A 1,121,758-nucleotide genomic window follows, 5' to 3' on the forward strand; every position below is an offset into this window, starting at 1 on the left:
GAAAGCTGTTTGTGCAGCCCGGACACTCAAAGGCTGTGGAGGCACAGTCCCTCAGCAGTCTGCCCAGTGAGCTAACTGCTCCCTCCAGGTCCAAGCATTAAAACTGCCTTGGGGCGCCTTTGTGGAGAGGCCCACTGTCTTTGGACAGATTGGTATGAACTCAGCCCTGGCCTTGCCAGTACTTCTGCAACTTTGCCTTTTCACTCTTTTCCCTTTAACTATGAAAAGACAGGACTGTCACAGTTTGGGGATTTGTTCCTCTGCCTATGCCTTCCCATTTCAGAAACCATCCCAGAGACAGTCTGTAGGTTGTTTATATCAAGTCCTTTTATTCTGATACCACAGAATTACCTTGTACAATACAGGGGGAGGGACACTGAAGTACCACGAGTTCTCACAGAGCACAGGAGGACGGCACACGATTCACAAGGTCATGTGGAGGACTCGGGTCATTCATTGCACTTACAACTGTAAACTTGTTTGTTTGACTTTGTACAGCACTCTTCCCCCCTCAAATAAAGAAGGAGAGAAGGAAAGAAAGGGAGAGAGGAAAGAAGGGAGGCAGGGAAGGAGTGAGGGGGAAGCAAAAACAAGACATGGAAGCTAGCAGAGGAAAGGCATTGGGCGGCCACCACTCTCCAGGGCACTGCACTTAGAGAGAAGGAGCTGATTTGATCCCAGAGGCCAAATGAGGCAGACACACACACACATACACACTCACACACTTGTTCACATGCATACACACACAATATCTCATGACTTCCATGGCTCTCCAGTGCCACCCCAGTGCACATGGCAGCAGGGCTGCTGGTACCCAGGGAGACAGAAGTGGTATCTCTGAGGAGTTTCAGTTGGTCAGGCCTGTCCCTTTGACCCTGTCAGAGTCCACAATGACAAGTATTTACAGAATGGGGGGAGGGGGCACGAGGGCAAAGGAGGGGCCAACAGGCCAGGAACTTGTCATGGCAAAGAATCTGCCTGGAAAACTCCCCATAGGCTCCAGAAGACAGGCCATAGTTGCTGCCACTGCTGCCCAGTCATCATGGGCCCTGAGACCACCCTCTCTTCCCAAGGACTAAGTGGATGGTGGGGAAGGGGGGGTGTCACTGTGAATGCATTAGGCCCTGAAGCAGACAGAGGCGTCAGTGCCCTTGTTCATGACACTGGGCCGGGGGAGGGTGTAGAGAAGGCCTGCACTGCATCCCAGAGAACCCCTTGTCCATGTGGAAATGTGCTTGGTGCTCCCCACTGCCCAAGGCATCGAATGCTGGTCCCTCAGCCTCTGGCCCCCAGAGCCACAGCTGTATCCACACAAGGACCAGGACACTGTGGCCCAGAGGCCTGCTCCAGCCACCTTCACAAGGGGTGATAGGTACAGATGTGTCCTGTGGATACGCTGGGGGTTAGGGAGTGGCAGATGTCAGAAATTTCAAACTCAGAGCTTGGCCAGAAAGGAGATTTGCTGAAAAGTCAACATTTGAGATCGTGAAACTAGCTTTGATGGAGGCTGACCTGCTGTCATCTCCCTGCCTGTTCCCTGCTCGTGGTCCCGTCCCTTGGCCTTTTATGGGGAGGATCACTGCATTAGTCCCTCATGTATCCGGCCACTAGGCACATCCCCACAAAGACCTGGCCCTGGGTGGTCAGAGGTGCCAGATGGCGGCCTCCTTCAGCCCTTGCACAGACGGCCTCATACAGCCCAGGCCTGATCTCTGGGATGAGACAGGTGTCCTGTTGGATGGGTGAAGCCCAAATCCAGGAGGGCGGGGGTCTTAGGCGCAACACAAGGGTTGACAGCCTCCTATCTCATCCACAGCTGCCAGAGGTGGGCCAGGATCCCTCTCTGAAGGGGTCTGTAGACCTTATAGGAAAGAATGAGAAATGTGGACCCCTGAGAAATGCGTGGTGCAAACCAGGGCACTCTGGAGGAAGGCCAGGCCTGGAGGGGTCGGGCAGCTACCACCTGCCGCACTCTTGGCTCAGTTGTAGAGAAGCTGATGAGCAGTGGGATACTTAGGCTTCAGAGGAAGGGGCTGGCAGGGAGTTTCGGTCCTGGAGACAGATGCAGAGAGCGTCACAACAGAACCTTCTGTAAGTTTTGTTATTGAGAAGCTTCCCAAGAAACTCAGCTTGAAGCCACTGTCTATGTGAATACGCACTCTGATCAAAGATGACACTGTTAGCTGTCCTCACCACAAATGCCCAAACTCCAGCTCTTCCTGAGCACTCTCTGGTCCCCAGACAGTTCTCCTGGCTCACAGACCTTTGAGCCTCCCAGCCACAAAGGAGAGGCACGGAGAGGTGCAGTCAGGAGCTGGGCCCTACCCTTGGCCTCTGTCTCTCTGGCTACAGACACAGCCCAGCTCTGCTCTTGAGCAGTGCCCCACTGGGAAGGGGCGGCCAGATGTCTCTGGCTCAGGGCTGGGGTAAGTGGGGGAGTGACTTACACATGGAAATCCTCCAGCAAACCTTCCGAATGTTCACACGCACACATCCTGTGCTGGTTCCCACCACGTGTCTCCTCAGAGACATCTTGGTCAGAGAAACCTGCAGTGGGTGTGGGGCCTTGTACTGCCGGGCCCACAGCCTGGCATGCTCGGGCAGCAATTCCGGTGGGTCCTCATTAGCTCGTGCAGAAGTTAGCTAGAAGCACTCCTGAAGGAGAGGTTCTGAGACAAAAAGAACTCCAAGCAAGAGGGTCGAGCATTGAAAATGGATGAAATCGTGCAAAGAAGCTGCGAGCTGTGCATGCTCCACTGCGGGACAGGCGGTGACTCGCCTGGCAGCAGCGAGTCCTGCCACAGGTCGAACATGCCACAGACTGAGAATTTCACACACACAGTGGGAGTGGGGGAGGGGGAAGGGAGTGAGGGGTTTGATATGAGCATATCTATCCAGTTTCTCAATTGCAGGTTTGCAATTAACTCCTTATACATAACACGGAATTTAATAAATATTAACAGTTATCTTTGAGGGTTTATATTTCATTGCATAGAACGTTAGAGATGAGACTTGTGGCTGTGCCCAAGGTGAAGGGAGGCCCCTAAGGGAAGGGCCTCAGGGAGGAACACCACCCAGTCCACCAGGTGGATGGACGGCGCCACACTCCCCAGCGCAGGGCCCTGGGCCCTTCCCTTGGCTGGCAGAAGCCCTGGCCCCTCTGCTCTGAGCATGTCCACTGGTGATGGCTTAAGAAGGACTGGAGTTGCACAGTAAACAGAGGCGGGCTGAGGGGCCTCCCTAGACCCTGCCTTGGGGTTGTGCTCTTGGTGGCCTGCTGCCCACTATTGCTTCTAAGTCAATATTCTCCCTGTGCTAAGCAGGGGCAGAGCAGAGAGGGAACCAAACCATCAGTCACAAGGTGGTGGTGGAGGGGAGAGGCAAGGAGGTGAGCCGAGAGAGCGAAGAGAGAAAGGGTGGGGGGAGAAATAAAAGAACAATGTTTATGAGGTATACACTTAAATCAAACTGAAATAATTAAGGCTGTTCTTGAAATCAAAAGAAATCCCCAGGTGTACGAACGAGGAGCCGGCTGGTCGAGACAATGGTGGTGCCGCTGGGATGCTCACGATGACTGGGGGTGATGGCTTTGAAGATGGTGGGGGGCGTGCTAGCACGCGGCCACCCACAGGCTGGGAGAAGCCTCAGCCAGCGCCCACGCTGCTTTTCGGTGCTATGGCCTCTTATTTCAGCGATGAGACAGTGTTAGGTCCTAATGTTTGTAAAGTTCTCCCAATCCCACGCTAGCCACATGGAAGTCTGCTCCGGTGTCACCCAGCGGGCAGGGTGAAGGGGGCAGGGCCCTGTGGCCACAGAGGGATCTGGGCCAGCTGGAATGTGAAGGAAACGGAGCCCAGGGCCCCCAGCCCTCAGTCAAAGCCCCTCTCCAAGGCTGTGGAAAAATTTCTGGCATTGTGGAGGGAGGGCAGCGTCCGTCAAAAACAGGCTGCGCGCGCTCAAACTCTGTGTATAACGCATTGGTAGCCTGGCTGACCAGGCCGCAGAAGGCGGCTGTGGGAAGAGCAGCAAGACTGCCGCATGGCAGGGCCTGCAGAGAGGGTTCCTCCCTCCCAACAACGGCTACGCCTTGAAGGTGGTGCCCTGAGGAGAGCAGGGTCTCTGGAAAGACAATCACAGGTCCCCCTGGGCCAATGGTCCCACTTGACCAACAGATGTTTCACCCCGGCAGCTGCTGTTAGAAAACATCCCGTCCTCAACTGAGGCCCGCCTGCCACGTCCCACCTGGTGTGAGTCTTTGGGCCAAGGTTTGCCAGATTGTAGATGCTTGGAGGAGAAAAGGAGGGAGGGGGGAAGGAAACAGGAAAGACAGAAGAATTTTGTCAAGAACTGTGGACAGCTGCTTCCCACCCACACTCCTTCCAGCTGTCTGCCTCAAGCTGACGCCCTGGCTCCTCCTCACCCACGGGATCCCACCCCACTGCGGCTGGGGGAGAGGGGTGCTTGGGCAGGTTTGCGGTCATAAAGAGAAGATCAGGAAGAAAGAATCAGGTTGGCCAGGAAGGGCCATTCCTTTAACACAAGTTGCTTTTTGTTTCTTAAGAGTGAGGGAGATAGGATTTTGTTTAAAACAACGAGCCTCTCCCAGCCCACTTCTGAAATTTCCACAAAAGACACTAGGAGATAGACACTCACAGAAGCACTGACCGCTTGGCCCAATCAGCCAAATGCCAGAACTTGAGGGTGATTCTTTTAATTACAAAGTTAGTGGTCTCAGTAGCCCACGCACATCGTGTGACAGGACACAGAACAAAAGGAACCACGCCAGGGGTTCCTTTCCCTCCCTGGTAACAGTGCCCTGGCCCTACACCCAAGGTGGGTCCTGCCATAGACCTGGTCCATGGGCTGCCCCTCTTCCCCCTCCCTTCAGCACAACTTCTGATTTCGTATATGTTTCAGGGCAACTCAGGAAACATCCAGCTGGGTGGGAAAGTGTCAGGGAGCCCGCTGTCGTCGGGTGAAGGCAGGAAGAACACTGAGGTGCTGCACTGTGGCTACTCTAATTAGAATAAATTCTGGGCTCTTTACTTCCGGCTACAAAGCCCACCCCAGCTGGCTCCTGCCCCCTCCGACGTCACCCCGACCATCTCTCCCCTCCTCTGTGGCTCTAGCTGTGCTGGCCTTTTGTCTGTCCCTGAGGCCTATCTGTCTCATCAGAGCCTCTGCGGGTGCTGTTCCCTCACTGGGCACATCCCACAGCAGCCTCTTCTCCTCCCATGAGCCTTACCTATCACTGACCACTTTCTCTAGAGTGGCCCCCTCTGTGCCATAACCCTGCGTCCCTGGCTTCAGAACACTTATAACCTTCGGAAATTGTCTTTTAATCTCATTTTTTAAAAACTTATTTATTCTCTGCCCCTCTTAATGGGCTGTCGGCTTCAGAGGGCAGGGACTTGGTCTTGTTCCCTGCTGGATCCCCAGAACTCAGAACAGGGCCCAGTACCTACCTAGGGCCTGACAAACATTTATTGAATAAATGAATAAATGGATGGGAAACTGGACCTTTCCAGTTTCCCCACTAGTCCTCCAGAGATAGGTGGCCCTTTTGGCACCACACCCAGCTCCCTCCCACAAGCAGGCCAGGCCTGGGCAAAGGCCCTTGCTGGCCCCAGCGCTCCCTCGTGATTTGCTTGTTGAGTGCCTGGCCCTGCCAAACACACGCCTGCTCACCATGAGAAGCACCCACACCTCCATACTCTTAACGGTAGAATTCGCAAAGGCGGGCTAGGAAGAGGGTCCCAAGGCTATGTAATGGGAGGAGGTGGTCCCTGGCTGTGCGCAGAGCAGTACCAACAGCCAGCCTACCCTCCCCACCATCCTGCATGATGTACTGCTTCCTCCTTCCCGCCCAGAGGCAAGGCCAGGTCCAGAGGAGGATCTAGGCAGAGGCTTCGGATCCTGCTTTGGCCACTGCAGCCCAGAGAGAGCCTGGGCTCCCATCCTGAGGCCCTTCTACTCTCTCCCCGTGCTGACCTGGTCTGGAGCTGAGACTCCTGTCTGGGTGACCTCCCTTTCTGCTCCATCCCTTTCCTGTCTGCCTCTCCACTCATTCTGCTTTTCCACCTTGCAGGTCTTGAACTCAGCCTGTGAAGCCAATTGTATCTTGACATCACACCAAGGGCTGCTAAGCTCTGCAGGGTTTGAGGACTCCAGCCTCATCTGAATGTTTGTAGCAGAGGTACCAGCACTAGGCCTCACGGACGGGGCTTTGGAATCAGTGCCCAGTGTACAGACCCCAAGTTGTGGGGCATGGTTGGCTCTGCCGAGCCCCTTTCCCAAGGTTACTACCTGAGTCACCTCAGCCAGCTCAGTCGTCTCTGCCTCCCAGGTAGCAGCTGGGCCCATCCTAGCTGAAGGAAGCCCACCAGGTCCCTCCTAGCTCACACTTATAGGAACTGGGTCAGTCTGGTCAGCCAGGCCTTGGCCCTTCACTCCCTCCTCTGCCCCACCCACCCCTAGTCCTGATACTCACTGTTATACGCAGAGTCCAGAGCTGCGCCCAGGCATCTGACTCCAGAGATTTTTCCACAGCAATGATATCATCTCCCTTCATTTCTTCAAGAGCCTGTGGAGCATTTACAGAGGAGGGCTGGGAGGAGCTGTATCCCAGGGGGACCCACCTACAACCTAATGTCAACTCATAGCTTTAGGAGCCCTCTTGGGGGCTAAGGGGTGGTAGAAAAGGACAAAGGGATGTTGGCCTTGGCTTCCCTTTGCTGGGGACCTCTACTGTGTTGGCCCCATGTTGGGACCTCTGTGCACCGGGTCCCTCTTCCTCTTCCTCCTCCCACTCTCATAGGGGAAGGACACTGCAGCTCTGGCCACATCACCCACTACTGAAGACCACATTCCTCCCAGAAGACCCCACAGGACTTAAGAGCCCCGACTCAAGCGCCTCAGGCTTTTCCCAGGGGAGGGTGGGTACAGGCAGCTCATACTCACCCTGCAGGGCATGGTCACCAGAAGGAGGAGAATTTTTTGCCAAAAGCAGACACAGCTGTGACAGAAAAAGGAGAGAGGTGTTAGGAGGTCGGGCTAGGCTCCCTCCTAGTCAAGGCTGTTTGGCACAGTGAAGCCAAGCTCAGCCTAAGGGGCAGGGACTACCCAGAGAACCACTAGGCCGCAGCAGGTGGGCCCTCAGGCTGGCCTGTGCCTGGGTGACTGAGCCCGGAACCATTCCCCAGACCCGACCTCTGCCAGAGTAGGGCCCAGGAGCAGCCGTCCACCCTGGACCTGGCTGTAGGCAGCGCATACCTTCTGTCAGCTTGCCGGCCTGCTCTGCTGCCCCGCCAGGGAGGATCTTGGAGAGCACACTCTCCCCGTCGGCACCTGGCTGGATGGCAGGAGCCCCTGGGGTCCCTCCAGGCTTGGCTCCAGCCTTCATGCCTAAGGGTAAAGAAACCACCATCATAAGCTGTGCTTGGCCTGGCTCTTCAGGGTCTCAGTGGGAGAGCAGCTAAGAGGGAATCTGACCACAGGTACCCTGTGAGGTGGAGGGTGAGGAGGAGGATAAAGAAAGAAAGAGAGGAAGGTAAGAGTGGGAAGAAAAGGGGTGGGAGGAAGCAGAAAAGAGGAAGCTGAGGAAGATAAAGAGGGAGAAAGGGAGGAATAGGCAGAGGAAGATGAGAAGGCAGAGGAGAGAAGGGAAGGGGAAGGAAGGAGACAGTAAGAATCCATGGTCCTGGCCCTGTGATCACCAGTACCTTCGAGGCTTCCCGCCCAGAGCTGCCTGGGCCCTAAGGTCCCAGTGCTGGTGATCCCATTGGCTCATTCTAACCCCAGGCTCGTTTCTGCTGGGAAGGCCTGCAGTGCACTGGGCACCTTCTCAGAGAGCAGTGAAGGCACGCAGTGCTCAGGGTGCCAGTCAGCACAGGGAGAGGGCAGCCTAGGTACTCTTGGTCATAGCCAAGGGCATCCAAAGGCAGGCTCACCTGTAGGTCCAGGTCCTGGTGGTGGCTGGGCCTGAGGAAGTCTCCCCTGCTGGGATGCTTTGGCAGTCCCTTTAGAGCCGTTCACCTGCTCTGCCCGCGGCTGCAACACAGAACCCATAGCTGAGCTACCACCCGTCAACTCTGCCCAGCCTGGAAACAAGGGGCTGTCCAAGCTGCAGTCCCAGCATCCACCCTGGGGAGGATCCACATACTGGAGCCCTACTTACTGGTCCTGATGGCTGGGGGCCTGTGGCTGTCGAGGGCCCTGGCTGAGGCTTCCCTGCTGGCTGGCTGGCAGCGGGGGCCGGACCCCGGGCAGCTGGCTGGCCCTGCTGCTGCAAGCGGGCCTGCGAAGGGGCCTGCTGCAGAGGCTGTAGCCCGAGACCCTGCTGCTGCTGCTGCTGCTGCTGCTGCTGCTGCTGCGTCTGTGGCTGGCGCGATGCTGTTGCTGAGGGCGTCTGCCTGGATGGAGGTGGCTGTGACTGCTGTGGACCTGGAGCTGCCTGCCGACCTTGCGGCTGCAGCTGGGGTTCTGGCTTTGGCTGCAGTGCAGCGGGCCCTGAGTGGGCCTGCCGGGAGCCCTTCTTGCTCTCAGAGGCATGATGGTATGCTGATGGAACACGGGATGGCTGTGAATATTCACTGGAGCTGGGGTACCCAGGCTGACCCTTCTTCTGCACAGGCGGGGCAGGGCTGGGCTGAGGGTGAGGCCGGGCCTCATGGCGACTCAGGTCTCGAACGTGTGGTTTGGCAGCACGCCGGCCCAGCTCCTCGCCAGTGTGGCGGCCTGAGTGCCGCCCGTGGTCACCATGGTGTCGGTGTTCCTTGGCTGAGGCATGGCGGCCCGGGCCACCCTCATCGTGTGGCCACAGGCCCTCCTCGGGGGGCTCATCGTAGTCGTGGTAGCCGTGCCTGGCAGGGCCTCGCTTCTGGGAGGAGGAGGAGACTGCGTGGCCCCCGTGGTGCCTGAACCGGTCAGAGCGGGCATCCCGGGGCTTATCAAACCAGTCTGTCTCCTCCTGGCCCAGGTGATACGCTTCAGGGACCAAAAACAGAACACCATCAACCCCCGGGCTGGCCACAGTGGGAGGCCCAGCTGAAGCCATGCAAGGAAAACAGAGGGTGGGCGCCACAGCCACAAGCGTAATGCCAGGCCCCAGCCCCCTCCCACAACCGGGCCAGGGCGCGGGTGCAGCAGGCAGGAAGGGCAGCCTGCAGCAGGGCCCACTGGGTGAGGCGCCAGGCCAGCCCAACTGAGACATCTCAGGGCTCAGGGCCCCACGGGCGGGCAGGCCCCCCAGGTGCTGAGCATCTGCAGAAATCACCCCCAGCTGCCATTACCTTCGCTGTCGGAAACTACGCAGTGGGAATCATCCAGGATGTAGCCCTCCTCACACTTATGCGCGTGGGCCCGTGGTCCATCCTTGACATGCTCCTGGACGTCAGGCATGGAGTGGCTGGAGCAGAACTGTGGGCAGGTGTCCCCCGGGGGGAGGGTGCCCCCAGCAGGGCGGGGCCGCCCCAAGGGGCTGACGGGGCTCTCCTCTTCAGAGGTCTGGCTCCGCATGGGGGGCCGGGGCCGGCCATGGGCCATGCTCAGAGATGAGGGCTTGGGGCCCTCTTTTTGAAGTCGCTCCACAGCCTCCCGTTCCCGCTCGTATCCCTTGGCCCGGCCACTGAAGTCATGGCTGGAGAGCTTCTCCCCGCTGTATGCAGATGCCACCCGGGACCGGCTGCTCCCATGGTACACGTGGTCATCCTCCTCCACTGGGTCCCGGCTGGACACCCCGTAGTACCTCTGCTGCTCATACACATTCTTCTTGAGCCCATAGGTGATTTCGTCCTGGAACTTCCTGCCCCGAGAGGCCAGGCTGCTGCTGACTGCAGGGGAGGGGTAGGAGGCCAGGTCTGACTCTACATCCTTGGCCTCTTCGATAGGTGAGAACTTGGAGATCTTTTGCTCCATGCCCTGCTTCCGGTGCTTGCTGCGCTTTGAGGAGACGGCAGCCGGGGCCAGGCTCTTAGAGGGATGCTTGGGCCCCACGGGGCCTGGGCTATACTTCTCTGCTCGAACCCCGTGTCTGTAGTCACTGTCACCGTAATAGTGGGTGCTGGCTAGTCGGCCATTGCTCTCCATGCTCCTGTGATGGCTGCTCTTCCCACGGGGGTCGTAGGAGTCCTCCTCGGATTCTTCCTCCCCTCTGGTATAGCAGCAGGGCAGTGTGGGCCCCTCAAGGACACCTGGTTCTCCTGGCTCTTTCCCTGGACGCCCACTGCTGCTCGGCCCCAGGGGCTCCAGCCTCTGGCTGTCAGGAGCAGTGGAAGCACTGTCCTTGGTCAGCTCACTGATGTCGTCAATCATCACGTAGTTCCGAGGGACATTCTGCTCCAGGCTGGTGTAGTGTGAGTCAGAGGAGTAGGTGGGGGCTGGGCTCAGGCTCACACCACTACGGTCACTGGCCCGCGGCAGCTCAGGGGCCTTTCCTTGTTCATAGCTGCTGCTTACTGCTGGGCCACTATAGCTGGTTTCAGACGAGGCTGCAGACATGGTCACAACAGGGCTGGCGATCACCTCATAGTTGGTGGGCACCTTCTGCTCCAAGTCGGCTAGTGATGTCTGGCGTGGCTTCTGGTGGGGGGTACGGCTGTCAGTCGGGACGGGGTAAAGGGTGCTCTGTGTGGTTGGCAAGGGTGTTTGGGCTGTATAATGGCCTGTGGGATGGAAAGCCTGCTGGCTTGGCAGGCCAGGCTCAGCAGGGTAACTGGTGCCGGGAGGAAAGGCAGGTGCTGGGTACGTGCTGGAGCCAGGGTAGGCGGGTGCCTGGTGGGCTGGGAATCCATTCCGTGTTGGCCCACCGCTGCCTGCAGCATACTGTGGCGCCGGAGGTGGGAACCGGGGTTGCTGGAAAGCAGTGGGGCCAGAGGGAGTGGCAGGAGCAGCAGCAGTGACAGGGAAGTCTGCATACTGGCCAGCTGGAGTGGCACAGCCCTGGAGCCGCAGCTGGTTGAGCTCACTGTCTGACAGGTAGTCGCGATGCTCACTGAGACCACGCAAGGGCGGGTAGTCACGGCCACCCCGGTCTCTGGCCAAAGACTCTTTGCGCTGGGTGATGCCCAGCTCCAGGTACTTAAGCTTGGCGTCGATCTCCTTCTCCTCCTCATCCAGTTCTGCCTGCTTCTTGCGCAGCTTGGTGGACTCGTGCTCCACCAGCCGCAGGTCCCGGTCCAGCTCCCGGAGCAGGCTGGCCTTGGTGGCAGGGACAGCGGTGGGCCCCACCAGCCCACGCTGCAGCAGGCTGGCCGCATACAGCTGTGGGAGAGCCTGGCCAGCCAGGGGCAGGTGAGCCTCCTCTGGAGGGGGGCTAGGCAGTGTCCGCTTCACCTTGCGGACCAGGCCGTTGGGTGGTAGCGCCGACACCTGAGACAGAGGGAAGGGCGGGCAGCACTGAGACCCAAGGTGTGGGTGGCCTGGCAGGGCACAGGGTAGAAGAGCCCTGGCCTGGGCTGGGGTAGGGGCTGGGCTCCACACTGTCAGTGCCCCGATTGACCAGGCAGCCTTGAAGCCTGCCCTGCCCACCCACTGGCCTTGGAGGGAGAGCCTGTGATCATCTTACAGGCCTTCTCCTTCCCAGACCTTGGGGCAATGGGACGGGAGGAAGCAGCAGATGCCCCTCTGTGCTGGTGTCTAATACTGGCCTGGCACACAGCATGTCTCCAACAGTCTTGCCACCCTCCGCCTCCCACTGAGGGTACTGAGGTGAAGAGAGTACAGGTCTGGCTCTGGGTTTGGGTCCTAGCAGCTGGCAGGGGCCAAGGGCAGTGGAGGGCCATGGACAGGAGTGCAGTGGGTCCTGGGCCCACCAGGTTCCCTAGAGGATCATGGCAGGGGGCGCATGCTGACTGGATGTCAGGTGCTGCAGGCTCCGAGTCTTTTCTGCCTCCTGCCCTCCTCCTCTCTAAAGTGAAATGCAATTCAGCCGCCTGTCTGCTCTCCTCCCGTGGCCCTGTACCACCCTCTGTCAAACTATGCCCTCGGTCTGGCCCCAGCTCCCTCCAAATCCCTGTCAGCCCACCGCTCTCTGAGGCTGCCAGACTCCTCTAGGGCCTCTCCAGCCCTATCTCTGGCTACCTGGCTTCTCAGTCAGGGCTCCCTAACATGTTCTCCATGGGGTCCTCCTCACCTGCCCAAGGCTTCACATTGCCTCAAGGTCCACATTGCCAGAAGCTTTGTCCTGGGTCCTCCCATTGTCTCTAGCTCCCAGGCCTCTGGGTTTTATGGACCACCCAAATCCCCTAAACACACTGGGGACTGACATCAGGCTTCTTACCTTTTACCTTGCCAAGAAACTACATAAAAGCCTCCCACCTACTTTCACCATTTGTCATAAAGGAAATGATAATGTGTCCCCAAACCTCAGGACGAAGGGTGGCCTTTGATGGAATGGAATAAATTTCCCTCCTTGAACTCCTCACTCTGTTGTCTGTCTTTTGTCATTTGGTCTCACACCATGAGTGCCCATCGTGGCGTGGCACCCCCATGGCCAGCCCATAGGACCTCTGTGCCGACCCTAGCACGGAGCCAAGACCACCTGCCTCTCTGACGTGCCTTCCCTGCCAGCCCAGACTCCTGATCCCACCCCCACCCCTCTGGCCTGCATACCCCAGGGCTCTCCACAACCCAGACTCACCTCCACAACCCCACCCCCTGAGGCCTCCCTCACCTCTCTCCTCTCTGCATCACACACAGAAAACGGGTAAATATACCTCCCAATGCCTCTGGCTCCTAGGCGCTCTCCCCAGGGCCACTGTGCAGTCACTTCCTTCAGTCCATCTGCCCATATTCTGCCTAGGAAACTTTCTAAGATACCCATCTTGTCCTGTCTCACCTGCCTGAAACACCCAGAAGCTCCAAGGGCCTTTGAGAAAATCCCAACCCCCTCTTGGCCTGGCACTCAAAGTCCTTGGTGTCAGTCCCTTGCAACTCCCATCTTCCTAACATGCTGGCCACCTCTCACAGTCCCGGGACATCACTGGCAACTAAAGCCACAGACGAGGGTAAGTTTAGACTCCAGGAGCCCCTATATAGGGCAGCAGACAGGTGTGTAAACAGATTTGCTGAGGGCCAGATAGGGGCATGGGACAAGATGAGGCAGAGAGCACGCTGCAGCCCACTGGAATGGGCCTTGAATGGTAGTCCAAAGGGCTTTGGCTTCCTGTGGGGCAAAGGAGCCAGGCCAGGGCTGGGGAGTGGGGAGCAGCCCAGCCAGGTCGGTGCTATGGTTTTCTCAGGAAACATCCAAAGAAGAAGAAGAAGAGATTTGGAGTAGGAGGGGCCCAGGCTGGAGGGGAGAGCTGAGGAGGCCTGAAGGGGGAGGTGGCAGGGACTGGACTAGATATGGGCTGTGAAGCGGCAGTGCTAGGGTGAGGCTGAAGTTTCTAGCAGGGTCTGGATGGCCGTGGGGGCCCAAGTGTGAGTGTGTTTTGCCCAGGATGTCCTTGCTGGGCTGCGGGCTCCACCGGATGTGCATCGAGATGTGCATCCATTCCTCGACTCCTAGCTCTGGGCCTCTGGAGCTGGAGGTGACTCCACTCCCACCCCAGGAGACGCCCCTCCCTGTGGGGCCCCCCAGGCTAGGCAGAGACCCCTGTCCCACCCTGGACCAGCCCCTGTGCCCATACCTGGCTACCCAGTCCCCCCTGGTGCTGGTAGAGGGAGAACCTCTCTTTGGCAGACTCCTCGGCGGTGGGGCTGAGGGGCTTAGGGTCAGACAGGGACCGCTGCAGGGTCTTCATGGGGCGCGGCAGCGTCTGCTGGCGGAGAGCGCTGTCAGCCGTGAAGTGCTTCTGGGGACTCACGTGAGCCTTGTTCAGCCTCTCGCTGGAAGCAAAGGAGGTGTCCAGGAGCCGGTGTGGGGACAGAGGTGAGACTGGTGAGTAGAGGACCTGGGGGGATTTGGGAGGCTGGCGGCTCACAAGCTGTGAGAGAGACTCCGGGGGCAGGTGGGCCTGGTATCCAATCTCCAAGGGATCCGGCTTCTTTTTTTCGAATCTGCCCAGGGGCCCTGGGGTGACGATCTGGATGCCAGGCAGGTAGGGGCTGATGGCAGTTGGCCCTACAAGCTGCGACCCGGCCACACCCTGGGCCTGCCCATCCGGCTCCGTCTGGCAGGCCAGGCTCTCCCCACGCCCAGTCTTCTCTGGCGCCGATATGTACCTGACGATCTCCACCTTGGGGTCGGTGGCAGCTGTGATGTGGATGGCTGGAGAGACTCTGGGCAGCTGGTCAGGCTCTGTCTGCACGGAGCAGTCGCTGATGGTCTGGATGCCCACGCTGCTCATGGCCCTCATGGCGGGGGTGGCAGTGGATGATGAAGCAGTAGCATCGTGCTTGCTGTCGGAGCCAGAGTCTGAGTGGCGGGAAAGACGGGACCTGCGACGGCGCACTGGCTGCTCCCACTCGGCGCTGTCCTCGTCGTCCGTCTGCACGCTGCAGTCAGCACTCCGCCGTGCCCGGCGCCGCCGGGTCAGGAGGTAGCGGCCCTCTCCATCCTCATCATCCGTCTGCACGCTGCTGTCTGCAATCCTCCTGACCACACAGGGCTCAGGCCCTGACTCTGGCTCGCACACGTCCCGCAGGCGTGGCATGGAGTGCCGCTTCTTGATGCCACTGCGGCCTGCCTCCCACTGCTCCTCAGTCTGCAGTGACATGTCCGAGGCAGAGCTGGGGAGACCCCGGTGCAGCACGGGCTCACGAGGCTGCCCAGGCCCCTCAGGCCCAGGCACAGCAATGAAGGCCGCGTGGGTCAGGGGTGGCCAGTACTGGCCATTCTGAGCCAGCTCTGTGGCAGCTGGGGGAGGCCCTCGACTGGGTGCCTCACAGGCCACAGGGAAGGGAGCCTTCTGCCGCTGCTTCTGCTCCTCCAGCTGCTGCTGCAGCTGCTGCTGCAGCTGCTGGATCTGCTCCAGCTGCAGACGCTGCTGTGCTAGCTGCTCCCGCTGCAGGGCGAACTGAGCCTGCCGTTCCTCCTGCTGCTGCTGCAGCACATGGTGCTTGATGGTCTGCAGTTCCTGCAACTCCCGCTGCACCAGCAGCTGCTCTTCCTCGCGATGCCTCTGCAGCTCCACACGCTCCCGCTCCAGCTCCTCCTGCAGCCGCAGCTGCCGCAGCTTTTCTAACTCCACCCGCTCTCGCTCCAGCTGTAGCAGCTGCTCCTGCTGCTTCCGCTGCCTCTCCTCCTGTGATGCTTCCTCCTTCTCGAGCCCTGGCCGGCTGAGGGCCCCACTGCCGCCCCCAGGAGCAGCATCTACTGGCGGCTTCTGGCCAGCCGCTGGAGCTGGGGCTGGGGCTGCTACAGCCTCCTTGACAGCAGCAGGGGTGGCTGTGGAAAGAGGCTCTTCCCGAGCAGCCCCTGCTGGCAGCTCTGGCCTTGGTGGGCCCCCAGCCCCTGGGGCCTTGGCAGCGGCAGGCTTCCCCAGGTAGACAGGACCCTCAGCAGGTGGAACGCTGGAAGCAGTGGGGAATCTACTTGGTACAGGATATCGGTACAGCCCTGTGGGCCCAAGAGGTACCCGAGGGGCAATCGTGGGCATGCGTGTCAGGCTGGCGAGTGGCACGGCCGTGACTCCTCCGGATGCATAAGGCCTGTACATGCCACCACGCACCATGGGCCGCAGTACTGAGGCAGGCTGGGTGGTGATGGGCAGTGTTGCAGCAATTGGAGTGTTGATAGTCGAGTAGATCATGCCATCGGCAGCACGCACAGTGGCTGTGGATGGCAGCAGCTGTCTGATTGCTGTTCCCTGGCCTGCTGTAGGCCTGTACTGGGCCAGGTTCCCAGGACTCGGGTGGCCCTCTGGGAAGGTGGGGTTCCCAAGAAGGCCAGGTTTGAGGGGAGCCAGACCTTGTGGGGCACTGAGCCCCGGCTGGGGCTGATACTGCATGAGGTCAGGGCCACCACCACCGCTCCCATGCCGCCCTCCATACTGGTCCATGGAGTTGAGGGCAGCACACATACGGCTGATCTCACGGGCCGTGGTGGCGCTGTACTGGGCCAGGCTGGCCTCCTGGAAGCCAGCTGCATCTCCCCGTGGGCCATACCTGTGGTCTGAGTAGATGTTTGACACTGAGCTATAGCGTCGCATGGGAAGCGGGTGAGTCAAAAGGTCTGTGGGATGACGTAGGTCCGTGAATGAACCATACTGCAAGCCCTGCCCAAGGTAGCGTCCATCTGCAAAGCCCAGGCTGTAGGAGTGCTTCAGTGAGCTGAGGTCCATGGCCGAGTCTCGTCCAGGGCCCTGGAAGAGGTGACCAATCCTGTGGGTGTGGTAGTTGAGGCCAGCCTCAGCCAAATTGGTGTCGGACATAGAGGAGTACAGCCTGCCAGGGAGGCCCTGTGGGTAGGGCCTCTGCTCCTCATGGGGCCCAGGCCCCCCGACCACCTGTGCCCGGTAGGTGGGGGCCTCGGGAGGCTCAGGGTCCCGGGGACTGTAGAAGGGGCCGCTGCTTTGGCCGGGTGGGGCAACATCTGCCACACTCTTCTCAGGTGCACTGGGGGCAGGGTGAAAGGTACCTGTGCAGCTACTGCCAAAGGGGAACTTGTAGACCATATCACAGCACGCCAGCTGGCTCTCGGGCCTCATCCCAGTGAGGTCCAGGGCACCTGCCGGCTCCTCTGGGAGCAGTGTGGTCACAGTGCCTGCTGTGCCTTCTCCCATCTGCACCACCACTGTATGTGGCTTCCTGGCACCTGGCAAGGCGTGTGACCGCAGCTCTGTGGGGGTGGCCCGATGGGTTTCGGAGCCAGGCTCTGGCACTGGGCCTGACTTGAGGCCAACACTCTGGGCAGTGCCCACCTGAGTGATCAAAACATCCCTTCTGGCCAGAGGTGCCACCTGGTTGGGCAGGTTATACCTGGCAAACTTGGCCTCCCTGGGTCTTCCTCGGGGCCCACCATGGTACGGGGCTGTCTGGACGGCCTGCTCTACCTGCTTGACCTGGGCCAGGCACACGGGGCTACCCGCACCCTGGCCAAAGTCCAGCCGGTTCTGGAAGGGGTCTCCATAGACCACAGGCTGCTTCTGCTGAGCCATGAGCACAGATGAGGCCACGGTGATGCTCACGGTGGTGGCGGTGCTGAGGAAGGCATGGGTCTGCTCCTGGGCATTGAGGTTGATAACCAAAGGCTGTACAGCGGTCGACTGCCGTCCTGGGATTGGATCCAGAGCAAGGCCGTACTTCCTTGCTTCCACAGCAAGAGAGGTCAGGTCCATGCCCTGGTCAGTGAGGATGATGGGCGTGGGCTTGACGGCTGTGCGAAGGTCTACCACGGCACTGCCAGGGGGCCTGGGGCCGGGCTCAACCCTAGACGTTCCAGGGACAGAGGAGATCCGGCACAAGGAGATGTTCTCAGGAGGGAGGGCGCCCCAGCCATATAGTGCCAGGGGCCCATCTGCACCAGCACTGGCTGCCCGCGGGAAGCCAGGTAGCCCAGGTGGCTCTGGGGGCAGCTGAGGTGTTGTCTGGCTGTAGCTGTGGGTGGTGGGCTGGGTGTCAATGGGTGAGCACACTGGGGAGGTGGAGGCACTGGCATGGACCATCTTGGTCTGGCTGGAGGCATCTGACGCCAGTGTGATGACCATAAAGGGGGCATCCTGAGAGGACTGCTGCCATACCAGGCGAGGCGTGCTGGGTCGGTGTGGCGTCTGTGTGCCCTGAGCCACCGTGGGTGTCGGGGTGGGGGCACCAGGGCTCCGTGGCATGTCTGAGGCAGGGGTCGGGCTTGGCGTCTGTGTAGAGAACTCTGCTGTGGCCCTTGGGCCCAGCTTGCCAGGGGAGAATGTGGGACTCTCTGAGGGAGAAGATGGAGAGAGAGGGGGGCTGGAGCCTGCAAAGTAGGAATATCCCCGGGAGGTCTGCAGGGTGCCACTCTCGCCATCACTCACACTCAGGGGCTTCTCTCTGGCAGCCCGTCCACTGACAGCAGGGCCACGGGGGGCCTGGGGTAGCTCCTCAGTTTGAGACCCATAGTTTGCAGTGGTTGGGCTCTGTCCATAGCTGTGGCCAGTGGAAGAGGGCAAAGGGCTGCGCTCAGAGCCTGCTGGGGAAGTCGGAGTCATGTACCCTCGTGGCAGGCCAGCCGGACAAGGAGCCGCAGCTGTGGAGGCTGGGGTCCCAGGGCCCTGGGCAAATGTTATGCCTACTTCCTTGGAGGCAGAGCTGGGGGAGACAGGAGAGCTGTGCAGCTTGAGGGGGTCCTGAGGCTCCTTTGCAAAATGCTGAGTAACACGGACATCGGGAATGACTCGGCCCCCACTGCTGTCAGAGGAGGTGGAGGTGGAGAAGGACACAGGGGCAGCAAGCTGGGTGGGACTGGTACCAGGGGTAAGTGGGCCGCCATTTTGTTTCATTGGGTCCATGTATGCACTCTCGGCATTCAGAAACTGCTTCTCCTTCTTCTTGTCCTCAGCAAAGGCCAGGTCCCGTGAGGAGGCCTGATGCATGCGGGCAATGCTTTGTGACGTCTGAAGGATCTCCTGGTACACGGCTGCTCCCAGGCTGGCTGGCATGCCCTCCGAGGCCGGCTGAGCAGCCCCACCATAGTCATGGTCTGGGGTGTCCTGGTATTCAAAGGAACCCTGGCCCCGGGGGCCTATGGGCTGAGAGGGGCCACCATGGGGCCCACGGCCCGCTGCTGCCTGGCCTTGTTGCCGCTGGAGCAGCTCGGCCTTCCGCATCATCTCCTCGTAGGCCTCCTCAGCGCTCTTGAGGGGCCGGCCGGAACTGGGAGTGGTGGTGCTGCCCAAGGGTGTCTCAGTCGGAGAGTAGAGGGACATGAAGGCGGGCAGGTTGTACTCACTGCCTGACTTGTAGAGCCGAGGGGGGCCACCATCCAGGGCTTCAGCCTCCGAGTCAAGGGAGGGTGAGGGCGAGTATTCGGAGCAGGAGGAACGATGTAGCTCCTCCATCTCAGCCGCCTGCCTCAGCTCCTCCGTGGGGGAGGCATCCTCAATGGGTGACAGGTTGCTGGGTGGGGTCTTGGAGCGCTCACGCCGCCGCTGGGCCCGCAGCTCCTCCTTGTCACGCCGGGTCTTGCGGGCCGTGCTGCGGATGCGCTGCTGCTCCACCTCCCGCATCTTCTCCTGCTCGCGCAGCAGCTCCTCCTCTTCCCGCAGCTCCTCCTCCTCTGAGGAGTCCTCAATGGTGGGCAGCAGGGGCCCATGCGAGCGGTGCCGGGCCTTGCGCTGCTGCTTGGCTTCTTCCAGCCGCTGCCGACGGCTGGGGCTACTGTCGCTGTCCTCCTCCAGCGAGGACAGGGAGGTGGGCGAGGTGCCCGAGGTGTAGCTAGGCGTGGAGGCCGGCAGTGTGGAGGAGTGCTCCCCGCGGGAGCGGTCCTCAGGCGAGCCCGTCAGGCTCTCCATCTCCAGCTCGGGCTCCCGGTCCAGGCTGGGGTCTGGGCCTTGGCCCAGGTCCAGCTCATGGCCATAGCTGCCCGTGTTATTGAGCTCAATGGTCTTGAAGCGGCGGAGCCCGCCCTGCAGAGCCCCAGTGCTGTCTGCGGCCTCTGCTGGGCCTCCCTCGGAAAGCAGCTCCTCATAGCCTGTGGTGGCGTTGTGGGGCAGGCGCCTCTTGGGCAGCGCTCCCGGCTCTTGACTGGGCTCGGGCCTGGGCCGGGGGCTGCCCTTCTGGGAGCCATGTTTGACTGGGCCATGCCTGGGGGCAGCAGCGTCATCCTCCTCCAGGTTGTCTTCTTCGGCACTCATCTCCAGGATCTGCCGCCTCATGAACTCCTCATCAGTCAGTTCTGCTGCCCGGGATGGGGGCTGGGGCGGAAGAGGGGACAGGCCACCCTCACTGCTGTCCTCCACGTAGTCATGCCTCAGCTGGCTGCCGAAGTCGTCTGAGGACTCAGCCGCATCCTGCTGCTCCCTCCGCCGCCCCCACTCAAGAGAGTCTTCTTCCTCCAGGATATCCTCCAGCTCCTCATCCGAGTTGAAGGCCTCGGGCATGATGGACAAGGAGTGGGGCCGCCGCTTCTGCTCCTCACCACTGCCGTAGGGTGGCTTGCTCCGCTCACCACTGGGGGCTGGGCCCTGGGCCTCCAGAGAAGGCCTCATGCTGCTCCCCACCTTGTGGAGCTCAGAGGGGCTGGATGGGCATGGCCCTGTCGCCCCTGCACTGTCCAGTTGTTCCACCTCCTGCTGCACAATGCCTGTGATCTCACTCTGGGAGCTGGAGACACCATCGGAGGAATAGCCTGTGTCGCTGAGGCTCTGCGGGCTCCGAGACAGGTCCTGAGAGTAAGGCTTGCCCACTGGCTCCTGCAGCAGGGTGAGAAGCAGACGCTGACTCCCCATGGCAGATGGCTCATGGGGGGAGTCCAGCCCTCTCCATCAACCCAGGGCCCTGGGGAAGGGTACCTCCACCTCCCGGGGGATCAGGGCCCACCACCCACTCCATTGCTCTGGTCTTGAATAACCTGCAGGTTCCATGTCAAACCCCAAGCAGCCCTAGGTTCTCAAAGAGAAATTTTACTAAATCTAATGGTAGCAGAACCCAGCAAAGCATCCAATAAGGTGTCAGACACAGGATCAGCCTAGAACTCACAGGCTCCAGGCCCTCTAGGGCCTCATCTAGGCATCCCTGCTGTCCTCTGTGGCCCCAAAGGGCCTGTCCCAGGTCTACATCCCAGTCCCGCAGGGAGCTAAGCCCTTCTCTAGATTGCCCTGCCTGAAAGCTAGGATCCCTGGGAAGTAAATGAGACTGACCTCTGCCTCCCCACCCTTGGGGGCTTCTGTAACCCCCGCCTTGACGACGGGGGTGGCAGGTTCAGTCCTCCGCACCCCAGCCTTTGCTTTAGGAGTCCCAGGGGGAAGGGTAGTCTCTGGAGGTGGCTTCGGCACCAGCTCAGCTTTAGCTGGGACTCCTGTCTTCTTTTCCTGGGCCCTGCTCGGGGTCCTGATGGGTTCAGAAGCCCTGAGGGGCTTGGCTTGGGGACTGGCCTTGGTAGGAAGGGGACAGGCCTTGGTGGGCAGGGGACTGGCCTTGGCAGGCGGGGGGCCTGATGGCTGGCCCAGCCCTGGTGGGCCTTTCTGCTTCGGAGGGGCTGTTCCAGCTGCACGGTGAGGGGCCCCTACAGGGGGCTGCTGTGAGGTGGGCAGGGTCAGTGGGGTCGGCTCTCCCAGGCTGCCCTCCAGCAGCCGCTTAGTTTGGCAGTTCAGACAGAGCCACTCGGTTTTCTGTAAGGAAACGAGAGAGGAAGGGTTTGATGAAAATCACAAAGACACTGAAGTACTCAAAGATTATTCCTGTGACTATTTCTGTAAACTTAAGGAGGAGAAAATCTCCCAAAGCATGACACTAAAGGCACGAGGAGAAAAAGACTGATAGGTTTGTTGCGCCCAAATGACAGATGCCCCATCCTTTAGATGCATATGTAGAGTTAAAAAGACAAACCCAAAGGAAGGGTCGCTTCCCATAGAGAGCTTTTCACTTGGCCTGAAAAGGAGGAGAACCTGTATGAGAGGGGAGGCTACAAAAGTAGCACAGTGTCTGGAGAAGAGGGGGCGCTGGGGACTCACCCCCAAGGTGTGAACAGCTTCTGGGAGGGGTGCAGAGTCTCCCAGGTGAAGAGCCCCCGCAGACCAGGAACAGCATCAGGCAAGGAGCACCTCCCAGAGGCACTGCCCCGCCCCAGCCTCCTAGCTCTCAGGCCTCAGATACCATCCTTCTCCACCCCCAAGTAAGGGATGTGCTGGGAGGGTGCAGGCTTGTAGGGCCAGGGGAGACTGTCTCAGGGAAGCCCTGCTTGGGGGTGGGGGATGGAGCTGAGCAGTCCCCTCTGTTCACACCCCCCAGCCCAAGTCACCTTGTATTAGGCCAGCAAAGATGCCCAGGTGAAAGCATCCTCCTGCTCTCCCGGCCTCTGGGCTGTTCTTCCGACGGGAACTGTGTGTCCCAGCCCTTGGGCCAGGGGCCCTGCTTCCTCCAGAGTTGGGCTGGGATCAAATCCTCAACCATCAGTCCACCAGTTTCAGGATTACCCTCTCTGTGTCAGTCTAAGTGCTGGGGACTGGAAACATAGCCATGACTAAGACGGACACACAGGCTGGCATGCAGCCTTCTTGGAACCCAGAGCCCCAAAGAGGTCATTCTGAGTATGACATGGGTATCAATGGTGAATTTCCCAGAACACCAGAAACCAAGTCTAACCCCCCAGGTCCCACTGTCTGCACAGGGCGAGGGTCGAGCATCCCAAGCCCTGAGTGGGTGATTTCTGTAGCAGGTCAGAAGCTGGAAGGAGCATGTCTCCCAGGAGCCTCCTCCAGAGTCAGGGCTCCTCCTTGGCAAGACTTGAGGCCCTTTCCTGGCCCACGAGGGAGGGTTGGGCAGGGAATGAGAGTAACAGCACACACCTGTGCCTGCTCTTGTCCCAGGGATGCAGAGCTTCGGCACCCCTACTGTCCTACTGTTGCACATCGGGGTGCCAAGACACTCAGGCTCCCACCAGCAGCTTGACCACTAGGACGGGGCATCAGGGGAACCAGAGGACACAGAACCACAAGGTCAAAGAGCCAGGGACAGGGTAAAGAGGTGGCCCTTGGCCCTCACCAGCCCAAAGTGGGTCAGCATCCTCAGCATCCTTACCTCACACACTGCCCCTGGGCCCAAGTCAGACCCTAGCCTACCTGGCAGAGCCTTGGAAGCATGGTACCTCCAGGATGCCTGCCCTCAGCCTGGCATCCACAGGCCACCATGGCAAGTGCCATATCAATGATTCTTACCTGATTTCCTGCCCACAAAGCTACACACCACATCTCTGCCCTGAGCCCCAGCAAAGGCCAGGTCATGCAGGTGGCAGGGCCTTGGTGTTGACTGAGGGATAGGTCTGCTCCACAAGCTTGTTACTCAGGGCCTTGAGACCGCTTCCCTGAGACTGGAGCTCCAACTCTGCCTGGAGGCCCAATTCCACACACAGGTCCTGAGCAGAGGGGCTCAGCTATGGAGGGGGACCCTTCAGAGGTCCTGTGGGTACTCACCCTGTTCCTTGTAGGGCCTGGCTCTAGCACCACTGCTGACTCCCCTGGACCTTATCTGATGCTCTGTGTATCCCCCATACAAACTTCTATGAAGCAATGGGTGCTGGCCACTTGCTGGGCTTTGGGCTCACTTGGTGCCTAGGGAGAGTGCTGGATGGGCTGAGCCAGGAATCCCAACCACGTTCCCACAGCATCACCTGAGGTCACAGTGCAACTCCCTCCATGTCAGAGAGGACTGTAAGGTGGCAAAATGATCCTAGAGAAGTGGGAGGGGTGTCAGCAAAGGCCCAGAGAGAGTTCTGGAAATGAGTGAACAGCCCCTTCCCTAGCCCCAGGATCAACATGATGGGGTTAGGATCTGGGCCTAGATAGGGGGCTGGCCCAAGGCAACACTACCCTGACTCCACCTTGGGTCCATGCACACAGCCATCCAGGTTAGGCCTCTGAAGGTTCTGTCATCTGCTTTGGCTCACCTTGCTGGCTTGGCAAACCTCCGACCTCCACCTCTGGCCTGCAGACCCCACCCCAGAAGTAACAGTCCAAATGAAGCAAGGGCACCTTAGAAGGGTGGCCTGGATGGAGGCGACAGACCTAATGCCAAGAGCTCAGAGGCAGCCCCTGCAGTGGCCTGCTTACCTGAGCCCAAAGGCCCAGCCCTCAGCAGAGCATGTCAACTGTGGTCATATGCTCCCCGGGGTTTCGTTCCTTCCCACGCTTACTCACAGAGGCAGCCAGGCTGCAGAAGGGGCTGCCCAGCTGGCCCTCTTGCTCCTGGCTCTGCTATAGCAGGCAGTGAGGGAAGGAGGGAGGGAGGGAGGACAGGCAGGAGGAGGCATGTGAGGTAAGAGCTAAAAATAAACAGCTGACCTGGCTGCTGGAGGCCCTTTCCCAGCCCTCTGGGGGTGGTGGGAGAAGGGTACAGGGCATTGGGGCCACTAGAGGTGGAGCCAGGGGAGACCTGGCCAAGGATGGGGATGGGATGGGAGGCAGGCTGTGCCTGGGGGCTGGAATGCAGCTGCAAACTGAGGCCCTGACTCCTTTATTCACGTTGCTCTCATCTCTGCCCCTCACTTCATGCCCCCACCCCCACTCTGCTCCTTCATTCCCTGTTCATGCATTCCCTCTCCCCCTTTAGTGTTTACCCCCCTCATTCAATCATTCACTTGCACATTCTCTCTCATACTCTCCCTCATCCAGCCCCAGCCCTTGGGGAGCTGCTGCTCACTTGCCCCTTTTTCTATCCCCTTTGGCAAGTAGGCAGGGGATGATCTGGAACCTGGGGATGGACATGGGAGGCTCTGATAACCATTTCTGCCTTGCCTCCCTCTGTCCAGTTCTTTTCTGGGGGTAGAAAGGTAGGAACCCCCCAAGAGCTATCGCCACCTAATAACGGTGGGAGGCGTAGATGTGCATACCTTCAGATGGAGCTAGGCGGGTTCAGGGCGAGGCAGGGGAAGTGAGTTATCTGAGAGAGTTGGTAGGGTACCCCACAGGCAGGTGAGAACTGTTAACTTCCGGAATCACTGGCTGCTGTACCTCATGGGCCAGGAGAGCCCAGTGAGGCTGCATTGGAAGCTGGGCATCCTCCCTGCACTGTCTGACACATCCTGAATGACCCTGCAGAACACGGTCTCTCTGCATGTGGAGCTGGCCTAGGTGTCCGTCTGGTTACAGCGACACTGGACTGGCTGCCTAGCCCAACATACCCCCAGCTATTGCCAGACCAGGGGCAGTGGATGAAAACTCCTAAGAAAAGGATGCCCAGAGGTTAAAAATAAAAGAGCCCAAGACTTGCACACTGGACCACAGGCATGGCCATCGCTGGTGCTGCTGTTCCTCTCCTGACTCTTGCCCTGCTCTTCCCTGTCCGAAGACATGCGTAGGCTCCCCTTTTTGGGACCTCTGCCTCCGATAAGAGGAATCCTCCCTGATATCCCCAACGTTTGCCTTTATGGTTGGGCTGTGCTCTCCTCATGCTCCAGCACCAAATGTGTCCATTCCCTGTGGCCATCCTTCATGAGACGAGGATCTTGCACTGGCCACGGGGTCAATTCATACCCAGGTAGTAGGGGCTGGTGGGGACTCTTTCTTTCCTGTACAGAGACCCTCTTTTAGGACACTCTGGTTCCAATCTCCTGGCTCAAGGGCTGACTGTGTGTTGGACCTTGCACAAGTATCTGAAGTATGGCATCTCACCTGGTTCTCACAGAAACCTAAGAGGGAGAACTATGGCACCCATTCCACAAGGGAAGAAACAGGTCTCCCTGAGATCACTACCCCACAGGCAGATTGAGGCAGGTCTAGAGCAGAGGCAGCCCCAACCCCAAATAGGCCCAGCCCGTCCCACACATCACAGGTGCCAGGCCCTTTGCCCAGGGAGGCCTGACTTCTCAAGGCCACGGCTGGTATTTTGGCAATTATAATAAGATAAGAAACGGGCAGTGTTACTATAACAACTCCAACTCCACTAATTTCTTCACAAACTCTATTTTGAACTGAAAGTCAATTAAAAGTTAAGCCAGAGGGTACTATTATCTTTCAAAAAGATAAATAGGTAAAAAATTTGGAATCAACAACTGTTAATCATGAAATGACTCACATTTTATAGCACTATGGTTAATTTTTCAGAGAAAATTTCAAAGGGAAAAGGGATCCAGTCTTATTGCCTCCTCCATTGTATGCTCTGGACTCCCTCTTGAGAAAGAAGGTAAAAAGGTTTTTACAGCTCAGAGAGTTGGGGTAATTCCCACCCTGGCAGCCCAGACAGGTGGCTCCAGCCACAGGTGGAGCCACAGCAGGTCTAACAGGCCTGGGGTGGGGAGCTGGCCCTCCCTCAGGCCCCCAGCCTGCATGCAGACATGCCTCATGCTGTGCACAGAGACAGCCAGATGGAGAGAGACAGCCAAGGTAGACCTACCCCTCCACCTCCCTCCCAAGGCAGGATGTGTCTGGGCCACCTGCTGAAAACTCAGAAGCCTCTTATCAAGAACACACAGGGAAACACAAAATTGCTCTAAATGCCAAGTGGCCACTCACTGAGATGGGAGCAAAGATGGCCCATGGCCTGGTTAAGAGCCTCAGCTGGGAAGGGCAGGGGAGGGGGACACAGCAAGCACCAGCCCTTCCCCACCAGCCTCTTGCAAGACCCAAGGCAGGCAGAGCCGGAAGAAAGTTCTGATCATTGTCTGGGTAAGGGAGGACAAGGGGCCGTGGAAGTAGGGCCATGGCTGCAAGGATGGAAAGAAGAGGCCAGGGTCTAGTGCCAGTGGGAAGGCAGAGCCAGCAGGGCTTGGTTCATGGAGTGGATGCTGAGGTGAGAGAGAGGGAGCTGAGGATGACCCCAGGCTCCCAGCTTGCACCTCTGATGGATGATGGTGGCACAGTCTCATGGTGGGAACCACGGGAGGGGGCATGATGGCTGCCCATCCACACTTTCCCCACGAGCAGCCACAGGCCCTCTGGGGATAGCAGCATTAACAACAAGAGCCATGAGGAGAAAGGAGTCAGAGAAGCTGGGCCACCTTCTGACTGCTATTAGGAGCAGGAGGCAGGGAAGCAGAAGCTGAGGGTAGGGAAGATCTAGGACCAGGACGCCCAGCAGCTTTGCCATCAGGCCCAAGGAACCCACAGATCCTGTGGAGGCAAGGGTGGCCCTGGCCAAAGAGGTGGCAGTGGGGCAGGACATAGAGACAGCAGGACATGGAGGGATTGGGGCAAGGGGCAATGCTAGCTACCGAGGGGCAGAAGCTCCAGGGGCCAGGAAGGCAACAACCAAGCCTCTAATGAGGGGCTGAGATCAGAATCCAGAACGCTCACCCAGAGTAAGCATGTGACTGAGACACTCCTGTTTGGGCAGAATCAGCACTTCCCCTGGCCTGGCCCACAGGGCACTGAAAGGAACTGTCAGGAACATGTATACTCCTGGACAGAGACAGTTTTCCCTTCCTCTCTGTACATCCTGCTTAATGAGTAAATGTGGGCCCGGAGGTCCCTCAGGGACAAGGGTCCTCCAGGCTGGGCCAGCACAGCAGTCCAACAGGGCTCAGCTGTCAGGCTGCCCCACCCGGCAGTGGTTGTGTGTGCCTGGCTCTGGACTGGAGCTCCTCTGGCCCTGTGGTGACCCCTTGGTGCCCCCTCACCTCTCTGGGCAGCCAGGCCAGCCATCCTCCAGCGAGCCACTGGACCTAGGGCTTGGGGAGGTGGCAGTGAGGACCTGGAAGGCATCACATGAGGCATCACATGAGGAGGTCACTCGTCTTGCTCAGGCCGCCCCTCCCTATATGTTGGAAAATAGGGCCTGTGGCGGCTAAAGTAGTCTTCCTTATCACAGTTGGCTGTTCCCATGGAGGCCTGGCCCAAGGCAAGTCACAACAAGGTGCCACAGAGACCATGACTCCTCCTCTGTTGTCTCTGGGCCAGCGGTGGTCTGCACTCCACACTCCTCTGCCCAACCATCAGTCACATATGGCTTAGCCCAGGGGCCCCAAGACTCAGGTGGCTACTGCATGCAGGAGGAGTGGGCTTGGCTTGACATCTCCTGATATGACACAGCTGGGGACACATCCACCTGCCAAGATGAGCCAATCATAGACCACAAGGGCACACATGGAAGGGGACACACCCAGCTATGGGCAAGGCAGCCAAGGTAGGGTTCACATGGATGGCCCTGGGCAGGGCAGAGTAGGTGAGGGCAGGAACAGGAGCAGCCTTCCGGCCCAGGTTCATCCTGCTCTGCCAGGGTACCTCTGCACCTTCTGAACCTCCCAGGCTGGGATCCAAGCTTCAAGAGAACACCAGGCCTCCTGCTCCCTTCCACCCAGCTCTGCACAGGGCCCAGAACCCTCCTGTGAAAGAGGGACTGCAGAGAGACAGGCCCCAACCCCAGCACTCCCTCAAACTTCCCTCTGGGTAAGAAGAGCATCTCTGAGCATCCCCACAAACAGCCCCAAGGAGGGCTACGCCCTGCCACAGGAAAATATGTGGACCAAAGACTGTGGCTTTGACAAGCAGGTATTAATACCCACGACCTCAGATGAGGGGATGAAGGGAGGACACTGCCTGGCTGGGCTGCCCTGCTGTAAAGAAAGCCTTCTGCCCTGCCCTGGGCATGGGGGCACAGCCCCCTGCCTAACAGCCTTTCAACCCCTGTGAGAGTCACAGACTGAGGGCAGGGTATGACTTCAGGTTCTTCCTGCATGTGCAGTGGGGGTTGGCATCATCCATCAGGGCCATGCCCATGATAGCCAGGAATGGGGAGGCTGATTCAGTGCCTCCTGAACCTGGCTACCTCTGGGACCAGTCTCAGGGCACTGGTCAGCCGGTCAGAGGCAGCGGGCACCATTATTCTGTCCACTGTGCCAGTTAATTCTCTGAGTGGTAGGACAGGTCGGGGGCAGGGACAGGTAAGGGAGCATAGACCCTCTGCAGCTGTGTAGGGGCAGCCCTGTGACTGCTACAGATCCAGATTTCTACAGTCCTTTATGGTTCCCATGCCCCCCATCACCCCAGGCCTTGGCCCCTCACCAAGGCCCAAGGGAACATGCTTGGTCCAGCTCTCTTACCTCCACCAGGTGGGGCGTCGGGTTGAAGCCACACAGGTTGCACACCTGGAGTTTGCAGGTGGTGCAGGTGTTATAGTTGGCGGGGCCCTTGCTGCCCACGTTGAGCTCAGCTTGGCACAGTGGGCAGGTGGCCCTTTCCTTCGGCATGGTCTTTGGCTTGGCAGCAGCCTTAACCACTGCCTGGTGTTCTGCTCTGCCATGCTTTGGACTGGTTGTTCCCCCAGTTCTTGCCAGGGCTCCAGGCCCTGATCCAGGACCTGTTTTGGCTCCAGGTGCTGGCCCAGACCCAGGCCCTGAGCCTGGAGGTCTTGGGCCAGCCTGCTTGCTGGCATCGCTGAAGACGATCTTGGGTGGCCCCTTGCTGGGGGCAGGCTGGCCCTGGGGGTCGGCTTCAGGCTGCACAGACATGAGGGTGCTCGCCTGGGTCAGCAGCGATGCACCAAGGCCAAAGAGCTTCCCAGTGAGGCCCTCCTGGGTCTGCTCAGCAGCACTAGGCCCAGAGGGCGCTGTGGTGGCACTTTTGACCGGGGCCTCTCCTCCAGGTGGCCTGGGCTCAGCTGTGAAAGGCTTGATGGGGAGAGGGGGCTGAGGAGACACCCTCCCCACCTCCGGAGGGGCAGCTGCTTGGGCAGGCCCCGGCACTGAGGTGGCCCTGGCTGTATCAGCCTGGCGGGGGCCAGGCTGTGGTCCCCCTGGGCCCCGTGATCTCTCTTGCTCTGGCTTCCCCAGGGGCTGTTTGGCTGGGGAGTGGACCGGAGACAGGGCTGGGGAGTGCAGCTGCTGCTGGCTCTTGGAGCGAGGCGCAGTGGTCATGTCCATCCCTAGAGCTCTCTGCATCTGGCAGTTCAGACAGAGCCACTCCTTCACCTGAGGAGGAAGCATCATGGTCATCAGGGTGGTCAGGACTGGGGGTGCCCATGGTCCAGGTCATTGCAGCCCACAGCAGCCAGGGCCAGCTCCTAGCACAGGCAGGGGCACCAAGCCCGGCTCCGATGTTTCTGGGCTGCCAGGAGGTGGGCTGAGGGACAGATAGCACTGCCCTGCCCTCTAGGAGCTGCCAGGTGCGTGGAGCTGAGCAGAGGCAGTCACACACTCCCCACACCCAACTACCAACACACTGCCTGCCAGACTGCCTGCCAGGGTCCTCCCCACGCCACTGGCTGTACCTCAGACCTGCGTACGTACATCATCCATCTCACATCCCACCTCACCAATCCATGCTCCCATCCTCCTGGTTGGATGATCCCAAGAGCCTCCAACTGGTCACTTTCTTTCCCCTGCTGCCCCCTTCAGGCTGTTTCCACACAGCAGCCAGAGTGACCTTTTAAAATATAAACCAGGAGGGAAAACATGGCCCTAGAACAGTGCCTGGTATGCAATAGGTACTCAATAAAAACTTGCAGAATGAATAAGGAAGTGAAGAGTAATAGGTGCGAGAGGGAGGCATAGAAAATAAAAAGAAACCATGATTCCTGTCCTAGAGGAGCTTAGAGTCTAGCTGAGGAGACAAGATATAAATGAGCAATCTTGGGAGCAAAAGAAGTGAGGGCAAAGTAATGCAATGTAAGTGACATAAGTAGAATAAAAAAGCCTTTTGCCGGGCTTCCCTGGTGGCGCAGTGGTTGACAGTCTGCCTGCCGATGCAGGGGACACGGGTTCGTGCCCCAGTCCGGGAGGATCCCACATGCGCGGAGCGGCTGGGCCCGTGAGCCATGGCCTCTGAGCCTGCGCTCCGCAGCAGGAGAGGCCACAACAGTGAGAGGCCTGTGTACTGCAAAAAAAAAAAAAAAAAAAAATAGCCTTTTGCTTTCTTAAGGAAGAAATTGTGTGTGTGTGTGTGTGTGTGTGTGTATGTGTGTGTGTGTGGTTCGCGGGCCTCTCACTGTTGTGGATCCAGCTCTGCCTTAAGTCTACCCTCGGACTTCCAGTTACATGAGCCAATATCATCTTCCTCCAAAAATCCACATACAAATCAGAGAATGTCATTTACAGGCTCAAACCCGTCTAGTGGATTACCACCACACTTAACCATGGGAACTCTTTACTGTGACCCATGAGGCCCCCGATTTACCCCAGCCTATGCCTCTCTCTGGCCTCCTTTTCTGCCCTCTCCCCTTTGCTGTCTCACCCCAGACGCACCGGACCTCCTGTTCTGCCAAGTGGTCCTCTGAGCTCTCTTCTGTAACCAGGGCCTTTGCACTCACTCTTCCCTCTGCCCCCGGGTGCTGCTATAGCTATGCAGGTCTCAACCGAGTATCACTTCACCAACAGGGCCCTCCTTGGCCACACAATCGAAAATACCTGGGACTTCTCTAGTGGTCCAGTGGTTAAGACTCCATGCTCCCAGTGCAGGACGCCCAGGTTCGATCCCTGGTCAGGGAACTAGATCCTGCATGCTGCAACTAAAGAGCCCACATGCCACAACTAAAGATCCCGCACGTGGCAACGAAGATCCCGCATGCTGCAACTAAGACCCAGTGCAGCCAAATAAATAAATACATAAATAAATATTTTTTTAAAAAAGAAAGAAAGAAATACCTTCGAAGCACTCTGTAGGTAATCACCCAGTTTATTCTCTTCACAGTACTTATTCTTTCCCAAAGCTTCTGCTACTTTGTCCCTTTGGGTGTCTCCTGTATCCTTGCCCCACCCATGAACTCTTGTTTAGGTGGTCTTGGGACAGTGCACAGTGTGTGACACAGAGCAGGGATCACTCCAGAAATGCTTGCTGTGGGATTAATCCTGACAACCTATTAATAGGGGCATAGCTCTTGCAAGGCAGCAGCCATGAGAATGGAGATTCAGCATCCCATGAGGAGGCTTCTCCTCAACCAGAAAGGCAGAGGCCAAGTCTGCTCATCTATGGTTGAACAGCCAGAGTCTTTGAAAGCACCACAGTGGCCCAGTTGCCAGGGAAAGGTCCAGTCTGGTCCCTGGGGCACAAAGCTCCTCTGCCTACCCTCAGGGGTGCCTCCAGCCCTGCTCTCTGCCCTGAGCTCACAGGGCTGTGCTGCTGCCGCTGTGGCTGACTTGCCACAGTTTGGGAGCCTGGGCTTGGCTGTCTTGCCCAGTAGCCCAAGAGCAGCATCCAAGGAGTGGGGAGAAGACTGCACTTTGATGAGTACCCCCTGGCACCCCGCACCACGCAGGGCATGTTCGCAGGCATTCTTGCATTTTATCTTCACAGTAGAGAAAACCAAGGTCTAGTATGATTTAGCCACCAGCTCTCATAGTAACCCAGCTTGGAAGTGGCACTACTGACAAGACTGGCCCTGTCAGCCCTGCCCAGCTCCTGAGCTGCAGGCTGCAGCCTGCGGCCTTTTGCATGTCTGCCGCTTCTGCAGACCGCTTAGCCTCACGCAAGTCAAGTCACGGGTCTAGAAATTGCCCCTGCGAAACTCAAAGACCAAGCCTGGCTCTAGAAACCATAAGAACAGTGATGCCGCAGCACTGGGGAGTGAAGCCATCCCCCAAGCCCAGAACTGTTAACTCATCTAGATGCTTTGAAGACCCAAGGCAGTTTTGTCTACCTTTGGACAAAGAAAGCTACAGAGGAAACAATCTGTGTCCCCAGGACTCAGCCCAAAGACTCCTTTAGAAAAGTCATTTTTGGCGAGGGTGATGGAGGTTCACTCCCATCAAAAGCGGGAGCTCCCAGGGGCAAGCTGTTTTGGCTCACCCTCAGAGGGACCCTGGGAGATGATTACCCTCTTGAGGGGAGGCCTAGGTCCTGGCCCAGGACGGCAGCCACAAACTCAGTTCCTGTGGTGGGTGCGCAGCCCACACTGGAGGTCAGCATGCCCTGAGGTGGGACTTCCCAAGAAGAGGAATCTGAGAGGTAAGGCTCTTTCTCCTGGGACTTCAGGGTGACCCTCCTTTGGGTTCTGGATAGGGTTGAACAAGGGCCTGTGCTAAAACTCCTGCACTCACCACCAGAACCTTCCCTTACCCACCCCGCATCACCCAGGCTGTCACAGGCGTCTCACCTAAAATAGAACCTCTCCAAGAAACATCTAAAACGCCCCTCAGTGACTCATCTCCCAGATGGGTGTAGCTATTTCTATCCAGCCTCTGCCAGACAGCAGGAGCCTTGACCGTGCCCTCCCCCAACCCCTCCCATGCTCAGGCCCAGGCAGATAGGGCCAGCACACAAGGCCACCCAAGGAGAAAGCTGGCTGGGGGATCTCTCTGAACCCAGCAAGACTTCCCTCTCTGCCTCCCCCGGTGGAACTTCAGAAGCTTGCTGGGAGGGGCTCATCCTCAGCCTCTTCCTCCCTACTCCAAGGTCCTCACCCTGTGTTAGGGGGACGGAGGCTGTCCACTGGGTAGGGAGGGAGATGCCTGTGCACCACCAACCCACCTGCCCACCTAGGCTGGGTATACATGACCAGGCCTGGGGCAGCTCCCCTGGCTCTGGAACCAACAACAGCGAGAGTCTTCATCGGCTAGACACAGTGTCTGCGGCTCCTGGGTACCCTCCTAGCTGGCTGCCCACCAGAATCAGATGGCATGGCCTTCTACCAGTGTGACAGGGAACCTCTCTTAGAGTCTTGTTATCCAATATCTCCATAAGCTCTTGGCCCATGGCCAGGAGGTGGGCAGGTCACAGACTTCATGTCCCAAGACCCAGAGATGGAGCTAAGGGGACTTCCCAGGGCTACTCTGAGGTAGATGGTTCTGCCTGACATCAGCTTTGGTCAAGCTGATCCTTCTTGCCAGCAAGGGGACCCACTGTGCCATCTCAGAGGCATAGCTGCCCCTGCACCCAGCCCAGTGGGGGTCTGAGCAGCAGTGGGGATGGGAAGGCTCAGTGTGGTGTGCAGCCAAGAGCTGGTCCGCAGATGGGGGAAGCAGAAGCTACAGGAACATGGTTTCCCATAGGGAGCCAGTGCCTGCTCTGCCAGGAGCCGGCCAGAGATTCAAAAAAGCAGGCCTTGTGGGTTCCTGGCTCTGAAGGGACTTTCTCCCCGAGAAGAGCCTTTCTCAGCTGCTCCCTTACTTGCACTGTTCAATCACAGAAGGGCAGTAAGGCAGTGCAGCCCACCAAGGATCCAGAGGCCTGGGACCAGGCTGCGGGCTCTGTGAACCACACGTCTGCATGGCCTCTCCCTGCAGCTCCCTCCACTGGGCTCTGGGGCAGGAAGGGGAATGGGGAAACTTTTGGGGAGTGGCTTCTACATCTTTCCCACAGGGGCACTGGTGGCACTGCACCTGCCACCCTGCGTCTCAGCCCCAAAGGGTGGGATCTAGCCTCCCATGTCATATTTGGCCCCAAAGGATGCTGCCCAGGGAACTTGCTTCTGCTCCTGGGTGGGGCCTGCCGCAATGTCACCTCCATGGCTACCAGGAAGCTCTGAGGGACCCCAGCAGTAACAGGTTCTCTTTCCACCATCCCCTCCCACATCCCCACCAGCAAGGAAGGAGGGTGGCAGATGTCACTTAGCCTGCTTTCCTGCAGAGAGCAGCGGCTTGCCTCCGAGCCCAGCCCCGCCTGGGAGAGCGGGCATGCAGGGTGTCAGATCACTGCACTGACATCATGCCTGATGCTGCATCCACTCTTTTTTCCATTTTGGTACAAGTTGAAACATCACAGGAGCAGCTTATAAATGAGCCTTCCCTGCCGGTGCCAAGTCTAGAGATTCCTAGGAGGGCCCCACTGGCCAGTGTGACCTCATGCTCTTCCTGGGCTGTGAGTCACTCGCCAGGCCTCGACAGGAGGAGGCACATAGCCCACTGTGGGCTGGGAAGAAGGGTGGGCCTGTGCCCTTGCACTGCCCCTAGCATTGGACACATCACCTGCCTCATTCAGCATCTAGCTGCCCCAAGTCTGCCACCAATCTGCTTTGCCTGTCAACTGGTTGACCTCAGGTTTAGGGGCAGGTACCACAGGGTCCCATAGAGCAGGGCACATTGATCCAGAACTGGATCAGCCAGGCCTGGCTCACTGGGGAGGCCTGTGCCAATCTCATCAAGTCAGGTCCCTGAGGGGGACCCTGGGAATCTGCCCAGCATCTGAGGCCAGGATTTGGGTCGTGGAGGCAGAACCCAATTGCTGCTTGGGGCTGGAAGGCCTCACTAGCCTGGAGCTCCATGAAAGGGAGAGAATCTATCCCCTTGCTGATCCTCCTCCACCTCCCGATATCCCTCAACTCCCCCCTCGATGCTACCCCAGACAGCCTCCCCTCCTTACCAGGCCTGTCCACTGTGCCCTATAAAATCTCCTGTCCAGGACCGAGCCAACTCCCTTACACCCCATCCCCATACTCCTCTTGGACCCCAGACGACCTCTCTAGGAGAAGCTGCACTCCCTGGATATCAGAATGTGGCAATGCCTCACCTTCTCTTTAAACTCCCTAGGGCCCTCAGGGCTCAGCCTTTGGCTTCCCCATCCTGTTTCCCTCCTGGCTCCTGCTGCCTTCCAGGTCCCCTCATCATGTCCTCTAGTCTCAGAAGTTCTTGGCCCTGGCCTCCCAGGCTTCCACTGCACTGACTCCCACAGTCACTGCAGATGGCAGCCACCCGCTAACCCACCTGACACCTCTATCCCTCAGCCTCACCCTCAAACTTACCCTTACCCAAAACTGTCTCTCCTCCAAAACTACCCCTGTGCCTGTCCTCCTCCAGCCTCCAGGTCATCTCCTAGGCCTCCCCACTGCAGCGGGCTTGGGGTCTTGTGGAGACTTCCCCAACCAAGCCTCTGCTTTCTGTTCATCCATGGGCCCTCTGCTTTCACATCCCTTCCTACCCAGCTGAATCTATGGTCTGCTGATCCTGTCACACTCTGCTCAATGTCTGTGTTCTCTTGATCTGTGTCTGCTCCAGAAGTAGATCCAGCTGCATACCTTTTTCTCCAGGCCTACACCTGAACAGCTGAATGGGTACCAGGCAAAGGGGCTCCACTGTAAATTAACTTATGTCCTAGCTTCTCCCGGGCCCCCCCAGCTGCCTGGTTAGCTCAGTCCATCTCTCCAGTTAGCTTTTCTCCACAAAGGCTGGTTCAATTTCTCCATTCCCATCCCTGCCTGTCATCTTCCCCTGCCTTCTGGATCAAATGATGGCCCTGCTTCCAGTGTCTCAAAAAGGAGCCACATAATAGGATGCCTCCTCCACACTCAGGATCTAGACCTGCCTTTTTGGGGGCCCCACTCTTTCAATCATGCCCCATCTCCCACATGCCTAGGCATCCCTTTCCTCTTGGAGCTCAGACAGCACCACTGTCTCCTGCTTTTCAGAAACCCTCTCCTGCCTGCCTGCACACCTTCCCTAGTTACTGTCCGGGCTCTCTCCTCTCCTTCTCAGCCAAGCTACTCGAGAGCTGACCACATGGATGAAGCTCAAAAAACACTGTGCTGAGTGAGAAAGGACTTACACAAAAGAGTGCATTCTGTATGATTCCATTTATATGAAGTTATGGAATAGGCAAAACTCATCTATGGTAGATAAAAAATCAAAGCAGCAGTTGTCCCTGGAGGAGGGATGAGGATGGACAGGGATGGGGCCTGAAGGGACTTTCTGTGGTGACGGGGATGTTGTCTGTCTTGACTGGAGGGGCTTTGGGTGACACAGGTGCATGCTTTTGTCAAAACTCACTGAATGGTACATTTAAGCTTTGTACATTTCATTCTATATAAATTTTACCTTAAAAAAACCCCTTAAATACTGATCTCTAACTAATGAGAGGCTTACTGAAGTGTTTAGTGGGAAGTATACTGATGTCAGTATATGGCTGTGAATCCCCAAGGTCTCCAGTCCTGACCTGCCTGCACGCCAGGGTCTTAGATTTGTCACCTACTGCACTCCACTTGGGTGCTCACAGACAACTCCAACTTGACATGACCCAAACAGAAGAATTCTCCATCTCCATTTCCTACCCCCATGTCCACTACATTTCCATAATCTGTCTGTTTAGCCTCCAAAATACACCAGGAATCTGTCACGGTTCCCCCCACCCCATGACCATCTCTACCCCAGCCCCAGCCTGCCCCTATAGGCTATTCTCCACACAGCAGCCAGAGTGTGGGGTGTGTGTGTCTGTGTGCTATTGTTGTATACATATACATCTATGAAGGGGAGTAAAACAAACATAACATAAAATGTGCCATTTTAGTCATTTTAAAGTATAGATTCAGTGGCATTAATTACATATATGATGTTGTGCAACCATTACCATGATCTATTTCCAAAAAGATGTTTTAAAATGCATACCTTACCTTCCCACTGCCATCATCCAAAACCCCTGACATCACATCTGGAGCCCCCAGCAGGATCTGCCTGCCCTCTGGACCTGGCTTGCTCCCCGGCCCTCACATGGGCCATATACTTCCCCTCAGGCCTCCCCTGCCTCCACCTGTCTCTGGTCCAGCATCAGTCTAACATCTGCAGTCTAACCTCCCCTACTTGTAGAAGTCCCCAAGAGTCTTGTCACAGCATCACAGCAAGTCCCACCAGCCCTCCTCCTGGTCCTCCACAACCCTGACCCCCAGGTGCGGCTGTGTGTTTGCGGGCGTGGTTACTGGTGAATGAGCTGCCTCTCGCTCTGGCCCGGAGGCTCCCCAGGGCTGAGCAACACATCTGCTGCAGCTCTGCCTGAATCTCCAGTGTTGAAGACAGTTCCTGGTTTATATATGGACTCAAAAAGCATTTGTGGAGGGAAGAAAGGATGAGAAGAAGGGAGAGGGCCACCCTCTGACTGAGTAGATACAAGCGGGCCTGCTCAAGCCAAAGTTTGAGCTAACAGACAGTAGAAACGGCAGAACCAACAGGTGACCAGCCAGCAACTGGCTACTTTATGGAGCTTTCCTCCTCTGCCTCTTCCTGCCACTGGACCCCATGCCTCTCCCCCTCTTGTCCCTTCTCCCTGCTTCTACTTTATTTCTCTCTTTCTACCCTTTTCACTCCATTCTTTTTCATGCTGTTTTCTTTTGCCCTCACATACAAAATCATGTGTTTTAGGAATAAAATTCTGTATTTTCTGTTCTGATTTAATTTTACGTTCATTCTTAGATAACTTTACAGCCCCCTTTCATAGCTAAAAGTTAAGTGCCATGCCTGACGGCCACAGCTATAAAAAACTCCCACTCCTGAACAGCCACCTCTTCCGCCTGCTCCCAGTGGCTCTGGCCTCCACCCCGGAGTGGCCCAAGCAAGGCGGCCAAGGGGCCTAGTTCCTGGGAGCAGGGACTGACAGCATGGCTGGCTGCCCAGGGCTGGCTGAAGCTTGGGGGGCATTTCCCTACTGACTCAAGAGATTGTTTGGGTCAAAGTGGCTACTGCCAGGCAAACCACCCAAGGACTAGATGTACAGAGGGGAGAAAGGCCTCCCAAAGGGCCCACCACCTGGAGATCCATTTCCTCTTTGTTTGGAGGTGGAGAGGGGAAGGCTGGGCCCAGGAAGGAGGAGGACACCTCTGCCTCTCCTCAGCTCACCGTTGATCCATGTCCTTCTAACACCTGCTCCTCTTTCCTCAGTGGCTCAGGCAGCAGTGTGGCCAGGAGGTAGCAGAGGGAAGGGGGCAAGGCTGGTGGCTGCAGCAGAGGGATCTGTGCTGCACTCACAGCACCACCCCCGGGACAGCTGGTGGCCCAGCCCTCACCGGAAAAGAGTGGGATGCAGGCAGGAGAGGAAGAGGCTTGTGGCCACTGCATCTCTCCCTCCCTTCTCCACACCACCCACCCTGGTAAATGCCTAAGCCCAAGGCTTGCCAATGGGGTGGGAATGGGGGAGGGCACAGTAGCTTGGTCTTGGCTTCGTCTCAGCAAAGTCTAGACCTTGGAACGGGCGAAGAAAGACCATGATCACTCTTCAGCAGTTTTCTTAGAGGGGCTTATAAGCAATTCTGACTAGAGCAAGGGAGGTTGAAGGCACATGGGCTGCCTGGACCTGGAAGGCTGGGGATAAGGTGGCAGCTCTGCTGCTACCCACAGGGGTAGAGGGTGGGCCTCCCACGTGCAGGCTACAGCCTCACTTTAGGTGCTGCTCTGAGAGGATTCTGCTGATCCGATCGGGAAGCACAGGCGTGCAGTCAGCCCTGCCTCTGCACAGCACTCATTCCTGTGATGCTGTTGCTAGCGTGAAGACAGACTCCACTGAAGGAGTTCCAGGCCAGGATGTGCTGCTGGGGCTGCTCTGAGCAGGGCAAGGAGGCCCCTGAGGGGGCTGACAGAGACAGGCCATGCCTGCCCCCAGCCATGGCTTGTCCTCTCCAGGAGCTCACTCCCACCCCGCTGTCCACCCCAACCTTACCTTTCCCCTCCACTCAGCTGGCTCATGGCCACACCCGTCTCCTTCCCCCAGCTATCAGAACAGGTGGCTCTGTCCCAGAGGAGAAAGGGGTGGCAGGCCTGAATGCTGAGTTACCGAAGAGCAGACAGGTGGGCTAATGTGGCATGGAGCAGGCTTGGGGCATTGGCAAAGCCACTGAGGCTGGTCCCTGGACCCTGCTTCTCCTTAAACATTCGGGAGGTTTAAGGTACTTGTGTAAGAACCCACATCCAGGGAGAGAAGAAAACAGTCTTCCTGTCTTTTCCCCATCACTGGGCAGTGACTTGGCTTAAATGCTAACACTTCTGGCTTCCTGGTCAGTGCATCCTCACAGGGAGGGTCTTTTGTGGGTGGTGAGAAATGTTCTGACCCCACAAGGAAACCCCCAGTCTTTTGCCATGGTTTCAAACAGGTTAAATTATTTACCTGCCCTGAGCAACCAGGGCTGGAGATCTCCAGGAAAAAACAGCCTCCACCATGAAGAGTGGCCAGGATAGCCCTGCTTGCTATGAACCATCCTCAGCCTAAGCAAAAATGGACTATGAATAAGGAGAATGGGGATGGGAGTCCTTGGGGTAAAACTGGAGACCTACCTACTGGTTCTGGGTCCCCAGCTCCCTTGCTCCAGAATGAATCAGAATAAACGAAGACTTGGTCTCCTCATCTGTAAACAGAGGGTGCTCTGAGTTGCTCCTTGACTTCCATGAAGTCTTAATGTGCTCCAGGCACCCAGACCCCCAGAAAAGTGCATAGGCAGGCATCTTCCTCTCAAGGCATCACAGCCTTGACAGCCAACCAACCTGGGCACGGGCAGGACAGAAAGTGCCATATCTGTGTGAGTGTGGTACCCATCCAGCAGCCCCTGGGTCCACTGGCCAGAAAGCTGGGGTTCCAGATCTCAGACACTATTCTGGCCACATGGGGCTGACCTGTATGTGATCCTCATCTCCAGACCTGGTGTGCTGTTTCCACAGGACCCAGCTAAAGTAATAAGACCCTGACAGATGCCATGAGACAGAAAAACCAAAACTCTGAGTTCCAGTGACCATTGGCCCAGCAGTGCCAGTCTCTTCCCTCCTTTCTATTCCTTTGTCCTCACATAGCCATTCAGCACAACAGTTCTATCACATTCCTAATCTGTGCTGCAACTTGAGTTACCAACCAGCCCCTGATTCTCTTCTTGTGACACACATGATAAAAGGTTCATTTTCCATGGTCTCATTTCCAAAGATCAAAGAGCAGATTCATTAGTGGTCTGAGAGGCATGAAACCCTCCAAGTCACTTGTGTGGTGGAAAGCTGAGGAGCAATGCATCCTGCTCACATGCCCTGATGAGGCTTCAGTGACCTTCAAGGCAGGATGCAGGACCCAGACTACCTCAGCATTATCACAGTAGCAGTTTCAGGCACAAGCTCGCACCCCCAGACAGGACCCCAATTAAGCTGCCCAGTGGCCAGTGTCTGTAGTGCATCTGTGCTGGGACTGGCAGTCCCCCCACCCCTTTCCACCCTAGCTGGGCTCCTCCTAGGAAGTGAGAAATCAAAAAAGGAAGTGAGTACTGGAGCTGAAATTCCTGGAAAAGGTCACTCTGCCTGAGCCCCTGCCACCTACACCAGCCTGACTTCAGAACCCGCCCTTTGCGCTGCCCAGAACCTCAGGCCAGGCAGAAGCCTAGCCCAGGACACCAGGGTAACCCCACAGACAGCCTTGTTGGCTGATGAACATCATGTTTGAAGGGCCAGAACAGATGTGGTTTGACCAAGGTGGATCTATCAGCAGGTATGTGGGCAAAACTTGCAAATGTGCTTTCTCGTTACGTGGAAGCACGACCAGGGAAGTGAACCTGCTTTTAGTGAAGTGACAAAGGGCAACTGCTCTGATGCAAGAACTAGGCTCTGCCAGCCCCTCAGGAAAATGGGCCAAGGGTTCTCTTCCTTGACAGGAACACCACTGAAAGCCAACTGTGAAGAAGAAAAGTTTCTGCTTGGAGACCATGGCAGAAAAGGGCATCCACCAGGCGAGAACCTGGAGAATCGTCAGCATTTCCCAAACTGAATGCCATGGAACAGCAGCCCCTAATGTTCAGTGAAAGCAAGTCTGGGAAAGGCCACCAGCAACAGCCCTGTCTTGGAGCTCCTGCATGTATATGCCTTGAAGGACCTGGTCCGGAGGACCGCTCTTCACCAAACACTGTGAATCTGCAGTAAGTTGGAGGCCCCTTTCCTCCTGGCCCTGAGCCCCGGCTTCCTCCCAGCACAATGAGGCAGATGGACCGAGTGTCGCCAAGGTCCTCCCACTCTGCTGTTTTTCCAGGCACAGCCAAAGGCTGGTTCCCCTCCCACCTCACCAAAGGTCCTAGGCTGGGGGAATTTGTTGTGTGGGAAGGACTGAGATGCCCACCAAGCAACTGGTGTCATCGTGTGTGGCTCTCCCTTGATCTCCGCCTACCCCACCCAGAGTCGTTCGGGTCCTGCCACTCTAGTGAGCATCTCTGGAGGCTGGAACCTGGGGGGCAGGGCCAGCACAAGAGGGGAATCCCCACAGAAGCCTCTCTCATCCCTGCCTGCCAAGCCTCCCTGCTCCTGTGAGGCTGGGTGCTTCTGGCTTCTCGCTAGCAGAAACACCCAGGTGAGCTTCCCTGGCCTTAACCACACTGTTCTAAATACTGAGGAGCAACACTTACCTAACTGATCGGTGCAGGGATGCGCTGTTTCTAATCACGGATGTAATAATCACGAGTGTGCACGCCTCCTCAGAAAGCCCCCACACTCCAGGAGCAACTGCAAACGCACTGAATCATCTCCCCACACCGGCAGCTCCTTCCTCGGAATCTCACACTTACCTCTCGCAAAGCACACGTCCCACACCCACAGCACCTCATATCACAAATAGACCCCGACCTGTGAACAATTATTCTCACTCATCCCCCCACCCATGTGGTCCAAACGGCTCCTGCTGCTGATAATCCCAGCTGCGGCCATGCAGTCACCACTCTCCATCCGGCCCAAGGGCAGAGCCCTGGGGAGACTACCAGAGACTTCTGTGGGTTACCACGGAGGAGAGGGAGGAAGCTGACAAACCCACTCATTGCAAAGGCATGGCCCCACCCCAGCTAGTATATTGGGGTACCCAGCCTCCATGGCACCAAAGAGAGGCTCAGGGGCTTGGCTGAGCATCCCACAGCAACTCAAGGCATCCCAACACAGCAAGGGTGGGGCTGGGAACCCAAGGTCCTCTGGGGGAGAACGCAGGCCAATCTCACGGAAATGGCCTTGCAGTGGCCTCTTGGTGAGTGTAGGACACTGTCTCCATGTGGATGCTTGGCCCCCAGTCTGGGCCTCTACTTTACCCCAAGGTTGTTTCTTGGGATGGGTCGCTGCTCCGCCCCATCAGGCCCCAGCTTACTGGAACAGAAGCCCAGAGGAGGCGGTTCCTGAAGCCCAGGTAGGAGGCAGTTTCCTGTCTCCCTTAACACCTTGCTCCTCTCACTGGCATCCCTCTCCAAGACCCACTCTCAGGGAGAGAGGCTGGCCGACGGCCAGGGAGACTTGCCTCCCTTTGGGACCTGCAGCTGCTCATGGCCCTCTCCAAATGAGCATCCACTGGGAAAAGTTGTCCATAAGACTGTCGTTGGCCCTCCCTAAGGCCATTTTTCCAGGTCAAACTTGGACCAGGTAAGAAAGCGTCTTCTACTCAGGACTGAGCCCAAGCTTTCAGTAGGTGCAGGAATCCCTCAGGACATCTGGGGCCAGGACTTGTTCTCTGCTACCACATCTGGGAGCCAGAATACAAGCCCTGGGAAGATGCAGAAGCTGATGGCCAAGGGAAATGGCCAGGAAAAGAGAGCTGGTGAAAAGGGGAACCGGGGAGGCCTGGAAAGACAGGTGGGGTGGAGGAAGCCGGCGCAGAGCTGATTACCTGGGTGAGGTGAGGGTTGGGGTTGAACCCACACTGGTTGCAGACCTTGTTGTGACACTGGGTGCAGGTGTTGAAGTTTGGCTGGCTGGGGGTTGACGTGAGATCCGAGGTCTTACATATGGGACACAGCGTGCTGCTGGGAAGGGGGGCGATCTGGGGGACGGAGTAGGGTGATGTGGGGGTGCTGCCTCTGTCCGGTGACACAGAGGGGGACCGCCCTGATCTCTGCGTCCTGCCGTCTACCTTCAGCGTCCGGCGGGGGCCATCAGCCTCCTGGCCTGCTGGGCCCTGTGCCCTCGTCTCCTGGGGGCTCTCACGGCTGGGAGCAGGCACAGAAGGCTGCTTTGGGGTTGGGGAAGCTGCTCTCTGGCTACCCAGGGGCTCCTTGGGGTCCAGTCTCCTGGAAACGCTGAAATGACATTAAAAATGACGATGTTAGAGATATACCTTAGAGAAGTGCCCTGCAGAGGTCTCCACCAACCTAGGTGACTCTTCCAAGCCCCGTCGCCACCCTCCTCTGCTGCCCAGTGGCATCATCATAGCCCCCACTGGCCGAGTGCTGACTGACAAGTGTCCCCCGACTTGAACCCTCAGCACCAGGCCATGTGATCGGCTCATGAGTGTCCCCTCTTACATCCCACTAAAGTGCAGAGTCTGATTCAGTAGGTCTGGGATGAAGTTTGCACTTTTAAGAATCTCTAAGGTACTCCAATAAAGCTGTTAAAAAAAAAAAAAGAATCTCTAAGGTGATGCCTTTACTATAGTCTGCACACTACACTTTGAAAACCAAGGTTCTAAACTTATACATTAGTAACACCTAGGCTGATTTTAAAATTTCTGACTCTCAGACTGCACCCCAGACAAATTACATCAAAATCTGTGGGGACAGGACCCTGGCATTAGTATTTTTTTTCCTCCCTAAGTGATTTCAACATGCACCTAGTTTAGAGCTACTTCCCTGGCAGGTCTGTTACATTCTGGCTTGTCCACTTCAGAGGCCAACCCCTGGCAGTTGGAGGTGAGGGTGGGGAGGCACTCCAATGCCCAGTTAATGCCAGCAGGGACAATGGAGCCTTCCTTCTGGCAGTCTTCCAGCAGGTCTAATGCCAGACCAAGTCCATCAACATGGATGAAGTGTTACCTTTCTGCTAGTGCAAGGCACGGTGGGACCAGAGTTCTAGGATCCAGACCTTGAGGAACCATCGAGGGGGGTTGGGGTCAATATGCATGACCCCAACCTCCATCCAACATGGCCCTGCTGCAGCAGAGCCAGCAGAGTTGAGTAGTTCAATGAAGTAGAAGGCAAACCATCAGGCTAAACTCAATGCCCTATATTCCTTCTCATTTGACCCAATTTCAGTTCATTTCTGCCAGTTTTCCAATTTGAAAAAAGCCAAGCACAAAAAGCCCAAAGCAATGCTTCATATTGCTTCCCTGAAATTCGACACTTGCTTCAGTCTGTATTCATTTGGGTGGATACTGGCACCCAGGCGACAGGGCAGCCTGGCTGAGAGCCACTGCAGAGGCCCAGCCATAGCCATCTGTGGAGCATCCTGGCCTGGCCCCTTCAGCCCCAGTGTTCCTGGTCCTTGTAGGGTCTGACTAATAGGAGGGGATTCTAAGTTTGCTGCCTTTATATGAAGACCATCTGCTTGCCAAAAAATTTCAGGAGCCAACTGTAGGATGTCTTAGGATAAGCTATTTCAGAGGGGAGATGAGGAGCCCCCCTGGTGAGGCCCACTTCAAGACACTCTGCAGTCCTTCTTCCCTTCCGAGGAACTGCTGGGGAAGAGACACACCCTTGGTCTAATAAAGACTCTTCCAGGAAAAAGAAACACTGTTGAATGTCCATCAACCAACAACAGAATACACCCATCCATCCAGTCTCACAGACCTGCCACTTTCTTCTTCCGTGGGATAACCACAGTCTGAGTCTACCCCCTCTGAGCGAGCCACCTTTGCCATCAGCTATGAAGCCCAGTGTGGTGGTGGCTGCAGCCATCTCTGGCCCACACTTAGAACCTGGGCTCTAGGGTCTTTCAGTAGACTAATTTCTAGGAATTGTAAAGAAATAATCCCACTTGGTTAAATTCATAATTTCATTATTTACTTAAATTATTTGGGGCTAGAATTTAAAGGCAGTCCCTGAAAGCCAATCAGAAATGGGTTTCTCTGGTGGTCCAGTGGTTAAGACTCCGCGCTCCCAATGCAGGGGGCCTGGGTTTGATCCCTGGTCAGGGAACTAGATCCCACATGCAGCAACGAAGATCCTGCGTGACGCAACTAAGACCTGGCACAGCCAAATACATTTTTTTTTTTAAATTTTTTAAAAGCTAATCAGAAGCTACGAAGAGCCCTTTATAACATGTGAAGAGACTGTAGCCCCTTCTCAGGCTGTGCAAGGTCAGTGGTTTCTCCTGAGAAACTTAGCAATTTCTACTGTGTTTGTTTTGCATGAGGTGTGACAGGCAATCTTCCGTGTACACAGTGACTTCTTACTTCAGTGTTGCATCACAGTGTAGTCTTTCTGGGGACGTTTTACGTGACACTTAGGGATCCAAATTCAAGTTAACTTTCAACTCAGCTGTGGTGACAGTGAATAAACAAACAATGCCCCCTGCACCCAGCAAAGTCTGCACTGGAAGGGCAACGCTCCCTGCACAGAGGCCTGATGTGTGTTCACACATCACACAGCGACTGGCAATCACAATACACACCCATGAGCCCTTCACTCTCCTGTCTCCTGGATGATTCCTCACACCTCTCCTTGATCTGCAAGCCGCCAGCATGTCCCTCCCTCTCCTCGCTGTCACTGAGACTTGCTCACCATCTCGCAGGGAAAGTGGGAGCCACTGGAGGGGAATTTGTACATCTAAGGCCTCTCGGCATCTGTCCCGCTGTGTTTGCCTGTCTCCTGTTCCCAAGGCCCACTTCTCACCTTCACAAATTCTCCCCTCTCCTTCACCGTCCACATTTACCTCTCTATTTGGATGATTTCATTGGTCATACAAACATGTGTCTCCCATCTTGAAAAAGAAAAAAGAACTTTGGCCCACTTTCCCCCTCAGCTACTGCCTCATTTCTCTGCTGCTCTTTACAGCAAAACTGCTTGAAAGAGTGGTCTCCACTCACAGCCTCCAGCCCCTCTCCTCCTTTCCTCTCAACCAATACAGCCTGGCTTTTGCCCATCCTTCCACAGAAATCGCTCAGGTGACAGTCACCAGTGGCCTCCACATCATCAAATCTGACAGTCGCTTCTCAGTTCCTCCTCCCACCTGATCATCCCTTGACCAGCAGCGGAACTTGACAGTGCTCAGCATTCCATTCTTCCTGAAATAAGCTCTCCACTGGCCTCTCGGAACACCACCCTCTCCTGGGCGACCTCCTCCCTCCTGGCCATACCTTCCCAAGCTCTTCTGCAAGTTCTTCCTCTTGTCCCAAACCAGGGACCCCACTTCCTACATTGCAGGGACTTAGCTTTTGTCCACACAAGCATTTCACAAATGTACACAAACCCCTGAGGCTCAAGACCCACCCAGACTCAAGGCTTTAACTCCCACTCCCCACTGATAACTACAAATGTGTGTCTGGCCCAGACTCCTCCCCTAAGCTCCTCCCTTGGCTCACTGCCAACCCTACATCTTCACTGAGATGTCTTACAGGCACCTCAGACTTGCTGTGTCCAAGCTGAGTCCTTGATCTTCCCACAAATGTGCCCCTCCCCATCTTCCCCTTGGAGTCTCTGACTCCCTTCTCTCAGCCCATGTCAATCATCAGTAAATCTTGTGGGCTTCAGCATCTGGCCACTTCCTCTGCCTCCTCACTCCACCTGTCAAGTCACTGTGCCCTCTTTTTTTTTGCACAAGCTGGGTTGCTCCCACTTGCCCCTCTATGTGGCAGTCTTCACCATGCAGCAACTGGGATAATCCTTTACGTACATAAATCAAACCACTTCCCCTCCCGCAGGAAAAGCCAAAGGCTTTACAATGGTCCATGAGGCCCCATGATATTTGGGCCCTTTCCCTCCAGCCTCATCTTCTACTATCTCTTTCTCCCTGTGTCCACTTCCCTTATGCCAGGCCCACTCCTGCCTCTGGGCATTTACATCTGCTGGCACTTGCGCTCTCTCGAGTCTTTGTTCTGGTGGCATCGTTTTGGAGACACTTTCCTGGACCACTCTATTTAAAATGCAGCTTCCACCCCTCCTGCCTCTTTGTTCTCCATGGCACTGAGCGCCTATAGACTCATCATATACTATATATGTTGCTTCTGTACACCCTCTGTGGTCCCTGCATTAGCCTGCCAGCACTATGTGGGCAGGGCCTCTGTGCTTTCTCCATAGCTGCACCCCGGAGCCTAGCACAGTGCCCGGCATGTGCTGGATGCTCAATACATGTTTCCTGGATGGATGGACTGCAGTCACATCACGACTCAGAACATTAAAGTGTGGCCCCAAAATGTGTTCGAGCTGAGGAGACATGGCACGTGACAGGTATACACTCTGCCCTCCGCTGGATCTGACCTCATGCAGGACAGAATGACAGGAACAACACCCAGAGTCCTCTCTGGCCAGGGGCTGCACCCCCAGTCCCACCACAAAGAACGCTCCGCTTGACCACGGCGATGTTGATACTAATCGGGCCCTCACCATAAGCACCACATGTGCCAAGCACCTGTCACATATTAACTCCTTTAAGCCTCATAGCAAATCCATGCAGTAGGATCCAATTTGCCTATTTTACAGACAAGGAAACTGCCACACATAGAAGTTATGGAACTTGCAAAGCTATTATGACCTACAGGTCACTGGGATTCCAATATCAAGGCCACCAGTCCATGTCCCACACCACCTCTGGGGGAGCACAGTGAGGCTATGGAGGGGTGGGAAGCACTGCAATTTGGATTCTTTGGATTCTTTTTTCTTTCTTCTGAAGAGCTGTTTAAGTGGAAACTCCCTCAGAAGCGGTCTCTGACATTTTGCTTCTCACTGTAGCCCAGGCCCCAGCACCATGCTTGGCACTGAGTGGACACTCAATAAGTGTAGATGCAAAGTAAACAGGAAGTCATATGGCAGTGCAGTGAGCTCACAGAGCGGGGCTGAGCTAGGGCAGTGATGTTACTTAGTTATGACCACTTCCCCTGGAGTTTGGCCAGCAACGCTGAGAGACTCATAGAGAAAACCACATTCATTCATTCACTCATTCATTCGAGCATTCAGTCATTTGCAAACATTAACTGACCCCTGGAATGATAGTTCCAGGCCCTGTGATAGGTACTGATGGTAAGAATGGATTACGTCTCTCACAAAGGAAGGTGGGTCCACAGGTGTTCGTTGTATTGCTATCCTTTACATCTTACACGGATTTTATCAGTGTTCTTATATTCTCTATAAATATCTATTCAATATTTAACTAAAATAAATTTTTTAAAAAAGTGAATCAGACAGGGATCCAGTCTTCTAGGAGCCTCCAGTCCAGAGAGGAGACAGATGTGCAAACAAATCACTGTTAAGACACCTCCACACAGTCCAGGGAAGGCAGAAGTCTGACAAGGCTTTGAGGACTAGGAGACATCTAAACCAGGTCTTAATGGATGGGCTGTTCTCCCCAAGGTAAAGGGCAATCGAAGCAGAGGGGAAAGCACTTGCAACGGCCCAGAGGCCTGACAAGGTGTAAGTCAGTGCTATTCTCAGAACAGCTCCTGGCAACAGTGTGCACCCAACTACCAGAACTACATGGGAAGCTCAGAACTAAAATAGGAAGGGCCAGGAGAGCAGGGCCTCCAAGCTTTTCAAACAAGGGAGTGCTCCAGCTCTGCGTCAAGGAGATGGCGGAGGTAGGCAGACACTGAGAATAAGGCAACAGCCCAAAAGATAGTCCAGGGACCAAGAGGGAGGGAAGGCTTAGCAGGGGTATTCTGACCTGGGGTCTAGGGAGGAGTGGTTCTTTTGATTGAGACAGAGGATCCAGGGAGAGAAGCCAATTGGTGGGTGGAGGTTGGGGAGTGAAATGGCAAAATCACGAGGTTGAGTTTGGTTTTGCTGAGTTGGTGGTCTTCGGGGGGCATCCAAGGAGCATCAGGAAATGGGTCGGAGCTTGGGTTCAATTCAGACAAGTCTAGATATTTTTATCTGAGAGTTAAGGGTTCAGTTCACAGGCGAGCCTCAGGGGATAAAGGTCACAAGGAGAGCAGTGGTCCAGAAAAGATTTGTGGGGAGAATCAACATTAATGGGAGCAGAAGGAGTATCAGAAACAGAGAGGTCAGAGAAGGAGAACAAGAAGAACACAACCCCCAGGGTCAGAGAAGTTCCCATAAGGAGGAGCATTCAACAACATGCTCCTGAGTCTAAGTCCCTGAGGGCTGAGAAGCCTCAGAATCTCTGAAGGAAAAGGCTACACCTACGAGGGCCATAAGCCCTCTCCCACTCAGTCCCCTATCCTCAAGACAGGCCAGTTCTCTATCCTGCTGACCACAAGGGCCCATCCACGGCCAGAGATCCAGATTTGTCTGTGACACTCTACTGGACCCAAGTCCCAAGGGGGCCAGGGTTGGAGTAGCCTAGGGCCTCCTGGGGAGGGCAGAGGAATGCCCTCCCGAGGAGGCCCTCCTTAACAAGGTCTCCACTGGGTGCAGAAGGGATGGAGGGAGGGAGGTGTCCACAATCGGGACCCAGCCCAGCCCCCAGGGAAGACCTGGCTTCAAGGATATGGCTCATCAGTAGTGAGAGCCCTGGAGGCCAATGCTCCTCCCAGCAGCCTCCAGGAGTCCTGCTTCTTGAGGCCGGCTGGGATGAGGACAGGTGAGCAGGAGGGGAGATGGACACTGCCATAAAGTGGAAAAGACACAGGAGGACAGGCAGGTGAAGAAAGAGGGAGAGGGCAGAGATATGAAGGAGTGGCTGGAAGACAAGCAGGGGAAGACTAAAAATGCCTTATCCAGGATAGATATTTTAAAAAGATGGCCAAGAAAGGTAGAGGGTGTAAAAATTGCTGTATTTCTACCAGGTTTCCTCCCTTTCAGCATTTAAGGCTACTGACTAATCAGAAACAAGTCTTAAAGCTAGCTAGCAGGGCAGGAAGGAGCCCCCCGCCACAAGGCCAATCCCATCAGCCTCCCCACCAGCTCTCCTCAGTTCTCCTGTAGCCTTCTGTCCCATACCGTGACCACTGCCGGGAGGAATAATCCAGTCAAAAGCTGGACTCCTTTCTGTCATAAACTCCCAAGAGGCATGAGGCTGACAAGCTCCAGTGACCAAAGATGCTCAGACACCAGGTATGTCCATAAGGGCAGGGCCACTACAGAGAGCCGTGGCTGCCCTCGTCCACGTGGGAAGGAGCCTGCAGGCCCCCTGGCGGCTACAGTCAGGGAGGGCCTGCTCAGGCTGGGCAGACTGGCAGGAAAAGCAAGAACAGACCATGCGCGCTCCCAAGGGAAAACTAGGTCGGGGTCCACATGGCAGCATTCTAGAGCATGCTCCCTGCCACCTCCAGTTGAATATTTGAAAGAGAAATATTTCACACAAATAAATGGCTGCCTTTGCTCACCAGGAGGGGAGTGAATTTAAAGAAACTGTTTTTCTAAGAGCAGCCGGAAGAGTTCCCACAGCTTCAAACAAGGTTTTGATAAATTCCTGGCTGACCTTTCTATAACAGGCAATTATGGCCAGGAAGATGCTATGGGAGGATTTCTCCTTTAAGGTCCAGGCCAGGAAGGACCTCTAGGCCAGCCCAGAGGCCCCCGTGTATCCAGGCGGAGAAGCAGGGTCTGCAGAACTGTGGGCACCAGGATCTAGGTCCTGGGTCCTGGAGCAACTGTCTCAGGAATGGATGGGAGAATTCAGAAAGTCTGAGTTTTTTTAAAAATGCCAGTTTTCACACAAGAAAACATTTATTGACCTGCCCAGCTTTCAGGCCAGTGGCCTCCTGCCTTTTTGATCATGGGTCCCTGGTAGGGATAAGAGTTGCTGCCATCAGACACAGCCCCGGGGAAGCTGGCAGCATAAGGGGAGACACCAGCAGGAGGCTGAGAGCAAGATGGGACCCAGGCCGTAACTGCAAGAAAAGCAAGCCCTGCCCTGGGTACCTCATTCCCCAGCCTTGAGGCCTATCTGGGTCCACTAGGTTGAGAGCATTTCTCAGGACAATCTGATTTGGCCTTGGTTCCCTTTAGGCCCAGTCAGTCTCCAGAATCCAGAACAAGGATGGGAAATAAAGGTAACTTTCCTCTAACCCCATTAATTGGTAGAGACTGCCTGGAGATCTGGGTTTGAGAAAGATCAGTGGGAAAGATTGTTGCCACCAATTAGAAAGGTCTGTCATGAACCCAGGAGTAGGGCACATAAGCACAAAGGCCATGAACTTGTCATCCATGATGCAGAACCAAACCAGGCCCTCAGACCTGCCTCAAGTGATACCCAGCTTCCAAGAGTGCCTCACTCAGAACTGGGCCAGACCCACCTCGGGTCAAATTCATCCCCCGAAAGAGACCAGAGGATACATGTAGTGTTTACCTCTGACCTTTCCCTTGGTCCCATTTTCACCTCCAATCTGTGGTCTTCCCAGAGTCACAAGAGCTGTGTGTGGGCATCAGTCAGCTGAACCATCAAATGCCATGAGCTTGCTGTAACTCTGAAGGCTGAATGTCTCTTGCACTGTGGTGCTTGTGTGAACCATGGCTCACCTGAGGGCAAGCGAGTGGTAGATGCCATCCCCCTTAGGACTCTGTTGAGGGGTTACTAGTCCTCTAGTCATAGCTTGCCCATTCATGTTTTATGGAGTGTATCTCTAGAAGTTTTTATTCATTCATTCATGTTAAAAGAGCTCATAGGAACCATGTTCCCTAGTTCTTGAAAGTCCAAACATACCTTTGTGGTCATTAAATCTGAACAACAGCTTGGCTGGATGTAAAATTCTCAGTTGACAGTTCCTTTCCCTGAGGACTTTGCAGGTACAGCCCCTGTGTTTTCTAACTATTACTGTGGAGAGCTCTGGGCCAGCCCAATTAGTTCCCCTTATAGGTATACTAACATTTTCCTCTAGGTGCTCTAGAACTCTTTTTTTTTTTCTTTTTGAAGTTTAGTAACTTAATATTCCATATCTATTTTTCCTGAAAGTCAGTATGTCCTTTCAAACTAAAGATTTATGTGTTCCTTTACTTCAGGGGGGAAACGTTTTCTATTAATTATGCCTTTGAATCTTTCTCTGTTCCATTTGCTTTGTTCTCCTCTCCAGAGATACCAATTACACCTACTTTAACTTTCCTTTGTCTTTCCATTGTCCAGGCTGCTGGCAGCCCATGGTTCCCCGCCCCCGCACCAATCTGCTCAACTCCTTGAGCAACTCCACCTCCCTAGTAACTTCTTGGCATCACACAGAGTTCAGGGACACTCCTAAACGTCCCCACATATGGTGGCTTTGCTAACCAGTCCAAGAAGGTGGTTCTTGGGCTTGGCCCTCTGGACTCTGACCTCCCTGCCCTAGGCTCCTCAGAGGCAAATTTCCCCTTCTGGAGCCCTCCCTCATCAGAACAAATTTTCCCTGTGCTTGGAAACCATTCTTTGTTCACCGCATTCCTACATATAGGTGTTTCTTAGTTTTGTTGAAGAGAGTTTTCTGTTTCTTATCTTCTTGCAGTTTTTGGTTAGTTCAGTACAGAGACTGAGCAAAGAGATGCTTTTAATTTATCGTATTTAACCAGAAAGACATTTTACAACACAAACAAACGCCATTTTCTGGCTTTTCACCTGTGCAAGTTCTAAGTTTTCTAAAGCATGGTCCCTTTATTAATCTGATTTAAAACTTTAGATCTTATCCTTAAGAAGAAGAAAAGTACACATTCATAAACATTTTTGTTTGCTCTCAGAAGGCACTGGACCTCCTGAAGCCCATGGAGTCCAAACTCCTCAATGGCTGGTCTGGGCCTACCACACCAGCCTGTCTCTCAAGCATCACCCACATGTCCCTTAACACAAGCCCTGCCTGAGGCCTGGGAGCCCCCCAACAGGCCAGGGGCTTTCCTGCATCCATGGCCACAGGCTCTCCAGAGGGCTGGCTGAACACTTCCACAGCACCATTCCAACCTGACTTCTGGTGTGGAGCCTCCTGGGGTCTCCCTCCCTATGCATCCCCCACCGGCCTGGTCCCAGTGCTGCCCCTGCAAGGCACTATCTGTTTACAGTATCCCTTAGGTCAGACTGAGCACCCCTTAAGGGTAGGGATTCCCAGAATCTAATGTGGGTGCAATCCCTGTTTGCCAGTCAAAGGAAGCAGAAGTTCACACAGGTTGTTATAATCAACTGACGAAAGATAATTTGTAATTAGGCAAGATTTATAGGAAATGACTCTGGTAGGGCTTGAAAGCAACTTCTTATTTTAGGTGAATTAAACAGTCATATTTATATCAACCATCTTTTACAAAGGTCTGGTTCAGCCAATTTCCACAAATTCCAAGGGGAAAGGATCCAAAGACTGGGTTTTACTACAGTGCATAGAGGAGCTGGCTTCTTTAGCTAGAACTTAGTAGGAGGGGAGCATTACTGCTTTTAGTGCCCTAATGCCTTTTTCCCACTTATTCGTCAGACTTGGGTAAAGCTCATCAGTAGGAGATTCCTGAGGGAGCCAGGAGAGGTGGGGGCCCACGCTGGGAGCCAAGAGGGCCAAAGGAGGGAAGAGGAGGCAGGCAGGTGGCAAGACCAGAGTCACCGCCCAGAGATGAGAACCAGGTCAGCAGCTCCTCAAAGGCTCTCCCCATCACCTCCTAGGCTTTCCAGGTGGTCTGACCTGGGACACCAGAGGAAACAAGGCCCCAACCTTAGGAATTCTTCTTCCCTTTGGGCACCATAAGGACTGAACCCAGGATGCTGACATTCGTCTGGGCAAATCCCAACACAACCCTATACTAAGACCTACAGCATGTACAGCATTTGATTTTAAGGCACTCCCTGGCCTTTCCAGACTGTGGTGACCAGGGTACCCTTCAATGGAACCTTCAGGCCAGCCACATACCCCCATGAACTCCCCTCCCAAGTTCAGCTTTCTGAGGGCACACATGGCAGACAGGCAAATTCTTAGCCCCCTCTCTACAGCCATCCCAAGGTCTTTGGCCCCAGGCCGGCCCTCGGTTCTCATTTACCAACCCTGTCTTCCGGGAGTGCCATGGTTCCCAGGTGTGGCCCAGGAATTCAGCCCAAGCCACCGAGGTTCCTGCCCCCACCCAGCCCCAGGCTTGCAGACATCTGCATGGGGACCCCACATAGGGACAACTTTGAGCTGTGAAGCATCCCAGTTTTCTGGCTCAGGGAAAGGACTCTTAAAGCTAGGAAGCTCTAATCAGGAGTCAGGAGTCATACGTAAAGCTGAACCAGCTTTTCCCCGGCTTCTCTCTCCAGCAAATTCTACTACTACAGCCTTTTACCAAGGAGACAGCGCTATGCTTGTCAGCTCTCTTCCAAATTCTGCTGAAACCAGGAGATAAGAGAAAACTGCAAGTCTTTGTGACAATGGAGGCAGCAGGCCCCACTCTCTCCACACCAACCCCAACACGGCAGAAGCCAGGACTCTGGTTCAGAAAGCTTGACAAGCTTCTGCCCTGTCTTCAGACCCAGAGCAGTGGATTCAGCCGTCAGCCTGTCCTCGGGGACTGCCAGGACACACTCTCAGCCACAAAGATGGCTGAGGACCTGCTCCATGACCGCCCCGATCCAAGCACTGGAAGGAAGACGGGGGCCAACAATGCAGTTAGTAAGATAAGCCAGTGCCTGCGTCATTAATACATGAACTGGCTGAACACCTGCCGTGCGCAGGGTACTGGGCTGGACCTGAAAACACCTCAAGTGTATGAGGCTTCCCAGAGCTTGCCCTTCCAGACTTGCAGGGAAACCCCACCTAGCCTGAGGACCCCTTAACTTCCTTCTCATGGAAAACCAGGGGGATCCAAAAACTATGTCTATTGTGTATTTGTGGGGAGAAAGAAACACCAAAGTAATGTCTGCCCATTCCATGTTAAAAACCTCTCTGTCCAGAAATCAGCCCTACTCTTTTTTTAAATTTAAAATGTTTTAAACTTTTTTTTTAACTAGTAAGAGCTTGCTTGCTTTTTATGTTTCTATACAATAAGGAAAAACTTATCTGTAACCCAAAAATGGTAAAAGAAAATTGTGACTGAGGATCATCCATGGTCCATGGTCTCAGCTCTGAGTGAAAAAATAGAAGGGGTTCCATCCCTACTCATCTCCCAAAGTCACCCTGTCGGCGCTTGCCCTTCTGTCACTTGCTCCCACAGCCCAGGGCACAGTGCTGGTTCTTGCACAGGTCTATTCCAACCTCTAAAGAATCCTGGCTTTGGACAAAGGGCCTGCAGCACCATAAATAACAGGTAATGAAATGAGGAGGAAAGCCTCTGAACAATACCTCTGCCTTGCAATTTCAAATTTATTACAATCAAGAGAACTCAAAGCAAGTGTTCTCACACACAAAATTTTACCATACACAAAATAATTAGAACTTAAATGTGCACACGTTTGTGTGGTGGGGAGGGGTGGGGGATTCGGGGGCTCCCAGAAGGAGAAATGGATGTGGGCTGGCACAGGTAGAGAAAACTCTGGAGGAAGATGGGGGGAAGGGGACAGGCTTCCAGAGAGCAGTGGGGGCAGTCTGCCTTTCCTCCACACTGGGTCACCACTCGGTCCTCAGAGCCTGGCACAGGGCCAAGCATACAGAGGGACTCAGTAATTGTGGACTGAATGGCCGATGGCCTCGGGTGAACGATTAGGGAATCAGAGGTCCTGTGTGGTGGTGATGGACACACCAGGCTTGGAAGATAGTAAATGTGTTGTAACAATCCTGGGGCCACAAGACTTCTGAGGCTGATGAGAGACAGTCTGGGGGCAGAAAGGACACTAAGTCCAGGACAGAGATACCAGGGTAGGCCCTGTTCAGGAGTTTCACTCAGAAAGCCCATTTGGGGACTTCCCTGGTGGTCCCCAGTGTTAAGACTCCGTGTTCCCACTGCAGGGTGCACAGGTTCAATCCTAGGAACTAGGATGCCGCCTGCAGTGCGGCCAAAAAAAAAAGAAAAAAGAAAGCCCATGAGGCAGCTGCCACAATCGCACAAGCCACACTGCACCAAGTGCTCACTCTTCCTACCTCCGAAACAGGTGCAAGGGAAATGTCACCAGACCCACCCATGTTGCCACCCCACCCTGGATGCACTCGGCCTCTGCCTTCAAAGCACTCTACGATGGGGTCCTCTCACCTGCAGTCTCCTCTTCTTTTTTTTTTTTTTTGCGGTACGTGGTCCTCTCACTGCCATGGCCTCTCCCGTTGTGGAGCACAGGCTCCGGACGCACAGGCTCAGCGGCCACGGCTCACGGGCCCAGCCGCTCCGCGGCATGTGGGATCCTCCTGGACCGGGGCACAAACCCGTGTCCCCTGCATCGGCAGGCGGACTCTCAACCACTGCGCCACCAGGGAAGCCATGCAGTCTCCTCTTCTTGCACTGCCTTCAGGCAGGGAGTCCTGAGGCTCCTCAGCTGACCCTCACTCCTCCCAGCTTATGCTCTGCTCTCTTTCTAGAAGGCCCTTTCCTTAAACTCCAAGTCAACCTTCAAAACCCAGCTCAAGCATCCTGCCCTCTATGGGACCTTCCCCAGAGTCCCCAGTCCCCAGAAATCTGCTGTAGACCTTCCTGAAGACTCCCACAGCCTCACACAGGGCAGCTCCCAGTGGTGCCTGAGGGCAGCTCTTTGGCCTCTCTCCCTGCCCTACCTGCATGCAGCACAGGACTAAACACCCAGGCCCAAATGGGGTCGGTGCTAAGGAAGTGTTGATCTAGTGAATGCAATTCTTTACAGGGCTTGTGAAAAAAATCAGAATGACAAAAAATGACATCTCAAGATGGTAAATGAGACTCAAGATTCCAGCAGGAAAAACATGCCCTCTTCATTAAAGGAAACTGTAAAAGGAAAGCCACCCACCACCCTTCCAGCCTTCAACAGCACTGTGCCCACTGTTCCACCTTCCCTGTCAGCCTAAAATGTACATGGATGGAGGCTCTTTTTCCTTTCTTGCCAACTCCGCAGTCTTTCCTCTGTGGTTCTCTTGCCCTTCACTTCTGAGGGATTTAACTCAGAACAAGAAATCTAATATCTACCTGTGGCACTTTGGTTCCTGCGCCTCCCTCTCCCTTAGACTGTGAGGGCCATGAATGTGCTGGGGGTTCCTTTCTAGGTCCCTCCTATTGGAGTGTCACCTATGAGATCCTCAGGGAGCTTTGCGTGCCACTGGTAGAGATTTCCCAATAACATGAGAGGCTAGGGAGGCCTCCTGCAGGAAGTGCTCCCTCACCCCACCCCTCCTCACCCCATGTGCCTATTCTTTCCTCCTGCTTGAGGAGCTGACCCTCACACACTCCAGTGCCCAGACTGCCATGGGGTAGCTAACTCTCTTGCAAGGCCCCCTGGGCCTGGCCTAAGGCCAGAACCTTCCATCCAAGGAGCAAAAGTCCCTTTCAGGTGGGACCCTTGACCAGAAGAGGTCCTCCCTCGGGCTGACCACCAGGAGTTCCCTTCCCTACTCTCTTCCCCTTCCCAGGGCTCAGCATCTGACCAGCAGAGGCTCAGGGATGCCCATGTTCCTAATTGAAACATGTTTACATGTCGAGAGTGTTAAACTCAGCTACCTGTGCTTAAAATCCATTAAGACAGATGTACTCAAAAGGAAAATGTGAGTCTGAGGGTGGTGATTAAGACCCGAGAAAAATGCCTGATGAGACGCTGTGTGAGTGTACGTGCGCATGTGTGAGTGTGGGGCACGTGCGTGTGCTCACACGTGTGTGCAAGGTTATGTGTGTGCTCCTGTGTGTGCAGTGCGTTGCATGCACATGTGTGTGAGCACATCAGCACATGTATGACCACACTTTTCATGGCGCATGGAGTTACAGCCCTGAATAATGCATAAGACCCTGTCCAGGAGGTCTGCTCCCAAGGGGAAGGGCAAATGCCCTGAGGGACTAGCCCAGCCCTGCGTCCCTGCCAAGAGTGCCCAGGCCAGCCTAGGCCAACAGACTGGCGAGGGTCACCCCAGTCTGAGGAAGAGCAATGCCAGGTGCACAGTAGGCACTGAGAAAAACATTAGCTCTTTCCTTCCTCCCTTCCTTCCTTCCCTGGCTTACAGCAAGGGGAGTGGGCAGGAAGCCTGGGATTCTGATGCCAAAATCTTCAGGGAAGTGGGAAGTAATGAGAGGTCCAGCCAGCAAGGCCGAGGGAGAGAAAGTGGTAGAACCATATGGCCTGTGGCTGACAAGAGAGGAAGCACCAGGGTCTGAGAGCCAGGCTCATGCAGCCCCAAAGGCCCCCTGGCCAGGAGGGACATGCGAGTGAGTGTGGGTCTGCAGAGCCCTGCCAAGGGGCTGAGGGGAATGCTGCAACTTCAGGCATAGCCAGGCTCTCACCTGGCAAAAGGTGGGGGGAATGTCTGAGAAGGTGCTGGGGACCCAGGATAGTTTGGGATGACTTGGACTGAGGACGTAGTGAGTGCAGATCCAAATGCAAGCTGGGGAGAAGAAAGGGGTTAAGGCTACAATGGCAGCCACGGCAGCACAAGTGTGAGGCTTCACCGAACATTAGATCCTTTGTATCAAGAGCTCCAGGGTGCCTGGCACTGGGCTGCACTGCAGATGTTGGTTACCTAGCAGTGAGCAAGGCAAACAAGCCACTCGTCTCATGGAACTTGCCTTATGGTGCAGAGACAGGCAAAGACCAAGAAGACAAATGGATAAGCCAGACTCGTTCAGAACAATACAAATGAGGAAGGAGGGGGACGACCCTCAGAAGAGGGGACACCTGAGCAAAGCCACGCAAACACCCTGGGGCATGGGAGCAGACCCTGCTTCTGGACTCCTTCCTGAGCCTTCGCACCTCACCCCAGTGCCTGTCTACATGTCTTCGCTCTACCTGTCCACCAGGCTGCTGAGACTCAAGAATCTGTGCAGGGCTTCCCTGGTGGCGCAGTGGTTGGGAGTCTGCCTGACGATGCAGGGGACGCGGGTTCGTGCCCCAATCCGGGAGGATCCCGCATGCCGCGGAGCGGCTGGGCCCATGGGCCATGGCCTCTGAGCCTGCGCGTCCGGAGCCTGTGCTCCGCAATGGGAGAGGCCACAGCAGTGAGAGGCCCGCGTAGCACAAAAAAAAAAAACAGAATCCGTGCATTATTCATAACAGCGAAAAGGTGGAAACAACCCAAAAGCCCATGGATGGGTAAATGGATACACAAAATGTGGTATATGCATACAATGGAATGTTATTCAGACTTAAAAAGGACTGGAGGGACTTCCTTGGTGGCTCAGTGGTTAAGAATCCGCCTGCCAGGGCTTCCCTGGTGGCGCAGTGGTTGAGACTCCGCCTGCCAATGCAGGGGACACGGGTTCGTGCCCCGGTCTGGGAAGATCCCACATGCCGCGGAGCGGCTGGGCCCATGAGCCATGGCCGCTGAGCCTGCGCGTCCGGAGCCTGTGCTCCGCAATGGGAGAGGCCACAACAGTGAGGCCCGCATACCACAAAAAAAAAAAAAAAAAACAATCCGCCTGCCAATGCAGGGGACACAGGTTCGAGCCCTGGTCCAGGAAGATCCCACGTGCCACGGAGCAACTAAGCCTGTGTGCCACAACTACTAAGCCTGTGCTCTAGAGCCCACGAGCCACAACTACTGAGCCCGCATGCCACAGCTACTGAAGCCCACGTGCCTAGAGCCCGCATTCCGCAATAAGAGAAGCCACCACAACGAGGAGCCCACGCACCGCAAGGAAGAGTAGCCCCCGCTCACCACAACTAGAGAAAGCCCGCACGCAGCAGCAAAGATCCAACACAGCCAAAAATAAATAAATAAATTTATAAAAGAAAAAAAAGAAGCCAGACACAAAAGGCTACATATTTTATGATTTCATTTGCATGAAATATCTAGAATAAGTAAATCAATAGAGAGGGAAAGCAGACTACTAGTTGCTGGAGGCTGGGGGAGGAAGAAATGGGGAGCAACTGCTTCATGGGTATGGGGTTTTCTTTTGGAGTGAAGAGAATGTTTTAGAACTAGATGGAGGTGATGGTTACACACATAAATAAAAAAGATACATGCACTTGGAAATCCATCCTGGGACGATTTGTGATAGCAAAGCTCATGAAACAACCCCAAAGTCCTCAGTAGGAGTTGGCTGAATAACACTGTGGTCCAACAACATAATGCAATTCTCCACAGCTGTGAAAAGGGATGAGGAAGGTCTCTGAGGACTGCTGTAGGATGAGCCTCAGGATCATTGTCAGGGGCAGAATTGTTAAGCCTAGGATATCTTATTGTGCTACAGTTAAGGAAGCTAGAGCAAACCAGGGAGGCCGGTGTAGGCCCAGTCAGAGGCTAGTGGTCCAAACACCAGCCACAGGGTGTTGCACAGACTCCTCACAGGGTCAAAGAAAACTGGTGCTCATTGCTGGGAAGGAGAAGCTGCTTCATGGATGTACCAGGAAAGAGAGACACCTAACCCCAAATGAAGGGGTTGTTGGTGGGGGCCTCTGCACTCGCTGGGAGCTGGCAAGGTCAGCTGAGCACTTTTTTGGGCTGAGTCGGATCTTGAGTTTCAGCACAGAGTGACAGTATGGCTCACCAAAAACCTGCTAAAAGAATGGCCAACAGAAATCTATCTCCCTGGGCCTTCAGAGCTACTGGTATCACTGTAGGGAATGGCTTCTGGGCTGTCTCCAGCAGTGGAGCGGGGTCCACTCAGCATTCCTCATACAAGGCTCACTCCTGGAAAAGGCTCTGGTCACTTGCTAATTCGGTAATCACGATGCATCCTGGCCAGCCTGTGTTGCCTAGGGTGCCAATCTAGACAGGTAACTCCTGGGACTTCCCTGGTGGTCCAGTGGTGAGGAATCCATCATGCAATGCAGGGGATGCTGGTCCGATCCCTGGTCAGGGAACAAAGATCCTGCATGCTGTGGGGCAATTAAGCCCGCGCGCCACAACTACAGAGCCCACATGCTCTGGAGCCCACATACCACAACTAGAGAGCCCGTCCACCACAACTACTGAGCCCGCGTGCCACAACTAAAGAGAAGCCTGCGCACCGTGACAGAGAGCCCGCATGCTGCAGCGAAACATCCCACGTGCCACAACTAAGACCCGATCCAGCCAATAAATAAATAAATAAACAGACAGACAGACAGGGAACTCCTGTGATACACACTGTGTAGTTGGGAAGAAGAAATCAGGCAAAGCTGGTGGCATCTGCTTACAGGACCACACAGCCACTACAACTGGCCCCACAGGAGGAGGGGTCCACTGAGGTTACACACTAGCCCAGCAGCACACCACCTACAGGCAGAGATGAGGCTGAGTCACAGAGGAAAGGGCACTTCCTGTGACAGCTCAGAACAAGGTCTCCAGGGCTAGAGCAGAAGAGGAGAGCAGTGGAGTAGCACCTGTGCCGCTCAAGAGTTCCCAGGCTGCTGGTCCTGGAGGAGCCAGCAGAGGCGGGGCACGACTGTATGGGCCCAGCCCCTCCAGTGGGTGCAGAAAGCCAGGCCCCAGCTGCCCAGTGAGAGGCAGGTATGTGAGCAGCTAAGCAGGGCAGGCCAATCTGCTGATTGAGCACAAAGCTCTGGGAGCAACTCGCCCCACCCACAGAGCAGCTACCCCTCACAGGAGCTGCAGGGGCATGAGAATCTCATGTGCTGTGCCCCTGACTCACAGCATACTCTTCTTTCACTCTGCATATGAGAAAGACCTGTCACTAATGAAAGAGCCAGAGGTCAGTGGACAAAGAGCCCTTGGCTCTTGCCCCCAACCCCGTCTCACCCCACAGTGACTAATTGCAGAGATCTCAAGTTGAGAAGCTCTCAGGAAATAGGGTCCTCTTTCCCATATCTTTACTTGGTGAGGCTTGTGTCTGACAGTCAGTCATGGTTAGTTCACAGAACACCAAGTTCTCCTGCTTCCCTTATAGCTTAGTCACAGAGAACAGAACTGGAGACCACGCAAAAGCAACAGATGGAGTCCTCTCTATTTCAGCCAAATGCTGTGACTCATTTAAACAAATCCCACATCTTTCAGAAATCTAATAATTACCTCCTATTGAAAAATAAAAGTATAAATTCTTCAGAAACAAACAATGCTAGTGATTGATATACACAAAAAATTGGAAAACTGTCTGGTATCTTTCTGAGACTGGATATAAACCAGGCTAGACTGAGACTCAGCCTTCACTCTGAGACATCATGGAGCGACTTCAGTGAGGAAAATGACATCCAGGAGACTCTGCCCCAGGGAATACCATCAGAGCCTTGGCCTCTGTTTGCAGCTCTGGACTTAGCTTCACCCTCGCTCCCCTCCTCCACGAATGTCACATACAGTAGCCAGAAGAATTTTCCTAACAAACTCAAGTCCAAATCCTGCCTGCCATTCCAAGCCCTCTGACCTCTGGTCTCACCACCCCACTCAACCTGATGTCTGGATGTCCCTCGGTCCAGCCCTCCCTTCCAGCCACTCCCTCATCACTCTTAGTTAACAAAGTACTGCAAGTTCTAGCTGCTGTAATAAGGCAAGTAAAAGGAATAAAAAAACATACAGATTGGAAAGGAAGAAATAAAACTGTATGTGTTTGCAGATGACATGATTATCCACATTAAAAATTTCAAGGAATCTACCAAAAAATCATAAAACTATTAAATAAGTTCAGCAAGGTTGCAAGACACTAAATAAATATATAAAAATCAATTCCATTTCTATATACTAACAATAAACATGAAGAAATCAAAAGTAAAAACACAATACCATGTACAATCACTCCAAAGAAAATAATACACTTAGGTATACACTTAAAAACATTTATAGAATCTGTAGCTGAAAATTTTTAAATGCTGAGGAAGAAAATCAAAGACCTAAATAAATGAAAGAGCATACTATGCTCATGAACTAGAATACTCAACACAGAAAAGATGTCAATTCTCCCCAAACTGATCTATAGGTTTAATGCAATTCCTATCAAAATTCCAATAGTTTTTATAGACATAGACAAATTTACTCTAAAATTTATATGGAAAAGCATGGGACCTAGAACACGAAAATAATATTGTCAAAGGAGAGTAAAGTGGGAGGAATTACTCTATCCAATATTAAGGCTTACTATATAACTATATTAATTAAGACAGTGTGGTATTAGTAGAAGGATAGACACATAAATTAATGGAAAGAATAAAGGATTCAGAAATAGATCCACACAAATATGCTCAACTGACTTTTTACAAAGGTGCAAAACCAACCAATTGAGGAAGGATAGCCTTTTCAACAAATGGTATTGAAGCAGTTAGCCATCCAAAGACTGGAAAACAACAACAACAACAACAACACCTTGGCCTAAGCCTCAGACTTCATATAAAACTAATTCACAATGGACAATAAACTTAAATGTCAGGAAAATTTTCAAGATCTAGCTAGGCAAAGAGTTCTTAAATTTGATACTTTAAGTATGATCCATTACAGAAAAATTGATAAACTGGACTTCACAAAATTTTAAAAATTTTGCTTTGTAAAAGCCTATGTAAAGAGAATGAAAAGCTACAGAGTAAGAGAAAGTATTTGAAAATACATATCCAGTAAAGGATTAGTATCCACAACATATAAAGAACCCTCAAAGCTCAACAGAAAAAAAATTAATTAGAAAGCAGGCAAAAGACACGGACAGACCAAATGGCAAATAAGCATATGAAAAGATGTTCAACATCATTAGCCATTAGGGAAATGCAAATTGAAACCACAATGATGATCAGAATAAACTAAAAAATGATGACAATACCATAGGCTGGAAAAGATGCAAAGAAACTGGATCACTCACATATTGCTGGTAGAAATGTAAATGGTACAGCCACTATGGAAAACAGTTTGGCAGTTTCTTTAAAAACTAAGCATGGGGGCTTCCCTGGTGGCGCAGTGGTTGAGAGTCCGCCTGCCGATGCCGGGGACACGGGTTCGTGCCCCGGCCGGGAAGAACCCACATGCCGCGGAGCCCTGGGCCCGTGAGCCATGGCTGCTGGGCCTGCGTGTCCGGAGCCTGTGCTCCGCAATGGGAGAGGCCACAACGGTGAGGGGCCAGCGTACCGCAAAAAAAAATAAAATAAAATAAGCACACATAAAGTGAATACAAGTAAAACTAGGGAAATCTGAATAAGATTGGTGGATTGTATGAATGTCAATATCTTGGTTGTGATATACTACAGTTTCACCACGGGGAGAAACTGGGGAAAATGTAAGAGGAATGTCTCTGTATTGTTTCTTAAAACCACATGTGAATCTATAATAATTTCAATTAAAAAAAATATGTCTCAAATTACCCTACTCCATTTGCTTGCTATTTAAAAATCTTTTAAAATATTTTTAACAGTTTTTAAAAACTGTGAATAAGAAATATGTTGATATTTCATCATTTCATAATATTACTCTGTGCCTTTGGTTCTCAGCCTTATCAGAGTCAACAATCTTTAATAACAAATATAAAGTGAGCTTAAAAATCTCTGGAAAAATAGATATTTTTTAAATGAAGGCAAAATAAAGCATTCTCAGGTCAACAAAAGCAGAAAAAAAAACTGTTGCTAGCAAATTGCCTTACAAGAAATAATAAAGGTCAATTATACCTCAGTAAAACTAAAGGGATAAAGAAAAAATAAATTCCTCAGGCAGATAACAAGTGATACCACACAAGTAATTTAAATTCACACACGCAAAAAAACAGTGCTGGTGAAGGTAATTATGTAAGTAAGCATAAAAGAAAGTATAATTGCGTATTTCTTCTCTTAAATGATAAAAAGGCAATTGCATAAAACTGTATGTGTTGTTGAGCTTATAATGTATAGAAATGTAATATGTCTGACAAAAAGAGCACAAAAGAGGTGGGTGGAAACAAAGATGTATTGAAGTAGGGAAATGACATCACCTAGTAACTAGAATCCACAGGAAAAAATGAGGAGAATAAGTAGTAAATAAGAAAGTTAATATAACAAATTCCACAAATATATACTTTCTCCCCTTTTTCTCTCAGCTTCTTTAAAAGGTCTATATAAGATTATATATAACATTACATAACCTTATATAAAGTAATAATTATAATGATGTACTGTTAGGTTTGTAATATATATAGACATAGTATGTATAACACTAATAGCACAAAAAGGGGGAAAGTAATAGAACTGTATAGGAGTAACGTTTCTATATTTCTGTGGAATTAAGTAAGCATAAATCTGAAGCAGATTCTGACAAACAAAGATGTATACTGTATAAGTCTTACAGCAACTACTAGACATATAATCTAAACCTATATAATTTAAAAAACATCAGAGGAACTAAAATGTTAAACCAAAAGTGTCCACTTAACACAAAAGAAGGCAGTAAAGGAAGAAAAGAGGAATAAAAAAGCAATGAGACATATAGAAAACAGAAAGCAAATTGGCAGATGTAAATCAAACTATACCAATAACATCACTTAAATAAAAATCAATTAAACAATTGAATCAAAGACAGAGATTATTAGACTTGATTTTTAAAACCCAACTATATGCTATCTATAAGTGACACATTTTAGAGTCAGACATAAATAGCTTAACATTTTTTTAATGGGAAAATATTATTACACAAACAGCAACCATAAGAGCTGGAGTGGCTACACATATTAGACAAAATAGACTGTAGAACAGAAAAATGTTACTGAAGATAAAGATTGATTTTAAAAACTCAATTCATTAGAAAGATTTAAATTATATACAATTATAATAATTATATACAATCAATATACAATATCTAATTATATATAATTATAAACATATATACATAAACATAAATACACCTAGAAACAGAGTGCCAAAATACATGAAACAAAAACTAACAGAATTAAAGGAAGAAACAGAAAATTCAACAACAATAATTGGAGACTTCAATACCTTTTTTGTTTTTTTAATTTTTTGGCTCCTCAACAAGAGAAGCCACTGCAATGAGAAGCCCGTGCACAGAACGAAGAGTAGCCCCCGCTCACCGCAACTAGAAAAAGCCCGCGTGCAGCAACGAAGAACCAATGCAGCGAAAAAAAAAGAGAAATCAATAACAGAAAGACATTTAGGGAATTCATAAATAAGTGTAAATTAAACAACACACTCCTAAATAGCCAAGGGTTCAAAGAAGAAATCACAAAGGAAATTAGAAAATACTTTGAGAGAAATGAAAATGAAAACACAGCATGTCAAAATATATAGGATACAGCAAAAGCAATGGTCAGAGAGAAATTTATAGCTGTAAACTAAACTTCCACCTTAATAGGCAGAAAAAGAGCAAAGTAAACACAAGTACAATGAAAGAAACAATACAAATTAGAACATAAGTAAATGAACAGGAAATAGAAAAACAATAGAGAAAATCAAGGAAATAAAATTCTCTATCTTTTTTTTTTTTTTTTTTTTTTTTTTTTTGCGGTACGTGGGCCTCTCACTGCTGTGGCCTCTCCCGTTGCGGAGCACAGGCTCCGGACGCGCAGGCTCAGCCGCCATGGCTCACGGGCCCAGCCACTCCGCGGCACGTGGGATCTTCCCGGACCGGGGCACGAAACCGTGTCCCCTGCATCGGCAGGCGGACTCACAACCACTGCGCCACCAGGGAAGCCCAAAATTCTCTATCTTTGAAAAGATCAACAAAACCAAAAAACCATTCTTTTGATAAAGAAAAAAGAGAAAAGATCAAATGACTAAAACCAGAAATGAAAGAGGGACACCACTACTGATCTTAAATAAACAGAATTACAAGAGAATACTATGAACATCATATGCCCTTGGTAATTTATTTTATTACTTTAATTAATTTAATTAATTAATTTTTAAAATTAGTTAATTTACTTTTGGCTGTGTTGTGACTTCACTGCTGCACGCAGGCTCTCTCTAGTTGTAGCCAGCAGGGGCTACTCTTCATTGCAGTGCGCGGGCTTCTCATTGCAATGGCTTCTTTTGTTGCAGAGCACAGGCTCTAGGGGCACGGCCTTCAGTAGTTGCAGCATGTAGGCTCAGTAGTTGTGGCTCGTGAGCTCTAGAGCACAGCCTCAGTAGTTGTGGTGCACGGCTTTGGTGCTCCGCGGCATGTGGGATCTTCCCCGGCCAGGGCTTGAACCCATGTGCCCTGCATTGGCAGGCAGATTCTTAACCACTGCGCCACCAGGGAAGCCCATCCTTGGTAATTTAGATGTAATGGACAAATTCCAAGAAAGATGCAAACTACCAAAACAGACTCAAGAGGAAACAAATTTGAATAGACCTATAACAAGTAAAGGGACTGAATTGGTAATTTTAAAACTTCCAACAGAGAAGAGTCTGGGTCCAGATGGCTTCACTGGTAAACTCTAACACTGAAAAAGAATTCATATCAACAAATACACTACAAGAAAAAAGAACTACAAGTCAATCTCCTTATTAATATAGATGCAAAAATCCTCAAGAAAATACCAGCAAACCGAATTCAGCAGCCTATTAGAAGGACTATACATCATGACCAAATGGGATTTATTTCTGGAATACAAGCATGGTTGAACATCTGAAAATCAATCAGTGTAATATACCACATTAATAGAATGAAGGAAAAAAAACACATGATCACATCAACTGATACAGAAAAAGCATCTTGGGGCTTCCCTGGTGGCGCAGTGGTTGAGAATCCACCTGCTGATGCAGGAGACACGGGTTCGTGCCCTGGTCCGGGAAGATCCCACATGCCGCGGAGCAACTAAGCCCGTGAGCCATGGCCACTAGGCCTGCGCGTCCGGAGCCTGTGCTCCGCAACAGGAGAGGCCACAACAGTGAGAGGCCCACATACCGCAAAAAAAAAAAAAAAAAAAAAAAAGAAAAAGCATCTTACAAAATTCAGTATCTTTTCATGATAAAAGCTGATTTAGGAGTAGACTAAGCACAGAAGGAATCTTCCTCAACATGATAAAAGCCATATATGAAAAAAACACAGCTAACATCATACTCAGTGGTAAAAGACTAAAACTTTCCATCTAAGATCAGGAACAAGACAAAGATGTCCACTTTCACCACTTTTTTTTAACATAGTACTGGAAGTCTTAACCAGAGCAATTAGGCAAGGAAAATAAATAAAAGGCAGTCATATTATAAAGAAAGAAGTAGGGACTTCCCTGGCGGTCTAGTGGTTAAGATTCCATGCTCCCAATGCAGGGGGCACAGGTTCGATCCCTGGTCAGGGAACTAAGATCCCGCATGCTGCACAGTGCGGTCAAAAAAAAAAAGAAAGAAAGAAGTAAACTATCTCTATTTGCATATGACATGATCTTGAATATAGTAAAGTCCTAAGAATCCACTAAAAAACTATTCAAACCAATAAATTAGTTTAGCAAGGATGCAGGATTCAGGATCAACATACAAAAATCAATTTTATTTTCATACACTAGTAATTAACAAAAACTGAAATTAAGAAAACAATTCCATCTACAATACCATCAAAAAGAATAAAATACTTAGGAATAAGCTACATAAACAAAAAAATGTGACTTATACACTGAAAACTGCAAAATGTTGAAATAGATTAAAGATCTAAATAAATAGAAAGACATCCATGTTTATGCATCAAACTTAATATTGTAAAGATGACAATATTCCCCAATTGATCTACAGATTCAGTGCAATGTGTCAAAATCCTAGCTGGCTCCTTTGCAGAAATTGACAAGCCTCTCCTTCCTAAAATTCATATGGAAATGTAAGGGATCCAGAATAGTCAAAAGAGTCTTGAGAAAAAACAAAGTTGGAGGACTCCTACCTCCCAATTTCAAAACTTACTATGATACGACAGTAATCAAGACAGTGTGGTAGTGGCATAAGGATAAGCATATAGATTAATGGACTAGAATTGAGAGTCCAGAAATAAACTTATATGTGTATGGTCAATTGATCTTTGATAAGGATGCCAAGAAAATATAATAGAGAAAAAACAGTTTTTTCAACAAATGGTGCTGGGATAGCCACATGCAAAAGAATGGAGTTGGACTCCTACCTCACACCATACATAGAAATTAACTCTGATCATAGACCTAAATGTAAGTGAAACTCAGAAGAAAACATAGGAGAAAATCTTCATGACCTTAGGTTGGGCAATAGTTTCTTAGATACAAAACCAAAAGCACAAGTGACCAAATAGGACTATATTAAAATTAAAAACTTTTTTTTACTGTAAATGTATCATTAAGAGAGTAAAAAGACAAATCACAAAATGGGAGAAAATACTTGGAAATCAAATCTCTGACAAGAGTCTATTATCCAGAACATACAAATAACTTCTACAACTCAACAATAAAAAGACAACCCAATTTAAAAATAGGCAAAGGGGGCTTCCCTGGTGGCGCAGTGGTTGAGAGTCCGCCTGCCGATGCAGGGGACACGGGTTCGTGCCCCGGTCCGGGAAGATCCCACATGCCGCGGAGTGGCTGGGCCCGTGAGCCATGGCTGCTGAGCCTGCGCGTCCGGAGCCTGTGCTCCGCAACGGGAGAGGCCACAACAGTGAGAGGCCTGTGTACCGCAAAAAAAATAAATAAATAAAAAATAAAAAATAAAAATAGGTAAAGGATTTGAATAGATATTTCTCTAAAGAAGATATAGACAACAATAACATGAAATATGTTCAAATCATTAGTCATTAGACGAATGCAAATCAAAACCACGATGTAGGGCTTCCCTGGTGGCGCAGTGGTTGGGAGTCCGCCTGCCGATGCAGGAGACACGGGTTCGTGCCCTGGTCTGGGAGGATCCCACGTGCCGCGGAGCGGCTGGGCCCGTGAGCCGTGGCCGCTGGGCCTGCGCGTCCGGAGCCTGTGCTCCGCAACGGGAGGGGCCGCAACAGTGAGAGGCCCGCATACCGCAAAAAAAAAAAAAAAAAAAAAAAAAACCACGATGTATACCACTTCACACCCATTAGAATGGCTAAAATCAAAAAGAAAGATAATGACAAATGTTCACAAGGATGTGGGAAAAAAAGGAACCATCATTCACTGCTGTTTGGAATGTAAAATGGTACAGTCACTTTAGAAAAAAGTGCAATAGTTCTCCAAATGTTAAATGTAGAGTTACCAAATGACCCAGCAATTTTACTCCTAGGAATACGTCCAAAAGAATTTAAAACATATATCTACAGAAAAATTTGTACTCAAATGTTCATAACAGAATTACTCATAATAGTCGAAGCCAAAAAGTGGAAACAACCCAAAAGTTCATGAGTCTATGAGGGAATAAAATTTGGTATATCCTTACAATGGAATATTATAGGGCAATAAAAAGGAATGAAGTACTGACACATGTTACATCATGGATGAGCCTTGAACACATGCTAAGTGAAAGAAGTCAGACACAAAAAACCACATACTGCATGATTCTATTTAATCATGAAATGTCCAGAATAGGCAAATCTATAGAGACAGATAGATTAGTGGCTGCCTAAGCCTGGGGGTGGGGAAGAATAAGAAGTGACTGTTAATGGATACAAGGTGTCTTTTGGGGGTGATGAAAATGTTTTAAATTTAGATTGTAGTTTTTGTTGTACAATTCTGTTCTAAAAAACATTGAATGGTACACTTAAAATTGGGTGAATTTTTTTTCTTTCTTTCCTTTTTTTTTTTTTTTTTTTTTTTTTTTTTTTTTTTTGCGGAACACGGGTCTCTCACTGTTGTGGCCTCTCCCGTTGCGGAGCACAGGCTCTGGATGCGCAGGCCCAGCAGCCACGGCTCACAGGCCCAGCCGCTCCACGGCATGTGGGATCCTCCCGGACAGGGGCACGAACCCGTGTGCCCTGCATCGGCAGGCAGACTCCCAATCACTGCGCCACCAGGGAAGCCCAAATTGGGTGAATTTTATGTTATGTGAATTATATGTCAAAAAAGAATTTCAAAATACTACCTGAGGGACTTCCCTGGTGGTCCAGTGGGTAAGACTCTACGCCTCCAATGCAGGCAGCCCGCATTCGATCCCTTGTCAGGGATCCCTCCCACATGCATGCTGCAATTAAGAGCTTGCATGCTGCAACTAAAAGTCCGCATGCCGCAACTAAGACCAGGCACCGCCAAAATAAATAAATAAATTTTTTAAAAAGTGCTACCTGAGCCTATACCCCCAAATATGCAATATTCATTTTTAAACTGTGAGCATTTGCTATGGTGCTAATGTATTAAGCATTCACAAAGTTAGAAAATAAAAAGTGATATTTTAAAAAAAAATCTTGGGCTTCCCTGGTGGCGCAGTGGTTGGGAGTCCGCCTGCCGATGCAGGGGACACGGGTTCGTGCCCCGGTCCAGGAGGATCCCACATGCCGCGGAGCGGCTGGGCGCGTGAGCCATGGCCACTGAGCCTGCGTGTCCGGAGCCTGCACTCTGCAACCGGAGAGGCCACAACAGTGAGAGGCCCACGTACCACAAAAAAAAAAAAAAAAAAAAAAAATCTTGACTGATGAAATACATAATGGTTTCAATGTCTTTCATTCGTGGGAGTCAGACCACTAACACCATCACCCCTAGCACCATCAGGCTCTCAGCTCACTCCCTGTGCCAGACTCACCCTTTACATAATCAACCTCCTAACAACCATGCAGGGTGGGTACTCTTATCATTTCCATTTTTTTTTCCAATGAGAAGACTAAAGATTAAAGAAACTAAGCAGCTTAAGGGCACCAGAAAAACAGGCAGTGAGGCTGGGACCTGGCCTGGGAACTTAGGTCCCCCCGACCCTACTCACACTCCCAACTCCTTAAAACTAAGTGCCTCATCAGAAACACACCAAGGCCAGTTTCTAAGAAACACGCCTCCTGTTTCTTCGGCTTTTCATAGGAGAATAAAATGCTCCTGGTAGGATAGAATTTGAGTAAAAACTCAGGGAAAAATTCTTGTGATTTATTTGGTTGGAAATTTGAAATTCATGTTCCTGAGGCAAAAGCCTCCCACAAGCAGTGAGGAAACCAGCAAAACAAAGAAATTTGGAAGAAGGACATGATTAATAGGCAACAGTAAGGTCTGCCTAGAACAATGCTTAGCATGTAGTATGTGCTCAATAAATATTTATTAAATGAATAAATGATCCCAAGCACATTCTGCCCTGGAGTAGAGGTCTGATCCAACATGGAGCTGGGCTGCACTAAAAAAAATCTTCACATTTCAAACACCAAAACCTTTAGTGCGAAGAGGTTAGAGAGTTGGAGTCCACCCTCCTTCAGATTCAGGGTTGGATCTCTGAAGGGGCATAGGCAGTGTGTACTAATACAGGTCACCATGGGGACCAAAAAGAAAGGCAAGATGCCAGCACAGATGATTCCTTATGCTGTAAGTGGCCCTGCCCTGTGAACAGTCTTCTACTCAGATGATTGTGAATCTGAGCAATGCAACCTTCAGACGGTATGAATAGAGAGAGAATTCACACCACATGTCAGGGAAGAAAAAGGAGTTTTGCAGGGACCCCTGCATCCAGGAGACAGACCTAGCTGGAAAAACAGATTAGAACCTGGAAACCCTCTGAAGTTCACAGGCAGAGCCTCAGGAACAAGGGCACTGTCCTACCCCTGCACAGAGCTGCTCAAGCTCATGTTACCCTCAAAGGCTAAGCAAGTAGGTGTCCAGCTAGACAAAGGTCTGGTAGCTTGCTTGGAGATATGCCTGGGACACAGGAGTGGCCAAGAGACTCCAAAAGGCACAAGGATTGCTCCAATTCAGGAAGGGACAAGGTGACAAAAAGTTATCTAGGGCCCAAACTGCTGATTCTTTGAGAAGTGAGGGGGATAGGGAGAAATGTCTCCCCATACTGTTCTATGAAAAAAAGCTGGCTGCAAAGCAACATATTCAGTGTGATCCCATTTCTTTAAGAAAGTATGTGTGTTGATCTTTCAGCGGCCATTGTAGAGGGTGGGCAGATTCAAGATGTCAGATGGTGAAGGAGCTACAAGCACAGTGGAGGAAGGTGCAGAAGCCATGGCCAGTGCAGTGGGTGCAGCAGGTAGCACCGACAGCCAAGGCAGGCCAGGTAGTCATGGAAGCCCTGGTGGCTCAGGTGGCCCTGGGGAGCTGAGGCAATCCTAAGGCCCTGGCATCACAGGAGAGGAAGATGCCACAGCCGGTGGCATTCCCCATACACAGCAGGCACCCCATGCACCAGGGCCTGGTGGCTAGAGGTCCAGGTAACCCACTGCTCCAGTTCACCTTCCCTTGCCTTTGCTGTCACCTATGGAGGTGGAGGTCACCCACCAATTCCTGATCCCAAATGCTGAACTCTCAGGGACAGTTCAGAAGTAGCTCAATGTGAATGGCTGAAGACCCTGGCCAACTCCAAATTTCCATCCCCTCCTGTCTCGACCAGCTTTCTCTGGTGGTGCAGACCCTGCAGAGCTTTGTGCCCCATTTTTTGTTAACCCTTAGCAGGGAAAAGGGGGCTAAATCTAACTCTGTGCCCCTCCTAGGCAGTGCATCCTCCCCTAGGGCATTGATTTCTGGAGAAGGTGCTACTTTATTATTGCAGACTAACATTTTGCCTGTGATGGCCCTTGGGTGCTCAAGGTCCACAAGTTTTGTTTGGTGATTAAATGTTTGCCACTACAGAAAATGAAACTGATCTATTTTTAAAAAGTGTGTGTATATGTACACAACAGATTCATGAATATAAATGCTTGGAGAAAGATCTTAGAAATATACACAGAAAAGTAATAATGCTAGAAAAGGAAAGGAAAATAGAAGTTTTACTCAATATATGATTGAATTGTTTGAATATTTACAACAAGAATATATTCATGTCTTACTTATATAATTTTTATTAATTCCAGAACAGTCTCATGAACAAAGTTAAAACTCAAAATTACCTGGATATATCAGGAGTCAGGAGAGTAACATAAAAAAGCGAAGCCAAGAAAAGAGCATGGGAACAAATACAAAGAACAAGCCTCACTGGCAACAAGACTGATGCTCAGGCAAGATCTCTGAGAAGCATGGGGGTAGCAGGACCCAAAGAGGGCTGAGAGCTACCTCTCAGCAAGATCCCTTCCTGAAATCCCTGCTGAGTGTCCATCCTATTCTTGGAGCCCCCACTATGCCCCACCCTACTGAGTACTCACAGCCCAGGGCCCACCTGTGCACTAGTCAGGGATGAAAATATAGTAAACTTGCTACCCCTGTCCCAGTCATGCTAAGCAACCACACAGTTAGCACCTTGATCAGTGGTATCACGGTCACCGGAGGGAAGCCACCCCATGCAGGCTTTCCTGCCCCCACCCACTCCTCTCCACGTCTCTCCTCCCTTAGGGAACATAGCCAGATCAGCGGGACAAAGGGGTCAGTCCTGGGGAGGGGTGGGGGGCGAGGGGGAAGCAGGGTCTCTGTTACATGTCTGGAGGCCTGGCCTTGGCTTCCAAAGGTGTGGCCTGTGCTGCTAGGGTTTTAAGAGGCTCACCTTGAAGCCAAAGTTGCAAGGAAGAACTCCCTATGAGCCAGGTCACAAGCTGATATGCTGAAGAGAGCTACTGGTCTTGCTCCAGGGTGCCCTTGCTGTACACCTGCTTAGAAAAGGGAAATTGGCTGCATCCTTACAGGAGATCCCAATAGGATAGACCAAACTTCCAACTCCAGGAGAAACACCTGGGCCCACCGACCTGGGCCCACCCAGAAGCAAGGCTTCTCCACAGGGAGGCCACAATTCACCATGGCTAACCCTGAGATCCATCCCTCCCTAATGTTTCTCAAAGGGTTAGACGGAGTTCCTGCCCTTGGGAAGCCTGGTGGGTGAGCCCCAGTAGCTGTTCACAGCTGCTCAGCACTGTTAAGACCATGAGAAAAGGAGGGAGCAGCCCCTTTCTGCTCCTACCCCCAGTACCAAGCCTTTACACTAAGGCAACAGTCACAGGAAAGGCTCCAATGCTATGGTGATGGTATGCTCATGGAAGAGAGAATGGGACCAGAGGCCAGGACCCGGCTGGAGAGGAGAAGCAGTTGGGTAGAAAACAGGAAGCACACTTGTGGTCCCAAAGCAAAAAAGGGGACCCCAGAAGCAGGCTTCTGGGAGGGAAGCCTGTGGCTGTGAAAGGCAGCTGCCCACTGGAGTCTGAGGGGATGGGTGGAGTCAGCCCAAGGCTGCTGGAATATGTTCTCCTCTTCCTGGACAAGCAAAGAATCAGGTCCAGGAGCCATCCACCACTCTTTGGGGCACATGCCCTGGCAATCACTCTGGTCCACCTGGCCTTCTGTCTCACCTGGATACCAGGTTCTCCAGGGTGTAAGATAGAGTCAAAAGGGCTGCACATGGAAGAGGTTTTAAAGGGGCACTCTGATACACTGGCCAGCAGCAGGGATCCTACAGATGACCCTTGTGGGTGGACCATAAGCTTTCCACTTAGTGGGGGAATTTGGTGGAATGACCCTACAGAAAAGTCCTGTGCAGATTGTACAGTGTGGCTCCACCTGCACTGTGGATCAGAGCTGATGCTGGCCCCTGGCCCACACTAAGACTCTCAGAGTCTCTCCCCTAGAGAACTGAAATGGGGGAGGGAAAGGAAAACAGGGAGAGGGATGGGTGAGCTGTGAGTTGCCAAGATTCCCACCAGCCTGTCTGGTGAGAAGCCAGACTCACCAGGCTGCAGAAAGAAGCAGCAGAGAGGAGAAGAGAAGCAGATTTGGGAGGAGAAGATGATCTCCCTGGTCCTCATCCCTATCTGAGAGATGACTATAAACTACTTTTGAGTTCTGAAAGACACAACTCTGATCTTATAATATGGCCCCCTCATTTTGACTTAAGGCTGTCCAAGTTGGATTATGATATTTCCCACCAGAAGTGTTCTTTGACCATCCGCTGTCTGCTCACCTGCTCCTACTGACCTGGGGAGCCCAGGCCTGGGCCTGAGAAGAGGTTCCATTCCCAAACAAAAGACTATTTAAAGGACTTCCCTGGTGATCCAGTGGCTAAGATTCCACGCTCACAATGCAGGGGGCCCAGGTTTGATCCCTGGTCAGGGAACTAGATCTCACAAGCCACAACTAAGAGTTCGTATGCTGCAATTAAAAAAAGATCCCACATGCCACAACTAAAGATCCCGCATGCCGCAACTAAGACCCAGCGCAGCCAAATAAATAAATATTTTTTTAAAAAAGACTGTTTAAGATCTCTTATGGATACCAAACAAAATCATCAACATCCCTGTCCTCAAAAATGTCTTATGTCAGATTAAGTCCATTGTGGTACAGACTCAAGTTTTCCCAAGAAAAGGGGTCCTGCTAACCCAACATTAAACACTATTTTAGCCAAAGGGGAGAGGTGAGAGGGCAAGTGATGGCATAGTGATGGCCCATATGGAGATGTCCACTGGGTGTGGGAGGACCAGAGCTGGAGAGTTTGGGGAGCCGTCAGCACGCAGCACCTTTCGTGTAGAAGCCTTGGGCAGGCCTAGTGAGAAGAAGGCTGAGGGCTGAGTCTTGGGGACCTCCTCAGACAGGGCAAGGAGTGCCACAAAGGAGACCAACAAGTAAACAAAGACAGGCTACAAAACCAAGAAGTTTCAAGAAGGAGAGCATGGTCAGGAAGGTCTGAGCCCACAGGGAGGTCTAAGCAGCTAAGGACAGGAACCTGGCTCAGGCCTGTCCAGCTACAAAAAGTCTGGCAGGACACCAGCACACTGAGACCCACATGGGGGCACCTAAGAAGTTTTGCTGCTCCTTTCTCTGAACTGTGTGGCTTTGGCTGAGTCCCTCATGCTGACCCAGACTGTGGGATCCAAGTAGGCTGACTATTGCATTTCCTCTGTTAACTCAGAGCCTGCACAGACCCGGATACACAGCAGGATTAATAAATGCTTGTTGGGCTTCCCTGGTGGCACAGTGGTTGAGAGTCCGCCTGCCGATGCAGGGGACACGGGTTTGTGCCCCGGTCCGGGAGGATCCCACATGCCGTGGAGCGGCTGGGCCCGTGAGCCATGGCCGCTGAGCCTGCGTGTCCGGAGCCTGTGCTCCGCAACGGGAGAGGCCACAGCAGTGAGAGGCCTGCGTACCGCAAAAAAAAAAAAAAAAAAAAAAAAAAAAATGCTTGTTGAATGAACAAACACTGAACAAAAATAAATAATGAACAAAAATGTTGGACAAAGAAACAGCATTCTCAGAATGAGAACCGTTTGGGAGCAAAGCCTTTCCTGGGGATAAAGCAGGGCCTCTGGAGAAATTAACTTTTCAGGGGAGGCTGTCAGTGGTGCTGTATAGATCCTAGGTGTCTAAACCCACCCCCCAGGGCAGGTCATGGAATAACAACCAGCACCCTTTATCAGAATCGCTTATACCGATTCTGATAAAGTGGCTGTGGGTCTTATTCCTGAAGGCTGTACACTCCACTAGGTCCTGGAGCTTGTGGGCTTGTTTAGAAGGTACTCCCTGCATTCATGCCAGCACATAAAAAAAGACTGAATGATTTCTGTCCTCATTCCCAACTGAATCCTGAGGCCTCTGGGGCCTGACACAGAGTGAGTGCTCTACAAGAGTGAGTTGTTTGGAAGAGACTGCAGCAGAGGCCTTGCCCCTAAACTCTATCTAGTGGGGACTGGGCTCTTCTCTTCTGGCCCTGGAGCCTTACACCCCCAAGGCCACCCTGAGATTGTCACCTGCTCCCCACCCCTAGCCCACTCTACCCAGGGGCAGAAAGTGTACCAAGCAGGCCAGTCCTGCACACCGGATGTCTGATCCCTTTACTGGACACATGGAAGTTTCCTCATCCCAAAGTAGAGAGGGAGATTCACTGAACAGAGGCCAGGGTGGGAAGTCCAGGCTCTTCCTCCTGGTCCTGCCCCACCTTGCTATGTGGTTCTTGGAAACACCCATTACCTCTCTGGCTTCAGTCTTTCCATCCCTCAACAGTGATTCTGTCCCTCTATTGGCCAGAGCTACACAGAGGAAAAAATACTGTATAAGCAAAATCACTCAATTAGTACTAAGTATTATTACTAACTTTTCAAAAGCTAGGTACATCTTTATCTGAATGTCTTGTTTCTCCTGAGCCACCAGTATGGACTAAGGAAAAGGAAGCTAAGGGAGCCTGACCAAGGCTCATGTTCCCTGAAAACCTTGCCAGGAGACTCAGCCTTAATTACTCCTGGGGTCACTGTCCCTGCATCACACCAGCCTGAGAGTCCCAGAATAAGGGCTCATATGGGAATACAGGGAACATAGGATGGTTTCCAAAAAGGCAAAGATTCTAGTTTCCTCTTTTTTCATGCCACTTAAAACAGGTTTTCAGTACCACCACGAGTGGTACTCCTTGAGCAAGAGTCAAGGTCTTGGCAACTGAAAGGGGCAGTGTTGCCCCCAAGGGTCCCCACCAGGCTCTATGAATTGAGGACAGGGAGAACATTTTTCTTTCTCACACCACACTCAGGGGTGTGGAAGTTCTTACCATTTAGAAAAGGACCTGGTCAAGGGGGAGGGAGGGTAAGGGAGGGAAGGATTGGGAGTTTGGGATTAGCAGAGGCAAATTATTATATATAGGATGGATAAACAACAAGGTCCTACTGTATAGCCCAGGGAACTATATTCAATATTCTGCAACAAACCATAATGGAAAAGAATATGAAAAAGAATATTTTTTTAAAAATAAAAGGAGCTGGTAGTGTGACAACTGTCCCTGGAGCGCTGGATGTGTTTCCCAGGGTTCCCCATACCTGACTGGGTACCTGGGTAGGGACAGCACAGAGGCCATGTACCTGCTGCCCCTCAGTCTGTGTTTCAGCTCAGGCAATCTCAGGGGTACACCATGCTGGCCAGGGAGGTGCCAAGTACCAATGAGAGCAGGGATCCTTGGAGGGGCTCCACCATACACCCTGACAAAGCTGGGGAGTAAAGGGTAGGGTGGGGGCAGAACTGGTCTGCTGGGAGAATCTAGAGCAAGCTGCCCTGTTCTGTCTCTTCCCTTCCTTCCTTTCTTCCACAGGTTCAGCCTTCATCACAGCTCCCTGAAAGCACCCTGGCAGGAAGCCCCTCTCACCCTGGCAGTTAGCACTAAGCACTATCATTTGCAAAAGTGCTTCAGCACAGGAGGGGAGCAGAGAAGAATGCTTAGCCACTGGGAAAGACCTACTCCAGTCCACTGGCTTTGGAGCCAGATCCGTGTGCCACAGCCTGCACCCGGGCCCCAGGGCCCAGAGAAATGTACATCACAGAGTCAAATTATGTCTACCCCCAGATGCCCATGAGCAGATTACTACCCCAGAGCAGCAACCCCAGACCTGGATCTCCCTCCCTCCTGCCCTCTTCCCAATCCCCCAAAATCTCCCAAGGGAACCCTCTCCCACACCACAGTCTAGCCTTCCTGGAGTTTCATGAACATACATGAGGGTTAAGAAGAAACAGTGATACTCTTCCTACAGTTAGAGGGTGTTCTCTGTGGCTCTGGTGGTCTGGGCTTCAGACCCAACCAGCAGTGAATTCTGAGAGCCTGTGGGATGGGCCAGAACTTTCAAGTAAACTCTCTGGTCTGAGGCTCAAATTCTGTATCTATTTTAGCAGCTGTGTGTGAAGATGAGAAGGATGGACCACAGTGGGCTTTCTGAGCATCTCCCAATAAGTGAGTCAGAGCTCCCAGAGGGCAGAGACCATACCTTCAATCAAGTTTAACTCAAAGATTCTCTGTAGTAGGAAACAGGGATGCTAATCTACCTGTTCACCTTTATATCCTCAGCCCTGGGCAGGAACCAGGCACCAGTTGGCATTTAATGCCAGGCCTCTTGTGAATGCTTTCATTTCTGGCACTTCATTTGATAAAATAAATGCTTGTTGAGTTGAACATACTTGACTTGCCCTCTTGGAACTCCAGTATGGCCTCAATTTATTCCTCTTCCTTATTTCTTTCTCAGAGTGCTTGTAGGAACCAGGTGGCAGCAATGTTAAAGCATTTGCAGGTGAAGTGCTACTTTATGTTTTTAGCCGGGACTAGAATACCCAGCTGCCTACCTAACATCTCAGTTGGATGCCTCTAAAACACAAGTTGTCCAGGAAAAAACTCCTGATCTTAGACCCCATCCTTGTTGCCCCCAGTGTGCACCAGATGCTCAGGTCAAAACTCAGGAGTCCTCCTGACTCCTTTCTTTTTCTAAGCCTTCACAGCCAACCCTTCAGCCATCCTGCTGACTCTACATCCAGAATATATTCAGAAGTTGAGCACTTTTCAGCACTCTCACCCCCTCCCCACTCCCCATCGCCCCCTCTTCATTCTCGTCCAGTGACCATCCTCTCACACCTGAATACTGTTCAAGCCCCCCACTAGCTTCCAGCTTCTGCCCTTGCCCCTCAGGCTTGGCAACACATAGCAAAATGTGCATTCACCATTTTGTTTCCACATCCAACAGGAAACTATCCTACAGATACAGTGGAGAAAACACAAAATATCCCATAATACACTGGTAAAAATACAAAATGACACAGATACCAGGCTCCTCACTGTGGTGCTATTTGTAAGAGCAAAAGACTGGACACAGGTTGATGTCCAAGGGAAAACCATAGCATTTGCACATGATAGAGCAGTGCCCAGATGCAAAAAGGAATCAGTAGAATTTCTATATTCTGCTATGAGGAGATCTTCAGGATATATTAACTGAAAAAAAGGCAAAATATAGAATAGTGTTTAGAATCTGTTACCTTTTATATAAAAAAGAAAGGTAAATAAATGTATATTTTTCCTTATATTTTCAAAAAGAAACAATGGAAAAATCTGATAAAAATGGTTTCTTATCAGGGAAGGCAGAGAACAAAGTGGAAGGCAACAAGATGGAACTAGACTTCTCTCAATACACCTTGTTTTATTTGGAATCACATGAAAGTTTTACATAATTTTAAGAAAATTAAATGGTAAAGAAAAAATATGGTAGATGGCATTGTTCTCCATTCTTTACCTTCTGTGGATTTCTGCCCTTTACCATGTGACTTTGCAATTCCTCCCACTAGAGGTGCAGTATATTTTCCCAGCTGCAGCAGACTCTATTTTTGAAAATAATCTCAGCGAAATTTCCAGTCTCATGTGCTCTTTTTTTTTGGCCAAGCTACACGGCATGCGGGATCTTAGTTCCCCAACCAGGGATCGAACCCACGCCCCTGTAGTTCTAACCACTGGACCACCAGCGAATTCCCTCGTATGATCTTTTTTAAAAATTTTATTTATTTTTATTTTTTGGCTGTGTTGGGTCTTCGTTGCTGAGCACGGGCTTCCTCTAGTTGCGGCAAGTGGGGGCTACTCTTCGTTGCGGTGAGCAGACTTCTCATTGCAGTGGCTTCTCTTGTTGTGGAGCACGGGCTCTATGCGCATGGGCTTCAGTAGTTGCATTATGTGGGCTCAGTAGTTGTGGCTTGCGGGCTCTAGAGAGCAGGCTCGGTAGTTGTGGCACATAGGCTTAGTTGCTCCGCAGCATGTGGAATCTTCCCGGACCAGGGCTCAAAACCATGTCCCCTGCATTGGCAGGCGGATTCTTAACCACTGCGCCACCAGGGAAGCCCTCATATGCTCTTAGAGAACCTGGACACTCCCAATCAAGAGATGGAGTCTGTCTCCTCCTCTCAATCCTGGGCAGGACTTTGTGACTGCCCCAATGAATGGAGTGTGGCAGAAGTAACTATGCACATCTTTTGAGATTAGGTAATAAAGGCAGCACAGTCTCCACCTGACTTCCTTTCTCAGGACACCCATGGAACCCAGTAACCATGTTGTGAGGAAGCTCAATCTAGTCCATATGGAGAAGCACTGAGGCCCTCCCAGCTAACAGCCAGAATCAGCTGTAAGACATGAAAATGATGAAGACATGTCAAATGATTCCAGTCCCCAGCCTTCAAGTCTTCCAGCTGAAGCTCCAGACACTGTGAAGCAAAAATAAGCCATCCTACTGTGCCCTGCCTGAATTCCTGACCTACAGAATCTAATAAGCAAAGTAATGGATATTTTATACCACTGAGTTTTGGGGTAATTTGTTAGGTAGCCATAGTAACTACAGTACCACACCTTGATTTTGGGCTTAACTAAAAATTGCTTTGACTAAAGAAATGTTAGCAGATGTGTCATTTCAAGCAGAGGCTTGAAATTGTGTGTGGTTTGGTATGCCCTCTTGTACATCTGTCATCACCATGGAAAGAACATGCCCTGGCTAGCCTGCTGCCTGAGGAGGATGAGAGACACGTGGAGCAGACCTGGACTCACCCACAGCCTGGAGCCCAGCCTAGATCAATGAATTCTAGCCAGCATGCAGATGCATGAGTGAGAATTAAAAATTGCTATCTGAAGCCACTGAGTTTTGGTTGATTTACTGTGCAGTATGACAGTGGCAACAGGTAAGTGATCAAAAAGCAATCCTTACAAACTGAACACAAACTGGAGAAAAAAACCTTAATTGTATAGCCTCTTAGTAGCATAACCACACAGAGAAGAATCATTTCTAATAACTCTAAAACACAGAACTTTGGGACTTCCCTGGTGGTCCAGTGGTTAAGACTCCACGCTCCCAATGCAGGGAGTCCAGGTTCGATCCCTGGTCAGGGAACTAGATCTCGTATGCTGCAACTTAAAGATCCCGCACTCAGAAACGAAGATCCCGCGTGCTGCAACTAAGACCTGGTGCAGCCAAATAAATAAATATTTTAAAATAAATAAATAAAACACAGAACTTTGACTACACATTCCTTAAAATATATAAACTAAGGACAAAAGAAACTACAAGCGAATTTTAAACTACATTCATTAGTATTGTTAGTTAAAATATCTATCAGGGCTTCCCTGGTGGCGCAGTGGTTGAGAATCCGCCTGCCGATGCAGGGCACACGGGTTCGTGCCCCGGTCCGGGAAGATCCCACATGTCGCGGAGTGGCTGGGCCCGTGAGCCATGGCCGCTGAGCCTGCGCATCCGGAGCCTGTGCTCCGCAACAGGAGAGGCCACAACAGTTAGAGGCCCGCGTACCACACACACACAAAAAATCTATCATTATTTTGAAATAAGTATACATATATACATTACATATATATAATAGTCTATATATATGCTAGGTTTGTTTGGATTCTGATTTGAACAAACAAACTCTCAAAAGTCATTTTTGGAAATCACAATTTTCTCTGAACTCCCCCATACATACACAAATAAAAATCTGTGTTTTCTCTTGTTAAAAAAATTTTTTTAATTAAAAAAAATTTTAAATAAAAAGTCATTTTTGAGATAATCAAGGAAAATTGAACATGGACTAGGTATTAGGTTACATTAAGAAATTACAGGGAAGATCCCACATGCCATGGAGCAACTAAGCCCCTGCGCCACAACTACTGAGCCTGCGCTCTAGAGCCCGCGAGTCACAACTACTGAAGCCGGCACACCTACAGCCTGTGCTCCACAACAAGAGAAGCCACTGCAATGAGAAGCCCACGCACCGCAACAACGAGTAGCCCCCCTTCACCGCAACTAGAGAAAGCCCGCACACAGCAACAAAGACCCAATGCAGCCATAAATACATACATACATACATACATACATACATACATACATAAATAAAGTTGGAAAAAAAATTACAGTTAACTTTGTTGGCTGTGATAATGTCATTGGATTAAAATTAAAATATCTTTTAACTATGAGAGGTACATCCTAAAGTATTTATGAGTGAAATGATATGTTAGGATTTTGACTGAAAATATTCCAGCCAAAAAAAAAATTGGAGGAATATAGATGAAACAAGTTGGCAAAACACTGATCGTTGTTGAAGTTGGGTGATGGGGTCACAGGAGGGAGTTCACCATACCATCTTCTCTCCTTTTATGTGTGTTTGAAACTTTCATCTGCAGAGCACTTGCTTCCCCTGGGGACATCTAACCTACAGAGCCAAAGGCCAATGCACCCCAAAGAGAGGCCAGCATGACCTGGCCAACCAAGGAAGGACAAGCCTGCACAGGGGCTGCCATGGCTAAGATGCAAGCAGTGGCTGCCTCTCCAATCCAGCCCTGTCTCTGCCACTGTCCTCAGCTGGCACCACTCCAAACCCAAGCTAGCAAGGCTGTGGCCTCTACAACCCAACACTGGCCACTCAAGATCAGATTAAGGGGTTTGGAAAGTGGGCTCACAGGGCCATAGGAAAGGGAGAAGTTCACATAGCATGATTACTGAAACAATCACACTGCCTTAGTTATTACCCCAGTTCAGAGACAGAGTCAGGATCCAAAAGCATCTCACTAGGTTGGAAGAGATCTCTAAGTACAACCAGACATGTCATGGCAGGGACCCATGCAGAACCCCCAAAGATTCACACTCACATCGCACAAGCCCAGGATGGAAGGAACCCAGCCTTCGTGCTGAGATGCCCAGCATGAGGCTGGACAACTGTGGGGTGCAGTGCCAGAGAGTGCTCAGAAAGGTGTAGGATGGTGTTCTCAGGCTACATGAGCCAAGGCCCCTCATCCTTCAGATTGTGTCACTCACAGTCCATGTGACATGCTGATCCCTGACCCCTGTTCTCTGAGCCTTCCTGTCCTCTGAGCCTTCCTGTCCTCAGGATCTGACAGTGTTGGGAAGGACAGCCCAGGTCAGCAAGGGTCCCAGAGTCACATTCCAGCCACAGGAGCTGGAGAAGCCTAGAGAGAAGACCAGGGTTGAGGAGGTGAGAGCACAGTGAGCTCCTGCCAAACCTGTGAGCAGATAAGTCAGCAGGCCCAGCAGGCAGAGCCAGGACCCAGAGACAGGAGGTATAAGGAGACCCACAAAGGGAAAGAAGAACTTTCCAACAGTGGAATCATCTGCCTGGGAGGGACCAGAGGCCACGGACCACTAGGCTATTCACACCAAGGCAGAGTTCCTGCCTTCAGGGAATATGGAAGCAGCCATTCTGGTATCCATTAGGTGTTGGATTAGATGCTCAAAATAAAAGGAGGACAGAGCAAACATATCACGTGCTGAAGCTAAACCGTGTTCCTGAAGGACGTGGCCTCACATGCCAGACCTTGACATTGGAGGAGACCTAGCCTGAGCCCACAGAACCCACAGAGCTACAGGAGAAACTGCAGCAAGTACCACATCCATCTCCTCACTCTAGGAGTGAAGGAAGCTGTATAACTGCCAACTGGAGGGGGCAGAACTAAAGTCTCTTTCAGGCCAGCCCTTTCCATGCCCTACCTCCCCCACCACGAAGTGTTTGCCAACTCTGGCTCCCCTGGAAATCGTGACCACACTGGCTGCTGCCAGAGCACCTGTGGGATACGGGACAACACTCAGGAGATAAGCACTCGAGCACGGCTGGGAAAAGGGATCCTGCAGCAGGCTCTGCAGGTCCAGGTGGGAGCCTTGCTGGCTGGCCAGCCAAGCCAGTAGAAGGATGCCAAGAGCTTTTCAAGAGCCCGTGTTTACCAGGAGCAACCAAGTGGCAAGGCAGCAGCCAGTCCCTCTCCTGGCTCCAGGCTTGATTGTGAGGTCATTTTGTCCACTCCGGAAGATCTCTGGGGCACAATGGAAGAGCAATCCTCTTCATTTAATGCTCTTCTAATTAACCTAAAGGCTGCATGTTGAACTTGTTTTCTCTCCTCTGTGAAGCTGAACAGTGGGAAGCATCCCCCTTCCTTTTCAATCATCTCACAGAAATAAGCTGTCAGAGGTGGAGGGGACTTTGGAGATTATTTAGTTAAATTTCTCATTTTACAGATGGAAAAAAACTGAGGACCTACCCAACACGTACAGCCAGTTTCAGGCAACATCAGGACTGATTAAAACCTGAGTTTCTAACCCCCACCCAGGATGCTTCCACCATTCTTCATCCCTCACCCCACCCTACCCTGTCCTTTGCTCAAATGTCCTACTTCCAGATCCTTTTCCTGTCCTCAGGGCCCTCCCATCCTCTTGCTAAATTTTCCATCTTCTGAGAGCAGGAGGCAGGGAAGTGACGTGGTTCTCCAGCTGTGCTCAGTGTATGGCATTTGGGTTTGCTAAAGTCAGCTAGCTGGCTGTTCTTCTGAATCTCTCATGTTAGACCTTTGGAACTCCCAACAGAGTAAGTTAGTGCTGTGAATGTGTTTTGTAAGCTGTTGAACACATACAAATACATGCTCTACTATTTTAGAAGATGAAATAATACAAACCCTTTTAATCGTGTGCTCATTTCTCTTACCTCTGTGAGACAAAGAGAAGGCAGGAGCAAACTCTAATTTAAGGAAATTGAGAGTAAAGATCTGAACTAAAGTCTCTCTTTCTCTCCCATCACACTGTGAGCCCTTTTGAGGGCAGAGCCCATATCCTGAGCCTTCCTTTGTTCCTCACATTTCACCCAGGGATAGGCATCCAGTAGGTGCTCAGCAAAGGGTTTCCTGAATACGTGGCTGAACATCACTTTAAAGTCCTCCTACTTCTAAGTAGAATTTAACTGTAGAAATCCCTCATAAATGCTCCCATATACAAAAAGTGCAGACGATCCTTATTACCTACCAGCACACACGAACGTATCCAATGTATGGATGCGACTACCAGGAAATTTCTTTACCTCTCCTTTCCTCCTAAGCACCCAAGTGTCTTACTGGTTGTTCCAGCATCCCTGGGGCGGGAGGGCGGGCACATCCCCCTCCCTGAGCCTGGGGCACTGGAGAGCTTGGGCTCCTCTGGGTATAGGGGCAGTCCCAGATGGGACCAGGTTGGGTGATCCTTGTGTGAGCTCCTAGACAAGCTAATGAGGCTCTCTGATCTCCTCAGTGGTTGGGATGAAGTCCTTCCACTACTCCTTAGGGAAAATCTCTTCCTCACCTTTGGCCCTGACAGAAGTCCCACCACTTCAGAAGCAGCCAGGCCTCTCCAAAGAAATCTGCATTTGACCTGAAGGGTGACCTAAAGTTCTCTGGAGGCTCCCAATATGCCCATGTGACCCTCCTGTTAGAAAGAAGTGGAGATGCCATGTAAGAGGTCTCTGCTAGAGCAAGGCTCTCTTAACCCTAGATGCCCCTAAGAGCAAAGTACAGGAAGGAGAGATCAAAGCAGCCCTGAGACCAGCCTGGGCACCCAAGGTTTAGCACAGATCAATCAGGGAGCATGCTCCTCTTCTCCATCCAACAGGCATAGCTGATCAGAACCTAAAGTATAAGACACATGCACTGAGAGAATGCCAGAAAGGGACAGATCCCCACCAGAGGCCCAATCCACAGGGTGGGGTGGGACATCAGAATTCATCTCCCTTACCATAGGCCAGGGTCCTAATTCATTCCCCAGCTACGATCAGCTCCCACCACTACACTGGTGAATGGAGATGGCAGAAGGCCCTACAGGAAAGGAACTTGCACAAGTCCTACAAATGCAGTACCAAGACCAGCATGACATGGCCCTGGCACCAACTGAGATAGGAGTCCCCACAGCTGGATTGTCCACCAAGTCCCAGCTTACTAGGAGGGCCTCAAGTCCTAAAGTGACACTTAGCCCTTGCTGCTGGCAGGTAGGTCTTAGCCACCATTTCACCATTTTAAAAAGTGAGTCCCTGGGAAGGAAGGACGAGGCCAGGACAGATGGGGCCTACAGGAGCTGTATGGCCAGGCAGGTGGAGTGAGGAATAAGTGTGTGTAAAACACCTAGAGGAATGACTGTGGTGGAATAGGCACCTAGAAATGGTAGTTATAACTATTACGACAGCTTTGCCAACCTGTCTCCCCAGTCAGCACCAACTGATTGCATATGGGCTACAGGCTCCAGGTACAGATTCTCTCCGAGTAGCCCACACATAGCAAGGTCTGTCCCTCCCCACATCCATCACAGACTAGGGGAAAGGGCCCCATTCAAATGTGCAGGACCTATGGAAAGGGAGAGGATTTACTGAAGCCCCAAATCCTCTCTCCTAGCAGCCTGCTACTTACATATACAGGGAAGGCTCCCCCTGTTATGCTGGAGTGAAAAGGTGTGATCCAGGGGCTCTGAAAGCTTTGACTTCTTAAACTCAGAACCAGACCTACTCAGTGGAAGGAGAACAGAAAAGTGGCCCACTGTGTTGTTCTTTGGTTCCCAAACTAGTCCAAAGTCTAGATCTACTTTCAACAAACTCTCAGTCCCTTCACATCTGAAGCCCTCAACGAAATCTTTCTTAAAAAGCTAGAATTTCTTGGCCAAAAAGAGAAATGTGATTCTGAATGGCTTCTAGATGTAATTCCCAGTTTTCAGGAAAAATATGGGACAGAAGAACATCTTAAATGACGCCACAAGGATACAATCAGCATAATCCAGAATATAAGAAAACTACAGGACAAATAACACAGCCAATCATAAATCGCAATGGGGAAAAAAGGAGAAGGAACATACAGATTTAAAGAAACTAAAGAGATGTATCAGACAAATGCAATGTGTAGACCTGTTTAGTTCACAGTTCAAACAAACCAATTGTAAAAATAAATTAATAAGATAATCAAAAAAATTGAACCCTGACAGGATATTTGCTGAGATTAAGAAGAGACTTAGCTGTTTAGATGTGATCATGGTGCTGTGGTAATGTTTTTACAAATCCCTTATTTCTTAGAAATATACACCAAAATATTGATGATGAAATGTTGGGATATCTCGAAGATGGGGGTGGGAAGTGAGGGAGAGAGATAAACTTAATCAGCCGTGAGCTGATGATGGTGGCAGCTGGGCAATGGGAACATGGGAGCTCCTTAACATATTCTCTCTACTTTTATGTATGTATGTTTGAAATTTTCCATAATAAAAAGTTTTTTTAAATAAAATAGACTTCCTCCCCTTAATGCATCCATAACTCTCTCTTTTTTTTGTATCTGCAGCATCTTATCAGTCTTACTAATGCTAGGAACAGCTATATTATCAAAACTGTCCTTCTCTCCCTAGCAAGAAATGCAAAAATGGTTGCCCCCTTTGGGTGAGCTTTTTTTTTTTTTAACGTCTTTATTGGAGTATAACTGTTTTACAATGGTGTGTTAGTTTCTGCTTTACAACAAAGTGAATCAGTTATACATATACATATGTTCCCATATCTCTTCCCTCTTGCATCTCCCTCCCTCCCACCCTCCCTATCCCACCCCTCTAGGTGGTCACAAAGCACCGAGCTGATCTCCCTGTGCTATGTGGCTGCTTCCCACTAGCTATCTGTTTTATATTTGGTAGTGTATATATGTCCATGCCACTCTCTCACTTCATCACAGCTTACCCTTCCCCCTCCCCATATCCTCAAGTCCATACTCTAGTAGGTCTGTGTTTTATTCCCATCCTACCCCTAGTCTCTTCATGACATTTTTTTTCTTAGATTCCATATATATGTGTTAGCATATGGTATTTGTTTTTCTCCTTCTGACTTACTTCACTCTGTATGACAGACTCCAGGTCTATCCACCTCATTACACATAACTCAGTTTCATTTCTTTTTATGGCGGAGTAATATTCCATTGTATATATGTGCCACATCTTCTTTATCCATTCATCTGTTGATGGACACTTAGGTTGCTTCCATGTCCTGGCTATTGTAAATAGAGCTGCAATGAACATTTTGGTACATGACTCTTTTTGAATTATGGTCTTCCCAGGGTTGGGTGAGGTTTTGACATCACCATTCAGATCTTAGGTCACTTAAGCGCAAACTCCATGACATGCCCTCCATGAGAATCCAATGGCCTCACAAGATCTCTGAATGATAAAGGATCATTATTTCCAAACCTAACAATTGTATCCTTTCATTTTAGCCTTATAAATTAATCCCAGATTTTTCTAGAGCCTGACTGATAGCTGACATAGTATAACAAGTCTGGCTAATCCCAAACCAGAGATACTATGCCTGACAAATCCATTCATTCATTCATTCATTTATTTTTGAGATATAATTATGGCAAACCCATCTTGAGAAAGGAACTCTGGGTATGGTTCTCAGAGCAGCTTCAACCACTTTCCAACAAATGCCCAGTCTCTCTGTGCCCAGCTGCCTTTGGCTCAAGATGTTTCACTGGACTGGAAGTGAGTGAGAGCTCAGCACTGATCACCAATTTCAATGGGGTAATGAGCGGGAGGCGCCTTACCTGGTTTGCCCCAGCTTTCCACACCCCTGCACTCGGCCCCAATATCTGCTCACTGTCCCTGCCTGTGTAAACCACGCTCCTCATGTCATTTCCATCTCTCTCCACCTCTCAGATCCCCATCATTCTCCCAAGGAGCCTTGGGGTTCTCCTTCTTTTGAAGCCTGGCTCTGCCTCTCCACTCTTCTCACTTGACAACCCTTCTATAAGCACTACCTATTTGACACTTCTCAGACACTGAGCTGCCTACAGTGTCACTCCTAGGAACCTTCCATGACTTTGTTCCCTGAGAGCTCTTCAAGAGCTATCTGACCAACCAGACTGTGAGGTGCTATAGGACAGGGGAGCATCATATATTCTTCCAGACCTTCCACAAAGCCCAGCACAGTGCTTGCTCTTGACACCAGTACATATACCTTGGTTGACTGACTAAAGATCAATTTGCAAATGTCAAAGTTCTACAAGTCCACAGAGCTGGTGTAGATTAAACAGGCCGCCACTGGTCTACATGGCTTCTTTGTGCGATTTTTTTTAAAGATGTTTTCTGGAGTACTCATAAAATTTCTCTTGAACTGGTGATGTGTGTACAAGTAAAATCCCATCAACTTGGGACCTTCACTGTACATCAGGCATTCTGCCATAAAAATAAGTGAATGAATGAATAAGTGAAAGGTGCCCCTTCCTGTAGGAAGATGCAGCCCATACCAAGGCATATAGCTTGGAGCCTGAGATAGAGTTCAGCCTTCCCTGACCTGGCACTCCTTGGGAAAGGCACAACGTATATAACTGCACATGTGACCCTGAGACCAGAAGCAGAGAGCCCTGCCTTGAGAGACTCTCTGATGCCCAAAGTGCCATATCATCCCAACAGGTTAAGAGGCGGCACTATGGGTGTGGTGGCACTGCTACTCACAGGATTCTAGTCAAGCTCTTCAGCCACAGATGCTGGAGCCGCCCCCTCACAGAACCCAAGTCAGCTCAGTATGAGGATGAAAAGACTAATTCAACCTGGGGTGACAAGGGGTAATATAGCAACAAGAAAGAGACAGGAATCAACTCCCCCAGGACCTCAGTTCCATTCCCCTTTGGGGTTAGTAAAATGATCTCCCCCTTACCTGACCCTCCACCTACCTCTATTCACAATATAAGTCCCCCAAATTCACAAGCTGGCTTGAAACTATGCCAATGCCTTTCCCGAATGCCCAGAAGCACATGTCACAGGGCTTTTTCTCCATCAATGGGCCAATCTGTTCAGCAGCATCTCGGAACAGAACATGCTAAATTTGGCATCAGGTACCTGAGACGCTCTGGTGAGAGGAAGTAGAAGCCATTCTGATGCTGAAGGAGAGACGTATCATGGAGGTGCAGCTCAGCTGAGGTGCTCTGACAAGCAAATATCAGCTGGAAGAGTAAATCCCATCTCCTAAGGGCCCCCAATTCAGAGCTTTGGTGACAAATAGCCAGCTCACCCACTGAGCCTGACAGCTGTAGGACCTTAGCTCCACAGGTCCATATGTGTGCCTTGCCCACAGTCAGGAGTGAGATTATGTGACTGCTAAATCCAGCAGGAGCCCATGGTTCCCTAACCCACAGTAGTTCATGGGTCTGCCCTGTAGCAGAACACATAGACAGGGCAGAAATGAAATACTGAAAAGGAATATGAATACACACTAGCCTCTTCCTGTGTCTTTGAGCTGCCTGAGCCTTTCCAAATTTTCATATGCTTGGCTCTGCAACATTAGATAAACTACAAGCAGAGTAGCCTGTTTGGTTATCAGAAGAGAAATGTCAAATTTCCCATATAGAGAACTCCTAACAACAATGTGTTTTTCCACTCAGCCATAGATGCTTTCCTTTGGAAGGAGAGCTCTAAAGCCTGAGTGAGCCTCCCCCAAGCTAAAACTCAAACAGCAGCTCAATGCGCAGCAAAATGGACAGTATTTGCAGTGCTAAGAACTGTGTTCTATCCAACAGCATTACCATAATAGCTAATGTAAAATGGGCAAATCCCCCCTCTATAAGGGATGGTCACAGGCTGGCCTGTCTGTGGCAGGTTTCAGGCTACTAAGAGCCTTTCATTACTGTTAATTGTCTAAGAAACAACTTCTGAGAAAATAAGCATGAGAGGCAGTTGGGCAGCTAAAAAATCAAAAATTATGCTCCCTCACAGTTTATGTGCTCCCATACAGAGAAGCCAAGGCAACATTATCAGCAGACTCACATGGATCCAGACGCACTCCCCAGTTTTGCTACTCCCCAGGTCTATTTGGTGTAAAGATAATGCCTTCCATTTTATCTTGTTGTCTCTTGGTAGCTTTCCTGAGTTTTCAGTCTACTGATTTATTATATATTGGCATTTCCTTCCACTGCATTTACTGCCACTTGATTGTTTATAGGACCTCGGGATGCATTTTAAACAAGCTGGTTTCACAGTATTTGATCATATATGTTCTGTTTAAAACATTCCACTGATCTGAGGTGGTAATCTAAATCATAAGACAAGAGAACATATTTGGTTCTAGATGATTCAACTGCATTTTTGCTTCACCCCAAAGTGTTTCACTACACCATTGTGAAAGCACATGACCCTGTTAGTATTTATGAGCCTAAATAAGTACCTTTTGGTGTCCAGTGGCATTTTCCCTTCCTCCAAAGATGATTTTAGCCGCTAAATGCCTGAGGAAAGCGCATGACCAAGTTGATGGTTCAACTATTTCTACATCTTTCTGTTCCTCGCAGTGACACTTATCTCCCCTGACAGCCACTCCCATTGTGCTCTTTCCTCGGCCCAACACAATGGACACATGCAGACTCCAGCAGACAGGGAGGATGCTTTCCATCCCATTGCTCCCCAGTGCAGAGGGACCTGGCAGAGGTTACATAAGCCCCTCCTTAGCCCGGCATTGGGGAGGAAGGGAATTTGGGGTTCGTGACGGAGTCACGGTCTGCAGGCCCGAACTGACCCTGCGCTCACCATTCTGCTTTACTAAGGCAGGGCGGCTGTAAAGGGAGGGCCGCTTCCCGCGACCACCCGCTCATGCCAAACCAGCTGGGTTCTAAGTGTGGCCGGACGTCCGACCTCGCTGTCCAGACTAGACCCCAGGGTCGTGGGCCCCGGCCCCGGCCTCGGCCTCAGGCTACAGATCCCCGCCCACCCGGCGCCGCCGTGTCCCGCACTTACGTGCCCGGGCCGCCACCGGGCCCGGGGCCTGGACCGGGTGGTTCGGCGGTTACCCGCGCCCCGCCTGACGCCGGGAGCTGTCCTCCACCAGACGGTGCTGAAGGCGGCTTCCCTGCGCCGGGGCCGGGGCCGGAGCCCCCGGGCGGCAGCGGCCCGTCGCCAGCGCCGCCCTCCAGGCTGGCCTCGTTGCCCATGGCGGGCGGGCGGGAGGGGTCGGGGTCGCACTGGGCCCGAGCCGGCGGTTCCTGGGCTGCTGCTCACACACTCCGTGCTGCCGCCGCCGCCGCCGCCGCCGCCGCTGCCGCCATCATCTCCCAGCTCTGCTCGCGCCGCCGCCTGCCGCTGCGCATGCGCGGCCCGCGTGCCCCTTCCCTGCGCCCGACGCCCCCCACGCGTGCGCGCGCTCCCGCCAGCCCGTGAGGACTCTAGTACACGAGCCAGAAGCGGGGTCGCAGGGAAACAGTCGCCGACGCCAGCGCATGCGCCGTCTGAGGCCGACGCGAACGGCGAGTGTTACCAGGAGCCCAGCGGCTGTTGGTGGGAGCTTCCCACCTAACCAGGATTGGAGGGACACGGATCGTGAGAAGGGGCTGTGGGGGCGTCGCGCCGTGCCCTGCCCTGGAGTCAGTGGCGCTTTCTGACTCGGAGAACTTGGGAGTGGGAGCTCTCATTTAGGTAACTTCAGTGTCCCACCTGGCAGACTTTGTGGGAACAGGCCTCAGAGAGGGGACACCGAGTGTGGAATTAAAGGATGTTTAGGAGTTGGAAACGCAAATAAACAAGAGTGTTAAGAGGCACAATGTCATGGAAGGACGGAGATAAAGGATGCTGGGTGATGGGGCTGGTTATGAGGGTCTCAAAGGCTAGCTGGAGGGTGAAGACTTTATCCAGATGGTGCAATGGGAACCATCTGGGATTCACTCTGAGGCCTGGTCCCGCGGGACAGGAGTCTCAGGAAGTGTCCCTGGGAAAGGTAGAGGGTGTGTCAGGGCTGGCCTGAAACCATATGGAAGGATGCCTCAGCAGGCCCTGGGACAGTGACCTTGGAGATTGGGAAGAGGAATTGATATTTCTTAGAGGCTTTGAGCTGCGGTTCCCAGGGACTGCTCCCAGATGAGGGGCTGCAGGCTGCCTCTGCATTAACCATTACCTCACTTTTACAGACTTCAGTGTTTGCATACTACTCTGCCTCCTGGCTTCTCACACAAACCTGTGCTTTCCTGAGGGAGAATATTTCTTAGAAGATCCAGACTATATTCCAAACTATTCCTGGCTTCATAAATCATGGCTGTGTAGAAGAACTTGAGTAAATTTGGACCCATTTTACAAACCCATTTAATTCTCCTGATGATGAATATATCAAAAGGGATGTCAGCAGTTCTAACATCACCTGGACTAATCCAGGGATCCCAATGAACACTGATAACCAGGCTGATGGACAGACCTTGGCTGGGCCTTCCCATGCACTCTAATCTGCTCCCCGCCAACGTCTGGGATGGAGTTTCCATGAAGCCTGGATCGCTGACTTGACAACCTGACTCTGACTGCCTGGGATGATGAGAGCCTCTCTGCCTATGTTATGATGGTCTTCACTGTGTTTCCTCCTGTGTTTCAATCATCTTTGTGTCTGGTGACTACGTGTGCACATCTAGGCTCCACAAGGATCCACACCTCAGTCCTGCCACTTTCCAAATGGGGCCTTGGCAACTGACTTAGGCTCACCAAGCCTCCATTTCCTAGCCTGCAAAGTTATAATAATACTAGCCCTTCTAACATGGGGGATTATGAGAGTGGAGTGGCTGATACAAATAAAACAACAAGTGCCCAGCATACCCATGACCAACTTTATTATTAGTTGTCCCTCTGGTGGGTGGTCTGGGATTTGGGGGTTTTGTGCCACATCTTTTCTCCTGCAGAAGAACGTGTACAAAGGCACTATGGGCAGGCCAATGACCTGACCTTGGCCCAACTCAGGCCCTTCTGGCTTCACAGACACCAGTCAGTGTGGGCTGGGCCACTTGATAGCAGGGGAGAGAAGGATGTTTGTTTTCTGTTTTTGTAGAAGCCTAGGAGCTGTGGCTTTCCATAGATTTAAATCAACATGTCCCTAGTACCAATGGGGGTAATTAGCCCTACCCAGGCAGCGGGCCTGGGGAGTTGCCTGCCTCAGAGTGGATTGCTGGCTGTTAGCAGAACTCCAGGGTCTTTGATGCCTTGGTGACAAAGGACTCAGTACAGTAGAGACCTGGAAGTGTGGGTTAGTGGTTCCCCTACCTTCCTTTCAAGCTCTCAGTCCGACTTCCTCTGAGAAACATCGCTAGGAAGATGCCTGCCCTGTCCACATCCACCCCTGGCATTCAGCCCAGGGACTCCTGCCAACCATGGGATGGTGCTGGCCTCTGGTTGTCTGGGGCTCTGATTCAGTCTCCAGTTTTTATTCATTGTTCCAGGGGTTGTTTCCTTCCTCTTGACCTACAGTGGGCATTCCTCAAGAGCAGGACATTGTCTGGCTTGTCCTATCCCCTGGGCTGGCTTTCAGCAGGACCTCAGGGGCTAATGATTGGGCTGAGTTCTTTTTGCAGCTCTGAGCATTTCCTTCACTTGCACTTCCAAGGGCTTCACCAACCACCAGGCTAAAAGCACACCAGAGGGACCTTTGGCTGTAGCTCCTGCAACACTGCATTTGGGTTGTTGACTTAATGAGTAAAAGGAGGGCGCTGAGGTTGTGTCCAGAGTGTCTCCTGGTGGAGGGATCATAGACAAACTGTCTATACTGACCTAGGAGAATTCACTAGGCTTGACTTCTTGACAAGTGAATGTACAAATCTCTGTTTGTGCAAACCAGCTGTGTGGTATGTCTGGTACCACTCCCTCCTTCGTCCAGCTGCTGCCTGGCCAGGGACAGGATGGACCTGGAGACCCTACAGAAGCTTCCCAGCCCCCTAAACTTCACTTGCCAAAGGCATTTTCTTCCCACTTCAGTGTGGCATATGACACATAGCAGTCATTTTGGAGAAAGACCAGATGGGAGGAGAATCAGTCCACATGCCAAAACAGAACTGATGGATGGACACATGTCCACTTACTTCTCCAGTCTGTTCTCTCAAACACTTATAGAAGACCAGAGGGAAAATGAAATCAGGGGAAAAAAATCTATCCAGATAGGAAAAGGCCTAGTCAGAGCCAGCTTGCTGCTGGGGATTTGTAGAAATGATTAGTCATTGGAAAGCAAATCTTGGAAGAATGAAGAGATGCAGGGCCTCAGGAGCTCCACCTGGATGCCAGCTGGATCACGGGCAAGGCAACAGGCAGGCAAGCCCATGCACAGGGGGTCAGAGTGCAGATTCTGAGGCTGTCCTGCTTCCCCATACAATCTAGTTTACCCTGGGCTGCTACTTTCAGCATGGTGACCTCCACAGGGAGGCTCAGGAGCCAAAGATGAAGATGCCGATGGTGGTGAAGAGGAATGACAAAATTTGCAGGCAAGAAGAGGAGGTAAAGAGCGTGGAGATGGGACAGAATGACGAAGGATGACTGAGGACAGTTCTGGATGACGTGTTGCTACAGGCTTTGGACTATTCCAGAGAGGCTGGGAGAGCTGGCTCCCATCTACAGGGCCCCCTGACCTCTGCACTCTTCTTTTTGTGGTAGTGATGCTGAGGCTTATCTCACCTCCCAGTGAGAAGCAACTCGGGAAATTGGATCCCTGTGTGCATTCCTCCTCTGGGATGGAAAAACAGGACTGAAGAGGAAGGAAGGAAGCCCAAAGAAACAGAAGGTTTCCCTCCTGGCTGAGGTTTGTCAGCACTACCCACTAACATGGGGAATAAGGCAGCTCTCAAGCAAGCCTAAGGCTGGTATGAGGCTACAAACAAGAAACCTGATCGATCTTTGTCCTGCTCAGCAGCCCATCTGGGCTGGCTAGGACAATTTTGCTTGTGTACTAGGGTCTTCAGATGACCCATGCCCTTTGTAGAGTAGGAAAAGGGAGCAAAACTGAAAAGTATAGAATTTGCTTGATGCCTTGTCTGCATACTTCCTTTACTGTTGCAATGTGCAAATCTTTACTTGAATTATGTGAAAAAAGCCAGTAAAAAAATCATCGGAAATGTTTATCACCAGCCTAGCCCCACCGCCCATGCATTGCTCCCAAGAAAGCTAATTAAGCCCCATTGCTATTAGAGTTATGTGCTTCCAAAGGCTTGTTGTGACATAATGAAGACGTGGTTTCTCCAAGTTGTAAGTGTCCAAGTCAAAACATGCTGCTTTCCTTGCCCCTCTGCCTTCCCCCAAAAAGGCCTCCAGGCTGGCTTTGCAGATCTCATTCACGCATGCACGCACACACTCATCCTCCTTCAGCCACTGCATACCTAACTCTTACTCGGTGCCAGGCCCAGTGAAGACTGTGGGAACTTCCCTCAAGGAGTTTAGTTTGAGGAAGGGGAGAGACAAGCACACAAATGGGTTCCTGTAAACTATAGTAAATGCTACCTCGGGACTTCCCTGGTAGTCCAGTGGTAAAGAATCTGCCTTCCAATGCAGGGTATGCAAGTTTGATCCCGGGTCAGGGAACTAAGATCCCACATGCCACGGGGCAAATAAGCCCGCACGCCACAACTACTGAGCCCACGCGCCACAAACAGAGAAAACCTGCCTGCCGCAATGAAAAGCCTGCACACCACAACAAAAATCCCACGTGCTGCAACAAAGACCCAACACAGCCAAAAATAAAATAAATAAATAATGAAAAAAAAAAAAAAGAAAATGCTACCTCAGTTACTATTGCAGTCCTTCCCACTAGGATCCCTAGGATCCCAGTTTCCATGGAGTTGTTTCCCCCTACCTCTGTTCCATGGATGGGGAGCAGGGGGAACAGGTCAGGTGGCAAGTCATGCCCCTATGCCCTCTCCTAACCAGCCCATGTATCCTACTCCAGGCAACAGAGGATCAGACATGACTTGGACAGTTCATGCGAAGGGAAAGCTAGTTCAACCCCTTCATCAGACTCAGTTCCACATATCTTCAGGGAAGTCTATTAAAGGGAACCCTACCTCCTGACTCTCTGTGGCTCCACTACTGCAAACCCAAGCCCATTACTGAGAATTACCCTTTACCACCAGGGATTTCAGGCCATGGGACATAGCTACTCTCTGCACTGAGCTTTATCTTTGTCCTGATCAGAGTGGATTATGATAAGGTTTGTTTGTCCAGGGAGCTTCCAGGAGCTACTGGCAGAATTCCTGCCTTCCAGGAAAGATGGACAGAATAGGGCAGGTCGGTGAAACAAAACCCTTATGGCAAGTAGAAAGGTCCACAGTCCCTTAGACCTCTTCTAGGATGGATGATTTCAATTCAGTTAAATTCAATTTAGTTAAATTTAAATTTCAGTTCAATTTGGCACTTTTGAGCCCTAGAATAAAGACAGCATCATGCTAGGCCCCAAGGACACAGCAAAAATCAAGACTGTTGAGCTTACTCCACCCTCACTGAACTTGCAATCTCCAAGTCTGGCCTTTGTCTGCCTGATGCTCAAACCAGGCCCTGAATCTATAGGGCTTGACTGCTGGTCCTCCGTGCAGGACCACTACCATCCCCTGCAGCTGTGGGTGTGGCCAAAGCACCACCAGGCCAGACCAGGCTGTAAGGGCTGAAGTCACACTCAGGTTTCCCCAGGGTTCTGGGGTTGGTAGCAGCAGGTATCAGTTGCACAGCAGCATTTGGGTTAGCACTGCTAGTTATGTATTAATAACTCCCCCAGTTGGCAGGCCTAGCATGGGCATCAGCTTTCCGAGAAGGTGGCCTTTCTGACCATAAGCTAACAGTACAGACTGAGGAATTCCTAGTAAGGCTGAACAAAGTACATCTTCCTCTTGCCTTCAGAGAACAGAAAGGTCATGTGTTCCCCTGAGCCCTCCTTCCCCCAGTCTTTGCTCATTTCAACCAAGCCCTCCCTCATCCCCGGATCTGCTCCAGGGATCTTCTTGGGGCTTAGATGGTGGCTCTGTCCCTCTCCTAGCCCTGCCCGGCCTAGGGCCTCTCTGAGGAGAGGAGTAAGCTGATTGTACTGCCTGGGACCCAGGGTGGGCCTTGGGAGGCACAGTGGCTGCTGAGTCAGAGTCATTGGGGTCACACTGGATGCCTCCTTAGCCTCTCATTTGCCCTCTAATCACTGTACTGGACACAGGAACGCTGGCGTCCCCCCTACACACATATGCACGATGTGCTCCTCAAACGAGAGGAGGACTCCATCTCCTTCAGCATCCCCCAAGCCCAGCTCCTTGTCCAGCCCAACTAGGCACATGTTCCCTAAGGGTGAGTTCATCCAGGACAAAGCTGGTCCTCTCCCACAGGCACACCCAGAGGCAAGCTGCTGCCACCTCCCATCCGGACCTCCCCATCCCCTGCCATCATGGGCTGGAGCCAGCCCCTTTCTTCACCTTTCTCTCCCAAGACCTTTTGCAACAGAGATGTTGAGGGAAATGGGGTATGATCCCTGGAAAAGGAGCTGGCCTAACCTGAACTCCCAGCCATTTTAGCAAGTCCCAAACCTGGGCTTTGCCCTCTACAGCCTGAGGCTGCAACACCATGAGGATACAAGGCAAGAGTACACTCAGCCCTGCCTTTGGGAGCTCTAGCCAGCTGCCAAATGGATGTTCTCTGCTGTCCTAGTGAGTGCCCAGGGCTGTGGAGACAGCTTTGGGCAGGGTGTTTCCTGGGGCTTCAGGGTGCCCCCACTCCAGGGTCGACTCAGAGAAAGTGTCATCTGCTACCCCATCCCTGTCTGTTTCTACTGCCTACTGTTTCTACTGCTGTGCCCTAGGGGCACAGCAACTGGAGCCGCCTGGCTTCCATCCAGGACCCTCCCAGATCCGCAGCACTTTAGGCCGCGTCCTCAGGAGCTCTCAGGCTGGAGGAAGAGGAGACTCAGGGAGCATCCAACAAGCGCTGAGCCCTACTGTGTGCAGGCCCCATGCTGGCCTCCACCGCAGGAATCCTGGAGGTTTACAAAAGCTAAGGTGCAAAGGAAAGGTCCTTATTCCTTCCTGCCTAAGTACATCCGAATTCAAGGTTTGTCAGCAGGGCCCCAGTAACAGAAACCATCTGGAAGCCTGGGCCCCAGACTTGCCCCTCCCATTTATTCTCTGCTAGCTTCCCTTTCTGAAGGAGAATGGCCGCGGCGAAAGGCAGGCTCCAAACCCCAGCAACTCGCACCCTAATGCCCTCAGGGTCTGTGCCTCGGTGGCTGAACGAGAAAAGACCCGCCCAGTTAAAGCGCCAGTCCGCGGCCTAATTCGGAGCTGCTCTCGGCAGCAGGCCCTACCGCCTTAGCCCAGCCTACAGCCCCGCTCGGCCCCGCCCCCCTCCAGGCTTGGTCCAGTGCCCGGCCGTCTCAGCTCTGCTCTAGGCCGGGTTCCACCCTCCCACAGCCAGCCTCCGCTGTTACTTAACCCCGCCCACAGCCTGACTTGCCCATTGCTGTCAGGCTTACTCCAGCCTGTGGCGCCACCTCCTGGGAGCCCATGGACACTGTCCCCCTCTTTGGCCGAGAGCCCCTGGCAATTGGCTCTCTGCCGGGCTAACATGGGACGCCCCTGAACCACTACCAAGGTTGAGAGCTGCCCCTGCTACCGCCCAGAAACCACCCAGGGGCACCTCCTGGACACACGGAGCCTTCACAGGGACACAGAGCAACTTAGCTCCACCCCAGCTGAGACTCTAGGGTCACCTCCATCAGTGGCTTCAGGTTAGACATTAAGCAGAACTTCCTGAGGCCAAGAGAGCAAGGGCAGTATCATTTTCTGGGCTCTTGCTGCTGCTATGTCTTGGGGTGAGGTATGTGTCCCTGAACTCTGCACTGGGGACAGCTTTTCCTGGTATTTATCAGTGTGGTATCCTACAAGTAATTGTCTTGACACTCAACTCCCAACTCTGGGACTCACTTCTATCTGCAATACAGAACCAGTCTCAGCTCTGGGTCTTGAAGATCGTTAAGCAGAGCAGCAGCCTGGGGTCTGTAGGTGGAGATGGTGAGGACCCTGTGGTGGTGGGAGTGAGCCCAAAAGAGGCTCCAGTTGTTCTGTGACCAATGGCCCTGATCCTGCCTCTGAAGACACAGCTGCTGCATCCCCTGCCTCCCACACCCTGGCAGTGTCCCAGGACAACCTGCCCCTTCCCGGGCACTAAGTCATGCTAAGGCTACCCAGCTGGCCTGTCCATCCCAGGCAGGGCACTTAGGGGCAGGCCCCCAGAAACTATAGGCCCAATGAGGGCAGAACAGCCTGGCCAGAAACCACTCTCCCCTTCTCCCCACTCCAAGGCCAAGGCCAAACCTGCCTTGAGACTACCTGGGAGATTGGCCAGCCTCAACCCCACAAGTTAGTGGGCAGGGGACCCAGCCTGAGGGACCCCTGTCTGGGACCTGCAGAAGCTGATCCACTCTGGGGCAGACAGCCTGTAGCAAGACCTCTCCCACCATCCTCCCCTCCCACCCAGTCTCATTGGGTTTTCTGCCTGTTCCTCTCCCCACCCCGCACTACAGATGAAGAAATAGAGGCTCAAGGAGATTTATCTCAGCTGGCTCAGGCAGAAGAGCTGCTAAGGAGGGCCCATTGGTTGGCAGAGCTTCTGTTGCACACACCCACGCCTCCCAGAGGCACAGAAATGGTAAGGATGTGAAGGCTATTTGGTCAGCTGCTCAAAGGCTACCTCCTAGTGGGCGTCGCTGGGTCCCCTCTTCCCTCTGTCACATGGACTCCAGTTCCACCCTTCACTCATGTTGTGTAGGGGCCAGGGAAAGAGATGCTTGGAGGCAATGGCATTGTAATAAAGACACTTTTATTTAGTTCGATATGTTTCTATACAGAATGCAGAAAACACATCTTAAAATCATATAGAAGGAAATAAAAACACGTCAGTGGTTGGTGAACACTTGAATGTGAGATTGGCTCTCTGTCTCACAGAGTCCAAAGACCACTGCCAGCGGGCACTCAGGGGAGGAGGCGGCCTGCAAGGGCATTGTTGCTGTTGTTATTCTGTTCACTGCCCCATCGCCTCCTGTTGCTATGGTAACAGGCCATTCTGGGCCAGCCACGGCTCTGTGTGGCAATGCCCAATGGTGGAGTTGCTAGGGGCAACGGAGCTATTTGGAAGGCCTTTCAAAGCCCTCACCTGGAACACTGGAAATTGTTTATCTTTTGGCAAGGTCATCAAAAATAATCTCACCAGGTCAGACTCAGCTTGCGCTTCTGACTCTGGCGCACTGGGGAAACTCCGGCTTGGAGGCACAAGGCCCAGTCATCACAGGTCCACTGAGCCCTCATCTACAGGCTTCCCCCACAGTGGCACTGCTCACCCCACCAGGGGACCAGGCAGGAGAGAGAGGCTAGGCCCTGTGGGAGAAGGTGCAAGCGGGAATACCTTCCAGAGTAGGGCAGGGTGGAAGCCCCTCCACTCTGACCGTCCCTCCCCTCCTGAGGCAGCACACATGAATCCTCTGCAAAATGATCAATATGGCTTAGAAGTTGCTGCTTGGTGTGCAAAGGGAGCCTGGGTCCACCCACCCGCCCTCGATCATGGAAGGGATACATTATGGCAAAAGGCATTCCTCCCTAAAAGGTACCCAAAATAACTCTCAGACATCAAGAAGTCATGCTCAAAATGGTTTCTTCCAAAGGAGGATCAAAGCTGAGTGGGTGCCCCTGAGTCACGGGACAGAGATGCAGATGGATGGACGGATGTTCCGCTAAAAAAGGCAAAAGAAGCCCCAGTGTAATTCCAGAATTTAAACCATTAGGAAAAGAAGGGGGGAAAAAAAATCAAAATGAGCAAAGCCGTCAGTCCCATGGAATCAACAATAAGAGCTTGTACAAACTGCTGTAAGCATCACCATTTTTAATCTTTTTTAATAAAACAATTTGAGGTTGTATAAAAACTTTAGTAAAAAATTAGCTTTGAGAGCCCCCAAATTTTTACTATGAACTATTGCTGGCACTCCTCCCCAGCCACCAGACCTTTCCCAGCTGTTCAAGCCCAAGGCCTGGGACTGGAGCGCCAGAGAAAAGGGGTGGGGTGGGTTAGGGTTGGGCTGTGGACTGTTGGGACAAAGTGGCCAAGGTCAAGTGAGGAAAGAGCATCACATGACATAAAAATATTGCATCTTCACCAAAATGTCCCCCACTGAGTGTTTCAAAAATCCATGATATTCCTTTTAGGAGGGGGAAAAAAAACACACAGAGAAAGGGTAAAAGAAATCAGGTTGATGTGGTCGAGTCTCTCGACCTCCCCAGGCATCCCCACGAGCAGCTGGCCCACCTGGAGCACCTAGGTTGGGGGCCACGGCCACCACTGCCTCTTGGAGTCCCCTTTCCATGGAAATGAAGACCCCTTGGTTGTAGGCCGCTAGCGTGCATGGGGTGGGGGTGGGGATGTCCATGGCCTAAGAGGCCCCCTCCAGCTTCCAGCCCCTGGCAACAGTGGGACAGCAAACCCAGCACCAGGGCCCTGGCCCCTGAGCCAGGGCCAGGAGGCCCCCAGTCAGGCTCTCTGGGGTATCAGAGCAACGAAGTTTACGTAGTGTGAAAAAATAGGATTCCTTTGATAAAAAATACTGTCCCTTGGTCTTCTCTAAGTTTGAAACACCCTGGGAGCTTATTTTTAGCAAAGCAATTTCCCATACCCACCCAAAAATTACACATACGAGTTTAGGTAAACAGCAGATTAAATGTAAAAACTTAACCTTAACTTCTGAAAGTCCTTTGAATTTAATCTTTAGCTACTGTTTTCCATGTTACATCCTGCAGCTAGACACACGTGAATAGAAAAAACAGTACAGTTAGTGTTAAAGGCAAAACGCAGAGAGCCGGGAGGCCGCCCAGCACTGCCTGCGAGTTCATTCACGGTTCCTCGCTCCCTCCATCTACCTCTACTCCAAACGGTGCTTTCAGAGCCAGCCTTCAAAAACGCAGCGAAGAATTTTCTATGAACAAACAAAAAGCTGTTAGGCAAAAATTAAAAGTAAAAATGTCCCCAAAGTCTCTCCAGCTGCTTTGGGGTTTAGGAGGATCAAGTGGGCGGGCTTGTCCAGGCCCCGTGTGTGTCAGCGTGTGCTAGATCAGGTGTCGGCTCCCAGTGGGCGATGGTCTGCAGGCCACTGGTCTCCACAGACAACACCGTGTTGTCTCCAGGGCCCTGCCCTACCCCTGCCTCCACCCAGGCGCTTGTGGGTTAAGGGGGGACATAGGGAGGGGGCGACCGGTATGGGGTCATGTTCTTGGGACGGGAGCCCTTGCCCTCCATGGGGGCTGTGAAGGGTGGCGGGGGCTGGTAGGGAGGCGCATTGGGATCCTCATCCCGCAGGGGTGTGTACTCTCCCACGGTGTCCTGGTTCAGAGGAGTGGTCTCGGGCACATTCTGGTTGGGGTACTCGGGAGGGGGGAGGGGGGCTTTTTCCTCCTGCAGGATAAGCGGCATGCTGGAGGAGGGTGGGGGCTTGGAGTCGTCCAGCTCGTCTGCAAAGATGATAGGCACCCCCTTCTTGATGAAGGTGGCCTGGTCCTCGAGGGTGAGCTTGCCCTTCCTCTTCTTGCGATAGCAGATCATGGCAATGATGCCAGCAATAAGCAGGATGGCTGCAACCACCACGGCCGGAATGACCGTGTGCAGGTAGACATCATCCTCGCTGCTCTTCTCAGGGTCCCTGTCTGGCACCTCCGTAGGTGGTGCCTCTGAGGGCACCCTCCTGGGTGGCGCCACTGGGACAAACTGTAGATGCCGACAGCTGCCAGAGCCTGTCACAGAAATGCTCATGGCCTTGAAGTCGGGCTCCAAGGCGTTGGCGAAGGCAGCTCGAGGTTTGCCATCATCCTCAGCGATCCTCCGGCTCAGCCCTGTGATCTGCTCCTTGGGGCAGGGCTCCAGGGGCAGTGTATTGTTGGTCCATTCCACCACAATGGAGCCCCGGGTGATATTCTGCAGAGTGATGGTGCTGCAGTTGCGGTCCCCAAAGGCGAAGGCCAGCTTCTTCACCAGGGCAATCTTCTTGTGAATGTCATTCACCACAGCTGCTGGGTCACCCACAAACTTGGCCTTGAACCTAGCAGGAGCCCTATCCCCTTGAGGGCGCCTGTGGACATGGATCTCGAAGGCATCCACAGCTGACAGGCCCCCTTTGTCTGTGGCATGCATGAAGTATTCGTGCTTGCCCACGTGGCTGCTGTCAGGCAGGCCATACATGAGCTGGCTGTTGCTGTTGAACTGTACCCAAGACTTCTCGCCTACCAACTGCTGCTCCCGAAGCTTCAGGGTCAGCTTCAGCTTATCAGTGGTGGTGTCCTCATTGTCATAGAAGGTGTCTGACGGGATCTTCACCTCAAAATAGGTGCCAACCCAGGCATCCACCCTGTCAATGTGGTTCTTGAGCTCTGGGCGCTGGTTGGGTTCTCCTCCGCGGGGCATCCCAGTGGTGGTGGTGCGGATGCGAGTAGGCGGGGAGGCGGTTTCCAATCTGGTGACGGGAGCTTTGGTGGTGACCCGGGGCATGGGTCGGGGTGTCCGTGGCTTCTTGGTCGGCCTTCTAGTTGTGGTGGTTGAGGAATCAGTAGAAGGTGTGGCTGGTTTTGGCGTGGATACTCGTGGCTTCTTGGTGGTAATTGTGGGAGGGGTAGCAACTGCCGTGGGCTCCACATAGCCAGGAATGGTCATTGTTGGGCGGATCTGGCCAGGAACTGTGGTGCCAGCTTCTGACACCCGAGTGGGCTGGATGGGGCCGAGGGTTGGGGTCTGAATAATGGCACCTCGAGTCCGAATGGTGACTGTGGGCTTCCCAGGAACAGGATCCCTGACTGGAGGAGTCATGGTCTCGGTTGGAAGAGCAATGGCTGGAGATGTGGGGGTGGGCACAATTCTGGATGGTGGCTCCTGGATGGCTGTGGTTGGGGGCCCAATGGCAGTGACAGGTGTGGGTGTGGCATGGATCTGCCTCCGGATGCGTTTGGGGAGAGGGGGTTTCTTGTTGGCAATGTGCCAACCCACCACAGGGTAGCCAAGCTGGGCAGACATAGCACCTTCCCGGGCGGGGACCTCCACACCACGAATGTCAGGCACACTGTTCTGGTTCAGGGAGCAGCCCAGCTTCCAGGAGAGCAGGGCCCCATTCTCTACCACCTTTTTTGCATTTCCTGGGCCAGCCATGAATGCCGACATGTCAAACAGTCTGTTATTCACCACTGGCACCAACTTCATGTTGTGAAGCTCCACTTCTGAGAAGCTCCGCATCCTGTGCAGAAGGTCAATCCTTTGCTTTGGGGTCATCTTGGTGAGGTCAGCATCCAGAATTACCGTCAGGACAGTCACAGGCTCATCAGCAGCACAGACAGATGATACCACCTCACCAGGGTCTGTTGACGCCGCCCGCACAGACTGTGGCTCACTGTGGTCTTCAGGGTAGACCTCGATAGAGAACACACTGGAAGTCTGCGGGACATGGCTTCCGTTGGCCCCCAGCCGTGCAGCGCTCACTGAAATGTAATGCACGCCCTTATCAGTGTCAAGGGGGAGACCCTCCAGGGTGTGGCTCTGTGGGTCCCACTGCAGCCAGGACGGTAAGGCCTCCTTCCCTGCTGCTGATACCTAGAAGAGATGTCAGTATGAGTTAGTTGCCACCATCACTACATAACCCGAAAATGATCACAACAGTTAACCACTGGCCTAGCCTGTGTGACAGGCCTGAGGTACAATTCAGAATTCCTGGTGGAGGAACCAACGCCTCTCTCCTGGAGCTCATTTACCTGTCACGAAAGACTGGGGCTGCCAGATGGGCTAGCATGGAAGGCAAATGATTCGCCCAAGGCCACACGGTGGGGAGACAGCAGTTCTGGCACTCAAAACACATGTCTCATCCCAGAGAACTGATGCCATGGAGGTCAAGAATGTTGCAAGTTTTTACACCAGTGAAGTGCCCTGCCACCTCCTCATCCACTCTGCCTGCAGAATCAAGTCCGGGTGTCTCATCCCTCAGCACTACTTTCCAACCTTGCCTCAGACTTCTACCCTACCCTCCACAGACACCACAACTTTGCTCAAGGTATATGCCTGGCCTAGAGTGCCTCTCCTGCCCAGAAGTGGAGATGCACACAGGTCTGGGTGCAGGGACAACTCAATACCCCAAAATGCCTCATTTTACAACCACCATGTTACATTCAAGTGTAGTGGGGCACATTTGGTTAGCTGTATCTAGTGTCTTAACACTGCTTTTCAAATCTCAAGAAAAACTGCAATGCCCAGGGTAGGGGAATGTAAACAATTATTCTAAGAAGAATGTTTATCAAAGGCATTCCAAGGACCTCCAGTCTCTCTAAAAGAGAATTCTGTAGTCAACTAAGTTTGGGAAATGGACAGAGCTCACCTCTGTCCTTGGAAAGCCGAAGCACAGAGCAGGCCTCAGGAGCTCATCCCCTTTTCCACCCAACAGCACCTCCCAGACTTATTTCAGGGTGGAAGTCCTTCTCCACAGCAACATGACTGGTAATACGTAAAGCCCCCAAGGGAATGCCACCATAAAAACTTCCACCATCAGCTGACAAGAGGGAAACAAGAATGACCTCTTGCCCAGGCCACATCTATGACTTCTCTCACCTTCAGGAAACACCTACTCCTGCCCCCAATGTAAGAAAGGTGGGACCCACTCTCTGGTCTGCCTAAAGGCACTCTCAGTCAGTTCCACTGCCCAGTCCATCAAGTCCAGAAACACAATGGCCAACAGATGGCATGTCTTACTGCCAGCCTCGCCCAGGGATTGCCCTTCATGGTCATTGCTTGTCAGGAGAGGGAAACTAAAATGCTTCCCTCCCTGTGGCAGGAAGGCCACAGCTATGGCTGCTGGGTTCCCCAGGGGCTCTGGCTCGTCAGGCTTCCTCCTTCCAAGAGCCGGGTGCCTGAGTGGGGAAAAGACCCTGAACTCATACCTGCTCTTCCCAGCCAGGACCCGGGTGTCCATGTGCATGCCATTCCATCAACCTTATCAGAGACCAGATATTTACCCTGCCTATAAAGAGATTTCCTACCTCCAGCAAAAAGCCATGAGAAGACATATGACATTATTAGGAGTTGTCCTTTATTGACTGGTCTCTGAACCACTAAGTTCACAGTTTCTTTTGTGACACCGCACTCCATCAACTCTAGGGTGCACAATCATCTAACTAATGAACCACTAAGAATCCCCCATCCCATCACTCACCATCCACTGCAAACAGAGCCAACATCAGAAATGGTAAAATAACTGTAAACATGGATGTCTTCAAATCCATGAAAAACACTAAATATATTCTTCCTTTACAATCTTTTTTAGCTACAAAAATACTTATTACAACTGCTTTGACTGAAAAACATATGCTTTAAATTTTTTCAGTTCAATTATGTTAAATACAAAAACTGCCACATCCACACACAAACATATAAAGCAAAGGTTGAATGATCTAGTTTTGCAAAAAATGTGAAGCAAAGATGTTAAGGCCAAATGGAATAGTCAAGGGAACCATGAGATGTTTTACAGGGGTGGGGTAAGAACTTCCTGAGAGGAAGAGAGTAGGTGAGCCAGGGCATGGACCCAGGTTTCCAGCCACCCAAGGGTATTTCTCTTAAGCCCACTCCATCCCAATGACTACCACTGGAATGAGAGCACACCTGCAAGAGATCGGGCAGAGAAAGGAGAAAGGGAGGGCTAAGAATGGAGCTCTGGATTAAGTCAGCCAAGGAGAAGCCACTTGTAGAGAAGACTGAACAGGGCCAAGAGAGACCAGGAGACTCCAGATAGGTGCCAAGTGGCTGGCCAGGCCCATGGGATATGCCTCAGTGGCCAGGCAGTTAGGCCTGTGCCCAGCATCATGTGTTCCATCAGCACAGATAAGTAAGCAGCGCCAGTGCTTTTTCAAGTCTGTCTCAATTACATAAGGGCACTTTATTTTATTTTTTTTTTTTGCGGTACGCGGGCCTCTCACTGTTGTGGCCTCTCCAGTTGCGGAGCACAGGCTCCGGACATGCAGGCTCAGCGGCCATGGCTCACGGGCCCAACCACTCCGCGGCATGTGGGATCCTCCCGGACCGGGGCACGAACCCATGTCCCCTGCATCGGCAGGCGGACTCTCAATCACTGCGCCACCAGGGAAGCCCGATAAGGGCACTTTATAACAGAGACAACAGAGAAGGGCCCTCACCTCCTCAAGCTTCCCTGGCTGGCTCGGCTTCCCATTCTGCTGACCCCCAACAGCCACAGTTCTGTTGTCAGACATGCCCTAAGGCATAAACCCAGGTTGGTCAAGGCTCCCACAAGGCCAGACTTAGAAAATATACACTTATTTGAACTATGCCAAGTAACATTTTAACATGTTAATAACGTGTAACATAAATGACAAACATTAAAAAAAAAAACAGGTTTCACCAAAGCAAGTTATAATGCTCAATCTCAAACTGGGTGATGGAAGAGCAGAACTGTGTAGCTTCATTTTGGTTACTGAAACAAATCCTTTCACTATGGTCTAGCCACAGCTTTAGAGACAACATTTGGGATAAGCCATGTCAGAAAAACAGAGCCAAGCCACTCCACCCTACACCTGCCCTCCCTTCTGCAAATTCTGGCTCCTCAGGGTACTGGAGCCCTGGCCACAGGATAGGTGTTCAACCTGGATTTACATCCGGAAGCAAACAGTCCCCGGCGTCTTGGGTACTCCTCAGACAAGAAGAGATTCTAACCTGAACGTTCTAAAATCCATGCATCTCTGAACATTTTGGTACTGCAAACATCAGATCCAGGCAGCATTTTGGTTGGCAATGATTCATTTTAATAGAAAGGCCACAGGAAGCAAAACAAATCTGAGTTCCACAAGGAACCTACCCAAGTCACAGGGAAGCTGACATCTCTGCATTTTCAAGGCCATTTAGGGAAAGCCCCTGAACTGGGAAGTCTGAACATGCCTGAAGGTCTGGCAGTGTCCACAGTCCCCAAAGGATTCCACCAGCAGCCCTCCTCCCTCTCAAGGGCACTCAGTTGAGGGAACGCTCTGGGATGCAACACCTGCTCTACCGTGACAAAGCAGGAGCCCCTCAGTCCATGGGAACTCTGGACATCCTCCCCAGCTTGCAAAACTTCCAGGATCTAGACCACTTTTCCTCTTAGGGCCTAAGGGTGAAGTGGGATATGAAAGTTCCTTCTCAGAGACATAGCCCCCATGACAAGCCAGGACTCATATCTATAAAAACACCGTACCCGAAGGGAAGCCCCATCTCCAGGCAGCCTGAGGCTTCATCCAACCTCAGCCTCAGTTTTCTCATATGTAAGAAGGGGGAAATGATGCCAGCCTTATATGATCACAGGGCCAGGCACACGCTGGACTCTGTCAGTGCTGGTTCCTCACCCGCCCCTATGGGCTAAGAGGACACAGTACACATTGTGAGGCTGCTGCAGGAATGGATCCAGGGCGTGTCCAGGCTCCACTCCCCCATCCTCTTTCCCAAATGGCCTTGGACCCAGCACACACTGAGGCTTTGTCTCCCTGTTCATACCCCAAAGCAGAAACTCAAAGCATCAAAGGGAAGTGGAGAGGCCACAGGAACAGGAAGCCAGTACCCTATAGGGGAACACAGCCAAGGCTGGGACCTTCAGGGACTTGCTTACCTGTTAAGACCTGTTTGCTAAGAGTGGATGAAAACATTGAGGGGCATAGAGGGCAGGGAGAACTTGCTGCAGGTGACAGCCCAAAGCCAGCACTCACATCCTCTAAGTCTAAAAGAGATGTGTTTGATCCTGGCATATTTGCACATGAGATTCCGACTATCCTTGGGATCCTTAGTTTACTCATATAGAAATTTATGTCCTACCTGTACTGTAACCACCCACAACTGACTCTCTAAGGGCTGCCAGGCTAGGAATGGCATGCAAGAAGCAGGAATCAGAGCTCTTTGTGAAGTGTTCATAACACCAGCACATGTATTTAAGGTGATAGGCTGTCCCCGGCCATGGAACTCCCCCAGGGTCAAGTCACCCTCCATCATTAAATACCAACACTCCCTTGCTGACCTTATAAAGCAGCCATCTTGGAAAGGAGACTTCAGGCAATGGGAACACCTGCAGAAGGCAGAAACTGTAGGAGGAAGCCTGATTTGAGATCATGGGCTCTACATCACAGGCCACTCACAAAGAGCCAGAAATCTTTCCAGTTTCAGCAACCCTCAGAGAGAACATGCTTCTGAGATGGAAGACAAGCCCAGCACCGAGGAAAACAAGATCTTGAACAGCCACACACCCAATTTTAGAAATCTTGATCCATAAAGTACATCCAAAGACATTAAGAATCAAAACCACAAAACCTGGGCAGACACATAAGGAGTTCTGAAGACTACCTGCCCAGCGATGCCCACAAATAATCACCACGACCAATGATTGGGGAACTGCCAAACGTGAAGGTTTTGGTCACTCTTCAGTCTATACTAGCAGATGACTAGTAACTGACTTCCTATTCAGTTCTCAGACATTCTCTTCAACTTCTTCGCTGGAGCCTTCTCTTGCACAGTAAGTAGACTATCAAACACTTGGTCTGATAAAGATACAGCACCTGTGCTAAACACCATGCAACGAAAGTAGAGTCTCTCACCCGAAATCAGCATAACATACCTGGAGAAAGAACAAATCAGCAGAGGAGCTTATATTACTTAGTCTCTCATCAAAGGGCAGATTTCTGCCCATCAAAATTGAGGAGCTGGACTCTCACTAGGGCTTAATTAACTATATGACCACTGGTTTCTAAAACCAAGAAAACCTAAGCTTTATCATTCAGAACCCACAAGGTGGTATCTTACCCATGAAGGAGTTATGGGACTTAGAAATGGCAAGCAAAAGTTCCAGAAAGATGGATAAGCACTTTCATATTCTTGTCACTTGGGTAAGCTGATGTTGGCCAGCAAAGAGAGATCTTAGGAATGAAGTATAATCAAGAAACTGCATTTGGTGAGAATTCCACCACACTACAAACCTTTTGGAGGGTCCTTTGAGCCTCAGTGGTGGCACCTTCCAACCAACACCTCAACACAGGACAGCCCCAGGGGTTCAGGCTGGGCCCTTCCCTGAATCCCCAACAGATGTGCCAGACGGTCTTCTCATTGGTCCATTTCACAGTGGCACAAACTGCTGCCCTGTGACACCCCACTGCTTGGGCCTCTTAGCAGCCTGCCCTGGCAAAGTCCCTGCCTTCTCTCAGACCTGGTCACTGGCTCCTGGACCCTTCAGCCCCTCACACCTCACCCAAGCTGTGAAGCTGAGCCAACCCACAGCCGTCTATGGCTGGGTACCATAGGCAACACCCTGGAGGCACTCACACATGAGGTGATCAAGGCCTCCTTGGGGCAAGCCGACTGTGTGGTGGGTTCCTTTGCTCAGGGGGGCACGAAATAGTCCCTCTGATGGGACTAAGCTGACTCTGATGGAGTCAGCTTCCAGCCATGTTTCAGAAGCCCCCATGGTGCTGACTCACATTCAGGGTGATCCTGTGTCTGTGCCATGGACTATGACAATGAGACTAATCTGTTCTGTGGCCAAGCTCAGCTTCTGCAAATGATGCACATGGGCAGTCACATGGCTGGGCTGTGGGGAGATGGCACATGTCAACAGGAAGAGCCTCTGGCTTGAGGTCAAAGGCCAAGACTTTGCCCCCACAGAAGGTGAGGAACCAGGGTAGAACCAGGGTACACATACTTTGCTTTACCGAGTAGAGCAGAGCCACACCCATGAGAGACAATCATTGGTTCTGCTGCTTGACATTCAAACCTCAAACCAGAATATGGCTGTTGCCACAAAGGCCAAGGCCACAGGATCACATGTTGAACACAACTTGTCCAGCCCAATCAGTGCCCCTCTGGTCTGAATTATGAAGCATTTTATCTGATGCTAACTGTTCTCATCTGAAAACAAAAATTAATCATTTTCCCCCCAAAGTAAGGGACAGCTAAGCATAGTTATAGCCACTAATAAAATTCTCAGAATCAGTCCCTCAACCCCAAGCCCTGACATCAATTATTTTTACTTTGTCATGTTTTCAGTCCTTGTCAGTAATTTTTTTTTCTAAAACATAGAAGCCTATATATTCAATAATAAGTATTTGAGCTGATATGTCTGGGCAAATGCCATTCTGACAACCCACCCACAAGGATGCCTTCCTTCGCCAACCCACATTTCCCAGTGTGCTCTGTTCATAAGGGATCAATTCAGAGCCAGGGAACACCCACTTGAGGCAGGAAGAAACTGCAGTTCATCTCACGCAGGCAGGGTTGCCACAAAGCTCTCAAGCAACCAAAGAAATACTCCTTTCATGAGCTCCCCTTCCTGGCCAAAAAGAGTACCCATTGTTCTCATGGGAACAATTGGGGGTCTAAATGCCAGCAGATGAGAGCACAGTCCCAGGAGGGGCTGCTCCCAGTCTGCCGACATCTTGGGCTGAGAGAAATTCCACATTGTCTCCAGACAAGGAGGCTGAAGGGAAGCAGGGATGAAAAGCCATCCTCATGGGCACTACCAAAATGAGACATCTGAGGGGGCTCTAGAGGAGCAGTCCAATCATTTCATGAGATGCAAAGACTTCTCTCCTGACCACCCCAGAGAGGAGGAGTTAGAACATCTCCAGCCATATAATCACCTTCCTCAGCCAGTCTACACTCAACTCAAGTCAGAGGAGACGCACCCTTAAGGAGCCGGCGCCAAACCAGAGGGAAGTCAGGGGGGTAACTTATACTATGGCCAACTTGGGACCTCTTAGGATCTGCCGAGCAAAGGCAAAGCTGGCTTCCGTGGGACCTATACCCACAGACCCTGATGAAGAGAGAGGGTGTTCTAAGACCTAAGACTTCTGTGAGAGCAAAGAACAGTCAAGACCTGGGATGAGCTTTGCATACAAGCATCTAGTCTGGTCCAAGGGAGCACACGCCAGGACCATCTCCTTTAGGGTGTCCTGAGGCCACAGAAGAAAAGAAGAGAGACCCAAGGCACAGGTCTTTCAGGAAGGTCATGCTGGCCACAAAGGTCTGGAGGCAGCCCGTAGCCCCTTCTTACATCATCAGATCAATGGAGTCCATTTGGGAGTTAAAATGGGGTCAGTAATAGCAAAATGATTCTTGAGGTAGAGCTAGAGAACAACAGGGAAGTAACAGGTGCTGGCTAGGATGAGACTGGACAAGGGCTGTTTGGACATGCAGGAGTCTCAGATGTGGGGCAAAGGATCCAGGACCTCAGGGTTAATCCTCCAGGCAGGCATGTCCCCTTCTTCTTTCTCCTGACCTGCTTCCTTGAAGCCTGGTGTATAAAATATAGGTAAGTGCTTATTTTAGGAGTTGATGTTATCCGATGGGCATACCTGGCTGATGCCAAGCAGCACTTCCTCTGTCACTGTGATTCCCAAAGTTGCCACAATCTCCTGAAATACCACAACAATCAGCCCACACAGGTCCAACAAGGCTTGGCAGGTAGCCAGTGCAGCTCACTTAGCATGAGACTTAATTTTCTACCCCTTCTATAGACTGTTACATGGTCTGTTACAAACACTGAATTATTCTATCACCAACCCCCATGCACATCTCCTGAACAGTCAGCAAGTATGACAACCACACCATCTAATCTCATCAGGTCTCAGGACAGACCATACTCTGCCTGTGAATCCTCATTAGGCAATTCGGCTAACTGACTGGAAGGCCAACCCTTACCTGGGAACACCACATGAGGCTTAGGCAAGCTGTCTCTTACTGCCCTGACAAAGGCTGGCATTTCTTCCTACAAACAGGCAGGTAGGCTTTTTTTTTTTTTAAATAAATTTATTTTATTTATTTATTTTTGGCTGTGTTGGGTCTTCGTTGCTGTGCGTGGGCTTTCTGTAGTTGTGGGGAGTGGGGGCTACTCTTCGTTGCGGCGCACGGGCTTCTCATTGAGGAGGCTTCCCTTGTTGTAGAGCACAGGCTCTAGGCACACAGGCTTCAGTAGTTGTGGCATGAGGGCTCAGTAGTTGCGGCTCGTGGGCTCTAGAGCACAGGCTCAGTAGTTGCAGCACATGGGCTTAGTTGCTCCACAGCATGTGGGATCTTCCCGGACCAGGGATCGAATCCGTGTCCCCTGCATTGACAGGTGGATTCTTAACCACTGCACCACCAGGGAAGTCCGTGGCAGGTAGGCTTTGACAATCCAAAGCAGGTTTGCAGGTACTGAGGGGGTTCTCCTTCCCTCTGCCATCTGCCAGCCAAAAACATTTGAAGGCCTACTATGGGACTGGAATCAAACACACAGACTAACAAGAATTTCAAGTACAAAAATTTGCTAAGAAGATAACACAAGGTTTTGTGAGAAATCTGCCTTCATCAGGGTGGAGGGAAAGGGCTCCAATGCTGAAATTTAGCCTGAAAGAGGTGGCTGTACCCATGCTGACAGAAGAAAAAAAGAGCCAGCAGCCTGGGGTGGGCCCTGAGCTTGGCATATCTGTGGGGCAGAAAGAGGCTGGTGTGGCTGGGACAACATATGCAAAGGGAAAGGGAAGAGAGAAGAGGCCAGAGGTCAGATCAAACAAGGCTTACGCCTAAGGGCAGGGGGGTAGGGGAGGCCTGTTTTTAGCAGATGTAAGCTTTACAAAGATAAAGAGGTCTCTTGCCTCAGTATGGAGAACAGACTAAGGGGTTAAGAACAGAGGCAGGGCGCCTAGGAAGAGGTGAGCAAATGGTAGTTTGGATGACAGTAATAGTGATGGATATGATATGGAGGTCACCCCAACAAGGCTCCTTGGGACCAAGACCTGAAATATTCCTCACATACACAAGAATATTGGGAAGCCATTAAAAGTTACATTCCCAAAGAATACTTAATAACCAAGGGAAAAAACTCAAACTACAGTGAATGAAAAAAAGGTTAAAAAATAGATTCAGCATGATTTCAGGTCTATCTAAAATGTCTGTGTGTGTATGTGACACTGACACCTCTTGAGGAACGCAGAAAATGATGGAGGAGTATGCTAGTGGTAGGAACCACAGGAGATTTTCTTTCTCCCTTTTTCTACAATGTACATTTATACATCATTATTATAATGGGGGAAAAAAAACAACTCCTTTAATGTAAAGACTTTTCAATCCTGTTTCACACATAGGGAAACCAAAGTTCCAGGAAGGAAGTCAGGCTTTCTGATCTCATTCCCACCCCACACAACCCTGATGTCAAGACTGTTTGGGATGAAGAGTCACACATTTTCACCTGTTTTTCTACAGGTTAATCATCTACTAAATGGTCTGCTTCCCACAGATAGATATGCTCAGATAAAATCCTGTTTTCCTAGTAAAATCTCTTTGCTCCCCCAGTGAATAAGCCTGTTAAATGTCCCTCTGCCAGATACAGCAAATACTCAGCTCACTGTATCGACTCAAGGCACCTTTGGTCAAGACTAATCCATGTACAACATCCCAGTGGCCTCTGGAACAAGGGTAATCACTACAGGGTTCGGATATTCAGATGAAATTCGATGCTGGGTAAGAAATGTACCTCCAAAAATGCCATTTTTCATCTAATAAACTAGAAACTGGCTTACTGGGGTGTTATGAAGATTACATGAAAATCTTTCTCAAAGACTCTAGAAACTAGAAAGAGCTCCATGGAACTGACCCAGGATCTTCAGAAGTATGACCACCTCTGAGAACACAAGGCCACCCTAAGAACAAGCCATGAACTAAAGAGAGGGGGTCAAAAAGGAAAAGGAATAGAACACAAGGAGGGTCAGGTGAGGAGTGGGTCTGCCCAGATTCAAGGGAAAGGGGCATAGACACACCTCTCAATGAGAAGAGTGGCATGGAATTTGTGACCATTTCTAATCTAGATGTCTGGGGCTTGTGGGTCAGAGAGAGGCAAGTTGGTAAAGACTCATTAGAGCCTGGGTGTGCTTTGACCAATGGAGTACAAAGGAAGTGTCACTGTGCCAATTTTCCAAGCCCAGGCCTTAAGAGACTGGCACCTTCCACTTCCTGTATCTTTGAATACTCAATCTTGGAACCCAGCTATTGTACTGTGAGGAAATCCAGGTATCTGTGGAAAGGTCTACATGGAGAGAAACCAAGGACCTTGATCAGCAGCCCCAGGTAAGCTCCCTGTCAACAGGCAGAACCAACCTGCCAGCCATGAATGAGCCATCTTGGAAGTAGATCCTCCAGGACCAGGTGAGCCACTCTAGCTAGTGCCATGTGCAGCAGAGATGAGATTTCCAGATGAGCTCTAAATCCCTGAATTCTTGGCCACAAAATTGTGAGCAAAACAAATTGGCTATTTCAAACCACTATGTTCTTATGCTTTAAACATACCAATAAATAGCCAGAACACTATGTGTATGTAGAAATCTAAGTGCAAAAGAGATATTAAAAACTATCATAACAAAGTATAGACCTTGGAATATTTTTAATTCATATTCAAGCCACACCTCTGGGGAAGGAATGCTGTAGGCCAAGGGTTAGAAAACTATGGCCATGAGGACTTCCCTGATGGCACAGTGGTTAAGAATCCGCCTGCCAATGCAGGAGACACAGGTTCCAGCCCTGGCCCGGGAAGATCCCACATGCTATGGAACAACTAAGCCCGTGCTACTGCGCTCTAGAGCCCATAAGCCACAACTACTGAGCCCGCGTGCCACAACTACTAAAGCCCATGCGCCTAGAGCTCATGCTCTGCAACAAGAGAAGCCACAGCAATAAGCCCACACACCACAACGAAGAGTAGCCCCACTCGCCGCAACTAGAGAAAAGCCCGTGTGCAGCTACAAAGACCCAATGCAGCCAAAAACAAATTAAATAAATAAATAAATTTATTTTTTTAAAAAAGTTTTATTGGAACAGAGCCATGTCCATTCGCTTGCATATTGTCTATGGCTACTTTCATACTACACTGGCAAAGTTGAGGAGTTGTAACAGAAACCATATGGCTAGCAAAGCCAAAAAAATACTATCTGGTTTTTTTTTAAGAAAAAGTGTGCTGACATCTGCTCTAGGAGATGTTCATAGCTTGAGTAGTACACTCCACCCACCCACAAGGCTCCCATGCAAACTCAATCAGGAAGTAGGGGAAATTCCAAGGTCCCACAACCCCAGACAAAGGGATGGTACTTCTTCACACAAGAGCTTCCTGTTTCAACTCATTTCCACCCTGGGTTGGACAAGACACTCTTCAGTTACAAAGATCTCAGATCCCCTTCTTTTCTGAGTTGCCTGAGGCAAGGCTGAAATTTAAGTACTAATTTTTGTTCTTAAGTGACCAAATACATTAGTAAACATAGAACACCAAAGCAAAGCAAAACTCCAATATTTACTTATACCTTATTTTTAAAAAATAGGTTCAAAGCATTTAAAAGTTCCGTATTTCTTGGGTTTAATCCCATGGTTAATGAAAGCAGACCAGTTCCTACACACAGGCCCTTCCATCAAATCCCCTAACTTGATGACCAAAAGATCTTCCAGAATACATATGTAAAAGCTTTTTAATGATGACACCCTCAAAATGGGAGCAAGAATAAAGGTTTAGGATGCTATTCTGAGATATATGGGGACCCTCTAGTGAACGTCAGCGGCTGTCCCCTCTTCAGGAACACTTAGCAGGTCCTGGAAGAACTGAGCTCAGAATTCCTGGAAAATTGAAAAACTAAACCTAAACTAAAAAACTGAAAAAAACTAAAATTAACACTAAAATCAAAACTAAAATGGAAGATGAGAATTATTCCTCATTTACAGTTTATATCCAGTCTCACCTTGATGACTTCTCCATTGGAGGCAATTAAATCTGTTGGAATGGTCACTCGAAATGAGCGTCCGACGACAGCGGTGCCATCAGGAATGCCAACCACCGTGGGAACAGCCTCATGGAGGTCTGAGAGTACTGAGTGCATGGACGCCTCGAGCTGGTTCTCCCAGTCCCTGACGGCCTCCGAAGGCTCACTGGGCCAGCGGGACTGAGTCACAGCCACAGATAGCAGAAGGAGAAATGTCCTCCCCCAGAGGGGGAGCAGCAGCGAGAGGGCCACAGACATCCTCATCCTGGGTTCAAGTCTGCTCAAGCAGATAGTCTAAGAAAGGAAGCAAGTGACGTGGTCCCAGAACTGGGTCCTCAGCCTCTGCACACCTGCTCCATCCCAGAGCACCCAAAGCCTGAAAAAGAAGAAGAGTAGACTCAGACTTCAGCAACTTCCATGGTTTCAAAGTTGAGCACAGGCAGTTACTACCCCCTAAGTGTTCCTGCCAAAAATATCTACTCTGAGTTGGATCAAGTCTCACCTTGCACTGTCCAGTACAGAGCCACCAGCTACATGTGGCTACTGAACACTGGAAATGTGGCTGGTCCATTAAGTATAAAGCACACCGTGGAATCTGAAAACTAAGTATAAAAAAGGAATGTTGGGGAGTTCACTAGTGGTCCAGTGGGTAAGACTCTGTGCTCCCAATGCAGGGGGCCAGGGTTCGATCCCTGGTCGGTGAACTAGATCCTGCATGCATGCCACAACTAAAAGTCCGCATGCCGCAACTAAGTCTGTATGCTGCAACGAAGACCTGACACAGCCTAAATAAATTAATTAATTTTAAAAGAAAGAATGTAAAATCTCTCATTAATACTTTAGAAATATTAATTACATACGAAACATTTTGGATATAAAAATATTAAATATAGTTAAGTAAATAAATATTAATAAATAGTACATAATATTAAATATATTATTAAAATAAATTCCACCTGCTTACTTTTATTTTTTTTTCCATATGACTACCAGAAAATATTAAATGACATATGTGGATCACATTATATTTCTGTTGGGTAGTGCTGCTCTAGAACTAACTTCCAGTTCATAGGAAACACAGGGCCATGAAGACACAATCAGACAAATCTAGAATGTGGGACCTTCTACAAGATAACTGCTCTGGTCTTTCCAAATCTGATGCCTCTAAATACAAGGGGACCATTCTAGATTTAAAGACTGCAACCAGATGCAGTGTGTACATCTTGACTGGACCCTGGATTTACTTTTTTTTAAATTTATTTTTTATTGAAGTATAGTTGAATTCCAATGTTGTGCTAATTACTGTTGTACAGCAAAGTGACTCAGTTATACATATATGTACTTTTTCATATTCTTTTCCATTATGGTTTATCACTGGATATTGAATATAGTTACCTGTGCTATACAGTAGGGCCTTGTTTATTCATTCTATATATACCAGTTTGCATCTGCTAATTCCAAACTCCTAATCCAACCCTCTCGTACCCCCCTACCCCCTTGGTAACCACCAGTCTATTCTCTATGTTCCTGATTTTATTTCTGTTTCATATATAGGTTCATTTGTGTTGGATTTACTTTAAAAAAACACAAAACACACAAGACCAGCTCCCAAAGGGATAACTGAGGAATTGTGCATGTGGGCTGGAGATTAGATTTATTGTTAATTTTCTTAGGTGAGATGATGGTGGTGTGGCTCGATAACAGATTGTCCTCAATTCTGAAGTATTTAGGGATGAAGTAACAAAAATCTCTGCAACTCACTTTGAAATGGTCCAAGGGGGAAAAAAAAACCGTGTGCATGCATATATAGAGATAAAACAATGTGCCAAATATTACAATTATTAAGTCTTAAAAAAATACTTTTGAAAAAAATTGAAAAGCCAAGTATTTGCACAGATAGGTGTGGCAACCACCCACTTCTTACACCCCACATATTGCATATATTTGCAAACTCAGTGCTAGCGAACGAAACTTATTTGAACTCTCTTGCCCCCCACCCCCAACAGTGACTAAAACCCTGCACATTGTCCCCTCTCCCCCACACCAGCTTCAAGCAGCTCATGACCCTGCTCTAAGGCTGCCAGCCACACAGATGCACTGTGGGACTTCCATCACAAGCAATTTCCCATTCTGGAAAACGATGAAGCCCTGCCCTGAGCCAAGCTGTTGAGGAGTCACGTGATATTTTTTGACCTGGGTAATGCAAAGTAAATAAAATTGCTGAAGTAAACAAGGCCACTGAAACAGGCAGCGTACTCTAAAGTCAATGCAAATACAAGCCAATGCCAAAAGGTTTTTTTTGCTATTGACTTCGCTATTCCTGTTCTTATTTTGTTTTTGAACTAAAAGTCATGAGACAGAGACAAAACCCAAGAAAGTAAGAACAATTTTGAGGGCTGGGAGTCCTATCCTACCAAACCAAGACTTATCACAAAGCTACTGTATTTAAGGCAGTGTCACATAGGGCAGAGTAGACACTGGACTGGGGAACCAGAGGGAGAGTCCAAAACCTACTTGCAAAGAAGCTGTTCAAAGGCACCAGGACAAGTGGCTATCTATGTAGAAAAAAAACACAATTAGGTTCTTTTGTCACTTCTCCATCAAAAACAAGATAAATCCCAGGTGGATTAGATACATAAATGTAAAAAGCAGAACTTTAAAATGTTTAGAATATAGCAGAATGTCAGAATAAGGAAGGATTTCATTTTTAAAAGATATCAAAAAACACAAAACATAAAAGAAAAAGACCATTGGACTTTCACTTCTAGGAAGATGAAACAGATGTACTTCTCCTTAGTTTCCCGCTAAACACAAGGGAAAGTCCTAGATATTACATATATAAAATAAACATGAGATTCTTAAACAGTCAAGAGAAGAAGGCAGAGCAGCTAGGGACCCCAGGATTCAAGGAATGACACAGCAGTGAGTTCCTTGGGTTTTCTTTTGCCTCATGTATATAAGAATTGGGAGCTGAAGAAGCTGGCAACCCAGAAATGCCAACAGATGAAACAAAAAACGTCCTAACAAAAGTCTTCTCTCTTTATCCAAAGGAACAAGAAGGGGGTAACCTAGCAAGACATAAAACATTTAGACAGTAACAGCTCTATTGTAGCAAAACACCACAGAAAAAACTGTGGCCCTACTCCCACCCATGCCGACAAAGGCCAAGTGGGGAGCCAAGACTTCCACCCTCATGAGGCTGTAACAAGGCACCCTAATATCTCCACTGAGGAGGGAGCTGGGACTTTCATCCTCACTGGCTAGTAACAATGCACCACCCTCTACCTCCAGCCTCTTGGTGTCAGTGGAAACCACATGGGGAACCTGGATTTCTATATTTCCACCCAAGCAATAAGAAGGAGCCTCTCCCCATCCCTCCTGGGATGGTGTCAGAGGACGACTGGTGGAGAGTCAGAACTTTAACCATTGCTCAGCAGTCGTGAGGCCTAGGGAACTACAACTCCCACCCTCAACCAGCAGTAACAAGGACTTCACCTGCCTTCAGGTGTCAACAAAGGCTGAGTGGGGAAACTGGGCTTCTACCTAAACTTCCCAGACAGACTTCCTCTGCCAGACAAGTGTCAAACAAAAGCCAGCTAAAACAGAATCTAGAGTTTCAGAACAAAATACAAGATTGTTCAAGTTTCCATCAAAAATCACTCATCATGGGAATTCCCTGGCAGTCCAGTGGTTAGGACTAGGTGCTTTCACTGCCGTAGGCCCAGGTTCAATCCCTGGGTCAGGGAATTAAGATCCTGCAAGCCATGCGGTACAGCCCCCCCAAAAAAAATATTGAAAAATCACTCATCATGCCAAGAACCAAGAAGATCCCAAACTGAATGAAAAAAAGACAATCAACAGATGATAACACCAAGATGAAAAAGATAGGTAGAAAGTAAAAGGATGGGAAAAGATATATCATGCAAACAATAATTAAAAGAAAGCAAGAGGAGCTGTATTTATATCAGATAAAGTAGACTTCAGAACAAAGAAAATTATTAAAGACAGAGAGGTACATTATATAATGATAAAAGGGTCAATCCATCAAGAATAATACTAATCCTAAATGTATATGTACCAAACAACAGAGTTGCAGAACCATGAGAAGCAAAAACTGATAGAACTAAAAGGAAAAATAAACAAACCAACAATTCTAGTTGGAAATGTCAACATCATTCTCTCAACAAATGATAGAACTAGAAAGAAAACCACCAAGGGTACAAAAGAACTAAAAGATGCTGTCAATCAATATGATTTAATCAACATTTATGGAACACTCCACCTGACAACAGAACATATATTCTTTTCAAATGTCCACAGAACATATACCCTGAGAGATCACATCTAGGGACATGAAAAATATCTCAACAAATTTAAAGGAACTGAAATAATACTGAAATGTTCTCCAACCTCAATGGAATCAAATTAGAAATCAATAACACAAGGATAGTAAGAAAATCTCCAAATGCTTGGAAACTATGCAACATAATTCTAAATAACTCCTGTGTCAGAGAGGAAGTCTCAAGGGAAATAAAATGTTACACTGAACTAAATATACATTTGTGGGGTTATAGTAAAATTTGTGGAACACAGCTAAAGAAGCTCTTAGGGGTGAATTTATAGCACTGAAACCACTAGAAAAAGAAAGAAAAGTCTCAAACCAATAATCTATGCTCCCACATCAAGAATCTCAAAAAAAAAAAAAAAGAGCAAAATAAACCAAAAGCAAACAGAAGGAAGGAAATAGTAAAGCACAGAAATCAATAAAATTGAAAACAACAGAAAAAAATCAATAAAACAAAAAAGTGGTTCTTTGAAAAGATTAATAAAATTTACAAATCTCTATAAACAAATTACCAATATCAGGACTGAGACAGGGGATATCACTACAGATCCTGCAGATGCCAAAAAGGATAATAAGGAAATACTACCAAATAACTCACAGATTTTGACAATTCAAATGAAACAGACCAATTCCTCAAAATTTGTAATTTAAAAAATTTATAATTTAAAAACTCCCACAGGGCTTCCCTGGTGGCACAGTGGTTGAGAGTCCGCCTGCCGATGCAGGAGACACGGGTTCATGCGCCGGTCCGGGAAGATCCCACATGCCGCGGAGCGGCTGGGCCTATGAGCCAGGGCCGCTGAGCCTGCGTGTCTGGAGCCTGTGCTCCGCAACGGGAGAGACCACAACAGTGAGAAGCCTGCGTACCGCAAAAAAAAAAAAAAAAAAAAAAAAAAAATGGGGGCTTCTCTGGTGGCGCAGTGGTTGAGAGTCCGCCTGCCGATGCAGGGGACGCGGGTTCGTGCCACAGTCTGGGAAGATCCCACATACCGCGGAGCGGCTGGGCCCGTGAGCCATGGCCACTGAGCCTACGCAGCCGGAGTCTGTGCTCCGCAACGTGAGAAGCCACAACAGTGAGAGGCCTGCGTACCACAAAAAAAAAAACAAAAAAAAACAAAAAAGAAATCTCTAGGCCGACAGCTTCACTAATAAATTCTACCAAATATTTTAAAAAGTAACACCAATTCTACACAGTCTTTTCCAGAAAGCAGAAGGAAGAAACACTTGCCTATTCATTTTATGAAGCTAACATTACCCTGACACCAACATCAAAGACAATACCAAAAAAAAAAAAAAACAGAAAAGAAAATGCAGATGAACAGACACAAAATTTTTAACAAAACATTAAGAAATAGAATTTAGCAATATATAAAAAGAATTATATACCATAACCATGTAGCACTTATTTCTGGGTGCAAGGCCAGTTCAATATTTGAAAATGAATCAACGTAATCCACCATATTAACAGACTAAAGAACAAAAATCACATGAACATATTAATTAATGCAGAAAAAGTACCTAACAAAATTCAACACCCAGTCATGATAAACACTCTCAGAAACACAGGAACAGAGGACAACTTTCTCAATTCAATAAAGAGCATCTAATAGTGATAAACTGAATGCTTTCTCCTTAAGATCAAAAACAAGGTAAGGATGTCTGCTCTCACCACTGTTTTTTTTTTTTTTTTTTTTGGCTGCGTTGAGTCTTCATTGCTGTCCATGGGCTTTCTCTAGTTATGGTGAGGGGGGGCTACTCTGTTGCAGTGCACAGGTTTCTCATTGCGGTGGCTTCTCTTACTGTGGAGTGTTGGTTATAGGCTTCAGTAATTGCAGCATGCAAGCTCAGTAACTGCAGCACGGTTGTGGCTCACGGGCTCTAGAGAGTGGGCTCAGTAGTTGTGACACATGGGCTTAGCTGCTCCGCAGCATGTGGGATCTTCCTGGACCAGGGATCTAACCCGTGTCCCCTGCATTGGCAGGTGGATTCTCAACCAGTGCACTACCAGGGAAGTCCCCTACCACTCTTATTTGACATAGTGCTGGAAGTTCTAGCCAGTGTAATAAGACAAGAAAAGGAAACAAAAGGCATGTAGATGGTAAAGGAAAAAATAAAACTGTAGGGACTTAAAAATAAAACCGTGTGCCACAACTACTGAGCCCATGCTCCAGAGCCACAACTACTGAGCCCATGCTCCAGAGCCCACGAGCCGCAACTACTGGGCCCACATGCTCTGGGGCCCTCATGACACAACTACTGAGCCTGTGTGCTGCAACTACTAAAGCCCATGCGCCTAGAGCCCATGCTCCGCGACGAGAGAAGCCACCACAATGAGAAGCCCGTGTACCGCAACAAAGAGTAGCCCCTGTTCTCCACAACTAGAAAAAGCCCACACACAGCAACGAAGACCCAACACAGCCAAAAATAAATAAAGTTAAAAAAATAAAACTCTCCCTACTTGCAAATAACATAATTGTCTATGTAGAAAATCCCAAGGAATCCACAAAACAAACTCCTAGAACTAATATAAGTAAGTTTGGCAAGGCCACAGGATATAAAACAAACATACAAAAATCAGTTGTAGGGCTTCCCCAGTGGCGCAGTGGTTAAGAATCCGCCTGCCAATGCAGGGGACACGGGTTCAAGCCCTGGTCCAGGAAGATCCCATATGCCGTGGAACAACTAAGCCCGTGCACCACAACTACTAAGCCTGTTCTCTAGAGCCCACAAGCCACAACTGCTGAAGCCCACATGCCTAGAGCCTGTGCTCAGCAACAAGAGAAGCAACCACAATGAGAAGCCCGCGCACCGCAATGAAGAGTAGCCCCCACTCGCCACAACTAGAGAAAGCCCATGTGCAGCAAGGACCAAACTCAGCCAATAAATAAATAATTTTTTAAAAAAAATCAATTGTATTTCTGTATGCTAGAAATGAACATGCAGACACCAAATTTAAAAGATAATATCATTTAAACTGCTTTAAAAATGAAATATCTAGGTGTAAATCTAACAAAACATGTACAGAATTTGTATGCTGAAAACCATACAACACTGATGAAAGAAATCAAAGATCTAAACAAATGGAGAGACATGCTGTGTTAATGGATTGGAAAGCTCAACAGAGTAAAGATGTTAATCCTCCCCAAATTGATATACAGGTTTGTAATAGGCTAAATAATGGCCGCCCAAAGATATCAGGTCCTAATCCCTAAAACGTGCAAATGTACTTTACAAGGAAAGTCTTTGCAGGTATGATTAAATTAAGAATCTTGACCTGGGGAGATGGTTATAAAGCCAATCACAATTCTCATTATAAGAGAGATGCAGAGAGAGATTATACACACACACAGATAGAGAAGGGGATGTGAAGCCTGAGGCACAGATTGGAGTGATGCGGCCATAAGCCAAGGAATGCCAAAGAATAGTGGCAGCCACGAGAAGCTAGAGGAGACAAGGAATAGATTCTTCTCCAGAGTCCACAAAAGGAGCACAGCCCTTGCCAACACCTTAATTTTAGACTTCTGGTCTCCAGAACTATGAGAGAATAATTGTGTGTGTTATTCTAAGCCACTAAAGTTGTAGTAATTTTTTACAGCAGCTCTAGAAAACTAATTCAAGGCTTAAAGTAATTCCTATCAAAATCCCAGTAAGAATTTTTGTATATATAGACAAGATTATTCTAAAATTTATATTAGGGGGGCTTCCCTGGTGGCGCAGTGGTTGAGAATCCGCCTGCCGATGCAGGAGACACGGGTTCGTGCCCTGGTCCGGGAAGATCCCACATGCCGCGGAGCAACTAAGCCCGTGAGCCATGGCCGCTAGGCCTGCACGTCCGGAGCCTGTGCTCCGCAATGGGAGAGGCCACAACAGTGAGAGGCCCGCATACCGCAAAAATAAATAAATAAATAAATTAATTAATTAAATAAAATAAAATTTATATTAGGACTTCCCTGGTGGCACAGTGGTTAAGAATCCGCCTGCCAATGCAGGGGACACAGGTTTGATCCCTGTCCAGGAAGACCCCACATGCCGCGGAGCAGCTAAGCCCGTGAGCCACAACTACTGAACCTGCATGCCACAACTACTGAAGCCCGCGCACCTAGAGCCCGTGCTCTGCAACAAGAGAAGCCACCACAATGAGAAGCCCGCACACCAGAACGAAGAGTAGCCCCCACTCGCCGCAACTAAAGAAAGCCCGCGTGCAGCAATGAAGACCCAATGTAACCAAAATAATTAATTAATTTAGAAAAATTTATATGGAAAGGCAAAGGAACTAAAATAGCTGTGATGACTACCAAACGTAAAACAGATAGCTAGTGGGAAGCAGCCGCATAGCACAGGGAGATCAGCTTGGTGCTTTGTGACCACCTAGACGGGTGGGATAGGGAGGGTGGGAGGGAAGTGCAAGAGGGAGGGGATATTGGGATGTGTGTATGCATGTAGCTGATTCACTTTGTTGTGCTGCAGAGGCTAACGCAGCATTGTGAAGCAATTATGCTCCAATAAAGATGTTAAAAATAAATAAAATAAAATAGCTGTGATGAAAAAAACAACTATTTTGATTTGCTGCCTAGGCACTTCCCAGAGTCTGAACATTCCAATACGGATCTGAGCTTAAGATTCCCACCATAAATTCCCACTTTGCTTTTCCTGGGGCATCTTTTAAAATATCCACTTAGAGTTGAGCCCCTGAAAAATAAGGGACCTCTGCCCCGACCACCATGTAAGTAATAGGTGCTCTCCATCTCCTGCTCGCTTGTGACCTGAGACAGATGACTGCCCTTCCCCTGGCTCATTGCCCACCCCCCTATTTCTGGGATCTGTAAGTAACAGACCTTGTGACTTTACCTCCTTTGTGTGGGTGGATTGGAACTGCACCTTCAATCAAAACGACCCTATGGGCTTCCCTGGTGGCACAGTGGTTGAGAGTCCGCCTGCCGATGCAGGGGATACGGGTTCGTGCCCCGGGTCCGGGAGGACCCCATATGCTGCGGAGCAGCTGGGCCCGTGAGCCATGGCCACTGGGCCTGTGCGTCCAGAGCCTGTGGTCCACAACAGGAGAAGCCACAGCAGTGAGAGGCCCGCGTACCACAAAAACAAAAAACAAAACCAAAATGACCCTATTGTTTTCACTTCCCCAAAATGGGAGCTCAGATGCTGAGGGAGTTACCTGCTGGCCTCATGTGGATGGCTTGTGTCCCCTCATTCAGCAGGTCATAATCTGCATATTCTTAAATTTAATACACCAGCTCCAGCTTCTCAACACAGTAACAAATTTGAACAAGAAGAATAAAGAGGAATTAGGGACTTCCCTGGTGGCATGGTGGTTAAGACTCCATGCTCCCAGGGCTTCCCTGGTGGCGCAGTGGTTGAGAATCCGCCTGCCAATGCAGGGGACACGGGTTCGTGCCCTGGTCCGGGAAGATCCCACATGCCGCAGAGCGGCTGGGCCCGTGAGCCATGGCCCCTGAGCCTGTGCGTCTGGAGCCTGTGCTCCACAACCGGAGAGGCCACAACAGTGAGAGGTCCACGTACCACCAAAAACAAACAAACAAACAAACAAACAAACAAAAAGACTCCATGCTCCCAGTGCAGGGGGCCTGGGTTTGAGCCCTGGTCAGGGAACTAGATCCCACATGCATGCCGCAACTAAGAGTTCACATGCCACAACTAAGGAGCTGGCAAGCCACAACTAAGGAGCCCATGAGCCACAACTAAGGAGCCCATGAGCCACAGCTAAGGAGCCTGCCTGCCACAAGGAAGACCTGGCACAGCCAAATAAATAAATTTTTAAAAAATAGAATAAAGAGGAATTATCTACCTAATATCAACTTAGAGAGCTAAGTAATCAAGACTGTATTGGTGAGGACTTCCCTGGTGGTCCAGTGCTAAAGAATCCACCTTCCAATGCGGGGGATATTCGTTCAATCCCTGGTTTAGGAACTAAGATCCCACATGCCTTGGGGCAATTAAGCCCACGTGCCACAACTATTAAGCTCTCACGCCTCAACGGAAGAGGCCACATGCCGCAAACTACAGAGCCCACGCGCTCTGGAGGCCATGTGCCCTGGAGCCCCCGTGCCACAACTAGAGAGAAGCCCAAGTGCCACAACTAGAGAAACCTGAGCAGACCACGTGCTGTAAGAAAAAGATTCTGCATGCCTCAACAAAGATCCCGAGTGCTGCAACTAAGACCCGACGCAGCCAAAAAAAAAAATAAGGAAAATAAATAAATATTTTTTAAAAAGAGACTGTATTGGTGGAGGGACAAACACATAAATCAATGGCACAGAATCCAGAAATAGACCTCAACAAGAATACTCAACTGATTTTTATTTATTTATTTGGCGGTACAAGGGCCTCTCACTGTTGTGACCTCTCCCATTGTAGAGCACAGGCTCCGGACGCGCAGGCTCAGCGGCCATGGCTCACAGGCCTAGCCGCTCCGCGGCATATGGGATCTTCCCAGACAGGGGCATGAACCCGTGTCCCCTGCATCGGTAGGCGGATTCTCAACCACTGCGCCAGCAGGGAAGCCCTGCTCGACTGATTTTTGACAAAGGTACAAAGCAATTAAACGGGGGAGAAACAAATGGTACAACAAATGGTACAACCATTTTCAACAAATGGTACAACCCAGATGTCCCCTCAACAGATGAATGGTTAAACTGTGGTACATCCATACCATGGAATATTACTGAGCAATAAAAAGGAATGAACTTTTGAACTGACACACTCAATAATTTGGACGAACCTCAAGGGAATTATGTGGTGTGAAAAATGTTAATCCCAAATGGTTACACAATATATGATCTCATTTATATAGCATTTATTTTTAAATTAATTAATTTTTAAAAAACTTTGGCCGCAGGGCTTCCCTGCTGGCACAGTGGTTAAGAATCCGCCTGCCAATGCAGGGGTCTCGGGTTCGAGCCCTGGTCCGGGAAGATCCCACATGCCGCGGAGCAACTAAACCTGTGTGCCGCAGCTACTGAGCCTGTGCTCTAGAGCCTGCAAGCCAAAACTGCTGAGCCTATGCGCCACAACTACTGAAGCCCACACGCCTAGAGCCTGCGCTCCGCAACAAAAGAGGCCACCGCAATGAGAAGCCCATGCACCGCAACGAAGAGTAGCCCCCACTCACCTCAACTAGAGAAAGCCCGCACACAGCAACAAAGACCCAACGCAGCCAAAAATAAATAAATAAATTTATTTATTTAAAAAAAAATTTTTTTTGGCCACACTGCAGCATGCAGGATCTTACTTCCCTGACCAGGGATTGAACTCGTGTCCCCTGCAGTGGAAGCTCGGATCCTTAACCACTGGAACACCAGGGAAGTCCCCATTTATATAACACTCTTGAAGTGACAAAATTATAGAAACAGAGAACAGATTAGTGGTTGCCAGGAATTAAAGAGGGAGTTACATGAGGATAAGATGTGGCTATGAAAGGACAACATGACAGATCCTTGTGGTGATGAAAATGTTCTGTATCAATGTCAATATCCTGGTTGTGATATTGTACTATTATTTAAGATGTTATGGGGGGAAACTGGGTAAAGGGCTTACAGGATCTCTCAGGTTTTTTTTTTTTTTTTTTTTTTGCAGTATGCAGGCCTCTCACTGCTGTGGCCTCTCCCACTGCGGAGCACAGACTCTGGACGTGCAGGCTCAGCAGCCATTGCTCACGGGCCCAGCCACTCCGCGGCATGTAGGATCCTCCCTGACTGGGGCACGAACCCGCGTCCCCTGCATCGGCAGGCAGACCCTCAACCACTATGCCACCAAGGAAGCCCTCTCAGTATTATTTTTAACAACTGCATGTAAATCCACGATTATTTCCAAAAAGTGTTTTAACCTAAAAAAAAAGGATAAATTTGAATTAGAATTTTAAATTTCTGTACAATAAAGGACACCATAATGAAAATAAAAAGGACCAACCACAGCCTGGGAGGGAGCTTTTTCAGTGCATATGATAGCTAAAGGATCCCTATCAAAATATATCAAGTGCCCTAAAACAATAAAAATGGGTTGAAGAGATAACAAACATGTAATTCACAGAAAAGAAAACCTGAAAGCACTAAACATACAAAAAGATGCTCAACCTCACTAGTAATCAAGGAAAGAACATTAAAGCAACAGGAAAAACACTTGCCAGCAGTGTTAAGTGCCACACTTCTCGACCGGGACACCAAATGATCATGGACTTAGAAGCTGGGGTCCTGCAGGCATCAGTTCCAAGAACCATTTAACTCCCAGTGACGTTTGTGAGGTCCTCTACCAGGAAAGGCAAGGAAGGAAACACCCAGCTCTTCAACACCTGGTGTTCTCCATATCCTGGGTGGAGGTCTTCTCCTCAAACCTTATAAACTGCCCCCAAATTTAAGGCTTTTCTTCAAGCTCTTTCCTGTTTTTTTTCTTAAATATCTCCCTATTTTTTAATTGTCTGTGCTTTTGTACCCCTTTTATAGTTTATCACTTAATTTTTAAAATATTCTAGGTCTTTTGTTTTATACTATCTTAAATTGTAACTTTAGTGTTTCCTTTACTGTTGCATAGTGCGTTCTATAACTTTCCCTTTCTTATACATATTAACTATTATTTAGTTAATGGCTCAGCTCAACCAACACTCCACAAGACTGTAAGTTGTAGAAGGGAAGGGCAGGAATGCACCTTTGCAATCACTGATGTATGCCAAGCACACACGTAATAAATGAATGGAGAGGATACAGAACATTTTTTTAAAATCTTCTTCTGATGCCTTTACTCTTTTGTGTACTTACTTTGCTACTTATTAGATCCAGTTGATCTTTGCTTTTCTAACCTGATTCTCCATTTAAAAATTCTCAGCTTATCTGAAAACAGCAACAGTATGAGACACACCCTGTCCTACCAGGAACATAAGCTCAGTATGCTATCTGTGGACATATGACGACATGGGGTATCTGTTTCATGGGCATGACTAAGTGTTCTACATTTAGCAAGCAGGCATTGTCCAGGGCACAACTCCAACTGCTGCTATGTGTTGGTTTTCCATGTTCTGGGAAGAAAAGATCTTTTTGCAAACTGGCAAAAAGCAGCCTTGTGTCTTTCTGATACTGGTTTCCCATAAACAATGGTCACGTCTCCCTGTGCTAGGAACTTGTCAGGCTGCATCCAAACATCACTATTAGGACATCCCTCTGGAAGGCTTTGCACATAGTCTCATACTCACACACTTGGAGGCACTACAGAGATCCTCCTCCTCAGTTTTCAGAACCAAGGCCTACAGAGAGGTAACACTCAACCATGGTCACACAGAGCCTGTGGCCAGAAGATCGTGGGAGGAGAAGGTGCTGAGGAACCAGAGAAAAGACTATGTCAGAGTCACCCAGTCTTCCTGACACAGCCATTCATTTCAACACTGCACATGCACACTCACATTATACCTCTGGAATACCAGCAAGTGCTAAGGGTAGCCCAAGAATATGTTTCAGCTAAACTCACCACTGTTTGGCTGACTGACACTGCTGAAGCTCTCCTGCTGAGAAATGGGTAGTGGGAATGGGTAACTCATTCCTCTGTGCCAGTCCCCAGTGCAATGTCCGCCACTAAGTGTGAGCTCGGCACTGCTCCAGACCCCAGCAAAATCCAACTCTGTGAAGAAGGACCTTCCCAAAGCCTTGGCGAAGCCCCTGGAGCTCTGAACACCTGCTCAACAAGCCATGGCATACAATGTGAAAAATGGGCATACTTCCTTTCTCCAGCTGTGACACTGGGGACTCCCCAGTGATGGGCAGATATGAAAAGCCAAGCTTTCAGCAGTGCCTAAAAGGTGGTGCTCTTTGTAAAACAAAATACATAAAATGTGCCCTAGAGGCAGGTGTATTTAAAGTTTACCAGATCAGGGCTTCCCTGGTGGTGCAGTGGTTGAGAAGCCGCCTGCCAACGCAAGGGACTTGGGTTTGAGCCCTGGTCCGGGAAGATCCCACATGCCGCAGAGCACCTAAGCCCATGCGCCACAACTACTGAGCCTGCATTCCAGAGCCCGTGAGCCACAACTACTGAAGTCCAAGTGCCTGGAGTCCGTGCTCCGCAACAAGAGAAGCCACCACAATGAGAAGCCCACGCACTGCAATAAAGAGTAGCCCCCACTTGAACGAAGACCCAGCACAGCCAAAAATAAACAAATAAAATAAATAAATTTATAAAAAATAAATAAAGTTTACCAGATCAATTGGCAGGGACACAACCAGAGACTCAAAAGCATTATACAGTGGTAGGTGAGGACCCCAAACATCTGAGGAAATAATCCATCCAGGGCTCCTTCCTGTCACTAATCCCTACCTATATGCAAATGAGGCACGTTTGGGGGTGGGGGGTGGAGAGGAGATTGAGCATGTGTGAGTGCCTTGTGACTACCCTGTCCAGACAGACTTGGATCCCTGAGGACTAGAAGATTCCCTCTGGAATTCCAGCCCCAGGAGAGAAGTAGCTGTTCCAGCACTGGCTACCTCCCAGAGCTAATGAGTGCAGCATGCATGGAGGAGGCTCAGTCAATAAAAACTTTCCACTCAAAAAACACGTGGAACAAATGCATACATGACACTAACTCAATTTACAGTAAACTTAACACTTCCTCACGTGCAGAAAAACCTACAGAGACTGAAACTTTAAAGTATCTTAACTAAAACCTCTGAAAGAGTGGCTCCCTACTAGTTTTTATTTTCTAAGAATGAAGGAAAAGTTGTGGGATTCAACCCATTATTAACCACACAAAACGAAGCAGAGATGGGCTTCCCTGGTGGCGCAGTGGTTGAGAGTCCACCCGCCGATGCAGGAGACACGGGTTCGTGCCCGGTCCGGGAAGATGTCACATGCCACGGAGCGGCTAGGCACGTGAGCCATGGCCGCTGAGCCTGCGCGTCTGGAGCCTGTGCTCCGCAACGGGAGAGGCCACAACAGTGAGAGGCCCACGTACCGCAAAACAAAAACAAAAACAAAACAAAAAAAACGAAGCAGAGGCAGCCCAGCCCACCACTCGCAGGAACCCCTAAATCTCTAATAGCTATATTACCTAAAAATAGTATTTAAACTGTCAAATTGCTACCATTCACGATGTAATTAAAACACTTAAGGAAAATGGGATTTTCTTCTTAAAACAAAACTGAAATAATAAAATTCCATGACCTTGTTTTAAATGGTCAAAAGGAAAAATCATAACTGAAACAACCACTTTAGGTTCCATCTAGCAAAAAGGTTTTTGTCCAGATACTCAGAAGTTAAAAGTAAATGTTAAATGTCAGTCTAATATTAATCTAAAAATTCTAGAGGGTTAACCAGTTTAAAACTGCTCCAATCTGATGGCCAACAGGATGTACTCAACAAAATGAAAAAAAACAATAGTGTGAAGTCATTGTTTACTTGGGCTTCAAACACCAAAAAGACAGGCAGATTGCTCTGCTTTGAGTTTAAAACAGGACTTTTTCACACCTTGGGGTCAGATGAGGAAGGTGTTGAGCCAAGTCACTGGTGAAGATGCAAGGTGTCACCCTAAAATTGTTCACTGCTCAGGGGGCAGATGAGGTTTCCCTGACACAAAGCAAGTCCTGTCTGGCCTGTGTCCCGTGGGACTATCATAAGAGGTGTGGGGGCAGCCTGGCGAAGACACCATCAGGGAGTTTGGGAACCCACCAAGAGTCCAGGGCCACATACACAGCAAGAGATTTAAAAGTAAAAATATGTGGAAGAAAAAAATTACCACCTGTGAGAAACAAGCACTACTCAACAGTCTATCAAACACAAAAGCTATCTGAATGCTTTTCTCACATGGAAAACTCTTGGAAACTCTCAGTTATCACAGATACAAAAAGCAGAGGTCCTAGAAGAGCAGTGATTTCTGCTGATGGTGGTTTGGTTTTCTCAACGAATGCAGGAAGGAAGTAAAGGCTTTCTACCTGGATACAAACTCACTCAGGTGCAAACACATCCTAGAAGAAGGGAAGAAAGACAAGGTTCAGAAGCCAGGGCTGAAAGGCCATTCTCCACTGGACCATGGTTTTTAGCCTGAGTAGATTTTTAACATCTTATGTGATAAAGCTCACTGAAAAACAGTTCCTTCTACACTCCACTGAACTCCATATGCTGCTGTTAAACATTACTCAGTACTCAACTGCACACTTAAAACAGTTAAGATGGTTACGTTTTATGTTGTTTTGTTTACCACAATTTTTTAAAAATTTAATGGTTAAGGAGGCAAATTTTACCTTATGTATATTTTACTACAATTATAAATATTTTTTTAAACCCACGTAAGGGAGTAAGTGTGAGAGGTGGGTGGCCAGACTCAGCAGAATACAAGTCGGAATGAGTTACTACATTTGCATACCCTTGTGGCATCCAAGAACCCAATTAAAGTAAATTACAATTATCTCAAGAGAGCCCAACAATAGTTAACACTTCAGTGTATATTTACCGACTACCTACCCTGTACTAGGTGTGAAGCTTCATTTGCTATGCAGGTAGTCTTCCCAAATTTCATACAAAAATAGTCAATTAAGATTTACATACATTACTAAATCATAAAACACAAGAGGTAATAAACTAAATACTTATATATTATAAGTGTTTTCCAAGTAGGTGCTTACTAGAAAATAAAAGTTGCTTTCTGACTCCCCAAACTTCCTCTGGCTATCCAACCCCTTCCTCATCGCAGTACTAAGGTAGAGTTGGGACTACACTGTGAGGGCAGAATGGTCAATTATCTGTCGGGTCAAGGCTGAACGCCAAGGGTTGCCCAGAGAAGAAAGGAGAGAGAAGAGGTCCACTGCAGGAGTCTGATGCCACATATGCTCTGCTGCCCTCTTCCCCAACTGATGCCTAGCACCAAGCAGGCACTCAGATATCAGGGAATAGCAAGAGGGTTTCCCCTAAATCCCCAAAATGATTCACCAAGCACAAATAATCATCTGATTTCACACTTTGAAGTTAAAAGCTGAGCTTTCTGATATTTTTTCCATTATACTACAAAAGACTAAAAATAAGTACCACAGCTCAAAACTAATATGCTAATCTGACTTGAATGAATTAAGGTTAGAAAAAGATTGTTGACTGCTGGGACTTCCTGACCTAACTGGCTAATCAGACTCCAGAACAGAGGAATGAGATGAAATATTGGGGTGGCACAGCCACTCCCAGCTCCCTACTCAGGTCCCCCATTACTGCAGTCCTTGATCCTGCCAGCAACCTCACAATACAGGCCTCAGGAGCCAGACAGGGATATCCTGGCCCATGGTGCCTGGGAGCTCTTGCACTTTCACTGTAAGGTGTCATTACTCTGAGTGTTTATCTAGGCAAATACTCAGCCTTCAGTGTTTAAAGCTGTGACCTGCTTTTGGCCACATTCTTTTTTTGGGCCACATTCTTAAGGCTCGACCATCAAGAACATTTCAATCATGCCAGAAACTGCCAGATCAACAAACCTTGTTTATAGAAGGACAAGACACAACTAGCACCCACTCCCTTTGCTCAGACTTTCTTGCTAGCAGAATTCCTTCCCTCCCACATATGGCTCTGATTTGCCCTTCTACCTACCTCAGCCTTGCTACAGCTGCAAAATCTAAATAATTGTAAACCTCTCTGGTAGGTTTTAGGGCTGTGCTTCCAAAGGCTGGAGCAAAAGGGCCAAAAGATGGCCTTGCAGACTCTTGGAACCCCTGCTCAGCAAAGCCACAGCCGCTCTATGACCAGGCAGTGAAGCAGTGAACAAGGCCAATGCTGAGCAGAAGAAGGTCATGCCATGCGTGACCTCGGAATCAGGCCTAGAGTGGCACCTGAAAGTACCAGCTCCCAGTGAACTGGTGAAGGCAAAGCTCCTGGGCCAATCCCAGCAACTGCTGCATTGCTGGCCTTCCCCAGTAGAGGATATGGGGCTGCACTGATTCAGAGAAATACAATATATCCAGTTCAGGCACCTCTACACCAAGTAAGATGGAGGAAATGTATTACTCCCAAGTGCTTTCCCCCTCCTCAAAGCTCCAGGAGATCCCCAGTCACTGTCTGCCACAAAAGATTTACACCCAGGTATAACACAACTGAAGAAGTCCTTGAAGATGCCCTTGTCCTCACCTCCCACTGCTTCTACCTCCTCTTCCTGCAGGCTTTGATCACTCCCTTAGCACAAAGGAAAAAGTGGGTTTCCACTCAGTACTAATTATTTGGAAATTAGTTCCTGACATTTAGAATCCAAGGATTAAAAATTAAAAGCAAATACAGATAAGGGAAGGACAAATGCAGAGGATCACCTGTCTTATCAAATGGGTACAGCTACAATTTACATACTTCCAAGTACTGGGGAGAAAGTAGCAGCTACCAAGTACTTTTCAGTAGTGGCCAGCATCTCCTGATGCATGAAGGTGTTGTTTTCTTCTTCCAAACAGAGCCACGATCGTCTGAATTTCCAAGCTAGGCCGCTATCAGGCACAAATAGACTCCCAGAGCCCAAATGAACAAAGATTCCCACCAGCCCACGGCTTAATTCTTCAGATACTCTATCTTCTTTTCCCAGGAATCTTCAACTGGCTTCTAATGCGAGCACAGAGGCACCCTGCCCTTCCCAGGCTCTACGTAAATCATTTGTGCTGGGAGCTAACTACTTAAAAGACCTCTTTTGTAAATGACAAGTTTATTTTATGTCTTCTCATTGTATAGCAAATTCAATGAATCTTGTTAAGTTCTGTGGCCTTAAGAACAGATCTAATCAAGAGTCAGGAACCTCTGCATTTATCTCACACAGGGATACAGATGACACTGTGAGGGATTCATGGCAACAGTCCTCCTAACAGGCTGGCCCCTCACAGAACCACAGGGATAGCTGCTGCTTACCCCTCAGAGCTTCCTTGGTCAGTAAAGGGACGGGAAGGCAGAAAGGTCACAGGCAAAAGAGAAAGTGTGAGTAAACTATGGGGAAGTGGGAGACGCAGAGACAAGACAGGGCAACAACCAACAGGGACTGGAGAGAGTGCCCTCCACACTCTTTTCAAGCTGTTCATCCTAAAGCAGCAAGACATGCTAGGCTGGAGGCATTTCTTACTGGATTAAGGAAATGGCCACAAAAACAGCAGTCAGATCCTTTTCGGGATTTCACTGACTATTACTACTACCCAAGTAGATGTCTCACCCATCATCCTGACTCAGAACTGGAGGGGGAGCAAATGGAGCCATGAGCTCCTCAGAAATGCTTCTCATCCCAAGGGAGAGAGCAGCCCTCCAGTCCTTTGCCAGCCTTAGATCATTACCTGCTATATTCAGCAAATGATTAGAAGAAAATCCAGAATTCTGTGACAAAGAACTAAAAATAAGTAAATTACCAGTAGCATTTATCTAGAGAGCTGGAATTTTTTGTTTTGTTTTCAAGTCAAGCTCTCTTTATAAACTCATAATCTACAGATGCCTCAAAAAGTCACTCCAGCTCTCCTTGCAAAAAGGGTAAGAAGCAGGAAATCACCCAGCAGGCTCTTGACACCAGTTTCCACCTCTCGTACCCCAAGCATTAGTGTAGCTGCAAACTTGAGCAGCAGTTTCTGAGAGTTCACCCTGTAAACAACTGCAGTGAGTTCAAAGAAGACTAATTTAAAGCTTGCATATGTTTTTTGGATTACTTGCAATGCAACCAGGGATCTCAGCTATCTTTGGCTTTTACAGACTAACTATTAAGTACTTGAATTTGACACTGACCATGGAGCAAGAAAGTGACAAGGCCTCAACCTCAACAGGAATCTAAGCTTCAGTGAGCACCTCAAACAGGACCGGTGTGCACCTGTCTGGTACTGGTTACTTCTTTGTAGCTCATATCCTGCTGGATGACCCACAGCAACGAGTGTAGCACCTGGGCACCAAGGCCTGTACATGGTTAGTGCACAGCACTTATTATGGGCCATGACACAACAGGCTTTAAAGGAATCATGTCCAAAACATTCTCTCTCTTTTTTTAAAAAAATATTTATTTATTTATTTATTTATTTGGCTGTGCCGGGTCTTAGTTGTGGCACACGGGATCTTCACTAGGGCATGCAGGACCTTTAGTTGTGGCACGTGGGCTCTTTTAGTTGCAGCATGCAGGCTCTTAGTTGCACCATGCAGGATCTAGTTCCCTGACCAGGGATCAAACTGCAGGCCCCCAGCATTGGGAGCAAAGATTCTTAACCATTGGACCACCAGCGAAGTCCCACGTCCAAATCATTCTCAAGGAGAATGAACATGTTCTAACTTCATCTACACCTCAACAGGAAAGCAGTGGTCCTGCCCAACAGAACTTCAGGTGTGGCTGTCCTCTGGGGATGGAACAGGAAAGAGGTCAGTGACTATCAGAGGTCGCAGCACTCGAGAGAGCAGAGCAACACCGGGTGCAATAGACCAACAGCAATTTTTTGGCCGACAGGATTTTTAATTAGCAATAATCGCGCCTCGGATAAACCTCATTGGCTACGATACTGCCACTGCGCAAAGCTCCGACAGGATTTTAAAAAAATAATTTCATAAATCTATGTCTGTTCTTAGAAAACTTGTTTTCTAGGCAAATATGGAATGAAATAACACCAGCTACAATTATAATCAACAGCATGAAAAGAGATACCTTAGGCAAATGGCAAATTAAATAATACTCATGCAATTATTCCTTTTCTTTTTCCATAAGCACCTTGCTCTAACAAAGAAACACAGAATAGGAATTATTTCTTTGATGATTTGTATTCAACAAATTTTGACCATCTAGGGCTTCCCTGGTAGCGCAGTGGTTAAGAATCTGCCTGCCGGGCTTCCCTGGTGGCGCAGTGGTTGAGAGTCTGCCTGCTGATGCGGTGGACATGGGTTCGTGCCCTGGTCCGGGAAGATCCCACATGCCACGGAGCAGCTAGGCCTGTGAGCCGTGGCCGCTGAGCCTGCGTGTCCGGAGCCTGTGCTCCGCAACGGGAGAAGCCACAATGAGAGGTCTGCATACCGCAAAAAAAAAAAAAAAAAAAGAATCTGCCTGCCAATGCAGGGGACACGGATTTGAGCCCTGGACCGGGAAGATCCCACATGCGATGGAGCAACTTAAGCCCGTGCACCACAACTACTGAGCGTGCACTCTACAGCCCAAGAGCCACAACTACTGAAGCCCATGCGCCTAAGAGCCCGTGCTCCACAAGAGAAGCCACTGCAATGAGAAATCTGCACACCACAACAAAGAGTAGCCCCCGTTCGCAGCAACTAGAGAAAGCCCGCGCGCAACAACGAAGACCCAACGCAGCCAAAAATAAATAAATAAATAATTTTAAAAAATTTTTTGGCCATCTACTCAATATCACATATCATCCTACCTTCCACCATCTACTCTTTAACTCCAACTCCATTTCATTTGTGTTTCAATCTCTTCACAAATGAAGAACACCATAAAAATGAAAATGCGTCCTCTTATTTAGAGGACTAGTCTCAAGAAAAGTAATATGTGGGAATTCCCTGGCAATCCAGGGGTTAGGAATTGGCACTTTCACTGCTGTGGCCCAGGTTCAATCCCTGGTCGGGGAATTAAGATCCCACATGCCTCACAGCATAGCCAAAAATAATAATAATAGGAGCTTCTCTTGTTTCTCAATGAAAACTTTCCTCACTAGACTGGGTGTCCCCTGAGAGCTGGAATAGGGTCTAATTCACCTAGGTCCTGAGCTCAGGCTGATGCAGTGGGGGCTAGACAGCAGGGCCTGGCCAGGGTGGAGAAGAGTAAAGCACCATCAGGGAAAGCTGAGTCCTCAGTGTGACCTCTACTTTCCAGACCGGTCTGCTCATCCAAGACCACTGGGATAGGAAGGGATAGGAGGGCTCTACTCCTCCATAAGCTAGGACACTGCATCACTGCCCAGAGCAGAGATGTATACTGAACCCTCAGGTTCTCTGCTTATCTTCAGAACTAGGCTCTAAGTCCTCCTCTCCTAAGAGACTGCCCTTCCTTTACCACTCCAAGAGTGCTTTCCCTTCTATCCAAGCATGCCCAATCCCTACCACTCATTAAACAAGTTATGCGCACAGCACATCTCCTCAACACAGAGCCGCAGGTGTTCCTACAGCACGATCATGCTCCACTTAACTTGGAATGCTTACTCCCACATCCAGCCCAGCCCAGCCCCTCAATGGGACAGGTGCTCAACAAACATTTAGTTGGAGAGTTAAACACGAATCACTGTTTTTCTGCAATATGGCACTATACCAAAGTCCATTCCTTTCCACTTCAAAAACAGCTAGACATTTACATCATCTGGCATGAGAATTCCCAGGTAGAGGGAAACAGAAGGCACCCCCTTTCTGATGCACTGGCCATCAAGGCCACCTAAAGCTTGTTTCCTGTGTGACCATCTCCCTCGGATGAGCTTTGATCTAATGGGCAGGTTCATCAGCACCTTTTGTTTGTTGTTGTTGTTTTTTAACATCTTTATTGGAGAATAATTGCTTTACAATGGTGTGTTAGTTTCTGCTTTATAACAAAGTGAATCAGCTATACATATATCCCCATATCTCCTCCCTCTTGTGTTTCCCTCCCACCCTCCCTACCCCACCCCTCTAGGTGGTCACAAAGCACCCAGCTGATTTCCCTGTGCTATGTGGCTGCTTCCCACTAGCTATCTATTTTACATTTGGTAGTGTATATATGTCCATGCCACTCTCTCACTTCATCCCAGATTACCCTTTCCTCTCCCTGTGTCCTCAAGTCCATTCTCTAGTAGGTCTGCGTCTTTATTCCTGTCCTGTCCCTAGGTTCTTCAGAAACATTTTTTTTTTAGATTCCATGTATATGTGTTAGCATATGGTATTTTTCTCTTTCTGACTTACTACACTCTGTTTGACAGTCTCTAGGTCCATCTACCTCACTATAAATAACTCAATTTCGTTTCTTTTTATGGCTGAGTAATATTCCATTGTATATATGTTCCACATCTTCTTTATCCATTCATCTGTTGATGGACACTTAGGTTGCTTCCATGTCCTGGCTATTGTAAATAGAGCTGCAATGAACATTGTGGTACATGACTCTTTTTGACATCAGCACCTTCGGAATACCCAGTTCTGCCTTTGTGAGCAGGCTAAGTTTCTTACTTCAACCAAGGATACAAGCTCTCCTAAGCTCTGGAGCAGTGGCTCTAGACCCTGGCTGCATATTACAATCACCTGGGCAGGGAAAGGAGCTGATGCCTGAGTCCCACCCCCAAAATTCTGATGTCACTGACTGGGGTGCAGATTTCAACCAATAGTAAACCCTGCTCTAAAGATACAGCAGCTCTGAAACAGAACAGGAGGTAGACAGTATAGTTTGGGGCCCAGACCACACAGACAGCAGGTACTGAAGGAATTAAAAACTGGTACACAGCTGAGAAAAAGGGCTTGGAAATGCAGAAACTTACCCTCCACCCAGTATATCTGATCAATCCTCACCAGGGCAAGGACTCCTGTATTCTCATCAGAGCCCCAGACCAACAATTCTGGATCCTCTAGAAAGTTTCTCCCACATGTCCTGGCGCCCTCACAAAACACATCAATGCTACTCAGCAGCACTGGCACCACATGGAATACCCAGGAGTGATACTGGAGTTGTTCTCCCTCCTGCCTTCCAAGCCCCAGTCCTTCTCAGAGTCGTAGCAGCTGTGGCAGTCGCTGGCTCCACTCTGATTCTGTGACATGAGCTCAAGTTGGCCTCCAGGTGCTGCCTAAGCTTGTTTTCTCATCAATGAAATGGGGAACATGTGTCACTGACCTCAAAGGGCTTCTGTCAGGATGAACTGAAAGTGATGCATCAGCCAATCAGCCCAATGTATGCACAGACTAAGTATTCCACAAAGACTGCCCTTCAATTATTATGATTTACCCTACACACAACTGCCATAACAAGGAGTAATCACGTTCTGGATGCTGCAACACCTTAAAGATGGCAAGTGACCCTACGTCACAGCAACCCTGCTGAATAGCTAATGTCCCCTTTATGACATGCAAAAACTGAAGTCCATACCAAGTAAGGGGAAGAGCCAGGATTTGAAGCCTGGTTCACTAGATTAACTTGTCTGAGCCACAACTGCCGTCACACGGCTCTTGTGTTCTAGGCAGCTCATGACAGTTGCCCATGAATCAGGTCCACCCTCTCTGCCTGGCACACACAAAAAAAGTACTCATGAGCAACTGTTAAGTAGAGTTTTTTCCAACTCCCTCTTGCCCTTCAAGTCCTAGCCTGCTAAATGCTGCTTCCTTGGGAAACCCGCCCAACTGAGTCCTCCATTATCCAATTAACCCCCCACTATACCTTTCCTTCTTCATTAAATTCTCAGAATAGTGAGAGCAGGGGCCATATCTGATTTACTCACATAGTCTAACGATGGCACAGGGAGAACACAGGTCAGATCCATGTCTTTCCATGACACTGGAACCCACCTAGGGAAGAACTACGTCAAAGACCACCTGAAACACCAGGGCAGCTCTGCTTCATCGCCTCGAAAGACACTGCCATAACTCCAAAGCTCTGACAACAGAGTCAAGGGCACTGCCTCATGGAGCTGGACTTCAGGCAGTCCACAACCTGGAATAAGGGTCCCTGGCATCAATATTCAGGCAGATCCTTCCTCTTCAGAAATTAGCTCAGTGGTTTTGGTAATTTCTGTAAGTTAAGCAGAAATAAATTCTTTTTGAGCAGGCAAGACCTTTTATTTTGTTGCTAAAGTTCATCTTAGTCTGCTAATATCGTGTGTTCACTTGTTCTACTTATAACAAAAGTCAAGAACTGGATCTCCTTTATTCAAGTCATGAAACTCCTTTATTCAACTGCAACATGATTAAGTAAATGAATACAAAATTAGATTTATTTTAAAAGACTTTAGTAAATAAAAATGTGTACCATGTATCCATATCCTGGTTTCTAAATGCCACTTCAACTAAAAGAAACCAAGGCTCCTTGTGGAAAGGGCTGATGACAGGCTGGGGAAAGGAACCTGGAACATCTTGTTGCACTAGAAAAGTCAGAAGTGTTCAAACAATGATGGAGACATGTCAAAAGAACACAGGAGCCAGCCTAAAGGGGCTCCCGCTGGCCAAACCTGGGACAATCTGGGCATCAAAATGAATAATGACAAGAATGGGCTATATCACATTGAATAAGTTATCAATGTGAACTAATATAAACAAAACAATGAATAAACAAGTGAAGGAGGTGAGAAAACTCTTCTTTGAGTAAGATGACAACTAATTCAGAAGAAATGATGGTCATAGAAGAATCACTGCATGTTGAAAGTAGAGGGTCAAAGTTTGATAAGGAACAGGATATTTACCATAAATTACCTGTGTCCTAACATAAATTACTTATTAATTGCAAAGGGAAAAACAGCAACTTTAAGGAGGGAAAAACTGTCAAGTACCTCCTCAACCAGGACTGATCATCAAGACAAACCAGCAACTTATGCCTACTCACATGGGGCTATTAAAGATGTTATTAGGACAACTGAGGAATCTAAGTATGGAATGTAAATTAGATATTAAACCAGTATTAAATTTCTCTCACACTGACAGATGTATTGTCATTATGTAAGAGAATATTCTTTTTTTTTTTTTTTTGAGGTACGCGGGCCTCTCACTGCTGTGGCCTCTCCCGTCGCGGAGCACAGGCTCCGGACGCGCAGGCTCAGCGGCCATGGCTCACGGGCCCAGCCGCTCCACGGCATGTGGGATCTTCCCAGACCGGGGCACGAACCCGTGTCCCCTGCATTGGCAGGCGGACTCTCAACCACTGCGCCACCAGGGAAGCCCGAGAATATTCTTATTCTTAGGAAATACACAACTAGGTATTTAGTAGTAAAGGGGCATGACGTTTGCCAATCACTCATAGATGGTTCAGGGAAAAAATGTACAGAGTGAAAAGAAACAGAATGACAAAGCAACAACAAGGCAAAATGTAAACAAATGGTAACTCAAGGTAAAGCGTATTTAGGAGTTTCTTGTACTACTTTTGCAATTTTTCTCCAAGTTTGAAGTTATAACAAATATTTAAGTTACAAAAATATAAACTGTGTGAAATGAAAAGAAAATTAAGTGTTAAGAAAAAGGAATGTGGGGCATGGTCGGCCTCTCATCTCAGAACCTCAGTTCCTCCCTGACGAAGCAGCAATATTCATCAACAGTTGTGAGGCAAAGTCAGCAGATGGGTTCTGTAAACGGTGATGGCCTAAGTAACCCTAATCCTACCACTTACCTCACACCCTTGCACTTTGTCCACTAGTGTTCCAGATTCCAGGCACCAAGGCCCCTGACTTCATGATTCAAAACATAGCCCACCAGGTCCCCAAGCCCTCCTTTATAAGGAGGAGCTATCTTAAAAGTTTTTCCCTCTAGAAACACTACAAGCACAAAATGTACAAAAAAGGACTTTGAAAATGACTTGGATTATAATGGAAGAAAATGTCACACTGGGGCCTGAAATTACTACATTGGGCTATGTTTGCTCAAGATTAAAAATAGTTTCATCTTTCCTTCCCAGGAGCCTTCCCTCCTGGAGGAAAAAACCCCCAACCAGACCATCACCAAGTTCAGAGGTCCCAGAGCTAAACACAAAATATGCGCAGGCTGAAATCAGTGTTTCCCAGTATCAGATTCCCCATTAACAATCCCCGGGCACAATTCAGAAGATACACAGTAAGCCTCACAATGATGCCATTAGCTGTCTGGTCCTTTGAACTTAATGCAATAAAAGTAATTCACATGGAGGTAAAACAAATTTCAATAATACACTAGGCCATAAGTGAAAAGGTGGTTTCCCTCTCAGGCCTTCAGGTAAGCAGGCTGGGTTTCTTCAGTAGTTCTCCACAAATGACACATTTAATGTATCTCTAAACACATAAACCAGTACATCTCTTTTTATCTCACTCAAAGTTCAAATGGTATCATATACTTCATAATTGTTACTTTTTAAAATTTACTAGAACTGGAAGACCTCAGCCCCAGTGGGTGGATCTACTTCCTCACTACCCCCTGCTGCTTGTGGCACATACCTGTCTAAGTATCCTGCATATTTTGCCCTGAAGAGTGCTCCCTCCCTCTCAGCCTTGCATTCTTCTGGTAAGAAATCTGAGGATAAAATCCTAGATGTGGAATTGCTGGGTCAAAGGTTATGTATATTAGAATTGCTAGATATTGGCAAAATACCCTTCAATTTACATTCCGACCTAAAGACATGAGTGACTTTTCTCTTACTTTCACTAAAATTGAGTTACTGTTAAACTCCTTCATTAATAACATGAGACAGAAGAGAAAGGAGTGTAGGACAGGTTGAAAGAGCATGGGACAGTTTGTCCCTCTCATATTGTTGGATTAATGGGCATAGTGGGGAGCAGGTATCATAAATTCAAGCTGGGAGTAATGGTACTTCATAGTTAGTTAGCCAGCACGAAAATATGGGAGGGTGAACATCCAGATGACTAATGAATCAAAACATGGCACTATGTTTTTCTAGTCAAACTTGACTACCTCAGAGGAAAATTGCTATGGAAAATTTATGGGCTAATTACTCCAAATAATAAGTTATCTGTGGTGCTCTTTGCTCCTATTGTGGACCAGCCCTGTGGACCACGGTAGCTTCTAGGCCCACCCTAAACAACTCTGGGCTCAGGGTAGTGGGAACACAAATACAAGTGCTGAGCCCAAGGAGAACAGGAGAGGGAAGCTAGAGAGTATTTTGGGGCTCCCAAGTCTAATCTTCATACTGTAGCTTCACTGTCCTGAAAAACATGAACCTTTTCTAAATCACATTGCCAAATCTAAGTTTGAGGCCTACTGTTTTTCAACTGAGGGGCAGGGTCTGAGAGGAATACTGGAGCCCGGCTATCCTGGAGGTCACACCCTCCAGACTCTTGGGGCACTGGGGAAAGAACCATCTGTCCCAGGCCAGTGCAGCCATCTGGGACAGGCAGTTTTGTGTCTGAGCACAAAAGTACTCACCAGTCCACTCTCATCTTTCACTCAGATCAGCCTAACTTGTACACATGAACGATTAATCCAACAGAAAGTGGTGCCAACAGTGACTGACATTCCAAAGTCCTAAGATGACCCTCCAACTCTATACCATGCTGGTTCCTGGTTCAAAAACTTCCTGGAAAAACCAGGGACATAGGCAACTCCATCAAGATGACGAGTAACAGGAACTGGGAACCACATCCTACCATGAGGACCATGATACAAACCCCTAGTGAAGAACGCCAGGACCAGATAGGAGAATGAAGCCCTTCAGCAGCTGCTGTGGTTACATTACCTTCTATAGATACACACTGAACTATTGATGGATGAAATGACAGGATGTCTGAGATTTGCTTCAAAATAATGGAGGGGTGGGGTAGGGACAATAGTTGGGAGTGTGAATGGGCAAGACTGGCCAGTAGTTAATGGATGTTGGGGCTGGTAATAAGTACATGGGATTCGTTGTATTATTCTGTCCTTGAGTGTACTTGAAATTCTCCACAATGAGAAGATCAAAAATAAAATACAACAGAAGCATACAGACAAAATTCCCAGTAATTAAAACATCAAGTATATCCAGCAATTCACTCTTAAATATATACTCAGAAGCCATGGACAAGAATGGTTCATATCAGTATTATTCATAATAGTCAAAAATTAAAAACAACTCAAATGTCCACCAAGAGGAAAAGCAGTAAACTGTGGTATATTCATATGTGAAATACTATACAACAAAAGAGAACAAACTGCTGTACAGAACCACAAAGATGTCACAGACCTAACATTCAGCAAGAAAAGACAGGCACCTGAAAGTACATATCATACTCTCTATCATTCTACTTACATAAAGGTCAAGAGTAGCAAAACTAAGCTCAAGAACAGAGGTCAGAAAAGTGGTTACCTTTAGGGAGATGCTGATTGGGTAAAGGCACAAGAGAACCTACTGGAAGTGTTCTGTATCTTAGGTCTGAGTAATATATACAATATCTAAAACTTGTCAAACTGTACATTTATGATTTATGCATTCTGCTACACATAAATTTTGCTTCAATTATTTTTAATAGTGACCAAAAAAATCAAATACTAGTTATCAGGAGATTCAGTGAAACAACTTCATCTATAACAGAATAGATTTTCAAAGCCTAAAGAATGAGCTAATTCAGCTCTGGCCTGGGATAATTTTGATTGGGGCCTGCTACCTGCCTGCCACCTGCCCACACCTGAGGTGAAAGCAAGGACTCCCTCTAAGGACCTTCACTCTTAGCTGCTCACAAACACCACAGAATACCAGAGCACCCAACATCAGAAAACATATCTTTAACTCCTGCTTCACCACCTAAGCAACTAGCTCTGGTTGTGGTCTTGACCTCACTAAATTCCAAGTAATGCAATTTTTAAAGGTAGTGATACAGATCTCTCACACAGGAGATTCAGCGCTTTCCTCACCACCATGCCCGCTGCTGACACCCACTCCTTCAGGCAGCTCCTGAGCAGTGCCCAGAAGCCTCTCCAGCCCTTCCACTAGCACAATCCACACCTCCCTAACTCTGGAATTCCTTACATTCTCCTCCCTAAAGGACAACCCTCAGAAAACTTGGATTCAAAACAAGAAAACAAAACCTGGTCGACTTCCTTAGGCCTAAGCAACCTTGATAGACATATGGGATGCAAAAATCTGAATTTACATGGCTTCAAAATTATTTAAGTATAAAAATAAATGGAATTTTAAATGTGTGAAATAATAGCACAACAAAAACTCCACAGACACATGGTTAAGTGTCACAGCACTGGGGAAAGGCCAGAAAAATCCTGGTACATCACATGACATCTCTTCTCAGGGGCAGCTCCCATCTGAAGGGCAATGAGCTTGCTATATACAAAGGTATAGGCCAGCCATGAGCAGAGCCCTTTGCCTCCAGATCTTCACGGCAATAGCTGACCAGGCAGCAGCTCTCTGATGTGAGCACATAGTTGCCCTCACACCAGATACGGGCTTACGCTGCCCCATCAAATTCTGGGGTAAGCTGGGGTGGGGCCTCCAGACAAGAAAGCCAGAACTAGCTGATGAGTTCCTGGGCCTGGATCCTGAGCCTACTCTCAACACTCACTCTTGGACCTCCAAATGCCCAAATCTTCAGCTACCAGCCAGCAACGCGACAACACTGGTAGCTGACATACCTCCCCATTCTGTAAGGCAAGTCTCTGTACCCAGAGCTTGAGACCAGCAGGTGAGGCCATGACCACAGCCCACAAAGCTTTCTACTATCCACCCAACCTACCTGGTCTGATGGTGCAGATATGGGGAAAGACTAGATTCTGGCTGCTCTCTAAGCTCTATCCATTTCTCCATTTCCTTACCACTGGAGCTGTGTGGCCTACATGGAGAAGCAGGAAAATCCTCTAAAATAGCTTTCAAACACAGAGAAAATTTGTAAAACACAATGCTCATAAGACAGAGTTTGAGGTGATCATTTAAGTCATCAGGAGCTACACTTTCATTTTACAGACGGGTAAACCAAGGCTTCTACAGTCTCCCAGATGGTGAGCAATCACACAGGATGAGCATTCCTCTAAGTCTCAAACAACCTTTTCCCCATCACAATACCCTATCAACAAAGGGGGAAAGGAAGAGAGGAAAGCTGAAGAGGGGACAAGATGAGGGACACACAATGAAAGGCAAAGGAGCTGAGAATGTGGGAAGAAGAGCAATGTGAAGGAAGAAGGGAGGGTCTGAGAGGGGGACAGCACTGTGAACCCATCTCAGTGAATTAGGCCAGAGAACACATACAGGCTTTTCCTCTTCCAACACCTGTCACACCGTGCTGGGGAAACTGGTTTGACAAGGACCACAGAGACACTTAGAGGCTGAGCAGGCCCCACTGTCCTGCCACAGAAGTGGTGCTCTGGGTACCTGCTATGAGCAAAATATGGAACAAAAGGAAAGCAGCACTCCGGAGGAAAGACCCAAACCACCTCAGCCTTGCCAACGGGACCAAACCTGAGGCTGATCAAGCCTTTGGATCCAGCTGCTGATTCACAGGAAATACAGAGAAGAGCATGCTCAACTGCACCCTGGGACACAATCTGCTAAATCTGGACTGTGAGAGATTCCACAGGTCTAAGGGCCCAGGTTCTTCAGCAGATAATTGCAAGGAAAAGGGACAGAGGGGAGAAAATGCAGATAAAGAAACTTACAAGATATGACAACTTAAAAAAATGGACAAAATTAAACTGCAGTGCCTAAAGATACACATTTGGAAGATAAAACGATTAAAAAAAAAAGTAAGAAAATGGCTACAAAAAGACAGGATGGGGCCACCTTGAGAAGGAAGGGGAGAGGGGGCTGTGGCAGGGTTGGGGCCCACAGAGAAGCCTCTGGTGGAACCAATAAAGTTCTATTTCATGACCTTATAATTCACTAAGCTCTATTTTTTTTGGGGGGAGGGTGGTCTTGTTTTCTCCATTTTTGTTTAATTTTACACTAGTAAAGTTTTTTAAAAGTTAAAAAATAGATTTAAAAAGATAAGAGTAAGTTGGGACTTCCCTAGCAGTCCAGTGGTTAAAACTCCATGCTTCCACTGCAGGGGCATGGGTTCAATCCCTGGTCGGGGAACTAAAATCCTGCATGCTGGGCTTCCCTGGTGGCGCAGTGGTTGAGAATCCGCCTGCCGATGCAGGGGACGCGGGTTCGTGCCCTGGTCCGGGAAGATCCCACATGCCGCGGAGCGGCTGGGCTCGTGAGCCATGCCCGCTGAGCCTGCGCGTCTGGAGCCTGTGCTCCGCAACGCGAGAGGCCACAGCAGTGAGAGGCCCGTGTACCACAAAAACAAACAAACAAACAAACAAACAAACAAAAATCCTGCATGCTGCGCCATGCGGCATACATGCATGCATGCACGCATGAATGAATACATAAATAAATAAATAGATGAAGTAACCAGAGAACCAGTCCTGGAAGAGCTTGAGGACTTTGCAAAGCAGCATATGCAGAAAGAGAATCCCACCAGGAAGCATGCAACAGAGAGGGTGGCCTCACAGGCAACTGGGTGGAGACCTCTAATTCAGGGGTTTGGCCTTAGGAACCACCACTGGCTGCTTACCCAGGCCTCACACTCTCCAATAGCTCTGCTGGTTATTAACCTGATATTGTAGCTACCTGCATGACTCCTTTATCCCTCTCAACTGGTTCCCATGGCATCAGGGTTAGGAAATGGCTCAACAGGTCAGAGATATCACTGTACACCCAAATGTCAGCTTGGCTTTGAAAATAATCTATTACTGCCTGCCTGCTCTCTAAGGTCCTCTCCCTGATCCCTCACATCACTCTCTAAGATGGGCTTAGCCCCCCCACTTCCCTTTATGATGAATCAGAGGCACACTGACTGCAGTCACTTGCCAGGGGCGTGACCCTCAGCCTCCCCAAATCACATTTTTTTCTGAAAAATATCAACTGAAGGGAAATAACTTCATCACTTCTCCCTTTTTTTTCTGGTCAGTGCAATGACAGGGCCCATACCTCTCTCATCCATTGCCAGATCCATTCCCAGGGCCTAGCACGGTGCCCAGGACATGACAGTGACTCAAAAACCACCTGCTGAATGAATGAACAAATAACTGAAACCCAGCGACAACAGGGTCTGTCTGCTGGGTGCCAAAAGACAGTCCCCTCCATAGTTCATGGGCTAGCCTGTCTTGCAAGGCTGCTTAACAGCCAATATTTCATCTTAAACACTTCCTAGATCAAATTCCTTTTTTAACTTTTTCCAATCATAAACATATATTCATTAGGTAAGCTAATGCATGTAAAGGACCTGACACAAAACACACTACTTAAAATATATATACAAAATACAAACAATCTTAATCCAGCCACCCATAATCTCTGATGGGTGTAGTATTTCCATGCTTCAGACAACCTACAAGAGCAGACTAGCTAAGGAACACGGACATCACTATGTATACCACTGGGCATCCTGCTTTCTCCACCCCAGATCTAAATCTGAAATAAAACTGCCAAGGTCAATAATCCGCCCACAATGACAAGGAGTCTCCAGTGACTGCAATAGAAATGGACTTACTTCCACAGCAGAGTTTCTTCTCTTGTACTGAGAATAAGCTCTGGCACAGTGGCCTCCTCTGCACTGCCCTGCACTGCCCCAGGACTACTCCCAGGCTGGGAGAAGCCCTGTGGGCTCTGCTTCCCCTCTACCCTATCAGAGGATTTAGAGTGAGCATTTAGAGATTTTCAGCTCCCCGCTGGTGGTATCATGTCATTTTCTTATCTGATAACAGCCAATAACTTTACCCTCACCTGCCTCTAAAACAAAGATCAGAGACCAAATGCCTTCACTATCTGGAAATCACCTGGAGCCTTCTCCAGTGGGAACCCACAGGCAGCTCCCCCTGAACACAGATTCATAAAACCCGGTGCCTTCATCATCTGGAGGCTGGAACCCCATTTTTGTCTTTAGGATAACTATCCTCTGCTCAGAAGTTGAGCACCGGTGCCTGTACCCTCATCTTCCTCCCACCCCAGAGCTCTACGCTCAAATTGTCCCTCAAGGAGTCAAGGAAGCCCAAAATACTTCAGGTTTCCAGGGAGGATGCTGACTTTACAGAGTAAGGTTCTGACATTCCAGACTGAGCTCATCCTACTATACAACAAACAAAAAAGTCTTAAAATTTCTGTTCTAAAGAGTTCCAACACTACAGCTCAGCTGAATTACATGCTCCAGGTACAGAATCTGCTGCTGCCCAACGTTCAACCAGAAGCACTCACTTGCTCCAAGTCTCTTAAAATGCATCTGTTGACTGAAAAGTCAAAGTTACCTATTATAAACTACCTAGGCAAGAAGTCATATGGTCACATGGGGAAAAAATAAGTAGAGTTGTATCTCTTTGAAAACCAAGGGCTTTTCACACCAGACATGCACTGCTGTTGATAACTCAAACAGAAATAAACATTATACAAAAAATGGAAACAAAGCACTTCCAGGCACTCAACTCAGGCAGCAACCTTGCCAGTTCATGCTCCTTCTACTGCACTGGTGAGGTTCAAGAAAACAAACCTGGGCACACAAAGAATTTCCAAAGAAACTCCTTAAAAATATAAACAGTGCTGTCTAGTTAACAGAATCCTTGGTCCTCAAACTATTTTTGTCCTTTATTCATCTTGATGGGGCCAGTGCCTCCAGGATGATGCACCCCAATAAGACACCACAGCACTCGAATCTCCACAGGTGGGCAGCTTCCCTGGTGGCGCAGTGGTTAAGAATCCACCTGTCGGGCTTCTCTGGTGGCGCAGTGGTTGAGAATCTGCCTGCCGATGCAGGGGACACGGGTTCATGCCCCAGTCCAGGAAGATCCCACATGCCGCGGAGCAGCTGGGCCCGTGAGCCATGGCCGCTGAGCCTGCGCGTCCGGAGCCTGTGCTCCGCAATGGGAGAGGCCACAACACTGAGAGGCCCGCGTACCACACACACACAAAAAGAATCCACCTGTCAATGCAGGGGACACGGGTTCGAGCCCTGGTCCAGGAAGATCCCACATGCCGCGGAGCAACTAAGCCCATGCGCCACAACTACTGAGCCTGAGTGCACACCTAGAGCCAGTGCTCTGCAACAAGAGAAGTCACCACAATGATAAGGAACCGGCGCACCACAGCGAAGAGTAGCCCCTGCTCGCCGAAACAAGAGAAAGCTCGTGCAGCAACAAGATCCAATGCAGCCAAAAATAAATAAATAAATAAATTTTATTTAAAAAAAAAAAAGCTCCACAGTTGAGCAAGCAGTCAAGCTAGAGCTCCTTTCTGAGAGGTATCAATGGGCTCACATCTAAGGCCTTTTTTTCCTCTAATAAGATACTACTCGGTACATATAAAATATAATCTATTATGTATGTAATTATAAAACACAATAAAAAACACCCCTGAACCAATCACTTAACCTAAGAAATATGTCCAGCCTTTATTAAATATTGGACTCTCAGTTTACACTAGAAAAAGGACAAGTGTAATAATAATAAGTAGCAATTGGGCTTCCCTGGTGGCACAGTGGTTGAGAGTCCACCTGCCAATGCAGGGGACATGGGTTCGTGCCCCGGTCTGGGAAGATCCCACATGCCGCAGAGCGGCTAGGCCTGTGAGCCATGGCCGCTGAGCCTGCATGTCTGGAGCCTGAGCTCTACAACAGGAGAGGCCACAACAGTGAGAGGCCGGCGTACCAAAAAAAAAAAAAAAAAAAGTAGCAATTATGGAGAGGGGTAGGGCATATTACTAGGAAGTTTTTATTTCCTCCCCAGCAGCCTATGGGGAGGATATTCTATCCCAATTTTGCTGAGGCAGAGAGGTCAAGGGCCTTACTTAAGGCCACATCAGGATAGGAGGGTTCCAAGGGACTCAGTACCTCTGGTAGGTTCCTTCCTCAGGCTCGAGTTTCTACCGCTGAGGGTAGTCAGTGTTTTCATTGTCCAACCTCGTCACACTTGTACCAAAAATCTTGCCTGTCTTGCCAAAAAGCAAGGGCCTTCAGTGGGTAGACCTCACCTCTTGGGAAGTCATGACCCAAAAGACCATAGCATGACCAGACACTATCTGAAAGAACAGTTCTCCTTTAGAAAACTCAATACCATTTTATAACAAGTGCTGGCATTTGCAGTGTGATCTCAGCATGGCAAATATGTTTTATTCCTTTATTTGATAAAAACAAGTGCCACTCCCAATCTTAAAACAGAGAAGGAAACGTATCACTCTGATCAGATAACAGGTTAAAATAGGCTAGATTTTTTTTTCCTGTAATAAAAGAAAGAAAAAAAGGTAGAAGGAAGGCAAACATCCAGGGCACTGCCAGTGCCAGCTGCTCCTTTCACAAGACACTTCCAAAGAAGACAAAAAAGAAATTGTACATATTGAAGCATCATGGAAAGAATGGAATTTTTTTTACTGTGATCAAGAACAATTTCCAGGACCATTCCAAAGTCAACCTACCTGAGTTTTAGAGGAGCAAATTTCTCAGCAGCCTTCCATGCAATCAATATAGACCTCAAGTAGAAAAGCCCTTCGCCAATTCCAGAATGGCCTGACTAGGCCTCCTCCATCCCCGCTACCAGCACCACCAACTCACTCACCTACCCTTCACATAACCTGCTAAACAACAGCTGATCACAAATCTGGCTCCTTATCTGAAGCCAACACCCCCGAAAGAGAAACAGCCAGTGACCTCTATCTGTTCACTCATCAAAACCAAAAATATCTCATACATTTTTTTCCAGGGACACACTTGCCTGGGGTCAGGAGAAGAACTGCCTGATGGGTAAGGCAGTCTGATATCAGGAGAGAGCTCCCATATCCAGAACAAACCTCTTTTTTTAAAAGTTGAGGGGCTTCCCTGGTGGCGCAGTGGTTGAGAGTCTGTCTGCCTGCCAATATGCGGGTTTGTGCCCTGGTCTGGGAGGATCCCACATGCCACGGAGCGGCTAGGCCCGTGAGCCATGGCCGCTGAGCCTGCGCAACCGAAGCCTGTGCTCCACAATGGGAGAGGCCACAACAGTGAGAGGCCGGTGTACTGCAAAAAAAAAAAAAGTTGAGTCTCTCTGGCTTCCCCTACGCCATATTCTGGCATTTCACATCTTCAACAAGTTCTACAGTTGATTAAGGCCAAAATAAGTTTTTTCTTTGCTTTATTGAGATATAATTGAAGGCCAAAATAAATTCAAAAAGCAAGAATTTGAAGTCCAATTTCATTCACAAATAGATTAATCCTATGCTTCCCAGTGGATTCAGAACACTGGGCCTCCCCAGTGGCCTGGAGGAATTGCCCAGCCTCCTGTGACCTGGCACTCAGTCACCCTTGGGAGCAGCAGGCCTGCCTCTCCAAATACGGCCTGAGATCTGCCGCAAGAGTGAGCTCAGGCCTGCAAAGGGGTCCACAAAAATGTTTACCAAGACTGACAAACTTAGAGGACAGCCCCAGCAGCAAACAAAACACAAGCACCATCCCTCAAAACACTCCTGAACAGCAGGGCAGCATGTGAGGAAATGACTGCTTGCTGGGCTTCTGGCCCCTCAGCACCCTATAACCACAGCAGACCAACAGAGAGGCCACGGCAGGCCTGACACTTAAGTGGAGGGCTGTGCACAGCCCACAATGGGCCCCATTCTCCCTGGAAGCTCATGGCAGGAGGGCAGAGGGGAGGCCAGGACATTCCTTCAACCTCTCACATGGAGGGAAAGGGCACAGGCAGCCCAGGGCATCAGAGGCCTGCATAAGAAGAAAGCCTGAGCAGCCATTTTCCTATCCAGCTGCACATTTCAAAAAGGGCCCCTCCTAGAAAAGCAGAAGGGAGTCCTGAAGTGCCAACTGATTAAGTCATGCGAATTAGATGACCTACACAGGAGTCCTCTCTCTGGGCAGCAGTGCCCAACCAGAAGGGAAAAAAAAAACACCGCCACTCAGGGTGTTGAGGGGACAGGGGACCCCACAGCCCCTGTCAGCCCGGGGCTGGTACTACAAGCAGAACAATCAACTTTTCCTGCTGAAGATTTCTTCCCAGTGCCAAGGAATCCAGCCACTTTTTAAACTACTTTTAAAACTGGAAAAAGCACATGTTCAGACTGGCAAACACAGTATGTTAAGTCTATACTATTGGGACTTCCCTGGTGGTCCGCTGGTTAAGAATCCACCTCTAATGCAGGCGACGCGGTTCGATCTCTGGTCGGGGAACTAAGATCCCACGTGCTGTGGGACAACTAAGCATGTGCACTCTGGAGCCCGAGTGCCACAATTAGAGAGAAGCCCGCTCACCATAACAAAAGACCCCCACATGACACAATGAAGACCCAATGCAGCCAAATAAACAAACAAACAAACCTTTTTTTTTTTAAAGTCCATACTATTTATTGACCTTTCTGACAAAATACTGTGATCTCTTCCAGGTAAGCAGAAGCAACAGCTGGTAGCACAATCCAGAGAAGGAAAGGAGACAGGAATCCTACTGTTATCTATTTGTGACTTTAGTGAATTCTATTTTTAGATCTTTATTAAACAGCTTCTCTTCTAGTCTCCTCTTACCAAATTTCTCTCCTCAGGCAATTCAATCTTCCCAATATTGCTCAAAAGTCTAAAAATATAAGACGCTTATTCAGGTATGCTTAACATAACAGGTAAAGCAAAGTTCGCTACACTTCCTTGTTTTCCACAAGACCCAGAATCCACCCCTGTTCAAGGGCTATTCATCAGGCTGGTCTCCACCATTAAAAAATCCAGTAAGCAAGAGACTTCTCTGGCAGTCCAGTGGTTAAGACACCATACTTCCAATGCAGGGGGCATGGGTTTGATCCCTGGTAAGGGAACTAAGATCCCACATGCTGAGGCAAGACCAAAAAAAAAAAACAACATCCAGTAAGCAAGGATGCCTGAGGTCAGGGCAGATCCGATGCAAAGACAATCTACCAGCCCAAGCAGGAGTATACACAAGACATTTACAGTGACGAGATGCATGTTTTATGAAAGCATTTCATAGTATAATAAGGGCCTAGAAAATGGATGGTATACCGGGTGCTGAGTAACAGCCAAATAAAAAGGAACCAGTATTTGCAATTCCATTATTAACTTTATCATTTTTCTTGGCAAAAACTGGTTAGCGAATCAACCCAGCCCTGGAGAACAACTAAGCTAATTAAAAGAGGCATTTATGAAAACCAAGGCAGAACTGGTTCACTTCTGTCATAGACAGCCTTGGGAATCTTCTTAAGTAATCCCATATCAACCCCTGGAATTCCTAGAAAATGTTCCCAGTACAGTGAGAGGTAAAACACAGACAACCATAACATTTGCCAAAACAAGCATCTTCCAATTCCACGAATCTGTTTCAATACATATTAGAAAGAACTCTGTAAGCAGTGCTTCTTTTTTTTTTGCAATAGGCAGGCCTCTCACTGTTGTGGCCTCTCCCTTTGCGGAGCACAGGCTCCAGACACAAAGTCTCAGCGGCCATGGCTCATGGGCCTAGCCGCTCCGCAGCATGTGGGATCTTCCCGGACCAGGGCACGAACCCGTGTCCCCTGCATCGGCAGGCAGACTCTCAACCACTGTGCCACGAGGGAAGCCCAGCAGTGCTTCTTGTTTGTCGATTCCCATACTCCATACATAAAAACTCAACATTCACAGAAATGAAGAGCAAATGCCAAAACAGACCAAGCTGGGCACCGGCCTCTCTTTCCCTAAGTGTGACACATCCTTCCAAATGTTTCACTCATCCTTAAGCTCCCCTCAACTGGCACACTCCCCTATACTTAGGGTATCCAAGGGCTGTGACTGCCTCAGGAAGAATGAATCTGTGGCTACACATACCCCCAATGGCAGAGAATATCGAGTCTAGGCCTCTACGTGACTATAAAAGCTGCATACCCATGCAAGTCACAGAAAAGGAACTGGGGGAAATGTACACAGTGCTTAAAAATGAAAATCAATAAAAACCTGCCTTACTTGATGTTATAGATGTGCTCCTCCAAAACTGTAAGTCACACTGCACTTTTTTCAAAAGTTTTACATTTAATATTGCGGTGATAAAAAGATTCTAAAAAAACTTTATGCACAAAGATGTTAACTGCAACATTATCTATTATAACCAAAGTAAGATTAGCAACCATGTAAGAACTGGGGACAGGTTAACCATCAAAAATGTTATATTTATAGAACAATGATCATGCTATAATGCTGGGAGGACAAAAACAAGATTAAAAATTAAATTTACACTCTAACCTAAACTTAGTAAAAGTGTTGCCCAAGGGCCATCTCTGGAGGACATCCAGGAATCAAGGGATAACGGCTGCTCCTAGGAAAGGGAAGCATGGACTTAGGGGGTGGGTGGAAGAAAGATTTCTTTCCCCTGTACAATCCTTTTGAACTTTTTGAGTTTGAAACATGTGTTAGCATTTCTTATTTAAAGAAAAAATAGAGTTGGGGGACAAGAGATTTTTCCCTTCCTTTCTACTTTTTTCTTCCACATTTCTTATTTTAAATATATGTATTATTTAATACAGCTTTTCCCCCACTAAAGTGTCTTAAAATTCCGTGATCATTTTGCCAAGTACGTGATTATCCACCATCTTTCTTTCGCAGAAATCTCCCTTTTCAAGTACCTTACCTCACCTTCTAGTGCTAGACTGCTTTAAAAGCCTTATCTTGGGGGGACTTCCCTGGCGGTCCAGTGGTTTAGACTCTGTGCTTCCACTGCAAGGGACACAGGTTTGATCCCTGGTTGGAGAACCTAAGATCCTGCATGCTGTGCAGCACAGCCAAAAAAAAAAAAAAAAAAGCCTTATCTTCCTGGAGAACAGAGGCCCTACAGGAAAAGAAGGAACCAATATTGGTGAAAGCCCACAACCAAAATAGAATTACATACACCACAATGACCACCTCCAAAGGAAGTGGGGAATGCCACTCAGTCTCCCACCCACACCACCAATTAGTCACCCTTTATTTATTGTCAAAGGGTAATAAAAAAAACGAAATGTATTCTGTAGAGTCAATCCAGGCCCCCAAATTATAAACAGCTTCAAAAATATAAAATTCCAATGTCTAAAATTTAGACAGTGGTATTTTCAAAGACAATTAGCTCAAGAAGGTATAACTGAGAAGCAAAACCTCAACACTAGTAAATGTACCCCATGATGTACAGGATAAAGGCATTGTCATAGAAGTGATTTTTTAGGGACTTCTCTGGTGGTCCAGTGGGAAAGACTCTGTGCTCCCAATGCAGGGGGCCCGGGTGCAATCCCTGATCAGGGAACCAGATCCCACAAGCGTGCCGCAACCAAGAGTCCACATGCCGCAACTAGGAAGTCCGCATGCCGCAACTAGGAAGTCCGCATGCTGCAACTAAGACCTGGCACCACCAAAATTTTTTTTTAAAACTGATTTTTTATATTCAGTTGATTATTCCCACTAGAATCCTATTTTTTAAATATAAATTAAGTCAACATACTGCAAAAGTTTCATTCAGATTTACTTCACTCCAACAGAGAACATACAACAGTTTCACCAATTTAGCCACGCTCTGTTTATGATATTGTACCACAGCATCCCATCCATCCTTCCACCCTGGACCCAAAGCAAGGCTAAGAAAATGCTTAGCTATCAAACCTAAGAAACAGGAAAATAGGAAACCCTATTCATTAAGGCTAAATTAAGCACTCTAGCTGGTGTAATTTTGTAAACTACTCTAAAATCCTATTTATAGAAACTGCTATCTGAGCAGTATTACTGACTAATGATCAGAGTGAAGAGGGACTGTCAAAAGGCAAAGCAGGTTATGCAACTCACAGGAAGACTGCTTTAAATCAATACCCAGAGGCATGCGCAGATAAAGACCTAATGGGAAATGACCAGATCAATCAGTTGTATATTCAAAACCACCATCACCTTATTCCAGAACTGGAGTGTCAACACAGGAAAAGCAGAGAAAGATGGGGGCTTAAGAAGCAAGAGCATAGGGGCTTCCCTGGTGGCGCAGTGGTTAAGAATCCGCCTGCCAATGCAGGGGACACAGGTTCAAGCCCTTGTTCAGGAAGATCCCACGTGCCACGGAGCAACTAAACCCGTGTGCCACAACTACTGAGCCTATGCTCTAGAGCCCATGAGCCACAACTACTGAGCCCGCAAGCCACAACTACTGAGCCCACGTGCTACAACTACTGACGCCTGCGCATCTAGTCCACAACAAGAGAAGCCACCACAACGAGAAGTGTGTGTACCCCAATGAAGAGTAGCCCCTGCTGACCACAACTAGAGAAAGCCCGTGTGCAGCATTGAAGACCCAACGCAGCCAAAAATAAAAAATAAAATAAATTTATCAAAAAAAAAAAACCCTTAAAAAAAAAAAGAAGCAACAGCACAATAACACTGGCAAAGGCACAGAAACACTTTAACATGGAGGAGGGAGAACACTTACTCCAGAAAAGGAGGGAGAAATCCTTGACCAATATACAGGACACACTGAAGACCATACTACCTGTATTCTCACTTTGAGTTCCCTTAAGGTTCAATACTGTACACCCCACCTGAGTCCACTTCGATGTTCACACCACCATTTCTTTCTCCTTTGATATTCTGGAAGCCTCCAGCTTCCAAGCGGTCATACTCTGCAGTGGCTCAAATCTAAACAATGTACCCCAGAACCTGGAATACTGAATCAAACTTCTCATTGCTGACTTCCTATACTGGCTAGGAAAAAACTCATGAGACTTCACTCTTATTCTTGCCCATCCACAAAATGTATCTGTCAACATTTGCAATTCCACTAGGCTAGTTATGTGCCTCTTATCAAGAAGGCTATGACCAAAAAAACAAAACACCAAAAAACCCAACTTAAAAAAACAAGCACAGGTAAAAGGGCTCTAACTTCACACCATCACGGGCCACCTTTAGTTTGCCTTGCACAGGTCAAGTCTGTGAACCAGTGGCAATTCTTTAACTGAATCCAGTCTAAAGCTACATTACGGGGGACTTCCCTGGTGGCCCAGTGGTTAAGAATCCGCCTACCAATGCAAGGGACGCAGGTTCGATCCCAGGTCAGGCAACTAAGCCCACGCTCTAGAGCCCATGTGCCACAACTAGAGAGAAGCCCGAGCACCACAATGAAGAGCCCGTGAGCCGCAACGAAAAGATCCCACATGCTGCAACAAAGATCCCCCGTGCCACAAGTAAGACCGAACACAGCTAAATAAATAAATAAATATTTTAAAATAAAGCTACATTACACCCACCATGATTCTGAGTATCCAAAACTATAGACATTTTAAGTCAAACTATTCCTCTACCTACCAAGTGGGTCAACAAATCATGCTTTCTCTTTCATAAGTTCACTTCTTCCTTGCCATCTTACCTGCCTGCCACAAAGACTCAAGCCTTCCCCCATTCCTGCAGTCTAGGGGGCCCCTCTTTTTTTTTGGCCACACCACTCAACTTGTGTGGGATCTTACTTCCCCGACCAGGGATTAAACCCAGCCCTCCACAATGAAAGCACAGAGTCCTAACCACTGGACCACTGGGGAATTCTCTAGGGGCCCCTCTTTATTTGGAGTTTCTCAAGTCTTCACCAGTGCTTGGCTGATGCAGCCTTACAACCTCATCTTGTCAACCTCCTGCCTCTTCCACTCAGTGGTAGTCCCCTGCTGGTATCAGAACCATTCAGGTCCCTAACATCTGCTGAACTGGCTCATCTTGAACCTTCTTTATCTCTCTCCACTCCCCTGCTGACCACTGTTCTTGTTCAGATCCAGTGTCTCCCCCACTGGACCACAGCAGTAACCAACCTGCCTCTGGTCCAGCCCAGCCTCAACAGTCACAGTGAGGGCTCACTTCTTAAAACCCAGAGCTGATCCCATCATCACAGCTGTGCTCCGAGATCTTCAAGGTTTCCTGTACATAACACCAAACTCCTCCACGTGGCATTCTGACTGCAACTCAACCTTCCAGAACATACAAAAACAGTGCCCAGTCTTCTCCCTCCCACCCCTTTCCTCTGCTCATTTCTTCTTCCACATAATTGTGACCTTCTTGCCACCAATTAAACCACTAACCATTATTGAAGGTCTAGTCCAATGCAGTTCTTCCCTAAAGTCTGCCCTCTCCAGCCTAGGACCCAAGTTCCTTGGCTTACTTCAGCATGGTACCCAGAGCAACCAGCACAGGCCTCAAGAAGGCTCTGACAAACCCTAGGTTTCTGAAAAATGGTCCCTCACCCAGAGCAACCAGCACAGGCCTCAAGAAGGCTCTGACAAACCCTAGGTTTCTGAAAAATGGTCCCTCACATGTTCCTAGAGTTCCATGTGGGATCACTGATCACCTTCCCATATCGTCCTGGCATTCTGCCCACCATCAGACACCTGGGCTTGGTCTTTGCCAGAGAAGGACCCAACCGAGGCCACCATTATTAGTATGATATAACAGAAACACAGATGGGTACAGCCAAATGTTCAGCCTGGGTTCAAATCCTAATTCTGCCACATGACAGTTGTGTGACCTTGGCAACATTCCTTCATCTATGACTCGGTTTGCTAAGCCACTATAAAGGATTCTCATAAGCATGAGCAACGGTGCATATAGAGCAGAAACAGAAGGCCCTCGAATGTGGCTGATGTAGATGGGTGTCACTGGCCCAGAGCACAGGGAAGGGTGGAACAACTGTGAGGTAAAGGACTGAGCATGCTCCCATCTGCCTCAACAGGGATGAACACACATCTACTCTCAGGGGTTAATATACCAGCCCTGCCCAAGAGGAAATGCAACGCCCACAGTTCAAGTGAGAAATAAGGTTGTTTAAGGTTTTTAACAAACAAATGCCATGCTTCTCCTTTTCTAAATAATCCCAGTCTAAGTGGCCCCAGGGTCCCTCCAAATCCTACCATATTCAATGTTCAAGAGGCACTAGCAAACTTGCAGAAGACGTGGTTTAAAGCCTTGGTCATGCTAAATATTCTGGCCCACACATTCCTGAATGCAGTCTCCTCCCCATCACAGCTTGGTATTCCCTTTGCTCAAACTCTTCAGCCAGTCTCTTGAGCTGGCTCCTTCTCCCTCATCTCTCCTCTAAGGGCCAACCTCAGAGCCAGAGGTCCTTTTCCCATCCCCTCCGTGCCACTATCTATGCGGCCACCAACAAGATCTTTCTAAACATGGGTCTGGACCATGCCACTCAACTGAGGAAAAGCCTTCCCAGACTCCTGCACCTTGACTATGAAGTTTGAACTACTAACCACAACAAGAAAGGCCTTGGGGTCCCACCTGTCATGTTGGAGGACTCACGTGCGCTACTTTAGGCACTCATACACATGTGGTTCTCTGTGTCCGGAACTTGCTGTCCCCCAGCTAATTTCTGCTGGCCCTGCAAGCCTCAGCTCAGGAATTCCCTTTCTCCTCAGGCTCCCAAGCACCATCTGAGCACACTCAGTGGGCAGACACTATCAATCGTAGGTTCGCCATCCCCCACTGTCCACGAAACTGAGTTCCTTAAGGGCAGACCCAGTCTCTTTTACATGTGTCCCCTGGACCTACAACAGAATTTGGTAAGCAGTGAAGCCAAATATTTGTTAAATAAATGAATGTATTTTGCTAAATCAATTTTTCAGAGCAGTAAAGACTGGCTCTCTGCCTCTTTCAACAGAGGCACGTAACAACACAAGCTTTCATGTTCCAACCAGCTGTTTGTTGCCTATATAGTAATTCTTACTCCTACTTTCTTACAGTATCCCACAGACCTTAAACAGGCTCATACCATGCATCCAACTCCCTCCTCAAATCTCACTTCTCCAAGAAATGGCTCCTCAGCCTCCTTTAAGCATGTAGGCCAGGAGCTCTTATTACTTGACTCCAAGGCAAACAAAGTTCAATTCAACTTCTCCATATTCAAACTATGCCTCCAATGTTCAATTCTTTTTCTAATAAAGGACATCCCAAAATTATGTCTCTGAACGCTGAGTATAGAACAACCTGATAAAGTTACAACATCCCATCTACACCAAACTCCAAAACACCTGGTAGCACATCCAACTCTTTATCTGGACTTATGTCCTATAAACACCACCCTCCCTGCAAAGTTTGGCTTCCATGCCAGGAATCACGTCTACTCGCTTATTTAGGGAAACAGCAGGCCGGGCTCTTAAGTTAGAACTCTAGGCTATAACCGTGCTGTCCCAGGTTGTAGCTCTCACCACGGCAAAACTTCATGATCATCATTAAAACTAATTCTGAAGTTTACAAATCTAAAAGCTTCTCAAGTCATAGAGATTAAAATATGCATTTTAAATTAGTAGTTGAGTTCGTATGAAATTAACTCGGAATTTACGGCAGAAGGATTCTAAACCGAGAAAGCATTTTCTCTGGAGACATTTTCCAGATATACCCGCGGGTGAATATGGTTTTCCAAACACCAAAGAAGCTCAAGTGTGTATATGTGTGAAGGGGTGACCCCAAGGCTCTGAGCGGCTCAGGATATAGCGGCTGCGGCGCCTCCTGAGGGGCTCAATGCCCCATCCTAGGGCTCTGGCCAAATTGGGCCGCGCGACCCTCTGAAGAAGTCCGGGAGACAGTCCGCGGGCCGCACACGCCCGCGACCGCCGCGCGTTCCCTGGAGCGCGGCCCGGGCTGAGGCCTGGCCCACCGCCGCGGCGCGCAGCCCGCGGCCGGACGCCCCCAGACTTCGCCTGAGGGGCCGAGAGCAAGGGGCGGTTCTACCCGGGCCGCGTCGCCGCCTCACCCGCAAGGACGTCCGCGACCGTGTCCCCGCCCCGGGCCAAACAGCGAGAGCAGCAGCAGGTGTTCCTCGGAAGGCTGGGCCAGCGACGGAAATGGGGGCCTGGCCTGCCAGCCTCGGCGGCAGTGGACGGGCGGCGCACTCACCGAGCGCCGACGGGCGGGCCGCGGCAGGTGCTCGCTCTTCCCGCCCGCGAGACGCCGCCGCCACTCCCCGGGGACTCCGCACGAAGCGCCCCCCACGCCGCCGCCGCCGCCGCCGTCGCCGCCGCCGAGCCCGATGAGCTCTAGCGCCGCACCGCAACCTCGGCGCGAGCACGTACCCGGCGGTGAGGGAGCGCGAGGGCGGGGCGCGCGACCGAAGCCTAGCAACCCCCTGACACGCGAGTGCCGCAGCCAATCCCGCTGCCAGCTCCGCGCGGCGCCGACCGGCAGTCCCCGCGACGCCCGCTTCTGCCTGCGTCGGCCGCCCCGCAGCGCGCCGCACCCGCGCACAGGCCCCGCCCCCAGCGCCGCTCTGCTTATTGGCCCGCCACGCCCCCGTCTGAAAAGACACGCCCCATCCTGGAAATCCCGCCCGTGGCGGGCCAGGTCCTTACCCGCGACACGCCCCGACCCGTCCGGGTTACCCGGAGAGCTCAGGACTGGGAATGGGGGCGGGGCGGGCTGGTGGGCGCCCCGGGAGGGCGCCCCGCCCAACCTCAGGCATGTGGGCCCCTGAGAGGCATCCAACCTACCCCGGTAGTCAGGCCCGATAACTGGCCCGGCCACAACTGGCCACCCATAGACTGCCTTCCGCCCTCCTGATTTCTGTCGAACGCAAATCAGGTAATTTTAAGACAAGAAAACAATCAGGAAGCGTCCTCCAAATTGCGAAGGATGATGGCCCCGTTGCCCGACTCTTATACTGATGAGGAAACTGAGCCGAGGGCCGAGGGCCGGAAGGGCAGGAAGCCTGCCCCTCTCCGGGGGCCTAGCCCCCAGCAGGCGGGGGTGTCCGGGAAGCGCCTCAGGCCTGACCCTCGTCCCCTCCTTCTGCCCTGAACACCCGGAATCCGGTGCCTCCTCAGCCGCCAGAAATAGCTCTGACCCGCTGGCGCTGGTCACTCACTCGAGGCCCGCATTCTTTCAGGGAGTTGGGGGAGTAAAGGGCGGGGAGTTACTGCTGAGGTCTGTCTCCCTTCAAGGGGAGGGTCCTAAAAATGCTCTCACTCCCCAGGGCTTACCTAGGCCCACTATCTCAAAGACCCCCGACAGTTACTGTACGGGTATGGGGATGGGACCCGTGGTGGGCTCTGTTCCCCAAACCCTGTGCAGGATGTGACCATTCCTTCCTGGGCCTGTGGCCAGGCTGGAATTCCAGGCCCGCACTCTTGTCAAGAGTACATTCTGAACGCAGAACGGGCTGCTGCCTGCCAGGGGTTCCTCCCGGAATTCGGACAGCCCTGGGTCTCCCCTGCTTTCTCCCGCTCTTTAGGAAGGACTAAAAGAAGCAAATTTCAGAGAGAGCAAAAAGGAATGCCTCATCTCTCAAACACACATACTTGTTTGTGATGCGTTATACTTAAATGCTTAGGCTCCAAACTTCATTCACACAGACCAGAAAAAGAAGTAAAAACCAGGGAAAAAGCCCCAAATTATCCCTTGCATGTTAAAACTAAAAAATTTATGGCCTTTCAAATCCAGTTCTAAAATTCTTCTGCTTCACATAGGCTAAAAATTCAGCACAGGGAGATCAGCTCGGTGCTTTGTGACCACATAGAGGGGTGGGAGGGAGACGCAAGAGGGAGGAGATATGGGGATATATGTACATGTATAGATGATTCACTTTGTTATAAAGCAGAAACTAACACACCATTGTAAAGCAATTATACTCCAATAAAGATATTTTTTTTAAAAAAAGGCTGGGGCTTCCCTGGTGGGGCAGTAGAGTCCGCCTGCCGATGCAGGGGATACGGGTTCGTGCCCTGGTCTGGGAGGATCCCACATGCCGCGGAGCGGCTGGGCCGGTGAGCTGTGGCCGCTGAGCCTGCACGTCCGGAGCCTGTGCTCCGCAACTTGAGAGGCCACAGCAGTGAGAGGCCCGGGTACTGCAAAAAAAAAAAAAAAAAAAAGCCTGAAAATGTAGAAAATTATTTGGGTTTCTAAACAAAATACATTCCTTCCATTCACTCCTTCAGCTTGCAGAGTTTCCCTGCCACCCACAAACGCACACCAGACACTGCTTTGCAGCCCTAGGTTCTGCTGGGTATTTTAGTGTCTGACTGTATAATTTTATATATATATATATATATATATGTTTTCCCAAAACAAAGGACAACAGTGAGTACAGGCCTCATCCCTCCTACCATCTACACAGAAACTGCTAGCTGCTCTTTAGTCCTCAATGACCACCCATGGATACTAGAGTAACTCCCCTTCTTCATTTTTGGCACTGGTCTTGCTAGATGAGGCACCAGGCCTCACTCTGGACTCCAGGGTCCCAGCACCCCATGCCCAAGCTCCCCCAGAGCTCTGGCCACGGGAAGGTCTGTACCTCAACCAGCTGGGGCCAAAAGGTGGGATAGGCCCTTCCTAGTCCTAGTCCTAGGAGGAGGGGAGCAACAACCAGAGTTTGCCTGAAGCCCTTACAGCCAAATCCTGCCTCTCCAGGTTTGGAACTCACTTGGAGATGCTGTGGTGCCAGGATGGCCCCAATGCTCTCCCCCTTCCCCAGCCCTCCAGCCTTGGCAGCTCTCCCCACAAGGCCAGAACAGATGTGAGCTCTGGGTCTCATTGCTAGCTTCTTTTTTGTCTGGAGTTGGGGTTCCCCCAACCCCCGTTCCTTCAGGCCCTAGAAGGCAAGAGGCCTGGATGGCCAGCCTCTTGGGGCCTAACCAGCGCCCATGGAGCCCATAGAGAGAGGTGGACAGTCTTCATGGGCCCCTAGTTTGTGCGGGGGCTGTAAAGTCAAGGCCCTGTTACTCCCTATAGTCCTGAAAATTGAAACCTTTCCTCTCCCGGGGCTCCCACAGCTCACCCTAGGGTTCAGCACAAGGTCCCCAGTGCCTCACCCTTGGGAGCTATTCTGGAACCCCAGCAGTGCCTAGGCCATCCTAGATCTGGCTTGGTGTTCACTGCCAGTTGGAGAGCACAGCCAAGAGTGAGACCCGGAGCACACCCAAGAACAGCTGCCTAAAGGGCCCACGTGGTATGGGCTCAAGGAGAACTGATCAAGAGGCCAAGAATGAGGCTATTTAGGCATGACAGTCAGCCCTCAACTCTCCTGGCCATATAGCCTCCAGTGCTTCCTCCACCCTCCAATTAGACCCCCAGCCAGAGGCTTCAGGAAGATTATCAGATTGAGGTTTGTCTTTCCCACTAGAGTATGAGCCCTTGAGGCCAGATATGTGCACCTGCTTGATCTCAGATTGCAATGATCACCTAACAGCATGCACATAATAGAGGCTCAATTTCTGTTTGGAAAAGAAGGAATCAGGGGATGCTGCCTGCCTCCCTTCTTGGTTGGCAGTTATCCCCAAGGGTCTAAGCCTTGTACAAGGCCCAAAGCAAATGTCCCAGTGCTTACTTGGTGTTGATATGGTTTAAGCTAGGGCCTTGGTTCTAGCTCAGGTGAAATCCAGCAGACACCTACATGGACCAAACTTTCTACTGGTCCTAGGCTTCCAGGCTTTTATCATTCTGGCATATTCCCAAGGAACCAAGGGCCAAGGGCCAGTGCCCAGCCTCAGACTTCGAGGGGGAGGGAGGCTCCTGCTACTGATCCTCCCCAAGGCCCAATGGAGAGGGGCAGGGGTCAGTGCTGGATGAGGGTGGAGGCTCCTGGTCCAAATGGCAGGCCTGCAGGTCTGCCTGAGGCAGTGGGCTGGCAAGCAAGGCCAGCCAAATCAGGGCAAGGGAGGGGTCCCTTTTGTCTGGATTTAACAGAAAGCAGATTGTCCAGCAGCTCTGGCAGAAAGAAAGGGCTGATAAGTTCATCCTGGAGAAACTGCTAGTAGGCGTGTTTGAGGGTCAACACCAGTCTTCCCAGAAATCAGCTCCTTCCCTTGCAGGGACCTCAACTGCAGCACTTCCACCAGACCCCTTCATACATGTCTGGCATAGGGCCTTCCTTTCTAGTCAGCCAGGCAGCTGCTTCTGCACCTGGCCCTCCAGGAACATTCCATGTCCTGTGGGGACAGGAACTCCACAGCAAGGGTGAGGGTTGGTCAAATGAATAAAAGTCGCCTCTCCCCTTGGTGGGTACATGTCCACTGCCCTCTCCCTCAGTCACATTCCACTCCCTTTTGGCTCTGGGATAAGACAGTCCCCCAAGGCCAACTTTAGGTGATTATTCTCAAATCACTGGGCCTGTGGCCTTGAGCACTGGACTAAACACCAGATTAGGTCTGGTCTGGCCGAGGAGCCAGTAGAGGCAAGAAAAGCTGAGGGGCATCTTTGTTAATTTTTTTAGTCACTGACCAGCTAACCCCTAAACGCAGAGTCTTGGCGGAAGCCACCCACAGTCTTTTTTTTTTTTTAGTTTAGTTTAGTTATTATTATTATTTTTTGGCCACGCCATGCAGCTTATAGGATTTTTAGCTCCCTGACCAGGATTGAACCCAGGCCCTCAGACCAACACTCTTCTTGTTCAGCCAGATTAAAAGTCCCTTCTCCACGCTCAGTCATATGTCCATGTCTGGCCCAGAGTTTGGCCAGGGCTCCTCCATGGCAAAAAGACCTCTCCTCTCAGAGCTGGCCTGAGATCTGGGAGTGTGCCTCTCATCAGCCTCGGCTCCTCTCAGTGGCCCCTTAGCCAAGAGACATTAACAGGTTACCTGACAACCACTGGTTCTGACTCTGCTCTCATGGCTAATGGGTATGCCATTAGAACACCGGAAAGTGTTGAACCTGAGTGGACAGACAGCCTTTGCTCTAGGCTGAGTGCTGACAGATACAGGCAGTGTCCCTGGGAGCCTCACCTGTGGTCTGGGAAATCACCAGCATTTGGGGGAGGAGTAAGAAGGATCCATCCAGGCATCTTGAGGGGAGCTAATAAAGGATAAAGAGTGGATGTTAGCAGATCAGCCAAACCTCCAGGTGTGTCCATATGAGGAATAAACCACTGCTGCGACCCAGAGCTAAGTTCACTGTGTGACCTGAAATAAGCTAGTTGCCTTCTCTGAGCCTGTCCCTCATCATCAAGTGACGTCATATGTGGGCTTCAGATTTGCCTGCTCACTGAGAGTGACAGAATATCACTTTATATGACTGAATCAGGACCAGTGTGAAACATGTCAGTGTATTATTAATCCAGAGATATTTACTGAGTCAACTGTATGCTGGAAACACAGCAAGGGATAAAAGGAACAAGCTGCTCTTGTGGAGCCCAAATTCTAGTGTCATAAGCTATACAGTAAATAAGTAAATAAAAATGTAATAATCGGGATGAGAGGGCCGGGAGGGGCCAGGAAAGTCCTCTCTTTGAAGGCAGAGCCCGCAGGAGGTAAAGGAGGAAGTCCTGGGGTTTTCTAGGGAATAGACAACAGTGAAGGCAGAGGAGAAAGTGGACAGATGGGTCTGAGGAAACCGGGAGGTCACCATGGCCTGAGCAGTGAATGGAACACTGAACAAGGGAGAAAGAGTGACTGGTGGGAGGGCAGGCACTGGAGCTGGATTTAATCAGGCTTGGGTTTGCCAGAAGTATAGGATCCCAGAAGCAAGGGGCAGGGAAGCTGAAGGGTGGGAGCAAGGAGGAGGAGGAGGAGGAGGGGAGTGGGAGAGTGCCCTCAGGCCTCCTGGAAGGAATGCAGTGGGGTGAGGAATGAGGGGGCAGCAGCTTGGCCTCAGCCCTGGAGCTCCTCCTTCCCCTTGGAGGTGGGGAAAGGGGTGGGAGACCAGGCAGGGGAAGGGGCACAGATGGGGATCCCAGGGGGAGGGACAGCAGGCACCATGGAAGTCAAGTCAGAACAAGCATTTAGAGAGAAAATTTCTCACTTTCCCTGCCTCCACCTTCCACAGGAATACAGAGAGGTCAGAGAGGCAGCACCCCTCCTTTCAGCCCCAGAGGAAGAAGGACCAGTGGGGAGGGAACATGCCTGTGGGGAGAGGAATGGCTTGGACAGCTCCTGGTATGCACTGTAGGTAAGGGCTTTAGGACAGACCATGCAGAGCCCACCAGAAAGGGTCTAGCACCAACCCTTTGAGGAAAGGAAGCACCTGGTCTGGGCCAAGGTGAAGGCGGGGAAAGAGCAGAGGAGTGTGTGTGTTGGGGGGGTGGGAATGTCCTGCCCCAAGACAGGTTCTGGGCGATCCCCCCCCACCCAACTCCCCTGGGGCTGCTGCCAGACAAAGGATTGCAGGAGGCCCTCAGGACACATGGGGTGTCACCTGGCAGGCACATGAGGCCTCAGCCAGCTGTCCCATCCATCTCCCTTCTGCTCACTGATCAGGACTGGTAACCTTCAAATCTCCCTCCCTGCAGCTGCCACTTAGCCGAATGGAATGGACTGAGGTCCTGGCTGAGGTTACCCAGGGATGGGCAGAAGAGGGTCTATATTCATCAGATGGGTTCAGTCGGCTGAACTTGACGAGACCCCAGGAACCAGGAAGGCCTGGAACAGGGAACTTCCTTGGTGGTCCAGTGGTTAAGACTCTGCACTCCCAATGCAGGGGCCCGGGTTCGATCCCTGGTCAGGGAACTAGATCCCACATGACACAACTAAAAAGATTCTGCGGGCTTCCCTGGTGGCGCAGTGGCTGAGAGTCTGCCTGCTGATGCAGGGGACACGGGTTCGTGCCCCGGTCCGGGAAGATTCCACATGCCGCAGAGCGGCTGGGCCCGTGAGCCATGGCCATTGAGCCTGTGCGTCCAGAGCCTGTGCTCCGCAACGGGAGAGGCCACAACAGTGAGAGGCCCGCGTACCACAAAAAAAAAAAAAAAAAAAAAAAGATCCTGCACACCACAACTAAGACACAGCACAGACAAATACATAAATAAATAAATATTTTTTAAAAAAAAAGAAGAAGAAGGCCTGGAACAGGACAGACTGGGGACTAGGCTCTTGAGGTAAGAGAGACCCCAACTTGAAGCCAGGGCTCTGGACCTCTGGGTGTGGGCACGACTGGCTACAAGCATGGTCGTGGCTCTTTGCAGAGGCACTAACATGTCCTAAGAGCCATACAAAGACCCATTCATGATCCCTGGAGAATTTTTACAGCAAAGGTAAAAAGAAACATTTCATCTCTTCATTCCCATCCCATCTCTGTGCCCCCAAGCACATGTGGGGATGTGGCAGCTGGAACAATACAAAGGTGGGGACATCAGGGTGGAGGAAGGCTGTTCCGGTAGGGGATAGTCCGGACCTCAAAGCAGGGCTGAGCAGCTGCTCGTCTCATGCTGTGGCCCCCAAGAAGGAAGACTGGCCTCAGCTGACCCCATGCCCTCCCTCTGCCTGAAACTTCCTTGTACTCGCCCTGCTGCCTGGGACCCTCAGCAATTGGGTCAATGGTGATGGTGCTGAGGACCTGGTGTTGAGGTGGGCAGAGAAGTGGGAGCCCACAGGCCTCTTTACTGCACCTACAACCACTGGGATTAAGTAAGTCCCATCAATTCCCAGTTCTCAGGAGGCAGTTCCTGGGGGTGTACCAGACCTAGTTGCTCTTATAGTGGGTACCTAGGGTTGAGGCCCCAAGGGCTAGCTGCACACAGGCAGGGTCCCCTGTGCCTGCCGCTGACTGACTGGGACCTTGGGCAAACCCCTTTCCCTCTATGACCCAATGGGCCAGAGCTTTCCAAAAGGCGCCGGATTGTCTACTTTCCTTCCTAGACGGGTCAGGACACGGGTGCAGATAAGGAGAGCTGAAGAGTCGGTGAGAGAGGAAAAAAACAACAACCCCACTAGGGTGGAGGAGGGGTCTAGAGGAGGCAGTGCAGCACAGGAGAATGGTCTTTGGGGGAAACCACTGGAACACAAAGAAAAGTACTTGGCTCCCTCCCTAGTCTCCCCACTCCCATCCTCATCCCAGCCTTTCCTTCCCAGAGGAATTCCAGTTGCCTTTGAAAGCACTGGAGCCTGGGATTTCCCTGGCGGTCCTGTGGTTAGGACCCTGTGCTCTCACTGCTGAGGGCGCAAGTTTGATCCCTGTTGGGGGAACTAAGATCCCACAAGCTTCGGGGCACAGCCAAAAAAAAGAAAAAAAAAAAAAGAATACACTGGAGCCAGGCTGGTCCATTGGCAGCAGATGCTGCCTCTCCCCCAGTGCCCTCGCACCACACAACTGGCTCTCAACCTCCGTTCCCACAGCCCAGCAGCCAGGGAGCTTCCTCACCTGCTGCTGCCTGAGTTCCCTCCCTCTTCCGGGCCAGCAGCTGTTCCCAGACAGCTGGATCAGAGTAGGACACTGCATCCCACTGAACTGCCACGACTTCCCCCTTCCCTGGCCGATGGCCCTGCTGGCCCACCACAGCCCTGCCTTTCAGAGGTCTTTGACCTCAAATCCTGGAGACCCACCACAGCTGTGGACTGCCTGAACCCTCACGAGGAGCAACAGCTGCTGCTGCTCCCAGGCTCCTCCAGGACCAAGGTCCCCTTGCCTCCTGTTAGTCTGAGGGGGAGGTGCCAGCCCCTACCCTGCACCTCCCCCTAGTCTTTTGTGGCCTAGTCTTCTGAGAACTTTCTCCCATAACACCACTGTGGCCTGCAGGGAGTGGGGGCCGTGGGGCCCTGTCCTCTGCTGACCCAGTCTTTGTGAGGCAGCAGCCAAAGTTAACTTCCAAACTGAAATCTACCTGTGATCCTGCCCTGCTCAGTGCTCTGCCCCCGACTTTCCACTGCTGCTGGGAGGGAGGCAAGTGGGCGAGGACCTCTCATTCACCCTGACCTGTCCAGCTTGGCCCCCACCCTCCACTTCTCTCAACACCTACCGTCACATCTTTACTCCAGTTTCTCTTTGCACATGACCCCAGCCACAGGGGACCTCTTTAAGTTCCTACAAACATGCCAGGCATCTGCCAGCTCCCCTCAAGCCTTTCAAGCCTTCCCATGTGTGACACTTCTGCCCACAGCAATTTTTTGGCCACTTGGCTGACCTCATTCCTGCTCATCCCCTGTCTCAGTTTCTGGCCTGGGCAGGGTGTCTCTGCTGTGGACCCTTGTTTACCCCACCATATTATTATGTTTCACTTAAAGTTTATCCCTAGGACAGACTAGAGGATCTATGTCTGGCTATTCCCTCCATCCTGAGAACCTCTAGCACCTGAGACAGGGCCTGGCACTTAGAAGGTACCCAGTAAAACTGGAGTGAGTGAACAAACATTTGATTGAAAATGAGGCCTCTTGGAGCCTTAAGTCTGTGCTGGAGACCTGTAGCCTTCTGGAGAGACTTCCCAGAGAGTCCAATTGACATTTTGGAGGCCAAACCTTACAAACCAACATATCTTCAGAGACTTCCAGCCTCCTGCAGAATAAATTTGAGCCCCACCCTATACCACCCTGGGCAATAGGGGCCTGCCCCAGACTGGTCAAGACTCACCAGTCTCATCCCCTCCCCTCAACTCCCTGCAGAATGCCACCTGTGTGGGCCCCTCTTCTTCCACCTACCCAAGTCCTGCCTATTCCACTCAAGAACAACACCCAAAATCTTTCTCAGCATCTGACTCCCTATTGTTTCTAGGAGACCTCAAGCTCCTGGAGAACAAAATTTTCCCTTGATAATAACAGCTGCCATCACTGAGCTCTGTCCTGCACCCTGGACACACAAAATTTCACTTTGCCTCCCAACAACCCTCTGCAACAGTTGTTATTATTGGCCCCAAGTTACAGACGAGGAAACTGAGGCCCAAGGGTAAAGTCACCAGAGGTCACACAGCCAGTAAATAGCCAAGCTGCGAATCTTTATTCATCTTCCTAGCCTTCACTGTCCCTGGCCCAGAGTAAAGAACTCTACTGATGCTTGCTGAATGAGTGAACAGATGGATACAGCTGCATCAAAACTTCAGCTACTGGGACTTCCCTGGTGGCGCAGTGGTTAAGAATCAGCCCACCAATGCAGGGGACACGGGTTGGAGCCCTGGTGCAGGAGGATCCCATATGCCGCAGAGCAACTAAGCCCGTGCACCACAACTACTGAGCCTGCGCTCTAGGGCCCATGCACCACAAATACTGAGCCTGCGTGCTGCAACTACTGAAGCCTGCGTGCCTAGAGCCTGTGCTCTGCAACAAGAGAAGCCACCGTGATGAGAAACCTGCGCACAGCAACAAAGACCCAACGCAGCCAGAGAAGAAAACCAAAAAACGTCAACTACCAGGACCTATCCACCTCTGGAGCCCAGGACACAGAGGCCTTGAATTCATGAGAGGGGCTTCCAGACTTGGGAGAAACAGGGTGGGTCTCTGTCTCCTTCTCCCTTTGCTCACATGGCCTCACCTTGGTGGGAGTCTTGACACTGTTGAGTTGTATGAGTAGTCGGGGACCAGTGAGGGAGGGAAGAAGCTTCAGGGCAACCTCAGTGAGGAAAAGGCAGAGGGCTCCAGGTCAGCCAGGCCCATTCAAAGAGCAAAAAGACCTGGGGTGGGGGGTGGGGGAGGCGGGGTAGGGGGCAGTGGTTGAACACAGGTGTTCTCAGGGTAGCCTGATTATAGGGTCTTCTAGAAGTTCTGGCGTTTAATCTAAGCTCACTTCAGTCCTTAATTGTAAAAGGGTAAGGAAGTGGGTAGAGGACAGGGAAGTATGCAAATCAAATCGCAAAGCCCTTGGACTTCCCTGGCGGTCCAGTGGTTAAGACTCTGTGCTTCCACTGCAGGGGGAGCAGGTTCCATCCCTGGTTGGGGAACTAAGATCCCACATGCCACACAGTGTGGCCAAAAAAATAAATAAATAAAATAACAAAACCCTTTACTGAGCACCTACTCTCTTCCCAGACATGCAAGAAGGCCAAAGGCAGAGAACTAGAAGTCATGGCCAGGACAACAGAGAAGCGCACGTTCCAGCTCCTCAGGAAAAGCTGCACACAGGAAACAAGGCGTTATATGGAGCGGGGTCAGGCAGCCTGGCCTGGTCTGAGGAAGTATATGGAGTAGGGGTCACCGAAGCTGGGTCATATGGGAGGGGCACAGCTTAGTTTCCTGCTGGCTTGGGGAATTCCCAGGAAAGATTCAGCAATAGCAGAGCCTGTCCAGGCCTGGACAGATGGACAAGAACAGGGAAGAGGTGACTGCCTGAGCAGGCCCTGACCAGGCAACCTAGACTTTGCTGGAACTTGCCTGACTCTGAGCAGAATGGTCTGGAGTTTGGGCCAAGCACAGGGAGCGCAGGGAAGGAGGTAGGGGAACTGACAAGATAAGCCAGCTGGGCAGCCTCCTGTTGGTCCTGCATTGCCCAACACTAGAGTCAACTCATTCCAGATTCCTTTCATAATGGGATAAAATGTACCAACATTGAGGCCTGGAGTGGGGCCTGGTGAGGCCCAGTGACTTCAGCAGCAGGACAGCAGGTCCCAGGAAAGCCAGGGAAACACAGGCAAGCATTTCTTGGCTCCCTGTCCCCAGCAGCTGCAGGAAGCTGCTCCAAGCTCCCAGCTGTACCCAGTAACCCCCAAAGACCGCAGAAAGTCTTATTTCCTGCCACCCCCTGATTGGGCACACACGTTCTGGAATGGAAGCGGCTGAGTACTCCATGGCAGACCCCAAGGGAGATGGTGGGGCTGCCAGCCAATATTTGGGAAGGCAGCATAGCGCCTGTCTGGAGACCAACTCTAGGAAGGGGATACCATGGATTTCATTCCCTGTGACAGGGTCCCCAGCGTTCCTTACCTCCATCATCTGAAAAAGCTTTTGATACTTTCCCAGACAAACACTCCCTACACACACAGTCTTGCCTATAATTTAAAAGAGTCCCTAAACATCCTGCAGTGCTTGCAGGGATTCCAGGTTAGAAGCCCCTGCAGTGCACTTAAGGTCAGAGAAATTCTAGTTTGGTTCTGCCCCAACTGGCTGAACCATGGGCCAGCTCCTGGCCATCTTGACTTTCACTGCCCTCTCGAGCCCTCTCGAGCCTTGAGGGAGCCTCAAGGGGTCCATCTGCCCTGCCACCTCCTGGCAGCTACTTCAAATCATCTTATTGGAGATAGTATAAAAGAAAGGGTGGCTTCAGACCCAGCTGAGAAGCTAGACCTGCACTCACCAGGGCTGGGCTGTTCTATGCCAACAATATCTTCTGCCCCCCTGGCCTTCTGCTCATCCAGATGGATCTGGCTGCCAACTTGCGGACCTCTGGGAGCTTTGGAAGTTCTGAGCTCTCATTCACACACACACGCATCAATACAAGGGTGTGTGTTTTGTTTTGTTTTTGTTTTTTTTCATTTATCAACTCTATCAGTCATTCACCACATTTACTAAGCACCTATTATATACCAGGGCTTGAGCTAAGTAAGCATGGCTCAAGTCCAAATCATACCCCTACTTCTGGGTCCTGACTGAATCTCGTGCTCTCCCAACCTTCACTGCCTGCCCAGCACAGCCCTCCCAACTGGTTCACCTTGAAACTGAATTCCTCTTCTACTCATTTAGGGCTTTTGGTAAAGCTGCCTGGTGTGCTCATCTCTAGGCAGAGCCTGGACTTGTTAGTCACTTTCTTGCCACCTCCTACTGCCAACCAGCAACTTTGCACCCAGGGTAGGAGATGAGGAAAGAACTGTTGTTGTCTGCCCTAGGATCCAGGAGGCTTTTTTTTTTGGCCTCGCTGCATGGCTTGTGGGATCTCAGTTCCCTGACCAGGGATTGAACCCCTGCCATGGCAGTGAAAGTGTCGAATCCTAACCACTAGACCATCAGGGAACTCCCCAGGAGGATTTTAACAAAAGGACCTGGCTGAATCCTGGCAAGAGTATGTTGGATGTATTACTTGCTGTTTTGTTCAGAGTGCTTATCACTAGGAGACATATGTAAACTGATTTATTTGTCTTATCTCCTCCACTAGAATGAATCCTCTATGAGAGGGACTTCCCTGGTGGTCTAGTGGTTGAGACTCCGTGCTCCCAACGCAGGGGGGCCTGGATTCGAACCCTGGTCAGGGAGCTAGATCCCACGTGCCACAGCAAAGACCTGGCACAGCCAAATAAATAATTTTTTTTAAATGAGAGCAGTGACTTTTGTTCGCTGCTGTATGCCCATGTGAAAGTGCTCAGTTAATATTTATTAAATTAAAAAAATCATGGAGTTCAGACCAGATTCTATATACTACATGGTGTCCTGCCAGAATTGAACCCCAGTATGGCCGCTCATCAGCTATATGGCCTTGGGCAAGTTACTCAAACTTTCCACTCATTTTCTTACCTGTAATATTAGAATAATTGTGATTTCTACCTTGAAGGGGAGTGGAATAAGGAAAGAACACAAGCATAAAGAGAATAGTCTCTGGCATACAGTAAATGCTAAATAAGTGTTAGGGGTTATTATTATTGTTACAATTATTATTCTGCTTTGTTCATTCAATGTTGCTAGGAGCTTTCTCCACCTGTATCAGAAACTTGATTGTTATTGTAGACCCACTATGCCGTTAGACAAAGCTGCCATTCATTTAGTACAACTTTTTAAAAATATTTATTTATTTATTTTGGCTGTGCCGGGTCTTTGTTGTGGCATGCGGGCTCTTAGTTGTGGCATGCAGACTTCTCAGGTGCGGCATGCATGCGGGATATAGATCCCCCACCAGGGATCACACCGTGGCCCCCTGCACTGGGAGCGCAGTCTCACTCACTGGGCTACCAGGGAAGTCCCCATTTAGTACAATTTTATACATACTGACTCTTTCTGGATCCCCAAACATTACAAACAAGCAACTTCTGTGTGTTTGTGTGTGTGTGTGTGTGTGTGCGCGAATGTGCAAGTGTAGTCTTGGAGGAGGTTGACTTTCATCTGGGCAGGGCTTCCCTGATGGTTCAGTGGTTAAGAATCCACCTGCCAATGCAGGAGACACTGGGTTCGAGCCCTGGTCCAGGAAGATCCCACAGGCCACGGAGCAACTAAGCCCACGTGCCACAACTACTGAGCCCGTGCACTCTAGGGCCTGTGCGCCACAGCAAGAGAAGCCACCGCAATGAGAAGCCCACATAACGCAACCAAGAGTAGCCCCTGCTCGCCGCAACTAGAGAAAGCCCACACACAGCAATGAAGACCCAATGCAGCCAAAAATAAATAAATAAATTTTAAAAAAAGAAAAGGACTGGGCTTCCCTGGTGGCGCAGTGGTTGAGAATCCGCCTGCCGATGCAGGAGACACGGGTTCGTGCCCTGGTCCGGGAAGATCCCACATGCCGCGGAGCAACTAAGCCCGTGAGCCATGGCCGCTGAGCCTGTGCGTCCGGAGCCTGTGCTCCGCAACGGGAGAGGCCACAACAGTGAGAGGCCCGCATACCGCAAAAAAAAAAAAAAAAAAAAGAAAAGGATTGGGCAGAGGGCTGGCCTGTAGGAGACTTTCAGGCAGCCATTTCCAGAGTTCCAGTGTAGACCATGCAAAAGGGAGCCTGCCACGGTCCAGTAGTTGTGGCACACGGTCTTAGTTGCTCCGCGGCATGTGAGATCTTCCCGGACCAGGGCTCGAACCCAGTGTTCCCTGCATTGGCAGTTGGATTCTTAACCACTGTGCCACCAGGTTAGTCTTATTATTGATGGAATTCTTAATATGATCGTTACCTTGGTAATACTAGGAGATAAGGTCTGGGGAAGATTTTTGGAAAATTGAGGGTCCAAGACTCAGGTGAGGTATAACATTCCAGGCATCCAGAGCCCACCTCCTGTCTTTGCCCGCTCCACCAGCCTTGAGTCCTGGTGCCTGATTCTCATGGGTGCGTGACTCCCCATTTCCCAGCAGGTGGCGCTGCTGTCCTGACTATGCCTGATGGTTGCCAGCCAGTTGATGTGTTCTCAGAGGGCTGGGACCTGTCCTACGGAAGGATGCCAAGGAGTGCAAAGCCGTTCTATTCATCCACGAATTCAACAAACACTAATTGAATATAAAATATGTGCTGGGGGCTTCCCTGGTGGCGCAGTGGTTGGGAGTCCTCCTGCCAATGCAGGAGATGCGAGTTCGTGCCCCGGTCTGGGAGGATCCCACGTGCCGCGGAGCGGCTGGGCCCGTGAGCCGTGGCCGCTGAGCCTGCGCGTCCGGAGCCTGTGCTCCACGGCAGGAGAGGCCGCAGCAGTGAGAGGCCCGCGTACCGCAAAAAAAAAAAAAAGTGCCGGTCACTGTTGTAGGTGCTGGGTATTTAGCCAGGAACAAGACAGACCAAGCTCTGCTTTTACAGGGCTTACATTTTAGAGCAGTGCTGTCAAATATGGTAGCCGCTAGCCACACGCTACTACTGAGCTTTTGAAATGTGTAATCTGAATTGAGAAGTGTTGTAAGTGTAAAATACATACCTGATGTCAAAGATTTAGTAAAAAAATAATGTTAAATATCTAACATTTTAAATATTGATTTTATATTGAAATGATCATATTTAGAGTATTTTGGGTTAAATAAAATATCTTATTAAAATAATTTAACCTGTTTTTGACTTTTTTTAACATTACCAAGAATTTTTAAATTACATATGGTGCCCACATTTGTGGCTTGCATTATATTTCTGTTGGACAGTGCTGTTGTAGAGGGTGATCAGACATATAAACAAATGTGCAATATGATGTCAGGTGAGGAGATATTAGGGCTGAGAAGCAACAGAAATGAGACAGTGAGCAAACACGTGGAAATAAACCTGTGAGCCTGGGACAGTGTGGAGGCCAATGTGGCCAGAGCAGGGGAGAGAGGAGTGTAAGAGACGAGTTATAAAAGGAGGGCCAGAGATGCAGTTTTTTGTTTTTTTTTTTTGTCGTACGCGGGCCTCTCACTGCTGTGGCCTCTCCCGTTGCAGAGCACAGGCTCTGGACGCGCAGGCTCAGCGGCCATGGCTCACGGGCCCAGCCGCTCCGCGGCATGTGGGATCCTCCCGGACCGGGGCACGAACCCGTGTGCCCTGCATCGACAGGCGGGCTCTCAACCACTGCGCCACCAGGGAAGCCCCAGAGATGCAGTTTTAAAAGATTATTGCTTATTGCTATATAACCATTTGGGGAAGAAGTTTGATTTTTTTTTTGGCCACACCATGCGCCATGTGGGATTATTTATTTAGTTATTCATTCATTTGGCTGAGCCAGGTCTTCGCTGCGGTATGCAAGATCTTCATTGCAGCATGTGGACTTCTTAGTTGCAGCGCGGGAGGTCTTTAGTTGCAGCATGAGGACTCTTAGTTGCAGCATGCATGCGGGAGCTAGTTCCCTGACCAGGGATCGAACCCAGGCGAGAGTGGGTTCGAACCCAGGCAAGAGTGTGGAGTCTTAACCACTGGACCACCAGGGAAGTCCCAAAGTTTTATGTTATTGATTAAATGTAAGAACATGCATTCTCTCATAGCCATGATCTGACAATTTGACTCCCAGAAATAAACTCTAGAACAGTGGATCTCAAAGTTTTTAGTCTCAAAACCACGGACACTCTTTTTTTTTGTCTTTCATATTTTTTTAAAATTTCTCTTCAATAGTGGCTTGCCCAAACATCTTCCTGTCTGCTCTATACAATGAAAATACAAACTGAGAATAGAAAATAATAAAGCATTAAATCATACAAATTACAAATCTGTTCCAAAATATACTTACATTAAATAAAATATGCATTTCAGTAAGAGATCTACAGTGAATGACTATGCATTCTGGGAAGCTTCACGATGTCTAGGCAGGGCCAACATTCATGGAAGGAGCTAAGAGAATTTGCATCCAGTAACAGTTTGTAGGAGGTTTCTGATCGCCAGTCTGTGAACTACAATGAGCACAACATTAGCATCACCTGTGCAGGTAACTGACTTTGGGAAAAGGGTGAGAAGCAAGCTCTAGCCTCAATGTTGGGTTCATTACAACTTCTCGAGAATCTTATCAACAGTCTATACAGTACAGTTCCAAAAAAGTAAACATGTTAAGTTAAGCAGACAATGCTTTAGAACCCCAAACACATTTCCTTGTTGTGTTTATGTGGAACTCTCCATCTACAGTGGGTGGTTGTGAAGAGGTTCTTGCTCAGGACAACATGGTCGGTCACAGGACTCTGACGACCCAGCGTGACTGAGGGGAGCACGAGGACTGGGGAGGAGGCTCCCTGTTGGTTTCAGTTGGAGACGAACTTCTAATGCACAGTCCACAGCCCTGCAGTCTTCTCCTCCTGTCATCTGGCATAATGCTTAATATAGTCTTCAACTTTATTGCTGAAGTCTTCCTTGTCCTGCAGATGTTCTGTAGCTTCAATATTCAGTTGATCATTGAAATTCAAAAGATCAGTAAACAAAGAGTTTAACACCTAAACACTGTTTTCAGTGGGACTTCCCTGGTGGTCCAGTGGTTAAGACTCCAAGCTTCCACTGCAGGGGGCACAGGTTCGATCCCTGGTTGGAAATTAAGATCCTGAGTGCCTGTGGTGAGGCAAAAAAAAAAAAAAAAAAAAAAAAAAAATCCTTCAGTGTCTTTGTGGGATCCCAGCCGGTGCCATCAGTCGAATGGGCTCTCAGTAAACTTCTATGTATTTCGCCTGTCTCTGTGGTGTTTGGGTGCCAGTTCCTGGTCAAGCATTTCACTTTGGGAGGCACCATGTTGTACACATCAGGAACTTCAGTTTCATTCATTCATTCATTTATTTATTGATGCCGCACCGGGTCTTGGCTGCTGCACACAGAATCCTTTGGTTGCAGCATGTGGACTCTTAGTTGCAGCATGCACGTAGGATCTAGTTCCCCCCCAGGGATCAAACCTGGGCCTCCTGCATTGGGAGCGCAGAGTTTTACCCACTGGACCACCAGGGAACTCCCCGAACTTCAGTTTCAAACTGAAGTTTTCCACCCTGGTAGTAACCCTCATCTGAGGTGACAGTTATCTGAAACAGTGAAGCTTGTTTGGATCAGGAAAATACACTTTAAGGTAAATTAGCGACAAGTTCTGCAACCTCTTTAACAAGCAGCCTGCTCTCACAGAAACCCACCAAGTGGAGTCAGAGGCTGTGGCTCACGAACTGGACCCTTTGAGACCATCATTCTGCTTCAGTTTGCTTGCCAGCGTCAGCATTACTGCTACCTTTATCCTGGGCACCCCGAGACAGGCAATGCCGCCCAGCACCCAACACAGGGCCAGGTGGGCCAGGGGCGGCGAGACGCACCCTTTTCACAGCCTCGTTGGCTCCGGGCGGCAGGCCATACACTCTTAAAACTGAGGACTCGAGAGATTTTACGTGAGTTATATCTGTAGAAGTTTATGTGTTGGAAAGTAAAACTGAGGAAAATTTAAACTATTTGCTTTTTTTTTTTTTTTGGCCTCGCTGCCAGGCATGTGGGATCTTAGCTCCCCGACTGGGGATCGAACCTGCACCCCCTGCAGTGGAAGCTGGGAGTCTTAACCCCTGTACTGCCAAGGAAGTCCCTATTTGCTTATTTAAAATAAACAATGATATAGTAGTAGACCTGCCCTATGAGAAATGCTAAAGGGAATCTTTCAGGCTAAAATGAAAGGACACTAGACAGTAACTTGAGGCCATAATTTAAAATAAAGAATACTAGTAAAGGTAACTTCATAGGTAAATATAAAAGCCAAGATCATGATACTTTTGGTTTGGTTTGTAATTTCTCTATTTTTTTCTACATGATTTAAAAGGCAAATGCATAAAGCAACTATAAATCCATGTTAGTAGTCATAAAATGTATAAAGATATAATTTGTAACAGTAACAATATAAAGGGGGAGGAACAGAGATGTATAGGAGCAGAGTGCTTGTAAACTCTTGAAACTAAGTTGGTATTATTCAAACTAGCTTGTCATAAATTTAAGATATCAATTGTAATCCCTAAGTAAGCCACTAAGAAAATAATTTTAAAATATACAAAAAAGGGACTTCCCTGGTGGCGCAGTGGTTGAGAGTCCGCCTGCCGATGCAGGGGACACGGGTTTGTGCCCCAGTCCAGGAGGATCCCATGTGTCGTGGAGCAGCTGGACCCATGAGCCATGGCCGCTGAGCCTGTGTGTCCGGAGCCTGTGCTCTGCAATGGGAGAGGCCACAGCAGTGAGAGGCCCGCGTACTGGAAAAAAAAAAAAAAAAAAAAAAAAAAATATATATATATATATATGTATATATATATAAGAAAAGAAAGGAATCAAAGTGATACACTACAAAATATCAACTAAACAACTAAATTTTCTTTAAAGGCAGAAATGGAATAAATAAGGGTTCCCTGAACCCAATTCCAACATGTGTGTGGCGGCTTCCCCACAGGGTGTCTGAGAATTTAACTCAATTCCGATACTATCTATCCAGAGATAGAATCAGATTCCATGGGTCAAGGGCTCAGTCCCACAAGACTGCCCTCCACTTCAGACACAGGTGAAGTTGTTACCTGTGCTTCTAACCAACTGGACACAAATTGAGTTTAGGACAACCCCCTCCAACTTACAATGCTAATCTCAACTCCAGGTTGTCACCTGTACTTCTGACCCACTGGCTATATATCAGAGGTTCCCAAGACCTGCTCTACAATTTCGATTAATTTGCTAGAACAGTTCACAGAACTCAGAGAAACATTTTACTTACTAGATTACTGGTTTATTATAAAACAATTATTAAGGGATACCAGTCAACAGCCAGAAGAAGAGATTCAAAGAGCAAGGCATGGGGAAGGGGTGTGGAGCTTCCATGCCCTCTTCAGGTACATCACTCACCCCATATCTCCACATGTTCACCAATGCAGAAGCTCTCTGAACCCTGTCCTTTTGGGGTTTTATGAAGGCTTCATTACATGGGCATGATGGATTAAACCATTGGGCTTTGGTGATTGATTTAACCTCCAGCCCCTCTCCCCTCCATGGAGGTCTGGGGAGTGAGACTAAAAGTTCTCCTGGCAATCAGCCCCCACCCTTAGGTGGGATCCAAAAGTCACTTTCCCTGAAGAGTTTTCAGGAATTGAGGACAGGACAAGAGACCAGATATTAATCCATTGTTCTTCTCTCTCAGAAAATTCCAAGGGTTTTAAGAGCTGTGAACCAGACACTGTAGATGAATACCAAATATATATGAGAATATATATTTTGGTCATTCAGATGGCATATATATATATATATATATATATATAGTATTTTTATTTATTTATTTATTGAGCTGTGTGGCTTGTGGAATCTTAGTTCCCTGGCCAGGGATTGAACCTGGGCCCTCAGCAGTGAAAGTGTGGAGTCTTAACCACTGGACTGCCAGGGAATTCCCCAAATTGGATTTTTTTAAAAAAAGTTCTATCTATGTATCTATAAGAGACTCACGTTAGGTATAAGGGCACAAAGAGGTTGAAAGTAAGCGGTGGAAAAATATATTCCATTAAAATAGTAACCAAAAGAGAGTTGGGAGGCTATATTATTGTAAGACAAATTAGACCTAAATCAAAACAGTTTACAAGAGACAGAGAAGGAAAATATTGATAAAAGGTACAATATAGCAAGAAGATATAACAGTTATGAACATACATACATCTTACAACAGAGCCCCAAAATATATGAAGCAAAAATTGACAGAATGGAAAGAAGAAATATACAGTTCTATAATAATAGTTGGAGACTTCAATACTCCATGTTCAATGATGGATAGAACAACCAGACAAGAGCAGTAAGGAAATGGAGGACTTGAGCAACACTGTAAACCAACTAAACCTAACAGAGATATACAGAACATTCCACCCAACAATAGCAGAATACACATTCTTCTCAAGTGAACATGGAACATTCTCCAGAGCAGGCCATATGTTAGGCCACAAATAAGTTTCAATAAATTTAAAAAGATTGAAATAATACTGAGTATCTTTTCCTTTCTGGTCACAATGGAATGAAACTAGACATGAATAAGATAAGGAAAACTGAAAACAAAAATCACAAATATGTGGAAATTTAACAACACACTGTGTGATGGTTAATTTTATGTGTCAACTTGAAATGACCATGGAGTATCTAGACATTTAGCCAAACATTATTCTGGGTGTGTGTCTGAGGGTGTTTCTGTGTCAGATTAACATTTGTTTATTTTTTCTTTTTCTTACTTTTAGTTTTTGAAATTAATATTTGAATAGACTGAGTAAAGCAGATTACCCTCCCTAATATGGGTAGGCCTCATCCAATCAGTTGAAGTTCTGAATAGAACAAAAAAGCTGAGTAAAAGGAAACCCCTCCTGTCTGATTGCTTGAGCTGGAATATTGTTCTTTTTCAAGCCTTTGGGGTACGACCAAAACATCAGCTCTTTCAGGGTCTCTGAGACTGCCAGATTTGGGACTGGAATTTATACCATCAGCTCTCTTGGTTTTTATGCCTTCAGACTTGAGCTAGAACTACACATTGGCTCTCCTGGGTTTCAAGTTTGCCAATGGCAGATCTTGGGAGTTCTCAGCCTCTATAATCACATGAGCAAACAGTTTATAAGTTTATAATCTCAATCACTCAATTGATCTCTCTCTCTCCCCATATATATATATGGAGTGGAGGTGGCTGTCCACCAGAGAGATATTGAAACCATGCACCTCAGATTGGGACTTGGAACCCAAGTGCTGGGACTCAAACTCAGCCAAAACTCTAATTGGGACTTGAACCCATGCAGCTGGCCAAAACTCACAGTCTTCCAACTGAGATCACACACCTGGTTTCAGGATTTAATGAAGCTCAGGTTCTTAAAGTCTCATTGCAGAAAGAATTCAGTGAGATACAAAGTGATAGGTAAGAAGTGGATTTATTTAGAGAGAAACACACTTCACAGACAGACAGTGGGCCATCTCAGAAGGCAAGAGGAGCACCAGGGTATGGGTTATCACTTTTTATAGAGGTGGGTAATTTCATAGGCTAATGAGTGGGAGGAGTATTCCAGCTATTATGAGAAAGGGTGGGGATTTCCAGGAATTGGGCCACCACCCACTTTTTGATACTTATGGTTGGCCTTGGAACTGTCATGGCTCTGTGGGTGTGTCAGTTAGCTTACTGATGTGTTACAATGAGCTGTATACTGAGGCTCAAGGTCTAGTGGAAGTTGACTTGTCTGCCATCTTGGACCCATTTGGTTCTAATCAGTTTATGTCATGTCCTCGGGCTATGACATTCTTTCAAAGCTTGTGCCCTGCACCCTTCCCTCCTGTTTCAATATTGAGACTCATCTGCAGTGAGGGGCCACATGGGTCTGTGTCTGCTCTCAGAGCTGAGGTCTGAAGACCAAAGCCTGTCTGTATCCACCTGATTCTCAGGAGGGCTATAGTCCTCTGGGATTTAGGGAAACCTCTGCTCCAGTATGGGGGGTGGGTGGTTCCCTAAAAGGGAAACCCTCAGGAATCTGGAGGGACCCAGGCAGTGAATCATTAGTGTGAGTCAAAATGGAGATAGTGGGCTTCTCTGGTGGCACAGTGGTTAAGAATCCTCCTGCCCTTAAGAACACGGTGAGGGGGAAGTAAGCTGGGACGAAGTGAGAGAGTGGCATTGACATATATACACTACCAAATGTAAAATAGATAGCTAATGGGAAGCAGCCACATAGCACAGGGAAATTAGCTCAGTGCTTTGTGACCACCTAGAGGGGTGGGATAGGGAGGGTGGGAGGGAGATGCAAGAGGGAGGCGATATGGGGATATATGTTTATGTATAGCTGATTCATTTTGCTATACATCAGAAACTAACACACGTTGTAAAGCAATTATACTCCAATAAAGATGTCAGAAAAAAAAAATCTGCCTGCCGGTGCAGGAGACACGAGTTTGAGCCCTGGTCCAGGACGATCCCACATGCCGTGGAGCAACTAAGCCCTTGCACCACAACTACTGAGCCCATGTGCCGCAACTACTGGAGCCCGTGTGCCTAGAGCCCATGCTCCGCAACAAGAGAAGCCACCACAATGAGAAGCCCATGCACTGCAACGAAGAGTAGCCCCCACTTGCCGCAACTAGAGAAAAGCCCGCATGCAGTAATGAAGACCCAATGCAGCCAAAAATAAATAAATAAATAAATTTATTAAAAAACAAAAAGCAAAAAACAAAATGGAGATAACAATGACCAGTCCAGAAGCCACAGGTTACAAATTATGATGAGGCAGGGAAAGTTTTCTGTCACTGGAGGTCTCCAGGTCTGGGCTGGGAAGGTTCAGCTCCTCCAGGCTGTTCCTTGGGCTGGCTTGGAATCCTGGTTTTGTGTTTGTTTGATGCCCCATTATGAGAGTCCTATGAGCTACACTGGGCTTGTGTCTCTGGAGCCCCTCACACAGAGAAGGCACAGGTCACCAAAGATGACTGTTGCCTGGAGGGTTCTGACCTATGAGGTAGGAGTCCAAAAGAGGCTCTGTTTCCAGCTCTACTTCATATTGCTTTCTTGGCTTGGGAAATCACTGGCCTACATCTGGCCTCAGCTTTGTTATCCATAAAACAGGCTTAACTGACAATTTCTGAGGCATTGTTTCCACAAGTATCTGGAAGGATGATGATGATAATAAATATGATGTTTAATTTTTTTCTTTAAAAATCATGTTTATTGAGGTATAATTTATTTTTATTATTTTAAAAATTTCTTTATTGTGTGTGTATATATATGTATATATATATATATATATATTTTTTTTTTTTTTACCCATTTTTATTTATTTATTTTGGCCACTCTGTGCAGTCTGTGAGATCCTAATTTCCTGACCAGGGATTGAACGCGTGCCCTCGGCAATGAAAGCACAGAGTCCTAACCACTGGACTGCCAGGGAATTCCCAATTGAGGTATAATTTAGATACAATAAAATGCACATATCTTAAGCATTGTTTAATGAGTTTTGACAAATGTCTAGACAAATATAACTACCAGCTTATCACGTCATAGAACCTTTCTGTCACCCCAAAATATCCCCCTGTACTTCTTCACAGTCACCCTGTGTTTTTTCTTCTATGTCTGGCTTTTTTCACTAAGTGTAATATTATCAATGTTTATCCTTGTTGAAGCATGTGCCAGAATTTCATTCCTTTTTAAGGCTGAATAATTTCATTTTGTGTAATTACACTTTGTTTACCCATTCATCTATTGATAGCCTGTGGCTTCATTCATTTCTTTTTATTGTTGAGTAGTATTTCATTGTGTGGATACACTACAATTAGCTAATCTGTTCATTTGTTCATCTGTTGGACACCTAGATTATTTCCAAATTTTGGTTATTATGAATAAAATCCTTGGATGGACATATGCTTTCATTTCTCTTGGGTAAATACTTAGGAGTGCAATGGCTGGATCATGTTTTAAGTATAAATTTAGTACTTAAAAAAATTGTTTATTTATGTATTCATTTTTGGCTGTGTTGGGTCTTCGTTTCTGGGCTTTCTCTAGTTGTGGCAAGCAGGGGCCACTCTTCATCGCTGTGCGTGGGCCTTTCACCATCGCGGCCTCTCTTGTTGCAGAGCACAGGCTCCAGACGTGCAGGCTCAGTAGTTGTGGCTCACGGGTCTAGTTGCTCCGCGGCATGTGGGATCTTCCCAGACCAGGGCTCGAACCCGTGTCCCCTGCATTAGCAGGCAGATTCTCAACCACTGCGCCACAAGGGGAGGGAAGCCCTAAATTTAGTTCTTAAAGAATGGCCAGGGCTTCCCTGGTGGCGCAGTGGTTGAGAGTCCGCCTGCCGATGAAGGGGACGCGGGTTCGTGCCCCGGTCCGGGAGGATCCCACATGCCGCGGAGCGGCTGGGCCCGTGGGCCATGGCTGCTGGGCCTGCGCATCCGGAGCCTGTGCTCCGCAACGGGAGAGGCCGTGACAGTGAGAGGCCCGCATACCGCAAAAAAAAAAAAAAAAAAAAAAAAAGAAAAAAAAGAATGGCCAAACTGCTTTTCAAAGTGGCAGGAAATTATCAATGCATGAGGGTTCCACAGTTTTGTCAGTTTTTAATTTTAGTTTGTTTAGTGGGTGTGTGGGGTTCTAATTTGTATTTCCCTGATGAATAATAATGTTAAGCATCTTTTCATGGGCATATTGGCTATTTATCTTTTCTTGTGAGTTACCTCTTTAAATCCTTCGTGCACGTAAAAAAAGGGTTAATATCTATTTTTGCAACCAGTGTTATCCACACACTATGCTCATTCATGCTCATAGCTTTAAGCGCTTTAACTCACGCCCGCCCTGCACAGAGTCAGTAACCGACTAAGACTTCAGGGTACCTAGAAGGCTCAGCACTAACTGGATCCAGAACGGCTAGGCCGTTTCTGGGCATGGTCCCTGGTGGTTCTCTAAGGCGTGCTCGGTGATTGGCTGAAGGAGCATTTCCACAGGCACTTCCGAATCCGGACCCGCCTCAGGCATCGATGATTGGCTGGGCTGGCCGAGCGCGAGTCCTCTCGGGAGTTGTAGTTCTTGGGGCCCGGCTGGGGACGCTGGGAAGGACCATTGGTCTTACTTGGTCGCAGCCGCTGCCACCATGTCCCGCGTGTCGGTCCCTTGTCATGTGAAAGGCACCGTGGCCTTGCAGGTGGGCGACGTGCGGACTTCCCAAGGCCGGCCTGGCGTGCTGGTCATCGACGTCACCTTCCCCAGCGTCGCGCCCTTCGAGGTAAGCAAGCAAGTGGGCGCGACCGGCGCTCCTGGGCGGGGCTTATCTGGGAACTCGGGCGTGTCCCAGCCATTTAATCGTTTACCGAAAGCCTCTGCAGTACCTCGCCCATACGAATAAGTTAACCATTTATTTATTCCTTCAGTTAACACACAGTTACTAGAATGCAGCTCTTCTTCTGTTCTCTTTAACGTCTCTCCCCAATGTCCAGAATGGCGCTGACAGGGAAGTGCCGAGATAGTAGGCTAGGTGCTGGAAATACAGTTTTGAACCTAATAGAGGTGAGAGGTCGTTTTGTCCCTGGCCACTGGCTGGGTATCATTAGGCAATGAGTTACCTCCAAACCTGCCTCCTGCCCATTCCTACAATCCCTGCTGGAGGTCAGGTTCAAATCATTCCTCATCAGGATCTTCCCAGTGGCTCCAGTTTCCAGTCTCCAGTTGCCCTTCCACATCTGCTGGCAGAGTGGACACTGCAAGACCTCAACACAGAGGACAAAGTCCACTTTCTAATGGCCTGGCATTCAGAGCCACTCTGTGTCTTTGCCCTACTTGCCTCTCGGCCCCAGGCATTTTGTCCTGTAGTGTGTGGTTCTCCCTCAAGCTGTTGATTACTCTTAAGCTGGGAGACTTCATTACAGGGCCCAACCCTGGAAATCTGATTCAGTAGGTCTGTGGTGGAGCCTGTACACTTATATTAAAAAAAAAAAAAAAAAAAAAAAAAGAAAGAAAGAAATTTCCTTTAGTAATTCTGTTTTGTTGTATTTTTTTTGTTGTTGCTCTTGTTTTTGTTTTTTTTGGCCTCACCACGGTGGGATCTTAGTTCCCCGACCAGGGATCGAACCCCGGGTCCTGGCAGTGAAAGCACTGAGTCCTAACCAGTGGACCACCAGGGAATTCCCTCCTTGAGTAATTCTGATGAGTATCCAGTGATGAGAACTGCTTCAGCTAGGCTGAACCACTCTCTGTTTCAGGGGTATGCCAGATCCTGTCACCCCTTAGTGCTCCTTTGTTTATGCTACTTTACAGTTTCTACCTTTCATGGTCCACTTGATGAACTCATCTGTACATTTTCTGACTCATCTAGAGTTAGGGCTCTGACCACTCACAGCATCTTGAATATGCAGCAAGATCCAAGGTCATGGTTTGTTTGAATGACGTGCTCATTTAGACTGTGAGTTCTAGGAAGGCAAAATCTCTTTGGCCCCCGGTGGATTCTTGTTGATATTGTTAGATTGGTAGGAGAGTACATTCCTAAGTGGAGGAAGAGATGGTGCTTTTGAACCCCTCAGGCCCGGGGCCTAGGTCTGATTTGTTGTGGTGGGTTGTGTGTGCCCTAGTTGCAGGAGATCATGTTTAAGAATTACTACACAGCCTTTCTGACCATCCGTGTTCGCCAGCACACCTCAACACACGCTCCAGCCAAGTGGGTGACCTGCCTTCGGGACTACTGCCTGATGCCTGACCCACACAGTGAGGAGGGAGCTCAGGAGTATGTATCGCTGTTCAAGCACCAGGTCAGCTGGGACTCAGCATGGCCAGGGCAGCCCAGATGAGGGCTCACAAGAGGCCTGGGGATTGGGCCAGGATACCATGAGGGAAGAGGGGCGGGCAAGGTTGGTTTCAATTGTGGTTCTTGGGCAAGTGCCTTGGAGGAACTACTGTTTCCTTCTCAAAGGCCTGGGGAGGAAGCACCTTGGCTCATTGCTGGTTGGCTCCTGGGCAGTGATCTGGGGCCTCGGTGGGTCCTTGTGTGTATGTGTCAGATGCTGTGTGACATGGGCAAAGTATTGGAACTACGCCTGATTCTGCGACAGCCATCACCACTGTGGTTGTCTTTCACGGTGGAGGAGCTGCAGATCTACCAGCAGGGACCAAAGGTAAGTGACTAACTCAGAACTGTTTGCTGGCTCTTTCTCCAGGAGGCTCCTAGCTATGGCTGGGAGGCCTGGGGGTACAGATGGGAGTGGATGGGTAAGCATGGGGAGACTCAGAAGGAGTCCTTCATGGAAGTTAGCCAGGTGGGAATGCTGGAAGCTCATGATAAGAGGTGAGGCCATGTCCCCATATCCCCTGACCTTTGGGGCTACCTGCCGTTTTCAGATCTGGAACATTCAGGTACCCAGATATACTTCTGTTCCTTTTCTTCGTGGGGCTTCCTTCTGCATAGCAGAAGAGCTTAGGTAGTCTTCTGCCCCTGGGACAGTCTTCTGCCCCTGGGATTTTCCCAGTTTCTGAGGCTCAGGGGCCCTTCTCTCTGCCTTCAGGACCTTGGGATCTGGTTCCAGATCTCTCCTACTCTGCCTGCCTCAGGGCAGTATGCCTTTGCTTTGCAGAGCCCTTCCATGACCTTCCCCAAGTGGCTCTCGCACCCAGTGCCTTGTGAGCAGCCTGCTCCCCTTCTTGAGGTAAGCCCTCACCCTGTCTAAGAACCATATGCAAACAGCTCTGGTGTTCCAGCACAGGCCCAAGGGGACCCCTTTCTGCAAGAATCTGGGGCTGGACCCAGGGACCTTGGTTCACTCTGTGCACCTTCCTCCTGGGATTTGAGGCATCTCTGTGTGGGGCCAGGCCACCCACTCCACATCATGCCCCATCCTCATGTTTCACAAGTCATCTGGGAATGTCAGCTGGAGGGCCCCATAGCCCAACTTGGCCTATCTGGAGTTCTAAGGGCACTGCTGGGGAGAAACCCATGGCCACTGACCCCTCCTTCTGGAGCAGGGTCTCCCAGACCCCAGCAGGGTATCCTCCGAGGTACAGCAGATGTGGGCGCTGACAGAGATGATCCGGGCCAGTCACACCTCCACAAGGATCGGCCGCTTTGATGTGAGTGATCGCTTCCCTCTGCTTGGCTCCCATTGGCCTGAATGGGTCAGATCTAATGGTCTTTTGTGTTGCAGGTGGATGGCTGTTATGACCTGAACTTGCTCTCCTACACTTGAGCTGTGGTCCTTAGTCAAGACGTTGGCCTTCCGTGCCCATCCAGGCCCAGCTTGGGCCATCAGAGGCCGAAGTGCTGTCCCTGTGCATTCCGAGTGTTGCCTGCATGCACATTCTGTCGGGACCACGTTCACAGAGTCAAGATTCTTGGGGGCTCACTGTGTTGCTTTAGCATGAACTCCTGGAGGGGATACACTCTGTCCTCACCTGACTGCAACCCCAAACTCCTCCCTTCGCCCTCCCTAAAAACACTCCAGTTCTATTACTAAGAATCCCCCTGTGCCCTCTGTCTCCCCTGCCAACATGCACATTTCTGTCTTCTGCCTGCTCCCTCACCCTGAGTGCAGTGGGCTGGGGTAACCTACTAGAACCTGCTCTGTCTAGCTTTGGAAGACTGTTATAGCTTGGCAGTCATAGTTTGGAAGCTTGAGGGAGAAACAGGAGCCGCATTTTTCCTTCTGTGCCCCCTAATGGTCTTCTTTCCCTTTGTATTATGCCCACAAAAAGAAAATTCCTATCTAAACTCTTCTGCTGCTTGCCTAGGGAGCCACACAAAGCTGGGAATTTGGACAGCCTGAGTCCCTTGGTCCCTGAGTTGGCTCCTGGATGTGTGTTCAAATGGGTCTGCCCCCATCCATCGGGTCTGGGCGGGTGCCCTGGGCAAGGCTGGGGCCTGAAAATGAGTCCTGGGACCTATCTGCCATCTGACAGAGCCCAGAGCGCATCCTTGTCCCTCTTCCAGTTGCCCCCATCTAAGAGCCATGCTCAGTGTGATGAGAGATCAACCTTGGTGGTGGTGGGCGGGGGGCAGGTGAGGGTTCTCAATGGTGTCTTTTAAGAGGCTGAGGTTTTCTACAACCCCAGGCCATCAGCTGAATAAGACAGGCTGCTGCTCCTTATGAGAAAATCCTGCTTCTCTGTTTTTTCCTGGCTTTCTTCTGGGGGCTGTTATGAGGCAGTACTGCAACATGTGTTGGACCTGGAAAATTGGATGTTTGTGTGGCTCAACAGCTTTCTAGGGGAAGGGCAGCTACTTTTTGGTGGCCACCTTCTGATGTCACCTATCAGTTCTTGCAGGTGGTATCTGCCTGCAGGGTCACTTACTTAGCCCCATTCAGCTTTTGCTAAGAGGGTAATGATCAGTCTTGTGCTCAGGGAGTAGCAGCCCTCAGTGTGTATGTGAGTGAGGGGGGAGGTCCCTGGGATGGCAGGAACCCTGCTTCTTGCACAGCTCTGTCCCCAGCACAGGGCCTAGTGTGCAGCAAGATCAATAAATACTTGTGGAATGCATCACTGTGCTCACTGCCTATGTTTGCCCAGTGAGAGAGCTGGAGACCCTCACATGAGGCCAGGTTACTGTGGCACTCTGCCTGCCGGGCTGACTCCACCCTCCGGTGCCCTCTCCACCCCTTCCCCTCCCCCCATGTGACCTTACACTCCTATTGTCCGGAACTGGTGATTCAGGCCTTTCAGCCCTTTGCAGAACTTTGGTCCTTTGGAGGCAGGGCAGTCAGCAGGGGGAGGTCTAGCCCCCAGCTCTATTTCTGAGTGGCTTAACTGGCTCCAACTGCCCTCATCAGATGGAAGCGCCCGGGGCTATTTCCTTGCAGCTGGGAGTCAATGCACTGTGTGCGCTAAAGCTGCGTCTTCCCTTGGGGCTGCCCACTCCCTCTTCTGATCCCCTGGGCGGGGGAGAGACCTATCTAAGCAGGGCCTGGACTACATCTCCCAGCGTGCCTGTCAAGAGTGGTGGCCTCTGTGCGTCGGCTGCACCAGTTGCGGGCAACAATGCAGCGGGCTGGGAGCATGATGTCCTGTCTGGGCTTGTGTCTCCAGGCGCTCCCCTCGGCCCTGCGCCGTTCTCTCAGTAGTGCACAGGTGGGATAGAGGGTGCTGGGTTGTGGTGCCAATCTGGGAGGGTGGAGGAGGAAGAGGGCTGGGGTCTGGGGCCTTGGTGGCACTGAGCCCGGCCGCCCGCAGGACGTGCTCCGCAGGACACCACTCTATGACTTCCACCTGGCCCATGGCGGGAAGATGGTGGCATTCGCAGGCTGGAATCTGCCTGTGCAGTACCGGGACAGCCACGTTGACTCACACCTGCATACACGCCGGCACTGCTCGCTCTTTGACGTGTCCCACATGCTGCAGGTGAGCCGGGGGAGTGCGCTGATTGCCAGGCCAGGGTTTCCTCTCCGTCCACAATGGTGCAACCCTCGGCTTTCTTTGCTGGGAGCTGGATTCCAAGGGCAGCCCTCTCAGAAGAGTTGGAGGTCTCCAGGGTGTAATGTACTATGGCCCCCAGTAAACTGACTCAGAGTCTCTTGATCATCTGTCTCATCTCTCTAGCCTGCTCCCACTTAGTGGAGTACCTCAACGTCCTAGGTTTTCCAGGGCTGCCACTCATTGTCATCCGCCGTCCTAGGTATTGGTTTGGAAAAGGGGGTATTTCAGGAAGGTGCTGGGCCCTTTCAAGTTCCCTAACCTCCCTGAGTGCATCTCTTCTGTATTGGCAGGTGTGGGGGAGTCAGAAAGTAGGGCTTCTGCCACTTGCAGAACCAAAAAACTAGTCAGGCACTTTGGCTGGATTGGACTGTGCTGTGGGTGGCAGGGAGGATGCCTCCTAGCCCCGTGGCTTTCCAGAGGCTTTTTATCTCTTTCCCAGACCAAGATATTTGGCCATGACCGGGTGAAGCTGATGGAAAGTCTAGTGGTTGGAGATATTGCAGAGCTAAAGCCAAACCAGGTGGGCCTCTCTTTTATTTCTGCTCAATGAGTGTTCTTAGTCATAAGCCAGCAAACCAGTCTGAGTCCCTGCTTCGGGTCTGGGGGCACAGAGATGGATGAGTTTCTCAGGGCTTTCGTTTGTGGGGGACGGAGTCCCTGAGTCATGTCCAGACACCCAGCCATCTGCAGGGAGGGTCCTATCCCATCCCCACCACATCAAGCTGGGAGGCCAGAAACCCAGGTTCATGTCCTGTTCTGTGACCTTCCATGCTGCTTAACCCCTTGCGATTTAAATTGTAGTCCTGGAAATTCCCTGGCAGTCCAGTGATTAGAATTAGGACTCTGTGCTCTCACTGCCGAGGGCCTGGGTTCAATCCCTGGTTGGGGAACTAAGATCCCACAAGCTGCGTGGCCAAAAGAAAAAGAAAAACAAAAGCATAGTCCGTAAACCAGCAGCCTCGTCACATAAGAGCTTGTTAGGATACACTCTCAGGCCAGTTCTTCAGACCTGCTGAATCAGAACCTGCATTTTAACAAGATCCCCAGGTGATTCATGTGACCTCTTAACCTCAGGCTCTTATACTGCCCATCCAGTGGGAAGGCTGAGGCCAGCCAGCCTCAGTGTTTTGGAGGGTTGTTGTGGAGCACATGGGATCATCAAGATAGACTTTGAAGCTTCTTCTTTTTCTTTTTTTTTTTTGGCCATGCTGGATCTTAGTTCCCCAACCAGGGATTGAACCCTCACCCTCAGCAGTGAAAGCGCCGAGTCCTAACCACTGGACCACCAGGGAATTCCCCTAGACTTTGAAGCTTCTGTCCTGGGGTTTGGGGCACAGACTGAGTTGTCCTAGGTCTGGGTGGGATGAAGCATCAAGTCCTAGGTATGGTGGGTTAAGTGTGAGAGGGGCTTTCTTTACTGAATGGGGTGGGGTGCAGAGGCCCCACCAGATCAGGGAGGTGTCCCTCAAGGTGGGAAAGAGGTGAAACCTTTCTCAGTGTATGAGGATCAAAAACCCGGGGCTTGTGCAGGGACCTGGGCTGACCCAGCCTTGCTTCTTGCACTGCCATCCCTCAGCCCTGTTCATGAGGGTTCATGAGTTTGTGGTGGCTGAGTGGGCCCAGGGGCTTGTTTGACTCACACTTGACCTTGGCCTCTTGGACCTGGAGGCAATGATGCTCCACTTTGATGCTAGGGAACACTGTCGCTCTTTACCAATGAGGCTGGTGGCATCTTAGATGACTTGATTGTGACCAACACCTCTGAGGGACACCTGTATGTGGTGTCCAATGCTGGCTGCTGGGAAAAGGACCTGACCCTCATGCAGGTATAGCCCCTCTGTGTCCCAGGTACCCGGTCCTCCTTGTTCACAGAGTAGCATCCTTGTTTTCCAGGACAGACCTGGAATGGATAAGGAGCTCAGACAATGGCTCTTTGAAAGAACAGTGGGCTAGAGCGGGCCCTCCCTGGAGCATGCTAAGTTTCCATTGTGGGGAGGTGGGGAGGTGGGGAGGTGAAGGTGATCCTGGCCCCTAAGTGAGCATCCTCTAGTGAGGATGGAAGACTGGAGCCTGGTGTTAGAGCTGGCAGACCTGGGCTTGAGTCATCCCTACCACTAGTAGTTATATGACCTTGTTAAGATGGGAACCAGCCTACTCTGCCAAGCTCTGCAGCACCTGGCCCATGGTAGGTGCTCAGTAAGAGGTTCCAGGGCAAATGTGATATTTCTTTCCTTTCAGGGCAAGGTTAGGGAGCTTCAGAACATGGGCAGTGATGTGGGCCTGGAGGTGATGGATAATGCCTTGCTAGCCCTGCAAGGTAAGTGGGCCAGGCTGGGTTTGGAGCTGAACTTTGCCTTCCAGGTTTCCTCTACTGCTTGGCACAGAGGCCGTGCCAGGGGAAGGTGAGGATGGTGCACCATAATTCTAAGTTTGGTATCATGCCCTCCTTCTACCTGCCACAAGGCTCCATGGGCTGTGGGCAAGAGCATCTTCTCCCACCTACAGAGTGGGGCTTGCTCAGGGCTTGTTCTGGTCCCTAAGGGCTGTGATCCAGCTTTCTGGGGCACCAGGACCTGGACACTTGGTTATTGGCTCCCTGGGCCCAGGCCCCACTGCGGCCCAGGTGCTACAGGCTGGCGTGGCAGATGATCTGAGGAAACTGCCCTTCATGACCAGTGCTGTGATGGAGGTGTTTGGCGTGTCTGGCTGCCGTGTGACCCGCTGTGGCTACACAGGAGAGGATGGTGTGGAGGTTTGTCAAGAAGTGGGCACAGGGTAGTGCAGGGCATAGGACTCTGGGGCCAGCAGCCCATCTGCTCCCTGGTGTCCCTTGCAGATCTCGGTGCTGGCGGCGGAGGCAGTCCGCCTGGCAACAGCTCTGTTGGAAAACCCAGAGGTGAAGCTGGCAGGGCTGGCGGCCCGGGACAGCCTGCGCCTGGAGGCAGGCCTCTGCCTGTATGGGAACGACATTGACGAGCACACCACACCCGTGGAAGGCAGCCTCAGTTGGACATTGGGTGAGCTGGGCTAGCGCTCATGGAGGGGATCCTGAAGGCTGGAGTGACCCTTGATGAGACCAGCCAACCCAGGACTGCTTCCAAGGTTGTGTAGCCTGGAGCAAGTGGCACAGCCTCCCTGAGCCTTCATTTCCTGAAGGTACCACAGTGGCTTTGCCCAGTAGATATTGAGGACCCTCAGCAGGCTGAGGTGGGCAGCATGGCCTCCAAGACCAGGGGTCAGTAGGTGGATGGCTGACTGCACTGCAGGGGAGGAATGGGGTCCGGGGGCAGCCTGAGCGAAGGGGCCTTGATGCTGGATAGATGTCACTTGGGTTCCTTGTCACTAGGACCTCCTGTGGTCAGGGGTCCTATGGACTGTGGCTTAAATCTGATGTGTCATGTTCCAGGGAAGCGCCGCCGAGCTGCTATGGACTTCCCAGGAGCCTCGGTCATTGTTCCCCAGCTGAAGGGCAAGGTGCAGCGGAGGCGTGTGGGGTTAATGTGTGAGGGGGCTCCTGTGCGGGCACACAACCCCATCCTGAGTACGGAGGGTACTGTGCTTGGTAGGTTGACCAGGGAGGTTGGAGAGCCCTTGTCTCTTTCCTAGGATGGTGGGGACCCTGGGCTGGCAGGGTGGTGTTGACACATGGCATCTGCCTGGACAGGTGCTGTGACCAGTGGCTGCCCCTCACCCTGCCTGAAGAAGAATGTGGCAATGGGTTATGTGCCCTATGAGTACAGTCGGCCAGGTACCCTGCTGCTGGTAGAGGTGCGGCGAAAGCTGCAGATGGCCATGGTCAGCAAGATGCCCTTTGTGCCCACAAACTATTATACCCTTAAGTGAGGATGACTTGGAGCAGGGCCCTCTCCTCCAGGAGCCTTACTCTGGAGGGCATTCTACAAGGGGTTAGTCAGGAAGCTGAGGCAGAACACACTTGGGGTAGGTGGCTAGGTGGAGGCTGGTACTGGTTGTCTGGGTGACAGGGTCACACCACCTATTCCCACTTCAACCTGTGCCACTTGCAACTTCAAGACCCCATTTCTGAGTGACGGACAAGCCCACAGTCCCATTGACCCCACTCTTGCCTGCTGGAGAAGCATCAGTTCTGGCATCTTGCCCTTCCACTCTGCCAGGTGCTGCCTGGGGAGCAAAGGCTCACCTTTAGGGGGAGGAGAAAGCCTGCCCAACCTACCTCACCACAGTTTCTCACACTGCAAAGGGTCATTACCTTGGGCAGTGCCGGCTACCTCCTCTGGTTCACTTTCCATGAATTCAAACTGTTGCTTCTTCCTGGGCAGGGATGATTCCTGACTCACAGAGGGTTGGCCTAGTAGGGCTGTGGTGCCCATGTGTAAACTTGGGGATGGCTGGGGAGGCATGGACTCATTCTTCCACAGTTGGCCCAACCTGCTGCCCAGCAGCCAGCCATGCCAGGCTCACCACCTGTTCTGAGCCCCAGGGCTGTTGTAGGGCAGGCTGGGCCTCCTCCCAGACTTGCCTTATCCTGGGCTGACCTTCGTCCCTGGGACTTATTACTGGACTCCACTGACTCCTAAAAAAAATAAAACATTAAATGAGCTTCCTTCCTTCTTGCTTGCTAGAGTTCTAGCTTCATTGTTCTCTGTCCACAGGGTTCCTGGGGTGCCAGTCCAATGCCTGCCTTCCTGGCCCAGACTCAGAGTGGGTTCCCCTTGAGAAGGGCAGGTCTATAAGAACTAAAGGGGAGAGTGCCCCTATTGGGCACCACCACTGCTCCTCTAGGGAGCTGGCATCGCCTCTCCACCTCTGCAAGTTGTATTCTAGGTGCTCAGGGGCAACAGCCCCCAGGGTGTTCCCTCTCCATTTTCCCCTGTGCATGCATACTGTCCTGTCAATAACCACACAGCTGATGCACTTCCATGTTTAATAAGCCACATCCTCAGTTGAGCCTGGGGTGAAATGTGGGACCAATTCTGAGTGTGGTGTTTGTTGTCAGTGGATAGGCCTGGGGCAGCAGAACCATCATCCCACCAGCCAGAAGATACTCCGGAGTACTCGTACGTGAGCTCAGCATAGTTCTACTCCAGTGCACTCTGCAAAGACAGCCTAGGCAAAGGCTGCCAGATGGAAATATGACATTTAACAGAGAGGAAGGAAGCAGTGGGACACTGAGGTAGCTGCTGGCCCAGCAGAAGCAGGCAGAAGTATGTCCATCAGGGAAGGAGGCAGGTCTAGGGCCACACTGCTTTCAGGAACTGGTGTTTGCCACTTATACCTTTGGAAGTTCCCTTGGCTCACTGTGGAAGTGGCAGGCCTGCCTAGCCTGTGGGCTCTTAGAACGAAGCTCCTCTGGTTCCAGGTCAAGATGGAAGTGGTGAGGCTGCAGGGCACGATGGCACCGCTTTGCACTAAACAGCTCGATATGTCCCTTTGAGGGGTGGGGTACAGATCCACAACCCCACAGGCACTTTAGTAGTGGGGATGGGAGGTCACCCCCGGGACTCAGCCACTTGTAGGTACCCAGCTTCCTTCTGGGAGGGGTTAAGAGGAATATGAGTACAATGAAAAGACAACTTATATAGCCTGACTCACACCTGGAGAGCTCAGGATGAGCCAAAGGAGGTGGGTGTTTGGTGTCCACTGTCATACTTGAATGGCCAGCTAAGTAACCATAAAATATAAGGCTGTGTCCAGGCCAGGATTCCCTGGGTCCCTGTCAACAAAGCAAAACCAAATAAAGGAAACCCGAGGCTTAGTGGAAAACAGACCTGCCTTACAAATATCAGAGCTGGTCAACCTCAGGCTTCCTCCCAGGGACAAATCTCTACAGGGTCACATCCCAGGGGGATGGGAAGAGGAACAGGAAAAAGCCAAGACAGAAAATGGACTGTTGCCCTCCCCAACCCAGAGGCTTCTGAGCTGACCCCTGAAAGGAGAAGCATGCCTTCTCTCCTTAAGCCACCCAGATCAGTGTACAGGCAAACTCTTTACTGGCCCAATGCCTGGGGCTGCTGGAGGCAAGACCAAGGGCAGTGGAGGCCCAGCCCTGCAAGCACTGGCATACTCCCTGCCCCCAACCTCTACCCCCGCTGCAGTCGTCCCTGGGGTCTGGGCAGCAGCAGAACCCAGTATGGGAGCCAGCAGACCTGGTGATGTTCCTGGAGACCCCTCTGCTGCCTTCCCTTATTCTCTGTGGGTTTTAAGAGGTTCATTTGCTGCTGTTTCCCTGCAAGTGATAGAAGAGAAGAGGAGTTATTCCATGGACAGCACAACAGTCCCCTTGTGGGGGCTGAGCTGGGCTCAGTAAGGCCACACTATAACCTAGACCTCTCTGCTGAGCTTCCACAGCCCTCACTGGGTCCACCACTTTCCCCTGCAGACTTATTCTTCCTCCTGCTTCTCCACTTTGTGAATGGTGCTCCCATCCTTTGCCAGTTGCCAAGGACAGAAACCTGTGCAGTGGAAGGCCTCCTAATTGGCCTCCTGCCCTCTCTATTGGACTCCTTTACCTATTTGCCATGAAGCAGGCAGTTATAAAAGCAAATTCGGTCAGGCCATGGCTTTGCTGAGTCCAATAGCTCCTTGAGACTTGGGATAGGGCATTCTCGGTCCCTCCATGCCTTTATGTTTGAGCTCCAGCATCACAGCCTTGTCTATCCTTCCAATATGTCACCCTTGTTCTTGCCTCTAGACCTTGTTCTGTCCATTCTTTTTGCTTGGTACACCCCTAGCCTTTGCCCTCAGCTTAGGTGTCTGACTTGGAAGATACCAGCTCTGATGACCCTTGCCTCTGCACTGCTGCCCTCCCCTTTTATTTATTAAAAAAATTTTTAAAATATCTTTATTGGAGTATAATTGCTTTACAATGTTGTTTTAGTTTCTGCTGTACAACAAAGTGAATCAGCTATATGTATACTTATATCCTCATATCCCCTCCCTCTTGAGCCTCCCTCCCACCCTCCCTGTCCCACCCCTCTAGGTCATCACAAAGCATTGAGCTGATCTCCCTGTGCTATGCAGCAGCTTCCCGCTAGCCATCCATTTTACATTTGGTAGTATATATATGTCAATGCTACTCTCACTTCGTCCCTGCTTCCCTTCCCCACCGTGTCCTCAAGTCCGTTCTCTACATCTGCATCTTTTATTATTATTATTATTTTCTTGCGGTACGCAGCCCTCTCACTGTTGTGGCCTCTCCTGTTGCGGAGCATAGGCTTCGGACGCAGAGCCTCAGCGGCCATGGCTCACGGGCCCAGCCGCTGCGCGGCACGTGGGATCTTCCCGGACCGGGGCACGAACCCGTGTCCCCTGCATCGGCAGGCGGACTCTCAAACCACTGCGCCACCAGGGAAGCCCAATCTGCATCTTTATTCCTGCCCTGCCACTAGGTTCTGCCCTCCCCTTTTAAATCTCTGGTTCCACCTGTGAGCAGGGCCTGGGTTGTTCTTGTTCTCTGAACCTAGTGTGGCCTCTGCCATGTGGTAGGAGCTCAGAGATCAACTGAATGAACGCTCTGATTAGTGAGTTCATGTTTTACAGATTAGAAGGCTGATCCTGATGAGTTCAGTCAGTGCACTAAGGACAGAAGCTCCTGCCTTTCCAACTGAGGGGCTTAAGTGCAGTGGAATCTCAACATCTCTTACAGTGCAGTTGCCACTACATCTCTGAAATTGTGACAATAACGCCACCCACCCCACAGGTTACTGAACAGCATACAGATGGGCTGTTCAGACATCGATGTCACTTGAAGCCTGAGCTCTAGTGCAGACCCTGGGGTTTGCTGCAAAGCTGGTGGCCTCCTACCCTGAGAACTCCCTTCCCCTGTCCTCAGCTCAGGAGTGGCCTCTGCCTGCTAAGCATGGGGTAGACATAGGAGTAGATTTACTCACCAGGAAGGGAAATGCGTGGAGCCATCAGGTGTGGATCCATTCTGGCCGCCCAGACCTGGGGGCAGGAACACATCCAGAGCTGCAGCAAGCTGGGGGTGGGTATCTGAGCAGGCATCAGCCCAGGTCAGGTTAGAGGCCAGTGGTATTGTTTGATGGAGAGTGTAGTGGAGGCCCTAAGGGACTGGTGGTATTGTCTGACGGGGGTTGAAAGGAATTTATATGTGACGGGTGGACTGGTGGGGTTTCTGGCGTGAAATGGTATGTTGACATGGGTCAGGGTACGGCGTTAAGTTATGATGAGGTTCTCAGGGGACCCACTGGTAATCTGGGGGGTTTCTGGGGAGCCCAAAGGTACAGTCGGTAGGGGAGGGGGTGGCCGGCCCACGGAAGTTGGTGGATCGTCTCACCTGGCCGGTGATACAGCCCGGTCACCGTACTCCCGTAGAACCCCCACGCCAGCTGGATGCTCAGGAGACTTAACACCAACCAAAGCAGCAGCAGCTTGAAGAGGGTCACGCGCATGTCCTGCGCCTCCCACTCCAGCAGGAACTCGCTGCCGAGGGCGCCCAGAGCGCCCAGCACCGTGGCCGGCAGAGCCTGCAAGGACTGCCCAGACCAAGGCTCCGCCATGACTGGCCGGCGTCCTAGCCAGGGGACTGTCACCGTAGTCCCCACTGCGCAGGCGTCTCGTCTTCCGGAGCCAGGTTCAGTAGTGCGCACGCGTAAACCCAGGGCAGGCGCGTCTACCCCGCTTGCGCGAAGAGTTGGCAGTTTGGGGAGGAGAGTTGAAACTGCGCACGCGCACCTAGCCCCACCCTACTTAAAGGATGAGTGACTCGAGGAGTATAAAATAGCAACCAGGTCTTTTATAGCCCAGGAGTTCCCATGATGCCCCACGCGGCTGCAATGATTGGTTAAGAGTCTTGCTTTTCGGGTGTGGACACTCTCCTAAGCAATCGTGGCTGAGCAGGGAGTGCGCGCGCCTGCGCGGGGCCGCGACTGGGGCCGGCTCGAGCCCGCTGGGCACACGGGGGCGCGCACGTTTCTCCCCGCCCTCCCGCCGCCGTCGCCGCCCGCTCTTGCTTTCTCGCGCTCCCCGCCCGTTGCTCTCTGTTGGTTTTCTCGTTAGTCCGCCGCAGCCTCCTCAGCTACCCGCCGTAGTCTTCGAGCTTGCGACTCGCGGACTGGAGTCCTCGGCGCGGAGAGGCCGCACTCGGAGTCGTCGCCTGAGGTGAGCGAGAGGGTTTCCTCCTGGCGCCGTGGTGCCCCGGGCCCGCCCGCCCGGCACTCTTCCGGCCGCCCGCCAGCCGCCGCCCCGCCACGGCCGCGCCCGCGCCCCACCTGCTGCTCTCGGCCGGCAGCACCAGGACCCTGGCCCCTGACCCTGACCCCCGGCCGGGGACCCAGGCCCCGCTTCCCGAAGCGGCGGCCCCGCCCGCGCAGTCCCCGGAAGCGCGCCCCGCGGCCTCCCTCGCCCCTTCCCCCGCCCGGCCAGGCCTGCTGGAGCCCAAGCCGCCCGCCAGCTCTCGGTCCCCGTCGCTTCCTCTCCTAGGGCCGCGCTGGGCAGGGCGGGGGCTCTAAGCTGGGCCCCACGAGCCGCTGGGCTGCCGGCCCCTGTGAAGCGCGCGTGGCTGTTGGAGTTGAAATGGGAAAGAAACTCTTTTTAACTCCATTTTGGCTTTTACGTTTAATATGAAACATGAATCACCGTTTTATACTGCGTGAAGTCCAGTTATGTTTTGGGTATTTTCTTTTTTAATGCAGTATGCTTTGAGATTGTGTAAGTAAAATATAGTGTTGAAATTTTAAGGGTTAGGATTCTTCAGTATTTAAAAGAAGGGAATTTTCCAGTTGAAAGGAACATTTTTTCATGATTTAAACTATGTGTCATCAAAATAAAGTATTAATTTTCAATATTGCTTAGTCTAAATTACTGCCTTGATTAGGAATCACCTGGACATCTGTCCTTAGTTACCTGTTGGATCCAGTTACACGTTCATTAAATAGTACTATTTGCACTCAAATTGATTTGGTCAAAACCATGTTTAGTAGTTTATGATAGAAAATTGGCATTCTTTTTCCCAGTTGGTTTCACTTGTGTTTCTTAATGATCCTGATTTAAAATTTTTACCTCTGTTGGTAACTCGTTTGATTCTTTTTGTGTTTAAGACAGTTTATTAAAGTAAATGTTTCTTGCAGGTGTGTGATCAGATTATACTCCTGCCAGATCTGAAGGGGGAAAAATACTTTAAAAATTCTTTTAAATGTTGTATGTGGTGAGAATTTTTCCTCCACTTAGTGTTACCCAGATATGTAAAGCTTATGTACCATTGCCTGATTGTCACTTTAGACATGGCTAAATTGGGAGAGATGCTGTTTTGAGCATTTGGCACAAGTGACATTGTTTGGACTGAAATAGAAGATTAATTCTTAATTGTAAAGGATAACTTGAAGGATCTCTTTTGATAAATTGTCTTGAGTAATTCTATCTATTTTTTAGAGCACTGGTGGCTTTGGGGGACATAAAATATATAAGATGAAGAAAACAAACAAACAAAAAATATATATAAGATGGAACTTGGTTTTAGTCAAAGTCTAGTCCTAGACTTATAGCCTCTGTTCTCATAAATATCTGTACTACAGGGAAGAAGAGAGTAGGAATCCACTGACTTTTTCACTGATCAAGAATTTTAGACCTGAAAGGAATTTTCAGGACTTGTAGTCCAACCCCATTTGCAGATGAGAAACTGAGTCCCAGAGACTTAAGTAAATTTCCCAAGGTCATATGTCTAGTCAGGTGCCAGCCAGAACTATTTTCACTGTAAGATCTTCTCCATGTACTCCCAAACAGCTTGCTTAGAGTCAGCTAAAATTCAGGACTTTCAGCTTATTCCAACTGTTTCTTCATTTATGTATTGCTGGTTTTTTATGTATTGCTGATTTTTTATGTATTGGGGGAATCTGAATATTTTTCCAAGCAAATTTCAGTTCTTAAGCTTATACTCTCCTTTCTGTAATTTGGATGGTCCTACAGCAGTTGATTGAAATAAGTAAATGAATGTACAGGGTCTCTGCCTGGTCTAGTTCTCGGCGTGAGGTGTTTTGGTCTTCTTGAGGGACCCAGCTTCTTCCAGAGGCATGTCTAGACTCCCCTGCTCCAAATCCAACATAGTTAGGCCCTGATAAGATGTTATTGGGCAACTGTGGGTTCTTTTGACTATTGATTTGAGGTGGGATGGAGAGAAACAGTATATATCGAGAATATAGTTTTCTGTGTATATGTATGTGGTGGTGGTTTTGCTGGAGTATTTTCAGTGCTGATTCCTTGTTTGTCAGTTAACTCCTTTTAAAAGTTTAACCTGGTTATGTGGGGGTGTAAGTTATTAGAGTAAAAACAGGTAGATCTTCAGATGTTTCTTGTCCATAGGGTGGAGTCCACGCTGTGACTGGAGAAGGTGGGTTGCTACTTTGGGCCTTCTTAATTGTCCTGGAGCTGAGAGAGTCACCTTAACTTTGCCAGAAGAAAGACTGATATTTCAACTTTTAAGAGCACCAATTTGGTCTTGCTGGGCTTCTATAGACAGCACCTCAGGTTTAATTGCATTGTGGCTACTAGTGATAATGATAAATGGTACATAATCACTGGATTTTAATCACAATTTGTAGTTTTAAAAGGTCTCTAAAGGTTTTCATCTTCCCTTACGACCTAAGTTTATTCCTTTATGCACCTGGCCTGTAGAACTATTTGCTTGTACCTTCACATTAAGATAACCAAATTTTAAACTTGTGTTAATGTGTCTTACTATAGTCTGCTCTTTGGGGATATGCTCACTGTTAAGTACTTGTGAGATTAATAAATTAAAATTCTCAAGACAGTTTAAAGTTAGTAATTACTGTAAAATTCCTATTTCAAGTGACTCATTTTTAATCTGTGGTGCTGAAGTATTAAGTCCTTGTATACTCATAATTATGGTAGTCATGTGACTGAAAATCAGATAGGCATTGAAGCTGCTCATTCTGGGTGTTGGTCTGAGTTTATTGGTGCTTCCTCCAGATGATTATGAATACATTTTTATAGCTAATAATCATCAAAATATGAGATACTCTGTTAAATTAGAGCCAGTTTGCAGTTGATACCAGATTGAGCTTGATTTTTTTTTTTAAGAGGGTGGGTAAAGTAAATGTGCTTAAGCGTATTTATGATAGCATCTTATTTAATATTCAAGTAAAGAGAAAGAGGAGAACATAAGCAGCCAATGAAATAAGTTTGGAGTGGAGTGAAGGGAAAAGTGGGAGGTAAAATGAAATTAGAGAGGTGGGCGGGGACCACATCATGTAGGACCTTTTAGGACATGGGAAGTTCTTTGGATTTTTTTTTTTTAATCATCAGATTTTTAAAAAAAATCAGGATAATGATCATTCACCAAGAGTAGGGGGTAGATCTGAGTCCATTTTGACTTTAAACAGTAAACTAATACTGACCATTTCTGACAAAGGTTATCAGAAGGATTTCCTAATATTATTCATGTCCTTAACCTAAAGACTTCAACCTGTTTTTGTGAATCCATTGATTTTCTGACAGTTGTCTTTAATTTCTCTGTAATGCCTGTATTAAAAAGGAAATGTAGTTTGATAAAGCAGGTAGGTCATTCAGATGTTTGTGGTAGGCTGGGTGGTAGACATGCAGGTGTTCACTGTAAAATTATTTTAACTTTGCTGTGTGTTTGTAATGCTGTGTGTTAAATGTTTATAATGTTGGGAAATTAATTTGCATAGGATTCATCTGCCTTTGATTTTTGCTTTTAAAAGGGCAACATTAATTTGTAATACTCAGAAAATAAAGTTGATAGTGTGCATTTTGTTAAGTGAAGGAGGCCAAAACGTTTAAAAGTGGTAAATTTTATGGTATGTCAGTAAAAATTAATTCTGTGCTTTTCCCCCTTCTGGATTCTGAATTACTTAACAGAACTTTGGGCAAGCCCATTTTACATCCTGTGCTTTTGTTTTTTTCTTTGCGAAATGAATAGACATAATTCCTGATTTTTATTTTTTAATGTGTTTATAGTACCTTTCATCTGAGAAGTTCAAGGCACTTTGTAGAACTTCTGCCACACAGGCCGTGGGTCTTGCAGCACATTTGTAAGGTATGTAAATAGCTTTCATTCCCCTTCCTCCATGGAAGAGAAATAATTATTATATATTAATGGAAGTTTTAAGGAAATGTGGGTACAATACTATTAATGATTTTCTTCTTCACCAATCTTGAGATCTTTATCTTACTCCATAACTTTTCTCTCTGGTCTTATTTTCTAACTTCTCTCTATAAGATACTCCTCTTTCTATTTCTATTCTAAGCAGTATTTTTCTTAGATGAAGATATATTTTCTAACCTCTTAATCTTTAAGGCGATGTATTTAACATATTAAACACATACTTCTCTCACTTCTGGATCACTCCCATCTTAATTCTTCTGTATTTAAATTTCTTTAAGTTTTCGTTTTTTCTGTAGAGTAGTTTGGTCATCTTACAGTTTGTGCACAGCCTGTTTTGGGTATGTCTAATTATCAATAGAAAATAATTCAACCAAAGAATGAGGATTGGAGGACAATCCTTCTTACCAGAGGAGTCGGCCTTGAGAAGAATGTTAACAGCAGGTGTAATAGCCCATCCAGGGGCTATTCAGATATTTTAAACCAATTACAAATAAAAGAAATAGAATCATCTTAATTTAATTGATACCATGTAAGTATCCTGATTTGGTACCTTGACTAATTTTTCTTGTTTTCTTTGGGTCTAAGGGAACTCTGTATATGAAGAAGTGAGCTGTTAAGAGTATGAATATTCTCATTTGATGAGATAGGCTACCTGGCAGGGAAGTCATATAACGGTAGTGGTTTTGGTTGGCTTTCAACTTATGGTTGGCTTTCAACTTACGGTTGGCACGGTAAAAGGAATGGTCAAGCTAGCTTGTCTTTATTCATTCATTGAACAAATAGTTACTATATGCAGGTGCTATATGCAGGTGCTGTTCTGGGACACATTTGAAGAAAACAAAGAAGATCCCTGCCCTCAGGTAGTTTTTTCTTTGTTTTACAATGTCTTTATTCCTAAAAACATGAACATTTTGAATCATTTCATCTGCTTTTCTCAATATCACTGACGAGAAAGTAGAAAGCACATCAGGGGTTAATAATCACAAAAACATTAATAGCGCTGCTCATTTTTATTCTAGTAGGGAATACTGATGTTCCATGGCAAGAGATTAGCCCAGTGCAACTGCTGGGCATAGGACAGCAAATAGGCTAGCACCACTGGGCGTGATACTCTTGCAGTTCCATGAGGCTTGAAATTCTCCTTTCAGCAGATTTGAGTGATGCATTAGGGTGGTTTGATTGATGGCCTTTCTTAAAAGAGGGCCGACTATATTTCAAAGTTTTCTCAGTTGTTCATTTTTGACATTACTGAGTTAAAAACAAAAATAAGGTTGTGCTTTTGCTCTGTAAGTTTGCTTAAATCAGATTTTTTTTTACTGGAAAGGCTGATGGCCCTGTAATTACCGAAGAATTCTGCCATAGACGGTGTGCCTGCCTGCCTGTGTATTTATGTATCTGTCTGTCTGTCTGTCTTTAAGCAGGTTATTTTATTTCTTTGAGCCTCAGCACCTACATCTGTAAAATGAAGATTTCCATTTCATAGGAATTTTAGATGAAATAATATGTGAAGAGCACAATGCTCAATGCATATTAGTTTTCTCCCTTGGTGGAAATACTTGTTCTAACTCTGGTAGACTTTTTTTTTTTTTTTTTTTTTTTTTTTGGTAGATTCTTCAAGTATATTTTCTTTCAGGATATCAGTGCATTGTATTTATATAGTGACCGTTTGCTTTCTGAGTGATGAAGATTTTAATAGGAAGCTTAAAGTTACATGAATTTCTTTACTGCCATCTGACTGAATAGGAGAAACACGTGTTTGTTGTTTTCATTTTCTTTTCTTGTCTTTTGTTTGTTTAACTGTAGGAGTTAGTATGTTGGGCTTAGATTTCACCATCATTTTTATAAATGTTTACTGACATCATGAATGATAGTTCGATAACATGAGACCATGTAAATCACAAGTTGTACAGATGCATTCTTGGGTTGTAGTAGTGATTCTGCCTTTATCTGACACTGGGATCATTTAGTTCTACCCTTAAGCATCAGTAAATAGTAGCAGCAAAGATGGCACTCTACAACAAGTGGACGGAAAAGTAGATCCGTGAGGTGGAGATTTTTTTCTACTGTTATTTGCTGCCACTACCTTTTATAACTGGAGGGGTTTTGAACAATATCTAATCCATGGCAACTCTCATGCACATTCATGTGTCTAATTGTAGTTGAAGAATCTTCGATCATGAAGTTAGAAGCATGCATTTATCCTGTACCAGCTATATGCAGACTTCATTTATCTTTCAGGCTTATTCTTTAGAAATTATATTTTCCATTAATTAAGTTTTCCAATTTTACTAAGCTTGCATCCTTACCATAGTCCCTAAGACAGAAGTCCCTAAAACTTAATGGGGAAATATTTTGAACCACTTCGTCAGTTTTAATAGTAGGCCCCCAAAGCAGTTCCCACATAAAAACTGATGTGTTTTTTGCAAGAAGAGGGACAAAAGAAGATAGGTGGTTTTTTGTTTTGTTTTGTTTTGTTTGTGGTACGCGGACCTCTCAGTGTTGTGACCTCTCCCGTTGAGGAGCATGGGCTCCGGACGCGCAGGCTCAGCGGCCATGGCTCACGGGCCCAGCCGCTCCGCGGCATGTGGGATCTTCCCGGACTGGGGCACAAACCCGTGTCCCCTGCATCAGCAGGCGGACTGTCAACCACTGCGCCACCAGGGAAGCCCGAAGATAGGTTTTTATTTTCTGAAGTTCCTAGCTGCTGTAAAATACAGAGATCCAATTCCATTACTGTAAAAAATTGTTTGTGCTTTGATTTTAAGCATATGGTTGAAAGTTCTGCTTTTGTTATATGTACACTGCTATTTTTACCTTATTCCCATGGCAGTTGTGTCTCAGCTGGTATAGTGCAGATGAGTTGTCCTCTGGTGCCTCTTCCATGGGCCCAGAGAGCAAATGTTTGGCCACTCTTTCGCTGTACCTTTAGGTAACCCTATTATTATTGTTATTTAGGTTTTGAGGCCTAAGGAAGGAAGTACATTTGAGGTGGATATTTAATGTTGTAACAGTACAGTTTTTTTGTCACGAGATAATTGTATTACGTGATTTGGCAGTCTTCTTGGAAACACTGTGGTGTTTAGAGTTTTTTTGTGGGAAAGTTCTTTTCTGGATGAAGTCTTTTGTTTAACATTTAAGGTTATTCGAAGGAAACTGTTTATCTTTTGAAGGTCTTAAGTTCAGTAAAGGAAGGCAGTAGGCTATCTTAGGTAAGAGCATGGGCTCTCTGCAGAGAACTGACAGTTAAGTACTAGCTCTTATACGTGACAGCTTATGACTCTGGATAGTAATATTACCCCTTTGTAACTCAGTTCCTTCTCTGTAAAATGGGGATAACAGAGTGCTGTGAGGATTCAGTGAGAGAGAAGCACTTAGCCCCAGTGCCAGACATGCAGGTGCAGTTCTTTAACTTTCACTATTCAAGTTATAGTTTGTAGTACCTAGTAATCACACTTTAATCTAATTTGGAAGGTAATTTTTTTGGAGGGGGGATAGCACCCTAAGAATTAATTTGGGGGGAAATAAACAGGCCTCTCTACTGGATCCCTGTTGCTTAGGAACAGTGGTTCACAAACCTGGCTATTCCTAAACATGGGATCCAGTTCCTAAAGTTGGAATTACTTTAGGAGGCTTTTTTAAAAATCACCTTTGTTGGGCTTCCCTGGTGGCGCAGTGGTTGAGAGTCCGCCTGCCAATGCAGGGGACACGGGTTCATGCTCTGGTCCAGGAAGATCCCACATGCTGTGGAGCGGCTAGGCCTGTGAGCCATGGCCGCTGAGCCTGTGCTCCACAGTGGGAGAGGCCACAGCAGTGAGAGGCCTGCGTGCTGGAGGGGAAAAAAAAAAAAAAAAAAAAGTCACCTTTTTTGAGGTGTAATTTGCATAAATAAAATGTACTTATTTAAGTAACAGTTTAGTAAGTTTTGCTAAATATATACACCTGTGTAATTGACACCCAGTCAAGATACAGAACATTTCTTTGGGAAGCTTTAAGATTTTCTATTTTTAGGGGGGGTTGGATGAATTGGGAGATTGAGATTGACTTATATACACTACTGATAATATGTATATAAAATAGATAACTAATGAGAACCTACTGTATAGCACAGGGACCTCTACTCAGTGCGCTGTGGTGACCTAAATAGGAAGGAAATCCAAAAAAGGGGATATATGTATACATATAGCTGATTCACTTTGCTAAACAGTAGAAACTAACACAACATTGTAAAGCAACTATACTCCAATAAAAATGAAAAAAAAAAACATTTTCTGTTTTTAACTAGTTTTTTTTTTTTTTTTTTTTTTTTTTTTTTTTTTTTTTTGTGGTATGCGGGCCTCTCACTGTTGTGGCCTCTCCCATTGCGGGGCACAGGCTCCGGACGCGCAGGCTCAGCGGCCATGGCTCACGGGCCCAGCCGCTCCGCGGCATGTGGGATCCTCCCGGACCGGGGCACGAACCCATATCCCCTGCATCGGCAGGCGGATTCTCAACCACTGCGCCACCAGGGAAGCCCTAACTAGTTTTTTATTTAAAACAATATATGTACTTTATTCTTGTTGGGACTGTGAATTACAAGTCAGAACTTCAGTGAGGTGCCATCTCACGCCCATTAGGATGGCTGCAAGTATCAAAAAATCAGAAAACACCAAGTGTTCTCAGGAATGTAAAATGGTACAGTCACTATGGAAAACAATATAGATGCTCCTCAAGAAATTAAAAATAGAACTACCATCTGATCCAGACATTTCACTTCTGAGTTTATATCCCAAATAATTAAAAGCAGGGTCTTGAAGAGATATTTGTACACCTGTGTTCATAGCAGCGTTATTCCCATTAGCTGTAACAAGGAAGCAACCCAAGTGTCTAACCATCCAATAAATGGATAAGCAAAATGTGGTATATACATACAATGGAATGTTATTTAGTCTTAAAAAGGAAGGAAATTCTGCAATGTGCTACAACATGATGAATCTTGAGGAAATTATGCTAACTGAAGTAAGCCAGTCACATAACGGCCAATACTATGATTCCACTTATACCAGATACTTAGAGTAGTCAAAACCATAGAGACAAAGTGGAATGGTGTTTGCCAGGGTCTGGTGGGGGAAGAAGAATACTGGGGGGCGGGGTGTTAATGTACAGTGGGTATAGAGTTTCACATTACAAGATGAAAAGTGTTACGGGGATAGATGGCGGTGATAGTTGCACAACAGTGTGACTGTATTTAATACTAAACTGTATACTTAAAAATGGTTAGGATAGTAAATTTTGTTTTATATATTTTACCACAATAAAAGGGGGGAAATGGACTAGGTAAAAATAAAATCATACAGTAATGTTTATAATAAAAACTGTATATTCTTCCTGTCCTAGAGTGCAGTCCTTCTCTCAGAGTATTGCTTCCTTTGGAGATTTAAAGGTATTTTAGAGCAAGGGGTTGGTAAAGCATGTATATTCAGTGCAAGACAAAAGGGGTAGAGCATGAAAACAAGCCTTTCTCACATCTCTGCCTCCCAAGGTTCTTCCTTCAGAGAAAACCTTGTACCTGTTTCCTGTGTATAAACCAAGTAACTGTTTCATATGTATCCTTCTAGAGATACTGTGTCCCTTTTTAATATACAAACTAATGCACATCACACTGTTATACATCTATTCTTTCCCCTTAACAATAGGTCTTGTTGATTATTTGGCAAGATAGTTAAAAGTATACACTGTGGAAAATAGTTTGGCTGTTCCTCAAATAGCTAAATACAGAATTACCTTACGACTCCTAGGTACATACCTAAAAGAATTGAAAACGGGTACTCAAACAAATGCTTGCACGTAAATGTTCATAGCAGTACTATTCAAATACCTAAAAAGTGGAAATAATCAAAATGTCCATCAACAGGTGAATGGATAAACAAATATGGTATATACATACAATGGAATATTATTCAGCTATTTTTAAAAAATGAAGTACTGATACATGCTACTGTATGGATGAACCTTGAAAGCATTATGCTAAGTAAAAGAAGCCTGACACAAAAGGCCACATACTGTATGATTTCATTTATATGAAGTATCTAGAATAGGTAAATCTGTAGAGACAAAGCAAATTGGTGGTTGCCAGGTGTTGGGGGCAGAGGAAACTGAGGACTGACTGCTTAATGTGGGTGTGGGGTTTTCTTTGGTGGTGATGAACATGTTTTGGAACTTGATAGAATTGGTGGTCGCACAACATTGTGAACGTACTAAGTATCACTGAATTATACACTTTAAAAAGGTTAACTTGGGCTTCCCTGGTGGCGCAGTGGTTGGGAGTCCGCCTGCCGATGCGGGGGACGCGGGTTCGTGCCCCGGTCCGGGAGGATCCCACGTGCCGTGGAGCGGCTGGGCCCGTGAGCCGTGGCCGCTGAGCTTGCGCGTCCGGAGCCTGTGCTCCGCAACGGGAGAGGCCACAGCAGTGAGAGGCCCGCGTACCGCAAAAAAAAAACCAAAAAAAAAAAAAAAAAAAAGGTTAACTTTATTTTTTTAGAAAATGGTTTTCAAGTGCATGTTCAGGCCCCACCCTAAAGAGTTTTCAGTCTGTTAGTTGTGGAACCTTGAGAGGAATAAAGATTTTTATGCCAAAATACAGTGCCTGGCTTTGCACTGTCATTGCTGAAACATCTCAACAGGACATTAGGCAGCTTGGGGCTTTTGGTTCATTCTACTCTGTGTGGCAGTTCTCCAGACAAGCATTGTCTTGGGGACAGTGTAAGTGAAGAATTAGGTTGCACAAGGTCAAATCCTGATTCTGTGCATCTGTTGGTTGGACAAAAGTTTGTTTGGGTTTTCCATAACATCTTATGGGAAAACCCGAACAAACTTTTTTGTCGATGCAATATTTAAGTTTCACCCTGAAATTTTTACATTTTGAGATCAGTGATATGATGCTCCTATTTAGGAAGCCAGAAGGTATGTTCCCTCAGGAGTGTTTTTTTTCCCCCCTACCCCATAAAGAAGAATTTCAGTCTGGGATGATTCCCACTTGGCAGTATATTGGAGGCTTTCTTGTTCTCCTCTGCTTGCCTTTATTATGTACCTTAGGCCTGCTGCTCTTGGTCTCCAAGGGCCTTTGAACAGACATTGACCCTTGACAACTGGTTGATCAGGATGGCCAAATAATGTTGATAGTACCAGGTTCAAACTCATTATGAGCAAATGGACAGATGGTCGTTTGCGCCTCCTTGCCAGAGGTTTCCAGTGTAGTCCATAAACAAAATAAATGGCTTTATGTTTTCAACTTATTTTCCCAAGTGTTTAATGGTGTTTCCATTGTGCTAGTCACAGTCCTAGGTGTGGGTGAACCTGGAGTTGATAGGACAGATTTCTGCCCATTGCACTGAAACACAGTTTCTTCCTCTGACTTAAGGAAGTAGTATGTATTCTGTTCATTTGTATGTGTATTTTAACAAAGGACCAAAACAGTGGAATGGAGGAGGGTACTGGAGAAGGGAGTGCTTATGAAAAATCTACACTTCCTTTCAACCAGGTTTATTGTTTGAACAAAAATCTGATTCTGGTTTGGTTGTTACTTTTAGGACTATCTGAAGAAAAGGCTGAATTCTGACTTTTATTTTTAGTTTTACAGTCCTGATAGCTTTGCTTCAGGAGGGTGCATTGTAGGGCATCCTGTAAACTTTCATTCATGTGTATTTAGGTATAGGAAGTATGACTCCTGTAGAAAATTTGAGATCCTAAACCACTGAAATAGTGTCTTTGTGTTCTGGATAACTGAAGCTTGGATCTTTAAGCTTTAAAACTTGTTTTATTCCTGTAGTGAATGTCTTCTTTTTCTCTTATAGTATCTGGGCCTTAAGCTTCCCTGCATAATGATTGAGGTCTTTCCAACTAAAGGATTTTTTTTTTTTATATTTGTTTTGGTAGTGCTGGGGCTGGTTGCGCCATGTGGGATCTTTAGTTGCGGCATGCAGACTTCTTAGTTGTGTCATGCGTGCAGGATCTAGTTCCCCGACCAGGGATGGAACCCGGGCCCCCTGCTTTGGGAGTTGGAGTCTTACCCACTGGACCACCAGGGAAGTCCCCTCCTAGAGGATTTTTAAGGTCTGTCCTTGGAGTATGTTGCACTGCTTTAGGACTCTGGCCTGGCCTCAATGGCACTTCCCTCCCTCTCCATTTTACCTTTCCAAGCCTGATTTACAGGGTTTTCTACTTTCATGTCATGGGCTACACCTTTCTCACCCAAGCATGCATTTTTCTAAACTACTGTGAACTGAGCTACTGGCCAGTTAGACTTGCAGAGTTGTGTAAAATTAGAGCAAATAAGTTCATACTATCAGAGTTTTGGGGTTTTTTTTGCGGTACACTGGCCTCTCACTGTTGTGGCCTCTCCCGTTGTGGAGCACAGGCTCCGGACGTGCAGGCTCATGGGCCCAGCCGCTCCGCGGTATGTGGGATCTTCCCAGACCGAGGCACGAACCCGCGTGCCCTGAATCGTCAGGCCGACTCTCAACCACTGCGCCACCAGGGAAGCCCGGATCTGAGTTTTAACACTCATTGTTACAGATGATTGAAGTTCCTGATTATATGAGGGGTTTCTATAATTCTATGAGGGTGAATTCTTTTGTTGTTGTTTTTTTTGCGGTACGCGGGCCTCTCTCTGTTGTGGCCTCTCCCGTTGAGGAGCACAGGCTCCGGACGTGCAGGCACAGCGGCCATGGCTCATGGGCCCAGCCGCTCTGCGGCATGTGGGATCTTCCCGGACTGGGGCACGAACCCGCGTCCCCTGTGAATCGGCAGGCAGACTCAAAAACTGCGCCATCAGTGAAGCCCTTCTTTTTTTTTTTTTTTTGTGGTACGCGGGCCTCTCACTGTTGTGGCCTCTCCCATTGCGGAGCACAGGCTCCGGACGCACAGCCTCAGTGGCCATGGCTCATGGGCCCAGCTGCTCCACGGCACGTGGGATCTTCCCGGACCGGGGCACGAACCCGTGTCCCCTGCATCGGCAGGCGGACTCTCAACCACTGCGCCACCAGGGAAGCCCCTTTTTTTTTTTTTTTTATGAGGGTGAATTCTTTTTTTTTTTTTTTTTTTTTGTGGTACACGGCCTCTCACTGTTGTGGCCTCTCCCGTTGCGGAGCACAGGCTCCGGACGCGCAGGCTCAGTGGCTGTGGCTCACGGGCCCAGCCGCTCCGCGGCATGTGGGATCTTCCCGGACTGGGGCACGAACCCGCGTCCCCTGCATCGGCAGGCGGACTCTCAACCACTGCGCCACCAGGGAAGCCCGAGGGTGAATTCTTAAACTACTACAACTGTGTCTTAGGAGGTAGCTCACCATTGGTGTACACAGCTAATCTTGTAACTTGTTTTCGTTTAAAAATTTGCATGCAGCAAATTGGTTATATAAGCTTCTTTGCTCTGGGAAATGTATTTTTTGGAATTTGTTAATTTGAACACTTAACTTTTAACATGCTTGCGCCTGTGCTTGTCCAACAATGGTGAATAAGAGGTGATTCTTAAACTAATTGGAGTTTGGCAGGAAGAAAGTTTGGAGGGGGTGTGACAAATGAAGTAGAGAGAAATTTTTTTTTAATGCTAATTTTTAAAAAAAAATTTATTTATTTTATGTATTAATTTTTGGCTGCATTGTGTCTACGTTGCTGTGCGCGGGCTTTCTCTAGTTGCAGTGAGTGGGGGCTACTCTTCGTTGCAGTGCACAGGCTTCTTAGTGCGGTGGCTTCTCGTTGTGGAGCATGGGCTCTAGGCGCGCAGGCTTCAGTAGTTGTAGCTCGCGGGATCTAGAGCACATGCTCAGTAGCTGTGACACACGGGCTTAGTTGCTCCGCGGCATGTGGGATCTTCCTGGACAACAGATTGAACCTGTGTCCCCTCTTGCATTAGCAGGTAGATTCTTAACCACTTCGCCACCAGGGAAGTCCCGAGACAAATGTTACATGCTCAGAGTACTTAAGGGGCCTGATCTAAGTTGGCTCAGGGAAGGCCTTGAGAGAAAGTGACTTAGCCTTTTAAGTGTGAGTATCTAAGTGGGGGAAGGGTGGGTGATGTTCATTCAGGGCAGAGGAAAGACCAAAGAAAGATGGCTTAATATCCTCAGCTATAGGATATTTTATTGTTTTGGCCAAGGGTGGTTGTATGCCTTGGGTTTTATAATTTTATAAGTTAATGGTTTGGGATTTATAGTTATTTCCTTACCTGCAGTATGACATTTTGTACCCACATTTCATCCAAAATATTTTTTGCACCTCTTGCATTGACACTACTCCCTTCCACAGAAACTAACATTGACAAAACCTAGGGTTGGGGATAAGTTATTATGTGCACTAGGATCATCACTCTTCATAATGAAATTCACAGGATTTTTATGTATCTTAAATTTTCCTTTTAAATTGTCAAGTTTAGTTTCCAAAAGACTAGACAGTTTTTGCTTTTGTAATAGTCATATGTACAATACTGATTTGTAACAACTTCTTTAGGGAGAGAAATAAACTATGAAATTTCAACTGTATTACATAATTGAAGCATATGGATGTTAACAAGTCTTACGAACTCAACTTCTAATCTGTTGTGTCCACTGTGTTTAAAATAATGAATGCAGTAAAAAAAGTAAAAATTAAGTCATGTCCAAAGCTGTGCTGGTGTTAAATGCTTTTATTTCTTGGGTGGTTTAGAAACAGTAGAAAGCTTGCCGTAGTAGTCATCACTATTTCTTTTGTGTAACTAGTCCCATTGAAGAATTATGAGGTAGAATTATAATTATCTCAAGTATGCTGAATTAGTAATTTTTCAAGCTGTGATTATTTTCTCTGCATGGAAATTTATTCATTATCTTTCCAAAATATTATAAAGATCTTGATCGAGCAGAAACAGTACAGTTATTCAGTTGAATTATTTCTACTTCTGTTTCTTGGCTTGAGAACTTTTTTGTGCCTGCTTAAAATGAATGTTTGGGTAATAAATGTCTGTATATATAATGCATTCATTATAACCTGGTAGCACCATCTCAAAAGTCTTTGGTGGCTCTTTATCTGCCAAAAATAAGCTAAAAATTGTGCTCAGAGGCAGATTAACTGTGAGTCTAAGAAAATAAATATTGTAAAATGTGTGATCCCTAAACAAGTTATCAAAATTAACACACCCAACCCCCAACTCAATTTAAAACCTGTTTTGTTTTAATGTCAGGAGGGGCTCAATCCATTTCTCTGAGATAACAGCATTGTTATTGGTCATGGAAAAATCAGACTTGAAGGCATTACAAAAGGTGCTTAGAAAGTATTAAGAGGAATATGATTGTGTGTTTAAAACAGATTGACGTTGGACTAAGGATTTCATAATTGCCATTCAGAAAGTTCTAAAGACCACCGACTCAATTGATGGCAAAACCTGACCTGCTGAGAAGTTGTGTAGTCTTTATCCTACTTAGTGTGAATATTTACTTATTTTACTGAAGAACTATTAACCCATTGGGTGTGTTACAGAATATTTGACATTTGCACTGTATTACCTTTCTAAATTTGAAAAATTCTGAATTTAGAAACATCTGACCCCAAGGCTTTTGGATGAAGAATTGTGGGCCTGTACTTCTAGGCAGTGAGAGAAAAGCTAAGTCTTTTTCTTTAATGGGAAAGAAGAGGGTGGAAAGAGGTATGGATGGCATATGCACTTTGGAAAAATAATTATTTGCTGAACTGGTAAAAGTTTCATTTTAGGAAAAACATTCCTTTCAGATCATGCCATATTACAAACTGGTCTTCAGTTCTGGACAGTTGGAATTTGAAGGAAGGAGTTGCCGTTTGTACAAAATAAGACCTAAATAATGATGGCACACATTTATTGAACATTGACCTATTTTCAGAATAGGTAAGCTCTTTTTGTGTAATATCTTAATTTTCATGCCAGCCCTGACAGATAAGGAAACTGTAAAGGGGCACAAAGCTAGTAAGATAACTTTCAGGTAATGTATCAATAGCTCCTTTACTGCTACTGTAAACTGCCTTCTTTCTACTCTGTTGCTACCTATAACTGAAATTAATTTCTCATAGAATCTTTTCTTTGGCTAGTCTATGTGGGACCTATCCATGTAATGAATATTTCTGATTTTATGTGGTAGTCCATATAGTAGATGCTGTATACTCATGAGACACACTCCAGATGAGACTCAGATTTTGAAACCCAAAAGTAACATTTGGTCTAGTAAGGTTGGTTGGTAGTGTTTTGGTTGGGAGGGTTGGTGGATAAGAATCACCTGGAACTCTGAGAGCTTGTGTCACCTGTCCCCTTCCTGAATCTGAATGGTGCAGGGCTTAGAGTACATGTGATTACACCTTCCTCCAACTACAGTGAATAATCAGGATTATTCACAAGTTATGATAACAGTGGTAATGCACAATTTCCAGGCCTTTTCTGCTTGGGAAGACTTAATAGAATGCAAGAAAGGAATGCTTATAAGCCTTAAAAACTCTTGGCCTTAAAACATATTTACTAGATTGGGGAAATTTTCATTTTAGGAAAAAATACCACTGTATTCGGGTAACTTTGAATCTGTTCTAAATTATGGAAAAAATAAATTGCTTGCAATCTTCAGTACTTTAGCTATTATTAACAAATTGTTTTTGATCCCCTGTAATGAATCTCTTCATCATGGTTGAAAACTGCTGCCCTCTAAAATATTCCCAGAGTACTGGTCTTTTCCTCAAGGCTTTTTGCCATATCTAAGGTGACAAGATAGACATTTAGTCTTTTTTTTTTTTTCCCTCCCCTTTCAATGTTGTTTTATACATGAATGTTGGGGCTAGGGAGTTTTATATTCAATGTTTTGTTAATTGTAAGTCTTGTTTGAAAATAAATACCTTCCTACTTGAAGAATGAGACTTAAGGCCAATTCAGAAAAGAAAGGAAGTAACTAAGAGGAAGTAAATTTGAAGGCTAATGTCTATTTTTAGTAACTTGAGCTTTTGAAAGTTTCCTTTCAAAAGTTAGAAAATTAACTCTTTCTTATACCAACACATTTTTATACATTAACTTAGGAAAGCTAGGTTTATCATTAATTTAATTGGCAAACACATATTACGTTCAGTGATATCTTTGACCTTGCTGGACATTGTAGGGAGTATAGAAATGAAGATAGTTATCCCTCAGGGGATTGGCTCCAGGATCCTCACAGATATCAAAACCTGTAGCTGCTTACATCCCTTATATAAGATGGTGTAGTATTTGCTTATAACCTGTGCACATAGTTCCATATACTTTAAGTCATCTCTAGATTACTTATAATACGTAATACAACATAAATACTGTTGTCCTTGGTTTACACGGGGATTAGTTTCAGGACCTGCCCTGGATACCAAAATCTGGATACTCAAGTCCCATATTCAGGTGGATTCCGCCAACCAGGAATGTGTGATAGTATAGTGTAGTGTTTGTTTGTTTGTTTATTAGAGGATACTTTTTTAAAATTTTATTTAATTTATTTTTGGCTGCGTTGGGTCTTTGTTGCTGTGTGCAGGCTTTCTCTAGTTGTGAGCAGGAGCTACTCTTCATTGCAGTGCGTGGGCTTTTCATTGTGGTGTGCGGGCTTCTTTTGTTGCAGAGCATGGGCTGTAGGCTCACAGGCTACAGTAGTTGTGGCTTGCGGGCTCAGTAGTTGTGGCTCGTGGGCTCTAGAGTGCAGACTCGGTAGTTCTGGTGCATGGGCTTAGTTGCTCTGCAGCATGTGGGATCTTCCCGGACCGGGGCTCGAACCCAAGTCCCCTGGATTGGCAGGCAGATTCTTAACCACTGTGCCACCAAGGAAGCCCTATAGTACTTATTGAAGAACCGAGTATAAGTGGGTTTGTGGAGTTCAAACCTGTGTTGTTCAAGGGTAAGCTGTAGTTGTAAACTCAATGTAAATTATATGTAAATAGTTGTAGGCATGTGACAAATTCAAGTTTTGCTTTTTGGAACTTTCTGGAATTTTTTTTTCCTGAATATTTTTGATCTGTAGATGCAGAACCTGTAGATTCAGGGGACTGCTATATAGTCTTTTTTACTGGAGTTTACACACAATAGTATCCAGCAGTAAAACATTAGCTGTTATGTGCTACGTATTGTTTATTCTAAGTGCCTTCTTGTGTTAACTCAGTAATTACCACTATCCAATGAGAGTAGGAACCGTTTTCCCCATTGGTACAGATGAGAAAGTAGAAGCACAGAGTTGTTGAGTAACTTATCCAAAGATTCACAGCTGCTTTGAACCCTAGCACCTGATTTCAAGAGCCTTCTCTCTACCAGTGCAGAGTATCAAGTGATGGCAAGCTTACACAGTCATTTGGGAAACAGCTATAAGAGTTCAGGGATAAAGAAGAATTTGTGCTGGGGTAGCCAGGGACTGTCTCTGGGGAGGGCGTAACTCTTGGCCCAAAAGGAGATAAAGGGGAGTGTTATGAGTGGTGTGAATCAGCCCTTTGCAGTGTTAAACTGCTTGAGCACAGATAATCTTGTTTTACCTTCTTATAGGGAAGAGAGGGTGGACAGTGTTGGTTAGCCTAGGGAAGTTATGTGGGAGAGAGGGGGCAATACGCATCTGTCAGATTCAATAACCAGGAGATCAGAGTCCAGGATGGAGTCTTGCATATGTACTGCTTTGTTTCTTCCCTTTTTTTTTTTTTTTTTTTTTTGCTTAATATGCTATGTAGACCTTTCCAAGTCAGTCATATTAAGGGACTTCTCTGGTGGTGCAGTGGTTAAGAATCTGCCTGCCAGTGCAGGGGACGTGGGTTCGATCCCTGGTCCGGGAAGCTCCTACATGCCGCGGAGCAACTAAGCCCGTGTGCCACAACTACTGAGCCTGCGTGCCACAGCTACCGAAGCCAACGCCTAGAGCCTGAGCTCCGCAACGAGAGAAGCCACCACAATGAGAAGCCCACGCACTGCCACTCCCCGCAACTAGAGAAAGCTCGCTCACAGCAATGAAGATCCAACACAGCCAAAAATAAGTAAATAAATAAAAATTTAAAAATAAAATAAAATTTATTAATCATTTTCAAAAAACATAATACATACATCTTATAGATGGAGACAATGCAGAAGGATATATGGCTCCTAGAAGCAACCATTGTTAAGAGTTTCTTGTGACTTTTTTTTTTTTTTTTTTTTGGTATGCAGGCCTCTCACTGTTGTGGCCTCTCCCATTGCAGAGCACAGGCTCTGGACGTGCAGGCTCAGCGGCCATGGCTTACAGGCCCAGCCACTCCGCAGCATGTGGAATCTTCCCGTACCGGGGCACGAACCCGTGTCACCTGCATCGGCAGGCAGACTCAACCACTGCACCACCAGGGAAGCCCATCTTGTGAATTTTTTGAGAGAGTCTGTGTATATTACCAGTGTTCATTGTTCTTCAATGAATGTTAATTGTGTACCTCTGCCGGGCCCTGTTCTATATATCTGTACATTGCACCGTTACACAATGGTATGAGAGTGTAAATACTCAGCATCTTATTATATTTTTCTTTTAATTAATTTATTTATTTTTGGTCTTTGTTGAGGCACTGCGGGATCTTTCGTTGAGGTGCGCAGGCTTCTCTAGTTGTGGCATGCAGGCTTAGTTGCCCTGCGGCAAGTGGGATCTTAGTTCCACAGCCAGGGATCAAATCTGCGTCCTCTGCATTGGAAGGTGGATTCTTAACCACTGGACCACCAGGGAAGTCCCAGCACTTTATTTTTTTTAATTTAATCTATCTTGGAGATCATTCATTAACACAGATCTTTTTTCTTTTAATGGTGATAATGTGCCATCGTATGGATACTTAACCAGTCCTCAAAAGGGACACCTAGGTTGTTTCTAATCTTTTGTTACTATAATAATAAAACTATTGCTGAAGTGAGTATTCTTGAACCTAAATATTTACATCCATATGAATATATTTATAGGATAAATGCTTGTAAGTAGAATTGCTGGTTCCAACCATGTACACATTTATGTATTATGTATGTATGCCACGCCTCGAGGCATGTAGGATCTTAGTTCCTTGACCAGGGATTGAACCCGTGCCCCCTGCAGTGGAAGCACAGAGTCCTAACCACTGGACTGCCAGGGAATTCTCAATATATGCAGTTTAAATTCTAACGTTGTCAATAGCCCTTCAGAGAAGTTGCTCCCTACATTAATAGCGTGCTCTTTTTTTTATGACTTAATCCCTTTAATACTCAGACACTGAAATTCTTCAGTCACACTGGTGCTTACAATCCATTGATCTTATTACCATTTTACTGCCCCTCAGTCTTCTTCAGTTCCCACTTTGCTTCTCAGTGTTCATAGTTCATCACTGTAATCACCGCCTTTTATATATTCTTAACTCTTTTCTCACTTCATCTTATCTGGCAAAAAGTCGGCCCTGGTTAAATCCAACTTTTTTTGTTTGTTTGTTTGTTTGTTTGTTTGTTTTTGTGGTACACGGACCCCTCACTGTTGTGGCCTCTCCCGTTGCGGAGCACAGGCTCCGGACGCGCATGCTCAGCGGCCATGGCTCACGGGCCCCGCTGCCCCGCGGCATGTGGGATCTTCCCGGACCGGGACACGAACCCGTGTCGGCTGCATCGGCAGGCGGATTCTCAACCACTGCGCCACCAGGGAAGCCCTAAATCCAACTTTTTACTTATTCTACCCTGTAACTGATTGTCTAGAGAAGGAAAAAAGTGTGCTGATTGGTCTCACTTGGAACTCATGACCCCTAACCTCAAAGGTGGCTCTTTCTTTCCTAAGTTAAACACGCCCAACAGTCCCACTAAGATTCCTTAGTCTGTTTATTCTAATTTTAGGACAATATGGCAGTACCTCCTTCGATCAAACCTTCTGTTTCCCTTCCTCAGCTTCCCTGATGATCTCTCTTAGTTAACTGAGAAAATGGAAGCCATTAGAAGAGTCCACCACTACATCTGCTTACCCACCTACATTTGGCTGTTATGGTCTGCTTCCTCCTCTATTATCATGGAGTGGTCCTTTGGGAGTCCATAGTTCATATCCAGGGTTAGCCCCTCCACTTGCGTGCTAGATGCTAGTCCCCTCTAATCTCCTCAGAATGCAGTTTTCCCCTCCCTTGCATCAATTCTACATTCAGTCCATTGGCTAGACCTTAATACCCCACCTAGCTGCCACAGAGGTGGGGGATGTAGTCTTTATTATTGGCAGCCATTTGACCAGGAAGGGGAATGATTGATCTGAGGCAGGCAGTGAGGAGTCTCTGCCACACTTTCCAGACTTTTTTTTAATTAAAAAAAACTTTCTGTTAACAGTTTTATTGAGATGTAATTCACATACCATACAGTCCACTCATTAAAAGTGTATAACTTGGGACTTCCCTGGTGGTCCAGTGGTTAAGAATCTGCTTTCCAATGCAGGGGACGCGGGTTCGATCCCTTGTTGGGGAACTAAGATCCCACATGCTGCGGGACAACTAAGCCCGTGCACCACAACTAGAGAGAAGCCCATGCACCACAGCGAAAGATCCCACATGCTGCAACGAAGGTCCCGAGTTCCACAACTAAGACCCGATGCAACCAAATAAATATATTTTTTTAAATGTATAATTCACTGCGTTTTAGTATATTCACTCATTTGTGCAGTCATCTTTAGAACACTTTCAGGGATTCCCTGGTGGTCCATTTGTTAAGACTCCACGCTCCCAATGCAGGGGGCCTGGATTCATCCCTGGTCAGGGAAGTAAGATCCCACATACTGCAACTAAGCCTGCGTGCCACAACTACTGAGCCCATGTGCTCTAGAGCCTGCATGCCACAACTAGAGAGGCCCACGTGATGCAACGAAGACCCAGTGCAGCCAAAAAAAAAAATTTTTTTTAGAACACTTTCATCATCCCCGAGAAGAAACTCCTATATTCTCCAGCTGTCATCCTCCAGTCTCTCCCACCATTACCCCCCAGCCTTAGGCAACCACATCTCTGTAGATTTGCCTGTTCTGGACATTTCATATAAATGGAACCATGTAATATTTGGTCTTCAGTGACTGGCTTCTTTTACTTAGCATAAAGTTTTCAAGGTTTATCCATATTGTAACATGTATTTTCTAACTTCTTGAAAGAACGTTATATCCCACCTTCCTCATGCCCTCATCTCCATCCACTGCAGTATAATCCTCCCCTGTGGCCGACTGAAAGGTTTTTTCCCTTGTGCTGCTAGAGACCTTCTGATTGTTATATCTATGCCCTTTTTGCTAGTCGTATAATGTGGACCCTTTCCTTGAAATGCTCTTTCTCTTGGTGCTAATTCTCGTCATAGCTTTCTGACTATTCTGCTCAAAAATCTCTGGCTTCCTCATGTCCACCTCTTTCATGTTGCTAGCGGTCTCTGTGGATAGATCACAATCTCTCCGTATTCCACACACTTGAGGGCTATCCTTTTTTTACCTGTAATAAGAACTTAGTCTCAGCACTAGCCTTTTTCATGTGATTTGGAGGAAATGTATGTAGGGTTAGAAAAAAGCCTCTTAGATTATGCTCGTTCCATCTCACCCTCTCATTAGGCTTCTCTCTCTTCGTGGGCACTCTCACCATGATCTTCTCATTTTTGTCCTGTTCACCTCCCAGCCATCTCTCATGCTGCTGCCAAGGCTCTCTTTGTTTTTTTCTTTTGTTTTTTTAAAAATTTATTTATATTTATTTATTTTTGGCTGTGTTGGGTCTTCGATGCTGCACGTGGGCTTTCCTTAGTTGTGGCGAGTAGGGGCTGCTCTTCGTTGCAGTGTGCGGGCTTCTCATTGCGGTGGCTTCTCTTGTTGCAGAGCACGGGCTCTAGGCACGTGGGCTTCAGTAGTTGTGGTACATGGGCTCAGTAGTTGTGGCTCACGGGCTCTAGAGTGCAGGCTCAGTAGTAGTGGTGCATGGGCTTATTTGCTCCGTGACATGTGGGATCTTCCCGGACCAGGGATCGAACCCATGTCCCCTGCACTGGCAGGTGGATTCTTAACCATTGCGCCACCAGGGAAGTCCCAGCTTTCTTTGTTAATCACAGATCTGATGGTGCTGTTCCATTGGTTTTCTCTTGTTTACAGAATAGAATACAGGTTGCTATTCATGACATTCTAGATCCTCCAGCCTAACTATCACTCATCTTTCCAGCTTCATTGTCTCCTCTCTGAATTCTTGTATTTAAGGTCATTTGCTCAGGCTGTTCCCTCATGTTAAAAAGTATTCCTGAGCCGCCACCACTTTTTTCAACTCCTCAATAGTCCTCATTCTTCCAGGTCCAGGTCAGATGTTATCTTCTGTGAAGCCCTCTGGCAGAATTGCTTGCTTTTCTCTCCATTCAAACCAGAGAGCATAAGCTTCTCTTATAGCACTTAATTACATTGTTTTGTTTTCTGTACAGAAAACAACAGGTGTCTTTCATATAAGGCTGCTCTCGAGCACCTAGAACAGAGAATGGCCATAGAAAATTGTTGGTTTGGGTTAGACTGATCAGGGGTAAGGGAGAGAAGAATTGCGACAAGGCCACTGGACCAGGCAAGACGGTGATCACCATTGTACTTAAGTATTAAGAATGTAGGTACTAAAGGGTGTAAGAGTGACTGACTGGGTAATGGATGAGAGTGCCTTCTAGAATTTACCTTTAAATGACCTGATATTTGCTGTAATGTTTTCCAGAAAAATCTATACCATGAAATTATGGATATGTCTTCTTTGGCAGGTCCTTGTAGCATGCAAAAAACCAGGACGTTGACTAAGAATCCTGTATCTACCAAATAGCCGTGAGAGAATTGTTTAGAATAGTCCTGTCTGGTAGACTTCCTGTGATGGTGGACATGTTCTATATCTGCTTATCCAATACAGTGGTCGTATGTTGCTGTTGAGCATTTGAAATGTGCCCAGGGTGATCAAAGAAGTGAATTTTTGAATTTGAATTAATTAAAATATTAAAAAATTAGTCACATGTGATTTGTGGCTACCATGTTGGGCATTGAAACTGTAACAGTACCAGCTTTGGGAGTAAATACAACCCAGACATGCTGTCTCTTGTGTTCATGCTTCAAGCAATAACTCTGCTTCCCTGAATATATTTTTTCATTATTTTTATATTCCAATTGATAACTGTTGAAGTCTTCGGCTTCCTTCCTGCTTATGCATAATTTAGGTGTGAGTGACATCTTAAGCATGTTGAGAGCTTCACAAGTGCTTCCTTTCAAAGGTGGATTGAAGTCAAATGTTTACTTCTGTATGTAGCAGCCAGTGGTAAATTACACAGTGGCTTTCGTTCATTCATTCAGCAAACACATGTGTAGAGCCTACTGGTGTCTGGCACTACATGCTTGGCATTGGTGATATAAAAATGAATAGAACTGTCCCTGCCTTAAGTTAGCTTTCAGTTGGTAGAGGAACTCTTGTTTAAATAGGAAAGATAAATAGGTATAAGGATATTTATAAAGGAGGTTGTGTGGGGAAGGAAAAGGAAATGGAAGAGGAGATCAGGAAAGAAGTAACTTCGTCATCTTGAAAGATAAATAAGAGAAGAGGTAGGGAGGCTTCTTGGGCAGCAGGAAAGTGTATATAGGACCAAAATATGCTTTTAGTTTTTACAAAATTGTATTGTGGTACAGATGTTAATGGAATAGATCTAGAGTGAATTGGACCCTTTACCTGGAGACAACCCTTAATTTCAGAGAAGATTGTTGGAGAACATCGCTTCTGCAGTGCAGTCCTTAAAACCTAGGTGTCTGCTTGTGGGTGGACTCATGATCCAGGCTTAAATTTCTGAACTTTGATCCTTGAGCTGATTTTTCTATCCTACCACTCTTCTTACCTAATTCTAGGTGAAGTTGTTTGTTATATTAATTACTTAGTAAAGCCAACTTTGTAGGCAGTTATGTAGTTATTAATGGTTGGTGTATAAACATGTACTAGATGTTTGCTATATTGTCATTGAAATGTGTCATGAATACTGCAGGTACCTTAGTTTAAGCATCTTTCTACTTGCCTTCCAGATAAACTAAGCTATGTTTCTAAAAATCCCAGATCACAACAGTATTTGCAACAACTTGCTAGCTGCACTTGTCACTCTGGGCTCTTTGAAGAACTGTTAGGTGACTTTTTCACTGTTTTTCATTAAGTAAAATTTTCACGTTGATTCCCCATTTTTCCCTTTGATTATCTCTTCTTTCATATATTTAGTTTCTCCAATGCCACCATTAAAATTTGTAAATTTTCCTTGGAATCCTGGGCCTAGGACAGGCCATAAATTTTGTTTGATCTATATTTTTCATTGCATGTTGCCTTTTCCAAAGTAAAGCAGATGTCGTTTCCTAAATCCTGACATGGGCTGTCAGGCTGATTGACTTTGACAGCCAACTTGTGGCCACTATAGGCATAATACAGGTACCAGCCAGCAAAAGAAGGGAAACCTCCTTTTCTTTTGTAAAACTGATTTGTTCTGTCTTCTAAATCAGTGTGAAGGCTTGGGCCTACTAGTCACTTTTTTTTTTTTTTTTTTTTTAGTTAAAATACACAAAAAATGTACCATCTTAGCCTTTTTTAAGTGTACAGTTCAGGGTTATTAAATACATTCACATCAGGATTTCCCTGCTGGCTTAGTGGTTAGGGTTCCGGGCTTTCACTGCTGTTGCCCAGGTTCAGTCTCCAGTCAGAGAACTGAGATCTTGCAAGCCACATGTGGCATAGCCAAAAAAAAAAAAAAAATTCACATTGTTTGCAACCACCATCACCATCTATTCCCACAGTTCTTTTCATCTTGTAAATCTGAAACTCTGTACCCACTGAACATTAATCCCCCATTGTTCCCTCATCCCAGCCCCTGGCAAACACCCTTCCCCTTTCTATTTTTATGATTTGACTACTCTAAAACATAAGTGAAATCATACAGTATTTGTCTTTTTGTGACTTGCTTATTTCAGTTGGCATAATGTCCTCAAGATTCATCCATGTTGTAACACATTGCAGAATTTCCTTCCTTTTTAAAGCTGAATAATTTTTTGTATGTATATAACACATTTTGCTTATCCACTCCTTGGTTGATGGACATTTGGGTTGCTTCCATGTTTTAGCTATTGTGAATAATGCTGCTATGAACATGGATGTACAAATATCTCTTCAAGATCCTGCTTTCAATTCTTTGGAGCAGGGGTCCCCAAACCCTGGGCTGTGGACCATTAGGAACATGCCGCAGCCTGTTAGGAACAGCAGGAGGTGAGTGGCGGGCGAGGGACCGAAACTTCATCTGTCACTCCCTGTCACTCGCTTTACCACCTGAATTATCCCCCACCCCACTCCCACCCCTGCTCCGTGGAAAAATTGTCTTCCACAAAACTGGTTCCTCATGCCAAAAAGGTTGGGGACTGCTGCTTTGGAGTATATGCCCAGAAGTGGAATGCTGGGTTATATGGTAATTCTATTTTTAATTTTTTGAGGAGCCTCTATACTGTTTTCCATAGTGTCTGTACCATTTTACATTCCTGTCAACACTTGCTGTTTTCTGGGGCTTTGGGGGGTGTTTTTTAATCTTAGCCATCTGAATAGGTGTGAGGTGGTATTTAATTGTGATTTTGATTTGCATTTCCATCATAATTTGTGATGTTGACTATCTTTTTCATGTGCTTATTGGCTGTTTGTATATTTTCCATTGCCCAGTTTTGAATTGGATTGTTTCTTTTTTTGCTGTTGAGTTTTAGGAGTTCTCTATATATTCTGGATATTAATAGGTGATTTGCAAATCTTTTCTCCTCAAAAGTGGGTTGTCTGAGTTCGCGGTCACCTGAGCTGAGGGCAACTCCACTGCGGCAGGGTTCGTGGACACCCACCCTCCGCGGGTCCTGCCTGGAGGCCTCGCCCTCTTCTCTTACCCGTCCGCTCCGCCATCCTGAGCCCTCCAAAGGCCTGTCCTTTCCCTCTGGTCCTTTCCCAGTCGCGGGCCGGACCGGGCAAGACAACCCTCAGAATGGGAGAAAATATTCGCAAATGAAGCAACTGATAAAGGATTAACATCCAAAATTTATAAGTAACTCATGCAGCTCAGTAACAGAAAAACAAACAACCCAATCCAAAAATGGGCAGAAGAACTAAATAGACATTTCTCCAAAGAAGATATACAGATTGCCAACAAACACATGAAAGAATGCTCAACATCATTAATCATTAGAGAAATGCAAATCAAAACTACAATGAGATATCATCTCACACCGGTCAGAATGGCCATCATGAAAAACTCTAGAAACAATAAATGCTGGAGGGGGTGTTGAGAGAAGGGAACCCTCTTGCACTGCTGGTGGGAATGTAAATTGATACAGCCACTATGGAGAACAGTATGGAGGTTCCTTAAAAAACTACAAATAGAACTACCATATGACCCAGCAATCCCACTACTGGGCATATACTCTTGAGAAAACCATAATTCAAAAAGAGTCACGTACCCAAAATGTTCATTGCAGCTCTATTTCCATAGCCAGGACATGGAAGCAACCTAAGTGTCCATCAACAGATGAATGGATAAAGAAGATGTGGCACATATATACAATGGAATATTACTCAGCCATAAAAAGAAATGAAACTGAGTTATTTGTAATGAGGTGGATAGACCTGGAGTCTGTCATACAGAGTGAAGTAAGTCAGAAGGAGAAAAACAAATACCGTATACTAACACATATATATGGAATCTAAGAAAAAAAAATGTCATGAAGAGACTAGGGGTAGGACGGGAATAAAACACAGACTTACTAGAGCATGGACTTGAGGATATGGGGAGGGGGAAGGGTAAGATGTGACGAAGTGAGAGAGTGGCATGGACATATATACACTACCAAATGTAAAATAGATAGCTAGTGGGAAGCAGCCGCATAGCATAGCACAGGAAGATCAGCTTGTGCTCTGTGACCCTCTAGAGGGGTGGGATAGGGAGGGGTGGGATAGGGAGGGTGGGAGGGAGGCGCAAGAGGGAAGAGATATGGTAACATATGTATATGTATAACTGATTCACTTTGTTGTAAAGCAGAAACTAACACACCATTGTAAAACAGTTATACTCCAATAAAGATGTTAAAAAAAAAAAGTGGGTTGTCTTTTCACTTTCTTGATGGTGCCCTTTGAGACACAAAACTTTAATTTTGATGAGGTTCAATTTAAGTTTTCTTTCATTGACTTTGCTTGTGGTGTCATATGCAAGAAATCATTGCTAAACCCAATGACAGGAAGATTTTTCCCCAGTATTTTAAGGTTTTTATAGTTTTCCTCTTGTATCTATTTTGAGTTAACTTTGTTTATTGTATAAGGTCGGAGTCTAAACTTTTGCATGTGAATATCCAGTTTCCCCAGCACTGTTTATTGGAAAGACTGTCCTTTCCTCATAGAATGGTCTTGGCCCCTTGTCAAAAATCAGTTGACCATATATATGAAGGTTTATTTCTGTTCTCTATCCTATTCCATTTGTCTGTATGTCTGTGTTTATATTAGTACCACGTTGCTTTTTGGTTTACTACTAGCTTTGTAGTGAGTTTTGAAATTAGGAAGTCCTCCAACTTAATTTTTCTTTTCCAAGATTGTTTTGGCTATTCTGGGTCCCTTGGATTTCCATATGAATTTTAGGAGCAGCTTCTTAATTTCTGGCAAAGAAGCTAGCTAGGATTTTGGTAAGGAATGCATTGAATATATAGATCAGTTTGAGGAGTATTGCCACCTTTACAATATTAAATCTTCTGATCCATGAACACAGATGTCTTTCCATTTATTTAGATCATCTTTCTTTTTTTGCAACCACCCCTCCCCAACTTCCTTTTTCTCCTTACTTGTACCTAGAACCTTAGGCATTTAAAGGTGAAGAAGCCTTGTCTCCCACCACTTTGTAGAAAATAAAAGGGAAATTGTCAGAAATAGCAAACACTTGAATAATGCCATTATAGACTTTTTCCTTTATATGAACATGTTTAATTCTCATAACTGCCCTATGGGATCACCTAGTCTTCTCATTTTACAGATAAAGAAATTGAAGCACAGAAAGGCTAACTTGTCCAAGGTCACGCAGCTAACCAGTAAGGGGCAGAACAAGGCCCTGAACTAATAAACAATTTGTTCCAGAGTCCATATCCCTAAACACTCTACTCTCACCTTTCTCTCCCCCGCAAACATCAAGAAGCAATCCTGGGCTTCCCTGGTGGCGCAGTGGTTGAAAGTCCACCTGCCGATGCAGGGGACATGAGTTCGTGCCCCGGGCCGGAGAGATCCCACATGCCGCAGAGCGGCTAGGCCCGTGAGCCATGGTCGCTGAGCCTGCGCGTCCAGGGCCTGTGCTCCGCGACGGGAGAGGCCCTTGTACAGAAAAGGAAAAAAAAAAAAGCAATCCTGCAGGTTTTAGTGTTCTTTTCTCTTTTGCCTATCCAAGCAAATCTTGGTGACATTGTGAAACATTCAGTTAAGGGTTTTTCCTAGTGGTCCAATGGTTAAGACTCTGCACTCCCAATGCAGCGCGCCCAGGTTCAAACCCTGGTCAGTGAACTAGATCCCGCATGCAGCCACCCTGGCACAGCCAGATAGATATTTTAGAAAGAAAGAAAGGAAGGGAAGGAAGGATGGATTCAATTAATATGTAACTTAGTGATTGATTACTCTGAATTATTTCTCCTTAACTGAGTTTTCCATATATTTGATCAAAAGTCCTGTGGTTGTAAAAATATTTCACGTTTTCCCTAACTTTCTATCCTTTTATGATTTTTTTGTATACATTCTTTTCAGAATGTCATTTGCATACCAGGGGAAGAGAGCTGCCAACTTTGTCGAGTATGTTTGAGTTGCTGTGAAGTCATCGATTTGGTTCTAGTGTGTCTTAAGTCTGTTTACTCCCATGGAGGGGGACAGATCATCATCTGTCAAGCAAGGGTAGTAGCTTTCTGAGTTTCAGGAAGCTCTGCTACAGTAAGACTTACAAGTGGTGGCCAGCTCTTTTCACACTTCTTTTTACAAGTCTTAATGATTCCCTCGGTGACTACAGCCTATTTGCACTCCTGCCTGTCTTGCTTACCTGGTTGCACAGTGTGGGAGTGGTCTGTCCTTCAGACACTTCAGCTGTTAGAGTGGCTGCTGCTTGCACCTGGGTAGGTAAACTACAATGATGCATTAACATTCGATTCTCTCCATTTCACACAGCAGTCTGGTGATTTCCTCATGTTTGTGTAACCATGATGTTGAGTCACATTTGTCTGAATAGCTTCCTGAAGGCTTTCTGGAGCTGTTTAGCACCTAGAGTTTAGTGTACAACATTCTAGAGTCTTCCTAAATTAAATTGGATTGGAAATTAAAAATAACTCACTGAACCAAAAGCACATATTGTAAGGCACTAATAATTGACTTAATTCCCTATATTTTTAATCCTTTAGTTTTCAATTAATGAAATAGTCCTATTAAGGTGACTATCTAGGACATTTCAGTGGTTCTCAAAGTGGTCCCTAGATTAGTGGTGTTAGCATCACACGAGAACTTGATAGAAATGCAGATTCTCAGCCCCTACCACAGAACTAATGAATCAGAACTTCTGGGGATGGGTCCGTTAATCTGGGCTTAAACAAGCCCTCTCTCCAGGTGATTCTGATGCATGTTAAACTTTGAGAACCTCTTAATCAGTGTATGCACTGTAGGGGTAAAATGAAGCACCCACCACCTACCAGGTACCCCAGAATAATTTTCAGTGAGTCTTACAATTTCTCTGAAATCTGTTTATCTGCTTCTTAGTGATTGATAGTCTAACCTCCTCTGTTACTCTTTTGGCTTCTGTTAAAAAAAATCTCAATCTACATCTTAGTATGTTTCATAGGTATCTTATTTCCCCAGTAGGATTGAATTTCTTAGTTCAAAGCAATCCTTTTTCACAAAAGCAGCTTTTCAAAATGGCCAGTAAACACAGGAAAAGGTGTTCAACACCACTAGTCATCAGAGACATGCAAATTAAAGCCATAATGAGATATCACTACACACCCACCAACTTGACTAAAATTTGAAAAGTATCGTTGAATGGGAAGCATTTACTGCTTGTGGGAGTATATAACTACTTTGCAAAACTGTTTAGTAGTATGTACTAAAGCAAAACATTCTCTTAGGTATAAACCCACAAAATAGTTTAGTAAATAAGTATACTAAACACGTGCAACATTTGTTATAACAGTATTCCTAAAAGGCCCAAATAATCAGTCACGAGCAGAATACGACACAGCTATGAAAGTAAACCAAGTGCTATTTGAAGCAACCTGTATGAATCTCTGAAAGATTGTTAAAATAAAGTAGCCCCAAACAAAGTTCAAGATCAGCAAAGAAATTTAAACTTAGGCAAAACCAATCCACAGTGAAAGAAATCAGACTAGTCCAGGAATGACTTAGGAGGAAGGGGACATGGGACCTTCTGGGATGCTGATGTTGTTTCTTGATCTTGGTGGTAGTTACATGGATGTGCTCACTTCGTGAAATACCTTTAAAAAATTTTTTGTTGTTTACCCCAAAAGATTAACTCCTGGGGTATTAATCAGTTCTTTTAACACTTCTTTCCTTGTGCTTTCTATCATGGTTTTCTTTATTGCTTCCCTCTGACATCTTAAGACTTTTGAGATTTAGTCTTTGTTCTCTTTTTTTGTAAAACCTCCCCCACCTTTTTTTTTTTTTTTTTTTTTTACGTGTGCAGTGTAAGTTGAGAGTGATTGAGGAATAATCAAGGACGGTTCATCTCTCATGAAGTAATCATCTACTAGGTGTTTATTTGGGTTTTATAGGCTCTTATAAAATGCAGATGTAGCTGAAAGAGTTGAGCCTATCATTTACACTTTCTATATTATTACTGTACTCTATTGGTTTTCCTCACACCTACCTGAGACCATGACTCAAGGAATTGAAATTTGTGTTAGAAGAATTGATTTGGGAAGAAGGGGCCCTTTTAGAAAAGCCAGAATAGGTGCTGGCTTGTTGTTTGCTTTCATTCCATCTAAGAAAATGCCTTTTCCCTTTTGCAAATAGGTTCTCACTTCATTATTAGAAAATAAAATTTTTACAATTAAGATAAGGCATTGGTTTATATTCAGGATTCAGCATTACTCCATTTGTGTCATCATAAGGAAATGTCCTTACATAGATGATTTGGTAAGGCAAAAGAACTCTGGAGTAGCCTAAATGGTCTGGGTAAACCTAGGTTAAATAAAGTTTTAGCAGAACAGTATAAGAATTGGGAGCAGCACTCAGAAGCTTACAGATCAGCTCATAGTGGCTGGAAATAATCATTTTGGAACACAGCCTCCACCATTAATAATACTGGGACAGACAGGGTTGGGAGAACATAACTTTGAGACTAGATAGGAACGTGAGCCACAAACTAAAGCTCCCCGTATCTCAGAACTGCTTTGCCTGTGTTGAGATCAGAGTTCTTTGGCTTACTGCGAGAGCTTGAGCAGAATGCATCAGCCAGAGATAGTACTGGGCATCACTTCAGATCTGCTGCTACCAAATCTGGGCTCTCATTGGGAGCTTGAAAAATTCTAGCTTGTGGCTTGAGTAAGCTGATTATCTTGCTGGTACTTTGATGACTGCCTAAGGAATTTTCTAGAAAAAAAGTTGGAATGCTAGATGTCCTTTTCAGTAAGACCTTATGCTACTTTATTTTGGGAGAACTCATATAGATTGTGTCCTGAAATGAATTTCAGGAAAACCTTTTTTCTGCTTAAAGGCTACTAATAATATTAAATGATTGTTGCCAAATTAGTCTCCCAGTACCCTTCAGTAGCTCTTGGCTTGTGTAGATGGAGATGGTTTAAGTTGCATGTTTTCTCTTTGTAAGTAGATTCTTCCAGAGACCTTAACCTGGGCCAAGTATAGGTCTCACCTCTTTAGAGCAATGTAAATCACTCTGTAAGACACATAGAGGTGAAGCTCGTTAGTTAGACTTGGGTCCCTAATGTTTTGAGGTTAAAGATACAGTAACAGAATTTTGTTAGGTGAGTAATATCATTTGAAAGAAATTTGGCTTAGTTACCAAAGCAAGCAGAGTTTGGGTTAAATAAAGTTTCAAATTTTATATCTGAATCAAGTCAACTTTTAATTTTGTGAATCTGTCATTTAAGACCCAAAGAGCTCTGCTTTTATTGCTTTATAATCCCCAGGTTCCCACAGCCCCCTCCTGGAGTTCAATTAATTTGCTAGAGTGACTCACAGAACTCAGGAAAATATTTAGCTTACTAGATTACCGGTTTCTTATATAAGAAACAGCCAGATGCATAGGGTAAGGTATGTGGGAAGGGGCACAGAGCTTCCCTACCCTCTTTGGGCGTGTCACTCTTACAACACCAACCCGGAAGCTCTCTGAACCCTTTTGGGTTTGGGAGGGGCTTCATTATGCAGGTATGATTGATTAAATCACCAGCCAATGGTGATTAATTCAACCTCCAGCCCCTCTTTCCTGTTTGGGGGTGGGGGTTAGACTGAAAGTTCCAACCCTCTAATCACATGGTTGGTTCCCCTGGCAACCAGTCCCCATCCTTGGGGATTTTCCAAAAGTCATCTCATTAACTTAAACTCAGGTATGGTTGAAAAGAGCTTGTTATGAATAACAAGACACTCTTCACCCTTATTACAATGGAGCTATTTGAGGCCAAAAGACCAAATATAACAAATAACTCTCCATTGCACATATCACTTGGGAAATTACCAAGGTTTTAGGAGCTGTGTGCCAGGAGCTGGGATGAAGACCAAATAAGAAATATATATTTCTTATTATAAATATATATCATAATATCACAGTTATACACAAAAATGGTTAAAATGGCAAATTTTGTTATATATTATCACAACTTTTAAAAATAATGCAGTATACCAAAAACCATTGAATTGTATACCTCTTTTCCCAGCTTTATTGAGATATAATTGACATATAGTATTGTGTAAGTATGTACAAAGTGTTAGATACACTTATATTGCAAAGTGATTACCACCGAAGCATTAGCTAACACCTGCATCACGTCACATAATTACCATTTCTTTTTTTTTGTGGTGAGAACATTTAAGATTTACCTCCTCAGCAACTTTCAAGTATATGATACAGTATCATTAACTATAATCATTATGCTTTACTGAGATCCCCAGAATTGTATACTTTAAATGGATAAATTGTATAGTATGTGAATTATATTTCTTTTTAAAATATTTATTTATTTATTTGTCTGCATTGGGTCTTTAGTTGTGGCATGTGGGATCTTCCGTTGTGGTGTGAAGGCTCTAGAGCACGCAGGCTTAGCTGCCCCACAGCAAGTGGGATCTTAGTTCCCCAACCAGGGCTCGAACCCACATCCCCTACATTGGAAGGCAGATTCTTTTATTTATTTATTTTAAAAAATTTTGGCTGTGTTGGGTCTTCGTTGCTGTGCGTGGGCTTTCTCTAGTTGCTGCGAGCGGGGGCTACTCTTCATTACGGTACATGGGCTTCTCATTCTGGTAGCTTCTCTTGTTGCAGAGCACAGGCTCTAGGCACGCGGGCTTCAGTAGCTGTGGCACATGGGCTCAGTAGTTGTGGCTCGCGGGCTCTAGAGTGTAGGTTTAGTAGTTGTGGCACATGGGCTTAGTTGCTCCACAGCGTGTGGTATCTTCGGGACCAGAGCTCGAACCTGTGTCCCCTGCTTTGGCAGGTGGATTCTTAACCACAGGGCAACCAGGGAAGTCCTATGAATTATACTTCAATTGGAATATTTTTTAAGAAGGATTCTATATGTATGTATACATCCACTGTATAATACACATATAACACTGTAGAATAACATCTTTTCATATGTGTCATGTTCCCCCATCCCCTTGCCCCCTGACCACTTGGACGTCACATGCCTTTCATTGTGTGTCAGTGGGCACAGGGCTTCCACGACATGTTTGCTTAGTAGACCTGGCCTATTTTATGTGTTTACTGGCAGAAATTTAGGCTAATGGAGTTTGGTTGATTTGTAGGGCTCTTTGGCAATGAGTAAATCCTTTGTTGTCTATCCCAATTGCACAAGTTACATTTCAGCATCCTCTCTAAAAATGGAAGTTTTAGAACTGTGTACCTTATATGCTAGAACAGTTTTTCAGTTTGAAAATGTATTTTAATAACATACTGGCCTTATACTCAGTAAAATATAGTAACTCTAAGCTTCTTTTCTCATTAGTAAAATGAATGATAATTAAACCTGCCTTTGGAGAAGTTCAGGATCAAATCAGTTCCTGTCAAATGTGTAACAGGTACATTGTGATATACCAGTGTAAGTTGTCATTGTCATGGTGGCTGATCAAGGTTCATGCGGTTTAAGATCTGTTGTAGTATAGCATACTTGGAAACTTATGACACCATTTGTATCATTAAAGAGAGAACCAGAAGAATGATTAGCATAGTGTGTTTTTTGAAGAAGTTGTATGTCAGGTAATAGGGTGAGGTAGAAATGGAGTCGAGAGCCACAAGTAGCCTGTGATTAGCAGTAGGCATCACTATCAGATGTGGCAGTGAAGTGTATCAGTGGTTGTCCTCCAAAAACCCAAGCCTCTGATGGGGCTGGTGAGGTATATGCCTCGGAAAGTGCTTCATCATCAATGCCAGCAGAAGAATCACCCTTGAAAGGGGGGCATTGCTCCAAGTACTTATGACTATGTCAACCAGGATTTGCACATCATAAAAAAGATGTTCTTGCCTTCTGCCCTCCCCTCTGTCCTCAGTGCTGTTCAGGGAGGATGTTTATGTCCAGACAGCCATTATTTCCTCTTATGGAAGGAAGGTGGTGGTTTTCCAGAAGGGTGACCTCTTGCCATTCACTCCCAGCACTGCTTCTTAGCAGCAGGGCCAGTCCTGTACTGAGTTCCAACCTTTGATAAGTTTTGAGTCTTTGAACAAATAAAACAAAAGTTCCTGCTTTCTAATAGAAACCTTTAAATAGCAATTAGTAATTCTTTATTGTATTTTATGTTTTAACCACTAGATCATTGAATGCCAGCCACAGACAGCCACCCATGTGGCCTTGTTGAGTTCACCCTATTGCTGTAACTTAAAGCATTCTGGACACAGAGTTAGAAGGTCTTTCTGACTTTTTTGGTGTGGTCATCAGTAATTTCGTGAATGAGACTATACCAGGAAGACTGTGGGGCTTTCATGTTGCCTATAGAATAGTAACTGACATCAGAGCAAAGCAACAGAGGAGTTCCCTGGCAGTTCAGTGGTTAGGACTTAGCGCTGTCACTGCCAGGGCCCCGGGTTTGATCCGTGGTTGGAGAACTAAGATCCTGCAAGCTGTGCAGCGCGGCCAAAAAACCCCAAAAACAAAGCAACAGGGGCAAGATAGGCTCCATCCACATCTAAGTCAGGGCATCTTAATTTGTCATTGTTGTGATTGATTTTGAAAGGTTACAGCAGCCACTGATAATGCCATTGTTCCCATCCTGGGAATTTTCTTGGCCTTGAATATCATGGGGCAGGGCTGGGCCCAGTATACTTGGCACACTGTCTGCCTGTGAAGAGTAGTCACTAAGAGCATGTATCTTTGCTGTGGTGCTACCTGGCTTTCTAACAGCATTTTACAGGGATGTTTTCAGTTGTGAAGGATCCAATTGCAATACAGTGATGGTAGGAAGTATGTACTTAAAATTGGGGGCTTTTGAAAGGCAGATAGCAAACATTATATATGGTATATCAGACCAGAGGGGAAGCTGCAATGTTGAGACTCCAAGAACATCCGTGGTAAGTCAGGCAGAAGTAGCTTCTCCATTGATATACTTTGGTAGTCTGTTTTTCAAAGGAATGTCATTGAAATTCTCTACTGAGTACAGCACATGTCCAGGTCCAGTTAGTATTACACACCAAGTCTTTTTCAGTATTTTAGTGCTTGACCTGTGGTAGTTTGAGTGGAATTTCAGTTTTCTGAGACTATAGGTTTTTCATCAGTATTTTGGGGAAGCATACCCCTTCTTTAGACTTTTATTCCTCTGTACATGGATCCCATTCAGTGTATCCTTGCCACATTAATGCAGCTGGGAATACAGTTCCAAGGGATAGGCCAAGCCAGAAGCATACTCCCTGTCCTGGAGGAACTTAAACCCCAGGAATGGATATGAGTCAAGCACAGAGAAATAAACTGCCACATCTCTCATATAGAGTAGGATGCCTGGTAAAAGTGGTTGAACTGATACATATAAGAACCAAGAGCAGTCCAAAGCCCCACTTTTAGGCAGCATCTCATTTTGGGGAGTGGAAGCCGTAGGACCAGAAATAGGCTTTGAAACAGAAGGTGGTAGTTGAGACGGACAGGTGAGTTGTTCTTTCCTGGGGAAAGGGAAACATTTTTCAGAGAAGGCATTGCTTTGAGCTGAGGTGGAGGAATTTTACAAGGCCAGTTAATAGAACCAGGTGTATAAGGAATGGAGAGAAGTTGTGAAGATAAAATAGGTTGCTGTTAGAATTTTAGAGGGTTGTAGAGTTTAAGGCTGATGTGTCTTGACCTGACTTTGGCATTGACCTTCTAAAGGCCTTTGAGCAAAGACTGATGGGCTGAAGCCCAGGCCTAAGAATGGAGGATTTGACTGCAACAGGCAGGATAGAAGGGAAGTGAGGAAACCAGTTGGATTTTTGCTTTTTTCCAGGTAGGGAGTACTAGGACTTGAACTGAAAACAATGACTGTAGGAATGCAAGGGGAAGTGTTAGTGGTGGAAGTGAGACCCATGAAGGGGTAGAATTCTTCAGAACTTGACAGTAATCATACTTTGAAGAACAAAGGAACTAAAAGGGTCTTTTAACCTCAGGGTTTCTACAGTGAGTTGAGTGTGTTAGGAGTGTAATTTTGTTTTTGTCACCAAGATTGGGGGAACTGGGAAGAGACTTGACGGAAGTTGGGATGATGTCTTGGAGACGTTGAATTTGATATGCAAGCAGAGCACAGAGTTCAGGTGTATCAGGAGTTTGAGAACAGGGACTGGGTCAGAGATAGAGATTTGAGAATCATGTGCATAAAAGTAATATTTGAAGAACTGAAACCCCCAGAGATAGGTAGAGTATTACCAGAGTGAAGGTAAAAAACAATCTTGAAGGGAGTCGTTAGGTGTGGAGGCTGTAGCTAAGGAGACGGAAGACTTTAAGAGATCAGCACATCAGCATATTTTGTCAAGGAGGTCCAAGGATAGGAAGGTAAGGTGGTAAAAAAATATCAAGGAGAATGAGGACTGGATTTTGTGAAGTAGGTCATTAGTGACTTTTGAGAAAGTTTCATAGAAATTTGGGCAGAATGCAGATCGGAAGAATTTAAGCAAGTGAATGGGTATGAAGCAAGCAGAAATTTGTACACTTTCTTTGAAACAGATCAGAGAGAGGAAGGTTAGTAGAGGAAAGCACGGATGTGGAGATTTCTTGTTTTAGAATAGGGCACCCTGCACTTTATTGTAGACTCAAAGAAGGAGCCAGTAGACAGGAGAGATGAAGGGGATGTGGGATACCACAGGTGGCAATAGTGTAAGAATTGAAAGGTGCTAGAGGACCTAAGGTTAGACCTGGGCAGGAGAGAGACCCTAGTAGTAGTAACTGCTCTTCAATGAGTGCCTCTCATAATGCCAGACCCTGTGAGAGATGGCAGAGATTCCACATACCTCCTCTAAAGGGGTGCTGCACTGGAGGGCTATGGTGTGGGCTCCTGAGAGTCACTGATCTATCTGCTCTTGTGACTGTTGAGTACTAAGTGTGGGATTACATGGGACACTGCATGTAGCCTCTCAGTTGCTTTTCTTGGGCACCCATGTCTATTTACATATGGATGGGAAATATATTGCAATATTGGTTGTCTTGTTTTCTTTGTTAACAGTAACTGCTTAATGTAATTTACTGATATTTGTTTCACAGCCAGAACACATTTTTATTTATTTATTTATTTATTTATTTATTTATTTATTTATGTCTGTGTTGGGTCTTCGTTTCTGTGCAAGGGCCTTCTCTAGTTGTGGCAAGCAGGGGCCACTCTTCATCGCAGTGCGCGGGCCTCTCTTGTTGCGGAGCAAAGGCTCCAGACGCGCAGGCTCAGTAGCTCAGTAGTTGTGGCTCATGGGCCCAGTTGCTCCGCGGCATGTGGGACCTTCCCAGACCAGGGCTCGAACCCGTGTCCCCTGCATTGGCAGGCAGATTCTTAACCACTGCACCACCAGGGAAGCCCCACATTGTTTTTTGAGATTTGAGGAAAGGCTGCTTTTGTGATGCAGATAACATAACTCGGAATGGGTACTTTCTGTGCCCTTTTAGCTCCATGAGAGAGCTCCTTTCGACTTGAGTGAGGGTAGCACAGTGACTTATGCTGACGGTTTTGAACTGAGGAAAATAATAAAGAACTTTTAAAAGAAATATAGTCACTTGCATACTATTATAGGTAACTTAAATAGATATAACTAACTGTTACTGGAAAAATAAACCTCTATTCAAAGCTCTTAAGAATTATATCTGGGCTTCCCTGGTGGCGCAGTGGTTGAGAATCCATCTGCCGATGCAGGGGACATGGGTTCGTGCCCCGGTCCGGGAAGATCCCACATGCCGCAGAGCGGCTAGGCCCGTGAGCCATGGCCGCTGAGCCTGCGCGTCTGGAGCCTGTGCTCTGCAACGGGAGAGGCCACAACAGTGAGAGGCCCGCGTACCGCAAAAAAAAAAAAAGAATTATATCTGAAACAATTTAGAGTCTAGAAATAGAAAATGATACATCTGTCAGATAGACTGCAGAGACAGTGTGATTTCCTTTCTCAAGCTGGCAAGCCATGTACTTTAAAAGATATTGGGTTGTAACAAAGTGGAAAGGAAAGATACTACAGTAAAAAAAAAAATTCCTGGGTCATTTCAGGAAAAATTAGCGAGTTTCATTTTCTGATGTTTGTACTTTTCACATCTTGTCAACAACTCTGGTTGTATTGCCAGACTCCTGGCATCCCAGAAATTACCTTGTAATTGTAGGCTTTCATTTTCATTTTGTCCCATTATCACTTGTGATTTCTGTCTTTGTCATCAGTAGAAGCTGAATGGTTTTACACTTTTCCTGGGCGAAATGTTCCCCAGGGAAAATTTTCAAGAGCCTTTTTGGTTGCTCCCTGGCATTTTCATTTTGTGTGTCCTTAACCACATTAGATTTAGAGGAATTATTTCTTGAGAATTGAGTGCTTTCTAGGAAGGATGCTATTCAAAGATAGCAGCCTTTTTTTGAACCACGGAAATTCCTGATGCATTTTGTTTGCATCCTGGAAGGTCCTGGTTCCTTGACTTTGGGCATAAACCAGTACCAAGTTAGGCCTGAGGAGATGGGTAAAGTATATAAAATCTTGGCATGAATTTGAGAGCATGAGAAAAAGTAGAAAATGGTTTGTGAATCCTTTCAAGATGTTAGCAGTCAGACTGAACACAGAGGAAGGACTTTTAAAGAGGTAAATTCATTAGTGTCTATGCCCTGGATTATTTCATAGGAGACTGAAAATTAAGTAATCTATCTCTCCTTTCTCATTAAAAAAATTTTTTTTGTTTTGTTTTTGGATTTACTTAGTACCTACTACATGTCCACTAAGGTACTGAACCACATAGGGCTGCAAAGAAATTTAAGATATGTCGTTTGCTCTGAGGTGACTTGCAGTCTGGTTGGAAGACAAAACACAGGTGACCCAAGTATAGGGCCTTGAAGTGGGTCCCATATTTATTAGGAATCCAAAGCAAAAATTGAGGGAGGGATACAGAAGCTGAATAAATGGCCAAAGTGCTGAGCTATAACTTAAAGGGCTGGCCTCTATATAGTAGACTGATTGCGTGGTCCTGTTGTTTAAAGAATTGTATTGAGCACATTTTCCCTTTACGTATATGCTAAATATTGTGCTTTCATTATTAGTATTATCCATAATCCTCAATTTGCTTTCTTGCAGAAAATAAAAAGTCTTGAAAAATTACTAGATAATATTGTGGGTTGGTTAAAGTTTCATAATATCTGTGTATATTCTTAGCCAGGCACGTATTGACTGCAGTATACTGCAGATGTTCTGAGAACTCACGAATGATGACAACGTCAGCTCTTCCCATTATGGAACTTTATGCTTATGGGTTTATGTGTAGTTAATTTAAAGCTAAATTTCTTATGTTTTTTAGACTGAAAAATATAGTTTCTAATGTTTCCTTCATGTACCCCAATGGATTGTCTCACCCACACTAGTTTGAGAAACATTCCCTTCAGACAACATGATTTTGTCAGTGAGTATGTATTGTTGAGGATTAGTTTGACTATAGGTAATGGGGACCTGAAAAATATTACCTTAAACAAGACAGTTATTTTTCCTTCACATAAAAGAAGTGTGGAAGTAGGCAGTTGAGCTGAGAATAGTGGTTGTCAAAATCTGGGACTTAGGCTCCTTCTACCCTTTATTCCTCCAACTCCAGGGTGTGGCACTCATCTTCATATTATAGGACGACTTTTTCTAAACAGCCCTGACTCCAGATTTAAGCAGCAGGAAGGAGGAAGGGGGTGAGAAGGGCATGAGACTTCAACTTTAAGGAAGACTTCTGGAAGTCCCACAAAATACTGATTATATCTCAGGGGCTAGAACTTTGTACATGGCCATACCTAATATAAGGGAAGCTAAGAAATGTAGTCTTTTAGCTGGGCAACAAAGTGCACAACTAAAAATTGGAGTGCTGTTTGAAGAGGTAATAGTGGGAATTGGGGTTGACCACTACACTGTGCCAAATGGAGGGAGTCTTCATGCCTTGCTTTGCTTTGCTTTGCTTTTTTATTAACAGCTTTATTAAATATCCACATACCTTACAATTCACCCATTTAAAGTGTACAGTTTAGTTGTATATAGAATATTCATAGAGTTGTGCAATCATCTGAGAATGATTTTGGAAAAATTTCATTACCCTATAAAGAAACCCCTCTATTCCCTTGGTAGTCATTCCCTATTCCTCCCTCCTCCAACTCCCTTCCCCTGGCAATCACCAATCTACTTTCTATCTCTGAATTTGCCCATTCTGGACATTTCAAATAAATGGAATTACACAACATGTGGTTCTTTTTAGCTAACTTCTTTCACAAATTGTAATGTTTTCAAGGTTCATCTATGTTGTAGCATGTATTAGTATTCCCCCACACACACTTTATTGCTGAATAATATTCCATTGTGTAGATAAACCACATTTTATCCATTCATCCGTTGTTAGACATTTGGTTTGTTTCTACTTTTTGCTGATAATGAATAATGCTGCTGTGAACATTCATGTAAAGTTTTTGTGTGGACACATGTATCCATTTCTCTTGGAGTAGAATTGCTGTGTCATAAATCTAGTTGGATCCTTTGCCCATTTTTAAAAATTTATTTATTTATTTATTTCTGCATTGGGTCTTCGTTGCTGCATGCAGGCTTTCTCTAGTTGCATCAGGCTGCTCTTTGTTGTGGTGCGTGGGCTTCTCGTTGCAGTGGCTTCTCTTGTTCCAGAACATGGGCTCTAGGCACATGGGCTTCAGTAGTTGTGACGTACAGGCTTAGTTGCTCTAAGGCACGTGGGATCTTCCTGGACCAGGGCTTGAACCCGTGTCCCCTGCATTGGCAGGCAGATTCTTAACCATTGTGCCACCAGGAAAGTCCCCTCTGCCCATTTTTATTTTTATTTTTTATTTTTATTTTTTTGCCCATTTTTAAATTGGATTGTCTAGTTATTATTGAATTTTAGGAGTTCTTTATATATTCTAGGTCCAAATCAACCTTGACTGCAACAAGAGACCCTGAGCCAGACTACCAACCTAAGCTGCTTTTTTGTTGTTCAGTTGTAAGAGTTTTTTATGTATTCTAGATACAAGTCCCTTATCAGATATGTTATTTGCAAACATTGCTCCTATTCTGTGGGTAGTCTTCTCATTTTCTTGATGTTATCTCTTTAACCACAAAAGTTTTAAAAATTTTTATGAAGTCCAATTTATCTTTTTTCTTTGGTTCCTGGTGATGGATATATTTGTGAATATACTATCCACAGTATATTGTGATAAATATATTATTCACAATAACCAAAAGGTGGAAGCAACCCAAGTGTCAGCAGATGAATGAATAAATAAGATGTGGTATATACATATTGATACAATGGAATATTATTCAGTCTTTAAGGAAATTCTGACACATGCTACAAAGTGAAGAAACCTCGAAGACATTATGCTTAGTGAAATAAGCCTGTCACAAAAGGACAAATACTGTATGATTCCACTTACAAGAGGTAGCTAGAGTAGTAAAATTCATAGAGGCAGAAAGTAGAATGGTGGTTGCCAGAGGGGAGGTAGGGGAAGTGGGGAGTTATTGTTTAATGAATATAGAACTTAGGTTTTAGAAGGTGAAAAAAGTTCTGGAAATGATGGCGGTGATGGTTGCACAACAGTGTTGAATATAAGTAATGCCACCAAAGTTATTACTTAAGATTTGTTTAAGTAGTAGATTTTATGTATATTTTACACTGCGTTTTTCTTCTTTCTTTCTTTTTTTTTTTTTTTTTTTTTTAATCTGCGTTGGGTCTTGCTGCACGCGGGCTTTCTCTAGTTGAGGTGAGTGGGGGCTACTCTTTGTTGCAGTGCATAGGCTTCTCATTGTGGTGGCTTCTCTTTGCTGCAGAGCACAGGTGGGCTCTAGGCGCACGGGCTTCAGTAGTTGGCACACCGGCTCAGTAGTTGTGGCTCGTGGACTTTAGAATGCAGGCTCAGTAGTTGTGGCACACAGGCTTACTTGCTCTGAGGCATGTGGGATCTTCCCAGACCAGGGCTTGAACCCGTGTATCCTGCATTGGCAGGCAGATTCTTAACCACTGCACCACCAGGGAAGCCCTACTACGTTTTGTTTGTTTGTTTGTTTGTTTGCGGTATGCGGGCCTCTCACTGTTGTGACCTCTCCCGTTGCGGAGCACAGGCTCAGCGGCCATGGTTCACAGGCCCAGCCGTTCCGCGGCATGTGGGATCTTCCCGGACCAGGGCACGAACCTGTATCCCCTGCATTGGCAGGCGGACTCAACCACTGCGCCACCAGGAAAGCCCCCCCTACTACGTTTTTTGTTGTAGTTGCTGGTTAATTTTAAAATGTCTTTTGTGGTTTTAGCTCTTACATTAGGGTCTATAATCCATCTTGAGTTAATTTTGTATATGATGTGAGGTAGAGTTCTAATTTCCTTCTTTTGCATATATCTATTCAGTTGTCTCAGCACCATTTGTTGAAAAGGCTGTTTTACATCCTCTATTGGATTGTCTTGGCATCCTCGTTGAAAATTGTTTGACCCTAAGGTGAGGGATTATTTCTGTATTCTCACTTCTACTCTATTGATCTATACATGTTTTTTTGTTTTTTTTTTTTACCACAGCACTAAGTTTTATTAAGTATTTCATTAAGGTAAAATCTCTAGGATTAAAGGAGTCAGTTAGGGGGCACAAAGCCCACGAAGCCTCCTCAGATCTCATAGTGAAACACCACCTCAGGTTCTTTGTTGGGATTGCCACCACGTTCCAGTTGCAGATTGTTGTAAGGATACTGCTTTGGCCCCACAGGCTGGTAAGTGGGGTAAGTCTCCCTTACCCAAAATATGAACAGCATGAAGGCCACAAAGCCGAAGAGGTGCTTACACATAAGATTCCAAGAAACAGGAGTGGGAGACATGTCCACACGGTTCCTGATATACATATCTAGGTCCCAGTGCATCGGTTCACCCCAGTTCAACTGCAGGTCTGGGTGGTCCCAGTCATACCATGGATCCCTCTCCTGCTGTGAGTGGTCAGGGAGCTTCAGGTAGTCACCATGCCTGTCCGTGCACCCATCAGCACCATGTTTCGGGCTGCCCTTTGCAGCCATCAGACTCCCAGGACCCCTGCCCTGGTTGCTGCCATCTTCACCTTCCTGTTTCACCCCGCACATGCACAAAGACCTATATGTCTGTCTTTATGACAGTGCAACACTGTCTTGATTACTGTACCTTTATAGTAAGTTTTGAAATCAGGAAGTGTAAGTCCTGCAACTTTGCTCTTCATTTTTATGATTGTTTTGGCCATTCTGGGTCCATTGAATTTCCTTGTACATATTCTGATCAGTTGTCAATTTCTGCAAAGAAGCCAGCTGGGATTTTGATAGGGATTGTGTTGAATCTGGAGGATATTGCCATTTAACAATACTGTCTTTTAGTCCATAAACATGAATATCTTTCCATTTATTTAGATCTTTAATTTCTCTCAACATTGTTTAAGTTTTCAAGAGTATGTTTTGTATTTCTTTGTTAAATTTATTCCTATCTTGTTCTTTTTGATGCTATTGTAAGTGAAATTGTTTTAATTTCATTTTCAGTTTGTTCATTGCTAGGGAATAGAAATACAATTGATTTTTGTATGTTGATCTTGTATCCTGCAACCTTGCTGAATTTATTAGTTCTAATATTTTTTTAGTGGATTCCTTAGGATTTCCCATATATAAGATTATGTCATCTGCAAATTAAGATAATTTTACTTCTTCTTTTCCAATCTGGATGTCTTTTATGTTGTCTTTTGCCTAATTGCTAGAACCTCCTTAGAAGTGGCAAGGGTGGATACAACCTCCTTAGAAGTGGCAAGAGTGGACTTCCTTGTCTTGTTCCTGATCTTGGGGAAAAGCTTTCAATATGTTCACCATTAAGTATAATGTTAGTTATGGGTTGTTTGTTTGCTTGTTTGTTTGTTTGTTTTTGAGGTACACTGGCCTCTCACTTTTGTGGCCTCTCCCGTTGTGGAGCACAGGCTCTGGACGTGCAGGCTCAGTGGCCATGGCTCACGGGCCTAGCCGCTCTGCGGCATGTGGGATCTTCCTGGACTGGGGCATGAACCCGTGTCCCCTGCATCGGCAGGCGGACTCTCAACCACTGCTCCACCAGGGAAGCCCTGCTTGTTTTTTGTTTTTTTTTTTTTAAGAATTATGTTGCATTCTTTTTTAAAAAATTTATTTATTTTTGGCTGTGTTGGATCTTTGTTTCTGTGCAAGGGCTTTCTCTAGTTGGGGCAAGCGGGGACCACTTTTCATCACAGTGCGTGGGCCTCTCACTATCACGGCCTCTCTTGTTGCGGAGCACAGGCTGCAAACACGCAGGCTCAGTAGTTGTGGCTCACAGGCCCAGTTGCTCTGCGGCATGTGGGATCCTCCCAGACCAGGGCTCGAACCCGTGTCCCCTGCATTGGCAGGCAGATTCTCAACCACTGCACCACCAGGGAAGCCCCCTAGATACGGGTTTTTGGTATGACTTTTTGGTGCCAAGTGGAAAGATGTACTAGCATTTTATATTTTGGTGTGCTACTAGAGGCTTGTGCTCCATGGTCAGAAAAGTGTGTGCCATAGACTGAAGCTATTACAGCTTCTTGTGCATTCTAGACAACACTTTTGTCTTGTGTTTCAGCAATGGCTGCCATCCGGAAGAAACTGGTGATTGTTGGAGATGGAGCCTGTGGCAAGACTTGCTTGCTCATTGTCTTTAGCAAGGACCAGTTCCCAGAGGTGTATGTACCTACGGTGTTTGAGAACTATGTGGCGGATATTGAAGTGGACGGAAAGCAGGTGAGTATACTTTTCATAACAACTGATACTATTTTGCATGTTAGGCTATTCATAGATCCTGGAGAGAATTAGGCCTTTTTGTCTCTTCAGTACACAATATAACAAAAATGTTAGAATGAGAAATCTATTCTCATCCTGTCTTTTAGCTCAATTTTGTTCATTTTTAACTGTTACCATCTAGACTTTGTCCACATTCATATGTATTTCACATGGGGAAGCCTTAGAATGTGTTCTTTCCAGCTTTATTTATATTTGAAATTTAGTTTGTTGCCAAATGGATCATACTAAAATGAACCTCTTTGTATGGATGGACTTTTTTTTCTGTCATAGTATTTCATTAAGTGCTGAAGTTTGAGATTACTAGGTCAACGGGTCCTTATTGATTATGCTTCTAAAGGGTTGTACCGATCTATACCATCAGCAGTGTGACATTTAAACAACATCGTCACATTTAATTTTTTTTAATGTTTTTTTACTTTAACATAAACAGGCTGCTACATTTGCTTCAATTACCTGTCACTGGTGGTGAGGACAGTGTTTCCTCCTGTCTGCCCTGAAAGCCCACCAGCAAGACTGGAGCAAAGCTCCTCTGGAATTAGATTTTTTTTCCCTCTTCTGCTCCCTTTTGTTGTCAAAATAATATTTTATCCAGATTCCTATACATCTTTTGATGAGGAATGAAATTCTCATTACAAATGGGTTAGCTGAAAAGAAAACTAGAACAAGGGGCTCTTTTCCAACACACTCAGTCCTCTTAAGGCATTCAGTTTCATGCTGCTAGCACCTAATTTATTGGCTCCCACAATTCTGTCTCCTTTCTTCCTTCTCATATTCTTGCTTTACCTGTTATCCCTTTCTGTCCCAGTATTACCTAGCCTCATTTTGTGGGACTGTGTATGGAAAGCACATTAGGCCAACTGCTTAGAATTCTAGGGTCCCTCATAGGGTATCTTGATACTTCTATGACCGTGAGTAAGCTGCCTAATCTTTTGAGCCACTTTCATTTGTAAAGTGGTTTAAGCTATTTTACGGTTGACATCGGGGGTCTATGAAGTGACTGAAGGCATTTGGAAGCACCAAAGCACTTGACAAGTGGGGCTGAACAAAAAGAGCCTACTCAGAACCATCTTTTATAGTTTATCCAGTTGCCGTGTGGGCCACAGTGATTGCTCTCATGCCATTAGGAACCCCAAGGCACCCTTCTTGTCAAGAATGGATGAAAATTACACATGAATTCCAGCGTAACGGAACTTTGTCTGGGTCCTACCCTGCAGGTGGCCCATCAGTACTGTGTTGCCAATTCAGCTTTCAGTCAGTTCTCTGCATGATGCTTGAATACAGGTTTCTGTGGGCCTGATAGGAAGATTGGTTTTGTGTAGAGACCAGGGCCCAACTGTGACAAGCTGGGTGAAAATGTGCTGAAATCTTTGGGCCTGCTGTCACATAACAGCCCTCTCATCTAATTTAGATTGCCATGCATACACAGAAAGACCCAATGGCTTGAGGAAAACAGGATTAGGTTGGTATTTTCATAGCATATTTCTCAAAGCCTACTTGAATGTATATTGCTGGTTTTATCTTGTCATTCAGAGAATGACAGCTTTTGGTTGCTATGTGTCTGTGACCATCATTTGGGATAGTCTTTTCCACCTGTGGCAGTATGTATGTTTTGGGGTTAGTAATGACTCTTTTCTGTCGTCTTTGAAACATCATCTGTGCCTTGGTGTCTTGGAATGACCAGGATCTTACCTTTAAGAAATTTAGGGACTTTGGGACTTCCTTGGTGGTGCAGTGATTAAGACTCCACGCTCCCAGTGCAGGGGGCCCAGGTTCGATCCCTAGTCAGGGAATTAGATCCCGCATGCCACAACTAAAAGATCCTACATGCCCCAACAAAGATCTTTCACATGGCAACGAAGATTCCACGTGCCACGACTAAGACCCAGCACAGCCAAATAAACAAACGAATAAATAACTTTGTTTTGGTTTGTTTTATTTTGCGGGACGCGGGCCTCTGCTGCGGCCTCTCCCGTTGCAGAGCACAGGCTCCGGACGCGCAGGCCCAGCGGCCATGGCTTACGGGCCCAGCCGCTCCACGGCTTGTGGGATCCTTCTGGACCGGGGCATGAACCCATGTCCCCTGCATCTGCAGGTGGACTCTCAACCACTGCGCCACCAGGGAAGCCCCTAAATAAATAACTTTTTAAGAAATAAGAAATTTAGGGACTTATAAACCTTGAGACCTGGTGCAGCCAAATAAATAAATAAATAAATATTTTTTTAAAGGAAATTTAGGAACTTTGACTTATAAACCTTGAGGAATGGTCTGTGAATATCTTTCTTGCTCTGACAACCTTGAACATGCCTGACGCTAGCAAAATAGGGGAGCCCTTCACCCAGGGAGAGAAACCCTGAAAGAAAGGTACTTGATCTGGAAGAGGGTATCACAGTCTAGCTACCTACCTTAGAGCAAGTCAGTGGCCCCAGGGTAGGAGAGGGCACCTCTTGAAAATGTTCTCATAAAAGTATGCACTAACAGAGCCTAGGGAACCATCCAAAATTCTAGGTGATCATGGTCTAAGAAATAGGCCTACCAAAAATAGAAAGGCCCATTCTGACATGAGACAGTCCTGACACCCTGAAATCATTTATCAGGAGACAATCAGAGTTGGCTGTTGTGTCTGACTGAATACCCATGAGGTGTGGAGGAGCCAGAGGAGTAGGATTTGGCAGAGAATGAATGCACTGTACCATCCTGAGATCAGACCAGCTGTGAGGACTGGGCATCAGTATGTCACGGATTCCTATACCAAGCTGATGGTATGTGTGCGTGACAGAGGTGCAATGGGACATGTGGAAGTTGTGAGTGACACATCCTGGGGCAGAGGTTCAAGGTGGAAGAGATAATTAGCCATCAGCTTTAAAGTAGGAATAATATTTAGAAACTCTGAAATATGGGGTCTGAAAGTGTTAGGAATAGAAGGCTATCCTAGACATTGGAGGGAGAACTCCTTGGGCCCCAAAGGGCTCCTGAGCAAAGGGTGTTAAAAATCCACTGTAACAGTAACAAGTGACAGGGCTGACTGCAATGCTGGACAACGTGGAAGCGGGACTATGTCCAGATCCCAGATATCAGTTTGCCCTCCTACCACTGGAAAGTGAGTAGGTTCCCAGGTGTGAAAGCAGTACCCTTCTACCTATGTGATGCTTTCATGCAGCCATTCAGAGATTTTTTTGAGCAGTAAAGGGAGAGCCATAGGCCTTTCTTGTCAGCTCAGACCTTGCCTAACACCCAGGATGGTGTCTTTTCTTACCCATCAACTCAAATACAGTCTTGTTTCCACATTTCCACATTGGAGCAGAATGATGAGACAAAGTAAGGAAATGGTTGAGTGAGAATGTATTAGGAAAAGTTACTTGTTCTGGTTTTTCCGTCTCTTACCTTGTATACCTAGTAGAATGTTGTTTACAGTTGATTTCCCCTCTTGTTCATTCACTTTCTTTCCTATGTAGAATGTTATTTGTAATTAAGTACTTATAAGCTACAAAGTTTTTTGTTTTGTTTGTTTGGTTGGTTGGTTGCATTGGGTCTTCGTTGCTGTGCACAGGCTTTCTCCAGTTGCGTCGAGCGGGCACTACTCTTCGTTGCGGTGTGCGGGCTTCCCGTTGCAGTGGCTTTTCTCATTGCAGCATGGGCTCTAGGCATACGGGCTACAGTAGTTGTGGCTCACAGGCTGTAGCGCGCAGCCTCCGTAGTTGCAGCACATGGGCTCAGCTGCTCCACAGCATGTGGGATCTTCCCAGACCAGGGATTGAACCCATGTACCCCTGCATTGGCAGGTGGATTCTTAACCACTGCACCACCAGAGAAGTCCCTACAAAGTTATTTTTGACTTGACGTTTTGAATTAGGTACTTTATTCAATTCTAGCATCTGTTTATAAAATTTGCAATTTTGAGAAATTTCAACCTAAAACAATTTAAATACTCCTTCCCACCTTCAGGCTTGATTCTAATAAAAGTGAACACTCCTGTATTTTACTATTTTGGACAGTCTGTCATTTGAAGGTACTGTGTTAAGTGTCACTTCTGAAAGTAAGTGGTGGGATTAACCTACACTCTTGTGTTTATTTTTCCTATCATAGGTAGAGTTGGCTTTGTGGGACACAGCTGGGCAGGAAGATTATGATCGCTTGAGGCCTCTCTCCTACCCGGATACTGATGTTATACTGATGTGTTTCTCCATTGACAGCCCTGATAGTTTAGGTGAGTAGCCCTGCAGCCTGATGTTTGTCACTGCCTGTGTGCCTGGCCAACCTTTGGTTTCTCAGGTCCTTTCTGGGCATCAAGTGACTGAAAAGCAGACATGAGTTTCGGAGAAAGAATCATCAGTGGCCACAGTCCTAGAGCCTTGGGACTATAGAGCCTGAGCCCTAAGTCCTTTTTCAGCCTAGGTCTCCCATGACTGCCATGTCCACCTTGTAAAGTAGGTGGGTTCCCAATACAAAGCTATTTTTTGTCTTTTTTTGGTTGGGTGGGGGGGAGCTGCGCTGCACAGCTTTCCCTGACCAGGGCACTGAACCAGCACCCTCAGCAGTGAAAGCATGGAGTCCTAGCCACTGGACCACCAGGGCATTCCCCGAAGCTATTTTTTGGGCTAAGATTTGGGGAAGGTTTTTTTTGGGTGTCCACACCTTGTTTCAGTACTTGGTATTGAGCCTGCTGCTTCCCAAAATCTAGACCGACTGATGACTTGGTGATTCCTGGTAATGTTTTTAAGCCCTATTTTAGCCGTTTTATAAAGTGTCTTAGCTAATAGAGACTTGAACCTGACCATTCCACTAGCTCAGTTGGCCACATTTCAGAAGCTGCTTTCCTTCAGAAAAAGAGGGAATGATGCTGACCTCACACTTTGCAAAACAAGGCAGCAAGGCCTGAAACAGAACGTGCTTTCAGTTTGTACTGAGATGACGAAATGTCTTGCTTGGTGCTGCAGTGCTCTGGTTTTACAGGGCAGCATGTGGGCCAAGAAGATTATCATTAACACAGACGACTGTTCAGGACCTGCTGGTGGCCTGGGCTATTGCTGGGGAGTTAGGGTTAGAGTGACCCTTTCTGTGTCATGCTTGTACTCACTTTAATGACAGTACTGGGGGAGGTGCTCTGAGACATTGAACCACTTGCTCAAGGTCATGCAGCCCAAGGAGCCAAGCTGAGATTGAGCCCCCTGTGCAATATCTCCCATAACTGAGACAGAGTGGGTGCTCTCTGCCATTGTTTCACTTTGGTTCATTTTTAACAGTTGTGTTTTAGTTCTGGTTTTCAAATTAATCTGGCTTCCTTCTGGGGGACTGTTAGAAGCCCCTAGAGGCTGAGCTTTAGAGAGAAAATGGAGCCATGTGACACCTTCCCCTCAGACACACACATCATGGACTTTGCCTAAATCCTATAGGGATGAGGAGGATTGTGTGCCCTTTGCTGCCTCATCCAAGGTATAATATTTTAGGGACAAAAGTACCTTCAGAGCAAAAAAGTTATTCTTCAGTCTCACATTTTTCTTTTAAGACTGTGTCTGCTGGTCTCGAAGGAAGTCTTCAGCTTTTGACCTCTGTTTACTATGACTTGTTTCTTGCTATCCTTTCCCCCAGAGGGCAGGTCCTAGGGAGGAAAGCAGAGGTAGAAAGTAAAGAGGCAAAGAGAGATTGATCTTCCTCTCTGAAATACAAACATGCCTAGAGAGATTGCTGGTCACTGCAGTAGTATGATAGGTAGGTAGCACCCCTTTGCTGAGCTGACTGAATTAGCTTGGTTTTGCCAAGGGCCTTTTAAAAGTTCTCTTATCTTGGCTAGGGAGTAGGAGAGAAGTCCACCGGTAGTTTGCCCCAGTAAAATATGTCTTGGGAACTCAAACGTCTATATCAAGAAACTGAAAAGCTAATGTGAACCTAATGCTGGACTTTGTTTTTACCTGGTTGGATGTTAGACCATGGCCCTGAGTCTAGGTGTAGGATAACAAGTTTGATCAGCAATCAGAATGTTGGTGTGCAGGTTTCAGCCCTGTTGCTGGCCAACCCTGTGACAGTTTACTTTTTGGAACCTCTGCTGTCTCACTGGCAGTTGGTCTAGAGTCTAGATTCTAGTTGAGGCCTGGGGTCAACAAACTTATATAAAAGGCCAAATAGTAAATAGTTTAGGCTTTGTTGGCCATGTGTTCTCTGTTGCATCTCCTGAACTTTGCCACAACTACTCAACTCTGCTGTTGTAGCACAACAGAGCTTGGCTCTATTCCAGTAAAACTTCTCGTATAAAAGTAGACTCTGGGCAAAATTTCATTTGCTGACCCTTGATCTAGATAAGGATTCCTTTTCTCTGGCTTTATGGAATTCCCAATGGCCCCTAAAGCACCCCAGTGTAAATCCATGTAAAGTAATGTGTCCTGATATGATCAGATTACTTTGGAGGTGGGATCAGTCATAGGTGATTGCCATCACTGAATTAAAAAGTAAAAAATTAAGTTTTAAAATCATTTATGAAAAGTGAAGGTAAGACAGAGGCAATTCATTTCAGTTTACATGTCCTGAATTCTGGGGGGTGGGGGGGACTATTGGAGTAATAATTTTATATATTCAGCAAATAATTATTGAGCTCCTACTTATGGAACCTATATTCTAGATGAAGGGAGACAGAAGAGCAAAAACCACAGTAAATCTTGATAGCAAGAAATGTTACAAATAACATTCATAGAGGTGGGTATGGAATAGGCCATAGTAGTATTCTGTTTTAGAAGATGACCATAGGATGACCATAGGTCAGCAACCTCACTGAAAAGGAGACCGCTGAGCAGAGACCTGAAGTAGGTGAGGGAGGCCAACACAGATAGCCAACAAAAGAGCTTCCCAGGCAGAAGGAAGGAGTCCAGTGTAGCTCTAGCAGAGGGAGTGGAGCAAGGGTTGCAGAGCCATGTGGTTGATGGTGTGGACCTCTCCTTTCGTCATGAGTGAGATGGGAGCTCTTGGATGTTTTGTTTGTTTGTTTGTTTGTTGCGGTATGCGGGCCTCTCACCACTGTGGCCCCTCCCGTCGCAGAGCACAGGCTCTGGACGCGCAGGCTCAGCGGCCATGGCCCACGGGCCCAGCCGCTCCGCAGCATGTGGGATCCTCCCGGACTGGGGTACGAACCCGCATCCCCTGCATCAGCAGGCAGACTCCCAACCACTGCGCCACCAGGGAAGCCCTCCTGGATGGTTTTGAACAAAGGAGTGATGTGATCTCACCTTCTCTTTAAAGTGATCACTGTTGCACCTGAACTGAAAACTGACCACAGGGTGCAGAGATAAGAGCAAGATTCAGTGCTGAGGCTGTTTGGCTTCACTGTTAGATATGCTGGCCCTTGTCTCTTTATTGCTCTGCACTTCTTTGGGAACCCCTTTGTTCTAGAATAAGGCTTTGAGTTTTAAGTTGTCACATTAGTGATTGACTCTAGCCGCTATAGCAAAGGAGGAAGGAAGCAGACAGGTGTCTGTCTTGTGTGCTGGAGAGTGGAGCATTGAATTATGAGTTTTCCTGACCTTATTCATGTAGCTTCTGTACCTTCTAGCCAGAAGACAGAACATCTTTTATATTCTAACTCCTGCCTTTTGGTCTTGAAGTCAGAGAGTGAACAGTTTACTCCTAAAGTATAGTCTTATATTACAATCAGTACCATTTAAATGATCATCATACTAAGTATTCTGTACGCATTGACTCAAAATAACCACATGTAATATATTACTGTTATCCCCCTTTTATAGTGTCATCCCTGACACTGAGATACTCAAGGTGGTGGGTGTGTGAGATTGGACCCAGGCCACTTGTCCACTAAATTACTACAGTATTGGCAAAAAGCTACAGTTGGTTATTACTCATTTTCAAAAGCCACTCAAGCCATTTGAAGTACCAGTAATCCAAGGGTAGGTCATGCTGAGGGCCCATGAGTAAGGTGTAGAGAAAACATGTGAACCCTGAGCCAGCTATAGCCCCAGAATGGGGACTCCTTCTGTAAGCTGTGGTCAGAATCATCTGCCAGCAGTGACATGGATGGCTGGTGGGGAGCCTTCCTTCTTGGGGCAGGTGGCACCATTGTGGAGCCATCCTTTGCTCCTCCAGAGTCTTTACCTGGTGCCACCTCCAGAGGAGCTGAGCTCCTTGGTGGGACTGAGAAAAGCTGGTGATTCTGTGCTTAAGAGAAGGGGGGTTAGATTTTTACCTTTTTCATGGTTTTGAAAATAGTGAAATTCCATTAAATGTCCAGCATATTTCTCAAGAAGTTTCTTTGCAATTTAACTAGGTTTTTTGGAGCTTCTTCAAGATAGAATTATATGTATCCCCAAATTATGTGCATTTTGCTTCTTTCAGAAAACATCCCAGAAAAATGGACTCCAGAAGTCAAGCATTTCTGTCCCAACGTGCCCATCATCCTGGTTGGGAACAAGAAGGATCTTCGAAATGATGAGCACACAAGGCGGGAGCTAGCCAAGATGAAGCAGGTATGGTCTAGGGCAGGGCTCTGTCTTCCTGTAGCATTCTTAAACTCGGGGCTTGAGTTCGAGGTTCAGGGAACCCAGCAGAAACCCTCAAAGGCCAGGCTGTTTCAGAGAAAGTCCCAGAAGCTCTCTCTGTCCATCTGGCCCTCACTGACTTGGGCCTGCACAGAGGGGGGTCCCTAAAACTCCCTAGTCCTGTAAGATGGAAACTCTCTTGTGAGGTAGTGCTCTGCCCCAAAGATTGCCTGCCTGAGAAAGGACCATCACAGCAGTAGTCAGTGCTTCGGATGCAGGAACTTTATCAGGCTCTTGATTTCCCTCTCCAGTTATTACTTTCATATATGTGAGGCTAAAGATAAATTGGTGGCAACTGAAGGATCAGGAAATCCTGATGGCAGGGAGTCCAAACAGAGAGCCCTAATGCCTTTACAAAAGTGATGGTGGAGGTGACGTCTTGGCTTCTGAGAAGCCAGGTGGCCCAATGATAGGACTTCCCCACTGCAGGAGGAGTGCCTTGAGGTCTTTTGCATGGGTTCTCCTGAGGTTTCTCTGTCTGAATGTGAAGGTCACAATCTGTTTCCTTCCCTGAGCATTCAATCTTCTGTGAAGCTAACTACAGGAAGACTCAAGGGCTTACCCTGGATCAACACCTTGAGTAATTTTGCCTTTGAATCCCTCAACCCTCTAGGGCTTCTCTGGCCTCTCCTTTTCTACTTCCCGGAGAAGAGCGTGTTTGATAGGGATTTTTTATATATTGGAGGTGGGGTTCACCCCATATGAGTGTCATAAGACAGAACTCAAGTCTGGGAGTTCGGCAGCTTTTTATAAGCCGTCTTTTAGCTGAATTTGAATACTCTACACCTACTTACTATATGTATGTAACGCTGTTAACTAAAAGTGCTCTCTTTTTGCTAGGAGCCAGTAAAACCAGAAGAAGGCAGAGATATGGCAAACAGGATTGGCGCTTTTGGGTACATGGAGTGTTCAGCAAAGACCAAAGATGGAGTGAGGGAGGTTTTTGAAATGGCCACGAGAGCTGCTCTGCAAGCCAGACGTGGGAAGAAAAAATCTGGGTGCCTTGTCTTGTGAAACCCTGCTGCAAGCACAGCCCTCATGCGGTTAATTTTGAAGTGCTGTTTATTAATCTTAGTGTATGATTACTGGCCTTTTTCATTTATCTATAATTTACCTAAGATTACAAATCAGAAGTCATCTTGCTACCAGTATTTAGAAGCCAACCATGATTATTAATGATGTCCAACCCACCTGACCCACCAGGGTCCTTCTGACACTGCTCTAACAGCCCTCCTCTGCACTCTCACCTGACACACTAGGCGCTAATTCAAGGAATTTCCTAACTTCTTGCTTCTTTCTAGAAAGAGAAACAGTTGGTAACTTTTGTGAATTAGGCTGTAACTACTTTATAACTAACATGTCCTGCCTATCATCTTTCAGCTGCAAGGTACTCTGGTGAGTCACCACTTCAGAGCTTTACTCATTTTAACAGATTTCATTGGCATAGCTCTGGGTGGCAATCCAGTTTTTTGAAAATGTGCTCAGCCAGAAAGGCCCACGTCCAAGCAGCTGTGGCAAAGTTACAGTTCTGTGGTTTCATGTTAGTTACCTTATAGTTACTGTGTAATTAGTGCCGCTTAATGTATGTTACCAAAAATAAATATATCTACCCCAGACTAGATGTAGTATTTTTTTGTATAATTGGATTTCCTAATACTGATATTTGTCATCCTCACAGAAAGTGTATTGGTTTTTTTTTTAAAAAGAAAAGTGTATTTGAAAATAAAGTCAGATGGAAAATTCATTTTTAAAATTCCTGTTTTGTCAGTTTCTCTGATAAAAGATGGCCATGTCTCCCCTTTTCGGCCCCACATATTCCACTGCCCCTTTCCCCAGAGCTGGGCTAAGTAAATAGGAATTTGGTTTTATGCCTGAGGCACTTAGATACTTCAGAAGGTGGCATAACCTGTCTCACCTGGACTGCAGGGTCTGGCTCTAGTTCACAGTGCTCTTTCTTCTCACTGTATCCAGGTTCCCTCCCAGAGGAGTCACCAGTTCTTTTGGGTGGCCCACAGTTTCTCTGTCCTTTCCAGCTGACTAAACTTCTTTTCTGTACCAGTTAATTTTTCCAACTACTAATAGAATAAAGGCAGTTTTCTAAACTTCCTGTATCCTGGTGTTTGTGTTGGCTCTCTCCAGGGCTGGGAATGGAGGATGAATTCTGCCTAGCTCACCGTGGAAGGTTCCTTCAGGGGGCAAAGCACCGGCTTGCCCACCCCCACCCCAAAGCTGGCACTAACCTGGCTTCTCCCGAAGAGGTGGAAATGATTATCTTGTGTCACATTCAAGTTCAGAGTGGGGTGGGGTAGGGAATGCAGCCGACTGAGTACTCCAAGCAGTCGTCGTTCTGGACAAATCTTAGTGTGATATTTTCCTCTTCTTACTACCTGTCCATTTTCAGTGTCTTACTTCCTTGCCTGAGCTCCAAATGAAGTTGAGGATGGTCTGAAATGGACTGAGTCCCCTTGGGCCTGCATGCTTTTGGGCTCCCCTCCAGGGGTCTGGAGCAGGGCCTGAGCAGTGACCCCAGAAAACCTGTGTAAGTGTAGTGCCACACTGGGGGTGTAAACGTAGGGAAACCAGAGGCCAGGAGGAGGACAGTCTAGGGCAGCCCCAGAATGCAAAGAAATGGGTTAGAAAGAGCTGGCTTTTGGAGTCCAGCCCTGGCTGCCCGCCCCCTTTCTCCCCAGCATTGCTCACCCTCCTCCAACTTAACCTTCCTAGAACCAGGAAGTGTCAACACAGAGGACTTGCCTTGGCAGCTGCTGCTAACTGCACCATCATCACAAGTCATAACTCCCTCTGTGCCTGACAGTAGTAGGGCACGTTCTCAGGGAGTAGTAATATGGCATAGGCTGGGAGGGCTGTGTGGCCACAGGCAGCGAAAGATTCTGTTGCTGGCGAGTCTCTGCGTGCCGGGCCCCAATCCCTGAAGAACCATTGAGAAAGAATCCGGAGCCCTCTTCGGCCTGGGCTCTGGGCTGGATAATCCGGGCAAGTGCTACAGTGCCGGCGCTGCGCTCACCGGGCGGGACCAAACGCGTCCGCGCCTCGGCACGGGCTGGGCGGTGTCCGCATCCGGCCCGACCGCACCCTCCAGCTTCGCGGGACCGCAGCCGTAGGACACAGAGGCCGGATGAGGCGGGACCGAGCGGGGGAGGGGGGCGTAGGAGCGGCCGGAAAAGTGCCCAAGCCACATGACCCTGGTCGTCCGCCTGTTAAAAGGAGGCGCTTCCCGGACACCCCGTTCGTCTAGTCCGCGGCTCTCCCTTGTCTTTTTGGGCACCCACGGTATGTGCGCTGCTCAGCGCTCGGCGGCCGCCCTGGCGGCAGCGGCCCCGCGCTCGGTGTACGCCTTCTCTGCGCGCCCGCTGGCCGGCGGGGAGCCCGTGAACTTGGGGTCCCTGCGGGGCAAGGTGCTGCTCATTGAGAATGTCGCGTCGCTCTGAGGCACAACTGTCCGGGACTACACCCAGATGAATGACCTTCAGCAGCGCCTCGGGCCTCGGGGCCTGGTCGTGCTCGGCTTCCCGTGCAACCAGTTCGGGCATCAGGTGCGCCGGCCGGGCGGAGCCGGGGTGTGGGCGTGGGGTTAGGAGCGTTGGCTGACGACCCGCCGGGCCCAGCAGCCGCGCGCCCTGGGGGCGGAGAGGCGGGCCACCGGCTCGCTTCCCTCCGGCGCTCGCCCCGGCTGGGGTTGAGGTCCACCCTGGGGTTGTGCAAGAAAGGCCACAGTCTAGTGACTCATGGAGAAACCATATTTGCAGTTAGAAGGCTTCACTTCCCTTCGCAGCCCCGGGTCCCAGCTGCTCTCCCCTCCCGCAGGAAAATGCCAAGAACGAGGAGATCCTAAATTGCCTCAAGTACGTACGACCAGGCGGCGGGTTCGAGCCCAACTTCATGCTCTTCGAGAAGTGTGAGGTGAATGGCGAGAAGGCGCATCCGCTCTTCGCCTTCCTTCGGGAGGCTCTGCCCACGCCCAGTGACGACGCCACTGCCCTCATGACAGACCCCAAGTTCATCACCTGGTCTCCGGTGTGCCGCAACGACGTTGCCTGGAACTTCGAGAAGTTCCTGGTGGGCCCAGACGGTGTGCCCGTACGCAGGTACAGCCGCCGCTTTCTGACCATCGACATCGAGCCTGACATCGAAGCCCTGCTGTCCCAGGGGCCCAGCTGTGCCTAGGATGCCCCTCCTACCCCTGCTGCTTGGCAGTCACAGTGTTGCCCTCTGGGGATTTTATCCGTGAAGGTGTTTCCTCTAAACCTGCATGGAGGAATGCCAGATGTCCAGGAAAATCCCCCGAGATGGGCACTGGTCCTGTCCATCCCAGCCTCCCCTTTCCCAGACCATAGCTTTCTCATTAATAAAGTGCTAAGTGTGAGCAGAACTGTGTGTATGTCCTGTATCATTGTCAGACAGGGACACCTTTCCTACTAACCTAATTGTCATAGGGCTGGGAGCTTAAGCCCCCATTCCTTGGCTGGCATTACCTAGCCAAGCCTGAACATCCCTAAATTTTGTCTGCAGTGGAATTCACTCTTTCCTCTGTGGGAATCCTAGCTCCTGTCTCAGCGTTTCTCCCTCTGCCAGGACATGCAGCAGGGCCATCCTGAGGCCCTGTGACAAGAGAAAGTCTTTATTTCAAAAAGAGGAAGAAATTTCAAAGGCTGACTGCCTAGCCTCAGTAGTTAGGCCTCTCCTTTCTGAGTATTTTCTCTGCTCAAAATGACCTTCACAAAAAATAACACCATGGGCTCCCACTCACGTTTAGAGTCCGTGGCTTTGTAACTGCAGAACCAGCCCAAACTGGCCCTGCTCTGTTGATAACAAGATACTAAGTTGTTCTTCAGAGATAGCAGAACAAAAACCGCAAGTCATGCAGCAGAGGAGAAATTTTGAATTCTAATAATGCCTGGAACCAAGTTTTTCCACCTCCACCCCTTCTCCCCCACACAGAACCAAAAGAACCGGACATGACCAGAACCTGAATGCTGGAACCCTTTCAGAAGTGAAAGATCCATTGTCCAGGAAGACCCAGTGCTGAAGTCCCCTTTATCATACCTTACCATAAATGGCCAAGTTCCAAAGCCCTCCAGTCAAAACCTGCCCCACCAGTGCTTCCACATGTGACCCATCCTCCCCTAACTCAAAAAAGTTTGACCAAACCCCAGATTAGGGAGATAGATTTGAGAGCCTTGCCTCTTGTCTCCTTGCCGGTCAACCTCGCAATAACGGTCTTTGCTCAAAAGTGGGTGCCATAGTATTGGCTTCTATGTGTGTTGGGCAGCAAGTCCTTACTTGGTAACAGCCTTCTCAAGTGTTAGGGCCATACAAGCCCACTTTACACAGTTGGCAACTTATGCAACATAACTTTCCCCATTACTTTGCTAGATCTTTGCACAGGGCTACCCAGCACTTCTATCTGCTCTGATGCTGTGCTTACTGGCTGCTGCCTCTCAGGTACTCAAGAGTATACAACTGGTTGTTCTGACCATGCCCTGCAGTTGAAATTGCATGGTCAGGCTTAGGGTAGGTGCGTATCTCGGAGGCCAGCACTGCTTCTCAGGTATGGCTCAGGTCCAACTTCTCCATCTGTTGTTCCTGTTGTCAGTAATCTCTTGAGACAGACCTAGAGCCACTTCCTATCACAATACAAGGGACTCTGCCGGGCTTGTGTGCAATGAAGCTTCTGTTGGGACAGACAAGCACCCAGATATGTGTTATCAGTCCAGAACACGGTCCAGAGGTTCTGAGGTCCTAATGTTTATGCTCAAATCGGTGGCTCAAGTCACTTCTGTGTCTTAACCAACTCTCAAAGACTTTTCTTCCAGCCCTAAGCAGGCATCTTTGCTGCTGCCCTCCCCCTCTGCCTGCCCTTAGGTCATTAAGGGCTGTGTCTGTTCTGGCTCCCTCTCTCTCCATCATCAAAACAGGCCCACCTCCTTCTGGCTGCAAGGCCTCTCCACCTCGCTTTTGAGTCCTCTCTGAGGTAACAAGGCAGAGGTCTGTTCCCCATTGAGACCCCACTCTATCTGTGCTCCTCTCAGAACCAAAAGTCTTGATTACATCTGTGAGTGACTGGTCTGCTTCCTCAGAGGGTGAAAGTCTGGGAGGTGGAAAGGGGCTGGTCATCTCCTCAGGGTCCATAGGGCCTGGTGTAAAGCATGAATCAGCCAGTGTTTGTCAATTAAAATAAAGAGAATAACTTTCCACTCAAAACAGGATCAGGGGGACTTCCCTGGTGGCACAGTGGTTAAGAATCCGCCTCTCAAGGCAGGGGACACAGGTTCGATCCCTGGTCTGGGAAGATCCACATGCCATGGAGCAACTAGGCCCGTGTGCCACAACTACTGAGCCCGCACGCCACAACTCCTGAGCCCATGCACTGCAACTACTGAAGCCCGCGCGACTAGAGCCCATGCTCCGCAATAGGAGAAGCCACCACAATGAGAAGCCTGTGCACCACAATGAAGAGTAGCCCCCACTCTCTGCAACTAGAGAAAGCCCACGTGCAGCAACGAAAACCCAACACAGCCAAAAGTAAAAAAAAAAAAAAAAAAATTAAAAACAAACAGGGCTTCCCTGGTGGCACAGTGGTTGGGAATCTGCCTGCCAATGCAGGGGACACGGGTTCGAGCCCTGGTCTGGGAAGATCCCACATGCCGCAGAGCAACTAGGCCCGTGAGCCACAACTACTGAGCCTGCGCGTCTGGAGCCTGTGCTCCACAACAAGAGAGGCCGCGACAGTGAGAGGCCCACGCACCTGATGAAGAGTGGCCCCCGCTCACCGTGCTAGAGAAAGCCCATGCACAGAAATGAAGACCCAACACAGCCAAAAATGAAAATAAATAAATAATTAAAAATTGAAAAAAAAAAAAAAAAAAAACGGGTCAGGGATTTTTGAGGATTATTTGTAGACTCCAAATCTGACTGCTGGAATGGAAACTAACAACCTATACACCTGGGTATATCTGGGTATACCTAGGCCATCTTTGACCTCCTTTAATCCCACATCTCTTCTCTAAAAGCCCTTTGCTCCTTTCTTTATTGCAATACTAATTATTCAGCCCTGTGCCATATACTCTGCTGGGTGCCAGGATACAGTCCTCAGGAAAGCAGAAGACTCTATAATTACTAAATGCATGTTTAGTTCTATAAGAGTAGTATGGGGTACTTTGAGAATAAATTAGAGGGCCTGGCCCAGTGGGGAGGATCATGCTTTTGTCTCTTGGAGGGAGTGACAGTGAAACTGAAGAGAGGTTAAGGAGCAGTTAGCTGAGGAACAAGCTGATGGAGGGTAGACAGGCAGGGAGTTCAGTGTATGAAAGTCTGAGGTGGAAAGGTGGCATCACTGACAATCAGGTAGCACAAAGAGGAGCAGGTGTGGGGAGAAGAAAGTGTTTAGATTCAGATTTGGCGCATGAGACATCCAGATGGAGATATCTGGAGCAGGTGCTTACAAGAGGCTCAGTAAAGGAATTTGGGTTGGAGACAAAGGTCTAGTCAAGGGGCCAGTAAGTAGCCATTGGAGAGGATATGGTCTCACCTGGGGAGAGTGGCAAGAAGAAGATCAGGGGGCCTAAACTTGAGGCCTATGAATTCACAGTGCTTCTGGGTCAGAGGGCAGAGAGGCACAGCTGGAACAGTGATGGATGGAGTCAAAGAGCCGAGGGAAGGGACATTTCATAAAGAATTGTTAGCTGGGGGGGACTTCCCTGGTGGTCCAGTGGTTTAGGATTCTGCGCTTCCATTGCAGAGGGCACGGGTTCAATCCCTGGTCAGGTAACTAAGATCCTGCATGCCTCACGGCATGGCCAAAATAAAAAAAATAAAAAGAATAGTTAGCTGGGATGAGTGCTTGTGAACTGAGAGTTCCTCAGCAAGTACAGTGTTGGGGGGAGCTAGAGCTGGCTGTAACCAGACAGCCAGTGCCCGAGATCTACCAGGTCCTATTCTGGGAGCTAATACACAGTGCCCAAAAATCACCTGGGTGCTTGTTAAAAGCTATGTCCACGGCCCCCCTCCAGAGATGCTGATATGGATAGCCTGGGGATTTAGGGTCCTATTCAATGTCCTACAGCTGAACCCATGAGGAGAGACTTCCTGCTCCAACTCTCCCCTTTCCTGTAAAGGGTCAGTGTGGCCCAGGCCACACTCTCTGGTTAGGCTCTGGGATGGGAATCCAGGGCTTTCCAAACTGACTCCAACTTCTTCCCCTCTGGGTACCTGATGACTCACCCCTCCTTGCCCACTTTTATTTTATTTTTTCTTCAGTTTATGCCTTGGGCTGCAAGAGAAAGGAAATTCTGAGATCCCCATGTGGCTGACACTGGCTGGTGAATACTCCTCCTCAGACTTGAAGCTGCATGCCTCCTTTAACTGTCCTTTGCAACTCTTTCTTTTTCTGGGAACACTCAGACTAAAAGCCAGTTAACACTTCATCTTCCTCCCCAAGAAACTGGACATCTTCCCCCAAAACACACACATATTCTTTCTCATTCAACCATGCAACTGCTACTGGCTCTGACCTGAACCCACTCCACCCCATTGTGAATCGGCAGCTCAAATTAACAAGTAAAAGTGGAGGAATCCCAGTGAACCTGCCTGAGGTCCTGGCCTTTGGTAGCAGTGCCTCCGGGACACTGCCTGATCTGGGAGCAGGCAGCAGCATTTAGGCCACAGGTCTTCTGAGAAGGGGATGGGTTGTGCTGTTACTCAGGTTCAGAAGCCTCCATTTTAGTAGTTCTTCCAGAAATGCTGGTTTAAATTTTTTTGTAAACCATTAAATCTGATAAAATATGTATATGTATATTAAATCACAATGTACACACTAAAATTTGTCAGCTATACCTCAACAAAGCTGAAAAAAAATCTGATAAAATTCATTTGGTCAGGCACTTTTTGCACAATTAGTTCTTAATCAGATGACTTCCTCATTCTGTCTCAATGTAGTCCCACAAACAACATTTAAAATAAGCTTATTTTCAGTGAGGCATTCCTGGCCTGATCAGCCTTTTCTCATAGGTTTTAACTTTGGGGTAATACTGAGTAAAAAACACTTGCTAAAGCTTTCCACAAGAGAAATAAATCCATCCACAGCATGGATTTTTAAAGAATGGGCAGGGATCCCTGTCAGAGTACTCTGAATTTGGCAGGTTTTTGTTATTACAATCACCAAATAAGGCTAGATAAGCATGCTTTCATAGAGGTGTGACACACCTGGGCTGGCACTAAAATAAAGCCCAGCTGGAGCTGGTCAATAAGTTACTGGGCATCAGGAACTGCTGGACTGGGAAGCAGGAGCTCAGATGAGAGAAGTTCTTGCCCAAGGAGTGAGGGCTCATGGGCACTGGCCCTGGGGGTAACAGAGAAGCCAACTTGAGAACTGACATTCTTCAGCTTTGACCTACCCAAGAACTCAAATCCAGACTTGTCACGTGAAAAAACAAAAATAAAGTCACTAACTAGGTGGGCCACTCGCTGGTGGGTATTCTGTTAGTTGCATCCAGAAGCATTGAAACTGACAGGACATGACAGTGATGTGCTGGGCAGAGGCCCAGTAGCCCTTCTATCATTCATCCTGCAGACAGAAACCCCACTCCTAGCACCCCTCCCAGGTCCAGTGTAGCCGTGGCCAGCAAGGCCAAGGTGGGAGACCACAGAACAGGCTTACTTAATCCAAATGCCCAGAGTCGAAGCAGTATCCAGGGGCAGGTGCAGCCCACCTTGGGTGGTGTCCCACAGCCCTGCAGGCTACCTGACTGCACAGGGAGGCGAGTGGAGGGAATCTGAGCCTCCCTGCAGAAGAAGCACCTATTACCCCAGCCTCCTCTGTCCCCAGCATTTGGCTATACCTGTGTACATGTGTGTGAATCTAAAGAAGCCCTGGTCCCCTCAGGATTCCTTGGCAGACTCATCATGCATCCTCAAAGGTCAGGGGGGATGTTAAGCATACTGTTTTTTGTTTTTTTTGCGGGGGGCGCTTCACCACTGCGCAGCATGTGGGATCTTAGTTCCCTGACTAGGGATCGAACCTGCACCCCCTGCACTGGAAGTGCGGAATCTTAACTACTGGACCACCAGGGAAGTCCCTCCCTTTTTTTTACTCTTTAACTTTTTTTCATCTTTAACGTTAAGCATACCTCTGCTTCCTACGCCAGTTGCTTATGTTTCCTTCCCAGCAAAGTGTCTATAGCATCACCCTCCATGTTCCTCTAGCACTTTTATCACACAACACACTATAATTACATGTGAAAACATCTTCCCCAACCTCACTGGCTGGGAACCCCTGGATGATAGGGACTGTGAGGACATAACAGATTATCAAATGAAAAAAATGACTACTATCTGGATAATTCTTTCATTCATTCACCCAAGAAATGCTTATGGAGAATTTGCTCTGTGCAAAGGGAAAATGACACATACAATTAATATCTAAATGCTTATTCAAGGTTAAGACACTGATGGTAACAGAGTTAGAGCAGGAAGAGGAGACATGACCACACATGGGCCCAGCAAACAACACCTTCCCCACCCAATCAGGGCTAGCTACCGACAGTGGCATAACCAGAATGGAATCTCCAACATGGGAAAAATGATCCCATGTCCTTTCTGTGAGATTCGTTCAGTGTTTTGCCTCTGTCACCTTCCCCAGTAACCCAACCCTTATGTAACAGAGGTGAAAGTGTCACTGATAAGACATTTAATTCTTCTAAAATGTACCTCTAGAGCCTTTCACTTTTTCACAGTCCCCTGGGCAAGGTAAGGAAGCACAGGCAAGAAGGAAATAAAAGTATTTCTCTCCTGATGCCACCTCTAATCAAAAGGTGCCCAAGGGACTTCCCTGGTGGTACAGTGGTTAAGAATCCCCCTGCCAATGCAGGGGACACGGGTTCAATCCCTGTCCGGGAAGATGCCACATGCCGCGGAGCAACTAAGCCTGTGGGCCACAACTACTGAGCCCACGTGCTGCAACTACTGAAGCCCACGTGCCTAGAGCCCATGCTCCACAATAAGAGAAGCCACTGCAATGAGAAGCCCACACCCTGCAACGAAGAGTAGCCCCCGCTCACCGCAACTAGAGAAAGCCCACACGCAGCAACGAAGAACCAATGCAACCAAAAAAAAGGTGCCCAGTATTTGTGAATACAGCCACACGTGCTCTGTGATTGCCGGCCAAGTGTGGACCAAGGGTGACTGGGGAGGGCCAACTCCAGGTAGGTTTAGAGCAAGCCATAGTACCAGCCAAGGCAAGAACTTTATGATTTGGAACCAAATAAAACTTAGTTCATATACCCAGACATTACAAACCGTCAATTAGATAGATTATCACAGTCCAAGATCGTAGTATGTAACCAATCAGCCAGACCTGTTGCCTCCAGCTCTCTTCCTGCTTTCCTTCCTGTTGTTGTGCTCCAAGCTCCCTTGGCAACGGGTGAGTTGTTCAGTTCTCCGGTTTGGTTGTGGGGCCAAGAGAGGGGCCTACTAGGCCCATACTTCTCCCTAGGGGAAATGGCGCAACAGAGAACACAGTCCTGGGGCCAGGGTGTCTCCTGAGATGAATCACTCAACTCCTTTCCTCCCAAATCCGCGGGTCACTCTCACAACAGCAGGAACACACAGGCAGATGTTCATTGTTTCTAGTTCTCAGTTTTTAACATATAATCAAACTCACTAAGAAAGTTTTAAAACTAGAAATAATGGTGATCTTATGATTATGAAGTTTCACTTTATTCCTTGCATTTTAACTACTGGCACTTGATAATTTTAATATAAATTTTTAGGGACTACCCATAATTAGTGTACTATTTTTATAGCTATTTAATAGCACTGAAGAGATCCAGGTTTAAAAAGATTTTCCAAAGTTTTCATTTTTATAATTAGGTTTTGTCCCCCTTTCTAGTGGTGCTGACGACTTGTCCTACTTCCTTAAGACTCTGACCCATGCCATAAATGGTATAGAAAAAACTGCTAAAAAAAGAAGAGGGAAGCAGACATTGTAATGTAGGATCTGAAGTCATGTCAGTAACCCAACTTTCTTCTTCCATAAATAGGGCTAAAGGCAGTGTTTCTCTCTCTTTTTTTTTTTTTTTTTTTTTTTTGTGATACGCGGGCACGAACCCGTGTCCCCTGCATCGGCAGGCAGATTCTCAATCACTGCGCCACCAGGGAAGCCCCAGTGTTTCTCATTTAATAACATTTTTAACAATTTCAATGAACTTTCACAGAAGGGCACTTGGGGTGTCAGGGTTGGCTCCCCAGATGTAGAATTATCACATGATGGTAACTTTTTTTTTTTTTTTTTTGATGGTAACTCTTATCTGCAGGGGATTAACTGCTATGTGGTTATTCAAGGCAGTTTTATTTATTTTTATTTTTATTTTTTTGTCCCCTTGCGGAGCACAGGCTCCAGACACGCAGGCCTAGCGGCCATGGCTCACGGGCCTAGCTGCTCTGCGGCATGTGGGATCTTCCTGGACCGGGGCACGAACCTGCGTCCCCTGCATCGGCAGGCGGACTCTCAACCACTGCGCCACCAGGGAAGCCCTTCAAGGCAGTTTTAATTCCAAATTACTTTCCCCTGCTATCTACTCAACTGCCAAAAGGCCTCTGTTACCAGATGGTGTGTGACAGATGTCCTAGGAGTGCAAATTAATTTCAATTAGCCAAAACCCAACATAAAAATAGTAAATCTGTTCAAATGACCTACCACAGCTTCACCAGGCCAGCTCTCTCTTCCACTCCCAAAACTGAACATGGCTCATCTGTTTCTCCTCTCCTCCCTCATAGGCACCTTTCCAAAGGTTCCTAGTAGGTCTCTGGGCTGCACCACTGTAGGCATAAAGCACCCTCAGCTATTTCTCTCTGCTCTTCAACTTCCTACAATATCTGTGAGCCATTTAAGGCAAGACATATGGTCCCTCAGGCCTCCTTTCTAGCGTTAGCTCTCAGGTCCTTTCAGTCTAGAGAAAGGACTGGCCTAATCTTCACTCTTTGATCCTTCCTTGCTTGCTCCAGAAATTCTCTTTGACCCCTCTAGTCTCCTCTCCTCTAACATGCAACATCATTTCTATGCTTTCTTCAAGATCACACTCGGGACTTCCCTGGTGGCACAGTGGTTAAGAATCAGCCTGCCAGTGCAGGGGACATGGGTTTGAGCCCTGGTCCGGGAAGATCCCATATGCCGTGGAGCAACTAAGTCCGTGGGCTACAACTACTTAGCCTGCATGCCACAACTACTGAAGCCCACGTGGCTAGAGCCTGTGCTCTGCAACAAGAGAAACCACCGCAATGAGAAGCCCGTGCACCTCAACGAAGAGTAGGCCCCGCTCTCCGCAACTAGAGAACGCCTGCACACAGAAATGAAGACACAACGCAGCCAAAAAAAAAAAAAAAAAAAAAATCACACTCAAAAGATACTTAAGTCAAAGGCTCCCTTTCACAGCTCGGGGTCTAGTCTTTGATTCATACCCTGTAATGGTGCTTACCACGCACTTCTTGGCGCTGGGGCTATTTGTGGAAGATCTCTCTTCTATTAGATCGTATAAGGGCAGGTACTGGGTTTTATTTATTTTTCTCTGAGGGCGGGAACTGCTAGACTCACAAAGGCCAGCTGCCTGGTCTCCTTGCTCTGGGCGTACTTCCCCCTCCAGGAGGGCTGTGTTTTTTGTATGCAAGGTCGAGTGGGAAACACGGTGTTCAGGACACTGTATCTTGCTGCAGCAACAAATCAGCAGCCTGTACATCTAATGTGGAGAATAGACCTCGTCCTCTCCTCCCACCCTCGTTGCTATCGCCCCTCTGTGGCTGCCTGCCTCCCTGACAAATAAAGCAGCTAGCTCAGTGGAGGGCTTGTGTAATTCGGCCTGGGCCAGGTGATTCTGGCGTCCAGACGGACACGATTGCTAATGATTAGGCCACACCGTCGAGTCCCGGTCCCAAAGCGCTAGTGCACCTGGCACTCTCCAAAATCCCTGTACGGTCTCCCGGACAGGGACCTGGAGCCCACGTTTGGGCAGCTAAAGACTTGCCTAAGGTCTCTGCTGAAAGTGGACTGGCCGAAGTGAAAACAAGAAAATCTAGTTCCAGGGCTCATCGCACCTGGCGCTGCGTTTATTTAAGACCAGGATAACACCGCTGGCCGGAAGGGGGTGCCGGAAGGGTCGTGGGGCCTGCGGTCTGACTCCTTGAGATCGCCGGGCTGGACAGGGAAAGGGGTGCCGGACGGCCACCAGGCGGCGAGACCTGCCGGGCGGAGGAAGCGCCAGCTTCATCTCCGCGCCGCCTCCTCCTCCGGCCCCCCTCCCGGCTCCACTGCGCACTGGCGGGAGAAGAGCGGCGCGTCGTGGGTGCTGGAAAGGAAGAGGCTGTCAGGCGCTGCGGGCCGCGGCGAAGGGAGGGGCTGGGGCGCGCGCACGTGCGTGCGTGCTTGCGTGCGTGGGCGCGGACCACAGCGCTCTGTGCGCGAGGCGGATGTCCGGGCCGGTAGGGCCGGAGACACTGACGAGATGGCGGAAGGCGGGCGTTGCTGTGAGCGACCGGATGCGGAGACCCAGAAATCCGAGCTCGGGGCCTTGATGAGGACCACGCTCCAACGAGGGGCGCAGTGGTGAGTACCGGGCCCACCTTTCCGCCCCACAGGGCCAGGAGCTGGCGCTAGGACGCTCAGGTCCGGCCCCTCTTTCCCGGCTTGGGCAGGGGCCAGGCGGGGGCGATGTTAGTGACCCTGAGAGAGTGGCTTGACCCCCGCCCCTTAGGGGAGGGAGCCCTAGATTACCTCTGGGAAAGCGTGGGTGGAGCTGAGGGTCGTCCCGGTCCATTCGGAGCCCCAGGGGGCGGATCCGGCGGAGGCTAGGGCTACGGGATGGACAGAAGCGGAACGCTCACGGGGACCTTCAGGTTGAGGAGAGTTGTTTACCTTTGAGGACTCTCTTTGTGACTTTGGGCGAAGGCGTCCACACCTCACAGACCCTGATTCCTTACTATTAAAACCAGGGTAGCGATATTTGGCGCCCCTGCCTTCAGCTGGTTGAGGCGTAGATCCGAAGTAGATACTTGTAACTTGTAAACTGCCGAACAGACGTCAAGGTCAGAGCCCCAGGTTATTTCGGTAGCAGATGTCAAAAATAATTGTGGCGGCAGCATTTCGGAGTGGGAGAGGCGGGTAGCCTAGAGACTAACTAAAAAGAGGATTAAAAGACCAGGATTTAGAAGAGCAAGTCTGAGTCAGGAAGCTTTTCTTAATAAATTGTCTAGTAGAAGGGACAGGACTTGCACTAGTGAAGAGATTCCTGGGTGGTATTATTGTGTGGGAGCAGAAAACTGGGACTTGTCTTTGTATTGATATGACTGATCAACCGTCTTTGGAAACTATGGTAGTGGTGATAATGCCCCTTATAGTGACAGAGGAATTGAGCAGGGAAGAGAAGCATTGACATTAGGAAGAATTCAGTCTTTACAGTGTTCTTGACCTAGCCAGGCTGTGAAAGGCAGGGCAGGCAGAAGTACTTTTAGATGATATCCTGAGTAGTGGTGGCACATGAAAAATACTCAGCAGAAGCAGAGGAAGTTTCACATAGACTAAAATCACACACTAAAAGTGTTTGGAGGGGAAAGAGGATTTTAGAGATTTGGATACTTATGGATCCTTGTGGTCTTGGGGAAGCTGCCTGATCTCCTCTGAAGTGTGTTGGTTGTAAAATTTGAAGGACTCACCAATATAATTGTTGTGCTTTGTTCCCCTACAGAGGTTTTCCCCTCCTTCTGTCTTAATTGTAAAACATCATGGTGATACTTCTATAAAATATAACCAGATCAACCTAATGCTTTTTTGACAAGATAAACACACCAAGACAATATTATATGTATATATGTATGTGTATATATGTATACATGTATGTGTATATATGTATACATGTGTTCATGTATGTGTATATATACATGCACACACACACACATACATATATACACACACACGCACACAAACACATTTTTTGATATCTTGTTTGGTCCTCAAAGGAAAACTGAAGTGTGTGATGTTATTATCTCATTTTTAGAAAGAAAATTGTTATACTGCTGTTCACATCAAGCAAAGCAGTGTAACCAAACTGTCTGCCTGGACAAGGACCTCTACAAAGATCATTATGAAATTAATGACATGGTCATTAGCAAACAAGGTTTTCCCCATAGAAAGAATTTCTTTAAACAAGCATTTTGAAGCCAGTCATTTCCTTCCTTTCATTTATGGATTCTTTCAACAATCATTTCACTTAATGGATGCCTGCCTTGGGCCAGGCTCACTGTGCCATGCAGGGCCTGGTCCTGCTCCTGCTCTTGAAAGTGTGTTTTTTAGTGGGGGTTGCTTGCTCCCCAAGTGAAAGGACCATAAAAAAATTGAGGGAGCAGCTGCAGAAACTTACAAGCTCAGCTTGTCTGGTACAGTAAATTTTTGTCTGTCTCTAGGTATCTTATTGACAGCCGGTGGTTCAAGCAGTGGAAGAAGTATGTGGGCTTCGACAGCTGGGATATGTACAGTGTGGGTGAACATAATCTGTTTCCTGGCCCGATAGATAACTCCGGACTCTTTTCAGGTGCAGTATCCTGTTGCTTATCTAACTGAAATGTCCACCTGGGTAGTGGCCTGAGGTCATGTTTATCTGTAACATGGATATCGTGAACCTGACTTTCCTACTGTGAGGGGATAGAAACAAGTGTCCTTGACTTGTGTCTATAGCAGAAGTCTATGCAGACCTTCATGTAGAAGTTAAGCTGCTTTTTTTCCCCTAAATTAACTGCTCTTGCTAAGAGCATGCTTCTAGCATTTTAAATTTCTGTCTGCCTGTCTCTTTTTCTCTTTTTTTCAAATTAATTCTGCTAGAGATTTCAGATTTTAGATTAGTGTATTGAATGGAAAGAAATAGGATATCATTTTGAAACGGCATCTGGAATCTGGGAACCAGAATTTTCTGTGTTACCTTTGCAGTGAAATAAATTGTAGACCTGTCAACATTCATCACGCATTCCTGTGATGGCCATGTTTGTCATAGAAGTAGTATAAGGGGAGGTGGAAGGTTAGTAGAGTTATGATCACAGTCAGCTGCCAATGGAAGAAGTGACTGAAAAGGTGATGTATGACACACCTGAGCTTGGCTTGCACCTTTAGATGCACAGAAATGGCAATTGGCCTTTCCTAGGCTTTGTTCTGCCTGGCTTTAGACTCCCTTGCAACCAGGACATAGGTGATCTGTTGCCTGGGCCCACAATCAGGGCAGCAGGAAGGCAGACAGTGCATGAGGCTTTTGAGGCTTGATTCAAGTACATAACACTACCTGAGTGTTTTTATTTTTTTATTTATTTTTTTTTTTTTGCGGTATGCGGGCCTCTCACTGTTGTGGCCTCTCCCGTTGCGGAGCACAGGCTCCGGACGCACAGGCTCAGCGGCCATGGCTCACGGGCTCAGCCGCTCCGCGGCATGTGGGACCTTCCCGGACCAGGGCACGAACCCGTGTCTCCTGCATCGGCAGGCGGATTCTCAACCACTGCGCCACCAGGGAAGCCCAACCTGAGTGTTTTTAAAAATGAGCAGTGCTTCAGCATATACCTTGTTTTAGGGGAGGTCTGAATGACAATGTCATAGGCTTTGTTTACTGATGTAAGTCAGATGGTGGCAGTATACCATGAAGTTACCCCAAAGGATCATTGCATTGTGTTTGCACTTTGTCCTTTTCCCTCTTTTTTTTTTGAATAGGAGAATTCTTAAGGCTTTTAATAGTATGGGTGATGAGAATGCTAGAGCTGGAGAGACCCTCTGAAGTAATTTTGCCTGACCTTCAGCTAAGGACAGGCATTCCTTCTGCGGTCTTCCAATTTGATGTCACCTGGCTTAGGCTCAAAACATTTGTTGTGTGCTTGGGAAGTGAGAAGTACATTCCGTTCAGACCCTGGAACATTGACAGTGTGGGAATGGTCTATCTCTGGCCAGTGAGGGCCACCCTCTTAGTTCTTGGGCTCTCCAGTCACCTGCCAGTCCCAGTCTGGCTGCCTTCCGCCTAGAGTCATAAGAATGACCTAAAAGTGGCTCTTGAACATGTAGGAAGGAGGGGGTAGGGCAACTTGCTAATGTTGTCTGCAGAGCACCCCTCTCTTATTTCCACCTGTGCCCCTGCTGTATATCTGGAATCCCAATGCTTAGACCAAACTGTGCTCTCCTTTTTTGCCTTTATTTGCCTCTGTTGGAGAAATTTTCAGAGCCTAAATCCTTTTTGTAAAACTCGTGTGATTTTTAGCATGCTGCCCTTGGACTGATCCAGTTTTAAGTGAAAATAGTGAACTGCATTGAAAATTCCTGTTAAGTTCCTGTGTTTGCCCTATAGTGTCATAGAATGACATTTTGAGAAAATTGTCACTGAGCTCCAGAGGAGAAAGCCTTGTAAGAATTGATGTACTTGGGGTTGATGATGCTAAAAGCTCTCGGTTCCTTTCCCACATTTAAAGGTTTCTGGCTGCTGTTTGGCACAGTGTGCATGGCCAGATCTGCATAGTGCTTAGTGTTAGAAATGAAGGTGTATGTCTCCAAGTAAGACAAGTAAATAACCTTTATGAGTTCTAATTTACAAATCAGAGAAAACCTCGGGGTTTAGGTTTCAGTTTTTTTCAGAAGCTCTTGTTTCAAGTAGAATGATAAGTACTACCCCTGTGCTGTCCTTCTGTTGCTGAATAGAAAAGGGGTGGTCGGTCAGTATTAATCATGCCAGAGCTGCTGTGGAATGTGGTTGGCTCATCAGTGAGAAGGAGCCACTTTTTTTTTTCCTTTAAAATACGGTAAAATACACATAAAATTTACCATCTCATCTTTTTAAGTGTTCAGTAGTGTAAAGTATATTCACGTTGTTGCACAACCCATCTCCAGAACTTTTTTATCTCACAAAACTGAAACTCCATACTCATTAAACTGTATTTCCAATCTCCTTTCCCCCCAAGCCCCTGGCAACCATCATTCTACTTTCTGTCTCTGAGTCTGACTATTCTAGGTACCTAATGTAAGTGGAATCATACAGTATTTGTTTTTCTGTGACTGACTTATTTCATTTAGCATAATGTCCTCAAGGTTTACCCATGTTAACGGCATGTCAGAATTTTTTTATTTTAATTAATTAATTAATTAATTAATTTGCTTTTTTTGTGGTACGCAGGCCTCTCACTGCTGTGGCCTCTCCCGTTGTGGAGCACAGACTCCACTCCAGACGCGCAGGCTCAGCGGCCATAGCTCACGGGCCTAGCCGCTCCGCGGCATGTGGGATCTTCCCGGACCGGGGCACGAACCCGTGTCCCCTGCATCGGCAGGCAGACTCAACCACTGCGCCACCAGGGAAGCCCAGAATTTCTTTTTTTTTAAGGCTGAATGATATCCCACTGTGTGTGTATACCACATTTTGTTTTTCCATTCATCCTTCTCACCTTGGTATTCCTTTTCTCCACGGCTGTTTAGTTACTTTCCTTTTTCCTTGGAAATGAAAAAGGGAGAGGTGGATCAGATCTGAAACTCGCCCTGAGGAAGGGCAGAAGACCTCATGGGGTAGGGTGTAAACTGGTGGGAGAGGTGATAGGAAGCCCTGGACACCTTGTGCATGCCGTTTTTGGTTTTGTTTTTTGTTTTTGTTTTTAACATTGTCTGCCTTGAATTACAGATGAGTTGCACCATTGTGGGTACTTTTTGCTTCCCTGGCTTCATGGCTTCATTTGTCTGGAGGAGAATAGTGGCTCCCACTACTGCAGGAGTGGGTGTAGATGGGCACAGGCTTAGCAGGGAGGCTTCCTTGATGGGAGATGCTTAGTCTTCCCTTGATCCAGTCTCTTGGTCCTCCATTGAGAGAGTATGTTTCAGACCATGGATGTCCTTTTCTGACTCACAGTCATGTTGCCTCCGTGTGGGGTATAAGATGGATGCTTAGCATGTTAAAGGTGTTCTCCCTCCACATGGTCAGTGTCCAGCTGAGTTTTCACTTGGAGTGTTGAAAACTAAGAATGCTAAATGACTCTTGGTAAAATAAATTTAACTTCAATGATTTATTTGTTTGCTTTCTTAGTAAATCTTTCAAAGGAAGATGATATCTGACCTTAATGCAGTTTCACTAAGCAGAATATTACGTTAAACATTCATAGTAAACAATTTTAATTGTGGAATCTGGAAGCACTTTGGAAGTGTAAATTGGAGTTTTTCTCTTTTCTCTTTCCTTCTCCCTCCAACTATGGAAGAAATAGAAGTTCCTCATAAAATGTTCAGAAAGCATGGCTAAAGACTCCAGTTCTGCTCTGTGTTACGGCCAGTGAGAGAATTTTGGAATTTTGTACTTGTTCCTATAAATGCTTTTCATGTTTCTGAAAAGTATATAAGAATCATGTAAAACAAACATTTCTGGGGAGAAGAGCAGTGACCTATGTGCTGTTTTCCTTTTTCAGATCCTGAGAGTCAGACCTTGAAAGAACATTTAATTGACGAATTGGACTATGTATTGGTCCCAGCCGAGGCCTGGAATAAGTTACTAAACTGGTATGGCTGTGTAGAAGGCCAGCAGCCCATTGTCAGAAAAGTGAGTACATGAATCATTACACCTGCTGGTCAGTGTCAGTGAGTGCTCCCTGACACTGACTGGTATTGGTTTCCTGGGGTACTGGCCATACCTAAGAAGTTGAATGGAGGCCTCCAGACATCACAGCTGCCCAGTGGCTTGGGATATGTCCAGCGGTGCAGTGAGAGCACATTCTGGAAGGTTTTATGAGAGAAAGTTCACTGGGGTCATATGGATATACAGTAATGTACTGGTTTTGTTTAACTTAACCTTTCTGATATTGCTTTTCTCCCTGTGCTTTTTTGTTTGTTGGTTTTTTTGTTTATTTTTGGCTGTGTTGGGTCTTCATTGCTGTGCGTGGGCTTTTCTCTACTTGCGGTGAGCGGGGGCTCCTCTTCGTTGAGGTGTGCAGCCTTCTCATTGTGGTGGCTTCTCTGGTTGTGGAGCACTGGCTCTAGGCGTGTGGGCTTCAGTAGTTGTGGCTCGCAGGCTCAGTAGTTGTGGTGTACAGGCTTAGTTGCTCCGCGGCATGTGGGATCTTCCTGGACCAGGGATCGAACCCGTGTCCCCTGCATTGGCAGGCAGATTCTTAACCACTGCCCTACCCGCGAAGTCCCTCCCCCTTTGCTTAAGAATCTCTGGTCACACTGTTGAGTACCTCGGAAAACAGGTGTTTATATCCGAGAGAACAGTCTCTTGAGGGAAGGCAGGCCCTGGGAGAGAAACCCAGATTGTTAGCCCCACTGGTAGACAGGACTGGTGAGAATACCACCAGCCTGATTCCCACAGTTGTTTGCTTATCCCACTGGAGGGAGACATCACAGGAGTCCACATGACTACTGATATGTAGGCATTGGGTAAATTTCTTACTCTGCCTGGTGTTTAGTTTCCCTTCTTAGCAGAGTAGGAAAGGGCTGCAGTCCTGAGGCCAAGCTTCTAAGAGTCGCTCTTCAGGGCCAGAACTACCTTTTTTCTCCAGCTTGAAACCTGGGACTCCAAGAGGGTTAGGTATCAAACGGTTAACGGCATGCCGGCCTCCCACAGATCTCCGCTCCTGCCCACAGTCCTGCCATGTGGCGAGCATGCTGCCAAGGGCTTTAACTGTATTCTCTAGGCCTCTAATTCCACAGACCCTGCAAGGGAGGTATCATGATCCCCACTAAGAGATGAACAATGACTTTCCTGTTGTGCACTGTTGTTGCCAGCTCTGGTTCCATCCAGATACTTTTGGTTGGTCCTAATGAGTAGAAGTAAGGTTTTTAAACTAGAACAGATGCCAGTGGCTTTAAAAATCTGTACTTCTGATCCCCCAATCACTTAAGGAAACTGATTATCATGTGGATTCTGCCTTTTGCCACTGATGAGACATGTTGCTTCCAAGACTGCCCTGGTGTGGAACCACTGCTCCTTCACCCGTGCCTCTTGTTCACAGGTTGTAGAGCATGGCCTATTTGTCAAGCACTGCAAGGTGGAGGTGTATTTGCTGGAATTGAAGCTTTGTGAGAACAGTGACCCCACCAATGTGCTGAGTTGCCATTTCAGCAAGTCAGACACCATTGGTGAGTAGCTGGGCTGGAGTTCCAGGTATCCAGTGAGAGTGCAGGGCATTGTGGCTAATGAGAGGGAAGCTGGGGCACCCTCTTCAGGCTTGTTACCCAGGTAATCTCGGGTTGTAGTTACCAGTCCTGACCTGGGAGCCTGCTCCCCAGGGCATTCTTGTGGACAGCTAAGCCTGGGAATCATATTGTATAAAACACTGGGCATGGTCTCTGCCCAGTTAACGTATGGTAATAAGGGCGAAGAAATGCAGATTCAGAGGGATTAATATCACTTATTCAGAAATCTCAGTGAGGAAATGGCAGAGCTAGCATTTGAAACTAAATCTATCTTAACTCCGAAGATAAGTTTTCTGACTTTTCCATGTTGCTTCTGTGCTAAAAATGGGGACCCACATCATTAAAGAATGGGAAGCATAGGGACAATTTTTGGTTGTATGAATGCAAGAGGATGCCCATGGAAGATGTTTGCCTTAGGAGTCACCAAGGGGCTGAGGTTGGTCAGAAGTTTTGATCCAGAGCATCCAGTGACCGTCTGAAAAGGATGGAGGATGAGCATTAGCTTGCTATGGCTGTTGCTGGCCTTGCTTCTGGAGAAAGCCCTAAGTGATGTTTCTGCCTGTTCCCAGCAACCATTGAGAAGGAAATGCGGAAGCTGTTCAACATCCCTGCGGACCGTGAGACACGGCTGTGGAACAAATACATGAGCAACACCTACGAGCAGTTGAGCAAGCTAGACAACACTGTGCAGGATGCTGGGCTGTACCAGGGTCAGGTAGGAGGGCCCAAGCCATGCCCCAGCAGACAGCTCTGCCCAGGGTGTGTGGACAGGTATCTTTTGGTTCTGAGCATGTCAACAGTGAGATGGTTTGCACATTCCTAATATGGTTTCCCCTTTCACTCAGGTGCTAGTAATTGAGCCCCAAAATGAAGATGGCACATGGCCAAGGCAGACCCTGCAGTCAAAGTAAGTGGACTTTTTCTCCCTGCTGGGCACACAGGTGTAAGAGAGACACTATTTCCTAAGGCAGTTACTTGTGCTAAGAAAATAAAATTCTAAATCAGATGAAAACATATTTGATTATGTATCCGGAGTCTATAATCCTGGCTTTCGGTAAGCAGTGTGCTGGGGAGCCATCTCAGGGGAGGCTGTCAGGTGTGTGAACAAGGCAGTGAGCCTCTGCTTGTTGAGAATGAAAGGAGAAGAGAAGAGGCCAGGATCTGGGCCAGGATCTGCTCTGCCAAGAAGTGGCTTTGTCTCTGTTGAAGGTATTTATTTTCTCCATCTATAGTTAGAGGCTTTGATGGAAGAGAAGAAGGCTCAGGCATGGGGTCTTGCATGACTTAAAGGTAATAGTTTGATCCCATCCCACTCTTTACCCAGGGGCCTGTTTCTCATTGTTGTCCTCGTCATTCGCTGGGGGAATTACTCTGCTCCTTAACTGGGGCTCCAGGCACCTCTGTCTCAGGAGGTGTTCATGTGTGGTATGAAGTTAATGCATGTTCTGAGAAGGGGACAGGAAGAAGTGTTGAATTTTTCTTACGGTATAAGATGGGGGAATCGTGTCTGTGTTCCAGTAGTTAATGGGGACAGTGTTGGTCTTTGCTTTCTTCCCTCAGTCAGGCCCTGGACAGTGACTGTTTTATAGTAATGGGCTCTTAGCTCTTTTGAAAATTACGAAAGCTCTGAGCTCTCTCTCAAGAAACATGCAGGAAGGCGCAACATTTTGCCAGTAATCTCAAGGGTTTTACAGATACCCTGAAGCCTAGCCATGGACTTCAGTTTAAGAGACTCTGGTCACCAGTTCCTGAGAAGATGACAAAATAGCTATGGTAGGCAGAATAATGAGTATGTCCCTGCCTAGAGTCCATGTCCTAATCCCCAGAACCTGTAAGTAGGTTACATGGCAAAAGGGACTTTGCTGATGTGATTAAGGATCTTGAGATGGGAGATTATCCTGGATTATTTGTGTAGGCCCAGTATAATCATGAGGGTCCTTATAAATGAAAGAGGGAGACAGGAGAGTCAGATGTCAGGGCAGAAACAGAGTCAGAGTGGTGAAGTGTGAGAAAGACTTGACTGGCCATGAGCCAGGGAAGGTGGGCAGCCTCTAGAAGTCCCTGGAGTCCCCACCAAGGAACACAGCTCTGCCCACACCTTGATTTAGCTCAGTGAGAAGAATTTTGGACTTTGGACCTCCAAAACCGTAAGATAATAAATTTGTGTTGTTTAAGCCACTAAGTGTGTGATAATTTGTGACAGCAACCATAGGAAACAAATATACTAGCCCAGCCTGCTGACTTCCTTCTTGGAATGTAAATGCCACAGAACCAAGAGAAAATAACATAAAAACTGCAACAACCCCCTTGGGAGAAGGTGCTTGGATTCTAGTCCGTGAGGTAGGGTTGACAGCTTGGAGTGGAAGAGCCTGTGCGTACTGGCCAAGGGAGACTGTTTTCAGTTGTGCCTTTTTCTCTTCCTACTGTTGCTTTTCCCTATCCCTTCCACACCGTCAGGCCTGAGAGATTCCAGTGAAGGGAAACAACTTTTGGAAAAGAACAGTGCCTCATTGAGATGCCCTGAAGGTTTGACTCCTGGTAGAGGGTGTCCAATGGTGAATGAGCTCAGAGCAGAAGTCCTAAGGCACATTCGCCTCCCTACTTCCTCAGTAGTGCCGGACACTGTTCTAGATGCCAAGGATACAGCAATAAACAAAACAAAGTTTCTATCCTCAAGGAGTAGAAAATAGATAAATTTTAAAAATACACGTCTGGGGCTTCCCTGGTGGCTCAGTGGTTGAGAGTCCGCCTGCCGATGCAGGGGACACGGGTTCGTGCCCCGGTCTGGGAGGATCCCACATGCCGCGGAGCGGCTAGGCCCGTGAGCCATGGCCTCTGAGCCTGCGCGTCTGGAGCCTGTGCTCCGCAACGGCAGAGGCCACAACAGTGAGAGGCCTGCATACTGAAAAAAAAAAAAAAAAAAAAACACGTCTGAAGATTTACAAGTACTGTGGGAAGAAATCAGGGAAGAAAATTAGCAAGTGCTAAGGCTTTGGGCATATTTAAACAGGCCGATGGGGAGGCCCCACTTAGGTACCATTTGAACATGGTCATGAAGGAGGCAAGGGAATCAGCAGTGAGTGTGGTGTGAACAGCTTTGTGAGGCAGAGGTGACAGCAGATGGAGAAGTCCTGAGGCAGAGCAGACCTGCTTGAAGGCCAGGAGGAGTGTGTTATGGCTGGTGCTTGGAGGGCTGAGGGGATGAGGCCTAAGAGATGCTGCAGTGGTCGGCCTGTGATCCTTGTGAGACTCTAGCTTCCATCTTTGCCTTTCTTTGAGTTGGGGAGCTCATTTGAGGGGTGTGGTGAGTGAGGAGCGGGGTGATCTCACCTGGTGAACGGCTCACAGGGAGCCACAACGAGAAGCTGACAAGTATAGTCAGAATTAAAGGAAAGTGACAAATTGACAGGTTGTGCTACTTGGAGCAGGACTCATATTCCCAGATGCTTAGGAGGACTGAAGAAGCATAATGGAAATCCTAAAGAAAAAGAGGAAATGGGTACATGAAACAGGAACAAGGAGATACCTACGTGGGAACAGAGAATTCAGGGGCTGGGTTGAGTAGCAGAATGGATGTAGCTCAAGACTTGAGTGTAGAAGTCAGAAGGTCAGGTTGAAGAATTCTAGGGGATAAGGAGGTGGAAGATAATAGAAGAAAAGTGCTGTGGCGGATGGGAGTAGAAATGTCAGTGTCCAGATAATAGGAATCTCAGGAGCAGAGAGGAAATGACGGACAAGGGGAAGAAAATGTTAGGAGAAATAATGACCAAGAGTTTCTCAGAAATCATAAAAGAAGGATACATCTTAAATGTAAGGAATGCTAAACATGACAGAAAAACAAAGCCCACACCAAGACACATTAGATTGAAATTTAACAACAAAGATGTAGGGAAAATGTCAAATCTGTTTGAAAGGGAAAGTCGCGGTGAGAAGCAGATTAATATCAAACTTCCCAATGGCCACAATGGACCTAGGAGATACTTTTTCAGTATCAAAGTAAGAAAACTTTAAATATTTATTTAGGCTGTGCCAGGTCTTAGTTGTGACACATGGGATCTTTATTATTAATTAATTTATTTATTTAAATTTATTTATTTATTTTTGGTTGTGTTGAGTCTTCGTTGTTGCACGCTAGTTGCAGCGAGTGGAGGCTACTCTTCTTTGCGCTGTGCGGGCTTCTCACTGCAGTGGCCTCTCTTGTTGCAGAGCATGGGCTCTAGGGTGCGCTGGGTTCAGTAGTTGTGGATCACGGGCTCAGTTGCTCCGCGGCATGTGGGATCTTCCCGGACCAGGGCTCAAACCCATGTCTCCTGCATTGGCAGGTGGATTCTTAACAACTGTACCACCAGGGAAGCCCAAACACATGGGATCTTTAGTTGCAGCACGTGGCTCTTAGTTGCGGCATGCAGGCTCTTAGTTGCGTCATGCTTGCGGGATCTAGTTTCCCAACCAGGGATCAGACCCGGGCCCCCTGCATTGGGAGTGCAGAGTCTTACTCACTGGACCACCAAGGAAGTCCCAAAGTAAGATAACTTTAAAACTAGAATTTTAAAACCTACTAAACTGTTACCTGAATGTAAAGATAATTTTCTCTGGCATAGATGACTTTAGGAAGTTTTCTACACAGAGCTCCTCTTTGAAAACCTCTTGGGGGAAGTAGTGTTAGCGTCCAGGAGCAGGCAGTAAAATCTAGAAGGTGCAAGGGAGAGTATACAACTAGTGAAGTGTTCTTTTGACCAGAAAAGCAAGGACTTTATGACTTTGGAGTAAGCAAAGATTTTTTTACACAAGACACAGCACCACAAACCATAGAGGAGGACATGGATAGAGTGGATAACTTTTTTTTTTCCTTAAGGTTTTGTGTTTTTTTAAAAAATAAATTTATTTATTTTTATTTTTGGATGCATTGGGTCTTTGTTGTTGTGTGCGGGCTTCTCTCTAGTGGCGAGCAGGGGCTACTCTTCTTTGTGGTGCACAGGCTTCTCATTGCAGTGGCTTCTCTTGTTGCGGAGCAAAGGCTCTAGGCGTGTGGGCTGCAGTAGTTGTGGCACATGGGCTCTAGAGCGCAGGCTCAGTAGTTGTGGCTCACGGGCTTAGTTGCTCTGCGGCATGTGGGATCTTACTGGACCAGGTCTCCAACCCATGTCCCCTGCGTTGGCAGGTGGATTCTCAACCACTGCACCACCAGGGAAGCCTGAGTGGATGACTTTTAAATTCAGAACTGTTCTAAAAGAGTGAAAAGGCAAGCCACAGAGTGAGAAAGGTATTTGTAATACGTATGTCTGCATATCCATAATTTATATCCATAATTTTATATATCCATAATTTCATAATATCCATAATGTATATCCATAATTTCAGAGAAATTATATCCATAATTTCAGAGAAACCCCTTAATGTCAGTAAGAAAAAGTCAGACACCCCTTCTAGAAAAAAGGGCAAGAAAACCTATAACAGTCACTTTAAGAAAGAGGCTACTGGACTTCCCTGGTGGCACAGTGGTTAAGAATCTACCAGCCAATGCAGGGGACACGGATTCGAGCCCTGGTCTGGGAAGATCCCACATGCTGTGGAGCAGCTGAGCTTGTGTACCACAACTACTGAGCCTGCACTCTAGAGCCGGCAAGCCACAACTACTGAGCCCTCATGCCATAACTACTGAAGCTGGTGCACCTAGAGCCCATGCTCTGCAAAAAGAGAAGCCACCGCAATGAGCAGGCTGCACACTGCAACAAAGGGTAGCCCCCACTCTCCGCAACTAGAGGAAGCCCACGTGCAGCAACGAAGACCCAACACAGCCAAAAATAAATAAATTAAAATAAATTTTAAAAAAACAAAAAGAGGCTACCTTGTGCCTAGCGAGCATATGGAGAGGTGCTCAACCTCAGCAGTCATCCAGAAATGGCAAATTAAAACCATAATGCAGTGCTTCTGCACATCCCTCAGAATGGTTACATGAAAAAGACAGATAGTGTCAAGTGTTGTAGAGGTGTTGGACCCTGCTGATGGGGCATATAAACTGGTGTAGTGACTTTAGAAGGTTTAGCAACAAGTACTAAATGACGAATTGTGTGCATGTTCTACAACCCAGCAATCCACTCTTAGGCATACAGAAATACATCTCACATTCATTTAAAGATACATTCAAAGATGTTCACGACAACACAGCTTGTCATAGTCACAAACTGGAGCTAACCCAAATGTCCACCAAAAATAGACTGGATAGATAAATTGTGGTGTATGCACGCAGTAGAATTCTCTCCAGCTACAGCAACATTGAGTCTCATAACCCATGTGAATGAGAGAAGAGAAGCCAGACACAAAATGTGGCATACTGTTTGAGTCCCTTGATATAAAACTTAAGAACAGGCAAAACTGATCTATGGGTGTCAAGGTCATGATGGAGGTTAGCTTAGGGTAGAATCATGACTTCAGGGAGCATGAGGAAGACACCTGGGGGGGTGGTGCTGTCCTGTTTTTTGGTCTGAGGGTACTGGTTATATAGGGGTATTCACTTGGTGAGAATGTCTTGATTTCTTTTTTTGGCTGTGCCATGCCTCTTTTGGGATTTTAGTTTCCCAACCGGGGATTGAACCCAGGCCATGGCTATGAAATCGCCAAGTCCTAACCACTAGACAACCAGGGAAGACATTCCCAAGAATGTCTTGATTTTGTACTCTCATAATGTATATATTTCTCTGTGTAATATACTTCAATAAAAAGTTTTTTAAAATGTTTAGTAATAGTAAGAAGAAAGGTTTAAGAAAGCAGCCTTTGGGCTTCCCTGGTGGCACAGTGGTTGAGAGTCCACCTGCCGATGCAGGGGACATGGGTTCGTGCCCCGGTCCGGGAAGATCCCACATGCCGTGGAGCGGCTAGGCCCGTGAGCCATGGCCGCTGAGGCTGCACATCCGGAGCCTGTGCTCTGCAACGGGAGAGGCCACAACAGTGAAAAAGAAAGCAGCCTTTATCAGTAACAATCCAGAAGTAAATACTGGGTAATCCCAACATGGAAGACAGGTGAGGAGACAGGAAGCAGTAAAGAGAGATGAGAATGTCTTGAACTACTTTTGCAGGGAAATGTAGTTAGTAAGTTGAAGTAATTGATGAGGAAAAATAAAAACAGTTATGGATCCTAGTAAGTTAGTGGAATAACTACCAGAAATACAAAAGTAGAATTTACATCTCTTACATAACATGTTGTATTGATTAGGAAAGCTTTGGTGGCAATGAAGAAAGACCTGAAAATTAGCATGTTGAGCAATGTAGACTGTTATATCTTTCCAAAAAGAATTTCTGAGGTGAGCAGTTCAATGCTGCTGTTATTAGAAATCCAGCTGTTTTGTCACGTTGCTGTACTGTGCGTGTCTTCAACTTTAAAGGTGGTTAACTCAGGGTCCATGATGACCGCTGGAGCTGAACCAATCATACCTGCATTCAAGTAGCTGAGGAGGAATCAGGAAGAAGGACATGCCCCTTCCTTTTAAAGAAATTTCCCAGAAATCACATAGAAGATCTGCCTTTACATCTCTTTGGCCAATTATATGACCACACCTGGCTTCAAAGGAGGCTGGGAAATGCCTTTTAGCAGTTGGAAGGGCTCCAACTAAAACTTGGGATTTGTAAACTAAAGAAGAACGGAAGAATAGCCATTGGGAGGTGAAAGGGGAAAAAAAAACCAAAAAACCTTTCCTTTTTGAAAAAAATTTTTTTAATTTAATTTATTTTTTTATATAGCAGGTTCTTATTAGTTATCTATTTTATACATATTAGTGTATACATGTCAATCCCAATCTCCCAATTCATCCCACCACCACCACCACCACCACCACCATCACCACCCCTGCCACTTTCCCCCCTTGGTGTTCATACATTTGTTCAATACATCTGTGTGTCTATTTCTGCCCTGCATACCAGTTCATATGTACCATTTTTCTAGTTTCCACATATATGCGTTAATATATGATATTTGTTTTTCTCTTTCGGACTTACTTCACTCTGTATGACAGTCTCTAGATCCATGCACATCTCTATAAATGACCCAATTTCGTTCCTTTTTATGGCTGAGTAATATTCCATTGTATATATGTGCCATGTCTTCTTTATTCATTCGTCTGTTGATGGGCATTTAGGTTGCTTCCATGACCTGGGTATTGTAAATAGTGCTGCAGTGAACATTGGGGTGCATGTGTCTTACTTACTTACTTATTTATTTTTATTTTTATTTTTGGCTGCATTGGGTGTTTGTTGATGCGCGCCGGCTTTTCTCTAGTTGTGGCGAGCAGGAGCTACTCTTCCTTGCGGTGTGTGGGCTTCTCATTGGGTGGCTTCTCTTGTTGCAGAGCACAGGCGCTAGGCATGCGGGCTTCAGTAGTCGTGGCGTGTGGGCTTCAGTATTTGTGGCACTCGGGCTCAGTAGTTGTGGCTTGTGGGCTCTAGAACGCAGGCTCAGTAGCTGTGGCGCATGGGCTTAGTTGCTCTGTGTCATGTGGAATCTTCCTGGACCAGGGCTCGAACCTGTGTCCCCTGCATTGGCAGGTGGATTCTTAACCACTGCGCCACCAGGGAAGCCCATGCGTGTGTCTTTTAAAATTATGGTTTTCTCTGGGTATTTGCCCAGTAGTGGGATTTCTGGGTCATATGGTAATTCTATTTTTAGTTTGTTTTTTTTTTTTTTTTTTTTTTTTGCGGTATGCGGGCCTCTCACTGTTGTGGCCTCTCCCGTTGCGGAGCACAGGCTCCGGACGCGCAGGCCTAGCGGCCATGGCTCACAGGCTTAGTTGCTCCGCGGCATGTGGGATCTTCCCGGACCAGGGCACGAACCCGTGTCTCCTGCATCAGCAGGCGGATTCTCAACCACTGCGCCACCAGGGAAGCCCCCTATTTTTAGTTTTTTGTTTTTGTTTTTTTTGTGTGTGTGTGGTACGCAGGCCTCTCACTGTTGTGGCCTCTCCCATTGCGGAGCACAGGCTCCGGACGCGCAGGCCCAGCGGCCACGGCTCACGGGCCCAGCCGCTCCGCGGCACATGAGATCCTCCCAGACCGGGGCACGAACCCGCGTCCCTCGCATCGGCAGGCAGACTCTCAACCACTGCGCCACCAGGGAAGCCCCTATTTTTAGTTTTTTAAAGAACCTCCATAGTGTTCTCCATAGTGGCTGTATCAATTTACATTCCCACCAACAGAGCAAGAGGGTTCCCTTTTCTCCACACCCTCTCCAGCATTTGTTGTTTGTAGATTTTCTGATGATGCCCATTCTGACTTGTGTGAAGTGATACCTCATTGTAGTTTTTTTTTTTGTTAACATCTTTATTGGAGTATAACTGTTTTACAGTAGTGTGTTAGTTTCTCCTTTACAACAAAATGAATCAGTTATGCATATAAATATGTTTCCATATCTCTTCCCTCTTGTGTCACCCACCCTCCCACCCCTCTAGGTGGTCACAAAGCACAGAGGTGATCTCCCTGTGCTATGCGGCAGCTTCTCACTAGCTATCTAATTTACATTTGGTAGTGTATATATGTCCCTGCCACTCTCTCACTTCGTCACATCTTACCCTTCCCCCTCCCCATATCCTCAAGTCCATGCTCTAGTAGGTCTGTGTTTTATTCCCGTCCTACCACTAATCTCTTCATGACATTTTTTTTTCTTAGATTCCATATATATGTGTTAGCATACGGTATTTGTTTTTCTCCTTCTGACTTACTTCACTCTGTATGACAGATTCCATGTCTATCCACCTCATTACAAATAACTCAGTTTCTTTTTATGGCTGAGCAATATTCCATTGTATATATGTGCCACATCTTCTTTATCCATTCATCTGTTGATGGACACTTAGGTTGCTTCCATGTCCTGGCTATGGAAATAGAGCTGCAATGAACATTTTGGTACATGACTCTTTTTGAATTATGGTTTTCTCAGGGTATATGCCCAGTAGTGGGATTGCAGAGTCGTATGGTAGTTCTATTAGTAGTTTTTTAAGGAACCTCCATACTCTCCATAGTGACTGTATCAATCTACATTCCCACCAGCAGTGCAAGAGTATTCCCTTTTCTCCACACCCTCTGCAGCATTTATTGTTTCTAGAGTTTTTGATGATGGCCAATCTGACCGGTGTGAGATGATATCTCATTGTACTTTTGATTTGCATTTCTCTAATGATTAATGATGTTGAGCATTCTTTCATGTGTTTGTTGGCAATCTGTATATCTTCTTTGGAGAAATGTCTATTTAGGTCTTCTGCCCATTTTTGGATTGGGTTGTTTGTTTTTTTAATATTGAGCTGCATGAAGAGTTATATATTTTGGAGATTAATCCTTTGTCGGTTTAATCATTTGCAAATATTTTCTCCCATTCTGAGGTTTTTCTTTTCGTCTTGTTTGTAGTTTCCTTTGCTGTGCAAAAGCTTTTAAGTTTCATTAGGTCCCATTTGTTTATTTTTGTTTTTATTTCCATTACTCTAGGAGGTGGATCAAAAAAGATCCTGCTGTGATTTATGTCAAAGAGTGTTCTTCCTATGTTTTCCTCTAAGAGTTTTATAGTGTCTGGTCTTACATTTAGGTCTCTAATCCATTTTGAGTTTATTTTGGTGTATGGTGTTAGGGAGTGTTCTAATTTCATTCTTTTTTTTTTTTTTTTTTTTTTTTTTTTTGCGTTATGCGGGCCTCTCACTGTTGTGGCCTCTCCCGTTGCGGAGCACAGGCTCCGGACGCGCAGGCCTAGCGGCCATGGCTCACGGGCTTAGTTGCTCCGCGGCATGTGGGATCTTCCCGGACCAGGGCACGAACCCGTGTTTCCCGCATCGGCAGGCGGATTCTCAACCACTGCGCCACCAGGGAAGCCCTAATTTCATTCTTTTACACGTAGCTGTCCAGTATTCCCAGCACCACTTATTGAAGAGACTGTCTTTTCTCCATTGTATATCCTTGCCTACTTTGTCATAGATTAGTTGACCATAGGTGCATGGTTTATCTCTGGGCCTTCTATGCTGTTCCATTGATCTATACTTCTGTTTTTGTGCCAGTACCATATTGTTTTGATTACTGTAGCTTTGTAGTATCATCTGAAGTCAGGAAGTCTGATCCTTCAGCTCCGTTTTTTTTCCCTCAAGACTGCTTTGGCTATTCAGGGTCTTTTGTGTCTCCATACAAATTTTGATATTTTTTGTTCTAGTTCTGTAAAAACTGCCACTGGTAATTTGATAGGGATCGCATTGAATCTGTAGATTGCTTTGCGTAGTATAGTCATTTTCACAGTATTGATTGTTCCAGTCCAATAACATGGTATATCTCTCCATATGTTTGTGTCATCTTTGACTTCTTTCATCAGTGTCTTCTAATTTTCTGAGTACAGGTCTTTTACCTTCTTAGGTAGGTTTATTCCTAGGTATTTTATTCCTTTTGTTGCAGTGGTGAATGGGATTGTTTCCTTCATTTCTCTTTCTGATCTTTCGTTGTTAGTGTATAGGAATGCCAAAGATTTCTGTGCATTAATTTTATATCCTGCAACTTTACCAAATTCATTGATTAGCTCTAGTATTTTTCTGGTGGCATCTTTAGGATTCTCTGTGTATAGTATCATGTCATCTGCAAACAGTGACAGTTTTACTTCTTCTTTTCCACTTTGTATTCCTTTTATTTCTTTTTCTTCTCTGATTGCTGTGGCTAGGACTTCCAAAACCGTGTTGAATAATAGTGGCGAGAGTGGACATCCTTGTCTTATTCCTGATCTTAGAGGAAATGCTTTCAGTTTTCCACCATTGAGAATGATGTGTGCTGTGAGTTTGTTGTATATGGCCTTTATGATGTTGAGGTAGTTTCCCTCTGTGCCCACTTTCTGAAGAGTTTTTATCGTAAATGGTTGTTGAATTTTGTCGAAAGCTTTTTCTGCATCTGTTGAGATTATATGGTTTTTATTCTTCAATTTGTTAATATGGTGTATCACATTGATTTATTTGTGTATACTGAAGAATCCTTGCATCCCTGGGATAAATCCTACTTGATCATGGTGTATGATCCTTTTAATGTGTTGTTGGATTCTGTTTGCTAATATATTGTTGATGATTTTTGCATCTATATTCATCAGTGGTATTGGTCTGTAATTTTCTTTTTTTGTAGTATCTTTGTCTGATTTTGGTATCATGGTGATGGTGACGTCATAGAATGGGTTTGAGAGTGTTCCTTCCTCTGCAATGTTTTGGAAGTTTGAGAAGGATGGGTGTTAGCTCTTCTTTAAATGTTTGATAGAATTCACCTGTGAAGCCATCTGGTCCTGGACTTTGGTTTGTTAGAAGATTGTTAATCACAGTTTCAATTTCATTACTTGTGATTGGTCTGTTCATATTTTCTGTTTCTTCCTGGTTCAATCTTGGAAGGTTATACCTTTCTAAGAATTTGTCCATTTCTTCCAGGTTGTCCATTTTATTGGCATGGAGTTGCTTGTAGTAGTCTCTTAGGATGCTTTGTATTTCTGTGGTGTCCGTTGTAACTTCTCCTTTTTCATTTTTAATTTTATTGATTTGAGTCCTCTCCCTCTTTTTCTTAATGAGTCTGGCTAAAGGTTTATCAGTTTTGTTTATGTTCTTAAAGAACCAGCTTTTAGTTTTATTGATCTTTGCTATTGTTTTCTTCGTTTCTATTTCATTTATTTCTGCTCTGATCTTTATGATTTCTTTTGTTCTACTAACTTTGGGCTTTGTTCTTCTTTCTCTAGTTCCTTTAGGTGTAAAGGTTAGATTGTTTACTTGAGATTTTTCTTGTTTCTTGAGGTAGGCTTGTGTTGCTATAAACTTCCCTCTTAGAACTGCTTTTGCTGCATCCCATAGGTTTTGGATCATTGTGTTTTCATTGTCATTTGTCTCTAGGTATTTTTTTATTTCCTCTTTGATTTCTTCAGTGATCTTTTGGTTATTTAGTAATGTATTGTTTAGACTCCATGTCTTTGTGTTTTTTACGTTTTTTTCCCTGTAATTTGTTTCTAAGCTCATAGCAATGTGGTCGGAAAAGATGCTTGATATGATTTCAATTTTCTTAAGTTTATCGAGGCTTGATTTGTGACCCAATATATGATCTATCCTGGAGAATGTTCTGTGCGCACTTGAGAAGAAAGTGTAGGACTTCACTGGTGGCGCAGTGGTTAAGAATCCTCCTGCCAATTCAGGGTACACTGGTTGGAGCTCTGGTCCGGGAAGATCCCACATGCCACAGAGCAACTAAACCAGTGTACCACAGCTGTTGAGCCTGCGCTCTAGAGCTTGCGAGCCACAGCTACTGAGCCCGTGTGCCACAACTACTGAAGCATTCGCGCCTGGACCCTATGCTCCGCAACAAGAGAAGCCTCCACTCGCTGCAACTAGAGAAAGCCCATGCAGAGCAACAAAGACCCAACACAGCTGAAAATAAATAAATAAATAATAGATAAATAAATAAATAAATTTACTTTTCAATTTATTTTAAATAACACAAAACTTAGCCTTAAAGAAATTTTTTTTAAAAAGTGTAATCTGCTGTTTCTGGATGGAATGTCCTATAAATATCAATTAAATTTATCTGGTCTATTTTGTCATTTAAAGCTTGTGTTTCATTATTAATTTTATGTCTGGATGATCTGTCCATTGGTGTAAGTGAGGTTTTAAAGTCCCCCACTATTATTGTGTGTCTGTCGATTTCGTCTTTCATAGCTGTTAACAGTTGCCTTATGTATTGAGGTGCTCCCATTTTGGGTGCATATATATTTATAATTGTTATATCTTCTTCTTGGACTGATCCCTTGATCATTATGTAGTGTCCTTCCTTGTCTCTTGTAACATTCTTTATTTTAAAGTCTATTTTATCTGATATGAGTATTGCTACTCCAGCTGTCTTTTGATTTCCATTTGCATGGAGTATCTTTTTCCATCCCCTTGCTTTCAGTCTGTATGTGTCCCTAGGTCTGAAGTGGGACTCTTGTAGACAGCATATATATTGGTCTTGTTTTTGTATCCATTCAGCAAGCCTGTGTCCTTTGGTTGGAGCATTTAATCCATTCACATTTAAGGTAATTATCGATATGTATGTTCCTATTACCATTTTCTTTCTTTTATTTTTTAGATGATATTTTATTTATTTAATTTATTTTTGGCTACTTTGGGTCTTCGTTGTGGCGCATGGGCTTTCTCTAGTTGTGGCGAGCAGGGGCTACTCTTCAGTGTGAAGCATGGGCTCTAGGCGTGCGGGCTCAGTAGTTGTGGCTCACGGGCTCAGTAGTTGTGGCTCATGGGCTCAGTAGTTGTGGCTCATGGGCTATAGAGCACAGGCTCAGTAGTTGTGGCACACGGGCCCAGGTGCTCCACAGCATGTGGGATCTTCCCGGACCAGGGCTCGAACCTGTGTCCCCTGCATTGGCAGGTGGATTCTTTTTGGTTTTTTTAGTTTTTTTTTTTGTTTTGCGGTACGTGGGCCTCTCACTATTGTGGCCTATCCTGTTGCGGAGCACAGGCTCCGGACATGCAGGCTCAGCGGCCATGGCTCATGGGCCTAGCCGCTCTGCAGCATGTGGGATCTTCCCAGACCAAGGCATGAACCTGTATCCTCTGCATTGGCAGGCGGAATTTTAACCACTGTGCTCCCAGGGAAGCCCCTTTGGGAGCCCAAACAAACCCTTTGGGTTTGTTTTTGTAGATCCTTTTCTTCTCTTGTGTTTCCCCCTTAGAGAAGTTCCTTTAGCATTTGTTGTAGAGCTGGTTTGGTGGTGCTGAATTCTCTTAGCTTTTGCTTGTCTGTAAAGCTTTTGATTTCTCTGTTGAATCTGAATGAGATCCTTGCCAGGTAGAGTAATCTTGGTTGTAGGTTCTTCCCTTTCATCACTTTAAATATATCATGCTGGGCTTCCCTGGTGGCGCAGTGGTTGAGAGCCTGCCCACCGATGCATGGGACATGGGTTCATGCCCCAGTCCGGGAGGATCCCACATGCCATGGAGCGGCTGGGCCCGTGAGCCATGGCTGCAGAGCCTGCACGTCTGGAGCCTGTGTTCCACAATGGGAGGGACCAGCAGTGAGAGGCCCGCGTACCACAAATATAGATAGATAGATAGATAGATAGATAGATAGATAGATAGATAGATAGATAATCAATCAATCAATCATGCCATTCCCTTCTGGTTTGTAGAGTTTCTGCTGAGAAATCAGCTGTTAGCCTTATGGGAGTTCCCTTGTATGTTATTTTTCATTTTTCCCTTGATGCTTTCAGTAATTTTTCTTTGTCTTTAATTTTTGTCAGTTTGATTACTATGTGTCTTGGCGTGTTTCTCCTTGCATTTATCGTGCCTGGGACTCTCTGTGCTTCCTGGACTTGGGTGGCTATTTCCTTTCCCATGTTAGGGAAGTTTTCGATCATAATCTCTTCAAATATTTTCTCGGGTCCTTTCTCTCTCTCTTCTCCTTCTGGGACCCCTATAATGCGAATGTTGTTGCATTTAATGTTGTCCTAGAGGTCTCTTAGGCTGTCTTCATTTCTTTCATTCTCTTTTCTTTATTCTTTTTTGTGACAGTGATTTCCACCATTCTGTCTTCCAGGTCACTTATCCGTTCTTCTGCCTTAGTTATTCTGCTGTTGATTCCTTCTAGTGTATTTTTCATTTCAGTTATTGTAATGTTCATCTCTGTTTGTTTGTTCTTTAATCTTTCTAGGTCTTTCTTAAACATTTCTTGTATCTTCTTGATCTTTGCCTCTGTTCTTTTTCCAAGGTCCTGGATCATCTTCACTATCAGTATTCTGAATTCTTTTTCTGGAAGGTTGCCTGTCTCCACTTCATGTAGTTGTTTTTGTACGGTTTTATCTTGTTCCTTCATCTGGTACAAAGTCCTCTGGCTTTTCATTTTGTCTGTCTGTGAATGTGGTTTTCCTTCTGTGCTGCAACAAAGACCCAACACAGCCAAAAATAAAAGCAAATAAATAAAAAAATTTAAAATATAATAAATAAAATAAAATTAAAAAGGGAAACTCAGGTGGAAGGCAAGAAAGAAGGGAAAAAAATAACTGAAAAGTATGGTTATTAGAAAACAAGGGAGATTGAATTAAGTCCAGCTATAACAGTAATTAGAATAACTGTAGATGGGTTCAACTCATTAAAATCAAATCAGACTTTATTTTTTTAAACCAGTCCTGTTCGGTAGTACGTTGTCTGTCAGAGGTGACATAGGATAAAATTGAGGGAATGGGAAAGTACATCAAGTGAGTTTGTCATCCAGGGAGAGGCAATGATTGGCTTAATCCTTTTTTTTTTTAACCCACTTGTAGAATCAATTTTACATATATCCTGACAGGAGAACAGCATAATGAAATTGTTTTCATTCAGCTCTTTTATTCACTAGTGAGAGCCACCTGGTAAACTCTGAGCATTTTCAGATGATTTTTTCCTTCCTGTGGATTGCTCCAACCTCTGTGTTAGTGCTTCCAAGCTTCTCTATAGATCTGGCCTCATTTTTTCTGTTTCTCGGACTTTTATTTATTTATTTATTTATAAATTTATTTATTTAATTTTGGCTTCGTTGGGTCTTCGTTGTTGCGCACAGGCTTTCTTTAGTTGTGGTGAGTGGGGGCTACTTTTTGTTGTGGTGCACCGGCTTCTCCTTGCAGTGGCTTCTCTTGTTGTGGAGCACAGGCTTTAGGTGCACAGGCTTCAGTAGTTGTGGCACACGAGCTCTAGAGCTCAGGCTCAGTAGTTGTGGCGCACGGGCTTAGTTGCTCCAGGGCATGTGAGATCTTCCTGGACCAGGGCTCGAACCCGCATCCCCTGCATTGGCAGGCGGATTCTCAACCACTGAGCCACCAGGGAAGCCCCTCTCTAACTGTTTAATTCTCTCTAACTGTACTTGCCTGATGTCTATAAGGCCTGGTTAGCTCTGCACCACGGTCCCCTGTAAAAGCTGCTTAACCAGAGCTGGAAGAAGCCAGTGTTCCTGAATTAGAGATTTGAGTTGCATGCATATGAGAGGTAACACTGTTGGTGGAGGGGGAGATCACAGTTTAGGATGTTGTGAAGGCAGTGAGGATTCTGGCTAAGAGTTGATTGTTGTCTTAATGGTAGTGCCAGATGCTGGCCTCTGAATACCTGAGGTCAGAGGGTGGGCTTAAAGAGTGGACTCATCCTCAGAGTGGCATTTGGCCTGGAGAACATCTGAGAGGCAAGCAGAGAGCAATGGAGCAAGGAGGGCAGGCAGGAATATGTTACAGAGCCTCAGCCATAGGTCAGGGCATGCTTTCATTGTGATGATAATGACCGGACATGCCTAGGATCAGGAAATATCTCAGTAGAAAGGTGCCAGGAGACCAGAGGCTTAACCAGAGTATCTTTTAGGAGCAGAGGGATCCTTATTTGGAGCTGTAGCCTCTGTTTTCAGAAAGTTTGTTGCATGAGACTCGGTCACATTTGAAAGTGAGGTCTTGCTTCACGTCAGGTGTTTCCTACCATTGCCTACTTGCCGGCTTGCAGTGCCCTACGGTGTGCTCTGAAGTTGCCTGGTGACAAGTGACAAGTGCCCAAGCTTTTCTCAGATACAAGTCACTTCTGCACAGAGGTCTTGCTTTTTGATTTGTCTGTCAATGGTAGAGTAAAAAAACAAACAAAAACTTGTAAAAGTTTTCAAGCATATAAAAAATATCCTTATGTAATCACTGTTGGATTTCTTTTTGACCGAATTTACTCTGAAAACTACTGGCATTATTTTCTAGAACATTTTAAACGAATGTCAAATAAAATTTTTCTCTTTTCTTTTTTTTGTTTTTTAAAATTAATTTTTTTGGCCACTCCATGTGGCCTTCAGGATCCCAATTTGCTGACCAGAGATCAAACCCACGCCCTTGGCAGTGAAGGTGCAGAGTCCTAACCACTGGACCACAAGGAATTCCCTTTTTTCTTTCATTTCAACCAGAATGTTGTCTGTTTAAGAAGTTGATAGGTCTTGGATATGTGTAGTGGCTTTTTATGGATTTTTGCCCTTTTAAGTTCAGGGAATAAAATAAATTACCAGTGAAGAGTTACTAAAAAGGGGAGTGTTAAGCAATGTGCCTTGAGGTTCTGTATGTCAGAAATTGAATTTTGCTATCTTGTAGTATCTCCAGACCTGAGATAATGAGTCTGCCGTATCAGACCAGTCTTGGGTAGTGACTTCCCTGCCTGAATAGGAGGCTGGGCATACCGGCATCACAGTGGACAGGCCTCAAGTGTATGCTTAAGTCGCTTGTATGGCAGGAGAGAGTGCCCTTGGCTCTGCCAAGCCTTACTTAAGGAGCTGCCTGAGTTCTTGGACTCCTTTGCAGCTGAGATGAGGCTCAGTGAAGCAGATGCTCTTCAGGATTAGAGAAGGTGCGTTTCCTTATGGATGGGTGAGAGGCTGGGAAGCCCTCTTTCCGCCTCCCTTGCTGTGACCACAGAATGTGAAGCAGAACTCAGTTCCTGACACCCTTTTAGGCCCCTGGATAGTTCCCTGACATCTGCCTACAGTGTGGGTACAGGATCACTCATCTTTGTTGCCACATCCCACTGTCTTCTCAAGGGGAACCCTGGTTGACATCAGATCACATGAGGTTGGGCACTCTGCAGGAACAATGCATCTTAATTATTTTCTCTATTCTAAAAATAACCCCAGGGGCTTCCCTGGTGGTGCCGTGGTTGGGAGTCCGCCTGCTGATGCAGGGGACGCGGGTTTGTGCCCTGGTCCAGGAAGATCCCACATGCCACGGAGCGGCTAGGCCCGTGAGCCATGACTGCTGAGCCTGCGCGTCCAGAGCCTGTGCTCCGCAGCAGGAGAGGCCACAGCGGTGAGAGGCCCGCGTACCACAAAAAAAAAAAATTAAAAAAATTAAAAAACAAAAAAAATCCCAAATCTAGAAGGAAAATCACAGGTTGTACATAGTTGAAACAATACAGAAAACTCACTTGCTTCTGCATGTGCCTATATGAATTTTAGTAGAAAATTTGGTAAAATCAGTTTTTTTTTGGAGGGAGCCGCACCATGTGGTATGTGGGATCTTAGTTTCCCAACCAGGGATCGAACCCATGCCACCTGCAGTGGAAGCGCGGGGTCTTAACCACTGGACCAACAGGAAGTCCTGTTTGATATCAATTTAGGATTTGGGGCAATTAGCCCTTGAATTAATTAGTCTGAAAGTAGGAATAAATCTAAAATAAGATGCTATGAAAAATATTGAAACATGAGTTTGAAACAGAGGTTACTCACATTTGGTAAATTTAAGGAAACAAAAGGAATTTCCTCAAATAGCACAGTGAAACTAAGTCGCCATTTTCCTATTCTGTTATAGCCACCTATAGGTCAAGTACTTTGGGGGAAATTCATCTCTTATTACCATTTTTCTTTGTCTTTCACTGGTAACTCTTAAAATTTAGGGAAGCTTATTATTTGTAAATCAAAGTAGGATGCCCTGAAGCAACCTTGATACTGAAAGATTCAGTATATGACCATGTGGATGAATGAGACAGGAAGATCAATTAACTTCTTTACTCAGTTAAATAACATTTGTCTTGAATTAGCATGAAAATGGGCTTTTTGTAATTAATTTTAAATAACTGAATATGGAGAACATTTATTTCTTCAGAAGAGACCTAAGGCATTAAATAGGGCTTGCTTTTTGCAAAATGTCAGTAGCATTGTTTCTGCTTCTCTCTCCCAGATCAAGCACTGTACCTAGCAGAAATTTTACTACCTCTCCAACATCATCAGCAAGTCCCTATTCCTCAGTATCTGCCTCTCCCATTTCAAATGGTGATAGCACTAATACCTCTGGGATGCACAGTTCCAGTGTCAGCAGGGGGTAAGAGCAGGTCCTTTCACTTTGCTTCCCTTCCCTCTGAGTCCTTTCCCAGACCGTACCTGCACAGCTCCTCTGCTGCTACACTAAGCATAGTGGGATTAGGGCTCCCCATGGGATCATGCTGCATGTAGTTTCTTGCTCCATTTCATATCCACAGTAAATTTTGCCTCCTAGTTCTGATGTACATTGCTTTTCTTCCTGCGAGCTGGTGTTTTCCCCACAGACTAAGTCAGTTGGTGGTCATGGGGGTCACTGCATTTGTCTGTGAAGCAATGGGCTGGTTGTCTGGCAGAATAGCTATGTGGGGATGATTGTTGGCTATGGGAGGACCCTGCCTGTTTCCCCTCTGCATGGCTGTGATCCTTTCTCCGAGTGTTTCAGGAGCACCTGCCATATAGCACAGACAGGGTGGAAGAGGGAGGTCAGGCAAGAGAGAGAGTGCATGCACACTCAGGCACAGTGAAGACTGAGTGTGGCCTGGTGGGTGGTGGCAGGTGCAAGCTTTGATCTTGGTAACCAGTGTTCTTCCCTGAAGTCACCTGGCAGTTAGCCTTCTAGAGGGATACAAAATTAGCATTTGCCAAAGCCTGAGAGCATAGGATTCAAACAGCATTTCTCCCCTTAAGGATGTGCTCACCACCCGTTATCATGTCAGATCAAGGCAGGGGGTTGGGGGGGCTGGAGGGCTGGGGAGGGGAGTAAAGAGACCTTGTCTCACGGGGTTATTATCAAGTGAGAATTCTAGAGGCCCCAGCAGAGCCCCAAAAGGCATCCTGAAGGCATGTGAGCAGCACTCACTTTTATTGCTGATGTGGTTATGTTTTCCAGTGGATCTGGCTTCTCTGCTTCATATAATTGTCAGGAGTCCCCATCAACTCATGTACAACCTGGGCTCTGTGGACTTGGAAACCTGGGAAACACCTGCTTCATGAACTCCGCCTTGCAGGTAGAGGGCAGAGCTGCCATCTCAATAACACTGTGTCTTCACAGTACTTGAGGCTCAGGTGGGAGTGGCCTCTAAGGTGTTGGGAGGATCCTCTCCCAGGGGTCCCTGACGACCCTTTGTTATAGTACTTCAGGGATCCCTGCCAAGGCACGTCCCACTGGGTAGTACAGAATGGCCTCATCAGTGTTCCTGGCCTTAAAATGTCTTAATCAGTTCTAGGTTTGGTTTTACAGTAAAAGTATGTTGAATTTTGTTCATCATTAGGGAATGATCTCAGAAAGTACTAGAATACTTGCCTGGTTGGTCTCTAATGGGATGAGAACTCACAGTAGCTGGTACTAAGCCAAATTATTCCTGCTTGAAGTTGACCATCTTTTCACCAGTAAGCTGTCTCACCTCATGCCCTGCTTGGAGAAAATCCTAAAATCCTCCCTTTGAAACCTCATTTATTCATCCATCAAATATTTTGGGGGCACATACTATGTGATGGTACTGTTTGGGGCATGGGCTGGAGTTAGGGTCCAACTACAAAATTAGGAGGGCACAGTCCTTAGTACTGCCTTCACTTCTGACACCAGCTGCAAGTTTGGGGCTCCCTAAGACCACCCTCAGTTTTGTTAATTTGCCAGAAAGACTTGTAGACTCACTTAAAAGTAATTATACTCATAGTTATGGTATGTTGTAAGGAAAGGATACAGATTTAAAATTAGGCAAGGTTAAGAAGGGAGCAGGGCAGAGTCTAGGAGGGTTCTCAGCGCAGAGCTTCTGTTGCCCTCTTCCTGTGGAGTGAAGATGCTTTACTTTCCTGGCATTGATGTGTAATAGTAGGCATGGAGCATTGCCAGGTATGAAAACTCACTTGAGTTTTGGTGTCCAGAATTTTTATTGGGACTTTATTATATGGCATGACTGATTGGTTGCCCAGTGGTTAAAGAGAAAATTCTTGTGAATTGGTGAATGTATTCAAAGATTTAAGGAAGAAATACCAATCATGCCTATCTTCTTTCAGCATCCCAAATCATTTTACAAGGGAGGCTACTCTGATACCAAAATATGACAAGGAATTTCTAAAAAGAAAAATTTTAGACTATCATATGTCATAATTGTAGACACAAATAATGTAGATAAAATTTTAGCAAATCAAAATTAATTTCTAAATAAAAGTGGTAACACATAGCAAGTAGGTGTGGTTTGTGCTAGGAAAGCCAGGTTGGTTTAACACCTGAAAAATTAATCAGTCTTTTAACATAGTAACAGAATGAAGGAGAAAACCATGTGATCATCTCTATAGATGTAGGAAAACTCATTTGATAAAATCCAATACCCACCTTCAGTTTTTAATTTAAGGAGTTCAAATTAATATACACAGGTACAATATTATTTATTGTTTTCTCTAATTATCCTGATTTTCCACCCATAGTGTTTTAGCTCTAGTAAAACATTTTGCCTTTGGCTTACTTATATTTTGTCTTCTCATGAAATAGTGGAATGTCACAGTCACTTCCAGTAGAAAAAATATATCATCTTAAAATTATTATCTTCGACTGAATAGAAAATTACTGTGTGTCAGGTATTTGGGATATACAGCTTTTGCCCTCAGAGAGCTTGTCTCAGAAACAGTTCTTAGGCAGTAAGTGTGAGCTCCCTCCAAAACAGTGTCCCTGGGAGGCTAGTCACAATGTGGCCACCAGCCTCTGGGAGACTGTGCCTTACTGTTATGAGCCCTTCAGAGAATCTGCTGAGCAATTCATTTTGTTGGCGTGACCCTCACCGGTCGTTTAGAACTGGGTTTATCTTGTGTCTCTGTGTGCTCTCCAGAAGTGGTGTAAGCTGTGATCGTGTTCTCTTTCAGTGCTTAAGCAACACTGCACCACTGACCGACTACTTTCTCAAAGATGAGTATGAGGCTGAAATCAACAGGGACAACCCACTGGGAATGAAAGGGGAAATTGCAGAGGCCTATGCAGAGCTCATTAAGCAGATGTGGTCTGGAAGGGATGCTCATGTGGCACCTCGCATGTTCAAAGTAGGTTGATGTATATACTTCCTTTTTCCTATTTTGGGGAGAGTGGTTTCGTGTTGTAATGAAGCGTTCCTTTACTGCATCTTGGGATTAAGATGGGCTCCGAGACTAAAAGCACTACATGATCAGATCCTTCTTTTCTGTTCAGTCATTTAGCACACACTTAAGTGACACAGCCCCCACCTCTGGGCCGAGGTTACTTCAGATAATCATTTGTATTATAAGCTGCTTGTTCAGAATGCTGTATTCTACAGTGGCATTCTCTTTTTTTTCTTTCTTTTTTAAAGTTTTTTTGATGTGGACCATGTTTAAAGTCTACTGAATTTGTTACAGTATTGCTTCTGTTTCATGTTTTGGTTTTTTGGCTGCGAGGCATGTGGGATCTTAGCTCCCTGGCTAGGATCGAACCCACACCCCCTACATTGGAAGGTGAAGTCTTAACCAGTGGACCATCAGGGAAGTCCCTACAGTGGCATTCTTTAAATGGTTGACACCCTAATCACACCATAAAAATTCAATCTAATTTCCAGTATCATCTGAAGGGTGCTCCCAGGTTCTCTGAGACTGGAACGTATACCCGCTGTGGTTTGAGTTGGGTCCCCTAGGTTAGGAATTGGGCTGACATTGTCGGATGTTGGTATGAGGGGCAGTTCTCACTTGGGTCCCTCAGCTAGGAAGATGGGTGAACTGCATTGGGCACTTGGAGCAGCTCAACCTTCCATTGCCCTGAATGTTTTTTGCTGCTGTGGGGGGAGTGCCTTGCCTCCATGTGTTGAAATCTGGAAATCCTGTTTGGTTCAAGGAGCCTTCATGAAGCATCTGATTCACAGAGAAAAAAAAATATAGCACCTAAGCTCAATGAGAAAATTAAAATCTTAGATTGTTTATTGAAATTGAAAACAAATTCTTCTCATTCCCATGGTCACATTAATCCCTGGGAAATATATGCAAATTACTATTCCCAGAGTTTCTGTTTCTGAAGGGCGGGTGGGGCCTGAGAAGGTGCATTTCTATCAAGCTCTCAGATGATGCTAATGCCACTAGTTGGGCCCTGCACTCTGCGGATCGGTAGTGTAGAGCAATACAAGGCAGACACTTATTTAGGGCTAGGAGGGCTCTTACGTACAGTGCTCTTATTTAGGGCTAGGAGGATTCTTCTGGCTGATGTAGGTACCATTTGTAAACTTCTTAGGGAGACTCTGAACCAAAGAAGGTGGTTGGAGAGGGATTCGTGTCTGTACTTAGGACATGTGGCTACTGAGGGAGTCACTCTTTACTCCTCTCTTAGGGTAGTGGCCCAGTTTCCAAGTCTGTAGTTGTCCTGGATTTCAGATCTTAGCCCTCTTCTCTCTGGTAGGAACTGCTGACCTTTAGGCTCTTGAGGAGTTAATCAGGCTACTGGAGCCAAGGGTGTTCTCCCTTACGGTACCAGCAGACTGCAAATTTATTTATTTAAAAAATAAATTTATTTATTTATTTTATTTATTTTTGGCTGTGTTGGGTCTTTGTTGCTGCACGCAGGCTTTCTCTAGTTGTGGCGAGTGGGGGCTACTCTTCGTTGTGGTGTGCAGGCTTATTGCTGTGGCTTCTCTTGTTGCAGAGCATGGGCTCTAGGCACACGGGCTTCAGTAGTTGTGGCACATGGGCTCAGTAGTGGTGGCTCGCGGGCTCCAGAGCGCAGGCTCAGTAGTTGTGGCGCACAGGCTTAGTTGCTCCATGGCATGTGGGATCTTCCCGGACCAGGGCTCGAACCCCTGTCTCCTGCATTGGCAGGCGGATTCTTAACCACTGTGCCACCAGGGAAGCCCAAAGTTATTTTTGATGACAATTTCCTATCTGACTTCACTGGTTCTTTATAACTTATGCCTTCTGATGTGGTTGCTTTTGTTGTAGACTCAGGTGGGACGTTTTGCCCCTCAGTTTTCTGGCTACCAGCAACAAGACTCTCAGGAGCTGTTAGCCTTTCTTCTAGACGGATTGCACGAAGATCTGAACCGAGTAAAGAAAAAACCGTACCTGGAGCTGAAGGATGCCAATGGGCGGCCAGATGCGGTATGATATTGAAGAGTTTTGAAGAAAAATATTCCAAAGAAGCTGCCTCCTACTGGGAGGTGCAAGGGCATTCTTCTGGTCTTGGAGTATTGGTGCCAGGGCTTGTTTGTGACGTGGACGTGAGGTCTAATATGGAAATGTATTGCACGTTACAAAGGGGCTAACTCTAGTTACCCCTGATGCTCTCTCTTGGGCTTCTTCAAGTTAGAGTCAGTTTGTTTAGTATAATTACATTGGTGAACCAGAGACTAGGGCACCCTGAAAACTGTAAAGTGCCTGTAGTGTGGGCCCTTGGGATTATTAAAATCCATCTATGATGATTAAAATAGTTTGTTATTAATGTTATTAGGACACTTACGTTTTTTGCCTTGATTTTCATATCTATGAAGAGGGAATTTAGTATTTAAGCTACCTGTCACATTGGGATGATCAATATGAATACTTCAAAGTAGCATTCACATCTTAAAGGAAAAACCATGAGCTAACTGAACTATAGCATAAATTAAAAGCTCACTGAAGGGACTTTGGATCATTGGAAGCCCTATAGGAGGCAGTCCTTTCCAGGTCAGGTCCATGTGTCCACAGTGCTGTCAGTTCATCTCTGTCCTGTAGATCCTGCATCAACACTTCGTTAAGTGTAGGATTGGGCCTGGAGCTGGCATATGGAATGAGTTTGGTATGCTAAGAGCAGTCCTGGCCCTCACTGGCCTGGCCCAAGTTCTTGGCTGCACAGACTGCCTCACAGTCTATTTCAGATTTTGCTGTGAATCATTCTGGATACAGAGGCTAAGAACTGAGGGATGTTGAGAATGTCTTACTTATCCCCTTTGCTTTCTTCCAGGTGGTGGCAAAGGAAGCCTGGGAGAATCACAGGTTGAGGAATGACTCTGTGATTGTGGACACATTCCATGGCCTCTTCAAATCTACCTTGGTTTGCCCAGAATGTGCTAAGGTTTCTGTGACCTTTGACCCATTTTGCTATCTAACTCTCCCGCTGCCCTTGAAGAAAGATCGAGTTATGGAGATCTTCCTGGTTCCCGCTGACCCTCGCTGCAGACCTACCCAGGTAAGAGAAATCGGCACCCTCATGGTACCCCTTGTTGTGAGTGGCCTCCAGACCCGGAGTGGGGCTGCTTCCATCTGTTGCAGCAGCAGCTCCATCAGCTGCCTCTGAAACCCCTTGGCACTTGCCTTGAGTGTGTGCCCTTGTTCTCCCTCAGACCTTTGTGTAATCCCATGTCATTCAAGCATATTGTGAAGGTTCTCTGGGCTTCTCTGTCACCTTTTCCCCTATGCTCCATTCATTTGACTAAAGGAATCTGGCTGATCTGCTAAGAGATCCTTGAATATGAATGTTAGGGGACTAGAAACAGTACTTCCCTTGGTTATGTTCACCCCTAAATTAGCTAGGAGAGCCTGGCCAGAACAAAAGGCCAAATGAAAGGTGTGACAGGCTGGTCTTAGTGTCCAGCCCTGCTGATGGCTCACTGCATGCTTCTGGCTTTATGACAAGGACTGGTTGGCAGTTTGTATAATTGTAACATTTTTTTAAAGGAAGTAGTGAATGGCTCTAAAAAGTTAAGAAAAAAATAAAGCAATGTGTAAGAAGGAAAGAGATGGTCCAGCTTCTGTGGTGCTACCTGAATAGAGAGGCAGGTGTTGATGCAGAAGACTTGCCTATTTGCTCTGCTGGCCACTCATCTGGGCCCTGACCTCACCACACACTGTTTCTGGAGGGGCATCTTTGCCCTCCATGATGCCTGCTCCTCCCAACTCATCTCTCACCCTTTCCAGAGCACCCTTGTCACCCCTCCCATCTCTCCTTTGCAGTACCGTGTGATTGTGCCGCTGATGGGGGCCGTGTCTGACCTGTGTGAATCTCTCTCCAGGCTGTCTGGCATTGCTGCAGAAAACGTAAGGCGGGGTGTTCAGTGGCACTCAGCCTATTGGGGGCAGTTCATAGTCCTTTGGAGTTAAGGTTCAACTTTGTAGCCACTTTCGTGGCGTAGGTCTTATCGGCCAGCACACATGTGGTTATATCTGGATGCCTCAGACCTCCTGGCCCTTGTTCATTGTGCACACTGTGCCTGAGACGGTCCCTTCCAGTCCTGGGAACACTGTCTTTCCTCCATTGAGGACACACTAGCTATAGTCAGAGGGCCAGGACTGGGGATTTGCTCTCACTTTGCCTCCCCTTCCTACCTGACCTCATCTATAATGTAAGACGCTGGAAGTTCTTTCCTGTCCCAAACTCTGTAAGTCTGTGGAGTGATTTGATATAAATCTTTATTTAAAACCAATTACTGGCTGGGGCTTCCCTGGTGGCACAACAGTTGAGAGTCCACCAGCCGATGCAGGGGATACGGGTTCGTGCCCCGGTCTGGGAGGATCCCACATGCCGTGGAGTAGCTGGGCCCGTGAGCCATGGCCGCTGAGCCTGCACATCCGGAGCCTGTGCTCCGCAAAGGGAGAGACCACAACAGTGAGAGGCCTGCGTACCGCAAAAAAAAAAAACCAAAAAAAACACAAATGCTGGGACTTCCCTGGTGGCACAGTGGTTAAGAATCCACCTGCCAGTGCACAGGGGACACGGATTCGATCCCTGGTCCAGGAAGATCCCACATGCCGCAGAGCAGCTAAGCCTGTGTGCCACAACTGCTGAGCCTGCGCTCCAGAGCCAGCGAGCCACAACTACAGAGCCCGCGTGCCACTACTGAAGCCCGTACCTAGAGCCGGTGCTCCACAACAAGAGAAGCACGCGCACCACAATGAAGAGTAGCCCCCGCTCGCCGGAACTAGAGACAGCCCACACACAGCAACGAAGACCCAACGCAGCCAATAAATAAATAAATAAATATATTAAAAAATAAAAATAGGGCTTCCCTGGTGGCGCGGTGGTTGAGAGTCCTCCTGCCGATGCAGGGGACACGGGTTCGTGCCCCGGTCTGGGAAGATCCCACGTGCCGCGGAACGGCTAGGCCCGTGAGCCATGGCCACTGATCCTGCGCGTCCAGAGCCTATGCTCCGCAACGGGAGAGGCCACAACAGTGAGAGGCCCGTGTACCACAAAAAAATAAAATAAATAAATAAATGAAATAAAAATAAATAAATAAATAAAAATAAAATAGAAAAATAAAAACAATTGCTCACGCTGGTCTTTCTGCTGAGCCTGGCCCTGTGTGAAGGTGGGGAAAGTGAAGACCTCTTGCTGCAGGAGGATCCATCCTCCTGGATGCCCCCAGCCCCTCCCTTGTCCCAGTCCTGGTCAGTGCGCTACTCCTCCCCACTCCCCTTGCACCCCTGCTGGTTTCAGGTGGTAGGTCTTGGTGGTTGGGGTTTGGTCTTTTCTGCTGTGTGCTGAGGATGGCTTGGGGAATTCTGGCCCCAGGGAACACCCCAGAGGATTCTGGATGACTGCTGATCTCTGGTCAGCACTCACTCCCCACCATTCCTGTCACTGGAGGGCAAATCCCGTCATAAACCTTGGGACAGATACAGCATGTTTTCTGGTGGCGACAACCATGCTGCTCCCCCTTGGCCCTTGGCCCCTGAGCTCTGGGGCTGGTTGCATCATTATCTCTCAGGGGGCAGCACATATTTTTTCATTTGTGCCTGGGTTATTAAGTAGGTGTACTCTTTTTAAAAAAGTATTTATTTGGCTGCGCCGGGTCTTAGTTGCATCACGCAGGATCTTTGTTGCAGCACGCTGCATCCTTTTAGTTGCAGCATGTGGGATCTTTAGTTGCGGCATGTGATGGGTGTACTCTTATCCATCCTGTAATCTTTCTGTTACTGTTGATTCTTAGATGGTGGTCACAGATGTGTATAATCACCGGTTCCACAAAATCTTCCAAATGGATGAAGGTTTAAATCACATCATGCCTCGGGATGACATTTTCGTGTGAGTACTCAGTGGTTTGTGCTGCAGCATCAAAGGAAACATTCTAGAGGCTTTGCCAGTGTCTGTCAGTGTCTCCAGAGCAGAAGATCTGGCAGTTGGTGCTCATGTGGATTTGCCCCAACCCCTGGGTGCAAGAGATGGATGTTCAGGGAATTTGGGGCAGCCATCAGTGCTAAGCGCCTACTGGCACTTCAGAGCTAGACATTCCAGATAACTCCTCAGCATGAACAAGGCTTTTGTCAGTTAAGAAGGCCTGTTTAGTGGTTCTGCAGATGGTCCTGCTGTCAGAAATGCTTTTCTCAAGACGAGTCACAGCTTTGTGAGGGGCCACGCTAAGACAGGAGAAGGGATGCAGTACAGGGGGGTCTCGTCCTTTCTCCCAGCCATAGGTAGTGGCTTCTTAAGCAGGTGCCATCCCAGATGACAGGGAAGGTTAATTTAAGCAGGCTTTTCCAGCGCTAACATCTGCAAGCTCTGAGACTCGGTTTTCTCATCCCTATGAGGACAGTACACTCCCAACTGCAGCTCGTCTCCTCAGCCCCTCCCAAGTCCTCTTGCTTCAAGGCTGCTTTGAGTGATTGTGTGTGTGTCCCTCTTCCAGGTGGGGGTGGGGTGGGGGTGTGTGTGTGAGCTTGCCTGAGCTCCCAGCAGCCGCTTGCTCAGGGAGGCTTGCATGTGGAGCACACCCATGTTTTCCCTCCCTCATTCCCTCTCAGCCAGAAACTTGCCTCTGCCGAGAAAGGTTTTTAGGATTTTGTTTTGGTTTTTGGTTTTGGCTGAGGAATGCAGTACACAAAGGAGGCATTTCCTTCCCTTTACATTTTTGGGGCCAATGACTTCTAGGTCACTCAAAGGAAGAATTCTTAACCACACCCAAGATCCTAGTTCTGTTCACACTTGAATAGGCTGCCTCCCCACTCGCAGCCGTGTTCCCTTACTTTACTAATGGAGGGTGCCAAGGCTCATGCTGGGTCCCAGCACTGGGACAGTCCACTTCTTACACCAAGACTTTAACACAGTCTCCCACAGTTCTGGAAACTAGTGTTCACACATACCTGCGCTGAGAAGACCTGGGACATCACCTTGTGGGGAGGTTGGCAAACCATCAACGGAGGATTCTTCAGAGTGCTTGAGGGCCAGCCAATTGGAAAGCAGATTGTTTTATGATGAATTGATAATTGTCTTATGAAAACACAATTGTAGCATCTAATACTTTTTGAGCATGTGATGTACCGTGCTACTGAGTTACTTAATCCTCACCACTACACTGGAAGGTGGATGATCCCATTGTCCGCTGGATAAACAGACTTCGAAATTAAGGCACTTGACCTGGTTACAGCAGCCAGAAAGTGGCAGTGATGGATCTGGAACCTGGGCCAGCCTCACTCCAAGCCTTGGTTCTTGACCATTATGCTGGACCCCAGGGTCCTTACCCTAGAGCATACCATGGACGTTTTTGTGAGTTTTTCTTTGAACTCCTCTTGCATATACTATAGTCAGGACTGTTTGCCAGGCGTGTGGGTAGAGTTGTGTGTGTGTGTTTATAGTTTTCAAAAATTGAATCAGTAAGTTTGTGTCTCCCCCTATAGGAAGAGGGAAAGACTACAGTCGGTTGCCAGCAATTTTGGTAACATCTGTTCCAGGATAAAACATCTATAAATCTCCTCAATCCCATGTATTCACTAAGTAAGACACATTTTTCAAAATCATTGATTTGTATTTAGCAGTTTCTTTGGTTATCTCTGATTTTTAAAAAAAATTAAATATGATTCTTTTACTTCAATGTTTTTGAAGAAAGATGGCAAACAGTTTTATAAATTTGCTTCCTTATTTGAAATAAGGAGTCTTTGGCTTATATTCTAGGTATACGTCTCTGTACAGTATTTGGTTTTATTAAAGGGCAGGGCATTGAGAATGCCTTTTTCTTAAAGTTAAGCTCCTTGATGGATGACGAAAGGTGAACTTGGTGGCTGGGCCCCGCTGTGTGCCTTTGTGTCTGAAGTGATGGTCTGGATGACAGGTGTCGTCTGTGTTGAGTCCCAGTTGAAGGACCACAGAGTTTGAGGCCATGGTTGGGGGAAGGAGGATCACATTAGCCCCAGGTCCTGGGTTGTGTAGGTTCACCTTGTGTTAACAGTTGACCCTCTTTGGGATTCCTGACCCATCCTCTAGCATCATCTTGGAAATGGTTTATCCACCTTTTGTACTGAAGTGTGCTCTGTTCTAGTAACTGTAGTCCTGGCCATCGTGTAGCTGCAGCTCAGATCTCCGTCTCTCACAGGGACCTGCCACTGAAGGTGCTCTCTTGTGTGATTGACACAGGTACGAGGTCTGCAGCACCTCCACAGACGGCTCTGAATGTGTCACGCTTCCAGTGTACTTCAGGGAAAGGAAATCCAGGCCATCGAGCACTTCCACTGGGGCAGTGCTATATGGGCAGCCACTGCTGGTTTCTGTCCCCAAGCACAAGCTCACCCTCGAGTCTTTGTACCAGGCTGTTTGTGAGCGTATCAGGTTGGTGGTAGGAATGTGATTTGCTTGTTATCTAAAATAAGATAGCCCACTAAGAGTGACTGCCCCCTGCAGAGTGCCAGTGTTGACCCCGTGTGCTCACTTCTGTTAGAAATGTAGTTGTGTCGGCCCCTGGGAGGGCCAGGGCAGGTGCTGTTGGGACAGAACTGGCACATCTGAAGCACCATGACAGTGAACATCTAAGCTTCTTCCAGTCATGTCTTCACACCTGCTTGAGGGAGTATAGTGCTTTGATGGCATTTTGTATTTGAATGTAATTTCTGAACTACTCCACTATCATTCTGAACCTGATAATTAACGTTACTGGGAAATATTTTTTTAAATGATGGTGCCACGCAACATTTATCAAAGATTTGAAACAGACTTTCTCAGAGTCTTCAGTGCCCTGGTAGTTAAACTTCTTATCTCTTAGGTTCCTCGCAATTTCTTGAAGTGTTAAGCCATCACGTGAATTTTAAGGCCCTTTTATTTACATAAATTGCTTTGTGAATAGCTGAATATATAAATTAGGAACTACTTCGTGCTGAGTAGTGGAGAAAAATAGGTAAAGGCTACAACTAACGAACAATTTCTTTTTCTTCTTTTCAAGCCGCTATATAAAACAACCTTTGCCTGATGAGTCTGGCAGCTCATTCTTGGGGCTGGGGGCCTGCAATGGCTCCAGAGACAGCTGTGAAGGTGAGCACACACCACGCTGTGGGGCTATGACTGACCAAATCACTCCCGACCTCCCTCTTCCAAAGGTGTTGTATACATGGGTGAGGGAGGCTCTGAGGTGGGGTTGGGAGCTCTGCCTAGAGAGCAGACCTAGATGCCCTGTCTGCACCACTTCACTCTGCCAGAGCCCATTGTCCAACTTTGACACCTCGTGTAATCTTAGGTGTGGAGGCTGGGTTTCACTTCAGGGAGACTAAGCATAATAGGACTGAGTGACTTGCCCAAGGTCATGTAGCAGAGTTAGGATTTGATTCTGACCTGTTGGGGTTGCTGAGTACACTTGGCTGCCTTCACAACCTGGCTTGTGTCTGTAGAGCTTTTGTCTTGGCCCTTACCCATCACCATGGTCCAGCAGCTGCCCCTGGGGAGGACAGATGTCCTGCCCAGCCAGTCAGAAAGCAGAGACAGGTTCTCTTGGGCCTTTCTTTCTTTCTACCCAGGAAGCCACAGGTGGTAGCTGGCTCTGGACAGCTCCTGATGTGGGAGTGACAAACCACAGTTGGAAAAGCAGTAGGATAGACTTGTTGCAAGAAACCCAGAGCCCTCACCATCCTTCTGTGGCCTAGTGCTCACAAGCTCATCTGTGACCATGGAGCTGTGTCTGACCTGCACTGTGGCTGTCATCCTTCTTTTGGGGGTCTGCGTGACTGACTAGGTGGCTTTATTCCTATAAAACCAGAAATGTCCTCCAGTTCCTATGCTTTGTGAATAGCTGAATATATATTCTTAGTTGAAAATTCAAATGCCCAGATTTCTGCAAGACACAACTGGTCCTGGAAAGTGAGAATTGACATTAAAAATAATGACCAGAAGGCTCTGTCCTGAAGGGATATTCCAAATTGTTGGTATTTTAGGTTGAGTATTTATTATAGTCGTACTCCTGTTCTTTCCCAGAATATCATGTTCTCCTCCCACGAGGGATGAACAGGAGTGTATTTTGTGCACAGGTCCCACAAGCAGATATGTTGGAGCTGTAGTGGTAGTCTCTGAGCAGACCTTGGGTGACCTGTAGGTTCTTAGTGCTCTGGAAGTTGAGGCACTGTGATTCCCAGCTTGAGGTATGGGGCAGACCTCAAAAAGTCAGTTCATCCCTCTTAACCTTGGTTTACCCATCTGCAAAATGGGATGATGATAACGGCTTCACAGATTTGAGGTTACTGTTTAATGAGATAGTGTGGTTAGAGTATCTGGCACATAAGAGATGCTCAGTTGATAACAGCATCATGTCAGTATTTGCTATTGTTACAATTAGCCTAGTTTCTTAGACATTACATCTGTCAGTCTCTTGTTCTCACTGCCTTCTTTTGAATTCCATAAGGGAGCCTTGGTGCATAGACTTCAAATCCTGTTTAATGTTGAAATAATTCTAACCTCTTTACTGCCATGGCTCCTTGTTAGGCCTGTGGTGGCCGTTTCCTGCTGATTCTCTGAGTGTCTTGGGCAGGGCAATGTTTCACTTGCCAGTCTGAGAGCAGAGCAGGCTTACCTGGGCATAAAAGAGGCAGTGCCACTGCTTCAGGAGTGAAGTGAGCTAATTGAGAAAGGAACCTCCGTGAGAGCTGAGGCTGGCATGCCTCAGTGGCATGCACACTGGCTGTTTCAGAGTCCTGCTCATGGGGACTCATGTCACACTGTCATCCATGGCTGTGATGTTCCTGTGGCCTGACAGGAAACTGTGCTGTACTGTCCTGGGCCCAACTTGTCCTTCCCTCATGAGAACTCCTGAGACACAGTCTTTGAAAGAGGATTTTTTTAAAAAAATTATTTAATTTATTTTTTGGCTGCATTGGGTCTTCATTGCTGCGCGTGGACTTTCTCTACTTCGTTGCAGTGTGCATGGCTTTTCTTTGCGGTGGCTTCTCTTGTTGCAGAGCATGGACTCTAGAGCGCAGGCTTAGTAGGTGTGGCGCGCGAGCTTATTTGCTCCGTGACATGTGGGATCTTCCCGGACCAGGGATCAAACCTGTGTCCCTTGCATTGGCAGGTGGATTCTTAACCACTGTGCCACCAGGGAAGTCCCTTAAAGAGGATTCTTATGTAGAATATACATCTTCCTTTCCTCAGTTTCCATTTCTATTGCTATTTCCCCAAATATATAAACTTCATATTTTGAATCTTTTCTTCCCCCGTTACTTTTTTTTTTTTTTTTTTTTTTGGCTATGCCATGCACCTTGTGGGATCTTAGTTCCCCAACCAGATATTGAACCTGGGCCCCCGGCAGTGGAAGCACCAAGTCCTGACCACTGGACTGCCAGAGAATTCCCTTCCCCTGTTACTTTTACATCACCTTTTGGAGTTGTCCCCGTCTTTGTTGAAATTACTTATTTGATACCTTAACTTTCCCCTTTGACTGCCCAACAACAAAAGTTATGATGAGCATGATCATGGATTTGTTTATTGCAGCCACATATACCAACCAGTTCTCTGGAAACACCTGGGAAATTTACTCATCACCATATGTCTCTAGAATGCCTCTTTAAATTTCTTTTTTTAATATAAATTTTATTTATTTATTTTTGGCTGCATTGGGTCTTTGCTGCTGCATGCAGGCTTTCTCTAGTTGCGGCAAGTGAGGGTTACTCTTTGTTGCGGTGCACAGGCTTCTCATTGCAGTGGCTTCTCTTGTTGTGGAGCATGGGCTCTAGGCACACAGGCTTCAGTAGTTGTGGCACACAGGCTCAGTAGTTGTGGCACATGGGCTTAGTTGCTCCGTAGCATGTGGGATCTTCCCAGACCAGGGATTGAACCCGTGTCCGCTGCATTGGCAGGCGGATTCTTAACCACTGTGCCACAAGGGAAGTCCCTAGAATGCCTCTTAAAACTCCCCGCCCCCCCGGCTGCGCGGCCGGCAGGATCTTAGTTCCCCAACCAGGGATTGAAGCCAGGTCCATAGCAGTGAAAGCGCTGAATCCTAACCACTGGACCGCCAGGGAACTCTCCCTCTTCAAATTCTTGAAACTCAGCAACCTCAAATGAATAAAGAGAAAAAAGGAGGGGAGGATCCTGTGTGCTGTGTTCTTGGGGCCCATCATGGTGCCTGCACCTGAGAGACATGCAGTAAATACTTGTTGAAGGGACAGTCATCATGATTCTTGTGGAGGAACTGAAGACCTTTACTTAGTATTTGTATTCATTATCATATTTAAAGTTTTACTTTTAAATTTTTTCTTACTAGCTGGTCTTCTTGAGTATTGAGTATGGGTTTAATTTTGGTCCTTTTCTCTCTGTGTGCCTAATGATCAAATTGAAAGAGTCAGACTATGTGGGATGAAGCCCAGTAAAGTGCCAAGTGGTGAGGGCCCCAAATTTAGGCTCGCAGGACTGCTGACTCACTTTTGTACCTTCTGGTGACTCTTTGAACCTCTCTGGGCCTCTGCGTCCTCATCGTGGAGTAGCTGTGCCCACTTGCCTGCTTACCAGGTTGTGGGGGTGTCACATATGAATTTAAGTGCCTTTTAGATGCAAAGGGGTGGATGTAGTTTCACACACACAGGACTGAATCTGGAAGGAAGCACCACAGTTAGGTATGAAATAAAAATTGCAGCATTGAAATGGTGGCAAATTACATACATGTTATTTTTCATTTGTATGCTAGGAGAAGACGAAGAAGAAATGGAGCATCAGGAAGAAGGCAGAGAGCAGCTTTCAGAAACAGAGGACAGTGGGGAGGATGAGCTGGGAAGTGACCATGGCGAAACCACCCAAAAGAAGCTCAAAGGCCGGCCCTGCCCAAAAAGGCTTTTTACCTTCTGCCTTGTGAACTCCTATGGCACAGCCGATCTAAATTCCCTTGCAGCTGATGGGAAACTGCTTAAACTCAACTGTAAGCACTTTCTCTGACCTTTCAAACTGGCTTTTAGGGACTTAGGATCTATTGGAAATTCCTTGCACTTAGCACTCTCTGACTGCACTGAGCTTTCATCATCTCATAGTGTGACTCCAGGAACAGACGGTTGTGTGATCCTTGGCTTAAAGCTCCCTAAAGACTGTTTCAGAGACATGACACCCCCCCGCATTTTCCCTTGGCCTTCTTGTCAGGCTTTTCTCTTCCGTCCTTGATGACTTCAGAAGGAAATGAGCTCTCCCTCCACTCCGACCATCCTTCAGGACTTTTGTTCCAGTTGATAACACTTCTTGTGGCCCTCCTAGGTGGCAGCATTTCCCCAGACTTATGAGAATAAATGCATATTTCTTTTGTTCCATGAGAATACTCATGAAATGTGACCCATCTAGAGGATGGTCATGGATTTCACAGGCTGTTACCTGGAGCCTGTAATGGGGACTGCTGTACAGATGGGAAGGGGCATCCACGTGGGATGTGTGTTGTGCATGAAAAGCAACATGTGGACAGTGAAGATGCCTGCCCTGGGTCGGGAGGGGAGCTGCAAAAGCATCTCTTGTGTCTTTTTGCTTCCTTCATTGGAGAAGAGATTTGCTAGATGTCCTCTAGTTTGCTAGCTTGCTTTCTTCCCTTTTTAAATAATTACCTAAAAAGAGTTTTTAAAATAGCTTTATTGAGATGGTTTTGGATCTCTCTTGTCTTTTTGCAGCTCCATTCCCTCCGTGCGGCTTCTTGTCTTTAGTGTAATGCCTTGCAAATTCTATCCCCCTTCTTTTTTTTTTTTTAAATTTATTTATTTGAATTTATTTATTTTTGGCTGCTTTGGGTCTTCGTTGCTGTGTTCAGGCTTTCTCTAGTTGCAGCGAACAGGGGCTACTCTTCGTTGTGGTGATGGGCTTCTCATTGTGGTGACTTCTCATTGCAGAGCATGGGCTCCAGTAGTTGTGGCACGAGGGCTCAGTAGTTGTGGCTCACAGGCCCTGGAGCGCAGGCTTAGTAGTTGTGGCGCACAGTCTTAGTAGCTCCACAGCATGTGGGATCTTCCTGGACCAGGGCTCGAACCCATGTCCCCTGCATTGGCAGGTGGATTCTTAACCACTGTGACACCTGGGGAAGTCCCTAGCCCCATTCTAGAACACCGGTCTTTGACTCCTCAACTCAGTCTTTTGTTCTCCTCCCCACGCTATGGCCTGGAAAATGCCTCCAGGCAATAAGCTGGGGCCATGTAGGCATCACCTTATTTTTTGCCTTCTCTCAGGGAACTCATTCTTGATCTGCCTAATATTCAGTGTCTGAAAACAGTTGTTTCCTCTATTTTGTCAGGTTTTCTTGTGGTTTAAGGCAAGAGGAGAAATCTGGCCACTGTTACTCCATCTTGACCTGTGCCCTTTCAGAATTCTTTGTAGTTGGTGCCTTTAAAGTGTGTCTGTAGCATTGAGGAAATCTTTGCCAGAGGATTTGGGGGCCCAGGATTCAGAGTTGGCTGGCTTAAGGCAGAGCATCCCTCTTGGCAGTGGCTGTTGATGGGTGAGCAGGTGTTGATGGCGTAGCCTGAGTGTGGTGCTTCTCACTCTTGTTACCTGAGGAGCCTCTTCTGTTGCTGGCTATTCAGTAGTGAGTGACACTTTGGTCCTCCTCCACAGCTCGATCCACACTAGCCATCGATTGGGATAGTGAGACCCGGAGCCGTTATTACGATGAGCAGGAATCTGAGGTAGGTCACTCGGCATTCTTGGTCAGGGGTATGTGCTGGTTTCTGCTTCGGGTGGGTCTCTCTCACCAGTTCCCCAGCAGTTTAGCAAGGTATGTTTTAGACCAAGAATGAAAAGCTCTTAAAGATTTTGTCATTACATGTTCAGAGGCTCCAGAAAGTACATTATATTCCAGGCGTGAGAGCTCGTGAGGTTGTGGCTGAGCCTGGTAAGATTTTGTTTCCTCAGCAGACCTCAGCACTTTGTTCCTCACAGACCTACGAGAAGCACGTCAGCATGTTGCAGCCTCAGAAGAAAAAGAAGACAGCAGTGGCCCTGAGAGACTGCATCGAGCTCTTCACTACCATGGAGACCCTTGGGGAGCATGACCCCTGGTATGCAGCTCCCACCTCTGGGCAGGGGCACCCAGGTGCCCTGGGACTCTGAGATCTGCTGGGGCCATCTGTGTACCCAAAAACCCTTTGTATTTGGACGTGTCACTTTTTTACATGGCTGACCCTACAACACAGGTTTTTCTGTGTGAATTGTGTTTTCCAGACTAGGAAAGCCATCACCCTCTTTCGAAAGGTGGCTTAGAGACCTCCCTGCCCTGAAGCAGTCATGCTGAGTATAAGAAAGGATGTTATGGGATTGTCTCCATGCTTGAGAGCCCAGGCGGCACTGGCCCCCTGCCTCCCCACTAAGTGGAGGTTTCTCTTTTCAGGTACTGTCCCAACTGTAAGAAGCATCAACAGGCCACAAAGAAGTTTGACCTGTGGTCCTTGCCGAAGATTCTGGTGGTCCACCTCAAACGTTTCTCCTACAATAGATACTGGAGGGACAAGCTTGATACAGTTGTGGAATTCCCAGTCAGGTGGGTCCCTGGGCTGCAGTGTTATTTTTGGGAAAATTAAAAAACAGGCAGACAATCTGGGCACTGATTGGCAGAGAGTTTTGCTGCCAAAGACTTTTCTGTGTTAAGGTGTGTGTGTTGCTAGGCTCTGAGAAGTTAGACTTTGGCTCACTTCCCCTCCATGTCTGTAGGGAAAGGACTCTCCAGTAGAAGCACTTCCTCTCTCGAGTCCCTTATGCAGCCTAACTGAACTGGTCTTCCCATCCGTCATTGGTCCCAGGGAGCCCAGGCTCAGTAGGGCAGCACAAGGACATGCTGTACCTCATTAATGCAGGGGCACAAGGAACCAGAGAGTAATCTGCTGGGGAGAGTTGGATTTTGGGGGGGTGCAGATCCACCACAGTTCTGTCCCTGGGGCAGGGACTGGGACTGGCTGTCTACTAGTATCCTCTTAGGTCCCAGGGTACAGAGTATAAGTGACACAGGCAAGTCAGTCAGCAAGGTAGGAGTCCCCTCACAATATGAAGATTTTAAAATGCTTTTTGAGGGCTTCCCTGGTGGCGCAGTGGTTGAGAATCCGCCTGCCGATGCAGGAGACACGGGTTCGTGCCCTGGTCCGGGAAGATCCCACATGCCGCGGAGCAACTAAGCCCGTGAGCCATGGCCGCCAGGCTTGCGCGTCCGGAGCCTGTGCTCCGCAACGGGAGAGGCCACAACAGTGAGAGGCCCGCATACCGCAAAAAAAAAAAAATAAAAAAATAAAATAAATAAAATAAAATAAAAATGCTTTTTGGGGGATGGGGGATGGGTAGATAGTTACATGAAGTATAGACATGTCAATGGGAGGACCTAGGTGGTGGGTATTTACATGTTTGTTGTAAAATTCATTTTTGTGTATGTTTGAAATTTTCAAAATAAAACATTAGGGGAAAAAACTTTGGGGGGCCTATTTTGGTATTTAGCTTAAATTTTTTTGGCACTAATTGTAATTCTGATAGTAACAGCCATTTTTACAAAGTTGCTGCAGCCCTCGTGTCTGTGCCCAGAGCCCTTCTTTGACATTTGGTCTCGCGTAGGGCTTCTCTTTTCCAGTCTGAACATGTCAGTGGTCAGAACAAGACCCCAGGGCCCCTTCTGTCTGGGCTGTTCATTCCTTCCTTCTGTACTTAGTTTCTGAGGGCCTCCCTGTGTTATAGCCTGTTGCATGAAAGGGGTTGCTGGGTTGCTCTGACTTCTTTCTCTGAGTTTAATGTATTAAAGGGTTATTTTTGTTTTCTGTGCTTAGAGCTCTGAACATGTCTGAGTTTGTCTGTGACCTGTCAGCAAGGCCTTATGTGTACGACCTCATTGCCGTGTCCAATCATTATGGAGCCATGGGGGTTGGCCACTGTAAGTACAGGCATCTGCTTCCTTCTGAGATGTTGAAATGCCCATGGCCAGTCATCTTTCACCAGCCTCTCCCTGTGTGCCAGGCATTGCCCTAAGCACTTAACTTACACAGCTCCACGGGCCTCAGGTTGCAGGCTTTTTCCATATTGCTGCCCCTCAATTTTTTTGGTAGGATGGTGGTTCATATTCTTTAATCCAATAATCCACCTCTGGGAAACCTAAGGAAATTACTTGACTTTGGGGAAAAGCTTCATGTGCAAAGATATTCACCTACTTATAATAGTGAAAAATTAGTATTATTTATAATAGTGGAAAATTAATAATAGCATTGGTGATCAACCATTGGCACTTCTGTCCATCAATTTCATGAAAGAGTACACAGTCATTGCAAAATATAATTAATAATAACATGGGGAAATACCCATGGTATGTTAAGGGCAAACAGCTACACAAAATTGCATCATTATAGAAAGTAGTATCACAACTACATTGAAACAAAAGACAGAGAAACTATGATAGGCGGGAGGAAAGCCTAGGAGGAGAGAGACCAAAATGTTAATTTTACTATGTTTTCTTTGTTCTACTTTATTTTCCAAAATTTCTATAATGTGTAGGTTTACCTTCACTTTTATATTTTTACTAGTTTATTTTGTTACTTGTTTACGGAAAGGTGTTAGTGATGTTGAAGTGAGGAGCTGGGTTTCCTCATCTCTCTTCTATTGCATCTGCACCATGATAACTGCCACTACACCCAGTGTCAGGACCCCAAGAGATGACACCATGGGAGGTGTCAGTTCCATTTACACTCACAGTGGATTATGGAACTGCCCTAACCCCCAGTCTTCTCTTCTATACTGGTAAGCTTTTTCTGTTGGCCCCACAGTCTGTTCTCCTGCCTCTCCATTCTTACCATATCACCTCTTGCCTTTAGATGGCTGCTCAGTCTCCAGCCCTCAGGTCTACATTCCAGGCCATTAGAAGAAGAGGAAAAAAGGGCATGACCTTCCCTTTTCAGCAGATCTCCCAGAAATCCCCCTCAACTCCTCTACATACATCTCATTGGCTATCACTTGGTCACAGGGCTACCATCTAGCTGTAGGAGAGGATGGGAAATAAAAATTGTGCCTGTTTGAAAATTGGGGCTCTACTGGAGTGGTTATTAGCAATCTCTGATCATATCGTATCCTGCAGCACTTACTCTTCTCTAACTTTTTTCTCCCCAAAGTAATATCACTATCTATATTCATGCATACTGGACACATGTAATCATTTTTAACTTCCATTTTAGCATATAAACAGTGCTAGGGCAGGTTACTTAGCCTCTTTATGCTTGAGTTTTCTCATCCAGGTTAGGCTGGTTATGTGCAGGTCCACGTTGGGTCCACAGTTGGAACGCCAAGATTGAGAGCCACCATTGCTGTTGTTATGCCTAGCATGGACAGCGGGGACACGCCATTGGCACCTTCTCTGTCACTTTGTCCCATGTCCTCCACCACCACTTGGTGCAGTAGGCACTGCAGTGAGTAATGGTTAAACAGCTTAAGAAAAAAAAAAAAAAAACAGCTTGCCAAAGCCACACAACAGGTTGAGACTGGAAACCAGATCTCCATCAGATTCTTTTGTTGCTGAGAGTCTGGGTGGAGCAGGAATTGGGTATTGCTGCTGGGATTCCTGTTGTAAACACATCCTGCTTTGAAATAGTTTAAAATCAAAACCGGAAGTGTTGGCTGTGGGAAATGCTTGGCCCAGTGTGAGGAATTGTTATGCAGCCACAGATTCTTGACTCACAGTTTCAAAGGCAGATATATTTAAGTTTTCTTGTTCACATCCCAGCTTTGCAAACCCAGACACCCAATGTGTCCCTCTCTGGGATTACCCCACAGGCTCCAGAGGCAGTGAGAGGCAGTAGTAGCCAACCATCTGCCTGGATGAAGTGGGGGAGTTTGACTTGGCCTGTTTTTGAGAACTGTTGTTTTGTTTAAATCTTAAAGTATCAGCTCCTTTTAAGGGTCCCCTGACTCTGGGTTATTGCTCAAACCATCCTGAAGTTGACACTTGGATTCCTCTATTTTTTGGATTAGTTTTCCAAAATTACAGTTTAAAGCCTTGGTCCCCAGCAGCTCCATTTTTACCCTTTTAGTGCCTTTTTGAGAAGGAACAGATTTTTTTAAAAACATCTTTATTGGAGTATAATTGCTTTACAATGGTGTGTTAGTTTCTGCTTTATAACAAAGTGAATCAGCTATACATATACATATATCCCCATATCTCTTCCCTCTTGCGCCTCTCTCCCTCCCACCCTCCCTAGGAACAGTTTTTTTTTTAAAGGATGAGTTATCTTTTGGTTGTTAGGACACAACCTATAAATTACTTTTAATTTCAGACTCTTGTTTGTTTCATGTTTGGGAATTGTGTTGCTGTTGAGTGCCACTGTAATGAGCTAGCCAGATGAGCTTTCTTGGTGACCGGGTAGAGTATTCTCTTGCTTTGGCAGACACTGCGTACGCGAAGAACAAACTGAACGGGAAATGGTATTACTTTGATGATAGCAGTGTGTCCCTGGCCTCCGAGGATCAAATAGTGGTGAGTAGGCCCTAAAACCTGGTTCCTACCTTTAGGGATTAGAGCTGGGAAGAGTCTTCCGGGCTAGTTGGTTATTTAGTCATCCTGCTGGGACAGTGGAAGCAAGGTGTGGTGGAGAAAGAGTTGGCTGCCATTCCTTCTGGGACCCTTCCTAAATGAGATGCTCAGTTCTCCTCGGGGTCTGTCACAACGCCCCTGCCTTTCCCCACTCCCTGGGGAGGGTCAGCATGAGCCAGCCTCAGGTAGAAAGGTTTTCACAGTCACTTCAGTGTGTGGTTGCACAGGGCAAGATGGCGGATCCCTGAGAGTGGTATGTTTTGAATAGAAAGAAAAGCTGTGGGGGAATGGGTGATTTTCCAACCAGTGAATGGACGTTGCCCCTCTTGTGTTTTAGACGAAAGCAGCTTATGTGCTGTTTTACCAGCGTCGAGATGATGAGTTGTATAAGACGACTTCACTCAGTTTTCCTGGATCCTTTGATGGAGGGACAAGACCAGGCAGCTTACAGCAGGGCATGGGGGATGATGAGACTTGCAGCATGGACACCAACTGATGCTGCCTCAATGACCCTACACCACAGCACCAGTGCAGTCCCTCAGGAGAACACCTTTGACACTGAAGACTTGCTAGTGTTCCATCTAAAAACCGGATGAGGAAATTCTTTCTTTTAATGAGAAAAAAAAAAAGGGTTACGTTAAGAGGCTGAATTATTTTTCTTTTTATACAGGTGGTGAGAAGTTTCTGTAAAACCTGTGGAGCTGCAAAGTAGGGGTCGGGAGGGGGGCACATTATGGAGTATGTCTGATGGATTCCAGAGAACGGAGAGGAACACACTGTCATTGAGTTTGGTGTGGCCATGAAGACCTGCCACAGGCTGCCCTGAGTTCCTGGATTTTTGATTCTGGTGACGATTACTGTTCTCCCCAGTAGTCTGCCCACAGTAAATGAAGCCTCGAGTAAATGATGTCATCCCCTTCTCCCTTGCTGTGCACTGAGATGGGTTTATAATACCCTAAAAATTAGCCACCAAAGCCCATTTCTGTTTCCCTTTGTGTCATCTTGGAATATCCAGCTTTCTTCTCCCTAATGAAATGAAGATGCTTGGTGTTGGGGTTTCCTGCCCCTCAGTCTCCTGTGGAACCTAGCAGTTCTGTTATGTCCCCCAGCATCCTTGATGAATTGAGACAGTTGGATACCCCTCTGGCACTTTATTAGATATCACTTGGAAGTTGGTACAGTAAACTGGGTACTGGGTTGCGTTCAGTCGTTTATCTCCCTGTTGGCTCGAGAATGGGAACCTTCCTGGGCTTGGAAAGGGCTCCCATTCTCGCTGCTGACTTCTGTTAGAAGTGAGATCCCCATCCCTCCAGCCGATTTTCTTTCAGCGATCTGGCCTCCGTACCCCTGCCCGGGCTGCACTCCAATGGCCGTTGTCGTTGTCGCGGGGAGGCCTGAGCCCCCGTCCCCTCCGTGCGTGGGGCCCTTGCTTCCCCTTGCGTTGGTTCAAAGAACAAGGTCATCCGGGCTTTTCTTGTCTGACCCTTAACCTGAGCCGTGGGGGTTGGGCCTGTCAGTAGTGGGCACACGCGACGGATCGATGAGGGCATGCGCAACGACCGTTGGCGGGGGCGGTGGTGCGGGAGCGCCGGCTGCTCGGTGAGGACCCGGCTGTGGGTCTCCTCTCGGGGCGGGGGGGGGGGCGGATATGGCCGCTGGGTGGGGCCGGGCCGGAGCCCGAAGGGGCTGCGGGCTGGGATGAGGGGCACGGAGCCGGGGGAGGGGGTGTGGTTCCGGCTCCATCGCTGGTTCCTCCCTCCCGGAGAACCGCGGGCCGCACCTGACCCCACGGGGAAAAAAGCGCCGGGAGTGTGGGTTTCCCTGCTCTCCGACCCGTGGCGTGGATCAAACTTAAGGAAATTGTGGCAAATACTCCGTTTGGGGGTGGTTTACAACCTCATCTGTAACATTATTTTCACGTTGCTGTGTGCATTTCCAGTGTATTGTATAATAAAGACATGGTCGCTTTTAGGGGAGATGTCTGAAAAACTGAGAAGATGCAGAAAGGAGCTGACTGCAGCCATTGACCGGGCCTTTGAAGGAGTCAGTCATTCCCAGGAGTGCTCAGGCATGCAGAGGCTGGAGCTGGACGCTGCGCCGCTTTCCTTCCCCTTCCCCATGCACAGGCTCCTCTGCAGGAGGCACCCGCTGGCAGTCTGCTCCTCTGCGGCTCCTTTCTCTCCTGTCCCATGTGCTCCTGGGAATGAGAGCCCTGCCTTTGCACCAAACCACGAACCCGTGAGTGCAAAGACACATGCTCTATGCCCCAAAAGAAAACCTCTGACCAGCAAGGAAAACATACCAATGCATTCCTCCATTTTGGCACCTGAAAGACAGTTTTGGAGAGCGTCAGGAGATGGGGAGAACTGGAGAAAAGACAGTCTAAGGTGATTCCAATCTGAATAGTTTAATAGCTACAATTAGGGGTATCTCATATATGAAAAAATTGTTGAAAATCCTAAATTGAGTCCATAACGCTATGTCTCCCCTCTGAAGCTCTAAGACTTTATTTGGGAAGTTTGTAAACGTTCTTCAGAAAGAGTGTGTATGTGTGGTTTGAGGGGGTGAGGGGTCTTGGATGTCTAACCAGTCATGGAAACCACTCTGCAGTACCAAAAGGGGTAGTGAATGTTAAAGAACCTAGTTTTAAAAGTCATCTTATTTTTTGTGCTGCAGAAACACACATCTTAATTCCAGTGTTTTTTTCCCCACACTGGGGAGAGGCGGATCAATGCCTGGGCCCTGACTTCATCCTTGCTTCTGCTCCCCTTCCTCAACCCAGAGCTTTATAGGCTTTCCCTGGGATAAGGTCTTCCCTAGAACTTTTCTTCTCCCAGGTAGCTGCAAACTGTCTCATCCTAGGCAACTTGATTTGAAGCATGGAGGACCATATGGGCTGAAACTTCAAGGTCCTGCCATCTTGGTTGCTCTGTAGTCAGAGACTGAAGGAGCCATTTAATCATTTCAATTGTACAAATATTTGTGCTCCTATTCACAAACATTAATGGGCATTATGATGCTTTTAGTCAACTTCACTGATTCAGTGGTTCCCAGTCATCTTCTAATCACAGCATAAATGACAATTTAAAGTACCAGTGTTTGTCTTTAAGATAATCTAACACTGAGTTCCCCTCCAATATTTTCTTGAAAGAGGATCTAATCCCCCACCTTTTTCTTTTCACCTGGGGGCTGCAGGAAAGATATGGAGAAAGATTTGAAGGTTGAGTCAAACATGCCACTCAGCAGTTCTAGCCAAGAAGTCACAAAGGATTTGCTTGACATGATTGGTGAGTACAGAGGGCTGGTCCATCCTCTCCCTGGAAGGATAGGTTCTTCACACAGGCCCCTGAGTCAGCAAGCATCTTGTTAAAAAAAAATTCTTATTCCTTTTCCACTGGCTTGGTAGATTTGTTTTGCTCACAGCAGAGAGCCTTCATGGTGCTGATAACCTGGGGGAGTTACACATCAGTCAAAGTCATTTCATAAATGTACAGTTAGAGTGAATCCTTGGAGGCCAGGGACAGCAGCCCCTGTTGGTGGATGAGCTTAGACGTGAAGGAAACAGGACATAGGCAGAGATGGGGGTAGGGGTAGAGGGGAATAGTCCAGTTGTGGGGGCATTGATACAAGATTAAAAGAAAAGTTAAAAGCCAAAAACTCCCCTGTAATTCCACCATCCACCATGAAGGCAGCCACTGTTAACGCAGTGCTGTATATCCTGTCATAGATACTTTTTCTACACACACATCTGTATATTCTGCGTGTGCGCTATTTTTTTTAAAGCTATTTTATTTTTAGCTTTTTTTTTCTCATTTTTTGGCCACGCTGCACAGCATGTGGGATCTTAGTTCCGCGATCAGGGATCAAACCCGTGCCCCCTGCACTGGAGGCTCAGAGTTTTAACCACTGGACCACCAGGGAAGTCCCAGCAGGCAGCATTTTGATTACCCCAAAGATCCCATTCACACTGTGTCTTGTGCCCGCAGGTCAGGGAGTAGTTTCTTGAGGGCCGGAACAAACACATGCATCTCTGTATCCTCCCACTTAAGCCCTCCTTGGAAACCAAGGAGATGGTTGGGGCTCAATAAATACCTGAGGTAGGAAGTGGGGCACCAAGCGCATGTTAGAATGTGGCCGCCTGCCAGCCCCGGGGGCAGGAACACCGGCTTTGCAGAGTCCCCGGAGATGGCCGCCCATTTGTGGTTTTTAACTTGTGCCTGAAATGTCTTAAGAAATCTCTCACTGGAATTGTAATGCTGAATGTTTTTATTTTTAAGACCATACAGGCATCCAAACTATTGAAGAATTGGCTGGAAAACTAGAATTTGAAAACGAGTTGAACCATGTGTGTGGTTGCTGTGAAGATTCACCCTTCAAGGAGGAAGCCTGGGCCCTGCTGGTGGATGAGAGCCCTCAGGAGGCCTCGGACGCAGACCCTGGCAGCCTCAAGCAGGCTTTCTATGATCACAATATCGTGGAGACTGTTTTGGACTTGGAAGAGGACTACAATTTGATGACCTCTTTTAAATACCGAATTGAGTAAGGACAGTTGACTTCAGCTTTGATTCTTTACAGCAGGGGTCTGATGTTAGGGTGTCTGTGCAGGGCAGTCACAGTTGTCATCAGGGGCCACATTCTTCAGAGGCTTGGCAGAATCTGAATTATCCCAACCTTTTTAACTTCCAGTTGTGTCCCTTTTTGAACTGAGAGCCCAGTTTGTTTGTTTGTTTTTTTAATTCTGTTGCTTTAAAGTTTCTTTTTTTTTTCACCTTTTTTTTTTTAACATCTTGACTGTTTTTTTTTGTTTGTTTGTTTGTTTTTTTCGGTATGCGGGCCTCTCACTGTTGTGGCCTCTCCCGTTGCGGAGCACAGGCTCCGGACACGCAGGCCTAGCGGCCATGGCTCACGGGCTTAGTTGCTCCGCGGCATGTGGGATCTTCCCGGACCAGGGCACGAACCCGTGTCCCCTGCATCGGCAGGCGGATTCTCAACCACTGCGCCACCAGGGAAGCCCTTGACTGTTTTTTTGATTGATGTTCAATATACCCAGAACCCAAGGCAGGTGCAGGTCTTGGGCCTCTGCTGTGTGTCTTCATGTTCTTTTCCATGGACCCCTGAAAAAGTACGGGGGCCACAACCAGCATGGGCTTTCTGCATCCCTGGGACCAACCCATCCCAGGCCAGCTCAACCTGTATGGAGGAACTGGCGTCAAGATGGACCTTGGCCCCAGGCCATCTGCTGCATTTGCACACTTTGCACACAAGGCTGCCTGTCCCCTGCGCGGGCCTCATGCCCTCTTCATGTCCAGACCCTCAATCCCTCCATCCTTGCCCCTGCCCAGCTCAAAGCCCTCTGCAAAGGCCTCCTACTTGTGTCAGAGGGGCTGGTAGCATCCCTTATTAGGTTTCCTGGGCTGGAGCCAACCCTCCACCACAGCTTGAGAGAAAGGACATGATCAAAAATTATTTGGACAGATCTCTCACAACCATGATGTTCTTTCAGGAAACCTAATAAGCTGTTGGGCAAGGTATCATGCCTCCCAGAAGCTGAGTCTCAGGGAAGTGCCCGCCTCCTAGGCATAGGGGAGTATGGGGGTAAGGAGTCTGGTGCAAAGCTGTTGTAAGACCCAAAACTCAAACCAAGGAGCTGGGAGGAAGTGCCAGGGGCCGAGGACCCCCCCCCCCCAGTCCATATTTTAGGCTAGTGACCCAGCATAGGGCAGGCTGCAGAGCTGGCAACATCCCTTTACTACAGGTCTGGAGATTCCTCTGGGCCCCCAGGTAGAGACCTTGCATCTACTCCGTAGCTGTGTGAGACTGGGCACTTGCCTGACCCTGAGAACTAGCCTCCAGCCACTTCATGAGACAGGCCTCCGCGGGGGTGTAGAGGGCAGGATGGGCTAACCAGAGGCTCCTTCCAAGCCACCATACTCTCACTCCCTGCAGCAGATAATAAACATCACAAATTATGGAACTGGGGTTCACTTTCTATTCCCTGAATAGGAGAGACAGGAGCAAATAAAAAATGCTCACAGCTTCTTGCCTGCCCCACTGCAGGGGGAATGGGGCCATCTGGAGGGAGAGTTGTCAGGCTACTTGATATTCAAAAAACCAGGTCTCCCAACAGTGAGTTCCAAATAATATGTCTTGATGTGGATACTCTCCCACAGAGGATGTGGGGCTTAATCCTCATCTCCCCCAAACCCTGCCTGTCACCACCCCTTGAGGGTGAGCTGAACTTAGTGACTCACTTACAAGGAATAGAGCTGGGAAAGGGAAAGATAGTAGATTACATGGAGAAGCCTGGCAGACACCACTTAACCAAGTGATGAAGGTGAGCACCACCCATGCTGTCCTGTGCAAGTCACCCACCCCTGACAGGATACGATGAGAAGGGTGCTTCATTTCCATGGTATTCCTACCAAAACCTCCCAGCCCCAATCTAATCGTGAGACAAACATCAGACGAACCCAGTTTGGGGGATATTCTACAGGATACCTGGCCAGTACTCAAGACTGTCAAGGTCATTAAAAACAAGGAAAGACTCAAAATCTGTCACAGAGCGGTGGACACTGAGGAGACACAATGACTAAATGCAGTGCGGTGTCCTGGATTGTGTCCTGGAACAGAGAGAGGACATTAATGGAAAAACGGATCAAATCTAAATACAGGCTCAAGTTTAGTTATTAATATGGTTATGTTAGTTTCTTAGTTTTGACAAGTATGCCACAGTTATGCAAGATGTTAACATTAAGAGAAGCTGGGTGAAGGATATATTTGAACTTATTGTCTTTGCAACTTTCCTGTAAATCTGAATTTATTGCAAAATTTAATATGTATTTATTTATTTTTAAATGCAGTTGATCCCAAGTTTGTGAAATGTGTGTATGAGCACACATGCAGAAAACTGTTATGGAAGAACAAGGAGGGTTTAGGTCTTTTTCTTGTCTGTATTTTTAAATTTATCTGCAGTGGACATGTATCACTTCTGTAGAAAAAAGAAATTAGAGTTGTTTTTTAAAACCCTCATCTTCACCAACCAGCCATGGGCATCCCTCATCAGAAACCTGCCCAGAGGTGACCTTCACAGTTTCCAGGAACTGGGGCAGGTCCAGGGCCTGCAAGGGGGTGCTCAGCAGGACCCTGAGAAGGGGCTCACCCTTCCCTGTGGGTGCTGGACCCTCAGGGCCAGAAGCTCTGGGTCTCACAGAGCTGTTTCTCAGCACTCAGTGCTGGGAAAGGGGATCTAGCCCTAACCCTGCAAGACTGAAATGAGAGGATTTTTTTTCTGCCTGCAACAGAGACTGTGGCCCTTGGGAATGAGGGCGGAGCCTGGGGTAGGGGTGGGGTAGGAGGGAGGGGTCCATTTTTCCCTGGCTGGATAGACAAATATACCTCTGTTTTAGCAAAGCCTTTATGTGAAAATTCAGATTTACCAAAAGGGCTAATTCATCCTGGAATCCTTAAATGAGGAGCTTTTCCTCACTGTAGAAACACAGCTATTTAGCAAAGCAGGTGAGCCCTGAGCCTCTGGCATGCCAGTCCCAGAGTAGCTGGGGTGGCCATGTGGTCATTTCCCTGGTGACACCTACTCTTGTGTCTGCATCCCTGGCTCCCCAAGGTGCCCGAAGGACACTTTCCTGCCTTTGTCATCTGCTTCAGGGTGGCAGGCAGATGTGTGCTCCTCTGCACGGAGCAGGGGTTTGGGGAGTTAGTCTCTAGGGATTTAGCTGGAGGAATAAAAGGAGCCTGGAATATTTTTTGCCTAGAACATTCATTTTAATAAACTTGGGACCAAAGATTTATTGGGGAGACATTGATATTTGAGAAACTAAAAATGTTTTACGTCATTCGGTTCTCTCCCCCACAGTTCATCTTGGAAAGCCAAACAATCCCTGAATTGTTTCCGTGGAAACACCAAACTGCAATTTGGATTAGCAGAATCAAAATAGAAACAAGGCAGCTTCAAGAATAAATAGGAGCTTTGGAACCTGCTAGTCACCAACTGCAAGTTCAAGCTACAGAACAAGGCATGTGAGAAGCTGGGCCCATCCAGTTCTATAAGGAGGGGTTTCCAGGTCCCCTGGCTACATGCTGCCGGGTCAATGCAAAAGTCATTAGAAACCAGCTCTGTCTGCATACTGGTAGACTTGTAACAATACTTAAGGTAGGAGCTGGTCTGTAGAAACTAGGAGAGGCTGGGGGTCTGGAGGGAAATGGGGGGAAGAAGGGACAGGAAAAAGGAGAGATGAGTGAATGCCGAGTGAAGTTCCAGCAAGGAGCAGAGGCCACAGCTGAGGCCTGAGAGTACAGCAACAGTTCTTTCAAGAGGACAATTCAAGGGACTTCCCCAGTGGTCCAGTGGTTGGGACTCCAAGCTTCTACTGCAGGGGGCACAGGTTTGATCCCTGGTCAGGGAACTAAGATCCCACATGCCACGCAGTGTGGCCAAAAAAAAAAAAGACAATTCAAGGGTGGCCAAGGGCTGGAAACAGTGACCCTATCCTCAGCCACATCTGGATTGCAATGTTCCCCACATTCCTGGGCATGGCTGTCTAGCAACGCAGGTCTAGACTGGAGTCTGAATTCTTACCAGGTAAGCTCTGGGGGCACCTTGTGGTCAGTAAGCGCCTGCCTCTGTGTAGCTCCAGCCAGCACAATCAGGCACGCAAGCCTACCTTCTCATCTCTGAGTCTCAGGGCTCCCTCCCCCTACCTCCTGCTCCCCTCACCAGGGGAATGGGGGAGCCACCTCCTGGCCCACCTACCCTGGCTCCTTGTCATTCTCCTGGACCCTGCACTTCCAATCCCAGGAAAGACTCCAAGGGGGTCAGGAGACAAGGAGGAGGGAGACAGATAACCTGGGGGACCTTTGCCCCTCACCTTTGCACCCAGGAATGTGCTGATAGGGCAGCAACACCATCCTGCCACTGGAGGAGTTGTGAGCTATTAATGATCAAAGAAATTGATGAAAAGGATTTGCAAAAGAGGCCAATCTCCCTCCTCCCTCTAACTGAGGCACAAGACGTTTAACATGGCAGTGAAGGCCAGTGAACTAGGCAAGCAAACCAGGGAGGCCACTGCACCTGATTATGGGTAGTTATTGGAAAGGCTGTCATCTAGAGACAATCTGAGGCTCTGGTAATTTGCTTTCTCCCTGGAGTATGTGGGAGAACATTAATATTTTAGGTTCCAGCTAAATATTTATAGAGGGAACAAAGTTTTACTCAGGAAATCTGCTTGACAGTGGATTCCAGCCCTAGTGGGGACCCAACTTTCAGGACAGGCTGCCAGGAGCTGTTTGAAAGATAAGCAAGAAATCCCTGCTCTCAGTAAGTATTTATCAAGTGTCTACTAGTGCCAGACACTCTCCTGGATGCTGAGGATACAGTAGGGACGAGGCAGATGCTGCTCTTGCTTCTGGAGTTTATATTCTACTGTGCAAGGTGGGCAAACACAAAAATACTGATTTAATATATCATTTCAGATGGAACTGTATGAGAGAAATTAAAACAGGGTAAGGGAATGGGCAGTGAGTAGGGTGAGCCCCTTCAGAAGAGGAGAGGTCAGGAAAAGGCCTCTCTGTAGGTGACATTTAAATTGATACTTGACTGTCAAGACAATTAGGTGCTGCAAGTGGCTTCACTTCCATCCTCAGACTGTAGCTGGAGTTGTATAGAGGGAGGAGTCCCTAGGTGGGCCCTAGGCCGGTAGACCTCCCACCACACCCACCCATGTGGCTACATACATCTCTATCAGCATCCAAAAAGCCAAAACTGTTGTGTGCTCCAGGGATGTGCCTGGGCTGTGTCATGCTCACCAAATTTGGCAGGAACACAATAGTTTAAAAAAAAAAAACAAAAAAAAGCCTTAGGAATAAAATAAGAAACAGAATATCCTTTCCGATGATTGCCAGAGACAGGCAGCATAATTTTAATTAACCCAGCCTTGTTAGGCGACAAATTTACTGCTCATTCTACGAAAACACCCAGCTCATGTAACGTTGAGTCACTCTGATCTTTGACTTTAAACAAAATGAAATACTTTTTTAAAAAAAATTTATTTATTTATTTATTTATTTATTTATGGCTGTGTTGGGTCTTCGTTTCTGTGCGAGGGCTTTCTCCAGTTGTGGCAAGCGGGGGCCACTCACTGCCGCAGCCTCTCTTATTGCGGAGCATAGGCTCCAGATGCGCAGGCTCAGTAATTGTGGCTCACGGGCCCAGTTGCTCCGTGGCATGTGGGATCTTCCCAGACCAGGGCTCGAACCCGTGTCCCCTGCATTGGCAGGCAGATTCTCAACCACTGCGCCACCAGGGAAGCCCAAAATGAAATACTTTTGAAGAAATACAGGATTTCATAACTCACAGCAGAATCAGAACAGAGGGTCCTGCTTTGGCATTTCAAAGTTGGACAAGACCCTTCAATGAGAAGGCCACAGTCATAAATACTGGTGGACTTCTCTCAACAGGGTCTCAACTGTGAAGTAAAATGACTAAACCTTTCAACTTAGAGTAATAAAACATTTCCAAATACAGACCCCTCTGATCTACAAGCCTCATACTAACTGCTCCACAGCCACCTGTAGTCAGTTTGGGAAGGGCTGGGCTGCTTCCTCCCGTGCCGTCCTTGCACAGGCAGAGAAAACCAGCAAGGAAGGCAGTGGAGGCTGGCAGAGGGCAGGGTGAACAGATATCCAGTGAAATGCACAGGGAGAGTAGAGGCCATGGCACCCTAAAGCAGAGCCCAAGTCTGTACTTCCTAGGCCTTGAAGATAGAGGGCTGCTGCCATTGCCTGTGGCTGTAGACTGTAGGACACCCTTGGTCTGGAGATGAGAGTGAAAGCACCTTAGGCTGGTTCCTGGTAGCCCTGCCAAAGGTGTCACAGGCAAAGTAAACTCTCCCAGATTTTTGTGGGATACATAACCCTGCAAATAAAGAATATAAAAATGAGAAATCAGAAACAATTACTTTCTATAATGGCCCACTCAGAAGCCCCATTTTTAGGAATTCCCTGGCGGTCCAGTGGGTAGGACTCAGCACTTTTACTGCCGTGGCCCAGTTTCAGTCCCTGGCCAGGGAACTAAGATCCCCTGCAAGCTGTGTGGCACGGCCAAAAAAAAGAAGCCCCATTTTTCAACCCTGTACTGGCTTGATAATAGGCAAATTCTGGAAGCTGTCCATCCATGAGGATTTTTACTTTCATAAAAAAAAGAAAAATCAGTTTGAATAGGGTGTGGTTTATTCAAAATCATCTTATGAGAAGCGTAAGAAATAAAAGGATGGTACGCACCTTAAAAGTTTTATCTTTATTTTTTGATTTTTTTGTATTACAAAAGAAGTACATATATATTGCAAAAATTCAAAAACTTCAACAGGATATAATTGGAAAGCCAAAGTCTCATATAAGCACATTGCTCTCCAGAAATGATACAGGGCCCACAGCCGCTCTCATTAGCTTTAAAAGAGTGGTTGAAACCAGAACAGGGGAAAACAGCTAGAAAGAAAAATGGAACTGTGTGCCTGTGAAGAGTGTGGTTCCCGGCATTTGTTTGGTGCATGTCACCTCTCTTTCCCTGGTGGCTTTATATTTCTCTGTTCACAGGAAGTCTGACTTAGTGTGTGCCCTATAATATGTCCACTGTCTAAAAAATGCAGATGCTCTCGCAGCAAAACTGGATACAAATAATAATTTTTTTAAAAAATCCTGAGCTCCAGAAAGATATTGGTCATGTGAAGGAAATGTTTGAAGACCAAAAATGTTGTGTTTGGGAGACTTGCTGCTACACCAACAGTTTTGTGAGAGCCCTTCTGCTACTGGATATTCCATATGGAAGGCAGCCCTCCTTCTACCAAATACAACACCCTCCTCCTTATGCCCCGCACCCAGGCTGCTGCCCCAGCTCTCATCACCACCTCTGCACACATTTCATTCCCATAAATAAGGGTGTATTTATCTCTATGCTCTGTCATGGGCAGCACCTGGTACCCAGAGTGCCAGATCTGCTCCCCAGCCCTGCACCACCACCCTGACCACCACCCCCTCCAAAGCATAGCCTCTGACTCTGAGGGTTCCAGGCAGGCCTTTGGGAAGTTTCTGCTGTTAGCCAGCCCAAAGTGTTCTGTGATTTGTCTTTCCAACTGAGACCAATAAACCATCAGCTGAAGTCACTATGGGCTGGTCAGAAGCCATCATCACTGCTATCAAAACCCAGGTCATAGAGCATATTCTTCCCTGGCTCCTTGCACTGAGGGGGCTCTTTTCTGACGTTGAGGTCACTGAACCAGCTCATCTGTTGGTCCCCCTGGGAACTGTGAGAAAGCAGGCTGTTGTCTTGGGAAGCATGCCCACTGTACTGCAAGAGATTCCCTTGCACCGCCCTTGCTGTCTTACTGGGCATGACTGTTCCTCTCAGAGCAGAGCAGACTGGTTTTGTGGGGCTCCTGGGGCCCTGAAGATGCAGGGGCTGAGCAAGGGATTCCTGCCGCCCCTGGGGGGGCCTTTGTGAGATGGAAACTGGAGGGTGAGGATATTTAGAATTGGAAGCAAGTTTTGCTTGGGGTTTGTTCTTGCCTGGGGTTTGTTCTTGCTTCCTGGCTAGGAGCCTGCTTCTGGGGGCTTTCCTGGGATGCTGCTTTTTGCCTTTCCCCCCTCTTTCTACAGTTCTGCCTTTCTGTTCAGTCATCAACCTTTGTTCACAAGGGTTACACGGAAACATGCCTTTGGCTTGACATTTTTGGCAGGTGTTCTTAATGCTGGTTGCAAAGTTGTTTAAATCCAGTGATATAAGCCGTGAAGCTCCTTGGGAAACCAGGTCCCTGTCTTCAGGAATCTTGTGGCCCAGGACGCCAGAGCCATGGTTCTCAGAGCCTGTTTTAGTAATAGCACAATTCTGGCAGTTAGTCTGCACTGCCTTATCCTTGATTTGCCTGCTTCTTTTGCCAGTTCCAACTGCCAGCGGCACAGCCTCTTCTTGGAGAGCACTACTCTTTGCTCCCTCACCCCAGATGCCAGACTCTCCAGGCCTCAAGGAGCCCACACTAAGATTGCATGCAGCAGGGAGGGCCTGGACCTGCCACATAACTGGTTCCTCAGAGGCATATTTCTCCTGCCTGGTGAAACTGAGGCTCTGGGCCAGAGATGGTGAAGTCTGAGAAGCACTGTCCTTCACATGTCTGGGTATCCAAGGGACAGAGATCAATTGATTTAGCTCTGCTAGGACACTGGGCATATTCAGCTGGCCTAGCTGCTCACACAGCTGCTGGAAGTCCTTACTCTGCTGAGCAACTAAAACTTCAAGGTGCTTCAGGTTGGACTTCATTTCTATAAACTCTGCTTGTCTCTAAAGAAGGGCAATGAGAAAGAAGGGAGTTACGGACAGTGCAACTCAGAATGCACAATATAACGTGTGAACAAAACAAAGGATGGGCCAGCAGATCAAAACCTTGTCCCTTGCTGGGTACTATACAGGGGATACATAGCTACACTCTGGAGCAGGGTCCCTAGGGTCCACATCATGCCAGAGAACCTTGGGAAAGGAAGCTGGCCTCTACCCTGGCCTGTTACCAAGGGGCCTGTGGTGGCCTCTGTTCTTGGCTGAGATTTGCCATTTTAAAGGTGTCTCTCTAGGTCTTATTAACAAAACCAGAAACATACTTGAGGAAAGGGGTCAGGGTCTACACTTACACCTTCAAATCTCTTTTGCAGCTCAAGGATGGCCTGTTCCATGTTGCATTTGTCCCACACTGTTTCCAACACCAGATCACTCTGGGCTGCCTTCATGGTCTCTTGCACTAAATACAAAACAATGACAATTCACCACATGAAGACTATGGTATGCCCCACCCTGCCCAGGCCACAGTCGTGGAGAGGGAGAAGCTGGAACCCGGCACGGGCTACCAGAGCCTGCTCTGCCAACACCCAGAACTCTAACCATCCAGATCAGCCCTGGTGAGGAGAGAAAGCAAGAACAGGATGGTTCCTCCACTGTCTCTTCTTCCCTCTCTCCCTGAGAACATCCTGGCCAAAGCAGACTCAACCTTAGCGCCTGCTGGGGACTCTGAAGCCTGCTGTCCGGATGATGGCACCAACATCCTCTTTGGCCAGCCTTCTTGGCCCTGTCATCAGAGTGATCTTTCTAGAATGTAGATATGATCAGGCCTCCTGATCATATCTACGGTCACCGGAACTTTCAATGGTACCCCACAGGCCACTGGATGAAGTCCACATCTTTCAATAAATTGGCTAACAAGACCCAGGCTCACTTCCCTTTAACTCACTATCTTCTGCATCTCTGAGCTCTGCCTAAGCAATCTCTCTTCCACCATTGGCTTTTGAACATGCTGTCCCCTTGGTTTACAGTACTCGTGCTTCCATCCCTCAGGAATGGGAGAAAAAAAAAAAGGATCCTCAGAATGATGGTGAAGTCCTAAGAAGAGGACATAAAGCATAGCCTGCCCAATCTGGAGCTGGAGGCTGAGCTCCAGGCAGGACACCTCTAATGAAAAAGTGAAACAGAAAGGCTCCCCAGTGTGTTTGAACATATTAATTGGAGGTTTACCGTTTTATCTGAAAGTTTATTATCAGACACTGTGCTAGGTGCATGGAAACAACCTTGAACAAAACTACTTACATGATCTTTGCAGTCTTGAAGAAGAAAAAAACAAGTAAACAAACATGCACATTAATAAATGAAAATTGTGATAAGTGCCTGATAGGAAATATGATAAAAATAAGAGGGTGGGGGCACCTACTTTAGATAAGGTCATCAGAGATAGAGTCATGTAAGGTGAAACCAGAAAGATAAGGAGCAGCTAGCCCTGCAAAGATTAGGGAAAGGTTATTCAGCTAGAGGAAACAGCAAGTGCAAAAATTCTGAGGCAAGAAAGAGCCTGTGATGACTAGGAATAGACAAGCCAGTGTGGTCTTGGGGGAAAAAAAGTAAAAAGTGGTAAATTTTATGTTATGTGTATTTTACCACAATAAAAAATGTAAGAATTTTTTTAGAAAGCGAATTTTCTAGTACTCAACACAAGTTAAATTCCATGTGTCAACCAATTAGAAAAAGGCTGTTTACTTATATTTCAAGTACTGGATTCCTGCCCCTAAACTCAATTAGTGAAATATTTTTCCAGACATCCATGTTGATATTTGTAGTAGAAAGCAAATGTAATTATTCTACCCTAGTTGAGTTCCTAAATATCAATGTTTCTTAGGAACAGAAAATGAGGAAGGCAAGCAAAGTGTTCAATTCTAGATTCAGTACTCAGTAAGCATCAGTCTGTGGTCCCACATATTCTTTCTTTGTCCTTGGGAAACATATGTTCAGGGTCTTCTCCTTTAAAGAGCTTTTGTATTGAGCTATTACTTCCAAAGTCTATTGAATTTTTTTCTCTTAAAAACTATAACAGTATAGGGACTTCCCTGGCAGTCCAGTGGTTAAGACTCTGTGCTCTCAATGCAGGGGGCACAGATTCAATTCCTGGTGGGGGATCTAAAATCCTGCATGCTGCATGGCGCAGCCAAAAACAAAGCAAAACTATAACAGTATAAACAGGCATACAATGAAAAATGATCGAATCTCTCCCATGCAGACCTTGGTCCTGCTTCCTGGATTTAACGTTATGAGCAGTTTCTGGAATTTTGTATCAATACATGTGCATATCCACGTTTAGGTTATAGATCTGTGTGTGTGCACGTGCGAGCGTGCGTGTGTGTCTTCTCTAGAAGGAGACATTTCATTTCTGCTTTGTCTATAAACAGATTTTTAGCTTTTTAGTAAAAATGCCGTTTGAAATCCATTTCCATATTCTGGACAATATCTCTAGTTTCTTCCTCCCTCCCTCCCTCCCTTTTTTTTTTTTTCTGCAAAAATCTTTATTGTTTCCATTTGGTCCAAGGCTTGGGAGAGGGGTCCAGGGTGGTTAAAAAGCTGCCTAGTGGCTGCAGAGAGGGGCTTCAGGCAGAAGCCCTGACACCAGAGGGGCTCCTCAGAGGCCGCTGGGCTCTGGAGGCTCTTAGTCGTACTTGAGGGTGAGCCTTTCGAAGAGATACTGGCCCAGCCCAGCCTGGGGACCAGGCAGTCTGGGGAGATTAGTCAGGTGGTCGCCATCTTCTTGATGAGCTTCACCTGCTCCTCCAGGAAGCAGCTCTCCCGGAAGTCACAGAGGTGGGGGTCTGTGCAGCCAGAACCCAGGGCGTGCAGGTCCACAAGGACCTGGTTCACGTTCTTCTCCCCGAGCACAGCGGCTTCCATAGCCTCCTGGCGTCTTGAGATAGCTTCGGCCGCTGTGCTGGTTTTGCATTTTCAAGAGACACTTGGCGCCCTCACGATTCTCCTCAGCCAATTCACAGAAAAAGTGGCCCATGCCCTCCAGAGCCACATCATCACTACCAGAGAGAGGTAGGTGTAAGAGGCCTGCAGATGCATGTTGACGAGGCAGTGGACGGTAGCCTCCACCTTGGTGGAATAATTCTGACGAATCCGGGAACTCATGGTTGATGGGTAATAAGGAGTTAAGCTCAAAAAATGGTGTTGGCTGGTCCCGGTGGCCGAGGATAGCTGAGTGGCTGATTGCAAAGGTTGTGACTGGAAAAAAGGATGGGGGGTGGTCAGAGTTTGGAGCAAGGGGCATCCCTGCATCTGTTCCATCCAAACACTGTTGAAGTAAGAGACAGATCTGAGGGACCACCAAGCACACTGCCAATATCTCTATTTTCTTGTGAAGATGATTTTGTTTAGGGACTTCCCTCGTGGTCCAGTGGGTAGGACTCCTCACTCCCAATGCAGGGGGCCCAGTTTCAATTCCTGGTCAGGGAACTAGTTCCTGCCTGCGTGCCGCAACTAAAGATCCGGCATTCCACAACTAAGACCCGGTGCTGCCAAAATTAATTAATATTTTTTAGAAAAAAGATGATTTTGTTTGGCCTGAGGCATCCCAGCACTGGAGCTTACAGGCTGTTGGGTGGGGCCAGGTCTCGGTTCCATGGCCGCAAAATGTCTGCCTCCAGACAGAGTTCACGTCCCTGCCATGTCCACCACCAGCTTTTATGACCCCAGAGAGAGCCATAGCCACCCCCGCCCCCCACCTCCCCAGGAGACCCTCCAAGACCAGCAGGTAGGTCTGGCCTCGACTTCTGTGGAGTCACTGCTTTTGCCCTGGGACCCCGGTGTGTTCAGGACCTTGGGCACACCCTCCAAGCATGGAGTCTCTGTTTTCCCCAGTCCTGTGGCACTCCTGCAATCAAGCCCTCCTGCCCTTCAAAGCCAAATGCTCTGGGGGCTCTTCCTCCCCATGCCAGACCCCTAGGCTGGGGACCCTGGCACGGGGCTCAGAGCTCTCACTCCTGTGAGAGAACTTCTGTGATATAATTACTCTCCAGTTTGTGGGTCGCCAACCCGGGTGGTATGGGATTTGATTATATTGTGAGTGTGCCACCCCTACCATCTCGTGGTTTCTTCTTTATGTCTTTGGATGTAGAATATCTTTTTTTGGTAGATTCCAGTCTTTTTTTATCGATGGTTGTTCAGCAGTTAGTTGTGATTCTGGTGTGCTCGTGAGAGGAGGTGAGCTCAAGGTCCTCCTACTCCCCGCCACCTTGTCTCTGTCCTCGAAGATGATTTTGTTTATTTCTATTTTAGTGATTTGACAAGGGCTCCATTGAGATGAGGTCATATTCTGATGCTTTTCCACTGATGGCCAGTGATTTTCCTTTAACTCTAGTTTTGCTCTCCCTGCTGTGCTAATGAAAGCCACCTGAGAAAGAGTCTGGAAGCCTCCATGTACAAGAGGAGTTTGCTCAGTCCCCCTTTTTCTCAGGACACCCTTCCCAATTTTCACTGACTGATCTCACTCCTCCACAAGATGTGTCCTGGAGCAAACTATGTGCACATAAGCAGCACCTTGCTGTTTTCATTTAACAATTAATAAATATTTCCATTCCAACATGGTTCATATAGATGGACCTCATTCTTCTCAACAATTATATGTGCCTTGCTCAGAAAGGCATTTCTCAGTCTAAAATTATAAAAATGTTGCTCATGCTTCTTACAGTTCTTTTAATGATTTAATCACCACACAATATATTGATTCATATGGAATTAATTTTGACATATGGAGTTATCTATTTTCCAAAAGAGTCATTCTCTGATTTTGATAGTGGCCCCTCCTTTTTATTCTCCTAATGACCATATTTTTCAATAGAACTAATATGCATTAGGTGAAAGTACTGCTTTCTACTAATTACCCCACCTAAACCCAAGATAAAGTGAGATGTGGATGGCCTTGGTAATTTATTCTATTACTCTGGTCCTTGGTGTCCTCAGCTGAAGAAGAAGAGGAGTTAGATTAGATGGCCTTGAGTGATCCTTCTCGTTGTACAGGCAGAATGTGACTGGGGAAAGATTTCATGACCTCATTCTGTGAAGGTATGAATTACATAATAACCCAAGACAGTGCTTTCACATAGTATCTTCCCCCTCCCCTTACAAGCACAGTGAGTGCATACTGAAAGCCTGCAGAATGCACTGACTGGCAAGTTCAGTGTTCTAGGCTAGCTGGACTGGGCCTAGCTATGTGACAGGGGATTTGCCTGGTTCCTCTCTCAGTGACTAACTTCCTGCTCCTGATCACTACCTACCAAGAAAGGGAATGATTCTGGACAGGCTCCTTGTGCCTATTTTTAAGAACAACCTGGCTTTTAATTAATGTAGTACCACAGTGTTTGTTACTGTTTGCCTTATCAATGTGGCTCTCTTGAGTCTTAAGCTCTGAAAGTTAAGAAACCCGTCTGGGGTGAGGGATCAGGATCCCCATGCTTACTATAAGCCAGTCTCAGTTCTACTCCTCTCTCTGCCTTCATCCTGTGTTGGGGCCTTGAGCACTTCCATTCCCTATTCTGGGCCTTAAATGCCACACATTTGCTGCAATTCTCCTTTTTGTACTTCACCCAGTTTTAAACATAACAAGTAAAGAGAGTGCTTTCCTTGTACACTTAAAATGAGTTATTTTCTCATGTGAAACAAAGAAAGCATCCCTTTTCCTTCTGCTCTTTGTCTTGCTTCTTCTTGTGAGGGTAACAGTCCTAGGCTTCCAGAACTGGTTTCCAAGCAGATGCACAGTTGCCCTGTGTGTGGGATATTCAGGTTGGAAGCCAGCAGACTGTACAGTGCTTCTTTGTAGACAGATGGGGATTAATTTCTAAGTTACCCAAAGGCATTAATTTTTGTAAATCATGAGCAATCCATCCCATGGCATTTGAATAAGCTGACTTCAATTTGTTTAAAATAAAAAATAAACAGACAAATGCAAACAAGTGCAGATGCAGTCATCATCTTGCTGTTTAGCTGAGAAGCTGTTGGTTCCAGAGAAGTGTTCACCTAAGAAGACCTGTGTAATGGTTAAATAAGGGCCTGAACCATGGTTTCATCTAACTGTAAATCACTAATTGGTAGAGCAGAGGACTTTACAAACCACAGGCTGTAACTGAAATTGAGAAAGATGCTGTGATTCACTACAAAACAGCTCTCATTGAAATGAAGGAAGCAAGAAGAACAGTAGGTGACTAGAGTATTTCTAACTCCTAAAGGAGCACTGTCTTTATTTCTAAGTCCTAAGGGAGCAAGGGAACCTTTATAGACAACACAGCCAGAAATTCATTTGAGAACCAGGGATGCCCTTGATTCACTTCAGGCAGTGAGATGAGAAACCTGGTAGAACTATCAGTCCTGAGGCAGCAGGGTTACTGGGTGGAGGATTGGTGCTTCAGAAAAGTCATAGAGGGACCAGAGCATTCCCATATAGAGGTGGAGCCTGCTACCTAGTTCAGCTCCACATCTCTTCAGGGCTAATCTTATGTACCCATTCTCTCATCTGAAACACTGTATGGAACCTCACCACTGGCAGAAATCTGGCTAGGGTCAGAAAGTTCACATTCACTGCTCACCAGTGCCCCCTGCTGATAAGCTCAAACTCTAGACACTCACATGTCTTGGCCACAGTTTCCAAAGATTCCAAAATAGATTGGCTTCTGGAACTGAGAAATTCCTCAGATTTTTCCACAGATGTCTGTAACTTAAGAAACCCAAAATTAGGAAATAATTCACAGACAGTTGCCTTATTTTATTAACTTGGTGAACTGTCATTTAATGATAAAAAAGGGTAGTTAAAATATTTCTATTCTACACGAACAGAAAGAAGTCAATACAATATAATTATTAAACTTCTTAAAATGCAAGATGTTCTAATGCCTTGAAATGTGGCATACTTACCCTGTTAATGCTTTCTTTGATATGGGAAATGAAATTGTATAGAGTCTCACTAAAATAGGAGAGAAAAAAGAAAGTAAATCTTTGTGAAATATTGAAACAGTATGTAACAGAATTGATTCCATGAACATGGCTGGACTCTACCTAGTGCAGCATCAAAACGGTGCTTGATCAGAGTTGAAGACTCAACTCTGAGAAACCTTAGTGCCCAGATGGAAAAAAGGAGAACACTGACTTTTCCTGATCATTTCCAAAGCAAAACACTTTTTTGTTTTTTAAAATTTACTCTACATGGATCTTAAATGAGGTTGCATTTTAGCAATTCAAGTGGTTACTACAGTAGAACAGACCAACTTTCATTTTTATGGCAAACATGGCTTCAGAGGATAGTGACTTCTTTCTGATAGCCCAAAATTCCTGGATACATCTTAATCTAATTGCTATTATTTTGACAGTAAGAATGAGATAATATAGAGACAGTTCTGGGAATATTAATTTCTAATGAAAAAGAAAAATTCACAATTATTCCTCAAATAAATATTCCTCTTTTGAAAAAATCAGACAAGAGTCATCATTAAAAATTTTTACAGATTTTTATTTCTTTAATCTATACAAATGCAAATATCAGTTCTTGAACCCCAATAGGACAACTCTTTATACCAAAGTCTTACGGATGCTCCAAAAGACTGACTTTATTTTTTAAATTTTTTAATCTATGTATAGTATCATGTCATCTGCAAACAGTGACAATTTTACTTCTTTTCCAATATGTTTTCTTGTTATTTCTTTTTCTTCTCTGATTGCCATGGCTAGAACTTCCAAAAATAATAGTGGTGAGAGTGGACATCCTTGTCTTGTTCCTGATCTTGGAGGAAATGCTTTCAGTTTTTCACCATTCAGAATGATGTTTGCTGTGGGTTTGTTGTATATGGCCTTTATTATGTTGAGGTAGGTTCCCTCTATGCCCACTTTCTGGAGAGTTCTTGTCATAAATGGGTGTTGAATTTTGTCAAAAGCTTTCTCTGCATCTATTGAGATGATCATATGGTTTTTATTCTTCAGTTTGTTAATATGGTATATTACATTGATTGATTTGCATATGTTGAAGAATCCTTGCATCCCTAGGATAAATCCCACTTGATCATGGTGTATGATCCTTTTAATGTGTAGTTGGATTGTTTGCTAGTATTACGTTGATGATTTTTGCATCTATATTCATCAGTGGTATTTGTCTATAATTTTCTTCTTTTGTAGTATCTTTGTCTGGTTTTGGTATCAGGGTGATGGTGGCCTCGTATAATGAGTTTGGGAGTGTTCCTTCCTCTGCAACTTTTTGGAAGAGTTTGAGGAGGATGGGTGTTAGTTCTTTTCTAAATGTTTGATAGAATTCACCTATGAAGCCATCTGGTCCTGAACTTTTGTTTGTTGGAAGAGTTTTAATCACAGTTTCAATTTCATTACTTGTGATAGGTCTGTTCATATTTTCTGTTTCTTCTTGGTTCAGTCTTGGAAGGTTATACCTTTCTAAGAATTTGTCCATTTCTTCCAGGTTGTCCATTTTATTGGCATAGAGTTGCTTGTAGTAGTCTCTTATGATGCTTTGTATTTCTGTAGTGTCCATTGTAACTTCTTTTTTATTTCTGATTTTATCGATTTGAGTCCTCTCCCTCTTTTTTTGATGAGTCTGGCTAAACGTTTATTAGTTTTGTTTATCTTCATAAAGAACCAGCTTTTAGTTTTATTAAGTCTTTGTTATTTTTTTCTTTGTTTCTATTTCATTTATTTCTGCTCTGATCTTTATGATTTCTTTCCTTCTACTAACTTTGGGTTTTGTTTGTTCTTCTTTCTCTAGTTCCTTTAGGTGTAAGGTTAGATTGTTTATTTGAGATTTTTCTTGTTTCTTTTTAAATATTTATTTATTTATTTATGGCTGCGTTGGGTCTTCATTGCTGTGCGCGGGCTTTCTCTAGTTGTGGCAGATGGGGGCTAATCTTCGTTGTGGTACATGGGCTTCTCATTGCAGTGGCTTCTCTTGTTGTGGAGCATGGGCTCTAGGTGCACGGGCTTCAGTAGCTGTGGCACGCGGGCTCAGTAGTTGTGTTTTTCAGGCTCTAGAGTGCAGGCTCAGTAATTGTGGCACACAGGCTGAGTTGCTCCGCGGCACATGGGATCTTCCTGGACCAGGGCTGGAACCCGTGTCCCCTGCATTGGCAGGTGGATTCTGAACCACTGCGCTACCAGGGATGTCCCTCTTGTTTCTTGAGGTAGGATTCCATTGCTATAAACTTTCCTCTTAGAACTGCTTTTGCTGCATCCCATAGGTTTTGGATCGTCATGTTTTCATTGTCATTTGTCTCTAGGTATTTTTTGATTTCCTCTTTAATTTTTTCAGTGATCTCTTGGTTATTTAGTAATGTATTGTTTAGCCTCCATGTGTTTGTGTTATTTACGTTTTTTTCCCTGTAATTTATTTCTAAGCTCATAGCGTTGTGGTCAGAAAAGATGCTTGATATGATTTCAATTTTCTTAAATTTACCGAGGCTTGATTTGTGACACAAGATGTGATCTATTCTGGAGAATGTTCCATGTGCACTTCAGAAGTGTAATCTGCTGTTTTTGGATGGAACGTCCTATAAATATCAATTAAATTTCTCTGGTATTGTGTCATTTAAAGCTTGTGTTTCCTTATTAATTTTCTGTCTGGATGACCTGTCCATTGGTGTAAGTGAGGTGTTAAAGTGCCCCACTATTATTGTGTTACTGTCAATTTCCTCTTTTATAGCTGTTAGTAGTTGCCTTATGTATTGAGGTGCTCCTTTGTTGGGTGCATATATATTTATAATTGTTATATCTTCTTCTTGGATTGATTCCCTCATCATTATGTAGTGTCCTTCCTTGTCTCTTGTAACATTCTTTATTTTAAAGTCTATTTTGTCTGATATGAGTATTGCTACTCCAGCTTTCTTTTGATTTCCATTTGCATGGAATATCTTTTTCCATACCCTCACTTTCAGTTTGTATGTGTCCCTAGGTCTGAAGTGGGTCTCTTGTAGACAGCATATATATGGGTCTTGTTTTTGTATCCATTCAACAAGCCTGTGTCTTTTGATTGGAGCATTTCATCCATTCACGTCTAGAGTAATTATTGATATGCATGTTCCTATTATTGTTTTCTTAATTGTTTGGGGTTTGTTTTTGTAGGTCCTTTTCTTCTCATGTTTCCCACTTAGAGAAGTTCCTTTAGCATTTGTTGTAGAGCTGGTTTGGTGGTGCTGAATTCTCTTAGCTTTTGCTTGTCTGTAAAGCTTTTGATTTCACCATCGAATCTCAATGAGATCCTTGCCAGGTAGAGTAATCTTGGTTGTAGGTTCTCACCTTTCATCATTTTAAATATATCATGCCACTTCCTTCTGGCTTGTAGAGATTCTGCTGAGAAATCAGCTATTAACCTTATGGGAGGAGTTCCCTTGTATGTTATTTGTCATTTTTTCCCTTGTTGCTTTTAATAATTTTTCTTTGTCTTTAATTTTTCTCAGTTTGATTACTATGTGTCTTAGCATGTTTCTCCTTGGGTTTATCTTGCCTGGGACTCTCTGTGCTTCCTGGACTTGGGTGGCTATTTCCTTTCCCATGTTAGGGAAGTTTTCAACCATAATCTCTTCAAATATTTTCTTGGGTCCTTTCTCTCTCTCTTCTCCTCCTGGGACCCCTATAATGAGAATGTTGGTGCACTTAATGTTGTCCCAGAGGCCTTTTAGGCTGTTTTCTTTCTTTTCATTCTTTTTTCTTTATTCTGTTTCATGGCAGTGAATTCCACCCATTCTGTCTTCCAGGTCACTTATCCATTCTTCTGCCTCAGTTATTCTGCTATTGATTCCTTCTAGTGTATTTTTCATTTCAGTTATTGTATTATCCATCTCTGTTTGTTTGTTCTTTAATTTTTCTAGATGTTTGTTCTTTAATTCTTCTAGGTCTTTGTTAAACGTTTCTTGCATCTTCTCGATCCTGCCTCCATTCTTTTATTGAGGTCCTGGATCATCTTCACTATCATTATTCTGAATTATTTTTCTGGAAGGTTGCCTATCTCCACTTCATTTAGTTGTTTTTCTGGAGTTTTATCTTGTTCCTTCATCTGGTACATAGTCCTCTGCCTTTTCATTTTGTCTCTCTTTCTGTGAATGTGGCTTTCATTCCACAGGCTGCAGGATTGTCCAAAAGACTGACTTTAAAAGAAGAATTTGATAGAACTATTTGGAAATCTACAAACCTTATGATTTTATGAATAAGATTAAGACATTACCTGAAAACAATAAAAATAGTAAAATAAAAAAAAATTTAATGAATTAAGGATGAGAACAGAATGCTATTGAAGTATAAAAGCAGAGACTAAGAAAGGGAACTTATAAATTAAAAATAGCAGAAATTAAACAAATAGAATAACTAGAAGATACAGTATGGAAATATGATGGAAAATAGAGCAAAAGACAAAGAGATGAAAAATAAGTAGGTAGTAAAAAAAAAAAAATTAGAGGATCAATGCAGGAGATTCAATGCATGCCCAAAATTGGAGATCCAGGAAAAAAGGAGAGTGAAAAGGAGGTTTTCAAGGATATAATAAAAGAAAACTTCCCCAAACCGAAAGACACAAGTTATAGGTCAAAAGTAATTGCCCAATGCCCAGGGCTATGACAAGCCACATCAAACCACATTGCTGTAAAATTTCCAAACTCTAAGGATAATGAGAAGATACTAAAAATTTCCAGAAATAAAATTGCAAGTGACATACACAGGATCAGGAATCAGAATGGCAGCAGACCTCTTAAAAGCACACAGAAAGCTATAAGGCAATGGAGCAATGCTTTAGAAATTTTGAACAAAAAGAACTTCCAGTCTTGTACAAGGACATAGCTGTGCCAATTGCTTGTAGTCATCATCTGTTCTGAGTGGTCAGCACTCAAGTTGGGTTTTTTTAAAAATTACTTTATTGAGGTATGATTAACACACAAAAAACTGTACATATTTTAATGTATACAAGTTTGGAGATAAGTATACAACTGTGAAACCATCTCCACAATCTATGCCATAAATATATCCATCACCTCCAAGTTTCCTTCCACCCTCTTTATTTATTAGTAGTAGGGATAAGAACACTTAAAAAAGATCTACCCTCTTACCAAATTTTAAAGTATACAACAGAGCATTGTCAAGTATAGGCACTATGCTGTACAGGTCTCTAGGATTTATTCATCTTGTATAAACTGAAACTTTGTACCCTTTGACTAATTCTGCCTGTTTCCCCCACAACTCCCCCACCAACAACCACCATTCTACTCTCTGCTCCTATAAGTTTGATTATTTTACACTCCTCATATAAGTGGTAGCATATACTTAGTATTTGTCCTTCTATGTCTGGCTTATTTCATTTAGCATAATGTCCTCCAGGTTCATTCATGTTGTCACAACTGGAAGGATTTCCTTCTTTTTTAAGGCTGAAAAATATTTCATTGTATGTACATACCACATTTTCTTTTCCATTCATCCATTGATAGATATTTAGGTTATTTCCATGTCTTGGCTATTGTAAATAACACTGCGATGAACATGAGAGTGTAGATATCTCTTCAAGATCCTGATTTCAATTCCTTTGAGTATATACTTAGAAGTGGAATTGCTGGATCATATGGTAGTTCTATTTATAATTTTTTGTGGAACCTCCATACTGTTTTCTAAAGTGGTGGCACCAAGGAATTCCCTGGCAGTCCAGTGGTTAGGACTCTGTGCTTTCACTGCCGAGGACGCAGGTTTGATCCCTGGTCAGGGAACTGAGGTCCTGTAAGCCATGCAGTATGGCCAAAAAAATTTTTTTTCTTTTAAATTAGAAAAAATAAAGTGGCTGCACCCCTTTCCACTCCCACCAACAGTGTACAAGAGTTCACTTTTCTCCATATACTTGCCAGCATTTGTTTTTTTTTTTTTTTTTTTTTTTTTTTTTTTTTGTGCTACGTGGGCCTCTCACTGTTGTGGCCTCTCTCGTTGCGGAGCACAGGCTCCGGACGCGCAGGCTCAGTGGCCATGGCTCACGGGCCCAGCCGCTCCGCGGCATGTGGGATCTTCTCGGACCGGGGCACGAACCCGTGTCCCCTGCATCGGCAGGCGGATTCTCAACCACTGCGCCACCAGGGAAGCCTGTTATTTTTTTTAATGATAGCCATTCTGACGTGTGAGATGATATCTAATTGTGGTTTTGATAAGCATTTCCCTTATAATTAGCAAAGTTGAGCACTTTTCATATACCTGATAGCCATTAGTATGTCTTCTTTGGAGAACTGTCTATTCAATTCCTTTGCTTGTCTTTTAATCCGGATATTTTGGTTTTTTTGTTTGTTTGTTTGTTTTTGTGCTGTACGTGGGCCTCTCACTGTTATGGCCTCTCCCATTGCGGAGCACAGGCTCTGGACGCGCAGGCTCAGTGGCCATGGCTCACGGGCCTAGCCGCTCCACGGCATGTGGGATCTTCCCGGACCAGGGTACGAACCCTTGTCCCCTGCATCGGCAGACGGACTCTCAACCACTGCACCACCAGGGAAGCCCCCTTATATGTTTTATATTAACCCTTTATCAAATATGTGGTTTGCAAATATTTTCTATTCCATGGGTTGCCTTTTCATTTTCTTTTTTTCTTTTGGCTGCATTGGGTCTTCATTGCTGCATGCGGGCTTTCTCTAGTTGCGGTGAGCCAGGGCTACTGTTCGTTGAGGTGCATGGGCTTCTTATTGTGGTGGCTTCTCGTTGCAGAGCACGGCTCTAGGTGTGTGGGCTTCAGTAGTTGTGGCACGTGGGCTCAGTAGTTGTGGCACACGGGCTTAGTTGCTCCGCAGCATGTGGGATCTTCCCAGACCAGGGATCAAACCCATGTCCCCTGCATTGGCAGGCAGATTCTTAATCACTGCGCCACCAGGAAAGTCTGCCTTTTCATTTTCTTTGTTTCGTTTGCTGTGCAGAAACTTTTTACAGTTGACCCTTAAACAACATAGGTTTGATATTCATGGGTCCACTTATATGAAGATGTTTTTCAACAAATATAGTTGGCCCTTTGTGTTCGAGGGTTTTGCATGTGCAAATTCATCCAACCATGGACAGAAATTTCCATCTGCAGTTGGCTGAGTTTGTGGATTCAAAACCTGAAGATATAGAGGGGTGACTATGGGACTTGAGCATCAGTGGATTTTGGTATATGTAGGGTCTCCTGGAACCAATCTCCTTTGGATACTGAGGGATGCCTGTAGTTTGATGTAATCCCACTTGTCTATTTTTCCTTTTATTGCCTGTGCTTTTGGTGTCATATCCAAGACATCATTGCCAGGACCAACGTCAAGAAGATTTTTCCCTATGTTTTCTTCTAGGTGTTCTATGGTTTCAAGTCTCATGTTTAAGTCTTTAATCCATTTTGAGTTGACTTTTGTGTATGGTATAAGATAAGGGTCCTTTTCCATTCTTTTGCATAAGGACCCAGTTTTTCCAACATCATTAGTTGAAAAGATTAACATTATCTCATTGTGTATTCTTGGCATATCTCATGCTGTATTAAACATTTAAAACATAACCCCCAAATGGTCCATATAATAGAGTACAGTGCAACCACAGAAATGATTGTGTAGATGAAACAGAAATATAATCATTAAATATTATTAAATTTAAAAAACAGATTGCAAAATAGTCCATAGGAAACAATCCCATTTTTATTTTTGAAAATACACAAAAATAGGGCTTCCCTGAAGGTGCAATGGTTAAGAATCCACATGCCAATGCAGGGGACATGAGTTCGAGCCCTGGTCCGGGAAGATCCCACATGCAACAGAGCAACTAAGCTCGTGCGCCACAACTACTGAGCCTGCACTCTAGAGCCCACAAGCTACAACTACTGAAGCCTGTGCACCTAGAGCCCATGCTCCACAACAAGAGAAGCCACTGCAATGAGAAGCCCGTGCACTGCAACGAAGAGTAGCCCCTGCTCGCCGCAGCTAGAGAAAGCCCGTGCGCAGCAACAAAGACCCAACGCAGCCAAAAATAATAAATAAATAAAATAAATAAATTTTAAAAGAAAGAAAGAAAATACTCAAAAATAGAGCAGAGTTACATTAAACAGTGTTAGTGGTGGTTCACAGAGTAAGTTGATTCAGAGGCAGACTTGAAAATCTGACAGACCCAAGATCTCTGCCCAAAACTCCCACTCAGTTTAGATGTGCTCCCTTGGATGGAGTCTTTCCTGACGCCCCCAGTCAGAGCTGGAAGCCTGTCCTCAGGGCTCCCAAAGCATTGGAGGAAACCTCTACTACATTATCTACAAATTTATACTTAGAGTGAAAAGTCTAGATTCTTTATTTTAGTTTGTTCTGCATCTGACCCTCTTTCCTGTTTGAGGAGCTCCTCAGGTTAGGGATCTTGGGGAGAAGCAGAGTCTCTTTCCTCCTTTTAAGGCTGAGGGTGCCAGAGGCTTGCTTTCTGAGCTTTTCCTGAACCCTGGGCTCTCCCCTCACACATGCCTTGCCAGATGGGAGTCAGGAGGGACAGACTGTGAGCTCTCTTTTCTGTTTGCTGAGGCAATAGTAGTAGAAAGATGGAGTGCCATGGGATGGGTAAAAGTGTCCAGGACTCGGGACTTCCCTGGTGGTCCAGTGGTTAAGACTTCGCCTTCCAGTGCAGGGGGTGCAGGTTCGATCCCTGGTCAGGGAGCTAAGATCCCACATGCCTTGCAGCCAAAAAACAATAAAACAATCACCAAAAAAACCCCCAAAAAACATGAAACAGAAGCAATTTTGTAACAAATTCAATAAAGATCTTAAAAAGGGACCACATCCAAAACAAAAAAAAAAGTGTCCAGGACTACACTGACTACAATGCAGGGAAGGGTCTAGTACACTCTGGGCAGGGGGTAGTGGGCAGCAGAATCTGCCCTGGACTAATTTTGAGACTTTGTTTGGGAAGTTGTCCATGGCAGGTAGTTGTTGGCAATTGTACGACTGTGGCAGAAACTTAAATTGGCCTCATTTTCTTCCTTGGAAATTAGATTCCTGATCCTCACCCTCCATGCACTGCCACCCAGATAGATGACATTCCCAGACTCCCTTGCATCTAGGTGTGGCCATGTGAGTAAATTTTAGCCACTGTGAGATATAAGCAAAAGTGTTGCATGCAACTTCCAAGAAGAATCCTAGGGAATTCCCTGGCAGTCCAGTGGTTAGGACTGTGTGCTTTCACTGCCGTGGGCCTGGGTTCAATCCCTGGTCGGGGAACTGAGATCCTGCAAGATACATGGCGTGGCCAAGGGAAAAAAAAAAAGAATCCTAAAGGGATGGGAAGATACCCTTCTGCCTTCACTCATCCATCAGTTGTCTGGAACTCTGATGTAACAGCTGGAATTCCAGCAGCCTCCAAGCACTGTGAGGATGGCAGGGGCAGGGAGGGGGGTCATACTTTAGGGATGGCAGACCACACTGCTGGAAGGAGCCAGATCCTTGAGGTCCATGGAGCCATCATTCTAGCCCTGGACCACACACTTCAGGATGATTTTTGCATTAAAGAAAAATAAACATCTTTTAAAAACTTCTATTATTATAATGAGAATGAGTATATATACGTCCATGCAGCTGAACATAATCCTAACTAATAAAATGAACCACCCAATATCTTTTAATAATTTTTAACACTTTAAAAAATTTAAATTAACATGAAATTAATTTGTGTGTGTGTGTGTGTACACAGTTCTATGAGTTTTAACACAAAATTAGGATTCATGTAACCACCATCACAACCAGGATATAAGACAGTATCCAAAAAAAATCCTTCATGCTGTCTCTTTGTGGTAATGTCCAGCCCACACCCATAACCCTTGGTAATCACTGATCTGATACCCATCTCTATAGTTTTGCTTTTCTCAGAATGTCATTTAAATGGAATCAGAAGAGTATGTAACCTTTGTGATTTCTTTCACTTAGCATAGTGCTTTTGAGATTCAGTCATGTTGTTGTATAGCAATAGTTTATTCCTTTTCATTGCTGGGTAGTGTTCCATCATATGGACATACCATAGTTTGTTTATCCATTCATACATCAAAAGACATTTGGGTTGTGCACAGTTTCTGGTGATTATGAGCAAGGCTACTATAAATGTTACTGCATAGACTTCTGTGTAAACATAAATTTTCATTTATCTAGGATAAATACCTAAGAGTAGAACTGCAGAGCCATATAGTAAATTATGTTTAATTTTATAAGAAACTGTCAAACATTTCCAAAGGGGCTGTATCATTTTGCATTTCCACCAGCAAGATTTCCATTTGGTCTATATCCTTGCTCGGCACTTGGTATTGTCAGTTTTTGTTTGTTTTAATTTTAGCCACGCTAACAGATAAGTAGTAATATCTCATTATGATTTCAATTTTTATTTCCAAAATGACTAATGGAGTTGAGAAACTTTTCATGTACAAAAGTTTCATGTATAAAACTTGCCATCCAAAAGTTTCATGTATAAAACTTGCCATCCATATGTTTTCTTTTTTAAAAAAAATTTATTTATTTTATTTATTTATTTTTGGCTGTGTTGGGTGTTTGTTGCTGCATGCAGGCTTTCTCTAGTTGCAGTGAGTGGGGGCTACTCTTCCTTGCGGTGCGCGGGTTTCTCACTGCGGTGGCTTCTCTTGTTGTGGAGCACGAACTCTAGGCATGTGGGCTTCAGTAGTTGTGGCACACAGGCTCAGTAGTTGTGACTCACGGGCTCTAGAGCGCAGGCTCAGTAGTTGCAGCGCATGGGCTTAGTTGCTCCATGGCATGTGGGATCTTCTCAGACCAGGGCTCGAACCCATGTCCCCTGCATTGGCAGGCGGATTCTTAACCACTGCGCCACCAGGGAAGTCCCCATGGTTCATTTTAATCTATTTGTGGTCCTGAGGTTATTCATTGGTTATGAGAGTGATCTGTTTTCTCAAATATGACTGATTAAAAAATAAGAATCTGGGTAATGGATATCCATTGTCTGGTGTGCCCAGCATCCAGCTCTAATGGGGAATTGCTTCTTTCTGCATCCACAAAGTGATTCTGGTGAGGACTTCCAGTCACAGCCCCCTCCCCTCACCCCCGCCACAACCCAATAAACAAGCCCATCAGAAGCTTTCACTAGGATTTTCAAATTGAAACTAAGAGGTGAGAGTCTCTTTTTCTGTGTTAATAGGAAGCTGGTCTCTAGTAGGAGAGAATGAAGTATAGATGGAGAGAGAAGCACAGAAAAGAGAAAGATTCTGATTTCATTTCATTCCCCGTCCTTCCCAGATTGGTTAAGAGAGCTAATATATCCTCCTTTTTGTCCAGGCTAGTTTGAGGTGGGTTTTTATTTGAGTCATAACAAATGCAATCTGAATGATTAAGGCTTCTTTTGAGATATCTTAACCTCATATGCCCTTTCTATACATTTGGGAAAACATGTACTTTCAAAACACAATATGTAAATCCATGTCTTATTGATTTGTAGCATCTCTTTATGTTTGAACTCTGTACCATGCCTTATCATTTTCCTACTTCCAAATGTACAGTGGTATCCTTTCTCTTTCTCATTTAAAAATTTCTCATTCCTCACCACATTTCTGATAAGCACTTTTGACAGAAAACAAGGGATCTAAAATCTTGGGGTTTGTTTTTGCCAGAATTTATTAAAATTATGATTATCTGCTTAGCATTTAAATCAATATTGTAAGCTTGAAATTTTTTAAATAGAGAAGAGATTCTTCAGTGTCCTTATCATCTGTTCTCTCTATATAAATGCTATTTATTTTTTGCCAGCCATCTTGTAAATAATCATTAACAGAAACTCATTTCTGGGAATTCCCTGGCAGTCCAGTGGTTAGGACTCCATGCTCTCACTGCCAAGGGCCTGGGTTCAATCCCTGGTCTGGGAACTAAGATCCCACAAACCACATGGCCAAAAAAAAAAGAAACTCATTTCACTACAAAAAAAAAAGAAGGAAATGAAATAAAGAAAGGAAGGGAGGGAGGGAGGGAGGGAGGAAGGGAGGAAGGAAATATCAAGAAGGACTTAATGTTTCAAAAAAAGTTTTTTTTTTTAGCTACAGAAATCTTATTTGTTTGTTTATTTGTTTGGCTGCACTGGGTCTTAGTTGCGGTATGCTGGATCTTTTTCTTTTTAGTTGCAGCATGTGGGATCTAGTTCCCCTACCAGGGATCAAACCTGGGCCCCCTGCATTGGGAGCATGGAGTCTTAGCCACTGGACCACCAGGCAAGTGCCTTAGCTACAGAAATCTTGATCAAACAAAATGTAATCCAAAAGCCCAGAGAACAAAAAAATTAAGACAATTTATCTGAAGCAGTAAGATGAGAGGAGCCTGATCATCCGCAGTACTCTACCATCATTATGAGTCCTAGAGCCTAGATTCCTAGGGGAAAGAAGTCTGTCAGCATCTGGGAATTGTTTATCAGCAGAATCAAACACTTCGTATAGAGCATTTTGCTTTTCTCACTAAAGGAATGTAAGTATACAGTATAAAACATACCTAATCTTTTAAAGAATTCCTAATTTTAAAGAATTCCTAATCTAGAATTTTTAAAGAAATTCTGCCTCTTTCGACATGAAAGTACTAGTGGTGATGCTAAGTGATACATCTTTACTGTTACAGAAATAATAAAGTATATTTCTGCTTGGGTGTTATGATTTCTATGATACCCAAAGATGTCCTGTTAATAACTTACTACCAAGAAATGAACAAGTTAATTTCCTCAGTGACTGCCACTTATTCATTTACAAATTAATATAGTAGCCCCCTTATATTTGCTTATATATATACACACACATATATATGTAGTGAATAAGAATACATATAAAATTTAGGGTATATCTTTAAAAATACCATTTCAAAGTGAGAAAATCAGCCTGAACTATGACTTGAGAATTCATGTGCTATATTCTTGACCCTAAAACAAATGTTAACTAATTTCCTAATTCTGATGATCTGAAAAAAAAAAAATTAAAGGGCAGAATTTTAGGCAGAATAAATATAACATTACTTGAATATTGCATTTCTCTGAGAAGTTCTTTAGCTTAATATTCAGAGAGGCCAGGGGCTTCCCTGGTGGCGCAGTGGTTGAGAATCCGCCTGCTGATGCAGGGGACATGGGTTCGTGCCCCGGTCCGGGAAGATCCCACATGCCGCGGAGCGGCTGGGCCCGTGAGCCATGGCCGCTGAGCCTGCGCATCCGGAGCCTGTGCTCCGCAACGGGAGAGGCCACAACAGTGAGAGGCCCGCGAACCACAAAAAAAAAATAATATTCAGAGAGGCCAAAACTGTGGCAGACATAAGTCACACTGACAAGAACGCAAATAAAGAGTAATTATTAGATGAGCTGTAAGGGCAAGAATGCTATCATACCGAAACTGAATTTTTCGACTACTGACATTCCATTTTCTATTTCGCTCAGAAGAGAGGAGCTGTCTTATCCACTTGAAAGGTTTGTGTACCTGTCACATTTGTCTTTTTCACTTTTCTTTTTCTCCTCAAACTGTTCCAAGAGGCCTTTTGATTTTCCAACTGACAAAGGAAGAGGAAATAAGCCTCCATCTTTTGTATCTCTTCCAAACAGCTGGGGTTTTGTTTGGTACTTTATGAAAATACTAGGTTCACTCTGTTCAATGGAAAAAAAAAATCATAGCATTTCACACATAAAAATATTTATAGCATGCACTATTTTCTATACAAAGCAGAGTCACACTTAAGTGCAAACCATAAAATACAATATAGCATGTAGTATTTCCTTTTTATTTCATATGTACCAGAAAATTATATTAAAACAAAGCAACTCTTTTTACTAATATAATTTCTGCCTTACCAGACCAGAGGTATTTAAAATGTCAGCTAAAATGGCTTAAAATCAATTGCATAAATTTAAAGGCAGCAACAGAAAATTATGCCATCTTGAGATGATGTGTTAAAGTTTTTATATTAATAAGTTTAACTCAAATTTCTGTTGCTCAGTTGCTGATGAACTAGACTTGTTGATAAATTTGACATGTGATGCAGGCATATGGTGAGCCATTTCCTTCATTCTGTGGCAAAACTTACTCTGGAACATTCAGGCAGTACATTTACTCCTTCATATCACTGGGTACCAATTTTTGTACTAAAATATTTATCTCAGATCATACCTTACTAACTTAAAGTATCGACCTAATCTTATTCATTAAGTCCCTATAAGATGCAGTTAAGTCTGTGTATAAAGTTAAATCTAGTTCTACATCAAAATAAGTAAATAATAAAAATATTTCTGACTCACAAAATAAGATAGGCTGGTCTCAAAAAATCAAGAGATTCTGTTCCTAATTATGGCCCTTATTCATCAGCTTAGGCCTCAATATCCTCATCTCCTTCTTCAAGGAGTTAAATGTCATGCAATATTTGGCACTCCCTAGGAGTAGTCAAAGTACTGGCACTATTCTAATATATTATTTTAGTAATGGAAGAAAATGCAAATATAAATATGTTTTCCATTTCACACTACCAAGTCAAATGAGTCACCAATCAAGCACAAATCTATTTAGGACAGTAATCCTTAGAGATGTACAACTCTAAAATATAACCCAGCAGAATAAGTCTTCTTTACAGTTTATGTCCATAATGACCATGAAACATGTGCAGAGAAATTCTGGAATTCAGACTTACATCCAGAGAATTCTGTTGCGACTGTTTTGGATGTCTCAAGTGGACACCAAAGTCCAAGGGTGTTGACGGGGTCTCTGAATTTTCTGGACAGAACTGGGATCCAAAAAGGAACTGGGAATCACTGAGACTAGAGTAGTCAGTCTGATTATTATTCCAGTTAGATGACTTAGTGGCCCTGAAATTAAGCAAGAAAATACAAGTATATCAAGTGGGCAAATGAAACCATAATTCAAAACTATTTTAGAATATTCTAGGAAGAATGCTAGCTTTGTTTGACCTCCTAGTCCCCTGCACACTGCCAGTACTACCTGTAAAGAAACAAGGAAATTTTGAATGCCAGACATTTCAATTACAACAACCTGGGAACAATCAGATGGAATTTCAAACATTAAGGACTAACACCATTATTCCTTGTACTATAACATTATGGACTATAACACCATTTTGGAGATCAAAGTTCACAAAATCTTTAGGGATTAAGAGAACATTATCTTTTAAAAGGTTGAATTTGTTCATCACTAAGGGAATAGATTAAAAATAAAATATGGCTTATGCATATAACTGATGCAGTAGTCAGAAGCAGTAAGCTAGATTTACATGTAACCATATGGATAAGTCTCAAAAATATAATTTTTGAGTGCAGAAAAAGTAAAAATTTAATGAACTCTCTCATACATTAATGTAATTTATAAGGCTACATCATACACACCAAACAAGTATGTAACTGAGTATGTAGAAGGTTAATTGGAAGGATACATATTAACTCTCCTAGATTGTGTGTCTATAGGGAAGGAAAGGAGCAGGATTGGAGGGAGAGAAGGAGCTATAATACAACAAACACAAGATAGACCTAGATATGGACTGAATGTTTGTGTCCTCCCAAAACTCATTTGTTGAAGCCCTAAGCTCTATTTTGACGGTTTTTGGAAATGGGGCCTTTAGAAGGTAATTAGGGTTCGATGAGGTGAGGAGAGTGGGACCCTTGTGATGGGATTAGTGTCCTTTTAAGAAGAGACACCAAAGAGCTTGCCCTCATTCTTTCTCTCTCCACCATGTGAGAACACAGAAAAAGGCAGCTGTCTGCAAGCCAAGAAGGGAGTCCTCACCCAAAACCAATCACGCTGGCATAGGGTTCTAGGACTTTCAATCTCCAGAAATGTGAGAAAATAAATTTCTGTTGTTTAAGCCATCCAGTTTATTATACTCTGTTATGGCAGCCCAAGCAGACTAAAATAGGCCTCATCCAGACTGAAGAATATGATCAACTCAGGTTTGCACACAGAAAGATCCATTGAACATTGTGTTATTCCCTTTCACACTTTTAGTGTCTTATCCTTGCTTGTTCTGAATACTTCCAGCTGTGGACTTCCAACTTGCTTCCCATGGATACCTATGCCAGTCTAAATCTGACATATGAAGGGGATAATGACATTGATAATGATACAAATCACACTTGAACAAAGTGTACTAAGCCTACTACAGAGACAGCACATAAGTGGACAGACAAGTAAAACATATAGTCTTCAAGTTTTTACTTGAAAGACACCTCAGTAACAATTTGTGTTACTTAATGCTGTTGTGTAACCCAAGAAAACATGCTTTTCATTAAAACACACACATGCAGATCATTTCCAAATGTTAGATTTAAAATAGATAGCTTATAAGTACATATTCTAAGCTAAAGGAATCATTATTTATTAATACAAGACAAAAAGAAACCCTACTTGCTCAGAACAGAGAAATTATTTTGACTCATATAATTATTTTCTAAGATTAGCTAAGGTAATAGGCTGCACACATATAATATGGTTTGCATAATCACTGCTCAAAATAGCTAAATAGCTCTCTGTGTCTCCCCGCTCTTAGGTCAAAGAAAATAATTAGTTGGGCTGGAAAAGAAACAACTCTGTAAGCCTACAGAAGTCCTGTAGGATTTACATCTTAAAGCTACGATCTGGAATTAAGCATAGATTTTTTCCCCCTACTTTGTATCAACTGTAAGCTCTTTTTTTCTTTTTAAGAACAACAACAACGTTTTAGGTTTTTTGCTGTCTTTAGGAAGGTGTTAGGAAGAAAACAAACTATCCAATGATAAAAGCATACCAAAACAATTGGAAATCCCTTAATATATACTACTTCTGGGGTACGCCCACCAAGTTAGCAATGGCAGGCCTACTGCATGGCTAGTGGACACCTAAGTACCTCAGTGAAGTAGTAGAGGGGGCAGTATCTCAATGAGCCCTGTCAACAGTTGGAGTGGTTCTTGATTTCATGGTGCCTACAAATTGTACTACACAATTGAACACTTATCTGAACATTGTCTTGAGTTTGGTCCTTGATGTTTCAATAGCAATTGCTCCAAATGAGGTGAGAGTTTCCAGATGTTGGACCATGTCTAACTCTCATAGTCCCTAGGTCCAGTGCTGGACAGAGTCATTACTCAATTAATACACATAGCCATTGATACTGCTATTATAATCAGAAAATAGGCAAAAGGAAAAAGACAAATATGGGAGGGTGCAGTGGTGACAAGAGAGGGGAAGAGAAAGGGAAGAAGCTATATCGGGTAACCCTATTACTATAAAATAATAGGAAGGGGAGCCTGTTTCTATGAAATCAATGCAACTATAAGATCCTCTGAACTATCAGAGTATATAACCAGAAAACTCACCCAGAGCCTGAGGGAATACTGAGCATCTCTTTGATATTCCAGACATTAAAATTCATGTCTTATAATTATTCCTTTTAAAAAGAAGAGAGGAACATTCATTTAAAAGGTTAACATATTATAATTTTTTCCAAAGATTACTTTACTGGTGACTATTATATGTAGACGAGGACATCTCAGCAGTTATATTCACATCCAATTGGTGAAAATTCCCATTACCTATGTGCCAGAAATAGGTTTTGTGGTTTGTTTTGGGGTTTTTTTGCAGTTAAATTGCATACAAATTCCCCTCCTTGATACCAGAGAGAGCCCAGCCACCTGTGAAACAGTAAATTTGCCTTCCATCCTTTGCTCTCATTTCTTGTTCTGCCAGCCTACTAATAATCTGCTTTTAGAAAAAGACCAATAAACACCTCTTTCACTGCCTATACAATGAATGACTTAATCTATAACCTTTCCCAAGAAGACTTATTCTTCTCAGTCCATAGGATATTGGAATGCCAAGAGAGCTGTGGAATTTGGGCAGTAAGAAGCTAGTTGAAGAGTGAGTGCTTTGGGCAAAAGTGCCTTCCCACGCCTCTTACAAGCAGTGTCCTACTCTCCTCACTGCCAATCCAACATACTGTGTAATACAGTTCATTATGATGATCATTGAGCCTGGATTTTATGAAACAAGCCCAATTTCTAAATTTTGTCTCCCTGATCCCACAGAACATTCACATCTATCAGATTGTATATTACCACTGAAGGCATCAGAAAATGATTCCCACACATATAAGCTCCCCAATATAGATCAAGATAAAATGAAACATAAGTTCTGAACAAATATAGATATTTTAGTATACTTTTCATATAATTTAACCTTGTTTAGAGAAATTTGTTACATTGAAGTTTTCTAATTTTCTAGAAAAATAGATGCATTTGTGTGTTTATAACCACTTGTTTTACAAGAATGTTAAGTGTATAGGCCACAGAATCAAGGGGCTAAAGGTAGTACTATTTACGCAGCATCTACTATGTGCCAGGCACAGTGCTAGATACACTGCAGGATGCAAGGTTAATGATTTTGTGAGGCAGGTGTTGTTATCCCCTTTTAAAAGTTTGTGAAGACTCAGATAGGCTAAATAATTAGCTCACATTCTCTCCAATAATTAGAGGTAAGTAGGTTCTATGCTAGGTCATCCCAGTACCAAAGTCCATGCTGTTTCAAGCACACCATACTCTTGTTTCTTAACACAGGCTCTGTTTTAGGTACTTTCTAGAAACAGAAGCTCTGGATTTCTTCCTTGATGAGCAGCAGGGTAATGACTTGAAAGGTTATGGCTTTAGAGGAACTAGATCAAGGTTCAGATCCTGACTCTTGTATTTATAAATGGTGTGAACTTGGGCAAATTAGTTAACTTCTTTGAATCTGTTTCCTCATCAGTTAAATAAAGATAACACCTACCTTTAAGTGTGGGGGTAGGGATTCAAGATCATGAATGTCTATTTCCTGGATATGGACACTGGCACTTATTAAATTATTCTTAATTACTTTCTCAGAGACTTTGGCTTCACCATTTTCAAACAAATCCATGGTTTCCTGGGGCCTTTCATATGCACCTGCTCTCAGTTGTTCAAAGGACTCTCATTCGTAATACACCAAGTCTCTCACATTCACCCTCGCTGAGAATAAAGTTGCTACAGGGTTGGGACTAAATATCACAGTTAATTATTTTGTCTCAACCCTACTGAACAGTTTAGATAATTTCCTCTTTGTAGACTACCTTCAAAGAAGTTCAGTGCAATATTACTTTCACATGATGCAAGTAAATTAATAAAATACCTCATTGAGATGAAAACTGAAGAAAATTCATTAAAAAAAACTGGCACTAGCGCTTCCCTGGTGGCGCAGTGGTTGAGAATCCGCCTGCCAATTCAGGGGATACGGGTTTGATCCCTGGTCCGGGAAGATCCCACATGCTGCGGAACAACTAAGCCTGTGTGCCACAACTACTGAAGCCCACGTGCTTACAGCCCGTGCTCCACAACGAGAGAAGCCACCACAATAAAAAGCCCGTGCACTGCAAAGAAGACCCAACACAGACAAAAATAAATAAATTAAAAAAAAAAAAAAACTGGCAGGGGCTTCCCTGGCGGCGCGGTGGTTGAGAGTCCGCCTGCCGATGCAGGGGACGCGGGTTCGTGCCCCAGTCCGGGAAGATCCCACATGCCACGGAGCGGCTGGGCCCGTGAGCCATGGCCGCTGAGCCTGCACATCCGGAGCCTGTGCTCCGCAATGGGAGAGGCCACAACAGTGAGAGGCCCGCGTACCGAAAAAAAAAAAAATGTAGAAGTCACATCAACCAAGTACACTTGACCTTGAACAATGCAGGGGTTAAGGGCACCAACCGTCAGTGCAGTTGAAAATCCAGGTATAACTTATAACTGGCTCTCTGTATATGTGGTTCCTCTACATCTGCAGTTCCACATCACAGGACTCAACCAACTGCTTGTATAGTAATGTAGTATTTATTATTGAAAAAAAATCCATGTATAAGTGGACCTATGATGTTCAAACCTGTGTTGTTCAAGGGTCAGCTGTACAGGTCCACTTATTCTGGATCCTGAATTGTAGGAAAACAATCAAGGAAATTTAAACATTGACTAGTTACTTAATGATATTAAGAAATTGTCATTTTAAGTATGATCATGATATTTTGATTATGATAAAAACAGTCTTTATATATACCTAAGTTTTAAATGGATGAAATAATCTAATTTTTTTGTGCTTTGCTTTAAAACAATGGAGATGGGCTTGGGCAGCTGGGGAGGGGTACAGACTGGCCTTGGGTTGATAATTGTTGAAGCTAGGTGACAGGGACATTGGAGTTCATTCATCAACAATCTCTACTTTTATATATTTGAAATTTCCCACAAAAAAGGTGAATAAATGAATAAATACCTTGTATTAGGTGACAACTCCCAAAGTTGCTACCTCTAGCCCATACCCTTCTCCTGAACTTCAGACTCCTATATTCAACTGCTGACTTGACATCTCTACTTGGATGACTAATATGCACCTAAAACTTAACATATCCAAAACCGAGATCATTATCTTTCCTCTCAAACATTCCCCATCTAGTCTTCCCATTCTAGGTAATGGCAACTTCATCCTTCCAGTTGCTCAAGCCAAAACCTAAGAGTCCTCCTTGACTCCTCTTTCTCAAATCCAATCTTTAAGCAAATACTAAGGTAATTCCTACAAAACATATCCAGAAATTTAACTGGGTATCCTGTATTTTTATTTGCTATATCTGACAACCTCATTCCACCGCCACAAGCTTGGATTACTGCAATCCAAACTGGTCTCCCTGATTTCACCCTTGTTCCAAGTTATAGTCTCTTCTCTAGGGTGGAAGTTACTCTAACCATAAGTCAGATCATATTACCCCTTTGTTCAAACTCTTCACTGCAGCCAGAGTTCTCATGGTTTTCTTCTGTGTCCTCTGCAATCTTTCCTCAACCTTGAATCTCTCCCATTTACACTCCATTCCATACCTTTATGGGGCTCCTCACTATTGCTCTCTCTTACTTGATACACACCAGCTTCAGATCCCTTGCCCATTCTGTTCCTTCTTGGTTTACTCCTTCCTCAGATATCAGCATAATAGGCTACCCCACCTCCTTCGGGTATTCTCTCAAATTATTCAAAATTGTAAAACCTCAGTAATCACTATGGGGAATACCCTGGCTGTCCAGTGGTTAGGACTCCACACTTCCACTGCAAGGGGGCATGGGTTGGATCCCTGGTCAGGAAACTAGGATCCTGCATGCCACGTGGCGCAGCCAAAAAAAAAAAAAAATCACTATGTCTCTCCCCTGCTTTTTCTCCACCCTATCATTCTAATGCACTACATATTTTATGAATTTATCTTATTTTGCCTGTCTCAGCATGCACACCCATGCCTACCAGAATGTAATTTTAAGCTCTTTGAGGATAGGAATTTTTGTCTGTTTTGTACACTGCTATATCCTCAAAATCTAGAAATTGTGCTGGCAAATAATAGGTGCTCAGAAAATATTTATTGTTAAATGAGTAACTAAATGGGAACTAAATTACGACAATGGAGCAAAACTTTCCAAGTATCCACAAACTTAAAATATATGGAGACTTCCCTCGTGGTCCAGTAGGTAAGACTCTGCATTCCCAATGCAGGGGTCCCCTGTTCGATCCCTGGTCGGAGAACTAGATCCCGCATGAGTGCTGCAACTAAGAAGTCTGCATGCTGCAACTGAAGATTCCTCATGCTGTAACTAACACCCGGCACAATCAAAATAAATAAATAAATATTTTTAAAAATATATATGATTTGTTTTCAGTAATTGCATTTCAAGTCCCTAGATCATCACAAATTTTATTATATATTTTAATAAAGGAGATGAAGTAAATATGGGATTCCTGAGTCCCATGTTTACTTATTTCTTTGATGGTCGAGCTTTTTTCTTCCATTCACACTAGCAGAATTTCCTCCATCTAAAGTCTAGATTTAGAATCCAGACAATTTTTGGACTTCCCTGGCAGTGCAGTGGTTAAGAATCCACCTGTCAATGCAGGGGACACGGGTTTGAGCCCTGGTCTGGGAAGATCCCACATGCCGGGGAGCAAAAACTCCTGTGTGCCACAACTATTGAACCTGCACTCTAGCGCCCACGAGCCACAACTACTGAAGCCCACGTGCCTAAAGCTTTTGCTCTGCGACAAGAGAAGCCACCGCAATGAGAAGCCAGTGCACAGCAACAAAGAATAGACCCCGCTTGACGCAACCAGGGAAGACCCATGCACAGTGATGACCCAACGCAGCCAAAAATAAATAAATTTATTTTTTAAAAAAAGAATCTAGACAATTTTATACATATCACTATAAGGCCATTATTTAAGGCCATTATAACTACATATAGGTAATAAATCCTCTATTGTCTTCCATTTCAGTTTATGCTGACAGAGGAATTTATATAGCATGTGGTTTGGGGTTTAGAATGACTAGTCCCCAGGTTCCAGACCTAACTTACTCTTAAGAGTTCTCTTAAATGTAGTTGAAGAAATTCCATGGTTACGGCGACTATGCTTAACGACCACCTGGGGCTTGATGTGCTGTCTCAGGTTTACCTGTCCTCTCTGCATTCACCTGTCACCATGCTATCTGTATACATGCTTTTATATTCTCAGAGGGCAACGCTCCTTGCAGATGCTAGTACAACACCAGTAATGAAGAGGTAGTCATTCTTAGGTAGGACCTTAGCCATTCTAAGGTAAATGAAAACAGAAATGCACACATTAAAAACTTTCAAGGGCAGAGTTCCCTCTCTCTCTTATCCCCCAATCCCATTAAAGGAAGCATCAAAGGAGGAGAAAGGTTTCAGTGCACGCGACTATTTCCACAAGAAGGGCCTTGGCATGGTGATGGGCAGGGAGGAGTATGTGGGCTGAAGAGGGTGTCCTAAGGGGCACAGAGCCCTCCCATCTGACCCAGTCTTCAACTCTTGAGAATCCTGAAGCCACGGTGCGAGGCCCTCCAAGGGCCCCTACGGCTCCTCCATTTGGCCACAGGTTAAACTAGTCTCTCCCTCAGACTTTGTGGCCCCTCTGGCCTCCACCAGGCCCGCCTCAACCTCGTACAGTCACTCTCTCTCATTTTCAGTCTCTTCTTTTCTACCAGGAGACATGCTTTGGGCTCCCAGAGTAAATCATTCCTTGTCGTTTCCAGAGACCTCCAAGGGATTTTCCGTCATAATAAAGACCAATCCCAGTGGGTTTCCCTGGGTTCCGGTTCACCCTGACTTCCGGGGCGTACTCTCTTTCTCTCATCTCTGAGGCAGGCCAGGAGGCCGTGGTCCACAGCGCATCTGGCGAAAACAGTTCTCCAAGGATAAGCACAGAAGTCAAGTCCCTTGAAGAGCCATGGTGGTCTTTCGTCACAGGGAAAGGAAGGGCGACTAGGCACTCAAAGGTAAGACAAGTGGAGAAGCCAGCGCCCTGGGAAACTCCTCGAGATTCCCGGGAATACCGAACCCATCCGCGAGGACCCGACGGCTCCCCAATCCCCACCACCTTCACCCCACCCCGCTCCAGCCCGCCCTGTCCAAACCCCTCTGGCCTCCACCTCTGAGGGCTGACTCACGCCCGACCTGGGGTTGCGGGATCTGTCTCGAGGCCACTTGGTCCCGCGGAGGCAGCCTAAGCTGCGTGGCCACGCCCCCAGGGCGCGCTCTGACCAATGAGATTACTCCTCGCCCCCTGGGCTTCGCCCCCGTTGGCACGCTACTAACGGTTTTAACGGTCTTAACGGTTTCAACCGTTAACCATTTAATCGTGGGCCTGGCCTGCTGACCTACATTTCGCCAGGCACCAGTGTGCAACACACCCACCTACGCACATCTCACGAGATGGACCCTCACACCTCCACACTCACACCCTGCAGTCCACCCACACCTCACCAGGCATCCTTAGCTGATGCAGACCCTCTCAGTATTCAACGCACAGTAGTTATAGATGGCTGGCTAAGTCATGAAATGGGATGAGATCACGAATGAAGGAGTATGGATGGAAAACAGATTGTATTGAGTCCAAGGACACACAACATTTAGAGGCTTAGATGAGGAAAAAGCAGCAAAGGAGCCAGAGTGGGAGTGGTTAGGGATAGGGGAGGAACCTCAGAAGAGTGAGGTGCTGTGGAAGCCACCTGGACCATCCTTCAAAGAGGAGGAGGTTAACTGTGTCAAATGCTGATGATGAGTCAAGGAAAATGAGGAGTGATAATTAATTATTGGTGACTTTGAAGGGAGCAGTTTTAGTGATGTAGTGGGGACAAAAACCTGATTGGTGTGTCGTTTCAAAAGACATCGCTGGGGCTTCCCTGGTGGCGCAGTGGTTGGGAGTCCTCCTGCCAATGCAGGAGATGCGAGTTCGTGCCCCGTTCCGGGAGGATCCCACATGCCGCGGAGCGCCTGGGCCCGTGAGCCATGGCTGTTGAGCCTGCGCGTCCGGAGCCTGTGCTCCGCAACGGGAGAGGCCACAACAGTGAGAGGCCCCCCCACACACACAAAAAAAGCAAAAAAAAGACATCGCTGATAAAGGACTGGTATCCAAAATGTATTAAAAAACTCAACAATAAAAAAATTAAGTTGGCCGAAGATCTAGACGCCTCCCCAGAGAAGATGCACAGATGGGAAATAAACATAAGAAAACTGCTCAACATTATATGCATTAGGGAAATGCAAAATAAAACAGATAGCACTATGCAACTTTAAGAATTGCCAAAAGCCCAGAATGCTGGCAACACAAAATGCTGGTGAGGCTGTGGAGCAACAGGAACTCTCATTTGTTGCTGATGGGAAAACTGAATGGTACAGCCACTTTGGAAGATGTTCTGGCAGTTTCTTATAAAATTAAATATACTCTTACCATATGATCCAGCAGTCATGCTCTTTGGTATTTACCCAAAGGAGTTGAAAATTTATGCCTACACAAAAACCTGCACATGGATGTTTATAGCAGCTTTATTCATAATTGCCAAAACTTGGAAGCAACCAAGATGTCATCTTCAGTAGGTGAATGGATAAACTGTGGTACATCCAGACAATGGATTATTCAGGACTAAAATATCTATCAAGCTATGAAAAGTCATGGAGGGAACTTAAATGCATTGTACTAAGTGAAAGGAGCCAATCTTGAAAAGGCTACATACTGCAGGATTCTAAACAGTATGACATTCTGGAAAAGGCAAAACTATGGAGGTAGTAAAAGATCAGTAGTTGCCAGGGGTTAGAGGGGGAGGGTGGGCTGAATAAGTGGAGCACAGAGGATTTTTAGGGCAGTGAAACTTTTCTTTTTGATACTATAATGGTGCATACATGTCATTATACATTTGTCCAATCCCATAGAAGGAAAAACACCAAGAGTGAACTCTAAGGTAATCTATGGACTTTGGGTGATAATTCTGTGTCAATTTAGGGTCAGCATTTATAATAAATGTACTATTCTGTATGTGTGGGAGCAGGAGGTATATGAGAAATCTATGGACCTTCCACTCCATTTTGCTTTGAACCAAAAACTATTTTAAAAAGTCTATTAAAAAATAAATTTTAAAAAAAGAGCAAGAGGAGAGATTTGGCATATCCATACAATGGAAAACTACTAAGCAATAAAAAGGAATGAACAACTGATAGGCACAGTGACATGGATAATTCTCAAAATAATTATACTGAGTGAGAGAAGACAGACACACAAAAGAATACATATTGAATGATTCCACTTACATAAAGTTCTAGAAAATGCAAATTATAGTGACAGAAAGCCAAACAGCAGTTGCCTGGGGCCAATGAGTGCCATAGAGAAGGAATACTAATGGGCAGAAAGAAACTTCAGGGTGATGGATATGTTTACTACCTAGACTGTGGTTATGTTTCATAGATGTGTACATAGATTAAAATGGGTCAAGTTGTACAATTTTTTTGTTTTTGGCAGTGCCCCGCGGCTTGTAAGATCTTAGTTTCCTGACCAGGGATTGAACTTGGGCCCTCGGCAGTGGAAGTACAGAGACCTAACCACTGGACCACCAGGTAATTCCCTCTACAACTTTTTGACTTACTATTTTTAAGATTTATCTCTGTGGATTCAAGTATCTGTAACCAACTTACAGTAACTCCAGTATTTCATTGTTTGATTATAGGCCAATTTTCTCATTGTCCTCTTGATAAACATTCAGCCTGTTTATAGTTTTTCCCCTATACAGATAAAGCAATGAACATTTTTGTAGTTGTGAATACATGTGAGAGGGGATCTCCAGGGTTACTATACTAATAGGGTGGACTTTCTGGCTAGTAAGGCTTGTGCCAGTGACAAAACCCTACTGAGTGTTTCCTGTTTTTGAACTTTTCATTGGCACAGTTTTAGAGGCTAATCGCCAGCTTCTTTGGGTTAGTAAAAGGAGTGAACTGTTCATGTCCCTGTGTTGTAAATGAGAGAGACAATAATCTGCCCAAGGCTAGCTTGGGATGGAACCATGGTGTCAGATACTTTCATGCTGCTTCTTTTGCTCCTCTGTTATTCTCTCTCCTCCTTCATTTGGGCCCTTGTAACATTCACCAACATTTGCCACCAATTAGTGTTCCCAGTCACCACAAACTCCTGAGAAGTTGACAGAGCCTTATTCTGAAGCAGGATTTTTATCCTAAGAGCTACCAGCCCCTTTAGCATTTCTTCTAACTCCATGAAATGTGTTATAAATTTATATCCCTGGCAGTATGGTTGCAGTTTTAAAAATGCAGGATTTGCCTTTAAAATGTTCACTATTTCATTGACTGTGAGTTCATCAGACTCCACTGTGGAGCCTTATATAAGAACTCTCCCAAGCTGTTAATGCTGAGGGACAGATTTTTCTCAGAGAGAAGTAAGAACAGAACAGGAAGCACAGAGGGGTAGCAGACTGGGCACTGCCTCAACAATCAGGAGCATTGTGTAGTCACAACATCCCTTTGTCACTAAGCAACAAGAAGTTGACCTGCTGAGATGCTCTTTCTCCAGAAGTAGCCTCAAAAAGACAAGAGGGAAGTTTGCCTTTTCTGCTCCTTTCCCAGAAAGATGCAAAGTGCTTTAGTAGGCTCCTGGGTAAGGGTGTACTTTACATTAATCCTAGCCCCTGGCCCTGGGGTAGTACCTGAAATATGAATTACTCATGAGAGTAAAGTGAGAATGGTTTCCTCCAGCATCCAGGCTAGAGGAGGACCCCAAACTGCCTACTCCCCTTCTGCCATTCTGAGGTCCCCCTACAGCTTATCTAGTCTTCCTGACACCATGCCCTCTTCCATGTGTGCTGGTCTCATGCCTGGATTAGCTGATCCTCTTAGTCCTCTAGCCACACCATTTATTCCCAGTCCTTTGTTTGATCCCTCCCAAATTTCTGTAGTTTGACTGCTCTCTAGACTGGGAACATCTTGAGGCTAAAGACTGCTTTCTTCTATCTGTATGTCCCATGCCTGGAATACAGTAAAGGCCCAGTAAATACTGTTGAAATAAACTGAATAGAGAGAAAGGAGTGTTTGACAGTAGTAGAAAGATGGACAGACGAGTTGGATGACCCAAGCCCTCAGTAGGAAGAAAAGATAAAGGGCTTCCCAGGCACACTTAGGAGCCCGCTTTGATGGCCAGAGGCCAGCTGGGAACAGATTCTTTCTGCTCAGGACTATGATCATGGCGTGGACTAGACACACTGTTCTCTCCAGGGGGTATTCAGGTCAGTGAGGTAGGGCCATAGGAGTTCCCTGGCCAGAGATGGTCATCCATGTTGTCAGCCTAATGACATCAGCACAGTACAGCTTCTTATACCCCCAATAGGTGCTCATTTCTGTCTTCTGCCAGTCCTTGTCTCTGAAATTCTCTCCAGAAGGTATCCACTGTTGGTGAAGAACTTCTTTGGGAAAGTTCCTCCTTTGTTTAGGTGCCCCAGTTTCAGAGGGTGCCCTACTTGCCCCAGAATAACAAAGTGTGTAGCAAACAGGTGTTCATGACTTTGTCAATAGATGCAGAATATGTATCCATTTAATCCTGGCTTTTCAGTGACCGTTGACCTCTATTAACAATGCAGGGAAGACAATGAAGGGGACTTTCTCTCAGATCACCCAGGGAAGGACCACGCTACTAGATGGTGTCCCTGTTCTCAAAACTCTGCTCAGTGCTTCCTAAGTCACCCCAACTCAGAACCTGTCTGGTCCCCTTCCCTGCTGAAGTCTTCCCTTGCTCTTGGAAGAGAATCCACAGTCTAGGTCCTGTCCCTCCCTGACCTCACCTTACTTCTCCTTGTCTTGTTCACAGTCTTTTAGTCAATAAGGCCTCTTTTTTTTTGTTTGTTTTCGGTTCTTCCAACACAACTCTCTCTCTGGTCTCTGAATCTTTGCACTTGCAGTTCTCACCACATAGAATGCTCTTCTGCTGCCCCTCACATGGCTGACTTCTTCAAGTACCACGCCCATTGTCATGAGATGCTGTCCCTACTCCCTGTGGCTCTTGATCTAGTCATCTGGTTCTTTCTTCCCTGACTCTATTCACTTGTCTTGCTCCCTCACCAGAAGGAAGGTTGATAGGGGCAGGGTCTTTCTGTCTTTTCACAGCTGTGTGTGTCCCCAGCCCATATTAGGGCCCTATGAAGAAAGAAAGAGAGAGAGAAAGGAAGGAAGCAGGGGAGGGAGGGGGGAGGAAGGAAGGAAGGCACCCTTTCCTTACAGACATAACCCTCCCAGGTGGGCCAGCACAGCTGAGACCAACTGTTCTAATGATGGATGGAGACACGTCTCTGTTGGCCCCTCTCCAGGGTGTCCCTCCTCCTCTGACTTTTTATTCTGTTAGGAACTCCCAGGAGAGGCTTCTAGCCTGGGGGCTCTGAGGTCTAGGACTCAGGCTGGGGGTTGGGGTGGGATTCACCCTCAAGCCTGCCTTGTTACAGCACAACAGTGGCTTCTATGGGCACTGCAGAGGCCAATTCAAGAGTGAAAGTGCTCGAGAATATCGCCTTGCAGCCAAGCCCCAGCCCCCAACAGCAGCGCTGTCAGGTATGAGGCAGCCCTGGGTGCAGCTGCGGCGGCTGGGCCAGATTCTGCTTCTCTCAGGCCCCAAAAGCAATATCCTCAACCCTACCACAACTGGACTGACACTTGAGGCCAGCCTATCCCCAGGACTTACATGAGGCCTGGCCCCTCTTCCCTGAAATGTCAGGTCCTCCCCCTATAGATACGTGGGTAGAGAAGAGCCAGTACCAGACTGGACAGTTTTGCACACTGCTCCTTCTAGATGGAGGAAGAGTCAGGGCCCAGGTGGGGTGGGTGGCCATGGAGAGAGAGCCTCCAGAACCCAAGAAGTAAGCCTTGAGTTTCTCAGACCACTGTCCTTCAGCACAGATTCCTTGATGCTATGAAAGTCAATGGTCTAGCTCACAGTCAGCCTCGTAGTCCAGGGGCTCAGGAGTGAGTAGGAGGCCTCCTCTGGTCAGTAAAACAGCATAGAAAGTGGCAGGTATCCACCCCCATGCCTAACCAAGGAGGACTGGAAAAGAATGATGGCAGAATCGGCCTAGGGTGGCTGGAAAAGGCTTCCAGATAACAGGAGAGGGACGCAGGGCTGCAGGCCCTCCACTTCTTCCAGGCCTAGAGACAAGGAGGGGACACTGAGCATAGTCAGTGTCCCCAGAGTAAAAAGCCCACTTAAAACAGGAGAAGTCAGGAGGGTATACATATAAAGGAGTAGGTGTGGGAGCTTCAGGGAAAGGCATTCTCACAGGATGGTAACAACCAAGTGGTCAGTACTGCTGGGCCTGAAGGAACAAGGGGAAGGCATGGTTCCTAGAACCCAGAAGGAGAGAGTGGTATGGAGAGGGCTATCCTGAGAGAAGTGGTGATTTCGGGTGGAGAGACCAGACCCTACAGACAGGTAGGGGTGGGCCTGGAAGGGAGCCAGGAGAAGAAACACCTCCTCCCTCCTTCCCTCCATCTCCTTTCCAGGCTTCCTTTCAGGTCAGAGGGAGGTCAACCTGGTGAGAAGTGTGCTCACATCAGACTCCTGGGAAAGATCAGGGTGGAGGAGGGCAGAGGGGGACCTGGAGGTGTGCCTGGAACATGTTCCATCCACTGCAGCTTCTTGTTTCCCAGCCTCTAGCCAGGTCCTACTTGACTGGCCATCTGGATTCTCTACAAATTGCTTTCCCAGGCCAAGAGCAGGATCTTGGAGTCTGCCATGCTACAGAGCCTGAACTTCCTTAGCATACCCAGTTGGAACGGCTGCCTGGTACTGCCTACTGAGCCAGGCCCAAATGCAACTCCAGACTGCTCGTCAGGGGCCACCTCCCTTGAGAGAGTGATGAGGTCTATGTAGTGCAGGGACAGAAGTAACCTGGGCACTTCCTGCTGGGTGTCTGTAGTAGTCCTCAGTGGCAGCTCTCATCCCAAAGACCTGAATGTCCCCCAGGAACAGAGTAGAGGACATATTGGGGGACATGTGTTTTTTTGTTGTTTTTTTGTTTTTTTTTCCGGTATGCGGGCCTCTCCCGTTGCGGAGCGCAGGCTCCGGACGCGCAGGCCTAGCAGCCATGGCTCGCGGTCTTAGTTGCTCCGCGTCATGTGGGATCTTCCCGGACCAGGGCACGAACCCGTGTCCCCTGCATCGGCAGGCGGATTCTCAACCACTGCGCCACCAGGGAAGCCCTGGGGGACATGTTTTGATTGAAGTGAAGTCTTGTTACATGTTGGCATTATCAGCAACCCCAAAATAGCATGGTCTGTGTATCTTGGGCTTAGGTTGTACAAATGCCAAGTCTCCTGACTCTTTCTAGATCTAAAGCTGTTTTAATTAGTGGGACTACTCAGGGAAGGTGCACATTCTTTTTTCTTATTTGCTGAGAGATACCAAGTGTCAGCTGGCTGACTGCAGCTATTCTTGTTGAAAACCTTTCCAAGATGTGGCAGCTACTTACCTTTAGTTTGGGGCAGGTAGAAATTTTGTCATTCAGATGCAAGAAGATTCTTTTTTCTTTGTATTCTTCTTTTTCTTTTTTTCTTCTAAACCAGATTAGTTTATTTCTAGCCTTCACCTGTCTGCCTCTTGGGAAATGTAATCCTGGTCTTGTTTGTTCTTAAGGTCAGATCAGAGTGCCGGGGCTCATAGTTGGAGGCAGGTCCTCCGTTGGTGGTGCCGTGATTGCTGTGTCTCTGCCTCTGCCCCACCCCCCACCATGCCTCAGTCTGCCACAGGGACTCCTCACTCAGTACCCCATTAAATGCACACTGCCCAGCCTCCAGAGAGGCCCTTAGTCCTCCCACAGGCAAACACTGACCCATCCCAGGAAACCTACTTCTCCTCCAAAGCCTCTTTAGCTCGAACCCTAGCCCAAGCCCTACCTGCTCAGAGACCACGGATTTTCCCACCTGAGTGGAAAAGGAGCTTTAGATGGTTTAGAAGCAAAGATGCAGGTGAAATTCTCCTCAGGGACAAGAATACTTAGAACTGCCTGGGTGGAGAGGAAATGACTGCACTTTTCACTAGACTCCCACAGTTGTGAGAATAAAACTCAAGTCAGTGGGAGTCGATAGATTATCCTGTCACTGTAAGAATAGTGAGTTTCCAAATTCAGACCTGCCTCCAACAGCAGAGGCATCCACATTCTAGGGCTGTGTACAATTTATAGCTAAGGGTAGAGATGGGGGAGGGATTGGGGAGGCAACTGGAACATGCCCCAGACCTCCAGATTTTTTAATTGAATTTTTTATTGGGATGGTTGTAGATTCAGAAACAGTTGTAAGAATTAGTAAAGAGAGATCCCTTTTACGCTTTGCCCAGTTTCCCCCAATGGTAACATTTTGCATATCTATAGTAAAATATCACGACCAGGACGTTGACATTGCTGCAATCTACCTATTTCATTCAGATTTCCTCATTTGTGTGTGTGTATTAAGATCTATAAAATCTTGGAATTCTCTGGTGGTCCAGTGGTTAGGACTCCACGCTCTCACTGCTGAGGGCCTGTGTTCGATCCCTGGTCAGGGAACTAAGACCCCACAAGCTATGTGGCATGGCCATAAAAACCCATAAAAATCTATAAAATCTTTTAAAAATTAATTTTAATAACAGTATAGCTGATTTACAATGTTGTGTTAGTTTCTGCTATATAGCAAAGTGAATCAATTATACGTATACATATATCCACTCTTTTTTAGATTCTACTCCCATATAGGTCGTTAAAGAGTATTGAGTAGAGTTCCCTGTTCTATACAGTACGTTCTTATTAGTTATCTATTTTATATATAGTAGTGTGTATATGTCAATCCCAATCTCCCACTTTATCCATCCCCCCGCTTTCCCCCTTGGTAACCATAAGTTTGCTTTCTATATCTGTGACTCTATTTCTGTTCTGTAAATAGGTTCATTTGTACCATTTTTGTAGATTCCACATATAAATGATATCACATGATATTTGTTGTTCTCTGTCTGACTTACTTCACTCTGTATGACAAGTTCTAGGTCCATCCATGTTGCTGCAAATGGCATTATTTCTTTCTTTTTTATGGCTGAGTGGTATTCCATTGTATATATGTACCACATCTGCTTTATCCATTCCTCTACTGATGGATATTTAGGTTGCTTCCATGTCCTGGCTATTATAAATAGTGCTACAATGAACATTGGGGTACACGTATCTTTTTGAATTATGGTTTTCTCCAGATATATGCCCAGGAATGGGCTTGTTGGATCATATGCTAGCTCTATTTTTAGCTTTTTAAGTAATCTTCATACTGTTCTCCATAGTGGCTGTTACCAATTTAAATTCCCACCAACAATGTAGGAGGGTTCCCTTTTCTCCACATCCTCTCCAGCATTTATTGTTTATAGATTTTTTCATGATGGCCATTCTGACTGGTGTGAGGTGATACCTCATTGTAGTTGTGATTTGCATTTCTCTAACAATTAATGATGTTGAGCATCTTTTCATGTGCCTCCTGGCCATCTGTATGTCTTCTTTGGAGAAATGTCTATTTAGATCTTCTGCCCATTTTTTGATTGGGTTGTTTGTTTTTTTGATATTGAGCTGCATGAGCTCTTTGTATATTGTGGAGATTAATCCCTTGTTGGTCACTTCATTCGCAAAAGAAAAAAAGAGATCTATAAAATCTTATCACCTGTGTAGGTTTGTGCATCCAGCACCACAGTCAAGATACTGACCAACATCACAAGGATCCCTGGTCCTGCCCTTTTATAACCATCAGCCTCTCATTCCTCCACCCTTCCCCTGTCCCTAACTGCTATTTTTCCTCCATTTCTAAAATTTTGTGACTTCAAAAACGTTATGTAAGGGCTTCCCTGGTGGCACAGTGGTTGAGAATCTGCCTGCCGATGCAGGGGACACGGGTTCGTGCCCCGGTCTGGGAAGATCCCACACGCCACGGAGCTGCTGGGCCCATGAGCCATGGCCAGTGAGCCTGTGCGGAGCCTGTGCTCCACAACGGGAGAGGCCACAACAGTGAGAGGCCCATGTACCACACACACACACACACACACACACACACACACACACACACAAAGTTATGTAAATGGAATGATACAGCATGCGACCTTTGGGGAATGGCTTTTCTTGCTCAGCATAATTTCCTGAAGAGTCCTCCAAGTTGTGTGTATCAACGGTTCAATTTTCCATTACTGAGTAGTATTTTGTGGTATGTATATAGCAGTTTACTTAACCATTCATCTATTAAAATGTATCTGGGCTGATTCCAGTTTTTACCTCTTACAAATAAAGTTGCTATGAACATTTGTGTACAGGTTTTTGGGTGAACATACATTTTCATTTCTTTGGAATAAATACTTAGGAGTGCAATTGCTGGGTCATATGATAGTTGCATTTATTTATTTATTTTAAATATTTTATTTATTTATTTATTTATTTATTTGGCTGCACCAGGTCTTAGTTTCGGCACACGGGATCTTCATTGCTGCGTTGAGGGATCTTTAGTTGCAGCATGCAGGATCTTTTTTTAGTTGCAACATGCAGAATCTTTTAGTTGTAGGCATGCAGACTCTTAGTTGCGGCATGTAGGATCTTGTTCCCTGACCAGGGATAGAACCTGGCCCCCTGCAGTGGGAGCTCAGAGTCTTAGCCATTGGACCACCAGGGAAGTCCCCATAGTTGCATTTAAGTTGTTTGTTTGGTTTTTTAATGTGGATGAAAATTTTTTTTAATTGAAGGAAAGATCTTTCAATTCTACAGCACTTTACAATTTTCAAAAGTTTCACACACATGATTTCATATAATCCCATAATAACTCTTTTTTTCCCCTACCCCTATATTGTACCTCCTGCATGTTAAGTTGTGTTTTTTTTTAACTGTCAAACTGTTTTCCAGAGTGGCTGTTTTACATTTTACATTCCCACCTGCAATGAGCAAATGATTGTATTTCTCTGCATTCTCACCAACATTTGGTGTTGTCTCTATTTTTTATTTTAGCCATTCTGATTGATGTGTCATGATAACCCACTGTGGGGTTTTTTGTTGTTGTTGTTGTTTTAGGCTGTGTTGGGTCGTCATTGTTGTGCACAGGTTTTCTCTAGTTGTGGTGAGCGGGGGCTACTCTTCGTTGTGGTGTGCGGGCTTCTCGTGGCTTCTCTTGTTGCGGAGCACAGGCTCTAGGCACGCAGGCTTCAGTAGTTGTGGCACATGGGCTCAGTAGTTGTGGCCTGCAGGCTCTAGAGAGCAGTCTCAGTAGTTGTGGCACACGGGCCTAGATGCTCCATGGCATGTGGGATCCTCCGGGGCCAGGGCTCGAACCCGTATCCCCTGCATTGGCAGGCAAACTCCTAACCACTGCACCACCAGGGAAGCCCTCTCACTGTGGTTTTAATTTGCATTTCCCTAATGTTCAGTGATGGTGAACATCTTTTCATGTGTTGTTTGCCATCTGTATACCCTCTTTGAAGAAATGTCTTCATGTCATTTGCCCTTTTTTTTTTTTTGGTGGTACAAGGGCCTCTCACTGTTGTGGCCTCTCCCGTTGCGGAGCACAGGCTCCGGACGCGCAGGCTCAGCGGCCATGGCCCACAGGCCTAGCCGCTCCGCGACATATGGGATCTTCCCAGACCGGGGCACGAACCTGTGTCCCCTGCATCGGTAGGCGGACTCTCAACCACTGCGCCACCAGGGAAGCCTGTTTGCCCATTTTCTAATTGGATTGTTTATTTTGCTGTTCAGTTGTGAGAGTTCTTTATACATTCTAGATACTAGTCCTTTATTGGATATATGATTTGCAAATATTTTCTCTCAGTCTGTAACTTGTCTTTTCATCCTCTTCACATGGACTTTCACAGAGCAAAACTTTAAATTTTTGATGAGGTCTAATTTATTGATTTTTTTTCTTTTATGGCTCTTGCTTTTGGTGTCACATATAAGAACTCTTTGCCTAGCTCTAGATTCTGAAGATTTTCTATTTTTTTCCTAAAAGGACTCTGGGTTTTTAATCTCTTGTGTCAGTTTGCTTTATGAGGAATGAAAAGTAAGGCCAGCTGGCTTCCTACCTTCATGGAGCTTTCATTCGATTTGTAGAACACTGGCTGTCTAACGCAGGAGGTCCCAATAGGGGAGCTTGTTAAAGGTTCCACCCCAAAGATCCTGGTTCAGGGATCTGGGATGGAGCTAGCCCCTGACTTTTATCTAGGAACTTATTGTCAGCCATTGCTCATACCCCAACCCAGCCAAGATTGGACTCACCAGATCAGGTACTTCATTCTGGTCTGCAGCAGGAGAAGCTGAGTGGCTGAGGTGGAGGGACACTGGGGGCAGAGACCAGGCACAAAGGCAAGGTGGACGGTCTTGGGAGAGATTCCTGCTGAGGTCTAGGGGCCTGAGAGGTGGTCTCTCTCTGCCTGGGGATGTGGCATGGTTCTCTGGCCCCGAATGGGCTAAAGCAAATGCCCTGGGGACCTTCTTTCCCTGTTCATTGATTTAACAGCAAATATGTATTGAGCACAGTGCCAGGCTCAGTGTTGGAATTATAGATGTGAGTAAAACAGACGTAACCTTGCCCATGAGGTGCTTGTGTTCTAGTCAGGGGCATCGGATGGTAAACAGCAACATAATACATAGTAATACAGTATGTTAGAAGGTGAAAAATGCTGGGTTGGGGTGATGGGACTGCTGGTGTAGTAGTGGTCAAGGAAGGCCTCCCAAGAGGTAGGTGAGAGGGAGTCATGGCCAGCTGGGAGAAGAGTCCCAGGCAGAAGTAACTGGTAGTACAGAGGTCCAAGGTGGAAGTAGCTAGTGTATTTGAGGAACAGTGAGGATGCCAGTGTGGCTGGAGGTAATGGAGGAATCAATATCATGTGGGTCTTGTGGACCACTGTGATGACTTTGACTTTTAGAAACATGAGGAACTGTTGTGGATTTTTGACAAACAAGGAGTGTGATCTGATTTACATATTAAAAGAGTTATTCTTTCTGCTAAGAGGACAGTAGACTGGAGAGGCAAGCTTGGAAGTAGGGACACCAAGTGGAAAGCTCTTGCAGTAATTGAGGCATGAGGGGAAGGTGGCTTAGACCAGAGAAAGCAGCGGCCATGCTGAGAAGTGGTCTGATCCTGGGAACATATTGAAGGAAGTATCAGCAGGATTTCCTGGCACACTGGGTGTAGGGTGTGAAAGAAAAGAATCAAGGGGACTCCGAGGTGTTTGGCAAGATCTAGCTGCCGTGACCTGAGCTGGGAGAGACTATAGGTGGGGTGGTTTTGGGGAATGATCCAGAGCTCAGCCATGTGTTTGGAGATGCCCGTTAGACATTTACATGGGAATATGGAGCAGGTGGTTGGCTAATGAGTCTGGAGTTCAGGAGAGAGCTCAAGTTCTAAAGAGAAATCTCAGTTTCCAGGTGGTATTTAGGGCCAAGAGGCTGGGGTGCTGATGAGAGTGAAAGAGAGGAGGAGAGAGCTGGAGCCTAGTCCTGGATGATCTAAAGGACCCAATGTGAAACTTAAACCACTGCCCCACTAACGGCAGGATGTACTGGAAAATGCCTCAGCCCCTTCCTCAATCGGTGGCCCAGAGGCTTCTGTTTTGAGAGCACATGCTGGGATGAGATGTTCCAGGAATGAGGTGTTGCTTTAATTTGTATCTGCCCTTTCAGTGTGTTGGCAGTTTAGCAGTTTAAGGGTGGTGGCTCCTGGCAACTTCCCTCCATCATGGGGCCCTGAGTTAGCATCTTGGGGACAGGTAAGCATCATCTTTCCCCATTCACCTTCTTTTTCACTGTCTTTCAAGGAGCCAGCGTGGCAACATTTCTTCTCCAAGCATGACAACTGCACTCCCTTTGACAAACTGAGTGCTAGAGAGAAAGGAAAATGGGCAGACTCCCAGCCTAGGCTGAAGTTGAGGTAGGGTGAAGGGGATAAGACATTGCAGGGAGAGAGGGCTCTTTATACAGACAGAGGAGTGTCTGTCTTCCTGACAACCTCTTTCTTCTGGGAAACAGCCCATTCTACAAACAGAGGTGCCTCTGCTTTGATTTCCCCCACCAGCTTGCCTGACAATGTGCAAATATCTTAGGAGCCACTGACTTTCTTGGGGCTTCATTCACTCTGGAATGGAAGGCATGACTGGGGATGCAGGCCAAAGAGGCTGGGGTACAGGCCAGGGAGGCCAGACACAGGCCAGGCATCACCAGGAAGCCTTGGGTATAGGAGGGGCCCAAGGAATTGCCTGGTGCCAGGACTGTGGGCCAAGGGCCCGTACCGTTGAGGAGGGCCCCTACTGCCTGCTACAGGGAATCGGAAGGCGGAAAGACCTGGAGCGCCTGTGGCAGCAGCACACCTTCCTGCGCTGGGCACCCTGTGAACTGGAGTTGCGCCAGCCGCGGCCCCTTGAATCCTCCTACCAGGCTGATTTCCGGTCAGGGCCAGGACTCAGTGACCTCCCCCAGCACCTTGTCCACTTTGTGCAGATCCAGCATCCCCGTGCCAGCACCACCTACCAGCAGAACTTCTGCCAGCCATCCTGTGGTGGCCATTGTGGCAGTGAAAACATGGGGCCCCAGGCCCCAGTCACCAAAACACTGCCTGACCTCCGAGGGATCCCAAGACCCAAGCTGCTGCAGCATTACCTTCATGCTGGGGTCTCTGAGTATCTAAACTGGTCCAGAACATTAAACAAGGACAGCTAACTCAGTGTCCTGTCTGTGCTTGCAGCCCAAGAGATCTCAGAGGCTGGACAGCAGTAAGGCACAGCCAAGCCCTGCGCCTGGCTCCTATGTTGCTTGTGCCATGGAGCCTTGTGCTGGTTGGGGGAGGTGCTGCCTGGGGAGTGTTGCCAGTGAGTGAGAAGAGGTAAGGCCTGCAGGAGGCTAATGGTCCAGGAGTGTTACCTTTGCCACAGCAGGTGGGTTCCAGGACCCCAAATTCGTTCTTGCCACAAACTCAACTGTGAACCCCTTGCAATCAGTATGCTGCAGGGAAAGCAGAGTCAATGGCCCATACTAGTAGGCAGCAAAGACTGGAGGAGGAGGCAAGGGCTGGCAGCTTTGCTTTTTCTGGGAGGCCACTGCCTGTAGGGGTCTGGTAAGTGGCAACACAGTCATGCCTAAGAGACAGTTTCACCACAGCTGAGACAGAGGGAACAGCCCCCACTGGACACCCCCCCCCCGCCCCCGCCACCGGAGGTGAGCAGAGGCTTTGAGGATGCTGTGTGATGTGACTCTCGAGGTCATCCTGATCCTACGGTATTTTGTTGCAGTTTTCTGAGCTCTTCTATGGTCTTGCTGTGAGTGCCGTCTAACGGCCAGGGCAATAGGGGATCGGGGTCATCTTATGTCACCAACAGAAAACTGAAGCTTAAGTGGGGCTAAGACACCAGGACACTTTGGGGGCAGAAGCCAGATCCTAAAGGCTCCTCTAGACCCTCATTCCCTGAGAAAGTTGAGGGCCAGGGGCTCAGGGGCAACACAGGAGTCCACACCAGAGGCCATAAGCCAGATTTAGCAGCACTTTTACTTCCACATCTGAACTCCCTGGATCCTCACAACAGCCCTGTGAGGTAGGTAGGGCAGGAAGGTTTCAGAGATCCCCATTTATAGATGAGGATGCTGAGGCACAGAGAGGTGAAATGACTTGCCCAAGGTCACACAGCCAGAAGTGTAAAGGGCCCAAAGCCACCATTCTTCTGGCCCTCTAGAGGTCCCCACATCCACTCCTGTACCACTCTGTGTTCCCACCCTCTCTGACCTCTTCTGAGTCCACAAGGGCCTTCAAGGCAGGCTGACAACTAGGATTTTTCAGGAACAGCCATTGGGGAGGGCCTGATCAACTCCAGGTAGGCACTGACCTGTGTGGCAGGAGGCCAGGTCTGCCCTCCCCAACTTCCCAGTTGGACAGAGGGCCCAGTAGGTTCCAGAGCAAGGGTGGAGCTGGGCATGGTCCATGAATGAATGGGAGTAAAGGTGGGTATAAAGGTACGTGTGTCCTTTGCTAAAGATGAAGGCCACCCCCAAGGCCCAGACACCGTGTCTCAAGTGCCCCACCCTGTGCCTCCCTCATCCCACAGAGCCACAGTGAGCTTTCTCAGCAGCGAAAGGAACAACAGACATCTGCTTCTGGCACTGAACTGCTCCAGTGGACAGGTCCCATCAGGCATTCAGACCCCATCACGCAGACACAGTGCCTCCACAGCTTGACTGGGACCCTGGGCCACACCTCCGATGGCAAACAGCCGGGGCCCAGCCTGCAGACTAGAACAGGAGCAGCGGGCCGTGGGCATGGCAGGCAGTGCCTCCCAGCGCCGCCGCGCAAGGCTGAAGCCTTCCACAGAGCCCAGAGGGCACGGCTGGTTTCCTGCAGGAAGAAGACAGATGTTGTAAAGGGCACAGGCTGCAGGGGCTCCAGCTCTTTTGCTCCCTGAGCCCAGAGCGTGGCCCAGCATGCATTACCCCAGGATGGGCTATCCAAGCCTTGCTACTCATTGCCCCCATTTCGTCACTCATTCATTTATTCATTCACATTTCTATTTCTCCATTCATTCAGTGGTCATTTATCCTGTTTTTATCTCCTAGGCCCCTGCTGGTACAGAACCCACAGTTAGGTGCTGAGAGACACCCCAAAAGCTGAGCCAGGCAGACCACCCACCGATTGTTTTACAGATTGGGAAAGGGAAGCTCACAAAGCCCTGACCCCTGGAGTACCTAGAGAAGGTCAGGAGGTGGTGCTCACGCCGGGGGCTACTCTTTCCTGTCTTGGGCTCCCCTCCTATCCCTAGCCCCACAGAGACTCACCAAGGCCCCCAATGGCCACGATGTGGTCCCCAAGTGAGCCAACCACAAAGTCGGCCCTCTTATCCCTCATGCGCAGGCTGCGGGGCAGCTTGGTCCAGGACCCTGCAGGGGAGGGGAAGTCAGATCTAGCCCCCTCACACACACTGCACCCCTCCATCCCATGGAGAGTGGGAGAATAGCCCAGACCAGCCACTGCTCACCATGCTCCAGGTCGAACATCTCCACAGTGTTGACAAAGTGTGGGCGGGAGTAGAAATTGTGGGGCCCGGGCTGCTGCAGGCCACCCAGGCTAAAGACGCTGCCTTCGGCCATCGCACAGCCGGCAAAGGCCCGGCGGCTGGGCAGGCTTGGGTGTCGGGTCCAGGTACGGGCCTCCAGATCAAAGGCCTCAAAAGCAGTCACTGGGAGCTTGCCCTGGCGGCCCCCTGCCAATGGAATTGGGGCACCTGGGAGGCAGCCCAGGGGGCCTGGCAGGCTCTTCCTTTACCACGTTGCTAAGCCTTTACCACTACCCACCCCAGCTACCCATACCCAGCTGTGTGCACACCAGAGCACAGATCAACCCCAAAGATCCTTAAGCACTGGGGTTTGGTTTTCCAGCCTCAGCAGGACCACCAGAGGTCAGAGCCTCAGAGCAACCCTGGCTCAAATCAACAAAACTTCTCTTGTCCCACCATCCCAGACTAAGCTTGATCCCAACCAACCTATTTGGACTTCAAGCCAATTTTCCACATCCCCAGGTCCTTACCCAGGACATAGATCTTGTTCCCGTTCAGGAAGGTGGAGGCCCCATAGCAGGGTGTGGGCATCGAGGGCAGCGAAAACCAGCAGTCCCGGCGGGGTTCATACACCCGAACCTGGGCCTGGGGGGTTGTGTCAGGGCCCATTCCCCCCAGTGCATACACCATACCATCTGCAGAGAAAAGAGTAATACAGACTATCCCTGGGCCTGGCCACAGCACTCCACCCTGACAACTGCCCTGGTCAGGCCTGGAGGTGGCTTAGGACACACCTATTTATGGTACCCCTCCCTGGCAGCAGAATCCCTCCTGCCTGCCTGGAGTGGGGGCTGGGAGAGCTAGGATTCCCACTCTGGCCAGGGCCCCTTCAAGTGAAGAGCAGGAGGCAGCCAATCTAATTATAAGCCTATAAGCCGTCTCTGTCTCCCTGGAGACGCTATGGCAACCAAGTCTGGCATCCAAGCAGGACCAGTGGTCAGACCTGGAGGCCACAATGTAGGGACTCTCATGGGGGAAGGAGGGTGGGGGATGGTTTAAGCCAGGGGTGGGGGCCATATGGAGATCTGTTCAGCATGGAGCTCAAACTGGGGAGGGGGCTCTGGGGATCAGCTGGGGGGCTGGGAGAGGAGCTTGGGGCTGCAGGATGGGGGTACTGTCCACAAGCCTTCTGCCAGCACTTCTGTACCCTGCCCTTTCACTAGAGTAGCTTCTTGCCCTGTTATACCCTCAGGGTCAGCTGGGGGCATGTCTGGGGGCCTTGGGCAGACAGCCAGTCAGCTAGGGGCTTCCATGGCAACTGCCTCCAGGCCAGCTTGGCTTTTGTCCATCTCAGTCTCCATGGTTTGTTTGTGTGGCGTAAGGAATTTAAGCACTTGCCTGGGCTCTGAGCCAAGGCCCTGCTCCCATCCCCCTCTCCCAGACTATTTATAACTGTGGGAGTCATTGGGCCACCCCTCCTTGTCTCTTAGAAAGGAGGAATGGGGCAGGGAGGTGGCTTGGGCCTCCCATCATGCTGGCAGCTAGCCTGGGCTCTGACTCCCACCTCACAGCTGGAAAAGGCAGTTTAGGCTGCTGCTAGCCCAGCTCAGATCTAGGTAGGGAAGGGTACAAGAAACAAAGCCATGTCCAGGGCACCCAGGCAAAATTTACAGCTCTTGCCCAATCTCTGAAGGTAAGGGACCAAGTCAGGAAAGAATGGAGGGTGTTGGGGCACCTGAGGGACCTTCCTTGGGAGGCCACTCACCTCTCTCCACAGTCGCAACCCCCATGGCTGCCTGAGGGAGGGTGGCCCGACGCTCCCAGCGGCCCTCGTCAGCCAGGAAGGCCTCCACAGCAGCTACCGGGCTCTGGCCCTCATCCACACCGCCCACCACTAGCACCTGCTTGCCCAATACCACAGCAGCCGCACCAGCTCGGGCAGTGGGCAGGGGTGCCAGTGCCAGCCACGTATGTGAGGCCATGTCCAATGTCTCAGCAGTGTCCAGAGGCAGTCCAGCCCGGCCACAACCCCCCAACACTAGCAGGTGCCCATCCTGGTATGCCACTGTACCATATACCCGGCAGGTGGGCATGGGTGGGAACACCTGCCAAGCAAAGGCCCGGCCACCTCCTGTAGCCATGGTGTTCACCTCCAGTGGCAGGCCATGCTATCTGCTCAGGCTGCAGGCCTCACTGAAGGGCATGATGGGGCAGCATCTTGACTCTACTGGGGCTACAAGGGAGTGTGGGGCCAGTCCAAGGACTTTGCTTTCACCTAGAGAAAAGAGGGAAAACAAAGGGTCAGAGCCAGTGACCAGCCCCTCAGGGTACAGATGAGCAGCCTGGCCAAAAATTGCTGGTGGGAAAAGTGGAGGGCGGACACACCTCCACTGCCTAGCACACTGATGTGGAGGCCCTCCTAGAGTGGGAAGGAGGGCAGTCCCCCAGTTACCCAGGCAACTTCCCGACTTCCCATGGGGCTTGAGGGATTCTCCTTCCATACCTTGCCCTCACCTAGTTGCTCCCCGGTTGAATCTAGGTCTAGGTGGAAGGTAAGGTGACTAGGATAGGACTTTCCACCCTAACCCCCTTCCCTTTCCCTCAACAACCCTCACCCTGGTGCTCTGCATCAGTGGAGTTTTACTGTACCCTCCCCCTTAGTGGCTTCCAGCGTGCTCTGGGCAACCATCAGGGTCTCCAAACTGCTGCCAGGGATCAGACTCCAGGGTATCCTTAAAACTCCTTTTGGAGCCATTCCATGGAGTGCATCCATTCCCACCAGCAAAGGCCAAGATCAGGGTGTTTGAGACTGGGAGGGGAGGGGCTGGAGGCCAGAGTCCCACACTTCCCCTCAAGATCTACCCTCAGGGGTTTGCCCATGCCAAGTCCCCAGAGGCCTGCCTTCTTGGTGTCTGGAACGGGGAGGGGGATGATTTTTGGGAACCCACAAGCACTGGACTCTAGGTTCCCAGAGTACAGGGCGTTGCCAGCAGGAATGGGCAGCTGGACTTCACAGATTCCAAGTTCCCTGGCTTCTCCTTTCCCGCGGGGGCCACGCTCCTGGGACCCCTGGCGCGAGGGCCTCCTGGCCCCAAACTTCCAGCTCGCAGAAGGGGGGGCGGGTCCGGGCGAGCGCGCTTGGGGCTCTACACCCCGCGCCCTAAACTTCCCCTGAGCGCGGCTCCCGCGGGACTCACCGGCCGGGGCTCCGGCGCCGCCGGGGCGCAGGGTCCGCGGTTCCGGTTCCGCTGGTACCTGCTCTGGCTGGGTCTGAGGCCGGGCTCCGGCGGGGCTCCGGCGGGGATCTGGCGGGGCTCTGGCGGGGCTCCGGCTCTTCTCCGGCGCGGGGCGGGGCTGGACAGGGTCCGCCCCTCGTCCCCCCTCCCGACTCGGGAAAACCTCCCCCCTGCTTTAACCCCGCACCTGCCGTGGCCGGAGCAGGGCGCGCCGACCCATGGTCACACGCAAACCGGTGAACAGACAGACGGACATGTGGACACTGGGCCTGCCCAGGATTTGGGGTCCGACCTCAGACTGGGGGAGAAAGGAAGCAGCGGTAGGCCGCACGACACGTGTATGGTGGGGGCCGTTCTCAGCAGGACCCAGCCTGGGAGCACCGGCGAAGGGGCGGGCCAGCAGAACCTGGGGGCTTGAAGCGGGCGCCTGCCCACCACCGCTGCGCTCCGAAGAGCCCACGACAGGCTTCGCGGTGGCGCCCCCTGGAGGCCTCTTAGGGTATGTCCTGGGCCTTTTGGTGGGGGCAATGGCTCGGTCGCCCTTCCCCAAGCACGGATGAGGGCACAGAACAGGTTCTGTGGTGCACATTGAGGATAGCAGGAGGTGGAGGAGCAGAAAGTGCCAGCCTGCGTACTTGACAGGCCCTTCCACAGGCATGGGTGGGGGCAATTTTTGTGGCGGAGGGTAACAGAGCAGGTGATGAAGAGTCAGAGGCCAGGGGACCTCCCAGGCAGGTCAACTCTGGGCTTATTCTGCAGGGCCTGAGGCCTGGGCTACTCTGGGACCCAAGGCACTTTGTGACTGTCCATCTTTAGGGTTCTGGGCCTGCCTCTAGCCAACTCCGGGGTCATGAGAGAACAAGTTGGTGTGACAGAGGCAGACCTACCTCAGACCCAGACCCGGGCCCATCCTATCTTCTGAGCATTAAGAGTACTGGCTAAGTCTGTCAGCTAGGGGCCCATTTGTACAGGTCAGTGGTCACCTATGAGAAGAAGTCCTCGTGATTGTTTGTGCTTGCTACCATTTGTCCCTCTTTCGTGGACAGCGTCTGCCTCACTTTCTCCAGAAGCACACCTGGAGACTGAGATACAAGTGCATATAGTTAATGTGGGAGATGAGGACAGGAAGCACCAGTAGAGAAGTGGCAAGGAGACAGGGAAAGCAGCCAATAAAGGGGTGTGTATCAAACAAGTTCCCACTGTGGGCAACAAGGACCAAATCCTGCTGGGGACTCTGGGAGCCATTGTAGAACATGGGCCTCACATTATTGTTCCCATCAAAGCAAGGGAATGCTAAGGTATTCATTCTCAAATCTCCATCAGTCATGGGTTGAGAGCAACCTGGAGACATGAATACCCTAGCCTGCCTGACTTCTGGCCAGCCTAGAGTGTGGGCCGAGCCTTCTGACCAGAGAGAGAGTCTTCAGTCCCTTTCAGGGGCTGGCAGATGGAGTTAGATGGCCCGCATGGAAATGGTGCCAAGGCTAGTTGCAGATCCTGGCTAGAAGGCTTCCATCCTCCCACTCCACTCTGCCCCCAACATGCTCCTCACTTAGGCCAGTCACTGGTACCTTCCTCCATAGGGTATTCACACTGTCCTGCAGACCCCCTCACATTTCCCACTATTCCCTTTCCAGGCCCCTTCCTCTCTCCTTTCCAGTAATTAAGCACATATAAGCCTCCTGCTTTTAGATACCTCCCAGCACCCCAAGTCCTTCCATTGTCCCCTTCCTTCCAGTCAAACTCTTGAAGTCATCTTCTCTCACAGTTTCCATTGCCTTGGTGTTGGCCATCTTATATGTGCTACCACTGCTCCCCAAAACTTGGTATTGCCAAAGTCACCACAGAACACCATATAGCTAAAACAGGGCGGGGGGGGGGCTATGGTCTTTTTCTCAACTGAAATCTTTCTAGGCTCTTCAAAGCCTCACCCACCCTTGTGACCTTGGCTGCCTCCTGCTGCTTGTCCTGCCCCTCGGAGGCTTTTACAGGCCCTGCTTCCTCTCCCTCCCCAGAAAGTGGCTCCTCAAGACCCAGCCTTGGCTTTTCTCCCTGGCACATAGACTCCCTCCTGGGGTGATCCTTCCAAGGCCATTGGTCTCACTCACATCTAGATCTTCACCAGGTTTCTCTGCTCAGGTGGATACAGGTCTAGGGTCCATCACTAAGGGATATAAAAGATGCCAAATGGAGAAGAAGGGCTGGATCCTGGGACAGCCCTGCGGTCTCTCCAACCTCATCTCATCTGATCCCAGTTATGCCTGGGATGGGCAGCATCCACCAAAGTCCAGGTCAAGTCAGACTTGGCCCTGATGAATGATCCCAGAGAGTTCAATCTGGGACATACTGGGTACGAAGAGCCAAAAGGATCAGCCTCCCCTCAGGAAGCTAGGTACCCCAGACCATTTCCCTGAACCCATATCATCCCCACAGTTCTAATGTGTTGAAGGGACACAGACTAGGGATGGACCTACCTTTTTTTGTCCTCCACTTTGCGCTGACCTCTAGGCTGGACATCACCAGAGAGGTATCCTCTTTCCAGGACACATCTAGGCCCATATCATCCCTGGAGGCTGGGCTCTGCTTCTTCATGGAAGTGGCTTCTGTTTACACAGGCCTGGCCCCACCTGCAAACAGGGGGCCAACACTGCTGGCTTTAGAGAAGCTGTAGAAGACAGCTTGGGCAGAAGATGAGGCTGGATTGGTCCTAAGAGTGAACAACTAATCCTCAACCATGGATGGGGCAGAGATGGGGCTCACCCACAGTTGGGGACTGGGAGTGCTAAGGTGGGACTTCCTGATTGCAACCCCGAGACCCTGGCCCTTGAGACCCCATCTTTCCCTTCTCTCTACCAATACAAGGGGCCAGAAGCATTGACCCCAGAGGAACAGGAGAGTTTGCATTTCCTGCTGGACATCGTGGCTATGCTTAAAGGCATTGAGGATCCCACCACCAGGGCTGAGGCCCTGAGAAGCTCAGGTGCACAAGGTGAGGCCTAGGGTGGGGTGAGTGTTTCTCTCTAGGGGTGCCCAGACCCCTCTGTAGAGGCAGGGAAGCATAGATCAGGTAGAGGATCCTAGGGTTTTATGGGGTGTGAGGAGGGCTATCAACCAGTCTCCAAATGAAGCATCCAGTCACACTCTGTGACTGCCCATAGGCTTCCACCTGCCCCCCAGCTACCAAATTTGTACCACTGTACATGTCAGGTCCAAGAGTTATGACAATATTTTTGCCTCTTAGCTCAGCTCTAACCCAAGTACAGATGCCCCCACCATCTCATCCACGAAACCAGGACTTCCAGGTTGACTCCCAACCTGGAGTTGGGGGCCCTTGACCAAGAAGTGCCTTTGGTCAGAGCAATAGAGACCATTCTGACCCTTTAGACTCCTAGGGTTAATTTTTACCTATATCCTCTCATCTGATGCTGCTTGGGTAGTGAACCCTGTAACCACCATCCCTCTGCTGGCCCCAGGGTACATGTGGAAAGACTGTACAGGTGGAAAGAAGTCCCAATCTCTTAGGCCAAAGAGCAGGGATTTGGGGAAGAGTTAAGACTTTAGGGAGGGCTTCCTGCCACTGAGGGAGCTGAGGCTGGACCAGGGTCCTCCCACCACACCTGTGGGCATGCTCCTAAGCAAGTACACTCAGGCCCACACTGGTATGCTGGGACTCTCAGATTGGACATGCCTAGCTTTGGGCTTATTTGCAATAAATGTGTGCAAACCAGACTTTCATACCACGTGCAGTGGGCCCACTCTCAGGAACAGGGGAAGGCCTGCTGCCTTCAGAGGAGGTACAAAGAGGCTCCTGAGGGACACTCTCAGGCAGGGCACACTCCTCTTTCACCCCCTGTTCAGGCACCTGGGACAGAGGTGGGCCTTGTCAGTGGCTGCGGGAGGACTAAAAGGGTGAAGGATAGCTTGGACCTTGCCAAAAATCCCTCCCACATGTCATTCCACCATCAAGCCTCTCAGAGAAAGTGTCAGATGGGCCCCTAATCCAATGCTAGTCTGGTGCAGTCCTTCCTGGGGCAGCGGCCGAAAGTGTCTCTGCCCCTCACACTCCTGCACAGGCCCGCAAGGGTTTAGAACGGTCCCCTCTGCCACCTCTTCCAAGAAGTCTTCTCTGGTTCCCGCTTGTCTAGCCCACAGACTTTTGGGGAAACGGGGTCTCGGAGGGTCAAGGGTCATTAGGGCGGGCCAGGTCCCGGAAGCGGAAGCGTGGCGCACTTCCGGTGCGCAGCAGGCGGCCATGTTGGAGCAGCGGAGGCGGCGCAGCGGCGCGTCCTGGGTCCCCGCGGCGGCGCCGGTAGGTTGGGGCTGTGGGCCTAGCCACGCCGCGGAAGGGTCGTCCGCGAGACGGCAGGGCGGATGGGCCGGGCGGCCGGCTCCTTCGGGACCAGCGCCCTCCGCCGGCCAGGCCGAGACCCCCAACCCCCACCCCGTGCCCAAAGACCCCACCCTGGGGCTGTGCGACCCGGTCGCGCTCCCACCGCCTGCCCCGTGCATTTCGCTTCCTCTAAGGCCCCCCGCTCCTACCGTCGGCTTGGGTCTCAGGGACGCGGACTCCAAGCCTGAGGGCCCTGATCTGCCCCCACCCCAGTTCCGCTTGGATAGGGCCGCTTCCGTCCCGCATCTTTCATCAGCTTCCCCGGCCGGCCCCGGGGACACTTGTGAAGGGAAGTCAGGGGTCGGGCTGCAGTCTCTTTTCCAGAGCCTCTTGGAAAGCCCAGGAGACCCCTCCCAAGGGCCCAGGCCGACCTGAGCGGAAGAGCCCCCGATATACCCCCAATATCTGTGCCTGGAGGTAACAGGCCTCTCCTTATTGTACAGTTCACAGCCCTGGGAACTACACCCCTTGGGAAAAAAATAAAAGAACTAAAGTCATGTGTAAGGACTGTACTTGGAGAGTGGTTTCTGGAGAGGGGAAGTGCCTGAGGAAGACACCTGAGGATCCAAGAATGTTTCCAAACAAAGAGCCCCAGGGCACTTCCTCCAGGGAATTCTGAAAACTTCTGCTCCACTAGGGGGAGGAAGAAGCTGCACAGACTCACCTCTTGGCCCCAGGGACTTGCCTGATCCCTGCTGATCTTTTAATTCTCCTGTGCATCTTCGGAGCTGTCTCTGGGACCCCTCAGTGATGGGTTAGACTAGATGTTAGTCATGATTGATGGCCTACAGCTTTCAAAGAGAAGGCTGGGAGAACTTGGGTCTTCCCAGACCCAGCTCTAAATGGGCTGTACCAAAGTCTGCTTCCAAGCCCTAGTTAGGACAGTTCAAATCTCTAGAGTCCACTTTATTAACCATCTTACTCAGAGTCATTGGCTCCCAGATCTTGGGCTCTTGGTCTGGCTGCCTGGCCCCAGGCTGCCTGATTGCCTAAAGATATGTTATTAGTACCTGCTACTCATTATCTTTTTAGTTTCTGTTGAAGGAGAGTCTGGCTTTTTCCCTGGGGTTGGTCTCCATGGCTCTAGTGCTAGGAATTGGACCTCTGAGTGGACTGTCTGGGAACTCTGAAAGCAGAACTTCTGGTGGGCAGGGAGGTCCACCCCTGGGCACCTGAACAGCAGCACCTGTAGGAACAGAGATGGTCATGGACTTTGGATGTAAGTCTGGGCCCTTTGGCCAGCATTCAAGGAACATTCAAAGCTTGTATTGCCCTGCTGTCCCCTGTTTTTCCAGCTAGACCTCCCAGCCCTGACCACACATTCCAGTCACACCAAGTTTGCCTTACTCCTTCTCACTTTGGAGCCATTGCGTTGGCTGTTGCCCTTTTTGCTCCATCTCCATCTGGTCCTTCCCTATTCATCATTCATGTCCCACGTGAGTATTCCTCCCCCGGGAATCCTTCCCTTACTCATTGGCAAACTGAGCTGTGTGCCACTGTGCATTCCCAAGAACCTTGAGGGTATCTCTGTTTTGCCTTCTGTACAGGGCTCCTGGAAGACAGAGATATTTGCCTGTATTCCCAGTGTTGAGTCTACTACTAGGAATTTGGCCAAGCCCAAATCTTTCCAGGGGCCCATCAGCAGGTTGGATGGCTCTGATGAGCTTACGGGCATGTATCCTGAAGAAGCTGCCTCTGACCCATATGAGTCCCCCACCTCTACCCCCCCCATTCTCCACCATGATAGGTGGAGAAGACCAGGGTTTTGCCCCAAGGAGTGGCTTACTCTGGCCAGGCCCCTCTGTGTCAATAGATGTTATTGTGAAGAATGCTGGCCCTGATTGACCTATCTACCGGTCCTGGCCCCTATCTCGGTGCCATTCTTATTGACTCTTTTCCTCTTGCCTTGGAGGTGCCAAGCGCTGGTTTGCGGATACCCAGGCAGATCTGCAGTGCCTAATGCCATGAGCGTGGTGGTGCAGCATGTGGAGGAGAAAGCTGTGCACTCCTGGTCGCGGATCTCCACGGCAGGCAAGAAGGCCCTGGAGGAAGCGCTGCTTGTCTTTAACCCCATGAGCCAGGATCTCAGTGCCACTGAGGCCCAGCTTGTGGCTTTCCTGCAGGGCCTGCGGGATGATGGCTTCCAACCTACCATCCTGCGCAGCGGTGATGTCTATGGCTATAGTTCGTGCACAGCCAACCCCCCAAGCCAGACAAAGCTTCAAGCTCGTGCCCCCACCCCAGCTGCCACATCACCTCCAGCCAGTGCTCCCCGAACTGCCATGCGGCTGCCTGCAGGCCGGGCCACGCTGCTCCCCATGCCACTGTCTGGCAGGCTGGCCAAAGCATCCACACCAGCCCTCGCCAAGCATGCTACCACCAACCTGCTACTGAGCTCCCTGAAGCAGTCAAGTGCCAGCCGTGCCCGTGGTGCAGCAGTGGGCTTTCCCACCCACCTTTATCCAGGTGTCTACCCTGCCATGCGGCTCTCTGTTGTCCTTGAGGCCCTGGTTCCACTCAAGACTCCCATGCCATGCTTGGGTGCCAAGCACAAGGCACAGTCACTGCAGCTCTCACTTGCAGACTCTCCCCTGAAGCTGCGGAAGGGTCCAGGGAAGAGGCTGGAGAATTCCCAGCCCAAAGCTCCCAGAAAAGCCACAAGCAAGGGCCCCAAATGTCTGACTCGAAGAGGCCCCAGGGCTGGACCCCGACAAGGCACTGGGCCCCAGAGCAAGACCTACAAAGCCTCTGGTTCCCTCAGTGGCCCACGAATGAAAGGTGGCTGTGCTCTGGGCACCAAAACAGCCCAGGCCAAAGCTACCCGTGCCCAGGGCAAGGTGGCTCGAACACAAGCCAAAGCTGCCAAGGCCCGGGCAAAAGCCAAGGCAGCACGGATCAAGGCCAAGGCCAAGGCAGTGCGGGCCAAGGCCAAAGCCAAGGCAGTGCGGGCCAGGGCCAAGGCCAAGGCAGTGCGGTCCAGGGCCAAGGCCAAGGCAGTGCGGGCCAGGGCCAAGGTCAAGGCAGTGCGGGTTAAGGCCAAGGTGGCTCGGACCCAGCCCAGGGCCAGGGGCAGGCCAAAAAGGTCTGTTAAAGCCAGGACTGCAAGGAGGGGCCGGAAAAACTGCCCTGAGACTGTGGGACAGAAGAGGAAAAGGACTGAGGAGGCAAAGGATCTTCCTCCCCAGAAGAGAACACGGCTTGGCCCCCAATCCTCTAAGGTATGGCTAGGACCTGGAACGGCAAAGCTGCTGAAATTCCGGGCCATCAAGGTGGACAGGCAGTCCTCAGATGATGAGGTGCGGCAGCAGGCTCAACGGATCCTCCGTGTGAACCTTTCCCCTGTAATACGACTTCAGCCATTGCTGCCATACTCAACACCCTGATTCCTTCACGTAGCAACGTTCGGGGGAACTGAGCCCAGTTGTCTGTGTGGCCAGTGGCACAGTGTGCAATGCCCATGGATTCCACAACCCTAAGGACTCTGGGTGCCTCTCCAGGGCCCTGAGAGCCACCGGCCTCCTTTCAGAGACTGGAGGATGTGGGGTGGGGTGGGGTGGACGGGTGGGAGGGGTTGTCTCATGGCGCGATGCACTGTGACTTGTTACTCTTCAAGTTGTATGTCCACTATTCCATCTATCACGTTTTATACCTTTCCACCTTCCAGTCTCCCTGCCCACATTCCATGGTCTTTTTGTGTGGGTGTGACTGCTGGTAGGCCAGCTTGAGTGTTTAGGAAAGGTAGCCCCAGGAACAGGAATGCCAGAGAGGGTCCTGGTAGCCCAGGGAAGGTCATGGATGTGAATGAAGGGCAGCCTCCGGGCCCCTGAGGGCAGGGGCAGAGCCACTCTAAGGTGGGACACCTCCCCTTGGGGCTGCCCTGGTTGGTTATCCAGATGCTCCCTTGGAGGAGGACAATAGGTGGCTCTGTGGGGAAACTTGCAGCCTGCAGGTTTTTAGGCCAGGGAAGGGGCGGTGCAGACAGCCTGGCCTTGTCTTCCAGTCTACTCTGGCTGAAACCTTGGAGCTTTGTGTGGGCTTGTCTGGGGCAGGGCGGGGCCTAAATCGGCTGAAGTACTTCTGCCTATTCTTTCCTCTGCTTCTTTCAGGAGAGGGACTATCGTCGACTTCCCCAGTTGGTGGCAAGGGGTTGGGGCTTGAGTCGGGCCAGGGTGGCTCTGTGTTGTAGGGCCACAGAGTCCCCTCACTGACCAAGGAATTATATTGGATGGGTGGAGTGCTGTGGTCTCTGAGCCTGGAGAGTTTCCACACTGCCTCTCAGTGCTTTCTGCCTGGGTTCCAAGTTCTCTATTCCCAGGTCCAGCCTCAGCATGTCTTCCAACAGGGCCCTGTATGTTCAGACATTATTGGTTCTTCCTGCTTTGGAGAGGGTACAGGGCCCTGAGCCCTGAACAAAACTAGCTCCCTGCCCATCTGCCAGTCTTCACTGTCTGCCCAGCCTGAAAGGCAATGGCTGGGGCTGGCGGGGCGGGGGATACATTCCCCAGAGACTCCTGGAGATGAACAGCCTTTCAGAGCTAGGGGTGGAAGCCTCATTTGAATGAGAATTGGATCTTTTCTGTCTCTGAGGGTTAGTCTGAAACCTGGCCACACCAGCACCAGCTGCGTTGGATGGTGGATCTGTAGAGAAGCTCTGCTTGGTGCCCCCCTCCCCACGTTTCTTCTGCATCTGGTGACTGCTATTAATATCCTTTCCCTGGACACGGCCTCTCTTGGTTTCCCAGGCTCTGGGGACCACCCCCCCTTCTCCCAGCTGCACCATGACTCCACAACCCTGCATGCTCCTTGCCTCTGGCATCCTTGAGTTCATCTACCATGTGAATATGGGGAAGGACCTGAGGGCCACACTCAGATCCTCAAGGGCACCCCAGCTAGGGGGGCACACTCTGTATTCTCTCGGGCCTGATTCTAGCTCCAACCACCCAGGACCCCCAGCCAGGCTAACCCCTCCTTTCAGCTCTGCTGCTACCGATGGTTAGAGGTGGTCTTTTTACCTGAGAGCCATCTGGAGGGGGAGAGGAAATCATCGGGCCTCCCTGTGGGATGGGGTGAGTTGGAGGGCGTACCCCTAGGATCAATATACTCAGACCCTGCCCCTCCCAGTCCAGGCTCCCAGAACAACTGCCCATGAGGTGCCAGACAAACTTCCTCCACCCGGCTGCTCAGGCGGCAGCTGCTACCCGCCTACCAGCAACCTGATTATTGGCTGTGGCCAGAGCCTTCAAACCTCATCCACCTGTGGCCTCCATGGCCCTGAACTCTACTGCATTGTCAGTAACCTACAGGTAGGGAGGAGGGTACGGGCTCTGGAGATGGCATCTTGGATTTTCTTGGGCAGGTTCAGCACCTGTGGGAGTTCAGGTCATTGACAAGGGCCAGAGGGAGAGGCCTGTGCTGTGAAATTTTGGAGGGAGTTGTGACCGACCAGGCACCTCCTGCCTAGTCAGTCTCATTGGGCACTCCTCCAGGATGCTGAGAATTGCTTCTTTTGTGACTCTCAGGACTGGAAAAGCCATGGCATTGAGAATGTGATCTCCCAGAGTGGTCCTGGCGGCAAAAAGACCTGGTGGCAAGCAGAACGTGGTGAGGGTCCTTGTGTGCCCATGTGTGCAGGGCTGGGATCAGGGTCAAGGCCTGGCCACTGACCAGCCCTTGTGGTTACAGGTGTTGAGAATGTCACCAGCTGGACCTAAAAGATGCCTTTTACTTTACCCACCTCATCATGACTTTCAAGGTGACCCAGTGCCCGAGACTGAAAGCTTATTCTCTGCCTGCTGACCTGATGGCCACCGATGATGTTTGCCCCTGGTGACCCAAGGACCCCCTCCTGTCCCCAGACATTCTGGCTCTGCTCCTTGAGCTCTCAGTGGACCATGGCCACTTCTGGCACATGTACTGCTACTTTGCCCACAACTGCTTAGGCCTCTTTCCTGGGATTCCTCTTGTCCCTCACCACAGAGTCAGTGGCCTCATCTGTGAGCAGCATTACTCAAGACATCGAGCCTTCCACTGAGGGAGAGGTCAGGGCCTGAGGAAGGGGGGTTGGGCCCTGGGATGAAGCCAGAGGCTCAGGCTTGCTTCTTAGGTAATTTCAAAGTTCTGGATCCAGCCATTCTGGTGGAGAACCCCAATAATACCAAGGTTCAGGGTAATTATCCCCACAGCCAGTCCTGTACTCCTTTGTTGGGAAAACCAGATACTCACTGGTGGGAGGTGAGTTCCTGCCTGGGTATATGTACCCGCGAGGCAGTGTGGCAGGCAAACCAGCCCAGTCCCCCAAGGATTGTTTTCCAGCTCTGCTGCATTATGGTCCCTGTTACGGCTCCCCATTCCTGTCCCATGTTCCCCATACCTGTGCCCAGTGCATAGGGGCTGGCATGGGTAGCAGTTTTCACCTCTGTCCCTTATCTCTGCCCCATCACTGAATTCTTTTGTGAGGCCCCATTGTGGTCCTCATCACTGCTGGCCATGCCAGCCCAATCTTTGCCCCCCACCTCTGCTCCTATCACACTGTACCTCATAACACTCCCCTTTGTGAGCCTCCGTCACTGTTCCCCATCACGGTCCCCTGTCTGCCCTCCCCACTTTGATTCATCACCCTGGCCTTCATTGGTACCCTGCGTTCCTGAAGCTGCCTCTAGGTGGCGCCAGGGCGTCTCTGGGTGTGACCGCTTCCTTGTAAAACAAGTCTTGTTAAAGGACAAGAGAGACATACATAATCATAACCCAGCAGGGCAGCCCAGAGCCAGGCCAGGAGAGTACCAGAGCAGGAGGACAAACCCTGAAGTAGCTTTTTCTCTACATTCTACGCTTTCCACCCACCTTGACTTCGATTGTTACCAACTACTTACCCTGAGCACACGCACACACGCCCCCCGCCTTACTAGGGCCTAGAGCAGCTGCTGTGTGTTCCTCAGATCAAGAGAAAGGGGAGCTCTGGCAAAGAGATACAGGAGGTGGCCTCATCTTGGTAGCTGACTTAAGCTGTGAGGAGCAAGAGGAGCCATGGACCCATCTTTCCATCCATGTGTACATTTAACAAGTGCCCATGGAGCCCCACTGTGTGCCAGGCATCTTCTGGGCCTTGCTCAGTGGGGAGCAGATAGACAAGTTATCTATCTTGGAGCTGACATAAAAATGAGAAAGGCAGTCAATAAATAAACATACCTTATGTGGTTTGGCTGGATCATAAGCTGATTTCTAATGACGGGCTGGGGACTGGAATCCTTTACTGCCTTGGGGAAGCAGGTTTCCAATATCTAGAGATACCAGAAAGGGGTGTCCAGGAAGCAGTGGGATGTGCAGGTCTCAGCTCCGGGGTGATATCAGGTCTGGAGTAGTGCAGAGGTGGGATAATTACCATTAGGCTCTGGTCATCCTAAAATGGTATAATCAGGGGAGCAGGGATGAGAGAGTCCTACAGCATGGGTGCTGGAGGAAGTGGCCGCAATGATGTAGAGAGGGGAGAGACTCCACCCCAATTCCTTCTCTATCTCAGCCATAGAGGGGTAACAACCAGTGTACCTGAGGGCTCTCGATCTGTCTCCAGAGCTCCTGCGTGTGACTAACCTCCGTGTGAACTTCAAATTGCACACACTGGGTGACAGGCCCCAGGGGGGCCTCAAGGGACACCCCTTCTACTACTATGCCCTCTGAGCTTGTGGTCCAAGGCAGCTGCCTGTGCTATGGCCATGCCTCTGCGTGCAGGCCTGCACCCAGGGTCCCACCCAATGTGGAAGGCATGGTGAGTACCATAGGAGGGGCATCCTGTGGCTGGTGGGAGGGCAAGCTGGGGGACCGGGGCAGACTCGTCTTGCCCTCCTCCCTGCCAGGTGCATGGCCTTTGTGTCTGCTGCCACCACAGAGCTGGTACCCACTGTGAGCACTGCCAGGACCTGCACCAGGACCACCCATGGCAGGCAGCAGAGCCTGGGCACCCCCATGCCTGCCAGGCCAGCCCACTCCATATCCACCTTCCTTGTTCTGCTCCAGAATGTGAGTGTCATGGGCATGTCTGCAGTTGTCACTTTGACATGGCCCTGTATCTCGCATCTGGCAAGGTGAGTGGAGGTGTGTGTGATGCATGTCAACACAACACAGCTGGGTGCCACTGTGAGCTCTGCCAGCCCTTCTTCCACCGAGATCCCAGGGAGGGTCCCTGCTCCCTTCATTCCTGCAAATGTGAGCCCTCCAACTCCCAATTCTAATTCTGACCCTGTTCCTTCACTTTCAGTGGTGACCTCTGACCTGACTCTGTCCGCACTTCTGACCCCTGATCTAGCCTGTGACTGCAACCCTTTGGGTGCCCTGGAAAGGGGTTTGTGTGATGCCCACACAGATGAAACCTCGGGCCTCCTCTCTGGGCAGTATCGCTGCAAAGTTCACGTGTGGGGCCAGCGCTGTGACTCCTCTGGCCTGGTCACTACGGCCTGAGCCTCTCGCAGTCAAAGGGCTGCCAGTGTGAGTGACCCTCAGAGTGGACCCCCACCCCCAGGTCCTCCTCGCTCTGCCCCCAATTACTGCCCTAATAATGCATGCACTTACCTACCCCTGCAGCAGTCTCATTAGCACCCTGACAGCCCTGTACCTTCGCCTGCAGGTGCAATCCCCGGGGCTGTGTCCCTGGCACTCATGCCTGTGATCTCTCCAGTGGTGCCTATCACTGCAAACGCTTTGTCTCCGGATGGGACTGCAGCCGTTGTCTGGTGAGGCTTGACCCGTCTTCTGATTTGACCTTGATTTTGGGTGCTGAGCTTCTAGAAGCTGACAAGTACAAGGTTGTAATCAGTGTGACTGCAGACTAAGCCTTGCTGGTGGGTTGTTGCCACTTCCTGACCTGGTCACTAGAGTCAGTGCCACCTTGGCTAGCTGAAGCAGCACATGCCCTCAGGTGGGAGCTTTGGGAACAAAAGAAAGAAAAGCATTTAAAGAAGTTACAACAGTATTATGCACTGAATTTAAAGGTGTTTCACAGCAAAAGTGTTTGAAGGGACACTCAGTGTATCCCCTTCTTGCCTCTCCTTGAACATTACAAATCCTTTGTTTAACTTTTATTTTAGCCCTGGCTGTGACCTCATCTTCTTACCTCTTACCTCCCCTCCAAGAAGCCGTGCAGGAGTACACCATGGTCTCCTCTCCACTTCTCAGCCAGAGGCAGAAGAGCATTCAAGCCCTGGACTCACGCTCGCTTCTTCCTGCAATGAGCAGTCCCAGCATATGGCCTTCCAGGCTCCTGACCCTCCTCTCCTTGCCCAGGTCTTCCTGTCCTTCCTCCACCCACCTACTCTCTCTTATAGCCCAACTTCTGGGGTCTGAGTAGTGACTCTCTAGGCTGTCGGCCCTGTGACTGTGACTTTGGGGGTGCCTACAGCAACAGGTACAAGGCAGGGACTGGGGGTCCAGGTCAAGGGACAAGAATTGGGAGTTGACTCTGTCCTGTCCCCACCCCTATGCTGGCTCAGGTGTTCTGCAGGAGAGGGCATCTGCCTCTGCCGTCCCCACCTCCGTCTCCACTGCCGTGAACGCTTGTCTGGGTCCTTCTGTGCTGCACTCGACCAGGCCACTGCTGAAGCTGAGCTTGGTCTGGGCTTCCAGCCTGCTGACCCCCAGCTGCCTGTGAGTGTCCAGGAAGGGCAGGGGCAGGAGGAAATCAAGGCTCACACCTTGGTGCTCAGGGGAGGGAGAGAGTGTCCAGAGAGAGCTAGTTGGAAGAAGAGGCCAGACAGAGTTAGGAAGGTGAGGCAGGTCCAAGTGAGGCAGCATCAGCATAGTCAGAAGTTTGGTGTCTTGGATGCAGCCCATACTCCCAGGACAGGGAATTCCCTGGCAGTTCTGTTGTTAGGACTCCCAGCTCTCACTGCCTCGGGCGAGGGTTTGACCCCTGCTTGGGGAAGTAGGATCCCACAAGCTGCACAGCGCTGACAAAAAAAAATCCTCACCCAGGACAGTGTGGGGGGACACTGACACCTGGCTTGCCCCCAGGGAGCCCCTGAGCCTTCTCCTCCCCACTGTACACAAGCCCCAGGGACCTCCTCTGGTTGGCTGAGGCCCCGACTTCAGAGACAATGTGTCCCTTGATGTGCCTCCACCCTGCCAGGTGAGCCCGTTACAAATACCAGTTGCCCAAGGTAAGGAGTGTGAGGAACAGGGTTGGGTCACAGGCCACTAGGTCTTAGTAGGGATGGGCCCAAGCCCTGGGGCTGTGAGTCCCTGGGGTCTTAGAAGAATGGGAACCTAAATCCTGAGGGTCCTAGGTCCTGGAGTGGTCCGGACCTGGGAGTCAGTGTCTCACATCCAGGCCCCAAAGGAGCCCCTGCCCCTGCATCAGGGAGCTGGCTGTGCACTCTGGACTGGCTTTGCACGTGTGGTTAATGGGGCTGGCCTCTCTCTTCTGGCACCCATAGCGCCTTCTGCCCCGGAGTGTGACATTGTCCTACGCTATGAGACCCAGGTCAGTAACGTGGGTGCCAGGCAGGTGGATGGGTGGTGCTGGGTGGTAGGTAGGGGCAGCTCTATGACCACTGACCCCTAACCCTAGGCACCTGAAGAGTAGTAGGCATTAGTCAGGGTCCGTGCTCAATCCCAGCCCAGCAGTACCCACTGTGCCCATCTGCTGCCCTTAGAGCAGCTGTTCCAGGTGGCCTTGACCCAGGTACACAGGTAGGCTAGACCCCATGACCCCCAAAATACCAAGACACTGTTATGTAGCCAACACATTCAAAGCAGTACCCAAACAAAGTAGAAACCTCCCAATATGGAATACCATCATGTCATAGAACAATCAAAACAGGGACCTAATTTAAAACAGGGCAGTGTTTAAGAAGTTGGTCTTTTTCCATTGGTGGTATGATGAAATGTTGGACCCCATATCTGCACAGTGGAAATGGGGCATTCCTCGGACCACATGATCATGACCTCCTTACCCCACCCTGACTCCTCTCCCCCGTCCCTGCAGAGCTGTGTTTCTATCCAGACTTTTCTGCTTTGAACCTGGAAAACGCTACTCCATGACCCTGTGGCTATGGCAGACCAAGGGGGTGTGGAGACCTGGGAGGGGGGCACCATCCTTCTGGATTCGGTGAGATCCTAGGGATTCCACCCCACATCTGGGTGGAGACACAAATTAGCAGGACAATATGGATGCAGTGGGCTCAGGGGACAGGGCGTTGTGAGACCTAAGAGTTGTACCAAGAGGATTGAGATAGGTGGAGAGTGTAGGGAGGGGGAATCAGGCAGGGGAAAAGCACATGCCAAGGATAGACGGTGATGGGAATTCCCTGGTGGTCCAGTGGTTAGGACTCTGTGGTTTCACTGCCGAGGGCGCAGGTTCGATCCCTGGTTGGGGAGCTAAGATCCCACAAGCCACAAGGTGTGGCCAAAAAAAAAAAAAAAAAAAAGAGTTTGCAAGGATAGAAGGTGAGACTGGCAGGTGCCAGACCTCACAGGAACTTGTGGGCCAGGCGAAGGGCTTATCCTGGGGAAATGGGGAGCCCTGGAAGGGATTTGAGCAGGGAAGAGACATGGGGAGGATGGATTGTTAGAGGGAAGCTACTTCAATGATTCTGAGTGAGAGGTGGCATTGCCTGGACTAGATCAGGGCTACTGGAGAGGAAGGAGAAACAGAATCAAAAGAGAAACAGGAAAGGGGCGGGAAGGGGCTGTGACGGCCAACGTATAGAAGTTCCATTGTAAATGTTAGTGAATGGGGCTGGGTTCACTACCCACTGCCCTCCACCCTCTACCTTCCTACTTGGTTGTGCTCCTGCCACAGGTGAAAGGGTTGCCTGGACTGAGCTCTGTGGACCCTGGGGCCACAGGGCACTTGCAGGAGCTCCACAAGGCAGACTGCATCAAGGCAGTGAGGATGAGCCTCTCCAGCACTATGCCTGAGGCCTGTGCCCGCCTTGCCTGCAGCATCTCTGCCCTGTTCAAGGGGGGTGGCCTTGGTGAGTGTGTGGCCCTGGCTTGAGGGGGCTGAAGGATAGGGGTTGCAGGAGGTACCATGAGATTCATCTGATCTTACCCTTTCTCCTGGCAGCATGTGAGTGCCACCCCCAGGTTTCACTGAGCACCGAGTGTGCCCTGCTGGGTGGGCAGTGCCGCTGCCACCCTAACATTGTTGGTCGTACCTGTGACCACTGCAGGTGGAACATATGGCTTCCGGCCCACTGGCTGCTGTGGTGAGGCCTCAGGGCCAGTGGGTGTGGGGTCTAGGACCAGCCATCTCCTTTCTCTAGGGCTTGATTGCCCTGTCATTTCCCACAGAGTGCTGCTGCCACACCAAGAGTGCCACCAATGCCATTTGTAACCCTGTGAACGGGCAGTGCCCATGTCGGGCAGGCCTTGCTGGTCACTGCTGTGACCACTGCCCCTATGGCTGGTGGGGCTTCCCATGCTGCCAAACCTGTGCCTGCAATGGAGCTGCTGAGTTGTGCTATCCACTCACAGGAGTCTGCCAGGACTGCCACGGGGCCACAATGGGCCAGCACTGTGAGAGGTGAGGCTGCCACTGGAAGGGTTGGGGAGGGATCATGAGGAGTGGACTAGGCCCCATTCCATGTGCTCCTGCCCCCAGGTGCTTGGATGGCTACTACGGAGACCCCACCCTGGGCTCAGGCCAGCAGTGCCGGCCCTGCCTCTGTCCTGGGCACCCTGGCTCAGGCATCTCTCATGGGACTTCCTGCCATGTGGACAGCACCAGTGGATGTGTCCTGTGTCTCTGTGCACCTGGCTATGCAGGTGAGGCATGGTTGCCAGTGACAAACCCATGGCCCTGCTCACTTGTACACAATCCCATCAGGTCCACGAGGCAAATCTTTGCCAGTGTCACCTGTGTGTTTGAGCTGCAGGGTGCGCTCCTCTCCTCAAGAAGTTCCCATTCTTGAGGAATTATAGTCATGGAACTTGTAAGCCAAGGGTCATAATATAGATATTGTGTCCTCTGCCCTCCTGGCTGGACCTCAGACCTTTTGGCTGGTTAAGTGGGACCCAGAGGCCCCAAAGGTACAGGAACACTACTGAGACAGCCCACACATACCCCAATCCACTCCAGGCCCCCGCTGCGACCTCTGTTCCTCGGGCTACTTTGGGCACCCTTGGCCAGGAGATGACCCCAGAAGGAGTCCATTCCAGCCCTGCCAGTGCAACAACAATATTGATCCCGTGATCCAGCCACCTGTGACCCCCACAGTGGACACTGCCAGTGCTGTCTGCACCACAGCCATGGCCCTGGCTGTGCCCACTGTGGGCCTGGCTTCCAAGGCAGTGCCCTGCACCAAGGGGGCTGCTGGCATGAGTGTGTGAGTGGGATGGGTGAGGGTATCCCAAGGTGGGGGGTGCGTTCTCTTTCCTCAGACCCCGTCAAGCCCTTCCTCTCCCCGGGCTGTGGCTGTGGCTGCCGGGGCACCGTACCTGCGAGGTGCCTGTCTGGGGCTGAAGCCTGCTTCTGCAACCAGGTCAGCTGGCAGTGCCCCTGCTGCCCGCACACACTGGGGGGGGACTATAGCCGCTGTGCCCCCCTCTTCTGGAACCTGGGGGGGCCTGAGGCTGCGAGCCCTGCAGCCACCGTGCCCAACACACTTTGCAACCAGTGTATCACCCAGTGAGTGAGCCCTTGTCGCATATAGCATGTGGCAGTGGCCAGGTGTGAGGGAATGTGTGTGCCTGTGGTGTGATTTATGGCTGGTGTGAGTGTGAGTGTTAATGTGATAACCAGCAGTGGTGTGTGTGGCTACAAGCAGCTGTGTGTGCTCTTGTGCAACATTAGCTATGAGCAGACATGAGACCACAGGGGCCTGACCTCGCGTGCCACCATATGTTGGCGTGTAGGTGAAGCACTGTGAGTGGGTCATGGGAAGCAGAATGAGTGTGGCACTGGTGGGGCCGGGTGCATCTGGGAAGGAGACAGAGGAGACACGGGCGGAGGGGGAGGATTGGGAGATGCAGGCAGGGATGGATCGCGGTAGGAAGCGAGTGTTTCCAGGAGGAGAGATGTCAGGGACTGAATGAGATGAGGTCTGAAGTGTGTTCTCGAGTCCTTGGTGAGGAGAGGGTGGGAGTCGGGTGGTGAGGAGAGGGTGGGAGTCGGGTGGTGAGGGTGTCGAAACAGTGAGGTGCTCCACTCAGGACACAGAGGAGCAGGTCAGGAGTTGAGAACCCAGAGGGCCGGTCTGTGAGAGGCGAGGCTGGCAATGTAGGGACAAGGTGGGGGCCGGCCAAGGGGGTCAGACCAGAGGAAGCAGGAGGGGAGAAGCCCTCAGCCAAGCACAGGTATGAGTGCTGCCTGGGCAGGAACAGCTGTGTGCTGTGTGCTGTCTCTGAGCTCTCCTTTCCTTCTCCCTCCCCCAGAGGAGGCTCTTTGTTTCCGAAGACTGGCCACACACTCTTCCTTCAGGTCATGGGTCAGTGCTCCTGCAAGGCAGGATTTGGGGGCCGCACGTGCTCCTGGTATCAGGATGGGTACCGGGGTGACCCAGAGCGGGAGTGCAGAGGTGAGCAGGGCATTCACAAAATCCACCACCAGGGGTGAGGCTGTCCTGACGGGATCCTCCCTGTGGGGTGGCAGAGGAGCCACCAGATTGTCCTGAGGGAGAGCATGTGTTTATTGCTGTTTTCTTCAAAACTTAAATACTTGTGAAAACAGCTGTAGGGAAAGAGTGTTGGCAAGGCCAGGTCGGGTAGGCCTGCGGAGCAGACACATTGGGTGGTTCTTTCCTGACCCCGCCTGCCAGTCTTGACACTAACTGACCCCTGCCTGGGCTGTAGAGCACCTGGAGCCCTGTGCCGTTTTCCTGCCCAAAGGCTGCCATGCAGTATGGCCTCTCTGGCTGGGGTAGATGCCAGTACCCGTGACCGTTCTCTTTTTTTAAAAAATATTTATTTATTTATTTTGGCTGTGCTGAGTCTTAGTTGCAGCATGTGGGATCTTTTTAGTTGTGGCATGTGGGATCTTAGTTGCAGCATGCATGCGAGATCTAGTTCCCCAACCGGGGATCGAATCCGGGCTCCCTGCATTGGGAGCGCGGAGTCTTACCCACTGGACCACCAGGGAAGTTCCCCCACGGCTGCTCTGAGCAGTGGCTTAGGTGAGGCTCTCATACTCACACAGGATCATTCTCCTCCTCAGGCTTCTTGGCAGCAAGGCTAGGGTGAGTGCTGCTTGCTCCCTACCCTGACCCTCTCTCCCCCACAGCCTGTGCCTGTGACCCCCAGGGCTCCATCTCACCCAGCTGTGACCCACACACAGGCACCTGCTGCTGCAGAGAGGGCATCTCAGGGCTGAAGTGCCAGGCATGTGCCCGTGGCTCCAGAGGTGGCTTCCCACACTGCACGTCCTGCCCTCCCTGTTTCACCTCCTGGGACCAACACCTGGCTCTGCTCCAGCTGCAGCCGGACACTGTGGCCCATGAAGTGGCCACCTTACACCAGGGGATGCATGGCTGGGGTGCTGGGGGCACCTTCAGGCCTGAAGGGGGTACTCCAGCAGGCCCAGATACTCCTGGAATCTCCTTCCCCCGCTGTGGGGCCCCAACGACAACTTATGGAATGGATAGCTGGACTCAGGCAAGGGGTCTGGGGTCAGTAGGAAGGAGGTCTCCAGCTAGCCTCCCAGGGTCAGGGATTCAGAGGGTCTTGGGTTGGCCTGTCTGAGTCCTGGGTCTGGGAGTGAGGTGAGTTTTCTTGAGTGAGGGATCAAGAAGGAAAGGGCATCTCTAGCCAGGCTGATACTCCATTCTCCCACAGGCCGGAAACAACCACACTGACCCAGACACTGTGGGCCAAAGGACAGGTTGTAGCAGAAAGAGAGCCATGGGTTAGGGGGCAGTGTGAACATCTGGAAGAATTATCCCAGGAGCTAGACTGTGTCAAGGGTTTGGCCTGACTCAAGAAGGCCACAGGAGCCCAAGGTGAGGCCAAGTAGGTAGGTAGGTGGGCCGCAGGTGACTGTGGGATGTAGGCTGGGGCAGGAGGAAGGGACCAGGTGCCTTTGCTTACATATCTGGGGGACCCAGGAGTCTGATTGACCCTGCCAGTGGACCCCTGAGCCAACCCTGTGACTATCGTTCCTATCCTCTGCAGGTGCTGAGGCCCAGGACTGCTCAGCTGCCCTGCTTTCTCAAGAGGCCATGCTTACAGCCCAGGTCGTGGCCACAGTTGGAGGACCAGACAGCATCCTGGGACAGGCCCAGGAGGCCTGGCGGTGGACAGAGAAGCTGCTGTGGGGGATGGGCCGGCCCAGAGGGACAGCTGTGTGGCAGCTGAAATTGAAGGGGCTGGTCCACAGGGCCCAGAGGCTGCACCCTCAGCTTCTGCAGCTCCTAGTCAAAGCTGGAGTGGTAGGTGGAGATATGGGTCACTGCGGGAGGCTTTGCCAAGGCGAGGACTCTCTCCTAGGGGTAAACTGTGTGTAGGGCAATGGGAGAGCTGGGACATGCATTCCTCACTGGATCCCCTAGGAATGTAGGGGTCGGGGACCTCGGTTGGTCTATGTTCCTGTGCCCTGTGGTGTTCCATCTTGTCCTGGGACCCTGCCTACCTCCCAGTGGGCTCTGGTTACCTCCCATAACTCCTCCTATAGCCTGGACATGGTGGTCACAGACTTGGAGCAGTGTCAGCGACTGGTACAGAGCCATGGGGGCTGTGGAGGAGAGCATGGTGGGAGTCACAGGGTACCATGGCTTGGCCATGGGGTTGCAAGAGACATATTCCACATCTGACCCACCCCTACCAGAAACAGCAAATCCAGGCCACTGCAAGCTCCACGGGAATCCAGGCCTGGGAGATGTGGCGTCATGCAAAGGGGTCTGGGGTGTGGCCACCATGGCTCACATGCAAGCAACTGTGCAGCCCATCCAGCATTTCCTCTTGGATACATGTCTGCTTGTTTTGTGTCTGTTCACAGCTGAGGTCAGGGGCAGGGGCAGGTGGGCATCCAGGACACTGCTATGATACTCCTTCTAGAAAGAGGAATACTCATCACAGCTGACCAGGGGTCAGGTGGGAGCACTAGTGTGCTCATAAATGTTTAACAAGTGGGGCCTGGGGGTCAGGAGGAACTGGTTTGTAGTGTTTGTCAATTTCTATGGCGTCAGTAATCCCCACCGTGACTGATTTCAGTCTACCTGTCCTTTAACAACTGATTCACAGAATTCCTGAAAATTTAACAATTGGCTCTTGGAAGCCTCTAGCACACTGTGTAGTCATGTCAGAGGCAGGGTCAGTGAGAGATTAGGGTCAAAGTTCGTTGGGTCAGGGATCAGAGTTCACATCCAGGATCCCTACATCCATCCCCACAGATGCTGTGAGTGTGGAGCTGGTGGCATGCCATGCGCTGGCGGTGCCCCTCCCCCAAGGTGGGGCAGCGGGCATTGCCCTCCTGCTGGATCAGATCCAGGGTGCCTTCCCTGTGCCAGATGCCGTAGGCCAGGAGCTGCCCAAAGCTGAAGGTGTTCTCCATCAGGCACAGCAGACCAGGTGAAGGGCCAGGAGGCTGGAGGTAGAGGTCAGAGGTTGGGGAGGAAAGGAATGCTGGACTGACTGATCATCTGTGTCCTTCAGGGAGGGTACAGCCAGGGCCCTGGACCAAGCACTGGATGTTTAGGGAGTGCTGGCTGAGGCAGGAACTCATTCAAGGGCTGCAGAGCAAGGGCTGCAGGTGGTGAAACAGAGACTTCGAGGTCTGGAAGCCAGTGTACAGGAGGTGATACCCCACCCATACCCCTCAGCTCCCTCACACCTCTTGCTCAGAGGCTGCTGTGATCCCCATTCTTTCCCTGAGATCCTTGACCAATTGTGATACCATGGTGCTAAATACCCTGATCATGTAATGCTCTACCCTGCTGTGACCTCTCTGTGATTCCCCAATCTTTGCCTCAGGTGGCAGGCCACCTGGCCTGGGTGGCACTGCTGGTGGATGTGACCCTGGTCCTGGGGCATCTGTCCAGTGCAGCTGTGGCTCTCAGGACCTCTTTGGCCCTGAGTCAGTGGCAGGCCCAGGAGGCAGAAGAGTGAGCAGCACATGCCTTGGGTGTGGCTGGGAGCCTGGTCAAGGTAAGATGGGAAAAATGGACATTAGGGTCTCAGGGACACCTCTGGAATAGTGTGAAATGGGGTTTAGGCTGGGACTGGGCTATGCTGGGCTGAGGAAGGGTCTCAGTTCTAAAAGCCCCTGCCCCCCAACCCAGGAACTTTGGGTAGCAATATGTTTGGGACTGTAGAGTCTACGTGGGGTGGGGTTTCAGATCTAGTCCTGCTCTAGGAATTGCAGGTGGCCTAGTTAGGTGTGGTGGAGTTGCAGGAGGGCACGCATAGCCCGGTGGCCACGGTGCAAGATGCAGAAGAGTGGGTAGAGTGGGCATGAACTGAGGCCCAAGAATTTCTAATGCTGGCACAGAACAGCTGGAGCTGCCTAGAGTGTACGTGGCTGGGCCATGGTGGGGTGGGTATGGGGGGTGGTCAGGGTCAGAAGGGAGGGTCAGAGTTATAGGGATGGTGTGGGAGGGTCAGGGCAGGGTGCAGGTCAGGTCCAGATTCATATAAGGCTCAGGCTGGGGTCAATGTCCAGAACAGGAGGTCAAACGTTAATTAGGGTTAGAGCTTATTTAGGGCTGGGGTCAGAGTCAGGGTCAGAAATTAGGACCAGAAGTCGGAGCCTGGCTCAGATGACCCTGATCCCCAGGGTTGGAGCGCCACCTGGCTCAGAATGCGCAGGCACTGGGCAAGAAAGTGACCACCCTGTGGGCCATTGCATACACCACCTGCTGACTGCTGCCTGTGGATGCCCGTAAGAGGGACTCTGGGACTACCTGGGTGACTCAGAGTGACCCAGGAATCTCCTGACCTTGAGAGACCAGAGGCACCACTGAGTGCCTGCTGATCCTGAGTGACCTCTATGTGACACCATGTTGTTTTCCAGTGGTCCTCTGACCTTGAGAAACCGGGAGGCGGCGGGTGTGTGTGTGGGGGGAGGGTGTCAAGTAAAACTCCCTGAGACCATCAAGTGCCCCTGAGATCCTGATAGATCCTTATCTCTGAGTGAGCTCAAATTCTGAGCCCCCTCTAGTATCCCTGAGCCCCTCAGATTGACTACATGACCCCCCAGGTGTCTGGAGACCCCTACTCCACATAACTGGTGCAACTCCCAGCAACCCTTGAAGTCCAGCAGATTGACTGCCCCCCTGCCCAGACTCTCCCTGTGAAGCCTAATGATTCCCCTGAAGAACCCCAGCTTTCTCCCCTCGGCCTACACCTCTGGGGTAGTCTCCACCTGACCCCAGACAGTGGGCACAGCTGTGGCAGCTCAAAGTCACCCCGACAGGGCCCTACAGACCCCCAGAATCCGTGGTCCCTACCGCAGTCCCAGGGGCATGGGTGGGGCATGGGCTCTGGGCAGCGCGCATTCCAAGCCCGGGCTCCGGCGCTCTCGGTGGGCCCGAAGGCCCGGAGTGGATGAAGAGCCATAAGATCTGGATTTGCTCGCTACTGCTCTGGTCTGTTGTCGGTGACCAGCACTCATTTTCATAGTGGGAAACTGAGCTCTTCTCATGCCTACTTGTTGTAGTGATTGGGGGAAGCAGAGACCCTGGGCAGGAGATGGCCTTTCTTCATCTCCCCCCCTACCCCTATGTTGTCCTGTCCTTCCAGCCAGGCTGTCCATCCCACATCCCTGAATAGGGGAGCTTCACACCCTGAGTGCACCCTTCCACCTCCCCACTGATGCTGGAGCCCTGGGACTGAAAAGCCTAATTGATGGTGACTTCCACAGCACCAACGACACTGGGGACAAAGGCTAGTTTCCATGGGCCACTAGAGGTTTTAAAGATCAGACTCCTCTCCTTTGCTTATGCCATAGCCCCTGCTTGGTGCGTCCCCTAACTATAGTGTCCTAAGGGCCCAAAACCCTGTGTTCCCCTGGCTCTGTGCAGACGTGGGCATGGGGGCACAATAAAGATTTGCAGGTGAGCCAGCCTGTGTCTAGTTTCTAGAGTGAGGGTCGTTTCCAGAGAGGTGGGGGTTTCTGCACGATGTTGTGCTCCTGCCGAGATCCGCTCCGCGCTTTGCTTCCTGCCGTACTTCCCAACTTTGCTCAAAGTCGCCTTACTCCGAGCTAGTGGAGGGACCGCTGGACAGACAGAGGACCGAGTGGGGAATCGGCCAAGGACCCACACAGGCAGAGTCAACACGGGACCCCAAGGGAGGGGATAGATGGGCATGGGCCCCAGACCTCTCATCCCCCCTCATCCTGATTCCTCTCCTCTTCAGGATGGAGCAGGCCGCAGGAGAACAAGGGAGGGACCTGCGGGGACAGCCTGGGCCCTGGCAGCTTCTACTGGGCCTGCTGCTGAGCGGTGAGAGGGCCTGGGGGTTGCGGGATGTGATGGTGGGTCCTGGGGTAGCTGGCTCTGGGGCTACGGGGTGGGAGCGCAGCAGAACCAGCTGACTCCCTGTTCCCAGAGCTGGCCACCGCCCTGGCCCAGGCCCTGGCCCCGGATGTGCCAGGCTGTTCGCGGGGAAGCTGCTACCCCGCCACAGGGGACCTGCTGGTGGGCCGTGCTGACAGACTGACCGCCTCATCCACCTGTGGCTTGCATGGGCCCCAGCCCTACTGCATCGTCAGTCACCTGCAGGTGTGGCTGGAGTTGAGGTGGGGGGCTGAGTCAGGGCGGTGCTGGCACTGGCTTAGGCACTAACGCTGATCCTGAACTGACCCAACCCAGGACGAGAAGAAATGCTTCCTGTGTGACTCCCGGCGCCCCTTCTCTGCTAGAGACAACCCAAACAGCCATCGCATCCAGAATGTAGTTACCAGCTTCGCACCACAACGCCGGGCAGCCTGGTGGCAGTCAGAGAATGGTGAGGCTGTGGGTGAGGTATGGGTGAGCAGGGCTGTCCACCAAGTAGCCTCAAGTCCCTGACCTCCGACTCCTGCCCCAGGTGTCCCCGTGGTCACCATCCAGCTGGACTTGGAGGCTGAGTTCCATTTCACGCACCTCATTATGACCTTCAAGGTGCCCGCGTGTCTGGGAGCCTGCTTGAAGCACCCTGCTTGGCTCCCCATTGCCCCTGAACAGAGTCCCAGCTCTTCAGCCCAGCCTCCCTGTGCTCATATGCTGTGCCCTGGCTGGATGGGAGGCTCTTTCACCTCCCACACCTTCTGTTGCCACCCCCCTCCAGGCCTTTGTACACGCTGCCTCAATCCCAGGCTGGGTCATGCGCTGCCTCCCTGGGCCCCGCGACCGCTGAGTCTCCCCATTAGAGGTGGCTTCCCTTCTTGATCCTTGCTTGGCTTCCCCTGGTCACCTCCACCTGTCTGTGAGCTGCTTGAGGGCAGGCCCCAGCTGGGCAGGGCTCTTGATAGGCCTGGGCTGGACTTGGGTCCTAGTGCCCACTGATCAGCCATGCTCCCCACCCAGACGTTTCGCCCTGCTGCCATGCTGGTGGAGCGCTCAGCAGACTTTGGACGCACCTGGCACGTGTACAGATATTTCTCCTATGACTGTGGGGCTGACTTCCCAGGAGTCCCACTGGCCCCCCCACGGCACTGGGATGACGTAGTCTGTGAGTCACGCTATTCAGAGATTGAGCCATCTACTGAAGGCGAGGTGAGGGCTGGGATCTAGGTTTGAGGCAGAAAGGGGGCACGATGGGCGTGAGGCAGGTCCAGTGTCTCTAATGACTCTATGCCCTTCCAGGTCATCTATCGTGTGCTGGACCCTGCAATCCCTATTCCAGACCCCTACAGCCCATGGATCCAGAGTGAGTGTTCCATTCTTTGAGGCTGGCGCAGTCCCAGCGTCCGGCTGGTGACTATCTGGGGCCTCAGTAGCTATTCTGGGTGCTTCCTAGGGCAGGTGCCAAGTCCAATTTAGCTCATATAGCTGTAGACAGGAGGTCTCCCAAAGTGACCTTGGCAGCTTCAGCTCCTGGGTGGGCATGGGGCAGCAAGAGCCTGCCTGGACAGCTGGCCCCCAACTCCTTTCCCCCACTTAGACCTGCTAAAGATCACCAACCTACGGGTGAACCTGACACGGCTACACACACTTGGAGACAACCTGCTTGACCCACGGCGGGAGATCCGGGAAAAGTACTATTATGCCCTGTACGAGCTGGTTGTGCGTGGCAACTGCTTCTGCTATGGACATGCCTCACAGTGTGCACCCGCCCCAGGGGCACCAGCCCATGCTGAGGGCATGGTGAGGGTCTTCAGCTGGCTGGAGTAGGGCTGGGGGCAGGGGCAGGCATGGCTGGACAGTGCTGACCACTTGTCTACCCACCCTGCTAGGTTCATGGGGCCTGCATCTGCAAACACAACACTCGTGGCTTCAACTGTGAGCAGTGTCAGGATTTCTATCATGATCTGCCCTGGCACCCCGCTGAGGACGGCCACAGTCACGCCTGCAGGAGTGAGTGAGACCCCGGCCCTCATAGCCCCAGGACTCTGTGGCCTGGCTGTGCCCTGGGAAGAACCTAGAGCTGGTTGGTTAAGCCCCTAACACCTAGGCTGTGCCTGAAGGGTATCCTGGTCTTGATGCCCCTGGGGACTCCCTCAACCCTCTGCCACAGTCTGCTCTGGTTAGGGGCCCAGTATGATGCTGAAGCCTTAAAGTCCCTGAACCCCCACCCACAAATTCTGGCCTGTGGCAGGGACCTAAGGTGGCACTGGGGGCCCCTAAGCCCCTTACCCTCAGGACATGGTCCCTCAAGTGGCCTTTGCCCTGCTCTTCCCTCCCCTCTCCCAAGAGTGTGAGTGCCATGGGCATACCTACAGCTGCCACTTCGACATGGCCATATACCTTGCATCTGGCAACGTGAGTGGAGGTGTGTGTGATGGGTGTCAGCACAACACAGCTGGGCTCCAGTGTGAGCTCTGCCGACCCTTCTTCTACCGTGACCCAACCAAGGACCTGCGAGACCCAGCCGTGTGCCGCTGTAAGGCTGGAATTGGACATGGGAGAGGGAAGGCTGATCCTGGGGTATGAGCTGAAGTGCCAGACTGCTGTCCAGGTTGCAGGGATTTGGGGTGGGGGTATGGAGGGTGGAGCCAGACTGGGAATCTAGGGTGGGGGCTTGAGAGATGACTTGTGCTGGGCTAGTTGGCATAGGGTAACCCTGCACTTCTCTGTGCTCTCAGCCTGTGACTGTGACCCCATGGGTTCCCAAGACAGTGGTCGCTGTGATCCCCATGATGATCCTGCACTGGGGCTTGTCTCAGGCCAGTGTCGCTGCAAAGAACATGTGGTGGGCTCTCGCTGCCAGCAGTGCCGTGATGGCTTCTTTGGGCTCAGTGCCAGTGACCCTCTAGGCTGCCAGCGTACGTGCTTCCTGTCCTAACTCCTGTGCTGACCTTAACCCTTGACCTTTTACTCTGGACCCAACTGGACACGAGCACTGCCCCAGCTCCCCAAAGTGCTGATGGGTCTCCTTCTCCGCAGAATGTCAGTGTGATACACGGGGCACGGTGCCGGGGGGCACCCCTTGTGACCGCAACAGTGGAGCCTGTTTCTGCAAGCGTCTAGTGACTGGACGTGGCTGCAACCGCTGCCTGGTGCGACTGGAGGGGCTGGAGTTCTGCACTTATCCTCAGAGGATAGGGCTGGGAATGGTGTCCCTGCCCCACTGGGTGGGTGCTGAGGGCTTTGGGTCCGATCCTGGTTGAGAGGCCTCAGGTCTGGGAGGCCAAGGATGAGAGCCAGTGGTCGGGGGGCCATGCTTTCCCCAAGGGGTGGTAGAGGCTGAGAGCAATCATTGGATTCCCTGTTGGGCAGAGAGGGGGGTCTATTTCTGGCCCTCAGCAACCTCTTCTCCCCCAGCCTGGTCACTGGGGCCTGAGCCACGACTTACTTGGCTGCCGTCCATGTGACTGCGATGTCGGTGGTGCCCTGGATCCCCAGTGAGTACTGTATAAGGGGCCCTGGGAGGGGTGGGAAAAGATCCTGGGCTGGAAAGGGGATCCTTCTTGAGTAACCATGTGTTCCAAAGGTGCAACGAGGCCACAGGTCAGTGCCGCTGCCGCCAGAACATGGTGGGGCGACGCTGTGAGCAGGTGCAGCCTGGTTACTTCCGACCCTTCCTTGACCACCTAATTTGGGAGGCTGAGGAAGCCCGGGGGCAGGTAGGGGGGTGCTGTTGAAGGACAGGGCATGGGTGATACTATGGCTGGAGAGGCAGGGTTATGGGTGGTGCCTGGTGTAGGGAGGGTGTCTGCCTCGGGCAGGGCCTCAACTAGAGAGCTGGGGTTTGGGGACAGGCTGTGGCAAAAGAGGCAGTGCCTTGCCTGAGCCTGCACCCCTAGCCGCATTGCTTCCCAGGTACCTGATGTGGTGGAGCGCCTGGTGACCCCTGGGGGGATTCCATCTTGGACTGGCCCAGGCTTTGTTAGGCTGCGGGAAGGCCAGGCACTGGAGTTCCTGTTGGCCTCTGTACCAAGAGCCATGGACTATGACCTGCTACTGCGCTTGGAGCCCCAGGTCAGACCTCGTGACACGTAACCCAGAGCTGACCCTCTGGGTGTGGGAGCATCTCATCCATCACCCCATTCCCCCAGGTACCTGAGCAATGGGCAGAGATGGAACTGACTGTGCAGCGCCCAGGGCCTGTATCTGCCCACAGTCCATGTGGGCACGTGCTGCCCAAGGATGACCACATCCCAGGGACTCTGCAACCAGGCACCAGGTGAGGACACTAATGGTAGCACCTACAACTGTAGGGGGTTGTGGGTCAGCCCTAAGCTCCCTGGTGGGCACTTGGAAGACCCCCCCTGCTCATTCATCTGTTCCTTCCTTCAAGTGTCTCCTCCTCCTGTGTACTGTTTGCCAGCTGCTGCTGGGCATGGCACTGGTCAGAGAAAGGAAGTAGATAGAACAAGACCTGCTCCTTCAGGGGTCTAAGTTCCAGAGGCCAAGGCAGGAAATAAGGGGAGTCCACTGATTGTCAGGATAGGTAGTGCTCTTGGGGGGAAGGGAGGGTATCAGAGTACTCTGAGTGGGGATGTAACTGGTCTGACTAAGGCTTTATTATATTTTGGGTAGTATTTGTTTCATGTATCTTTTTTCATCACTTTTTTCTGAACTTTTTATCATGTAAAAATAAAAATACATAGAAGCAGAGAATAGCATAATGAACCTGGCTGTACCCGTTATAGACATTTTGCCAACTGTGACTTATGTTTATCAAAGATTCCTCTAGTTTCTGAGAGGAGAATAGACCTAACGGGCCAAGGTGGAAGCTGGGAGATCTGCTGGCAGCTATTGAGTTAGCTGAGTGACAGTGGGCTGGACACAGGTGTAGCAGTTGAGGTGGCGATAGAAGGAAGTTTCCAGAGGGTTCCAGTGGCAGAGCTGATGGCTTAGGAAAGGGAGAAAAAGTGGAAAGGTGACTCTAGGGTTTTGGGCTTGGGCATCTGGATGGCATGTGCTCTTCGCTGAGATGGAGACATAGGAAAGAGCAGTTCTGAGATGCTTAGACATGGGGGACAAGGCCAGTGGGTGGTTGGATTTCTGTGTCTGGAATTACTGGAGGGCTCAGGTTGGAGATGTTAAGTTTGGGATTTGTCCCTAAAGAGGTGGATCTAGATTAAATGACCAGAGAAAGGAAGGAGGAGCAGAACCAAGCTTTGTGGGTACTCTAGTGTTAGAGCCCAGTAAAGAGGGAGTAGCTGGGGGATGGGGAGAAATCAGGAGTCTGGACAAGGTCCCAGAAGCCAAGAGAAGAGCGTCTCAGGAAGGAAGGCACGCTGACCTCACTGCATGCTGCTGGACGCTGGAGCAGATAAGAATAGAGGAGTGGCCGCTGGGTTTGGCTAACTGGAGGTCACTGATGACCTTGGGACAGGCTGACTCTATGGCATGCTGGCGGGGGCAAAAGTTCCCCTGGAGTGGGAGGCTAGAGAGTGGAGGCAATGATTACTGTTAAATTTTAGGGGTTTGTTGGTCAGGAGAGCAAAGACAAAGCAGCAGCCAGGGAGAGACTCGAATCTTGAGCAAAGATTTTTTTCAGGGGGGATAAAAGAACCCTAGCATGGGTTTGCAGGCTGATGGGAATGACCTGGGGTGAGGGGAGGTGATGCAGTCTTGGTGAAGAGGAGCCGTGACAAGGCTGGAGGTCAAGGTTGGAGGAAGCGTAAAAAGGGCATTGAGGGAAAATTGGCAAGCATTTGTGCCAGGGAAATGATCTGGGGTTGCAAGGCCGTATGGAGTGTTTTCAGCAAGACTGTCTGCACAGGTGACAATTCCAGTGAAGGCACATTTATGGGAATCTTCTGTAGAGATTCTCCGTCAGGTTGTCCAGCTGTTTTTGGCCTGGCCCAGCCCTAGCATCTTTCTTGGCCAATGATTTGGTTGCCCTGTGTGGGGTGGGGAGGCCCAAGATGATGGATACGGGAACCCTGGGTGACCCCATACCTGTCCTCGCCTACCTCAGGTACATGGTGTTTCCCAGACCTGTCTGCCTTGAGCCTGGCATCTCCTACAAGCTGCATCTCAAGCTGGTGCGAACAGGAGGAGGTGCCCAGCCTGAGGCCCCCTATTCTGGACCCAGCCTACTCATTGACTCGGTGAACAGTTCCCCTTCCCACACCAATCAAGATGGCAGGGACTGTGGGATGGGTCCTGTAGTGGTGACTGTACAGAAGGGGTCTGTGACAGAAGAGGCAGGTCTGTGGCAGTGCTAAGCTTAGTGTTCTGGCAGTTCCAACATGGTCCTGGGTCTGAACTTCATTCTTCCTTGCTCATCTCTTAAGCTGGTGCTGCTGCCCCGTGTCCTGGTGCTGGATATGTTTAGTGGGGGTGATGCGGCTTCTCTGGAGCGCCGTGCCACCTTTGAACACTACCGCTGCCACGAGGAGGGTCTGGTGCCCAGCAAGACCCTTCCCTCTGAGGCCTGCGCCCCCCTCCTCATCAGCCTGTCCACACTGGTCTACAACGGAGCCCTGCGTGAGTGCCTGTGGTTTGGCTGGTGGGGCGGAGGTGTGTGGGCTCAGCTTGACCTGCCCTGTCCCCTCTCCCCACAGCCTGTCAGTGTGACCCCCAGGGCTCACTGAGCTCTGAGTGCAACCCCCATGGCGGTCAGTGCCTGTGCAAACCTGCAGTGGTTGGGCGCCGCTGTGACCTCTGTGCCCCTGGCTATTATGGCTTTGGCCCCACAGGCTGTCAAGGTATTCACCTGCCCCTTTGTCCCTCCTGTTCTTCTCTCCACACACCGCCTCCACCTCTGCCCCGCTGCCACTACTGTTCTCCCTCCTTCCTCTTGCTCTGCTTCTTCCTTCTTCCAACTCTGCTTTGGACCCCGTACTCTCAGCCCTGGTCACTTGCAGTTCTCTTCCATTCCCTGACCTTCTACCGTGACCTCACCCAAACTCCCCTCAAACCCTCTCCCTGGCTCAGCCTCTGCCTTGCCCCCAGCCTGCCAGTGCAGCCCTGAGGGGGCACTCAGCGGCCTGTGTGAAGCAACCAATGGGCAATGCCCCTGCCGAACTGGTGCATTTGGGCTTCGCTGTGACCGCTGCCAGCGTGGCCAGTGGGGATTCCCTAACTGCCGGCCGTGTGTCTGCAACGGGCATGCAGACGAATGTGACCCTGACACAGGCACTTGCCTGGGCTGCCGTGACCACACAGGGGGTGAGCACTGTGAAAGGTGAGCCTGAAGCAGCTATGAGTGAGCTGGTGGGTGGGCGGGCTGCTCAGGGATGACACAGCTCTTCCTCCTTCTCCCTGCAGATGCATTGCTGGCTTCCACGGGGACCCACGGCTGCCATATGGGGGCCAGTGCCGGCCATGTCCCTGCCCTGAAGGCCCCGGGAGCCGGCGGCACTTTGCTACTTCTTGCCATCGGGATGGGTACTCCCAGCAGATCATGTGCCACTGCAGGGCAGGCTACACAGGTGAGTGGGTAAGGTACAGGCGTGGGATCAGGGTGGGGCAGCTGGGCTGAGCACTCACGCCTTCCCTCGACTGTGGGCAGGGCTGCGGTGTGAAGCTTGTGCCCCTGGGCACTTTGGGGACCCATCAAGGCCAGGCGGCCAGTGCCAACCATGCGAATGCAGTGGTAACATTGACCCCACGGACCCTGATGCCTGTGACCCCCACTCGGGGCAATGCCTGCGCTGCTTACACCACACAGAGGGGCCGCACTGTGCCCACTGCAAGCCTGGCTTCCATGGGCAGGCTGCCCGACAGAGCTGTCACCGTGAGTGTGGGTATGGAGGGTATGGCTGAGGTAGGGCTCCCTGCTCTAGCTCCCCTTAACCAGTGCGCTCATCTTGGCTGGCATAGGCTGCACCTGCAACCTGCTGGGCACAGATCCCCAGCAGTGCCCATCCACTGACCGGTGCAACTGTGACCCAAGCAGTGGGCAGTGCCCATGCCTCCCCAATGTCCAGGGTCCTAGCTGTGACCGCTGTGCCCCCAACTTCTGGAACCTTACCAGTGGCCATGGCTGCCAGCCCTGTGCCTGCCACCCAAGCCGAGCCAGAGGCCCCACCTGCAATGAGGTATGGGACCTTCCTGTGGATCCCTGGGGAGATGGGGCCAGCTGCCTGCCTCACGTCTTGAGGGTTCAGCCTCTGACTGACCTCTGCCCTGTTCCCACTCTAGTTCACAGGACAGTGCCACTGCCGTGCCGGCTTCGGTGGGCAAACCTGTTCTGAGTGCCAGGAGCTCCACTGGGGAGACCCTGGGTTGCAGTGCCGCGGTAAGGGGGCTCGTGGGGCCAGGGTGGATGGGGGATTTCCCAGGATGCCCCATTGGCGCCCTAACTCTGTGGTCTGCCGTTTTCCTGCAGCCTGTGATTGTGACCCTCGTGGGATAGACACACCTCAGTGTCACCGTTCCACAGGCCACTGCAGCTGCCGCCTGGGCATGTCTGGCGTGCGCTGTGACCAGTGTGCCCGTGGCTTCTCGGGCGTCTTTCCTGCCTGCCACCCCTGCCACGCGTGCTTCGGGGACTGGGACCGTGTGGTACAGGACCTGGCTGCTCGTACACGGCGCCTGGAGCAGTGGGCGCAGGAGCTGCAGCAGACGGGTGTGCTGGGTGCCTTTGAGAGCAGCTTCTGGCACATGCAGGAGAAGCTGGGCACTGTGCAGGGGATTGTGGGTGCCCGTAATGCCTCAGCTGCCTCCACTGCACAGCTCGTGGAGGCCACAGAGGAGTTGCGGTGCGGACGGGCCTGAGGATACATGGTGGGATGGGGCAGAGGCCCAATGCATTAGGGCTGAAGTCTCTATAAATAACATCTCCCCATCACCCCATGCAGGCGTGAAATTGGGGAGGCCACTGAGCACCTGACCCAGCTGGAAGCAGAGCTCACAGATGTGCAGGACAAGAATTTCAATGCCAACCATGCACTAAGCAGTCTAGAGCGAGACGGGCTTGCACTTAATCTGACACTGCGGCAGCTTGACCAGCATCTGGACCTGCTCAAGCATTCAAATTTCCTGGGTGAGTTGTTGGCCAACTAGGTGGGTGGATCAGGGTTGATCTTCAGCTGACTGCCTGCCTCTGCCCAACTTAGGTGCCTATGACAGCATCCGCCATGCCCACAGCCTGTCTGCAGAAGCAGAACGTCGTGCCAACATGTCAGCCCTGACAGTGCCCAGCCCTGTGAGCAACTCAGCAGGCACCCGGCACCGGACAGAGGTGCTGATGGGTGCCCGAAGGAAGGACTTCAACCGCAAGCACATGGCCAACCAGCAGGCACTGCGCGAGCTCTCTGCCCGTACCCATGCCCTGAGCCTGACAGGCATAAATGAACTGGTGAGGCATAAGTGTCAGGTGGGACAAATGGGTATGGCTGTTCCTTCCCCCAGGCCCTGACTTGTTCTGTGCCTGGCAGGTGTGTGGGTCCCCGGGAGATGCACCCTGTGCTACGAGCCCTTGCGGGGGTGCCGGCTGTCGGGACGAGGATGGGCAGCCCCGTTGTGGGGGCCTCAGCTGCAGTGGGGCAGCAGCCGTGGCGGATCTGGCGCTGGGTCGGGCCCGCCACACACAGGCAGAACTGCAGCGGGCACTGGCAGAAGGTGGTGGCATCCTCAGCCAGGTAGCTGAGACCCGTCGGCAGGCAGGCGAGGCACAGCAGCGGGCCCAGGCAGCCCTGGACAAGGCTAATGCTTCCAGGGGACAGGTGGAACAGGCCAACCAGGAACTGCGGGAACTTATCCAGAGTGTGAAGGACTTCCTCAGCCGTGAGCCTCCCTTGTGGCCCAGGCCATGTGGTGTTTCCCCTGTGTCTGTGTTCATACTTGGGTCAGGCCCTGCACTGTACCTCTGTTTGTGACCACAGATGGGCAAGGGTTCAGGGTGTCTGGACCCTAAGCCCATGCCATATGTAGTCCCCAAGTCCACGACCCTGAATCTATGTCCCATGTATAGTCCCTGTCATTGTAGTTACATCCTTATGCCTGTAAGCAAATCCATACCCCATGTGTGGTCCCTGAGTCCATACCCCAAGACTGTGTCCCCATGCCCGTGCTGGGGAATCTGTGTCCTTAAGCCCTTGCCTGTGTCCCCATAGAGGAGGGGGCTGATCCTGATAGCATTGAGATGGTGGCCACACGGGTGCTAGAGCTCTCCATCCCAGCGTCACCTGAGCAGATCCGGCACTTGGCGGGCGAGATTGCAGAGCGGGTCCGGAGCCTGGCAGATGTGGACACGATCCTGGCGCGTACTGTGGGAGACGTGCATCGGGCAGAGCAGCTACTGAAGGATGCACAGCGGGCACGGTGTGACCCCAACCTTGGACCCCATCCTTGACACCTGGTTCTGATACTTGCAGGCCCTGATTCCATCTCTCCTCCAGGAGCCGGGCTGAGGGTGAGAAACAGAAGGCAGAGACAGTACAGGCAGCGCTGGAGGAGGCCCAGCGGGCACAGGGTGCTGCTCAGAGTGCCATCCAGGGAGCAGTGGTTGACACACAGGACACAGAGCAGACCCTGCACCAGGTGTGGTCTCCCTGGGACATCAGTGGGGCAAGGTTGTGAGCATGCTGCATAAACCTGTTTAACCCTAGGCCCACCCGTGGCAGGTGCAGGAGAGGATGGCAGGTACAGAGAAGGCATTGAGCTCTGCAGGTGAGCGGGCTCAGCAGTTGGATGGTCTCCTGGAGGCTCTGAAATTGAAGCGAGCAGGGAATAGCCTGGCAGCCTCTAGCGCTGAAGAAACAGCTGGCAGTGCTCAGGGTCGTGCCCGGGAAGCTGAACAGGTGGGTTGAGGCAGAGGCAGTTGGAAGGGGTGGGGGTAGAGGCTGGGCCGCCACTGGGCCACCACCCTGCCCCGGACCTCCATATCCACAGCTGCTGAAGGGCCCACTAGGTGACCAGTACCAGACAGTGAGGGCCCTGGCTGAGCGCAAGGCCCAGGGTGTGCTGGCTGCGCAGACACGGGCAGAACAACTGCGGGATGAGGCTCGCGGCTTGTTGCGGGCTGCTCAAGACAAGCTGCAGCGGTTGCAAGGTGAGGATGGGACGCCAGAGATGTGGGACTCTGGGAGAAGGACCCTACATCTGAGACCTGTCTCTCCTAGAGCTGGAAGGCACTTATGAGGAGAATGAGCGGGCGCTGGAGGGCAAAGCGGCTCAGCTGGACGGGCTGGAGGCCAGGATGCGCAGTGTGCTTCAAGCCATCAACTTGCAGGTCCAGATCTACAACACCTGCCAGTGACCCCTACCCGAGGCCTACCCCAGTCCCCAGCCTCGCCCCGCACGCATTACTGCCTGTGCATGAAACAGTCCCGAGCCTGGCAAGGCCCACAATAAACCAGTGTGAATCCCCCCTGTGTGACCGACTCTGATTTGGGGAGGGCGGAGTCTGGGCGGTACCTAAAAGCTGCCACCAGCAGGGCCCCACCAAGGCCAAGGCACCGGAGCCCCGCCTCCTCTGTTTGGCCCGCCCCGGAGCTGCTCCCGCCGGAAGTGCGTCACCAGCTCTGCGTTCAGGCACCCGCGGCCGTAACTGGAAGTGGAAACAAAACAAGCAGCTGAGGCGGTGGTGGCGGCGCCGGGACGGGGGAGGGGCGCGCCGGAACCGGAACCGACCTGACGCCGGAACCGGAACCGAGAGCGGGTTGCCAGGGCCCGAAGAGGGCTGGCTGCAGCGGCCTCGCTCGGTGAGTGGGGCTGGCCGCTGCTCGCCTGTGTCGCCGGAGCTGGGAGGCCGAGACGCGGGCCTGGGGCGACCTGTTCAAGGTCACGGGCCGTACCAGTCTCCACCCCTCGAGCCCTGCGGCGTGCCGGGCCCACAGATGCAGGCGGGGCCGTTACACTAAAGCCTGTGGCCGGCGTGCCGTCTCGGAGGGGGCTGGCGGCGAGCGAGGGCGGCTTCCTGGAGGAGGTGGTGGCGGGCCCAGGGTTCGGAGGCTGGAGCTGGGTCGCAGCCCGGCCGGGGCGCTGGTCTGTGGTCAGTAACCCCGCGCGGCCGTATTAGGCCACCTTGGGTCTCTAGGCAGCCCCTTTCCCTCCTCAACGTCCCAGGAGGAGAGGGTAGGGACGCGACCTTCAGCTGGGGCCTGGGAGCAAAGAGGCGGCAGATGTCCACCCCTCGATTCTGGACCTGTCGTCACTGAAGATCCAGCCCACCAGTCCCACAGCTGACCCGTAGAAGAATCCCCCCGTTCCCCGCCAAACCTCCGCTCCCCACACCCACACACTCACACTCTGGGGAACACAGACTAGTCACTATCCGTCCTACTACTGTCTCAGGCCATGCTTGTGGCTGCCAGGGGTACTGGATCCATGGTTCGTTAATCCCCATCCTTATCTGAATTTTGAGAACTTTATTTTGGATGGAGAAACAGCCCAGAATCCACTGGTGGGTCTGTGGGAAACTGGCTAAGAGCTGAGGGGGTGGACATGGGAAGGAAGGGGATAATGTCTGTTTCAGTCTCAGACTGCATGCCCATCCTGAGGCAGAGATGCTGCTGAAAGGGAAATGTGACATCTGAATACCCTTTTCACCTTAGCTTTTGCAGGCCCCTCTTTGCATAGGAGAGCAACTGGAGAGAGGAGGCTCTCCAGATGTAAGAAAACAGAAACAAAAACCAAGCAGTGCACAGAAGCAGGTTCAGAGGAGGGTGGGAACTGGCGGGTGGCAGGTGGGGCTCCTTAACCTCAAGGTTATGTCTGGGCAGTGGTAGCACCTGGGCTGGGCCTGTTTTCAGCCACGGAGCCTGGTCCTCCTGCTGTTTAATTGTCTGTCTTCTCCTTTCCTGCCTTCCTCCTACTTCTCGGGTGGTGACTAAGCAGCCAGTGAGAGTGAAGGAAAAGTGAGCACCCAGCTCAGCGCGCCAGCCCTGTGGGCTGGAGCTATGGCTCCTCTCCAGATTGGAGGAGCCTGGTCCCGGCCATGGCTGCCTTGACCTGACATCTCCTCCGTGAGGCTTCTCTCTTTGTGGGTCTGTATGGCAGGCATCTAGGAGGCTCAGCCGGAAGTGGTTGCTTCTACTTGCATTATTTATTCTCCCTTAGGAATAGTCTGAGAGTATCTAGGGCTACATCAGGTAGTAGAGAGATATTGCTCCGTAGGCTTAGAAGTGTCCCAGGTTGCTGAGCCCTGGGTGTAACCAAGGAGCAAATTTTGGGCCTTGGTAGTGATCACTTGTCCCCTTCTCGTTAGGCTGTCAGTTCGTTGCTGGAGAATTTGTCCACAAAGAGTTGCCAAGATAGCTGGGCCAGGAAGAAAGCGCCGTAGCCCTGACCCAGACACCGTTGCCGACCCCGGGGCACTCTGGCTGTCACCCAAGCGGCTCAAGATGTCTGGTGGGGCCAGCACCACAGGCCCAAGGAGAGGGCCCCCAGGACTGGAGGAGGCCACCAGTAAGAAGCAGCAGAAGGATCGAGCAAACCAGGAGAGCAAGGATGGAGATCCTAGGAGAGGTGGTAGTGGCATTCCCCTCCTCCCTTCCTATTGAGCATACAGATTTGGGATTGGGAGATGACTTTTTTGCTGTTCTTTCCATCCTGGTCTGATGTTGAGAGAAGGACCAATGGCAGGCTGGGAGAGCCTCAGCTTTGAAGTTGGGGTACTTGGCTGAAGTTTTAAAGATGGTGTTTGGTGGGATGTTAGAATCTTCGAGGCTGACTGTCCATCATCCTTTTCCTGTTCTTTCCTTTGTTGTCAGGGTCAGCATTCACTCCTCGGGAGGAGCTGACCAAAGAAGGTGAGTAATGAATAAACCTTTTGGATGGTAGAGTGCTAGGGGAGAGGAGGGGGCACTGGGGATATAGCCCTTATCTAGAGCAGTTGCATTAGGGCTGGGTGTCTCATATCTGCTTACCCCCATCAAAATTTCATGGAGACCTTCACAGTCTTTTTGACACTTCCTCTGTAGAGTTGTTGCTTGATTGGAGGCAGAGTGCTGATGAGGTGCTTGTCAAACTGCGTGTGGGAGCCGGTCCCCTGCGGCTGGAGGAGGTAGATGCTGCTTTCACAGACACAGACTGTGTGGTGCGGCTTCCAGGTATGTCCATCTGCTTTGAGCCCAGCAGTATACTTGAATCCTTTGATATCCCCCACCCCAGCTCACTGCTCCCACTCTGTTGCCAGGTGGTCAGCAGTGGGGTGGTGTTTTCTATGCTGAGATAGAAAGTTCTTGCACCAAAGTGCAGGCTCGCAAAGGTGGCCTCTTGCAGCTGTCACTGCCCAAGAAGGTGCCTCTGCTCACATGGCCCTCTCTCCTGGTAAGTTCCAGAGCAGAGTAGGGTAGGGATACTCAGTGTAGTTAACAGGGCCTGACTGCTGTATCTTTGGCAGAAGAAACCTCTTGGGACCCAGGAGTTGGTGCCAGGGCTGCGGTGCCAGGAGAATGGGCAGGAGCTGTCTCCTGTTGCCCTGGACCCAGGCCCTGAGCCCCGCCGGGCTAAACAGGAGGCCCGGAACCAGAAGCGGGCCCAGGGCCGTGGTGAGGTAGGCGCAGGGGCTGGCCCTGGGGCCCAGGCAGGGCCCAGCGCCAAGAGGGCTGTGCATCTCCACAGAGGGCCGGAGGGGGAAGGGTCCAGAGATGGCCCTGCACCCCGGGGTGATGCCCCCCAATTCCTGGCTGAGCCGGCCACCCAGGTGAGAGTGGGGTGCCTGCTTGGGAGTTGGGAGGTGAGGGGGAAGGGTGTGGACTGCAGTAGGGGGCCGCCTGCCAGACCCAGGGCTGATCCTGCCCACAATCTCGCCATGAACAGGCTGAGGCTGAGGAACAGCTCCGTGTACCACCACTGAACCCCCAGACCTGCCTCCTGGGCTCAGAGGAGAATCTAGCACTTTTGACAGGAAACAAGGCAGTAGCCCCCAGGAATGACCCAGTGTCCCCAGTCATGGCCCCGAGCAGAGACCCTGAGAAAGATGATCGTTCCAAAGAGGAGATGGCAGTGGCAGCAGATGCTGCAGCCTTGGTGGATGGTAAAGGTGGGGCTGGGGGTGGGCAGGCAGAGCTCTAGTTTGGGTTGCAAGGTTGGTGGGTGGGTAGGAAGTAGAGTAGGAACAGGCTGGGACTTGTCCTGTGTGGTGCTGAGATGTGGTCTCAACGTAGAGCCCAAGTCCATGGTGAACCTGGCATTTGTCAAGAATGACTCGTATGAGAAGGGGCCGGACTCAGTGGTGGTGCACGTGTACGTGAAGGAAATCTGCAGGGACACATCTCGAGTGCTTTTCCGCGAGCAGGACTTCACGCTTATCTTCCAGACCAGGTGGGTGGGTGGGCAGACACACAGGGCAGAGAGTGTGCTTCAGGCAGGACAGTGCGTCTCATGTTCTTTCTCCTGCCTCTTCTCCTGCTCTCTGCCTCTGCAGGGATGGAAACTTCCTGAGACTGCACCCAGGCTGTGGGCCCCACACCATCTTCCGTTGGCAGGTGAAGCTCAGGTGGGTGGTGCCCAGCTCCGCCACTGTGCCTGTTCCATCCTGGGCTCCATCCCCCTGACCCATCTAGCCCTGCATCCCCTCCACCTAAGTTTCTGAGTTTAGCCTCTTCCTCCAGGAACCTGATCGAGCCAGAGCAGTGCACCTTCTGCTTCACGGCCTCTCGCATCGACATCTGCCTTCATAAGCGGCAGAGTCAGCGCTGGGGGGGCCTGGAGGCCCCAGCTGCACGAGGTCTGCACACGAGCTCCCTTCATTGCCCAGTCCTCATGACCCAGACCCCCACCCCGTGCCACATGCTGCTAACCACCAGCCCCACCATTCCCCCTTTTTAAGGTGCAGTGGGTGGTGCAAAGGTAGCCGTGCCGACAGGTCCAACCCCTCTGGATTCAACCCCACCGGGAGGTACCCCCCACCCCCTGACAGGCCAGGAGGAAGCCCGGGCTGTGGAGAAGGAGAAACCCAAGGCTCGATCTGAGGACACAGGCCTAGATGGTGTAGCAGCCCGCACCCCCATGGAGCATGTAGCCCCAAAGCCAGAGCCACACCTGGCATCGGTGAGAATCCTGGGTGGGGAGGGCCAAGGATGAAGGCTGGAGAGCCCAGGGCTGCTGTCTCATGCCCCTCTTGCTCCCACAGCCCAAGCCCACATGTATGGTGCCCCCAATGCCCCACAGCCCGGTGAGTGGAGACAGCGTGGAGGAAGAGGAGGAGGAAGAGAAGAAGGTGTGTCTGCCGGGCTTCACTGGCCTTGTCAATCTAGGCAACACCTGTTTCATGAACAGTGTCATCCAGTCTCTGTCCAATACTCGGGAGCTGCGGGACTTCTTCCACGGTGAGAACGGGGGCTTGCAGCCTCGGGAATGGGGGATATCTTCCCCTGCTCACATCTCTACTTGGTTGCTGTCCCTAGACCGCTCCTTTGAGGCCGAGATCAACTACAACAACCCACTGGGGACTGGCGGGCGTCTGGCCATCGGCTTTGCTGTGCTGCTCCGGGCGCTGTGGAAGGGAACCCACCATGCCTTCCAGCCCTCCAAGTTGAAGGTGATCTGTGGCCACTCCTATTCTTGGCTGGAGAGGGTGGGAAGGGCCAGCCAGCTGGGTGCATGGTGGGTGCTGGGGCTCCATGCTCACATCTTGCCCCTGTTGCCAGGCCATTGTGGCGAGCAAGGCCAGCCAGTTCACAGGCTATGCACAGCACGATGCCCAGGAGTTTATGGCTTTCCTGCTGGATGGGCTGCACGAGGACTTGAACCGTATTCAGAATAAGCCCTACACGGAGACCGTGGACTCAGATGGGCGACCTGATGAGGTCAGAGTTGGGGGCAGAGGTGGGCATGTCTCATGCACGTCCCAGTCCCCAGGTCTCCTCGGTTCTCACCACTCTGCTCCTCAGGTGGTAGCTGAGGAAGCCTGGCAGCGGCACAAGATGAGGAATGACTCTTTCATCGTGGACCTATTTCAGGGCCAGTACAAGTCGAAGCTGGTGTGCCCCGTGTGTGCAAAGGTGTGACGGACTCTCCTAGAAAGACACCCCCAGCTTGTCTTAGCTATCCTGGTCAGAATGGGGTCAGAGACATGTGCATCTTTATGTGTTGCAGGGCAAGATTTGGGTAAAGAAGGTGAGGGGGAGGGCTTAGGCGCTGTGTGGGCTGCAGAGCTCAGGCTTGGTAGGCTTCCTGACTGAGGTAAAAGTGATGTTTGGGTGATATAAGGTGGGGTGGGGATGGGTAAGATTGGAAAGGCACAAGGTGTGCAAGTGAGGGGCAGATGGTTAAAGTGGCTTGGCTGAGGAAGGACTGAACTACCAGAAACAGGGATTTTTCTCTCCTAACGGTTCTTCTGGTCCATCTAGTATTGTCAAGCCTGAGAATTTGCTGGTTGGCTGTAAGACCCTGAGAGTCATCCAAGGGCATGGATTGGGCTCTCAGGGCACAAGCATCCTGCCCCCCACTCCCTCTGTGGCCACCCAGCGGCAACTGTACATTTGCAGGTCTCCATCACTTTTGACCCGTTCCTGTACCTGCCGGTGCCCTTGCCACAGAAGCAAAAGGTTCTCCCCGTCTTCTATTTTGCCCGGGAGCCCCACAGCAAGCCTGTCAAGGTGAGAAGTAAGCCCGTATTGCTGGGCTTTCGCAGAGACCCTGACCTACCTCCCACCGTGGACTCTGTATTCTCGTCACCACAGTTTCTGGTGAGCATCAGCAAGGAGAACTCCAGTGCAAGTGAAGTGTTGGACTCCCTGTCTCAGAGTGTCCACGTGAAGCCTGAGAACCTGCGTCTGGCTGAGGTGTGTCTGTCTTTCCAAGGCTCTTAAGCACGTGGACACGTGTCTGTGTTTGCAGTGCGCAGATACGTGTGTACGATCGTTAGCAACTGTACGTGTACGCACAAACGTACGTGTGACTGCACAGAGACAGGTGGGGTGCTGTTGGTTGAGGCATGGTTGAAATCAGGCATTTGGGCTATGTAACTGAGGTGTTCTCAGTTCCCAGCCATCATCTGGATTTATTCCCCCTTTTGTTGTTGGCCCCCAGCTGCTCTTCCTTCTTCAGACAAGGAGCTTGAGCTGCAGGACTAGCCATCCACCAGCTATAGACGTTCTCCATCCATTCTGCTTCTCCCTCCTGTTTTCCCAGATCTGTGTGCTGGTTTTCTCCAAAGGTTCCTAGCCTACTTCCTGGTAGTGTCCCTTTACCTCAGGGGGGTAGAGGTAGGGAGATGCCTCCTTGAATGTGGCCTCTCCATAGTAACCATGGTGCAGTCTCAACAGGGCCCACTGGTTGACAGCCGGTTAGAGGCCTTTGGTGTGGTAAGCTGGTATGGTTGATACCTGCCCCAATCCTGGTCTTTTCATTCTCTGTGATGCACCAGGCTCCTTATTCCATTGGGCACTGAGGCTGGGGCCAGCAGAGGCATATGCTTCTTTTGGGCCACAATCCCCAACCCTGCCCCCATTGACCCAAGATCAAGGTCAGATCTTCTTGTGCTTTGGGGCAGGGCCAGGGAAAGGGCCTGTCCTCACATAGGATCTGTGTGTTCTCTGTCCCCAGGTGATTAAGAATCGCTTCCATCGTGTGTTCTTGCCCTCCCACTCACTGGACACTGTGTCACCTTCCGACATGCTCCTCTGCTTTGAGCTGCTATCCCCAGAGTTGGCTAAGGAGCGGGTGGTGGTGCTAGAGGTGCAACAGGTGAGTGGTGGCCAACCTGATGGCACAGGGCCCTGATGGGGGAGGGGGGCGTTCCTGCCTGGCCTGGCCTCACTGAGGCAGACGACCCACCCTAGCGCCCCCAGGTGCCCAGCATACCCATCTCCAAGTGTGCAGCCTGCCAGCGGAAGCAGCAGTCAGAGGATGAGAAGCTGAAGCGCTGTACCCGTTGCTACCGCGTGGGCTACTGCAACCAGTGAGGACTCCCGTGGTCTCCCCCAGTCCCTCCTCTCCACCTTCCACTTGCTGCCCTACCTCTTCTCCACATAAAGGCACATATATTTTAAGCCCTCTACTTGCCACCCCACTCTACCAGACCCTGGGGGAGGCAGGGCTGGCATACCCAGTTCCCTGGTCTAGCCCTAGTATTGAGGTGGGGCTAAGGCTCTAGTCTTAACCTCCTCCTTCTCTCCAGGCTCTGTCAGAAAACCCATTGGCCTGACCATAAGGGCCTCTGCCGCCCTGAGAACATTGGCTACCCCTTCCTGGTCAGTGTACCTGCCTCACGCCTCACTTATGCCCGTCTTGCTCAGCTGCTAGAGGGCTATGCCCGGTAAGTGCCCAGTGGTTGGATTAAGGTGGGGTAGGTGGGGGGTGGGGGTGGAGTGCAGAGCTGTCGGACACGTTGGTCTGGATTCTTACTTGCTTTTGCTGCCTGTTACCAGGTACTCTGTGAGTGTGTTCCAGCCACCCTTCCAGCCTGGCCGCATGGCCTTGGAGTCCCAGGGCCCTGGCTGCAACACACTGCTGTCCACTAGCTCCCTGGAGGCTGGGGACAATGACAGGGACCCTGTTCAGCCACCGGAGCTCCAGATGGTGACCTCTGTGGCTGAGGGGGACGCAGGGGTCCCCCGGGCTTGGGCATCCCCTGATCGGAGTTCTGTGCCCAGTACCAGTGGAATTTCTTCTGAGATGCTGGCCAGTGGGCCCATTGAAGTTGGCTCCTTGCCTGCTGGTGAGAGGGTGTCCCGGCCTGAAGGTAAAAGTCTGGTGAAAGGCTCTGGAGCTGGGGTAGGGGAGGTTGGAGGAAGCTTGTTTAGGCTCTGGTAGACAGGAAAGCTCTGATTATCATGTTCTTTCACAGCTGCTGTGCCCGGGTACCAACACCCAAGTGAAGCCATGAATTCCCACACACCCCAGTTCTTTATCTATAGAATTGATGCATCCAACCGAGAGCAGCGGCTAGAGGACAAAGGTGTCTGAGGCCGTGGGAGGGACCCCTGGCGTGGGTTGGGCTGGCTGCTCTCCACAGCTGCATGATTCCCTTCCCTGCCCGCTCTCCACAGCTGCATGATTCCCTTCCCTGCCCGTTTCCAGGAGACACCCCGCTAGAGCTGGGTGATGACTGCAGCCTGGCTCTAGTCTGGCGGAACAATGAGCGCCTGCAGGAGTTTGTGTTGGTAGCCTCCAAGGAGCTGGAATGTGCTGAGGATCCAGGCTCTGCTGGTGAGGCTGCTCGTGCTGGCCACTTCACTCTGGACCAGTGTCTGAACCTCTTTACGCGGCCTGAGGTGCTGGCACCTGAGGAGGCTTGGTGAGGACAGGGCAGCAGGCAGGTAGTGGGGAAGAGTGGAGTGGAGGTCTGTTGGTCTTTACTCCGCCTCTGTCCCCTGTCAGGTACTGCCCGCAGTGCAAACAACACCGCGAGGCCTCCAAGCAGCTGTTGCTGTGGCGCCTGCCGAATGTGCTCATCGTGCAGCTCAAGCGCTTCTCCTTTCGCAGTTTCATCTGGCGTGACAAGATCAATGACTTGGTGGAGTTCCCTGTTCGGTGAGCAGTAGGCCCTTGTGACTGTAGTCAGGGCATGGGGGCCAAGGTCGGCATCCAAGGCACCTGTTGACTGTCTCACCTCTCTCTGGCTGGTACCACAGGAACCTGGACCTGAGCAAGTTCTGTATCGGTCAGAAAGAGGAGCAGCTGCCCAGCTATGACCTGTATGCTGTCATCAACCACTATGGAGGCATGATCGGTGGCCACTACACTGCCTGTGCACGCCTGCCCAATGATCGCAGCAGCCAGCGCAGCGACGTGGGTGAGGGCACATGCAGCCAGCAGGATAGATGGTAGGGGTGTTGATGCAGGGTATGTTCACACTCTTCCCACCTTGCCATAGGCTGGCGCTTGTTTGATGACAGCACGGTGACAACAGTAGACGAGAGCCAGGTCGTGACGCGTTATGCCTATGTACTCTTCTACCGCCGGCGGAACTCTCCTGTGGAGAGGCCCCCCCGAGCAGGTCACTCTGAACACCACCCAGACCTAGACCCTGCAGCTGAGTCTGCTGCCAGCCAGGTGAGGCACGGGGAGGCTGCTCAGGCTAGTGGGGCCCAACTCACAGATGGGCGGGGATAGGGCACAGCTTCCTCTCCTACAGCCCTAGGCCCCTGGAACCTTGGGATTTTTAAGAGTCACAGACAGGGTTCCCTTACATCAAAGCCTTAGCCAGAGCGATTCCCAGGCTGCAGGGATACTTACAGAGGTACACACACGGCAACACGCTGCCATTGGTGTGTGCATAGGCTACAGGCCAAGTAGCTGCTCCAAATTTCACTGGGTACAGTGGTGTGAACAGACTGTACCTGACACCTCCCAGCTTTCCCTCTGCATGCTCCCCACATGCTAGCCCACAGACCCTCACTTGTGATCGTCCCTGTGTTCTGATGTGCACTCAGGACAGGGCCTATCCAGCAGGCCATAGCCTAATGTGGCCGTCACTCTCTGAGGTGAGCTTTTGTCCCCACTCTGCCTTCGGGATCTTCTGTCTCTCTTACTGACATGGGATGCCATAGGCCTGGTTGGTGGGCACATCTGCAACTCTTTTCTGGACTGGTCTCCTTGCTGTCCTCTCCTCCCTTGAGCCCGCTATGCTCAGACTCAGACAGTGATCAGGATCTGGATGTAGGTGGGAGGGAGCCAGGAGATGACTCTGGGGTTGGCAGCTCTGTCCTCCATGAGCCAGTCTCCTCTGTGGGAAGCCTGGGCTAAAAAACTGACCAACTAACCCTCACCCCCACCCCCACCCAACCCCCGCGGGGAAGTTGTATGTCGATTGGGGAGCTTCTTGAGGCCAAAATGCTATCAAGATTCGCCCACTGTGGTGCTCTCCATCTAGGCAACCCTGTGAGTGGCCCACTTGGCTCCTGCCTGCCCACTTCTCTGCCGCTTGACCTGGGATGTAGGGGGTTAGCGCCGGTTACATTGGGCGGGACTGTCATGGCCAGGGGTCTTGGGGACACTGGGTCCCCCTACTCCCTCACCCCCGCCCTGGGTGCTGATGGCCGTTTCCACACACCGTAGGCTTCCCGGATTTGGCAGGAGCTGGAGGCCGAGGAGGAGCCAGTACCTGAGGGGCCTGCGCCCCTGGGTCCCTGGGGGCCCCAGGACTGGGTGGGGCCCCCGCCACGTGGCCCTACCACACCAGACGAGGGCTGTCTCCGATACTTTGTTCTGGGCACCGTGGCAGCTTTGGTGGCCCTCGTGCTCAACGTGTTCTATCCTCTGGTATCCCAGAGTCCCTGGAGATGAGCTTGCCTGCAGGCAGCTGCTGTGAGCTGGCCTACCTACCTGCCCGCCAGGCCATGCCTGCCACTGTGGTGGGGACCAACTCTGGGCTTGGGCCTCAGTGTGTGCATCTGAGGGGAGAGGGTGGGGACTGTTGCTCCTGCAGGGGCAGACCATCCTAGGGTGGGTATCCCATCCAGCTGTCTGTCCATTTGTCCTGCTGCTCCTACCCTTGGCCTGGGGCTTAGCCCTGCCCAAGCAGCTTCCTGTATTTAAAGTGTTAATAAAGCGAGACTGTTCAGGCCGATCTCGTCTCTCTGTCTCAACGCCGCTGCTGTCTGCGCCTGCCTTGGGGCCCTCCCTTGGGTGCCAGGGCTCCAAGCCAGCACCCCCGGGATGCCAGGCGGCATACTGGGCAGCCCCCAACCCCTGTCCTCATATTCTGTTGCAGGGACTAGGCCCTGGCCAGGCCCCCGAGGTGGCCCCCACGCGGACAGCCCCTGAACGCTTCGCCCCCCCTGTGGACCGCCCAGCCCCCACCTACAGCAACATGGAGGAGGTCGATTAGCAGGTCCCTGGCTGGTGGGGGGACTGGGTTTGGGGGATCCCCCACAGAGGGCCAGCTCTTTGATGCTTCTCCTTCTCTAACCTAGAGAACACTGGCTTCGTCAATGGGGAGTTGGGGGGGTATGATTTGAGGGTGGAAACCTCACTGGTTGGGACTTCTTGTCAACTTGACCCCCCAACCAGTGGGCCTTGGCTTCTCCAGCCACACCCAGTGCTGCGTGATTTGATTCTCAGTTGTACCTTCAATTCTTTCTGACTCGCATTATAAACATTATAATTTTATTCTAAAAATTGTAATTTTTTTTTTTTTTGCATTTTGGAAGTGATTGCTGCTGTTTAAATATATTTTAAAAATAAATGACAAATAAGCAGACTTGGTCACTGTGATACACCAGGTGCTGTGACTACCTCCTCTTCCCAACCTGTGTGTGTGTGTGTCAGTGTGTTAAAGACCCTGGAAGTGCTCTGGTCTGAGGACAGATGACGAGGTTCCAGTTCAGGCCCTTTGGGTCGTGAAGCCCCCACTGCCATCAGCTCTTTGGGGCCTGACCCCTGTCCTTTGATCCCACTGGTTCTGGGTCCCACATGGAGGCAGCTATGGTTGGTAACATTGTTGGTACCTCACACCCAAGGGGTGGAGTGTACCCCATGAAGCTCCAGAAGCTGACAGCATGGGGTAAAAGGTGCAGGCATTGGAGCAGCCTGGGGCTGACAACCAGACAGCAGGTCAGAAAGTACTTGGGGGTAGAGAGAAGTCTCTTTTCTTAGGTCTTTCTTTGCTGTAGTTTGAAAACCACCTGGATCCCTTGGGAGAACAGAGCAGGAAAAAAACTGCTGTGGGAAAGGAGACCCTGCTCCAAAAGGACAGGCAGAGAGGACCAGAGCTAATCTTAGCTGGCTTCCTGTGGGAGGGAGGGTGTGGGGTCCTGCCAGGCCATTTCTTCCCTTGATTCCCTGAAACTTTGGCTTCTGGCAGCTGCCCCAGGCTGTTTACCCACAGTGGGTTTGCAGGCTTGTCCCAGCAGGCTTGCCTTCTGTACACATACCACAAGGGCAAGTCTTGTGAGAAGCCTCTGCCTCTCTTCATGGATAATGCTGCCTCCTCTTCTCTTCAACTGCTTGGGGTTAGGATTGGGCATCTCCAGCTGGGGGGAGTTGGGGAGCAAAGGTACTCCTGAGGCAGGTGTTCAGGTAAGCCAGAACGAGTGTAAGGCAGGCAGGGGTGGGGCAGGATTCTGGCAGGTCCATCCTGCCCACAAGCCTGAGGGTCAGTATTACAAAAAGCTTAGCATGTGGGCCCTGCTAGTACTCCTTGGCTGGAGTTAGGGAGTTAGGGGTGGTGGAGAACAGAAGGAGCTCCTGGAGAAAGCTAGCCTTGTGACCAGTGTTGGTTTCTTCTATTGGGACAACAGCACAAGGGCCATGCGGGGTTGCTGGCCTTGGAGAGGGGCCTGGGCTGCTGGCTGTGAGGCCCTGCAGTAATGGTGGAATTGCCAAGCTGGGTGTTGGTGTTGGCACACTGCTGGAGGGGCTGCTAGGCATGGGCTGCAACAGGATTGTGCTGGGCCTTCACTATGTGCAGCCCCAAGTGTCTGGCCACTGGTGATCTGCACGTGCTGGATGCACTACTCAAGGGGCTCTGTCCACCTCTGACCATAGCCCTGCTGCTGCTGAGCTTGCCACATTACCCTCTGGGGCATTTGCAGAAGGCTGCCATGGCCCTCAGCACTGGCCACTGCTGCTGCTTTGCATCAGCCTGTGCCACAGGGACTTGTCCGTAGGTCTGGCTACTGGACCCTGCCTCTTCCCATGCCACAGCTGGGCCTTGCTGGCTGCTCCCCGGCTTTTCTCCTCGTTCATTGTTTTCTTGATTTTCCTTGAAGTAGTGCCAGAGGCTTATGCGAGCAAGCCAGTACCCTGGGGATGCACACATCCAACTTCATGGTTCTGCTCTGTGCAAGTCAAAGGGCTCCAGAGGACTGGCTAGCCTGCCACTGCCTACTTGTGGCATTCTTGGTAGGGGCAACTGCCTCATCCTGTGACATGGAGCCACAGGGTCAGCACTATGAGGGAACCAGGGAAGAGGGTACAGGCCCTGACCCCACTGAGGGGGCCATCACTAGACCCTGCAGGACTTAGTGTTGGTGGTCATGGTGCTGTAATGAGTCCTTGGGTGGCATCAGGTACTCTGCTTATCTTAGGCATCTTTGTGGTGAGCTAGACACCGCAGCTGTGGATTCAGCACAGGGCTGGCGTGGCTACGGTTCTGCTTCTTAGTGCCTGTGTGTGGCACCACTGCACTGCAACTCCTGCTTAATGCCTGCTCCTGGCCTTGGCTGGGCTGGGCATCAGGCTGGGGCCAAGGCGCCATGGGGAGCCAAGACACAGGACTGGCTCTGGATACTGATGTGGAGTGTGGCACTGGGCAGAACCTGGCATGTGGTCATCATGTGGGGCCCAGAAATGGACTTGCTCGTTAGTAGGATATAGTAACAAACAAGGATACACTATGGATACAGACTGCAGTCAGGATCCTGCCCAGTGCTTGAAGGTCCGGTAGTATCAGTGATAAGGCCTCTAAGAGCCTGAGTTCCCATCCCAAATTTGGGCATATCCTCATCATGTCACACCAGCAGCTCCAGTTCCATAAAGAAAACAGGTTGTATGTTCAGTTTTAGCCTAATGATTCTCAGCAGGTCCTGGAAGTCCAATGAGAGACTGGGGAGACCCCCAAGAACATCATCACGATTATTCTACCTCCTCTGTCCCACCCTATCCCAACTTCAATAAAATATCCTGTCAAACACCTGCATGTGGATTTCAAGGTCTAATCTGCTTGTGATTTTCCTGACATACACATGCGTTGGTAAGGGGGGTAAGTATGACAGGAGATTTTTTTTGGCCACACCACGTGGCTTGTGGGATCTTAGTTCCCTGACCAAGGATTGAACCCAGGCCGTCAGCAGTGAGAATGCACAGTCCTAACCACTGGACAACCAGGGAAGTCCCAGACAGGAGAGTTTAAACAAATCATCACAGAACTTATGCGAGGCCCTTCCTGGCCAGGTGTGTATCCAGGTGGGTGCTCAAAAAGTGTCAGACTTTTGGGGCCCATAGATGGGCCATTTCAGACATTCTCTGTGCTCGAGTCTTGACAGAATTTCCCGGGCTTCATTTTGTTCAAATGTTTCCGTGACAACTCCAAAGCTTTGAGTCAGAAACGTGATAGGGACTCACATTTGTTCCCAAGAACAGAATTGGGATGGTCCCGAGGTTTCCAGGGCTGAAGGAGAAAAGTCGAAGAGCAAAGGGCCATGCCCATGTTTGCCTCCTGCCTTGGTGCTGAACACCTTCCCTCCATGTCCGCGGCAAATCATCCCCTTAAGTCCCGTCGCCACTACCCCTTCTAGTGACCTGGAGCACGAAGACGGAAGTGAAGCGCCTCGAAAGGCAGGAAAGGCCGCCCTCTGCCCTTTCAATGGCGCTGACAACCCTGGAGAGCCCCGCCCCCTCCCGCCAAGGAAGGACACCATTGGCTCTCCCTGACGGCGTCGCTCTCCTATTGGCCAGTGACCTAATGCCAATGTGCAGATTGGCCCCAAAGTTTTCTTTCGGTTTCCGGCGTCCCAGCAATGGCATCTCTGGATTCCCTGTCGCTCTTCACCGGCCTCGGCCTGAGCGAACACAAGGCCCGCGAGACGCTCAAGAACACGGCTCTGAGCGCGCAGCTGCGCGAGGCGGCGACCCAGGTGCGAACCCAAGTCCCTGGTCCGGGCTGCCGACTGTTCCCCAACGCAGCGCCAGGCCGGGTCCTGACCCCCAACCAACCTACCTTGTCTTGTTCAGGCCTTTCTTACTGGGCATGGGGTTTATCTCCTGACCCCTCTGACCTCAGGCGCAACAGACTCTGGGCTGCACCATCGACAAGGCTACCGGGACCCTGCTCTATGGCTTGGCCTCCCGACTCCGGGATCCGCGGCGTCTCTCTTTCCTCGTGAGCTACATAGCGAATAGGAGGATCCATACGGAGACCCAGCTGAGCGGTGAGACCCCTGCCTGTCCTGCCGCTTCCACCTCCAACCCCTCCTCTCAGCCGAGATCCCTATCTACCCATTCTGCGAAGTCCCTCAGCGTCTCTCTGCATTACTAGTTCTGCATTCTCCTCTAAACCCAGGCCCTGGCACTGAGGGATGGAGAGGGCCACCTCTGGTGAGACTGACTAGAGAACTGTAGGTCTGAGGCAGAGTTTCCCTCAGAGCACATGCTTCTTTCCTGTGACCTCAAGGCTTCTCTAGAGGTGCAAGACAATTTCCCAGGAGGCCAAACTAATTGGGGTTTCATGGATCGGATTAGGGCTCTTGTCTTCCTACTTCTTGGAGCTGAGATGCCACAAATTCATTGGCTCTCTTTTTTCAGCTGCCCTTGAGTATGTGCGGAGTCATCCCCTGGACCCCATCAACACCATGGACTTTGAGCAGGAATGCGGCGTGGGCGTTGTGGTGACCCCAGAGCAGATTGAGGAGGCTGTGAGTCTTTCCCCAAGCATCGGTTGCGTCCTTAGTACTGACCCTGAAAAGAAGTGGCTCAGCCTTTCCAACCAGGAAGACCCAGGGTGAGGGTGTGCGTTCCTAGAGCATTTCTGAAGGACACTTTCCTGAACCATATGGTTTGGCTTTCTGTAGGTGGAGGCTGCCATAAATCGCCACCGACCCCAGCTCCTAGTAGAGCGTTACCATTTCAATATGGGGCTGCTGATGGGTGAGCGGGGCCTGGGGCAGGGGACTATGTTATTCTCTCTAGTCATGCCTTCTCTTCTGCATGGGTGAGAGGGAGGTGGGAAGAGGAATAGGAACACCTTAAAAGTGGTCTGGCTGTGTTTTTTGAGGTGAGCCAGGTTCTTTTCTTGGGAAAGAGGGTGGGCAATGTCCTGCTTTGCCTTTCTGCATCTTCCTCTGCCCATATTTCTAGGAGAGGCTCGGGCTGCGCTCAAGTGGGCAGATGGCAAAATGATCAAGCACGAAGTAGACATGCAGGTGGGTGCCTCCTTGAGCTGAAGCAGGCAAAGACCCTGCCAGAGACAGTGTCTAGAGTCCACTGAGGGATAAATGGTGGTGGGAGGGGAAGAGAGCCTATTCCTATTCTGATGGTGGATAGTAGAGCTTGGGGTAGAGGGAGCAGCACATGGTTGGACAGTGGAAGACTTGGGCCTCTGGGTTCTGCCTAATTTGAGGTGAGTTGCTTTACTCTGAACCTCAGTTTCCTCATCTTGTAAATAAGGGTCATGTGGCCTTCATCTCAGCGTGCTGGCAGAGAATCACAAGAGGGTGATGGTTGAGGTAGATGGCATATGTTGATGCTGGGCCCACAGTACCTTTCCGTAAATGGCTGTTTTTGTTACCTGAGCCCAGGACCCTCAGGAGGGGAAGAAGCATTTGAGGCCACAGAACCATGTGAGGAGCAGAGGTGGGATGGGCTAGGTAGGTTTTTCAAGGTGATGCCAGTAGACAGAACCAAGAAGCCCTTAGCTGGATGGGTGGGTGGGGTCAGTCATGGGCTCCTGTCCCAGCTCTGACTCTGGTCTCTGCTCAGGTCCTCCACCTCCTGGGTCCCAAGACGGAGACTGATCTGGAGAAGAAGCCAAAGGTGGGACTGAGCATGGTCTTGGGTCCTGGGGATGAGGTGGGGTAGGGTGAAACTTCAGGCTGGGGAAGGGAGTATCTGACCCCAGTGATTTCGAGACCTTGACCCGACTTTTGAACTTCTCTCAGGTGGCAAAGGCTCGGCCAGAAGAAACAGACCGAAGGACAGCAAAGGATGTGGTGGAGAATGGTGAGAGGCTTGAGGCTCCTGTCACATTCAACTCCTTGATTTCTGGGTTTTCCACCTGATGGGTCCTTATAGCCCAGACTCCTCAGGCCGTTGGCTTAGTCAACACTCTGTCTTCTGCTGCAAGACTGGAATTTCTGGTGTTTCCTTTTCCCAGGAACTAGTCAGAGGAGGCCTGAGAAATCTGGCTGTGTATCTCTTGTCTCTGGGGTTGCGGGAAGAGGGGACTACTTGGTTCTATTTTGGTTGCAGGATATGGGTAGTATCGACAGGCACCTCCCTGAGCTGGATGTGGTAGCTATATCCAGAGAATGAGTTTTCCTTGGTCTATTCTCTGCAGGTGAGGCTGTTGTTCAGACCCTGTCTCTGATGGAGCAGCTCCGAGGCGAGGCACTTAAGTTCCACAAGCCTGGTGAGCAGGCAGGTTGAAACTCTGTGGAGGGCTGTATCTTGTTTTTTTTAAATTTTATTGAAGTAAAATTGATTTGTAATGTTGTGTTTAATTTTTTCTGTACAGCAAAGTGACTCAGTTACACATATATGTATTCTTTTCCATTATGGTTTATCACAGGATACTGAATATAGTTCCCTGTGCTATAGAGTAGGAACTTGTTGTTTATTCATCCTATATATAATAGTTTACATCTGCTAATCCCAAACTTCCAGTACTTTCCTCCCTTATCCCTCCTCCCCCCATTGGCAACCATAAGTCTGTTCTCTATGTCAGTGAGTCTGTCTGTTTTGTAGATATGTTCATGTATGTCGTATTTTAAATTCCACCTATAAGTAATATCATATTGTATTTGTCTTTCTGATTTACTTTGCGTGGTATGATCTCTAGGTCCATACATAATGCTGCGAATGGCATTATTTCATTCTTTTTAATGGCTAAGTAATATTCCATTGTATATATGTTCCACATCTTCCTTGTCCATTCATCTAGCGGTGGACATTTAGGTTGTTTCCATGTTTTGGCTATTGTAAATAGTGCTGCTGTGAACGTAGTGGTGCGTGTATCTTTTTGAATTATAGTTTTGTCTGGGTATGTGCCCATTAGTGGGATTGCTAGATCATATGGCAACTCTATTTTTAGTTTTTTAAGGAAACTCCATACTGTTTTTCATATGGCTTCACCAATTTACATTCCCACCAACAGTGTAATAGGGTTTCCTTTTCTTGTGGAGGGCTGGATCTTAATAGCAATTCTTGTAGTCAGGTCCTTGGCATAGGGAGCCCTGGGCTGCAGCCTGGTATCATCAGGCTTGTTCTGGCCCTGGTAGGTGAGAACTACAAGACCCCGGGCTATGTGACCACTCCACATACCATGGATCTACTGAAGCAGCACCTGGAGATCACTGGAGGACAGGTGTGTAGGAGTATTGCCAGGCTAGCTAGTGCCATTATCACTTGCCTGGGGCTGCCTCCATACTACCCCACCTTACCTATCACCATGGCCTCCCTGGGAAGGGTCATCCTTTAGTGTAGTCTGAGCTCTGACCTGATTCCTCTGCTCCCATTCCTCTTATCTCAGGTACGTACCCGGTTCCCGCCAGAACCCAATGGAATACTGCACATTGGACATGCCAAAGCCATCAACTTCAACTTTGGCTATGCCAAGGTGAGTGTGTCTGGGGACTTGGCAAGCAGGGTAACTGCTTGCTGCCCCCATGACTAGGTACCAGAGAGGTATCCCTACTTTTCCTGCTGCTCCCATAAAGTGTCCCAGAGCAGACAGAGGCCTTGGAGGGGATACCTAGAAATGTGTGACAGATACCTAGGAATCCACCCAACTGGGCTCGTTGAGGAAAATCTTGGTGACGCAGTGAGTTCACAGTTGGGGAATTTCCCAGTGCAACCTCTTGGGTTTAGGAAGAGGCTATGCTGTGTCCCATGTTAGTATGAGATGCCTTGTTTAGGGCATTTAGATACGGGAAGGTGAGTGAAAGATATTTTCAATTCTGACGTGGGAGAGCTCCGAGAATGTCCCAGTTTGACGAGATGGATTGTAGGAGCTGATGATGTGGGAGCTCACAGATACTGCAACTCTCCTAGGCCAACAATGGGATCTGTTTCCTGCGCTTTGATGACACCAACCCTGAGAAGGAGGAAGCAAAGTTCTTCACTGCCATCTGCGACATGGTGGCCTGGCTGGGTATGGGTTGGGGAAGGCCTGGGCAGAACTGCTTATCAGTGGGCCTCTCCCTGGGCCATGGCCTGCCATTGGGTGTCCCTGATTGGTTGCTAATACCGTCTCATTCTGCCCCAGGTTACACGCCTTACAAGGTGACATATGCCTCCAACTATTTTGACCAGTTGTATGCGTGGGCCGAGGAGCTTATCCGCAGGTGAGGCCAGGGCTGTGATGTGGAGCCAGGCAGGCTGACCAGGGTACAGCCATGCTGAGCATTCACACCCCTTCCTCATAGGGGTCAGGCCTATGTGTGCCACCAGCGAGGAGAGGAACTCAAAGGCCACAACCCACTGCCCTCACCCTGGAGAGACCGTCCCACAGAGGAGTCGCTGCTGCTCTTTGAGGTGGGGCTCTGGGGGTGCAATTGGGTCTAGGTGGGCCAAGATACTGAAAATGAGATGCCCTTGTGCTGAGTGGCAGCCTGAGCCCTTGCTCCCTCTCAGGCAATGCGCAAGGGCAAGTTTGCAGAGGGTGAGGCCACACTGCGGATGAAGCTGGTGATGGAGGATGGCAAGATGGACCCTGTGGCCTATCGAGTCAAGTATACACCGCACCACCGCACAGGGGACACCTGGTGGGTGTGAGCTTGGGGGGTGGGGTTGCGGAGTTGTAGAGTGGCAGGTGGGCCATGGGTAGGGCAGAGTGGGGCTGGATGGTGGGGCCCACTGCCTATGCCCTGCAGGTGCATCTACCCCACCTATGACTACACACACTGCCTCTGTGACTCCATCGAGCATATCACCCACTCACTCTGCACCAAGGAATTCCAGGCCCGGTGAGGGAGCTGGCCCCGTGGGGAGGGGAGGGCCAGTGGGATTCCAGCAGCCCTTTCTGCCGGTCTCTCCCTGGTTGGAGGTGGCCAGTCCTGACTCTGCCCTCCCACCCCAGACGCTCTTCCTACTTCTGGCTGTGCAATGCACTGGACGTCTATTGTCCTGTGCAGTGGGAGTACGGCCGCCTCAATCTGCACTATGCTGTTGTCTCTAAGAGGAAGATTCTCCAGCTTGTGGCAGCTGGCGCTGTGCGGTAGGTGTGGCTTTTTGGCTAATGAAGGTTGGTGGTACTAGTAGCATGTGATGCCAAAGGTCTTCTCACCACCACCTCGCCCACAGGGATTGGGATGACCCACGGCTCTTCACGCTCACAGCCTTACGTCGGCGGGGCTTCCCGCCTGAGGCCATCAACAACTTCTGTGCTCGGGTAACTTCTGTGCTCGGGTAACTTCTGTGCTCGGGTATAGCCGAGTGGGCTGAATGGGCAGGTGGGGGCTGAGCACAGTAGTATGTGGTTGTGGTTGTGACTGATGCTGTCCTTTTCTGCTAGGTGGGAGTAACAGTGGCACAGACCACAATGGAACCACATCTGCTAGAAGCCTGTGTGCGTGATGTGCTGAATGACACAGCCCCTCGGGCCATGGCTGTGCTGGAGCCATTACAGGTGGTTATCACCAATTTTCCTGCTGCCAAGGTAAGTCTCCTTCAGAGTGTGTGTGTGTGTGTGTGGGGGGGGGGGGGGTGCACCTGGGTTTGGGTGTGGGAATCCCAGTGCCTAGTGTGACTCAGACACTTATCTCCTACTATAGTCCTTGGACATTCAGGTACCCAGCTTCCCAGCTGATGAGACCAAGGGCTTCCATCAGATTCCCTTTGGACCCATTGTCTTCATTGAAAGAACTGACTTCAAAGAGGTAAATGGGGGTGGTGAAGGGTCCTGTTTGTTCCTGGGCCCAGTCCTGAGGGCCCTTCATCTCTTCTATCAGTCCATCTACTCCCTGCTTCAGTCAAACCAATCCTTGCCAGACATAGGAAGGCTCTTGTACCTGCCCGACCGACCCTTGCAGCCTCTTGTGTCCACCCCACTTCCTACCTCTAGGAGCCAGAGCCAGGCTATAAGCGCCTGGCGTGGGGCCAGGCCGTGGGCCTGAGGCATACAGGCTACATCATCGAGCTGCAGCATGTTGTCAAGGTGAGAGCCAGCTGCAGCCTTCCTACTACAGTGCCTGCTGGGGTGAGGATCTGGGTGCAGCTTGCAGTCCTGGTAGTGGTGTCCAAGTCTGATTGCAGGCCTGTTGACTTCCAGGGCCCCAGTGGCTGTGTGGAAAGCCTTGAGGTGACCTGCAGACCGGCAGATGCTGGAGAAAAGCCCAAGGCATTTATTCACTGGGTATCACAGCCTCTGACATGTGAGATTCGCCTCTACGAGCGACTGTGAGTGAACAGAGCTGGTGTTGGGGCAGGTACAAGATGGGCACTACTTGCTGTGGCTGCCCAGCTGGAGTCTGACCTTCACTTTGGCTGCAGATTTCAGCACAAGAATCCTGAGGATCCTGCTGAGGTGCCTGGTGGATTCTTAAGTGACTTGAACCCGGTAGGCTCAATAGGTATGGGGTGAGGGTGGTGGGCCTTTCTGGCTGGATGGCCACCTGAGTTCTCTGCCCACAGGCATCACTACAAGTGGTCGAGGCAGCATTAGTGGACTGTTCTGTGGCCCTGGCAAAGCCCTTCGACAAGTTCCAGTTTGAGCGGCTTGGTTACTTTTCTGTGGATCCAGACAGCCGCCAGGGACAGGTGCTTGAATATACCTTTCCACAACAGTGATGGTGGTGGCTGCCATTCTCTGTGCCAAGCACTTTGCTGACATTTCCTTACTTAATCTTCACCACCTGAGGTGGGGTTCATGTTCTACCGATGAGGAAACAGGATCAGAGGTTAAGTCCGTGCACAAAATTTTGTATGAACCCTTCCTTTCTTATTCCTCAGGGTAAGGGGCAGGCATAGGGATTGTTGTAATTCTTATAAAATGGAGACCCAGAGCCATCCAGTCCTTTAGCCGAAGTCAAAAAGTTATTGATAACTAGAGTTTCTTGGCCCTCAGCTCCTCTGGGATGAAGTGAGGGTTGGAGTGGAGTGTCTGGTGAGACCCACTTAGGCTTTCTGGCCTGGTTCTGGCTTGGTGGTCATTCCTCCCCTTCTGTCCTCCAGCTTGTCTTCAACCGGACTGTCACACTGAAGGAGGACCCAGGAAAAGTGTGAACTGGAAGTCCTATGGACCTACCTCATCCTTCTGGAGGCGAGGGGTACCCAGGCTTCATGTCAATAAAGAAAAGCTAAATCCCCCTGGGGTCTGTGTTATGTCTCTGGTCTCCTAGCACCCGAGGGCCTTAGAGTCATGCTGGGGGAGGGGGAAGGTACGCTACACACAGAGCAGTACTGACAGCTTTGAAACCACTGGTGCACTTCTTGATGCTCGAGGGCTGAGGCCTGGGCCTGATTCGTTATCTTCTGCACCTGGTCTGAGGGAATGGTGGGTCCTGGGATGATGCTCCACTGTTAGGAGCCCTGTGTCAGAGGGACCTGGAAGGTTTGTGTCTGCCTGCATGCCTAGACAGATGGAGAGGCCTGGCTCCTAGTCCACTCATTAAAAAATAATTATTGAGTACCTACTATATGCCAGGCACAGTGAGATGAGGAAGACCTGTGTGGTGGCCTTCTAAGTCCACCACCTAGTTGGGGAGACAGAGGACGACTACGTATTGTGCAGATGTCTCCCTGGGGCCTGTGTGAGGCTGGAGGAGGTTTCTGACCCAGCCTGGGCCTCTGAAGACTACTCTCAGGAAGTGACTCCTGAGGGGAACCCCAAAGGACTAGGAGTTTGCCAGGGAAGGATGAACAAGTGCAAAGGTCCAGAGGCCTTTTTAGTAAACAGTATGGTAGTCTATGCCCCTCTGGGGCAGTGTGGGCTACTGGTGAAGCCCGCGTGTGCCTGCAGCTTTAACACCCTCCACATTTTCCCTGTATACAAACACTAGGCTACCCGAGGCCCGCTTTAAGGTGGACTGGACTGCGGAAGGCTGAATTAGGATGACAGCTGATAGAGAGTGAGGGGTGGGTCCCAGATGCTAGGGACTCCTGAAGGAGAGTGACCCGGGGCTTCCCAGGTGGGGTGCGGCTGGAGGCGCCGGGCCTAGGTCAGAGGCTGTGGGGGCCACCTTAAGTAAAAGGCTGGTCTCCGCACCGCGTGAGGCTGCGAGAAGGAGGCCCCGGCAGGCGGCAGAAGGGTCCTGAGAGTGAGCTTCAACCCCAGGCCTGCCCGGGATCCAGGGCTAGGCCGATCTCCGGCCCTGGCTCCGCCCCACATGGAGGGGCGTCTGAGGGCGGTACGCTCCGCCCTACACCCCGGGCTCCTGCCGCTACTGCAGCCCTAGGCTCGGCCTCTCTCCTCTGCAGAAGCGTTCCCTTTAAGTCTGGCCAGGAGGCAGCCTTAGTTCTCGCGGGATTTGACGCTCCAATCATCGCGAGAAAAGCTTTCGGCACTCATTGGCTGTGAGGGTTGAATGTAAGATGGCGCCCAGGGAGCTGTGAGGGGAAAATCCTGTCGGTCTTGGAGCGACGACGGCAGAACCGGGGCCCCGAGCGGTGCGGCGGGGCCAGCGGGTAGAACGGCGGCGGCGGCGGCGGCGGCGGCGACGTCGCCGGGTGAGGGCTCCTGTGGGGGCAGAGATGTGGCGGGGTTGCGGGCCTGAGACAGCGGGCCCACCCCACACAACGGCGGGCGGGGGCGGGCGGGGGCGGGCGGGCCGCTGCCGCTGGGCCCAGGGGACCTCGGGGCGGCTCCAGAGCCGAGAACGACCCAGGGCTCGCACGCCCCCGCCCCCTGGGTGGGGGAGGGGCGGTTCGGGGATTCGGGTGGGCACGGCGCGCATTGGTGGGCGCGCGCGGCTGGGGCTGTTTATATGCTCGGGGGCGCGCGCGCCGTGCGGCCTTCCCGGTGCGCGTGGCCGCTGACGTGCGCGTTCCCGACCCGGATATCTCGGCTCCTGGAGCTGCAGTCTGTTGGCCCGAGCGGCTTTCTGGGGAGCGCGCCCCGAAGTCGGGGGTCGCGGGCAGGCGCGCGGCCTGCTGTTGGGTGGGGGCGCCGCGCGGGACACCCCTGCTGCGGGGAGGGGCGGCGGGCGGGCAGCTTGCAGTTTGGAGAAGGTTGTGGGTTGGACCCTTCCTGCTCAGGTGACGTCCCCGGACCAACGGGGCCTAGGCCTGAGGAGAAACCAACCTGCTTTGCGATCTGGCTTGCGGCCCCGCTCCTCTGCGAAGTGGGCGAGATTGCTGGTTCTCTTAAGAATGAGGTGTCCCGAGGCCCATGTGCAGGGTGGGTACTTGGGAGGGTGCTACCCTGATTCTGAAACCGAGCTCTGTTCGTCTGTGAGGGCAGCGAACCCCCTCGACTTCCTCACCTTGTTTTGATGCTTTGTGCTGGAGAGGGAAGGCAAATCCTAAAAGGCCCTTCAGTGGTATTTGTTTTCTTGTCATTAGAAAGTAATTCTTCATTAAAGCGCAATTCTTAGACGTCACCTCTGTGCGTTCCGGAAGGGGATCCACTTCAATGGACGCTGTGAAACTACCCAAGCTGTAAATTGCCACTTTAAATCCTGAAATGCAGCCTTTTCCTCTGTTTGGTTGGGAGGGGCTTACTAGTACTCTGTTAGGTTAAAGGGCCCGCTCTTGCTCAGCCAAAAAGTTGCTCAGAACGAAATTGAACAATCTGATAATCAGTGCTTTGCCTTCTTTTGTAAGTCCGAAGATCCCCAGCAGATCTGAAATCTGCCTGCAAAAGTCACTTTTGATACAGGATTTCAATCCTTTTCTGCTTTTTTATTTTTTTAAATCCCAGCACTGTGTTCTGGTGCCAAGGGAGTTCTAGGTTTGTCCAGAGAAATAGGTACTTCTTTTTTCTAAGACAAAATATGTGCTGGTTTATGTTTTACAGTCTTGCTTCATTAAATTTAAGGAAAAAGAAACTAAGTGGAACTAAAATTAGCAATTAAATTTGAAAATGGTGGGGGTAGAAAACTACCTAAATACTGTATTATTAGAAAACTCCTAAAATACTGTATTATTTTAAGAACAAGGTTAAAATTTCAAAAGAGGCTGAGGATGGAAGGAACTTCTGTCTTCTTTAGAATGTTACAGGTCTTAAGAACTCAGGACAAGCAAAAGAAATGCATGCAACATGGTGACTGGTGAGTTAGAATTATTCATATGCTGGAAATATGTGTGCAGTTTTTTTCCTGGTAATATCGAAACGTTAGAAATCCTGCCAGTCATTCTGGGTGGTGTCTGCCAGAAATTAGTAGGTGCTGGAAAATTGAATATGTGGGAGAACTGCATCTTTGAAGCCAGCCAGTCTGCTGCTTGAACAGTTTTTTCCTCTTAAAATGTAAGTCAGTGCAACTTTCAGGTTTTAGTATGACAAGGCATCAGCTTTTCTAAGGATCCAAATGGTTCAAAGACAAGCAGTCAAGTTTATCTAGGATACACTTAAAATATTAATACACCATTTAGGCCTGCTTTTTCTGAAATTTTTAATCGTTATGTTTGGGGTCTGCCTTTTAAATTGGTGTCTGTAGATAATATTTTTTCATAAGCTCATTAACTAAGATTTCCCTATTAAAAGATGTCCTGCTTCCAGTCCTCTGTGATGAATAATTTGTGTACCTCTCCATGAACCTCTGCCTTTCCACAACCCCTTTCCACTTATGTTGCCATTTTAAAGGAAAGATCAGATTGTGGTTGAAGTTTCATGTAAATTTGAATTGCTCCAAAAGGTAACCAAAGTTAGGGGCTCTGGGTGTGGCTATCCTCCATCATGACAGCTTCAGAATCAGAGAATTCTTCCTTCATGCTTGTGTGCCTTCTTTTAATTTAATCAAGTACAAGTTTGTCTTTATGCCATGCTTCTTGTTTGTGTACTTTTAATTTTATTAATTTATATTTTTTTATTAATTAATTTATTTTTGGCTGCGTTGGGTCTTTGTTGGCTGTGCCCGGGCTTTCTCTAGTTGCGGCGAGTGGGGGCTACTCTTCGTTGTGGTGCCCGGGCTTCTCATTGCAGTGTCTTCTCTTGTTGCGGAGCACGGGCTCTAGGCGTGCGGGCTTCAATAGTTGTGGTTCTCGGGCTCTAGAGCGCAGGCTCAGTAGTTATGGCGCACAGGCTTAGTTGCTCCGCGGCATGTGAGAATTTTCCCGGACCAGGGCTCGAACCCGTATCCCCTGCATTGGCAGGCGGATTCTTAACCACTGCGCCACCAGGGAAGCCCGCTAGTGTACTTTTTAAATGGCCACCCTTTATCTGTAATGGCCTTTTATTTCTCAGCCTCAGAATGAAGTGTTATATGAACACCTGTTCTTTTCAATTTCTTTGTAGGTAGTTGCCCTGCATTTTGTTCCAGAGGTTTTAAGTCCTTTCCAGGCTTCACTTAAATGCTCCACTAGTTTTTTCCTAATTGTCACATTGGATTGTGATTTCTAATTGTAGCTGCATGAAGAAATGATAGATTAACCCCTTTGCTGAAAAGGGGAAAAGAATGGTCCTTTGTTGTCACACTTTAGGCTAGGGCAAAACTGTAGGTAGAGCTGGTGGACTGTGTCAGAAAGCTCTTTTTTGCATGTGCGTTTGAAATATCTATACATATTAATTCAGTAGATCTGTATACAATTTAATGAAAAATTATAAAGTGAACCACTGTGTAACTAGCACCTCTTCAAGAAATAGAACAATGCCAGCACTTCTGAACCCTTCATGGGTCCCTTCCATGTTACAGCTTCTCATTCCCTGGAGACAATGACTATTCTGAATTCTGTGATAATCATGTGCTTTGTTTTTCTTTTTACTACCTTCGTATCACTCAACAACCTAGTTTTATTTAATTTTGAATTTTATATAAATGGAGTCATGCTGTTTTGTATCTTATTCTAGCATTGTGCTTGTGACATTCATCCACGTTGTGTGCAGCTGTAGTTCATTCATTCCAATTTCTGTATAGTAGTCCGCTGTTTGAACAAACCATAATTTATTCACTCTATTATTGATAGACATCTAGATTCCTTCCAGTTTGGGGCTATTAACAATGCTACTATGAACATTCTTGGTTAAGTACATTTGTATAGGTGTGTGTCATGTACATATAGGGATAGAATTTGCTGGGTCATATGGAATGGACATTTTCACACTTCACTAGATAATGCAAACAGTTGTGCCAGGTTACAGCTCATCAGTCGTTGGTAGGAATATGAGTTTAAGTTTCTGGTTGAAAGTGTGTTGTCCAGAACTAGAACCATGGTGAAAATGCCCCTATATCAGGGACTTCTCTGTCTGGTGAAGGCATGGGGCAGATGGATGTCCTAATGGGATAATTTCTATCACAAAGTGTGTGGTGAGTTAGTATCTTTAAGAATAGAACCGTGTCTCCCCATCTGCTTCTTTGAAATGACTCCTTATGTTAATTAGGACAAATGTGACTGTGACTCCTTAAAATGGAAATTGATGTTTTTTTCATGTGAATGTGTTCTTCAAACCAGAACTAAGCTATGAGGATCCATTGCTAGTAGACGTGAGCCTTAAGAGGGGCCCAAGAGCATGACCATTGGGTAAACAGGAAGAGGCAGGACTCTGAGGCAGCTCCGATTGTCTTCTTAGTTCATCACATATTCAAGACCCACCCTGCAGAGCTGCGCGGGGGGCCGGGAAGAGGTACCAAATTCGGGGGGCCCCAAGAAGGGATGACTCCCCTGAGTACTTGGGCCTTCCCTTAGTACTGAAATAGAAAAAAAATAGCAAACAAATGTAATAGATTGTTGCTTTGGAGTAACCTTTTCCTCTTGTGTACTAGAGATAAAATAATTAGAATAATGATAACTATGGTATACTGAGGGCCTGCTCTTTGTCAGGTACTGTGCTAAGCTCCAGTAGAAGGAAGTACAGGGGAAATAACCAGTAAAAATGTGTGCGGTTGTAGTGAAAATTTCCTGGGTCTGTTGGTGGGGGGTTTGGTTTGTCTATTGTTTTGCAAAGCAGCTATGCTTGAAGTATTCAGAAGCAAATGCTTGGCTACAGACTCCACCCCAAAGAGCCCCAGAGTGTTTTCCCCTCCATTTCTGACTCCCAGAAATTGGGAGTACTCAACTATCCCTCCAACCTCATGTTTTTGAGAAGTATTTTAGTTCATCAGTTTAATTAATGCTCCTCACTGAGTCTTTGACTTGGGGCTAATTAAGAATCTTCTTTCTTTTGGGGTTATAGAGTGTAGTTTCATTAAGTTTATCCATTTTTCTTTCTCTGTTTCCAAGGCTCAGCCTTATGTATCTGGTGAGCAACATCTTGAATTTAACAGTCTTCATTATTATGCAAGCTTCTGTTGCTTCATGGTTTTGTCTTTCAAAGTTTCAGATTTTGAGGGAAAAATCAAACTATGAACAACCACAATTGTTTGTGTGTCTGTGACTGTTATTGTGGTATAACCACTGTGCAAAAAGGATTAGTTTATAACTGTCTTTTTGGTTTAATACAAATTGCGGAAAATACAGGAGTGTATTAAACAGGAAGAAATTTAAGTCCTCTGTTATTCCATACTACCCAGGCATAACTGCTGTTATGCCAGTTTTTCTTCTTGGGTACATAATTAAACCATACTGGGATATATAAATACAATTGTATTGGCCTCCCTTTTCCCACGTAATGTGTCTTCTGTGTCACTAAATTTTTTTATTTTAAAACCAGACGTTTTGTTGGGGGAAGGTGGATCTTCTAGGTATTAACATGCTTTTTTTTTAAGTTACAGAAGGATCTGTGGAATCACACAAAAAGCTTGGAAGCAGACCTTCTTTATATGAATTTGATGTATAATCACAGTGGCATTTAAAATCAGTGGGCAAAGAAATTTCAATAATTCAGTAAATGATACAGGGTTGTTGGGTCTTTGGAAATAAAATTAGGCTTTTACCTCACACTATGCAAAATAAATTCTAAATGGATCAAAGCATTGTATAAATAATTACACTGTAAATTTAAAAATTGTAAGTGAATGAGTTTATGGTAAAGGCAGACTTTTTCAGAGCATAAAAGCAGAGGAAGAACCTATCACCACTATTGAGAATATGTTTAATTTTTCTCAGTGTTGTTTTTTACTCACTGACTGGTCTCAAATAAATGTATTTCTGAAGCCCCCCCCCCCCGCCCCCCCGCGCCCAAGCAGCACTTTTGTGTCAGGTCAAATGCTGACTTAGTGTACTTTCATTATTGGGATGTGTTAGTCTGGTAGATACTGCCAAGTGAGCAGGTTAAAAGGACAAGAAATGAAGCCTTGTGTATAAATGAGCAGATTGGAATATTCTTTCAAATCGGCCTTTTCCGTTACATATTTTTTCAAGTTCTCCATTGAATTCATTATTTGTTAATATTTAGCTTCCTCTGATTTAGTGGTTCTCAGATGATTCTGTGGACCTGTACAGTCAGTGAAGAACCTCTTGGGGGCTTAGTGAAAGGAAAAAGCAATGGGAATTGGGAAGTAGCTTCTGCTTAGAGCCAACAGTAGACTGTAAGGTTGGAGCACTACAGAAGGTTTTATAACTTTGGAGTCTCAACTACTTAAAATACATGGCTAGCTATAAACCAAAAGGTGATTTTGTCATAGGATATTTCAAATATTTTCATAAGAACAGCGGAGAATATAGTGAACCTGTGTATGAACCTTTATCAGCATTTTCTAAGTTTTATAGAATTTTCCCTGCTTAAAGGTGTGTGGTCTTTTCTTTTTTTGATGAAAACTTAAAGAATGAACTTCGGGGCTTTGTAGCAGATACTTTTCCAAGCTTTTATTCCATTCTTTCTGAGAACTGAATATCCGTCTTATTTGGCATTCTGCTCAGGAAATAAATTTATATTTGTACTATTCTTGCAGTGACTGTTTTGAATGTAGTATTCTAGAAGTACTGACAGGTAGGATTTATTTGGAGCAGAATGGTTTTTATTATCTTTGGAACCTTGATTTTTTTAAGTTTTTTTTTTTTTTTTTTGGCTATGCTAGGTCTTATTGCAGCACACGGACTCTTAGTTGACTCTTAGTTGCGGCATGCATGTGGGATCTAGTTCCCTGACCAGGGGTGGATCCCCGGCCCCCTGCATTGGGAGCGCGTCATCTTACCCACTGGACTTACCAGGGAAGTCCTGGAACCTTGATTTAAAAAAAAAAAAAAAAAATGTTCTGAGTTTGATTTGGTATGAAATGCTGTGTTGTTAAAACTAAAAGATTGATTAAACAGAAGCTATACTCAGCTAAATGCTTGTCAAAAATAGAGGGCATGGAACTTTAATTTCCTTATCTTACATGATGGGAAGTCCAGAGATGCTATAAAATTAGTGTGCCTACAACTAGAAGTTTAAAGCTATGAAACTGATCATGACAAAAATTAAAATATGATTGGCAGGGGTTAGTGAGAGGAAGGTGATTTAAATGCCCTAACACCTTTCCTAGAGGACAGACCAATATTTAAAATTGGTAGATCAGAAAGAGAAAAACAAATACCGTATGCTAACACATATATATGGAATCTTAAAAAAAAAAAAAAAAGGTCAGAAGAACCTAGGGGCAAGACGAGAATAAAGATGCACACAGACCTACTAGAGAATGGACTTGAGGATACAGGGAGGGGGAAGGGTAAGCTGGGACAAAGTGAGAGAGTGGCATGGACATATATACACTACCAAACGTAAAATAGCTAGTGGGAAGCAGCCGAATAGCACAGGGATATCAGCTAGGTGCTTTGTGACCACCTCGAGGGGTGGGATAGGGAGGGTGGGAGGGAGGGAGATGCAAGAGGGAAGAGATGTGGGGACATATGTATATGTATAACTGATTCACTTTGTTATAAAGCAGAAACTAACACACCATTGTAAAGCAATTATACTCCAATAAGGATGTTAAAAAAAGTAAAAGTAGCACTTAAAACTGGGAGTTAGTTAATTCAGGGAAGCATAAACAGTTATTTTGAAATATTTAGATAGACTTTTTATTTTATTTATTTTTTTTTTTTGCGGTTCACGGGCCTCTCACTGTTGTGGCCTCTCTCGTTGCGGAGCACAGGCTCCGGATGCGCAGGCTCAGCGGCCATGGCTCACGGGTCCAGCCGCTTCGCGGCATGTGGGATCTTCCCGGACCGGGGCACGAACCTGCGTCCCCTGCATCGGCAGGCGGACTCTCAACCACTGCGCCACCAGGGAAGCCCTAGGTAGATTTTTTAAAGTCAGTTAAATTGTGGTTTTTCTATTGGAACATATGAAGCCTTCTTTAATAGAGCAGGATTTTCCCTCTATTTATGGTTCACTTACATTCTCAATTTGGAGAAAGCGGTTTAAAATTTTAGAGAGGAATTTTAAACATTTAACATTTAATTTAAACATTAACATTCTGAACTGTGCTATGAGAAAAAAATGAGAGTTGTCTTGCAGTCTTTCACAATTTTTGGCCACTTATAAAACCCTCTCTTTCCTAAAAAAAAAAAAAAGAACCAGAGGTCACAGCATACTTAGCTGTTTTTTTAAAAAATTAATTTATTTATTTTTGGCTGTGTTGGGTCTGTTGCTGTGCACGGGCTTTCTCTAGTTGTGGTGAGTGGGGGCTACTCCTTGTTGCAGTGCGTGGGCTTCTCATTGTCGTATCTTGTCTTGTTGCGGAGCACGGGCTCTAGGTGCGCACGTTTCAGTAGTTGTGGCACGTGGGCTCAGTAGTTGTGGCTTGCGGGCTCTAGAGCACAGACTCAGTAGTTGTGGCTCACGGGCTTAGTTGCTCCATGGCCTGTGGGATCTTCCTGGGCCAGGGCTCGAACCTTTGTCCCTTGCACTGGCAGGCAGATTCTTAACCACTGCACCACCAGGGAAGCCCCTACTTAGCTGTTTTTACTTTTCATTTTATACCTTCCTATATTATTTGAGCAGTTTTTCTAAGAAAGTAGATGTGTTACTTTTACCCTCCCCACCGAAAAAGACAAGACAAGACAACCCTCCCCCCCAAAAAAAACTAGGTGGAATTCTACACTGAAAACTGAAGAAAGCTTGTTTCTAGGAAGAAAAATTGGTATAATTCTGCTTTGTACTTAAGATCAGACTTCAGATGAGGCTTAAGCCTCTTTGATTACTGAAACTTAAAAGAGTGAAGGGAAATAAGGTCACTAGGAAGAGTCTGTGGACTGCCTTTACCGAGTAATATTTGTGTGAAGGTTTTCTGGTTCTGTAAACTTAACTTTCGGTGTTCCTTTGTATTTGTGCTTGGTCATATTTATCTTCTCCCAGATTTGAAGCAGAAAAAGTTTTTTGGTTTTTTTTTTTTGCATGATTCTTTATACTTTAAAAAAATTACTTTGATACAGTAGCTACGATTCTAGCACAGACAAAATTCAAGCAATCTCTAAGTATTTTACATGAATGCAACTAATTATTGAAGAAAATTAATTTGGGGAAGTGTAAATTTCAGTTGCCCTCTGCTGTTCTTCTATAATGGAGGTGAAAAACTGAAATATGTGCCAACATGGTAGAGAACTGGTTAATGGTTGTTCACACAATCTCTCCTTTGTCCCTTATGAGCAGAAGGGTTTATGTAATTGGATGTTAGAATCACATATTGTAAACTTTGTAATATTAGTGGGTCTATATTATGAGGGATGCTTCCTTAAGAGGGGAATTTCAATTGTGATGCTGTTATCAGAGGGAAGTCTTGACACATTCTGTGCCAATGTGGTTAGTGACTGTTTGTGGGTCACCTATGCTGGAGTGGCCTGCTCTGAGTATGAAGTGCTTGTCCTTGATGCTCCTCCTACTCTATGTGCCGTGGATATCATTGATAGCTTAATCTTGAAGTCTCATAGAAGACCTTCTAATTTTCTGTCCTGAGAAAGATAACTGAGAGGCTCTGCAACGGAGAGAAGGGAGAACTGGGCAAGGGAGATGGTTAGAAGAGAGGTGACAAAGGGACAAACAAGTGTTAAATTTCCAAAGACAAGAGGCCATCAGCAGCAGCTTCACCTTGCACTCACTCCCCTGACCTGTATTGCCGTTCTCTGTACTCTTTTGTGCTTGGCGTTTCCTAAGAGGTGGAGGCTTTCCTGAGAGTAGTGGTCTAGGCATTTTAGACGGGATAAGGTATATGTAGTATTCTTTATTTATGGAGAGATATATTTACAATATATTATGGGCATCATAATAAAAGGCTTATTGCTGGGTCTATTCTGTTTGAAAGTACCTGAATATAATTTGTATACTATAGTTAAAACAGCCTCCCACAGAAATATTGCCGGTGTCAGTAAATTAATAGCAGTAAGGACCATATTTTTCCTTTAGTCTCTTGCCCTGGATATGTAGGGCTTTTTTTCCCCCCAAGGTATAGATTAACCATTTACTAGGGAAAAACATAACATTTTATGGTTGTAAGGTATAGATGTTACAGTAACAGAGTCATAATCCTTTTTGTTCCACATTGAATTCCAAGTGCAGTAGATATATACAAAGTACCTACATGTATCAGCCATTCAGAGAGGACCAGGACACAGTCCTGTCTACTAGAGTTTAGAGCCAGGTGGAAGATATATGATTACCCACAAACCTTATATCTGTTAACAGAAGACAACATCTGGGCAGTGAAAGAGAGACTGATATTTCTAGTCGGATGGCTCAAGGAAACAAATCACTTTTCTAGACATTTGAGATTGACTGAGAGTCTTTTTTTGGCAAAGAGATTCACTTGGTTTGTGTTACTTTCATATCCTGCCATTGCTTTTGTCCTGGAGGTGGTACTGGTCAAGAGAGTATGGTATGAAAGCAGCAGGGACAGGGCACTCAGCAGTTCATGGATAGATTGCATGGTTGTCTCCCAGGTGATTGAGAGCTACTATCCACCCTTGCAGATTAATTCTTTAAAAAAATTTTTTTTTAATTTTTTATTTATCTTTTTTCGGCCGTGTTGCATCTTCATTGCTGCGCGTGGGCTTTATCTAGTTGCGGCTAGCGGGGGCTGTTCGTTGTGGTGCACGGGCTTCTCATTGCACTGGCTTCTCGTTGTGGAGTATGGGCTCTAGGCACAGGGGCTTCAGTAGTTGCAGCACGTGGGCTCAGTAGTTGTAGCTCCCAGGCTCTAGAGCGCAGGCTCAGTAGTTGTGGCGCTTGGGCTTATTTGCTCCAAGGCATGTGGGATCTTCCCGGACCAGGGCTTGAACCCCTGTCCCCTGCATTAGCAGGCGGATCCTTAACCACTGCCCCCAGGGAAGTCCCCAGATTAATTCTTAAGGTAAATACCCTGATGAAAAACTTGCAGAATTGATTTCTGAAGTGACCTAGTTATTGAAGATACGATTCAATTTTCTCCCCCCACTTACTTTAATAGAATTAGTTAATAATTGTGTGGCACTGTATATATGTCAGGTACTTTTCTAAGTGCTTTACATATATTTAATTCTCAATTCAACTTTTTGACGTAAATGCTATTTTAATTCCTATTTTATAGACAAAACTAAAGTTAACTGACTTGTCCAGGGTAACACAGCAAAGGAGAATTCCAGCTGGGTTTTTTTTTTAAAATAAATTTATTTTGTTTATTTTTATTTTTGGCTGCATTGGGTCTTTTTTTTTTTTTTTTTAGAGACGGGGTCTCGCTATGTTGCCCAGGCTGGAGTGCAGTGGCTATTCACAGGCGCGATCCCACTACTGATCAGCACGGGAGTTTTGACCTGCTCCGTTTCCGACCTGGGCCGGTTCACCCCTCCTTAGGCAACCTGGTGGTCCCCCGCTCCCGGGAGGTCACCATATTGATGCCGAACTTAGTGCGGACACCCGATCAGCATAGCGCACTACAGCCCAGAACTCCTGGGCTCAAGCGATCCTCCTGCCTCAGCCTCCCGAGTAGCTGGGACTACAGGCGCGCGCCACCGCGCCCGGCTGCATTGGGTCTTTGTTGCTGCGTGCCGGCTTTCTCTAGTTGCGGCGAGTGGGGGCTACTCTTCGTTGTGGTGCACGGGCTTCTCATTGCGGTGGCTTCCCTTCTTGTGGAGCACAGGCTCCAGGCGCGTGGGCTTCAGTAATTGTGGCTCATGGGCTCTAGAGTACAGGCTCAGCAGCTGTGGCTCACGGGCTTAGTTGCTCCGCGGCATGTGGGATCTTCCCAGACCAGGGCTCGAACCTGTGTCTCCTGCATTGGCAGGCAGATTCTTAACCCACTGTGCCACCAGGGAAGCCCTCGAGCTGGGTTTTAAACCCAGGAAGGCTGGCTCCAAAATCCATGCTTTTAACCAGTAAGCTATGCAGCAAAAGAATGTGAGCAGTATACAGCAAAATGGGATTCTTGGTGTTTCTGGTGGGAAATGAACACATCCCTTGTCTCCAGGGTCTTGACACAGCTAGGTGGCATACGTGTCCCTTCACTGTAGAACATAGTTGGCAGTGGAAATAGAACATGTTGGTAGGAATCCTGGCTCCTACCTTCCTTGGTAGTCCTCTCTGATGGTCACAGAGCAGTGTTGCATGTGACTTTTATTGTCCAGTGCTTGGCTCTGCAGAGAAGATGGGCTTGGCCTAGTGCTGGGTGGAGAGTGTATTTGCAGCCCATTTCATCCAGTACTGTGACACATGCTTTTGTTTTTTGTTTTCAGTGTGATAGTTTGATTTAAGAAATGTTTATGGAAACAATTTTCAGATGCCATTAACTGAAAAAAAATAAGGTTATTTAATAAAATCTTACTTTGGATTCCAGATGTATACAGCTGCCCTGAATATTCCACACTGATGCAAGAGTGATTGCTCTGTGCGTTTCAGTATGTTAAAACAGTGGCATAGTTTTGACTTCTGTCCATTTATTTTATTTCTAGGAACCCTAAGGACTCTGCAATATGAATAATTCTCTGGAGAACACCATCTCCTTTGAAGAGTACATCCGAGTGAAGGCGCGGTCTGTCCCGCAACACAGGATGAAGGAATTTCTGGACTCACTAGCCTCTAAGGGGCCAGAAGCCCTTCAGGAGTTCCAGCAGACAGCCACCACTACCATGGTGTACCAACAGGGTGGGAACTGCATTTACACAGACAGCACCGAAGTGGCTGGGTCTTTGCTTGAACTTGCCTGTCCAGTCACCACCAGTGTTCAGCCACAAACCCAGCAAGAACAGCAGATCCAGGTTCAACAGCCACAGCAGGTTCAGGTAAAAGGGAAATCAATGTTGAGGTGCATCCTATTGAATAGACTTTATTTGCCATCAGGGTTTTGGTTAGTAGAGCATCACGTCTATATACAGATGTCAGAGATTATTTTCACCAAGGGGAATATTCTGGTTTTTTTGAAACATTTTATCTTACTTACACAAGGGCTTTCATAGTTAACATAGACTAAAAATATTTGCATCTACTGTAAACTTAAGAGGCTACACAGATACTTGCCATTTGCTTTGGTGAACTGAACAGTATAGAAATTAAGAGGTCTTTTGGGACTGGATTTGGATGTATCACACTTTTTGTGACTGAAGCTCCCCTTCTGTGTGTGTCACCCTGTGCAGATCAAGAATATAAGAGGGCTAGTCTTAGCTCATTACTAAAAGCATGATATTTGGAACTTTTTTTTTAAATGGAAAGGCTCTTATTCATGTAGTTGTATGGTTCCATGACTCAACGTCACTTGTAAATTTCTAGGCCTGCATTTGATAATTTATAAGCCTCAAGAAATAATGCTAATTGATAATATGCTTACTGAAAGAGGAGAAACTTAATACATTTGCCGAGAAGGTAAGTTTTCCTCTTTAGGGGTCCTTATGTGAAACTAAAACTCTCCTACAGTTACAAATGCTGCTTTCTTGCTACTGTCTATTGTGGTTGCATTTCACTTTGCCCTCCGTGACTTCCACCAAGAGAATAGGAAAGGGAGTAGAACATGATGGAGAGGCAAGAGTGTGAAGAGGTGTATTTGGTGAGATAGAAGGTTTTGCCCCTTAGAAATGTAGATGAGTATATTGGAAGGACCTGGGCTTTGGAGTTGCATTCCTGGGTTTAAATTTGACCTGACTTCTTATTTGTTGATATTTTCTTCATCTTTTTAGTGCTAGTTTTTTCATCTGTCAGTAGGGATAATACTGTTTAGTGAGACTGAATGAGATAACAAGAAAGTATCTGGCACATGGAGGGATGCAGTTGTTTATTCCAGTCTCTGTAAGGAAGGAAGGGTACAAGAAAGGTAAAAAGAGAAGGCCTGACTTTTCAGTTGAAGAAATTATTCTGTTTTTTTACTGCTTGGATCTTCTTTTTTGTAAGATTAAAATAGTTTGGGATTTGAGTTTAAAGTGTTTTTTGAGACTTTACGTTCAAGATAGCTAATTGAGATCACCTATTAGTATCATCATTTTTCCCAAACCCCTTGTATAAAGTAATAAATCCATGAGATAGGTTCAATATGGTGGACTCATAAGAACACATACTTTCCCATCCTCAGTGACTGAAAAGATACTTAAAAATTTTTTTTTCTAGCAGTGCTGGGGGAAAAAAAGAATGCCATCAAAAAACCCACTAAATCTTAACCTTTAAAAATTGTGAATCACTATATTGTACACCTGTAACTTATAAAATTGTACAGCAACTAAACTTCACTAAAAATAATAAATAGGGAATGATTTTTTCTTTTTGGTACGTGGGCCTCTCACTGTTGTGGCCTCTCCCGTTGTGGAGCACAGCTCCGGAGGCGCAGGCCATGGCTCACGGACCCAGGCACTCCGTGGCATGTGGGATCTTCCCGGACTGGGGCACGAACCCGTGTCCCCTGCATTGGCAGGCGGACTCTCAACCACTGCGCCACCAGGGAAGCCCGAGATACAACTTTACATAAGACTTTGGAAAAACATTTTCTGAGCGACAGAAAATATGGGCCTAGCAGTTACAAAATTATTTTATACACATGTTGTTTCTTGATCTGTTTTTGTTTTGTTTTGTTTTGGTTTTGTTTTTGTTTTTGTTTTTGTGGTACACGGACCTCTCACTGTTGTGGCCTCTCCCGTTGCGGAGCACAGGCTCCGGACGCACAGGCTCAGCGGCCATGGCTCACGGGCCCAGCCGCTCCGCGGCATGTGGGATCTTCCCGGACCAGGGCACGAACCCGTGTCCCCTGCATCGGCAGGCGGATTCTCAACCACTGCGCCACCAGGGAAGCCCCTCTTGATCTGTTTTATAGGTCTGTATATTCTTTCTTTAAAGGTATAATTTTTTTAAAAAATTTATTTTTGGCTGCATTGGGTCTTCGTTGCTGCATGTGGGCTTTCTCTAGTTGTGGTGAATGGGGGCTACTTTTCATTGCGGTGCGCGGGCTTCTCATTGCAGTGGCTTGTCTTGTGGAGCACGGGCTGTAGGGCATGCAGGTTTCAGTAGTTATGGTGCGCGGGCACTAGAGCGCAGGCTCAGTAGTTGTGGCGCACGGGCTTAGTTGCTCCATGGCATGTGGGATCTTCCCGGACCAGGGCTCCAACCCGTGTCCCCTGCATTGGCAAACGGATTCTTAACCACTGTGCCACCAGGGAAGCCCTAAAGGTATAATTTTTGAAATGAAAAATAGCACATGAGGTGAGGTATAGGGAGGTTAAATCATCTTCTGATAGCTAGCGTTTGCACCCAAGCTGTTTTAACTTGAGCCTGTGCTCCTAACTAGTGTTTCTAATACACAAGGAACTTACAAAATAGGAAAAAAAAAAAAAAAGATCTAGTGTAAAAATGAACAAAGGATATAAATAGATAGTTCATGGGGGAGGAAATACAGATTGTGCTAGTAAGTATGTCAAAAGATGCTTCATGCTTCTGGTGATTATGGAAGTGTAAGGTTTTAAAATGAAATATGTTTTATTTATTAGATAGGAAAACAGTTATAAAGATTTCACCAGGATAGCAAGTGTATAAGAGGATAAATTAATGTGATTTTCTTGAGAGTGAATTTGGCAATACTTGTCAAATGTTTAAATGTGCGTACCTTTGGCCTTGCATTTGTGTTCACAGATAAATGTGTATATAAGGATGTTTACTGCCTCATTGCTTATAGTAGTAACACTGGAAACAAGTCACTCTTTCAGTAAGGGAAATGGCAAATAATGATACAACTGTATTGTAGTATATTGTCCTGTGCAGCCAGAAGAAGGAGATAGATCTATGTATATTGACAGAGCAGGATGTTTAACAGATTATAGAGTGTCAGAACCAGTTTAGTCTCACTGGCTTTTAACATATGTAGAATGTAGTGGTCCTTAAATAGTAGTAATAAAGCCCCAAACAGTAGTTGGGTGGGGTAGTGGAGTACTAAGGAGGAATGCTTGAATTTTTTTTTTTATTAAATATGAACTACTTTTGTAATTTAAAAAAAAAGTGTTGCTTGGGAATATTTTGCTTTGAACTTGTATAGGACAATGATTCTTAACCTTTTTTCCCCTATCCCAGACATCTCCATATGTTTGTGTTTATGTATGAAGCCCTTTGCTAGATGTTTAGGTACAGCATTGAACAAGACAGAAAGCTCCCTGACCTTGTGGAACATACATTATAGCTGGGAGGGGTTAAATGATATATAACATTTTTTAAAATCTTGTTATCTAGTGATAAATGCAAAGGAGAAAACAAAGCAGATGGGGGTGGCCAGGGTAAGCCTTAATATACTGGTGACTTTTGAGTTAGGACCAAAGAGAGCTGGTGAATAAGCCATATGGTTATCTGAGGAAAGAGCATTCCAAATCAGAAAGCCCTAAGGTGGGAGCCTGCTTATTTGAAAAACGGCAGAATGGCTGTGTAACTAGAGTGCACTGAGTGAAAGGATGAGACTAGAGAGGTGACGTGTACACAGAAATATGGAGCTGAACAGACTTGCCTTCTCAATTCAAATGTTAAAAGGCTCTTTGGCCCATAGTATTGTGTTTCAACCTAACGCTTTTGATAAGAATGTAAAATTATACCCATATTAATGTTATTTGAAATTTCAAAACAATTTATTACCTTGAGGGCAGAGAGTTTTCTAAGTTGCTTTTTTAAAAAATTGCAGTAAAATTAGATTGCTTTTTAAAAACCATCTGTTGCCATCCCAGAGAGTTTGTTCTGTCCCCAAGAATTTCTCATTTTTTCAGCCTAGAAGCAGCCACATAGCTTGTTAGATTTGACAAAGTAATCATATCCTTAGAACAGTGTTAGTGAATTGATGGGAGACAAAGGTCTGTGTCAAAAGTTAATTAGAGTAGCTGTCTAAATAAAACTCACTGTGTCCGTTTACTCTCTGCTACTACCACACACACTTTTGGCCCCCAAATGTGTGTTTTTTCCCCCACAATGACCAATTCTTCACACCAGCTGGCTGGCCTATAATTCAGTTCAGTTCTGACACTATGCTTGGAATTAGCGTCAGATCCCCGCAAGTTAAGGGATCAGTTTCACAAGACTGCCCCCCACTTCTGCGACACTAGTTGCAAGTCCCAGGTTTTCTCACCTGTACTTCTGACTAACTGGCTATAAATTGCGGTTCTCACTACCCCTCCTTGGGTTTGATGATTTGCCAGAACAGTTCACAGAACTCAGGGAAACACATTTACCAGTTAATTATATAATTAAGGAAATGATAAAGGATACGGTTGAACGACCAGATAAAGAGATATATGGGGCGAGCTTCTGAAGGGTTGTGAACACAGGAGCCTCTGTCCTCATGGAGTTGGGGTGTACCACCCTCCCAGCATGTGAATGTATTCACCAACCCAGGAACTCCCTAAACCCCCAGACTTTCGGAATTTTTATGGAGGCTACATCATGTAGGTATGATCGATTAGTAACTCAATTTCTAGCCCTTCTTCCCACTCCAGAGAATGGAGGGTGGGGCTGAAAGTACCAAGTTTCTAATTATGGCTTGGTGTTTGAGTGACTAGCCCTCATCCAGGAGCCCACCAAAGTTGCCTCATTAGAAGATAATATGGTCCTAGCATTTATATTATCACTTAGGAAGTTACAAAGGTCTTAAGAGCTCAGATCAAGAATCAGAGAAAAGACCAAAAATTATACTACAGTATCACAGTAGCATATGTTTATTTAAGATAGGGAGGCACTTTCTTAAGGCAAAAGGAAGAGCTGTCATGTAAATACCTTCACAGCTTGTACAATACCAGGAAGGCCTAAGTTTCCTGTTGTTGATAGGTCTCCCTGAGCTAGGTGAAGGTGGTTCATTTGGAACTTCACTTTCAAGAACCCTCTTGAGTTGGGTACTTCCTAAAGCATCCACATGGAGTTAAATGTGTGTGCCAGAGAGAAGACCCTCTGATGGTGAATTCTAGGAGTCCGGTTTCACGTAGCACCCATAGAGTTTCTTGTTTCTTCTCTGTACTTCTATAGGGCAGGAACTGAGGCTTCATACAAGGCTGGTTGGTCAGTCTGGTCCTGCTAAGTGAAGGATGCTTTGGGGAAGGAGATTTCTCAGCACTTGATTCTTTTGTTGCTAGAAGTAAAGATCTCAAGCCTTAAGTGGATCAAAGTACAATTCTTCCTCATTTGTCATCCCAACTTCTGTCCCTCTTCCTCTTTTTGCTGTTGAATATTCCCTCTGTGCTGGGGCAGTCAGTCCCTAACGTCTCACCTCAGTGTAGAATTGCTGAGAGTGAGGAAGGAGGTAATCAAGAGCCAGACTGCCCTTAGACAAACATGAGTTCGATCTGCCTCTGATTCTTTAGATATATGGTTATAGACAAGTGACTTAGCCACTTTGAGTCCGTTTCCTTATCTACATCATGGAAATAAAAGAATTTATATTGTAGTTACTTTGAGGATTCCATAAAATGCTAAGTTCTAAGTACACTGCCTGGCACGTAGTAAGCACTCAATAAATAAATAATAGCCACTGTTGTTTTCTTCTTCCTCTCCTTCTCCTCATTAGTGCCATTCCTACCTAGGGCCCCAGTTGCTTTCCAAACATTTGAAAAGTAAGTATCCAGACAAATATTTAGAACAAGTATTCCTACTGTGTTGGCAGTTTGCCATTTTTGCTTTTTTTTTTTTTGTTTTTTTTTTTTAAACAATGTTACAGATGCAGTTCAGATTTCTAATACCCCTCTGTACATCTTTCTCTCCCAAGGTAAATACTATTTTAAAGTTTTCAACTTGTTTTGATATCTTTTGTATCCATCTGAGTTTTGGTTTTTAGAGAATGTTTCTTGGAGGCTGCACAGCCAGGAACAGGACTCAGGTCACATTGCTAGCCTGCCTTGGCAAAGACCTTCAGCCACACCCCTGGGCACATGTCCTTGTCCTACCATAGTCTCTCATTGGGATTTATTCCATCCTGTTACATTTCTGCCGCAATCTTCCACTCTCACCAGAAAATGGAGGTTGTGGTTCCTGTTGCCTCATGTTGCTCCATTTTGAGTCCAGATTTCATGCAGTGTGTCTAATTTGGGAAGCCTTGCTCACACGCCTGCACTCTAGTTACAGGAGAGGTTGGGACAGTGATTCCAGCTTCTGCCTTGGGGAGGCAGAAGTCAAACAAGGGTTTGCAGCCAAAAACAGGACTGAAATCAGCTATTCTCACTGGCAGTTTGTGGGCTGATTGGGGTCCTGATCATTACTTCAGATTGGTAGACTGTTTATTGCTGCCTTTTCTGGCCCTTCATGTCCAGTCTTTTTTTTTTTTTTTTTTAATTTTATTGAAGTATAATTAGTTTACAATGTGTTAATTTCTGCTATATAGCAGAGTGACTCAGTTATACATATATATTCTTTTTCATATTCTTTTTTTTTGGCTGCATTGGGTCTTCGTTGCCATGTGCTGGCTTTCTCTAGTTACGGTGAGCGGAGGCTACTCTTTGTTGCAGCGCACAGGCTTCTCATTCTGGTGGCTTCTCTTGTTGCGGAGCATGGGCTCTAGACGTGTGGGCTCAGTAGTTGTGGCTCACGGGCTCTAGAACGCACGCTCGGTAGTTGTGGTGCACAGGCTTAGTTGCTCCGTGGCACGTGGGATCTTCCCAGACCAGGGATCGAACCCGTGTCCCCTGCATTGGCAGGCAGATTCTTAACCACTGCACCACCAGGGAAGTTCCCGTATTTTTTTCCATTATGGTTTGTCACAGAATATTGAATATAGTTCCCCGTGCTGTACAGTAGGACCTTGTTTATCCCTCCTATATGTAATAGTTTATATCTGCTAATCCCAAACTCCCAATACTTCCCCCTCCCACCCCTCCTCCCCCTTGGCAACCACAGTCTGTTCTCTATGTCTGTGAGTCTGTTTCTGTTTTGTAGATAGGTTCCTTTGTGTCATACTTTAGATTCCACATGTAAGTGCTATATATTGTATTTGTCTTCCTCTTTCTTGATTTACTTCCCTTAGTATGATAATCTCTAGGTCCATCCATGTTGCTGCAGATGGCATTATTTCATTCTTTTTAATGGCTGAGTAGTATTCCATTTTTTGTGTGTGGGGGGGTGGGGGTGTATACACCACAGCTTTTTTTATCCATTTATCTGTCAGTGGACACGTCCAATCTTCTACCCATGTTTAAATCTCTTCCTTCACAATATCTACATTCATTTGTATAATAAGAGTTTGGTAAATGTTTGATAGTTGGATAAAGATTTTACCACTTTCAGAAGAGCTTTTTTTTTTTTTTTTTTGTGGTATGCGGGCCTCTCACTGTTGAGGCCTCTCCCGTTGTGGAGCACAGGCTCGGGACGCAGGCTCAGCAGCCATGGCTCACGGGCCCAGCAGCTCTGCGGCGTGTGGGATCTTCCCGGACACGGGTTTGTGCCCCCTGCATCGGCAGGCAGATTCTCAACCACTGCGCCACCAGGGAAGCCCAGAAGAGCGTTTTTTGAACAGTGAAATTCTACCAAGGTTTTGCTGACTAGTTGTTAAAAGGCACAGATATGTTTGTATTCCAAGTGCTGTGATTCCTCACTTAGTGGGGTCTTCTGGCACATTGAGCAATGTTCTCAGTAGTTCCTCCTCAGTGAGACTCAGAATATGAAATAGAATGTAAGCTACATATGTTATTCTAAATTTTCTAGTAGCCTCTTTTATAAAAGGGGGAAAAGAATGAGGTGAAATTGACTTTTTAAAATCGCATTTTATTTAAACATTATTTCAACATGTACTCAGTCTTATATTTTTGTTTTGTTTTGTTTTTTTTGTTTGTTTGTTTTTTGCGGTACGTGGGCCTCTCCCTGTTGTGGCCTCTCCTGTTGCGGAGCACAGGCTCTGGATGCTCAGGCTCAGCGGCTGTGGCTCACGGGCGCAGCTGCTCCCTGGCATGTGGGATCTTCCCGGACGGGGGCACGAACCCCTGCATTGGCAGGCGGACTCTCAACCACTGCGCCACCAGGGAAGCCCAGTCTTATATTATTGGTGAACTATTTTACCATTTTTTTGGGCACAAATCTTTGAAATCTGATTGTGCTTTGAACTTGTAAGCACGTTGTAATTTGGACTAACCACATTTTAAGTGATTGCTAAGTACATGTAGCTAATGGATATTGGACCAAAATTGTTTATATGGTGGAATTCAGAAGTTGACCCAACACACTCACCCAGATATTCTTGTTTAAATAAAATACTGGTTTTATACTCAAAGTAGCCAAAAACAAAATAAAACAAAAAAAAATCCAAAAACGGTATTAGATATGTATTATTTTTAGTGTCAGTGATTGTTTGGAAGAAAAGATTCCTATGAGGGGTAATATATATATTACTTCATGGTTTCTCATTGTTCCTTAGTTGAAGTACTTAGTCATTCTGTTGTGTTGAGCTCTGTATTGCTTAGGTTCTGAATGACAGAGGAAAAGGAAATAGATTATTCATCTGCAAACAGGTTAAGAACCTAGACAGGTGAGGTCCAATAAAACATATACACTAATGGTTATCAAACTTTAGGGTACATTAGAATCACCTTGAAGGTTTCTTAAAACAAAAATGGCTCCCCCCCCAATTCTAATTCAGTAGGTCTGGGGTCACTCCTGAGAATTTGCATCCCCCTGCCCCCCAGTCTTATTGGATATAATTGACATGCAGCACTGTGTAAGTTTAAGGTGTAGAGCTCAATGATTTAATTTGCATATATTGTGAAATGATAACCACAGCAAGTTTAGTTAATATCTGTCATCTTGTATACAGAAAAAGAAAAGAATATTTTTTCCTTTGTGATGAGAACTCAAGGATTTACTCTCTCTCTTTTTTTTTTTTAAATTTTATTTATTTATTTATTTTAGGCTGTGTTGGGTCTTCATTTCTGTGCAAGGGCTTTCTCTAGTTGCAGCAAGCGGGGGCCACTCTTCATCGCAGTGCGCGGGCCTTTCATTGTCATGGCCTCTCTTGTTGCGGAGCACAGGCTCCAGACGCGCAGGCTCAGTAGCTGTGGCTCACGGGCCCAGTTGCTCCGCAGCATGTGGGATCTTCCCAGACCAGGGCTCGAACCCATGTCCCCTGTATTGGCAGGCAGACTCTCAACCACTGCGCCACCAGGGAAGCCCAAGGATTTAATCTCTTTAACTTTCATGTTCACCATATAGCAATCTTAACTATAGTTATCATGTTGTGCTGTATATCCCTAGTACTTAGTTATCTTATGACTGGAAGTTTGTACCTTTTGACCACCTTCATCCAGTTCCTCCTCCCTCTGCCCCCTGCCTCTTGTAGCCACAGATCTGATCTCTTTTTCTGAGTTTGGTTGGGGTTTTGTTTGTTTTTTACATTTTACATATATTGTAAACGAGATCAAGTGGTACTTGTCTTTCTCTGTCTGATTTATTTCACTTAGCATAATGCCCTCAGCATCCATCCACATTGTCACAAATGGCAGAATTTCCTCCCTTTTTATGGCTGAATAATATCCATTGTATATATATATATTCCAGAACTTCTTTATCCATTCATCCATTGATGGACACTTAGATTGTTCCCATTTCTTGGTCATTGTAAATAATGCTGCTGTGAATATGGGCATGCAGATATCTATTCAACAGTCTTTTCGTTTCCAGAGAATGTGCTTTTTCTTTCTCTTTTTCTTTTTTTTTTTTTTTTTTTTTTTTGCGGTACGCGGGCCTCTCACTGTTGTGGCCTCTCCCGTTGCGGAGCACAGGCTCTGGACGCGCAGGCTCAGTGGCCATGGCTCACGGGCCCAGCCGCTCCGCAGCATGTGGGATCTTCCCGGACCGGGGCACGAACCCGTATCCCCTGCATCGGCAGGCGGACTCTCAACCACTGCGCCACCAGGGAAGCCCGAGAATGTGCATTTTTAACAAATTCCAGGTTGATGCTGATGCTGCTGAGCTGTGGACCACATTCAGACATAACTTTCTGAAAAACTTATGTACTCAGTCAAATAAAGAATCTAGGAAAGAAGTCATGAGAATAAAAGAAACAGAACCAGCTCAGAGTTGAGATCGAAATCCCAGTCTGTACAGAAGACCCAGGATGCAGTCTGTCCAGATTGAAATAGGAAGTCAGAATGCTCAAGAAGAAAGTAATTAGCACTGTACATACTATGTGATCAAGAACGCAGAAGTATAGTTATTTAAAGTATATCTCTTCTGATCAACAGGGGGAAAAAACAATTAAAAACTCTGGAAAAGGTGGTGGGGAGAGCTGAATGAGAAGTAATGATTCAAATGTGAAAGGAACTTGAAATATAATGTGATTTATGAGGGATTGATAGAAGGTAAGAAACAGTGCTTTTGGAAACAGTGAAACCAAATTCATTCCCCCAGAAATATCCCCTCCTCCACTGATGTATCACTCTTTTAGCATATACATGTCTTTGGGATGACCTTTTTCCATTTTGTATTTCTTTAGAATCCTTTTAAATCTAGGCTTAAGTTTCAAACTGCCTTCCTTTCTTTAATTTTTTGTTTGGTTATCAGTTTGTTTTCTTCAACAGTTTAGGTATTTTAACCTTGAAAATTAAACAGTTAATAAAGCACAATACCAACCTCTGAATGCCTTTCTTAGATTTTTGTCTTTTCTTTCTTTTTTTTTTTTAAAGAGGAATCTTGTAGGAGCTTTTTAAAAAAACTATATTTATTTCTGGCTGCATTGGGTTTTCATTGCTGTGCGCAGTCTTTCTCTAGTTGTGGTGAGCAGGGGGCTGCTCTTCGTTGCAGTGTGCAGGCTTCTCTTGTTGTGGTGCACGGGCTTAATTGCTCCACAGCACGTGGGATCTTCCCAGACCAGGGCTCAAACCCATGTCCCCTGCATTGGCAGGTGGATTATTAACCACTGCACCACCAGGGAAGTCCTTAGGAGCTTTCTTAGTGTGAAGAAATACTCAAAGTTCAGCTATTTCTTCAATTCACTTTTTTAAAAAAATTATTTAATTTATTTATTTTTGGCTGTGTTGGGTCTTCGTTGCTGCATGCGGGCTTTCTGTAGGTGCGGTGAGCGGGGGCAACTGTTCGTTGGCGGTGTGCAGGCTTCTCATTGCAGTGGCTTCTCTTGTTGCCGAGCACGGGCTCTTGGCACGCGGGCTCTAGAGCACAGACTTGGTAGTTGTGGCGAATGGGCTTAGTTGCTCTGCAGCACATGGGATCTTCCTGGACTAGTGCTCGAACCCGTGTCCCCTGCATTGTCAGGTGGATTCGTAATCACTGCACCACCAGGAAAGCCCCCTTCAATTCACTTTTAATTTTCTTTCCTACTAAGTTCAAGTAAAATTTAAAAAAAAAAATTTTTTTTTTTACTCCACTGAGGTTACAGATTTTCACTGACTATGCAGTAATTATCTAACCAGATAAAAAATTGTTTTTATATAAATAAAAAATATGAAGGGGTTAATACAAGTAACGTTTAATTTCTTATTGACTTATCCTTATGGGTAAAGGTTATAAACACATAATTGATACCTTATCCAATATCTTGACATTGGTAAGGAAATGTCAGAAAGTGCTTTAACTTTTACTCGCCTAATTTTAACTTCTAACTACTTTGGATATAAAGTGGCATCAGATTATTTGTATTTGTTTGTTCTGTAGTGAGGGGTAAATGCCTTCAGTTCTGATTCCTTAGTATTTTTGCTAACTTGTTTCTTTTGGAAGATTGAATATTGATAAATTGTTTCTAAGAAAAGTCAATTTAAAGAGATACAGTAGGGCTTCCCTGGTGGCGCAGTGGTTGTGAGTCCGCCTGCCAATGCAGGGGACACGGGTTCGTGCCCCGGTCCGGGAAGCTCCCACATGCCACGGAGCGGCTAGGCCCGTGAGCCATGGTCGCTGCGCCTGTGCGTTGGGAGTCTGTGCTCCGCAATGGGAGAGGCCACAGCAGTGAGGGGCCCACATACTGCAAAAAAATAAAAATAAAAAATAAAGAGATACAGTAAAATAATGAACTACAATAACCAAATTTTTGACATCTTGTTTTTAAGCAAGTAATAATATAGTTTAAAAACATACTGTGTTGGGACTTCCCTGGTGGCGCAGTGGTTAAGAATCTGCCTGCCAATGCAGGGGACACAAGATCGAGCCCTGGTCTGGGAAGATCTCACATGGCTCAGAGCAACTAAGCCCGTGCACCACAACTGCTGAGCCTGTGCTCTAGAGTCCACAAACCACAACTACTGACTCCGTGTGCCACAATGAATGAAGCCTGCGTGCCTAGAACCTGTGCTCTGCAACAAGAGAAGCCACCACAATGAGAAGCCCGCGCACTGCAACAAAGAGTAGCCCCTGCTCTCCACAACTAGATAAAAGCCCGCGCACAAGACGAAGACCCAAAGCAGTCCAAACAAACAAACAAAAACCATACTGTGTATTTAACTCTACAACAGTGGTTCTTAAAGAGTAGTTCAGGGACTGGTAGTCCCCAATTCCCTTTCAGGGTTCCTCAGAGTTAAGGCTGTTTGTTTGTTTGTTTGAACTAATTAATTAATTGATTGATTGGCTGTGTTGGGTCTTTGTTGCTGTGCGGGCTTTCTCTAGTTGTGGAGAGCAGGGGCTACTCTTCGTTGCAGTGCGTGGGCTTCTCATTGCAGTGGCTTCTCTTTGTTGCGGAGCACAGGCTCTAAGGCACTTGGGCTCAGTAGTTGTGGCTCACAGGCTGTCGAGTGCAGGCTCAGTACTTGTGGTTCACGGGCTTAGTTGCTCCACAGCATGTGGGATCTTCCCGGACTAGGGCTCGAACCCGTGTCCCTTCCTTTGGCAGGCGGATTCTTAACCACCGTGCCACCAGGGAAGTCCAAGGCTGTTTTTATTATAATATGAAGATGTTTATTTGCCTTTTTCACTCTCATTCTATCATGAGTATACAGTGGAGTTTTGCAGAGGCCATGTATGATGTGTCACAACAGATTGAATGCAGAAGCAAGTATGAGAATGCAGTTGTCTTCAGTTAAGTAGGCCATTAAAGAGATTTACAAAGATGTAAAATAATGCAGCTCTTATTATAAATTTTTTGTTACGGCAAATAAAGTTATTTTTCATAAGAATATGTTATTTATATTGACATTTATATTGGTTTATGTGGGGGCTTTTGGGGAATTTTTGAATTTTATTTTTTTATACAGCAGGTTCTTATCAGTTATCCATTTTATACATATTACTGTATATATGTCAATCCCAATCTCCCAATTCATCACACACACACCCCACCCCCCACCCCCCACACCACTTTCCCCCCTTGGTGTCTATACGTTTGTTCTTTATATCTGTGTCTCTATTTCTGCCCTAAAAACTGGTTCATCTGTACCATTTTTCTAGGTTCCACAAATATGCGTTAATATACTATTATTTGTTTTTCTCTTTCTGACTTACTTCACTCTGTATGACAGTCTCTAGATCCATCCACGTCTCTACAAATGACCCAATTTTGTTCCATTCTATGGCTGAGTAATATTCCATTGTATATATATACCACATTTTCTTTATCCATTTGTCTGTCGATGGGCATTTAGGTTGCTTCCATGTCCTGGCTATTGTAAATAGTGCTGCAATGAACATTGGGTGCATGTGTCTTTTTGAATTAGGGTTTTTCTCTGGGTAGATGCCCAGTAGTGAGATTGCTGGTTCATACGGTAATTCTATTTTTAGCTTTTTAAGGAACCTCCATAATGTTCTCCATGGTGGCTGTATCAACTGACATTCCCACCAACAGTGCAAGAGGGTTCCCTTTTCTCAACACCCTCTCCAGCATTTGTTGTTTGTAGATTTTCTGATGATGCCCATTCTAACTGGTGTGAGGTGATACCTCACTGTAGTTTTGATTTGCATTTATTTAATAATTAGTGATATTGAGCAGCTTTTCATGTGCTTCTTGGCCATCTGTATGTCTTTGGAGAAATGTCTATTTAGGTCTTCTGCCCATTTTTGGATTGGGTTTTTTTTTTTTTTTTTTAATATTGAGCTGCATGAGCAGTTTTTGGAGATTAATCCTTTGTCCATTGATTCGCTTGCAAATATTTTCTCCCATTTCGTCTTGTTTGTAGTTTCCTTTGCTGTGCAAAAGCTTTTAAGTTTCATTAGGTCCCGTTTGTTTATTTTTGTTTTTATTTCCATTACTCTAGGAGGTGGATCAAAAAAGATCTTGCTGTGATTTATGTCAAAGAGTGTTCTTCCTATGTTTTCCTCTAAGAGTTTTATAGTGTCTGGTCTTACATTTAGATCTCTAATCCATTTTGAGTTTATTTTGGTGTATGGTGTTAGGGAGTGTTCTAATTTCATTCTTTTACATGTAGCTGTCCAGTTTTCCCAGCACCACTTATTGAAGAGACTGTCTTTTCTCCATTGTATATCCTAGCCTCCTTTGTCATAGATTAGTTGACCATAGGTGTGTGGGTTTATCTCTGGGCTTTCTATCCTGTTCCATTGATCTATACTTCTCTTTTTGTGCCAGTACCATATTGTCTTGATTACTGTAGCCTTGTAGTATAGTCTAAAGTCAGGGAGTCTGCTTCCTCCAGCTCCGTTTTTTTCCCTCAGGACTGCTTTGGCTATTTGGGGTCTTTTGTGTCTCCATACAAATTTTAAGATTTTTTTGTTCTAGTTTTGTAAAAAATGCCATTGTTAATTCGATAGGGATTGCATTGAATCTGCAGATTGCTTTGGGTAGTATAGTCATTTTCACAATATTGATTCTTCTAGTCAAAGAACATGGTAATATCTCTCCATCTGTTTGTGTCTTCTTTGATTTCTTTATTGTTTTTTTAATTTATTTATTTTTGGTTGCTTTGGGTCTTTGTTGCTGAGCGCAGGCTTTCTCTCTAGTTGCAGCAAGTGGGGGCTACTCTTTGTTGTGGTGCACTAGTTTCTTATTGCAGTGGCTTTTCTTTGTTGAAGAGCGTGGGCTCTAGGTGCATGGGCTTCAGTAGTTGTGGCTCACAGGCTCTAGAGTGCTGGCTCAGTAGTTGTAGTGCATGGGCTTAGTTGCTCCGTGGCATGTGGTATCTTCCCGGACCAGGGCTCAAGCCCACATCCCCTGCATTGGCAGGCAGATTCTTAACCACTGTACCACCAGGGAAGCCTCATCTTTGATTTCTTTCATCAGTGTCTTATAGTTTTCTGAGTACAAGTCTTTTACCTCCTTAGGTAGGTTTTTTCCTAGATATTTTATTCTTTTTCTTGCAGTGGTGAATGGAATTGTTTCCTTAATTTCTCTTTCTGATCTTTCATTGTTAGTGTATAGGAATGCAAGAGATTTCTGTGCATTAATTTTGTATCCTGCAGCTTTACCAAATTCATTGATTAGCTCTAGTAGCTTTCTGGTGGCATCTTTAGGATTCTCTATGTATAGTATCATGTCATCTGCAAACAATGACAGTTTTACTTTTTTTCCAATTTGTATTCCTTTTATTTCTTTTTCTTTGAGCGCCATGGCTAGGACTTCCAAAACTGTGTTGAATAATAGTGGTGAGAGTGGACATCCTTGTCTTATTCCTGATCTTAGAGGAAATGCTTTCACGTTTTCACCATTGAGAATGATGTTTGCTGTGGGTTTGTCATATATGGCCTTTATGATGTTGAGGTTAGGTTCCCTCTATGCCCACTTTCTGGAGAGTTTTTGTCATAAATGGGTGTTGAATTTTGTCAAAAGCTTTTTCTGCGTCTATTGAGATGATCATATGGTTTTTATTCTTCAATTTGTTAATATGGTGTATCACATTGATTGATTTGCATATATTGAAGACTCCTTGCATCCCTGGGATAAATCCCACTTGATCATGGTGTATGATCCTTTCAATGTGTTGTTGGATTCTGTTTGCTAGTATTTTGTTGAGGATTTTTGCGTCTATATTCATCAGTGATATTGGTCTCTAATTTTCTTTTTATGTAGTATCTTTGTCTGGTTTTGGTATCGGGGTGGTGGTGGCCTCATAGAATGAGTTTGGGAGTGTTCCTTCCTCTGCAATTTTTTGGAAGAGTTTGAGAAGGATGAGTGTTAGCTGTTCTCTAAATGTTCGATAGAATTCACCTGTGAAGGCATCTGGTCCTGGACTTTTCGTTTGTTGGAAGATTGTTAATCACAGTTTCAATTTCATTACTTGTGATTGGTCTGTTCATATTTTCTATTTCTTCCTGGTTCAGTCTTGGAAGGTTATACCTTTCTAAGAATTTGTCCATTTCTTCCAGGTTGTCCATTTTATTGACATAGAGTTGCTTATAGTAGTCTCTTATGATGCTTTGTATTTCTGCCATGTCAGTTGTAACTTCTTTTTCATTTATAATTTTATTGATTTGAGTCCTCTCCCTCTTTTTCTTGATGAGTCTGGCTAAAGGTTTATCAATTTTGTTTATCTTCTCAAAGAACCAGCTTTTAGTTTTATTGATCTTTGCTATTGTTTTCTTTGTTTCTATTTCATTTATTTCTGCTCTGATGTTTATGATTTCTTTCCTTCTACTAACTTTGGTTTTTGTTTGTTCTTTCTCTAGTTCCTTTAGGTGAAAGGTTAGATTGTTTATTTGAGATTTTTCTTGTTTCTTGAGGTAGGCTTGTATTGCTATAAACTTCCCTCTTATAACTGCTTTTGCTGCATACCATAGGTTTTGGATCATTGTGTTTTCATTGTCATTTGTCTCTAGGTATTTTTTGATTTCCTCTTGGATTTCTTCAGTGATCTCTTGGTTATTTAGTAATGTATTCTTTAGCCTCCATGTGTTTGTATTTTTTACATTTTTTCCCCTGTAATGGATTTCTAATCTCATAGCATCGTGGTCAGAAAGGATGCTTGATATGATTTCAGTTTTCTTAAATTTACCAAGGCTTGATTTTTTATGCAAGATGTGATCTATTCTAGAGAATGTTCCATGTGCCCTTAAGAAGAAAGTGTAATCTGCTGTTTTTGGATGGACTGTCCTGTAAATATCAATTAAATCTATCCGGTCTATTGTATCATTTAAAGCTTATGTTTCCTTATTAATTTTCTGTCTGGATGATCTGTCCATTGGTGTAAGTGAGGTGTTAAAGTCCCCCACTATTATTGTTTTACTGTCGATTTCCTGTTATAACTGTTAGCAGTTGCTTTATGTATTGAGGTGCTCCTATGTTGGGTGCATATATATTTATAATTGTTATGTCTTCTTCTTGGATTGATCCCTTGATCATTATGTAGTGTCCTTCCTTGTCTCTTTTAACATTATTTATTTTAAAGTCTCTTTTATCTGATACGAGTATTGCTACTCCAGCTTTCTTTTGATTTCCATTTGCATGGAATATCTTTTTCCGTCCCCTCGCTTTCAGTCTGTATGTGTCCCTCGGTCTGAAGTGGGTCTTTTGTAGACAGCATATATATGGGTCTTGTTTTTGCATCCATTCAGCGAGCCTGTGTCTTTTGGTTGGAGCATTTAATCCATTCACATTTAAGATAATTATCAATATGTATGTTCCTATTACCATTTTCTTAATTGTTTTGGGTTTGTTTTTGTAGGTCCTTTTCTTCCCTTGTGTTTCCTGCTTAGAGAAGTTCCTTTAGCATTTGCTGTAGAGCTGGTTTGATGGTGCTGAATTCTCTTAGCTTTTGCTTGTCTGTAAAGCTTTTGATTTCTCCATGGAATCTGAATGAGATCCTTGCTGGGTGGAGTAATCTTGGTTGTAGGTTCTTCTCTTTCATCACTTTAAATATGTCATGCCACTCCCTTCTGGCTTGTAGAGTTTCTGCTGAGAAATAGCTGTTAACCTTATGGAAGTTCCCTTGTATGTTATTTGTCTTTTTTGCCTTGTTGCTTTCAATAATTTTTCTTTGTCTTTATTTTTTACCAATTTGATTACTGTGTATGTCGGAGTGTTTCTCTTTGGGTTTATCCTGCCTGAGACTCTCTCCACTTCCTGGACTTGGGTGGATATTTCCTTTCCTATGTTAGGGAAATTTTCAACTATAATCTCTTCAAATATGTTCTCAGGTCCTTTCTCTCTTCTCCTTCTGGGACTCCTATAATGCGAATGTTATTGTGTTTAATGTTGTCCCAAAGGTCTCTTAGGCTGTCTTCATTTCTTTTCATTCTTTTTTCTTTATTCTGTTCTGTGGCAGTGAATTCCACCATTCTGTCTTCCAGGTCACTTATCTGTTGTTCTGCCTCAGTTATTTTGCTATTGATTCCTTTTAGTGTATTTTTCATTTCAGTTATTATATTGTTCATCTCTGTTCTTTAATTCTTCTAGGTCTTTGTTGAACATTTCTTCTGTCTTCTCAATCTTTGCCTCCATTCTTTTTCCAAGATCCTGGATCATGTTCACTATCATTATTCTGAATTCTTTCTCTGGAAGTTTTCCTATCTCCACTTCATTTAGTTGTTTTTCTGGGGTTTTATCTTCTTTATCTGGTACAAAGTCCTCTGCCTTTTCATTTTGTCTGTCTTCCTGTGAATGTGGTTTTCCTTCCACAGGATGCAGAATTGTAGTTCTTCTTGCTTCTGCCCTATGTGGTGATTTTTAATGGATTAATATTTTTCTAAGTTTCCTAGCTTAATTTTCTAATACAGTAAGAATTGTTATCTATGCTCGTGTAAAGAAAAGTTCTTTGGGGGGGTTGGTCCTCAATCATTTTTTGAAAGAGTGCTGAGACCAAAGAGCTTGAAAACTGCTTTTTTGTGGTAATTGGCTTCATCGTTTCCTTTAGTCCTTGGTGTAAAGCACTGATTCTCAAACTTGAGCATGCATCAGTCACCTGGAAGACTCGTTAAGATACAGATTGCTGGGCCCATTCCTTAGAGTTTCTGGTTTAATATGGGACCTGAAAGTTTGTATTTCTGATAATTGCCAGTGTGATGATGATGTTGGCCTGGAAACTATGTTTTGAGACTCACTGGTGTAAAGAAATATTGCTTATGAGGAAGAAAACCTACTTTTTGAACATCTACTATGTGTCAGTAAATATTATTTTATGCTCATGACAACTCTGTAAGGAGATAGGCATTCTCCCCCTTTTTATTGTACCTCAGGACACTGAAACTTAGAGGACTCACAGCCAGGAAAGTACATCATCACTTCAAGTCTGTTCACTTAAAGTCTGTTCTTAAGGCCTATGCTCTTTTTTCTTTTTTTAAATATTTATTTATTTGTTTATTTGGCTGTGCCAGGTCTTAGTTGCAGCACATGGGATATTCACTGCACCATGTGGGATCTTCATTGCAGCACGTGGAATCTTTTAGTCGTGGCATGCGGGCTCTTTAGTTGCAGCATGCGAACTCTTCGTCGCGGCATGTGGTATCTAGTTCCCTGACCAGGGAATGAGCCCAGACCCCCTGCGTTTGGAGCGTGGAGTCTTAGCCACTGGACCACCAGGGAAGTCCCAAGGCCTATGCTATTTACACAGCCTCCTTCTTGCTTTTTTTTTTTTTTTTTAAATCAGTAGTGGCTTTAATTAGATATAATTCTCATATCAAATAATTCACTCATTTCCATGTAAAGCGTACAACTTAGTAGTTTTTAGTCTATTCACAGAGTTGTGCAACCATTACCACATCAATTTTAGAACATTCTCATCACCTCCAGAAAGAAACCTTGTAGCCATTAGCAGTTACTTCATATTTCCCCCAATCCCTGTCTCCTGGACAACCACTAATCTACTTTCTATTTCTATAGATTTGCCTGTTTTAGACATTCATATTAATGGAATCATACAATATGTAGTCTTTTGTGACTGACTTCATTTAGCATAGTGTTTTCAGGGTTCATTTCATCGTGTTATAGCATTTTATCAAAATTTTATGTTTTTCTTACTAAACAACATTCTGTTGTATGGAAGTACTACATTTTATTTATCCATCAGTTGATGGATATTTGGATTGTTTCCACTTTTTGGTTATTTTAAATAATGCTGTTATTAACATTCATGTCCAAGTTCTTTTAAAAAATATTTATTAATTTCTTTATTTGGCCATGTTGGGTCTTAGTTGCGCCTATGGTGTCTTTTGTTGCGGCGTGTGGGCTCTTCATTGTGGCACCTGGGCTCAGTAGTTGCGGCACGTGGGCCCTTGAGCTAATGGGTTTGGTTGCCTTGCCACATGTGGGGTCTTAGTTCCCTGACCAGGGATTGAACCCACATCCCCTGCATTGGAAGGCAGATTCTTAATCACTGGACCATCAGGGAAGTCCCTCATGTCCAAGTTTTTATGTGAGTATAGTTTCTGTTTCTCTCACGAGTGAAACTGCTGGGTCATGTGGTGTGGTTTTCATATCTTTGTCATATGCTATGCTTAACCTTTTGATGATCTGCCAGACATTTGGTTTTTTTTTGTTTTTGTTTGCGGTATGCGGGCCTCTCACTATTGTGGCCTCTCCCGTTGCAGAGCACAGGCTCCGGACGTGCAGGCTCAGCGGCCATGGCTCACAGGCCTAGCCTCTCCACGGCATGTGGGATCTTCCTGGACTGGGGCACGAACCCGTGTCCCCTGCGTTGGCAGGCGGACTCTCAACCACTGTGCCACCAGGGAAGCCCTGTTTGGTTTTTTAAGTATTTTATAAGTTTATTTATTTATTTATTTTGGCTGAATTGGGTCTTTGTTGCTGCGTGCAGGCGTTCTCTAGTTGTGGCTCGTGGGCTCAGTAGTTGTGGAGCATGGGCTTAGTTGCTCCATGGCATGTGGGATTTTCCTGGACCAGGGCTCGAACCTGTGTCCCCTACATTGTCAGGCAGATTCTTAACCACTGCACCACCAGGGAAGTCCCTGCCAGACTTTTTTCCAAAGCAGCTACACCATTTTATATTCCCACCAGCAGTGTATGAGAATTCCAATTTTTTCACATCCTTGCCAACATTTGTTACCTTTTTAAAAAAAATTATTTATTTTTAGTTGTGTTGGGTCTTAGTTGCTGTGTGCAGGCTTTCTCTAGTTGCAGCGAGTGGGGGCTAATAACTCTTTGTGGTGGTGCGCGGGTTTCTCATTGGGGTGGCTTCTCTTGTTGCAGAGCATAGTTCGGGCTGTAGTTGCGCGGGCTTCTGTTGTTGTGGCTCGCGGGCTGTAGAGCGCAGGCTCAGCAGTTGTGGTACATGGGCTTAGTTGCTCCGCAGCATGTGGGATCTTCCCGGACCAGGGCTCGAACCCGCGTCCTTTGCATTGGCAGGAGGATTGTTAACCACTGTGCCACCAGGGAAGTCCCTGTTATCTTTTATTATTTAAAAAAAAATTTTTTTTAATGTATTTTTTGGCCGTACCACACAGCATGTGGGGTCTTGGTTCCCCCACCAGGAATGGAACTCATGCCCCTGCATTGGAAGCGTGTAGTCTTAACCACTGGACTTCCAGGAAAGTCCCTATTATCTTTTTTTTTATTATAGTTGTCCTCCTGGGTTTAAATGGTATCTCATTTTGCTTTTGATTTGCATTTCCCTGACGGCTAACGATGTTGAGCAACTTTTCATGTGCTTACTGGCCATTTGCTTTTCTGCTTGGGAGAAGTGTCTGTTCACATCCTCTCCCATTTTTTGTGTATGATGTGAGGATGAGGTCCAACTTCATTCTTTTTACATAGATAGCCAGTTGTCCCAGCACCATCTTTGGTTATCTTTTGTGATGTATATAATCACTGATCTACCTTCTTATTTTATACCTTCGTCATTCCTACATGAGTTCAGAGTAATTTTTTTAAAAAATTTATTTATGTAGGCTGCACTGGGTCTTAGTTGCTGCACATGCCATCTTCATTGTGGCATGTTTTTAGTTGTGGCATGTGGACTTTTAGTTGCGACATGTGGGCTTCTTAGTTGCGGCATGCAAACTCAGTTGCGACATGCATGTAGGATCTCGTTCCCCAACCAGGGATTGAACCCAGGCCTCCTGTTTTGGGAGCGTAGATTCTTACCCACTGGACCACCAGGGAAGTCCGAGTTCAGAGTAATTTAGGTATGTGTGTCTGATGGAAAAATCTTTTCTCTTTTAAAATTACATACTGTACATAGCATCTTTTCATGCTGTTTTGTACGCTGAAGTAACAGCAATAAGACATGAGCTGCAGGGCTTCCCTGGTGGCGCGGTGGTTGCGAGTCCGCCTGCCGATGCAGAGGACACGGGTTTGTGCCCCGGTCTGGGAAGATCCCACATGCTGCGGAGTGGCTGGGCCCGTGAGCCATGGCCACTGAGCCTGTGCGTCCGGAGCCTGTGCTCTGCAACGGGAGAGGCCACAACAGTGAGAGGCCTGGATACCACAAAAACAAAAACAAAAAACAATGCTATCTTAAATAAGCACTCTAAAGAATCATTGAACAGTGCCCATATTTTAGCAGCAAAGTTGGAGATATCTCCAAAAGAGATTTTAAACATTTTGCCTCTACTGTAGTGTTTTTTTTTTTTTTTTTTTTTTTTTTTACTATTTGTCTGTAGTGGGGGTAGTTTTGATCCTGAGTTGGGAATTGAATGCCTTCTGACCTTTTAGAACAACGTCCCCACACTTTTTATTACTAACCACATGGATAAACTATTTTTTGAACATACACCTAAGTATATATTTATAAATTGTATACTTGTACTACTATGCCAGTATGCAAAAGCAAAAAGGGGTTACTTTTAAAAAGGAAGTCAAGAGGGCTTCCCTGGTGTCTCAGTGGTTGAGAATCTGCCTGCCAATGCAGGGGACACGGGTTCGTGCCCCGGTCCGGGAAGATCCCACATGCCGTGGAGCAGCTGGGCCCGTGAGCCATGGCTGCTGAGGCTGCGTGTACAGAGCCTGTGCAACGGAAGAGGCCCGCGTACTGCAAATAAATAAATAAATAAATAAATAAATAAATAAAAATAAAAAGGAAGTCAAGAAATGAGCAAAAGTTTTGATATTTCCCACTTGATAGTCTTGCTTGCTCTCAGGTAGATATGTGTTGCTCTGAATGCAACACATTCAGAGTGTGATGTTGGAGAATTTTGCCTATGGTTTTGGAGATTATGGCCTCCTCAGAAGCCTTGGGTATGGCGGCCCCTCCTCTTCACATTACCCAGGGTTCCTGTCAGAGATCTCTTCTTCCCTTCAGGGCTGGATTCTTGATGTTGCCCTATTCACTCACTGGTGAATCTTGTCGCTGCAGGTACAGGTGCAGGTACAGCAGTCTCCGCAGCAGGTCTCGGCTCAGCAGCTCTCCCCGCAGCTCACCGTTCACCAGCCTGCTGAGCAGCCCATCCATGTCCAGGTGCAGATCCAAGGCCAAGCAGCACAGCCGACAGCCCCCTCCATCCAGACCCCATCTCTGCAGAGCCCCAGCCCTTCGCAACTGCAGGCGGCCCAGATCCAGGTGCAGCACATGCAGGCGGCCCAGCAGATCCAGGCTGCAGAGATCCCAGAGGAGCACATCCCACATCAACAGATCCAGGCTCAGCTGGTGGCTGGCCAGTCTCTTGCTGGGGGTCAGCAGATCCAAATCCAGACTGTGGGTGCCCTTTCCCCACCACCGTCCCAGCAGGGCTCACCTCGGGAAGGGGAGCGGCGGGTTGGCACGGCCAGTGTCCTCCAGCCAGTGAAGAAGCGCAAAGTGGACATGCCCATCACTGTGTCCTACGCCATCTCAGGGCAGCCGGTGGCCACCGTGCTGGCCATTCCACAGGGCCAGCAGCAGAGTTATGTGTCTTTGAGGCCCGACTTACTAACAGTAGACAGTGCCCACCTGTACAGTGCCACTGGGACCATTACTAGCCCTACAGGAGAAACCTGGACCATACCTGTTTACTCTGCCCAGCCCCGGGGGGACCCTCAGCAGCAGAGCATTACTCATATTGCCATTCCCCAGGAAGCCTACAACGCAGTTCACGTCAGTGGCTCACCCACAGCCCTGGCAGCTGTAAAGCTGGAGGATGACAAGGAGAAGATGGTGGGCACCACGTCTGTAGTGAAAAACTCCCATGAAGAGGTAGTGCAGACCCTTGCAAACTCTCTTTTTCCAGCACAGTTCATGAATGGCAACATCCACATTCCAGTGGCTGTGCAGGCTGTGGCAGGCACATACCAGAACACAGCTCAGACTGTCCATATATGGGACCCTCAGCAGCAGCCACAACAACAAACCCCCCAGGAACAGACGCCACCGCCACCACAGCAGCAGCAGCAGCAGCAGCTCCAGGTTACTTGTTCAGTAAGTGAGACTTATCTGTAGGGCTGCCTGCTCCATCAGGGCCCAGTGCCACACAGAACTTGCCTGGTAACCTCTGGTGCCTCTGGCTTGTTTACAGGAATGATGTTGGTCTTGCAGTAATAAAGTATTTAGTATTTTAATTAGGGTTGGGGAGAAGGGACAGGAATGGCAAGTGAAGCTATGGAACAGGCAGGAGTTCTAGCCTGGTACCTGGAGGTAAATGAAATGACCAGTAACTGCTTTGGGGGTAGATGCCTGGAGTGCTTTTTTGTGATCTCTTTAGGAAGGGTAAACTTCTAGGTAGAGACTAATGGGTCACCCCAAGTGTTATCTCTGTCCGAGAATCTGCTTTCTGCATCACAGATGAACAGATCTAGTGGAACCCCTGTAGTTTAGCACACAGGCTCTAAACTCATCACAGTTGAGAGGGTGTTAAATTGTTCCTCCTTTAGTTGTCATCTAAAGATGGCCTACACTGGACACAGTATAGGTGAATTATGAGATCTAAAATACCTTCTGGTGGGCCTATTAAAAGTGATCATCTTTGGGGAATTCCCTGGTGATCCCGTGGTTATGACTCCACACTGCCACTGCAGGGGGCACGGATTCGATCTCTGATCGGGGAATTAAGATTCCCTCAAGGCATGTAACATGCTCCCCCCCCAAAAAAAAGTGATCATCTTGGGAGTCTTGAATAAGCCCCCTATGCAGTGGGACTTTCCAACCGTGTTTTTATGTTCCTTATAAAATAGTTAAGATAAGCCATGGTTAATTGAGTTTTCTGTCATGGCAGCTATGTTGAGCTAAGTTGTTTTTTTTTAAAATAAATTTATTTTATTTTTGGCTGCATTGGGTCTTTGTTGCTGCACGCAGGCTTTCTCTAGTTGTGGCGAGCAGGGGCTACTCTTCATTTTGATGCGTATGCCTCTCATTGTGGTGGCTTCTCCTGTTGCAGAGCACGGGCTCTAGGCGCGCAGGCCTCAGCAGTTGTGGCTTGTGGGCTCTAGAGCACAGACTCAGTAGTTGTGGCACACAGCTCAGCTGCTCCGTGGCATGTGGCATCCTCCCGGACGAGGGCTCAAACCCATGTCTCCTACTTTGGCAGGCAGACTCCCAGCCACTGCGCCACCAGGGAAGCCCTGAGCTAAATTTTTTAACTTTTTATTTTGAAATGATTTTAGATTTATAGGAAAGTTGCAAAAATAGAACTGTTGAAAAAATTTTTTTTTTAACAGGCACTTTTTTTTTTTTTTTGTGGTACGCGGGGCTCTCACTGTTGTGGCCTCTCCCGTTGCGGAGCACAGGCTCCGGACACGCAGGCTCAGTGGCCATGGCTCACGGGCCCAGCTGCTCCGCGGCATGTGGGATCTTTCCCGGACCGGGGCAGGAACCCGTATCCCCTGCATCGGCAGGCGGACTCTCAACCACTGCGCCACCAGGGAAGCCCAAGAGGCACTTTCTAAAAATTTATTTTTGGCTGCGTTGGGTGTTCATTGCTGCGCATGGGCTTTCTCTAATTGCAGTGAACGGGGGCTACCCATTGCGGCTTCTCTTGTTGTGAAGCACTGGCTCTAGGCGCACGGGCTTCAGTAGTTGTGGCACGTGGGCTCAGTAGTTGTGGCTCGTGGGCTCTAGAGCACAGGCTCAGTAGTTGTGACACACAGGCTTAGTTGCTCCGTGGCATGTGGGAATCTTTCCGGACCAGGGATCAAACCCGTGTCCCCTGCATTGGCAGGTGGATTCTCAACCACTGCGCCACAAGGAAGCCCAGAACTGTTGAAACTTTAACTTTAAAATTGCTTGGTTTTTATCTTTTCTAATTGTTAATCTTCTTAAGGCTATCACAGATCCACCTTTTAAGACTGTTAGTAAAGTTTTTGGTCCCTTGTCTAGCAGACATTTAGAGTAGATGTAGGGCCTCTGGTCTCATGGGACTGGTGAAGGTAGTGTGCCTCAGCACAGGAGCTCTGGGAATGCATGTGAGGGAGATGGCACAAACAAAGCACTGTTAGACCAGGGACTACACTCAGAAACTCAAGACGTAAATGATTGGGTAAGCAAAAGCTGACCGAGTGGTTTCATAGAGGCAACAGTATGTTAATCTTAGGTGACTTTGTTAAGGACCTATTGAACATCCAGCTGTCAGGCCTAGAAGTAGAACAAGACATTGTCATTGCTGCGGGTAGCTTATAGTCTAGTGGAAGTGAGAACATATGATTTGTTTCTGTAAAGTATTTATAAAGCAGCATAATCAAGTGTGACAGTGTGTGCTACACAAAGTCAAGCTGGGAATTCAGAAATCAATCTAGGTTAAATGTCAGCAGAGGCATCTTTGTGGAAAAAATGGCATTTGATCTCTAGTTTATAGCTTAGTTTGACAGAAGGATGGATCAGGATGAATAAGAGCCAGGGTGGACACAAGTGATATGGCCTAGGTTAACATGAGAGGAGGGAGAACCATGGGAGAGGAGTTAGCACAGGGGGCAAAGGGGCTATTGTCCCAAAGTGAAGAGTTGATATGATCTGTGGTAGGAAAATTTCCCAGAATCCTAAGAGTCGTGGTAATAAGAATCAATTATGGTGTGTAGAATTGATTGCATGTAGGAGAGACCAGACAGAAGACTTGTAATGGTGCTCTGCGCTGAGCTTTTGCTCACAGGGATGGAGCACATCAGGCCTCTCCTCTGCTCTCCTGGGCCTGATGTTCCAGTTTGCAATTCAGGACTTGTTGCTCATTGGGCTCTGCTTGTAATTTGCACATTTGGGCCCTTCAGCAGGAAAATCTTTTCTAGAGTTCATTTTAGTGTTCTTCATGTTCTTCAGAGGCTGTGTCTCCTTTGGCAAAGTCTTATAGCGACATATGTCAAGGGTTATTACCAGAAAAAGAAAAATTGGGAAGAATACCCATCATGCAGGAAAGATGAGTTTGTCCATTTACACCACAAATATCCCTCTGCCCTCCTTATCAGGCTCTGTTTTAGGTGCTGGGAAACAGAGGTGAATAAGACAGTCTGCCCTTGGAGCCCTCGTAGCCCATGGGAAGATAATTGTTCTGTGATGTGAGTTGAACCCTAAGAAGAGCTGATGTGTTACTTCACCTGGCATACCCTTTTTGAAAGCTCTTTTATATCCTGTCTTTAAAACCAGATTTGTGGCTAAACTTCCCTCCCTTGACCTCACACCCACCTCCATCTGTTCCCCTATTTCTCCACTTTACTTTATTCCCAGAGTTCTCAAAAGGATTATCTGCACAGGCTGACTCTACTTGTTAACCAGTTTTCCCTTCAACTCATGACTGGGTCTGCTCTTGTACCTCACTGTGTCCAGATCCAACAGACATGTCTGTTTTTATCTCACTTACAGCAACACACAGCACAACAGACCATGCCTGCCTTCTTGAAACTCTCCTTTGGACTTCCATGTTATTATGCACTCCTGGTCTTCCTCCTACCCCACTGGTTATTTTTTCCTTCTCAGGAGACTTTGCTGAAGCCTCCTTCTCTTCTGTCTGAGCCATACATGTTGTTTCTCAAAGCTCTGTACTAACCCTCTTTTCTCCCTAAGGGATTTCTCTCCATTGTTATGATCCTCTAGATGTCTGCTGCAGAAGGTGATAATCACTGACACTATCTGCCAGGCACTGTCCTTAGAGTTGCATATATTAACTCGTTTAATTCTCACACCAACCTTAAGAGGTGTGTACTACTATCTCCATTTTACAAATGAAGAAACTGAGGCACAGAGAGATTAAACAACAAGGCCAAAACCACCTTTTAGTAAGTAGCAGAGTTGGCATTCAACCTTGGACAGGCTGGCTCTAGAGCCCATGTCTTAACCCATGTACTGCATTGACACACAGATCTTTATCCCTACACTGTACCTTTCCCCTTAGGACCTTTCCCATACATTCAGCAGCCTACTTATTTATTTACTTGCATTTGTTTAAGATATCTCAGCGCTTCATTAGCATCCCCTCTACTACTATCAAAAACTATCCCATCTCAAAAAGTGATACCATCATCCACCCATTTGTTTAAGCCAGAAACCCAGGAGTCATCCTTGAGATCCTTGAGTCTGCTTTACTGTACTCCTCACAGTCAATTCATCAACAAGCCACATTGATTCTACCACCAAACTTCTCAGAATCTCTTAAAACATTTCACTGCCACCATCCTGGTCTTGGCCACCAGCACCTACTTCCACTTTTGCTCTTTAATCCATTTTCTACAGCTCAAGAATAATTTCCTTAAAATGTAAGATTATGTCACTTCCCAACTTAAAACTCTTTTAAGGTCTCTGGTACAAATAGGAAAAACTCTACACCAAGTGTAGAAGGCCTTACTTGAGTCAGTAGTTTTCAACCTGGATGAGACTTCTACTTCCCCTACCCACTGATAGACATTTGAACATGTGTAGAAGAATTTTCGTTGTCAGGATGATTAGGAGTGTTACTTGTAGTCGGTGGAGGCACACAGTGAAGGGACCCTGGCTAATAAGACAGAGAAGCACTGTCCCACATCCTCTGGCCCCCACCTACTTACCCAGTCAGACTCCTACTAGATTTCTAGCTTGGGTAGATGGTGTTGCCATTGAACAAGGTAAGAGAGGGAACTCTGAGGAGAATACTTCTGGATGGGCAAAGTGATGAATTTTCTCTGTAGATGTAAATGTGAGGTGGCTTTCAGATGTTCAGCTGGAGATGTACAGTACCCACTGGGTTTATTAAGGGACCGTCTAGCTTAGAGTCACAGAGTTAGCAGTCATTTCCAAAAACATGGAGATCTAAACTGGGAAGGTGGTTGAGACTCACCAAGGAGAATGGTAGTTGAACTGAGAAGTGTGTCTAGAGGGGAGCTCCAGGGTTGACAGACATTTAAGGGCCTAGCATTGGTATTTCTTTATTTCCTTGTTTGATCATGTATCTTATATCAAAGCTAATAGGGTAGTTTTTATTTTTATTTATTGATAAGCAAATTTGTGTCATGAATAAATTATTTTGCCATCAGTTTGAATGATTTGGCATTCTTCAGCCCTTTAGTAGGCCCTGGCATGGAAAATTGCTCAAGGGAATTTGTTCACAATGTAGATAGATGTGTGAGACCCAAAAACCTGTGCTTTGTATCTGTGTTGGTGTCTTTCCTGCCTGATGGGGATTGTGATTGAAGGTCATGGACATCCTCTGCCCCTTTGGCTGCATGGTTTGGCTGTCAGACCATTGAGGATGGGACTACTCTTCCTTTGGAGGCAGGAAGATAAAACAGTGCCTCCTGTCTCTAGAAAATGTCCTTAGGAGCCAAAGCAGTACTATTGAGAAGGAACATGAAGGATGATTCTCAACCGTGACTGGACATTAGAATCACCTGGAGAGCTTTTAAAAATAAAAGGCAGGCTGGCAGGCTTCCACCTTCAACCAATTAAATCAGAATCTCTGTAGATAAGGCCCAGGCATGGGTATTTTTAAAAATCAGCCAGGTGATTTTAAGGTGCAACCAAGTTTAACAATCTGGACACTTGGTACTCAAAGAATAGCCTGCAGACCAGCTCCCTTATTTGGGAACTTGTTAGAAATGCAGAATCTCAGGTCCCACCTGAGATCTTTCTAATCAGAATCTTCATTTTAATAAAATCCCCAAGGGGTTTATTTGCGCATTGTAGTTTGATGAGCAGTGCTTTGTGCCAGTAGTTCTGAGCAGTGACTAAATGTTAGAATTGCCTTTTTACATGGGAAGGTTTTAAAAAGACTGATACCTCTTTAAAAAGAGATTCTGGAGGGGAGCTCAGGTATTGGTGTTTTTAAATCAGAGATTCAAAAGTACAGCCAAGACTAAGGAGCTTTGCACTAGCCTTTGCTGTCTCTGGAGTAAAGAATAGAACTCCAGAGGTTCTTGAAAGTAGGACAGCAAGGAGAAGAGAGGTTTTTTAATTAAAAGAACTATAAGTAACATTTTTTTTTGAGATTTTTTTTTTTTTAGAACAGTTTTATACTTACAGAAAAATTACAGAATTTCCATAAACCCCACACCCAACTTCTGCAGTTATTAACATCTAACATTAGTATGGTACATTTGTTTTTGTTTTTTACTCTAAGTAACATTTTTCCAGCAGTTTTGCCCAAAGGCCTTTTGACGCATTTTGACGGTTTCTCTCTCATAGGCTCAAACTGTCCAAGTTGCTGAAGTTGAACCACAGTCACAGCCACAGCCTTCCCCAGAACTTCTGCTTCCAAATTCTCTGAAGCCAGAAGAAGGGCTTGAAGTATGGAAAAACTGGGCACAGACCAAGAATGCTGAGCTAGAGAAGGATGCTCAGAACAGACTGGCACCCATTGGGAGTAAGTGTTTGGGAGGGAAAGGGGGTTGGACTCTGTCAAAAATGCAATGATACTTAAGCAGCAGGAGGACAGAATGGTAGGAAAGTGGTGTCCCTTGGCTCTCTGGGCACTAGGGAACACCATCTGAAATAGAATGCTGAATTCAAGACAAGCAACAAGCAGTCCGGACCTACTATAAATGAGCAGAATTTGTGGGGTTTGTCCAAGATCAGGCATTTTTATACACATGGATTTCTGGGACAGAGAGAGTTCTGGGAGGAGATATGAATTAGTGAGTGCACTCAGGGGCCCTCTTCCTTAGCATTATCCTCACATACTTCCTCATATTACAGAGGGTGGATTTTGCGTTTTTGCTTTCACGTCTTGGTCCTAATAATAACTGGGGGGGGATACATGAGGTAGGAAGGATTGTGGTAAGGAAACCCTTTTTGTAATAGGGCAAACAGGATTGTTGTCTTTGTAGGCTAGTTCTGATTGTAGATACAAGTGACCATTTTCATCCCAGCACCTTCATGGGTGGTGTCTGCTTTGAAACCCCCTTCCAGGGATATGAGCAACCAGTAAAGAGACGGCTGTTGCCAGGACCCTCACTCACCTCTGGGGCTTGTGTTGCAGGGCGTCAATTGCTGCGATTCCAGGAAGATCTCATCTCTTCTGCTGTGGCCGAGTTGAATTATGGGCTCTGTCTAATGACACGGGAAGCTCGAAATGGAGAAGGTGAACCCTATGACCCAGATGTGCTGTACTATATTTTCCTGTGTATTCAAAAGGTAGGAAACAGAACTTCACAGGAACATGTTTGAGCTGTGTTCCCATTGGGTAGTTGCTGGGTAGTCAAATTAACAAAATGACAAGCAAGTGGTTATAATAAAGACATTCTCTTTCAACTATATAGTGAATTTTTAAATGTATGTTTTTTAAAATTGGAAAAGATCTACATATTCACTTAAAAAAATAAACATCATCATAATCCCACTTTCTAGAGAAACATCTATTAAAATATTTGATATATTACCTTAGAGCCTTTTTAAATCATGGAACATTTTTATTGATTGATTGATTGATTGATTGATTGCTGTGTTGTGTCTGCTGCATTGGCAGGTAGATTCTCAACCACTGCACCACCAGGGAAGCCCTATCATGGAACATTTATATATAACACTTTTCATTAAAGTAAACATGTAGTTTGCAGAAAAGCAATTTGTCCAGAACAAAGTCTCGTGCTGACATGTAGCTTGTCTTCTCATTGTTTCCTGCATTAATGCAAAATAATTACTTGGAAGTGTCTAGCTAGAATATACAACTGTAGTTAGGTTTTCAGGACATCTAAGATGAAGATTAACAGAGAAATTCATTTCAGGACTGGCAGTTTAGGAGAGCAGAGGTGGATTTCTTAGTGTTTGAATGCTATTGTGGAGAAGCCCACAATATGATGGAAAAACACTTGCTAACTAGGACTCACCCTGTTGCTTAGGCCTGAGAAAAGCCCATCTACCACTTTGTTCCTCTTTCTTAACCAGTCACCCAGAGCACTGGGTGAATTGCTCTGCATGCTTTGTCTCATTCCATGCTCTCTCACTCCTGGAAGGCAGGCACAGTCATCTCCATTTACAAACAAGGAAACTGAGCCCCCCAAAGTTAAAAGACTCGCATGAGTTACTAAACTTATACCATAGCTGGTAAGAGGCTGGCCCTGGAGCCCACATTGTGATTTTTTTGCTACCACAAGACAATGCCTTACTTGGGTGAAATAGCATTCACAAAATCTGCGCCATTGACCCAGCTCACAAGAGTGTTGTGAGAGTCAGTTCACGTGCTGAAGTATACTGTGAAAGTGCCACACACTGGACAGTTTTTTAAAAATTTATTTATTTGGTTGCGTTGGCTCTTTGTCGCGGCACATGGGATCTTTCGTTGCGGCGTGTGGGGTTCTCTAGTTGTGGTGCATGGGCTCAGTAGCCCCACAGCATGTGGGATCTTAGTTCCCCAACCAGGGATCAAACCCAACTCCCCTGCATTGGAAGACAGATTCTTAACCACTGGACCACCAGGGAAGTCCCCGCTGGACAGTTTTGACTTGGTGTGTTGGTTTGTTAATGGGGGAGGAATGGGTAGGGAGAGGTGAGGGTACTGGTAGAAAAATGTTTGCTTCCCCTCAACAACTTGCCCAAGAGACTACCGACAACTTTTATTGATTATTTTTCTTTTAGTATCTTTTTGAAAATGGACGGGTTGATGACATTTTCTCCGATCTTTATTATGTTCGATTCACGGAGTGGCTGCATGAAGTTCTGAAGGACATTCAGCCCCGAGTCACTCCACTTGGTAAGAATCTTCCTAGTCCTTGGATGTCTTTAGCACCTGGGTTTTAAAAAGATCAGCTGGGGGGAGAAAAAAAAGATCAGCTACTTGTGTGGCTAGCTGTGATAATAGCATGTGGGTGAGGAGGCTATAAATCCCAGGCACCAAACATCAGTCTCTGTGCTGCTTGGCCTGATGTGGAAGGGGCACGGCTCACCAGACAGAGAACTTGCTGGTCCCAGTGTGGCAAGGACACAGGGGCATGCAGAGTGTGGGGTAGTCACTCCATTTTTTTTCCCTATTAAAATTTATTGATTCAAACTAGAATCCTTGCAAAAATTAAGAATTATGAACTATTTCATCTGTAGGTTAATTATATTACATATTGAGTTTTTTTCCCCTTATGTTTAAACATACATTCTACATATATAGAACATAATTTTTGCTTTACCCATGGATAACCTGGGCAGCATGTTGTGTTGGAAAGAACATGAGTTTCGCAGTAGAATGTTTGAGGTGGTTTTTTGTTTGTTTGTTTGTTTTTTAAATAAACTTTTTAAGAGTAGTTTTAGGTTTACAGGAAAACTGAGCAGGAGATACAGAGAATCCCATATACTCCCTCACACAGTGTTTCCCCTATTATTAGTATCTTGTATTAGTGTAGTGTATTTGTTAAAATTGATGAGCCAATGTTTGGTACATTATTATTAACTAAAGTCTGAAGTTTACATTAGAGTTCACTCCTTGGGTTGTATATTCTGTGGGTTTTGACAAATGTATAATGACATGTATCTATAATTCAGTATCATACAGAAGTTTCACTGCTTTAAAACCCCCGTGTTCCACTTATTCATCCCTCCCTCCATCCCCCTGACTCTCTGGCAATCTCTGATCTTTTTTACTGTCTCCATAATCTTGCCTTTTCCAGAATGTCATATAGTTAGAATAATTGTGTTAATCTCTTTCAATAATTTCATTTAATGTTCCTGCGTGTCTTTTCATGGCTTGATAGCTCATTTCTTTTTTTTTTTTTTTTTGCTGAATAATATTCCGTTTTATGAATGTGCCACAGGTTGTTTATCCATTCACCTATTAAAGGACATTTTGGTTGTTTCCATGTTTCGGTAATTATGAATAAAGCTGCTGTAAACATTGTGTGCAGGTCTTTGGTGAAAGAATAGACAGATCCGTGGAACAGAATAGAGAGTCCAGAAGTAGAACCACACGAATATAACCAATTTATCTTTGACCGGGGGCAAAGGCAGTTAAATGGAGAAAGGATAATCTTTTGTTTTGTTTTCTTTTATTTTTTTGGCCTCGCCATGTGGCTTGCGGGATCTTAGTTCCCTGACCACGAATTGAACCTGGGCCATGCAGTGAAAAGCACCAAGTCCTAACCACTGGACTGCCACGGATTCCCAGGATAGTCTTTTCAACTAATGCTGCTGGAACAACTGGACATGCACATATTTTTTAAAAAAATGAATCATAGACCTAAATGTAAAGCTATAAAACTCCTAGAAGATAAAATAGGAGAAAATCTAGGTGACCTCAGGTTTGTTGGTAACTTTTTAGATACAACACAAAAAGCACAATCTGTGAAATGAAAAAATTGGTAAGTTGGACTTTATTAAAATTTTAAAAACAAACAAAAACTTATTCTTTGTGAAAGACATTGTTAAGAGAATGAAAAGACAAGCCACAGACTGGGAGGAAATCTTTGCAAAACACATATTTGATAAAGGACTGGGATCCAAAATATATAAAAAACCCTTAACAGTCAATAATAACAAAACAAAGAACCCAATTAAAAAAATGGGTCAAGGATCTGAACAGATTCCTCACCAGAGAAGCTGGCAGATAAGTATATGAAAAGATATTTATCATGTATCATCAGGAAATGGCAAATTAAAACAACAGTGATGGGAGTTTTCTGGTGGCCTACTGATTAGGATTTGGTGCTTTCACTGCCGTACCTCGGGTTCAGTGCCTGGTCCGGGAACTGAGATTCCATAAGCCACGTGGCACAGCATGCATAAATATATATATACATACATACATACATACAGTGATGTACCACTATATACCTATTAGAATGGCTGAATTCCCAAGCATTCTCTTACCTTAGGACCCAGCAGTCATGCTTCTTTGTGTTTACCCAAATGAGTTGAAAACCTTATGTCCACACGAGTATCTGAGTTTTAATCCTGGCTCTGGATTTAATACAATGCATGTCGTTTAACTTTTTCTTAATCTTTTTAAAAAATTGAGATATAATTGACATATAACATTATATTAGTTTCAGGTATACAACAATGATTTGATACAGTATGTATATATTGCAAAATGATTTAGTCTAGTTAACATTTGTCGTCATAGTTACATGCTTAACCTTTAAAAAAAATATTGTCTAGGGCTTCCCTGGTGGCGCAGTGGTTGAGAATCCGCCTGCCAATGCAGGGGACACGGGTTCGTGCCCCGGTCCGGGAAGATCCCACATGCCGCAGAGCGGCTGGGCCCATGAGCCATGGCCACTGAGCCTGTGCTTCCAGAGCCTGCGCTCCGCAACGGGAGAGGCCACAACAGTGTGAGGCCTGCATACCGAAAAAAATATATATATATATTGTCTAAACAAATATTTTTTGAGGCCTACTGTGTGCCAGGCAGCTCCAGGTGCACATAATATAATTCAGTAGTGAACAAAATGAAGCTTACAGTCTAATGGGGGAGACTGTATAAATAATCACATTAATTTATGATAGTTAAGTGCTTTGAAGAACAAAACACAAAGAATGGAAAGTGTTAAAGGGTATATTAGGAGGGAGGCCTCTCTGAGGGGATGTCATTAGACACCTGAGTAAGTGAATCACTACATGATTTGCAAAATTTCAAACCAAGTGTGGCTATATAAAGTCTGCTGTTTAAAACTTTTTATTATGGAAATTTCAAGCACATATAAAATAAACAGAATAAATTAATGGCACTCCCATGTACCTGTGGCAGATCTTGTTCCATATATACACTGTCTGTTCCCCTGCACCGTGTTATTTTGAAGTAAATCCCAGACACTTTATCTGTAAATTTTAATATGTTATTGACATTCCACAATGCCATTATTATACTTTTTTTAAAAAAGATAAGTCCATAATGTCATCAAATTCTACCCTTTGTTCGAATTTCTAATTGTCCCATAAATATCAGAATTTTATTTGTTTGAGTCAAGTTGCAGATAAGGTCCACACATTGAAATTGCTGTTATACCTTTTAATGTTTAGCTTTAATCTTTAATTTCCCCCTTGATTATTTTTCCTGCAATTTATTTATGGAAGAAACTAGCCTTTTAAAAAGTCTGATTTTTGCTATTGTATCTCCATACTGTAATTTAACATATTCTTCTGTCCCCTGTATTTACAGTTAATTGGTAGTTGCATATAAAGACTTGATTAATCAAGTTTTGTTTTTTTTGTGTGTTTTCTTTTTGGCAAGGTTATATCATAGATGGGTTACTTACTTCCATCAGGTGCCCATAATGTCTGGATCCATTAATTCATGAGGAGTTGCAAGCAGTGGTATTCTAATGTTATTACTTCATTATTAGCTGAAATACAAAGAGAAACTTTCCCTCATCAACTCTTTGAATTCCTAGCAGTATAGATTGTATAGAAGAGACAGGATAAGGGCTTGTTTCTTCTTTGTTTAGCAGTTTTCACAGTAAGGAGTTGGTTCACCAACTTCCTCCAGCTGGGGTTTTTTTGTTTGTTTGTTTAAAGAATCATTGTGAGCTAATTAATTTAAACATATTTAATATGATTCAATTCATTTCACTTGTTATCTTTTTTTTTTTTTGCGGTACACGGGCCTCTCTCTGTTCTGGCCTGTCCCATTGCGGAGCACAGGCTCTGGACGCACAGGCTCAGCGACCATGGCTCACGGGCCCAGCTGCTCCGCGGCATGTGGGATCCTCCCAGACCGGGGCACGAACCCATGTCCCCTGCATCGGCAGGCGGACTCTCAACCACTGCGCCACCAGGGAAGCCCTCACTTGTTATCTTTAATGATGCACAAATTGTCCCATCTTTGGCCATTTGGAGCCTCTTTAAATTGGCTCTTCAGTTCATTTGACATGACCCTACTTCCTTGATTTCTGGTTTGCCTGAATGTTCCAGGCTTATCCTGGACATTTTCTGTCTCCCAATGTGGAATTCATCAGTTCTCCATGGAGCCTGGTACTTTTCAGTGTTAAGTGGTATTTCGTTATCACAGTCTGGATGGTAGGGGTGCTCATTGCTCCTTGGGTTTCTAGGCCTAACTAAAAAAATTAATATAAAATGGATCATTTTGATGCTTTGCAGTTCAGATTCAGAACTATGAGACTTTTATATGTTGTTTCCATCTGTATCTCCTGTTGGCCCGTGACAGGAGTTCTGGTTTTCAGGCATTAAAGTTCACTTTCAGTTGTGTTGTTAAGAAGTGACTATAGGGAAGTGACACCAGGTGGCAGAGTGAACCCAGGGAAAACAGGGCATGCCAAGGTATGCCTGGGGCCACTCCTAGGGCTGGCCTTCCCTCCTCCCTGAGGAGCGCTATCTTGTCACTCATCCCGCTTAAGATTTGTCTGAGAGCAAGGAAGTTTATCTCATTGCCATTGGGCCACAAAGTAGAATAGTAGAGGCAGACATTCCCTAAAGAGATGGAAGTGCACTAATGGAGTCAGAGGGCTAGCTTTGGCAAGAATAGAGAAAAGGAATGTATTGGGCAGAACATTCCCCTACTTCTAAGAAGTGCCACCCTCACTCCCTGCCTGGAGAATCCTGAAACTCCTGCAGGAGAATGCTGGTGTCTGCTGCTGTTTCACCATGCCCTCAGTCCCTGGCACACATACACTTGGACATTGACTATTGAATGAACATATGAAGGGGGCTTGATGACCAGCCCAAGTGTCATCTTCCTTTGGTGTAGACCTGCCTGCCCAAGGCTCTTGCCTTAGCTCCTGTCCAGCATTCAGTTAGCTTATGAACCAGGGTCTTAACAGTAAAAGTTGCCCTATGGAGGAAACCTATAATAGATCTGAATATCATTCTCCCCTTTTTCCAAAGGGGATGAGAATGGGTTTGCTTTCTAGAGATGGAAGACATGAGAAGTTTAACAAGGGCAAATGGGCATGTATAGCAGTTCTTTGGGCCCTGGCCTGGATACCTTTGAAAGTATAATGAAAGCTCTGTACCCTCTTTTCAGAGAAGTTTGCATATATGCAGAGAGGTTGGCTTATACTTTGGGGTGTTTCTCTGAGAGATGTCCTTCTACCCCATATTAATCTGCAATTAGAGGAAGAATTAACATCAGGTGAGAGTGATCATGTAGGGCAGTGGTTCTCAAAGTGTGGTGTTAGGAACTTGTTGAACACACATTTTCAGGTCCTGCCCAGAAACTTGGGTTGGGACTCAGCTGTTTGTGTTTTAACAAGCTTTCCAGATGATTTTGCCATATCCCAGGAAGACTTCTCCAATTAAGTTTGTACTCCTGTGTGGTCCTTGTTGTGCTTCACACCTCCCATCCTGCACCTTTGAGGGACTGCCTGCCATCCTCTTGTTGTAGCAGTACTTTGTTCCTCCTAGGCTATGTCCTGCCCAGCCACGTGACTGAGGAGATGCTGTGGGAGTGCAAGCAGCTCGGCGCTCACTCCCCTTCCACCCTGCTGACCACCCTCATGTTCTTTAACACCAAGTAAGTGTTCTAGAGGCTCCATGCTTAGCCACTGCTGGCATCTGCCCAGTGAAGAGGGTAGAAACTATCCAGATGGACTTCTGAATACCTTTGATATATACTTGAGAGCCTTTGAGCTACTGAAAGCCCTCAGCCCCACTTGGCTACATTTTGTGTGCTGACCAGTGAGGCAGACAGCCTTGCCAGATCTCTACCATCAGTCTTGATGAGATTCCTCCACTAGACAGTGTGTTTGGGCGTGGGCCTGCCCAGATTCTGGGAGTGTGGGCAGCGGCTCCTCTGAAGCCCTGATGGCGGAGGGTAAGTCACAGTCTCCTCCTGGCACCCCTCCCTTTGCCTTGCTTTCACTTGTGGTGCAGATACTTCCTGTTGAAGACAGTGGACCAGCACATGAAGCTGGCCTTCTCCAAGGTCTTACGACAGACAAAGAAGAACCCCTCTAATCCTAAGGATAAAAGCACGAGTATTCGGTACCTGAAGGCACTTGGGATACACCAGACTGGCCAGAAAGGTAGGGGAAAGAGGTAGGGGTTGCAGAAACAGGTGCTACTAGTCCTGCCCTGCCCTTGTGCCTGGGGTCTAGTAATGAGTGTGAAGATTGGGATTTGCTGGATAGGAGTTTTCCATTCCCTTCTCCCCAGCCAGAAACTTCAAACTCTTCTAGAAGCAGAAACGCCCCAGAAATGATAGCTGCTTTTTCCTTTCATACTCACTGCCCATGCCTCACACCCTTTTCCTTCCCAGTATTTCCTGGTTGGGATGGCTGGAAGCCTAAGGTTTCTAACCTGAGCCTGAGTAAAGGCAATCTGATGCCATGTCTGTGGTGGTGGTGGGGTATGTTTTATAGTTACAGATGACATGTATGCAGAACAGACGGAAAATCCAGAGAATCCACTGAGATGTCCTATCAAGCTCTACGATTTCTACCTCTTTAAATGGTGAGGAGGCTTTATTGTGACTGAGTGACGTGTGTGTGTGTGCGTGCAAAAGCATTCTCTAGTTACAGGCAGAGTAAAAACACACTTCTGAAAAGTGAAATATAGAAGCAAGCTTATTGGTTTTCCCAAAGCATGTGCCCAGCACTGCTCCCTGATGGTCCACTTTCATGGAGAGAGGATGAAGGTAGAGGGAGGACAGTACAGAGAGGCTGCCTCTGTTACATATTGAGCATATAGCCCTGCATCTTCCTGGACTTGACCTTTTCTCACCACCACTGTCAGTCTAAGGGGAACTCCTTTCCTTGGCTTTCATTCTTTCTTGCCCCTGCAGTTTGGTATATCATCTTAACAGCAATGCCAGAAGATCTTTCTACATTGTAGGTCTTACCGTGTTACTTAGATTAAAACCTTTTACTCTACAGAGAAAGACAGTAATCCTAATGTGGCCAGCAGGGCCTTTCATGTACTCTCCCTTGTTAACCTCATGTCTGTGTAGCTCTTGGCTCTCTAGCCACACTGGCTCTTCTCCACTGAAGGGCATCATGCTCTCCCTTCCTCAAGACCTCTGCCCAGAACTTTTTGCTGTTGGGCAAACCCTACCACCCCCTGCCTGTTTATCTAGTTAGCTGCTATCCATCCTTAAAAGAGCTTTATTAGGGAAGCATTTCCAAATTCCCTGCCTGTTCTCTCCAGCTGTTTCTTCTGTAACCCTTACCACTGTTTGTTATTTTCTTTGTCTTTATGTAACTTTAATTGCTGTCTGTCTCCCCTCTTACCTGTAAACTCCATAATATAGGGACTCTTGGGTCTTATTCATTTCTTTTAATATCAGCACCTAGTGCAGGCCTGGCACACAGTAGCCCTTTGATAAATCTTGAATCAGTGGATGAATAACTGTTAGAGGATGGCATGTGCTAAGTACTTAAGAGAAGTACAGCACAACGTTGAGGGGGTGAGAGTCCAGGTAAAGGCGCCAGCATCATAGCAAGCAGAGAAGTCAGAGTCCCTCAGATCAAGTTGAGGAATTATCAGTGGATGGGGTAGAGGAAACAACATAGCAAAGACTTGGAGATAGACCTTCTGGGTGCTGAAATTGGTTCAGGGTGGGATATGGTTGGACTCAAGTAGATGAGCCCCGGGAGCCCTAGTAGAGGAATCACACCTGGCAGTGTGTGAGGGAGGAGCAGAAGATGGGCACCCTAACACTGGCATTTGCAGTAACTCCAAAGGGACGTCCTAGAGGTAGTGTGTATTGGCTGCATGGAATTTAGGAGCTGTGCCACCATGCTTTCCAGAGCTTCCCATCTTTTGCAGATAGCATCTGTTCAGGAGGTTCATGGTGGGAGGGTTGAGACCATGGTGGTTTTACCCAGCTTTTACCCATGTATTCTTCAGCCCCCAGAGTGTGAAAGGCCGGAATGACACCTTTTACCTGACGCCCGAGCCGGTGGTGGCCCCCAACAGCCCAATCTGGTACTCAGTCCAGCCTATCAGCAGAGAGCAGATGGGACAGATGCTGACTCGGATCCTGGTGATACGAGAAATTCAGGAGGCCATTGCAGTGGCCAACGCAAGCACCATGCACTGAGATCCCTCAGCCATGGTGCAAGGGAGACCATCCAGGAAAAAACGGACACTTTCACACTAAAGAAGAGGCCTCCATTTTTTTCTTTTCTTTTTTTTATTGGTGTAGTTATGAACCCTTTCAGACTGCTTCTATTTCAAATGTAAAAGGAAACTTTGCCCCCTGTGCATCTTCATAAACCTGCTGTGGCAGACTTCTCAGCCCATGGGGGCTCTGGGTTTCCTGAGAGCCAGATGTCCTAGACAGTTGCTGGCTGACTTTTTTTGTGTGGGGCCTGAGGAAAGGGCTTGGACTGTTAGGAGAGATGTCGCCCCTTCCCTTCCTCCAGAAAGATGGAATTAATGATGGATGGACCCTCCAGGGAATCTCCCCAGCTGGCTTCCACTCTGACTGGCAGACTTCGCTGACCACAGGGGAGCCATGGTCTTCTTTCTTCATGCTCAGACATAAACCTAGCATCTTAATGGAAGGAAAATGAGGGGAACTTCAATTATGATTTATTAAAGACAATTTCTATTACACCCTCCTTTATGACAAGTGACATTTTAGATGTTAAAGTAAAAACTTTACCATGTCTTTTTTTTTTTTTTTTTTTTTTTTGGCCTAACATTGAGGCCTTAAACCTGAGGCTTCTGTGCCTGATGGAATTCTTGTAACATACACTTGTGTATCATATAAAGATACCACTCTGTTTCTCTTATGTATTCTTAATCTAGTTGTTTATTAAGAATGACAAGCACGTCTTTTCAACATGCTAGTGAACAACGCCTCTTCATTTGGGAGGAGCCAGGCGGGACAGTGGCAGCAAAGCCTTGCTTGTTCGTTGGACGGGGCGAGGTCCTGTGGGAGGGGGTAGCAAAAGGAAACAGCCCTAGGGCGTGCTATGCGCCTGCGTTCCCTCCCGCCGGCCCCGCCCTAGAGGCGTACGAGCTCTGTACGTGCGTGCTGCGTCCTGACGTTGGCGACGCGCTGGGCGCAGTGACGATATCGGCGGGTTTACATTGGCGCGGCCCAGAAGGCGGAGGCCTCTGCGGCGACGTCTTCGGAGACGCGCGGCCTTCCCCCGCGCTAGCCATGGCCGACTACCTGATTAGTGGGGGCACGTCCTACGTGCCGGACGACGGGCTCACGGCACAGCAGCTGTTCAACTGCGGGGACGGCCTCACCTACAAGTGCGGGCCTACCGGGCTCACCTGGGCCAGGAGAGGAGCGGCGCGCAGGGTTGGGAGGCCGGGTGGGGCTTCCATTGAGCCCGCTTGGCTCGGGCGTGGGGGACAGGTTCCGGAAACTCCCCACCCATCTCAGGTTCAGTTTGGCAGGTCTGAAGCGGGCGGGATGGAGGAGGCATCTTGGTAGTGCCTGAGATTTCCAGGTTAGAAACTCCGTTCTCTGGGCACATGGAGTTGTCAGGATGCCAGAGGCGCTGATGACAGCTAGGTGGCAGAAAAGGTCCGCTGTCTCCATCTCTACCTTGTTCTCTGCCTTGCCTGTGATACTCGGGCTAGGTCATTTCCCTCTGCCGGAATGCCTTAAGAGATGATTTATGAGGATGGCGTCTCAGGCTGCCATAAGCCTGACCCTTACTCCCAATTCCCCTCCCCTCTAGTGACTTTCTCATTCTCCCCGGGTACATCGATTTCACTGCAGACCAAGTGGTGAGTATGGACAGGAATTGGATCCTAAGTATCAAGGTTGGATAAAAGTGCTGCTGTCCCCTCTCGGCTATCTCAGTAAATTGCTTTTGGGGGGTGGATGCTATGGAATGGTCTTACTGGCATGCAGGTTATACAGAGCACCTGTTTTGCGGGGAACATGGCACCGCCCTGAGGTATATGAGGTGCTTTTGCACATTAGTTGGCCTTATTTCTTTAGGACCTGACCTCTGCTCTGACTAAAAAGATCACTCTGAAGACCCCACTTGTTTCCTCACCCATGGACACAGTCACAGAGGCTGGGATGGCCATAGCAATGGCGGTGAGCACTGTGGCATGTGAGGGCAGAAGCAGGGGCCCCATCTCTCTTTCCCACAGGCATACAATCATGCCACTCTTCTTTGTCACTTTTCCCATTTTCTTCCTGTGTATCCTGCAGCTTACAGGTGGTATTGGCTTCATCCACCACAACTGTACACCAGAATTCCAGGCCAATGAAGTTCGTAAAGTGAAGGTCAGAAGGGAAAAGATCACTGTCAAGAGCTCCTGGGAATTGCACTGAGGTGGAGTGGGGTGGGAGTGGGGGAATTATTCTCCTGATTTAGGATCCTTTCTTTCCCACTGTGGGGGTTCAGTTCTCGAGAAGAGCTTGAGACCCTGTGTCTTAAAGCAACAGAAGAGGGCCAGGTGGATAGTGCCTGAAGTTCAGTCATGTCTCCTAGCTCTGGGTTTGAAGTGTTCGTGTGATTTGATCCTGTGGTACTGCCAAAGGGGGAGCTGGCACAGATCCCAGGCTTCAAACCAAAAGTCTGATGAAAGTGGTTCAGAAGTGCCCTTTTTCACCATCCCTTCCAGAAATATGAGCAGGGATTCATCACGGACCCTGTGGTCCTCAGTCCCAAGGATCGAGTGAGGGATGTCTTTGAAGCCAAGGCCCGGCATGGCTTCTGTGGTATCCCCATCACTGACACAGGCCGGATGGGGAGCCGCCTGGTGGGCATCATCTCCTCGAGGGACATTGATTTTCTCAAGGAGGAGGAGCATGACCGGTTTTTGGGAGAGGTGGGTGCCACTGACAGAGCACAAGCAAACTCTGACAGCCCAGGCTAAAGATAAAGGCTTCTGTTCTGTTGTCTGAATGGCAATTCTGAGGGCATCTGCTGTCCAGGAAAGATGAACACCCAGCTAAGTTTCTGACCCTTTCATGAGGTTCCTGCATCCCTTCCCCACCAAAGGCTTTCAATCTGCCCAATGTTTGCCAGCATACCCAAATTTTTTGCCACACCCAGAGTGGGGGCTGTGCTCAAGGACTAACTTCAGCCTCCTCTTGTCATTTCTCCGGTGTGGCTCTTTCTCCACAATGTGCTCCATGCACCTGATGTGCTTTCTACTAAATTCTCACTCTTGCCACTAGATTGCTGCAGACTGTTGGGTTTACTTGAGGGTAGTCTGGGTGCAGGTGTGTAAACATGGTGGTCTTTGGAACCTCACCCTTGAGTTAGGGCAGGGTCTTTTGGAGGCCTGATCTCCTATTGCCGTTTCTCACAACTCCCCTCTGTTATAGATCATGACAAAGAGGGAAGACTTGGTGGTAGCCCCTGCAGGCATCACATTGAAGGAAGCAAATGAAATTCTGCAGCGCAGCAAGAAGGGTGAGTCCTAGAGGTAGGAAGGGTTCTGGAACCAAAGACCAAGGTCCTGATTTATGTCTGCCCTGCCCCCAGGAAAGTTACCCATTGTAAATGAAGATGATGAGCTAGTGGCCATCATTGCCCGGACAGACCTGAAGAAAAACCGAGATTACCCACTGGCCTCCAAAGATGCCAAGAAGCAGCTGCTGTGTGGAGCAGCCATTGGCACTCATGAGGATGACAAGTATCGGCTGGACTTGCTAGCCCAGGCTGGTGTGGACGTGGTGGTTTTGGTGAGCTGCTGCACAGGCAAGGTGGGGTGGTAGGAGCAGCTGTCATACCACAGTCTCATTGGGACTACCTTCCTGTCTCAGGACTCTTCCCAGGGAAACTCCATCTTCCAGATCAACATGATCAAGTACATCAAAGAGAAATACCCCAGTCTCCAAGTCATTGGAGGCAATGGTGAGACAAGACTGGGCACTGAAGGATGTGAGGCGAGAGTGGGGGAGCTAGGCTCCCACGTAGACCTTCATGTGAGCCTTTCCCTGTTCCTCCCTGCAGTGGTCACAGCTGCTCAGGCCAAGAACCTCATTGATGCTGGTGTAGATGCCCTGCGGGTGGGAATGGGCAGTGGCTCCATCTGCATCACCCAAGAAGGTAAGAAGACATTTTGGCAAGGCCCTCAGAGACCTGGCTTTAGCAGGGCCCTTAGCCCCACATGCCCTGGAGCCAAGCGCTCTTACGGGAACTAAACTGAGTCCTCAGTAGGGGCAGCCCCAGGGCCAAACAGGCCCCTTGGATGGGTAACATGCTGGAAGTAAGACGAGCTCTCGTCATTCTTCACCTGCCACTTCCCCCCTGCCCCCTGCCTAGCCTGGCCTCCCCGCTCCTGCTCCGTGCCCTCTCTAAACTCTGGTCTGTTTGTTTTATTTAGCGGCTCCCAAGATCCCTCCAGACATAAAGTCCCACAGCCCCAAATGCCCTTCTACTGTCACGGGCTGCTATAGTAAGTCCGGCCCGGTCCATTGGCCCGGCCCAGCTGCCCACTGCCCGGCTGCTTGGTTGACTGTAGCTGTAGCTCCCGGGGTTTGTGGTGCTGATGGGTGGGCAAGGCAAACTGAATGACAGACCATGGTTTTGGGAGCTGCTCAAGAACACAGCTCCCTCCTCTTCCTGGGGTGTTTGTAGGGCAGGACCTCCACCAGGTAGGCCCTGCTCTGCCCACATCTCCTGCAGCAGGCACAGCTTAAGGACCACCTCTGGGGTCCACTCTTCCTTCCACATGACCACTGCCCTGATCTTGCCTGAGCTGCCCACCATGCGGGAGCAAGGGGTGGGTCTCTGGGTACTAACTGCACGGTGACCCCTACCTGACCTGATATCAATTGGGCGGGGCTTTCCTGGCTGCTGACTGCATGTGCTTGAGGCTGCACTGGGCCATGCACATATGCACGCGCACATGCCAAGGGTGAGTGGAGGCCATCACAGCTATTTGTACTGTTTAAGGCTGATGGGGCAGCAGCCATCCCAGACAAGACTCTTCCTCTACCAGGCTGTAGTCCTGGTGCAGGTGTAACTGAGAGCTCCTTGGTGCTGATTTGTGGCCACAGAACCTCTTGCCTGTCCCCACTAACGCCACCCTCATTTGTTCCTCCGTGTCTCAACAGTGCTGGCCTGTGGGCGGCCCCAAGCAACAGCAGTGTACAAGGTGTCAGAATATGCACGGCGCTTTGGTGTTCCTGTCATCGCTGATGGAGGAATCCAAAATGTGGGCCATATTGCCAAAGCTTTGGCCCTTGGGGCCTCCACAGGTGAGGCCCAACATTCAGGGAGCCTAGTGGGTCTCCTTCCCTAATGGCATTCAGGGTCTTCCCCCAGCGTTCCTTCTGTCCATAGTTATGATGGGCTCCCTCCTGGCTGCTACCACTGAAGCCCCTGGCGAGTATTTTTTCTCTGATGGGATCCGGCTAAAGAAATATCGTGGTATGGGTTCTCTTGATGCCATGGACAAGCATCTCAGCAGCCAGAACCGATATTTCAGGTGGGACAGGCAGGTCAGTTGCCCTATGCTAACCCTGCACTGGCAACATCATCCATGTTGTGACTTTGCCTTTGTTTCCTGCCTCTTCCCTGCAGTGAAGCTGACAAAATCAAGGTGGCCCAGGGGGTGTCTGGGGCTGTGCAGGATAAAGGATCCATCCACAAATTTGTTCCCTACCTGATTGCCGGCATCCAGCACTCCTGCCAGGACATTGGTGCCAAGAGTTTGACCCAAGTCCGGTAAGCTTAGGGAGCTGGGACATTGGGTAGAGGGCCTGGTCCAGGGCCAGCTACCCACATCTGACTTCTGCCTCTCTTCAGAGCCATGATGTATTCTGGAGAGCTCAAGTTTGAGAAGAGAACATCCTCAGCTCAGGTGGAAGGTGGTGTCCACAGCCTCCATTCGTAAGTGACCAACCCTCTCCACTGTCTCTGTCCTTGGGGTGGAGGTCTCTTCCATGCCTCCATACTCCTGCCCTCACCTCACAGCTGGTCCTTCTGCCAACAGGTATGAGAAGCGTCTTTTCTGAAAAGGGATACAGCACACCCTCGGTTTTTCAATAAAAGTTTGAAAAAAAGTAATGCCTGATCTTTGAGGTCAACAAGCAGGTGGGGCTCTGCAGGCCACCATCACAGATACACAAAAACAAACCACCTTCATTTCCAGAGAAAGCCTCATGCCCCGAGATAAGGATGCTTCAAGGAACTGGAAGTGGGGGGCAGTACTAGATTCAAAAAGCCCCTCCTGAGGCATCTCAAAAGGCAGCTCAGACCCAAGGGTTTGGTCTCAGAAATTGCCTGTGGCTGCTTAGGAAGGGTCACAGAACAGTCCATAGGGCTCTGGACTGGCATCCGCGGGGCCTCCTGCTAACCCAAAGTTTGGCCACCATGGGATCAGGTTGAGACCCACATACATATTCTCTAACTTGAATCTCTAAAAGGACCTTGTGGAGAAAACACAGAGGTCCCCTCAAATCTGCATGTCAACAAGTAGATAGCTACACAGCTTAAAACAGGTGCCTATACTGTCTCCTGGCCTCTGAGAGGCCAAGCAATGTAGACAAATAGATGACCCCTTGGTTCGGAACCCCCTCCAAGAACTCAATGAGCCAGCAGCTCCTGGCCAGCAACACACCTAGTACAAAATCAGAGAAGTGGGTTAAATTATTAATTTGCTGGCAAACAAGTGTTACAGTAACAAAGAGGGAGGGGCTAGTGAAAGCTTTGGGAACCCCTGCATTCTGCAAAAGGTGCTAGGGCCCTCCTGGATGGGTCATGTAAGTTCCTGGTGGTTCATTCTGCAGCTTGGGCCAGAGAGGTGAGTGCAGCCCCGCCAGGTGGGGGAATGAGAGCAGCTCCTGTCACTCGGCCTTCATGACACAGGAAGTTGAAAGTGGCACAGGCATTGGGCTGCAAAGAGAAAGCCAGCATCAGCTGGGCTAGTGCTAGGCTTGGGCTCCCCTCCGCATTCCCAAGTCCCAAACATACTGTGTCCTGCACTTCCACAGCGATGCCTCGCTGCCTCATGGCTCGCAGCAAGTGGGACTGCAGCCGCTCAGTCCGGTCTCCAGTGCCCACCACAACAATCTCTAGGGACGGACGGGCATGGCTAGTCTACAACCAGGTCTGTCTAGAGGGTGGCTTTCTGGGGCTCAGCATTTCAGCCCTCCCCTCCTCCAATACCTATTCGGGGCTCCAGCATCCAAAAGAGAGAGAAGCTTTCCTCGGTGATGTCCCGGTGGGAACCTACCTGTGTGGGGAGGAGACAAGTTAAATACAACTCCACCTAGGTTTCCCCAGAGACCCTCTACTTGCTCCGGTGCGGGGCAAAAGAAAAGCCAGCTGTGCCAGGGACAGAATCAGGGGGCAGGCCTGTGACTCTGGCCCTCCGTTTCCTCACTGCAGGGAAGGGCTCACGTTCCACTGCACCACCGAGTGTGGGAGTAGCGCACAGGGCCCAAGTACGCGATTTCCGTTGACCGTAAAGCCGCGGCTGTTGTAGCTGTCGATGTACATATCGTGCGGGGACTCGCGCTGCAGCAGAGAGATGCGCGTCCGCTGATACAGTTCGTCATCCGCCGGCGTGAGCCGATGCCCACGCCGCGGGGCCCTGCGGAGAGGTATGGTCAGGGTCTAGGGGGCCGGGAATCGCCGGCCGTAGGAGCCGGGTGGTCAGGGACGCTGGGTCCAGACTCACCATGGCAGCTGCGCGGGCGGACAGCGAAGGGCGAGCCGCGCTCCGTACAGGGCCCGAAGCACGAACGCGGCGGCCATGGCGGACCGGCGTGCAGGGAGGCTGGCGCAGGCACAGCGGGGTCGTGGCGTCACCAAGCCTAGCGCGGCTACAGCGCCCCCAGCGTTGCGGAGGGCACAGCGCAGTTCGGCCGGCCCAGCGCGGGAGAGAGGAGGGAGCGGGCCAGGGGCCTCGGTCCCATGAGGGCGCATCCCCCAGCGCGGCTCCGGTGTCAGCACCTGCTGTCCGCCCCTCCCCAGACCCCCGCAGGCCGTCCTGGGGGAGCCGGACACCTGGTGGCGTGGCTGGCCTCGGCACTGCCTGGGCCCCAGCCGCGACCTGGCCCCCGGCTCTCAGCCATTACGCCGGCCGCCAGGCGCGGAGCGGCCGAGCACCTGTTCGACTCCCGCACACCTGGCTAGGGCGTGGCGTCAGCCCCCAAGCGGCTAATCCCGGCTTTGGAGAGTCGGGTTCCGAGGGCGGGGTGGGCAGCTCAGGTTTCCCTCGGTTATCCCCCCGAGTCCCGCCCCTCCCTAACCGTCACAAGCGCGACCGTTGGCGCCGCGACCGCGAGTCGCACGGGGCGTGGTTGAGCATGGATTGGCCTCTCCAGAGCGCGAGGGGGCGTGGCTGGTTGGTTTCGCCATAAAATGGCTCCAAATCTGCGGCCAGTGCAAGCGGAAGGGGATGTCTTCGTAGGGTAATTCTAGTTGCTCAGCGGCCGACTGGGCCTAAACCCGACCAGACGTTGAACTAGATAGCGGCTGGAGCGTCGCCCTGTCCTCGCTCACTTCGCTTGCGTCCCGAGAATTCCTTGCGCCCCGTCTTTAGCCGAATCAGAAGGCCTACTGGCGTGAGAATCGCTGGCGCCCGCGCAGGTTCTGGCATCTCCGCGCGCCCACCGTGTGTTGGCCTCAGGGGCACGTTGCCGCGTCTGCCACCCTCGGGACCGGGCTGGCGGGAGGCTCGACACAACCGAGGACGGTCGCAATGGATTTCCGGGAGTCCCGTCGCTGCCGTGCGGGCCCATTTGGCCCCTAGCGCTCCGGGCACTGGCAGCGTCACCGGACAAAGGGTCCCGGGTGCCGGGGTGTCCCCGAGGAGGGTTTACTTCCCCTCCGATCCCACGGGCGCGCTTCCCTCTTGGTTTATCCCGAAGCCCGCCCCGCCACCGTCACTGCAGTGGCCCTGACTGCATGAGATCAACAGGACTAATCCTACCCCGCGGATCTAATCCGGATCGGGACCTGGTCCCGGGGAAGGCCACCACCACCCATATTGTTTGGGGACCTAGGTGAGCGGCTTGTTCCCACTAGACTTGGTTTCACCTCCTGAGTCCGCCGACTGGGAGTGGGGCGTTTTGATCTGGCCCTAGGGCGAGGGATAACCCCCTCAAACCGCCCCCCCCCCCCGGCTGGACAGCGGGCAACGGAATCCCAAAAGCAGCTGTTGTCTCCAGAGCATTCCAGCTGCACTTGGATTTCGTTCCCTGCTCTCCTGCCTGAGCAGCGTCCTGACCCAGATGGAATGGGCTAGTCCCTGATCCCCAGACATGCTTTATTGGGTCGCTCTGGCTTCCGTCCCTCTTTCAGGTGCGCCCTCAGGCTAGAAGTGACAGGCGTAGACGTCGGAGAGCCGAGGCGGTGGCCATCTCTGGAGCCCGAGGTACCATTGGCAAGGGAGGGAGGACCCAGGGCCTCCGGATAGGGCTGCAAATGGCGGTGAGTCCCACAGGGCAGCCCGAGCCCGCAGCTCGCTAAAGATAGCCTTTCACTTCCTGGGGTAAAACCACCCCCAACCGTCTTCATGCACCCAGAGTAGCTGAAGTCCCCAGCTCCGCCTCCTAGCCCCCAACCCTGTTAGCAGCTGTCCCCGGGTCGTGCGCGTGACGCATGGAAAGCGCTTTGGAATGACACGATCACTCCCGTTGAGTGGGCACCCAAGAAACCATCGGGAATGTCGTGTCCGCCCAGTGCTCTTTCGGCGCTTCCCAGCAGGGCCTTGCAGCCCTAGCCCAGAAAGGGGCCTTTCCAAGCTTTTCCTGCGCCTAGGCTTCTCTCCTTTCGGAGCTCTGGTTATTCTCACTGCTCCAGAGATCATGGGTTTGCCAGTGATCTGCTGCACAGCGCTCTACGGCGTTAGGTTCAATCCCCGTTAAGGAAAAGAGGAAAGGGTTATCTAAGTTACAGTAAAGTGAAGGCATTCAGGATCCCTGGTGGGACAGAGGAAAGAGCATTCTCACTGGTAGAGGAGTGGGGTGCTCAGAGAACTGTTCTTAAGCTGGGTCTTCTCATGGTCACATTGTTTATTTGACCCACAATGGCTGGTTGCCTAAACCAGGAAGTGGGAGCGTTGTTAAAGTACACCAGGTTCAAGGAGAGAAGCATTAAGAGCTTCTGGAAACCATCATGATGGTTCTAATTACTCAAGATTCAAGAGGAAAAAGCCGTCAATTCTATCAGTAGGCATTTATTAGGAATAAAGACAACCCATATGTCAAAGGAGGGAATGCTTGCAAATAACCCGAAACTGGAGAACACAAATTCTCTTAAAAATGTGACTTTTTCAGTAGGTCATGAAAGTGGCTTTAATGTTAGCCGCCCTATTTCAGTGAGAATCCACTTGGGACTTTTGCCGTTTTGATCATGTGTAAATGGAGCAAATGAAACGTTATCACAAATACATATATGTAAGATTTAGGTTCTTTCCCTGGTTGCTACTGCGGGCAACGGCGAGAGAATCCTAGGCCCGTAGCGTACCCAGAGATTTCGGACCCGGAGCCGAGCCAGGCTGGTGGGCCACGCGGAGGTAGCACTGGAGTCGTAGATCGACCGCACCTGTCCACTCACGGGCCGCAGTCAGATCCCCGCCCCAACCAATTGGTCCTCCTGGAAGTTCGACCTCGAAATTTTGCTTCCGGTTCCTTGCTTCCGGTTGTGCCTACTTCCGGTCGCCATGCGCCTTGGGGTAGAGGAGACGCTGGGAGCCCTCAACGCGGCCTTGGGGCCGGGCGGCCCAGTGTGGTTCAAGGAGACACGCGCCCGCCACCTGCGTGTCCGAGACTTCTTGGCACCGCGGCGCGCGCTGCAGGCGCGCTTCGGGGACGACCAGGTGGGCGCGAGCAGGGCGGGGACGTGCGGCCAGAGATAGCTGGGAGCGCCGCGACCCGCTCACCAGCTTGTCTTCCCGCAGGTGCCCGAGCGCGTGGTTCACGCCATCGTCGGCCTGCAGGGTCCTGGCGTGGCCCCGGTACTGAGCTGCGCTCCAACTCCCGCGGGGCTGGCGCTCCGGCTGCGGCGGTCTGCCGTCTTCGAGCGCGTCCTGGGCTCCGTGGCCGCCTATGCCGCGCCCACCGCCCCCGCCGCCCTGGGCCCGCGCGTCGTCCTGCACTGCCCGGCGCTGCGCGGCAGCCCCTGCGCCCTCCGCCTGAGCCAGCTGCGTGCCGTGCTCGTGGCCGACCACCTGGCGCGAGTTTTGCACGCTCACAGGTGAGCTGGGGCGCGGTCCCACAAAGGGGAAAGCGCGCGATGGGGGCCCGAGAGCCGCTGCGGGTGGAAAGGGGGGTATAGCTGAGCTCGGTGCTCGGGCTGAGGCGGCCGCCTCGCTTCGCAGGGTGAGTGTGCGCCTAGTGCCCGCCGTGCGGGACCCGCACATGCCGACCTTCCTGCAGCAGCTGCGGGTGGACTGGCCCGCGGCCTCAGAGAGAGCTGCGACCGAAGCCCTGAGGAGCCGCGCGCTTGCAGAGCTCACCCCTGCCCGTAACACGGAAGCCCTGCCCCCTGGCGCCCTGGGCCGAGTGTGCCTGAAGGAGCTGGTGGACGAACGGGGACGCACAACTGGCTATGACCCCAACCTGGACAGCTGTCTGGGTAGGACCCGGAGCCTAGCAGGGCCAGAAAGTAGTCGGGCCCCGCACTCCCCGCCGGCCTCAGGCCTGTTTGTCCTCTTCGCAGTGACGGAGGATCTGCTCGCTGTGCTGGCGGAGCTGCAGCAGGCTGTGCAGGATTGGGCTGAGGACAGCTCCCTAGGCCTGGTTAGTGACTGACACCCCACCTTGCAGGCCTCTGGCAAACCAGGTGTCTTGTGTCCCCGGCAGTGACTGTCCTACCCTATAGGCTGCAGCCCCAGATGCTGGTGCAGATAGCTGCATGGTTGTACACGTGGTGAGCTGTGAGGAGGAGTTCCAGCAACAGAAGTTGGACCTGCTTTGGTGGAAGTTGGATGACCAGGCTCCTCTCAGACAGGTAGGTTAGTGATGGTGGCTCCCCACGCCAACCTCAGAGGGCCCTTGAAACCCACTTGTTAGTTGATGGGTCCAGAAGGTGATTCTTGACCTTGGGGAGATGTTAGGCTTGGTGAGCACGTGCAGCAGGTGCTGGGAGTTCTCTGGAGGCATCATAGCCCAGAGAATATTGAATAGGTTGAGGAGGCTACCCTTAGGGGATGGAGGTCCTAAGGTAAAAAGCTGGGGGAGTCCAGGAACCAAATTTAGGTTCCTGGAGGGTATCACCAGCTGGCTGAGCCCCTGCTATCTTCCTGACAGAAGCACCTGGTCTGTGGCCCAGTGAAAGTAGCTGGTGCACCTGGCACCCTGACTGCCCCCGAGTACTACGAGTGAGTGAGGCTGGAAGGCCACCAAGCCAGGGTAGTTGCGGTGGGGGACTCTGCCCACTGGTCCTCCTCTCACTCTTTTCAAAATGCAGGCTCCGGCATGCCCAGGTGTGCAAAGCCTCAGCATTGAAGCACGGTAGGGACCTGGCACAAGGTGCGCCTGGGAGACCCTGGCTGTGCTTTGGGTAGGGGAAGGTCATTTGCAGCCCTGCCCCCCTTGTTCCCTGCCTGTAGAGACTGATTAACTGATCCGTACTCCTTCAGACCCAGCCTGGATGGAAATCTTCAGGGTTCTCCCTGTGGCAACCATTAAGTTTGAGATGCTCAGCACAGCCCCACAAAGTCAGGTGAGCCTGGGCGCCCTGCTGGGCCAGGGCTTGTGGGGACAGGGTGTGCAGTGGCTGTTCTCCCTCTGCAGCTGTGCCCTCATTCCTCAGCTTCTCTTGGCCCTGGCCGACAGCATTTCCACGAAGGGCACCAAAAGTGGCACCTTTGTCATGTATAATTGTGCACGTCTTGCCACACTCTTTGAGAGTTACAAGTGCAGCATGGAACAAGGTCTGTACCCCACTTTCCCACCTGTGAGCAGTCTGGATTTCTCCCTGCTACATGATGAGGTGAGTGCCCCTCTTGGGTAGCTGTCACATGTGCAAAGCTCAGGCCTTTCCCTCCCAGCACCCTTCTCCCCCACAGGGTGAGTGGTTGCTGCTCTTCAACAGCGTCCTCCCCTTCCCAGACCTGCTGAGCCAGACAGCAGCCCTGCCCTGCACAGCCCCAGGGCTCCACATCACCGCACGCACAGAGATGGTAAGGCAGAGGAGACTGGGACAGACTGCACACACTATTCTTTATTCTGGGGCACAAAGAGAGACAGACCACTGACTCAGTCTCTGTCTCTAGGTGTGCAAGTTCCTGGTACAGCTCAGCATGGATTTCAGCTCATACTATAACCGGGTACACATCCTAGGGGTAAGTGCACAGCAAAAGGGCATATGTGGGGGGTGCAGGGGAAGCAAAGGGTGAGACCAGCAGGCCCCTTTCTCTCCTCCAGGAGCCTCGACCACACTTGTTTGGTCAAATGTTTGCCCGTCTGCAACTTCTGCGGGCTGTGCGTGAAGTGCTCCACACTGGGCTGGCCATGCTGGGTCTCCCTCCACTGAGTCACATCTAAGGCCACAGAGGCCCCAATATATGGGAATGTCCACAAAGTCATCAACTGAAAGGGAAAAAAACCCACAGATTTTGTTAGAGACCCGGAGCCAAAATAAATTGCTTCTGTGACAAAGTTTTGTCCCATTGTGGGGAGTGGGGCATATTCTTGGTCTGCCCAGGTGGCTTTCAACTCACCTCCAGCTCCTGCTCTTGAGTCAGGAACCCGCGGCTGCCTCTTCCTCCCCTCAAGGCACACTGAGCATGGGCACAGACAGTCACTCTGTCTGTGAGCAGGCCCCATGCCCAGCATGCCGGCCACCGCGGGACATCTCAGTCATACCAGTTGTAAACCTCAAGGCCCTGGCCCCCAAGAGCACAGCGGTGGCCAAACTCAGGGCTCACAGGCCAGCAGTCCATGTCGGCCACATCTGCTACGTGGTACACTGTACTGTTCATGAAGGTGGGTTCACCATGCCCCAGACGCCAGAAGGTAAGCCGTTGGTCAATGGAGGCTGAGACCATGAGGCTTGGGCTTAAGATCTTGAGGCCTGTCACATGGGCAGCATGTGCACAGGGGAGAGAGTATTCTTCCAGCACTTGTAGCTGGGGCACCAGCTCAGCACCCCCCACAGCCTCTTCCAGCTCTGGCACCTCCACAGTAAGCACAAAGACATGGAGGGAGCCATCCTCACTGCCACTGGCCACAAGATGGCCCTCACGTGTGGGCAAGGTGTGCAGGCTGTTGACACCACAGCTGTGAGCCTGGAGGGTCAGGCAGGGGCTGCCCAGCCCTGGAGGAAGAAGATGGTTGTCACTTACCCAGCTCAACACTTGGCTGAGTGCACTGGGAGGTGGGGGGACAGCCACAGTGGCACTCTAGCTACTCACGGTAGGGAAGCCCAGGGTCCGCTGGAGGCTCCAGGGCAGGGCAGCCATGGTCCAGCACAGTGGTGAGATCCCAGAAGGCCAGGCTGCCATCCGTGGCTGCACTGCACAGGAACAGCCTCCTGGTAGCCAGGAAAAGGCAGCCGGGTCAGTGAGGGGAATGGAAAGCAATAGGAGCCCCCACCAAACCCATGCAGGACCACCACACAGCCCCTCTCACCGCTGCTGATTGGTTGCCTCGTGTGTGAAGGAGTGGACCTTGAGGACACAGCGCTTGTGGTGGAAGGTTTCAGCCAGGAGCTGTAGCCGCTGCCCAGAGTCCTGCAAGAGAAAGAGCCTGGGGGGGGCAGGGGATGGCCCAGCTCAGAACCCATTCTAAACATCCTTACATCCTTTTCTTTTGTCTCCAGGCCCCCTGGGTCCTATGTGCTCACCTCACTGCCCCATCGCTACAGGCTGCAGCCACAAGGGGGCCAAGGCCAGGCCGGTCGAGCTCACACACAGCTAGGGACATGTACCTGCAAGGAAAGTACACAGCGATCAGGCAGGGCCTGGGAGCAGCGGCACAGGGCTTGCCCTGCATGCCCCCCCACCCCATGCTCCTGTCTTGACAGTGCACCTCACCTGGTCTCTGGGTCCACCTTTATCATCCGGTGCCGATTGCGCTGCCGGTCCCAGTACTCATCCAGCCGGTGAGACGAAAGGTGCATGACGTGGCAGGCAAGGCGGCTTGGGGTGCTGGGGTCTGGGCTGACCATGACTGTGAAGCAGTGCATCTCAGCCCTGCCCCCCGCAGACACCACATGGGCAGTCAGGCCCGGCCGAGGATCCTGAGGGCCACCTGGGGTGCCAGTGCCCCACACAGCCACTGCACGCACTGAGGAGATGTGGTTACAGACAGCTGTAAGTGCATGGGCTGAGCCTGTGGCTGTGGGGAGTGCCAGGATACAGACGGTGGTGTCCTCGCTGCACGTTATCACAATGTCAATCAGGCCAGGGCCCTCACTGCTAGGCTCCAGGTGGTCAGGCTGCATGAAGCTGGGCACCCCAAATTCAGGCCCCAGGGTGATGGTGCCCACACGCTTTACACAAGTGATCTCACGGCCATGCAGGCTCTCCCGGAGAATCACATGTGGCCGCGTGCAGCCACCCAGAGTCCGGTACAGCATGACATCCCCATCCTTGAGGTAGGCAAAGGCCATAGCTGCCTCGGTATCAGAGAAAGCCCAGGATCGATGCCCTCCACCACAGTTGATAATGTGCAGCTTCTCATGTGACCGGGGGCTCCACACCACAAACTCGTTGGCGTGGAAACCCAGGATGACCATGCTCCCATCAGCCACCATTCGGAGCCCAGCCACCCAGTTCATACCTCGACAGGATTTTTGCCTTAGGACTGGTTGGAGTTGGCCACCTCGCACCAAGAGCTGGTAGTAGGCACCATCACGCCCTGTAGTGTACACGTAGCCACCATAGCAGGTGACCGAGGTCACACCCTGTTTCCCATGCAGAGAAGGGAGGGTGGACACAGGGCCCCACTCAGACAAGGCGTTCTCACTCCCACCACTGCCACTACCTGTTCCAAGTGCTCCAGTACCAGCCCCAACTTTGCCTCCGACCCCAAGATCCTTGAGCAGATCTGGTCGGGAGGGGAACAGCAACACAGAGCCCCGGCGGTCTCCACACACCAGGAAGTCACCCGAGGGTAGGAAGGCACTGCATGTGTGCCATCTCTGCTTGCTTGGAGGTAGGAGGTACCGGCAACGTTCCTTGACGAAGATGGCCTTGCCAGAGGGCGCAGCAGAGATCTCTAGGCAAGCCACCACACCACCAGGGCCTGATGCTAGCAACAGAAGCTCCTCATAGCCACGCAAGGCCCAGCTCAGGCTGTGCACCTTCCCATGGAACAGGGTCAGGTCCACAGCTGCAGTTGGAGTGTTGATGGGGACAACCTTGACATGACCTTCCCCATTGGCCATGGCACACAGTCCGAAGCCCTCAGGACCAGGGGCTGCCTCCAGGAGGCAGTAGGACTGGAAGCACTTGTCTTCCAGCAGCTGCTCCCAGCACTTGACCTCGAGGTCATAAAGGTACAGGGCCCCTGTATCAGTCACTGCCAGTACTCGCCATGAGCCAGCCAGCGTCACAGCCTTGAGGGCACCTGGCCTGCTACAGGACTTGAAGCAGAGGGCGGAGACCCCCGAATCCGGGTACCCACGCCCCACCAGGTGCCATAGCCGGATGCCTGAGTCATCGCCCCCAGTGATCACCCAGGCCTGTCTCTCATGAGCAGCTATGGCCCGGATCCCACGGCCCTGGTGGCCCCGAAAGGCCTGTAGGATTTCGCCTTCATGGCTCCATACCAAGCAGACGCAGTCTTCTCCTGCACTGATAAGGTAATTTTCTAGGAGCTTGACCTGCCATACACGGGCACTGTGCCCGAAGCAGTGCCCAATATTCTGCACCCGACCCCCAGGCACCCTCAGGTCACCCACCTTCCAGATGCGAACACTTCGGTCTTCTGAAGCTGTGGCCAACAAGCCCTTGCTTTCCAGGTACGACATGCTGAAGATGACACCCACGTGCCCACTAACCCGTCGGTCGGGGGCTACTGGCTTATTGTCTGTTAAAGCAGCTGCTGGGTACCAGACAAGGAGCTGGTTGGAAATGGCACCCGCCACTATGGTCAGCTCCTTCCAGGTATCTCCAATCAAACAGGCTGAGGAGAGGGTGCACCTGTCGGTGCAGGGCACGTCCTGCAGGATGCACCCCACCACAGGGTCATACAGCACCACTGAGTTGTGGCCCAGGGCCAAGGCCATGTTCCCCTCAAGCCAACGGGCATCCCAGATCCAGTCAGACATGTTCCACAGGCCAGAGCGCCAGAGCTCCCGGAAGCGGCCCTGTCCCCAGCCAATTTTCACAATTCGGAGTCCCTTGCTCCCAAACACCGCCACCATGGCCTCCAAGTCAAGGTCTCCGTTGGGCTCTGGTCGCACTCGGAACCCATGGATAAGATAGTGGCCAAGCAGGTTCTGCACTCGTTTCATCATCCGCAGATGTCCACCAAAATCCAAGGTGTACACCAGGACATCTGGCCCCTCACCTGGACAGAGGCAAAGAGCCGCATCAGAACCCCTCACCTAACTCTGATGAGCCATGAAGAAGAGACAGGGAGCAGGGAAAATTCTCAGTATGTAGCTTATGAATATATTAGGTCACTCAGTCCTACAGGCCTGAACCTTGGAAAATCCTTGGTCTCACCTTCAGCTGTACCTTCAGTGCTGACTTTCTGATCCCCTCATCAGTCACCCATCACATTCAATTCAACCATGAATTCCTCAAACTTAGTCTCCTGCTCACCCCACCTAACTTCTCATGCTTCAGACAGGAACCCTCTCAGCTTTAGTCCCCAAATCCTTGGCCTCATTTACCTCTACATGCATTCTTCCCACTCCCACCTCCCCCAGCGGAGAGGGAGACCCAGTAAATCAATCTTTCCACCTTGGGTCCACAGCAGAACCCCTCCTGATTTCCAGGAGCTTCTTCTCTGTATCTCAGAAGATGTGAGTATGTTCAATATCAATGGGGAAAGGCAGCACACACTTTAGCAGCAGATGCTGCTGTGACCCTCAGCTGCCCCCTGGCTGCCCTGCAGGCACATCCTACTCTACCAGCTCATCCTCAAGTTCACTCCATGCTCCTCACTCCAATGACTATTACCATCTTTTGCCCAACCCCAGCCTCAAACTGGGAAGCCCATTCCTTTTAACTTCCCACATCTTGTCTCCAAGTTCTGCAGATTTCATTTCTAAAGAATTTGTAAATCCAATCCCCCGCAGTGACTTTGATCCAGGACATCACCTCTTAACCTGAGATGACAACAGCAATCCCTCATGCTATTCCCAGCCTGTGATCTCAATCTTTTGACATTCAATAAACATTTATTTGGGAATTCCGTGGTGGTCAAGTGGTTAGGACTCGGCTTTCACTGCTGGGGCTCGGGTTCGACCCCTGGTTGGGGAACTAAAATCCCGAAAGCCCTGTAGTGCGGTCAAAAAAAAAAAAAAAATTGCAGAACATCGATCATAAACCAGACAATAAACGATATGCTGGAGTAATGAATAAGACCCTGCTCCTGTGGATTAGGAAGACATTAAACAATATCACACAACAGATGGCCAAAAAATACATGAAAAGATGCTCAACATCACTAATTATCAGAGAAATGCAAATCAAAGCTACAATGAGGTTATCACCTCACACTGGTCAGAATGGCCATCATCAAAAAGTCTACAAACAGGGAATTCCCTGTCGGTCCAGTGGTTATGACTCCACGCTCTCACTGCTGAGGGCCCAGGGTTTGATCCCTGGTGGGGGAACTAAGATCCCACAAGCTGTGAGGCACGGCCAGAAAAAAAAAAAGATACAAATGAACGTATTTACAAAACAGAAACAGACTCACAGATTTCAAAAACAAACTTACAGTTACCAAAGGGGAAACGTGGCAGGGAGGGATAAATTAGGAGTTTGGGATTAACATACACACATTACTATATAAAAAACAGATAACCAACAAGGACCTACTGTATAGCACAGGGAACTCTACTCAACATTCTGTAATCACCTATATCGGTAAAGAATCTGAGAAAGAATGAATATATGTATACGTATAACCTAATCACTTTGCTGTACACCTGATACTAACACAACATTGTAAATCAACTACACTCCGATGAAATTTTAAAAAAACTATGGTTACAGGGTGGGGGAAAGAGTGGGGGGAGGGATAGATCGGGAATCTGGGATTGACATGTACACACACATATTTAAAATAGATAACCAGGGGCTTCCCTGGTGGCACAGTGGTTAAGAGTCTACCTGCCAATGCAGGGGACATGGGTTTGAGCCCTGGTCTGGGAAGATCCCACATGCCACAGAGCAACTAAGCCTGTGCACCACAACTACTGAGCCTGCGCTCTAGAGCCCGCGAGCCACAACTACTGAGCCCATGTGCTACAACTACTGAAGCCCGCACACCTAGAGACCGTGCTCCGCAACAAGAGAAGCCACCACAATGAGAAGCCCTCACACCGCAACAAAGAGTAGCCCCCACTCACCGCAACTAGAGAAAGCCTGCACACAGCAACAAAGACCCAACACAGCCAATAAATAAATAAAATACTTTAAATAAATAAATAAAAGATAACCAGGGGACTTCCCTGGTGGCACTGTGGGTAAGAGTGCACATTCCCAATGCAGGGGACACGGGTTTGATCCCTGGTCAGGGAACTGGATCCCACATGCATGCCACAACTAAAAGTTCACATGCCACAACTAAGGAGCTGGCGAGCCACAACTAAGGAGCCCTGGAGCTGCAACTAAGACCCAACGCAACAAAATAAATATTTTTAAAAAACCAAACAAATAAAAATAAAACAGATAACCAAAAAATATATAAATATTCTAAAAAGTAATAGAAGAACCAACAAGGACCTACTATATAGCACAGGGAACTCTGCTCAGTACTCTGTAATAACCTAAATGGGAAAAGAATTTGAAAAAGAATACACACATGTATATGTATAACTGAATCACTCTGCTGTACACCTGAAACCAACACGACATTGTTAATCAACTATACACCAATATAAAATAAAAATTAAAAAATAAATAGGGACGTCCCTGGTGGTCCAGTGACTAAGACTCCATGCTCCCAATCCGGGGTCCTGGGTTCCGTCCCTGGTCAGGGAACTAGATCCCACATACAGCAACTAAGAGTTTGCATGCTGCAACTAAGAGTTCTCATGCCGCAACTAAAAGATCCTGCCATGCTGCAACTGAAGATCCCACGTACAGCAATGAAGACCCGGAACAGCCAAATAAATAAATATTAAAAACAAATGAACAATATCACACAAGTAAACTACACAGTTATAATTTTGGTAAGTTCCAAGAAAGAACTATATAGGTTGCTTTAAAAATATTTTTTTTAAAAAAAGGATATAAAATGGGAAAGTCTACTCCAGTGGTTCTCAACAGAGGGGCAATTTCCCCCCCAGAAGACATTTGGTAATGTCTGAAGACATTTTTGGTTGTCACAACCGGGAGTTGTGTGTGCTACTTGCATCTAGGAGTGGAGGCTAAATGATGCTGCTATACATCCTACAATTTAGACGGCCCCTCACACAAAGAATGATCTGTTCCAATATATCAATAGTACCGAGACTAAGAAACCCTGGTCTGATCTAACCAGACTGGGTGAGTGTCTGGGGAGGCCACGTGGAGGACAAAACATTTAGGCTGAGGAATCAGGGATCAGCAGGAGTTAGCCAAAGGAAGAGCAGGCAGGAGTGAGAGGGGGTGAACCTTTCCTAGCAGAGGAAACAGCAATTCTGATGGCCCTGAGGTGAGCAAGAGCTTTGGGTAGTGTGGCTAGAACAGGAAACAAAGGGCTCAAGGATGGGCTAGAGAGAACACTACTGAGGGGGTCAGGGAGGCATAGGTGCATGGCCTCAAATTTGATGGCAATAAAGGTAAAAAAAAAAAAATAGACAGATGACACATGTATGAAGTGCAAATCAACCAGACTGGCCTAGGGAACAAGGTAGATTCTTGGGCTTGGGCACCTGAGTGGCTGGTGTTCCCTGTGCTGAGCAGGAGTATTTCAATTTGTAGGCACCTGTGCACTTGACAACAAGGGCTGGGAATTCAGATTGTAGATACACATTTAGATTATCAGTACACATGGGTGGGATTTGAGAACTGTCAACATAAAAGTCACTTTGGAGGGTTTCCCTGGTGGCGCAGTGGTTGAGAGTCCGCCTGCCGATGCAGGGGACGTGGGTTCGTGCCCCAGTCCGGGAAGATCCCACATGCCACAGAGCGGCTGGGCCCATGAGCCATGGCCAATGAGTCTGTGCATCCAGAGCCTGCGCTCCGCAGCAAGAGAGGCCACAGCAGTGACAGGCCCGCGTACAAAAAAAAAAAAAAAGTCTCTTTGGAAGTCACAGGAATAGGTGAATTCACTTTAAAAGCTTTTGATCTGAACTTCCCAAGCCATTCCCACGCTTAATACCTTTCAATGGGGCGTCACCACTGGGACCTTATGCCCTTAGGGATAAAGTCAAATCTAGGCCTAAAATGGTCTGGCCTCTGTTCATTTCTCCAGCCTCTTCTCCTAACCAGCCTCCCCTCCCACTGAAGCCTCATAAGAATTCCCTCTTTCACACAAAGTGACAAACTCAGTCTTAAGGCCTTTGGCTTGCTCACCCTCTGCCAGGAACCTTCTCTTCTAGTTTACTTTTGCGGTTCTTCAGCTTTCTGCTTAGCTATCCTCTCCTCCAGGAGCCTTAGGAGTTTAGCTCAGTGTAGGAACCTTGGGCTCCCAGAGCCCCCACACCACATCAAAATTGGGCCATCCCTCGCCCCATCCCCCATCCCCATACCATCCATCCCCGTTAGGATTGGTAGCAACTCACTCAAGGCTTGACAGCCAGTGCTCTGCCTTGGGACCCTTATCAAACTCAGCAGCACCATCATCGGTCACTAGTGGCTTTCCAGTCGAACCTCACCGCTCCCCAGGTCTCTGCCGCCTCAGATCCCTGGCCTCTGCTACCCGAGCCGACCTTCCTCGGAGGGGCATCGACATCGGACTTCCAGGAACTCAACCGTCTCGGGAGAGACCTCAGCCTCCGTCTCCCCAAGCACTGGCCTCCTCAGAAAGGTCTCGTCCTCGGCTTCCCGCGACCCCATCCTGGTCAAAGGCTCTTCATCCCCACCTTCTAGGTAAGAGCCTCACCCGCCGCACCCTCACACCGGAGAGGTCACACCCCCTTCTGGGCCTTGCCCACCCCCCGAAAGGCCACGCCCCGGGCTCTGGACCCGCCCACGGGGGGGCCTCATCGCCGACCTACTCGCCGAGCCCCCTCGGGAGAGGCCAAGGTCCCGCCCAACCCATCGAAGCGGCCACAGGCGTCTCTCATTCCCTTCCCCCGCCCCCGCCGACCGCGTTTCCCCGCTCCTTTTTGCCGTCCACCCGCCCTCTCCGCGTCACCTGCAGTTTATGAAAGGCCTCGGGAGCCACCTCAGTTCTTTGTTTCCTGGGCTCCTCGGGCCGCGCTTCAACCCCGTCATCTCCGGGCTCCCGCCCGCCGCCCGTCCTCCTCCTCGGGGCATCCCTTTGTTCTTAAGGCCGCTCCCCAGGCAAGCGTTCAGTTTCTTCTCCGCTAGCGCGCGCGTCAAAACTCACCCGCCAAAAGCCGCTCCCCCACGCACTCCAGACCTGTGACCGGGAGGAGAATGAGCTCCGAGGTTGCCCTCGGCCAAACGTAGTCCTCGTGAGCGTCCATGTCAGTCCCAGGACCGCTGCAGCTGCCACGGTCAAGAAGGGAGCCGAGCTCTCGCGAGACGACCCTTCCCGCGCGCCTCGCTGCAGCTCTACAGCGCCCGTAGCAACAGGTAGCAGAGGCAGGGGCGCCTGCCGCCGAGGCCCAATGACGACCACCCTCCGCCCCACGCCGTCTGGCTGGGATTGGTGGGGCAGAATCGCCCTCCCCCTCACGTGACGTCGCAGCATGCCCCCGGCTACGGCGCCCCGCCCCGCCCCGCCCATTATGCCTACAGCCTATTCCAAGGTTCTGGGCCCTGCAGCTCCAAGCCGCGTAGTTTTATTTGTTGGGGAAGCACGGGGCTGTACACAATAAATAACATGGATAGAGGAACTGTGCCCTAATCGCGGCTGGAGTTGGGGATGGGGCAAGACATCGGCCAGGCCTTTGGCCTACAGCTGGACAGGGGTAGGGCCCCCAACCTCGGGCAGCAGGCGACCTGCGGCTGGGGACCGCGACGGACACTCCCCTCAGAGTTCCACGCGAGTGTCCCGGTAGGCCCGGTCCAGGGCCCACTCCGGCTGCGAGTCGGCGCCACCTTCACGGGCTAGGCGCGCCATCTCCTGCTGGAACAGCGCCTGCCGCGCCCGGCTGGGGTCCACGTTGATCCAGTTGTTGGCGATCCACTTAGTTCCGCGCGTGACCAGGCAGCCCCCGTGCAGCGAGTAGTCGTCCACGTCGCCCACCCAACCTAGGAGAGGAGGATGGTGTGAGCAAGGGAGGGGACCAGAGGGAATCTAGGCTGGACTGAGCTGAGCTTGTGGGCTGACCTGAGCTTGGCCTCATATTGCCCAAGTGCATGGCAAGGGTAGGCCCAGCTGTGCACACCTTCAGTGGCAAACATCTGGCCACAAGGCCTCCTTGGGGGCTCAGCATCTTTCTCCAGCGAATGCCTTATCAACACCACAGGCTCTCTGAAATCAGCTTTCTTGCTGCCAGGCCTGTCCACAGCCCTTCCCAGTCTGGGCTACTAAGATGCACAGGTCCCCAGCCCCAGTCAGCTGGAAGGCTGGGGCATCAAGGAATGACAGGGTTCCAGAGAGCCCAGGAGGCTGCACAGGTGCAAGCTGCTGAAGTCACTGAGGATGGTCTTTGGGAGGCACTAGGGGCAAAAAAATCATTTGAAGGGCAGCCATAAACAGCTCACCAGGGTGGCAATCAGGGCTGGGTAAAGGGAAGCTTCCCTCAAGGCAGTCCTGGCCTGGCCACAGGTCCTCACCTTGCCCATCAGGCAGGTAGTTGTACCAGAAGACTGCTGTGCCCTGGCGGGGCTTGACACGCAGGTTCCCCTTGTCACAGTGCCTCCGAGTGTCACGGAGGTCAACATCATCCTGAATCAGACTCTGTGGGCAGCAGAGTGGTGGGGTTTTCAAGCTGCCCTGACTGTATGGCCAGGAGCCTAAGGACAGGCAGTCAAAGGTGACCAGAGGGAAACCAGTCAGATGTCCCCAGGGGACTGTTTAGGCGATGTCCCCAGGGGACTGTTTAGGCCTCATCCCAGGTCTGGAGGGGTATGTACTCTTTGCCCAAGGCCCTGCCATCCCACCAGAGTAACAGCCCGGTTGGCCCTTACCATTTCATCATAGGTTCTGTTGTCTGCTACAGGAAAGACAGTCTCGCCCCCACCGGTGACGTTGTTCAAATAAAACAGCACTGTCATGTAGCTGTAAGGCAGGGGGACTGTTGAGCAGGTTCCCAGCTGTGGATGCTTCCCAGGGGCTTACCTGTGGGCAGGATAAGCTGCCCAGGTCCCCAAGGACCAGAGGGGCAGGCTGGGATCAGTGACAACAGGGCAGGTCAGTACCAGGATGTCCCTAGCACATTCTTCTTCCCACAAACCCAGTCTCTTTCTGTCAGTCACAACGTTTTTTTATGGCCAAGATCACAGATGCACTTAGCTAAATTACATGGCCCTGACCAAGGGCCAGCTGGGAAAGGTAGGCTAGCAGAAGCAGCAAGATCATGCAGAGGGCTGGTTGTGACTAGAAGGGGCTAAGCCAGAGCAGACACATGAAGAGGAGAGACCTGCCACCATGCCTTGGCAGGGGAGGGGAGCATAGCTTCAAAGGGAGAAGCTGAGGTCTCCAGCAGTGCCAGCAGGATCAACAACCAGGGAGGGAGCGGAAAGAATCAGGGGTCCAACCCTGCCCCTTGCCTGAGAGCTTTGGGGGCGGGTTTCAGTGTCTGTGGGTACCTCAGTCTGGCCACTGAGACAAGATGACCACCCCTTTTGGGCCACTTGGTAAACAACCTGAGGGGAGAGGTGGGGGTATCCTCGACCAGGATGGCCCAGCACTCTCCTGGCCCCATACCAAGGAGCAAGCCCACAGGGCAGGGCTGTGCTTGTGTCATTGGAGTGCCTGGTCTGGGAGTTGAAGGAAGCCCTCAGGTGAGAGGTACTTGCCGGCAGGAGGTCTCGAAGGGTACAGACTCATTGGCTACCAGCTTGGTATGGGAGCAGATGGTCTCTGGGTACACAGGCCCGCTGTCCACATGGGCATGGTAGTGGCCTCCCTCGCCATACCGCACGACCTGCAGCGGCTCGCTGAGCTCCACGATCTCAGGTGACAGGCGGGTGAGGCGCAGTACCCTGGTGGGCAGCATTCAGCTGGGCAGCCCCATGCCAGGTGGCACCCTGAGGGAGCTGGCAAGGTGGACCCTGGGCCTGCCACAAGCTCTACCCCTATTTCCCCTGGAAGCTCCTTAAGCTGCCCCAGACTGGCCCTGTAAGAGCAGGAAGGGGTTACTCATGATGAGCCCTTCTCCCTGGATGCCAGAGACATCAGTGGGTGGGAAAGATGAAATCTTCATTAAGTTGGGGGAGGGGGAGACACTCCCTCCAGGAAGGAGGCTGTTTATCTAAAACCCCTGGCTGCTCAGGGGCAGGGGGTCCTGTGGACAGAGATAAGAGATCACTTCTCTAATTAGCAGAAAACAAACATTCACTGTTTCTAATCCCAAATGTCTACTGTTTCCCACAATCAGGGCTAATTTGCTTTTGTTAATTGTCTGTCTCCTAATGAGTCCCAATCCTGGTCTAACAAGTGGAACTTAATCCTGAGTTGGCTCATCAATTCCGTTTCCTCGGTCTCAGCCAAGGACTTCTATGGGGGCCCTGAACCAGGGAGGACAGCCTCAGGTGCTCACCTCTGGCGGATGGCGCGCATAACGTGGTGGGCACCCTCGCCCTGGTAGAGCCACGTGTGGTGGCTGTTCCGCACCAGCTGGCTGGACTCTGCCTTGTGGCTCCTCATATACTTGTGAAAGTCGTGAAGGTCCATGTTGGAGAACTCCTGCCGGCTCAGCACTCCTGCACAGGGCACCCACCATTAATGCCCACCAAGCCCATGTGGGGAGGGCATAGTGGGGAGGCTACACCTTCCTACCTACCCCTGGCCTCAGGCACTGGGGGGCCATGTGTACCTGTCCCTCAACCTGGACTCGGGTCAGATGAAATTGGCTTCTGTCACATTAGGCCCTACGGGAAGACACAGAGAAGCTCATTTCCTCAGTTTAAGCCCTGATTTGGCCCCCAAAAGGATGAAGCCCAACCCCTATTAGACTGGCCAGAGAGCAGGGTCTCCAAAGGAAGCTTAAGCCATATGGCCAGGACCCTAGGCCAAGGACTGCCCTTGGCCCTCCAGCCTGGCTCTATGGAGCATGATGGCCACCCTCTGGTCCTGTAGAGGGTGAAGAAAGAGAGCATTCAGTGTTGGGTTTTGTCCAGGGCCTTCCACACTGTAGGGTGTAAGCTGGGATCGGTCCCCAGGAGTTCCCTCGTGACCTTGGGTCTCATCCTGAGTGGAATACACCTGGCCAGTCCTGCCCGCTGGGTAAACCAGTCTACCTCAGCAGAGAAAGCCAGGCCACTCTCCCAAATGAGAACACTCTCCCCTGTTCCTGCTCAACCCACAAAGCTGGGCTGCAGCCTCTTAGGGTTCTGGAAGAATAGCTGGTGTCTTGGCTACATGTTACCCTGGCTGACACAACTGACACACTTCCATGCTTTGGCCCAGATTTCTCTGAGGGTGGGGGCACTTGAGGGCTGTGAGTCTGTCACGAGCTCTGCACATAGGGGCAGTAGCAGCATGATACCCCTCCAGCCACAAGTCCAAGTCAGATTCTTTACTGTGGGTTCACCAGCCACAGAGGCATTCTTCCAAGTCCTATTTCCTCAACTGGTCCAGAACTTGGGCATGAGGGTAATGACTACACCTCAGAAACTTCCTGGGGGTTATTACCAAAGGCAAGGGTGCTTACAGGACAGCACTCCTGCCCACATGACCCCAAGCAGTTAGCATGACTCCAGGTGGGCAAGAGGAAGGCAAGGGGGACCTTGGTTAGACCAGAGAGGCCGACTGCTGGGGCAAGACTGTGTGCCTGGCTGGAGAGAGGCAGATGCCAAGCTGACCTCATTGTTCCTTTGCTCCCGCTGTACCACTCCGCCCTCTGCCAGCCAGCAACCACACCTCCTGTACCCCAGATGCTGCCTGGTGAGGTCAAAAGACCCTCCAAGAACTGCCCTCTAGACTGTCACCAAAGGGAATGGGAGAGTCTAGCTCCTGCCTACTTCCCAGGGGTAAGGGCAAGCCTGGATCCTCACCTCCTCATCTCTGGCTACTCTAGAAGCTAAGCATAGAGGCTACCTGGCTTGGGGGGCCGGAGGCTCACAGCGACATAACTGTGGCAAGGTATGAGCTCACCATCACCATCAGGGTCAGCCTTGATCGCAGAGTACATCTCCTGAATGTTCTCTGGAGTCATCCACCGTCCATTTCCCAGGCGAGTCTGGGCCAGGACCTAAAGCACAAGATGGTGCCTCAGTGGGGTGGCCCCAGTGATGGAGAGTCACCAGAGCACAGACAGCTGCCTAGTTCCTTCTGTAGGGCTGAGGGTTCAGGTGATAGGGCATGGGTGAGGACAAAGGACAGAGCCTAAGGTCCCTGAGCTGAAGTGAGGGTAGGCAGAGAGGTCTAGAGGCATCTGGGGAGGAGGCCAGAAAGATAGTCAAAAGACCTGTGGGCCATCACCATTCTCAGCCCTGGTGGGACTGTGGCTTCCATGGGGAGCCCTGTCAGTCTATTGGAGGCAGAGCAAAGGACAGGCCTGTGTCCCATCCAGATACCCCAGGTGAGGTGGGGAAGGCCAGGGCCTGGGTGCGAAGACGCACCATGGGGAGGCCTGGCCAGTAAATGACCACCAGGCCCCTTAGGAAGATCGGGCTCAGTGAGGCACTCTATATAGGCAAGGGACCCTGCACCCCACCAAGACCTCTCTCAGAAGGCTGGGTGTGAGGGGCATGCAGAGAGAGTGCAGACTTCTGGCTTCCTCTGAGCTGCCACCCCATCCACCATGAATTCTGTGGGGCTCCCAGCAACGGCAGCAAGGAATCCAGACCACAGACAGCACACCACCTGGGAACCGTGGCAATAAATGCCATCACCTCCAGGTAGATTCTCCTGCCATCCTCTGGGGTTCCCAGGGCAGCAAGGGGCTCTCTAGGAAGGAAGGTGGACCCTGGGCATGCCCAAGTTGATCTGAGGTGGCATCTGACTCTTGGGACCAGGGCTGAGCAGTAGAAGTGACCTGGCCACCAGAAACAATTTGGGGCATTCCCACCCTGGTGCGTACTCCAGGCCCCAGGATCCCAACCTCATGGAGCTGCAGGCGACCATCATGGTTTTGGTCCAGCAGCTGGAAGAGATCCAGCTGGCTGATTTGCATTGTGCCCATTGCTTCCTCATACTCTTCAGTGGGCAGGATCTGGCTGCGTTGTAACCCCTTCATCTGTGCCAGGTGGATGATGAGCCGACACTCCTCATCACTCAGGAAGCCAGGGATTTCTGCCAGAAGAGGTGGGTGGGGAGGGGTAAGGCCAAGGACCGGGTCAGGATGCTGATGCACCAAATAAATACCTTCCTCTCTGCAGGGTTCTTGGGGTAGTCCCTGTTCCCTGCTGGTCAACAAGTCAGGAGGACTTCACATCTGCTCTGGACCGTGACCCCAAGGTCAAGTTGTCCTGCAAAGGTTAGCCAGCGTTCGGAACATGGGGCCTCTCTTTTTGACGCTGAGAGCACACAATTTCCAGGGGAGTCCTGGGAGGTGAGCCAGAGCAAAGCTGGGGATGAGCTAACCAACCTTGGAGTGGGACCAAAGGCCAGAGGGTGGACCTGAGGGGTGGAGGGTTGACCTCCACTCCTTACTGGGTACATATTTTTAAAGGGCGGGGGGATGTTGGCAGGTTTTTGCTTTCATTATTGCTTTTCAGCATTGTTCAAATAAAAACAAAGTGTATACATCCAGCGTTCTAGGCCGTGCCCTCCATTCTCCTGCACAAGTAGGTGCTGGTCATCCGTCCACTAGTGAGTTGCCCAGCGCTGGGAGGTCAGTGGGGGTCACTCAGGTTTTTAGCAGATGCTCTGAGAAGATGCCCCAGTGTCCTTTGCTTTGGGAACAAATGTACATTGAATGTCTACTCCATGCCTCTAAGCCCAAGTAAAGGCCAGTCAGGCCTGGGGCTTAGCTCCAGGGGCTGGATGACCCCACACCAGCTCCACAAGCAGCTCAGTGGAGCTGGAAAGCGAAGTTCACACCTGGCGAGCCCACATCCCAGTGACTCCAGGCACTTCCAGGGCTGGAACCTGCGCCTTGCTTCATTCTCTTGTTCCTGGGAGAGAGGACTTCCTTTGACGGGGCACAAGAGGCCCGCACAGGAACTGACTGGAGGAAGGGCCATGCCGCCATGGTGACCCCTCAGAACTCCTGCAGGGTGGTCTGCCACTTTTCTGGGTTATTCTCTCAGCATGAAGTTCCAGTCATTGCCAGGAGGAAGGAAAACGGCCACTCGGAGCCAGGATTGGAGCAGTTTTTAATAGTAATCACAGAAGATCACACTTAGGGAGTACAGACTCTGTGTCCTGTCCTAAGCATGTCATCAACTCCATAATCCGTATACTCGTCCTAGAAAACCAGGCCCCATTAATTCACCCTTCCTCTCCCTGAGGAGCCCCCAAGCACAGAGGCAACAGCAACTTGGCCAGGGCCACACAGGCTGTTGTACTCCAGAACCCATGCTCACAGCCAGATTCAGCTTCCACAGGTAGGTGACCCAGATGTGACGACACTGAGGGCAGAACAAAAGCCACCCCACTCCACCCCACCTCCGGCCTGCCTGATCCCCTCAACCTGTCAAACCCAGAAAGGGTGTGAGCCATCCATTGGGGAGGCAGCGCTGCTGGACAATGGGTTAGACCAAATTGCTAATCACCAGTCACCTCCTGATCGTTTAAAAAGATAAACAAAGAAAAGTAAACCAGAAAAAGAAAACACAGGCCCAGGTTTCTTCAGTTTATTAGGTGCCAGTCATTCACAGGCCCAAAGGAGATGCCACCCTCTATACAGCCCCCTGCCATGTGCTAATCAAATGCAAACAGCCCAGGCCAGCACACTAGGGCCTAACCAGGTGGGTCTGAGCACATGGGAGCTGGGCAAACATTGGCTCCTGGGGTGTGGGTATAGCCCTATAAAGCTCCCAACCTCAGTCCACTGAGACCAGGGCAGAGAAAGCAGGTGATGGATCAAGGGCTGTGGCTGCTGGTGTTATTGGTGGTGCTGCCGGGTGATGGCGGGGCAGGGGCTCCCTGGGGCCCCACGTGGTGCATGCCCATTCCCCAAGCCATGGCGATGTGCCACAACATTGGCTACACAGATGTAGCTACCCAACTTGCTGGACCATAACACAGCAGCCGAGGCCATCCAGCAGTCAGTCAGCTGGTTGCCCCTGCTGGCCAGGGAGTGCCACCCTGATGCGCGCCTCTTCCTCTGCTCCCTCTTTGCCCCAGTGTGCCTCGACAGGTAGGGCAGGGGCTCCCAGGCAAGGGTGGGGGCCTCTCCTCAGCCAGGGCCTGCTCTGGAAGCACTTCACTAATCATTGCTGTGTACCTATCGGTGACAGGAAGATGAAAGATTGTTTTGTCAGGGTGTTGCTGGCAGAGAGTGCAGATGCCCATGGGACACAGGAAACATAGGCAGGGGACTATCAGTGGTGCGCACCCTTGGTCTGAATCCACAAATCAACAAGGGCTCTTAAACGTCAAGGTAGGGCAAGTGAGCAGCCTGCTCTAGGCTAGGGGCAGAGAACCCCTCTCCAGTGAGGTGTGGCAACTCTGTCTGCCCAAAGGATCCTGGCCAGAGATGGAGCCACGGCTCATCTGGTGGCTTTTTCTCTCAGAGTCCAGAGATTGCAAGGCTGATTCCTCTTCCCCAGCCTACCCTACCCCGTGAACAACAGCTCCCTTAGTTTCTTCTTTGCAGAGCCAGGGCCCTTCCTAGAGCCTCAGGGTGACCATGCCTGTAGCAGCAAGAATGGGCTCTTTCAGAAACTGAGGCTCGGGCCCCTTTGCTCTTGGCCAACCCCAGTCCTGGCTAGAAACTGCAGTGTCCTGCAGGCCTTTCAGGACAAGAGGGAGGGCCCTGCTTTCTCCCTCCAAGATGGGGAGTGAAGGCCCAGAGTGCAGGGCCCCTCCCACAGCCCTCTCCCAGGCAGTAGGCATCCAGCGGAGCTGTAGGGGGAGGTGCACTGGAAAGGTGGAGAGCAGCCTGGGCCAGGGCAGGGGTGGGGTTGGGGATACAAGACAGAAGGGCTGGGAGACGCAGGGCTGAGGGCTAAGATTTCAGCAAGCAAAGGAACAAGAAGCCCAGCTGCAGGGCTGTTGCTAGGTGACCAGGGTGTCGTTGCCCAGCAACTGTGGAGTTTCTGGCCAGGGGCACAGAAACTAGAGCTAGGGGCACCCAGAGGCCCCAGCCTGGAATCCAGCAACCCTGGTCCTGAGCACCTGCTGCCCCTGACCCTTTCCCTGCCCTGCAGGGTCATCTACCCGTGCCGCAGCCTGTGCGAGGCCGTGCAGGCCAGCTGCGCCCCCATCATGGCCTGCTACGGCTACCCCTGGCAAGCCATCCTGCACTGCGGATGCTTCCCTGCCGGCCGCGGCCTCTGCGTGGCTGCCATCTCCAACGGCTCCCGCCTGAGCCGCCCACGTGAGTCTCTGCACAGCTTCTAGGCTGGTGTAACCCTTTCTCAGGTCCACAGGCTGCACGCCACCCTTTCAAATCACAACTCTTGGGGATCAGGTAACTGGGTCTCTCTGGTGGGAAGGAAGAGGGACAACCCACAGCGGCCATCCATCTCAAAAAGGGTAAAGAACAAGGGAAAGTGGGAGAAACTCCTGCTGATGGCTCCCCTCCTCCACCTGGGGCCCAGGGGGAGCCTCACTCAGCTCCTCCCCCCAGTGCCGCGTGCCAGCTGCAGGGACTGTGAGTTGCAGGACACCAGCTCGTCCAAGGAGGTCCTAGACATGCTCTGCGCTAGAGATTTTGGTGAGCCCCTGGTACCCAGCACCCCTTACACCCCCTTACAAGTGGGTTCATTAAAACTCCTGGCTTGTTGCTAAGACAAAAGAAAGAGGGGATACCCAAACATTATGCCTGATTAGAACTAAAAAATAAGTTTCTTTAATAATTGCTAAAGAAACAACATCCCAGGAGGACAGGCCTTCTCTAGAACCCAGATTCCAAGAGCAGAACATCAGACAAGAGGGTTTGGTTTACCAGGTGGAGGGGAGGATGGGGATACTCAGAGGGGCCAGGCTCATCATCTTGGCCCTCTGATCCCATTCAGCAGTGAAGGTTAGGCTCTCTTGGTGCAATGGGTCATCCTCCAGACCCTCAGACTGCGACCTGGACTCACAGCTAGAGGTGCTGAAGGCGGGCCCACTGCCTCCTGGGGAGCTGGCGCCTACTCTGCGATGCTGGCTGCAGCTGGAATGCCACGTGTGTGTACAACCTCCTGCGCGGAAGGCATGCTGGGACCTACGTGCTGAGTGGGGAGGTGCAGGGTCACCATCTGCTGGTAACCATGGCCTATGGTTGGAGCCAGGGCCACCGAAATCTGCAGCTGGCCATGCGCAGATGGCATCGTCACCAGTGCCCAGAATAGAGTCAACCCAGGTGGGGAGAGCCTGGGACTTAATAGCCACAGCCTCTGCAGTGGCCACGCAAACCATGAGCTCCCCTGGACACACATAAAACGCTCTTTCTGCTGCCCTCCATGGATATTAGCAGACCAGAGTCAGAGTAACTCCAAGGCTCACCCAGGACCAGCACAAGCAGGGCAGAAGTCCACTTCTGTGGTCTTTCTCCTGGAAAAAGGCAGCTAGCCTTGTGTGCTGGGCAGGCAAGACTACCTTTCTGAACTTCACAGGCCTGGGATGCCAGCCTGGCTGATGCCCTGCTCCTGCCCACATGCCCTGCTCCTGCCCACAAGCCCCAGCATCCCGAGCTGAGCCTCAGGGCAGGGACAAATCCTCAGGCTATGCTCACCCAGGCACTATGCTGCTTGTCAAGCCCCAGACAGACTCAATTATATCTTCCTGACCTTTACTGAGTCCACAATTCTGCCAAGCAGCGGGCCTGTGGAACAGCAGGGGGGTTCATACAGAAGATTGCATTAAGCTGCTTACAAACCTGAGCTAATATGCATACTACAATTCGTTCCCTACTTCTGCGCTTCCAGTGTTTGTCAAGAGAACACAGTGGTCTTATGTAACTGCTTTATTGTTCTTTTTAAGCTGAAAAAGAATAGGTCTGAAAATCCTATAATAAAAGTTATGCTTTTAACATACATTGTTTTGTGTACTGGTATCAATTACTCATTTACCTTAAATAGTTAAGAAAGTGGATAAAACTCTTGCTGGCCCACTGGAAGTGCCCCCTGCTGCTCTTGAAGAGGGTGCCAAATCAGGAGGCACCTGCCCAGGGTGATGGTGGAGGCTACTCTGCACACACAGACAGGTGCTGGACTGGCTGAGAGTATCTAGTAAACCCCCCCAGCTGGCCAATAATTGTCAGCAGTAGACTCTGGCCGCTGGACACACAGCTCTATCAAATCAGGCCTCCCACACATGCAGCTAAACTTTAGGGGCAAAGACACAATTGCCAAATAAATACAGAAGATAGTTTCCAATGATGCTAAGCACTGAGAAGAAAACCAAGCAGGCTGACTGACGCAACAGAGGGCCTGGAAACCTCTTGAGACCAGTCTGAGGTGGAGAGAGGTCTCTGAGGAGGGGAGGTCTGAGCAGAGGCCTGATGCGGGGGAAGGCACCCTCAGTGAGAGCCAAGTCTGAGCCTTCTGGTGGAGGGAACTGTGCATACAAAGGCGCCAAGGCAGTACTTCCCTGGTGGCGCAGTGGTTAAGAGTCCTCCTGCCAATGCAGGGGACATGGGTTCGAGCCCTGGTCTGGGAGGACTCCACATGCCGCGGAGCAACTGGGCCCGTGTGCCACAACTACTGAGCCTGCACTCTACAGCCTGCGAGCCACAACTACTGAGCCTGCACTCTAGAGCCTGCAAGCCACAATGACTGAGCCCAAGTGCTGCAACTACTGAAGCTCACGCACCTAGAGCCCATGCTCCGCAGTGAGGCCACCTCAATGAGAAGCCCGTGCACCCCGAGGGGTAGCCCCTGCTCGCCACAACTAGAGAAAGCCCACACGCAGCAACGAAGACCCAACACAGCCAAAAATAAATAAATATATATTTTTTAAAACAAGGTGCCAAGGCAGCAATGAGCTTGGTGTCTGAGAATCAAGAGGGGGTGAGTGAGGGAAGGGTGGTGGGAGATGAGGTCTGAGAGATGAGAGGGCCTTGGGGCACCAAATGAGACGTAGAAGTGGAATGGGAAATCATGGAGACTTTTAAGGAAGGGAGTGATGAGATCTGATCTGCTGTTTAAATACAGAATGAGTGTGAGGTGGAGGGAGAAGTGAGCCACATGAGAGAAAGCAATGTCCCTAGAGAGGCGACAGTGAGTCAGAACTGGAACACCTCCCTTCTGAACAGGACAACGGTACAAATCCTTGGGAAATGCCTACCACAGTCAAGCAGGTATCTGTCAGGAACTCAGGGTGGGGCCTTTTGTGGCCCAGGTTCCAGTTACCAAATGTCTCTAGGAACAAAGGTGGGAAACAGGAAACTTCCCCCAAAGGGAAAGGCTGAAGGTTACTTGCGGATTTCCCTGTGAAGTGGTGGGGTTCCCTTCCACAGAGATGGAGGCACCCTAGGGTAAAACCCAGTCCCCTTGCCCCAGCTGACACCCTGAACACCTACCCCTTGAGCTCTGGCATCTTGGTTCCCTGATGGTGGGTCACAGTAGGACAAGGTGGCAGAGCCCATAGCAGGCCCATTCTCCTTGGGCCCTGCCTGCCTCTTTAGGGCGATAGTAGGTGGATGGACAGGCAGGCACAGAAAACAGACAGACACTGCTCCTTCTTAGGGTGAGGCTTCCTTCTCTGGATTCATCCAACACCACATTCAGGAACTGCCCCTCCTTGGACATCGTCTCCCCTGTGGTCAGCCTGTCTCACAACTGGACTTCTTATGATCACTGACCTCTTCCTCATTTGTCTCACCTCATTTCACCAAGCAGCAAGCCCCAGGACTTTCTGAGTAAAACCTGGGACATCTTTCACCAACAGACTCAAAGGTAGTGTAAGAGTTTTGGAGAAAATGAGAACAACAATTAGGAAGGTCTTGCTGCAACTGCCCAGTTCTCCTAACTATGCCCTTTGTAATTTATCTGCACAAACAGCAACCCATCTGATGGCTTAACCAGAATCACTTTACCTTTTGTCAAATCTCTTCTGCTTCCCGTAATGTACTCTTGGTGACTTCGGGTCTGGGTTTCTCATTCTCTGCTTTGTAGGACTTTGACGCAACAAGCTGCATGTTAGGGGGTTAGGGTTAGGGTTTATGCCTCATGGCTCACTTAACCTAACATATGTCTGAATTAAGCATATACGGGTCCAAAAAAGGCTGATAAGAGAAAGTACACCCACCTCAATGTGTCGGTCTCCCAACAGTGGAGTAGTGATGGGGAGAGTTGTTCCCTTGCCTGGATCACCTGTTCTTTGACAGCCACCTGGCTTCATCCCACAGCTCCTGCGGGTCTTTGCTCAAATATCCTTCTTAGGGAGGCCCACCCTGACCACCTTACTCAGTTTCAACTCCAGCTGAAATTCTGCCTTACTTGTCTGTGATCACTTATCACCATCTGACACACCATGTGTGTTTGTCTGTAACCTCATTCGACTGTCAGCTTCAAGTGTTTTTTGTTTTCCTATTTAGTCCAATTCTGTATTCCCGGCACCTGAACTAGTGGTTTGCTCAGACTTCAACATTATGCAATAATAATAATAATAATCTTTTAGTGCCTTCCCACAACAGGACTGACATCCTAACCTATGTGAAATCATTCTCACAGGTCTAGGCATAATCCCCAACCAGGGCCCTCCGCCCTAGGGTTAACAGCATGCGCTCAGATGCTCTGCTTTGGCTCCCAGTCCCCTCCTGAAAGCCCCTTACCCCTTCCACCCCCAGCAGCCAGGAACACCTCAGATCTGCAGGTAAGTGTGTCACTGAGGCTGGGTACCCAGGACTGGGGTCGGAAAACCTATCCTGGGCAAGGTCATGGGTCTGGGGCCCCCCATCTTGTTGGTACTGGTAGTCTTTGAAGGACTTCAGGGTCTTCACAACTAGCACGTTGGCTTTAGAGTGCAGGCTGTAGAGAAAGGCTGCCTTGTTCTAATCCTAGCTTCACCCTGAACTAGCTGTGTGAGCCTAGCCAAGCAACGGGGGCTCTCTGTGCCTCACCTTCTCACCCACTAGCCTGACAGTGGGATCTACACCCACCTCATAGAGGGGTTGTGAGAATTAAATGGAACGATCACATGAAGTCTAGCACATAACAAGAGCTCAGAAAATGTGAGCTATGATGCTGGTTCCAAATGAGGTCACCCTGGAAGGCTCTGCCTACTGTAATGGCTGAACACAAAACTCCATCCTAAGAAGAATGCCAGAGTGCTGGTAGCAAAGGCTGGTGCCCTTGTGGGGCAGGTTTGGGGGCACCAGCTTACATTTCGACAGCCTGCTTCTTATCAGACCCACTTTGGGAGTGCAATTTCCCCTCACAGGCCCTGAGATCAGCTAGGACCTGGTTATCAGTCTGTCCGACCCTCCCCCCCATTCTAGAATGTGACAGAATTAACCATGGCAGGGAGCCTCCAAGACAGTTTCAATGAAATGTTTAGACACTAGCTTCTAGATCACATTGCCCAGCCCTGTGAAGGAAGGATCAGCTGCAGAGACTAGGGGTCACAGAGGGGAGTGTGGAAAGGTCAGCCTGTCAACCTATATTGGAGATGGGGGCGGGTACCTCACTTGGGGCAACCTCTGGGTGGAAAAGAAAGGGCTACTTTGAAGCCGCCATTTTCAAAACACAAGTCACGTGGTCAAATGAGCCTCAAGGCAGCCACCAAATCGTAGCCCCCTGACCCTTCCTGGGGGTGCTCAGAGTACTTACCGAAGAGCAGCGGCTTGAGGCTGAGGGTTCGGATTAAGTGATCCCTGTCGGCGACCAGCTGGACCTTGCGCTCATACCCCACCTAAGAGAAAGCGGCACAGCGGACAGCTCGGGCGCCAGGCCCCTACGTGCGAGAAAGGAAAAGACGCCCCGGCCCGGTGGGCGGCAGCAGGCGAGTGAGGGGGTGCGCGCGGCAGGCCGGGACGGCGCAGGGAGCGGCGTGGAGCCCCGGACTGACTGCCGGCCGTCTCGGGCTCGGCGGTGCAGGGCCTGGAGCGCGCCGCGGCGGGGGCCTCACCTTGATGCCCTCCAGTCGCGTGAGGGGAGCCAAAGTTGGCGCAGGCCCGGGGCCCTGGGCCTGGCGCTGGGGCCCGGGGTCGCTGCTGTCGTCGCCGTTGCTGTAGTGTACGAAGAGCAGCAGCGCCAGCACGTTGCCCAGGTACAGGTGCACGAACACCATCAGCACCAGGAAGTAAGCGCGCGAGCAGATGCCGCGGGGCTTGCACAGCGGCCGGACCGGTGTGTCCTCACAGTCGCCCAGCCCCGCCGCTGCCCCGGCCGGGTCGTGCTGGGGCGGCGCCCACTGCGGCGGACTCACAGCCTCAGGCCGCCGGCCTGCCGCTGCCACCGCCGCCGCTGCCGCCGCCACCGCCGCCATGGTGCCCCGGTTGCGCGCGCACCCAGGGGAGGGGCCGCGGGGTTGCCAGCGCAACGCCGCGCTGCGCGGTAGCCAGAACCAACGCCGCAGAGCCAGCGCGCGCGGCGGTCACCAGCAGGGGGTTTCTGGGGATCCCGTACCCGCGCTGCACTCAAGATCTCCGCACCTTGAACCCCGGCCCACACTGAAGTTTCTCTTCCCGAGCTGGGTTATCGTTAGGAGGAGATGCACACTCCCCAGGGCAGAAAACGCCCCCCAAATGTAGATGCAGACAAGAGCAGCACAGTTACAGGAAACCCACTGGTAGTTCCTCCGTTCCCCGGTTGGGACGCACTTCCCTCTTTCCGGAACAGTATGGTCTGCATTTTCTCGCTCCCAGGAGTGGGGTGGCAACAAAGAGGAGGCAGTGCCAAAAGATGATTCAATACTGCGGCGGGTTGGGGCGCCGCGGAATCCGATGACTGCTCACATTGTGGTGGCGTCGGACCCAAGGCATTCGGCACTGACACTCGCCAGTGTAGGCGGCCAAGAAACGCCTTGGAGGTCTGCTCTGCGGTCGGTCTGAACCTCCCGGGGAGGGCTGCAGGAGTCAGGTCTTAGGAAGCAACTGCCTGATGTGCGGGGTCGCATAGACGGGGGACCCAGTCTGGAGTGGTCAGAGAGGGCTTCCTGGAGGAGACCTGGCACCCTAACAGTAACCTGCAGGAATGCTGCAGGTGCTCAGGTTCACAGGAACACTCCTTGCCTCAGCGCTGGCACATATGAAGAGGGAGAAAGGGACTTTTCCATAATTGAGACACCAACGCCTCAGAGGAAAGTTAAACCCAGATTATCCCCAAATATGGAGGTGGGAGGACAAACCAGTGGCCAAGTGCCAAAACCTGGTCTTTCTCGTTCTCTGCTCGCCCCCACCCCCACCCCCCAAGGTGGACATGCAGACAAGAGCAACATCATTGAGGCAGGTCCCACCGGTGGTTTGTCTTTACATTGTTAAGACCCCCTCCCCCTCCAACTTCCTCCCAGACAAGTAGAGTGTGCATTTTCTGGTCTCCTCAGTAGGGCAGCCCCATCTTCTTTTCTTGGAGATTCTACACACAATGGCAGGTTTCATCAGTGCCCAAGTATTGGGTTGTCCAAAAAGTTTGTTCAGGTTTTTCCATAAGATGTTCCTGAACCTTTTGGCCAACCCAATACATTGGTTCATCCAGTCACCTTTAGGGACTATCTTTGTCCAATCTCCTTAGGAAACGATAAGCACTGTCCAATAAAAGGAGAAGTTCTGGATGTTTTCAAGGGGGGGCAGGTGGCAATGGGAGCCTTTGGAGCTCAGCCAAAGCTGGGATGCTGACCAAACGCCTCCAGTGGTCCAGCATCCTGCCTCAGATGGAGTAGGAACTGAGCTCTGTAGGCAACTGGCAAGTCTGGACTCTCCCAACATGGAGGCAAAGACAGAGGCAGCGAGGACCTGGCCCTTCTTCCTGAAATGAATTCCAGATGTCACGGTTTTCCGGTATCCATGAATGAATGTTGAGACCATTTCCTTTTTAGCTTTTTATTTTTATTTTATTATTATTATTTTTTTATTTTTATTTTTTGCGATACGCGGGTCTCTCACTGTTGTGGCCTCTCCCGTTGCGGAGCACAGGCTCCGGACGCACAGGCTCAGCGGCCATGGCTCACGGGCCCAGCCGCTCCGCGGCATGTGGGATCTTCCCGGACCGGGGCACGAACCCGCGTCCCCTGCATCGGCAGGCGGACTCCAAACCACTGCGCCACCAGGGAAGCCCCCTTTTTAGCTTTTTAAAACCTATAATTAGATCACCACAAAATGCTCATGTTCCTTAAACTATTTTCCTGAACTCCATTATCCTACGTTCCTATTACCTGTATCCAATTGAGTTATGCTTACTGCTATGCACAGCTAACATCACCAGAGGGCAAGCAGGTTGGGTGGGAAGTGGGGGGCGCCTCACCCCCTATTTCTGCTCTGCCTGCTGTTGGCTATGGGAATTTCAAAACCACAGCATAAACTATAATTTCTTGGCCTTTTAAAAGCTATGGCCTTTTTGATATCTAAACCTCTCACCACCCAGGCTGGCTCACCTCATGGGAGTGGCAGTCCCATCTCAATCATGATACATAGTCAAATCTGGGTCTTGTGCTGAGCTATTTAATCTCTGTTACAAAAGTTGGATTTACTTTCCAATTTCTAACAGCGAATGTTTTTTGTTTTGCCATTTAGTAGAATGATGACATTGGGCAAATTACTCATTTTGGACAGTGACAGCACCTACCTCACAGGGCTGCTGTGACGACTAAGTGGATATGTGCTCAGTGACCATTAGATTATCTTGTGGGGACAGGAATTGGTCTAACAAATTCAATGGCTATGTCCTCAGTGCCCAAAATAGAGCTCAGTATATAGGCAATGCTCAGATTGTTGCAGGAAGCCCTGAAGAGTATGTGGAAAATCCCTCTTCCAGATTTTGCTAGAATGTGCTATCTTCTCTTGTTCTAAGATCACCAAGGGTATGGTGCCAAGGCCATTGGTATCCTGCCCACTGATCTGCAGGAGTAGCTCTTCAGCCCCTGGCCTTGCTGTCTCAGTGAAAACATGCACTAGTGACCAGTTCTGTGTCCTTCATGTTCTGGAGGCTCCTAGAGGGTAGAGACCATGCATCTTTTACACACTATTGTATGCCCACGTGCTGAGCATGGGGCTTGGCACATCTGAAGTCCAAAGAGGAGCAGTTGTGGAATTGACTAGCAGTGTCTGGGACCTCCCTGGCCTTGGCTGCCCTGTGCATGCTGTGCTGCCCACAGCACTGGAGGCTTCACCCCTATCAGTGAAGTTGCCGCCACTCCTGACACCACAAATGCGGACCCCCTTGTTCAGAATCCAAGCTGTTTCCTGTCCTCAGCCTTTGGGATTAAACTCCAAACATTTCCAGTTCCTGTTGAGAGTCCTCTCTTCCTAAGCCCAGGGTCCCTGTGAAGCCACAAGTCCCGCTTCCATACTCCATGGCCCTTTGCTCCCACATCTGCTTTGGAGGGACCCAAGGATCTTCTGAATAAGCAGCTCAGGGACTCAGCAGGGCTTTAGGGCATTAGAATCAGTACATTACCAAATCCTGGGATCTGTGTTTGGTGGGGAATGCTTTGGCCTGCACCCAAGGAGGGAAAGGAAAGCCAAAAATACCGGGATATTCCACTTCCCTCCACAGGTGACCTCTCCCCAGACAGGCAAGAAAGGCAGAGCAGTCAGGCCAGTGGGGCCTTCACAGCCCTCTGAAAGAAGGGACTGGCCAACAGGAAGGCCCCTATTTGATGCTCAGTGGACTGAACCCCCGGGGGCATTGGCTCAGAAGGCTACTTGGATCCTTTGAAGAATGACTCTGCACACACTTTTATAATCAGAAACTTGCAGTTTATTTTGAATAAACCACTCAAGGTTGAGCAGATGACATCACCTCAACTTTTTCTTTGAAGAAAACAAAGATATATGGTAAATTCATGAAAACACTGTGCCTTCCTTTGCAGGGCAGAAAAATTCTGCCTGACCTTTTCCATCTTCCTGATGTTAACAAGAGACAGCCACTCAAGGCACAAAAGAAAGCTCTCCACAGATCAAGGGCTGCAGGCTGCAGTCTGGGCACAGAACCTCCTGCAGCTCCAGTGGTTGGGGTCACAGCTGGCTGCAAGTACACTATGTGGTAGCTGTGCAGTCCCCAAAATGCCCAGGGCGCCAAGGGTGTGACTTAAGGTGCAGAGCTGCAACTCAGCTCCTGCAGCTGCCATGGCGGTGACACAGAAAGGACTCAATACAGAGGTAAAAGCTCCAGACACCATGATCTTCCACGGGCCAATGCAGCAGTCACACCTCACCCCTAGGTCCCGCAGCAGGCACTCTCCTCCTTCAGTTAGCTCAGCACTGTCCAACTCTGGGTTCGTCTACTATACTCCTAACTTGTCCTACCACTCCACCCCGTGGTCCCTTCCTTGCAGGAGATGACAGGAAGAGGCAAAACCTGACCGGGGAGAAAGGGAGCTTGCAGCCGGCTATGTACCCCATGACTCCAAGAGTTACAGCTGTCCTCTGCCTTCAAGAGTGATTCAGTTTACAGCTTACATGGTACCTGGGAAATTACCGACTGAGGTGAAAATGTTTGAATATCAAAGAATTTCCAACACAATATTTATTCACACATCTCCCAAGCAACTCTTCCAGGAGGTCAAGGAGCCCCTATCAAGTATGGACAACTCTGCCAGCCTGAGTGGAGGCACTGAAAAAAGCCATAGAAACCCCAGGAATCACAGATGTAACTTCTGAAACCCCCACAGGACCAAGTTCAGGACAGGTAGGACACCATGCAAACCACTTGTTCCTCTGCTCGGTGAAGAAGCTGGCCCTTTTCCCTGGCCCATCCCTTGTGGTACAGGAGCTGGGACCACAAATCAAGAACTGTGCTGGCATCAGACTCCCAGACCCTAGAGGTGCTGTCCTCCAATAGCTGAAACCAGGCAAGGCGGAGTGCAACCAACCCCTAGAGTGGGTAAATGGAGACATACACTCCAGGTTAACATGAAAACAATTTGTGCAAACAAGGTCCCTGAGCCAGGCAGACCAGAGTCCTTGGGAGGACCATGCTGAACTCTGACCCTAACGTTCACCAGAGGAAAGTGTAGCAGGACAGTGTCAGGTATGGCTGTGTGTGAACCTGGTCAGAGTCACACCATGGGAACACTGGCACAAAAGAAGGAACCAAGGTAAAACAAATTTATTTGGGGGAACAATCCCCTTTAAAAGTGGATCTCTATCTTTAGAAAACAAAAGAAAACTGTGCTGAACTCACATCCCCTGGTCTGGAGGGCCACAAGCCCACCTACGTGTTCTGCTGTGGGCTCTGGCCTGAGTAGCCAGACCCAGGTAAAGCTCACTTTCAAGAATTAAGATGAGTCCACAGACACACAGTGCCAACAGACAGGATGACACCCCATGGCAAGACTCCATTCTGTATTGTCTCCTCACTGCCAACGTAAGGCAGTGCACCTGACCACAAAAGGGTCTATGAGGACCAGGCAGGAGGCACGATGTGATTCCCTGCGCTCCATGCCTATAACTCAGGGCAACTCAATTTCCCACCATCTGCCACCCCATGCTCTTCCCTTGGGACTCTAGCTGTGGCTAAACACATGAATCTGGCAAGCAAAGACCACCGGGACCCTCTTGGAGTAGAGATTCTGAGGCAAGGTGAGCAGGCAGCATATGTTACATTCTAAGTAAAATAGCTAGAGGTTAAAACACTCCAATGCCAATTTATTTTTAAAAAGGGTTCTGTGTAATTCTATGGTTTGTTTGCCCCCCATTTTTGTATAATTGTACAACCTTTGAAAATTATAAGTTGTAATGATCTAATCCTATTAATAGTCATTCAGAAAAAACTCTCCCTCCCTCCCAACAACCATCCAGGGGGAATTAAAGGTCCTGAGAAGAGGCCAGTTCAACATGGCCTCTACCCTGGGAAAAACAAAAAGCAAAAAGACGAGGGAAAAAAAAACAGAAATCGACTAAGAGGTGTGTGGCCAGTGTCTCTCAGGAGTGGGGCCCTGGCTGTTGCCTGGGGTTGTGAAAGGCAGAGCCTGCAGCATGCAGTACAGCAGCCGGGAGACCTCGCAGCCACATCTTCCTCACTCTGGCACGTCCATGTCCCAACCTAGGTGTCATGGAAATCCTTCAGCAGGGTTCTCCTCCGCTGCTCTGCTATGTGCATCTGGTTCTCTAAGTCCTGCACCAAGGAAGCAAGATAGGTGCTTGCATGGCCAGTCCCATGAGCAGGGAGCAGCTAAAGCCACCCCCCCTGCCCCCCCTGCCCCCCTTGCCATGGACTCCAAGAAGCCAAAAGCACTGACCTTCCGACCCTTCTCAGCAGCAGCTTCCAGTCCACATGCCAACTACCATGTTACCTATTACCACACCAGCCCTCCCTTGCCTGCCAGAGGATCCAAGAGGACAGCACTTACCCCTCTGTCATAGCTGTCTGCGCGCTCCACCTTCCATGACAGGTTTTCGATCTCAGCCTCCAGCTGAGCCTGCTGGTATTCAAACTGTATGGGTAGAGCAGGAGGGTCAAAAGGAGAGGGGGCTGTAGCCGGGGCAGGGCCTGCAGATGGGAGGGGCAGATGCAGCACCTCAGGCTCGCATGAGCTATAGACAACCCTGATACTGTCCTCAGAGAGCAGTGCTACTTCCTGTACCCAGAGCCAGAATCCAATCAAAAGGCTACCACCTATGGAGTACGGCCATGTGGCAAGGCCACACTCACCCTCCGCCCCCAAAGAAAAGGGAAGAACTTAAGCCACTGAAGAGAATGCTCCCAACATACAGGGAAATGGATGCTGCAAAAACAAGTCAAAATGGATATTCACAGACACTGTATTCACTGAATACTTTGTTTTTTCAGCCCTTCTGAAAATCAAGAGTCTTAAAAATTTTGAAACCATTTGACTTAGTAATTATATACCCACTGCACAAATCAGTTGCACAAAGAGGTTTCCCAGTGTCTTATTTATGATAGTGAAAAACAGAAACAATAAATGCCCCAAATGTTGGTACAACCATATACTGGAACATTTATGCAACTACTACAAAATGGCATTTTCCAGCCTGGTAAATAACGACAGCTGCAAAAACAATTAGTTGTAACAAAAAAATGTTATATATATAACCTTGATTATAGAAATATTAATTTTAAAAGGCTGGAAAACGCTAACAGCGGTCATTTCTTTCTGGTGGGATGACGAATGATGTAAATGTTTTTCTAAGTTTTTCAACATTTAAACAGTAAGTGTGAATTACTTTATAATTGGGGGGAAACAACCCAACATCTAAGATGAAAATTAAACCAAGATGCAAAAAAAGGCCACTATATTTAGGAACATGCAAGCTGCATATCCTCCCAAAGCATGGGCACTGGCTCCCAAGGGGCAACAGACATTTTCAGCCTGTCACCCCAAAAATATAGTTGTTCACGGGCTTCAGTATATCTGCCTTCCTATTACACAAAATATCAGTACCTGAGATCTACTTTGGAAATGCCTAGGGGAGAAATAAAATTTTACAATTGCCAGTTTTGATCTTGCCCTCCCAATAACCAGGCATCTGGTCCTTGCTCTCCTGCAAAGTGCAGGGAGAGAAGGGCACCTCTGAAGCTAAGAGAGCAGAGAAAAGAATCACTTTGCCTTACCAGCTTCTTCCTGGGTCCAGACTCCATGTAGTATGCATATGGGTACGTGTACTGCAAGGTGTATCGACACTGTAATAGAGAGAAGAGAAGGGACCTGTATCTATGACCCTAACTACATGGATCTCAGGTGGCTTTTACAGTTCTTACCCCACCATGCAAATTAGCCTGGCTCAACAGGTATGGGCCTGAAAGAAATGAGGCCAAGGCAAATAAAAGATGAATTGGGGGACAACATGGCGAAAACTGAAACAAAAATGGTCACAGAACACCCACAGTTCCTTTTTCACACTGTGATTTATTACCAGCAGCTGCCTCAATGGCTCTTCCCTCTTGAGTCGGACATCAGAGTCCACACATCTATCTCAATACTTGTCCAAAGACAATCTCTTATTTTCCTTTGAGTGATGCATGGATGGGACAAAAGAAGAAAAGGGCTCTAGTTTTCCCTGCAGTTCTTTCCCTGCAGGCAAAGGCACTGGAATACTCTTCTTAAAATCCCCTGGACATCCACAGAGGGCTGGGTCCTCAGTGGGCACAGCCCAGCAAAATGTGGACCCATAAGCAGGAGCATGCAGGACTGCACAGGGTGCTGAGCCCCCTGCCCCCTACAGTGCCTCCCACCCTCAGAGGTCTGGGCATCAAACCAGGGACTGGAAGAGTGAGGGGGTACAAACCTTGGCCAAGAGCTTGGCAGCATTCTGTAGGTACTGCCAGTCAATCCACGTCCCCAGATTATTCATGACCCTCTCCTGAATCTTCTCATGAATCCGCTGGTATGTCTGTGCCTCCAGCTGCAAGCTCTTGTTGTGGTTTTCCCACTACAGGGTTCAGAGGAGGGAGAAAGCTGCAGAGTCCCAGGAAGGTGGAGATCCAAAAGGAGTTCAGAATGGCCACAGCCTCATCTAGCTGATGGGGACTGTGTGTCCTTGGGATTGCAGGAGGGGGGCTTCCTCAGTTCACACTACCAACCCTGTCCAGAGCAGCTGTCTGCCTGCCAGATCACTCTACCCCCCTGTGGCAATAGGACTCGAGCCCTGAGGATGAAGCAAAGCTAGGTAACTACAGGTCTCTTGTGCTTAGAAACCAAATCTCCCATGCTCGGTGGGCTTCTGAAGGGTCTTCCTGAGATGAACTGCCCTCTGAACCTGACTATTAAGATGGCACTGGGGGCTTCCCTGGTGGCGCAGTGGTTGAGAGTCCGCCTGCCAATGCAGGGGACACGGGTTCGTGCCCCGGTCCAGGAAGATCCCATGTGCCGCGGAGCCGCAAGGCCCGTGAGCCATGGCTGCTGAGCCTGCACGTCCGGAGCCTGTGTTCCGCAACGGAAGAGGCCACAACAGTGAGAGGCTCGCGTACCACAAAAAAAGCAACAAAAAAACCCAAAACAAACAAACAAACAAACAAAAGATGGCACTGGATTAGGGAGAGGGGCAAGATTGGGGTAGGGGATTAAGAGATACAAACTATTATGTGTAAAGTAAGCTACAAGGATATGCTGTACAGCACAGGGATTATAACCAACATTTTATAATAACTATAAATGGAGTATAACCCTTAAAAATTATGAATCACTGTGCTGTACACCTGAAAATTATATAATACTGTCAGTCAGTTATACCTCAATTAAAAACAAGCAACAAACATGGCACTGGATGGAAAAGACTGTCTGATGATCCTTCATTATCCTTCAATTTATCATTCAAACAAGGTCAGCATGTCCTTCCTTGTTGGCCATTGCTGCCCTGTGGAGCCTGAAAGCCGTATCTATGGAGGCACCACACAGGCCACTGCAGGAGTTCCACTTCCTGACTTCTGTGTGCGCATGCTGGCTGTGGCTACCAGTCACTGGGAATTTCACCCAACAGGCCAAATGGAAGCAGCCCACCCTCCAGGCTTCTGGATGCCTACCCTCTCAAAGTAGAACAAGTACTTCTTGAGGGCCTCCCTGGCCTGGGCTTGCTGGCTCTGATTGACAATGTCAGGGTTCTCCTTGTACCGACTGCACTCATAGTACTCGCTGCCGTGCGTCTTCCAATCTCCTAGACACATCCAGCAGAAGTCTACACAGAACAGAGAAAGAAGTATTTACACATACGAGACAAGGCCACATTCCTCCAAAGTCATAGGCAAAGCAGGAAAACAGACAGATCTTGCTCTGGGTGGGGGGTGGGGGGGTCACCTATCCACAACTCTCCAAGGCTGCCTCTTTACAGAGGGAATGTATACCTCTCATCCCTGTCACATCCCACTGTCCCTGTAAGCCTGTCCTTGCTGATCTGAACAACAGCCTACGGACAGTCTCAGTTTCATGAACACATATGCTTTGTGCCATTTAATCCAACACAAGCAGATGCTGACTGTACAAGGCCACTGGTCTGCTGTGTCAATGCCTCTGTGACAAGCAGAAACTTGTCCAACCGAAGCCCACCTGGTCATTCAGAAAACACATTTGCCCTCCTGACTATCTCCCACTCTCAACACCTGTCCTAGGTGTTGTACATGAAACTAGAAAGAAAGACTTTTCCCCCTTTTCTTCTGTCTTAAATAGCACATTTTTATGGGAATTCCCTGGCGGTCCACTGGTTAGGACTCGGTGCTTTCACTGCCGTGGCCTGGGTTCAATCCCTGGCGGGGGATTTAAGATCCCACAAGCCACGCAGGGTGGCCAAAAAAAAAGAAAAAGCACATTTTCATAAAACCTACCCAATAGAACATACCCAGAATTATGACTCTGTTTCCATACTGAGGAAGCAAAGAGGGAAAAATAAAGATCCCCTATGGATGTTATACATTCGAACAATTATTGTGGCTTAATGGAGAGGGGCCAACCACAGTTCTATGTTCTGTCTCTGCCAGAGACCCCGACAGTGGTAAACCCTGTTTCCCAGGAATCACTCCATAAGTTGGCTCAATGATTTCCCAAAAGGGACTTCTGTAAAATCTGGAGAAGCTAAAGCTAAAGCCGAATCAAGAGACCCAGAGGTCGTTCACTTCTCTTCTCCTAGGAGGCTTCACTGAACAGTGGCAACATTGCTTTCTCCTCAGCCAGCTAGGTTGTGTTTGCTACTGTTTTAAATACTACTACATTGCTTAGGGTTGCCTATACAGATAGTAAAACTATACAGCAATGCGAGGGATGGAAGTTAACTCTGGGCAGTAAGGGATGGGGAGACTATGACTGAGGAGGGACACACAGAGGACTTCCTCAGTACTAGGAATGTGGTGGGTACTCAGGTGTTCACTTTGTCATTTCTCTTTAAACTGTATGTATGTCTGGTGCACTGTTCTAAGTGGATCATACATGTCCCTCTCATTCAAACATGCAGAAAAGCTAGGGTGGGATGTCACTGAGAAAATATGCCACTACCCTCGGCCTAGCTTCATTCTACACTTCAAGGTCACCACTCCAGTCTAAAACCTTGCCTTGTCTACTCTGATTACAGTGTGCTCCTGGGAGAACACAGGAATAGCATTAGTCAGGCTCTTACAAAGAGAAACTCTCATGGGCTCCTGGTCGGCATCTAAGCAGCTGTGTAAGAAACCTATCTAGACACATTTTCTATCTGAAGGAATTTTATATCTTTACTTGACCTGGCAGGAAAGGAAAGCAAAACCAACAGGTTCTATGTAACCTACACCTGAGAGATGACGGAGGCCTGAGAGGCCAAAACTCCCTCTGAAAACTTTATAAAACCTCAGAGGAGGACTTCCCTGGTGGCACTGTGGTTAAGAATACACCTGCCAACGCAGGGCGACACGGGTTCGAGCCCTGGTCCGGGAAGTTCCCACATGCCACGGAGCAACTAAGTCCGTGCGCCACAACTACTGAGCCTGCACTCTAGAGCCCGCGAGCCACAACTACTGAGGCCTGCGCGCCTAGAGGCCGTGCTTCACAACAAGAGAAGCCACTGCAGCCTGCACACCACAATGAAGAGTAGCCCCCACTCGCCACAACTAGAGAAAGCACACGCACAGCAATGAAGACCCAATGCAGCCAAAAATAAATAAATTTATATATATATTTAAAAAAAAAACCTCAGAGGAAAAGTATTATTTTACTGCCTCCAGTAAAACCATGTACAGCCTGCTTAAAAGGCACCTGTAAGGCAGCACAGATAAGTCCCATGCTACTTACCTGCCTTGGCAAAAATAAAAAGAACACACTAAAACCTTCTTCTTGGATGACTGAGGATTCATGAGGGTCTAATAGTCACCCCAAACTTGACTTCTGACTACATGTGTCAGTGAGATGGCAGTGGGATTATAAAAGGGACCAAAAAATAATAAATCAAGAAATGCTTTATTCTGGTTATCATGACTATAAGTGACTGAGGCTGCCCTTTGTTTTATCACTTCACCACAAAAGCACTCACTAAACAAGCAGTGGAGACCCGTGCACAAGAAACAGAGACTGTGCCACTGGGCCTTGTACATCAAGCCTGGGACTCACCGTGTTTACACTTGGAGCATTGCTGTCAGAGGGAAACAGAAGAGAACATGTTAAGGGCACGCTGACCAAAGGCTCCACGTCACATAAGCAAAACGTACAGGCGTCTGCTCACCATGTGATTGCAGCCTCCGTTCTTCTCAATGCAGATGTTACACTTGGGACACTGAGGAGATAGAAGGGTGCCATTAGGCTCACGCACCATCAGGCCGGTTCTAAAACAAATTACACAAAGCTCCCGGCACCCGTGCCCAGTAGCTCATCGTGCGAGCACTTCTGGGGATGAGCATCTCACTTAAATGTGGCGGGTCGCTGAGGCTGGAACAGCAATTCAAGGAAATGAGGTCAGCATGTTTGGCTCTGAATCATTCCAAGCACCATCTGTCCCTGCCACAAGGCCGCTCAGATTAAGCACAAGCTGAGTCAGTAGAGAGCTTGCCTGCTTGGGAGGAACGCCAAAGCAGTATAAGAGCTGCCACACTGGACTAAGTCCTCATCAGCTTGCGTGAACTTATGCTTCCAGGAGAGGCCAAGGAAATAACCTCTAAAGCTCACTCTCATTTGAGAGATGCCAGCAACCCCAGGCAGCAATGCAGAGATCAGTCTGATGCTGTGCTCTTCCACCGCCATGAAAAGGACTATGCTTAATGATGTCATAGTCACAGCTGTGCTTGTGGGTGCATCAACCCAGCGTGTGACTGGCACAGGGTACAGCCTTGAGTGCTGAGTCATGGAGAACTCAAGGGGCTACAGGCCATGCTTTCCCATGGGAAGTTTCCAGAATGAGAATTCGACAGGCCTGGGCTTGCATTAGAGTTCTGCTATTTATTAGGTGTGGCTATCAACTACCTCCCTCCCAGGGCTGTTAAAGCTTGGGAGGCATTCAATAAAACCTAGTCTTCTTCTAATTAGCTTTCCTAAGGGTCCAACTTCTCCAAGCATTTCAGCATTTATTAAAATAAATGCACTCAGTGCATACTATGATAAACTGCTACAAACTCTGCCAGGTCTGGGCAGCCTCCATCAAGAGCCCTGAGGCCCTGATCAAGAGCCTCCATCAAGAGCCCTGTTCTGCTCTCAGATGGTACATCTCCTGGGCAAGGCCCTGGGCAGCACTAAGGAGGGCAGATCCATGACAGGTAAGATACAGTCCTTACGTCTTTAGTGTGAGCACTAATGTAGTTGGCTGTTTCAGAGTCGTCTGCACACTTCGTGAGCCATTTCCGAATTGTGGCGCAGTCTGTGGGGGCGTGATACATCTGACGACACTTGAAACTTAAAACCAGAAAAGATAATCGTTAGGTCAGATCCTGTGTTCTTCATTTTCCTTCTGTCCAAGCCAACAGATCCTGAATTAGAGCTTTTCAAAGAGGTAACATCACCTATCAAGGCATCTGAGACATTTTCTTACCCAGGATTATACTGAAGTACTGTGTGAATTTCTCTCAATAAACCCAAATGAAATGTTTGTTTTAAATATCTTATGTGGTGTCAATCCTTCCTGACAGAATACCAAATTCAGAATTCAGCTTCCCAAAGGGCACCAGGATGCATTCTGATAAGACATCTCAACTCAGGCCCAAGGCAGGAATGAGATCCACTTCTGGGAGCCTTGGCTTATCTCCAAGTCAGATGTGCACACAGGATGCACAATGCCAGAACTTGTGCAATCTGTAGGGGGCATGATACATCTGACAATGCTTGAAACTTAAAATAAGAAAAGAAAAACACTCCAACATTCATCAGGCCAGGCTCCCATGTTTTTAATTTCCTTTTTGTCCAAGCCAATACAACTTTATGGATAAAGGCTCTCAGGCAGGTAGCCTAACACATGTCCCAGGGAAAAGAAGTTCATAATGCAGGACACAAAGGATAGAAAGCAACCACATTAGTGGTTCTTAACCTTTGGAGAATCACAGACTCACTCAACAACATCTTGAAAGGCAGGCACATATGCACACATACCACATTTTCTACATACTTTCTCTGAAGCCCCACCATGAATTTTCCAGGGAGGCATGAATTGGGGATAAGTCTGGACCTAAATTATGGCTCTGCCATTACCTTGCACCTCAATTTCCTCACCTATAACATAAGAGTAACAATAGTACAATCATACACAGTCGTTGTGATAATGAAGGTAAAATGATCAGGACAGAACATTTCCTCTGGTAAGCCTTCAGTATACTTTAGCTATTCCCATCATGTCTACTGAACAGAGTAAACCCCAGGTAAATATAAACATATTTATGGATTACAGTGTTATAAAATTAGCAGAAAGGCCAAGAGAAAGATTAAAATGTTGATGGTTGTTGCTTTCAAATACAGTAGTATGTGAATTATCTGCGCAGGTAGATACACACCCATACAGACACGCAGTCTCTGGGCCATGAGTCTCAGTAGCATAAACCACAGCACATTCCGCAAGAATCTGTGCCCCTTTCTTGTCTCCAGACTGACTATTATCAAACATCTCATGGAACATGAGATGCTAGGTACAAACCCTGACCACGTGGAACAGAGCTCCTCTTCTGGCCAAAGACCCTGCCTCTCCCAGACCCACCCTCTCAAGAGCAACAGCAGTGATGCTTTAGAGCAGGAGAAGGCACAAGCCCCGGGCTGCTCAGCACCCACACTCACTCTTACCAGAAGACCTCGTTGCACCGATTGCACTGTACTCGGCGAGCTCTGGGCTCCTGTACCCGGATAACCATGGGGCAGTCAGCACCAGGGCACAGCTGGAGCTGGTAGTGACTCTGTGAACACACCAAGGGGGGGGAATAATGAGGACATCCCCTAGTTGGTGCCTCCAAATTAGACCTCCCTGAGTACTCAAACCCCTTCTGTTCTTCCAGCTGATGACTTATATCAAGGGGCTACAGGAATTCAAGAGGGATGTCGTGAAGACCAGACATTAGGCAGGTAGTGCAAATGACCTTTGTTTGCTTATTTTTAATATTTATTTTTTGGCTGCGTCGGATCTTAGTTGCAACACATGGGATCTTCACTGTGGCATGCGGGATCGTTCGTTGCGGTGCGTGGGCTCTTCATTGCAGCGTGCGGGCTTCTCTCTAGTTGTGGCGCATAGGCTCCAGAGCACACAGGCTTAGTTGCCCCGCGGCATGTGGGATCTTAGTTCCCCAACCAGAGATCGAACCCGAATCCCCTGCATTGGAAGGCAAATTCTTAACCACTAGACCACCAGGGAGATCCCTGAAAATGACCTTTGAATGCTCAGTTTAAACTAGGTAGCAACTCACTAGAATGCTCTAAGATTAGATGACAAAATGGAATACAGCAGTGTGTCTCTGAAATGAAAGGGCAGAGGGACCAGGGCTGGAAAGGAACACAGACCACTCAGCTGTGCATAAGACTCTAAGGGGCTCAACAACCCTCAGGCATCTACCAAAGGCAGCAAACAGCACAAGGAACAAGGCATTGCTTTTCCTGTAGCATGTGCATGAGACGACCCAGACCATCAATCAATCCAATAAGCTGAGGCATGGAAGACAAAGATGAAAATTATGCTGCATGGAACCAACAAGCCTGAACAGGTAGCACACAGAGGGGAAGAACTCCAAAACTGACCATGCTGAAAACCTGAACAAGTTTTCAAATTGCCCAAAAAGCAGCACCTCTTTTTTGTGCTGAATCACACAGTGAACTGAACAGAACAGCAACTCCTGAGATATGCCTGACTTGTGTTTATCCCCTGACATACAGTAGCTTGTTTAAGCAACTTTGTATAAGGTGGGGATGCCTGACCATTCTACAAGAGAAAACCAAGGCTCAGAGAGGTAAAATAATGGGTCAAGGGATACATAACAAGGAAGCAACAGACCAGGGATTCACTAGCACTCTAGTAGTTTTCAAACTTTTAAAGCCGTGGAGCTCTTTCTTCAAACGAAAGCATCTACTGGCAGCCTAGTCTATGAAGTAACTGGTGAGCATCTGATGAAAAGCAGGCCCGGGAAGACAGAGGGCACAACAGGGGCTGGGCATACCTCCACATAGTCCCTGAAGAGGTAGCGTCTGTATTTGTCTCTCAATTCTTCATTGGGCAGCAATGGAAACACGAAGTCCTCTGGTGTTCGAAGCGGGCAGTCCTGAGCCATGCAAGAGACACCTGTTGAACAAAGACAACCTAATGGACAACTGTATCACAGAAGACACAACGATAATATATTTGCTGAGTTCAACCAACAAATTCAGATTCTACATAAGGAACCCCTAAAGCATGAGAATTTATTCAAAGAAGAGAGAAATTAATACATTTGCACAGTGATGCAACTAAAATATTATTCCAAATTAAATAGGATAGGGAATTCCATGATGGTCCAGTGGTCAGGACTCGGCATTCTCACTGCCAGAGCCCCGGGTTCAATCCCTGGTCGGGGAACTAAGATCCCGTAAGCCGCACAGAGCCACCAAAAAAAACCCAACAAAAACAAAACAAATTAAATCATATATATCACAAATAGCACCAATAAAAAACAAAACTGTTTAAAAAATCCTATAGGGTTATTAACTAACAATTTAGTTTTGTGATGTTTAATATTACGTGCATGTGATTACCGTCAATACAATGAGATGTTGCAGACACAATTAAAGTAATGCTAATTTAGTTTCAAATATCAAGTCATAGTTAAATATTCCTTTAACTGATCATCAAGTTTGATTTGTGCTTATATTTCCTAAATAACAGCAAACTCTCTAGGTGTTTCTGAGTTATGGCTGCCACTCTGAGAATCAAGATAGATACAGTAGGCAGCTTAAAGGACAGTTTTCCCAAAAGGCAAGAGAAGGTAGCCTTGCATTCACACCAACATTTACATATATGCCCAAACATTAGCCTTAACTCTCTCATTTTACTCAGGTCTAAACTTTGCCATTGTTCAGACAGATGTGTTTGGAAACCAATGGTTCTGACAATAAAAACTTCTATTAGGCTCACAAGAAAACACTCAGTTGACCTGAGAACCTGAAAGGGCAGAGCTAAAGCTAAATACTTCATGCCAGCCTTTTATAAATCCTATGGCAGGGCTTCCCTGGTGGCGCAGTGGTTGAGAGTCCGCCTGCTGATGCAGGGGATGCGGGTTCGTGCCCCGGGCCGGGAGGATCCCACATGCCGCGGAGCGGCTGGGCCCGTGAGCCATGGCTGCTGAGCCTATGCTTCTGGAGCCTGTGCTCCGCAATGGGAGAGGCCACAACAGTGAGAGGCCCACGTACCGCCAAAAATAAAATAAAATTAAAAAAAAAAAATAAAATAAAAAAATAAAATAAAATAAAATAAATCCTATGGCAGACTCACCCACACCCACGCCATCCTTGACAAGTACGGAGCAGTGCTGCTCCCAGCAGCTGCGGCAAAACTGGTGCTGACAGGCCAGAGACAGTAGGTTTTCCTTCCGCACAAACTGCATACACACTGCGCAGTGGTGAGGGGGATGGTTTGTGGGGACCTGGGGAGAGGCAGAGTGATATGAGCCACGGGAGGCAATTCTGACCCTGCAACAAGTGTCAGAACTCAACTTCAATGTGTGCACTCTGTGAGTTCCAGTTTTGAGCAGAAAGCATATTATCAGGAAGGCTTTCTGAAGGAGGTAGTAACTGAACTAGGCTTGATGAATCACTAGGATTTAGAGAGGCAGAGAGAAGATGGAAATGAGAACTAACAGTAGTTTATAACATCAGGCAGGCTGAAAAGACCCAGATTTCAGAACTGTCAAGGTCCTTAGAGGTCATTCAAATCCACCTTATTTCAGAGGCTATTGGGTTTCTTTAGAAAACTGCCCTCATTCAGCACAGCACAGAGTTGCTTCTCAACAAGTACTACAAACCCAGCCATATAGGTGCTTAGAGGCTGAGTGTGAGCCTCTAACAGCCCACAGTGCAGTTTTACTTGTCAAAGACAGTGGTTTTCCCATATCAATATGTCCAAAACACACAGTATTACAGTTTTTACCAAGTTACAACTCATTCTTAACATACCAAAGAGATGTCACATACAATTAATTTAGAGAGATGAGGAAGGCTTCTACAAGGGAAGAAACTCTTCTAGTTTGTGGGAAAATAACGTAAAGCTTAAACTCCAGAATCCATACCATGCTACAACTGGCAAAGACAATCTGAGGACCCCAGCCAAAAACACTAACCAATGAAAAAGTCCACTACATGTTTAACATTAGGTTCTTGTTAGTTTACTGGGAATACAGAAAGTAACTTGAGGAAAAGGACCGTATTATCATGTTTGTCCAGTATGCTCTTAGAAATTTTCTCCTAAGAGACTGCAGAAGTAATGTGGTGACCTGAGCCCCAATTCTCCCTCCTGAGAGTGCTTTTAACATGGCCCTCATTCATCTGACAAATGCTGACTGAACTCCCAGATACAGAGGAAATTGCTATACATTGATTCCTAAACTTAAAAAGCACTTACAGTCTAGTAGGGGAGCTGAAAAGACATGAGTGAATTACTACAACATACACGTAAAGGCTTAAAGATATAATTAGAGGAGTTTGGAGGGGAGTGGTCCCAGGAGATAGGTTTAGGTTTTTTGAGAGATGGCTTGGATGTGGGTCTCTAAAGATGAGTTCCATTTCCACAAGCTGAGATGGGGACAGAATCTGGACATTCCAGGCCAGGGAAGGCATAAGCAGAGTCAAAGAGGCATGTGGTGAGTGGGAACACCAAGAACACAGCAGGAATAGAGTACAGGCTGTATGTAAATGCAAGGAAAAAGGTGAGGCTGGAGAGGGCAGGCAATGATTCACTCCTCATCTATGAGGAAAATTTCCAAACTATAATGGAAATGGAAGATTTAGGCCTATGCTGAACAAATATCATGGGCATATTGTACTATAAACAAGGCAAGATGGTTCTCAATAACAATGTGAGCCACAGAAAGAGCCACAGACAACAGGAGAAACCTTATTCAAGGAGGACACACTCACATGTTTTGACGGATTGGGCTGAACTCGAGCCTCAACGAGCAGTTGAGCAGAATTAGACTTGTATCTACAAAACAAAAAGTAGAAATAAAGGGAATCAGAACCTGAAGACGAATAGCTTTACTTCTGAACAAAAACAGGATAGACCAACATGTGTTGCAGTCACACTAAAGTGTCTTTGTCTTTTAACTACCTTCTCGCAAAACCAAGCTTGCTTTTCACCTTACTACAAATACTTTCTGCTTTTTCAACTTTTTTAGCTCTCAATTGGTATAAGAATAACAACTCTGTCTTAAAGGCACTGAACTATAAGAAAAATACTTATGAAGGACCATATCTGCTTTAAGTCCCTTTCTGGAATTACAAGCAAATATCTCTATGTCTTCAGAATAGGAAAGGATATCTTAAAGACACAGAAAAAGTAAAGCATAAAGGAAAACTCTGTATGCTACATTTAAGAACTTCAGTTCAGGGAATTCCCTGGTGGCCTAGTGGTCAGGATTCTGGGCTTTCACTGCTGTAGCCCAGGTTCAATCCCTGGTCAGGGAACTGAGATCCTGCAAGCCAAAAGAACTTCAGTTCATCAGAAGACAAGATAAAGTGAAAAGCCAAGCTATAAACTGAAAGATAATTCAATACATATACAACTGGTAAAGAACTGATACTCAGAATAAACAAAACAAAAACTCCTAAACGTCCATTTGAAATGAAAAACAACAATTAGAAAAATGGGCAAAAGACATAATAGGCATTTCACAGAAGAGGAAGCACAAATCACATAGGAAAAAATGATCAACCTCCTTAATAATCTGGACATTGAAATTAAAAACAACCAGATGCCATTTACACCCACCAGACTGTAAAACTTTAATTCTGATACTCATACACCACTAGTGGGTATATAACATGGTACAATCACTTTGGAAAACATTTTGGCGTTATCTAGTAAAGCTGAAGTAACACATACCCTATAGCCCAGCAATTCACTTTCTGTACTTAACCCTAGAAAAATTATGTGACACTATAAGTCATGTACAAAAGTTTTCAGAGTTGCATTATTTTTAACAGCAAAAAACTAAAAACTCACAAATAGTTTTTGACAGGAGGATGGATAAGATGTCATGATGTTCAACCTTGTTAATTTAAAAAGTTGAAGAATACATATGATTCCATATCTGTAAAGTTCTAAAAACATACAAAACTATAAGATATATAATTTAAGAATAAATAAGAAAATGATCAATACCGAATTCAAGGTACTGGTCGCCCTGGAGAAGGAAGGGATTGTAGCCAGGCAGGGATTGCCATCAGAGGCCTCTGAGTAAAGGTCAGAGGCTTTCTTTGTTTGCTTTATTTGTCTTTAAAACCTATATACATCACACATATGCATGTGAGTGCGCACTCACACATTTTTGGAAAAAAAAATTTCATAATAAAAATTTAATTCCTTTCTGGAATGAGGTATGGCATAAATACATTTAAAAATAAAAACAGTTATCATGTGGCAATAAAAGTGCCACACAAAGTCCAGGTAATCACATTACCAAGACACCAGGAATCTGAGCAGGGAAGAACTACATCTCATATACATGATTTCCTTACTCCGCCTAGTCAGAATGCCTACTTCAATTTTTATTCCTAGTTCTCATACTATTATTCTTAATATCTTTATAGCTATCCAAATTTTCTCCATCCCCAAGTTAGGCTAGAGAGTTTGGACAGTGCTAGATACCCATTACCAGAACCTATGTGGTTCCAGAGTTTTGGATAGCAGTGTAGACAGGGAAGTTCATCTGGAAGTCTACCTAACTGTATTCAGCTCTTCAGTATAGACAGTGAGAGTGCAGTTAGTGAACCAGGAATGCATTTGCTCTTTCCTGATGAGGCTGAGCTGCTCCAACTAGTTTGGCCTTCTTAGCCTAGAGAAGGAAAGGCATAATGATCTTCCTCTGCCAATGAACAGAATCACACCATACAGAGAAAGAAGACTCACTGTGGTGTGAAAGAGCAGGGGTAGTGACCAGTGCACTGCTCAGCAGGGGCAATTTTGTTCTCCAGGAGTTATCTGGCAGTCCGGAGGCATTTTTGATTTAAGGACTTCTAATAGGTAGACCCCGGAGATTCTTCGAAACCTCCTACCATTCACAGAACAGTCCCTTCACAACAAAGAGTTATCTAGTCCAACACATCAACAGTGCTTAGGATGAGAAACCCTGAGCTAGACAGAAGCACATGCCTCTTAGAGGAATCCCCCTAGAGGATGCATGAGGAGGAAGAACCCCTCCTCCTGACAACTTCCAGGACACCTGGACTCCAAGCTGTGTGCCTCAACGGCTCTGGTTCTGGAGGTGTGGGGTAAACTAGCTGACCTTTTCTCCAAAGGTAATATGCACTATGTCATGATGTATTCCTCACTTGATGTGTCTGAAAGAAATAACTGGAGATACTGTCAAGTGTTATCTAGAAGGGCATTGATTAAAAATTAACAATGGCATAAAAAATTTGACCTAACTTCACTGTACAACAACAGGGGTTTGGAAAAGTATGGAACATCTATATAATAAAATACTAAGCCAGCATTAAAACTGGGGTAAAAAGAATATGCTGAAAACATGGGAAAATGTTCACCATATACTGAGAGAAAAAAGGCTATACACTATGATCCAGTGTTTTAAAAATATAATCTGCACACTGTAAGAATATTCTCCAAAACATAAACAATAATCATCACTGGGCGGGTAGGCAGAGAGAGGAGCTATGGGCGATGCCATCTCTTCCTCCCCCAAACACCTTACCTGTCCATTATCTCTGCGACTTGCCAGTGGAAATTAACTAATATAAGTTTAGCAACTGAATGAGATACCTAGAAAGAAAAAAAGAAAGAAATCAAATTACAACGTAGTTTCTTTCAGAGTGCTCTGTATTTTGAGAAATGCATACATTCATCTCTATTGCAGGCCCAGGCTTGACTTTCAAATTCTTCCTCTTGGTTCTCTGTTTCATCTTTTAAGTTCAGACTCTTATAGTCTTAGTGATTTCCTGGATCTCTTGATTTTTCGATCTTTGTTTTCATTAATGACCCTTCAAAGAAATTAGTTTGATTTGAAACTTATGCGAAACCATCCTATCTACCATAAATAACGACCCAGCAACCAATTCAAGCAAAAGAGCTGTTAGGTTCCCTAATGTGATTTGTTTCCTCAAGCTGCTGTAGGAGGCCATACATGGTAAGTGCACCTCTAGTTAGGCCTGTTACTTGCAGAAAACCTCAGGCTTGGACTTCTTGTATAAACCCAGAAAAACAAAACAAACAAAAAACACCCCTGTTTAAAATCTCTGAATTCCCGGCAACTAATGAGCCCTAATTGCAAGGAGAATTTAGAAGTCCGTGGGCAGCCTTTCTGGCCCTTACATTCTCCTCTAAAGCACAACGGTTATGGCTATCAAAGAGCCTCAGAAGGTGTACTGAGCTAGCAATTCTACCTCTGTAAATTTTTCCTGAGGAAATGGTACAGGATATGCAATTCCTGAAAAGGATGTTGCATAGCTAAGTTTGCTGATGCAGAAAGTAGTTCATATATTAATTTTAATGTTAATAGGAAAGTAAGCTAGTTACAAAACAGAACCCTGAACATCAAGACTTGGGTGGGGGCCTAATCTTTTTCTTTTTGGCAGTGAGGCTTGTGAGATCTTAGTTCCCTGACCAGGAACTGAACCCAGGCCTCCAGCAGTGAAACACAGAATCCTAACCACTGGACCACCAGGGGGCCTAATCTTGTAATCTGGCTTGGGGGTCAGAAGATTAGGATGTGTTTGGAGGCCTAGATAAGGCTACCCAGAGAGAGCACTACAAAACAAAAGGGTGCTACTGAATCAAGGAAGAACAAGGAGCATACTTCAACCTAGGGAGCCAAGAGAACACACAGAACCTTGGTACTCTGCTCACTGGACTGAGTGTTCATACAGGAGCAACCAAGGACCTATAAGGTGGTACATGCCTGATGCACAGATAAGAACTGCAGGAGGGAAGACATACAGTGACCAACATGTGGTCCCTGCTCCCTAGAGCTCAAATCACTCCTGAAAGGAGACACATACATCCCTATTAAACAACAGCATGTCTCAGTGCACCATCAGTGAGTGAGTGCTTTCCTGTCCTACAACCCAGGTACATCTGGAGAAAACCAAGGACTCAAGACAGCTTACTTCACTAAGGGTGGGGGTCCCCACTTTCTTCCATGCAAGGTAAGAGGCATGTGACCCATGCATGTTGCTGTAGTATCTTCTTATGGAGGCTCATGGAGACTTCAGACCTAGGATTCCTTAGTTATAGCGGACATTTCTTCTAAATGATTTTATTAAAGAAACTATGCACCTGGGACTTCTCAGTTGGCACAGTGGTTAAGAAACCGCCTGCCAATGCAGGGGACATGGGTTCGAGCCCTGGTCCAGGAAGATCCCACATGCCGCGGAGCAACTAAGCCCATGTGCCACAATTACGGAGCCTGTGCTCTAGAGCCCACGAGCCACAACTACTGAGTCTGCGTGCCACAACTACTGAAGCCGGCGTGCCTAGAGCCCGTGCTCTGCAACAAGAGAAGCTACCGCAGTAAGAAGCCTGTGCACTGCAAAGAAGAGTAGCCCCCGCTCGCTACAACTACAGAGAAAGCCCGTGCACAGACCCAATGCAGGCAAAAATAAATAAATTAAATTTAAAAATTAGTTTCCTTTTTTAAAAAAACTATGCATCCACACAGACCACTATCACAGAATGAAAACAGAGAAAAAACATTTCATTTAAAATATTATTATTAAAAATGTTAATATTAAAATGTTAAAATTTGCTTGAATGTAGCTTTTGGCTACAAATATATTTTTAAAACCTGAAAATGATACTGCTTTTATTTTTAAAATTTTTTAATGTTTTTGGCCGCACCGCGCAGCTCGTGGGATCTTAGTTCCCCAACCAGGGATTGAACCTGGGCCCTCGGAAGTGAGAACACTGAGTCTTAACCACTGGACCGCCAGGGGATTCACAAAATGATACTGGTTTAAATTAGCTCCTCTCTGGAACCTTGTCGTCTCTTACCCAGTGGGGCCCAGTCGGCCATGTACCCACTGTTTTCTGTCCTGACTTCTAAATGTCTCATTGTGAAGTAGCTACCAAGTCATCTCAAAGACACTGAGCCACTCAGGAAACCCAGAGGAGTCCTGGCTATGTCCCGCAGCCACCTTCCCTTATCACCACAGATGGCTTAGAGGAACCTGTTGGCTAAGAACAAGGGGTCAGGCTGCCTCTCACAGATCCACAGAGCCCAGAACTGGACTGGACACATGCTGATCATTAAATGACATTGTCTTTAATTTATGGATTTTCAAAATGAAATTTCTTCTTTTTTTTTTTTTGGCCACACAGCATGCAGGATCTTAGTTCCCTGACCAGGGATTGAACCCGTCTGTGCCGCCTGCAGTGGAAACACAGAGTCCTAACCACTGGACAACCAGGGAATTCCCAAAATGAAATTTCTTGATCTTCCTAAAGAAACAATTTTAACTCCATACCTGGTCTGATCCCTTGATCTCAACAGCACTAACAGCAGCAACAAAGTCTCAGAATTAGCACACCAGATGCAGCCCATCCATCTATGAAAACAACACAGCTATCTGCTGAAACTGAAAATTTTATTAATGACTACAAGTCCACTAATGACCAACTCAGAATATTCCAGTAGAGTTGAGTTCTGGTGAGGACTGATAATGTGAAGAGAAGATGCATCTATCACTTCATAAAACTGAATAGATGTGAATCTATTCTTTCAAAGCCAACAGCCAAGAATACATCAATATATACAAGGCAGTAGGCACGTGCATCAGCTGTATGCACCTCCCACCAGCCTTCTGCAGGAGGTGCTGTGATTGCCCATATTATGTTAATAGTATATCATAAACTATTAGGGACTCTTCCTCAATTAATCCATTATGAATCTGAAGGAAAATGCAGAATGACACACCTTGCCCAGTAATGAACACCAGGTAAGATCTACAGGGAAATCAGGTTCCAAAGGGCCCTCTGAGCAAGAGCAGCACAGGGTTAAAGGAAGAGTACCTAGAATTTATGCTAAAAGGTAGTCTCAGAAGAGAAGCCACATCCTCCCTGATTTGGGTCACAAGAGAGAACTGACTTCACCATTGCCCCCCCAGCAGTCTCCCAGAGGAAGAGACGTCAGGTGATTGTGGGGGGGTGGGGCAATACTTAAGCCACCTTCAGCAAGAGGGCCAAGACAAACCTCATGTATGATATTAAAACATTAAAGATAAAAATCTGTCATTCTCAGAGTGCAAACAGCTGAGCTTTCTCAGGAATGAACTACCTGAGTATTCACAGCATTACTGAGTTATGCTCAAAGAGCTTGGCAATCCATCCTGAATCTAATATTAAAGTCAACACTTAACAACTGGGGACTTTGCTGGTGGCATAGTGGTTAAGAATCCGCCTGCCGGGCTTCCCTGGTGGTGCAGTGGTTGAGAGTCTGCCTGCCGATGCAGGGGACATGGGTTCATGCCCTGGTCCGGGAAGATCCCACATGCCGCTGAGCGGCTGGGCCCATGAGCCGTGAGCCATGGCCGCTGAGCCTGTGCTCCACAACAGGAGAGGCCACAACAGTGAGAGGCCCGCGTACCACAAAAATAAATAAATAAACTGGGAAAAGTCTTCCACTCTTCTTTTTTTTTTGCGGTATGCGGGCCTCTCACTGCTGTGGCCTCTCCCATTGCAGAGCACAGGCTCCGGACGCGCAGGCTCAGCGGCCACGGCTCACGGGCCCAGCCGCTCCGCGGCACGTGGGATCCTCCCGGACCAGGGCACGAACCCGTGTCTCCTGCATCGGCAGGCGGACTCTCAACCACTGCGCCACCAGGGAAGCCCTTCCACTCTTCTTATATGTCCTATTGTGGAGAACAAAAATCTTCCAGCAGAACCAAGATGAATTCTTGCTGGACTGTTTTGACAAGCAACTAACAACTTGTTGGTAGTTAGGATTACATATTATCAAGAACGACTTAAAGCTTTCTTTTATTGATTGATTTATTTATTTTTGACTGCACAGTGCAGCTTGTGAGATCTCAGTTCCCCGACCAGGGACTGAACCCAGGCCATGGCATTGAAAGCCCAAAATCCTAACCACTAGACCGCCAGGGAACTCCCCCAAGAAGGACTCACAATGAGAAGGTCAAACCTTTTCCAAAAGGAAAATGGGTCCAAGGTGATAACCACTGACAGCCAAAAAAACTAATGACTTAGGAAGGAACACACATGACCATGTCATGTTCAAGACAAATTTGCAGTTCTATTAGATCAATATGTAATAAGAAGATTAAAAGTCTTATTTATGAGTCTAATCGACGAAAAGACTAGAAACCAAGAACTAGGAAGTTCTTGCCCCAAAATTTGGAACCCCAAGGTAATTACAGATTAATCTGAGCTTCTCCCCACAGAGATAGAGTCCACCATTCTCTCTATCTCAGGGGTCAAAGAGGGCCCTTCTCGATAGTAATAGGTCACTATTTCCAGCATGCCTGGGACTATTACCCCTGTCTAAACTGCAAACCATTAGCTGGTAGAATGTGTCCACTTTGGATATTCACAAGACCATGAGGCAAGAATAGTTAGGATGAATTTAAACAAAGACTCTCAAGAGCAGAAATAAGATGTTTTCCTATCCCCCCCCAACTACTCCCCCAAATGTTAGAGCTATTCTCAAGAATCATGCTTGAAAATATATATAATACTTTGAAAGTTCAGTGGGTATAACTGCCAATATGAATTCAATTTTGGTTCACAGTTTGGCAAAACGTTGATTTTAACTGCTGAATTTCAATCTATTTGGAATTGCCAACAGTGGATATACTATTCTTTATACACATGTACCAGATATAAACTCCCTTGTCGCCAAATTCAACAAACATAACACCCCTCTTGGTCTCTGTGATGAGTCTCGCAGAACCTGTTCAGGTACACTAAATGTGCTCTTCCTCCTGAATGCCCATCTTGTCACTGGAGACATCACATTCCTACACCTGCATCAGCATTTTCCTCTGTCTCACTCTTCCTTACCAGTCCACCCTCTTCCATCACCACCATTCCACTGCACAATCTCTAGTCCTGCCTCTCCTAAACACTTCCATCAGACGGGCTTCACTATCACCTGGACAAAGGAAAGGTATCTTATATACCGATATGCCAGTGTCTATTGTCTGCCCTCGCCCCCCTGCCCTCCCCCACCCATAGCCCCCAAGATGAGTTTCCTAAAGCCTCCATGTAACAATTACAATAACAGACTATGCTTAGAGCTTTCACATCTTACCTGGATCAGTCCTAACCTGTTTAAAACCCATCAATGCTCTCCAGTACTGACAAGATGAACCTTAAGCGTTAGTCAAGAGTCATTAGGATCCACTGCAGAACCACTGCCCTGAGGAGTCCAGCAATAGACCAAATGATTCCAGCAACCCCAAGGGGCTCCCTGACTGTTCTCTGCCAAGCATGCCCTTCTTATATAGCAATATTTGGAAATTAAAGAACATACCTCTATAAAACCTGTGTGTCAAGGAAGAAATCAGAAGAAAAATCAGAAAATGTTTTGAACTAAATGATAATAAAAATACCACATAATAAAAGTTGTGAGATGTAGCTAATATAATGCCAAGAGGAAAATTTACAAACGTAAATATGTATACTATAAAAGAAAGGTCAAAAAATCAATGACAGGGCTTCCCTGGTGGCGCAGTGGTTGAGGGTCCGCCTGCCGATGCGGGGGACACTGGTTCGTGCCCCGGTCCGGGAAGATCCCACATGCCGCGGAGCGGCTGGGCCCGTGAGCCATGGCCGCTGAGCCTGCGCTCCGCAACGGGAGAGGCCACAACTCTCTCTGCAACGGGAGAGGCCCGCGTACCGCAAAAAAAAAAAAAAAAAAAAAAAAAAAATCAATGACAGGGCTTCCCTGGTGGCGCAGTGGTTGAGAGTCCACCTGCTGATACAGGGGACACGGGTTCGTGCCCCGGTCTGGGAGGATCCCGCGAGCCGCGGAGCGGCTGGGCCCGTGAGCCATGACTACTGAGCCTGTGCATCCGGAGCCTGTGCTCTGCAACGGGAGAGGCCACAGCAGTGAGAGGCCCGCGTACCACAAAAAAAAAAAAAAAAAAAAAAATCAATGACATAAGGGCCTACCTTCAGAAGCTAGAAAAATATGACAAAACTCAAAGTTAAAAGAAGAAAATAGATAAAAACAGAAATAAAATCCAAAACAAATAGTGAAAATCAATAAAGTCCAAAAGTTGATTCTCTAAAAAAATCAATAAAGTTGATAAAAACTTTAGCTAGAACAATTTAGAAAAAAAAGAGAATACAAATTGCCAATAACAAGGGTGATAAGAGGGACTATCCCTACAAATCTTACAGGTATTAAAAGGAAAATAAGAAAATATGAATAATCAAATGCTAATAAACTTGATATCTTAGATGAGATTGACAAGTTCCTTGAAAAACACTTACCAAAACTGACACAAAATAAAAACTGAATAGCTTTCTATCTATTAAAGACATTGAATTCATGATAAAAAATTTTCTCACAAAATGCCAGACCCAGAAGTTTTTACTGGTGAATTCTATCAAAACTAATCTTAAATAAACACTTTCAGAAACTAGAGCAGGAAGGAATACTTCTTCCAAACTCACTTTATGAAACTAACATAATCCTGATATAAAAACCTAACAAAAATATAAAAAGAAAATTACAAATAAGCCTTATGAACAAAAACACAAAAATCAATCCAAATATTGTAGCAAATTAAATCCAGCAATATAAAAAAGGCTGATTTAACATGTGAAAATTCCTAAGACAATTCACTGAATTAACAAAATAAAGACAGAAAAAACCCAAATGACCATTTCAGTACATGCAAGAAAACTCATTAGACAAAATTCAATAATCATTCAAGACAAAAATTCTTAGCAAGTTAGGAAGAAAAATGGAACTGCCTGAATCTAATATAGGGCATCTATGGAAAACATTATCCTCAATAATGAAATAGTGAATGCTAAGATCAGGAACATCACAGGGATGAACACTCTCATCATTTCACTTAACATTGTGAAAGCCCTACCCAGGGCAATAAGGAAAGGAAAAAAAAAAAAAAGAAAGACACACACAAAAAAGACATAAAAGATTAAAAAAAGAAGCAAATCTGTCTCTGTTCCTAAATAAAATGACTATTTACACAGAAAATCCTAAAATAATCTACAAAACTACTAGTAGAACTAATAAATTTAGTAAGATAAAAAAATAGAATGCCAATATATAAAAATCTAAAGTATTTCTATATAGCAGGAAACAAATGAAAACTAAAATTTCTTTATAAATATATTTTATTTAACCCAATATATCTAAAATATTATTTCAACATGTTAATATATAGAAACTAATGAACTGTACTTTACATTTTTTTCCATCTAAATCTTCAAAGTCCATTGTATTCAGAATTACAGCACATACCAATCCAAACTAGCCATATTTCCAATGCCCAATGGCTACATGTGGTCATAGCTACCATACTGGACAACATAGCTATAGACTGAACATAGCAATCAAAATTAATCAAAATCAGGGACTTCCCTGGTGGCACTGTGGTTAAGAATCTGCCTGCCAATGCAGGGACACGGGTTCGAGCCCTGGTCCAGGAAGATCCCACATGCCATGGAGCAACTAAGCCCGTGTGCCACAACTACTGAGCCTGTGCTCTAGAGCCCACGAGCCACAACTACTAAGCCCGCACACCACAACTACTGAAGCCCATGCACTCTAGGGCCTGTGCTTCGCAACAAGAGAAGCCACCGCAATGAGAAGCACGTGCGCCACAACGAAGAGTAGCCCGCGATCACCACGACTAGAGAAGGCCCACGTGCAGCAACGAAGACCCAACAGAGCCAAAAATAAATAAAATAAATAAATTTATTTTAAAAAATGAATCAAAATCAAAGCAGGAGTTTTAACCACTGGACAGCCAGGGAAGTCCCCAAAGCAATCTTGAAAGAGCAAAGTTGGAGGACTTATACTATCTGACTTCAAGACTTACTATAAAGCTACAGTAATCAAGACGGTGGGGTACTGGCTTAAGGACAGACATATAGATCAATGGAACAGAATAAAGTCCAGAAGTAAACTCATACACTTATGGTTAATTTCCACAATGTAATTCATCGGAGGATAGGATAGTCTTCAACAAACGATTCCGGAATAACTGAACATCATTATACAAAACAAACAGACACAGAACTTAGATGTTTAGTTCATGTCACACAAAAATTAACTCAAAATAGTTCACAGATTTAAATGAAACTGAAAACTATAAAACTTCTAGAAGAAAACACAGAAGAAAATCTTTGCAACCTTAGTTTTAGGCAAAGATTTCTTAGATATGATACTGAAAGCACAATCCTTAAAAGAAAAACTCTGATAAACTGGACTTCATCAAAATTAAACGTTTACTCTTCAAAGGACATTATTAAGAAAATGGAAGAGACAGGCCACAAAATGGGAGAAAAAATAATTGCAAATCATGTATCTGATAAAGAACTTATTTCAGAACTTATATGTTCTTATATGTTGGTCTTATATGTCTTTAATAGATATATGTTGTTAAGCCAACTCAATAATAAGACAAACACCCCAATTTTTCAAAAACGGGCAAAAGATTTGAACAGACACTTCACAAAAAAAAGTATGAATAGCAGATACACACAAGAAGAGATCCTCAATATTATTAGTCATTAGGGAAATGAAATGCAAATTAAAACTACAAGATACTACTTCACACTCACTAGAACGACTATAATCCAGAAGACTGACGATACTAAGTGCTAGCAAGCATGTGGAGAACCTGGAACACTTATATAATGCTGGTGGGAATGTAAAATAGTAGAGTCACCTCAAAAAACAGTTTGGCATTTTCTTAAAATGTTAAACATACATTTACCATATGACCTAGCAATCCCACTGCTAGATATCTATCCAAGAGAAATGAGAACATGTCCACATAAAACCCTGGATAAAAACAATCACAGCATCTTATTTCATAATAGCCAAAAACTGGAATCAACCCAAATGTTCATCAACTGATGAATGAATGGATAAACAAAATGTGGTATATATCTATGCAATGGAAAATCATCATTGGGCAATAAAAGGAAAGCATTACTGACATGTGATATAACATGGATGAACCTTGAAAACATTACACTAAGTGTAAGAAGCCAGACACAAAAGACTACATATTGTATGATTCAGTTTATATTAAATTTCTAGAAAATGCAAAACTATGCAGACAGTAAGATGATCTGTAGTTTGGTGGGACTGGGAGTGGGGACCAACTACAAATGGATACAAGGGAACTTTCTGGGTGATGAAAATGTTCTATAACTTGGATTGTGGTGATGGTTGTATATTTGTTTACATTTACTAAAACTGTTCTAATGGTACACCTTAAAATGGATGAATTTAATGGAATGTCAGTCATACTTCAATAAAGCTGTTTAAAAATAAAATTGATAGATATATAATAAATTAAATGCAGCAAAAAGTTAGCAACTATATAATCTAGATGGTATGTAAATGGATGCCCACTGTACAATTCTTTAAACTTCCTTGTATATTTTAAATTTTTCATGAAGTTGGAGGGAAAGTTTGCCAAATTTAATTCAATGGCAATCATCTGCATAAACAAATGTCACAATAAACGGAGGGTTGACTCTTACACTACAGCATCAAATAGTTCATTTTGATCTTTTACTTACTCTTCGAAATGAAAAATTTCCCTTCAGAAAAATTTCCCTTCAGAGTTTTTAACATAGTTCTGACCAAAGGTTAACCGATTAGGCAATGTGAATTTTAGCATAAATAGGTCTGTAATGCCAATAACTTCACAACACTCTGGCTCCCTCTAAACCTCCCACACCCAGCCTTCTTAGTGTTCCGTTGGATGCTCTTCTCCCTGTCTGTCAGCTCAAACTATTGCTGTTCCACAGGGCACACAGCTCTCAGGCCTGCCTTCCTCTCACTCCTTGGCCTGTCTCTACACAACTGCATTTGTGCCTAAGCCTTGGTCAGTGTGAACATAACCCCCAAAGATAAGAACTTCTCTCTCATTTTCCCCAGGGAGCTGGAGAAGGGAGTGTGACTGATCAAAGTGGGGAAGGGAGGGCAAGTAGTGGTATGAAGTTCATCAAAGACTGAAGGGTGCCCTCACGTCCCTGGGTGGTCTAGAGAAGGTTTTCACAGAGTCAAAGATGGGGTCAGAACAGGTCAAGTGTAGCCCATCTTCCCTGCCTTTTTTCCCTCATTCTCTGTGCCCTCAAACCTGACCCACAATGGGTCAGAAGACTGTAGAGCTTTCTCTCCAGCTTGAAAGGACTGAGGGGTCACCTCTGTTGTCATCCACTCTGGACACTGCTCTGTACTGCCAATCCAATTTGGCTTGTTTTGCCATTACATTTACAATCTCAACACCCTTAGATGGTTTTCTGATCTTTATTTCAGGAAGCACTTGGCTACATGCATGTCAAAAAGGACTTTGCTGCTGGACATCACTATTTCCTAAAGGTTGCAGGCAAACTTCTTCTGTCATCCTCCATAATGTTTGGGAGGGATACTTAAGAAGGTTATTTCCCAGATAGAGGCCCTCAAAACATGTTCAGCAGTTATCACCTGTTCACAGATACCTAAAGGAGTAGACAGCTGCTATGGAGTTAAGTTCTCCTTTCTGTTTTTTAACAAAGAATATATAAAGCATGCACACAATTCTATCCTGGCTTCATAGGGAGGGCTTTGGGGGGTGGGTGAGTAGGAGTTGGACCTGAGGGGGAAAATCCAGGATATGAGCCAATGATGCTAAGATTTTCTCACAGAGATGTAATGAAGTGTACATGAATATTTCAACTGCTGTTATCAACAAGCAGTTCCTGACATGGTTAACAGCACACAAGTCTACAACCTCAGCATTTCGTTAGATATTCTGTCTGGAGGCACTTTTATTCCATGATCTAAGGGCTTCAGAGACTAGAGAAATGAAATAGTGTAAACATCAGCCTGTCAACTTGGAATGGAGACTACCCTGATAAGATAAAACTTCTGGATCTATGTGGCCTCTGATCCACTCATTACAAGGAGACAGATGCAGGATTACAGGAGCTTAGATAAGGCAACTCCAGCAGCAATCTGGTTATTGGGTTGTATTTTAGCATTCTTTTAGCATTCCTATAACTTGCTGCCCCACTCTATGTTTCAATTTCATTGTATGTATTTTCCCTGTTAGGTCCCTGAGCAGAAAGCTGACTGTGGTGAAATTATTTTTCAAATCACAGGACCCCAAGTCCACCTGAAGTCTGTTAGTAAATGAGAGCCACAAATTTCTTTTCTGGTTTCCACCAAACTCTTCCCCAATAAAAATTCAAGTAAGTCTCTATCAGAATTTCATAACTTAATCATTGGAACAAACATTTTTGATCCCCTGACCACAAAGAACTTAAAATACCAGAGGGAGATAAATCCTGCTACTGAAGGAAACGATAAGTACATACAATATTCTGGACTCTTTCAATACATTGCCAACATCACTGGGAAAAACGTCTTCAGAATTTCAGGAAGTTTAACAGTCATTACTTGACATCCCAGAGAACCTGGATAGTATATTTATTATTCAAAATAATGCACAGAACATGCTAATTTTATGTAAGGATCAAAGCACATACTGAATAGCCTCCATTCCTGACAATAGTTCCCCAAGGAAACCCCTGAGCATGGTCAGTTGCTTCTTCATTTTTTTAGTCTCCTATAGCTGGTTCAAGCTGTCCAGCCTTTGGGGACAAGTTAATAACACAGCTTGCAGATAGATTTTTTCCCCCAGAAAAAAGAAATTCAGCAGCCCACCAAAACTGTCACCAGCCCTTCCCACACTTACCAGTGCCATAGGGAGGATGCAGCTGATGGCAGTGAGCATCAACGGCCTGAAAAAATACAGGTGGTAGTTTCAATTTTTATTTAGAATTCTTACTTGCCAACTGCCTGAAATCTTTTAAGGCTACAGGAATGGGTCTCCATGCCTCAGCCTGTTGTTAAGCCACTTCATGGTCCAATCACATTTGTTAACAAACACTAGTGGTCATTCACTAAAAAGCAGAGATGAAGGAAAAGAGTGAATTGTTGGCCAGCTTCTGGGCCTGGGGTAGAAAGGGACATGACACAGGAAAACTAGCCTAAGGAGATCAAGATGGATGGATTTTGGTCTTGGAGGGTAGAGGGTGAGGCAAGGAAGTACTGAAGGAATAAGAGAAAGAAGTAAGGTTAAAGCATAGAGACAAAGGAGTAGGTGAACACCAGCCTAGAATGGGGCAAAATCAGCAGTGGTCGTGGTGGTAGTAGTAGGGTCCCAGAGTGCCTCTGACCTTAGGCAAGACGCACCCCTAAAGTCTAATTTAAGTGGTGGGCCTTCACTTCTCCCATACTTCACACCTTCATACTCTCAGCCTCTAAAAGGTCAGCTCTCAGGCACCTAATTGTAACTTTGCTTCATTTACTTTCTCTCCATGGAGGGAGGGCTGACTTGTAATTGAGGCATCCATGTATTACAAGTGCTTTAAAAAATCTGATTAATAAACACAGATTTGAAGATTTCTCTCCAGTCTATCCTTAATTTAGTCCTGTTATGGTCTCTGATCATTAAAATCAATACCAAAAACACCTAAAGACCTTACTAAAGTTATTTATGAAAAATACAATAAAGCAAAAATACGAAAGTCATCCATTTCTTGACCATGAGGGTAATTTGTTTATTATGAAAAATTCCAAGCATCAATGTAAGTGAAGACTATAATGAAACCCATGTACCCATCACTCAGCTCCAACATCAACTCATGGCCAGGTCCACTGTATCTGCACCCTACCTATCCCCTACCCTCTAGATTATTGTGAAGTAAATCCCAGCCAGCATATCTTTTAGGTTTGCATTTCAATGAAAATCTTCTGGGAAATACTTAGTACAAAAGGCTGATTACAGCCCTTTCTAGAATTCTAACAGTTTTCTAGAGGGATGCCATATATAGGCAGGATGATTATAACTTCAGTGAACCAAGGTCATATCCAGTAACCACAACCAAAAGAAATGCAGATAGGAGCTGATAGCCAATGAACTACACATAGTAGGACTAAAAGCCAAGTCTCCTACCATATTTCCGCAGCTATAAGCCCATCTTGTCCATAAGTGATTTCAAACAATGCTGTCTTCACCAGCTACTGCTACTGTGAGGAGACAAAGGGAAGGGAATACCAAATACCTCTAGGCAGTTCCAGCTAGGTCACCTCTCTTCTCCAGAGGACACCTCATAGGCTAGCATATCTTAGTGACAAAGCCAAAAACTCCAACAGCATGTTTCAAAGACAGAGCCACTGACTGCTGTTGTTAGCTATGCTCAAAACATACATCACATTTTTATAACTTTTATGTTTTTGTAAACCTCCATCAGAACAGAAGCTCCTCTCTGAGGGAAGAGGTTTTTAAGAACACTTTCCTTCTCTGTCATACCTAAGCACCTAGAACAATGCCTGTGCCAGTACTAGGACCTATATGCTAACGCTACCCTCTGCCGTCTCCTATGGTCTAATCTCAAGCCACTGCAAATCCACAGCCTCCTCCAGAGCCCAGGCGGGCACCAAAGCCTTCTAAGCCCTCAGGGGGTGCATGATCTAGCAGGAGAGGCCAGATACAGCTCCAGAAGGGAGGGTTTAAAAAAAAAAGAAAAAGAATGGCGGGCTGAGAAGCCTTCTGAGGGTGACAGGAATGGCAGAGATGCTGACAGGAGGTTTGAGGAGGCAAAAATCAAACATTAAGGAGAGGAGCAACAGCAAAGAAGAGTTCAGGCTGGAATCTGGAGAAACCACCTCAAGTTTTTCAAGAGAGCAAAATAAAATGGTGCTTTTAGTGGGTATATCAGAAAATATGAAATAGAAGTAGAAAAGGTTTTATTTATACCTCCTTTCTTTCTCACCATTCTAAAAAAGGAGGGGGCACAAACTAAAGGCAAAGATATCTCTAAGTTATTTTATGGTAGAGGTTAAACTATTTTTTCCCCATCTTTCCTAGCATCTATCTAAAAGTTAAGACAACAGAAGACACTCAGAAGCACTTCTTTTATTGGGAACCAACAAATTCTTTACCTATCCCAGTTACCACTGAACAAAAAAGAAATCAAATGGTTCATAAAAAGCACTTTGATGAAAAGGAACAACACCTGCCCCTCTGTCCCGCCCCATGCCCATCCTCCCAGTCTTCCCATCCAGGGGAAATCTCTCCCAGTCATTTGTCTGGGTTCTTCTGGTTGTTACCAACATCGCTGAGTGGGTCCATAATTCTCTACCAGACTTAGCTTACTTATACCACTCCCTACCCACTCCCATCCAAGCTCCAACTTTTTGATATTAAAATCACTATTTTCAGTTCCTCTATCTGTAGCCTCTGTAATTTTAAGACATTGTTTACAGGACCAGAATTGCATTTTCTACCCTGAGCTTCCAACATGATCCTTGGCCCACTCAAAGAAGAATGTTCGTACATCAGGCACAAATACATTAACATTATTACTCACTGCCAATCACTCATACTTGTGCCATACGAAGGGTTTGCTTTATGTTTATTTGGCTTGTGATTTTTTTGTGTGTAGTTTTTCTGCTTTGCATGGGAATTCTAATTCCCTTGCCCCTTGTGAAGAGACCTATGGTTTCTTCACCACATCCCAACCATCTTCCAGTTTCTTCATTCTATCTATTGCTGGAATCCACCTCACTCCTATTCCTGAAGAAATTTTTCTTGGATCCCACCAAGTTTCTGTTCCAATCTGGGCTGACCATTTTCCAGGCCTGTTACACAGCTGAACATGAGACTTTTCACTGGACTACTAGGTTAGTTCAATCATTTCTTTTCTTTTTAAAAATTAATTAATTAATTAATTTTTGGCTGCTTTGGGTTTTCGTTGCTGCACACGGGCTTTCTCTAGTTGAAGCAGGCTGGGGCTACTACTCTTCTTTGCGGCCCACAGTCTTCTCATTGCGGTGGCTTCTCTTTGTTGTGGAGCACAGGCTCTAGGAGCACAGGCTTCAGTAGTTGTGGCACGTGGACTCAGTAGTTGTGGCTCTTGGGCTCTAGAGCACAGGCTCAGTAGTTGTGGCACACAGGCTTAGTAGCTCTGCGGCATGTGGGATCTTCCCAGACCAAGGCTCGAACCTGTGTCCCCTGCATTGGCAGGTGGATTCTTAACTACTGCACCACCAGGTAAGTCCTCAATCATTTCTTGAATTTTATTTTTCTCTTTTTTGATTTTCATCTTGAAGTAACTACTTCAGAAAAGGTACAAGGGAAGTAAATTTTGGGAGTTCTTGCACATCTGAAAACGAGTTTATTTTTCAAGGACAGAATTCTAGATTCAAAACTGTTTTCCCTCAGGACTTTGAAGGCCACTGATCCACTGTATTCTGGTTGTCACTGCTGCTGCTGAGACCTCTGATTCCCATTTCTTTTAGAAGAGCTGGTATATCTTTATGGAAACTTTTAGAGTTTTCTGCCTATCCTTGCTTTTCTGAAATTTCACAGGGACAGTTCTGGCAATGGGTCTTTCTTTATTCTTCTGGGCAATGAATAGACCCTTTCAATATGAAGACTCTCCTCCCTTTGGCTCCTGGAAATTTCCTTCTTATACTTTTTAATATTTTCTTTCCTTCAATTTTTTGTTCTCACTTCCCACAAATCCTAGTAAATGCTGGATCTCTGGATTGAACCTCCATGTCTCTGTTTTTTCACATACATTTTTTGCCTGCATGTTGGCTTTACATTGAAAGATTTTCTTGATTTTATCTTCTGACCTATCTACGGAATATATTTTAACTTGACAAAACCGTAATTCATCTCCACAAGTTCTTTTTGCTTTGATTTTCTTCCTGATGGCATCTGATTGTTTTATAGATGTCACATCTTCTTGAGTATCTTGGCAAATACTAAATAGTGCACTTTTAAAAACAAGCAAAATTACCTACTGGTCTGTTTCAGCTAAGGTCAATTTTTCTGTTTCTCTTTCATTTTGCATGTTTTCCTGAAATGTCTGGTAATTCTTGGTTAGCCATTCACATTAAAAAATGAAGAGTCACCCAAAAAGGGGGATGAAGTACTGATACATGGTACAGCTTAGATGAACCTCAAAAACATTATGCTAAGAGAAAGCAACACAAAAGGTCACATATTGCATGATTCCATTTATACAGCATATATAGGTAAATCCAGAGACACAGAAAGCAGGTTACTGGCTGCCAGAGATGGGGGGAGTGGAAAGTAACTGCTTATACCAAGTTTCCTTTTGGGGTGATGAAAATGTTTTGGAACTAGATGGAGAAGATGGTTGCACAACACTATGAGTGTACTAAATGCCACTGAATTGTATACTTTAAAATGGTGAATTTTATGTGAATGTTACAATTTTCAAAAAGGGGGCCTCAGGAAATGGATCCCAGCTCTGTATACATGAACAGACCTGCCAAATGACAGGCTTTTCTTTAGGGTGACTGATCAGGGGCAGCAATTATTCAAGACTCAAAGGCTCCCAAAATGACAAATGAAGAGAACCAAATCTTACATTGTCTAAGTGCCCTATTTCTCCCCAGATTATCCAGATTATTTTGCCGAGAGACCAAGTGAGAGCAGGGCTGACTGTTCTACATACAGACCTTTAATTAATCCCCGCATTTGCAGCACACTTATCTTTCCCAGTCTTTGTCAGTCAAATCAGAGCTCACAACCTCTTCAAAGACATGTTGGACAAACTGGCTCCCAAGTACAATGATGTCCCACATGCTCCCCCCACATGTTCTCTTTGTTAATGTGTGTTTATAACATATATATGCCTTTACTTTCATTTTCATGGTTATTTAAAAATGGAGGACCATCTCCATATTTACCTCATGCTCTTTAATAATCTCTCTTCCTGCCCTCCCCTCAGCTCTCCAGGCAACCATTAATTCACTTTCCTTTACAACAGATAAGTTTGCATTTTCTAGCATTGTATATGATTGAAGTAATAAATTGTTTATTTTTTCCCCTGAGTTTCCTCATGCAGCATATTTTGAGATTTATCAATGATGTTTATATGAGCAGCCCACTCTTTTTATATTGATGACAGTACACTGTTCTATGGGTATGCCACTATTTGTTCATTCATCTGTTTGTGGATATTTGGGTTGTTTCCAGTTTTTGGCTACTGCAAACAAAGCTGTTACAGACATCTGAATACCAAACAAACAAAAACAAATGGAGAAGGGACAAACGTATGTGAGGGCAGCCAACCATCTTGAAGCAAAGACTTCAGGTGTTCTACTAGTGTCATACAATAAAAACCCTTTAAAACATTCACATTGTATTTATGATTGCAGATACTATTAGTCAGTTTTACAGCTACTCATTATCAACATGGACATAAGGACCCACTTTTATTTTGATAAAGAAATATGAAGTAATGTTTAGACATCAAAAATATTACAGGAAACCTACCGAATTTGTAAGTATAGGTGGGCAGTTTACATCCTACTCCCATTCTGGTTAAAAAACCAGTACACTCTGAATGTTGGACATATCTTTTCAGCAGCCAAAGAAAGGATGCACTCCTCTCTCCTCATTTTGATAACCTGAATCATTTCATAATTATTTTGTATTTTCACATGAATATAATGTAAAATACCTCACCTCACCTCTGAAGATTCTGTTTTATTATCTGCACGAAGTTCAGTCTTCTGTATGACAACTGCCAAAACTAATTCTGACATGCACACCAAGCTGGGAACCACACGTCCACTAGGTATATATTATCTGTACTTAAAAGTCAGCTAGGGCTTCCCTGGTGGCGCAGTGGTTGAGAGTCTGCCTGCTGATGCAGGGGACACAGGTTCGTGCCTCGGTCCGGGAAGATCCCACATGCCGCGGAGCGGCTAGGCCTGTGAGCCATGGCCGCTGAGCCTGTGCTCCGCAACAGGAGAGGCCACAACAGTGAGAGGCCCACGTACCGCAAAAAAAAAAAAAAGTCAGCTGGCTTCATGGAAGTCCTTCAACAAGAATGTCTTCTATTTACAAACATGAGCACACAGAGTAGAGTCTTGGGGTTAGATTCTCAACTTTTGCAATTATTGGCCTGGGCTTAGACAGTCAGATCAACAACAAGCAACACTTACTGAGAACAAAACATAACCTGGCATTTTTTGCTAGATGTTGTTATACAAAGAAAAAACATGGACCTCTATCTCAAAGAGTTCAATCCCTGGCTTACAAACAACTAATTTTCCAAATAGCGTAAGTACATACCAAGAAACACGCACAAGGACTTCCCTGGTGGCACAGTGGTTAAGAATCTGCCTGCCAATGCAGGGGACATGGGTTCGAGCCCTGGTCCAGGAAAATCCCACATGCCATGGAGCAGCTAAGCCCGTGCAACACAACTACTGAGACTACGCTCTAGAGTCCGCATGCCACAACTACTGAGCCCATGTGCCACAACTACTGAAACCTGCGCGCCTAGAGCCTGTGCTCCGCAGCGAGAAGCCATTGCAATGAGAAGCCTGCACACCACAATGAAGAGTGGCCCCTGCTCGCCGCAACTAGAGAAAGCCCATGCGCAGCAACAAAGACTTAATGACGAAGACCCAATGCAGCCAAAAATAAATAAATAAACAACTTAAAAAAGAAAAAAGAAAGAAACATGTACCACCAAATGGTATAGAGCCAAGAGTGTCTGACTCTGGAGATCAGAGAGGGCTTCACGGGAGAAGGGAGTTAAGGGTAAATCCTCAGTCTCCAGCTTGGTAGATGGTGGTATCACTAATTAAGATAAGAGAATCCAGAAAGCCACGTTTGATGGCATTGGAATATTTCTTATAAAACATGGCAAGGCTATATACAGACTGGAAAATGATGGTAAGAGCATTGAAGAAACCAGTAAAAGTCTAAAACAACGGAAAAAGGAAATGAGTAGGTAGAGCATGTACTGGCCAGAAAAGAAACTGCTAGTCACAGAGAGCAACATTCTCAGATAGAGACCACTCTTTGTTCATGATTATAAGAACAGCTTTGTCCTCCTGTTAAAATCTCCGAACAAACCTCTCACTCTTCCTGCCTGTACTTTCCTCTATTTATCATTGATAACTTGTGGTTATCACAGTAAAACCATTTCATGTTTATAAAGGCTCGTGATAGTTTAAAGAAAAGAGAACACAACGTAAGCTTCAAATTCCGACAATTCATGACAGTTTAATTAATCAAGCCACAGGCAGACACATTTCAGGACGAGCAAGATGAGAAGCTTCCTGCTATCTCAGTCTGTACCTTTCTCAAATCTTTCCTACAACTCTTCACTCTTTTGAGCAGAGAACTCTATATTCCTTTAAATATTTCCTAGAGCAGTAGGGGAGTGATACTGGGACAGAGCAAAAGTTAAAGTAAGGAGGTGCTTGGGAATTCCCTGGCAGTCCAGTGGTTAAGGCTCCACACTTCCACTGCAGGGGGCATGGGTTCAATCCCTGGTTGGGGAACTAAGATTCCCACATGCCGTGTGGCATGGGGAAAAAAAAAGGTAAGGAGGTGCCGTAGTAACAAGGATCCCAAAATCAACTAAGCTAAGCACTTCATTAAGGAGTGTTGTCAATGCAGGCACAAGAACAACCGCTGCAGTTCATCAGAAATGTAGGAACAAAGACAGGCTACATTCCCCTATAATCTTTTCCTAGTCCCAATTCAAAATTCAATTTGTGTTATTTTTACTTTTCTTATCAGCAGGCCCCAGGAGAAGGACACTAGAGGCTTTGGATGAAGGCAAAAGAGTCCAAGGTACATGATCCAACTACCACACGTACACTCAGAAGAATCGGTCAGTAATATGTCACCCAGAACCTTCCACAATGTGGCTCCTACCCTATGACTCCAAATGCACAATCCTGAGAATTTTTTTGTGTGTGTGTGGTACGCAGGCCTCTCACTGCTGTGGCCTCTCCCGTTGCGGAGCACAGGCTCCAGACGCACAGGCTCAGTGGCCATGGCCCACGGGCCCAGCCGCTCCGCGGCATGTGGGATCCTCCCGGACCACGACACGAACCTGTGTCCCCTGCATCGGCAGGCGGACTCTCAACCACTGCGCCACCAGGGAAGCCTGAGAATGTTTTAAGGAACCACAGCAAACATGTGAAAGCAATATTCTCCTTATTCAACTCTTGCCCTGCTTCTACCATGACCATGTTTGAACACTCAAGTGCCAGGCACTTTATATGCATCATTTCACTTAATGCTGTGAAGAAGGTATGAATTATCAGTATTTTATAGATGAGGAAATTGAAGCTTACAGATGTTGAGAAACTTGCCCATGGTCATGTTATGTTAAATGGCGGAAAAGGAACTGGAACCTAGTTATCTGACCACTAGCCCAGGCTCAACAACACAAAGGCCACATCCATGAAAATACTCACAGCAATATAACCAGTCCCCATAACTGTAACACATAAGTACTCACCTAAATGCCCAATGGGGAAAGCTTGAGCAAATTATGGTTCAAGAACAAGATGGTATGTTATCCCTAAAGTAACTAATGAGGATGAAGTATAAACAAGAGGAAATGTTTGAAATTTACACAAAAAAGTAGAATATATAAATACATGTACATAATGATTACTAGAATGTACTGTTGCCCAGATCAAGGATTCTTGTCTATTTTGTTCACAGCTATTTTCCCAGTGCCTGGAACATAGTAGGTGCTCAATAAATATTGGTTGAATGAATTAATGAATTGTAGCCCAGTAACATTATCTATGAATAGGGACAAGACCTAAGGATAATAAGCAAGGAAGAAAACTTTTATTTTATGTTAATGGAATTACAAATGATATTCTTCAACTGTAGTAACATCTCAACAATAAACATTTAAATATAAATAAGTTCAGGTTTAGGACAACTGTGGAATTAGAATCACCCCTTGATTACAAATGGTTTACATGGTTCCTAAGGTAGTATGAAAGTACAAGAAAAGATCAGAATGAAAGCTGGCCTTGAATCTGATGAAGAGCTTCTTTTCTGGAAGGCAGTGAGCATGTTGTGTCTGATGCCAGGTACACAGTGAGGACACAAAGTCAATGATAACAATAACCTTTCTAAGCTGGCAAGACAGGGACAACTCTAGCACTAGCTGTACTTAGGCAATTCTCAATGTCACTCTGGATATTTCTCATCTCCCTTTAAAAAATAAATTTATATACCAGTAAAATGCAAATCAGGCTTTCAGACTAAAGCATGGTGAAATATGTCAACACATCCACTAACAACCAACTATCTGAAACACAGGAATTTAATCTAGATTCTGAGATACAGGCATGCAAAGAAACCTGACATCAGATCATAAAAATAGAAATCAGATGGCTGTTCAGCACACAAACATTCAGTGTTACTAGGCCCAGCTTAAAGATACTTTTCTATGAGTAGTAACAAGAAAACAACCATTACTTGGTTAATTAATGAATGTATAAATAAAAGTAAAATGTTCTTAAAATTCAGCTATACCAGAATACAAGAAAGTTGATTTAATAAATAAAGTTAGTCTTTTCCAGATATTATACAAAAACTTAGTGCCACTTGAGAGAAAGGATAAATACAAGGTATTTGTTGTTAAGAATATTAACTGCTTATGTTACAAATGACAAATGCATAGAAACCAGGTTCTTTTGAACAAGGTACTATAAAGACTTCTGCACTTAAAGTCAGAAGTCCTGAAAACTCATGATTCATCCACAAAAGGGAAAAATGATCCACAGAAAAAGAACTGAGAGGTTTTCCAGCCATATTTTGCTGAATAGCAAGCACTAGATCTTAAAACAAAATTCAAGCAAGAGGGTGGCAGAATAGTGTTCTAGGGAACATTTTCCCAGCTCTACTACAGTTAATACAGCAATTCGTAAAGCAAGAACTGTAGTAAAAACACTCATTAATAACCAGTTTATTTCTCTAACCCTATTTGAGGAAAACCAGGCTTGAGAAAATGAGCAGCACAGTTCAGCACTGAAGTTTAAAAAATCTAATTCTTCCCTCCAACAGTAAAGACAACTTAGGCTGCATTCATGATCCTCTACATTTTATACCTTTTTACCTATACATCTTAGTCTCCCACTCCAGCCCAGAAGGTAACTTCCCCATCCCCATGCTTAATCGACCTGTGGACTGTGGTTACTTGCACTGCTGTTGCACCCTATCTTGAAGTTTATCCTATCAACAGAGAGCTCAGATAGCTCACAGTAGCTCCATGGACTAGATCTAAGTCAAAATGTACTATTTCTTCTCCTTTCTGAAGCATGAGTGGGGCTCTGAGCAGCAACACTCTGCCTCTCCCGCCCACAGCCCTGACATGCTGCTGAGAGAAGGCACACACAACGTGGGAGACGCTTCCAGCCCAACACCAATGAAAGCCAGCCTGGGCTCTGTCTGGGGCTCAACCATGCCTAATCTCCTTCTTAGGCAGCCTGACAACAAATGCCTCATGCAATTCAGGGAACAGTACCAACAGGATTCACTGAATGACAAAATTATTCTAAGTTAACTATAGCATATTTTGCAATAAAAATCCCTGTTATTACTAGAAAAGGTCTCCCCTCATCTATAGCAGCAATAATAATCTTTGTGTAAGTTTTATATAAAAATACAGCATGTAGCGTTTCCCTGGTGGCACAGTGGTTAAGAAACCACCTGCCAACGCAGGGGATATGGGTTCGAGCCCTGGTCCAGGAAGATCCCACATGCCGTGGAGCAACTAAGCCCATGCACCACAACTACTGAGCCTGTGCTCTAGAGCCTGCGAGCCACAACTACTGAGCCCACACGCCACAACTACTGAAGCCCACACACCTAGAGCCCGTGCTCCGCAACAATAGAAGCCACCACAATGAGAATCCCGCACACCGCACCGAAGAGTAGCCCCCACTCACCACAACTAGAGAAAGCCTGTGCGCAGCAATGAAGACCCAACACAGTCAAAAATAAATAAAATTAAATTTGAAAAAAATTTTTTTAAAAAGGTAACTTTGTTTTCTTTAAAGACTGAAATATCACTAAAATATTCGTCAGAGATTTTCCCCCTCTTACAACACAATCCACCTCACTTGGCAATCATTTCATCTTTCACGACTATTCCATTTGTATAGGATGATTATTCATTCTCTAAACAATGCTTCTGTTTTGCCATTATTTGAACATCAGCAGTCCCCCCCACCCCACCACCACCCCATATCAGATAAAGCATTTTCTCTGTTGTCTATCCTCAGTCTGGGATCTGATTTTCTGGGCACTTTCCTTTCTCAATTAATGATCTTACTCAAGGACTGGTCCCAGAATACATATAGGAAGACTCTCTGACACCAAGGGGCCTCATTAAACCAAAAGCCCAGTGTCCCAGGCAATTGGCAATTTTCTACTTAAGAGACTTCAAATCCCAAAAGGTAACAGAAGGTTTAATTTTGTTAGGCTACAGCTCACCCATAGGCAACTGCCAGAACACAACAAAATGAGTAACACAGATCAGTGGAAAATTGATGCCACTCCTCAAACTTAGCTTTTATTCATGGACAGCTGCTCATAAGGCTCTAATTTTAAACTATGTACATATCACATTTCCTACTAGCTGAATAACACCTAAATCATATGAAAGAATTAAATACCTCAATAAGTCACAGAGTTGTGCAAACAGCACCATGACCAATGAGGGAAATCAGTACTGACCTGGGTGATGACTACTGAACTCCATTCTCAGAGACATATGCAACAGGGGAGTGAGAGTAGAGAGTAGCCAAAGCACCTGTGAACACCATTCTGTAAACTCAGCACTTAAATTATTTCCTCCTGTCTCAAAAAAATTTTAAATACAAATGCTAGTTTTTAGCCAGACTGAGAGAGGAAGATTGTGTGTGATTCCTTCTCCCTTACTCTTAACCAAGCTATTTCTGCGTGTCGTCTTTGGTCAAATTCCTGAACCACTTAAAACACCACTGAGCCCCTTTATGTGTAGCCAAGCCACCAAATGAGCCAGGACCTTTGCTGCCCAGCCCCAGAAAGGAAATGGTGTTAACATGTTCCTCAGTGAGGGAGGGAAAAAAAATCCATCTTCTACTTCTACCATCATCTAAAATTTCATGGATTATTTTCCTCTTTGCTTCATTTTCTCTTTAACCCTTTCCTGGGGTTTCAACTTTCTTCCATCTCTCTTTGTTTCTTCATCTCTGTTCCAATTTCTTTTTGTTCTACTCTTCATGATCTTGAGGAACAGAATAACGCCCTTTTACGACAGTAGAGAATGTACAGCAGGGACTAGGGAATCTAGCTCACACCAGTAACATCAGCTACATCATCAAAAGTTGACAAAATCCACAAGTATCTCAAAATTATTCAATACCTATTATGGATGAAACACTGTGATACGGATGATGGGAGAGATAAGGTAAAATGTAGTTTCTGCCCTCCAGGAAGTAACAATCTAGTTGGAGAGAACATGCAAAAACATGTGAAAAGGTAAAACAACATGAAGCAGTCAGAAGACTGCACTGTATAAACATGGGCTGTAACATTTGGACTAGGACCAAAAGAAACAACCACTGTGCTCTAGAGGGTCTTGAGGAGGCTCACTCAGGGAAATCACAAGGTAGACTCTGAAGGACCCTTAGGGTACTAAAACGTGAGGAGATGAAGGGAAGGCTTTCCAGGGGGTCGACAATATGACAGCCTAATAAAAAGGAAGGACATAAAATGGTAAATTTTATGGATTTTACTATAATTTAAAGAAAAAAAAAAAAAAAAGGAGGGAAGGGCTTGTGCCCCTCAGCTGTGCCCCGCTCTAGCAGGTCAGGAAGTCAGCACAAGGGGCTGGACAAACTGAGAATTCTTAAGCGTAGATAGGAACATCCTGATGAACTTAGTCAATTGATACCGTCCAGAACCACACACCTGACAATTTTTTTTGAGATTTTAAATACCAAGACTATGTGTAATATGGTTAAAGTAAAAGAAACTAGTTGACCAGATAGGGAGAGGTATGAATAACGAGGAAGGAAAAGATCTGATGCCTCTTTTTCTACCAAGGAAATACCCTTGGAAAGCAGAGGTCCCAGCAGCTTTGTTATCGTTATGGTGGAGAAATCCCAAACCCAGAGGTTCCAATGGGTCTCCATTCTTCAGAGTTTTATGCTGAGCACAAAAGAGGAAATGTGCACACTTCTAGGAGTGATTCACACAAAAAGCTTTAGCTTTCAGCTTCCAGCTAGCTGCTAATAAAGCCCTGAGTGTCCAAATCCAAGGTATTAGTTAGCATTTGCCGATCACCTGGGAAAAAAATTGCCTGAACTAGCAGATAAAGCAACTTTTATAGTAATGACCCATGGAACACCTTAGTTATTTCCATTTAAATACCAACATGAAAATTATTTGGTTGAAATCATTCCAATGTGCTCTTGATCTTCAATTTTAGCAAACAACAAAATCCATGTAACAGTTCCTGAAAGGAAGGTCAGGGAAAACAGTAAAGTAGGAGAAATTTCCCCACTTTCACATAATGGCCAATGTTAGAGGAGAAAGAAACATGCTGGGAAATTGTCTAAATGACTATAATAATATTCACATTTACAGTACATGGTGTTCTATGTGGCTATGCTATGTACTAGTGTAATATTACGTAATACAAAAGGTACATAGTGAGGACAGTAACTGGCCTGAGGTGCAAGATACTGAAAAGTATGCTAGTTTAAGTGTTAAAAATAAGGTGCTTGCTAGAATAACCAATTTTGTTAATTACTTAAAATTTCAATTTAACGCCCCCCAAAATCAATGAAATAGAAGCTATGAGAACTTGCTTCTTAGTTATTGCTAAAATCTCTTTCAACATCAGACATTAGTCATCAGTATATGAAACAAATGAGCTCATTAGCCCAGAAGCACTGATTATTCACAGCAAACCAGGAGATCTAGGTACCTCTCTTAAGACATTTATCAGCCACCCACACACTGTTGTGTTGAAGATGGTGATTCTGAGGCTTAACCTATCTTACCTCATAAAGTTTCATAAGACTTTCTGAAACAAGTGTTAATCTATGCAGTTCTGCTTTCTATGTACTTCTGGTCTGTTTTTCCTGAATCCACCCCACCCTTCCTTTCTAATTCCTAGTAGTCTGGGAAGCTGAGGACCTTAGATATGCACATATTAGCAAACAAAGTAAATGCATCAAATGTGTCCAGATGATGCAACATACACTTATAGTTGGTTTCAAGCTACAGGCCATTCAGATCAGTCTGGAGGAGACTTTAGCAACAGCTCATATTTAGATTTAATTGCAGGAATTACACTTGGGAATTGACAACACTGCTCACCTTTAAGACAGAGGCTAAGCTGGTCATGTGCTCATTGAGGGCACCCTCGGACTCCTTGTAGGTCAAGCAGGTGAATTGGTACTCCTCAGGATCAAAGGCATCGGCCCCCTGCTGCTCCACATCACTTGCTACGCCCACGTAATAGTCCTCTATGTCCCCAGGGTCCTCATCCTCTTCCTCTTCCTCACAATTCGGGTCATAGTCCTCTTCATTGCTGTCAGACCCCTGGCTATTCATGTCCACAGACATCTTAACATCCAGACGAGTTGATCAGGAAAGAAGTTTTTTCCCCTCCCCACAAACTTTACCACTTTCTCAAATGCATTAGTGTTTTTGTCTTCTAAGGGAAGAAAAGAAAAAAATAAGTGTTACTTACTTTCACTATGCGAAGTTATAACAGAAACCATTCAAGAATCAAAATGGCATAGCCCTGGTCCTACCCCCACTATGGCCTATTCCAACTCTCCCCTCATACAAGAAACCTCATATCATCTCTGTGCCCAGGCCTTTCAAAGGGAAACCCTTTCCTGGAGGGGAAGAAGCAGTTAACAATGGTAACTTCACATAAAGGGTCTGGCAAGAAAGAGTAAGGCTATCTGCTCTATGTCAAGGAGTTAAATTCCCATAGATTTGTCCTTCCTGCCAGGGTCCTTAAGAGAGAAGCACATTCCCACAGCTGGCTGCCCATAGAATAAGCATCCTAAAGGCTAAACAACCAAAGTTTAAAATCTCTTAGCTAATCATGCTCCACTGAGTGGTGACACAGACAGTACATAAATAGGGACACAGTTCTTTCCCTAATATCTAGGGAAAGAATACCATTGTTTTACAGACATCACTCTCAGATAAATGGAAAAAGAGGTGCACAGTAAAGAAAAAATAAAAACCACATAGCTCTTCAACATCCTCCTACAGTCTGAAAGTTAACTGATTTTTCCATTTTAAAGGGTTCTACTAATCCTTTAAAAGAGGTACTTAAGAGGCAAAGAAACTGACCCAATAGTGAAGGAAAACTATAGATATTCTGCCTTAGCAGGATCAAGGCTAGAATCTACTTAGGGTAAAGAAACTAGAGATCAAATGAAACCAGCTACTGAAAAACCCTCACAGATCAAAATGTTACTCAATTACATATAAATGAAAAGAGAATACTAGTTGAGAAAACAAAAGTCACAAGTCTTAACTTCTCAAAGAGGACTTTGGCAAATACCCATTAATTTCTCTGCACAAGAACTATTTCAAGTGATCATTTCCAAGGAACAGTATCAAATAGTGATTTAAATCTAAAAATAGTAGGACCATAAAATGCAAGAGCATTTGGATTGAATAGTATGTAAATAATTTACATAACCAAATCTGGATTAAATACTAAAGTAAATTTAAAACCTACTGATGTAGATAATCTCTCCAAAAAAAAAATTAAAACAAAGATTAAAAATCAATGTGTGCTGGGCTTCCCTGGTGGCGCAGTGGTTGAGAGTCCGTCTGCCGATGCAGGGGGCGCAGGTTCTTGCCCCGGTCCGGTCCGGGAAGATCCCACATGCCGCAGAGCGGCTGGGCCCATGAGCCATGGCAGCTGAGCCTGCGCGTCCGGAGCACAGCTCCGCAACGGGAGAGGCCACAACAGTGAGAGGGCCGCGTACCACAAAAAAAAAAAAAAAAAAAAATCAATATGTGCTGAATATGTAACCAGTCTAAGGGATTAGGGATTATAGAGTCACATTTTAATGATATTATAAAAATATCAGTGAATCTAACTCTGATATGTTACCTATAAATGCTCAAATTAAAAAATAAGTCACATTAATGAGAGTGCAGTAATGTAATACTTGCAGTTTGACTTTTAACAAAATTGTTTTGTATGCTAGAACCACCTCATCACAACTGAACTTAACTATGGTATTTTTCCTTTAGGAGAAAAAAATAATCTTTAAATTAAATTTAAAAATACCTGTAATTCTTGAAGATCTTTCAGGAAGATGTCATCCAAATAGTCTATATCATATAATTTCCATCTAAAATGAAAAGAGACAGTTCTATTTATATATTTTAAAATTGGTACCCTGAGTTTGCAAATTTATTTTTTAAAAAGTAAAGACATTTAAAAGGACAAGAAGCAAGGGACCAGAAATTATTTTCTTTTAACTCCCACAGAAATCTGTAAGTCATAATTACATACTGACAAGAGTTATATGGCCTTCTAAAAAAAGAAAGTATTGAAAATAAACAGCAGGACTTCCCTGGTGGCACAGTGGTTAAGAATCCACCTGCCAATGCAGGGGACACGGGTTCAATCCTTGGTCCAGGAAGATCCCACACACAACGGAGCAACTAAGCCCGAGCGCCATAACTACTGAGCCTGCACCCTAGAGCCCACATGCCACAGCTACTGAGCCCGTGTGCCACAAGTGCTGAGGCCCACGTGCCTAGAGCCCATGCTCCGCAACAAGACAAGCCACGGCAATGAGAAGCCCATGCACCACAACGAAGAGTAGCCCCTGCTCACTGCAACTAGAGAAAAGCCTGCACGCAGAAATGAAGACCCAACGCTGCCATAAATAAATAAATAAATACTTAAATAAATAAATAAATAAATAGACTTAAATAAATAAATAAACAGCTAACAATAATTTAACCTGGGGTACTGGTGAGAGAAATGGATACCCAGTTCCCTCCCTCAGTTAGAAAGCCCACCACACCTCACTTTTTTTTTTTTAATTTTTATTGGAGTACAGTTGATTTACAATGTTGGGCACCACCTCACTCTTATTGTTAAGATTTCCTAAATTAACTACTACAATTTCAATCTTAAATGTTACATAGAGGTTGACAAAGCAAATCATAACTGACTTAAACTGGACTTTTGCCATGAAGTCATCTCCACTAACACTTATAGAATACTGCCAATATTTCAGATCTCACTTTATTCATGAAAAAAATATTTTCAAAGAAAAAAGTCCCCTAAAGAAAAGAAAACATAAAACAAAACAAAATAAAAAGAGAGAGAGAGAGAGAGAGAGAGAGAAAAAACAGAGGGAATTCCCTGGCAGTCCAGTGGTTTGGGCTCAAAAAAGGAAAAAAAAAAAAATGTCTCCAGTAGAATGCCCACTAGGCAATATTAACACCCATTTCCCACCTCTCTTCTGACATGCTCAAGGGCTACCTGACTTTCTCAGAACTACAGATCCCACTATCCAAGACTAAATAAGTACTAACAGCCTACTTAATTAGATATTTTATGTCCATTTCTTTATCCTTTTGAATTTCTTGGAAAACCAGAGCTTATAACTTTCAAAGAAACACTTCAAACACAAACAGGCAAATTTAAACTAAATGAAAATCAAAGTCCAAACAATGATTGTGGAAGATGATTTCCAAAATAGAAGACAAATAATTGATTTTTTATTGTTTTCTTTTGTCTGCATTTTTATGTACAATACTGCTTATTAGGCAAATCTGCAAAAAGAGCATTATAAATAATTGCTCCCATCTACAAAATATCACTACCAATAATACCTTTCATTTAATGAGAGCCAATTTCAGGTCAGACTCATTCTCATTAAATGTTTATAAGCCTACAAAGTGGCTATCATCCCCTTCTTACAAATGAGGAAACTAGAGTTCAAAAGATTAAGGAACTTGCCCAGGACCACGGTGCTGCCAACCAGTAGAGTCCAGCATAATACCTTCACCAGATCCAGGGCCTATGAGGACTCATAAAGTCCCATCACCCTCCCAGAGAGCCTAATACTATCCACAAAGCTACCTCCAGAATCACAAAAAAAAAAAAAAAAACCCACCGTTATCACTTTCTCTCGATTTTTCTCCAGGATTTGGGCTTACAGGTTGCCCATAGCCTTCTCACCAACTAAATATTCAAGAAACAGGGGGAAACTTCAGGCTGCCTTCCAAAAGGAGAATGTCATTTCATACTTACTGCGTGTTCTAGGTCCAAATTTAAATAAAACCTTAATTTTTAATCTTTTCCAAGTTAAATATGCCTATTCTATTTGAAAGAGTGCTGACATTGCTTAAAGAGGCCAGTATGTTATTACTTTATTAACAGAACTGATGATAACGCTTTGATTTCCTTTGGATATTAAATATTATCCTTACATCCCAAACAGGAAAGGAGTAACAGAAATTACTCCTCCCCCTTCCCCCAGTCAAAGTCACGTGTTCAGAAGACCTGTCACCCACCCTGGGCTAAAGAATTCAAACGGAAGACTTCTCAGTTTAAAGATGACAAGAACAAAACAGACTTTTTGGTGGGTCTGACGTTTACTCCAGAAGTAATATTTAGCACTGTAGGGTCATTTACTAAGTCTACAAGTCAGAAAAAAATTACTTGATACAAAAATATGAACCCTGTCTAATACGGTAGCCACAAACCAAATGTGGTTATTTAAATTTAACTTAACTTAAAAATTAAACAAAATTTAACATTTGCTTTTTCAGTTGCACGAGCCGTAAGTCAAATGCTCAATGGCCACGTGTGGATAGTGGCTACCCTACTTAACAGCAAAGATACAGAATATGACCATTGTGGCAGAAAGTTCTATGGGACTGGGTAACAATCAGTACTGAGGTGAAGTCATCCCAGAACACGGTCGCCACTGCCGCCGCTAGCACAGCAGCGTCGGGCGAGGCGTCGACGCAGTTCCTGGGCCACCTGTCCCGTCCGAGGCGCCGGGATATCCGCGAGGACACGGAGCCCACGCGCTGCGGGACCCTTCACCAACGGGCGTTAACTAACCGCGCGGGCGGCACTGCTAGAGAGCCCAACGATGACTCGAGTGGGGAGCCCCAGAGGCAGCGCGTCTGCTGGCGCGCTCGGCGGGGAGGGCCCAGATGCGCCGGCGCCAGTCGGTCAAAGGCGCTGGCCTCCGACCTCACTGCGAGCTGAGCAGGCGGCGGGAGGAGGAATAACGGAGAGACGCCCGGCGCCGGTTCGCCCTGGCCTCAGCCTTCAGCCGCCCCTCGGCGGGTGGCGGAGTGCGCTGAAACTGTGTTAAGAGCTGCCAAGGGCGCCGGGACCTCGCGGGCATTGACGAAGGCGGAGCCCCGGCCGGGCTAGGGAGGCGCGCGGAGAGCCCACCCCCTCCCCCGGCCCGCCGGGGTAAACAAGGCCTAGACTCGCACCGCGCACTTACCAGGAGCCGTGGCCCCGCGGCCGCTGAGCCCGGGGGGGCCAGACCGGGTCGGGCCGGGCCAGAAGAACCGGGTCCAGGCGCCGCGGCGGCGGAGGCGGCGGACCAACGCCGGTCAAGGCCCGCGCTGCTTCCTCCGGCGAAGCCCTCTCAGCAGCTCCGGAAGTGCTCAGAGCAGTTCCGTCACTTCCGGCCCGGGGTCGACTCGCGGTCGCCGGGGTCGCGGCGGGCGCTGGGCAGTAACGCCTCTCTGCGGACACTTCACTACAGCCCAGCGCTGCGACCCAGAGTGGGCCCAGGGCACAGGATTCGGCTTATTGGAGAGTGGTCACGGCATCTCTTCCGTCTTTTGCCTACCAGCGCCGCCCGCCGGGATACTTTAAACCAGGGTTCTTCTGTCGGACTCCTCACTTCTCTGTTTGTAATCGGTGTCCGGCACCGAAAAGACCTCCAGACGTTCGTGGAGTGGATAAAGGACTGTTTTTTCCCGGCCGCTATCTAGTCGAAGAAGAGCTAGGTCTTCGGGTCAGCACTCAGGGCCGAGAATTTCTGCGTACGTTCTGAGGCCGTCGCCTGGTGGCCGCCGATTCACAGGACCACGCCAGGCTTCCGCTTCCCTCTCCGCGGCCTAGTTCGCTGCCTAATTCTTTGGCTTCCCGTTCACCCAAGATTGAATCTTAACTGCCTTGTTGCACAGTTTCTTCAAACAGTATAGGAAGTGCCATTATGACTTTCAGTACCTTCTAGGGCTTTTGTCAAATATTATGGATAGATAGAGCCGTGAAGTCCCACTCAAGTTGCTGCTGCGCCTGTGTGAAGCCAGTGATGTTAGGGAGCCTCCTCGCTGTGCAAGTCCGTACATAACCCAAACCATTTCCACCCATACATGAGTCATGTATACACTGATATTCAAAATATTCAAGATATCGATGTGTAATGGACTCTCTTATTTTTAGTTCTTGCTTCTTGCATGCATTCGTGTATTTCTTTTTTTTTTTTTCGTGTATTTCTTATACATGATTTTCAGCTTCCTGTTTAATTCAGAGCCTGTACCCAAGTCAGGTGCATTCAAATACTAGAAAGCCCCACATTAATTTGGAGTGAAAATTAGTAGTAATGAGTAACATATTGTAGGGTTGTGAATTTTATGCATTAACAATGTAAAAGTCTATAATCCAGTGTACCTATTTGTTATGACAAAACGTATAATCCCTTTATATCATGACACTAGCGAAGGACCCAAAATATATTTTCTGCTAATGAAATCTCTTTAATTAGAAGCCTTCACTTTGGGTCACTGGTAATAAATCCTCTCCAGTGAATAAAAGGGAACAATCAGTTTTTCTGTGTAATTATTGCATTTGCAAAATAGAGAATGAGGTCATTCACATATCAAGTACACAGGTGTGTGTACAATATATTGGAATCCAGTGTACAATCCTTATTTGTTCTCCTGTCTTGCCCCTCTTAAAGCTGAGTTTCTTAAGGGCACAGGTCCAACCTTGTTTTCAATATTACTCTATTAAATAGGTGTTTATTGGGCTGATGCTAATACCATTATTCTTAACTACTGACAATTTCTCCCCAGGAAATAAGGATTTAAAAATTAGGCCAGGGGCTTCCTTGGTGGCACAGTGGTTGAGAGTCCACCTGCCGATGCAGGGGACACGGGTTCGTGCCCTGGTCCAGGAAGATCCCACATGCCGTGGAGCGGCTAGGCCGGTGAGTCATGGCCGCTGAGCCTGCGCGTCCGGAACCTGTGCTCCACAATGGGAGGGGGCACGGCAGTGGGAGGCCCGCGTACCACAAAAAAATTAAAAATTTTTTTTTTTAAATTAGGCCAAAACATTTAAAGGTACAGATAAAATTATGTGCACATGTATGTGCTTTAGAATGGTGATTCTATAGGAAAAAGTTTGCAGCATCCCATATGTCCAAAAGTAAAGGTTTGTTAAATTATGGTAAAATATACAATAAAGAAAACCATTAACAATTAGGCTGTACTGAGGCATCTATTAACAAGGAAAGGTATCTGTGATATGAATAGGATATGAAATGATGTGTGTAGTATTCTGTTTTCAAAATAAATTTGCACATAAGATATATAAATATAAAATATAATGTCTCTCTTGGTTTCTGTGGCACAGGAATCTGGACAGGCTACAGTGGGAATGATTTGTTTTAGCCCCTTGATGTCTGGGGCCTCAGCTAGAAGACTAAAATTTCTTAGCCAATATCAGACAATTTTTCTTTTGTATAAACTTTAGATTCAGAATGATGTGTTTTCACTTTTGAAAATTCACTGGAGAGCATTGAATTTCTAAGAATAACTTAAGGGTAGTACTGATATCCTCAATATTGAGTCTTTGCATCCAAGGAATAGAGTATTTCTTCACAGTTTTTCTTTTATGTATTTGAATTGTTACAGTTTTATTCACATGGATCTTTGGTTGGGTCTTGCATACATTGTGGGTTTTGCTATTATTCTGAATAGGATTCTTTCTTCATGTTTTCTAATTGGTTATTGTTAATGTATCAAAACGTTATTGCTTTCCAACATTGTTCTTTGTCTGTCTCCTTACTTAGCTTGCTTATTAGTTTTAGTGGATTTTCAACTGATTCTCTTCAATTTTCAAAGTGAGCATTTGGATCATTTGAAAATAGGGATATTTTGGACTCTTAATTTTTAATTTTTTAATTTATTTTCTTCCTTTTCTTTTCTCCCTCTTTTTCACCTCCCTCTTTAATCCCCTCCCTCTTTTCTCCTTTCTTTCTTCCTTGCTTTCCTACTTCCTTCCCTCCCTCCCTTACTATTGGTAATTTTGCATTAGCTACCATGTCCAGTAAAACGTTAAGCAGTAATCATGATTTAAAAACATCTTTACCTTTGTTCCTGTCATGAATAGGAAAGTTTCTAATATTTCACCATTAAATAATTTTGTTAAGAAAAATACGGTAATTACTAGTTTGCTTTAAAAAAAAGGTAGTTATTTTTGTCTATTACAAGGGTGATTACTTCAAATCTTTTTTTTTTCCTTTTTTTAGGTGAAGGAAAACGAAGAGAATTTACTGCCTTTAAAGTAAATGCTAATTTTTTTTCAGGTAAAAGGAAAATGATAACAGAGTGAAATCTGGAACTTTACAAATTAAGGAAGATAAATTGGAATGATAAATATCTGCGTTAGTTTTCTAGGACGGCCATAACAAATTACTATAAACCTAGTAGCTTAAAACAACAGAACTTTATTCCCTCATAGACTCAGCTTCTGGTTGCTGTAAGCCTAAGAATTTGTCCGTTTCTTCCAGGTTGGCCATTTTATTGGCATATAGTTACTTGTAGTAATCTCTCATGATCCTTTGTATTTCTGCAGTGTCACTTGTTACTTCACCTTTTTCATTTCTAATTCTGTTGATCTGAGTCTTCTTTTTTTTCTTGATGAGTCTGGCTAATGGTTTATCAATTTTGTTTATCATCTCAAAGAAACGGCTTTTAGTTTTATTGATCTTTGCTATTGTTTCCTTCATTTCTTTTTCATTTATTTCTTATCTGATCTTTATGATTTCTTTCCTTCTGCTAACTTTGTTTTTTGTTGTTGTTCTTCTTTCTCTAATTGCTTTAGGTGTAAGGTTAGGTTGTTTATTTGAGATTTTTCTTGTTTCTTGAGGTAGGATTGTATTGCTATAAACTTCCCTGTCAGAACTGCTTTTGGTGCATCCCATAGGTTTTGGGCCACTGTGTTTTCATTGCCATTTGTTTCTAGGTATTTTTTGATTTCCTCTTTGATTTCTTCAGTGATCTCTTGGTTATTTAGTACTGTATTGTTTAGCCTCCATGTGTTTGTATTTTTTACAGTTTTGTTTCCTGTAATTGATATCTAGTCTCATAGGGTTGTGGTTGGAAAAGATACTTGATACAATTTCAATTTTCTTAAATTTACCAAGGCTTGATTTGTGACCTAAGATATGATCTATCCTGGAGAATGTCCCATGAGCTTGAGAAGAAATACACTTGAGAAGAAAGTGTATTCTGTTGTTTTTGGATGGAATGTCCTATAAACATCAATTAAGTCCATCTTGTTTAATGTGTCATTTAAAGCTTGTGTTTCCTTATTTATTTTCATTTTAGTTGATCTGTCCATTGGTGAAAGTAGGGTGTTAAAGTCCCCTACTATGATTGTGTTACTGTCAATTTCCCCTTTTACAGCTGTTAGCAGTTGCCTTATGTATTGAGGTGCTCCTATGTTGGGTGCATATATATTTATAATTGTTATATCTTCTTCTTGGATCGATCCTTTGATCATTACGAAGTATCCTTCTTTGTCTCTTGTAACATTCTTTATTTTAAAGTCTATTTTATCTGATATGAGTATTGCTATTCCAGCTTTCTTTTGATTTCCATTTGCGTGGAATATCTTTTTCCATCCCCTCACTTTCAGTCTGTATGTGTCCCTAGGTCTGAAGTGGGTCTCTTGTAGACAGCATATATATTGGTCTTGTTTTTGTATCCATTCAGCAAGCTTGTGTCTTTGGTTGGAGCATTTAATCCATTCACACTTAAGGTAGTTATCAATATGTATGTTCCTATAACCATCTTCTTCATTATTTGGGGTTTGTTATTGTAGGTCTTTTCCTTCTCTTGTGTTTCCTGACTAGAGAAGTTTCTTTAGCATTTGTTGTAAAGCTGGTTTGGTGGTGCTGAATTCTCTTAGCTTTTGCTTGTCTGTAAAGGTTTTAATTTCTCTGTCAAATCTGAATGAGATTCTTGCTGGGTAGAGTAACCTTGGTTGTAGTTTCTTCCCTTTCATCACTTTAAATATGTCCTGCCACTATTGGAAGACTCAATATTGTGAAAATAACTATACTACCCAAAGCAATCTACAGATTCAGTGCAATCCCTATCAAATTACCAGTGGCATTTTTTACAAAACTAGAACAAAAAATCTTAAAATTTGTATGGAGACACAAAAGACCCCAAATAGCCAAAGAAGTCTTGAGGGAAAAAAAATGGAGCTGGAGGAACCAGACTCCCTGACTTCAGACTATACTACAAAGCTACAGTAATCAAGACAATATGGTACTGGCACAAAAACAGAAATATAGATCAATGGAACAGGATAGGAAGCCCAGAGATAAACCCATGCAGCTATGGTCAACTAATCTATGAGAAAGGAGGCAAGGATATACAATGGAGAAAAGACAGTCTCTTCAATAAGTGGTGCTGGGAAAACTGGACAGCTACATGTAAAAGAATGAAATTAGAATGCTCCCTAACACCATACACAAAAATAAACTCAAAATGGATTAGAGACCTAAATGTAAGACCGGACACTATAAAACCCTTAGAGGAAAACATAGGAAGAACACTCTTTGACATAAATCACAGCAAGATCTTTTTGTGTGTGTGTGTGGTACACAGGCCTCTCACTGTTGTGGCCTCTCCCATTGTGGAGCACAGGCTCCGGACACGCAGGCACAGTGGCCGTGGCTCACAGGCCCAGCCGCTCTGTGGCATGTGGGATCCTCCCAGACCGGGGCACGAACCCGTGTCCCCTGCATCGGCAGGCAGTCCCTCAACCACTGCACCACCAGGGAAGCCCAGAAAGATATTTTTTGATCCACCTCCTGGAGTAATGGAAATAAAAATAAACAAATGGGACCTAGTGAAACTTAAAAGCTTTTGCAAAGCAAAGGAAACTACAAACAAAATGAAAAGCCAACCCTCAGAATGGGAGAAAATATTTGCAAATGAATCAACAAAGGATTAACCTCCAAAATATATAAACAGCTCATGCAGCTCAATATTAAAAAACCAAACAACCCAATCCAAAACTGGGCAGAAGGCTAAATAAACATTTCTCCAAAGAAGACATACAGATGGCCAAGACACACGAAAAGCTGCTCAACATCACTAATTATTAGAGAAATGCAAATCAGAACTACAATGAACCTCACACCAGTTAGAATGGACATCATCAGAAAATCTACAAACAAATGCTGGAGAGGGTGTGAAGAAAAGGGAACCCTCTTGCACTGTTGATGGGAAAGTAAATTGATACAGCCACTATGGAGAACAGTATAGAGGTTCCTTAAAAAACTAAAAATAGAATTACCATATGACCCAACAATCCCACTACTGGGCATCTACCCAGAGAAAACCATAATTCAAAAGGATACATGCACCCCAGTGTTCATCGCAGCATTATTTACAATAGCCAGGTCATGGAAGCAACCTACATGCCCATTGAAAGATAAATCGATAAAGAAGATATGGTACATACATACAATGGAATATTACTCAGCCATAAAAAGGAACAAAATTGGGTCATTTGTAGAGACATGGATGGATCTAGAGACTGTCATACAGAGTGAAGGAAGTCAGAAAGAGAAAAACAAATATTGCATATTTACTCATATATGTGGAACCTAAAAAAAATGGTACAGATGAACTGGTTTGCAGGGCAGAAATAGAGACACAGATGTAGAGAACAAATGTATGGATACCAAGGGGGGAAAGTGGCGGGGGGGTGGGGTGTGTGTGTGATGAATTGGGAGATTGGGATTAACATGTATACACTAATATGTATAAAATGGATAACTAATAAGAACCTGCTGTATAAAAAAATAAAATTCAAAAATTTGAAAAAAAAGAAATTGCTAATAAAAATAAATAATAAATAGATAATAAATAAATATGTCCTGCCACTCCCTTCTGGCTTGCACAGTTTCTACTGAAAGATCAGCTGTTAACCTTATGGGTATTCCCTTGTATGTTATTTGTTGTTTTTCCCTTGCTGCTTTTAATATTTTTTCTTTGTATTTAATTTTTTTCTTTTTTTTTTTGGTGGTACGTGGGCCTCTCACTGTTGTGGCCTCTCCCGTTGCGGAGCACAGGCTCCGGGCGCGCAGGCTCAGCAGCCATGGCTCACGGGCCCAGCCGTTCCGCGGCATGTGGGATCTTCCCGGACCGGGGCACGAACCCGTGTCCCCTGCATTGGCAGGCGGATTCTCAACCACTGCACCACCAGGGAAGCCCTGTATTTAATTTTTGATAGTTTGATTAATATGTGTCTTGGCGTTTTTCTCCTTGGATTTATCCTGTATGGGACTCTCTGTGCTTCCTGGACTTGATTCACTATTTCCTTTCCCATATTAGGGAAATTTTCAACTATAATCTCTTCAAATATTTTCTCAATCCCTTTCTTTTTCTCTTCTTCTTCTGGGACCCCTATAATTTGAATATTGGTGGGCTTAATGTTGTCCCAGAGGTCTCTGAGACTGTTCTCAATTATTTTCATTCTTTTTTCTTTATTTTGCTCTGCAGTAGTTATTTCCACTATTTTATCTTCCAGGTCACTTACCCGTTCTTTTGCCTCAGTTGTTCTGCTATTGATTCCTTCTAGAGAATTTTTTATTTCATTTATTGTGTTGTTCATCATTATTTGTTTGCTCTTTAGTTCTTCTAGGTCTTTGTCAAACATTTCTTGTATTTTCTACATTCTATTTCCAAGATTTTGGATCATCTTTACTATCATTACTCTGAATTCTTTTTCAGGCAGACTGCCTATTTCCTCTTCATTTGTTAGGTCTGGTGGGTTTTTACCTTGCTCCTTAATCTGCTGCATAACTTACTGTGTTTGGGGTGTTCTTTTCATAGGCTGCTGGTTCGTAGTTCCCATTGTTTTTGGTATCTGCCCCCAGTGGGTGAGTTTGGTTCAGTGGCTTGTGTAGGCTTCCTGGTGGAGGAGACTGGTTCCTATGTTCTGTTGGATGAGGCTGGATCTTGTCTTTCTTGTGGCCAGGATCGAGTCCGGTGGTGAGTTTTGTGGTGTCTGCGAGCTTATTATGATTTTAGGCACCTCTCTGCTAAAGGGTGGGGTTGTGTTCCTGTCTTGCTAGTTGTTTGGCATGGGGTGTCCAGCACTGGAGCTTGCTGGTCGTTGAGTGGAGCTGGGTCTTAGCTTTGTGACAGAGATCTCTGGAAGAGCTCTCGCCAGTTGATATTACATGGGGCCGGGAGGTGTCTGGTGGTCCAGTGTGCTGAACTCAGCTCTCCCACCTCCGAGGCCCAGGCCTCACACCCGGGCGGAGCACCAAGACCCTGTCAGGCTGTCACGGCTCTAACATTATATCTAGTGGTAATGCAGACTAGAACAGCTCTTCTGGAAACATTTGGCAGTTAAACATACACCTATCACATCTGGTTCCTAGGTACTTACTCAGGCTTGTGAGAGGAGAGTGACTACCTCCTGCGCAGTAAGAAGGAATTTGGCAGGAGTTTGGGGATTGTTCTATGTCCTGTTTGTGTGGAGCTTACATGAATCTGTGCATGTGTGGGGAATTCCCTGGCTGTCCAATGCTTAGGACTCCGTGCTTTCACTGTTGAGGGCCCAGGTTTAATCCCTGGTTGGGGAACTCTGGAGAATCCAGCCTGGATGGGAATGGCCAGGCACCAGGGGCCACACACAAGTGGCTCTTCCTGGCAGAGGGTTCCAAAGGATGAACAATGCTCACTGCAGCCCTCAGTGGATCGCAAAGGAGGACAGGGTTCAAATGGGAAAGCAGCGTTGTCACTCCCGGAGAAGACAACAGAGCGCCCTCGGGAGTTTTCAATTCTCTGCTGTAGGCAGCCAAGTGGACTACTTCAAATCTTAAGTTTACAATTTTATGTTCTTTTGCTTTTGGTTTTTTTTTTTTTTTTTTTTTTTTTTTTGTGGTATGCGGGCCTCACTGTTGTGGCCTCTCCCGTTGTGGAGCACAGGCTCCGGACGCTCAGGCTCAGCGGCCATGGCTCACGGGCCCAGCCGCTCCGCGGCATGTGGGATCTTCCCAGACCGGGGCACGAACCCGTGTCTCCTGCATCGGCAGGCGGATTCTCAACCACTGCGCCACCAGGGAAGCCCTGCTTTTGGTTTTATTTTGGTTTTGGTAAGGAATGATGTTGAATACTACTGTTGCAGGTTGGACTTTCTGGAAGCAAATATTGAGATGGAGTTTGGGGAGCAAGCTATTTATTAGGGACCAACATATGTAAAGCGAAGCAGAATTATATATTTATTTTGTTTGTTTTTCAGCTGTGTTGGATCTTTGTTGCTGCGTGCGGGCTTTCTTTAGTTGTGATGAGCGGGGGCTACTCTGTTGCGGTGCGTGGGCTTCTCATTGAGGTGGCTTTTCTTGTTGCGGAGCACGGACTCTAGGCACATGGGCTTCAGTAGTTGTGGCTCACAGGCTCTAGAGTGCAGGCTCAGTAGTTGTGGCGCACGGGCTTAGTTGCTCCGCGGCATGTGGAATCTTCCCAGACCAGCGTTTGAACCTGTGTCCCCTGCACTGGCAGGTGGATTCTTAACCACTGCACCACCAGGGAATCCCGGGAAGCAGAATTAGGCAAAGGCAGAAGTTAAACTGTGTTGCAGGCCCAATGAAGCTGCCACCAACCTAGCAGAGAACACTGGAGTGAATATTGCCTGTCAGAGTATCTGATACCAGACAAGACTGGTCAGGCATTAAATCCCTACCTTGCTCAGTCACTGGGTGTGGGCTGTCTTGGGAAGGGTGTGACCAAAGGGGAGGCCCCTCTCATTCATGTTTGATTCCCAGGGTCTAGGAACAAGGCTTCTCATATAAGGTCCACGGATAGCTTCAGGTTCTCATGAAATTGATAGCAAACCTGGAGGTGCATATGCATGTGAACGTTTTTCTGGGGAGAGGGTGCCAGGAATTCTCCACCCCCCAAATTGCTAAGAACCACATGTTGGACAATGTCTAGCATATGGGCAAATTGGTATCCATCTCCTGCATCAGTGTGTTATGGAGTGGGGAGAGGAAGGATACTCTGTGCTGAAGGAGACAGGGTATGTAAAAGCCTGGCTGTCGGCGGTGGGAGGTGAGGTCAGTTAAGTAACAGGTCTGTGTGGTAAACCAGTAGAAGCTCAGTTTGCTCAGAGAGGAAGATACAGTCTAGGGAAAAATAAGGTTGAAGAAGTAAGCTAGCATGAAATTGTGAAAAACCTTGACTGCCCCTGAACCACTTATATTTTATCCTGATGCAATGAGGAACTGAAGAGGTTTTTTGGCCAGGGAATGACACAGTCAGATTAAATTTCAGATGAGTTTTCTAGCTGTGTGTAAGGCTTATCAGATGAAGAAGCAGGAAGACCATTTGTTTAGTGGATTATCAGTTACCCTATGAGGATTTAATAGAAGCTGGTGAGCTTCAGTGGAGTCCACGTTCAGGTGTGTCGGGGTTTACCAGGAGGATTTACCAGGTTTACCAGGAGGGTTTATCAGGAGGGTGGTTCTGTAACAAACACCATCTCTTCCTGAAGCTGCAGATTGACTCTAAATTAGATCCTCTTCTGCAGCCGGAGTTCTACAAGTCACAAGTGAAATAAACATCGTCCCATTACCATCGCCAATCCAGTGATGAGCATCAGGCTCAGTTAATGCCTTTACTAAGCCTCTTGTTGCACCACTGTAATTTTCCCTTAACTGGTTTCCCTGCTTCCATTCTCTCCCAAGACAAATTCATCCATCCAAAATAGATTTTCTAAAACAAATGTGATCATATCAACACTGTGCTTAAAATTCTTCCATGGGTCCCCATCCCCATCTAGAAAAAGCCTGTAACACAGAGTAAACAGGCTTTTGGGCCTTGCCCCAGCCTCCTTGCCTTCCACTCCCCTTCCACTCCCCTGGTGCCTTCTGCACCAGTCAGGCCCACTCACTTCCTGATCCCAATCCCGATCCTGTCACTAATCTTTCCACCCTTAGCACACATGGTCCATTCTCCCTATTCTAGGCTTCTTACTAGCCTGGGAGTGCCTACAGAGGAGGACTGTTGTTAGGTTAGCTTGGCAGTGAGGTTCCTGCTGTAGATAGTGGTATGTTTACTCACAGCTTTAAAAAAAAAATTATTTATTTATTTATTTTTGGCTGTGTTGGGTCTTCGTTGCTGGCCGTGGGCTTTCTCTAGTTGCAGTGAGTGGAGGCTACTTTTCATTGTGGTGTGCGGGCTTCTCATTGCGGTGGCTTCTCTTGTTGGGGAGCATGGGCTCTAGGCACGCAGGCTTCAGCACTTGTGGCATGTGGGCTCAGTAGTTGTGGCTCGTGGGCTCTAGAGCATAGGCTCAGTAGTTGTGGCACAGGTTTAGTTGCTCCACTGTATGTGGGATCTTCCTGGACCACGGCTCGAACCCGTGTCCCCTGCACTGGCAGGCGGATTCCCAACCACTGCACCACCAGGGAAGCCCTGTTCCCAGCTTTTTAATTTGATAAATTACAAACATACAGAAATGATGAAAGTGTAATATAGTGAATACCTGAATACTGTCCACCTAGAGTCAGTAAGTCAAAACATTAGCATCATCCTTAACTCCTCTCTTATGTACCTTATATTCTGTTCATTAACAATTCCTGGGCTTCCCTGGTGACGCAGTGGTTAAGAATCCGCCTGCCAATGCAGGGGACATGGGTTCGAGCCCTGGTCCAGGAAGATCCTACATGCCGCAGAGCAACTAAGCCCATGCACCACATCTGCCGAGCCTGCAATCTACAGCCCGTGAGCCACAACTACTGAAGCCCGCGCTCCTAGAGCCCGTGCTCCACAACAAGAGAAGCCACCACTATGAGAAGCCCGTGCACCACAATGAAGACCCAACGCGTCCAAAAATAAAGTAAAAGTAAATTTAAAAAAAACACAAAAAACAATTCCTTTAGGTTTTTCCTTCAGAATATATCCAGAATCCAAACACATCTCACCACCTGCTGTGCTGTGCTCTGATGAAGTCCAGCATCTCTGACCATGCCCTTAAGCCTCCTCAAGGCTCCCTGCTTTGTAGTCTATTCTCAACCCACAGAAGGAGGGATTCTATTAACTCAAAAGTCAGACTATGTCAATCCCCTGCTCAGAACCCCAGAATAGCTCCCATCTACTTCAGCGGAGAGGCTGATGTCCTTACAGTGGCACACAAAGCCCCGCTTGATATGCCAACATTACCTCCATATCTTCCTCTCCCTAACTCTGCTCTAGCCACAAAGGCCTCCAGGTGGTTCCTCAAACAGGCCAGGCACAGCCCATCTCAGGGCTTTTGCATTCTTTTCTTTTGCCTGGAAGATCTCTCCCCCTCCCCCCATATCTATGGATATATCACTTCCTCAGCTTCTCAGTTCTTGAATCCAGTCACCTTCTCAGTGAAACTGTCCTTTACTCACCTAATGAAAATTGCAAATTCCTTGCCCTCCAATACTCTCTAATCCTTTTTCCAGATTTATTTTTCTTCATAGCATTTATCACAACTTGATTCACTATGCATTTTTCACTTATTTATCTTTGTTATGGCCTGTAAGCTCCACAAGAACAGGGACCTATGTGCTGTGCTAACAGCTGTGCCTCCAGCACCTGGAAGGGCGTCTGTCACATAGCGGAGCGCAATCGACTTCTGCGGAGTGAGTGCAGGAACGGGAGCTTAAGGGAGGAAACACTCAAGTCCGAGAAGACTTCCGGGAGGAGTAAGTCCATCAACCGCCGCCACTCCCAAACACCGCCCACGAGGCGTCCGGGCCAGCCCCGCTCCCTTAAGCCACGCCCATGGAGGTGGGCTGCGGCCGGAAGCACGTCCCCTCGGCGGAAGCCGGGCCTGGCAGACGGTCTAGGCCCTCCTCCCGACCTGCCCCGGGCTCATGCCCCGCCCACCCGAAAGTGGGTGAAAGGTCGGCGGTGCTGGCGCCGCGGCTGAGGCAGTGGAGCGGGGCTGCCGGGAACCGACAGGCACGGTGACTGACGGACGGACCATGGCAGACCAGGCGAAGCCTATTAGCCCGCTCAAGAACCTGCTGGCCGGCGGCTTTGGAGGCATGTGCCTGGTATTCGTGGGGCACCCGCTGGACACGGTCAAGGTGCGAGGATGCCGGGGCGCGGGCTGGAGGGAGGAGGCTCGGGCAGGGCGCGGAAAGTAGGGTCTCCCGCGAGGCTCGGTCTGGGATAGAAGCGGGGCCCGTGGGAGCGTTCGTGAGAAGTCTAGGGAATTTCCCTTTCGGGGGTCGGGAAAACTGTTCCTCTACCCCAGAGAGCTGGACGTTGCAGAATGAGCAGCGTCTAACCGCCCACCAAGGGCTCTTGATTTTTAAAAAAAGTTTTCTGTCCGGAAGCCTCTTCTGATCTGGCGCCACTTCTTTGAGGATGGTAAAGAAAAAGCACCGCCCCAAAGCTCTGACTTCTGAAAACCCTGACATCAGCAAGGTTGAAAAAGGCGTCTGTAAATCCCACTTCAGGAAGAGAGCTAAAGACTGAGGCAAGGTTATTCCAGACATGTCTTTTGACACATTCCTCTGGGCCCAGAGTGCTCCATCACTATCTCCTTTGAACCTTTCTTGACCATCTAAAGCCTGTCGCCCCATGTTAGCCTGAGTGACCTCCTGTGGGAAGCGATGATGTCCTCAGTGACTGAGCTCCTTCCAGGGAAAGCAAGTGATCAGATTTCCCAGGGCAAGGCTGATCCCCACAACAACCTGGTGAGGAAGCCATGGTCAGATTGAGGCTCCAGGAAGGGGGAAACTCATCAGGGCTTGTTCCCTGCTTATCCTCACATTATGCATCAACTCTTTCCCCTGCAACACTTTCAGCAAGGCCTTGCTGGAGACCAAAGTCCATACCCTGTGACTTAGCATTCAGAGTTTCATCCTAGTTTTCTAACCTTATTTCTGCACACACTTGGAGGAAATTGACAGATCATGGCCAGGGTGAGCCTGTAGGGAGCAGGCATGAAGCCTGTGTAGGAGACTTATTGGAATGTTGGATTGGGTTTCCTCCACAGAGAAATTGCTTTGGGGACATTCTCCAGGCAAGTTTAGGCAGCAAGCTCTTTGCTGCCTTTCATCTAGGAGAGGATCTGGGGTCATTCTATCACAGGACCAGGATTAAAGCAACTGGGCTGGTTTGGGCACTGTGAAACACAAAATCAGATGTTTATTCAGTAATTGGTAAATGCCATGTGTGTTAGGGCTTCCCAGACAGTGGTCATTCTAAGCAGCACTGATGTAAGGGAGAATTGTCTGACCTGTCTTTCTACTCTTGATCTTGTTAGTTCTAGGCAGCTGGGGCCTCTCTTTAAAGAAAAAATGAAACCCTGTTGGTCCCTAATACAAATGTTGCTCCTACCTCCATATCCTCTTGCCCTTCCTCCCCAATCAGATGTCATTCCCAGGAAGGGCCCAAGGACCTCTGTACTGAAATGGAAATGACTGAAAATGCTCACTGCATTTTTAATAGCCAGAAAATCTTCTTTTAGCTTAAGCCAAAACCACAAATTGCCGACTACTGTCCTTTTGACCTCAAAGAGCCATGTGGCCTCCAATCAAAGCTTGGCCTAGAGGCACTTTCAGAGGTCCGAGGTGACTAACTGTGGTCTGGGAAGGCAAGAGGTGCAGCACTTCAGTTTGGAAAGGCTTTATGGCACGTGATGAAGGGCTGGCTGAGTTCTGACTGGAGAAGTAGGGAGACCCAGACATTCTGGGGAAGTAGGGGGAAGGCAGGAGTGAAGGTGGATATAGGCTTGACAGTGGGGGCAGGATGTAAAATAAGACCAGCCATGGAGGACTTTAATGTTCTTGCTGGGCCTGGGTGGCAGATGTCATGATGAGACATATGAGATTTATACAAAATCACAAAAAGGTATCAGTCAAGTTTTGGTCCATTTCTCTCTCTCTCTACTAACTTGGACAGATTGTGCCTGACCATGGAGGATCTGAAGACCAAATAAGGGATTTTGGATGCAAAGCAGCGGGAGCCTCTGGACATTTCTACTGTTGTGTCCCATAAACTCCTCAGATATGCATGTCACCTCCATTGCCTAGAGAGTGAGTTCCTTAGTGTGGGGCAAAAGGCCCTAACAAAATCAAGAATGAGAAATTTAAAGTAGTAGAGGAACAGCATGATGATGAAAATGTTGTCTTGGAAAAGTTAGTATGATAGCAGCCTGAGAAGGATTAGGAAGCAGAACTCAGAGCAGGAAAAATAGCAAGGAAAAAACCTGCAGAAGTATATAACTGGGTGTATCAGTTATCTCTGGTGGTGTAACAACTTATCCCAAAACTTAGTGGCTTAAAACAACAACAATAGGGATTTCCCTGGTGGTCCAGTGGTTGGGACTCCATACTTCCACTGCGGGGGGCACGGTTCCATCCCTCGTCAGGGAGCTAGGATCCTGCATGCAGCACAGCCAAAAAATAATAATAATAATAACACGTGTTATTATTAGGCGAGGATGTGGAGACCTCGGAACTCTTGTGCACTGTTGTTGGGAATGTAGAATTGTACAGTGACTGTGGAAAACAGTATGCCAGTTCCTCAAAAAAATTAAAAATAGGATTACTATATGATCCAGCAATTCCATTTCTGGATATATACCCAAAAGAATTGAAAGCAGGGTCTTGAAGAGATATTTGTACACCCCTGTTCATAGCAGCATTATTCATATAGCTGAAACATGGGAGCAACCCAAGTGTCCACAAATGGAAGAATGAATAAGCAAAATGTGGCATATACATACAATGGAGTGTTATTCAGCCTTAAAAAGAAGGAAATTCTGACCTTGCAACCACATGGATGAATACTGAAAACATTAGGCTAAGTGAACTAATAAACTAATTCAGTTTTATAAGACAAAAAGAATTCTGGATGGTGGTAATGGTTGTACAACATTATGAATGTATTTAATATCACTGAACTGTACACTTAAAAATGGTTGAGATGGTAAATTTTATGTGTATTTTATGACAGTAAAAAACAAAAAACAAAAAACAAAACTGGGGATTTCCCTGGTGGTCCATTGGTTAAGACTCCATGCCTCCACTGCAGGGGGCATGGGTTCGATCCCTGGTCAGGGAAGTTCCGCATGCCATGCAGTGCGGCCAAAAAAATAAAGAAATAAAATATAAAATAAAATAAAGTAAAATAGTTAAGGAAAAAAATGAGCAAAGGATCTGAATAGACATTTCTCCAAAGAAGATATACAAATGGCCAATAAAAACATGAAAAATATTCCACATCATTATCCATCATGAAAATGTAAATAAAAATCACAGTGAGATACCACCTAACACCCACTATGATGGCTATAATTAAAAATAAATAAATAACAGATGATGGGATGTGGAGAAACTGGAACATTCATACAATGCTGTTTGGAAAACAGTCTGGCAGTTCCTGAAAAGGTTAAACATAGAGTTAGCATATGACCCAGCAATTCTTCTGTGATGGTTAATTTTATGTGTCAGCTGGGCTGTGGGGTGTTCAGATATTGGTCAAACATTGTTCTGGGTGGATCTGTGAGGGTGTTTCTGGATGAGATTAGCATTTAAGGTAGACTAAGGAAAGTAGATTGCCCTCCCTAATGTGGGTGGCCCTCATCCAGTCAGTTGAAGGCCTCAATAGAACAAAAAGCTGAAACTCCTCCCTCCTGACTGATTGAGCTGGGACATTGGTCTTTTCCTGCCTTTGGACTCAAACTGAAGCATTGGCTCTTCTTGGGTCTTGAGCCTGCCAGCTGCTTTTTTTTTTTCTTAACATCTTTATTGGAGTATAATTGCTTTACAATGTTGTGTTAGTTTCTCTGCCAGCTTTTGAACTGGGACTTGAACCATCAGCTCTCGTGGTTCTCAGGTCTTCAGACTTGAACTAGAACTATCCTATTGACTTTCCTGGGTCTCCAGCTTACTGACTGCAGGTCTTAGGATTTGTCTGCCTCCATAATTGTGTGAGCCAATTCTTTATAACAAACAAACAAATAAATAAATCTACATATCCTATTGGTTCTATTTCTCTGGAGAATCTTGACCAATACAATTATGCTTGGGGACTATAATATCCAAGAGAATTGAAAACATAATATCCACACAAAAACCTGCACACAAAAGTTTATAGCACCATTATTCATAATAAAAGTGGAAAAAATATAATTTGTCATTATCTGATGAGCAGATAAACAAAACATGGTATATTTGTACAGTGGAATATTATTTATCCATAAAAAGGAATGAAGGACTGATATATTCTACAACATAGATGAACTTTGAACACATTATGCTCAGTAAAAGAAGCCAAGTGTGAAAGACCACATATTGTATGATTTATTTATATGAAATATACAGAATAGGCAAATCCATAGAGATGGAAGCTATATTAGTAATTGCCAGGGGCTGAGAGAAGAGGGGAATGGGGAGTGACTACTAATGGGTGTGGTATTTCTTTTTGGGGTGATGAAAATATTCTAAAACTGATTATCATGAAGGTGGACAACTCTGCAAATACACCAAGAAGCACGTAACTGTATACTTTATTTTTATTTATTTATTTTTTTTGTGGTACGTGGGCCTCTCACTGTTGTGGCCTCTCCCGTTGCGGAGCACAGGCTCTGGATGCGCAGGCTCAGCGGCCATGGCTCACGAGCCCAGCCGCTCCACGGCATGTGGGATCCTCCTGGACTGGGGCATGAACCCGCATCCCCTGCGTCAGCAGATGGACTCTCAACCACTGTGCCACCAGGGAAGCCCCAAACTGTATACTTTAAATGGGTGAATTTTATGGTATACGAATTATATCCTTTTTTTGTGTGTGTGTGGTATGCGGGCCTCTCATTGTTGTGGCCTCTCCCATTGAGGAGCACAGGCTCTGGACGCACAGGCTCAGCGGCCATGGCTCACGGGCCCAGCCACTCCGCAGCATGTGGGATCTTCCCAGACGAGGGCACGAAGCTGTGTCCCCTACATCAGCAGGCGGACTCTCAACCACTGCGCCAGCAGGGAAGCCCACGAATTATATCTTAATAAAGCTGTTTAAAAAAACCCAATACTGAACCAAAGACCCTGTCCTTCAACCAAAAGCAACAAAAAGCTGTTGGCCAGGACTGTACTAATCTGAAGGATTGGCTTCTGTGTGGTTCATTCACATGCTGGCAGTTAGTGCTGGCTGTTGTCAGGAGGCCTTCTTTCCTCCACACGTGACCTCTTCAGACTGCTTGAGTATCCTCATAACATGGTGGCTGACTTTCCCCCAAAGCAAGTAACCTGAGATGAAGACGGGCAGAAGCTGACCTTTCTGTCACTAGCCTTGGAGAAGTCACATAGCATCAAAACCACTACATTCTGTTCGATAGAAGTGAGTCACTGAGTTTGGCCCACATCCAAGGGGAGGGGAATTAGGATTAACTTTTGAAGGGGAATAGTATCAAAGAGTTAGTGGGGATATTTGAAAACCATCACACTGGGTAAGAATAGGTGAGGACTTGGCCTAGGAGAAGACTTCAGATGGTGAGAGGAAGAAATTAGGATTCTGGAAGAATCTTTTTTTTTTTTTTTTTTTTTTTGCAGTACGCGGGCCTCTCACTGTTGTGGCCTCTCCCGTTGCCGAGCACAGGCTCCGGACGCACAGGCTCAGCGGCCATGGCACATGGGCCCAGCCGCTCCGTGGCATGTGGGATCTTCCCGGACCGGGGCACGAACCCGTGTCCCATGCATCGACAGGCGGATTCTCAACCACTGCGCCACCAGGGAAGCCCTTCTGGAAGAATCTCGAAGGAACTCTCCAAAAGCCTTGGTGCCCATGTGAATAAGAGGAGGAGAAGTAACAGGAAGTGGTTGGATGCTAGAGTTTCAAATCCTGAGAAAGAGGGTAGCCTGATGGCTCTGGCACAAATGGGTGATGCATCAAAAGGATGAGATTCTGGAGGTGATTTGAGTAGGGAGAGCTTCTCCAGGCAGTTTGAAATGTAGCCCAAAAGGTGGGGAGAGAAGGTCTGAAGATGGCTGAGTAAAAGTTATCACTGAGCAGAATCTGAAGCCCTGGAATCTGAGTTTTCTGAAAGGGATAGTGGAACAGATGAGTAGGGTACTTAGCCTTGGAGGACTCCTGGAGTAGAAAAGGAGACAAAGGAAGGAGTACCAAGAAGGTAGGTTTAAAGTTTGAAGCATTGGATACACCAAGAGGTGGAGAAGGATGAGGACCAAGAAAAGTAGGATCAAATCCACCTCACTGCAAAATATCCTTGTTGAGCACCTTACGTAACCACCACCGACAAGGCACTTCAAATGGGTGTGGAGAGTGCCTAGAGCTGAACTGAGCTTTGCATTCACCGGCACATGATTTGAACTCACTAAACCCAGCCTCCTCATTTGTAAACTGGTAGTGCCTCTTCCACTGGATCATTGTGGGATCCATTAGATAAGAAATAAATAGCAAAAGTAAGTGGCTGAGGAAATCAGAGGAACTGTCACTTTCTCCAAAAGCATGCTACTAATGACTTGTGAGTACAGAGTTTGAATAAACTAGAGGAAAGAAATCTGAATCCAGCAGATAAAGTGAATGCTGAAGACGTGCACAGAAGTGCAACTTTCTCTGTTATGAGTTTAGCAGGCAGTTGGGCCATCGCTACTGACAGGCAGTTCTGATTCTGGGAAATGACTGTATTTTAACTTCTGGTTTCAGGTCCGACTGCAGACGCAGCCCCCAAGTTTGCCTGGACAGCCTCCCATGTATTCTGGGACCTTTGACTGTTTCCGGAAGACTCTAATGAGAGAGGTACGGAATCTTGGTGCTGGGCATTTCTCTTATTCAGAGGTACAGTTTCACAGGGTTGATTTGTTACTTCTCTGGGGGATAGGGTGACTTTGCGTAGTTCTGTTGGATGTCTAGCCTACAGCTGTGGCTCTCTCACCATGCCATCCTATGCCCTCCTATTGTCATCTCTCTGGAGTCTTTGATAGTTCCAGCTACTGTTTTATGTGAATGACTGAAGCTAATAAAATGGTTCTAAAATGGTTCTCTCTTTTGGAAGGCAGAATTTAGACCACAGGGAATTCATGAGGAATAGTTTGAGACATGAAATAGAAGAAAATGCAAATCTGGATCAGTCAGTTTGACAGGGATCAGTGTCAGAAGTTCACATAAAATCTGGAGGAAGAGTCAGCCAGTCTGAGGAACAGTGAAAGAGGCCAGCAGAGTCTTCAAACCCCTAGACTAAACTAACTAAAGGAAACTAAATTGGTTTGAGGTTATTTAATTACATAGTAATTTTTCAGATATTTCTTAAAGTGAAAACATGGGATTTTAAAAAAGGTTTTATTACTAGTGACGTTTATTACTGACTTCATTAGCACATATGTGACAAGACCTTGTTGAGAACTTTTCCTTTGTTTCCTAAAATGTAACTCTAATATGAATAAATATACATATATAGTGTTTATTAAATATGCAGAAACTGAGAAGCAGGTGTCACCCAGATAAAGAGGGGATGCTGGTGAGTGATGGACTTGGTCTGGGAGGAAGTTGCTGCCAGGGTTTCTGCAGGACCCAGGCATGGGAGGAAGATTTTGAGGTGGAGTCTACCCAGCCACCCATGTGTGAGACGGTGCTGCCTTTTCTTCTGTAAGCCTCTCTTCCTTTCATCAGCCCAAAATGGAGTCTTAACGGTGTCCAGTGGAGGCTTTGGGCTTCAAGTCAGCTAAGAGTTCTCTGCCTTTACAGAGAGGCAGGATTACATGCCTCTTGGTCAGCAAATGTTATTGAGGTGCTATTCTGTGCCTGGGCAGTGTGCTGGGTGCTGGAGGCCTGGTGAGAATGGCTAGTGTAAACCCAACTCCCTGCAGAGTTGAATAGGCTTCCTTAGTTTATATTTGTGCTTGTCTCTGGGTTTTGCTGTGCCAGATTGAGCTCTCTGCTTTCTGGTGCTGCCAGATGGGTCTTGGTTGTGCTGTGTGGAACTGGGTAGGCCAGACAGTGGAAGGAAGGCTAGAGGAGTTGTTGGGAGGTGTGGGTTTGGCCCTTAGGCCTTGGGCATCCTCTCAGCCCAGGTGGGAAGCTGTGGGAGGGGCTTTTGGGGGGCTTTGTCACATGCTGCTTTTGCAGATCCTTCTCAGAACCTTCTCTTCCTATTCACCTTTCCTATTTACCTCCTCTGCACTTTGTCCTTGGTGAGTCTGCTTAGAGCCTGTAGCAGTGCTAGACCTTTGCAGGATCTGGGAGGAGTACTGACGGGTACAGTTGTGCCCCTTGAGTTCTGGAAAGAAGATGGGTTGTGAATGTCCAGGGTCTGTAGCGAGGCAGGTTCTCCAGCCTAGGGCTGTGGACCCTCTCAGTGTGCAACTCCACCCTGTTTCTCCTGCTACTTTCTGTAGGGAGCAACTTTAACATTTTTTTGTGTTTTGTTTTAAAAATTATCCCTTATTTGTATTAAGATGATACAAGCACTTAGTTTGCTACTGAAGTACTTGTAACAAAGTAGCCCTCCCACCCCAATTCTCTAGAGGTTACTTTCAGCTCTCAGCTATTAATGCTCTTTTCTACCTAGATGCATACGTATATTTTATACATTTAAAAATGTGTTTTAAAACTAACACAGGGACTTCCCTCATGCCCCAGTGGTTAAGAATCCTCCTGCCAATGCAGGGGACATGGGTTCAAGCCCTGGTCTGGGAAGATCCCACATGCCATGGAGCAACTAAGCCCGTGCGCCACAACTATTGAGCCTGCGCTCTAGAGCCTATGAGCCACAACTACTGAAGCCTGCACACCTTGAGCCCATGCCCCACAACAAGAGAAGCCACCACAATGAGGAGCCTGCACATGGCAACAAAGAGTAGCCCCTGCTCGGCACAACTAGAGAAAGCCCGCGCGCAGCAACAAAGACCCAACGCAACCAAAAATAAGTAAATAAATATTTATTTATTTACTTATTTAAAAATAAAACTAACACAACATTGTAAAGCAATTATACTCCAATTGAAATAAAGAGAGAAAAAAATGTGTTTTAGCTACCTATTTGTGGTAGATGATTTTAACTCTTGCATTCCTTATCACCTTTCTGCCCTGCCCATATAATTTTATCATACTTTGTGGTTTAGTACAATTCAGTGTTTTCATGATTACAACTTTATATATGTTTTTCTCTGTTAACTAAGTAATGTTCTATGATGTGCATTTCACTTCTTGTACAACTTGTTGTTTTTCTTGAGGGTGGGTTAAAAATTGCGTCAGTTTCTTTTGCTGCGTTTCTTTGAATCTTTGCCTCTGTCATCCTCTAGCCTAAATGCTCTGTAGAATACCTTTTTGTTTGGTTTTCCACGCTGCCAACACAGTTATAATCTGTTGTTCTGATGTTTATTGTTTCGCTTTGTTCTTCTAGGAAAAAACAAACAAACTCTTCCCGGAGTCCTCTATCCTCATACTCCCATGTAGACTGGTTTCTTCCCAGGCCCTCTGTACTAGACACCATCCTGGAAATCCCCTTCATCTCTCTTGGGCCAAACCCTTGGTCTCCTGGGTCCCAGATCTTCCTCTTCCTTGATTTACTAACTTGTTTGGTTGGGATATCTATTTGTCTATTTATTGGCTACTACATAGTTGCTTTCATTTTCAAAATGTACTAGTGAAAATTGATGTACAGTCTTGCTATTGTCTTTAACAATAAAAACCCCATGTCTTTTTTTGGGGGAGGGGCACATTGGGCGGCTTGAGTGATCTCAGTTTCCCGACCAGGGATTGAACCTGGGCCACAGTAGTGAAAGCCTGGAATCCTAACCACTAGGCCACCAGGGAACTCCCCTCATGTCTTTTTTGTTTGTTTTTTTTGTGGTACAAGGGCCTCTCAGTGTTGTGGCCTCTCCCGTTGCGGAACACAGGCTCCGGACACATAGGCTCAGCGGCCATGGCTCACGGGCCCAGCCGCTCCGTGGCATGAGGGATCTTCCCGGACTGGGGCACAAACCCGGGTCCCCTGCATCGGCAGGCAGACTCTCAACCACTGCGCCACCAGGGAAGCCCTCCCCTCGTGTCTTAATACTTGGGAAATACAAAAATTTCACACACCTCTAATGTCACACCAAAGAAGTCACATTGTACATTCTGTTTTGTAGCCTGCTTATTTATTTATTTATTTATTTATGGCTGCATTGGGTCTTTATTGCTGCATGCAGGCTTTCTCTGGTTGTGGCGAGTGGGGGTTACTCTTCGTTGTGGCGCGCGGACTTCTCATTGTGGTGGCTTCCCTTGTTGTGGAGCATGGGCTCTAGGCACGCAGGCTCAGTAGTTGTGGCACACGGGCTTAGTTGCTCCACGGCATGTGGGATCTTCCCAGACCAGGGATTGGACCAGGGATCGAACCCGTCTCCCCTGCATTGTTAGGCAGATTCTTAAGCACTGCACCACCAGGGAAGTCCCTGTAGACTGCTTTTTTTAAACTTAGTAGTCTCTTCTCATGTTACAATGTGATTTTATGGCTATGTGAATGTCCATTTATGGAGTTCCCATAATGTGTCTCAATCTCCTATTTGGGAATTTTTAGGTTCATTCCAGAATTTTGCTACTTAATAAATTCCCGATGTCATGCTTTTTTATATCTGAGTATTTCCTTAGAATACATTTCTAGACAGAGAATTTTCTGATGAAAGTGTAATATATGTACATATTTCCAGATTGCCTTCCAGAATAGGAGCTGTTTTCAGTTTCTCCAGCAATGTATAAGAAGATAAACTATTTGTGATAAATGTGGGAGTATTCTTCCTTTTAAAATCTCTCCTTGCTTGGAGGGGAGGTGAGGGAAGGAGGCCACAGGTCAGAGGACACGCTGCCTCCCTGTTTCTGTGATGTAAAAGTTAGCTGTGTCTGTAAACAGATTCCACTTCTGTGATTCCTTGCAGGGCATCACAGGTCTATATCGGGGCATGGCCGCCCCCATCATTGGGGTCACCCCCATGTTTGCCGTGTGCTTCTTTGGGTTTGGTTTGGGGAAGAAACTGCAACAAAGACACCCAGAGGATGTGCTCAGGTGAGTACTTACAAGCCTGGAGGACTCGATGCTGTTCTGCCTGGTGGTGTGACACAAGTTAAGGGAAAGAACCTTGGCTGACAGGCAGTGGCTGTCCTCCTGGGTCCCCAGGGCTAGCTCCTGGTTGCTCCACTTGAGGGAGGTACTTGAGTTTTCCTTTGCCCTGTGAACCAAAAGGGAAAAAGAAAAACTCAGATCCCTCCCCCACCCCCTTATTAGGTTGTCATAATTTCTTCTGTGAGGTAGTATTGCTTAACTCCACAGCATTGGGAGGTCTGAATGCTAAAATGTGTGTAAAATGCCATGAAGGTACCTGGTGCTGTAGTAATGACAGCAGCAGCCTTGTTTCCCATCACCTGGTTGGGAAAAAGGAAGGTTCCAACTTTTGTTTTACTTCATTTTAATAACATAATTATTTCAGATATTGGTTTCTCTGGTTTTTTTTTCCCCTCTGGGTTTTTTAAAACATTAATTAATTAATTAATTAGGCTGCATTGGGTCTCTGTTGCTGTGCACAGGCTTTCGCTGGTTGTGGCAAGCAGGGGCTACTGTTCTTTGCAGTGCGCAGGCTTCTCATTGCGGAGTCTTCTCTTGTTGCAGAGCACGGGCTCTAGGTGCGCGGGCTCAGTAGTTGTGGTGTGCAGGCTTCAGTAGTTGTGGCACGCAGGCTCAGTAGCTGTGGCTTGTGGGCTCTAGAGCGCAGGTTCAGTAGTTGTGGAGCATGGGCTTAGTTGCTCTGCGGCATGTGGGATTTTCCCGGACAAGGGCTTGAACCCGTGTCCCCTGCATTGGTAGGCGGATTCTTAACCACTGGGGCACCAGGGAAGTCCCTGGTTTCTCTGTTAAAGTGAAATAAATTAGTATATTTCCTTTCAGTAAACTTTAAGTCAAATTTGGGTATGAAGAGGCAGATGAGGCAGAATTATAGTTCAGAATTTACAAAGTAGTTAATGAAAACAGGCTTCTTGGGATGCAGGGGAATTCTGAGTTGAAACATGGGATGACAAGGCACACTCAGTCTGAGCTGTGCAGGCTGACAACTCCTGGGAGGGACTGCAGGCATCACAGGACCTTGGCTAGGCTTGGGATTAGGAGCTCAAGGGAGGCAGCCCTGGGTGCCATGTGGTTATTTTCTTTCAGTACTTCAGGCCACAGCAGGCTGAGTAAGGGTCTGGACATAGATAGAAATGCTCATAATGTGAAACTCTATTTTTGGAGTCCTTGTGACCCTCTGAATATGACCAGCTTCTATAAAAAGCCACAGGTGGCCCCAAATGTGGGTGTGTGGGGCTTCCTTTTGAAACTGTTTGACTGTTAGTAGTCCAGATGTCCGATGGACACATGTCCTCTCTGAGCACCTTGTCTTTTAGCTCATGTGCCAGCTCACAAGGGCCATGCACAAGAACACCCATGGGGTCACTGCTAGTACTTCAGCATGTAGGTTGTATCCCCTATACTATCGCATCAGTCCTCAGAGAAGCACCCTTCCTGATTAAGCAAAGGTTGAGACACTCAGGGTCCTGCCCCCATAATCCTGCCATGCTCTGAATCCTGAATGTCAACCCTGCCACCTTCCCCTCCCTGCAGTAGTGTTTGGGGACAGTATGGAAAGGAACATTACCAGGACCTTGGGTCCAGCGCTCACAGATGCTTCCCTGGTGTGGGGGTGAAGGGTGGCAGAATGGGCCACCCACGTAGGGTGTCTGCATGGTACCCTGTGCACACACAGACCCTGTTCAGAGGAAAGTCCTCAGTCCCGGGAGATGGAGGTATGTCCAGCCTAAGGTCTGGGCATAGATGGAAGAACAGATGTTGGTCTCATGAAGGGAAGTTTTGTTGCTAAGAGGACTCCTCTTGGGGACAGCAGTGTGAACTGAGACTGTAAAGGAGGCCAAGCATGAAAGCAAGTCTCCTGACTGTTGAACAGTCAGCTTGTGTGCTGGGCTTGCATGCCTGAGGTAGTTGTGTGAGTGCCTGGAAAAAACAGGACCATTGAGACTGGTGCCCTGCCTGGAAGGAAGGACCTGAAGTGGATGTCTCCCTTTCCCCATTTGACTTCTGTTCTCCAGGTTTTGGGCTCCTTGTAGGGTGGGACAGGCCTGAGGGCTCAGCTCTCAGAGGCTTGGGGTTAGGATGGACCTGCGGCCCAGGCAAGAAAGTGAAGTTTTTCAACAACATTTGCTAAATTGTGGGGACACTATTGAAATGCTAATTGAAGCTCTGTGCTCCACTGCCTCCAGACCAGTCTGGTATAGCTAATCTTAGAAAGAAAAGGAGATGCCAGAGGTGGGACAGGCCGTGATGCTAGGAGCCTCCAATTCCTCCAAATATTCAGTGTGGTTCATTCTGTGAGGGCCATGGTGAGGATTCATATCTCTGGCCACTGGTGGACTATTCCCTGCATGGAAGGCCACAGGACCCATCATGTCTCTGGGTACCATCCCTCACTGGGCCCTTCCCAGCATCTTACAACACATTCCTCACAACTGGCCTGGCTGCCCCTTAGCCTGTGGAAGTGGCCACAGCCGTTCCTCTGGCCTTGACGCCATCCTTTGTGAATCTTGGCTTTAAATATTCTCAGGCCCTTGGTGATCCAGAGGAGGCGAGATTGGAGGGGAACTGGGGTTGACTGAGGTCTACATTCTGGGTTAGAGGCTTTTTTCCACAACATCCCTGAACTTTACAGATCAAGGCTCAGAGAGGCCTAGAAATTTGTCCATAGTCACTGTGCATGGCACGCCGGGGAGGAAACTTCTCCCATGGGTGAGGCCATCTGAGTGTGCATGTGGGCCTTGTGACCAAGCTCATGTTGCCCTTGGCACTGAGACCCCTGCCTTGGCAAATTTAACGTCAGAATATACCTAGAACTTGGGTTTTGTGTGAAATACGCTTTATTTGTGCTGGACTTCTGCCCAGTCCAAGTACTTATTTTTTCTTTCAAAGTCCTCTTTGCTGGGATTGCCTCTGTTCTGGGTGGTTAGTCACAGGTTCTTGCCTCCTGTTTTTGTTTTCAATATAGCTACCCCCAACTATTTGCAGCTGGTATGTTATCTGGTGTATTCACCACGGGAATTATGACCCCTGGAGAACGGATCAAATGCTTGTTACAGGTGAGGATGTGATCTGGGGTGAAGGGATATGATTTGGGGGGAGGTGGCTAGCTTTTTCCATTGGGTATACAATTTTGTGTGCATGGTTATGTCCTTTCACCCTTTATAAAGACTTCAGGTCAGGTGTGCAAAACAGTTTCAAGATTTTCAGGAACATGGAAGCAATCGTAGTAGAATCAAGAACCAAGACAGTGTAACAAATCAACCAAATGTCACACCGGTGATGGGTCAGCTCAGACTTATCCACCCTTATTAGCAGCTACTTCAGGAAGTCTGAAAGGTGAGTCTTGTCTCATCAGAGGTGGAAGGGAGGCTGTTCCTGCCTAACATGTTATGTCTCTGCCATTTGCCCAAAGGCTCATTACCCTTAAAGTGTCTGGCTTGTTCCCAGGCCAAGGGTGTGAACTGACTGCCTGCCTGCCTTACCACACAGGGCTCCTTTTTAAAAAAGTGTTATTGCTTTTTTCTTCTAATGGCTGAAGCAATTTAACACACAGTCTTTGCTAGAAAAATGTTGGTAATGCAGAGAAGCACACAGAAAACAATGTATATATCAACCATGATACCACTGTGGATACCACTGTTATGCTTTCTGTGTGAATTCTTCTAGTCTTTTTGGTAAACTTGTATTAAAAAAAGTTATCTTTTGAAATAAAATTGGGATCACATATTGCAATAGTTTTGTAACCAGCTTTTTTCATTTGATATGTCACAATACTTTTGTGATTTTTTTTCTCAAGCATCATTTTCTGTATTTTATTTCAATACACGGCCGTCATTTACCCAATAATACCTTATCTGGGGACATGACAAATTATATGCCATAGTGAAGATCTTTGTAAATAAGTCTCTGCATGTGTTCCTGATTATATTCTTAGGCTAAATGTCTAGACTTGTAATTAGTATGATTAAAGGTATGTACTTTTTTTTTTTTAAGGTATGTACTTTTTAAAAAGGTTTTTAATGCATTTTACTAAATGGCCCTCCTATAAAAGTCTGTCATTTTCTATTCCTGTCAATAGTATAAGAGCTCTTACTTCCCAGCAGATTCTGTGGCATCTAATTTACAATCTCTGCTAGTCTGATGGGTGAAAAATTTGCATTGTTTTAATTTTTCTTGCTCTTTAATTGTTGGTAAGGTTAATTTTTTTGATGTGTATTAGCTGTTGGTATTTTTCCTTTGTGAAATGCCTATTTGTGTTCTTTGCTCATTTGTTTTTCTATTGACTTGTAAAAGCTTTGGACATGTTTGAATTTATTATTTTGTTTTATTTATTTTTGGCTGTGTTGGGTCTTCATTGCAGCTCAGGCTCTCTAGTCGCCGCAAGCAGCAGCTACTCTGTTTTGGTGCACGGGCTTCTCATTGTGGTGGCTTCTCTTGTTGCAGAGCACGGGCTCTAGGTGTGCGGGCTTCAATAGTTGCAGCACACAGGCTCAGTAGTTGTGGCACGCGAGCTCTAGAGCGCAGACTCAGTAATTGTGGCGCATGGGCTTAGTTGCTCTGCAGCATGTGGGATCTTACCGGTTCAGGGATCGAACCCATGTCCTCTGCATTGGCAGGCGGATTCTTAACCCCTGTGCCACCAGGGGAGTCCCCAGTTTATTATTTTAAAAAATTTTTATACAACTTTTAAAGGTTACACTCCATTTATAGTTATTACAAAATATTGGCTGTATTCCCCAAATTGTACAATACACCCTTGTAGCCTGTCTTACACCCAATAGTTTGTGCCTGTCACTCCCCTACCCCTAAAACCTTTGGACATATTAAGGTTATTAATTTCTTATCATATTTGGCAAGTCTTTTTCATGCTTTGCATTTGTCATTTAATTTTGTGCATTTTTTAAATTAAATTTTTTATTTTGAGATACTTATAGATTCACATACAGTTGTAAGAAATAATACAAAGGGAAATAAAGAAATAAATAATACAAAAGGATCCCACGTACCCTTTACTCAGTTCTTCCACAGAGGTAATATATTGTAAAATTATAGTACAATATCACAACCAGAATATTGACATTGTTACAGTCAAGATACAGAACAATTCCATCATGCCGAGGATCCTTCATGTAGCCCTTTAATAGCCACATTCACTTCCCGTACCCCACTCCAGTCCTTAACCACCCCAGCAACCAGTAATCTGAACTCTATAAGCCTGTAATTTCAAGACTTATATAAATGTAACTATACAGTATGTAAACTTTTCAGGTTGGCTTTTTCAACTCAACCTAATTTTCTGGAGATTCATACAGATTGTTGCATATATGAATAGTTCTTTCCTTTTTAGTAGTCCATGGTGTTGATGTACTACAAATATGTTTAACTTTTCATCCATTGAAGGACTCTGGGTTGTTTTCAGCTTTTGGCTGTTATAAATAAAGATGCTATAAACATTCATGTACAGAGGTTTTTCTGAGAAAATCAGTCTTCATTTCTCTGGGATAAATGCCCAGGAGTATAATTGATGAGTCACATGGTAGTTGCATGTTTAGTGGGGTTTTTTTGTTTTTTGTTTTGTTTTTTTTGGCCACACCGCACCAGCATGTGGAATCTTAGTTCCCCCATCAGGGATCAAACCTGTGTACCCTGAAGTGGAAGCGTGGAGTCTTAACCACTGGATCTCCAGGGAAGTCCCATGCGTGTTAGTTTTTACAGAAACTACCAAACAGTTTTTTCAGAGTAGCTATATCATTTTACATTTCCACCAGCAATGTATGAGTGATCCAGTTTCTCTGCATCCTCACCAACATTTGGTGGTGTCACTGTTCTTAATTTTAGCCATTCTGTTAGGTGTGTAGTGATATCTCATTTTAATTTGTATTTTCCTAATAGCTGAAGATGTTGAACATCTTTTCCTGTGCTCATTTGCTATATGTATATCCTGTTTGGCGAAATGTTTGTTCATGTGTTTTGCCCATTTTCTAATTGGATTATTTGTTTTTTTATTATTGAGTTTTGAGAGTCCTTTATTCTAAATACTAGTGCTTTGTCAGATATGTGGTTTGCAAATATTTTCTCCCAGTCTATAGTTTGTCTTTTCATCCTCTCAACAGAGTCTTTTGAGCAAACATTTAAAATTTTGATGAAGTCTAGTTTGTTAATTTTTCTTTTATGGATTGGGTTTTGGGTGTTTGGGGCATCAGGTCTTAAGAACTCTTTACCTAGCCTGCAATCCCAAAGATTTTCTTACATGTTTTTTCCAAAAGTTTTATCTATAATTTACCTTTTACATTTAAGTCTGTGACTCCATTTTGAGTTAATATTTGTATTATGTATGAGAATTAGGTCAGAGTTCTTTTTTTTTTCTTTTCCCTAGGGCTGTCCAATTGCACCACACCATTTGCTGAAGAGACTTTTCTTTCTTCCACTGAATTGTGTTTGCATCTTTGTTAAAAATCAGTTGGGCGTATTTGTGTGGGTCTACTTCTGGGTACTCTAGTTTCTTCCATTGATTTATGCATCTATCCCTTCACGAATACTACACAGTTTTGATTAGTATAGCCATATACTAAGTCTTGAAATTGACTAGACTGATGCCTCCCACTTTATTCTTTTTTAAAAAAATGGGGACTTCCCTGGTGGCGCAGTGGTTAAGAATCCACCTGCCAACGCAGGGGACACGGATTCAAGCCCTGGTCCGGGAAGATCTCACATGCTCGGAGCAGCTAAGCCCACACACCACAACTGCTCAGCCTCTGCTCTAGAGCCTGAGAGCCACAACTACTGAATTCATGTGCCACAACTACTGAAGCCTGCGCTGCTCCACAACAGGAGAAGCCACCGCAATGAGAAGCCACACACACCGCAACGAAGAGTAGCCCCCGCTCGCCGTAACTGGAGAAAGCCCGCGTGCAGCAACGAAGACCCAACACAGCCAAAAGTAAATAACTTAGTGAATGAATGAAAAAAAATTGTTCTAGCTATTATAATTCCTTTGTATTGGGTTGGCCAAAAAGTTCGCTCCGGTTTTTCTGTAACATCTTACAGAAAACTTTTTGGCCAACCCAATATTTCCATGTAAATTTTAGGATAATTTAGAAAATTGACAAAAATCTTGCTGAGAACATGTTAAACGTATAGGTCAATTTGGGTAGAATTAACACATTATTTTGAGTCTTCCAATACATGGACATGTTATATCTCTCCATTTATTTAGAACTTTAATTTCTTTCATCAGCATTGTATAGTTTTCAGCATATACCTAAGTGCTTCTCTCTTAATTTGACTTTGTAAAATGGCATTGTAAATGGTATTATAATTTTAATTTTGTTGTCTACATTTTCATTGCTAGTTTGTAGAAATACAATCAATTTTTGTATGTTAATCTTGTATCATGTGAACCTTCCTGAATGCCCTTATTAATTCTAGGATTTTTTTTTTTTTGGTAGATTCCTTGGGATTTCCTATGTAGATAATCATGTTATTTGCAAATAGGGACAGTTTTATTTCTTCATTTCTAATCTGTTTACCTTTTATTTCCTTATTTCACTGGCTAGAATTTCCAGTACTGTGTTGAATAAGAGTGATGAGAGTGGATATTTTTGCCTTGTTCCCCATCTCATGGGGAAATATTCACTATTTCACTGTTAAATAAGATGTTAGATGTAGTTTTTTGTTTGTTTGTTTAGTTTTTTTGGCCGCACCACGCTGCATGCAGGATCTTAGTTCCCTGAACAGGGATGGAACACGGTGCCCCTTGCAGTGGAAGTGTGGAGTCTTAACTACTGGACCACCAGGGAGGTCCCAGATGTAGTTTTTTTTATAGATGCTCTTCATCAAGTTGAGAAAGTTACCTTCTATTCCTCTTTTTCTGAGAGTTTTCTCATGAATGGATATTGACTTTTGTCAAATTCTTTTTCTTAATTTATTAATGTGATCATGTGATTTTTCTCCTTTAATCTCGTATATGGTGAATTACATCAATCGATGTTTGAATCCTGAACCAATTTTGCATTGCTGGAATAAACCCCCCAACTTGGTCATAGTGTGTAATTCTTTTTATATACTGCTAAGTTCTATTTTCTTACATTTTGTTAAGTATTTTTGCATCTATAGTCATGAGAGATATTAGTCTGTCATTTTTTTTCTGTCTTGTCTTTGTCTGGTTTTGTTATCAGAATAATGCTGTCTTCAAAAAATGAATTGGGAATTGTTCCCTCTTCTATTTTCTGAGAGGGATTATGTAGAATTGGTGTTAATTTTTCTGTAAACATTTGGTAGAATTTTATAGTGAAACCATATAGGCTTGGAGATTTTGGGGGAGGAATTATTAAATTATGAATTCAATTTTCTTAATAGTTACAGTGCTATTCAAATTACTTATTTCATATTGGGGAAATTGTGGTAGTTTTTTTTAAAAATATTTTATTTATTTATTTGGTTGTGCCAGCTCTTAGTTGTGGCAGGTGGGCTCCTTAGTTGTGGCTTGCCAGCTCCTTAGTTGTGGCATGTGAACTCTTAGTTGCGATTGCATATAGGATCTGGTTCCCTGACCAGGGATTGAACCTGGGCCTCCTACACTGGGAGCACGGAGTCTTATCCACTGCGCCACCAGGGAAGTCCCTGTGGTAGTTTTTGTTTTTGTTTTTTAATCTAAGCTGTCAAATGTGTGTGTGTAAAGTTGTTTGTAGTATTCCCTTATTGTCCTTTATACATTGGCAGATTCTGTGGTGTTATCTTCAGTTTTATTCCTGGTATTAATAATTTGTGGGGCTTCCCTGGTGGTGTAGTGGTTAAGAATCCACCTGCTCATGCAGGGGACATGGGTTTGAGCCCTGGTCGGGGAAGATACCACATACCGCAGAGCAACTAAGCCCATGCGCCACAACTACTGAAGTCCTTGTGCCTAGAGACTGTGCTCCTCAACAGGAGAAGCCACTGCAATGAGAAGCCTGCACACTGCAACAAAAGAGTAGCCCCGCTCGCCGCAACTAGAGAAAGCCCGTGCGCAGCAGCGAATACCCAACACAGCCAAAAATAAATAAATTAATTACTTAATAAAAACATAATTTGTGACTTCTCTCTTTTTTTTTCTTTGTCAGCCTCACTTGAGGTTTGTCAGTTTTATTGATCTTTTCAAAAAAGATTTTTCTTTCTTTCTTTTTTTGGCCGTGCCATGCGGCTTGCAGGATCTCAGTTCCCTGAACCCAGGCCACAGCAGTGAAAGCCCAGAATCCTAACCACTAGGCCAACAGGGAACTCACCTCATTGATCTTCTTTATTGTTTTTCTGTTTTCAATTTCATTGGTTTCTGCTTGTTTTGTTTTGTTTTTGCGGTATGTGGGCCTCTCACTGTTGTGGCCTCTCCCGTTGTGGAGCACAGGCTCCGGACGTGCGGGCTCAGCGGCCATGGCTCACGGGCCTAGCCACTCTGCAGCACGTGGGATCTTCCCAGACCGGGGCACGAACCTGTGTCCCCTGCATTGGCAGGCGGATTCTTAACCACTGCGCCACCAGGGAAGCCCTCTGCTTGTTTTTTATTATTTCCTTCCTTTTGCTTGTTTTGGGGTTTTATTTTCTTTCTTTCTTTTTTTTGGGGGGGGGTGTTTGAGGTGCAAGCTTAGATGATTGTTTTGAGGCTTTTCCTCTTTTCTAACATATGCAGTCAGTGCTATAAAGTTTCCTCTCGGCCCAGCTTTAGCTGTGTCCCACAAACTTCAATATATTTTAATTTTCAATCAGTTCAGTGTGTTTTCTTTCTTTCTTTTCTTTCTTTTCTTTCTCTGTGTTGGGCCTTAGTTGCAGCATGCAGGATGTTTTAGTTGTGGCATGAAAACTCTTAGTTGTGGCATGTGGGATCTAGTTCCCTGACCAGGGGTCGAACCCAGGTCCGCTATATTGAGAGCACAGAGTCTTAGCCACTGGACCACCAGGGAAGTCCCAGTTCAGTGTATTTTCTAATTTCCTTTGAGACTTCCTTTTTTAATTACTTAGGAGAGTGTTGTTCAGTTTTCAAGTGTTGGAGATTATTGATTTCTAATTTGAGTCCATTGTGATTGGAAAACATTCTGTATTATTTACATTCTTTTAAATTTCTTGAGGTTTATGACCTTGGTTATGGTTTATCCTGGTCCATGTTCCACGGGCATTTGAAAAGAATGTGTGTTCTGCTGTCATTTGGTGGAGTAATCTATAAATGTTGATTATATCCTGTTGGTTGATGGTGTAGTTGAGTTCTTCTCTATCCTTGATGATTTTCTAATTGTTCTACCTATTTGTTGATGGAGGAATTTGAAATCTCCAACTGTAATTGTGAGTTTGTTTGTTTCTTCTTTCAGTTCTATCAGTTTTGCTTCACATAGTTTGCAGCTTTTTTGTTTAATGTATACACATTTAGGATTGCTATGTCTTCTTGGTGGATTGGCCCTTTTATCACTATGTAATGTCCCTCATATTACCATTATATAATATCCCATATTTTTGCTTACTATGTTCTTCCTTCCTTCCTGATGTTCCAGGGTTCCTTCTTTTAGAGTTTCTTTTCTATTTAAAGAACTTCCTTTAGCCATTCTTTTGGGGAAGGTCTGTGAATGACAAAGTCTCTCAGTTTTCCTTCATCTAAGAATGCCTGATTTTGGGCTTCCCTGGTGGCGCAGTGGTTGAGAGTCCGCCTGCTGTTGCAGGGGACACAGGTTCATGCCCCGGTCTGGGAGGATCCCACATGCCGTGGAGCGGCTGGGCCCGTGAGCCATGGCCGCTGAGCCTGTGCGTCTGGAGCCTGTGCTCGGCAACGGGAGAGGCCACGACAGTGAGAGGCCCGCGTACCGCAAAAAAAAAAAAAGTAAAGAATGCCTGATTTCCCCTTTAATCCTGAAGAATATTTTCACTTGACTTAGGGTTCTGGGATTACAGTTCTTTTCTCTTTCTTTCTTTTTCTCTTTCTTTTTCTCTTTCTTTCTTTTTCTCTTTCTTTCTTTTTCTCTTTCTTTTTTTCTTTCTTTCTTTTCTTTCTTTAGTTGCGTTGGGTCTTCGTTGCTGCATGTGGGCTTTCTCTAGTTTCGTCAGTCAGGGGCTACTCTTCATTTTGGTGTGCGGGCTTCTCATTGCAGTGTTTTCTCTTGTTACGGAGCTTGGGCTTTAGGCACACGGGCTTCAGTAGTTGTGGCGCGTGGGCTCAGTAGTTGTGGCTCACGGGCTCTAGAGCGCAGGCTCAGTAGTTGTGGCACATGGGCTTAGTTGCTCCGCAGCACGTGGGATCTTCCTGGACCAGGGCTCGAACCTGTGTCCCCTGCATTGGCAGGCGGATTCTTAACCTACAGTTCTTTTCTTTTGGCTCCTGAAAGCTACTGTGCCCCTCCTTCTACCCTCCCTGGTTTCTGCTGTCATTCTAATTTTTTTTTTCAATAGGCAATGTGTTATTTTTCTCTGGTTACTCTTAAGCTTTTTTTCTTTGTCTTTAGTTTTCAACTAAGTTCACTTGTGATGTGTTGTGGCATGGATTTATTTGGGTGTATCCTGTTTAGAGTTCGCTCAGCTTCTTAAATCTATATGTTTATGTTTTGCCAAATTTGGGAAGTTTTCAGCAGTTATTTCTTTGAGTACTTTTTCATTCTTACCCTCTTTTCTCCTCTTCTTCTGGGACTGTGAGGACACAAATATTAGATTTTCTGTTACAGCCCCAGGGGTCCCTGAGGTTCTTTTCAGTTTGTTTCAGTTTGTTTTCTTTGTGTTGTTCAGATTGGATATTTTCCATTGTTCTGTCTTCTAATCCTGATTTCCCCCTGCTCTCTCCCCTGTATTCTGCTGTTGAACGAGCCATCCACTGAGCTTTTTTATTTTCTTTTTAACAAATTTATTTATTAATTATTTATTTTTGGCTGTGTCAGGTCTTCATTGTTGCACACCAGCTTTCTCTAGTTATGCCGAGCGGGAGCTACTCTTCATTGCAGTGTGCAGTCTTCTCATTGCAGTGGCTTCTCTTGTTGCAGATCATGGGCTCTAGGCGCTCGGGCTTCAGTAGTTGTGTGGCACTCAGGCTCAGTAGTTGTGGTGCATGGGCTTAGTTGCTCTGCAGCATGTGGGATCTTCCTGGACCAGGGCTTGAACCTGTATCCCCTGCATTGGCAGGCGGATTCTTAACCACTGCACCACCAGGGAAGTCCCCACTGAGCTTTTTATTTTGGTTGTATTTTTCAATTCTAAAACTTCCACTTGGTTCTTCCTCATATCTTCTATTTCTGTGCTGGTATTTTATTTATTTGCTGTGGCTTTCTAATTTTTAAAATCTGTTTCAAACATATTAATAATTACTCATTGAAGGATTTTTACAATGGCTGGTTTAAAATCTTTGTCAGATAATTCTAACATCTCTGTCATCTTGGTATTGGCATCTATTGCTTCTTTTTTCTTTCAGTTTGAGATCATCCTGGGTTTGGACATGTTGTGTGATTTCCAACTGGAACCCGGATAGTTGTGTACTTTATTGAGATTCTGGATCCTATTTAATCTTTCCATTTTAGTTGGCTTTCTTTGATACCACTCCAGTAGGAAGGGAGGGATGCTGCCTCGTTACTGCCAAGTGGAAGTGGAAGTCTAGGTGACCCACTCAACCTCTGTTGACACTTGAGGGTGGGGCACATTTTTTTTTATTTTATTTTATCCAGTATTGCATTTATTTTTTTTATTTTTTATTTTTAACATCTTTATTGGAGTATACTTTCTTTACAATGGTGTTTTAGTTTCTGCTTTATAACAAAGTGAATCAGTTATACATACACATATGTTCCCATATCTCTTCCCTCTTGAGTCTCCCTCCCTCCCACCCTCCCTATCCCACCCCACCCCTCTAGGTGGTCACAAAGCACCGAGCTGATCTCTCTGTGCTATGCGGCTGCTTCCCACTAGCTATCTATTTTACATTTGGTAGTGTATATATGTCCATGCCACTCTCTCACTTTGTCCCAGCTTACCCTTCCCCCTCCCCATATCCTCAAATCCATTCTCTAGTAGGTCTGTGTCTTTATTCCCGTCTTACCCCTAGGTTCTTCATGACATTTTTTTTCTTAGATTCCATATATATGTGTTAGCATACGGTATTTGTCTTTCTCTTTCTGACTTACTTCTCTGTATGACAGACTCTAGGTCTATCCACCTCACTACAAATAACTCACTTTCGTTTCTTTTTATGGCTGAGTAATATTCCATTGGGGGCACTTCTTTTTACTGCTGGGTGGATGTGGGAGTTCCAGTGTCTCTACTGACACCACAGGACAGGAGGGTGATGGTTACAGGCTCTCAGGGATGAAAGTCCTTATTCCGTACTTGGCCTTTTCTGACTCCACGCAGGTAGCATGTTGGGTACCTTGTTACAGCCCTGCGAAGGTGGAAGTCTGGGCTCCCCACAGGGTTTTTGCTGGTGTGGATGAGGGTGAGGCCACAGTTTTTTCTATGGTGTATGGCTGGAGTAGAGTGTTTTTTGTCTAAAGATTTTCTGTCTTTCTAGGCTGTTCCTTTTCTGGTCCTTTGTCTAGAGAATGCAGGCTTTTGTTGAGGCTTCTTTTTGATTTGTGCTTGTTGGTATTCCTGGTTTGCCAGTTTCTTCTGCTTTAAGTCTGAAATATATCAAAAAAGAAAATCCAGGAGACTCACCACTATGTCATTGCTCAAGTCCCAAGGTCTCTAGCCAGTCTGCTTCTTCTCTCCAAACTTTCAGAGTCCTCTTATATTTGTTTAAAACAAATAATGTCTAGAGTTTTTTGTTGTACTTAGCAGGAGGATTGGGAAAATACTTCTTAGACGTCTGTATATTGATTTTGAGTTAGGGAATGTTTGTTTTCAGTAGCCTTGTCCCTTAGTCTTTTCCATCATGGCTTCTTCCATCTCTTTTATGCCTGAAGTCCTTTTCTGCTTCTAGATGAGACAGTCCCCATCCATATTCTTCCCTTGCACTCCTCCACTCTGCTGGGTTACTACTTTGTGATTCTCTTCTCTTCTCAAACCCCTACCCTCTCAGGAGAGGACCTGGGTCTTTAAAAAAAATTATTATTAATTAATTTATTTATTTTTGGCTGTGTTGAGTCTTCATTGCTGCGCGTGGGCTTTCTCTAGTTGCGGCAAGTGGGGGCTACTCTTTGTTGCGGTGCACAGGCTTCTCATTGCGGTTGCTTCTCTTGTTGCAGAGCATGGGCTCTAGGTGTGTGGGCTTCAGTAGTTGTGGCATGAGGGCTCAGTAGTTGTGGCGCACAGGCTTAGTTGCTCCACAGCACGTGGGATCTTCCTGGACCAGAGCTCGAACCCGTGTCCCCTGCATTGGCAGGTGGATTCTTAACCACTTCACCACCAGGGAAGTCCCCTGGCTTTCTACTTCACTGAGAAAACTGAAACCACCAGAAGAGGACTTTACCAGATGCCCTCCACTGCCTCCACTCACCCACTGGCATCTAACTACATCTGTGGCTGCCTGGCTATTTCCACCACTAATGGCCCATGCTTCTGTTTGACCCCACATCCTATCCCCTCTTGCCCATCCAGAGACCTTGCTTCAACGATTTTTCTTTCTCTGTCCTTCAGCATCAGTTTTTGCTCTCCAATGGATTGTTCTCTTCAGCAATAAAAGCATAAACGTGCTTGTATTTTCACCTTAAAAATACAAACTTCTCTCTGTTTTACCTTCCACATCTATTTCTGTTCTTCCTGTCTTTGCTCTCCTTTACATCAAAACTCTTTGAAAGTTTTCTGCTTTTGTTGATTTTTTCCTACTCATTGTCTCTAGTCCCCCTTCTCTAATTGTCAAACCCACATCAGACTGGCTTTTGCCTCACAACTCCAACAAAAGTACTTTTGTCAAGATCACCAGTAACCTTTTTTTTTTAAAAAAAATATTTATTTATTTATTTTTGGCTGCGTCGGGTCTTAGTTGCAGTGTGTGGGCTCTTTGCGGCACGTGGGCTTCTCTCTAGTTGCGGCAGGTGGGCTTAGTTGCCCCGTGGCACATGGGATCTTAGTTCCCCAACCAGGGATTGAACCCGCATCCCCTGCACTGGAAGGCGGATTCTTAACCACTGGACCACCAGAGACGTCCCACCAGTGACTTTTACACTAAATCCAATGTTCAGTTCTTGGGCCTGGATATTGATCCATCTTGATCCATCAACAGAATTGGACTCAGTTGGTCCCCCATCTTCCTTGAAGAACTGTCTTCACTTGGCTTCTCTCCTGACTTTCCTCCTACCTACTTGGCTGCTCCTTTTCTATGTCCGTTGTTGGTTTATCCTCATCTTCTCAATCTTTTAATGTTCATATGCACAAGGCTCAGTCATATTACACTCATCTCGTTGATGATTTCTTCTTGTCTCATGACTTTTAGACACCATCTGTATAAGAATGATTTTCCAGTTTGTGTCTCCAACTCAGACTTTTCCCGAACTCTGGACTAGTTTATCCAACATTTCCGTTGGATGCTAGTAGGCACCTCAGAGTCACCATGCGCAAAACTGAACTCCTGGTCTTCCTCAATACCTGCTTTACCTACAACCTTCTGTAGCTTGGATGGTGGCAATATCATCTGTCTAGTTGTTCATCCCTAAAACCCAGGAGTTCTCCTAGATTGTACACTTTATCTCACTGTACATATCCTATTTGTTGAACAGTTAAGCTGGCTTTCAATGTATCACAAATCTATCCCGTCCCATCACCTCCATTGCAACTACATTGCTCCAGGTCACCTTCAGCACTGGCCTGGATGACTGTGAGGGCCTCCTCACTTGTTTCCCTGCTTATAGTCTATACCACACATAACAGTGAGAAAATTCTGTTAATGTGTCAATTCCATGCCCAGTCCTCTTTGGCCCCCCAGGTCACTGTGAGTCAGCTCCAGCATCCTCTGATAACATGGGCCTCTGTGCCATTCCTCAGATACACCAGGCTCACGTGTGCCAGGATCATCTGGGGAAGTTATATTTTTAAAAAAGCCATTGATACTCAATGGACATTGTCTTAAATTTATTATTTTTAGAAAAATTGACATCTTCCTGATTGAAAACTTTTCCTAACCAGAACTATGACTCTCTTCTTATTTACCTCTTCTTTTATGTCCCTTGGAAAGGTTTTAGAGTTTTATTTATGCAAATCCTATTGCTTGATGAACATATATTTTATTGCTTTTTTTTTCCCTAAGAACATTCTTTATTCCTTAAACAAGTCACACCTCCTGTGATTTCATTGGAAAAACAGAAACTGGAAGAAGTATTTCTGTAACTTTATCAGAGGAACACAGATCAATGTATTTAAAGGAATGCTTAATTTGAGTTTAGACATGTAAATCAGTTTAGGAGACATTGTGTACTATCTAGCGTATTCAAGTTTTGCTACTTGAAAGTTGACTGTGGATTGATTTTTCTACCTTAATTTAACTAATAAATTTGTAGTCATACCTACTATATTCCTGGCAAGGGGCTAGAGATATCATGATCAACAAGGCCACGTTTTTGCTCTTGGGAATCTCATAGACTTGATTTTCTTCTCCAGTACAAGCCAAGCTCTATAAAAAGAGCTAGTTTAAGACATTACAGATTTCATGAAGGTAGGCACTCACTTTAAAGAATAGCCTTTAAAACCCTTGAGTCCACGCAATTATTTTTCTTGTACTCATTGAAGTTATTAGGTACCTGATAAAAAATACTGAGAGGTTGCACCGTAAGGAATATTTCACCTAAATATGCAATATTAGACCAATGAACATGGACTGTCATATTTCTAGCATTATGGAGAGTTCTGGGTTAGGTGCAGGTGCCCCTTCAAGAAAACTTGATATTACTGTTTCAGTATCAGCAATAAAACAGCACTTCATGTGTTACTTATAATGGAAGGTTTATTACCTTCATATCCTCTTAATAATGTATTTCTTCCTTTCATCAGGTATAATCTCATACCACAGCCCTTTGGCCTTAAAGAGTAATTTAATCTTCTTAGTTCAGAAAACTGTTAAGGCTTTATTGCTATATATTTTTTATTTTAACATCGTTATTGGAGTATAATTCTTTATTGCTATTAGAATGGGATTCTTTTCCATTATTTTTCAACTAGTTATTGTTGGTATGTACAAATATTTATTTGACTTATATATTTATTTTGTAAGTGTTTCTCCTTGGAACTATTAAATCTGAACTCTCTTTCCAGCTTTAATTACTCTTTGGTTGATGCCCCTGTGTGTTTGGATTCCTCTTGACTCTGTACTTGCTGTGGATCCTACATGGGGCTGTCTTTCTTACAGATCTTTTGTGGGATACCTCCTGCCTACCCTCAGGCTCTTGACTCTTAGGCCCTGGAGCCCAGAGGCTGGGATAGGGGGCCTCTCTTTGGCCCTCTCCTGGCTCTACACAGGACCTCTATCCAGGCATTGAGAGCTCTGAATACAATTTCCAGTTCACCTTCTTTTAACCAATCTTCATGATCAGTTAGAGCTTGGAGTGGATTTAGTAGTCAGTGGATATTTGTTGAAGGAATAAGTGATTGACTGAAGTATTTGTCTCTTCCTTTCTAGACTGCCAACTAGCTTTTTTTATTTTTCCAACTAGCTTTATTGGGAATGCTCTTGTATTTGGGAACTTATTTTTCAACTTATTTTCCAACTCCTCTGTTGATTTTTTTTTCTAGTCAATGTGTGTATATTTTGTCATATGTTCACCTAGCCTTATTTCATAGTAACTTCCACCAATATTGTACATTCTAACTATCGATTTGACAATGATAGTTATATTATTTCATTGGTCTAATGCATAATGACCACTCCCACACTCACTATGTAATCTTCTGTAACCTGCTAGGTTTGTTGACTTTGATGTTGCTGTTGCTGACTTGATGACTCTTTCCTCCCTCTCAGATTCAAGCTTCTTCAGGGGAGACCAAGTACACTGGTGCCTTGGACTGTGCAAAGAAGCTATACAAGGAGGCTGGGATCCGAGGCATCTACAAGGGGACTGTACTCACCCTCATGCGAGGTAACCTTTGAGGCCCTCCATCTGAGGTGATTTGCCTCAGGGGGTCTTGCCTGGATCTCCCGATGAGCCTTGGCACCATACATGCCACATCTCTGACAGGGCCGGCACTGTGTGTCCTGGTTTTAGACCATCTTACCTCTGGCCAGCATGGACACACATGAGGATGGGGGGACCCTCCATCCTTCTGTTAGGCTGGCCCTCAAGCATGGAAATCATGAGCGTGGCAGTCAGAGGGGAGTAGCAAGTGGAGATCGTGGCTGGAGGGATGAGTGGGAAGAAAGAATGACTTAGGAGCAGTGGAGCTCTTTTTGGCTTGAGAGGCATGTCCTATTGGGGTGGCAACAGAAGAGGCAGAGACAGCTCTACCCTTGTCCTGAGATGACAGCTTGGAGGAAGGCCAGATGTTAGCTCTGGTTATAACTGCTTGGAGTGGGCATATTAGTGGGGACCACTCAGAGGGCCTTTGAAGATGAAATAATGTCATGCATGTTAGCGCTCACTCACACCAGTGCTCGCCCCAGAGCAGCATCTGATCACTGCAAGGTGATTATTGCAAATAGGAAGTGCTGCTGAGGAGCTTCTCAGGAAACCTTCAAGGGTCCAAAGCCAAGCTTGGTTCTTCTAAGATCAAGAAATCTGTGAGAATTTTATATCATTTAATTTACCTCTTTCTTGCCACTAACAGATGTTCCAGCCAGTGGGATGTATTTCATGACATATGAATGGCTGAAAAATATCTTCACTCCAGAGGAAAAGAGGTGAGGAGAACAGAAGTACTTAGAAGCCACTTTGCCCAATCATGGGTAGGTTGCCCTTTCCTGTTAGTGGATCTGAAGGCAGAAGTGGGACTTGCTTCTGTCTCCATGTCCACTCTCCTCTTGTTGCTGCTGAGGCCCAGCTAATACTAATACCCTTTACCCTGTGCCTCACCGGGTGGAGGAAGTGTTTGAAACAAGTGCATGAAACCTCCTTCAGCGAGTGTCAGCTACCATGTCACAGGAGCTTTGGCCTTGGACCTCCTCCCTCCAGCCAGTTTCTCCCTCTCTGTGGCTGCCCTGTCTGCACAGGAGGGATGGTCTGAACACCACTCTCACAGCCTTTGTCTGACTGGGGCTGTTTGGTATTCTACAGTGTCAATGAGCTCAGCGCGCCTCGGATCCTGGTGGCTGGGGGCATCGCAGGTATCTTCAACTGGGCTGTGGCAATCCCTCCAGACGTGCTCAAGTCCCGCTTCCAGACTGGTTAGTAGAGGAGAGTGGGGTAGATGGGGTTGGTGTGGGTCCCAGACTGGCTGTCCCTGTGGTACAGAGTTCTTAAGGCCCTAGGGACACTCACTCTCCACAGTAGCACTCAGCATCTGTCTGGCCAGCATTCTCCTTTGCAGTCATTTGTATTCTAGGAACGCTAGACTCATTTTCTTGTCAGCCTAAACATAAAATAAATGAGAGAAGGACTTCCCTGGCGGTCCAGTGGTTAAGACTCCACGCTTCCACTGTGGGGGGCACAGGTTCAGTACCTGGTCGGGGAACTAAGATCTCACATGCCGTGCAGCGTGGCCCAAAAAAATAAAATAGAGAAGAAGTCAAATCAACCTTCCTTCCCTCACGTGAGCAGAAGGACTGTTTCATTCTCCCCTCCCTTGGCACCAGTAATCCAGACATTTGTATCTGTTTGTCCCAAGGTGAACTGTGTTGTCTGTGGACCAGATGACCTGCAAGGTGTCCTCTCGCTGGTGCTGTGGCCCTGCAGGAAGACTTGACTACAATATTGTCCCCATGTAGGTCACCATGGTCATGTCAGGAAGCTTCCTGAAGCCTTAACAGTTGCTTTCTGCCCACAGCGCCTCCTGGGAAATATCCTAATGGCTTCAGAGATGTGCTGAGGGAGCTGATCCGGAATGAAGGAATCACATCCTTGTATAAGGGGTTCAATGCAGTGATGATTCGAGCCTTCCCAGCCAACGCGGTGAGTGACTGGCAGGGGCTGTGCTTTTCCCTTTGGGGCTCAGAGCAGGGTGCAGGTGGGCTGACTTTTGCTTGCTTCTGGGATTGAATTGGGGCTCAGTTTTTCCAAATCCCACCCTCAGTCAGAGCCTCCTTATTTGTTCCCTTTCCTGAAGCTGTCAGGAAGATTTGCCTTTGTGATTCTCTGAGGTGAGGAGTTTTGATTTCCTGGCCTGGCCATCAGAAGTGGGCAGTTGTGGGACATGCATTTTCTTTCCCTTTTAGGAATGAGAAAGCACAGCTTGATTCCGTGACCTGGGGTGGGAGATTAGGAAGGGGTTTTGGTCCTGACAGGGCCAGTCAAGCACAGTGTTGGGGTCTCTGTGAATAGTCACAACTCCTGTTGGCTTTTCTCTTCCTTCCAACCCCTTCTCAGGCCTGTTTCCTTGGCTTTGAAGTTGCCATGAAGTTCCTTAATTGGGCCATGCCCAACTTGTGAGGCTGAAGGCTGCTCAAGGCTTCAGGATGCTGGAAGCTGTCATCGAGAAGGAACAGTGGGCGGGACTAGGCTGTCCTGAAGTGTGAGGGGAGGGGCATAGTGGGATGTGACCTCTGTGCAGACTTGTTGAGACCATTGTCTTAATGACATCCTCTTCCTGGTATAATTTGCCATTTTGCAACTTGAATCCACTCTTGTCAATTTAAGGGATCTCATGAGGATTTGGAGATGGAGTAAGTAGCTTCTAGACCAGATACTACTACCTGTGGCCATAGTGCTGTCTACTAGTTGACCACTGGCCCTACTACACCCAAAATGCTCCTCGAGAAAGAGGGAATCTCAGCCTCTCACTGGAGACACTATGCATGTTTTCAGCCATCTGACCAGGAACTGGGGCCTTCTTTGTTGCCTAGTCAGGAACACTTACCAGATTTCCAGGGTATCATCTAATCCTGGCCTGCACATGGGAATGTGGACTTGAGGCCCACATCTGTCTGTCCAAGTGGACTGAGCAAATGTGCCTAGGGGCAGATAGCCTGTTAACAGTCAGGTTTTTGTTTTTTGTTTTTAACGCATGCAAGTAATCAAAATTAAAACTAGAGTAGCCTAATTTCCAGGAGTAGGTGGAGAGCTTTCCCTCCTACACAATGAGGAGAATTTTGAACCGTCAGTCCCAGCTTGCTAATAAGTGAGAAAGCCCAGGGTGTAAGAAGGCTCTTTTTGCACACTTTTCTCATGAGAGTGCCCTATTTTAACAGGAAATAATAAATATTGTTTCTAATTTTTGCATTGTGTGAAATTTTTTTCTTTTGATTCTGGGTCATTTCAGCAAGCAACCTCTGTGGCCTTGGTGGAGGCTGTTAGGGATCCAGTTTCCTTCCCTGGTTGCTTCAGGCAGGGGTTCTAGCAAGAGAAAGAGGAGGAAGTTTTGGGCAGCCCAACCTTCCCTGAGTGCCCCAGCTCCAGCTGCTGGAGGGTAAGGTGGGGTGGGGTGGGATGGGGCAACTTGATTGGTAACTGTTCCCATAGCTCTCAGTGCAAGCCTGGCATGCAGGCCCCCACAGGGCCGAGCCTACAGCCCATCCCTTCATTCCTTCACCTCTCTGCCCTCAGCCATGGGTGTCTTAGCTAACGGATGGAGAGTCAATTGTTCTAAAAGGCCAAAAGCAATCCTGAGTTTTCATATGCACTTTGGGGTCACTGTGTGATCTGATGTCTGGCATTACTAATCAGTCTGATGATGATGACCAGGTGCAGCCGGAGGAGGTGAGGGCGTCAGAATGGAGAGTCACAAGCTAGTCTGTCCTCGGCTGGGGGAGGGAGAGGCTACCAGAGCTGGGCTTCTCTGTTGTTGTCCCATCTGGCAGTCACAGTTCTGGCACTTCCCGCCTCACTGCCTCTGCACAGAGATCCTTGGACTTTGGCTTTAGAGTTATCACTAAGTGTAAATGGGTGAGAGAGGAAGGGACCCACCCCCATCTGGGAGTGGGTGTGGCCAACCTGGCTGGAAGCTGAAGATTTGGGGGTTTAAGGAAGGAGGATTTATTTCTGGGAAGATATTTCTGGATGATGGTCAAGTAAAAAAATAACAGTTTTTGGGGCTTCCCTGGTGGCGCAGTGGTTGAGAGTCCGCCTGCCGATGCAGGGGACACGGGTTCGTGCCCCAGTCCGGGAAGATCCCACATGTTGCGGAGCGGCTAGGCCTGTCCGGCTCTGCGCGTCTGGAGCCTGTGTTCCACAACGAGAGAGGCCACAACAGTGAGAGGCCCACGTACCGCAAAAAAAACAAAACAAAAACAAAAAAAAACAGTTTTAGGGATGAAAATTGTGTGCACTCTGCCTGGGAAGATTAATTCAGTGTTATGCTTTTCCCTTCTCATGCTGCAGGATATCTTTGTTTAATTTCTCACAGATTTGGAGATGGCCACATATGTGTCTCCTGGAGCTCTTCTAGGCACTGCCCAGTCCTTGAGACAGTCCTGAAACCTTGGCCTTTTCCCGGGAGCTCCTGTGAGTGCATTTGCATTCTAACCAAATGCCAGCCATTCCCATGGCTCAAGATCACTTTCACATCTCTGCTTCTGGATAATTTACCCTTTGAAACAGCTTCCATTTTAAAATGGAATATTTTGATTCCTTGATATTAGTGGTGGTAGATTCTTCTACTCCTTTGGGTATTCAATAGATGTTAAGTCAAATAAGGAAGTGCCTGGAGGCATATTTGTGAAGGGAGCAGAGCAGATGGTGAGTAACTCCCTCCTGGCTGGCACTTTCTGTTAATGATGCACTTTGAAATGCCACCTGTTCCTGATATATCTCTTCTCTCCCTGACGGGGGTGGGGGGTGGGGTGGGTACGGGTAGGGGAGAGATTGGGGCCCTCCCAAGCAATTTCTCGGACTGTCACAGACAGCCTTAAGTAGAAGCCAGTGATTGTTACAACCAGCCAATGATAACAGCCTCATTCAGGCACAAAGAAGAGTATAATTGGGTCAAAGGTAAAGGACAGAGGGCAGGTTGTTTTAACCTCAGCCTATTAGAGGCAATAGTAGCACCATTTCTGCTGTAAGGTCATAGCATCTCTACCCACAGTTCTTTCACCACAATTCTTTTGAGGCTAGAAACCCTTATTCCTTTTCCAGCCGCTTTATGGATTCATTCTCATCTCTTTACCCCATGTAACTCAGTGTTTAATGGGTAGGGATTTATACCCCCATTTTCAGATGTGGAAGCCAAAGCTCAGACAGGGTAAACTGATCTACCAAGATCATTGGCAAATTGATAACAGAGTGTGGACAATAGAGTGGTGTCTGGGTGTCCACAGGCCTGAAGAAAGGCTTGTGATGCTATCAGAGACTGTCCCCAGACTGCTTGACCTAAACTCCAAGAGGCCTGTCTGTACTGTAGGGTCAAAGCCCAGGAAGCTGGCCTGTGAGTCAGGCTAGGGGTGGCACACAGAGTCCCAACAGGCACTGGGAAGGCCCCAGGGCCAAGTGCTCTCTGAGTGCTCCTTTTTCTGCTTTCTTTGCTCTAGTCAGCATGCAGGCCTGTAGCTCTCCAGTCAGGCTCTCCCTTGCTTCCCAGGTTCTGTCCTCGCCCTAAGATGTCTAGAGGCAGACCCTAGGTCCACTGCAGAGACTGACACTTTCTCATGACAGTGTCCCGGGCAGGGGCTGGCTCTTAGGTGCAGAAATAGGCAGCCCAGGAATTAACTGCTCTCTTGAGCATGGATGCTTGTTAAAATAACTGGACCAAAGGCAGTGGCCTCATGGGGGTGGCATTATGAAGGCTGAAATACGGCTTGGGTTAGGGCAGAGGAAATATAGCCCACTTCCCCACTCCCCCCTGTCCACTAGAGGCTAATGGACACTTCTAAGGCAAAATAGAAACTGATGGTGGTACATAATAAACATCCAGGTAGGACTGGACCAAGGAGCTGGCATGTAGAGGTGGTCAGGTGACCAAGAGGTCCCAGGAGATGTGTGGGGGACTGGAGGGGCATAGAGAAGCAGCCCCTTTGGGCAGAGAAGAGGGAGGTGTTCCTGCTGGGGCTGAGTCCCCTATGTAGGTAGAGGGCAGAAAGTGTAAACCAGGGGGCCTGGGCCAAGAGCAGGCTGTCTTCCAGAGAAGTCGGGGCGGGTGGGTCCTTAAACCCCCAAATCTTCCTCCTGGAAGGAGAGGAAAAAAACCTTTTAAATAATAAACCTGTCAAGAGTACATGAAATGGGGCAGGGGAGGAATAAATGGGGAGATTGGGGCTGACATAAACACACTACTATATATAAAATAGATAACTAATAAGAACCTGCTGTGTAGCACAGGGAACTCTACTCAATACTCTGTAATAGCCTATATGGGAAAAGAATCTGAAAAAAAAAAAAAGAGTACATGAAACAACTGTTTCATTGGAAATAGCAGTTGGTACCCTACCCATGTTCATTTTCACTAGACTCACTGCTGTTGGACTAGACATGTGCCCCACCTGTGTTACTCAGCATAGTTGTGAACACTTCTGAGAACTGGCCCCATCGTGTCCATGTCTGCCTGAGGTTGGTGGTGTGGCAGTCTGTGCAAGATGATGACTACATGCTGGGTAGTGAGTAGGACTGGGGTAGGCTGAGTGCCTGTCAGGGCTCTAGGGCCTCCTTTTCTCTACCATGTATGCTGTATTTCTCTTGCTTTCAGGGGTCTCTGCTCTTGACCTTTTCTAACCACCATTACTTGTGTTGGCAGCTGTTTCCCAGTTACTGGCTGCCTGTGGGTTTGGTTGCCATGGTAACCCCAGTGGTGCAGCTGAACAGGCTTGAATGAAGGTGGTCCTCGAAGTGTAAGGGTAGAAGATGGGGGCTCAGGCCCCTCGTATTCTCTCTTGTTCCAGGGCCCTATTCTCTTGCCAGCTCAGCTGGGCATTCATGAAGGCGCTTGGGACTCCCCTTGCTATTGAAGGGTTTCCCAGAAGGGGCAGAGATAGATCCCTGCTCTGGGGACCAGGTGCAAGGGGAGGGAAGTCAAGTTGGACCTGGAGGCTGGCTCTCCATCCTTACTCTGAGGCTGGTCTGTGGAGACAAGGAGCAGCTATGGGGTTCCTGATTTCAATGGCCCTCATTTCCTCCAGCTCTAAGGATGCCTTTGAATGCCATGTTTGCTAGATGGATGGATGGCCAAGCTGTGGGGTATCTGAGAACAAGTCAGGAGGAGCAACCTTCTGGCAGAGGCTGTCATGGGTTCCTTGGAGTGACGGGGAGAACCTGCCTGCAGCCAGCTCTGTTCTCAGTCCTGGAGTAGCCTCCTCCTACCCTATTTTGCAACTGAAGTTGGAGTCCTAGCTGTACAGGTGCCCGTCCCCCTGTCAAACATGTAAAGCCTGACAAATGGGCAAACTAGAGAGTGGAGTTGTGAATTTGCCTTTCCAAAGGGTTAGTGGTAGGACTGCTTGAAGTGGGTCAGATCCCCAGGTGTGGCAGTGCAGTGGGAGTCCCATCCAGGTTTCCTGGGTATGGGCTGACTCCTGGAAAACTTGGAAGGGTCAGTGTACCCACGAGCAGAGAAGAGTTGAGGTACTCTGTCCCTCCAGCTCCTCATTGCTCATCCTTGGTGAAGTCTTCATATTCTGAGATCAGAAGCATAGCTTTGAAGCAAAGGATCTCAGTTCTGAGCCTGAGGTCAGGAGAGCAGTTTCACTGGCTCTTCTTGCTGTGTGGAAAGTTATCATTCATTCATTCATTCATTAAATCTTCTCCAAGACTGTGCAGTAAGGACCCAGCAGGGAACAAGTTGGACACTACCCCTTCCCTAACAGAGTTGATGGTCCAGGACTCCTCCCAGGAGTCAAGAAACTTGTTCAGGGAGACACTGCTGTTTAGAATCACAGGCTTACCTGGCCTAGAGCTTGGGTGGCTTCTGCATCAGTGGGGATCGGGTATTCCTGCTTCTAGAAGCTCAGTTCCCAGAAGCACTGAACTCCTGGTTGTGTGCCAGGCCAATATGAGAGGTCCAAGTGGGGATTTTAATTAATACTGGGTAATTACCAGGTGGAGCTTAACCATCCCAAATGCCTTATAGGTTCCCAAGGCTACCTCTAGTCACTTTCTGGCTGGGCCCAGCAAAGAGATGGAGGACTTTGTCCTATGCCTACTGGGGCTTTGGTCAGTACCTAGGCTGTGGTATGGACGTACCAGGAAGGTTTCCACCTTTTTCTATTCCCTTCTAATCTGGTGTGGGTGAAGGGGCAGCTTGGGAAAAGCATGGCCTCTCCAGTTTGCCTATGCCCTCTCCCCAGGGGCAAAGGATAACAGTGCCTTGTGGTCTGCTCAACACCATCAAGCAATGCTGGCCCAGGACCCAGGGTGGAGTATGGGGAGAGTAGGGGTGTGCACACCTAGTCCTGGGAATCCTGGTGGGAATGCTCAAGAGGAGAAACAGGCACAGTGGTCGTTCCTGCCCTGGGCCTTTATTCCCTTTTCTCAAGGAACATGTTTGGCCTACTGAGTTCTTCCAGGCTTATTTATCTGCCTTTGGCTCCCAAATTACTATATCACTGAAACTCCTACTACCTACAAGGGCTTCCTCCTTTGATATCTCACAGACCTCCTGCCGGACTTCTGAGGGTCCTGTGGTCATGCCACTATGCCACCCAGCGGTCAGGGTGGTTCTGAATTTACCATGCCTTTGCTCTTGCTGTCCTCTATGCCCACATTGTCTCTCCTCCAGATCTTCCTGTGGTTAGATCCTGCCCAGGCCTCGGAGTCAGCTTGAATGTCCCCCCCTAAAGTGGGCCCTCTTGTTTTCCACCATAGCCGGAACCACACCGGGGTGGTAATGTGCATGCTTGCATCTGGCTCTCAACTGTGTCCCTGGAGCCTAGTAAGGGCTGGCAAACGGTTGGATCTTAAGAGTGTATTGAAAGAAGAAATGAAAGGTGAGAGGCAGTAACGACGCCGCTTAGCGGGGAGACCACTCATTTCCCGCCCCTGGACCGGAGACTGCCCGCGCAGCCGGGTTGGCGGCCGGCCCACTGGCGCACGCGCACTGAGGGCCGGCGCTCGGTGGGAGCGCGCACGCCCGCGGTCGCGTGCGTCACAACCCGGGCTCCCGCCCAGCCCATCCAGCTTGCCCGCTTGTCTGTGCCCGAGGCGGTGGTGGCTGCCTAGTGACAGCGGCGGCGGCGGCGGCACCAGGCCAGCCGGAGCAGCGTAAGGTGGTGCGGCCCGGAAACGCACACCCGGACAAAGGGCGGCGTGGAGCGAGGAAGACCCGACCCGGGTCGCACGTGAGGGGACCTCGCGGGCGCGGGGCGAGAGGCCGGCGTGAGGGAGCGCCCAGGCGGTGGCCGCCGGCGGCCGGGTCCCGCCTGCCGCCGCCGGCATGAGCCACATCCAGATCCCGCCCGGGCTCACAGAGCTGCTGCAGGGCTACACCGTGGAGGTGTTGCGGCAGCAGCCGCCCGACCTCGTCGACTTCGCGGTGGACTACTTCACCCGCCTGCGCGAGGCCCGCTCCAGAGCCTCCACCCCGCCCGCCGCCCCTCCTTCCGGCTCCCAGGGTCTAGAGCCCGGCCCTGGCCTTGTCGCCGATGCGATCGCGGACAGCGAGTCGGAGGACGAAGAGGACTTGGACGGTAGGCGGAGGGCTGGGCCGAGGTTCGTGGTGGGGGAAACGGAGGGAGCGGTGCCGAGGGTCTCTAGAGACCCAGGAGGGGCTGCTTGGGGCCAGGCCCGCAACACTGGGCCGTGGGACCTTGGAGCCCTCGAGCGGAGTTTGTCCGGATTCTCCCAGCCGCTGGCGTGAGCGCGGCGTGCGCCACTTCCAAATTGAGCTCGGCGGTCCTGCGAGCTCTAGAGCGCACAGAGCGAGTTGTGAGGTTCAGCTCGAGGGAAACGTGCGCGCTTTCGGCCCGCGTGCTGGCGCGGGGCCCGAGGGGCGTGGAGCCTACGGCCGCCTCGCCTCTGCTTGGAGATCTTTCACGCAGTTTCGTTCCGAAGAGAACTTTCACATTCACTGATTCGTATTTCCTAACCAGGAGGGTAACTTTGGAAAGAATTCATTTTGTGAAAAGTTATTGTGAAAAACTTTAAGCATAGACAAAAATAGAAAAGGTGAAATGAACCTTCTATATGCCAATACCCACATTACACAGTTGAAATATCTGTCACAAATGTTTCATTTGTACCTTTTTTTTCCTCCTTTGCTGAAGAATTTTAAAGCATATCCCAGTATTTCACCCTTGAATACTTGAGTATGCATTTCTTAATGTTGACCCTGGGTATATGTGTATATATATATATGTATATATGTGTGTGTATATATATATATATTTTTTAATGTGGCTAAAATGACTGGATCAAATTTGGTGAGGGTAAACAATAACTTTTTTTCGCATCTGGGGTGCAGGAAAGAAGACAAGTAACACTTGTACATCTCATTTAAGCAAGATTGTCAAAAAGCATTTCCATTTTCCGTGATTGCTTCAACATAGGCTTTGTCAATTTAATAGAATTACCCTACTTTTGAACAGCCAGAATTTAACAAAACAATGAAAACATTTGAGAGGCAAAGTTAGAGTCTTAGTGTTATTGGATCATACTGAAAAAGAAACCCAACAACCTAGTTCTGAGTTGAATCCACATTCAAGTTAGGCTGGCAGAGAGTTAATTATTGGTCATCGCTGTTGGACGTTGTAAGCTTCAGTGTTCTGGACAACTTCCCTAAGTTTATTCATGCTAAGAGTGGAGATTTCTCTACCGTGTTTCCCTTGACTTAATGCACATTAAATTATGGGTTTTTCACCTTAAACCTGGAAATAAAATTATTTTCCAAATCTCTGTCACAGAATTGCTTTGTGGTCTAAGACAAGCTGTGGAACCTGTTTGATTTCAAATTTACTTATCTTTAAAATAGAGTTCGTGACAACAATCTCAAAACAATCTCAACAATTTCACTGTCATAACAACAAATCATAAAGCTGTAAGTTGCTTTGCAACAATTTTTATTTACACAAAACGTTAGTATTTTAGCTATTAGTCCCAGATGAGTAAAACAGAGTTTTCAAGTTTTGTGTTATGTCTTCATTCTTTGTCATCTTTAATATCTTTTTCAAAGTTGAATTGTCTTAAATCCCTGTAACCCTGTGCTTTATTTTATTGGTATTTAAATTTTTTGTTAGTTTATATCTCTTCAGTGACTGTGCTAAGTATATTATAGAAATCAACACAAGGTGAACTTCCGTTTACAGATAATAACTTAAAAATACATGGCACACAGTGAGATACCACTTCACACCCATGAGGATGACTATTAAGAAAAAAAGAAAGAAAATTTGAGGGTTCTAATTCCTCCCCATCCTTGTCAGCACTCATTATCTTTATTATTATAGCTAGCCTAGTGGGTAGGAAGTATTATAGTACCTCACTGTAGTTTTACTTTGCAGTTCCATAATGATGTTGAGCATCTTTACATGCGTTTGTTGGTCATTTGTGTATCTTCTTTGAAGAAATGTCTATTCTGAGCCTTTGTCCATTTTTTAATTGGTTTATTTGTGTTTTTATTATTAAGTTGTAAGTGTTCTCTGTATATTCTAAACAAATCCTTTATCAGATATATGACTTTAAAATATTTTCTGTCATTTAGTGGGTTGTTTTACTTTTTTTTTTAACATAAATTTATTTATTTATTTATTTGGCTGTGTTGGGTCTTAGTTGTGGCACGCGGGATCTTCGTTGTAGCATGCAGGATCTATCACTGCAGTGTGTGGGCTTCTCTCTAGTTGTGGTGCGCGGGCTCTAGAGCACGCAGGCTCAGTATTTGCAGCGTGCGGGCTCTCTAGTTGTGGCGTGCGGGTTTTCTCTCTCCAGTTGAGATGTGTGGATTTTCTCTCTCCAGTGTGGTGTGCAAGCTCCAGAGCATGTGGGCTCTGTAGTTGTTGTGCAGGGGCTCCAGAGTGTGTGGACTCTGTAGTTTGCTGCACAGGGGCTCTCTAGTTGAGGCGCGTGGGCTCAGTAGTTGCCCTGTGGAATGTGGGATTTTAGTTCCCTGACCAGGGATCAAACCCATGTCCCCTGCATTGAAAGGAGGGTTCTTTACCACTGGACCACCAGGGAAGTTCCACTTCATTCTTTTATATGTGGATATCCAGTTGTTCCAGCACCACTTATTAAAAAGACTATTCTGGGACTTCCCTGGTGGCACAGTGGTTAAGAATCTGCCTGCTAGTGTAGGGGAAACGGGTTGGATCCCTGGTCCCGGAAGATCCCACATGCCTTGGAGCAGCTAAGCCTGTGCGCCATAGCTAGTGAGCCTGCACTCTAAGCCTGCGAGCCACAACTACGGAGTCTTTGTGCCACGACTGCTGAAGCCTGTGCACCCTAGAGCCCACGTGCCACAACTACCGAAGTCCCTGTGCTCTAGGGCCCGTGTTCTGCAACTACTGAAGCCCGCACGCCTAGAGCCTGTACCCTGCAACAAGAGATGCCACCACAATGAGAAGCCCATGCACTGCAACAAAGAGTAGCCCCTGCTCACTGCAACTAGAGAAAGCCCGCACGCAGCAACGAAGACCCAACACAGCCAAAAAAACAAAAAAATGCAAAAAAATTAAAATAAACAGACTATTCTTTCCCCAGTTGGTACTCTTGTTGAAAATCAATTGACTGTAAATGTGAGAGTCTGTTTTGAACTCTCAGTTCTATTCCATTGATCTATATATCTGTTTGTATGCCACTACTACACTGTCTGATTACTGTACATTTGTGGTAGTTTTGGAATCAGGAAATGTGAATTCTCCAACTTAGTTCTTTTTCAAAGTTGTTTTGGCTATTTGCAGTTCCATATGAATTTTAGGATTAGTTTGTCAATTTCTGCAAAGAGGCCATCTGGGATTTTGACAGAAATTGCATCGAATTTGTAGATTAATTTGGAGAGTATTGCCTTTTTACAACGTTAAGTCTTCTGATCTATGAGTATGGGATGTCTTCCCATTTATTTAGATCTTCTTTAATTTAGAAATTAAAGAACTACAAATGTTTGATTGGTTCAATATGGCGGAATAGAAGGACGTGCTCTCACTGCCTCCTGCGAGAGCACCGGAATCACAACTAACTGCTGAACAATCATCGACAGGAAGACACTGGAATTCACCAAAAAAGATACCCCACATCCAAAGACAAAGGAGAAGCCACAATGAGACCATAGGAATGGTGCAATCACAATAAAATCAAATCTGTAACTGCTGGGTGGGTGACTCACAAATGGGAGAACACTTATACCACAGAAATCCATCCACTGGAGTGGAGGTTCTGAGTCCCACGTCAGGCTTCCCAACCTGGGGGTCCGGCAAAGGGAGGAGGAATTCCTAGAGAATCAGACTTTGAAGGCTAGTGGGATTTGATTGCAGGACTTCGACAGGACTGGGGGAAACAGACTCCACTCTTGGAGGACACACACAAAGTAGTGTGCGCATTGAGACCCAGGGGAAGGAGCAGTGACCCCATAGGAACCAGACCTACCTGCTAGTGTTGGAGGGTCTCCTGCAGAGGTGGGAGCGGGGGGTCTTTGTCTTACCATGAGGACAAGGGCACTGGCATTAGAACTTCTGGGAAGTACTCCTTGGCGTGAGCCCTCCCAGAGTCTGCCATTAGCCCCACCAAAGAGCCCAGGTAGGCTCTAGTGTTGGGTCGCCTCAGGCCAAACCACCCACAAGGAGGGAACCCAGCCCCACCCATCAGCAGACAAGCGGATTAAAGTTTTACTGAGCTCTGCCCACCAGAGCAACAGCCAGCTCTACCCACCACCAGTCCCTCCCATCAGGAAACTTGCACAAGCCTCTTAGATAGCCTCATCCATTAGAGGGCAAACAGCAGAAGCAAGAGGAAAGTCCTGCAGCCTGTGGAACAAAAACCACTTTCACAGAAAGATAGACAAGATGAAAAGGCAGAGAGCTGTGTACCAGATGAAGGAACAAGATAAAACCCCAGAAAAACAACTAAATGAAGTGGAGATAGGCAACCTTCCAGAAAAAGAATTAAGAATAATGATAGTGAAGATGATCCAGGACCTCAGAAAAAGAATGGAGGCAAAGATCGAGAAGATGCAAGAAATGTTTAACAAAGACCTAGAAGAATTAAAGAACAAACAAACAGAGAGGACAATACAATAACTGAAATGAAAAATACACTAGAAGGAATCAATAGTAGAATAACTGAGGCAGAAGAATGGATAAGTGACCTGGAAGACAGAATGGTGGAATTCACTGCTGCGGAACAGAATAGAAAAAAGAATGAAAAGAAATGAAGACACCCTAAGAGGCCTCTGAGACAACGTTAAACGCAACAACATTCACATAATAGGGGTCCCAGGAGGAGAAGAGAGAGAAAGGACCTGAGAAAATATTTGAAGAGATTATAGTCCAAAACTTCCCTAACATGGGAAAGGAAATAGCCACCCAAGTCCAGGAAGCGCAGAGAGTCCCATACAGGATAAACCCAAGGAGAAACGTGCCGAGACACGTAGTGATCAAACTGGCAAAAAATTAAAGACAAAGAAAAATTATTGAAAGCAGCAAGGGAAAAATGACAAATAACATACAAGGGAACTCCCATAAGGTTAACAGCTGATTTCTCAGCAGAAACTCTACAAGCCAGAAGAGAGTGGCATGACATATTTAAAGTGATGAAAGGGAAAAACCTACAACCAAGATTACTCTACCCAGCAAGGATCTCATTCAGATTCGATGGAGAAATCAAAAGCTTTACAGACAAGCAAAAGCTGAGAGAATTCAGCACCATCAAACCAGCTGTACAGCAAATGCTAAAGGAACTTCTCTAAGTGAGAAACACAGGCGAAGAAAAGGACCTACAAAAACAAACCCAAAACGATTTAGAAAATGGTCATAGGAACATACATATCGATAATTACCTTAAACGTGAATGGATTAAATGCTTCAACCAGAAGACACAGGCTCACTGAATGGATACAAAAACAAGACCCAGGGCTTCCCTGGTGGTGCAGTGGTTGAGAGTCCGCCTGCCGATGCAGGGCACACGGGTTCGTGCCCCAGCCCGGGAGGATCCCATGTGCTGCGGAGTGGCTGGGCCCGTGAGCCATGGCTGCTGAGCCTGCGCGTCTGGAGCCTATGCTCCGCAATGGGAGAGGCCACAGCAGTGAGAGGCCCACATACTGCAAAAACAAACAAACAAACAACAAAAAAAAACCAAGACCCATATATATGCTGTCTACAAAAGACACACTTCAGACACATACAGACTGAAAGTGAGGGGATGGAAAAAGATATTCCATGCAAATGGAAATCAGAAGAAAGCTGGAGTAGCAGTACTCACATCAGATAAAATAGACTTTCAAATAAAGAATGTTATAAGAGACAAGGAAGGACACTACATAATGATCAAGGGATCAATCCAAGAAGAAGATATAACAATTATAAATATATATGCACCCAACATAGGGGCACCTCAATACATAAGGCAACTGCTAACAGCTCTAAAAGAGGAAATCGACAGTAACACAATAATAGTGGGGGATTTTAACACTTCACTTACACCAATGGACAGATCATTCAAACAGAAAATTAATAAGGAAACACAAGCTTTAAATGACACAATAGACCAGATAGATTTAATTGATATTTATAGGACATTCCATCCAAAAACTGCAGATTACACTTTCTCCTCAAGTGCACACAGAGCACTCTCCAGGATAGAACTCACATCTTGGGTCACAAATCAAGCCTCAGTAAATTTAAGAAAATTGAAATCATATCAAGCATCTTTTCTGACCACAGTGCTATGAGATTAGAAATAAATTACAGGGAAGAAAGATGTAAAAAACACAAACACATGGAGGCTAAACAATTCGTAACTAAATAACCAAGAAATCACTGAAGAAATCAAAGAGGAAATCAAAAAATGCCTAGAGACAAATGACAATGAAAACACGATGATCCAAAACCTATGGGATGCAGCAAAAGCAGTTCTAAGAGGGAAGTTTATAGCAATAAAAACCTACCTCAAGAAACAAGAAATCTCAAATAAACAATCTAACCTTACACCTAAAGGAACTAGAGAAAGAAGAACAAACAAAACCCAAAGTTAGTAGAAGGAAAGAAATCATACAGATCAGAGCCGAAATAAATGAAATAGAAACAAAGAAAACAATAGCAAATATCAATAAAAGTAAAAGCTGGTTCTTTGAGAAGATAAACAAAATTGATAAACCATTAGCCAGACTCATCAAGAAAAAGAGGGAGAGGACTCAAAACAATAAAATTAGAAATGAAAAAGGAGAAGTTAAACAGACACGGCAGAAATACAAAGCATCCTAAGAGACTACTACAAGCAACTCTGTGCCAATAAAATGGACAACCTGGAAGAAATGGACAAATTCTTAGAAAGGTATATAACCTTCCAAGACTGAACCAGGAAGAAATAGAAAATATGAACAGACCAATCACAAGTAATGAAATTGAAACTGTGATTAACAATCTTCCAATCTCCAAACAAAAGTCCAGGACCAGATGGCTTCACGGATGAATTCTGTCAAACATTTAGAGAAGAGCTAACACTCATCCTTCTCAAACTCTACCAAAAAATTGCAGAGGAAGGAGCACTCCCAAATTCATTCTATGAGGCCACCATCACCCTGATACCAAAACCAGACAAAGGTATTACAAAAAAAGAAAATTACCAATATCACTGATGAATATAGATGCAAAAATCCTCAACAAAATACTAGCAAACAGAATCCAACAACACATTAAAAGGATCATACACTATGATCAAGTGGGATTTATCCCAGGGATGCAAGGATTCTTCAGTGTATGGCAATCAATCAATGTGATGCACTGTATTAACAAATTGAAGAATAAAAACCATAAGATCATCTCAATAGATGCAGAAAAAGCTTTTGACAAAATTCAACACCCATTTATGATAAAAACTCTCCAGAAAGTGGGCATAGAGGGAACCTACCTCAACATAATGAAGGCCATATATGACAAAACCACAACAAACATCATTCTAAATGGTGAAAAACTGAAAGCATTTCCTCTAAGATCAGGAATAAGACAAGGATGTCCACTCTCGCCACTATTATTCAACACAGTTTTGGAAGTCCTAGCCATGGCAATCAGAGAAGAAAAAGAAATAAAAGGAATACAAAGTGGAAAAGAAGAAGTAAAACTGTCACTGTTTGCAGATGTCATGACACTATACATAGAGAATCCTAAAGATGCCACCAGAAAACTACTAGAGGTAATCAATGAATTTAGTAAAGTTGCAGGATACAAAATTAATGCACAGAAATCTCTTGCATTCCTATACACTAATGATGAAAAGTCTGAAAGAGAAATTAAGGAAACACTCCCATTTACCATTGCAACAAAAAGATAAAATACCTAGGGGTCTTCCCTGGTGGTGCGGTGGTTGAGAATCCACCTGCCGATGCAGGGGACACGGGTTTGTGCGCCAGTCCGGGAGGATCCCACATGCCGCGTATCGGCTAGGCCCGTGAGCCATGGCCGCTGAGCCTGCGCGTCTGGAGCCTGTGCTCCGCAACGGGAAAGGCCACAACAGTGAGAGGCCCGCGTATCACAAAAAAAAAAAAAAAAAAAAAAAAAAAAGATAAAATACCTAGGAATAAACCTACCTAGGGAGACAAAAGACCTGTATGCAGAAAACTGTAAGACATGGATGAAAGAAATGAAAGATTATACAAACAGATGGAGAGATATACCATGTTCTTAGATTGGAAGAATCAATATTGTGAAAATGACTATACTACCCAAAGTAATCTACAGATTCAATGCAATCCCTATCGAATTACCAATGGCATTTTTTATAGAACTAGAACAAAAAATCTTAAAATTTGTATGGAGACACAAAAGACCCCGAATAGCCAAAGCAGTGTTGAGGGGAAAAAGCGGAGCTGGAGGAATCAGACTCCCTGACTTCAGACTATACTACAAAGCTACAGTAATCAAAACAATATGGTACTGGCACAAAAACAGAAATATAGATCAATGGAATAGGATAGGAAGCCCAGAGGTAAACCCACGCAGCTATGGTGAACTAATCTATGAGAAAGGAGGCAAGGATACACAATGGAGAAAAGGCAGTCTCTTCAATAAGTGGTGTTGGGAAAACTGGACAGCTACATGTAAAAGAATGAAATTAGAACACTCCCTAACACCATACACAAAAATAAACTCAAAATGGATTAGACCTAAATGTAAGACCGGACACTATAAAACTCTTAGGGGAAAACATAGGAAGAACACTCTTTGACATAAATCACAGCAAGATCTTTTTTGATCCACCTCCTAGAGTAATGGAAATAAAAACAAAAATAAACAAATGGGACCTAATGAAACTTAAAAGCTTTTGTAAAGCAAAGGAAACTACCAACAAGACGAAATAGAAAATATTTACAAACAAATCAACAGACAAATGATTAATCTCCAAAACCTGCTCATGCAGCTCAATATTTTTAAAAAAACCACCCAATCCAAAAATGGACAGAAGACCTAAATAGACATTTCTCCAAAGAAGACATACAGATGGCCAAGAAGCACATGAAAAGCTGCTCAACATCACTAATTATTAGAGAAATGCAAATCAAAACTACAGTGAGGTATCACCTCACACCAGTTAGAATGGGCATCATCAGAAAATCTACACACAAACAAATGCTGGAAAGGATGTCGAGAAAAGGGAACCCTCTTGCACTGTTGGTGGGAATGTCAATTGATACAGTCACTCTGGAGAAAAGTATGGAGGTTCCTTAAAATACTAAAAATAGTATTACCATATGACCCAGGAGTCCCACTACTGGGCATCTACCCAGAGAAAACCATAATTCAAAAAGACACATGCACCCCAATGTTCATTGCAGCACTATTTACAATAGCCAGGTCATGGAAGCAGCCTAAATGCCTGTCGACAGATGAATGGATAAAGAAGATGTGGTACATATATACGATGGAATATTACTCAGCCATAAAAAGGAACGAAATTGGGTCATTTGTAGAGACGTGGATGAATCTAGAGACTGTCATACAGAGTGAAGTAAGTCAGAAAGAGAAAAGCAAATATTGTAAATTAACACATATATGTGGGACTTAGAAAAATAGTACAGATGAACTGGTTTTCAGGACAGAAATTGAGACACAGATGTAGAGAACAAACATATGGACACCAAGGTGGGAAAGCGGTGGGGGTGGCGGTGGTGGTGGTGTGATGAATTGGGATATTATTGACATATGTATACTAATATGTATAAAATGGATAACTAATAAGAACCTGCTGTTTAAAAAAATAAATGAAGGGCTTCCCTGGTGGCGCAGTGGTTGAGAGTCCACCTGCCGATGCAGGGGACACGGGTTCGTGCCCCGGTCCGGGAAGATCCCACGTGCCGCAGAGCGGCTGGGCCCGTGAGCCATGGCCGCTGAGCCTGCGTGTCTGGAGCCTGTGCTCCACAACAGGAGAGGCCACAACAGTGAGAGGCCCGTGTACTGCAAAATAAATAAATAAAAATAATAAAAAATTAAAAAATAAATAAATGAAATAAAAGTCAGAAATTCAAAAAAAAACTACAAATGTTTTGTGGTTCTCAGAATATAAGTTTTGCACTTCTTTTTGTTAAATTTATTCCTAAGTAATTTATTCCTTTTGGTGTGATTATAAGTGGAATTGTTTTCTTAATTTCATTTTCAGATTGCTCATTGCAAGTGTATAGAAATAGAGTTAATTTTTCAAATATTGACCTTGTATCTTGCACCCTTGCTGAACTTGTTTATTAGTTTTTTAGTTGTTTAGTGGATTCCTTAGGATATTTCCTCAGCATTTTTTATTGCACAGTATATATCACATAACAGGAGGAGTTGGTCTAAATTGCATTAGTGGAACTTTTTTGGGACTTGCTTAACAATAATATTTCTGCAGTTCACATATCTGGATCTTTCCACAGGATTTTGACACTGTTGAACCAGCCCCCTTTGAAACTGCCTCCTTCCTTGGCATCTGTGTCTTTATTCCCCTTGTTCTTCATCCGCCACTTGGCTTCCTTTCTGCCCTTTAAATGTTTGTTGATGTTCCCCCAAATTTAGTTTGTTACCATTTCTCCCTCAGTGAGCAATTCTCCTCTTGAGCATTTTTTTGCTGCCTTGAACCTGAACTTTCAAAGTCAAAACTACAACTTGGTCTACTAGACACACACCTACTTATGCTCATCTTGTTGGTTCATCACCTCTCATTCATCTGTCAAACTCATGAAGCCTAAAACTGATGTTGTTAACCTGTCACACTGCTGTTTCTTCTAATTTCTGCAGCAAGAAACCCAGGAATCAGTCACTTTCTCCTTCTCTCTCTCTCTTTCTCTCATTTATTTTAATGTCTGCCCCCCCCATCTTCTCCTTCCCTACTGTCCCTGCCTTTAGTTTGTTTTTTATTGATTCTTAACTGGATGCACCTGATCATCCCGTAGATCTCCCACTCATCTCTCCTTCGCCCCATCTATTCTCTACACCATCACCACAATCAGCTTTCTTTCCTTTTTCTTCCTTTAAAAAAATTGTGGTAAAATATACATAATGTAAAATTTGCCATTTTAATCATTTTAAGTGTACAGTTCAGTGGCATTAAGTACATTCACAATGTTGCGCAATCACCTTTTTCAGTTAAGTAAACTTTTTCTGAAGTAAAACATGTATGCAAAAGGGGGTACAATCATAAATATGCAGCTTGATTGTTTATAAAGTGTACACACTGTGTATCCTATCAGCTAGATCAAGAAATATCAGCTGGAGGAGACCTTCACATCAAGAGAATACATTTTACATAATTGTAACTGTAAATACAGTTCTGCAATTAGGACAGCTAGCATTTATTAAGCCTTTATTCTGTATTAGTCTCAGTGTTCAGTGATTTATTTGCATTATTTCATTGAATCATCCTGATCTTTTAAGGTAAGGATAATAGTTATCTCCATTTCACAGATGAGGAAATTGAGGCCTAGAGATTATCCAAGACCATATCATAAGCAGTGTTTGACTCTAGGCTGGAGTTAATGTCATTATACTGTTCATATTATTTCATGCCTGAACTGCTTCTCATTTTTTCTTGCCTTATTTATTTTTTACAGAAAAGGCTGTATGCATTTACAAATTTCTTCACATAGATGTCATATTGAATTTTTTATTGTGGTAGAGAATATATATAAAATTTACATTGTAACCATTTTAAAGTATACAGTTCAGGTGCATTAAGTACATTAATTGTTTTGTGTAGCCATCACCACTATTTTGTTCTTCTTTTTCAAGATTGTTTTGGGTTTTCAGGACTCCTTGCAATTCCATATGAATTTTAGGGTCAGCTTTTCCATTTCTGCCAGAAAAGGCCTGTTTTCTTAAATTTCATCTTCAGATTGTTGATTGTGAATATTTATAACTACAACTGAATTTTGTATGTTGATCTTGTACCCTGCAACTTGTAGATTCTTTAGGATTTTCTATATGTAAGATCATATAATTTGTGAATAGTTTTATTTGTTCCTTTTCAACTTGAATGCCTTTTAATTTATTTATCTTGCCTAATTGCTCTGTCTAGGATTTTCGGTAGTGTGCTGAATAAAGGTGACTAAAGCAGGCATCCTTGTCTTGTTCTTGATCTAGGGGAAATTTTTTCAGTCTTCTACCATTAAGTAAGATGTTAGTTGTGGATTTTTCATAAATACTTTCACCATTTTGAGGAAATTCTCTTTAATTCCTAGTTTGTTGAGTACAAACGGGTGTTGGATTTTGTCAGATGGTTTTTCTGCATCAGTTGAGATCATCATGTGTTTTTTTTCCCTTTCATTCTTTTAATATGTGGTATATTACATTTTAATTTTTATATGTTTAACCAACCTTGCATTCTTGGGATAGATTCCCCCTTGGTCATGGTGTAAGTTATAATCCTTTTAATATGCTGCTGGATTTAGTTTGCCAGTATTTTGTTGTCATAATGATTTTTCTCCTGTATTTTGCAAATTTAGTATATTATTATAAATACTAATAATTATTCCCCATTTAGGTTGCCTCCAGATATTTGCTAGTATAAACTTTTAAAAAATGCATACAGCTTCTTTTTTTAAAAAATAAGTTTATTTATTTATTTATTTATTTATTTTTGGCTGTATTGGGTCTTCATTGCTGTGTGCAGGCTTTCTCTAGTTGCGGCAAGCAGGAGTACTCTTTGTTCTGGTGCGTGGGCTTCTCATTGTGGTGGCTTCTCTTGTTGTGGAGCATGGGTTGTAGGCACACGGGCTTGCTTCAGTAGTTGTGGCTCACGGGCTTTAGAGCACAGGCTTATAGTTGTGGCACACAGGCTTAGTTGCTCCGCGGCATGTGGGATCTTCCCGGACCAAGGCTTGAACCCGTGTTCCCTGCATTGGCAGGTGGATTCTTAACCACTGCACCACCAGGGAAGCCCCAGCTTTTTTTTTAACAACTGACAATTTATTGAAATAGTTGATTTAAGCATCTGCAATGATGACTTCAACCTTGATCCCTGGCTCAGTACTGACAAAACTAATCTGTTTAATTATCTCAGAAGGACTGTGCAAATCAATAAGTTGCTTGTGGATGCTCATTTGAAAAAGATCCCAAGTCAGTACCTTTACCACAAGGAGTTTTTCTAAGTAGTGATTCTCATAGTCTTGGTAGACATCCAAACTGATCCTTTCACTTTGAGGTTCTTTTTCTTTGCTCCTCTGATCAAGTCAGCACATGCCTTCAACAGAGATTTACGTTGTGGTTGGTTAGGGTAATTCTAGTTTGGTAATAAATCACCACCTCTGGTTCCATGGGTGATTTTCTGTTATATTTAAGAGCCATGGCTGTGGTGAGGCTTCCTCATACATTTGTTCCTTGGGGAAAGCCAACAGTGGTGAGTTGGGAGCAGAAGCCGGAAGCAAGAGCCGGCAGACCTGAGTTCTGTTGCATCTGTGACTGTATCTTCTCAAAGAGTGCATAAGGTTTTTTTTTTTTCCATTTTTGACTTATTTACCTAGAATAGATTTCTAGAAACAGAATTATTGTGTCAAAAGATACATTTTTTGGCATTTAATAAGTACTACGTGGTCATATTGCTTTTCAGAAGGATTGTTTCAATCAGTATACACAGTTACCAGCAATATATATGAATACCAAATTTGTTGTACAGTTAAAAAAATTAAAATACAGCTGATGTACCCCAGTGTTCATAGCAGCATTATTTACAATAGCCAAGACATGGAAGCAACCTAAGTGTCCATTGACAAATGAATGGACAAAGAAGATGTGAGATACACACACACACACACACACACACACAATAGAATACCACTCAGTCATAAAAAAGAATGAAATAAAACCATTTACAGCAACATGGATGGACCTAGAGATTATCATACTAAGTTAAATAAGTCAGATAGAGAAAGACAAATATCGTATGATGTCACTTATATGTGGGATCTAAAAAAATGGTACAAATGAACTTACTTACAAAAGAGAAATAGACTTACAGACATAGAAAACAAACCTATGGTTACCAAAGGGGAAAGAGGGGAGGGATAAATTAAGAGTTTGGGATTGAAATATACACACTGCTATATATACAAGAGATAACCAACAAGGACCTACTGTATAGCACAAGGGACTCTACTTAATATTATCTTGTAATAACCAATAATGGAAAAGAATCTGAAAAAGAATATGTATATATAATATGTATAACTGAATCACTTTGCTGTACATCTGAAACTAACACAACATTGTAAATCAACTATATTTCCATAAAAATTTAAAAAATACAATTGACATTGTATTTTATGTTAGTTTCAGATGTACTACATGTTTTGACATTTTGCGTACATTATGAAATGATCACCCAAATTTGTTGTACACTTGAAGCACAAGGTATTAAAATTTTTTGAAAAGAATTAACTTTTGGAAAAATTTTCTCAGTGTTTTACTTTCAACTTTATTCATTTTAAGAATGTTGAGGGCTTCCCTGGTGGCGCAGTGGTTGAGAATCCGCCTGCCGATGCAGGGGACGCGGGTTCGTGCCCTGGTCCGGGAAGATCCCACATGCCGCGGAGCGGCTGGGCCCGTGAGCCGTGGCTGCTGAGCCTGTGCGTCCGGAGCCTGTGCTCCGCAACGGGAGAGACCACAGCAGTGAGAGGCCCGCATACCGCAAAAAAAAAAAAAAAAAAGAATGTTGAACCTTTATCTTCATCTAATGTCTGCTTATGTTCAGTGTGGGGCTGTATATTTGAGATTCTTATTTTGATAGAGTTGATAAGAATTATTGAATCCCTACTTTTAGAAGGTGAGGAAGAGAGGAAAGTCAAGGTTCACCCTGACCTGGGGTGAACCTGGTATGATTCTTGGAGTACTAGGGGGATATACTGTTAAAAAAGATAACTAGGTAAAGGAAAAATTATTGTTTCTCTACTCAAGACACTTCTGACACTAACTACCTGGAGTTAGTGCAGACTGCACAGGTTAATGCTCAGTCTCAAAAGACTGCCCTCTACTTCAGATGCTAATCAAAAATCCAGGCCTCCTGTACTCCTGACTGACCAGCTATAAATTTGGGGTTCCCATGACCCCACTTTAAGTTTGATAATTTGCTCAAATGGCTCACAGAACTTAGGAAAGTGCTTTACTTACTGTTACTGGCTTATTATAAAGGATACAACTAGGTACAACGAAATGAAAGAGATGCATAGGTCAAGGTATGTAGGAAGGGGCACAGAACCTCTGTGCCCTCTCCGAGCACACCACCTTCCCACACCTCAGTGTGTTCACCAACCTGGAAGCTCTCAGAACCCCTTCGTTTAGGGTTTTTAATGGAGGGTGCATTACATAGGCATGATTGATTAAATCATCAAGGATGAACTTAATCCCCAGCTCTTCGTCCCTCCCTGTAGGTCAAGGTGTAGGGCTGAAATTTCCAGCCCTCTAATCACAGGGTTGTTCTCATAACCCGTCTTCATCTTTCAAGTGTCACCTCATTAGCATAAACTCAGTTTGGTTGAAAGGGGCTTATTTTGAATAACAGAAGACTCTCCTCTCACTTCTATCACTAAGGAAATTTCAAAGGTTTTAGGAGCTCTGCCAGGAGTCTGGGATGAAAACCAAATATATATTTCTTGTTTTTTTTTTTTTTTTTTTTTTTTTGCGGTACGCGGGCCTCTCACTGTTGTGGCCTCTCCTGTTGCGGAGCACAGGCTCCGGATGTGCAGGCTAAGCGGCCATGGCTCACGGGCCTAGCCGCTCCGTGGCATGTGGGATCTTCCCGGACCGGGGCACAAACCCATGTCCCCTGCATTGGCAGGCGGACTCGCATCCACTGCGCCACCAGGGAGGCTCTATATTTCTTGTTATATCACAATATCAAACTGGGAAATTTAAAAACATATTTTTAATTTTTATTTTATATTGGAGTATAGTTGATTTAATTGACATATAACATTGTATTAGTTTACAGTATATGACATAATTTCATATATATTGTGAACTGATTAGTTAACAGTCATCACCTCACAGGTAAACTTTATTGTGATGAGAACTTTCAAGATATTCTATTAGCAACTTTCAAATATACAATAGAGTATTATTATTTTTAAATTTTATTTATTTTATTTTTGGCTGCATTGGGTCTTCGTTGCTGCACGTGGGCTTTCTCTGCTTGTGGCAGAGTGGGGGCTACTCTGTTGTGGTGCGTGGGCTTCTCATTGTGGTGGCTTCTCTTGTTGAGGAGCACAGGCTCTAGGCACATGGGCTTCAGTAGTTGTGCCATGTGGGCTTAGTAGTTATGGCTCATGGGCTCTAGAGCGCAGGCTCAGTAGTTGCGGCGCATGGGCTTAGTTGCTCTGCAGCATGTGGGATCTTCCTGGACCAGGGCTCGAACCCACATACCCTGCATTGGCAGGCAGATTCTTAACCACTGCACCACCAGGGAAGCCCCTTTGGTGTGGTTTTGATTTTGCATTTCTCTAATGACTAATAATGTTGAACATCTTTTCATGTGCTTGTGGTCTATTGGTATATCTTCTTTGGAGAAGTGTCTATTCAGGTCCTGAGTCTATGTTTTAATTGGGTTATTTCTCTTTTTGTTGTTGAATTGTAAGTGTTCTTTATATATTTTGGATACTAGTCTCTTACCCGATATGTGATTTGCAAATATTTTTCCCATTTTGTGAGTTGTCTTTTTACACTCTTGTAGCACACGTTTTAAATTTTGATAAAGTTCAGTTTATCTGTTTTTTTCTTTTGTTGCTGTGCTTTGAGTTTCATACCTAGTCTGCTTTTTCTGTGTTTCTACCCTAGCTCTCTTCTTTGCCTTCAACAACCACAGAAGTTTCTTATCTCATATGCCTTGCTGTCTCTAGTTCATTCTCCACCCAGTAGACAGGGAGATTTTTTTTAAATGGAGACCAGATCATATCAATCTTCAGTTCAAATCCCCTCATTGTAAGTGGAATGAAATTCACATATCTTCTGTGGTTCACACAGTCCTGCAAGATTTTTTTTTAAAATAAATTTTATTTATTTATGGCTGTGTTGGGTCTTCGTTTCTGTGCCAGGGCTTTCTCTAGTTGTGGCAAGCGGGGGCCGCTCTTCATCGCTGTGCGCGGGCCTCTCACTATCGCGGCCTCTGCTTTTCATTGCTGTGCGCGGGCCTCTCACTATCGCGGCCTCTCTTGTTGCAGAGCACAGGCTCCAGACGCGCAGGCTCAGTAATTGTGGCTCACGGGCCCAGTTGCTCCGTGGCATGTGGGATCTTCCCAGATCGGGGCTCGAACCCATGTCCCCTGCATTGGCAGGCGGATTCTCAACCACTGAGCCACCAGGGAAGCCCCTCTGCAAGATTTGATCCATATTTTTCTCTCTGCCTTCTCTCTCTAGCCCTATCCATCCTTGCCTGCTACGCTTGTTGCCCGGTTCTTTCTCTCTCTAAGTAGTCTGTGATTGCTGTTGGTCTTTCCTGAATCTTTCTTCTGTGGCTCTGACCAGCTGGGTCCTCTTCATTTAAGCCTCAGCTTTAGAGAGGCTTTTCCAGATTGCCCTGCCTAGATTGGGTCCCTCTGTTTTGGGGGTTCAGTAGCACCCCACATGGTTACATTAGAGCTCAAGTAATGATCTAGAGTTCTTATTTGTTTTTTGTTATTTTTCTCTCAATAGAACAGAAGCTCTGTGAGGATGGGGAATTTTCATTTTCTTTGTTTTGTCTTCAGCACTTAGCATACAGCCAGGTCTATAGTGTGTACTTAAAAAGATCTTGTTGAGTACATGAGTGAGTTTATGACTGAGGAGCTGATTTTGGAGACTGCTATTACAGAGTATATTGTGGGAGCACAGAGATGGGAGCTAAGGTAGGAACTAACTGGGCGTCAGTGGTGTTGCAAGCAGCAAAGAGGTCAAGTTGGGTAAGGCCAGTGTTGAAATGATTGGACCCAGCTGTAATTCCAGGGATAGGATAGAGGCTTCAGTGGGGTTGTGGTAGAAGAGGTCAGGTGCCAGTGGGTCAGGGAGTGTGTGTGTGTGTGTGTGTGAGAGAGAGAGAGAGAGAGAGAGAGAGAGAGAGACAGAGACAGAGACAGAGAGAGAGAGAGAGACAGAGAGACAGAGACAGAGACAGAGACAGTGAGGGAGGGAGGCAGGGGCTGCCGAAGACTCAGACAGGGAATGGGGAGTACATTTTGAAAAAGTAAAGAAAGGACCTGGTGGTAGCTTGAAGAAGTACAGGTATGAGGGAAGGTCTTTGGTTTTGTTTTATTAGGTTAGAGTCACCATTAGCATGTCCACATGCAGAGGGAAATGAGCCAGTGGAGAGGTAGCATCTGATGGAGCAAGGTCCTAGAATGGCGTGTGGGGAGGTGGCTTAGAATGGAGAGAAAAACTGCGGACATCTCATATTCAGAAACTGGAGAGGAGCGTTATTTGCTTTAGCTGCTATTTAATTTAAAGGGTAATTTAAGGTTTTACTTCTTTTATTTATTTATTTATTTTTGGCTGCTTTGGGTCTTCGTTGCTGCACCTGGGCTTTCTCTAGTTGCGGCGAGCGGGGGCTACTTACTCTTCGTTGTGGTGCGCGGGCTTCTCTTTGTGGTGTCTTCTCTTGTTGCAGAGCACAGACTCTAGGTGCACGGGCTTCAGTAGTTGCGGCGCGTGGGCTCTAGAGCTCAGGCTCAGTAGTTGTGGCGCACGGGCTTAGTTGCTCCACGGCATGTGGGATCTTCCTGGACCAGGGTTCAAACCCATGTCCCCTGCATTGGCAGGTGGATTCTTAACCACTGCGCCACCAGGGAAGCCCTAAGGTTTTACTTATTTGTGCCCTTGATTCAAGGCCTTGTCTTTTACCTACTTGAATCTCATAGAGGTGAATATTTAAGCTAAGGGAAAACAGTATAGAGGTTTCTCAAAAAATTTAAAATAGAACTACCATATGACCCAGGAATTCCACTTCCAGGTATTTTTTCAAAGAAAAGAGAAACACTAATTCAGAAAAATAAGTGCACCGCTACGCTCAAGGCAGCATTATTTACAAGATAAGGATACAACCTAAGTGCCCATTGATAGGTGAATGGATAAAGAAGATGTGGTATATATTCACAGTGGAATATTACTCAGCTAAAAAAGAAAATGAAATCTTGCCATTTTTGACAACATGGATGGACCTAGAGGGTATTATGCTAAGCAAAATAGGTCAGACAGAGAAAGACAAATACAGTATGATTTCACTTATATGTGGAATTTAACAAATAAAACAAATGAACAAATGTATTAAAACAGACTCAAAGAGAACTAACTGGTGGTTACCATAGAGGAGTGAAGTCGGGGGATGAATGAAATAGGTGAGGGAGATTGAGAGGTACAGACTTTTAGTAATAAAACAAGTAAGTCAGAGGGATGTAATGTACAGCATAGGGAATATAGTTAATAACATTGTAATTTTTTTTTTTTTTTTTTTTTTTTTTTTTTTTTTTTTTTTTTGCGGTACGCGGGCCTCTCACTGCTGTGGCCTCTCCCACTGCGGAGCACAGGCTCCGGACGCGCAGGCTCAGCAGCCATGGCTCACGGGCCCAGCCGCTCTGCGGCATGTGGGATCCTCCCGGACCGGGGCACGAACCCGTGTCCCCTGCATCGGCAGGTGGACCCTCAACCACTGCGCCACCAGGGAAGCCCTGTAATAATTTTTTATGGTGACAGATGGTAATGAGTTACCATGGTGATCATTTTGTAGTGTATAAATATATTATTGTGTTGTATGTCTGAAACTAATATAATATTGTAAGTCAATTATACTTCAAATTTAAAAAGATGAAAACATGTGGTCTGGGGCTTCCCTGGTGGCGCAGTGGTTGAGAGTCCGCCTGCCGATGCAGGGGATGTGGGATAGTGCCCCAGTCCGGGAGGATCCCACATGCCGCGTAGCGGCTGGGCCCGTGAGCCATGGCCGCTGAGCCTGCGCGTCCGGAGCCTGTGCTCCGCAACGGGAGAGGCCACAGCAGTGAGAGGCCCGCGTACCGCAAAAAACAAACAAACAAACAAACAAAAAAAAACATGTGGTCTGCTAGGGCTGTTCTTGCATATTATATTCTCACAATAAGTTTTTCTCATGTATTTTTTCCTGTTTAGCAAAACTTAGTGTATGACTCTGGAATTTTAAAAAAGGTAGGCGTGTTTAGCTTGTAATTTTTCTTTTGCATTTGAGGTTCCATTTAAATGAATTTAAGATTCAAGAATAGATGGCTTGAGTTTTTCTTAGTCCAATACCTGATATCTTCCAGGGAATTTGTTAACAACAGTTTTGAGATGTGATAGCCACAAGATATTGTATGTGAAGACAGTGACTAGTGATGTCAAAATTTGGATAAAGATTTTTTGGATAAACCAGTGGCTGGAGAATTATTGTTCAGTTTGCAGTGTTATAATTAAACACTTTTTTTGAGGCATCCATTATTTTTAAACAAAAGTAAAATTATGATTAGAGGAGAATTTGCTTCATGCTGTAAATAGATGTATTTAACACATTTTGTCATGTTCTTGATGGCTCTTTTCAGAAAGATTATTGAAGCTTTTTTGTTTGGTGACTCCGTGATCATTAACAGGGCAGCTTATTTGTCTTGCCATTACCAGACCAAGTGTCCAATGCTCAACTAATGGGTTGGTTTCTCAACCAGAAGGAGAAGCCCCATCTGGTTGGTGATGCTCCAGGGTTTTTTTCTAGCAATCTGTAGATAATTCTCAGCGTATGGTTCAATTTAATGCATACCAAATTGTAAAAATGGTGTATAAGTCTAGTAGATGAGTGGTATCTGAAATGCTAATAAGTGAGGATGGAATTTAGCACCCTAAAATGAGTGGTCTTGCATATCTTTTTAAATGCTTGTCTTTATTTTTGTAAGTTGGCTAGGGAGTTTTCACAGTTTGTTTTTGTTGAATAATAAAGAATGTGTCTGGTCTTTGTCCCAGATTCCTGGCACAGAACTTCCAAAACTCTTAGAATTTCCCAAGTGATAGGAGTGTTCTTGTTATTCATGAGTCCTCTTGGATCATACCTGAGTTTATGTTTATGAGATGATTCAAGATGGAACCTGGTCACCAGAAAGACCAACCATGTAATCAGAACACTGGGGCTTTGAGCCAATCTGACCTCTGGGGAAAGGTGAGGGGGCTGGAGATGGAGGTTAATCTCGTGGCCCCTGATTCAATCAAATCATATCTATGGAGTGAAACCCCAATAAGGCTCTGAACATCAGAGCTTGGTGGAGCTTCCTGGTAGGTGATATGCTAGGAGGGTAATGCACCCTGATTCCTTTTTTTTTTTTTTTTTTTTGGCTGCATTGGGTCTTGGTTGCAGCACATGGGATCTTTCGTTGCATCACGTGGGCTCTTTTTGGCATGTGGGCTTCTCTCTAGTTGTGGCATGCTAGCTTCTCTCTAGTTGTGGCGTGCGGGTTTCTCTCTCTCTAGTTGTGGCATACGAGCTCCAGGGTGCATGGGCTCTGTGATTTGCGGCCCACGGGCTCTCTTGTTGAGGCACCTGGGCTCTGTAGTTGTGGTGCCGCGGGCTTAGTTGCCCCATAGCATGTGGGTTCTTAGTTACCAAACCAGGGATCGAACCTGTGTCCCCTGCATTGGAAGGCGGATTCTTTTTTTTCTTTTTTGTAATTTTAAAAAATTATTTATTTATTTATGGCTGTGTTGGGTCTTCGTTTCTGTGCGAGGGCTTTTTCTAATTGTGGCAAGTGGGGGCCACTCTTCTTCGCGGCGCGCAGGCCTCTCACTATCGCGGCCTCTCTTGTTGCGGAGCACAGGCTCTAGACGCGCAGGCTCAGTAATTGTGACTCATGGGCCCATTTGCTGCACGGCATGTGGGATCTTCCCAGACCGGGGCTCGAACCCATGTCCCCTGCATTGGCAGGGAGATTCTCAACCACTGCGCCACCAGGGAAGTCCCGGAAGGCAGATTCTTTACCACTGGACCACCAGGGAAGTCCCTGATGCACCCTGATTCTATGAGGAGAGGGCATGGAAACTCTGTGTTCAGGACCCTTCCAGACCTTGCCCTATGTGTATCTTCATTTGGCTAGTCCTGATTTGTATTCTTATTTATGAAACTGTAATAATAAGTATAGTGCTTTCTAAAGTTCTGTGAGTTGTTCTAGCAAATCACACTCGAGGAGTTGTGGGAACCTCTGAATTTGCAACCAGTTGTTCAGAAATGTTGTTGGCCTGCGGACCACCAAAGTGCAACTGGAGTAAGGACAGTCTTGTTGGGAACCATGTCCTTGAACTATGGAATCTGATGCTACTTTGGGTCATTAGCATCAGAATTGTATTGAAGTTTACCAGTTGGTGTCAGAATAGTTTTATATTCCTGTTATAATTCAACTTAAATTGGTGGCCAGATGTGAGTTGATGAGATGATATACCCAAGAAAGGGGGCATGGCTTTTAGTCCTTTCCAGCCTGGGTAATAGGAAATCATTGATTTAGCCCATTTACATTTAGTGTCTATGTATGACAAGGTCTGTACTAGACAAAAAGCGGTAGGAAATTCCCCATCCCTACAACTTAGGAGCTTTTTATGTGATGTAGTAGACATGGGGTTTTTGTGTGCTGTGATAGAGAAGGAATGCTCAGCCCTTGGAATGGCGCTGTCTTCTTTGACAGTACATTGGTGCTGGGTTAGAGATGGGTTTTCTAGGCAGTGTGTACTTTAGAACCAGAGAGATGTCCAGTGTACTAGTGTGGATGGGGACAGGGGGTTGTGGGTGCCAGTGGTTGTTTCAGAATAAGTGACTGTGTTTACTGGCTGGAAGTATGTGTTAGGGCAGTGCTTTTGCAAAGTGGTAAATGGACCACCTGTATAAGAATTACCCTGTCCACCAAGGGGGGAAAGTGGCTGGGGTGGTGGTGGGATGAATTGGGAGATTGGGATTGACATGTATACACTAATATGTATAAAATAGATAACTAATAAGAACCTGCTGTATAAAAAATAATAATAATAAAATTCAAAAATTCAAAAAAAAAAGGAAAGAATTACCCTGTCCACTGGTTCCTCCCGTCCCCTTACAGAAATGCTGGTTTTCTTTTCTACTTTTTTTTTATGATGGAAAATGTCGATTAGTGACACTAGTAAGACGAATAGTGTAATACCCCCCCATCTACTTATCCCCAACTTCATTAACTCGTGGCTAGTGATTCAATTTATAGTGTTTGCTTATTTCTCTTTGGGAGTATTTACCCATTTATTTAATTACTATGCCAGTTTCAAGCTGCCACACAATTTTACTGAACAAGGAGTTAGGGAAAGATTCTCAGAATCAGTTCTCCTGACCTGGGGCAGGGTGGCCCCAGCTCATGACTCTTTCCCACTCAAACCAGCTTCCTCTTACTTTTTAAAAAATTTGTTTATTTTTGGCCGTGTTGAGTCTTTGTTGCTGCACGCAGGCTTTCTCTAGTTGTGGTGAGCAGGGGCTACTCTTCGTTGCAGTGCAAGGGCTTCTCATTGTGGTTGCTTCTCTTGTTGTGGAGCACGGGCTCTAGGTGTGTGGGCTTCGGTAGTTGTGGCACACGGGCTCAAGAGCACAGACTCAGTAGTTGTGGCACACGGGCTTAGTTGCTCCGTGGCATGTGGGATCTTCCCATACCAGGGATTGAACCCATGTCCCTTGCATTGGCAGGCAGATTCTTAACCACTGCACCACCAGGAAGTCCCACACCTTCCTCCTTTTAAAAAAAATTTCAGAAATAATTCTACCTATAAGTATTTAGGTTTATATCTCTAAGGACTAGTTTTAAAAATATACCCACAAAACTTTTATTACATCTAAAATAATTAACAATAATTCCTTAGTATCAAATATTTGATTTGTGTTCAAACTTCTCCACACATCTCCAGATAGGTTCCAAGAATTACATTTGGCTGCTTTATCTCTTAAGTCTCTTTTAGTCTATATGATCTTTCTTGATCTCTCTCTTTTTTCCTTTGAAGCCTATTTGTAGAATAAAGTTTATTTTGTAGATTTTTTTCACAATGTACAGTTTGCTGATTGCATCCCTATGATGTTTGCGTCAGAGTTCCCCATCCCCTGTTTTTCCTCTAATTTCATAATTGGCACTAGAGCAGTGGCTTTCAAATGAGGTTCCAGGATCAATAACATCAGCATCATCTGGGAAACTTATTAGAAATAGGGATTCTTGGCTTCACTGCAGGCCTGTTGAATCAGAAACTCTGAGGAAGGGGCCCTGCAGTCTTCTAAATGATACTGATGCACCCTAAAGTTTGAGAACCATTGCTGTATAGCCTTGATCAGATTCAAGTTTGTCCCTCTCCCACCCTACTCCCTTACCCCCACCAGCTATTTCATGGCTGTTGATGTGTTTTCCATTAGAAGGCACTTAAGGCTGACTGGTCTCTGATTTATGATGCTTATGTTCATGTTGATCATTGCCTAGGCTATATCTGTTAATTCCCTGGGGTTGCAAATGGCATTGTTCTAATTGTATCATTCCTTCTTTTTTTAAAAAATATTTTATTTATTTATTTGGCTGTATTGGGTCTTAGTTGTGGCATGTAGGATCTTCATTGCAGCATGCAGGCTCTTTCATTGCAGCACATGGGCTTCTCTTTAGTTGTGGCACACGGGCTCCAGAGTTTTTGGGCTCAGTAGTTGCAGTGCACAGGCTCTATTGTTGTGGGGTGCAGGCTCCGAGCGTGGGGCTCAGTAGTTGCAGCACGTGGGCTTTCTAGTTGAGGTGCACAAGCTCAGTAGTAGTGGTGTGTGGGCTTAGTTGCCCCACAGCATATGGGATCTTAGTTCCCTGACCAGGGATCGAACCCACATCCCCTGCATTGGAAGGCAGATTCTTAACCAGTGCACCACCAGGGAAGTCCCTCTATCATTCCTTCTTCATGCATAAGCTGGAAAAACTTCCCCTCATTAACTCTTAGGTTACCCTGTGGAATAGTTTGTTCAGAAAAGGCAGGATAAACGATGAGTCTTTGCTTTATTTACCTGTTTTCAGAATAAGTTGGTTCTCTAGCATCTGCCAAAAATGACAAATGAAGTCCTGTAACAAATCAGTGTAAATTTAAATATTTAACTGTATTTGATATTTTATCCATTGCCATTTTGTTCTTATTTGATGCTCATATTATCCTATCTTTGTGTCATGGGAACCTCTTCAGGTTTTCTCCTAATTCCTTTTGACATGATCCTAGCAGTCTTTTATAGTGTCCTTGATTTCTGGTAGAAGATTTTCCAGTCTTGTTATATGTTTAGCTCCAGACTAGGAATTAGCAATTTCTTCAAGGAACCCTGTTTCTCTTTAGACAAAAATAGTAGAGATCATAAAATGCATGGTAGGGCTGCTCTTTACTCCAGAGGTTAGTCATATTTCCAATTTAAACTCAGGACTGTAATGCTTTTACTCAACCTAATGTATATCCTTTCTTTAATGTCAGAAATCCCAGTATTCAGTAACACAATTACTCATTTTCTTTATCCCATAATGCCCACATAACAGTCTCAGAATCGTAGACCAGCAGTATTATTTCTGTACACTATTTCTTCAGTACTTGTTATCTTTAGAGTATACCCCGCTAGGATATCCAATTAAAGTCATTTGAAATAGTTCTTTGTGTGATTCTCCTCCCAATTAAATATACAGTTAGTTTGCTTTATGTTTTGGGGATTGCTATTTTTTTTTAAATTTTTATTTATTTATTTATTTTTGGCTGCGATGGGTCTTCGTTGCTGCTTGCAGGCTTCAGTAGTTGTGACTCGCAGGCTCGAGAGCGCAGGCTCAGTAGTTGTGGCGCTCGGGCTTAGTTGCTCCGCAGCATGTGGGATCTTCCTGGACCAGGGCTCGAATTCGCGTCCCTTGCATTGACAGGAGGATTCCTAACCACTGTGCCACCAGGGAAGCCCGGGGATTGCTTTTTCAAATTTAATTTTATAATTATGTAAAATATTTACATGGTTCCAAAGTCAACCAAATAAGGTATATTCAGAGAAGCCTGCCTTCTACCCTTGTAGCTTCCATCTGATTCCCTCGGCTGTAGCAGTGATTTTCATCCTTGGGAGCTTTTAAAAAGTACTGATGCTCAGACTCCACATCCAAGCAATTAATTCATAATTCGGGAGAGGAAGTGGAGGAGAGTGAGACCCAGCCATCAGTATTTTTTACAAGTTCCCAGGTGATTTTCAGGGATAGCCAAAGTTAAGTGAAGAACTACTGACATTTAACTTTTTAAATAAAATCTATATCATTCCATTTAAAAACACACACACAGAGAGACACAAATGGGATGCATCTATTTAGATTCCTTTCTCTCTGTCTTAAACATAAGGAACTATACTGCTGCACTCTTTGGTGAACAGCATGACCTGGAAAGCAGTTGTAACACACTGTGCATTTAACCAAGCTCCCAAACTGCCCTTCAGCTGCGAAAGCTGGAGAATGCCAATGGGAGAGATGTTAACAGGACTTAAAGAAAAGCAACAATTGAGTATTTTTCTTCTAAAATATATTTTTAAAGTATAAAAGTAAGAAACTGTAAACACATATATGTATAATTCTAAAAATTAGGAATCCTGGGACATCATGAACATACATGTGACTTGGGATCTGCATCTTATTGCATGATTCAGATATACTAACTGGCATGGTCTGTGCTTTCCACTTAATTACATGCTAGTCTGCGACATGTCTTGTGTTCTCATTATAACATGAAATTTTGTTTATAAGAAACAGAAAATGGTTTAATTTTTCTAATCTGTTTTTTTAATTCAGTTACCAAGGTGTTTTTTCCATCAATTACTGATTCCATTTTTTCCTCTCTGCTCTAATCCAAGCATTCAGTAGATATTGTGAGTGCCAACTGATGGTCTATCAGTTTGAAACAGTTCTGTGGCTACACAGTTTGGGAAATGTTGCTGTGGCTTGGGGACCTATTAAAAAGCTTTATAAAGAGGGGAGGGATGTTGTCATGTTGGACCCTAGGAGGGTCCAACAGTGTGGAGGACTGGTCCAAAGCAGGGTGAGAGTGGATGCTGGGACACTGCATTGCAATCCACTGTAATAATACAAGTGAATGGTGATTAGGGCCTAAATTGAGCCAAGTGCAAGCGTTAGTGTTAGGGGCTAGCAGGAATGTTATAAAAAAAAGGAATATTTTCCTTGAGTTGAATCATCACTTCTAAGGTGTGTTTCTCTGTTTTTCAAGTCCAGAAAGTAGATTTAAATGCACCCATATATGCTCATTACCTTGATGACTGACTCATGTTAATTAAATTCATTGGAAACTGACTTATACAGGAATTAGGTAGACCCAGCTTTCTATCCTTGCTCTGTCACAGCACAGACCTTCAGTATTTTCATTCTTAAGAAGGGAATTCTTGACTGCTTTTCAAGGGTGGTGAAAATTAAAGAAGATACATGCTATATACCTACCACAGTGTCTGGTGTAATAATGGGTTAGGCAGTCTTTTCTCTTGATCATAGAACTCATATTCCCCAAACCCGGGGAACCTGCTTATATTAAAATCTTTAGGAAGTTGGATTGTCAATAAGAACTTTGATTAGAATGCACAGAATTAGAACCAACAAAATAGCAATAGCTGTATTACTATGGTACATTACCTTGATATTCTTATGACAAACCACCCTTGCATGCCTGGGATTAATCCTGCTTGGTCATAGTATATAATCTTTATAATGTTGTTGGATTTGGTTGGATTTGCTAGTGGGTTTTTTTGTTTGTTTTTTCGTTTGTTTTGTAGGATTTTTTCATCTGTATTCATAAGAGATACTGATCTGTAGGTTTTTTTCTTGTGGTATCTTTGCCTGGGTTTAGTATCAGGATAATGCTGGCTTCATAAAATGTATTATGAAATATACCCGTTCCTAATTTGGGGGAAGAATTTCAGGAGAAGTGGTATTAAATCTCCTCTAAATGTTTGGAAGAATTCACCAGAGAAGCCATGAGATCCTGGACCTTTCTTTGTTAGGAGGTTTTTATTTTAATTAATTAATTAATCTATCTATGTATCTATCTATTTATTTATTTATTTATGGCTGTGTTGGGTCTTCGTTTCTGTGCGAGGGCTTTCTCTAGTTGCGGCGAGCGGGGGCCACTCTTCATGGCGGTGCGCGGGCCTCTCACTGTCGCAGCCTCTCTTGTTGCGGAGCACAGGCTCCAGATGCGCAGGCTCAGTAGTTGTGGCTCACGGGCCTAGTTGCTCCGCGGCATGTGGGATCTTCCCAGACCAGGGCTCAAACCCGTGTCCCCTGCATTGGCAGGTGGATTCTCTACGACTGTGCCACCAGGGAAGCCCAGGAGGTTTTTAAATTACTGATTGCATCTCCTTACTTGTTATTGTTCTGTTGAGATTTTCTATTCCTTCCTGAGTTAGTTCTGGTAATTTATGTGTTTCTAGGAATTTGTTAATTTCATCTGGGTTGTCTGATTTGTTGGTCATCAGTCAGCCACCTTTTCTGTCTTTTCTTTTTAAATTTATTTTTATTTTAAAATATTATCATACAATAAAATTTACTTTTTTGGTCTATAGTTCTGTGAATTTTAACACATATGTAGATTTGTGTAACCACCACCACAGTCAGGATATAGAGCAATTCCATCACCCCAAAAACCTACTTTGTGGTATTATAGTCGCATTTTCTACTAACTCCTAGCTCCTGGCAGCCACTGTTGCCTGTCACTAGATCTGTTCTCTGTCACTAGTTTTGTCTTTTTAAGAATGTTATATAAATAGTCATACAGTATGTATATTTTGAGACTTTTTTCACTCAGCATAATGTCTTTGAGATTCATCCAAGTTATGTTATCAATAGTTTTTTTTTAAATTACTGAGTAGTATTTCATTGTATAGATATACCACATTTTATTCATTCATCTGTTTCCAGTGTTTGGTAACAATGAATAGAGCTGCTAAGGACACTTCATAGTGTCTTTGGATTCCTGATTGTCCATTCACTGAAATCTTTACGTTTGTGATCATCAACTCTACAGGTTTTCTGGAGGATGATTTTTTTTTTAATTTTTATTTTTGGCCACATCCTGCAGCATGTGGGATCTTAGTTCCCCAACCGGAGTTCGAACCTGTACCCCCTGCATTGCAAGTGCAGAGTCTTAACCACTGGACCACCAGGGAAGTCCCTGGAAGATGAATGTTTTTATGTACTTCTGGCACACAGTAGGTATTTAATAAAAACACATTCAGCAAATATATACTGAAAATCTGTCATGTGCTAAGCATTGGGAATACACTGGTAAATAGAAACAGACTTAACTCCTTCCCTTGGGAAGAGCTCACAGTCCTGTAGGGGACACTAACATCAACCAAATAATCACTTAGATTGTTCTAGCATTGTACCTGTGGCTTCACTGCTTTGAAGGAAAGACACTTTGTTTCCTCAGAGCCTGTAATAGGAATTTGAGCTCACCAGGTACGTCAAATATGGCTTCCCTGAGAGAAGTGACTACTATCTCAATTCCAAAGTTTGAAATAGGAGTTAACTAAGCAAAGTGGTGAGAAAAGCATTCTAAGAGAAGCCCTTGAAGTGAGAGGGAACTTGGGTTCCCTACTACCAGGGTGGCAGCCAGAATGCAGAGAGTAAGGAGAGCATGATCAGAGTTTTGTCCTTATCTGAAGACCAGTGAGAAGGCCACTGAATAATTTTATGTCATGAGTTGTGAGTAATGAGGATTATGGTTAGAAAAGATCATTCTAGCAGCTAGGTAGAAAAGGGATTTGGAGAGGGCTAGAGCTGGTACAGGTAATTTATTAAAAGGCTATTACTATAACTGAGGCTTGAGATGATGTTTGCATGAGTTGAAGCGGTGGGTGTTGAAGTTGGATTCAGAGCTCATGTAGAAGGTAAGATGATGGCCAGGTCTTAGGGATGGATTGGATATGGGGTATATGGAGAGAGAACTATCAAAGAAGACACCTATATTTTTTGGCCTATGCATTTGAATGGACAGCAGTGCTCTTTGTTAAGGTAAAGAACATGAGAAAGCCTTCAGCTTTGGGAAGATGGTAAGATCATGAGCTTGACAGTGGATATATGAGTTTGAGGTCTCCTGAGTTAAGCAGGAGATGACAAGTGGGCCATCTAATATTCTCATCTAGAGCTCGCTGAAGAGATCTAGGCCAGAGGTATGAGAGTGGGTCGTTACTTGAAGCTGTATGTATGAATGAAATCTTCCAGGGTGAGAGAACAGAGTGAGAAGCAGAGGGCATCTGACTGACAGACACTTTGAGGACCCTAGTTTTAAAGGACAGGCATAGGAGAGGAAACCTGCAAGGGTAAGGGGAAGGCGCATGTTGTAAATGAATGACAGCATGAAAATTTAGACAATATGCAGAACACTTTTATTGTACAAATCTGAAACTCTATACCCATTAAACAACAACTTCCCTCTCCACCCCCCATCCCCACCTTCTGGTAACCACCATTCTACTTTCGGTTTCTATACATTAAATTTTTTTTTACTGTAAAAAAATACGTTTGAGAAATATTGGTCCTAGGATATCAGCAATACATTCCCTACTCCAACTCAAACATCTGTGTACCTACTGTGTGTCAGGCCACTGTACTGATTCCAAGGCCACTGTAGAGATTCTAAGATGAGGTAGATATGACCACTACTTTTGAGAAGCTCCCATTCTACCTTGGAAACAAAGACCAACAAAGCAAGTGCTGTTTGCCAGGTACAGAAAGACAGGAATATTTTGTAGACTGGTTTAAAGGAGAAGCAAAGGCACAGAAACCTCAGATTATAAAATCTGTAGCTTGATGAGGTAGGAAGTGGCAAGCATTAAGATTAGGAAAGTGAAATAAAAGGCAGATTGTGAAAAGTCCTTGAAAGAAATATTTTGGACCTTATGCAGAGGCAATGGCAAGCTGTCAGAGATTTTATTTATCAGGGGAGTGATGTGATTAGTAGTCTGTACTTGGAAGATTTCCAGAGCTGCATGGAAGCTGCATGGGGTGCTTGCAGGGGGTGTTCTTTTAAAGAGGCTAGAGGAAGCATAGAGAGTGGACACAGATTTCAGGAGCAGGTTCAGCAAGTCTTCGTGCCCAATTGAATGTGTTGGGGGGGTGGAGGGGGAAGGGTAATGTGGTGAAGCGGAGGGAGAAGGTAGAGACAGACTTTGGTGGTGATGGTGGCAGGGAGACCTTGTACAGATTTGGCCTTAGTGATTCAAGTGCAAACCCCCAGAGGCAACCAGAAATAGAAGTCTGGAGCTCAGGAACAAGGTAGGTCTATTTAAATAGATTTGAGTGTGTGTGGGTGTGTGTGTGTGTGTGTAGGGCTGTGGGGGTGTGTGTAGGGGTGTGTGGGGGTGTGTGTAGGGGTGTGTGTGTGTGTAGGAACAGAATGACATTGCTACAAAAGTTGTGCAGAAAAGATGGCCCAAGAAGGAAGCCTGAGGCTTCCAGAAAGGAACCAGAAAGGAACCAGAAAGGTGTGAGGAGACATGGAAAATGTTTGGCCAAGACAGTGGAAAGGAGAATTTCAAAAGTAGGGCTGTTCCACAGTGTTAGGTGTCAGGGAGATCCAATAGGATGGGGAAGGGACAGAGGGTGACAGTGAGCTGCCAGACACCCAGGGAGTGAGGAGCATGGCCCGGCTGCATCTGGTGCCTGAGTTCTACTCAGGAGAAAGCTTTATTTATTATCCAGTGGATGCCTCCACAGTGCTTTTACCAAACAAACTGCCGATACCATTAAGAAAATTTATTTCTGAATTTGCTGATTTCAAAAGCTTAGAAACGTCTGTTATTTTGTATCTTTTATAAAGTCTCACTATGCAAAGAGTTACAATCTTTTTCATGTTACTTAGTTTCTACAGGTGGTCAGCATTGATACTTTTTAGACTTCTCTCCTTGCCTGAAGAAAATAAGAATGTCCCAACTTTTCCTGCTTTTTTTTTGGAGTCGGCTTCCTTTAGTTTAGATCATTAAATGTTTTATAGTTTCACCCCACAAGAAGCAAAATATCAACCACAAAAGTGGCAAAAGTGGTAGAAACAGTTATAAAATAGTTAATACTTTAAAAAAGCTCATTCCGGGCTTCCCTGGTGGCGCAGTGGTTGAGAGTCCGCCTGCTGATGCAGGGGACACGGGTTTGTGCCCCGGTCTGGGAAGATCCCACATGCCACGGAGCGGCTGGGCCCGTGAGCCATGGTGGCTGAGCCTGCGCATCCGGAGCCTGTGCTCCACAACGGGAGAGGCCACAACAGTGAGAGGCCCGCGTACCACACACAAAAAAACAGAAACAGATTCACAGATACAGAGAACTAGTGATTACCAGTGGGGAGAGGGGCAAGATAGGGGAAGGGAATTAAGAGGTACAAAATACTAGATATAAAGTAAATAAGACATGAGGATATAATGTATAGCACAAGGAATATAGCCAATGTTTTATAATAACTTTAAATGGAGTATAATCTATAAAAATATTGAATCATGTTATATGCCTGAAACTAATATAATATTATAAATCAACTATACTTCAGTTTTTAAAAGATTAAGTTTGTCTGTGAGTGGCAGAAAATCCAAAATAATAGCACTTAAAGGAAGCCTAAAGTTCAGGGCCAGTAGGACAGGAAGCTTCATGAAGTTGTCAGGGGTCCAGGTCATCCTGTCCTGCTACTTTGCAAGCTTATTTCTACTCTTTTCTAGAGATGAAAGACAAAATGTAATTAAAACACATAGAATTAGTAGTGTAACTGTGTTATTTGAGAATATAAAGTAAATCTCAGGATAAACAGCCCAAAGAGTTGATGCAGTTGCCTCTGGGGAGCAGGAATTGTGAGTAGGGAGAGATGGATTACAAGACTGCTGCATTTTGTTGATGTTGTTTTCTTAGTTATAGCCTTATAGTACTGATTGGCTTTTAAATTTGTGATATGTAAAAGTTTGATTAAAGACAAAATTCTAGAAAATTAGAGTTATTTCATATAGTGCTTGTGCGAATTTTTTTTCACATAACAATATATTTTAAAGGTCTCCCTGGCAGTTCATATAGGTCTGTTGCACCCTAAATTTTAATGGCTGCATAGAGGTTCGTACTCTGACTATACCAGTTGTTTCCTTAGCTTCTTTTTCTAGACAACTTTTATTCTCATTTTTTTTTCTATTACATACAATACTATAGTGATTATGTCATATATATATAAAACGTATTCCTAGAAGTGGAATTATTACTAGGTCAAAGACAGTTCACAGTTAAAATTTTGACAGAGACTGCCAGATTTTCTTCCAAAAATTTTTTTAAAAATAAATTTATTTATTTATTTTTGGCTTTGTTGGGTCTTCGTTTCTGTGCGAGGGCTTTCTCCAGTTGCGGCGAACAGGGGCCACTCTTCATCGCAGTGCACGGGCCTCTCACTTTCGCGGCCTCTCCCATTGCAGAGCACAGGCTCCAGACGCGCAGGCTCAGTAGTTGTGGCTCACGGGCTTAGTTGCTCCGTGGCATGCGGGATCTTCCCAGACCAGGGCTCGAACCTGTGTTCCCTGCATTGGCAGGCAGATTCCCAACCACTGTGCCACCAGGGAAGCCCCCAAAATTTTAAGATCACTCTGATAACTGTGTTGAGAATAGATTGATGTGGAGCAAGATGGGCCTTGAGAAGACAAGTTTGGAGGCTGTTGCTATCATCCCAGCGAGAAATGCACTTCAGACTAGGGTAACAGTGGATATGGAGAAAGGTAGACTGATTCACGAAATAAAGTAGGTGAGAGAACAGCTGGAATTATTAATGAAGTAGATGTGAGTAATGAAAGAAAGGAAGGAGTCAGTATGATTCAGATGGACCAGTGACATCAATTAGTGTCTTCAAGTGAGATGAAACCTACTTGCCATGGCCAGATTAGATGAATTTGTAGATACTTTGCAACTCTGACATTGTATGATTTTTGGATCCATAACAACACCCTTATTTATAGATTGAATGATACTCATATTGAATACTTTGTGTTTTATAATTGTGGGTATATAATTTTATTTGATTTCTTTTATTGTGCAAACATTGAGTTTATCCCTATACTGCATATATTTTAATCTTCTATAAATCTCTGGAATCCTTTTGTTTACCTCGTGTGTGCAGCCACACATCTAACCAAAGTGCTTCTTTCCTCCACCAGCTGCAGTCAGTGATCTTTATAAAATGTAGTCTGCGAGCTTCCCTGGTGGCGCAGTGGTTGAGAATCCGCCTGCCGATGCAGGGGACACGGGTTTGTGCCCTGGTCCAGGAAGATCCCACATGCCGCGGAGCGGCTGGGCCTGTGAGCCATGGCTGCTGAGCCTGTGCGTCCGGAGCCTGTGCTCCACAACAGGAGAGGCCACAAGAGTGAGAGGCCCACATACCACACACACACACAAAAAAAATGCAGTCTGCGATGACTCCCTTTGCTCCAGTTTCTTCATATTGTAACAGAAGTGCTGTGTCCATAGCTGATCCACTCACAGGGAACATTTCCAAGTGGTTCTGTTCCATTCCACCTTGTTTGCGGTGTCCAAGCCCCCATCCTCTCTCCTGTGGTCTTATAGGTCTTCCGGACTGTGGGAAAGTAGAGGGCCCCCAGGTGGGGAATCAGTGGAGCAAGAGGATAGGTATTCCATACTGGAGGACTTTCCTGACACTCCCTATTATTGGGGTTGGTAATCCTTTCTTTTCTCTTCTTCCAGTTAATACTTCATCTCTCATTAAGTCTTGGTCATTATTCTCCAGATTTTCCCTTCCAGTTTTGCAGTCACATCCAAGGGACTCTTTATCAGGTACTTAAATCTTTGTTCCTGCTCTTCTCCCGCAGCTGGAGGAAAAAGAAAATACGTAGAAATAACTAGTTTATTACTTCTGAATATTGCCCTGCCACAGCATGGCTTCCAAAATAGGCCTTGCTCACCTCTTCACCCTCATCTCTGTGCTGTTTTCCCACGTTGCTCATGCCATATCATACTTCTTTAATTTCCTGAAATCATAGGTTCACTCAACCCCATCCCAACTGTGCTTAGACCTTACTTTGTAGATCCAGACCTTCCTTCACTTTCTCTACATACTCTTCTTATGTGCTCACAGAGCACTTGACTTTGTTGTAGTATATATCACATGTTATGATTATGATATGATTATTTTGGGTCACTGGCTAGCTAGCTCCCGAGATCTTTGTGCGCAGGGGCCATATCTGAATCACTTTTATTTCCCCACTGGTAGGTAGCACAGTTCCTGTCCTAGAAGGGCTCAGTAATTATTTCTTGAATGAATAAATATGTATTTGGCACCAGCCAATATTGAATGATTTTTATTTTGGTCAAGGATAGAGGTAATAATCAATATAGAAGAACAATATAGAGGAAAATTGTGATTTTAGAAGAGGCTACTTTATTTTTCTAACAAGTAAGTATGTTTTATTCAGAAACATAAGCATGATCTATGGAAACTAATAATAGGAAACCAGTTAGGGCTTCCCTGGTAGCGCAGTGGTTAAGAATCCACCTGCTAATGCAGGGGACATGGGTTCGAGCCCTGGTCTGGGAAGATCCCACACGCCACGAAACAACTAAGTCTGTACGCCACAACTACTGAGCCTGCACTCTAGAGCCCGCAAGCCACAATTACTGAGCCCGTGTGCCACAGCTACTGAAGTCCACGTGCTTAGAGCCTGTGCTCCGCAACAGAGAAGCCACTGCAATGAGAAGTTCATGCTCTGCAACGAAGAGTAGCTCCCGCTCGCAGCAACCAGAGAAAGCCCACAAGCAGCAACAAAGACCCAATGCAGCCAAAAATGAATGGATTAATTAATTTTTAAAAATAGGAAACCAGTTAATATAATTCATCGTAATAGGTAAAGTAAAAAATCATGTTATCATTTCTATAGATAACTAAAAATACTATTTAGTAAAATTCAAAAATTCCTGGTAAATTTGGAAGATATCCTTTAACAACTGGTATATAATTGATAACAGATTTACTAGAATAAGAGGCTACTTTAATAATAGTTGGAAGCCAGGTTGCAAAAGCCTCAAAAAAAAAGAATGTTCTGCTCACAAAACAACTCATTTGGGCAGCTTGGTGTTGGAAGTAGGTATGTGAATTATATAACTAGAGGCCTTAGCAGGGTCAGATAGGAGTTTTCTGTAGGTAGATAGTGGGAAGATGGATATTAAATGTTAGATAGACTAGAGAAAAGGCTCAATGGGATGGGCCTCATTATCAGCACATGGTCACATGTACCAGCAGAAACTACCACACCAAGGCAAACACACCATTGGAGCTTTTGCTTTAAACTTTGATGACCATGTATCTAGTTTAACCAGCACAAGATTCTACAGGATAAAAAAGTGAAGAAACAATAGCAGCAAATCAAAACTACAATGGGGTATCACCTCACACCAATCAGAATGGCCATCATCAAAAAATCTACAAACAATAAATGCTGGAGAGGGTGTGGAAAAAAGGGAACTCTCCTACACTTGGTGGGAGATGTAAATTGATACAGCCACTATGGAAGACAGTATAGAGCTTCCTTAAAGAACTAAAAATAGAACTACCATATGGCCCAACAATCCCGCTACTGGGCATATACCCAGAGAAAATCATAATTCAAAAAACCACATGCACCCCAGTGTTCATAGCAGCACTATTTACAATAGCCATGACATGGAAGCAACCTACATGTCCATCGACAGAGGAATGGATAAAGAAGATGTGGTTCATATATACAATGGAATATTACTCAGCCATAAAAAGGAATGAAATTGGGTTATTTTTAGGACGTGGATGGACCTAGAGACTGTCACACAGAGTGAAGTAAGTTAGAAATAGAAAAGCAAATATCGTATAATAACGCATATATGTGGAATCTAGAATAATGATGTAGATGATCTTACTTGCAAGGCATAAACAGAGACACAGACATAGAGAACAAATGTATGGATACCAAGGGGGAAAGGGGTGGGGTGGGAGGAATTGGGAGACTAGAATTGACACATATACATTATTGATACTATGTATAAAATAGAAAACCGATGGGAACATACTGTATAGCACAGGGAACTCTACCTAATGCACTCTGGTGACCTAAATGGGAGGGAAGTCCGAAAGGGAGGGGATATCTGTATGTGTATGGCTGATTCATTTTGTTGTGCATTGGAGGCTAACACAACATTGTAAAGCAACCATACTCCAAAAAAATTAATAATAAATAAATAAATTTTAAAAATAAAAAAATTTAAAAGGAAAGAATAGCAGCATTCTTTCCCTCTTCTTACCCATAGAGAAAGCAGAATGAATTTGTGTGTGATATGGTGGATTTTTTTTGTCTTCTCTGTTTTCCTTCTCTTCCCTTCTCTGTCTCTTTTTTCTTAATTGTGAACCAACGAGTCCCATAGTTTATTGATTGGGTCTCAGAATGCTAAATGGGTTACTCGGCGCTTTTCTTGGACTTTTCTTGCATCATGAGCGTTCCTCCTTTGACACCCTGCTTCTCCCTCATCTGTTTTTCCAGGCACCCTGGGACATTCGCACTCTCCAAAAACTTTCTTGCCTTTGGGGCTTTCGTCAAGTTATTTCATCTGCCCAGAGATGTACTTTCACCCCTGCCTACAGAGGCCCAGCACAATTGCCACCCATTGGTGGCAGCCCTTCCTGGCAATACCTTTGTTGTGATTAACCACTCTAATGGGCCTGCCCTAACAGCTGCTTTGTAGTCCACTTTTGAGATTTACTGTGCTGTGTTATGTTTTACTATGCTGAGGTCCTCCAAACACAAGGCCCTAATTAATGCCCTGCTTCTGTTATTTGCCTCTGTACATAGCTGGTGTTGCTAACATCCTACCAGCCCATCTTTAAGTTGAGTGTGCCTATTTGCCACAGCAGTTGTAGAAGCTTGAGTCCTGAGCTTTGCCCTGCCCTAGCTGTGCTTGGATTATGTTCTCCAGGTTTGGTTTGGTTTGGTTTGGCTTTAATATTTATTTATTTGGTTGTGCCAGGTCTTAGTTGTGGCAGGTGGGCTCCTTAGTTGTGTCTTGCCGGCTCCTTAGTTGCAGCTTGAGGACTCCTTAGTTGCGGCACATGGGCTCGTTAGTTGTGGCATATGAACTCTTAGTTGCGGCATGCATGTGGGACCTAGTTCCCTGACCAGGGATCGAACCTGGCCCCCAGCATTGGGAGGGCGGAGTCTTAACCACTGTACCACTGGGGAAGTCCCTGTTCTCCAGGTTTTTATGCCGTATCCTACCATGCTCATAGTGAAGATTCTATTATCTTGTCCATCATGTTTCAGTTTAAAATAGGAGAGACTTTGGGAAATGTTTTCAAATTCTCCAGCATGTTCTTAATATTCACCACATAAAATATTCTACCTGCTCAAAGGACCACGTTTTAATTTCAGGGTATGTCAGCATTTATGAGTTCATTTAATCAGGAATAATGACTTTTAGTTTCCACTGAGATTGCATTTGTTGATTTTTTTTTTTTTTTTTTTTTTTTTTGCGGTACGCGGGCCTCTCTCTGCTGTGGCCTCTCCCGCCGCGGAGCACAGGCTCCGGACGCACAGGCCCAGCGGCCATGGCTCACGGGCCCAGCCGCTCCGCGGCATGTGGGATCCTCCCGGACTGGGCCACGAACCTGTGTCCCCTGCATCGGCAGGCAGACTCTCAACCACTGCGCCATCAGGGAAGCCCCTGTTAATATTTTTGAGGCACGTGTTTTCAGATCAGGTAACCTAAATTTTAAGTCTTCCTATGCCCTATGTATTTGTTTATAATAGAAAAGGAGAGCATTTTAGGCATTGTTTTCTGTTGGAAGATTTTCTCATACTTACACTGGTTGAATACTTTGACACATAAACTCTGATGTGCTCTGTTTTGGGCTATTTAAGCAGTGGTGAAATTACAATAGATGGTCTCTGTCTGCTGTTGTCATTAATTACATTCTCTGTGCCTTGGCATTGTATCTTGCTCCAACTGCAGCTGTTTCCTTTGGCCCTCTGAAAGCTTATAAGATGTGTAGTAATTTAAAATGAAATAACACATAGATTTATCAGGCAGCATGTTTGTGTTATTAATTACATTTTACACTGCAAGTCACTTTTTTTTTAAGTACTTTTGAACTCTTTCACAGAGGGAGTGCTTTAGGAATTTAAAAAAAAATCATTTTGTCTTTTTTGCATGATATATGAAAGTATTGATTTTAAGTTTGCATTTAAAAATTTTGATTCCTTCTTTTATGTCTTTGTTTTAAACACACTGTTCTTACTTTATGATAATTCTGTAATCTTGATATCTAACCCTTTGTTTGAAGTATCCCCTGATAGCACCCATACTAAATTGTTTCACTGAGTACTTTATAATTTTAGGTTGTATACTAATGTTTGGTGGGGTTTTAATTTTGGAAATTCCATGAGGCCTGGGTTGAGGGCTTATGCTGGTGCACATTTCATCCATCTACCTGAGTGACAAGCACATGTGTTTCAGATGATCAAAGGAAACTCTCCCACATCTCTCAAGCTAGAATGCAAGCTCCATGAAATCAGGGATCTTTGTTTTGTTTACTAATGTCTCCCAAATTGTCTACTGTAGTGCACGGGTACTAGGTACTCTACCTATAATTGTTGCACTGAATCACTTCCTTTCCTGGTGGTTGGTTTAATTTTGACTAATCCACTTTTTATTGAGGAAGTAGTGACAGACTCTTGTAGGTACTTTCAGGAATGCTGGGGTTTTCTTTTGACTATTTGCCTATTTGTTCCAGTAACATGACTTTGACCCTGTGCTGTGCAAAAAGATAATCCTAATCCTATTAAGATGAATGAGCATTTGCCTCCTTCCTGGGTCTATGTTTGTTTCAAAAACCTCGCATTAGAGTTTGGCTCTCTGAGCCGTCTTCAGTTTGTTTTTCACTAATCCTCAAATTTCTGTTTTTTGGAGGGTTATAAGGCATATTTTATATATTTTAAAAATAAAATTTATCAGATTAATGTTTGAAGGTAAAAAAACCCACCTTGTTTATTTTCTTTTATAAATTTATTTTTGGCTGCATTGGGTCTTCGTTGCTGCTTGCAGGCTTTCTCCAGTTGCGGCGAGCAGGGGCTGCCCTTCATTGGGATGTGCGGGCTTCTCGTTGTGGTGGCTTCTCTTGTTGCGGAGCACGGGCTCTAGGCGCGTGGGCTTCAGTAATTGTGGCACGCGGGCTCAGTAGTTGTGGCTCATGGGCTGCATGGGCTTAGTTGCTCCACGGCATGTGGGATCTTCCCTGACCAGGGCTTGAACCCATGTCCCCTGCATTGGCAGGCAGATTCTTTACTGCTGCGCCACCAGGGAAGTCCCTCCACCTTGTTTAAATGATATATAATTCAGTGGTAAGAATTTAGATAACCATCAAACATAAGGAATGATAGGTGAAAAGTATGAAAAATTAGCAAAAAAACTTTTTTTTGTTTGTTTTAACCTAAAAACGTGATCAGTTTTTCTGATTAATACAGTGACCGTGGGTGGAGAAAACCCACCTGTATTGAGGGAGAGTATAACTTCATGGTTAGTTTTTTATTTTAGTGTAATACTCATTAAATTATTTTATTTTATTTTTAGAAAAATATTTATTTTAAAATTTATTTGGTTGCATCACGTCTTAGTTGCAGCAGGCGGGCTCCTTAGTTGCAGTTCACCAGCTCCTTAGTTGTGGCATATGGGCTCCTTAGTTGCGGCACACGGGCATGCAAACTCCTAGTTGCGGCATGCATGTGGGATCTAGTTCCCTGACCAGGGATCAAACCTGGGCCCCTCCCTGCATTGGGAGCGAGGAGTCTTATCCACTGTGCCACCAAGGAAGTCCCTCATTAAGTTATTTTAAAATGAAATGTAAATGCAGGTCTAGCAGGCCTTGGGATTATCTTTAAAAGAAGAAAATTTAACTATCTGATATCATAAAATTACCAGTAAATTTAGTAGACTTCTTATTCATTTGGTGTTATACAAATTAGTTAGAACTTGGATGTTAACAGAAATAAAATTGCCACCCACGTTGAAGTTATAAAGAGCTTGTTTTCAAAGACATATATTATTATTTATATTATCTTTATGTGATCATGTTGAACCACTGTCTCTGGTTGATTATGGAAGAATATGAATTGATCCACCACTTGGTATTGAGGTTCCTAGTTCTGTTGTCAAAGATCTTTGCAAAAAGGGAGGATAAAGATGGGATCATGTGATATAATGATGACTAAACATTGCTTCTTTGTTTTGCAGTTCCAGTTCCTAACAGATTTGATCGGCGGCGAGTATCAGGTGTGTTCTTTTTCATAGCATACTACTGAAATGCTATTTTAAGATGGGATTATCGTAAATAAAAATAAAGTGATCTTTTTAATAAAAAGATAAGTTGATAGCATTATAGAACATTATAAAAATTACCTGTGGTTCCTTCATTCTGTTTCATTTTAAGTTCTGAGTATATATGTACTTATTTTTATATAATTGTAATCAGTTTTTCTCATTTATGTCATTAGTATTTTTCCATGTTCATAATTATGGCTTCTAAAAACTTTTCATATTACTACTTCTGGCATTCTATATTATGCTTGCCATTAGCTTCTTGCTTACATTGTTGAGCCACTTAAATTACTTCCTCAGTAATAGAGCTGGAAGTACCATTCTCTTGTCAGAGACTGAGTGTTGCCTTGGCTTTTTCTGTGTATTGCTTATTAGAGATAGTCTACAAAATAGGCTACAGGGAGAAAGACATCCTTCAAAGACCTTTTCCATCACCATCTCACTAACATAGGCAGTGCCTACTCCTTTCATTTATTTTTTAAATATATTTTTATATTGTTGACTTACAAACATACTCCTTTAATTTAGATGTAAGATATACCTCAAAGTGTTTTATTTGGGATTCCTTTGATTATTAACCAAAAATGAACATTTTCCAAATATGGGAAATCTATTTTATTTTCTTGTATGGGACTAGTTTGATGATATTTATCCCTTTTATCTGTTGTAGTCTAGATTATTTTTTGTAAGTGTGAATAAATTTCTATCATGATTTTTATTTATTTATTTATTTATTTTTGGCTATGTTGAGTCTTTGTTGCTGTGTGCAGGCTTTCTGTAGTTACGGAGAGTGGAGGCCACTCTTCACTGCGGTGCGCAGGCTTCTCATTGCGGTGGCTTCTCTTGTTGTGGAGCACAGGCTCTAGGTGCGCAGGCGTCAGTAGTTGTGGCACAAGGTCTCAGTAGTTGTGGCTTGCGGGCTCTAGAGCTCAGGCTCAGTAGTTGTGGCACGTGGGCTTAGTTGCTCCACGGTGTGTGGGATCTTCCCGGAACAGGGTTTGAACCCATGTCCTCTGCATTGGTAGGCAGATTCTTAACCACTGTGCCACCAGGGAAGCCCCTATCATGATTTTTTAACCTTTTGAAATTTTTAATACAAAATTTTCCAGGTTGGTGTGCTACTTATTTTAATTGTGCTGTTTTTTATTGACTCAAAAATTTTGATCTGTGACTGGTACCTTGAACACTACCTGGCACAGAGCAGGTACTCAGTATATATTTATTGACTACATCTCTTTTTTTTTTTCATGATTATTCCTAAGCTGAGAAGGTCCTCATTTTGTCATAGAGCTGATAAATATGTTTTCTGAAAGTTTTTCTTATAATAAGATGCTTGACTTTTGGATACATGTAGAGTTTATTTGATTGTACAGTGGGATGTTTATGTGTTTCAAAATTGCTACGTGAGCTGTATGTGTCACATCATTCTTTCATATCTGCTTGTTCTGGGGAGGTTTCTTGACTTTTGTCATATGACCTAACATCTGGTAAGGCTCAGAATCTCTTTCCTATCCCTCAATCATTTTCTTTGAGAAAATCTGCTCATTTATGTTTTCAGAAAGTTTTTGGTAAGGTGGTACACCAAAGTCTGTCGAAAGGAGTTTGAAGAATGTGTTGTTACTTATAGAAAGTCATTTACAGAGACAGGACTTCCCTGGTGGTCCAGTGGTTAGGACTCTGCACTTCCATTGCAGGGGGCACGGGTTCGATCCCTAGTTGGGGGGTCCCAACATGCTGTGAGGTACAGCCAAAAAAGAAAAAAAAAGTCTTAAGAGAGGAAATAGAAAAGAAATTGAGGCTAGTATGAGACCCATGAGCTACTATCTCCCATTTCTATTCATCTCTGCACCCTTTTTACCCAAAGATTAGTAATAGCTCTTGACATCCGTGGGACAGGCCTGGGGAATGGAGAGTGAGTGCAGTAACATCTCCTCCAGAGGTCACAGACGGTCACAGATGAATTGCTGCGTAGCCTCTCCGTCAATGTGGTTCAGTCCTTGAACTCTGCGGAGGACTCAGACAAGTACTTGGTATTATCCCTACCCTTAGCTTTTACAGTCTTACTGAAGAGTTAAAACTTTTTAATATCATTCAAATGTTAAGTGGAAAAAAAAGGATTCTTAATAGAGTCCAAAATGATTATGCAGGAGAGCAAATAGCTTGTTAGCAATAGCTAACATTGTTTGAGTGCAGGCTGTGTGCTAGGTGCACATTTTTAAGGTCTTTCTAAATGCCTGCCTTGTATTGTTGAATATAGTCCTCAGACTAACACTATGAGATACATGCTATGATTATCCCATTGTATGGATAGGGTAACTTGGGGGCAAAGCAGAGGTTAAGTAACTTGCAACAGTTGAGGTGATAAAGTGCCCACAGGTAGCATGGTTCCTAAGTACTACCCTTAGCATCCCTATGTACCCTTTCTTATACCCTCTGGAACTCTTGGTCAGTCTTCAGCTAAATCCATAAACTCAGAGAACAGAGCCTGTTCTATGAGTGCAGTCTTCATCTTCCTGATCTAACTGAAACTTGGCTGCCCTGCAGGCTTTTCAAGTGGCTCATTTCTCATTCACCTTCCTTGTAACACTGACAGGAGGTGGGTAAATATCTCTACTGTTCCTCATTGTTGCTTCCAGGCCATTCTCTCTCCCTCCTCCCTAAAACCCTCGACTTCAAAACTCACATTATATTCTACCAGCCACTGCCCTCCTTGTTATTGTCCTCTAATAATCCCCAGGTTGTTCCTTCTTATTTCCACATAGATAATCCTTCCAGTCTGGTCCTTCTATTCCTTGACCTCCTTTTCTCCAAGGTTCTTGTCTTCCACCCTACTTCAGCCACTCATTTCCATGGTTGTATTGTGGTAGGACCAGCATTACAACTCTTCATATTCTCAATCAGTGATCCCAGTCTCCCACCACTGCCTGCTGTCTTCTAACAGCTCCTTTGCTGTCCCACTCCAGCTCTCACAACTCATTGATCCTGTCTCCTTTTCACTTTCTCGCTTCCTCTTTACTAACCTTAAATTTCTTGATCAGTGATTATAACCACTCCTTGGCACCTTCCCTCAATTCACTTTTCCCTTTTTATTTTCTTGGCTAAACCATACTGTGGTTAAACCCAATTCTCCACTTACTGTGTCTGCACCACAGCTGTACTTGGTTGAGGGAAAATACGCAGCCCTGTATTTCAGTTCATGATCATTAACTTCTAGTAGGCTCTTGATGGCAGCAATCATACTGTGTTTCTATACTTCTTTCACGCCCCTGTTCTCCTAGGTGAGCCTTTCATTTCTTCTCTCTCTCCAAACCTCCAACACCTCCTACCCCATCCTCATTCCTGTCAGATAATCTTCCTCTCAATGTAACTAAGGAAACAGTAGTAACAGAAGAGAATTTCCATAGGCTCCCACCCCATCTATCCTTCTTAATCTGCCTGTGAGTCCAGTTGTCCACCTGCACACTAGATCTCAACCCTTCATCCTTCCAGCAGTTACCTGTTCTTTATCCTGCATAATCTTTATTCTTCAACTGGATTATTTTTCTCAGCAAAGAAACATATCATTGGCTCTCCATTCTTAAAAATAAAACTTAAAAAAAATCACTCTTCCTTCTCTAGCTACCACCCTTTCTCTCTCCATATCTTTATAGCAAAACCCCTTGAAAGAATTGTCCATATTTCTAGTTTCTCTTCTATTCTCTCTTGAGCCCATTCTAGTTGGACTTTTGCTCCCATATCTCACCAAAGCTGCTTTATGTATTGCTCACTCACATTCTTCAGAAGGAAGGAACAAAGGAAGGGTTGAGGAATCAGGAAGAGAAATTACTGAAGGCAGAAAAAAAATCAAGAAACACTTCTTGGAGGGAGGCAGAAATTGCACTGGAAGTTGAAAAACATGGGTGCTATTTGGCCGGTACCAAGAAGGATGCATTCTAGGTGGAAAAATGTCTTAAGAACTTGAAGGGGGATAAACTGGACCTGGCTGCTCTGGCTGTAGGAGAGGAGATAAAATAAAATTGGAAAGCTAGTTGGGGAATGGGCTCCTAATGTGATCCAAGAATTTCAGCTAAAACTAGTTGTGTGAGGACATGTGCTGTGTCAAACACTGCAGAAGAGACTTCAACAACTCAGCGTGTCTGACTGAATAATAATCTGGAAAGTAAAGCAGCATAGGAGAGCTAACAGTTGTTGAGTGTCTCCTGTGAGCCCGGCCCTATGTTTAAATGTCACCTCCTATTATTAACCCTTTAACATGGTTCTAGTATTGTTTCCCCTCTTAGCGTTGAAGAGACCAAGGACTGGGGACATAGAGAAATAGTGAGTGAGCAATAGATGGACCTAAGCTCAGACTCCAGTGAGTGTAGCTTCAGAGATGAGCTTTTCCCCTCCTTGATGCTGCCTCTCCCTTTCAAATCACTGGAATTGAAAAGCTGTACCTTCCAAATCCTTCTAGCGGAACAGTCCCTCTACATCAAGTGATAAGTGCATCAAATGAAGAGAGTCCATAAATTCCTTAAAGGCAGTTTTCTTGAAATAGTTCTAAATTAGTGTTAACTGTCTTTCAGTTTGAAATGTTAGTTTGATTCTGTTAATTTAAAAACTTCATCCAGGGACTTCACTGGTGGTCCAGTGGTTAAGAGTCCTCCTTCCAGTGCAGGAGACGCGGGTACGATCCCTGGTTGGGGAACTAAGATCCCACATACCACAGGGCAACTAAGCCCATGCACTGTAGAGCCCACGTGCCAAAACTACTGAGCCCCGCGCGCTGTGCAGCCTGCGCGGCACAACTAGAGAGAAGCTCGCGTGGCACAATGAAAGATCCCACGTGCTGCAACTAAGATCCAATGCAGCCAAATAAATAATTTTTTTTTCCTGTGGTACGCGGGCCTCTCACTGTTGTGGCCTCTCCCGTTGCAGAGCACAGGCTCCGGATGTGCAGGCTCAGCGGCCATGGCTTACGGGCCCAGCCGCTTCGCGGCATGTGGGATCTTCCTGGATCGGGGCACGAACCCACGTCCCCTGCATCAGCAGGCGGACTCTCAACCACTGCGCCACCAGGGAAGCCCAATAAATTTTTTTTTTTTAAAAACTTCATCCAAAAAAAGAAAAACCCTTTTGTTTCATAAATTTCTGTTGTTTAAGCCACCCAGTCTGTAGTATTTTGTTATGGCAGCCCTAGCTGACTACTATACCCAGGCTATATCAACTCTTCATGGACACTGGCAGGACAGCACAGGGTCTTATGCCTGTGACCTGGGCTCATTTCTTTGTAGAAATGAGGGGATTTTCTCTCACAAACACATTTTAGTGATTCACATTTCTGGATGGAAGAAGCACCAGTTAAAATTTAGAAGAGGAAATTCTGCTGGATAATCTATTGTTACTTTGTACAGTTTCCTATTAACTAACTAGTGACATCTGCTGGAGAACTGTGGCAAAACTAATTCCCTCAAGTGAGGGGCTGTGCTGCTCTTTTAGTCTTCATCTTCAATAGGTCTTGACCATCTCATGACATTCAGTGTAGGTCTTTTTTTTTTTTTAATTTGTTGATTGATTGATTGATTGATTTTTGGCTGCGTTGGGTCTTTGCTGTGCACGGGCTTTCTCTAGTTGCGGCTAGTGGGGGCTACTCTTTGTTGCCATGTGCGGGCTTATTGTGGTGACTTCTCTTGGTTGCAGAACACAGGCTCTAGGTGCGTGGGCTTCAGTAATTGTGGCACACAGGCTCAGTAGTTGTGGCGCACGGGCTTAGTTGCTCTGTGGCATGTGAGATGTTCCCGGACTAGGGCTCGAACCCATGACCGCTGCATTGGCAGGTCGATTCTTAACCACTGTGCCACCAGGGAAGCCCAACATTCAGTGTAGATCTTGAGGCTGCATAGGGGATGACACAGACTCTGGGACTCCCCGCACTGAGACAGGTTTCCTGATGTGTAGAACCATAAGGGGCAACAATCACATAGACACTTAAAAATGGATTTTTTTATATAGAAAATGAGAAAAGTAATTTGGGATCGGTACCAGAAAGAAGTAGAGAGGTTGAGGGTAAACAAAGGAAGAGGGAAAAAGGAGCTGAGTCTGATGTTCAAAAGAAAAGGGAAAAAATGAAAACCAATTTAAAAAAATAAAGATATAATGTTTTTTCACAAATAGAAACATTAATAATTTTAATGAAAATAACTACTTTTGTTTAAATCATAGTGCTGTACCTTAAGACTTAAAAACTGTAACATTTGTTGCCTCAGTTACTTTGTCTAAAAATATAAAAATGAGCTAAGTTGCTAAAATACTTGCCTCCAAACTCAGAGGAAAAGCAAGCCTGGAAATAGGCTAGCTCAAGACTAAGTGTCATTATCAGTAAGATCCTGTCAGTCTCATCATTAAAGGCTTATAATTTTCAACTTCCTAAATGAATATTTTCATACATATGCAAAAGTAGAGAAAGTTAGTATAATAATACTCATATATTCATCTGTCTACAAAATGAGGTGTTTTAAAATGTGTATTTCTGGGCTTCCCTGGTGGCGCAGTGGTTGAGAATCCGCCTGCCGATGCAGGGGACATGGGTTCGTGCCCCGGTCCGGGAAGATCCCACATGCCACGGAGCGGCTGGGCCCGTGAGCCATGGCCGCTGAGCCTGCTCGTCCCGAGCCTGTGCTCCACAATGGGAGAGGCCACAACAGTGAGAGGCCCGCCTAGCACAAAAATAAATAAATAAATATATAAATAAATAAAATTTAAAAAAAAATAAAATGTGTATTTCTAAGAAGACATTTTGAAATCCTGGACCAAGGAGTAGCAGTTAGAGTAGATTGAATAAAGGTCAAATATGAGAATATTTCTGAGGTAGAATCTGATGTATTCATTGGGTAAGAGGTGAAAGAAGGAAGCCATGGTGAGTTCCAAATTTCTGGTTTAGAAAGCTGGGCTGATAATGACAACATTAATCAAGAGTGCAAAGAACCAAGAGTTTTGCAGTTTAAAATAGTGTCTGGTTAGCTGCCCTCAACAGCAGCTTCCTCAGCCCCCTACCCAGATACCTATGAAGATGTGAAAAGTGTCAGCAATAACATCTAGGAACTCAGGAAGGTGTCTGACTTAATCTTTAGGACAGATCTGAGATAAACTGGTTTCCTTGTGGAAACAGGAATGGCTTGGAGAAAGAAAGAAAGTCATTATCTACATCCCATTATCACTTCCCTGGCTCAGCTACAAAAGCCTGCACCACCAGGGGCTGGGCAGCACTGTCTGCAGAACATTAGCTGATGCTGTTTAGGGACTAGAATGGTGCCTATCCTCTTACTCCCTTCTCCCGGATTTTTCTCCATCTATTTAAGGATACTGGGTCCCTGTTAGACAGGCAGAGTGTGGATGGCATTACAGTACAGAAGGCGTGGTCCACACAAGTAGACTGGGCAGGGCTTCCCTGGTGGCTCAGTGGTTAAGAATCTGCCTGCCAATGCAGGGGACATGGGTTCGAGCCCTGGTCTGGGAAGATCCCACATGCCGTGGAGCAACTAAGCCCGTGAGCCACACCTAGTGAGCCTGCACATCTGGAGCCTGTGCTCCACAATGGGAGAGGCCGTGACAGTGAGAGGCCCGCGCACCGCGATGAAGAGTGGCCCTGCTCGCCGCAACTGGAGAAAGCCCTCACACCGAAACGAAGACCCAACACAGCCAAAAATAAATAAATAAATTTTAAAAAAAACAACAAGTAGGCTGGGTAGGGAAGGGAGTCCTGTGTACAGGTCATGTTGGGAGTCACCATTTCTCAGGTATTCCATTAAGTCAGAGAATCAATGAGGAAGGGGAAGCTGGGATGCAAGCTAGACCAAGGCTGCAATGAGTAAATGTCTCTAAGAAATCAGGAGTTAAATTGAGAGTGGTATGTATCATGTTATCCCCTCATTATAGATATATAGAGATTTTTAGCCATCATACAAAAGAATTGAGCATAGGGTCAAGAAACTTTTATATTTCTTGCCTGCTAACAAATAAGAAATAAACCCTAACAAACAATACAAGTCTTACGAATGAATTTGGCAGATTAAGGATGTAAGAGGAATGAAGATTAGAAAGGTCCACTACGAAATGCTCATAGAATGCAAAAAATCATTGCCTTTATGAATTCTGAGTAGAAAGCCAAGGAAAGAATAGGCTAAAATGAAAAGAGAAATGGGTATGATAGGGAAAGACTATAAGAAAACTAAACACAATAAACAGGACTTAAATACATAGAGAGGACATAAAACCCAAAATTGTTAAGAGTAAAATCTGTGATGGAAGACAGCTTTGAAGAAAGGACAGTTGTTGAAAGAACGAAGATAGAGAATAGAACCAAAATAATGATAATTAATATTCCAGAAAACCAGGACAAATAAAACAGAAGTGATAATAGTAATAGTTCAGAGAGTTGGCATTTACTGCATCCTGTGTGCCAGGCACTTGTTTACTGGAATCCTTATAACGGTCCTCAGAGGGGAATCACTACTGATAGCTCCATTATGCAGAAGAGAAGGTGGAGATTTGAAGTAAATCAAGCCAGGTCACACAGTTATTGCAGATAATTGAAGATTTATTAGAAGAAAAATTTTCCCTAGCTGTAATGGCCTGTAATAAACTTATTGTGAAGAAGGAACAGGTTTGTTTGCATTCTGGGCAACACCAGTGATCACATCTAGATCATTCCTGGCAAAACAGTTTTGTTAGTGAGTACAGTACTTTTTTTTTTTATTCACTAGATAATTCTTTGTGTCTACCATTGTAACACCTAAGGGTAAGATTTTAAAATCATGACTTGTACTGACATCTCCAATTCTAACCCTTCTTCTGTTCCATAATTTTTTTTTTAGTAACTATTTTAATATTCTTTTTTTTTTTTTAACCCCACATTTGTTTATTTATTTATTTTTGGCTGTGTTGGGTCTTCGTTTCTGTGCGAGGGCTTTCTCTAGTTGTGGCAAGCCGGGGCCACTCTTCATCACGGTGCGCGGGCCTCTCCCTATCACGGCCTCTCTTATTGCGGAGCACAAGCTCCAGACGTGCAGGCTCAGTAGTTGTGGCTCACGGGCCTAGTTGCTCCACGGCATGTGGGATCTTGGTTCTCCAACCAGGGATCGAACCCGCGTCCCCTGCATTGGAAGGTGGATTGTTAACCACTGGACCACCAGGGAAGTCCCCCTCCCCCAATTCTTATCTCTCCTTTATCATGGAAGTCCTTCTTTATGGAAGGGACAGCATACTATGTAGTATATTCTTCACCTTGCTTTTTTTGCCTTTTTTTCCCCTAGAACTCACTATTTATTAGCCTATGGGGATCTTCCTTGTTCTTTCTTATAGCTGTATGATTCAAATGGGTACTTACATCATTTATGATATTCTGCTATTATAAACAATTGTTCAGTTAATATTTTTTAAATCTTTGCTTTACGACAGAGACACATCCTGTGGCCCGCTGGTGCAAACACAGGTTACCTGCAGAGAAAATCAAGTTGGTTTTAGATTTATATAATACTGTACCTAGAACAGAACCTGACACATAGTTTTTACTTTGTTTAAAATTCTTACTTTTAAGTCATTCATGTACATAATAATGTTGAGGTATTTTATTTTAATTGATTCTTTTCATAATTACTCCAATTCCATATCCATATGTTTATATTGCATATACTGTACTTTTTGGTTTTCTATCCCTGCTTCATAGCTCAGCAGAGACAGCACTTCCTTGCTTGTCCTTGCTATTAACATAGAATTTAGTAGATAATATTTTTTATCATCTCTCTCCTGTTTGGACTACCAATCCCTAGAGAGCTGGTTTTTCATCACTAACAGAATGCCTGGCATTACTAGGTACTTAATATATTTGTTAATTGAAGGAAGGGATTACAAAAATCATTATAGCTTTAGAAAACAGTGAATAAAAGAAAATTGTGTCCACTTCCTATTTTCCAGTAAAGCACACATCTGTTTTATTTTTCTCTTTATTTTTTTCTCTCCAAATTTAGTCTGTGCTGAGACCTATAACCCTGATGAGGAAGAGGAGGATACTGATCCAAGGGTAAGAACTGCAGCAAAGGTATTAGGTAGAATAATTTTAGTCCCCACTCACTCCCCTCCTCCTCTACATACCAAATCTAATCATGCTGACATTTAAAATAAATACAAATTAAAATCTCAGCAAGATGCCATCTTTTATCTAACAGATTGACAATTATTAAGAAGAATGAAAGCAAGATTGGTTGAGGATATGGTAAGGAGGGATGCCTAGCTGTATCTGTCAGTGCTTTATACTTAGTCAAGCCAACTGACTCAGCAGTTACATGAAGGAGAATTCATCCCTAACAAACAGTTGGGTCCTTTCTAAGGAGATTATTGCAGTATTGTAAAATTGAAAAATGGAAGCAACATAAATGAACCAAAATAGGGGATGCCAGGGGCTAAGTTATGGTACATTCAAGTCAAGAGAATCTGCAGCAATTGGAAATGATGGTACAGGACTGGGCTTAATGACATGGAATGATGTATATTTGAGGTACATTTTATAAAATAAAAAATAATTTAAAAATATCTATGCATCTGTCTACCTATTTACTTGTTTGTGCAAAGATTTATACCTGAAAGGATATATCCCAGATATTAACAGTAGTTGTTGTAGGACTATGGTTGATTTTTGGGTGCTTTTTTAAAAACTCAGGTTTCTAAATTCTTGTACAATTAACAAATTACTTTTATAAAAGCAAATTTAAACCATCGTTTTTTAAAAGATTGATGTTATAAAAGAAACTTAATCTTTCAAGTGTGCCTTAAACTGAGTAGACTATGAAAGATTTCTGAAGTATTCTAATAATAAAATGCTACCGTTGTGAATATAATAGACATGTAGGTTTTTAAATTTTTTATTTTAGATATTGTAAAATTTTGATGACTTTAAAAAGTTAAAACTTTTTTTACTAACTTTTTAATATCACAAATTTAAATTACTTAACAATTTTGCCATGTTATTTCTGGTCAATTTAAGCAATGTACTTTTTTTAGGGTGAAGACAATACTTAGGAAGGAGCTTGATGGGTCTCTCAATTATAACAGCAATACTAGGCAATAATTATTTTTTTTAGTTCAATAAACATTAAATATCTGTAGTATTAGTAATAGGAGTAATATTTTTTGAGCACCTACTAAATGCCAGGTTCTGTTTTAAACACTGCCTGTATTAGCTCATTTAATCCTTATGACAATTCTAATTTTGTAGTTATCACTAATATTACTAGTAATACTAAGCTGTTGAGGTTTGAACTCTAGCTTGTATAGCGGTTGTTTACTTGCCATCTCCACTTACATTTCAATAGACAACTCATACTGAGCTCCTGACTATTTCCATTTAGACCTTCTTTTTCACCCACAGTCTTCCCCAGCTCACTTCTTGGCAGCTCCAAACTTCCTGTTGCTCAGGTCCAAAATTTTAGGGTCACCCTCAGCTCCTCTCATTTTTTCATACCCACAATTTTTCAGCAAATCTGATAGGCTCAGTCTTCAAAACATATTTAAAATTCCAGTACTTCTCAACACCTTCATGGCTACCACCTTGGTCCTAATCACCACCATTTAGCACTAGGATAATCACAGTAGCTTTCTGGCTTTCACTGTTGCCTCCCTCAAAGCTGTTCTTCACTCAGGAGCCAGCATGAGCCTTTAAAAACATTAGATCTCTTTCCTTCCTGTCAGAACCCTCAGATTGCCCCCATGTCACTAGAGAAAAGTTCCAGATCTGTGATCTACAATGCCCTCCACCTAGCCCCCAAACCTGGTCTCTTCCTGATCTTTTCCCCTCTCTCTGCATCAGTCATACCTGTCTCCTGGTTTTTCTCAAACATGCTATTAACCAACCATAAGACCTTGTTTTCACTTGCTGTTCCTTCTGCTTGAGGTGCTCTTCTTAGAGATGTCCACATTACTCACTCCCTCAGGTTGTCCTCAGTTCCTTGGGACCTTTACAAATGTCACCTTCTCAGGCCTCATCTGGACGCACACACGCACATGCACACTCATACACGCACCCTTCCCTACCTTATTTTCTCCTTAGCCTTGTCACTCTAACATACTTTATGTATTTATTGAATGTGAAAGCAGGTGTTTTTGTCTTGTGTTCACTGCTATGTCCCCAGAGCTGAGACGGTGCCTGGCACCTAGTCGATTCTTAATATTTGTTGAATGAACGATATGTGACCTTCTGCTTTTCGGATGGGGACTCTGAGGCTCCCAGCGGATAGCTGACTTGCTGCCAGCCACACAGCCAGTGGGCGGTCCAGGATGGGTACTCTTCACCCCTATCATATTTCCTGTCCACGATCAGGGTACTGCTTGTTATTTGTATAGAGTTAAAATTATAGTAAACATGCTCTTAATTTTTCCCTTAGGAGAAAGAAATATACCAATTTGTAAGTTAAGTAATATTTTAAAATAGAATAAAAAATTTTCCCTGGTTTTATTTGGATTGGCAGGTGATTCATCCTAAAACTGATCAACAGAGGTGCAGACTTCAGGAAGCTTGCAAAGATATTCTTCTTTTCAAAAATCTTGATCAGGTAACATTGATTTTTAAAATATTTTTGGCTTTTAGCTTTTGTCCTATTCATCATTTAAACAGTTTTTAGCATCTTAGCCACAGCCATATGAGGCATTAAAACCTTAGCTTCTTACTTGCAAATGTTTGCATTGTGTTGAGCACTGTAATCCATAGTGAATTTTTCAGATGACTTTTAGTATTTCTCTGAACTGCTTTGGTACGTCCTCCAAGGCAATCATTTGAGGACCATGCAGTTGGGTCATATTAAAAGGAAATGCTCAGGTTTGCATGACCCTGGCTTAGTTTGGAGGGTATTTATTTATGCTGCAGAGTAATTTCTCCAAAGATGCCAGTGTGATGTCCTCTCTACTGGTAGTGGTTAATCCACTGGAAGTGTGTGACTGCTTCTCACTCCTTTGGTGTAAGGCACCTCTTATGATTATTTCTCAGTGAAGACCTCAGGCATGGGGCACACACAGAGTGGTGTGTGCTTTAGGGCCCCAGCAAGGATCTGTGCCTGTGCCTGTGCCTGTCTTTCCTCTCTTGGTGGAGATGGAAAACAGGGCTACCTCCTGAGGACAGAGATGCTTCAAATTTCCTGTTCCTTCTGGCTGAGGTAGGTGCTGGACCTGCTGGTGAATCCCAGAATGTGCAGAGACAGGAAGGATGGGAAATAGAATTCTCCTACGACCCACCTCCTGCAAATATGTCTTCTGAAGATATCCCCACAGCCTTCTCGGAATCTGGCTGGTCAAACATGAGTTCATGTTGTATCAATCAAGGGAGTCAACTATCCCTGGTGTCTGTAAACCAGACTGTTTGGTAGCTGTGTGGTTATAGGAATAGCGAGAACTTTAATCAGAATTTTATTAGTCTGAGATTGAATAAAACAAGGACCATGAGTTCAAGGAAAGGCTGGTTGTAAGAAATAATTGTCTGTGTCAGCTGTTTTCCCTGGAAGACCCATCTGTATCAATGGAAAGGGGACTTGTTTCTTAATCTACTGTGAATAAAACCCCTTGTAAATTTCATACTATCAGATGTTCTAAAGAAGTTGCTGTGTCAGTCTAGTATTCACATTTTTCTTAGTGCTGGAGAACATCATTTTACCATTTCAGTCTTGAAAAATGATAACTCAATTTTCAGATTTAATTATATTTTTCTAACATTTTATCATGAAAATATTCAGATACAACAAAATGGAAAGGATTTTACAGAACATGTATTTATTCACTGCCTTGATTCTAACATTAACATTTTACTATGCTTGTCACATGTTATACCATCTACCCTCAACCAAGGGGTTGGCAAACTTTTGCTTAAAGAACCAGATATTAAATATTTCTGTCACAACTACTCAACTTCATTATTGTAGCACGAAAGCAACCATAGACAATGCATAAATGAAAGGGTATGGCTATGTTCCAATAAAACATTATTTACAAAAACGGTCAACTGTTTGCTGGCCCCTGCATTAACCCATCTTATTTTTTAGGATAATTTCAGAGTAAATTGGAGATTTCAGTATATTTCCCTTAAATACTTTGGCATGCATATCACGAACTATAGTTCAATATTTGTTTACAGCTTTTTAATGTAAAGTTTGCATATAATGAAATGCATGCATGAGTTTTAAGTGTACTTAGGTTTGACAAATGCATACACTTAGGTAATCCAAACCCCTATCAAGATGTAGAATATTGCCACCACCCCAAAAAGTTTCCTTATGCCCCTTCATGATCAATTCTTGCTCGCCTCCCTCAAGAGGCAACTTCTATTTTGATTTGTTCTACCATAAATTAATTTTGCCTTCTAGAATTTCATATAAGTGGAATCATACAGTATATACTCTGTTGTGAGAGATTCTTTTCACTCAGCACAATATTTTTGAGATCCTTTCTTATTGTTCAACATTCCATTTTCTTTTTTCACTTTTTATTTTGAACTAGTTTTAGACTCATAAAGAAGTTGTAAAAATAGTAGGGTTCCCATATACCCTTCATCCAGCTTCCGCCAATATTAGCATCTTACATAACCATAGTACAATTGTCAAAACCAGGAAAATGACATTGTTACAATACCATTAGTTAAACTAAAAACCTTGTTCAAATTTCATCAGTTTTCTCACTTATTTTTTTTCCTAGTTAATAATCCAGTCCAGAAACCCACATTGCACTTAGCTGTTATTTCTCCTTAGTCTCCTCCAATTTGCGATAGTTTTCAGTCCTTCCTAGTATTTCATGATCTTGACACTTTGAAGAGTACTGGTTAATTACGTTATAGAATATACCTCAATTTGAATTTGTCTGATATTTCCTCATGATTGAAATGCGGTTATACATCTTTGGCCAGACTACACAGAAATTCTATTGTGTCCTTCTCAGAGCATCATATCAAGGGATCCATGATGTCAGTGTCATTGTTTTGGTGATGTTCGTTCATTCCCTTTTATCGCTGAGAAGTATTCCATTATATGAAAATACCAGTTTGTTTATCCATTTTTCTGACAATAGATACCTGGTCTATTTCTTGATTTTAGTTCTTATGAATAATGCTCTGGACATTTTATACAAGTCTTTCTGTGAACTTTTTTTTTCATTTCTCTTCAGTAAAATACCTGAGGGCAAAATTGCTGAGTCATAGGGTAGGTATATGGTTGATATTGTAAAAATCTATCAGATGTTTTTCAAAGTAGTTATACCATTTTTCATTCCTTCCAACAATACATGATATTTCCATTTATTCTGTATCCTTAACCAACATTTGATATTATCTGTCTTTTCAAATTTTAGCCATTCCAGTGAGTGTATTTGTTTCCATTTTTTAAAAATTTACTTCCCAAAGCTTTGTTTTTAAATTTTCAAATTTACAGAAAAGTCAAAGAATAGTACCATGAACATTCTTATATTCTTGACCTAGATTGACCAGTTGTTAACATTTTGCCACATTTACACTGTTTCTTGTGTGTATGTGTAGGCACATGTATAAGTATGTATGAACTGCTTTTAAGATTTTCCCTGTAAAGTTTTCTATGGCTTTTTTGTTTTGTTTTCCAATCCTGAGTCACATGTTGCTTTTGGTTGTCATGGTATGATTTTAGTCCCCTGTAACACAGATTGCTTCCCCCATGCCTTATTCTATATCTCATGACACTGATGTTTCTGAAGAGTCCAGGCCAGAAAAAGAAGAGTTACTCAAAACATGAGGCTGCCAATGGACAGCCCACAGGCCAGATACAGCCAGGTATAGATGTGTGTGTTTGGTCTGTATTGTATGTGAAAACTTTAATTTGTTACTTGTATTTAAACATGAGATTTCTGGCAACACTGAGCTCACATTCCACATTAACATGGATGACACTTGAGTAGCAAGCCTTCCTTTTTACTATTTGTCAGCTTATACAGTATTCAGCACACCTGGAACTATGGAACTAAAGAGGTGCTTTTTGGTGATATGTGATTTTAGATAGCACAGTCACACTGACAGAACACTAAATCACATGGAATTATGCAGCAATAAAATTATTTCCTTGTCAGATCTTCAATCCACATTCCTCCAAAGACAAGGTCTTTCTCTGAGTTGAAACTGGTATTTAGTGCTCCGTAACAGTCACTGATTTCCCTGACAGAGGGATGCTGGCCCTAGACTGAGACCACTGTTTTGTTAGAATTTAATAGCATTGTTTTGTTTTCATTATACTTACTGGTACAGTTACCTTCTGGTTATGGCAGGTAATATTGGTAAGTAAGTAATTGTGTGTGTTGTGTATAAATGATTGTAGCAGTATTACATGTCTGGTAATAGATCTCGTTTATTGAGTACCTGTTATGTGACATATACTTTCCTTAGATTTTTCTCCTCTAGTCATAAAAGTTGATGAGCTAGAAACTATTTATTAAACCCTTTTTTGCATATGAAGAAACTGAGTCTCGGAGAGGTAAAGTGATCTGCTTGGCTAGTCAGAGTAGTAGTTGTACTGTTCCATGAGATAACCTCTGAGGCCATCTCAGCCTTTTAGCCTTGATGATCCTATTAATATCAACATCTGGAGGAAGGTGGCATCACATGGCTTTACACCTGACATAGTAGAGCCATCAAGGCAGGTGACAGTCTTGTGGGTGCAGCTGGGAGAATAGGCACCATGATTTAGATACCCGTTTTTGCATAAATTATAGAATGTTTTTTCAAAACAACACTGCCTCAGAAAACTTGGCAACTATGCTGTATATGTGGAGATGCAAAGCTGAATGGCCACAGGAAAGCATTTGTTTCAGACAGCCCTTTGGTTTCTGCTTGAATGTGGGGAATAGTCTGATGTGGGGACTACTACCATCTATCATGTAGTCACCAACTAAGATAAGCATAGTTTTTTTCCCCCTACAAATGTAGAAGCCATCTTTTCTCATTGTGTGTTCCCTGCAGGAACAGCTTTCTCAAGTCCTCGATGCCATGTTTGAAAGGACAGTCAAAGTTGATGAGCATGTCATTGACCAGGGAGATGATGGGGACAACTTTTATGTCATTGAACGGTAGGAGATGGAGTTTTGCAATTGCACGGCTATACTTAATAAGATTTATGATTCAGGGCAAGTGCTTTACGCTATGCTTTGTTCAGCCCAGACAGGACTTAGGACCACGTAAACAAGCTTCTCAAAGCTTGCCCCTCTCTGTCCACAGCCTGCCTTTCTCTATCTACTGCTGCCCTGAGTCCTCAGTACAACCCATACTTGGGTTGCCACTATCTACAATTAAGTGAAATGTGCAAGCTATGCTTTATAAACATGTTATTTGCAAGTGTTCAAGTGAATTGATTTTCTAAAGAATAACCGTAACACTTTATTGTCATCTGGATCATTCAGTCCTAGCCTAATATTACACATGAGCATACTGCCTCAACCTTCATACCTCTGGCCCCTTCTGGCTCTTTTCCAGGTATAAATCATGTTGGGAGACATGAAATATGTGGGTTTGACCTGTTCGCCCTGGTGTTTCCTAACCTCTTGAGCTATTAGTATCACCTGGAGGACTCCTTCTGACCCCTCCTCAGTCCTGAAAGGAACACCCTCACCAGAGTTTAAGATCAATAAGATGTTGCTTCACCCAATATCTTCCATTAATTATTTTTCATTTTTTCTTTTGAAGTAATTTCAGAGTTATAGAAACATTACATAAATAGTACAAAAAATTCTTATAAACCTGGGTTCCCCAGATTAATGTTTTACCACATTAGCTTTAATGTTAGAAAGCAAGTTGCAGGCATAAGCCCTTTTACCTCTGAATACTTCAGTGTATATTTCCTAAAAACAGAATATTCTCTTACATAAGCAGAGATCAATTGTAAAAATCAGATATTAATTTTATACAGTACTCTCATCTACTCTGCAGACCTTATTCATGTTTTTCCAATTGCTTCCTGATTTTTATGATTTTTAAGGGTCTTTTCATTTTAATCAAGTAGCTGAACTAGATTCAGCTGGTCCCCTGTCTCGTTGAGCCTTTTGCTCATTCAGGAAAATGTTCAAGAATGTACTACTTGGACTTCCCTGGTGGCGCAGTGGTTAAGAATCTGCCCACAAATGCAGGGAACACAGGTTCGAGCCCTGGTCCAGGAAGATCCCACATGCTGAGGAGCACCTAAGCCCGACTTAGCACCACAACTACTGAGCCTGTGCTCTAGAGCCCGCGAGCCACAACTATTGAGCCCATGCACCACAACTACTGAAGCCCACACGCCTAGAGCCTGCGCTCCGCAACGAGAGAAGCCACTGCAATGAGAAGCCTGTGCACTGCAACAAAGAGTAGCTCCCACTCGCCGCAACTAGAGAAAGCCTGCGCACAGCAAAGAGGACCCAATGCAGCCAAAAATAAATAAGTAATTAATTAATTTAAAAAAAATAAACATTAAAAAAAAAAAAAGAACGTACTCCTTGGGTAACCTTTTGGCCCTTGATACTGTGACAGATGATTACAGTTAGGGTTAGGAAAGAAATGTTTTATTTTAAGAGTAAAGATGATACAAATAATGTCTTCTTAAAGACTGTTTTATCTATTATGCTCATGCTTCCTTCATAGAATTCTGTAAGTAGTGACAGAATAATTTTTTTAAGTTATATCACCACTTCCAGCAGCCACCTTTCCCCCTTGCTCTGCCGTGTGCTCCCTCACCAAGACAGGAATCCCAGTAGGTACCTGCAGTCTGGGAAGTAAGCATTTACCTGCACATATCCATAGCTTATAGGTTGAAATGCCTGTCTACAAAGGGAATGATTTGTTATTACACATGTAAATGAGAGGGATTATCTTTCGCATGCAGTGAAAATGGTTGTTAATAAATTATTAAAAAGATATTGTTCTTGACCTCAAAAAACTCATTTTCTAGTTGGAGAGACTAGAAATAGATAACTATTACATAATTAAATAGATAATTATTACATACTCTGATGATAACAACAGTGAGAAAAATATGTCCCATTATTTGGAAGAGGACCGAAGTGAGAGAGGTTAGGAGAAACTCTGTTTTGTGGCTTCCTGAAATTATTTGTGTTGTTCCAAAATTAAGTTGCTAGTGTCTCCTGGAAAAGAGATTAAAAACACGTAAGTGAATTTACCCTGAGTTCCATGTATTCCACTCGTGTCCTTGTTACTTTTGCCTTGTCCACCAGGTCAAATACAGGTCAGCTTACCTATTCAGTGTTGAGCTCCCTTGAGAGCAGGGTTGGTACTGTGTACCTGATATTTGAGTGATTGGCTTTATTCTTTGCTTCTTGTGTAACATATGATACCTAATGATTTTTATCAGACAAGTAGAGGCTCTTTGTAGGAAACTTAGGGGAAAAAAAAAAAAAAAAAAACAGGAAAGAAAGTAATTTAGCCCTAATTTCATCCCCAGAGTATATTCTTCCTTTCTTTTTTTTTTTTCCTATGCTTTACTGTTAGGTCAGATCCATTACCCCTAAATTTGGTTCAGATATTGAGACTGATCATACCACACACACACAGCTAAGAGGGTATGAAAATATTTATCACTCACATAATGAGGCTTTTCAGGGAGAACAGGCCAGGTTCCCAAGAAGTCCAAAAATGACTTAAGACAGCAGGGAGGGGTGACTGGCTTGGCATTTCACAGTAGTTAGAGGGTGGAGCTGAGGTCAGAGTACTCTTATATATGGGCAGGCTCTAGTTTTGTTTGAATATCCCATCAGTGCCAAATAAGGGAGCACCCAGGTTTTCTTCTCAGCTTTCCCAGATGTGAGACAGAAGAGGAAGAAGGATTGGGAGTGGTAGGGCTTGAAAGCTGTTAACAAACATATAAAATGTAGTCAACTCTTTATTACATTTATGTGTATACTTTTTATGTTGGGTCATATACATTGACTTGATTTTTAAAATCTATTTGAAGTAGATTGCCATGGGATACAATATTATTCTATGTCATGATTTATATTGACTGCATAATATGAATATAGACATATATTTGACCTATCCCCTATTGTTAGCAGATTAAATTGTGGTTTTTACTCTTATAAATATTACCTGGTGAGCATCCCTGCAGTTAAATATTTTCCAGTATCTTTGATTATCTCCTTCAGAATTCCTAGAAATGGAATTGCTATGTCAAAGGGTCTCTTTAAGGAATTTGTTATGTTGTTAATTATCTTTCAGAAACTTTAAAACATTTACATTTGCTTCAGTGGTGTATTGAGAGTGCCTATTTCTCCAAATGTTTGTCCATTCTGAATATTTTTCTTTAGCAGTCATTAACAATCAATAGATAGAGAATTGTATCATTTTTTTTCTTTATTTTAATCAGTTCTACATCCTAGTTTTCAACAGACTACAAAAGAAAACCCATACAATCATTTTGATACCTGCAGGAAAAGCATTTGAGAAAATTCAACACCTTTCCATGATAAAAACTCTCAGCAAACTAGGAATAGAAGGGACTTTTCTCCAACCTGATTAAAGGCATTTATTTTTAAAAAACCTACAGCTAACCTCATACTTAATGGTGAAAGATTGAATGTTTTCCCTTTAAGATGGAGAACCAGACAAGCATGTCTCCTCTCACCACTTCAATGCAATATTATACTGTAGGTCCTAACCAACACAATAAAGCAAAGAAAAAAAGGAAAAGAAAAAGATGGAGTGAGGAGAGAAGGACTGACGGGAGGGAAGAAGGGCATACAGATTGGAAAGGAAGAAATAAAGCTGTCTTTGTTTGCAGGTGACATGATCCTCTAGAAAATGCCAAGTTCACTCATTAAAACTAATAAATGAGTTTAGCAAGGTCATAGAATACAAAGTCAAAATGCAAAAATCTATTATATTTCTATATACTAGCAAAAATCTGTTGGAATTCCCCAATAACAACCTTCTATTCATGTACACCTGCCCATTATAAGTAAAATTGTTTCTTGTTATATTTCCAGGGGAACCTATGATATTTTAGTAACAAGAGATAATCAAACTCGCTCTGTTGGTCAGTATGACAACCGTGGCAGTTTTGGAGAACTAGCTCTGATGTACAACACCCCAAGAGCTGCTACCATTGTCGCCACTTCAGAAGGCTCCCTTTGGGGACTGGTGAGTCAGAGAAATGGTTCTCCTTGCATAGCATCTTATTAATTCCCCTTACTTCTGGGTCTCTGTCCTTGGGCTCTTGGTTCACACTATATTTTATAGCCAGTTATCTGAAAGACATTGTGGAAGGTTTTGTACCAGTGTGTTTTTCCATTTCTCTGAGTGATTTATCAACAAACCATTTATTCCAAATTACAGAGAAAAGACTGGGTCTTGTGACCTTGCAGTTGTGTCAGTTCTTACTACATTTTCCATTTATGTTTTTATCAGACAAGTAGAGAGAGGGGGGATAACTCTGTACAAGAGACAGCCTAGAAAAATAAGTGTCATTGAAAGCTCATGTTTTCCATCTCTATCTGTCCTAGGACTAACTTTTCTCTGTGTTTGGCCATCTATTTATTCATTGGTCCATGCCAATATTCAATAGATTTAGATGAGTAGAAAGGCTGATAACCATATTCTGGGAAACAGAACTTTCCTAGAATGTCTTAGGCACAGTACTGCTATGATCCTATCCTCTATTATCCATGACCCACCTTGCTTCCTTCATTATCAAGCCTTCAAAATATATAATTCTCTTCCTTCTTAAACAAAACAATCATCCTCTTGTACAGATTCCAAATTTCACTTTTAAAATGTTCACATCTATGATTTGTTTCCATTTACCCTACAAGCAGAATTAAATATATACCTTGGAATTATCAACATATTTCCTTAAATAAAATCACGTTTTAAAGACATACTAGAGGGCTTCCCTGGTGGCGCAGTGGTTGAGAGTCCGCCTGCCGATGCAGGGGACACGGGTTTGTGCCCCGGTCCGGGAAGATCCCACATGGCCGCTGAGCCTGCGTGTCCGGAGCCTGTGCTCCGCAACGGGAGAGGCCGCAACAGTGAGAGGCCCGCGTACCACAAAAAAAATAAAAAATAAAAAAAATAAAGACATACTAGAGCACTTTATTGTGCTATACTAATGTAGAATTAAGAATGCCCCTGAGGCAGGACAGGAATAAAGACGAAGACATAGAGAATGGACTTGAGGACACCGGGAGGGGGAAGGGTAAGCTGGGACGAAGTGAGAGAATGGCATGGACTTACATATACTACCAAATGTAAAATAGATAGCTAGTGGGAAGCAGCTGCATAGCACAGGGAGATCAGCTCAGTGCTTTGTGACCACCTAGAGGGGAGGGATAGGGAGGTGGGAGGGAGATGCAAGAGGGAGGAGACATGGGGATATATGTATATGTACAGCTGATTCACTTTGTTATAAAGCAGAAACTAACACACCATTTTAAAGCAATTATACTCCAATAAAGATGTTTAAAAAAAAAAGAATGCCTGTGAGAGAGACTTCCCTGGAGGTCCAGTGGTTAAGACTCCTCGCTTCCAGAACAGGGGACTTAGGTTCAGTCCCTGGTCGGGGAACTAGGATCCCACATGTGGTGCGGCCCACCAAAAAATAAAAATAAAAAAATAAAAATAGATTGCCCCTGAGAGATGAGAGATACATTGGTTTAAGAATACATCACACACTTGGGAAACCAGTGCTTAAAATACTCAAGGTAGATCAATAAATAATGGGGGAAAATAAACTCAGTTTTAAAATACATTAATGCCAACTTCTGGTCCAGGCCAAGATGGAATAGCCCCATTCCTCACTAGTCTTCCCTCTTAAAACTAGAAAACTCTGGATATCTTACTACAAACAAACATAGGAGACCCTGAAAGATGGAAAGGAGAAGGTGGACTGGCTAGGAACTAGGGATTTCAAGAATTAAGGAAGGACATAACAGTGAGTTCATCAGGTTTTCTTATTAATTCCCATATATCCCAGATGGGGTGCTGGAACAACCTACAACCCAGATCCACCAACAAGTACACATAAAAACAGCCCCAAGAAAAGTCTGCTCCCTTTAGCCAAAGGACAAGGAAAAGGACAGCTTGGCAGAATAGGAAACCTTTTTTGATAATAACCACCCTATTCCTGCCAAATACCAAAGGAAAACTGCTTCTACCTCCCCATACTGTCACCGGGGCCAGCAGGAAACTGGACTTCCAACCTCATCCAGCAGCAAAGAGGCAAAATGAGGTGATGTGTGGTGTTACTAGTTGGCACTCCACTTCCCCTGCCAGAGTAGTGTCAGTAGAGTCCACAGGGGAGCTGAACATGCACTCCCACACATACGGGCATCCTATATATAGACAGGGTGACTGCCTGCAAAGAAAGAAGATGAAATTGGATACAGTTTTATAACATATTACCCCAAATGTCCAGGATACAATAGAAAATCACTTGTTAGACCAAGAACAAAGAAATTCTCAATCTGAATTAGAAAAGGCAATCAAAAGATGTCAATACCAAGATGACACAGATATTGGAATTAGCTGACAATGATTTTAAAGCAGCCATCATAAAAATCCTTCAACAAGCAATTATGAACACACTAGAAAAAAAGGGAAAAATATAGAAGGTCTCAGTGGAGAAATAGAAGACAGGAAGAAGATCCAAATGGAAATTTTAGAACTGGAAAATACAATAACCAAAATAAAAACTCACTGGATGGGCTTCCCTGGTGGCACAGTGGTAGAGAGTCCTCCTGCCGATGCAGGGGACACAGGTTCGTGCCCCTGTCCAGGAAGATCCCACATGCCGCGGAGCGGCTGGGCCCGTGAGCCATGGCCGCTGAGCCTGTGCATCTGGAGCCTGTGCTTCACAACGGGAGAGGCCACAACAGTGAGAGGCCCACGTACAGCAAAAAATAAAAATAAAAAAACCTCACTGGATGGGCTCAATAGCAGAATGAATATAAGGGAGGAAAGAATCAGTGAACTTGAAGATAGAACAATAGAAATTACCCAGTCTGGGGCTTCCCTGGTGGCACAGTGGTTGAGAATCCGCCTGCTGATGCAGGGGATACGGGTTCGTGCCCCTGTCCGGGAAGATCACACATGCTGCAGAGCAGCTGGGCCCATGAGCCATGGCCGCTGAGCCTGTGCGTCCAGAGCCTGTGCTCCGTAATGGGAGAGGCCATAGCAGTGAGAGGCCCGCGTACCGCAAAAAAAAAAAAAAAAAAAAAAAAAAAAAAAAAAAAAAAGAAAGAAATTACCCAGTCTGAAAAACAGAAAGAAAATAGACTGAAATGAACAGAGCCGCCTGTGGACTAATAACAAAAGATACAGTATTTGTGTCATCAGAGTCCCAGAAGGAGAGGAGAAAGAATATAGAGCTAAAAAATTATTCAAGGAAATAATAGTTGGAAAATTCCCAAATTTGGTGAAAGATAATAAACCTACAGATTCAGGAAGCTGAGTGAACTTCAAATTAGATAAACCCAAAGAAATCTATGCCAAAACACATCAGAATCAAACTTTAGAAAACTAAAGACAGGAAAAAATTTGAAAGCAACTAGAGAGAAACAATGCTTTACCTACAGAGGAAAAGCAATTTGAATGACACCAGATTTCCTATCCATGAAGGCCAGAGGAAGTAGCACAGCATTTTTCAATTGCTGAAAGAAAAGAACTGTCAACTCAGAATTCTATACCTAATGAGAATATCCTTCAGGAATGAAGATATTCTCAGATAAAACCAAACTGAGACTTTGTCACCTGCAGAAGTGATAAAAGAAAGAAATTTGGAACATCAAGAATGGAGAAAGAATAACAGTAAACGTATGGATAGACATAAAAGTCTATCCTCCTATTGAGTTTTCTAAAATAGGTTAGATGCTTGAAGCAAAATTATAACATTGTCTTACATGGTTCTTAATGTATGTAGAGGAAATATTTAAGACAATTATATTCTAAAGGGGAAGGAAAGGGGCCTAAATGGAAGTTAAACTTCTACACTTTACTCAAACTACTAAAATGTTGACACCAGTAGACCATGATAAGTTACATATATAAATATAATACATAGAGCAACCACTAAAGTAATCTGTACAAAGAGATACACTCAAAAGCTCTATATGGGCTTCCCTGGTGGCGCAGTGGTTGAGAGTCCACCTGCCGATGCAGGGGACGCGGGTTCATGCCCCGGTCCGGGAAGATCCCACATGCCGCAGAGCGGCTCGGCCCGTGAGCCATGGCTGCTGAGCCTGCGTGTCTGGAGCCTGTGCTCTGCAACAGGAGAGGCCACAACAGTGAGAGGCCCGCGTACCACAAACAAAACAAAACAAAACAAAACAAAAGCTCTATAAATCCATTCAGGTAACCTGCAGGAAGGCAAGAAAAGTGAAACAGAAGAACAGGAAACAGGGAAGAACAGAAAACATTGAATAAAATGGTAGACGTAAGCCCTAGTATATGAATAATTACTATAAATATAGATGATCTAAATTTACCAACTGAACTTATTTACAAAGCAGAGGTAAAGTCATGAATGTAGAAAACAAACTTACGGTTACCAGGGGATAAGCAGGGTGGAGGGATAAATTGGGAGATTGAGACTGACATATACACATTATGGGAAAAGAATCTCAAAAAAAGAGTGTTTAACTGATTCACTTTGCTGTACACCTGAAACTAACACAACATTGTAAGTCAACTATACTCCAATAAAAAAAATTTTTTTAAAGCTATTATGCGAAGTTAATTCAATCTAACTAATTAGAGGGCAGGAAGTTCTTTCAATTATTGTATGTGCTGTCTGAGAAACACACTTGAATATAGCTACAGATTTCATTAATTGCAGTTCATTATTTTCCAGATTAGTTACTAAACTTGCATTAGAAGGTCAAAGAGCAATTTTGTCAGCCACCACTTCTCTCAGTGCTGTATCTTTTGGATTTCTGGAACTCAGACAGAAATTGATTACAAACAAAAACAAATCTCCATAAAAATGAGAAACATAAGTCTTTATGAATGTGTTGAAGCCAAATGATTTTGTAAAGTATAAGAATCTTTGTTTTTAAAGACTTCCTTATAATCTTTGTTTTCGGACTTCCCTGGCAGCGCAGTGGTTAAAAATCTGCCTGCCAATGCAGGGGACCCAGGTTCGATCCCTAGTCCGGGAAGATCCCACATGCCACAGAGCAACTAAGCCCGTGCGCCACAACTACTGAGCCTGTGCTCTAGAGCCTGCAAGCCACAACTACTGAAGCCTGCATGCCCTAGAGCCTGTGTACTGCAACTACTGAGCCCATGTGCCGCAACTACTGAAACCTGTGTGCTGTAGGGCCCGTGTGCTGCAACTACTGAAGCCCACGCGCCTAGAGCCCGTGCTCCACAGAGAAGCCACTGCAATGAGAAGCCCGTGCACCGCAACGAAGAGTAGTCCCCACTCAACTGCAACTAGAGAAGGCCCGCGCATAGCAACTAAGACCTGATGCAGCCAAAAATAAATAATAATTTTTTTTAAAAAAAGGAAAAGTATAGTAATAGATATACTATGCAAACATTAACCAGAAGAAAGCAGAACTTATATTAATATCAGATAAGTAGACTACACAGCAAAGAAAATTACCAGAGACAAAGAGGAACATTACATAATAATGAAAGAGTTAATCTACCAAGAAGACACAGAAACCCTAAATATGTATATACCAAACAACAGGGCTTCAAAATATGTAAAGCAAAAACTGATAGAACTGAAAGAAGAAATAGACAAATCCACAGTTATATTTGCAGACTTCAACACCCCTTTCTCAACAATTGATAGGACAACTAGACAAAAAATCGGGAAGGATACAGAACTTAACATCACCATCAACCAAAAGGATCAAATTGAAATTTATAGGACACTTCACACAACAACAGAGAATACACATTCTTTTCAAGCCCACAAATGTTCACTGAGATAGACTACATGTATCCTGGGATATAAAATAAAACTTAACAAATTTAAAAGAATTGAAATCAGACGGTGTGTTCTCTAATCACGATGGAATGAAACCAGAAATCAGTAACAGAAAGATAACAGGAAAATCTCCAAACACTTGTAAGTCAACCCATTCCTAAATAATCTGAAAGTCAAAAAGAAAGTCTCATTAGAAATTTATTAAAAATGAACTGTAAAACTGCTTGCCTTGGACTTCCCTGGTGGTGCAGTGGTTAAGAATCCGCCTGCTGACTCAGGGGACACGGGTTCGAGCCCTAGTTTGGGAAGATCCCACATGCCGTGGGGCAACTAAGCCCGTGAGTCACAACTACTGAGCCTGTGCTCTAGAGCCCGCAAGCCACAACTACTGAGCCCATGTGCCACAACTACTGAACCCACGTGCTACAACTACTGAAGCCCATGCACCTAGAGCCTGTGCTCCACAAGAGAAGCCACTGCATTGAGAAGCCCGTGCACTGTAACGAAGAGTAGCCCCTGCTCACCACAACTAGAGAAAGCTCGCACACAGCAACAAAGACCCAATGCAGCAAAAAAATAATAATTAATTAATTTGTAAAAACAACTACTTGCCTTGTGGTTTGGATATGAGAATTAAGTAGAAGCACATCCGAGAAGCAGTTTCCCGGGTGCCTGGCACAAGGTAGGGTACTACAGAGTGGTGGCACCTGCTTCCCTTGGTTGTGGTGCTGCTCACCACCCTTTCATTCCTGAAACTCCCTCTCCTGAGATCCCTGCCCTGCCTTCCTAGTTCCTAGCCTTATCCTTTGCAGTCTTTTCTTCCTCTCCCTGCTATCTTAAGTGAGATTCATCTCCCTCCTGCCTTATGTGACCTATTTAGATACCTTTTCTCCTGCGTTATTCACCTGCTTTATAGCCCAAACCCTTCCAAAACTTCAGTACCACCTTCAGGAAAGTGACTCCCAGAGGGTCCGCTATAGCCTGACTTCTTACTTATGCCTTCCAAAGCCTTTGGAAATGCCTTTTGAGGCTAAAGCAGGGAGGACCTGGTGTTGCCACTGAGTTTCTCAAATTGGATTCTATATTCCTTCTCTTACTGGGGGCAGCTGCCACCATGACCACTACGCTTAGTCTCTGCTCCCACTCTATTGCTTGCATGAAAGTGAGTAGAAACTTTCTTTTTTTAAAAAAAATATTTATTTATTTATTGGGCTGCACCAGGTCTTAGTTGCAGCACATGGGATCTACGTTGCACCATGTGGGATCTAGTTGCCTGACCAGGGATTGAACCCAGGCCCCCTGCGGAGCACGGAGTCTTCTTTTTTTTTTTTTTTTTAATTATAAATTTATTTATTTATTTTTGGCTACATGGGGTCTTCATTGCTGCACCTGGGCTTTCTCTAGTTGTGGCGAGCAGGTGCCACCCTGTTGTGGTGCGTGGGCTTCTCATTGCGGTGGCTTCTCTTGTTGTGGAGCACAGGCTCTAGGCGCGCGGGCTTCAGTAGTTGTGACTCACAGGCTCCAGAGCACAGGCTCAGTAGTTGTGGCGCACGGGCTTAGTTGCTCCGCAGCATGTGGAATCTTCCTGGACCAGGGCTCGAACCTGTGTCCCCTGCATTGGCAGGAGGATTCTTAACCACTGTGCCACCAGGAAAGTCCCAGTAGAAACTTTCTGCAGTCAAAGGAAAGGGTGGTATTCTTTTTCTCTTTTGAACTTCAGGGCTACTTGCTTGACTCTGAACACTTGCTGCCTGAAGGAGCTACCATTTCATAGTAGGAGTTTCCTCTTCACGGGCTCCATTGGAAGCTCCCTGAAAGCTGGGTTGGTGTCTGGTGCTTTTTTATACCCTCCGCAGTCATAGGAACTGGCCTTGCACAGCCTGAGAGCTCTGGGAAGTGCAAAAGCATGCGTAGAAAGGGTTGGAACACAAATAGAGATATCAGTTGTTTTCTCTTTAGCTAGATATACAGTTTATTGCTGCAATTGTAGTAATCTTTGTAACTTTATAGATGGATTTAGAAATACTGTTTTTTTGACAATGTCTGCTCAAACATAAGGAAAGGAATTTTATAATTCCTATTGTCTCAGTCTTGATTGTTCTCTTTCCATAGCACTCTTGGCCTAGATTGGTGCAGGAAACATGTAGAAACTGAAGTCTAAAGATAATGGAGTAATATTCCAAAGTATAAAAGTAACATTTTAAATGATACATCTCTAACCTTGGACTTCAAAAAAGTAGTGGCAAGTGATGCAGCTCATTAGAGCAATCAGAGATTGAATGTCTCTTTTCAAGCAGACAGATGGAAAAGAAAACGGGGGCAGAATCTGGCTTAGTACCAGAGAGCAGACATTATTTGTACTTCAGTTTAGGAAGGGAGGGTAGGAGTCTGCCACCTTTTATACTAGGAGTATAGGGTGCAGTAGGTGACTTCTCCTGTCAGGCAGATGAAGCATGGCATGGGATAGGACCAGGGAGTTCTGTGGCTGATGGAATATGAGCCAGTGAAACCTATTTAGACATCTCAACTCAGTTGTCTTCTATGTGTTTTCTCCACCCAACTCGCACCCCATCAACAAGAATACTAAAATAGCAAACCTACAGCTAAACATGCCCTTACCTCCTTGCTGTTTTTCATTCTTTCAGCCTTTAGGATGTCATTACTGTACTTAAAAAAATATATCTTTCTATTCCTGAGAGCCCAAGGTAGAAGAAAGTTACAGTTAACTTAGGTACAAAAAACTGCCTACTCATGTAGGAGCCTAAGCAATTAACATTCTCCTGGCTGCATGTCCCTCCCCACACATGCAAACACATATCTGAGAAGTACCTGACCATAGCTCTGGTTAACTGTCTCTTGAGTATGAATCTGTGACTTGCTGGTGTCAAGATATCTTTCACATGCCTGCCTTCCATTTTGAGTTTCCTACTTTATCTCTCCATTAATTTAAAACCTGCCTCTCCTTCAGGCCCCAGACAAATTTATATTTTTGCAACAAAATTATCCTTGATCACTCCAGGCTATCGTGATCTCTCTCCTCAGAATTCTTGTGGCACTTACTTTGTCTCTGTAGTTCATCTAGCACATTTCATATGCTGTCTTGAACTGTAGTTTTTTATTCCTATAAATTTTGTCTACCCATTGAGATTATAAAGTCCTTGAGGGCAAGAACCATCTGATTGTTTTATCTCCCTTTTTTGAAGGTGCATCTTTTCACATTAAACAGTGACTGTGAGCTCACAAATGTTTGATTGGGACGTTTTAAATTTTGTATTCTATTTATGACCAGCCCATAGGTGGCACCCGTTGAGTACTTGATAGCATGTGACAACATGTGAGACATCTGTCTGGCTCAGGCTACAGGTCTTTTTCTCATAGCGATGACTCAGATTGAAGTATCATTAAACACTCAGTTGACCCAGTACCTTTCAGAGACCCCTAATGTTTGCTGTGGCATAGTTAATTAAACCATAGATGCTCCCTTATACAGGCATTTATCAGAATTTTCATATCCTTATAGGACCGTGTGACGTTTAGAAGAATCATAGTGAAAAATAATGCAAAAAAGAGGAAGATGTTTGAATCATTTATTGAATCTGTGCTGCTTCTTAAGTCACTAGAGGTAAAGCCTATTTTAATAAGAGTCTGTTTATGGGGATTTAAGCAAAGCTGTTAAAAGGATTCTCGTTAGGTTTCTTAAATCATACTATTCTAGCCCATTTCAATGTTGTGTAGATACTATTTGTGACTTTCAGTTAAGATGTTTCCTTATAATTTGTATGTTCATTGTTTCAGGTGTCAGAACGAATGAAGATTGTGGATGTAATAGGAGAAAAGGTCTATAAGGATGGAGAGCGCATAATCACTCAGGTGAGTGGGGGCCTTGTGCAGCTCCTTTCCTGGAAGCCACCTCCTGAAGGACTAGTGCATCGTTTGTCCTGTCACTTTGGGGAGTTCATGTCGCACGATACGCAGGCACACTTCCTGCAGAGTGTTCTAAAGCCCATTGATGTTCAGCTCACTGACTTAAGCACATCTCTTGCCTCCATTCACCTTTCCTTGGCTTCTGGTGTTTGTTCTTTTGGATGTCATTTTCTTTTAACCCTGAGTAAGCTTCCTGCATGACAGTTAAAACCTGGAGAAGGTCGAAAGGTTGTGTACCTTCTCTCTATGTTTGGCACAAAGTCCCTTTTAGCTAATCTAACACAAACCAGTCTTCAGTGACTGACCAGATTTGTAAGGTATCTTTAGTGTTTCCTTTGTACCTTTTTATCATGTTATTTTGGGGTACGGTAAGGATCATCACACAGTGGACTGGAACGTTATGATGAGTGCTCTGTAATAATTTTCCTAGTCTATTATGTTTCCATTTTTAATTATATGTAAAGAGTATTATAGACTTTTCTGAGTCTAAAACTTCTCTGCCAGTGGTTCTGGCAAGAGCACTGGGAAAGGGAATTCCCTGGCAGTCCAGTGGTTAGGACTCCACGCTTCCACTGCAGGGGGCATGGGTTCGATGCCTGGTCGGGGAGCTAAGATCTCACAAGCTGCATGGCGCAGCCAAAAAAATTTTTTGTAATTAAAAAAAAAAAAAGAGCCACTGGGAAGATGTCTGGTTGGTCTGGGTTGGGGAATGCATCCATACCTGAATCCAGAGCTGGGGCTAGAAGGAAGACTCATATTGGTCAAGCCTAAATCCCCAGACCACCCCTGGGCCCTGGAGGTGGAGTTGGCCCAACCAGTACCACAGAGATTAATCAGGCTTATCATAAAAGGAGAGAGAGATGCTCCCAGAGAAAAAGGACTAACAAAAAAATGATGTCTACTCTAAGTGGCATCTCTAAATGCCTTTGTTTTCTCGATAGCCCCACTGTTAATAATTCTTTTAATTAGAAATTGGTTTGATTCGGTAAATATTTACTAAGATAGACAAGTAGGACCAGATATAAGTGCTATAATGAGAGGAAAAAGAATGGCACTGAGGACTTCCCTGGTGGCGCAGTGGTTAAGAATCCACCTGCCAATTTAGGGGACACTGGTTCAAGCCCTGGTCCGGGAAGATCCCACATGCCGTGGAGCAGCTAAGCCCATGTGCCACAACTATTGAACCTGTGCTCTAGAGCCCACGAGCCACAACTACTGAGCCCACAAGCCACAACTACTGAAGCCTGTGTGCCTAGAGCCCATGCACTGCAACAAAGAGTAGCCCCAACTCGCTGCAACTAGAGAAAGCCCGTGTGCAGCAACGAAGACCCAATGCAACCATAAATAAATAAATAATTTTTTTTTTTTTTTAAAAAGAGTGGCAGTGAGAATATAGAACAGGATGTATTCTATACGGTTTCGTGAAGGAAATGCCCTTTGAGCTAAGCTTAAAGAACAAGTGCAGTTCCAGCAGTTGAGGTCAGGGAAGGATCTTTCAGGGCAAGAGAACAATGTGAACAAAGGCCTGTGGGTGTAAGCTGTGTTCCAGGGCAGGTATCCTAGTATGGTAAGAATGTAGAGCTGAGTTGCAGGAATGGGACATGTTGACTGGCCACATTTGCTTCTGAAGCTGTGGTGCTTTAATTTACTCCCAAAGGACCTCTACTTAATACTGAAAAGCCCCAGGCCTTCAGGAGGTATGTCAAGAGGTATGAAAAACCACAGTGTTTTCTGGGATGTCTGTGTTCTTGAAGACAGGAGTGCTAGGTGGTAGTGCAGAATGGACACAAATTAAGATGATACCCACCTTATTATAGACCCCTTTTGGCAGTGTCTCTAGACCAAGGCTTCTCTAAGAGAGGTCCCAGGACTAGCAGCATTAGCATCATATAGGAATGTTAGAAATTCAAGTGCCTGAACCCCACCCCAGACCTACTGCAGAAACTATGCTTTATGTTGTTTTATTTGTTTGGTCAACTTTGTTACCTTATATTTTATATACAATACAATTACCAAGTTTAAGTATACAATTTGAGAGTTTTATAACCATCCCTATAATCATAGTGTACAGCATTTCTGTCATCCCCAAAAGCTCCCTTGTTTGTATTTTAAGTGAATCCCCTCACCCGCTCCCTTGCTCCTGGAAACCACTGACCTGCTTTCTATCTCTCTAAAAATTCCTTTCCTAGAATTTCATATAAATGAAACCATATAATGTGTAGTTTTTTGTGTCTGACTTCTTTCTCTTAGCATAATGTTTTTGAGATTTATCCATGTTGTTGTATGTATCAGAGGATCATTCCTTTTTATTGCTGAGTAGTATTTCATTATACAGATGTACCATAATTCATCTTTCCAGTCACCAGTTGAGAGACATTTGGGGTCTTTACAGTTTGGGGCAATTATGAATAAAGCTGCAATAAGCATTTGCATACAAGTCTTTGTATAGACATATGTTTTTATGGAATTACTGAGTCATATGGTAAACATAGGTTTAACAAATTGCCAAAATGTTTTTTAAAATGTCTGGGGGCTTCCCTGGTGGCGCAGTGATTGAGAGTCCGCTTGCCGATGCAAGGGACACGGGTTCGTGCCCCAGTCCGGGAAGATCCCACATGCCGCGGAGCGGCTAGGCCCGTGAGCCATGGCCGCTGAGCCTGCGTGTCCGGAGCCTGTGCTCCGCAACAGGAGAGGCCACAACAGTGAGAGGCCCGCGTACCGCAAAATAAATAAATTAATTAATTAAAATAAAATAAAAAAATAAAATGTCTGTACCATTCTGCATTCCCCCAGCAATGTTCAAGAGTTCCAGTTGCTCTGTATCCTCATCAGCACTTACTATCGAGTCTTTAATGTTAGCCATCCTAAGTATGAAGTGGTATCTAATTTTGGTTTTATTTTGCATTTACCTAATGTCTAATGATGGTGAGCATCTTTTCCTGTGACTGCTTGCCATCCATATGTTTTCTTTGGTGAAGTACATCTTTTGCCCTATTTAAAATTAGGTCATTTGGCTTCTTAATATATTGAGTTGTAAGAATTCTTTATGTACTCTGAGAACAAATCCTTTATCGGGCAAATGATTTGCAAATATTTTTCCCAAAATGTGGCTGTGGCCATGGCTTGTCTCTTCATTTTATTAATAATACCTTTTAAAAAGCAAAAGTTTTTAATTTTGACGAGTCCAGTTTGTCATTTTTTTTCTCTTGTAATTCACTCTTTTTGTGCCCTATTTAAAAAAAATGTTTGCACAGTTAGTAAGATTTTCTCCTATTTTACTTCTAGGCAAGCACTGTCAATAGAAATATTATGTGAGCCACATACAATTTAAAATATTTTAGTAGCTAAAGTTAAAAAAAATGAAACAGGTGAACTTAATTTTAATAATATATTTTTAGCCTAATATATGTAAAATATTACATTTCAACATATAAGTGATATAAAAATTTAATAATGAGATATTTTACATTTGGGGGATATTCAGTCTTTAAAATTCAATGTGGGGCTTCTCTGGTGGCGCAGTGGTTGAGGGTCCGCCTGCCGATGCAGGGGACGCGAGTTCGTGCCCCGGTCTGGGAAGATCCCACGTGCCGCGGAGCGGCTGGGCCCGTGAGCCATGGCCGCTGCGCCTGCGCGTCCGGAGCCTGTGCTCCGCAACGGGAGAGGCCACGACAGTGAGAGGCCCGCCTACCGCGCAAAAAAAAAATAAATATAAATAAATAAATAAATAAAATTCAATGTGTATTTTACACTTACAGCACCTATAAATCTATACAAGCCATAGTTCAGGTGCGCAGTAGGCCTATGTGACTAGTGGCTACTGTATTAAGCCATGCAGTTCTAGTTTCATAGTTTTAGGTCTTACATTTAGATCTATGATCCATTTTGAATTAATTACATGGTATAATGTTAGGGTTTTTCATATGGATGTCCAGTTGTTTCAGCACCATTTGTTGAAGAGATTTTCCTATCCCATTGCCTGACACTTGCATTGAAAACCAATTGGCCATGTATGTTTGGGTCTATTTCTGGTCTCTTTTTGTTCCATTGATCTACGTCTGTCACTCTGTTAATACTGCACTGTCTTGATTACGGTAGCCTTACATAGTAAATCTTAAAATCAGATAGTTTAAGTCCTCCAAATTTTTTGTTCTTTTTCTTTTTTTAAAAAAAAAATTTATTTTAGTTATTTATTTTTGGCTGCATTGGGTCTACGTTGCTGCGCGTGAACTTTCTCTAGTTGTGGCGCGTGAGCTTTCTCTAGTTGCGGTGAGCCAGCGGAGCTACTCTTCGTTGTGGTGCATGGACTGATGCTCTGTGCAGTTACCAGCCGGGGCATATTCATAGAGACAAATGTGAATACTCCATGTCAGGAAGTGAGAGATGTTTGTCAGTCATAGTTGGACTAACATCCCTGGCAATCAGGATCCTCTCGTTTTTTTCTGAATTTGTTAGCCATTGACTGGTTTGTAGGTTTGGAAAATAAATACCAATTCAAACTCAGGCAATGTGAAAATGATCTACTTCTGTGTCCCTCTTTAATACATATATATGGCTCTGACCTGACCTCCTCTCCCTTTTTAGGGTGAAAAGGCTGATAGTTTTTACATTATAGAGTCCGGCGAAGTGAGCATCTTGATTAAAAGCAAGGTGAGTTTATGTGTGATGGTGCGAGTTATGCCAGGGGAGATCCAGATGCCAGGTATGTCCACAGAAAGTAACTGTTTGCTTTAACAATGTGAAGTGTGTTTAGTGTATCAAAACCATCATTATATGAGATATGTGACTGACAACGACCAATGTTTAAGCCCATTCATTGATAAAGAGTTAGTATATTTTTTCTTGTTCCTATTGCCTTTACCTCTGTTACATAATTAATGATATGAGAAATATTGGCCTACAAATCAATAAGAAAAAGGATAAGCACCCTATCCGAAAATGGGGCAATTACATAATAAAAAATACATGTGAGTGTTGAATATGAAAAAGCTTCCTTTTTAGATCACTAGGAAGGGAGGTCTCTAGGACAATTATTATTATGGCCATTGGATAGATAGGGAGACCTAGAAAACACAGTGACCTATAGGTGGGAGGAGTGATTCTTACCATAAATCCATCATCATCAGATTTCCTGTTTCAATTTTTTTAAGAATAAAGAATTTGTTAAAATACTGAGTTACATATAATACTAAATCAACCTAGTGTAAAACCTCTTATGGAATATTTTTTGTAAAAGTTAAGTATGGAGAAAGAAAGAAAAATATGATTACTGCCTATAAGATGGCTTGATTCCTAATTAAAAATTTTTTTTTACTTATAGTTTTTAGACTACTGATATATGTTTGTACATTTCTCATATTCGTTGACACCTACTGATCACAGCATAGTGTTGGGTTTGTAGGTCTAGCAGCACTGTGGCTCTTGGTTGGGAAAGGGGGAGTTTGTTCAGTCTTGGGGTCTGCCCCAGACCTACTGAATCAGAATCTGCATTGTATCAAAACCCACAGGGGGCTGGTGTTCACAGTACAGTGTGATAAGTGCTACTCTAGAGAAGGGACTAGGTAGACATGAACACATCTGCAGCCCCAGAGAATATGACAGAAATTGGAAAGAGAGCATTGGCTTGGAAGGGGCAGATCAACTTCAGAGCAGACAGGTCAGGGCAGAAGTGTGAAAGGAGGAAAAGTCAAACCATGTAAGCCAGTGTGGTATTTTTGTTTATTTTTCTAAATTAACCTTCAGGGACTTCCCTGGTGGCGCAGTGGTTAAGAGTCTGCTTGCCAGTGCAGGGGACATGGGTTCAATCCCCTGGTCCGGGAAGATCCCACATGCCATGGAGCAGTTAAGCCTGTGTGCCACAACTACTGAGACTGCACTCTAGAGCCTGCAAACCACAACTACTGGGCCCACGCTCTGAACCTCCTGAAGCCCGTGTGCCTAGAGACCGTGGTCTGCAACAAGACAAGCCACTGCAATGAGAAGCCCGTGCACCACAGCAAAGAGTAGCCCCCACTCGCTGCAACTAGAGAAAGCCTGCGTGCAGCAACGAAGACCCAACACAGCCAAAAATAATAATAATAATAAATTAACCTTTAAAAAGTTATTTTTCTGCCTGTAACATAAAGTCGTTCTTAAAGATTTAGACTAATTCTTAGTAATGTTATAAGTATTTTTTTACTTAAATTATTGCTTAGCTTAGCAGATGGATTTGTTTTAAAAAAATAAGAAACTCTAGATAGTAAATAAAATATAGTACCTTATTTTCAGTAATTTGAAAAGCACAAAGTATAACCTGCTTGATTTCTTAAACCACCAAATTTCAAGGTTGAACATTACTTTAAAAAATATTTAGTTACTTGGGCTTCCCTAGTGGCGCAGTGGTTGAGAGTCCGCCTGCCGACGCAGGGGACACGGGTTTGTGCCCCAGTCTGGGAAGATCCCACATGCTGCGGAGCAGCTGGGCCTGTGGGCCATGGCTGCTGAGCCTGCACGTCCGGAGCCTGTGCTCCGCAATGGGAGAGGCCACAACGGTGAGAGGCCTGCATACCGCAAAAAAAAAAAATTTAGTTAGTTAACTGTTCTAAACAAATATGGTAGGGGGACCACTAGCTTAAGATGCAGGTAGTACCTAAAAATAAAATTTGTCACTGTAAAGTATTGTCTGAGAAAAGCATGGCCTCGAGTCAAAAAGAAGTAGCCCTGAATTGTGACTGTTTACCTATGGAGAAGCATTGACATTATTTAGGAAGAATTAGCAAAAGACCTTGTCTTCTACCCTGTGTCTCAGAAGTCAGCATCTACCAAATGGATCACATTCATATATGTATAATATATAAATATAAAATATATAAAAATACACATTATTATTTGCTAATATATAGTATATTAACATTATAATATTATATACTATATTAATATATCATATTAATATATACTATAATAATATTATATATATATATATATACACCTTACCTCTTGGTAAAAGCCAACTCATTTGGTTAAACCAGGCCACTGAGATTAGCCCATGCAGTTTACATGGTACAGTTAGAGTCTCTGCAACATGAATCTCTAAGTAATTGTGTTAGGTGTACTGAAAAGGAAATGTAAGTGTGTGCAACTGGATGTGCCTAGTTGTGATTGTGCAATCAGCCTTGGTCATGTTCTCTACCTGCTCTAGACTAAAGCAAACAAGGATGGTGGGAACCAAGAGGTCGAGATTGCCCGCTGCCATAAGGGGCAGTACTTTGGAGAGCTTGCACTGGTCACCAACAAACCCAGAGCTGCTTCGGCTTATGCCGTGGGAGATGTGAAATGCTTAGGTAAGAAAAATTCTATATGCATTAGTGTTTTTTTTTTTTTTTTCTAACATGCAGTATTTTTTTTCCCATCAGCAAACCTTGACTTACTCTGTCAGCTCTCACTCACATCTAGGCTTGAACAGTTTGTGTGTCCAACCAGAAATGGGTTCGTGTGTTCCTTTAGCAAACATTTTTGAGCACTGACAATAGCCTATGAACAGCCATATAGACACCCTGGCTGTGTGGAAAGAGCAGTGATGGAGACAGGTGTCCAGGGCTGTGTGGGAACAGAGGGAATGAGTGCTGCTGCGCTCTGCAAAGTCTCAAACTTAGATGACATAGTCCTGCTGTGTTCACAAAGAAACATCCTTTCTTTTTCCAAGTGTCCAGTATCCAATAGTCCAGTTCCTACAACATGAATGGATATGTTTAAGAAAAGGTTTGCATGAGAGAAATGATTGAATTATTGGTGTAGAGAACTTATTCTCTCCCTCACCTCTTTTTAACAATGCAGTTATGGATGTACAAGCATTTGAGAGGCTTCTGGGGCCCTGCATGGACATCATGAAGAGGAACATCTCACACTACGAGGAACAGCTGGTGAAGATGTTTGGCTCCAGCATGGATCTGATAGATCCTGGGCAGTAGGTGTGCCACACCCCAGAGCCTTCTCAGTGTGATACCAAAACCTTCCGGTCAGCCACAGAACACAAACAGAAAATGTGACAGAACTGTTCCTGCTGTTGCCGCCACCACTGCCATTGCTGCGGCTGTGGGCATTTAGAAAACTTGGAAGTCAGCACTAAAGGATGGGTAGAGGTTCAACCCACACCTCCACTTTGCTTCTGAAAGCCCATTATTAGACCACTTGTAATGATTACTCCAACCCAGTTTTCACATCTTTGGTTCAAAATGGCATGTCTCTCCAACAATTTAAGTGCCTGATACAAAGTCCAAAGTGTAAACATATTCCTTTCCTCTCTTGCTGCTACTGTTGCTTTTGGAAGTTACCACAGGTTGGCACAAACCTGTTGTATAACTGTAGACACCCTCCCCCAACCTTTTTTAGCCTTCCGTTTCCTCATTTGTCATTTGAGAAAGTCCACAACTGTAGCCTTTGGTTTTACCATAAAAAATGGTGGCAGATGTGATGGAGGTCTGTGGTCCTGTGGCATTGTACTGTCTGCTGACAGTGGCACACATGACAGCTGTCCCCAAACTCTCAGTGATGCTTAGGGAAAGGCCCTGCCCAGGGCCCAGCAGGTCAGCACCCCCAAAGCACACTGATCAGAAATCGGAACCCACGTTAGAGCAGAAAATTTGAGTTTAGCACATTTTACATGTAGCAGAGAGCCAGGGAAGGTTTTCTGGGTTGGGGGCAGGGGTGTTTTATTTTGTTATAGTAGATTTTGTTTTGTTTAATCTCTGTGCAGTTTGCATGAGTGAATTGCTGTCCGTTTATAAGGAGCTGGGGTCTGGGAGTGCCATCACTGTATCTGACCTAAATACTTTCCTGGGCAACTCCTGCCCATCTCTTATTACCAGTTGCTCTTACTGATGGCAGTGTGCTGGCAAAGAGAGACCTTTCCCTCTACTACAGAGTTGTTATGTAGCTTTGCTGTTGAACCATCAATTTTTAAACTCTTTAAAGAAGAAGCAGCTATTTTTTTGAAAAGAAAAAACTCTCTATTTAGAGAATTTCCCTGGACATATTCATATATATCAGTTTGTCAGCTGACTCAGGCATTCATCTTAAAAATCAGCTCTTTTTGTTAGTTTTTAAAAATCAGCATCATTTACAATTTCATAGAATTACTGCAAGACCTTTCTAATTAAGATGTTGGGATATTTAGTGTTCCAGTTGTTAATCCCAGAGGAAAGTAATTTAGCTTGTATTTTAAAATATTTTAAACCTTTTGATTATATCAGGTGGAATTCTAATGAATTGTCGTAATTAACTAGATATATTTCAGAATGAAATTTTTTTCTTCAGAATAACCTAGAATCAGATGCTACAAGAGATCCTAAGTGCAGTATGAAATTTACCTAAAGATAAATTTGGATGTCATAGCCAAGTTTATATTAAATCAAGAGGCCCTTTCCAGTATGAATTTTTTTAACTTGTATATCTCAATAAATCCCTAAGTGATTACATGCTGGGGCTTGAGTCATTGCTGTTGTAGACAGTGATGGAGACCATATGGTCACCTTCCATTGTCCTCGTAAGCCAGGCTGTCTGCTTTTGCCATGAACAGTATGGTCAAGAGATTTTCAGAGCGATGACCCATCACAACCTTAGTCAATTCTCTCTTTTTCTTGTGCTCCATGAAGTGAAAGTAGGACTCTTTCAGACTGCTCTAGGTAGCCTGCCTTGCAGCTCTCAGAATTGTGAAACATTGTAACTAATACTCCAAAAACAGGCAGCTAGCACTGGGAAAGCCTGTGTGGTTTTTCCCACGGTTTTCTGAGGTTCTTATATTCTGTGGTGTTGCTTTATTATCAAATATAGATTAAGAAAGCAGATATTGCACTTTAGCAGACAAGAACCATACCTGTTTCTTACACAGGTAACAGGTACATTCAACTTCAGGAGTGACACAGAGTGTCACTCTGCTACACAGAGTGTAGCCCCCAGACTGTGTAAGGACATTGTATAAACACTGAGCGGGGGAACTTCCCTGGCGGTGCATTGGATAAGACTCCGCACTCCCAGTTCAGGGGGCCCGGGTTCGATCCCTGGTCAGGGAACTAGATCCCACATGCATGCCACAACTAAGCATTCGCATGCCACAACTAAGGAGCCTACATGCTGCAACTAAGGAGCTGGCAAGCCACAACTAAGGAGCCTGCCTGCCTCAACTAAGATGCAGCGCAACCAAATAAAATAAATAAATATTTTAAAAATAAAAATAAATAAACAAACACTGAGTGGATGCTCCCTTACACCCCACATGCCAGCATTGTTAGGGCCAGCTGTGAACTCCGACCCAGTCACTCCTGCAAGCTGCTAGGGATGGGACTTCTCATCTTGCCCTCTTTCACATCCCAGTTCAATCTTCCCCTTCATAGAAGCCTCTTTAACACCCCCAACTTACTGATGCTTTCGATTTTACAAAGTAGAATTCATCAGGTTTAAGTCTTCCTGCTCTAACTGCGGATTGACATATGGATCATCAGTCCAGACCCTCACTGCATATAGGACCCCTTGAGGGTCAGACTTGAGGAAGGGAGACTTTACAGGGACTAGTATGAGTGAAAAGGACACAGCCATTACCAAGGTGCCAGGAGTCTGACAGTGTTCCAATTCTCTTTACAGCATGAGGAATTGAAGGTGGCAGACCAAGTTCAGCTCAGGACTCTGGTGTCCACATTGTGCTGGGCAAGCCCTGCACTGAGAGTTGAGCCTCACAGGGAGGAGCATGTGTTGGGAAGAGATCTTTTTGATAATTGTTTTATACTGTTCTCTTCTATGATGGTTTAGAGCTTCATGCTGTCTTTTCTGGCTTTGCTATTGATTTTGCATGGTAGAGAATGTACCTGAGAGCCTTGAGGTTCAACTTGCAGTATTATTCTTCCTGCTGGCCCCAGTTTATCTCACCCACTTTCTTCTTTTGGTTGTATTCTCTGAAGGAAGGGTTCATCTGCTCTGTCCTCTTAGTCCATTGTCCTTATATATAAATATGTTATGTATAATTGAAGTAGATTCTCAGGAATCAGGGTGGAGCTTTTCTTTGAACAGTTTAATGAGCAAATTCAGCAGCAAAGTGTCAAGAAATGATTCTCCAGCCAGGAGAGGTCATGTTCATCCTCTTATTGCCCAGATTCTCTAGTCACAACGGTACAGTAGTCAGTGAGAGGTGCCACTGGCACCCAGCAGCCCCTGGACACACAGCATTTCCATGTCCTGTCACAGTGTACAAACAATTCTCTCATTTAGGAAAATTGAACGAGCATTTTTGCACAGAGAAAAAGGAAAAGGACCCATGAATGTCATCTTTTATATTTTGTTTTCAGTTGGCTAATGTTGAATTTTTTGTTCTTGACATGCACTTGTAAACCAATCTTGCCAAGATATAAGTTGTTTTGGTTTTTCACTACAATTACCTCTTGTTCCTCCTGTCCTGACTGCTGACGTTCCTCAATGATTCTAATATCTATTTTATGGGAAGCAGCCTTCCCATGGGTTTCCTTGTACACACTGCAGGGCTATCTTTATACTTCTAAAAAAAAGGAGAAAACTGTCACTAAACTCATGGGAGATTTGCAGAAAACCATTTAGCCCACCTTGAGCGAAAAGTAGATTCCTCATTGTTTTCCTAAGCTCATTGTAATAAAAGAAATCTAATTCAGCATTATTGTGCTACCTCAAAGGTAAAAATGTTTTAACGTCTCTTTAATCCTGAGTTCTACACATAGTGTTTGAAATGTCTTTCAGTTGGAATTATTTTTAAATCATTGGGGAGAATCTTATTTTAACCTGTTTTACACTTGTATTTTAATCTCAGAAGAATAAGTGATTAGAAGGTGATCAATTCTTGCTCTGTAGTATTGAACATATGATTAAATCATTGTTTGCCATAAACAAGGTTGGGTTTTTTAAAGGGAAACTCTAGGGCTCAGCTTTGCTCTTGGTTAATAAAGGCTGACAAATCATATCTGAATTTTTGGTGCAGCCTTGTGTTGTGTGTTTGTCCTCATTTCAGGGTTCTATCCATCACAGCATTCATCTAGCAGGTACCTTATTGAGATTGGGATGTGAGCTCTTAAAAATTAGAGAGGAGGCCTGGACATATATATTAGGGTTCTCCAGAGAAACAGAACCAATAGCGTGTGTGTGTGTGTGTGTGTGTGTGTGTGTGTGTGTGTGTGTGTGTGTGTGTGTAAAGAGATTTATGGGAATTCCCTGGCAGTCCAGTGGTTAGGACTTGGCATTTTCACTGCCATGTCCCTGGGTTCAATCCCTGGTCAGGGAAGTAAGATCCCACAAGCCGCACAGCACAGCCAAAAAAAGAGAGAGAGAGAGAGATTTACTATAAGGAATTGGCTCACACAGTTATGTAAGTCCCAAGATATGAAGGGTGAGTTGGCAAGCTGTAGACCTAGGAAAGCTGATGGTTTAATTCTAGTCTGAGTCTGAAGACCTGAGAACCAGGAGAGCCAATAGCATATTTCCCACCCAAAGGCTGGCAGGCTTACGACCCAGGAAGAGATGATGTCCCAGTTTGGAGGCAGTCAGGCAGGATAATTCTCTCTTACTTGGGCGAGTCAGGCTTTTTGTTCTGTTCAGACCTTCAACTGATTGGATGAGGCCCGCCCACATTAGGGAGGGCAATCTGCTTTACTCAGTCCACTGACTTAAATGTTACTTTCATCCAAAACCACCTTTTCAGAAACTCTCAGAACAATGTTTGACCAAATATCTGGGCACCCCATGGCCCATAATTTGACACATAAAATTAACCGTGACAACATGGTATTTGAATTGTTTGGGGATGGTGTACAAGGGCATCCAATATATCCCTTGCTGAGAAACATATACTCACCAATGAAGCCCAGCAGGAAACATCTCCTGTCTGACAATATTAATTATTTCCTTCTCTGTAACATGGCTATAACCAGAACTAGCAATGACTCTGTGATAGCCCACTGTATTTATAGTTTGTTTCCTAGTGACCAAAGGAAGCTCATTCTATAACAAAATCATGTTCCACTTTGATCTTGCCTTCACCTGGCAGTACAAAAGGGCCAAGTAATAAGTGAATATAAAAAATAGCCACGTGGGACCCAAGAAACTAGTAGTTGAACCCTCAAAGCCAAACTGACCTTGTTTCAAGGCTTTAAAAATTAAATATGGTTTGGCCTTTGTGGTTTTGGTGGTGGTATTGCTATGAACAATTAGGAAGTGCCAGGACTATGACAAGATCATATGCTCCACAGTCTCAGCCTTTAAGAGTGAATATCATAGGAGGACTTTGCGTTCTATGTATGTTCTAACAGGAAGCTAGAAATCTGTGCCATCAAAATTACCTGAATATTGGGACTTCACTGGCTGTCCAGTGGTTAAGACTCTGCGCTTCCACTGCAGGGGGCGTGTGTTCCATCCCTGGTTGGAGAACTAAGATCCTGCATGCCGCGTGGTGCAGCCAAAAGTTTAAAAAAAAAAAAAATTTACCTGAATATATCCTTGGCAATCTTAGTGCATCAATTTTATAGCAACAGAATTAAAACAGTATTACTTATAATATGATTAAGAAAATTGGGGTTGTTTCACATGTTAAATATGAATTTTGCTTCCTTTACCCATCCTCTCTACAGACAAATGCCTTATCACAGATGATGGCCAGTGATACATACTGTTACCTGATTGGGGAAATGCAGAATGTCAACCAGGAACATATTAAATAATCAGTTGTGAATTCAGATGAGAAGAGTATTATCTAAGTTCTGAATTAGAATGTCAGAAATTAGGTCTGACTCAGCTCATTTGTTCATTGAACAAAATCTTGATTACCTGCTGTGGCCATTCCTGACACTTTTTAAATCCCAGGAAGTATCAAGAGTAATGACGCTGGGGTCCAAAGGGCATTCCTGGACCTTTTCTCCAGTGCTATGGAGCTTATCCTCATGTTTCTGGACTCACATGGACAGCAGCCCCAGTCTCCTATTTCAAGGATGATCATGCTTCCAGTGCCTGTTGTTGCCCTTGGTCATGCTGCTCTTCTCTATATGGCTCCATTGCCCCTACTTAAAGTGAGTAGTTTGGACACACAAGCATGCAACGTTCCTCACTGCTTTAGCTTGCATCACATAATTATGGTTACAGAAGCATCTAGGAAGCTGTCAAAAGAGAAAGAGTTAGATTTAAGATTTTAAGGAAAGCTCCCTCCAGGTAAGGACATCTCAGAAATTGTCATCTTCTTACTAGGCATCCTAAATATCAAGATTAAGTTTGGCTGGATATGCCTATCTGGCCTAGGTTGCCTTCCGTGATGATGTGCTAAGAATCAGATTTTGTGGGAAGTGTCTCTTTCGTGTGACATTTCCACCCCTTCCTCTTTGACTCCTTCTCAAATAGAATCCTTTGTCCTGTGGGCACTTCTCTCTATTCTGTGTCTTTAAGTACACAGAGTCAAGCAATGCCCAGCCCATTTGAAGACTACAGGGCAGGAGGCTGACCAGACCGTAATATGAAACCACAGGGGGACTGGGAGCTACCCCAGACACTAGGAAAGCGAACAGGACCTGACTTCACTAATCAGTCCATTCTGACAGGCAGAAGAATGGGTATTTGCCAGTCAGCTCTTGGGGAAGAGCTGTCGAAACAGATAGTACCAGCCAAATCTCCATGGACCTTCCTCCCTCTGCAGAATTGCACTGAGGCAAGGGTCAAAAGCCACTGTATATGCTGCTGAAAGCTAGGATCCAGCAATCTCCTCTCTGGCTAGGCCCTCCGATCCCCAGAAAGAGGAGGCAGAGGTGTGCAGCTGTTTTGTTTTTTTTTTTCCTAGCAAACAAGTAAAAAGGAAGAGCTAAAGTCCAGACCCACCAGATGACCAGACCAGCACTTTCCAGCATAATATTCAAGCACATTTTTATTCTGAAAATGAAAGGCCTGAGCGTGAAGGGACACCTGCAGTACACATTCCCATACCTGCCATGAGCCCATCCCAGGCAGCTGAAGAAGCAAGGGACCTGAAGCTAAGTCTTAGGCCTGTAGGACAGGCAGGGAAGAGGTCTTTGAGGCAGATGTGCATTAGTCCCAGGCAAGTGAGAATCCTGCATGAGCCACCTTGGACCACTGGCACCCTGTCTCAGCGCTGTGCAGCCAGCCCCATGCCTGGGGTGAGAAATAAGGCCATGCATGGGCTCAGATGCCCCCAGGAATCAGCCTGGACCTCCAAATGAGGGCCTCTTCCCTCTGGCAGCTCTGGAAGCCACAGCACTTTCCCAACCAGGATGGAGCTGGGGGACAGAGGGTATATGACCCCCAGACCTCCAACTCAGGCACTGCTTCTACCTCAGAATTCAAGATGGTTCCACCAGGCTGGCAGCTCCTGCCTGAGGCGAGTCAGACGAGGATGAGTTGGAGTTCTCATCTAGGGCCTTCTCTTGCTCCACTGTGAAGAAGGAGGTAGGCTTATGGGAAGTCATCCACCCCGACTGCCCTTGGCTTTGCCCACAGGCATTGGCCCAGGAGGATTCCAGCCTTGCCTCTCACATGCCTGGGCTGGGCCAAGGCCCAACTACTATAGGTGGCTGGGGCCCAGTGGTTGGTGTGGTCTCTCCCATTGTGCTCACTTTAAGCTGGGCATCTTGGGCTCACAGAAAAAACAGCCCCTACTCTCTGACAGAGCTGGCCTGATGACTGAAAACTAGGGTGGGTTATCCTAGTACCTGATAAATGGGTGAAACTTTTATAACATAAGAGGGCGAGCCTCACATCTGGGACCTGGTTGAAGGGCCAGGTTTACAACATGCAAGTGAAGGTACATTAAAAGTGCAGGTGGGCTTCCCTGGTGGCGCAGTGGTTGAGAGTCCGCCTGCCGATGCAGGGGACACGGGTTCGTGCCCCGGTCCAGGAAGATCCCACATGCCGCTGAGCCTGCACGTCCAGAGCCTGTGCTCTGCAATGGGAGAGGCCACAACACTGAGAGGCCCACGTACCAAAAAAAATAAAAAAATAAAAGTGCAGGTGTAGGGCCCACTGAGACCAGGCTGGCCTCCAACACAATGGGAATTTTTCCAAGTGCCTCTCTAGAGTCTTCACTCCCTGCATGTGCTGGTAACAAGTGTGTATATATCGAGCCTGCTGGGAATCACCTCCACTCTGGCCCTGTGGAATCATTTTCTTGGTAATTTTGCTGCCTTTTGTTCTGGAAAAAAAAAAAATCTTAGGAATGATTTGTAGCCAGCCCGTCCCCACATGGGCCAGTCCCAGGCCTGGCTGGGGGTTGGGGGAACATCTGGGATATGAGTCCCTCCCCTGCCCAGGTGAGAACATGGTGTTCCCTACTCAGAGATGCATATCCAACCCTTGAGTGCTGGGGCCCTGGGAGGACTCCAGGCTGGGGATGGTGGGGTTGAGTGAGAATGGCCAGCTCTGTTTGAGAAACAGGAAGGGAAAGGAATTCCGAGAGATGTCTGATCCCAGAACAACTCTATGCACTCCCATCCCCACCGCTCCCCAGGCCCAGGCCCTAGCAGATAGGAGCACTACCTCAATTCCAGCCCCAGGCCAGGGCTGTGTGGAAGGGACAAGGTGCCACAGGGGAGCCACAGCTGTTCACACACATAAATCAGGCTCCCCAACTGCAGTCTCTTCAACCTCCTGGTCCAACTCTCATCCCCTCCACCTTTGGACGACCTCTTTCACCCTGGCCCATTCCTGCCTGGGGCCTGGTTACATCCCTGAGATGAGGTCTCTGATCAGGACCTCCCTGCCATCCTTCACCTCCAGGCCCCTTGCACTGCTTGCTGCCCGGCCCTGTCCTCTAACCTCTTGCATCCCTGGCTCACCCTCCCCCAGCAATGGCCTCACCTTGATTTTAGGGAAAAAACAGAAGCAATGGGCCAGAAGCTCAGGGCTCCTCCTCTGTCCCCCATGTCCTCCTCTAGCTCCTGCCCCACTGTTCTCCCTTCACAGCAAAAGCCTTGAGACTTGCCTGCAGTTGCCTCCTCACCTCCCATTTGTCACAGTGCAACCCTGCCCTCCCGAGTGGCTAACATGGGCAGACAGAGCTGATGCACAGATGAGGGCAGAGCCGGCTCTCTGGAGTCTCAGCTGAATTCACCATGGTGAATTTCTCCCTCCTGCTTCAAGAACCACCTTCTCGGAATTCCCTGGCAGTCCAGTGGTTAGGACTCTGCGCTTCCATAGCAGGGGGCACGGGTTCGATCCCTGGTCAGGGAACTAAGATCCCGCAAGCCAAGCAGCACTGCCAAAAACAAACAAACAAAAAAACACACCACCTTCTCAGGAGCATCCAGTTCTCCTGGTTTTCTTCCAACCTCCATTGCCAGGTTTTACAGAGGCTAGAGTTAAATGTTGAAGCAACCCAGGGCTCCACTCTGGGTTTTCCTCTCTCCCTCCCTGGGAGGTTTTGTCAGGGACAGCCTGGCTTGGGGTGTTATCTCCATGCTGCTCACTCCAGATTTATACCTCCATCTGGGACACTCCACTGAGCCAAGTGTCCAGTAGTCCCAGGCCAGGGTCCCTCTCCTGTCTCTTCACTCTACCCATTGGGAACTTTCTGCAATGTTTGCTTTTCTTTCTTTTAATTTTTAAATTAAAAAAAATTTTAAGTGTGGAATATACCAAGGGTGCATAAAACAAGAACATTCAGCTCACTGGTTTCTCATAGGCCAAACACTCACAAAATACAACCCAGATGAAGAACACTGTCAGGTCCCTGCAGCCCCTCTTGGGGCACACCAGTCATTCCTCCCTGCTCTATCCTGAGTTTTAAGGTAAGGTGGTCATAACTTTCTTGATTGTTTTTATCACCTAAACATACCTCTCTAAAGAATCACTTTCTAGGACTTCCCTGGAGGTCTAGTGGTTAGGACTCAGTACTTTCACTGCTGTGGCCCTTGGTTCAATCCCTGGTCAGGGGAACTAAGATCTGCAAGCCACTCAGCACGGCCAAAAAAAAAAAAATCACTTTCCTCGTATGGTGAAATATATACCTATAATTAAATGCATAAGGGAGAACCCATCCTAACTTCTGGTTTTTAATGCAGTCTTTTATCTTTTTCTCTTGTGCTTACCTCTGCCTCTCCCTTCTATCACCATCACTCTCTGGAACCCTTGGTTGCAAGAATATGTTGCCTATATTTCTCCTAGTTTATATAATCATATATATATATATGCACACTATACATATATACACACATTTACACAGAGTGGTTTGTCTTTGGTTTGAATATTTAGATCATTTTGTATACACTTTTCTGCATCTTACCTTTTCATCCTAATTTTGTGGCAGGCCCTCCAATTCAAGTGGTATTATTTATTCCAATTCCTCTTTGATGGTAACTTAAAACGGGTCCACACACTTTCCAATACTTCTGTTACAAAACGTGGAGTCTAATTTCCCTCTCCTTGCATATAGCCTGGCCTTAATGACTTTGATTCTAATGAATAGAATCAGGCAGAAATGACTCTGTGACTTCTGAGTCTAGGTTAGAAAGATGATACAGCTTCCACCTGTTTTGGTCTCTCTTGGGACAATCACCATTGGAAACTAATAACCACCATGTTGTGAGGAAGCCCAGGGCACATGGAGAGGCCACGTGTGGGTGTTCCTGGGTGGTCCAGTGCATAGGACTCGGTGCTGTCACTGCTGAGGGCGGCGCGGCCAGAAAAAAAAAAAAAGAAAAGAAAAAAGAAAAATCTTAGCTGACGGCCAAAATCAAACACCAGAATTCAAGTGAGGAGCCTTCTGATGATTCCAGCCCTAGCTTTTCAGAGGCCCAGATTGATGCAGCAGAGAAGAGCAGTCTCCACTGAATTCTTCACAAAGGGAAGATTTGTGAGCAAAATAAATGTTGCTATTTTAAGACACTAAATTTGGGTAATTTGTTACACAGTATAGTAACCAGAACAATATGGAGGTACCAAAATGTCACCAACTGTGCTTTTGTGAATGGGCCATCACTTTGCAAATATTTTCCACTGCACCTATTTCTATAAGTGAGAATCCCAAGATTGGGATTATAGGGCCCAAAAGCATATGCTTTTTTTTTTTTTTTTTTGATGTGGAAAGTCTTTATTGAATTTGTTACAATATTGCTTTTGTTTTATGTTTTGTTTTTTTGGCCCTGAGGCACGTGGGATATCAGCTCCCCCACCAGGGATGGAACCCACACCCCCTGCATTGGAAGGCAAAGTCTTAACCACTGGACCAACAGGAAAGTCCTGCATATGTATTTTTATTTAAGTGAAGTTTGTCAAATTGCTTTCCAAAAAGGCTGTAACTGATCTTACCTTTGTCAACAGTGTTTGGACAAATCCTTTTCCTCACATCCCTGAAAGCCAGAGTTGGTGTAGCTCTTTTTAACTTTTGCTAGTCTACTAAATATAAAGTGACTTATTCTCATTGTTACTCTTTTTTAAAAAAAAGACTTTCATGCTGCAACTAAGGAGTAGGCGAGCCACAACTAAGGAGCCCCCCTGCTGCAACTAAGACCTGGTGGGACGTAATTAATTAATTAATTAATTTTTAAAAATAGACCTTTTTTTTAGAGCAGTTATAGGTTCATAGGAAAATTGAGTTCCCATATAGATCCTTCCCCCACAACACACAGCTTCCCTCACCATCAACATCCTGCACTAGTGTGGTATGTTTATTCCAGTCAATGAACCAATGTTAACACATCATCAACCAAAGTCCATAGTTTATACAGAGTTCATTCTTTGTGTTGTACATTCCATGGGTTTTGACAAATTCTAATAACGTGTATCTACCATTATAATATTATACAGTATAGTTTCACTGCCCTAAAAAAATCTCCTGTGCTCCACCTATTTATTGCTCCCTCTCCCTCAAATGCCTGGCAACCACTGTTCTTTTTACTCTCTCCATAGTTTTGCCATTATTACATTTTTCACTTTGATTTGCCTTCCTTGCTTTCTGATGAGTTTGAACATCTTTTCAGGTTGTGACATTTTGTTGGTTGCCTCCCAATAGCTTTTTCTCCTTCATCTTTGCTAACAAATCTGGATTTTTTCCAGGGTGGCAAGTGTCCAGTCTCAAGTGATTCCCTGACTCCATTCCCTGAACTCTCAGCCTCCTTGCACCTACAGGTGGCCACAAATGACCCAGTTTTAGTCATTGAGAAATAAATATAAGTCTGCTAGGGATTTCCCTGGTGGCGCAGTGGTTAAGAATCTGCCTGCCAATGCAGGGGACACGGGTTCGAGCCCTGGTCTGGGAAGATCCCACATGCCACGGAGCAGCTAAGCCCGTGCGCCACAACTACTGAAGCCCATGCTCTGCAACAGGAGAAGCCACTGCAATGAGAAGCCCACGCACCGCATCAAAGAGTAGTCCCCACTTGCAGCAACTAGAGAAAGCCCACGGGCAGCAACAAAGACCCAACACAGCCCAAAATAAATAAATAAATTTAAAAAATAGGGCTTCCCTGGTGGCGCAGTGGTTGAGAGTCCACCTGCCGATGCAGGGGACACGGGTTCGTGCCCTGGTCCGGGAAGATCCCACATGCTGCGGAGCGGCTGGGCCCGTGAGCCATGGCCGCTGAGCCTGCGCGTCCGGAGCCTGTGCTTCGCAACGGGAGAGGCCACAGCAGTGAGAGGCCCGCGTACCGCAAAAAAATAAATAAAATAAAAATAAAAATAAAAAATAAAAAATATAAGTCTGCTGGGAGTTCTGGGGAGGTGTTTGCTTACCTGATAAAGGGGAAAGATGTGGCTGGTGCCAACAGCAGGATTTCCTCCTGCTTTGAATACTAATGTGATGTCTGGAGAGACAGTAACTACCTAGCAAAGCTGGGCCCACAAGCATGAAGACAAAAGGCAGCATGCTAAGGATGATGGTGGAAGAGTCAAAAACACCCTGGGTTATATGCTGCAAAATGAATGAATGTCTTTTTGTGTCCACAAAAAGACATGTGAAGAAACATCTATGGAAACTATATTCATGCTAGCCAAAATATGGAATCAATCTAGATGGCTATCAACAGTAGAACAGATGGATAATTTGTGGTATAGTCATGTAATGGAATACTATATAGACACGAAAGAGATAAGACTGTAGCAATACACAATAATATGGATGAAATTCATAGACACAACATTGAATTAAAAAGCCAGACATCAAAAAATACATATTGTATAATTCAATATATATGAAATTTTAAATGTGCAAAATTTATCCATGTTAACAGAAGTCAGAATAGTGGTTACCTCTGCAGGAGAAGTAATAGCTAGGAGGGCAGAAGGTTACCTTCAGAGTGGGGTGGTTAACCTTGGGTGAGGTGGCTGCCTTCTGCCAAGGACCATTTTCAGAGGGAGACAGCTGAGGGCTGAGATCTGGACCACACACCACATCATGAATTTAGTATGTCTTTCCACTTGTTCATACCTTATCCTTTAGTAATATTCTATAGGTTTCATGTCCTTTAATAAGATTTTTTAAGACTTATTTTTAATTTATTTTTGGCTGCGTGGGATCTTAGTAGCAGCACGTGGGATCTTTGTTGAGGCATGAGGCATCTTTCCTTGCAGTGCATAGGCTTCTCTCTAGTTGTGGCGGGCAGTTTTCTCTTCTCTAGTTGTGGCGTGTGGGCTCCAGGACAGGTGGGCTCTGTAGTTTGTGGCACGCGGGCTCTCTAGTTGAGGTTCAGGAGCTCAGTAGTTGTGGCGCAAGCCCCGGGGCATGTGGGATCTTAGTTTCCTGACCAGGGTTCGAACCCGGGTCCCCTACATTGGAAGGCAGATTCTTTTTTTTTTTCTTTTTTTTTTTTTCTTTTTTTTTTTTTTGTGGTACGCGGGCCTCTCACTGTTGTGGCCTCTCCCGTTGCGGAGCACAGGCTCCGGACACACAGGCTCAGTGGCCATGGCTCACGGGCCCAGCCGCTCCGCGGCATGTGGGATCTTCCCGGACCGGGGCACGAACCCGTGTCCCCTGCAACGGCAGGCGGACTCTCAACCACTGCGCCACCAGGGAAGCCCCGGAAGGCAGATTCTTTACCACTGGACCACCAGGGAAGTCCCCTTTAATAAGATTTTATAGGTTTCCCACCTATATAGTTCCTGTACTTTTCTTAATAATTTATTCCTAAATATTTTATAGTTATTGTAAATTGAATGTTTTTCTTGTTTTTATTTATTTTTAGAGGCTTATTTTTAGTAAATGCTATTATTTTAAATATATTTTTCTTGTATTTATCACCTTAAATTTTCTCTTATTAATTGTAGTAGTTTTCAAGAAAGTCCTTTGGATTTTCTAGATTTATAATCATGGCATGAATTGAAGAGATAGTGTGTAATCTCTTTCTTTCCAATATTTATAACACTTCATTTTCTTGACTTATTACATTTGCTAGAACTCTAAGCCAATGTGTAATAATAATAGTGTTAATGCCAATGTTGTCTAGTTCCTCATTAAAAAGAAAAAAGTTTTAGTACCTGGTGTATGTTGACTTATGATTATTTTATATTTCATATCTTTTTCATAAATTGTGCCTTTGTTAGGTAGTGGTCCTCTTTATTTTGCTCAATGCCTGTCACCTTAAATCCTACCTTCTTTAATGTCACTGGCTACTCCTGCTCTTTTCTAGTTTGTGCTGGCCTGACCTCACTCTTTGCCAACTCCTTTATTTTCAGCCTTTTCTTTTCTTGTGGTTTCAAGTGGCTTTCTTATAAATAGTATGTGGCAGGGTTTTGTTTTTCTAGCACAGTCTCTAGGTCTTTAAAGGGGGTTCAGGAGGGCATGGGGCCCTGGAAGCCACACAGGGATTGTGCTTGCAAGAGAGGAGAGATCAGCTGGTCACAGGAAATCTTTCCTGCCTATCCTCATAAGGGCAGGCTTTTTTTTTTTTCCTACTGTTTTTGTTCACTGCTGTATTTCCAGCACAGAGCGTAGGTGCTCCATAAATAGTTGTTGAATGAAAGAGTATATGCATGAATCCACACCTCTGCAAACTGCCAGCACACAGGGATTTTTTAAAAGAGCAGAGAACAGGTAGGAGGCTCTACCCACTCTCAGTAGCATCCCATCCTCCCTTGCTTTTGCCAGCCACAATGATATTAACGCAGGTGGGAGAACTTGTGGCTAACACAGGGCCCAGGACAAACGAGCTTCAGAGAAGCTCTGTAGTGTGGAGCTTGGTGGAACCCGGGTTGGACACTGGGTCACCCGCCAGTCCACAAAGGACTATACAGCCACTCCTCTGTTCACCCCTCTATATCTAGTCATTTGTCCATCCGCCTACATCCAGTCATCTGTCCACCTGTGCATACAACCGCCCTTTATCCACCGTCTACAGCCACTCTTTTGTCCTTCTTTCCGTCCAGCCACATCCAGTCCTCTGTCCATCCATCTGCTAGGGTGACCAACTTCCCAGATTGCTGCAGACTGTCTCAATGTTAATACTGAAAGTCCTGCACCCCAGGAAACCGCTGGGACCCAGGAAAAATGGTACAGTTGGCTGACCCATCTGTACCCCTGGCATCCCGTATTGCACCCCTGGGCTCGAAGCCCACCTGCCCACCCAACCTGACCTGCTTGGCCACTCTCTCCCATGGAAGCAGACAAGACTCCACCCCTCTCGCTAACCCCGCCCCATGCACCGCCCCTTCCGGAAGCCACTACAACGAATCCGGGCGCCCTAGCAACAGCGCTTTTTGGGCTGCCCAGTCCGCGAGCTGGGCTCCCGGTGCGAGCCAATAGTGAGGGGCTCCGGGAGTGAGGCTCGGGGGGCGGGGCTCGCCGCAGCGGCCGCCATCTTGGTGGGAGAGAAACAATAGGACGGAAGCTACGCGGAATCGGCTGAGGTAGCAGGTAACGCCCGCTCTGCTCGGCCTACCGCTCTGCAGCCTCAGGGCCTTTGGAGGAGGGTTTCTCCGGGTCGTCGGGGAGCGAGGTCTCTGGTCATTAGGGGTGTCCCCGGGATTTTTGGGAGGGGCTCTCCCGCGATGATGGGAGTAGGAGAGATCTCTCAGGGTCCTTGTGGCGCCAGATTTCCCCGTATCATTTGAGAGAGGCATTATTTCTTCAGGTTATTGGGGAGAGACGATTTCCCCTGGTTTTGACGGGCAGAATCTTCCCTGGTCATTTGGGTGGGGGGGTCTCCCGGATATTTTGATGGTGCGGGATCTCCCCCTGTCATTGAAGTCTCCAGTCATTGGGGAGGGCAAGGTCTCCTGGGTCATTGAGGGTGTCTCCCAGGACACTGGCGTCCACGATCTCCCGGGTTATTGACGGGGGTCTCCTTGAGTCTTTGGCTGGAGAAGTCAGCCCAACGCCTCAGGTACGGTTACCTGCGGCCGCAGATGTGCAGCCATTTTGAGTGTTGAATGTCAGTTGGGCTTGTCAGCTGGTGTCTGGTGGGGGAATCTGCACACCTAACCTTCGTATCCCAAAAAGTCCTAAAATGGATCCGGGGACGTCTTCTTAATAGTGATAAGCTTCACCATGGATGGAGCTTTCCTTTCGTTCACGTTGGATTACAGACTGTTTTTTGTCTGTTGCGTCCTAATGATTTGTTTCATTTTTGGCTTTTATTTAGTTTCATGTATTAAAGCCGAATTGCAGAAAAGTGAGTCCAAATGTTGTGAAAAGAAAATGTAAAAACCAGTAATATCTAGTGCTCTTAAATACCGGAGAAATAAAACTAATCACTGATTGGAATGAAACATTTTGGTAACAAAATGTACATAGAACAAGAATAAGATAAAATAATCTGAAAAAATAGTTTTAAGTACTGAAACTTCTAAAAAGTGGTAACAGAAATGTTGCAGATCACAAGTTTTATGATACTTTTCATAAAGCGCCATGATTACAGTAGTTTTGATGAATTCTAGTATTTAATTATTTGCTGTATTTACATTTTTAGCAGGGTAACATTTTAAGTGAACTAAAATGCTTATTTACATAGATTGCTGCTGTGGAGTTTGTGTAATTGCATCCTGTAATCTGGTGTTAAGTATTTAACGAGAAGTTTTAGGGCAGTATTGTTACTGTTTTAACTTTAACCACTACCAGAATTGAAACTGAGCAAAATGAATACTTTATCATATTGACGTAATAGGCCAGTGGATCGCTAAGTAACTTTTTCTGGAGGCAAAAGTCAGTTCAATGGTTAACTGTTACTCCAGTTGGTTGACCTGCTTTGTGACTTTAGAATAGAATTCTCAGGAATTGTTAGAAATCAGGTGGATGAGAGCTAGGACTGTAGTTGATACAATTGTAAAAACCAGTTTAGCAAATGTAATAGACTTCTTTTTGTTTCAAGGCTTCGCAGGTGACAGACAAGTACATGGTATACCAGCCCCATATCTGTCTGAGCAGTGGAATGTGTGAGGAAGGCACAACTACTGACTGATGAACCTTAACCAGTCTTCTTTGCAGAGGGGTGCAAGGGGTGCCAGAGCCTTCCGAAAGCACCGGAGGGAAATATCACCCGTATCTAGGCAACAGGGATGAGCCTCCCTGAGGCCAGCTTGCTGAGGTGAAAATTTTCCATTGTTTGGTTCATAAAGAGGATGCACTGGGGAAGAATTTTTCCTTTAAGTGACGTTGTTTTGTCTAGTGGGGTAATCACCTTAGACAAATTGAACACATTTTTGTGTAGTAGATGATTGCTTTCATGTGATTACATTTTAAAGCATGTTTTTGTTTTTTAAATAAATTACATTTTTGCCTATTTGCATACCAAGTAATAAAAGTAGCAAGTAGTACTAGTGTTTTGTAATATATTCCGGTAGCAAGGAAGGGGCCTTTTCCCCCAAAATTGAATTTAGCGTTTATCTCAGAATTTGAAGGAAAAGAGTCTCCTAAAATGATGGATACTTGGTTTGGGTTTGGCAACCATCCATCCATCACCAGCTTCTGCAGTTACCAACTGCTAGTCAATCTTGTTTCATTTACACTCTGCCTTCCTCCACTCCCCTTAAAAAAAAAAAAAAAAAAAAAAGCTGAATTTTTTAGGAAACCTATACCCAAAGTGAAAGTATTTCATTGTGTAGCTCTAAGACAAGGAGCTACCCATGGTTTTTACACCATTATTATGCCTAAAATACAATGATAATTCCTTAATTTTTTTTTCAAATATTCAGTCATGGTCAAATGTCCCTGATTGTCTCATTATTTTTTTATAGTTGTTTGTTGAAACTGGGATCCAGATAAAGTCTGCATATGGCATTTGATTGAAGTGTCTCTTTTGTCTCTTAAATTTATATATGCTTACTCTGTTTTATAATTTATCTGTTCGAACAACTGTCATTTATCCTGTAGGGGTTCTCATACGCTGGCTTTTGCTGATCACACCCTGTGCTTGAGACCCTTTGACTCTGGTGTCTGGGTTTGAAGGAGTCACACCTGTATATCTTTTCAGTGAAGAAGTTGTGTTGGAACTGCCAAGGCTCATTCAAAAGTGAGCCCCAGGGGGCTTCCCTGGTGGCGCAGTGGTTGAGAGTCCGCCTGCCGATGCAGGGGACATGGGTTTGTGCCCCGGTCCGGGAAGATCCCACATGCCGCGGAGCGGCTGGGCCCATGAGCCATGGCCGCTGAGCCTACGCGTCCGGAGCCTGTGCTCCGCAACGGGAGAGGCCACAACAGTGAGAGGCCCGCGTACCACAAAAAAAAAAAAAAAAAAAAAAAAAGTGAGCCCCAAACTGTGAACTCTGAGGGCTGTCAGGGACATATAGGGCCACACAGTGCAAGACCCTCCTCCTCCCTCTGTGTCATGTGGTCCAGATTTTCCATGTGGAACAGAGAGGAGATTCTTACCCTTGGCTTCCAGGAGGATGAAGATGTTTTGGTCCTTGTCTCCTTACAGACCTCCTTCTCTCACACTGACGTTGCACCCTCTGCTCACAGGCTGTTCACAGTTATGGGGGCCTCGATCCAGTGCTCTTCTTTCTTTGCACATTACTCTTGGGGTGCCTTCTGCCTTCCCTTTGTAGGTAATTCCCAAATCTGTTTTTTCAAGTTAAGTTCACTCAAGCTTCACTCCCACTGCTTGCAGCTGTCTGCTGTACATTTCTTCTTGATTGCTTGATCATCCCTTATATTTAAATGTTTGCAGCTCAATTCACTATCTTCTCAGCTGTTTCTGACTACAGGAACAAAACATCCTTGTTCTGACTTGTTGTGAAGACTCAGTATCTGACTCATCCCTCTAATTTGATTTCCCTGAATCAGGGATTCTGAAGATAGGATCCATAGTTGTCCACTCCACAAATTGTATGCAGAGTTCAGTGAGGGTGTGAATTTTCAGGAGAGTCCCACAGTTGTCTCAGATTCTCTAGGGGATCTGTTGCTCACTCAAGGGTTAAGGACAGTGTGCTACACCTCTCCATCTACCAAGTCCTGCTTCTTTACCTTCTCCCCCTCCTTCCTTGGTTCTTCTGTGTAGGCTGGGCAAGGCAGCTGGCTCTGTGGGGGCACTGGAGAAGACAGGAGACCCTGTGCCCTGCCATGTATGCCACTGAGTAGGGGAGGTTACATTAAAGATGTCCGATGGGCTTCCCTGGTGGTGCAGTGGTTGAGAATCCTCCTGCCAATGCAGGGGACACAGATTCGTGCCCTGGTCCGGGAAGATCCCACATGCTGCGGAGCGGCTGGGCCCGTGAGCTATGGCCGCGGAGCCTGTGAGTCCGGAGCCTGTGCTCCGCAACGGGAGAGGCCACAACAGTGAGAGGACCACGTACCATAAAAAAAAAAAAAAAAAAAAAAAGAGGTCCGAGACAGGTGTCTGGAGATAGCAGTCCTGATGTCTTGGTGGCCCTGGAACCTGAGGGCTGTCAGGACATTTTCCCACGACCCCCTTCCCAGCAATTGAAGTCAGAGCCTCTCTGAAGCCAGGTTTTTCCTTGTCTCTCTGCCTGGTTAATTTTCCTAACATAAAATGTCGCCACCATACTCTAGAATCCAGTGGCTCACATACTTTATAGGTTGGGTCAGAGTGAAACAATGGGTGCGATCTTTTAAAATCTATGCTCCCAGCAATTCTACTTCTAGGACTTTTTCGTACAGAAATACTTCATAGGTGTGCAAAGACAGATACAAGGATGCTCACTGCATTATTATGGTAAGAAAAAAGTTGGAAATAGTGTCAGTAGGGAAGTCAATAAATACATTATGATTTTGTGTGACTATTATACAGCCTTTAAAAGGACTCATATCTAGACAGATGTAGCAAGATGTCTAAGTCATATAGTTTAGTTGGGGGGGAAATGGCAAAACGGAGGACAACTATTGAATGATTCTACTTATATGGGAAACTGGAGTACTCAAATTTGTAGAGACAGCAAGTTGAATGGTGGTTACCAGGGGCTGGGGAGCAGGGAGAGTGGGGATTTATTATTTAATGTGTATAGTTGCAGTTTGAGATGATGAAAAAGTTCTGGAGATAGTGGTGATTATTGCACAACAGTGTGAATGTACTTCACGCCACAGAACTGTACATCGCCAAATAGTTAAAATGGTAAATTTTATATTGTGAGTATTTTATCACTATTTTTTAAAAGTTAGGTGAGAGGGGCTTCCCTGGTGGCGCAGTGGTTGAGAATCCGCCTGCCGATGCAGGAGACACGGGTTCGTGCCCTGGTCCGGGAAGATCCCACATGCCGCGGAGCAACTAAGCCCGTGAGCCATGGCCGCTGAGCCTGTGCGTCCGGAGCCTGTGCTCCGCAACGGGAGAGGCCACAACAGTGAGAGGCCCGCATAACGAAAAAAAAAAAAAAAAAAAAAAAAAAAAAAAAAAAAAAAAAAAAAAAAAAAAAAGTTAGGTGAGAAAACTAAAGCTGATTTTACTTGGGAAAAAAAAGGCAAAACAACACATATAGCCTGATCCTATTTGTGGACAGAATAGAAAAATGCACTGAAGAAAATCTACAGGATAAAGAGACCCCAGACTAATAATGGTGGTCATTTTATCACACTTGTAACCAGTTTAAAAATGTCTTTTTTAAGAGCTAAGCAGGATGTCCCTTGGTACTCCATTCCTCTGCCTGTTGCGGAAGCCCCATTTCTTCATCCGCCTCACACAAGTGCAGGCTTAACATGCCCTCATCCACTTATACTGTCAAGTCCACCCTCTGGCCTCCATCTTCCATTGGACTTTTTGTAGGAACTGGAATGGTGGACAGAGGACAGCTCACGTTTGAGGAGTGCATTGAATGTAAGCCAGGCAGTAGGCTAGATTTTTTAATCTTGTTCCCGCTTTATGGCACCTACGTAAAACTACCATGACTAGTTTACAGATGAAGGCAGGCACCAAGAATAGGTAAAACACCATTTATACCCAAGTAAAAGGCAGGCCTCAATTTGTCAGGGAGATTTTATTTTATTTTATTTTTTAATTTATTATTTATTTTACTTATTTTTGGCTGTGTCGGGTCTTAGTTTCAGCACGTGGGATCTTTCCTTGTGTCGCGTGGGCTTCTCTCTAGTTGTGGCACGCAAGCTCCAGGGTGCATGGGCTCTGTAGTTGTGGCATGCGGGTTGGCTCTAGTTGAGGTGTGCAAGCTCAGTAGTTGCGGTGCGTGAGCTCAGTAGTTGTGGTGCACGGGCTTAGTTGCCCCACAGCATGTGGGATCTTAGTTCCCTGACCAGGGATCGAACCTGGGTCCCCTGCATTGCAAGGCGGATTCTTTACTACTGGACCACCAGGGAAGTCCCCTGTCAGATTTTAAAATAATTTTGTGGTACAACTCAAGTGTATAAACTTACAGAGAGGTACTTGAAAGTTGGATTTCTTGTAATATTTGTTATTTTAATTTACACAGACATATTCATTTATTGTCTAGAATAATGTATTCCTTTAGAAGTTATGCTTTTTACCTACATATTTCATGAATTAGTTCTGCTCCAACTTGCTTGTATCTTTGCCATTCCCATAGCCACTTTTGGAGGTGCTTTCCTCTTTTTTTTTTTTTTTTTTGTGGTATGCGGGCCTCACTGTTGTGGCCTCTCCCTTGCGGAGCACAGGCTCCGGACGCGCAGGCTCAGCGGCCATGGCTTACGGGCCCAGCCGCTCCGCGGCATGTGGGATCTTCCCAGACCGGGGCACGAACCCGTGTCCCCTGCATCGGCAGGCGGATTCTCAACCACTGCGCCACCAGGGAAGCCCTGCTTTCCTCTTAAATACTCCTTCTCCCCTCTCAGTGTTGGAGATGTGACATTGTTGCTGGAACCTTTGTCCCAAGCTGGTTGTGACCTCTGCAGTGCAACGCTTTTACTGTGTTGATTTTTTAAAATGACAGCTTTATTGAGATAATTCCTCCCAAAAGAAATCCTGTATCCCTCATCCCCATTTTAGCCCCCCTTCCCACTGGCCTGTCGGTCTTCCTGAAAGTCCTGTCACCCTGACATGTTTGAAAGGACACTACTGCACTGTGTTACACTTCAGGACTGGAGAGAGAAAGCAAGTCGGTGCTGCCCAGCTTGTCCTATTGTCAGTTGTGGTGGTATGTTCCAAAGGTAGTTGCTTTGTGACCAGGGAGGCTGTAGCACTTTATCATTTTGCCATTTTCCACATGGGAGATTGGAGGTTTAGGACTTTGACTTACTCAGCTTACAAGAATTTGTTGGCCCTGACCATGCCTCACATACTACTCAGGTGTACCTTGGGTTCATTTTGTTTGTTTGTTTGTAGATATTTTCTCCAATCTCTTTGGAGAAATTTTCATTAATAGTGTTCTCTTCCAATTGAAGTTAGGCTAATTCACTCTTAGAAGTAAGGATTAAGCTATGGAAAACAAGCAGTAACATCTCTCCCCAGCATTATTGGTATATGATGGCCAAAAGTTAATATTCTAGTGACAAGAAAGAGTTTTTGTTCTGTTTTTTTTTTTTTTTTTGGCCACGACGTGTGGAACTTTCCCACCCGGGGTTTGAACCCATGCCCCCTGCATTGGAAGCACACAGTCTTAACCACTGGACCACCAGGGAAATCCAAGAGTTTTTGTTCTTTATGCCAACAAGATGCCCCTTGGTTAAGACTGAAATGGTTGGGAGGATGACAACTTCTAAATGTGGTATCCAGGTCAGAACAGGTAGCAAAATAATCACCTGGTAACAACAGAAAAGTCATGCCTTGATTTGATTTTGTGCTAGTGAAATGTAGCTGTTGTAGAAGTGATGTGATCAACACCTACAGCATCCACCCACAAAAAATAGAAATGATAGCAGCTACGGCTGCCTTGCCTAACACCCTCACTGTGCTACGTCTTTTACCCGTGTTCTTGTCATTCCTGGCCGCTCTGCAAGGTGGTCAGAAGTCTCATCCCACTCTGGACTGAAGGATTTCAGGCTTTGGGTTTTCTTGAAACCTTTCTGACTTGGAGACAGGGCTCCAGTACCTGCTTTCACAAGCCCCTTTGGGCAACTGGAGTCAGCCTAGGTCTCTTCTGCTTGCTCTCTGTCGTGGCAAATTCACAAAGCTTTCTTTGCACTGCTGGATTTTTTTAAACTCATCTTGTAAATGTATTTAACTGAAACTCATAATTGGTCAAATGGGAGATCATTTAGTATTACCTGTATTCTCTGTGTATCCATCTGTTTACCTTACTTGAGACATATACTTGTTGTAGAAATTGAGTGTCCAATCCCAAGCCTAAGGAAGAGTAGAACTTTTCTTTTGATGGAATAAGATGTGTTAGAGACCAGGAATCAGAACACTTGGCTCTAGTGTTGTTATTTCTGCACTTAGTTTTCAAGAATGTGCCCGCTCGGTACCTGAGCTGGATCCCAAAGGCAAACCCCCCGAGCCACATTAGTCTGCTTAACTCCACCACAGCCCCTTGCCTTGAGCCTTGTTCATCTCTAGGATGGGCTGCTTCAGGGCCACAGGGCTTTCCTATGCATGGCTGCACACTCAGAAATGAGGTGGCCCCATGGGCTGGGTGTGCTTGTCATACTCTCTTGGGGAATGCAGAAATCTTGCATCGCCCTGCAATGTTTGTTTTATAGGAGTAATAGACTATTTTTGTTTTACAAGTATAAAACTAACATTGGATATACATTTTTACTATAACCTTCCCACCTTCTCATCTGTCCCAGTCTCTGATTGAGATCCAGGTCATGTCTATACAAATTCAGTGTTTTTGCTGAGGCTGCAGCAACATTTGTCTTGGGATTAACCTAAGTCCAAGCCTGCCGGCTTTCACTTTGATACCCATTCGCTTAATGTGCTTTAAACTTGGTATATGTGGACTGTGCCTTACTCCTCCTTCCCCTCTCATGAGCGAGAGTTCACAGTTCAGCTTCTTTTACAGGGTACTCGTGGAGGTGTGTGGACCCCATATCTGTTGGCTCTAGTGCTAAACATAATCGTACTGTTTCCTTGAGAGATTGCCTGAGTAAGCAACAAAGGAAGGAGAGAGATGGATGAAGTATACTTGGCCAAAGAATGTATGTTTTTATGAGCTTGAGCAACCTGACAGGAAAAACATACACCAATATCTGTTAAAGCACTTACTTGCACATTGCTGAGATTACTGTCTACCTAAGTTAGGTGGGTTTTTTTTTAATTTATTTTATTTATTTTTGGCTGCATTGGGTCTTTGTTGCTGCTCGCAGGCTTTCTCTAGTTGCGGTGAGCGGGGGCTACTCTTACTTGTGCACAGGCTTCTCATTGCGGTGGCTTCTCTTGCTGCGGAGCATGGGCTCTAGGCGTGCGGGCTTCAGTAGTTGTGGCTCATGGGCTCTAGAGCACAGGCTCAGTAGTTATGGCGCATGCTCTTAGTTGCTCCACAGCATGTGGGATCTTCCCAGACCAGGGCTCGAACCCATGTCCCCTGCATTGGCAGGTGGATTCTTAACCACTGCACCACCTGCACTACCAGGGAAGCCCAGTTAGTTGGTTCTTGTTGAACATTTTCAGTTTTTCTTCTGTTATGAATAGGGGTTTTACATATAAGGCAGTGAAAGATGTCCTTTTACGAACAGTGTCTATTCTCCAAGGTGAGTGCCTCTAGAGAGACAGCTGAGGTGCTTGCCAACCCCCTGCTGAAGGTGTGGGTTTTTCTTGCTCTTTGTCCTTATCGGAGCATGAGAACACACATGTCTTTCCCTTAGGTTCTTTTTTTTTTTTTTTTTTTTTTTTTTTTTGTGGTACATGGGCCTCTCACTGTTGTGGCCTCTCCCGTTGCGGAGCACAGGCTCCCGACACGCAGGCTCAGCGGCCATGGCTCACGGGCCCAGCCGCTCGGTGGCATGCGGGATCCTCCCAGACCGGGGCACAAACCCGTGTCCCCTTCATCGGCAGGTGGACTCTCAACCACTGCGCCACCAGGGAAGCCCATCTCCCTTAGGTTGTTTGAGTTGCCCGCCCCGGCCCTTTGTAGAACCTGTGCTGGGTTTTATGGGTGACTTGGGTTGCTGCATCTACATCGGGAGGCCAGAGGAGAATGGTAAGTCCAGGATGCAGGCTCCTGGCGCATTTGGAACGTTGGACCTTGCAGAGGTGCCAGCTGCCACCTGACAGACTCTGGACCCTGAAAAACTGATGGATGTGGCCAACACATCTGGGGCAGATGAGGGCTGGGAAAGGAAGGAACAGGCTACCCTTCTCCCAGGAATGATTTATCTCGCTCTCAAAGAGAGTTTTTACTTTGAAAATACCTTAGGCTCTTTGTATAGAGCCAAAGAAAGGGAATAGTGGTAAAATATCAAAAGTGGAAGTGCCCCGTTGGCCTTCCCTCCCAATCCTTGCGTCTGTTGACTGACTGAAGTCATTGCCCTTCTCACAAGCTGGGTGATTCCAAAGGAGTCAGTGTGTAATTTGCCTCAGAACGATGGGTGCAGTTGAACTTATTTCCCTAAAGAAGGTTTTAATATTTTGCTGTGCCTTATTTTGGAAAGAAGTCCCAGGACTCATAGGGGATGATTGAAGAATGGTCATGTGTTAAGGTATAGTGCTGTGGGGCTTCCCTGGTGGCGCAGTGGTTGAGAATCCACCTGCCGATGCAGGGGACACAGGTTCATGCCCCGGTCCAGGAAGATCCCACGTGCCGCGGAGCGGCTGGAGCCGTGAGCCATGGCCGCTGAGCCTGTGCATCCGGAGCCTGTGCTCCACAGCGGGAGAGGCCACAACAGTGAGAGGCCCATGTACCACAAAAAAAACAAAAAACAAAAATACAAAACAAAAATAGATATAATGCTGTGACCTATGTGGTGTCAGGAATTTTCTCACTCCCATATCTCGTTCTTTTCCTGGGTGGTCATGGAGGAGCATTGACTGTACTTAGAGTAGTTGGGTGATCAAAGCTGCCATGTTGATGCTGTTAGCCTGGGATACTTAGCAGATCCTTGAGGGGAGTATTTACCTGAGTGAGGTGTTGTGAGGACTCAGAGGAAGTTGTGCCCTCTGGGCACAGGATCTGGTGTAGCGCAGGGCACACGTGTCCCTCCACCAGCAGGTGCAGCCCTCATTGTGCTGGCCTGGGCGGGTCAGGGCTGCCTGGGTTCTGTGGCTGGCCAGGAGGACTGAATCATTTTTGGCACCACTAGTTTCATAGGATGAGTTCATGTGTCATCTGGTTTGGGAACTGGCTGAGAAATGAGCAGGGGTAAACATTGACCACAGGCAGGGAGCATATAATCTTACCTGAAGCTAATGGACTGTTACTTAACTGGCATGTGAGAGAACCATGACTAAGGTAGGAAAGTCCCCCATAGATCCAGACCTCAGAACAATTTTGGCCATAGTCTTCAAGTGTCACTTCTGCATGTTCCTGTTGTGTATGTTTCCCACATGGGGTTGGGAGTTGTAGTCTGCATCAAGGAGGAGGAGACTGGAGATGGAAAATTGCCCTTGAAGAGGGGAAACAGGCTTTTTGAGGAGGACTGATAATTCTTGGTGTGTGTATGGAATACATTTAGGTATTTATAAGTAAATTTGATATTCTGATAAAGGGGACATGTGACACCTTAGAATCAATAATTTAGATTTTCTTGACAGAGTAATGCTCCACTTTTAGCTAGAAAAACTTTTTAAATTGCCAAAACTCTGTAATTCAAGCATTGTAACTGAGAAACATATTTCTAGGTAGGCTGAAAGCTCCTTCTCCCTGTCCCCCTCCATATTGGGACCCTCTAATCTTTCATTCCAGAAATCTGGTCTGATGAGGCAAAGAGATGTGGCAGTATGATCATGCTGCTGGTTCGACAGAGAAGCCTCTGAGAGGCTGCTGTTTCCCTTATGGAAAAGCTTGTCCGGATTTTTGGAACAGAATCTGCTGTTTCATTTGTCCCTCAGAATTGGTGGAAGGATCTGCATTGTTGTGACTTTTCGTGAAATACTTCCACTTACAACTTAAAACTTGTAGTTTCTCCTTTATTAAAACTAGAATAAAGGGGGCTTCCCTGGTGGCACAGTGGTTGAGAGTCCGCCTGCCAATGCAGGGGATACGGGTTCGTGCCCCGGTCCAGGAAGATCCCACATGCCGCAGAGGGGCTAGGCCCGTGAGCCATGGCCGCTGAGCCTGTGCGTCCGGAGCCTGTGCTCCGCAACGGGAGAGGCCACAACAGTGAGAGGCCCGCATACCGCAAAAAAAAAAAAAAAAAAAACAACCAAAAACTAGAATAAAGGGACTTCCCTGTGGTTCTGTGGCTAAGACTCCATGCTCCCAATGCAGGGGGCCCGGGCTCCATCCCTGGTCAGGGAGCTAGATCCCACACACTTCAACTAAGAGTTTGCATGCTGCAACTAAAAAAGATCCCGCATTCTGCAAGGAAGAACCTGCACGCGGCAATGAAGATCCTATCCTGCGTGCTGCAACTAAGATCTGGCGCAGCCAAATAAATTAAAAAACAAACAAGAATAAAATGCTGATGAGGGGGGAAATGAACACCTGGTGTTGGACCCCACGCATTTGTGTCAAGTTAATACAAGGCTTCTGTGTCTTGTCTCTCTGGCCCTGCTGCATTCTTTGGTGGAGCCAGCGCCTGCTATGACATGGGGGTGACTCTTCCAGCCTTCCTAGCTGTGACTCTTTCATCTCAAAGTACCTGTCATTTTCCATGATGAGGCCTAGGTGATCTGGTGCCTCCGTGCACCCATCTGTAGTGGGAGTGATCTTAGTATCTACTCCAGAAGGCTGTTGTAGGAGGGAGGGAGTTACAGAACTGACTAACAGCTTGGTAAACGGTAGCTCTTTTCTCTGACGTGGTTGTATCCCATTGTCACTGAAGATTGAGTTGGTCACTTCCTCCTCTGACCTTTCAGCACCTTGTACACATTTTAGGGACAGGATGTGTTGGGGTTATTATCCTCCCTTGTTTACATGTGGTCTGTCTCCCAGGGTCTCCATCATAGAGTGGAAGTCTGAGCATGCAGTGTGGGTTGCATCAGGGTTTTTTGGTGGATGAGTTTAAAACCTTCAAGAGCTGAGCAGCCATCTGGGTTTCTTATTTCAGTCGTAGTGAATTATTTTTCCCCCTGATATTTTCACTCCCAATTATAAAGGTAACAAACACATGCTCTGAGTTCGAGAAAATTTCAAGAAGTTTGGAACATTCAGAAAACTGAAGAGATGGGAATAACAATCTTACCACTTAGTACTGGGCAGATCCAGCTTTTGTGGTGGCTGAAATTTATATAGTGTAACAAATACATATAATTGATTTATATAAATATATAATTATAAGTACCATCTTTAAACAAAAGAATTTATAATTATGAAAACAATAAGGTAAGAAAGTGAACTTATCTACAAAACAGAAATAGAGTCACAGATGTGGAAAACAAACTTATGGTTACCAGGGGTAAGGGGAGGGGAGCAATAAATTGGGAGATTGGGATTGACATATATATACTTCTATATATAAAATAGATAACTAATAAAGACCTACTGTATAGCACAGGGAACTCTACTCAATACTCTGTAATGGTCTATATGGGAAAAGAATCTAAAAAAAGAGTGGATATATGTATATGTATAACTGATTCACTTTGCTGTACACCTAAAACTAACACAACATTGTAAATGAACTATACTCCAATAAAATTGTTTTAAAAAACCAATAATGTAAGAAAGTAAATGTTTGAATTGAAAAAAGAAAACACAAAAAGTTACACATTTCAAAAATCAATAGTACAATATTTTTTCCCTACATTTCTGAGCAGCATATTGACTGCCTCATTCTATGACAGCAGTGTCATAATTTTTCTATAAAAAGGTCACATAGGGACTTCCCTGGCAGTCCAGTGGTTAAGACTCTGTGCTTCCACTGCAAGGGGCACAGGTTTGATCTCTGGTCAGGGAACTAATATCCCTCATGCCACACATCGCAGCCAAAAGATTTAAAAATAAAATAAATAATAAAATAAAAAGGTCACATAGTCACTACTCTAGGGTGGTTAATTGTCATCTGCTTTCCATAAGTTTATTTCATTTGTTAGCTGTCATTTAAATGTATTGTAGGATAACACCTGTTATTTTTTTTCTTTTTTTTTTTTTTTCTTTTTTTGCAGTACGCGGGCCTCTCACTGTTGTGGCCTTTCCCGTTGCAGAGCACAGGCTCTGGACGTGCAGGCTCAGCGGCCATGGCTCAGGGGCCCAGCCACTCCACGGCATGTGGGATCTTCCCAGACCGGGCACGAACCCGTGTCCCCTGCATCGGCAGGCGGACTCCCAACCACTGCGCCACCAAGGAAGCCCTTTTTTTTTTTGAGCACCTGTTACAATTTTTAAATTTTATTTTTTAAAAAAATATTTATGTATTTATTTATTTATTTGTCTGTATCAGGTCTTAGTTGCGACATGCGGGATCTTAGTTACCCAACCAGTGATTGAACCCCCATCCCCTGCATTGGAAGGCAGATTCTTTTTTTTTTTTTTTTTTTTTAATTAATTAATTAATTTGGCTGCGTTGGGTCTTCATTGCTGCGTGGGCTTTCTCATTGTGGCGAGCAGGGGCTACTGTTCATTGTGGTGTGTGGGCTTCTCATTCTCTTGTTGTGGAGCACAGGCTCTAGGCACATGGGCTCAGTAGTTGTGGCTCCCGGGCTCTAGAGTGCAGGCTCAGTAGTTGTGGTGCACGGGTTTCGTTGCTCTGCGGCATGTGGGATCTTCCCGGACCAGGGCTCAAACCGATGTCCCCTGCACTGGCAGGTGGATTCTTAACCACTGCGCCACCAGGGAAGTCCTAGAAGGCGGATTCTTAATCACTGGACCACCAGGGAAGTCTGATCTGCTTTCTAATATTGACAACTTAGAACAGTTTCTTTCAGCTTCACAATTCATCATATGTCATGTGAATTTTTAGGGTTGTCATCAAATTTGGGAAAGGTGTCAAATTTTTTTCATATAGCAGCTGTGAGACTTCAAGACATTCAACATTTTTTTATCCAGTGACTCCAGGGCCTTGGGATGGGGTGGGCAGCCATGACCCCTGTGAGTAGCTGGTATTTTTGTTTTTAGGGTTTTTCGGTGCGTAGTAAAATGAACATAACATAAAATTTACCATTTTAACCACTTCTAAGTGAACAATTTAGTGGCAAAGCTGAAACTTTTTGCCAGTCTTTTCCTCTGTAAGTCTTATGACATAGTTCACCTAATATCATAGATTATACAATTTTGTATTTTCCTTTTTTTTTTTTTTTTATGCTGCCCCACATGGCTTGTGGGACCTTAGTTTCCTGACCAGGGATCCAACCTGGGCCCCGGCAGTAAAAGCATGGAGTCCTAACCACTGGACCACTAGGGAATTCCCTGTATCTTGCTTCTTTTAATTGAAGAGCATATCAGATTGTTTTAAAAGTATTAAAGTGATAAACAATGTTTTATAGTATCCTAATAGTCCATCATACACTTTTGTATTGCTGGATGTGGAGGTGAGTGCGTTCATGTTGGGGGTATAAGAGATGTCCTGCCAGGACCTTATTTTTATGGAGCAGTAGTGGGAGTTTTCCTGGGGTTGGTGGTAGTTTGATGCCATATACCCATGACCCAAATGGGTCAGTCTGGTCAGCCACCTTCCTTGGTACCTCCCACAAGGCAAACATTAACAGCTTTCTTCTTCCTTCCTGCCTTTATTTTGCTAAATCTCCTTTTGGTTTATTTATTTTGTCACCAGGGATTGTGCCTTATCTGCTGCCCAGCTTTTCTAAAAGTCCAGGTCATGGAGGGGATAATTTTTCTCCTGCACTGTCTTGCAGGGACTCCTTGTTTGAAGCTGGATGGCAGACCCACCAGCATTGCTGAAAAGGCCTTCAGCAAATACTCAGCACCAACCCCATGGCCTTTCTTTGCTTTGCCTGCAAAAGATGGGGATAATCATCTTTCATTGTTAACTTAGCAACCTGAAAGCCTTGGGTCTTTGGGATGTCAACTCAATACTAACACAGAATTTCTGAATGCTAACTAGTATATTTGTTTTAAACTATGATAGGATTTTAATCTTCTTGTATCCACATTTTAATAGTTTATTCTTCAGTGACCATTCTTCTGCCTGATTTTCTACAAGAGAGAATTTTCCAAGAGGTTGGTTATCATTAGATTAAGAGTTTAGGCTTTGTTTACATGAAATGTTTCCACACCAGCAGGACCCAGATGAGTATTCAGGTGCAGGGTCCTACATTTATACTCCCCAGTTAGTGCAGACTTAGAAGATGGGAGATTATAAATGCAAAATTAATACCCAGCCGATTCTCAGAATGCATTTTTTAAAGTGTGTGGCATGCCACTTTTTAACGATTGTACTCCCTGTACGGTTGGTGTGGGTTTGGATAATTGTAGTGGGTGCCTTTTGAGTTCTCTGTTGATCTGTGTGCAGCAGGTATTCATGACGCAGTAGTGATTTGAGGCACATCCTGTGGAGTGCTTACTCGGTGCTGGTGCTCTTCTGGGCTCTGGAGATTCAGCAGTAAACAGCAGTCAAAAATATCTGACTTTATGGACTTTATTTTCTGGTGGGGCAGGGTGGAGGAGACAGAAAATAAACAGGACAAATAAAACATATAGTATGTTAGGTGGTGATAAGTGCTGAGGAGAAAATAAAGCACGGTTGTGTAAGGAATGTGGATGGGGAGATATGGCACTTTTAGATGGGGTGACTAAGGAAGACTTCATTAAAGAGGTGATATTTGCATACAGAGCTGAAGGAGGTACGAGAGTGAGCCAGGGAGATACCTGGGGGAAAGTGCACCAAGCAGAGGGAATGGCAAGGACAGAGATCCTGAGGTAGGTATGTATCAAGCATGTTTGAGGAATAATAAGAAAGCCAGTATAATTGGAGCGGATTTGCTGTTGATTTTTCTTTTGTCATGGGTGTGTTACTGAAAGGCTTATTGGACCATTATACTTCTGTTCTGCTCGTTTGTGTGTAAAGTATGCTTTTGCTTTGGCTTTACAAGAATTAAAAAAGATAACTGGAACTTCCCTGGTGGCACAGTGGTTAAGAATCCACCTGCCAGTGCAGGGTACACGAGTTCGAGCCCTGGTCCGGGAAGATCCCACATGCCACGGAGCAAATAAGCCCTCAAGCCACAACTGCTGAGCCCGCATGCCACAACTACTGAAGCCTGTGTGCCTAGAGCCCGTGCTCTGCAACAATAGAAGCCACCGCAATGAGAAGCCCACACACCACAATGCAGAGTAGCTCCTGCTCGCCGCAACTAGAGAAAGCCCGCGTGCAGGAATGAAAGACCCAACACAGCCAAAAATAAATAAATAAAATAAATTTATTTTAAAAAAACTATTTAACAGCTAATATGATCTTTTAATTACAGTCTTTTCTGATTAATTAAATTTGTGCTTATGAAACTTGTAAATTAAAAAAGAAAAAATTCAGGCTGTTTATTGAAATATAATTTATATACAATAAGATTCATTGATTTTATTTATTTATTTTAATTAATTTATTTATTTGTTTTTTATTTTTGGCTGTGTTGAGTCATCATTGCTGTGCGCGGGCTTTCTCTAGTTGTGAGCGGGGGTTACTCTTTGTTGCGGTGCGCGGACTTCTCATTGTCGTAGCTTCTCTTGTTGTGGAGCGTGGGCTCCAGGCATGCGGGCTTCAGTAGTTGTGGCACGTGGGCTCAGTAGTTGTGGCTTGCGGGCTCTAAAACACAGGCTCAGTAGTTGTGGCACACGGGCTTAGTTGCTCTGCGACATGTGGGATCTTCCCAGGCCCAGGCTCAAACCCGTGTCCCTTGCATTGGCAGGTGGCTTCTTAACCACTGTGCTACCAGGGAAGCCCCAAGATTCATTGATTTTAACTCTATAATTTGATAAGTTTTGACAAATTTATGCAGCCATGTAATCACTGTTCCAGTCACAGCATAGAACATTTTCATTACCCCTAAAAGTTCTCTTGGACCTCTTTGCAGTCAGTCCTATTCCCCTACCTCTGCCCCCGGCAACTGCTTATCTACTTTCTGCTATTACAGTTTTGCTTTTTCTTGAATGTCGTATAAATGGAATCACACAATATATAGTCTTTTGTGATTGGCTTTTTTCAGTTAACATAATGCTTTTGTGATTCATCTTTGTTGTTGCTATATCAATACATTCCTTTTATTGCTGAATAATATTCCATTATATGGATACACCACAGTTTGTTTATTCATTCACCCATTTGATGGACATTTGGGTTGTTCCCACCTTTTGGCTATTGTGAATAGTGCTGCTGTGAACATTCGTGTACAAGTCTTTATGTGGACGTTTGTTTTCATTTCTTTTAGGTAAATACCTATGAGTAGGATTACTGGGTCATATAATAAGTATATGTCTAACTTAATAAGAAACTGCCAAACTGTTTTCCAAGGTGGCTGTACTTCTTTTATTCCTACCAGCAACATTTGAGAATTCCAGTGACTGACCCTGGTGGTATAGTCATGGGTTGTGTATGAATGTGTGCAGATGTGGGCAGTGGCTCTGGGCTCATGGAGATATGGTGAAGGTTATTCTTCCACCATTGGGCTAGTGTGCTTCACACCAGCTCCTGTGACTGCCCAACCCTGGGGCTTTTCTTGAGGAAGAGTAAGTGGCCCCAGCAGATCCCATTTGTAGCCTCATTAACCACATTCTAGATATGTGAGCTAAGGGCCCAGGGGTTTTCATGAGTCATAGTTGTTTTATTTGCAATATTTTATAAGTTAAGACTATTAAGGCATTGTTTCTAGCAGATCCTTAAACTAATTTGATAGATTTAGGGGGATGGGCTGTGGGGGAAATCTATGTCTTGTCCTAGGACGAATCATGTTCTGTGTTTCTTTTCTTTCTTTTTTTTTTTTTTTTTTGTGGTACGCGGGCCTCTCACTGCTGTGGCCTCTCCCATTGCGGAGCACAGGCTCCGGACGCACAGGCCCAGTGGCCATGGCTCACGGGCCCAGCCGCTCCGCGGCACGTGGGATCCTCCCAGACCGGGGCACGAACCCGTGTCCCCTGCATCGGCAGGCGGGCTCTCAACCACTGCGCCACCAGGGAAGCCCTGTGTTTCTTATTTATCGAGTTTCATGGACAAACGTGAGGCAATGTGGAAAGCTAAAATAGATGCTAAATCTGAAGCCAGTGTTTCATGGTTATTCCCTATCTCACTAGATTCAGGGTCTACACATCACATGGACTTCTCAGTAACCACTAATATTCTAGGTTTCCTGGGAAACTAGGCCTTAGACCTCAGATGTTTAAAAACCTTTAAGACATCCAACTGCTCAAACCACATGTGGAACAGAAAAAGAGTAGCAGTGAAACAGAGCAGGTGCTTTGGGCATTTTTCTTTCTTCTGACCAGGCTGTAGCCACTAGAGAAGAAGCTGATCTGGGGTGTAATCCTTGGGAAGTTGATCCTTCATTTTCCCACAGGGATAGGGTCTGTAAGGGACCCTAGAACAAAAGCTCCATTTATTTGTCTGAAGCCCCAAATGTAAGAAGTATGTTGTATAGAGAAGCCATAGTTATCTTCATATTGAGAGATTGAACATAATTGAAATCAAAAAATCACAAAACAGGACTTACCTTATTATGTGCAATGCAATGATTTTTACTGTTTTTTCCTATTTGATTAAAACAAACTGCTGGTTACCACTAACTAATTTGATTATACCACCCACAGAGTAGAGATCTACCCCAGGCCTCTCCTCCTCATTTTACAGACCAGAAAACTGGAACCCAAAGGGAGCAGCAGGGACTTGGAATCTTCCTCCAAGTAATTGAATGGCAGAACTGGGACTAGAATATGGCCCCACCTCCCTACAGGATCAATTTTCTCCCTAATTCTACCATTTAGGAGTTTCCTCTGTCATCAGGCTTGGCACAGGCGAGAAAGGGCCTTATTTTCCTTGACTTTCTACCTAAGATGATGATTCTTCTCCGGGGAGCAATGTCCTGTGGACTGCCAGAGTTGGGTGCTGGCGGGAGGGTTGGCAAGGTTCTCTGTCAAGGTTCCAGCAGCTAATGAACACACGGGAGACCTGGGAGAAGGAGGTATAGACCCTCACTGGGCTTTTCAGCCTCCAGCCGCACCCACGAACCATACTCCAGAGAGCTGCCATGAAGGACCAGTTTTTGTTTTGGATTTTTCGCTGGAGGTGGGGAATGGGTAAGAGAGATGCCTGGAGAGAGATTTTTTTTCTACTTAATTGAATACATTTAAGGAATCTTGAACAGAGTTGGAAAGGGATTGCATTGGTGTCGGCATTGCTGTAGTAACAAAAGGAGTTTTACACGTTTATGAAAGGTTTAAATTGTGTTTCTAAAGCCTGGCCCATGGGGAGCATCTTGTGCTTTCACAGTTTAATAATTATGGTACCTGGTTCTTGCTTGGGTACTGGCAGACCGATCATGAGTCAGTAGCTTTCCTTTGGTGTTGCTCTTACTCAAGAGGTCTTTTTCACTACTGAAAAACTGGTGTAAGCTGGTCTCTATAAACCTAAATGGCTTGTGTGGCCAGGCATCTCAGAGCTCCACCTTCCGAAGAGAGTCTGGAATGGCTGGAAGGTACTCATCCTTCGAGCTTATTGCCTGTGTTGTATCTTGGGACTCCTCACAGCACATGTCCTCCTGAGGGCTTCTGTAATGAGAAGGTAGTGCCAGGTGAGAAATCAGAACCTTTGGTATTCTGCTCTTTGCATATAGGAAAGCTTATTGATTCCTAATCCTTGAGTCCAATGGGCACCCACTGTCAGTTCTCTCTGAAAGGAAGAGATTAACACCAGCTAAACTCTTTATTTATTTATTTTAAAAATTACATAATTTATTTTTTGGCTGCTTTGGGTCTTTGTTGCTACGCGTGGGCTTTCTCTAGTTGCTGTGACTGGGGGCTACTCTTTGTTGTAGTGCATGGGCTTCTCATTGTGGTGGCTTCTCATGGTGGAGCACAGGCTCTAGAGCGCGTGGGCTTCAGTAGTTGCAGTGCATGGGCTCAGTAGATGTGGCTCGCAGGCTCTAGAGCACAGGCTCAGTAGTTGTGGAGCACGGGCTTAGTTGCTCTGTAGCATGTGGGATCTTCCCGGACCAGGGCTGGAACCTGTGTCTCCTGCATTGGCAGGTAGATTCTGTACCACTGCGCCACCAGTGAAGTCCCTAAACTCTTTAAAAGAGGCTGCTTTGGGCTTCCCTGGTGGCGCAGTGGTTGAGAATCCGCCTGCCGATGCAGGAGACACGGGTTCGTGCCCTGGTCCGGGAAGATCCCACATGCCGCGGAGCAACTAAGCCTGTGAGCCATGGCCGCTAGGCCTGCGCGTCCGGAGCCTGTGCTCCTCAACGGGAGAGGCCACAACAGTGAGAGGCCCGCATACCTCAAAAAAAATAAATAAATAAAAAAATAAAAATAAAAGAGGCTGCTTTATAAACCGAAAATATAAATACATGGTGAAAGCACTGTCACAGGACAAGCTAAATGTCCCGTATACTTTTAAGTGCTATGCCAGGGCAGATGTGCCAGAGACCTTGGGCCCCAGAGGCAGCCGTGTGGGGGCATCCAACAGATTGAGGTTCATTTGGAAACTGTGGCTTCTTGTCCCTAGCCCTGGATGGGTTTCCTCAGCTCCCAGAATCAGCTTCATGGTTTCCAACAGGGAGAGAGGTGTCTACCTCATAGAAAGTATCCCAAGGACCATAGAAGTAAGTTCCTATAGTGAGCCTAGCATAGACTGGGGTGCTTTACCCACCTTAGAGGACAGTGGGCAAATCTTCAACCAACCCATTCTCACCACCACCATCTCAGTTGGAGTCATGGGAGTTGGAGGAGTTCCCAGTAAGAAACCTGTACAGATACTGAAATGTAGCCCAAGCCCCGTTAGTAGTGCTAGTAGCAACTGTGTAGTCTGTAAATTATAGACAGAAAACAGATGAGGTTGACATTCCCTGAAACGGTCCACAGGCGCATAGAGGTGTGCTTTGCTGAGATCCAATGTGCTTGGGGATCTGAAGTCAGGTCTAAGTTCCTGGATCTCAGTGAATGAGACCCCTGAGTGCCCCAAGAATGCAGCTTTGGTTTAAAGGTGTGCCCCAGCTTTTGGAGATCAGGATAGAACGGATAAAAATAGTTGGTGACCTAGAACACTGTGTATCTTTTTAAAAGGAGTTACAGCCTTGATCAGTTGTTTTTCGATAGATGTTAATCATTAAAGCTAGGCCCAAGCGCCACTGCTAATAAGGTTAATGGGGCTTGTCTTTGGCCTTGAGAAGGGCAGTGTGCGCAACCTGGGGGAGTAAATCTTACTAGATGGTGCGTAAGTAGGTTTTCCCTGTAAATGCATTTTATAAAAACATAATTAACGACCAAGAGTGAACCCTAATGTAAACTATGGTGCTGTATCAGTATAGATTCATCATCATATGTAACAAGTGTACCACTCTGATGGGGGATATTGATAATGGAGGAGGATATCCATGCATATGTGGGGCAGATAGGAAATCTCTGTATTTTCTCAATTTTGCCGTGAACCTAAAACTGCTCTAAAAAAATAAAGTCTATTAAAATATATTTATATAATTAACGGAGGGACTTGGATGTCAATTTCTGTAAGTTTAACAATTTTATTAGAAAATGGTAAGATTTAATCAGAATATTAGGTTTGAAATTGTGATTTTACCTAAAATCACAATTTCGTCGTCGTGGCTTCGCGGTAGTGGCTTTCTAACGCCTGGTGGGGTGATTGGGGCTGTTTAGGAGTCCCGCAACCAGTCCCTGCCAGTTGGCTTCGGCCCGCGGGGGGAGCTCTGGCTGCTTGTTTATGTGGGAGGAGGCGGGGCCGAAGTGGGCGGCGTGGGTGGGACCCCGCGGGAGCTCAGGCTGTTTTGTCTTTCTGCTGGAAGAGGAGGGCTAGCGCGTCTAAGGCGGTTCCTGGCCCTTTCCAACTCCGTTGTCACTCTTTGCTTCCGGCAGAGCGTCCTGGCCCACACAACCGAGGAGCTGAGGTCAGATAGACGGACGCACGGACAAGGACAGACGACAGAGGACGCGCTGGCCGCTGCACCCCGCTGCCTCCCCCTTCTCCCTGCTGCCTGCACCTGGAGGATGAGCCCAGCCTTCAGGGCTATGGACGTGGAGCCCCGCGCCAAGGGCATCCTGCTGGAGCCCTTTGTCCACCAGGTCGGGGGGCACTCGTGCGTGCTCCGCTTCAACGAGACAACCCTGTGCAAGCCTCTGGTCCCGAGGGAGCACCAGTTCTACGAGACCCTCCCTGCGGAGATGCGCAAATTCACTCCGCAGTACAAAGGTGAGCCCCCAGCTGCTGTAATGGTCGCCAGCGCCTGGCAAGGACATGCAAGGCGTCGCGGCCAAGGAAGGCCCAGGCAGCCATACCCGGAGCCCTCACCCCTCCCACTCACTCTGTGTTTTCCCTCCTCCTTCTCCTCTTGGCCCTCCGCCCAGCACCTCACACCCTCAGTTTTCAAGTCCCGGTAAGATTGCTCAATTCTGTTTTGTTTTGTGGGTTTGTTTTGAGTTTATTTTTGGTGGAAGTGTAGTTGTGTTTTATGTTCAGGTGTCTCTTTATCCCGGTAACCCATAGTCCCCCATGGGGAGACATCCGGGGAAGACTTTGGGAGGATTTTACCCAGAATACTTGCCGCCTGCTTTTTGTCCTCCAGGAAACCAGAAGCCCTGTTGATTAGGTAGGCTGGGAGCAGAGTTGAGTCAGATGGAATGCAGGAGTGGGAGGCTTGTGCTGATTAGCTGAAGCCCTTTGCTATTACGGAATGTCCCCGAAATGGCTATATTACCGAAACCCTTTGATTCACATATGGTGACTCTTTCTTCCTTTTTATAATGCATTTTGGTGGGGGTGGGGGGGAATCAGCAGCCTACAGCATGGTGTGGTCTTTCCTGGGGAGGGCGGAGATCCTTTGTAAATCAGGAAGAATCCATTAAGGAAATTAATTTTAAAGTTGCATTGCCTGGTTATGCAAAAGACTCTTGAACAATTTGGGTTCTTCTGGAACTGTTGAAACATGCTTTTTGAAGACAATGTACTGGGCATCTCTCTTTGTACTCTGAATATGCATGTGTGTTGCGGTTGGGGTGGGGGAGTTGGGGGCCCTCACTTGGTCCTTCTCTGTTGTTTTTTTCCAGGACAAAGCCAAAGGCCCCTTGTTAGCTGGCTGCCCCTGTCCCCATTTTTTCCCTGGTTCTTTTCCCATGGCCACAGGAAAATGTGGTCCCCTGAATTCCCCACCCTGGCTCCTCTGCGCCCAGAGCCAGGTACCACCTCAGAAGTGTCGTCTCTCTGAGCATGCATTCCCCTGCAGCAAGGACTGAGCAAATTGAGTGATCCCAGGCCACAGAGGCCTGGGAGGAAAGGTGTTCAGCCAGTCGGCTGTAAGGCACTCGTCGGCACCTGCTGAAACACTCCCACCTGACAGCCCCCTCCTCAAAGACTGTCTAATTACACATGGCAGGTTCTAGAGACTCGGGGAGAGCTGCTTTCAAGGCCACTACACGTCTGTGCTCCCAGCCCAACCCTGTTTGCCTTGTGTTCATTTTGTTCTTTTGTGACATGAGACTGCAAAGACCAATAAAGCAATATATTCAAGAAGGGCAAAAGGCTTGGGGTGCCCAGTGGGGGGGCGCTGCAAGAAGCCTTTGCTAGGGTGTCTTTTGTGCTGTGTGGTTTGTTTTGTTTGCTCCTTTATTTTGTTTTGCTTGCCCAGTCTTCCCTTACTGTTGGATGCTTCTTATTACCCCTCAGGCAAATCTCTGTTCAGGCTCTGCTTTAAAGCAAGCCTCAAGGCTGTTGGAGTTTCTGTTTAGGGCCTTAAAAATTCCCACAAGATACAAAGAGCAAATGTTTTTACATCTCCCTTAGGATTAGAAGAATTACATAAAAATTAATAAACATTTTCAATGATGGAAAAATGTGTCTTGTAATTCTTTGGCTCTTGCCTTGTTGAGTGCATCAGAGAGGAAGACTCTCGGCCATGTTTGCTCCTTAATTGCTTGTCTTGTATGGTGTCATCTTTTCTAGATGTTTTGATATTTGTTAGGTTTGCAGATGAGTTTGGGGCCTCTGGCAACATAGAGACTAAGGAACAGGGTAAGAAAAAAATAAATGTTACAATCATGTTATTTGTAACACATCTTCCTGTGGAATTAAAAGTCCTCTCTGTTCCTCACCCTTTTTCCAGGTGTGGTATCTGTGTGCTTTGAAGAAGATGAAGACAGGAACTTGTGTTTAATAGCATATCCATTAAAAGGGGACCACGGAACTATGGACAGTGTAGATAACTCAGACTGTGAACCAAAAACTAAGCTGCTAAGGTGGACGAACAAAAAACATCACGTCCTAGAAACGGAAAAGATCCCTAAGGACTGGGTGCGGCAGCACCGGAAGGAGGAGAAGATGAAGAGGTGGGTATAGACTGAGAGGAGACTGAACTCCGTGGGAGAGGAGGGATCTCAGTTACAGCCCAGTCCCCTGGGGCTAAGGACTCACACTATGGACTTATTAGTAGGTACCTCATCACTCAGTGGCCAGTTCCCACATGGCATGCCCAGCTTCTCTTTAATTGACTCTGAGTTATATCATGCCATTTCGGGTAAAACAACTGTAGTGGCAGCTGTAAAAAAGTTTCAGTCACTCACTCCTCCTGCATCTGCCAGGCCCTATGTGGCATCCTGGGGATGTAGCAGTGACCCAGACAGAAGCCATCCCATCACCTCAGGTTGTTCACTGATAGTGGGAGACAGAATGGTCAGTTGGGCATCCCGAAATCTTGGGGATCCCCGTAGGCAGAGTGCTCCAAGTGCCACACCTTGGCAGAGCTTGTGAAAAGATAAATAATATATATATTAAAAACATAGCTAAGTAGGTTGACTTATTCTCATGGAATTTCAGTCTCCAGCATTCTGAGTCAGGGAACCTGGATGTACCAGAAGCCAGGGGGTGTACTGCCTAGAAGAAGAGGGCAGTGAAGGCTGCCTTGCAGGGTGCGGGCTGGAGGCAGAGGTTGTTCTTTCATCGAAGGTTTTCTTTACTGTAGAAAAACAACTGTAGAAAAACAGCGAGCTGACACCGCCCCCCCCCCTTTTTTTTTTAAATCAGCTGTCTTGGGACTTCTCTGGAGGTTCAGTGGTTAAGACTCCGCACTCCCAATGCACAGGGCACGGGTTCGATGTCTGGTTGGGGAACTAAGATTCTGCATGCTGTGCAGCCTAAAACATAAAAAAAAGAAAATAAATAAAGATTAAAGTTTCTAAATAAATCAATCAACTGTCGAGGTATAATATACTACGGTAAATGAAGTGTTTAATGTGTACACTAAAACAACCACCACATCAAGGTATGAAACTTCCTATCACTCCAGAAAGTTCCTTCATGCCTTTTTGCCCCTGAGTTTTGATAAGACATTATGATTTATTGGCTCCTTGTCTCTTTATAGCCATAAGTTAGAAGAAGAATTTGAGTGGCTGAAGAAATCTGAAGTTTTGTACTACAGTGTAGAGAAAAAGGGGAATGTCAGTTCCCAGCTTAAACACTACAACCCTTGGAGCATGAAGTGTCACCAGCAGCAGTTACAGAGAATGAAGGAGAATGCAAAACATCGGAACCAGTACAGTATCCTTTGTTCATAGGGCATCTCTGCCTTGGGGAGAAGGGAGGGCAAGTGAGAGGAGACCCTACGAGCTTGGAGAGAGAAATTGGATTTTTTTTTAGTCATGGTTGTGCTAGGATGCCCTACGTGGTAACTGTGGGCAGATATTATTTCCCTCGGGGCGAAGGCTGGTCTGGAAGTGCAGGTGCTGAGGAGGGAGTCTGATGGGTTCCTGGGGGTCAGGGGCACCTCATGGAGGGACCAACCCGCACCCGGAGGGCTTTAGCCTGGAGTGCGAGGACCTGGTTCGTGTTTTCAGACTCCTACAGAAGTCCCCAAATAGTGCTTAACTGCCAGGGTCTGCGGGGGATAGGACTAACCTTTCAGTCTGGTTCACCATGTTAGCACATGAAGAAAACACAGGGTCCTTTCTTTTTTTTTGGAGTCAGGGAACCTGGATGTACCAGATAGAATAATGCATTGAACCTCGAAGTACCAGTCACCAAGGTTCAGCAGTTGGTTAACCCAGTCATGTCAGTCTCCTGTCATGACTGTCTCTATACACCCAGCAGCCCCCAGCTGAACACTCTCTGAAGCAAGTGTCAGATATTTCATTTCATCTGTATACACCTCAGCATGTATCTCTGAAAGATAAAGGTATTTTAAAACATTAATACCATTATTACTCCTTGAAAAGTAGACAGTAATTCCATACTATCATGTATCTAATTTGTGACCCCATTTTCCTAATTGTCTCATAAATATTTTTGTTGATGATTTGCTTGAATGGGGATCCAAATGAGCTTCATACATTGCATTTGGTTGAAATGTTTAAGTCTTTTAAAATACCCTTTCTGGTTTTTCTTCTTGGAAATTTCTTGTCAAAGAAACTGGGTCTTCTAGAGTTTCCCACCATCTGGATTTTACTGATTACATCCTGTGGTGTCTTTTACACGTTACTCTTTCCCCTCTGTTTCCATTGAGTTGATAATTTGATCTACAAGCTTGATCAGATTCAGGTTCAGTTTGGGGGTGGTGGGGGCAAGAGTCCCTCAGAGATGGTATTGTAGCTGTCCATCAGGAAGCACAGTGTTTTGTTGTCTTTCTCTTTTGTATTGCCGTTGCCTTAGAGCCATTTTTTCATTAGGTGATTTTCTAATTTTGTCATTCCTTTTTCATTCATTAGCTGGAATCCTTCTGTAAAGAGAAACTCTTCCTCATCAACTATATGCTTATCTTGAGGTATAGTTCATATAGGAAAGGCAAGTTAAGAGTTTATTTTCCTTTGTTTACTAGATTTAGAATAATGAGATGGTTTCTTAACACCCTTCAAAGGTGACCGGTGAGGTTTTCAGCATCATTATGAACCCATGAATTTAAACATATTTGATGTGTTTTAGTCCATTGCAGTTATCTTTACTGATGCTCAAATTGTCCCATGCTTGGCGAGTGGGAGCCTTTCCAAATAGGCTCCTGAGTCATTTTGACATAATCACAGTAGTCTCTGATGGCTGTCTTTCTTTCCCGTATGAAGAGCTGGTACAGGCTCGTGTATATTTCATACTCCAGATGTGAATTCAGTCATTCTTCTACGCCAGGGGTTGCAAACGTTTTCAGTAAACGGCCAGTGAATATTTTAGGCTTTGCAGGCCATACACTGACTGCATCACAACTCTGCCATTTGTACCCTGAAAGCAGCCATAGATGATAATGTAAATGAATGAATGTGGCTGTATTCCAATAAAACTCTATTTATGGTCACTGAGATTTGAATTTCGTTCAATTTTCATGTGTCATGAAGTATTACATACAGTTTTTTTTTAATTCTTATTTTACTATGATTTTAACATCTTTATTGGAGTATAATTGCTTTACAATGGTGTGTTAGTTTCTGCTTTATAACAAAGTGAATCAGCTATACATATACATATATCCCCGTATCTCCTCTCTCTTGCGTCTCCCTCCCACCCTCCCTATCCCACCCCATACGGTTTTTGACCTCTTATAAATATAAGAATAGGGCTTCCCTGGTGGTGCAGTGGTTAAGAATCCGCCTGCCAATGCAGGGGACACGGGTTCAAGCTCTGGTCCGGGAAGGTCCCGCATGCCACGGAGCAACTAAGCCCGTGCGCTACAACTACTGACCCTGTGCTCTGGAGTCCACGAGCCACAACTACTGAGCCTGCATGCCGCAACTACCAAAGCCCACACACCTAGAGCCTGTGCTCCGCAACAAGAGAAGCCACTGCAGTGAGAAGCTGGTGCACCACAACAAAAAGTAGCCCCCACTAGCAACAACGAGAGAAAGCCTGCGCACAGCAACGAAGACCCAACACAGCCATAAATAAATAAATAAGTAAATGAATGAATGAATGAATAAAAATTATATATAAGAACCAATGGACCTCCCTGGTGGCACAGTGGTTAAGAATCTGCCTGCCAATGCAGGGGGCACGGGTTTGAGCCCTGGTCTGGGAAGATGCCACATAGCACAGAGCAACTAAGCCCGTGCACCACAACTTCTGAGCCTGTGGTCTAGAGCCTGTGAGGCACAGCTACTGAGCCCTCGTGCCACAACGACTAAAGCCCGTGCTCCTAGAGCCTGTGCTCTGCAGCAAGAGAAGCCACTGCAATGAGAAGCCCACGTGCCACAACAAAGAGTAGCCCCTGCTTGCCGTAACTAGAGAAAGCCTACGCGCAGCAGCAAAGACCCAACACAGCCAAAAAGAAAAAAAAAAGTAAGAACCATTCATTCCTAGCTTACAGGTTATACAACAGTGAGTGAGCAGGGGGTGGGGTCATGGTTCACTGGTCCCTGCTCTAGGAGCACTGGTCTGGGCACTAGGGGAGCTCATACATCCGGTCATTGTTTCTAGACCTTTTCAGTGCCCACGTCTGGGAAATACATATTCATTTTAAAGAGAAAACTTTTCATGAGTTCATACTGATATTTCTAGTTCATATTTAAGACTAGGATTTACTGAATTTATTTGATGTTCTGTTTGTAATTTAGGACAGTATGTTTCTATTTTTGTTTTGTTTTGCTATTTGTGTCACATTTATTTTAAAAATATTTATTTATTTATTTATGGGTGCTTTGGGTCTTAGTTGCAGCACATGGGATCTTCATTGCGGCATGCAGGATCTTTTAGTTGCAGCATGTGGGATCTTTTTAGTTGTGGCCTGAGAACTCTTAGTTGCGGCATGTGGGATCTAGTTCTCTGACCGGGGATCGAACCTGGGCCCCCTGCATTGGGAGCGCAGAGTCTTAGCCATTGGACCACCGGGGAAGTCCCTAGGACAGTATGTTTTTGGACCGTGGTCCCACACCTTGCTGAGTTCAGGGAGTGATGTGTGTGTCTCCCAGGCTGTTCTCAGGCCAGTTCCCTGACAAGAATTGAAGGTGCCTTTCAGCCTTCTAGCCTTGGCTGCCTGCATGGGAGATATAGCAGGATCTCTGGGGCACTGTGTGCAGGCTTTGTACCCTGGGAGTGCCAAGGCCACGTGGAGCAGCACCTTTTCATTAGAGGGGCATTGTCCTTAACCACTCAGAATTTATCTTACTGGAGAACCTGACTTCCCGTTATGAGGTGCCTTGTGTCCTGGACCTCAAGATGGGTACGCGACAGCATGGTGACGATGCTTCAGAGGAGAAGGCAGCCAACCAGATCCGCAAATGCCAGCAGAGCACGTCTGCAGTCATTGGTGTGCGCGTGTGTGGCATGCAGGTGAGATGAGTGCAGGTGTGTGGCGTGGGCTGGCTGGGGCATCCAGGAGCTGCCATTTTCCTACTGTGGCATAGTCCCGTTTTCTCAGAAGATTCCAGATTTGAATGAACCTGTCACTTTCTGGTTAGAAAAGGAAGCATGCATGCATGGGTAATCGTCTCTGGGACTGGCCTGGTTGGCTGAGTCCAGAGGCTGTGGACAGGAGGGGGAGAAACGCAAGAAAGTTAGGCCCTCTCCACCAACACATACACTGAGCAGGGGGCTGGTGATGGAACCCAGTCAGAGGGCTGTATCCTGAGTGGGTGTTGATTGGCAAGGATGGTGTCTCTTGTGACTGGTGTACGTAACAAGTTAAAGGATCTGATCCAGGGCTGTCATATCGCTGCCACTCCCCAGGGTCTAGGCCCTGAGATGGCTGTCAGCACCTCACCTGCTGGTCTCCCTCCCACAGGTATACCAGGCAGGCAGTGGGCAGCTCATGTTCATGAACAAGTACCACGGACGGAAGCTGTCCGTGCAGGGCTTCAAGGAGGCACTTTTCCAGTTTTTCCACAACGGGCGGTACCTGCGCCGGGAGCTCCTGGGCCCTGTGCTTAGGAAGCTGACTGAACTCAAGTCCGTGTTGGAGCGACAAGAATCCTACCGCTTCTACTCAAGCTCCCTGCTGGTCATTTATGATGGCAAGGAGTGGCCTGAAGTGGCCCTGGACTCAGATGCTGAGGACTTGGAGGACCTGTCAGAGGAGTCAGCCGACGAGTCGGCTGGTGCCTATGCCTACAAGCCCATCGGCACCAGCTCGGTGGACGTGCGCATGATCGATTTCGCACACACCACTTGCAGGCTGTATGGTGAGGACAGTGTAGTACACGAGGGCCAGGATGCTGGCTATATCTTTGGGCTCCAGAGCCTGATAGACATTGTCACAGAGATAAGTGAGGAAAGTGGGGAGTGAGCTTGCTGGCTGCAGCAGTACCTGAGAGACTCTCTGTGTCCCAGGCACAGCTGTGCTGCGTCAGGGAGGAGGCCAGTATGGCCAGGCGGTGGCCCCTGCAGCCTGGAGCTGATGCACAGAGGCCTCTGTGAGTCCCAGCCTGAGCCAGCCCCAACCACTTTCGGAGTCTTTATTTATTTTAACTCTCTCTTCAACATTCCACATTTGATGATGCAGATACCTCTTTCTTCCCTGAGTGTAAATGTTCTAATACAAATCTTTTTGTTAATTGTACACAGTGCTGCTGTCGTTCTTGCCCAGGGATAGGCAGCCAGCCCCCTTCCCAAACCTCAGAAACATCGCATATGCCATGACCTCCACCCTGGCCCAGCAATGTATTCCTTCCAGTGACCCCATCCCACGGACCCTAAGGTCACCAAAGCCTCTTGGCTTAGTCCTTAGTCCCTTAACCGAGCACCCACACACATAACCGTAAATGGGTCCCTCTGGGATCTGTGCTGGTCTGTCCCAGCACCCCTTATGCAGAGAACTACACTTGACTCTTGATAAAGGTCTTGCCCTGCCCTCATGTAGCTTAAGCCAAAGTTGGGCAGCAGGTGTGCCAAACCTTGGGTCCAGCTCCTGTACCACTGGCAGCAGCTAATTGGGCGGACATTGTGATGTCAGACATCCTGGAGCCAATACTGGGGCCTCAGGAAGCCACCAGGCTTTGGTCTGTTGGCAGCCATTGGCTCTGTGGTCAAGGTCTTAGGAGGTCCCAGAAGGTGGGTGGCTTGATGGGAGGGGTTGTTCTGGGCAGTGTGGTCCTCTTGGCCACACCACCTGTCACCACTCCTACCCAGCTCTGGACCCCACTGCAACCACGCCAGTGCCATCCTTCATGTGGCTCCAGCCAGGGAATCCCCTAAGAGAGCTACTTCTGCTCTGTGCTAGGAGGGTTTCAGGGAGAGGTGTGGCAGGAGGTCTTGAACTGCAGACCCAGACACCAGGGAGAAGGACAGAACCAGTGCCAAGAAGGTAGGGTCTGGATGTCCAGTTTTAGCAGCCCCACCCCTTGCCTTGCCTGAACCTCCTAGCACCTCCTCTCCAAGGTCCACTATGCCTGTATCCACTACATCCAAAAACAGGCCAACTGCATACACTGGCCTGGTTGTGCCTACAGCCCCTGCTCCCTGGGCCCAGGCTTCCAGAGGGGAATGTGGCTGGACGAGCCCCTGGACAGGAGTGGGAGGTCCTCAGGACCCTTAGGATCTCTCCCAGGGGTTTCCCCCTTCCCTCCTAGGACTTCAAAGACCTCACCAAGTCAGGGCTGACCGGAAAGTAGGCCAAACAAGCTCTTAAGGCCACATGATGCCCCACTCCCCATCCTCCACCAGCCCTTCTGTCTGCTCTCAGAAGGAAGCATGAGAAATAAGATAACCTGGAGTTGTAAGTCCCCAGAGACAACAGAACAGAGTGATGTGATAGCGATTGATAGGGGTGGGAGCCTGCGGACCTTATACTGTGAGGAAGGGAAGTGTGTCCCAGGCAGAGGAAACTATGCAAAGACCCACGTTACAGAGGACGGGAGAAGCTAGTGGCCGAAGAGAGGAGGTGGGGTGGGGAGCAAGGATGGGAGGAGTTTGGACAGAGAAATGGCCCGCCGTGGTTTTTGTTTTTACCGCCCTCCCCTCACTGTTGCTCCCCGTTGCCCACCACTGGGGCGGTAAGCAGGGTCAGGAGGCCTAGAGACGCCGAGCAGACTCGGGCCCCGCAGGCGCCTCCAAGTGTCTCAAGATCCAACAGCGGGACTACCCTCACGGGGTCGCTGTCCTTATGTTAGTAGGTCAGGTCCCACTCCCCTGGGGTAGCAAGGACGCATGGGACTGTCAGCACAGGACAGAGGCTCTGTCTTTGGGCTGCGGGCAGAGCGCTCCTTCGGAAAGTAGGATGGGCCGCAGCACTAGGGCTTGGGCGGGTAAAGGGAGTGGAGGGCCGGGCGGGAAAGCCGGGTCTGGGGCTCTAGGGAGGGTGCTGGGGCGGGGAGTCGGGAGCTTGGAGACGCAGAAGTCCACGGAAGGGGCAGAAAGGGCAGCGGATTCTCGGGGGCCCGCGCCGGGCCGCGCAACCTATGGACACTAGGGGGCGCCGCGCTTCTGCGCAGGAGCCGACACATCCCAGGGCGGGGCTGCGGCGGGCGGGCGCGCGCGCGCGCGCACGCGCCGTGTGTCACGGGGCAGGGCGAGCGCGGTGAGGCGCTCACGGCCTCGCGTCCTGGTTCCGCCAGATCCTGCTGTCTCTCCTGCCCCGGCCCGGCTCACCCTCATGTACCGCGCGCTGTACGCTTTCCGCTCGGCGGAGCCCAACGCGCTGGCGTTCGCGGCGGGCGAGACCTTCCTTGTTCTGGAGCGCAGCAGCGCGCACTGGTGGCTGGCGGCGCGGGCGCGCAGTGGCGAGACGGGCTACGTGCCGCCCGCCTACCTGCGCCGCCTGCAGGTGAGTGTGCCCCTCCCCGGCCCGGCCTCAGCCGCCCCTAGACTGAGCTCCAACATAGGCTCGCAGGAAAGACCCCGGCACCCCAGGCCCGCGGAGACCTCCAGCAGATAAGGAGTTTGAGAACCTGACCGTGAAACCCCAGGAGGACTGGGACCCTAAGAGCCCGCGCCTCCCCCCAAGACCAGGGCCTTGACAGCCAACTCTGAGGACTCAGATTTACCAAAAGCCCAACTCTGGGACTGAGACTCCTCGGGATCCCAGAGCCATTGGGCCCCAACATCTGAACCCCCATCCAAATAGAATTCAAGAGTCAGTCCTGAGATTACAGCATACCAAATTCTGAGCAGTTCCCCAGATCGAGACCCCAGAATTAATTGGCCCCTTCTTTGGATCACCAGGATGCCACACTTTTGACTCCTTTTCCTCAGCTTCCACCACTGAGATCCGGGCAACCCTGGACACTGCCTGTTTCCCCACCATCTTCCATGCCTTCACACCCCCTCCCGCATTTGGACCTGAGAGCCATGGACACCCCACTCCCCTAAATGACCCCCCAAGCCCTGAGACCTCAGTATCTTTTACTCACCTCTACTCAGTCACCCCCTAAGCCCTTCCTAAGACATCTTCGTCAGTTCACTTTGAACCAGGGATCCCAGGCCCTGCCGACACTCCAGGGCACTATTCTCCCTAACCTCTTTCACAAGCCTCAGGCCCTGACTTTTCAGACTTCCTTTCTCTGAAGATGAGGGAGCTCCATCCCTCATTGGCCCCCAGCCTGGGGTGGGGGTTGCTCCCATTGCGAGGAAGTGAGACCTCCCCATGGTGTCCCCTGGTCTGGCTTTGGCCCCATTTCCTTCCAGTGGAGTCCGCAGCCCCAGTTCCTGTTTCCCCAAGAATAGTCCTGGTATGGGGGCTGGGATGTGTTGTCTCCAGCTGGTCTATTCTGATCACAGGGGGAAGGAGGGCCTGGAGCCTCCAGGTCTGCCCTGTGCCAGACACCCCCGCCCCATCCTAGTCCATAGCCTTTAGGAAACATCCTGTTCCAGCCCAGTTCAGGACAGAAATAACAGGATAAATTTGGAGATGTCATCTGGTCTTACCAGAGGGGATGGGCCCTGGTCCTTAAACCCTTGGCCTCATGGCATCTAGGAGTGTCTGGGTAAGAGTGAGAGCCCTGGACGCCAGGGCTGCTGGGTCCAGGGTGAGCATGTCAGACCCAGCTTCTCTGGAGCTGGGAGCTTGTTGGAGGCCTCTGAGGAAAGTCCTGCCTCTTTCCCGAGGACCCAAGAGGCCCCTCCCCTGCCTGGGCCACTGGGGCTGGGTGTTTGGGGAGGGCAGAGAGGCTACCATCTTGTCTATCTGTTGGTTTCTTGCTGCATATCTCCCTCTGCCTTCGTCTCCATGACTCTCTCTGTATCTCAGTGTCATTCTGACTCCGCTTGTGTGTGTTTCTTACTCCAACTTCCAACTCTCTTCCCTTCTCTGTCTCCAAATCTCAATTTTTCTGCGTTGTCTCCCTATCACTCTCTCTCCCTCTCTCTCTCCCTCCCTCCCTCTCTCCATCTTTCTCGCTTTATGTGTATCATCTGTCTTTCTCTGTTCCCCCTCCTGTCTGCTGTCCCTGCACTCTGACACGCCCCATGCTACCTGGAGGGCTTTGTTGACCTCTGAGTCCAGCTGTCTGTCCCCATCAGAGAAGCTTCTCAGACCCACTCTGGTGTGATGTCACCTTAGTTCTGAGGCTCCTATGCCTGATGGACCATGTGTGCCAGGGGCAGCAAAGGGTGGGAGTGGCTGGTCCCACAGCTGCCACCCCCTACTCTGTACCCCATGCCAGCCAGGCTGGGTAGATTGGACCCCTGAGTTGCTGCGGATGGCAACACAGAATCTGGGGCAGGGGCCAGGTCCTGCGCTCATGTCTGTCTTTTGCCGCAGACACGGAACTGCTGCTTCCCAGTGCAGGTCTGGAGGATTCCTGGCACAGCTTGAGGGGATGGGGGCTGGCAACAGGGGGGAAGAGAGAAGATCCCTTTGGCCTGTCCTCAGCTACCAGGGCCTGCAGAAGGCTCTCTGAGGACAGGACCGTTCTGGAGTGTGACCTTGGTTTTGTGAAGAATCAGCAAGATCCAGAGTGATTTGTTAAGACTTCCAGACACTAGAGGCTCCCTGCTTGGCATCTCAGCCTGGGATCTGAGCCAAGCCTGGGGATAGACTAAGTGCGTACTCCTGGTCTCAAACTGAGGGTCCATGGGCTGTGGTTTTGCTCTAGACCCCAGGTTTTCGGCAACATCTCAGCTGAGAGCCTCACTGTGAGGTAAAAATCCTGAGCAGGGCCCCAATATTATATAAAGCAGCAGCATGGGCCCTCCCCGTGGCCCTGCTCCCTGAGTGACGCAGTTTGAGAAGCCCATTTCATATTCTAGCTCAGCTTGCTGTGTTCACATCTGGCATTACAGGCTTTAGCTGTAGTGGTCCTTTGTCTACCCCGGGCTCCATCCTGGGCTGGCTCTGGGCTCAGTACCTCACTTGGCCCCCAGGCCTAACTGCCCACCCCTGCCCCCACAGGGCCTGGAGCAGGATGTCCTCCAAGCCATTGACAGGGCTATTGAGGCTGTGCACAATGCAGCCATGCGGGATGGTGGCAAGTACAGCCTGGAGCAGCGCGGGATCCTCCAGTGAGTGGGGCGGGAAAACCTCCCAGTAAGCACCGTGGGGTGGGGTCCTTCAGTGAGTACTGGGGACCCCAGAGAGCAGTATTGGTAGTGCAGAGTGGGGTGGAGCATGAGGGCGGTGGGAGGTTGGGGAGCCTGGTCTAGGGTGGGCCTCATCCCACGAGGAGCATGTGAGGACTTCGGGAGTCATAAGGTAACTCCCCCAATAACCTCCCTGTCCCTCCCTCAGGAAGTTGATCCACCACCGGAAAGAGACCCTGTCCCGCAGAGGCCCCTCAGCCCCCAACCCTGCAGCTATGACCCCGTCCACCAGTGACCACCACCTGGATGCTGCTGCTGCCAGGCAGCCCAATGGGGTGTGTAGAGCTGGGTTCGAGCGGCAGCACAGCCTGCCCAATTCTGAGTATCTTGGGGCAGATGGAGGCCTCTACCAGGTACATGGTGAGAACATCCTGGGGAAGGGAGGTGGGTGGAGCTTAAGGCTTTGTCCAGAGGCTCTAGGGGTCCACTGGGGTCAGCGATGCCGCCCGGAACCATAGTCCTGCCCATGCCAAGCTCAGGGCGCTAGCCAGGTCATACCCTCAGATCCCACTTCTGTCCTACCAGATCCCACCACAGCCTCGCCGAGCAGCACCCGCCACGCCACCCCCACCTGTGAAGCGCCGAGACCGCGAGGCCCTAGTGGCCTCGGGGAGTGGTGAGAAGGCAGGGTTGGGGGACTGGGGGGTCACCCTGTGCTTGGAACCATAGGCATGGTTACTCTGCCTATGTCAGGGAACTGGGGGCTCCAGGCTTGGGGGGAAGACAGGGCACGTGTCGGGGCAATTGGGGGCTCTGGGCTTGGTGGGAGGGTCTGGCATAGGAACTAGGCCCTGTACTGGGGGGCAGGGGCTCTGGGCTTGGAGGGGTTGGGGCCCCCAGGGGGCTGCCCTAGCACAGCATCCCCTCTCTGCCCACAGGCGGCCGCAACACCACGCCCTCTGGGGGCAGTTCTGTGTCCAGCGGCTCCTCTGTCAGCAGCACCTCCCTTGACACGCTCTATACTGGCTCCAGCTCATCAGAGCCAGGCCCCAGCTGCTCACCCACGCCCCCGCCTGTGCCCCGCCGAGGCACGCATACCACTGTGTCCCAAGCTCAGCCCCCTCCCTCCAAGGTGCCAAACTCGGAGCCCCCTACAGAGGAGGTAGCAGTTGATACAGCCCCAGCCCCTGATGAGCTGGAAGCCCTGGGTGCGCTGAGCCTGGGGACCACAGAAGAGAAGGCGCTGGCTGAGACTGCTGTGCCCAGGACCATCGGGGCAGAGCTGATGGAGCTTGTGCGGAGGAATACCGGCCTGAGCCACGAGCTGTGCCGAGTGGCCATTGGCGTCGTGGTGGGTCACATCCAGGCCTCCGTGCCGGCCAGCTCACCTATCATGGAGCAGGTCCTCCTCTCACTGGTAGAGGGCAAGGTGAGGGTGTGCAACAGGGCCAGGGGCCTCCCCATCCTGGGGCTGCCCTACAGCCCCTGCCCCTTCCCCACCCTCACACTGTGTCCAGCCTTTACTTGACAGGTCTTTGTTGAGCTCTAGCTCTTGGCTTCTTTGTGCTGGGTGCTGGGGACATTTGGGCTGATCCCTGAAGGAGAAAGGGAGGAAGAGTATTCCAGGCAGAGGCTCAGGCTGGATGAGGGCCATGAGTCAGGACCGAGCTTGGCTCACAGGAAGAAGTGGAACAAGGCCAGCATGGCTGTAACAGAGGGAGTGAGGGAGGGAGCAAGTGGTGTGGTTGGAGGTGAGACCTGGGGCAGGTGACAGATGAGACAGCCATGGGTGGCCAGGAGTTCTCTCGGGCTGCAGGGAAGGAATGGACATAAGGCATGAGAGAGTGCAGTGCCATGCTGGCCTTGGCAGTGGAGAGCAATGGGTGCTTCGAGAGCTATGATGGAGGCTTGAGTGCTGACTGAAATGTGAATGAGGTGTGTGTGCATCATGGGCGGGTGGGATCCTTTGCCAAGGTTGGGGCACTGGTCAGGGAGCAGGATTGGGGGGCATGAGCCCAGTCTACACGGTGGGGGCCAGATGGGCCAGAGGTCTCTCCTTAGGGCTCCATGGCTCCTGCAGCTCTGGTTTGGGGTGTAGGCTTGCCTGTGCTGGGACACTGGATCAAGGGGAACACGGAGGTGGGTGGATGACAGGCCTATCCCACTTTGTGTAGGTAGAATCAGTGGGTAGAGTCTCAGTCACATTCAGGCGGTGAGGAGTTGGTGGCCTTCCTCATGGAGGATGTTTATCCAGGTCTGGGACAGGAGGCAAGTTGTTGGAAAACACCCCACAGATGTGTCTCATGCAGAATCCTGTCCCAGATGGTTGTTAAGACTTGGGGGCAGCAGAATTACTTGGGGAGGGGGTATAGAACTGGGTCAGTGCCCTTGGCGGCCTCGATGTTGGGGGATGGGCTGTGGGAGCAGCGGGGAGGAGGGAAGAGAACCGGGGGCCGGTCCCTTCACCCTGGGACGACGCTGGCTCCAGGCAGCTCTGGTAGGTGAGGCTGGAGCCCCCTGCCTGACACTGGCCTGGAGCTCATGCCATAACCTCAGAATCTAGGTTGAACTCCAGGCCTTGTGGGCCTCTTGGAGATGGTGAGGGGCAAGTGTGCTGAGCTGGACCTCTTCCTCCAGGACCTGAGCACTGCCCTGCCCTCAGGGCAGGTCTGCCATGACCAGCAGCGGCTGGAGGTGATCTTTGCAGACCTGGCCCGGCGGAAGGATGACGCCCAGCAGCGCAGCTGGGCCCTGTATGAGGACGAGGGTGTCATCCGCTGCTACCTGGAGGAGCTGCTGCACATTCTGGTGTGGGCTGGGGGCCCCCAGGTGTCCCCCCCCTTCCCCATTCCTCCCCAGTGCTCGGGAGTCTCCCCTGCTCGTCCTCAGCTCACTCACATGTGGCTACCTCACACTGAGTGACTCCCTCACACTTCGTCCTCCCCACAGACGGATGCAGACCCTGAAGTTTGCAAGAAAATGTGCAAGAGGAATGAGTTCGAGTCTGTTCTGGCCTTGGTGGCCTATTACCAAATGGTGTGTGGGAAACAGAGGGGAGGGGGCATAGACGGACCTGGGTAGAGGTGGGGGTTCTGGGCACTGAGCACACAGGGTCCCCTGCCAGGAGCACCGGGTGTCACTGCGGCTGCTACTCCTCAAGTGCTTCGGCGCCATGTGCAGCCTGGACGCAGCCATTATCTCCACACTAGTGTCATCTGTGCTGCCTGTGGAGCTGGCACGGGACATGCAGACAGACACGCAAGGTGAGTGAGGGGCAGCTTCCTGCCAGCTGGGGAGGTTCCCGCCATCTGGGGGTCTCTGACCACCTGCTTTGCTCCCCCGCAGACCATCAGAAACTCTGTTACTCTGCCCTCATTCTGGCCATGGTCTTCTCCATGGGGGAGGCAGTGCCCTATGCACACTATGGTAAGAAGGCATGTCACTGACCAGCGGACCACAGGGAGCCCACAGGCCGCTGGAGGTGGGGCCTATGGCCCAAGGGGCTGGGCACCCACTGACCGTAGTCTGACTGAATGTCCCCAGGGTTCACAGAAACCCAGGGAGGCTGGGCAGTGTGGGGGGTGTGACAGGGGGCGCTGCAGACTTCCACATGCCCTTCTCTCAGAGCACCTGGGCACACCCTTCGCCCAGTTCCTGCTGAGCATCGTTGAGGATGGGCTGCCCTTGGACACCACCGAGCAACTGCCAGATCTCTGCATGAATCTACTTCTGGCTCTCAATTTGCACCTGCCAGGTGGGGGCAGGGCCTGATGGGGTGGCTGACTTGCCGTAGGGGGGAGGAGGGGGGCTCTCCAGGCTTAGCACCTGTGCTGTTGTCTACCCCGTGTCCTTCCTCAGCCCCTGACCAGAACTTCATCATGGCCGCCCTGAGCAAACACGCCAATGTCAAGATCTTCTCCGAGAAGCTGCTGTTACTCCTGAACAGAGGGGGTGAGGGACCAGGAATCTGTGCGGGGCCCCTTCAATGTCCTGTGACTCCATGACCCCTGTAACTCACTGGGGTGACTCTGGGCCCCCTGCCCTGACCCCCTCTTCCCCCTGCCTTCTAGATGACCCCGTGCGCATCTTTAAGCATGAACCTCAGCCGCCACACTCCGTCCTCAAGTTCCTGCAGGACGTGTTCGCCAGCCCCGCCACAGCTGCCATCTTCTACCACACGGACATGATGGCGCTCATCGACATCACCGTGCGGCACATTGCAGACCTGTCGCCTGGAGATAAGGTGCCTGGGGATGGCAGCTGTGTAGAAACTAACAAAAGGGGGGGACCTGACACTGAATGGAGACTAGGGCGAGGGGCACTGCTGGAGCCGGGTAAGTGTGGGAGGCCTCTCAACCATGACAGGTGTGCCAAGACCCAAGGGAGCCCGCGATGAGGTGATTGGGGGTGGGCTGTCTGAAGAAAGCAGGAGTGGAGGGAGTGATGGGAGGTGAGAAGGGGGAAGTAGAGTTTACACAAAGCCTTGGAGGCTGCGGCGGGAGGTTGTCACCTCTTCTCAGAGCCAGGGGAAGTGATCCGATTACCATCCTGAATGAAACAGAAACTGTGAAAGCACAGCAGAAGCGGGAGGCTGGTGAGGAGGCGGCTGCAGCCGTCCACGTGGCACGGATAGGGTGGGAGAGGAGGTCAGGCCGGGGTGTGTTAGAGGTGGGTTGGCACGGCTTGCTGCTGGATTGGTCTGGAGCAACCAGGTGGATGAAATGCTGATTGCTCAGGTGGGGAAGAACTTTTGAATAGAGTTGTGTTTTGATGTGTCAAGACTGAGAAGATACCTGTTGGACATCCAGGTACACAGGACGTCAGGGAGACACTGGGGTGTGAGTTGGGACTGGAAAGAGACACTTTGGAGTTGGCTGTGCATAGATGTGCTGGGAAGCCTGTGACAGTGCGGTCACCTAGGGTGTGGGATGGATGGGACAGAGGAAAGCGCAGACCTCAGCCCAGGGCACAGTCGGGGCACGTAGGGAGACACCCAGGAGGATAACCAAGAGAGCAGGAGCCCAAAACCACGTGTACGGAGGAGGAGGGGGATGAGCTGTCTCCACAGTTGGGAGCCCGAGTGAGATGAGGCCTGAGAATGAGCCACGGGATTCACCACATGGAGATGAAGCGTGATTCACAAGCAGCGTCCATGGAGTGGAGGGAAGAGAGTCCGAGTGGGAAGTTGAAGAGAGGATTTGAAGTTGGAGGGGAGTGGAAAGGGGGAAGGTGGGAGCAGTGAATGGAGGCAACCGTCGTGTGTTTTTAAGTGAAGGGGAGCAGAAAAAGGTGGGGGAATCACTGGAGGGAGACATGGGGTCAGGGAAAATCTTTTAAAAGTGGGAGATGCTGGTGCATGTCTGAGCCAGAGGGAATGATCCAGCAAGCCAATCATGGAGAAGCGGCTGATGTGTTGGGAGAGTCAGCCACTGCGGGTGTCAGGTAGGTCAGGCAGCGGGGGAGGGTCCAGGCCCCCGTGGGGGGATGGCCTCTGGCAGGAGCCAGGGCAGTTCATTCACTGGGGACAGGTGAGGTGTGGGTGCCAGGGGAAGACCAGGCGTTTCTGAAAGTTTGCATGTTTTCTGCATGAAGCACAAAGCCAACTGATCAGGCAGTTTAGGTTTGGAAAATGGAGAGAAGGTGGGCAGTGGTCCTTTCAGGAGCAGTGAATGTGGCAGAGGAGAGTGGCAGGGGTGCCAGGCAGTGAGGTTTGTGGTGGGGAATGCCGTTCAAGCCTGCGCAAGGCTCTGTAATTGTCTGCTGCTTAGCTACTAGGATTTGATTGGCAGGTGCTTTTTGGTCTGACCAAGGTTGGGAGTTAGCAGAGTGATGCTGCCTCAAGAAGGTTTGAGTATTGACCCTTCTAATCAGAGGTAAAGAGAGAAATGAGGGATGCTGAGGGGGGCAAATGGAGGAAAAAGTGCTGGCGCCAGGTCAATGGATCAGGGTCTCAGTGAGGATAAGGAGCAACTGGGTTGTCAGATTGGAGTGGTTCTTGGAGCCGTTAAAGCCAGAGGTGCTGGGAGGGTGGGTTGGCGGGGGGTGCGGGAGATGGATTCAGGGCACACGTAGAAGGTAAGACAGCCGGGTCTTACTGCGACGGATTGGATTCAGGGTGTGGGGAGAAAGGAACCGGAGGGGACACGTGCAGTTTTGGCTCGAGCACTTGAATGGACAACAAACAGTGCTCTTTATTAAAATAAAGAACACAAGAAAGCCTTCAGCTTTGGGAAGACGGGGAAGATCACGAGTTTGATGGTTGTTATGTGAGTTTGAGTTCTCTCTGAGATAAGCTGGAGGTGACAAATGGGCAGTTGGATTTTCTTATCTGCAGCTCACCGGAGAGTCTCTGCAAGAGGTTTGAGTGGGGGTCACTATTTGAAGCTGTGAGTGTGAATGAGATCTTCCAGGGTGAGAGGATAGAGTGAGAAGCAAAGGGCCTCCAACAGACGGACAGCAGCCCCACAGGGGCCCAGCATTACAGGAGGGATGGGGGCTCACTGCTTCCCCTCGCCACCTCTCTGAGGCAGGACTTCCCTGGGCTGGCCGCATTCTGGGACTGTGTGTGTCTCAGATGATTCATTTATTCACTTACTTATTCAGTGACTATCAAAGGCCAGTTCTGTGCCAGGTCCACTCTGGGTGCTGGGGATGCAACCCTGATCTTCAGTGGTGTGAGGTGGTCCACAGCCCTGGGGTCCGTGTGGCTTCCAGGAGGCAGTAGTGGCCTGTCCCTCTCTGGTGGCAGTCTCAGTGCCTCCCTGGGGTCCCTGAGCTTGCCTGCTCTCCCCACAGCTTCGCATGGAGTACCTCTCCCTGATGCACGCTGTGGTCCGCTCCACACCCTACCTACAGCACCGCCACCGGCTCCCCGACCTGCAGGCCACACTGCGACGCATCCTAACCGAAGAGGAAGCCTCGCCCCAGTGCCAGATGGACCGCATGATTGTCCAAGAGATGTGCAAGGAATTCCCGGTGCTGGGCGAGGCCCCCAGTTAGCACCTTCTTTTCCTCCCTTCCCTGCAGCCCAGGGTAGGGTGCAGGGGACTCGGAGGCTTGGCCCTAAGAATGTTTTGCACTGACAGTGTGAGGGGAGGTGATGGTGGAAGGGACCTAAGCAGGGGCCCCCACCTGAAATAGAGCTAATGAGAGGGGCCAAGCGCAGGATTAGGGACCACGCGCTGGGAGCTATGCTGGGGCAGCGGGAGTGTGAACTGAAACCCCTCCTTCTCCCGCTGGGCTGCCTCTTCAGCATGCCTCCCCACCCCACACACATGCACACTCAGCGTCCTGCTGCTGCTCCAGGCTGGGTCAGAGCCCTCATCCCCCGCGCCCACCTGGTGTGTGTCCTGGGCTTCAGCAAGCCGTGTCCCTGGGGTGAGAGGAGGCACCTTCCGCCAGCTCCATTCTTTGCCTTAGCTTCGCAGTGAGTGCTGCTCATGTGCTCTGTCCCCCCAGCCGCCACCCCGTGGGGGTCTCTGCCCCTCACTCCAACCCCCAGAAGTCTTGGCCAAGCTGCTTCTTTGAAAGCAGAGTCTTAGAGACAGGCCATCCACCCTGGAGCCTCACAGAATGAGGTGATGGCACTGATAAAGCCAATGACAGAATCTATTTTCTCTGTAAAAACGTAGACCGAAAAGCCATGTGTATTTTCCTATGTGCTGCAGCTCAGCTTGGAAATAAATCACAGGCACCTGGAAACAGGCTTCCCTGTATGATCCTGAGTGGTGGTGGGAGAGGATGGTCAGGGGTGCTGGGGCCTCAGGACACTAGCTTGCCCTGTCCTCTCCAGCCTGAGGAGGTGATGGTCCCTGACAGGCCTCTCCATCGAGGTCCCTTGAGCCCTGTTCCAGCCTCTCTTCCCTGGGTTCTCACTTCTCCTGGGCCACGGCCACAGCCACTGAGAGCCCCATGGTCCATTTGCAGGTGACTGCCCCTCCAGGCTTCACTTACATCTTTCTTTGCCTTGAATGCCGTCTCTGTCTCCCCTGTTGAAACCCTATATCCTTTACACCTGTTCTCAAATGAAGCCTCTCCTACCCAAGCCTTGGCCTCCCTGAACTCCTAGGCCTGCCCAGCTGTTTCCCTTCCTTATTTGTCTTCCACTGGATCCAGCGAGGTTCTCTCATTTTGCAGCCATAGCGGAGATTTGGTAATTACGGTAGGACAAAAAGAATATCTCAACAAGTGTGGGGTTAGTTGTGCACTACTGTTTGAGGGGAATCAGAGGCCAACGTTGGGCAAAAAACTTTTTCCTCGTGGGCTCCCCAGTTAACGAAGGTACCATAAGTTGGGGAAGAGAGTCAACCTGTAGGCAGGCACCAGGCAGCAGTGGTTTCCATCAGTTCCCTTCATTTTGTTACACAAGACGATTCTCATCAGATTCCACACATCCAGAATCACTGATACTGTGACTTTTGGCCACGACTTTTCCTTTCTTAGTGGGGTGCTGAAGGCAGAGGGCTGTTACTCTCCCAGCAGAACACAATACGGCAAGAAGCCCAGCAAGGCCAGTCTCGGGGTGGGGTCCTAGGGAAACAGGTCCATGGGAGCAAAGCACAGGAGGCCAGCAGGGAGATGTCCTTCCTGACCTGTTGACTCTTCCAGAAGTTTAAGTGCACAGGCTCACCTGGACCTGAGGAGGAGCTGACACAGTTGTCAGCAGGAAAGCTCTGTGTGGTACAACCTGGTCACTTCATCCTGGAGGCCTCTGCCTCCCTTCCACAGACGGAATCAACAACGCTGACTTCCAGGTACAGCTCCTTTCTCATTGGAGTGCTGAAGGTGGAGAACCATGGTTCTCCTCCTGAGAGCGAGTAACTCAGTGATAAGCACAGGTCCTCAGGAAGCTGAGGCAGGAACATTCGATAGCCTCTGTACCTTGCTCTGTTTGCTGTTAGGCTGCACACACTGACCTCATGGGAAAAGCAGGGCCATGCTGTGCCATCTGTCCTAGTGCTGGCCCTCGTGAGAAACAAAATGCAACCCCGTGGCTGGACAATCAGAGCCCCTGCCCACTTCTGCGTGATTGTCCAAGGGGCCCTTGCATGTGTTTGTAAGGAGACACTCAGAGGGGCCAGGACTTCAGGACCATCAATAATCACATTGATGGTGTCTCACCGCACAGAATTAAAACTACCAAGGACAATGACTAGCCAGAGAATTCCTCAGGGAAGGAACTGTCTGAGAGAATACCTCTGACTGCTCGGAAGGATGGTAGGCGTGGATGTGGTTAGGCAGGGGAAAGGGCAAAGAGAGGGAGAACTAAGGCACTCAAAGAAAGGGGAGTGATAGGGTGGGGCTGAGGAAAACTCAAATTTTGAGGGACAGTGAAGGCTGGGCGTTTGGGCCAACCTCTGGGCTAGAAGTGGGTCCCTACAGGTGTGGCACCACGTCTGTGGGACATGACTGAGGACAGCATGCTACACATGCATAAGGCAACTCCAGGGTAAGGGGTTGGGTGAAGACCACCTGCCTGCTCAGTCTCCGAAAGATGCAGAGTGAGGCTCCAAGTATGTGAGGATAACCTTTTCTTTTTTTTCTCTTATTTAATGGAAGAATAACATACTATGAAAACTACAGTATGCAAAGAGTACAGCTTAATGAATTATGACAGAAGATGCTAATATAATAACCACCCAGTTCCCACCACCAGTTCCCAAAGCCCACTCTGTACCCCTCTCAATCACCAACTCCTTCCTTCTCCCGAGACCTCTTCCCTAGAGGTAATTACTGATAAATTTTGCCTGTTTTTGAACTTTATATAAATAGAATCATATAGACACTGGCTTCTTCACTCACCAAGTTTTTGAGGTTTTGTCTATGTCATAGTATATGGTTGCAGTTTGTTCATTCCCAGTGTCATGTGGGTTACACCCTCATTTATCCACAGTTAATGACTGCGGATAAATTTCAGTTTCCAATTTTTGTCAATTACGAATCGTGCTGTCAGGAGCACTGTTGTACATGTCTTCTTGTTGTTCATATGCCTTGTACCGGGAGGTATATCCTCAAGAGTGGAATTGCAGGGTCACAGGCAGAAACTGCCAAATAGTTTCCCAAAGTAGTTGTACCAGTGTACTCTCCTCCATTGGTGCCTGAGTTCCAACTGCTCTGTATCTTTCCCCAAACCTGGTATTGTCAGTCATTTTCATTTTAGTCATTCTGGTACAGTATAGTAGTATTTACTTTTACACTTGCGTTTCCCTGATGACTAAAGAGGTTGAGCACATTTTCATTAGTTTACTGGCTATTTGGATCTTCTCTTGTGAAGCACCTGTTCACATCTCTTGCACATTCATCGACTGGGTTGTCTATCTTTTGTTGGTTTGTAGTATGTATTCAGGATATGAGTCCTTGGGTTGTATATCTTACAGTATCTTCTCCCATTCTTAACATCTTTTGATGAAAGGAAGTTCTTAATTGTAATGTAATCCAATTTTTCAGTATTTTCCTTTATGGTTAGTACATTTTGTATCCTATTTAAAAATATATATTTGCTTGAAGTCATGAAGAACTTCTGTGTTCTCTTCTAAAAGCTGTATTGTTTTTCCTTTCATATTCACATGTCAAATCTGGAATTGATTATGAAGGTAGTATGAAGTAGGGGTCTCATTTAATTTTTTTCTGCATGGATGTCTAGTTGACCCAGCACCATTTATTGGAAAGCCCATCCTTTGTGTTGGCTCTCAAGAGCCACGCTTGTCAAAATTCAAGTCTCCACACATCTTTAGGCCCCTCTCTGGATTTTGTTCCATTCATCTGTCTATTCCTGCACCAGCACCATACAGTCTTGGTTTCTGTAGCTTTCTTGATTTCCTATAGACGAAGCTGTTCTCCTACTTGGGTTTTCTTCTGACTGTCTTGGGTATTCCTGGCCTTCATACGTTTCAGAATCCAGTTTGTCAGTTTACACACACACACACACACACACACACACACACACACACACACTACACAGTATCTGCTGGGATTTCTATCGGAGTTGCATTGAATCCATTCTTTGGGAAGAATTAGCATGTGTGCAATACAGGCATACCTCATTTTGTTGCACTTCACAGATAAACTGCATCTGTTACAAATTGAAAGGTGTCGAAGGTTTGTGGCAAACCCTGTGTCAAGCAAGTCTAATTGTTGCCAATTTTCAAACAGCATTTGCTCACTTCATGTCTCTGTGTCACACTTTGGTAATTCTCATAATATTTCAGACTATCATTATTATATTTGTTATGATGATCTGTGATCAGTGATCTTTAATGTTGTTTTTTTTGGCCACGCCATGCAGCATGTGGGATCTTAGTTCCCCCACCAGGGATCAAACCCATACCCCTTGCAGTGGAAGTGCTGAGTCCTAACCTCTGGACCACCAGGGAATTCCCTGGTGTTACTTTTCAGAAAGATTACAACTTGCTGAAGGCTCAGGTGATGGTTAGCATTTTTTAACAATAAGGTATTTTTTAAAAAATTTTGTGCTCCCCCCACCTTTTTAGGTTTTGATTTTCTCTTTTTTAAAAAAATATTTATTTATTTATTTGATTGCACTGGGTCTTAGTTATGGCAGGTGGGCTCCTTAGTTGTGGCTCATGGGCTCCTTAATTGCTGCAGGCAGCCTCCTTAGTTGAGGCATGCAAACTCTTAGTTGCCGCATGCATGTGGGATCTAGTTCCCTGGCCAGGGATCGACCCCGGCCCCCTTACATTGGGAGCGTGGAGTCTTAACCACTGCACCACCAGGGAAGTCCCAGCAATAAGGTTTTGTGGGTTTTTTAAAAATAAATAAATAAATAAATAAATTTATTTATTTATTTATTTATTTATTTATTTATTTATTTTTGGCTGTGTTGGGTCTTTGTTTCTGTGCGGGGGCTTTCTCTAGTTGTGGAGAGCAGGGGCCACTCTTCATGGTGCGCGGGCCTCTCACTGTTGCGGCCTCTCATTGCAGAGCACAGGCTCCAAACACGCAGGCTCAGTAGTTGTGGCTCACGGGCCTAGTTGCTCCGTGGCATGTGGGATCTTCCCAGACCAGGGCTCGAACCCGTGTCCCCTGCATTGGCAGGCAGATTCTCAACCACTGAGCCACCAGAGAAGCCCAATAAGGTATTTTTAAGGTATGTACATTTTTTTTAGGTATAATGCTATTATTGCACACTTAATAGACTCTAGTCTAAACATAACTTGTATATGCCCTGGGAAACCAGAAAATTTGTGTAACTCACTTTATTGTGATATTTATTTTATTGCGGTGGTCTGAAACTGAACCCACAATATCTCCAAGGTATGCCTGTATTGAATCTTTCAGTCTTGGAACATAGTTTTCCACTCCATATGTCTATTTCTCTCAGTAATGTTTTTTTCTTCCAGTGTTTCTTGAGATATAATTGACATATAGCACTATATAGATTTAAGGTATACAGCCTAATGATTTGACTTACATACATCATGAAATGATTATCACAGTGTTTAGCATCAATAATGTTTTATTGTATGTGTGTAAGAGTCATAGCACATATTTCATTATATTTATTCCAGCATTTTACATTACATGATGCTACTGTAAATCACATCATGAAAAAAATTTTCTCACTTGTTGATATATAGAAATTACAACTAATTTTTATATATTGACCTTGCATCCAATGACTGCTAAACTCTAACAACTTATCTCTAAGTTTTTTTGGATTTTTTACATACACATTCCTGTTGCCTGTGAATAAGTTTTCTTTTTTCCTTTCCAATCCTGGTAACTTTTTACTGTTTTTCTTGCCTTACTGTGCTGGCGAAGCCCTCCAATATAATATTAAGGCTTGTTGTCAAGAATGTGAAATGTTTTTCTCTAGCAATGCTCTGCTGCTCCAGAGGTGAGGAATTCACAAGTAGTCTATTTTTTTTTCACAATTCACAACATTTTTTTCAAGTTAATACATTTTATTCAGTAATCAGCCATATTATCCTTGGCACCATAATGACCCCTTAATCATAAGAGAAACAGAGGGAAAGACAGATTTATGTGTAGAAGTTGATCTCCACCAAAACTAATTCATAGTCCATCATCTTTCATGGTTGTGCTTTTACTTGAGGCCTCTTTTTTAGGGTGAGGGGGCTGTTTCTCATAAGTGTTTGCTTAAAACAACATGACCTACATGGAAGGAAAATAAGGTCTAGTCCCTAGTGAACAAGCAGGGGGTCCTCCAGGAAAGGATCCCTAAAGGCTCCTTGAGGTGACAGTAACCCTCCTGCCCCAACCAGTCAGTAGTAAGTTATAACCAGGTGAATGAGAGAGGTAGTAACTAGCTGGATAACCCATGGTCTAGACTCTCTAGAACAGGAATGGCTGAGTCAGTCAGAACTGGAGGGAGATATCTACAGTGTCTGGAAAAAGTGACCAAGAATAGGAAAGTGTGAAAAAGATACAGGTTTCCCACCAGGGGACCCACAGAAAGATGGTAGGTAGTACCAGTCAAGGGCAGTCCTGTGCTTTTCTCTGACACAAGGTTACACTGAATGGGTTCTGCAGTTTTCAGATAAAAATTGGAATGATGCTGAACAAGTGCAAAGTGGAATCAGAGTTTCCCTCTGTTCGGTAAACACTAATAGAACACCTGTGTGTGAGGCAATGGGACAGGTGCTAGAGGAAAAAAATGAAGCTGTCTTAAGATGTGGTCCTGACTTGAAGGTGGCCATCAGACCCTGCACATACAGAGCACTATGTCAGAGGGTCCAAGTGGAGGGAAGCATCACTTCTGGCTGGCAGCAGCAGAGAAAGCATTCCCCAGTCGTTCCTTCTTGGTTCCCAGGATGTCCTCTGTGCCTCTGTGTCACCGATTGGCCCGCCCCATTCCAGGCACTTGCTTGTCTTCCTTATCTTTCTCCATAATGTGAAATGGAAGCCTGGGAGGAGAAGATGTCTAACAAATGTGGGTGGAATTGATGTGTTATGGAAATGTCACTCTATTTTGGTCCAGATGGGTGGAAAAAAATTTGCGGAAAGGTGAGCTGATAAGATGGTGGTGGTAGGGGTAAGGTGTTATAATCAGAAGGTGGGAGCAACGATATCCCAACAAGCAAACTTAGTGTGTGGCTTAAACCAGGTGATAGAATGCCAACACAGCCAAGGACCGCAAGAAGGTAGCTGGAAGCCCTCTGCCGAATAGGTTAGTCTGCAGAACTGGAAAGCTAAAATCTTTTCCTACTATCTACTCAAGTTTAACCAGAGCAGATGAAGAAATAATAACTAGAGGGTCGTAACTTTCTAGAAAGATCAAGTAAACACAGCACCCCCCAAAAAAGGTGAGGCTGAATGTCAAAGTGTAGAGGAAGCTTTTGAACATCTTTTTTTTCTCCTAGGAACTTTATATGCTGTATTTTCTCTCTTTTTAAAATCGAAGTATAGTTGGCTTACAATATTATATTAGTTTCAGGAGTACAAAATAGTGATTCAGTTTTTTTGGATATCTTTTTTAAAGTTTGTTTTTGGTGTCTTGGTCTGTAAGCAATCAAGTAATAGATGCCATCCCAAAAAGGAATGTTTGCAGGAACCAGAGTAGTTGAGTCCAACTACGCGAGATGCCTTTAGACTTGAACAATACAATGGCATACAAGGACTCTCCCACGTGAATCAGCCAGGCAAGCCAATACCAACTGTGCACGAGGGTGTGATGATGCTCCAGCAAGTACTGAGTGAAGGGGCCCAGCGGCCCTAGGCTCTGATACGGAATAGTCTCAGGCTAGAAGATCATCCAGTTTTCAAGCAGAAACCTTAGGAGCCCACCGATCTTGCGCTTAACGCCAGTAACCTAGGCAAGTGCCACGCGTGCAAGAGCAAGACACCCCCCCACCCAAGTAATCTATTTTAAGGAGTTAGATTTTAGCCCAGTGAGTTTGTCTAAGAAGAGCAGGGCAGGAGAGTTGTTATAAGACTGGCTAATGGTTAAGGTAAGGAGCTGAGAGGAGGTGAGGAATGACAGACTGGAGGTCTTAGTGAGATGAAAGAACTGTTGGATAATTGAGCTGAATGGGTTGGCCACGTCTTCTGGTCTGCTCTCCCAGCAAGGTACCCCTGACTTGACTGGGAGGAAGGAGGGGCCAAACACAAGATAGGGAGGAAAAGGCATGAGGAGAGGGGTTGAGATGTCCTAGAGGGCAGTGGAAAGAGGACTTGGAAAAAGGAACTACAGTTGGTTTGTCTTTAGAGGGAGCATTAGAAGCTGCCACTTGGGGTGGGGCACAGGGGTGAGTGCAGATGGAGAGGGAGAGGCTTCTATGGAACAGCAGCCACAAAGAGGACTACGGTGGAGGCAGAACAGCAGGGAGTGACACGGAGAGTCATGTGCAGTCAACAGAGGTGTCAAGGAGAGCTCTAGGTCTTGCTCTCCACAAGGAGCATCAGTTGAGGGCAGTGCTAACCCTAGTGGAGGGAGCAGGGCGTAACTTCCTTTGGCCATGGTCCCTTTAAGCCTCAGCACATTTGTCCACACAGCCTCCATGACCTAGGGTGGCTCCTCCATCTCTTGGTTATTCAGAACTCTGCACGGCCATCTTCTGCAGATAGCTTTCCCAGATCGCTGCATTGGCTCAGGTGCCTCTCCTGGGACCCCAGCATCCCTCTCCCTAGCGTTCCACCTGTCTCCCTCCTTCGTTAAAGTTTTCTGCCCTTCATTCGCTAGATTGTGGACCCGGAGGGTGGGTGTGCGATCAGAACCATGTCTGTGGCTTCCCTCCTCCAGGTCCTACGCCGACTGAGCCCCCATCCAACAGAGTTCCGCCTTCGGCGCCTCTGCAGATGCTTCATCCTCACGCCCATAGGAACCCAGACCGTACATCCGGCTCTGACCTTAGGTGGTCCTCAGATTCAGAGAAACCAGAGGGCACTACTGGAGCCCACCCACCGGCTCTCCGTAGTCACTTGAGGCGCTTGAAGGAGGAACCCACGGGAACCCCGCCTCCTGGAAGCGAAGAAGCGGGGGTGGGGGTGGGGGACTAGGAATGCGCCATTTGATTGGTTGGTGGTGATGTCATAGGTACCGTTTGGGGCGGGCCAGGGGCCTTAGCCGGGGGATCTCCGCTCGTTCCAAGCAGGAACTGCACCCCTTGGAGCGTTCCGTGTCCCAGCCCTAAACCCCTCCTCGGTCCAGGGACGCCTGCATCCTCTCCTCGTGGCGCTGCAGCCCACTGTCGCTGCTGCCTTTGCAGGCTGGCCCGTAGAGCACCTCCTGGATTGTCTCTCCGGGCTATTCTGGAACCGGAGGAGCCTCCTCCCCCAGACAATGAGTCTGCCATGGGGGCGGAGCCACCCATTGTGCCAATAGAAACAGTGGCTTTCTGATTGGAACGCTGCTCGTTCACCACTCCCCCGCCCCCGCCCTTCCTCTGTGACGTCTATTCCGCGGCGTCTGCCCATTGGCCAGCCTGGGTCGACATGCGCCGAGTAGCACAGCGCTGGCTAAACTAGCTTCCGTTAGTCCCTACAAAGGGTTAAGGGACACAGTCTTAGCGGGCGAGGGGCGGGGACCCCAGGAGGCCGGGCCGCAGCCGTGCAGCAATGCCGGGTTCCACGTGGCATTCCAGAGCACTCCAGAGACCCGCGGCCTGGAGACGGGAGTGTAGCTTCCAGTGGAAGAGCCCCCAACCCGGAAGACTGCTGGCGGCCAGCAAGGCAGGGAAGTTTGCTCCGTTGGGGCGCTCCAAACAAACAGATGGTCGTGATGTGTTTCATGAGTTAAAACTCGCTGATCGGGACCTCCCTGGTGGTCCAGTAGTTCCAATCCGCGCTTCCACTGCAGGGGGCACGAGTTTGATCCCTGGTCGGGGAACTAAGATCCCGCATGCCAGCGCAGCCAAAAAAACAAAAACAAAAAACAAACAAAGCGAAGTTTTGATCGAACAGTTAAGGCTGTTGTTTGGCCTGCTGGCACCCCAGGCCCCGTCCAGCCATCGTCCTCTCCGACCCCAAGATTCCACATGGTAGTCCCCGCCCAAGAGTCATTAGAACGCTTTCTCTGCACATTATGGGCACCAAATTTTCAGACCAAAATCCGGGACAGGGTTCGAAACTAGTGCTCAGGAAGGGGGACAAGAGATGCGCAAGCAGAAAGCTGGAAGACGGAGCTGAGACAGCGCCCTAGGGGGAGGGATGCTGGTGAGGGCGGTGGCCACGAGGAGGGTGGAACCTGGGGCAGTGAAGAACCAAGCCCGGTTCAGAACCGTGGGCAGCACTTACGCTCCGCCCTAAATAAAGATGGCGGCAGTAACTTCGATATCCAGAGCTGCCATGCGCGACAGCATGTACCATCGGATTTGGCCTTCGGGGCGGAGGTGGAACGAACCATCGCAGCGGCCGGGAGCCATGTTGGAGCGGCGGGAGGCGGCAGCAGCGTCGGGGATGCTGTGGTGGGGGCGGCAAAAGCCGGGGCCGCTAGCCAAAGGGACTCTGGCCGCGCTGTAGATGGTGCCCAGAGGGTGGCGGCGGCGCGTAGCGACAGGCCTAGAGGCGGGGGACCAGGGCGGCGGCAGGGCCCCGGGTGGGGGCCCGAGCAGCGAGGCGGGACCAAGGCCTGGACCCAGGCGGAGGACAGTGGAGGCCGTGTGGGGAAGTAGGGGGTGATGGCGAGGCGGCAGCCGTGGTGGGGTCCCAGGGGGCCGACCACCCCGCTACTCCTGCTCCTTCTCCTCCTCTCTTTGTTCCCTCCTAGCCGGGAGGAGCTGGGGGGCGGCGGGGGCCAAGATTGGGACCCGGGGGTAGCTGCTGCTATGGGGCCAGGGGCGCGGATCGGCGGCGGAGCCTTAGCTCTTTGTCCCGAGTCGCCCAGGGTCCGAGAGGATGGAAAGTCTGGCTTGGGAGTCAGGGAACCTGTCTTCGTGGGGCTCCGAGGGGGAAGGCAAAGCGACCAAAGCGGTCGAGGGCCCCCTGAGCAGCCGGGGTTGGGAGCGGAATATGGAGTTAAGACATTTGGCAGCCGCGGGCAGGAGACAGGACAAGGACCAGGGTCTCTGTTATGCTGGCGTCCAGAGGTCTCCTCTTGCGGGCGGACAGGGCCGTTGCAAAGAGATAGTCTGTTGCCAGAACGTCTTTCCCCAGGGGTCCCGGGCCCAGAGGCCAGCTCTCCCTTCCCTTCGGACCTTCGGATTCGGCCCCGTGGTTCCCAGCCGGTGTTCTCTCAGAGGAATACTGGGAGAGGCGCCCCCCCAAAAGTGAGAACCACGCGCTGCTGCGGGGAATTGTGGGCGCCGGGGCTCAGGGGTCAGAGCGAGAGAACCGAGATATCCCAAGCGAGGAGGACAGGGCCCCGGCTGGACCGCCCTCCTGGGGCCGTGGGATCCGGCCCCGGGCTGGATTCAGCACCTCGCAAGGAGAGGACAGCTGCCGCATCTGTTTCAGCACTGCGAGAGTCCCGGACAGCTCCCGAGCCAACGCCCGAGCGCATGCGCTCCCGCGTCCTCTTCCGCCGCCGCTTCCTCCCGCAGCGCCCCGGGCCGCGCCCCGCTGGGGGCCCGACCGAGCATGGAGCCTGGAGAAATCCCCCAGCGAGCCGGGTCCGCCCCCGTCGCGCCGCGAACCGCCACCCACAGTTTCCGCAGTACAACTACCAGGCACTGGTGCCCGAGAATGAGGCGGCGGGGACCGCGGTGCTACGCGTAGTGGCGCAGGATCCGGACATCGGCGAGGCCGGACGCCTAGTCTACTCGCTGGCTGCGCTCATGAACAGCCGCTCGCTGGAACTGTTCAGCATCGACCCACAGAGCGGCCTTATTCGCACAGAGGCTGCTCTGGACCGCGAGAGCATGGATCGCCACTACCTGCGCGTGACGGCGCAGGATCATGGCTCGCCGCGCCTCTCGGCCACCACCATGGTGGCCGTGACAGTGGCCGACCGCAACGACCACGCGCCGGTATTTGAGCAGGCGCAATACCGGGAGACGCTTCGCGAGAACGTGGAGGAGGGATACCCCATCCTGCAGTTGCGTGCCACAGATGGTGACGCTCCCCCCAACGCCAACCTGCGTTACCGCTTTGTGGGGCCGCCAGCTGAGCGCGCCGCCGCCTCTGCCGCCTTCGAAATTGATCCGCGCTCAGGGCTCATCAGCACCAGCGGTCGCGTGGACCGCGAGCACATGGAAAGTTACGAGCTGGTGGTGGAGGCCAGCGACCAGGGACAAGAGCCCGGGCCGCGCTCTGCCACTGTGCGTGTGCACATAACCGTGCTGGACGAGAACGACAACGCGCCCCAGTTTAGCGAGAAACGCTACGTGGCGCAGGTGCGCGAGGATGTGCGCCCCCATACGGTGGTGCTACGCGTCTCGGCTACCGACAGGGACAAGGACGCCAACGGACTGGTGCACTACAACATCATCAGTGGCAACAGCCGCGGCCACTTTGCCATCGACAGCCTCACGGGCGAGATCCAGGTGGTGGCACCTCTGGACTTTGAGGCAGAGCGAGAGTATGCCTTGCGCATCCGGGCTCAGGATGCAGGCCGCCCACCGCTGTCCAACAACACAGGCCTGGCCAGTATCCAGGTGGTCGACATCAATGACCATACTCCTATCTTTGTCAGCACGCCCTTCCAGGTCTCTGTCCTGGAAAACGCGCCCCTGGGCCACTCAGTCATCCACATTCAGGCAGTGGATGCAGACCATGGAGAGAATGCCAGATTGGAGTATTCCCTAACTGGTGTGGCATCTGATACACCCTTTGTGATAAACAGTGCCACTGGCTGGGTCTCTGTGAGTGGTCCCCTGGACCGTGAGTCTGTGGAGCATTACTTCTTTGGTGTGGAGGCCCGAGACCATGGCTCACCCCCACTCTCAGCTTCAGCCAGCGTCACAGTGACTGTGCTGGATGTTAATGACAATCGCCCTGAGTTCACTATGAAGGAGTACCACCTACGACTGAATGAGGATGCAACCGTGGGCACCAGTGTGGTGAGTGTGACAGCTGTAGATCGTGATGCCAACAGTGCCATCAGCTACCAGATCACAGGAGGCAACACTCGGAATCGCTTTGCCATCAGCTCCCAGGGGGGTGTAGGTCTGGTGACACTGGCTCTGCCACTGGACTACAAGCAGGAACGCTACTTCAAGTTGGTGCTAACTGCATCTGACCGTGCCCTTCATGATCACTGCTACGTGCACATCAACATTACAGATGCCAACACTCACCGGCCTGTCTTTCAAAGTGCCCACTACTCAGTGAGTGTGAATGAGGATCGGCCAGTGGGTAGCACCGTGGTGGTCATCAGTGCCTCTGACGATGATGTGGGTGAGAATGCTCGTATCACTTATCTCCTGGAGGACAACCTGCCCCAGTTCCGCATTGATGCAGACTCAGGGGCCATTACACTGCAGGCCTCACTGGACTATGAGGACCAGATGACCTACACACTGGCTATTACAGCTCGGGACAATGGCATCCCACAGAAGGCAGACACTACTTATGTGGAGGTGATGGTCAATGATGTGAATGACAACCCTCCACAGTTTGTGGCCTCCCACTACACAGGGCTGGTTTCTGAGGATGCCCCACCTTTCACCAGTGTCCTGCAGATCTCAGCCACTGACCGGGATGCTCATGCCAATGGCCGGGTTCAGTACACTTTCCAGAATGGGGAAGATGGGGATGGAGATTTTACCATTGAGCCCACCTCTGGCATTGTCCGCACAGTGAGGCGGCTAGATCGGGAGGCGGTGCCAGTGTATGAACTGACTGCTTACGCAGTGGACCGAGGTGTGCCCCCGCTTCGGACTCCAGTCAGCATCCAGGTGACGGTGCAGGATGTTAATGACAATGCACCGGTCTTCCCAGCTGAGGAGTTTGAGGTGCAAGTGAAGGAGAACAGCATTGTGGGCTCGGTGGTAGCCCAGATCACTGCACTGGACCCTGATGAAGGCCCCAATGCTCATATAATGTACCAGATTGTGGAGGGGAACATCCCTGAGCTGTTCCAAATGGATATCTTCTCTGGAGAGTTGACAGCACTCATTGACCTGGACTATGAAGCTCGCCAGGAATATGTGATTGTTGTGCAGGCCACATCAACCCCTCTGGTCAGTCGGGCCACTGTGCACGTCCGCCTGGTTGACCAGAATGACAACAGCCCTGTGCTCAACAACTTCCAGATCCTCTTCAACAACTATGTGTCCAACCGCTCAGACACTTTCCCCTCAGGCATCATTGGGCGCATCCCTGCTTACGATCCTGATGTCTCTGACCACCTCTTCTACTCCTTTGAGCGGGGTAATGAGCTGCAGCTGCTGGTGGTCAACCAGACCAGCGGGGAGCTTCGACTCAGCCGCAAGCTAGACAACAACCGCCCACTGGTGGCCTCCATGTTGGTGACTGTCACAGGTGAGGGGCGCGGGTTAATCAAGTGAGCCAGTGACCTCAACCTGTCAGGTCCTCAGGGGCCCCACAAGGCACTTCAAACCAACGAGGGATTTTCAAGCCTTCCAAGAATCCCTTAAGCTCTGGGTTCCTGCACCCCACAGGATCTGCCTCACAGGTTAGGGTCATATAGTCTCTGTTTAGGGTCTTGGGCAGTTGCCACAGAACCCCAAAGATTCTAGGGCATTAGCAGACCCCATAAAGACTGTAAAGAACTGTCTGCTGACTGTGAAGAACTGTCTGCTTGTTAATCTAGGGATAGCTCCCCTCCCTCTGAAAGGCTAGAGGTCCTGGGGTAATGCTCTGGGGGTCCCAGGAAAAGCCAGCATAGGCCAGTCAGCCCACACCACATCCCTGTTCAGATGAATGGTTACTTTGGGTCTGGTATGACCCTCAGCCCATCTGTGGAGGAGAGGGAGGCCAGTAGTTTAGTGGTTGGGAACAGCAGTTTACTCTGGCTGCTATTGAAGGGGCTGACTAAGGCCCTGCCCTCTGGGGAAATGTCCAGAGGTCCACCTGCCTCTTTTCTTTAGCCATGTCTCCAGGCCTTCACAAGCTGTTCCCTCATAGGAGAGCGCAGGCAGGAGAAGCTCTTGCAGTCCTGAATACTGGAGGCTAAAGGGGTTGGGAGAGACTTTACCAGTGCTTATTCCCCAATTCTGGAGCATGGACTCCTGGCACTGCCAACGAAGGCACATTCATCCCTCAATTCACTGGACAACCATCGCTGTTGGCCACACAGTGTGTACTAGGGTCTGGAGACAAGGCATATTAGCACCTCATACTCGTTTCTGGGGGTGGGCACTGAAATCGCAGGACCCAGGCCTGGGGTGATGGGCAGCTTGCTGATTCAAGGATGCTGAGGAGGAGGTCAGAGTCCAAGGCCCTCCTGGAGAGAGGGAGCTTGCTCACCCAGGGTTCTGGGGGATGAGGTTGAGTGGTCACAGGGTTAGGGACCCTTCTAGTGCCCCGGGAAAGTAGTTGACTGACCAGAGATAGGGGATGGGTGATCCCTGACCTAGAGGGATATTTTTGGAGGGCATGCTTTGCTGGTTCTGCAATGCTGGGGGATGAGAGGAAGGAAAGTCGGTGGTCAGTGGCCTTGGTTCCTCTTTCTGTCCTGATTAGCCTGCTGACCATGATAACTTGGGGAAGGGTGGGTTACTGATCACTTAGGGACCTTCTTGTGTGCTTTTGGAGGAATGACTTGCTGACCCATGGGCACTGTTGGGGCAGAGAGGGGGTTGGTTGATCCCTGGCTCAGGCCCTTCCCTGTGTTGGAGGGAGGCAAGAGGAAGCAGCAACTTGTTGACACCTTGATGCTGAGAGAGTTGGTGATCACAAGCTTCAGACCTCCTTGTGTCCTGGCATGGTCAGCCTGCTAACACAGAGGTGCTGGGGGACTGAGCAGTCAGGGCCCCAGCCCTCTTATGTCCCAGGGAGGAGCAGCCGCTGACCCCAAACTGACCACTTCCCCCACTTCCACCTGCAGATGGGCTACATAGTGTGACGGCGCAGTGTGTGCTGCGCGTGATCATCATCACGGAGGAGTTGCTGGCCAACAGCCTGACCGTGCGCCTTGAGAACATGTGGCAGGAACGCTTCCTTTCGCCACTGCTGGGCCACTTCCTGGAAGGCGTGGCCGCAGTACTTGCCACACCTGCCGAGGACGTCTTCATCTTCAACATCCAGAACGACACAGACGTGGGGGGCACCGTGCTCAACGTGAGCTTCTCAGCGCTGGCGCCACGCGGGGCCAGGGCTGGATCTGCAGGTCCCTGGTTCAGCTCCGAGGAGCTGCAGGAGCAGCTGTACGTGCGCCGAGCCGCACTTGCCGCCCGCTCTCTCCTGGACGTGTTGCCCTTCGACGACAACGTGTGCTTGCGCGAGCCCTGTGAGAACTACATGAAATGTGTGTCCGTGCTGCGCTTTGACTCCTCTGCGCCCTTCCTGGCCTCCGCCTCCACGCTCTTCAGACCCATCCAGCCCATCGCAGGCCTGCGCTGCCGCTGCCCCCCAGGCTTCACGGGAGACTTCTGCGAGACGGAGCTCGATCTCTGCTACTCCAACCCTTGCCGCAATGGCGGCGCCTGCGCGCGGCGCGAGGGCGGCTACACCTGCGTCTGCCGCCCGCGCTTCACAGGTGAGCAGGGCGCGGGGCTGGGTGAACCTGCAGTGCAGGTGAGGATTAGGCATCACTCTTGAGCCAACCGGGGTCGATTTGGGCGCCTGTAGTCCAGAAGCGGTAGAACCTGGCTCAGAGGGAGCCTAAGGCCGCGAAGAAATGGAGGCTTTGGTGAGGCCGAGGTAGCGAAGGAGGAGTGGCCCTGGGCAGAGGCGGGGCCCTGAGGTCCGCGGTAGTGGACAGGGCGGGACCATGGGAGGGGCGTGGTCGCAGCCGGGCGGGGAGGGAGGGCGGGGTCAGGTATAACTAGGGGCTGCCCACTTGAGGGAGCTGGACTTTCCAGAGGTCTTGGCGCTCACCTGGAGCGCGTGGCCTTCTGAGGGGCGGGGCCCGCTGGCGCTTTGGCGGGCGCGGTCTTGACCGCCTCTGACCGCGGCTTGACCCCTAGGCGAAGACTGCGAGCTAGACACGGAGGCCGGACGCTGTGTGCCCGGCGTCTGCCGCAACGGGGGCACCTGCGCCAACGGGCCTGACGGCGGCTTTCGCTGCCAGTGCCCGGCGGGCGGCGCCTTCGAGGGTCCGCGCTGCGAAGTGGCGGCTCGCTCCTTCCCGCCCAGTTCTTTCGTCATGTTCCGCGGCCTGCGGCAGCGCTTCCACCTCACGCTGTCCCTCTCGTAGGTGCCCGCCCGCATCTGCGCGCCTGCACGCGGTCCCCACTAACCTTCAAGACCCAGATTCCTGACTGCTCCACCCTGGCGTCCCATAGGACACCGCCCCCTCCCCTCCCTCTCTCACCACTTCCTCTCTCACCCTAGCCTGGGTGGGCTCCCTCAAACCTTGTTGTCACAGGGATTGTGGGTGTGAGGAGGGGTCCGGCTTATGACGCGCCCCCACCCCACCCCCAGGTTCGCCACGGTGCAGCCCAGTGGGCTGCTCTTCTACAACGGGCGCCTGAACGAGAAGCATGACTTCCTGGCCCTGGAGCTCGTGGCTGGGCAAGTGAGACTCACATATTCCACCGGTGGGTGCCCCCGGGGACTAGTGTGGGCACGAGTGGGTACGTGTATGGGTGAGATGGCTGAGGGGTGCAAGCCCCACGGGCACACCTGAACACACACCTCCAGGCCCAACAGACAACAGTGAGGACCACTTTCCCTATGGGAAAGCCCATCTCTCCACGAAGTGTGTGCTTCTCCTACCTGTCCAAAGGCACTCTGGTCCAGCCAGTGTGGCCACCAGTGGGGGGAGTTATCTGATGCATCCAGGGTCACTCTGGAAGTAACTGTGCCTGCACGACTGGGTGGGAGGAGGAGGGGGACTTAGCAGCTCCAGACAAGCCTCCACACACATCCACCCCACAGGTGAGTCCAACACAGTGGTCAGCCCCACAGTTCCAGGGGGCCTGAATGACGGGCAGTGGCACACAGTGCATCTGAGATACTACAACAAGGTGGGCACCACCCTTGGCATGGGAGTATGGGGGGAGCTGGGATGCCAGGTTCTGCCCCTCAGGGGTCACCCTGGGGGTCCTGTTGAGTGGTGTGCCTGGGTCTCTAGCCCCGGACAGATGCCCTGGGGGGTGCTCAGGGCCCCTCCAAGGACAAGGTGGCTGTGCTGAGCGTGGATGACTGCGACATGGCTGTGGCTCTGCAGTTTGGTGCTGAGATTGGCAACTACTCATGCGCGGCTGCTGGCACACAAACAAGCTCCAAGAAGTGAGGCCCCCAGCCCCTGATCCTAAAGCCCTCTGCCTGCCAAAGCCCACTCCAATCCTTCCAATACTGCCTACCAAACTCCCCATCCTTCCCCAAACCACCATATTTCCCTCTCCCCACTAGGATGCTGAAACCCCACCTCACCTTAACCTCCCTCTCTGTGTTCTGCCAAGACTGCCCACTCCCACACAATCCCCAGGCACCCACTCCCCCAAAGGTTCCACTCCCCTGGTCTCTCTAATGCCCCACAGCCCACCTGATCCCCATCCCCTCCCCCAGCCACCCAAATGCCCCCCTTTTTCAACCTTATCCTCAACCCCAGCCTCTTCCACCTTTCCTCAGACCATCTGCCCATCATAAACTCTCCTTTGCACCCCCGCAACTGAAGTAAGTCTCCAGTTCCTTCCTCAGCCTGATCTTACCCCCACCCTGCTCAATCACCATACCCTCTGAGTCCTACCCCCTCCATTTCCTATGCCCCCCACCAGGAGCAAACCTACCCTGGCCCCAGTCTCACCAATGACCTGGACCTCTGACCCCCAGGTCCCTGGACCTGACAGGCCCTCTGCTCCTGGGGGGCGTCCCCAACCTTCCCGAGAACTTCCCCGTGTCCCACAAGGACTTTGTTGGCTGCATGCGGGACCTGCATATTGACGGCCGCCGAGTGGACATGGCATCCTTTGTCGCAAACAACGGCACCATGGCAGGTAGGCCATGTCCTCTTCATAGGGAAAGGGTGGAAGGCTCTATGGATTAACTCAAAATCTGACCTCCTCCTTGTCTCCTTTCCTGGCAAGCAGAATGCTGCAGCCTAGCCTTTAGGACCTGAGTCCTACCAATTCTACCCCCTGAGAGAACATGGGGCTAAGATCATGGCCACTTTCAGCCCTCTTGGACCTCTGTGTTTTGCCCCACCACCACCACCTTGTGTTCTTACCTCCTCTATGTGCCTTCCTCTCCCAGGCTGCCAGGCCAAGCTGCACTTTTGTGAGTCAGGCCCCTGCAAGAACAGCGGCTTCTGCTCAGAGCGCTGGGGTGGCTTCAGCTGTGACTGCCCTGTGGGCTTCGGAGGCAAAGACTGTCGGCTCAGTGAGTGGGCAGCCTGGGGCAGGAGGAGCCTGCAGGGCAAATTCTGTTCTTGAGGTGAGGCCTGTGACCCTCCTCCTTTTATCCCACCAGCTATGGCCCATCCCCACCATTTCCGTGGCAACGGCACACTGAGCTGGGACTTTGGAAATGACATGGCTGTGTCTGTGCCGTGGTACCTGGGGCTGGCATTTCGGACACGGGCGAAGCAGGGGGTCCTGATGCAAGTCCAGGCTGGGCCACATAGCACACTCCTCTGTCAGGTGTGTCTGTCCTCCTGACCCCTCCCTAGACCCTCAGCTCTCAATCTCTAATGCACCAGCAACATTCCTGTGGTTTCAGGCCTGGTCACACAGCATACTTCTCTGCCAGGCGTACTGACTGTACTTGACCCTGCTCTGGACCTGGGCCCTTGACCCTCTTCCCCACTATCATATCCTATGCAGGTGCAGCATACCAGCATAGCTCTCTTGTGCCACCTGCACTAATCCATGACCCCTCGTCCTGACCTCTGCCCCCTAACTTCACTCTCTGCTGCATAGTGTCTCTGGGCACAGTGCCCTATGTGCCAAATATAGCCTTGTCCCTACTGTACTGACCTCTGATATTCTTGACCTCTGAGCCCTCTGATCTCACCTCCTGATACTCCTAGCCCCAGCCAAACTTGGGGCTCTGACCCCAGGGCTGTGCCTCTCTACCTGCAGCTGGATCGGGGGTTGCTGTCTGTGACAGTGACCAGGGGCTCGGGCCGTGCTGCCCACCTCCTCCTGGACCAGGTGACTGTCAGTGATGGCCGATGGCATGATCTGCGGCTGGAGTTGCAGGAGGAGCCAGGTGGCCGGCGGGGCCACCATGTCCTCATGGTCTCATTGGACTTTAGCCTCTTCCAGGTCTGACCTCTAACCCTGGGGTGGTCCATTCTCAGCCTTCTGACTAGACCCTCCTCATTTGACCCCACCTCTACTCCTCTCACTTCCCTCCACTGCACATAGTCTGATATTCTCCCCCGAGTCTCCCTCCTCATGTCCTCGCTCTGAGCCCACTCTGCTACACCCTCCTTATGTTAGGGAGGCTATGCAGATTTCTGGCCTGCTCTTGGGGTACCTCTGCAGCTAGCACTTTGCCAAACTTCTGGAAACCTCTTCTGGTCTCCTGATCTTCCCAGCTCAAAGTCATGGAATTTTGGGTCTGTTCTGGGTCCAAGAGAGAAGGGCCAGTCTGAGCCCAGCTCTGTACTGAAAACTTTCTGTCACCCATCCCCCATGCTCCAGCAGGTCCTCCATACGTGGGAGCATCTCATTTCCAGACCAGTCCTCTGGGCCAGAGGGACAGAGCATGGTAGTGCAGGATAAGGCCTAGTATAAGGCCAAGACTGACACTGGAGTAGGGCAGGGGTCCATCAGGTCCCCCCCACACCGCCAGTGCTGACTGTCCCCTTCCTCCAGGACACCTTGGCGGTGGGGAGTGAGCTGCAGGGCCTGAAGGTAAAGCGACTCCATGTGGGAGGCCTGCCCCCCAGCAGTGAAGAGGAGGCTCCTAAGGGTCTGGTTGGCTGTATCCAGGTGAGGGTCAGCATGCGAACATGATATGGGGCAGTAGGGTGAGTGTTCAGAGATCAGAGATGCCTTGGGACCTGAAATGCTGCATTCACATGGGGGTTGGTATAGGGGTAGTGGTGACCCAGAGCCATCAGAGACAGGTCAAGCCTCTCTGTGCTGTTGGAGGTGAGTCTACCTTAGATTATCAAGGGTCATTAGAGGCCTGTGTCAGGGACAGCATGATTAGGGGTCCCATAGGGCCACTGAATTGGGACCGTTGGGTCAGGGTCTAGGGTTTGTAGGGAAATTACATGTCAGGGGTCATCAGACCAGGTGGCTGGCTCTGCTGGACTTGGGGCTAAGGTGCTTTGGCATGGGTCTCACCCCTTGCTGGCTGTGTCCATAGGGAGTATGGCTTGGTTCCACACCTTCGGGCTCCCCAGCCCTGCTTCCCCCGAGCCACCGAGTGAACGTGGAACCTGGCTGTGTCGTGACCAACGCCTGTGCATCTGGGCCCTGCCCACCCCATGCTGACTGCCGAGACCTCTGGCAGACATTTTCCTGTACCTGCTGGCCAGGTGGGGCCTGGGTGGGGCAGGGTGATCTGGGGCTTGTGATGAAGACTGGGGGACCTGGAGAGCCTGGAGGAGGCAGGGACTGAGAAGGACAGGTGCCTGCTTCCTCCCATGCTCTGTGGCCAGTGTCCTGAGCTCCCTGACCCAACCTGCAGGTTACTATGGTCCGGGCTGTGTGGACGCCTGCCTCTTGAACCCCTGTCAGAATCAGGGGTCATGCCGGCACCTCCCTGGGGCCCCCCATGGCTATACCTGCGACTGTGTAGGTGGATATTTTGGGCACCACTGTGAGCACAGGTAAGGGGCTAGGGGCTGAGATGATGGAAAGAGCTGGTGGGAGTTAGGGAGGGTCACTGAGATGTGGTGGAGGCGTCTCACGTGGCTGTCCACCCCAGGATGGACCAACAGTGCCCACGGGGCTGGTGGGGGAGCCCAACGTGTGGCCCCTGCAACTGCGACGTTCATAAGGGCTTTGACCCCAACTGCAACAAGACAAATGGGCAGTGTCACTGCAAGGTGCGCCTGTCCCCTGTCCCCTGACCTCTTAACTCTTCTGTAGACATGTTTTGTGATTCTTATCCAGCTTGCTGACCTCTGCCACCTGATTCAGCCCCTGACCTCTTACCCCTATGCCGTGACCTAACTGCCATCTCTTGTCCTTGACATCTAACCCCTCTCTTACGTTTCATTTGAGGCCAGTCTTCCTTCTGGCCTGTGAGCACTGTTCTCCTGACCCTTTGCCCTTGATTCCACTCATTCCCCAAGCCCTGACCTGAGACCCCTACCTTAAGCCCTGACCTCTGACCTCAGGCCCCTGACCCATTCTCAAACAGGAATTCCATTACCGACCGCGGGGCAGCGACTCATGCCTCCCATGTGACTGCTACCCTGTGGGCTCCACTTCACGTTCATGCGCCCCCCACAGCGGGCAGTGCCCCTGTCGCCCAGGAGCCCTTGGCCGCCAGTGCAACAGCTGTGACAGTCCTTTTGCAGAGGTGACAGCCAGCGGCTGCCGGGGTGAGCAGGCTCCACCCAGCTCCACATATAGAGGGCTGGCTCTGGCATGCTGTCACCAAGTCCCATGGCATGCTTGACTTCTTGGGTAGGGGCTCCGGGAGGCTTCTCTGAGGGAGACCACTTACACCCAGGCACTCCCACATTTGCCCCAAGTATTTTGAGGACCTGTCACAGAATCTGATGGGCCAGCTTCCATGAGGCCAGCAGCAGAGTGGTAGGCAGTGGGCCTGGGGTAGGTGGGGGGCAGTGGATGTAGCTGTCCCTTGCTCCAGCCCCTGGCTACCCGGCTCAGTGCCTCCTTCCTCCCTAGTGCTCTATGACGCCTGCCCCAAGTCCCTGAGATCTGGTGTGTGGTGGCCTCAGACCAAGTTTGGTGTCTTGGCCTCAGTGCCCTGTCCTCGGGGGGCTCTGGGTGAGTACCTGGGGGACAGGCGAACAGCTGAGGGTCGGGGTAGGCCTGACCTCTGACTTGCTGGAGCCACCTCTTTTCCTGAGTTGGTTGGCCATGTTCCTACAAAGAGGTGGGAGTGGGGTAGGGGTCAATGTGGGCCCCTCCCTACCTCTTAGGGGCTCTGGGTCCCTCCCCACATCCTCATTGAGCCTCCATCTGTTTCTCTTGGCTTCTGGGCAGGATTGCGGGGTGCAGGTAAGGGGTACGTGTTTGCTCAGGTGCGCTGCCCCCTCCCACTGCCAGAGCTTTTGCAGATCGCTCTTGCTGCCTGAAGTCCCTGCAGACCCCTTCCCACTGCCTGAAGTCTCTAAAAGCTACTCCCAACTTCTTGAAGCCCCTGGAGGCCCCTTCCTACTGTCTGAGGACCCTGGAGGCCCTTCTCTGATGTCTAAAGTCCTCAGAGACCACTCCCCACTGCCTGAGGACACCCCCTCCCCCTACACACACTTCCTAAGGTCCTTGTAGACCCCTTCTCAGTTCCTGAGGTTCCTGCAGGCCTCTCCCTACTACCTGAGGTCCTGAAAGCCCCCTGCCCTCTGTTTGAGGACCCCACAGACTCCTCTCTGTTGCCTGAGGTCCTCACAGAACCCTTCCCGCTGCTTGAGATCTCTGCAGTGGCTGGACAGAGACTGTCTGCGTGTGCATGCTCTTGTGTGTGTCTTTCTGTGCCTGTGCACGTGTCTGTGTCTGTCTTTTGGGGAGGGGGTTTTGTGTTTAAGTCAGGGGGCCTCTTGCTGCTGGATACAAGCTCTCTTAAGGCCCAGGTCAATTCTCATTCAACTCTAATTCCAATCTCACAGATAAGGGAGAGATGGCAGCAAAGTCACCACTGGGGCAGTTAAAATTTGTGTGAGAACTTTCACTCAGTTTGGTCACAAAATTCTCCTGGGGGCACACTGTGTATCTGTGTGTTTGTCCTGGGCCACACATCTACTTATGTGCAAGTGTGAGCATTGGTTTGTGTGTTCTTGCCCTGGGCCACATGTCTGTGAAGCTGTCCTGGCCTGTGTGTGTGTGTCTGGGTGCACATGCACACACACAGTCCTGCCCTTGTGTTCTTCTTTATGTCATGGTGGTTCGAAATGGTCCACAGACCCCTCAGGAATTGACTGACAAGCACCTGGGGCCCGTCTGGGCTGGGGGCTGGGGCTTTTCTAGCCAGGGGTCCAGTCATGGATACCTACTACCTGGTCTCTGCTTCAGAGCTCCCCCTGGGGTAGGGGAGGGTGCTGTGGTCACCTCCTCAATGAAGGTGTCCAGTCCCCAGGCCTGACAAGGGGTCAACTGCCTTCAGGAGCTGCTGTGCGGCTATGCGACGAGGACCAGGGTTGGCTGGAGCCTGATCTCTTCAACTGTACCTCCCCTGCCTTTCGAGAACTCAATCTGCTGGTGAGACTGCCCAGACCTTGCCCTGCACTCAAGACCAGCCCTGGCTCTGGCCCTGGCCTCAGTCTCCCCAGGCCTGTGCTGGGCCCCAGACAACATGCCCCAGCCCTTGACCTCCTGGGCTTTTCCCAGTTGCCCTTTAATCCAAACCCTTCTTCTTGTGAGGCTTTTGAGAAAGGCCTCAGGGACCACAGAGAGACCATCCCCGTCTTTGTCCTGGCAGCTGGATGGCCTAGAGCTGAACAAGACAGTCCTGGATACTGTGGAGGCTAAGAAGCTGGCTCAGAGGCTACGGGAGGTGACTGGCCACACTGACCACTACTTCAGCCAAGATGTCCGAGTCACTGCCCGCCTGCTGGCCCACCTGTTGGCCTTTGAGAGTCACCAGCAGGGCTTTGGGCTGACAGCCACACAAGACGCCCACTTCAGTGAGGTGGGGCTACACCTTGGGCTCCCGATCCCCTGGCCCTGACCCCCGCCTCTCTGCTCAGGCCCCTCCCGACCCCAGGGAAGTGAAGGCCCTGGATTCTCTCTCTCTCTCCCCTTGTCCCCTCCAGAGCCATACCCTTACCTACTGGGACCTCTCTGAGCACCTGGCTAGACCCCTCAGGCATGCCCTGTCCCCTCACACATCCTCACCTGGCTGGGCCCACTTTCACCTCCCTCCTCCCAGAATCTGCTGTGGGCCGGCTCTGCACTGCTTGCTCCAGAGACCGGGGACTTGTGGGCAGCGCTGGGGCAGAGGGCCCCTGGGGGTTCCCCAGGCAGCGCCGGGCTGGTGCAGCACCTGGAGGAGTACGCGGCCACGCTCGCGAGGAATATGGAACTCACGTACCTGAATCCCGTGGGGCTGGTGACACCCAACATCAGTATGTGGAGGGTAGGGTGGGGTGGGGCAGGGGGCCATGAAAGGGCAAGGACCTGGAGGTCTGAGGGGCTGAGGGCTATTTTTGTCAACATAAGTGGCAGGAGGCTGTGCTGCCACCCTCAGCGCTTTTCAGGGACAGGCTCTGCGCTGGTAGCAAGGAGGCTATGGGTTGTGGAACTTGGGTACAGGATGGGAGGAAGAGGGAGTGGGACCCTCAGCACAGGGAGGAGATCCTTGATGGGTCTCACCCCTCTTCCTCCCGGGCAGTGCTCAGCATTGACCGCATGGAGCACCCCAGTCCCAGCCGGGGGACCCGTCGCTACCCTCGTTACCACAGCAACCTTTTCCGGGGCCAGGATGCCTGGGATCCTCACACGCACGTGCTGCTGCCTTCCCAGGCCCCACGGCCGTCCCCACCTGAAGGTAAGAGCCCTGGGGTGACCCATGGGCCAGATCCTGTTTCCTTGCCCCCCAAGCCAGATGCCATGTCGCCCTCCTGTCAATTGTCCCCTTGCCAGACCCTCCCCCTCACCACAGGTGACCTCGCCCAGGCCTTGATAGTCAGGATCCAGCTCTGGGGGGACCCATGTGTCCTTCATGGGCTCCTGCTCTCTGCACCCACCCTGGTTCTGGACCTGCAAAGGGAAGAGATTCCCATGCTTGATGCTGGGTTGTATTCAGAGCTGCGTTTGTGGGTGCTTGGGGTCCGAGGTCACTGACAGTGACTCCTCCCCCTCCTCTGGCAGCTCTGTCCACAAGTGGCAGCAGCATGGAGAACTCCACCACCTCGAGTGTGGCCCCCCCGCCAGCCCCCTCAGAGCCCGAGCCCGAGCCTGGGATCTCCATCATCATCCTCCTGGTTTACCGCACCTTAGGGGGGCTGCTCCCTGCCCAGTTCCAGGCCGAGCGCCGGGGTGCCAGGTATGAGTAGAGTTACTCCCAGGCTCCTCACCCTTGGGCTTCCCGCAAGCTTCTCCCCAGCCTAGCACCCCCTTTTTTGGTGGACAAATGAGCAGATTCACAATCATACAGAGAGGCTCCTGCCCATGACTCTGGGAGCCTTGTCCATGCTGGGCTCCATGTGAATCATGTTCTGGGCAGTTGTGCAAATGAGGAGATAGACAGAGAGCCACAGCTGGGGCCAGGCACATAAAGGATACAGGAGCCAGACAGACAGGCAAACTGGCCGATGGAGATAGGCAAAGACTGGCTGACTGAAGGAGGTCAGCCGGGGGTGGAAGGGAGGGCACTGAGAGGCAAAGTCTGTAGCTGCTTGGGCTTCAGACTCCAGTGTGGGCAGTGGGTCTGAAGCCTCTCAGCTGCATTTCTGCAGAACCAGGCCATGGACTCCTGGTCTTGAAGCAGCCCAACAGAGGCTAAAAGGGTTCTCAGAAACAGCATCCACTCTAGGGCATCTTAGACTCTGGGTGGGCCATGGCAAGTGACATGAAGACAGTGAGGTGGGCAGCCAGAGCCTGGGGAGGTCAGCAGTGCCCAAGCCCAGGTGGGCTGTCTCTTCAGGCTTCCCCAGAACCCTGTTATGAACTCCCCGGTGGTCAGTGTGGCTGTGTTCCATGGACGCAACTTCCTAAGGGGTGTCCTAGAGTCCCCGATCAGCCTGGAGTTCCGCCTGCTACAGACAGCGAATCGCAGCAAGGCCATCTGCGTGCAGTGGGACCCGCCTGGCCCGTGAGGACCTCCACTCTGGAAACCCTTGGTCCCCCTGGGAGCCCCTGGGAGGCCCAGCCTGCCCCTTGGGCCCCCACCAATACCCCTGTGCACCCAGACCCATGAGGAATGCTGCTCCCCAACCCCAGGCACCCTCAGCCCCTCCCCTGCCTCTCACAAACCCCTGCCTGGCGATGGGGCACTCCCCAGAGGGGATGGTAGGTCTGACTGCCCTGTGGCCACAGGGCGGACCAGCACGGCATGTGGACAGCACGGGATTGTGAGCTGGTGCACAGGAATGGGTCCCATGCACGGTGTCGCTGCAGCCGGACAGGCACCTTCGGGGTCCTCATGGATGCCTCTCCCCGTGAGGTGGGGCTGGGTTCAGAGTCCCGAGGAAGTGGAAGGGTCAAAGGGCAGGAGTGCCCAATACCCCAGTGACCATCCCTGTCCCCACAGCGGCTGGAGGGTGACCTGGAGCTGCTGGCTGTGTTCACCCACGTGGTCATAGCAGTGTCTGTGGCTGCGCTGCTGCTGACCGCGGCCGTCTTGCTGAGCCTACGCAGCCTCAAGTCCAACATGCGTGGGATCCATGCCAATGTGGCTGCTGCCCTGGGAGTGGCAGAACTCCTCTTCCTGCTGGGGATCCACAGGACCCAAAACCAGGTGCAGGGTCAGGGCCAGGAGACCTGTGTCCTGATGACCTCACCTGGCCCAGGAAGGCCTGGGGCCAGAGTTCAGGGTCAGAGATCAGGGGTGCTCAGGTTGGGGCCAGGGTCTGGGGCAGGATGCTGGGGTAAGGTGCAGTGGTTTAGGGGTCAGAGGTGGAGCGTGGCAGGAGAGGTCCTGACACCCCCCAACCCTGCCTTCAGCTGCTGTGCACCGCAGTTGCCATCCTCCTGCACTACTTCTTCCTCAGCACCTTCGCGTGGCTCCTCGTGCAGGGTCTGCACCTCTACCGCATGCAGGTCGAGCCACGCAATGTGGACCGCGGCGCCATGCGCTTCTACCACGCCCTGGGCTGGGGTGTCCCTGCTGTGCTGCTGGGTGAGGGCCCTGCTCACTGACCTCAACCAGGCCTGTGACCCCTGACCTCCATCCATCACATGGCCTGACCCCTGCCCCTGCCCCCAATCCTGATCATGACCCCAACCTCAATCTCCCTTGCCATTTGCTCAGGGAGGAGCCTGCTCTGCCCCCACCCCAGCTTCTCCCCATAGGTGAGAGAGTCAGCAGCTCTAGAATATATCCCCTCTGTCCTATCTCTTCTCCCCCACAGGCCTGGCTGTCGGCCTGGATCCCGAGGGCTATGGGAACCCTGACTTCTGCTGGATCTCAATCCATGAGGCCCTCATCTGGAGTTTTGCAGGCCCTGTCGTCCTTGTCATCATGGTGAGTGCCCTCCACTCAGTGCCACCTTGCACTCCCCTTGGTGAGGGGTAGTGGGAGGCAGCCCTGCAGCAGGTGTGGTGGTATCAGCTGAGGGGTGCCAGGTGGCAGTCTGCAGGCTTCCTGGGCTTAGCCTCCATTTCTGTTCCTGCCCAACTGGCATGGAGATGGGACGTGTGGGGTCAGAGACTCGGCTTCTTCTCCCTACCTCTGTCTCTCTCCACCTCCATCTTTCAGTCCTTCTCTGGTTCCCTACCTCTGACTTTTTCTATGATTCTAAGCTCCTCTGTTTCTCTCTCTTTTAAAAAAAAATATATTTGTTTATTTGGTTGTACTGGGTTTAGTTGCAGCAGGCGGGCTCCTTAGTTGCAGCTCGCTGGCTCCTTTAGTTGTGGCACATAGGCTCCTTCGTTGTGGCTCACCAGCTCCTTAGTTGTGGCATGCTAACTCTTAGTTGCGGCATGCATGTGGGATCTAGTTCCCGGATCAGGGATCGAACCTGGGACCCCTGCATTGGGAGCACAGAGTCTTAACCACTGCATCACCAGGGAAGTCCCCCTCTTCTGTTTTTCTTTGTTTTTGATCTATGTATTTTGTGTGTGTGTGTGTGTGTGTGTGTGTGTGTGTGTCTGCGTATGTTTCTCACTGGTTCTGCCTCTCTCTCTGAGTCTTAGTGTCTCTCTGTCCCTGTCTCTCTATCTCTCTCACTATCTCTGTCTCTCTCTGCCCTGCCCCTGTTCCACATGTCTGGCCATGGGTCCAGATGAATGGGACGATGTTTCTCCTCGCTGCCCGAACATCCTGCTCCACTGGACAGAGGGAGGCCAAGAAGACCTCTGCGTTGTGAGTTGGCTGGCTGGAGGAAGTGGGGGATTCTCAGAATGGCAGCCCTCTCCTGGGTAGGGTTTGGGGGTTCCCAGAGCATCCCTGGTGCAGGCTGGGCCCCAGATTCTGGGTAGGGGGATGAAGTCACATCTGCCCTGGCCTGCAATCCCTCTCTGGCACCCTTGCCTTACTCTGGCCCCACAGGTCTTTCTGTGCCCTGCTGTCTCTCCAGTATCTCCCAAGGCCTGGGTGGCTCATTTTGCCCTTTGCCCCATGCATTTCCACCTACCTTCCATGCTTTCTCTTATGCCCCACCCCCGGCTTTCATTCTCTGCTTTCCCCATGTCCCCTCATGGTTCCCTGAGTACTCTCCTGGTTCTTTCTGTGACCTCCAGACTCCCCTAGTGCCCTCCTGAGACCTCCATATTTCTGTGTGAGTTTCTTTCCCTCCACATCCCCTGCGTGTCCTCCCATGTCCCCCGTGTGAGCCCTGTGTGACCCTCACTGTCCTGTGTCCCTTCACGTTCCCGCGGCAGGACCCTTCGCAGCTCGTTTCTACTCCTTCTACTGGTCAGTGCCTCCTGGCTCTTTGGCCTCCTGGCAGTCAACCACAGCATCCTGGCCTTCCACTACCTCCACGCTGGACTCTGTGGGCTCCAGGTAACTCTGACGCCCCTCCCTCAACCTGGACCAGATGGGGCTTCAGTAGGGTGGGGCCCAGGGCCTTGACCCCAGGCCTAGAGCTGACTCCCACTTGACACCAGACTACTGCTGATCCTGGATTGACCTTCACCAGTGCTGAGGCTCCTGGCCGCTTGCTGGTCCACATTGACCTTCACTGACCCCGGTCACTCATGCCACTCTGACCTCTCATTTCCTCTGCTGACTTTCCCTGATTCCCTTACTGGGTCCCCCCTTGGGCTTCTCACTGCCTCACTCTAATCTGCAATGACCTATCCCACTTGCTGACCCACAGTGACTTACACCAGCCCTAGCTGACCCCCTTGTGGCCCTACTCTGACCTCTGCCTCATTTCTGACCTCTCACTGACCTTTACTATCCCCTCAATGATCCTTGGTGACCCACAGGGCCTGGTGGTGCTGCTGCTCTTCTGTGTCCTGAACTCAGATGCTCGGGCTGCCTGGACACCAGCCTGTCTGAGCAGGAAGGCAGTGCCTGAGGAGGCCAGGCCAGCGCCTGGGACGGTGAGGGGCTCTCAGGGCCAGGGAGTCAGGGTGGGGGCTCCGGGAGGCCAGGGTTTGAGGCTTCTCCAGGCTGGCTCACACTCCTGTCCTCACCACCTCCCCAGGGCCCCGGGGCCTACAACAACACAGCCCTCTTCGAGGAGAGCGGCCTCATCCGCATCACTCTGGGCGCCTCCACCATCTCCTCAGTGAGCAGTGCCCGCTCTGGCCGGACCCAGGACCAAGACAGCCAGCGGGGCCGCAGCTACCTCAGGTGAGGGGAGGGGCCTCCTCTTGAGGGGGGCACACAGCTCAGACCAGCCCCACTTTACCAGGTCCTCGGGGTGGCTCCACCCATCTCAGCCATCTGGGCCTCTGCTGCTGCCTCTGCCCCAGATACCTCCTGCCAAACACCCAGGGGTGCCTTCAGAGCCATTCCACATGCACCTGACTGTTTACTCATGGACACACCTGACTCCAAAGCACCCCATCACATCCCTTTTTGATGGGGGGGGGGGGCTCCTGCATTTCCAGGGACAATGTCCTGGTTCGACATGGCTCGGCTGCCGACCACACTGACCACGGCCTCCAGGCTCACGCTGGCCCCACTGACCTGGATGTGGCCATGTTCCATCGAGATGCTGGTGGAGGTGGGAGCCTGGTCCAGGGAGGAGGGAGGTAGAGGGTCTCTCCCCCGTTCCTCATTCTTCTGCCCCAAATTGGGAGCAGCAGCTGACTATGCTGGGGTGAGCTCCCCCGAGGTCACAGCCCCAGGAAGCATCTACCCACCCAGGCCTGGTTCTCCTGGCAAGTCCCAGCCTTTCTGTCCCTACCCCCACTCCAAGCTCTCTCCCCAAAGCCCCAGCCCCCTTGCCATAGCCTTCCTCAAGACCCCCAAGTCCCTTACCTCCCCTGGCCACCACTGTGTCTTCCTCCTGATCTCCCAACTCCAGGTGCAGACTCTGACTCTGACAGTGACCTGTCCTTGGAGGAGGAGAGAAGTCTGTCCATCCCATCCTCAGAAAGTGAGGACAATGGCCGGACACGGGGGCGTTTCCAGCGTCCACTCCACCGGGCAGCCCAGAGTGAGAGGCTCCTTACACACCCCAAAGGTGATGGGGCCCTCTGACCCCATGGGCAACCAAGAGATACCCCATATTCTATTTGGTGTGACTCAGAAAGCCTGCTATCCCCTGAAGATTCCTGGGACCGACTTATTGGGAACCTGGGGTCATCACTGGGCCCCCACATACCTCTCCCCATCCAGCCTCCCAGCAGAGTTCTGCTGGCTAGAGACCCAGGAGCAGCCCAGGCAACAGAAGAATAAGGTCAGGGATGTTATAGGGTGACATGTCGTCTCTCCAGCCCCTCCTCTTCCCTGAGGGCTGGGATTCAGCCTGCTCTTCCTGACCCCTCAGCCATCAGGTTCCCCCACCTCCAGGCTCTATCCACCTCCAGTCAAGAGTAGGGGGAGCTTATCAGTATCCCCCTCACTGGATGATTCCTTTGATCTCTGAGACACACTCTCCTATTCCTACCTCTGCTCCATGAGAAAGACCCAGATTTCAGGAGTCATTAGGGTTAGGGGGCCACTGAGTCTGGATCACAGGGGTTGTGAGTCACTGGAGTGACTCCTGTTATCTGCCCTGGCTCCACAGATGTGGATGGCAATGATCTCTTGTCCTACTGGCCAGCCCTGGGGGGATGTGAGGCTGCTCCCTGTGCTCTACAGACCTGGGGCTCTGAAAGGCGCCTGGGACTGGACACCAGCAAGGATGCAGCCAACAACAACCAGCCGGACCTGGCCCTGACCAGTGGAGATGAAACCTCCTTGGGTCGGGCCCAGCGCCAAAGAAAAGGTATGGATCCCTGACTTTGGCCTGTGCCTCAAGGACCCTGGGGACTGCCCATGCCCTGAGCCAGGGGATTTCATCCTCCTAATCCAAATAGCCTCACAGGGATCCTGAGAGCTTCCCTCGCTCTGATATGGGGGTTTCTGTTCCTCTACGCTGCTTCACAGTCCCAGGGGACTGCCTCATCCTGACCTGAGAATTGCCTGTCCTGCATACGCTGGCCTGCACCACGGAGACCGCAGAGGCCACTCCTGCCTCAACTGGGGGGATTCCTCCCCCTCCCCCAACCCCAGTCTGCTTTGCAGGGACCATAGGGGCTGCTCTGCCCCAGATCTCAGAACTTTTGCTCTAACCTGGAAGGTTTCTGCCACCTTATCCTGCTTTACAGGGGCCCCGAGGGTTTGTCCCTGTCCCAACTCAAGGGGTTTCTCCCTTCACCCCTGCATCACAGGGACCCCAGGGACTGCTCTTGCCCCAACCCTGGGGATTCCTGCCTCTTTGACCCTGGCCTGCATTACCAGGACCTGCGGGCTGCCCCTCCTCTGACCTTGGGGGGAGGTTTGCCCCTACCCCTGCACCACGGGGACTGCCTCTGCCCTGACCCCGGGGATTACTGCCTCACTCTTACCCCTATCCTGCAGCCTCTCTGGGATTCCCAGGAACAGCCTCTGTACCCCCTCCCCAAAGGGTTTCTGCCCCCAACCCTGTGTCACAGGGATTCCAGAGGCTGATGCATCCCTAGACCCAGGGAGTTCCTGGCCCCCATACACACACTGTCCCCCGTTTGTTCCTCCCACAGGCATCCTGAAGAACCGATTGCAGTACCCGCTGGTGCCACAGACCCGGGGCGCCCCTGAATTGTCCTGGTGCCATGCAGCCACGTTGGGCCACCGTGCTGTGCCAGCTGCCTCCTATGGTCGCATCTATGCCGGAGGGGCCACTGGCAGCCTTTCGCAGCCAGCCAGCCGCTACTCCTCCCGAGAACAGCTGGACTTGCTCCTTAGGCGGCAGCTGAGCCGTGAACGACTGGAGGCCCCTGCCCCTGTTTTGCGTCCCCTGAGTCGGCCAGGCTCCCAAGAACGCCTGGATGCCGTGCCAGGCCGTCTGGAGCCCAGGGATCGGGGCAGTACCCTACCACGGAGGCAGCCACCCAGGGACTACCCTAGTGCCGTGGCTGGCCGCTTTGGGTCACGGGATGCACTGGACCTAGGGGCGCCCTGCGAGTGGTTGAGCACGTTGCCCCCGCCCCATGGTGCCCGGGACCTTGACCCACAGCCCCCACCTCTGCCCCTGTCTCCCCAGCGGCAACTCTCAAGAGACCCCCTCTTGCCATCCCGACCCCTGGACTCTCTGTCCAGGAGCTCGAACTCAGGGGAGCGGCTGGACCACGTGCCTAGCCGGCACCCCTCGCGAGAAGGTCTTGGGCAACCCCCGCAGCTGCTCAGAGTTAGGGGAGACCCAGCCAGTGGCCCTAGCCATGGCCCCTCCACAGAACAGCTGGACATTCTCTCCTCCATCCTTGCCTCCTTCAACTCCTCAGCTCTCTCCTCCGCCGTGCAGTCCTCCAGCACACCCTTGGGCCCTCACACCACTGCCACACCTTCTGCCACAGCCTCTGCGCTTGGGCCCTCCACACCATGCTCTGCCACATCCCACAGCATCTCGGAGCTGTCACCCGACTCAGAGTAAGCAGGGTCCGGCCACCTGCTCAGAGCTCCATCAGTTTAGGGCAACCTCCCATGCATCCTGCCCTGTATTCTGCCACAGAAGGGGGTGGGGTTTGGCAGAGAGCATGGGCTACCCCAGCTGCTGCGCAGCCAGGGCGCCACAGCCTGAGGGCAGAAATCTGGCAGCGAATGGGGTGATTAGCAAGAACTTGCTGGCTGTATGACTGGGGCCTGAACCTCCTGGACTAAGGAAGAGAGTGAGGTGCCTTCCAAAGGGCTTGAGCTAGTGGAGGGGGGAAGGCAGGAGCCAAGGCCTAGAAGCGGGAGGTAGCCTGGTATGTGGAAGGGGCAGGGAGGAGAGGAGGCTTTGCTTGGGAGGCTTTGCTTAGGGTGTAGTATGGGATAAGGAGAGACCAGAAGTAGTGCCAGGATGTTGGTGCCTTACATGCCAGGCTGAAGAATTTACTTTGAGAGGAAATCATTCATTCACCTACGCCTTCAGTCAATGTTAAGTTCCTCCTGCCTATGGGCACTGTGGGGTAGGACACAAAGGAATTGAGTTGGGACCCGGTGCATCTCAGAGTAGGGGATGGTAGACATACCTGGGAAGCAGCTGGGTACAGGAGTCAGAGACGGAGTGGGGAGGAACCAGGAATTACCAGGTCTTGGAAGCCAAAAGCAGAGTTGAATTTTAAGAAGGAACATGGGCTTCCCTGGTGGTGCAGTGGTTGAGTCCGCCTGCCGATGCAGGGGATACGGGTTCATGCCCCGGTCTGGGAAGATCCCACATGCTGCGGAGCGTCTGGGCCTGTAAGCCATGGCCACTGAGCCTGCGCGTCCACGTCCGGAGCCTGTGCTCCACAATGGGAGAGGCCACAGCAGTAAGAGGCCCGTGTACCGCAAAAAAAAAAAAAAAAGACAGCTACGTCAGGCTCTGTGGAGGTCTGTAGAGTGAGAGAAGGCTTTCTGTAGGTGGAGGGAAGGAGACCCTGGGTTTGGGGCAGGAGACCAACAAAAACCCTGAGCAGAGATGGGGGAGAAGACAGGAAGGAGAGAGGGGCAGGAGATTTGGGGGCCTGGTGCCCAGGGCTCTGGAAGGATGCTGAGGTGGGGATGAGAGGGAGCTGTGAGCACCACCTAGGTCCTCCTGCAGCCTAGCCTTAGGGTCTGACTGTTGGGGGAGGGCTGGGGGAACTGAGCAGGTGTTAAGGCTCTGGACTCACACTTGACCTCTCTGAGCTTTAGTTTCCTCATCTGCAAAGTATGTCTGTGGTAGCAAACTCTTTGAGGTGTGGAGATTTTTGAGACAAAATCTGTTAGGTGCTTAACAGAGTCTGTACATAGTAGGTGCTCACTAAGTGCTTAGAGAAAAGACATAGGTGGCCAGCCAAGGGGCCTTGCTGTTGAGTCTGGGGGTCCAGAATGGGTGAAGGGCTCTGAGAACCCCAGAATGGGCATAAGCACGCTAGGGACTGAGAGGCGAAGGTGATGGGGGAGGTGGCCCAGGTCCGGTTTGGTGGGGGAGTCCAGAGGCACCTGACTCTCAGCAACCACCTTCGATCTCCACATTCATCTTTGCAGAGTTCCCAGAAGTGAGGGTCACTCCTGAGGGACAGACGTGCAGATGAGGACCAGCCGAGGGCGGTGGAGGATTTGGGCTAACAGAAGAGACTCCAGGAGTTGGGGGCTGACCCCATGGCAGCCTCCTATACCTCTGCCCCCCAGCTCTCTCTGTTGCTGCAGTGCTGACTGTCCATGTGAGCATGTGAGCAAGCGTGTAACATGTGCACGGAATGAGGGAGCTGAAGGGAGGACTTTTATACGTTTTGTACCTTTGTAACCAGAGAAATATGCTTATGTTATTTTTCAGCTTTTCTGTCTCCCGGGGTTCTGAGGCTGGGCTGGGAGGGGGAGGGGGACAGAGGGAAAGAGGTGCAGTTTCGACCCATTTGGGTCCCTGGCAATTTAATTGTTCTTTCCTCTCGTCTTACTGGGGTGGATTCAGACAGGAGGGGTAAATGCTCCCCCCGCCCCATTCCCTGGTTGATCTGAATATTGTCAGGGCCCAAAGTACAGAATTAGTCTTTGCTTTTTCTTGGATGTCCCACAGGCCAAACTTTTGGGACTGGGGGCTGGTCTTGGAAACAGGTGTCCTCTGACCTCCTCACAGGGGCTTGCTCGCTCATGCTGCCCCTCCCCATGGATGTGTGTGTTTATTATGTGGAGTCCCTGCCACTTACTGCCTTATGACCCAGGACTGATGCTGTGGAGCATTGATGGAGCAGCAGATGTCATGTTTACAGATCAAGGCTTCCCTTTCTCCCGTGGGGAGGGGATCAGGCCTCTATTCAGACATTCCTGCAGAGGGTGGATGGAGGGGTCACAGCCCCTGCCCCTGCTGTGAACAAAAGTTGTCTGTGGTGCCATTGAATTCCCTGACACTGCCCCCTGCTAGAATTTATTCTGAAGGGTGGGGTAGGAGAGGGAGCAAGGGGAGCAAAAACAAGGGAATTAAAGACTCAGAATGTAGGTGCCACTGCCTCCCATGTTTACAGGAGCCTCCCTGGCCCTAGGCACCCGGGCTGCAGGAAGTGACTCTTCCATCCCTCCTTTATTCCCTTGTAAAGGGAAAAATGACTGTTAGGACCCTGTTCACAAACTCTCACTTTTATTACTTTGTCTGATGTCCAGAACTGGGGACTTTTAAATTTTGTTACTTTGTTTACAGGTCAAGACTTAAAACATTCTTCAACTTTGTTTACAATTTAAAACTTTGAACTTTTACACTTTGTTTACAGTTGAGAATGTTTTTTTCCCTTCGTTTACAAGTGAAAGGTAGAGAAAGTGGGAGAGGGGCTTGGAGGACCCACCTGTGAGGACCCTGAGCCTGGCCATCTTGAGGGGTTTCTAACCCCTAGCCCTCCCAGGCCAAAGGTCAGCCCTGAGTCCCCTGCTGAACAGCAGGCCTAGAAGGCCTCAAGAGTAGGCAACCTCTTCCCACTGGGAACAGTGGCCATGCAGGGTTGTGGAGGGTCCCTGCAGACACCCACCTCCTTCATGCATATTCTTGGGAGGCAGTTTCCAAGGAGATTAAAAGTTCTACTTTACTGACTGGTGCCAAATCCCGCCAGCCAGGACCCCAGCTCTCCTTACCCAGAGTGACCCCAGCCCTTGAAGGGTTGAGGGGCCTGCTGTGGGGAGAGGGGGCTGTCCTTGCTATGTCCTAGGTTCTGTAGATGCCCCTCTCTGGGGGTCCCCCCTCCTCCAGCCCAGTGGCTCCTTTTCCTGTCTGTGAAAATTGTTCCGTGAAGCCGCGCTCTGTTTTGGGAATAAACTTCTATAGAAAATGGTTATTGCCTCATTCTCTTTGGGGTGGGGGGGTAGGAGGGTGGCTATGAATGATTCAGACTGGGCTGACCTTTGGGAGAAATCTGAGCACTGCCCCCTCCCCCCTCCCCAAGAATATTCGGCTATTTTTAGCTCATTTCATTGGAGATTTGGACCAGGTTTCTATCTCTTTCATCCTGAATTCTGTCCCTTCGCCTTGAGGTTGGGCCTGAAGTATGAGCACAGGTGCTGAGAGTAAGGCCTGGTCAAGGCAGCAACATGATGTCTTCCTCAGTCCGCAGGGCCTGCAGCCCTGACCTGGCATTTGCCCTGGCCATCAAACCGACCCTAGGAACTGCCCTCAGCCCGTTGACAGCACTGACCCCCCGCCAGCCTCTCAGACTTGGAGCTGCCAGGACATCGCGTTCCTCAAGAACTCAGGCAGAACAGGCCTGTTGCCAGGCCAGTGTTATGTGCGGGGGAGGGGAACCTCGCAGCCTTTAATGTCGGCGTCCCCAGCGTTGAAGGGAGGCCTTTGAGCCCCTTCGGTCTCAGAGACAGTACTAGGTCTCAGGGGGAAAGCCTGAGTGAGGGTGGCGCCCTCAACTGGAGGCATGAGAGGCCCCATGGACCCGGATACCCCACGGAGAGACGGAGAGATAAGGCTCTGGTCACCAGCCGCAACCCTAGACATCCTGCTCCGCGTCCCGCGGGGATCCTCCGCAAGAAGCCGGGACCTGGTGGTATCGGCCCCACCCTACTCAGGGACCTGGGGCCGTGGCTACGGCCAGGCCAGCTCGGGTCCTTAGTCCTTCTGCGGTAACAACCGGCTCAGGGAGGAGAGCTAGGCGGGCCACGAGGGGGAGCACAAGCCAAACCGCAGTGGGAGGAAAGGGTTAAATTTCCCTCCTCAGGGTTCGCAGAGCCGGGAGACCGCCCCTTAGGCTCCGCCCCGGCACGCTGACTGGCCCAAGCCTTCCCCGTCCTGCCCGGGGATTGGGCCCTGGGGAGCCTCGCCCCCGTCCCGGCCCCGCCTTTCGGGACGCAGCGGCCTCTCGCTCGAGCTGTGGGGACTACCGCCTCTCCGTTTGCCCACCCGCCAAGGGGCTGTCGGAAGCGCCGGGGTGAGTGCAGGGCGGGGCCCCGGTTCCCAGTGTTCGAGTCCGCGAGGCGCGGGCCACCCCTTGGCCCCTGAGCAGGCTCCCGGCTTGGGTTAGCTCGGAAAGGGTACCGCCGAGTCCCGAGCAGGCATTTCCCGCCTGCCGCGCCTCGGTTTACCGCTTTGTCGATTTTCTGCAGGCGGCTACCCAACCGTAGCGAGGGATGGGGCGGGAGCCGGCGCTATCCCAGCCCCTGCAGGCTGTGCGGAAAGCCGCTCGAGCGCCGTCCGAGGGCTAGCCGGGGGCCGCCTCCCGGCGTCTGTGTGCGGAGGAGCCCCGGCCCAGGAGGTGCGCCGGTGCGGCGCGTTGGGGCCCGGGACGTGGCCGCTAGAGTGTCCATAACCGGGGCCTGGGTCCACCCAGGGACGCAACTCGTTCGGGAATGTGCGCTCCGGCCCTTCTGGCCGCTGGGCCCTCCTAGAGGGAGGGGTCAAGGATCTAAGCCCCTCCCTCCAAGCACGGGTTCGACAGGGGGGAGGGGTGGCGGGAGTGGGAGCCCTTAAAGACCTCAAGTGACTCACAGAGGAGGGGCCACGGGGCTCAACGGGGACATACAGGTTAGGGGCCCTTTCCAGGTGAGCTCCTGCCCCTCGGGTGGGAACCTCACCGTAGGTCAGAGCTTCTCACAGATCAGAACTTTCCTGATAGGTGAAGCCTTTCCCAGCAGGGGAGAGCTTCCCTCCAGGTAAGATTCCCCCCTCTGAGATCCATTCCCAGGTGAGAGTTTTCTCCCATTACAGGTGGGAGCCTCCCCCAGGTCAGAGCTTCCCTTAGGTGAGAATACCCTCCAGATCAGAACTTTCCTGGCAGGTGAAAACTTTCCCTGCTAGTGAAAGCTTTCCCCCAGGTAAGCGCTCCCCCTCCAAGAGCTCCTATTCCCAAGTGAGAACTATTTTGGGGACAGCTTCCCCCAGGTAAGAACTGCCCCCCTTTCCCCCCCAGATCTCCTATTCCCAAGTGAGATGGTTTCCCTTAATCAGGTGGTAGCCACTGGGCAGATCAGAGATTCTCCCCAGGACACAACTTACCTAGCTGGTGAAAACTTTCCTGTCAGGTGGGAGCTTCTCCTTAGGCGAGATCCTCCCGGAAATCTATTCCCAGGTGAGATTGTCCCCCCTTGATATGGGGGCTTCTCTTTCCAGGGGGAAAACTCTCCCTCCCGGTGAGAGCCATCCCCTGGCTTTCCCAAATTAGGCCTGAGCTTGTCCAGGTCTACAACCTGGACCCTGTGGCTGGAGGCCCCGGGGGCAATCTTAGCCCCAACACTTTCCTTCTCATAAGGTCTTCTTTTTTTTTTTTTTTTTTTTTTTTTTTTGCGGTATGCGGGCCTCTCACTGTTGTGGCCTCTCCCGTTGTGGAGCGCAGGCTGCGGACGCGCAGGCTTAGCGGCCATGGCTCACGGGCCCAGCCGCTCCGTGGCATGTGGGATCTTCCCGGACCAGGGCACGAACCCGTGTCTCCTGAATCGGCAGGCGGATTCTCAACCACTGCGCCACCAGGGAAGCCCACTCATAAGGTCTTCTCATGTGAAGAGAGACTTGCCTGGTTTGCTGGATTCCTTCCTTGCGTGTGCTCTCAGACAGCATGCGCTGGGCTCGTGGGGCAGCTGGATAAGGACTCGGACTGGACTGGGATTGGCTGGAGAAGAGTTGGGGCTGGGGGGAGGGGGCTGGGAGGGACAGTCAGCCTGGAACCTAGATTGGTGAACACTCAGGGCTGGACTGAAGTGTGGCTTGTGTTCATCCTGCTGCCTCTTTGTGGGAGACTTTGGCCCAGCAAGAGTCTTCCACCAGCCAAAGTTCAGGTACAACCCCTTCCTGGGCCTGGGCATAGGGCCTGCAGAAGCCAGCTGGAGGGTTGGACCTACCTAGATCTTGGGACTTAGAAAAGTCAGGTGGGTGACTCTGTGGTCCCAGGTGGAGGTCTAGGGTAGGTTGGGCCAGGAGTGCCCTCACTGTGTCTCTGGCCTCACCACCCAGACAGGGACACACAGGCACTGCTGTCCACAACGCAGGCAATGGAGCTGAGGAGGCGAGATTACCGTGTGGAGCGGCCACTGCTGAACCAAGAACAGCTGGAGGAGCTGGGGAGCCAGACCTCAGCAACTGGGACCCTCCAGTGGCGAACCTGGTTTCAGTAAGGCTGAGATGGGGGGCACTGGGGGCACTGGCAGGACTCAGGTAGCCCCTGTCTGTGATACCTACCCTTGTGTCCCCAGGTGCTCCCATGCTCGGGCCCGAGCCCTTCTGCTCCAGTACTTCCCAGTTTTGGCCTGGCTACCCCAGTATCCTGTGCGTGACTGGCTTCTAGGTGACTTGTTGTCTGGCCTGAGTGTGGCCATTATGCAGCTACCACAGGGTGAGCCACCCTTGACCTGGAGACTGTACCCTCAATCCTTGGATGATGACCCCGACCCTTCCAGGCCCTGGCCTGTAATCTGTGAACCACTGCCTGCCCCCGCCTCCCCCGACCCCTCTACCAAAAGCATGACCCCTGCCCCTGGAACTATAGCCCATGACCCAGGGCTGGGATTTCCTCATCCTTTCAAGACCCTGGCCTCCAAGTCTACATTGCTACGATTCCACCTCCAGGCCTGGCATATGCCCTTCTGGCTGGACTGCCCCCCGTGTTTGGCCTCTACAGCTCCTTCTATCCTGTCTTTATCTACTTCCTGTTCGGCACTTCCCGGCACATCTCCGTGGGTGAGTGGAGCCAGGAGGATGCCCACATTCCCCACGGAGGACAGGGTGAGGGAGGGCTGAGCAGGGCAAGGAAACGTAGGGAACAGGGAGGGAGGCATTGATGCCAAGCCAATGGGAGACTGGCCCAAGAGTCATTCCAGGCAGGACTGGGCCTCTGACCATGGAGACAGATTCAGGTTACCTAGAGGCCCTGGCCCAGGAGGATACAGGTGGGTGAAGCAACTCAAGGGGCCCAGACTTGGCACAGACCTGAGAGCCTGAGGCAGGCCATGCCCCCTTCCCCATTCCACTTTTCACAGGGGGAGTGGTTCTGAGCCAGTGGACACAGGTGGGACAAGGTAGATGATGCAGGGCCAACATTTCTAGCCGCGCTCAAGAGCCTTTGAACTTAGAGTTCATACCTGACTGCCAGCGCTGCCTCTATTTGCACAGCAAGTCTGAGGATATTGGTCTAGAACTGGGTGTCTCTTGGCCTCTCCCTTAAGACCAGGACTCCAGGGCAGTGCAGTGCCCCCTCCCCTTCAGACCACCCTGATCTGCCCCTGCAGGCACCTTTGCTGTCATGTCCGTGATGGTGGGCAGTGTGACAGAATCACTGGCTCCAGATGAAGCCTTCCTGCAGGCCTTGAACTCCACTGTCAATGTGACGGCCAGAGATGCTGCTCGGGTGCAGGCGGCCTCCACACTCAGTGTCCTTGTTGGCCTCTTCCAGGTGCGGAGCAGTCAGGAGTACAGGCCCCTGACTGCCAGACCCACCCCTCACCCCATCTGCCAGGTCCCCTGAGTGTCTGGCCATCACCATCTTCCTCCTCATCATCACTCATCCCTCTCTGCTCCCACCTGCCCTGGGCTCTGCCCCGGTCACCCCTAGGACCCTCTCCTCCCCTGACTGCCCTGTGCACCCTACAGGTGGGGCTGGGCCTGGTTCATTTCGGCTTCGTGGTCACCTATCTGTCAGAGCCTCTGGTCCGAGCCTATACCACAGCCGCGTCTGTGCAGGTCTTCGTCTCGCAGCTCAAGTATGTGTTTGGCCTCCATCTGAGCAGCCGCTCTGGGCCGCTGTCCCTCATCTATGTGAGTGAGGGTGGGAGGAGGGGAGGGTGGGTGGGCCCAGGACCTTGAGTGCTGGCTGTGACTCCCCCCCTCCCCTCAGACAGTACTGGAGGTCTGCTGGAAGCTGCCCCAGACTGTGGTCGGCACCATGGTCACCGCAGTTGTGGCAGGGGTGGTTCTCTTGCTGGTGAAGCTGTTGAATGACAAGCTGAGGCGACAACTGCCCATGCCGCTCCCCGGGGAGCTGCTCACGGTTCGAATTCTGATGGGGGAGGGGGGGCAGGGGGAAGGCCAAGTGAGGAGCCCCTGCCTTGTGGGCGTCCCCCAGATACTTAAAAGACTAGTTGGCATGGGCACTGAGGACTGGGGTTGCTGTCAGCTGACAGCCCCTGACAGCATCTCCATTTCCCCAAAATGGTGGTGTCCATCTCTTACCCTATCACTGACTTCTGCCCACCCCTCTGAAGGTTTCGCTTCAGGCCTCTCTCTTTATGCCCAAAGTGATTTCTCCATCTCCCTTAACGGTGGTGCCAACACCTACCTCCCCTGACTCTGTCCTCTCCCCGCAGCTCATCGGGGCCACAGGCATCTCCTACGGCGTGGGACTGCAGCACAGATTTGGGGTGGATGTCGTGGGCAAAATCCCTGCACGGTGAGCTCCGGCCCCTGTCAGGTCAGGGAGGGTTGGGTGGCCAGGGCCACAACGTTCCTTTGGCCTCACAGATGCCCCTCGCAGGCTGCTGCCCCCAGTGGCCCCCAGCCCCCAGCTGTTCGCAAGGCTTGTGGGAAATGCCTTCGCCATCGCTGTGGTTGGGTTCGCCATTGCCATCTCGCTGGGGAAGATCTTCGCCCTGAGGCATGGCTACCGGGTGGACAGCAACCAGGTCTGGGGAATGGGATGTGGGACACGGAGGGGGCAGGTGTACAGAGACCCCAGGGCCTGGGGGGATGGGGTATCAGGTGGGAGACAGGGAAACAGCAAACAGATGTGCTGGGGCCACATGGGGGACTGAGGGTGGGAGAGCAGGACACATGGGACAGCGGCCAAGTCTTTGGGGGCTGCTGAGTACAGATGGAGGTTGGGGATGTATAGGCCTGGACACAGTGACCACACACTGCTAGTGATGTGTCCTCACACCTGCACTACCCCCATCAGGAGCTGGTGGCACTTGGCCTCAGTAACCTCATCGGGGGCATCTTTCAGTGCTTCCCTGTGAGCTGCTCTATGTCTCGGAGCCTGGTACAGGAGAGCACCGGGGGCAACACACAGGTGGGCTGCAGGTGTGGGCTTGGGTGTGCTCTACACACACACTGCTTTGCCTGGGTGGTCCTACCCCCTGTTCTCCCCCCTCCCCCCTACTCCCCTTTTCCCCCTGCTCTCACCTTCTTCTCCCCTACACTCCAGCCCACCCATCTGCCCACTCACTCCCACTGTACAGGTGGCTGGAGCCATCTCCTCCCTCTTCATCCTCATTATCATCGTCAAACTTGGAGAACTCTTCCAAGACCTGCCCAAGGTGAGCCGCCATCCTGCGCCCAGCCAGGCTTGAGGGCCTTGGCCAGGCCAGGGACTCAGATCAGTCAGTCAGGGCCTGGGTGAGGGGGAGGGATACAAGGTCATGCCCTGTTTTTCAAGCTTGAGATCTCTGGGTTGAGATTTGGAGTCGACAGGCGGGGGTAAGAACCTTTGAGAGTGAGACCCAAGTTGTTAGGTTCGGGGGCAGGAGGTGGTTAGTGTCATTCGGGGTCATACCCAGGTGCTTGAGGACAGTCTGGCTCATGCCGGGTGGTCAGGGTTGTCAGCATCCCACACCTCTCAATAGCTCCTGGTGACCCTCCCCCTCCCGCAGGCAGTCCTGGCTGCTGCCATCATCGTGAACCTGAAGGGCATGTTGATGCAGTTCACCGACATATGCTCCCTCTGGAAGGCAAATCGAGTGGATCTGGTGAGAGGCCTGGGAGCCCAGGGGTGGGGTCAGGGCCTTCAGCCCCAGTGACCCTTCTAGACCCTGTTGACTACTACCCTTCTATTTTTAGCTCATCTGGCTGGTGACCTTTGTGGCCACCATCCTGCTGAACCTGGACCTTGGTCTGGCAGTTGCGGTAGTCTTCTCCCTGCTGCTCGTGGTGGTCCGCACACAGCTGTGAGTCACCCCTTTGGTTCCCCCCTCATTCCAGCTGGTGAGGGAGCGAGGTCCACGCTGGTTTCCCCCAGCTTTCCCACATCTTGGGGGGTGACCCAAGGCTCCTTAGAACCCCCTCATTGCCCCCTCTCCTAATGCCCCCCTCTTCTCACACTCTCTCTTTCACAGGCCCCACTACTCTGTCCTGGGGCAGGTGCCAGACACCGATATTTACAGAGACGTGGCAGAGTACTCAGAAGTGAGTGGCAGGGGCTAAGCCAGAGGATGGCGTGGATGGGGTGGGACAGAGGCAGACGGGGCCATCCCTTATCAGGTCCTTGCGTACTTGGCAAGGACATGGGGGTGGGGCGCTAAGGGTGCTTTGGTCCTTGGAATTTCAAGGGAGGAATTTGGGTCTCTGACCCCCATACTCAGAGTATAGGCCTTAGGGCTTGGGGGAGGAGTCTGTCTTAGAGGCAGCAGTACAAGCCCCATCCTGCAGAGTAGCCCTGGGTCAGGAATGTAGAGGGGCAGGATCTGGCGCACGAGGATGTAGGGGAGGCTGTTTGCTGACCTGATCAGTGGGGTTACTGAATCTCCGTCCTTTACCTCCTGAGAAGTCTCACATCAAGCCCTGGGAACAAAAGTGGGGGCTCTGGAATAAAACAAGCTCATTTTCCCTGATGGAGACTTGAAGGCTAAGCATAGTATGATGAGGCAGAGTGAGGGAAGGACATGAGGGGAGAAGCTCAGCTGGGGGGTGGCGCAGGGACATCGTTCAGGCCCAAAGGCCGAGCAGAGACCTGGAGTGTCCTGAGCAAGGTGGGAGCTGGGGAAGGCTGGGCTGGGCTGGCAACTGAGGAGGGTCTCTCTGTCCACGTACAGAAAGCAGACCCCAGTGCTGGGGTTGGAGACCGAAGCGGAAGCTAAGAGCCATTGAAACCTGGCCTGGGTATTGGCAGACAGACAGGGGAGGTGGGGTGGGAGAGGTTCAGGATGCCCTGGAGGAAGAAGCAGCAGCTCTGACAGGCCCAGGTGAGGGGTCAGGATGACCCTACCAGCCCCTGGGAGGGCATGGGCCACAGGCCGGGCCTCTGTTGGCTGGGAAGCAGAGGGTTGGTAATGGCAGGTAACGGGGTACACAGGGGAGGAAAGAAAGAGAGCAAGATGCAGCTAGGAGAGATGAGCGCTCAGCCACCCGCAACCTGACCCGTCCCCAGGCCAGGGAGGTCCCGGGCGTGAAGGTCTTCCGCTCCTCGGCGACCGTGTACTTTGCCAACGCTGAGCTCTACAGTGACACGCTGAAGCAGAAGGTGAGGCCTGGGGTCCACACGGGGAGGGGCAGAGGGTCTCTCACCTCCCCAATTTCCACATCCCCTGCCCTGCCCTTTGCTCTAGTGCGGTGTGAATGTGGACCACCTGATCTCCCAGAAGAAGAAACTGCTCAGGAAGCAGGAGCTAAAGCTGAAGAGACTTCAGAAAGAGAATAAGCTCCCAAAACAGGCAGGGGCCCTTCTGACCCCACCGGCCTTTCTCCCAGCCTCCTGGCTTCTCACCCTCATTCTTCATCCCTCCTCCTCTCTCCCTGATGCCCCCAGCGACCCTGCAGGTCAGGGTTCTGCGGGCAGTTTTGTTTTTCTCCTGCCTCCTAAGCCAATGGTGGCGTGAACCATCACAGTCCTCTTCCCAAAGTAGGTCAAAATCCCACAGCCTTCAGCCTGGCTGCCCTGGGTCCCAAGCTTCAGCTCCTAGTCCACCTGCCTGCCCAAAGCCAGGGGACGACACCAGGCCTGCCTGGCCTGGTTGTCATATGACAGCTGGGACACCTCTTTCCTGGTCCCCCTCTTTCCTGGACTAGGCTGCCGCCTCCAAGGGCACTTCCATTTCCATCAATGTCAACACCAGTGTCATAGACATTGAGAGCAACGATGTGGAGGGCTCCAAGGCCAAGGTGAGGCTGGAGGTGGGAGAGGGGCCAACCATGAGCTGCAGGGATGAGAGTACCCATGTGTGGAGTGGAGTGATGGATCAGATGCTCTACAGGGAGATCTCTAGTGATATGCCATAGAATTCTGCTTGTGGCTCTCTGGTCTGTGATCTGAGGCCTAGCCAAAGACCTTGAATTTGTGAATTCTGCAGGACCCTGCAGTCTGTGTTCATGGGCAGAGGGGAGGGATTGGGCATGTGGGAAAAATCTGGGATCAAAGGGGACATGAATCTCAGTTAGAGGCTCAGGCAGGACTTCCCTGGCAGGCCAGTGGTTAAGACTCTACGCCCCCATTGCAGGGGCCATGGGTTCCATCTCTGGTCAGGGAAGTTTCACATGCTGTGCGGCACCCCCGTCCCCAAAAAATGACTAAGGCAGGGTGCCAGGATATCTGTGTGTGCGTGTGTGTCCATGTGTCTCTTCTGGTTTGTCCCCATCCTCAGTCACTCTGGCTGACTGAGGACGGGGTGTGGTCTCTGATGCCCTTCCTTCTTAAGTGTCCCTATTAAGTATGGGCCCAGGAGGTAACAGAGCAGTAGATGCATGTCTGTGTGTGCTCCTGGAGTCTGGGCACCCCTCTCCTGTGTGTCCCCATGTGTCCCTCCTGTCTTTACATACAGGCTCCCTGTCTCCATATCCTCGTGTCCACTGCATGCCCCATATACGTGGCCGTTTACACGTCTGATCCTTTGTGTCTCTGCACGTCTGTGTATGTTCCCTGCCTTCACCCCCCGTGGACGGCCCTTGCAGTGTGTCTGGTTTCCCAGCAGGTGAGCACAGGAACTGAGCTAGAGGGTATAGCAGCCAGTGGTCAAGAAGATGCCAAGGCCCCAGACATGTCCTCACTGAAGACCCTGGGCCTGCCTCAGCCGGATTTCCACAGCCTCATCCTGGACCTGAGCTCCCTTTCCTTCGTGGACACTGTGTGTCTCAAGAGCCTGAAGAATGTAAGGGGCTAGGGGCACCCCTAAGAAGGGCCTTGGGGGAGGACAAGGCCCTTCAACCCTGACCCCATAACTAACTCCAAGAGCCCTCTGAGCCTAACCCCCAACCCTCTGAGCTCCCTCTCTGAACTTCCTCCCCCCAAGCCTGCCCAAGTTCCCCTTCAGAGCCCCTGAGCCTCCCTCTGAGTCTGGCCCCCTTTTCTGCTGCAGATTTTCCGTGACTTCCGGGAGATCGAGGTGGAGGTGTACATGGCCGCCTGCCACTGTGCGTGGGGTGGACACAGCAAGAGTGGTCTGGGGAGGGGGTGGGGATTCTGGCCAAGGAATCTTCCATGCAGCACAAGGAAAGTCTTTCTCTGAAACTGGAGGTCAGAGGTGTCCTGGGAGGGAGGGGTCAATGGTCAAGAGTTGGGGTTTAGCTATAAGCCTCAGGGGTGGTGGTCAGGGTGACATTCCGCCAGTGCCTGGGTGTTCCTGGGGGTTCTGCGGGTCAGGGGAGACCAACTCCTTGCCTACAGCTCCCGTGGTCACACAGCTTGAGGCGGGGCACTTCTTCGATGCATCTATCACCAAGCAGCATCTCTTTGCCTCTGTCCACGATGCTGTCATCTTTGCACTCCAACACCCGAGGTCCAGCCCCGTCAACCCTGTTTTGGTGAGCTGACCTCTGTTGCTGAGCTCTTTTTGTTTATCTACTGCTTGTCCCATCCTGACCCCATTTCCGGGAAGTCCACCCTTCCTGGATGGCTCTGATTAGCTCTGCCCCCAGTGAATCCACTGCCTTCCCCTCCTGCCTTTAGAGGAAGCGGCTCCCGGGGGAGGGGGTAGTACGTGTCCTTCAGAAACTGACAGGAGCCTCTCCTCCTCTCCCTGCCCAGGTTACCAAACTCTGATCGTGCTGCCACCCTGCCTGAGACTGCCCACCTCTGGAGGTTGCGACTGGTTACCCGTGAGGACCCTCTACCCCTGGGCTGCCTCCAGATGTCACCCGGGAGTCCCCTCCGTACGCACGCACATAACTCAGGGATGGAGGTCCTGGGACTCCAAGTTCATCACTCTAGGCCTGGGATAAGGCACTGGCCAAGCTGGAGGAGCATGCATGTTTTTAGCCTCAGGAATAAAGATTTGTTTGCCCAATGCCAGGCTCTGCTGTGGCTTGGTGGGGGCGCTTGGCAGGGGCAAGGGTATAGTCCACAGCCCTGGCTCCTGATCCTTCTTATGTCCCAAAGTGGGAATTGGGGTTGGAATCTGGGGGGAAAGTTCGGGGAGGGCAGGGTCAGGCAGGAGGAGTGTGGAGCAGGAGGGAGAGCTGCAGGGCTAGGCCCAGGGGCGGGGGGCATCCCAGGTCCAAGTTCCTCCCCAGCCACGCGCAGCCCTCGGCACCTGTGTCCTCAGCTGTAAAATTGTTGGAATCAGAGCTGCTTCTCAGGAATGACCTGTTCTCAGGGACCCCTGATGAGGTGCAGGGCAGGCCTGGCGCTACTGGGCAGCCCCTGGAGGGTGTGGTGTGAACACCTGAGCAACCAGCTGAGGAAGCACAGGGTATTCACAGGTGTTGCTGGTCTGCACTGAGAAGTAAGAATATGGGAATTCCCTGGCAGTCTAGTGGTTAGGACTCAACGCTTTCACTGTCAAGAGTGAGGGTTCGATCGATCCCTGGTTGGGGAACTAAGATCCCACAAGCAGCACAGTGCAACCAAAAGAAAAAAAAAAAAAGAAAAGAAAGAATGTGCATGATTGATTTACTTGGGAAAAATGCTTATTTGTATAATTAGATCACCTGGGCTTTGCAGGTCACCGTCAGCCAAGAACCACGTGTTGATTTCTGCCATAAAACACCGACATCTGGGCATGTGGCCCAGTGGGCAGCAATGGGCCTTCAGGCCAGCTGATACTGAGTGACTGGGGGCCAGGGTTGGAGGGGTCAAACCTTTCTGGGCCTCAGTATCCTCATCAGGAGAGCAGAAATGGTAATAGTACCCACTTCATGGGTTCCTCAATGAGTATTAAATGAGTAAATGCCACAAACAGCTTGCAACAGTGCTGGGCTCACGTCACCTGCCAAAACAAGTGAGCCTGCCGTTTGCAGGTCCTGACCAGGTCCTGGGCTCTGTGCTGGACCAGTGGACAGAGGCTGCCCTGCCCTGCAAGTCACAGAGGCACCTCTTGCCTGGCTGTTTCTATTCTGACCTGTGTCAGTGCCCTGCTCTGTGTTCACAAATCATCTGTCCTTTCCCCACTCCCAAAACCTTGCCCAGGAAGTCAGGGTTCTTTGTCACACTGCCTCCAGGCACCAGGAACAGCGCAGGGCACGAGGAAGTGTTTGGTAAATACTGGTTAATTGAACCTATGTACTGGAGTGGAAGGTAAACCTCAAACATGAACTTGCAGGTACAGGCAGACCTTATTTTATTGCACTTCGCTGATACTGTGTGTTTTACACATTGAAAGTTTATGGCAACCCTGAGTCAATCAAGTCTTTTGGTGCCATTTTTCCAACATCATTTGCTCACTGCATGTCACTGTCACATTGTGGTAATTTCAAACTTTTTCATTATTATGTTTGTTAGGAGGATCTGTGATCAGTGATCTTTGATGTTACTACTGTGACTTGCTGAAGGCTCAGATGATGGTTAGCAATTTTGAGCAATAAAGTGTTTTTTAAAATTAAGGTATGTACTTTTTTTTAGACATAATGCTATTGCATGCTTAATAGACTACAGTGTAGTGTAAACATAACTTTTTTTTAAAGATGTTGGGGGTAGGAGTTTCTTAATTTATTTATTTATTTTTGCTGTGTTGGGTCTTGTTTCTGTGCGAGGGCTTTCTCTAGTTGCGGCAAGCGGGGGCCACTCACTATCGCGACCTCTCTTGTTGCTGAGCACAGGCTCCAGACGCGCAGGCTCAGTAGTTGTGGCTCACGAGCCTAGTTGCTCAGCAGCATGTGGGATCCTCCCAGACCAGGGCTCGAACCCGTGTCCCCTGCATTAGCAGGCAGATTCTCAACCACCACGCCACCAGGGAAGCCCTAAACATAACTTTTATATGCACCGGGAAACTGAAAATTTTGTGCACCTCGCTTTATTGTGGTGGTCTAGAACCGAAGCACAGTATCTCCAAGGTATACCTGTACTTGGAAATGCTTTGAAGAAAATGAAACAGGGTCAGGAATTCCCTGGCAGTCCAGTGGTTAAGACTCTGTGCTTCCATTGCAGGACGCACGGGTTCAATCCCTGGTCGGGGAACTAAGATCCCACATGCCACAATGCGGCCAAATAAATAAATAAAACAGGGTCACGTGAAAGAGAAGGGACTGTGTTACCCAGGATGGTCATGGGAGGGAGACTCGGGGAGCAGGTGACACTTGAGCTGAAATCCAGCCGTGAGAGTTCTCTTTCTAGGACAGTGCTCCTAGTGTAGGGAACAGCAGGTGTGTTCAAGAAACACCAGGGTGGCCTACAAGAGGCAGGAGGGGAGACCAGAGCACAGAGCACCTCACAGGCCAGGTTGAGCCTTCAGGCTTTATTCAGAGAGTGCGCAGCCACACTTTTGAGTGCTCACTGTGCTGCGATGTGGACCATGGGGCTGAGTCTGGGTATAGGGGATCAGGGAACTGTGTGCTTAGCTTGGTTGGCCTGTGGTTGGTGCTGCCACTGGTGGAGAGCAGCATTAGGAGCTGTGGGTATTAGAATTTTAGGGTTTGTATGTTAGATGAGGAGGAGGGAGAGGGGGAAGGAGGCATTCTTTCATTCCTGGGCCCCAAGCCTGCCCTCCTCCCTGGCCCTGGAATCCTGCCCCGCCGCCCCCCCTCCCGCCCCGCCCCATATTTTCTGGCCAGGCCACCCTTCCTGAAAGCCATGGCCCCAGCTGGAACCTACTGCCTCACCTGCCCCTGGGGGAGGAGTGTTTGCCCGTTGCCAGGCGCCCAGGTTCCGGCCCCTAGTACTTGCAGCAGCCATGCTGCACGCACAGTCCTTCCTGCCATGGCTGCTTCTGTTAGCGATGCCTGTCCGCAGCCACACCTGGTCACGGCCCCTGTGGTACCAGGTGGGGCTGGACTTACAGCCCTGGGGGTGCCAGCCAAACAGCCTGGAGGGTTGCAAGGGCAGCCTGGGCTGTCCTGGCCATTGGATGGGCCTGGGGGTGAACCGCATCTACCCATTGGCTGGGGTCACCATCGTCACTACCATGATGCTGATGCTCAGCCGTGCGGTGATACAACGGCGGCGCTCACAGGCTGCTAAGAGTGAGGTGAGCATGGCACTGCTCTGTCCCCACAGCCTCCTACCTCTGTTCATACCCAATGAGCTCATAATTCTCTACCCATCCTCCCACTCATGTCCTGTGGGCCTCCTGCTGCCCCTCCCCCATCACACACCCCCCCAGGGTCCCTACATCTGTCCACACCCAACAGTCCCTGGCCATTTCCCATGGGTAGTACCCTACCCCATCCTCCCTCTTTAATATCCCTTTTCCTCATCCAGCCTCCACGGGCCCCTTGACCATATACTAGGCCACAGCAGACCCTCCACGATCCTCCGTCACCCTGAGTCCCCCTTCCCACCACACCTCTGTCCTGTTCCGCTGTTCTCACTCCTGCCTCTTGGTCCTATCCTCAGCATCCGCAGGTGACGGCTAACCCCTGTGCACCCTGGAAACGACGGGCCCCGATCTCTGACCGTGCCCTACTCCTTGGGGTCCTGCATATGCTGGATGCCCTCCTGGTCCATATTGAGGGCCATCTGCAACGTCTAGCCACCCAGCAGCGAACCCAAATAAAGGGGACTTCTGCCCAGAGCGGTTGACCCAACATACTCCTCTCTTTGCCTGGTGGCCTGTCGGGGCAGGGATGGCCTGAGGCTCTGGACCAGGCTCAGGCCTGTGTGTCTTATTCTCTCCAGGCCTGTCTGGACCCTGTGCCCCTTTTCTACTTTTAGAGCCAACACACCCATCGAGGCCTCGGTGCCCATCGATGGCTGGGGAGGTGGGATCCAAGCTGGCTCACACTGCTCCATTGCCCACACCAACTGACCCATCCTCTCTAGGGATCCCACTCATAAATACAACTGCTCCTTTGGGGCTCCTCAGGGGCCCCCAGTGTGGTGGGAGAAGACTTGGCCATCAGGGCAGATGTGAGTGGTCCAGAGAGGGCAGCCCAGAGGTGACCACCTGGCTGAGTCAGCTAGGGCTCCTGGTTGAGCCTGCAGGGCCTGAGCTGGGGCTGGGGGTAGAGGGAGGGCTCTGGCTGCCTTCCATCTTTGTGACATCTCAAACATGCTTTGGCACCTAAGTGGCCCTTGCTCTAAAGCTCCTGGAAGTGGGATGAGGGCTGAACCTCCCCAAAGGGACCCTCACCTGCTTCCTCCCTTCCTTCTACTATAGGCATCAGGATCTGCTGATGAACAAAACAGGCTCCTCCCTCACCCACTCACAAATAGGGGATGGTAGAGGTGGTGATGAAGCAGACTCAAAAACTCAACTCCTCTGCAGAGAGTTGTGCTGAGCCAGTTGGAGTAGGGCAGGTGTGGGCTGACTGCTGGGACCTGAAGGGTGAGTGGGGTGAGGAGAGGAGGGGGAGAGTGCTCCAGTCAGAAGGATAAGCACATACAAGGGCCAGATGGGGAAAGAGACCTTGACCTGTTCCACGAACTATAAGATGGTCAGGATTTCAGGGGAAAGAAGGAATTCTGGAGCACAGGAGAGGGCAGGCTGGGAAGGGACAGGAGTTGGTGTCTCCTAGGGAGGCTGTGGTAAGCAGGATAATGGCCCTCAAGATGTCCTTGGAATCTGTGAATATTTTACAGTACATGGCAAAGAGGATTTTGCAGATGGAATTAAGTTAAAGGCATTAAAATGGCAAGATTATTCTGGATTATTTTGCTGGGCCCAGTGTAATTGCATGAGCCCTTAAAAGTGGAAGAGGAGGGCAGGAGAGTTGGTCGGATTCAAAGTGTGAGAGGTACTAATAATCCTCGGCTGCTGGCTTTGAAGGTGGTGGAAGAGATCTTCCACCACCCAAAGATCCAGGTAATTCAGATGGCCTCTAGAAGCTGGGAATGACCCTTGGGTGATAGGCAGCAAGAAAACAGAAACCTCAGTCCTTCAACCACTATGATCTAACTTCTGCCAATAACCTGAATGACCAAGGACACATTCTCCCCTAGAGCCTCCAGAAAGGAAAACAGCCCTGCTAATGCTTTGATTTTAGCCCAGTGACATCCATGTTGGATTTTGGGCCTACAGAACTGTGAGATAATAAATATGTTTAGTTCTAAGCCATTAAGTCTGTGGTGATTTGTTATGGCAGCAATAGAAAACTACTAAATATTGGTATCAAGAGTGAGAGGTACTGCTGTAACAAATCCTAAAAATGTGGAAATGGCTTTGGAATTGGGCAGTGAGCAAAGGCTGGAAGAATGTCAGGGAGCATAATAGAAAAAGCCAAAACTACCTTCAAACAACTGTTAGCAGAAATTTGGACATTAAGAATGCTGCCATTGAGGGCTCAGAAGAAAATTAGGAACATGTTACTGGAAACCAGGAGTAAAAGGAATCTTTGTTAAATAGTTGTGGGAAGCTTAGTGGAATCATAACCCGTATTTGGATGGAAAGCAGAACTTGTAAATAATGAACTTTAATATTTAGCAGAAAAAATTTCCAAGTGAAGTGCTGAAGGTGCCACCTGGTTTCTTCTTGCTGAAAAACATTGCTGAAAGAAATTTTGAAAGACCTAAATAAATAGAAAGACATTCCATGTTCTTTGATTGGAGGACTTAATACTGTTAAAATGGCAATACTATCCAAAGTGGTCTACAGATTCAGTGTAATCCCAGTGAAAATCCCAATGGTGTTTTATAAGAGAAATAGAAAAACCCATCCTAAAATTTATATGGAATCTAAAGGGACCCTGAATAGCCAAAACGATCTTGGAAAAGAAGAACAAAGTTGGAGGACTCAAACTTTCTGATTTCCAAAATGTACTAAAAGGTACTGTAATCAAAACAGTGTGGTGCTGAAATAAGAATAGACATATAGACCAATGAAATAGAATAGAAAGCCCCGAAATAAACCTTCACATATATATTCGGTTGATTTTCAACAAGAGTGCAATTTAATGGGGAAAAGATAGTCTTTTCAAAAAATGGTGCTGAGAAAAAACTGAATATCCACATGCAAAAGAATGAAGTTGAACCCTTACCTTACATCATATACAAAATTAAGTAAAAGGGATCAAAGATTTAAATTTAAAAGTTAAAACTATAAAACTTTTAGAAGAAAACATAGATGGAAATCTTCATAATCTTGGAGAAGGCGATGATTTCTTAAGTATGACATTAAAAGAACAGGTAACAAAAGAAAAAATAGATAAAATGGACTTCATCAAAATAAAAAATTTGTGCATCAAAGAACACTATTAAGAGAGTAAAAAGACAGCTCACAAAATGGGAGAAAATATTTGCAAATCATATATCTAACAAGAGACTAATATCCAGAATACCTAAAGAATTCCTACAACTCCACAACAAAAAAACAAATTCAAAAATGGGCAAAGGACTTGAATAGACATTGTCTAAAGAAGATATACAAATGGCCAATAACCACATGAAAAGATGCTTAACATCACTAGTCATTATGGAAATATAAATCAAAACCACGAGATATCATGTCACCCCCATTAGGATGGCTATTGGAGAATAACAAATATTGGTGAGAATGTAGAGAAATTAGAACACTTTTGCATTGCTGGCAGGAATGTAAAATGGTACAGCCACTACAGAAAACTGCGTGGTGGTTCCTCAAAAAGCTAAAAATATAATTACCATATGATCCAGCAATTCCCCTCCTAGGTAAATACCAAAATAATTGAAAGCAGCATCTCAAACAGATGCTTGTATGCCAGTGAGTGTTCATTGTAGCATTATTCACAATAGCCAAAAGGTAGAAACAGCCCACGTCCACCAACAGATAAATAGATAAACATCATGCTAAGTGAAATAAACCAACGATAAAAGGACAATGTTGGAAGATAAACTGGGCTTCCCTGGTGGCACAGTGGTTAAGAATCCGCCTGCCAATTCAGGGGACACGGGTTCGAGCCCTGGTCCGGGAAGATTCCACGTGCCGCGGAGCAACTAAGTCCGTGTGCCACAACTATTGAGCCTGCGCTCTAGAGCCCGCGAGCCACAACTACTGAAGCCTGTGTGCCACAACTACTGAAGCCTGCGTGCCTAGAGCCTGTGCTCCGCAACAAGAGAAGCCACCACAATGAAACGCCGCCTGCACCCCGCAACTAAGAGTAGCCCCCGCTCACTGCAACTAGAGAAAGCCCGCGTGCAGCAGCGAAGACCCAATGCAGCCAAAAATTAAATAAATAAATTTATTTAAAAAAGAAAGATAAACTGAGGCATGTTTAAAAATTTTAAGAGTTTATGTGAGCAAAAATTTATTCAAATCAGGTACATCCAATCTAGCAGGTAGAAAAGAGCTCCAAGGTGCTGAACAAAAATGAAAGATTTTGATAGGCAAAAGGGAGTGGGAACAAGGATACTATAGTAGGCAAAAAAAGCAGGTTGGTTATTGCAGTTACTTTCCTTTAGGGGATGTCACAGTATAACAGGCAGATGACCTGATCAAATAGTGTTGATCAGGAGATTCTTGACTGACTGGTTTAAGATTCCATTTCTGGGAAAGCCCAACTAAAATTAAGACTTGGTTTGGTGGCATGGGGCTTAGCATAAGTGACTCTATTTGGGGCCTGTTATTTATTTATTTATTTTTTTGCGGTACGCGGGCCTCTCACTGTTGTGGCCTCTCCCGTTGCGGACCACAGGCTCCGGACGCGCAGGCTCAGCAGCCATGGCTCACGGGCTTAGCCGCTTCGCGGCATGTGGGATCCTCCCGGACTGGGGGATGAACCCGTGTCCCCTGCATAGGCGGGCGGACTCTCAACCACTGTGCCACCAGGGAAGCCCGGGTATGTTATCTTTTTAACAAAACTCTACGATCCCATTTATATGAGGTACCTAGAACAGTCAAGTTCATAGAGACAGAAAGTAGAATAGAGGTTGTCAGAGATTTGAGGAAGGGGGAAATGGCGAGTTATTGCTTAATGGATATAGAATTTCTGTTTGGGATGAGGAAAACGTTTTGAAAGTAGACTAAGTGATAATAGTTGCACAACTTTTTTTTTTTTTGGCTGCACTATGTGGCTTGCGGGATCTTAGTTCCCTAGCCAGGGATCGAACCCGGGCCCCAGCAGTGAAATTGCTGAGTCCTAACCACTGGACTGCCAGGGAATTTCCCTGCACAACATTTTAAATGTAATTAATACCACCGAACTGTATAATGTTAAGATGTAATAATGATTAAGGTGCTAAATGTTATGTATATGTTAGCACAATTTAAAAACTAAAATTAAAATAAAAGAAAAAGAAAAAATCTAGAAGAATAAACTGAAGTGTATATCAAATATTGAGTGAGGAGAGTAAGGTGAGTGCCAGAGCCCTCTCAGGCAGCCCGCATGGACCTGCTTTTAGTTTTGAGACTCTCTGGGGGGAATAAAGGGAGTCTCAGAGATGGATAGAGAAATGAGGTCTGGTCAAGAATTGTTACAAAATTCAGTTTGCAATTTAGAGGGAAAAAGGGTATTTTGGTCTCACCTCACCCCATAGGCCAAGTAAATTCCAGAAGATTAATGAGTCATCAAAGACTCTTGCAAAATCATTGCAATGACCACTGCTTGTACTTGACCTTTTAGCAGCACTTCCTTTTTGACCAATCTCTTGAAACATATCCTTCCCTGGGCATCTACCACATCACACTTCCTGGTTGTCTCATTGTCCTTCCCTTCTCATCCCAGGGTAGCAGTGGGGGTGGGGACGGGGGCGGGTAGGTAACTGGATTAGAAATTATTGGATTTGCTAAAAGATTGGGTGTGGATTTTGAGAGAGAAGAGTCAAGGATGACTCCTAGATTTTTAGCCTGAGCAACTTGGTTAATGGAAGTGTCATTTACTGAGATGAAGACAATTATAGGAGCCCCGGGAGCGCCCCCCCTCCGGGCGGTGCTGCACAGCACGCAGTATCTTAGTTCCCCAACCAGGGATCGAACCTGCGCCCCCTGCAGTTGAAGTGCGGAGTCCAAACCACTGGACCACTAGGGAAGTCCTAGCTTTAGCATGTTTAATTGAGATGTACAGGGAGGTAGGACAAGAACAGGAGAGCATGGGAAACTAAAGGTGGAGAAGGGATGAGGCTCTAAGGAGGAAAAAGTGGCCAATCACTTTAAACAAGACCGAGCACTGGCCATTAGATTTAGCAACATGGAGCTCATTGATTACCTTTACAGGTGTGGTTTTGGAGGAACGAATTGGGGGTGGGATTGGAGTGGGTTTGGGAAAGAGTGGGAAGAGAGGAATTGGAGGCAGTGAGCTCTTTGGGGGAGCTCTTCTAGAAGGAAGGTGCACAACGCACTGGTCACTGGAAGAGGTTGTGTCACAGGCAAGAGGAGTCTAAGGAGACATGACAATGAAATGGAATGTGGTATCCTGGATAGGATCCTAGAACGAAAAAGGATATTAGGTAAAAACTAAAACTAAGGGAATCTGAATAAACTATGGACTTTAGTTAATAATAATATGTCAGTATTGGTTCATTAATTGTAACAAATGCGTAGTCCCAGGTTCCACCCTGGTAGTTTAGCCCTGGGGTTGCGATTCGCAAACATGTTGCGGCTGCGCTCCCCGCCCGCCCGGCCGCTCTGAGCACTCAGTGGAGTCGAGGCGCCCACTGTTCGCGAGAAACATCGCGGACTCTGCCCCCCACGCCACCACCACGGGTGAAAAGGGAAGATGGACTGGATCCAGAACAGACCCGCTCAGGACGATGACTAGCCAGATGGATTAATGCACACTGGCACCCAGGGACGCGAAGACAGGAACTAACGACCAGCAGAAAATGAATATCCGCGGCGCCTCCGCCAGGGAGCAGCCGAGCGCCTAGTCTGCGGTACTGCGCCTGAGCGTCGTGCGCCGCTGCGTCCACTCTACGCATGCGTGGCGCGGCTCGGCGTCCACTGGAGCCAGAAGATGGCGGCTTCCGCGGTTTGCCGGGCGGCAAGCGCCGGGACGCGAGTGCTGGTGCGCAGCCGCCGCTCGGTGAGATGTCAGCGAGAACGCAGAGCTATGGGGAGCGGGTCTGTGGAACGGAGACCGGGAGCGGGCTGTTAGCGGCGGCGGGTCGAGAATGGGGAGGTCGCGGGGTCAGGGCCGTGGGAAGGTCACGGCCCAGGGCACGCATGGGAGTCTCGCGGCTGGCCCGGGGGCGGGGACGGGGATCCCACTGCAGGCCTGAGAACTAAGGAGCGATCCTCCAATCTAGTCCTCAGTCCTGGTCGCCCCTTTCCAGCAGCCGGCCCTGCTGAGGTCGCCTGTCTTGCGGGGCATCGCCACCTACGCCCAGGCCCTGCAGAGCGTGCCGGAGACGCAGGTCAGCCAGCTGGACAACGGGCTGCGAGTGGCCTCGGAGCAGTCCTCCCAGCCTACCTGCACGGTGAGTGGGTCCGCTGTCGGGAGTGCACCTCCATATTGGGCATGGTCTCTTTTCCCAAGTCGGGGTGTGACCTTGGGCTCAAGTGCTCTGTGGTTTGGATCAGACTCCACTCAACCACCTCAGGATTGACCCTCCTACCCCAATCCCTATCCTAGCCACTCCTTGACTTCTTGGGGGCAGTCCTCACCGTAACCAACACTTAGCGTGTGATGCTTGCCAATCACGAGGCCAAGTCTTTTTTCTTCAGCAACCCATATGGGAGAAGTGATCCTTCAATGAGGAAAATGGGGTTCAGAGACATTAGGTGACTACCAGCCTTACGGCCCAAAGTCATAATCTCTTGCCTAGACTGGAATTCCAGTTAAATGGATAATTTTCCTCAAAATTCACTCAGAGATAGAAATCTTGGCTAGATAAAGAGAGAAGATTCTCAAGAAGCGAACCGTCTCCTCCCCACCCCAAACTTCAGGTGGTTTCATTGGTAAATTCTTTCAGTTTTCCAGGAACAAATAATGTCCTGTGATATAAGTTGTTACTGAACACAGCAAAAGGTGATGGGCAACTTCTTTATTACATGGCACCTGTATAAGCCGACCCACAGCCTGTTAAGAAAGCTTGGTAGAGAATGCTGTATTTCATGGACACTAAGATGCTCTAGTTTGTAAGGAGCATCACTGTGCTCTAGTGGCAGGAAAAGAATGCTACCAATTATAATCAAAGGATACCATGGATTGTAAAATGTATCTTTCGAAGATGTTAGGTGTGTAATAGATGTTCATGAAAAGAATTTATGACACATAGTACGTATATCAACATCTCTTAGGAAAGTAGATGTGAACATTTTAAGTCAGCTGTGAAACAAATAGTAAATTAAAAGATTAGGTCTGTGTCACCATGGGGGTGAGTAGTGTGGTTTGTGTATCACAGCACACCAGGAGGCTATTAAGAAAATTATTAGATTCTCTCTGGGTGCCAAGGAGACACTTTGCAGTATTAGGTGTCCAGCTCTGTTTAAAACTTTTTTTAAGTGTGAATGAAGGCTACTTATGATGATAAAATGTTCAGTGTTTAAGCCAATAGCCTGTCCTTTAATGGTGAAAGGACACAATCACCAGAACAAATGCAGGGTATAATTTTTAGGAAGGAGAAAAGAAGTTGTTTTCAAATGATTAGTTGCTTGACTAGAGGAAACAAAGAATCAACTGAAAAGTGAGGTTGAATTTAAGAATTTCCTGTGGTGATGGGACAAGTGAACATGCCTGGTTTGAAGCTTCCCTGCAAGTCTCGATAACCAGTCAGGAAATAGAGCAGTGAGGAGAGGTGATGCAGTGTGACTAGTCATTCAGCTGGTGCCCTGTGCCTCTAAGCACAGGGGTCCTGCTGAGAAGCTCTTCCCCAGCGTGGGACTGTGAGCCCCTGTCTGGGGCTTGTGCTGGGTCTTGCAGGGTGGGGTGTAAGGGGGGCTGAGGTGGATTGTTACCTTTGTTGGTGGTTTCTTATCCAGGTTGGGGTGTGGATTGATGCTGGCAGCCGTTATGAGACTGAGAAGAACAATGGGGCAGGCTACTTTGTGGAGCATCTGGCTTTCAAGGTGAGGCTCCTGAAGTCCTGCATCTCCCCTGGGCTTAGGGCTTCTTGCTGTCCCTCCTGAGGATGCAGGTCAGAAAAGTCAGCCTCCTCAATTATGGGTTTTAACAGGGTAGCAGGGGAAAGAGATCTCTGGATGGCTTTTCTGGGAGGAGTCATGTGAACTTGGCCTCTGCTGAGTGAGTGCCTATCTGGTGAACCCCTGCACAAGGCCCCTAGAGCCAGAAAAACCCCAGGGAGCCATAAGAGCCCTGCTCTTCACCAGAGGCCAGGCCTGTGTTGTATGCATGCATGGATGTACACGTGCATTGTAACAAACCCACATATTTAGTTTTTGTAAAATTCTGTGCATCTCTTATTTGTAGAAGTGAGTAGGAGCTTTCTTGAGGATGGGAACAGCTCCTAAGCCACCTCGTGTTCACATGGAGTAGAGACTGAGTTCTTAAATGAATGAAAAAAATGGAGAAGATACGGGATAGGTGGTGTTGTGGAACAGGAATGGGCAGCTAGCCAGGTCCAGCATCACAATTGTGTGTGTCAGTCTCAACACATTGATACGTGTGTGTGTCATTGGACAGCAGCACTGCCGTACACGCGCACACATACATACACACACACTGGACTAAGGTTGAGTCCTACAGAGGCCATAGCACACACACAGAGTCGTGTAAATGGTATGAGGGAGAGTGGGTAGTGGTAGCATCACCTGAGCACATGTGTGAGCTTACCTGACCATGACTGTCAGTAAAAGGAGAGGGAGTGCTGGTAAGGTCAGGCTGGTATGGGAGCTCTCAGTCAAATGCTATACCCCCTCTTGGTATGGGAGCTCTGGATTTCAGGTGACACTTGCTTTGGCCATGCCCTTCTTTCCTGGCCCCTGGATGTCTTCATTCTCTTGGTCCACGATGCTGTGACGTTGATTGGCTTAAGGCCTGCTAAGCACTTGGTGAGCACAGCCTCTGGGCCGTATAAGCCCAGAGTCTTTGCTGAGGGAGATACCTGTGGACCAGTGGTCCTGCTGGGACTTTAGCCTGTGAGGATGGGGGTCCTGGGGTCCCTTGTGGCTCCTGATTTGTCCTATTGATGTGTGGTTCCAGGGAACAAAGAATCGGCCTGGCAGTGCCTTGGAGAAGGAGGTGGAGAGCATGGGGGCCCATCTTAATGCCTACAGCACCCGGGAGCACACGGCTTACTACATCAAGGCACTGTCTAAGGACCTGCCAAAAGGTACGCTGGAGGATGGGGCCAGGACACCAGTAGGACTCCAGGATTGCAGAGGACAGGCACTCAGGAGCCCCTGGCCTGGCTGAAGAATGGGGTTACCCTTAGAGTATGGCCTTGCAACAAAGCAACCAGGGGTGTCAGGCCTGGGGTTTTGTCCTGTTACTGGTCTCCAAACCTGTCCTTCTTGCATCCAGCTGTGGAGCTCCTGGCCGACATTGTGCAGAACTGCAGCCTAGAAGACTCCCAGGTTGAGAAGGAGCGTGATGTGATCCTGCAGGAGCTGCAGGAGAACGATGCGTCTCTTCGGGACGTGGTCTTTGACTACCTCCATGCCACGGCATTCCAGGGCACCCCTCTAGCCCAGGCTGTGGAGGGGTCCAGTGAGAATGTCAGGTGAGCGTTGGCTGGTCTGGGGTGGAATTCGTCCCCTCATTCTGGCATGGCCAGGCCATATCCACATGAGTTTGTTTTTAGTTGATCTACTGTCGGTGCTATTTATTTTCCTAATTCACACAACTGGAGACATTTTCTATGTTGCCACATGGTCCCTGTGAGTCTTTTTAACACCTGTGTGGTTTTCATTTGAATTTGGGGCTTTGCTTTAGCATGTGTTTCCATGCATGTCCTGCCAGCCTGAGGGAGGGTTCTCTGGGTATCCCTCCATATGACTTCTTGTCCTCTGGTGGGATGAGCTCTGCTGTTGCCCCTCAAGAGCCCCCACTGTCAGTTCTCACCCTCCTCAGAGGGGACTACAAGGCTCTCCTGAGGTGGGATGTGAGGGGGGCCCAATGAGGGCTGCCCTCTGGGCCCCAGAGTGGTGGATGGCAGAAATGGGGCAAGGACCAATTGGTGTGTGGGGTCCTGCTTTCCAGAGAAGCCATGTCTCCTGGTCTGTCTCCTCAGCCCCGTTTGTGTGACCCAGATCATTCTGGTTTGGGAATGGTGTTGACCAATTGGCTGTATGTCTTACAGGAAGCTGTCTCGGGCAGACCTGACTGAGTACCTCAGCCGGCATTACAAGGCCTCTCGAATGGTTTTAGCAGCAGCTGGAGGTGAGCAATGGGCTCATTGAAGCCCTGTGGTAATAGGGGGGTGGGCTATGGCCTTGGTTACCAGGGCCAAGTCTCCTGGTTCTGACCATAGGGATCTTCCACTCCTGGGGACACTGTTCCCACCCTGTCCTTGAGGGGAGTGACCTCTCTTCCATGCTCTTTGAGGTGGGGTGGGATTCTCCTCTGCTGCCACCACTGAAACTGGCCGCCCAGGGATGCTACTCCCCTCTTTAGTACAGGCCTCAGTTGGGCTGTTGGCCCCTCCAGGCCTCAGAGTTTTCCCAGCCCCACCTGGTTGTAGGCGATCCAGGTTGTAGGCTGGTAGGAGATTCAAGCCCTCGGGCTTGTTTCTCTTGGCCTTGTCAGTGGGCAAACCAGACATTGCATGACAGATAGGAAGTGCCTTGAAAGGAAGGCATAGAGTGGTAGGGGGACTTTAATGGGGGGCTCAGAGTTAGAGGGTAGGGAGGTGCTTTTGAAGCATGTGTCGTTTGAACAGAGGCTTAAAGAGAGGTGGGATTTAATTCAGTGGAGAGTGGGAGGTCTGTGCAGAGTGGAAGAGCAGTGTCACAGGTTGGTGTATGTTTTGAGGCTTGCCCTGCTGCCGGGTAGGGGCCAGAGCGGAAGTGGGCAGGCGCAGGGAGTGCTTGTGGCAGATGCCTGGTGGGGGACGGTAGGAGCCAGGAGAGAAGCGCGGGGACTCAGGGTGGCTTTTTAGGTAGACACCTGACAGGGGAGGGGACGGGAGCAGGGCCAGGATGCTTTCCCACCTTAGGTCGTGACAGCTGACTGGGCAAGAAAGATTGATAGGAAGAACATGATTGGTGGTCTTGGGGCCAGTGAACCTTGGGACCAAGAGCAGTCTGAGCTACTGACACATCAGACTTTGTTGAGTCCAACAGGATGTGAGCTCAGGGAAAGAAAGAATAAAAGGCAGAGGCACCTAGCAGGCTGTACCTGGGGGAGGCTGCTTACTACCACAGCGCCCACTGGTCAAGGTGCTATGGCAGCAAAGGCCTCCTCTTGCAGAGGTGAGATCCAGCAGGGGTCCTGAGGCATGAGTTTGTAATGTTACTGGTAAGCGTCCCCAGCTCTCAGGGGACCCCAGAGCTAGTCACAGCCCTGCATAGCACCTCTTTGTGCCCTCTCACCTGCCAGCCCCCACAGGATCTGCTTGAGGAAGGGCCAGAGGGAGAAGGCAGGGCAGGTGGCCTTATGCCCAGGGAGCACCAGTCTTGTCCTTGCTGTTGGTGGGAATGTGTCACATGGGAACCCATTTTTAAGCTCAGCATGCTGCTGCTTCCCTGTGGCTGAGGTGATGGAAGCTGTTTGACCCTGAGGTGCCTGCCCCGCCCATGAGATAGGGTGTGTCTGTGAAGGGTCCTCTTCCCTCACCTTGTCCTGATGTCACGTCTTCCTTTTGGTGTTTCCCACCAAGGCAGGACATGGGGTCCTCTGCTTGTGTGTGATCTCCCCTACCCTGTGCCTTGGGCCCTGGCTGGCCAGTAACTCTGCTGTCTGTCTCGGCAGGGGTGGAGCACCGGCAGCTGCTAGACCTCGCCCAAAAGCACTTCTGCAGCCTCTCTGGGACATACGCTGAAGACGCTGTGCCCACTCTCACTCCCTGCCGCTTCACTGGCAGCGAGGTGGGCTGCTTGGTGGGCGGGGGTAGTGCCCTCAGCTGGGACCTCTTGGGGGCACCCTCGTGTGCATGGCTATCTTCATGACTCCAGAGATGCCTCGAGTTGGGCAGGTGTCCTGTGGCTGCTGGCTCACAGGCACACGTGTTCACACTTGCATGCACACTCTCCACCACACTTGGCACCTTTGCTGGTCGCCTGGGAAGTCTGGCTGTCCCTCAGCTTTGCCATGTACTGTTTCAGATCCGCCACCGTGATGATGCCCTGCCTTTGGCCCATGTGGCCATTGCAGTGGAGGGGCCTGGCTGGGCCAACCCGGACAATGTGGCCCTCCAGGTGGCCAATGCCATTATTGGCCACTATGACTGCACTTACGGTGGTGGCACGGTGAGTGCCAGGGGTGGGCATGGGATGGGACCTTGTCTTCAGGGAAGAGAGGGAGCTGGGCTGTGGGCGCTTGTACTGTGGGGTTTGGGGTGTGGACCACAGACAGGAGGGTGGGTGCTGACCACCCTCATTCCTGGTAGCACCTGTCCAGCCCATTGGCTGCAGTTGCTGCAACCAAGAAGCTGTGCCAGAGTTTCCAGACCTTCAACATCTGCTACGCAGAGACGGGGTTGCTGGGCGCACACTATGTCTGCGACCACATGAGCATCGACGATATGATGTTCTTCCTACAGGGCCAGTGGTGAGTGGCGGCCTAGTGCTGCCAGGGAGGTGGGGAGGGAATAGGGCCCTTTGAGCAGGATCGTGGGAGGCTCAGAGACAGCACCGTCTCTCAGGATGAATCCCACCCCACCCCTGCTCTAGGATGCGCCTTTGCACCAGTGCCACAGAGAGCGAGGTGGTCCGGGGCAAAAACATTCTCAGAAATGCTCTGGTGTCTCATCTGGATGGTGAGTCCTGCAGCCCTGTGGCAAGGGGTAGAGTGCATAGTGGCAGTGACAGTCCCAGTGTTCCTAACCAAGATTGGGAATGAAAACTTTGAAGGTCACACCATACCCCACCACTACCCCTCTCACAGGGACCTGCGGTTTTAGGTACAGGTGTGGATAGGCTTAATCAGCAGTCCATGGATACAGTGACAGGTGGTTGTACAAGTGAGGGTTGTGGTCTAGGTCAGACCAAGGTCCAGGTCAGCCCAGAACGCTGGAGGTTCTGTGTGTACCGTGAAGCACTTTGGCAGCCTCTCTGGGTCATATGCTGAGGGCGCTGAGCCCATTCTCACTCTGTGCTGCTTCACTGGTAGCGAAGTGGGCTGCTTGATGGGTGAGGGTAGTGCTCTCAGCCAGGGCCTCTTGGGGGCACCCTTGCATGCATGGCTTGGACCCACGTGGATTGGACCATGTGGACCTGTAAACTTCCCCCAACCCTTGCAGGCACCACTCCTGTGTGTGAGGACATTGGACGTAGTCTTCTGACGTATGGCCGCCGCATCCCCCTGGCTGAATGGGAAAGCCGGATTGCGGTAACAAGGGCCCCTGGGAGAGGTTCTGGAGTCTTGGCCTGGCAGACTCCCAGAGGGTGGAGAGTTGAGGCAGTGCAGACTGCTTCTGTAGGCAACCCTGGTGTCCTAGGCAGCGTCACGTGCCTCCATGGTGTAATTGGAGGGCAGGGCAGAGGCACTGATGGCGGTAGGGATGGGTGGGGCCCATGGAAGTCTACAGCAGGGAGAGCCCTGCTGCATTTCCCCTTTTGGTTGAGGGGCAGCTCCATGGTACGTGTGGAAGATCTTGGTCGGCTGGATAATGTTGACTGGCAGAGGTGGTCCCCAGGTGCCTGTCACTCAGTGTGCCCTCTGCTTCATCCTGCAGGAGGTGGATGCCAGTATTGTGCGTGAGGTCTGCTCCAAGTACTTCTATGACCAGTGTCCAGCAGTGGCTGGATTGGGTGAGTGGCCTAGAAAGTCTGCTCTTTGTCCTTCTCAGGCCGTTGTCTTGGCCTCCCCTCTGCCTCCGCTCCCCCATCCCCCAGCTTTCACGGGAAGCAGCACGTTGAGGCCCCTAAGAGGCTCTGCCCAGTAGCCTGGCTGCCAGGGAGTTCCTGCTCAGAAAACCTGTCCTAGCAGCTCCCTGACTCCCTGCCAAGGTGCCTCCATCAGTACCCCACACCCGCCAGGTAACGGACACCTCCATGTGTGGGGTGGGGCTCCAAAGGCCAGAGCATGACGGGACAGGCTCAGCACTCCCTGGAGGAATGTTCTCTTCCCTCTTTCCACTCCAAGTCTGTCTTGTGCTGCTCTGGGCAGCCCTGGATGGGGTGTGGCGCAGGGCCAGGTGTCCCTGTACAGGCCAGGTACCTCACTCTGACGCCCCACCCTATCCCCACAGGCCCCATTGAACAGCTTCCAGATTATAACCGGATCCGTAGCGGCATGTTCTGGCTGCGCTTCTAGGCAGGAAGCCTGTGCAGGCAAGAGGGCGGGGCCAGGGTCTGTGGTCCCCCCAGCCACAAACATACCACCTCAGTCCTTCAGACCTGTGCTGCAGATAACCACCAACCAATAAAGTCCTGTGTTGAGAACTGCCTCGTTCCTCTCTTGGCATTGGCATGGAGTCCACTGGGTAGTGGATTGGGGAGCAGGGACTTCTGGTTCTGCATCTCCTAGATCCTTCTGCCTTCCCACGGGCTGATGTGTCCTTAGCGAGGGGCAAGCGTGGGGCTGCAGCACAGAGGCCGGAAGCCTTTGATGCCTGCAGGGAGCTGAGGCCAGCTGTTTCCACTTAGCCACATGGGCAATGCTCGTAGCCAGTCTGTCCCAAGAGTGAGGTGTGGGAGGCCATGGGAACTGCAGGCCTAGACTTTGCCCTGGTAGAGGTCCCAGCCTGGGAACTCGGAGCTCAGGTGGGAAGCCCCTTGCTGTGGGTCCTGTGCGGTCACTCTCCGGCGGACCCTGGTCCCCCAGACGGACCAGGAGAGGCCAAGGAATGTCCCTGAGGGAGCCTCCTTCATATGTTTACTCTGGATTCTGGGAGGAGGATAGCCTGGGGCATAGTGTTCCCATTTGGTTCCTAACTGCTGCCTGGACAGGCAAGGCAAGAATCCTTTGCCTTGATTTGCCGCTGACTCAGGCTCCAAGAATATCCCTGAGCTCAGTGGGGCCTGAGCCCCCTCCCTAGACTCGGTCTGTCCCAGGCAAGTCCTGAGCTGCTGGCCCGGCAGTCCCCTCCCCCTCTCCCTGAGGACCTAGTAGAGCTCTCAACTGTCTAGTCCCCCTGCCACCTTTGGGCTCTGGTCCCCAAGGCAGGTGGGCAGGTAGGCCCCTCTTCCTGTGCCCCCCAACCGTTCCACAGTCAGGTTCCCTGGGATCCCAGTGGGGGAATGGAAGTGTGGGGCCCAATTTTGCTGTGAGGGAGGTGCTGCTGGCACTTGTGGACAGAGCTCTGGGACGAGGTTTCTTGAGAAGATGGCTATTCAGAAGTGCCCCAGCATCCCAGCCTTGCAGTGGCCAAAACAGCCCTCAGTTCGCTCCCACTCCACCCCAGTGCTTTTCCCTTCATCCCTGTTTGTTGCCACAAGTTGTCATTTAGGAAATAACTGTCAAGTGCTTTCTAGAAAGAACCTAAGGCTGGGGGACTCAAGTCATCCTACTTTGTGATCAGCTGGAGAGAAGCTGCTGGACAGTGTGGAACCCTGACAGGCCCACCCCTGGATGGTTATAGACACAGCATGTCCAGGCTGGTGAACAGCAAATGCCAAGCATGTTGTCCCAAATTTGAGCTCCTGGAGGATAAAGCTTGATTTCTCTGCTAAGGCCAGGCCTGATTCTGAAAAGCTACAGGTATGCTGGACACAGAGTGCTCGAGCAGGTGATCTGGTCCTAACGGACCTTGCATACCTAGCCAGGGAATTTGATCTTTACTTTGGAGGCATGTTGGGGGAGATGTATTGGAAGTTAATGGGAAGAGAAGTGACTTGGTTAGCTGAGAGCCTGGGCACTCAGGGTGGGTTTCTATGCGGTCCTGGTGAGCAGCTCTGTGGCAGAGCAGATACCAGAGCTATAGTAAGAGCTGGAGTGGGCTTTGGGGGACGCAAGCAGGGCAGCATCCCCAGCAGGGCTGGGGTACCACAGGGGAGGCGCAGGTTGGAAGAGGATGACCTGCCCAGCTTTGGCCACGGTTCTGAGAAATTTGGAGGTGTTCAAGACAGTGGGATGTGTGGGGCTGGAATCCCCAAAAGAGGCCCCAGTTGGAGACATGGTGACATCCAGCAGAGGTGGTGACCGAAGCCAGAGGAGGAAATGTCCAGGGGAGTGTGGGAGGGAGAAAGAAAACTCTAGGGCCCCAGTGTGTTTATGGAGGGAGCTGGTGTCTGGGGTTGGGCCCTAGGCTGTGCCTGCCAGGAGGCCACACCCCAGCTCATGAGCCTCCCCCGAGCGCCAGACCTGTGCTCATCCTCAACCTTGCTTCTGCCTTCAACAGCCTCTCCTAGCACGCTTTGAGTGACCCCCTCACAGCAGGCAGCTATTTCTTTTGGGAGACCCCTCATGGTTCTGATGAGGTTTGCCCGAACACCCTCTCAGCTGGGCCTCCAGTCTCCCCTAAAGGCTAGACCCAAATATGTATGTATGTCTGCACTGTATGTGCCAGCTCTGCCCTGCTGTCACCCACCTTTGCTGTACAAGAAGAGGTGAGGGTCTTGCAGGCAGGGGCTGCCTCTGTAATGAGAGTATGACTGGTTCTCTGCAGCCCTCACCTGAAGGACAGATTTCAAAGGGTTGGGGGGTCCTGGGACATGGCTGAAGAGACCTTGACCTAGGGAAAAGGTTCGGGGCCCTATGGATCACATGCTGTACCTCATGATAATTTGGGGCTGTCCCTGTAGCTCAAGCCTTCTGGACAATAGGAAAACAGGCAATATGGATGGTCCTCACTGCCTCCAGCTCTGGCCATACCAGAGACTTCAGGCCCTAGAAGAGGTCAAGGCAGACAAGTTTAACAGAACTGCTGTCCCCTTTTGTCCCCCACTAGCCTGTGGAGCCCCAGGAGAGGCTGGGCATCCAGGCATGTTGGAAGGGGCCCTATGGCAGTGGTGAGTGTAGAAGTATTCTCCAGGCTTAAAAAAATAATGGGACCTGCTCTTGGGAGTATCTCTCTGCTTCGGTATCAACCCCTATAATGGACACATACATATATACAAAGAGTGTCCCTGGCCTGCAGGTGTGTTGAGGGGACTGTCCATAATCACAGAAGCCAGCTGAGGGAGACGAGCGGGAACTCAGCCTGGTTCAGGGAAGAGGAGTGAGGAAAGAGTAGTTATGAAGGTGGACACCGCAGGTGGACCTTGAGGGCAGTGAGGAAGGGAGGGGGGAGCCCAGGGTGACCTCTGGGCCTGGCAGAGATGATGGGTGGGAGGAGGTCTTCCAGAAGAGTAGGTTGGGGACTTCCCTGGTGGCACAGTGGTTAAGAATCCGCCTGCTGATGCAGGGGAAACAGGTTCGAGCCATGGTCTGGGAAGATCCCACATGCCACGGGGCAGCTAAGCCCGTGTGCCACAACTACTGAGCCTGCACTCTAGAGCCTGCGAGCCACAACTACTGAGCCCACATGCCACAACTACTGAAGCCTGCGCACCTAGAGCCCGAGCTCAGCAACAATAGAAGCCACTGCAATGAGAAGCCTACGCACCGCAACGAAGAGTAGCCCTCCGCTCACCACAACTAAAGAAAAGCCCGCGCAGCAACGAAGACCCAATGCAGAAGAATAGGTTGGAGGAGGGGACTCTGAGGGGCCAAAATGAGAATGTGTGGGTAGGGGGACCTGGCTGGAGCAGGACAGGCGCACCAGTTGGGGCATAGGCAGGAGGGGGTGGATTCCTGAGAGATGAGCTGTCGCTGTGGGTGGTCCACCCTCCACACATGGATAACCCTCCCTGCAGGCACAGCTGGATGGCATCTGCCTGGGGCTGATTCAGGGCACAGTAGGGGGTCCAGGACACTGGAATGGACATATATGCATAAGTACAATACAGATTTTCTCCTCCTGGCTTCCCCTTCCAAAGTGGGGGTGGGCATTATTTGGATGCAGCCCAGTGGTGCCTTGCTTTCCCTGGCATGAGCCTAGAGCCCCTCATTTGCTGGGGGCTGCTCTGCCTGTTGAGGGGATTGGGGTGGGACACAGGAGACCCAACAGACAGAGGGATGGCTGAATCACAGGAGAGGCCAGTGGGACTCATGGCCTGAGGGCTTGTCTGGGTAGCCCTGTCGGGGGTGTGGGGGGGGGGGTGAGTCATTTCCAGCTGCATCTTCTACCCCCACCAACATCCTGCTGCGTCTTTCATCCCCAGGAACCTGTCTGAAGTCTGGTCTCCAGTAGTCACTTCTAGTCTGTTTGACCTAAAGCAGCCAAGATCTCTGACCCTAGATGAGGTTGGAGAGGGATCCCTCAACATCCATCTGTAGAGAACCTCCTGGGGAAATCCCAGAAGCCATAGGAGGTGGGGGTCTTTACATTTAAGTGGAGTCAGATCGTCTGTCCAGGGGAGGGGTGGCATGGGCGGCAACTTCTGGGAGATGGGTGGGGGCGGGCCGCCTGGGTCCCCGCCCACTGCTCCGCCCCCGGCATCAGGGACTTTTCTCTGCCGTGGCGGCGGGACTGCGGCAGCAGCTGGCGATCGGAGCCGGCGGACCGGCAGGCAAGACCGGGACTGGGGGTGGGAGAGCGCTGGGCTCGGACCCGCCAAGGCCGAGGGACAGAGGCGGGGTCCTGGCTGACCGTTTTCCTCACCCAGGATGAGGCTGCGGCTCCTGGTGGCTGCGCTCTGCGCGGGGATCCTGGCAGGGGCTCCCCGAGTGTGGGCCCAGCACAGGGAGAGAGGTGGGTACGGCAGGCAACGACCCCATCCAGGGCACTGCACCCTGCCGCCCGCGGCTCCATTCGACCTTCATCCTGGATCCTGCCTCCCACCCTCCTCGACTCATGCATTTCTCCTAACTCTCCCTGGACTCCCCAAACCCTCCGCCACCCATACTGCGTCTCCCAAACTTCATCCCTCAAACTGCATCCAGTTGTGCGTGGGTCCCCTACCCTATGTCACTCCGCGCTGGTCCCCAGACGCCAACCTCAGTCCCAGATCCACACCCGCTCCGGCGACTCTCCCTCCCCACTGGTCCTCCTCGCGGGAGAGTCGCTCCGGGCCCCACCTCTGCTGCCTCCACCGCTTCCAGGCCCAAGCCAGCCTGGGCCGGTTTGCACAGTGGATGAGGCCAACTCCCCCTCCCCAGCCCCAGGGGACCACAGTGAGGGGAGGGGGTGGGTGGGCCCCGGGTGGGTGGGCCCCAAGAAGAAATCATGATAGCTCTTCCCTGCCCTAGTGAGCTGCACTCGTCTTTATGCCGCTGACATCCTGTTCCTACTCGACGGCTCCTCGTCCATTGGCAGAAGCAACTTCCGCGAAGTGAGGGGTTTCCTTGAGGGACTGGTGCTGCCCTTCTCCGGGGCAGCCGGTGCACAGGGTGTGCGCTTCGCTGCCGTGCAGTACAGCGATGACCCACGGTGAGTGGCTCCCCACAGCTGGACCCACCAGGACCCCACTCCCAGAAAGAAACAGAGAGCCCCCAAACCCCTAGGTCAGGCTTTAGGGAACCCAGAGGATCCCCCCTCCCACCAGCCAGGACATCTTAAGACAGAAGCAGGGATCTCCTAGGTACAGCCCTCACATCTGAGACCCCTCCTGAATAGTGCCTTGCCAAAGACAGGAGCTGTGTTTTCTGATCTAGAGATGGAGAGGCCTAGAAGGGGACCCAGTGGCTTGAGATGCCCTGTGCCTGCTGGACTCTCCAGGTTCTAGCCTCCTGATGCCTTCAGCCTCTCTCACTCAGCAGAGGGCCTCCCTGTCTGGCCAGTGTCCACCTCCTTATAACTGGGCCCTTCCTCCTACCATTATTTAATTAACCAGACATCCTGGTACTTGAGCCTGGGAGCCCCAGGGTGTCCAGGCCTGCCCAGGCCCAGCCACAGGCACGACACAGTTGGGTACCTAAGGAGTTTGTTAGCTTGGGAGCTTCAGAGATGGAAGGTAGGAATCACAGAACCAAGTGAACCCTCAAGGGGGCCTGATACAACCCTCATTCTAGAGGCCTCTTAGAGGCCAGGACCAGAAAAAGTCCTTGCTCCTGTCCTGCTGTCACCCTCCTCCCCACAGGACAGAATTTGGCCTGGATGCGCTTGGCTCAGGAGGTGATGTGATCCGTGCCATCCGAGAGCTCAGCTACAAGGGAGGCAACACGCGCACAGGAGCTGCAATTCTCCACGTGGCTGACCGTGTCTTTCTGCCCCAGCTGGCCCGACCTGGTGTTCCCAAGGTGATCTCTCACCCTACCATGCCTTCCAAGGTGACCCCAAGTAAGTGTCTGAGGCAGTCCTGACTTGACCCTGCACCTGCCCCAGGTCTGCATCCTCATCACAGATGGGAAGTCCCAGGACCTGGTGGACACAGCTGCCCAGAGGCTGAAGGGGCAGGGAGTCAAGCTGTTTGCTGTGGGTGAGTACCAAGCTGGGGTGACAGGTCAGCTGGGGCAGGGACGAGTCAGAGGGCATGTGGGCAGCTGAGCCCTGATTGGGCATCAACCTTAGGGATCAAGAATGCCGACCCTGAGGAGCTGAAGCGAATCGCCTCACAGCCGACCAGCGATTTCTTCTTCTTCGTCAATGACTTCAACATCTTGAGGACGCTACTGCCTCTCGTTTCCCGGAGGGTGTGCACAACTGCAGGTGGCGTGCCTGTGGCTCTGCCCTGTGAGTTCCTGCCCACCCTGTGTGCCCTGACCTGGACCCTGACCCGAACCCCAACCTGGGAGTGCTGATTCCATCCCATGTGCTCCTGACCCTTGAGCCCAGTGCTGTAGCATAAGTGCTGACCCTGATCCTCTTGCCTGGTTGCCTGACTGCCCCTTTCCCAGCCGATGACTCAACCTCTGGTCCACGAGACCTGGTGCTGTCTGAGCCAGGCAGTCAATCCTTGAGAGTACAGTGGACAGCGGCCAGTGGCCCTGTGACTGGCTACAAGGTCCAGTACATGCCCCTGACGGGGCTGGGACAGCCACTGTCGAGTGAGCGGCGGGAGGTAAGGATGTCAGCAGTGGTAGGTGGAGGGCTGGGGACTTAGCTGGCCAAGATGAAGTGACCTCTGACCCTGGGCAGGTGAGCGTCCCAGCGGGTGAGACCAGTGTGAGGCTGCAGGGTCTCCGGCCACTGACTGAGTACCAAGTGACGGTGGTTGCCCTCTACGCCAACAGCATCGGGGAGGCCGTGAGCGGGACAGCTCGGACCAGTGAGCAGTTCTGCTAACCTCTGACCCTGCTCACCTAACCACCCATCCCAGTAACCCCTCCCCCCTCTGGACTCACTAATCCCTGGTGGGACCTTCCCCTAGCTGCTCTGGAGGGACCGGAGCTGACCATCCAGAACACCACAGCCCACAGCCTCCTGGTGACCTGGCGGAGTGTGCCAGGTGCCACTGGCTACCGCGTGACATGGCGGGTCTTCAGTGGTGAGTGAGAGGTGTGGGCTGAAGGAAGTCCCTGCACCTCAGACAGGACTGTAGGGTCCTGAGTCTGCAAGACCCACTGACCTCTCTGTGCCCTCCGTGCAGGTGGGGCCACGCAGCAGCAGGAGCTGGGCCCTGGGCAGGGGTCAGTGTTGCTGCGTGACCTGGAGCCTGGCACAGACTATGAGGTGACCGTGAGCGCCCTGCTTGGCCAGAGCGTGGGGCCTGCCACCTCCCTGACTGCCCGCACCGGTGAGAGGGCTGGGTGCTTTCTTCAGGCTGGGTGGGCAGGCCGGCATGGCACAGAGGCCACTGACTTCCCATGTGCCCTGGGCAGACACTTCTGTTGAGCAGACGCTGCGTCCCATCATCCTGGGCCCCACATCCATCCTTCTCTCCTGGAACTTGGTGCCTGAGGCCCGCGGCTACCGGCTGGAGTGGCGGCGTGAGAGTGGTCCGTGCGGGAGGGCAGGGTGGGCAGGCTGGGTCTGGACCTGGCCTCAGCTGGCCTGACCCTGTCATCTTGCAGGCTTGGAGGTGCCACAGAAGGTGGTGCTGCCCTCTGACGTGACCCGCTACCAGTTGGATGGGCTGCAGCCAGGCACTGAGTATCGCCTCACACTCTACACGCTGCTAGAGGGCCGCGAGGTGGCCACGCCTGCAACTGTGGTCCCCCCTGGTGAGGGCTCTGTGGGCCCGGCCAAGTGAGAGGGGAAGGTACAGGGGCCCCAGGCTGCCTCTCAGGCTGTGCTGTCCAACAGGGCCAGAGCTGCCTGTGGGCCCTGTGACAGACCTACGGGCCACCGAGCTGCCTGGTCAGCGGGTGCGAGTGTCCTGGAGCCCAGTTCCTAGCGCCACCGAGTATCGGATCACCGTGCGCAGCATCCAGGGTGAGGGGAACACAGCCAGACCCGTACACACACTAAAGTTCCAGACTTTCCAACCATTCCAGCCTTTCCAGCCTTTCTCCACTCCGGGGTCTCTACAGCCTCCTCCTCTCTCCTTGTCCATCCACCTCCCAAGATGGCACTGAACCAGACCCTGTCACAGGGTCTGTCTGCTCCCTGCCCTGACCCTGCCTGTCTCTTCATCTGGATCTGTCTCCACTCCCTGCCCCACCTCCCTGGCCATGGCTCTCACCCTTCTCCACAACCACAAGCTCAACCCCCGCCCTTCTATAACCTTAGCTGTGACCACTGTTCTCCCATGTCCCCATCCAATACTGAGTCCACCTCACTGTCTGTCGATGACCTGTCAACTCATGTCGCTGTCCACTGACTTCTGACATTCTACATCTTATGTCCTTGTCCACTGACTCCTGTTATTATGTGTCTCCATTCATCACTGGCCCATTATCCTGTGTCGCTGTCCATCACTGACTCCTTTTACCCCGTGTCCTTATCTCTCACACCTTTCCGTCCCATGTCCCATCCCTCACTGACCCTCTTCTTTTCTTTATTTCTTTTTTTTTTTACATCTTTATTGGGGTTTAATTGCTTTACAATGGTGTGTTAGTTTCTGCTTTATAACAAAGTGAATCAACTATACATATACATATATCCCCATATCTCCTCCCTCTTGCGTCTCCCTCCCATCCTCCCTATCCCACCCCTCTAGGTGGTCACAGAGCACCGAGCTGATCTCCCTGTGCTATACAGCTGCTTCCCACTAGCTATCTATTTTACATTTGGCAGTGTATATATGTCCATGCCACTCTCTCACTTTGTCCCAGCTTACCCTTCCCCCTCCCTGTGTCCTTAAGTCCATTCTCTACATCTGCGTCTTTATTCCTGTCCTGCCCCCACTGACCCTTTTCATCTTGTATCTCTGTCCATCACTGAGCACCTTCATCCCACATTCCCATCTCTCACTGACCCCTGCCTGCCTATCCTACCTTCTCCCTTAGGGGTCGAGCGGAGCCTGGTGCTTCCCAGGAGTCAGACAGCTTTTGACTTGGATGACGTCCGGGCTGGGCTGAGCTACACAGTGCGGGTGTCAGCTCGAGTAGGCACCCGAGAGGGTGGTGCCAGCATCCTCACTGTTCGCCGGGGTGAGCACTGCAGGAGGGCTGTGGGGGACAGCTGCCTGACTCACTCTGGTCCTGGTTTTGATCCCTGACCTCTATCTTTAATCCCCAGAGCCAGAAACCCCACTTGCCATCCCAGGGCTGCGGGTAGTGGCGTCAGACGCAACTCGAGTGAGGGTGGCCTGGGGACCTGTGCCTGGAGCCAGTGGATTTCGGGTTAGCTGGAGGACAGACAATGGTCAGTGTGGGATGTGCAGGAGGGTTGCTGAGGGGAACGATCAGGGTATGGGGGACCAAGGGGCAGGCAGGAGCCATGCCAACATTTCTCTCTGATGTTAGGTCTGGAGTCCAGCCAGACATTGCCCTCAGAGTCTACTGCCACAGATATCATGGGGCTGAGACCTGGAACCTCCTACCAGGTGGCTGTGTCAGCATTGCGAGGGAGAGAGGAGGGCCCACCTGCGATCACCGTGGCTCAAACTGGTCAGGGCCTGACCCAGCCCCTTGGCTCTCTCTCTCCAGTGACCCTTCAGACCCCCATACCTTCCCTTTCAGAGCCTTGCTTCTCGACAGAACTCCAGTCTCCCCCTTTAGATCCCCACTGCCTCCTCCCTCAGAGGCCATGCTTCCCCCTTCAGTCTCCCTTGCCTCCTTTTAAGCCCCTGCCTTCTTCAGATTCCTCTGCCTGTCCCCTAACACCCCGCTCTTCTTGCCCTCAGATTTCCACCACCTCATCTCTCAGACCCCATTGCCTTTTCTACCGGACTTTACCATCCTCTTAGACTTACACTTTTCTTCTTTGTCAGACCCCTTCACTGCCTCCTAGTGACTCCGTCAGAACCCTATTACCTTCTCTGTCAGACCCTCTGTTCTCCCAGATTCCTGTCACCTGCCACCTCAGATTTCTACTATCCCCTCTGTCAGAACCCGCACTCCTTCCCCATCTGACCCATTCACTGCATCCGCTATCAAATCCTTGCCTCCCTTTAGACTCCCATTGCCTTCCTCTATTAGATGTCCCTCCCAGCCCCTCCCCCATCAGACCCTCCACTGCCTCTTCCATCAGACTCCCCATTGCCTCTCCCCACCAGACCCACTGGGCCCAATGAAGACAGTCCGTGTGACTCATGTCAGCAGCTCATCTGTCACCATCACCTGGAGCAGGGTTCCTGGTGCCACAGGATACAGGGTCTCCTGGCACTCAGGCCACGGTGGGCATCAGGGGTTTGGGAAGGGACCAGAGGTTTTGGAGGTTGTCGGGCACAGGTCTGGGTGGAATGGGAGCAGGGGTTTCTTTGGGGTCCAGGTGGGACTTTGGGGGGCAGAGTCTGGCTAGTCCTAGAGCAACCTTCATCCTCACTCCTAGGCCCAGAGAAATCCCAGTTGGTTTCTGGGGAGGCCACAGTGGCTGAGCTGGATGGGCTGGAGCCAGATACCGAGTACACAGTACATGTGTGGGCCCGTGTGGCTGGTGTGGATGGGACCCCTGCCTCTGTGGTTGTAAGGACTGGTAAGTGGACCCTGGCCATCTGCCAACCACATCTCATTGGCTACCCTGTCCTGCTGCGTATTCCTGACTGCTCCAGCTGCCCGCTCCATCACAGCTCTTCTCATGACTTCTCTCCCCACACTGACGTACCCCACATTGACTAGGAGTCCACCCACAGTGACCTCCTGGCTGCTCCACACTGCCCACTCTGAGGCACTGATCTTCTCCCACTCAGGAGTTGCCTACACTGACCCATCCACAGTAACCTCACACTGACCTTCAGATAGATCTCCCTGCATTGAGCATGCCTGTTCTGCCACACTGTTCTCTGCCCTGTTCTCTGCCAGTGGCCCCTGATCCTTTTCCCTGTGTCTTCCCCCAGACCCTCAGCCCGTGGGCAGTGTCTCGAAGCTGCAGATCCTCAATGCTTCCAGTGATGTTCTGCGGGTCACCTGGGTGGGGGTCACTGGAGCCACAGCTTACAGACTGGCCTGGGGCCGGAGCGAGGGTATGGTTTCCTGACCCTGCCCTTGCCCTTTCTGGCTGGGATTGGCCCCTTTGGTCAGCCACCCCTATCCCTGACCGTTGCCCTATGCTCGCCTGTCCAGGTGGCCCCATGAGACAGGAGATGCTCCCAGGAAACACGGACTCCGCAGAGATACGGGGCCTCGAAGGCGGAGTCAGCTACTCAGTGAGAGTGACTGCACTTGTGGGGGACCGTGAGGGCGCACCTGTCTCCATTGTCGTCACCATGCGTAGGCAGAGCTCGGGCTGGCGCGAGCCTTAGATTGGTGCCCTGGGCGGCTTGGGGGCGGGGTTTGTGCTCGGGAATGGAAAAGAGGCCAGGGACTGGTAGTGAACCTGTGGGGGCGGGATCTTCGGGAGGAGGAGGGAAGTAGCCTGGGATAGGCAGTGGGGCCGGTTGGGGGCGGTGCGTGTTCCAGGGTTGGTCTGGGATTGGCACAGAGATCACTGGGGGGCGGAGCCTCCCTGATTCTTGTGCCTTCTCTCTAGCGCCTGAGGAGGCTCCACCAGACCTGCAGACACTTCGTGTAGTGCAGCGAGGGGAGCACTCGCTGAGGCTTCGCTGGCAGCCGGTGCCCGGGGCACGCGGCTTCCGTCTGCATTGGCGACCTGAGGGTGAGAGGTGCCCCCGGTAGGGAGGTTAGGGACCAATGGGGCGGAGCTGGGGGTGGGGTCGGTGAAATCAGTGAGCGTGGGTAGGGTCTGTCAGTGGGGGTCTGCGGGATCGCTGAAGGTACCTGGTATCAGTCACCTAGGTGCATGGGATCAATGAGGGTCAGTCGGGCAGGGTCAGCGAGAATGAGATCAGTCAAGAGAGTGGACCCCATCAGCAGGGTCAGTCAGTGAGACTGGCGGGGTCATTGTCAGTAAGGTACGTGGGGGGTCAGTGAGGTGGGCATGTCCATTAATGCTTGTCTGTAGCATCCTCCTACGTGCCCCTGCCCCCTTCTCATGCCTGCCCCAGGTGGCCAGGAACAGTCCCGGGTCCTGGGGCCGGAACTCAGCAGCTATGAACTGGACGCGCTGGAGCCAGCGACCCACTACCATATATGGCTGAGTGTCTTGGGGACAGCTGGAGAAGGGCCCCCCTCAGAAGTAACTGCATACACTGGTGTGCTCTTACCCCTACCGATGACCCACCCTGATTTCCTGTACCCCATGACCCTGAGTGACTCCTCCTGTAGCCCCCCTACCATTCCTGACCCAGGGTGATCCCAGCATGACCTCCGGTGATACTTCCTTCACTAAGATGAATCTGCCCCAGGATCTCCTTAGATCTCTCTCCTCTGGGTTCTCGGGACACATACTTGGATCCCTAGTCTTTGATTCCTCCTTCAGAGTCACTGCGTGTCCCAAGCACTGATCTGCGTGTTGTAGACACCTCAGTCGACTCAGTGACTCTGGCCTGGACGCCGGTGTCTGGGGTATCCAGCTACATCCTATCCTGGCAGCCACTCAGAGGCCCTGGCCAAGGTGATGGGGAGGCCAGTGTTAGGGTGGGCTGGCAGTGGGGGCTCCATGGAGGACCTCCTGTTTAACTGAGCTCTGTCCTCTGCAGAATTGCCTGGGGCCTCACAGACACTTCCGGGGATCTCAAGCTCCCAGCGGGTGACAGGGCTAGAGCCTGGCATCTCCTACATATTCTCCCTGACACCTGTCCGGGAGGGTGTACAGGGTCCTGAGGCCTCTGTCACACAGACCCCAGGTATGGTGGGCCCAGTGGGAGGGGCCCAAGAGATTAGCTGAATGGGCTGACTGCTTCAGTAACTCAGCCCCCTTCCTGCAGTGTGTCCCCACGGCCTGATGGACGTGGTGTTCCTGCTGCATACCACTCGAGACAATGCTCATCGCGCAGAGGCTGTGAAGCGAGCCCTGGAGCGTCTGGTGTCTGCACTTGGGCCTCTTGGGCCACAGGCCATCCAGGTTTGGCCCCAGAGGCAGCCAGACTCCTACCTGTCCCTGCCCGACCCTGGTCCCACACCATTTCCCTGTCCCACCGCTGGTCCAGGCTTTCTCCCTGCCCTTCCCCAGGCTCCAGATCGCCTCACTTGCTGGTTGGCTCCGTATCCTACCATCACTGCTGACCCCCTAATAGTTCAGGTTTAGTTACACACCTTGGGCTCTGTGTCTCCCACCAGGCTCTGTGTCCCCTGTCCCTGCTGTGTCATCCTCCCCAAGCTCTGTGGTCTCCCCACCCTAGGTTGGCCTCCTGTCCTACAGTCACCGGCCCTCCCCACTGTTCTCGCTGAACAGCTCCCATGACCTCGGTGTCATCCAGCAGAAGATCCACAACATCCCCTACACAGACCCAAGTGGGAACAACCTGGGTAAGGACTACAGTGAACATGGATTCTTGGGGCTTTCCCATTGGGAGCTTGGTGCCCCTGGGTTCTGACATGACCTTTCTCCTAGGCACAGCTGTGGTTACAGCTTACAGATACCTGTTGGCACCAGATGCCCCTGGACGACGCCATCACGTGCCGGGGGTGATGGTTCTACTGGTGGATGAGCCCTTGAGAGGTGACATCTTCAGCTCTATCCGTGAGGCCCAGGCTGCTGGTGAGGAGCAGGCCTGGTGGGAATGGGGCCTGGGAATAGGGTTGACCCCAGCAGGGTCGTCATGCAGGCTGCTGGACCCCTCCTTAGGGCTCAAAGTGATGATGCTGGGCCTGGCAGGAGCTGACCCAGAACAACTGCGTCGCTTGGTGCCAGGCATGGACTCTGCCCAGACCTTCTTCACCATGGATGATGGTCCAAGCTTGGACCGGGCAGTCAGTAGTCTGGCAACAGCCCTGTGTCAGATGGCTTTGACCACCCAGGTTTGGAAGGGGCCTCTGGGGGACTAAGTGGTGAAAAACAGTGGGTCTGGGGGCTCTTGGTAGAACAGCTGACCTCAAGGAGACCCTGTGTCCACAGCTACAGCCAGAGCCTTGCTCGGTGCATTGTCCAAAGGTAAGTGTCCAGGGTTGAGAGGGTGGGTGAGGGCCACTCTTGGAACTTACCACTCTGACCATCGCCCCACACATCTTTCCGCAGGGCCAGAAGGGGGAACCCGGAGAGATGGTGAGTGGCTCTGGTGGGGGGTAGAGAATGGGTTGGGGGCTCAGTGGGTCAGGGGGAGGTCAGCAGCACAGGGCTCACCGATCATCCTTCCTAGGGGCTGAAAGGACAAGCCGGGCCTCCTGGCCCCGCCGGCCTCCCGGTGAGTGCCTCCCCACACCTGTCCTCTGTCCCCTGACTGGCGTACTGCCTCCTCACCTGCTGTCTCCTCTCAGGGCAGGATGGGTGTTCCTGGCCCCCAGGGACCTCCTGGAAGTACCATTGCGAAGGGTGAGAGGGTGAGTGTAGAGACCACTGAGGTTCCCCTAAGACAATCCTCCAAGATTCCTCAGGGTTTTTACAAGAGGGAATAAAAAAGCAGAGTTAGAAACAGAATATTCATAGAAGCCTAAGTGGACATTATCAACCACAGCAGAGACTTTGGGGAAGGATCTGAATTAGGGGGGACCAGTGGGGCTTTGAGATCCCCTGGAGAGCCCGGGTGGAAGTTCCAAGTCCAAGAGACAGGGAAGGCCCTGGCCTCATCACTGCCCTTGTGCCTGGGGTTCGGCTCCATTCAGCTCAGAGGGGCAGCTTCCCTGCCCCACTGCTGTACCCCCAACAACGCTTAGGGGCCTGTGGGGTGAGGGGTTCAGGTGAAGAACAGTCGGGGCTCCTCCAGTGAACCAGGGGCACTGAGGGAGGGTCCCTTCCTGCCCTAACCTCTTTGCCTCCTTAGGGCTTCCCTGGGGCAGATGGGCCTCCAGGCAGTCCTGGCCGCCCTGGGACTCCTGGAACCCCCGGCCCGAAGGTGAGCAAGCCTTGCCCTTGCAGTTCACATGGTGGGATGCTTTGCTTGAGCGGGTGGGGTGGTCTGACTGGTCTGACTCTGGACTCCATTTACAGGGCTCCCCAGGGTGGCCCAGTCCTCGTGGAGAACCAGTAAGTTGCTCTTCCCCACAGTGTCTTCCCAGAGCCCTTTCTGCAGGGTGGGGAGCTGGGGTGGTGGAGCGGGGTTGGCTTGTAGGGGACCACCCTGAAATGCGCTGAGACCAAGCATCACCCTTTGCTCTGTTTTGTCCTCAGGGAGAGCGAGGTCCTCGAGGCCCAAAGGGGGAGCCGGTAGGTGAAGGAGAGAGGGGAGGGAACCAAGCCGGGATGTCCCAGGGAGGAACAAGGTTGCCCCAGGACAGACACTGTGTGGGGCCTAAGGCATGGTGAGGAATAGCTGGGGACCTCTAGGGGCTTCTCCTACCTCAAGGCTCCCATACCCTGAATCCTTCCTGCTGTTCTCTGTCCTGCAGGGAGAGCCTGGACGAGTCATTGGAGGTGAAGGCCCAGGGTTTCCTGGGCAGAAAGGGGACCCTGGACCTCCAGTAAGTTCTAGAGTATGGTGGTGGGGTGAGTGATGTGTGATGGGGGAACCAATGGGGTGGGTCTATGGGGTTGTACTTTATATTTTGTCTCTTCCATCAGGGTCCCCCTGGATCTCGTGGCCCATTGGGAGACCCAGGACCCCGTGGTCCCCCAGGATTTTCTGGAACAGCTGTGAAGGTGAGGACATGACCGCCATATGGTCTTATCACCTCCATGTGATCCAGTGACCTGGTGACCTCATTTGAACCCACACAAACCCTACTGGTCACTCTGAGCTCATGCGACCTCTTGACCACCCCCACCCATGACTCCTCAGTTCCTCTATGAACTTTGTAATCCAATTTGACCCCAAGACTCTCATTCCTCCTGGTATCTTGGGGTGTGGAGGTGTAGTCCAGGGTCATGTGTCATGATCTCTCTTCCAGGGTGAGAAAGGTGATCGTGGAGAGCGGGTAAGTGAGTGGCAAGTTATGCTGGGGGTGGCTTGGAGTCTGATTCCCCTCCGCCATCCCCTGACCTGCTGTTCTTTCCCAGGGCCCCCCTGGACCAAGTGACGGCAGCGTTGCTTTAGGGGAGCCTGGGCTGCCGGTGAGGGAGCCTTGAGGCTCTGCTGGGGACCCTGTGGGCCATGCTCTGGGGTGTGGATAGAGGAGCTGGGGTCTCTACCGGGGCAGTGGGTGGGTGCTGGACCTCAGTTTGGGGCTCACATTTTTACTCACTTCCTCCTAGGGTCTTCCAGGAAGCCGTGGACCCCAAGGCTCAGTTGGCCCCCCTGGAGAAAAAGGAGAAAAGGTGGGAGACCTGACCTCTTGGTGTCCCAGTTCTGGGGTGAGGCCTCTGGTTGCTGGGAGGAGGGTCTTCTACCCACCTGTTTCTCCTTCAGGGTGACTGTGAAGATGGAGCCCCAGGCCTTCCAGGACAACCTGGGACCCCGGGTGAGCCGGTGAGTGTGGAGGCCAGGGATTCTGAGCGTGGTGGGCATAGCTCCAGCCCCCACCCTCAGCCATCAACCCTCTACTCCGTCCTTATTCCCAAACCCAAATCTCTGAACCCCTTTCAGGGCCTACGGGGACTTCCTGGAGACACTGGCCCCAAAGTAAGTGCAATTTTGTGAGGGATCAGGTATGAGAGGTGACACACTGGGACCCCTATAGGATTAGGGGAGGCAGGAGGATCAGGAGATAAGGGTTCTCCCCAGGTCAGAGGCTGTGATTTCAGAGACAGATGATTGGAGTTTGAGACACTTTGTCTGGGGTTCAACAGTAAAGGCCCCTCTCCTATCTCTCTCCCCTCAGGGTGACCAAGGACTAACAGGGGCCATAGGTGAGACTGGAGAAAAGGTAAGTGCAGCCTGGGGGGCTCTCAGGGCCCCAGAGGATCTGGGGCCAGACTCAGCTCTGACCCATTCTGCTCCATCAGGGCGAACGTGGATCCCCTGGCCCAGCGGGACCACAGGTGAGCCCACTGACCCCACTGCTGGTGCCAGCAGACCTTGGCTCCGCACCCCTCCTGGTTCTGACTTCTCGCCCTTGATCTCCACTGCCCCTGGCCCTCCACTCCTCTTCACGTGACTCCTAATCTCTGTTGATGCAGGCTCTAACCCTCAACCCCAGGGACCCGCTTTTAGCTTTCTGACCCTGCTGAACTGACCTTGACTTCCACTGACCTGGTCTCTGTCTTCCTGCCGAGTTTGATCCCTGCTGACCTAAATCCTGATCTTCTGTGACCCCCGTCCTGGACCTCTAGCCCTTATCTGCCATAATCCTGCTACCCCCACCCACCGGGTCAGCATCTCTGCTCCTCTTCCCCAGGGTCCACCAGGAGTTGCTGGACGTCCTGGACCTGAGGGTCCTGAAGTAAGTATGTGACTGTGGGATCAGGAGTAGGGCTTTCATGTGTTCCTCCCAATCCTGGGCTCATGCTTTCTCCATGTGCAGGGGCCACCAGGACCCACTGGCCGCCGAGGAGAGAAGGTGGGTCATGGGCTGGGAGTCAAGTGCCCCCGATACCAGGGATTGTGGCAGGTGGGATACTGGGACCTTGAGTTCCTGGGTGGGTCCCTGACCCATCCCTGTCCCTATCCTTTCTCTACAGGGGGAGCCTGGTCGCCCTGGGGACCCCGCAGTGGTGAGTAAAGGGAGGGTGTGTTTCCAATCACTGCACAGGCCCTTGAGCAGTGTGACCCACCTGGAAACCAGCGTTCCAGGTTGTGACCCCATAACCTTGGGACCCTGGACTGGCTCAGAGCTCTGTGACTCTAATGCTGTAACACGCCTTCCAACTTCTGGCTGTGATCCTGTGACCCATGACCACCATACAGGTCGTGAGCCCGGTGTAACCCCTGCCCTGCTCACAGCGGTGACCCTGTGACCTCTGGGCAGAGACTTCTGACTATATAACTCCAACTCCAGTAAAGGCTGTAGTAGTGTGATCCCTAGGCAGGACCAAGCCGTGTCTGTCCTGTTTGTTTTCAGGGACCTGGGGGTGCTGGAGCTAAAGGAGAGAAGGTAAGTCTGGTAAGAGTGAAGGGAAGCTGTTACAGGGTTGAGATCAAGGTCATAGGGCCGGCCTCTGGGCCTGCCTGGAGGCCCCTGGAGGTTATGACAGTTGTGGCATGATCGCTGGGTGGTGGGGTTTATGGAGCCCGTGGCTGACGCTGATGGTCTTTGTCACCTCCAGGGAGACGTAGGGCTCCCTGGGCCCAAAGGAGCTACTGGAGTCAAAGGGGAACAGGTAAGTGTGGGGAAGTGTTTAGGGGTTAGAGCAGGTGACGGTTGTGTCCCCTGACCTCTGATCCTTCCTCCCCCAGGGCCCACCTGGCTTGGTTCTTCCTGGGGACCCTGGCCCCAAGGGAGACCCTGGAGTCCGGGTGAGTAAATGTGGGGATGGGGAGTGTGACAGAAGGAGATGAGGTGGTGCTTGGGAGCCCCAACTAAGTCCTACCTCCCTCCCATGCCCTGCAGGGTCCCATTGGCCTCACTGGCAGAGCAGGACCCCCGGTGAGTGCTTGTGACCTTGGGTAACATCAAGGTTTCTGGGGTCACTTCCCCTCAAGGGCTGGCTATATGTGCTGCATCACTCTTGCCTCCTCCACAGGGTGACTCAGGGCCTCCCGGAGAGACGGGAGACCCTGGGCGTCCTGGTTCCCCAGGACCCATCGGCCCCCGAGGACGAGATGTAAGAGGACTGGACTCGGGGAGTGCTGTGGGGTGGGGAGTAGGGTACTGCTGGCCTCCCTGGGGGTTTGGGGACCAAGGCTGACTCTCATGTCTCATAGGGTGAAGTTGGAGAGAAAGGTGACGAGGGTCCCCCGGTGAGATTCCTTCCCACTGTGGTTTCTGATCCTTTACCCTTGAACTGTGATCCCTGGGGGGCTGGGGCTCCACCAGGTTATCCAGTCCACCCCCCTGCCTCTGGTCCAGTTGGTTCCCAGGCCCTTCTCTGTCACCACTCCCTGAGTTAGTTTGAGCCTAACTCACCTGTTTGATGTGGCGTTCTCTCCACCACCAGGGTGAACCAGGTTTGCCTGGAAAAGCTGGAGAGCGTGGCCTTCGGGTGAGGCTTTGTGGGGAGAAGTAAGGGGGGGTGATGAGAGAACTTATAGTAGGTGGGCATGAAGCTGTGGGAAACTCTGAGGGGAGAAAGGGTGATGGGAAAGTCTGGAGGGAGGCATGTGGTGATGGGAAACTCTGACATGGTTTTCAGGGTGATGAAGAACTGGGGCAGTATGGGGGTCATGGGGGAATCTGCAAAATGCTGGGAGGGTCTGTCTCACACCAGCTGCTCTTCTCAGGGGGCACCTGGAGCTCGGGGGCCTGTGGGTGAGAAAGGAGACCAGGGAAATCCTGGAGAGGATGGACGAAACGTGAGTCCTGACCTCTGACCCCTGAACTCTAACCTCAGCTTCAATCTCCAACCAACCAGCTCCCAGCCTCTGACACTGCCACCCCAACCTTGCAATGCTAAACCCTAGCAGTCCTCATTTCCTTTGACCCCTTCATCACAACCCCCAAAGGCCACCAGGATCCCCATGAATCCTTAGGGTGTTTCCAAAGCTCCCCTAAACTGCTGCCTCTCCTCACTGACCCTGACCCTCTGACTTTCTGCAGGGGAGCCCTGGACCATCTGGACCCAAGGGTGACCATGGGGAGCCAGTGAGTAGTGCTGGTGTTCTGGGCTCGGGAAGGATACAGGGCTCCGGTGCTCAGTCTGTTCAGCACCTCCATTAAGGGCCTGGAGGTCAAGGTCGGGAGCCCTGGTGGCCACCTCCAGGCCTGACCTGGCTTCTGGGGTTTGGCACTGGGGTGCAGGGAGTCTGGGAGCAGAGCTGAGCTTGAGGCAAACTTGAGCCATACCATGGGGCCGCAGGGCTCCTGTTGACTACAATTCTTTCCTTTCCTAGGGTCCCCCAGGACCCCCTGGACGGCTGGTAAGGGTTGACTGGGTCTGATTCTCTGTCATCTCCCTCACCTGCCCCTGTTGGCCCCACACGGTGTCCCTTCATCCCTTCCACTGACTCCCACTTCCCCCACTGCCCCCTGATGTCTTCATTGATCCTCACCAACTCCTCTTCCCCTACTTGAACTATTCTTCTCACTGGCCATTCTCCCCACAGGTGGACACGGGACTTGGAGTCAGAGAGAAGGTATCATGTTCTGTGGGTGGAGTGAAGCTGTGAGCATAAGAAAGCATCCCAGCACCCCCATGACAGGTTCTGCCTCGGGCATGCCTGTGGCCCTAGTGCTGTTCCCTCAACGCGTTTGTCTCTACCATAGGGAGAGTCTGGGGACCGTGGACAGGAGGGTCCTCGAGGACCTAAGGGTGACCCCGGCCCCCCTGGAGCTTCTGGGGAGAGAGTGAGTGTGGCTTATCCCGTGGGAACGTGTGGGCTTGGGAAAGCCTGCTCTGATTCTTTCCTCCCCCTGTCCTCAGGGCGTCAGTGGACTTCGGGGACCGCCAGGCCCACAGGTGAGTGACACACTTTGCCTCATCAGCCTAAGTTTCCATCTTGCCCTCATCTCTCACTGACCTTGTTCCCTTCAGGGGGACCCAGGTGTTCGAGGCCCAGCTGGAGAAAAGGTGAGAGGGCATGGAGGTTTTCCAACTGTGAGCCTGGGCTCTCAGATCCATCTCATCCTTCGAGGCCTCTTACCACTCTGTTTTCCTCAGGGTGACCGGGGCCCCCCTGGCCTGGATGGTCGCAGTGGACTGGATGGGAAACCAGGAACCCCTGGTTCCCCTGGGCTGCCTGTGAGTCGTGGCGGTCCCTGCCTGGTCACGCCCCTTCCCTTGCCCCTTTGTATGGCTCCAGACTCACTGGAGTCTTCTGGGTCTTGATGAGCTCTGGGGCCAGATGGGTTATCTGTGTCTTCTCCTAGTACTCTGCCTGGGTGGGTTCACAGGAACTAGTGGCCCTGTCAGTGGGCAGTGCCCCTGACCCCATGACCACTGCGGACTGCCTGACTTGAGTCTCTCCTCAGGGTGCTATAGGCAAGGCTGGGGACCCAGGGAGAGACGTAAGTAAGGGGAGATATTAGAGTGGAGGGCGGCTCAGGGGTCCAGCATGTACTGTGTAACCCGGGGTTTTCATAGTCACAGGATCAGTGGGAATAGGGGGAGTTGGTCCAACCCTGTCCTTGGGAGGGTCCCAGTCCCTGGCAGGCAGGTTTGAGCAGAGTCCTGCTTTCTGATCTTCTCTGCCTTGGGCACTATAGTAGGACCCCCAAATCCTGAGGGTTCTTCCCTTGGGAGTTTCAGCAGGGGGGCCCCCTACCCTATCGGGTCTCAGCCTCGGGACCCTCAATGGCTCCTCCCAATTCTGGGGGGACTCTACATGGGAGGAGGTTCTTAGTGGGGTTCTCCAAGTCCATGGATGTGCCCCAGGAGATATATCAGTGGCCCTCTCAATCCTAGCAAAGACTTTTTCCAGGGACTTCCTGGCCTTCGAGGAGAACAGGGCCCCCCTGGCCCCTCTGGTCCCTTTGGAGCACCGGTGAGTCCCACTTTCGTGGTACCCTTTTAAAAAAAATATATTTATTTATTTGGTTGCACTGGGTCTTAGTTGCAGCAGGTGGTCTCCTTAGTTGTGGCATGCATGTGGGATCTAGTTCCCTGACCAGGGATCAAACCCGGGCCCCCTGCACTGGGAGCTCGGAGTCTTATCCACTGTGCCACCAGGGAAGTCCCCTTGTGGTACATTTTTGCCCCCTTACTGCCCTCACCCCAGCCCTGACTTCTGACCAATGATCTGTTCCCACAGGGCAAGCCAGGCGAGGATGGCAAGCCTGGCCTGAATGGGAAAAACGTGAGTGTCAGGGTAGACACAGTGAAACCTCCAAAAATTGCTAGCACATGGACATGGCCCAGATGTGCCATACACATGGGGCACACACACAGACACATGCTGACACGTGCCGACACCCGAGTATGTAGCCCACACATACAGATACATCCTGAATCACACGTCTGTGTGCACACGGGCAGCCTCACAGACATAGTGAATTAAGTGGACGTGCCAACCTGTTCCTGGATGGGCCAACACAAGCTAAAATAACCACAGCCACGGGCACAGGCAAAGAGCCTCAAACAGATGGAGAGGTGCCAACACACAGGTGTGAAGCACACATTCAGGGATACTGAAGACATGTTGACACACAAACACTTCCACCCGTACACGTGCTATGACTTGGCCCCAGGGCTGCACGTGTATCTCTGTGGAGGTGTGGTGAGACACACATCCAAGGCTCTGACGTATGATACCTGTGGGGACAGACCGACATGTGCATTTGTATCCAGAATCACTCATATACATACGGCCATACGTAGTGAGGTAGACACAGGACTTGCAGACAGTTACCAAGACACACAGATAATTCTTAATTCTTAATTCTGTTGGGTCTGATGTGAGTCCTCTGCCTGCAGGGAGGACCTGGGGACCCTGGAGAAGATGGGAGGAAGGTGAGTCCCCTCACTCGGAGTCTGCTCTGGCTCAGATTGGGGCCATGTCTGAAGTACCCTTGTCTTCCTTAGGGAGAGAAGGGAGATTCGGGCACTCCTGGGAGAGAAGTGAGTGTTGGAGTCTTCTGCAGCCTCTGAACCCTGACCCTGACCCTGTGATATGTGGCTCCACTCCTTTCTGGGGTCTCAGGGTCCTGATGCTGGCTGCATCCTCCACAGGGTCGTGATGGCCCCAAGGGTGAGCGAGGAGCTCCTGGTAGCCCTGGACTCCAGGGCCCCCCAGGCCTCCCAGGGCAGGTTGGCCCTTCTGGCCAGGTGAGTGTCCAGGGTAGTTCCAGGACTTGGGAGCAACAGGGGCCATTATGTTGTCACTCTGGGAGGCCATGATCTATCGTGACTTCTTTGTGTTCTGACATATCTTAGGGTTTCCCTGGTGTTCCGGGAGGTTCGGGCTCCAAGGTGAGTGTGCAGATGCTGGGTGGGGGGTATGGTCAGGGCCTGCCCAGAGTGGGGGCATTTTCCCCAATGGTCATGCTTTTTCTCAGGGTGACCGTGGGGAGACTGGACCCAAAGGGGAGCAGGTGAGGCCCCCATCTTTTTCACTTGCCCCGGTAGCCATAGCACCCACGCATGCGTGCACATGCCCCCAGCCCCAACCCCAAGCTGGGTCCAGCAGCTTGTCTCTTGGTGTCTCCAGGGCCTCCCAGGAGAGCGTGGCCTGAGAGGAGAGCCTGGGAGCACGGCGGTGAGTGAAGCCTGGGACCTGGCCCTTGACTGTTATATGCACGCCTGTAGCGGCCACCTCTGTCCCCTTCCACTTGCCGTGAGGCCCCACCAGAGCTGTGCTGTGTGCTCAGCCCCCTGCCCTGTTGGGATTCCTGTAGCCTACACTGAGGGGAACCTGGGCAGTGGGCACATGTCAGGGAGGGACTTCCAGTGACCTTGATCCACCTCAACCAAGGGCTAAAGGGTCCTCTGGGCAAGAGGCCTGGGGAAGAGGGTGTGGAGGCTGTTTTGGGGGGTAGTGTGGGGTCTTCTCCTCTGTGGGCAGCCCCTCACCCAGTTTGTGTCCCCAGAATGTGGAGCGGTTGCTGGAAAATATTGGCATCAAGGTAGGTTGTTTGGGGGCTGGGCATGGGTGCTGGTGAGAACCCCACGGGACAAGTAATGCCCGCGGGGCCAGGCCAGGGCATGGGAGGCTGCAGTAATGGCCCTGCTCTTCTGACCCCTCACTGTCACTCAGACGTCTGCCCTGCGGGAGATTGTGGAGAGCTGGGAAGAGAGCTCTGGCAGCTTCCTGCCTGTGCCTGAACGGCGTCGTGGCCCCAAGGGAGACCCAGGAGAGCGGGGCCCCCCAGGCAAGGAGGTGTGTGTTGGCTACTCACGGGGATGTGTCCTGTGGAGGGTGTGGTTGACACCAGCATTTAGTCTTCTTTTCCTCCAGGGCCCCACTGGCTTTTCTGGAGAACGCGGGCCGAAGGGAGATCGTGGAGACCCCGGCCCTCAGGGGCCACCTGGCCTGGCCCTTGGGGAGAGGGGCCCCCCTGGACTTCCCGGCCTTGCTGGGGAACCTGGAAAGCCTGGTATCCCTGGGCTCCCAGGCACGGCTGGGAGTGTGGGAGAGGCAGGGAGACCAGGAGAGAGGGTGAGCCTGGCTGGGACGGCCGGGGAGGTGGGCTCAGGAGGAGCTGGACTCCCCATGGGCATAGCCCCCACCTTGCGATTTGCACTTCAGGGAGAGCGGGGAGAGAAAGGAGAACGTGGAGAACAGGTGAGCTGGCGGGGGCTTTACCGGGCAGGACTGCCTATGGGCTGTGTTGGGGTGGCCACCCATTTTTTTCTTTTCTGCAGGGCAGAGACGGCCCTCCTGGCTTCCCTGGACCCCCTGGCCCCAAGGTGATCACCCCAGCTCTGCCCAAGCCTGTGACTGCTGTCACCAGGAGGCCACCATTGGCTTGAGCCCCAGAAATTCCAAGTGGTGACTCTGACCCTACAACCCTCTGGCACCCTGTGATCTGGGATGACCCCTCCATGCCTCTGTGAGAGACACATCTCTCCCCTGTGACCTTGTGCTTGTAGGTGGCCATGGACGAGCCAGGTTCTGGACTCTCTAGAGAACCAGGACCCCCTGGACTCAAGGGTGCTAAGGTCAGTGTGTGGGATCAACCTGGGGGCCACCCTTGCCATGGCACCAGCTCCTGGCTTGACATGTCATCCCCACAGGGGGAGCCAGGCAGTGACGGCAACCGAGGCCCCAAAGGAGACAGGGTAAGGCCTCCCAACCCACCATGTTTCCCTCTCCTGCGGGAGGGCATGCCAGGTGGCATGTCTTTGGGCACCTGGCAGTGATGGGGGCTCAGGGCATGACACTCTGCTTGCAGGGTGAGCCAGGCATCAAGGGAGACTGGGGAGAGCCTGGACGGAGGGGTCAAAATGGCAGCCCGGTGAGTCCTTGCCCCACGGGCCATGTGTGCACGAGTACACGGCTCTCACTTGTGTTGTCCGGGCTGGAGTCTGCTCTGCCTGGGACTGTCTAGGGGGAAGCTGGGATGGGGAACGAACACAGTGTGGCCTTAAACGTGTTCTCTCTAGGGTCTACCAGGAGAGCGTGGTGTGGCTGGGCCTGAGGGGAAGCCGGTGAGTGATGGCAGGAACAGCCTGGCCGAGATTCTGGGGAACAGCTACCCTTTGCTGTGTGCTGGCCGCCGTATGCACGTGTCACCAGTGACCAGTGCCGGGGTGTGGTGACTGGGTGCCCAGGTCTGAGTGCAGATGCATGATGGCTGTGTATGCGTACAGACCCATGTGTGTTGTCCATGTGGGGCAGTCCGTGGGTATGGGGTGATTTGTGCCTGGGAGGGGTGGAGGTGCAGAAGTGGGGCCCCCAGGCAAAGGTCTCCAGAGGGCAGGAACAGGCCCAAGTGAGGCCAGACTGAGGCTCAGCAGCCCCCTTCTCTATCCAGGGTCTGCAAGGTCCGAGGGGGACCCCTGGCCCAATGGTGAGTACCCCAGAATCCTGCTCCCTCCTGCTCCCATTCTACAGTGGGTAACGCCTACAATGGGCAGTACTGCCTCAGTTTCCCTGGAAGAGTGGGATTGGCTCCCACTCATCTGGCTCTTTCTCTCTCCAACAGGGTGGCCATGGAGACCCTGGACCACCCGGTGCCCCGGTGAGTGATGGGGAAGCACTGGCTGGTGGGGGTGGGACAGGCATCAGTCCCCACTAATGACTCAGTTGGATAACTTGTTTGTGTTAGTCCATGAGTCCAAGTGGATAACTCTGACCCCAGTTTCCTGCCCTTGATACTTTTTTCTAGGGTCTTGCTGGCCCTGCGGGACCCCAGGGACCTTCTGGCCTGAAGGTGAGTATAGGCATGTGTGGGTGTGTGGCTGGAAGAGGTGGAAGCTTGGAGCAGCCTGTCTGCACCAGGATAACATCTGCCAACCTCTGGGAATGTCACTGCCCTGTAATGCGACTGAGCACCAAGGTGCCCCGTCCATGTGGGCTTTGCTTGTGGATGGGGGCTGAAGGGCCTCTCATTCATCTGTGGGGTCATGCGGTCTCTGGGGTTTTGGCAGGGGGAGCCCGGAGAGACAGGACCACCAGGACGGGTGAGTGACCCAGCCCATGGGTTAGTCACAGGGAGCTGGGTGGGTTTGGCACTGCCCTGAACTTTTTCTTCCTCCAGGGCCTGCCTGGACCCACTGGAGCTGTGGGACTTCCTGGCCCCCCTGGCTCTTCAGGCCTTGTGGTGAGTGAGGCCCCTGCAGGGATAGCATGTCCCTGCCCTCTGGGTCCCATGCTCTCCATGTCCCTCTCACATCTGACTTGTTTCCTTCAGGGTCCTCAGGGGGCACCAGGTTTGCCTGGACAAGTGGTGAGTCCTGGGGATCAGGGCTGGACTCTGGAGGTCAGGAGTCAGGGGGCAGGCCCCTGACAGAGCTCTCCCTTCTCAGGGGGAGACGGGGAAGCCGGGAGTGCCAGGTCGTGATGGTGCCAGTGGGAAGGACGGAGACAGAGGAGCCCCTGGCGTGCCGGTGTGTGTTCTGAGGGGAGCTCGCTGGGGGCATGTGCCTGTGCTGGCACAGGCATGGGGCCTGTGCCAGCCGTGTGCCTGGAGGAAGAGAAGGGCTGGGCAGCAGGGACAGGGGGTGGAGAGGCATTGAGTTCCACCCGCCGTTCTGCCATAGGGGTCACCAGGTCTGCCTGGCCCTGTTGGACCTAAAGGAGAGTCTGGACCCATGGGCACCCCTGGACAGGTGATCTTTGATCCTGACCCCCACCTTCTGCATCAGCTCCTCTTCCTCACCCCCAAGCCTAGTTTGTCCCTTCCATATGGACGGCGGGGTGGGTATGGGGAGGTGGCAGGAGGCGAGGTAACTCACCAGGAGTTCCCTGCAGGCTGTGGTCGGGCCCCCTGGAGCAAAGGGAGAGAAGGTGAGTGTGTGGGAAGCCCTGGTTTGGGGGGCACAAGGGTTAGGTGCTGAGGAACCCCACTGACCTCTTTCCCTCATCAGGGCGCCCCTGGAGGCCTTGCTGGAGACCTGGTGGGAGAGCCGGTGAGTGTGGAACCTCCAAAGCATAGTTTCTCCAACCCCGGGACCCTCACCTTCCATGATATGCCCCACATAGTCTGGGCCTCATGCTCCCTCTTTGAGTCTCAGCAGTCTGTGCCCCTGACACCCATGTGTCCTCCTGACCCCTGTATCCACAGGGAGCCAAAGGTGACCGAGGACTGCCGGGGCCACGAGGCGAGAAGGTGAGGTGGGCCTGGCCCCAGGGCCTGTGCATTGGACAGGGAGGGGTACGGTTGGGTGTCTAGACACCCTCACCACCCTTTCTATGCAGGGTGAAGCTGGCCGTGCCGGGGAGCCTGGAGATCCTGGTGAAGATGTGAGTCTGGGGTCTGGGCGAGTCTGAGTCTGGGTTGAGGAGTGCATTCGTGGATGTGAGGGACCGTTCCTGGGCCTGGGCACATCTGAACCCGAGCCTGGCTGAACATTCCAACATTCAGGGTTCTACTCTGGGAGCATGCGGGGGTCATGCCTCCTGGCTTCCACGTGCCTGTCCTAGGTCTTCTGTTCCTCCCTGTGTCTGAGCACATGTGCTCCTGTCTGATCTCCTAGGTCTCAGGACACATGGGAGTTCTTGTGGGCCTCTCGTTGGTCATGTATTGATGCTGCCCCTTTCCCCACCCTGTCTGTGCTCCTGTAGCTGACCTCATGTCTGTGGTCATGTCTAAACTCCCTGGGATGGGACATGTCTGAGTTTCTGCTCCTGTCTGCACTCCCACATACCTGCACTCACATCCTCGGTCCCAAATGTCCATGGTCACCTCTGAGCTCCCCTGGGAATGTTTTGGGGCCATACCTGAGCTCTGGGTTCATGTTCCTACTCTCAAATGCTGTTTACTTTGTTTTAGGGTCAGAAAGGGGCTCCAGGACTCAAAGGTCACAAGGTATGTATGCCCTAAAGCATCCCTGCTGGGGGTCATGGTCCTGAGACTCCCTGAGCCTGATGTGACTCTTCTTTCCCTTGAAGGGTGACCCAGGAGTTGGGGTCCAGGGGTCCCCTGGGCCAATTGGTCCTCCAGGTCTAAAGGTAAAACAATGCCCCATCACTAGTAGTGTGGGCAGCAGGTGGGACGGGGGGCCTGGAGGTGGGAGGAAGAGGGTATTCTGGGGCTAGTCCTGGGAAGGGGTCCTGCTGGTGCCATTCCTCCCTTTGCTATTTTTGTTCCAGGGAGACTTGGGCCCCCCCGGCACCCCTGGTGCTCCTGGTATTGTGGGGTTCCCCGGTCAGACAGGCCCTCGAGGAGAGATGGGTCAGCCGGGCCCCAGTGGAGAGCGGGTAAGTGCGCTGAGGGCTGCATGTGGGGACTTGGTGACTTCAGGACCTCTGAATCTGGTACTGGGTGAGGAGGAGAAGGGGGCCCAACCCTGCCGAGGGGGCTCCTGGTTTTGGGGGGGACAGCACAGGAAGAAGGTTCCCAAGTCACCCTTTGCCTCTCTTGCCTCATTTTCACTGTAGGGTCTGGCAGGTCCCCCAGGGAGAGAGGGAGCCCCAGGTCCCTTGGGGCCACCTGGACCCCTTGGGTTAGTGGTGAGTAGAAGTGCCCCAACGCCCCATGTCTCTGATTGCTGTGTGTTGGAGTCTGTCCATGTGGGGACTTAGGCTGGGGACTGTGCCACACTGTGTGGCTAGATGTGTGTGTGCCTTTGAGGGGCACAGAAGCCTCACCTCACTCTGCCCACAGGGAGCACCTGGGGCCCCTGGACTCAAAGGAGACAAGGTAGATGGGACAATGCTGCTGGCTCTCTCTTGCACCCCTGTCACCCCCTCCAGCTTCCACTAACCCCTGTCATACCCCCTAATCTCCACTGACCCCCTGTCACCTCCTCCAATCTCCACTGACCCCTGTCACTCCCTCCAACCTCCACCGACCTCCCGTGACCCTCTGTCCTCCACCAATTCCCCTCACTGATCCCTGGTGTCCTGTTGATCTCCAGGGAGACCCTGGAGCAGGGCCGCCTGGGGCCCGAGGCGAGCGTGGGGAGCCAGGTATCCGGGTACGTATGTCCTGCTCTGCAGCCATGGCCATTCCAGGGAGCCACCCCGGGACTCCCTTCATCACAGCTCTCGCCTCTGATTTCCAACTTACCGAGTCACTGAATCTATTGTCACCATCCAGGGTGAAGATGGCCGCCCCGGCCTGGAGGGACCCCGAGGACTCGTGGTGGGTCCCCCTGGGGAAAGAGCCAGTGGTGTGACTCAGTCCCCTGCCTGTGCCCTCTGTGCCCTTGTGACATTCTGCAGCCTTCTGCAGCCCTCTGGTTCTCCTTGGCTACTCTCTGGTGCTTTGTCTCCCCCATTCCCCTGGGCTCCCCAGTCCTCCCCTGCCCCCTGAGCTATCTCCACAGTAGTCCCCACAAATTCCCTTAGCTCACCATTTTCTTCTCTCATACAGGGTCCCCCAGGCAGCCGGGGGGAGCGTGGGGAGAAGGTAAGGATATGGGGAAGAGGCCCCTGGGGTGAGTGTGGGTGGGGATGGATCTTGCAACTCAGGATTTGGGGCTTCTCTATCTGGGTGAGACTCACACTCTTCCACCCAATAGGGTGACACTGGAACCTCAGGGCTAAAGGGTGACAAGGTGAGTTTGCGCATGGGGGAGGGCAGGGGACTAAGGGTGCTCCTGACTCCTCTGACTGCCCCCTGTCCACTCAGGGTGACTCAGCTGTGATTATGGGGCCTCCGGGGCCACGGGGTGCCAAGGGGGACATGGTGAGTGGGTCTGGTCCATGTGCAGATGGGTATGGGAGGGGCTTCTGTGTGGGCTGGGCCAGGGGATCTGAGAGCTCAAACCCTCAGAGGGTAAGGGACTTTTAGTCCCTGACCCTGATTTCTGACCCTGACCCAGGGTGAACGAGGGCCTCGGGGCATAGATGGTGACAAAGGACCTCGGGGAGACAGTGGGGACCCTGGAGAAAAGGTATGGGGATGAGGTTGGGATATTCTATACAGGGTGAGGAGGGGGTCCTACAGGCTGGGGGGCTCCATGGAGGGTCTGTGAGGACAGGAGGGGAGGATGGGAGGGGACTTTCTGGGGGTCAGAGGGGAGGGGGTTCTGTCAGCTGTAGCAACTCTGTGGGGTGGCTGAGAGGATGGGGGCTCTATGGGAGGGGCTCAAGGGCCTGGATATGAGGTGAGAAGGGGAGTGTGTAGACTGTCGCTCTATGAGAGTGCCTGTGGGAATGGGAAGTGGGCTCCTTGGCTGTTAGGGGTACTCCAGGTAGGGGTAAGGGTAGGGGCCCAGTGCTAAGAGGAGTGGCAGGAATCTGGGGGTCCTGGGGTGAGAAATGAGCCACCCCACGTGCCATAGTCCCCAGCTCCACCCTGCTGGGGCGTGGGCTAGAAGGGAAGGGGCCATGAGGAAGTGCATGGGAGCAGCACTGGCCGGCTCCGCCCCAGCCAGCAGGTTCCAGTCATTCTCCAAGTGTGCAGCCTGGTTGGTCCTGATTGTGTCTCTTTCCTGGTCACTCCCACAGGGCGCCAAGGGACAGACTGGAGACAAGGGCTCAGCCGGGTTGCTGGGAGTGCGTGGACCTACAGGACCCAAGGCAAGTCCCGCTCCAGTTACAGACCCAGAGCCGTGCATCACACACCCCTGTCCCAGGGGTGTCCTCTGAGCATTGGAGGGTTTCTTGCCTCCCTCGCTGTTGGCCCCATATGTGCTCACACAGGCTCCTTGTGCAGCCTGGGCCCTGGCTGCAGTCACTGAGTGGCTGCATGTGCAGCAGACAGGCCAACATAGGGGACAGTCACACTGAAGGGCTGCCCTCCCCCATCTGTGTTTCGCACAGGGTGAGCCTGGTGCTGCAGGAATCCCTGGTGAGCCGGTAAGATGCCCCCATGCCCATGTAGTGGCCTTTGACCTTACAGTGAAGCAGTGCTCTCATGTTGTCCAGGGACCCCTACCTTCACAGTAGCCCCCATGATGGTTCCACCCACATAGTGACCCCTGCCCATGGTGACCCTCATCCCCATGGAAAACCCTGCCCTTCCAGTGGCTCTGGACCCTAATGATAAGTCTCACCCCTATGGTGTTCCCTGTCCATTATATCCAAAGTGATTCCCTTTGATCCCTCACTGACCTCCCCTGGCCTCACATTGACCCCTTTCCCCCCAGGGATCCCAAGGAAAAGACGGAGCCCCTGGTGTCCGAGGAGACAAAGGAGATGTTGGCTTCATGGGTCCCCGGGGCCTCAAGGTGGGAGGGGGACTGTTTTTTTCCCCCTAATCAGGAGGACCTGATGTTGGAGGGTGAGGTATCTGGGGTCAGAGTTCAGGTATCTGGGGTCAGATGTGGGGGTATCTGGGGTTGAATGTGAGGTGTTAGGTCAGAGGTTGGAAGGTCAGGGGTTGGAGTATCTAAGGCCAGTTTGGAGAGTGGTTTCAGGGTCAAGGGGTTACAGGTGAGGTATCTGGAAGTCATTTTCCACTTTTTTTTCTCCCGCAGGGCGAACGGGGGGTTAAGGGAGCCTGTGGCCTTGATGGAGAGAAGGGAGATAAGGTACAGGGGTGATGGGGCATATGAGTGGGGATGTGGGGGGCTGTGAGGCCTGGGGCCTAAGGCTGATCCCTCCACCTGATCCCTACAGGGAGAAGCTGGTCCCCCGGGCCGCCCAGGGCTGGCAGGACGCAAAGGAGAGTTGGTGAGAGTGGGGCACCCCCAGAATGAGGAGTGGATGGGTGGGCCAGGGCCTGGCTAATGTCTTCTCTTCTCCAGGGGGAGCCGGGTGTTCCAGGCCAGTCAGGAGCCCCTGGGAAGGAGGGCCTGATCGGTCCCAAGGTATGGGATCTCTCTCAACAGTGGACATCAGGGGTTTAGGATTGGGCAGGGAAGGGCATGGTTGGGTTGTGAAGGTTTGGGGTCAAGGAAGGTTTTGGGGTCATGAAAGGTTGGGACATTGGAGGATGGAGTGGGGCTGGTCTTCAGGTTTCAGGGTGGGTTGGGGTCACAATGTGCTTTTTTTTTTTTTCTTTGGCTGCACTGTGTGGCATACGGGATCTTAGTTCTCCGACCAAGGATTGAATCCGTGCCCCCTCAGTGGCAGGACAGAGTCTTTTTTTACTTTTTTTTTAAGATTGATTTATTATTTATTTATTTTATTTTAATTTCATTTGGCTGCATCGGGTCTTAGTTGCAGCACGTGGGATCTTCATTAAGGCATGCGGGATCTTTCGTTGCAGTGTGTGGGCTCTTCATTGTGGCGCATGGGCTTCTCTCTAGCTGTGGCATGCTGGTTTTCTCTTCTCTAGTTGTGGCACCCAGGCTCCAGGGTGCGTGGGCTCTGTAGTTGTGGCGCATGGGTTCCAGAGCGCGTGGGCTCTGTAGTTTGTGGCATGCAGTCTCTAGTTGAGGCGCGCAAGCTCAGTAGTTGTGGTGCGTGGGCTTAGTTGCCCCGTGGCATGTGGGATCTTAGTTCCCTGACCAGGGATCAAACCCACATCCCCTGCATCATAAGGTGGATCCTTTACCACTGGACCACCAGGGAAATTCCGAAGTGCGGTGTCTTAACCACTGGACTGCCAGGGAAGTCCCCACAATGCACATTTAGGATTAAGGGATGGGAGGTGGAGCAGCACATGCCTCAGGGCTAAGGGGTTACGGTGGGTGGAGGTCAGTGGGGAGGTTGGAGTGTCAGTGTAGGGGAAAAAGGTGGAGTCAGGGCAAGGGGCATCACAGTGGGGTCAGGGTCATGGGGATCATGGCAGATTAAGGGTCTCCGGCTGTTAGGGCCACAGGTACTTGATGTTATGGTCATTGGGCGTGGGGGCTTATGGGGGTTGAGCTGAGGTAGGCCAAGGCAGAGGGACTCTCATGCTTCTTTCTGTTCCCAGGGTGACCGCGGTTTTGATGGGCAGCCAGGACCCAAGGGTGACCAGGGCGAGAAAGGGGAGCGGGTAAGTTGAGGCTAAGATCATGGTGAATTGAGGAGAATTGTACTCTCTGGAAGTGGGTCCATCTTTGGAAGCTCTCATCACTGACCCTGACCTATCTCTCCTCAGGGGCCCTCAGGAATTGGGGGCTTCCCAGGTCCCAGGGGCAGTGATGGCTCTAGTGGTCCCCCTGGGCCACCTGGCAGTATTGGTCCCAAAGGCCCTGAAGGACTTCAGGGCCAGAAGGTGAGGGTCCCTGACTCTGACTCCAGACCCCTGAGCCTCACTGACCCTTCACACCTCATTGACCTCTGGCTCTGCAACCCATTCCCCCAATATCTTTGCCCCAACCTCTGAACTTAAGATCCCAATTTGTCCTACTTCTGACCCCCACTGCCTCTGACCCTGCTTACTTGGTCCTGTCTGACAGGGTGAACGAGGTCCCCCTGGAGAGAGTGTGGTGGGGGCTCCTGGGGTCCCTGGAACCCCAGGAGAGAGAGGGGAGCAGGTGAGTGGGGATTCCTGGGCTTGGGGTCAAAGGTTGGGGTGACCTCTGGTGTCCGTGAGATCAGAGGTCACAGCCTGGTCCTATCCATTGCACATAGGGGCGGCCAGGACCTGCGGGGCTCCGTGGTGAGAAGGGAGAAGCTGCACTGACAGTGAGTGTGGGGTATGGGGGTTGTGGGCTCTGCTTCCTGCACCCAACCCCCGACCCCCTGGACCCTGGACCCTGACTCAGCGCTGTCCCTCCATGATCCCTGCATCATGTACCCTTTGTCCTTCTGTGATCCATTGGTTCTTCATGACCCTTGTGGTCTTGGGCTCCTAGGAGGATGACATTCGGGGCCTTGTGCGTCAGGAGATGAGTCAGCATTGCGGTGAGTTGGGCCCAGCCCACAGTCTCTTGGGTACCACCCCACTCCATCCCCGTACCCCTAGACAGGGGCAGGCAGCATCCCCAGAACTTCCAAGGGGCAAGCAGTCAAGGAGATGGGTGGAGACAGATGGATACAAAAAGCACACAGGTGTTTCAGGACAGACATGCTGACAGGACTTCCCCAAACGGAGACCCAGGCAGAGGTGGAGGGACACGCAGTGTTCCTGGGTACCCAGGATGGTGGCTTGTGGAGGGGGTGGAGGTGTGAGTAGAGCCTGTTCCTCAGGGCCTGACGTGGAGCCAGGGTGTGGGTGGAGGGCTCTGGTGGCCCTGGGGGGCATCAGAGAGTGAAGCTCGTCTCCTTCCACCTCTCTCGTGGCTGCTTTCCCTCTATCTCCATGCCTGCCGGCTCCTGACTGGCTGTCTCTCCCTCTCTCTCTTGCCCTTTGTTGAACTGTTCCCAACTTCACTCTCGCCCTTTGTCTGCTTCTCCCCTTCCTTTCTTTCTCTTTCTCTCTCTCTCTGCATCTGCTTCCCTTCCTCTCTCTCCTGCCTGTCACTCTCTCCTGCTGTCCCCCTCTGTATGTCTCTGCCACCGTGTGCATCTCTCTCCCTGCCTCTTTCCATCTTTGTCTCCTGCTCTGTTATTGTCTCTCTCCCTGCCCCCTCTCTGCCCCCTCCAGCCTGCCAGGGCCAGTTTATCACATCTGGATCACGTGAGTAGTTTTCTGGTATTTTCTGCTCCCGGAACTTTCCTCACCCCAGGCCCTGCTGTGCCCATCACCTGGGTCCTCTCAGCAGGGGCTTGGCTGGGGTGGCCACCATTGCTGACCCCAGGGCCCTGTGCCCGTGCTTCTGGCTCTAGGACCCCTCCCTAGTTACGCTGCAGACACCGCTGGCCCCCAGCTCCACGCCGTGCCTGTTCTCCGCGTCTCCCATGCAGAGGAGGAAGGTGAGGACGGCTGGAGCCGTGGGGCGTGTGGGGTGGGAGCACAGACACACACGGGGCTGCTCATGTGTGCAGGGCCCACGCCACGCGTGTAGGGTCCACATGCAGGGAACACTCTTGTGTACACGTGGGAGACCAGTGCTGCCCACCCCATCCAAGGGCCAGGGTTGGGCAGCATGAACCGGCCCTGCTGGGGCCCTGCTCACAGCACACCCCACCATGCATGCAGGCCAGGTGCCCCCCGAGGATGATGAGTATGAATACTCTCAGTATTCCGTGGAGGAATACCAGGACCCTGAGGCTCCTTGGGATGGCAATGGTGAGAAAGGGCGCTGGGCCCAGAGGGATTTGGGGAGGGGCAGACAGAGCCCATCCCTGCTGACCTCTCTGACCTCCATCAGCCCCGGACCCCTGCTCGCTTCCACTGGACGAGGGCTCCTGTACTGCCTACACCCTGCGCTGGTATCATCGGGCTGTGGCAGGTGGTACGGAGGCCTGTCACCCCTTTGTCTATGGTGGCTGCGGAGGAAATGCCAACCGTTTTGAGACCCGTGAAGCCTGTGAGCGCCACTGCCCGCCCCAGGTGGCTCAGAGCCAGGGGACAGGTATGGGTGTACCTCCCATCCCATTAGGGGCCTACCCAGATCATGTCCAGGGTCAGGGTCCTGGGTCAGAAGCCCCCTCAGACTGGGACACCTGGGACAGACCCCCCCCCAGACCAAAGAGCTGAGTAGAGAACCCCAGCTCTATGTGGAGTCCCCAGTACGGCCCCCCTCAGTGCTCCATCCCTTAAAGACCTGAGTGAGCATCCCTCTCTGTGGGCAGAGCCTACACACCCTATGCCCCCAGCTTCCCCATTCTCTGTGGCCGATGTGATGGGTAAGGTCAGATGGCTGAACCCAACCTGCCCCACCCAGGTGCTGCCCGGAGCTTAGGCAGATGATGAGCTGAAGTTCAGCATCCCCTTGAGGAGTCGGTGTCTCAGCTGGACCCTGCTGTCCCTCCCCTTGGTGCTAGAGGCCTGCGTGCACGTGAGCGTGCATGAGCGTGTCCGTTAATTTCAGTGACTTGTTCCATGGGTCTAGCCTTCCCCCCTGTGGACAAACCCCCATTGTGGCTCCTGCCTCCTCGGCAGATGACTCAGTGTGGGGACGGCTGTGGGCAGTGAGCGGATGTGACTGAATCTGACCGCATCTGACCTGCCCCTTGACCCAAGCCTGTGATGACATGGTGCTGATTCTGGGGAGCATTAAAGCTGCTGTTTAAAGGCCCCTGTTGTGACTGTTTGGGGAGGTGTGGGTGTCAGGGGGGCAGTTTTTCCCTGGGAGGGCAGTACCATCCCGAGGGGGTACAGAGTCCCTCTCTCCAGCCCTGGTCACTGTCCTGTGACCCTCAGTCCCCAACTTGTCCCCAGAAATAAGACAGGGTACGGGCCGAGGATATGTCCTCACTACTCCCCAGGAGGGGATGAATCATAGGTGGGGGGGGGCTGCCTCAAGCCAGGAGACAGGCCCCAGCTCTCAGCCGAGGGGCTGAGGGAGATAAATGGGCCCTGAAGGGGGCAGAGAGGCAAACCACAGCACAGCACTGCCTGGCCCCAGCTTACCCTAGAGGAGACTGATACTGGTAGGACTGGGGTCAAGGGGGATGGGCAGGGCCTTTGGGGTTGAATGGATCTAGGATTTGGGTCAGTGGAGGTCTCTGAACCTGAGGCGCTCTGGGATCTCTGGCTGCTTCTCTGCCTCAAGGACCCCCATTCCTGCCTTTCTTTGCCCTGGATCTACTACAAGCTTTCTCGCTCAGACCTCAGGCTCCCCTTTGGTTCCTCTGTGTTTCTCTCTCTTTGCATCCTTATTTCCATCACACTGTCTCTGGGGCAGTTTATGTCTCTTTTTTCTTCCACTCTCCATTTGCTCCACCTCCCTGTCATTCATTTCCATCTCTTTCTCCCTCTCCCTCACTCCTCCCTCCCTCCCTTTCTTCCTGTTCTTGTTCTTCCTCCCTACCCCCCATCTCTCTCTCTATAAAATATATCCATATCTAGATGTGGCTCTCTGTCTCTGGGTTTCTCCATCACTTTGTCTATCTCTGTCTCTCTCATTCTCTTTCTCACTCTTTCTGTCCCTCTGACCCCTTCTCTGCCTGGCTCTGTCTGTTATCTCTGTCTCACTCTGGCTCTCCTCTTGTCCCTTCATCTCTGTTTCTGTCTCTCTCTGTCCCTGGCCTGGCCGCTCTCTCTTTGCTTTCCCCATCTGTCTCTGTCTATGGGCCATAGCTGACCAGGGCCCCTGCCCTGAACCTGTTTTCTCCTCGCAGCCTGACCACACGATGATCAGGTAGGCTCTGCTGGTGCTGATGGTCCTGACATTGGGCAGGACTCTGCTTGTCCCAGCAACCCCTATCCCAGGCTTCCAGCTCCTCCCTCAGAACTTTCCCCAGGCCACTCCCTGCCCTGTCACCTCGAAGAGCCCTTCAGCCAGCACCACAGGCCCCTCCACTGCTTGGGGCCACCCCAGCCCTGGCCCCCGCCCTGGCCCCCGCATCACCCTCTCGCTGGATGTCCCCCTTGGCTTCCTGCAGATCTTACTGGAGCAGGCCCAGGCCAGGGCAGTGAGGGAGCAGGCTCCTGCCAATACCCACATCCTGGCCCATGTTGGCCGCCGCTGAGCCTGAGTGGGGGGATCACAATGATGGAGCCAGCGTGGATGGGGAGACCTGCAAGGCAGCAGCAGAGCTGGATGGTACTACATCTGGGCACGGTGCATCAGGACTCCGCCACGTGGGGTCACTGCCATGTGGTGTCATATCAGAGTGCCTCACAGAGTCACAGTGTGTCTGGACAGCCTGGATGTTACTGTGTCAGGTTGCCAAGTGGAGTCTTGCCACTCCTAGGAGCCCCACAGGCTTACAGTATGTCTGGACAGCTTGGACACTACCATTGAAGGTCACTACCGCATGGAGTCTTATCATGTCTGGGTCCCACTTGTGTCCAGTCACAGAGCATCTGGACACCATCACATGTGGTCCCTGTAATGCCACTTTCAGGCACCTCAACACAAGAGACCATCACTGCATTGGAGACCAGCCCACCTAAGATCAGACCCACAGGTCTGCCCTGTCCTCCCACAGGTCACCACACAGAGAAATGCTGGTGGAGGGTCACATGCTTGAGACAGCACCCACCCCAGATGGATGGGGCCATCAGGGGCATCTCCAGGCACAGTGAGATGGTCGTACGTGGGAGGTCTGTGGCCACGGCAGCCTTGCCCTGTGTGTGGGGGGGGATGTGCACGCATGTGTGGCTGCATCTCTGTGTATCTAACAGCTGTGAGTGTGTGAACCAGGTGAGGCCATGTGAGGGAGCTGGGAGGAACAGGAGCTTGTCCCCCAAACCTACATGAAGCACGGTCAACACATAGCCAGGCACTGTCTTACCCACACCCCTGCATACCCAACCTCTGCCCTTGGACGCACATGGCTCGGGGAGAGGGAGCTCAGGCTGCTGGGGCTCTGGCCCAACTGCCCCTCCTTCAGCGAATTGTCCTGAGCAAACCTCCTCACCTTTCCAAGCCTGTTTTCTCCTCTGTAAAGCAGAGTGATGCCACCAAGCTTCTTGTGAGCACTGAGTGATGTAATGTGCATGAAGGTTCTGGCACGCAGAAAGCGCTCAATACATGTAGTGACCGGAGAATGGGAGAGACAAGAATCACACAGTCCTGCGCACCCAGGCAGTGACACACGAGGGCGGAGTCATAGCTGGCTACGCTGCTCCTCTCCCCACTCCCCCGGCCCCAATTTCACTGACCTGTCCCTTGGTGTGCAGGGCGTATGTTTTGCCTAATCTCACAACCCCAACTCCATCGCTGTGCCGGGGATGGGCCTGACCTGGAGAGTGTGGTCAGGCTTGCCTGCAGATGGGGCAGGTATTCTGGGTAGTGCAGACAACTCCAGCTGGAGACGAGAGCTAGGAAAGAGATAGCACTGTCGGAAGTGTGGCTGCTCAGGGCCGGGGGCACCGATGGAGATCACACAGTTGTCAGCAGCTCTGGGAGGCGGGCCCAAGGCGGGGCTGGAGAGGCGGGGCCACCCTGCCTGCTGGGTTCTCTCCGGAGCCTGGAGGGCGGGGCTGCCCGACTCCGAGCTGCAGGGGGCGGCGGCCCAGGCCAGTTCGGTTGCAGGATGAACAGAGGCAAGGAAGGAGGCAGCTCCCTGACGGACCCCGGGTCAGGGAGCAGCAGGCAGGGTAGGCACGGGGCAGGGTGGAGAGGGTGGGGGGATTGGGAAAAGACCTGGGCAAAGTGGAGGTGGTGCTAGAAGGGGTGTGAGAGTGTTGGGGGTCTCTCCAGGAATAGGGGTGCTCTTAGGGGCATCAGTCTGTCAGTGGCATGGAGGAGGGGGAACACTGGCGCCTTGCCGGGGTGAAGGAGCTGGGCCAAGGGGGGAACTATAAATAGCTTCTTCCTCCAGCCCAGGGGGAGGGACAGTCAGCTGGAGCTTCCCAGGGGGCCTCCTGCTCTGCCCTTTGCTGGCCTCCAAGGGGTCATGTTTATCCAGGTCCCCCCTCAGGGGTCATATCAGTTCGGGGAGGTCCAGAGGCTCATTTGGGAAGTTTTTCATTTGATGTTACTTTAGCCCTTAAACCAGCATTTCTAGGGCAACTACTGTGTGCCTTGTGCCGGTCCTGAGCTGCTCTAAGCACCTACTGTGTGCTCTGTCCCAGTCAGGAACCTCTCTGAGCACCTACTGTGTGCTCTGGCTGGTCCTGAGTCACTTTGAGCACCTACTGTGTGCCCTGTGCCAGGCTGGAATCAGCAAGTGCAGACCAGGGTTCATGGGCTGCTTGGTTACATGGCTCTCTACCCCCAAGTTGGAATCTCACACCCTGTGTGAGCTCTGGACCCAGGGAGACACAGGATGATCCTTGACTAGAAATGGCCAGAGGAAGCTGGAACTCCTAGGAACTCCCCAACCTCCCAGTGACAGCAGAGGGGAGAGGAGGAGGGAATAAAGGGGAAGGAAGACAGCAGAGAGCAGCAGGCCTCACTGCAGCTGGCCTGTCTCTGCACCAGCCTGGGTGCAGGGCCTGTTAGTGTGTGTGCACCAGTGGCTGTGTGCACACCATGCTTTCGTGTACTGGTGTGTGGGTCTGTGTGGGATGCACTGAGGTCCCTGGGCCCATATGCTGCAAAGGGTGGCTGTCGGTGTGGCCCGCAGATGCGTGGACTGGGAAGAGTTTGAGCATTGAGGACTGAAGACTGAGGACACCCCACAGCTTGTAGTCTGGGACACTGGGAGGAAGTCCAGTGGTCAGTGCAGAGTGCACCACAGGAGCCAGGCCAGGCAGGTTCACGGCGAGGAAAAGCTGAGCAGGGTGTGTTCACACACAATTGCACACTGACATCCTAGCACACCTCCCACCCTTGGGCCAGGAGAGCTGGCTCACTCTGGGATGGCCCCAAGGAGGGAAAGCCGTGAGGGTCAGTTATTCTATTGGACATCTATTGACGCTGAGGGAGCAGAAAGCCAGGAGAGCATTTCAATGGAGGGAACATGCAAGAGTGCAAGTGTGGGTGTGGGATGTGTGGTTATAGTACAAGGTGTGGGAGGAGAGGTTCTGAAGGGCTGGCAGCTGAGCTGAGTCCATCCTGCACTGTGGGCTGGTGTTTCTGTGATGCTGGGCCCTTCTCCCCTTCCTCAGTTTCCTGCCTGAGAAATGGGGCCATGGGAGGGGAGTATCCTCAGAGTTAATGTAGACCCTGGCCTTGGGGAGGGGCTCCAGGCTCCTCCTGATGTTGACATGTGGCCTCTCACTGGATATAGAGACTTGGGAAGGTATGTCTGGGTCAGCCCAGGGTCAGACTGGGGAAGAGTGGGAGGTACAGAGCCACTGCTTTTCCTGGGAAGCCAGACTCAGACTTCTGGAGGTGAGGATGGCTTCCCAGACATGGCCCTGGCCTCCTGCCCTGCCCTGGCTGTCCCCTACCCCCAGCCTTTGACTAACATTCCAAGAGGGTTGGAGAGGAGAATGGCAGGCCTGAGAAGGTGCAGGGTGTCTGTGGATGTTAGGTGAGGTAGACTTTGCGATGACTGCTGGGGGTTGGACAGGGTGTGGGTATGTGGTGACAAGGTCTCTGAGGCTAGGGTGGCCCCAGGATGGCCTTGGTAGTGGCCAGGAGACAGACAAGAGGGCTGACTTGTCAGGAACAGAATGAGTGGCTTTGGAGAAGTAGGAAGTGGGCGGAAGGTCGCTAGGGGCATCCTGCTCATCAGGAGCTGCCTATGGGTGTGCCAGCTGCTTGGCATGAGGTGGGGAAGGAGGTGGACAGTGGACACTGAAGAGGGAAGCTGATGAAGGAGGAAGTAGTCGACTCTGTCTGAGGCAGGGCATTTCCTGGGGAGGCAGCTTGAGCTGCTTCCAGGGAAGGTGTGCGTGGGCTTCTAGCACGTGGACCTCCTTAACCTTCATTTCCTGTGAAGTGGACAAGACATCTGTATCAGTCATCTTAAGGGGCCTTGCCAGGCTCTGAAGGGCTGGGCTGTGACTTGGAGGACTGACTCAAGGCAGGGGTGTGGCAAGGAGGGCAGAGGAAGGGGTGCTGCCCCTGTGGAACACTGGGTGGAGACTTTTCTCCATGCCCCAGCCCCTGGATCCTGGCTGGGCACACATTAAGCAGAGAGAACTTGGGGATGCAGTGATCCTGCCAGGGGATGTGGTGGAGGATATCACTAGAGGGCAGTGTGACCCAGCCTCGAGCAGTGTCAGCTAAGGTCAGGGGCAGAAAGTGTACAAAGCTTAAGAGGCTGGGCTGAGGAGACAGAGAGGAGGTAGGCCAAGTGTTCCCGAACTCAGGCTCTCTCCCTTTCCCCTTGCCTCCATTGCATTTTTAGAGACAGGAGGAAGATAAATAACATAATAAATGATAACATTAATGTGCTTTAGAAAGGATTTCTCAGACACTGACACTTTTAACGCATATCAGAATATTGTAAGATCCATGACAGTGTATTCCATTTTCCTGATGAAGTGGCAGAGGCTCATTAAAGAAAAAAATGTGTAAACTTATGATTTAAAATCTAATTGGTAAAAACGAAATCCTGTAAGGAGAAGTAAGGTACTGTCTGGGCTCGGTGAGTCCCCAGGGAGCTTGGTTACCAGGTACCGCTCCCGTGCTCCAGGTGGGCTGGGGTTTAGCCCGAGCTCCCTAGCAGCTAAGGCAAAGAGAGAAACACGATTAATTTTGAGATTTGTTCTCTGTCCCTGTCCATGACATAAAGGAGCTTTTTCAGCGTGGTTGAAAAGGTTGCTCCTGTGGGCAGTGGAGAGTCCCGGGACTCGGAGCAGAAGAGAAGGTCGGGGCACAAGGCCGGTGGGGCGCGGCGGAGTTGACAACCGGGCCAGTGATGAGAGTTACGCAGGGGCCGCCAGGCTGGTCCTGACCAACCAAGCTCTGCGCGTCACGCAAGCCTACCCCAACGCATGCAAACTCCTCCTCCTGGGGGCCCTGAGGTCACGCAGAGCGGGAAGCGGGACCTCGGGTGTCCTGGGGGCAAGCCTGGCACGCCCAGGGCGAAGCCGTGGGTGAGGTCTATGCAAATCATCAGGGTCGCGTTGGATGTGCTGGGCTCCGGCATCCAGAGTGGGGCCTGCACCATCCAAGCCTGGAAACTGGGGAGCTGGGCATGCGCGTCCCCCATCCTGGCATGCAGGGCGGGCCCGCTTGGTCCAAAACGCGCTAGTAGGCGAGCTGGGCATGCGTGGTAGGAGGCCAGGCTCTCTTCAGTTGGGGTGGAGCCTACTCGTTCCTGGGCGGGGCCTGCGGGGAGTTGGACGGGCGTCAACGCGGCTTCAGGAGGGGAGGGGCTGAGGGGCAGGGCTGAGGGGCGGGGCATCGAGTGGCCCGAGGTGGCCCAGCTGCTGGGCTGAAAGCAGCGCAGTCCGACTCATACGAGCCCCAGGATGGCGTCCCCACGGGAACTGACCCAGAACCCCTTGAAGAAGATCTGGATGCCGTACAGCAATGGGCGGCCTGCTCTGCACGCCTGCCAGCGCGGTGGTGAGGCGGGGTCCGCGGGGAAGGGGGAGGGCGGTGCATGGGCATGGGTATTGGTCTTACATGGAGAGGGAGCCGGGAACAGGTGGGGAGCCGGGGACAGGTGAGGCAGCCGTGACTGGTGGGAGGGGAACAGGAACAGGTGGGAGGCCTGGGACTGGTGTGGTAGAGCGGGAGGCGGGGACAGGTGTGTGGCGACGTCTCGGCTCGGCGGGAGCTAGGTCTGGCCGCCATCACCTAGGGGAGGGCTCAGGACCCTTCCCACACCACTCTGTCCCCATCGCCTCAGGTCAGCGGAGGACATGGAGCCTCGGTCCTGCCCTCTCAGCTGGCCAGAGAGCGTGGGCCGGGTGGTCAGGCCGGAGTCTGAGCTGTGCTGGCCCTAGGAGATTCGCTTGGTCTCTCTGAGCCCAGAACTTTCAAAGGCCCAAGGCGGGGAGGAAGGCCCATCTCTGGGCCTGAAATCGAGTTTTGGGAGGAATTTCAGGGAAGTGCAGATGTGTTCAGGATAGAGACAGTGAGACCACTTTGTTATATGGGCCTGTCTTTGTGTCCATGGGTGTGTAAGCATCCAGGTGGGGTTGTGGGTAAGTGGTAAAACTGGAGGGTGGAAACATCTAGAACATATGCTGAAATTCAAGGAATCGTTAAGGGGCTTACTTTTCCTGTGGTCCTAGGTGTTAAACCCACCTCATTGATTTTCTGCTTGTCCTTAAATGAGTCTGCAACTTTTTTATTACCAAGAAAAACAACGATTTATTTTAGGAGTAACTGAAACGTTGTAATAAATTTGCAAGTTGGCAAGGTCCTCAGAGAACATCTAGTCCAGCTTCTGATACAGATTTGGAAATGGAGGTCAGGAGATTGTGTTATGTGCTGGGGTCTCCCTGCACTCCTGACCTCTGCTTGGGCATGATAGGAGAGGAGACAGTGCTTGGTGCTTGTCTTGCTTTGAGGCTAGCCTGGGGGCCTTGGCTTTGACCAGGATGTGAGTCCTAGGGGAGGAGTGTGTGCATCTCTTAGCACACTGTGGAGCCTGGTAGGGGTGGCCGTAGCTTTGACCAGACATTCTGGTGGGTCGTGACTCTGACCATAATGTAGGTCCTGGTGGGCTGCTGAAACTGTGATCCTGCTTTTAGCCCTGCGGCCATGGCTTTCCAGTCAGTATTCAGTCCTAAGGGACTATGGCTACACCCTAGCCAGTTTTCCTTCCAGACTTCTGGAGATGTGGAGGGCTAGGCCCCTTTCTCTTGTGCTTCTAGTCAGTCCATGTTAGGACTGTATTGTCCTAACTAGGGGTTGGCCTCCATTGTTACATAAAGGAGGAGTGAGAACGTGGACTTTGGAGGGAGGAGCACTTAAGCTGTGTCGTGGCTCAGCTGGGTGACCTTGGGCAAAGAGCTGACCCTCTAGGTCTCCAGTTCCTTATCTGTGAGCCTGAGACAGTCATCATCCTTGCACTATGAAGCTGCTGTGAGCCTCTTTTTTAAAAGTTATTTATTTATTTATTTATTTATTTATTTATGACTTCATTGGGTCTTTGTTGCTGCTCTCGGGTTTTCTCTAGTTACAGCGAGTGTTTACTCTTCCTTGCAGTGCACGGGCTTCTCATTGCGGTGGCTTGTCTTATTGTAGAGCACAGGCTTATCTGTGAGCCTGAGACAGTCATCATCCTTGCACTATGAAGCTGCTGGGAGCCTCTTTTTTAAAAGTTATTTATTTATGACTTCATTGGGTCTTTGTTGCTGCTCGCGGGTTTTCTCTAGTTGCAGCGAGTGTTTACTCTTCCTTGCGGTGCACGGGCTTCTCATTGCGGTGGCTTGTCTTGTTGTAGAGCACAGGCTCTAGGCATGCAGTCTTCAGTAGTTGCAGCACGCAGGCTCAGTAGTTGTGGCGCATGGGCTTAGTTGCTCCACAGCATGTGGGATCTTCCTGGCCCAGGGCTTGAACCCGTGTCCCCTGCATTGGCAGGTGGATTCTTAAGCACTGCGCCACCAGGGAAGTCCTGTGAGCCTCTTGATAAGTGCTTGATAAATGGTAGCAGGTAATTTTGTAATTTATCATCACGGTTGTTTCTTTGCTTCTCTATACCTCAAAGTCAGGGATTGAAGCTCCAAACCAACGCCCTTTCAGGTGGCAGAAGGAGTTGAGGCCCAATGGGAGGGGACTTGCCCGGGTCTCACTGCCCCTGGAGCAGGCCTGTGTTTCTCCAAGCTCCAGGTATGCAATTAAAATGTGGCTCTGGCCTGAGCAGAGGGGTTCGTGCCATGGCACTGCCTCAGGGTGTTGCAGTGGGTGGGACTGTGAGCTGGCCTAGCACAGGAGGGCTTCCTGGAGGAGGAGGTAGCAGCCAAGAGGCTAAAGATGAGACCTGCAAATTGTGTGGGGGTTTGGACCACAGGCTAGGGTCTCATGGTTCACAGCAAGGAGAGAGTAAGCAGGGAATGAATAAGGAACCAGCACCTCAGGTCCCAAGCCCGTATTCATGCAGCATTTTACCCTCTGCATAGTGGGCTTCTAACTAGATTGGAGGACCACAAGGACAAGTGGGAACCTGAGGGCCAGGGTGGGTGGAAGTTGACTTGATTGCAGGGCTCTATGGAGAAGAGGATGAGGGGCCCTAGTCTGTGCTGTGTGGTGGGTTGTCTTTGGGGTCTAGTCCGAGCTCCTCAGGGCAACAGAGGCTGGTTGGCTGAGGGATGTTCCCTGCCTTCTCCTCCCCCACTCTTCATGAGCAATGCTTCCTCCTTTTGATAAAATTGAGGACTACACAGAGGGCCTGAAAGCTGTTAACTTTCTGGTCATTGACCTGGAGGAGCTCTGGGGGCAGATGGGGTAGGAGATGGAGAGGGGACTCGGGGAACATGGCAGAAAGGACAGTATTTGATAGCTTTTCTTAGCCAAAAGGTAGCAAGACCTCCTGGATAAGGACACAGGATACGACTGGTGTGTGCACAGGACAGTAGGAGAGACAACTTTCTGTCCCCTCTGAACAGGACAGTGATGCCAGTTTGCTTTATTTTAAAGAACTCTCCCTTCCCCAGCCCGGCCCAAGGAAGTCGGGGCAGGTGCAGTTCAAGACTCCGTTCTGGAACCCACTCCAGGGACGTGTGGCTGCCCCTGCAGAGGTACCACCAGAAAGTAGTCACCAGCACCAGGCTTGTCTCAGCCTCTTCACTCCTTCTGCTCCTGTGGCCTTGAGCAAATTTACAGATAATTTACAGGAACTAGTGAGAAAAGCTGAGTTGACATGTCTTCAGATTTCCTTCCGCACATGCCCCACGTTCTGAACTGTGTGTTCTGCTGTCCTGTTGCTCAATGTTGAGGTTCTGAGGGCCTAGAGCTGCAGCTCCAACTGCATGCCCCCACTCACCTGGTCCACCCGCCCTTAGTTCAAGTGTGTTCCCTCTGTGTGGGCCTCGGTTTGCAATTTCTCAGTTGCTGGGACTTCCCCAGTGTTTTGCTGTTGGAAGCAGGGCTGGTGTGAATATACTTGTACTTTGAATTTTCTTTTGTGTCATTGACTTGGTATCTTATCTTGAGGAACAGAGGTGATAGGTAATTTATTGCTCTCGTTTTGTGCCCAGCCCTGCCTGCCCACCATGGCTGTGTATGGCGGGGGGGGGGGGGGGGGGGGGGGGGGGGGGGGCGGGCGGATGCTGTCACCAAATGCTGTGGGAGGAGGCCAGGGGTGTCTCTGGGAAGATGGAAGCTGTGAAGAGGTGATGCAGAACCTCAGCCCTGGGGTCGTGGGAGAGCCCTTCAGGGAGCAATGGGAAGGTGTGGCCTCATCAGAGGGAGCAGGCTGGGCGCAGGTTTTCCCCACAGTGAGTAGCTGATGCACTGTGCTGTGGTTGCTTGGGAGCCCTGGCCAACTGGTCAGAAATTGTGCAAACAGCCCAGGACTCAGCAGCACTGTCCTGGCCCTCAGGATGCAGGGCCTTGCCTAACTTGTTTTTCTCTCAGCTTAGCCAATGCTGAGGTTTTTGTTTTTGTTTTTGTTTTTAATACATTTATTTATTTATGTTTGGCTGCATTGGGTCTTTGTTGCTGTGTGTGGGCTTTCTCTAGTTGCAGTGAGCGGGGGCTACTCTTCGTTGGGGTGTGCAGGCTTCTCATTGTGCTGGCTTCTCTTGTTGTGGAGCACGGGCTCTAGTCGCATGGGCTTCAGTAGCTGTGGCACGCGGGCTCTATGGCGCAGGCTCGGTAGTTGTGGCGCACAGGCTTAGTTGCTCCGCGGCATGTAGGATCTTCCCGGGCCAGGGCTCGAACCCATGTCCCCTGCATTGGCAGGCGGATTCTTAACCACTGCACCACCAGGGAAGTCCCAACGCTGAGGTTTTTCTGCAAGTTTCCTCACTCTTACTCACCTTCAGGCTGTGTCTGCAGGATCCCCTCCTTCTCTCCCCTGGGGCTTGTAGAATGGGTCACATTTGCCCAAAGGTCATGCACAGGAGTGACAGAGCTCCCACTGGCAAGCAAGGTCTTTTACTTCTCTTCGGGGCCTGCCTGGAGACAGACAGTTGCCTCTGCATCCCAAGTCCCAAGGGCAGTCCTGAGATACATCTGTGTCCTTAGCCAGGTGGGCTGCCAAGTCCAGGCAGAGGGCACAGCTTCCTGGAAGTGTTCCAGCTCTTACATGGGGATATTGCTAGGCGTCGCTGAGGGATTATCATCCCATTTTACAGGTGAGGACACCAAGGCTCAGAGTTGCCAGTAAGTGTCAGAGTCAAGATAGGAACCCAGGCCTGACTGACTCTGACCACCTCTGCACTCCATCTCCAGTGAGGGAGACAGGTTGAAGGGTGGGGTCCAGCAGTCTGTCTGAGGAGAGCTACCAGGTGAAAACACTTGCAGAGCCATGTGGGCAAAGGAGGGGTAGTGACAGGTCCCCACCTCTGTCCATCTGTCTGCTATGGTTTTACCTGGCCCAGGTCCTGAGGACGGTGAAAGGGAAGCTTCCTGAGGCTTCTCAGGTGAGACCACACTGAAAGCGGAGCTGGATACTATAGTCTGGCAGTTCTGCTGCCTTGGTGTCTGTCTTAGTGGGCCATGGATTGGGCGGCTGGGTGCAGACTCTTCCCCACCTCTAGCCTTGGCAGCTTCTCTTTTTGGCACACCGACCTGGTGGCACATGGGATGGCAGTGGCTGGCTATCAGAGGGACCGCCCTTGTGGCATTGGCCTGGGTCTCTGGTCTCAGCCCCTCGTGTCCCTCACCCTGGTGGGTTTTGAGTTGCCTCCATCTCCTTCCCTGCCCACAATTTTTGAGCACCAAATCTGCCAGGCCTCAGGATCCTGAATGGCTCAGACACTGCCGGGCTGCTTTCACCCCAAGTGATCAGCTGTGGAGAGCAGACTCATTGGTGAGATGACTGGGTTGAGGGAGAGAGTGCAGCAGGTGGGCATACAGGTGCCTTGGAGGAAGGACTCACTGCAAAAGCAGCTTCCAGGCTTTGTAGATGAAGAGAAATTCCCCCTGGGGAGCGGAAGCAGTGGTGCTGTGTGAGCAGGAATGCTGAATGACAGGTTCCTGGATGACAGGCAGGCATTGAACACCCCACTGGGTTTTGGCTCTGTCCCACCTGCCAGGGGAATTTCCCCGCAGAGTTCAGCCAGGGCCGTGGCAGCTCCAGCTTTATATCTGATGGTGCACATCAGGGTAAATGCTGGCAAGATCCCGCGGTGTCTCCCTGAGCACTGACAGGCCTGGGGAACTGGGCATGCCAGCGCTGGTTAGAGACCAGGATCTGGGGGTGCCCAGGGATCTCTCTGCTGCCAGGAGCCTGGGAAGGCACATCTGATGCCGGGCCTGGAAGGAGGGGCCCACTGGGCGGGGTTCAGCCTCCTCAGACACTGCTCCTTGCCTTTCAGTTTGCATGACAAACTGCCCAACCCTCATTGTCATGGTGGGGCTGCCTGCCAGGGGCAAGACCTACATCTCTAAGAAGCTGACCCGCTACCTGAACTGGATTGGCGTGCCCACGCGGGGTGAGACTCAGCCTTGGCTTCCAAAGGGGGCTTTGGGACTTCGTGGGGGAGTGGGGAGGAGTGAGAAGGCTGGACTGCCACAGGGCTTGGGGGTGGGTCAAGGTCAGGGTTTGGGGAGGGATGCTGTTGTGTGAAAACTGAGCCTCTCCCTTCCCCCAGAATTCAACGTTGGCCAGTATCGCCGGGACATGGTCAAGACGTACAAGTCTTTTGAGTTTTTCCTTCCAGACAATGAAGAGGGCCTGAAAATCAGGAAGTGAGTTTGTGTGCGTATGTGTGTTTGTTTATGAAGAAGGCCCTGGAGCCCAGTTGCTAGTGATGACCAAGCTGTTCCTGAGCCCTGGCCTTGCCCTACCCTGTGGGCTGTAACAGGGCTGGTTTCTCGACCTCTCAGGATGTGCTGGGGGTGAGGCTGTGCTGGGTTTGGGGACAAAGGGAGTGGGTATTTGGCCCCTTGGTGGCTCACCCTGCCCTGCCCTGCCCTGTGGGATATCTGTGGGAGGGGAGCATGGAGCTTCAGCAGATAGTGGAGGCTTAGCCAGGGGGTAGGCTGACTTACCCCAGGCCATCCATGGGGATGGGCTCTGATAGGGAGGTGAAGCAGAGATACAGGCCTCAGGGGTGCGGCAGAGTGGGAATGGGACTACCTCCTGACACCTTCTCGCAAAGCCAGAAGGATCAGACCTAGAACTGGGGTGTTTCCTCCCTTGCCCCAGGATAAGCCTCCTACTGATATTTGGAGGATGCTTATCATGTTCTTGGCATGTGTCGGGTAGGCCTTGGCTTTCCTTTGAAGTTGCCTCAGTGTTGCTGGGTGACTAGATGGAAATTTGCATATGATACCCACTCTCACTCTCCATTCAGACTTGAATTGATTGCTTTCTCCAGAAAAACTGAGCACCAGCTGTGGTCTGAGGAGCTATGCTAAGCTGTTCTCGGCAAGTGTCAGCTGAGGGATCAAGAAGCTTCCTGCCCTGTTCTGGGCCCAGCCATTGTGGGAGGGCTTAGAGCAGAGGTTGGCCCAGCTCTAGTGACCTTCCCAAATCAAGCCCCAGGCCAGAAGCCCCTGGTTATTGCTGTGGTTGGCCTGCTCCCTCTCTGGCCACCAGGGGGCAGGAGTTCCCCGTCCTGGGGCTTGGCCCTGCCGTGCCTCTGCTGTTGGGTCAATGGAGCTGGGCTGGCTGCTGCACCAAGAAGGGAAGTGGAGTCTGACATACAGGCCTCTGGGGCCGAACTGTGAATTGTGGGTAAAACTCAAGGGTGGGCCCTCTGTGATAAAGACCCAGACAAAAGTGAGGGTACTGTGTGATGCCCATTGCCGCCCCCTGCCCACCAACTTAAAGATGAGGAAATTGAAGCTCAGCAGTCTCACACAAGATCCCAAGTAACTTCACAGAGTCCAGACTTAAATCTAACCCCATGTACCACTAAAAACTGTCCTGTCCATCATTCCGGAAGTGCGCAATTTGTAGATCAAAGGTTGCATCAAATGCAAATTCTGCAACAACCTCAAGCTGTGGGCACCCATTAACTGCTCTGATCTTCCCTACAGTGGGCTGTGGTGCCTCACTCCCCTAGATGCTGAGACTGAGGTCAGGAAGTGGTGATATTGTCTGGGATCCCTCAGGGTTTGATTTGAAGCCAGGCCTGTCTGAATCCGGAGTGTTTGTGGGGAGAATAAGGAAGCTAGCATTCCCAGAGCTCTCTGGGCAGTCTGCTCAGACTGCCCATTGAAGGTAGGAACATTGGGATTAATTTTCATGGCGAAGCCCAGACTCAGAAGAGGTAAGGAAACTGGTCCAGGGTCACCCAGCTGGAACAGAGGCCCCAGCAGTAGAAGCTGGGGGCAGATTCACGTGTGCTTCTCTGTAGGCACACCCTCTGGCTGTTCCTAGAAACTCTCCCTCGTGTATCCAAAGCCTGGGTCTGGCCCCTGGGCCATGGGGCCATTTCCCATTAACCAGCCCAAAATGTCCCACAGATAATTGGCAAAATAGAAAGATCAGACTTTTAAAAAATGGGAAACCTGGGAAGAGAAGCCTGCATTTCCCAGAGGCCCAGGTACGTACACATTGTTGAGCTTCCTAGAGCTACACAATATGGAAGTCTGTCGCTAACACTGGCCACAGTGGAAGATCTAGAAGAGGGCATGTACAGCCATGTGTACATGTGCAGGTGCTCCCTCTTTATGTACACATGGGTATGTGTGTAAATACACACCAGGCACCCTCATATATGTGCACACAGTCACATACCGCAGGAAGGTGTGTACACATACCGTATGTACACACGTGGGCGTTCACACACATGTGTATCCTCTGTGTGCATGTTTGGACACATAAAAACTTATAATTGTGCACACAGGTGTGTGATACCCCATGTGCACGTGAACACATTCAATCATACCTATGCCTTTTCAGTCACATACTACACACGGGCTTGGGGACACTGAGGTGTTTTCTCTGACACCAACTGGTGTCCAACAGTTCAATTCAATTCAATTCTGACCCTGTCTACTTGCAGTTAGCATCAGTTCCCACAGGTTAAGGACTCAGTCCCTCAAGACTGACCCCACTTCACACACCAGTCACAAGTCTCGGCGGGGGGCACCTGTACTTCTAACTGGCTATAAATTGGGGGTTCCCACAACCCCCTCTTCAGCAGATTACTGTTCCAGCTCACAGAGCTCAGGAACATACTTGAGTTGTGTTTACTGGTTTATTAGAAAGGATATAACTCGGGAACAGCCAAGTGGAAGAGGCTCACAGGCAAGGAAGGGGGCAGTGCGGGGAGCTTCCAGCCGTCTCGGGGTCTGGCACCCTCCCAGCACCTCATCTCTGCAACCTGGAAGCTCTTCAACTCTCATCGTTCAATTCATCTTCAGCCCCCACCTACCTTCCTGGTGGATGGTGCAGGGCTGAATGTTCCAACCCTTTCATCACTTTCTGGTGATCAGCCCCATGCTGAGGCTGTCTAGGGGCCCCAGCCTGAGTCACTACATTAGCATCAACTCAGGTGTGATTGGAAGGGGCTCCTTGTGAATGACAAAAATCACTCCTATCACTTAAGAAATTCCAAGGGTCTTAGGAGCTCTGCCAAGAACCCAGGACGAAGACCAAATGTATTTATCAAACCACACACACCCTCTTGTATGTGCACAGCTGCACTTCCACAGGGGCCCAAGGAATGCTCACAGATGCTCACTCACAGACTTACACATACACATATCCACCCATGCATGCGCGTGCGTGCCCATCCACACTCACACCCACACGTGTGCAGGCTCCCAGGCTGTTGCCCCAGCGTCTCCACTTGGGCCCTGAGATCCTTCCTACTTTTGGTGCACCCTCAGCCAGAGCAGCCCACAGAGATCTTAGCCCAGAACATGGGGCTCTAAATGTGGGTGGCAAGAAATGGCCCCAGCCATGCTGAAACTGTAGAAATGTGTCTTGGGGATGTGGGGGGCTCTGAGAAGCTCTGGTTCTTTATGTCTCAGTGCAGAAAGAATTCAGGGAGAGACAAAGTGATAGATAAGTGATTTATCAGAATAGGACACTTGTGAGGTTTACAAGCAGGTGGGCAGGAGGGCACCGTGCCCAGAACTTAGTAGGCTACAGTTTTATAATCAAAGGAAAAGTGAGGAGGGGGAGAAGACCACCTTCTTCCTCATCCTTGAGTAAACATCAGGCTTCCATCATCAGCTCCTCCTCCTCCACATGGGGGTTGGGGGGGAGTTTTCTTGTCTCTACCTGGTCAAACTGGGACTTTCGGTGCAATGGAAATGAGCAAAAAGGTGGTAACATATGGTAAATCAGCTCAGGTTTCAGTATATTGTCACCCTTTCCTTATACTTTTGTTTTTAGTGAGCACAAAGGAGCAAGTCCTAGGAATCATTAACTTACCAGTGGGCAGGATGTGGGTTTCATTCCACCATTGTTTTATTGTCTGGGAGCATGTCTCATGCTTCTGTTGCATGCTTTTGTTGTTAAGCAAGCCTGCTTGGTTTTGTGGTTAAGCAAACCTGCTTTCTTGAGTGATCATTTTCTTATAGAGGTCTCCCATACTTTTTCCTTTACTTATGATCACTTAGTGGGATTGACTAGTCACCTAATTTGTCCCTTTACTCTGTCCTTATCAATGCCAGCTTCCTGGACTCTCAGAATTCAGGTTTTTTGGCAGAAGAAAGCACTTCGGGGTTTTAATTGAAAGGCCTAATAGAGCACAGAAAGGTCACAAGGAGGCATAAGAGCAGAGCTCCTTCCAGTGACCTGGACTCAACTCTGCCCCCAGTTTTCTCGTGACCCCAGCAGTCTGGTCGGCCTCTTGTTTCCATGCTTGGGCACACTGGCCTGCCTTGGCCTGGCACAGTCCTTTGATGCACTAGGGGTTTACACACAAAATCCCAAGATCAAACAAATGGGAGACCTAACTTTACTCTTACATCAAAAAAGTACAGGTAATAGTGTTTGGGAGGAAAAATTTTCCCTTCTTGCCTTCTAGGTTCTTTGGCTGGTCTAATAATTAAATTGACATGACACAGATTAACAGCACAGAAAAAAAGTTTAATAGCACATATACCTCCTACATACATGTGAGAGACCTGGGAAGCCCTCCCCTTAAATACCATCTTCATCTGAAAAGAAAAGAAGATGTTGGGGGTGAGGAGTCAGGGGAATTTACCCGGAAAAGCTCGGTAAATGAGGGTAAGGTTGTTATAACGTGTGTTATGTTGTTAAATCTATGCCTTCAGGGAATTCCCTGACTGTGGACTTGGAGCTTCCACTGTCTGGGGCCTGGGTTCAATTGCTGGGAACTAAGATCCTGCAAGCCTCTGGCGTGGCCTAAATCAATCACTCAATCTGTGCCTTCAGCATTGATAATAGTTTCTAGAGATAAGGTCATCTCCCTCCTCCTGGTACAGGGAGGGAAACCCCCTTACAAATGGAGATTTCCCTTATACTTGTAAATGTCTCTCAAAAAAGGGTAACTTCTTACTCGTGTTTTCAGAGCTGCTCCCGTTTCTGCAGTGTCTTAAAAATAATCAGCCTAAATTAGTCCTTATGCCAAAGAGACATATTTTGGGGTGGCAAATTCTGCTCCCCTGCATAGATAAACAGTCAAAGTGATTTATCTATCATCGGACCTTATAGGGGAAATGGATAAAGTCAGAAAGATCTTTATATGTGGCAATCCATTTCGCAGCCATAAACGGAAAGGCTGAGATGTCTGAGGACAGACAGTGTAGTCAGTGGTCAGTCATGGTGAGGGTTTTGCCCTTCCAGAGCACCTGTGGACCGGGTGCGAGAGGCAGAGACACGGCACCCTCCTCCAGAAGGGATCATGCAGGGCGTTCTTGGTCCACTGAAAGAAATGAACAGCCTAAAAGTTGAGACCTATGTTTTATTCAGTGAACAAAACTGAGGGCTTAAGCCTAGAAGACAGCCTCTCAAATAACTGAGGGACTGCTCTGCAGAGATAAGGTAGGTGCCATGTGTGGGCTCATTTAAATCATTCCTTTGATGTGCACCTCAGCTCTCTGGGGCTAGTGTCCTGTTCTTTCCCATTATGAGTTGCCTGAGGGGACACCTTTGGGGGCGGCTGCAGTGGCTGATAGCTTGATGGCTGCAACACCCTTTTGTTTGCTGATACACCAGGTGGCATTCTTAGTCCACATCTCCCTTCTAGAAAGGAAAATTGAACATTAAGCTTAATGCTGCCTTGGGGACCAGCAGTACTGTCTCTCCTTTCCCACCACCAGCCCCGCCTGCCCTGCCCCAGCACACACAAGAGAGTGTCTGGTTTTAAAAGTGCTTATTTTGATAATCAGGGAAAAATGCATGACACTTAGAAATCATGAATGGCAAAGTGGCAGGCTGGATTTGTACATGATGAGATGAAGAAGGAAAGTACAGAAAAGTGGTATTTCAAAAAGTATTCCTGTATGGATACCAAGGGGGAAAGGGGGTGGTGGGAGGAATTGGGAGATTGGGATTGACGTATATACACCACTGATACTATGTATAACATAGATAACTAATGAGAACCTACTGTATAGCACAGGGAACTCTACTCAGTGCTCTGTGGTGACCTAAATGAGAAGGAAATCCAAAAAGAGGTGATACATGTATACGTATAGCTGATTCACTTTGCTCTACAGTAGAAACTAACACAACATTGTAAAGCAACTATACTCCAATAAAAAAAAAAAAAAAAAGATATTCCTGATGGCCAGGAACACACAGCCTGCCACCTACAGGAGCAGGGTTACCAAACACTGAAAATCTTCCCAAGGAAAGAGAAACCTTGAGAAGAGAGAAGGGGCCCCAGGGGCTGCCCCATCTCCTGTCTGGCATATCCCTGACCTACTGCCCTGCAGCAACCAGTCAGGTGCTTGGCTGACCTGTGTTTCCTTTTCTGAAGGCAGTGTGCCCTGGCAGCCCTCCGAGACGTTCGGCGGTTCCTTAGTGAGGAAGGGGGGCATGTGGCGGTGAGTATAACACCCTGGTGGTATCTGGGAGTGACGTGTGGGAGCCCACATACTTCTACCCCTTTACTTATCAGGCATCTGGAGGGGAAGGCAGAGTGTATGTGGCCCTAGATACGCCTGGGTGCCAGCCCCTGGGAAGAAGTCTGCAGCTGCTGTGCTGGAAGAAGCCAGAGGCCAGATGTGGGCCAGGAATTTCCCTCTGGGCTTGTGGTTGTTTTTGACCCTGCAGGACTTCCCTCTGAGTACTCACATTCTTGGCCACTCCACAAGTTAGAGGTGTCACGTTACCTAAGTCTTTAGCAAATGTGATTTCTCCTGGTGTGGAGAGCATCCAGCCCAACATTTGGTGGCTATTTGAGGAATCAGTTGAATGCTGGGTAAGGGAATTCCCCTTCTGTGTTGGCCCCTCCAGTCAGATGGAAAGGTGGGACAAGGGTGAGCAAGGGTGTCTGCAGGACAGGGCCCTACCCCAACCCTATGTAGTCAAACACGGGCTATTTTTTCCTTCCTTTTTCCTCTTGAAGGCATGCATCCTGGAGCTCTGTCCCCCAGGCCCATCTAGATCAGTTGCCCTCTAGGTCTGTCTGTAGCACAGCTGTCACCCTGGGAATTTCCTTCTCTTCCCTCCTGAGTTGAATGCCCTGCTGTTTGATCCCATGTCTTGCTTTTCCTTGCTTTACTGCTTGTTTTGTTGGAGCACATCCTCTAATAGCTTTCCGAGAAAGGTACTTGGAAAGTAAATTTTGTGAGACCTTGCATGTCTAGAAATGTCTTTTCTTTATCCTCACATTTGATGGATGGGTGGGAAGAACGTTTCCTTTAGAATTTTCATGACATTGCTCCATTGTATTATGGCTTCTAGAGTGGCTGTGGGAAAGTCTGATGTCATTCTGATTTGCTGATCCTCCTTAAAAGTTTTTTTTCCCTAGGGAATTCCCTGGCAGTCCAGTGGTTAAGACTCCATGCTCTTTCTGCTGAGGGCCTAGGTTCAATCCCTGGTCAGGGAACTAAGATCCCACAAGCCACACGTTGCGGACAAAATGAAGTTTAAAAAAAAAGTTTTATTTCCTAGAGGACACTGGGGGCTTCTCATGCCCCTTCCTCTGGGGAAGCTTTTAGGGTCTTCAAGGTGATGTGCTTTATGGTGGGTCTTTTCCACAATGCTGGGTCCTTGGGGGGGACCCTTTCCATCAGGAAACTCTTCTCCAGCAGCTCAGAGAAATGTCATATTTTACTTTGTTAAACCACTCCCACTGCTTTCTCACAACTGAGTCCCCACTCCCCTCCCATCTTTATCTTTTTTTAAAAAAATGAATTTATTTATTTATTTTTGGCTCTGTTGGGTCTTCGTTGCTGCACACGGGCTTTCTCTAGTTGTGGTGAGCAGGGGCTACTCTTCATTTTGGTGTGTATGCTTCTCATTGCGCTGGCTTCTCTTGTTGTGGAGCACGGGCTCTAAGCACACAGGCTTCAGTAGTTGTGGCACGTAGGGTCTAGAGCACAGGCTCAGTAGTTGTGGCACACGGGCTTAGTTGCTCCGTGGCGTGTGGAATCCTCCCGGACCTGGGATCAAACCCGTGTCCCCTGCATTGGCAGGCGGATTCTTAACCACTGCGCCACCAGGGTGGTCCTTCCCTGTCTTCATTTCTTGAAGTTCCTTTTATTCTGTTTGATTTCATCTTTGTTTTTCATGTTAGAGGTTTCGCTGGAGCATCCAGTGAGCCCTGGTCAAATGCCCTTTGTAAAAAGTTACACTCTAAAAGCTGCTTGGGTGGGCTGCACCTGAGTGCTGGGCAGGCCCCAGTGGGGGTCACAGCCTGCCTGGAGGAGGCAAGGAGGGGACCTGGGACTCCACTTGTACCATCAGCCAGTCCTCCCATTTCTTCTGCACTCTTGTCCCTTTTTTCAGAGATGCCTGTGCCCTGTTCCGGACTACCGTGGTTCTGCCCAAGCAGGTGTGCTCTGGTTGGTACAGGCTTGTGTTTGGTTTTCTCTGTTTCTCTGAGCCAGTTACCATGTGTCTATCTTTAAAAAAACTATGTTGACATTTCCCATCTCCTTTCCTCTCCTGTTCCCATTTTACTAGGGTGACAGGATGGAGTGGAAGTAAACATGGGTTTAGTTCTCCAAGTTTAACTAGTTTCACTGGAAGTCTTGTGAGTGAGTGCCTGCTGCCCTGCTTCCAGCTTCCCTGGGGTGCTCCCCAAGGAAGGGGAGGACCAGCCCAGCCATTGCAGGTCTGAAGGAGACTGGCCAGGCAGATGGCCGAACAGCAGCTGGTCCTGATGAGAAATCCAGTCCCTGTGCTACAACTGTCGGGTGGCCTCCCACCTTCTCCAGGGCCAGAGGCTGAGTTAACCCCATTTTGGTCCTAGGTTTTTGATGCAACAAATACCACCCGAGAACGGAGAGCGACCATCTTTAATTTTGGAGAACAGAACGGCTACAAGGTGAGGCCTCCTTGGCTTACCTCCTTGGTTGGGCTGTGGCCCGTTTGGGTCCTCTGGGGCCACTTTCTCGGCCTCCTGAGGCCCAGTGGCCTCAGGCAGGTGGGCTCCTGAGTGGATTTGGGATATTGATTTTCTCTCCACCTGGAGTTATCTTTCTGAGGAAGTGGGGGTCTTGGTGGGAGAGTCCTTCATAGGGCGACACCTGCTTTGGTTCTGTGCTCCTTGACCTGACCCCACCCCCTGAAGAAGGGCCTCTGGGCAGCATGGCCCTCAGTGGGTAGGGAGCTCCGGGGAGCCAGGCTCAGGGCCCTAAATGTGTCTCTGGTTCCTTCCCTCCTGCCCACCCTGGTCTTTGCTGCAGACTTTCTTTGTTGAGTCCATCTGTGTGGATCCTGAGGTCATAGCTGCCAACATCGTGGTGAGTGGTGCATCTGACCTTGTGAGAGCAGTAACACAGCCAAGATGGCCTGTGACAGTGAGGTCCATCTCCAGGTTAGGCTGGTGCCTGGGCTGACCTTAACTTGGTCTTCTTGAACATTGTGGGTAGGGGGGAAGGCGGTTGATCTCTGGGTCGGCTGGGGACTGCCCACCCGATCGCAGTCCCTCATCCCCCAAAGATGAGGGACTGGGGACTGCGATCACAGGATGTCCAGTAATACTCTCTTAGCGCTGGTATGGGAGCTGGGACCAGGGAGTCACTGGACTCTTCCTAATGGGACCAGTCCCCCTGGGAGGCCAATCCTCCTGCCCAGCCTCCCCCCAACCCAGCATCCTCCTTGGTCTCTGACCTGCTTGGCCTCCGGCCCTGATGTGTCCTTGCTCTGTGCCTGACCCCGGCAGCAAGTGAAACTGGGCAGCCCTGACTATGTCAACCACGATAGTGATGAGGCCACAGAAGATTTCATGAGGCGCATCGAGTGCTATGAGAATTCGTATGAGTCGCTGGATGAGGACCTGGACAGGTGAGGCAGGGCAGCACTCTGTCCTCCGCTGCGGTGGGTGGTAGGTGGGGTCCACTCGGTGCCTCTTGTGGCTCCTCAGCGTGGTGGCTGAGGGAGCACCTCCGTGGGCAGAGGTGGTCTGTCCTTTTTTGTTTCTTTCCTTGGGGTGGAAATCATGGCCCAGGGGTGACTTGCAGAACTGTAGCTGCTTTATCTGGACCTCTGTGAGTCACAGTTTTCTGCTATTCCATCAGAAAATCAAGCCTGTTTTCTATGCAGAGGGTCTTCCCACAAGGCTTTTGCAAACAGTACACGCTCTTCTTTCAGTGGGTGGTCTGTGTTTTGAGAAGGGGAAGGGGTGCCCAGACCCTGTCTACGAACAGCTAGCAGTAACCAGTGCTTGTGAGCCCTGCCCGCCTCCCTCTGGAACAGGGATCTGTGGGACTGAGTGCTGGATGGGGACAGCAGCCAGCCACCAGCAAGCTCTCTCCGTGAGGGCTCAGGTGGTAGATATTTTAGGCTTTGGGGGCATACAGTCTCTGTTGCAGATACTTAACTCTGCCGTTTAGTACTAAAGGAACATAGACGATACGTAAATAAATGGTCATGACTGTGTTCCCATAAAACTGTATTTACAAAACCAGGCTGCGTTTGACTTGCTGGCCACAGTTTGCCAACTCCTGTATTATAGCAGAAATGGGGGCAGTGGTTAAGTGAATAACACTTAAGTAATTAAGTTAACGCTTAAGTAATTAAGTTAACTTTAATAACTGAATAAAGTATTACAGAGTCCTTATAAATCATGCTGAAGAGACATGGGAAAGTGTGTGTTATTTAGCATTAAGTGAAAAGGGTGGAATATGAACTTGTACTTGGGTTGTTTATAATTACGTATGAATATATAATTACAAACCAAAGAAGTCAAGTGACTGCTGGGGGGATGTTTTCTGGGATGTTTGTGGGACAGTCCCTGAACTGAGTCCCCTCAGGGAGGCTGGCGCTGATCCGGTGCTGCTGCCCCAGCCTCTGTGGTTCTCCTGGTCTCCCCCCAGCATGGCATTGCTCCTTGTGGCTCTGTTCTCCATGGTGCAGGTCTGCACTGGTCCAAAGCAGGGAAAGCGGCGGAGCTGGGCTTATTGGCTGCTGCCACCAGCACCATCCTCCTGTGCTTCTTGTCTCATCCACCTGCTGCCTGGAGTGGAGCATGGTGGCCACACACATGACCCGGGCTGGGTTCTCAGGGGAGGGTTCGCTGGGGGAAGGAAAGACCAGGCTCATGGATGGCTGACCAGGAAGACTGGAGGGGAAGCGCGTTTGCCAACTACTCCCAGGTCAATCCTGGAAAAAACTGTCTCTTGTTCACCTTACAGATAGTACGTTGAGAGCTCATAGGTAGGCAAGAGGGGCCCTGGGGACATAGAGCAGCGATGAAGGTCCCGATGTGGTAGGACTGACCCCTCGCTTTGAATGTCACCTTTTGGGAGCATGATGAGTGTGGAGCACCTCTCACGGGGCTTGTCTGTTTGTCATGCGTTTCGTGTTGCTCCCACCTCACCCCCATCACTCACGTACCAGCTGGCAGTCCTGTGTGTTGTGGTCTCAAGCCTGGTGGGGTCAGAGACGCAAGGCTCTGAGGCTGGTTCCTGGAGCTGGCAGGACGTGGCCTCAAGGACCCCAGTCACACTCACAGGCTTCTCTCTACCTTCTCTGGAAAGGGATCTGTCCTACATCAAGATCATGGACGTAGGGCAGAGCTACATCGTGAACCGCGTGGCTGACCACATCCAGAGCCGCATTGTGTATTACCTCATGAACATCCATGTGACGCCCCGCTCCATCTACCTCTGCCGGCACGGGGAAAGCGAGCTCAACCTCAAGGGCCGGATTGGCGGGGACCCAGGACTGTCCGCCCGGGGCAGGGAGGTCAGAGTGTGTGTGTGTGTGTGTGTGTGTGTGTGTGTGTGTGTGTGTGTGTGTGTGTGTGTGTGTGTGTGTGTGCGTGTGTTTATTTCTGTGTGCATGTGTGTGTGCTGGTGCTGGACTCCAGCTAACATGCAATCCAGGTGGATGACCTCATTCAGTCTGGAATGTTCCCATTATATAGGGAAGGTCACCAAGCAGATGCCTGGATCTCTGGCTTGCATGTGAGCTGTCACCAACTGATTCCCTTTCCCTGGAGAGGCATATGCCAGTCTGGGAGTGAGCTGAGTCCCTACAGTGCAGCTGATGCTGTGCCACGGTCCAGGGGAGATACTGAAACCTCAGTGGGAAGGTCCTACAGCCTAGGGCACATGGTCGGGAGGGTGAGCACTGGCAGGGGACCTGATGAGCCACGGCTGGAGCTACACTAAGGGTCTCAGAAGAATGCACAAGGGTAGCACTTGTGGGTGTGGGTGTCAGTGTCATCGAGAGTTAGTTCGTGTTTTTTACCAAACCTGTTTTCTCTAAGGCTGGGCCCCATGGACCCTTTGAGGGCAGCCCAGGACCTGTGCATCTGAATTTGCTTGTGATGTGTTTCAGTTTGCCAGGAGTCTGGCCCAGTTCATCAGGGATCAGAACATCAAGGACCTAAAGGTTTGGACAAGCCAGATGAAGAGGACAATCCAGACAGCTGAGGCCCTGGGTGTGCCTTATGAGCAGTGGAAAGTTCTCAACGAGATTGATGCGGTAATCACCATCTCTTCCCTCCCCTGCCCAGCTCTGGGCACAGCTGTGCTCACCCCGGGTGACAGTGTTGAAGGGGGTCAGGGAGAGCTTTTTCTTTAACATTTCATTATTGTTTAGGGTTCTGATTCATCCCTCCCTCCTTCCCTGCCTCCCTCCTTCCCTTCTTTTGTATATAACTATCTAAGTGTGCAAAGTGATGATTTGATGTATGTATGTATTGTGAAATAATTATCACAATAAGTTTAGTTAACATCCATCACCACGTAGTTACAAATTTTATTTTTCTTGTGAAGAGAACTTTCAAGACATACTCTCTTAGCAATTTTCAAATATATGATACATATTGTTACTTATAATCACCATGCTGTACGTTACATCCCCAGGGCTTATTTATCGTATAACTGGAAGTTTATACCTTTTGACCCTCTTCAGCCATTTTGCCTACCAGCTGGCTTGTCATGCTTTTAACTGCCACTTTCAAATGAACAAAACCTCAGAGGGAAAAATGATGCCATATACCAGATTCACCTCTTTGGGCTTCCCTTCACTTCAGGATCTTGGCCCCTCAGGTCTTCTCTGCTTTGTGGCTCTAGGGTGGTATCAGACAGATTTATTTATTTATTTCTGTTTGGCTTTTCTAGTAGCTCTCAGTGGAGTGTTAGTCTAAAACAAGCTAGTCTACCGTTGCCTGATATGGAAGTCTCGAGATCAGATTTGAATCCTACAAAGATCACCCCAACTGATAGAATTGTTTTGTTGGGATGAGGTGGGGGGAAAAGCTGAAGAAGGGAGACTAGTTAGAGGTACTTGCAGTGGCCTGGTGAGGTGATGGCATCTGGAACTTGGGTGGCGGCAGTGAAAGAGGAGTAGATGGACTTGAGGGCTGTTTATCCATTTATTTATCATGTATTTATGTGAGGCTACTCTGTGCTAGGAACTGGGCCAGGTGCTGAGGACCAAGATCCTAATGAAAGGATAGAGGCTGATGCTGCCCAACCAGGGGTCTAAAAAGGATCTAGGATGGCTCCAGATTTCCAGCCACTGGGAAGGGTTCTGGGGCAAGGAAGGTGATGAGCTCACCTAAGGGCAGGAACTAATCTACTTTGTTCACTCTCAGTGTCATCGAGAGTTAGTTCATGTAGGTGCTCAGTAAATATGTAGTGAATGAAAGGAAGACGTTCCTGGGAGATGTTCAAGAGCAGGTACCCAGGAGCCAATCCGATCTCCAAAGAGAGGTGGGGCTTGAGCATCCCCCCACAGACGTGGTGCTTGAAACTGTGGAATGGATCAGGTGGCTGAGGGAGGCAAAGTAGGACCCAGGACAGAGCCCAGGGGAGCCCTGGCATTTAAGGGGCTGTGGAGGAAGCTATGGACAGGTGTCTGGTGAGGTGGAAGGGAAACCAGGCTGATGGGGTCATGGGAGTCAAGGCAGAGAGAAGGAGGCAGTGGTCAGTGGGGTGAGATACCATAGGGAGGGGGAGTGAGGCCAGGCTCCAAACTGACCATTGGGATGTCATAAGACCACTGGGATTTTTGGCATGAGCCTACTGGGTTGGTGCCTAATGGGAATGGGTGGGGAAGTGAGTTGGGGGCAAGGGACTGAGTCAAGGGAGACTTGGCCCTGTGTAAGCTGATGGTGAGGGGCTGGTAGAAAGGGAGAGAATGAGATGACAGGAGGCCCTGAGTGGTGGCGAAGGCCCAGATTCCAGGGTATCAGGAGAGGAGAGGGCTGCAGGTGGCCATAGAGTACTGTGTCTCAGAACTTCATGGAGGTTTCACTCAAGAGTGAAAGGAAGGAGGAGTTTCCCGTGGGCATTAGCAAAGGGGAAGAGTTAGCTTGTCTGGAGACCAGGAGTGTTCTGTGGTCCCCTTGTCTGTGTTCTGTGGGCGATCCTCCACCCCCAGCAGATGGATGCAGCTGTGGAAAAGGCAGACACTCATTCAGCTCGCGAGCTTGTTCAGTTGTGTCCCTGTGGATGACATGGAAGCAAGTTGGACAGAGGAGGTGAGGAGTAGGGAGGAAGGTGATAAAGCCACATGCCATGGAATCCATCCCCGCTGGAAAAGATTGGGGAAGAGAAAGGGGGCGTCCATGACATTATGAGATGGGAGGGGCTACAGGCACAGCATTCATGTAGGGAGCCAGGCCAAGAAGGCTGACAGTGGGCTGTTATCAGGGACATTGCCAGAGGGTCCCTTGGGAGCTTGGGCCATCTGGCCTCATGGAGGAAGCCTCTTTGTGAATAAGATCTTGTCCCCCATCTGGTTATTGCTGGTCCACAGAAAACCTGTGACCATTTTTTTATTTGCTCTAGTACTTTTTCAGTTGATTATCTTAGCTTTATCTCAGGGAGCTGTCATATCTTCTGAAATAAGGATAATCCAGTTGTTACCTTCCCAGTTTAAGTGCCTTGTGTTTCTGTTGTATATTCTTATTTTTTTTTTTAGAAAGTCTATTTATTATTTATTTATTTATTTATTTATTATTTTTTTGGCTGCGTTGGCTCCTTGTTGCTGCACGCGGGCTTTCTCTAGTTGTGGTGAGCGGTGGCTACTCTTCGTTGTGGTACGCGGGCTTCTCATTGCAGTGGCTTCTCTTGTTGTGGAGCATGGGCTCTAAGCGTGTGGGCTCAGTAGTTGTGGCACGCAGGCTCTAGAGCGCAGGCTTAGAAGTTGTGGTGCACAGGCTTAGTTGCTCTGAGGCATGTGGGATCTTCCCGGACCAGGGCTTGAACTCGTGTTCCCTGCATTGGCAGGCAGATTCTTAACCACTACACCACCAGGGAAGTCCTAGTACCTGCTTTATCACTTGCTATTTATCTCTCCATCCCTGAGTCATCTTGATAGTTTATTTTATTCAAAATTTATTTGTTCATGAGAATAAGTTATTAGTACATAACAGTAGAGTATATTCATGTAGTTGTATCTCAGTATCAACTGTTATTACCTCTGTTCCCTTTTTTTTTTTTTTGCGGTACGCGGGCCTCTGACTGTTGTGGCCTCTTGCGCTGCGGAGCACAGGCTTCGGACGCACAGGCTCAGTGGCCATGGCTTATGGGCCCAGCCACTCCGCGGCAGGTAGGATCCTCCCAGACCGGTGCACAAACCTGTGTCCCCTGCATCGGCAGGCGGACTCTCAACCACTGCTACACCAGGGAAGCCCCCCCATCTTTTGATATTGTGGGGTTTTTCTTCTTAATTAGATATGTCAGAGATTAGTCACTCATTGAATTTTTTCCCCAAAGAACCAGATCTCAGATTGTATAAATTCTATTGTTTTTCTATTTCTGAATTAATTTATTTTTTTGCTTTTATGTTATTTTCCTTTTACTTCCTTTCAGTTTTTAAAAAAGCTTCTAGAGTTCATTGACTGAGGCATTTATAGTCATTCTTTCTTCTTCAATAATGAAAGCATTTAAAATGATTTTCTGATGGATTTTATTGTGTTGAAATCCAAGAATGTGACCTGCAGTTCAGCCTTTTGGAATTTTTTTTTTAAATTTTATTTATTTATTTTTGGCTGTGTTGGGTCTTCGTTGCTGCGCGTGGGCTTTCTCTAGTTGCGGCGAGCGGGGGCTACTCTTCATTGTGGTGCATGGGCTTCTCCTTGTGGTGGCTTTTCGTCGCTGAGCACGGGCTCTAGGTGTGCAGGCTTCAGTAGTCATGGCATGTGGGCTCAGTAGCTGTGGCTCATGGGCTCTGGAGCACAGGCTCAGTAGTTGTGGCACACAGTCTCAGTTGCTCTGTGGTGTGTGGGATCTTCCCGGACCAGGGCTTGACCCGTGTCCCCAGCACTGGCAGGCGGGTTCTTAACCACTGTGCCACCAGGGAAGTCCCAGCCTTTTGGAATTTTTAGAGGCTTTCTTTGTTGCCTAGAGTATAGTAAATTTTCATAAACATCTCATGGCCATTTGAAAGCAATGTCTGTTGCCTGTTAGTTAGCTACAATATCCAGTATATCTCCATTATCCAATTATATGGAGGAATCACAGGATGTATGTGTCAGTGTGTAGGTCTGTGTGTGATAATGAAGCTTTTTAACTTTTAGAGTCTTATATTGAAGTATTTAAGATGAAATAGAGTCATGTGTAGCATTTTCTTCAAAGTAATTTCTTTCAAAGCAATTTCTTCAAAATTGGTTGAGGAGAGGGAAGCAAGTACAGGTTTAGTTGAAACAAGATTAGCTGTGTGTTATTAACATATATGGCTAAGAGGTGGGTACATGGGTGCATTATACTGTCGTCTGTACATTTTTTAAAAATAAATATTTATTTATTTATTTTTGGCTGCATTGGGTCTTCATTGCTGTGCACAGGCTTTCTCTAGTTGCGGCGAGTGGGGGCTGCTCTTCCTTGCGGTGCGTAGGCTTCTCATTACGGTGGCTTCTCTTGTTGTGGAGCACGGGCTCTAGGAGCGCAGGCTTCAGTAGTTGTGGCATGTGGGCTCAGTAGTTGTGGCTCATGGGCTCTAGAGCGCAGGCTCAGTAGTTGTGGTGCACAGGCTTAGTTGCTTCACAGCATGTGGGATCTCCCCTGACCAGGGCTCGAACCTGTGTCCCCCGCATTGGCAGGTGGATTCTCAACCACTGCACCACCAGGGAAGCCCTGTACTTTTCTGTATGGTTGAATATTTTCAAAAGAAAAAGTTTGTGTATCTCATTAATTTCAACTTTAATTATATCATTCAAATTTTCTGTCTTTTTTTTTTTTTTTTTGTGGTACGTGGGCCTCTCACTGTTGTGGTCTCTCCCGTTGTGGAGCACAGGCTCCGGACGCACAGGCTCAGCGGCCATGGCTCACGGGCCCAGCCGCTCCGCGGCATAGGGGATCTTCCCAGACCGGGGCACGAACCCGTGTGCCCTGCATTGGCAGGCGGACTCTCAACCACTGCGCCACCAGGGAAGTCCTGTCTTTTTTTTCTATTTGATCATCATAAATCAATAGTTGAATGTTAAATACACTCTAATTATAATTTTGTTGATTTTTCTTGCATTTTCAAGAAATTTGCATTATTTTACCTTTTTTTCTTCACATATTTTGATGTTTTATTATAAAGTAAAATTCATGACTTAGGAATTTGTGGGACATAAAAGGAAACAGATGGCCACTCCAATTAGGTTAATTCAATGAGGATTTATAAAAGGACCTTTTTTCAAAGATAATGGGCAGGATATAGGGACCTCATAACAACAGGGACCATTGCTTCCTTTGGGCAGAGGAGATAGAGGATATAGGAACCTGGGGACATGGAGCAGTGAGTAAAGGGCAGCCTGGTGGGATGGAACCTTGGGTGAGGGCCTAGACCACTGAAAGCAACTTCTTCAGGAGGGAGTCAGAATAAACATCTCAGCCTCACTCTCCTCCCTCCCTGTGACCTCCTGCCAGTGTTCCCCATGGCCTAGCCCAACAAGACATTAGTGGCCATGGGAGCCTTGTAGATGCATGCACAAAGGTCAGCCTCCTGGGGCAGAGAGCAGGTGGAGAAGCAGAAGGATATGGAGGGGCAAATGAGAGGAAACAGCACAGACTTCCTTCTGTTTCAGCATTTAAAAGATGCTGTTCCGTGCTTTCCTGGTGGTGCAGTGGTTGAGAGTCGGCCTGCCGATGCAGGGGACGCGGGTTCGTGCCCCGGTCTGGGGGGATCCCACGTGCTGCGGAGCGGCTGGACCCATGAGCCACGGCCGCTGGGCCTGCGCGTCCGGAGCCTGTGTTTCGCAGCGGGAGAGGCCACAGCAGTGAGAGGCCTGCGTACTGCAAAAAAAACAAAGCATAAACAACAACAACAACAACAAAAGATGCTGTTCCATTGTTGTTTACTTCTTCTTTTTTTTTTTTTTTTTTTGGCTGCACTGGGTCTTCACTGCGGTGTGCAGACTCTTCGTTTCAGCGTGTGGGCTTTTCTCTAGTTTTGGCATGTGGGCTTCTCTAGTTGTGGTACGCGGGCTCTAGAGGGCACAGGCTCAGTAGTTGTGGTGCGTGGACTTCTCTCCAGTTGTGGTGCATGGGCTTAGTTGCCCTGTGGCATGTGGGATCTTCGTTCCCCAACAAGGGATCAAACCCTTGTCGCCTGCATTGGAAGGCGGATTCTTAACCACTGGACCACCATTGGACCACCTCTATTGTCTTCTGGGTCACACTGTTTTCTAGCAAGAAGTTTTCTGTCATTTCTTATCTTCATTTTGTATATAATGTATCTTCTTTTACTCTATTTTCTCTTTATTATTGATTTTAAGCATTTGGATTATGATGTGCTTTGGTATGTTTTACTTTATGTTTATCCTGCTTGGAGTTCATTGAGATTCTTGGATTTCTGGGTTTCTAAATATGAGTTTGAAAAAAAATTTAAGATATCATTTCTTTAAATATATTTTCTGCTACCCTGTCTCCTACCCTGGACTCCAACTTCTTGTATGTTAGACCATTTGGTATAGTATATAGAACCTATGGGATAATCCCACAGGTCACTGAGCTTCTGTTCATTGTTTCTCAGTCTTTTGTTCTTTCCAAGTTTCTTTCTGGATAGTTTCTATTGCTATATCTTCAAGCTCACTTATCTTTTTTTTTTTTTTTTTTTTTGCGGTACGCGGGCCTCTCACTGCTGTGGCTTCACCTGTTGCGGAGCACAGCCTCCAGACATGCAGGCTCAGTGGCCATGGCTTACGGGCCTAGCCACTCCGTGGCATGTGGGATCTTCTTGGACCAGGGCATGAACCTGTGTCCCCTGCATCGGCAGGTGGACTCTCAACCACTGCGCCACCGGGGAAGCCCAAGCTCACTTATCTTTACTGCTGTTTTTGTTAAACTCATCCAGCATGCAGTGAACTTTCTATTTCAGGCATTATGTTTTTAAGCTCTAAGAGTTCAGTTTTGTTCGTTTTTGTGTCTTCTTCTTTTCTTGTGATGCTCTGCAGTCCAGGAAGTGCCTGCAGTAAATTGCTGCAGTCGTAGGCTCCTTGTGTCCTTTCTGGAGGATCACAACCCTGCTCTGCCTGTTGTCTAGTGTCTACAAACAATTGTTGCATACATTTTGTCCAGTTTTTTTGAATTGTTTATGTTGGGCCGAGAACAAATCTGGTACCAGTTACTCCACTGTGGCTCAGCCCTCATTTTGGATGGTTCCTGTTTCAATATAAAACACTTTTTGCATGGATTTATACTTTGACTAATTTGAATATTATCATCCCTGCTTTTTTTTTCCAATTTTTTTTTTTGGTAAAATGCACATTACATAAAATTTATTATCTTAACAACCATTTTTACGTGCACAGTTCAGTGGTATTAAATACATTCATAATGTGCAGTCATCACCACCATCCACCTTCAGAACTCTTTTTTTAATAGTTTTATTTTTGTAACCATGTTAATGTTTATAAATTTATTTACTTTTAAAATATTTATTTATTTATTTAGGTTGCACCGGGTCTTAGTTGCGGCATGTGGGATCTTTGTTGCGGCATGCAGGATCTTTAGTTGCGGCATGTGCACTCTTAGTTGTGGCATGCGGATTTATTTATTTATTTACTTACTTTATTTTTGGCTGTGTGGGGTCTTAGTTGTGGCACATGGGATCTTCGTTGCATCATGCATGTGGGATCTAGTTCCCTGACCAGGGATTGAACCTGGGCTCCCTGCATTGGGAGTGCAGAGTCTTACCCACTGGACCACCAGGGAAGTCACCATCTCCAGAACTCTTTTTGCCTTATTAAATGGAAACTCTATACCCATTAAACAATAACTCCCATTTCTCCTCCCCACTCAGCCTCTGACAGCTACCGTTTTACTTTCTGTCTCTTTGATTCTGTCTGTATGATTTTTCTGTCTCTAAGTATGTCACATAAGTGGAATCATATAGTATTTGTCTTTTGTGACTGGTTTATTTCACTTATCATAATGTCCTCAAGGTCCATCCATGTTGTAGCATATGTCAGAATCACATTTTTAAGCTTGAATATGGTTCCATTGTATGTATATACCACATTTTGCTTATCCCTTCATTTATCTATGGACATTTGGGTTGCTTCCACCTTTTAGCTATTGTGCATAGGGCTGCTATGAACATGGGTATATAAATATCTCTTTGAAACACTGCTCTCATTTCTTTTTGGTACATATGTAGAAGTGGAATTGTTGGATCATATGGCAATTCTATTTTTATTGTTTTGAGGAACCGCTATACTTTTTTCCATAGCAACTGCACCATTATACTTTCCTACGAACAGTGCACGAGTGTTCTGATTTCTCCACATCTGTGCCAACACTTGTTATTTTTCTGTTTTTTTTTTTTTTTTTTACAGTAGCCATTCTAATGAGTGTGAGGTGGTATCTCACTTTGGTTTTAATTTGCCATCCTTGCTTTTTGTCCATGTTTTTTTTGTTATGCCTACTCCCTTTTATTTTTAACGTTTTTCTGTCATTTCTTTAGATGAAAGGAACATATCTTTGATTTATTTTTTGGCCTGAGCACTTTTTTCATTTAGGAATCTAAACCCATTCATATTTATTATTACAATTGCTATCTTTGTCTTTTTTTCCCCCCAGTACCTTGCAGATTTCTCTTCATCTCATTTTTTTTTTTCTGTATAAATATCATCTTTTCTGTGATTTGGAAGGCAAACAGTGTTTTTATTCCAGTAGTCATTACCTTACAGCTTTTCAAAAACATTCTTAAGCAGAATGCTTGTAAATAAAGGAATAACTAAAATATACTTATCAAAATTAGTAACAGGAAAATAATTCTTGACTTTTATGGAAATTATGAGGATGTGTTATTTCCATTTGTTTCCTTTCTCCCCCCCCCTTTTTTTTTTAACTGTAATTGGGCAGAGTATATAGCATCATGGTTTTTTTTTTTAATCTGTTGTAGCTCTTCTTTAGAAGTGATGAACTCTTTCAAAAGAGTAAGCAATTTCTGTGACCCATTTTATAGCTCATTTAACCCATTTTGTGGGCTTTCATCAGCTGTGGCTGGTGGGAGTTACGGGAGGTTTCCAGCCCTGATTTCTTTCTCTTGCAAATAGCAGCTCCCTGACGCAGGTTAGTGGTCTGGTGTCTGCCTTCCAAGGCACGGATATGGCTGTAGCATTTGGTTTTTCAGAGAAGCCTTGGCAGCCCTGATCTTTTTTTCTTTGAGATTAATCTGATTATTTTCCTAGATACACTGAATTCCCTTCTTTAGTTTGGAAACTATTCTAGTATCTATGATCTGTTAGTCATCTTTCCATGTTTATCTTTGTTCTTTCCTCTGTTCTGGTAAACAGCCTTGGGCTAGTCTTCTATTTTAACATTGTGATTTTTTTCTTAGCCCAATCCACAATTTACAGTCTTATTTTTCCTTTTTTAAAAACAACAGCTTTATCGAGATATGATTCACATATGATACAGTTCACCTATTTAAATTGTACAATTCAGTCGTTTTTAGTATATTCACAGTTATGCAACCATCACCACAATCAATTTTAGAACATTTTTGTTGTTCCAAAAAGCAACCCTGTACTAGTACCCCCATTTCCTTCCAGTCCTTCCCCCCAGCCCTAGGCTACCACTAATCTGTTTTCTGTCTCTGTAGATTGGCCTATTCTGGACATTTCATTCCTCCTGTGGTAGAATGTATCAGTATTTTGTTCCTGTATATTGCCGAATAATATCGCATTGTATGGATATACCACATGTTATTTATCCATTCACTAGTCGATGGGCATTTTGGTAGTTTCCATTTTTTGGCTTTAGGAATGATGTTGCTCTGAACATACAAGTTTTTGTGTGGACATGTTTTCATTTCTCTTGGGTAGATAGCCAGGAGTGGAATTGCTAGGTCATATGTTAACTCTATGTTTTTTTGTTTGTTTTATTTTTTTAATTTTGGCTGTGCTGTGTGACCTGTGGGATCTTAGCTCCCTTACTAGGGATTGAACCCAGGCCCTTGGCAGTGAAAACACAGAGTCCCAACCACTGGGAAGCCAGGGAGTCCCCCATGGTAACTCCATTTAAGCTTGTTAGAAACTGCCAGCCTGTTTTCCAAAGTGGCCGCATCATTTTACTTTCCCACCAGCAGTGTATGAGGGTTCTGATTTCTCTGCATCATCCTTATCACTTGTCATTATCTGCCTTTTTTGTTATAGCTGCCCACACTAGACAGTTCAGCCAAGTTCTCTGCTGCTTTATGATAAAGATTGCCTTTTCTCTCTCTCTCTCTCTCTCTCTCTCTCTCTCTCTCTCGTTTTTTTTGGCCGCGCCACACAGCTTGCGTGATCTTAGTTCCCTGACCAAGGATTGAACCTGGGGGCATGGCAGTGAAAGCACAGAGTCCTCACCACTGGACCTCCAGAGGAGTCCCTAAACATTCATATTTCTAGCAACATTCTGTTCATGATAATATACGTATTCTCTAAGGCAATAGAGGCTTTCTCTACTGTCCTTCACTTCCTTCTGAGCCATCACCCTAATCACTTTTTTTTTGGCCACACTGTGGCTTGTGGGATCTTAGTTCCCCAACCAGGGATTGAACCGGGCCCTCAGCAGTGAAAGCATGAGGTCCTAACCACTGGACCGCCAGGGAATCCTCCTAATCTTTTTTATTTTTAAAGTTATTTATTTATTTTTGGCTGCATTCGGTCTTCGTTGCTGCGCGCAGGCTTTTCTCTAGTTGCCACAAGTGGGGGCTACTCCTCATTACGGTGTGTGGCCTTCTCATTGCGGTGGCTTCTCTTGTGGCAGAGCATGGGCTCTAGGCACGCATGGGCTTCAGTAGCTGTGGCACACGGGCTTAGTTGCTCTGCAGCATGTGGGATCTTCCCGGACCAGGGCTTGAACCTGTGTCCCCTGCATTGGCAGGTGGATTCTTAACCACTGTGCCACCAGGGAAGTCCCCCCCAGTCACTTTTATTTTATAAATTTATTTATTTATCTTTTGGCTGTGTTGCTGCACGCAGGCTTTCTCCACTTGTGGAGAGCGGGGGCCACTCTTCGTTGCAATGCGTGGGCTTCTCACTGCAGTGGCATCTCCCATTGCGGAGCACAGGCTTCAGGTGCACGGGTTCAGCATTTGTGGCTCGTGGGCTCCAGAGTGCAGGCTCAGTAGTTGTGGCGCACCAGCTTAGCTGCTCCGCGGCATGTGGGATCCTCCCAGACCAGGGCTCGAACCTGTGTCCCCTGTATTGGCAGGAGAACTCTCAACCCCTGCACCACCAGGGAAGCCCCTAACCCCCAATAACTTTTTTTTTTTTCACAGTATGCGGGCCTCTCACTGTTGTGGCCTCTCCCGTTGCGGAGCACAGGCTCTGGACGCACAGGCTCAGCGACCATGGCTCACGGCCCCAGCCGCTCCGCGGCATGTGGGATCTTCCCGCCAGACTGGGGCCCAAACCTGTGTCCCCTGCATCGGCAGGCGGACTCCCAACCACTGCGCCACCAGGGAAGTCCCCCCAATCACTTTTAATGCCCATATTTTTAGCAGGTTCCTGGTGGCTGCTGACATTCCTTGGCTTATAGGTGCATCACTGCAATCCCTGTCACCCTCATTACATGGGCTTCTTCCCTGTGTGTGTCTCTCTATGTCTTTACATGGCCTTCTTAAAAGGGCATCAGTCATTGGACCTTATCTACTTGATTATATCTGCAAAGACTATTTCCACATAAGGTCACATTCACAGTTCCCAGGGGTTAGGATTTTAGCGTATCTTTTGGGGGGAAGTATTCAACTCACAACAGATAGTTTGTGTCTTTGTAGGAATTTTCCTGTTTCACCTAAGTTGTCTTATTTGTTGGCATATAATTGTGCATAGTATTCCCTTATAATCTTTTTTATTTCTGTAAGCTTTGTAGTAATATCCCCCTTTCATTCCTCGTTTAATAATTTGAGCTTTCCTTTTTCCTGTCAGTCTAGCAAAAGTTTTGTGAATTCTGTTGATCTTTTCAAAGAACCAACTTTTTTTTTTTCAAAGAACCAACTTTTGATTTCGTTGCTTTTTTCTATTTCATGAATTTGTGTTCTAATTTGTATTATTTCCTTACTTCTGCTTGCTTTGGATTTAGTTTGTTCTTTTTCCAGTAACTTTAAAAAAAATTATTAATTTATTTATTTTTGGCTGCATTGGGTCTTCGTTGCTGTGCGCAGTCTTTCTCTAGTTGCAGTGAGCAGGATCTACTCTTCGTTGCAGTGAGTGGGCTTCTCACTGTGGTGGCTTCTCTTGTTGTGGAGTGCAGGCTCTAGGCACATGGGCTTCAGTAGTTGTGGCACATGGGCTCAGTAGTTGTGGCATGCAGGCTTAATGTGGGATCTTCCTGGACCAGGGATCGAACCTGTGTCCCCTACATTGACAGGCAGATTCTTAACCACTGTGCCACCAGGGAAGTCCCTCCAATATCTTAAGGTAGAAGATTAAATTAGTGATATGCGATCTTTCTTTTTTTTTTTTTTTTTTTTTGTGGTACGCGGGCCTCTCACTGCTGTGGCCTCTCCCGTTGTGGGGCACAGGCTCTGGACGCGCAGGCCCAGTGGCCATGGCTCATGGGCCCTGCCGCTCCACGGCATGTGGGATCTTCCCAGACCGGGGCACGAACCCGTGTCCCCTGCATTGGCAGGCGGATTCTCAACCACTGCGCCACCAGGGAAGCCCCGATCTTTCTTTTTTGATACAGGCATTTATAGGTTTAAATTTTCCTCATCATCTTTCCTTTTTAATAGACAACTTTGCCCCCAAGGCTTTGTCTAGGAAAAAAACCCCAAGGACAAAGGTAGAAACCAGCAGCTTTTTATTTTTTATTTTATTTTATTTTTTATTTTTCAGAATAATTTGTTTATTGTGTGTGTTATGAATTGTAGTGTCACAGCTTGTTCTCCTGACCCCCACTTTATAGTTTCTCACATCTTTTTTTAAAAATTTTATTTATGTTTTTATACAGCAGGTCCTTATTAGTCATCAATTTTATACACATCAGTATATACATGTCAATCCCAATAGCCCAATTCATCACACCACCACCACCACCACCCCGCCACTTTCCCCCCTTGGTGTCCATACATTTGTTCTCTACATCTGTGTCTCAATTTCTGCCCTGCAAACTGGTTCATCTGTACCGTTTTCTAGGTTCCACATATATGCGTTAATATACGATATTTGTTTTTCTCTTTCTGACTTACTTCACTCTGTATGACAGTCTCTAGATCCATCCACATCTCTACAAATGACCCAATTTCATTCCTTTTATGGCTGAGTAATATTCCATTGTATATATGTACCACATCTTCTTTATCCATTTGTCTGTCGATGGGCATTTTGGTTGCTTCCATGACCTGGCTATTGTAAATAGTCCAGCAGCTTTTTATTATGGGCGTTTTATTGCTTCCTCTCTGGGCACCTCCTGTGTGCTGGTTCTTGGCTTGAGCCTTGGAAGGACTGACACCGGTCAGTCCGCACATTTTCCTGGGCTCTTTTGTTTTGTTTTAAAATGGCGTTTGTATACGATACTCTATGCTGTGTGTGTTTGTGTATCCTGAATGACACGAGGGAAATCTTACTTTATAGCCTGTACAATAATCCATACTCTGCTGTAGTATTTCCATAGCACAGAAGACAAAAAGACACATTAGAAAAGATACATAGTTAACATTTCTGTGTTTATTTTTATGACATAAACTGGATGGATGGACAATGGGTGGGTGGAAAAGACGTGTGATAGCTTTTTACAAATGTGAGGCTGCCCCTGCTTAGTGTTCCCAGGGTGTCTGCTCTTCCCAGCTGGGAGAGGCCCTGTGGCCCAGGAAATGCCCTCCCCCTGACACAGGGCTGATCCCTGGGCCTGGTCTGGGTAGTGTGATGACTGCAGTGTCTCCCTAGGGCGTCTGTGAGGAAATGACCTACGAGGAAATTCAGGATCATTATCCACTGGAATTTGCCCTGCGAGACCAGGACAAGTACCGGTACCGGTACCCCAAGGGGGAGGTAGGTGGGATATGGTGGCTCAGTCCCAGCCACCTGCTGCCTGCCTGGGAGGACCGCCTGTGACTGAGGGCCCCGAGGGGCTCTGCAGAGGCTCTGTGGGCAGCAGGAGGGGCCTGGCCTCAGAGGTAGGCAGCCTGGGTGTGTGTGTCACCTCCACCACTTCTCAGCCGTGGCCCAGGCTGCAGGCCCCTCCTTGGGTGGTGGGTGAGCAGTGCTGCCCAGGAATCCCAACCCTGAGGCCTACTGGAGCCCTGTTTCCCATCACTCCTCATCTTTACTTTCCCCATCCCTGGGAGTGTCAGAGGGTGACCCCCATCCTCCCTGCGGCTCCAGATACCACCCCTAGCCCTGAATCCAGACCTAGGGATTAATTTTCTTCAGGTGAGCTGTGGCTACCATAAGTCACCTGCACTGTCACCTCCCCTCAGACTGGCTCTTGCCTCAGCCCAGGCCCTGGATAGAAACAGTGTTACTTTTGACTCATTTATCTCCCACTTCTAGGATGTGACCTGGGGCAGTGGCCAAATAAAAATACCTCCCACAGACACACAGGTTTGCGTACACACATACATGTACACATGTAGAACCCCCCCGCCCAAATGCCAGGCTCACAGGTGCCTATGCTGTGCTGTCCTTGGGAATAGGACAGCTTCGGGTAGCATTAATATTTCCCCATATCATACTGTGAGGGAGAGCCCAGATTTAGAACCAAACCAGACAACAGTAAAAAGAAACAAAGCAGCTGGCTGCTCAAACTTGAGAATACAGGGGGGAAACTGGTAGGGAAGTTAGTTGCCGAAAGAAGCAATCTAGGATTTCTCCAGAAATACCGGGGGCTGGCACAAGTCATGTTGGTGTTACTCCCAATCAAATCGTGGGGCAAACTCAGCTCCAAGCTTGAGGCCTTTTTTTTTTCTGAAGGACGGCTCGCTGTGTGCAAACAGGGGTGAACCCCCAGGGCTGGCTCTTCCAGTGAAAAGCTCTAGACCTGCCAGTCACCGGGGTTGGTCCAAGGGCTCCCTCACAGCACCCAGGGGAGGTACAGGACAGGCAGAGTGTGAGGGTCCTTCCTGGGAGCTCAGGCATTCTGACAGGTTGCACTCTGGGAAGTTTGGGAGGTTTTTGCTTCCCCTCCCCACAAGCCTCGTTCTGTGCACTCCACGTGCGGTGGTGGGTGGGAAGGAAGCCGTGTCTTCTCCACCTGTCATCAGTTGCCAGCATGTGAATTCCAGCAGCAGAGGGTTCAGCAAAGGGCCCCAGGATGGGCATGGAGGTGGCCCCTTGGACTCAGCCTAAGGCCCAGCCCTGCCCTTTCGGTCCTACTGGGACCTGGCCCTGGGATAGGGGAGGTGATCCCTTTGTCAGACTGCCAGCCCTCACCAACCTCCCAGAATGGTGAGGAGCTCACGAGAAGGTAGCCCACTACCCAGAACGTCTCCATCCCTACCCCTGGAGCTGGGTTGAGGGACGCTTCTCACTTGCCCTTGCAGTCCTATGAGGACCTGGTCCAGCGACTCGAGCCTGTCATCATGGAGCTGGAGCGGCAAGAGAACGTGCTGGTCATCTGCCACCAGGCTGTGATGCGCTGCCTCCTGGCCTACTTCCTTGACAAGGCGGCAGGTGCGGACGCTGCCTCTGGGGAGGTGGGAGGTGTGTGTGAGAGAGGTTGAAGGGGACTGTCACCTGGGCATCCCTGGTGCCAGCCCTCTCCGTCTGTGTCCACAGAACAGCTGCCCTACCTCAAGTGTCCGCTGCACACGGTCCTGAAGCTGACCCCTGTGGCTTATGGTAAAGAAGCTTCCCGCATGCTGACCTGGTTGCCAGACTGGCTGTCTGCAGGGTTCTGTGGTTTTCTGCAAACCCCTGCCTTGAAAATTTCATTAGAGGCTCATTCCTCCTCCTTCCACCCCACCACCTTTCCCAATTTGCTTTTTAATTTTTTTTTTGTTTTAATTCCTGTGGCCACAGGAAGCCTCCCCAGTGATCCTTCCTTAACCATCACCCACCCATACGAGGGGCCTTTCTACTGGTTTCTCCAAAATCCCCCAGAAAGCCCCACGGCCCCCAGGACCCAGACCTGAAAATATGCGCCTCTGCCTTGGGCTCTGCCGGCAGAGGCCTCACGCAACTTCCTAACCTCCTGGGTCCCGACTCCCCCCCTTCAACACTGGACGAGGCACTCTCACATGGTTGTGCCCTCGGGACAATAACTGTAAAGCTCAGTGGCAGCTGAAGTCATCCCAGTGCGTGTTAATCGCCTCGTCCCCCTTTGCAGTGAGCACCTGGCACCGTGGTGATCCCGCCTCGCGTGTGAGACAGGGCTGGGTGCGGGTCTGCTCAGCGTCGTGACCCCTCGCTGAGCTAGGCTTGTTGCTTCTCAGACCGCCCTCGGCCCCCGAGGTGGGCCGCTCATCCTCACTGTGGCTCTCTCTGCCTGGTGCCCGGGCTGCTCGGCGAGCCTGCGCTGGGCAGCGGCCCAGAGGCTCGGGCCTGACACGCTGCCTAGTGCTTCCTCACGGGGCCTCTGGAGCTGCCTAAGGTGGGAGGACTGGAGAGAGGCTGAGGCATCTGCTCAGCCCCACAGCACCGAAAGCCTCCTCCTGGGAGAAGCTTCTACCCCTGTGGCTCAGCTGCCTTTCAGGAGGGGGAATGGATTTGCATCTTCCCTTTGGCAGGTTGTAAAGTGGAGTCCATATTCCTGAATGTGGCGGCCGTGAACACGCACCGGGACAGGCCTCAGGTAGCAGCTGGGTCACTGCTGGGGTGGTGGGCACATTCCTGGGGGTCCAGACACAGCAACCACCAGGGCCAGGCCCAGCTGGGGCGCCTACTGAGTGAGCCCGAGTTCTCTGTCTGGGTGACGCTGCGGCCGGAACAGAGGCTAGAGGCCTACAGGGGGCAGGTGCTTCCATGTCCCACCAGCCCAGGCCTCATGAGCACCTGTCCAACTTGAGCAGCTTTAAAAAGTAAAAATGAAAAATGTCCTGCTTTGTTGCGGAAAGGGCCGTGCAGAGGCAGAGGGTTGTCTCGGTGCTGCGTAGAGACCTTCCTGCGGAAAGACACAGCTCCGTTCTGTGTTCCCCCTGCGTTAAAGATAGAAGCTCCTTGAAGTGTTGCCCAGAAGCACTTCATGCCTGTGTGGGATCCTTCTGCCATGTTGGTTTCCTTTCCCACTGAGGCCAAGAGCAGGACCGCCCCTCTGGGCCCCATTCCCAGAGTCTGTTGCACCAGGAAGGCTCCTGGGGCCTTAGTCATGCCTGCTGCCGCCCACAATGGGACGTGCTGGGCCATGGTTCCCTGCCCAGGGTGCAGGCCTTGGGCCCCACAGGCTGAGGTGTGTGGACACGTCCTCCTACTTCCTAAGGCTGCTTCCCCTCACCAGAACCAGTCATTGTGTAAACCTCTTCCCTGTTTGCTCTGAGAGTCCGATGCAGGCCCAGTCTGGCACGCACAGGTCTCAGGGGAAGATGTCCCAACAGGCCCCTCGTGCTGAGGAAAGCCCAGAAGGCGTTGGGCCCCCAGCACTGACGGGGTGATGGTGAAAGAGGCCCCTGGGCCCAGCAAGCATCAGGGGCTGGTGCCCCGGTCCATTTGCAGGAGCCGACATGGCCATGGGGTAGTTGGCAGGCACCCTGCCTACCTCTGGGTAGGCGCTTCTGAGAGGCAAACTTCTGTTGGCCACAGGTTCTGGGATGGTTCCTTTTAAGGTGGGCAGGATCTCCAGGTCCTGGCCCATCCTTGGGGGCAGGTTGTGGTGAGAAAGGGGCCCTTGGGAAGCCTGCCCCCAGTGAGAATTGCACCCGCTCCTACAATTCCAGTGGCCAGCCCTGTGAACTCAGGAGTGTGGCCATAGGGGCCATGTTTCCCTCCCTGAAGATCTGTGCTATAGCCCAGGTCATTGGTGACCTGACCTGCTCTGTTGGGCCACCAAGATCAGCGATCACATAGGATCACATAGTCTTACAGAGTTGAGGGGAGTCTCTGACCCCCATTCCTTAGGCCTGAGATGCCCTGAACTCAGCTGACTGTAGACAGAACTGGGCTCTGCAGCTGAGGCAGGGGAGGGGGGCTATTCAGGAGGTGCAGGGGGCCCTGTGCCCCAGCTCTCAGGGGACGGACCAGGCTGCAGAACAGGAGATGTCCGCAGGCTGCTGGGGCCATACCTGACACCTGTCCACCGAAACACCGACATAGCCGGGAGGAGGCACCCTCAGGAGCTGGTCCCCTTCCCAGCCAGCTGTTTCTCCCCACCTGACCCAGACCTGAGGCAGGAGGCGGGGATGGCCTCACTCGGGGTAATGCCTGACCTGCCTGCAAGGAGCAAGCAGGAACTGGAGGTGTCCTCCATCCCCCACCTTCGTTCTGGTGTTTGTCACCCACCACATGTCAAGAGGCTCTTGACCCCTGGCTCTTAGGAAAGGTCGGGGTCTAAGTCCTGTGGCTGGGGCTCCTTGGTGTGAGAATGTGAGTCCAGCGGCCATAGTGATGAGCAAGGCAGATAGTGGTGACTGTCTGTCCTTGGCAAAGGGTCAGTGTTCTGTGTGTTTAATTTTGTGCAGAATGTAGACATCTCTCGGCCTCCGGAGGAAGCCCTTGTCACGGTCCCTGCTCACCAGTGACCGTGTGTCATCCACTGCGACCCCCGGGCAGGTGTTGATCTCTGCGGACAAGGTCATTCCAGGCCCTCTGGTCTGTGTGACATTCACCACACAGGAACGCCCTCAAAGCCATGCATGGCTGGTGGCACCCAGAATCCCAGCCCCAGCCCACCTGTTTCCTTGTTGACAGCGTCAGGGTTGTATGTGGTGCCCAACCTGCTGCTAAAAACCACTGGGCCTGACTGCGTCTGCACCGGGCTGGTGAGAGGTTTCCCAACCCCTGATCTTTCTGTTCTCTCTCACCGGCCGGGTGGGCTTTGTGAAGTGTGAAACCAAAAAATGTGAAACGGAAAGCACTTGCTGTGATGTTTCCACCCACTGAGGCCTAGCTGCCTGGGTAGACCTGGGGACCCCTGCCAGGGCTCTGCTGCCCTCTCTTTGGCCACTTCCTGAGCCAGAGGCAAGGTGTTCATGAGCTGCTGCTGCCTCAGTAAGCGGGAAAGAGCCATCCCCATCCTGCCTCTCCAGGAACTGAAGAGCTTCCACCAAGGCAGCCATCTCCACTGGCCAGACCCTTGGGTCCGTGCGTCTGCATTTGTGGACGCTCAGGAAAGCGGTGTGTTCACTTTAGCACATGGGAATGCACAGAAACATGCAGGGAGCGGGGTGTTTGCGATTACCCCTTCCCAATTATGCCTACACTGGAGTACTCGTGGGAGCTGGTAGCCAAGGCCACCCCTCTCCAACTGCTCTCATGATGCAACACGTAAAGAAAAATGTGAAGACGGGACAGTTGTATGAGTCGCCCTTCCCACTGCTCGAGGGAGAGGCTGCCCTCCCATCTTCCTCTCCCGGCCATGCCACTGGGCTACCTTGCCCGCTGCTGCCTGTGTCCACGCAAGAGTGTACACTGGTGGCAGGGACCTGCATTTGCTGTGAAGGATTCGGAAAAGCTTGCATGGTCCTGCAAAGCCTGTCCTGGCGTTCGTTGACCTCCACCCGCGGGACTAAGCACGGGAAAGCCCAGAGCTGGAGGCAGCCGCCAGCCAGGGCAGGATTTTCCCAGCTTCTGATTCTTGTACACAGGAGCATGATGAAAACGACCTCGGGAAGCCTACCATCTGTCACACCCCTGAGTTCTTTTGGGCCCAGGGAGTTGGGCTGGGCCACGGGTTCCGGCTCCGTTTTGTAGCTGGGAGAACAGGCTGGCCAGCAAGTTGTGAGGCTGGGTGAGGAAGTATGTGGATTTGTAGTTGGATGCGCTGCTGTCTACAGGTGGTGGTCCTTGGTGAAGTCAGGCCCCAGGATCCTGTGTCCCTGGCCCAGGCTGATGGTCTCTCAGCCTCAAGTGCCACAGCAGCTATGGACAGACATGGGTGGAGAGATATCCAGGACAGAGCCGTGGCAGTACCCTCCTTCTGGACTTCTCTCCTGTCAGAGCCCCAGGCCCCTTAGACCCAGGGCCAGAGGACCACGCTACTGCCTTTGGGATGTGGGGACTGCAGCCCCATGTCTGCCAGAGTATTGGTGACTTTTGGTCATGCTCAGTTGTTGGCCATAGCAGGTCCCTTTGGTCAGCGGCATGTACGTCTAGATGTCACCACCTCTCCAAGACCTCAGGCTGGCTGAGGTAAGACCAGCGAGGCCTTTTCTCTCTGTCCAGAGGGCAGCCAGGAGCTACTGGAGACGTGTCACAAGGACGGGGATGGGGCGGAGGGAAGTCTGGGATCCCAGCAGGGCTCACCCTGAGCCGGCTCTGCATGGGCAGCCGTCCACCTGGCTGGCTGCCCGGTTGTAGCCAGGACGGTTGATGTGCTCCTGTTGCAGACATGTTTCCTGCTTGCCCTGGAATGGATGTTGTTGGATCTCAGCCACACATCACACTGTGTCCAACATTCTTTGCAATAAATACTCTTTAAAAAAAGAACAATCTAAGGTTGTGTCGTGTGGCCAGCTCGCCACTGGTGAGGTTCTTTCCAGCGGCTCTGCAAACCCCTGTGCTGGGCTCCCTCCCAACAGGTCTGTATGGACCCTTGGTCCAGCTCCCACCCCCATGACTACCCATCCCTGGAGCAGAAACTGTCTTGCCCTGGAGTGAGCCCTGGGCAGGACCCGGGTTTTCTCTGGGCTGACCTAGGTTGCTGGGCCCTCACCACTGAGACAGAAACAGATGTAGAGGGGGATCTGGGGTCCCTGGAAATGTGGGTCCCAAATACTGGCATCCCTGGAGAGGGGAACCAGAGGCTGGGTCGAGGATGGAGGGCCTGCACAAGGCTGTGGGTGGAGTGTGCTGGCTGATTCTCTGGTGTTCTTTGTCACTTCTGGCGTGGGGAAGATGGTGACAAGAGGCACCCTTTCCTATGCCTCAGAATTTTTTTTTTTCCTTTTGCATTAAAAAAAAATTATTGAAGTATAGTTGGTTTTTTAAAAAAATTATTTATTTATTTTTATTTTTGGCTGCGTTGAGTCTTTGTTGCTGTGCGCAGGCTTTCTCTAGTTGTGGTGAGTGGGGGCTACTCTTCCTTGTGGTGCGTGGGCTTCTCATTGCCGTGGCTTCTCTTGGTGCAGAGCATGGGCTCTAGGCACACAGGCTTCAGTAGTTGTGGCACGTGGGCTCAGTAGTTGTGGCTCGTGGTCTCTAGAGCACAGGCTCAGTAGTTGTGGTTCACGGGCATAGTTGCTCCGCGGTGTGTGGGATCTTCCCAGACCAGGGCTCAAACCCGTGTCCTATTGGAGTATAGTTGATTTACAATGTTGTGTTAGTGTCAGGTGTACAGCATAGTGATTCAGTTATACATATACATGTATTCATTCTTTTACAGATTCTTTTCCCATATAGGCGATCACAGAATTTTTTTTTTTTTTTTTTTTTTTTTTTTTGTGGTACGCGGGCCTCGAACCCGTGAACCCTGCATCAGCAGGCGGACTCTCAACCACTGCGCCACCAGGGAAGCCCGATCACAGAATATTGAGTAGAGTTCCCTGTTCTATACAGTAGGTCCATGTCATCTATTTTATAAATAGTAGCATGTAATCCCAAGCTTCTAATCTTTATCTAATCTTCTAATTTATCCCTCCTCCCCATGCCTCAGAATTTTGTTGGACTTTCTACACCTTCTGCCTTGGGGCTGGGGTGTTGCAGGGGTCTTCCTCCATGGATATAACATTGCTGGGCATTTGCCTTTTCTAGTGTGTCAGGGCAGAGGGTGGCTGTGTCACAGTGGATAACAGGAACCCCTTAGGCTTCATCCCCAGGCTTAGAGTGATATCAGCTGTGACTGTCTTCCTGGTAGGTGAGGTTGGGGGACCGCTGAATGGTCCCCACCCTGTCTCTGGGCACAGAGTTCCTGGAGTGGATACCTGACCTCCTTAGAGGCTTCCTTGCACTTTCTGAAGAAGGTTTTGAAGATTTTAACAGCAAAGCAACAACAGAAGGAATGAAATATAACACTATCAGAATTTTTCTTCAGGTTCACTGTTCTACCACAACCTAGAAAGAGTGATTATATATGGTTAGGTTGAAGAATTTTGTAGCATTTTGGGTTGCTAGGAAACAGTGGCCATCAGGTAGGATCAGAGGATATTTGGATAGAATGAAATATTGTTACAAAGACATAGGTTTCAGCAACATTTGAATTATATTTGTAATATGATTGTATATTATATATTAATAAAATATGATTATCACCTGTAAAGGCTAGTTGCCATGTTTGGTTTAGACCAATCATTATTCATCCCCTGGGACTGGGCATATTGTTGTTTAAACAAAAACTGTTCTATTAAGAGTGGAAAATGGGGTAAACCAGAAGTGGTATCTGCCAAACCCTGGCTAATGGCCACAGGTCTCTTTGGGAAGGGTTGTGGGGAAAGTACCAGCATGAAGCTGGGCTGTCTTCACAGGGCCCACCTTAAAGGGCACCCACCCCACTTCCTTCAAGGGCCCCTGGGTTTGTGAACTGATCTTATCTGGAAAATTGGTGAGAGATCCTATCCTCTGCAGTCAGGTTTCTGGTGGTCAGCCCTCTAGTTCTTTTGTCCTACACGTCCAGTAGGGCTCTACTGGCCTCCCCATCAGGTTTTGTCTTAGGGGCCTGGTGATCCTGCCAAAGATCCTGGTATCTGCATTGAAATCAAGCAGGCATTTCAACTATAGTGTCTCCAGCCAGAATCTCTGACCCATGGACAGCCGTGACTATGGTACTTATGGGTCAAATTGTGTCCCCCAAATTAATACATTGAAGACCTAACTCCTGATACCTCATAATGTGAACTTATGTGGAAATAGGGTGGTTGCAGGTGTCATAAATTAAGATGAAGTCATACTGGAGTAGGGTGCGCCCCTAATCCAAAATTCCCCAGCAACTTCAGAGACAGCATGGATCCTGCTGACATCCTGGCTTCAAACTTTCAGCCTCCAGAACTATGAGACAGTAAGTTTCTGTTGTTTGCGCCACTCAGGGTGTGGTACTTTGTTACAGCAGCCCTGGCAAATGAAAACTTCTCAGCGATGAACTTCCTAGGGCCTTGGTAAAGGGCCTATCTTCTGGGTAGTCTCCAGGGACTCCGGGAAAAGGTGAGTTGTCCCTGATAAATTCAGTCCAACATTTATTTTGAATGAATGAGTGAATCTTCCTGAGGCCTTGGGTTCTTTCCTCTACATTACACCAGGGAGCATTTGGCATCTCAATTGCACTTAGTGAGACCCAGTTTTCATTTCAGCCAACCAAATAGGCAGAACAACCCCTAGTAGCTTAAGCCTGCACATTGAATCCAAAGTTCCTGGCAAGCTTACCTGCATTGATAAAGTCCAACCTAACTAAGCTGATGTTCTTATCTCCATGGTCTAGGGCCTCGGTGGGTCTCCCCCCACCCCCTCATAGTGTGTATATTTTAGCTAATGTAAAATACCAAAGTCTTAAATTCTTTTGATACATAAGCCATCCGACTTTGTAATAAGGTCTCCAGACATGCTGGTATCAAGGTCTCCAGACATGCTGGTATCCATCTCTAGTTTAAGGAGTTGGGGAGGAGGAGCAGTAGAAGAGTTGACTCCCCTTGCAAAGTAACTCCCTCATGAGGTCTCAGGGGAGGACACCTTGCTTCAGTTGGCAAGGGAGGTGGAGAAGGGCTGGAGGTTGGTTGCAATCTGATTCCTCTAATTCTTTCATATGCACCTTCATTTCACTTAATTCATTAACTTAACACATTAAGTGCCTACCATGTGCTAAGCAGTAGGAATATAGCAGTAAGTACAGGGGCAAACTCTCTCCCTCACACAGCTGACATTCTAGTGGTGGAAGACACAGAAAAGAGGTAAGTAGTGTATTAGAGGGTGCTGGGACAGAGTTGAGGGCGTGGTTCAGGGTTGTATGAAGTCCTCACTGACGAGGCGACCAATGTCCTGGATGTATTAAATGCATGTTTAACTTATGATATTTTCAACTTACAGGGGGTTTATCAGTAACCCCATCATAAGTTGTGGAAGATCTGTACCACACCACCAGTGATGGCTGTACTAGCTCTGTCTCCTCAGCCTGCTGAGGTTGCCAAAGTCTTTCCCTTCATCCTGGCTGGATTTCCACTGCCTTTAACTCCAACCAGGCAAACGTCCACTCCGGATGGACCCCCATTTCCCTGGTCAACTGCTGACAACTTTATCAGTTGGAGGAAACTGACTCTGCCCAACATAATTAGAAATGGAATTTATGAAAATGAACTTGTGTAGCTCCCAGAGCCACCAAGGGCACAGGAGGACAAGACAAAGAGGCCATGCCCAGGTCACAGTTCTGCTTTGGCAGACACTGCATGCTGCTACCTGGCTGCCGTGACCCCCACCACTGCAGAGGCTCTGGTCACCAGCCCGCTAGGCACACTCCAGGAAGGTATGTCTGACTCTAGGGAAGGTACATCTGATTTCAAGGAGGGTACATCTGATTGGCTGGGCCTCGGGCAAAGGAAGCTGGGAAGTGGATGTCTGGCATTTCTGCCTCCTAAAATGGAGGAAGGGAGCCCGGGTGCTGGTGAAGAGGAATGGCAGGAGAGCTGTGCTCTACTTAGCTCTCACACTCCTGGCCCTGTGGGTCAGCCCTGGGCTAATGCCACCCACACCCTGCCACCCACACCATGGGACACTGGGCTTTCCGAGCATCATTGGGTATTGCTTTGGCCCCATGCAGAGTTCCCATATGCAGCTTGACTGCCACATAAAGGTCCCAGCAGAAAATAGTCTTTTAAAAAAATATTTATTTAAAAAATTTTATTTATTTATTTGTTTGCACTGGGTCTTGGTTGCGGCAGGTGGGCTCCTTAGTTGCGGGTCGCTGGCTCCTTAGTTGTGGCATGCAAACTCTTAGTTGTGGCATGCATGTGGGATCTAGTTCCCTGACCAGGGATCGAACCTGGGTCCCCTGCACTGGCAGCGCAGTCTTATCCACTGAGCCACCAGGGAAGTCCCAGAAAATAGTCATTATTAACCCTGTGTGTATTTGAGGAGAGTCCGATAAAAGGGCCGTTTACAGAGCTGTGGGTGAATTTGGGTGGCAGCACCTGGGGCTAACATTGGGAGCACTTTCTTTCCCTACGCCTTGTGGACTGAAGAAAAATGCACAACCAAAAAGTTGTGTGGGACCTTACTGAGGACTAAAGCCCAGAAGACAGCCTCTCAGAAAGCTCTGAGGAATTGCTCTGAAGAGATAAGGCAGGAGCCAGGATCTACAGGAGTTTTTTGTGGGAAGACCAAAAACAAAAATATGTAGTTGAACATCAAGATTGCTAATCACAGGGCTTTCCCTGGTGGCGCAGTGGTTGAGTGTCCGCCTGCCGATGCAGGGGACACGGGTTCGTGCCCCGGTCCAGGAAAAAAAAGATTACTAATCATGAAGAACAGACATCTCAAGTTAATGTTTTTCTATGTATGGGAACATGTAAGGACCTGGGTTCATTGAAATTATTCCTTTGATATGCATCTTAACTATGTAGGGTCAGTATCAGTATCCAAAGCACAGAACGCTTCTGGTTTTTCTCCATCCTGAATTCCCCTCAGGTGCACCATCTGTGGGTTGCTGCAGCGGCTAATGGCTTGATTCTTGTAGAACTGGGATAGCGGGCAACATTCTTTGTTTACAGGAAAGTCAGGCAACGTTTCCTGTCCACAACCCACAGGGTCAAGGCCCAGGAGGGGAAGGGTTAGTGGAACCTGGTGGGACCCAATCCCCGAACCCCACTCCTGTTCAGTTTCTACTGTAATCTGTCTACCAGAGGGATCTCTTAAATCAGTCACTCCCTGCAGCTTTCAAGATAAAAACCTCAATTTCTCAGCATTATGGCCCTGAATGGAGGGACAGGCAAGCTGTGGCTGTGAGGGTGGAGTGGGTGGTGTTGGCGGTGGGGTGGGGTGTGTCTGAAGGCCCACAGGAGCTTTGGGGAAGGAGTAGGGAAGGAGCAGCGCCATTCATGCACTCTCCTCCCACCCTCTGAAGGATCTCCTGCAACTTAACTGCCTTCTGTTGACGAAGCCTGATGACTGACTACAAGAAGGGAGAAAGAGAAAGAGGGAACCCAGGACAGGGTGGGATAGGGGGTGGAAGTGGAGGGAAAAGTAGAAGATGGGCCTGGACAGGCATCTACTATGGGCATCAGTACGAAGGTTGATGTGGTTGGTAGGGAGGTAGATGCACAGACAGCTATAGTCCAGCATGATGTGTGCTAGGGCGGTGGGAGTGGGGGTGGGTGGAACCCACAGAGGGGCCTGGGGAGGCTGAGGCAGCCCATCCCCCAGGGGGAGTGGTTTCCAGGCTGGGGCTCAGGGGAAAGTGGTCAATGGGCTAAAGGAGATCCTTTATTTCCTTTTCCAGTTGTTATCTAGCACCTGCTGTGTGCATGGCTCTGTGCTGGATACAGAAAACATAGTCCCAGCCTCACTTAGCCCGAAAAGTAGCAGAAGACACCCACATAACTCAAAGTTTGGCGCTGGGCTGGGGGGGTCACAAGGGCTGTGGGAACACTGAGGGGAGCCCTAACCCAGACTTGGCATCTCGAGAGGCTTCCTGGTGGAGGAGGTGTTTAAGTTGGGAGCCAGAGAGGGTGGCAGAATGCACGTGGTGCGTGCTGAGAGCAAGGAAGCACAAGGAGCCCCATTCAGTGCTATGGGACTGAAATCAGGACTTTGTCTTAAGAGATACAGGAAACCATTGCAGGGTTTAGAACGAGGGTGTGTGACTGATTTGTACTTTAGGGAGATCCACACAGGAAGCATTAGGGGGAGCAGGTGAGTTCAGAGCTGGGTCAGGGGTGGGTAAAAGAATGTCTGGAGGTGAAAGTGGCCGAGCGTGGAGAGAGGTGGGCAGCAGCCTGGGTGACCAGGCAGAGATGGGGACAGAGGTATGGGGACAGTGAGTTGCCCGTGGAAGCTGAGGAGGTCTTTGGAGATGGAGTTCTGGGAGTCCTCAGGGCAAGTATGGTGGTGGATGGGCACAGACTCTCGGACGCCAAAAGGGCTGGGAGGGAGGGCAGGGCAGGGTCCACTGTGCCTTGGGATGCTGGTGGGTGGTGAGCATATGAGCAGTGGGGAGGGCCAGAGGAGAGGTGTGGGTGGGAGGTAAGGAAGGTGACAAACAGATGGTCCAGTACATCAGCAGGCAGTGTGAGGGAGTAATACAGAGGGAGAGGGTGAGGACATAGGGGAGGGCCTGAGGTGCCACTGGCCTGGGACAGGACAACAAGAGGCACAGGGGGCTGTGCCCTGAGATAAAGTGTGAGTCTTTCAGGTAGGCCAGGTTGGGAAGGGGCAGAATTTAAGGTAGGATCTGCCTCAAGCAGGAGGGGAGGGCACCTACTGGAATGAAAGGGGGTGGGGCAGAGCCTGATAAGAAAGGTTGTCTGAGGGGGCGGAGCCAAGCACAAAGGTCCCCAGCTGCCGGCCCCTCACCTGTGGCCTGGCATTGTTTTGCTGAGCTAGTCCAGCTGGTCTGTCCTTACATGGACGTGGGACTCCTCAGTCTTGTTGAGACCCCGAAGTTTGGCACAGGGAGATTGGTTTCTGTCCGGGAGAAGCAGATTTCCTCGGGCAACCTGTGGAAGTGACAGTTTCCAGCTTCACAGGCCTTGTTCACAGGGACCCCTGCCCGTTCCTGCCCTCCCACCCCCCCCCCCCGCAACACGCACATGGCCACATGCATGCTGGATGCGTGGCTGTGACTTCCAAGCCACTGGGTGTTCCTGGCCTCACCCCCTCCTGCCCATGCACAGCTCTGGGTGGGTCCTGGAGCCGCCACTATGCTCAACCATGAAGGTTTAACACGGGTGTCGTTGAGGTGTGGGAAGATGAGGGGGCATGAGGGAACCCAATACTGAAAAAGTCAGGGAGGACTAGGCCAGGAGAGAAGCCCCTAGATGGGGATGAGAGGCCAAAGGCAGGCGATGGGAGGTGAGAAAGGACAACTCTTAGCTGTAATGGCCTATATGGGAAAAGAATCTAAAAAAAAGTGGATATATGTATAACTGATTCACTTTGCTGTACACCTGAAACTAACACAACATTGTAAATCAACTATACTCCAATACAAATTTATTTATTTATTTATTTAGGCCACGTGGCATGTGGCATCCTAGTTCCCTGACCAGGGATTGAACCCGCACTCCCTGCTGTGGAAGCATGGAGTCTTAACCATTGGACAGTCAGGAGAATCCCCCAGTAAAAATTAGAAGAAAAAAAAGGACAACTCTTAGGAGTTTGGGGGCAGGGACTGAGTTGTGAAGAGAAACCAAGTCTGTGGGAGGAGGAAGGCGGGGCACCCATGGTGTGGAACAGGCCTCAGAAGGTGGCTGGCGAGGTGGACACGGAGGGGAGTGTGTGGTGGCCAGTGTGCGTGGGGAAGGGGGACCTGGGTGGTGTTCAGCTTCAGACTGTGGAGCTGAGAGGGCAGAGACAGTCGGTTGGGATGAGGCTGGGCTGTGTCGGGGAGGGCCCCTCATCCTGCCTGGGGGCAGTCACCCCTCTGCCCCCACAGTGTGCCCAGCACAGCACGTTGAGTCTTGAGTCCCTCTGGCCAGTGGTGAGGGGGACCATGGATGACTCAGGCCCAGAGGAGGACCCTAGCCTCTTAGGTCTGGGCAACTGCACTGAGGACATCCCAAGCTGTCTCCTCAAGCCTCACTCCTTGTTACGTGAAGCCCCCGCCCTCAGGTGAGAAACGTGGTGGCACATTGGATGTACACACTGGCTCAGGGGCCTGGTTAGTGTGTTTTCTGCCTTGAGTGTAATGAGTTTAACTGTGGCAGGTGCAGAGTGGGCGGCAGGTCAGAAACCCTGGGCAAAAAAAGAATGCTTGCCATAGACTGGATGTTTGTGTCCCCCCAGATTCACATGTTTAACTGCTGACTCCCAAGGTGATGGTATCTGGAGGTGGTGCCTTTGGGAAGTGACTAGACCATGAGGGTGGAGGCCTCATGAATGGGATAGGTGCACTCATAAAAGAGGCCCCAGTGAGCTCCTTTGCCTCTTCTGCCACCTGAGAACACAGGGAAAAGAAGTCATCTGTGAACTAGGTAGGAAGTAGGCTCTAACTGGACACAGATGAGCTGCTACCTTGATTTTGGAATTCCCAATCTATAGAACTGTGAGAAATAAATGTTTGTCATTTATAACTGAATCTATGATGTTTTGTTATAGCCACCCCAAGGGACTAAGACAGTAGTCCAGCTCCCCATCCCTGACTCTGCGGGGACTCGTTACTGAGAACCAAACTTGGGTCTGCTGACTTGAGTGCAGTAAAGCCAATCTACTGACTGTGGTGAAGGAAAGTGCAGCGCTTATTGCAGGGCGCCAAGCAAGGAGTCCAGGGCAGCTAGTGCTCAAAACACCCCAAGTGGGACTTCCCTGGTGGTCCAGTGGTTAAGAATCCGCCCTCCAGTGCGGGGGACATGGGTTCAATCCCTGATCGGGGAACTAAGATCCCACATGCCACAGAGCAACTAAGCCCATGTGCCACAACTACTGAGCCCACACCACAACTAGAGAGAAGCCCGTGTGCCACAACTAAGATACAATGCAGCCAAAAATAAATAAATAAATATATTTTTTTAAAAAACTGTTTTAAAAAAACACCCCAACTCCCCATGGGTTTCCACAGTGTTTTTAAAGGCCAGGTGAAGGAGGTGAGTCACAGGGTATGTGATCAGCACGTGCACAATTCTCTGATTGGTTGATGGTGAAGTAACAGGGCCATGTCACAGGTGTTACCATTATCAATCCTGGGGCTAGGTGGGTGCTCATGATCATCAAGTAGTTAATTTCTTCCATTTGGTGGTAGTTTTAGCATGTATGAAACAACTCAGGAAATGTGCATCAGATACTTCTGATTAGGTACTTCTGAGAGGAGCTACAGCAGAGGATATGGGGGAGGGGTCTGTCTGGTGAAGTCCCCAAAGGGTCCTGCTCCCTTATGCCCTGACCCACAGTGAGGGGGCAGTGGAGGCCTGTTAGCCGTGGCCGCATCTCAGGGTGCCTTGTGCGAACCCTGCTGGCCCAGTCCTGAGCCAGGTGATGGTCCAATGTGTGTCTGGGAACTGCCAGTTCCTTTCCCTCAGACCAGGCCATGGGAGCCCGACTTGCCCTGAGGCAGGGGTGAGCCTGCCTGGACTCAGGGTAGAGTGACCACGGGGGTAGGGGTGTCATGGCAGGAGGCAGGGTGGTAGAGTGTCCTCAGAGATGGGGTCCCCAGAAGCCTCTGAACTAGGCTTTCAGAAGGGAACCAGCGTCTGTTAGGGGCCTACTGTGTGCGGAGGTCTGCTTTGGGCGCTGTCCCCGAGCCACCCCACTTGGTCCTCGGGTACCTCCCGGGGAGTGAGGATGCCCGCCCGGGGCAAGTGAGGAGCCCCAGGAGCGCGGAGCCCCAGGAGCGGGGAGCGGCGGTGTCCAGCCTGCCAGCAGGACGCAACAGGCACTCAAGTGCTGGGAAGCAGATCCCCTCAGAGACCCCCTCCGGGCCCCAGGGTGGGAACTGGGGTTGGGGGCGGACAGGGCCCCGAGAGCCGAAGGCAACTTCGGTGGTCGCCTGTGTCTGAGAGCGGTCCCGAGGGGCCGACACCGGACCGTGCCTAGCCCCGAGGCTGGGAGGGGCGTCTCCTTCCCCTTCCCCTCCCTCGCCGTCCCGGGCGGGGTTCCTGGAACGGCCCGGTCGGGGCGGGGCGAGGCGAGGAAGCGGCTGGCCGCGCGGGTCGCTGAGGCTGCGGCCGCGCTACGACCGTCAGTCCGTCCGCCCACCCGCCCAGCCATGGCCGCGCCGGCCCCAGCGCCTCGCATCCTGCTGCTGTTGCTGTTGCTGCTACCAGCGCCTCCGGGTGGTGAGTCTTGGCGGGTGGGGGAGTTTATCCCGGGCAGGCATGGGGGGTGGCCACGTCCGCGCCGTCCCTGGTAGCAGCCTGGGCAGCGCCGTCCCCGCAGTGACCCCAAACGAGCCCTAATAACTCCGAGGCAGTTAGCGGACCCCACGACTGGTCTCTCCTCCACTCCAGCCTCCCTCCCGTCAGCACTGACACTGCCCAGATCCCAGGCAGCTGCCATCATTGTTCTGTCCTAGAATGGGGAGGGGGGGCGGTGTCTGTCCTCTAGTGTTCCAAGGGGGTGGGTAGGATTCCCTGCCTGGCCTTAGCGGGGCATGGTGGCAGCAGGGAGGCCTGGCCCCTCCATCAGAGGCCTTCCCTCAGCCTCTGTTTATTGGCTGGGAGCCTCCACACTCTGCCTCCATGGCCCTGGTATTCCTGGAGACTGCTGAAGCTGGCCCCCAGGCTTGGAGGAGACACACTGAGTGTGTTGATTGTAGACGGATGAATCACAGACGGCGGAAGCCAGGCTGGGGGCCTTTCAGGGGTAGGGATTGGAAGAGCGCACTGCCCCCACCCGCCTCCATAGGAAGCCAAAAATCCTTCTGGGGTGGGTGGTTTCCTCCAAGGGAAGGACTTTACTTCCTTGGGACTGGGACGAATCTGGAGGACCTGGGAAAGTGAGAAGGTAGACCTCTGTTCTCTGGTCCAGTGAAGTCTGGACAGCCTGGTTCAGAGCGTCTGGGCATCAGAAGAACATTTATGTCATGGGCTTTTGGCTCAAACAGACTCACCTGTGTGTGTCTTCAGGCCCAGCTTAGACGCTTGGGCTGGGCTGTGGCTGTAAAGGCTGTAATGGCCCTGCTGGAGGTAGGTTGCCCGAGCCTCCCAGTAGCATGGGCTATGCTGAGCATACCTGCTGGCAGGTGGACAGCTGGCTACGTTGGGCTTGTTGGTGGTCCCATCCTCTGCCCTGCAGTTTTGCCCAGAGCAGGGTTCTGCCTGGAGCTGCCAGGAATAAAGCATCTCCCCCACCAACCACCCCATTCCTAGTTGTCCCTTCTCAAGGAGGTCAGTCAGTGCCTCTGTCTTTGGACCTTGCTCTGCCAATGGCCCCAGGGTGCATGATACTGTGGGGGAGGAAGAATTTTCCCTTCTTGCTATCTAGGTTCTTTGACTGGTCTAATAATTAAATTGATGTAAGGCGGATTAACAGGAGAAAAACAAAAGTTTAACAACATGCATACCTCCTGTATACATAAGAGAGACACAGGAAAACTGAGTAACTCCCCCAAATGGTGGAAGCCCTCACCTTAAATACCATCTTGAACTAAAGGCAAAAGAGGATATTGTGGGTTAGTTATGGGAAGTTACCAGGAAAAGCCCAGTAAACAAGGGTAAGGTTGTTATGCAGATTTAAATCTATGCCTTCAGCATTGATTCTAGAGATAAGGTCATCCCCCTCTTCCTAGTACCGTGAGGGAGATACCCTTACAAATGGAGATTTCCTTTATATTTATAAATGTCTATTACAAAAAGGTAACTCTTAGTTTTCAGAGCTTCTCCTATGTCTGCAGTTTCTTAAAAATAATCCTTAGGCCAAAGAGGAATATTTATTTATTTATTTATTTGGATGTGGACCAATTTTAACGTCTTTATTGGATTTGTTACAATATTGCTTCTGTTTTATGTTTTGGTTTTTTGGCCACGAGGCCTGTAGGATCTTAGCTCCTGGATCAGGGATCCAGCCCACACCCCCTGCATTGGAAGGCGAAGTCTTAACAGTGGAGTGCCAGGGAAGTCCCCAAAGAGGAATATTTAGGGGTAACAAATTTTCCCTTTCAATATACCAACCAGGCTAGGTCTCTAGACACTGCCCACTGCCCTGGGGGCGTGACCAGTCTGGGTCTTTAGAGTCCCAGTGCGGTGCCAGGGCTTTCTACCTCAGGGTTTATCAGGACTATCCCCAGCCTACCATAGTGATCTGGGCCTTGCTGGACTGGGTGTTCCATCTGGGGCCTGTCTAGGCAGAATCCAGGACCATTCTGTCCTGCTGGTGGGCACTAGATCTGTGCTGACGCAGCCAAAGGATGCGTGGGAACATTTGGCTGTAACATCTTCCTGGAAGTTTGCAAACTTTGTGGTCATTTTCCACACTTGTCTGCCAGGTATACTTAGATTCCACCTCTGGCTAAGAGCCTTGTGATGGTTCTGGGGCTCCACATGGTGCCATTGCCTCAGAGCCCTGGCCTCTGAGGCACAAACATTTCCTAGGTGTCTACTGCAGGCCCAGCCCAGGGCTAAGTACCGCATGGACGCTTCTGTGGTGGGAGTGACTGTGGCCAATGGTGAATTGGTCAGGAGGCAGCCTGCTGTAAAGCTATAGTCTGTGAGGGCCGCCTCCTGAAGTCGTCCAGCAGGGGCTGAGGCTGCTGCCGCTGAGCGGTAGGGACAGGGAGTGAGGATTAAGAATGGGTCAGTCTGGGCTCCCCTGGTGGCGCAGTGGTTAAGAGCCCAGCTGCCAATGCAGGGGACACGGGCTTGAGCCCTGGTCAGGGAAGATCCCACGTGCCACGGAGCAACTAAGCCCGGGCGCCACAACTACTGAGCCTGCGCTCTAGAGCCCGTGAGCAACAACTACTGAAGCCTGTGCTCCTATAGCCCGTGCTCCACAAGAGTAGCCCCTGCTCACTGCACCTGGAGAAAGCCTGTGCACAGCAACAAAGACCCAATGCAACCAAAAATAAAAAAGTAGTAAATAAAATAAATGAATTAAAAAAAAAAAAAAAAAAAAAGAACAGGTCAGTCCAGTGCCTGGTCCCCAGCAGCTGGGACTCCTGGGCTTGAGTGGCTTCTGTAGGAGGGGGCCTGGAGTAAGGCCTTGATGGGTAGGTAGATTTGAAGGTGGAGGATGGGAAACAGGTAGAATACGGGCAGAGAATGGGGTGACCTTCAAGGTCCTTTGTAGTCTGGACCCTGCTTTGTGGACTCTGGGCTTGATCCCATGGCCTGAGAGTAGGGAGTGGCCCAGTCAGACTCGTGTAGAAAGTTCACTGTCCCATCTGGAGGGCAAGTGGACTGGTGGGAGAGGGAGGGAGCCCAGGTTGGCACCTCTGCTGTGGCCCAGGGGAGAGGGCAAGGCTGGTTGGGGCAGTGGCCAATGAGTGGGATGGCTCAGAGATGGCCTGGCATGCTGGGGCCTGCTGGCCTTGCTGGGGAAGGGGCTGTATTGGCTGGGACAGGGCTGAGGCCTGGCCCCATGGCCACAGATGAACGGTGTGTTTCTCTGTTCTAGCCCACAGTGAGGTGTGTATGGTTTCCCCTGGACGCAACCTTTTCCCCAAGTTCTGTCCTGATTTCTGCTGTGGCACCTGTTTTGACCAGTACTGCTGCTCTGATGTGCTGAAGAAATTTGTGTGGAATGGGGAAGAGTGTGGTGTTCTGGAGGCCAGGTGGGTGCATCGGAGGTCACAAGGTAGACGGCCTGAGCCTGCCCCTCTTTCCTTTCAGCCCTCTCGAGATGGTGGCAGATCACTGAGGGTGGGGGATTGGGGAGTCCTTGTCCTGGGCTGGACTCCCCAGACCCTGTTCAGGTAGTCCCTTGTTCCTCTCTCCCCCACTCTTGAGGGCTGAGCGGGTTTCTCAGGGGTTGGTGGCCTCAGCGGGCCCTGTGGCTCACTCCTGGGTGTGTACTTGTACCAACGTGTCCTCAGGGTGGACACCTTGGCATGAGTGCACCCCACAGTGTGTGTGTGCACTTGGTGGGGGGTTGTATGTGATTTGTGCAGGTATCATCTTGTGGACCTGGAGGGCATAGTGCATGGGCGTGTAGCCCACTGTGGGGTATGCCTGTGTCCTCTTGCCATGGCCCATGGATTTACACTGCATCTTGGGTTTAAACTGTTTCATAGGCTGGAACCAAGGTTCTAGGACCCTGTGTGTGTCTCCCTTTGCTGCATTGTGTGTTTCGTTTGTGTTTGGCCACAGGTATAGAGGGTTGAGGTAGTCATACTGCTCAGCTCATGGCAGGTGACCATTATTGGTCTGGGCAAGACCAGCCCTCCACCATCTTACACCATGTTATTTTAATCTCCCATGACCATTCCATTCCCCTCTTATTCTGTAGGCAACCAGTCAGTCTGCTGTATTCTTTCGATTATATGTGTTGCAAAGTTTATATTCTGTGGGCACAGTGAACCCTCTTACTTTTTGCAGTCAGTGCAGTGTTTGTAAGCCCCATCCACATTGCTGTGTGTACATCTGGCCTGTGCCCATCACTGCCATGTCATTCTTTGTGGTATGAGTCTAAAACTTGCTATCATAGATAACGGCGGTGGGCATCCTCATATACTTCCTTCTTTACAGAGCCATGTGAGAATTTCTTGCCAAGTACAGTGGAGCAAATTGCCAGGTCAGAGAGATGCATGTAGTTACTGACTGAGGAGTTGCAAAATTCTCTGGGGAATGGCGACACCAGGCTGTATACCTGATGGATCATATTCTGCCGTTTTACTGCGACCCTTTTGCTGTCTTTATGTTTTATAAGTGTCTTCTTTCTTTTTTTAAAAAAATTTATTCTGGTAGCTTTAAAAAGCAGGACGATTTATTCCATTTAAGTTTAATGTAATTATTGGTATTTCTGGGATTATATTCAATATTTGCTATCTTGTTTTGTGCTTTATATTTGTCTCTTTTGTTCTATATTTCTTTCTTTTTCACTTACTGTATTTTTTTTTTTTTTTTTTTTTTTTTTTTTTTTGCGGTACGCGGGCCTCTCACTGTTGTGGCCTCTCCCATTGCGGAGCACAGGCTCCAGATGCGCAGGCTCAGTGGCCATGGCTCACGGGCCCAGCTGCTCCGCGGCATGTGGGATCTTCCCGGACTGGAGCACGAACCCATGTCTCCTGCATCGGCAGGCGGACTCTCAACCACCGCGCCACCAGGGAAGCCCTCACTTACTGTATTGTTTTGGTTTGTTTTCATTCCATTTTTTTTCTTCTACTGTTTACTTCTTTTTCTTTTATTTATTTGTTTATTGGCTGCATTGGGTCTTTGTTGCTGCGTGCGAGCTTTCTTTAGTTGCAGCAAGTGGGGGCTGCTCTTCTTTGAGGTGCGCGGGCTTCTCTTGTTGTGGAGCATGGGCTCTAGGTGCATGGGCTTCAGTAGTTGTGGCATGTGGGCTCAGTAGTCGTGGCTTGTGGGCTCTAGACCGCAGGCTCAGTAGTTGTGGCCCATGGGCTTAGTTGCTCTGCGGCATGTGGGATCTTCTCAGACCAGGGATTGAACCTGTGTCCCCTGCATTGACAGGCAGATTCTTAACCACTGCACCACCAGGGAAGGCCCATGTTTACTTCTTTTGCAATCTGTATACTTTTTTTTTTTTTTTGCGGTACGTGGGCCTCTCACTGCTGTGGCCCCTCCCGTTGCGGAGCACAGGCTCCGGATGCGCAGGCTCAGTGGCCATGGCTCATGGGCCCAGCTGCTCTGTGGCGTGTGGGATCTTCCCGGACTGGGGTATGAACCCGTGTCCCCTGCATCGGCAGGCGGACTCTCAACCACTGCGCCACCAGGGAAGCCCCAATCTGTATACTTTTATTTTTCCTTGTTGCATCACACTGGCCAGAACCTCCAGTACAATGATGAATAGAAATGGTGAGAACAGACATCCTTGTCTTGTTTTCAGTTTTAGGGAGAAAGCATTCACTATTAGGTATGATGTTAGCTGTAGCTTTTTCATAGGTGCCCTTTATTGGGTTGAGGAAGTTCCCTTCTGTTCCTAGTTTGCTTGGAGTTTTAATCATGAAGGGATCTTGAATTTTGTCAAATATTTTTCCTGCATCTTTAGAGAAAATTTGATGATTTTTCTATTTTTATTCTGTTAATATGGTAAATTATATTGATCTCATTCTTAAAGAATATTTTATCTGAGCAGGACTTAAGTTGATGGTTATTTTCTCTGACTTCCATTATCTCTATTGAGACATCAGCTCAATAGTCAGTTGTCCATCATTTAAAAGAAATCTTTTTTTTTTTCCTTATGACAGCTTTTTAAGATTTTTCTTTGTCTTTGATATTCTTCAGCTACACTATGATGTATCTAGGTATAGCTTTTTTAAAATTTATGATGTTACGTTTGAGCTTCTTAAATCTGTGGTTTAGTGTCTTTCATCAGTTCTAGAAAATACACTGCTATTCTTTAAGTATTGCCCTTCCTCATTCTCCTTTCCTTCTGAGACTCCATTTATACATGCTTCATCTTCTCCTCCAGTGTCCACATTTCCTAGCCTGTCTTCCATATTTTCATCTCTCTGCTGCATTCTGGATAATTTCTTCTAACCTTTCAGTTCATTCAGTTCTTCAAGTGTCTAATCTGCTGTTAAACTCATTCCTTGAGATGTTTTTTTGTTCTGTTATGTTGTAACATATAATTCACATACAGAAAACTGCATTAAAATAAATGTACAACTCAGTGATTTATCACAAAGCAAATATCTGCATGACCACTATGCAGGTCAAGATATCACAAGTCCTGTTGAGCTTACTCCCAATCACTGTCTCTCCTCTCATCCCACTAAGATAGTGATAATTCTAACTTTTATATAGCCTTGCTTTTCTTTAGAGCTGTAATACCCAAACACGCATCCCTAAGTTCTATAGTTTAGTTTTTTTTTTTATTGGGGTTGGGGACAGTATATATCATATATACATAAAAGTACACAGATATAAAGCATACAGTTCAGTGAATTACTGCAGAGTAAACACATCCGCATCCACATAACCACCACCTATCCAGGGCAAAAATTAGCACATCATGGCATCCCAGAAGCCCCCTCATGTTACTTACCAATCAGTATTCCCTCTGTTATCCCCAAAGGTAACCATTAAACTGCTATACCTGTTAAACACACACACACAGAGACATACACATAACATCATACATCTATTTCCTATCTGGTTTCTTTCTCTCAACATGTGAGTTTCATCCATGTTGTGTTGTCTGTTCATTTCCATTGGTGTATGTTAAGTTTTATACAACAGTTGATCCATTTTAATGTTGATGGACATCTGGATGGTTTCTTCCTTCCCTCCCTCCGTTCCTTCCTTTCTTTCGCTATAACAAATAATGCTGCTTTGAGCATCCTTGTACATATCTTTTGGTGCACATGTATATGGATTTCTTTTAAGTATGCCTAGTAGTAGTAGTGCATGTAAGTAGAGATCAAATTTCATTTTTTAATTTGGGTATTCAGTTGACCCAGTGCCACTTATTGAGAAAACTATCCTTTTTTCTCTATCACTCTATAGTGCCAAGTTTGTTACAGATTGAGTATCCACATATGCGTGGCTGTCTCTAGGCTCTCTATTATGTTACATCGGTCTGTTTGTCTATCCCTGGGCTAAAGCAGACTCAATTACTGTGTCTTTATAATAAGCTTTGATATTCTTCAATATTGTCTAAGTGATTTTTTAATTAATTAATTAATTAATTAATTTTTGGCTGCGTTGGGTCTTTGTTGCTGCTCGTGGGCTTTCTCTAGTTGTGAGCGGGGGCTACTCTTTGTGGCGGTCTGTGGGCTTCTCATTACGGTGGCTTCTCTTGTTATGGAGCATTGGCTCTAGGTGTGCAGGCTCAGTAGTTGTGGTTCGCGGGCTCTAGAGTGGAGGCTCAGTAGTTGTGGCACAGAGGCTTAGTTGCTCTGTGGCACGTGGGATCTTCCCGTACCAGGGCTCAAACCCATGTCCCCTGCATTGGCAGGCGGATTCTTAACCACTGCACCACCAGGGAAGCCCCAAAGTTCAGCACTTTGAAGCTTTCATTCCATTGTCCTCTTTTTTTAAAAAAAAATATTTATTTATTTATTTGGCTGGGTCGGGTCTTCATTGTGGCGTGTGGGATCTTTTAGTTGTGGCGTGTGGGATCTTTTAGTTGTGGCATATGGGATGTAGTTCCCTGACCAGGCCCCCTGCTTTGGGCAGGCGGAGTCTTAGCCACTGGACCACAAGGGAAGTTCCCTCATTCCATTAACTCCTGATGTCAGTTGTTTCTGTTGAGAAATCAGCTGATGGCTGTATTATTGCTCCTTTGCAAGGAACATATCTTTTCTCTGACTAATTTTTAAGTTTTTCCTCTTTGTATTTGGTTTTCAGCAGTTTTACTATGATGTGCCTAAGTGTGGTTTTCTTTGAATTTTTGCTGCTTGGGGTTCACAGTACTTCTGGAATTGTTGGCTTGTTTTTTTTGTTTTTGTTTTTGCTAGGAGAAAAACAAACAATTTTAATAGCATGCATATCTCCTGCATTTATGGGAGATATCCAGGAAAACTGAGTAACTCCAGCCATCATCTTTTTAAATATTGCTTCTGCCCCATTCTCACACTTCTCCCTCTAGGACTCTAATTACACATATGTAAGACCTTTTGTAAACTGTATTCCATATTTCACCTACTGTCTTTTGTATTTACATTTACCATTTTTTTGTGTCTCCAGACTTTAGTGTACGTATATTTGTTTGGGCCTATCCTCCAGTTGTTTAATTATATCTTGCACTGTCTAATAAATTATTATTATTATTATTATTTTATATATATATATATATTTTGTTGTACGTGGGCCTCTCACTGTTGTGGCCTCTCCCTTTGCGGAGCACAGGCTCCGGACTCACAGGTTCAGTGGCCATGGCTCATGTGCCCAGCCACTCCATGGCATGTGGGATCTTCCCAGACTAGGGCACGAACCCGTGTCCCCTGCATCGGCAGGCGGACTCTCAACGACTGCGCCACCAGGGAAGCCCAAATTATTATTTTTTTGTGTAATTTTTTAATTCTAGAATTTTTATTTGTTTCTTTTTAATATTTCAAGTTCTCTTAAACTGCTTAATTTTTTTCCTTTCATCTCCTTGAGCAAAGTATGTTTTGTTTTGTTTTGTTTTTTAATATTTATTTACATATTTGGTTGCACTGGGTCTTAATTGTGGCAGGTGGGCTACTTAGTTGCAGCTCGCTGGCTCCTTAGTTGCGGCAGGTGGGCTGCTTAGTTGTAGCATGTGTGTGGGATCTAGTTCCTTGATGAGGGCCTCCTGCATTGGGAGCGCAGAGTCTTATCCACTGTGCCACCAGGGAAGTCCCAAAGTATTTTTTTTTAAATTTAATTTAATTTCATTTTTATAATGCAGGTTCTTTTTTTTTTTTTTTTTTTTTTTTCCTCGGTATGTGGGCCTCTCTCTGTTGTGGCCTCTCCCGTTGCGGAGCTCTCTGGACGCGCAGGTTCAGAGGCCATGACTCACGGGCCCAGACGCTCCGCAGCATGTGGGATCTTCCCAGACCGGGGCACGAACCCATGTCCCCTGCATCAGCAGGTGGACTCTCAACTACTGAGCCACCAGGGAAGCCCATATAATGCAGGTTCTTATTAGTGATCTTAAAGTATGTTTTGTTTTAATGTCAGGGTGTGATAACTTCAATATTTGAAGCCCCTGTGGATATTTCTATTGTCAGTTGTTTCTGTTGTTATCTAGTCACGTTGTCTAGTGTCTTAGTGTTCCTGAAAATCTTCAGTTGTGTGCCAAACATTGCATTTGCAAAATTGACTGTAGACATTTGGACCTTAGGACTTCCTCCTGGGAGGATTGATATCGCTTTTGCCAGGAACATGAGCACTCTAAGGTCACCTTGGCCTAATTGCAGAGCTGAGCTGAGAAACTTGCTGAGTTTCTCCTTGCTTTTCAGGACCCAGCCCAAGTGAGTGGGAATCATCAGGGCTTGCCCACCTGCCGGCCTCTGGATATAATTTCTACCACCTAAGGCTTTCAGAAATGCTACTCTCAGCTGCCCCTCTGAAATAGGCTAATGCCCCCAGAAGAAAAGGGGCTTCAGATGCCAGGCCCACCTCCATGGATGTCTCTTCCCAGCCACACACTCCCCCCGCCCTCCTTGCATCCCAGCTTGGTGTGCTTAACTCTTGTTATTGCTTGCCAAAGCACACACACTGAATTTTTTTTTTTTTTTTTTTTTTGCGGTACGCGGGCCTCTCACTGTTGTGGCCTCTCCCGTTGCGGAACACAGGCTCCGGACGTGCAGGCTCAGCGGCCATGGCTCACAGGCCTAGCCGCTCCGTGGCATGTGGGATCTTCCTGGACCGGGACACGAACCCATTTTCCCTTCATCGGCAGGTGGACTCTCAACCACTGCGCCACCAGGGAAGCCCCACACTGAATTTTTAAAAAATATTTTCTTCTCAGCTTTACTTGTCCTTCAAATTTAGTATGGTATAGTTGTTCCTAATGCTCTTGCATTTTTGTTTGTTTGTTTGCTTCTTGAATTTTATTTTGTTAATTTTTTGAGAATTTTTTTTTTTTTTTTTTTTTTTTTGTGGTACGCGGGCCTCTCACTGTTGTGGCCTCTCCCATTGCGGGGCACAGGCTCCGGACGCGCAGGCTCAGCGGCCATGGCTCACGGGCCCAGCCGCTCCGCGGCATGTGGGATCCTCCCGGACCGGGGCACGAACCCGCATCCCCCGCATTGGCAGGCGGACTCTCAACCACTGCGCCACCAGGGAAGCCCCGAGAATTTATTTTGAGAATTTTCAAATACATACAAAAGCAGAGAGAATAATAAATCCATATATCCATTACCTGCTCCCATAGTTATGAATACTCTGACATTAACGTTCCATATATCTCCCACTACTTTTGTTTTCTGGATTATTTAAAAACCCATGCCAGGCATAAAAATTTCTCCTTAAATGTTAGTTATCTGCAGATGTGGGTCCTTTAAAAAGAAATATAATCATACATCAGGAACATACTTGGCACAATTAACAGCAGTTCATTAATAGCTTTCTGTACTAGTCTGTCTTCAGTTGTCTCCACTTGTTTCAAAAATGCCTTTCACAGGTGGTTTGTTCAATTCAAACAGTTATTATCATTTGGGGGAGGGGGGCTGCACCATGAGGCTTGTAGGATCTTAGTTCCCTGACCAGGGATTGGACCCAGGCCTCAGCAGTGAGAGTGCCAAGTCCTAATCACTGGACCGCCAGGGAATTCCCAGACAGTTATTATTTTTAAAATCTCTGTTGTGTCTATAGTTTACCCCTTTTCATTCTGTATTTTTATCTTTTTGTGTCTTTTCTCCTTTTCTTGATTAGCCTTGCCAGAGGTCCACCAGCTTTGGTTCTGTTAATCTTCTCTATTATTTTCCACGGCTGCTATTCTTTTATTTTTGCACTTATCTTTATTAATTCCTTCCTTATTTGGGGGGTTTGTTCTATTACATTTTTCCCATCTTCTTCAGTTTACTACCATCTCAGTATGGAAGCTATAATTTCCCTTTAAGAACCCTTTAGCTGTGTTTCACAAATTTTGACCAGTGGTATTTTTATTATCATTCAGTTTTACAGATTTCTTAATTTCCTCTATGATTTCTTATTTAAGCCACAGTTCTTTTGTTGTTGTTGTTGCTGTAATATGTAGTTTCCCAAGGTATGAGGGGTTTTTTTAGGATTTTTTTCTTTAACTTTGTGGTGTGTGTCTTTTGTTACTGATTTATAGCTTCAGTTATAAAGGTTGAAGATACTTTGCATGATAACTGTCTTTTCAGATCTCTTGAGACTGGTTTTGTGGCCTCACATGTGGTCTGTCCTAGAGAACGTTCCATGTGCACTTTAGAAGGACGTGTGGCTTTGTAGCCTGAGATCTTGGTGTGTGTGATATCTGTCCCCCAGAGGCCCCCAGGGCTACTTCTCTGGCCCAGTATGGGGTTGGCTTTCGTGCATGTTCTGTGTGTGTGCTAAGGTAGTGTTTGTTTGTTCTCGGTGTGCAGGGTGGGGCGCAGGTGTGTTAATTGTGAGGTTTCCTCTTTGCAGCGTCCCCACCAATGTGGAGCCACCGGAACAGCTGGGCTCAACACTGAAGTTCCGCTCTAGCCTGGACATCGACCCCATGTCCGGGTAAATAAAACCTGCAGGCTGGGTACATCTTCCTGGAAGAGGTGACAAGGGGGCTCAGGAGGGCTGTGGGGACTGGGATGGCACAGAATCCTTGGGCTAGGGCCCCAGAGAAGCTGTCACCATATCTGACCTCCAGGACCTTTGATCCTTGTGTTGGGTATCTTCACCATTGTGCCAGGGATGGGGGAGACTGTGGCTGGGGATTCACGATGGAAAGGCCAGGTGTGGGTGTTCATATTGACCTAGGTGATGGTGTGGGCACAGGTGACCTATGGGTGTAGGTGATGGGGAGGGTGTGACAGTGATGGGGATGATAGTGGCAATGGTGGTAGTGATGCGGCAGTGCTGGCAGGGGTGAGATGATGGGGGCTGCAATGCTGAGTGTGTGGTGATGGTACAGTGGTGGTGCTGGGTGCAGTGGTGGTGGGGAGAGGCCCTGACAATAACCACGACCCACAAACCCTGACACAGAGATGGCGCATCATCAGTAATCCTGGCATCTTTACCCCACAATAATCACCCCATCACTCTGCACCCCACACCACCATTGCCCGCATCACTGTCACCCCTGCAACCATTACCCCAACACCAATACCCACCACCAGCATCCCTATCACATCTGGCTTCCTGGTCTGGGATAAGGTGATGGTAGATGATGGTGGGTGTGTGGTAATGGGGGAGTAGTGCGTGTTGATGGTGTAGAGGCTGATGGTCATGGGGGCTATGGTGGGGCTATGTAATGGGGTGACAGGCAGGTGTATGATGGTAGGAGGTGATGGTGGTGATGGGGGACAGTGACAGGGAGATGTGATAAGGATGCTGGTGGTGGGTGTTGGTGTTGGGGTAATGGTGGCAGTAGTGAAAGTGATGGGGGCAATGGTGGTGCAGGGTGCATAATGACGGAGTGATTATTGTGTAGTAAAGATGCTGGAATAACTGATGATGCACAGTCTGTGTCAGGGTTTGTGGTCATGGTTATTGTCAGGGTCTTCCCTTCAGGGGGCCGGGGAATACCCCAATCACCCAAACTCCAGTCCCCTTGGCCAGGTTCCTGCCCTGTCTTGTTGCCACCGTGACGGGTGTTGTGATGCACATTTCGCGTGGATGGAATGGGTGTGCAGCTGCTTATGTGTTTTCCTGGCGGAGTCTGTTCCACGTGCCATCTGCCCTCTTATTCGGTGGATCTAGAAGCCCCTCTGAGAAGGTCCGCCTAGGCCTGGTTGCCCCTTTGGAAGAAGAGACTTTGGGCTCTGGGCCTGTGTAGTGGGGTCCAGGTTCTTGTCCTGTCCCATCTTGCCCTGTGGGCCTGGGTGAGTGTGGGCCTCTCTGGCTGCAGAGGAATTGGGGCAGGGCTCCTGTGAGTGGGGGAGGGGAAGAGGCACTGCTTTGCTCCTAGGCAACTGTGGCTGGGCCTCCTCCCTCTGTTCTGCCCGCTGATCCTGTTCCCTATGTTGGTCAGAGACTGAGACCTGGAAGCTCCACTCCCTCTACGTGCAGGGAGTTGCTGAGGCCCGAGGCTGTGGGCTTTCAGTTGGCCCCACAGGGGGTTCTGATGTCCAGCCAGTGTGGGCCTTGTCCTGGGCAGGCACCATGGAGGGCTCTGGTCAGTGCCGGGGTCTGAATGGTGTTTTAGGATGAAGACCACTCTGGCTACTCCCCGGAGGATGTCAGCAGCTGGCGGGGAGCGTGGACCAGGGCTTCCTGGTCCAGGTGTTGTAGGCCAGAGAGAGGCCTGGCTGGTGGGGTGAGGTGAGGTGAGGCTGCCTGCTAGGAAGGTGGCCAGGGAAGGGGCCCCGGTGTGGTGTCCTGCTCTCTGCCCTGCATGGGGGGATACAGGACAGAGGAGGAGTGGGTTTCGGGTGAAGGGCTCGGATTTGGGTAGGATTGAGTGTGTTGAGGGTCAGTGACATTTGAGGATCAGCTGCAGGAGGAGCTGGAGAGGGTTCAGAGAGGGGGAACGAAAGTGGAAGGTGGCCTGGTTTGTGAGTGAGTATTGAGCACTGTGTGAGAAATGTGGGTTCCACACTGCAGAGCAAGGTCCCCCAGGAGGCAGAGGAGAAGTGGCTTCCCGGGGCCAGCTCAGGAGCATCTCCCCCGCCTCCTGCAGATGAGGAGGTGCGAGTGCCCTGCTGCCTCCCCACCAGGCCATCTTGCCCATCTGCTGGGAGTGCAGATGCTGCTCAGCCCCCTTGGGCCCCCACCCCATACTGCCCCATCTCTCCTCTGCTTCTGAGCAGAGCCCCAGCATGGCGCACAGCACCTGCCTTACAAAGGTTTAGGGCTCCAGGAGCAGGTGCTGGGAGGGTGGAGGGATGGGGTCATCAGTGACACATCTCCTGTGGATGCCCCCAGGTGGGCCCCAAGGAGACATCCTCTCGGGTGAGCATTTGTGTGATGCGCCCTTGGCCAAGGGCACTGTTGTTTGTCCATTGGAGCATTGGTTCCTTGGTGGGGTCCAGCCCTGGTTGGAAGCTCAGGGGACGCTCGACAGGGGAAGGACCCTATGTGCTGAGCCGGCCTGTGCCAGCTCTGCCCCCCCCCCACCTCCGACCCCTCCCCCTTCATTCTTGGACTTCACCCCCCTACCCCCGCTCTTCCTCTGCATGACTCCTTGGGTTCTCCAAGAACGAGGCACCAGGTCAGAGCACAGCGATGCAGATGAGACCACATCTACCTGTCATGGCCTGGGCTCCATGCTCCCCATGGTATGGCCATGTTACCTGTGGGTCTTCCACCCACTCCCCACTTTGGCAGGTGACTCCTGTCCCACCCTGTTGATGGTCAGTGGCTGGTTCTTTCCCTAGAGCTTCCTTGGTTCCCTGTCATAGTTCTTTTGGGTCCTGATTTCATTGTCCCTTCCTAGCTCCTTTCACTCACAGGATGATCAGGCAGGAATGGTGTGTCTTGAAGCACCCAAGTGCTGGCTCCAGGCAGGTCACTGCTGACCCTCTCCGCTGACTCTGCTGTAATGGTGCAGGGGGAGGGCAGGGAGGTCCACTAGGTGAGGTGTGGGCATCGCTAACCTGTGTCATTTCTCAGCCCTCACGGTGCTCTTTCCGCAGCTCTCTCACCCGCTGTCACGGCCGCATGCTGCCTGGCCAGCGTCACGGTGAGAGTGCTGGTGTCTCATTTCCAGAGATGGCCCTCTCGGTGTCTGGACGTTGGAAGTCTTTGGCCTCCTAGGGACCGTCCCATTCAGCCCCGCTGCAAGCTCCTTGCCTGGGCTCTTGTTCCCCTGGCCTTCTGTCCCTTCCTGCCTAGGCCAACTCTGCCTTCTGAACTTGGCCTTTGGGCTCCTTGATCTGGGAGGTAGCCTCAGCCTTGGGAAGCCCCATTCCTTCCTTTCAGAGGTGTAGTTCCATAAGTGTCGTGGCCTGTTGTGGCCACAGGCCTCTGCCCCATTCTGCAACCACCCCTCAAATATTGCTGTTCCTCAGGGCAATGTGCCTTGCTGTCCTACTAGGTGCTGCCCATGGGGTCCCTGAGTGAATTTATTCATTTGTTAAATACTTATTGAGCACCTCCTGTATGGCCAGGCACTGGAGATACAGTGATGGTCCAGAGCTGGTACAGTCTGTGCATCCATGAATCCACAAGCTGGAGGTAAGATGCACATTAATCAAACGCTCACACAAAGCAGTGTGTGTTTATAAACTGAGGTAGACAAGAATTTGATTTGTAAGAGCACTTATCGAGGAGCCTAACCTCATCTGCATGGTCAGGGAAGGTGTCCCTGAGGAAGTGATGTTTTGAGCTGCGGTCTGAAAAGTGACCAAGAATTAATTGTGTAGGGGTTGGAGGAAGAGAAGAGCAGACGGAGCAGTTGGGTGGGAGGAAATGCGTGTGCAAAGGCCCTGAGGTAGGACACAGCATGGTGCTTTCGAAAGCTGAAAAGGAGAGTGATGTGGCTAGAGCACATGGGAGGGAGGGTGGGAGTCCCAGGCCACACAAGTTTTATCTTATTTAGACTTTTAATTAAGATTAACATTTGCCTATTGTAAGTGTTACTATCTGATGAGACAAATCCTGGATTTTTTCCTTTTATTATCAACTATTATGTATGTATTTATATATATATACACACAGAGAGAGAGAAAAGTACAGATACACACACACATCACACAAAGTTTAACAAGTAAATTATAAAGCAAATTCCTGTGTGACCGCAGGAGCTACAGGAGCCACACTAGGCTTTCGAGCAGGAGTGACAAGGTAAGACTTGACCAGGTAGCCAAGGGGACTTGGGGAGTCATCTGCATCTTCCTGGTGAGGCAGGTTCAGGTTCAGGCAGGTTTGTGGCTTGGAGCATGTGCTGGTGGGAGAGGAGGAGCTGAGGGGACGGGCCGGCCGGGTCTGCTGGTGGGCTTAGATGGCCGAAGGAGCCCATGGAGGGGACCGCTGGAACAGGGCTGGCCGGCTGAGCTGGGTGGAGCAGGAGCGTGGTTTGGGGACCCTAGGCGGGGCATGTCTTGGACCCCGTCGTAGTGCTCTCCTGGACAGTGGGGTGGAGAAGCTGGGCCTGGGCAGGCAGGACTGGGGAGGCAGCTCCAGGAAGACAGCCGAGCACTTCCCTCCCCACTCCTGGCCCCAGTTTGGAGCGCAGCTGGGAGCAGCTGGGGCGCCCGCCAGCCGCACTGTGTCTTTAAGAGGCCCTGCATCTCTCCTTCCTGCCTCTGACGTCAGGGGTAGGGGAGGGCCAAGGAGATTTGCTTTACTTTTCCTGGAAAGGGGAGGAGATTGAAACTGAGTGACCTCATGACGGAAAGGGGAAGTCCGGGGGTGCAGGAGGCACCTGAGTGAAGGTGGAGGCTAACATGGGGTGAGCTTGGGTGCCATACTGTGTGTTAGAGACAGAGACAGAAGAGAGAGAAAGAGAGCGATTAGAGATCGGTGGTGGTGGCCCTACAGTTGAGTGCTATTGATCGCATGTGAACGTGGGTGTGCGTGTCTACATCCCTGGGTCAGTGGAGGGTCTGGGAGGAACTTGTGGGTGAGGGGCAGTGACAGACTCCTCTGGTTAGGCAGGAAGGTACCTCCTGACGGTCCTGTCTTGGGGCCTTGTTCTGGGCCTCACAAGTGGCTCCTGTTTTACGAACGCAGTCAGGTATTTTGAGTCTGGAGTGTGAAGGGTCTGTCCTTAGTCTGTCCCAAAGCTGTGCGCCGGGCCTTGCTGAACTTGTGCTGCCCATCTGGGCTGTGAGATGGAAGACCCTCCACCAAAGGCAGGGCGAAGGGGTGTGCCCAGCATTCCCCCTAAAGCTCACCAAGCCCCTTCCATGTTTTGATGTGCTTGGTGCAGTTGCCTTTTACTGGAACACTGCTTGGCCTCGGGGAACAGGGGAGGACAGCTTGGGGCTGTGGCTGTGCCCTTGAAGGTCGGCTTTGGTGAACTTCCCACCCAAGGCCTGTGTGTTCTCAGGGGGCGGGCTCTCTACTTGGTCCTGGTCCTTGCTGAGGGGCCTGCGTGGGCAGGGAGGCGGCCTCTTCCAGAAGGCAGGGCCCCTCCAGCCCCGCCCGGCTCTTAGTTTACCCACCTGCCCTTCTGGTCAGAGCGAGGGTGTATGTGGACACCTGGCACCTTGCTTGGTACCCAGCAAGCTCACCGTCACTCTGGGGGCCAGCAGCCCTACCCTGGGCTCGCTGCATGCCTCTCTTCACTGTCCTGGCCACACCAGCCTCCCCTTTCCTGAAACTTCTCCTCGTTTTCGTTACCTGTGATTCCTGAGTCATTTTCCCTTCAACACCTGCCTCCTCTAATAATCTGTGGGCTCCCAGAGGGCATGAGTTAGTCTGTCTCGCCCACCTCTGAGTTTTTGGTTCAAGCCACACAGTGCCTGGCCTGTGGCGTGTACTCAATGGGCATCTGCCGCTGGCTCAGTGGGGGTAGACAAGATGTGTGTATGGGGGAGATACCTGAAGAACTCTCTCCCATGCTCCTGAGGGTGTGGCCAGGGGGCCCCCCACTGGGCGAGGGGCCTCACATGGACTCTCAGTCAACCCCATTTTATACTTGAGGAGACACCTGAGGCTGAAACAGGTTCAAGCTACATACCCCAGAGGTTGCTCTATCTGTGTTGCCCAGAGTCTCCTCCGGCAAGAGGGGTGCACCTTGGGAACGGGTGTGGTGTGGACTGCTGGTCCTGGGTAGGGGAGAGGGACCCTGGGCCTTGACTGGCGTTTTGGCAGGTTTGGAACGACTGTTGCCGTCGGACTGACCATCTTTGTGCTCTCCGTTGTCACCATCATCATCTGCTTCACCTGCTCCTGCTGCTATTTGTACAAGATGTGCCGCCGACCGCGTCGTAAGCATCCCCAGCCCACCTGCCCCACTGTGACCCCTTGTGTGAGGGTGGCAACCCCGGGTGGTGGGCGTGGTTTACCAGGGGCCTGACGGAGCTGAGCTGGAGGGAGGGGTGGCAGGCCTGAGGGTCCTAACTGGGACTCTCTTTTCAGCGGTTGTGACTACCACCACGGCCACTACAGTAGTGCACAGCCCTTACTCGCAAGCTCCAAGTGTGCCGCCCAGCTACCCTGGACCAACGTACCAGGGCTACCAATCCGTGCCCCCCCAGCCAGGGATGCCAGCAGCGCCCTACCCCACGCAGTACCCACCACCCTACCTGGCCCAGCCCATGGGCCCCCCCGCCTACCATGAGACAATGGCTGGTGAGTACCAACTCCAACTGTACCTGACCCCCTGCAGCCGTGCCCACGGCCAACCAGTGTCCTCTCTATTTTCAGGAGGTGCAGCCATGCCCTACCCGGCCAGCCAGCCTCCTTACAATCCAGCCTACATGGACCCCCCGAAGGCAGCCCCCTGAGCACAACCTTGCATCTCCAGCTGCCACTTGATCTGTCGTGTGTGTGTGAATGGGTATGCAGGCACGGTCCTTTTCTCCCTGTGCGTGGTGTGTGTGTCCTGTTTGTACGTGAGGCTTCTTGTGATGCCAGTGGGGGGTTGGGAACAATCCTTGCCAGTGTTGCTGGGACCACACTTTGTTGCCTTCCTCACTCGAAATTATGCTTCCTGAAATCTCAAGCAAAATTCAAAGAACAGTTCTTTTCCAGACCACCCCAGGGAGAGCAAGTGGGGCTTGTCACACTAGGATAGTACAGACTTTTGCCGGCAGGATGCACACGTGTTCCAGTTTCTGCAGAATGGCTAGCCATTGCTCAAGGCCATGGCTTGTCCCCAGGCTTGTCTTTGAAGAACCCGAGCCATGATGCAGGCAGGTGGGTGAGGCTTGGGAACTGGCTACAGGTGGGTCTCAACCCTTTCCCATAGCTCCCTGAGCCTGTGCCATGCCCAGTGGAGAGTGGGCAGCCTCCTGATATCAAAACACCTCAGGCAGAGCCCCACCCTCCCCTGAGAGCTGTCTGTCTGCCTGGTCTGTGTTCTTGCATCCTTCCTGGGACCACCTGGAGGGCCACATTTACCCTCGGTTCTGGCTGCCTTGGTTGGCTCTGGCCGCCACCTTAAGCGGGCAGGGTGGCCTCTGTCCACCTACACACTCAGGTGTCCTCCCTGCAGTGTTTTTGTTTTACTTTTAGCTAAGTGTTTTGCCTGTTTTCTGTTTCAAAATGTGTGTAATAGTTTGCTGTGAGGCTGACACCCCTGGGTCCTGGAGGAAAACTGCCCCAGAGAGCAGAGGAACTCTGATGTCTGATAGTCCCTGCTTCCCCAGCGCCAGCCTCACAGGCTTTCCAGCTCCTGTACCCCAGGCCACAGTTTGTCTTGGCAGTGGGGACGCCTGGGCCAAGGTGTCGTCTGGAACAAAGGTGGAGGGGACCCTTGGTGGCTGCTCTGGCCCAGACACATACCTCGGTGTTCCCTATCCCTCCGTTAATGTCTCACCACATAGTAGCTTTGTACCTGTTGATGTGTTTTGGAGAGTCTAGGGTCTGCACCCTTGTTTATAATAAATCCAACTATTTGGAGCTGCTGTCTCCTTTCTTGGCTGCTGGGATTGGGTTTTAGGCTAGGTATCATTTCCATCCAGTATTTGAAGTTCCTGTTTTCCCTACTTTTATTGGGCTCAGACGTCTGACCATCCTGCTAGGGAGGGTGACGGACAAAGACTGCCACTTCCTGTGCCCCCGGCCCCAGGTGTCTCAGTGTGGGCAGAAGTGCGGGAGGCTCTCAGGCTGCCACGGTGGGTAGAGGTGAGTGATCACTCGGTGCTGTGGAGGGTCTTTATTAGTCAGAATTTTCTTCTTGGCCTACTGCCCGGGTATTGCCAAGGACAGCCTATACAGCGTGGCTACTGCCAAGGTCAGGAAGGCCAGCAGGCCCAGTGGGGCCAGCAGTCCCTCCCTGGGTGGGGCTCCAGGGCTCTTCACTGGCGAAAGGGGCTTAGGGTTCCTGTTTCCACCACGGTTGGGGCTGGTGCCCCTGGCTCTGGCCAGGGGTACAGTGGCCGTAGCAGCAGATGGCCTTGGGCTGGTTCCAGTTGAGGCTGTGACCACGTACATCGGCTTGACGGTGCTGAAGGGCCTGGCGTGAGCATCTACCCACCGCAGCAGGGCCTGTGGCCTCCACTGACAGATGCTGAGCAGGGCTAGGACGTCACCCTCGGCTGTGTGTGAGTCTGGTGGGGCCTGCCCGTACAGGCGCATGTAGATGCTGCCCAGGCTGTAGCTCTTCCTTGGGCCGTGCTCTGAGGGGCTGTCAGCTTGCTCCAGGGCCTTCAGGGCAGCAATGCTATCGACACAGAAGGCGCCGTCCAGAGCACTGGCAAGGCCCAGCACAGCCAGCTCTGCCTGGAGCAGGGGGAAGTCGTAGCGGTCACCGTTGTGTGCCACGAGGCACCAGGGCTGTGGCTGGCGCTGCAGGAAGGCTCGGAGCATGTTGGCCAGGTTGGCATCGAAGCATTGACGCCCGTGTGCAGCCAGCACAGCTGTGCTCAGGCCTGTGATCTCACTGGCTGCAGGGCTACAGGCCTTTCCCGGAGCCACGCACAGGGAGAGCTTGTCCAGCACCCGGGGTGGTGGGGGCACTGTTGAAGGAGGCCCCTGAGGGGTGGGGAGTCTCTCCAGGGCCCATCTGTGGATGGCCAGCAGGCATAGCTCTGTGACCTTGGGCTGGGAGAAGGGCAGGCCAGTGGCCTCCAGGTCCAGGAAGATGAGGGTCTGCACAGGACCCGGGGGCAAGGCCTGCGAGCCCATGGTGGGTATCTGCCGCTGAGCCTGGGGAGGAGCACGGGGTGGGGGGTGGGTGTGTGAGTGCCCAGTGATAAGAGGTAAGGCAAGTGGGGTGGGGTGGGCAGGAGCACCCCTCTGGCCTTCCCTGCACGGGCAGGCACTGTTGCTGAGCTCCAGGACCCATTTCCAGGGCAGGAAGCCAGGGAGGGTGGGGTGGCTTTCTTAGTGGGACCAGCACACTGTTTTCTGTTCAGGGGAAGGCTTGGCTCCTCCCCTTAGTGCCTGCTTAGTCCAGTGGGGGTTGGTGGGGCAGGTACCCATGGCCCTCCCACCCTACTCCCTCCCCTCGGGGGTCCTCACTTACCGAGTAGCAGGCAGGCAGAAATGACTCGGGGTGCACGCCCTGGTTCTTGCCAGCTGGTTTTTGCCGCTGGCAGCCGTGGCGGGAAGTGAAACGGCCTGAGCCCGCCCAGCGGCTGGTGTGAGCAAGGCCCGCCCCGCTTGTCAGCCTGCCTGGGCTGTTCCTCCTGCCAACATCCGTCCCTCCCCAGGCACCCACAGTGCTATCCCCAAAGGCCTTCTCAGACCTCTCGCTGTGGGCCTGCTGGCTGGCACAACGCATCAGGGCCCTCGTGCCCTCACACCGAGAGGACAGGGCTATGGGGCAGGCTAGCTCCAGGACTCAAGCCTGCTGGGAGCCCCTGCCGTGGCCGTTTTGCACCCACCCCTTGGCCCCATTTTTCCAGGCCTCCCTGGTTTAGGCCTGGGCTGAGGGCCACCTTTTTCCCTGCCGCACCATGGTTTCTTCCCATGGCCTCAGGCGAAAGTGATGACTCAGAACAATTCCACTGGCAGGGCAGGGCAGGGCAGGGCAGGGCAGGGCAGGGCAGGGCTCCTTCCTCAAAGCAGATTCATTACCATGGGGCTGCCAGCCAGGAACCGGAAGAAGGATCTCAGCCTTCCCTGTGTCCCCCTTCAGCTCTGTCCCTCCCACTTAGCCGACACAGATCAGACTCAGGAAACGTAAGGCTGGCCTTTTCTCTAACAGCCAGTCACTGCTTTTAATCAGGGGATGAGGTAAGGAAAGTAGTGGTGCTGGTGCCACCATGTGGCTCGATGCTCACAGGCCTCAGCCACAGTCCATCTCGGGGTCATCCACATCGGCCTCCACAGCACAGAGATCATCCAGGGCTGCCTCTGAGCCAAAAACAAGAGGGTTCTGTGGTGAAGTCCTGCCTGAAGGTGCTGGGACTGGGGGAGGTCCCACCTCTCCTCCCCACCAGGCCCACAGGAACTAAGCAGTCCCTTCCATACCCAGGCCTTGCTCCCTCAGCTACTGCAAGCAAAATAATACAAAGGCAATTCAGACAGGGATGTTTCTGGAAAAACCATGGCTCTGCCAGGAGGACTCAGTAGATATGAGCAAAAGGCAGGCTGATATGCTGAGAGAAGAACCGGAGCGGGAAGCAAAGAATGGCTGTAATGCCGGCAAAGGCTGTGTGGATGGAGCGCTGCTGACCTAAGGCCAGGTAGTCTGATTTGTCCACAAACTTCAGGGTAAACTCCACATGTGGGCTGGGGCAGGGAGGGGCCCTCCTGCAGGCTCACCTTCACAGCCTGTCACGTCAGGAAGCCCTCGAATCAGCATGCTGACCCCTGGCATCACCTGGTCGTACTGATGCAGGACCTCCACGCAGTGCACAGTGAAAAGCTTGTCCTTTTGGGACAGACTGTGCAGCAGCAGCACTGTATCTCGCAAACACCGCACCGTCCGCTTCTGCTGGTCAGTCCTCGGGGGCCCCCCTGCCCTCCGCACTGTCAGCCACTGTCTGTGCAGCATCACCGTGAGTGCTCTGACCACCTGGGGGAGGGCGCAGGCTGAGGTCAGGCCAGGTGGTCCCTGCACCCTGACAACCTGCTTAGCTGGGCAGCATCTTTCCTAGCCACCCAGGTGAGGAAGGTTCTGAGCAGTGACACCAGGGTCTAGCCCTGGTGAAGGAGCATGGGATGGTTTCACAGGGCCCTGTCATCCACCAACAGAGCTGCCCACTGTCGGCCCCTGCCTGCCCCCGGCACTCACCTCCACGTTGCACTGGCAGCTGGAACCAGTGACTGGGGAGGAGGGGCTCTGCACAGCAAGCTTAGCCAGGAGCCACACAGCCTAGAACAAGAACAGACTGTCCCATCCATGGCACAGTGAGGCCCTGGTCACAGCGAGGGCTTTCTCAGGCTTCTACAGGAGCTCCAGTTGCCTCAGCAACTGCTTGTCTGCACTAATGGGATCCAAGAGGTGGTAGTGTTTTGGGACATTCCCAGGAGACACTCAGGACCAACATCTGTGTCTCACCACTGACCCACCTGCATCCGTGCCCACCTCCAGCCACCAGGCAACTTTGCCAAGTCCCAGGATACCTTGGGCTCCGACTATACTGTACCTGTGTAGTATGCAGCCCTGCAAATGAGTTTACCTTGCTAGTGGCTCAACGCGTTACCAAAATGAATTAAAGCTTCCTTTAATTCCCAGAGGAAGAAGAGTGGCTCTTACATGGGATGGAGTAGTGTGGGGTGGGATGGGGTGGGGTGGTGAGCAGCACAGAAGGGGCTCTGATGTCTTTACCTCTTGTTCCAGCTGAAGCCACTGTGTCTCCGAGGCGGCTTTGTCAGGCCTCGATGTGATGTACATGTACAACAGCAGCAGGAGGCAGCCTTCTGGAAAGGACACCCCATCTGTCACTCAGGATCTGCTTTCTCGCCCAGTGCCTGAGGTACAAGCTGCAGAAGCCCTCAGGAGGCCCCGGACCTGCCCCTGCCATCACCCTTCCCTCCAAGCTGCAGGAGTCAGATGCGCGCCCCTGGCCTGCTTTACCCGGGTGGGAGCAGAGCTGAGGTGCAAGCTTCTCATGGTCCACCAGGAGGGACAGGAGCTCAATAGTCAGCAGCACACTAGGCAGGGGTGTCTCTGGGCGCAGGCACTGTGGCAGCACCCGGAACACGCACTGGAACCTGAAACACAGGGCCCCAGAGAGACGTGACACCTCCAACCCAATCCCATAACTCACCCTCACCTTTCACGGTAGGCAACAGGAAATTGAAGAGGCCAGTAAAAAGGAGACTCGATTCAGACAGACCTGGTTTCAAATGCCACCCTACTCGCTGATACTTGTTTCAGGTGAACGAGTGGGTACTGCCCTTCACTGTGGGACTGCTGTGGCTTAGAGATGACAGGCCCTTACCTGGCACAGTGCCCCCCTGGACCTCGGGTGCTGGCCTCCACACTACTCTTGGGCTCCTTCCTGCCTCTGCTCCCAAAGAGGGAGGCAGGTTCAACTTGAGTGTGAGAAGTGTCCTGTGCCCACCACCAGAGGACTGGCCAGGCGTCAGCAGTGACAATGTGGACTTGGCTATGGTTGGATCTTATGAGACCACTCGCTGGGCAAGGAAGACTTCATTTTCCTAACTTGTCAGGAAACGCCAGCTCCTCTGCCACCACATATGAGAAGGTACGCACTCAGGGTGTGCATGGTGAGGGGCTTGGGCACCCTCCCCCTATGGCGCATTCATTACCAAGGAACCGAGTCTGAAGACAAGCACTGCTTTTTGCTCAACCCACACAGCCTCATGGGTGGGGCGAGGGGCATTTCTGCAGGTATGTCCCTTTTCATGCACATGGCACCGAGGGTTAAGAATATTCCTTGTACACCATTAGGAAGCAAGGTCTATTTGGGGTGAACTCATTTTAGAGCAAATCCTGTATGAGAGACAAGCTGAATGTTTCTAGTCACCAGGGAGTGTGGAACTTTGTGGGAAACTGGAATTTAACCGGTTACTACCTAATTTCATTATTAGGCCAGAAGTGGCCCCTGAAACTAAAAAAATCCATCTTTATATACAACACAGTGGTTTCCAAATTATTTTTGACAGCATCGGAGCTGCCTTTTTAAATGAAAATTTTTTTTTTGGCACAGCCCCTAAATGCACAATAAATAAGTCATGCTGCCTTGGCTGAGCTGGGGATGAGAACTTTTTGTTCAAAAACGCCTGCCATGCCAGTACCTGGGGAGCTACGCTGAACCTACCCGTTCCCTGCAGTGGGAAGACAAGAGTCTGAGGGGATGATGTGCCCTCAAGCCTGGGTGGGCAGTGGTGCCTTTCATAGGAGATCACAACCTGCCCGGCTGCTCGTGTTGTATCGCATACTGCTATGGAGCCTTGGTAGCACCTGTCCCTGGCTTTTACTTCAAGGTGAACAAGAAGCTGTGTGGTAATGGGGTTCAGCCTGCAAGCATGAAGGAATTCAGAGGAGAAGCACTGCGTGGGAGGTGGCATCAGACAGTGATCAAGAACAATGATTCAGGAGCCTAACTGGCTGATCTAGCATACTCCCTCTGGGGTTTCAAACAAGTTTCCCTACCTCAACATGGGGTTTATTCATTAAACAAACACTGAGTGCTCACAGTGAGCCAGGCTCTGTGCTGGATGTGAAGACACAGGGCTCTGTGGGTGCCACCCAAGCCAGTGAACAGAAGGCATCTGTGTCTGGCCTGCAGTAAGCACCCATTAAATGGCTGTTTTTTGATGTTATTGTGGACAAGCTCAACAGGAATAGAATGATGATATACCTACCAAGAGAACTGCTAAAAATGTGGTTCCTGGAATTCATTCATTTAAAAAATAAGAAATAGGGATGCAAAGATTTTTCAATATCCACATATCAATCAATGTGATACACCACATTAATAAACTGAAGAATAAAAACCATGTGATCATCTCAATAGATGCAGAAAAAGCTTTTGACAAAGATCAACATCCATTTAAGAGAAAAACTCCAGAAAGTAGGCATAGAGGGAATATACCTCAACATAATGAAGGCCATATATGAAAAACCCACAGCTAACATCATATTCATTGGTAGGGACTTTCCTGGTGGTCCAATGGTAAAGAATCCGCCTTCCAAAGCAGGGGATGCAGGTTCGATCCCTGGTCGGGGAACTAAGATTCCATGTGCCTCGGGGCAACTAAGCCCCTGTGCCTCAGCTAGAGAGCCCACATGCTGCAAACTACAGAGCCCACACACTCTGGAGCCTGCGCGCCACAACTGGAGAGGAGAAAACCCACATGCCACAACTAGAGAGAAGCCTGTGTGCCACAATGAAGAGACCATGCATCACAACTAAAGATCTCGCATGCCTCAACGAAGATCTCACATACCACAACTAAGACCCAACGCAGCCCAAATAAATAAATAAAATAAAAAAAAATCATACTCATTGGTGAAAAGCTCAAAGCATTTCCTCTAAGATCAGGAAGAAGACAAGGATGACCACTCTCACCACTTTCATTCAACATAGTTTTGGAAGTCCTAACCACAGCAATCAGAAGAAAAAGAAATAAAAAGGAATCCAAATTGGCAAGGAAGAAATAAAAATGTCACTGTCTGCAGATGACATTATACTATACATAAATCCTACAGATGCCACCAGAAAACTACTAGAGCTCATCAATGAATTCGGTAAAGTTGCAGGATACAAAATTAATATATAAAAATCTGTTGCATTTCTATACACTAGCAATGAGCTATCAGAAAGAGAAATTAAGGAAACAATCCCATTTACCATCACATCAAAAAGAATAAACACCTAAGAACAAACCTACCTAAGGAGGCAAAAGGCCTGTACTCCAAAAACTATAAGACACTGATGAAAGGAATTGAAGATGACATATACGGAAAGATATACTCTGTTCTTGGATTGGAAGAATCAATACTGTCAAAATGGCTATACTGGGCTTCCCTGGTGGCGCAGCGGTTGAGAATCCGCCTGCCGATGCAGGAGACACGGGTTCGTGCCCTGGTCCGGGAAGATCCCACATGCCGCAGAGCAACTAAGCCCGTGAGCCATGGCCACTAGGCCTGCGCGTCCGGAGCCTGTGCTCCGCAATGGGAGAGGCCACAACAGTGAGAGGCCCGCATACCGCAAAAAAAAAAAAAAAAAAAAAATGGCTATACTACCCAAGGCAATCTACAGATTCAGTGCAATTGTTATCAAGTTACCAATGGCATTTTTCACAGAGCCTAGAATAAAATTTTAAATTTATATGGAAACATGAAAGACCCTGAAACAGCCAAAATAATCTTGAAAAAGAAGAACAGGGGCTTCCCTGGTGGCACAGTGGTTGAGAGTCCGCCTGCCGATGCAGGGCACACGGGTTCGTGCCCCGGCCCGGGAAGATCCCACATGCTGCAGAGCGGCTAGGCCCGTGAGCCATGGCCACTGAGCCTGCGTGTCCGGAGCCTGTGCCCCGCAACGGGAGAGGTCTGCATACTGCAAAAAAAAAAAAAAAAAAAAAAAAAAAAAAAAAAAAAAAAGAAGAAGAAGAAAAAGAACAGAGCTGGAGGCATCATATTCCCTGACTTCAGATTATACTACAAAGCTACCGTAGTCAAAACAGTATGGTACTGGTGCAAAAACAGACACATAGATCAATGGAACAGAATAGAGAGCCCAGAAATAAACCTACATACCTAAGGTCATTTAATCTGTAACAAAGGAGGCAAGACTATACAGTGGAGAAAAGACAGTCTCTTCAATAAGTGGTGCTGGGAAAACTGGACAGCTACTTGTAAGACAATGAAATTAGAATATTCTCTAACATCATATACAGAAATAAACTCAAAATGGATTAAAGTCCTAAAGAGAAGACCAGCTACTATCAAACTCCTAGAGGAAAACGTAGGCAGAATACTCTTTGACATAAATAGCAGCAATTTTTTTTTTTGGATCCATCTCCTAAAGCAAAGGAAACAAAAGCAAAAATAACCAAATGGGACCTAATTAAATTTAAAACCTTTTGCACAACAAAGGAAACCATCGACAAAATGAGAACACATGTTGAATGGGAGAAGATAACTGCAAATGATATGACCGATAAGGGGTTAATATCCAACATATACAAACAGCTCATACAACTCAACATCAAACAAACAACCCAATCAAAAAATGGGCAGAACTGAAAAGACATTTTCCCAAAGGGGACATCCAGATGGCCAATAGGCACATGAAAAGATGCTCAATATCACTCATCATCAGGGAAATTCAAATCAAAACCACAATGAGATATCACCTCACACCAGTCAGAATGGCTATCATCAAAAAGAACACAAATAACAAAGGTGAAGAAAAGGGAACCATCCTACACTGTTGGTGGAATGTAAATTGGTGCAGCCACTGTGGAAAACAGTATAGAGGTTTCTCAAAAAATTAAAAGTAGAAGTACCATGTGACCCAGCAATTCCATTCCTGGGTATATATCTGAAAAAAACCAAAAACACTACTTTGAAAAGAAACATGCACCCCAATGTTCATAGCAGCGTCAACTACAATTGCCAAGGTATGGAAGCAACCTAAGTGTCCATTAACAGATGAATGGATAAAGAAGATGTGGTACGTGTACACACGTGTACACACACACACAGGAATACTACTCAGCCATTAAAAAAAGAACAAAATTTTGCCATTTGCAGCAACATGGATGGCCTTGGAGGGCATTATGTTAAGTGAAATAAGTCAGACAGAAAGCCAAATACTGTATGATATCGTATGTGGAATCTAAAAAATACAGCAAACTAGTAAATAAAACAAAAAAGAAACAGGCTCACAGACACAGAAAACAAACTAGTGGTTACCAGTGGGGAGAGGGAAGGGTGGAAGGACAATATAGGGGTAGGGGATAAGAAAAAGCATTGTTATGGGATTATACAAAATCGTGTATGAAACTTTTGAAAACTGTAAAGCACTATGGAATTAAAATGAAAGAGAAGACTCAAAAAAAAAGAAAAAGCAGTCAGCCACCATGAGCTGGGCCCCCTGCCAGGCACCTGGGTGACGGTAACACGCCTACCTTGCTGCTCACACTACTCTGCAGTACACTGTGTCTAGCTCTGAGCACCACCTTTAGGATGCACCAGACAAGCCAGAATATATTTATATGGAAACCAGGATCCAGAAGTGTTTTTAGCAAACAGGTATTCTGAGTTCAGAGACAAAAAGGCTTAAGATGCATCCAACAGAGGAACTGGCCTCTTGGTGGAATGCTGAGGGGGAGATGGGATTACAGGACGAGGGAATTGGCTGGGTGGTGTTTACCTTCCCAGTGTTGAGGGTCTGGAATCCCAAGCTAGGAATTTATGACAACAGTGTTCCGCAACAAACCTTAAGAAGAGCAAGTAACCTGTGGCTCATGCCAGTGGTGGACACCATGATGGTGGGCAGACGCCCAGCAAGGTCAGTTTGTAGCTGCAGACCCTCCACTTCTTCAGGGAACCCCACCAAACTAAACTTCAATGTGGCTGTGAAATCTGGTCTTCACCTGATCCATGTCCCAGGTTCAAAGGCCTCTTGGTTCAGCCTTTGTCTGTTTTGGGGGCAGGACACTCTTCCATAGTGACTAGCAGCCTTCTTTTATCACATGTGTCTTTCGCTTACCTACTATCCAGAGGCAGAACTAAGCCAAATAAACCACTTCCTTGGTTCTTCTAACTCCTGGCCCCATTTCCCATCACTTCAGAACTCTAGCTAAGAACGTAAACCAAGGCTTAGAGCTGAGCAGTATGGATGAGTCAAGATGGGAACAAGTACAGGGGCCACAGCACAGACCTCAAGAGGTCGGGTAAGACCCACAAGGAATCATGACTCCCATGCTGCGTTATACCTGGGCAGGAAATCAGAGGAAGCATTTTCAGCTAATTTCACCAAAACCTTAAGGCACTGGCTGAGGACACTGGCTTTAAGGTGACCTGTTGCTGCAGAAGAGAAAGCCAAAAGTTGAAGAAGCATCTTCAATAGTGGATGCTGGCCTTGGTCACCGGCAAGCCCCCCTGGGGCTGAGGTCACATCCCCACAACCATGTCCATCAACCAGGCTCTGGTCTCCTTCCCTAGCAGCAGAATCAGCGCCTGCTCCTGATAGTAACAGGCAAATGACTGCTCCGCTGTGGCACACCAGGTGCTGAAGAACGCTTAGTGAAGCCACAGAGAAGCCTTCCAGGTTGCAAAGTGAGTCCTCAGGGCTGGCCTCTACCCCAGAGCTCACGCAGGAAGGATGTGTAGGTGAGTCCGCAGGCGCTCCGCTTCTCTTGGCTGCTGCCAAATCCTGCAGAGCCTGGCAGTGTAAGCCGATAAAGAACTGTACCAGGGGAAGGAGGTGCACAGCTCCAGGAAGCTGGCAGAGTGGGAAGGCCCTTCTGCCTCCCTCTGCTGGGTCTCTGTCACAAGAGCCTTCATTCCTGGCCACCAGATTCAGTCCAGTAAGTGCCAGGTTCTGTGCTTCTCTCAGGGCCAAGAGGGGAAATGACCCATCACAAGAACCTGTGGTCCTCAGGCTTGAAATCCCAGTCAAGGTACTAGCAACAGACACAAAAGAAAACACACAAGTGTGAGAGGGAGATAAGGTCAAGGGACCCAAGCAACCTGCCTGCTAAATTCTCTACTTTTCCTGCCCAGAGCAGACCTCCTAGGCCAGTCAGGACCAGATAGGGACTTGCTTCCTGGAAACTTCTTCCAAACAAGCTTTTTAGGAGTCTTATGCTTACCTGCCAAGCCCGGGTAGCTGGAACAGGGTGCCGGTAGGAGCCTCAGAACAACTGCTCAGGAGGTGGCACAGACCTAGGGATGACCCTGGGATCAAAGGCTGCTTCAGGAGAAGGTTTATCAAAATGGAGCCTGCAGAAGACAAGGTGACTGGAGAAGGTTCTGACATGAGAGTGCTTTTCTATGATGCCAACTATCCTCTAAACTGCCACTAAGTTCCCTTGAGACGCCTGTGGGTACTGAAGGCTCGGAGGCATACTTGCTCTTGGCCCTTTCCATTTTATAGTCTTCTGCTTAAGCCACAGACTACTACTCCCTTGGACCCTCTAAAGCACTGCCTGGGGTGCTGATTGAGCCCAGGACAGTTCCCTAGGCAATTCCACTGCAGCATCACAGAGGATGATCGGACCCAGGAAGGCCTCCTACAGAAGGAGCAGGCATTCTGGTACCTTGAGTGTTTGATCTCTGCATCCAGCTGTCAATAAGACTTTTGTGGGACCGTTCTTGCTTTATCGGGTCATCTCCCAGACTGTGGGTCTTATTCTCTGAATAATAGATAATATGTTAATCAAAACTGGAACACAAAAGCACAAGTGTATCAGAAACTCTTAAATGTAATGAGTTTAAAACATACATTGTTCTACTTCTTCAACTTTGGATCAAAACAAGAGCCAAAGCAACTCAAGAACCTTCACATCTTTGCCTTCCTCATATAAAACAGGAACTTGCATAAGGAAAGGAAAAGAAAATTAAATTGTTTGCCCCACTTCAAAATCAGGCAATAACATAAAAGCACTTTATATGATTCTTATTATGTGCCAGACACTGTTCTAAGAGCTTTATACATGCTAGCTCTCTTGTTCCTCACAGCAACCCAAACAGGAAGTGTTGTCATTGGCTCTGTTTTACATATGGGAAAACTGAGGCACAGAGGTTAAGGGACTTGCTCAAATCATACAAGCCAGTAAGCAATGTGACTGGGACTCGGCCAGGCTGGTGGGCTCCACTGCCTGCTCATAACACTACCCGATAACTGCTCCTGAAGTTGCTAAATGTCAAAAACGTGAGCAGCTGTAGTTCTCAGGGGTGGCGTGATGCTAATGACTTGAAAGGGTTGATGGTAGGAGAAAGGCAATGTATCTGAATTGTAAGATAAACTGGCATAGCACAGTCTCAGAGTGAAAACCTACTAATGCTAGATTGTCTCTCTAGAAAGTAGTAGCATTCCCTCAGTCTGGACTCAGCTGGGTGATGAAAAGAGCACATGTTCCTGCATACTAGCTGTGTTTCTGGCATGGCAATGGATGCTGACTGGAGGTTTTAAAATATGCCTGCAAATTCTTTGACACACTTCTCCTCAAAGGGTGCAGCCTAGTTTCCTTCCCCTTGAACATGGCCCAGACTCAATGACTCACTTCTAACAAACAGAATGTGGCAGAAGTGATGCTATGTGACTTTTGAGGCTAGGCCATAAAAAGGATAGCTTCCACCTATCTCTCTGGGTTTGCTAGCTCTAGAGGAAGGCATCTACCAGGTTATGAGATCAGCCAAGTAGCCCTGTGCAAAGGCTCACATATGGAAAGGAATTCCACTGCCAGACATGTGAGTGAGCCACCCTGAAATAGATCCTCCAGCCCCCTACAAGCCTTCAGTGCCCGCAGAGACAAACCATCCCCACTGTGCTGTCAGAACTGCTGACCCACAGAAACAGGAGAAAATAAATACTCAAATGTTTCAAGGCTCAAGTCTGAGTAGTCTGATATAGAGCAATAGATGATGGATAGACTAACTTACCCTCTTTGCCCATCAGGGACTTATATCCTGGATTGGTCTGGCAGGGGTTGGGAAGGGACATGTTAGCACTAAAAGACTCCTTTGTAGGGAAAGATGGTTTTCCAAGTTGTGGAGAACATGCTTCTGGCTTTATAACCATAGAAGGGCTTTTCCTAGGACTGGAAAAAGTTAACTATGAAAGCAAAGTAATGATTCTGCTAACATCATATAAAATACCTGGTTATAAAACTTCTAACAAACTAAGCTTTTCCTGTCTAGGTGATTTGACCAAAAGTTTTATCTACTACACATTTGTTAATCTTTGTCAGGACAGCAATGCAAAATTCAAGGCATTTTGATTCAAATTGTTGGAAAAAAAAATCTTTCATTTGCTTCCACCTTCTTCCAATCACCCAAAAGTATTGGCCATAACTCCATTACTATTTCCAATTCCACCAAAACATCTTTTCAGTTTGCAACCTCTTTTTTTGTGTGTGTGGTACGCGGGCCTCTCACTGTTGTGGCCTCTCCCGTTGCGGAGCACAGGCTCCGGACGCGCAGGCTCAGAGGCCATGGCTCACGGCCCTAGCTGCTCCGCGGCACATGGGATCGCCCCGGACCGGGGCACGAACCCGCATCCCCTGCATCGGCAGGCAGATTCTCAACCGCTGCGCCACCAGGGAAGCCCTGCAACCTCTTTTTTTTAAATTGAAATATAGTTGCCATACAATGTTATATAAGTTATAAGCATATGCTATAGTGATTCATAATTTTTAAAGGTTATACTCCATTTATAGTTATTATAAAATATTGGCTATATTCCCTTTGTTGTACAATATATCCTTGTAGTTTATTTTATACTTAATAGTTTATACCTCTTACTCCCCTATCCCTCTATATTGCCTCTTTCCCACTTCCTCTCCCCGCTGGTAACCACTAGTTTGGAACAACCTCTTTTATAATAGTCAGGGACTGAATGAAAAGATTTTCAGGAGAAAGAGGGTATAGAAAAAGGTGTATTGTGTCTTGCAACTTGGAAACTGAGCCAGTGCCTTGATGCCAGGGTCTTTATGTTAGAGAAGCAGTCTTAACCCTCTGATTGGATCAGGCAATGCTGAGGCCCTCCTGTTAGTGTGAAGAGGTGAGGATAGACTCCCTCTGCTCTTGTGTCTTACCTGGGCTACACAAGACAAGAAGAGTTCAATTTCACACCCTGCCCATTATAAGCAAAGGCAGCAGAATATTGAATACCAGAAAAAGACGACCTAACCCACATTGTTCAAATTTCAAGGCTGATCCTGACAGTGTGCCAGACTTCTCTGGAAGGCAGAGGACAGGAAGGACCATTAACAAGCTGATCACATCTGCAGCAAAGGTGGGGACTGCTGGACAGCAAATGAGAAAAAATATTCCAAGAAGTTGGGACTGAAATACAGTTGGGGCAAAATCATTTATTTGAAACAAATTACATAAAAATGAAGACTGGTCCACTCCAAAAGTTTGGAGAGCATCTTTCCAGCCTCTTTTCATCCCGAGGAGTTGTGTTGTGTTTATAAAGTCTACAGGGAGGAAGCACTTCTAGAGTGCGGGGCCTTTATGCTATGACGCCCCAAACCATTCTAGTCTCATCCAAACCATCTTTGAGGCCTTCAGGAAAGAGCATCTATGGCCCACTGGCAGAGTCTAAACGACCTTTGATCAGGACTAGCCTGACATTGTTATTCAGACTTTTTACTAAACGATACAAAACTGTATTCTCCCTCTAGCCACCATCATTACCTGACATGGGAAATGGAGGGAGCAGCTAGTTTATTAGCTCGCTCACTGCTTTGAAGCTTTGTCCTTAATTCATTCATCTCTGCATCTTTAAACTGGAGTTCAGACTGCAATGACTGGAGCTGGAAGGCAAAAGAAGCATACTTATAGAGGCCTCATCACATATACAGAAACAGCTCTGGGCTTCAAAATCTCAAGATAGTAAAGGAAAAACAAGCAATGAGAGGTAGTATAGAAGTTTGCTGTGACATAAATGTCCTAAAATATCAAGCTTTAACCTTCTTCCTGAAAGATGACATGGTATTCTAGAAAGATATTTTGACCTGAACTATAGCTGGGTAGTTTGTGAGGGTTCAAACACCATTTACTCAGCCTCTCTGAACTCCAGCTTATCTGTAACATAAATACCTGTCTTCCTGGTTGGGGGGATTAAGTAAGAATGGTGAATGTAACATGCCCAGCACAGAGCTTGACAGGGTACCATATCTCACGGTAACATGTAGATCTTTTAGTGAATATAGTGGTGCACAATCCAAGTCTTCCTGAAGGTCTGGGCTGAGTATTTAGAAGAGTTTTACCAAAACCTTCTACAGTGTGGGGAGACCTGCTGTTCTGGCCAATGGTAACTGCTGCCATTCCCCAGGCACAGCACCAGACACAAGAGCAGGACCATTTAAGTCTCACGACAGCCCTTCTGGTTATTTTCTGCAACAGATAAGGGAAATGAGTCAGAGAGCATATGTCATCACCCTGAGGTCACTGCTTGAATGTGATAAAGCCTAGATTCAAACTCTGGTTTGTCTGATTGCAAACCCCTTGCTCTTCATCATGTATATGGAAAGGCAACTACTGCTGTTAGTCTTGGGCACAGGTCAGTGCTTCTTTTTTTTTTTTTTTTTAATTTTTGTGGTACGTGGGCCTCTCACTGTTGTGGCCTCTCCTGTTGCAGAGCACAGGCTCCGGACGCGCAGGCTCAGCGGCCACGGCTCACAGGCCCAGCCGCTCCACGGCATGTGGGATCTTCCCGGACCGGGGCACGAACCCGTGTCTCCTGCATCAGCAGGCGGACTCTCAACCACTGCGCCACCAGGGAAGCCCAGGTCAGTGCTTCTTTAAAGACTGCCAAGTTTGCTGAATGAAGTAATGGCAGAATAAGGCCCATGTCCTTGAGTTTGAAGCCTTGGGAAGTGAAGGAAAGTGGTATATACTGGACACCCACTGTTTTTCTCCCCAGAACAGTATCTCCCTCCCTTAAGAAACATCATTTTCCTACCTTTGAATACATGATTTGAATGGGAGCTATTATCTCTTTGGTTACAGTGACTAGTTCAGAGGCAGGCACCTGACTCAGGTTAGACCAATTAGAGCCTTCCCCAGAATTTTAAAACTTGGATATAAGGAACCCTATGTCTTCAGTCTGCTCTGGAGCTATGAAATATGAGCCCAGGAGCCCCTGGAGAACACATCTACCATAAGGATGGAGCCTATCAATAGTACAGAGAATAAAGATGAGTCATGGCAAATCTTGAGTCTTTTGAGGCCCCAGCACACCTGTTTTCCCAGACCTAGTTATGAAAGCCAATACATTTTCTTTTGGCCTAAGCTAGGTCAACTGAGTTTCTGATCTGCCAAAAAACAAAACAAAACAAAACAAAAACAAAACAAAAAAACCAAAACAAACAAACAAAAACCCCCACTAATTTTAGCTGTTTCTGCAAAGTGTGAGCTAGTAACTTAGACTACCACAGCAAAGCAGAGTTTCATCTAAGTCCTTTTCCAAACCTCAGAGCCTGGAGAAAAGTACATGCAATTCGTTGGTAGCGAAAGTATTTAAGACAAACAACTGTTGAAATCTTCCTGGAAGATCTATAAGCAACTTTAGTCATTGCTTCTAAAGGAACTCATTGAGCAGGCAAAGCTGATGTCCATACAAGCAAAACAAATGCTCTGAGTCACCTTTTTGGAGAATTCTTTTTCTTTGTCACTGAGTGCTTGAGTTTTCTCTTGCTCAAGAAGGAAATGGGATCTTCTCTGTTCCTCTAGAATGGATTCTGTCTGATGCAGTGAGTCCCGTAAAATTTTAATTTCTCCATTTTTAATGAGCACTTCTTCTTCCATTGCCTTCATCTGTAAATCCCAAATTGATGTTGTGAAAATTTGTAGGGGGAAATTATATACGTACTTGTTTCAACATGTAGCTGGGGAGATGAAGAAACACATTTAAAACATGTCCAACAGACCAATGAATGCTCAAAATATATCTGTACCAACCAGACATCACCATGATCTGCTAGGCCCATTCCTGGGATAGTGGATATTCAGCAAGATAGCTTAAGGACACACTTGTCACTTCTGCGTGCAGATTCTATAGGCTCTAAGAGGTATTAAACAATTTGGGTCACATACTTCACACAACTAAAATTCTACATTATGTTCTTGTTTTTTCTAGGAACCTATAGATAGTCATATGAAGAATGTTTGCTTTTTTGCAAAACTGCTAATGAAAATAGCAACCATTATGATGTTTCTTATATAAGACATAGGCTATAAATTTATCTCAGTGCTATAACAGAAAGTTTATATCTCCTTTTGTATATGGTTTACAGTGTTTCCTTTCTTGCCCTGGTTGTTAGGAATCTTAGGATTTAGTTTCAACCAAAATTTTATGGCTTTCTGTCCCTCAATTCATGGGGATGAATCTGGACTCTCGTTTTAAAACTTTTATATATTTTATTGTATAATGCTTTATAACACATGCATAAGTGAATGAATTAACTACAAAAGCCACAAGTTAAATCACTTACCTTTTCTTTAAGCTCTTTGTACTGTGCCTGAAGTAACTCTAATTCAAAATTATCTTTAACTGGAACACTTTCTCTGTTTCTCCTTGCAGGATTTTTTGACATCCCATCTAATCTGGGGACCTTATGAACATCTGTAAAAAACAGTTCCCGTATACTTTTAGGACCCAACATTTTCCCACTTTAGCCAATGCTGAAAGCAATTACTTTTGAAAGCAAATTAGAGAAAGATCTAGTAAGCACTATAGGTATTTTCCAACATAAGAACATGAGTCAATCCTCAGGAAATAACAGAACCTGCCACCCTCTCCCCGTTCTGCACCCAGTTTTAAGAGTCTCATCTAAAGGCTGAAAGGTGCTGTAGGAATCTCACTGGTCAGAACTCAGTGATCTATTATTCAACGATATTTACTGAGCACCTAAAATATGCCAGGCTTTAGCCTCTAAAGAAAGGTACAATGGTGAGCAAAATGGATACAGTCCTTACACTCATGGAGCTTACATGGCACTCAAAAACACAAGAATAAATGTAAAATTTCAACGTTACAAGAGCTGCAGAGAAGAGCAAATATAGGAAAGCCTATAATAGGGGATTTGATCCAACGGATGAACAGAAGGCTTCCCCAGGTAAGTGATGACGGAATGGAGAGCTGAAGAACAGGAACTAACCAGATGAGTGGCGATGGGGAATGGATGGAAAGAACGCTCAGTGTGTAAGAAACAGCAATGTGCAGTTTCTGTATTGTAAGGAAGCAGGGAGAATTCAAGTAATGAAGGAAGGTTAGTGTGGCTAGAACCCACAGAAGGAGAGGGAAAGGGACAGGCCATGCTGGGCCTTGCTGGCCATGTTAAAGATTTTGATCTTTATACTAGAAGTAGTGTGAAGTCATTAAAGGCTTTCAGTAGGGATGTTCACGTGTATCTGTGTGTGACACAGAGATTCTAGTTTTGAAAAGATCACTCTGACTGTGGTGTAAAGTCTGACTTGAGTCATAACTGGAAATGTGGGAACAATTTAGCAGACTGTTGTCCGGGGAGGGGTGATGGTAACACAGATCAGGGATGGCAGAGATGATTCAGAGAAGATGGATTCCAGAGATGGATGAAGAAGGTTAAGTTACAGGAATTCAGAGAGGATGGATTCCAGAGATGGATGAAGAAGGTTAAGTTACAGGATTTGGAAAAGAATCAGATGCATGGTCAAGGAAAGGGAGCTGTTGCCTGCCTTGTGCTACATGATGGAGAGTGGTGCTAGTCATTGCCATGCAGAACATTTGGTCATCAAATGTTTTGAGTGTTTTCTGAATGCTTTGCCAGGCACCATGCTGGAGATGCTGGTGGATGGCCGGGTTTCCAGGAAATGACTGTGTGGAATATAAGATGCATGTAAGACATCCAAGTAGAGACTTCTCTTCCTGGGAGCCCCACAAGACTAGAATGAGTGTAAGCTCCATGAAGGAGGGGGCTTTTGTCTTTTGTTTATTGCTAAGTGTCTGCAGCTCCTAAAGTTTGGGCACCTAGTACGATTTATTGGTTGTATAAAAAAATGAGTCTCTTTTATCTCTTACCTCTGCCAGGCCCCTCTTATGCTCACGCGGCCCAAGGGAAAAGGTAGTCTTCATTAGATCTAAAGCTTCCCAAACCTGTCATAAGGAGGGCTCCCCATGTGTAGGTAGTGATGATTCTGATGGTGGTGGTAATGTGTTGCAAGGATCTCTGCTAAGAATTAAGAACCTTAGTGGTCCAAAGTATAGAAACTAAAGTAAAATGTTAACCTAGCTTTCGGTATTCCAAATCGGCTGTTTGACACTCCTGATACATTTCTCCCCCAAAATCAAAGGACCTTTTGGGACACGCCGCTGCTTAAATCAAACTGTTCCTATATTTTTAAAAGGTGAAGTGTCAGTGTGAGTGCAAGACACCGGAACAGCGGTCGTGGGGTTCTTAAGCCACAGCCATCTAGTGGGTCTAGCGAGGTCTGCACCACCCTCGGGGAAAAGGCGCACTCACTGGACACGTCCGGTGCCGCGTTCGGGCACTGGCTCAGGGCCTGTGACGCAAGGGTGTCGAGCTCCTCCAGGTCGTCGGCGGTGAAATCCCCGTGCGCGCCGAATGGGTCTTCTGTGTCTGGTGGGGCGGCCGCAAGGAAGCCCCGGGCCCGCTTGCTCGGAGGGTGCTGGGTGCTGGGCGGCGGGCCAGAACTGGGTGCCGGGGGCCCGCTCCGCCTCCTGCTGCCTGGCGCGGGGATTCCAGCCATGCCTGCCGCCAGCCGGTTATCTGAAGGCACCGAGTCCGACCTGTAACCTCGAGGCCGGAGGGCTGGACCAACCGCTCGCGCGCCGCCGCTCGCCTCAGCCGCTGGGGCCACGCCCCCGAGCCAACAGGCCAATCACCTGCCAGTTGGTGGGCGCGGAAGAATGACGTAATCAGACCGCGCCGTGGGGCTCAACTGGGTTCTTGCAGAGCTCTGTCGCTCCCAACCCTTCTAGGCACCACCTCGCCTGCCGCTTTCGTACCGACGGCTGGGACCCCAGTAGGCGGGTGGTCTAAGAGGACAGAACCGAGTTACGTGGGCTAACTCATCAGCCCCACCGCGCAGGTGGCTCTGCGCCCGCTCTCTGGCATCACTTAGGGTACACAGCTGGGCTTGGAGGAGTTCGTCCTGATTTTCACACGTGCACATGTGAATCGTCGAGTCAGGGAGCATTCAGGGGTTTGGTCTTTGTGAGCTCGCTGTTCTCCAGCCAGACCCACTTCTCATATACCCCAAGGCTCTCTTGGGGAGGAGTCTGGGAGAGTGGGATTGGGCGAGGAGTTATGAATAGAGCTGTTGTGAGCACACATCTTTGAGAACAGTAAATGTTTTGAATGTGTACCTTTGAGGTAGGTCTGGAGAAAGAGAGGTCTGAGAAGGGGTGATCCTGAGAATGGTGTGCCTGTGTTGGATGGGGTGGGAACTAACTGCTCAGGCTGTTAATATTCATTCATTTCTCTGAGAGCTCTTGAGTGTTTTTGTCCTAAGCGACGGTCATAGGCTAGAAATGAATGAAACTCAGGAAGTTAAGGAAGGCCCCCTGGAAGTAGCACTTGGGCTGACCTACAGGTTGAGTGGAAGTTATCAAGAGTTACCAAGGAGGGCTTCCCTGGTGGCGTAGTGGTTAAGAACCCGCCTGCCAATGCAGGGGACACGGGTTCGAGCCCTGGTCCGGGAAGATCCCACATGCCATGGAGCAACTAAGCCCGTGCACCACAACTACTGAGCCTGTGCTCTAGAGCCCACGAGCCACAGCTACTGAGCCTGCATGCCACAACTACTGAAGCTCATGCAACTAGAGCCCGTGCTCCACAATGAGAAGCCACCGCAATGAGAAGCCCACGCACCACAATGAAGAGTAGCCCCCGCTTGCCACAACTAGAGAAAGCCCGTGCGCAGCAACAGACCCAATGCAACCAAAAATAAATAAATAATTTTTAAAAAAGAGTTACCAAGGAGGATGGCGCCAAGACTACTCAGACAAGAACACAACACTGAAATGGACGCCACACAGTGCCACGTAGGAATTATCGATGGCAGAGAGAGAAGGTAAGGCTTTAGAGAGGAGCAAGGATTCAAGCTGGACTTGAGTGGCTGACAGGATTTTACCGGGCAGCAGTCATATGCAGGACAGTTAGCAGGAACAGGGTGTTGGAGAGTAACTGGGGCAAAACTTTTGATCCTTGAATGCTCAGTGCCAAACTTGGCCTGTGAGTGTCCTATGCATGTTTGTGAAGGCAGTAAATGAAAGGGAGATAGATGGTTGTCAGGGCCTAGAGGGTCTTGAATACCTGGCTTTAGGTTTTTTTGTTGTTGTTGTTGTTGTTTTTGCGGTACGCGGGCCTCTCACTGTTGTGGCCTCTCCCGTTGTGGAGCACAGGCTCCGGACGCGCACGCTCAGCGACCATGGCTCACGGGCCCAGCCGCTCCGTGGCATGTGGGATCTGCCCGGACTGGGGCACAATCCCACGTCCCCTGCATCGGCAGGCGGACTCTCAACCACTGCGCCACCAGGTTAGCCCCTGGCTTTAGTTTTTTGAGGTAATTGGTAGGTTCCCTCAGACAGCTGCCCAAATGTTGAATGCTTGTCTTAATTGCTCCAAGACTGGTCGGGTAAAGAGACAGGATTATACTTCCTTTTTTTTTTTTTTTTTTTTTTTTTTTTGCGGTATGCGGGCCTCTCACCGCTGCGGCCTCTCCCATTGCGGAGCACAGGCTCCGGACGCGCAGGCCCAGCGGCCACGGCCCACGGGCCCAGCCGCTCCGCGGCATGTGGGATCCTCCCGGACCAGGGCACGAACCCGTGTCTCCTGCATCGGCAGGCGGATTCCCAACCACTGCGCCACCAGGGAAGCCCCTATACTTCCATTTCTTAATGCTGATTAGGTTCCACCAAATAAAAGAGTAGCTTAATCTCAGGGGTGGTGTGCTGGCACTGGCTCTCTGAAGGGTTATTCTCAGTAGCACAGGGATGGGTGTGAGCTGGCAAGGTCCAACAGGGAATCCCTGAAGTCCAAAGAAGATGCTGCTGGCTGTGCAACTTTCCGGGAGAGAAGCAAAGTGGGCTGTTTTTCTTTTTCTACTAATATCAAGTACATTAGAATGATAATACAGGCTTCAATCTATCAAAACCTTTTCCAGTTTTGACTCAGCAAAATCTCAGACTAGTTCTAGAGCACTTTTTGAAAACACATTCTCAGAAAAAGCTAAGTGTTATTAGCATTATTCCCATAGTTGTATCAAGGGCCTAGACAAGAAATCTAGACTTGTGCCTCTAAATTCTTTCAATACATATGCATTTAGCACACATTATGGTCTCTGTCCTCCAGGAATTTATTCTTCCTGGAGTCAAAAGTGGTAGATAATCAACAAATGTTCCTGGAGTCAAAAGTGGAAGATAATCAACAAATGTCAGGAGAGAAAAAGGAAACAGAGTTAAGAGACACTGGGACTGTCACTACAGTCAGGAAAGAGCTCACTACTGTGACATTTCAGTACTCTAAAGGGAGTTTCCAGTTGGTGATAACAGTGAGGCAGTAGCTTGATTGGAATGTAGGCCACTGTGGCTCACGATTGATCAGGAGGATGAATGCTGGATACCTGAGGGTAGGGAGTGGCATCCAGATCCCTTAGTGCCTCACTGGTCATTGTAGGGACTTGCGGTTTTTTTGCACTAAGAAGCCATTGAAGAATTCGCAGCCAGGGAGAGACAAAATGTAACTTTATGGTTTAGAGATCACTCTGGGTCCTGAATAAGGATTAGACTGTACAGAAGCAAGGGTAGGGGCAGGAAGACAAATTTGGATGTGACTACAATAATTTAGGTAAGGGATTTTAGGGTCAGAATGAAGGTCCGGTGGTATGAGTAAATACGAAGGGTTCGGATTTAATTTTGCTGATGGGTTGAATGTAGAGTATAAGATGGGAACCTAGCAAGGACCTTTCTAAAGCCCTAGTGGAAATGCAGACCTGGGGGCTTCAGAGTAAGCTTAGTTCTTACAGACTTTTAGGGATCTCTCCTTTCTCCAGTCTTTTTTCCCTTCATAACACATATCATATGTATTTGTCCTGCTCCCCTGCAACAACAGAGAAGTTCTTTGGCAAGAGAAAATTGTTCACTGATGCATGCCCGGCTTGCACAGGCAAGACTCCTTACATGAACAACCCCATTAAAACAAATAGTAATGTGGATGTCGTAACAGAAAGATTTTCTTCCCAAAGTACAAATTCTTCCACTAATCTCATGTAATATATTGTTGGGTATACAACCACACAGAAAACAACAGCCATTTCAAATGAGTTGGTTTAATTCCAGGTGGTACAGAATTCAGGACAGAACAAGGACTTAAGAACACACTTTGGCAGGGTTCTGGGCTGGGTTTATGCAGATCTCATAGCTAAGGTAGAAATGGCTGAGAAGAACTAAAGACAAGATGAGCCACTGTATGATTTTTTTTTTTTTAACAAAAGTTTATTCTTAAATGTACAATAGGTTCCAAGACAACACTTCATTCTAGCTATAGGTGGCAACAGATGTTATGGCATGGAATCCAAATGTTTAATCCGGATGTTTAAACAGGAATGGAACTAAAGATCATCATTGCCTCAGGCACAAAGAACAGCTTACTTTTTGCCAGATTTCTTAATTCCACCTGTGGCTGCAAAAGGAAAAAAAAAAAAAGTCTCATCCAGGGAAAAAGACAGTTCTATGGTTGAAGCACTAGGGGCCTGGTAAGGATCCTAATAAGGCCCAGCTCTTTGTACTGGGCATTTTTTTGGACACAAGCATGCACAGGGCTTCCCCAGTATTATCTATTCTGGGCAAAAGTAGAATGAGAATAAGGCAGGGCACGAGTAGCGGCTGTGCACTGGTCTGGATCTCAAGTGTGTTGTGTTTTTCAGACTGGCTCACTTAATCCTCATCCCATATCAACCCATTTTACAGATAACAAAGTCTCAGTGTTAGGTGTTGTTCAAAGTTATAAACTGGTATGAGACAAAGCCAGGATTCCAAGCTGGGTAGCCTGACTTCCAAGTCCATACTCTTAAGTGTCATGTCACACCACATCACCTTCTTCGATATTATGATCCTGGGATCTGATTTACTCACTACCTTTATTTTACCCAATTTACAAACGACTGTGTTTGGCACACGGTAGGTAATTTAACAATTATAGAATTAAGTATGCCTAACAGAAATGAAAGTCCTAAAGGGCTCTGACAAAATAAACCTTAAAAAAAAGTAGATGATATTAAATAAGAAACAAGTAGTACAGGATTTCACTAAGGGTTGGCCTTCTCCCCATACATAATCACAGATTAAGGAAAGGTGCAAGATACCTCACATCATTCCAAAAAGGAATCTCAGTATCTAGAATCTCAGCGCTGTGTGGGTACACAAAAATGACTCAAACCCACTAGAATAGAGGTCTTGGGAAACCCTGAATGACACTCCCACCATCCCAGCCTTCATTGTCCCTAGGGTGGCTCAGTGATCCAATAGGGTATAGATAACTGTTGAGAAAATAATCCTATTTTGATGAATGTAAACAGGATTTAAGAAGCACAAAGTACAATGACTGATAAGTTAAAAAAATCTTTTGATATGTAATCAATTCCTCTTACACAAAGGCAAAAAAGAGGCAGGATGGTAGAGAATTAAGTTAAAAAACACATAGCACAATAGTATGCCAACAGGCTTGGACTTTATCCATTAGACTAGGCGCATCCAGGAGTGAAAACTCAGGATGCAAAAATTTTGCTAGAGTTTTAACAATACGATTAGTAAATTAAGAAATGTTACAAGCAACAAAGAAGCAGTGAAATACGAATTTGGAGCAAGAAACTGTAGAGGATATCTGGAAACTCAACTGTACGAACTTGTGTCTGAGATATATAAATTCCTGTATTTCCATTTCTGCCACTTCCCTAAGCAAGAGAAGCCCATACTGGGTCTGGCTCCCGCCCCCTCTCCCGCTGCTGCAAAACCAAGCCTGGCTGGGGCCGTCCACTGCAGCGGACACCAGCAACAGAGACCTCGCAACTCACCAACGAGGCAGGACACGGACATGCTCGGGCCCGTATCCAGACTGATGCTCAGGCGTTTGTCCGGCTTGAGCTCTACCCCGCCCTCACTTACCCAGGGGGCCTTTCCCCGCGGCCTTCGCTTTTAGCTCCTCGAGTTTCTTTTGCTCCTCCTTCTGTTTCTGCTTGAATGCCTTATCTTCCTACGGAGAGGGAGAGCGGGTTCACTCCCGGCGGATTTCTCAGACCCTCCGCGCCCGCCCACGCCTCTGCGCCAGCCCTCACCTCGTCCATCTCCTTGGCTTGCTTCTTGGGCTGCTTCAGGGGCTTCTTCTTGCCACCTGCGTGCGACACGAGCACGCTCAGCCTGATCCCCGCCGGGTCCCGTCCCTCTCCGCCCCGCCCCACTCCATCGTCCCCGCACACTTACCTTCGCGGCCCGACATGGCGCCTGCCGCCCCTTCCCCAGACCCTGCCACCGGATGCGGAGCTTCCCGTCCCACCCCCTGAGCCTATACCTCCATGCGGGCCCGCAGATTGGCTCCTGGTTCGGAAGTTGTGCTCCCGCTGCCGGAAGCGGTCCGGAGGCGGGCACTAAAGGGTCAGAGAGCAACTGAGTGACTGGCGCACGTTTGGGGTTGCGGCTCCGGCGCAAAGCCCACCAGGTACTGGGGAGGTGGGGTGTCCTGCCCGGGGAGGATCCAGAAGCCGCGAGCGGTTTTTAACCGGAAGCTCTAAGCCTGGGACCGTGCACGGGGAAAGGACTGCAAGTAGAGGGAAGGGCTTGTGCAAAGGACTTGAATCTCGGCGCATTCCTTACAGTGTGGCTGGTGGGAGATGCGAGGGAGGCTGCAGAAATGGGCGGGGGCTAGACCACCTGGTTCTAGAGCTTTGGAGGCCACCGGAAGGAGTTGGGGTTTTATAATATAGCCCGGGTGCGATATTTTGCAAATTCTGTTAATTCATCCAGTACATTTTTGTTGAGTGTGTGCTATATGTGTGTACTTTAGGCACTGAGGATGCAGCAGTGAACAAAACAGTGCGTGCCCTGGCAGAGCTGCTGTTCTGGTGGGTGAGACCATAAGTAAATAAGTGAAATGCATACCACGGGTCATGTGATATGTGCCTGGGAAAAAATAAAGCAGAGAAAGTGTTTAAGGCGTCCTGGGGTGGGAGTGGACAGCTATGACATTTGAGCAGGACTTGAAAAGGAGAAGGGAGCAAGCAGTACAGATAGCAGACAGGTGGTGTGAAGCCCCTGAGGTGGGAATAGCCTAGCATGTTCCAGCAACATAAAGAAGCTGGGAATTATATGAAGTGAAAGATATGTTAGCTAACCTTGTTATGGTAAACATTTAGCAGTATATACATTTGTCAAATCATCACATTGTACACCTTAAACTTTTACAATGTTGTGTGTCAATTTTATCTCAAAAAAACCTGGGGGGCTTCCCTGGTGGTGCAGTGGTTGAGAATCCGCCTGCCGATGCAGGGGACACGGGTTCGTGCCCCGGTCCAGGAAGATCCCACATGCCATGGAGCGGATGGGCCTGTGAGCCATGGTCACTGAGCCTGCGCGTCCGGAGCCTGTGCTCCGCAACGGGGAGGCCACAACATTGAGAGGCCCGCGTACCACACACACACACACAAAAACCTGGGGAAAAAGGTCCATGTGACTGGAGCAGAGTGAGGAAAAGGAGACTGGTGAGAGGAGAGAAGAATGAGAGCCAGGAGGTGGATGCCCTGTAGGTCATGGAAAGGATTTTGGCTTTTACCTTGAGAGAAATGGGGAACCGTTGCAGGCTTTGAGCAGAGAGAGAAATGGTCTGACCGTGTTTTGAAAGCACCACTGCCTGCTCTATTGACAGTAGGGCCTAGAATAGAAGCAGGGAGACCTGTCAGAGGCTCTTAGGATAATCCAGACAAAAGATGTCTGTCGTTAGGACCAGGTGATAGCAGTGGCAGGGGCAAGAGGAAGAGGGATTCTGGATTTAGTTTCAGAGGTGGAGGTGGCATTTGTTAATGGTTTATGTGTGAGGAGGGAGGGAAAGCAGAGTCAGGGATGATATGAGAGTTTGGGCCTGATTGGTTTCCATCAACCAAGATGAAGAAGGCTGTGGGAAAGGCAAGTTTGGAAGAGGAAGATAAGATCCCCATCAGCCTTCCAAGCAGAGACATGGAGTGAGCAGTTTGATAAATGAGCCTGGAATTCAGAGGAGAGGTGTGGGCTGGAGAGGGCCAATTGTAGTTTATTTGGTTTTTATTTATTTATTTATTTTTGGCCATGCCACGTGGCTTGCAGGATCTTAGTTCCCTTACCAGGGATTGAACCCTGCCCTGGCAATGAAAGCACCAAGTCTTAACCACTGGACTGCCAGAGAATTCTGTCTGTTTGTTTTTTAGTAATAGCTTTATTGAGATATGATTTACATACCACACAATTCATCCACTTAATGTCTACCATTCAATGGTTTTAGTATATTTACAGTGTTGTGCAGCTGTCCCTACAATCACGTTTAGAACTTTTTTGTAGATGATTTTTCAAGCCACAGGTCTGGATAAGAGAGGAGCCTGAGGACAGAGCCCTGGGGCACTGTGTGGAGAGGTTGTGGAAGGGAGTGGGGACTGGAAGCCAAGAGGAGAAGGTGGTTCAAGAAGGAGGGAGCTATCACGAGGCACAGGCTGCTGACAAGGCAAGCAAGATGAGGATGGAACTGATCATGGGTTTAGCCACGTGGACATGACCTGGACAGGAGCAGTTCAAGTGGCCTGGTGGGTGTGAAGGCCAGATCAGAGGGGGGCTGAATGAGAATGGGAGAAGAGGAACTGGAGACAGCTAGTGCAGGCACTTTGTCAAGGAGTAAAGAGGAGCAGAGAAGTGGGGCAGTTGCTGGAGGGAGTGTCAAATCAATTAGTATCTGAGGAGGGGAGAGGATATGGGACCAGTGTCTGAGGAGGCGAGAGGATATGGGACCTGGGGCACAGCTTGGCCTTTCCTAGAACAGGAATTATTCATCCTGAGGAACAAGAGAAGGTGAGGATGAGACAGACACTGGCAGGTGGGAAGGTGTGGTAGGAGTTTATGGAAGTTCTCTTCCAATTTTAAAATATTTTCTTGGTGAAAAGTGAAGCAAACCATCAGCTATACAAGTGAGGATGAGGTACTGGTGATGGAGGTTTGAGAAAAGGGAAATTGGTAGGAGATAGTCATCTGGATGGAGTAGGAGAATGGGTGTGGAGGGGCAGTGTCCTGAACTTGGCCCAGGGCCTGCTCATTTTGGCCTCTGTCCACCTGTCCAGTCTCTCCACCCACTCTCTTCTCTGCTGCACAGGTCACCTTTCAGATTTTAGACAACTTCAAGCACTGTTCCACTTTGTCTCTGTGCCAGGAACATCTTCCCTTTGCTGGTTGATGGGCCTGTGAGACATCTAAGTGGGGAGGAGCCAGGAGACAGGCTGGGGTGGGAGGCTGAGAGGAGGGACTAGAGTGGGGGAACAACTTGGGATTCATTGGTGTGTCCCCTCACGAAGCCAAGTCCCTGCTGTCTCCAAGCTTATGTTCTAGTGAGGGGCGAGGCAATACATGAAGGAGGCAATACATGAAGAACGCAATTTGTGTGTCTGATGGAGAAAAAGAAAGCAGGTATGGTGGCCAAGTAAGAGTGGTCAGGAAAGGCCTTATCAAGAGGTGATATATGAACAAAGATGTAAGTGTGAGGTGACTGGACTTGTGGAGGAAGAGTGGTCCAGGCAGAGGACATGGCAGGACACAGACCCTGTGGCAGGATTGTGCTTAGTGTGGTGAGGATGCTGGAGTGGAGTATGTACAGGGATGGAGAGAAGGAAGGGGATGAGGGCTGAGAGGACCGGGGCTTGTTGGCCAATGGCAGGACTTGTGTGCATGCCAGGTGACAGGGGAGCTGTCAGGGGGTTTTGAACCGAGGGATGTGATGTGACTTAGGAGGTAACAGAGCCTCCGTTTGCCACGTGAAGAACGGCTGTGAGGGGCAGGGGAGGAAGCCATGACTGCGTAGGAGGCTGTAGCTGTCTTCTCTGCCAGGGATGAGTGACTTTCCTGGGGTCCAAGATTGGGCTGCTGATAGAGGAGGAGCCAGGAAAGGAGGCTGAGAAGGTCGGAGGAATCTGAGGCGGGTGGTGATTTCAAAATGAGAGGGTGTTGAAAGCTGCAGAGGTATTGGAGAAGAAATCTGAGTAGCACCTGCTGGATCTGACAAGGTGGAAGTTTTGCAGGGCTTCAGGAGAGCAACCTTGGTGGTCGAGTGGGATCAAGAGAGAAGAGGGCTGAAGAAGTAGTGATGGACAAGGGGGACACCTTTCTGCTGAGCGTTGCTGAGGAGGGTGGGTGCTCTGCTTTGATGAGGGGTACACGTGCAGGATTGTTGTGAGGCCACAGCTTGTGTGCAGTGGTCACTGGCCTTGAGGCCTAGGAGGCTGGCCCGACTGCTGGGCCATGGGTGGCGTGTGCTCCCTTGGGCCTTAGGCAAGGGGCACAGGGGTTTGGGTGCAGCACCAGCTTGGAACCACTGTCACAGAGATGTCCCCTTCTGTGGCGCTTAGCTCAGGCTTTTGCCAGGATGCATGCCCGTACCCAAGCAACTTTGTTTTCAAGAGGGTCTGAGCTTCTCCAAGCATGGCACCATGGGGAGGAGGCTGGGATGCTCATCGCCTTACATCAGGGAGGTCCTTTCTTTGTAACTGGAGCTCTTCTAGTCTGTCTTCCTGTCCCCCGCTCCCTTTGCTTACCTCTCTCTCTGGCCTGGTCTTTTGTTGGCTACCAGGTGTCACTCTGACAGCCAGAGTCAGTACTTGGGGGCAGGGGTGGTTTGGCCAGACCTGGGTGCTGTGACCCAGGTTTGCCCCGGGAGCATGGGTCACCTGGCCCTCTCTTCGGGGCCCTCAGAATTCACTGCTGCTCCTGGGCTCAGGCAAGGCCTGACTGGATAATGGGAGACTCAGTGTGCGGTTCAGGTAACAGAGAAGTAGGATTGTTGGGGCCCAAACATCAAAGCAAGGTTGAAAAGGGAAAGATGAAAGAAACTTAACCTGTTGGGCAGTTACTGAGGTTGGAAAGAAGGAAGAAAGCTTATGGAAAGTGAGAAATGTGAGACTGGGAGTTGGTCACTGGAATGTCTGGGCTTAAAGGACAGAAGGAAAGTTGGTGTGAACCTAAAAAAGCTGTCCTCTATGAAGAAATCTGGGTGGTTTTGTTTTGCTTTGTTTTCCCCCAGAATTGTCTTTTCAGAGGAGAGCTGAGGAGAGAGTTTTCTGCCTTGGGACATGGACGACCTGTGTCCCAGAACAGAAGCGAAACTGCTTCCCCAGGGTTGAGGCAGCCCTCAGGGAGTCTGGGAAGCTGGTTTTGATAGTCATTTATAGAAGTCTTTCCCCCATATCCCCTCAGTCAGTTCCACAGTTTCCCTAGGAGTCTTTGTGAATCTTTGTGGGGCTCTGTTAGCATGGACACAACGCAGGTTTAAGAACTTTCTTTGAGATTATCTGAAAACTGGACACCAGGATTCTCATGCAGATCACAACAGAGACCTGGGGTTGTGGGAAGGTGGGTGGAATGGGAGGATCTGGTTCATGTGGCATCACGGAGAGAGATGGAAGGCCTGAGCTCCTAAGTATGCTCTTCCCTGACATGCTCCACTGTGTCCGGGGGCACCTGGTGAAGCCTGACCCTGGTGGCTGCCATCTCTGGGCCCAACAGAGTGGTGCTCAGTTTGGACTTTCTAATGGAAACTGTTCAGAACCGTCCCTAGGACTTGAGATCTGACTTAAGCCCAGCCTTTCTCAGCTGTGAGCTGACCTCTCTGGCATCCCCCCACAGATCTCCCGATGACAGGGTGCAGCCCTGTGTTGGCCGTGCGGCACGTCATGGGTGTTTCTCCCGTACTGGTGCGGAGAGGCCTCCTTGGAAGGGACCTCTTTATGACCAGGACTCTCTGCAGCCCAGGCCCCAGCCAGCCCAGAGAGAAAAGACCTGAGGAGGTGGCCCTCAGGCTGTACCACCGCCTCACAGCCCTGGGAGGAGCCCTGGGACACAGCATTCAGCAGCGAGCGTCCTCCATGGCCAAGACTTGGTGGGACAGATACGAAGAGTTTGTTGGACTCAGTGAGGTTCGAGAGGCCCAGGGAAACGTGACTGAGGTGAGGAGGGGAGCTGGGGTGGTTGGCCCTGCCCTCTGACCTGGGCAATGTGGCCTGGAGGCTCCTGACAAGTAAATTACCAGCCACAGATGCTGGGAGGCCATGTCCAGATTTGCCTTTTCTTGAACACATACCACTAGGAGAGGGATCTGACTCGTTTCTCACATGACAGCCTGGGTTTGATACTACCGGGGTGAAGGGCCCTCCTCTCCCCCGTGAAAACAAGTTGTTGTGTATGCTATGTACCAGTGAGTCCCGGGCCATTAACATCCTTTCTGTGAGAACAGCAAACACTTCCTTCACTGACTGCTTGGGGGTTGGTGGTGAGAGTTACCTGGAGGGTTGCTGCATTGCAGTGTCCTCAAAGCCCCATGTGTGCTTAAAGCATCCCTTGTGAAAGTAGAGGCACTGGGAAACATCAGACTGTGAGGTGGGAAGAGCTGCCTCTGGTTGTCAAGTCCTTTGTGGCAGTGAAAATGCGTTCCGCCATCTCTGTTCCCAGTCCCACCTAGGCGCAGACCAGTGTAGAGGGGTGGGAAGAATCTGGGGTTTAGCCGGAGGTTTTGAGGCACAGTGCTGTCTTTCCCCTTGGAGGCCATCACTTTGGCTGAGCCGGGGTTTCTCCTTCTCTTGAATGGAGGCCAGGGCAATGCCTGTCATGGCGTTTGGCGTTGTTGGGAGGTGTAGCTAAGGTAACACACGTGAAGCCGATTAAGAACATAAGGGCCTTGCTGTGGTTTGTCAGACTAGAGTCAGCTGGGTTTGGTGGACACAGATTGTATGCATCTTTAGCTATTTTCAGGTTTCTCAGGGGCATGTTATTTCCACTTGAACGGAGAAATCCGGTGATTCTGATGGGCAGGGCCCGGGGCTACACTTTGAGGACCACTGGGTGAACCAGGATTATGTGTCTGAGGGACTCTCTTTCCACCCTTTGTACTGACACCCCACTGACCTCTTCTCAGCCCAGTCTGGTTGGGAATGGAGCCGAGGCTGTGTGGGCATGGAGAGAAGGGGCAAATGGCCTCTGTTGTTCTCTCTGCAGGCAGAGAAAGTGTTCATGGTGGCTCGAGGGCTTGTCCGGGAGGCTCGGGAGGACTTGGAAGGTCAGCAGGCCAAGCTGAAGGAAGTGAGGGACCGCTTGGACCGCATCTCCAGAGACGATAACCAGTACCTGGAACTGGCTACTCTGGAGCACAGGATGTTGCAGGTAGGCACCTTCCTCATCTGGAGAGGGATCCTAGCCTGGCAGGTCATGGAGGGTCGAGGTGGGAGCCCCGACTAGTTAGGGGGTCAGACACCTGGTGAGGAGGTAAACCGGAAGCCCCTGTGGAGGGACTGGGCCCCAGGCTTCCAGAGCTTCTCCACGCACTTCCTCCTGGAATACTGGGATCAGTGGTCCAGGACAGTATAATCTGGACCCCAGATTACTGAGGAGGGAGCACCATGCAGGGGTCTGGCCCAGAGAGCGCCAGATACTTCCCTTCTGTTAGACACATTCTGTAGACACCACTGCATGTCCGGCCAGACCCAAGACTGCTTGGGGAGGATAGTGCCACTCACCTTAACCACCCCCAGTTCCTTTGCTCCTCCCTCCTGACCAGGCTTATGCTACCTTTACTCATTCAGCGTGTTTATGGAACATGTAATCTGTGCCAGGCGTGAAGCTGAGCCCCAGGGACATGGTAGTGGGACATCTGCTGGTGGCTGCTGGGCCAGGTTGCTGCTATATGACAGCTTTGCTTCTGCAGGAGGAGAAGAGGCTTCGTATGACCTATCTGCGTGCCGAAGACTCCGAGCGAGAGAAGTTCTCCCTCTTCTCTGCAGCTGTGCGGGAAAGTCATGAGAAGGAGCGCACTCGGGCTGAGAGGACCAAGAACTGGTCCCTCATTGGGTCAGTCCTGGGGGCCTTGATTGGTGTGGCTGGCTCCACCTACGTGAACCGTGTGCGGCTACAGGAGCTGAAGGTCTTGCTTCTGGAGGCTCAGAAGGGGCCCGTGAGCCTCCAGGAAGCCATCCGAGAACAGGCGTCCAGCTACTCCCTCCAGCAGAGGGACCTCCATGACATCATGGCGGACCTGAGGGGCCTGGTGCAAGCTGGGCCTGGGCAGAGCTCTTTGTCCCAGGCAGGTACTTCCCCCACCCAAGATAGAGACACAGATGTCCTTTCAGCTGCCTTGAGAGAGCAGCTCAGCCATTCCAGGCAGGTCCATTCATGTCTAGAGGGTTTACGAGAGCAGCTTGTTGGCCTGGAAGAGACTTTGAGCCAAGTGGCTGGGGTGCTTCAGCTTGCAAAGGCTGCAGCACACCCAGGCCTGGTGGAGCCGGCAGATGGGGCCCTGTCTGGGTCCTTGCTGGAACAGGGGAGCATGATCTTGGGGCTGTCGGACATGGAGCAGAGGCTAGAAGCCCAGGTCAACAGGAACACCATCTATGGCACACTGGTCACCTGCGTGACATTTGTGGCCATCCTGCCTGTGCTGTATATGCTGTTCAGGGCCAGCTAGCCCCTGGACCCACCTCCAGAGGGAGGAGGTATGGATGTAGATTTAGTTAGAGAATGAAGCAATGAAGTGAGCCTTCAGGGGTGCACTCAACCTCAGCCTGAGTCTGTGTGGCTCACCAGCAGACATACTTTGCTTTTTCGGCAACACTCATTTACATTAACTGTCGAAAATTTGTGCTAATGTCCAATTAAAATGTCTTTAAGTTTGTCTTATTTAAAGTAATTTGTTAGACTGAGTTTTGTCCATTTAAAATTGAGATTTGGGACTCGAGGGTTGGGCCTGGAAGTAGGGTAATTGCCCCCTTTTAGTTCCTCTCTCATCTCTTGGTCTTGTCCCCAGTTCAGGACCATTTTGGATGTACTTACCACTTGAGGCCTGGATTTTCATTTTGGATTTCCTGGCCTGTCCTCCACTTGCCCAGCCCTCCTGTGTCACGTGGCCCATGCTTTCCAGTGAGTAAAACCTAGCCTGCTTCCCACCCATTGGTGACCATGGTTACTGACCCTCTTCTGGATCACTTTCTCTGCCATGTTGGGGAGAACTTCCTGTTTCTAACACTGGAGGAATGATCAGAGGAGAGCAGGGAAGAGAGATTGGGGAAATGGTTGGTAAATATTGCTGGAGACATAATTACAGGGATTGGTGGCCAGTCTGGTTCCCTGGTGCAGAGAATGCTTTGGGCAGCACCCACACACAGCCTAGGGATGACCTCTACAGACTTGGGCAGAGCTCAGCCCACCAGCAGTGTGAATGGTCGGGCAGTGATGGGGAGGGGCCTCCCAGAGGTGGGAGGTGCAGTTGGGGCAGCATGGAGACAGACTGCCCTGAGAACCCTTTACCTCTTCCTTTTCGGTGAAGAACAGCAACCTTTGACCTCCTGGGATAAATGGCCATGGGTGGCCTTGTGTGTCCTTGACTAAACAGGAGCAGTGGGGAGGCACTCGGCTAGCACTGTGGGTCTGGAGAACCCACCCTTCTTTCAGGGTGCACTGAGGTTGTGTCCAGGGTCTGCAGATAGGGGCTTCTGTGGGCTGGGCAGAGCTGACTCACAGCAGAGGCCTGTGGAGCCAGAAGTGCTTCCATGAGATGCCCTCCCTCTTGGGAGCCTGTGCTCTCAGGCCTGGGCAGTGGGCATGGCCCAAGTGGCCCCATGGGTGATGTGAACCTCTGAGCCCCTGGTCCCTTGATCATTTGGTCACTCTGTCCACAGCATTGTTTTCTTTTTCTAACGGATTCCCCAGGAGGGCGTGGCATGAAATGACCTCTGCACTTGGGATGTTCACCCTCCTGATGGGTAGGAGGTGACTTGTCTGTGTATAGGTGAGGGGTGTTGTGGGGTTTGGAAGTCCTAGGTTCCCCTCTGGGGTGAGGTAGGTCCTAAAGGCTGTGCACTTGAGTGAATGGGTGTGGGGAGGGGAGGATTCCAGGCACATGGAGGGGGCCCCCCACAAGCTGCGCAGCCAGGAGAGGCAAGGTGGGTGAGGGCCTTGAGGCACACCAGCTTGGCTGAGGTGGTGATGGGTGTTGGGGAGTTGTGGAGCATAAAGTTAGAGAATGAAGTGGAGGACCCAGAGGGCCACTCTGATGTCCAGAGGCCAGGGACGAGGGAACCAGGGAAGGGGTGCCATCCCGGTGCGGACAAGGTGCTGAGTCCTGGACCCAGGTGTTGGAAGAGAGGGTAGAGGGAAGGGAGCGAGCTGAGGAGTTGGGGAGGGAGAATTTGGAAGGCAGAGTCGGGTATATGAGAATGATGACAGACTCTTGATGGGTGGCAGGTGGAAAGAGGGTGCCTGTGATTTAGCTTTTCTGACAGCAGCCAGTGTGGATGACCTGAACCTGATTGAGGCTCCCCCAAGCCTGTGGAGGCTCTGGGGGCTTCCAGAGTGATCTCTGTGTGACAAATTTTGCCTCCCAAGAGGCTGTTCCAATGGCCATGAGCCAAAGCTCTCCAGAAGTCCTAATAGGATGGGCTAGGTCCTGGCTCCTGAGTTTTTGCAGTGGGCAGGGCAAGGTGTGAAGGGCCCAGCAGAGGGCACACCTGGGCCTCAGGAGAGAACCCAAGTGTTCCTCCCTTGGAAGGCCCAAGTATTTACAGGTGAGGGAGTTCAGACATGCCCAAGGCTTCTCAGCTTGGGGCGGGCCCAGGTACAGGTCTGGAAGGAAATGTGCCCTTGCTTGTGCACTTTTGCAGCGGTGTGCCCTCCTTTAACAGCCGGGCTAGGTGTGGTATCACCTCCACTTGGCGGTCAGCAAATAGGCGTGTGTGTTTGGGGGGCAGGGGTCAGGTTACTTGGCTTAGTGATGGCGCAAGCCCAGGCCCAACCCCACAGCCTGCGCTCTTCCCGCACAGCCAGAGGTGGGGGCCGGAAGGAGAGGCCGGCTGTTAGGGAGTCCTGGGAGTAGGGCCGGTGGGCGGACCTGGTGCGGTGGGGAGAAACAAGGCGCCTAGGAGTTCACGTTGGAGGAGGACGACCACAGGAGCCAGGTATTGGACAGGTAAGAGGGAGCTCGCGGCGCCGCACGGCGGGGATGGTGGTTAGCGAATAGGCGGGGCAGGTGAGGGGCGTGGGTCCCACCCGGCGCTGGCAGGCAGGTAGACAGGCAGAGGCCGGGGCGCAGTATCACCACACCTGGGGCGCAGAGCGCGACCCCCGGTCCGGCACCTCCCATCCCGGAGGGCTCCCAATTCCGGTTCCAGCGCGGCGCGCAGGTGAGGCCCGGCGGGACTGGGCGGGGTGGGGCAGCCGGTCCTTGAGGCTCCCGCTCCTCACTCTCCTCCCGCCGCCGTCCGCGTTGCCCTGGCTACCGCCGTGGTGCAGCCCGCCCCCGCCGCCCCCACCCCCGACCCCGCGAAGGAGGGGTGTAGTCCCCCGCCCTCGGCAAGTGCAGAGCCGGGCGGGCTGGAATGCGGGGTCCCGGGTGGCTCGGGGCCGCGCGCCTGGCTCTCCCGGCTGCTTCCGGCCTGGCCTGGGCGGCAGGCGGGCGGGCGGGCGGGCGGGCGGGGGGAGGGCGGCCCGGCGGGCGAGGGGGGGAAGGAGCGGAGCCGGGCCCGGCCGACGCGGCTTTGTCTCCTTTGTTCCCAGCGGTGGCAGCGCCGCGGCGGGAGGGGCGGGCAGCGGCCGCAGTTTTCCGCCCCTCGGTCTCCGGGTAACAGCTGCGGCTCCGCCAGACCCACCTCCGGGGGGGGTGTCGGGGGGGGGGAGGCCGTCGCCGCCGCCGCGCGCGCAGATCTCGAGCCCGGAACGGCCGGCGCCCGCCTCGGCGTGCTAGTCCTGCGGGGCCCGGCCGGGTGGTGAGTGCGGGGGCCGGGGCCGGGGCGGTGGGGACCGGGGCGAGGCGGCGCATCCCCGGGATGGAAGGGCCTGGAGCTTCCATGCCACCGGCCCCGGGCAGCCCGTGTGAGAGGTGGTCGGCTTCGGTCCTGAGAGTTGGGACCATACTTCTCCGCGCGAAGGGAAACTCTGGCGGCTCCGCCTGTAACGCGATTGGGAGACAGAGGAGGTGGAGCTGCTCCTCCGCGCCCCCTCCTCGACAACGCCGCCGCCGCCGCCTCAGCCCGGGACCGGCCGGCCTCTTCCCCGCCCTCCCAGGACCACTGGTGGGGTCCTTGCCCTGGTCGGGGAGGAGGGGGGAGGGTCGTGGAAGAGTCAATGGGGAGGTCGAGGCTTCCCCTACGTAGTAACAGCCCTTCCAGGCTGCGCTCGGCACGACTGACAAAAGGCAGCCTGTGATCCCCCTGCCACGCACCCCCAGAGGGGAGGCCCCAGCCCCCCACCGCCCGTATATGGACGGTGGGTGATTGATGAGCACTCCTCGAGTCCTCACCGGTAAATGGTGGACCCTCACCCCCACCCCACCTCAACACAAACAACAGGGTAAGCACTGTGCACTCCTGCGCTGTCAATTAGTAACTTCTCTTGGGTGGACCCTGGGAGCAGAGCCAGGGCAGAAAGGAAAGGCCGGTTTCCCACTAATCCCTGCGACTCGGTAAATGAGGGCTGGGATATGAACCCTCTCCCAGTTTGAAGGGCAGAGTTTATAAGCCCTCTTGGTTGGTGAGGACAGCCCCAGGAGGGCGGGGAGAGGTGCTTGCTCTTTGCAGACAGAAGTTAGGCAGCCTTGGGCCCTGCTGAAGGGGTCCAGAGAAAGGTGGGCCCAGAAGAGCTAGGCTTTGGCTGTGACTCTGGCTGGGGTTTGAGATCTGGGGAGTGGGCAAGAGATCCTAGCTGTGTAAGTTGGGGACCTGAGGCCCAGCTCCAAACCAGCCTTTTCAGTCTGCTCTGGCCTGGTCATTAATGAAAGTGGGGCTGACCTTGTTTCGTCCTTCAAGAAGCCAAGTGGCTTGGAGAGGGTTGTAGGCTCCATATCTCCCCTGTTGGCTGGGTTTTCTTGGCTGTGAAATGAGGGTTCTTTCAACATGTAAGGAGCATCTGCTCTGTGCTAATGTCTGTCCTGGTTACTGGGGCCTCTGAATCAAAAGTCACATTCCCTGCCTTTAAGGAGCTTCAAGAGTGGGAGCGTGGAACAAGGAGAAGAGTGGCCTTGGTTGGTGCCTCTAATGCCAGGCACACACCATATCACGTTTAATGGTCAGAGCAGTCAGAAACCTGAAGCTTAGAGAGCCCAAGGCAGAGCTGCAATAGACACCAGGGGTGGTGGCTGGGGATGTCCACCGGCCATATGCAGTGGGCTTCTCAGGAGCCTGGGGGGACAGGGAAGGCTTCCCTGGGAGGTGATGGTTGGGCACCAGAGTTAATGGGATAGAGAGGGAGTGGGCACGGAGGAGAGTGAAACAGCCTGCGGTTCAGGCTGGCAGGAACGAAGAGCATGTGCGGGGGAGCACTGGCATGGATCGCACAGGAGAGCATGTGGACTGGAGGGCTTGACCTTTACACTCCAGGCCCTGGGGTGCCCCGAAGACTCTGGAAGGAGGGATGTACTCCGATACATCGCTTGAAGTTCCCCTGAGGTGGGAGGGGGTAAGCTGGAGGGGCTGGGAGCTGCTCTGTGGCTGGTGGCAGAGGTTAAGTGAAATATGTGCCCTTCTTCTTTTTGTCCTCCTCCTACCCATGGTATGTGGGGAAGGGCGAGGGTTGCTCGGCCCTGTGGCAGTGATTGAAGAAGCCTGACACTTTTCCCAGCGTGAGTCGGCCTCCAGTATCCTATGTGGCCTTGCCAGGAGCTGTTCTGATCCTGCCCATCCGCTTCCTGTGGGCCACTTGACCCAGCTGTGATTTTACATTTAGGGATTGTCCTGGTTGCTGCCCCTTGAGGGCTGGAGAACTTTGGCTTGAAGTAGGCGCTGAGCAAATGTTTGTAAGCGAATGATGGGTCAGACCCTCTGCCCAAGGCGCATCCCTAGGCGGGAGGTGGTAGGAGGGACTGAGCAGTGGCTGAGCATGGGAGATGGCCTCTGCCCATCCTCAGGCAGACCCTGTCTTCCCAGAGGAAGAAACTTTCTCCCCCCATCCCTTGGAAACAAGGTGGGGGGCTCCTGGGTAGCCTGGCCTTGCCACAGTCCTGGGCTTCTCGCCGGGTTCACAACTCTCTCTGCCGGCCCCCTCCTCCTACCCCCTCAGTGGCAAACAGAGGCTGCCTTGTTCCTGCTCCCATAGAGCTGCCCTGTTTTCTGCACACTAAAAATGGAAACCCCCAAGCTATTTTGGGAGCACTGCCCAGCCGGGCCGTGGCCACAGTACTCTGCTTCCACTGGGCTGCTGGACCCTCCTCCAAGCCTTATGCCCAGCCCTGCTCACTCTGGGTCAGCCTCAGGAGCACCCTGCCGGGAGCCTTGATTGGAAGGAGCCAACCTGGACCCTGGGAAGCTCTGGGAACAGAGTGAACAGGCAGACTGGCAGCTGGGTTGTGGGAGGGGCTGGGCCATGCTTCCTGGGCACAGGCAAGTAGGGGAAGTGTCTCAGCTTGGGATGCATGGCCTGTCCTCTGTGCTTTACCAATCTTGGTGCTCCTGGCTGGAGACTCTCCAGGTCTGGGAAAGGTGGCTGGTCTCACCTGGCTTCAGGTGGAGCCTGCAAGGAGGGGTCTATGAGGAGAGCAGGCACTCAAGGTCTGCGAAGGTCCTGGGGATGTGGGGCACATTTAGTATGGTGACTTCCTTTAGGACAACCCCCCCTGCCCCCCCCCCTTCAGCCCTGCTCTGCTCTGACCTACAGGAGAGGAGATAGCAAGAGATGGTCTGGCTTCTGCAGCCCTCTAGGACTTAGGGCTCAAACCAGGGAAGTGTGCGTGAGTCTGTGTGGGGGGTCTGAAAGTGGGTGGTGGTGTGTATGTCTTGGGTGGATGGGTGCATGTGATGTGCCTGTGTGGAGTGCATGTTTCTTTGTGTAAACAGTTTGTCTCTGTGGACGTGTCTTTGTGCAGGTGTCTAAGTGCAGGTGGGTAGGGTGTCTGTGTGGGACGTTTGCCTGTGTTTCTGGGTATGTGTCTCCGTGCGGTATGCACAGGCTGTATGTGCATGCGTCTGTGTGTGTGCTCGCGCCCATGTGTGTGTGGGTGTGTGCATGCAGGGTGGGTGGTATGTATGCTTCTTGGTGTGTGCGAGCATGTGTCTGCTTATGTGCTGGTGGTGGTTTTGGGCTAGGCTAGCCCTGGGCCTGTGTGGAGGGTATGTACCAGGGTACCCTGATAGGGCAGAGTTTGGGCAGAGGGTGAGGATGGGAGAGTGCCGAGAACGGGCTTCAGGGGGCACAGGACTAAAGTGGGGGCCTGACTGGGCCCTGCCGGCCGTGCAGCTCCTTCTTAGCTGCCCTTTCCCAGGCCCTGAGGGTGCTTGGTTCTGCTGCCCTCCCCCTCCCTGTGGGCTCTGAGGAGGCGTCCCTGTGGAATGTGTTTGGTGGCCGAGGGCCAGGCTGGGCCCAGCTCCACCAGCAGACTGGGCAGCCGGGAGAGGTACCTTTGTGCTGCCTCCATGGTGGGGAGCCCACATGCCTGCAGCCCAGCCCCCAGCTTCATGCTCTGCTTTCTCCCTGGCTAGGTGACTCTCGCTCGGGGTATGCTGTTGTCTCCTGATCCGGCTGGCCTTGCCAGGTGAGCCTGACCTCACACCTAGGTGTCTGGGAGCAGTGTGACTCCCACCTCTGCTGAGGGCTCTCCAAGGTGGGGTCTAGCTAGCCTTTTAGGCCCTATCCCTAGCAGCCTTTAAAAAAAAAAAAATTATTTATTTTACTTATTTATTTTGGCTGTGTTTGGTCTTCATTGCTGTGCACGGGCTTTCTCTAGTTGCGGAGAGTGGGGGTTACTCTTGGTTGCGGTGTGCGGGCTTCTCATTGCAGTGGCTTCTCTTGTTGCAGAGCACGGGCTCTAGGCATGCGGGCTTCAGTAGTTGTGGCACGTGGGCTCAGTAGTTGTGGCTTGCGGGCTCTAGAGCGCAGGCTCAGTAGTTGTGGCGCACGGGCTTAGTTGCTCCGCGGCATGTGGGATCTTCCCGGACCAGGGCTCGAACCCGCGTCCCCTGCATTGGCAGGAGGATTCTTAACCACTGAGCCACCAGGGAAGCCCTCCCTGGCAGCCTTAACCCCCCTCATCTCTCTGGCCCTTTGGTTCTCTGGTTATTACCCTTCTGGATTCCTAGCCTGAAAGGCCCTTCATCCAATTCTTACCCTACTCTAAAATGCACGTGGCCCATGAGACCTTGCCCTCCCTTTTTCTGCCCAGGAAACTGACATCCATGCAGAGGGTGCCTTTCTCTCTTTGGGGTTCTGGGTCCCTTCTTCCCATCCCTTGCTCTCCTGCCCCTTCCAGGCCCTAGTCCCTGGGAATGGGATGTTTCCCTTGTCTCTGCCCCTTTAGCCTCTTACCCTTGGACCCTGTTATGACATAGGGCAGGGCAGGGTAAGGGGTGCGGGGTGCAGGTCTCCTGAGAGAGTAGTGCTTACAGAGAATTGGCAGTGTTGAAGTTTCCAGGAAAATGTCTCCTGACCCCTTGCTAGTGTGTGGTCCTGGGGTCATCCTAACTACAGTGCCATCTAAGCCTGGTCCTCCCTGCTCCCCCGTCCCTGAGTTAGGAGGGATGTCTTGGCAGTGTCACAGTCCTACTCCTCACCAGTGGTCCCTCGGTGCTCAGGTGGCCACATGAGCCCCGCTCAACCTCTCTCCCTACCAGGTGACCATGCCTGCCCTCGGCCCAGCTCTTCTCCAGGCACTCTGGGCCGGGTGGGTCCTCACCCTCCAGCCCCCTCCACCGACTGCTTTCACTCCCAATGGTACGCATCTGCAGCACCTGGCGCGGGATCCCACCTCAGGCACCCTCTACCTAGGGGCCACCAACTTCCTGTTCCAGCTGAGTCCTGAACTGCAGCTGGAGGCCACTGTGTCCACTGGCCCTGTGCTAGACAGCAGGGACTGTCTGCCACCTGTGACGCCTGATGAGTGCCCTCAGGCCCAGCCCACCAACAACCCGAACCAGCTGCTCCTGGTGAGCCCCGGGGCCCTGGTGGTGTGTGGCAGTGTGCACCAGGGGGTCTGTGAGCAGCGGCGCCTGGGGCAGCTCGGGCAGCTGTTGCTGCGACCAGAGCGACCTGGGGACACCCAGTATGTGGCTGCCAACGACCCTGCCGTCACCACGGTGGGACTGGTGGCCCAGGGCTTGGCTGGGGAGCCCCTCCTCTTTGTGGGGCGGGGCTACACCAGCAGGGGTGTGGGGGGTGGCATCCCTCCCATCACTACCCGCGCCTTAAGGCCACTGGACCCCCAGGCTGCCTTCTCTTATGAGGAGACGGCCAAGCTAGCTGTGGGCCGCCTCTCCGAGTACAGCCACCACTTTGTGAGCGCCTTTGCACGAGGGGCCAGTGCCTACTTCCTGTTTCTCCGGCGGGACCTGCAGGCTCAGTCTCGAGCTTTCCGTGCCTATGTGTCCCGTGTGTGCCTCCGGGACCAGCACTACTACTCCTACGTGGAGTTGCCTCTGGCCTGTCACGGGGGCCGCTACGGGCTGATCCAGGCTGCGGCTGTCGCCATGTCTGCGGAGGTGGCCCGGGGGGAGGTGCTCTTTGCAGCCTTCTCCTCGGCCGCTCCCCCCACTGTGGGCCGGCCCCCGTTGGCAGCTGCCGGGGCATCTGGAGCCTCTGCCCTCTGTGCCTTCCCCCTGGATGAGGTGGATCGCCTTGCTAATCGCACACGCGATGCCTGCTACACTCGGGAGGGCCGCGCTGAGGATGGGGCCGAGGTGGCCTACATTGAGTATGATGTCAATTCCGACTGTGCTCAGCTGCCCGTGGTGAGTCCTGGCACCGCCCAGCCCTTCCCTGTCTCTGAGGCCACTGGCCAGGCATTTACTGGATGTAAATGGATGTTAAGTGATTCCTTTGTGTCTGGGCGATGAAGGGGTACCTCACGGTAAGAGTGGCATTCAGGGGGACAGAGAGCCAGCTGTGCAGGGGTGGGTTTGGACCAGGCGCTGAAGGGATGGCATTTGTGTAGGTGGACTGAGAGGGCATTTGAGGTTCTAGGGAATGGGGCAGGGACCCAGAATGTAGGGGGGGGTGGAATCTATTGTTTTAGGGTCTTGAGCGAGAGAGGCAGGTGAGGTTGAGACTTGAGGCTAGACTTGAGGCTCTAGTCTCAGGATGGATGAAAAGGGTAGAAGCCACATATAGGGGGACTGAGTCAGTGAGAGGTGGGAGGGGACCCAGGTTAGTAGACCTGGAGAGGAAGATGCAAGCTGGAGAGGCTTTGGAAAAGTGGTCCAGGAGAAGGCTGAGTGCATGAACTGGAGGAAGCAGCTCCCAGGCCAGGGATGGGAGAAAATGGGGCCCCAGACACCTGGGGATCAAAAGAGGGGGACGGAGCCACTGCAGACTGTGGAGTTAAGCCACCGAGGCAAGGCTAAGGATGCAGTTGTGGGAGAGCCAAGAGCTGGCAGAGACGCTGGGAGAAGGGGTGGGGTTGTCCGGGGAGGAGGGGCCCGGGGACGTTATCCAGGGAGGGCCTTATTTGTGCTTCTTGCTGCCTGCAGGACACCCTGGATGCTTACCCTTGTGGCTCAGACCACACGCCCAGCCCCATGGCCAGCCGTGTCCCCATGGAAGCCATGCCAGTTCTGGAGTGGCCAGGGGTTCAGCTAACAGCCGTGGCGATCACTGTGGAAGATGGACACACCATTGCTTTTCTGGGTGACAGTCAAGGGCAGCTGCATAAGGTGAGTCCACAGGAGGTACTGGGCCCTGCCCCAGGATCTGGAGGCGACAGGCTGCTGGGGACCCAGGCTGAGCAGAGCTACGCCTGAGACCCCTGGGGCTGCAATGTGAGATATGTGGTATGCCCCTTGCCCTCGCTGGGAGAGATGACCTGTGCTCCTCTTTCTGGGGCAGGGTGGTGTGGCCTGTACTCTCTAGGAGGAAATTCTACCTGTAAATTATTTTATTGGGGCGAGAGGGGAGGGCCTTGGGCCTCAGACCTTGTGGTCTCTGATCTCAGGTCTACTTGGGCCCAGGGAGTGATGGCCACCCGTACTCCACACGGATCATCCAGCAGGGGTCTACGGTGAGCAGAGACCTCATCTTTGATGGGGCCTTCGAGCACCTGTATGTCATGACCCAGAGCACGGTGAGTGCCATGTGCCAGCCAGGGAGGGCATGACTGCTGGGAGGGGCCTCAGGGGAGCTGGGGGCCCGTATGTGGGGAGCCACTGGTGCTTGGATTGTTGACCTCAAGTCCTCTTCGCTGCTGTAGCTTCTCAAGGTTCCTGTGGCCTCCTGTGCTCAGCACCTGGACTGTGCATCTTGCCTGGCTCACAGGGACCCATACTGTGGGTGGTGTGTGCTCCTCGGCAGGTCAGCGCTCCCCCGACCCTGACCCCTTCCCCAGCCCCACCCCAACCCCAGCCTCACGCCCTCAATTCTCCTGCCCTGTCCAGGGTTCCTGGTCCTTGGCCCTTGACTCTCAACCCTTGACCCCTGGATGCCCCAACGCCCTACCCTCACCCCTATCCTCTACCCTGACTTGCCAGGCACGTCGTGGCCCACTTGAGGATCCTGCCCAGGTCCCTAGGATTGTAGGTGTCCCTGCCCCATGAACTGCCAGTGGCCCCGTGAGGGTCACAGGTGGACACTGGTCATTCTTGCCCAGGTGCAGTCGCCATTCCGAGTGCTCTCGGGGCCAGGGCTTAGAGCGGTGGCTGTGGAGCTTCCAGCCTGAAATGGGCTGTCTGCGAGTGGCAGCCTTGAGTCCTGCTAACATCAGCCGTGAGGAGAGGAGGGAGGTGAAGACCAGAGCAGGCGGAGCCCTGGCCTGGGGGAGCTCTGGTGATGGGTCGAAACCTTGGATTTTAAATACCATATGGCCTTGCCCAAGTCGCTTCTCTTGGGGCCCCGCTTTCTCCATCTGTTACTAACCCAGGCTGGAGGGTATTTGTGATCACTGGGGGCTGGTGGCCACTGGTGCCTACCCACATTGGGAGCCTGTAAACGGATCCCTGATCTGCTGCCCAGTGGCTCCAACAGCGTGTCCTGGCCTCTCTTCGCAGGTTCTCTTGTCGGTACCTGATCTGCCACCCCTGTGGCCAGGGGAGTCTTATTCCTGCCACTTTGGGGAATACCAGAGTCCTGCCCTGCTGACCAGTTCCGGTGTGACGTGCCCCTCCCCAGACCCTAGTGAGGCTCCAGAGCTGCCGAGAGAAGCCGGTGGGTGAGAGAAGGAGCCAGCCCGGGGCCTGGGAGCCCTACTCTCCTCCCATCTTGCTCCAAGGGGTGTGATCAGGATGAGGTGTGAATCCAGGCAAAGGGTCCTGAAGCGATGTCTTTCTCTGAGGACCCTTCTGGTCCCCAATCCCTAAAGTCCCTGTTTTCTACCCTGTGGACTGTGTTCCCGACCCTGGGTACCCCTTCCTGGTCAGAGTGCTAAACCCACCCTCTGTGGTCTCGGACGTCAGCTCGGGGTCTGAGTGCCCCTTCCTGCTCCTCAGCCCAGCCCGCTCCTCCCTCTGCAGACCACATCTCCGTGAGGCTGGAGCTCAGGTTTGGTGCCGTCGTGATTGCCGAAACTTCCCTCTCCTTCTATGACTGCATGGCCGTCACCTTGCTCCGCCCATCTGCACAGTGAGTTCCTCACCCCGACCCCCAGCCCCTGGGCTGCCCCGTGGCGATCCCCATCCCATGGCTGTGCTCTGTGCAGGTGCCAGGCCTGTGTGAGAAGCCTCTGGGGGTGTAACTGGTGCGTCTGGCAGCACCTGTGCACGCACAAGGCCTCATGTGATGCTGGGCCCATGGTGGTCAGCCGACAGGTGAGCTCAACTCCTGGCCGGGCCCCAGGGGGGGTTCGGGCTCCCCATTGTGAGGGTTTCTCTCATGGCCCGGGGTCTGTGTGTCTGCCTGCCCTGGGTGCTCTGTCGTGAGCACCTGAGCTGCTGTGTGTGACGGACTCACTGGAGGACGGCTGTCAACGTCCCACCTGTTTCGGGAGAGGACGTTTGTAGCTGAGAAGAGGGGAGGTCTGGCCTTGTGCCCCACCTTGGCACAGATGCTATAGACGCCCCTAGAGCGCGCCCTCCCCTTCCCCTCTGGAGAATTAATGGGCTGTTTTTGTTTCTCTTTTCCTTGGTCTCCTTTCCTCTTAACACACCCTTTGCCTGCCTGCCGCCTGCTCCCACACCTGCCTGCTGAGTGGCCCTTCCTGTCTTTCTCTGCCTCCCACTTCAGAGCCCGCCACTCTCCCCAGCCCCTCCTGCAAGAGACGCACCCCCCTCCTTCCCACCCACAGCCCCCAGGGCCACAGTCACCCCGGCTCCTGACGCCCTTCCCGTGGACACTCCTTCCACAGCCACAACCTTGGATGTCCCCCCTGGGGCCAGGCCTTCACTGCTCAGCCCCTGGGGGCCGTGGGCAGGTCCTGGCCCCACACTTGCCTCGGCTTCCACGGGCTCACCTCTCCACGAGGCCCCTCCTCCTCCCAGCCCCCGCCAGAGGCCTGGAACCGCTGTCCCTGACCCCACGGCCTTCGGACCCGTGGCCACCGCCGAGGACCTCTTGGCCTCCCACCCATCACCCTCAGATGCAGCAGCACTGCCCCCCGCGCTTGCAGAGCCTGGCCCCGAGGCTCTCCCCTCTGCAGTACCCCTGGACCAGCCCCCTGGCACGGCTCCCGCCACCACTTTCCCAGGGGCCGCTGGCTCCACGAAGCCCGCTCTGGACTGGCTCATGAGAGAAGGCGGAGAGCTGCCCGAGGCGGACGAGTGGACGGGGGGTGACACGCCCGCCTTCTCCACTTCCACCCTCCTCTCAGGTGATGGAGACTCTGCTGAGCACGAGGGCCCTCCTGCCCCCCTCATCCTCCTGTCCAGCCTTGACTACCAGTACGACACCCCTGGGCTCTGGGAGCTGGTGAGACCCGGCCCAGGAAGGAGGCCTCAGGGGAGGGGATTGGGACAGATGCAGCCTCTTGGCCACCTGTGATTCTGCAGGGGAAGGATGGAGGGGAGGGGGGCGTCCGTTGCCTCATGCTGGCCTGGCCCCGGGGTTCTGCCTGGGATAGGGATGAGGTGGCAGGTGGGCTCCATAGACTGCCTGGTGCTTGGTGTCTGCAGGAGGAGACCACCTTGGGGGCAGGCTCCTGTCCTTGTGTGGAGAGCGTGCAGGGCTCCAGCCTGATGCCGGTCCACGTGCAGCGAGAAGTGCGACTGCTGGGCAGGAACCTGCGCCTCTTCCAGGTGAGTGTGTCCTCTTTGCAGCTGTTGCCATGGCCTCCTTGGCTGTTGGCAAACTATGCGCGAGTCCCGGGGAGCAGGGGAGGGCACGGCCTCAGGTCTCAATCCCAACCCGGGGACTGTGCTGGGGCCCTGTGGGGCTCATCAGGCCTGGCTTCTGAAGCTGCCCCCGTAGCTGTGTCCTCTGTCCCCAGGACAGCCCAGGAGACCATGAGTGTGTGATGGAGCTGGAGGGCCACGAGGTGGTGGTTGAGGCCCGGGTCGAATGCGAGCTGCCTCCAGATACCCGGTGCCACGTCACCTGCCAGCAGCACCAGGTACAGATCCCGAGTCCTGGGTGGGCGAGGGCGCGCAGGCCACAGGCTGGCTACCAAGCTTAGCTGGCTGCACCGCACTCATCCCAGCCCATTCTCTGACTAAGTGACCCCGAGGGAGTCCTAGTACCCTGGCTCTGACCTCTGACCATTCTCTAAGTGACCCCGAGGGAGTCCTAGTACCCCGGCTCTGACCTCTGACCTTGTGCCCCATGGGGTCCTGTATCCCAGCTCTGGCTTCTGGCTTTGTGTTCCCATGAGTCATTTTGGTCCTTTCTCTGACCACACTCTCCCCAGGCCTGGCGCCTCCCCTAACCCCGGGCTCTGACCCCACTCCCATTTCTCCAGCTCAGCTATGAGGCTGTGCAGCCAGAGCTCCGCGTGGGGCTGTTTCTGCGTCGGGCTGGCCGTCTGCGTGTGGACAGTGTGGATGGGCTGCACGGTGAGTGACCCGGGGCTGCTGGGACTAGCTGGTGGCAACAGGGCTCTTCCTGGCCTGCCTCTCACATTCGTCTCTCCACCCCCAGTGGTGCTTTATGACTGTTCCGTGGGACACGAGGACTGCAGCCGCTGCCAAACTGCCATGCCCCAGTACGGCTGTGTGTGGTGCAAGGGGGAGCATCCACGCTGCGTGGCCCGGGAGGCCTGTGGTGAGGCTGAGGCTGTGGTCACCCAGTGCCCGGCACCCCTCATCCACTCGGTGTGTTGAAATGCTGGAGCATCCCTTCAAGGGGTTTGGGTGCTGTGGGTTCAGGGGCCCAAAAGGTGGGAGGCTGGGGCTGTCTCTCCAGGCTGCCAAAGGTCAACAGGTGAGTGGAGGTGAGCCGTCCTTGTCCTGGAACAGGTGGAGCCACTGACTGGGCCTGTAGACGGAGGTACCCATGTCACCATCAGGGGCTCCAACTTGGGCCAACATGTGCAGGACGTGCAGGACACAGTCTGGGTGGCTGGAGTGCCCTGTGCTGTGGACGCTCAGGAGTACGAGGTCTCCAGCAGGTGAGTGGGCTGGACTGACAGGAGCAGGGGGCACCCCGCGGGCTTCATGGCTGGCTTTCCTGCTTAGGGACATCTACCCACTACTCGTCTGCCCTCTCCTCTCCCCCTTTCCTTGGTTCTGATCACAGTGTCTCAGGGCTGGGGTTACTATCAAGGCCTTGGCTTTGTGCACAGACCTGCAGATTTTTGGCCTGGGTCTAGTCACTGCTCAGAGCTGACAGGCGGCTCTGCTTCCTGGAACTGCCTAGGTGTGCTCACCCGGCTTTCCAAGTGACCACGGGCATAGTTGCGGTAGCAGGCTCCTCGGATCCCAGACAGCTGTGCTCTGTGGCTGACCTTCCCACCTGCTGACCCTTCTTCCCCAAGCAGTGCCTTGGGCAGGCTCCTCACGGGGATAGACTTGTGACACACCTGCTGAGTGTCAGGCCCCTCTGTCCAGTCCCTGGGACCCCTCCCACCTTCCCAGGGCTTGCGGCTTACAAGGCTGGCAGTTGCAGAGTCCCAAATGTGCACACACAGAGCACAGCAAAGGAGACATCCACAAGCAGCAGGTCTCCAACCCGCCGAATGTCAGGGTTACCTGGAGAGTTGGTCCCAAACCCCCCAGAGCAGATCCTTAGACCACCTCCCTCCACTTCCTGCAGAGGTCTGGATCTGTAGGCCCGTGTTGGGGTCCCACAGTCTTATTTTCTTTCTTTTAAAAAATGTATTTATTTATTTTTGGCTGCATTGGGTCTTTGTTGCTACGTGCAGGCTTTCTCTAGTTGCGGCGAGCGGGGGCTACTCTGTTGCGGTGTGCGGGCTTCTCATTGCGGTGGCTTCTCTTGTTGCGGAGCTCAGGCTCTAGGCACGTGGGCTTCAGTAGTTGTGGCATGTGGGCTCAGTAGTTGTGGCTCGCGGGCTCTAGAGTGCAGGGTCAGCACAGGCTTAGTTGCTCTGCAGAATGTGGGATCTTCCTGGACAAGGGCTTGAACCCATGTCCCCTGCATTGGCAGGCGGATTCTTAACCACTGCACCACCAGGCAAGCACCCCGCAGTCTTATTTTCAACAAGACTCTGCTAGAGCATGTTGTTTCTCCTGTGAATGTATTATGACTGAGTACTTTATGTGAGTGTTAATGATTCTAGAACCATGAGACTAAAGTACTTTCTGAACTGATTTATAAAGTGATTAAAATACATTCCAGCTGAAGCCTCTCCCAGGTAGTTCACACTTCGCTTGTTCTGTTTTCTGGAGGTGTTTGCAGTGACCGTGACAATGTCACAAAGAGTCGAACCACTGCAGGCTTCACATTCTGGAGATTAATTTGCCCCAAGCTTCTGTTTCCTGGCTAAGAACCAACATTTCTTAGATTGCTCACTTTCCCTTCACGTCCACCCCCAGACCTGACTAGAGGCTTTCGGGAACATTTTTTTCATGAGGAAATCAAGTTTCCACCACCTTGTAACTGGTGCTGTGCCCACGGTGATGGTGGCCGGTTAGGCCTGCTCATTAGCTCAGCAACCCACCCCTGCCACCAGCCTTACAAGGGCTGGTGCCCCACAGAGAAAGAAATTCTCCTTGTCAGGGCGCTCTGGGGTTGGACTTAAATGATTGAACCACAGATATTAATTCTCAGAGGCCAAAGCCTCCTGGTGAGTCGTTAAGTAATTCCTTCCAAAGCAAGAGGATCTCTGCCAATCTCGGGAGCCAGGGAGAACACCTGATGTAGTGGGGCAGGGAGGGGGCGGCCGGGTCAGTTTGAGGGGCCCTCAGTGTGGCCCATCACCCCAGCTTTCCCTGTGCCCACAGCCTTGTGTGTATTACTGGGGCCAGCGGGGAGGAGGTGGCAGGCGCTGTGACGGTGGAGGTGCCAGGAAGAGGACGCGGCGTCTCAGAGCATGACTTTGCCTACCAGGTGCCTGACTGTTGAGTCCCCACCAGCTACCCATGGCAACCCCCTTAGGTGGCTGGCTCCTCCCAGCCCATTGGTTCGCCTCCCTGGGGCTCCCCATCCCACGGCCTCCTTGTCTGCTCCCCCTGCCTCCCTGTTCCTGGCCTGATGCCTGTCTGTTTCTCCCTGTCTCCTTCCCACAGGACCCAAAGGTGCATTCCATCTTCCCAGCCCGAGGCCCCAGAGCCGGGGGCACCAGCCTCACCCTGCACGGCTCCAAGCTTCTGACCGGGCGGCTGGAGGACATCCGAGTGGTAGTTGGAGACCAGCCTTGTCACCTGTGAGGGCCGCTTCCTCATTCTGCAAAAATCCTTGAGCTCCGGGGAGAAGACGGAGGGGTGGGATACTAGGGAGAGCAGAAAGGGGGAGAGAGCCAAGTCTGCTCCATCAGAAAGCGGCCAGCCCCTTTCGAAACTGGGGCTTTTGTGGGAGTGCAGCCTCCAGGGTCACTGTGGAGACTGCAGTCAGCACTGAAGGGAAGTGAGCTGTGGCCCGAGCAGGTCCCGTGTCCTGGAATCACCCCTTCCCCTTCCTGTGCCCCTCTGGCCCAGTGGGGCCCGCCTGCCACTTCTCCCTCCCTTCTCAGGCTGCTGGAGCAGCAGGCGGAGCAGCTGCGGTGTGAGACCAGCCCACACGCCACGCCTGCCACACTCCCCGTGGCTGTGTGGTTTGGGGCCGCTGAGCGGAGGCTTCATCACAGCCAGTTCGAGTACACATCAGACCCCAATGTCACCTCTGCGGGCCCCTCCAAGAGCTTCCTCAGGTGTTGGGCCGAGGGCATGGCTGCATGGCATGCGGTCGGGAGGTCTTTGCAGCTCCAGTATATGGGGGTTTGTAGGGCTCTATGTGGGGGGCTTCGACTCCCATGCTGCTGGTGGGGAGAGGGGCCGTGGGGCTTTGGGTTGGAGCTGACCTAACATCAGGGACTGGGCTGTGCTCTAAAGCCTTGTTCACATAAACCCTAAGTGGCTCATGGGCTGTGTTTTCAGTGGAGGACGTGAGATATGGGTCCGTGGCCAGAATTTGGACGTGGTACAGACACCAAGAATCCGAGTGACTGTGGCCACGAGAGCACCGGCGCCAGGCCAGGGGCTTGGGTGGCGGCGCCGCGTGATCCCAGAGACGGCGTGCTCCCCCGGAGCCTCCTGTGGCGGCCTTCACGTAGGACCCCCATGGGTAACCCCTGCCTGCACTGGGCTAGCCATCGTCCACCTTGCCCCCTCATCCCCCCCACCCCTAGACAGCCGTGGGTGGTGGGTACCAGTGGAGGCTATGTCCCCATCTTTGCTGGACCCCCCCGCCTTGTGCACCCTCAGCGGACCCTCCCTGTCCTCCCTTCCTCTGCCCTAGTTTGAGGAACCTTGCCACGTGAACTCCTCCCAGCTCATCACGTGCTGCACACCGGCCCTCCCAGGCCTGCCTGAGGACCCCTGGGTCCGTGTGGAATTCATCCTTGACAACCTGGTCTTTGACTTTGCAACACTGAACCCCACACCCTTCTCCTATGAGGCCGACCCCACTCTGCAGCCCCTCAACCCCGAGGACCCCACCGTACCATTCCGGCACAAGCCTGGGAGTGTGCTCTCTGTAGAGGTACTGCTCCTAGTGGGATCTGGCAGGGCCCCAAGACCCTTCACTTTGCCGGATGGTACTGCTGTGTGGCAGAGGGGGCATCACAGCAAAGCAAGGGCCAGTGGATGGACATGGCAAGTGCTGAGGGGGCTGGTGGTGGGGTGCCTAGCCCAACACACCTGGCCAGGGCTTAGGTCCTGTGGTCTGGGTCCTGCACACACCATGGCAGGTGTCTGAATAATGATATGTAAATAGTTTGGCACGTGCAGTGGCGGTGAGGTACACAATAGGCGCCTGGGCTGATGCCCATTTGGCAGCCTGTCTCATGTGGACACACTTGGCATGTGTACTGACACACGCAGTAGCAGGGGCTCTGCTTTGTTAGGTCACTGGGTAGGATTTGGGGACAGATTTATATTCTCCAGATTTTTAGCTCTGGAGAAGTTAAGACTCAAGGAAGAGGGATAGGGAGGGGCAGAAAAGGGTCAGGGGGCAGCTTGGGAAACATCCATGGGGCTGTCACCTCACGTGCAGAACAAGAGGTGCTGAGGCACCATCAGCCCTGCTCCTGGGGATGAGTCTCAGGACCATCTGTCCCACATTTGGGGAGATAGGATCTGAGTGACCATCAGCTCCTCCCCTTAAGGAAGAGTTCTGAATGATGGATCAGTGACCCCATGTTCCAGGGGGAGAATCTGGACCTTGCAATGTCCAAGGAGGAGGTGGTGGCCATGATAGGGGACGGCCCCTGCATGGTGAAGACGCTGACCCGGCACCACCTGTACTGTGAACCCCCCGTGGAGCAGCCCCTACCCCGGCACCATGCCCTCCGGGAGGTGCCTGACGCTTTGCCTGAGTTCACGGTCAGTGGGCAGGCCCTGGGCCGGGGCAGGCATCGGGCGTGCGCTGACCTCTTGCTCACAGGTGGCTCCCTGTGCAGGTGCAGATGGGGAACCTTCGCTTCTCCCTGGGCCATGTGCAGTACGATGGCGAGAGCCCTGTGGCTTTTCCCATGGCAGCCCAGGTGGGCTTGGGGGTGGGCACCTCTCTTCTGGCTCTGGGTGTCATCATCATTGTCCTCATGTACAGGTGGGTACAGCCAGATGTGGCTGGGTTGGGCAGGTAGCAGGGTGTGGCTGGATTGGGAAGGGGCAGACTAGACCAGGGATGGGCAAACACTTCCTATAAAGGGCAGGAGAGTAACTATTTCAGGCTTTGTGGGCCAGGCGGTCTTGGTGGCAGTGACTCAGCTCTGCTATTATAGCCCAGCGGTAGCCACGGACAACATGTGAACACATGAGCATGCCTGTGTTCCAACAAATCTTTATTTACAAAAACAGGCCAGGGGCCAGATTTGGCCGTGTTATACTTTGCTGATCCCTGGGCTAGATGAGTCGTGGGTGGGTGTGACTTGCCTGGGATGGGACAGACTGAATTATTCTGACTAGGCCCTGGCTTGGCTGGGCATGGCGGGGTTAGACTGTGCTGCTGGCCTGGGCAGGCCTGGGCCTGGTGGGACCCAGCAAGGGCTCGGGCCTCCTCTGGCCTGCCCTGCCCTGACCTTGGTGCTGAGCAGGAGGAAGAGCAAGCAGGCTCTGAGGGACTATAAGAAGGTGCAGATCCAGCTGGAGAATCTGGAGAGCAGTGTGCGGGACCGCTGCAAGAAGGAGTTCACAGGTGAGGCTGCGAAGACCCCACGCTCCAGGGCTCTGCCCAAGACTGCTCCCATCACCTTGGGATCTGCGCCCAAACCTGGCTTCTTCTGCTTAACAGACCTTATGACCGAGATGACCGATCTTACCAGTGACCTTCTGGGCAGCGGCATCCCCTTCCTCGACTACGAGGTGTATGCCGAGAGGGTCTTCTTCCCTGGGCACCAGGAGTCGCCCTTGCACCGGGACTTGGGCGTGCCTGAGAGCAGGCGACCCACTGTGGAACAAGGGCTGGGGCAGCTCTCCAACCTGCTTAACAGCAAGCTCTTCCTCATCAAGGTGCCGGCCCCGCCCCCTATCTGGGCCCTCCAGGGGTGGGGTGGGGAGGGGGCCCCCCTACCCTCCAGCCCCATCCCTTCTCAGTCCCTCCGGTTCTGAATCTGCCCTCCCTGCCCACCTGTCCCCTCTCCCTGGCGCCAGTTCATCCACACCCTGGAGAGCCAGCGCACCTTCTCAGCTCGGGACCGTGCCTATGTGGCATCTCTGCTCACCGTGGCACTGCATGGGAAGCTTGAGTACTTTACTGACATCCTGCGCACCCTGCTCAGTGACCTGGTGGCCCAGTACGTGGCCAAGAACCCCAAGCTGATGCTGCGCAGGTCTGTATGCCCGTCAGACGCCACGGGGGCCAGACGGCCGTGGACAGCCGGAGCCAAGACCTGAGTCAGGCCCTCTGGGGCCTGGGTCCCCCACCTGCTGACTCTGCCCCCTCTTTCCTGTCATCCCAGGACAGAGACCGTGGTGGAGAAGCTGCTCACCAACTGGATGTCCATCTGCCTCTACACTTTCGTGAGGGTGAGTGAGGCAGAGGTGGGTGGGGCTCCCCTCTAGGGAGAGTCAGGACTCTGAACCACACAGCTTCTGGCCCCAGCACAGCTTGGGCACCCCTGCCCAGCATGTCCTCAGTCACCTTAAGCCTTCTGCGGCCTACATCCTGTTCCCTTCCCCAGCACCTCCGTCCCATGCTTGTCCCCTGCCCCTGGTGTCCTAACTGCCCGCCACTCCCCCAGGACTCGGTAGGGGAGCCTCTGTACATGCTTTTCCGTGGAATTAAGCATCAAGTGGACAAGGGGCCAGTAGACAGCGTGACTGGCAAAGCCAAATACACCCTGAATGACAACCGCCTGCTCCGAGAGGACGTGGAGTACCGTCCCCTGGTGAGGGGGGGAGAGAGAGGGAGAGAGAGGGGGAGAGAGAGAGAACCTGCTGGTGAGTCAGTCTCCCATGAAGGTGAGGAGGGTGACCACGTCTGATTGTGTGGGTGTCTGCATCTGGTTTGAGCCAGCCTAACCTCTGGCTGGCTGCAGGATAGAGGCTTGAGGGCCAGACCTTGAAGATAGGACCTCAGAGGTTCCCCAGGTTTGGGGTGGGGTCAGGGTGGCCACAGCCAGAGTCTAGGGAGCAGTCAACCCTGCCCGGGGCCCATCCGGGTCCCTGCTGTGTCAGGGCCTGAGTGTCTGCCCGATCATGGTCTCAGCATCCTGCCAGGGGCATGGTTGTGCCCACCAAGCTGGGAGTCACCCTGGCAGACCTGCCCATTGTTTACCTCTGGGAAACTTTCCCCTTCGTGGCCCACGTAGAATTCCTTTGGGAAAATCCCATTCAGGCTCCGCCAGGCCTGCTCCTCTGGCTAGTGGAGACCCTTCTTATGCGGGCTTCCTCAGGTGCCTCAGCCTAACTGTCTGCGCCAGGAGCCTGAGGATCAGAGTTCAGAGGGACTTGTGCTCTTCCATTTTTTCTGCCATTCACCCAGCAGACACTAGTGCACTGTGCCAGGTGCTGGGGCCACAGAGTGGAGGGAGCTGCTGTCCCTGGGGAGGCAGGCGGGTGAAGAGACAAGGAGTGATTATTTGGTGCTTGGAGGTCAGAGGCAGTGGCTTCCTTGTGGGTTGTCCCTGGCCTCGGCCTTGCATCTTGTTCATCCCACATGTGGCATGAGCCCTGACTGCTCCCGTGTATCGTGCATAGACCTTGAATGCACTGCTGGCTGTGGGGCCTGGAGTGGGAGAAGCCCAGGGCGTGCCCGTGAAGGTCCTGGACTGTGACACCATCTCCCAGGCCAAGGAAAAGATGTTGGACCAACTTTATAAAGGCGTGCCTCTTGCCCAGCGGCCCGACCCCCGCACCCTGGACGTCGGTGAGGGCAGAGGGGAAGCTGGTGCTAGACCAGCTCTGCGGGGTCAGCTTATCACCCAGGGGAGGTGGGCTCTGGAACGCCTCTACAGGGATGACCTGTCACCTGGTGAGAGGCCCCTGTTTCTGGACTTCAGAGAAGTTGGGTGAGGTTGCCCCTGATGGAGGGGCCAGTGTCCCTGTAGAAGAGGGGACAGGTTCCACTGCAGGGAGGGTATTCTGAAAGCCCTGGACCAAGCCCACCTTGTCCTTGCAGAATGGCGGTCTGGGGTGGCCGGGCATCTCATTCTTTCCGACGAGGACGTGACTTCTGAGGTCCAGGGTCTGTGGAGGCGCCTGAACACCCTGCAGCATTACAAGGTGGGAGGGGTGGGAGTTGGGGAAGGGCTGTGGTGGGGTGGGCTGGTGGAGGGGTCACCAACTGTGGTCAACAGGTCCCAGATGGAGCAACTGTGGCCCTCGTCCCCTGCCTCACCAAGCACGTCCTCCGGGAAAGCCAGGATTACGTCCCTGGAGAGAGTGAGTACTTACCCTACCACCCCTGCCCCGCCCCTGCCACTGCAGTCCTCTACCCTTGCTTTGCCCAGTCTCCAGTAACGGGGGAAGGTCCTCTGGACCTCAGGGTGGGCTTGTGTCTACTTCCCTTCCACCCAGAGAAGCCCTTGACCAGGGCCTCCACTCCTAGGTTTTGGCAGGACTCCGGGGGTCTAGGGCAGGGGGCACCTGGTAAGGGGTGACAAGCTGTAAGGTCTTGGTACAGGGACCCCAATGCTGGAGGATGTGGACGAGGGGGGTATCCGACCCTGGCACCTGGTGAAGCCAAGCGAGGAGCCGGAGCCGCCCAGGCCTCGGAGGGGCAGCCTCCGGGGCGGGGAGCGGGAGCGAGCCAAGGCCATCCCTGAGATCTACCTGACCCGCCTGCTGTCCATGAAGGTGGGGCTGGGGGCAGGGATGAGACAGGTAGTGGGATTTGGGTGTGTGTGGGGCTCGCATAGGCCTGGTATCACAAGGCGTCTGAGGCTGGGCTGGGCTGAGGTCCCCTTGCTGACTGCATCTCTTGTGCTTTCCCTCCTCCGCAGGGCACCCTGCAGAAGTTTGTGGATGACCTGTTCCAGGTGATCCTCAGCACCAGCCGTCCCGTGCCGCTTGCTGTGAAGTACTTCTTTGACCTGCTGGACGAGCAGGCCCAGCAGCATGGCATCTCGGACCAGGACACCGTCCATATATGGAAGACCAACAGGTGGGGGTGGGGCGGGCAGGCCTAGCATGTGCGGGGTCTTCTCTCCTGTCTCCCCAGTACACTCACTGGCCACACCTGCCCCGCCCGCAGCTTGCCGTTGAGGTTCTGGATCAATATCATAAAAAACCCGCAGTTTGTGTTCGACGTGCAGACATCTGACAACATGGATGCGGTGTTCCTGGTTATTGCACAGACCTTCATGGATGCCTGCACCCTGGCTGACCACAAGCTGGGCCGGGTGAGCTGGCTGGGGCGGGCGGGGAGGGCCTGGGTGGCCGGGGATGGAGAGTGCTGTGGTGCACAGACTCCAGGCCTTCTTGAGGATGTCAAGGAGGAGGATATGGGAGGCCTTTGACCCCAGGCTCGGGGCCAGGCTTTGTCCCTGGGCTCCCTAGGAGGTGGCCGTGCCTCAGCCTTCAGGGATGAGCAAGGGCAGGGGGCACGTGTGCTGATTCACAGGGTTAAGTGGAGCAAAGAGTGCTGGTGGTGCGGGAGGCCAGGGCCACTTGGCGAGGGCTCACCCCGAGGGCGAAGGGGGTGGTCAGACCTGAGAGTTAGGTGGAGCCTCCTGGCAAGCGTGCAGTGGATAGTCTGGAGCCTGGAGTCCAGAGAGGAAGCTGTGTTGTCCCTGGGATGAGCGGTGGCCAGGTTCAAGCTGGGACTAGAGAGTACAGGGCAGGCAGAAGCTGTGGGTTGGATATGGGGGTGAGGAAGAGGGAGGGGTTCCTTACGCGCCCCGGGCCTCTGGCGGTGGTGAGCTAAGACTTGGAGGAGGTGAGCCCATGGATTCTACAATCGCAGAGCAGCTCCAGGCTGCCTTGGAGATTTGATTCCCAAGGGCAGTGGAAGTGTCTGCCAGCCGGTGCAGTACAGGGAGGAGACTCCAGGGGAGGGCAGGTGAGGAGGGATGTGCTGACGGGGGAGCTGGGAAGCATGGAGGAGAGGTGGTCAGGGCTGCCTGGTGGCACAGAGATGGGGAGGTATGTTGTCACAGTGGTCAGGACCCAGAGAGTCCTGTGACAGACACGGGGTCACCACCATGACTGCTCAGGCACCCAGCAGGCAAGGCTGTTGTGGCTCTGCATGAGAACGGACTCTGCTTAGCCTCGACCCTTGGGCCTGGGACCTCTTGAGAGATCTATCTCTAGATCTCCATGGGGAAACAAGATGGAAAGTTCTGTAGTGCTGTGTTTTGGAAGCCATTTTTGCTCTGCCTGCTCTTCATTACTGTGCTTGCGATGAGCTGAGAACCACAGAGCCACGCCAGGACCCAGGGGTCACCTCCAGGGTGTGTGCTGTATGGTAGCAGCGTTTTTCTGCCTGATCTTCACACTGCTTCCCCTTCCCAGCAGCACTGCAGATGCTTCCTGGGTAGCACAGGAATAGTGCAAACCAGGATGCCAAGGGCCACCCATGGAGAGTTGCTGAGAAGGAGGCATCCTGCCTCAGGCCCAGCGCTCACGCCCTTGCTCACAGGGGGCAGTGCAGTCTTGCCTCACCCTCCCAGCAGCTGTAGGATGAGGCAGCAGGTCCAGAGAATGGAAGTGTGCTGCCCACAGCCACTGGGACAGAGCTGGGATTGGAGCCCAGTTCGGTGGTAGAGGATGTGTCTGGCTGTGTTAGATTGTGGGCCCTGGTCTGAGAGACCTGCTTCAAATCCCAGTTCAGCCACACAGGAGTGAGGTGGTCTGGGGCAATTTAATTAAATTTCGGGGTTAGTTTCTTGATTTTTAAAATGATTACATGGGGAATGAACAGCACTTGGAGAAGCAGTATTAGGGCTCCACATGGCACTGCACCCTTCCCACCCTGCATGCCAGTTCCCTGCCAGGTCCGGGTGGAGGCACGTGGAGCTGAGAGATGACCTTGGAGTGAGATGGGGGGAAGCTCAAGGTGATGACAGCAGAGATGGGACATTGAGGGAGGGGTGACAGAAGGAATGAGGTGGGGTGAACCACCATTCAGGTTGTCTGGGACTGAGGAGGTTTCCTGCGATTCAGGACTTAAGTTTTAAAACTGAAACAGTGCTGGGAAAATTGGAACAGCTGGTCACCCTAACAGGAGCTCTCATCCTTCTTTTCCTTTCACTGTTCACCTGCTGGCACCCAGGACTCTCCCATCAACAAACTTCTGTATGCTCGGGATATTCCCCGGTACAAACGGATGGTGGAAAGGTACGAGGGAAAGGGATTGCATCTGGGGGATAACGCGTGGACAGATTGGTGGGTGTTTACAGCTGAAGCCCAGGGGTGGGCCTGGTGGGGTGAGGAGGGGTTTGTTTCCCCAGTGGCTGCCGGACCCATGATCTCTGGCAGGTACTACGCAGACATCAGACAGACCATCCCCGCCAGTGATCAAGAGATGAACTCCATCCTGGCCGAGCTGTCCCGGGTATGGCCCTCCTTCTGCTTCTTGGGTTGGGCACAGGCCTTCGGCCACAAGGGTCCTGCCCCCTTCACACTGCTCCTTTGCAGGGAAGCCCTGGGGGCCTCAGCACAGTGTTCCCGCTGCCTCTGTAAAAGATCAGGGCTCCCAGTGTCTCATCAGAGAGCAGCAGGGGCCTTGTCCTGGCAGCTGCCACCTAACCTGACTCAGCCAGGTGTTTAGATGTCTGCAGCCCCTTGGGGTCTGTGGACCATAGTTCCAAGGCAGCGAGGTAGCGGGGATTCGGCCCCAGGACTGCCTGGGTCAGCCTGTCCACGTCTTCCTACTGCTCTGCTTTCCTTGGCACTACAGACATGCCCCCACCTACTCCTAAAACAGCCTCCAAACAGTCCAGTCCAGGGAATTTATAAACAATGTAAATCTGAAACCATGATGATGATGACCACAACCACAATAACAATAGCAGCTACAGTTTTGGGGTGTTGCCGTGTGTGGGGTACTGTGATTACTTCTCATTTGATTCCCATAAAAGCTCTACAAGTTAGGTGATATCAACTCCATTGTCCTGAAGAGGAGGCTGAGGTTCAGAGATGTCCCCATGGAGGGGCCTGGGTGTGACCTCAGGAAAGACTTGGATGAGGTCAGAGCAGAACTATGCTGGGCCACAGCCTGTGAGCAGCACCTATTCCGCCTGGCTCTGTGATCGCCTGGGACGCCAGAGGGTCCCAGCTGGAGCCTGGAGGGGGGAGAGAGGTCGAGCCCCAGTGGAGACCCCAGGCCATGGTGAAACTACAGATCCAGGGTCTCTCCACCAAGGAGGCCCTTTGGTCCTATCCTGTCCCCAGCTTAGCACGTCTAGCCTGGCATCCCCTGTCTGTGGAGGGGCTCTGCTTCCCAATGCAGGGCCCTGTTCCTTCCTCTACCTCCCAGGCCCCTCTTCCCCACTCTGCTTGCCTGGGGTCCTGGGCCGCCTCTGGTGGCTGGCAGCACCCCCTATCTCTGTAACCTCTTGTCTCTCCTCCCTAGAACTACTCTGGAGACCTGGGGGTGCGAGTGGCCCTGCATGAACTCTACAAGTATATCAACAAATACTATGACCAGGTGGGCAGAACTTGGGCATGGTCAGGATGATGTGAGAGGGTGACTGGCTCTGTGACGCAAGTGTGGGGCCTTTGGGTCTCCCCCAGGAACAGAGTGGTGGAGGGGGGCTGAGCCCTGGGCTCGGGAAGTGTTTGTTCTTCAGGTGTGCTTCCTGGTAGTGGCCCGGCTCTTACCTGCTGCCGCCCTCCCCATCCGGGCTCCTCAGCCAGGCTCCTGGGCATGGTGGTAGTGATGGATGGCTGGGGATCTACAAGGGCCTGGAGATGGTGTGCAGGATGTGCTGGGAGGGACACACAGCGGCCACCTGTGCCCCGACCTTGTGCTCGCTCAGAGCCCTACCTGAGACCACACGTGGCAGTGTGCTGTGCAGGCCATCTCTGGGGGTGTGGGCCTGGCTGAGCTGCATGTGCTGCCAGAGAGGAGGGTCTGGGCACAGGGTCTGGGGCAGATGAGGGCACAGCAGAGCCAGTAAGGGGGCTTTCTGGGGGATTCCTGGGCTGGGCCTCAGGATCAGAGCACCCACCAGTCAACCCACTCAGTGCCTGCTGGTATCAACTACCCAGATGTTTGCATGGCCCCAGGGATGTGGCCGTTGCTGTTGAGAGATGAGGGCTCTGCCTCGTGGCTCAGGCTTAGAGTGGGGACAGGCATTTGACACAAGAGTGATGCGCAAGCATGAAGTCCAGGTGCCTTGCTCCGAGCAGTGTGGGTGCTGGTGTGGGGGAGGTGGGACTGCGTGACACAGCTGTCCCCTTGTGGGGGCGTGGCTGGCGAGCCCCTCCTGTTCCCACCCTTCCCTCTGTGGCAGCCCCCCTTGTGATTATGTAGTTGTCCGTGTTTGGTCAATACCTGTCTCCCCTCCAGTGAGTCCCACGAGGGCAGGGATCGTACCTGTCATCATTGCCGGGTCCCTGCTCCTTGTCCAGCACCCGGCATGTAGGAATTTAGGAACTGCTTGTTGCCTGGTGGACGGGGGAGCCAGGATGGGTGGAGCAGGGCTTCCAGGGGGTTTGTGGCAGAGAAGACCATCATGGTGGGTGAAGTTGGCCTCCACTCAAAATGATTTTACAGGGGAGGTGATAAGCATTACCGTGAGTGCTAGGTACTGAGTAAAGTACTTCACTCCCTACCTCACTAATCCTTAAAACCCCACAGTGACTCTGCTGTCGTCATCCCCTCCCTGAGGGGGCCCTGAGGAAGTGAGTGTGGCGGCTCACAGGGTTTCTCGGGTCCCTACCCAAACCTGCTGTGGTAGCTGTGGAGGCCTACTGAAGTCTGTGGCAAAGGCAGACGGCAGGCTGGCGGTCTCCCCCTGCTGAGTTGGTCTCTGTGTTTCAGATCATCACTGCCCTGGAGGAAGATGGCACGGCCCAGAAGATGCAGCTGGGCTATCGGCTCCAGCAGATCGCAGCGGCTGTAGAAAACAAGGTCACAGATCTGTAGGGATTTGGAGAGCCCTGACCTGCTGTGCCTCAGCCCCGCCTGGGCAGCCCCGGAACCACGAGGGAGAGACCACCTTCTTAGATGCCTGTAGTGCCTGCCCAGCGGAGTTAGTGGAAGGTGGCTCCAAGTCTCCTGGTGGCTCTGGCCTGGGCCCTGCTGGATGCATCTCATAGGCCTGCGGCCTTGAGGCTGATGGAGTGGTGACCCTGAGGCCAGTGACCCTGCGGGCTACTTTCTGTGTGATGTTAGTCTGAGGGAAACTGGGGACTGAGGGCTTCCAGAGAGTGGCTGGAATGGCCTCTAGCCCCTGGGGAGACTGTACTGCTCCTCAACACTGGCTTTTATCCCGGGGGATTCAGAGAGGAAGGAGGAGAGCCCCCACTTCCTGTCCCGCCCTCCTCCTCCACCATCCCTGACCTCTTTAGCCGCCTCTGGCCATGTTGCTGCTGCCACGTTCCTAGGTCCGAGAGATGAATGCCTTTCCTAGGCCGCTGCAAACTGACCTCTCAGCAGGGCTGGCTGCTTCGGGGCCGCCCTGCCATGGAGGCAGCCAGGAGTGAGGGGTGTCTGCTGCAGGGGGGCCTCGGGGAGAATGGTGGCCCTATTGACCCGGCTCTTCATTAAAGGATAACACACTGTCTGGCGTCTGAGATGTGGGCTTGGCCCAGCCCTCCCTTAGCTGGAGGGTGGCAGCTGTGCCTGGCAGGCACCATGGGGAGATGGGATCTGCAGCCTCTGGGAGGTCTCACGGCGCCCACAGAATGCTCCAGATCACAGGGCTGGCTGGGTTCTCCTTGACTCCTGGGCAGGGCTCGCTGGAGTCAAAGCTGCTGTGAAGGAAGTGAGAACCCCATCCAGGATGGGGCTGGGGGGCCTGAAGCCCAAGGTGCAGGGGTCTGTGGTTTCTTCAAGCAGGTCTGCCATATTGGCAATTTGAGTGTTCAAATTTCTCCATTCCTGTTGCACTTGTTTTGAAAGGAACTAGGAAAGGATGGCATCACTGTAGTGAACTCCAGGCGGCGTGGATCTTGGGCCCCTTTTCCTCGGTAGTTTCTTGACTCCCTGAACCCCTGTAGCCTGGGCTGTTCTGAGGGGCTTCTGGTTACTGGGTTGTCTTCTAAGTCAAGGTATTTTGGGTGCAGATAACCCAACTGCCTGCGTGAAAGCCACCTTGTTTGGGTTTCCTGATTTGTAGCTGGAGGTGAGCTTCAAGACTGTCTCAGCTGGATCTTGTATTGCTGGCTGGGTCTACACGGCTGGGGGTTGATGCCCCCTTGACTGAGACCACTCTTGGCCTCCACAGGAGGCCAGCCTACTGAACAGAGGTGAGTCCATGGCCCTCCAGCCTTCACGTCCTCACAAGGTTCTCCCCCATGGCTCTCTGCTTATAGCCCAGAGACCTCCCTAGCCTGCCTTCCCCTCTGACAGAGGCCCTACCTCCCAACTTAGGGGTCTTCATTGGGGGTTTGAAGAGACACAGGCTGATATGAGTCCAGGAAGAGTCCTCTTCCCTCCCTCTTATTGGCTCTAAATAATGCCTTCTCAAGGGCCTCGTCCCTAAGATGGCAGGAGCCACATTGGTGTGTCCGTGCCCACTGTAGTCACCACTGCTATTCTCTGCTCTAATGTCCTTCCCTCCTCATTTCTGCCTGATGTCCAGACCACAGTCAGAGACAGGTCAGCCAGCAGTCAGGCACTGTCATTCCGGTGTGTGAGCTTTAGTGCTTCAAATGCGTGCTCCTGCCAGGTCTTTGTAGTGGCTCAGAATGGGTCTGACTGCTTCATCTGGCCAAACCATGGAGTTGATCCCCCACTGTGACAGTCTCAGGGAGCAGGGCTAATGGGGAATTCAGTTTGGGGTGGACGTCAAGCAGGCCTAGAGAGGGAGAGAGCCTGGTTGACACCACAGGGGCCGTGACAGACTCATGCCTCTGTTCAGGGCTCAGGCCCCTACAGGTCCTAGGAGGCCTATAACAGGGTAGGTGAGGGCTCTGGGGAGAGGAAAACCATGTACCTGCACACCTGGCAACTGTGACTATTGAACATGTTCTGAGTCATTCACTTTCATGTCTCAGCCCTCACAGAATGTTGTTCTAATAAAAGATACCAAGAACACAAACCTGCGCAGTAAGATAGGAACTTCTAAGTCTTCATTCAAACACCACAGCTGCGAGTGGAGATTCAAAACCTGACAGAACGTAAGGATTCTAATTGGGTCTTGGGCACAATTTCAGTGTAGGACATTTGTCATTCAGGTTGATCAATCTCTTTATCCTGATAAAGACTGCAAAAAGTGCCCTCACCTACTACATTACCCATAAACATGTTAGTATGCAAAGGACCTTCATTTCTCATCACTGGGGACACCTTAAGGAGATTAGGGAGTGACTTGCTTCATTAAGTGAACTTTCACCAACTTAAATATCGGAGTAATTGTCCAGTTAGAGGACCAGGAGCTCCACATCTTTTTTTTTTTTTTTTTTTTAGTGAAGTATAGTTGACTTACAGTGTTTCAGGTGTACAGCAAAGTGATTGATATATATATATATTTTTTTCAGATTCTTTCCACTATAGGTTATTGCAAGATGCTAAATATAGTTGCCTGCGCTATACAGTAAGTCCTTTTAGTTTATTTTATATGTAGTAGTATGCATCTGTTAATCCCCAATTCCTAATTTATCCCTCCCTCCTTTCTGCTTTGGTAACCATAAGTTTGTTTTCTATGTCTAGAGTCTATTTCAGTTTTGTAAATAAGTTCATTTGTATCACTTTTTTAGATTCCACATGTAAGTGATATATGATATTTGTCTTTGTCTGACTCCCTTCTCTCAGCATGATAATCTCTGGGTACATCCATGTTGCTGCAAATGGCATTTTATTCTTTTTCATGGCTGAGTAATATTCCATTGTATACATAACCACATGTTCTTTATCCATTCATCTGTTCATGGACATTTCTAGGTTATTGTAAATAGTGCTGCTATGAACATTGGGGTGGATGTATCTTTCTGAATTAGAGTTTTCATCTTTTCTGGATGTATGCCTAGGAGTGGGATTGCTGGAAAATATGGTAACTCTATTTTACTTTTTTAAGGAAACTCCATACCATTCCCCATAGTGGCTGCACCAATTTACATTTCCACCAAGAGTACAGGAGGGTTCTCTTTTCCTCACACCCCCTCTAGCATTTATTATTTGTAGACTTTTAAAAAAGATTTGTTATTTATTTATTTTATTTTTGGCTGTGTTGGGTCTTAGTTGTGGCACGCGGGATCTTTACTGAGGCATGCAGGATCATGTGCCGCGTAAGCTTTTCTCTAGTTGTGGCGTGCAGGTTTTCTCTAGTTGTGGCGTGCAGGCTCCAAGGTGTGTGGGCTCTGTAATTGTGGTGCATGGGTTCTGTAGTTTGCTGCACATGGGCTCTAGTTGAGGTGCACAAGCTTAGTAGTTGTGGCGCGAGGGCTTAGTTGCCCTGAGGCATGTGGGATCCTAGTTCCCTGACCAGGGGTCGAACCAGCATCCCCTGCGTTGTAAGGCAGATTCTTTACCACTGGACCACAAGGGAAGTCCCTATTCGTAGAATTTTTGGCAATGGTCATTCTGACGAGTATGAGGTGATACATCAATTATGGATTTGATTTGCATTTCTCTAATAATTAGTGATGTTGGCCACCTTTTCATGTGCCTGTTGGTAATCAGGATGTCTTCCTTGGAGAAATGTTACTTAAGTCTTCTGCATATTTTTAAATTGGGTTGTTTGGTTTTTTGACGTTGAGCTGTATGAGTTCTTTGTATATTTTGGGAATTAATCCCTCAAATTTCCATCATATGCAAATATTTTCTCCAAAACCATATGGTGTCTTGTTTCGTTTATGGATGTTTTGCTGTACAAAAGCGTTTAAGCTTATATTTATTTTTTAATTTTTAAATGTTATCGGAGTATAGTTGATATACAATGTTGTGCTAGTTTCAGGTATACAACAAATTATTCATTATACATATTTGTATATCCATTATTTTTCAGATTCTTTTCTCTTATAAATTAGGATAGATTATCAAGTAGAGTTCCCTGTGCTATGCAGTAGGTCCTTCTTGATTATCATATATACCTGTGTGTGTGAGTGTGTATATATATATATATATTATACATATATTAGGGTATATGTTTTAATCCCAACCTCCTAACTTATCGCTCCCCCCACCCGAACTTTCCTTTGGTCATGATAAGTTAGTTTTTTAAGTCTGGGAGTCTGTTTCTGTTTGGTTAATTAGTTCATTGGTATCATGTTTTAGATTGCACCTATAAGTGATATCATATGATATTCGTCTTTTCTCTGTGTGACCTACTTGACTTAGTGGGATCATCTCCAGGTCCATCCATGTTGCTGCAAATGGCGTGATTTCATTCTTTCTTAGGGTTGAGAAATATTCCATTGTATATATGTAGCACATCTTGTGTAGCCATAACTATGTCGATGGACATTTTGGGTGCTTCCATGCTGTGGGTATTGTAAATAGTGCTGCAATGAACGTTGGGGTGCAGATGTCTTTTCGAAGGATGGTTTTCTCCGGGCATACACCCAGGAGTGGGATTGCCGGATCTCATGATTGCTCTATTTTTAGTGTTTTATAAAACCTCCATAGTGTTCTCCATAGTGGCTGGTAGCAATTTCCATTCCTAGCAGCAGCGGAGGAGGGATGTCTTTTCTCCACGCCCTCTCCAGCATTTATTGTTTGTAGACTTTGTGATGCTTGGTGCCGGATGATACCTCGTTGTCGTTTTGATTTGCATTTCTCTAACAATTAGTGATGCTGAGGATCATTTCATGTGGGGTTTTTTTATGTGAATAAAATTTTACCTCTTGAAACTGGCTTCTGAAAGTCGGCCCTGTTTTGAATTCTTTTTCTATTACCTGCCTCACGGTATCTCTTGAAGGCAGGGGTCATTTAGAGTCCCACAGGCCTTGTGAATATTAAGTTCCCCTAAGTACTGGTTTTAAGGTTGTTGTTACAGAAAATGGCCACAAGGCAGCAGCATTTCTTCATGCCCGACTCTGGTAACTCGGGCAACCTGAACCTAGCAAGTCATGTTCCTGGGTTGTAAATTAGAGTGCACAGTGTCAGAAGAAAGAAGAAACACACGAAGGCTTGTGCCTCTTTACTTCTTCCCCCTTACCCTTCACCCTCCCGGTCAAATCCCAACCCCTGCAAAAGTGCTGTGCTGAGGGTGATGTCCTAGGTAGTTGGAGCGACTCTAAGGAAGGAGGCTGGAAGTGGAAACCCCACCACCAGGAGATGTGGAGACAGGGAGACTTTCAAAGCTCTTTCAGCCCAGAGCGTCCATCATTTTGGGGGTGCCATAGGCTTGGTGTAGCTGGAGGAGGGTCTGCCTGGATCTGGAGATTGTGGTCCCACCCAGAGGGGACCAGGCACTCCAGGTACAAGGGAGGCTCATTTGCTGGCACCTCCCCCCCAGCTCCCTCAGCCCCACGACAGTCCAGCCTTGGGATCCAGGCCTGCTCACGTTCCAGGGATGTGACACCAGCCCAGGCCGCTGAGGCCTGAGGGGACTAGAGTAGGCACTTGTTTTCATTTTTCTCTTCTAATGTAATTTGTATCTTCTGTTGAAGTATAGTTGGTTTACGTTTCTATTCCTTTTTGGATTCTGTTCCCATTCCAGGTTATTAGAGAGTGTTGAGGAGAGTTCTCTTTGCTGTCTAGTAGGTCCTTGTTGATTATCCCATATATTAGGGTGTGTGTTTTAATCCGAACCTCCTAATTTATCTCTTCCCCCCACCCCAACTTTGCCTTTGGTCACGCTAAGTTAGTTGTCTACGTCTGGGAGTCTGTTTCTGTTTGGTTAATTAGTTAGCATTGGTATCAAGTTTTAGTTTGCACCTATAAATGATATCATATGATATTTGTCTTTCTGTGTGTGACTTAGTGGGATCATCTCTAGGTCCATCCATGTTGCTGTAAGTGGCTTGATTTCATTCTTTCTTAGGGTTGAGAAATATTCCATTTTATATATGTAGCATATCTTGTGTAGCCATACCTATGTCGATGGACATTTTGGGTGCTTCCATGCTTCGGGTATTTTAAATAGTGCTGCGATGAATGTTGGGTGCAGGTGTCTTCTTCTTTCTTTCTTTTTTTTTTTGCGGTATGCGGGCCTTTCACTATTGTGGCCTCTCCCGTTGAGGAGCACAGGCTCCGGACGCGCAGGCTCAGAGGCTGTGGCTCACGGGCCCAGCCACTCCGCGGCATGTGGGATCTTCCCGGACCAGGGCATGAACCTGTGTCCCCTGCATCGGCAGGTGGACTCTCAACCACTGCGCCACCAGGGAAGCCCTTTCTCTTATTTTTAAAGGGTTAATTTTCTCTCTTTTTTAATGTTACATTTATGTTATTTATTTATTTTTGGCTGCATTGGGGCTTCATTGCAGTGCGTAGGCTTCTCACTGTGGTGCCTTCTCTTGTTGCGGAGCACGGGCTCTAGGTGCTCAGGCTCAGTAGTTGTGGCTCGCAGGCTCTAGAGTTCAGGCTCAGTAGTTGTGGCGCATGGGCTTAGGTGCTCTGCACTATGTAGGATCTTCCCGGACCAGGGATCGAACCCGTGTCCCCTGCATTGTCAGGCAGATTCTTAACCACTGCGCCACCAGGGAAGTCTGCAGGTGTCTTTTTGAAGGATGGTTTTCTCCCAGCATACACCCTGGAGTGGGATTGCCAGATCTTATAATTGCTCTATTTTTCGTGTTTTATAAAACCTCCATAGTGTCCTCCATAGTGGCTGGTAGCCATTTCCATTCCCAGCAGCAGCAGCAGAGGAGGGTTTTCTTTTCTCCACGCCCTCTCCAGCATTTATTGTTTGTAGACTTCATGATGACTAGTGCCCGATCATACCTTGCTCTCGTTTTGGTGTGCATTTTTCTAAGAATTAGGGATGCTGAAGATCTTTTCATGTTCTTTTTTTTTTTAACGTGGTGGTGTAAAATTTACCTCTTGTAGTTGGCTTCAAGGAGGGCAGATACCATTTACTGCCTCACCTCCTCCTCCACGGTTACCATTTCCCTATGAGTGTACCTGTGCTCTGGCTCGTGCATGTGGTCTGGGCCCCTGTGCTTTCCTGTCTCCATTACTGGAGCAGTTTCCTGGGTTTTGGGTGGCCCAGCGTGGGTCCTTCTGTGCTTCTTGCTTCTTCTACCATCTCCTTGTACTTCATTCAGTCCTGTGGTTTCCTATCTACTCCTCACCCCTTCAGTAGCTTCATGCATTTCTCCTTTATTTCTGTCAAGTTTTGGTTCACATATTCAAAGCGAGTTATAAATATTTACAATTTGTATATCTTTTGATCGTTTTATCATTTTGAACATTTTATTTCTAGTAATACTTCCTCCCTTAAAGTCTATTTGAATACCTTTCAACATCTGTTGTGTAAATTATCAAGTGATAATTTCCTTTAAGGAGTTACTGAGGTACAGTTAAAAGCTGGGCTTCTGAGTGAATGGTTTTGTCCTTCTATCAGCAAGTCACACATTTTCTACAGTTTCTTTTCTTTTGAGAAGTCGTTGTAACTCTGGAAACATATTTGTTTCCATATTAACAGATTACTTTTAAAACTATGGTTTTTATTTTATTTCATTTTGTTTTATTTTTTTAACATCTTTATTGAAGTATAATTGCTTTACACTGGTGTGTTAGTTTCTGCTGTATAACAAAGTGAATCGGTTATACATATACATACATCCCCATATCTCCTCCCTCTTGCATCTCCCTCTCACCCTCCCTATCCCACCCCTCTAGGTAGTCACAAAGCACGAGCTGATCTCCCTGTGCTTTGCGGCTGCTTCCCACTAGCTATCTATTTTACCTTTGGTAGTGTATATATGTCCATGCCACTCTCTCACTTCGTCCCAGCTTACCCTTCACCCTCCCATGTCTTCAAGTCCATTCTCTATTTCTGTCTTTATTCCTGTCCTTTTTTTTTTCTTTTTTTTAAGATTCCATATGTATGTGTTAGCATACGGTATTTGTTTTCTCTTTCTGACTTACTTCACTCTGTATGACAGTCTCTAGGTCCATCCACCTTGCTACAAATAACTCAATTTCATAAAATTATGGTTTTTAAATATTTCATTTTATTCTGCTTATCAAGTTTGTCAATTAATCTGAGGTACATTTTACAACATCAAGAAAGAAAAATGTTAATTCTCCTGAAAGCAATATTCTGGTAAGAGTATTATATAAATTTATTTGAATGAGTTTTTAACCTCCATTATTTCTTTTAATTAAAGATACAATATCATTAAAGCAAACCCTCCTACCCTGTTGGTGGGAATGTAATTGGTAACGGCCACAATAGAGAACAGTATGGAGTTTCCTTAAAATGTAAAATTAGAACTACCATATAATCTAGCAATCCCACTCCTGGTCTTATGTTCGGAAAAGAGGAAAACTCTAATTGGAAAAGATACATGCACCCCAACGTTCATGGCAGCACTGTTAGTGCAGACATGGAAGCGACCTAAATACCTAAATGTTTATCAACAGATGAATCGATATAGAAGATGACATATCACACACACACACACACACACACACACACACACACACACACACACACACACACTGGAATATTACTCAGCCATAAAAAAGAATGAAATCATGCCATTTGTAGCAATATGGATGGACCTGGAGATGATCACACTAAGCCAGTCAGAGAAAGGCAAATATCCTAGGATATCACTTATATGTGGAATTGAAAACAGTGATACAAATGAACTCTTTAACAAAACAGACGGAGATTTACAGACCTCAAAAACAAACTTATGGTTACCAAAGGGGAAAGGGGAAGGCATATAAATTAGGAGTTTGGGATTAAAATATATATACTATATATAAAATAAAGAACAAGGGCCTACTGTATAGCACAGGAAACCATATTCAATATCTTCTAATAAATGGAAAACAGTCTGAAAAAGTGTGTGTTTATATATACACACATTTATACACACATATATATATACACACACATATATAACTGAATCACTTTGCTGTACACCTGAAACTAACAGAACATTGTAAATCAACTATAGTTTAAAAACTACATTATAGGGACTTCCCTGGTGGTGCAGCAGTTAAGAATCTGCCTGACAATGAAGAGGACATGGGTTCAAGCCCTGGTCTGGGAAGATCCCACATACCATGGAGCAGCCAAGCGCACGCACCACAACTACTAAGCCTGTGCACCTAGAGCCCATGCTCCGCAACAAGAGAAGCTGCTAGCAACGAGCAGTCTGCACACCATAACAAAGAGTAGCCCCCACTCTCGGCAACTAGAAAAAACCCGTGTGCAGCACTGAAGACCCAATGCAGCCAAAAATTAAATAAATGAATAAATTTATTTTAAAAAAAAGAATAGATAATTTGAACAGACCAATCACTAGAAGTGAAACAGAATCTGTAATTTTAAAAACTCCCTTCAAACAAAAGTCCAGGACTAAATGGCTTCACTGGGAAATCCTATCAAACATACAAAGAAGAACTTATACTGATCTTTAGCAAACTCTTCAAAAAGATTGAAGAGGAGGGAACACAGCCAAAGTCATTCTATTAAGCCACAATTACTCTGATACCAAAACAAGACAAAAACACTATCAAAAAAGAATATTACTGGCCAATATTTTGATGAATATAGATGCAAAAATCCTAAACAAAAATTAGCAAAACAAATCCAACAACACATAAAAATGATCATACACCATGATCAAGTTGGATCCATCCCAGTGTCAACAAACGCAAAGCAGTCAAAGTGATACACCACATCAGCAAAAGAAAAGACAAAAACCACATGATTATCTCGATAGATACAGAAAATGTATTTGATAAAATTCATCCATTCATGATAAAAAAAAAGTGGGTATAGAGGGAACATATCTCAGCATAATAAAAGACATTTAAGACAAACCCACAGCCAACATAATACGCAGTGGGTGAAAACCTGAAAGTCTTCTGCCTAAAAGCTGGAACAGGACAAAAATGCTCACTCTAACCACTTCTATTCAACAGCAATCAGATAAGAAAAAAAAAAAGGTATCCAAATTAAAAGGGAAAAGGTAAAATTGTCATTATATGAAAATGACATGATATTCTATATCGAAAACCCAAAAGACTCCTTACAAAAACAATTAGAACTGATAAATGAATTCATTAAGGTATCAGGATACAAGATTAACATACAGAAATCTAATGAATTTTTTACACTAAAAATAAAATATCAGAAAGAAAAAGTAAAAAAAAAATTCCTTTTAAAATTGCATTCAGGGCTTCCCTGGTGGCGCAGTGGTTGAGAATCCGCCTGCCGATGCAGGAGACACGGGTTCGTGCCCCGGTCCGGGAGGATCCCACATGCCGCGGAGCGGCTGGGCCCGTGAGCCATGGCCGCTGAGGCTGTGCGTCCGGAGCCTGTGCTCCGCAATGGGAGAGGCCACAACAGTGAGAGGTCCGCATACCGCAAAAAAAAAAAAAAAAAAAAAAAAAAAATTGCATTAAAAAGTACTTAGGAAAAACTTGATCAAGGAGGTGAAACACTTAGATACTGAGAAGTATAAAACACTGTAAACTGAAGATGATTCAAAGGAATGAACAGATATCCCATACTCTTCAATTGGAAGACTGAATACTATTAAAATTTCCATACTACCCAAACCATCTACAGACTTAATTCGATCCCTATCAAATTACCCATAACATTTTTCAGAAAACTAGAACAAATAATCCTAAAATTTACATGGAGCCACAAAATGCCCAGAATTTCCAAAGCAATCCTCAGAAAAAAATAGGGAGCTGGAGGAATCAGGGTCCTTGATTTCAACAATACTACAAAGCTAAAGTAATCAAGAGAGTATATAGTTCTGCCACAAAAACAGAGATGTACATCAATGGAATAGAATAGAAAGCCTAAAAATAAACTCATGCAGTATGGTCTATGTATCTAGGAAAAGAAGGCAAGAATATACAATGGAGACATGACAGTATCTTCAATAATTTGTGCTGGGAAAACAAGACAGCTACATGTAAAATGATGAAATCAGAATTTCTTTAACACCATACAAAAAAATAAAATAGATTAAAAACCTAGATGTAAGACCAGATACTATAAAACTTCTTCGAGGAAAACATACGCAGAACGCTTTGAAAGAAATCACAGCAATAATCACAGCAATAATAATCCATCTCCTAGATTAATGGAAACAACAACAACAAAAAAAATCAAATGGGACCGAATTAAATTCAAAACCCACAGAATGGGAGAAAATATTTGAAAACGATTCAAACACAAAGGATTAATATCAAAAATTTACAAATAGCACATACAGCTCAATTAAAAACAAACCAAAAAAACAAGCAAAAAAAAAACCAAACAGCAACTCAATCAAAAAATGGGCAGAAGACCTAAATAGACATTTCTCCAAAAGAGACATAGACACAGGCATATGAAATGATGTTCAAATTGCTGTAAGAGACATGCAAAATAAAACAACAATGAGATATCACATAACACTAAAAAGATGGCCATTATCCCAAACTCTACAAACATTAAATGCCAGAGGGGGCATGGGGAAATGGGAACCCTCCTGAGCTGCTGATGGGGAAGAAAATTGGTACTGCCATGATAAGGAACATTATGAAGGTTCTTTAAAGAATTAAAAAGTGAGCTACCATATGATCCAGCAGTCCCATTCCTGGGCATATACCTAGAGAAAACCATCACTCCATAATACCCATGCCCCCAACGTTTACTGCAACACAATGTAAAATAGTCAAGACACAGGAACCACCAAAATGTCCACCGACAGATGAATTGATAAAGATGTGGTACATGTATACAGTGGAAGATTAATCAGCTGGGAAAAAAAATGAAATCATGCCACTTGCAGAAACATGGAAGGACCTGGACATTATCATACTAAGTGAAATGAGGCAGAAACAGAAAGAAAAATATCACACAATATCACATAGAGGTGGTATCTAAAAACTGAAATAAAATGAATTTACAAAACAAACAAATTTACAGACATAGAAAACAAATTATAGTTAAAAAAAGGGAAAGTTGAGGAGGTGAGCAGGTATAAATTGGGAGGCTAATATTAACATATACACACTAAGATAGGTAAACTAGATATATCAACACGGACCTATTGTATAGCACGGGGACCCCTGTTTGACACTCTGCAATAACCTTGATATATGTGGGAAAAAGATCCACAAAACAACAGACACATGTATGGGTATAACTGAATCAAGGTGCTGCACACCAAAAACAAACAAAACATTGGAAATCCTCTACACTCAAATATACGATAAAAATTCAATTAAAGACAAGAAAAAGAAAAGTGTCTACTATATTCTGGGCAGGCCTTGGTGACCGGAGTGGTGTCACATGCCTGCAGCATGAGCAGTCTTGGGTCCAAAGGCCAAACTGTCAGGGAGCTAGGCAGGATGTGCCAGCAAATGAGACCCCCTTGTACCTGGAGTGCCTGGTCCCCTCTGGATGGGACCACAATCTCCAGATTCAGGCGGGCCCTCCAAAAGCTAAACAGAGCCTAGTTCACCCAAAGGACGGTTTACCCTCTGGGCTGCAAGAGGGTCTCCTTGTCTCACGTCTCCCGGCGATGGGTTCCCACCTCCAGCCTCCTTCCTTACTTAGAGTTTCCCCACCGAAAAATAACAAAACCCTCTTCGAGGCGGTTTTCCAGGGATTGCGGTTTGTCTGGAGGGTGAAGGGTATGGGGAAAGATGGCAAGGGACACAAGCATTGGGGTGTTTGTTCTCACACAGCCCACTCTAATTTACAACCAAGGAACAGGACTTTTCCATAGGGCTCCGATTGCCCGAGTTACCAGAGTTGGGCACCAAGAAATGCTGCCGCCTTGTGGCCGTTTCCCATAACAACAACTTGACAGCAGGTGCCTATAGGACACTCAATATTCACAAGGACTGAGCGGCTGTAAATGATACCTGCCTTCAAGAAACGTCCTGCGGCACAGATGTAGAGAACAAATGTATGGACACCAAGGGGGGAAAGTGGCGAGGGGAGTGGGGGGCGGTGGGATGAATTGGTAGATTGGGATTGACATATATACACTAATATGTATAAAACAGATAACTAATAAGAACCTGCTGTATAAAAAAATAAAATTCAAATATTCAAAAAAAATAATAAAAAATTTAAAAGCCTAAAAAAGAAAGAAAGAAACGTCCTACGGTAGGTAATCAAAAAACAATCCAAAGCAGGGCCAACTTTCTAGAAGCCAATTCCAAGAGGGCAATTTTACTCCCACTGTTGAAAACAAAAGCATAGGAAAAGATGCTCAAGATCGCTAATAAGTAGAGAAAGGCAAGTCAAAAGTACAACGAGGTATCACCTCGCACCAGTGACAATGGCCTTGATCAAAAGTCTACAAAGAATGATTGCGGGAGAGGGAGTGGAAAAAAGGGATCCTCCAGCTCTGTTGCTGGGAATGGAGACTGGTCGCAGGTACTATGGAGAACAGTGTGGAGGTTCCTTGCCAAATCAAAAAGAGAGCTACCATATGATCTCTCAGTCCCACTCCTAGGCATATACCTGGAGAAAAGAAGCCCTCGAAAAAACACCCATGCCCGCCAACGTTCAGTATAGCATATGTACAATAGCCAAAACACGGAAGCCACCAAGATGTCCACCGACAGATGAACGGATACACAGGATGTGGTACATGTATACAATGGAAGATTAATCAGCCATCAAAAAGAGTGAAATCATGCCATTTGCAGCAACATGGATGGAGGCAGACATAATCATACTAACTGAGGTGAGTCCAACACAGAAAGACCAACATCACAGGATATCACTTAGACAATCTAAAAATTGATAGAAATGAACTAATTTACACAATAGAAGCAGACTCAGAGACTTAGAAAACAAACTATTGTTACCAAACGGGAAAGTTGGGATGAGGAGGGATAAATTGGGAGGCTAAGGTTAACATATACACACTAATATAGGTAAACTTGATAACCAACAGGGACCTATTGTAGAGCATGGGGAGCCCTTTCAGCATCTGCAATAACCTTTACATGTGTGGGAAACGAATCTGGAAAAATAATAGACACATGTATGGGTATACATGATCATGTTGCTGCATACCAAAAACAAACACAATACAGGAAATCCTCTATATGCCAATATAAGATAAAAATTCAATTAAAGAATACAACAATGACAAAAAAAAAAAAGAAGGAAAGAAGAGCATATTATATGCCCGTGAGCCCTCGTTGAACTGGATTGGTGTCACATGCCAGGAGCCAGAGCAGTCTTGGGTCCCAGCACTGGACTGTCCGGGAAGCTGGTGAGGATGTGCCAGCAAAAGCGCCCCCCTTGCACCTGGAGTGCCTGGTCCCCTCTGAATGAGACCACAGTTTCCAGATCCAGGTGGACCCTCCAACGGCTAGACGAAGCCTAGTGCACCCAAAGGACGGTGGACCCTCTGGGCAGCAATAGTATCTCGGTCTCACGTCTCCTGGTGAGCGGTTCCCACCTCCAGCCTCCTTCCTTTGAGTTGCCCCACCTACAGATGACAGCACCCTCAGTGAAGTGGTTTTTCAGGGGTGGGGGTTTGCCTGGAGGGTGAAGGTTAAGGGGAAAGATGTGAAGAGACACAAGCCCTGGGGTGTTTGTTCTGGCACAGCCCACTCTAATTTACAACCCAGGTACAGGACTTTTCCCTAAGGCTCTGGTTGCCCGAGTTACGAGTTGGGCAGGAAGAAATGCTGCCACCTTGTGGCCATTTCTTGTAACAGCAACTTGAAAACCAGTGCCTACTGGGCCCTCAATATTCACAAGACCTGCGGGGCTGTAAATGACGCCTGCCCTTAAGAAATGTCCTGGGGGGTGCGAGAGGAGAGGGGATTAAGCGCACCTCGTAAAGGAGCTCCAGAAATGGGCGCGAGCCGCAGCTGTCGGCACGGAGAGTAGAGACGGGTGTGGGACACTAGGGTTGCTGCTGCCGCCAAAAGGCCTGTGTTGGGGACGCTAGGGTTGCCTCTGCCGCCACCAAGAGGCCTGTGTGCGAGCACAGGTCACTCTCCCCTTCCGGGAGCCCGTGCAGCCCGCCACTGCTGGGGTCCCGGGATCCAGGGACAGCTTCCCCGGGAGAACGCTCGGCGCGCCTCGGGCCAGTGCAGCGTCACGCCGGCCTCTGCCGCTGTGGGCTCGCCCCGCATCCGTGCCCCTCCCTCCCCCCGGCCTGTGCCAGAGCCCCTGAATCAGCTGCTCCTTTAACTCCGTCCTGTCTGAGCGAAGGGCAGACGCCCTCGGATGACCTACACGCAGAGGCGGGGCCAAGTCCAAAGCTGAACCCCAGGAGCTGTGCGAACAAAGAGGAGAGGGGGAGGTCTCTCCCAGCTGCCTCAGAAGCATCGGATTAAAGCTCCACAATCAACTTGAAGTGCCCTGCATCTGTGGAAAACCTGAATAGACAGCGAAATATCCCAAGTTGAGGAGGTGGACTTTGGGAGCAAGATATACTATTATTTTCCCCTTTTTTCTTTTTGTGAGTGTGTATGTGTGTGCTGCTGTGTGAGATTTTGTCTGTATAGCTTTGCTTTCATCATTTGTCCTAGGGTTAGACTGACCCGTTTTTTTTGTTTGTTTGTTTTTTATAGAAATTTTTCTTCTTAATAATTATTTTTTATTTTAATAACTATATTTGATCCTACTTTATTTCGTCTTCTCCCTTTCTTTCTTCCTTTCTTCCCTCCTCCCTTCCTTCCTTTCTTCCTCGCTTCCTTCCTCCCTTTCTTCCTCCCTTCCTTCCTCTCTACCTTCCTCCCTTTCTTCCTTCCTTCATTTCTTCCTTCCTCCCTTCCTTTCTTCCTTCCTCCCTTCCTTTCTTTCTTCCTTCCTTCTCTCCCTCCTTCCTTCCTTCCTTTCTTTCCTTTCTATTTTTTCTCCCTTTTATTTTGAGCCGTGTGGATTAAAGGCTCTTGGCACTCCAGCCAGGCGTCAAGGCTGTGTCTCTGAGGTGGGAGAACCAACCTCAGGACACTGGTCCACAAGAGACCTCCCAGCTCCACGCTATATCAAACGGCAAAAATCTCCCAGAGATCTCCATCTCAACACCAAGACCCAGCTTCACTCAACAACCAACAAGCTACAGTGCTGGACAGACACCCTATGCCAAACAACTAGCAAGACAGGAACACAGCCCCATCCATTAGCAGAGAGGCTGCCTAAAATCACAAGGCTACCAACATCCCCAAACACACCACCAGACGTGGACCTGCCCACCAGAAAGACAAGATCCAGCCTCACCCACCAGAACACAGGCACTGGTCCCCCCAACCAGGAAACCTACTCAACCCACTAAACCAACCTTAGCCACTGGGGACAGCCACCAAAAACAACGGGAACTACGAACCTGCAGCCTGCGAAAAGGAGACCCCAAACACAGTAAGATAAGCAAAATGAAAAGACAGAAAACCACACAGCAGATGAAGGAGCAAGATAAAAACACACCAGACCTAACAAATGAAGAGGAAATAGGCAGTCTACCTGAAAAAGAATTCAGAATAATGATAGTAAAGACGATTCAAAATCTTGGAAATAGAATAGACAAATTGCAAGAAAGAGTTAACAAGGACCTAGAAGAAATAAAGAGGAAGCAAGCAACGATGAGCAACACAATAAATGAAATGAAAAATACTCTAGATGGGATCAACAGCAGAATAACTGAGGCAGAAGGACAGATAAGTGACCTGGAAGATAAAATAGTGGAAATAACTACTGCAGAACAGAATAAAGACAAAAGAATGAAAAGAACTGAGGACAGTCTGAGAGACCTCTGGGACAACATTAAACGCACCAACATTCGAATTATAGGGGTCCCAGAAGAAGAAGAGAAAAAGAAAGGGACTGAGAAAATATTTGAAAAGATTATAGTTGAAAACTTCCCTAATATAGGAAAGGAAATAGTCAATCAAGTCCAGGAAGCATAGAGTCCCATACAGGATAAACCCGCCAAGACACATAATAATCAAACTGTCAAAAATTAAATACAAAGAAAACATATTAAAAGCAGCAAGGGGGCTTCCCTGGTGGCATAGTGGTTGAGAGCCCGCCTGCCGATGCAGGGGACATGGGTTCGTGCCCCGGTCTGGGAAGATCCCACATGCCGCGCAGCGTCTGGGCCCGTGAGCCATGGCCGCGAGCCAGCGCGTCCGGAGCCTGTGCTCCGCAACGGGAGAGGCCACAACAATGAGAGGCCCACGTACTGCAAAATAAAATAAAATAAAATAAAATGATAAAAGCATCAAGGGAAAAACAACAAATAACACACAAGGGAATCCCCATAAGGTTAACGTCTGATCTTTCAGCAGAAACCCTACAAGCCAGAAGGGAGTGGCAGGACATATTTAAAGTGATGAAGGAAAAAAACCTACAACCAAGATTACTCTACCCAGCAAGGTTCTAATTCAGATTTGATGGAGAAATTAAAACCTTTACAGACAAGCAAAAGCTGAGAGTTCAGCACCACCAAACCAGCTCTACAACAAATGCTAAAGGAACTTCTCTAGGCAAGAAACACAAGAGAAGGAAAAGACCTACAAGAACAACCCGAAACAATTAAGTAAGTGGTAATAGGAACATACATATCGATAATTACCTTAAAAGTAAATGGATTAAATGCTCCCACCAAAAGACACAGACTGGCTGAATGGATACAAAAACAAGACCCATATATATGCTGTCTACAAGAGACCCACTTCAGACCTAGGGACACATACAGACTGAAAGTGAGGGGATGGAAAAAGATATTCCATGCAAATGGAAATCAGAAGAAAGCTGGAGTAGCAATTCTCTTATCAGACAAAATAGACTTTAAAGTAAAGACTATTACAAGAGACAAAGAAGGACACTACATAATGCTCAAGGGATCGATCCATGAAAAAGATATAACAATTGTAAATATTTATGCACCCAACATAGGAGCACCTCAATACATAAGGCAAATACTAACAGCCATAAAAGGGGAAATCGACAGTAACACAATCATAGTAGGGGACTTTAACACCCCACTTTCACCAATGGACAGATCATCCAAAATGAAAATAAATACGGAAACACAAGCTTTAAATGATACATTACACAAGATGGACTTAATTGATATTTATAGGACATTCCATCCAAAAACAACAGAATACACATTTTTCTCAAGTGCTCATGAAACATTCTCCAGGATAGATCATATCTTGGGTCACAAATCTAGCCTTGGTAAATTTAAGAAAATTGAAATCGTATCAAGTATCTTTTCCGACCACAACACTATGAGACTAGATATCAATTATAGGAAAAGATCTGTAAAAAATACAAACACATGGAGGCTAAACAATACACTATTTAATAACGAAGTGATCACTGAAGAAATCAAAGAGGCAATCAAAAAATACTTAGAAACAAATGACAATGGAGACACGACGACCCAAAACCTATGGGATACAGCAAAAGCAGTTCTAAGAGGGAAGTTTATAGCAATACAATCATACCTTAAGAAACAGGAAAGACTCGAATAAACAACCTAACTTTGCACCTAAAGCAATTAGAGAAAGAAGAACAAAAAAACCCGAAATTTAGCAGAAGGAAAGAAATCATAAAGATCAGATCAGAAATAAATGAAAAAGAAATGAAGGAAACGATAGCAAAGATCAATAAAACTAAAAGCTGGCTCCTTGAGAAGATAAATTAAATTGATAAACCATTAGCCAGACTCATCAAGAAAAAAAGGGAGAAGACTCAAATCAATAGAATTAGAAATGAAAAAGGAGATGTAACAACTGACACTGCAGAAATACAAAGGATTATTAGAGATTACTACAAGCAACTGTATGCTAATAAAATGGACAACCTGGAAGAAATGGACAAATTCTGAGAAATGCACAAGCTGCCGAGACTGAACCAGGAAGAAATAGAAAATGTGAACAGAACAATCACAAGCACTGAAATTGAAACTGTGATTAAAAATCTTCCAACAAACAAAAGCCCGGGACCAGATGGCTTCACAGGCGAATTCTATCAAACATTTAGAGAAGAGCTAACACCTATCCTTCTCAAACTCTTCCAAAAGATAGCAGAGGGAGGAACCCTCCCAAACTCATTCTATGAGGCCACCATCACCCTAATACCAAAACCAGACAAAGACGTCACAAAGAAAGAAAACTACAGGCCAATATCACTGATGAACATAGACGCAAAAATCCTCAACAAAATACTAGCAAACAGAATCCAACAGCACATTAAAAGGATCATACACCATGATCAAGTGGGGTTTATTCCAGGAATGCAAGGATTCTTCAATATATGCAAATCAATCAATGTGATACACCATATAAACAAACTGAAGGAGAAGGACCATATGATCACCTCAACAGATGCAGAGAAAGCTTTTGACAAAATCCAACACACATTTAGGATAAAAACCCCGCAGAAAGTAGGCATAGAGGGAACTTTCCTCAACATAATAAAGGCCATATATGACAAACCCACAGCCAGCATTGTTCTCAATGGTGAAAAACTGAAACCATTTCCACTAAGATCAGGAACAAGACAAGGTTGCCCACTCTCACCACTCTTATTCAACCTACTTTTGAAAGTTCTAGCCACAGCAATCAGAGAAAAAAAAAGAAATAAAAGGAATCCAAATAAGAAAAGAAGAAGTAAAGCTGTCACTGTTTGCAGATGACATGATACTATACATAGAGAATCCTAAGGACGCTACCAGGCTAATCAATGAATTTGGTAAAGTAGCAGGATACAAAATTAATGCACAGAAATCTCTGGCATTCTTATACACTAATGATGAAAAATCTGAGAGTGAAATTAAGAAAACACTCCCATTTACCACTGCAACAAAAAGAATAAAATATCTAGGAATAAACCTACCTAAGGAGACAAAAGACTTGTATGCAGAAAACTATAAGACACTGATGGAAGAAATTAAAGATGATACAAATAGGTGGAGAAATATACCATGTTCTTGGATTGGAAGAATCAATATTATGAAAATGACTCTACTACCCAAAGCAATCTACAGATTCAATGCAATCCCTATCAAATTACCACTGGCATTTTTTACAGAACTAGAACAAAAATTTTCACTATTTGTATGGAAACACAAAAGACCCAGAATAGCCAAAGCAATCTTGAGAATGAAAAATGGAGCTGGAGGAATCAGGCTCCCTGACTTCAGACTATACTACAAGGCTACAGTAATCAAGACAGTATGGTACTGGCACAAAAACAGAAATATAGATCAATGGAACAGGACAGAAAGCCCAGAGATAAACCCACACACATATGGTCACCTTATCTTTGATAAAGGAGGGAAGGATATACAGTGGAGAAAAGACAGCCTCTTCAATAAGTGGTGCTGGGAACAACTGGACAGCTACATGTAAAAGTATGAAATTAGAACACTCCCTAACACCACACACAAAAATAAACTCAAAATGGGTTAAAGACCTAAATGTAAGGCCAGACACTATCAAACTCTTAGAGGAAAACAGGCAGAACACTCTATGATATAAATCACAGCAAGATCCTTTTTGACCCATCTCCTAGAGAAATGGAAATAAAACCAAAAATAAACAAATGGGACCTAATGAAACTTAAAAGCTTTTGCACAGCAAAGGATACCATAAACAAGACCAAAAGACAACCCTCAGAATGGGAGAAAATAGTTGCAAATGAAGCAAGTGACAAAGGATTAATCTCCAAAATTTATAAGCAACTCATGCAGCTCAATAACAAAAAAACAAACAACCCAATCCAAAAATGGGCAGAAGACCTAAATAGACATTTCTCCAAAGAGGATATACAGATTGCCAACAAACACATGAAAGAATGCTCAACATCATTAATCATTAGAGAAATGCAAATCAAAACTACAGTGAGATATCATCTCACACCGGTCAGATTGGCCATCATCAAAAACTCTAGAAACAATAAATGCTGGAGAGGGTGTAGAGAAAAGGGAACACTCTTGCACTGCTGATGGGAATGTAAATTGATACAGCCACTACGGAGAACAGTATGGAGGTTCCTTAAAAAACTACAAATAGAACTACCATATGACCCTGCAATCCCACTACTGGGCATATACCCTGAGAAAACCATAATTCAAAAAGAGTCATGTACCAAAATGTTCATTGCAGCTCTATTTATGATAGCCAGGACATGGAAGCAACCTAAGTGTCCATCAACAGATGAATGGATAAAGATGTGGCACATGTATACAATGGAATATTACTCAGTCATAAAAAGAAATGAAACTGAGTTATTTGTAATGAGGTGGATAGACCTGGAGTCTGTCATACAGAGTGAAGTAAGTCAGAAGGAGAAAAACAAATACCGTATGCTAACACATATATATGGAATCTACGAAAAAAAATGTCATGAAGAGATTAGTGATAGGACGGGAATAAAACACAGACCTACTAGAGCATGGACTTAAGGGTATGGGGAGGGGGAAGAGTAAGATGTGACGAAGTGAGAGAGTGGCAGGGACATATATACACTACCAAATGTAAAATAGCTAGTGGGAAGCTGCCGCATAGCACAGGGAGATCACCTCTGTGCTTTGTGACCACCTAGAGGGGTGGGATAGGGAGGGTGGGAGGGAGGATGGCGCAAGAGGGAAGAGATATGGGAACATATGTATATGTATAACTGATTCACTTTGTTGTAAAGGAGAAACTAACACACTATTGTAAAAGTTATAGTCCAATAAAGATGTTAAAAAAAAAAAAAAAGAAAGAAATGTCCTGGGGTAGGTAATTGAAAAGGAATTCAAAAGAGGGCCAACCTTCAAGAAACAAATTTCTAAAGGTTAAGTTTACTAGCCCTGTTGAAAACAAAAGCTTACCAAAGATACTCTAGGACGATATTTACTAGAATAATGCAAATCAAAACCGCAATGAGGTACCAACTCATACCGGTCAGAATGGCCATTTTTAAGTCTACAAATAACAGTTGCTAGAGAGGGTGTGAAGATAAGGTAACCCTCCTTCAATGTTAGTGGGAATGTAAGTTGTTCCAGCCACTATATTGGAAATCAGTATGGAAAACAGTGTTTACATTCCTTAGAAAACTAAAAACAGAATTACCTTATGATCCAGGAAGCCCAGTCCTATGCATATATTCAGACAAAACTATAAATAAAAGGATACATACACCTCTATGTTAACAGCAGTACTATTCAGAACAGCCAAGACATAGAAACAACAGAAATGTCCATCAATGGAGGAATGGATAAAGACATGGTACATATATATAATGGAATACTACTCTGCCATAAAAAGAATAAAATGTCATTTTCAGCAACATGGATCCAAGTAGAGATTATCATACTAAGTGAAGTAAGCCAGAAAGAGAAAGACAAATACCATATGTTATCACTTATATGTGGAATATAAAATATGACACAAATGAACCTATTTATGAAATAGGGACAGAATCATGGACATAGAGAACAGACTGGTGGTTGCCAAGTGTCAGAAGATTGGGGGAGGGATATAGTGGGAGGTAGGGTTTAGCACTCTAAAGCTATTATACATAGAATGAATGAACAACAAGGTCCTACTATATAGCATAGGGTACTGTATTCAATATCCTATGATAAACCATAATGGAGGGACTTCCCTGGTGGTGCAGTGGCTAAGAATCCACCTGTCAATGCAGGGGACACAGGTTTGTGCCCTGGTCTGGGAAGATCCCACATGCCACAGAGCAACTGAGCCCATGTGCCGCAACTACTGAGCCTGCACTCTAGAGCCCGTGAGCCCCAACTACTGAGCCCACGTGCCACAATTACTGAAGCCCGTGTGTGTAGAGCCTGTGCTCCACAACAAGAGAAGCCACTACAATGAAAAGCCCACCTGCCACAACGAAGAGTAACCACTGCTCACTGCAACTAAAGAAAGCCTGTGCACAGCAATGAAGACCCAACGCAGCCAATAAAAAAAAAAAAAAAAAAAAAAAACCATAATGGAAAAGAATATTAAGAAAACAATCTATATATATGTACAACTGAATCATTTTGCTGTACAGCAGAAATTAACACACTGTAAATCAATTGCACTTCAATTTAGAAAACTGATTTTAAAAGATTTTTATGTAAATTGAAAAATATAAAATAAAATTATTGAAAGGAAATAGGTCTTTATGTTTCAGAGTAGTCTAAGCTTTATTACATATGAATCAGAGAGCAAAAAAATATGAAAGAGGGTTTCCCTGGTGGTGCAGTGGTTAAGAATCTGCCTGCCAATGCAGGGGACACAGGTTCGATCTCTGGCCCGGGAAGATACCACATGCCGTGGAGCAACTAAGCCCATGCGCCACAACTACTAAGCCTGTGCTCTAGAGCCCATGTGCCACAACTACAGAAGCCTGCACGCCTAGAGCCCATGTTCTGCAGCAAGAGAAGCCATGACAATGAAAAGCCTGCGCACTGTAACGAAGAGTAGCCCCCACTTGCTGCAACTAGAGAAAGCCCACGTGCAACAAAGAAGACCCAATGCCGCCAAAAACAAAAAAACAACTCTGACCAGCCTGCCTCACAAAGTTGTTGGGATAACCCCAAGAAATGAAACTTTCTAAGCACCAAAGCACTCTTCTCAAGGATAATTACTCACTCATTGGAACATCAATACTATTGTTTTATCCTAGTGTGTCCCCAAAACCATACTGCCTTGTCCACACATAGTCCATGTCCAAGTTCATGTACTATACAATAATACACACTTGAAAGAAAAGACAAAGGCATGAAATAATTCAGAGAAAAATTTTTTAGAAGAATGACTGGGGAAATGTACTTGAAGCAGATCAGAGGCCAAGATGGTATGGAGGTTTGCATGGCCAACATTCATTGGTATATTGTGACCCTCAGGGTATGTGATAAGAATAACTCCAAGACAGATCGTGATGTAATAGGGCCACAACGTTTGTCAAGGCAACAGGCATTTTGTTTTGTGGGCCTCCTCAGCATTCCGGGTTCACTTACCATCAGCAATGGGCCATACTTTGTGAGAAAGGCTTCCAGGGAAAAACAGGCCTGAGGTATGTGTGAGGATCTCCAGAGCATCCTCATCCCAACAATTCCACACTTTGACACTTCCCTCCAAATCCACCGTGAATGCAACATGCATCTGAAGGAGGGTCACCAGATGCATGATACTAGACTGCTGGGCTTGACCAGATCATAGTACCCTAAAGAATGAGAGTAACACTTCACATGTTCAAAGAACTCTTCACACCTACTGCCATTGTTTCATTCTGCAAGTTTTTTTTTTTTAAATGAAGTATAGTTGACTTACAATGTTGTTAATTTCTGCTGCACAACCAAGTTATTCAGTTATACATATATATTTTTAAATATTCTTTTCCATATGGTTTATCATAGGATATATATATATATATATTTAAAATAAATTTATTTATTTATTTTTGGTTGTGTTGGGTCTTCATTGCTGCACACTGGCTTTCTCTAGTTGCAGCAAATGGGGTCTACTCTTCATTGTGGTGCATGGGCTTCTCACTGCAGTGGCTTCTCTTGTGGAGCACAGGCTCTCGGCGCACGGTCTTCAGTAGCTGTGGCATGTGGGCTCAGAAGTTGTGGCTTGCAGGCTCTAGAGTGCAGGCTCAGTAGTTGTGGTGCATGGGATTAGTTGCTCCCTGGCATGTGGGATCTTCCTGGACCAGAGATCGAACCCGTGTCCCCTGCATTGGCAGGTGGATTCTTAACCACTGAGCCACCAGGGAAGTCCCTATCATAGGATTCTGAATATAGTTCTCTGTGCTATATAGTAGGACATTGATGTTTATCCATTGTATATATAATAGTTACGTCTGCTAACCCCAACCTCCCACTGCATCCCTCCCCCAATGCCCTCTCCCTTGGCAACTATCAGTCTGTTCTCTATGTCCATGATTATGTTTCTGCTTCATAGATAGGTTCATTTGTCATATTTTAGATTCCACATATAAGTGATATAATATGGTATTTGTCATTATCTTTCTGACTTACTTCACTTAGCATGATAATCCCTAGTTACATCCATGTTGCTAAAAATGGCATTATTTCATTCTTTTTTTATAGCAGAGTAGTATTCCATTGTATAAATGTATCACATCTTCTTTATCTATTCCTCTGACGATGGACGTTTAGGTTTTTTCCATATCTTGGTTATTGTGAATAGTGCTGCTATGAACATAGGGGTGCATGTATCTTTTTGAATTATAGTTTTGTCTGGATGTATGCTCAGGAGTGGGCTTGCTGGATCATATGTTAATTCTATTTTTAGTTTTCTGAGGAACATCCATGCTGTTTTCCAGTATAGTGGCTGCACCAACTTACATTCCCACCAACATTGTAGGAGGGTTCCCTTTTTCCCACACCCTTTTCAGCATTTGTTATTTGTAGACTCTTTACTGACGGCCATTCTGACTGGTGTGAGATGGTACCTCATTGTAGTTTTGATTTGTATTTATCTAATAATTAGCGATGTTGAGCATCTTCTCATGTGCCTATTGGCCATCTGTATGTCTTCTTTGGAGAAATGTCTATTTAGCGTCTTCTGCCCATTTTTGGATTCAGTTGTTGGGACTTTTGTTCTTGAGTTGTATGAGCTGTCTGTATATTTTGGAAATTAAGCCCTTGTCAGTCGCATCGTTTGCAAATATTTTCTCCCATTCTGTAGGTCGTCTTTTTGTTTTGTTTATGGTTTCATTTGCTGTGCAAAGGCTTGTAAGTTTGATTAGGTCCCATTTGTTTATTTTTGTTTTTATTTCTATTGCCTTGGGAGACTGACCTAAGAAAACATTGGTATGATTTATGTCAGAGAATGTTCTTCCTATGATCTCTTCTAGGAGTTTTACAGTGTCATGTCTTCTTTTTTTTTTTTTGCGGTACCCGGGCCTCTCACTGTTGTGGCCTCTCCTGTTGCAGAGCACAGGCTCTGGACCCACAGGCTCAGCGGCCATGGCTCACGGGCCCAGCCGCTCCACGGCACGTGGGATCTTCCCAGACCGGGGCACGAACCCGTGTCCCCTGCATCGGCAGATGGACTCTCAACCACTGCACCACCAGGGAAGCCCTATAGTGTCATGTCTTAAGTTTAAGTCTTTAAGCCATTTTGAGTTTATTTTTGTGTATGGTGAGAGGGTGTATTCTAATTTCACTGATTTACACGTGGCTGTCCAACTTTCCCAGCGCCACTTGCTGAAGAGACTGTCTTTTTCCCATTGTATATTCTTGCCTTGTTTGTTGAAGATTAATTGACCGTAGGTGTGTGGGTTTATTTCTGGGCTCTCTATTCTGTTCCATTGATCCATATGTCTGTTTTTGTGCCAATACCAGGCCGTTTTGATTACTGTAGCTTGTAATATTGTCTGAAGTCTGGGAGGGTTATGCCTCCTGCTTTGTTCTTTTTCTTCAGGATTGCTTTGGCAATTCTGGATCTTTTATGGTTCCGTATGAATTTTAGGATTATTTGTTCTAGTTCTGTGAAAAATGTCATGGGTCATTTGATAAGGTTCACATTAAACCTGTTGATTGCTTTTGGTAGTACCTGCCAGTGTTTATTTGGAAGCCTCTTCCAAATCAGATCCATTTCTTGCTTCTGGGAAAAGAAGCAGACAGTCCTCCTAAACATCTCAATTATTTAAGAGGTAGTGAACATGGAAAAGGAGCTATGCAATATATTCCAAGGCGGAAACTCAATACATGACTGATATAAAGAACCATCAGACTACCTGGGCTCAAATCAGTTCTGCCTCTTACTAGCAGTGTGATATTCCCCAAGTTACCCCTGTGGCTTCTTACAGAGCTGTTGTATTACATTTTACTACACATGAAACATACTTAGAATTCTGCCAGGTACACTGTAAGAGTTCAAAGTCATCAACTATTATAATTGTTATTCTGTCAACAACCTTGTACACTACGATCAAGACAGAAGAGTTTCCCTTCTAGACTTTTCTTTAGCCTTTTAAAAATTGTGAAGTATATCATACAAGAGCAAAGAACAAAGTTCAATAAATTATTACAAAGTGATCAATATAACTATTTCTAAGCCTTCTTGTTCTTGCTCTATTTACTAACTCCCCCAACCTTCCAATGTAATCACTATTTTGATTCCTAACACTATAACAGTTTGCCTGTGTAGTATTATCTGTTGTTGTATAATAAATCATTCCAATATTGGGTGGCTTAAAACAACAACAAGCTTTTGTTATCTCACAGTTTCTGGTAGTTAGAAGTTCAGGTGCAGCTTGGCTAGGTAGTTCTGGCTCAGTCTCCTGTGAGGCTGAACCCAAGTTCCACTTTGAAGATGGTTCACTCATAAGGCCGGCAAATGTGTACTGGCTACTGCAGGAGTCCTCAGTACTTCACCACACAGACCTATCTGTAGGACTTCTCGAGTGTCCTAACATTGTGGCTGGCTTTCTAAGAGCCAATGACTTGAGAAGGAGTGTTTTATGATTTAGCTTCAGAAGTTATGCACCATCATTTCCACAATATTGCATTGGCTACAAAAGTCAGCCCTATTCAATGCAGGAGTGGACTACATAAGATCATGAATACTATGGGACAAGGAACATTGAGGGCCATCTTAAAGGTTGGCTGACATAGTACACTCTGTACCCCTAATGATTTACCTCTCTCTCACATTCAAAATACACTCGCTAAAAAAAAAAAAAAAAAAAAAAAAAAAAATACACTCACTATCTCCCAATACCCCCAAGTATCTCATACCATTACAACATCATTCAAAATATAGGATCTTGTTGTTTAATTAGGCCTAGGTAAGGCTCTTTAGATTCAGTTCATCTTGATGTGAAAATCTTAGAACTGAATATACGAATTTTTGTTCCCTACATTCCCGAAATACAAAGGTAGGGCAGGCATAGGATAACATTATAGACACTCTCATTCAAAAAAGGAGAAAATGGAAAAATTAGGTGGTTTGGGGTGGTGGGAAACACCAAGGAATCACTGCTACACAGAACATTTGAAATCCAATAGAGAACATGCTGGCATTATTAGGAGTCAAGGCCTGGGAAAGATTCTTCATGACTCTTGGCTTCACTCTCTAGGCTTTTGGTTCTGTCTTCTGAGTCATCTTTCCTTTTCCATATATGGTAGCCCAATTTTGTAGATAAGTAGTTTTTGAAGTCTGCTTATTGCCTGTAAATGTTTGGGATTCAAAGGACTCTTCCAGGGACTTCCCTGTTGGCACAGTGGTTAAGAATCCGCCTGCCAATGCAGGGGAAATGGATTTGAGCCCTGGTCCAGGAAGATCCCACATGCCACGGAGCAACTAAGCCCGTGTGCCACAACCACTGACCCTGCGCTCTAGAGTCCACGAGCCACAACTACTGACCCCACGTGCCACAACTACTGAGCCCACGTGCCACAACTACTGAAGCCCACACGCCTAGAGCCTGTGCTCCACAACAAGAGAAGCCACCGCAATGAGAAGCCCGCGCAACACCGAAGAGTAGCCCCTGTTCGCTGCAACTAGAGAAAGCCCGTGCGCAGGAACAAAGATCCAATGCAGCCAAAAATAAATAAATAAATAAAAAGAATAAGAATACTCAAGATTTCCAAAGAGAAAATATATGAATAAATGGAGAGACAGTCCATGTTCCTAGATTATAACTTAAGTATTATGACTGTGCTAGTTTCTATACTCTTCTAAAAATTCATTTCATTCCCAATCAATGTTCCAGTTGGATTGAAGATCTTTGATAAATGAAGGACACTATGGATAAGTTAGCAGACAGCTGGCAGAACAAGAGGAGATATTTGTCACACCTAAAAACAACAAGCTAATATGTGGAATGTATATGCAAAAAAGCAATAAGAAAATACACAACAAACCAATAGAAAAATAGGCAGAGGCCATGGTTTTATAGAATAATAAAGATAAAAGACTAATTAACATATGAAGGATGTTCAAAAGCTCATGGATAACCAGACAAATTCAAACTAAAACAATGAGATACCAATTTGCACCTGTTATAGCAAAAATCAAAAGGCTGGGTAATGTCCAATGCTGGTGATGCGTTGAAAATATCTGTACTCTCACTATCTGTGGTGATAGGGAAGACTGCTACAGTCACTCTGAGGAGCAATCTACCACTTGTGATGCAAAGTAAGTAATTAAATATATATGTATCTGATGGTCTAGCATTTACCACAAAGAAATTCTCTCATACTTGTAAAGTGACATACTTGTTTACTGCACAGTTATTCATGGTGGCAGCTGGCAGGTTTGGGGACAGCCTGGGTGAGACTAGTCAAGAAATCAAGGTTAGAGCTGCATAGAGTTCTATGCAGCTTTCAGAATAAATCAGATATATACTTAGCAATATGGTAGATATCAAACATTGCACTGAGAGAAAAAGCAAGGGATGGACTAATACAAGTAACACAACATTGTAATATATGTTAAAAATAAACAAACATAAATATATATTTTGCACAAACACATGTAAACAAAATGATATGCACTGAACTCATTAAAATGGCTGGCTATGGTGTAAGAAGAAAGGGAATGAACGAATGAATAGCAGCCCCTCCCCACAGTCCTTCACCAAAGCAGAACAGAAGCTCTATTTTATTTTCCAGTTTCTGTTTATTTATTTATTTATTTATTTTTATTGGCGTATAGTTGCTTTACAATGCTGTGTTAGTTTCAGGTATACAGCAAAGTGAATCTGTTATACATATACATATATCCACTCTTTTTTAGATTCTTCTCCCATATAGGCCATTACAGAGTATTGAGCAGAGTTCCCTGTGCTATACAGTAGGTCTTTATTAGTTATCAATTTTATATATAGTAGCGTGTATGTGTCAATCCCAATCCCCCAATTTATCCCTCCCCGCCCTCCCCCAGAAACTCTGTTCTTGACAAGATCATAAAGAATATGTTATCTCCCACATGGTTGACTAACAATTATCACTGATTGATAGTCAACCATGTGTCCTGCACTGTCACATGCTTTGCCTGTACCTCCTCTCCTGTGTTTCTCACAGCCCCCACCATGAGGAAGATGTTGCTATTAGCTGCATTTCATATTCAGAGATGCAAAGGTCAAGAGGGAGATGTGACTTACCCAAGGCCAAGAGCTAGGGACTGGCAGGGCTGAGTCTTGAACTTGGAGGGTCAGTTCTAGACTCTATTCTTTTACACCACTTTCTATGACTCAAATAACAGTCTATGTGCCTCTGACCAGACTCTGCTTCATGTCAACTCCACTGTCTACCCCTCCACCTTTTCTGCCCCATGGATGTTCCTATAGGCTCTTCTGGGGTCCAAAGACTCACATAAGCATCCACATCCATAGCTCTCCTCTTCTCATTCCACTCCATTTTGTGCTTTTTGTTCTTCATCAATATCTAGGATGTCTCTAGACTGCCTCAATTCATAGAATAATTGCTCAGCATTCCTCTTGCTGGACTATGGGTATAGTTACCAGTATGGTAGTTTTTCTCTTAATTTTCCCAAATTTGATTTATCTAAGCATATATTTCCCTTGCAGGAAAAATCCTGAACTTACCATTAAAGAACTTACTGAATCCTCAGATGATCAAGTGAAACACAACGACTGCCTTTATATCCCTTTAGAGGAGAATGCTAGTGCTGGAGGGAACCAATAGCTACGATCAAACTCATTGATTTCCTTCTTCAGTAAATGATTCTCTTTTTCTCTGAATTTGTTGTGTGTGTTTGTTTTTTAGATCTCACATATGAGATCATGCAGTATTTGTCTTTGTCTGACGTATTTCACTTAGCATAATGTCCTCAAGGTCCATCCATGTTGTTGCAAATGGCAGGGTTCCCTTCTTTTTTTATGGCTGAATTATTCATACACACACACACACAGAGTCTCACAACTTCTTTATCCATTCATTCATCAATGGACACTTAGGTTGTTTCCATGTCTTGGCTATTGTAAATAATGCTGCTATGAACATGGGGATGAAGATATCTGTTCAACATAGTGTTTTCATTTCCTTTGCAAATATTCACAGAAGCAGAATTGTTAGATTATACGATAGTTCTATTAACTCTCTGAGGAATATTCACATTGTTTTCCACAGTGGCTATACCAATTTACCATCCCACTAACAGTGCACAAGGGTTCCCTTTTCTCTACATCCTTGCCAGCATTTATTATCTCTTATCTTTTCAATAACAGCTATTCTAACAGGTGTGAGATGATATTTCATTGTTGTTTTGATTTGCACTTCCCTTATGATTAGTGATGTTGAACATCTTTTCATATATATATATGAAAAGACCATTCATATATCTTCTTTGGAAAAATGTCTATTCTTGCTGTACAAAAAATTAATTAATTAAAATTCAAAAATTCAAAAAAATAAATAAAATTACATGAATGAGCTCTTTAACATTCGGTAATTCTACACTGTTCTTTTATAACTTATATTTATGTTCCACTTTCCCATAAAATCTTATCCAAATGTAATACTTTTTATGTTTGAAAAACATTTTATTGATCACATCTTTGTAATAAAAATATGTATGTATTAAAGTAAAATTTAAAAAAAAAGCCTATTCAGGTCCTTTGCCCATTTTAAAATTGGATTGTTTTATTTTCCCTAATGAGCTGGGGAAGGGTTCCTGTCTCCTGTTCAGCTGGTTTGCTAGCTGGTCTGCTAGGGCTTCTCCTGTAGTCCAGATGACTGTGTGAGGGAGATGGGGTGGTGGTGGCAATGCTGGCTAACTTATTTCCTGGGTCATGGTGGTTATTGTGTTGCTGAGGTTTCTTTTGCTGTGCCCTAGGGCAGGGCTTTACTGAGCCACCCATCTCATGACTGAGAGCTTTGCAACTTACTAAGGACTATTCTCTTCCATCTTGGGAAGGTTGGGATGACTTGCTGAGTGAGGTTGCTGTGTTGGGACATAGAGGTGTGGTCACAATGACTGGGACTTTCATTGCCTGTCTTCTGAGACTTGAAGGTTTGTTCAGGCTTGCTGTTATCCATCATATCCTGTATTTAGGGAAGTTTTTCTGTTTTACTAGGGTTCCTATTGTCTCATGTTCAGTGTTGGGTAGATTAATTTGCTGGCCTTCACTCACTGTGTCATCTGATTTATGCATAATCTGAGTTGCTACAACTCCCCTTGTCTGTGGCTCATAGTTGAGTGAAGTACTGGCTTGTCATTTGTGGAGTCAGGGTTGGGAGTCTAGGGTTCCAGAATCAGAGGTTAGAATTTATGGGTTGGTGTTTAGGGATTAGAGGTTGGGATTAGGAGGTTAGAAGATGTCAGTGGCTCAGAATCTAGAAACAAAGTCTAGGGTTAAAGGGTTATGAGTTTAGGGGCTAGGGCTTGGGTTAGGGTTGGAAATTTGTATCAGAGATATTAAGGTTAGAGTGGTGGTCAGGGATCAAAAGTGTCCAAATCAAGGGTCAGATATTTGGGTGGTGGTTAGGGACTGGGGTGGGGTTAGATGCTAGGGCTGCACCAAGGGCCTAAGGTTTAGGACTTGAGTTTAAGGACAAGCATCATGGTTTCAAGGTCAGCTTCAGAAGAGAATGAGTCAGGGTCAGGGTCTAAAGAGCTAGGGTTAGGTTACAAGTCAAATAAGTTAGATCACTGTCAGTGATAGGGTTAGGGGCTTAGGAAATAAGATTTAGGGTAAGGTTAGGGACTAGGGTTGGGCTTTGTTACAGTTAGGGAGGCAGGGTGAGGGTAACTCCCTCTTTATCCTTGCTGTGGGCAGTTTCTCCAAGTAGACAGAAGGCAGCAGGTTCTATGGTCACATAAACCCCAAATTCCAGGAGATAACATGTCAAGGTTTCACGCCAACTCTCTCATTGCATGCCTCTTTTGACCAGGACAACACCAGGCCCTGAGATTCAAGGAATCAGTAGGGGAGGGATATGCCAATCTCCCTCTCCTGCAAGCACTATCCTGTAACTGCAAGTCGGGCTCTCGGTGTCCTCTTTACTTGGCTCAGGGAAACCACCATTTCTCCTCTGAAGCACTCTGCAATCTTACTAATTGTGTTCAGTAGATTTCTAATCATACATACACACACACACACAGACACACATCCACACATAGAGAGAGGAAGCTAGTGATACGGCTGGAGGGTTGCTAGCCAGATTCTGCTCTCTTCTTTAGTAAGGCCAGAAGAAAGGGTGGACTAAAGCAACAAAGTTAGGTGCAAGTTCTCAGAAGAAAAACAGAAAAGGGTAATTGGAAAAAGAATGATGAGAAAGGGTGTTGCTTTAGATAGTAAAGTCTGGCCAGGCCTCTCTGAGGAGATGACACAAGGCCAAGGAGTGAATCAAGCAAATATTGGGGAGACGAGCTTTCAGGCAGTGAGTACCTCCTGCGGGGGACTTGAGGTGGGAAAAAGGTAGTGGAATGGTAGGAGTGAGGGGAGAGTGGTTTGCGAAGGCACACAGGTCAGCAAAGGCCAAGTCACACAGTATTTTTTTTTTTTTTTTTTTTTTTGTGGTACGCGGGCCTCTCACTGTTGTGGCCTCTCCCATTGCGGGGCACAGGCTCCGGACGCACAGGCTCAGCGGCCATGGCTCACGGGCCCAGCCGCTCCGCGGCATGTGGGATCCTCCCGGACCGGGGCACGAACCCGTATCCCCTGCATCGGCAGGCGGACTCTCAACCACTGCGCCACCAGGGAAGCCCCACACAGTATTTTAAGGGCCATGGTGAGAAGTTTGGGTTTTGTTCACAGTAGAATGGGAAAACACAGCAGTTTCTTTAGGCAGAGGAGTGATGTGAACTGCTTTATGCCTTAAAAAGATGAATCTGGTGGTTGTATGAAAAATAAGCCACAGCAGGGTAAGAATAGATAATCCATGTAGAGATGAGGCTGACTTGGGCTAGGAAATGGTAAGAAGAGATTAGATTCAGGATACAGTTGAAGGTTAAAACTAAAAGGTTGGCTAACAGATTGTTGAGGGGAATGAAGCAAAGAAAGGAACCAAGAATTATGCCTGAGTTTTTTGGAAAATTTGACGGCTAATGACAGGAGTTGAGTTCAGGGGATCAAAAGTTCAGTTTACAACATTAACAGCAAAAGAAAACAATATACATTTCATCTAAAAAGTGAGTGTGGGGGACTTCCCTGGTGGCGCAGTGGTTAAGAATCCGCCTGCCAATGCAGGGGTCACGGGTTCGAGCCCTGGCCCGGGAAGATCCCACGTGCCATGGAGCAACTAAGCCCTTGTGCCACAACTACTGAACCTGCACTCTAGAGCCCGCAAGCCACAACTACTGAGCCCGTGTGCCTAGAGCCTGTTCTCCACAATAAGAGAAGCGACCACAATGAGTAGCCCACACACCACAACTAGAGAAAGCCCATGCACAGCAACGAAGACCCAACACAGCCAATAATTAATTAATTAATTTTTAAAAAAGTGAGTGTGAAGGTATTGTAAGTGTTTTTTTTTCACGGAAAATATTTGTTTTAGCAGTTGTCAGCAGACATGGTGATTCAAAGCTAGACAGAAATGTCCATCAGTGGTTTTTCTTTTTAAATTAATTAATTAATTTATTTTTGCTGTGTTGGGTCTTCATTTCTGTGCGAGGGCTTTCTCTAGTTGTGGCAAGCAGGGACCATTCCTCATTGCGGCACGCGGGCCTCTCACTATCGCAGCCTCTCTTGTTGCGGAGCACAGGTTCCAGATGTGCAGGCTCAGTAATTGTGGCTCACGGGCCCAGTTGCTCCGTGGCATGTGGGATCCTCCCAGACCAGGGCTCAAACCCGTGTCCCGTGCATTGGCAGGCAGATTCTCAACCACTGCACACCAGGGAAGCCCTATCAGTGTTTTTAAAACAAATAATCTCTCTCAATCAGGGGCTTATTATCTATTCGTTTTGTGAATATTCATGCCATTTCCTCTATTTTAATCTTCCCCTTTCCTACTTTCAGGGTAACTATTGTCAAGAATTGTGAAGAGCCATGGATTTTACCCTACTTTCAAAAATACTGGGGCTTCCCTGGTGGCGCAGTGGTTGGGAGCCCGCCTGCCAATGCAGGGGACGCGGGTTCGTGCCCTGGTCCAGGAGGATCCCACATGCCGCGGAGCGGCTGGGCCCGTGAGCCATGGCTGCTGGGCCTGTGTGTCTGGAGCCTGTGCTCCGCAACGGGAGAGGCCACAACAGTGAGAGGCCTGCGTACCACAAAGAAAAAAAAAAAAAAAAAAAAAACACCTGACATAAGTCACAAAACTGAATCAGAGATAAGAGTTTATTACTCTCAGCAAAAGTAATATCCAGAATGTCAGGTTATTTGCTCTGGTTCCTTAAGCCCCGATTCCCACAGGGCAATGTGGAGGACCAGGTAACAGCTACACACACCGTGGGTCAATTACAAGAGAGGAACCCAGGGACAAGGGCACAGCTCTTTTGAGCAAGCAGCAAATACTGTAGCAAGCAGTAAGTAAGTCAGAATCCCTCCCCTGGAGATGAGCAGTTATGTGGTGGTCACTCTGACCTACTTAGTTGCCTATATGACCCACTACAGGTACTTCTCAGTAGCAGAAATGGGTCAGCCTTGCAGTTGGGAACACTCAGCCAGAATGTACAGAGATGCTCAGCACCCATAGTGGACTATGTCTCCTAACAACTAGTGAAAACATTTAAACAAAAGCATCACTGACTCTCAAATAATTCTCCTATTCTAGGCTCACTCTGGTGGAGTTGCCTCGGAAATAAGGTTTGCTCACCAGATTATCTAAGGTACTATTCATACAGTGAACTCAAACTAAGCACAGTGCCAACAAGTAAATTCAGCTTTGCTCCTTTGCATTTTAAATATTCTAATATGAATTAATTCTAGAGCTACATTAATATCATGTTGAAGCTATATGGTGAGATTTCAAATACAAAGTCTATAAACATTAAAAAAAAAAAAAAAGTCCCAGTCCCAGCATGTTTTACATAATGATGTCTCTTTCTCATTCCGGTGGTGCAATCTAAGCACTGTGTAGTGTGATCTTGGTGATGTATGAATCTGACACAGAAGTCCTGCTGACAGTACACACTTTGTGCCAAATGCAGAATACAACCATAAAACCACTCAGAAGGAGCTGACTGCGATGTAAGTAATCAGCATTTGATGTAGATAATGAACTTATTTCTACAGATTCTGCTCTTGTCACAGTGAACTATTCTAACTTGCTCAGAAGTTGATAAAACTTTTCACTTTATAAATACAAAAATTTGGAGCAAATAAACAAATACTCCTTGTCTGCCTCTGAAGGGAATTCATAAATAAGATTAGGAGGTATCTTAAAATCTAATGGAATAAGATCTTATTCTAATTGTCTTTTAGAAAGAATATTGCTGTATTAAGTGCTCACATATACACACATGTGTATTTTTACATATATATTTAAAAAATTTAAATTTCTTAATGTTGGCTCTTTAGGATTATTTTTTCCTAAAGCTAGAAATCAGGAAAAAAATTTTACCTAAAAATTTAATGGCCTTGGTGACTAGGATATAAGGTAAGAAGCAAAAAATTACTCTTGAACAACTTAAGTTTTAAAGCTTTGTCTTTTCTATAGATGCAGTGAGAAAGATTTAATGCCGTTAGACATGTTAGATTGGGGCTGGCTGTAACACCTATTTTATAAGGATAAGTCCCATTTAGCATCTGGCTCCCCTGGGAGTGCTACTGAGATGTCTGCTTTGGTCACCTTGGGTAGAAGTTGGCCAATTAGAAACAGGAGGACACAAACACACCAAGATACATCAGTGTCTCTTCTTTGATAAGGTGAGAACACTTAGGAACAATCAGTCAGTCTTAGAACCTCACTGGAAAGGACTATTTCAGGTGATCTTAATCACAAATACTGTTCTTAAGCTATTAGACATATAACCAAGGATATAAGCTTCCCAGTTTAACAGTTTAAACATGTAGTGATCCAACTTTGAGGCTCACTAAAGGGCCTCCAGAAGCAGATGGCTTCTAGAAGCAGTTTCCTTTTGCTATTCTACCAATCAAGAAGATAATACTATTTGGTAGACAGTTTCCTCCCTTATATTTTATTATTTGTCACTTCCTCCTTTTCTCTTTCCTTTTATGTTAATTTTTTTGGTCCTTCACTGCCAATTTCCAACTCCTAAATTTATTATCTAGCTTTTCCAAGTACTCAAAACAAAACCCTCGGTTACTCTCATGTTACTGAGAGGCCAACATGGTTACTCATCAAAAGGGACCAAAGACACTGGATTTCACTGATTTGTACAAAGACATTTTACCCTGGCTAAGTGACTCATAATTCAACTATGATTCAAACAGAAAATTAAGGGACTTCCCCAGTGGTCCAGTGGTTAAGACTCCGTCCTTCCACTGAAGGGGGTGTGGGGTTCGATCCCTGGTTGGGGAACTAAGATCCCACATGCCACATGGCGTGGCCCAAAAAAACCCCACAAAAAAACAAAAAACCCAGCAAATTAAGGTATTTCAAACCTTGGAGGCCCAATAGACTACAATAAATTCACTGGCTAGGACAGTCTTCAACTACATATTGACCTGCTAAAATGGGGACTGTGTAACTGCTAACATATTTTTTTAATACCAGGGTTTATATTATAGAAGTAAAACAATCAATTAATCAATTGAGAAAGAAAGCCACTTCATTAGCTAAACTTGACTAAGCCAATCCTTGGGAATTATTCTCCTGATTAAACAGATCAATGAGTAAGTTGGATATGAAATGGGTTCCAAATATGTTTAATAGTATTTAGGATTCCCTTGCTCTTTTTGCCATCTTCTGCTGTTTAATATTCAGGGGTCTAAATACTGTTAAACAGCCATTCCCCTCACACAACATTCAATTCTTGTTACTGCCTCAGAAGGACACAAAGTCCTCAGGGCCAATTTGGATTAGAGCTGAAGCTGACTAAAAGGGAGAAGTTCAGAAATTCTGAGAAGGGAAATAGTACAGAACTGGCAGAACTATAATGAAGGTGCTTACAAAGGATATTGATAGATGGTATTTATCCAGAGACTGCCTGACACATACACATGAGCTAATCTTCTAAAGTCTTCTGGAGAAACTACAACCAAGTTAAGTTGTATTATTTAGTAATCCATCCACTTGCTCCAGGGCAGAATACCCTAACTGGCTTCTTTGTTGGCTGCTAGCTAATCAGGAGCTTACCCACAGAAAACAAAAGCCACTATTTTCAAACCACTGTAACAGGGAAGAGCCAAATCTGACAATATGTTGGATCTGTTTCTTTTAGTTTAACCTTTGCTTCCCATTGCTTTTGTTCACTAAAAGGATACCGTCTATACATAATGGCCTGCCTCAGGAACCCTGCCCCTCTGCCTGAAAGTTAAACCAAAGTGCCTTTGTTCACGGAAACATCCGGACCCTGTTCCACCAGTGGATGGCTGCAAGAAAGAAGAAATTAACACATCCCCTCCCTGAGGCTGGCCATTACAGGGGATATTTGCAAAACGTATGGTCTTTTTACTTTACTTCTTCATCTCCTCCCCCTCTCTGTGCTAGAAAAGAAACTGGCATCCAAAATCCAATAAAATGGTTATTTTGAGACTAGTCTGCTGGCTCTCTGAATAAAGTCATATTCCTTGCCTCAACACCTCCTCTCCGATTTACTGGCCTGTCATGTGTCGAGCAGACCGAGCTTGGACTCAGTAACACTATCTGCAATTTTCCTTCTTCCCTCTCTACTTTTTCTCTTATAGAAATCCTGTTTTTGCTTTTGCTGGATTAAATCAATCAATCGATCAATCAATCGTTTTCCCTTGTATAACGTAAAAGTTTTAAAATTATTCTTTGACAAGGGGAGGATTGGTTCTTGGCCTTCTGTTTTCTGTCTGCATTTTCTCCCATGGTCAATTCTTCAGACATGAGAAATGGAATATTTCTGCCATATCAGTAAACAAAGGATGTCACAGTCATCTGCACTTGCAGCCCTCCAATGAGAGCTGGTGAGCTCTGAGGGAACTCACAAAGGAAAGAATACCTGCCATCTAGCAGCCATCAGACTGCAGCCACTCTGTACAGTGAGCCCTGAGGAAACTCAGGATGTGAAAATACAGGATACTGGCCCCAGACAGCTGACGTACATATCACAGGAATGATTTCAGTGAGCCCAGACTCTTGCATCTTCCTGTACATAGAAAAGCGCTGATTCCTTAACTTGGGATATCTGCTTTTCTTTAATTAACAATAATCTTTTGATGTTCCCGACTACCTGCCCTTTGTTACAAAACATCTATATAACCTGGCTCCCTGCCTCGCCTCCTTGGAGCAGTTTTCTCAGGGTTACTTGAGATGCTGCCTCCTGGGCTTAAGGTCCTAAAAATTCCTACCGAATGAAACGTAACTTTTAGGTTGTGAATAATTTTTAAGTCCACACATATTTCCAACCATCCTCTTTGACAACTCCCAAACCTAACCTTAATCACCATCAAGCTAGTTCTGCTTGAATGTACTATCATTGCAAACTCACCACATCCCAAACTGAAATTATTTTCTTCTTGAAGCCAAGCTATCGACTAATTCCCAAACATACAGGTTGCAACTTGTCTGTATGTTATTTTCATACTATTACTATTAGAAAGTAAATGCTTCTTGGCCTGATCCCCTGGGTCCACGAGGAAGGATTTCCCCTGAACACTCCTGGCCTCTTGGCACACCTCTGCTCTCCTGGCTGAAGCTTCAGGGACAGAGAGCCAGGCAATTGTAGCATGGCTCCTTCCTCATCCCTTATTTCGAGAACCACTTAGCCACAGATTCTGCTACTCTGTGTCTGAAGTTTTACAGGAGTAGGCGCTGCCTGTGGCAGGGGTGGAGGAATAAGATTTATTCAAAGGAATGTTAGGATCTGATGATTTGGCAGAAAATGTAAAAAAAAGAGACCAGGTAAGGAAATGTGGGGATCACAACAACATCACATGTAAGTTGAGGCTATGATGGGACCAGTATTTGAGGCACTTCAAATGTTTTTCAAGTTAGCCATGTTGCATGTAAGGCCAACACTGGCCTTGGCCTTAGTGAAACAGGAGGGAAGGAGGCAGAGCACAACCTTCGAAAGAATGACATAGCCGGAGGACAGGACAAAAACTGATTAGAACCAAATGGGTCCAAGATGGAGGACAAGTCAACTTCCACTGGACCTTGAGCCTCCGCATACACTCACTGTAACGCAGCAGCAAGCTAAATGACACCCACAGGTGCCATGACAGTTCCAAGACGGATCAAAAAGTGGGCGGTGGCCCAATTCCTGGAAATCCCCACCCCTTCCTGAAATAGCTGGAATACTCCTCCCACTTATTAGCCTATGAAATTACCCAACCCTATAAAAACTGACAACCCCCATACTCTGGTGCCTTTCTCACCTGCTGAGATGGCCCACACTCTTGGCTGTGGAGTGTTTCTCTCTAAATAAATCCACTTATTACCTATCACTTTGTCTCTCACTGAATTCTTTCTGCAATGAGACATCAAGAACCTGAGCTTCATTAAGTCCTGAAACCAGGTGTGTGATCTCAGTTGGAAGACTATGGGTTTTGCGGCTGCATGGGCTCAAGTCCCAATCAGGGTTTTGGCCGGGTTTGAGTCCTGGCTGCATATCCGATTCTGGATTTAGGCTGGGTTTGACTCCCGGCACATGGGTTCAATTCCCAATCTGAGGTGCACGGTTTCACACGGTTTCATTAGCACACACCCATAGCCTTGTGGGGCATCTGCAGACCCTAAGCAGCAGAGGGGATCTCAGTGAGGCAGCCTTGCTGAGGCACAGATTTGACTGTGGGGAAGTCTTTCCCTCTACAGGCCTTTTAGACATCAGAGGCAAAACAATTATTTGGCCCTTTACTATGCTTTTTAGCTAGTTCGACAGGCCAGGGGCTTTAAGTCACAATTAATTTCCACATATCCTAAGAACACAAGTGTGTAAGCTCCGAACTTTAGTACCAGCCTAGCAGGCAGCATGGAAAGGTTGTCCTAGTTTCCATCCCTTATGTTCTGAGCCATACTCAAGGACAAAGGACAAAATTGGAGGAACGCATGCATTTTTTTTCTACGTGGATTAAGGGTCACTCCCTGCCTAATGGTCTGTTTTTCAAAAACTCTGGCCATGGTTTTACCAGTTCTGAGATTTACACTGCAGCTTCAATTGTAAAAGAGTGGTAGGTTTTATTTATAACAAAAAAGAAACAGTGCCCTGTTACCACCAAAACACACCATCTTCTTAGACTGAAGTAGAAAAAACATTCAATGAAATGACCACAGCCACATAAGTTGAAAAGATAATGAGAAAAGCCTAGGCCTGAACCTTGTCTCGAAGAATCACATAGGTTCAGAAAGACCAGGAAGAAAGGCAGAGCTTTAGAAACCTGCCCTATCAGATTAGGAGCAGTGCAAGAATGAAAACAATGGAAGAGATATTTTCTTAAGAGAAAGTTGACATCTTGGAAAACAGCTGAGAGGCAAATTTCATTTCCTCCCCACCTTCCACAGTCCAGGAAAGGGCCAGCCCTATGGGTCTTCCTTCTCTCCAACAATAAAATGTTAGAAACTCAACAGGCCTCTGGAAAGGAGTACAGGAAACAGTAGAGAGAAAAACCCTCAAAGAGAAGTGCCTAAAAGCAATGCTACTCCTCCCTCACCTGACACATTCAGAAGCTGAGGACAGTATCTTGAGGAACATATAGCAAAGGTCTTGATTCTCATTGGGTCCCTGGAAGAACAAACTTCAGGACAGCAGATTCAGGTAAAAAAAAACCTGCTGAGAATGAGTCTCAACTGAAACATGCCGGGTAAAGGAACTGTACCCCCAACCCCCCAACAGGAGACAGGTGTCCTGGGCATGAGCAACTCCACAGCAGAAGGCAGTGGCCCCTGAGGACTGCTCACAGGGGGCTAGGGAAGCTGTGTCATTAGAGCCCACCCTCAAGGCGGCCCTGGGGTGCCAGAAACACAGGACCCAAAGGGGAAATGGTATTAAGTAATTTAAATATGCTGGATGAAAAAGAAAGACATCTCAAAAATCTCAAAGACCTGGTTGGAGCTGCCGCTACTACTGTAAATTAACACTGCATGAAGGCAGCATTGTCTTAAATACCACTATCTAAAGACTAGACACAGGTAGATGAGATGTCCCTCTGGATAGAATGAATGTAAGTCATAATTAACCTCTTAATGGGTGATTCTCCCAACTGAGTTCAGACTTACAAGTTCAGAGTCATAACTGGTATACAATTACTTCAGTCCCAGCAAAACTGAATCAAGGATTTTCCAGCTTATTCACCCTCCCACAGATATAACTGAGTATTGGTATCTTTTGACAGGTTTCTAGGGACAAAATTTTCCCTGCTAAATCTGCTAGGGGCTGGGGACTAATTTTGTGAATGTGAGGGAATGCTGCGATAATTTTATAGGTCCTGTCAACTATTTAGATTTTGTTGTTGCTATTGTTTTAAGTGAGGCTTATAAGAGACTAGGTATTGAACTTGGGTAGCACAGCATTAGAAGGCAGGTGCATTAGGTTCTCACACTAAGTTATATTCTTCAACAGCTGCATCAGTATTAAGTTGACATTTAGTCTCCACCTGCCTGCCGTTCCTCTATTTCCGTTAGTTATGAGCCCCGGTTTAGAAGAAGGGTGTTATTTATCGAGTCTCCCCCTAAAATCACATCTGCCCATACTTTCATTACATAGGCTTACTGTTGAGGATGGTCAAAGCAACTATAAAATATGGAACTAAAACAGTCTACAGTGTAAGACAGACAGACAGACAGGTGAATTAATGACCATGGCCTAAAAACCAGCAAAATCTCTATAGCCCAAAGGTATGTAAAGGAAGATCAAGGTGGGAAACAAAGTTGGACCTTGTCCATTTGGGAAAAAAGGCTAAAACTAAATGTTGGGTTAGTGGGACTTGGTAAGTTTACTCTCACCCTCTGAAGGCAGCAACTGACATGTGCCTTCTTCACCAGCCAGACAGGTAAGAAATGGACTCTCCCAAAGACACCTTGTGGAAACAAGCTGCCAGAACCACAGACCTTCCTTCCAACATTCCAGGAGTGCAACACATGTACATGCAGGCACAAAATCAGTTTAAAAAAAATGTTTTTTAATTGATGACATTTATAGTTTATTTTCACTCTTCTCAAATTCAGTGATTCTCCCCAAGAAAAAAAAAGTACCACCCTTATTCAACCTGCCACACTGTCCCTTCTCCATACCTACTGTCATCACCCTCTTCATACATTATACAACACACCACAAATACCCTCAGTTCTCATCCCCTCACCCTGGACTGCTTCAGTGGACTCCATGGTAACCCCACCCTACATCCTACCCCAAATTCCTTAGCGACATGTTCAAGGGCCTTATGACTTGTTTCCCTCATGCCTAGGTACACCTGCTTTCCAACCAAGAATCCTCCCTCACTACTCCCATATTAGCTATGCTCCTTCTCGTCCACATATCCCTCTGTGCTCAAAGACTCTTTTTTATTTTTAAACATCTTCATTGGAGTATACTTGCTTTACAATGGTGTGTTAGTTTCTGCTTTATAACAAAGTGAATCGGTTATACATATACATACGTCCCCATATCTCTTCCCTCTTGTGTATCCCTCCCTCCCACCCTCTATCCCACCCCTCTAGGTGGTCACAAAGCACCTAGTTGATCTCCCTGTGCTTTGTGGTTGCTTCCCACTAGCTATCTATTTTACATTTGGTAGTGTATATATGTCCATGCAACTCTCTCACTTTGTCCCAGCTTACCATTCCCCCTCTCTGTATCCTCAAGTCCATTCTCTAGTAGGTCTGCGTCTTTATTCTCGTCTTGCCCCTAGGTTCTTCATGACCTTTTTTTTTTTTTTTTTTTTTTGGATTCCATATATATGTGTTAGCATACGGTATTTGTTTTTCTCTTTCTGGCTTACTTCACTCTATATGACTGACTCTAGGTCCATCCACCTCACTACAAATAACTCAATTTCGTTTCTTTTTATGGCTAATATTCCATTGTATATAAGTGCCACATCTTTTTTATCCATTGATCTGTTGATGGACATTTAGGTTGCTTCCACGTGCTGGCTATTGTAAACAGAGCTGCAACGAACATTTTGGTACATGACTCTTTGAATTACGGTTTTCTCAGGGTATATGCCCAGTAGTGGGATTGCTGGGTGGTATGGTGGTTCCATTTTGAGTTTTTTAAGGAACCTCCACGCTGTTCACCATAGTGGCTGTATCAATTTACATTCCCACCAACAGTGCAAGAGGATTCAATGGCTGCATCTGACCTTGCGATCCAGCGCACACAAGTTTTTTGCCCCCCGCGTCCCTCCGACAAATACTGGGCACCAATCATGTGCCAGGCACTACCCCAGACAAAGAATAAAGGAGAGATCGAGTGGGGCCAGGCCCACTCCGGCAGCCCCGCTGGCGCGCATGTTCACTGCCGGGATGCCACCTTGAAACGCCCATCCTGTCCTCTCTGAGCCACCTCCCCTGAGCAGGGCCACCGGCCTGGCCCTCCCTTCCGCCTGAGGGCGCCCGAGCCGATGACTGGGAAGAACAGCTACCGCCCGGCATAGCTTCTTCTCCTCGTCCAGTCCGGGCCAAGTGCAGGAGAGACGCAAGGGCCACCAGAAAGCAGGCCTGCCTGCTGCAGGACCTCCTGGATTGGGGGGCACTCCGCCTCATCCGGCAAGGACCCTGAGGCGGGCTGCCCGGACGAATGCCTGAAGGACCCTGCTTGCACCGAAGGTTAGCTATCGCAGTGCCTGGTGGCCGGCCTCCGCGGCGGGAGGATCAGGTGACTTGGACCCGAACTCCAGCAGGACTGGCGCTCCGAAGAGCCCAGAATCTAGCGTGGGCTTAGGCCTCGGTACAAGGGGCCGGGGTCGCGCGGCTGCAGGCCTAGAGAAATGGAAGAGCAGGATGGGGAAGAGGGCGGTGTCTAGAGCTGAGGCTGTGAGTCGGGGGGCGGGGTTTCAGGTGTTGGAAGCAGAAAGCCGAGTTGACAGGTTGCAGGTCCCCGACACGCTCGGGAGGATGAGAGGCATGGCTGGCGCCCTCCAGGAAGCAGAAGAATAGGCGCCTCTGTTGTGGGGGCAAACGCCCAGGCAATTTCTAAAATTTATAATTCTCTAATCGAGTGACTTTTATGTTGAGCAAGTTTCTCGACCTGTTAACATTTGTTGTAAACCAAGATCCAAGACAGGCATAACTTCGCTGGCATTAAGAAAGGAACCACGTCCTCCCCTGGATAGCCTCTAGCATTCTGGTCTTGGAATAGCTGAATCAGATTCATTCATTGATTCATTCAACAAATACTGTTGAGAGCCATCTATGTGCTAGATACTCTACGTAAGTACAGAGGATACGATGGTGAGCGAAACATCCCTGCTTTCATAGAGCTGACCTTCTAGTGGGGAAGAGATAACTGAAGAAAACGTGAAAGGAGCCATGAGAATGTATAACAGGGGAAGTGAACTAAGATCTAGTGGGTGAGTAGGAGGTAACCAGAGGAAGCACTTTCTGGACTGTGAAAACTTCTCAGGCAAAGGCTGTCAGGCCAGAATGTCTTGGAGCTGTAAGACCCGTGAGGCTGGAGCAAAAGCAAGTTAAGGAATTCAAGATGAGGCTAGAGAGGTACGCAGGTTTAAGATCATGCAAAGCCTAGTAGGACATGATAAGGCTTTGGGGTTTTATTATAAAAGCAGGGTACACTTTGAAGGGTTAAGGAGGGAAATGATATGATTAGATTTGCATTTTTAGTTCACTGTGGCTGCTGTGTGGAGAACAGATTGTAGAGGGTAGCAAAAGTAGAAACTGGGAGACCACTGAAGAGGCTGTTGCAGAAGTCCAGAGGGGGTTGATGATGTCTTGGACTGTGGTGGTGGCAGTTGAGAAGGAGAGAATTGTACGGATTTGAGATACACTGGCTAGGTAAAATTGCCAGAACTCAGTGATATCATGGATATGGAGGGTGAGGAAGGGGAGGTGCCAAGGATGTCTCTCCCTAGATATATGGCGAAGATTCTGCTCGCTTTTGGGTTACTCACCACCTGGGATGTTAGGGAAACTGGGTTGGCTGATCTTGTACTGGTTAGACTGTGCTTAGCCTTATAGATTGAGTGGAGCATCAAGCTGAATGCTGTAGAAAGGACATGAAAAGGAGAGATCTTGGCACAGTTTCTCTGTTTGCGCCAGACCCTAGCCCTACTTTTAATGCGATTGTCAGGCTACTTTCGGGCTAAGAGAAATGAGATGGTTGTCCAGATTCTGTCCCTGTGTGTGTTCATGGAAGCCTTCTCTGTATTTGTTGGCAAATTTAGGGGTTCCACCAGATAATCTTTGAGACCTTAGTCCTGCAGAGATGATCAAATTTCTTACATGTAAATAGAATTTCAAAGTTGGAAGAGATATCAAGTTTTCTTAGTCCAGTTTATAAAATAATTTTATGTTCTTTATATCATTTTCACAATTATTTATTGAGCTCTTACACCATGATTAGACACTAGAAATAGTGTCTTGTTCTTTTCTCTGAAGATGAATAGAATAAGACTGTATAGGTTCATTTAGTCAATAAAATTAAGCACCTTTGTTCCAGGCAGTTTTAGCTGCTTCAGTTACAAAATGATTACAATTTGTCTTTGACCTTGGAGTTGCATGTCTGCAAACCTTGCCATTGAGGACAGCTGAGTGTATTAAAGGGTTTGATTTGGGCAGGATAGATCCTGACTTATCTGTAAGATTAGATAAGAAATGGTATGTATCCAGCAGACTTTTTGGGGGGTATCCTGGCAAGATCTCAATTCTTGTCCATCCAATCTTCAAATTCTATAATTGATGGGAGGGCACTGTGGGAACAGTTATTGTACCCTTGTGCCTGCTCTTTAGGAATGTAAATTGTAAATCCTCTGTAAAACACAAAAGAAAGGAAGGGACGGGAGTATTGCCAGAGACAGGTCGTGTTTAAACTTGAACTTCTGAATGGGTCACTCTTTTGCAGGTTTACAGTTGCACTAACCAGATTATGTGCTCCACTGGGCAACTTGAATGGCCCCTCTACCACTCCCTTCCCTCAACCCCATGAACCCAAATGGGCAAATTAAATACTCAGTAACTGTCATGTGCTTTATCAGTGTCAGGAGTGAGAGCCCTGGTTGACTTGCAAAACTGCTCCAGAATAGGAAGGGTGGGGAGTGAAGCACTGACGGGTCTCTTATCTGACTCTCTGATGGCAGGAGGGAGATGACCTCTATCTTACGGAGCCCTCAGGCTCTCCAGCTTACTCTGGCTCTGATCAAGCCTGATGCAGTTGCTCACCCACTGATTCTGGAGGTAAGAACAACTCCTAAGCCTCTACTGTATGTTGGAGGCATTGCTTCTGTTTCAGGTGCCATAGGGCCATTTGTGAAGACTGACAACACAGTCCTGTGCTAGGTGGTATGCAGGCAAAGTTAGAAGCCATGACTCTAACCATAAGGAGATTAAAAATCTATTGGAGAATTGGGGCAGATATAAAGTATAAGAAAGGATCCAATACAATAAGAAAAACCAAACCTCAAGACAATGTATGTATATTAGTTCTCTACTGATGCATAACAAATTACCACAAATTTAGCAGCTTAAAACAACACTCATCTCACAGTTCTAGAATTTAGAGGCCCAGTAGGTTTGGCTGAGGGTTGGATTTTCTCCTTAGAGTTTCACAAAGCCAAATTCCAGGTATCAGCTGACTGGGCCCTTATCTAAAGGGTCTGGGGAAGAATCCACTTTGAAACTCATTCACGTTGGCAGAATTTGGTTTCTGTGGTTACAGGACTGAGACAGATCCCCATGTCCTTGCTGGCCTTCAGGTGGGGCCTACCATTTTTAGAGTCCACTGACATTCCTCATCACATGGCTCACTCCATCTTCAAGACAGCAACAGGGCATCTCTTTTCTTCTGACCCACCAATGGGACAGACCCTCAAGTCCTAGGCTCTGAAGGGTCCTCAGGGTTCTTTTGGTCTGCCTGGGTCTCCCATTCACTCAAATGTTCCCTTTGACTGACTTTTATCTTTGGGGTGGTGTTTATCCAGGCTGTTCATCAGCAGATTCTGAACAACAAGTTCCTTATTGTACGAATGAGAGAACTTCTGTGGAGAAAGGAAGATTGCCAGAAGTTTTACCAAGAGCATGAAGGTAGGGTCAACAGTCCTCTGAGTGGGAGGCTTCTCTATCACAAGAGAGATTTTACCTGGACACACAGTGTCAGGCTCTCTCTGACCTACCAACCGTAAAATTGAAGCCAGTCTTCTAAAATCTTGGTTTATACACAAACTTTTCATGATTATCAATATTTTTTAAATGTTTTCTAGGAGGGTTCTATGTCATGGTCCCAACAAGTAACTTAGTTTTATGTCCTGATACTATCACTAGTTAACAATTTACTCTGTCAGACATTGTCCAAAGGCTCATGATTCCATTTAATTCCCCAGCAACCCCATGAAGTAGGTATTGTTATGTCCCCAGCACACAGATTAGCAAACTAAATTAGGGAAGTTAATGATTTACCTGAAACTACACAGGTTGCAAGTTGGAGAGCCTGGATTCAGACCAGGTATGTCAGACACCAAGGTCCTTCTTGTTCTTTTCTCTAAAACAGTTTTTATCATTCCAAATAGGGAGTCAGGGGCTTCCCTGGTGGCGCAGTGGTTGAGAGTCTGCCTGCCGATGCAGGGGACATGGGTTCATGCCTCGGTTCGGGAAGATCCCACATGCCGCGGAGCAGCTAGGCCCGTGAGCCGTGGCCGCTGGGCCTGCGCATCTGGAGCCTGTGCTCCACAACGGGAGAGGCCATAGCAGTGAGAGGCCCGCGTACTGCAAACAACAACAACAACAACAACAAAACCAACAACAAAAAAAACCCTAACAAATAGGGAGTCAGAAGTATAAAAAGTTCTCTTGGCACCAGTGTCTTGATGAAGGTACTCTCTTTGCAGGGCGTTTTTTCTATCAGCGGCTGGTGGAGTTCATGGCCAGGTATTTCTCATTTTGGTTCCAACATCTTCATCCACTGAGACTTATTTCCCCTGCCCCCTAAATAGATTTGTTAATTTTATTTGCCATTTTTTAAACTTGTAGCCAGTGTCAAGTGTCTGAAGAAACATGGGCTTGGGCCAACACTGACCTTGTGGCCACTTGTCCCATGGTAGTTAACTGCTCCAGGGGCTGTAGAAGAGTATTGTTGAATGCTGCCTAGCAACTCTTCTGATCCCTGTGGCCTTTCTTGCTCATCAGCAGTGGCCTTCCATCATCTTCTATTTGAAGCAATACTGGCACCCAACTAGAAAGGCAAGGAGACTCTCAGGATGTCCAGTGTGCCTTTATTTGTGCTCTACTCATGGTATGCCCTCCTGGACCCGATAGCCAGATTCCTGACATGTGCTCCATTTGTTCACAGTGGGCCAATCCGAGCCTACATCCTCGCCCACAAGGATGCCATCCAGCTCTGGAGGACAGTGATGGGACCCACCAGAGTGTTTCGAGCACGCCACGTGGCCCCAGATTCAATTCGTGGGAGTTTAGGCCTCACTGACACCCGTAATACAACCCATGGCTCAGGTGAGTCTGCCTCCTGTGTCCACAGTATTTAATAAGCGAAGTTGGTTTGAGGTTGTTGGGCAGGCAGTATGGTGGGGTTGAGAGCCAGGTCCCTCAGTGAGCTTTCTTCCCAGTTGTGTTTCTGGCTCTTTGTGGCCACCTCAGCAGATGCGGCCCCAGGACTTAGGGGCAGGAGAAGTATAGGCTCTGGTTTCTGAACCTGATTATGATTGCCTTTTGCCTCCATCCTGCACTCCCTATGAGAACCCCTTCTCTTTTTTACCTCCCCTTACAGACTCTGTGGTTTCAGCCAGTAGAGAGATTGCAGCCTTCTTTCCCAACTTCAGTGAACAGCGCTGGTATGAGGAAGAGGAGCCCCAGTTGCGCTGTGGCCCTGTGCGCTACAATCCAGAGGGAGGCATCCACTTTGCAGCTGGAACAGGAGGCCCAGGGCCAACCTGATGCAGGCCTGTTGGTCTGTGAAGAGTGGTGGCATTGCCCAGCCTTTTCTCGCAGACCTCTGGTCCAGAGCATTCTCCTAAGACCAGGGAGGCCTGGGGCTCATTGTGCCATCTCTGCTGGGCACCACCACCTGCCTAAGAGCCTAGCTCCTCACTGCTACCTCTTCTAGAATCTAACTCTCTATCTACCTCTTCTCTGGAATGTTCATGGGTGGGTCAGAGGAATGATGGCTCCTTTTTTTTCTGAGAACTGTTCATCCCTTTTCAAGGAGGAGCTTGCCTAACTAACTTGCCTGAAAAATGCAGTGACCGTATTAGCAACATTTGGTCTGTTTTCCTTAATAAAAGTCAGTATTCTGAATCCTGCAGGCTGGGAGCACTACTCTATGTACTGTCTCTCTATCCCTAACTGGAGTAATTAAATCTGTCCTGAAGTCAAGTTTCTGGTCTATGCTAAGTAAAGAGAGAATCGTGGGACTTGCCTAGGAGCCCAGTGGTTAAGAATCCGCCTGCCAACGCAGGGGACACGGGTTCGAGCCCTGGTGCGGGAAGATCCCACATGCCGCGGAGCAACTAAGTCCGTGCGCCACAATTACTGAGCCTGTGCTCTAGAGCCCGTGAGCCACAACTACTGAGCCCATGTGCCACAACTGCTGAAGCCCATGTGCCTAGAGCCTGTGCTCCACAACAAGATGAAGCCACTGCAATTAGAAGCCTGTGCACCACAATGAAGAGTAGCCCCCGCTCGCTGCAACTAGAGAAAGCCTGCGCGCAGCAACAAAGACCCAACACAGCCAAAAATAAATAAATAATTTTTTTTTTTTTTAAAAAGGGAGAATCGTGAAGAAATCTCCCAGGAGGTTCACACACAGTATGCAGCTTATGTAGTGCATGAGGCACCCAGTGATGGAGCTGACCGTGGGCTCAAATCCATGCTGTGCACCTGGCACAGGGCTGCATCCTGGAAGAAGGGGCACCTTTTGTTTGAACAAAAGTATGTCTGTCCAGTAGAGGCATATTGTTATGACTCACTTTTTTTTAAATTTGCACAAAGCCACTAAAGCTAGCCATGTCTCTGCTGTAGCTGAGGATGACAGTTATCTATTGCTGCATGACAAATCACCTCAAGATTTTGTGGCTTAAAACAATGACTTAGGGACGTCACTGGTGGTCCAGTGGTTAAGAATCCACCTTCCAATGCAGGGGAGGCAGGTTCGATCCCTGGTCGGGGAACTAAGATCCCACATGCCACGCGGCAATTAAGCCCGCGCACCCCAACTACTGAGCCCGTGCGCCACAACTAGAGAGCCCACATGCCACAAACTACAGAGCCCATGTGCTCTAGAGCCCGCGCTCCACAACTACAGAGCCTATGCACAACTGGAGAGAAGCCCATGCACTGTAACAAAGAGCCCGCATGCCGCAGTGAAAGATCCCATGTGCCACAACTAAGACCTGACACAGCCAAAAATAAATAAATAAATAAATATTAAACAACAACAACGATTCGTTCTTATGTGTCTGTGGATTGGCTGGGTGATTCTGCTGGGCTCACTGGGACTCACTCACATGGCTGCATTCAGCATTTGGGTCCAACATGGTCTTTCATCCTGAGCTGCTTCATAGCATGGTTGTTTCAAGGTTCCAAGAGAGCAGGCCCCCATTCACAAGCTCATCACGCTTCTGCTTGTGTCATGTTTGCTGATATCCCATTGACAAAGGCCAAGTCACATGGCCAAGCCCAGAGTCCACACATAGGGCATGGACAGTGGGAGGTGTGAATCATTGGGGGCCATTACCATGACAATCTACAAACTGAAAGTAGTGAGGAGCCTTGAATTTATATAGTACTTATGAAAACAAATATTTGCACAAGCCATCAAAGGAGATGAAGAAATAGCCAGAGAAGGAAGGAAAAAACCGAGGGTGTGTGGATCAGGAAAGTCAAGAGAAGAGAGTGTTTAGATAATGAAGCAATGTTGAATGCTGTTGAGAAGTCCAGAATAATGAAGCCCTTAAAGTACCCCCTAAATATGGCAGCATGGGGGTCACTGTGACTTGGCAAGAGCGGCAGCTCTGGAATGGTAGGGAGCTTACTTTGTGTGGAAGACAGCGGGTTGAAGCATTTATACTGTCATACTACCTGTGGGTTTAGAGTGGGATACCTAGGAGTCTTAGAGAATCTTCTTACAACTGAATCTGTAAGTGTATGTCTACATATGCTCCCATCTTCTTCTATCTTCCTGTTACAACATAGGATGGGTCCTGCTTCCTGTTAAGCCAGTCCTTCCATGTTGCTCTGAATCCCATCTCCTTGCTTTTTTGGTTGTCTAGTCTTTATTGCACTTTTACCCTTCTCCACTGAGTCCTTCCCCTTTGAATTCAAACATGTTTTGGTGTCTCCCATTTTTCAAAATCATTTTAACCTCCTTTTCCCCTTTGGCTACCTGTTTCTTCATCTCTGTACAGCCAAGTTCATATCAGTTGTCTGCACTGACAGGCTCACCCCATTTTCTCAGCAGCCCATTACAGTATGGCGTGCACACTCACCATTCAAGAGGAGACTGGTTGGTTTCTTTTTCTTCTTCTTTTTAAATATCTATCTATCTAGGCTGTGCTGGGTCTTAGTTGTGGCATGCGGAATCTTTAGTTGTAGCATGCAGGACCTTTTTAGTTGCAGCATGTGGGATATTTTAGTTGCGGCATTCTCCCCCACAAAGCTAAACAAAGGCCAGCTGAAAACACCAGGCAAACTGACAAGAGAGACTGATCAGGAGCCCCAGCTATCGGTAAGCAACCAGAGGAAGCACTCTCCTTCCCTCCATTTTTCATATCTAACCATTAAAGCTCTGTACCTGTGAATATTTCTTGCTCCACGTGCCCCTCAGTCCCTACCTATATGGCCACTGTAGAGCAGATATCCTTGGTGACTGAGTAGAGTGAAATGACTAGAGATTTAAGTGAAGGGAATGGATGTGACTGGCAAGACAGAGTGCACAGAGTGGAGGGGAGGCAGGAGAATGCTGGGACTGAAACAATCCAGCATGTGGTGGTGAAGTACCCTACAAAAGGCTGAGGGTGACCACAGAAGCTGGAAAACAGTTGAAAGAGTGTGGGGAGAGGATAGGAATAAGAAAAATGTAATCAAATTCTGCTGAGGCTGCAAGAGAAATTAAGACTGAGTAAAAAGGGGGATTAAAATATTGCTGTGCTCCAGCAACAGTGTCCACTAAATGGTGGGTATAGAAAAGAGTAGAGAGGACTGAGAAGTGTTTGGGATGAAAGAGTGAATAAATGGGGATTACTTCCAAGTCTGTTAAGAGATACAGTAGATGGAAAGAAAATGGGATTAGAAGAGAATTTTTCAGAATAGTAATAATTTGAACATGCTTAAATGCTGAGGAAGTGGAGTCATTAGAGACGGATTGGTTTACCATAAATATAATTTATAATCATTAAAATTCCTGAGAAGCAGGAGGGACTAGGACGCAAACACACTTTAGAGGAAAAGGTCAATCTTGGAATTAAAGATACCTCCTCCTTCACTATAGGAGAGAGGCATAGGAATGCTTGCATGTTTCATTATGGGGATGTTAGCTCTTTCTTCAACAATATCTCTTTCATTTGTCAAACAGGCGTCAAAGCCATCTATTCAAAGTGAGGGGAAAGATGAAATTCATAAAGCATGAAAAGGTTTGAAATAATACTTATGAAGCATGGGAAAGGGAACTGACTCATGAGACACAGTAGGATTACCAGGCATTTCTGAGGGCAAATTAAGAACTCTGCGACCCTGTATTTGGAATATGAGTCACATGCCTTGTCATGTGTTATGCTGAGTTGCAGCCATGAAATACGCAATTGGTGGAATCAACCAAGATCAGGGATTTCAGGAGCAGGTTTGGTGAAAGATCAAAGGGACAAGGAATATTTAGTCTTGGCAAGTAAATAGTTGAAACAATCATCTAAGGATTAAACAGGACACAAAAAACAAATGGACAAAGAGGGCAATGGAGGGTTCCCACTTGGTGGCAAACCTGTGTGCACAAGAAGATGTGAGTGAACAGGTCGGCAGTTTGGAGACTGAGGTTGGGGTGAGGGTGTTCTGAGTTATTTGAAAGGTAGAATGTGCGGGAGAACACAGTGTTTCCTCTCAAGTTATTTGGAAAGGAGGTGCAGGGATTAGAAGCTGGAGCTTTGGTGACAGATCAGAATTCAAATCCTGGTTCTATCACTTTCTAGCTATGTGACTTTAGCTATATTTGTCTCCAACCAATTCAGTTGTTAAATGAGAAAGTCATACTTTCAGAGTTACTGTGAGGATTAAACTAACTCATGCACATAAGGTCAAAAACCCAAGATCTCAATAAATGACAATTTAAATGATCTCTTCTTCTCTTTCTTTGGATTTCAGATAGAAAGAGTTAAGTTAATCACACCTCTTAATGTAATCTCACACTATTTTCCTTTGGCTATTTTAGCACATTTAATTACTTACAATGTTTTTGACAAGACTGTACAATTAAAAGTAGCTTTCTCATATATAAACTTAGGTAATGCATAGAGATAGCTGATAGATTATGATTAGGGTAGGACACATTTCTAGTTACCACTTTACCAAGAGGAGTTAAAACCAAATGAAATCACATAAGTTGATCTCACACTCTTTATGCTGAGGTTAAAGTAAGCATTCCTGTCCCCTGTAGGGAATGTAGACCACAGAAACGGCACCATGGCCAAAGTACACGACTGATTTCTTATGAAAGTGACTGTAATATTAGTCTAGCAGAAATAGAACTTTGATTCATTGAACCCATTAACAAAATAAAATAGGCTCTTTGACAGCTCAGACAGAAACCCAGCTCAGTGGAGTACAAAGCTAGGATTTAGGGTTGGAGGACCAAGACTGCCTGAGTCTCTCACAGTGAGAAGCCTGGATGACCGAGGAAGAAGGTTTCCAAAGGAGCAGAAGGCAGGGTAGGGCAGGGTAGGGCAGGGAGGGTGTGTGGCTCAAATGAGCTGGGCTGGAGGCTTAAGGAAACATGTTAGTGAGTTAAATCAAGAGTGATGGAAGTTGAGAAATTTCAGCAGTTTTCCCCCTAGAAGTAGAAGCCACAATCCTCATGTGATTGAGTCCCTCTGAAAAACATGTTATATATAAACCTCTGTGGTCCAAAGTTTTCTCACAGAGATAAGTCTCTTCCATGTGGGCATCAAGAGCTACAAACTTATTTGGGGTCCTGGGAGAAATTGGCTCCTCCTGTCTCTCTGAGCATTTTGCATAAGCAGGTGGGCTGGCGTGGGGGTTCGTCATCTAGTTAGTGGTTTCAGATTTTTAACTCACAGGTCTGGGAACTGTGGACAAGATGAGACTTTCATGGAGTGTTTCTCCTCTTTCAGCTTTGCCCGTCACTACAAAGGTAGTATTATGGAAGACTGGGTGGTAACTGGGTTACTGGCAGTGTAGCCACAGTTGAGTGGCCTTTTTTTCTCCTGAAATAACAGCATAGCAGGAAATGAGGGCTTATATGTAGCTAGTTGATTTTGGGAAATGATCTCAGAAAATAAGAGTGGAGGCACTGGGAGAGTAAAACAGCGAAGAGAAAGCCAACCCAAGAAAGGGGTACTGAGGTGGTCACCACTGTGGACAACTGGCCTCTATTTAGCTGGAAGCCCTCTCTCTCCCATCAGAGACCAAGAAGCTGGGGACCTGCCCACTGGTTTCCATCATCCATTGTTAAGCATTTCCACAGGAAGACTGAACTCCCCTGCAGGTCCAAATCTGTGTATTGCCAGAAAGGCTTCCTGTACCTCATCAGTAGAGAAGCTCCTGGGAGGAGCACAAAAGAAATGGACTTAAGGAGCTCTCTGATTTCACTTGGGTGCAGCAACAGCCATGGTAAGGATGTGGCCAAGAGATGGAGTATATAAGTTGTCCAAGGCCATCCTTCCCTGTTCATGCTTTGGTCTATGTGTAGCTCAGCATATCCCAGAGCCAGGCAAGATGCTGGTGAGCCACAATCTCTATTTAAGACTCAGTATAAGCCGATTAGTGGGGAAACCCCCCCCCATTCCCACTACTGCAACTAGACATGAGGCCATAACTGATTCTTATTATCTCCATCCTTTACCAACCATATTATAATTCCTCCCGCCAGAGTCAGCACTTAAAGGTCTAAGATGCTTATATACTGGGGAAACACAGACGTTTATATCTAAAGCGTCTGATCCCTTACATGTTTCACCCTGATATAAGAGCTGACTGCAGTGAGGGTCCACTGAAGATTATCCCTGGGTATGAAGCATATCAGAGAATCCCCTGGGATCAGACGTATTCTTCCCTTCCCCTTGGGGAGAAGCAATGTCAGCAACTCATGATGATCAAGGTTGATTACTTACATATGATAGCTCTTCGTTTTCCTGGTGGTCCACCACCATGACAAGCCCCAAATAACTCAGTTAGATATAGCATTAATTCAGTGTATGCTTCCTGTAATGCTCTTTGGCTAAAGGATCTCCCCTTTCCTCCTCCATTCCCCTCCCACCCCCAGTAACAAGGAAAGGGCCTTTCTAGGCACAGAAAGCACAAATTTTTGCCAGGTGCTACTTCTGCAGTACCCTATCACAGAGGTTTCCACCTTGGAAACCTTCAATATGCTACCTTGGAATCCTTATTCCTGAATACCAAGCTGAATCCAAGTACCACCGCTTATTAGTTGTGTGAACATGGGCAAATTATCTACATTTCCGATTTCTTCACCTACATAAGACTGGTTGTTCTTGTTACCAACATCATATATTTGGATTTTTTCCTTGTCTCTCTTCTTTACTTGTGGACAATCCACCATGAGTCCTAAGCATCCCTCTAAATGTTCATTTGGCAATGAGGATGTGATGCTGTGATAAAGACATGGCTTTCTGGAAGAAGGGCAAAGGATCCCATAGGCCAGTTCCAGGGATATGGTACTGGGATCTATCAGAAAATGTTCTCGCCCAGTGGGGCCCCCCTGTCCTACCTGTTGATAAAAATTTATAGGCTGACTGGTGAGAGGTAGGATTGTAACAAGCCCCTAGATGTGGCCTTGACTGTTGCTTACTTTCTTCCAGGAGAGAAGGGAAGAATGCTCTGACAATGGGACAGACAGCTCTGCAGTCAAGCTGAAAGGTGATCCTTAGCCAAGCAGTCTCCAAAGCTGAAGTAAATGTCAGCAATGAAGACAGAACTTTCTGAGTGAAAACACTCAGAAACAAAAGTTCCTTTGGTTGAGCCATGAGGCACCCACTTAAAAGTGAAAAATGTAAAGCCTTCCATACTGGCACAGAGCAGCATTCTCCACACTCCCTTCCTCTCTATCCCAACTGCAGCTGCTTCCAGGAGGGACCAAGCTTCCCTGTCCCCAAGGGGGACCAAAGGCCACATGCTGTTCAAGTATGCTGGGATATTTTCTTTTTTTTAAAGATTTATTTATTTATTATTAATTTGGGGGGGCTGCATCGGGGCTTAGTTGCGGCACGTGTGATCTTCCTGAGGCACGTGGGATCTTTCATTGCAGCGCACAGGTTCATTGCGGTGTGTGGGCTTCTCTCTAGTTGTGGCGTGCAGGTTCCAGGGCGTGTGGGCTCTGTAGTTTGCGACACACAGGCTCTCTAGTTGAGACACACAAGCTCAGTAGTTGCAGCACACGGACTTAGTTGCCCCATGACATGTGGGATCTAGTTCCCTGACTGGGGATCGAGCCCACATCCCCTGCACTGTAAGGCGGATTCTTTACCACTGGACCACCAGGGAAGTCCCTGGGGTATTTTCAAAGAGGAGAGGTTCAAATTTTTATATCTCTGCTGGGTACAAGTGCCTAAGTCACCGTCCTACCTAGTTCTGTGGGAGGAAAGGGGGTGCTGAGTGCAGGTGTGGCCAAAAGCACTGAGGACTACAGTGTAAAGTCACGGTGGCATGGTGGCCATGGAGCCATACAGATCACCCAGGTGCTCACTGGATGTCAGGAGGCACACAGGGAGGGGTAGCAGCACCAACCCTGGGGTGAGAACCCAGAGAAGGAAAAAAGCCTCCCTACTGTCCCCCATGGACTCTGCCTTCCCTGGTCTCCTGGTGGCTGTGGCTTTAGCCCTGATGTACATGTACTAAACTCCTTGGATGGTCTTCCAATAGGGCGAAAAATGCACCCAAATTCAGTTGATGGGTTTGCAGTGGGGAAGGGAAGTTAAAGTGACCTTGGGAGTGGGGCTTCTGAGCTGACCCAATGTACTGTAATTGTGGCTTTCACTGCTGACTGCTAACTGATGTGATGTTTTACACGCTTGTAATAAGAATGTGCATGTGCATTTAGGGACTGTCACATATACAGAAGTGATCTGTCCTTCCGACTGGTTCAACAGACACAAGATAGAATCCCAGGAGCAGGAGAAATCACAGCTTTAAAGACTTAACGGCTGTTGGAAAACTCAGAGTGGAAAAGGTCAGTGGGACAGAAAGGAAAGAGCCCTGGATTGAGAGCTGGACTTCAAGAACTGGTTCATTTTCCAAAGATAAGTTTGACAGTGGGAAAACAAAATCATAACAGATACTGCATGTTGTGCAACTACTATCTCCCAGATGCAGATACACCTTCTATGTGACCATTATTTCCTATGAGAATAACTTCCAAAATTTAAAAATGATTATTTACAGAAGATGGCTGTATGTATTTGTCTCAACCTGAAATTAAGTAAATTCATTTTCTATTTCTACATTTGCATACGTTTCACTTAAAATCAAATAAAATTTATTAAAATATAATTTTTAAATAAATTTTAAAATTTATTAAAAATACTTTCAGTACAGATTCAGCTTGAGAATAGGGAGTAAAATAGAAATCCAGCAAAATCTGGATATTTCAAAAGACAGATACTTCTTCACAGTGTCTTTTAGAACATTCACAAGTTTTCTCACCTGTCAGCCTTCCACCACACAAAATCCTTTCTCATTAAATTGGAATCTCTAAGTTCAAACACTCTTCTACCCAATAATTCCCTCCCGGGCTTCCCTGGTGGCGCAGTGGTTAAGAATCCGCCTGCCAATGCAGGGGACACGGGTTCAAGCCCTGGTCCGGGAAGATCCCACGTGCCGCGGAGCAACTAAGCCTGTGCACCACAACTACTGAGCCTGTGCTCTAGAGCCCGCGAGCCACAGCTACTGAAGCCAACGCGCCTAGAGCCCGTGCTCCACAACAAGAGAACCTGCCACAATGAGAAGCGCGCGCACCACAACGACGAGTAGCCCCCGCTCACTGCAACTAGAGAAAGCCCGCGCGCAGCAACGAAGACCCAATGCAGCCAAAAATAAATAAATAAAATAAATAAATTTATTTTAAAAAAAAAAAAAAGAATTCCCTCCCATGAATTCGTCATTCCACAAATTCTCCCAGAGGCTTATTTTTGGTCATATATGGCCCTGGGGAACATGAGCCCTTGAATCATCCAAGGTCAAGATGAAGAGTGGGATTCACTCGCCCAAATGAGCAGCCCTGGATGCCTGATCTGATGCTCCCTTTATCCCAGTTCTCCAGGAGTCACTTAGGATTCATGAGTCTGGGACTCTAAGGTTCTGAGAGCCCATGATCCCTTTATGACTCACAAATGCCTGGGCCTCATGGCCATCCTCCTCTTTTCCTCTCCTGAAGAGGCTTACCCTAGCGTACAGCATCTGAATAACAGAAGCCAGTTTTGGGGGCCTTAATTCCACCTCTCACCCTAAGGCCCAGAAATAGGTATTACTGAGGTCAGGGTATGAAGGACTCTTCATACCCTCTCAAGATGTGGAAAGTAGGGGCAACAAGGCAAGGGAGAAGAAGGAATGATGATGGAAACAGCTGCAGAAAACCAGGACCTCTGGGATGGAGTCGAGAGATCACTCCCACAAAGCCCCATGGGGAAGTGGCTCTAAATGCAGACCCCCTGACGTGTTAAAACTGTGCGAAAGTAGGGTGAGGTAGTGAGGGTGCCTCTATTACCCAGGGAGGCGGAAGGTAGGGAATCAGTGACAGCAACTTGAGCCGACGTTGAAAGGTTCTATCCTCACCCCATGGAAGCTGGGAAACAAGCAGATGCAGCAAGTAGCCCCTTGGGTGCCCTCTCTGGTCCCTCCCAAAGCCAAAAAGGTCCCTCCTCCCCACAGTTCCATCCTGCGGGCACTTCAGCATTAGAAGAAAATTTGGGAAACAAAGGGAGAAATCTGCACTGGGGGACAAAGCTCAAGAAAAAGGGGCGAGGCATTTGGAGAGCTAAATGAAACTACGCCAAAAGAGACAAAGCCGAGCGCTTTTGGGGTGAGGTTGAAGGACAAGGGCAGCAAGAACACAGGGGCTGCCTTGATCTCAGTTTTACTTACCAGGTCCTGCAGCCCTGAGTCTGAGATGCCTTATCACCCATCAGAAATGAGGCACCAGGGCTTCCCTGGTGGTGCAGTGGTTAAGAATCCACCTGCCAAGGCAGGGGATATGGGTTTGAGCCCTGGTCCGGGAAGATCCCACATGCCGTGTAGCAACTGAGCCCATGCGCCACAACTACAGAGCCTGCGCTCTAGAGGACGTGAGCCACAACTACTGAGCCCGTGTGCCACAACTACTGAAGCCTGCACGCTAGAGCCCGTGCTCCGCAACAAGAGAAGCCACCACAATGAGAAGCCCACGCACCACAAAGAAGAGTAGCTCCCGCTCACCGCAAGTACAGAAAGCCTGCGCGCAGCAACAAACACCCAACGCAGGCATAAATAAATAAATAAACAAATTTATTTTTAAAAAAAAGAAAAGAAAAGAAAGAAAGAAATGAGCCATCAGCCCCTACAGCAAAAATCCAGCTATTCCTCCCTGGCAGGAAATTCTATAAGGCCCAACAGTCCTGGAAGTGTTTGCCTCCTTTTCCCATCCCGTCTTCTCCCACAATTCTTTATTGTGAAGATCTCACAACACCTCAAGACTATCATTGCAGAGATGGGGCCAATTTTAACCCCTGTCCATGAAGGAGTGACTCCTGACTGGAAGGCACCCAAAGCTATCTGCACCCACCTGGACAGAGGACCCTTCTGCATCTCTCCCTGATTCCTGGGCCTGACAGTGGTCTTGCTGGGCCAGACTTGTGTGCTGTCTCTACAGTTTCTGCATGGATTTTAAGAGAAAATAAACATTTTTTCCCATCATGTTTAAAGCAAGGTGTAAGAAATTTTTCCACTTTTGTTTCCCTATCACGAAGCAGCTTTGAGGTCACATGGAATGATGGTGGGGGGCCCCCCCTTCTCTGCTCAGCAACCCCTAGAGAAAACACAGACTTCCCTCTGTGGCTTTTAGCTAAGGCCATGGGAAAAAGGGCAGCACTACAGTGGTAGACCAGGCAGTAGTGCCTGAGTTGAAGTGTGGGGGGGAACCTACACTCCAGGTGCTCCCATCCCTTACCCCCCGCCAGGCTAACCTTGGAGACAACCACTTCCAGGTGAGAGGCTGTGGACAAAGGCATCTGGACCAACAAGCCCTTTTATCTCTCCTCCAGCCCCAAACCAAGCCAGATTTTGGTGGTGGTGCTGGGGGGGTGTTAACAAAAAATCTCTCTCCTTCCTCTCTGTGGCAAATATCCTCTTGGCAAATAAAGACACTGGGGCCTGAGTAGACAGTCCTCCAGGGTATACCCACTGACATATAGCACTAGGGCCAAGAAGAAAGTTAGGTGAACTATCAGGAACCTGGGCCACATACATGGGCCCTGGGAATGTAAGATAAGTGACAGTGGGTTTGGTTCAAAGGGCCTTAGAACAATTACTGGAGGACTGATGTGAGAATGTGGCTAAAAGACTGGGCACTGAGATTGAAGGGCTCAGGAGGGGCTGTGTTTAAAAACCCTAAAACCTGGTATTGGAAGCCGATGGTGGGGCATTGCTAGTAACCTTATCTCTGTCCTTGGAGGGCCAAACAGCATGATTTTGAGATTTAGATCCTGAGATTGAAGAATTTGGGAGTGTGGTTAAAGGGACCTGGGTTTGGAACTGGAGGGTTAGGAAGGAGACATGGTTAAGGAGTCCCTCAGATTGGAGGGTGAGACTGAACCCTGAGTAATACCTAACGTGGGATAGAAGAGGATACATCAAAGGCTAGAGACGTAGACAGAAATAGAACAGGAAAGTATCACAGAAGCCAATAGAGGGACACAGTTGAAGAAGGAAGTAGGTAGAAGCAAAGACCACTTCTCCAAGAGGAGAAGTCATTTGGTACCTCTGTTCTCAGAGGCTAGACCTCTGCCACCTTCATACTCACAGAGGATGTAAGGGGTCAGAAGACTGTCCCTGAAGCCCTCGCAGAGCTCTAGCAGGGTGGTAATGGATGGTGGAGAGATTTGACTCCCAGTGTTTCTTATGAGGTCACCTCCAGCTAACACCTTACCCTCACTCCCTGTCAGGCTTCTCCCTGAGCATGAACTCTGCTCTGTGATGAGGAGTGATGTCCAGCTAAAGCCTCACCCACACTACCTCACAATCAAGACTTCTCCCTTGAGTGTGCCCTCTGATGTGGCTGACAACTGACTTGTTGCTAAAGTCATACCCTCACTCCTCGCACACCTAAGGCTTTTCCCTGAGTGTGTTCTCTGGTGTCTGATGAGGGCTGACTTATGGCTAAAGCCTTGCCCACATTCCCTGCACACATAAGACTTTTCCCCTGAGTGCACCCTCTGATGCATGCTGAGAGCTGACTTGTGGCTGAAGTCTCGCCCACATACCCTGCAACTCGTAAGACTTCTCTCCTGTGTGTGTCCTCTGGTATGTGTTTAGGATTATCTTGCAGCTAAAACCCCACCCACACTCCCTGCAAACAAAAGGCTTCTCACCTGAACGTGTCCTGTGGTGTGTGATGAGGTGTGATTTCACCCTAAAGCCTTGGCTACAGTTCCTGCACACATAAGGCTTATCCCCTGTGTGAATCCTCTGGTGCTTAATGAGGTCTGACTTTTCACTAATGACTTGCCCACACATCATGCAAAGGGCTTCTCCCTTGTGTGTGTGTGACTTGTGGCTAAAAGCTTGCCCACACTCCCTGTATACATAAAGCTTCTCACCTGAGTGTGTACTCTGGTGGTTGTAGAGGGGTGACTTATCTATAAAGCCTTGCCCACAACTCCCCACATATATAAGGCTTTTCCCGTGTGTCCTCTGATGTCTGTTGAGATGTGACTTCCTGCTAAAGCTTCGCCCACACTTTCTGCACACAGGAGATATCCCCGCTCGTAACAGCCTGTGTCTGAAGAGGTTTGACTTCTGGCTAAAACCTAGTCCATACCTCTAAACCTGACTGCTCCAAATCCTGAGAGTTCTGCCCTCTCAGGAATATTGTCTGCTTCCCCAGAGCTTACCCTCTGGGCTGCATTGACCTTCAACACTTTGTTGCCTCCCTGAGAGCTTACTGGTGGTCCCTGGGGTGGGCTAGAGAAAACCATTTAAGTCCCCTTCTCATTTGTACTCCAAAACAAAGGTGTAGAGACTCCCATTCCTTGATCTTCTGCTTTGGCCCCCCAGTGGTTTTTATCAGAATGTTGTTGCTGCCGCTGCTGGTGGTCATCTGGGCAAAGATCCCCTGGTTGGAGTTGATTTCCTGTACATGAATCTGGAATAAAATGACTGCAGAGTTCATGGTGGCTGAGAAATTGCTGACCGCCGAAGGCCAGAGGGCAGAGGGGCCAGGGACTGACTTTTGGCTTTGAATCTGCTGAAGAAAGAAAGTTTTCAGTCAAAGTAGTCAGAGGAAGGGCTGGCTGGTCTTTTCTTCCTTGTCTTATAGGAAGATCTAGCCCATTAATCATTCACAGCCATTAATGTCTGTCTCTCCAAGACATGCTTCACCAGACCTATATTTCTATTCAACTTCTTTTGACTTTTTATTTGGATAGAATTTCAAATGTACAGAAAAGTTGCAAGAATAAGGACAATACAAAGAACAGCTGTATACTCTTTACCCTAATTACCTACTGCTAACATTTGTATGTTATATATGTATATGTGTGTATACATATATGTATATATATATTTTTTCTTTGAATCATTTGAAAGTAAACTGCATACATCAATGCCCTTTACCCCTAAATACTTCAGTGTGTCTCATAGAAGTAGGGATATTCACTTTCATAACCACAATACAGTTATCAATTCTGGTAAATTTTCTTTTTAAATAAATTTATTTATTTATTTTTGGCTGCACTGGGTCTACGTTGCTGCTCACAGTCTTTTTTTCTTTCTTTCTTTTTTTTTTTTTTGTGGGTACGCGGGCCTCTCACTGTTGTGGCCTCTCCCGTTGCGGAGCACAGGCTCCGGACACACAGGCTCAGTGGCCATGGCTCACGGGCCCAGCCGCTCCACGGCATGTGGGATCTTCCTGGACTGGTGCACGAACCCGTGTCCCCTGCATCGGCAGGCGGATTCTCAACCACTGTGCCACCAGGGAAGCCCACAGGCTTTCTCTAGTTGAGGCGAGTGGGGGCTACTCTTCATTGTGGTGCACGGGCTTCTCATTGCAGTGGCTTCTCTTGTTGTGGAGCACAGGCTCTAGGCGCACAGGCTTCAGTAGCTGTGGTACATGGGCTCAGTAGTTGTGGCTTGTGGGCTCTAGAGCACAGGCTCAGTAGTTGTGGTGCATGGGCTTAGTTGCTCCGTGGCATGTGGGATCTTTCCAGACCAGGGATCGAACCTGTGTCCCCTGCATTGGCAGGTGGATTCTTTTTTTTTTTTTTTTTTTTTTAATGCGGTATGCGGGCTAGTCACTGTTGTGGCCTCTCCCGTTGCAGAGCACAGGCTCCGGACGCGCAGGCTCAGCGGCCATGGCTCACAGACCCAGCCACTCCGCAGCACGTGGGATCTTCCTGGACCAGGGCACGAACCCGTGTCCCCTGCATCAGCAGGTGGACTCTCAACCACTGTGCCACCAGGGAAGCCCTGGCAGGTGGATTCTTTTTTTTTTTTTTTTTTTTTTTTTTTTTGCGGTATGCGGGCCTCTCACTGTTGTGGCCTCTCCCGTTGTGGAGCACAGGCTCCAGACGCGCAGGCCTAGCGGCCATGGCTCACGAGCTTAGTTGCTCCGCGGCATGTGGGATCTTCCCGGACCAGGGCACGAACCCGTGTCTCCTGCATCGGCAGGCGGATTCTCAACCACTGCGCCACCAGGGAAGCCCTGGCAGGTGGATTCTTAACCACTGTGCCATCAGGGAAGTCCTCGGCATTGACTTTTAAAGGGAGAGATGATGAGATCTGTTGGGAGGGCTGCAGTCATGGGGTGGGAGAGAAAGAGGACTTGAGGATGACTCCATGGTCTGAGAAACTGAATAAGCTGACCTGCTGTTACTTCGATGGGATAGTCTATGGAAGGGGCAGGTGGGGGATGGCAGTCATATCAGGAGCTTAGTTCTGGGCATGTGGAGACACTTATGGAACATCCAGTAGATGTCAAGCAGGCAGTCTGATATATATGAATGTAGATTTCAGGGGAGGAGTCCAAGCTTGGGAGGATGACATAGATGGCTTGACAAAGGTCTGGGACCCCTCGTGCTCCTCTGCAGGTAAAGGTTTTCCACAGTAGGGGCAGAATTTGAAGGTTGCTTCAACATCTTTGCCACAGTCTGGACAGGAGATCATGCTTTATGGGGTCACGGTCTGGCCCTCAGACTCACTGGGCTGGAAACTCCATATTAACTGTGTCCTTCTCAGTTGCCCCACAAAAACTTTGCTTGAACTCTGGTAAATTTAACACTTACATAATACTTTAACTATCATATATATTCCAGTTTTGTCAATTGATCCAAAAATGTCCTTTATAGCATTTTCCCTACAGTACAGGATTTGGTCTACTATCAGATATTACAATTAGTTTTCACGTTTCTTTAGTTTCCTTTAGTGTCTCTTTCATGAGACTGGCATATTTGAAGAACAGAGTTCTTTTTTTAGGGAACATTCCTCATGTTCTAGAATATGTATAGAATGTTGCTGACATTTTCCTATGATTAGATTCAGATTATGTACTGTAGTCAATTTTTACATTTTACATCTTTTACTTGTATCAAAAAAAACCCCCCACAGCAGAACCTATTATTCTACATGTTATTCCAATAAATAATCTTCTAAGTAAGCATCAGAGGCATCTTCAACTTTGTATATGCACTTACACTAAAATTATCTAAGTCACAGCCAGTTACACTGACACACACAGCTACAACCGTTTATTTCCAACGAGAGAGAACAATCCTATGACCAACATGGGAACGTACTTTGTGACTTTACCTATGAGAAGAAAGAGTGGACTGACGTAGGAGTCACTCAGTCTGGATGTCTCCAATGCAGAAGGCAGCAAAGAATAGTTTAGCAGGGTTAAGTAACTTGTTCACAGTCACAAAGAAAGAAGAAACAAAACAGGGTTTGGGATGTGCTCTTAAACACTATACAAACCACAGATAACTCTGAACTAATCAGCATACAAAGGTTTATTTTCTACTAAATCTGTCCTTAAAGGAAAATAAAAAAAGCTTCTAAGCAAATAATGAGACTCTTGCTGCTTTGACTAGGTCTCTGGAGAAAAGAAGCCAGTGAGAATTAAACCCTCTGACATACAACAATCTGTTTGGGGAAAAACTAACCAAATTTGGCCTATAGACTAAATCTGGGGACAGGAGGTATTCTGGGCTTTGACCACGGTCTAGGGCTACAAAGCCATCCAGATCTTCTGATCAGGAGATTCCCAGACACCCAGTCCAACTGCACTGACTCTCTCAGGACAGAATGAGGGTGGCTAAACCATGCTGCTCCAGAGGATCTACTGAGACCAATCCTCCCAGGACCCTCATCCATCCAAAGGAAGTATTCCCTAGAGCCATGAGAGCTCTGCCCTGGGATCAAGAATAGAAGAATGGGATGGGAGCAGGTGACTAAAACCCATTCCAATCTCTTCCTTCTTTATTCTACATTCCTAATAAATAGAACTCTTTACCTTATTTTTTTTAAAAAAACAAAAAACCCCATAATGTTCAGAGTAAAAACCAAGCCCTGAGAGTGGCCCACTGGGTTCCACATTCTTTCATAACCTATCGGCTTTCTGACTCCATCTATACTCCACCCTTCATTCCAATCTGAGCCACACTGAACTCCCTCCTGATGCCTTGCACTGACTGGTTCCTATGTCTGGAACACCCTTCTCCCAGATATACTACTGGTATATTCCAAGAACCCAGAACTGGACTTAACATATAATAGTTAATAAATACTTTTTCATGAATAAGTGATAGGAACAGAGTTAATTAAGAAAGTACTTAGGGCTTCCCTGGTGGTGCAGTGGTTGAGAGTCCGCCTGCTGATGCAGGGGATGAGGGTTCGTGCCCTGGTTTGGGAAGAGCCCACATGCCGCCGAGCGGCTAGGCCTGTGAGCCATGGCCGCTGAGCCTGCGCGTCTGGAACCTGTGCTCTGCAATGGGAGAGGCCACAACAGTGAGAGGCCCGCGTACCACCAAAAAAAAAAAAAAAGAAAGAACTTAAAAGGTTAGGCAGAAGACAGACATGTTCTCAATACTGTCAGAATCAAAGGCTCCTTTTCATAGTCTATGTCTTGTAACATCTCATTTACTGTCTTGTAATGAGATTCATATTTAATAAAATGTCCCCATACACAGAATTTTAAAAAAATAATGTAATGCCCTAACCAAAATATAAAAGAGAAATAAAAGAAAGTAATTTACAATAAAAAATTATGTATTTCAATATGAATTTCACAGGACTATATTAGGAGACATAATGAAGCAATTAGATACTTACAGCTACAGGCAGATCACCGTGGACGTGACAGTTACAAATGCAGACAGACATGGATGTGCCTTACTGATGACATGTGTATATTCTACTGGTGACAGGCATAGGTGTGCTGTATGGGTGGTAACTCAAACACTACAACCAGCAATGCCATTGGTGATGTGATCTTTTCTTTTTTTTTTTTTTTCCAGTCGTGCTGCGCAGCTTGCAGGATCTTAGTTCCCTGACCAGGGATTGAACATGGGCCACGGTAGTAAAAGCGCCGAGCCCTAACCAATGGACCACCAGGGAATTCCCATGTTCTTCATGCTGATGAACACTTCTGTTTTTTTTTTTTTCTGCAAATGGCATTTTATCTATCTATCTATCTATGGCTGCGTTGGGTCTTCACTGCTCCACGTGGGCTTTCTCTACTTGTGGTGAGCAAGCTCTAGGCATGTGGGCACCAGTAGTTGTGGCATGCAGGCTCAGTAGTTGTGGCTCGTGGGCTCTATAGCGCAGGCTTAGTAGTTGTGGCACATGGGCTTAGTTGCTCCACGGCATGTGGGATCTTCCCAGACCAGGGATTGAACCTGTGTCCCCTGCGTTGGCAGGCAGATTCTTAACCACTGCGCCAGGAGGGAAGTCCCTGGTGAACACTTCTTGATAAAGTTCAAAACTATTCTCCCTTGATTTACAATCTACTATGTAAAAACTACTTTAGAATATTATCTAAAATAGATTTATATTCTAGATTCAGAGCATTACAAACAGATCCATGGCCTTGCGAGAAAAACCAGAAGAGGGAGGAAGAACTGATACAGATTTAAGGAACATTTTTAAAAAATGGAAAGTGTGGATCTTGTCTGGATCCTGATTCAAATTCTCAAAAAGACCTTTTTGAGATGATCAGGTAAATCTGAACACAGATCAAGTGTTAGATGACACTGAATCCCTACTGATAATGTGGTTACATATTTTAAAAAGTCCTTATTTATTAGTTATACTGTGATATATTTAGGAGTGGTATGTCACATTATTTGGGATTTGTGTTAAATTCATCAATAAAAGAAAAAAAGGTATACCGAGAAAAGGAAGGATGAATCAAGTGCAGCAAAACAGTTTAAAGTCTGAAATGGACCCAACAGGATCCAAAGTTTCCATGTAAAGGTTAATTTACTTTGAGATAATTTTAATATAGTTCTCAGAATCAATGAAATGCATGAGCACAGAGACAAAGAAGACCACCAGATGAAACAAGGTTAAAAACAAGACCAAATTAGTTTGGCCAGCTGAAAGCAAATTTAAATGGGTGAATCTTCACTGAGACAGATGGAGAAACTAGGTCAGAAGCCAAATGGAGTGAAATGGGGCCAATTCAAACCGAGGAAAGCAGTTCATAACAGATCCAAGCAGACAAAAATAAATCAGAACTACTTAATTCACAGCTATGCCAAATAGAGAAAAATCTTGAAAAAGCTTCTGACAGAAATTTATGTGCAACTCTGAAAACTGGACTCTTAAGAATGCAGGAATATCCAGAATAATTCTGTATTTATCATCCTAGACAAATAATCAGTTTCAGGTTTTAAATAAATGAAGAAAAATATGATTATGATATCAAATAACCTATAAAACACAAAACGGACAGATTTAATTACACTATAAGCTTTTTTAACTTCTAGGACACAGAGAGGCCTCTCTTATTACCTTCCTCTCCTCCTTGCTCTCTGTGCTCCGATCACGTCGGCCTCCTTCCTTTCCTATCTTGGGGTCTCAGCACTGGTTGTTCCCCGGCACAGAAGAGTCTCCCACTACATCCATATATCTAACTTCCTTACCTCCTTCAAGCCTTTGCTCACACTCATCTCCTCACAGAAGCCTACCCTGATCACCCACCCCTGCCTCTACACCCTGGCACCCTGGATCCCCCTTATTCTGCTCTACTTATATTTGCATATATTATACATATTTTAAAACTATGTAGAGCTTATTATCCTCTAATATACATAATTTACTTATATATGCTATTTATTGTATATGTCAGGGTCACTATACTAGAATGACCAAAAAAATGCTTTATTGTTTTATTCAGAGATGTGTTCTAAGAGCTTAGAACATTGGCTGGCTATATGGTCAATAAATATATGAATGGAAAAATTAAGGAAGAAAACATAGCCTCACCCAAGAAGACTAGATTCCTGAAATTCTCCAGCATCACTTCTTTGTATAGGTTCCTCTGCTCAAGGCTCAGTCTCTTCCACTCTGCCTCAGTGAAAATTACAACCACATCCTCGAATTTCACTGGTCCCTAAATCAACCAACAAATTCATACTCATCAACTCACCATTAATTTTCACATGGAGAATGGAACTGGCTGTCCTGAAGAATCTCGCTACATAAGTAATGGATCTGAGGGTTTGCAGGGTTGGGCATTACTCCACACTTGGCTTGGTGTTATGCAGAAAGCAGGACTAATCTATAAGACACACTCCTTGCCCTAAAACACTTACATTTTAATTGGGAAAATTATTTTTGAATCAATGAGAAAACATTAAAGCAGAGTTCAGGAGTATGAATGTGACAACTTACAATGGATGAAATTCGAATGGAGGGTGGAAGACAAGCTATAGAAGTAAGGAAAGGCAGCACAGAGGCAGGGCTTATACTGGGCATTAAGAAATGATGAAGATTAGAGAAAAAATAAGAGGCAACTTGGATTATAGAGAAAAATGTGAGTGTCTCATGCCAGGTCTAGAATGAGTATTTGTTAACACTGATTAAAATATATTTCTCTGAACAAAAGGAGATAGTGCTGAGGCACTCCAAGCTTTATCAAAGGATTCAAACTGTATTCCTTCAGCCTGCTGGTTAACTGCCAAATTATTGGCTGCTCTGAAGGCTTGCTCCTAAGAGCATTCATCAGGAGTGGACAGTTGCTGCCTGAACCAGTACTGTGTGTGGATTTTGAGAGGGGCCTCTATGTGTGGGGCCTGGGTGAGATGGGGAGTGCAGGCAAGGAGGCAAGGTGGGGCACTGTAGTGAACCAGCCTGGTCAAGACCTACTATGGGACTTCCCTGGTGGTACAGTGGTTAAGAATCCACCTGCCAATGCAGAGGACATGGGTTTGAGCCCTGGTCTGGAAAGATCCCACATGCCATAGAGCAACTAAGCCCGTGCGCCACAACAACTGAGCCTGTGCTCTAGAGCCAGCAAGCCACAACTACTGAGCCCGCATGCTGCAACTACTGAAGCCCTCGCGCCTAGAGCCCGTGCTCCACAACAAGAGAAGCCCACAAGCCGCAACAAAGAGTAGCCCCCACTCGCCGCAGCTAGAGAAAGCCCACAGGCAGCAACGAAGACCCAACACAGCCAAAAATAAATAAATAAATTTATTTTTTTTTTAAAAGACTTAACTATGTACTGAACATCTGGCCAGCTTAATAAAGGTCACTGGCTGCATGCGTGCGCGTGCGCGCACACACACACACACACGCTCACACACAGATTTCTCTGCTTGAGAAAAGGGATTTATAAGATCCCTATCACTGTATGTATTTTGACATTGCCTTTTGTAAAGCCCTCCAACCTCTCACTCAATGTGTAGGGCAATATTTGAATATATAAAATGGCTGGCATGGAGGATGGCAAGTAGTGGTTCCTGAGAATGGCATTTCCAGATAAATGAAGTTTAACCTTAATCTATGGAAAAATTTTTAAGGAACATATTTACATTTTATGAAACTACATCGCAAGATCATCAATGTAAGAATGATATTACGGTCTTTATTTCAGAGAAAGAACACTGAGGCCCAGAGAACTTCCCCAAATGACAAGAAAACAACAGGACTGGAAAACAGTCCTTCACGGTTCCAAGAGCCCTTATTCTCTTCACTGCAAGCTGCTTTTTCTTCCATCATGCACTAGTTTTCCCTCCTCTTTATTTCTTCCAAGTCTCAGAAATATTGCTTCAACTTTCTGCATACTAGAACTATACCACATGCTTTCTCACCAGGTCTCTTCTTATTAGAATAGGTATATTCAGGGACATTTTCTCTCTTTAGTTATGCCTAAAAGGTGGTGTTGCCCTCAAGTCTCATGGTAGTCACCAAATTACTTACTTCTATTAAATTCAAGCATTATTTAATCTGTTACCATCTGCTGCAACCTCTGGGTTGTCTGTGTAACTACTGCCTTGCCCAAGATTTTTAACTACTAAGCTCCTTCAGCCTGTGGAATTAAGGGACATGTATGTGTACATCATTCTCAGCTGTCTTTGATCACCCTGAATGCCTATTTTCTGACTTGCTTCCTCCTATTCTCAGGTCTATTTCAGTTTTCTATCTAGCCCACCTTCTAAGTGGTTTTTCATACCCTAGGAGTTGGTGATGTATACTCCAGGTTCTACAGCTAAACTAATTAAGCTTCAGTCACATCAAAGACCGCAGTTGGGGGGCTGAGGTGGTGGACTGTGCCACAAGGTTACCAAGCCAGAGCTTCTAGGCAGTCTTGCTTCAGAGCTAGATTCTAAAATAGATTTAAAATCCAATACACAGAATACACAGAAGTGGCAAAAGGAGTAAAGAATAATAATGATGTTGAACTGAAAGTGGGAAACTAGGTATAAATACAGAAATCACTGGGATTGTGGGTTTGGGGAGGGATGTCAAATACACACCCTGACAGCCCAGGCAGTCAGGCTTTGTACAGTGTAGGAGGGAAGACATATGTCTGGACAACGAGCTGGGACCCACAATTAGGCAGCCAAGACCTTTTGGGGGAATGGCGGAGGGCCCTCTCAGGCTTTCCATGACCAGCTTCTTCTGGCATATTCTGGTCCTCATATTCTTTTTTTTTTTTTTTTTTTTTTTGTGGTACGTGGGCCTCTCACTGTTGTGGCCTCTCCCGTTGCGGAGCACAGGCTCCAGACTCATGGGCTCAGTGGCCATGGGTCCTGGGCCCAGCCGCTCCTCAGCATGTAGGATCTTCCTGGACCAGGGCACGAACCCGTGTCCCCTGCATTGGCAGGTGGATTCTCAACCACTATGCCACCAGGGAAGCCCGGTCCTCATATTCTTAATAATCTTTCTCCTATTCTTCTTACATCAGGTCTCACACTTTCTCTTGCTCACACCTTATATGTTTCATGTTCCAGCAACTTCTCCATTTCTTTCTTGCTTTCTCTTCCCCATCTACTTCCCTCACTTAAGCGTAAGACTGGCTCAGCTAGAAGGAAAGCCAGGGTTTTTGCACAATGGATGTGTTAAGAACCCAACCTGTAGAACCAAATGCCACAAATCCAAATCCCAGGTCCATTACTTTATAAAATATGTAACCTTGGGTAACTTACGTAACCTCCCTGTGTCTTAGTTTCTACATCTATAAAATGGGTTTGATAATGACATCTACTTTCAGGGTTGTTGGATTAAATGAATTAATAAGTGCTTAAATTAATGCCTGACATGAAGTGAATATTTGTTATTACTATTTATTATAATTAAGCAATATAATGTTTTATATTTAAGTGAGAACTGACTTTAAAGATAAATAATTTTTGGTTCTCAAAAAGTAATCAGGGCTTCCCTGGTGGCGCAGTGGTTGAGAATCCGCCTGCCGATGCAGGGGACGCGCGTTCGTGCCCCGGTCCGGGAAGATCCCACATGCTGCAGAGCGGCTGGGCCCGTGAGCCATGGCCGCTGAGCCTGCGCGTCCGGAGCCTGTGCTCCGCAACGGGAGAGGCCACAACAGTGAGAGGCCCACTTACCACAAAAAAAAAAAAAAAAAAAAGTAATCAAACACTCCAGCCAAGGCAATAAGGCAAGAAAAGGAAATAATAGCATAGACATTTGGTAAGGAAGAAACAGAACTGTCCCTATTTGCAGATAACATGGTTGTCTATGTAGCAAATCCAAAATAATCTACAAAATAGATCACAGAATTAATAAATGAGTCCATGAGGGCCACAAGATACAAGATGAACACATGAAAGTCAATCACATTCCTATATACTAGCAATGACCACATGGAAACAAATTTAAAACATAATGCCATTTGCAATCACTTCAAAAAAATGAGATAGCTAAAACATAAATCTAACAAAATTTGTACAGAGTCTTTATGGTGATGAAAGAAAGCAAAGATCTAACTAAATGGAGAGACACACCATGTTCATGGTTTGCAAGACTTGACACAGTGAAGATGTCAGTTCTCCCCAAAATGATCTATAGATTTAAAATAATTCCTATCAAAATCTCAACAAGATTTTTTGTAGATACAGACAAGCTTATTCTACAGTTTATATGATAAGGCAAAGGAAGCAGAAGAACAAAGTGAGAGAGTCACTATGGCTGATATTAAAATTATTACTTACTATTTGGTCACTACAATAACCAAAACAGCATAATATTGGTGGAAGAATAGAGACAAATCAATGAAAGAGTACTGAGAACCCAGAAAGAAGCCAACATGAACACATCAAATTGATTTTTGATGAAGGTGCAAAAGCAATTCAATAGAGGAAGAAGAGTCTTTTCAACAAATTGTGCTGGAACAACTGGACATCGTGGGTAAAAAGATTAACATCAACCTAAAACCTCATACTTTATACAAAAAATTATTCAAAATGGATATTAGACTTAAATGTAAAACTATAAAACTTTTAGAAGAAAATATAAGAGAACACCTTCAAGACCTAGGGCTAGGCAGAGTTCTTAGTCATGACACCAAAACCATGATCCATAAAGAAAAAATAAATAAACTGGACTTCATCAAAATTAAAACTTTTGTACCACAAAAGACTTGCACACCTCTTCCAGAAAACAGAGGCAGGGGGAGCCCTTCCGAACTCATCTATGAGGCCAGCATTACCCTAATACCAGAAAAGACATTAGAATACTCCAAACCAGACAAAGACATTAGAAAGGAAAACCACAGATCAGTATATCTCATGAATACAGACACAAAAACCCCCAACAAAATACAAGCAAGTCAAACCCAAAAATGTATAAGAAGAACTATACACCACAACCAGGGGGGACTTACTATAGGTTTGCAAAGCTGGTTCAACCTTGAAAAGCAATCAATGCAATCCACCTTAAAAATAGGCTAAAGAAGCAAAATCCGGGACTTACCTGATGGTCCAGCGGTTAAGACTCTACGCTTCCACTGCAGGAGGCACTTCCACTGCAGGAGGCAAGGGTTCGATCCCTGGTCAAGGAACTAAGATCCCACATGCTGTGTGGTGCAGCCAAAGGAAAAAAAAAAAAAAAACAGGAGGGTTTGGCTGGTGAAGCAAGGATTTTTTTAGAGGGGTGAAACTATTCTGTATAATACTGTAATGGTGGATACATGGCACTATGCACTTATCAAAACCCCAGAACCTTATAGCACAAAGTATAAACCTTAATGTGTGTAAATTTTAAAAATTTATTTAGGAGGTCAGGGGATCCCAGGATGGAATGCAGAATGTGAAAAAAATGTATTACAAATATATGAAATAACCTCCCTAACGGTGGTGGAGAAAAAAGGAGCTAATCTAAGTATTACTTTGGAAACGAGTGGAGTCTGTAGACAAAAGGAACTAAATATAAATAAGTACTATACGCTAATTGATAAAGTTGTTTTCCACAGGGGCACAGGGTAAACAATTCTGAAGTCACTATACTTATAAACTGGAATTGAAAAATTAAGTGAATGGATGGTGAATAGTGGAAGTCAGGTTTCTCACTGTTGGTGGGAGGTTATAAATAAGCAAGTTGAGGAGGCTAGAATGATCCATATGGTAATGGATTTGAGTTGGAGGCATCAGAACGAACTCATGTTTAGCTTAATATAATTACATAAAGAAATATTTATAAACGAGTATATACACAATCACATTTCTTTGCTCTGTCAGCTGAGAGGGCCTGGAAGCAATGACACTCCAGTAGCAAAGGGCACACCTAGCATACAGATCTTGGTTTCTAATATCATTCTCCAATGAAAGGAGCAACGGCTGATCTGAGGACTGGAGCAGGACATAAACAAAATGAGCATGGAACATACTGTAGAGCCAGAAAGGAAGGAAGTACTTAAAAAAGGCAAAAAAACACAATATTGGGAGTATGTCAAAGGGACACAAGAACCAACTAAAGAGCTCCTGAAACAATATGAGCAACAAAATAAATAAAGTGATACTGGGTTATAACCCAAAGTATAAAATACATATCCATGACTCATACTGATATAAATAAATGATCAAATAAATAAATAAATGGAGGAGAATAGACAAGTTTCCCATGCAGAACAATTCCAAACAATTTATGTAGTTACTCGACCCTCAAAGACGTGGAGTGTAACTACCCACGCTTCAAGTGGGCTCTGCGTAGTGCCTTCTTTCCAGAGTATAAGGTATGGGGAAGGCAGGGTAGTAACTTTACAGTGTAGAAACCTGACGACCCTCCTTCTGCCAAACGATCAAGGTTAACATTAACAGTGGTAAGTAATGCTGATACTATCTACCATTGGCATGATGTGATAAGAATAGTATTTCACCTCTGCGGTGTTCCTCCCAGAAAACCGTTATCTCAGTCTAATCAGAAAAAACATCAATATCTCAAGTCTCACCCATACCTGATTTCAATGATAAATAGATGAGAATTTGGACTTGGAGTATGATGGAATGGGTTAAAACTTTTGGGGCTGTTGGATTGGGGTAAATGTATTTTGCATGCTAGAAGGATGTGAATGGGGGGGTGGGCCGAGGATGGAATGTTATGGACTGAACTGCATCCCCCTAAAATTCATAGGTTGAAGTCTAACCCTCAATGTGACTCCATTGGAAGACAGGGCCTTTTGGGAGATAATTAAAGTTAAATTAGGTCATAAAGTTATGGTATCCTTATAAACAGAGGAAGAGATGCCAGGAATGTGAATGTGAACAGAGGAAAGGCCATGCGAGGACACACAGTGAGAAGGCGGCTACCTGCAAGCCAGGAAGAAAGTTCTCACTAGAAACCAACCCTGCTGGCACCTTAATCTTGGACTTCCAGCCTCCAAAACTATGAGAAAATAAATGTCTGTTGTTTAAGTCACCCAATCTGTGATATTCAGGTATGACAGCTGAAGAATACTAAAACAGTACCTCTTACTCAAAGTGACACCTAAAGAAATGAGGATTTGTACCCACTTTCTCTGGTTACACAAACCCTGGATGTTTATTTTTGTAATAATAAATGTCCCAAATGTAAAACAAACAAAAAACAATTGGACAAATCCCAATTAAAGGACAATCCACAAAATACCAGACCAAAACACCTCCTTGGAGACATGACAACCAATGTAGTACGACAGCTTGAATGGGATATTGGAACAGAAAGAGGACATTAGGTAAAAACTAAGGAAATCTGAATAAAGTATGGACTTTAGTTAATAATAACATAAAAAACGGTTTATTAATTGTGACAAGAATACCATACTAATGTAAGATGTTAATAACAGGGAAAACTAGATGTGGGATATATGAGAATTCTTTTTATATACTATCCTTGCAATTTTTCTGTAAATCTGAAACTATTTTAAAATGAAATTTTTATTTTTAAAAACCTTAAAAAATAGTGTCATTCCAATACACTAACATCAAAAAAAAAAAAAAGAAACACTGAGAGATAAATTTAACAAAATATGTGCCAGACATGTACATCAAAAACAGTAAGATTCCTAAGATAAAGCTCTATATAAGTGAAGATATACCGTGTTGATGGACTAGAAGACTCAATAATGTTAAGATGTTAGTTCTCCCCCATACTGATGTAAAAATTCAAAGCCATTCTAATCAAAATCTCATTGTAGGGCTTCCCTGGTGGCGCAGTGGTTAAGCATCTGCCTGCCAATGCAGGGCACACGGGTTCGAGCCCTGGTCCAGGAAGATCCCACATGCTGCAGAGCAACTAAGCCTTTGCACAACTACTGAGCCTGCGCTCTAGAGCCCGCGAGCCGCAACTACTGAGCCCACATACCACAACTACTGAGCCCACGTGCCACAACTACTGAAGCCCGCGTGCCTAGAGCCCGTGCTCCGCAACAAGGGAAGACACCTCAATGAGAAGCCCACACACCGAAACAGAGTAGCTCCTGCTCGTCGCAACTAGAGAAAGCCCACGTGCAGCAACGAAGACCCAACGCAGCCAAAAATAAATAAATAAATTTATATTAAAAAAATAATCTTACTGTAGAAACTGATAAGCCAATTCTAATATTTAAATGAAAATGTAAAGGACCTAGATTATACAAAGCAATGTCAATAAAGTGTTGGGGAGGTGGTAGAAATAAGGCAGTTACTTCCCTGTTAGAAAGTGATTTGCTCCCAAGTCACTCTCATCTCTGATAATCAAGGTTGGTATCTGTGGTCCTAGGGTCTGGAAACTGACCATCGCTAATGCAAAATCCCCTGAGGAAAATACCAATGATGTAGCTGCTATGTGTTATGTCCTGTATCCTTTCATGAAGCTACCTAGATTTAATGCAGAGTTAAAATGCATTGTGTACCATTAATTTGATTGTCAATCCAAAACCTAAGACCATTCTTTGTGGCTGTGCATTGTTTTAACAGCTACAGGCTAACACTTAGTCATGTCTTTCCCTGAACTATTTTGTTTTAACTGTCTTCATCATAATTGCCAGGTGTCATTATTTCCTATTTCTATGCATTATTTCCCAAAGACTACTGGCTCTTTGAGAATAAAGACAGTGTACTTACATTCTGTTTGGCTAATTCACAGAATTTTACACAGTCCTGTACCCAAGAATCAATAAATTACACTTTGGGTGTAGAAAAGAAGATGGGGTCAGGGGAGCAAGGGTGGGATGAAGCATCAGAACAATAAGGTGAATTCTCCATGTTCTTTTATCATTGAATAGTTTTCTAGGATGAAAAGAAGTCAAGAAGGCATCACAGAAAACTCATGGTTTTGAGAGTCAGAGCAATCTGAGTTCAATTTAGGTGTTTATGTGTGATTATAAGAAAGTCATGAAATCCCTCTGAACCAGATGTCTCCCAAAGGGGGACTCTCTTTACCTCATAAAATTGTTTTAAGGATAAACACAGGACTGGAATTATGGATGAAACAGTACGATGTCTTAAATTTGCTTTAAAATAATCCAGTAAGGTTGGAGATGAAACAAAACTGGCCATGAGCTGATAGTTACTGAAGTAGGTTGATGGATACATGAGGGTTCATTAACTCTTTTCTTCTACTTTTAGATATGCTTGAACATTTCAATAATAGTTAAAAAGAAGTCCAGTGTATAAGACCAGACTATGAGATACTATTAAGGTAATATAATTATTTGTGTGAACTCTGATGAAGGGAACTTTAATAGTGCATTTTAGGACTTTAATAACCCCACGTTTTTATTAAAAGTTACCCTTATGTTTTAGAATGCCCTAAATTCTTATTAAACTTAGTTATGTTTTTCTATAAGCTCAAAAAGTTAAAAAAAAAAACTAAATGCAGAAATCATTATAAAGTGCCTAGCACAACGGCAAACACAGGCGTGAATGCTGATCTGATTAACGTTGATGGCCACCTCAATGTTCATCTCTGCCTCCCTCCCCAAGAAACAGAGACGCACTGAATCTCTGAGAAATAAGCTAGCATTTCAGAGAAGAGAAAGGTACCTAGGCGCAGATATCTAGGCTTCTCCTCTTTACCAAGTCTGGCAGAGTCCTTAAAAGACAGAACTGGGGAAAGAAATAGCAGCCTTGAGAACCCAGGCCTATCAGGATTATTCCTGAGAACCCTTCTGAGTCTCAGCTGTGGCCACTTGTGCCTTCTCACCTGAACCAGAAGTCTCAGCCCCTCCTTATCCCATCCAGAATCTCAGCTCCTCTCACCTCTCGCCTTAACGCTTGAGTTAAGACCTCCAGTCTACACCCATTCCCTGTTTACTTAAGTTTTTAGAGAAATACTGATCTTAATTAAATATAATAAGGTAAATTCTAAGTACCCATCATCTTTCCACCCTAAAAATCAGCAAAACTGGGGCTTCCCTAGTGGCGCAGTGGTTGAGAGTCCACCTGCCGATGCATGGGACACGGGTTCGTGCCCCGGTCCGGGAAGATTCCACATGCCACGGAGCGACTGGGCCCGTGAGCCATGGCCGCTGAGCCTGCACGTCCGGAGCCTGTGCTCCGCAACGGGAGTGGCCACAACAGTGAGAGGCCCGCGTACCGAAAAAAAAAAAACAAATCAGCAAAACTGTTCTGACAAGGCATAGTTTTTTCCCATACTTGTTACATGGCTCCAGTTACCCCCCCAAAAAAAGGTTTATAAAAATTTTAAACACAAAAATATAAATGGAATTTAAGAAAAATGAATTTTTAAAATTACAACGTTTTTCCTTACTTTATATACAAGAGCACTAGTAAAGAGTAGAAGGTATTAAAACCACTACAACAGCATTTCTAAAATGCAGCTTGCCTTACTCTCCTTAAAAACAAATTACCGAGGAGTAGGAGGAGAGAAGATGGCGGAAGAGTAAGTCGTGGAGATCACCTTCCTCCCCATAGATACATCAGAAATACATCTACACGTGGAACTGCTCCTATAGAACACCCACTGAACGCTGGCAGAAGACCTCAGACCTTCCAAAAGACAAGAAACTCCCCACGTACCTGGGTAGGGAAAAAGAAAAAAGAATAAATAGAGACAAAAGAATAGGGACGGGACCTGCACCAGTGGGAGGGAGCTGTGAAGGAGGAAAGGTTCCCACACACTAGAAGCCCCTTCACGGGTGGAGGCTGCGGGTGGCAGAGGGGAAGCTTCAGAGCCACGGAGGAGAGCGCAGTAACAGGGTGCGGAGGGCAAAGCGAAGAGATTCCCGCGTAGCGGATCGGTGCCGACCGGCACTCACCAGCCCGAGACGCTTGTCTGCTCACCAGCCGGACCAGCCGTGACGGGCAGGGGATGGGAGCTGAGGCTTGGACTTCGGTCAGATGCCGGGAGAGGACTGGGGTTGGCGGCGTGAACACAGCCTCAAGGGGTTAGTGCACTACGGCTAGCCTAGCGGGACGGAGTCCGGGAGAAGTCTGGAGCTGCGGAAGTGGCAAGAGACTTTTTCTTCCCTCATTGCTTCCTGGTGCGCGAGGAGAGGGGATTAAGCGCGCCGCTTAAAGGAGCTCCAGAAACGGGCGCGAGCCGCAGCTATCAGCGTGGGCACCAGAGAGACATGAGACGCTAAGGCTGCTGCTGCCGCCACCAAGAAGCCTGTGTGCGTGCACAGATCACTCTCCACACCTCCCCTCCCGGGAACCTGTGCAGCCCGCCACTGCCAGGGTCCCGGGCTCCAGGGACAACTTCCCCGGGAGAACGCAAGGAGCGCCTCAGGCTGGTACAACATCATGCTGGCCTCTGCCGCCACAGGCTCACCCCGCACTCTGTGCCCCTCCCTCCCCCTGGCCTGAGTGAGCCAGAGACCCCGAATCAGCTGCTCCTTTAACCCCGTCCTGTCTGAGCGAAGAACAGACGCCCTCCTGTGACCTATATGCAAAGGCTGGGCCAAATCCAAAGCTGAACTCCTGGAGCTGTGCGAACAAAGAAGAGAAAGGGAAATCTCTCCCAGCAGCCTCAGAAGCAGCAGATTAAAGCTCCACAATCAACTTGATGTACCCTCCATCTGTGGAATACCTAAATAGACAACGAATCATCCCAAATTGAGGAGTGTGTATGTTATGCTTCTGTGTGAGATTTTGTCTGTATAGCTTTGCTTTCACCATTTGTCCTAGGGTTCTGACCGTCCCGTTTTGGGTTGTTTTGTTTTGTTTTGTTTTTTTTACTTTAAGAAATTTTTCTTCTTAATAATTATTTTTTATTTTAATAACTTTATTTTATTTTATCTTCTTTCTTTCTTTTTGTTCCTTCCTTCCCTCCCTCCTTCCTTCCTTCTACTTTTTCTCCCTTTTATTCTGAGACGTGTGGATTAAAGGCTCTTGGTGCTCCAGCCAGGCATCAGGGCTGTGCCTCTGAGGTGGGAGAACCAACTTCAGGACACTGGTCCACAAGAGACCTCCCAGCTCCACATAATATCAAACGGCGAAAATCTCCCAGAGATCTCCATCTCAACACCAAGACCCAGCTTCACTCAACGACCAACAAGCTACAGTGCTGGACAGACACCCTATGCCAAACAACTAGCAAGACAGGAACACAGCCCCATCCATTAGCAGAGAGGCTGCCTAAAATCATAATAAGGCTACAGACACCCCAAAACACACCACCAGACGTGGACCTGCCCACCAGAAAGACAAGATCCAGCCTCACCCACCAGAACACAGGCACTAGTCCCCTCAACCAGGAAACCTACTCAACCCACTGAACCAACCTTAGCCACCAGGGAAAGACACCAAAAACAACGGGAACTACGAACCTGCAGCCTGCGAAAAGGAGACCCCAAACACAGTAAGATAAGCAAAATGAAAAGACAGAAAAACACACAGCAGATGAAGGAGCAAGATAAAAACACACCGGACCTAACAAATGAAGGGGAAATAGGCAGTCTACCTGAAAAAGAATTCAGAATAATGATAGTAAAGATGATCCAAAATCTTGGAAATAGAATAGAGAAAATGCAAGAAACATTTAACAAGGACGTAGAAGAACTAAAGAGGAACCAAGCAACGATGAACAATATAGTAAATGAAATTAAAAATACCCTAGATGGGATCAATAGCAGAATAACTGAGGCAGAAGAACAGATAAGTGACCTGGAAGATAAAATAGTGGAAATAACTACTGCAGAGCAGAAAAAAGAAAAAAGAATGAAAAGAACTGAGGACAGTCTCAGAGACCTCTGGGACAACATTAAACACACCAACATTTGAATTATAGGGGTCCCAGAAGAAGAAGAGAAAAAGAAAGGGACTGAGAAAATATTTGAAGAGATTATAGTTGAAAACTTCCCTAATATGGGAAAGGAAATAGTTAATCAAGTCCAGGAAGCACAGAGAGACCCATACAGGATAAATCCAAGAATAAACATGTGAAGACACATATTAATCAAACTATCAAATATTAAATACAAAGAAAACATATTAAAAGCAGCAAGAGAAAAACAACAAATAACACACAAGGGAATCCCCATAAGGTTAACTGCTGATCTTTCAGCAGAAACTCTGCAAGCCAGAAGGGGGTGGCAGGACATATTTAAAGTGATGAAGGAGAAAAACCTACAACCAAGATTACTCTACCCAGCAAGGATCTCATTCAGATTTGATGGAGAAATTAAAACCTTTACAGACAAGCAAAAGCTGAGAGAGTTAAGCACCACCAAACCAACTTTACAACAAATGCTAAAGAAACTTCTCTAGGCAAGAAACACAAGATGGGCTTCCCTGGTGGCACAGTGGTTGGGAGTCTGCCTGCCGACGGAGGGCATGTGGGTTCGTGCCCCGGTCTGGGAAGTTCCCACATGCCGCGGAGCAGCTGGGCTCAAGTAAATAAAATAAACCCCCGCCCCCCAAAAAAAAGAAACACAAGGAAAAGACCTACAAGAACAACCCGAAGCAATTAAGTAAATGGTAATAGGAACATACATATCGCTAATTACCTTAAATGTAAATGGGTTAAATGCTCCCACCAAAAGACACAGACTGGCTAAATGGATACAAAAACAAGACCCGTATATATGCTGTCTACAAGAGACCCACTTCAGACCTAGGGACACATACAGACTGAAAGTGAGGGGATGGAAAAAGATATTCCATGCAAATGGAAATCAGAAGAAAGCTGGAGTAGCAATTCTCATATCAGACAAAATAGACTTTAAAATAAAGACTATTACAAGAGACAAAGAAGGACACTACATAATGCTCAAGGGATCGATCCATGAAAAAGATATAACAATTGTAAATATTTATGCACCCAACATAGGAGCACCTCAATACATAAGGCAAATACTAACAGCCATAAAAGGGGAAATCGACAGTAACACAATCATAGTAGGGGACTTTAACACCCCACTTTCACCAATGGACAGATCATCCAAAATGAAAATAAATAAGGAAACACAAGTTTTAAATGATACATTACACAAGATGGACTTAATTGATATTTATAGGACATTCCATCCAAAAACAACAGAATACACATTTTCCTCAAGTGCTCATGGAACATTCTCCAGGATAGATCATATCTTGGGTCACAAATCTAGCCTTGGTAAATTTAAGAAAACTGAAATCGTATCAAGTATCTTTTCCGACCACAACGCTATGAGACTAGATATCAATTACAGAAAAAGATCTGTAAAAATACAAACACATGGAGGCTAAACAATACACTACTTAATAACGAAGTGATCACTGAAGAAATCAAAGAGGAAATCAAAAAATACCTAGAAACAAATGACAATGGAGACACGACGACCCAAAACCTATGGTATGCAGCAAAAGCAGTTCTAAGATGGAAGTTTATAGCAATACAATCCTACCTTAAGAAACAGGAAAGACTCGAATAAACAACCTAACCTTGCACCTAAAGCAATTAAAGAAAGAAGAACAAAAACCCCCCAAATTTAGCAGAAGGAAAGAAATTATAAAAATCAGATCAGAAATAAATGAAAAAGAAATGAAGGAAACGATAGCAAAGATCAATAAAACTAAAAGCTGGTTCTTTGAGAAGATAAACAAAATTGATAAACCATTAGCCAGACTCATCAAGAAAAAAAGGGAGAAGACTCAAATCAATAGAGTTAGAAATGAAAAAGGAGAAGTAACCACTGACACTGCAGAAATACAAAAGATTATGAGAGATTACTACAAGCAACTCTATGCCAAAAAAATGGACAACCTGGAAGAAATGGACAAATTCTGAGAAATGCACAAGCTGCCAAGACTGAACCAGGAAGAAATAGAAAATGTGAACAGACCAATCACAAGCACTGAAATTGAAACTGTGATTAAAAATCTTCCAACAAACAAAAGCCCGGGACCAGATGGCTTCACAGGCAAATTCTATCAAACATGTACAGAAGAGCTAACACCTATCCTTCTCAAACTCTTTCAAAAGACAGCAGAGGGAGGAACCCTCCCAAACTCATTCTATGAGGCCACCATCACCCTAATACCAAAACCAGACAAAGACGTCACAAAGAAAGAAAACTACAGGCCAATATCACTGATGAACATAGACGCAAAAATCCTCAACAAAATACTAGCAAACAGAATCCAACAGCACATTAAAAGGATCATACACCATGATCAAGTGGGGTTTATTCCAGGAATGCAAGGATTCTTCAATATATGCAAATCAATCAATGTGATACACCATATCAACAAACTGAAGGAGAAAGATCATATGATCATCTCAACAGATACAGAGAAAGCTTTTGACAAAATTCAACACCCATTTAGTATAAAAACCCCGCAGAAAGTAGGCATAGAGGGAACTTTCCTCAACATAATAAAGGCCATATATGACAAATCCACAGCCAACATCGTCCTCAAAGGTGAAAAACTGAAACCATTTCCACTAAGATCAGGAACAAGACAAGGTTGCCCACTCTCACCACTCTTATTCAACCTAGTTTTGGAAGTTCTAGCCATAGCAATCAGAGAGGAAAAAGAAATAAAAGGAATCCAAATCGGAAAGGAAGAAGTAAAGCTGTCACTGTTTGCAGATGACATGATAGTATACATAGAGAATTCTAAAGATGCTACTAGAAAACTACTAGAGCAAATCAATGAATTTGGTAAAGTAACACAATACAAAATTAATGCACAAAAATCTCTGGCATTCTTATATACTAATGATGACAAATCTGAGAGTGAAATTAAGAAACATTCCCATTTACCACTGCAACAAAAAGAATAAAATATCTAGGAATAAACCTACCTAAGGAGACAAAAGACCTGTATGAAGAAAATTATAAGACACTGATGAAAGAAATTAAAGATGATACAAATGGATGGAGAGATATACCATGTTCTTGGATTGGAAGAATCAACATTATGAAAATGACTCTACTACCCAAAGCAATCTACAGATTCAGTGCAATCCCTATCAATCTACCACTGGCATTTTTTACAGAACTAGAACAAAAAATTTCACTATTTGTATGGAAACACAAAAGACCCAGAGTAGCCAAAGCAATCTTGAGAATGAAAAATGGAGCTGGAGGAATCAGGCTCCCTGACTCCAGACTATACTACAAAGCTACAGTAATCAAGACAGTATGGTACTGGCACAAAAACAGAAATATAGATCAATGGAACAGGATAGAAAGCCCAGAGATAAACCCACACACATATGGTCACCTTATCTTTCATAAAGGAGGTAAGAATATACAGTGGAGAAAAGACAGCCTCTTCAATAAGTGGGGCTGGGAAAACTGGACAGGAACATGTAAAAGTATGAAATTAGAACACTCCCTAACACCATACACAAAAATAAACTCAAAATGGGTTAAAGACCTAAATGTAAGGCCAGACACTATCAAACTCTTAGAGAAAAACATAGGCAGAACACTCTATGACATAAATCACGGCAAGATCCTTTTTGACCCACCTCCTAGAGAAATGGAAATAAAAACATAAATAAACAAATGGGACCTAATGAAACTTAAAAGCTTTTGCACAGCAAAGGATACCATAAACAAAACCAAAAGACAACCCTCAGAATGGGAGAAAATAGTTGCAAATGAAGCAACTGACAAAGGATTAATCTCCAAAATTTACAAGCAACTCATGCAGCTCAATAACAAAAAAACAAACAACCCAATTCAAAAATGGGCAGAAGACCTAAATAGACATTTCTCCAAAGAAGATATACAGATTGCCAACAAACACATGAAAGAATGCTCAACATCATTAATCGTTAGAGAAATGCAAATCAAAACTACAATGAGATATCATCTCACACCGGTCAGAATGGCCATCATCAAAAACTCTAGAAACAATAAATGCTGGAGAGGGTGTGGAGAAAAGGGAACACTCTTGCACTGTTGGTGGGAATGTAAATTGACACAGCCACTATGGAGAACTGTATGGAGGTTCCTTAAAAAACTACAAATAGAACTACCATATGACCCTGCAATCCCACTACTGGGCATATACCCTGAGAAAACCATAATTCAAAAAGAGTCATGTATCAAAATGTTCATTGCAGCTCTATTTCCATAGCCAGGACATGGAAGCAACCTAAGTGTCCATCAACAGATGAATGGATAAAGAAGATGTGGCACATATATACAATGGAATATTACTCAGCCATAAAAAGAAACAAAATTGAGTTATTTGTAGTGAGGTGGATGGACCTGGAGTCTGTCATACAGAGTGAAGTAAGTCAGAAGGAGAAAAACAAATACCATATGCTAACACATACATATGGAATCTAAGAAAAAGAAAAAATGTCATGAAGAGCCTAGGTGTAGGATGGGAATAAAACACAGACCTAGGGGCTTCCCTGGTGGCACAGTGGTTGAGAGTCCACCTGCCAATATGCAGGGGACAAGGGTTCGTGCTCTGGTCTGGGAGGATCCCACATGCCACAGAGCAGCTAGGCCCGTGAGCCATGGCCGCTGAGCCTGCGTGTCCAAAGCCTGTGCTCCGCAACAGGAGAGGCCACAAGAGTGAGAGGCCCAGTAACGCAAAACAAAACAAAACAAAACAAAACCACAGACCTACTAGAACATGGACTTGAGGATATGGGGAAGGGGAAGGGTAAGCTGTGACAAACTGAGGGAGTGGCATGGACATATATACACTACCAAACGTAGGGTGGCTAGCTAGTGGGAAGCAGCCACATGGCACAGGGAGATCAGCTAGGTGGCTTGTGACCACCTAGAGGGGTGGGATAGCGAGGGTGGGAGGGAGGGAGACGCAAGAGGGAAGAGATATGGGAACATATGTATATGTATAACTGATTCACTTTGTTGTAAAGCAGAAACTAACACACCATTGTAAAGCAATTATACTCCAATAAAGATGTTAAAAAAAAATCAGGATTAAAAAAAAAATTTACCTTGGTGGCGCAGTGGTTAAGAATCCTCCTGCCAATGCAGGGGACACGGGTTCAAGCTCTGGTCCGGGAAGATCCCACATGCCATGGAGCAACTAAGCCTGTGCGCCACAACTACTGAGCCTGTGCTCTGGAGCCCGCGAGCCACAACTACTGACCCTGTGTGCCACAACTACCGAAGCCCACATGCCTAGAGCCTGTGCTCTGCAAGAAAAGCCACTGCAATGAGAAGCCCGTGCACTGCAATGAAGAGTAGCCCCTGCTCGCTGAAGAGTAGCCCCCGCTCGTCGCAACTAGAGAAATCCTGCACTCAGCAACAAAGACCCAACACAGCCAAAAAAAAATAAATTTATTTTTAAAAAAACAAGAAAAACAAATTACCATGGAATTTTAAAAGGCAAGGCTTTAACATCTTGGGTGCCTGAAACTAACACAACATTGTAAACCAACTATACTCCAATAAAAAAGAAAAAAAAACACCACCACCACCACCACCACCACCACACACACACACACACACACACACACACACACACACAAAACACAAAACCATCGTGGATGGAAGCTTAAGCTTTCCCTGCCACCTCTTCAATGAGAGGAAACAAAAAGAACATGTGTCTGATCCCTGCGGAAGGCAGTGCATCACTAGAGGAGGGTCTTAGCAGTACCCCTAAGCTTCCTCCTTGACACCCCTCACATCAGTGAGAAAGAGAGGGAGATACTGATAAGGTATACCTGTCTACAAGATATATGGAAGCTTATAATTTGACCCACTCCTTCTTGGGCTCCTCAGAGGGTTACAGTGTGGTTAGTTGGAGGGATTTAGCCAAGGGTGGCCTTGTCCTCGGTATTGAAAAAAACATGGTCCTCAAAGTGATGATGACATCAGCTCTGTTGAAATAATCACCATCTGGGGAAATACTCTAAATGGACCCCAACAGCAACCCTGGCTTCTGTACTAAGCTGAGGAAAATGTGTCAGATGATTCAAGAAAGACATGTACACGATACAGCCTCCTACATGCCTTAGAAAACCATCATTCTGTCCCGTAAAATGTCCCAAATCTACACGTTCATCCAGAACTGCACATCCCTGTGAAAAATGAAGCAGTTTAAAATTAAAAAATAAGGGGCTTCCCTGGTGGCGCAGTGATTAAGAATCCGCATGCCAATGCAGGGTACATGGGTTCCAGCCCTGGTCCGGGAAGATCCCACATGCTGCGGAGCAATTAGGTCCGTGTGCCACAACTACTGAGCCTGCGCTCTAGAGCCTGTGTGCTAAACTACTGAAGCCCGCTTGCCGCAACTAGAGAAAGCCCGCGCGCAGCAACACAGACCCAACGCAGCCAAAAATAAATAAATAAATTTTTTTTTAAATTTAAAAATAAAATTATAGTGTTGTTTGATAAGGATCTTGGGCAATTTTTCAAGTCACAACCATGTTAGCACTGTGGTTTGAGTGACTTAGCTACTGTTTTTCTGACATGGCCTTCCTATAAGCAACCAGGTTCCTGAAGATAAATGCAAGAGGGGAAAAAAAAATCCAGTAATCTTACTATTGCAAGTTCTAAAGTTTTAGAAGAAAAAAAATGAGTACCACATTTGACCACTCCCAGTGGCTAGATCTGAGCAGCACACAGGAGGTGGCTCCTCAGTCTGCTCAGAGCCTCCCCCTGCCAGAGACAGGGTGGCTCTGATCCCACTAAGCAGGTGGGAAAACTGAGGTACACAGAGTAGCCTCACACAGCTGAGTTGAGCCTCACACAGCTGAGGATCCCTCAACTGACTCTTAGGTGTCATCCTCTCTCCCCATCATGAGACTGAGCGGCAAGAGGTGTTGGATGACAGGCACAGTCCAGGACTTCACCAGCAGGTGCCTCTGTCCATGTTGGACACTCTGCACAGCATTCAAGGAAGTTAAAGATCCTTTCTAGCTCAGTGTACTACAAAATACCTTTGCCATTCATGACAACATGAAAAATCATTCTCCTTTTAAAGTTCAACTTGGTGGTTACTGTCTCTACTTTCTTCAATTTTACTGTCCTTCAATTGAACTGGACCTGGCACATTGGGCAGAGGTAGAGCCCATCCTCAAAGAGTGGACAGAAGGAGACAGAGACGCCCCTACCACAGGACAAAGAGCTAAGTGCTGGACCAGGGGTTGGCAAACTATGCACAGAACAAATCTGGTCTACTGCCTGTTTTTATACCATTCATGAGCTAAGAAGAGTGTTTATATTTTTAAACGGTTGAAAAAGTAAAAAACAGAATATTATCACATGACACATGAAAATCATATGTAATTCAAATTTCATGTCCACAAAAAAAGTTTTATTGGAACATAGCAATGTCCATTCATTTACCTATTTGGCTGCTTTTATACAACAGCAGAGTTGAGTAGTTGCTACAGAAACCAGAAACCATGAAGCCCACAAGGCATAAAATATTTACCATCTGGCCCTTTACATAAAAAGTTTGCCAAGCCCTATTCTAGACTGCACTTGTTTGTTATATCCAAAGTTATTTGTTTTGGACTCTGGTCTTCTCCCCTGAGGTCTCTGCCATTATTGTAGCAATTTGACTTTTGGCATTCAGATAGTGGGCAGTTGTCAGAAATGGTAGCTGTGTGTCTTCAGGTCCTGTTTTCCTTTTTTTTGATTCCATGTTTCACTGCCTGCACAACCCACCTTCAGTTTACCAGCTAGTCAGTTGTTGGGTTGGAGGCCAATCAGCTTGAAGCCCCTATGGGCCCATTCCAACATGGACTCTGGCTGATCTCCAGCTCTTCAGGACTGCTAAGAAGGGCTTGCCAATTCATACCCTGGTTTTCTCCAAGGCCTGGTATGTGGCCTTCCTATAAGCAACCAGGTTCCTGCAGGTGGCCAGGTTAAAGTACTGGCTGAGCAGTCTCAGGGCCACCTGCTTGCTCAGAGACACCTCAGAGAACTCACCATCACCAAAACACGGGACCCATCTCAGGCCAGAAATGACCTGGTGCTTGAAGGCAGCCTTCCAGAACACCACCATGACAAGCCACCAGGGAAAACCCTTGCGTTTTACCAGATGAAGATCTTTCCTGATCCCTCACTGCCCTTAAGTCTCTGTCCTCTGCAACTTCCTTCAGGATCTCTAAGTTCTCCTATGGGATATCCTGGGCACAGGGAATTGCTTCTTTGGGGTGCCACATCTTCTATTAGGTCTGGGGTATGGTAGGGGCTAGGAGGGGACTACCATACCAGGCCTGCCCTAGATACTGCCCATTGCCTCAGGGACTTGGTAGTTGAAGACTTGACAGGAAAGACATCCACAGGACTCCTATCTGTCAGACTTGAGCGGGGCACGGGAGAGGAACTATGCCTCTCCCAGTTGGAGACACAGTCACTATTTCAGGTTTGACAGCTAGGCTTTCAGATGGAATCCTGGTTCCACAAAAGAGTTTTGGCACCACTGGAGTGTCAGAGCCAATCCCATCTTCCCCTTCAATACCTCAGAGCCCATGCGCTCCTGACTATAACTTAAGAGGTCTAGACACCTCCCTCTTAGACAGTCATGAACTTGATCTGCAGCTGCCACTGGTCTCTGGGGTGCCAGTGGTCTCTAGGACTAGGGCAAGGGAGCATCTTTGGCAATGGAGTACTGGTTGCTATAGGCCCTATGGGTGATGCGGAACTCTTTTCTTCCCACTGGTATTCTTCCCTCTGCTGAACTGTGTAGTGTCTCCTTTCATTGACTCCTTAAGTCCAGGGATTCAACTCTGGCCACTTCAGAAGAGTAAAGGTTGGCCCTGCTGAGAACTTGGCTCAAGCACAGCTTCCCAGCCAGGTGCTAGGCATTCAATGCTTTGGCTTCCAAACTTCTCTGGCACTGATACCAAAATTACATTTACTTGGATCCCTGTATCAGGGGTACCCAAGATCACCACCCCCACCCCAATCAGTGACTCACTAGAAGGACTCTAAGGATTCAACACAGTTGTACTCACAGTTAGGGTTTATAACAGCACAAAGATATGCAACAGGATCGGCAAGGGAAAATGACACAGGCAGAGTCTGGAGAAATCCATGCACATGCTTCCTCATGCTCTCTCCCTCCCATAAGGGGACAAAGTGAGTTTCCAACAGTGAAAAATTCAGTAACATATGTGCAGTGTTTCTACTCAGGGAAGGCCACTAAAGCCTCAGGTGCCCAAGGTTTTTATTGGGGGTTAGTCATGTAGGCACCCTCAGCTGAGAAGCTATAAAAATTCCCGACTCCCAAAAGGAAGGCAGGTGTCAAGGTACAGTGAACTATACCTGTTAGTTAGGGAATAGGTCAAGTGCCAAGTTCCCAGATGCCAGCAAAGGGCCAACCTTGCAAGCAGGCCTTCTAAATATAGCAGCCTCAATCCTACACTGTTAAATCTTTCCACACATTCTCTTAATCCTTGTACCACCTGCTGGACACAGCTCACTGACTCACCTGTTAGTCTATCAAGCGAAGCTCTGAGCATACACCACACAGGCTGTAGCTATAGAGGCCACAGGCTGCTGCTTTGGCTACAAGGAAGTATCACGGGCCTGGTCAGGGAGGGAGAGCCACCTCCTCCAGCTCTGCTTCCACAAGTACCACCCCCTGCCCTCCATACCTGGAAAATCACAAATGAGAATAACATACCTTAATGGGGGATCCCCAAAGTCCCCCAAAACTTGAGACCCTAAGCCCCACAATATACATACCTGCCTTGGTGTGAGTGCCAGAGAGGGAAAGGCCCCTACTGGAGCCACACAGCAGCCAGAGGCTCCCCTCCATCAGTAGTGCCCAGCTACAAAGCCACCTGAGCACTGCGTGCTCCCGCCAGTTACCTCACTCAGGACCATTTGGCATAGCCTCCCTCCCTTCTTCCCATCACATTTTGGCCTTTGTCAGCCATCTTAAAGGAACAGGAGAGGAGGAGAGTGGAGGGGAAGAGATCAGGTCCTCAGCTAGCAGCCCAGGGTCTGGATTATCAGGTTGCTGCTAGCACCAAACAGCTCAGCCACTTTGGATAAGCCCCATGATTAACATACTATTTCTTTTAAGGCAGAGACTTCAACAACCCCCACTACTCTCACATCTCCAACTCTTCATGGAAGCGGCAGGTAATACCATGGCCATGACGGAACAGTACCTGGGCTTCTATTCTCAGACCCTGTGTAGGGCATGCAATGCCCAGCTTCTGGCTCTGCTGGTCTAGGTTCCAGCTGTAGTCAATTCCCTGTGTTCTAAGGAGTTTCTACAATACTGAGTTTTGAACCAAGTCCCATCAGTTAGGTAGAGCCACAGGCCCTACAGTGTCTTCTGGGAAGCTGTCTATCTTCCATTTCAGTATCTGTAAGGCATATGACCCCATCAGAAGTTTGCATTATCTGTCTCCACACAAACCTGAGTCAAAGACCTCCAGCAACATGGCCCAGAGAAAGAGAAGCAGTGTTAGAGAACTGCTGTTACAGAACCTGAAGTGCTGCAGACTCCTTGACTAAAGTCTCAGTCCACTGCTGACTACTGTCCCTTTGTGACCACTCAGGTTCTCCTGCTCCAGTAAGCCTTGACTCATACTCCAATGCCACAGGCAGAGGTGTAACTCCCTCTTATGTCCAACCTGGTCTCTTCTCAATCACACCACACTACATGTTTACGTTTATGTTTCTCCATCTATCTCCCTTCTAGAATGTCAGTTTATTCAGGAGATCATAATAGGATATGCAGGTAGATGAAGAGTCATGCCATGCTTCTGGACAAGGTGAATTATACTGCAAGCCAATCAATTCCTTCCAAATTAAACAAACTCAATGCAACACCAGTAAGAATCACAACAGAGATTTTTTTATGGCTCTAGACAAGATAATTTTAAAATTCCTTTAAAGAAAATATAAAAGAATAGTCAAGAAAATTATGAAAATAAAGACTAAGAAGACTTGTCTTCTAAAATATGACAACACACTATCAAGCCATCGTAAATAAAAGTGCTTTAGCAGTAGTGTAGCAATAGAGTAATGAAACAGAATAGAAAGAAGGGGATGCATACATTGAACTCTTTTCAATATGACTATTTATTTATTTAGGCTGCATCACATGGCATGCAGGATCTTCGTTTCCTGACCAGGGATCAAACCCATGACCCCTGCAGTGGAAGCACAGAATCTTAACCACTGGACCGCCAGGGAAGTTCTTCAATATGACTTTTTAGGAGAGAGGAAGTTGAAGGGAAACTCTGACCCTGAGACTATGCCAATTTGTCCTCACCAATCTATAAAAGCTGGAACAGAAAGAAGAAAGCCCCCAGGTATAACTTCATGTTCTTACAGTCTTTTTCTGACTTATCCTATTTTCTCCAGGACTCCCCCAGCTACCTGTCCCTGACAGTGCTTACTACAATTATTCAGACATTTTTGTAATCCTAGCAATTAGGGTAAATTCCTTGGACTGGACTGTGCTATTCCCAAGTATTTGCTTTCCTTCTCTACAAAATAGAGTTACACTTCCCCACCCACTGACATCAGGCACATACAAGTGACTTGCCTCACCAGTGAAATGTGAGTGGAAATGACATGTCTCTCTTCTAAACAGCAACTTTAAGAGCCACCGTGTGGTTTCTTCTCTCTTGCTCTTCTCCCTCTGTCACAGTGCTCCTTACCCACATAGGGTCTGCCCTTGCACCCTTGGTCATGGATCGAAAGGACACCAAGTAGAGCCAAAGTTAACCCAAGAGCCAAAGCTAACCCACTAAGGGTTAGACAGAATTCCAGTTAGATTGCTGTTGTTAGGTTGCCATTGAGATTTGAGGTCATTTATTACTTCAGCATAACTTATCCTACACAGCTCTTCTCCTTCCAGAACTACCACTAGCAATAGCTAACACTGATTAAGCAGGTACCACTTACTAGGCACTGTGGTAAGTCCACTGCTTCAATAATCTTCATGACAAAGCCATGATGTAAATACTGCTGCTACCTCTATCTCACAAAAGAGGGAACCAAGAACTGGGAGGTTAGGTCACTGGCTCACAAGACTGTATCACTCCCAAGTGGCAGCGCCAAGCCTAGTATCTTAAGTTTCTGGTTTCAGAGCAGCTTCACTTATCACTGCTTCAATAAATGCCTATCGAACCAATGATTGAATGAAAAGGCAGAGTGACCAGACATCTAGAATTCACACTGAAGAAGCCAGACTTTTCAGACTGACATGGAGAAAAGGATCACTATCTGACTGATAAGCTAGGTTATGCTCTGGCAACAAGTGACCTCCAAAAATCTAAGTGCCTAAAAGCAATTAAGGTTTTTCCCTCCTCCCTCATGATACAGGTCAATCACAGGTTGGTCATATCTACAATTCAGATTGCAGAGTAAGAAGGATGGAAGGATGAATGGATGGATGGATGGATGGGTGGGTGGAAGAAAGGGCAATCTAATCATAGTATGTGGCAAATATGGCATCTCAACTCAGTGAGGAAACAGTGCCTCTTTAATAATTGCTGGGAGCAAACTACCATCTACATGGCAGTTCAGTATCTATTAAAAGTGTAAACATGGCTTCTAAAACCATTAGAATCTTCTTCACCTTGGTAGAAAAGAAAACGTGAGTCTCAGGAGACATTTGCTTGTGAGAGGTGCATCCTCCTCCAATTTCATGCTCTCAAATCACCATCATGTCCTTACTTTTCTCTCTACAGCACAACCCACCCCAGGAAGGCTCATGGTGGCTAGGGAAAAGGGGCTGAAAAAGCCATTCTACAGGAACCTCCAACAGAAACATGCAATGTGGTAGATACAGACGCCTCAGACAAGACAGGGTAAGAATGCCCTCCAGACACATCAGCTCCTCTAGGAAGCCTTCCCCAAGAGGCTAGGAAGGCTCTACCAGATACAAAAATATCCCTTCTCACAGGGCAGCACTATCCAAGAGCAATATGAGAGCTACAGTGCCAACCAAATATGTAATTTAAAATTTCCTGGACTTCCCTGGCAGTCCAGTGGGTAAGACTCCGTGCTTCCACTGCAGGGAGCATGGGTTCAATCCCTGGACGGGGACCTAAGATTCCGCATTGCCCCGCCATGCGGCCAAACAACAACAACAACAAAAATTACCTAGTAGCCTTCTCAAATAGTTTTTTAAAAGGTGAAATTAGGGACTTCCATGGTGGCACAGTGGTTAAGAATCCATCTGCCAGTGCAGGGTACACGGGTTTGATCCCTGGTCCAGGAAGATCCCACATGCAGCGGAACAACTAAGCCCGTGCGCCACAACTACCGAGCCTGCACTCTAGGGTCCATGAGCCACAACTACTGAGCACGCGCGCCTAGAGCCCGTGCTCTGCAACAAGAGAAGCCACTGCAATGAGAAGCCCGCGCACGCACCGCAATGAAGAGTAATCCCCACTCTCCGCAACTAGAGAAAGCCCCGGCGCGCAGCAGCGAAGACCCAACGGCAGCCAAAAATAAATAAATAAATCTTTTTAAAAATAAAAAGTGAAATTACCTTTAATAACATTTAACCCAACATATCTAAGATATTATCATTTCAACACATACTCAGTGTTTAAAAGTCATCAATAGGGCTTCCCTGATGGCGCAGTGGTTGAGAATCCGCCTGCCGATGCAAGGGACACGGGTTCGTGCCCCGGTCCGGGAGGATCCCACATGCCGCAGAACGGCTGGGCCTATGAGCCATGGCCGCTGAGCCTGTGCGTCCGGAGCCTGTGCCCCGCAACGGGAGACGCCACAACAGTGAGAGGCCCACGTACCACAAAAAAAAAAAAAAAAAAAAAAAAAAGTTATCAATAGTTTATATTTTCCCAACCATCTCTCTCTTTCTAAAAAATATTTATTTATTTTATTTACTTATTTAGGCTGCGCCAGGTCTTAGTTGCAGCACGCGGGATCTTGGTTGCGGCATCCTTAGTCGCGGCATGCAGACTTCTTAGTTGCCGCATGCATGTGGGATCTAGTTCCCCGACCAGGGATCCAACCCGGGTCCCCTGCACTGGGAGCGGAGTCTTACCCACTGGACCACCAGGGAAATCCCCCCAACCATCTCTTGGAAATCAGGTGTGTATTTGACACTTAAAGTACATCTCAAAAAGACGTTAAATTTTCAAGGATTAAAGGGAAGTATAGTCTTAGCAAAACAATAACCTTGCGTCTGATGGAAAAATGTTTTAGACTTCATTATTCAGTTAGATATTAATTAACAGGAAATAAAATTAAGAATGCAACTCCTCACTAGCATTCGCCACACCTCAAGCTTTCAATAGTCACTGGCAGCCAACGGCTGCCGGAGTGGACAGCGCAAATGGGACCCCCGCGGCGGAAGTCGAGGCGGGGAGATGTGGAGAGGTAGCTGCAAACCACGAGGACAGGGTACTGGATAACAAGGGAGGAAACCCCGCCCCACCCACAAGGAAGGCGAGCAGTCGGGAGGGGTGAT

At 48.2% G+C, this 1,121,758-nt stretch overlaps 42 protein-coding genes, 2 long non-coding RNA genes, 2 other non-coding genes and 5 pseudogenes across 230 annotated transcripts in view; 32 read left to right on the forward strand and 19 right to left on the reverse strand.

The window, feature by feature from the left end:
• Positions 1-305: 305 nt before the first annotated feature.
• On the reverse strand, positions 306-93,273 carry BSN (bassoon presynaptic cytomatrix protein). Of its 2 annotated transcripts, XM_067044169.1 has the most exons (13): positions 92,955-93,273; positions 42,969-43,134; positions 42,726-42,878; positions 28,547-29,413; positions 20,715-21,185; positions 13,629-20,267; positions 9,291-11,367; positions 8,177-8,985; positions 7,950-8,049; positions 7,273-7,404; positions 6,961-7,015; positions 6,491-6,583; positions 306-4,284 (listed from the first exon to the last, which is right to left on the reverse strand). In XM_067044169.1, the coding sequence occupies exons 1-11, from the start codon at positions 93,146-93,148 to the stop codon at positions 6,975-6,977; spliced, it is 11,649 nt and encodes a 3,882-aa protein (XP_066900270.1). In that variant the 5' UTR covers positions 93,149-93,273; the 3' UTR covers positions 306-4,284; positions 6,491-6,583; positions 6,961-6,974. The 2 variants fall into 2 exon arrangements, with proteins under 2 accessions (XP_066900270.1, XP_058932068.2); XM_059076085.2 differs by having other exon boundaries at positions 42,726-43,134.
• Positions 93,274-101,772: 8,499 nt separating this feature from the next.
• Positions 101,773-165,872, reverse strand: DAG1 (dystroglycan 1). Of its 10 annotated transcripts, XM_067044174.1 has the most exons (5): positions 165,497-165,636; positions 143,468-143,757; positions 121,277-121,317; positions 118,742-119,138; positions 101,773-106,580 (listed from the first exon to the last, which is right to left on the reverse strand). In XM_067044174.1, exons 4-5 carry the CDS (start codon positions 119,024-119,026, stop codon positions 104,178-104,180), a joined length of 2,688 nt encoding a protein of 895 aa, XP_066900275.1. In that variant the 5' UTR covers positions 119,027-119,138; positions 121,277-121,317; positions 143,468-143,757; positions 165,497-165,636; the 3' UTR covers positions 101,773-104,177. The 10 variants fall into 10 exon arrangements, with proteins under 10 accessions (XP_066900275.1, XP_066900274.1, XP_066900277.1 ...); XM_067044173.1 differs by lacking the exons at positions 121,277-121,317; positions 165,497-165,636 and adding an exon at positions 165,673-165,844; XM_067044176.1 differs by lacking the exons at positions 121,277-121,317; positions 165,497-165,636 and adding an exon at positions 165,673-165,809 and having other exon boundaries at positions 143,535-143,757.
• Positions 139,523-139,594, reverse strand: LOC131764719 (U4 spliceosomal RNA; annotated as a pseudogene).
• Positions 165,873-171,957: 6,085 nt separating the features above from the next.
• Positions 171,958-172,029, forward strand: TRNAG-CCC (transfer RNA glycine (anticodon CCC)). Its single transcript has one exon. It is a non-coding gene; the product is annotated as a tRNA-Gly (tRNA).
• A 10,475-nt stretch (positions 172,030-182,504) lies between these two features.
• LOC131764110 (NEDD8-conjugating enzyme UBE2F-like) lies at positions 182,505-183,575 on the reverse strand (annotated as a pseudogene).
• Positions 183,576-190,722: 7,147 nt separating this feature from the next.
• NICN1 (nicolin 1, tubulin polyglutamylase complex subunit) lies at positions 190,723-195,194 on the forward strand. 2 transcript variants are annotated; one of them, XM_059076280.2, is made up of 6 exons: positions 190,723-190,962; positions 192,302-192,478; positions 192,728-192,841; positions 193,298-193,369; positions 193,686-193,790; positions 193,865-195,194. In XM_059076280.2, the coding sequence occupies exons 1-6, from the start codon at positions 190,831-190,833 to the stop codon at positions 193,904-193,906; spliced, it is 642 nt and encodes a 213-aa protein (XP_058932263.1). In that variant the 5' UTR covers positions 190,723-190,830; the 3' UTR covers positions 193,907-195,194. The 2 variants fall into 2 exon arrangements, with proteins under 2 accessions (XP_058932263.1, XP_066900321.1); XM_067044220.1 differs by having other exon boundaries at positions 190,775-190,962; positions 192,362-192,478.
• A 215-nt stretch (positions 195,195-195,409) lies between these two features.
• On the forward strand, positions 195,410-200,705 carry AMT (aminomethyltransferase). Of its 3 annotated transcripts, XM_059076276.2 has the most exons (9): positions 195,410-195,782; positions 195,885-196,052; positions 196,567-196,647; positions 197,822-197,953; positions 198,366-198,444; positions 198,734-198,879; positions 198,964-199,144; positions 199,534-199,689; positions 199,792-200,705. In XM_059076276.2, exons 1-9 carry the CDS (start codon positions 195,693-195,695, stop codon positions 199,968-199,970), a joined length of 1,212 nt encoding a protein of 403 aa, XP_058932259.1. In that variant the 5' UTR covers positions 195,410-195,692; the 3' UTR covers positions 199,971-200,705. The 3 variants fall into 3 exon arrangements, with proteins under 3 accessions (XP_058932259.1, XP_058932260.1, XP_066900318.1); XM_059076277.2 differs by lacking the exon at positions 197,822-197,953 and having other exon boundaries at positions 195,614-195,782; XM_067044217.1 differs by lacking the exon at positions 195,410-195,782 and having other exon boundaries at positions 195,946-196,052; positions 196,545-196,647.
• Positions 200,706-201,016: 311 nt separating this feature from the next.
• TCTA (T cell leukemia translocation altered) lies at positions 201,017-204,836 on the reverse strand. Of its 6 annotated transcripts, none has more exons than XM_059075169.2 (4): positions 204,403-204,833; positions 203,996-204,050; positions 202,253-202,332; positions 201,017-201,819 (listed from the first exon to the last, which is right to left on the reverse strand). In XM_059075169.2, exons 1-3 carry the CDS (start codon positions 204,623-204,625, stop codon positions 202,290-202,292), a joined length of 321 nt encoding a protein of 106 aa, XP_058931152.1. In that variant the 5' UTR covers positions 204,626-204,833; the 3' UTR covers positions 201,017-201,819; positions 202,253-202,289. The 6 variants fall into 6 exon arrangements, with proteins under 6 accessions (XP_058931152.1, XP_066900323.1, XP_058931149.1 ...); XM_067044222.1 differs by having other exon boundaries at positions 201,017-201,637; positions 204,403-204,717; XM_059075166.2 differs by having other exon boundaries at positions 203,996-204,098; positions 204,403-204,717.
• RHOA (ras homolog family member A) lies at positions 204,765-262,467 on the forward strand. 4 transcript variants are annotated; one of them, XM_067044218.1, is made up of 8 exons: positions 204,941-205,226; positions 209,061-209,139; positions 210,018-210,068; positions 249,393-249,480; positions 251,604-251,761; positions 255,906-256,026; positions 260,154-260,284; positions 261,197-262,467. In XM_067044218.1, the coding sequence occupies exons 5-8, from the start codon at positions 251,606-251,608 to the stop codon at positions 261,368-261,370; spliced, it is 582 nt and encodes a 193-aa protein (XP_066900319.1). In that variant the 5' UTR covers positions 204,941-205,226; positions 209,061-209,139; positions 210,018-210,068; positions 249,393-249,480; positions 251,604-251,605; the 3' UTR covers positions 261,371-262,467. The 4 variants fall into 4 exon arrangements, with proteins under 4 accessions (XP_058931144.1, XP_066900319.1, XP_066900320.1 ...); XM_067044219.1 differs by lacking the exon at positions 249,393-249,480; XM_059075163.2 differs by lacking the exon at positions 210,018-210,068.
• On the reverse strand, positions 249,644-250,105 carry LOC131763202 (NADH dehydrogenase [ubiquinone] 1 beta subcomplex subunit 8, mitochondrial pseudogene; annotated as a pseudogene).
• A 580-nt stretch (positions 262,468-263,047) lies between the features above and the next one.
• GPX1 (glutathione peroxidase 1) lies at positions 263,048-264,746 on the forward strand. The gene is made up of 2 exons (XM_059075160.2): positions 263,048-263,910; positions 264,182-264,746. The coding sequence occupies exons 1-2, from the start codon at positions 263,554-263,556 to the stop codon at positions 264,539-264,541; spliced, it is 717 nt and encodes a 238-aa protein (XP_058931143.1). The 5' UTR covers positions 263,048-263,553; the 3' UTR covers positions 264,542-264,746.
• Positions 264,747-274,212: 9,466 nt separating this feature from the next.
• Positions 274,213-326,146, forward strand: USP4 (ubiquitin specific peptidase 4). Of its 4 annotated transcripts, XM_059075154.2 has the most exons (22): positions 274,410-274,967; positions 276,821-276,948; positions 280,817-280,947; positions 282,359-282,485; positions 283,112-283,257; positions 283,388-283,449; positions 302,215-302,355; positions 303,184-303,301; positions 305,154-305,327; positions 307,218-307,376; positions 308,218-308,442; positions 309,207-309,290; positions 311,183-311,277; positions 313,600-313,791; positions 314,399-314,487; positions 318,122-318,349; positions 320,011-320,081; positions 320,335-320,453; positions 320,783-320,932; positions 322,197-322,300; positions 324,795-324,883; positions 325,278-326,146. In XM_059075154.2, exons 1-22 carry the CDS (start codon positions 274,867-274,869, stop codon positions 325,434-325,436), a joined length of 2,892 nt encoding a protein of 963 aa, XP_058931137.1. In that variant the 5' UTR covers positions 274,410-274,866; the 3' UTR covers positions 325,437-326,146. The 4 variants fall into 4 exon arrangements, with proteins under 4 accessions (XP_058931139.1, XP_058931137.1, XP_066900337.1 ...); XM_059075156.2 differs by lacking the exon at positions 302,215-302,355 and having other exon boundaries at positions 274,213-274,967; XM_067044236.1 differs by lacking the exon at positions 313,600-313,791 and having other exon boundaries at positions 274,739-274,967.
• A 90-nt stretch (positions 326,147-326,236) lies between these two features.
• Positions 326,237-339,193, forward strand: C10H3orf62 (chromosome 10 C3orf62 homolog). Of its 5 annotated transcripts, none has more exons than XR_010842561.1 (5): positions 326,632-327,327; positions 328,136-328,227; positions 329,218-329,479; positions 332,811-333,107; positions 337,886-339,193. XR_010842561.1 is itself a non-coding variant. In XM_067044240.1 (4 exons), exons 2-4 carry the CDS (start codon positions 326,918-326,920, stop codon positions 329,481-329,483), a joined length of 768 nt encoding a protein of 255 aa, XP_066900341.1. In that variant the 5' UTR covers positions 326,237-326,539; positions 326,913-326,917; the 3' UTR covers positions 329,484-332,743. The 5 variants fall into 5 exon arrangements, 3 of the variants coding, with proteins under 3 accessions (XP_066900341.1, XP_058931737.1, XP_058931738.1); XR_010842562.1 differs by having other exon boundaries at positions 338,648-339,193; XM_067044240.1 differs by lacking the exons at positions 332,811-333,107; positions 337,886-339,193 and adding an exon at positions 326,237-326,539 and having other exon boundaries at positions 326,913-327,327; positions 329,218-332,743.
• On the reverse strand, positions 337,053-362,653 carry IHO1 (interactor of HORMAD1 1). Its single transcript, XM_059075756.2, has 7 exons — positions 362,598-362,653; positions 359,927-360,101; positions 358,729-358,892; positions 345,210-345,258; positions 344,925-345,012; positions 338,627-338,733; positions 337,053-338,282 (listed from the first exon to the last, which is right to left on the reverse strand). Exons 1-7 carry the CDS (start codon positions 362,651-362,653, stop codon positions 337,122-337,124), a joined length of 1,800 nt encoding a protein of 599 aa, XP_058931739.1. The 3' UTR covers positions 337,053-337,121.
• An 8,520-nt stretch (positions 362,654-371,173) lies between these two features.
• CCDC71 (coiled-coil domain containing 71) lies at positions 371,174-400,459 on the forward strand. Of its 6 annotated transcripts, none has more exons than XM_067044307.1 (3): positions 388,908-389,364; positions 391,728-391,854; positions 395,168-400,459. In XM_067044307.1, exon 3 carries the CDS (start codon positions 395,220-395,222, stop codon positions 396,636-396,638), a length of 1,419 nt encoding a protein of 472 aa, XP_066900408.1. In that variant the 5' UTR covers positions 388,908-389,364; positions 391,728-391,854; positions 395,168-395,219; the 3' UTR covers positions 396,639-400,459. The 6 variants fall into 6 exon arrangements, with proteins under 6 accessions (XP_066900409.1, XP_066900408.1, XP_058932283.1 ...); XM_067044306.1 differs by lacking the exons at positions 388,908-389,364; positions 391,728-391,854 and adding exons at positions 393,106-393,174; positions 394,551-394,691 and having other exon boundaries at positions 394,803-400,459; XM_067044305.1 differs by lacking the exons at positions 388,908-389,364; positions 391,728-391,854 and adding exons at positions 393,106-393,174; positions 394,551-394,691.
• C10H3orf84 (chromosome 10 C3orf84 homolog) lies at positions 372,217-383,311 on the forward strand. The gene is made up of 5 exons (XM_059076737.2): positions 372,217-372,243; positions 374,075-374,175; positions 375,918-375,933; positions 382,414-382,476; positions 382,895-383,311. The coding sequence occupies exons 1-5, from the start codon at positions 372,217-372,219 to the stop codon at positions 383,309-383,311; spliced, it is 624 nt and encodes a 207-aa protein (XP_058932720.2).
• Positions 384,116-389,244, reverse strand: KLHDC8B (kelch domain containing 8B). Its single transcript, XM_059076299.2, has 6 exons — positions 388,827-389,244; positions 387,395-387,904; positions 386,160-386,324; positions 385,612-385,836; positions 385,412-385,513; positions 384,116-384,974 (listed from the first exon to the last, which is right to left on the reverse strand). The coding sequence occupies exons 2-6, from the start codon at positions 387,768-387,770 to the stop codon at positions 384,778-384,780; spliced, it is 1,065 nt and encodes a 354-aa protein (XP_058932282.1). The 5' UTR covers positions 387,771-387,904; positions 388,827-389,244; the 3' UTR covers positions 384,116-384,777.
• Positions 400,460-404,926: 4,467 nt separating the features above from the next.
• Positions 404,927-410,651, forward strand: LOC131764111 (laminin subunit beta-1-like). Its single transcript, XM_067044310.1, has 5 exons — positions 404,927-405,218; positions 405,538-405,769; positions 405,848-406,011; positions 409,351-409,607; positions 410,568-410,651. Exons 1-5 carry the CDS (start codon positions 404,975-404,977, stop codon positions 410,574-410,576), a joined length of 906 nt encoding a protein of 301 aa, XP_066900411.1. The 5' UTR covers positions 404,927-404,974; the 3' UTR covers positions 410,577-410,651.
• Positions 410,652-413,333: 2,682 nt separating this feature from the next.
• LAMB2 (laminin subunit beta 2) lies at positions 413,334-425,031 on the forward strand. 4 transcript variants are annotated; one of them, XM_067044241.1, is made up of 33 exons: positions 413,334-413,440; positions 413,533-413,618; positions 413,725-413,897; positions 413,988-414,123; positions 414,205-414,278; positions 414,684-414,872; positions 414,963-415,026; positions 415,261-415,463; positions 415,553-415,673; positions 416,011-416,199; positions 416,402-416,581; positions 416,703-416,815; positions 417,081-417,160; positions 417,250-417,382; positions 417,579-417,737; positions 417,815-417,942; positions 419,689-419,821; positions 420,008-420,200; positions 420,278-420,421; positions 420,669-420,900; positions 420,984-421,147; positions 421,228-421,452; positions 421,539-421,756; positions 421,860-421,956; positions 422,047-422,419; positions 422,519-422,703; positions 422,777-423,018; positions 423,098-423,446; positions 423,776-423,983; positions 424,061-424,202; positions 424,271-424,462; positions 424,554-424,713; positions 424,784-425,031. In XM_067044241.1, the coding sequence occupies exons 2-33, from the start codon at positions 413,534-413,536 to the stop codon at positions 424,918-424,920; spliced, it is 5,421 nt and encodes a 1,806-aa protein (XP_066900342.1). In that variant the 5' UTR covers positions 413,334-413,440; position 413,533; the 3' UTR covers positions 424,921-425,031. The 4 variants fall into 4 exon arrangements, with proteins under 4 accessions (XP_066900342.1, XP_066900343.1, XP_066900344.1 ...); XM_067044242.1 differs by having other exon boundaries at positions 424,286-424,462; XM_067044243.1 differs by lacking the exon at positions 421,228-421,452.
• A 140-nt stretch (positions 425,032-425,171) lies between these two features.
• USP19 (ubiquitin specific peptidase 19) lies at positions 425,172-436,766 on the forward strand. Of its 42 annotated transcripts, none has more exons than XM_067044275.1 (27): positions 425,172-425,365; positions 426,871-427,130; positions 427,376-427,414; positions 427,586-427,714; positions 427,801-427,934; positions 428,008-428,310; positions 428,427-428,643; positions 428,774-428,930; positions 429,034-429,105; positions 429,221-429,336; positions 429,439-429,659; positions 429,742-429,937; positions 430,016-430,149; positions 430,259-430,417; positions 430,502-430,612; positions 431,099-431,209; positions 431,294-431,395; positions 432,159-432,299; positions 432,395-432,513; positions 432,733-432,870; positions 432,983-433,296; positions 433,402-433,512; positions 433,635-433,851; positions 433,935-434,087; positions 434,189-434,349; positions 434,431-434,609; positions 436,270-436,766. In XM_067044275.1, the coding sequence occupies exons 2-27, from the start codon at positions 427,007-427,009 to the stop codon at positions 436,384-436,386; spliced, it is 3,975 nt and encodes a 1,324-aa protein (XP_066900376.1). In that variant the 5' UTR covers positions 425,172-425,365; positions 426,871-427,006; the 3' UTR covers positions 436,387-436,766. The 42 variants fall into 42 exon arrangements, with proteins under 42 accessions (XP_066900376.1, XP_066900374.1, XP_066900366.1 ...); XM_067044273.1 differs by having other exon boundaries at positions 425,176-425,365; positions 428,427-428,649; XM_067044265.1 differs by lacking the exon at positions 436,270-436,766 and adding an exon at positions 435,615-436,125 and having other exon boundaries at positions 425,176-425,365; positions 428,427-428,649.
• Positions 436,767-439,984: 3,218 nt separating this feature from the next.
• QARS1 (glutaminyl-tRNA synthetase 1) lies at positions 439,985-447,517 on the forward strand. 2 transcript variants are annotated; one of them, XM_059075131.2, is made up of 24 exons: positions 439,985-440,134; positions 440,281-440,428; positions 440,802-440,911; positions 441,068-441,143; positions 441,354-441,418; positions 441,975-442,028; positions 442,154-442,214; positions 442,552-442,623; positions 443,492-443,577; positions 443,743-443,829; positions 444,264-444,363; positions 444,478-444,556; positions 444,638-444,746; positions 444,846-444,976; positions 445,085-445,177; positions 445,291-445,428; positions 445,515-445,602; positions 445,726-445,869; positions 445,985-446,089; positions 446,275-446,367; positions 446,482-446,609; positions 446,703-446,769; positions 446,844-446,969; positions 447,384-447,517. In XM_059075131.2, the coding sequence occupies exons 1-24, from the start codon at positions 440,018-440,020 to the stop codon at positions 447,432-447,434; spliced, it is 2,328 nt and encodes a 775-aa protein (XP_058931114.1). In that variant the 5' UTR covers positions 439,985-440,017; the 3' UTR covers positions 447,435-447,517. The 2 variants fall into 2 exon arrangements, with proteins under 2 accessions (XP_058931114.1, XP_066900394.1); XM_067044293.1 differs by having other exon boundaries at positions 439,990-440,134; positions 440,232-440,428.
• A 905-nt stretch (positions 447,518-448,422) lies between these two features.
• Positions 448,423-503,287, forward strand: QRICH1 (glutamine rich 1). 2 transcript variants are annotated; one of them, XM_059075132.2, is made up of 10 exons: positions 448,423-448,877; positions 461,082-461,411; positions 484,671-485,708; positions 491,862-492,039; positions 492,655-492,809; positions 494,250-494,364; positions 499,956-500,064; positions 500,424-500,575; positions 500,912-501,002; positions 502,398-503,287. In XM_059075132.2, the coding sequence occupies exons 2-10, from the start codon at positions 461,103-461,105 to the stop codon at positions 502,588-502,590; spliced, it is 2,340 nt and encodes a 779-aa protein (XP_058931115.1). In that variant the 5' UTR covers positions 448,423-448,877; positions 461,082-461,102; the 3' UTR covers positions 502,591-503,287. The 2 variants fall into 2 exon arrangements, with proteins under 2 accessions (XP_058931115.1, XP_058931116.1); XM_059075133.2 differs by lacking the exon at positions 448,423-448,877 and adding an exon at positions 449,194-449,547.
• A 247-nt stretch (positions 503,288-503,534) lies between these two features.
• On the forward strand, positions 503,535-508,495 carry IMPDH2 (inosine monophosphate dehydrogenase 2). 3 transcript variants are annotated; one of them, XM_059075134.2, is made up of 15 exons: positions 503,547-503,759; positions 504,194-504,242; positions 504,460-504,561; positions 504,679-504,753; positions 505,095-505,301; positions 505,804-505,891; positions 505,964-506,163; positions 506,245-506,335; positions 506,435-506,530; positions 506,808-506,879; positions 507,541-507,684; positions 507,770-507,914; positions 508,010-508,153; positions 508,235-508,318; positions 508,422-508,495. In XM_059075134.2, exons 1-15 carry the CDS (start codon positions 503,662-503,664, stop codon positions 508,441-508,443), a joined length of 1,617 nt encoding a protein of 538 aa, XP_058931117.1. In that variant the 5' UTR covers positions 503,547-503,661; the 3' UTR covers positions 508,444-508,495. The 3 variants fall into 3 exon arrangements, with proteins under 3 accessions (XP_058931118.1, XP_058931117.1, XP_066900395.1); XM_059075135.2 differs by lacking the exon at positions 506,808-506,879 and having other exon boundaries at positions 503,535-503,759; XM_067044294.1 differs by lacking the exons at positions 506,808-506,879; positions 508,422-508,495 and having other exon boundaries at positions 503,572-503,759; positions 508,235-508,322.
• A 564-nt stretch (positions 508,496-509,059) lies between these two features.
• NDUFAF3 (NADH:ubiquinone oxidoreductase complex assembly factor 3) lies at positions 509,060-510,696 on the reverse strand. Of its 2 annotated transcripts, none has more exons than XM_059075143.2 (5): positions 510,111-510,696; positions 509,831-510,023; positions 509,597-509,663; positions 509,402-509,502; positions 509,060-509,323 (listed from the first exon to the last, which is right to left on the reverse strand). In XM_059075143.2, exons 1-5 carry the CDS (start codon positions 510,356-510,358, stop codon positions 509,207-509,209), a joined length of 726 nt encoding a protein of 241 aa, XP_058931126.1. In that variant the 5' UTR covers positions 510,359-510,696; the 3' UTR covers positions 509,060-509,206. The 2 variants fall into 2 exon arrangements, with proteins under 2 accessions (XP_058931126.1, XP_066900412.1); XM_067044311.1 differs by having other exon boundaries at positions 509,894-510,023; positions 510,111-510,648.
• A 76-nt stretch (positions 510,697-510,772) lies between these two features.
• On the forward strand, positions 510,773-516,042 carry DALRD3 (DALR anticodon binding domain containing 3). Of its 12 annotated transcripts, XM_059075141.2 has the most exons (14): positions 510,822-511,440; positions 511,739-511,811; positions 512,847-513,257; positions 513,339-513,634; positions 513,759-514,015; positions 514,100-514,179; positions 514,262-514,390; positions 514,690-514,760; positions 514,850-514,911; positions 515,022-515,104; positions 515,195-515,374; positions 515,451-515,564; positions 515,658-515,726; positions 515,809-516,042. In XM_059075141.2, exons 3-14 carry the CDS (start codon positions 513,102-513,104, stop codon positions 515,926-515,928), a joined length of 1,617 nt encoding a protein of 538 aa, XP_058931124.1. In that variant the 5' UTR covers positions 510,822-511,440; positions 511,739-511,811; positions 512,847-513,101; the 3' UTR covers positions 515,929-516,042. The 12 variants fall into 12 exon arrangements, 10 of the variants coding, with proteins under 10 accessions (XP_066900404.1, XP_066900398.1, XP_066900399.1 ...); XR_010842570.1 differs by lacking the exon at positions 512,847-513,257 and having other exon boundaries at positions 510,783-511,440; positions 515,494-515,564; XM_067044297.1 differs by lacking the exon at positions 512,847-513,257 and having other exon boundaries at positions 510,783-511,440; positions 515,433-515,564.
• A 102-nt stretch (positions 516,043-516,144) lies between these two features.
• WDR6 (WD repeat domain 6) lies at positions 516,145-525,285 on the reverse strand. 5 transcript variants are annotated; one of them, XM_067044290.1, is made up of 8 exons: positions 525,046-525,258; positions 518,371-519,900; positions 518,167-518,244; positions 517,419-517,671; positions 517,229-517,312; positions 517,015-517,131; positions 516,798-516,916; positions 516,145-516,700 (listed from the first exon to the last, which is right to left on the reverse strand). In XM_067044290.1, exons 1-8 carry the CDS (start codon positions 525,143-525,145, stop codon positions 516,240-516,242), a joined length of 2,742 nt encoding a protein of 913 aa, XP_066900391.1. In that variant the 5' UTR covers positions 525,146-525,258; the 3' UTR covers positions 516,145-516,239. The 5 variants fall into 5 exon arrangements, with proteins under 5 accessions (XP_066900391.1, XP_066900389.1, XP_066900393.1 ...); XM_067044288.1 differs by having other exon boundaries at positions 517,419-518,244; XM_067044292.1 differs by lacking the exon at positions 518,167-518,244 and having other exon boundaries at positions 525,046-525,242.
• A 146-nt stretch (positions 525,286-525,431) lies between these two features.
• P4HTM (prolyl 4-hydroxylase, transmembrane) lies at positions 525,432-540,592 on the reverse strand. Of its 2 annotated transcripts, XM_059077119.2 has the most exons (9): positions 539,899-540,591; positions 539,601-539,682; positions 530,837-531,027; positions 529,888-529,984; positions 528,332-528,494; positions 527,589-527,774; positions 526,758-526,848; positions 526,404-526,527; positions 525,432-525,875 (listed from the first exon to the last, which is right to left on the reverse strand). In XM_059077119.2, exons 1-9 carry the CDS (start codon positions 540,256-540,258, stop codon positions 525,655-525,657), a joined length of 1,515 nt encoding a protein of 504 aa, XP_058933102.1. In that variant the 5' UTR covers positions 540,259-540,591; the 3' UTR covers positions 525,432-525,654. The 2 variants fall into 2 exon arrangements, with proteins under 2 accessions (XP_058933102.1, XP_066900324.1); XM_067044223.1 differs by lacking the exon at positions 527,589-527,774 and having other exon boundaries at positions 539,899-540,592.
• A 4,421-nt stretch (positions 540,593-545,013) lies between these two features.
• ARIH2 (ariadne RBR E3 ubiquitin protein ligase 2) lies at positions 545,014-594,406 on the reverse strand. 13 transcript variants are annotated; one of them, XM_067044231.1, is made up of 18 exons: positions 593,562-593,719; positions 592,209-592,276; positions 590,360-590,423; positions 588,409-588,748; positions 573,907-573,952; positions 561,693-561,760; positions 558,901-558,964; positions 557,261-557,411; positions 555,954-556,075; positions 554,596-554,705; positions 553,107-553,224; positions 552,065-552,115; positions 551,953-551,974; positions 549,411-549,562; positions 548,177-548,320; positions 547,503-547,571; positions 546,280-546,363; positions 545,014-546,044 (listed from the first exon to the last, which is right to left on the reverse strand). In XM_067044231.1, the coding sequence occupies exons 5-18, from the start codon at positions 573,943-573,945 to the stop codon at positions 545,973-545,975; spliced, it is 1,266 nt and encodes a 421-aa protein (XP_066900332.1). In that variant the 5' UTR covers positions 573,946-573,952; positions 588,409-588,748; positions 590,360-590,423; positions 592,209-592,276; positions 593,562-593,719; the 3' UTR covers positions 545,014-545,972. The 13 variants fall into 13 exon arrangements, with proteins under 13 accessions (XP_066900332.1, XP_066900331.1, XP_066900335.1 ...); XM_067044230.1 differs by lacking the exon at positions 592,209-592,276 and having other exon boundaries at positions 593,562-594,388; XM_067044234.1 differs by lacking the exon at positions 592,209-592,276 and having other exon boundaries at positions 546,280-546,419; positions 593,562-593,765.
• Positions 588,960-594,423, forward strand: LOC131764114 (uncharacterized protein ARIH2OS-like; annotated as a pseudogene).
• An 11,718-nt stretch (positions 594,424-606,141) lies between these two features.
• SLC25A20 (solute carrier family 25 member 20) lies at positions 606,142-638,645 on the forward strand. Its single transcript, XM_059077069.2, has 9 exons — positions 606,142-606,449; positions 613,033-613,125; positions 617,241-617,368; positions 620,388-620,478; positions 635,301-635,418; positions 636,104-636,176; positions 636,550-636,659; positions 637,259-637,383; positions 637,798-638,645. The coding sequence occupies exons 1-9, from the start codon at positions 606,345-606,347 to the stop codon at positions 637,858-637,860; spliced, it is 906 nt and encodes a 301-aa protein (XP_058933052.1). The 5' UTR covers positions 606,142-606,344; the 3' UTR covers positions 637,861-638,645.
• A 5,786-nt stretch (positions 638,646-644,431) lies between these two features.
• Positions 644,432-729,094, forward strand: PRKAR2A (protein kinase cAMP-dependent type II regulatory subunit alpha). The gene is made up of 11 exons (XM_059077068.2): positions 644,432-644,975; positions 686,189-686,227; positions 696,277-696,329; positions 698,770-698,853; positions 703,257-703,363; positions 707,264-707,417; positions 716,732-716,833; positions 717,007-717,081; positions 721,720-721,785; positions 724,313-724,454; positions 724,948-729,094. Exons 1-11 carry the CDS (start codon positions 644,723-644,725, stop codon positions 725,079-725,081), a joined length of 1,209 nt encoding a protein of 402 aa, XP_058933051.1. The 5' UTR covers positions 644,432-644,722; the 3' UTR covers positions 725,082-729,094.
• On the reverse strand, positions 657,875-658,235 carry LOC131764084 (small ribosomal subunit protein uS10-like; annotated as a pseudogene).
• An 11,671-nt stretch (positions 729,095-740,765) lies between the features above and the next one.
• Positions 740,766-772,058, forward strand: IP6K2 (inositol hexakisphosphate kinase 2). 5 transcript variants are annotated; one of them, XM_067044312.1, is made up of 7 exons: positions 740,983-741,425; positions 742,410-742,625; positions 763,459-763,792; positions 765,699-765,921; positions 766,953-767,128; positions 770,658-770,833; positions 771,285-772,058. In XM_067044312.1, the coding sequence occupies exons 3-7, from the start codon at positions 763,591-763,593 to the stop codon at positions 771,783-771,785; spliced, it is 1,278 nt and encodes a 425-aa protein (XP_066900413.1). In that variant the 5' UTR covers positions 740,983-741,425; positions 742,410-742,625; positions 763,459-763,590; the 3' UTR covers positions 771,786-772,058. The 5 variants fall into 5 exon arrangements, with proteins under 5 accessions (XP_058933033.1, XP_058933034.1, XP_066900413.1 ...); XM_067044313.1 differs by lacking the exon at positions 740,983-741,425 and adding an exon at positions 749,398-749,636; XM_059077050.2 differs by lacking the exons at positions 740,983-741,425; positions 742,410-742,625 and adding an exon at positions 740,766-740,956.
• Positions 772,059-773,957: 1,899 nt separating this feature from the next.
• NCKIPSD (NCK interacting protein with SH3 domain) lies at positions 773,958-784,654 on the forward strand. Of its 3 annotated transcripts, none has more exons than XM_059077020.2 (13): positions 773,958-774,260; positions 776,826-776,935; positions 777,162-777,366; positions 777,539-777,629; positions 777,892-778,382; positions 779,591-779,761; positions 779,903-779,989; positions 780,078-780,216; positions 780,299-780,379; positions 780,579-780,707; positions 780,812-780,904; positions 781,024-781,196; positions 783,749-784,654. In XM_059077020.2, the coding sequence occupies exons 1-13, from the start codon at positions 774,090-774,092 to the stop codon at positions 783,950-783,952; spliced, it is 2,145 nt and encodes a 714-aa protein (XP_058933003.1). In that variant the 5' UTR covers positions 773,958-774,089; the 3' UTR covers positions 783,953-784,654. The 3 variants fall into 3 exon arrangements, with proteins under 3 accessions (XP_058933003.1, XP_058933004.1, XP_066900417.1); XM_059077021.2 differs by having other exon boundaries at positions 773,964-774,260; positions 777,162-777,288; XM_067044316.1 differs by having other exon boundaries at positions 774,009-774,260; positions 777,162-777,373.
• Positions 784,655-794,294: 9,640 nt separating this feature from the next.
• On the forward strand, positions 794,295-821,024 carry CELSR3 (cadherin EGF LAG seven-pass G-type receptor 3). 4 transcript variants are annotated; one of them, XM_067044317.1, is made up of 36 exons: positions 794,295-798,292; positions 799,821-800,471; positions 800,902-801,127; positions 801,359-801,474; positions 801,815-801,903; positions 802,011-802,168; positions 802,712-802,875; positions 803,132-803,257; positions 803,348-803,517; positions 803,959-804,144; positions 804,700-804,816; positions 805,199-805,370; positions 805,523-805,664; positions 805,763-805,883; positions 806,201-806,384; positions 806,695-806,796; positions 807,016-807,030; positions 808,130-808,224; positions 808,445-808,654; positions 808,895-809,090; positions 809,357-809,512; positions 809,836-810,010; positions 810,611-810,778; positions 811,003-811,129; positions 811,217-811,423; positions 811,630-811,804; positions 812,037-812,149; positions 812,910-812,989; positions 813,508-813,631; positions 814,060-814,176; positions 814,281-814,429; positions 814,690-814,805; positions 815,109-815,267; positions 815,814-816,014; positions 816,808-817,693; positions 819,257-821,024. In XM_067044317.1, exons 1-36 carry the CDS (start codon positions 794,551-794,553, stop codon positions 819,282-819,284), a joined length of 9,963 nt encoding a protein of 3,320 aa, XP_066900418.1. In that variant the 5' UTR covers positions 794,295-794,550; the 3' UTR covers positions 819,285-821,024. The 4 variants fall into 4 exon arrangements, 3 of the variants coding, with proteins under 3 accessions (XP_066900418.1, XP_058932928.1, XP_066900419.1); XM_059076945.2 differs by lacking the exon at positions 807,016-807,030; XM_067044318.1 differs by lacking the exons at positions 813,508-813,631; positions 814,060-814,176; positions 814,281-814,429; ... (3 more) ...; positions 816,808-817,693; positions 819,257-821,024 and having other exon boundaries at positions 811,630-811,725; positions 812,910-812,991.
• Positions 821,025-821,509: 485 nt separating this feature from the next.
• SLC26A6 (solute carrier family 26 member 6) lies at positions 821,510-833,642 on the forward strand. 24 transcript variants are annotated; one of them, XM_067044322.1, is made up of 22 exons: positions 821,894-822,126; positions 823,528-823,707; positions 824,142-824,298; positions 824,381-824,520; positions 824,754-824,864; positions 825,413-825,576; positions 825,774-825,938; positions 826,018-826,170; positions 826,487-826,569; positions 826,654-826,801; positions 827,122-827,187; positions 827,357-827,434; positions 827,768-827,863; positions 827,955-828,061; positions 828,230-828,299; positions 829,261-829,353; positions 829,439-829,543; positions 829,899-829,991; positions 830,795-830,974; positions 831,182-831,236; positions 831,490-831,626; positions 831,850-833,642. In XM_067044322.1, the coding sequence occupies exons 2-22, from the start codon at positions 823,554-823,556 to the stop codon at positions 831,862-831,864; spliced, it is 2,370 nt and encodes a 789-aa protein (XP_066900423.1). In that variant the 5' UTR covers positions 821,894-822,126; positions 823,528-823,553; the 3' UTR covers positions 831,865-833,642. The 24 variants fall into 24 exon arrangements, with proteins under 24 accessions (XP_066900435.1, XP_066900429.1, XP_066900433.1 ...); XM_067044319.1 differs by having other exon boundaries at positions 821,895-822,126; positions 827,074-827,187; XM_067044323.1 differs by having other exon boundaries at positions 821,897-822,126; positions 830,798-830,974.
• A 1,286-nt stretch (positions 833,643-834,928) lies between these two features.
• Positions 834,929-835,776, forward strand: TMEM89 (transmembrane protein 89). The gene is made up of 2 exons (XM_059077085.2): positions 834,929-835,222; positions 835,591-835,776. Exons 1-2 carry the CDS (start codon positions 834,929-834,931, stop codon positions 835,774-835,776), a joined length of 480 nt encoding a protein of 159 aa, XP_058933068.1.
• Positions 835,777-841,649: 5,873 nt separating this feature from the next.
• On the forward strand, positions 841,650-850,546 carry UQCRC1 (ubiquinol-cytochrome c reductase core protein 1). Of its 6 annotated transcripts, none has more exons than XM_059077061.2 (13): positions 841,650-842,126; positions 842,380-842,520; positions 844,025-844,111; positions 845,205-845,334; positions 845,526-845,724; positions 846,304-846,383; positions 847,914-848,029; positions 848,267-848,410; positions 848,551-848,711; positions 848,834-848,919; positions 849,403-849,491; positions 849,838-849,913; positions 850,354-850,546. In XM_059077061.2, the coding sequence occupies exons 1-13, from the start codon at positions 842,058-842,060 to the stop codon at positions 850,416-850,418; spliced, it is 1,443 nt and encodes a 480-aa protein (XP_058933044.1). In that variant the 5' UTR covers positions 841,650-842,057; the 3' UTR covers positions 850,419-850,546. The 6 variants fall into 6 exon arrangements, with proteins under 6 accessions (XP_058933044.1, XP_058933042.1, XP_058933043.1 ...); XM_059077059.2 differs by having other exon boundaries at positions 841,665-842,126; positions 842,350-842,520; XM_059077060.2 differs by having other exon boundaries at positions 841,978-842,126; positions 842,377-842,520.
• Positions 850,547-854,383: 3,837 nt separating this feature from the next.
• On the forward strand, positions 854,384-886,461 carry COL7A1 (collagen type VII alpha 1 chain). Of its 4 annotated transcripts, XM_059077015.2 has the most exons (119): positions 854,384-854,458; positions 854,753-854,838; positions 855,336-855,516; positions 856,166-856,325; positions 856,411-856,504; positions 856,597-856,758; positions 856,923-857,086; positions 857,164-857,293; positions 857,396-857,512; positions 857,615-857,761; positions 857,847-857,963; positions 858,039-858,188; positions 858,271-858,399; positions 859,416-859,559; positions 859,648-859,773; positions 859,875-860,018; positions 860,627-860,746; positions 860,902-861,045; positions 861,407-861,532; positions 861,633-861,779; positions 862,039-862,164; positions 862,514-862,660; positions 862,888-863,022; positions 863,108-863,254; positions 863,336-863,472; positions 863,750-863,876; positions 863,962-864,108; positions 864,196-864,368; positions 864,466-864,501; positions 864,586-864,612; positions 864,707-864,751; positions 864,825-864,887; positions 865,328-865,399; positions 865,495-865,530; positions 865,675-865,710; positions 865,893-865,964; positions 866,065-866,142; positions 866,391-866,417; positions 866,500-866,553; positions 866,695-866,757; positions 866,849-866,908; positions 867,026-867,061; positions 867,261-867,305; positions 867,385-867,420; positions 867,777-867,821; positions 867,903-867,938; positions 868,060-868,092; positions 868,440-868,472; positions 868,645-868,698; positions 868,775-868,834; positions 868,929-868,964; positions 869,062-869,142; positions 869,243-869,278; positions 869,476-869,520; positions 869,759-869,830; positions 870,075-870,119; positions 870,368-870,394; positions 870,581-870,610; positions 870,741-870,821; positions 870,898-870,933; positions 871,009-871,044; positions 871,135-871,215; positions 871,446-871,481; positions 871,895-871,957; positions 872,225-872,269; positions 872,887-872,922; positions 872,995-873,030; positions 873,142-873,237; positions 873,346-873,381; positions 873,468-873,503; positions 873,620-873,667; positions 873,999-874,034; positions 874,166-874,288; positions 874,367-874,567; positions 874,658-874,693; positions 874,774-874,818; positions 875,002-875,070; positions 875,146-875,190; positions 875,304-875,366; positions 875,515-875,559; positions 875,886-875,921; positions 876,057-876,092; positions 876,240-876,284; positions 876,502-876,534; positions 876,612-876,674; positions 876,765-876,800; positions 876,880-876,960; positions 877,114-877,182; positions 877,325-877,360; positions 877,441-877,482; positions 877,638-877,682; positions 877,772-877,816; positions 878,346-878,381; positions 878,465-878,524; positions 878,666-878,773; positions 878,954-879,025; positions 879,180-879,215; positions 879,433-879,492; positions 879,615-879,659; positions 879,891-879,926; positions 880,039-880,074; positions 880,149-880,205; positions 880,342-880,413; positions 880,970-881,041; positions 881,285-881,320; positions 881,611-881,691; positions 881,941-881,994; positions 882,083-882,136; positions 882,211-882,273; positions 883,326-883,388; positions 883,494-883,610; positions 883,795-883,872; positions 883,970-884,023; positions 884,194-884,242; positions 884,925-884,957; positions 885,107-885,193; positions 885,420-885,509; positions 885,592-885,795; positions 886,108-886,461. In XM_059077015.2, the coding sequence occupies exons 2-119, from the start codon at positions 854,754-854,756 to the stop codon at positions 886,131-886,133; spliced, it is 8,820 nt and encodes a 2,939-aa protein (XP_058932998.1). In that variant the 5' UTR covers positions 854,384-854,458; position 854,753; the 3' UTR covers positions 886,134-886,461. The 4 variants fall into 4 exon arrangements, 3 of the variants coding, with proteins under 3 accessions (XP_058932998.1, XP_066900448.1, XP_066900449.1); XR_010842574.1 differs by lacking the exon at positions 885,420-885,509 and having other exon boundaries at positions 882,498-883,388; XM_067044347.1 differs by lacking the exon at positions 885,420-885,509.
• Positions 886,462-887,518: 1,057 nt separating this feature from the next.
• Positions 887,519-887,857, forward strand: UCN2 (urocortin 2). Its single transcript, XM_059077089.1, is given in 1 exon segment — positions 887,519-887,857. A coding segment is annotated over 1 exon segment (339 nt).
• Positions 887,858-889,311: 1,454 nt separating this feature from the next.
• Positions 889,312-934,008, forward strand: PFKFB4 (6-phosphofructo-2-kinase/fructose-2,6-biphosphatase 4). 6 transcript variants are annotated; one of them, XM_059077013.2, is made up of 14 exons: positions 889,312-889,433; positions 899,115-899,231; positions 899,391-899,487; positions 905,652-905,718; positions 908,094-908,168; positions 908,530-908,586; positions 909,009-909,130; positions 910,825-911,032; positions 911,630-911,776; positions 925,611-925,715; positions 927,206-927,335; positions 927,441-927,503; positions 928,391-928,455; positions 930,275-934,008. In XM_059077013.2, the coding sequence occupies exons 1-14, from the start codon at positions 889,370-889,372 to the stop codon at positions 930,332-930,334; spliced, it is 1,377 nt and encodes a 458-aa protein (XP_058932996.1). In that variant the 5' UTR covers positions 889,312-889,369; the 3' UTR covers positions 930,335-934,008. The 6 variants fall into 6 exon arrangements, with proteins under 6 accessions (XP_058932996.1, XP_058932993.1, XP_058932995.1 ...); XM_059077012.2 differs by lacking the exon at positions 889,312-889,433 and adding an exon at positions 892,538-893,244; XM_067044356.1 differs by lacking the exon at positions 889,312-889,433 and adding an exon at positions 894,661-894,714.
• Positions 919,374-919,446, reverse strand: TRNAG-CCC (transfer RNA glycine (anticodon CCC)). Its single transcript has one exon. It is a non-coding gene; the product is annotated as a tRNA-Gly (tRNA).
• Positions 934,009-942,474: 8,466 nt separating the features above from the next.
• On the forward strand, positions 942,475-962,515 carry SHISA5 (shisa family member 5). 4 transcript variants are annotated; one of them, XM_067044359.1, is made up of 7 exons: positions 942,485-942,655; positions 945,930-946,086; positions 947,444-947,605; positions 954,494-954,577; positions 960,764-960,879; positions 961,031-961,243; positions 961,319-962,515. In XM_067044359.1, exons 1-7 carry the CDS (start codon positions 942,586-942,588, stop codon positions 961,396-961,398), a joined length of 882 nt encoding a protein of 293 aa, XP_066900460.1. In that variant the 5' UTR covers positions 942,485-942,585; the 3' UTR covers positions 961,399-962,515. The 4 variants fall into 4 exon arrangements, with proteins under 4 accessions (XP_058933058.1, XP_066900460.1, XP_058933059.1 ...); XM_059077075.2 differs by lacking the exon at positions 947,444-947,605 and having other exon boundaries at positions 942,475-942,655; XM_059077076.2 differs by lacking the exons at positions 947,444-947,605; positions 954,494-954,577 and having other exon boundaries at positions 942,498-942,655.
• Positions 962,516-962,756: 241 nt separating this feature from the next.
• Positions 962,757-964,685, reverse strand: TREX1 (three prime repair exonuclease 1). Its single transcript, XM_059077066.2, has 2 exons — positions 964,083-964,685; positions 962,757-963,763 (listed from the first exon to the last, which is right to left on the reverse strand). The coding sequence occupies exons 1-2, from the start codon at positions 964,338-964,340 to the stop codon at positions 962,798-962,800; spliced, it is 1,224 nt and encodes a 407-aa protein (XP_058933049.1). The 5' UTR covers positions 964,341-964,685; the 3' UTR covers positions 962,757-962,797.
• Positions 964,686-964,742: 57 nt separating this feature from the next.
• On the reverse strand, positions 964,743-982,023 carry ATRIP (ATR interacting protein). Of its 3 annotated transcripts, none has more exons than XM_059077016.2 (13): positions 981,662-982,023; positions 979,655-979,785; positions 978,807-978,977; positions 976,854-976,972; positions 975,096-975,253; positions 973,751-973,846; positions 973,304-973,433; positions 972,425-973,114; positions 966,585-966,721; positions 966,336-966,427; positions 965,799-965,879; positions 965,327-965,579; positions 964,743-964,915 (listed from the first exon to the last, which is right to left on the reverse strand). In XM_059077016.2, exons 1-13 carry the CDS (start codon positions 981,906-981,908, stop codon positions 964,848-964,850), a joined length of 2,373 nt encoding a protein of 790 aa, XP_058932999.1. In that variant the 5' UTR covers positions 981,909-982,023; the 3' UTR covers positions 964,743-964,847. The 3 variants fall into 3 exon arrangements, with proteins under 3 accessions (XP_058932999.1, XP_058933001.1, XP_066900454.1); XM_059077018.2 differs by having other exon boundaries at positions 966,336-966,424; positions 981,662-982,019; XM_067044353.1 differs by lacking the exons at positions 972,425-973,114; positions 973,304-973,433; positions 973,751-973,846; positions 975,096-975,253 and having other exon boundaries at positions 981,662-982,019.
• Positions 982,024-985,469: 3,446 nt separating this feature from the next.
• LOC131764086 (uncharacterized) lies at positions 985,470-998,532 on the reverse strand. 2 transcript variants are annotated; one of them, XR_010842579.1, is made up of 5 exons: positions 998,518-998,532; positions 987,640-987,803; positions 987,495-987,550; positions 987,325-987,412; positions 985,470-985,843 (listed from the first exon to the last, which is right to left on the reverse strand). It is a non-coding gene; the product is annotated as an uncharacterized lncRNA (long non-coding RNA). The 2 variants fall into 2 exon arrangements; XR_010842578.1 differs by lacking the exon at positions 998,518-998,532 and having other exon boundaries at positions 987,640-988,022.
• On the forward strand, positions 987,775-996,105 carry CCDC51 (coiled-coil domain containing 51). 4 transcript variants are annotated; one of them, XM_059077063.2, is made up of 5 exons: positions 987,775-987,874; positions 988,220-988,277; positions 993,061-993,380; positions 994,426-994,590; positions 995,132-996,105. In XM_059077063.2, exons 3-5 carry the CDS (start codon positions 993,069-993,071, stop codon positions 995,885-995,887), a joined length of 1,233 nt encoding a protein of 410 aa, XP_058933046.1. In that variant the 5' UTR covers positions 987,775-987,874; positions 988,220-988,277; positions 993,061-993,068; the 3' UTR covers positions 995,888-996,105. The 4 variants fall into 4 exon arrangements, with proteins under 4 accessions (XP_058933046.1, XP_058933048.1, XP_066900459.1 ...); XM_059077065.2 differs by having other exon boundaries at positions 993,182-993,380; XM_067044358.1 differs by lacking the exon at positions 993,061-993,380.
• PLXNB1 (plexin B1) lies at positions 998,300-1,025,012 on the forward strand. 7 transcript variants are annotated; one of them, XM_067044352.1, is made up of 38 exons: positions 998,300-998,383; positions 1,002,882-1,002,934; positions 1,004,010-1,005,122; positions 1,005,861-1,006,043; positions 1,006,322-1,006,450; positions 1,006,577-1,006,677; positions 1,006,973-1,007,105; positions 1,007,370-1,007,526; positions 1,007,832-1,007,940; positions 1,008,017-1,008,125; positions 1,008,541-1,009,221; positions 1,009,425-1,009,547; positions 1,009,739-1,009,861; positions 1,010,207-1,010,300; positions 1,010,386-1,010,558; positions 1,010,703-1,010,854; positions 1,012,647-1,012,752; positions 1,012,932-1,013,068; positions 1,013,375-1,013,551; positions 1,013,778-1,013,949; positions 1,014,139-1,014,381; positions 1,015,047-1,015,223; positions 1,015,301-1,015,449; positions 1,015,937-1,016,037; positions 1,016,134-1,016,351; positions 1,016,493-1,016,671; positions 1,016,801-1,016,867; positions 1,017,083-1,017,229; positions 1,018,041-1,018,209; positions 1,018,462-1,018,565; positions 1,018,640-1,018,724; positions 1,018,966-1,019,138; positions 1,019,285-1,019,445; positions 1,019,536-1,019,683; positions 1,021,555-1,021,619; positions 1,021,761-1,021,836; positions 1,022,857-1,022,931; positions 1,024,270-1,025,012. In XM_067044352.1, exons 3-38 carry the CDS (start codon positions 1,004,016-1,004,018, stop codon positions 1,024,372-1,024,374), a joined length of 6,408 nt encoding a protein of 2,135 aa, XP_066900453.1. In that variant the 5' UTR covers positions 998,300-998,383; positions 1,002,882-1,002,934; positions 1,004,010-1,004,015; the 3' UTR covers positions 1,024,375-1,025,012. The 7 variants fall into 7 exon arrangements, with proteins under 7 accessions (XP_066900453.1, XP_066900451.1, XP_066900452.1 ...); XM_067044350.1 differs by lacking the exon at positions 998,300-998,383 and adding an exon at positions 999,093-999,179 and having other exon boundaries at positions 1,013,778-1,013,964; positions 1,018,954-1,019,138; XM_067044351.1 differs by lacking the exon at positions 998,300-998,383 and adding an exon at positions 999,093-999,179 and having other exon boundaries at positions 1,013,778-1,013,964.
• LOC131764090 (uncharacterized) overlaps positions 1,003,086-1,121,758 on the reverse strand; it is a 119,002-nt gene continuing 329 nt past the window's right edge. The window contains exons 2-6 of one of the 10 annotated variants that reach the window (XR_010842586.1): positions 1,099,461-1,099,563; positions 1,023,781-1,024,345; positions 1,018,449-1,020,106; positions 1,012,994-1,013,134; positions 1,003,086-1,003,358 (exon numbers count right to left, since the gene is read on the reverse strand). This is a non-coding gene — a long non-coding RNA (uncharacterized lncRNA). The other 9 variants (XR_010842585.1, XR_010842589.1, XR_010842584.1 and 6 more) reach the window with 9 other exon arrangements.
• NME6 (NME/NM23 nucleoside diphosphate kinase 6) lies at positions 1,068,950-1,076,041 on the forward strand. Of its 6 annotated transcripts, none has more exons than XM_067043113.1 (6): positions 1,068,950-1,069,247; positions 1,071,734-1,071,830; positions 1,072,574-1,072,676; positions 1,073,477-1,073,516; positions 1,073,938-1,074,098; positions 1,074,373-1,076,041. In XM_067043113.1, exons 1-6 carry the CDS (start codon positions 1,069,219-1,069,221, stop codon positions 1,074,537-1,074,539), a joined length of 597 nt encoding a protein of 198 aa, XP_066899214.1. In that variant the 5' UTR covers positions 1,068,950-1,069,218; the 3' UTR covers positions 1,074,540-1,076,041. The 6 variants fall into 6 exon arrangements, with proteins under 6 accessions (XP_066899214.1, XP_058933065.1, XP_058933064.1 ...); XM_059077082.2 differs by having other exon boundaries at positions 1,069,008-1,069,296; XM_059077081.2 differs by lacking the exon at positions 1,068,950-1,069,247 and adding an exon at positions 1,069,281-1,069,368.
• ZNF589 (zinc finger protein 589) lies at positions 1,082,480-1,098,502 on the reverse strand. The gene is given in 7 exon segments (XM_067043079.1): positions 1,082,480-1,082,571; positions 1,087,207-1,087,303; positions 1,087,305-1,087,527; positions 1,087,747-1,087,855; positions 1,087,858-1,088,277; positions 1,094,514-1,094,640; positions 1,098,494-1,098,502. Coding segments are annotated over 7 exon segments (1,077 nt in total).

Source organism: Kogia breviceps, chromosome 10, assembly GCF_026419965.1.
Source record: "Kogia breviceps isolate mKogBre1 chromosome 10, mKogBre1 haplotype 1, whole genome shotgun sequence".
Lineage (NCBI taxonomy): Eukaryota > Metazoa > Chordata > Mammalia > Artiodactyla > Physeteridae > Kogia > Kogia breviceps.

Excerpts from the sequence above, each read along its gene's own strand:
- BSN (XM_059076085.2), bottom strand. The coding sequence starts at position 93,148 with ATGGGCAACGAGGCCAGCCTGGAGGGCGGCGCTGGCGACGGGCCGCTG. Across the intron at positions 11,368-13,628 it reads AGGGGGGACTGGGTAGCCAG|GTGTCGGCGCTACCACCCAA; the intron begins GTATGGGCACAG and ends CCTCTGTCTCAG. Across the intron at positions 8,050-8,176 it reads GCCCCCAGCCATCAGGACCA|CCGCGGGCAGAGCAGGTGAA; the intron begins GTAAGTAGGGCT and ends TCTGTGTTGCAG.
- DAG1 (XM_059075401.2), bottom strand. The coding sequence starts at position 119,026 with ATGAGGATGTCTGTGGCCCTCTCGCTGCTGCTCCCCCTCTGGGGGAGG. Across the intron at positions 106,581-118,741 it reads CCAATGGAGAAGTCATCAAG|GTATCAGCAGCAGGGAAGGA; the intron begins GTGAGACTGGAT and ends CATCTCTTCTAG.
- NICN1 (XM_059076280.2), top strand. The coding sequence starts at position 190,831 with ATGTCCCGCGTGTCGGTCCCTTGTCATGTGAAAGGCACCGTGGCCTTG. Across the intron at positions 192,479-192,727 it reads TATCGCTGTTCAAGCACCAG|ATGCTGTGTGACATGGGCAA; the intron begins GTCAGCTGGGAC and ends TGTATGTGTCAG. Across the intron at positions 193,791-193,864 it reads CAAGGATCGGCCGCTTTGAT|GTGGATGGCTGTTATGACCT; the intron begins GTGAGTGATCGC and ends TTTGTGTTGCAG.
- AMT (XM_059076276.2), top strand. The coding sequence starts at position 195,693 with ATGCAGCGGGCTGGGAGCATGATGTCCTGTCTGGGCTTGTGTCTCCAG. Across the intron at positions 195,783-195,884 it reads GTTCTCTCAGTAGTGCACAG|GACGTGCTCCGCAGGACACC; the intron begins GTGGGATAGAGG and ends GGCCGCCCGCAG. Across the intron at positions 198,445-198,733 it reads TGCCTTGCTAGCCCTGCAAG|GCCCCACTGCGGCCCAGGTG; the intron begins GTAAGTGGGCCA and ends CCCTGGGCCCAG.
- TCTA (XM_059075166.2), bottom strand. The coding sequence starts at position 204,625 with ATGGCGGAGCCTTGGTCTGGGCAGTCCTTGCAGGCTCTGCCGGCCACG. Across the intron at positions 204,099-204,402 it reads CGGGCTGTATCACCGGCCAG|ATACCCACCCCCAGCTTGCT; the intron begins GTGAGACGATCC and ends ATGCCTGCTCAG. Across the intron at positions 202,333-203,995 it reads TCCACGCATTTCCCTTCCTG|GGAAACAGCAGCAAATGAAC; the intron begins GTGAGTAAATCT and ends TATCACTTGCAG.
- RHOA (XM_059075161.2), top strand. The coding sequence starts at position 251,606 with ATGGCTGCCATCCGGAAGAAACTGGTGATTGTTGGAGATGGAGCCTGT. Across the intron at positions 256,027-260,153 it reads TGACAGCCCTGATAGTTTAG|AAAACATCCCAGAAAAATGG; the intron begins GTGAGTAGCCCT and ends TGCTTCTTTCAG. Across the intron at positions 260,285-261,196 it reads AGCTAGCCAAGATGAAGCAG|GAGCCAGTAAAACCAGAAGA; the intron begins GTATGGTCTAGG and ends TCTTTTTGCTAG.
- USP4 (XM_059075154.2), top strand. The coding sequence starts at position 274,867 with ATGGCGGAAGGCGGGCGTTGCTGTGAGCGACCGGATGCGGAGACCCAG. Across the intron at positions 303,302-305,153 it reads TCATGAACTCCGCCTTGCAG|TGCTTAAGCAACACTGCACC; the intron begins GTAGAGGGCAGA and ends GTTCTCTTTCAG. Across the intron at positions 314,488-318,121 it reads CTCCAGAGACAGCTGTGAAG|GAGAAGACGAAGAAGAAATG; the intron begins GTGAGCACACAC and ends TTTGTATGCTAG.
- C10H3orf62 (XM_059075754.2), top strand. The coding sequence starts at position 326,639 with ATGAGGGGCACGGAGCCGGGGGAGGGGGTGTGGTTCCGGCTCCATCGC. Across the intron at positions 328,228-329,217 it reads GGATTTGCTTGACATGATTG|ACCATACAGGCATCCAAACT; the intron begins GTGAGTACAGAG and ends TTTATTTTTAAG. Across the intron at positions 329,480-332,810 it reads TCTTTTAAATACCGAATTGA|TTCATCTTGGAAAGCCAAAC; the intron begins GTAAGGACAGTT and ends TCTCCCCCACAG.
- IHO1 (XM_059075756.2), bottom strand. The coding sequence starts at position 362,653 with ATGAATTTTAATGTCTGGAATATCAAAGAGATGCTCAGTATTCCCTCA. Across the intron at positions 345,013-345,209 it reads TCAAAGAAAGCATTAACAGG|TTACAGACATCTGTGGAAAA; the intron begins GTAAGTATGCCA and ends GGGTTTCTTAAG. Across the intron at positions 338,734-344,924 it reads GGAAACTGTGGCCAAGACAT|TGCAAGAGACCATGAAGGCA; the intron begins GTGAGTGTCTAG and ends TTTTGTATTTAG.
- C10H3orf84 (XM_059076737.2), top strand. The coding sequence starts at position 372,217 with ATGCAAAGTGCTTTAGTAGGCTCCTGG. Across the intron at positions 372,244-374,074 it reads GTGCTTTAGTAGGCTCCTGG|CACAACAGTGGCTTCTATGG; the intron begins GTAAGGGTGTAC and ends GCCTTGTTACAG. Across the intron at positions 382,477-382,894 it reads CTCCCTTTGACAAACTGAGT|GGCCCCTACTGCCTGCTACA; the intron begins GCTAGAGAGAAA and ends ACCGTTGAGGAG.
- KLHDC8B (XM_059076299.2), bottom strand. The coding sequence starts at position 387,770 with ATGGCTACAGGAGGTGGCCGGGCCTTTGCTTGGCAGGTGTTCCCACCC. Across the intron at positions 385,514-385,611 it reads GATGTTCGACCTGGAGCATG|GGTCCTGGACCAAGCTGCCC; the intron begins GTGAGCAGTGGC and ends CCTCCCCTGCAG. Across the intron at positions 384,975-385,411 it reads CGTGGCCATTGGGGGCCTTG|GAAACCAGCCGTGCCCTCTG; the intron begins GTGAGTCTCTGT and ends TTCTTCCTGCAG.
- LOC131764111 (XM_067044310.1), top strand. The coding sequence starts at position 404,975 with ATGGGGCTGGGTTCACTACCCACTGCCCTCCACCCTCTACCTTCCTAC. Across the intron at positions 405,219-405,537 it reads GTTCAAGGGGGGTGGCCTTG|AGTGCTGCTGCCACACCAAG; the intron begins GTGAGTGTGTGG and ends CATTTCCCACAG. Across the intron at positions 406,012-409,350 it reads CTGTGCACCTGGCTATGCAG|GTGCTGAGGCCCAGGACTGC; the intron begins GTGAGGCATGGT and ends TATCCTCTGCAG.
- LAMB2 (XM_067044241.1), top strand. The coding sequence starts at position 413,534 with ATGGAGCAGGCCGCAGGAGAACAAGGGAGGGACCTGCGGGGACAGCCT. Across the intron at positions 415,464-415,552 it reads CAGCCCATGCTGAGGGCATG|GTTCATGGGGCCTGCATCTG; the intron begins GTGAGGGTCTTC and ends CCACCCTGCTAG. Across the intron at positions 421,957-422,046 it reads CCCTGGGTTGCAGTGCCGCG|CCTGTGATTGTGACCCTCGT; the intron begins GTAAGGGGGCTC and ends GTTTTCCTGCAG.
- USP19 (XM_067044245.1), top strand. The coding sequence starts at position 426,041 with ATGGAGAAACAGCCCAGAATCCACTG. Across the intron at positions 428,650-428,773 it reads AGCCTTGGTGGATGGTAAAG|AGCCCAAGTCCATGGTGAAC; the intron begins GTGGGGCTGGGG and ends GTCTCAACGTAG. Across the intron at positions 429,106-429,220 it reads CGTTGGCAGGTGAAGCTCAG|GAACCTGATCGAGCCAGAGC; the intron begins GTGGGTGGTGCC and ends CTCTTCCTCCAG.
- QARS1 (XM_059075131.2), top strand. The coding sequence starts at position 440,018 with ATGGCATCTCTGGATTCCCTGTCGCTCTTCACCGGCCTCGGCCTGAGC. Across the intron at positions 441,144-441,353 it reads CAATATGGGGCTGCTGATGG|GAGAGGCTCGGGCTGCGCTC; the intron begins GTGAGCGGGGCC and ends CCATATTTCTAG. Across the intron at positions 441,419-441,974 it reads AGCACGAAGTAGACATGCAG|GTCCTCCACCTCCTGGGTCC; the intron begins GTGGGTGCCTCC and ends GTCTCTGCTCAG.
- QRICH1 (XM_059075132.2), top strand. The coding sequence starts at position 461,103 with ATGAATAATTCTCTGGAGAACACCATCTCCTTTGAAGAGTACATCCGA. Across the intron at positions 485,709-491,861 it reads AGCTCCAGGTTACTTGTTCA|GCTCAAACTGTCCAAGTTGC; the intron begins GTAAGTGAGACT and ends TCTCTCTCATAG. Across the intron at positions 494,365-499,955 it reads GCCCCGAGTCACTCCACTTG|GCTATGTCCTGCCCAGCCAC; the intron begins GTAAGAATCTTC and ends TGTTCCTCCTAG.
- IMPDH2 (XM_059075134.2), top strand. The coding sequence starts at position 503,662 with ATGGCCGACTACCTGATTAGTGGGGGCACGTCCTACGTGCCGGACGAC. Across the intron at positions 504,754-505,094 it reads ATGAAGTTCGTAAAGTGAAG|AAATATGAGCAGGGATTCAT; the intron begins GTCAGAAGGGAA and ends CATCCCTTCCAG. Across the intron at positions 507,685-507,769 it reads GGCCCTTGGGGCCTCCACAG|TTATGATGGGCTCCCTCCTG; the intron begins GTGAGGCCCAAC and ends TTCTGTCCATAG.
- NDUFAF3 (XM_059075143.2), bottom strand. The coding sequence starts at position 510,358 with ATGCGCCCTCATGGGACCGAGGCCCCTGGCCCGCTCCCTCCTCTCTCC. Across the intron at positions 509,664-509,830 it reads ACTCGGTGGTGCAGTGGAAC|GTAGGTTCCCACCGGGACAT; the intron begins GTGAGCCCTTCC and ends CTCCCCACACAG. Across the intron at positions 509,503-509,596 it reads GATGCTGGAGCCCCGAATAG|AGATTGTTGTGGTGGGCACT; the intron begins GTATTGGAGGAG and ends GTCCGTCCCTAG.
- DALRD3 (XM_067044296.1), top strand. The coding sequence starts at position 511,343 with ATGAGATCAACAGGACTAATCCTACCCCGCGGATCTAATCCGGATCGG. Across the intron at positions 513,635-513,758 it reads CGAGTTTTGCACGCTCACAG|GGTGAGTGTGCGCCTAGTGC; the intron begins GTGAGCTGGGGC and ends CTCGCTTCGCAG. Across the intron at positions 515,375-515,432 it reads TCTCCCTGCTACATGATGAG|CACCCTTCTCCCCCACAGGG; the intron begins GTGAGTGCCCCT and ends TTTCCCTCCCAG.
- WDR6 (XM_059075129.2), bottom strand. The coding sequence starts at position 525,145 with ATGGACGCTCACGAGGACTACGTTTGGCCGAGGGCAACCTCGGAGCTC. Across the intron at positions 519,901-525,045 it reads GGGGGAGCGGCTTTTGGCGG|GTGAGGGGCCAGATGTCCTG; the intron begins GTGAGTTTTGAC and ends GCCTCTGTCCAG. Across the intron at positions 516,917-517,014 it reads GAGGCAACCAATCAGCAGCG|GAGGCTGTTCCTGTGCAGTG; the intron begins GTGAGAGGGGCT and ends CCTGGCTACCAG.
- P4HTM (XM_059077119.2), bottom strand. The coding sequence starts at position 540,258 with ATGGCGGCGGTGGCGGCGGCAGCGGCGGCGGTGGCAGCGGCAGGCCGG. Across the intron at positions 539,683-539,898 it reads CGCGACTGGAGGGCATCAAG|GTGGGGTATGAGCGCAAGGT; the intron begins GTGAGGCCCCCG and ends GCTTTCTCTTAG. Across the intron at positions 525,876-526,403 it reads CTACCTGCCTGATGGGCAAG|GTTGGGTGGGCGACGTGGAC; the intron begins GTGAGGACCTGT and ends CTCCTCTCCTAG.
- ARIH2 (XM_059077055.2), bottom strand. The coding sequence starts at position 588,657 with ATGTCTGTGGACATGAATAGCCAGGGGTCTGACAGCAATGAAGAGGAC. Across the intron at positions 546,364-547,502 it reads CTGGACCCAGGAAGAAGCTG|TTTGAATACCAGCAGGCTCA; the intron begins GTAAGGCAAAGT and ends CTACCCATACAG. Across the intron at positions 546,045-546,279 it reads CAGACAGCTATGACAGAGGG|GACTTAGAGAACCAGATGCA; the intron begins GTAAGTGCTGTC and ends TCCTTGGTGCAG.
- SLC25A20 (XM_059077069.2), top strand. The coding sequence starts at position 606,345 with ATGGCAGACCAGGCGAAGCCTATTAGCCCGCTCAAGAACCTGCTGGCC. Across the intron at positions 606,450-613,032 it reads ACCCGCTGGACACGGTCAAG|GTCCGACTGCAGACGCAGCC; the intron begins GTGCGAGGATGC and ends TTCTGGTTTCAG. Across the intron at positions 637,384-637,797 it reads GAGCCTTCCCAGCCAACGCG|GCCTGTTTCCTTGGCTTTGA; the intron begins GTGAGTGACTGG and ends ACCCCTTCTCAG.
- PRKAR2A (XM_059077068.2), top strand. The coding sequence starts at position 644,723 with ATGAGCCACATCCAGATCCCGCCCGGGCTCACAGAGCTGCTGCAGGGC. Across the intron at positions 696,330-698,769 it reads AGGAGGATACTGATCCAAGG|GTGATTCATCCTAAAACTGA; the intron begins GTAAGAACTGCA and ends TTGGATTGGCAG. Across the intron at positions 698,854-703,256 it reads TTTTCAAAAATCTTGATCAG|GAACAGCTTTCTCAAGTCCT; the intron begins GTAACATTGATT and ends TGTTCCCTGCAG.
- IP6K2 (XM_059077050.2), top strand. The coding sequence starts at position 763,591 with ATGAGCCCAGCCTTCAGGGCTATGGACGTGGAGCCCCGCGCCAAGGGC. Across the intron at positions 765,922-766,952 it reads AAGGAGGAGAAGATGAAGAG|CCATAAGTTAGAAGAAGAAT; the intron begins GTGGGTATAGAC and ends GTCTCTTTATAG. Across the intron at positions 770,834-771,284 it reads TGCGCGTGTGTGGCATGCAG|GTATACCAGGCAGGCAGTGG; the intron begins GTGAGATGAGTG and ends TCCCTCCCACAG.
- NCKIPSD (XM_059077020.2), top strand. The coding sequence starts at position 774,090 with ATGTACCGCGCGCTGTACGCTTTCCGCTCGGCGGAGCCCAACGCGCTG. Across the intron at positions 777,367-777,538 it reads CAGATGGAGGCCTCTACCAG|ATCCCACCACAGCCTCGCCG; the intron begins GTACATGGTGAG and ends CTGTCCTACCAG. Across the intron at positions 778,383-779,590 it reads TCTCACTGGTAGAGGGCAAG|GACCTGAGCACTGCCCTGCC; the intron begins GTGAGGGTGTGC and ends CTCTTCCTCCAG.
- CELSR3 (XM_067044317.1), top strand. The coding sequence starts at position 794,551 with ATGGCGAGGCGGCAGCCGTGGTGGGGTCCCAGGGGGCCGACCACCCCG. Across the intron at positions 798,293-799,820 it reads CATGTTGGTGACTGTCACAG|ATGGGCTACATAGTGTGACG; the intron begins GTGAGGGGCGCG and ends TTCCACCTGCAG. Across the intron at positions 805,884-806,200 it reads ATGGGCAGTGTCACTGCAAG|GAATTCCATTACCGACCGCG; the intron begins GTGCGCCTGTCC and ends ATTCTCAAACAG.
- SLC26A6 (XM_067044319.1), top strand. The coding sequence starts at position 823,554 with ATGGCTCACGGGCCCAGCCGCTCCGTGGCATGTGGGATCTTCCCGGAC. Across the intron at positions 823,708-824,141 it reads TGTGAAGAGAGACTTGCCTG|ACAGGGACACACAGGCACTG; the intron begins GTTTGCTGGATT and ends CTCACCACCCAG. Across the intron at positions 824,865-825,412 it reads TTCCCGGCACATCTCCGTGG|GCACCTTTGCTGTCATGTCC; the intron begins GTGAGTGGAGCC and ends CTGCCCCTGCAG.
- TMEM89 (XM_059077085.2), top strand. The coding sequence starts at position 834,929 with ATGCTGCACGCACAGTCCTTCCTGCCATGGCTGCTTCTGTTAGCGATG. Across the intron at positions 835,223-835,590 it reads CACAGGCTGCTAAGAGTGAG|CATCCGCAGGTGACGGCTAA; the intron begins GTGAGCATGGCA and ends TCCTATCCTCAG.
- UQCRC1 (XM_059077059.2), top strand. The coding sequence starts at position 842,058 with ATGGCGGCTTCCGCGGTTTGCCGGGCGGCAAGCGCCGGGACGCGAGTG. Across the intron at positions 842,521-844,024 it reads CCTCCCAGCCTACCTGCACG|GTTGGGGTGTGGATTGATGC; the intron begins GTGAGTGGGTCC and ends TTTCTTATCCAG. Across the intron at positions 849,914-850,353 it reads TCCAGCAGTGGCTGGATTGG|GCCCCATTGAACAGCTTCCA; the intron begins GTGAGTGGCCTA and ends CTATCCCCACAG.
- COL7A1 (XM_059077015.2), top strand. The coding sequence starts at position 854,754 with ATGAGGCTGCGGCTCCTGGTGGCTGCGCTCTGCGCGGGGATCCTGGCA. Across the intron at positions 857,513-857,614 it reads GACATGGCGGGTCTTCAGTG|GTGGGGCCACGCAGCAGCAG; the intron begins GTGAGTGAGAGG and ends CCCTCCGTGCAG. Across the intron at positions 871,958-872,224 it reads CTGGTCCCTTTGGAGCACCG|GGCAAGCCAGGCGAGGATGG; the intron begins GTGAGTCCCACT and ends CTGTTCCCACAG.
- PFKFB4 (XM_059077011.2), top strand. The coding sequence starts at position 893,148 with ATGGCGTCCCCACGGGAACTGACCCAGAACCCCTTGAAGAAGATCTGG. Across the intron at positions 899,488-905,651 it reads GAGGGCCTGAAAATCAGGAA|GCAGTGTGCCCTGGCAGCCC; the intron begins GTGAGTTTGTGT and ends CCTTTTCTGAAG. Across the intron at positions 909,131-910,824 it reads CTGGATGAGGACCTGGACAG|GGATCTGTCCTACATCAAGA; the intron begins GTGAGGCAGGGC and ends TTCTCTGGAAAG.
- SHISA5 (XM_067044359.1), top strand. The coding sequence starts at position 942,586 with ATGGCCGCGCCGGCCCCAGCGCCTCGCATCCTGCTGCTGTTGCTGTTG. Across the intron at positions 954,578-960,763 it reads GACATCGACCCCATGTCCGG|GTTTGGAACGACTGTTGCCG; the intron begins GTAAATAAAACC and ends GCGTTTTGGCAG. Across the intron at positions 961,244-961,318 it reads CTACCATGAGACAATGGCTG|GAGGTGCAGCCATGCCCTAC; the intron begins GTGAGTACCAAC and ends CTCTATTTTCAG.
- TREX1 (XM_059077066.2), bottom strand. The coding sequence starts at position 964,340 with ATGCGTTGTGCCAGCCAGCAGGCCCACAGCGAGAGGTCTGAGAAGGCC. Across the intron at positions 963,764-964,082 it reads TTCTGCCTGCCTGCTACTCG|GCTCAGCGGCAGATACCCAC; the intron begins GTAAGTGAGGAC and ends GCTCCTCCCCAG.
- ATRIP (XM_059077016.2), bottom strand. The coding sequence starts at position 981,908 with ATGGCTGGAATCCCCGCGCCAGGCAGCAGGAGGCGGAGCGGGCCCCCG. Across the intron at positions 979,786-981,661 it reads CGCGGCACCGGACGTGTCCA|ATGTTCATAAGGTCCCCAGA; the intron begins GTGAGTGCGCCT and ends TGTTTTTTACAG. Across the intron at positions 975,254-976,853 it reads CCCTCCATTTCCCATGTCAG|TCCTAGGAAAAGCCCTTCTA; the intron begins GTAATGATGGTG and ends AACTTTTTCCAG.
- CCDC51 (XM_059077063.2), top strand. The coding sequence starts at position 993,069 with ATGACAGGGTGCAGCCCTGTGTTGGCCGTGCGGCACGTCATGGGTGTT. Across the intron at positions 993,381-994,425 it reads CCCAGGGAAACGTGACTGAG|GCAGAGAAAGTGTTCATGGT; the intron begins GTGAGGAGGGGA and ends TTCTCTCTGCAG. Across the intron at positions 994,591-995,131 it reads TGGAGCACAGGATGTTGCAG|GAGGAGAAGAGGCTTCGTAT; the intron begins GTAGGCACCTTC and ends TTGCTTCTGCAG.
- PLXNB1 (XM_067044349.1), top strand. The coding sequence starts at position 1,004,016 with ATGCCTGCCCTCGGCCCAGCTCTTCTCCAGGCACTCTGGGCCGGGTGG. Across the intron at positions 1,015,224-1,015,300 it reads ACGCTTTGCCTGAGTTCACG|GTGCAGATGGGGAACCTTCG; the intron begins GTCAGTGGGCAG and ends CTCCCTGTGCAG. Across the intron at positions 1,016,868-1,017,082 it reads GCCTCTACACTTTCGTGAGG|GACTCGGTAGGGGAGCCTCT; the intron begins GTGAGTGAGGCA and ends CCACTCCCCCAG.
- NME6 (XM_067043113.1), top strand. The coding sequence starts at position 1,069,219 with ATGCCTGAAGGACCCTGCTTGCACCGAAG. Across the intron at positions 1,069,248-1,071,733 it reads GGACCCTGCTTGCACCGAAG|GAGGGAGATGACCTCTATCT; the intron begins GTTAGCTATCGC and ends CTCTGATGGCAG. Across the intron at positions 1,071,831-1,072,573 it reads CTCACCCACTGATTCTGGAG|GCTGTTCATCAGCAGATTCT; the intron begins GTAAGAACAACT and ends GTGTTTATCCAG.